Here is a 1153433-nt window from a genome sequence, read left to right on the forward strand (position 1 = left end):
CCATACTGACACCAGGACACACAGCTAAATAAAATCGGTCATCCAGTTATTCTTGACTTAGCTAGACTAATCATAAACTAGTTGTTCAATTAGAATTTTTATTTTTAAATTTTTACCTTTACTGGTATAAAGTATCAAGGACTGTTCTTTCCTGTTTTCCCATGTTTTGGGTAAGAATAAATGAGGTTGTACTATTCTGAACTGCTTAACTTTCTTTAAAAAGTGTACCAGCTACACCTTCTAGCATTTATAAGTTTTGTTCCTGGCCCCTTTTCATCCATTCCCTGTCAAACTCACACCATCATCCTCACAGTGGAAACAACAGAACTATTTCTTGAATATACCAGACCAAGCCAGGAAGTATAAATAGGCCCTCCTTGCCCTAAATATCCTTAAGAAAACGTATGCTTACTCCTACAGGTGTACATAAATGCATGAAATAATGTTATTATGTTAGCAATTTCATCACTGGGGATAAACAACTACAGTAGTTTCACCACGTTTGGCACTTTCTCTTAACTGTTATAGCCATAATCACAGAATCAAAGAATCACAAAGAATGTGCTGAGTCAGAAGGGACCCTCTGGGATCATCAAGTCCAGCTCTTGCCCTGCACAGCACCATCCCAAAGAACCATACCATGTGCCTCAGACTATTATGCAAACGCTTCTTGAATTCTGTCAGGCTTGTTTTTCAATCCAGCACTTCAGGTGCCCGGAAATTTTCTCTTCATATCCAAAGCCAAATCAAATGGGGTGTCAAGTCTCTTTGAAGTTGTGTAATAAAATAATGGAATGAAATAGGGTTGTTTCCAAACAGCTCAATTTTACTATTTCTCACCTAGTCATTCTGATAATATCAAAATATTCCATCAGCTTTCAAAACTTGGTGAACAGTTTGGCAGAAGGTACATCTAATTTACTAATACTAGCAATATTTCAAATAAAATTATATGAAATGTTTCCTTTCTTACATGTGACTTGCAAGATTTAAGACTTGTCTATTTTTTATTCTCCTATTATTTAATTTTTCCTGCTCATACAGCCTGAAAGTCATTGAGTTATTTATCATTCACTTCCAACATCTGCGTTGTGGCAACCAGTCTACCTTTTTTTGTAACAAAATAGAAAAATGCTTTAGATTAGATAGATGGCATGCACCTGACTGTGTACAGAATAATTTGGTTGTGACTTTATTTGATCTAAATGAAGTGAATATACTTACCTTGATCAATCAGACTGAATAATAATGAGGCACTTTACAGTGACAAAAATCAGTTTTCCCAGAACAGCACCATGTGGTTTCATCCTCCAAACCAGACTGGAAAAAATGCTCCACTGCTGTGACACCTGACAACTTCATTCTCCCTTTGCAAAGCTCAAAAGGAATTCTGGAAGTTGTCTGTCTCATAAAACATTAACTAGGTCTCTCTCCAGGAAAATTTTTCCACTGTAATGTTCCAAAAGAGTGCAAAATAAAATGGACAAGGAAAACACAGTTATTTGAATAAACAATCATATTCACTAGAGATTGCTTATAGGCACACAGGGTATAATAAATTTTACTTTACACTCAATTTAAAAAAATGATAGCTGTCGCAAAGGAGGAAGAAACTGTTCTATGATACTGACCTAATGTATAAGCCTGATCTTATATTGCTCTGAATGTAAATAGAGTTCACTTTGGGGCTTACTTTAAATTGTATTTACACCAAACAAAATCACATATTCTAGTAAGAAATGTTTCAAGGAAGTAAAGTTTACCAAATGCCAGCTCAAGCCTTGTTAAACTATGTGTATAAAAAACAAGCAAACTCACAATATAAAATTTACCTTCCTCAAAATACACTTTAAAACATTTATAAATATTAAAAATTAATAATATATGTTAGGAATTCATATGGCACAAATGCATACTTTTTTGACAATTCTAGATGATGTAAGCGGAAATTGTTTCAGCTAAAATCGTGATGATGATTAAATTACTCATTTAAGTAATTATTTAGTTATTATTTATTAAGATTTTTATTAACTATTCTTTCCCCTTCCTGTTTCTTTCTCCTTTCAGCTTTTTCCTGACGATAAACCTCTCTTTTTTATGGGGAAACATTACAAAAAAGAGCACTTAGAGCAACACTATCAGTACCAACACTTTAAACAACAGCATTACTTAATGAAGAGCTGCGGCCATGTCTGCTAAGCATGCAGGCATTTTTTATATTCTTTAAGACATTTATAAATGCCCTTTAAGAACATCAATTTCTTTAACAGGGTTTCACTCAAAATATGAAGAGAATTTTTCCCTTCTTTTTCCTTCTCCTCTGCTGAGATGGCCTACCCTACCACATGATGCCCAGTGTCTAATAGTACATTGAGTGCAAATGTCATATCCAAAAGACAAAGTTGCTGCTCATGGAAAGTAAACATAAAGTCTTAATTCAAAACTCACTGAACCACTGAAATCCCTGGAAAGGAAAAAAAAAATTAAAAAAATACTGATTTCAGTGACCATGGAGAAAGCCAAGACATGCAAAAAAATGTATCAATTCTAATAGTGCTGTATAGAGCATTAAGGTACATTCATTGCAATGAATGCAAGCAATGGACAATGGAAGCCTATAACAATACACTTAACAGGGAGAACAGTTCTCACAGTGTAAGAGGGGTTGAGGGAACAATTTGACAAAGGAGAAGGTCACATAGTGGATTATTACCAATCTTGCTCTTGCAACACAGAATGTTATTTAATAGAACATGAATGGTGGATTGTGTCAGGACAAGAATTCTCTGATTTTAACAGAAAGGAATAAAAATGAGAGGTGTAGTTACACAGAGTGCTTCGAAAAGTGTGAATGTGAAATTAAATTAGGGTAGTCAGTGACCATATTGCAGAAAGATAAAAAAAAATTTATGAGTGACAAAACACAATCTAATTTTACTGTCAGCATTTCAGACTTCCAAAGATGGATGCTGATGGAATGATCACAGTTCTAAAGACAGAAGATACGTACACCATTTAGAGCTTTAGGTGTGATGATTTTTCTTCCCTCTGGTTTTGAAGGAGCTCTAAAAGAAAATTGTACTACATTCTGCTAAGGGACTGATATGATGAATGACAAATTAAATAAATTATAGGTAACACCAAGTTCTTGATTCTTGGACTAAAATATTCAAATATGGATTTAAAAATTTTTTATAATGTCTGAATGTCTGACATTTAAGACTGCAGATTTCATTGAGTAGCTGATTTCCCTGTGTAATATAAATGAAGACCTCAAATTCCACACATTGTGCAAGAAACTGCCTTTTGGGTGAAGATAGAGATATATCAGAAATCCCAGTGTCCTGTAGGGCTGCACATGTTGGTGTGTATCTCTTCAAGAGCCAGAGATGGTAAGTGAACCATGGGTACCAGTTGACTAAAGGGGACTGTGATGTGTTCACTCTTACTTGACAATGAAGCAGGTAGAATGACTGATCTCTGAAGGACTCCTACATCTACAATTATGAAGATCCAATTTCATGTCCTTTAGGATCTGTGACCTATTTCTCAAGCTACAACCAACCCCATTCCAAGATGGGGATAATGTGCATTTCTAGGTCTGAAGTGCTGCTCCTGCAAGCAGCTGCTGCCAGAGAGAGTGGCACTGAGGCCAAAACCAAGTGCTGATTTTTAGCTGGTTGAATTTCCAGGGAATCAACAAACTGACCAGCCTCACAGCTTGCCTCGCCAAAATGCAGAAGGCAGAGGGAATGTGCTGTTGCAGACATGGAGGAGGTTGGCCCTTTCAGCAGGACACTGTCCCACATGTCCTTGAGCCACTCAGGGATCTTCACTGCCAGCGGGGACAGGAAGAGAGCAGATCACAGTTTATCACACTGAGCAAGTACAAATGGAAAAAAGAGCAAATGAGCTAAATAGTACAACTGAAACAAAACAGCAAAGCAAATGCCAGAAGCTGGTGGATTTGAACAACGTACTTGGAAAAAAATTTGTGTTATGCTATATTGAAGAGTAACTACATAAGGGAGCACATGTATGACAGGTGGATAGTTACCAGGAACAACTGTTATGGCTGCAAATGGAGGCAAGTACAAAAGATAAGGTGACACAACTTGAAATCTTACAGAAAGGGAGCCTTGCAGAGGAAAAGGAACGAAAGGAAAAAAAACCTGTTTTCTTTATGTTTGTACATCAGGAATTGAGACATATCTGCAGTAATACATATTTTGCTATATTCTGATAAGTGAATAAAAGGAAAGGCAGAGAATAGAGATTTCCTTTTACAACGTAATAGAGGCATCCAGAAACAGTGTAGGTGAATTCATGAATATGAAGATATACCAGTATTTGTACCAGATCCATGAGCTGTTCCTACCTGATTCCCTTGTGTCTTACTATAATTTGAAAATCAATTTTATTTGATTGACTTTGCTTGATTTGTGTCTTCTATTAAAGAATAAAATCACATCGCATTAATTTTGCATATTGTACTGATAAAATTTATTTTCTAGTAAAAAACCACTTACAGTGTTAAAGGTGTTGATCTGTAGTTTTTAAATGTAAGATGAACAATATATAACAGCATTGATGCTATGTGGTTTTTATGAAGCAGGTGCATGTACATAATTTGAATATGTGACAAATTGGAAATCATATTAAATTTTTAAATATATTTTAGAAACATTTTTCGGATGTTCTATGGAAGGGGAGATGTCCTGGAAGTCCTAAATGGGATACTGCTTAGTTTTGATGGAAGGCAGAGTACATCCTGTGTAATAACCTATTTCTTTGTTTTTTTCGACTTGGTTCTAACTTCTGTCTTTACAATCAGAATGCAAATTTTCCTTCTAAATGATAATTGAAAGAAAAAATATTTAAAACAAAAGAAGGAAGAAAAGCCCACAAATGCTACATACCTTCATTGTTTGCAAACACCACATTTTGTTACAAATTTCATTTTTCAGGATCTCATAAAGACAGATATGTACATCAGAAATATAGAGTAAGCAGAAAAATAGAGTAAGACTGAAAGTAAATGATGCAGATAATAGAGATTAAGTATCTCTCTGCAAAATGTACACTCTCCTTATTGTTAGACCCAGATGCTTTCAGAACAAGGAAGCTGTATTAGAAAACAAGCAAGTTGGTGGAAGAGTATCCTTAGATAGATTTATCTAAGATTTATTAGGAAGATCTTTCATGTGCCATGTGGTCACTTGGTTCTTCCAAGAAGCATTGATCTGTACATGAATGTACTGAAGTGTGCTGAGCAGTAGAAAAACTGATGCCATCCTGAAGAACAAAATGCTTTCAGTATTTTTCATCAGGGTCACATGTGATGCATTTCCAGGTAGCCCATTTTGGCCAGGTATGCTTCCAATCAAATCAGTGATTTCCATTTAGTTTGCTGTTTAGAGGAATCTCCAGACATCTTGGTTACACAAAATGGAGAGCACTCACAGGGGTCACCACGTTATCTAACATGGGTTGCTTGTCTCAATATATTCTATGCAGGAAACACAAACAAAAGGATTCACAAATGTTTTGGGAGCCTTTAATTAAGTCAACAGAAAATAGGCAAAACACACACTGCTCAAAATTTTGGGCAACTCAACAGAAATTTTTATTTTACTTGAAAAAAAGATAATATAGGGGACTTTTAACCTATTATCCAAGGATAAATGTTTTTATTGCAGCATTTTCTGTGTTTCCTTTTTATGAGGGAACTATAGGACTTTGTGGTTGCTTTTTACAGAAATTTGGATTATGAGCTATAACACATATGCTAAATTCATCCTCAAAGTATTAACTATAGTCTTACCTGCTCTGTAAAACTGTTAGACCTTATCTTGTATTATATGTGTCTCTTTTATTGCAATATGTTCTCTTAGTGCCCTGTTACTTGACATCTTGCAATATTAGCCATCCACTGTAGATCCTAAAGGGAAAAACCTAAAAGGTGCCAGTGAATTCTTATTAATAGGCTTAACCTGCCTCTGAAGGCAGCAGAAAAAGGAAAGTGGAGGTTGCCTCCCTTCTCTGACAGTGTAAATGTGTAGAGAAAATAAATGTTACTGTTGCCTATAAAATATCATAAGCTTTAAAATCAAGGAAATTATTATTTTCATTAAATGCGGATTGGTCTACTCTACCATGTCTCAAGTAAAAAGACAAGAGGAAATGGCATATGTTGCAAAAAGGGAGGTTCAGATTAGATATTAGAAAAAAAATCACTGGAAGAGTGTTAGGCATTGTAACAAATTGCCCGGGGACATGACCCAGTCACTGTTTCTGGAAGTGTTCAAGAGGTGTCTGGATGTGGCACTTGGGCATAGGATTTAGAGGTGAATACTGGTGTTGATGGTTGGACTAGATGACCTTTAGGAGGTCTCCCAAACTTGATGAGTCTGCAATTCTGTGAAATGTACTATCAACCAATAGAACACCAATTGTTCACAATATCACCGAGGCAAAATCTTAACAAAAGCCAGAGAGCGGGATATTTATATGAAAAATATTCTGAAATAGATAGTCAAGAGATATCTCCTCTCCTCTCCCTTCCCCTTCTTCCTTTTGTCCTCTTTCCTTTCCTTGACTTTTCTTGCCTCACCTCACCTTCTCCCTTCCTTTCACTCATCTCTGCCTTTCCCTCTTTTGCTCTCTGCCCCATCCATCCTCTCAATTTTCCTTTCATTCCTTCTCTCTCTCCCTTCTATCCTCTCCTTCCCACCCCTCTCCTTCCTGCTCCTGCACCTCTCATTTATCAACAGCTCTTAATATGTGTCACAAAAAAAATTTCCCTGGAGATATGGTAACTTTATGGTAAGGAAGAAAATACATTGTCAACTCTACTTTTTGGCAGAGACAGGTCTCTAAATTCAGACTTAAAACAAGTTGTTCCAATAAAAAAATCTATTGCTTAGTAGGTATAATTAAATGCACATTATGTTTGTTATACAAGCTGATCTTGACTGTTTAACAGAGAGAGCTTTTGGGAGATACAACACAGGGTAATGCAAATAACTCTCTTTGCTCATTTCTACTCTGTCCTAGTAAAACAGTTACTCAGTATAAAAAACCACTTCCTGCCACTAACGTTTATATACTTTTATGGGGATTATCCTTCAATAAGGGTAGCAATAGTTAAAGAAAATACATCTTACAGAAACAGAAGTTTTATTTATCCTTTGAAAAGATATTTGTAATAGTGGTGTTATCAGGAACATTTTTGTGTTTGAAGTGGGCAAGCCATTAGCCTTCTTCCTTCTCTCAAGGAATTATACTAAAAATCACTTCAAAATATTAAAACAGTTTTAGATTGCCATGTAGTCTTCTTTATTCTTAATTTTCATATCCAAACAAACAGATTTCCTTGACTCCATATTTTGGAAAAGTTTAACTTTCATATCGTCAATGATAAATATGAATTGCAAATATTAATAATCCTGTCACAAAAGCACTTAGAGTTTTGACAATTCTACATGCCATTTTCATAGCAATTGATATTTCCCTAGAAGAAACACTATTGGAATTTATCAGCTATTGAATGAAGAAAAATAGCCAGCAAATTAGCAGTAATATAGAATTACTGTTAGTTTTGCCACTGGCAAATAGTGTTTTCAGTACAGGCTCATTAGCCTTTGTATAAAGCATCCCCGATACTGAATCATATCCTGGGGCAGCCTTACTTTGTAGTCTTGCTTCAAGCAGAACTTTACAAGCAAAAACCTTTTATTATTTCTGTTTCGGTTTTGTTTGTTGTGGTGGATTTTGTGCTTTTTATATTACATTTTAGAAAACAAAATGAGACATGTTCAGATCTTCAGGTTCTTAGCCAGTCCTACTTGTCAGTGGTAAATAGTGTCTGAAACAAGAAAGAACCTCATCAATCCTTTGGAAATGGACTGCTAATGTAATATTTAATCCATTACACATTATGGCTTTGTTCATTAATTTCATTAGCAAAGATCTAAAATGCACCAACCTTTCCTTTTAGATCCAGACTTTGTCCATTAATATCCATTGGAAATGTCTTTGGGTTTTTTGAAGTTTACAGTTAGTAGCAGAAAGCAGAATTTATGTGTGCTCCTGTCAAATTGGGTTTGTAGCAAAGCTAATTGTTGGAAGCTAGAAGGCCAGGTTTCTGAATATTTTTTATTTTCCTGTTCCAATCATGGCCTCATGAATATAACTAATCCAAAGTCCTATTCCCAGGCCATTTCTGATGTGGGGCTGATATAGCTGCAGAGTTGGCTGGCTGTAATCAACAGATTGGAAGAAAACTGTGTTCATAGATGCAGTTACATTGATGTTTTTTCTTTAGTCTTTGGAAAGGCAGCAAAAATTTTAACCTTTACATTTATCATTAATTTAATTTCCTTGCATATAATAATAATAATAATAATAATAATAATAATAATAATAATAATAATAATAATAATGATTCTAAAACAATTTTAATAATTATAATTATATTTATTATAATATATTCCTTGTGGTCATTAAGGCAGTGTTACTTCTCTCATTCCTGCTGGACACCTGAGGTAGGGATGAGTCTTATTATTTACCATCCAAACACTTCAATACCTTATGTAATTTAGTCATAAAAGTTCTTTTTAGAGAGGGTTGAAGAAGATGTGCATCTCCAGGGGGAGATGTTCATTTTTCCTGTCATATAAGGTGGTATTAAAATGACATGTACTACAAATGTTTCACAGATGAATAAGAGAATGTTTGGACAAGTTTGGACCGAATGCTTTATTTTTGGAAGAATGAACTTAGGTGAGATGACTCCTATATCTTCTCCAACAAATTCAATTTATTTTACATTCCCAGCAAGGTCTTTAACAAGGTATTCATTCAAAGATTTAAAAATACAAGTTTTATTAAGGTAGTTTTCTGCGAATAGTATGCTTCCTTTAAGCAAGACAAAAACCAGTCCAAATCACTGAAATTTTGATCTTTGGTGGAAAAGAAATATGAATTTTCCTTTTAGAATTGATTTCTCAAAGTCTTTCTTCAAGAACTCAATTTTTTTATTCATTGCATAACTCAAAATTAAGTCTTCTTAACTTCAGTATTAGCTAAGCTACTACTCCCTGGTTTTAGACTGGCTGCGTGAGTTGGGCTGCACCTTGTGCATTGGAGGAAATCCAGTTTAATGGTAGCTAGAAAGAATTAGTGTGTATAATCTAGTGGGTTCTAGACTTGGGAGCCAGAAACCTTTCACACTGATCCTGTTATTCTAAGTTATTTTCAAAGGAAGTAGAGGATAATGTTTCTTAAAACTTACTTTTATTTCTCAAAAACCTTTTAGTTATAGTTGGAAGTAGGGAAATATTCTGATATTCTAAAATGTTCACTCATTCAAAATGCCCCAACATAAATGTAAATTGACATTCAGAGGTACAGAGAAACTTTAGCATGCTTTCAAAGTTTTAATTAAAACATGAAATATAAAACAGATCAGGAGGTATTGTACAAATCCTGAGTATGACTAAATACACAGTGTTAAGGATTAAATATAATCTATACCACAGACAAACAATAAATAACTTCAGTCTTTTCATGGGAGGAACCACCAAGTGCTACATACTTGTGTTTAAAGCCTTAATCACTTCAGTAAAATCCCAGACCCCACACACAACACTTCAGTAACTTCATACATCTTGAAATTAATAGGATTTCATTGAACACATTGCAAGTTATGGGTACAATAATTTTCAGTCTGTGGAAAAAAAATTGCTATAACATTCTTTGTGGCCTCCTTGATGCTGGACTGGAGTAATTTCATAAATGACTCTTTTCATTGTCTAAACCTGGGCCATGAGCCTGTATGGCATCAAGGATTGAAGATAGCTTCTTCTCTTAGAGGTGATAAGAGGGAATCTTACAGGAATTTTTATCTACTTGAGGTTGTCAGCAAAAGAAACTAGCTATTGCTTACACTGTGCTATGGAATTTCTTTTTCAATTTGAGTCTTTTTATGAAAAAGGGTATATAAGATCTCACAATGTACTTACTGTGTCATAAAGGGTAGGGCAGCGTTAAAAGGGATATTTGAATTTGAGAAATTCTATTCCATTCAGAGACTCACTGTTTTGAAGCTTTTTGAAGAAATGAGATACAGCCTGAAGGGAAGAGAAATAAAGGGCAGAGCTAAGTTTGTATTTAACCTCACAATCTGAGAGAGTCTTCATGCACATAAATCATATAGCAAAGATATAATTTGGTGAAAAGCCAGCGTTGGGCTTTGCTGCAAAGCCATTTCAATACAATGTGCCATAGATCAAAAATCCTCAAGAACATTTTGTTTGAACCATCTAGCAATGTTTGAGAAATGATAATTACTCACCTTCATGAAATGAAAATTTAATTTTGCCTTAGCATTTGACAGCTTTATGGGTCTTTTCTAGAAACCATTTTTTCTGAAATGTGTCAGACTGACAGTTGTGAGGACTTAAAGAATGCATTGCATGTCTGAAAACACTGTCCCCATAATAGAAGCCACCACAATGGAACTTGAAATAAACACAAAATGCACAGCAGGAAAGAGTTAATTCCAGGCTTAATGGAGTTAAAGGCAGGCCTAATGGAGTTAAAGGTTTGGTTAGCATCCAGATAAAAAATTCCCACTGTGGCAAGCTGTTGGAAAAGGAGGAAAGTGCTTATGCACATGCCATCTCTAGTTATGGGAATGGGATCTTCACCCCATGGATACCCAGGGTCTGGACTGGATAAACACGATACTTACAGAAGAATGACTCAGGGATCAGCAGAATGCCACTTGCGGTGGTGATATATTTACTTACCCTCCCTCCCACCCCCTTCCTGCAATTAATCCGTGGGTCTCTGGGCTAATATAAATCCAGATCCGGATTGCTCAGGACTAAAGCGCACACGGAATTGCACAGATGGAAGGTAAAATACGAAAAGTGCTCTTTGCCACGTGGAGATGAGTATCCAGTTTATTAGCTTGAGACAGGACATTCTGGCAGCAGCGACCACACAGGTGGCAAAGAGACCAAACCACACCTGCCGTAGGGTTTTATGTCCAGGTGATGGGGGCAGGGAAAGAGGACAGCAGCCAATGGGATAACACTGGGGCAGGGCAAGGGGAGGGACCACCCGTGGGACAGACCACCAGGGCATACAGAAACCAGGGGGTTATGTGAGGGAGAAACCATGTGACCTAATAACGTTTTTTTCAACACCCAGTGCAAACAACTAAATAGCTATTTAGTGCAATACAACACCTTCCTATTTCTTTCTATGTGTCTACCTCGCATTTACTGTTAAATAGAATTTGTACAGTTGACTTTGGCATATGTTCTTGTTTGCGCCTTAATTTGTGCGGGGGCATCTCTTCTGTTTGGATCATAGCAACTGCGCAGGAATCCAACAGCTTTTATCTAGACACTGAACAAAAATCCACAGCAGCACTGCAGGCTTCCTGACATTACCTTGTCAAAGACTTTTCTTCAGCTCCTTTCTGAAAGAATCAGTGAGAGAGGCTGGTGTAGTTAGCTGCTGCTTGTTCAAACCTCAGCCTCATTGCTGAAACTGCCAATTAGATAGTGTGCTAGTCACAGAGTGCCTAAATATGCAGTGTTCTTCAATGTAGTCCAGCTAAAAGCTATCAAATAAAGCAAATGGTGGTGCTCCTTATTTGCTTAAATGTACTAAAACTGAAATAGCTCTTAATCACCTTATCAGTTCCTTGGCTCCTGTGACAACATTCCCTGAAAAAGGCTGGCATATCACAGAATTAAATTTGTCCTTCTTTTCTAGGGTCTCTGATAGGATGGAGGCTAGGGTCTCTGATAAGATATTTGGTATCAGCTTAATAAATGAAAGTAGAGTGAAAGTGGAAAAGATCACTGTGATGAAGAAGACAGTGTATGGAAACAGAAATGCCAAACATTAATTCCTGCAAAAATATGTATGGTGGCTATATGGAGAGTGTAACCTATCTAGCCACTTAGCAATGGATGAAAAGATGCTATTTTCCTTCTGAGACTGAATAGTGTCTGAACTATTTGAAATTCCACAATGTTACTTGGCTTATTCTCAACAGTTTGATACCTATTTAACAATGGGTCTTCTAAACAGCTTTGAGCAATAAATATCCTCTGACAGTCATTGTAGGAGAATCAGAAATTGTAAGTTGGGTGCTGGATCATGGAGTTGGAAAGCAAGTGTGAACTGTTGTGACTGGGAAGTACCTCTGATCCATGACATGTAGCTCCCCTCTAGCTGAGGCAATCCAAATAATATAATCACTTCCCTAAGCATATCCAGGTCTATATGAAAAATATGATGTTTAGGTTTGGGATTTTAATGTTTTTCCAATTTGCCTCATCAGGAGATTTGATTAATAAGTTCAGTTCTCTGAATTTAGATGATTCTTCTAATTTCTCATCTGAAGTCAATTAAAATTAGAAATTGATGTTAAATAAAGTATCAGTATGGAAGCAAAGGCTGAATTTTGCATACCAGCAGTAGCATCCTGTACCTGATGTCATGATAGTAATTCTTTACTCATCATAGTAATTTTCTAAGCATTAATTTTTGAAGTAGACTCTCCAAGCCTAACAACATTGGGATACCCCTTCAGTAGGCCATGAACAAACCTACAAAAAAATGGACGTCTCTGCAATTCTCCGGTTGGATTAGAAAAAAGTGCTAAAATTGACAATTATATAGAATGTAGTAGATAAAATTAGCATGCAAAAAGAGCAATAGGGTACAATGTGAGAGAGAAAACAAAATGCTTATGCAGTTGTGGGGATGAAGTATACACATACCAGTTAGTGGTTATACATCTGTGCTTTCATCTGTTTTTCCAGAGAACAGATAGAATTCATATTTGTGCAGGGATTTAAAAAAACATTTAGGGTAACATTGTTTTCCATGTTAATTACTACTTTTGCCCACTGTTGTTTAAGTTTTACTGGGGAAAATAAGAGCAATGGATATTGACAACATTGGATCTTTTTCAGAGTCAAATTATGGCCTTTGAAACCAGATGTTTTCATGCACTGATGCATGATAAGCAATGCTTTTTTTTGTTAAAGATTGGTACATGGGCTCCTGACTGAAATAGCTATGAAGTGTGCTATTGCTGTAGACATGAAAATGCAGAGGTAAATATTTTTATCATCTTTTTTCCTGAGTGTTCAATCAGTTGTAAGTTGCTTTTGTTTCTAAAACAGGAGAATTCTCTTCCAAAATCAGTTTATGACTTAAAGGAAAGAGACCATTTGTTAAAAAAAAAAAAAAAAAAAAAAAGATTGTGCTGCTGATCATGATCTGCTTGTTTGCATATAGAGGCAAGTGTATATATATCACACAATTTTACTTTTTTAAATTTCAGGTGAATGTAGTGCTTGGCTAGAGTTTCAATGCTCAGGACTCTGATTCCCATTAAAAGAGAGCTTCCACTAGTTCCAGAGAAATTACTGGTTCTTCTATCCTGGAGATCTCTGTGTTTTCAGCAATGATATGAGTGTCTGTGCCACAGCAATTTAGACCCTAATGTGTTTCTGCAAATTGCTAGGCTGCAAGCTGTGGCAACTTAGGAGCAGGCAGACATAATACATTCTGGGGGACAACAATAGCTTTTAGAGGCAATAACAAAAAAGCTTCTCCACCATCAGAACTCAGAGACAGTGAATTTGTTCACAGAGAGTATGAAATCTTACTGTCTTCTCTCTGGACCATGTCAGGATTTTATCTGGGAACAATTGCACCTAAAATGCAGAAACCACTTAGGGAACAGGAATGAGACTTTTCAGGACGTCCATCACAGATTTCTAAGTATTGGAATAACGTCACATTGGAGGATTTTTGTTGTTGTTGTTGTTGGTTTGGTTTGGTTTTGGGTTTGGTTTGGTTCAGTTTTTGGCTATGATTTTGTTGATTAATCAGAAAATTTATTGTCAATCAGTAAATTTGACTGCAAAATTTTTCATTACATTAAGATAAAGCTGAAGATAAAATCTTATTAGACACAAGCAAATTTCACTTGCCTGTGGCACAGAATGGTTTATTTTCTTTGTTATTACATATCTACATTTGAAACAGAACTGATCATTGCTTAGATAAGCAAGTACATTTGTGGGTTTATAAACTCTCAAATATGATTTGAAATTCAAGTAGTTTTCCAGAAATGTACGGAGAGTACCTTTCCCTGGCTTTCTTACTTTAAAAAGAAATGAAAGTTTTAAACAGTTTTAGGCTCATGCTGCAGTAGAAGGCGATACAGCAGATCCAGATGGTGCCTGAGTATCAGGGGATGCAAAGGACCAGTCCTGCTAGAGTAAATATTCAAATTCCCTGTCCAGGTAATGAAGGGAGGTAACACTTAAGAAGTTTTCGTTCTAGAAGGAAGAGATTGAATCTCACAATAAAAGTAATTAAAAAAAACTGGATTGAATCTCACAATAAAAGTAATTTTTTTCTCTTGTAAATTCACATATTAATTCTTAGACATCCCTAAACTAATCCCTTTTTTATCAGAAGAGACATATGTGATCCTAGATTCCTTTCTCAGGATGAGAGGAATCACACTTTCAAGATGACCCTTGATCCAGAGGACTCAGTTCATCTGGCCATGCTGAGGCAGATGTCTCAGACCATCCTGGTAGAAATGTGTAGCCTTGGAATATGGCATTGCCATGGCTAAAGTGTCCCTTATGGCTCTGTATGGAGTTGTCAATCCCTCCAGACTGGCACTCCTCAGACTGGCTGTTTGAATGCTTCTTTACTTGTCTGCAGCTTTGTTTTGCTCACTCTATCTGTTACTGACCTGGTGACTGTGGGAAATTTGGTTTACTTTCATTTATCTTTGCATGAGAAAACAACAGTTTTATATAGATAGCAGTAACAAGCAGTTATTCCATGCAGAATGAGATATTTATGACTCTAAGAGAATGTTGTAACACAGAGCAATAGAGGCTTAGTGCAAGAGCAGAAAACTGCAGACACAGATTATGGTGTAGAGGAAGCACAGACATGGGATGCTAAAGACAGGGAACAGGGTTGCTACTGAAGACCCCATAGCTACAAACAAAAGACCTGTGGTCTTTGAAGAAATGTAGCTCTGGAGCAGGAAAAAACTGGTTTTAAGGGCAACAAAGAGAACCAAGAGGTAGCATCTAACATATGCAAATGGCACCATATATATTAGATTCAGATGTAATCTGGAGAAACAGATGAATGAAGAAAGAGGAAAGGTATAAAAGCATGTTAGCAAACATAATGACAAAATCAGTCCTGAAGTGAGAAAGAATAAAGCATCAATGTAATATTCCTCCCTTCAAAGGGCCCCAGATGCTGCCCCCCCAACATACCCCCTCTTCTGCAGTCTGAAATTGCCAGTTTTAAGACCCATATAAAGAGTGGAAGGCTGACTATAAAGATATAAAAAAAGATAAAAACTGTGTAATTTCCTCTTTCCCATATATTTAAATTACTGAAATGCTGAAATTTATCACCAGGTTACATAATTCACACTTTTTCCAAAGAGTCACAGAGGTAAGGATTCACAATATAAATCTTTATTTTCTAAATTAATTTTTTATTTGTTATAGTGTACATATAACCAGGAGAGAGCAGAGAAATACAAATTGCTATTACCTGTAATTTTGTGATGCTTTTCTGAAAACAATCTTATCACATTAAGTGTATCAATTCAATTTTGCATGTAGACAATACAAAGTATGTTTACAGTTATATCCATGGAATTCAGTAGCATTGCAAATGTCTAAAAGAAGGAGCTGGCCCATGAAATAATTTCCAGTCCGGCATTGTTCTGAAACTAAAAATAACATATTTTTTATAACTTGCTAAAGATATACATGACAAGCAACCTTTATGCTTTAGGATGATGTTGCTTTTTACCTTTCTGAAGGCCTGGCATTATTTTTTTTTTTTTTTTACTTGATAAACTGTGTTTGTTTGGTTTTTTGTAATACATGAAATACATGGGTTTCATGAACACCTCTGTCTACCAAAAAGCAGGGATGTAAACAGACATGAAAAATATTTTTAACAGCCATAACAAAGGTGTTAGCTATACTTATAAATAAGATGAACTAAAAGTAAACAGGAAAGCACATTCTATACAATTCAAATCCCCTAAAGACAGATACAAAAAAGAGAAATGACTCATGGTAAGCCACACTGATGTATGTATTGAGCAGTAACATTTTTGCCCATGAGCAAAAGAGATCTGTTATACACTTTCAAGTGTGGCATGAATAAAATCAGACTTTACTATGATTTTTTTAATGTCCCTATCCTGCTTTAGAAACTGAAGTATGAATCTTCACACATAACACAGTTATGAAAACAACTTTGCAGTATTTTTAAATGTTACTTAAGTGGTTTTTTGTCCCTAATATTGTGTCCACCTGGTATAAATATGTGGCTAAAATTCCAGGAGCCCTGTGGCCACACCATCCATTGTACCAGCAGCATTGTCTCTGAAGATGCAAGGTGAACTGGATCAAGGAGATCCTTTGAGTCAGAAATACCCCAGCCAGTTTCACTGCGTGATCCTGTAAACTCTTGTACCAGCTCAAATGGGAAAGAGAGTGACATTGAGAGGAGCAGGAAAATCAGAAACTGCCACAGAGAAAGACCTCCGTGTGACTTACATTCAAGAGACTAACAATTGATTTGGACTGCCTGACAAACCTGGAGAGACTTCGCTGTGACACCTAAATTAGGCATGCACAGCAGGTGATCTGAGCACAGCCCTCTGCACTGTGAGGGGTGATGAGACGGCATCGACCGAGTCCTCCCAGCCACACAAGCTCAGCATGAGCTTCCTCCTCAATGTGAACTGGAAAAGAGCCTCATGGGGTACCAGCTATACTGTCTGCAGCATTTCACATTAAAAGGTAGCAAAATAAATAGACTAAGTTTCTAACTGCCTGAAATGCAAATATTTGCTCCCAAAATTTGTTCATGTATGACCAGGAAGAAAGAATTAAGAGTTAAAACTTAATTAATTTTGCTGAGAATTTCAAAAGAAAATCTGGATTTTTCTAGAGTCACTAGCTTTTTTAGTGTAACATACTTAGAAATAACTTTTATTTTAATTTCTGTCATAATCAGTTGTGACTCAGAGCACATAGAAAAGCACACCATTTTCTAAATAATATTAATGCTTACACAATTATTTCAGAGCAGAACTGAATATAAAAGAAAATAAATAGAGATAGCTTCAACTACATATTTTAATTTATTATCCTGAGAAGATGATAAGGTTATAATAATAACCCTAATAAGGAAATAATAAGGTTAATCTGAAATCTTCAATAGCTTAATCTAAACTCTGTTATAATCTCAACAAGAATATTATTTTAACAATATAAATATAAATATACAGGTACAGAGTAGTAAAGGAGTTATATGCATATCTACCTACAGAAAGAAATAAAAAGGTAACCTTTTACATAGCTGTAATTATGCATCATCTTTTATTATTCATGAAAGGAACCATGATATTTGCTTTCTAAGGAAACAGGTGCTTCTTTTTCTCTTTCACCATCTACACACAGGAAAGTTGTCACCTTGAAATGTTTATTTAAAGTGCTAGGACATTAGTTATGAGAATAAGTACTCCAGTCAGTACCTTTTCCCCAGGAGATACGAGTACATTTAAAAACACAGGTACATCTACAGAAAATAGAAATTGAAAGTCAAGAACTGTAGAATCATTTAGCCTGGAAAAGAACCTTGAGATACTTTAGTCCAACCATTAACCCAGCACTGCCGAGTCTACCACTAAACCATGTCCTTAAGTGTCACATCTACATGTCCTTTAAAAATCTCTGGGGACAGTGATTCCACCCACCTCACTGGGCAGTCCATTCCAATCTGTAGCAACCCCTTCTATGAAGAAGTTCCTCCTGATATACAATCTAAACCTTCCTTGGCACAGCTTGAGGCTGTGTCCCCTCATTCTGTCGCTGGTTTCCTGGGAGGAGAGGCCGACCCCCACCTTTGTACAACCTCTTCTCTGGTATTTGTAGTGTGATAAGATCTTCTCTGAGCCTCATTTCCTCTAGGCTAAACAACCCCAGCTCCCTCAGACACTCCAGACCTGTCACCAGCTCCCTTGCACTTCTCCAGGCACACTATGGCACCTCAGTCTTTTTGATTGACCTTGGGCTTCCTGGAAATCCAGTAACAGACAATGATCTGAGGGCTGTACCCAGGGAGGCAGCAGGCTTCCCTAAAAAATGGGTGTGCTACATGTAGGACCTCTCTTAATCTCAGGGTAGAAGAGAAATATCTTAATTTTATCAAATTAAAATATTATGGATTTCTGAGGTGTTGTATTTTTTTAGAATTATTCCTTTCCTGGAATTTTATTGTAAGTAACCAGACTTACTTACAATAAGTAAGTAAGAAAGAAAATTCCAAGAAAATTTCCAAGAAATTATTTCTTACGAGGTTCTCTTGTTTTATGGTTGCTATGTAAAAAAAAAAATGTACCACAATTCTAATATTGCAATTTTAGTATGATCAGTCTTTGAGTGAGTGTCTGTCTGAGAAATAGCACTTTGAGTAAAGTATTCTGGTTTTAGATCATAAGAGTTATAATACATGAAAAGATTATTTAAAAGAAGGCAAAATAAAGCCAAAAGCTTAACTGTTCTGGGAAATACAGAGAAAATTCCGACTGTTAAAAATGTCCCAATACAAACAAATGAAAGAAAACAGAGGAAACATGAGTTAAATGTCATTTCTGAGGGCATCTGAGGAGCTCAGAGGCAGCCCTGTGCAGCCTGTGACCTCATGCTGGGAAGAGCTTCTGCATGCCCAGGCAATTGACCCAGATTGACTCACATAGATACTGTGATCAGTCCATCATTTTATGTGGATGGAAGTGTTTTTATACTCCATTACCACAATCTCCAGCTTAACTTTTTTTTTTTTTACTATTTCTCATCTTGGCTTCTCTAAAGCATTCTTCATGTTTCTGTTCAGTGCTATTCCTCTTTCCATTGTTTTAGCATAGCACAGCAACATCGGACATTTTGGTCTTTTTTTTCCCCCCTGCCTTCCAAATGTGGAATTATACAAAGTTCTGCAGGTTTCCACATTTTCATGCAATGGTACCTCCATAGCAAAGTGGCCTTGGGACAGATTGTCAAAGAGCCTTGCCTCCCTTCTCTTTGCTCTGACTTGTTTTGATGATTATACAATAGTTCTTTAAGAAACTAGAATATTTCTTCGTAGCATTGTAGATTTAATGAAAAAATCCTGATGCAGCCTGGCAGATGTATGACTCTGAGCAATGATGTGGAGTGTGCAGTGATGCCTAGAGATGGATGGAACAGGAGGGTGAATGAGGTCTTGTGGCAGAGTAGTGAGTGAGAAATCTCCAGACCTGACACTATTATTCATATTGCTACTAGTTTGTTCATTTGTGTCTGGGAAGGAAACCTAATTTTCCACTCCAAAAGGAATCTTAGAAGTTATTCTGTGTAGTTACAGTGTTGAAGATAATGGGAATAGGCCAAGAAAACCAAAAGAAAGGAGTATTACAGACTAGTAATTCACATATACCTGAGGAGGTCTTAGGACTTATTACTATCAGTATTTGAAAATGAGGCTTGTGTTTCCCAGATTCTATAGAAAAAACTACTATTCCTGGACTATCTGTCTTTGTAAGGTCTTGAAAAAAACACAAAAGTTAGGAATGGAAACAAACTGCTTCAGGAAGTAAATAAAATTCTGAGTAATGAGTAATTGTGGATTTCTTTTCTGCATTTCTGTGTCTCCTTTTCAAAGCCTTATTCCATTTTCACTGAAGTGACCGATACTGCCCACTCTTCAGAAAAAAGTTGCCGAACTGGATTGATTGCTAAGTGTGAATTGCCATTACAAAGGAAAAGAATGAATTCTCATTTTCTTTCTCTGAAATACACGTCATAATTTCAAGTACAAAAGACAAGTGAATTTGAAAGATTGATTTGCAAAATGTGCAAAGGTAAAAAGAGGTCAACAAAATGTACACACTGGCACACATGCCTAATAATGATATTTATTTGGGAATGGAATTGTTCATAGAAATGTTCACTTGCTTTCCTAACTTTTATATCAGTTTACCTCTTTATTATACTGTATGTTGTACTTTGTGTGTTAATGACTAAAATATATGTTTGGGAATAAAAATATTTATGTATGTTTCTTTATATTAGTCTCATATAAGAGTAACATTTTTTGTCTAGAAAGAGTTCTAGTTATCATATGAATACATACAATATGAACAGGTGTTTTTTTTCCTCTTGCAAAATACTCTACAGGAGAAATAACTACGAAATATTTTTAAATATTTCCTAGTTAAAATGAAACAAGAATTAGTCATGGCAGAACAATCAAATTTTATAACAGTAATACATAATGTACCATTAGTACTGCAGCACACTTTTGCTCGCCTCTTTTTATGAAGCATAGGAACTTGAGCTGGGATTGTTGTGATTCAAGTTTGCATTCCCGTGTCACCACTTTAGCCAGATATCTAAGCTACCAGTAATGTTGGTGGAGGTTTGGTGTGTGATTCATGGGCCCACATGTGAATGTCTAGATCTGAGTTAAGGATGTCCCACTTAGCTGCCAGCTGCCACTCCCCATGGCTCCCATTTAAGGAAGCCTCTGGAAAATCTCAGAAGTCCTGCATCATATATGCCAGTCCCCTGAGGATGTCTTGGATACTCGAAGACATCTTAGGTGGCATCAGTCATTTCTTTTCGGGCAACTGAGTTGCTTTTTCGGGTGTTTGTATGAGCTGAAAGATGCACAGGGCTTCACTGACTGTGTTGACAGAGGGCTGTGATCACTTGCCCAGAGAAAGACCTGAGGCCATTCAGAACAGTAGTGGACACCAGATGGGGTTTTTTTGGGCAGCACAGGCACTCATTGGTATTTTAGCAATTGAATCCAAGGACTACAGTTACAGCTTGAAAAGCACATATGTAAATATCTGTATGTTGACATATATGTTAAGATACCTTAATCCAACACTGAATCTTAACCTTGTTGTTACCCCTAGGTAAAATCAGCTATCATGTACATATATAGTATCTAACATATAGGTTTTTCTGAATCATAAAAATAATTCTGAATTCAGAGGGACCTGGACAGATGGAAGAATTGGCTTGATAGAAATCTCAGAAAGTTCAAGGGAAATGCTAAATCCTCCCCCTGGAGAGGAATAACTCCATACACCTATACAGGTTGATGCCTGCTGGTTGAAAAGCAGTTTTGCACAGAAGGACCTTGTGGTCCTAAGGGACACCAAACTGAAAAAGAGCTCACACTGTGCCCTTGCAGCAAAGAGAACCAACTACCTTCTGGGCTGAATCAAGAAAATATCAGCAGGTTAAAGAAGGTGATCCTTCCCCTCTGTTCTCCACTAGTGAGACACTACAATGTTATGTTCAGGTCTGAGCTCTCAAGGACAATGACAAGAGAGACATGGACACAGTGGATGGATTCCTGCAAAGGGCATGAAGATTTTTAAGGTATGGGAACAAAACTTGTGCAAAAAGTGGCTGAGATAGCTGGGTCTGTTTGGCCTGGAAAAGATGCAGAGTAGGATCTTTTGAAAATGTATAAATACCTGATAAAGGGAGAAAAGAAGATGGAGCCAAACTCTTGTCCTTGGTGCCGTGACAGGACTCAGTGGGCAAAATGGGCAAGAGGCACAAACTGAAATACAGTAGCTAAAAAATATCTGCTAGGAGTGTTGAAGCACTAGTACAGTTAGCCCAGGGAGTCAGTAAAGTTTCCTTCCTTGGAGACATTCCAATGTCAACTGAACTTGGTCTTAGGAAACTTGCAAGAAGTGAGTCTACTATGAGCACAGGGTTGGTCCAGATGATCTACAGAGACCATTTCAAACTTGGTAATACTATTTTTTTACAAATTGCTTTTAAGAGAAAAATCATCATAGACAACTTATTTTCAACATAAAATATTAAAAAAGAAAACATGGCTTTTTATGACTATACAGGTGTTTAAAAAAAAAAAAACCCACAGGTAAAATATTACACAAAACTCTTTGTTAATATTCAGGGCTAAGATGACTGGCTGATCTTATACAAGATACCATAAATATTGCTATATTCACCAGATCCCTTATTCCAGGCTTGTGAGTAGGGATAAATAGATGACAATGAGATACATATATCAAGCCAGAAATAAGCAGTTACCAAAGACTGAGAAACGGTATTACCAAACTAATCAGCATAAATGTCATATAATCGGCCATTGCTGTACATCCTGCTCCAGTTGTGTCTAAAGTGCTGCCATCGTTGGTTTGATGGATTTGCTTTACGTCACTGAGGTTCATCTTGTCTGGCATCCCTGCTGAGACAAATAAGAAAATACAGTATGATGCATGCCTTGCCACCACTGGAAACATATTATAGCAAGAAAAAATTTAAATATCCTCAGCGCACAGACTGTCACAGTTTGGTTTCTAATTCTCATGTTCCTGCCAAATTCAAATGCTTTATAATTGCATCTAGAAATAAGCACTATACTATAGGCCTATTCATCATTGAAAGCATTTCTGAGGTCTGCCAACTCTGAACAAAGTTGTTCTTGTAGAAATATATCTCAACAAACATTTACAGACTGAAGTGAACAGTTTTGCAAGTCCCAGTAGTACCTAAAAGTTCACTGCTCACATCTTTCTTGGATTTGAAGAAAAAGGAAATAATTTAATGTGAAATTTCTTGTGTCTGGGTCCAAATATTATTGCAAAATAAAGTATAACTCATGTTATGCAGAAAAGTTATGCAGAAAAGTTATGCAGAAAAATATAGGTGTTGTTATATAAAACCTCAATTTTGGCACAATTTAAATAGACTTTACAATATTGTAAAGAAAAGATCTAAAGCTAACTTTAAACAGGAACCCTTTTACTGAGTTTCCAGCTGAATATTTTTACTTTTTTTTTTTTTTACCAGGGTAAATATTTCTCCACCTCAAAACAGTACTCTTACTCTTATGGAACAAGGATGTAATCACCTGTTATATTTCCTCTGCCTGATTAAACATGGGCAACAGAAGGTCTTAGAGACACACTGAAATTTGGTAACATTGTCAGCTGCTTGTATCTGTTATGCATGCTTGTAGACTAACTGCCTTATCCCATACAATAACTTGTGGCATGCCACTATCAATCAAAATTAACAAGTCTAAATTCAGTGTTATTACATACAACAAATATTGACATTGTAATTACACCGAGACTGAAAAAAGCTTCATATAAAGCAAAGTCAATATTTATGTAATTAGGTCAATACATATATAATTCAGAAGGTAAACTCTACTGCTGGAACAGCAGCATTAGAAAGAAGCTCAGCTCTACTGAGCTGATATATTGATTTTACAGTCTGAGTTTCTGCATCCGTATTCATGGTTTAGGTGCTTCTTTCTTTTCTGTATCATTAGGAAAGATGAATAAACTTGTGAATCTTTTTTTTAAAATTTTTTTATTATTCAAAGTAACTATAACAAAGTATAAATATTTTAGTCATGGTGTTATCTTTGTTAAGCTGGTTTAGCAGAAGCTGCAGAGGACAGTCATTCTTAAAAAGAACAATTTTTTTTTGTGCTTGCATTAGAAGTATTCTTTTCTCTAAAAGCAGCTTGAAAGCTGCTTTTTGTGAACTTCTGCTCTATGTACTCAAATATCCTTCTGCAGCCTTGAAAAAAAGCATTAAGGGAAGAGTCAGCTAAAGTCAAACATGCTGTCTGAAAAAACCTACTGGATGCTTTCTGAAAAAAACCTGCTAGAATGAATTAATCTTCTTTGCTGCTGTACTAAGCAGTGTACCCTGATATTTTTGTGGATTTATCAATCCCATTCTCTTGCTTGGAATTTGTGAAAATTAGCTGTATGTCCACAAAGCAAGTGGACATACAAGAAGGAAGAGTGACAGAACAGATGTTGAGAAGGAGGGAATACAATTTTTCCTCATCATGTACTTTCAGTAACCTGTGTAGAAAAACATCAGTCAACCAATGCTTCACTGAAAGCATTTTGGGTGGATCATCACTATCAAGGTATATCAAGGAGTTTTCTTCGGGGAAGGTTTTTAAGTAGAACAAAACCAAAAAAGTTTTCATAATTTTTTCAGAGTTTTAGTGAGGTCTCCTCATATTTAAAAAGACTAATTTCAGTAAGTGAAAAATTCAACTCTCACCTACACAGCAAAGCAGTTCAGGAAGTGCTATAGGTAGAACAAAGTAGATTTTTCCAAGATTAACAGATACACTATCAGAGTAGTGAAAGATTGGGCCTTATGCAGGACATAAATTATAAAAGCTAAATCATATAAAGATGAAAAATATTCTTCTATCCTGCAGTTGAAGAAATAACCAGCTTCCACTGAATATGTTTTGAATCTGAAGACAATGTGACTAGATAATAATCAATAACAGTCAGGTGTAATTTCTAGTGAAAATTTAATTTACAGTATTTCAAAAATAGGGATTTCTTTTGATGGGAATTTATTTTTTTCTTTCCAGCCTCAAATGAAAACTGCAGAGTTTGGAAGTTCCAATGAAAGCAGTGTTACAAAAAAAAGTTCAAACCTGTCTGTATGTTTTCCTTTGATCCATCAAAATGCCATAAATCATTATGTATAATCTCTGATCTTAAATGAATACACTGTTAGAACAGTAGTTTAATTATACAGGAAACCTGTCACCTATTCAGCCCCATAAGTCTATGCTGCACTTTGACTTTATTGAAATAAGAAGTCCAAAAAATATGTATAGATATCATCTGGTGAAAAAAATCACTGAAAAGAAAACCACTCCTTTAAAATAGCCTATTTGAACAGATCTGTGCTATGTTGTTGGGGTTTTTTTAGCTCTAATAAGTAAAATTATAGGTTTAATTCCTAGACCTAGGCTATCTTTTTTATTTAAATTAATAGGTTCTGTTGTCCATTATGAATCAGGATTTAAACATATATGCCACCTTTCAAATATCATAATTTGTAAAAGAAGTGATCCTTCTCTGTAAATGAATTTAACTTTCTTGGTTTACAGCATACTTGCAATGAGAGATATCCAATCACTTTTAGCAGAACAGACCAGAAATAAAGCAAACTTGTCTGGTTTTAATCTCCTCACATGTCTGAAGCTGGAATTTTGTTACAGAAAAGGCATTTAAGCTTCTCAAGTAAAGAGGTCTCATCTGAGATTCAGGGGGATTTTTTTTTCTGATGAATTTATAATTTCAGCAGAGGAGAAGATAAATAGCTTCGGAATTAAAATCCAAATACCATGTTTGCGTAAGTCTACATAAAACAAAGCTGACAAGTATTGCAAGTGTCCCCAGCATCAGCTCTGAAACTGTGTAAATAGCTGCAATTTAAAATATTGTCCTGCTCTGGTTTAGAAAAAATAATCAACAAAAGAATTTCCACAAACATTGTGATTAATATTACAACATCAGAACACAAGTTCATACTTTGGCAGAGCAAAATTTCATCTGTTTGCTGTGTTGTTTAAACAGTTCAGTTTGTGTCAGAAGTTAAATAAGTGTGAGCGCCACCCCGAATGCAGCATAAAGTAACATTATGTTGATGCTGAAGTGATGAGCTTTAGAAGATTGAAAGATTTTTAAGGGGCAAATAATTCCACTTGTTCTTGGTATCTGTAGAGTCTGCATTTACACCTTGGGTTTATTTGGTTAAACAGCTACCTACAGGCATTTTAGGTATAAGAAAGAGAGGTATCCCATTTGGCAATCAGCTGCTTGCCCAAAAGTAGCCTGATTCTTAAAAAACTCTTTAAGGATTCCTGGACATCTTTGAGCATCTCCAGTGACTTTTGACCCTTCTAGGTAGACCACTGAATCAAAGTTACAGCAGCTTGCATTACAGTGAACACAGAGAAGTAAGGAAATGCAGAAGAAGATGGTGGAATACTTAGATGTACATATTTGGTCTGAATTTGAACAGACAAACCCTACACTTAGTTACATAACAGGTTCAACACTGAGTGATCAGGGAGTGTTTCCCAATATATCCCCTACCATCAATCTTTAAATCTTTGATGGAAAACTAAAACTAAATATTGAATCATGTAGCTGTGGCAAATAGATTACATTTTAGAAATTTTAGGTAGGAAAATAAATAATAAATAATTAAAAAACCCTGAAATATTGATCAAGTTTGTATTCTTTCACCTGTAGTAGTATATTTTCACTTTTATGCCTAAACCCTTGCCTTTAATCAATTTTGGTTTCAGCACCTGGTGTTGAAGGGCAGGATCAAGGGTTGCATAGTGCCATGAAAGTAGCCAATATCTGATATGTGCAAACATTTATGAGAAGCCAGTACTTCATGAAAGTGTTTCCTGTTAAAGCACAGAAAACGTCATTGCAGCTACATTTACATAGTTAAATATGTGTCCCAGAAGGAGATCCTTCAGGCAAAGTGTGTTGAGTGGCTCATGCCTGCTGTGCTCAGGGACAGCAATACCTAGAAGAAACTGCTAAACAAACCTCCTCTACATGGTACAATGCCTTGCATGTCTTTTAAGCCACACACAGTGATCTCTCAGGCTCAGGGATCCAGTTATCATTTTGTTTGTTTGTTTTAGTTCAAAGTGTCCGAAATAAATATGAGGGCTCTGCTGCAACCCACCAGGTGGTGTTTTTATAACATGAAACTGAAGGAACACATTACAAACTCTGGGATATGATATCCAGGCAAGGGAAAGTGTATAAAAATAAAAAGCCTGCTGTTGAGGGACTCTACAGGGCAGAGAAACCCAAGCCTTCAGCCGTCTGGTTTGTGCTGCCTTTTGGAAGCGGTCCTTGGAATGAATTCTCCACAGAACTTGAAGTTTACTTTGGAGTGACCATGATAATTTTTCTTAATGCTCAGCCTTGGAGTGATGACCTGGAATAGAGAGTAGACAGAGCTAAAGAATAAAGTAGGTATTTATTAGGAGGCCTCAACGGATCCACCTTGGGCAGCACAAGAGCCCAGCCAGGGCTACACTCAAGACAAACGAAAAAATGGTCACCAAATAGATGACTGGTCATGGGGTCTCACACTTCTGTAAGTTCTGGTCCATTAGCATATTGAAGTTCTTGTCCAATTACAGCTCCAGCTCATGAAGCCCCATTTTCTTGTTTTTCTCTCTTCAGTCCACTGTTGTTTATGCTCTTGGGCTGAGATCTGGATCATTTGTCCTTGGTCCACAGAGAGAGAAGGAATTATTTTGTCTACCTACTCTGTGAAGAGAGCTTACTATCCCCTAAAATGAAGCTCAGAACTACACACTAAAGCAGTACAGAATGTGAAAAACATAAAAGCTAAAACCTGAGGCATCAAGTGAACAAACGTCTATGCGATGTGGGTAAACAGAGGTGAAACCAGGAGACAACTCACAAGCCAAGCTACTTGACAATGTAGACATAGACAATGAAATCACTTAAATTTGGAGTCTTGATTAGTATCATAGGAAGGTTTTATAATGTAATATAAAACCTAGCAGCAAATTTTCAATGTCTTTGTAGGTCTCACCTCTGCAATTAGCCAGTCATCTATTTCAGTGAAAAGCAATCATTGTTGAGTTTTCTTTGCTGCTCCTAAGTAGCCCATGCAACCTGTATCAACATCCCAAGGAGAACTCTGAGTACCAAAAAAGCTGAACCTGAGCTGTAGGCCACAAAGTGATGTGGAACAGAGAGATTGTGCTCACTTAGAAACCAACCAAACTGCATAAATACTCAAGAAATTTTCTGTAATATTTATTTGGAGGAAATAATTTTATCTAAAGTCCTCCTTTTTAAAATTTTTAAATCCTAACAATCATTGTAATAATACACAAACCAACATAAATAGCAATTTTAACTGTAGAGGGAATATCAAGATGCAAGTAATCCCACATACAAACAAAGAAATAGTGTTACTGTTACTGTTAGAAACCAATTAAGAAACCTGCCTAATGGTATTAGCTAAGAAAATTCTGCATAGTTAACAATATATTAGGAAATGAATCCAACATATCATGTTTAACTGCTCATATTTTATGAAACCTGTATATACAAGAAATAGAGTGTAACCAATGATCTTACCATGAGTCTGGCAAGTAATTTTAACTAAAAGAGCAGCAGACATTAAGTCTCTAGTCCAGTACTTGAAAGTTTTCTTTCAAAGTTGACAGTGGCATTTGTTTCACATTATACATTAATGAACTCAGTATTTCCATTGAGAAAACAAAGCTTTTATGAGTTAATGTAACACAAACAAATGGTGTCATAGACCAAAACATTTCCATTTGTTTCACATTCTTAAGAATAAAAAAGTGAAGACATCATTTGTTGAAATAGCTAACATGTACATTTTAACTTGTAGGTCAGTTTTAGCATAAATAACATATATGTTAAAACTATATTGCTAAAATAGCAAGTCTTAGATGCCTAAAATACTTGGGTTTATTTTCCAGACAGAGACCAAATATAACTATGTCTGAAGTAGAGAGACCCCACAGTAACCTTCATTAGATCTATTCCTATTGCTTTCTTGGGCCATAGTTTTTAAATCCATGTTCATTATAAGACATGTTCATTATAACTTCAAGGCTCTAGGGTGCTGGAATCAGCATTGCCAATAATGCCTGTTTTAAATGAAGAAATCCATCTTTTCAATCCTTTTCACTATTGAAAGAGTTTTAACCTTTATCATTAACCTATGCAAAGGCTTAGTAATCAATACAAAATTAAAATAAGGCCAAAGTTCCATAAATCAGTCTGTGTAAAAGTAAGCAAATTCTTCATTCTCTGAATTTTCTTCTTATTAGTTCTAGTTTCCTTCCTATGAGTCAGATACCCAAATGTCCTATATAAATTACTGTCCTTTGAAACAGTTTACCCATTATTCTTTGATTTTTTTTTCATTTTTTCTGTAGGAGATTTATAATCAACAATTCTCAATTATATAAAACTAACCATATAGAAGAAGGAGATGAATTTGAACTGAAACTCCTGAAATTAAGGTGTGAACTAGGTTTGAGGAAGAATGTTACCAGTTAGAGTCATTAAAAAAATGAAATATTTTTCAATTTAGTTTTTTTAATCATTCAGATTCCCCTGATTTATGGCAAAATTTCACTGCAGCAGTTCATTATTCTACTGTTTGTCTCGTTGCTATTTCTAAAATTAAAGTAGCAAAAAAAAAAATCACTCTTTTCTGAAAAATAAATCTGAACTAAACCAATTTGCATTATCAAGTTGTTCAAGTAACTTGGTAGTTTTTTTCTGATCAGTCTACCTAGAATTCCAGTCATTCTAGTCACTCCACTCTCTCAATCTATTGTCTGTAGATTAACTTGATCCCCAAAATACTGACACATTAAGTAGCTCTTAAGTTTTTCCTGAAAAGCAGATTTAATGACATTTTTCTAGAACTTAGAACTATTTAAGGGAGAAGTTTTTACAGTCATTTCCTTGCCTGCAGATGGGAGATTCTAAACTCACCTGTTGCCATGCAGCGGCACATTTAACACCCCCCTTGTGAACCTGTTCCCAAAGGTGAGTGGTCAGATCTGTGATTTTTCTTGATGAGTTGGTTTTACTGCCTCTTGAGCTCACTTTTAGAACCACCCCACAGTGGGATCTAGTATGTGTTTGGAAGAGGAAGGAAAACCATGCTGTTATAATTTGGAAAAGAACTTAAGCTCTCAGCTAATCATAACATTGTAATGCACCCAGAAGGAGACTAAGAAAATGTAAAATCTGCTGTTGATGTCTGACTCATCCCACATCAAAGACTGGATTACTGACTCAAAAAGGAAGTGTGGAGCAGTAAAGAAAGTAGATGTCCTTGTCTCCATTCCTTCACTGTAAACAAAAGCCCAGCTTGTCTCCTCTCCTTACAAATAAAAAATGCAACGCAGACATTCTCTTCAGTTGCTGCTTTCTCTTCCTCTCTAGGTTTACTTTCCATTCCACAAGTTTTAACTCAGCTACTATGTTAAAAATATGTCAAAAGCATAGAATTGAAAAAAATAAATTTTCCAGTATCATCTTAGAAATGCACTTCCTAATCAGATTATGAAGTTTTAAAAACCACAGCTTTTCACAGAAATTTTTCTTCTCTAGTTTTCATTTCTGAGACAGTTCTTTCTGGCAGAGCATTTCAATTTCTTTCAGGCAAGATGAATATCAGTGATAAATTCTATGGTGCTTACTGATGAATATTGATCTGCATCCCTCAGTGTGTTTAGTGTTATGAAATGCCATAGGAAGTCTTGTGTCTCAGTGCATCCCACAAGTACAAGATCTTTGATCTGAAGTCACTAAACATAAATAGTTAAACATCAAAATATGTGTCTTCTTTAAGTTCAGAGATAACCACTGGGCAATTCAGAGAACCAAACTGATATCTGCAGCAGTTTAACCTCTCCCTAGGAAAGCTGGCCTTGCAGAATTCATATAAATATGTAGGTTTCACATAAATATACAGCTCCAATTCAGCAACACATGAATAGTGCTGCTTCTGTTTTGCTCCCAAGCATCCATCCCTGAACAGGAAATAACTGCTGATCACCCCGTGCTCCCACAGCTTAGCAAGGCTGACCATTGACTTGACTTGGCTGTGGTTGACTGACAGGACAAAAGTACTTACCAACAAAAGCAAGATATCAGTCTCAGGGCTAGCAGCAATGCAAGTAACGTAACAGTCCTAAATATAACATGTCAGAAAGAGGAAAAGAAATATTGAGGGAATTTTTTTTTCCCCACATTGGTAGTATGGACATTTGGGAAGCCAAAATAAAAAGAAAACCTATATGACTTCAAGAGTTTCTTCTTGAAAGTATGTCACTTGTGCCTGAGCCTTTCTTCTAACTGAATGCCCATCTTTGTTATCTCACTTAATTAACCTAAATATAAACAATGAAACAGAACTGCTATTTCTGGTTAATTTGATCATTTAGACATATTTTCTAAGCAGGATTTTAGTCACAACACAGCTTTTCAAGGAGAACAGGAACACAGATGGATGAAAAACAGCTGAACTTTCACAGTTTAAGTTTTTAGCCTGAAGATATTGATCCAAGAGAGAAAGAATTGAGTAAATAATGGATGAGGGCTGAAAAGCGAAGAGAAGAGAGAAAGGTGACCTCTATTTAAAGCTGTTCTGTGTGGACTGTAAGTTAAGGACACTATAGGTTTGCACTCAAGTTGAGCTGTACCATTGTCAGTGAAAAGGTACATCAAAGTCCAAAAAATGCTTTTTCCATGTATGGGTGACTCATGGGAACTGAGGGGAAACCCTGTATTAACAGACCAAGACCACCTCCTCCACCCCACTCCTGTTTCCTCTGAAGCATGCAGCAAAAGAAGGGGAGATGGTAACAGTGACCTTGGCAGAAGACACATTCACCTTTTTCTTCCTTTAGATGAAGAGAAGGAAGATTGGATTCAGATCCCACAGACAGTGCAGCAGAGGAAGTTTTGCCAGAAGCCTCAACCAAAAGTCTACAAATGTATGCCAGATTACCTGAGAACAATAATTGACATCCCAGAGTTTGTTACCCAGAGGTTTTTTTAAATTGATGTCCCTACCTTAGTAGAAGCATCATTTCTTGGGAATTAGAAGGGAGGGGAATCATTCCAGTGCAGTAAAGCCTGGATATGAGGCACTTTAAAGCACAATAGCTCTTTGTGCCCTGAAACTGCTTTTGTTTTTAAATAGTCTTCTTGCAAAAAATGGCACCTGAATAATGAGATGGCTGCTTTACAGGCAACCACAGGTTTGCTTTTCAGTCTGACACCAAGGATTTATGATTTCATGGAGAGATTAAAGGTCAGGGCATAGGTTTAGGTGAATGTTCAAAACAGAGAAAACACAACCTGGTTCAAATTATACCTATTTCTAGCAGTACAGACAGTTCAGAAGAAACGTATCTTCTCAGGGCAATTGGATTTTTCTCTGTTAAGGGGCTCCAAATAGCACCTCTGAAGAAAATTTCCATATGTATATGTATAAGGTGAAGAATTGGAGTGCCTGGCTCCTAAAGCAGAAAAAGTATAAGTTCAGTCTATAGTGAAAAAAAGCCTGCATCTTAAAGTCAATTAATTACCTAGATTTTCTCTTACACACTCAAGTGTTAAAATAATTCCTTGTTTACTTTAAAGCATTTGATTTTGGGAAGTTAGGTTTAGCCAAGTTGGTTTTTTTTTTTTCTTTTACCAAATATTTACATGTATATAAAGGCTTTTGGCAAATCTGGCCACAACTTAAGGTAAAGAAGCAATGAAAACATTAAGAAAAGTAGGCTTCTGAAGTACTGTCATCAACATCTAGAACCAGTGTAAGACCAAGACCGAACTTGCACAAACTAGGTATTTGGCATAAAAACATGGAAATAATTACATGACTAAAGAGGCAGAATTGGAACAGAAATGAATGAATGCATTTAAAAGCTAATGTGAGTTAAACAACAAAGGAAATTGTCCAAAAATAGTTCAGCAGAATAAGCAGATGAGTTAAACTGCTGAAAATGCCGACTGTAGGTTTTTAATAAGTCAATAAAACTACAAGTCTGGGAATGTCATGTAAGCTTAAGTGGTAATCATGACATTTCCTCCCTTGTGGTGTGCTCTCTTCCTAAGAGCCCCCTCTTTTCCCTTCAGTCTCATGGATGAGTTATATCATGTCATGCTTCTCCTCCACACAGGAGGAGTTCCAGGACATGTTCAGCACACTCCAGTCACGCTTCAGCAGTTTCCACAGTCAGCAGGGAATTAGGGAGCAGCAGAGACTCTCAATGTTTACAGCAGGGAGAAAAGTATCAAATTGCAACACTCTCCCAGACATCAAATCAAGATGACGTCTCCCCACTTTGCCAGACAAAATACCAATAAACAGCTCTGATTGTGGGAGCAGAGCTGCAGAAAGGAGAAAGATGGGATTAATTCTTCCAGGGTTTACTGCTCTGTCTATTTGGGCACTGAGGGTGACCCCAGCGCAAGCCATGATGGTGCTTGTGGGGTGCAGTCCTTAGCACCTGAGGAGTCCTGGTTGGTGACTGAGCAAGTTCTGAGCACTGCTCAGAACCAAGGCAAATTGAGGTACTGATTGAGACCAAGGTCCATCAAGGAATGCCAGTCAGAGGCCAGAGCAGGAAATTGGGCCAGAATCGGGTCTGGAGAAGAGGTTTCATTCAACATTGGCTTGGGGCCATTCAGGGGACAGGACTAGGAATGATTGTATCTGCAGGATAGCTCAGGGAAGGTCTAGGTGCGCAGGACAGAGCTGCTGTGGGGCTCTTGGGCCAAGAAGGCCTGGCTGGGACCACAGGTGAGGCCAGTCAGGACCATCAAGGGTTGGCATAGGAACCATGGTTAAATCTCAGTAGCAGCTGTCTGAAATTAATTCTTAATTTGTGTGATTTCCTCAGCACTCTCATCTTCCAAGGAATACCCTGAGATCTCATCAACTTTCCATAGGGTTGCCGGATGCTGCAAAAGGTTCTTGTTCCATTTGTGCCTCTGGATAGGGCACAGATGACACAGTTTGGATGAGCAGTTGGTACAGTGCCCCTCACACAGCAGAAGTCTCCCTCCATTCCTCATGGTGCAGGCAGCCATCTCAGCCCTCTCCCTCTGCATTATGGGCTTGAGAAGAGAGGCAGGTAGTTATAAAGCCAGACCCAGGGAATTCCTCCTGGCATTGGGAGTGTGTGCCAGTAGCTGGTAGGGCACTCTCTGAGGAGGAACTTACAGTCTTACACTGACTTGATTCCACCAAAAGGCAAAAGAACACAATCCTATTGGAAGATGCCTGTCCATTTGAGGAAAACTACTGTAATTCCTCACATTTATTCATAAAAAAAGTTGATTTCAGTGGCCTGTTTAGTCAAATGCATGCTGATATTGTCACTAAACTGTGCACCTGCCACTTGATCCAATCATCCCTTACTGTAGTCTTTGCATTCCTCAAGCTTCTCTTTAAACAAATCAGTCTAGATCTGACTAGTTGTATGACACATCTTTCATTGAGATTAAAGACAGATGAGTGTGTTGTAAATAATATAATGCCTCTTGCTTGATTACTCCCAGTCTTTTCCATGGGAACCTATTCCATAGTTCAAACCTTTCATTTCCTATTAAAAAATAAAGGATTGAGATAAGACTATGCAAGCTTGTATAGGTAATGTTTTACCACACTAGTATCAAGCATAAAGTTGTTGCAAACAAAATAAAACAAAAAAAAATCTCAATTTTTAAAGAACATAATCAAGAATTACATCCCTGTTACAATTTTTGGTTGGTGGAAAAATATCAACAATAACAATATTATTATATCTTTAAAAATCAGGTACTAAATGACTTTTAAAAGAGTTTTCCTGGGAAAAACCCTGTCTGAAAGATTGGCTAATTTAGGCAAATTGTATAAGTTTTCTGCATTCTCAGGGATGTTTTTTTGCTTTCCATGACACATTGAATATTACAAATTTAGTAATAATGTAGTCAGTTTTCCAGAGCAAAAAAAAAAAAAGGTGTGGCATTCATAATGCTTGAAAATATTGAATGGTGTACACAGTGTGAACAAAATTGCTAGATGTTACTGAATGCAGAGAAATATCTTGCTGTTTAAACCTTTTATTGTCACAGTGATCAGCTTGCCAAATGCAAACTACTTTTAGTGGCTTTCTCTGCATATGGAAAGTGGAAGCATAAATAAAGGAGATTTTCTCCACACAGGTGATCTGATTTATAAATAGACAGTGAATAACAAATATATTTAACACCATATATCAATACAAATCCAAAGGAAGTATGATTAGACATTGTTATAAAATTATAATTTAAAGACTGATTTAATTCTAAATGTAGAAAAGCCCATTCTTTTACTACTATATTTAGTGAATTGTAACCTTGGTGTTCTTTTAAAACCCATCAGTAAAATAGATTTTTTAATTTAACTGGGAATATAGAAAGTTCAGGAATAAAGAATTAGAGATGCATTCTATTTTGACTGTTAAGTTATTTAAAATTGCATTTTGTTTTACACTTAAATTGCATGACCCAAAATAGCATGTTAGAGACAGTGAGTTGGTCTCATTCTGATTTTTTCTGACTTGAAAATGAGTTGTAAATGGGAAAATGGAGACACAAAGACATAAATAATTATTAATTCCCAAGCAAACTTTCAGATGACACATCTGGGCTGTGTATGGATATCTTGATATATTAAAATTCAATGGCCTGCACTATGCACAAAATCAGACTAAATGATCAAAATGGAATCCTTTTAGCTGTAGATTTAATAAGCTATGTGCAGATTGAAATCCTCTTGAACTGGAATTAATACTTATTAGCCAGACTTCCACATTATCTCTTCGACTGAAAACTCTCTAATTATGGGGAATCAGATAAAAATGCTCACAAACAGGGTAGCCTTAACTGGTGAACTTGACTTGACCAGACTCATGGAGGTAGTTTTTAATTCTTGGATTATTTGAAAATTGTTTTCTTTTTTTGAATTGAAAGTAATACCAACATTTTCAATATGTATTTTTACCATAAATTTCTTACATTTACATATTTTGCCATATTATGTTGAGCTTTTATAATTTGCAAGTGACAATCATATATTTGTTATCACAAGAGACTGTTTTGTCAGGAGCACTTTTGCATCAAAATGAATTCATAACTTCTAAAGAGATAAATTTCTGGAAACAGGTCTTTACTAGCTGAATGCTGACAGACACTTACCTGAAGCACTACACTCAGCACTGTCCAGGTCCCCAAGCACCACCTAGGCACTAGAAATTCTGTACCTTGTCTCTTCCCCATGTTTTGTATTCAGATGACATTTTTCAAAGTCTTCCTGTATGCAAATACTTTCCCTGGAAAAATACTGTATCTCTGGGAGTGCAGGTGATTATTGCGGGTTCTTTATTGGTGATAAGAACCTGAGAAGCAGATGATTAAGTATGAGAGGCCTTCCTCCATGACTATTGTGTCAGTGTCTATTGTTAAAGGAGTATCTTAAAATAGTTCATGGTCTAAATGTTCAGTAACAATATTAAAATTACAGCTAGGCTGTGCTAAGCATTTTTGCCCTGTGGAGTGATTATGAAGGAAGAAAACACAGCTACCCAAATCTGCATCTCCTAAACCACATTTTCAGCTTGTATAACAGAAGGTATGTAAGTTATTATTACTTTTTAAGTATCCTTTCCAGTATACTGTGGTCCCAGCGTAACCATGATTTATAACATATCCCAGGTTTTCTGAAACATTTGGCTTAAATTGAAGTGCAACTTCAGGTGGTCATTTGGCTTAAGAAGACTATTTATGCTAATATGTAATTAATTATTTTAGCATTCCCAGGCATATTTCCAGATATTTTGAAGGAGAGAGAAACCTTCTTTATTATAAAAAAGAAGAAGAAGAAAAAGGAAAAAAGGCTATAAAATCAAGGTTAATATTAATGTTAAAGATGTTACATGTTGAGAAGGTGCAAGGTTAGCATGATAATGGTTTGATCATGTTCACATTAATTGGTTTAATTAATGGCTACCCCCTACAACACTCTCCCCATAGAGAGGCAGTACAGCTATTTAGGGACATACTGCCCAAACATGATTGCATGACCATCAGGAGACTGAAAACCCAGAAATCCTAGCCCAGTGGTCCCTCTGCATCCACAGAAAGACAAAGAAAGAAAAGCAGGTCCCACTAAGTCTGCTATAAAATGGATTATATCCACTTTGAGTCTACCAGTGATGGCAAGGCTGGCTTTGCAAGGTCAATGATACACTGGCTATGTCCAAGCATTAAGTGTGAAAATGCTGAAATTTTAGCAAAGCTTGCTTAGTGAAAAAAACCCCAAACTTGTTTTTTCAGTAGAGTTTAAAAAAAAACTCTATATAATATATTTTGTAGTTCATTGCCAAATTTATTCTTTTTTTGCATAACCACTATAGCTGATATACAAGAATTATTTACAGATGGATTTTTTTATTTACTTATTTAGAGACTGAGTGTTTGCATTTTGTTTCATATTGAAATCTAAACAAGAGAATTTCTTGAGTATATTATATCTGTTAAATGTAAAGAAAAGCTGGAAAGTTACTTTAAAAAAGCTTTTATTTATATACACCATTTATGTAATTATTTCTGAATGGACAATATTGAAAAAAAGTGTATTAAAAAAACCATTCCCTGGATATCTTCTGCTCTTGAAATATTTCCAGTGTCATTAGAAAGTTGACTTCCCTCCAAGACTGGAATTCTTTTGTGATCGTTTGAAAACTGCAAAGTGTAGCAAAAGTCAGTAATGTTTGGAGATTTTCAGAATCCACTTAATTATTCAGAGAACAATTGTTTCAAAAATGTTTATATTTTATCAAGTCTGCACTAATAATATCTAGCTCGAGTCAGTACTTTGTCTATCTCTTACTAATGCTATCCAAACCACTAAAGCATCCCAAAGGGAGAAGAGCTGGAAGAATTCAAAACTGTCATGAAGCAATTATTGCTGGGCAGACTGCTTCATATCCATGTGTTCAGCACATCTATTTCAATTTGTTTCTGGCAAGAAGGAATATAAAATTAAGGATTCACACAGAGGAAGAAACAGGAATAATATTCAATGAATGCAAAGTAGGCAATAAACCAATTTATCTAACAGTACAACTACAGATACTTTCAACTGAATGTAATTATTTCAGAGCATCTGGAGGAAAATTCTTGGGGCAAGAGGGATTTCTAATATTTAATACAGGTAATTGTTTAAATCTATGTGTAACTTGACTTCTGGGAGTACACATGTACATTAGGAAAATTATATATCCGTCTGATAAATTAATATCTTTAGGTAAAGGTTTTTCCATTTGTTTCAATTCTGAATGAAAATGGACATAAACTCCACTTCAACTAGAATACAAATGTCATAGATTTTCAGCTTTAAAAAGTGCTGTATTTTTGTTTGTTTTGAGGTTGGGTTTTTGGCTGGTTGGTTAGTTGGTTGTTTTGTTTATGGGGCTTTTCTGTTTGTTTTTTTCTTGAGGAAGACTGACTTTCAAATACTTATAGATGAAAACTGATTAGGTAAAAAAAACCAAACCTGTGTGCTTGCTGCTGAGCTGCTCTGTACAGATGCAGTCAGAGGAGGCTGGTGGGGGCTGGCTACCCAGTCAGAGCATGAATAGCCCCAGCCAAGCCTCCTGTCCCTGCCAGGTTTGTAATGGGGACAGGAGGCCATCCACACTGCAAAAATTGTACAGATAAGGGGAGATAGATGAACAATCAAAATGTGCAGAGCTTCAGGTCTTCAAAATTATCCCGAATGATGGGTTCAATTTTGCCTGGGCATTGAAAGCACCTTTACAGGTAGTCTGAACAGTAAAGTTGCCTTGGAGCCTTGACTACAGGCCACTGTTTTCAAAGCAATTGCTGAATAAAATACAGGCATTGCAGGCTAAGGTGGACAGATTTCCAATAGAAGGCCCTGTAACAGAGCAAAAATAACAAATTGAAGCTTTTCAGCTAGAAGATGTATTCATCTACAAAAAAGCCCAGCATTATGTGCATAATTTCTAGACTCCAACATACAAAGATCTCTCCCATGACACAAGTAATTCCTGCATTTTCAGCACAGCACACTCAACCCAGTACCCTTGAATGTCTTGGAAAAGTTTGGTACATGCTAACTATATTTTAAGTACTGTTCAAACAATTTATCAATACTAATCTCTGAGTTCTACTTCCCAGTAATGTTCCTGATTACTGTTGATTTGGCTGGATGTCCAAGAATTCAGATGAGAAAACAGCTTTGTGAAGCATTTCTCCACAGTGCATGAGAGGGTTTTTTTTCATCTCTCAGACTTACAAAGATACTAGGGAAAGATCATGATGGCCAGTCAATGTAATAAGAAGAAATGAAGTGTCAGCATAGGCAGAAGTAAAGCAAAGTCCCTCGATGAGAAGGAAATCTTCATTCAAGTAAACACATTCTTATTACCACATCTGGGGCTGAATAAAGTGAAATAATAGCTCAAAAAAAGGGAAATGATTGACAAGTGAAGCAAGTTTGGGTCAAAAATATCTTAGATTAATAGAATCTTCAGAAATAATTTAAAATTATTTCTGAACACAACCAGTGTGGCTCTTCTCATATCCTGATGCCAAAGAGTAGGATGTACTTTTCTGTCAGACCTCTCCAGCAACAGGAGCTTTCAGCTCTTGAAATTACTGAACAAGGATACTAGACTTAGTGCTTTTAAGCAATCCTCTTGGTGATTCATCCATTTGAGCCTGAACATGATACATGCTTTACATTTAGACATCTACTCCAGCTCTATTGTTTCCCTGCAATCCACTGCTAGGTGGTTTTGTGGTTGTTTTGGGTTTTTTTCCTTTTTTTTCCCCTAGTACATGTGCATGTATACTCACTCTCTGCCATACCATGAGTGAGTACTGATATTTCAAAAGCAGTACCTTAATTTTTCCAAGCAGTCTGTTGGAAAGCATGATGGTGGAGTTGATGGGACATGGATTCTGAATGGAGCACAGAACAGAACCAAACAGATTATGGATTTTCACATTACTTGTGCTTTTGCAACAGAGGCCTTGAGGCACACACCAGTGAGCTACAGTGGGAGGGCTTTCTCATAGTATTCTAGAAAATTCCTGGCATGTAGAATGACACTTCATAGGAGAAACTAGGGTAAGGGATTAATTCCCTTAGGGAATAAACAAGTTCCTAAGGCCTTTCTGTGCGTCTCAACTGTGGAACCACTTGTCTGGTGGCATAGCAAAAGCACTGATCTCCTGAATGTAGACACATATGTGATTCAGTTGCCTGCCTACATTTAGTAAGGGCTGTTTTAGGCCCTGCCAGGTATCCTGCTTAGCTACTTACTGTCAGTCGACAGCAATGGTCACTTGCTGTGACATCTGTGCCGTGCCTATTGGCCTCCAATCTTTGATAGTCTTGTATACCTTGGAAGATATTATGCACCTATCAGTACAGACATAGAAGAATCCCACTGTTGTTGTCTTCCACTCTGGTATCAATCAAAATTGGTTTGGGTTGTCATTTTGACACCGCATGGTCCATATCTGCTTACCAATATTTAGAGGTATCATAGATATTCCTGTCCTTTGACATGATTAGTTTATAATTAGGCTTGCTCTTTGCCTGTGGACAAATCAATTTCTTTGAATGACAACTTGAAATTGAAAGAAAGCCATGTCTCATCCAGATGAATATCCAAATAAACATTTATCAGAAGCAAAATGTTTATAAATTTGTTCCAAGTCTATCAGATCCAGTATCTGTCAGGGAGAATGTGCAGTTCTGGTGATAGTCTGACGGCTGCTGTAGTTGGCTTTCATAAATGGGAATATAATTGATTTTGATGAAGCCTTTGAAAAGTCATGAAAGAAAATAATATGCTGGTTGTCTGAAAGTACGAAGGTGGGTTCGTATTTTTCTTCATTTTTCAGATTGTTTCACAATTTGAAGATACTTGCATTTATATGGAAGTGTGTACAAAAAGACTGATTATCTAATGTTTCATACATAATGAAACCATTCTCTCTTTCATATCTTTTTAGCTCATATTTTTCTCATTCTTGGATTGCAATATATGCATATAGTTTTTCCATGTCTATATTTTATGATCTGTTGCTATAAATCACACACCACACAGTTACAGTTATTCACTGACATTACTTAGAAACTTGGGTTTTGTTGTCACTTCCTAAGTGGCGTCTGATGACGATAGAATGAAAATGACATTTTGATGTGCATATGTTACTGACATCTGGGTTTTATCCCAATACCATTACCTGTTAAATAATTTTTTTCTATACAGCTATATTGTGTGTAGTTAACACAAAAGTACATGAAGACGTGATTTTAGGCACAAAAATCAGGGACTGATGATTCCATCTGTAACTGAAATTAATCCCTTCCAAAAAGTCTGAAAACGAATGATATATTTGAAAAAAGTAATTTCATTTTAGTGTTAATCAAAATAAACTGATAATTAACAGAATTAGCACTGACTGTTTCTACGAGAAAAAATTCCAAGAACTGTAAAGACCTGCATCTTGGTCATAATGACCTTCAATCAAAGTGACTTTCAGTTGCAGAGAACTGGATCATGGATGCTAGTGCATCAGTCCAGCTCTAAAATTCCTACAGCACATTAATGCTGCATTTATCTCCTTCTGCAGGTTGTACCTTTCAGAACATAAAAAGAACATTTCTTTTGCAGGTCTTTTCAATCTCCTTGTTTTCATGAGAACGTGTCTAGTTTTAAACCATCCTATTTCACGAAAGTTCAGAACATATGTTGTAACGACAAGACTGTGCTCTTTAATCTACACTTCATTACACATTCTTTGATAGCTTTATTACTCTTTTGAATTTTATACCTGCACAAGGAACATCTGTTTCTCCTTTTCCTTTTTTTAAAGTACATTGTGATACATCTATTACAGTAACCAATTTACTTCCTGCTTTCTTCCTCTATACTGCATGTAAAAATATTGTGTGCATCAAGAACAGTGGCTAGTAGGACTATTAGGAGCAAAGTGAACATCTTGTTTAATTTCTGCTCCAATTGTTTTGCATACAGGTCAAACCTGTGTTTAGAGTATTTTTTTCAATATTTCCTGTAAATTTGATCTCTGCAGGGGGTGAAATTTATTTTATTTTCCACTGTCTTGCTCACTATTTTACTAGAAACATGCCGATTTTAAGTACATATGACATTTCAAGTTCAACAGAATGCCCTTATTGAGATATCAAAATTCACATATTTATTAAAACTGAGTAAAAGTTTATTTCTTGAATACTTATCAAATAAGATTGCATATCCTGAATAATTCCAGGATAGAAATGCATACCTTGAAAGGAGCTTAATATTTTCGGCCATCAGATATTCACTGGTGTTGGCAGTGGTGTCATCTGTAATTAAGGCTTTCTGGACTTGTCATTAAAGGTGGCAAGATTCCTGCTTGCCAGAATTGGGTTATTTATACTCAAAAATCTCAGAGTATTTACTGTAGAATGAAGTAAAATTAAATTATTTATTTGTATATATTCAGAAAAAATATTTGAATATGCGTGAAAGAGACACCCGTAAAGATACACATTCATTCCCAAACATTTGCACCTTTTTCATTTACATCTTCTCTTGTGGGATCATTAGTCACATTTGGTTATGAAAGTGTTTCACTAGCTAAAGAAATGGACATATTAGTGACTTGAAATGATATTTTTTTAATTTCCCCACTGCACATCTATGCCTAGTTACATAGTTTTGAGTACGCTTGTGTAGTAGAAAAGTAATTTTCTTCCTTAATATTTCTGAAGAAAGCACTTCTTTGGTTCTCCTTGTTATGATTAAACTCCTCCTGTATCATTACAGTCAGTTAACTGACCTTTTTTCTTGTTTAACATGGGCACAAGTTCAAAACTTTCCTCTGTATTTTTTCCCAAAATTGCTGTTCTTAGAGAACTGTCAAAGAAAATAAGAGTGGCCTTCCATCTGTGACAGAGTGGCATCAGACAGCCTAAATTTTTGACAGAAACAAAATCTGGTTCAAATGCAAAAATTATCTTGTTGAGAAGGGAATTCCCTGGTTGAATTTGCTTATACCAAGACTATGAGTCTAGGGAAGGGAAAGAGCTTAGAAGAAGAAGAAAATATAGGGAAGACTGGAAACTTTGTCTGGAAAAGGGCATTCAGTTCAAAAGAAGAAAGTGACAAAGGGGAAGGTGAGACTGACAGGAAAATCAGATTTGTGAATGAAGAAAGTAGCTGAGCTAAGCAAACAATGATAGAGTAGAATCTGATGAAAAATAGATCAGCTGGTGGGGCAAATTGACCTAGACTTGAAGCTAGAAAGGAAGAAGGGAAAGAAAAAGAGCAAGATGAAAACTAAAAGAGTAGTACTTCAAAAAGTAGTTAATTTTTTAAAACTGCATAAAACATTTGAGAAGAGAGATCATTCAAGATCAGTTACCATTGAGTTAAATAAGTACCAAAACCTACGGTAGGAAGGAGACTTATATTTTGGAATTGGAGACACAGTGGAATTGTATAACAGCTGCTTTAGAGAATTTGTTTATTCATTCTATCTTTTAGTTGAAACAGAAGTTTTGGCAGATCCACTTCAAGACTCACTTCAGGACCCACTGATTTTCATGGTAACTACGTGTATGAAAAATGAGGGGAAAAAGCAACAGGATTTCTTTTTGTTCTGGAGGGCTTTCTTCAACTTATTTTAAGACAAAAAAAGAGAGAAAAGAAAAATGCATAAAACCAAAAATGTTAGAGCATTAATATCTGACTGAAAAGTCAACTAGTTAAAAAAATTAAAAGTAATAATCAAAGTCACTTCTACTGAATTGGTTTGTAATTTTTATTACATTTTTATTTCTAATAAAGCACTGTGAAGCAGTGTTTTAGGTGACTGAAAGTAGAAGATTTGTAATTCTGAATTGTCAGAATGGTCTTTGACTAATGGTGTCTCCAAACCCATTTCCAGTCACAGGCTGTAAGGTGTTATGGTGCAGAGACGTGTAAGCAAAGAGTCACTTTGGGTGTAGTCACCTTGTCTTGGAGGGAAAGAGGGCTTAAATTTTTCTGTCCAACTAAAGTTGGCTTTAGTGCTATTCAAGAATCCCATGCACGTTTAGTTTACAGATATAGACAAATTCTTACTATCCAACCCAAGAGTTTTTTAAGTTCAAATTCACATGCTGCTCTTTTTCTCTCTGCACAAATTCAGTTAAAATTGTCCATTGCAAGGATAAGTAATATTACCAATCCTAAATAAGTAATCACTTGTATATACAGCTCACCACAAAGGTGTTTCTAGAGTTTTCAATGCTAATAAATAATTAAAGTTTATTTTTAATTATGAATCATGCTCAAAAATTAAGGAAAATTGTATTTACATTAGTACTGATCCGAGCAGTTTGTCAGATATGTGTGCCAAGTATGAAAAATACTAAAGACTTAGATGTCGGATCAGATTTGAAATTTTGAAGTTCCTTTATAGCCCTAAAAATAAATCTCCTCCTCTGTTATGTGCCTTCTGTAACAGTTCCTTATGTGCCATTGTAAGGTGACAATTAATGACACCGATCTGCCTGAAAAAAATGCACCCAGTTTGAATGCTTGTAATGGTGACAGAAAGCACGGATTAGACACTGTCTGCCAACAGAAGAAATTGGACAAGAGCCTTTTTCTAAACTCAGTGAGGAGGAATAATTGCTCATTGCTATCCAACTGAGTCTGTTACTTTAGGAGAAAAGAAATCTAAGAATAGGTTTATAAAATACGCAGTAACTCTCCCCTGCAGACACAACAGACTTGAGGCAACTAAATGTCTTTAAAAATCTGGATAAACACTCAAGATGGACAAAAAAGTAACTAGGGCAGTCTGTCTACCACCAGAATACTCTTTTGTTTAAAAAAATTCCAGATTTATATTTTTTTCTTTACTGTGTTATGAAAAAATATAAAGGTTTTGGGCCCAAGGCCAATTGTATGGGCCAAGGGCTGGGCCCTGCCTGAGTCACAACAACCCAATGCAATGCTACAGGTTTTGGACAGAGAGACTGGGAAGCAGCCCAGCAGAAAAGGACCTGGGGATGTTGGTTGACAGCCACTGAACACGAGCCAGTGTGTGCCCAAGTGGCCGAGAAGGCCAGTGGCATCCTGGCTTGTATGAGAAATTGTGTGGCCAGCAGAACCAGGGCAGTGATTCTTCCCCTGTACTCAGCAATGGTGTGGCCACACCTCAAGTACTGTGTCCAGTTTTGGATCCCCTCTTCAAGAAGGACATTGAGGTGCTGGAGTGTGTCCAGAGAAGGACAACAGAACTGGTGACAGGTCTGGAGGGTAACTCCTATAACAAGCACCTGAGGGAGTTGGGGTTGCCTAACATAAAGAAAAGACTCTCCGGGGAGACCCTATCACTACGACTGCCTGAAAAGAGGTGGAAGCCAGACAGGGGTCATCCTCTTGTCCCAACTCATGACAGAACAAGAAGACATAAATCTTAAACTGGGTTAGGGGAGGTTCAGGTTGAGCATAAGAAGGAATTTCTTCACATAAAGGGTTGTTAAACATTGGAACCAACTGCCCAGGGTGGGGTGGAATCACCATCCCTGGAGCTGTCCAAGGAACAATTGGCCATGGCACTTAATGCTGTGATGTCATTGACAAGGTGATGATCAGGCAAAGGCTGGATTTGATGACCATAGAGGTCTTTTCCAAATGAAATGATTCTGTAATTACCTAAAAGGAAGTTGTAATGAGATGGAGGTCAGTGTCCTGTCCCTTCCTCAGTTATAAGTGCTAGGACAAGAGAGAACAGCCTCCAGTTACATCAGGTGATTGAGATTGGATACTATAAAATATTTCTTCACAAAAAGGGTTGTCAAGCTTTGAAAGAGGTCACCCAGAGAAGTGGTTGAGTCAGCATCCCTGGAGGTACCCAATGGACATGCAGATCTGTTGCCATGAGACATGGTTTAGTGGTGGACTTGACACTGCTGGGTTAACTGGACTCCATGAATTTAATAGTCTTCTCCAACATGAATGATTCTATGATTCTTTGTTCTTTGATTCTATGCTTTTGTTGTTGTTTTTACCACAAAAATGCAGCAAGGCCATAAATGCCAGAACAAATATAAATAGGTAGATTATTTGAAAAGAGGTAAAGCTAAGTTCAATTATCTGCCCTAAGTACAACAGAGACTTGAATAGGTCTCTACAGAGCCCTAATCTGTCAGATTTTGTTCCAATTTCTGTTTTTCTTCTAAACCATTATGAAAACACCAGTGGTACACTTTCTATCATATTTTCAACTATAGCATTTACCATGGAAAATATCTTTATCACAACCAAGGCAACATGGCAAATCTTAAAACACTCTTTTCAGAAAGCAAAAGGGATGCTAAATTTAGATTTCTAAAAAAATTATCTGAGGTGTCGCCTTCCATAAATAGATCACCTAGTTTCTGAGATTGATTACAGCCTGAGGAGTGCTTAATTTCTTAAGTAAATTTAAAATAAAAATAAAATTAAAAGAAATGTTTGAATTATGTATTTCAGAATTTGAAAAATGTGTTTCATGCCCATTTTAATTGGCTTATGGGTTTTACATTGCTCTTCAAAAGTAGTGGTATGAACCCTGCCTTAACATAGAAAAAAGTTAGTTCTCATATGCAAACTATCATTTCCTCTGTCACACTGAGTGATATTTTCCCAGAAAGAGAGGTAATAATTTTTCATCTTCCTAACTGGTCAGCCTGTACTGTAAACAAATAATAGGCTGAAATATCAGCACATTTGGGACAAACTAGATTATGATTTCATTTCCCTCAGGAAGAGTGTGGAAAAACAGTCAACATGAGCAATTCTGTTGCAGCTTAACCTCACAGAGGAACAGATTCCTGTGGCCACAACACCTTAACATTCATGAAGAAATTACAGGGACTAGTTCTCATAGTCTTGCTATTTCTAAGCAGGTTTTTAATTGGAAAAACTCCCAGTAGAAATTGATAAAATTTTAAAGAAAGCCGATATTAAATATAAGTAATGGAATAGAAAACATTTTAATGCAGAGATTTAAAACAACTACAACAACTACAAACTACAGAGCAGGAGTAGATAGGTGTGATGATATTCCCAAGACTAGACCCTTAACACAAAACTGAGAAACAGGAAGGCATCTTTCATTATCAGCCACCAAGGTGAGATAATCAAGATAGCATTCTTTTCCATGGCTTTAGAATGATGGAATCATACTTTGTCACATCTCTAACACTACAGGAATGAGAAAAAGACAAAAATTATCCCAGAACGAGAATTGGAAAAAAATAATGCTGCACAAATTTCCATTTTCCATACTCCAGTCCAACTTCATGAAACAGTAATAATAAGTGTTCAAAAATTTAGTGTGATTTGATGTATTCCTCTCAGTAATACAACTTAATCTCTTGTGAGAATGAAAAGTACACAGAACTTTCATGGAAGGAAACATGTTCACTATAATGAAGGTTTCCCTAAGTTTGTGTTCATCAGAAGATGAAATAAAAGGCTATAGGAGAAATAGCAGACTGGAAGATCTCCTAATTTAATCTTTTTATGTACCCTGTGGCTTAAATAGTTAGTGTTTTGGAAAATTACATTATTTTTTAAATCAATCTCTTATATTCTTTTCTTTTCTGAAAGTCTAAAATACTTTCCAATCTGCCCCAGTCATATCCTTGAATGGGGGAACTTCTACTATTTATCAAATATTTCAAGGTGTTGCTGCCAACTTTCTCTGTTCTTTTACTGAGGGTACTCTTCAAAAGTATGGCTAATCACAATTCTGAGACATTGAAGACAAAAATATTCAAAATAGAACTGAAAGCAGGTTTTTATATACAGGTTTTTTATATTTTGAAGCTGCAGAATTTCTACAATTTTCTGTTTTATAAATCTTGTTCCTAGGCATACGAAAATTACATTTATTCTCAGTTTTACTCATCCAGAAGAATCAGATTTGCATGTGGAAATTTAAAGCAAAATATTTCCAGCTAAAGTGAACCACATTAATCCAGGTAAATTTAGACACTTATATGAAAGAAAAGTGCTTATATTGATTTCAGTGCTACAACAAGCAGAATATTAGGTGACAAATTTATTCAGCATTGGTCAAGAGAATATCTCATTTGAGACTAGAAGATTTATTCATTTCACTTTGTTGTACATTATTTTCTGAAATGTTTTAATTCAAAATGCCAGGCAAGATCCATCTCTAAAGCTGTTTGCCTCTTCATGGGAGAGACTACTTCTTGTGAAGGGCCCTTAGTATTCTTCAAATTTTTATTCAGCAGAGGAAGGTGAATGAAAAAAATACAGATTTAATAAAAAGGATCCTCTTTGTCTCTCTTGGAGATTTTTTATACCTATGTAGCTACTTATTTATGTGCACATAAATATGTATGTATATATGTACATATGTGCATGTATATATGTACATATAGGCACATATATGTAGCTATGTACATGTATCTATGTATATTTCTATATACATATATATTTATATACATGGCATTTAATCTTTATGTTTAATTTGGGTTTTTTCACAAGGTTAATAATTTTATAAGGTATTTTTAATTTGAAAAATATTTTATTCTTTTTATGTTTGGTTTTTTGATTTTTTTTTAATCTATGTACAAGAACATGAATGAAATGCTTCTGTGCTCATTGCAACATTTCAGATACTTAGAAAATACGTGCTCTGGCAGCCAAGATGGAAAACCACATCCTGGGGTGCATCAAACACAGCATGACCAGATGGTCAAAAGAAATGATCATCCCTCTGTATTCAATATTGATGTGGCCTCACCTGGAGTGCCAGTGCAGGGCCCCACCCTTTAAAAAGAATGTGAAGGTCTTTGAAAGTGTCCAGAGAAAGTCAAGCAAAACTGGTGAAAAGGCTGGAAACAATGTCCTGTGAGAACTAGCTGGGAAGTTTGGGCTTGGACAGCTTGGACAGAAGGAGGCTGAGGAGTGACCTCATTACTGTCTACAGCTTCCTGAGGAGGGGAAGTGGAGAAAGAAGTGCTGACGATCCATGTAGGTCCCTTCCAAGTGAAATAGTTTATTCTAAAAATTTTTTTTTTGAGTTTGAGGTATAGGAATCCAAAGGACAGAATGAATTCTTACTAAATCTGTACAAAACTTGGCAGAAGAAATTTTCTGAATTTTTAACCTCTCTTCTTCCTCTTCATAACAAGTTTTATGGTTTTAAAGTTGCTTTGAGTTTTATAACTACCTGAAAACAAGTCTTCATGAGCATGATAAATGCTTTGTCTGAGTTAATTTCACAAAGTTTTGCTCTCCAGAATATATTTCCCCCCCCCCACCCAGGAAAATCAATCTCTTTTCAAGATATATGCTTCTTTAATAGGCAGAACAAAACATTTTGCTTAATTTGAACTTCCACCAAAGATTCTTGTTTCCAAAATTTTGTTTAACCTGTGCCCAATTTTTTAGTCAAAACTCAATTTTAATTGATTTTTAGTTTAATTTAAAATATGTTTCTATCTTGAACACTTGTGAATGTAATGAAGTTTTTATTGAAAAAAATGCAACAATAGACCAGAATTAGACAAAGAAAACATGTTGGTTGAGAAGACTAGCAATTTGGGCATCATTTCAGAAAAGCACTTAAATGTGTGTTTAAAAGGAAAGTAGCTTCATTCTAGGCAGACAGTAGACAGTGCATGAGACAATGTAGAAGACTGTCTCAAAAAGTAAAAGATCCCAAGACACTTAGAGTTTGGCAAGACAAGAAAGCCTCAAAAATCAAGCAGTGGGAAATTGACCAAGACTGAATAAGCAGTGTTTGGACAACTAAGTTATATGGAAAGTTTTAATTCAGCTTGCAAAATGTGCTTCAAAGTTTATAAAAAAAATGTGTCTGGGATGTACTAGATGTGGTTATCCTTGTGTAGCCCTACTAGCTGGAGAGATCACTAGACAATAAGGCAATCTAAAAAATTATTATCAATTGAATAGAAAACAAAGGTTCAATCTTCCTGCTGAAAAAGAGGTTTTAGAAGAAAAACGTGGTAAGAAGAAACAGAAACAAAACCAAAACCTAGCAAACAAACAAAACAACAACAAAAAAGGAAGCATATCCTCTCACAAAACACACATGCCATTGGATGCTGTGGACTTTCATGAATTATTTAAGTTCAAGAAGCAGTTCGGTAAAACTACTGCAGTTAAGTCCAGTTGGAACAATTTAAAAAAAACCCTCAGTTTATTTGCTTTAACTGCAAAATTTAGTGTTGTTTCAGGCACCCTAGAAACTTGCAGGTGGATGTTAAACCTGAAGACACCTTCCTTTTTTTTTTGACCAGAGCTGACGAGATAAACTTGGGTGCTTCAAGTGACACCAGGCATTCATGCTCATGTATCGGATGTTTACTTGAGCATGAACTGAATCTCTCTTGAGGTTCTATTGACTGTCTGGACTAGACAGTTCATTAACTATATTTCAGTGCATTACCTATAATTAAAGCTTAGACATGTAGCTCACAGCTAAGCAGTTGCATGGAGACATCCAAATGAAAGTGTATTAATGTTTTGCTAACTACTGAAAGCAACTGCCTCTGAATCAAGAAAGCCCTGAGCTGCAGACTGAAAAGAACCGGGAAAATATTCCAGGAAATGATCAATGGCTTTTTAGTCTTGTTGTTTTTGTAAATCCTTTTCTTTAAGCAGCTACTATTAGTCAATGGGGACAGATGACAAGTAAAGTAGATGAGATTGAGGGACCCTGAACTGTCTCAGAACAGCAATATAGCAATATATGCACGTGTTGTTTTCTGGGAACACAGTATGTTGTGCACTGTTCACTGTTAGAAGTCAAAGGGAAGTCAGCTTAGCAAAAAAAAAAAAAAAGGATTATGAAGAAATCCAATGAAATCCAGGTGAGATCAGTAGAGAAGAAAAGAAGGTTTTAATGTCTGCTGTATGAAACAAACTTTTGCTTCTGAAAGGACTGGAGGTTTGCTAAAATAAAGATCTTGCTTTCTTCAGCTAGTACTTGAGTTGTGTAATCTGCTTTATACGAAGGCACTAACACATGCCAAATATCAAGGTACTACTAAGTCTAAATAGCTGAAACAGCTTATTATCCCCATTCTGTGGCATCAGTTACCCCTATACTGAAAACTTTGGCATCTTTTTCTCACTTCCCTTTCCTGAGCTAGCAATCTTCCTTACTCTCCCACACATTCTTTGCATGATCATCCCAACTCTGTTTTCAGCAGCAATTTACACAGACAAAAAGTGCAGGTCTGATCACTGACACAGCAGTCTGTCCTCAGTAGGCCAGCACACTCCACATAAGGTTTCAATCCACATTTCCAGACAGAACCTAGGAGTCATTTGAATGAGACAACACAATGCAAGCTGCTTGCAACACAAGAGATGATTAACACCTTTTACTTCTAGGAGGTGAAAAGAAGGAGGAGTTTGCTCATCTGACTTTACAATTCTTTGACATTTATCTTCTAATCATACCTGTCAAGTTTAATTTACTAATACAGATATAACTGAGTAGGGTTTTTTTGGGTTTTCGTTTTGTTTTGTTTTTTTACCCCAGAAAATGTTTACAGCATTTCTGCAAAGCTCCAAGCCACCAGAATATCAGAACACTGTCCTTTTTTACAGGTTTATTATCCTCTTCTCTCTTACTTTTGTGCTTTCCTTGTGCTTATTTTCGCCTTTATATTTTAACTACCATTTGTGTCTGACCCTACCATGAGTTTCAGATGGTTAGTGTTCACATAAAACCTCACCATATTTTCTGTGAAGCAGGTAGTTAAGGCATTGATCCTACAGGTTCTGTTACTGTAATTCTCTCCCTGTACAAACATAGCCAGTTTTCAGGAACAGCTGCATCACAGTGGAGTACAAAGACAAAATATTTCCTGTAAAAATAATGCATGGATTTTTAGAAAAGTGTGCACCAAGAAAAATTATAGCCTTATCTGCAAAAGTATAAAAACCCCGAAAACTTTGGGGAAGCAACATATTTTTATTCTTCTCTCATAAATTCCCTAATCCACTGATGTCCACTGGAATGAAGATGAAATAAATTCATGCAGTTATGTATTACAATGCCAAAATGTACGCTGGGTTCTATGCGCTAATATGTATGTTACACCTATAAATCAGATAATAAATCTGTTAAACAGACTGCCATTGTCTGTGAATATTTACATTTTTGCAATCACCATTGCCCTATTTGATAGTAGCAAAGAAAGCTTTACATGTCCAACAAGATTTAAAATGCATATGAGTTAAAGTCTTAAAAACCTGACAAATAGAAATAATTTCTTAATTTGCTACTAATGACACTCTCATAAGTCACAAGTTGGTCTCTCAAGAAACATGAATTTGTGACTGCTAGTTATAAGACAACTGTATTTAAATCCATACTAAGTAACCTATTGTGTGTTCATTTCATTTTTTAATAAATTTTCTTTCAAAAGTTCTCAACAACATGCAATAATTTCTATGGCTTTCTGTACCCTAAAGGAGAAATGTTAACAGGATCAATCCTTTTTTCCTCTGCGTTTTCCAATAGTTATTTAAACTACAGTTAGTTTTTAATTCAGCAACATCTCCAAGTCCATTAGTAAAGTAAACCAAGCAAAGTAAAAATTGAAAGCAGAAAAAACTGAAATTCTGAGAAAACATTAGTGACTTGCAAGTTGAATTTCATTTACACTACTAGAACAATTATTTTCCATGAGAAATTACGTGGCTGGATTAGTGAAGTACATTTTAGATCCACAGGGAACATGTGTCACCTTAACAGAATCAAACATTTTCAGTGAGGCTTAGTATTTCTTTGTGAAAGTCATATTGTGGAAAAGTAGATTTCAAAAAAAGTGTCAAAAAATAACAAAATGGTATTTCCTCTAGACAATATCAAGTCCCAAATAAAATAACAGGAAATTTAAATGTATGGAACATTGATCTCAATATTTATTTATATTATTGGCAGGGCTGACATGTAGGCAGTACACAATCTTATTCTACCTACAGAGTCAACAGATGAACCAGACCTAAAGTGAGTTGGAGATGAATTTCAAAGGAAATAGAAAGCTGTAATTCGTAACAAGGTTTAGCAGAGTACATGCTTTTTTCTTTAACTACAAAATATAAATAGGCAAAATAGAGAGAGTTACAGATGAAATTACATTAATTAATTTTCATATATTAGTTTACATAGAGATCTGGATGTTAATCAAAGAAAAAAGACTTCGGAGATTAAAATAATCAGTGAAAACTGCTGGTATGTTTGCATGTGCCAAATTTACAGAGTGTGATAAACTTATTGGTTTTTGATAAGCAAAAGAAATATTTAAATATTATAAATACCCTCAATTTTAAAATAGATTTTTTAACGGAGGATAAAATTTATTGGTGAATATACTACAAATTATTTTATCTATGTGCTGTACTGGTGTCCTATTCAGTACAGGAAATAAAGACATTTTAGAAACAACAACGGTCTGAACCTTCAAACAGAACTGCCTAGAAATATATGGACACAATGGATAAAATATTTAGAAGAGATTAAAATTTAATTCCCCTCTGAAAGCTGCAGGAAATTACTACACCTAAAAAAAATTACACGTAAAAAACATTGTGTAATTATCATCTCATCATCAGATGCATAGAGGGGGCTTCTTTCCTAAAATTCCCATATATGTGACAATATGACCTGCAGAATGCACAGAGGTACAGACATGCCACTAGAAGGAATTCAGGGCTCTTCTGCACAAACTTCTTTGGGGGGATATATAAAATTACTCATATTTTGTCTCCCATATGAGTGAAAAGAAAGAGCTGTTTGATGAAGGATTTTGGCCTTCTTTTTCTTTTTTGTTAATGAACAATTTTTTTCAGAACACAATTTTATTCCATGTGTCACTGCTGGACAATTTATCAAGGTGTTAATGTAAAGTTCTTCTGACAAAAGAGCAATGATTTAACACTCCTAACTTATATCAAAAGAGGTAAAATACACAAATATTTACTTCAGTGTATTATATACAGTAAAGCAGCTTGATCAGAACTCTGAAGATGTGTCCATACAATTGAGTAAAAGGCCTAGTCCTTGACTACTCATGCTATTTTGTTGCCATCTTATTGCGAAGCTCCCATACCTTTTCAGTGATTTCTCACGGGCATCTCCTCGCATCACTGACTCCTTCTTTTTCACAGCACAGCCAACAAACTGCATCTCTCCTCACCCAGCTAACCCACACTTTTCTAGCACTCATCTTCTTATTGGACACAGCTGTGGCCTGTTAAGGGCAGGCCTGTTCCTAATCTTTGGTGATTAGTACAGCTGTAACTCCTCAGGGGTGAGACTGCCTTCTGCACTATCTTTATTTTCTTACATTTTATCCCTCCACACTATTTAATTTCTAACATGGTTTCTGTTAGTGGTTTTGGTCTTTGCCATCTATTATAGTTCCACATGATGCCTGGACAGAGCTCCAGTGATAATTTATGGCAGGAATATTTCACATGAATTTGGGCACAGTTGCCATCTCCTTTGGGTGTAAGAAGATTTAGCCATGTGGATGTGAGCCAAGCTGTACCTGTGACTTTATGTGTTGCTCTTAGTTTGTTTCAATCTTTGAACCCTGAAAAAAAGAACAGTTAAAATTAAAATATCTCTTGAATCTATTTGAGTAAAGCGGTGTGCTGGATCTGGCTAAGATTAAGGTAGCTTACGTCATGGCAGCCCCTATGTTGCTCTGGTTTGGATTCATGACCAAAACAGTGTTGGTCACACCCTAGGGTTTTAGATATTGCTGATCAGTGTCTGCATGGGTTGATGCTTTCCCTGTTTCTCACTGTCCCCAGCTGTGAGTGGGCTAACAGTGGGCAAGAGGTTGGTAGGGGACACAGCTGGGTCAGCTGACCCCAGCTGACCAAAGGAATGTCCCACACATTGGGGTACTGTGTCCACCAATAAAACTCAGTGGGTGTAGGGTGGGGACTATTTCTGAAGGAGCTATTGCTCAAGAGACCAAATGGATATCAGTCTGCTGGTGGGAGGTGGTGAATGATTGCCCTTGCATCACTTGCTGTTTTTTGAGGTCCCCCTGACTCCTCCATTCATTTTCATTCCCTTATTAAACTCACAAGTTTTTCTCAGTTTTACCCATCTGACTCTTTCCTCTATCCCACTGCAAGATGCATGAGCAGTTGTGTGAGAGCTTTAGCTTCCAGCCAAGGTCAACGCATAACAACTGGTTTTCATACCCTGCAGTGATAGAGTTGTACAACTTCACTAGCAACCTAGATTAAGGCTGCCTCTTTAGAAAGTCTTGGGATTTTTCCTGATGTTTAGTTTAATTCTTCCTGCTGTAACTTAAAGCCCATCAGTTCTTGCTCTATCCACAGTGAGCATAAATGCAAATTTATTATTACCTGTTGTAAAGATTTTTTGAAGAAAAGTCTGGAGGTTGTTATGAATGAAGTATGACTGGAAATATGTGTTTGAAAAAGAAACTGCACATCACAGAGTTGTAAGAGTGGCCTGTATTGATAACAGATGTCTCATCAGTGAGGAACCTGCATACAAGCTCCAGAAGGATGCCAACAAGGTTACAGCATATCATATATATCAGTCCTTTTCCTTCTAGCCCACCAGAAAATCTTGGTGTACCAATAAAGAGAAAATATACATTGGGCAGCAAAGTGGCCTAAGAATAGGGGAAGCTAAATTAAGCAAGATTCTGAGAAAAATGACCATCCAGCTGTTGACTCCTACAGTGCATGAAAGATCTGTCAAAAAAATGTTTTGTTGCCACCAGATAGAGAAAAACAAGGACAGGGCAAGGACTTGTATCCTGCTCTCTTTTGCACATAAGCAATCCTGAACAGACCACTTAGAGAATGACTGCATGTTGAATAAATGAAATTTATGAAAGTAAAAGTGTGAAAAATAAATCTATTGACATACCTTGGGGGGTGGGGTGGGGAGGAGGGAGGCAGGGGGGTGGAAGTCACCTTCACTTTCTAGAGGGCCTCTGAATTTGATTACACCAATTTCACAGAATCACAGAATCACAGAATTTCTAGGTTGGAAGAGACCTTCAAGATCATCGAGTCCAACCCATGTTCTAACACCTCAACTAGATCATGGCACCAAGTGCCACATCTAGTCTTTTTTTAAACACATCGAGGGATGGTGACTCCACCACCTCCCAGGTAGATGATTCCAGTATTTGACCACTCTTTCTGTGAAAAACTTCCTCAATTCTAGCCTGTATCTCCCTTGGCGCAGCTTGAGACTGTGTCCTCTTGTTCTGTCTGTTCTTGCCCGGAGAAAGAGACCAACCCCCAGCTCACCACAGTCACCCTTCAGGAAGCTGAAGGGAGTGATAAGGTCACCCCTGAGTCTCCTTTTCTCCAGGCTGAACACCCCCAGCTCCCTCAGTCGTTCTTCATACAGCTTGTGTTCCAAGCCCCTCACCAGCCTCGTTGCTCTCCTTTGGACACGCTCAAGCATCTCAACGTCCCTCCCAAATTGAGGGGGCATAACTGGACACAGCGCTCAAGGTGTGGCCTCACCAGTGCTGAGTACAGGGGAAGAATGACCTCCCTGCTCCTGCTGGCCACACTATTCCTGACACAGGCCAGGATGCCCTTGGCCTTCTTGGCCACCTGGGCACACTGATGGCTCATGTTCAGTCACTGTCAACCAGCACCCCCAGGTCCCTTTCTGCCTGAGCACTGTCCAGCCACACCATCCCCAGCCTATAACATTGCAGGGGGTTATTGTGGCCAAAATACAGGACTCGGCACTTGGACTTATTGAACTTCATCCCATTGGATTCTGCCCATCCATCCAACCGTTCCAAGTCCCTCTGCAAAGCCCTCCGTCCCTCTGACAGATCGACACACGCTCCCAGCTTAGTGTCATCTGCAAATTTGCTAATGAAAGACTCTAAACCCTCATCCATGTCATCAATAAAAATATTGAACAGAACTGGCCCCAGCACAGACCCCTGAAGGACACCACTGGTGACTGGCTGCCAGCTGGATGCAGCACCATTCACCACCACTCTCTGGGCCCGGCCATCCAGCCAGTTCCTAACCCAGCAAAGATGCTCCTGTCCAAGCCACGGGCTGCCAGCTTGTCTAGGAGTGTGCTGTGGGAGACAGTGCCAAAGGCCTTGCTGAAATCCAAATAAACATTTCCTTACAGTTCCTCAGTGGGCAACCATAACGCATTGGAAAGTCTGTTATTACAGCAATTTCTAGGCTTTCCTTCTCTGACTCTGCAAACCAAATATTTGAAATTTTTGCCTTAGGTCCTGTTTTCTAGAGCTTGTTGGTTCCCAGTCTTCCCAAGCCCATCTGGCTCCTGTCCATTCCTAAAATTGCATCTCACTGGGTTCAGAATAGTGAAAATCCAGGTTGATAAAAAAAGTACCTGGGTGACTGGACTAAAGGGGCACACCTTACCTGGAGGCTGGTAAGGCAGAGTATCTGAGCAGAAGTTCAACTACAGCTTACTTCCAATCTGAATTATTCTGTTTCTTTGGATCACTGCTCAAAGTAAATAATTGGAAGTGAAGTAAGGAAAGTGAAAGCTATTTTGTAAAAGTTTGTGAGGCTTTGTGGATTGTATGTCCCAACAGAGAAGCTATTTCTTCAAAATACCACATTAAATGTTGGCAAGAGTTCATTAATAATCCTCAGGTCCTTTTCTGCAAAACACATTATTTCCTGGTCTGCATTTGTATCACAAGTTTTCCCTGCCACCATGCAATCCTTTCCTCCAGCTGACTTGTAGTTTACTTAAGCATATTACTAGAAGAGATTTTTTTTTTTAAATCTTATCTTCCAAAGTATTTTCATACCTAGAGCTTCATAGCATCTGAAAATTTAATATAGGTACAATTTCTTCCACTATCTTTCCACAAGTGAAAAATATTGCAGAGCCTTGGGCAGACTTTTTTGATACCACAACAACATTTTTTCACTCTGACAAAGAGTCACAATTAATTCTTTCCTAAAATAGTTTTCCACTAATTTCATATCTATATTACAGTTGTTTAATCTGGACAGTATTTCCATTGTTTGTTTATAAAACTATCATGTCATAACTTCTAAAATACTTCTAAAACAAAGAGGTAGAGCAACACCACTCTCCCTCCATCTGCAGAATGCATTAAAATGTCATAGATGTTTAATTGGAGAGTTCCAGTTTCTGTCCATATCTATATTCTTACCAATTACAGAGTGGTAGAGTTCAGTATTTCTGAAAATTCATGCTTTCCCAAGGATTTAATTGAAGCCTAAATTTCACTATTATTAGCTATGGTAATGATTATTAGAAATTACTGCCTGTTTTTTCAAATTAAAAACAATTTAGCAGTAGAGACTTCTGACACCACTTTAATTCACCTTAACCGTCTGAAATTAAACAAAGGCAAATGCAATGTCATACAACTGATAAGCTGTGTATTTCTTAGAGTGAAAAATTTTTGGTATGCAGAGTGCTGAGACTAAAGACAACCAATAATTTTTACTCACACTGTGTTGATATAAACACACAGAGATAAACTCCACTTATATTAGAGACACACAAAGAAAAGTAAAAATAAAGAAGATAGACTTCTAATAAAATCATCTAACTGCAGAATCTTTATTAAAGGTTTGAAACAACTTCCTTGAATTACACTAAATCCCAAATGATTTTCTCATGGAGTGCAATGTCATATGTTGTTTGTGGTGAGGCCCTGTGTGTCATTTTCCCCAGCTACATTAAAATTTCCGAAGATTCAAAGACATCATATGTCACAGCACTTGATGTCCATTAGCTGCAATGCTTGTCAGTACTCAGAAGCAGCTGGAAGAAAGAGCAGGGAGGAGAGTGCTTCAGGCTTTTGCTTAACTATCTTTCCACCACTGGGAGCAGTGACAGAGGAAGGAGAGCTGCTTTGCAATTCACTTTGCTTAAAAAACCCAAAAAAGCATAATCTTTAAGGAGCACACAAAAGATGCTGTAAAGTTAGGTGGCGACTCTGCGCAGGGCCACAGGTAGTGAGTAACACTGCATCATGACCAGTGCAGCTATGCTTCTGAGAGACTGCTGGGGCTTTTTTTTCCCCTGCTCAAACTTTGGCATAGGAAAGGAACAAGGAACCTATTTGCTGTAGGATTAAAAAAAAAGGGGCAGAATGAATGGAGCCTGATTAGTGCCTGTTGATTATTCCTTTGATTCCCTGCCCTTTTCCATCTCTCTTCCATAGGGATGGAAGGACATATCCTGACACTACATTCCCAGTTGCAGATGCTACAATGAGCTGACCCTCATCAGTGTCAGTGGTGCATTTTCCCATCTCTCCAGCTCTGCTCAAGTCACCTGCATCTTTCCAGAGCTGTGTCCTACCCTATTCTGTACATACTGTACAGGCAGGAAAAGGATATTGGCAGGTGAGGTAAAACTCCTTACCTACTGCCTAAATATATCCAAATGAGAATTTAATGCTTTCAAAAAGCTTTCTGAGAAAACCTGCCACAACAAAACAGGATGAAAATGTTGCAGTTTGCAACTGGTGATAACCTGTCTTATCTGATAACACAGGATTTCCCATGCTTTTAATGGAAGCTAGGCTTCCCTATGCAGTAATAAAAAATGTGACAAGCTACACACTAAATATAAGCAAAATTTTAGAAAAATATTGAGAGCTATGCTGGTAAAAATACCAAAATAAATGGCGCTTTTTTTCTGAGACTGTTGAAAAAAAACATGTGAGAAGAGCAGTTTAATTTTTATTCTTGTTTTCAATCTGGTTCTATTTAAGAGTTGGCAAACACAGAAATATAGTTGTTATTTTGGTTAAAGAACAGAGATACTTCTCTCTTTGTTTCCTCATAAGTAAAACTGATCCCACAAGAAAGGAAAAATGCTCCTTTCACTTAATTTTCAATGAATGGCTTCCTGATGCTTTGCAAGGAATAGTTCAATGCCTGCCCCAGGAAGCCCAGTCTCACAGTGGAAGAAACATGAATCTGAACAAAGTGAGTAATAAGGGCCAAAGGTACCTGAAAGAATGTATTTTTCTGCTGCTCATGGGATGCATTTTGCAGCTCAGCATTCACACATCATAGGGTGCTGACTCCTATAGGCATTTATTTAATGATGTGAGGGTGTTTTTTAATCTTCTCACTGGTAGAGACAAATATATACTCAATAAAAAATGGAGAATTACTATAAAAACCTGTTCTTGATTCAAGTTAAAAAAAGAATAAGAAAAAAAATGATCTAAAGATATAGATCTACTTTGTACTGTTCTGTTTCCCTATTAACAAGAAAATGGAGAATGCTCTCATTTTATCCTTGTTAGGATTTCACTGATCAGCTGCAACAGCTGCAAGCATCTGATAGTATAACTTGGAAATAATCATTGAAAACCACTTCAATTTTTTTCTGAAAAGCTTTTTGAGAAGGTGAGGAGTTTTCCCTAGTGGTTTCTTCTCCCATTCAAGTCCTTGCTCTATTTCTGACACTTCAGAAACTGGAAAATCTCTGAAATCTGTGTAAAGATCTGAAACCAGATCCATCCACTCAGTGGTCAGGTACTTCTGTGCATTTCTTGCACAGAAGCCTCATTCACCTCTAAGGATCACAGGCAGCCTATTGCCTTCCTGCTCTATAGTTCAGAGAAAACAAGTTCCATAGCAGAAAAACAATGAAGCTGTGGCACTATATAGCACCACATGGTGGTTTTGGCAGCAGTTTTTAAATCCAGGCTTAAATTTTCAAAGCCAGATGGTGCAGTACAGTTGTGTCCAGATCATATTTCAAGACAGAGCATTAAACAGTCCACCCAATAATTCAATATCAATACCAAAATAGCTAATTGAGTCACACAAGACACAGGCTGTGCAACTGAACCAAAAGAAATGTGTTTTTTTTTAACTTCAATACTAACTGCATCCAGTCCTGGGCTTCCCAGTAGAAGAAAGCCATGGTGGCATTTGAATGATTTCCTAGAAGGGCCACACAAAGGAGCCAGAGGGCTGGAATACATCTTCTGTGCAGACAGCCTGAGACAGTTGGGGTTGCTCAGCCTCAGGTAGAGAAGCCTCCACAGAGACCTTAGAGCAGCCTTCCAATAGCTAAAAGAAACTAACAAGAAAGCTGGAAAGGGACTTTCTGTAAGGGTGTGTAGTGGTAGGACAAGAGGTAGGACAAGGTTTAAGCTGAAAGAGGGTAGATTTAAATTGCAATGTCGCTGTCGAGGCGGTTACGACACAAAGCAGAGACTACAAGCAGTCTCAGTTGGCAACACTTTATTATTGAATATGGCTGATTTTTTTACACTTTCTAATTGTTTATCTTTCTTCTATCTTTACTATTGGCCACAATAAATCAACATAATACTATTGATGAGAATTTATAGTGACTTAATTAACTTTCTAAAAATGTTTCATCTAGCTGCAAAGTTCTTCTATCTTTCTTCCCTCGGTCTCCTTGGCTACAGCTTTGGAGAGAGCTCTTTATCAGTTTCTTCTTACTTCTCAGCTTCTTCTCACTCCTTTAGCTAACAGGCCTGCTGTTAGCCCCTTCCACATTGCACATAAGGATGAGATTTTTTTTTACCATGAGGATGGTAAAAAGCTGCAACAGGTTTCCCAGGAAAGTTGTGGGTGCTCCGTCTCTGGAAGCATTCAAGGCCAACATGGATGAGGTTTTGTGTAACCTTATCTACTGAAAGATGTTTCTCTCCATGGCAAGGAAGGATTGGATTAGGTGAACTTCAAACATTTCTTTCAATTTGAACTACTTGATTCTATGATTCTATAAATAGGATATTGTAGACATGCTCCAAGAATGCAGTATCAAATAAGCATTATACCTCCAGAAGCTCCCAGTCCCTGAAGTTGTACTATTTTCACCCATATGATTTTAAGCTTGCAAGAAATAAACCGTTCTGAAAGAACATCTCATAGGGAAAAAGAATAAAGTGAAGAGTTTGCAGATGATGATCAATGGGAAAAGATTGGAAAAGATAATAGATGTTATAATTAAACTGGTTAGTTTTCTCTATATATATCTCAACACTAAAGAATGCTACTTAGCAAATAAAGTGCAATGACACCAGTTTATTGGCAATGAGATGTCTTGATATCCAGATAGCATGGTAAAACTTCCTCACTCAAGAAAAGGTGGGAAAAACAGAAAAATGGATATGGTCTGTTCCATTTAAAAAGCAGATTAATCTCCTTGTAGGCAGATGTGGCAGAAAGATGCCAGGTGGATTGCCTCAAGTGTTACCAGCAGTGAGGATGCTGCACAATTGAGGCGTGACTCCTGCTCCCAATTACACAGAAAAATCTCTCCAGAACAGTTCAGAGCTGCTGTTAGCTGAATTTAGCTGAATCAGGCTTAATTTTCTGAGACTTGATCCATCATTGTTTCATTGCTAGTTCCTCTACTCTATTAGAATTTTTCAGCTTTTTTTTTTTTTATGTGTGTCTCAAAATCACCGAAAAATTTTGAGATAACAGAGAACTCTGCAGGCTAGCACTGTCTAAGGAATTGATACTTCCTCCCATAAAATAAGGAATAAAACCTTCCAAAGATAGATTTTAGACTGACTTCTAAGAAGAAATGTTTGCCCCTTTGAAATTATTTGTCACTTATCTATTGATTTCTTTGGATTCATGTCCCAGGATATCCCTTCCTCACTAACAGAACCATTCAAAGAACTGTTTTGTCAGATTGTATAAAATTATTAATTTGATCTAGGATCATTACTGTAGGATATTGTAAAAGTAAGACCATAGATATATTTTGGAAGCTGTGGCTTTCCTTCAGAGACATAGTATTTTTGCTCCAGGAAATTGTTCACAGTGTAATGAGCTTTTCCTAAAGCTTCCGGGGAAGACTGCTTACATACTTTTAAAAAACAAATGAACTTTTGGAAGATTTGACATTTTGTATTTATCATTTAACAGTCAAATAGCATCTGAAACACCCAAGAAAGGGTTTTAACCTGTCTAGACAAATGTTTTATAAATTATAGATGTTCTGTTCAATCAAGATGAGCTATCTCTTTTTTTAAACCTTTCATCCTTTACTCTTGTGTCTAGTCTGATGAAAACTTTTTTAGTTTATTTTAAACTAAACCTTGAAGTGATTACTCAACATTCAGATCAATCACTTTTAGTTTTAAAATCATTAAAAAGCTTTTTTTATCATCACAAGAAAAAAATTAGTTTCTCTTCCTCCAACACAAAGGCCAAATAAGCTTTTTTCTGCTCTTCTTGGGAACAAAGTCTGTGGCAGCAGACCAGGTGTAGAGTTCAAATGAATGGCCAACGGTGAAGGGTGGCTGAAAGGAATCACACAGATTTTGAGAAGTGTTTGGCCAAGCTGGGAAGCTGCTGTGAAGAGCAAGGATGTTCTTGGCAGTGGCAGTGGGCACTGAGTCTTTGAGAGCACCAAGCCATCCTTGGGACCTCTGTCCATAGCCCAGGGGCTACCAGGGCTCAGACTTGATCCCTGATTCTTGGGAGTCCAAGACACCCATGGAGACCCTTGTGTACTGCCCTTGGAAGCATCAACAGCAAAAGGAAAGGACTACCCCAATGGGAAATGGAGAACAGCTTTTTAGGTGCAGTTCTAAAACATCTGATGTCTGAAGCTTCCAGCAAAAGTGAAAAGAATCTTGCTCAGGTACAAGATTCCTGCTACTGACAGTGCATGTGTCTTGGATTCAGCTGAATGAATACATTTAGCAGAAAATCAACTCTTCCAAAAGATTATTTTTTCCTATGTTCATATTTGAAATAGAGGATGCCAAATTGTGGACTCAGAACTTAAAAAAATAGTTAACAGGTTTAGTGGTGATTCATGTATTTGATGGCAGAACGCTTTTATGTATTCTACTTGTTTTCCTGAGGATAATTCTCTAAAGGCAGAAGATTTAGACCAATGTTCCATATAAAGAGTGTTCTCTTAATCAGTCTTTTGCTGGGAGTAAAGGTGAGGGAGTGTGGGTGATGCAGGGAGGGGGAAAATATTGCCTGCTTTAATGCAAACAGCAAAATTTCTGAAAGCACAAAAAACAAATACCAATCCAATCAATACTAGGAAAATGAACCAAGAAATCATGCCCAAAGTCAACGGAGGGAGTTAACTCTTCACAATCTCAAGGTGAATCCACTGAGAGTATCCTTAATTACGCATTGTATCCTAGAGCTGGTAATTCAAAACAAATATATGATGAAGTAGGTATGTTATATTTCAAGTAATGTTTTTTGACTAATCGATTTACACAATGTAGTATTCAAATTGCACTGATAAAACCAATATTTCTATAAATAACACTCATGTAGAAAGATGAATCCTGTGTATCTTCCTGAATGTGGGACTTGAAGAGCTGTCCTTGCTATTTACATTTCCTAACCACTAAGAACAGGGCTAAAAGGTTAGAGCTGAAAATCCCTTGCCAGTCACTTCTAGCGTCGTGAAGGTTCCCTTCATCTTCTTCCTGACTGAAGTTACAAAGGAGATCTTTCTGTTGCTGTATTGCTTCTGGTCTTCTCTCAGTGCAGAGTGCATGTCCTCTCCAAATTTGTAACTTCTGCTGACTTCATAATTTAGTGAAGTAAACATACTAAAGATTTCCTTGGATGCTCAGCCACATTCTGCAGCATTTTGATACTTTTCTTTCTCACTTTTTAATGTCAATTCCACCATTTTAATACTAGCTCTGGAATTGCAGTGCTTACTGGATAAAATCACTCCTTTCATGCTTTCATCTTACCCCCCTGGCCTCTCTCTTACTCTCAAGCACTTGCCAAAACCTTGTATGACTGTATGGACTGAACTGCTTCCCTGTCTACTTTTGAGATTCCCAAAAGTGATGTGTAAGTGCTCTATATGCATCATGTTCTCAGATGTCTCAAAACACACCACCAGTTCCATGTACTTGACTGCTTTGATCTGATTCATTTCACCTAGTTGTGGCACGTAACATAAATCCCTAAGGCAGGAATGTAGTCACCCATGGCTTCATTTATAGTTAATGGGAAGTAGCAAAGACCTCAACAGTACAAATTAGGATGCCATAAAAGAAGTTTTTAGGCAACAGTGCCTTTTCTTTCTTCACTGCCTATCTAAGAACCTAATGTGACAGCAGTTCTAAGTGAAATCCCTGTAGTGCAGTGGTATGAATGCACTAGTTACTGCTTGATTTGGATTTCCTTCTGATTTATGCTCACACAATGAAGACAGACCTTTATGTCCCCAGCCCTAAGGTACATATTCACGAGGTATGACCATGTCTACTTGATTGTTAGGAGTTTACTTCCCATGTCATCACATTACTTTTTCCTACTTGCATTACTATTAGAACTTGTATCCTTATTTGTCTTATCATTAAAATTTTAAAAACCCAAAAATAAAATAACGGGATTTTTATTTTGCTACAAAAATGGGTAAAAAATTCTAAAAGCATACAGCATGGATTTATGTTTTATTTTTGTACCACAAATGTCTTTTAACAGAAGCTGACTAAACCTAAATTATAACATTTTCAGGTACATTAATGCTGGATATTAAAGTCACAATAGTTTATACACTGTTATCTGGGAGAATTTACCTGAATATATATTCCCTGAAGCAATCTCACCGTATTGCAATATTTTGACCATTCACTCAGATGCTTGTGTCTGAAATATATTTAATAATGTGTAACACTATTGCTTTTGAAAATTACAAGGCTGGACAAATGAAAAAGAAAAATGAGCTCCCTCATTAAAATGCACAGTAAGACTTATTTTATGTAATCTGCAGAAACTTAAGAATAAATGTATATGTGTGCATACAGAGATACTCTTTGGTTCATTTCCTTTTTTTCAATTCTATTTATGAATTTATATTTTATTTTGCTAAAAACAAGATAGCTACCTCAAACTGCCAGGCTAAAGGCAGAGTGTTGTCCGACATTGTTTCATTGTGTGAATGCTGGAGCCCATCCTCTTTTATCCAAAGCATTGATTTGTATTCAGGAAGTATATGAGTCATCCTAGGCTGCTGGACTTAGGAACGTAGCTCTTCTCTTCTAAACAGATGTGTTTAGCAAGTTTCAAGAAGCCTAGAAATATCTTCTCAGGGAAAAATATTTTTCAAGGATAAGTTCAAATCCCCAGCCAGAATGTCATTAATGCTGTTCAGTGAGAGTGGCAGAGGCTCACAAAGAAATGAGCAGTCCAGCAAAATGTGAAGCCTCTTCAGTTCCTTTTGAATGAGGTGCAAGTTACTCAGCAGATCACTAGAAATATGCAACATATAAAACACATAACAGATGAAGCCCAATTGAAAGCATTTTCAATGATCTGGTAACTCATTTTTACTTGTGCTGAAATTGCTAGTTTCTTGGTACCCTGCAAATGAGGTTCCAAAAAAGCAGAGAACACTCCCAGGATAATTAATAATCAGAAACACAAAGCTTTTTAGAAAATGTATAAAATGAGTACTTGTGATCCTTTTGCCAGTCTATTAATTCTCCAATTAAAAAAAAAAAAAAAGAAAAAGATAAAAAAGGAAGGGGGATGCCTCATTAGAGCTTAAAAGTGAAGAAAAAAACCCTTGCAGAACAAATAAATAAACAAAAAGCACCTTGCCTCGAAAATCAAAGACAAAACATTAAAGAACTTTTGTAAAATAACTTTAATGTTCATGAAATATGTTTAAAGTGGAAATTGGTTTAGGAAGTTGGGAAATGTTCACGTAGTGCTGGATGTCACACAGAAGATGCAAGCACAACATGGTTAAAAAACACTAAATGAGTCAAATGCTGAATTAAAATGAGCACAGTATTAAAAGAGTATGGAAAAAAAAACCAAACTAAAAAAGGTCCTGAAAAAGATATATACATAATAACTACAAATCTTTTTTCATTTTCAGTGTTTAGTTGCCAGACCCTTTGACCTTTCTCAAAACAAAAACCGAAGCATTTAAATCTCGTATTATTCATATTTAACTTATGTAATAGACAGATGATGTTTGCATGTCCAGATTCACTAGGATTCAGTGAAATAACTAGACTCCACTGATTGAGGGTAACTTCTGTCTTCTGGATACTTTTCCTCAAGGGTAGCATCTGGCATAATAATAGATATTCCCCCTACAGCCTTTCTTGCATTTATGTTTATACTATGCCAGCTGAAACACTACTCTTAGGAAATATTATTATTCCAAAGTTATTCAGATCCTCCATGTTATATGCTATTTAGCCAGCAGAAAGCAACAACACTGGCATAATTTCTTCAACTGATGATTGCTTTCTGCACTTGAGGCCAAAGGGTATCTTAGGGTCCCCCAGTGAACCCTAGCTGGCTGGATCAGCTCTGTGGTGGAGCTTTGGCCCATGAGATTGGCTGTCCCTCAGGAATGACTAAGAGGAGGGAAAACTCAAGTTGCCTGCTCCTGACAGCAGCCTGGGTGCAGCTGCGTGATGAAAAGCTGTATGGGATGTGATGCACCATTGCACTTAAATATGATCTAGGTGTCATCCAGACACAGGCAAAGCATAGATGAGTCTAGCTAGGACTAAGGCTGGATGAAGAGCCTCCAAGTTTCTGCAACAACAATAAGAATCCCCATGCTTCACACGAGGAAATCCACGCTGAATTGATACATGCTGTTTTTAGAAAAACAATCTCTCTCATGCGTGCAGTACACGGTGCACTGCGAGAACAAGATCTGAAATGTATTTGTAGATGAATACACTGTGCCACCTGGAGTTTTAATAAACCAAACCAAATTATTTTCTCTCCATCTCATATAACTTTATTTATGAATAAAGTATTCAGATTTTGAGCAAGAGTTTACTTCCATGAATCAGGAATTAATGAATAGATTTGCAATTGCTCTGAGAAAGGCTCATTGGCTCATCATAAATCACTACTAAATGTAATTTGTCAGTGTATTTTGGATACTGGAAAAAGGAGCAAAAAAAAGAGGTAGAGATAGGTGCAAGTGCACTACCCAAGTCGGTCTTTCAGAATATTTTTCAAATGCCCATATTGTGGGTAAGACTCATGAGAACTACCACTGCAGAGAAATCCATAAAAATTGTCATTTGGGGATTTTTCACTCCTTCTCCTCCCTCTCACTTGTGCCTGCCCTAACAGCTATTCTGGCTGTTGTACAGCTTTATTGCATCTTTAGAATTCTGTCTGGATCAAGTAGATTTAAATAGATACACCCAAGGTTGAGGTATTTCTATGTTGCTTCCAGTGCAATTGCCTTTCTTTAGAGAACACTTACTCCTTTTTTACTGACTTTTTATCTGGAGAAACCACTAACAAGAAGAATTCTGTGGTGAAAGTGTGTCTATAGGTTTTTATTTTATATAGAAAGAGCAAATGTCTACAGCTACAAAGTACTTGTACTTTAACAGCAGAGAATGTAGCAAGTACAAAAAGGTGAGAATATAAATCACATTCCTTTCCTTATAACAAACAGAATACGTCCGCTTTTGTCACCTGTAGAAAGATTCCTACTTTAGCAATATGAACAGCTCTTGAAATTGATAAAGGCTTTTCAAGATAAGAAAGTTTCCAGCTGAAACTGGAAGAAATTCATCTATTCAGAAAATAATATGGCTTTCAGCTTTGCCTGTCTAGTAAACAAAGAAAAAAAAGAAAAAAAAGCACTACACAACTTCTGAGGATCTACAAGCATAAGGCAATATATTCTTGCCAAAGCTATAAGAACAAAAAAAAACTCTCACTTGAACTGTCAGTCTAAATATTCTCTTCTTTTTTCTCCTTGTGAAAGCCAAATTACTGCTAGTGTCAGTAGACTCTGAAGAAACTTTAAAAACCCCCACTGGCTTGATTTTCATTTTTTTCCTACTACAATAGTAGGTTAATTTATGTGCAATTTTACTTACACACACAAACAATTTGAAGAAGGGAACAAAATTTACCCCTGAATTGCTGTGTGTGAACAAGAGTTTTCAACACAATCCCCTGCTTCCAATATGACCCAGTATTAAATGAGACCAATTAGGCAGCTTTGCACATTGCCAGACAGAGTCTCGTGTTTACTGATATGAACATACTGCGTCCACTATCCAAAGCCTGATCTTGGTTTTGATTTTCACTCAATATTGTGTTAGTCCTTGGCCATGAGTCTGACTCATCTTTCTTGGTCTGTGGCTCTGAACTAATTGGTGTGGCAAGGCAAAACTGTGGGGTAATTTTTTATGTCCTATGCCAAGTACAGAAGCCTGGAGTTTGGGATCTGAGTACTGTTTCTTCTTACAAGGCAACCACAGTTGATTATCTTAACAGAATGCCTTGCAAGAGTGTCTAGATAGATGACTTAGTAAAGTTTTCAAAAGAAATTAATTTTCAGTAAATGTGATTTTTATAGAGTTTTTTGGAATTTCTTTTTTTTTAATTTGAATTGCAACTTAAATGGAGATCATTAACCAAAGAGTAGGATGCAAGCAAGAAGAGTTAGACATAGGCCAGGAGAAATATCCCACGGCTCCTACTGCTGCCTTTGTAAATGATTATCTGGGAAATGTAAGAACAATATCTTCAGGTATTAAAAATTACTGAAGTGTACCTGGAAGCCTTGAAAGGATATGAAACCTCAGAGGTCATCAAAAGGTGTGCATGGCTTCGAGATCACTCCATAGAGCAATGAAGAAGAGGTGCTGCTTTATTCCCAGCTATACTGAAGTCTTGGTCTCTGATCATATTTTGGATAAATGCTCAGTAATATTACATACCAGAGAAACTCTGGCTTACATGAACCTCAAAGAAAAAGTGTCATCTACAGGATATGAAGAGAATCCAGTGAGTAGCAAGGATGCCAAGCTATCCTCCACTGGACACATGCATCTGAAGCAAACTCTGAGGCAGCTAGCACATGTTGCTCCAATCCTAAAAAGATGAACAAAAAGCTAAGGAAGTCAGAACAAAAGTACCAGTCCTGAAATCTTACATCACTCCAATACAGTGCCAGGCAGCTTAAAGTGTTTAGAAAGCAGTGTACAAGTAGTCCTGAATCAAAAAGCCTGTCGGCCTTAGCAATTATTTCAGCAATCTCCTGCACCTGCTGGGGACATTTTCACCAGCTGAGGGGGTCACACTCTGGGCTCACCACTTCTAGGCACTGCATCACAAGGCAGACTGAGCAGAAGTCCTTGGAAAACACCAGGATGAAGCCATTGCTGAGGTCATGTGAGTTGATCCTGCTCTGGGGCTGAAGACCTACAGTCTGAGGGACAGAGGCCAGGGAAGTCAGCAGTGGTGGCAAGTACACTGTGTGGGCTATTATTCTTCCACAGCATTAAACTGCTAACTCTGCAGAAAAAGCAGAACTCTGACAACAAGTTACAATGAATTCCCACCTTTGATATGTTGCCGGCAATCCAGCAAAGTGCCTAGAAAGCAGAAGTTCAAGGCTGGTCAAATGGCTGGGACCAAATGCCACAAGAGATGTGGGATGATGGATATGTACAGGATTGGACTTTGCTAAATAGTTGCTGAGGATGAATCTCATTAGATTTAAGAGGAGACAGCTGCATTCCAAGTAGAAGACAGGCTGTTGCTAGCAGGTAGCTGTGAAGGAGGTGACTTGGCATCAGCCAAGATGACATGCACACATGTTTGTTTTATTTTCATGTCCCTTTGAAAGGGACAAGGTGAGGAAGAAGGGATACCACATTGTGTCTACTTCAAGCATTGTGTCTACTTCCAGTGGTCCAGAGCACACTGCATTTTGGAGCCCTACAGTCTGGGCTCCACCTTCTTTTGATTTCTCCCCTCATTCTTTACTCCATGTCCAGATCCTGCTGAGTCACCCAGAACCAGTGGGAAGTGAGGGATCTCATTTGTGCTCACCTGGGACCATATGTGCAGCTCAATGCTGCTCTCTCTGCTGAAATATGCCCCCTCAGTTAGGCTTGGTGAGTTTCAGCTGCTATTTTCTAACAATACTCTGCAAAATAGCCTCCGTGTTTTCAAGAAAATATGTGCAACTTTTAAATCTTCATCTGTAGACAAAAATAGGTGGAGCAATCAATTTAATGGTTAGACATCATGGGTGGAATACCACTTTTCATCACTGTTATGCAAACTTCTATTTCCTCCTGTCACAAAGCAGCAATAATAATTTTTTCATACAACGGACTTAAATTAACTTTTTCAGCTGAAAAGAAAGTATTGTTTTTGTCAGGTACATTTAACAGAAAATAATGGTTTTGACAACTGGTTAAGCAAGACATTGCATTTTATTATTTTAAACACCATTTATTACCTGTAGACTTTAGTGGTTTCAAAAAGGAAATCAGAAATGCCATTTAAGTTCTCCTTGCCTCCTGCTATTCACTTCATGTTATTTTCTCTGGTATAAGACTGACAAACATTAAGCAATCAGTGGAAGGGCTTGTTTTATCACTTTAGGACTAAAAACAAGTTCATGGAGGTGAAAATATGGGAAATCTCACCCATATTTTAATAAAGAACATGTTAATATGTCTTCTTCAGGGATTTTCTCAGTGTTAAAGCACGCAAATTCCATTACTTATAAAAGCACAAAGGGAATTTGATGCACACTGATAAAAAAAATAAAGCCTTTCAGAAAATAACAGGCACCTCACTGGGGCATAACTGACCTATTCCTTTCTCACTTATTAAATGAATCTGACGACCGTTTCGGGATCGTATTGATCGTGTTTTCAAAATGACAGGTGACCTCCAAATCAGTTCACAGGCCAGCGTCTCTTAGTGAAGCACAGAGCTGCTTGTTAATGGTGCCCTCGCAATTGAAGCAGACATTGATGGACAAGACCTTCAGCTGGCTGTTTAGAGCATGCAGATTCCCCCGATTAGACTGGCCTTTTTGGTTGGGTTTTTGTTGTCATTTCTGTTGCTTGGGAGTATTTAATGAGCTTTTATTGATTACGTGTTTAGCGTTACAGTGTTAAAGAATGCGTGCAATGCTGTAGTTCAGAATTTGTATTCACCACCTTTGTAATACAAAGGGTTTACTGCAGCTTTATAAAAAGAATGATGCTTTTAGGTATAAATATGTGCTCTAGTAAAAATACTAAGTATACAAGCTTGACACTCATTTCTGTTTTGAAAAAGGTTATGTGAAATTTCTGTAAGTTAAGCAGGCTGTTCTTCTAAAATATAATGAGTATTTGCTACTTATGACACTACTCAGTGACATTAGTTCACAGATGTCAGTATATTTGTAGTACCTCAAAATTTGTCACAGCTTTTTAGTGTTAGAAAGGTGAAAACAAATGATGATTTATCTTTTATTTAATATCTAAAATATTGTTACATATGCATGCATGTCTTATTTTAAATGCAACAACCATGTAAAAGAAATGTTGTCTTTAGAAAAGGTGGCTGTTACATGTATTTTCTCAGAGCCTGATTTTGCTCTTGCAGTATCCATTGTTTACATAATACTTCATTATAAGGTGTTTAAAAAATGAAGCCTTGATCACAGTCATGACAAGTGTTTATTAAATGTGAGTGAAGGAAAAAAAAATCAAATTATGTATAATCATTCCTTCCTCCCTGACTTTGCAAAGTTTTCCTGGTTTTGATTTTCCCTTAAGAGAAGAGTCAATGTTTTAAATTTGTAATTGAATCTAAGTTCCACCACATTAGCAATTCCTCCAGCTCACCAAGACAATAATTTTATGAAGTTCTTTCATTAAAAGCATTTTCCTCAAAAGTATTCACAATTTCCTCTCCAATTTTTTCCTCTTTGAATTAGATTACTCTCCTCTGTGTTTCAACCTCCAAAAATATTAATTAAAATGCTCCTGGACCAAAAGCAGACTACACTGTGAGGTCATAGCATCACTTTCTATCTTGACAATTTCAGTGTAACAATAATTCTCCAATATTCTGCCTTATGTAAGTTGCACATACCTGGGTTTTCACATTGTAAATAAATTTGAACTCTTTCAATAACTTTTCCTCCATTTTAAAGTTCAACTCTCATGATTTCTAAGTGAAATTATTCAAACTATTTGACATGAATCCCATTTATCCTTTCCCAAATCCCATATTCTAAGAGTTTAAGTGAAGCCATGGATGGCGTATATTAACTCCCAAAAAGGTAAGAATTCAATCCCAAATCTCTAAAGGTGACATTAAGAGTATCACATTCTGCCCAAGTGTAGTGCAGGCAGACTTCAGACACATTTGTCTTGGTTAGGATGGACACAAGCTTCTCTCTCAGCAATTTGAGCTGAAGAACCATGACCCAGCTCAAAAGTCATAGTTGCATTTATCCTGCCCCTGAGACAATGCTTCCTGTCTCTCAGAAAAGAATATACACTCTGTTGCTGTCAGTATGTGTGGAGCACAAACCATACCCAGGTGAAGTTCACCCAGCTTGGAAAAATTTATGTTGCCTAAATAAATTCAGAGCTGCAGGATGCAATTTGGACGACTTATTTTTCAAGCATCACCAATAAATATCAGTTGTTAGAAGTATCCCTAGGCCAGCTGGTTCAGGTGAGCACCCTAGACACAAAATTGTGTTCTGCCCCACCTTCTCTCAGCTTGGGAGAATTTGTATTCATGGTCACTGAGAGTGCATTAAACTGCCTGTGCAGAGCCCAAATGCTTGCCTTTTCTTATTCCAGACAGGCATCATTTCAGTCTGGGAGGGGTGGGCAACCATAAATAAGAAGCCTGATTCTGTCACCTGATGATTAAGACATGTTATTTACAGGAGGACAGCACCAGGTCCTGGCCCTTGTACCAGGTACTTTTGTGCATTTTCCTTTGCCATTAGCAGGTAAGAGAGATTTTGAGCAAGAATGGGAAACATGACATTCCTTCCCCATATTCTACCAGAAAATATAACCATTTCTGGGTGATCTAAATCAATTATTTTTTTAAGTGAGAGAAAATCAGAAGAGTATCAGAAAACATATGTTGCTGTAAAGTCAATGATTCAATACCACAGTATTATTTGCAATACATTGTTGCATCATTAGCAATCTGTATAAATCTCGCTAATCTTGTATTGAAAGCCTAGAAACAGATTTTGGAAGTTAAAGTGGCCCTGAAATCCAAATTGCCCACAAATTCAGCAGTATTAAAAACAGAAAATCTACAAGAAACCAGGCATCTCAAAATCTTTCAAGCAGTACTCATAGTGTTGGAAAATAATTCTGTATCATCAGAGTGACAAAATGCTGGCCCAACAAAAGTCATCTGACAAATATTTTTAAAAGCCTGTGGTTTTTTAATCTTTCTAGTAATGAGAAATTTATATTTCAGAATTCTAAGAAAAGTGAATCCATTAATTGTCAGATTTTTTCTATTATTTTCAGGGCATTGAATAGTTGGAAAATTAACTGGGAAATTAACTGGGAAAATAGGTTTCAATTAAAAGAAAAAGAGAAACAAAACCAGTTTTTCATGCTTGTTTATTTTCACAATCTTTCCTATACAGGTTTTTAACTTGTTCTTACATTTTTTTACATTGTTCCATTCTAAGGCAGTGACCAAAGAGTAAAGGCACTTAATTTTTACGTGTAAAGGGAAAGTCACAATGGAATTTTGTAAGTAAATTAATTTTAATGACTACTCTATTACAAGCTATTCCCACACCAGTTTTACATCTCTGATATTATGTACCTTGGAGTTTTGAATTTTGGGGGGAGAGGTTGTGCCTTAAATTAAATTCATGCAGTTATTCTCATGAGTGCAAAGTGTTAATCAAAGCTGCTGTTTCTAGTGACATAACGACTTCATTCTAACTAATATTTCCAAGTGAAGGGATGCTATCTATTGAAAAGGTGAAATGGTCTGTAAAAGTATGTATTCAGAAAAATTCCTATCAAAGTACAGAGGCTATACAAAAATATCTAAGATATATTTATGAGATCACAGTGAAACTAGGGGAAGAGACAAAGAGATTTCCTAGTTGCTTTTGCTGTATGCTTGTGAATAAAATTTTAAAGGGTTTACTCGCCAGGAGTATTATAAATAAAGCAGGACTTGGGGCAAAAGGCAATCCATGGCAAGGGCAAGTTTTCTGGTAGGTGACTGTGGCTTCACAAGCTGACAGGACAAAAATATTGAATCACCTAAGGTGAAAATAATAACTATTCACCTTTTAATTTTAGGGGAAAACCTACTTAAATATCCTATTCCTTAGGTTACAGTACAGCATCTATGGAAAAACAATGCAAAACTAAGGAGGCTGATCAAAATTTGTACCTTCAGAGCTAGCATGCTCATACTCTTCATATAATAAAGTAACAGCATTGTTGTATGTGGTAGGGTTGTCCTCCTGGGTTGTCCTTCTCATTGTAGCCCTCATATTTACTAATCTGAAGCGCACTTGTAACGAAAATGTATTTCATAAATAAATCAGGTAATTCCCCACAACTAAACCTTTGGGATGAGATCCTAAACCTATATATTCAACAGGAAAATCTCAATTAATTATAAAGCAGGTAGTATTTTACCCTTTACCTTTCAATGCTCTCATGTTATGAAAGTATAATGAGAAGCTGGTTTACTAGTGCCATTAGCAATACAAGCCTCTATCAGAGGCTATTGCTATGCTAACACCAAGCTTTGTGCTGGCTTCACTCTTGAGGCTTCCTCCCATTTCAATGAAGTAAAATAGTCTTCCTATAATAATATAACATATTCTAATATGGATGGTAGAAAACGAAACATGCTTCTGTTATTTCAGGGATCCAAGCAGCTTTGAATTACTCTATAAATACAGTGGGTGCACTATTCAGATGGAGTCTGACAGTACTGAATGGTGCACTAAGCCTTTACATACCACTTCCTGTCCTCAAAGTTTTGAGCTAACACCAACTGAGTACAATGGGTATGCTCATGAATTTGCTGTAAGTGAAGGAATAGCTTTTCGGTCAAGGACTATTGGAAGGAAAATTGTCATGGTAGTGTGAGCCTAAGGGTCAAAAATGGAGGGTGTAAAAAGAAGGTGGAGAAGTTCATCATAGAAGAGGAAATAAAAAAATCCAGACAAGCAGATTTTTAGATAAACCAAAAAATGAGTGAAAAAATATCTGAGAGTAGTTTCAGCACACAGGAAAAAAAATGCTGTTTAGACCTTCAACATTCCTGTTCATAACAAACTCTGCTAACACATCTGAGTGTGTTAATGCAATTCCCTCACTTCTTTTACACTTCTAGCTAATAATGTGTGTTTGTTTACTTTGGTTATTTTTATTTGGTAAATTTTATGGGTCTCATCAGGAAAATCTTCCATCACAGCTTTATTGCAGCTTCATATCGACAACCTCAAACATTCAAAAATAGACAATGTGGCACAAAAATCATAACATTTTCTTTAAATAGTCAAGAAATCACATAAATAAATGTGACCTCTCTGTGTAGGCTGCCATCTCATTTCTGAGTTGTTAACTTATACTTGCTTTATCATCAGGCTGTGTATTTGAAAAATTAAAAAAAAAAACCCACAAAAAAAACACCTTCTTGGACTGCTGTGCCAGCAACTGTGGTCTGATAAAAATTATTTAATTTTATTCACACATTAAAATTGTGAGTGTGGATAATATAGATTACTGAAAAAGTTATCTTTTCTCCTGGGCATTTCTTTGAGATATTGAAGATTTTTAAAGATCAAGAAAGAAATTGTAAAGACTTCAGCTAACAGCTGGACAATAATATTTGAAAGGACCAAAGTCAACATGTACTGCTAAAAGTACCTTGTCCTGAAGTTACTGTACACCTATAAATAATTGCATTCAGGTTATTACTGAATATTATATACTGAGATAAATTATTCTAGAATGGAATGCTACAATAATATCTATTAAATTGCACTTTCAAACTGCCTCTTCCAGGATACAAAAGAATTGGAACAAGCTGTGCTAAGTGATTTTGTAATTTCCCCAACGTCCCAGTGTGTTTTGTTTACAGCTAGGCATTGCAACTGTCAAAGCTTTTGCTTTACTTGTTTTTTTTTCCTTGTACAAAACCACTGCAAATATTCAGCATTAGGGGAAGATTAGAAGGCATCCTACAGTCCAGGTTATGAAATTTCTTCATCCATTTATATTTCATAGAGTTCAATAAAATTGGTTGCTGGTTGTAAAATGTAAGTCCTGAATTCTCCTCTTGTGATGGAGACTGCACAATTGTGCAATGCATGGCATTGATCCACTAAGCACCTGCCCATCTATTCACTTATTTGTTTGTTTAAATAGCCATACACACGGATTCAGACAACTAGTTATGCAGCCTATGCTAGTTAAAAAGTACTTAATGGAAATCTATCTGGAATCTCAGGGTGGTGCATGCTGCAGCAGCCTGGCAGAATTCTGAAGCCTATGAACAACATTCACCCCACAGTGCTTTCCTGAGTGTAGCTGAAATTTTTGAGCATGTTCTGTAAATCCGTAAGGGGCTGGCATTTGCCATTTCATAGCTTTCTCTTTTCTGCTGGTGAAAATGCCACAGACAGATTAAACAATCACAGACAAGGTTGTTTATACTTGCTAGAAAAGCATGTTCTGTAAAAAGGACTGGTTCATCTTGCATGTTACTTAGCACAATCTGACTTTTTTTTCCACTCAAAACCAGAAATAAATTTTGAATTCCAGTGACTGTGCAAGCAACCAAATGTGGGATTTCAGTTATAAGTGAAACACAAATACCAATTATTAACTATGCTCAAATTCTTGGAAGAAAGACCAGCAAAGGAAGGGTTCTCATCTCTTTTGTTGCACTCATCTCTTTTATGTTTTTCTTCCTTTGGCTGAAAGTACCAAAAATTTCTGATAGTTCTGTGGCACCACAGCTTAAACTTTATAAGCATCTTTAAAGTCTTTTGAATATAAATATTTACTTTTATAGTTTTTACATAACTTCTTATATCTTTTAATTTATATTTAATGCATGATAATAAGCATATCTCTAATTCTGAACAATATCACAAGTATTTGCCCACTGTGAGACTTTCATTTTGATATTAAATACACTGGAACATTCCTCTATAATATACTTCTATTTTCAGCCATTCTTTGAAATACTAGATGATTATTTAATTTAGCGGCATAGAAGGCAAGTACTGTAAACACCACAATCTATTTATGAAAAGTAAAAATAATTCATGGAGCTTCTAATCCAAGAAAGCAAACTATTAGTGACCAAATTGAACTGAAGACTTATCAACCATAGGTCAGGTTGTGTTAAAGATTTACTGTAAAAAAAAAAAAAAAAAGGGAAATAAAATAAAAAGGTGGTTTAAATATTAGTTACTGGTCTCCTCAAACAATCTTTCTGCCAGGAAATTTGTCTGGGGAAGTTGAACACTTTCCCAGTTAAGCTGTATGGGCACAATTCCTATCTTTTGAAATAAATCATCTATAGAAGTGTCTTTGCAGAAAAAATCTTTACTGTGATTAAAATGTAATTGCTCACTGGGAACTTGTTGCATAATTCAGTATCTGTCTCTATAATAGGAACAAACTGTATGGCTTGAGCATGCTTTTAGATGCAGATAGAGTTCTTTTCCATCTCCAAGATGAAAAGAAGCCCTGGACTTCTCTGATAACTGCATTTGATTTTAGAATGAAAGAAGACAGACAAATTGGGAAAGTAAAATTTGAAGATCAAAGCCCCATCACAGAAACTTTTACAAGCCTGAGAAACAGAATACAATAGTTAGGGTGCTTTTATTCAAAGGTGTATCAAAAGTGGATGCTTTATTTTAGAGACTGTTTTTCTTTATTCTTGGACTAGCACAGAGTGGATGCAACCTAGAAGTGAGGGAAACTAGATTAGAGGAGTAAAATAGCTTCATTCTGGAAAACCTTTTGCTTACCCATTCCTGAGGTCACTGAAGTAAACTTCAAAAGAAGATATTCATATCCCTTATACTTTAATATATGTCTTGCCTTTGTAATTTATCTGCCAAGGATTATGAAGAGGCAAAATCCAGCAGTACTTAAAGTAATTTCATTTAGAAATAAAAAAATCCCCACAACCCTAGCATTTTATTAGGCTTGGTCTCAGTCCAACATCTCTATTTTCTATTCCAAGGTAAAAAAAGTGAAGGGGAAAGGTAAGGGATCTTCAATAAACCTTTTTCATTTAGTTGATCCATGTCATGATTAAATCAGTGTTTAGATCACCTTAACCACTCACTTTTCCTGCTATTATTTCCTTCTTAGGTAGTTCTAGTGAACATAAGATAATTTCTTTTGTTCATATAAAAATCAAATTGAGAAATAAAATTTCAGAGTAAGAAATGGTCAAGATCCTCAGCATATACACACCATATAAGTATGCAGATCACAGCCTCTTGGATCCAGTACCCTTGTAAAATTCCCAGAAGTTTACCCTTGTTAACTTCTCAGAAATACTCTCAGACCACTGAAATATAGAGTAAACCTCATAACTTTGCATCTACAAAGATGATGTCGTCACCTTGGCATTGTGCAGGATCAGTCAGAGTGGGCTCTCAAAAAGCTGACTCACCAGGTGCAGTGTCTCTCCCAGAGCTCTGGGAACTCCTGACTACATACCTCACCTCTGTCATATTTCAGTATTCTGGGAAAGCAGAGATCTGTGAGAGAACTGGGAGTGTTTGCAGTTGCTGATTCATTTGGCGACAGGATGTGCTATAAATTGTGAAGCAGGTGGTGTTTCCTACAGGCTGATGGTTTGATGCCCAGGTACGTTGCATTGTCTTAGTCCAGATGGCAAAACACATATGTCTGAGAGCAGGACATAGCCTGCTAGGCTTTGAGCAACTGGATATAATGCATTCTTATGACTGCTGAGGTCCCTCAGAGAGCAATCCAGCAGCCCTCCCAACCTAATTAATCGTGGCCATGAAGAAACCTGGCTGTAGCTGCAAGAACATCCAAGTATTTTCTGCACTTGTCAAATCTGCCCTTTTTACCTTCAGTATCAACTGCTTGACTTCTTCATCTGGGAGTTGATAACTGTAAGGACTGGATTATTTTGATAGGTGTTGGGTTTTTTTTGGTGAAAAACAGACAAGAGTGTCTGTGGTGGGTGAGGAATGCTGGTACTGGAATCCACAGTATTTCACAATACAAATTATGTTAGCTGTTGTATGGATCCAGTGTCCAATGGTGCTGTCTCTGCTTCCATGGTGTGTGCGTGTTCATGTTTCTGAATATAAACTTATGCATGTACAGAGACTCTTTAAGAAGATGAAGAATATATGCTGCACTTAATGCCTTTTGAACAGGAAAGATTTGAATTTCAGCTTCCAAAGGGAAGTCACTGAGACTGTGAAATAGGCCCAGAAGAAAGCAAGCAGGGAAATCAGTTCCCTTTACCTCCTTGATCATAGATGGGGACATTTAGCTACAGAATATATAGCCTCAGCATAGGAAACATGATTCAAGCAAGCCAGAGGGAAGGAAAAATATGAGAAATGTGGAACCATAGTGATAGGCGTCTCCCAGAGGATTTATTTTTTCCGCAACATGCTTTCATGGCAATTGATGGCTAGTTGTTCAGGCCATCTACTGTCAATTTTTTACAGCTCTGAAAAAACATTCTGATGTAATTATTCAGTGAATTTCCAAATGTCAGTGCTGTAAAGAAAATGCTGGGGCTCGGAGAGCTTCAGAGAAAAAAAATCATAGCTAGTTTTTGGTTTAATAAACAATTTACTCAAACAGAACATGTTTTGCACAATGCAAGGTGTGTGGCAAACAATATAAGAAATAAGAGGTGTTTTTTTTTTTCTAAAACAAAACTTTCATTACTTTTTGACTAAATCTCAGTTTTAAGTATACTCTTTACCCAAATATCTCCCCTTTTCTTAGTTTTACTCCTTTCCATGTAACAGTAATGGTTTGAGATGCAGCTGCTTCATTGGAAAAACATCTTCCATTTCAATGCAAAGGAGTAAATCTGTTTAAGAAAGCTTCAGTGTTAGCTTAAACTAATCTATTTCACTTTGCACAAAAATGGACTGGAAATTAACATGATCAGTTATGGCATCTCAGCAGCAAGGCTGGTAACAAGCAGCTGTGAAGGATAATTTCATAAACTATTTCATCCAGAAGCCTAAGAGCATTTCTATTTGTGCTCTTGAGAAAATTGAAAAGTCCTCTGAAGTCTTAGAGCATGGGCTAGTTACAGGGAATATGAGTTTGTTTATGTCTGTTTATAATTAACAAGCAAATCACCACAGACATTTTGTGAATGTGGATAGCACCTTGCAGATGGCTCTGGATATTTGGATACTTAAGAGTGTGCTAAACTGCACCTGGACTCAAATAAAGTCAAGAAAGAAGAGTGTAACTGGCAGATGTTTTTTCTTTTTTGGCAAAAATGCAAGACCACTATCAACATAGCAGAAACTGTCAGCATAAGCAGAGTGATAGTGTGAAGCAAGAAAAGCAAAACTCACCGAGTGATTTTCTATCAGCTGTGCAAATCACCATTTGACTGTTGTTTGCCAACCTTGAGGTAAAATGAAGACCTAAAAAGGCATGTCTCAGATATCGTGGGATAACTGATGTCTAACCACAAATGTCTGATGCTTTGAGATGCCTCAAGATATCCCCACTGGCTTTTCAGCTGCTCCTTTCAAATGGTGCAGAATCCCTGTGACTCATGAAATTTTTGCCAGGCTTGTGCCTTGGAAACCCTGTAACATCTCAAGTGGTAGGTGACATACACATTTAGTCAAATGAATTTAGATATTGAACAGAATTCCACTCTATGCAAGGGAATACTAGAATGAAACTAGGGAAGAAATGCAAAGTAAAGGCTTCTGGATTTCTCATTCAAGTAAGGATTTCCCTTTGGTAAATGTATTATTGAGTGCCAACTCAGCCCTCACCAAAATTACTTGAAACAGATTTTGTATTGCCTTTTCTGTGGAAACAGTTCAGGAATCCACAGTCTATTACTGTGAGCAAATACTGCAAAACATGCAAAGCTAAAATGAGTCTATGAATTTCCAGCTGTGTGACAAAACACTTGTTTTTTGCTTAATACATGCACAGAACAAGATTTTCTAAAAGCTTGGTGTATGCAGTTTTAAACAAATGCTAAAAAATTAAACTTCAAAACAAATAGAAGGTCTGACAATTACAGATAAAAGAAGAAGCAGTGACATGCACATTGTCTCCTTTTAACAGGCTACATTGTTTATCTTAAGGTGATAAGTCTTCTTTTAACATAAAAAGTGGAGCTTACTGAGGCGGTGACTAAAAGTTATGTTAGAATCAGAACAAAATGAGTTAGTAGGAAATGTAAGTAATCATATAGCCAAACTTCTCTCCATATGCTATGCTCAGATATCCTTAAATCATTTTCCTGGGAGACTTGCCTAATGATGGAGGCTATACAACCTTCCCAGCCACCTATTCCAGTGTTTGTACAATTCAAAGATGTGTTTAATTGTTTTTCCTAAAATATATTCTTTTCTGTATTATTTGCTATTTATATGAAAAAAAAAAATTCCATCCCTCTTAGCTTGTTCCCTCCTCAATGAGATGATGAATTTTCCCCGGTACTGACTTTATCAAGCACAGGTTACCATTCACTTTGAAGAGAAGTACACTGATTCTCTCTACTGAAATGCAGTCTTCTGTTGACTGTAAACATTGAACACGTTCCACCACTTCAGGTTATGAGACAAATAGTACAAGTACAAAGAAATTAGTAGCAATATTCTCTTAGATTAATGACTAACAACACTTATTAACCATGTTCAGGAATTATTTTGTCAGTGAGTAAATCATAGCTTCAAACAGCCAATTCAGTACTTGCATCAGTGGATGTCTACCTTAAATGCCCTCTGCCATCTGTCAAATTTGATGAGAAAATTTTGAAAAGAAATACCTATACTTAGATGATAGCTGTATTATTTAAGAAAACATTAGTCTTGAAACTGTATGATTTAATACATATATTTCAAACCAGTTGGGACATACTGGATTGAAGCCTTGAGTGCCACATAATTATCAACTACTGTTGTCCAACATTTTACCTTGAGAACTGAAGGTTCAGATGTATTGAAATGTTGCTGTAACAGCAGGACACTGCATAGAAAAAACAGCATTATCCCAGAATATAAGGTACTATGAAAATCACAATGAACACTATGTTTGAAGAGGGATAAGTCAACAAAGTTTTCCAGGAGGTGGTCTTGCCTAAAAAGTCATAGAAACAAATACTAGCATCATACATTTTAAAGTTCAGGGTATCCTAGAAAGGATAATAAAATCCCAAACAAAACAAAACAGAAAACCAAATCAAACAGAAAACCTCTAATTATATCAGTCACAGCAAATAAAAAATTTGGAAAAAACCCCATAAAATAAATAGTCTTTTTTCCAATAGAATGCACTCAAATAAGATGCCTCTTTCTCCTAGTATGTGTTGGTCATCATAGTCATTAATTATCTAAAAGACAAGGTAAATAGTGAGAATAAAATTTACTGATAATTTTAAATTATTCAGGATTATAAAAGTAAAAAAATACTGTAAAGATATGCAGTAGGGTGTCAAAATATTGACTGACTATGTAATAAAGTGGCAAATGAAATTCAGTGTTGATTAGTGCAAATTAGCACGCGTAGGAAAACAAACCAAACTATATACAATGACTGATTCTAACCAGCTACTGCCACAGAGGGCTGGGAGCTGTGATTTACTAAAGATGGTAACATGAACATTTTGATTTCATGTTCATTGTTTAAAAAAATGGAAATTTAAAGAAATATTGGTAAAAACAGATGAAATCACCCCTATAAAATAACATGCTGAATCTTGACTATATGGGCTTCTGATTCTGGCTTGTGAAAGGAGTACAGTAGAACTCAGAGACAGAGAAAATAAAAAAGTTTTATTGAAGCTTTATATGCAATAACTTCTGTGCTAAGAGAAATTAAATATGCTAAACTCATTGAAAGAGGGAGCTAGAGAATAATGTGAAATGAAATCACCTACATAAGAAATTTAGTTGGAAGTTCTTATTCAGAGGAGGAAGTGGCATCAACATGATTTTTGACATGATAGTGGACTTTTAAAAATGCATATAAACCTTACAAAACCATTTCACCTGTCATTACAAAGTTATTAGGTAATTATTAAACTCATGAAAGAAAAGTATATTATTGACAATTAAATAGTAAGAAACAACATTGGGCTGCTTCAGATCATCAAAAGTGCAGGCTGTTTCATGCAGGCAAGCATGACTGCACATTCTGGTCCTCCACAGTTGGCAAAACTTTGCATGGGGGACCTTTTTGAGAGATAGTTATTGGAGTAGATGGGCAAGGCTATGAACTGAGTGGTACTCCTGTAGAAACTCTTGCATTCTCACATCTGCATTCAGAAAATAATTCAGTGATGGCCATGGTAGGATTGCACCAAATAACAGAACATCCAACAGAATATTCTTTCTTTGAGAAAGGAGTTTCAGGTGAGGGAAATGATTCTGATGATAGACTACTTTTGGTTCATTTATTTTGTCACAACTCTGGGTAGATCTAGCTCCCTGGAAGGCCTGGGAGGAGTGAAAGTCAGTTCTGTTCAGTGCAAATCTCAGCCTCCCTGTTTTATGCCTTTCCTTGCTTGATCACCATCCATCTTTCATTTTAGGGCACAATTGATTTTAAGCTGCCTCCACATCCCAGTACCCAGGTCTGAAAGCATATCTAGTACATCTGAGGCCAGATACAGTGCATTAGGACATCCTCCAACATCCATGCCAGTGCTGAGACTCGGAGTGTTGCACAGCCTCACACTGCTGGCGACATGTAATGGGAGCAGAGCCCTCAATAAAAGGCTTTACTAGCCCTCTTTATGAACACAGATAAATACCAAAGTGCTTTGTTTGCAGAAGGTTCTCCTTTTCTGAAAGACACCAGAATGCAGGTTAGAGATTGGATGGATCTACTTCTTTGGTGGATGACAGGGTTTGCAGAAAGCAGACAATTAGGGCCTCCCAAATTATAGCAGCAATGATTTTGTAGCAAACACAACAGAAAACAGACTGCAAACATAGAGAGAAGCTTCTTGTACTTTCAGTGCTGGTTATTTCAACAAAAGCTGGGTTTTTTTCAGAAAGAATGAGTCCTCTCACATTGTTAGCCAGCAGGTGATACATACAGGGGCACTGCAGTCCAGCAACGGGGAGACAAATATCATCTTTCTTACTTTGTAAAAACAACTAATGGATCTTCCTTTATGCTTGAATTAAACTGGAAAAACACCTTAATTCAAAATTGCTTTCACTGTACTTATTACAGGCAGAAACCAGAACAGGAAACTTTGCTTTTGCTTCTGTTTTAAATCTACCAATTAATTCCTCTGTTTCACTGACTCAATTCTGTTATGTTTATTATACAAACACTGTTTTACTTCAACATTAATAATGTTCCATTTCCCTACTTTTCCATTTTAGGGGTTTTTTTCTATATATGTTTGATTGTATAAATAAATACATGGATATGTAAAATGAAACATACGCAAATGAAACTCCACATAGTGAATCCATGCTTGTATTTTAAAAAATGTTCTATTTTGGAATACTTCTTCAACAGAGCTGCAGTAGAGAATTGGCCTTGTATTGGATGAACGAAATTTAGAAACTAAATTCTATTACTTGTCTATTTCACAGATGAAAATTCCTCGGAAAGTACCTAAAAAATCCCCCTTTTTAGGTAGAAACAACTTACAAAATATGCCCCTTTGGGACAAACAGTTCCTTAAGGACAATATCATATAAACTTAGAGTAATTTTGCACTGAGGCTTGGTGTAATATTTTCATGTGATGTTTCAATTTGGACCAATCTGTTTATAGTCTCACTGGCAAAAGCAGAGACAGACTCCCTGGAGTGGGAATATAAAATCAAACTGTTGCTCTTTGTGCCATTTTTCATTGAAATATAAGCTGTACATGCAACATACTCATTGACACTGTAGCAGGCTGGTGTAGTGCCCAGGTAATATTGGATTCAGTGTATTTACCAGGCAGGGTGCAGCAACAGGCAGGTACAGCCAGCACACATTTTAGGTGCTTCCTGCTAAGTCTACCTTGTAACACTGAGCCCAATAAAGTCAGTCAGGTCTGTGTTAGCTCAGCTGCTCTTGCACTGCACTCTGCTATGCACTGTGAGCATGGATGATGTTTTTTTCCCAACAAACTAGAATTATGTGTTTTTAAAATAAAGGGCAACGTACTTTCACATTCTTGGGGTTTTTACACTATCTTGCATTTATGCTTATGTTCCAGCTTTATATCTTACCATAAAACCTGTTTGTGTTATGAACCTTTTTTACACGCCAAATTTCTTTTTTATACATCATTGTTGATGCTCCTCTAATAGGAAAAGGTTTATTTTTTAAGCTCTTTTAAATGTTACAATGTGAAACTGGTCCAGATATTCTATTCTTAATATGTACTCTTAGTCCAGCTATGTATGCAATATTTCTGTAATTGAATCTCCTGTACTGATAGGGCAGTAGCAAACCACAAATACTATGTAAAGTATAAGACAAGAATAATATCTCAAACAAATTGTGTGGAGAAATGTGAAAAAAAAAAAAAAAGAGGACTGCGATATTAAGAGGAAAATCAATATATCTTCAACACCAAAAGCCAATTATTTGAAGATGGTGGTAGTTTATGTGATTAATCCTTTATCTCTACTGTTCTCTAAGGTTACAACAGCTTTCATGACAGAAAACAATTAAGCCCAGGGAGGAGCATAAACTCCTATTCTTTTTGCCTCATATTTCCCAAGTACTGTCACTCAGAACACAATCATATATATCCCTCTTCTAGGGATAGCAGATCAATGCCCAAATATAAAGACCCCAATATTTGCTATCTCCTTAGTTCTCAAGGTTATATAATCATGATCATCTCACTTTTCAATACAATAAATACCTGACTTGCATGTGGCACAAAGTCTCTTACATCAGAAGGATGTTTTAATGGGAATTTTTTCATGCTAAAGTTTCTGAGAACCTAATCCATGGTTATTGTATACTGTATTGTCAGGGTAACAGTTCCTGTATGTTCCCTCTATTGTCTATTTAGTTTTTTAGTTTGTCATTGTCATTAGAAACTAAAGCTACTGCTGTAGCTTAATTTGAATACAAGCCCCTGTGCTGATACAGTCTTTGGAAGCCAAACTTTGTCTCAGGAGAAATTTTACAGCTGAGTTGCTTGCAAAGCTCTCATTTACTTCTGATGATGTAGCATGGTACGCACATAACAAAACTTGGAATGACTGAAAGAAAAAAGGATAATCTTGTCACACTGATAATTTAAATTAATAAAATGAAAACTCCCAGTCCATAAACTACTGTTGCCACAAAAGGGCAAGATATTCCAGTTATTTGGAAGCTCCTGAACAATCAGATAATTATTAATTCAAATCTAGCAAAAAGAAAAAGTGTAGCACACTCTTCATGTACATTTCCATCAGAAAGGAACTAAAACTCAGACAATGAGCTTACTGCTGTTTTTTAGCATTATTTTGAATACTCATAAGGAGTAGGCAGTTACATATATGACTTGTCAAATTCTCTAGAAAAGCTTTTCAAAAGTTTTGAGAAAAAAGAGCCATCCCTTTTTCTCAGAATAATGATAGCTGGAAAATAGAATTTTTAGACAATAATGCCTCAAAAGAATGACAGATTTCTTGGCCAAGATGTAAATCTATACAGCTGTTCCATCTTTAAACACTTGGCAGCATGCAGTGGTGCTCTATACTTGTTATACACCAATAAAGGCACTGGAGTGTGAATAAAAATACCAATAAACTTTGTGGCTAATCCTTTCTCAAAGTGGACTGTACCTACTTTTACAGCACAACTAGTGAATTCCATATACTCATCTTTGGTATTTTCAATGCTATTGATTTACAGGGAGCATTAATTTCTTGAGAAAAACTCTCTGTGACTATCTAACTCTAGCTGACTGTAAACTATTAAAATGTGCTTATCAGAGTTTTATTGGGGAATAGCTCTGGAGGTTAACTTCATGTAATGCTCTGATAAGTCCTGAAATTTGGCTTGTCTTTCAACCAAGAATTAAGTAAGTTGGGATTAAAAAACAGGATTTACACAGTTCTATGCCCAAGTCTGATTCATCATTGACCTTACATATAAATGAGCCACAGAGGGTGAGGAAACAGTATATACACTGCTCTCTTTGCTTGCTTGTGCAGCAAACATTTCAAATGGCAGTGTCTTAGTGCAATTATTGCTTGTTTGCTGAAAGAAAAAGAAGATTCTATAAAAGAAGGTAAAAGGAAAAGGCAATTGGCTCATGATGCAGTATTTTCCCTTGGTCCACAGGAGAGACACTAAAGGGTGTCAGCCTTCCCAGTGCTCAAGGCATTCCAGCAGAGATCATGGCACACAGGCCTGGAAGAACCTGCACTTATAAACCCTATTCCTTCAATCACAGTGAGATGGCTGACTGTTTTATGTCCCATAAACTGTGACACAATTTCCTGCCTTTACTTCCCAATGTGATAAAAGGTTTTTCATCATGCACCACATAGAGTTGGTGCAGTCTCTACCACTGTGTTCTGTATTTTGCATCCTGGAATGGACTCTGGGAAATAGAAGCAAAGCAAACAAGCAAACAAAACCTCTCTTTATCTTCTGCTTTTCTTGCTTTGATAGAACATAAATGCCACCTTTTATTCAAGCAAAACAAAACAGCACTGTCAGTAAAGGATGCTGTCTGTCGTAAAGCTCATGGTGTTTTGAGCTGAGCAAAAGGACAATTAAACCCAATAAAGTAGTAAAGGAAACCATGGGGAAATTTAACATAAAAGTAAAAGGTGATTCAGAATCCTGAATATCAGATTTGTAATGTAGTTCTCTCTCTTCAGGGGAACAAAGTTAGTTATATAAGAAATTCTCACAATATTCTAAAGTTCATCTCTGCTAAGATATATGAATTACAAGTGTCTTACTCAGTACAGAAATATCTGAGGCTATCAGAAGTCTCTAAAACTGTGCTTAGCTTTGGCAGCATAATTTCAGAGTTATCATCTAATGGACACAAAAATAGCCAATGAAAATTTATTATTGATTCCGTGATCAGTGCAGCCTCCTCTAACAAAAACCCAGAACTTCAGCAAAGATGGTCCTTGCTTGAAATCCCTGCATGAATCTGTTCTCAGGAGTGCCAGGTACTTGTCATGAAGAATAAAATAGCAACATACAGTGTTCTTGTTGAAATAACATGTGGATGTGATAATAGAAATATACAAGTAAGGTGAAGTTGCAGATAGAGTTACAGTAAATCAATTAAGCTTTAAAAACAAAAGAAAAACATCTAAATTTGCAAGATGTGGCTCAGGTAGAAACTACTCAGTGGCAGATTGCAGAGCAAAGCTCCAAGTTCATGGAGATAAATAAGCAAAAGAAAGTGCTGTACCAGCAGATTCAATTGCTTTGCCTAACCAAAAATGATTAGAGCTGTTTGGGCCAGCCTGGGCAATACTCCTAGACCCTTGTCTGCAACACACCAGAAGGACATAGGCCAACCTTGTATCATATCTGCCACTCATGTGTGGCGTCCAGGATTATGTGCCTTAAGTTATGTCAAATAGCACCAGATTCCTCTGTGTGGTCAGACAGCCTCATTGTTCAGAATACATTTTAATATGTGCAGTTTCAGTTTGCATTTGTTAGTTTCTATACGATACCATAGAAAACTTGAATTTATTGCTTCTTGACTGGTTCTAAATTCTTTACCCCAGCCTCTCTTCCTTCCGACTGGTACTGCATTAAATATTAAATAATAAAGGAACAGAAGCATGAAAAATGAACAAACCACTCAACAAAAAATATTAATTACATAGGTCAGACCAAAGTTCATGTTACATGAACCAAAGTTTGTTATCATTCGTCTGATAATGGTTTATAGGTGAAGTTTAGGAAAAAAATTGAAAGTGTGATAGCTTTTTTTCAGGCTATTTTCCCAGCTTTAAACAATCTGCACTACAGGGACTTCCTGAAGCATAAGTGATATCTTTGTGTTGATACATTTGTCTTCCAGAGCTATCAGAGGTCAACCAATCATTTATTCCAAGTGAGTGACTTGATTGTTTGCAAGGAGTTTATTGACGAGAAAGTAAAAGTTGCTGTTGTGTTTGAGAAAGAAGTAATTGGGCAGTGCATGTGATTTTATCAGTTTCTGGATAGTTCCTTTAAAGAAAAAAATGAATGTATTTTCCTGTTTCTGATCATAATGAGCTCATACAATGTGACTTGGAATGGGCAATTTCAAATGTCAAGATGCAAGGGTAGCAGAATGTGCTTTATAGTGGTTTCACAATCAAAAGCAGGATGAGTTGCATTTTATCAAAAGGAACACCAATGTCAACAAGAAGAATGACCATATTTGTTCAAGTGTGGCCCAGCAGAGAGAAAATTTCAAAAAACAATTTGAAGGTGTTATACAAAGTAGTTGAAGGACAAATTTGTAGTGGGATGTCTTTTTTTCATTGTGTCAGAGCAAAGTTGCCTGTTTATTAAGGAAGGATATGTCAAAGGAGGATGTAAATCCAAGACCAGTTCTGCCCCACAGAATACACCAGTATCTTGAAGTTCATATGGAGTGATAATATGTGAAACTCTTATGATAATATGTAAACTCTTTATTTTACATATGATCTACAGAATCGTCTAGCAAAATCACACCTTTTTTTTTTTTCATATATTGTGGGATTTACTAATTACACACATTTTTTACATTGAGAATCTTAAATCCTTAAGAACACATATTATAAAAAGATCATTACTTCCATGTATGTCAGTGAATAAATTTGTCAGTTCATTTTAGTAGAATCCTGTTGTTCATGCATAAAATCTCACTTTTCCTTTTCTTTCCCCAAGGAGAAGCCTAATGTGTAGCTTTTACCAATGCAGTTGTTATTAAAGCTGAAAGGAAGAATAAGAGGAAGAAAGTACACTGTGTTTTTCCATAATCATGAACCAGTGTATTGTTTCTTCCATATGGCTTACAGCCCTATCTCAGGAACATACACATTGAATTGACCTCTGGATGACCTAAGATTAAATTGTTATAGGAAAAAAATAAGTAACAAGGGGCAGCTTAAAGCTGAGTGTGCTCCAGGCAGGGACATAGAGAGCCTGGCTGCACATGCAGTCTAAATAAGCTGGCTGAATAAACCTTCTATGGAGCGAACTGGTGGCACCTTTCCCTCCTCTCACAGCCAACCACATAAACTTCCCATCACTCCTGTGGATGCTGCGCTCATAAGCAAAGGAGCTCTTGAAATGTTTCAGGCTTTTTACTGACAGAAATTTCTTAGAATATTTATCCAGAGAATATACACTTAGTTTTAAATGCTCTCCTGGAAAACAGCACAAAACCATCTTGGGGTTCGTTCCAGACCTTGCCAGCTTGCCTCCACTGATGAGTAAGACAGGACAAGTCCTTGAAAGCCTCACCAGAGAGCAATGATTACATTTCAGGACCTCTGTGCTTGAAATATTTGTCTTAGAAATAAAATGAGCATGTTTTTACTGTTGGATTTTCGTTTCTAAAAATTTGTGTCCCAGCATGTTTTAGAGAATAGAGAACATAGAATGGTGTCTGAGTGTCTAGATGCCCTTCAGAGTTATAGCTTAAGACAAGTAAGAAACTATTCTTGTGGTTCTTTAAAAATTTGATTCTTTCAATGTCTGAATTATATCTTTACTTATATCTTCATTTTGAATACTTTCACCTTTTGATTTATTTTTTTTCTCCTAGATTCCTACTCTCCTTTTTATTCTCTCTGTGCTCTTTTTCTACTCTTATGGATGCTCAAAAGGAACACTACCAGGAAACTGGTAAAGAAAAACAGAAAAAGTATACTCTGGTTTAAAAAATAATTATCTTAATGTTTTAGTTTTGGTAACTTTTATTCCTGGACTACAATGCACCTAATTTTTGTAGCAAGCTACAGTCACTGTTCCATTTTTTTTCTATCTCATATGGCGTGGATTTTTGTTGTGCCAGAATGTCGTTGGAAATAGATTAAGTTCTTAAGACTTTATCTTTCAAAAACCTGAAAGTATACAGGCATAATCTGAATTTATGACCACTGCATGAAATATTATCCTGTATACTATAGTAGTTCAGGACCATCTTCCCCTTCTTTTACAAGAACAGAAATCTCTGGGAGATGGGACAAAGAGTAAAGGGAAATGTTGAGCCAACACTCTTTGTCTGAAATAGAGTGGATGTTGGATCTGTAAACGAAATGATGGCATCATGGAAAAGAATGGCAAAACTCTCTCTGACTTCAGCAGAGCAGAATTTTGCCACCACTTTAATGAGACAAGTAAATAGAACTACATGAAACATTTTTTTTTTTAACAAATGCAGGCTTCAGACTCAGTTTTACATATCAATGTTTAACCTATCTTTGTTTTATCATCTTAGAATATGTTTCACTGATGGCAGTACTGAAAAGGAGCCTAAAATATTGTGTGGAGCATAAAATGTGAGAAAAAAGTAATATTTTAATTTGAAAAAACCCTAATTTTTAATAAAGTTCTATTACCACCTTTTTTTCTTATATCTCTGATGATGATGATAGCAAAGTGATGATAGCAAAGCTATTTTGTGATAGCTTCCTAAGTGGCCGTAAATAGGCAAGACAGTGAGTTTAAGGAATACTCTCCCATGCCACTTGATTTTCATATTACAGCAGCAAAGCCATGCTACCAACTCACACAAGATATTTTTCCTTTGTTCATTTTTTTAACAAACTTGCACAGTGTTGTCAGCCTTCATGCTGTCGCAGACATCTTTTCTGAAAAATCTTTTCTTTAGGATTTTCTTTAGGATCTGCTGAAGCTGAGAAGTTTCAGCAAGAAGATGTAAACAATGGTTATCTGCTGCTGTGGGATGCAACAGGTCCACCTGTGATTGGCCCATCTTGGATGTTTATAATTAATGGCCAATCAAGGACCGAGCTATCCAATTGGACAGAGTCTGAGAGAGCTGCCTTTGTTATCATTCTTTTCTTCTCTATTCTTAGCTTAGTTAGCATCTGAGAAAACCCTGTGCTTCTTTTTCTTTTTAGTATAGTTATAATGTAATATATATATATATATATCATAAAATAATAAATCAAGCCTTCTGATCATGGAATCAACATTCTCGTCTCTTCCCTCATCCAAGAACCCCTCTGAACACAGTCACATCATGCCATTGTTGTATATTTTTTTTAGTAGCTAATGTTTTACATAAGTATTTACCTCTTGAAAGTGATGATTGTGTAAATAATTTCAGATTTTATTAAAAAGCATGTCTTGTGGTCTTTACAGCTCTGAATACCTAAGTAGCCCCCCACCTTACGAGGAAGCATTAGAGCCTTTTGCTAGCTTTCAAACATGATTTTTAGATATTTGGGATCAGAAATTATGAACCTTTGGGCAGTCTTCCCCTATATCATAAATCTTCCCTGGTTGCAATCAGACTCTGACTTAATACTTCATTCCTGTATGCCTTTTGTTCTCTGCTTATTTTTTTTTATTTTTCTTCTTTTTCCTCTCTACACCATTTTCCTTCAGTATGACTCCAAACACTTGATGAAGTGCCAGTATCTACTTCCACAGAATTATTCCTCTTCCATTCATACTGATGTTGGTAAGATATGGATCATGTCACATGAGATGACCATTCAGAGAAAATGGGAACATCCAAACTCCTCATCTGTCTTATCAGCATTTTGATACTCCAGCCCCATTGCTCAAAGGAGATATTTTTTCTGATTTTTAGGATTTCTTGTACTTCAAACATGATTAGAGCTTCTCTAATCAATAAGCTAATAATTTGTCTTCTTTTCTTTTAAATTAATGATCACAGACTTTATTCCCTACAGAAACATGCTTAAAATAGCAAATATAGATTAATAGGTAGGCCTTTAAAATTTAGGGTTTAAAAAAAATTAATAATGTCATCTAAAAAATTTAAAAAACCTGTTGTACTCTATGTTCAGTTGTCTGTGTGAATAAATCAACAAAAAGAAAAAAGCAATTCAGTAGGAGGGAATTTGCAATACACAGTATTACACCAGAATCATCTTACTGTAGATTTTATTGGCAATAAAAAGGAAATAAAACTCAATAAAAAGGAAAATGTGTTAAAAAAATAAAACCTTATGGGTTTTTTCTGTGTGCTATCTTATGCAGCAGCATAAGAATTTTCATTTCTAGACAATTAGAATGAGTAAAGAAAACTTCATTTTCTTATGGGTCAACAGTTTTTTGTCATTATGTTGTTCTGGTTTTATATAAAATCTCCTAGCCATTTTACTAGGTGGAATATCTAGACTATTATGTAGAAAGGGCTTCTGTTTTGTAAATATACTTAAGCAAACAAAGGAACAATCTCTCATTCCTATTATAAGTGCATACATACATGCATACAAACATACATATATATATATACACACAAATGAGTATAAACACTGATGGGGTTTTTTTTCAATGCCATTTCAAGGCATTGTTCTGAGAAGATTGTTTTCTTTACCCTTGACTTGTGTTAAATATTCCACTCAGGTTATGGAAGATGGTTGTCTGATTGCTTGCCCTATTTTTCTTTGCCAGAACAGATAGACTATGCTTATCTATTAAAAGCACTCCCGAGCTACATTAAGCTTGGATACCTGTGGAGCTTGTCAGCACAGGTTCTCACACAGGTCACTGGTTGCTGGGGCAGCCTCAAGAACAGAATAACAAGCACTATTTGATATGGGAAACACACATCTGTGTCTTTTTCTTATCAGCATACTGATGAGAAATCCTTTGGATAATGAAATAGAAAAGCTCTCTAGGTAATTTTGGTGCTTTTTTTCATTTTTCTAACTCTTGTCTCTGGTGCAACTATTTTTTATTCTTGAATTACAGAAAGATTTAACATCTTTTTAGTGGTTGGGATACCTATACATCACTTCCAGTTCTTGGAGAGATGTCTTGGTTCAGAAAAGAGCTCACAAACACAGATTAGTAGTTGACCACCTGAAAAAACAGGAGTGGAAATAAGATCCATCAGAGATGATCTGGCATAAAATTATACTATGACTATGATTTTAGGGACTTAATTCAGTTTTAAAGCATAGATGTCCACCAGCTTGGGACATCTAAGGAAGCTGTTTATATATATATATATTTATTTAATCCTGAGTTGGGAGCCATAGGAGTCCTGCAGTTTTCTAGAGATGGAAATTAGTTGGGACAACTCTCAACACATGAAAATGCACAAGACACTCATATTTAGGAAAATAACTTGCACTCCAGTATGGTTTGGTTTTTCTTATTGTGCTGCTATTTGACATCTTAATCCTGGGCTCAATTCAGGTGCCCATGTAGAGGTGATAGTTGAAGATGTGATTCACAGCAATAGACTGCCCAGCTTTAGATGATCCTCTCATAGGTAGATTCTCATGCAGATCCTGTGTCACAGATGATAAACCTGTGTCACCTTCCCTGGAGCACCTCAGGTTTTACCAGATACTTATGTATGGACAGCTGCTTCAAATCTCTGCGTGCTCCTATCAGATCCCTTTTTAACTAATGCTTTTATTACTCTTTTGTACAAAAAAATCTACCAGGACAGCCAAAACTGCTGTATTATCATGTAAAGACCAATGCACATGATGTTTCTATTTTCAGGATATATGTAGTACCATAATATTTTCATTTCATATATGCCTGCTGTTTTAAACCTTTGACTTTTTAAAGAAAAAAAAAAGCTATAAATTCACCCATTAATGTATTTTCTGGCACTTTTCTTTTAACATAGACACTTTCCTTTTAACATTGACTTCCACACTGTTCAAATTTCAGAGTGTACCAGAATTTTCTGTAGATAAATATTTATCTGTATAGTTGTAAACCATAGTAGATGTTCTATCAGTTTATGCTGCATAACCCTGGTCTTACACAATTGCCTAAAACAAATTCAGTAACTTGCCAAAATACATCATGCGATGCCTGGCTATTGTCTAAATGACATTCCTTCCTTTTATATGTCTGTTTGATTCATTAAAAAATCTTAAGGAAACACTGCACAAACTAGATTTCCATTAAGCAGACAACAAGAAAATTATCCTAAATAGAGCAGCAAAGCAAGCAAAATTTCATTATCATAATTTTGTATTACTTAATTTTTTATTTATTTTGTGTAATTTTTTTATTTATTTTAAAGAACTATCCAATTTGACTCTTTTCCTCTCTCTCTTGCAAACTGAGCATTGCTGAAGCTCTAGCATGACTTTTAAATTTTGAGTATAAATAAATACACTGTATGGCTATACCATATAATTGTTTTGGAATTAAATTTTTCTGTCTTGCTTTAGACCCAAAATTAGAGCTAGACAGCTTTTGACCTTAGATCTATCTTCAGGCAAGATTCTTTGTGAGATGAAGAGGTGACTGAGATTACCTAGCTTTCAGACTGCTGTTTTCAAGATGCAGCTGTGCTTAGGAATCTGGATAGGTTCTGTCTGTCCCACTAAATAGGAAAGGGGGCAGATATGAGTCCTTAAGCTTGGAGTCAAGCACAACAGGCTTGACACATCTACACTACTGACTTCTACCCAAACTACTTAGACCTACTGTCTTCTACACCATTTTTTTCTTCTGAGATCTAGGTCAGAGTGGTCCAAACTAAATATAGAGGTAGCTATCAGTTAAGAAGCAAGTTCAATTGAGCATCCAGTCCTCAAATTCACTCCCTGGGTCATTTTTACCTAGCAGCATAAGTGAATGCATCCATGAGGAAACTGAAGGAACCATAGATTCGTGTCAATGCTTTAAGTGAAAAAAAAAACCCAAGAAAAAAATATTTCCTTACGTTTACTTCCCCTATTCAGTAATAGATGATTTTTGAGCTTTTTGTGGAACTGATGACTTAGGGAACTTCTTGGTTTCTTTCCTAGTCCTAACTTGTGTGAAGATAATATTTTAAATTTCAGGTTCACAAGAGTGCCTCACTATTTTTTATTAAGCAAACATCACATGCACAACATGGTAGGAAGAACTCTATCACACTAATATTTGCAATCAACTTATTAATAAGCTAATTTAGAATTAACAGATAGCTAGTAACTAGTAGGAAAAAAGCTTCAGAGTGAGAGTAATGTGTAGAATGACACAGAGAGAACACAAGTGCTAGTGGGACAGTTCTACTTTCTCCTGGACTAAAGATTCTTGCTGTACTGCATAAGGTTGTTGCTGTATCCTTCTACTTCTCTACAGTTTTTCCTCCTAGCTGGCAGACTCATAGGCCAGTTGGAGTTTGGTCACTTTCTAAACAGTATATAAAGGCAGCTTCTGTGGAGCAGGGTTTACTGTGGTGGATTAAGGACATCTGATGTTTTTCCTATACACTAATACTATACATCAACTAGTATAAGTTAAAAAAAATTCAAATATGCTTAAGAAAGCAAGTTTCATAATCTTACTTCGGATAGGAAATTTCAAATTTCAGGTCATCAGGTTAGGGTTAGGGTTAGGGTTAGGGTTAGGCTTTTCAAGTCATGGGATCTTTAAATTCTACTTTTCACACAGTAATTGTATTTTGGCAACAGTCTCTTGCTGTGTCTTTTCTTTTTTTCTTTTGTGCTGTAGTTGTTTTTTTAACTTTTCCTTCCATGCCCATACCTAAATGATCAGTCCAGAAAGTAGGATTTCTGAGACCCAAGTTTAGTTGGATAGGCAAAGGAGTGTGTAGTATGAAATGTGGAAGCTTATAGAGTAGTCACATGACAATAATATTTTATCCAAAAAGCACCTTCATTAATTGACACCAAACATTTAACTCTGGGTAAATATAGCTACTCTAAGAATGTACAGATATAAAAATCAGCAGCCCAATTCACTATTCTCCCCCAACATATGCATCTTCATCAAAGTAGAGGAAAAATCCTACCAAACCAGGGCAGTAGGAACAATTGCTCTAGGAATCTTCCCAGAAGCAAGTTAGTCTACTAATGGGCATATGGCAAACAGGCTCTGTACCTTAACTGAAAACACAATTGAAGAAACTGTTTGGATAGTGGAGAGACATACATTAAGAGATTTCTAACATTATTTTTGAGAGTCTTAATTCTATGTGAGTGGATTTGATCTGAAACATGTTATGCAAATATGAATATGACCCTATTAAAAAAGTTAATATCTTCAGTAAGAAGTTTGGTTTTTTTCTCCTGAAGTATATATTCTTGATTCTTTGGGACCTGTATTTTATAAATATCAGGTCAGTTTCTGGTATTCTGTTATCAGAGAAGTGTTCACCTTCTATGATACTATTCAAAAGTGCTTAACACTCAGCTAGAACAGTGTACATATTGAATTGGAGGTGATGAATAATTCATAAAATCTGATTTAACTTTTTTTTCCTTGGCATTAGATGATAATTTAGCATAGGGTGCAATCAATGATTTCTAAGATACTGACATTCAAGGTTGTGCTTGGTAGCACCTAGAAAATGTACAATGTACTTACTTTCACAATTAATTTAATGCAGTAGCTACTCTTTGTCACTGCTATGATATTTAAAATTGTACTGCATGTGTTTATGGCATTAGAATGCAGTCACTAATGCTAGCATGGAAATATAAGATGAAAGATTTCTTAATATCCCATCATCAGGTTTTGACAACCTTGGCATTTCCACATTGGCTTTGGGAAGACTTCCAGACCTGTAATTCACTTTATGTCTATGTACACTACCTTTTCCTTTTTGCATAATGATTTTGGATACTATGTCATACACAATCTAAAACCAAGACCCAAGACTGAACTGAGGAGATCTATTATGAAATACTAATAGCAATGTTATTAAAGATGATTGATCTTTGCCACTGTTTAAAAATGTGTCAAGATTTCAATCCTTTTTTCTAGATTCTGCCATGGATTTTATACCCAACTTTGGGAAAGCAGCTTGAGGTCAATCTTTCCATATTGGATCTGTAGGTACGTATTTATTGTGCTTATTTCTCTTGATTTTATAAAATGTTTATAATTCCTTGCACCCCAGAAGTCAAGAGACCTCGGGTGTTTATCATTTGTGGACGTCAGACTGAACTGGGGAATCAGAAAGTATGATGGCTTGTGATGGTTCCCCTTCTTTCCAGGAGGCAGAAAAGCCTGTAGCAGGGACAAAACCTGATGCAAGTTTGTGTGGGCTGCTGTGAGATCACATTTTCATCTGCAGGTTGGCTGTCTCTGCTGCCAGGGCACACTAACTGCATGTCTATGAGCAGCTTAGATGGTAACTCCTTCCTATGGCCCAGTGCTTTTATGACACTAAATGTATGTCAATCAGGCTGTGTTGCCACATTTGCGAAATATTAAATAACAATCTTTTTTCTTTTTCTTTTTGTTGTCGCTATTTTGTTTTATTTTTGGGTTTTTGGTGTTGTTGTTGGGGGGAGAGTGTTTTGGTTTTGTTTTCCTGAATACTTAGAACAGACTTTGCAGCAGATACTTGGAAATAACAGATTAAAGTTCCTGAAGAACACTTATCGTCAGCAAGTTCCGACAACCTTGAGATTCAATGACAGCTTTACTCCCACAGTTTTAAACCCCTTGCAGTTATCTGATTTCCATGCTGCTGTTAATGAATCCCACTGGCAGAGCTAAGAATTGTGCCCTAAAATACACTTCATTATCATTCCCTGAAGCTTTCTGCTATGGGATGTGGCAGTGGACAGTAAATTTGAAGAACAATACCTGTTGTGTTGCATAGATCAGAAAACCACATTGGTTTAGGGAGTGTCACTAATGCTCATTTTTTTCTTTCTGAAGACTCATTTATCTTCCAGGAGTCAACAAGTTTCTGAGCTAGAATCAACCCATTAGTGATTGTCATCAGAATGCTGCTGAGCTAGCACAGGGTGGATAACTTTTTGTTTTACAAAATATGATGAATGAAATGTACTTCATGATGGTAAGTCTAATGATTTAGAGCTGGAACTGCTCTGGAGGTTCCCAAAATAATTTCTTTGTAAATTGACCTACACTATTATAAACTATGAAATGCCAGAATTTATTTTGTGACAAATCCTGCAGTCTTTATTCTACTCTTAAGCAAAATAGTGATATACCACACTTCTTACTTCTTGGGTAAGAGCAAGTAAGAAGCTAATTAGAATAAAATAATCTAGTCCAAGATTAAATTAGAATAAAACAATCTAGCCCAAGAATCTTGAGTTAATTAGAATAAAATAATTTATATTAGAACAGATTCTAAGAAGACAACAGCTTAAAAATATTGTTGCAGTTTAGATAATAAATGAAATTGTGTTATCTTAGGAATCATAGCTTCTAGCACTAAGGTTGATATTGAACCAGTTTCATTCAACACTTTCTTTTCTGAAGAAAAAACTAAACATAAATGTCAACATAAAAAGAGGTTAGGTCAGATTTTACATTGTTCATTAATGTTTTCTTTTCCTTAATTTTGAGAATGTCTTTATCCTATATTACTTGTTTAGAGTAATAATATATTTTAAATGTTGCATGAATATTTTTTTTAATCAAATAAACATGAGGCTGGGTGGGAAACAGCAAAATTAAAAGATGAATATTTTGATTTTTTTTGGTGTAGAAGATATTTGCATCCTAATATAGGAGGAAGATGCTTTTTGCGCTAAAACCTCTGTTTTGAGAAAATTGCTTGTGGTTAGACCTGAGAGAGTCAGTTTCAGTACTCAAAGTACTTATCTCCTTAATTTCCTATATTTATAATGAACATAAAATGCTTAATTTATGACTTCATTTGCTTTAGCCTTCTCTCTCTTTTCAGAGTAGAGACACAGGTATTTTGAGTGATTTACAACTTATTTGGATTATTTCTCTCTATTGGCTGCAGAATGAAATATTATTACATCAAGTGAAAAGCTTAGTGCTGTAAGTAGTGCTTATATGCACTTTGCAGCTACACTAATACACAGAGAACTACTTGTGGTGTCATCAAATACGTCTTTAGGTTGGTATAGCTACAAAGAAAGACAATTTGGATGTTTCAAAAGACTGGACATCTGAATGAGAACTAAAAAAAAATTAGTTTATCTAGACTAGCAAAACCCTCCATGAGATATATTTGCTGTTTATAGATGTTTTGGAATTCAAATGAAGAAAAACCTTCAGAGAAGATTTACTTTAGTTGAAGAACATAAGGAAAACTGGACTATGCATAAAATATATTCAAAGAGGAAATCAGAAAAAGATTTTTAACCACTAGAGTACTGTGATTGTGTTACAACTTTTCAGTAAACTTTCTATTGTCTTTCAGATGAGAAATACAGACTTATTCACAAAGTATATAATTAGGCCCTTCCTAAATTGCAGGTCAGAAATTCAGTCAGAGACAAACTTCTAAATCAGTGAGGTTTTGATCGCATCATCCTCATTTACTTTGATAGGATTTGGACTGTCAACCCAATAAGCACTGCAGACAGTGGTAAGAGATGGGCTGCATAGAGAATTCCTCCTTTGTAACCTGCCTGCTTCCTGTATTTCAGCTGAAAGTTAAACAGAGTTACTAAAGTAGCTCAGTGGGTATCATGAAGAATATTTCACATGCTGGTGAGCTTCATATATTCCAGAGCCTAATGGAAGGTATCAGAGAAGCGAAAATGTATTATAGATAAGGAAGTCTGATCAAAATAGAAGCTATGGGTTCATTTTTGTGAGGCATTCTCTGTGCCTACTGCAGAGAATATTTTGAGTTATTCTCTACATTTAAAATTACAAAATGCTTTTACTGTTTTTTTCCCATTCACCAGAGGTCTCAAAAGACATTCTGTGTACCCACTCAGGAGGCTATTCTTGCTGTCGGGGCAACTTCTCAGTATAGCTGAGATGGGATGGCATAAAAAAGATGTAGGCACAAATACAGCAAGACTTCTTGAAGGCATGTCTCATAACAATATAGATTGACAGCGAGAATGGCAAATGACTGAAAAGAATTCCCCAGTGGATTAGAAGCCTTCCTAAGCAACCTGCTCTATCTAAATACAGCTTGTGAATGAAGTCTGCCTAAAATTAATTCTGATGTAACAACAGGAGAAGTGAACTGTAGAAATCTAAGGATTTTCTCTAAGGAGAATGTGTCACCTGCCCCATGACATTTAAATTAAATAGAGAGTTTAAATGTGTCAGTTGATCTCAACTACTGATATAAAGCATAGAAGACAGAGCAGGTCTTTAAGATACTTAGGAGTCAAAAGGTAAAAGGTTTTATGGGCAAAATACCAGACCTTGAACTGTACTTAGAAAAAAAAATCAGAAGACACAGAAAATGTTACCAGACTGGTGCAGTAGTTCTTTGCACATAAAACACTACCAGTAGCAGAACAAGCATGTTCTTTCATAAATGCATTTCCTGTGTGCTTTTCAGATGCAGATTTCACTTCAGTTGTATACATCTGTAAGTGGTCCGCTGGCAACTCTGACAGCATTTGTAAATAGAAAATCTCCAACACATGCTTGCATCAAGACCATAAGCATTCTGATAGAATGTGATTCAAAGATAGGAAGTACTTCAAGTCATAAGGCAAATTTAGAAGAATTATTATTTCATATTCTTTTGTAATTAGATATATGACTTCTCTTTGGTTTTTTTTTATCAAGGTATTTTTATTGCATCTATATAAATGTCATGTCTGTTTCATTTGTATTACTACAGACATGTTACCATGCTGTAATAAGGAACCAGATGCATATTTAGAAAACAGTGTATTCATTCACTCCTCTAAAAATCCATGACAAATGTCACACACAAAAAACCAAAATAATTTAAATCCCATAGAACTATTTATTTAAGAAATGAAAGAGAAGAAAAATCTATAACTTGTCCTTCAGAACCATTTACATCCTAAATATCATTATGACTTACTACTGATTAGCTGTAGAAATATCTTCTGTTTAATTATTTCAAATATCCACTTTACTGTTTAGTGTATATTCATCTGTTACAGTTACTTTTTCTAGAGACACATTTTGACAAAAATCTTAGAAAAAGCCCCTAAATAAAACTAGCTCTTATTTTGGTGATCAAATGCTGGTATCAACTAGTGCACTACAGAGAAGAATCTTAGAGTTTTGGAATATCCTTCAAGTGCTTACCTAAAAAATTAAACTTTTACTTCTAGAATTCCTTAACATGATAAATAGTGCTCATTTTCCCACATATCACATTCTTCATTAGTATGCGCTTAAAAAACCTGCTTGTGAGTGAACATCCTAATTTTTCAGATGAGAAACTTAAAGCACAGAAAAAAACTCTCATCAAATGTCCCATTTCATTGGCAGAAAAAGTAAAATAAAAATTCTCATATATATCTTGAATTCTGTTCTCTTAGCCCAAATAAAAACCAATTTTTTCTCCTTTGCAAGTACCTTGGTGACTAATAAATGATAACCAAAATGAATTAGGAGTTTTTTTCAAACTTCAGTACACTGAAGTAGCAACTTTAAAAGAAATTAATGTGTAAGAATTCTTTTAAAGTTTGGGTTTTTTTTAAATTTCCTGATCTCTTAATGATTGTGTTCAGGTTGTTGATTATCTCTGCTCATATTAGTTAGGTGACAAGAGGTCAGTGTAATGTTTCTTTTCTCAAAAAAACAATGTTGTCTCCATAGAGTAATTCATGTTAATTCATGGTCATATGGCCTTTCAATCCATTAATTAAATTAATGAGACTTCACTCCTTTCACCCATGCACCCTTAATTAAAAAACCTGAGAATGAGAAACACAAAAAAAGTAACATATGGTGTTATCAGTGTTGTGCCCAAGAGAACAATTTAATAACAGCTCAAGATAATTTATTGTTAATAAAACCTAGTCACTCTCTCAAAATGCATATGATAATGTGGAAAATCTGTGAATATTCCGACTTACAGAATCTATTCACTTTTCTCTGCATCAGTCTTGGTGACTAATGCTTCATATTTCCAGTAGCAGCAAGGTGGAATATTCAACTGCAAATCTGAATTTGATTGTATCAGAGCATATTTGATGAGAAGTTGTAACTGCTCTTCTGCTGATGAGATTTTTGGGTAGCTAAAACTCTGTGTCAGAGGAGTTTAGCATGTTTTCTTGACAGACCTGCCTGAAGTCTATTGAACAAAATATTTGCTCAGCATATGATTTACTTTGTTTTTTACTGGATCATTTTTCAAGGCTGTTGATGGAGCCTAGATGAAACAGTAAATCTTAGAAACCAAAGGAAAGAGCTAAAACTAAAAAAATTAGACAATTTTCATTGCCATGCAAACCATAAGGAAGTCAATGTCTCTGGAATAAAAAAAATAGTGCCTGGAGATTCCAATAAAGTGAAATTACTCACTTCTCCTAAGTTAATGGCTTAATACACCCCAGTTTTTGTAGTCGTAAGAGGACTTTTAATTAGGACTTTTAAAATCCTTTTAAAAGGATTTTTAATTAGGGTTCTGCACAAGCTCTACTTTCTGATATGCACATCACCATCCTGAATAACTCCTGCTGGGAATCTACCAGGCAGCTGGCATTGAACCCCTGCCTGAGGTACCCTTCAAGGTGCCTTGAGCACAGCAGCAGGGAAAAGTCAGAAGAGGAGCAGCCCTGAGGTTCCCAGATAACCAAAGGAATAGGGATAGAAAACGAACAGATAGAAATGGCAAGTCTTTTGCTTACAAACATCTAAATTATCTGAGTTTGCCAGTGGTTCCCTGCATGCAACTGCAACTAAAGAAATATTCCAATTTTATTCACAAGAAAATTCTTGTCATCTCAAAGATGTATAGTAGAGCTGTAAGTCCTTCCTTTCAAGGACAGCACAATCAATCATTTCTCAGTTGCCCTCATTCACACAGAATCCTCTGACTCCCTCTTGGTAGGAGTTCCCAGGTCTCCCCTTTAGGAACTAAATTAATGCTCTGCAGATGGATTTTAGTGGCTGAATTCCAAACTCTTTGTGTTCATTGGCAATCCACTATATCAGGATATATCCAGAATAAATTAATTCAACTCCATGACTAGTTTCCACTGAATGCTTTAAACACTCAATGTTGTATTACATTTCTACTAATAAGAAATGGGTGCAAGCTGCTCACATAATATAAATATGTTAATGCACAGGACTGGGAAGACTTATTTTAATTAAACAAATCTCTAAATGAAAGCAAATAATAACAGCTATAATAATTAATAATCAATGCAATGGTCTTTGTAGCCTAGGATGTTTGCTATGGATTTTTTTCCATAGTGTTTTATTTTAAAAAATTTTTATTAATAATATAAAAATGATACTTAATGGGAATTTTAGAACTGAATGATTCTTCCTAGTTTCAATTCCTCCACCAGTTTTCTAGTTGTGGGAAATATCTAAATCTTGCTTACTATTTTTCACCTTTTCTAATAAAAGTTAATAAAAATGGTGAAAAAGCATGGTTATTTTTTCACAAAACTCTATGGGATTTTTCTCCACATCATGTTTACACTTGCTCTTTAAAGTTTAATGTATCCTACATGATGAAGCTTCCTAGAAACAGTATGTGTCAGTAATTAATCCTAGGTGTTTAATAGAACTAAACCATTATTTAATTAATTAGATTATCACAAAATGATCTTCCTTCCCAACACCTTGTTCATCATTCTGGCCTTTCACAGTGTGTTTTTTGCCACCAGATATTGGCTTTCTTCTAGTTTAGTTCTCTGAAATAACCACAACTAAGGACAAAAGAGTGTCAGAGACTGCAAAGCAGGGTCAGAAGTGCAAGAGCAAGTACAGGAAGGAAGAAGCAATTGTAGCAACACCTCTTTAAATCATCTTAAACTTTTCTAGAACTGTGCTTTCAGTTGTTACGAATAACTGTGTTATATGTATTTTATATGCATTTTTAATTGCCATCTGGAGAAGCTAGACACATAAAGCCATTTAAATTCTTTGTTCTGCATTTCTTTCTTTCAAATCCCCAACCAAGTTCCTCTTGAAATACCATTTCTCTTTTTTTCAGCAATCACTGATTCCATTGGAAATATTCACAATTATGGAATTTTCTTCACAGAAACTTACTAATACATATCCAACCCCTGGCTAATTTCCACAACAATTAAAACAGGTCTCCTCATCTCTTGTGTGGTAAATTCTTTGAAAAATAGTAAGAAAGCAAGAGGGAGAAGAAGAACATTAATTGAATTTGGTCTTCACTACTTTGGATACAAAAAGAGAGTCATATTATGTCTGTATTACTCCCAAATTTTTTTATCTGATCACTTTCCTGACAAAAAGGATTTTAGTTGCACACAACATTTTAACATGGATTTTTTTTTACCATCCCTATTCAAACACCTGTTTTGCAATAATATTTATTACTTAATGCAAAACAAAATTAGTGAGAGCCCACAATCAAAGGTCTGGTGACACCATTTGCTTTGGACACCTTGTACAGTTGTTTTTGGAAAGAACTCATGCTGCATTGGGAAAACCCAGAATAATCTTTCTGACAAATATACAAGTTCACGCTATGCAATATATGGGTAAGACAGCAGCCATTTCCAGCAAACATCTTGAGCAAATCAATTGGACAGTACCAGATTTACCTCCTGCTTTACCATGGAAGCAAGCCATGGTACTCAGCCACCTCCATTTCCTCTCAAACATATGCACACACAGAGCCAGCAGCTCTCTGTCACTCCAACTTCCACCAGCATAACTTATTTGCTAAATAAAATTGAAGATTCCACAAAAATTCTGGTACTTTGAAACTCTTTCTTGACTTATTTGGCTGGAGATAAGCTTGGTTTCATGCTGTATGCACAGGGGGAAAAAAAGGAGAAAGAGATTTTAATGTTTCACTGGCAAAGAGCCAAAATACAGGGAGCCATAATGAAAATAAAAACGGGGTATTAAATACCAAAGTGTTCTCTTTTCTACTGGTAGCAGTCACAGCTATGAGAAATGCTTGTTGTCTGTATAAGTAAAAGCATTTCAAACCAGTTTTCAGCATCTCCCTCAATGCATCCAGTTGCTCTCCACAATAGCTACATTCCACTGGCCTGACTAGTTGAGGTCACTAAGATGTTTTATCAGGTATTAAAGACACATAATCAATGTGTCCCAGGAGGATAAGAAACAAAGTATAGCCATGTTTAGAGCTGACCTACAAGTGGCAAAACCTGTGCTCCAGGTGTTTCTTCTCTTAAGCACGCTCAAGTACCCTCCTCTTTGGTGGGAGGAAGATTCAAATGAGACTATTTTTAAGCCTTTCACTTCAGCTGAAAGACTGTACAAAAATAAATGCCATATGCACAAATCCAGGGATATAATAAATAAGTGCAGATTTGCCTCTGCATCCAAGCTGAAGAAAAAAATCTGTTTTCTGTTTTATGTTCCACAAGCTTTGTTTTATTTGTTAAAGAATAATAAATTCACAAACAATATTTGCAGTACAGAACAGCATGTGAAGAATAAAAATATATTGTAAAGACAGATCAAAAGTTTAATGATGTCAATAAATCCTTTTTCCACTCTTTGTTTTCTGAGATTTTGAGCAAGACCTCACAAAAGGATTCACATTTTGAGATTTTTTAATCTCAGATGTTCCAAGTGTTCATATCAAAATATACTGCTGTATAGATAGATAAATTGACAATTTTGGTGTTTAAATATATAAAGATAAGATTTTATGTCCTTTTTTTTTTCCTTGTGTTGATCTTAAATTGAGTCATTTATGTAGTCATTCGCTTACCTTTTATAAGGAACTCTTTGGTTTTCAGACAGTTCAGGTGTTAATTTTGCATTTAAAAGGTAATTATGATACCACAAATCCCTGATGTATTATTTTCCCTTACCTAAAGATCATAAAAAAGGGACAGTGGGGGACTGCAGAACTTATTTTTTTTTAATTAAAAACTTAGCAGGTCACCTTCTAATAGATTTACCTATGCAAAGGGATTTATATATATTCAGTAAAGACATAAAAGCATAGATGGCAATTAAGAAGTGTCCTGTGGGATATCAGCATATGCAGCCTTCTTTCCCCATCTGTATAAAACCAAGTGTTTCCTATCAGATGTCAAACAACCTAAGAATCACAGCCAATAGGAATTGAAGCAAAAAGCAGTTTTTTAATGATGCACAGCTTCACGCAGGATTGAATCCCAGATAAGATCAATAGTCTTAGATTTCAAATTATAATTGTGATCATACAAAGAAAAAAAAGATGAAGATAATTTTATTGTTCCTCTACATGTGGGCAAAAGCCAGAACTGTTGGTAACCCCATGAAAATTCAGTCCTGGAACATTCCCATCCAGGGAGTTGATTAGAAGGAGAGAACTGATAAAAAAAGGTATCTGATCAAGGTAGTCTAGGATAAGCATTCAGCAAATGAAGATGTTCAAAACCCCAAATTAATTTTTTTCTTAAAATACAGATGGATAACTGTAAAGTATTAAATATGATGTCTAGGATAGAGCATGGGAATCCCACATCTTGTTAGGATGGTTGGCCGCCTTTCAAATTATGCTAGGGGGGGCAAAATCTTCCTCAGAACAAGGCAGAATTAAAATCCTCTTTTATTTTATATTTAGTTTTTTTGAAGCAGTACTTTGATTTGCCCTTTGCAGGTATTTTGCATAATATATCAGAGAGGGAGAGACAAGCAGTGACTTTTCGAACAATGCTTGTTTCAAAAAACACAAATGAAGGTATCCAGTAAAGGAGTACTCCTAGGCTGAGAATTAGTCTGACCTTTATGAAAATTGCAATGGCCAAGCCTTCATGACTGTAATGACAGGAACGGTTGAAGAATTAGCCCTTATGACAAAAGTCATAATTTCTTTAATAACCAGTCTACAAAATCAACAGTGCTCTTTAGAATTTAGAAGAAGAAAAAATGTAATTATTGAAATATAGGCTTATTATTAAAATGCTAATGAACTCAAAGTGGTGACAATTACAGGTAATAAAAGTGATTTTGCAATATTATTTATCCTAATTCCCTACTTTTAGGAGTTGTATTCATTATTAATTTAGGAATATTTAAATACTAGATTTGAATGATATTCATAACACCATGTTTGATGTGTTGGTTGACTCACTGTCTTTCTTTAAAGTGCCTTACACTTACATGACAAGCTTCTATGAGGATTTTTTTCCTCTTTTCACCAGAGCCAGGATACTTTTATTCAGAAAGGCACCTGAAGTAATTCTGAACAGTAAATAGTTGTACAGGGAGGTAATAAAGAACTGTGAAGTGCAGCACAGATATAATAAAAGATTATATCACAATAGATAAAAGGCACAGTGGTGCTTTTCTCACAGGGATTTTGAAAAGGACTTGAGTTCAATTACAGTGTTAGGTACTTTAATCCTCATTCTCTCTTTGCTATAAATAAATCAGAACCATATTTATCAAGTCAAATGATGAATAGCATTCATTATTTTATACATTAACCCCCAAAGTTCTTCAGGGTAGCAATGATTCACCTCAATAAGTCATGCCCAACTGAGGCCATTTCAAAGAGCTTCAGAGCATCATAAAAAGGCATCCATGTGCTTGTACATGGAATATTCTCTGTTTATTCCCATACACAGAGAATAAAGGACCCTTTCTTTGTTCCATATTTATTTTTTTAAAAATTAAGTCTTTTCTACTTTAACTATAATGGATTTTTTTATTCGTCTCTTATCAGATTCACCCTCATTATTTTCAGTACTTAGCTAAGGGAATGATTTTTGGGGTCTAAAGTTGTCTTAGAGTACTCTTGTGGTTGCTGAGAGAGGTACCAACCTCTACAATGTCACTTTGAGCATCCTCCTGTATTTTCCTGTGGAGATACAGATATAATAATGTCAGCATCTAGTACGTAAAATAAAGTGAAGAGTTCTGGAGTTCTCCACAGCACAAGGGAGACATGAAGTTCCTGAGCAGGTCCAGCAGAGGGCTAATAAGTTGGCCCAAGGTCTGGAGAATGTCTCTTACAAGGAAAGGCTGAGGGAGCTGGGTCTGTTTAGCTTTGCAAAGAGGCAACTCAGAGAGACTCTTTCTCTAAATACCTAAAGCAGGGGTGTGAAGAGGATGGAGCCAGGCTCTTTCGGTGGAGCTGAGCAATACAAGAGGCAACAGGCAGAAACTGATGCACCTGAACAAAAGGAAGAATTTCTTTACTCTGTGGTGACCATGTACTGGAACAGACTCTCCAGAGAGGTTGTGGAGTCTCCCTCAGTGGAATTACTCAAGTACTGTTTGTTTGCAAGCCTGTGCCTCATGCTCTAGGATGACTCTGCTTGAGCAGGGAAGTTGGACCATTTGACCCAATGTGGTCACTTCCAACCTGACCTATTCTGTGTTTCTGTGTTTCTGTGAGTCCATCTGACAATGCTTCACATGCATATTTGTTCTGATTCTTCAAATGCACTTGGCCTCCCCTCCAGTCCCTTATGACTTGAAACAGTGGATTCCACACGTTCTTTTTGCTCACACCAATGTCATGCTACCTGTGAGGGAAAATAGGCTTAACCTTTCCTTTAGACCAGTGAGAGAAGAACACTTCTCCAGGATTACTGAACATCAACAACCTGGCCTAAGCAGTAGCTTCAACTTTGATCAGTGGCCCAGTGTTTAAATGTTTTGAATAACAGACTGCTGAGCATATGCAATCAGTGCAGTGCATCCAGAACACATAAAGCATACTGTGTGTGTTCTGGCCATCTGTGCAGCTCACAGGCAATTGCTCAAGTGAATCCCAATGTGTCAGGATAACTGTGTGTGCCTTGTACACAACATAGTCCCAGGTTTCCTAAAAGTAGCATCCAAAAAGCAGAAACAAAAGAGATGCATGTCATAGAACACTCGTGTTACAATCCCCTTGCCTCAGTTAGATTGCTCTTTACCAGCTATTGTTTTACCACCATCAGAAAGGGGCATGCATCAAAGAATGCCATATGACCCAAAAAGTACCTTTGTGTAATACATACATCCAGGTTTTTACTTCTCCTTAGTTAATTAGTCAAAATGACTTAAATATTTTCTCCCCAAGAATCCTTTGTATCTTTTTAAATCTTTTTATAGATTCTTTCTGAAAACTCACACTCCAAAGAGCTGCAGGAAGGTGAATTGTCATGAAATGAGATCTTGTTTTTCAGGACAGGCTACTATCTTGTTCTCAGCAGAGTCATTTGGCTGCAGACTCTGACTACTGGGGTAACCCTTTTGGTGGTGTGGTTGTGAAAAGCCTGAGAATAAGAAGACAATACATCACTAATGTATCTTGAGGGTTGTGTTAGTTTCTGATCAATTCAGAATGAAGCCTTTGGGTGTGATTGGAGTTGATTTGTGTAACAATTCTTCCTCTCCCTTCAGAGAGATTCCCTGCTAGATTCATATCCAGATCAGGGCTGTAAATGTGATGCATACTTATGGCTACCACAAGGCATGGGAGAGATGGGTAAATATTCTCTTGAGACCAAAATGTGGGTACACACTGCAGGCACTGCAATCAGTGGTAAGATGTTAAAAGCATATATTCAAATGAAAAAAGCTACATTATTGACAGATAACTGAAAACAAGCTTTTTAACATAGTATGGCATACATGAAAGATGACTTATTTCTCAGGTCACAACTCTTCCCTCCTCTCTGACTGAAATATTTTTTTTTTCAGCTTTGACCTTTTCTGGTCAGCATAATTTTATAAAATAAGGTGGCACAACACCTGCACCACAAATACTGCATAAGAAATTAATGTAGCTTGCAAAATAAAATTACTCTAAAATTCCATGTTGTTTGCTTACCAAGACCTTACTGTCTTCAAGCTGCTTGTTGTTCTCACCCTAGAGCATTGTTTCCAGTATTGTAGAAATGGAGATCACATGTGTGGGACTCATGTGTCCATGCTGTTCATGTCTTTCTATTTTTAAAAAGAAAAAGCAAAAAGGAGACTACCTACCTGTGCCTTTAGTTTTTTGCTACTGCTCCTCACTGTCCATGATTCTTCAGAAATAGAACCATAAAACCAAAGAATAGCCCTCTCTCTGAAGAGACCTTGGAAGACCATCTGGTCCAACATTCAATGGAAAAAGGGGCTTAGTTGGGTTATTTAGCATCCTCTCTAGTCAAGTCATGAAAATCTCCAGTGATGAGGACTTCATCCCTAGGGAAGTTGTTCCAATGATCAATTGCTTTCACTGTAAAAAATTTCCATATTATATCTCTTATTGCATCTTGTACCCACGCTCCCTGTTTACTCCCTATGGCTTCTTGTAAAGACAGAGCCTCTGTCATCTTTGTAGCTGCCTTTTAAGTACTTGAAACTGTGATAAGACCTTCCTGGATCTTTTCTTCTCTAGGTTGAAAAGACAACTGGGGTCTCATTTAGTGACCACAGCAAAACATGCAGCTACGAGGCTCTTGATTGTCACTGACTTGCAGAGTAGGACACCATTTGTCCTTCATGGCTTTGAAAATCTCTTCTACCTTTTAAACAGAAATATTAACATCTTGGGCAGCACAGTACCTCAGCTGACTGATTTGCACATGTTCAACTTTACCTTTACAGGCAATTTTTCCTTGCTAATTACTCATATTACTTCTTTTCTGAATAAAATTTTTGAATAAAAATAACATGGCAGCATTTTTTACCATTTATTTAATTGCCTGCACTACTTTATTCTTTTAATAGATCTACTTTCTCCTCAGTAATTCTTTCTCCACTGATGTATTTGTGCAAGACTGTCTCTTTCCCATTGACCTTTATGGTTAGCCTCAACATACTTTGATTTTTTGCTGCCTTTATCTTATCCTCAATACCAATAATATGCATATTATTACCCTTACATCCAGATAGCATTATTACCATTACAAGTCAATGAATGCTTTCACCTTAGATAATAGTTTTTGCTGGGGAGTAAATTCAAAGTTAAGTGTGTTAAGAATGCATAAATTATTTTCCTTGAAGCCTCAGCAGGTACTGAGTCACAAACCATTAATCTTTTCATATACTTCTCAGCACGAACAATTACTATCCCAATATAATGAGTATATAAAATAAGTCTAGTGATGTGAAATATTAAAATTTAAAACAAGCAGATAATCAGAATTTTAAAGACTATTCAGAGAGTGTTAAGTATTGTTAGATAGAACTGAGATCAGTTCAATGCATATACACAGAATCTAACCATTAATAGTAGAGAATGCATTTTCAACTATGAATACTATCCCATAAGATCTAAATCAAAAATGCAAATGCAATTCATGCTTGTGATAAACAAGATATATAATGATATAACTTCATTTACAGAAACAAGGATATGTCTGCATAAACCTAGAATAATGCACTATTTTGTTGTTCCTTTTACTAGCAATGAATGTAGATATGTATACAGTCACTGGTTCACTTGCAGAAAACAGAACAATGTAAAAATCTATCCAGAAAGATGATTTGATGTTACAAAGCATAATGAATACCTTGTAAAACCTCATGACAGCCATTGCTGCACTTTTCATAAAATCAAAGTCTGATGTGGGTCAACAGTCCCTTTTCTATAAAATATTGTTGGATAATTTGGGTTAGCTACTGTTGATGAAATAAATTTATATACTGTGAAGTATCTATGAATTTACAAACCTCAGTGAACACTTTCTTTAATTATGTCTATAAAAATCAACCTCTGTCACTATATCAAATTGGAACATAAATCTATCTACGGTTGGTGTGCAGCAGCAGAACCATTGGAAAACACACTCTGGAATTAAAGGTTGCCAGTTACCCTTATGGTATTGAAATATATTAAACTTTTGAAAGCCAGGAAATTGGATCTTGTCTTCTCTAATTTTGTCTCTTAATTGAACTCACAGTAAATAGATATTGCATCAACGTGAGCAAGAAGTTCCAATTGCTTGGAGGCTGAATTGTAACAATTCAAAGATCACAGTTATTTCAACAACTGCAAGAAGCTCAGTAGTTACAGCACTCAGTTTTCAAAGACAACCAGAGATCCCTAAAGAAGAGCTCCATCCCTTCTCCATGAGAAAATGAGTCAATCACTTAAATTTATTTCTTAATGTTCATTAGTTTTTCAATTATAGTAGAAAAGGCTATAACAAATAAAATGAGAACTAAACAGTAGTAAGGGAAAACAATGCTTTTAGTTAAGATAAATTTCTACTTGAGGCCTTTCATCTTCTTTGTAAGCTCTTGCTGTGCAGGAAAATAGAAGCCGAGTTCCAGTTCAATGAGTTTTCTTCAATTATGCCTGGATTGTCATTAAACTCATATTAAAAGATTCAATATAGCATCATAAGGCTTTAGATCAAGCCCACATTAAGGAGTGAAAAACTGCTTTTTTCTCTCACATAATTCGCTGAAGTTATCTCTCTCCTATGATTTAGGGATGAATATATGTAGCCTTTGGAATATACATTTGTCCTCCCACGTGGCACTCCTGAAATGATCCAGCTTCTCTATAAGCTTTATGAAAGCCATGCTAGAGGAGCTTTATTTATTGGAGCAGTATGAAAACTGAACTTACATTTGAATATAGATGAACTCCCCTAGAAGAGTGTGCAAGGAAAATAAGTTTATCTTATCTATCGTGGGTTTAGGAAAAGAGAATCAAACACACTATGGATATTACTTATCCTACTCTTGCAACTTCAAATAACTGAGACCACATTAAGCCTTTCTGCAGAACAGGGGGGGAAAGAGCCTTTCATTAATTTCACAGGAATGCACTTAGACTGCATCTAAAAATCAAATTTAACTTAGGTGTAGAGAAAAGCACAAGGCAATCCAGGTCATCTTGAGAAGTATCCATAAGATAGGTTAAATATCTTGGGTGCTTTGGAATTGCTCTTTCCGTTAGCTGTAGAAGCTTAGGCAGTCTAGGCATGTGAAGTTAGGTGAAATGAATCATACAAAAATCAACAGTCTCTGGAAAATTGTAAAATTTTGTTCTTGAAAGCAAAATGTACTTACAGAAAAGAAATAGCAAGATGTCGCTGTGTGATGCCCCTCAGGTGTGCCAACCTTTCCCCTCCCCCTTTGCCCTCCTGCTAAGAGCTGTCCATCAATCTTAACATTCCAGCAGGGTCGTGGTGTGGTTGGCAGAAGTTCAAAAGATGCCCCTCAGGTCTGGGCTCATTGGCCTGTCCAAGTGTCTGTATCCCTTGAGCCTTCCCCTCCTCACACCTGGTTGGCCCTCAGCTGTCCCTTCCCCTCCCCCTGTCCCCAGGGCTTAAAAGCAGACGATACCATGCAGCCACCATTCTATTGGGAGCTGTTTCAGAGGTCTACCATCCTGGAATAAAACTCTGGATTAAGACTCTACGATAGAATCCTCTCCTGTTTCTCTTCACCGTTGCCTGAACCTTTTCCACCAGAGGTAAACTGAGTTCCTACTTTGCCTGGGTTTGTTCCGAGTGCCCAGCTGCAGCACCCAGCCAGCCAAAGGTATCTCTGAGGTGAAACACCACAGCTGCTGCCTTTGGTCCAGCAGCGAGGCCAGACGGAGCCAGGCACGTCCCACCCGGAAATATATTTGGATTAATTTTCTATAGCAAGACATTGTATTAAAAATGTATGGTTTGCTAAGTTTCTTTTTCCTAACAATGAAATTATTGTTTTAACAGTCTGTGAACATATGACTTTAATCAAATGGCATATTAGTTAGCATAGATGAGTAACTCACAAAGCATACTCAGCAAGTGCCATTTTGCTACATGAATCACTTGCAACTTTTTAAAGATATTGTCAGAAATCATTGCACACAAAAAAAAATAGAATATGATTCTTTCCATCATTTGTGGGAGTTTCAGCAAGTTTGAACTTCTGAACAACCTGTTTTGTAAAGGTTAGGTAGGTCTTATGGAATATTTCTGCTCTCTGATGAGATGAATCATGATGAGATCTGATGTGTTAACATATCTGAATATGAATTGGAAATGCAATTCTTGCTTGATTTATATGAAAGAGGTAATTGACAGAAACATGTCGGAAAGCGTTTGTTAAAATAGACATAAAATTCAAGGCACTCCTGCTATTTTCCCTTACATGCTTCACAAAAAAGTAGCAAAAATAGAAATAACCTCTGGTCCAGAATAAATATAATATCTTAGGAAGACACAGAGCTTGTTCTATAAGCGCTGCAGAGTAAATAATGTTTGACCAATGTTCTTATTGTCCCTTTTTGCCTCCATACCTTTGAAGTACTTGACTGTCCACAGCTGGTTACTGACAAGCTAGTGTTTGCAGCATCCCTCTGGGAAACAAGCACCAAGCTTCCTCTTCCCAAATCAGTGCTGTCACCACACCAGTTTGGCATCAGGAGAGGCTTGTGACTTCTGTCTCCATCAGAGAAGCTGAAGCCTTGTCACTAATTCCATAGATGGGTGGCTGCAGGTGTGCTGAGGAGCCTGATCAGCCCCATGTCAGAGGAGCTCCTGTTCTTATTCTGCTGTTGGTAGACCCATGGTGGCCACACAGAAGTGAACCATTTTTTGGAGGTGTCTTTTTCTCTGCGTTAATCATTTGACAAGAGCAGGTTTACATCACTGTGTTCTGCTAGATCCTCCTATTTATGGAGATTATGGTTCTTAACAAGTCACTCCAGCAATCTGACTACATAATCATAATTACAGATTATGATTATGATGATAGCTTCAGTGCTGAATTTTTTATTTCAGATCTACAATGGAATATCTTCCTTAGCAGTCACATCATAAGAGCCTTCAATTAAAAAAAAAAAAGAGATATAGTCATAAACCATCAAGACACAGAGAAGGGAGGTACAATACCAAGAATTTGGATGCTCCTCAGCAAAACTCTCTCTGCCTGGTATTATCTTTCCCTTACTTAGAGAATGTCAAACCTTCTTATCTGTGGCAGTTGATCAAAATGAAATTCAATGGAATGTTTTTGTACAGTAGAAGTGAGACTTTGACTCACGCACTTTTATTTTCTTATAGCTTTTTCTTTGGCCAAAAAATCTGAATTCATTTTAAAGTGGAATTTAATTTTGAGATGAAAAAACCCAAAGATTTTATGCTAATGCAAAATGGTACATACTGAATTAAGTAGAACTGTAATGAATTAATTCTATATAGCACATGGTTTAAATGTTATAATTTTATTAAGCACAGAAACTGACTGAAAACAGTAAATGTATTTTAAGAATTTTTTTATTCTCATTTAGCACCTGCTTATTCATCTATGTTTTAGCTATATTTTCAACATTTGTTGCAAGATTTCTTCTATCTTCAGGCAAAACTAAAATCAATATTAGGAGTTACCTAATGACTGCATATATAGCAGTCATTAAATAATATAAGGAGTGAATATAAAAATCATTTAACAGATATAAAAAAAAACCTTTTTTGCATTAAATCATGCATTTCGGAAATATTTCACTTGAAAATTGGATAGACAGATGTTTTAAATATCTACCAACAAAAATATCTTTATTATTCTGTCACTTTAAATTCTATTATGAGTTGTAATTCACAACAGGGTACCCAAATAAAGATTATGATATCCCATTGAGCACTTGGTAGAATTTTAATTGGCCTTTGAAAAAAAACTGAAATAAAACTTACAGTTTAAAAAGATGTTTGTTTCAACATTTCTATATTTTTACCTGTCATTCAACTCGTAGTCAAGTTGAAATAATCTGATTTTCTGAGTGAGCCTTACTTTTAAGGAAATGAGCACCAAGATGCAAAAACTAAACTTTGCATTATAAATAGTGACTTCTGTCAAGACAGAACATATTAGACTTCAATTTATGTTAACCAGGAAAGCCCTTTGCCCAGCAAAAAGAGAAACCTGGGGTTTGGCAGTGTTTTTGTGATTTTTTTCAGATAATTTTTCTAGATCTTTCTATAAGTCGCTTCACACTGTTTTCTCATGCAAAATATATATGATATCCATAGGCAGGAATCTTCATGCAAATTCTGAAAATGCACAGTTGGAACAGGTATTATAGTCCTAAGCAATGCTCTCTTCATGGATGTTGACAATGCTATATGGAGCAGAGATCGTTGCTGAACTTCTAGAAAGCAGACAAAGGCACAGGCAGAAAGAAAATCAACAGGCCTGTTTGCTGCTGTCCATAATTTTTGATAGCAGCAGAGAAACTTGCTTCTATGCTCAGGCCAGATGCTTGAACAAGGAGGGGAGACAGCATGATGCTCCTCCAGAATCAGACAGTCCTGGGGAAAAGAGAGCCAAAAATACACACAGAAAGCCCAAGCACCTCAATAAACACACTGTGAAAAATGGCTGTGATTAGTTGAGGCTGTGAGGAAAGGCAGGAAAATGGTTGAGAAAGTGGAAATCTGTCAGTCATACTCACTTGGCTGGTTACAACAGTACTGAAACTTTCTGTTCATCACCTTACTAAGGATCCCCTGGACTTCTTCAAGACTGCAACCTGTCCTCCCAAACACTTTGCTTTCTCAGGTACTGGCATAGCATTCCTAGAAATGCATCCATACTTCCCAATCTCCTCAAGTGCAGGATCAAGTCACAGGTGCTCTTTTGTTCCTGTGTTGGCTTGCCTTTTAGTCTATTCACATAGATCTTCCTCCAATTCTGAATGGCATAAAAAAATTAGTATTTTTCGCTAAACTGGGTCTCTAGCAATAACAGGCTTTTCAATCAGCTGGTACTGCTCTGGATGCCGGTGGCCCTCATTTAAAACATGTTTATAGATCAATCCTGGGATTAATCCTGGGCAGGAAACCCACAGAAAGGGTAGCACAGAGGTAAGGCATTGAAGAAACAAGAAAGAACAAGAGTTGTGGACAAAATGTTTAACCAGAAATATCTCCTGCTAACTTCAGAATGAGGATTCACAGCTCATGTGGACTTTTTTCTTTGATGAACGCTCAAATCACTTTGTCAAAAAGGAGAGGAAATGCAGAGAGTTTAATTACTGTCTCCCAACACAATAGGTAGAAAAGCTGGGCCAATGTTTAGGTCTTCTGAATTGCTTTTCACTGGTCACAGGGAATTGCAGTAGCAATGCAAAGAAAAGAGATATATACTAATTGGTACTTTAAAGGAATTTATCCCCAGAATATAATTTCACTACCTTTAAACTGAGGGTAATAATAACTGCCGCTCAGTTCTGACATATGTAACAGCACTACACTTAAGAGAGATTAATTTGGCTGGTATTATCTGATTAAATGGTGAGTGGTCATTGGTAAACAGATGTAAAATTTCCAGGCTTTCAGTTGTAAAATGAAAATGGAGAAGTAAAGATGAAGTTAAGTGAACAGGATATTTAACTCCTGTGCCCTTATTTCTGAAGTGATGTAAATGCAAGATATATTTAAACTTTTCAAATCAGGACATTCCATTAACTAGAAAAAACAATGACTGTGAGGAATCCATTATATAGTGATATAAAAGTTAGTACCAGACAGCACTTAGAGTACAAAAGAAAGAAAGAAAAAATCACTTAACATATGTTCTCAGTGTAAGCCATGTGACTAAAGGGAAAAAAAAAAGTGGGGACATATGGTAACTGCCTTTTGAATATGGTAAAAATAAGTTGAAATAACTCAGGACTGAGATGGTGAGAAGTCCCATGAGAAACCAAGAGTTTTAATTCCTTGTTTCACCCCTTTTTTCTTGTTGCTGCTTTTAGCTCAAGTGCACCATATATATGAGCTCTACCAGAGTTTCTTGAGTGGAGGTATAATTTAGTATAATGACTCTAAAGGATGTTTTATACTGTCAAAATAAGTCCAAAAGAAGGAAATGCTGAAAACATGAGGCTTCCATTGGAAGGAAGCTGCAATTTATAAATACCTTAGTTGAAAGAAGTATCGTGTTAACTCAATAAACAAACTGCCCCAGAAATGCTCTGACTTTGTGGCATCTTATTTTTACCAACAGAAATATCCTCAGCAAAGAAGAAATAACTACATCCAGCATGTGGACTTCAGATGCTGGAATTTATATATGGACAATATTAGCTTGTTTTCATGACAGAAAATGAAATCAGAACAAGCCATTGTATGTGGTATTATGAGAACAATAGAATGCAAGAGGCAGTGGGAGGCCTCTTTGAGGGCTTAGTAGGGTTTCACCAGCTGTACCTGCTTTCTAGTTTTGCAAGAAGTGTATGTGAGTATGTTCCAGCACATGCAGAGGCATCCAAAGCATTCTCTCCTACATATGGACCAACACACTAGGAAGGGCAAATAGCCTTTGCCCTGTATGGAACTTTTATTCCCTCTTCTTCACTCCTTGGATGGAACAGACTTTTTTTTAGATCTTAATGCCAACTGCTTCCATTGAGGAAAGAAAATGATTGAATGAAAAACCAGTCAGCCTCTCCATACATTTCTGTGTTAAGAAATATAGAAGCACTCTACCTTGTCAAGCAAAAGCAGTGAAGACAATATGGAAGTAATGCATTCTTCATTATTCCCTCAAAAAGGTTTTGTTAGTTAAGTGAAAATAAGCTGTTAGAAAATGAATCCAGGCTTGCCTAAAAAACTGCATGAGAACACAATGATGCTTTCTACGGAATGTGTTATACTTTTGTAACTGCTCTGATCAGCAAAAATACCAAACCCTCCTATTATTTGCTATTTATATGGTAGTAGAAAAAATGTCTAAGTCATCTGAAGAGTCCATGTCCCAAAGCTCTTCCAAATCAAAATAACTTGTGACCTCATGAAACAAATACTAGAGAAAATGTGTTCTGTGCTGTTGGCTTACACTTTAGGCAGCTACTTTTGAGTCTATGGACTGCACAGACTGTAATAAAGATATGACATACATAGCTTATTCACAAAAAAAATGCAACTTTTTACTAGTCTCCATTTATGCGATATAAATAGAATCTGTAGTGAAAAAGCTGAGTGCTCACCCCCACATTTAAAAAACACAATGTATTAGTGAAGCTACAAAATAATTTTTCTTCAGTGTTTATGTTGATATTTTTAGAAAACGAGATTGACTATATAGTTTGCTGCAAAATTTCCTTATAACCAGATGCTCTTTTGAGACCAGAATCCTGCTGACTGGCACAAGAAGCATCTGGCCAGCTGTCAGAATTGATTTGGCTCAGTAGAAACTGGCAGCAATAATAGAATGGAGGAAGGCAGCAATTACACTAGACAGTAACCCCTCCAATTCCAATAGTTGAGAGCATAACCAAATACCCTTGACATATGGTAAAAAAAAGAGCCAATATAATGTTTGGTTCCTGCATTAGTGAAAAAAGATTTCATAGAGTTACACCAGCACTGCCTTGTCAGCACCCTAAAAAATTACTGCAGGAGTTACAAGTGGAAACCTGAGAAAAAGGATATTGAGAGAGAAAGAAAAACAACCTGTGCTTCCTCCCTAATCCTTTTCACTATCTCCTTCATGCATAAGCCTTCATATGTTTTATTCTGTGACTATTAATGACTCATATTTGCAGTGTCTTTGAAAACATTTTTTGTAACTTTTTGGACTTTGCTTAAAGTACTTGAATCCTCTCAGGACAGAAACCCCATCCTTTAAGGAGAAATAGGCTGGAAGGATTCTTTCTTCTGCCTTCAGTTAGAGCTGGCACCAGCTACAGTCAGCTGGCACGTGGTGACTGCATGGCAGCAGGTATGTGTCATTTGTTTGTTGTCAGCTCACACTGACATTAACCAGACTGCAAGGTGAGAAGATACAGGGGGAAAGGGGAAAGAAGAATAAATCCACAAAACCTGTCTGCCATCTTATTCAGTTTCTTCTGTTCATACTTGAAGGCCATTCTATTTTCCGGTATTGTGAACACTTGTATAAATATATGGCTATTTCATCTGTAAAACTGCAAGATGTTGAGAGGATTTTAAATAACAGAGCTCCTGAAGACAGCAGGAATGTAAAATACCACCATATTGTCTTTCAGAAATCTAGGCCCACCATACAAGATAAAGTGAACTATGTCATACTTAACCAGGTTTCACTCTGGTGCAGGGCCAATAGCAGCATAATAGCCTCACTGAGAGCATGTACTAAAGTGCAAGAGACTGCAAACTTCCTCTTGTCTTACAGGAAGGGAGTACTACTCTTTCAGTGGAAATAGTTGTTTTTTTTTTTGTGAGTAATATAACCTGGAGGTTAAATTCCTTATAAAAGAAGCAAAATTTTAAAACTCACAGGAAACTTAGATAAATATGAAACTTGGGTAAAGAACAAGATTTTCACCTCTAAAGAGCAAATTTACTTATTTAAAAAAAAATAGATAGCTTTCAAACCATAGATATCTTATGGTAGAACTATTTCCCTACTGCTGTGGATGTGAACTGTTTTACCTTACCAGATGTATCTCTGTTATGCAAACAAGCACACATCCCATACATCTCCATAGAATCCGTAAGTAGCGCACTAGTATTTTTCTTGGCTGCTAATTTAATATTGTTTTTCATTAGAATAGCCTGAATGGTTTTAAACACTCTTTCTTTACAGATATAGATGCCTCATTCTTTGACAGTCATGCTGGAATAACTGCTTAAAAAGTCATCAAGAAAGGCAGTGAACCAGCCTGCATCCCTGAGGTCTTGTTAATGAAGACGGTGTGCTTTTCTAGTTCTACTGCCATTGTCATGAAGACTTGGTGTTTTCCATGGCTAAGCATGAAAGGGGTTAGATACTACTCAAAACCACATTACTGTTATTTATTGGTACTACAAAGTCAAAGAAAAATTACACCTGTCTTGTTTAATGTCATCTCTTACTATGCTTGTTTACTTTAGCTGCTAAAATGCTCATGGCAGGAAGCTATCATTGTATTTCTTTCCAGGGCAGAGCACACTAAAAGTTTGGATTGACTCTGCTATGTATAATAACTCATGTAGAAACCAAAAAGGCTTCTCCAGACTGATAAAAATTAGTATTAGCTTGAATTAATGGCATCTCTGAGCATTTGCAAAAAAATTTTACATGCTCAGATTACAAAAGACTGAATTTTCACTAACCCTTTCAAAGAATTAAAAAAGGTTAAGGCTGGAAGGAACTAATGCAGGTCATCTGGACCAATCCTTTTCTCCAGCTGGGCTGCTAAGAGATGGTTGCCCAGGACCACACCCAGGACGTTTTCGAAGATCTCCAAAAATGGAGAATGCACAACCTATGTAGGAAAGCTGTGCCAAGTGACTGATCAATCATGCTCATCAACAGAATTATTTCCTGATGTTCAGAGGGAATCTCCTGTGGTGCCCATTCACTCTGGTCCTGTCACTGAGCACCACTGAAGAAAGCCTGTCTCTGTTCTTTTCACACCCTCCCTTCAGGCTTTTGTATACATTGATGGTATTACCCCTAAGGGTTCTCTTCTCCAGGATGAGCAGTCTGGCTGTCTCTGACTTTCCTCACAAATGAGATGCTCCTGACCTTTAATCACCTTTGTAGCCCTTCAGTGCAGATTCTCCAGTATGTCCATGTCTTGTGTAACATACAGCCTGTATGAAAAGTTCGGCAGCTTTTTAGTATGCAGTCATATTTCAAATCTGAATATTATTATAAAGATGTTATATATGAACTTTTAAAATCTGAATAAATTACTTGGAGATTACAGACAGGAAAACAAATGTCAACCAAAATACATAGCACCTAGATGTTCTGTAATCTGATTTTGGTCTCAGGTTTTAGAGAGAAAAAATGGTGTAGAAGAGGACAGAATACTATGTCTGATTTTTTTCTAGAATGGATTCTATTAAGCAAAGAATAAAAGTGTCCATTCACACCCTCTTAATGGATTTAAACCATTGGATCAATAGTAAGGGATAAACTAAACCACTTAAGAAGGTATTGCATTAATAAAATCCTTTGCACCTGTCTCTGTAAAAGAGGATAAACAGAGCAGAGTTTCAGGGGGTGATTAAGAGAGCATCAGGTTGCAGTGAAAGGCTTAAAGGGGACAAATTAGCCTTTGCTGTACATGGAGATAAGGCACAGGCCTGCAAGACTGAGCTACACTTTACAAGCTTTTACAGGCAGATTAAAAGGTTTCAGGTTTTTTAAAGATGCCAGGGGGATATCACATGACAAAATATCTTGAGGCTGTTTATATAACTAATAAAAAAAGATGGTAAACTACTGTGCTGCAGCTACCCTTAGGGCTGCTCGTTGATCTTATTTATTGCAGCCAGAATTATACTTGATTCATAGCTGTTCTTGTTTTCATTCTGTAGAAAGCCTTCTGGGACATGTGGGGAAAATGTGAGAATTCAGTATGATTTTATTGCATTTTAATATTAAAATGTACTAGTTGTAATACTTTTATGAGCTTGTTAGTTTATAAAAACAATCTAGCCACAGTCACAGAATCCCCTAAGTTCATGCTCTTCACATTCTTCTTCATTCTCAGATGGCAGCTGTCTTCAGAGTTTCACAGAGCTGTGGGCCAAGGAAGGTATTTTATCACCTAGTCTTACTTCTCAGAGGTGAATATACACAGAATTTTACCCCTGTGTTGTCACAACTGACTTTATGGGGTTATAACAAGCAAGTGCAGAAGGAGATCTGGCTCACTATGTGTATCACAAAAGTTTATTAAGAAAACTACAGACTAACAGATCTTGGTAAATATTTAAAGGTGGTTAAAAAAGAGAATGAGAAAATGGCAGTAAATGGCCAATTATCACTGTGGGTGGAGAACATCAATGACATTCCATAAGACTTTGTGTTGGGCCCCATATCATTCAAAGGATGCACAAATTACCTGGAAAGAGGTGAAAAGTAAAGTGAAAATATTGGTATTACTAAGCCATTTGATATAGTGAAGACTGGGGTCAACTATGAAGGATCCAACAAAGCATTTTAGGGGATTAGGGAAGAAAATAGCTATCAAAATGCAGCCAGTGTAGGTAAATATAAGGTGATGTTTGTGGCACAGAAAGATTTTCCCTTTTGAATTTTGAGTAAATTTTTATCAGTCAAAGAAATGATCCTGAAGTTATACTGGAGAAAATCATTAAGATATTAGGTGAATCTCAGTAACAATAACTACTGATTTTTTAGAAATGAAGCATAGAATAAAAAAGTGGACAATGTAATTATAAAGCTGCATAAAGCATTTTGTCTACTGTCTGTACTCTAAGTACCCAGAAAACAAAATGATACAGAGGAGCTGGATAAGGTTAAAAGAAGGACAACAAAGAATATGAGAAGTATGAGACAGTATCTTTACAAGGAATAAATAAGTAGTCAGGGACTCTTCTGCTTGAAGAAGAAATGACTGAGGGGGAAATGATAGAGCATGTAGAAAACTGATCTGTTGTTCTCTGCCCCTTGACAGCAAAGGCAGTAGTAGGCATCAAATGAAGCTGTCAGCTGTCAGGTTCAAAACATGGTTACAGATAGAGTGTGTATCACCTTGACACAAAGTATTGTGGATGATAAAAATGTAAATGGCCTTGTAGGAAGACTAGACAAATTCACGTCAGAAAAATCCATACAAACCTTTTCTGCCTCAGGAAATCTTGTAGGCTTGAAGAAGAATTACCATATGCTGTTGGGTTTTTTCTCTGGGCATTTACTTTCAGTACATGTCAGAAAAAACTCTTGTGCCAACTCAATCTTTGGTTAATCTTTTTTGATGTCCTAGTATCAATTGCACTGTGATGCTAAAATCTCCAAAACCTAACAAGACAGCTATGAACAAAGAATGAAGACAGTAGAGGCATTTATTGAAAACAAAATAATAAAACTCATTTTCCTCTCCCTTTTGAATCGTCTTGAGGGAACTGTTTCACCTAGAGTTATCTTCAAATCACCTTATACCTATAGGATTGCTTTAGGGATAAAAATTTCTAGTCTAATATAGGTAATCACTCTTACCCAGCCAAATTTTCAGTCAAATGCATTGTATTGTAGGCATTTGAGAAATTAATGATAAGCTCATATTCATGGGACAAAGAAATGAAACGTCTGACTTCAACTCTAGGTGACCTGAAAGACTACAATCATAGGGAAATCACTCATTGTTAAGCAGTGGGCATGAGGTTCAACCTGCCCTAGTAGTAAAAGTCAGATGTTTACACAGGAGCTATATGTCTAAATTACCACCACATTCAACAGAGACTCCAGGAATACCTCCATGAAGGGAATGATTCAATGAGTGGGCTATTCAGATGCATAGGCCAAAGGATATCATGCCATTTTAAGTACCCAGAGGCATTTTCTCAGACATAACAGACATTATACTAGACCTACACCAGAACTGTATTCTTCTGGACTCGCAGCTGGAGGCTTGGCAGCATGTGGGAAAGCATCTCAAATGTTTAAGCAACTTAAACAGATCCTGTGTGTCTCCCTGATGATGAGTCTCTACACTTCATCAGCAGCACCACCTGTATTTTCATTTATTTAGAGTAGCATAGCACAGCCAGTAATAGAATAAATGGAATAGTTCCAATTTGACAGGAAGTTACAATAACACTTAATTCAACTACCTGAGCATTTCAGGGTTGACCAAGTTAAAGAATGCTGTTAAGGGCATTGGCTAAACGTCTCCTAATCAGTGGGGCATTGCCCACCTGTCTAGGATGCCTTTTCCAGGGTTTGACCATTCCTACACATTCTATCATCTCATCCTAGGGAGGAGAGATCAGCTCCTTCCTCTCCATTGTGCCTCCCTGAGAAGGTAGAGAGAAGAGATGGCCCCTCAGCCTCCTTTCTCCAAACTAGACAAGCGCAAAGTCCTCAGCCACTCCTCACAGGACATGAGTGATTAACCACAGCCCTTTCAGCAGAACTGCTGCCCTCCTCTCAATGCATTGAAGGAATGCAATATCCTTCTTAAATTGTGGGGCTCAGCAGTCACACAGCACCCTGGGTGAGGCTGTACCAGTGCTGAATACAGAAAGCCTCAAGCCTCTGTTCTCCCAAATTTTACTTTTGCCCAGCTTTACTCTGTCCTAGGTACAGAATCCAGCATATGGACTTGTTAAATTTCATGCTGATGCTCCAATGTATGCAGATCACTCTGCAAGACCTTTTGTCCCTCAAGGATGCCAACAGAAGCTCCCAGTTTAGTGTTGTCAGAAAACTTCCTAATGGCATAGTCCTGCATCCATATTGCTGATTGAAGAGGACTGGCCCCAGAACTGAGCTCTGAGGAATGCCACTGGCAACTGGTCACCAGCCAGATGTAGCCCACTGACTGTAGCCCCTGCGAAGGACCCTGCCTTTCAGCCAGTCCTCCACACATCAGTTACAGTATTAGTAACAGGTATACATTTACACATAGATATAAAAATAGACAAAGCCATAAAAACTATAATTCTAAACATCAACATTGCACCTTTGTTTGACACAAAATCCCAACGTGATAACATAAAATGTATTTTCATATTTCAAAATTCATTGTAGATACTTTAAATGTACTTAGAAACAATGTGTAATGAAAACATTTTCTGAAAGTGAAGTAAGGATCACTGTGGTAGTTGCTGGCAGGATACAATAAACCTTAACACACTCAAAATGAAATAAAGAGATATAAAAGCCATCTCATAATTCAGTAAGCCATTTATAATGAAATATGCATCTTTTAAATAAAGAGAATGCATTAGCAGTAGTTAATATGTTAAAATTATTCCTTTCTGTTAACCTGTTGTAAGTTATGCTTGCTTATAATGTATTAATTTTTCCTGAGTCATTGACAGACAAGCCTTTAATACACTTTGAGATATATGTTTATGATTTAAGCCTTTCATCTTCTGCAGTTAAATCAAGACTGCTTCTTGTGTAACATTTTAAAATGGCAAAATTGTTTGAAATTGATACTCCTTGTTTTAAAAATATTAAATATGAAGCTTAGAACACTTTTTTAATTATTTGTAGCAAGGAAGATAGTGCAGTTGTACTTTGAAGAGAAATAATTCTTGTCATCAGTTTCATGGTACGAGTCCAATTTTCCATTTCTGAAGGATACATATAATGTTGTTAAATTTTGAGATTCTGATGTCAAGATGCTCTGGCATACTTCCTTCTGATTCCTTATAAAAACACATAATGTTTGCAATATTCTTTATTTGAACATACAGTCTTCACTTGCCAAAGTAATAAAACCACATTTATAAAGCTGCCTTGAGAACCTTGGAAAACTATATAGAAATCTGGAATATGTCACTTTTTATTAGGTGACTTTGCTGAATATACCCACAAGTTCATGTCTCTTTTTATGGAACATTATAATTTATGGCTTTTACACTTTGCTATAGATATTGTGTATTAGCAGGACTGGAAAAGCCTTTTGTGGATTAAGGTGGATGCAGAATTTCAGGAACTGGATTTCAGGACTATATTTCTGTGGTAGGATTGCCTGCCATAGTGGATAGACAGATCTTTGTTCTGCCCAAGCCCTTGAAGTGTTGAGATGCTGTTTGTGAGGTCCCTCTTAGAAGGATCTGCAGAGACATTTGTCTGCCAGGACAGCTTTTGCCACTACCTGACAAGAACGTGTCAGAATTAAGAGTGAGGAACTTGTAGGAGTACAGAGCACATGCTATACAATATGTTACTATGTTTGTTGTATGGAAAATATAACATTACTGAGTGAGTTGGGTTTTCATCTTATTTTCCATCTTATACTTCCTGTCTAGAGCCTGTTTTATGTGTGTCTCTGGTACTGCGGGATAAAAGGTGCAACAAGGCAAAGAGAAAAAGAAAGGCTTCATTCCTTTACATATAATTTGAGACTAAAAATCATAGATTTATTTATAAAAAAGAGGCATTGCAAAAATGTAATATGTATTCTTTTTCATAGTGCTGATTTTTACAGCCCTATTACTTGTTAAACTATCCTAGACCTGATATATTACTGGTTTTATATATTTAAGTAATTTTTAATAGCAGGAGTTGCTTATAGAAAGAGCACCCTTTGTGTTCTTCACTTCTAGTTTCCTTTTATAAATTGCACCTCTGATTTTCTTCATCATATATTAAGTCAAAATTATGTCTTCCTGATTTCATTCTTCTTGCCTCAAAGGCCACTGAAGAAAATGCAGGAATTTCATAGCTTTCCTGTTGCTGAAAAGTGCACAGGGACTGCTATTAGTATGTATCTTCTGTAATATATGGAATAACCAGGGAGGTAGCTTTCCTCTCAGCCTTCCTGTGGTAGAAGACTTAAAATTAAATGACAGCAAAGGGACACCCAAACAAGTTTGTTACCAATTTCACCAGTACAATATTTGCATAAGGACTTAGAATTCATTTTCACTACGACAGGGATTTGAGAAAATAATTCCACAATTTTTGATCTCTTTAGACAGCTTGGACTGGCTATGTATCACTAAGTTATGATTAATGGTGTTTTTACCTACATTGCTCATTCTAGCAATAAGAAAGATACAATAAATGCCAAAAATGCACATTTGTCTTATCTAAGTCAGTAGGAACTTGAATCTTAAAGAAGGAAGGGAATTAGTGTTATTTTGTGGGGTCTTAATTACGGCATCATTTCATGCTGAACTGCCGTAACATCAGCAGTGCTGTAACAACTTTACAGTTCTTTTATGGTATCTGTATGGTGAAAGGTGGTAAAAAAGATCAGATACTTTTATTACAAGTGATTCTGTTTTAGGGGTGGAAGAATTTGAGAAGTACAGATTAACTGAACTGCCCTATAAGGCAGATGAACAAGAATTTTTTGAAGGATGTGAAGGGTGTTCACCTTTAACAATTGTATGTATCATATTGAGAATAAAAGTGTAAAAGAAGAAGCTAAGAGAACAGGGAAGGGTGGGATTAACCTTATCCACTCTCAAAATACATATTATGAGTCATTGACATCTACATACAGATTAATTGTTTTGATTCTACCTATATTCTTTCAAAAAAGGACTCCTGGTTACAGTTCAGTTACGCTAAGATAATAAAGTCACTTGACAGGGAAGATCATGTGAGTCCCATCCAATTAATCTCATTAAAAATTTTAGTGTTCAGTGCATCTAGTTTAAGAAGAACAAAAATGAATATGGGTAACAAGTACATAATGTTGTAAATAAACAATCTAAATTACTCTCAGAAGCATTCTTTACATGTTTTGCCCCAGCATGTGTAGGAGTGTGCAAACCTGAACCAAACCTGATGAGGAGCAGCTAAATAATTAAGTTATATGGACAATCACTGGACAGTGTTTGATCCTGTTCACAGGCCCTGATGCAGACCTGTCTAAAGATCCCTCCAGACTAGAGCTGGACTCCAGAGTGTGTCCAAGTACAGTGACAAAAAAAGAGATTTTGAAGTTAGGACACTGAAAAGATCTGTAACTAACTGCACCTAATACTGATGTGGAGTAACCTGTACCCTGTTTTCAGGTTGTGAATGGCTCCCTTAAGACCATACAAAAACTCTTTCACAACATTCCATTACTTGAGTTTGTGTTGTGAAGGATGAGAGTTTAACAGATTTCTATTAATTTCTGTTACAGATAAATTCTTCTTGATAATTTGAGGTACAGATCAGTGTGATCATAAACCAACAAAGGGGAAAAGCACAATTGCGACTTATAGGTTCAGTCAGGTCCTGTCTGCCCTGTCCCACAGGGTCTTATAAGGGATAACAAGCTGGGGAAATGTCATCTTTTTGCTTGACTCAGTAAAGTACACTGAATGGCTCTGTGCAACCTGGCTCAATATGTGCTAGAGAGAAAAAAAAAGGGGTTCATTTCATGATACATGTATGTCAATCACTCCTTTTTGTCAAGTTAGGTCTCTTAGTGAAGAGGTCCTACCTTTTAGAAATGGACTCAGGCTAAATCTAGCTATTTGAATAAGAAGTTCTTAACCCATTCTTTTGGATGCCTCTGATACAAAGATATTCCATTCCATTTCATTGACCTTATTTTGCAATTAGCTTTCCTTACATATTCACTCTCATTAAAAAGAAACCAGATACGTATCTGGAAAATGTTAATAACTAAATGATATTTCTATTTGCTCCATTCTGAAAAGTAGATAAGGAAGAAATAGAGCTAGAGATAATTACCAAATTTCAATATTTATAGAAACCAGGCACTTGTGTAGATAATAAGACAATTCTCAATGTGCTTTGATGATGATGAAGTGCCAGTTTTCTGTAAATATTGAAATAAGGTAATTATTACTTGAACTATTTATTATTTATCTGGTTTCAAATCACAATGAATACAGTCAAATTGCCATTTTTTCATAGGAACGTGAAGCTAAAAATAAGTATTGTGTTAACCTTTTATATACTTTCTTTTTGGAAGTAGTTTGAAAAGTGTTTTACAGGATGTAATGAGAGAGAATCTCTACATACATCAGGAACGACAAAATTTTAAAGTTAGTTTTTAAGTTCAGACAGCAGGCTTCTTAAAAATGAACTAACCAATGAGTATTAAATCTCTGATCCCACAAACACTGACAAAGATAAACCTATTTACCATATATGTGCACAAGTCTACTAAATAAAAGCAAAGGACATGTCCTGAGTGGTTGAGTTCTGTACTTTATATGCCTGCAATTACATTAGTCAATCTGAAAAGCATTAAGACTCTTTTAAAACCAACTGCCTTTGTTGTTTCTGCTAATTTTATGTGAAGGCTGTTTCAGAACCTACATTTTTGGAAAGACAAGTTTCAATTTATCCTTAAAATAATCCAGAGTACTCGATAAATATTTATTCTCATGCAAGTATTAGTAAACACATATGTAGACATTTGCAAGAATAAGTCTTGGCTTGTACTGCACAAAGACTATATATTAACTTTGTTCTTTATACAGCTTTAATTACATAAATAAAGTGTAGTTTTCATAGATAAAAATACACTATAGCACTCTCTAAATGTATCTATTTTCAGGATTTTTTTATAATGTATTGAGTGACACAGAACAACATGCAGATAATAATTTGGAAACATAGTAACAAGAGAGGTATTGAAATGCAAATTAGCACACCAAACAAAAATTTCACTTAAGATAAAATGATGCCTACAAAATATTAACCTTTATGTTATTTTAGTGTCTGAGCATGCTACACTGAGAATTATATTCTAGTAAGAAAATACAGAGTACGTTTATTTAGGTCCAGATCCAAAAATGTATTTTGCCAAAAGATTGGAGGAAAGTAAATATTACCTCCTTCAAGAAAGGGCAGAAGGAGGACTCAAGGAACTCAGACTGGTAAGCCCCACCTTGTTCCCAGGGAGGATGATGTAGTAGATAATTCTGGAAACAATTTCCAGGCACATTAACAAAAGGAAAATCATCAAGAGTGGTCATTGTGGATTCTTCAAGTTTAAGTCATGCTTGACCAAGTTGACAAACTTCTGTGATGAAGTGATTGGCCTGGTAGATGGGGGGAAAGTGGTGGATACTACTTGGACTTCAGTTAGATCTTTGACACTGTCTGCCACGAGATGTGCATGAGGAGGCTGTTCATGTACTGGCTGGACAAGGAGACTGTGAGACAGACTGAAAGCTGACCTTGTGGCTGGGTCTGAACAGTGGTGATTGGCAGTACAAAGTCCAGTTAAAGTGGTGCTCACCGGGGGAAAATACTGGATACAGTCCTGTGTGACATCCTTAGTGATCCAGAAGATGGGTTAGAGTGTATGCTCAGCAAGTTTGCTAATGACATCAGACTGGTTGGAGGGGCCACTTTATCAGAGACACACACTGCCAGCCAGAGGGACTTTGACATGATGGAGAAATGGACCAACAGGAACCTCACAGAATTCAGCAAGGGGAAGCACAAATTTCTGCACCTGGGGAGGAACAACTCCAGGCACTGAACAGCCAGAAAGCAGCTTGGCAGAAAAGGACCTCGGTGTCCTTCTGCCATTAGGCTAAACATGAACCAGGAATGTGTCCTTGTGGCAAAGAAGGCCAATGGTATGCTGGGCTACCTTAGCATGAGTGATGCCAGCAGGTTAAAAGGAAGGTGATCCTGCCCTTATACTCAGCACTGTGCAGCCACACCTAAGTCCTGTTTTCAGTTCTGGGGTTCCCAGTACAAGCCATGGACAAAACAAAGGCAGTCCAGCAAAGGGCCATGAAGATGATGACAAAGAGGCTGGAATATTCTGCTATGAATAAAGGCTGAGAGATCTGAGACTGTATAGACTAGAGAATAGAAGGCCTGTGGGTGGACCTGATTAATTTTTTCAGTGGTGCTAGTGACAGAACCAGAGGCAATGAAATCAGAAAAAGCTTTTGGGTTGTGAGGGTGACTAAGAACTGTCAGAGACTTCCCAGAGAGGTTGTGAAGGTACTCAGAATCTGTCTGTACAGGGTCCTGGGCAAGCATTTCTAAATGGCCCTGCTTGAGCAGGTGGGTTGGTCCAGATGATCTCCAGGGGTCCGTTCCAACCTCAACCATCCTGTGATTCTGTTTCTGTAATTTTTAAGCAAGTAAGGGAACCAGTATTCTGTCATATCAGACAAAATAGCAACCAGTTTCCATCCATTGAAAATCAAATGTGTCTGTTTAAAAAAATATGATCATGATCTCTTAAGATATGCTTGTTCAAACTTAAATTTGCAGAAGAAGGAAGGAATGCCTGAAGGCTGGATGCCCAGGAATGCTCTCTCAGGAAGGTAATTAGCTGTCATGGGGTCTGGAGTCCTCAGAGTGCTGCCTGTGCAGGGACTGTGCATCATCAGACTGTGTGAACTCTTCTGCACTCAACAATGCTTCATTTTTCTCAACAATATGCTATCCCTCCTCAGCTTCTGAAGAGCAGCAGTGTGGGATTCTCACCTTACTATCAGTGGGTCCCTTGAAAGCACAGTCAGATGAGATGTGGCTACATGAGGGTTGGACATCAAACAGCCTTGATCTAGCATTTAAAGCAAAGGTGTCAGTCTAATATGCACAAAGATAACTTGAAATATTTTTCCTCTTTGTTTTCCATGAAAGCCACAAGACTTTATAAGAGAATCTTTCAGAAATAGAGCAAGACTAATTTTCCAGATAAAACCTTTCAAGTCAATAAGATATTTCATTGAAGAACACTTTAAATATAATATGCCTACAAGCTCAGTGTCATAAGATCAATTTCCTTTGAAGAAAAACTGTGCTTTTGTTAAAATTAGCAAACTGGTAGACTCTATAGCTGATTCCTATGAGATTCTTTGGACACATGCTTTTTTAGTTTCTGGCTAAACTGGGCAAGAGTTTTGATGTCACAGGTGGGATTCATGCATCTAAACATAGGCAGGTAACTCCAGGGTACTCAAAAAACCAGCCCAAAGCTGGTTTTATGACAGGGACACACTACTCACTCTTAAAAAAATGAGTCAGTTTAAACAATGCACTGGAGACAGAAATCAAATTCTGTGGTTATTATATGCAAGTGGTGGAAGCTTCCTTGAAAAAAAAAAAAAGAAGACCAAAGAAAACAAGAATCAGAGTAAAAGAATAACATTATCACATCTTTAGCAGTTAAAAAACTGAGAGTTTAAGCTCCTTATCCTAAGCATTGCAATAACATTTTAAAAATAATTAACAGATTTTTAATATATACTGTATATATATTAAAAAACTATTAGGTAAGCAATCTGTGGGATGATGTGAAAAATTACATCTACAAAACAGCTTAGGCTTTTTTTTAACTTCTGTCTTACGCAACAATTTTTCTAAGGCTATATGAACTCTTAATAGCTTTTCCATTTCTGCCTTTTAAATGCATGTGCCATGGCTCATAGGTACATGTTGGCATGCATGATGTTGTGTACGGCTATTTAAATTTTCATGGGGGAAAAAAGAAGTATAAATACACATTTGTTCAGGTGGGGGTAGCATAACAGTACTGTAAGGATGTGCGCTTCAATTCCAGAAAAAAAAGAATGCAGAAGAGGAGTGACTCAACACTGATGAAGATGTGAGCATACTCATGTAACAGGCAGGTGTGTATTAGCATTAGCTCTGCAATGCTACAAATAGGAAGCAATTCTTACTCATGTTTAAATGGTTAAAGTCCTGGTTCCACATGGGCTGCCTACAGCTGGTATTTGTGTCAGACCTTACCAGCTTCAGACAAGGATCATAGCTGTTCACAGCATGTTTCTAACACTATAGCTTACCACAGCGTGTATATTGTTAAAGTACACATAGAGCACACCATACATCAGCCAGGATCAGAATCATTATTTTTACAGCATGTTGCTTTTAAGTACAGTAAGGCAAACAGGCTAGGTATGAATAATGACATTAAAGCAGATAGGTAGTGTTCTGTATTCTTTCATATGCTTTATTGCTAAGAAATTTTGATTAAATGCCTCTGCAATTATTTCAAGGCTTAGAGATGTCTATCTGCTTTTCTTTTTTTTTTTTTCCTATCTGCTTTTCTTTTCAGGTGTCTATCTGCTTAGAAAATGCAAAGCTTAAGAGTCCGTAGCATAGTACCATACTGTGACTTGGGAGTTTCCATAACACTGAAGAGGAAGGATATTTTTTTAACAAAGTATCCCCAAGTTAAAGATTATTTAGATGGATCCAAGCTGCTGAATTTACATTACTTCCATTTGCCAGATGTATACTTGACCTTTTGTGTTTGTTCATGTGCATATGTTACATCCAAAAATATTAATTTTTCTAAGCATGCACATGAGGCAAGCATAATAGGCAATATTTCTCTGAGTTCACTCATAGGCACCAGAGAAACTTCATGGCTCAGTTCCCTCCTTTCTACATTAACAAATCTAGACTCCACCATACATATTGGCCTAAGAAGTAAAAAAGCCCCTCTCTTTTCCCTGTTTGTAGGTGAGGAAGCAAGCAGGATAAGGCAGATTCAATGTGCACCATCTGTTGGAGCTGGCTGACCAAGCAGTCTTGCGACAGACAGACTTCAGAAGAGATGTGTATATGATCTGCAAATTAAATTGCTTTAAAAGAGTGGTTGTGTCTCTATAGCAACATCAATCTGAAAATTAAAGCAGAAATAGGTATTGATAAGCAAATCTTACATCAAAATTTTCTGCATCTAATTTATAACAACAGAAATGTTGTAGACATTGTATCCTATATTTTTTAATATAAAATAAATTTTACTTATTGATTTTTCAAGGTTATTTTATAATTGTGTGGGTTCTCTTTTTTGAGAATAAGTGTGTGGTAAGGAATCAGAAATTTTCTCATTGCTTTCTTCACTGAAGACACATTAATTTGAATTGCTTGTGCCCTGGCTTTGTATTTTTTCTGCATAATAATTCAGTGAATCAACGGACCTATGTATCTTTACTGAGAATTAAAAACTTCAGTCCCATTGAATGAGGTGATTTCTTCCTTGCAACCTTCTCTTTAGCCTATGCACACTATGACAGTTAGAGGCCACGCTAGCAATTTATCTATTCAGACCATGCTGTCTAAAAAGGGAGTAATACCTCCAAAAGGGAGTATAATTATTTCTGAAAAAGCCACACATATAGTCCAGAAAAAAACTTTGAGCTGACTTTTAAAAATAGTTCGTAAAAACAGAAAGGTAATTTGTGGATTCTTACTGGTAATGATAGGTACTCAAATACGTACTGAAAAATAAAAATGCAGCTGTCGAGAAAGCTGAAGGAGGTAATAGTAATAAGAACAAACTGAGTAAATTAAGGCAAAGAAGAATGCTACAGTAAAGAATTCAGACAACAAAACCATTTTTGCTGTTCCTCTTAAACCCTTCTAGGGAACCTTCATGCTTTCATTACCTGTCTGAAATGACTGTACAAAAACGCATGCTGTATGGGGAATAAACAAGAGCTACAAATCTGTGTGTGGTAGAATTGCAGAGACATGGTGGGATAGTTCAGGTGACTGGAATACTGTCACGAATGGCCATGTACTTTCCAAAAAGGACATGTCAGAGAGGTGAAGTGGTTGAGTTGCTCTTTATATCAGAGAACAACTGGAATGCTCTATCCAGGCACAGACGAAGGAGATAACAACTTATGGGTAAGAAGAATTAAGGGACATGCTAATATGGGTGACACTGTTGTGGGTTTTCACTGCAGCCTACCTGATCAGGAGGAGGAGGTTGATGAGGCTTTCTGTGGACAGATGGAAATCGCTTTGTGTTCATGGGCCCTGGTTCTCCTGGGGGATGTCAACCACTCTCATATTTGCTGGAGGGACAAAAAGGCTTGACACACAGGAAGTTCCTGCAGATCACTGAAGAAAACTTTTTGGTGCAAGTGGTGAAGGCGCCAGTGAAGAGAGGTGTGTTGCTGGATCTTATACCAACAAGCCAGGAGGGACTGGCTGAAGATGTGGAGGTTGAGACAGTCCTGGCTATTGTGACCATGAGGTGGTGGAAATCGGGATCCTGCTTGGAGGAAGCCTAGTAGTAACCAGGACTAGATACCTACATTTACAGAGAGCTGGCTTAGTCTCTTCAAAGACCTACCTAGAGGAATCCCATGTGCTAGGGCTTTAGAAGAGAAAGGGAGCCACGAGAGCTGGTCATTATTTAGGCACCGTTTCCTCCAAGCTCAGGACCAGTGTATCCCAATGATCAAGAAATCAAGCAAAGGGGGCAGGAGACTTTCACAGATGAATAGGGAAATTCTTAGTAAATCTCAAACAGAAGAATGAAATTTATGGATTGTGGGAAATGGGAGGGACCATGTGCGAGGACTATTGAGCTGTCAGAATATGCAGGGATATGAAGAGGAAGGCCAAGGCTCACTTGGAATAGACTCTGGCAGAGGACATCAAGGACAGGAAGAAGGACTTCTACAAGAACATCAGCAGCAAAAGGAAGATTGAGGAAAATGCAGGGCCACTGCTGAATCATGTGGACGTCCTGGTAAGGGAGCATATAAGAAGGCAAAATTACTGAGTACCTTCTTTGCCTCAGTCTTTACTGCTGAGCTCAGTCCTCATGAATCCCAGATCTCAGAGGTAAGAGAAGAAGGCTGGAGAAAGGAATATTGCCCTCTGGTTTTAGGGGTTTGTGTTACGGGTTGGCTAGGCAGACTAAACATCCGTAAATCCATGGGCCCTGATGGGATGCACCCATGGCTGCTGAAGGAGCTGGCAGATGTTGTTTCTCTGCAGCTCTCCATCATCTTTGAAAAACCATGGAGAATGGGAGAAGTACCTGATGAATGGAGGAAGGCCAGTGTTTCTGGCCTTCTTGCCTTCTTGCCTACTACTACTTCTCAGTAGTAGTATCCTCCTTGCCCTTCTCACCTCCAAAAAGGGCAAGAAGGAGGATACTACTACTGAGAAGTTGTTGTCACCCCCATCCCTAAAAAAGTGATTGAGCAGATCATTCTGAAGGTCATCACCAAGGATGTAGAGGAAAAGAAAGTCATCGGAGTAGCCAGCATGCATTCAGCAAGGGGAAATCATGCTGACCAGTCTTATAGCCTTTTATGGTGACATGGCAGGATGGGTCAATGAGGACAGAGCAGTAGATGTTGTCTGCCTTGATTTCAGCAAGGCTTATGACATTGTCTCCCACAACATCCTCAAGTAAGCTCAGGAACTTTGGGTTAGATGGATGGACAGTGAGGTGGACTGAGAACTGGCTAAATGGCAGAGCTCAGAGGGCTGTGATCAGTGGAGTAGGATTTGGTTGAAGTCTTGTAGTCACTTGCATTCTCCAGGGATAAATACTGGACAAGGGTAGGGTCTTGCACCTGGGGAAGGATAACCCCAAGTGCCAGTACAGATTGGGGGCTGTCCTCCTAGAGAGCAGCTCTGCAGAGAAGGACCTGGGAGTCCTGGCAGATGACAAGTTAGCAATTAATTGGCAGTGTGGTCTTCTGGCCAGGAAGGCCAGTGGTATCCTGGGATACATTGGGAAGAGTGTGGCTGGCAGATCCAGGGAGATGATCCTGCCCCTATACTCAGCTCAGCCCTAGTGAGACCACATCTGGAGTGCTGTGTCCAGTTCTGGTGATCCTCAGTACAAGAGAGAAAAGGAATTACTGGAGAAGGTCCATTGGAGACCACAAAGATGATGAGAGGTCTGGAGCATCTCTTATGAGGGAGAGACTGAGGGAGCTGGGCCTGTTTAATCTAGAGAAGAGAAAACTGAAAGGGGATCTCATCGATGCACATAAATAGCTCAAAGGTGTGTGCCAAGAGGATGGTGCCAGACTCTTTTCAGTGGTGCCCAGAGACAGGATGAGGGGCAATGGCCATGAACTAAAACACAAGAAGTCTCATCTCAAATGAGGAAAAATTTCTTTAGATTGAGGGTGGAAGAGCACTGGAATAGGCTGCCAAGCCTCTGTGGGTCATTGAGTCTTACTCTCTGGAGATATTCAGTCCCTCCCTGGATGCATTCCTGTGTCTCCTGCTCTGGCTGACCCTGCCTTGGCAGAGGTTTTGGACTGGATGGTCTCCAGAGGTCTCTTCCAATCCTAACAATTATGTGATTCTGTGTTAATATATTAAAATGAAAAACAATAGCGTTCTGTGTGACTCGACAGCTTTAATTTTATTACAAGGGTAAAGGCAGCCAAAATCTCATTTGAAAATCTACATATATGGCCAGGAGGTTGTAACCAAAACATTTCCCTTGGATAACTCATGTATGTGAAGAAAGATCAATGGAGATGTATAGCTCATTTTCTGAGCTGGTGCTTGCTGTGGTCTGTTTGGCATCTCCTATAAAATTCTAATTGTAAATCAAATTAATCCAATAGTGAGTTCAGTTGCCTAAGAATAGATTTTGAGTGAAATTTTAGAGATTTTAGGGTGTCCACATGGCTTCCAGCTGTGTCCCTGGAGGAATATAAAAGAAAGTTCTTAGTCACCACAGGGGAAAACTAAAATGGCAACTGGCTCTTTTCAAGCTTATTTAGCCCTATTTAATATTTATGAAAAAGAAACCAAATACCAGGAGCTTCTTAGAGACACATAGACATCTCTCATCCTATATTGTGTGGAGCATATTCTCTTTCTACATCCCTCACTTTGATTTACATAAATTTCTGGAATTGTCATGCCCAAACTCTAGACCATGTCTAATAACTTGGGCATCTCCTAGTCAGAATTGTTCTAGGCATCATAGCTGTATTGATAATATAGATAAGGGGTTTGAAACATGTTATAAAAATAAACAGCTTCCTTGAAATTTAGCCTGCTAGTTGTAACAGTTGAATTAGCCAAAAATGTAAATATAGTCCTGCTTCCCTCAAGGTAAAATAGGGTATATTATAAAATCTACTTATTCCCCTGTGATTTGTATGAAAAAAATAAATTAAGTTTGTCAATATCATAATGTTTTTTACATTTATAATTTGCATACATCTTGAGGACACTTCAGAGAGGTGAAAAAATATATTCAAATACCATTCCTAACAGTCATTAAGGAAAGACAGACAATTCTAGAGACTCAGAATAGAAAACTAGTGTAGAAGTTATTAACTCTTTCTTCATTCATCAAAAGGGGAGTCAGAAGGATCAGCTCCTTGAGATTAGCCCTGGCCCCTTTAGTCATGTCTGTACTCATACATAAAAGAGGAAGCAGGAACATCAAGTAGGGACTCTGCAAAAGTTCCTGGCTTAGTCCTGGTCCTTCTGGTCATGCTTTGGGCAACACTCAGGCACAGTTCAAGGGAATCTATTTGGCAGACATTAGCATCTATGGGCAGTTTTGGTCAAAACTGGTATCCTGGCACCATTGCCAGTCTTCCAACACCATTATAACATTCTTTGCAACTTCAGCTGTTCCAATGTCTCGTGCCATGTCTAGAACACCGCTCCCATGTCTACTCTGCCCTGAGTTTCATGTTGTGAAAAATCTCATTGTGGCAAGCTACAAGAGAGTATTCATATTGACTTATTGCCTTATTAAAAACAGTACACACAAATGATAATTGTAATTTTTGGAGTCAGAGGCAGTCCAGGGCTAGATGCTATGAATGAAGAACACAAAAAATATGATTTTCTTCTGTCTTCAAGAAAAAAACTCATGTGCTTTATCCATCATGCTCAAATGCTGTCAATCCCCTCCTTTAACTTCCAGGCTATCTATTCTTGATAAAGCAGACCATTTATATCATGCTTGTTCTCCTTGTTTATAATGCAAATTGAAACATTTGTGCTACACTGATTTCAGACCTTGTGAAGGTGTTTGCAGGGCTATGTCCAAAATTACTGCTATCATTTCTTCCCAAAAAGCTCATTTGAAGCTACCTTCTACAGAAGGTTTGATTTGGTCCCTGAACTATTTCAAGGAAGAACATGTCTATTCATATCTCAGGTTTCTATTTGGAGAATAAAAGTATACAGGTATCTATTAAAAATTAGTAACAGAAATACTGTATCTTATCATCAAAACTATTTTTAAAAGATAGATGTGTGCTTCTTCTCCTCTTGCCTTCATAATATCTCTCTTCCTATTAATATATTTATTTCTTTAAGAAACATAACTTTTCTTGAAGTTTCATACATTTACTTCCAAAATATATCTATGAGGGGACAACCTTCCTAATTGGATTTTTATGAAAGAATAAACATACTACACTGAAAGAGGCAAGATATATATTGTGCTCTGAAATTCTTCCAACATCCACTTTATTCCCTTAGTTTCCTCTGAAATCTTCTCTTCAGAACACCAGTATATCAATATAAGTAGTCCTGTTAAACTGAGTACAGTGCATGCATGGCAATCACATCATTGTCTCACTTCCATTTGAGTTTTCTTAATCTGAATTAATCTGAAATTTAATTTAAATTGGTACTTTAAAAGAATGTTCCCACTTTAATACTCTTCTAATATCAGACAGTGCTTTTGTCTTTGATTTTTTCCCCCACAAAAACCTTTCAATAAACAAAAAAGGGGTTTGGTTTGTTTGTTTCTTTCTTTTTAAGTGAAATAGATGGTGTTTGCTAAATTTTAGATACAGAATTTTAAGTACTTTATGCATACACAGTCAGATTTGACTGACAAAACATTATTTGAAAAAAGGTCCTAATAGAATGAAATTATTACTGTTGGAGATTCAAATGGAGGTGGGATGAAGAAGCATGCCAAACAGTTTTGGTTTTTTTTTTTGTTGATCTAAAATCATATAAATATATATTTCTTCTTTGGAATTTTTGCGCACTTTGAAGTCCTGGAGTTGTTGCTATGTTCTTTTATTGTCACACTGTTGCAGTTTTACAAAACTTTACCAGAGATCCAACTGCTCATTTGTTTTGCAAGACTTTCTGATAAGAGAATGGTTCTGCAGGGTAAGTAACAGCAGGAACTGTTTTTTTACTATTTGTGAAGTACCACTTCCTTGCCAGAACAGATTGAACTTCAAAGCCTGACTAAAACCACCATACACAGTTTATTTGTTTGCAAGATATAAAAAATAAAAGCCAGATCTAGGGTTGCTACAGTGGTATTTCAAATAAATGATAGTGACAGCCAAGTATTTGTCAAAGGCTGAATATGCTTTTTATCATCCAAACAATTTCTCTGTTCCTGAAGTTAGTAATTGATCGCTAACTTAACTGCTTTATTGATGCTCAAACTGTCACCAGTTGTACCCAGAGCTCAAGAAAAAAAAGAATTCATATTTGTGGATCTATTCCCTCTTTTAATTTTTTTTTTTTAATACTCAGTGTTTTTAATGGTTGCCTAATCATAAATTCTAGTCAGACTCCTTTAATTGGTTTTTGACCTACATTCTATTATGGGCCTGATTAACAATTCCCTAATCAAAGTTGCAAAACATTCTTCTTTGTGTTCAATAATTTAGATATCCATGTGGGAGTTCTATTGTTGCTCTTAGTCTCACTGTGAATTTAGTTCATTCTGTGCATGTAGTCTTGAGATTCACTTGAGCAAAAATAATTTCAAACTCAAAAACCCCCTAATACATCCAAGAATTCAATGAGTCTCTAAACTGTACTTTTTCATTGTAAAAGACACCTACAAATTGAATCACTGTGTATTTTGCTAATTAGCAAAATGGCATATTTGTTCTACCAGAAGCTCCCAGGACCAAGTCTTAGGATGATTACTTTAAACTATATGGCCAGAGTGCTTTTGGATCTATCAAGATGTTAGTAGGCAGCTTTAGGAAGGTTGTTCCCCTTCATGAACAAGGCAGAGAAGATGACATATAATGCCTCCTGTTAGCACTGTCCTTCTCTAGTGCCAGGAAAACAGGAGCTAGATGTGGAAATATTTCCTGGCCACAAAATACTGCGGCATTGTGATTAAAGATCTATAAGGCCAGATGTCTGCCCAAAATCCATTCACCTGTAAATTACATCATTCCTGTAGCCTCCAGAAAACAAGAGAGTGATGTGGAGATCTTCAAGACCAAACAGTCTTTTCCCAGAGGAACAAATATCCTTTCAGAGAGATAGGGATTAAAGTACAGGTAAGGACAAAGGAAGAGGTCTGGAAAGCAGCTCATTGGTCTTAACAGGCCTCAGTGACTTCTGTTCTATTGTGTACTTCTTGGTCATCCCAGTCTTCCTGATAGTGGGGCCCTGGAAAATGTTAAAAATAGACTCTGAAAATGTTAGGCTTTGTGTTTTGCCAGATCATTGCACCTGCGTAAGCAGTATGATAAATGATATAATTGTTAGATGTGATGATAGTTTAGTAATTAAATATAATTATTGTATAATCATAAGAAGAATCATGAGAAACTATGCTAGAAATTTAAAGGGGGTCACGGGAAGCCATGCTTGGCTGAAATCTATGTATACAATAGAACAATATAAGTTTAATAATTAACATGAAAGTTATATAATGATAGAATATAAAAACATGTTCATCCCGAATGTATGGTTGGAGTCAGATTTGGGTTGAATACCCCTGACTCCCAGAGCTCTTAATAAAAGCACCGACATATGATCATTTTCGTGATTATATGTTTCTGAACGCTAACATTCCTATATTAGGCATCCTATCATGGCATGCTTACCTTCCAGCCTTTTCCCTTTGTCCTTTATCCACACAGAAAATTGCTGGCTCGTTTCAGAAGTGTTTTATACTTAGGGAACTATTTCAAAACACATCTCAGTTGAGTTGCAGCTTATTCCCCATTATTTTTAAACACAGACAAGAATTATATATCTGATCACCATTCTCTTGGTGATTCATTCAAACAGTTGGACAAAGACTTTTGCAACTTAGTTGGAAAAAATAAGCCCAAAACCCATTGTGGCCGCCTAGACTGTCCCTGAGTATACTGAAAAATAGATTTTGGCTAAACATTTTATCAAAAGATGCACAAGGCTAAACCCAATGTATTTCAACTAATTTGCTGATGCCCTTAGTTAGCCACCTGGTGAATTAAAGTAATACTGAAATCTTGGAATTACCTAATGAGCATCCTAAGACTAAAGATGAGAGAACAAGCTCCCTTGTTGATAAACCTGTGACATATTCTTCACAGCCAGGGAATTTTATGTATCAGAGTAGACGTTTTAAGGAATAGAAAATCTACCTTACATGCATATTTAGTCTGATGCATGATGCTTTGCCAGGCAGTTTTTCCTCAGGGAACTGTGTTGAAATCCATTATAAATATTCAGTTTCTGACATGTCTGCAGATAAATTAATACAATCCAGTAGATAATTCCTTTTTTGCAAGAATCAGACAAAGTAGTTCCATCACCAAGAAGACACAGAAGTGTTTTTAAAATATATGCCTCCTGAATGGTACGTGAGCAGCAGCATAATGCAATTGAATTTCTTGTAAACAGATACTAGGAAAGAACATGAAAGTTGAAGAGATGTGCTTAATTGCTTTATAGTACTAATTTTCTGCAAAATTTAAAAGTGTGATGAGTTTCTTCTCTTTGTGTACTTTTGTACGCAAACATACATATCTACTATCATGAAAATGCATTTGGTCCTTAATGTCATTTCTCTGCACTATGAGAGGAGTAAAATTTGTCATATTTTGAACAAAACTAAAACTCACATCTTGCATGACTCCAAGTGTTATAATGCTATTTACAGATTCAACAGGGATACAAAATAAATACAATATGAAATTAAGCGTCAATCCTAAACTCAGCAGAAAGATATAAAATAATAAAATAATTCAATAAAATTTAGACCCTATCAGGTAGGCATTATAAACACAAAGCTTATCAGGAAGTTGTTTGAATGTTTATACTAAAGTCCCCAAATTGCATGCAAATGATAGAAACTGTTAAAGAATACAAGTGAAAAACCCAGCATGACATGTACTTTTATTTCAAGGTTATAAAATCTACTCATTTATGTACCATAATCACTGTGTCTACAATAAATTAGATGCCATAAAATTTAAACTAAAGCACACATTATGGTTTCTGAAACTAATGAAGGATCTGGGAAAGAAACTTCAGAGACCACACACAAAAATTGCCAAGAAATCACTGGGGGTCTTAAACTACAGGAGGAAGTGCACTGTAATTGCTTAAAATCTTTATCTAAATGTTTAGCTAAGATAAATGATCAAGACTACATGCTCAGAGGACATTTCTGCCTGTTGAGTTTAAAGGGAGTTTTAGATGCCAACAGAGCAGGGCATGATCACTTCGGAATAGCAACAGTAATGATACATTCTATGAAATTACATACTGAGAAAACACTTATTTAAATTTTATTTGTCGAGTTCCAGTTTTGCATATGAATGCTATTGAACTCTTCACAATGTAACCTTTCATGGAAGAAGGTTTCAATATTTTCAAACCCTAGAAACATAAAAAAGGAACAAAAACTATTTACCAACAAGAAAGATGAGCATCTGAATTACACAATGGAATGTGACTTTATGGAGTTAAATGTTGGATATTTTGGAAAAAAAACCCAAACATCTCCCCAAACCAAAACACCAGAAAAAGATACTTATTTTCTTATGATTGTGCTAAAATAATGATTCTCCCATTTTTCTTATGCATTATTTTATGAGGAACTAAATGATAAAACATTCAGAGTTTGAAAAGATTTGTTGCTCTTTGAATGAATACAGAGAACATATATCTTCATTTGTATTACAATATATTCTTTATTCATCCTGAATTTCCAGTAAATATTGTAACAAAGGGATGGTAAATTTGTAAAGATGCAATGAGTTTTCATCTATTTCTGATTCTGTTTTGGAAGTATACGACTGTTTTTATAGATGGAGAGATGACAGAAGAAAAAGAGATAAGGTAGGTATGATATAGCGCAGATCATCCTCTCTTGAGGCATGATTGCCACTTGCAGCATTACCTTTGTGAGGGCAGGTGGTATCAGTATTGATCATTGTTGAAATTATAGACGTATTTCATTGGGTTCTCCAAGAGCTCAATATCTAATATTATTCCTCTGTTTTACCTGAAAAATTATGGACTTTTTGGGTAATGGCATCCTTGGTAGCATTTATGTCAGAAATGGTTCAAACTCATTTAAAGTTCAGACATGCTTCCAAACCTGGCCAGTTAAAGACATCATCCCCAGAGCTTCTGAAAAATGGCAGCTGAGAATTCACCCCTTGTAAGTTAGCCAGTGCTGCCTGATATCCCTGTTTGAGACTGTAAGAGACAATCCAACTGCCATGTTACATCTGCTTCCAGTGTGTGGGCCATTTTCCAATGGAAGTATGTCTAAATCACAAAATCATAGAATGATTTGGGCTGGAAGGGGCCTTAAGGATCATGTAGTTTCAACCCTCCTGTCACAGGCAGGCAAATCTTCCACTAGTTCAGGTTAATCAAGGGCAACCTGATCCCAAACACTTTCAGTGATAGGGCATTCACCTGTTCCAGTGTCCCACCATCCTTATCGTAAAATAGTCTTATGTTTGTCCATTCTAATCACGCTCTCATTAATTTTAAAACCATTGCCCATTCTCCTATCACTATGTTCCATGACACAGAGTCCTTCCCCCTCTTACCCATGGGCCTCAACTGGAATGTTGCCATCAGGTCTCCTCGGCACTGTCTCTTCTCTAGGCTGAGCAAACCTAATTCCCTCAGTCTGTCTTCATAGGGCAGATGTTGATGATCCCTGATGACCTTGTCCTCTGGAACCAGTTGAGCAGGTCCTTGTCTTTCTTATCCTGGTGGCCCTAGAGCTGGATGCAGTACTCCAGGTGGATGGTCACAAGAGCAGAGTAGAAGGAGAGAATCCCCTCCCTTGAGCAGATGGCTGCTTTTCTTTTGAAGTGGCCCAGAATATGATTTGCCTTTTGGGATGTGAGCACACATTTCTGGCTTGTACTCAGTTTTAAATGCCAAGCCCTTCTCTTCAGGGTTGCTGTCAATTCCAGCATCACTCAGCCTTTTTTCATATTTGTGAATCTCTAAGTCAGGAGCAGGACTTTGCACTTGACCTTACTGAGCCCCATGAGGTTTTAAACAGGCCTACCTCTCAAGTCTGCCCAGGTCCTCCTCAATGGCATTTATTTTATGCATGATGTCTACTGTTGTGATAAAACTTTTATCCTCTTTTTTAAAATTTTATTTTAGAGAGATAGAATATTCTTTACTTTTTGCTTCTGCTTCTCTTCAGGCATTCAAAACCTGCTTGGTATATTCACTTTTTAAAAAAGGTAATGTTGAAGTCTATTCTAAATGAGAGAAATCTAGGTTTATGAATTTGGGAAAGAGAAGTTCATTTAGTATTTATATTAAAACTAGGTGATTGGTCTCTGAAAATCAGTGTGTGAAGAGTAATAACATGAAAATGTATTAGAACTAGTGCTTGGGGAAGCAAAAATGCTTTGTTGCTGTTTTGTTTCTAGAATCAATAACTGGACTTTCACAAAAACGGATGGAACAAAGTATTTACTGCTCAGTCCAGCTATTTCACTTTTGCCCTGGTACTGCAATTCCCATTGATTTAGCAAGAAAAGCTGTAAAATTTCATATAAGTGTAGAAATGAAGAACAAAAATCTTCTAGCTTTCAGAAAGATTAAATCATAACTCTGCTTGGACTGGTTTTTAGTTCCACCTATTTGACACTAATGGCTCTGATTTCTGAACTCCCACTAGTCCAGATGGGTACCTCATACCACTGGGATGAAATTGAAGATTAAGTCTATTTGCAGAAATTTTTTCTTCTTGGGATTGGTAAGCACTATATTTTTCACAAATCACACACAGATCATACTGGGTTTTTTTATCTTTGCTTCAAATATTTTTCCATAAAATTTGCATCTCTTGAACTCTAAAAAGAAGACATCAGCATCATGTGTTTAAGTGAGAATAAAAAAAAGAGATACCATCAAAATTCTGAACTAACCATCTAAAAGTCTGTTTATAGTTTGATGAAAATTATATTGGATTTATTATAATGACACAATGAGAACATTTCCCATTTGCACTCTCTGATCTCACTTTATGATATAAACTGTGACACGTCAGTGGGAAAAGAATTGTGAGAAATTTACCTTATTTACCTTAATACCTTAATTACCTTAACTAATGTTCTATATTTTTTATTGCAGATTGAACAGTTGTGAAAAAGCCATTTAAATTAAAAGAATTTGGGTTCCCTGCATAACAAAGTTCAATTCCTTGTGATTAAAAGAAAATGTGTTAGATAACTGTTGCTCAGAATTACCAACACTCGCTCTGTGAGCAATTTTACATTTCAAATCTAGTATTTATGAGTTTATATCAGCACACTCTTCTTAATTTTTGACAATTATTTAAGTCACTGAAAGATATGCTTTCTTATACTGTTTCATAAAATGTCATCTTTTTTTATCTCAGTGTATACAAACTTTTTGTCAATAAGGTACAAGTCCTACATGCCAGATGCCCTATACAGGTAAGTGGAAAAATGTCCAAAGCAATGTCTTGCCTAATTAAAGTTTCTGGTAAGAAGTACATTACAAGTCTTGTGGAACTATTGAGGAAGTATGGGTTATAAAGCTTAATTTTTTAAACATTAAAAGAAAAGTTGTTCAATTTCAAATTTTATTGACATTTGATCATAAAGTACTTTAACAGCTGTACTGTTATATAAGTGGGAACATGTCTCACTCCAATATGCAGTGCTACCTTCAGTAATATATCCCAAAATAGAAAGACCTTTGAATGTCAGAAAACTTCACAACCAGTGACTTTTTAATGGACAGATAGAATTTACAGCAAATTTTTCCATTTATTGAGAGAACTGTCTACATATTTTGGGCAGAAGAGTGGGAACACAACTCACAGAAAGACATACATATATTTGCTTCAGAAAATGAAAAGGTCTTCAAAATTTTTCCTACAGAAACAATCTCTCTTCTCCCCTTCCACCAGGGTAGGTTTCATGAATTTAGTCTAGTTAGCTTAACTAGTAGAATAAAGCAGTGTACCAACTCTTTCATATAGTAGAAGTAAGCAAAACACAATAATCCATCTGTTCCAAACAACAGAATATTTGCTTTGTGAGTTCAATTAGATAGATAGCCAAACTATAAAAGTTGATCATCACAGGCAAACATGTCCTAGAGTGTCCACAACAAGTAGACAACAGTGACAGCAGACTGGAAAAAGAATGCAATTGATCAGACTAATCATCAATAAGATATTTTTCACCTAACCTACTAATGAGGACACTCAAGAATACTCAGAGAAGCCAGAGGAAGAGATTCCAGCTGGGACACAGAAAAAAGGAGATCATGTGAAACTCTGATGGGAATGCCTGACACTGAAGCATGATTTGGGACCATGACTCCAGCACTTTAGACCTTGTGGCCCAGCCCCAGAAACAGACGTCCCATGGCTTTGATTGCTGCACTAACCTGCACAACTTCACAGCTGCATTGTCTCTCCCATGGAGCATAGGCATTGTGTAACTCATAAAGTTGCATATATCTATGATTAAACTATTTTGGTATCCACAGCCATTTAGTATCCGCTTTGTGATTTCGTCTTAAACCACGAGAATTAGGTTTCTGTTCCTCTTGGGGTTTTTTTCACACAAATGAGAAAATCAGATGGGAGTTTTAATAAATAATGGTTCAAGAGAGCTGCCGCTCTTAAGATCTTCTTCAGAGGTTGAAGATGCAAGACTGAGTAGGATCACAGTATGCAGAGCCACTCACTAGAGCACTTTGAATTGTTACAGCTCCTGCACATCTTCCATGCTGCAAGCAGTAGACAATACACAACCTTAACCTTGCAGAAGGCATCTTAGCATCCTGCACAGGACTAGGTACTTCTCTATCGTCCAGCACTTCTCCTGCGTCTCTTGCAGGATTCAAATATAACAATAACATTTCTATGTACTTCTCCAAGTGTTGTGTTGCTCTGGGAGCAGTGTGATGAAGCTTACCAAGCTAGGATTTACTGCGTGAAACAGAGGACATGAAGGAAACACTGGAGACATGGCAGGAGGACATATCATGTATTTTGCAGGCCTAGAGGTATTTTTTGAAAGCCAGAGGACATCAGTCAGTGCTGTCTCAATCCTCCTTACTGTAAAAGATTCTCAGGAACAAAATATCCTCAAACTGTTTTGGTGCTTTGAATCAGTGAGAAAATTAGCAGTTCTACGCCAAAGATTTTTCTAGGGACCTAGTTATGCAACATATCCAGTTTTGCCAGAACAGTCTAGAATTTAACAGTCATAATGGCAGTTTATGTTAATCATAAATCCTAGAGATTGTGTCTGCAGGCATAGCACATAATTTCACTCTGCTAAAAAGCATGGACAATCTCATTCCCACAGAACCATGTCTTAAACACATCTAATAGTATTAAAATCTGGTATGCCTGGTGTGCTCAGACTATATCTTGTAGCAGTCCTGCATGACTACAAGGTTAACACGTTAAATAATCCTTTTTTGATTTGAGAGCAGTGTTTGGCATTCAAGGCCACACTAAACCGTCACTATTCATGCTGTTTTGTTGTGTATAGGTTATAATTCCCTTCTTCAGATAAAAGAGATAAGTCATATCCTACCTTATTGACAAATCCCTGTTTCCTTTTACAGTGGGCTAAGTTTTTTTTAAATAAGTCCTCTAAAAGTTGAGGCAAATATAGCCATGAAAAAAAAAAAGGCAAAAAAGCCAAACAAAAGAAAACAAGAAAACCCTATATTTTATATTAGCAGTTTGGTTATATTGAAAAAGATTTCTCCAACAGACATGACATTTAAAAATATTATTTAAATTCTATAAATATCCACAGGAAAGTAATTTGAATATGCCAGAATTATCCCTACTGCATTTGGCAGCACACTGAAGGAGCTAAAGTTACTAGAACTAGCTATAATCAGATTTCTAGAGGAAATTTTTATTAAATAGATTGTAAAATAAAGGAAGGAATGAGTTTGGAATTATATTCCATAGCTATATATTTTGCATCTACTCACGACCATATAATTGTCAAGTAGAAAATAAAACACTCACATTTGCCTTAGCTGTAACTTCACTGACTTATGTAGCATTATGTCAAGGAATTTTGATTGATAGCTGCAAAATATCAATGCTGGAACACAATTATTTGGGATGCTGTAAGTTTTTCTACTTAACCATCCAACAAGAGAAAAAATAAATTACCTTTATGAAAATACATACAACACAGAAGGCTTCTATTTCATGGTCAGATCTGCACTTAATTGCAAAATTATCTTAAAACAAAAGTCTCAGCTCTTTGAAAGCTAAAAATGAAAGCTATGTATTTTTGAAACACCTGTTTCTCTTTCCTAGTTTCTTAAACCAGATACAAAACTTGTGTAAAATAGAAAACTTCAGCCTGAAGAAACTGCCTTCTCTGAGAACAGAGCTAAAAATCTTTTAACCACAATATTTTGAGCTGATTTAACAGGTTGAAAAGCCACTTAAATTTATCTATTTAAATTTGCAAGGGGTGCACTCACTAGCAGTGAAGGTGACTTGATTTCTTATTTTTCCATCTGCCTCACATTTCTTACCATCTACATAGTCAACAAAAAAAGGAAATTCAGAACAGGGACACTGTGAAGTGGCCCAGTAAAAATGCAAACGAAGGCTTAAGCCTACTGTGCAAAGACAGTGTCCTGACCTTTGAAGTACGTTACCAACTTGTTATGAGAAGAGGCTGTGTGAATTTGAGCTTGATACCAGGTGTCTCTTGTCTCTACCAGATGTCGAGTTCAAGCCTGGGATAATAGCAAGTGCCCTGAAAATGTATTGGAAAACAGAGGACCTAGACCTGCAAACAACCCCCAGATGTCAATTAATTACTGGTCACTGGGGACGTACGACACTGACGATGGGGAAAAGACTCCTTTCAGCACACTAAAGAAAAGAAGCAGGTAAGCAAAAGAAAAACAGCTGAGCAACAGGATAAGGCACCTGCCTGTGAGAGTAACACCCTCAGCGCACATTGCAGTCTGGTCAGCAGAAGCTAAAGGCTGAAACTGCCAAGAAGCACAAACGTTGTGTAAAATGACAGGATTAGAAGTGGGGGTGTAGAGGAAGAAGTATTTATGACAGGAATTGTTTCAGCAGAATCAGTGAGGTCACTGGAGTAGTAAGAGCTGCATTCTTTTGCTGCCTGCTCCCGATAGTATAGGGATAAAATGTTTCTAAAATCATAGGCTATCCAGGGGAGTTGGAAAGAAAGGTTGGGCCTGGTAGGCCCTGGGAAAATGTGAGGCTTTACTGGATCATGAGAAACTGCACCTGTATAATCATTTGGAGCGGTGGCCGGTGAAAAGTAAAACGCCCAGGCTAGATAAGTGTCCAGCCAACCTCCAGCCAGTAAGGCACTTCCCCAACCCGGGGTCAGGGCCTTGTGCCCAAGGCGATGTCAGGCCTTGCGGACGTGTGGCCGCAGTAGAGAGCTCCGAAGTCGCAGGATGAAATGAAGAGGCAACCCTCAGTTTCTTCGGGGGGGGGGGGGTGGTTTTATTGGTAGGGAAACGTGGAGTTTTTGGGTGGAAGAAGCTGAGAGCCCCGAGGCAGGGAAAGCCTCGGTTTTACAGAGGGTGGGAGGGGTGAAAGATAGCAAATCAGAGAGGGATACATTAAGGATTGGCATGATCAGAGAACCCATCAAACACAGTTGTGGGAGGGACCCTGGCCCCTAACCCAATCACTCGACACCCTGGCCCGAACTCTCTAGAAAAAGAGGCAGGGATGTCGAGTGACAGGCAGGCTGCCAGGGGTGGGGGACAAGAAAGATAACCAAGACAACTGGGGAGGGGTTTGGGGATTGACACAAACTGGTAACAGGGCAGGACCTTCTGAGAGAACAATGGGGGGAAAACTGAACAAGCATAAAACACACCACAACAATCATTTAATGACTATGATAAATTATATGATTGTTATATTATAAATTATATGATTGTTAAATGCGATGATTGTTTGGTAATTGGATATAATTATTGTTTAATTGTAACAAGAATCATGAGAAACTAAGTTTGGGGGGTTTGATGGAAATTACAAAAATCCATACTTGGATGAAATCAATATATACAATAGAACACTGTAAGTTTAAAAATTAATATGTAGTTATGTAACGATACGAGTATAAAGACGTGTTCATCCTGAAACCATGTCGGAGTCAGATTTGGGTCTGTACCCCTGGCACCCAGAGCTCTTCAATAAAAGCACCTGCATGTAATCCTTCTGTGATTATGTGTTTCTGAGTGCTAACACACCAAGAGCAGTAGCTCTCACTCTCTCTGCCTGTTGCAGAAGCCGTTCATTCTTTTGACCTGCTGTTGTCCAGGATTGTGTGTGAGACGTTGTGCATGTGTGGGTGTGTCTGTCTTTCCTTGAAATTTCTATGTATTTTTCCCTGTAACTCTCTAACTTGCTGGTTAAGCCTTATTACACATAAATAGTTCTATTGTTTCCTCAGCTGCCCTTTACTTTAATCTGTTCTCTTCATGTAGCCTCATATAATATTGTTCGACAGTGCCTATACTATTTTACAACCCAGAATATATATTTTCTTGAATCCAAGAACTGGTCGAAATATTCTTTATGCTGTGTTTAGGAACATGTTAGGAATGGGTATGTATCTCTGAGTCATTTTGGTATTTTCTAGCCAGTGGCCTTTTTAATGTGCATAACTACTATCTCATCCTTGCCCCTGATTCATTAATCTGAAAAAATCTTGATACACTTATTTGTCTTAAATCCATTTTCACTGTTTTTAATAAATCTAAGTTAAAGAAATTTGGTGGTTATGTAGCTAATTCAGCATTTCACTTTCAAGGGTAAGAAAATCCCAAAACTACAAATAAGAAATTAAAAATGAGAGCTAACTGATACAGCCAAAGGGAACAGGTGGGATTTGCCTTTAACTGAGGAAAATGTGATTAAAAATGCAATGACGGGTTTCATATCACAGGAAATTAAAATAGAAGGAATGAGATTTTAAGAGGTGCAGCATCCCTGGTTTTTCAAGAGACTTATTGCTAGCTTCTAGCCAATAAATATTTTTTCTTTTCCTATGCTTTTCCTCTTTCCTGTTTCAGAGAAGGTGAAATATTTTACTGCGATTGAATAGGGTAAAGAATCCCAGAGGTGAAATCTATTACATAGTGACACAGTCTCCAAAGGAAAGTAGTAGAAGCTTTATTGCTCAGTACACTTAAGTCTAGATGAGACAAAACCCTGGAAAATATTCTTTAGGGAACAATCTGGCAACTACATGAAACAGAAAACGAAATAGCTGTTTTCAGCTCTAATTTCTACCATTAACATCCATGTTATAGTATGACTTGAAGGTTATTCAGAGATTAATGTGTTACAGAGCTGCAAGATGAGATTAATAATGCAAAAATATGCATTTCACAACATTTTGCTCATTACTATAGGTTCCAGGGCTAGTAATTTAAGCACACTTAAAAGAAAGCATAGCAAGCATCATAACAAGGACTGAGCTGTAGCCCAAAATAGCCATCTGATTTTAAGTGTTTGCTTTTCACATAGCAACTAGAAAATCTCACCTCTGATCTGGCTTTTCTTCATAGTGATACATGCTGCCTAGGAGTAACAATTCAAATAGCATGTCAAGGAATACACCTACTGGTGTCCAATGGGCTGAAATGGACAACCAAGAGAGATATAAAATGCTTTTTAACAAAACATTCTGATTTATCAAGATAATCCTTTACTGATTATCTTGATAAATCAGCATGTTTTATGATGTAACTATAATGCTAGTCTGTATTAACTACAGGGGTGGTGATAAAATGATCTGGAAAGACCTCTCTCAGAAAATATATAGATCTCATCCAGGGGGAACACTGTTTACAATTTACCTAACAATGGGAACTTTAACATTCTTATCGTCGTCAGTTTACCTTCCTTTTTTTTTCCCATGTGATTTACACTTGTATTTGAGACTGGGAATGAAGTTACTAAAATAATTCATCAGTACTTATAAAAAATACTATTTAAATGTAATGAATGGAGATGTGTGAGAGAACAAAATATTGGAAGTTTGCTAGCCTTAATATCCTGATACATAGAAACATGTCAGGCACTACCCCACTACTCTCTCACTCCCATTCCTCAATGGGATAGGGGGAGAAAATATTATGTAAGATAAACAAATGCATATCACTTACCAATGAGCAAAATAGATTTCACTTCAGGAAGAGTACATGAAAATTATCAGAAGGCTGGAACAATTCTGCTTTGAAGGAAGACTGAGAGAGTTGGGGTTGTTTAGGCTCCATGGTGACCTTATAGAAGAGAAGGCTCCATGGTGACCTTATAGCAACCTTCCAGCACTTAAAACAGGATTTATAAGAAAGATGAAGTGAGATTTTTTACCAGGGCCTGTAGTGACAGGACAAAGCTCAGGGATTTTAAATTAAAAGAGAGCAAACTTAGATTGGACACAAGGAAGACATTTTTTGCAATTAGAGTGGTGGAACATTGGAACAGGTGAGTGCCCTAACAATGGATGTGTTCACAATCAGGTTGGATGAGGATTTGACTAACCTGAACTGGTAGCAATTATCCTTGTCTACGGATGATGGGTCAGACTACATGATCTTTAAAGGCCCTTTCCAACCCTAACCATTCTATGATCTGGGCACACTTGCTTTGTGCCAACTCTCTGGAAAAAGATGGAGCACAGCAATATGAGATGCCATATTACAATCTCAAACAGACTTTTTGAGTGGGACTGGCTATATTACCAAAGGTGAATTCTCAGCTTATTTTTGAAATTAATGTAATTTATTAGCAATTAAAATAGATTTGGATAGTGAGAAGTAAAGGAAAATTTTAAAATACTTTCCCACCATATATTTCCCAGATCCAACTGCAATTGTTCAGTCCCAACTCCCATACCTACCCCTGCTTCATGTGGCACAGTGGGGTATTTTCGGGGTTCCCGGGATGAAGGAGGATTTGATGAATCTGACTCCATGTTCTTAGAAGGCTAATTTATTATTTTATGTACTTCTATTTGTTATAACATTCTCTTAAAGAATGTTATACCAAACTATACTAAAGAATAGAGAAAGGATGCAGATAGAATGTTACAAAGAATGATAATGAAAACTTGTGACACCTGCCAGAGTCCTGACACAGCTGGATTGTGATTGGTCATTAAGTCAAAACAATTCACATGAAACCAATCAAACAACCACCTGTTGGGTAAACAATCTCTAGACCACATTCCAAAGCAGCAAAAGAGGGAGAAGCAATCAGATAATTATTGTTTTCATTTTCCTCTGAGGCTTCTCAGCTTCCCAGGAGAAGAAATCCTGGCAAAGGGATTTTTCCAGAAAATATGATATTGACAGCACAGGGAGATGAGGAATGGGGTATCATGATCAGTCAGCATCACCTCTATGCCCATTCTTCTTTCTCACACCTTTCCTCCACTTATAAGGGGTATTTCCATGGCTTCAGGAAATGTCCATGTGCTCTGGCATAGGGCTGTACACCAGCCACACTGTGGATATCTGCTCCAGCACAGTTCTCCATGGGTTGAAGTAGGACACCCTTCTTCATTGCGTTCTCCCCCACTATCGGCTGTGGGGGAATCTCTTCTCTGGTGCCTGGAGCACCCTCTCCTCAGCTCCTTCTCTGACCTTGATATTTCACTGTTGTTTCTCCCTTTTTTTACCCCCATCACACTACTCTTTGTCTGGTATTTTTCCCTTTCTTAAATGTGTTTATGGAGGCACCACACGCTTGGCTGATGGGCTCAGCTGTGTTCTGCAGTGGGTGTTTTGTGGAGCCAGCTGGACACAACTGTGTCTGGCACAGGGTAGCCTCTGGTCTCACAGAGATTACTCTGTAGCCCACTTGCTGCCAAAACCTTGCCACCCACACCCAATGCAAACCCGGTCCAAACTTCTGACCAAACATCTGTTTTAAAGCTCTCTTTAAACCAGTTTTATTGTCTTTAAGATTACCCTCTACAGGTCAGAGAAGTCACCTTGTGAAGTCCATTGCTTTAAAAGGATACCAGAGTGTTTCAAGGTCTATTGACTTCTGAGAGCTCTGTTTCTCAGAATACACATTCCTGATCCTGCCTGACATATGGACAGACAGAGTTGCAAGGAAAGCAAACACTGACATTTGTGGTGTTGCCAGCACTATTTGTTCAAATACCAGAAAAGCACATGTATGTGCATTTTCCTGAAAAGGAAGGACTGAAAAACACCTACAGATAGAACTTTACCCCCAGATTTCTCAATGGCATAACATACCAGGATCTAAGAACATTCCTGAACTCTTTATGGTAAGTCCTCATCTTGAGATACCAGAAAGTGTCTCTATTCAATATTCCTACTAGGGATTTTTTGTCCTATTAGTTATTGGTATGAAGGAAAAGCAGTATGAATAGAATTCAGCCAAAAGCTTGTAATATTCCTCATCAAGTGATAGTGAAAAGAAAGTTAATGCAAGTTTTATGCCTCTTTCCTGCCTAAATATTTTTTCGAAATATTTTTTTCTCTATTCATATATCCAAAGCTCTTCTGGATTCAGAAAATAACTGCAAATATGTTATCTCCCAAGACATTTACTAACATAACATCACCAAAAAAAAACCACAAAAACCCCAAACTTTTAGCTCTCAAGAACAATGTAGGAAAAGAAGTAAAATTCATCATACAAAAACTCCTAAGTTTATATCTGCATACATTATGATATCATTCTAAATCATATCTACTATCATTTTGCTTCACCTTTCAGAGAATGAGATTGTATATTTGTTTTGGTGCTTGAAATATTAAGATAACCATTCATCTTTTTGGCACAATGAAAGATGAATGTTTAATGAAAAAAGTTAGGAAAATAGATGTTTCTTGGGAACACTAGTTCTTCTATAGTAATTTGAACATGTACAGTCAAGTTTCTTATCTACCTGTTAGGATTTATGTTGAAACTGATGTTTCTACAAGATTATGAAAAGATGAGCTAAACCAATGAGTTATTATTTTAGGAAAGAAAATATCCTCTCTCTATCACTTTAGCAATACAATTATAAAATGAAATGCTCATTTAGACTGCTTTCTTATTCTGTTCACTTCAGCTTTGAATGACCATGAGTTTTGTGTGAGAAACTTTTAACTGAGTCTGATAGAATTTTTCATTTATTTTTTGGGCTAGAGAGTCCAGACATTTTTGAATACATAAGTTTTTTCTTTGATACTGAGGGAAACTGCATAAAGGCAAGCCAAACCCAGAAAATATGGGTGTGGTTTTGTTTTGTTGTTGTTACTGTTATTTTGTGAAAGCTATTAATCTAAATTTATGCAAGCAATCTGGATAAAAAATTGTTATTACCTTTAACATTATTCCTTCAGAAACACTTTTTTATCATTTTCTAGTACTAAATGGTAACTCATAGGACAAGAATAATGTCTTGTCTATTTTGTCACTAAGTATTTCACAGTCCTTGGAATATTTGCAAACATACATTTAAATCTTTTTAGGAGTGATAGGAACTCTATGCTACAAATTCCTCTAATAGTAGAGCTATGAATTCATTACCTAATGAAACGTGCTTCTGCTTGTGTTTTACAGCTTGACCTGATTTAGCTCTTCTATAGAGTTCAGATGTTACTTGTGAAAGACATTAGGCTTTTCCTTCCTGAACTCATGTATGCAGAGATATTACAGACAAACAAACAAAACTATTAATAAAAAGTATTTAAACATGAGATCAGTCACTGTTAAAAGAGAGCTCATTTAAATTAAAAAAAAAAAGAACAGAGTTAAATCAAAAATTATTGAGAAAAAAATTCCTAAAGTAGGTGGAAAAAAAAGGAGTTGCACAAGAAAAATATGTGGAAATCACAGATTGGATATTTCCAAATTAAGTAATTTCTCAAATTCTGAGCTACCTAAAATTACCCAGTGAAATGTATATACCATGATACTTACAGTACCAAAAGTGCAGGAAGAGTAAAGTGCAGCACCACTAATAGCAGGCCATAACTTCCATGTGTGGAAAACATAAGACAGGACGTGCACAGGGCTTGCCTTGTTTTTTCCTCTTCCAGAAAACTACAGCATGTGCCTTTTACAGCTGGAACATCTATTTGAAATGTGATGTCTGATGGCCACAGACAAACCACTTCTCTGTGAACTTGTTGAAATAATTTTTGACTTTTTGGAAAGTCTTGTGCTGAGTGGAAAAATTATTACAGATGTTTATTTTAAACCTGCTACCTGAGAATTTTTTTAGATCCCTCCACATTCTCATATTGTATGATATAGTCCTTATTCACCTCTGTAATTTATAACTCTCTTATACATCACCCCAGGCCTTGCAGTGGTTTCTAAAGGATATATAGAAGAGAAACACAGTACAATAGTTGCAAAAGGGAGGCTTTAAACTCAATCAAATGAAGAAGGGAGGCTTCAAACTCAATTAAATGAAGAAGCTTCACTATATGTCTTTTTTAGACTCCCTATTTAAAGAATAAGTTGCAGCAAGCAACACCTTGCCAACATTCTTTACTATTTTGTAATTTTGCGATTGTAGAAATGTCCCTTTAAGAAAGAAACCCAACCACCAACCAACCAAAAAAACCAACCAAGCCAAAATCAAACAGCTGTTTAGCATGCAATCTCTACAAGTACTTTTAAATTCTTATACCTTTTATTTAGTGTCACTCTGTGAGTTTTCAGCTCCTGAGGCCATTTGCTGTCTCATACTCTCTTCAGTGTTAGATAAAGCAGTTTATGCTTAGAAATCACTCTGTATTTTTCTAATTTATTTGTTCTAGAATCTTTCCCTCATCCTCCAGTATTTTCTCTTCCTTCTCTCTTGTCAGCTTATTAAGGGTAAATTGCTATCCACCTGCATTTGTCTTCACTGCAGTTGCTCTCAAATTTTCATCATCACTCCCATGCATCTCAGGTACATTCAGAGATCTGTGATTTTCCTCTTGGAACCTTTTCTTGATTTCCAATTAAATTCTTAATTTCTAGATCTTGGAATTTCCATGTCCTCTGACATCATAATTTTGTATGGCACTATCTCTCCTTTGTCAAGTACTTTGTTTATTTTCTTTTAGTAGAGAGTAATAATACACTCAGATATTTTGAAAACATAATTCCTATTTTATTCTCAAGCTTCAGCTAGAGAGGGTGTAAATATTATCCTGCAGTTCATCCTTTTAAAAGGCATGTCAAGTGTCTTAACAAAAAGGAATGAACAAAGGTATCCTTTTTCTTATGGCAGGTTTCAGAGTCACCCCTCAATTTCTAATACTAACTGAGTCACTTGATTTTATATATTCAATTTCTCATCATTTTATGTTGTGAGATGCAGCCAATGTAACAGAGCAACGTGTTATTATTCCCCTGTTACAAAAGTTAATTTAAAGTACTGAAGGAAAACATAGAGTTGGAAAATCCAATAATAAATACTAAAATAGAGATTTAGGTTTAGTGGTGTGCCATACTTTGGGGCTTGCTTTGGAAGAATTTTTGAGAGACACTAGTACAACAGCCATAAAACGCTTCTTAAAGTGATTGTTCTTTTCAAGCACGTCTCAATTCTTTGGAAGTGTAGGTAGAGCATATTGCAAAGGCACTTTCTTGCTTCCTTACAGCTCTGCACAGGGTGACAAATATTTTGTTTGATTGCTTTGGTTTTGTTTCTCGTCTCTAAAGAAAACTAGGATAAAGAGTTCTTGTTTTGCATATTAATAGCTCCTTGAAATACTTATATGACACACAATAACAGTGCAAAAGTATTCCTTGCCCATCCCTCCCCCTTAGCTATCTAATTAGTCTAAGGTCACCATTTTGAAAACAAGAATTGAAGAATTTCTTCAGTTATCACCTATGAAGAAGCATATAAATTAAAACTTATAACACCTGTGTGGCAAACTGCATCCCTATTTCCTTGTGAAGAAGATAATGAAAGAATAGAGTGTTTTATGTGAATGGTAGAGAGAAAAATGCATTAGAAATATCACCTTGGAATTTTCCTTAAATGGAGACTGATTGAGAAAATAGGAATTTCTAATTAATCTACTTCTACTCTATATGTGTGGCCATAAGAAGAACATCTGGAGCCTTGTAGGTAAAGAATGCCATGCTCTTCAGCTCTGCTTTGAAGTTGGAGATATTTAACTTACTTTTGGCTTGCAGAAAAATAGTTTGTGTAGGGCAGCTATCTTTCCCTGTCTTTAATGTATAGGCAAACACAGCAGAAGGAAGGACAAGAGTAATTACATAGTCCAGAATAAAAAATCTTTCATGCAGCACCACATAAAGGGAAGATAAAATGGTAAGTCATCTAAGAATACATTTTTAGTACTTCACCAACAGGCATAAGTATTTTTGACAATTAGATCTTATCTGCAATTGTTCATATATGAAATTCATTAATTCCTGGAAGCAGGCATGCTATCCTATATCAGCTTTCTATAAGGAATGCTTGCCAGACATTTTTCCAGACATTTATTGCTCTCTAGCCCCACCCCACTATTAATAGGACAGTACTTAGCAGAGAAGTTGTCTATGGCGGAAGAGGATAATTCTTCAAAGGATTGTCAGCAGAAACAAGATCTTAGGAGCCTTCCATCAGCCAGGGACCAAATTACAGTCAAGCTGTGTATTGTAATGTGTGTATTGTACATCATTTATGGTAGGGATAGAAAAGAATGTGTGGTTGTTTAAAATGTCTCCCTCAAGAAGATTGGTGTGAAGAAGGACTAAGAAGCATTCTAAATATCCTTGAAAACAAGCAAAAATCTCATTAGATGCCTCAGAGGAACTGTTTCTAACACTCTTTAGCATAGAGATCGTATGTTTTTATTGATCAGTAAAGTAAAGAATGAAAAAACAAGCCTAAAGACTCAAAATTAGAACTAAAAAAAAAAAAAAAAAAAAAAAAAAAAAATCAGAAGGCAGATAAAACAAGCCTGTCATGAAAGTTTAGACAAAATAATCCTTAACATTACCCAGCTGAAGCCCACTGTAGCATGTGTAGCATGATGTGCTAAGTATATAATAACCCTATGTTCCATTGAAAAAATCCCAAATTCTTAGGTACCTAGATGCAAATTAGTTACCTAAACACAAATTATTAATGAGAATCATTTATTATAAATTTATTTTAAAAATAATATTTCTACTATTTTAAGGTCTCATTGTGACTTGATTAATATTTTTCAAGAAACCTGCATTCAATGTACAAGGTGAATGCTTTTACCACTGTAATGAAAAAGACATTGTAAGCAAATTTACATTTTCCTATTTAATTTTTGCTATGACAATCACCACTAAAATATGAGCCAGATAAGAGAGACTAAGCATGTAAAAGAGCCCCTCTTTGAATAGGAGTGTTACAAAAAGTATTACAAAAGTATTACAAAATTTTAAATCTATGTTTTTGCCAAGTTGATTCAATATCCACAACACACTATTAATTTACCAAGCTGTTTTAATTCCAAGTAATTCCAAACTTATCATAGCGCTTTTTGTCATGGAAACTGCTACTTATATTTTAGTTTGACATAATTTAATAAAATTATATTTTCTTCTAAATTGTCTGAAATAGATAACTTAATACAAATAAGCCATTGCCAATTAAATAGGTAATGCTAGACCAAAACACCAGGTATTTCTTGATAATGAGGACACCCAAGAGTTCTTCAGGTCATTTGTGGCACAAAGTAATTTTCTTATTGAACAAGTGGGGAATCTGTTTCACTCAAATTGATTGACACTGCTGAAAGGGAAGATATTGACTTTTATTAGCCTCTTTTTAGCTTTTTCTTTCACTCTCAAAGTCTTCAAATAAATTGTTTCAATTGACACACACACAAAGAAATAAAACTGCTCTGCCTTGTGATAGAGCCTGGGCTACAAAGAACATCATTCACTGTAGTCTTAGTGTGGAAACTCCAACAGAGGACTAATTCAGATTGAATTATTCTTTTCCAAGTGCCCTGAAAATTAAAAAAAATACAAATGAAAAATATAGAAAGAAACAGAGAGAAAAGATGCGGTGGCCAAATGGAGCCCTTACTGGATATCTGCAGAGTTTTCAATATTTCAACCATTTCCATTTTCTTCCTAACACAGAAACAAAACAAAACACAACAAATTACTTTTTCTTTTTCCCCCTAAAGCATGTAGTTTAGTGGAAATGTATATAAGGGCTAAAGAAGTAAAGTGACTTTCAAGTAGCTGCCTTTGTTAATCTGCATCTGGCTCATGTTTCTGTTATTTTTATGGCACAGTGTGCATGTGATTGCCAAGGACAGCCTGCTTTCTGACCATTTAGAATTACCTCCTTAAAAACAAAAAGTCTACAAAACGGGGTTAAAATTTAATCCTTTTTTTTTGTGCTAATTAAAGGTTCCAAGTAGTTTAAGAACAAATGACAGATGTGTAAGACCATATTTTTATACTTACTGATAATGAAAGCCACCTTCAGTGATTTTTTTCACTGACATAATTTACCAAGGGCAATGCTACTCAGTATGGAAGAGTGTGAAAAGTTGCTCAAATAAGTCTGTAAATGTTTCATAAAAAATATTTTTTTTCTAAAATATACACAATTATGAAGGATATTTGGAACAACACTTTTTCTTGGTTTGTTTCAAGTACATCTGTATACTAAATGCATACTAAACACCATGCCCTATGGTTTAATAGCAATGAAACAAAAACTAGGTTTAGTTATCTTTTTTTAACTAAAGCAAGCCAAAAAGATCAGGAAGTGACAGGATGATACCTTGGGTAGATATGTGAGAGGAACAGTATGCTGATGTATTTTTTGCTGGCTTTTTGTATCAGTTTGACTGCTTTCCCTGTTGCTATAAGAGTCTCTGAAAAAATTCTGAGAATATGAATGGAGGCAGAAGAGCTGGCCCAGTGCAGTGAAGGGTCCTGGGCAGAGAGATTACATTCAGCTCTTGTTTCATAGCATCTCCCGAAATAAAAAGGTCCCAAATGAAATCTAAAAATATGCATTTCCAAACACAGTAACTTTTTAGTCTAAGACTTGGGAAAAATCCCTTTTTTCCTCTTTCTTTTTTCTTGTCTGAAGAAATGGAAGACATAACACTGGAAATATGTATGTCCTGTAACACGAGAAACAATACCTGCTGATATTCCTATGCTGTCCTTTCGAACATATCCTTTTGAATTCAAATGATAATTTCTTTCTTATAGTTGTGACTACTTTCTAATATTTAAATAAAGGTCAATTCCCCAAACATGAATCTTATATAAAATAATGGACATTACATGTGACACTTCACAGAAATCCTGTCTGAATTCTCCTGTACAAGGCTATGGAACATATGGTTCCATAGCCTAACAAGAGATTGAGGCATATATTAATAAGAACGCAAGAAATGAAACATTTTTGATGGATGGAAGTGTTCTTCCTTCTATCAAATATTTCATGAAGTTGTCACAAGTCTGTTCTAACTCAATGTAAAAATGTCATGTGCTGCCTTCTTTCCTTTTGTGTACTTTTGCATTGAAAATCTCCCTTAATCAATTCTGAATATAGTAACTTCAGCTTTTCATGCCAATTTATGTATAGACTTTAAAGCTGTACAACGGGGTTTAAAATGTTTGCCAGATGCTGTCATAAATGATAAATTACCATTACTTCTACTTTCTAAATATTTTTTTCAGCATTGGGAAAAGCTAGAGATTTTTTTTCATTAAATGTTAGAGTCTCCTTCTGGATAAATTCAGCCTGTCATAATCAGAGCAACATTAGGCTCCAAAAATATTATTGTATAACTTCTTTTGAAACATAATAAATACTGTAAAAAGAGTAGTTTGGAACTTTAAAAGAAATAAAAGTGTTTCTATCAGAATAAGGTACCAGTATCACTTAGAGTGATCATAGGAACCAGCAAAGTGGCAGCAAAGGAAACTGTGCAGGCAGGACTTTGAAATATCAATTAAGAGCATATGTATAGATAGATTAGGATTTCTCTAAAACAAATAAAACAGTTCCCACTAGAGGTTAGTTTTAATATGTATTTTTGTAAACCTTTGCCTTTTTTCTTCTTTTCTTGGGTTACAGCTGTACTAGCCTCATCTTTCATCTTTCATACAACTCCTCCTCTGAAATGTTGAAGGTCAGGATTGAGTTCACCTACTGTACTTGTGTAATTTTTTCTTTGTCCTGACTCTTCCCATGAGCTTTAAATCCAGTTCAAGACAAAACTCAATTTCACCAAAAAATTACCCCATTGTTGATCATCATAAAGAGATACATATTCAAAAAATTAGTTAACTGACCAAGTCCAGCTACACAAAAGAGGAGAAAAAATTAAAAGCAAAGAAATACAAATATTTTGTGTTCCTGTACTGCAAAGAATAGTTTTGAATCAGGTCCTAGCCTATGAAATATCTAATTCAACAGACTTACAGACTTTTTTGGGTTTTGAGTTGTTGTTTTTTTTTTTTTTTTTTCTTTTTAGATGATCTGCCCTTATCATCCCATAATTAGAAAAATCAATATTTCAATGAAAAGGAAGTTATAGCTATCATTTTAAACCTAACACTGTTCCTTGGTGACAGCCACAAAACTACAACAGAAGAAAGATTTTTTTCATTCAAACTTTTATTTTCTTCTTTTACAGTATTATTTTAAGACCATTATAATTTAAAACTTCAAAACAAAACACCCAAACTATGAGTTTCAAAATAAGAAGGTAATATTATCAGAAAAACATGCTTAGTTTTACACATTGTAAAGCTGTGTCTGTTCAAGAGATAATAGAGTTTCTTGTGGATGTATAGAGCAGTTGACACAACTGACCTCTCCCAGAGCTGTCACAGCTTGTAATGTAAATATGCATGAGATTCACATTTTTAAGCTGATAAAAGGCAAATTCAACATATTTGAAAAGTAAGGCTCAAAGGTAAGTGCTGAATCAATGAAAAGGCAAAGATCATCACAAAGCACAATGAGAACAGAAGAGGCCTAGAATTTGTTCAAGGACAAACTTTTAGGTAAAATGAAGGACATTACAATGGTTGTGGCTAATTATCAAAAGCCATAAAGAGCACATGCTGCCTTCTAATTTTTTATATTCACAAAATATTCTTTCAGTTGCTCAAAGCCATACTAGCACAGAGTCTGAAAACATGAACAAGTTATCCCAAGACTGACAGCCCAACAAGAAAAGTACTGCAATCAGAGGAATAAACACTATTAACTTAATTATTGCTGGTTCCTGCTGAATTTTATGCATTGTGACATTGCCTTTTCTAAATGCCATCTGAGTAGAATCTCAGTGGCATAGCAGATGGAAGGGACAGTACAAATGTGGGATTTTCATTAGTGTGTTTTTTTCTAATACAGGAACTGCAATGAGAGAGGTAAAATTTCAGGAATGTTGTTATAAACATTAGCAGCATCACTAAACAAAGAATATTCACAGTCTTAAAAACACTTGAGAAAGATAGAGAGATGAAGAATAAGGACAGCAAAAGACTTACATAAACACAACAGTCCAAGCAAAATGTGAAAATACTTTTCTGTCTCTTTGTCTTTATTTTCCTTTATTTGTGAAACAAAACAGAGAAGAGGTAATGGAAGAAAGGGAAACTGCAAAATATGATCAGTTGGTAGAGAAAAGACAAAAAATAACAAAGAATGAGAAAAAGGATTTAGATGTAAAGAAATGCAATAGCTATAGATTCTGATTTTTGCCATGGAAAAATCAATGGTACAAAATTAATCATCATTTAAACAAATATGTATAACATAGCAATAAAGAACCATGATATTGGATCAGAGCAAAAATCATTCTTTGGTCAGCTGAAGATATGTAGATTAAAAAAATACACGACACAGATATAAATTGAACTGTCCCTAGTTGAAGAACGAGTATTCAGTAAGAGTTTCATACAACAAACTATATGCCTGATATCATTGTTGTGCAAGGTGCTGCTGCTTTTGTGATGGCAAAGAATTGGGAGAAATCAGGCAGAAAAAGGGGTCAATGCCAATCTTTTTCTCTAGCTTTCCTTGCTTCTATACCTTAATTCTAAATCATGAAGCACAACCAGAAACTGGCTGTGGGAGAATAATCAGAAGTGATGTGCAAGTTTTGCACTGGCATAGGTGGCCAAGATATGAAAAGAAACCAATGGGCATGGGATAAATTGGTACATTGTACCCAGGAGCCCTTGGCCTATTTCTTTTATGAACCAGTTCTTCAGTCCACTTGCTTAATGAAATATAAATTTTCCCACGTTACTTTTGATGTACATGATTACATAATTTTGCTGAATCCGTGACTACAGGATGATGTTCCCTGAATTTCTGCCATAGTGAACAAAAATCAAAGCTGGATTTGGCAGAACCCACAAAATTAAAACTTTTTCTAGCCATATGATTTATGATGATTTTGCACATGAAAATCTGTAATTTTTTTCACTCATTTTTCATTTAGCAATTTAACCTTTTAGAAATCAGCTTTCTAGTCTCAAAATACATATCTTCTATTGTAAAGATAAAATGCTCATGATATTTGCAGAACCAAAAGATATGGTACATTTTAAGAAAATCCAGGAAAAAACCCCATAACAGTGACAGAGCTCTAACACCTATGGCTTTGTAAGAGCATTTTCATAAGAATTGTTGTAGCCTGAAGAGAAAACTGAAGACATAATAACTGCCTTAATTTATGTAAAATCTTCTGTTCTTTATGTCCATAGTAGAAAAGCCAAAAAGTATCAGACTTAAAATAAAGCAGGAAAACTTTAGGCTAGACTTTGAGAAAGATTTTCTATCAGAAGGACTTCTAAGAACTAAACAGGTTACTGAACTAAATTGTAGAGACTCAAGATTGGCAACCCTTAAGACCAGATCTGACAAAATCTGTCAGGAATGACCTTCCTGGAGTTGATAAAGATTAACTCAATAAAGTGGAAGGATATCCCTGCAACTGCTGTAATTCCAACTGTAGCTCATTATTTCACCTGGGAGTAGATCTCACATGCCTATTAAGAAACAGGGAAAAATGGTGTTAAGAAAAGCTTCAAAGACATTAATGCTTAAATACTTTAATTCAGCTTTCACAAAAGAGAATGAATCTATTTACATGGGAATAGGCTTTTTATCTTGTGTGCATTAAAAAAATCCCAGTCTCTTTGAAAAGAAATTGCTATTTGTAAACAGGCCGATCCTCTAGCAAAATTTATGGAATGACAGTAATAATTGCAATATAAGAAAAATAACAAGAAAATTCTGTTATACTTGTGGACTACCAGTATGTCAGGTCTGTTCCTGTGCACATAAGCAGCACATTCAATATGTTCCTGGAGTGGTCCAGAATGTCACATCTATTGTGAGCAATGAGACAAGGAGCTGATGTGAGACAAAGTGGCTGACTGAGCTGCTATCTGGTTTCAAAGAATACATTCAAAAAATTATCACAGAACCTCTTCAGGTGGAAATTTCAGACAGCCCTACCATCATATCCTTACTCTAGGAAGCTCTTTTTGGACCTACACCAATTGATAGGCACTGTCTGTATGGATAGATGTATTGATAAACACCCTGGGGACAATTACAGAAACTCTCTCAGACAGGTCCTTCTGCTTGTGCCTAAGAGATTTCTAAAGAGTCAGTAGAATCTTTTCTGGTAGATATGTAATTGTTAATTTCACAGAATCACAGAATGGGTATGGCTGGAAGGGACCACAGTGGAGTAATTTGGTCCAACATTCATGCTCAAGCAGGCTCATCCTGGAGCACAGGGCGCAGATCTGCACTAATGTGGGTTTTGAATATCTCTGGTGAGGGACACTCCACAACCTCTCTGGGCAGACTGTTCCAGGGCCTCACCACCCTTGCAGTAAAGAATTTCTTCCTGATATTTAACCTGCCCTCTTTTGAGCTTTCTGGTGTGCAAATTCTGCTTTACCTGTTAAAGTGTCTTTGCCTCAATCCGTGAGCCCCTTCACTCTTACCCTTCTGATTCTCTCCTGCGTCCCACAGTGGGGCAGTGAGCCCTGCTAAGCCTGTGCAGGGCTTAGCTGACTATGGGTTTAACCCACAATAAGTTTAATAATAAAAAAACAAGAATTAAAAGTGAAAAAAAGTTGACTTTTATGACAGGCATATGTATGGGTGCATTTCTGTATATATAACAACAAACCCTATTTTGACCAAAAGAATGTTGGAAAAATTCTTGAGTTCCTAGACTAATGCCATCTCTTCGTATGCATTCACTTAGCATATTTACACGTACATTTGAATTTTTTATTTGATTTTTTAAATAGTGAAAATATGGCTTTTGCACTTCTAAAAAAATTATATTATTTTAAAGTATTTCAAATATTGCAGTGACATATTTTAGTAGGTCTCTTGTAATGTAGGTCTTGCAACTGTTCTGTTTTAAACTTTTTAATTTTTTTTTTTTATTTAACTGTGTTAGGCTGTAGCAAATCACAGCCTTGTTCTTACATAAAATATTCATGTGCTTAACTTTGAGCACAAGTAACCTCATAAAAACCTATGACTTAAGCAGATGTTTAAAATTAATCATGACAATAAATCTTCGGAGACTAGAGTCCTTTAAATTATATGTACCAAAAGTTGTATAGTAACTTTCAAGGAATGAAAAGAATTTTTATCAAAAAAAAGTCATTTGCATCAAATTACCACTTATGTATATATTACTGAGTAATAACTTTGGACATTACTTTTTCCCTTAAAAATTGAAATCCTAGGCCAAAAAAAATTGAGTTTGTAATTTCTAGAAAGAAGAGCCCTAATTAAGAAGCATATGTGGTATAGGGAGGAAAGCAAAAGGAAATTGTACTCAGAAGTCATAAATAACTTTAAAATAATTTCTGAGCACAATTTTATTCAGAAGAATTTTAGGGCTATATTCAATATTGTGTTATGATCATGAAGTGCAACATATGTGAAATTTAACACTAAAAATATGATCCAGATGCCTTCAACTACATTTTGGTTGAGTTTTTGCAGGTGCTTCAATTCTTACTGTGTCAAATTACTTACATTGATTGCACAAAAGAGTCACAAGATAATATTCATAAATGGATCAAAAGAAACAGTCACAATATTGGACTTTTTCTTGTTCCTGGTACGCCCACAAGGCCTGTCTCCAGTAAAATATTTACCCCTTTCCTTTCCTTTCCTTTCCTTTCCTTTCCTTTCCTTTCCTTTCCTTTCCTTTCCTTTCCTTTCCTTTCCTTTCCTTTCCTTTCCTTTCCTTTCCTTTCCTTTCCTTTCCTTTCCTTTCCTTTCCTTTCCTTTCCTTTCCTTTCCTTTCCTTTCCTTTCCTTTCCTTTCCTTTCCTTTCCTTTCCTTTCCTTTCCTTTCCTTTCCTTTCCTTTCCTTTCCTTTCCTTTCCTTTCCCTTTCCCTTTCCCTTTCCCTTTCCTGTCCTTGTCCTTGCTGATTCAGACTTTTGTGTTCTTACTGGCTGTGCAACATGGCCCAGCTTCAACCTGAAGTGTGCATCCATCCCAGTCTCTATTCTGTGTGGAGAAGTTGAATTTGCAGATTTGGGTCAAAGAAGGTAAGGGCCTTGACCTTTTGATCCTTCCTTTGTGTCCACACAGTGAGTGTAGAGAACCATCTGTCAGGACCTAAAAGGATTATCTGAAGCACGTCAGTATGAACCAAGCTGAGTTAACATGACAGCAGCCCAAACTGGTGGAACACAAGCTATTTTCAGTCTGTGAATGCCTTGCAGCTGCACTCTTGCCGGTGATAGCCACGATAGTGACTTATTAAGGCCAGTCTGATGGATCTACATGCAGGCATAGGCTTGACATAGTGTATATACCTATTTTTGGACTGGATCTATCTTATGTCCAGTCTCTTCATAGTGTGAGTGAAGACCATGGGTCACACTCTGCCTCTCTGTGCCAACATGTCATGAGGTGCCTGAGCTACCTAGTTACAATGAGTCTTGCTGGGCAAGGATTTTGAGAAATATATCCGGTTTCTTGGATCTCATTCCAGCTTCCTAAATACTGTATGTTAGTACAGTATTTAATTATAAATAAACCCCTGGGCTTCGTCTTCTTATTACTTAATCAAAAGTATTTTTCCTGATCAGACTTAATTAGGAATTTTCATCGAGGCCACATGTATAAGACCAAGTTTTCACTTCTTCATTCATTGAAAGTTTTTTCTAAATAAACTACCTTAGAGAAAACAAAATAGAAAATTTGTCAGTCAAAATTAGAGAAGTGAACAAGTAATGCATTCTTAATGGACTGCCAATCCTGGAAAGACAATTTTTGTTCTTTGAACTTGGACCACAAAAGCTATTATGGCAATGACTAAAGTACCTTTAAGAATATTTTGTTTTGACATTGAGGGTGGCAAGTCTTTCTCCTACCCTTCCAGCTCCTCCTTTTATGGCAAAAGTCATAGCAGCATTGGCCTAATCCCTCAAATAAATCAACAGGTCAGCCTTTGCTATTAAGTAGTGTGGTGTTAATTCCTACACTCTGGAGGTAAACAGGTATGTTTGAAAAAGAACATTAGGAAAGCAATTTCAAATTCACAGAGTGCCATTTGTTCTTTTCCATTGTCAAGGCAACCCTGATAACTTGAAGATGTTTGCTACTGCCCTGCTAATCTGTTTTCACGAAGAGCTGTCCATCCTCTAATCTTTCCCAATTTAGTGAAGGCATTCTGCTTCTTCACTGCAAGAATTGCATTATATACAGAACTTTTAGGTCAAAACAAAATTCTTGGTACTTTCCTTCTACCTTTTCAGTGATTTCTGGTCATAATCATACCTACATGGTTATACTCAAGTCTAACACTGATTGATTGGGGCATTAGACTTTACTTGACTAATGCATTTTCCATATAATTAATATCCAGTTTCCTTATTATATAAATATATCCTCTTACAGAGACCATACAAAACACCTACCATAATGTGATGAAAATGAGAGAAATTTCTTGATGTCTAAGTTCTCTGTGGCAGAACCCAGAGCCAAGAATAAGTCTGTCAATTACTTTAAGTTCCCATCTCCATGATAAAAAATACTCAGGTATTCTTGGCTGTATTAGGCATATTTATTTCTGAAATCTTACAAGCAGTTCATCTGGCATGCTTATCCAAAGTTATTTTTCTATCTGGTCTGCCTAGGTGTGGTCACAGATCCAAAATTTCAGGATTGCATAGACCAGAAACTTGTAGTGACCAGACATAACCCAGGACTAAAAAAAAATATATATATATTGAGTATCTGATCTAGGGTAGCTAGGAAAGAATATAACTAAGAATGACTTCAGAGGATTATTATAAAATCCATGGAAGTAAATATGGTAATAAGATGCAGGAATGAAAATATTTTGGGCTTAGCAAATAGATTTTTTTGCTCAAAGCTGTCTCCAGCTGTCTCAGAAAATATCCAGTTAGTTCTGTTTGTTATAGAACTCATCATGAAGCTCTATGCCTCCTAGTAATGGGATACAAAACAGATAAGTCTATATAAAAGTATGTAATGCATGATATATGCATCAGACACATTTACTCTTTTATTTCAATTTCATATAGGCTTTAATGTGGGAGAACATGTCCCAGACATGGAACTCCTTGTCAACAGGAATAAACACACACATAAAGGTGAATATAGGTAAGTAATATGTTCAGTCAGGAACAAAAATAACAAATAAATCAGAATTCTGAAACAAGCTTTGCATTTTCAAAAAAGTTAATGAGGTTCCAATTGGTAAAAAGTATTTAAATGCTTAGCCCTGCTTGCTCAGCATTTATCTATTCATCCATGATCTTAGCCTTGAAACAAGATGTTTCCTATGCTGTTCATGATTCTAAAAGGGGCTGCTGATTTTGAGTACGAGATTTAAAGGCACAAAAAGGATCTCTGAAGTAAGCACATGTTTCTGACCCATCAGCTAAGTCTTGACAGAAGGTAAACAAAACTGGCACAGTGTGCAGGCTGCAATTGGCAAAGAAAAAAATTCAGAGCATATCCTGTTTACATTAAAAGTCATGTCATGTAAACACAACAACAGTGTTCAAAATCACTCTGTGAAAGGCATAACATGGACCACAGAATTCCTGAGGGATTCTGGAAGGGCACAGTGGGCACGGTCCTTGTCTTTTCTTGCAGGTAGTATCTTGATCCAAGATTTAAATTATCATAGAATCATAGAATGGCTTGTGTTGGAAGGGACAGTAAATGCCATCTAGTTCATAGATCCACAGTGTTAGGCTGGAACAGACCCTTGAGATCATCAAGGTTCTCTCTTGAGATCATTGAGATCATCAATTGCCTCTCTAGGCAATCTGTTCCAGTACCTCTCCACCCTCACAGTAAGGAATGCCTTCCTAGTAAAGAATTTCTTACAATGTTGATGTTGTTTAATTTCTAATCAATCAGGGCAGCAGTGAAGATGTACTTCCTGGAGGCCCCTGAACTTGACTTTCTGGGGATGGTGGAGGAAACAAGAACTCTGTAAGAAGCTGAAGAAAACCAAATTAAAAACATATATGATTCTCTGAATTGTGAAATACCTACCTCAAAGTTTTCCTGCTGAAAAAAGTGTGTAAATGGTAGTGAGTCCTATAGCTTCAGAGACTAATCTTTCTGCCAATTGCTTAAAAATCGCTACAAGAAACAGATTAATACTTTAAAAAATTTAAAAAAAGGACAAAAACCAGACTGCGATTAAAGCTGAAATCTTAAATATTAATATTTGGTTTTGATGATATTACTAGCTCTCTGTCGGAAATACCTGTCACAGACTTCATTAAAGAAAACTAATTCAGTGACCTCCTTATTCAGTTTTAGAAGGGAAGACAAGTCTACTTAATAATGTATTCATTTTTTAAATTACCATCTGCAGTCAGTTATACCAGTTTATTGCTTGTGTATAGTGCTCTCTCGGAAATGTTTCAAGCAGAAATGCCATTCATTTATATGATTATTATTAGACTCTTCCTCTGTGCCTCTTTCAGGAAGGAAGTACAGGGAGTTTGCTCCCCATCTGTTTAGCAAAATGCAAAACACAGGTGAAATCTGCCAGCATTCAAGGGATTTTCAGTTGCTTGGGCCCCAGGACATAGACTGATATACAGATCCAGAGTTGAAAGACATAAATTCTGGCATTTCCTATTAGTACCCTTATACACCTATGAGAGCTTATAGAATACTTCTTTTAACTATGATATCAGCAAACTTGAACCAGCAGATCTCAACCAGCAAATCTTCTGATTAGCCATTTAAAATATGTAATGATAGGAAGCATAAAGGCATAGATTCCAAAATGAGTAGAGACCACAACAATATTTTAAATTCATAACAACTATACACTTATAAGAATATGTTGTAGACCTTTAATTATGTGTATAGAGTAGATAATCCACTCTGAGTCAATATAAGAAAGAAAAGCAGAAAATTCAGTTCAGGTTTCAGATAAAATTCAGACTCATTCCTACTTTATACATGTAAGTTCAGCCAAGCATAATAAATCCTTCACAAACTGTAAGAGCATGTATAAGCTTACTCTAGTGAGAAGAATATTATTTCTACTTGTCATCACAATAGAGATGTGCATAGATGTGCATAGAAATCATAGATTTGTTTCCTTCTGGAAGCCTTTGTATATGCATTGCAACCAGCCCTCTGGGTGCTTAAAGATAGGATCGACCTCTTAGAGCAAGTTACAATATCTGCAATGGCTAAAAATTGTTTAAAAGAGTACGTATTTATTATATTAAATAAATATCTCACATCAATTAAAATCTGTTCCACTTCTGTTAGCTAACTAGAAAATTGCTTAAATTAATTATAATAGATACTTTTCTAGTCTCTCAGAATTAAGTTGCAAGCATTGCTCACAGCCTGAAAAATGTTTTTATTAAATTGGCATTTCCAAGATATTATGCAACCATCAGTCAACTGTTGTGTTAAGCCATAATACATAAAGTGTCTAAGAACTTTTTTTTCTTACTGTAACTTTCTTTCAACTACAGAAATCACTTTTTCCCTCTAAGTGATCTCCATTAATGACATTTGAGTCTTCACTGTTTGCTTATGTAAAGAGAAATAATAATAGAATATGTTATTCCTCATTCAGTTCTTATGTCAAATAACTGTGATTTCTATAACTCCTCCATAGAGTCATTATGAAGTTCACAGTTTAATGTTCTAGCTGCAGGGTAACTTAGGAACACTTAATACAACAATAAATGGAGTGTAAGTAGGTAGTACAAGTATAATGTTTAAACTGTCTATTTCTTCTTTAAAAGGTTATGAAGTGAACTGGTTCCACCATCATAGCAATGTAGCTTCCTTGTCAGGACATCCAAAGACCAAAATATTCTGTCCGTGTGCATATTATTCCCTGAAGTAGCTCTCATGTATGTCTAGAAATAGAAGCTGTGAAGCTTGGCTCTTAACCTGGCCACTGACTGTGAAGTTAAAACTGTTATCAGGTAGGAATATCAAGCTTAACTGTTCTCTCATTTTGATGCTCAGAATACAGAAGAATTTCATAGCATCACAAATTTCCTGTGAATATTTATATGCCCCTTCTACATGCAGGGAAAACTTGATCCAATGAAGAATTTTTGATCACCTGGAAAAATTCACCACTAGAGAAATGGAACACAAATTTTTGGAAACCAGGCAAATAAATTGAATGTTTAAGTTTTCTACTCAAATTTTATTAGGTTTATTAGTCAGACTAGTGTTACATATAGGTAAAGCCTTATAAAACAAGGGCCTTGCTACCCTTGTAAAAGCCTGCTACTTAGGCTAAGTAGAAGGGAACTATGGGAGAGTGACTCAGCTGGAATAGGGAGGGGTAGAGAGATGTGAGACACGTGCTGCGTGACTGCCGCCTCTCCGCATCATGGTGTGTGGTGGTTGGGCTTGTTGTGCCTTAAAACCATGTAAACTGGTAACTGGCTAACTGCTAGAAAAGGCCTGGGTTTTCTTGCAATAAAGGGGCTCTCCTTTGCACTGCCTGGCAACTCTGTGTCACTCTGCATCATCACAGGCAAATGTACAAAGATGAAATAGTAGTCTCACCACTCGAAGGGGTGTGCTGGGTAAGGATGTATCACACATGATCAAAGTCGTGAACAGATCTGTTAATTACAAACATCTGTAATTAGACATTTAGATTACAGTGCCTTCTGTTTTCTGTCTTTACTTTTCCTACCAACTGACACCTGTTCCCTAGTAGTATCTCTTTGTCAGCTGCACCCAGAGAAGTCCTACTTTTGTTTTTCCAACTCTTTGTAAATAATAGAATACGTGACTGTAGAACCATATTTTCCAGAGAAAAATTGCCTGCAAGACTTCTGAGAAAATTCATGGTCAGGTTAAACACAGTACTCAGACTGTGTTTTATCTTCTGGAAAGATCTGCTTCTCACCTCACTGCTAAATTCACGTACACTGAAGTACAGTTACAGCTAGAAGTATACAAGCAGAGTGAAATCATTATTAAAAGAATCAGTATATTAATGGGAGATCAAAATAATTTAGCAACGAAAGTGGCATAGTCAGTGTCTTCCAAATTACATTACGCAAATGCATGCACTCCTTAAGGCAATCTACAAAATTGTCTTTAAACCTTTGCCTTATTGTGTGTTTCAAGAGAAGATCACAGACAGACTCTACAATGTGTCTTAAAAGATTACTTTTTGCTTCCCTTTTACAGAGTATTTCTGAAATCTTTGTACTCTTCTCCAGATTCTGATGTATCAACTACTACTTTTATATGCTGTTCTGTGGAACAGCTGGTCTATGCAACTTTTTCTTCTGTTTTGATATTAGATTACAAGCACATCTGCAAAGCCTGTCTATAAACACCATGGTGTTAGAACAAAATATATGGTGTTAGAACAAAATATATTATATTAGTTCATTTCTCTTAATTGTTCTTATCAAAAAGTACTGAAAGTGATTGATTGAATAAAGAAGGTTTTTACCTTCATACAGCTTTTAAGAATTTACAGGAAGCAAGTCCTCCAATAGCAACAGACTAGCAGTAGAAATTTAGCATGCAGAAGTTGTGAAAGAAGACTGTCAGGATTTTTATCCACAGATCTCTAATACATTAATTTATACTTTTTCTGCAGTTCCTTGGCTCTGTTCTGCCTCCTCTCACTCATAACATCAGCCTCCTGACTCTTTCCTTGACTTATAATTGCACACTGCCCTCTTTGTCTTCCAGTCTGTTTACTGACCAACAGTATGTGTTGGCATTTTGCGGCTTTTGAATAGGATTTGTGAAAATATTTGCAGATATTCCTGCATTAGTGTTGCATAACCAACTATGAGAAGAACTATTTGCATTTACAGGCAGAAAAATGATTTAACTTGTAACCTTTCCAGCTCGCCTACTCTACATATTAATTAAGACCATTAATCATTTCTCCCACCTCCCCTCTTCTTTTAAAGGTCACATGTGGTTTCAAATTGAAAAAGACCCTTTCTTCAATTTATATATGTGTGTATCTATATAAAAAAAATATATATTTGCATATATAAAAGTTATCAAAATCTGTAAGTAACATGCTTTATGTCATAATCTTCACTAGCACAGACCAAGTGTCATAAACTTCACTAGCACAGACCAAGCAGTACTTATTTACCTTTCCCCTGTTACTCAGACCATAAACCTTTTGCAACCGATTTCACAGTGTGTGTGACCCTATTCACAGTCATAGTAAAGAATGACTGGAAATTCAGTAACCCAAATTTTACAAATCAGATGAAAGATTAGGTACATATACAGATACCATTTCAAAAGTTTTGGCAGCCTGAAGGATCACTAAAATATATGCATTATGCTTATATTAAGAATTTTTTTTTCCACCAGGGTGAAAAAGAATCCAGCTCATGTGTATATTTCCATATACAGTATTAATACCTTCTCTTACCTGTTATGTTTTATACTTTTTTCCTTTAAATCGCCTTAGCTTGTGTTCAATCTTCTTAACTGAAGTGTCTAATTCACAATCTTAATTACCAAGGTTTTCCTCCCTAGCCAGTCACCCCTTAAGGGAATAATTTAATAGACCTAAAATCTCTGGAGTGGTTTATCACTTCCAATTAGCTATTGAGGCAGCTGAAAGAAGAAACTTTCCTAAATTACATGTGCTGTACAAGGAGTAGCACCAGTTCATGCCTTCCCATTAAAAGGAAAACATGAATCTGTTTGTTCTGCTTGAAAGAGCTTTGTGGTACAATATTCACCTTAAGGTTTCCTTGCCAGATGGAGGTAGGAAGCTTTCTGTTGTCAATAATCCTTCCTTTTAGTCTTACTACACTAACTGCTAAAACATTCCTCAGGAGAGTCAGAACAAATCAGTGCACTAAATCTAGACTTCTTCTGGTGGTTTTTTTTTCCTTTCCCATTGACTGGAGCCTACATTTGCACATCTTGTGACTGAGCATGTGCACAGGCATTCAACTTCTGACACTTAAATCTGAGAGTCTCAATATAGTCACTCAGTATATTCTCTGTCTTAAAAGAACGTCAGCCTTACGGATTGATGTTTGGGATGAGATCTGCCAGATTTCTAGATGTCAGAGGAAGTCTGATATCTAGGTTTCTACTGGAAACAAGGCAAGCAAGTTCCAAATAAGCTCTAGTGAAAGGGCATGGTGCAGAGATGGAGGAGGAATTTCATGCAATTCAGAGACACTGACATGTTAACTCACTGCAAGTATGACAGTCAGTTTTGCTATAGAGGTTTTATTGTATTGTCATAGCATCATAGCATATCCTGAGCTGGAAGGGACAAACAAGAATCATCAAAGTCCAATTCCTGTCCCTGCATAGGACAGCCCCTAGAATCATACCAATGTGCCTGAGAGCATTGTCCAAATATTTCTTGGACTCTGTCAGGCTGGTGCTGTGACCACTTCTCTAGAAAGCCTGTTCTAGTGCCCAACCACCCCCTTGGTGAAGAACTGTTTTCTTGATATCCCACCTAAACTACCCCTGACACAACTCCAGGCCATTCCCTCAGTCTTGTCACTGGTCACTACAGAGAAGAGATCAGTGTCTGCCCCTGTCCTTCCCTCATGAGGAAGTTGCAGACTGCAATGAGGTCTCCCCTTCCAGGCTGAACAGACCAAGTAAGCAGCTCCTCACATAGCTTCCCCTCTAGACACTTCACCATCTTTGCTGCCTTTATTTGGATGCTCTCTAATAGCTTTCTATCTTATATATATTGTGGTTCCCAAAACTGCACTTGGGACACTATGTGAGGGCACAGCAGCATGGAGTATAGCAGGACAATCACATCCCTTGACCATTTGTGATGCTTTTGCAGACACTGAGTGCCAAAGATGCTGTATATCTACCATATTTCCCCTTCCCAGTGTTGGAATGACAGAGGTGAGTGCTTGTTTGCACAACAAGGTGTCCTTGTCTGTCTTAGACACATTGCTGAAATCTGGTTAATCATTAATGTGTTTTAGAAATTTTCACACTGAAAACCCGCCTAGCATTTGACATATTTTTAAACTTAGTAGTGTTGTTTCTGAATATAAAGTTATGTTTTCAAAATTATTTTATGCTTGTAAGTTTCTTTTAAATTTAAAATCATAAATTGGAAATTGGGATGTTACACAGTAAATTATTCTGGGTTCTGTGCTGGACTCAGTAAGATAGATAATGTGAGGTAAGAATATGTTTTATGGTTCCTGTCAATTCTGAGTAGAACTGGAAACAAGAAGTTGCACTAGAAATTTTAGAAGCATGAAAGTTGTCATGAAGGTTTTAGGTCAACTGTAAAATTTCAAAAGATTGAATTTTCAAATGTGCTTAGCACCATCAATGATGCAAAATTTCCAATGTCCCCCACTCCATCATTGGCTTTGGGTATGATGTGAATGGAAGCCAAAGGAAAACCTTCCAGTCCCAATAAAGGGAATAAATGGGAAAAAAAAAAAAGAGAGCTTCTATCTTGGAAAACACATCCAAAGAAGCTATTGTGTTTAAAGTCTGACATATGGGGGCTTTTGCAATTGTACATTACACATGGTAAAGATAGAAGCTAGTTTTTTATATTGCTGGTAAGGGAAAATATTAAAAATTAAGCCAGTGCTAAGAACATGGTTTCTAATAGCAGAGCTGGCCATTATCACTTTTTTATCCTTGAGAAATGGCTCATAGATGGTGCTAACTAGAGTCAATTACTACTCAGTATCTTCTGCTGACAGATAGCCATTCTGCTCTGGAGGGCACTTGCAGAGAGCAGAATTATTTTTAGTTGTAGATACTTGGGAGCTTCAAGTCATTCACTATGGATCATGTGACATTAAACACCTGCGGCAAGCTGCCACTTCTGACAAACTCTTTACTGTGACCCATGAGTACATGCACAATTAATATCAGACTGTACATCATTAAATTTTACTGTCTGACTGAGTTCTGCCCTACAGGCACAGAAAGAAGAAACAACAATGATCCTGCTTACCTGCCCAGCAACTGCTAACTTGCTTTTGATATGTCTTCCCCCATGACTCAGAAAAAGACTGTTAATTACATTGGTGATATGTCATCATACTTTTATCCTAATAGGGATTTCAGTAAAAAATTACAGCTATTTATATCAAATATTACTTCTTCCATCACTGACTTAAATTTATGTAATTTAATTAACTTATGCCTCAGTGATATTTTGAAAATGAAGTAGCTCTGAAGTAGCCATTGAATGGGATTCAATTGATATTCTACCAGAGTATACTGCGCCAAAAATCTCATTCTCTCAATAAAATGACACTCTCAATATCAAAAAGGAGAAAAATTGGACCTTTCTACTTAGTATGAAAAAGACCATGCAGTTCAGATACCCTAGCAAAGTAATTGTGCTGAAGAGGAAAGACTGATGAAAAAGTTTACTTAAGGGTAGGGGTCTTCCAGAGCAGGAGCTCTCATTGACAGTGGAAATGCTGCATATTTTGCATATTCAGTCTCTTTCAGAATTGATGGGTGCTACTATTAATTTTCATTATTTTGGGCCCATGTTCAACACAGCTGGTTTCCGTTTCATTCATCTACAGACAGCAGCCAAAATAATATTTTCAGTTTTCATATTTCTTTACAACTTGGACTTTTACTTGTCTAAATGCAGACCTAACTGTCTAGGCAGCATCTGCACTTTTTCTACTAGCTAGTGTTTTAAACTTCCTTTATATTCACCTAGTCATACAGAGCTTTTCTCTGAATTTAAAAGTAACTGTATGAGTCTAGATAATGACTGCAAGATCAAACATTATGAAAATTATTGGACTAAAAGTTAACTTCAAAATTTTATTTTGTTAGATAAAGTAATTCCTTATTTAGATAAAAACATTTTCTGTTGTTTTAAACTGACATTTTTCAGAGAGCCTTTCAAATAAAATAGTGATGATTTTTATAGCAGGGGAAAAAAATTGCATTATCTTTTGCAAAGGCAATTAAATATTTCCCACATTAAAATAATTTTTAATAGTTTCAGAACATAATATGAGATCCTGAATAGACAGACACATAGATAAGCAAAGGAAATAGTTTTTTTCCTCCAGTGAATATAAATATTTCAGGGAAGGAAAGTATTATTGTCATTATAGTGAAAATTTGTGATTTGAATACAGTGTGTAGTCTTTTCACTTTAAAAAAAAGCCCTTAGCCAATACAGATTTCTGTATTAATATTAATATTCAATATAAGTCTACTAATTCATGGAGAAATGGAACGTGTACACTACATGCAAATTAAAGCTCCCTTTTCTAGTCTCTTATCAGTAAACATCTGTAGAGTCCCATCTAAGTGATGTAAATTCCACTTACTCTTAACTTAGTTTCTATGATTTTAAGTGATTCCTTTATTGTTTGCTTGGAAACAATACATCTCCATGCAGAATCAGCCATTTTGGATGCTACTACGGTATATCAATTCTACTTGACCAGCATCAATATGAGACATAAAATAGATAATTAATTTTATTACAGACAGCATACAGTGGGGACTAATGAAGCCAAAGCCTTCTGCTGCCATGATTTAGTCAGGCTGTTGCTCCTTCTCTACATTAAGAGGACGATATTGCATGATCAAAAGAAAGCAATTGGACTCCAATTTTTCAAAAAAAATAAAGGGGTTTGTATTAGGCACTTTCTTGAATCAGGTCTCACAGTTTGTAACAGAAGCAGGGTGGTAAAAATGGTAGTTATGATTATTATAACAACTGCAAGTACTGCTGTTTGTACCTCCAGTAAGAATCTGTCTATGGCCTTTTCCATCTAAAGACTATGTAGAAAAAGTTGACACAAGGGGAATCTGTTTTTGTCCCCTCCACACCAGGGAGAGAAAATACAGCTCCCTTTAAGCTCTGTCACAGGAATTTAATGTATTGTTAAAAACACTAATGTTATTGCATATAGACTACAAATGGCTGGATTTTAGGAATGTGCAGAATACGGTGTATGAGTGTTTCCTAGAACCAGTCCTGGACTGGAGATGAGCTTTGTGTGGGCCAAGTGTGGGCCATATGCACCGGATAGAACATCACCAGGTATGAACAGGCCTCGATGCTCCTCTGCTTCTTGGCACCAACTTTATTCCCTGTTGAGGTCATTTCAGTCCATTTGATGAGCAGGAAAGGACAGCTTCCCTTTAGATCAGGAAGCAGAGTTAACGAAGTCTGTTGCAAAGGTATCCGAGCCAGCTTGGCCATGGGAGGAAATAAAACATTAAGTCATTTCTGATATGACTCAGTTTATGGGTAATTGGTAGTTACCCTCTAAACTACCTGGCACTCAAAAGATAACATATTCTAAATTTCTGGCAGCCATTAGAATGCTAATGTTTTAGGTTGGCATAAATTAGACTTACATGAGCCAATCTATTGCTCACTACTCTTACATACTTCAGCTGAATCGCTCATGTTTTTGTTACTGTGGATTGCCTCTTTTTCCTTTATTGCTGTGCTCAGATACAGATGCATTTTGTTTTAATTAAGTCATTACTGCTATCTTGCAGATCTGCTTAGCACTTTCAATGTTCAGCTGTTATCTACATCTGTAATCCTCATCTCTATAATTAATGTTATTTTTATGATATTTTAATGTGAAATCACTTTGAGAGAGACAGCCTTTAGCTGCTAATATAAGCTTTAAAGAGATAAAACTCCAAAGGCTGGAAGTGGCTGGGATCTTCAAGGCTTATTAATGACAGCAACACACTTACAGCTATGCTTACATATTCAAATATTTTCATATATTTCAAATTGAGTATCATTACTGTACAAATTTGTCCACATGGTTCAATGGACAAATTTGTCCACATTCAAATTTCCAAAAGCTCTCAAAAAACAGATAACCTTTTGGAATAATGTGGGCTTAGAGTGGCACATGAGGGACAATGTTGAAGATTCAATAATTTCAAAGGACCCTTGTTTTCTTGGTTCTTTTAACAAAAAACAAAAATGAAACAATGGTGATCAAGCTTAGATTTTGAAAAAGAAGAAAATAGAGGAGGGAGACAAATCTGACACAGGATCTGAAAAAAAAAATTGATTTTGAAGAGGAACTTTTGCCTCTATGACCAAAACTACCCTTCATTGTATAACCACCAAATAATTTATTCAGTTATTTCTGATTCACACTTACCTTCCAACTATGCAGCTGAAATTCACTGAAAAAGAAAATACGTACAAAATGGCAAGAAATGGGATGCAAACTGTGCATATGTTCAGTCACAAGTATAAATGATGCAAAAATGTGCTTACCTTCTACCGTTAGTTTTTTTGACTCCTTTATGTTTCTTCACAAAAGTAATTTTCACTTTCATTTGCTTAGCCCCATATGCCTAAGGATCTTTTCCACTCCCTCTGAGCTGCTAAAAATTTTTTCTTAACATATTCCCTGGCTCAGATACCTTTTGATTCTATTAACTATAAACCAGATTGAGCATTAAAATTGGTATATAACATCAGAAGTCATTATGTATGTTATGTGGAAATGTAATTTCAACTGATTTTATGCTGTAGGTGTCCTAGAAACTTTAATCAGATTTTCCCTTTCCATTTCTAATATCAAACTATCTATTAATAAATAAAAGAAGACAAAAATACAGCAACTTAAGATCACACAGAGAAACTCTTTGCAACCAGCCTATTATTTTTGAAACAATAGAAAGGTATCTCATATTACCCAAGACTGCTTTTTCTTTCCTGCTGGCAACTGTTTCAGTTTGCATTAAATTGCATCCCCTGGTAAGAAAAAGCTCTTGAAGAGAGAAAAGTAGAGTATTTTCTTCTGAGATTAAAGGAAGCATTTTCTAGGTTATTGCACAACTGATATTAATATACATTTATTTTAAAATGCTATACTTCTGTACAATATTGCCATCATTCTTCATATGTAAATTTCACTTTGAAATCTAAACATTAAGAATAAATAGACAACAGTTTATTATTATATCAGTGAAGGTGAAACTGTTTCAAGTTAAAACAGAAATGAAAGCTTTAAAATATATGACTGTTGTCTTCCAAAAATTATCAATTGATAGAATTTACAATTTATTTTGAAATTAAATTTTAAATTTACTAGAAAATAATTTACTGAGAAAACATAGAAAGCATTTTGAGCTGTATCTCAAGAAATGTTTTCAACTGCTTATCTAAATAGTATTTTTTGATTTTTTTTTAATGACTATATAAAGAAGGTTAACTGTCTCTTCAATGGAACACCTTTGCACCACTTAATTTCTCTATTAAGCTTTCAAAGGAACAGCTAAGGAATACAATGGCCTTTGCAATTGTTCTCTGTGCAATAACAAAGACATATTGTCATTTGTTACTCAAATAGGTTGTAAAAAATTATACTCCTTCAGCAAACAAAGAAACCAAAATAACCTGCATTCCTTCATAAGAAATTAAACTGGAGTTTAAAGTTTACTGAAATGCACTATTGAAAGGAACTATTTTTACTGTCACAAAAGCTATTTCCCAGCATGAGAGTGTACTTCATTGTATTAATCAGTAATAACCATGTAACTGCTTTGTACTATTACTTAATGGTTTTCATTCTGAGTATTTATAGTAAAAAGTAGTGGGTGTTTTGAAAGTTAGGTGTCTCAGTGTGCCTGACAAATATTCAGATGGATAGACCTATTTTAGTCTATCTGAACAGGAAGCCAGGTCACTCAGTAAAGAATGGTCAATAAAAATGGTGAAATAGGTTTTCTTCCAAGGACTGATAGCTGGATAATTTGAGAAAACGATGGAGAAGGATCATGAAATACCTCTGGATCAATGGCTATTAATTTAAGAGCAGCACATTTCCTGGAATGAAACAGTTGATGTTGTTGTGTGGAACAATTACCATTTTCAATTAACTGACATTTCACATAGCTTTGAGACTAGAGGAAGACAATAACCCTCAGCACCTAATCTCAGCTCTGCTGTTAGGTGAGCCTTTTGTCAATAGTTCTGTGCTTTTATTTCAAAGGCAAACCCAATACACAGTGAGAAGTTACTTTCTTTGTCCTCAAACAGTAAGAACTGCAGACACAGTTCAGGCACAGTTCAGTTGCAATGAGTATTGAGACAACAACTGCTGTACTAATGTGTACCTATTGTGTATATAGCTTTTTATATATATAAACAAATGTGTATGGGTTTGTTTGTATTTATGGTTTTAAATAGCTGTATATGTGCACTTCTTTTGCCATTTCATCAGCATGAGCTTTTATGGTTGTTATGGTATGTCACAAAAAAAAAAAGGTAAAACAAATATCAGTGATACAGCAAGCTATCTCCTTTGAATGAAATGAACTAGTCTGCTCATCAACACTATGTTTTATATCCTGCTATATAAATCACCATTTAATTTCCTAGACTAGATTCTTACCACAGCTTGGGAGATTCAGATAAGCCTCTATAATGACAGTCTCTTTAAACTGACTTTAGATCCCCATAGAGTCAAAAATTCAAGGGGAGAGAAGAGCAAAGAGAAGAGCAACCAAGAGGAGCCAGATGCAGGCTATGAGTCTATAGCTGCAGCTGTTGCAATTTTGTCCTAACCAATATCTCGAGTATGAATTGGTACATCTTTTCTGGAACTAAATTCAGTTATCATTGGTTCCTTCTGAGAACCAAATTGTGGTTTTTTTGTGTCACTGATACAAGATGGGTAAATGAGGGGTGCAACATCCCCCAAAGCCAGGTCAAGAAGGGAGATGGAACACATGAATGAGAAATGCAGCAGAGAGGGACTACAACAGACAGTGTTTACATCAGTTTAGGCTGCTGTGGAAACACAGGATTAGTAACATATTATTTAAATAATACATCTAGGAAAAAAACCCCACAGCATTGCGCTAAATTCTTTGTGCTTTCAATTATTTCTGCTTTCTATCAACTGACTGTTTAGAATGAAAAGGATAAACAGTCCAAAGATCAAGCTGAGAACACAGAGTGGTTCTTTTTAGCTTCAGTCCTTTGAGAATCACCATATACTTCCATGTTTTTAAACTCAAAAAAGGTAAAATTCATCAGAAATTTATTTGTAGTCACAAAGGGGGGAAAAATAAAATGCACAACCAAACAATCACGTTACAAAATGATAAAAATCATAAGCTGATTTGAAATATAATTAACTAGATTGTAACACTACAAAAGTGTGTGGTCTCATCCTTTTAGCTTCTGAATGGAGTCCTGAGGAATGGAAGTATCCACTGATATAAGGTTTTATGACCAAGAGATAAGCAATTAGTTCTATGATGTAACAGAACAACTTATATGTCCTTTTAATATATTGGGCTGACCTATAACTTGTAAAAACATTGGCACTTGGCCCAGTATAGAAACTGCAATTGGTAAAAAAATTATATCAGAAAATGAATGAAATAAAAATATTAAAGAATAAAAAGGAATATAAATAAACATACTTCCCTACCAGATGGAAATGTTTTCAGTTTTGACGTCCTTCATTGAGTAAAATTAAATAAAATAAAATCCTAATCATGAATGCTAGTTTCTTCTCAAAAAAAAAAAAAAAAAGAAAGAAAAAACCCCAAACCCTGAAAGTATTTTAATTTCTTTGTATATGTAAAATAAATTTTATAAGTAAGGGTTGACACAGAATTGTATTGCAAGTATTTCTTTAGACTGCATATAGTACTGGAAAGAAATTTTTTGAATATTAAACTAATTTTCATCTAAGTCCATCAAGCAGCATTATCCCAGCCTTTAAACATGTGGACATTGAGTTGAAAAAAATATTTATTGAGCAGTAATAATAAATTTTTTTCTTTTCTACACTGTATAAATTCTTATTTCATAATTCTTTATTTTTTTGCATGTTCAATAGCATTCTGAGTGATGGTAAGAATACCTGTCACAAATGTGCTGCTCACAGTTGTTTTTTCTCATCCTCTCTTTAAGGAGAACACACATGCTGCTCTGTTTTGATTGTTTCCAGTTTCGTTTCTCTTCCAAATCAGCAAGACAAATACACTCTTACATTGGAGAAGTTAACCTGAGCTGCAAGGGACTTTCATTTACAGGAAGGAGTATCAGAATTTGTGATGATGCAGAGCTCCACCAGGATTTAGTACCAGAATGCCAGGAAATTTTACACCCAGAAAAAATAATTTTTTTTTGAAAGGTTTCTGAGTGTAAGAATTGTGCAAACATCAGCCTTGGTTTTCAGCCTGGAATTCTTAGATACCATTGGCTTGGTCCGTTGAACAAATCTTCAATATCATTCAATACTTGCAACAGAAAATGGTTTCAATAAGTAAAAGATGTGCTAGATATCCTGAAATCCATGTAGAGTACACAAATCCTCATGATAAAGTCCTTGGTAGATATTTCTTACTGCAGTTATTGAAAAAGAATAATGATCTTAAGGTTGTTGGCTTCCCTCAAAATGGGTGTCGTGCTGTTCCTGAGAATTTGGTACAATTCATAGGCTTTCATAGCAAAAGCAAGATGTCAATTGCCTGAGAATTGGAAGACCTCTCTTCAGAGGTCAAGACAGCATCTATATTGGGGTTTAATAAATATTGAGCACTAAGCTGAATGACAATTTGTTCCTGCAAGTTAATCTTTCAGCCCAATATCTCTAAATCCTGTGTTTAATTTCTTCTCTGAATTTGAGAAAGAAAAATAAAGTCTGAAGCAAACTGCTAGAGGACCCTTTGCTTTCAAATGTTAAGCCAAATATCTCCTTGATGCCACTCTGTTTTCTTAGTAATTGCTGGTTTTCTGACCCTCCAGATTTGTTGTTATCCAGCCAGCCAATACAAGAGAAATAGGAGAATTCTCTTTGAGAACTCTTTGAGTTGTGTAGAAATTCTAATAGATAAAGTTACTTGAAAGTTATTTTTTAAGTAATCTTTACTGCAATTACTTGGTAAAATGTTGAAGAAGCAACACTGATAGATTTTTCAGATTCTTGAATTGGAAATACTGTTATGTAATTGCAGTAAATTTTTTCCTAATTAAAACTAAATTAATATCACAAGTAAATAAAGATATTATCCACCACATTTAAAACACATCAGAATGTTACAAACATATATGAAAAGCACTCTGTTTCACCTTTATCCATCTGACTTTTTGCCAGAATTCATGGCTTTGAGGCATTCTTTCTGCACTTAACACTTTTTGAATTAACTATAGATTAGATTTTCTTGCTGAATTGTGGTAACCAATCTCACTTTTGAAATCCTCCAAGGGTCCAGACAAATTTAATCTTTCTACCTGAAACTTTTATTTCCTCCTTATTCAAGAGACAGTTTGCTTATTCTTCTTAATTAAAGTAAGCATCATTTTACTCGCTTAGGGATATCTCTTTGTTAGATTAGATAACATCTCCTGTAATTTAGTGACTAATTAATGTTTCCTCAATGAGTTACAAAAAAATCTCATTTTTCCTTCTCCTTTGCCAATGAATACTAAGTTTCACAAAACAGGTTGAAAAAAGGCCCTGATTTCATGTGCATAAGATCTAGGTACATGACTTATTAACAACAAAAAAGCAAGTGCTGTTCCTTCTTCCTGAACCCAGCTCCTTAGTTTTTTCTAGCTTTTGTCCCTCTCTCTCTCCCATTCAGCTCCCTTTCTTTTTTCCTTTTCCTTTTCCTTTTCCTTTTCCTTTTCCTTTTCCTTTTCCTCTTCAGCCACTATATCTGACCTGTTTTGAACTCCTCTGTGCATTTTCTTAGCTCTCTAAATCAACTGAAAATAAAAGTGGAGAATCAAAATTGGATTTTTTTTTTCAGCTGAATTAGTATTTTTGGACAATCCCTGGCAGTGGCTGCACATACTTGTCATGGAGGAAAAGGTGAAACTGCAAAAGCAGAAGAGAAAGTGGAAGGACACAGGTAGAAGGAAAGAGAGAGGAGGAACAAGACCCTCAGCTGCTGATTGACCCATGAGAGCACAGCTTTATTTTTCCTCTTTCAGGAGTGACTTTTGCACTGAATACTGTTTTCTGTATCATCTGGACATTAATGATATAAATCATATAAACATCTAAGTAGCATAAGCATTTGCAACACAGATGGCTCTTGCTTGAGATCACGCACCATCAATTTTGGGTGCTTGTTCTTCATTGTCTGCATTCTAAATTTTCTATAACTCTGGGTGTGATTTCACTAACTTTAATTTACATGTCCACCCTGTAGGCACCTGTGTAATAGTGAGCTTATTTCAGCCAGTTAATTATAGGTATCTAGTAGTTTGAAGTGATATATTTTGTCTGAGATATTCACAGGCAGCACAAAAGATGTAAGATCTACGGAAGTCATGCCCATACACCAAGACACTAAAAGTGGTACTAGTGACCTACAAAAAGATAGTTAAATCTCATCTCCTACCCCATGATTTGAACGCTTCTTGAAAAGCATAAATCTAATCTTCATTTTAGAAATTTCAACTTTTTAGGCCCATGTAAGTCTTCTATTCCTCATAAATAGGAGGGAATTAAATGGCAAAGATGAGAAAAAGATGCTCGATTGCCATGATTCTATAATATGTTTTCTTTTTCAACTAGCTGGGAAAAATTTGAGCTCAGAACATTTATTTTATGAACATAAATATGCTTACAATATGTATTATATGCAAACATCTTGTGCCAAAACTTAAGTAAGAGCTAGTCCCACTGCACTCATTCAAGTTTTTATCTGACATACACACATTGGTGTGTTTATATGCAGCATGAGTGGTTATATGCTTGAAGCTATCCATGTGTGAATTATCTTGCAAAATTGAGATCACAATAAGCACTAATCTTTCAGAATCTGTTTTGTTGAAATCTAAATTAGGATAAGGAATCTATTAGATTGAACTATATCTCTAAAAAGCAACATTTTATATAAATTTCATTTTCAGTAATGGGGTCAGAGTTCTTCGTGATATACTAAAATTTATCTTCTCTTACCATTGAATGCAAGTGCAAATTCCATATGAGACAAAAATGGTCACCTATTCAATTTCTTGATATGAATTTCAATTTCATAGGTGCTTTAATTATATTAAGTAAGCTTAGAAGCCAAAGTATTTTCAAAGTTTCATATATTTTTAAAAGGCATGAATCAGTTGCTTAGCAAGCCAGACACCTACTCCTGAGTTCATTTCTCAGGAGGATCTGATGTTCTTTGTAAATCATCATTTCTGTGAAGATGTAGAATAATCTTTCTTCCTGTGATGATATTTCAATTCTTCCTTGTTTCTCTAACTAAACATTAGAATTGTTTGGATGAATGTTACTTTGAAATATTTCCTCTTTATTGAGACTCACACTCTAAGTTTTTATGAAATTCCTGGTTAAAGACTATATATAATCACCATAATATTATGCCATAAAGGTCCTGATCCTTTCAGGAATTCCTCATGGAGTTAACATAGTCACAAATGTTCTGTTATTTAATTGCCTTTTCTCAAATTTATTTTTACAGGAACAGATGTTATTTTTTCAAAGTATACACTTAGGGCTAAATCTTCCACTGGGGCCAAATCAACCAAAAGGTTACTACACAGTGTGAAAGAAAACATTTCCAAGGCACTAAATAACAGTATAGTTAATCTCAACATCAACAGAACTGAATTTTGTATACACAAATGGTTCCAATAAAAATGTGGATACATTTTTATTATCAGAAGCAGTTACATTTAGCTGCATGAACTTCTCTAAGATGATGGATTTGTACTGTTGGAACAGAGCCATATATAATGTTACAAATGCACTCAAGTTGTTAGAGGTAAAATTCTGCTCAGGAATGTACCCCGAACTACTAGAAACAAGAGGAGATGGATCATTTCCTGTATTATTTGGACAGATGTTTAGGTCTGGCTGTTCTAGAAGCTTGTGATTTTCATTTATGTCCCCACAAAGACTATATCCTCAAGGGTACACAAGGAATTGCTAATCAACATCTAGGAAAAAATGATTTATCAGGTCAGAGCTCCATACTGAGAATTAAGCAAAAAATGGGTGAATCTAATATCTAGGCCCCTTTATAGAAGAGATCAGCTACTATAAAGAGCCTCCTCACTGCAGAATTATTTGGAAAAAAAATTTGCAATCATGAAACAAAAACAAAGGGAGTTCAGTCTATTATTTTAATACACTTGTGAGTTGGGGAAATGGACTCTTTCCTTACTTTTGTAGGACAGTGTTTGGCATTTTGGAAAACAAAATGCGCTACTTGCAGAACGCGATTATGCAGGTCAAGACTTATTTTAGTATTCCGCAAGTAGGGTGGAGGTGGCAAAATACACAGGCAAGTAAATATTAATTGATCATCAGTTGCTCATATTGTCTTACAGGACAAACAGCCCCAAACCTACACTGCAGCTCCAGTTCATAAGGGTTATTAAAACACAATAGGCAGAGAAAATTCCTATGGCTCAGCTTATTGTGCAAGCGTACACATATAGGGCACACCATCATAGAAACAGACTGGCATGGCAACTGTAAATTATTGCAAGTCTTGGTACCCTTACAAGCAACTGAGCCTTTGAAGAAACCATCCAAAAGGACCTTATATATAAAAAATCAGTGTTCTATCATCAAACTCCCGAGGAACTGCCAGAGGAAGAAGCTGATATCCTTATTCATATTTTCTGAGGACACAACACCCTACTTGATATGATAATAAAATTTATAGTTAAAGCTGTGCTTTATGTGAGCCTCCTGTTTTCACTTGTATGTAATAGTCTCATATTTTTTTCTTCAGTGACTGGGGCTTTCCATATCACTTTCCTTATATTGGAAATATAGCCAGTCAAGGACATCAATACCTAAAATCAAGATCTCATATTTTTGGCAGTCAGTCTCCTAGAATCCTGCAGTAGTCAGTAAGCTCCTGCTGCATTGTATTGAGAGACTAAGGTACAGTTAATATAAGCCTTAGTGAGAATTGAGTCCAAAGCTGTATCCAAAACAATTCTCACAAGAAAAACCCTCTATTTATTATTTCACTGAATTTCCTAAGAAACCTGGAATTATGTTATGAGCTGTCCCAGTTTAAAAATCTCACTATTTTTTTCCCATCTAAATGGATTCCATTAAGATGTAGCAATGGGAGAGGAATATTGCCTAACTTGTACCTTGACTTTAGGGGCCTAAGACTGTTGAAGACAATATTCATTCTTTGCACACTCATTTTAATGGATTCCCTTTAATCCTTCCAGAGGGAGGATTTATTTCCCTGACTTAGATTTCTAATGTTAGATGAACTGGACTTATTTTGGGAATGATTTACCTACCACCATTTTTGTATATATATACACACACACACACACACACACATATATATTATCAGGTGATGAACTATGCCTTAGATCAGTATATTTCCTCCTACTGACAGCAAAGACAACTTCAGGTAACTGACTTTGATGCAGATACCTGCTCTATAAATTTGGTCAATGAATATCACCTTAGATGTTATTTTCCTCTGTCTCTTCAGAGTGCCTAATACACATCAGCAGCAGTTTTCTGCAGCTGTGGACATTTTTTTTCAAAGGGAGAGGTAGAAAAGGTGTTTTAGCCTGTCATAATTAGCAGTATAAATTGCCATATCTGGAATAAGTGCCAAATAAGCTCCCTAACAGCAATATGGAATCTCTTTGGCTACCATAATGTTTCATTATGTATTATATCCTAGTGTGGATGGATGGGGAGTGCACCAGGATTTGTTGGAGGTCAGGGCATAGTGGTAGGAATCAGGAGACCTAACTATCTACATACTGAAGACCATGCTGAAGCAGAAAGCTTTCCTTTTATCGTTCCACCTTTATGAAAAAAGAAAAGCAGGAACTGCAACATTTTCTGGAACCTGATCCTGTCAATCTGCATTAGGCATCCTCAGCATAAGAAACGTGTAAGCATTTGAGCAGAAAACCTGATGATTCAGACCCTAAACCTATTTCTTGACATATTCCTGTTCTATGTGAAAGGTTGATGTTTAAATATAGCAATATCTGAGATATCTGTGAGCTTTCAAGATATCCACTTAAGGCTTAATTGCTGAAGATGTATGGGCCATTCTTTGACTTTTTTGAGGTGAAGACTGGAGGTTACTTAAGGTCACCCCAAGGTCTAATAGGCTACCCAGGATGTCTCAGATGCAATAAGATACCCCAGCTGAGGCTACTTCATTAAATTGTAGACTTCCATTGATTTTGACACCTGTTTTACATACATACACCTAAATCTGGGCATCTTAATCTGACATTTGGAAGCATAGAAAGGAATAGTGTAATTTTCAAATTCAGATAACATCCATACAAGCTTGCACTGAGTCTAATGCTAGATTCTTGTATCTTAAAGCTCTGTGTATAATACAGATTCTGTATTGAGTAACATTTTGTGGTCTTTCTATTTAATTTGGTCTTTTTATTTAATTAGTCTTAGTAGCACAAATGATATCTAAATTCATTAGGGAAAGAATGCAAAAGAAGCTGGACAGTCACAGACTGTAATTCTAGGTGGAGAACTTCCCTTAAAATATATGGCCTCAGCACATTCTTAATCATGCCAACAAAGGATATCATCATAGGGGCTTTCTATCAAATCAGTTAGGTTTCAATTTATCATATTTATCCTAACTCAGCTTTTGTACTCACCTTTGAGAGAAGTTAATCCATCACGACCTATACAAACACATTCCCTGTCTTTTTCTCAGGGTTAATCCCACTAAAATCTGGTGAGAACTGGGCTGTTACAATACATTGCCCAGTCCTTATTTTCAAGGGAATTGACAAATTTTTATTTTCACTTTCTTCCTTTGTGAGGAAAGGGCCTTAATGGTTTTCTGAGAAGAAATAAAATAACTTTCCTGCTTTATGCTTTAAGTCTTGTTCCCCTACCAGAAAGAACAATATTAAAACTAAATACAGTGTTAAACCACTTCAGTACAACATTTAATGTGTTAGGCATGCCACTAACTCACTTTCTACTAAAATTAATCAGAATTTGGCAATGTGTGTTAGATTAGGAAAATGAAGAGCACTTTTCACATCTCACTTTCAAACTGTGCTGTTATTCCTCCCCTTTATATTCCGCTTTAGTGCATCAAATCCTGGTTGTAGACTCAAGTACTTCCTCAAAACCTTCCTTTGACAGCAATAAAACCTAACTGCATTTACCAGAGAGGATTTAAATATCAGGACTAGAGCCAAACCAGCAGAATTCTTATTTGTTATCCCAGATGTGCAGCTTCTCAGAGAGCTGACTCTTTATCTCCTTTTGTTCACAAGCATTTACACATTTTTATCAGTAATAATTTCTAGAGTTAGAATACAATGGGATGGAAGGCTTATATTTTATTTGATATAATTTCACTTCTCTACCTTCTTGAAAATTCCTGGTAAATAAATAAATAAATTAATAAATATCATAACAGAATAAATACTCCTTCGATGAAATTGTGAACCAGCAGGAAATTTTTGACCCATTGGTAGGTCTCTATACAAACATATGAGACTTCTATAGTTCCAACAATGTTAACAAGCACTTGCAAACACTCTATCCATCTTTCATGGAATTGCATTACTATAGCACTCGTCTTTCCCAGAAGTGTTTGCTACTATTTAACTGAGTATTTGATTTAGAAATCACAGCTGTTCTTGTAAATAGACAAATCTGCATTGAAGTAATAAATGTGAAATTGAGTAAATATCCACAATATGCACTCCACCACTCCAGTCAATATCATAAGCATCTCTAATTTAAACATAATCAAGTGTTTCTTTTGTCGTCTTTGTGATACAAAGCCTAAAATCAATTTCATCCATCAATGGGACAGTGAAGAATTTCATTGAACAATTTCACAGTAGATTATTTTTTTGAATTTGTTTTTTAAAATAAGTGTAAGTAAAATCTGTCCCTAGACTCAATACTTCCTGCATGAACTTTCCCTGACACAGATAACTACATACCCATACTTTTCTCAATCAGTAAGATACCAGCATTTGCATGGTCTGTTGTACTCCATTTCTTTGTGTTGCTCAGTTGTATGACCAGTTTTCTGGATGGAGCGATATGGATGGTTTTTGTTAGACCTATATGTGAAGTGGTTTACCCCCAAAATTCAGGAATAGTAGAAAAGGGAAGGCAAGTATTTGATCACAGTGATATACATTCTGGTTTCTTCATCCAGTTTTGAAGACTGGTGTCATAAAGAAGATAGGTCCATGCAGTTATGATCTGTGTATCTGTACGTGTGTAAAACCCTTGAGCTGTCCTCAGTAAATTTTTAATTCCAATCCCAGTGTCAACAAAAAAATGTTGAAAAGGATTTTGAAAGGTATTGGTTTTGTGTTTTGTAAATGTAGGAAATGGAGAAAGGAGGAAGATCCTCTCTGATATAAAAGCTGAGGCTAGCACAAATACCTTCTTCATGAAGGTTCATACTTCAGATGCATCTCACCTAGTCTCGGATGCACACTGGCACATAACCCTGGAGTTTTGATTCCCCGCTCATGGGAGCTCTTTGGGATGCATAAGAAGATTTCACCTGTGTGGATGACAGTGTGAAGTACACAGCCCTGACAGAGGCCGATGATGAACCCAAGCCTGCAGTCTGAGGCCCTCTTGGCTGCTGGATCAGTGCCATCTAGACACATCCAGAGACACACTATAAATACTTCAACCAACAACGGCAATCAATCAACCACAAGATGCAGAATTGTAGGAAATAGGCTTCTGATCCTCACAGACAAGAAAATTGCCTGTATTTTCATTGTGAGAAGTTTGGTATTTTTGCTTTTACAGAAACATGGAGTAATTTCGCTCAGTGTCATTCAGGCCTTTGCCATGTGAAAGGGACAGCTTCACTTGAAATGCATAGCAAGGATCATTACGTTAGAAGTATGTCTTTGCTAATACATGGTTCAGTTGGACACTTTTTACATAAAATATTTTCCCCTTCTAAAATGCTCAGTCCTTTACCTCTGTCCTTTACCTCAGTCCTTTACCTCTCTGCCTTTTGTGGCAACAAGCTTAAACAATCCCCTGCAGTTTTATGTATAAAATATGCACAATGTGAAAAAACATTTTAATTCTGTTAAGGACCTTTTGCTTTTGGCTCTTTAAAGAGATACCAAGTTTCTACTCCTGTGCTAAAATAGTAAGATCAGTTAAGAAACTTGATTGTCAACATCACTGTTATACAAAACAAAGGCAACTCTTTTTTCTGTAGTAGATAGAACAAAGGATCATAATAACTATAATCTGTGATAGCAATATAAAACCAAATTAGGTCTGTCTATGCTGTCTTTATTCTTTAGACCACACACAAAACATATTGAATTTTTTCTTCCTGGTTTTCATGTAGATATTTATTTTGATTAGAGCTGAATCATTTTCTAACAAACTGACATTCTATTTATTACTTTCTATGACCACCATCAATGCATTATTTTCATGTTTCCCAAACATTAGTCCATTTATTGTTACAAAATCCAATGGTGACAGAAAAATATTGTCTCCATTTCTACAGTTGTGGCCAAAGACCACACAGTTAAGGATACATCAGACCCTGGAACTGAACCAAAAACTCAAAGTCCCAGCCCAGCACCTTCCTGGTATGACTAACCTTATAAATTTCCTCACAGACTTTCTTTATGGTTGTCATTTCAAGCAACACTCTACAACATGGAGTGATAATTACGTAACTGTATTTACAGTCCATCAAGAGTTACCACAACTTTAAACAGGGAGCAATATTTTGTTTGGTATAAAGGAAACCCATGTCAGATGTTTTCATCTTCCTTAGAAGTTGAGTAAAAATACTGTCAGCATTGATGTGTTATATTAATCCCATATAGCTGGCTATCTGGAGTGTGTGTATCATGACTTGACTTCTAATACAAAGAGAAGGGCATTTTCTTGGGCATGGATGGGCCTTTTGATATAGCCACAGCTACTCTTATTTCTCAAAGCTTTTTATACCTACCCTCTTGTGATTGCACTTTATCCAAAGATCTATGTTGTGAGACTATTAAGACAAGGTCTTTATTAGGAAAAGAAGTTAAGGAACCAATACAACCTTTTGTTATTTTCTTTCCTACTTATAGTTTATATGATTTTTACTGAAAGACTGAAATTTTTATCTATTAAGAATTTCCAATAAATTAAATGTAAATAATAAATATACTCATATATATATATATAATGATATATTAAAATTATGCATTATTATATATCTAGTAATAAGATGTTTAAGTCTGAATAAGTTGATAATGTCCAATTTTACAGTCAATGGAGAAGAATCTTCAGTTGATTATTCATTTGATCTCCCTTGGAATGAAATTTACTCTTGAAATGACTGTGTCTTTCTGTTGAGAAAATAAAAATACTTTTGAAGACTAGATTTTTGATACTTTAGGAGGCCTAAATAGCGACAGATTAACTCTATCCATATCTGTAAAAACAGATATGTCTGATCCGAAAGAAATATCCTCATGTTTTTCCACTTCACTGCTATTTTGCAGAATAATATGTATCTTGGTACTGAACAGAAATACCTTTTTTTGAACTGCATTGCTAGGTTGCAGAAAAGCACTTTATTTTAGAGAAAAAGCAAACATACTTTTTAGCTATTTCAAAATTTTTATGCAGTGTGTAAGATGCTTTAATTAATTCTTCTGTTTATAAGTCAAGAGTATGCCTTTCATTCAGTCCAAAAGATCATAGCACATCACAAGTTAGCTTTAACAAAGATTGTCCTCCAAATTTCATGTATCATATAATGTGGATAATGTCATAGTTATCTATTCCAACAAAACTAAAAAATAGAAACCCCTCATAGAATGTCCTTTAGAGAGGACATTAGAGTGAAACACCAGGTTTAAATTTCATTATCTTTATGTGAGAATAAGAAATATTTTGTAATTGATTACTTGGGTCCATCTGTCAGGCAATAATACTGAAAGGCAGTTCAGATTATGGGGATACTTCACTGTATTCAGATGCAAGTCATCCAAGGAGATATGGTTTATACCTCAAAATGGGACTGGAACCCCCTCAAACTTCTCAGTAATTCTTGATACAAAACAATTTTTAGAATATTATCAACAGGGCTGGAGTTGTATTTGTAGTTTAGATAGTATACCTAAAATTATCAGAGCACTACAAGGTCATTTAAATAAATGCATTTTATTTGCAAAGCAACAGACCAGTAAGAAACCCACACTTGGCAACTGTGCTTTCAGGAACATCAGGGATCAGGAGATGCAATTAAATTGTTTTAACAAAACTGCAGTAACCTGCCCACAGCCTGAGGTAGGAGAGCATGTATGTTAAAATGCAAACTGGAAATTCAGTCCTGTCTGGCATTTTTGGGACATTGCCACAGGAATAACCAGATGTCTATGGCAATCCCTTGAGTAGTTTATTTTCATTGGTCTAGAGCACCCAGCACATTGGACCCCCAAAACAGAGAAACATGAGAAACGTAAACAGAAGTTATCCATCAGCAGTCAGTACCACCTTTTTTTACCTTATTCTAGGCCTGTGCAGATACCAAAATACTCCAGTGGGAGAAACAGGAGGTAAAAATATAAAGAAGATATTTTTCCTCTCTTGAAGGCAAATCTGAGCATAATTGTGACTATAAGAAACATGTCCAGTGTTCACAAGCATTATAAGAAGCTGTGGCATTTATTTTACCTTTACACCTTATGTTGTAAAACTGATTTGGTTTTGTGTACTACATGTGGCTACAGTGCTGCCTTTCAACCAATTAAAAAAAAAAACTTGTTTGGGGGAAAAAGCTTGACCAAAATTTTGAAGGGTCATCTGGGTGTTGGATACTTTCTTTACCAAGGTATTGCTGGTGTACATATACTATAAGTAGTACATCTAGTGTTATGTTATATTAGTATTTAGATATACTTAATTTACTTTTTGATAAACTTTCAGGATGTTGTTTTACAGAAAATGTGTGTCGTATTTTTAGGCTTTATGCATATTTAAAAAACTTATGCCTGATTTAAACACTTGGTGTCTGGGTTATTTATTATTAATAACTCTCTCTCTATATATATATATAACTATAAAGTGTAATTAATGTTGTTAATCACTTTGACTTTTTTTCTTTGACTCACCAGTTCTTAGAAACCAGTAAATAAACTAGCTGGTTCTTAAATACACTTAAAAATAATATGGTGTGTGATAAAAGCCAGCTGTTTCCAGCTATCACCATATATACTATATGTGCCATGAATACACATCTTTACACTGATTTTACAAATGGTATTTGTACTTGTGTTATGCTTTCTGAATATCATTGCCAAGTGAATTATGAAATGAGTTTGTTAAGTTTTGATTAACAGATTCCTAGCCTCTTGGATAAAGATTTATGAGTAAGTTTACCAAACCCTGTATTTTTTTTCAAATTATATTCATCTTGACTACAAAAGAACCCTGAAACAAAACCAACTGAACAAAAAGATCCCCAGCTTAATTTACTGCAAACATTTTGAAATCTATGCTTTCAGCTCTAAATTTTGCATCTTCTAAGACTAATTTTGCAGTTATCTAAATACTATCAAGCAATACACAGCATCTGCCTTGGTGTACCTGCAGCCTTAATTTTTTATGAAGAAGATGGTAATTCACTAGCTCTCTTAAGCCATTTATGTTAAGCAGCTTTATAGATCTGTTACATTTGGGAGCCACATAACTCTAAGGCAATTCAGCCTTATGTTAAAGTATTTTATCTCTTCGCACTATCTGTCATAAGGTAGAACTCCATAAAGGAAGGTGACTGTGCAATTCCCAGGGATTTCAAGGGCACTTAGGGTTTTAAATAACTTCAGGCATTTGTGTCTTATTTGGTAAAGCATTTTGGGGTATACTTTAGCACTCTGCTGAGTCAACATCTAATGCCTTCTCAATTTTTGCCGCTTAATCTTCAAAAGAAAGAATGAGTAAGGTAATTTCAACTTTAAGCAAGCTTTTTGTCAAACAAGGATAGCACATAAGGATACTGGCTCCTGCGCCTTAAATGTCAAAATTTAGGTAGGATAAAGTTTCATGAAGCAGTAGGCATCTGCTGAGTTTGTATCTTTAAGTAACCCCTTAATCAATAGAAATAGGCAATTTTGGTATGATAAAAGCAAGTAAACGACCCTGTACTTTAAAATTTTTTTTCATAAAGCTATCATTTTAAGTAAGGAAGCAAAGAAGCAGCAAAAAACACCATAATGAAAATTTTGAGTTAGCTAGTTAGTTAGTTATTTTAGTTATTTCTTCCTAGAATAATTTGTCTTCAAGCAGGTTAATATTAGAGGATATTTGCTTTGAATACTTTTCTGCTAAATTATATTTTATTCAACACATTCATTTATCCTCCCCAATTTCATCAGCCTAAAGAATAATAAACACCAGATTATTTTTCCTCTGCATAGCACACCGGCAATTATTTTTCATCCACAGTTTGCTAACAGTATAGGTTTTTAATGCAGCCTCCAAAGAACAACTTTGGCAGTTCATATAGGAAAATCAGTATACATAGCTCATGCCAGTAATCTTAGTTATTTTAAAATTACCCTTTCATTAAAATGCTTAATTCCTGTAAATAACATGTATTAAGAACATTTTAGAATAATCTATGTTAATTTAAATGGTGGCAAGGCAAGGACTGCAGACACACTAAAATGCTATAAAATAAATATTAAGGGTTACTGTCTTCTGAGAATAAGAAATCAGAGAAGCTTTTATAAAAGATTAAAATGGTCATTATTTGGTTCAAAACCTAACATTACACTCAGCAAAGGTTTTTATCTTCCAGTATCTGAACTGTGATGAAGTCATTGTGGTACTCAACATCAATATTTATTATGCTACAGATCTAATGAAATATATAAAATTTAATTGAAAGGGATAATTTTTCTATATGTTTATCATGATCATAGGCTTTTAAAGGATCTCACAGATTGCTGAATACAGTTCCTTTATATTACAGGTACCCCCATCAAATATCTGTCAGGCATTACATGGAAATTGGAATTAGAATTAGATTTCCAGTTGTTTCTGCTTCTACTGCAAGGATATACTGGAATTTTGCTTACACATCCCTGAAAAACCATAAAAGCCTCCTAAAATTCCAGACTAAATTTATTCTTGAAAAGTGATAAATGCTTGTTCTCATTCAACAGCACCCTTCAGCTTAACATCTTCCTCTGCCCCCGGTGCTTATTCCCCCAGTGTCTCTGTAATGTAACTGTATTTCTTCTCCTAACCTCAATTCTGGAAGAGTTGGTAACTTAAATTCATTTACTCTCCTTTCATAAAATAAAACTGTCTTCATTCTTCTGATTTTGTTAAAAGCCATTTCTGCATCTCTTCTTTTAAAAATAAGTTTTTTAAAATAAGAATGAGCAGGAGTACACACAGGACTCTAGATGATATCTTATGAGTACAATGCCTTGTATTAAAGTATTTAATAGAAATACAAGATTTTAATACAATTCTTTCCTCTAATAACCTTCAGATTGCACTTTGCTATTCATAATACTAATCCTCACACCAAATATTTTTCTGATTTTTTCATTTCCAGCGGAAAAAGTCTTTGGTTATAGCAAAGTATGCTCCTTGTCTCAGATATGTCTCAGTCCTGTGTTCAACATCATTAAGTTTCATGACATTGTCACTGCTCCAGTCCTCAAGGAAAGTAATATTCCTATTGTCTTAGATATAAATGGTGCTTCCAACTTAGGCAGAAATTTCCTCAGAGTTTTCCTGTACATTGTATTTAAATTCTTACTATAAAAATTATGTAAGCTTAGTTTCAAGGGTTATCTTAAGAAACCCCACAGTTAATGCCATTTTTAATGTTTCAGCTCTGTATTTCTCCCGATGGACCAGTTGCTATCACTTTTATTTTCAACTCTTTACCAATTTCATAGTATTTTAATTAATCCCCATATTTCCACCTTGAGATATGAACTCCCATGTGGCACCAATACATCATATTGCTGAAATCCAGATGATAAAGTTTGCTGCATTTTCGTGTTTTAGAGTCTCAGATGAGATAGATATAGATATATTAGCTATATATGAGATACAGAATGGTATATGTATAAAATTAGATTGTTCTGCCATTTTTTATATTTGTAAATCAATGCAGTATTTTACTCTTTTCTTTCTAATGTACTCTAAATCTTATGGATGATAGCCTAGTGAGATTGCCTGGATTGTTTTTCCTGACTTTTTAAGCATTTTCCATTCTTCAGACATAGGATAATACTCCAGATTTTAAAATTATTCTATTCAAGCTTCTTTTGGTTTGAAATGTCACTTGTGTCAGAATAGTCAGTAAGATACAATTCACTTTTCTGGAGAAAACTGAATTTAGTGCACTTCTTTAGTTTCATTTCTGTTTTAGCACTGGCATTTTTCATTTCTATACATTTATTCATCTTAACTTTATTGCCTTTGTTTCCATATCTAACATCAACTCCTTGGTGGAGAACTGGGAAATATTTCAGGTGGGAATACATGGGCACTGATTTCCAGATTACACAGCATATATCAGATGCAAGCCGCACAAGTCATAAGAGAAGGGAAATTGCATAAATGAGAAGTGGAGACTCCTGAAGCACATAGGGTACTGACCAAAGGAAGACCATGACAGAAGGAAGAAAGCAGCAGGAAAGAATGAATAAAGAAATACACATTTAGGAAAAATGAAAATTGGCTGATATGAAGACCAACAGAGACATTTGTTTCGCTTGCACAAGGAGGAGAGATTTTCAGACATTAACAATAATCTTGCAAAGAACTATTTATAGATTTGATCTTGGGTACAGCAAATAGCCTTATATTAATGAGTACTCACTTTAGATAAGACACTTTAAAAGCAAGGAGCTGAAATAGCATCAAACAAATTACTCTGAAAGAAAAGACAATGTCCCTGTTGTTAGCAACTATCAAAAATAACACATGTAAATCACTTCCAGATTTTACTTTCTTTAATTGTGTACAATGCTTGGCGTTGCATTCCCTGAACAATAGTTTGAGAAATTATTTGTGTTTTAAATATTTACCCTAAGGTGGTTTTATTTCAGAAACTGAATGGTTATCATACACTGCAGGTGTTTTGTTTGCTTGCTTGTTTTTATTTTGCCTGATAATACTATTGTGCTTCAAGCATTAGCAAGGATATTTTGTACAGTATGTGCTTCCTTGCAGTTTACCAGTTATATGTCTTTTGGTCCAATTATCAAATAACAGCCATTTAGCTTTTTGTAGATTTTCAGAAAGGATGTTTGTAGCTGAGCTAGTTCCCTACAGAGAATGCAAATTGCATTCTTGAGCTGCATTTTTCTGACACATAGCAGGTACCTTGTCCAGGATAAAACAGATTTTTTTTTTTTAATATACCTTCCAGTGCCTATACAGCCAACAGGAGTATTTGGTGCCATATTTTCACCACCTGTGTTTAAGTATATATGTGCAAAGTCTTTATGTGAACTAGCTCTAATCTTTTTTTAGGGTAATTGGATATTTATTCAGGAATACAGTCTCAGTGGAGTTGAGATGAAAAAAAATCTAGGTGTTCTCTTTAGGATAAACCAAATAACTTCTACTTTTGCTCATACTTTAGGTTGCATTGCATAGGTATTTATAATCTGGAGAAGAAACTAGCCCTAAATGTCTGTTGATCATGTACATCCAATGAGGTGCCTTCACGCAAAATTACACCATTTTTTGTTAGGTGCAATAGTATTGTTCAGTCATTTTCATATCAAATAATTGCAGAAAGAACATGATGGAAGAAAAAAATGAAACATTATCAGCAGGTTAAACTGTGTGGAGTGCCCACAATACACCCTTAGTGTCAGTGTCAAGTCGGAATTTAAAGGTTTGGTTTTTATTTTTATGTCCTGAATAAACCAATAGGAACTGTATACCTGCTTTGACAGAGCTAAAGCCTACTGAATCATGGAATCACAGAATGGTTGATGTTGGAAGAGGCCTCTGGAGGTCATCTGGTCCAGCTGCACTTTATGAACAAATAATGGAAAAGGAAGAAGTCTTTGTAAGTTAAATAAACTTTTCTCTTTTTTTAAGACATGAAAAATGGGACCTCCTACTCAAAGCATTATCTCTTGCCCAACTTCTCCCTCAGCACTGAAGCAGGACACTATTTTAGCAAGAGCTAAAAATCAGCTGTTAATTTTTGTGGCAGAAGGAAACCTGGGAGGGTGATGGGATTCTGGGTTGCAGAGCTGATCTCCAACTGCTCAGACATCTAGAGCAGATAATCTTTATTTTAGTACTTTTCCTTCTACATTGCCATGGCCAGGCTCTGGGCACTGAGCAAAAAATCCCACATGCAAATCCAGGCTCAGAGTCTGGAGTTACTTTCTATTGTTTTAGGTTTCTTCAGTTTAAAACGAGTATGTTCTGTTCTTTCAATATCATTTTTAGAGCATAATCACCTCATGCATTTGGCTCCCATTATCAGTAATAAAAAGTAATTCAACAGCACTTGAATTTTATGTCTGATTGTCAGAGGGATCTACTAATTTGAGATTTATTAATTTGGAATCATTTATTCAAGATTTCTCTTCTCACTTCTGCTCTCCTCACTATGGATTTCCTATGTAAATCCCTATTTTTGTACATTTTAGCCTGATGTAATGTATTAGCTTTAAATCTTTGATTTTGTCTGGGGTCAAGAAAAAGACACTTTCAAGCACTGGGTGCTTGGACATGAACCAGACTATCTTAGCACAAAGTTATACGCATGTTTTTTAAAGAAAAATATAAGGTTAAGGTCCATTGTACAAGTAAATAATACTGAAGCCTTGGATGAACAGCAGCCAAAGCAACATCAGAAGAGCAGAACTGAAGACCCCTGACTTGAAGATGTTTTGGGGTGTGAGGTGGTTGGTGGCTTGGTGGTTGCTTTGTTTTGTTTTTCGCAGAACAGGAAGCACTCCACTATGACAAAGCCATAACAGTCAAACACAAAACACAAATTCCCTTCAAAAGCCATGGAATTGTAATCTATATAAGGATTAAGTAGGGATTGCCTTTGTACCTGTTTGGATCAGAAATTCTGAGTTGTAAATGAATAGGAAAATAGATAGATGTTACACTATATGATGCATGAGAGAAACTGAGGGTCTTGGAAGAAGATTAATAAAATATGTATTTAAGATTTAAAGTATATTACCCATTTAAAGAAAATTTATTTTCTATTCTTTAGATCTAATTATATTAATTATTATGTGATAGAGTATTTTTAAATAATCATGGAGCCTAACATGTTTACACTGAAAAAATTTCATTGTTATAGAAAAATAAAATAACTACAAAGTTTCTAGGATCATGACATAACATTTTTCCAGTTTCTTGGGAAGTAAGGAAAAAGGAGAAAACAATGAAACACTTTGTGGTATCAGAAGAGATATTCTAAAAGAGAAGTAAAATACACTTTGGATAAGTCTGAGGACTTCAAACAAATTGGCCCCTTTAAATCCCTAGCATAAAAACAATTCCTGAATGTTCCTGTTTGGTGGTCTTTTAGGCCACAGCATATTTTAAGAATATATACATTGGGGTTTTTTCCAGAAGTTGTCAAATGAACATGTATGAAGAACAGCTGAGTGTGCACAGTACCTAAATGACAGCAGGACAGCTCTAAAGCCTTTCAGACATCTGCAGAAGATTTTATTTGGAATAATAATAAAAACACTTTACCAGCCTATATAAAAATGTAAATAATATACAGATAAGGAAGCTTATAACAGCTAAAGTTCTGCAAGTCTCACACGGGCTATCAGGATGTTTCCCTATCAAGGAAAGCTATTGCTCCCCTCGGCTTTGTGTTTGGCTAATAGAAGTTTTTCCCTGTTAGGAAAAGAAAATTGTCTTCAATTTATTTTAGTAAATACAATTCCCTTGACCTCTAGTGTTTCAGGAGGGAGCAATTGTATCCATTTCAGAAACTGAATTAATGACAACAATTTATATGCATAACTATCCTTTAGTGCATTTCAGCACAACATTGCCATTTTTGTTCTATGTGTTTGCGGTGTCCCCTGTCCTTTGTGTTAAGCTTCAGCACAGAATACTTGCAGCAAGGAATTGGCTGAAAAAATATTTCATGTTGCTTGGATAATATTTGGCGTCAAGTAGTTGGTTTTTTTGGGAGCTCATTCTCAGGATGTTGATTACAAAATAAAAACATGCATTGCTTCATCTGGAAATATATACCAAGAATGCATTCATATACTGATATAGATATTCTATAGATATACATTCTATATGTATTTTAAATATATATATATATACAAAATATTTCTATATTTCTTTATGTAAACCAAACTCATATATATATATATATATATATCTCATTTATATATATATATATATATATATATATATATATAGTTTATGTATATACACATAACAATATAGATCAAGTTAACATCTTTCTGCATTTACAAGCATGTTTCTATAGTAAAAGACAGTCAGGTTATAGGGATTGGCAATGTGTGTTTCTTTCCACATCTGTATATTTATATAACTAAAAGAATATGAGGAAATTATTGACATAGCCAGGAGGTATTATGGAGAAAAACACAAGCTTGCACATTCTTTGGGTCATCCCATGTTTAAAGCTGAATAAAAAAATATTTCATTTTAGCTGACACAAACAGTTGCTTTAATATTCAAATAATTGAGATTTTGGATTCCTTCCTTTTCATGTCTTTCTCTGACTGAAACAATCTTTAGCATTTTATGTAATGAACAGTTAGAAGTCAGCATAAATTACAGTATGTGGTAATGCAAATGGTCACATATTTTGTGAATGAGACAGGATCCTCCTCAGAATTTCAGTCTTTCTCATTCTCTTCTTTTGCTGGTTCATTGGGTACTAACTTGAATGTTCTAATGTTCTTCACCTGTTTTATAAACCTAATAATCTCATATGTTTGTAAGTCTATGCCCATCAAAATCCCATCAGTATTCCTACTCTTTCCAAAACCTAAGGCCTTCTTATCAGTGTATGTCTATTTTCCAAAAAGTTTGCAATATAATAGACGAGGTTCCTATCATCATCTCTGAGTTCCTTAATCTGTGCCTTTTGACTTAGAAATGTTGCTCAGGTATTCAAATCCCTGTAGAAGACGTTATTTGCACCAGTGATTACTTTTCAAAAGAGACTCAATATCGGTCCCTAAAATCACATTACAATTTAGACCTTTTTGAAGGGAAAGGAGTCAAAAAATCTCTCAGAACCATTAATAATTCAGTGTTAAGCTAAGATGAAACTCTATACAATGGTCATGAACAGATAGCCTTTCATCCAACAGGCAGCTTTGGAAGAAGCACAAATACTTTGAAATGCTCTCAAAACATTCACATATTTCAGCCTGGCACTGAATTCCACAGAATAAGGATTATATTTCCTTAGGTATCATATCCAGATTAATACTTCCTAAATCTAGATTTATGACTATGGTGACTGTTTGAAGAGATAATTTACCTGAACTATGGTTACTGAGGGATAGGCACTCTTTATTAAAATAAACAGCTTCCCAAAGGATTCAGAAGTACAAGGAATGGACAGATATGTATAGATTGTTTCCAAATAGTGCCTCAAGACAAAATGAGTCAGTACTCTAGGGATCACCATGCACAAACACTCTGGGTTTAAAATTCAGATTAATTTTTAACATAGTCTCCAAAAATTACTTTTGTGCTAAAGACAGTCAATTTAAAATAATGTGCAAATGTCAGCTACAATACTGTGAAGAAACCAAGTGAAACAGGAATTAGAATGTTGTATAAAAATACAAGATATTCCGAGTCTAAAATGAAGCATTTAAATAGATATTTAATCAGGGCAGTTAACCAGTAATGACAGCAATTAATCAAGAAGTGGAAGCACATTCACCTTGCAACCCTTCCCCCACACCAAACCCATTACATTTTGAAAGAGATTGATTGTGTTTATTAAAAAAGTCAACAGTGTAATTTAATTATTATAAGACAATGTCAAACAACTTGTGAATTCTGTGAGCACCAGAACTATGGCCCTTTCTCAGACAAAAGTCTTGTATAGTTTGTAGACATTTTACTGTATAAGAAGTACAGGATTGGGCACTGCATGAAAAGTAGGAGCTACATGTTGGGGTAGAAAGAGATAGAAAAACAACAATTTTCCCCCCACAAGGAAAATAGAAAATTTCTGAACTTAAATCGTCTTTTCAAGTATTCTAAATAACAGGTCTCACAAAACTTAAACTTCTGTACTTGCCCAGACAGTTCTCATCCTGAGACTCATTTTTATCCAGATAATCAAAAGAGGCTTTACAACAAAGTAAGAACAAATCTTCTGAGACAAATATGCTAGGAGACTGAGAAAGCTAGAATTAAAAAAAAAAAAAAGTTTACTAATGCATCAGTTGAGAAAATAGACATACCTATAAAAATGCAGTAGCACCAAGTGCCTCTGACAGAAAACATGAAGCTATGTTAGCGGTAAGCATATTTTTTAAATTCCAGTTTACCACTCCAGTTGGCTGACATTTAATAATCCTTCTTCTCCTATATACAAGTTAATTAAATCAGGATTACATATTTATTTGCTCATGTATTTCTTTGTCACAAAACCACTGTGATGACTGCTTAGCTTCTTCTGCAGTTTTTAAAGTTTTTTTACAGCCACACACAGTGTACTCCTGCAACGCCAGAAAGAGTAAGACTCATGCAGGATGACAGATAGAAGTATTCAGGACCAAATAAGAAAGAAAAAATACAGTCAGATAACATGAACTTGACATATTGGTATGAGAAAAAAAAAAATCAGAGTTCAAAAAAAGGACTGAATTATCCTCTTTTCTCTTTAGAAACTTTTTAATGTTTTATAGCTTGTAGCATTCCAGTTACAGAGACACCTGATTAGAAATGCTTTTAGAAAGAGGAAAAAGGTAAGCAATCAATACTTACAGCAGAAGTGAAGACCTGCATGCTTCATGAGAGGATCATTGGCTTGAATCTAAACTGTATTTAGCACCTCAAAAAAATCCCAGTAATTTCCTCCTTGGTCTGTATGGTTAAGCAATTACTGAGGAAGAAAGGCAGAAATGGATCTCAGAAAGGGCAGATTGACTCCTGGGGTGCATCACACAGGGCACTGCCAGCCAGGCCAGGGAGGGGATTGTCCCACTCTGCCCTGTGCTGGTGTGGCTTCACCTCAAGTTCTGTGTGCAGTTCTGTGTGACACAATGCAAGAAGGACAGCAAAGTCTGTCCAGAGGAGAACAAACAACATGTGAGAGATCTCTAAGGCAAAAGTTATGAGGACCAGCTGGTTTGATCATCTTGCAGAAGAAAAGGCTGAAGGATGAACTTATTGCAGCCTATGATTTGCTGTAAGGAGGGCAGCAGAGCAGGAGGTGCTGACCTCCTCGCTGGTGATCAGGGATAGCACACAAGGAAATGGAATGAAGCTGAATCAGGGAAAGTTCAAATTGGACATTAGGAAAAGGTTTTTCACTGAGAGGGGGATTGGTCTCTTGAACAGGCTTCTCAGGGAAGTGGTCATGCCACCAAATCTGTCAGAGTTCAAGGAATATCTGGATGATGCTCTTAGTCATATGACTTAATTTTAGCTAGTCCTGCCAGGAGAAGGGAGTTGGATGCAATGATCCTCATGGGACCCTTCCACCTTGAGATGTTCTATGATTCTATGGCTTGATTTTGGATTCTAATTTTCCTGGTGAACAAAAGTTATTTCCTATCCCACATAGCTGGACAGGTGCTATTGCACAACACAAAACAAATTGATAATTAGTTTTGATAATAATTGATAATAATTTTTGTTAATTGATAATTAAGGATGCAGAAAGAGCCCTTTCAATACAGTCTGACATAGAGTAAGCTCTAAAAGAAAAAAATTGAGGAGAGACTGAGCAGGCTGAACGGCTCTTTCAACCCTTTAAACAACTGGACTGCGGCTAAATTTAAGATCATTTGAAGTCTAATAGCTCTTGGCAAGAGGTTTGACATATTCTTCAGCAATTACTGTAATTTAATTGTAGTTATCTTACGGTATTAAAGTGTACTAGGCAATTTCCTGTAATAAGCTTGATTAAGATACCTCTCAAACATCCACCATCGGTTGTAAGTCTGCTTTAGAAGGTGAATCATGCCCCATAGACCCTGTTTCTTTGCATTGCCTGTAAAGAGTGTCCAGATGGTCAGCTCAGAGGTAAAAGACTACTTTGTACAGAGATATACTTGGCCAGTTGAAGATTCTTCTTTGTGTCTACAATACTTGTTTGTAAAAGAATGGATCTCAGATTTCGAAATAATACTTTGCCTTTTTTCTATGTAAGAAAAATCAGTATTACACTTCATTGCTTTCCTTAAGTAGGAACTTCTCCATTTACAAACACACCACTTCAAGCCTCAGAATCATAAGGTAAAAAAGTAGTTTTAAATCCCAAAGAAGGAAGCACAAAGTTGGGATGTGAGTCACACTTCAAGGGATGCTGACTCCACTACTTTACTGGCATGTCTCTTCCAATGGTTTAGAACACTTCCTGTAAAGAAATTTTTCTAATATCTAATATAAACATTCCCTGGTGAACACAATGTCATTTTCTCCCATCCTTTCCCTTGTTACTTGAGAAAAGAGATTGATACCCACCTCACCACAACCTCTTACAGGAGGCCTGTGAACTTTTCCCTCAGGCTTCTTTCCTCTAGGCTAAAAATTACCAGCTCCTTCATTGCTCCTTAGAAGACTTTTCCTGTAGCCCTCTCATCAGATTTATTGCTCTTCTTTGGATTCTATCCAGCACCTCAATGTCTTTCTTATAGTGACGAGTGCAAAACCAAACACAGTACCTGAGATGTGGAAAGTCAGTTTCTAATTGCTTTATCAGCTGAACCACAGCAAAGTTCCAGTCTTGACAATACCAAAGATAATATTTCTCTTTACAAAAGCATTTATGCAGAAATAAAACCAAGTTTCTGTGTTCTTCTTACAAATCCCTTTCTCTGCCTATCAAACTAGAGTCTCTATAGTAAGCAGAATCTCTTTGTTGAGAGCATCCTTGAATTTTGTATTGATGCTTTTTTTAGCTTTCTGAGTTGCAAATCATTAGACGACCTTATTTAGAAATGTCCAGGCTCTTTGTTGTAAAGGTCCTATGATCTTTAAGGTGCCCTTTTTTAATTGATTTAGAGTGAATGAAAAAGATGTATATTGAACTCTGGAAAAACATTCCCTGTATTAAACCAGCAGTGAGTACAGGAAGATTTTTTTAAAGATTCTCTCAGGTTTTAATATCCTTGAGATTGAGGTGAAACTTGACTTTGTCAAAGGTCAGTTTCCTGTCCATCAACTCACGAAGTTACATGGATATTGCTGAAATTCTATTTCTTGTGTTTCTCATGCTGTTACCCATTCTATCAGTTTTCTAAATGTTGTGGTTTTGTTTCACATGTTCTTTCTGGAGGGATGATCCTTTGATAGAAGTGTTCATATCCTTAGTAAGTGCAATGGCAATGAAGGCATGAAGCAAAGGCTGGCTTTGGTCACTAGACCATTTGTTCTTTACATTCATGATGACAAAGGCTGAACCACTGAAAAGCTAGAAACACAAACTCTTGCTATTAGACATATGTGGCATATTAGGAAAAGTGACAGGAAATAATTGATAGGCACTTATAACCAGCAATTCAAGAATTGATATGGTTCATAAGTACCTATGACAAGTGGCATTGATGGAGTTAGCAATGCTAGTTGATTTCTTTGTATGTTTAACAGATATGGAACAATTTTTCTCTGATAATATTTCAGTCTTCTCTGGAAATAAAATGATGATATTTTATAACCCTGAAATCCTTGTGGCTCATCTGCTCCAGGATTATTCTGTTCCAGCATGAAACTCACATAAAATCATAAAAGAAAGAAAGAAACAAACAAACAAACAAAAGTGTATTTACTGATGGCATGTGAAGAAGACACACCATAGCTTTAATTGTCTAGCTGCCTTTATGAATCTTATATAGACATTTGCAATGGGAATATGTGGAGAAGTTCCCTAACTACACTCATCCAGTGAGTGCACAAGATACTTAAGGACATTTCCTGCTTTGTACTCCACTCCATAAATATTGTCAGAATATTATTTTGTTTCATGTTCATTCCTACTAAGCACTGCTAGTTTCAAAAAGCTGCCTATAAAAATCTTAAGACCTAATTCCTGAGTAATATCAGTTATTTAGTACTGTGTGGTCATTTTGCAAATGTCAACCATGAGTATAATTTTTGTTATTAATAAATATATTAAATACTCATGCTCTTCTTGAAACCTTTTATCAATAGTATGAACAGCATGAGATATCTACATCCAGATCCATAACAACCTCTTCATCTAGATAAGCTAATTGTTTGCTCCCTATGTTTTTTGTTGGTTTCAAAACTTAATCCCTAAACTTTTTACAAGTCTTTAGTGGAGACTTGTCAACTTTTTTTATATCCAAGCGCACTCTAATGGATATTGTGAACCATGGGTTCATTTTACAAAAGGCATTTCAGCTGTTTCTCAATGCATCATGTCAGTCTGTCTGCTAGTTAACCCACTCCTCTAAACAGTCCCTACATCTTTCTTAACAAACTCATCAGGCTTTTCTTTTTCCCCTCAGGATTTCTTTTGAAGTTCTCTTTAAAAGTTGGCATTTTCCCCTTTTGTGACAGTGCCTTAGCAACTTCCAGGATCATTTCAAGTAAAAGTGTCCATGCCTACTTTTCCAATTAAATGTTTAAAAATGTTAGGTGATTAGCATGTGGTCCTGGTAATTTGCTGCAGTTCATTTGTCAGCCTGTTGTGCAGTGTCTTCCAGAGACATCTACCAATTTTAAACAAAATTGCTGTTGTTTTTCACATCTCATTAAGGACCCCCTCCAAGCTTCTCTGTGTGGATCAAGGAATAAAAACACCAACATTTCATTTATGCTATGGCCATGGATTGTTTGAGTGCTCCCTCATACTTGTATATTGATCTAAAAAACCCCAGATGTATTTAGAATGGCCAGAAGTTATCTGCAAGTGAATTTTGTAACTCTTTGGATTAGAAAAGACAAAAAATATATGTAGGATATTGGCATACTGTGATAAAATAAATATTTCTATAAGGCATGTTTTGGTTTCACCATGAAAGTTAAAAATGGGTCATTTTATATTAAAAGAGAAACTGTATCTGATACCTCACATTGGCAGTTAACATTTCAGTCCAGTACACACAAAGTAGCATTCTGTGATTCAAACCCTTTTGGTAGAGAAGAAGAAAATGTGTATCTCTACATCTTACATCCATCCCTAAAGAACCTACCAGCCAGAAATAGTTTGTCAAAAATGCATTAAAAGCACATTCCAGGAGATGAAAATTCAGAGTATGCAAAGAAAATAAGACATCAGAGCAAGCCCTCTCACTTTTTGACCCACCTTTCAGTCCCATCTCATGTAAACAATGGTCAAAACATTGAAAATCCCATTCTTGGTAAGCTTCACTTGGGTAAATAGGATTCTTGCCTTGAATACTTCTGTTATTTTTCCCTTGTGTAGTATACTCTCTCAGCATGTAAATACATATATGTATTTTTTTTAAAGTGATATGGATCTATTTATTTCAACTAAAAAATGTTCTGGTGTTATTTGAATACTCAGGCTCTTCAAGGTAGTAGTAATATGAACTGTTTTTCTTACACTTATCATTGTAAAAATGGCTTTTCTAGTTATTCTTCCCCTTTCACAATGGGAGCAAAGCTGAGACTAGATTCTAGCAACAGATGTTTCAGTTCCTTTATAGTGCCAGGTAACATAAAAATCTCTGTGCACAAATATGTCAAACATTGCATTTTCAATAATATAATGGGAAAAAAAGAACAAAGAGTCTCCAGTGAACTTGTGTATGCATAAGCCAATTTTCAGAAGTGCTAGTCCTAAGAATTGCAGTTTGACAGAGCTACTTATCTGAATGAAGTAAATGTTTATTTATCAAAGATAAATTGTGAATGTATGATTCCTGACAATAGATGTGCTACAGTTCAAAAACAATTTCCCACAGGATCTTTTTCACTGCATTCAGACTAATCAGCTTCTTCACAGAAATGTTTCTTTCTACCTGTGGCAGTAAAAAGAAGATGGTAAAAACAGAGCTTGCACTGTATTTGGAAAGTACTATTTGTGACTACATTGCAAGACCATCTCTAGTTCACCTATGAAAAAGATACATGAGCTTTGAAAGATATTACTGAAGTCAATTAATTTTAAAAAAATTTAATTAAAATTTGATTGGTTATGATAAGCAAGTGGAAAGTCAATTTTTTATCTCCATGATTTTTCCTCAGAGACTACAGCAATTCTGCTATACATCATTATAACTTTGAACACCATTGCTGTTGGATGAGATCAAGTAGAATGATACAGCATAAACCAGAACACTCTGAGACGCAATGTGGCTCAAGAAATCAGAAAAATTTTTAATATAATTTTCAGATTATTTTAAAAGTGAATGGGAAAGCTATCAACCAGTGCTTCAAGTGTTTTTTTTTACTGCATTGATATATTATTAAAGGAAATAAACTTTTTCTTTTTTTGTTTTTTGTTTTTTATTGACCAAAAAATTAAATGCTAAATATTTTTCCTAACATTCCATATAAATATCAAATTAGATTTTACCTTAGCAGATGAGTGTTTTTTAAGGTACTACCTGAATTTAAAGCATGAAAGCTACTCTGATAATAGTTTAAAGCAATTGAGACAATATTTGAGGTTCATCTCACCAAATCTTGGACAATTAATTACCTTTTTTTAGTGACTGTAGAGAGACCTGGACCTGTTGCATTCTTCTGAATGTCAAGGATAAAGACCTGACTATCTTAGTGTGACATTGGGGCTGGCACTGCTTGGAGCAGGTTGGACTGGAAAGCTCCCGAGGTTCTTCTAAACTGAACAATTCCATGATTCTGATGACAGAACGGCAATCCAAACGACATTATGTGAGATACCTTTTTACACATTGGTATTTATTATGTTTCTGTTTAGATTTTTCACCCTGAAGATGGTCTTGTTGCACCACAGCCACATGAACATCAGTATGAAAGGTAGATCCTTTAAAATTGGTGTTGCTATGGCATCACACCAATGTGTATTAGAAACCAACTCTGAGAGTAGAATGGGAGGGGTTTGGGATGAACAGCTTTTAAGCCATTAAATAGTGGGACCATATTGAAAATTATTATAAACAGAGGCTTTGAGTGCTTTTTTCTCATCCACATATTGCACAGTTGTAAATGCCCTTTGAAAAAGTTTTGTTCCTTGTATTCTGAAAACAAGGTAAATATCCTAGAGATTGTTTATGTTTAATCAGAAATACTGAAAAATATGCAGTTCAATGCTTAGTGATATGATAATCTGGTTTTAAAAAATGTGCAGCTATTTTGATGCTGCCTAAAAACATGTATCACTCTGGTTCTCAGAAGACACATTAAAATCTTATAATGTCTGTTTAAATGAATGCCTGTGTACAAAACAGTGTGGTGCACCACATGACAAATTTTTTCCCTGCTAGGCAATAATTCATTGTGTCTATTTGTTTTAAACAACTACCTCTGAAGGAAATGAGTGATAAACAATTTATGTGAAGGGGACCTGATAGCTATCATGGTCCTCTGGAAAATATGCTTTAATCACAGGTTTGTTTAACAGTTGCAGTTTATAAGTTCATAAAATGAAAGCAAAGTATTCTAAACCAAAATAAAACGCTGTTATACAAACCCATTATTCTTAAATTCTTCCACTGTGATTCATATCACATTCATATTCACATTTAGTTAACTTTCAAATATTATAACGTGATACCAGATTTTAACTGGTTTAGACCCACACAATTTGTTTTTTTATATTTTTCAAAAGGTTTTTAACATGTAAAATAACATCATGTTTTTTCTTCAACATATTACTCATTATTTGTAATAATTCAGCCATTGCGTTAGTTTCCAGTATAGAGGCAGGCTGATTATGTCAGGAACTTACATAATGTACTTTATATTACTAAAAATTATGACATTACCATATTAAGCATTAAATTTAAAGTATGTGTCCCCTGTCTATGGACTCCTTTCTGCTTTAACAAAACAGAAACACTGAATAAAGATACACTATGTCAGAGACACTCTAAAGAAGTTTGAAGCACAGGAGACAATCTCCCACAAAGCTGCATGAAGCATGATGGATTGGAGGTTCACTACGGTTAATGATAAAGGAATATTCAAAAAATTCCAAAATTTATATTTCTTGGCATCTGAAAATTCTCCAACTTTATCCTCAAAATTACAGCATAAGTTTAGGAGAAAAAGCTTTCTTACCTCAGCTGAGCAGAGAAATACACATTCAAACTGTGCCAAAGAGAAACATAACAAATCTCTGGGTTTTTCCATTTCCCCCAAAACCTATCTCACACACAGCTGCTTTCCCAATTGTCACAGTGAGACTCTCAGATTGCTTCTCACTCAATCCTTCCTTGACAGAGCAGACACTTAAAATCTATCTTCTTGCCATAAGACTGAGAAGAAAAAAACCCATACTTTCTTCTTTGAATGGGTGGTGGAGAGAAGTTATTTATGGAGAAAAGAATTAAAATCTCTCAAAAATAAAGAAACTTAAAATTATAGCTTATGCCTAAGTTAGTCAGTCATATCACAAACCACAAATACCATCAGTGCCCTAAATCACTAAGACACCCTTATCTGTACTTGATTTTTATGGCTGACTGCACTGATAATAGTTTGTGTGATTAGCTGAAATGGTGGATGCTGGTAAAAACAGAACTGTTCACTAGAAGGCTATCAGTCCATTGAGCAGATTGTGGTTACTACTTCTAAATAACTTGCTTTCTGAAACTCCTGTTATCCACTTCCTCCAGATTTTTAAACAAATAAACAAATAAATCCTGTCTCTGAATCTTATACTGTCACACATAGGACTATCAAGAGGATGAGACAGAGCAGGGGATGACTATAGTGAAAATTTTACAGGTGTTACAGAAATGAGAGTCTATCATGCCAGTTCATTTAAGCTCCATTTATGCTCAAAGTACTTACCAAGAAACTAAAAGTGAACAAGCCCTGCAGGGCCTATTCAAAAGCATTAGCAATAAACCAGCCCCCACTGTGTCACTTAAAAGTTACAAGTTCTAATTTCATGTGGGAGTTATCTGGAAAGTTTGTCTCTACTATGATTATACCAGCCTGATTTTATTCCCCTTGTCACACAAAGTCTCAATTTTTTTTCATGAATAATTGGCACACATCGTGGCTCTGTCTCTAATCTGCACAATTATCTACCTACACCGATTTTCAATTAAAGGATCACAGTGCACGTGGTGATAGCATATTCTTGAAAAGCCACAGCCCCTATATGCAAGCTCAGAGTTTTGCTATCAGAAAAAGGCTATGCACTGGTTTTTACCTGACATTTTGCCTTTGGTATAGCTCAGCATGTACAAGAAATATGAAAAGCAATCCTCAGTCTCTTTCACTGACAAATATTTAACAGAACAGCAGGGGCCGAGAGTGTTGGTGGCCTTGGCTGTGAATTGAAATGTCAGTAGTAGCACCATAATGCAGCATCTATCTGTTCACACACTTTAGAGAATGAAATCCAAGTGCTACCCTTATAGCAAGACACTTTAACATTTACCAGTGCACACACATGGACACAGCAAAGAAACAAATGGCACAAAAATGTTTGAATTATTGCAAGAGGTTTTGTGGTATATTCTGAGCTACATTTTCAAAGGTCATAAAGCTCTGAGTACTGAATATGGAATTACAGACCATATAGTACAACAAGTTAGCCAATTAAAGTGTTTTTAATAATACATATTTTGTCCTTCCATAGATGAACTCTATTTTATAGAAAGTCAGGTTTTGTATTTTGGAGGAAAAGGATAATGAATGCTGCTTAATTTTTCTTCAGGAAAAAAAGCTGCTAAACGTTTTTGTCTAGCAAAAAGAAGGCATTGCAAGCAAGCAGACATTGGTTTAGTGCCATCTTGGTTTTGGCTTATGTCCTCACATTTTTCTCTGTGACATCCAGCTTAAGAGCTAATTTCTTTTGATGTTACTTGACTCTTGACTAAAAAGACCAAGAAAAAAGTGTCTTTCCTGCAATCAAGCCCAAAGTTCAGTCCATGAACAGATTCTGTATGAATCCTCAGGGAAGATTGTCTGGAACCCCATCTATTTAGTCATTTAGATAATAACAGAGACATAAGCACTGTTTTCTGTGCTCTTGCCTCTGTTTTAACAACTTATTTACATGGTAATTTGCTTGCCTAATCCACTCTTGTGTACATGACATTATTAACTTCCTAGGTTTTGATTTTCACTAAAGAAAATCCTTCTGTAATTTGAGTTTCCCTGTATATTCTCCTCACAGTCATGTGCTTTGCAGCTTCTGTTGTCCAGTGTATCATAGTTTTTCACTTTTCATCTGAGCTTTAATGTTTTATCTGCTTCACATCACTCATAAAAATCTTTTCCTCCTTCTTCCTGAGTAATTTGAGTAAAAATCATATGCCTTTAAAAAATATATAATTTTTCATTTTATCTTCTCTGGTATATTATTTAACTAATTACATACTCATACCTTAACTAGGTCTGAAACTTTTAGACCTCAGAAAGTTAAAGGGACTCTAACTATAATACTACTCATGTACAGATTGGACTACTGGGTGAATAAAAATTTTAGGTTCCTACTGTCTCGTCTCTATTTGGTTTACTTCTTATGAAGATATGAGTTAATTCTGCCATGACCATCCTTGTACACACTTCTTTATTCAGCTGTGTTGTTGTGATCTTTTAATAAATTTGCTTATTTCCTCTGCCTACTCCCTCACATCCTCTCACAAAATTTCCTGTTTTTATATTCTCCTACCTCTACATTTAGCATGGACTTTCTCTAGGAAAAAGAGAAGCAGTCCAGTAAATTTTACTTTCCCATTATAACCCCTTCACCTATTACCAATGTCAATGCTTCTCATCTGCCTTTTTAAAGAGATTTTATTTTGTTCATCTGAATTAAAGTAAAAGATTTCAATGCACTGTTAAACAAAGGGCAGATACTTAGAATAGTCTTCCATTATGAACCTTAGCAGTAAATTCTAATATATTAATTTAATATCACTCTGTGGCCCAGAGAACAGTCATAGATTATGTAGATAAAATATGCATAGTTATCATGTCATCCTCTGCAGGTTTTTTCTCCCAATTTATTATGCTGTATATATTGTCATATATCAGCACACAATGAAAAAGAATAGCATGAATTTCTCCTTGTAGAGGCCTTAGCAAAGTAGTTTTGAAACCTCATAGTTAATTCTAGCCGTTCTCTCCTTAAAACTAATATTAAATAATGAAAAGCAATCTAAAACCAGTTCTTGGTCTTAGATGAATGGTGAGTATGTACAAGGTTAGATTCAATTCTGTGCATTCAACATCTAAGTGCCTGGAGGTTGACTATACACTAATTATCTGTGCATCTATCACAGTCAAAGGGCATCTGGGGATCTATTCAATTTCCTTAATAGAGGCACACAGTGTAATTTGCCATGCTTGACTGTCACCACAGCTTCTTTTTCATATCTGAGGTCTGGCACTGTACCACAATATCCATGCTCATTGGCTCTAAGGGCCCCAAAGACTCCATGTTCAGGTGACCTAATTTAGGGATGAAGGAGTAGCTCTCTAAATTGTGCTGTGCACACCTGTCAATATTTTCTTAGGTTCCACAAAAAAAAAAAAAAAAAATCCCCAGCATCATAGGAAGAGGGGAAATGGATAAGGAAAGCAGGATGTGATAGACATACTCCTCTAGAAGTCATACTCCTCATACTTCTCTAGAAAAGTAGCGGGGTCCGGGTAAGATACTTTGGGGCACCTGGAATGGCAGATTCAGGAAACTAAATCCCACCTTATACTGCTGATCTTTATCTCACCTGCTCATAGCAGGGTGGGGTGGGTTGACCCTGGCAAGCAGCTTGTTCAGTCCTCTTGTCCCAAGCAGGATGGGGATGAGAATTAGAAGAGCAAAAGCAAGAAAAACTAGTGGATTGGCATAAGAATAGTTTAAAACGAAGGAAGGAAGGAAGGAAGGAAGGAAGGAAGGAAGGAAGGAAGGAAGGAAGGAAGGAAGGAAGGAAGGAAGGAAGGAAGGAAGGAAGGAAGGAAGGAAGGAAGGAAGGAAGGAAGGAAGGAAGGAAGGAAGGAAGGAAGGAAGGAAGGAAGGAAGGAAGGAAGGAAGGATAGATTATGGCTAGATTGACAAATGGTACCCAAGTATTCTGTTCTCCTGACAAAAAAAAAAAATCAAACGAAAAACAAACAAACAAAAGAAAAACCAAACCTAACCAAACTAAAAAAAAAAAAAGAAGAAAACCACAATCTTTTTTTATTCCTTTTGGCTCTAATTCCTTGAGTACTATATTCAGACAGGAGCACTGTAAAAAAAGACCTGTCACTAAAAAAAAACCATCATGAGAATGAAAAATGTTAAGGAAACAACCAATTTATCTTGCAACATCTGTACCCTTGTCTCATGATGCTTTTTTTGACTCTGGACATGGGATTTTCATGATAATACTCCAAAGTTATCTTGCTTTTTTGGTCTGGTTAAAGATGAATGACAAGAGCTTTCCAGGCAAATCTAGGCTGCTCCTTGTCAAGGGGGGATGCAAGGAAAAAAGCAACATGCACTTTGCAGAGTTTGAGATATTCTAGAGGATTTAAAAACTAAGAATAATAGGGGAAGGAAAAGTCATTATTTATGTAACTGAGTGATGGGTGAACACATTTACAGTTGTCTTTGTCTTTAGAAAACCTTGTATGTTTCTTATATTTGATAGGACTTACTTCAGATAAATGTAGCTGTCAGAAAAGTAAGTGATTATGCTAGCATTTTCCTTAGGTTCCTGGTAGATACAGTGGGAAGAGTAGATGTTTCCAACTGAAGGAGATTATCCTTAACTCAGCAGGATCCCAGTATAAACAAGTCTGTCTGTAATATATGCTTGCCTATATAATTCACACAATTACTGCTGTCAGAGCATAGCTCACATTTCTGTCCCTTACCTGTGCCATTTACATTTGATTCCTCAGGTAAACATTCCCTCAAAACCCAGGAATTATTTTAAAATAAATATTCTTTATCCTTTGCTTTTAAATGTCATGGTTTTGTACCTTAATTTCCTGGTGAAGGTTGCAGTGTTGTTCCAGGTCACCATCTATCTCACATCTTAGTTTTGTGACCAAGCTCTTGGATGAGCATCTATAGCAAATGTGATGAATGATTATTGACAAAACCATCCAGGTTAGTGAACATGACTTTTTTTCAAAATGTCACTTTTAAATAATGTAAAGATATATTCAATATAACAACATAACTATTTTAATAGCATATTTTAAAAGTGTCTTTATATATTTCAAATTTCTCACTTTCACATAGAGAACTGTGGAGATAAAAATATTCCTATATAAAGTTAAAAGTACAAAAATCCTACAATTCACATGAGAAGTTGTCCCAAAAATGATGTGCACAAGAAAAAAAAAATACTCAAAGGTATACAAATGCAGTAATGAAGAGACCAGGGTCATAAAGCTTGCTATTTTTTACATGCCTCAAGAAAATGGCTGACTATAAATTTTTAGAACTGAGTATAAAACTGTTGTGAAAAGCTGAGAAGTTCAAAATCTAAAGGAATCAGACAGTACTAAGTATCTGTGATACAATAGAAATCGGAACTAAATATAATATTTTTTTTAAGTTTCTGCATCTTAGAAAGGACTTTGTAATCAGTTCTTGAATGAAAGATGACTTCATCTTTTCATCTGATGAAGCTGGAAAATCTATGTTTAAATCATGACTAGAACTCTAAAACCAACATTTATTGATAGGCATGATTTTTTTTCATTTATTAATAGGTATTAATTTTTTTAACATTCACATCTTTTTGCAGAGTATCTGCAGTTTCATTTTGACTTCCAGCTGACATGTGGTGGCCAAAGTAATCTTTCCATCTGCATGTAACAACAAGGCTGCAAACAGATTTTAGATATAATGACTCTTATCTGGGCTTATTTTACCTTCACCAGAATTGACCCCAAACATATTTAGCTGCTGAAATAATAACCTAATTTACACCCATCAGAGGGCTTTTAAAATTTTATGAAAAGACAGATACACCTTTAGAGTGTGATTCATCCAATCTGAAGATAAATATCTAAAATAATTGGGAGGAATAAACACCCTCTGAAAGGGTCTGTTTTGTCCCTATGACTGCCAAGCAAACCTGCATGACTGTGAAAGGAATGAGACGGTGAAAGCAACTCTACTGACTGACATCCAAGAATAAGAGTACACCATAACTCCAGGAAGAACACACTGAAATAACTGAGCAGCACAGGACGGCATTTATGTCCAAATATAAATATCTGCTCTAAAATAAACATCTAGGTTTGCTCTGTAGACAAAGCCACTGGGAGTTTCCATGGCTGCTTACTTCTACAGAGGTGTTCATGATGTGAAAGTGTTTCATCATGTGAAAGTGCTAAAACCAATGACTGTCTCCAAGTAATTTTGAAATATGGATGTACAAAATCGTGCTGCTATGGACTTAACACCAAGGGGATTGCTCTGTCTGCCAGAGTGCACAGCTGGTATTTAACCATGACCAGCGACAGGACTGGAGGAAACCGCGTGGAGCTGAGTCAAGAGCGGTTTAGGTTGGATATTAGAACAAGATTCTTCACCCAGAGGGTGGTTGGGCACTGGAACAGGCTCCCCAGGGCACTGGTCACAGCATCAACCTGACAGAGTTAAAGTGTTTGCACAATGCTTTTGGACACATGGTGTGACTCTTGGGGATGTTCTATGCAGGGCTAAGAATTGGACTTGATGGTCCTCGTGTGTCCCTTCCAACTCAGGTTATTCTGTTTCTATGATTCAAAGTACCAAAAATAAAATGTTCTTGGCATAGATTGGTTTTCTTCATTAGTCAGTAACTACCCATGCTTTTCTCCTTTGTCTTTGATGAAAAGTAAGCAGCACCAGTGGTGCAGAACTCCAACAAACTTCCATCAATTTGGACTGATGCTACCTTTCAGTTACTAAAGGAACATTGAATTTATTATAATAATTTTAAATACACAGACACACATGCACTCAATGTAAAGTCCCAGTTTAACAGTATTCTGAACTGTGACCTGAACATTAAGATGTGCTCCATGTGAAAACCCTGTGTACGAGATAATTTAGGACAATGATTGTCATTAAAGTGCCTGCCATCACCACTCAGTCTCCAAGAAATTTTAACTAATTTCCTTTTGGTTCTTCAGAGCACAACAAGAAAACCAAAACCAAAGATCACCAAAATAAAAGATTTTCCAATAAGGTGACAAAAGCAAGACTGACCCCTTATTTAAATCACATTAGCTAATCTCATTTTTTCAGATAGCCAGCTGAGTGTAATGAAAAAAGAAATTCCAAAATTGTATACTATTATATAAAGTATATTTTTTATTCATGGAAAACAGTTCTAGTAAATGAAAGATTTGTTAACTCTTTATAATTCCAGTCAGTAGAACAAAACATCAAGAGTAAAAAGTGCAGCAATTAAATATTAGTCTACTTAGGGCTTAAGTATGAAAAAAATTGTTAAAGGAAAATTCGAGCTCTAAGAGAAAGAAATAACTAGGATGAGTATGTGCAGCCCTTGAGCAGTTACAACATTAATTGTTTATAACTAAAGCAGCCATGTTGTGTCAATAACGAATAAAACATCAACAGCACTTCTAAGGAAATGCCTGTAAATTAAGGTTCATGGATTACTGTGTATCCATGGTACTTCACTGTCAGCAAAGTACTCAGCTTATCACACAGCAGATCCACCAGAGAAACAATAGAGAAAAATACTTATATTTGAAAGCAGAAAAAAAAAAGAAACAAACCAAAAGCTTTTGTAACTTAGTTTGAGAAGGTATGTCTTAAGCAAATCTCAAAGCAGCAGTAAAACAGAAAGTGCTCATTTTCCTATGAGTTTCATGTGATCTTTTGAGCTGTATCACCAATTATCAATTTCCTACCCCCTGTGGCTCCTGGATGAAGAGGCTGACACATCGATCAAAATGTTACTAAAGCATCAGTTGCCAAGATATGTCTGGATGCTATTTAAACACTTTGCCCTTTCATCAGATTCAGAGCGAGGTGGAAAAAGAAAGGAGTTTCCTACCAGACCATAATTTTTCTGAAATAAACAGATGTATTCTTATTCAATTCTTCATATGTAAGCCAAAAAGTAGAGCTTGCAAAAATAAAATCTATTAATTACTTGTAATGTGAAATCTTACAGGAGTTATACAAGAGAGCAAATAATTTAAACAGTGTTTTATACTATTTTGTACTTCAAAAAGTTAAGAGCTACGAGGCAGTTTTAAAGATATGAATTACACGTGATTAAACAGCAGGGAAAATGTAATGTGACTTTTTCCATTGCTGTGACTTACAGTGTTAGAAGCCAAGCAGAAAATATGACACAGCCTTCTGATAATGTCAGACTCTGTAGCCTTACAGGGTCCAAATGAGTCCTCTCATTGCTAGCAGCCTCCAAGACAATTAGAGCTGGCTATTGCCCAAATTCTTTTAGCTTTAGCTTAGATTGGTACATACATGTGGTACAATGCTTTTTGTTAGAATATTTTTGGTGTATTTCTGTAACAAACAAATTGTTTAAAAATAGTATTTATTCTTTGTACTTATAACACCATGAACTGCTAGAGTAGTATGTCAACAACCCCCATGTACAGCTGGGCATATCTGACTTATGGGATCATACCTCCCATGACACTTTTCCACTTGGATTGCATCTTGTTGTTGGAGGACAGAAAATAATGTCAATTTCCTGTCCTGTTTTGATAGGGAACTTTCAAAGAGATTGCAAGGACTTTCAGTATCCACTGGGAACAAAGAGTAACTACTCCCAGTTGTTTGTTAATACAATACAAATGCAACAACCATTACATCTAGGGAAAAAAAAAGGCTTAAAAATACAGACTTTAGAGAATTCATTCCCTGGTTTAGAAAAACTGCTCTTAACAGCAGTAAGTTCCAACATATATTTAACTTTCAGGTAATAAAGCATGTCCTTGGTATGCATTTTCTCATTTACCAATATAGTTTTTAAAACTACTGTAGATCACAGATTATCAAAGGACAGGATTTTGAAGCTGTTTCTGGTTTTGAAAATGTTATGTAAAATACACATGGAATCAAAATGCAGTTGTTATAAAATAATAGTGCTATTCTTCGGGGTTCCAGTGCTTTCCTAAGAGATACAGAAATAATTTTGAGTGTCTTGATTTTATTATCTCACCTGCTTCTTCTTAATTTCATTCTATTTCTTTTCTCTTTTTTATTATGTATTAGAAAAAAAGTAATACTCTTTGTATTATGTGCCTAGAACATTAACAGATGCATTCAGAACTCTTTTTACAGCACCTTAAGGATTAGAGAGTATTTTATTCCTATTTTAAAAACAATTCTTTCAATATCTGGCATATATTCTGCTGATCAGATTCCAACAAGATGAATACAAATATTCCCTCTGTTGCAATGACTTACAAGTTTTATCTCTTAACTCAATAAACTCAGAATATATCCTATATGTTACTGAACATCAGTGAATTGTATGCTATGAAATGTTTTCTCCCAGCCAGTTTTATATTATCCAGTTTAGAGACATGAAATGTTCAATTTTACCAACCTGTTGATTTTTACTTTATTTAAACTAAACAGTGTACTTGAGAAGTATAATGTTGGAAAATTTGGAGACCTACTTTTAAAGGCTAATAGTAACCTATAAGATTTATAAGTAAAACGAGGCTGATATACTAAAAATGTTTTTCTGTCTGTCTATCTATCTATCTATCTATCTATCTATCTATCTATCTATCTATCTATCTATCCATGTTTGTGTTTATGTAAGTCTATATTGAGATCACTGTATGGTGGTTTCTAAACCTAATCGGAGAATACTATTTTAATTTCAAATTTAACCTCCCTTAAAAATCTGCTTAGGAAGTGATATTTTGTGATTACCCAATATGCTAAAATAGTTCACAAAATGATGGATTTTTCACATAGGGATATTTTAAAAATTGAATTGTTTCACTAGACATCTGCATAGGATGATTAACTTGTTCAGCATTACCTATGAAACACTTGTTTATATTCCTGAGAATAGTAGCACATAAAAAAAAAAAAAATCTAGCAGTTATATAAGAGCCTGGAAATCTGGATGCCTTGACTTCAATTTCCAGCTATCACGTCTCTAAGGCTGATTGCTGTGCTCTTGTCCATTGTCCATTATGCAGCAGAAAAAAAAATTAAGAAAAAGCTCAATAAACTCACTAATTTCCTATTTCAGAGAAATTATGTTAGTAAGAATTACAGTTTGGTAAGGCCCACCTTAATCCCTGGGCAGGTAATCAAACAACTAATCCTGGAAACCAATCTGATAACCTTCTATGATGAAGTTATTGCCAGTTAAATGGGCACAAACTAAAACACAGGATGCTCTCTCTGAACATCAGGAAACACTTTTTCACTGTGGAGGTGATCAAGCAGTGGCACACATTGCCAGGGAGGTTGTGGAGTCTTCATCCCTAGAGATATTCAAAACTATTTGGACATGGTCCTAGACAGTTGATTCTAGGTGTCTCTGCTTCAGCAGACTCCTAGTGGGTTTGGTCCAAATGACCTCCATAGGTCCCTTCCAGCTTCAACTATTCTGTGACAAAATAGTTTAGTCTAACAGTGGAAAAAAAATCTGTTTATATTAATTTATTTCTCTCTACCCATCTGATCTCCTTGTTACAGCCAGCCTTGTTTCAGCCCATCAAGATTTCTGTGAAGACAAGTGTGTCTAGAACACAGTGTTTGTACCACAAAGTCCCTTTGTACATCTTCCTTTCATTCAGGTCTGTCCACTTATACAATTAGATTTTGTCAGAAATTGGTCAGTTTTCCTAAACCTCCCAGTTAAGGGTTAGCAGAAGAGTTCTGAAATCCAGTATATCAGACTAGTTTTTGCTTCTCACTTTTTCATCTCTTTCAGTGTGAGATGACAGGTGAGATGATGATATTCCAAATACCTGAAAGATAGATTACTATTAGCTTTGGGTTTTTTTCAAAGCCATTTTACTTGGCTTCAAGCCAGAATGGAACTGAACTGAAGAAGGGATTCTAGGAGTATTCCTAGTGCATTCCAACGACTAATCACATAATAACAATATTATCAATAATAACAATAATAACAATTAAAATAGTATAATAATAACAATAAATGATGATGATGATGATGATGATGATGATGATGATGATGATGATGATGATGATAGAAAACTAGACTGGAGCTAGACTTCATTAAAACCCCTCATATATTTACAATGCTGGTCCTGGAAAACAAGTGTTCTGCTCCACAAATCCCACCAAGCCACGCTACTTGCTCCAATAGAAAGTAGCACTTCAAAAAGGGTCAAAAAAGTCATTGCTGTCAGGTGCAAAAGAAAGTTTAGATGGCTCATGACTCTCAAACATTGGTGAATAAAAGGGCAAACTATTCACTCATTTTGTAAGAGCTCCTAAAGAAACACTTTTTATACTACAGTTCTAGAAATGAAGTTTAAAATATATTTTACTTTTATATAAATTTGCTTACTTAACCACTGCTGACCTGGATTTCATGAAGTGCCCTACAGATAGCAGCAGCATGCTCTCCCATCACTGGCCTCTTGGATCACCCAAGGAGTCTACTTCTTCCAAACCACAATACTCCAAAGATCTCCTAATCCAATTTTAGATATTCTGTAAATAAATTTTTTTTTTCTATTGGAAACAGATGAGCAGATTATCATGCATCTGCTTATTTTCATATGTGAAATTCTTAACTGTACCTACTACTTGACCGCACACTTGAATTCATCTGTGAAAATATAGTGATGCTATTTGCCCAAGAGAACCATTTACTCTAGTCTCCTTAAAATAAACATTACAGGAAGATCCCTGGTGTTTTCTCACTGAGAAATGTACCTAATTTATAACATATGTAATTTCAATATGATAAGGTACTGCATGAAAGATGGCTCAAAACTGAAATAATAATGAATTATTTTGCACCTGAAGATTCAACAACTGCTCAAATGCAAAAAAAATAACTCCATGATTTGTAGATAAACTGTTCACTTCTATGTTTTGTTTAAGTGTGTTCAAGTTTACTATTTGACATTAATGTCACCTGTCAATATATTCTACGACTATCAATGTAGAAATATACTGTAATTTTCTGCTTTGTTCTAGAAAGAGGGGTTTCCTTTCAGCTTGCAGTCTGGTGTTACTATGAATTCTGCTTTACTGTTTCAATTTAGAATTAAAAATACATTGAACATTTTTTTCATTTTTTTCCTCCTAGTTGATTGCAAGACAAATGTGAGTCAGCAGTGCCTTGGCAGCCAGGAGGGCCAAACGTATCCTGGGGTGCATCAGGCACAGCACTGACAGTGGGCAAGAGAGGGGATTGTTCCTTTCTGCTCTGCAGTGAGGGCAGTTTTGGGCACCACAATATAAAACAAAGACATTAAGCTATAGACAGTGTCCAAAGGAGGGCAATGAGGATGGTGAAGGGTCTGGAGGGGAAGCCAAATGAGGAGTGGCTGAGGTGACTTGGACTGTTCAGCCTGGAGGAGACTGAGGAAAGACCTCACTGTAATCTTCAACATCTTCACAAGGGGAAGTGGAGGGCCAGGTAGTGATCTATTCATTCTCATGACCAAATAAATAAATAAATAAATAATCACTCTGAAGTTTATGTACAAATGTACTGTCCTATTTCAGAAATTAGGTTTATGGATTTCAAAATACAGACTATATATATTTTACTACCCTGCCCTTCTCCCCTCCCCCCCACCCCACCATTCTTTCTAGTGGGTAATTAAATTGCACATAATATGCTTTTCATTTGACAGTAGATGCCTCTCTCTCTAGGAACAGTGTAACAAATACTTGGTATCAATTCAGCCTCCTAGACCTTGCTGTTATCTCATTCCTATTTTCCTCCACAGTCACAATAAACAGAAGAGTACTGCATCCTAATTTTTGGTAAAAGAAGCATGATCTCAGCACACTGTTAAATCCTCATCATTGTAAGAAGCTTGCTCATTCCACTGAAAGACAATGCACAACTTTGCAATTTTTCTTTTGTGTGCAATAAGGGGAATGTGGCACACAGCAAATGCTTTTGCTAAATCTCAACAGAAGCTTCCAGAACTAGCTCTAACAAATTTACGAAAGAATACTACCAAAAAAATCACTCTGAATCTGCTTTTCTTCTTGTAGTTGTTGTACTCCCTTGAACAAAGACTATTGGCAAAGACAAAGTTTCATTTTTGTATGAAACTAGCTGTAAGGGTCCACCCACATCTTGCTGTGCAGTGTTATCATCTCAGTGATCCTTTTCCCAGTCCTTTGAGTAGCCCTGCATACCTGAGATAAATGCCATTTTTCATGAAGCTTAATAGTGCAGGTTACAAAATATATTTATTCTCCTTCCACAGGCACTGAAAAGTAATCCATGTATGTCAATATTTTATATTATATCAAAGAGAGACCAAAATATCTGACTGCAGAGAATGGTATGGTTTGATCAACTCCTGTTACCAAAAAATTCCCCAAACCCACCCCCCAGGAACACTGAAAAAAGGCTTTGGACTGGATTTAGCAGTGGTAATATACTTCATGCTGATAGGAAGGAAGCCCAGTTGGGAAGGATTCATCAGGCGCTGGCAGAAGTCCTGTTTCCAGTTCTAGAAAGAGGTTAATGGGAGCAGTGAGCTGCACTCTCCTGAAGACTGAGCTGTACTTACCCTCATGATTAGTCTTAAGAATGTAGGAGTTTCAACAGTTGAACTTGATTATCCTGGAGGTCTTTTACAACATTGGCCATTATATGGTTGCATGACCTGTGAGAAGGTAGCCGGACACTCAGGAGCAGAGGGCATCAAGCACTCTCAGCCAATGAAAGGTTGTTATTAGTGGGCAAATGCAATGTGCATGATGACTGCCTAGCAGAGTTTTCAGTGTTGCTTCTACTGGTGGTGTCTGTAACAGGGACACTAAAGAACCAGGGAATCTGCTACAGGACCAAAGATGAAAGAGATAAATAGACCTGAAGTCTCCCACTCTTCCTTATCATGTTTAGGATTATTAACAGGAGATTGCTGCAAAGCTTTCCGTCATCTTTGTGGCTACATCCAGCCAGGGCTGTCCATCAGATACTTCCACAATAAAAGAAGATAAATTATTTTTTTTCCTGTACAGTTTCACAATCTCAAAATAAATATTTTCAATTAAATTCAAAATTTCCATTTTAAAAAAGAACATTTGGATTTGATGGGTCCTTTTTAGCCCAAAAGTTTTTTAAATATTCATTGAGGCATAAGTCAAAAGACCCTGCAGTTACCACCAATAAAAAAGAATGACAGAGCAAAGAGAATTCTTCAGAGCGATACTTTCTTCATGTTTACATGTTTCCCTAGGCATTACATTTTGGCTGTTGGGAGAAACTGTAGAAGTAAAGTAAGAAGTGTAATTTTGCAAGCTATCTCTAATTTTAAAGCTTAGAAAATTACTTGTTGCCTGTGTCTTTGCACTATTTTTAACTTGTTAACTCTTTCTTGCTGTTTTTGATAATATATCACATGTTTTTATCCCTACTAGAGCACATCCTAAGATTGTACTGCATTGTTGAGCCTAGTATTATGCTGAAGTGTACTGGATATTAATGAATTTTCATCATTCATTCAGACAGAACTGATATTATTGCAAGGTCTAAATTGCTCTATCTTTGCACTATGCTCTTTTTTTTTTCTTCGTATTAAAATTCTATGAATCTGTGCTTATCCAAAAACGTTAAACTGGGATCATGGCCCTAAACTAATGACCCTGAATGATTTTAGAGGTTTTTACACTAATATCTTATTTAACATTTAAATAATATAAAATGCACAAAAGAATAGTGGTGAAAACATTAGGTCTTGTAGGGCACAGCTAGAAGTCCTAATTCCCAGCTGCAGAGATGTGTTGTGTCATGAAGCTTTCTCCAGAATGTTGTGAATCTGAACGTCCTGTATGTAAAGAAGTTTGTATTCAGCAGGAAATAGAGACAATTCCCATCTACTCCACCCTAACCTAAAGCAGGAGTTTCCAACTGATTAAGGCTCTTGAAAAACTGTTGTATCCACAGTTACTACACAGCATTTTGACAATGTAAGGACCAAACGGCTGCCTTTTCAATGAAAAAGAGAAGAGTCAGGGAACATAGCTATCTGAATATAGGAGTGAGTTTCAGAGATTTGCAATTGAAAGTTCAGAGCATAAATCCAATTGAGCCTCCTTTTCAAGAAAACTCCTCTCTGCTGTCCATTGTGCACCCATATCTGTACCATGAGGGCTCTGATGACACTCCTTGGAACTACATTTTCCCAGTTACAAGGCAATATGTTGAATGTAAGACTGAAATTTCATTTAATATTTTTCACAATCAGCATCTTATGTGGACTGTGATTTTATAAAAGGAATTGAATCAGAAGGAGCAGAGAAGGAACTGATGGTCTTGTGAAACAGTTCTAGATATGTGAGGTCTGATTTGCTCAGATATTGAAAGGGGGTAAATGGGATTTCAATGAAGTAGAGAATTAAGACACACATAAAAACATTGTTGTGATCACTGCTCAGCTTTAGAAACTATTTTGAGGCTCTTCCTTCCAACTAATAAATATCAAAATTATCTTGAAAATATAATGATTTCTGACTCAAGAATTGTAATGTGTGTGTCACTGATTACTTGACACAGTTATGATAACAGCCTAGACCTCTTAGTCTACTTAACATCTACTCTGGCTTGAAGTTTTCTATTGTCACACACAGGAAAAAAGTTGGAAACAGAAGACAAGCTGTGGTAATTAGGCCAAAGTCTTGGCCAGAAAAGAGCGTCAATGAGCAGTTTGTTTACATGCATGTGGATACCTTTATCCCATCTCCTCCCATATTCATTGTCCTCAGTCTAGCTAGACCTCCCCTTTACCATGCCTTTAGCTTTTCCCATCATTCAATCTAAAAATCTAAACTCAATCTAACAAAATGCTCCCCATATCCCAGGACAGGTTTTTATGAGACTGCTTTTCACCAGTCAAAAAGTAATGGCTGGACATCCTCAAGGCTTTGGTTGACTCCTTCTAAGGCCTATCAGTCAGTGATCTCAGAGCTCTGGACTTTTCCAGTGACTATGTTTCATCCTGATACTTAGTTTGTGTATCTGGCTGCTTAATTTCTTACTTCATATGGTTCTTTATAATGGGAATTAATAAATTCACAAGCTGCCTCACAAACCAGGTGTCCTTACATTGCCCTTACATTCTCTCACACTCTGAGCATGCACGTCTCTCCATCCAGATGCAGAGAGACTTGATTGTAACTCAAATCACTTAACATGGGACAGGGTTCATAGAGAATTCCAATTTAAATAAAGCAGAGCCAAGAGAGTTAGTGAAATGAGCAATACTTTTCACAGGTCCAATATCCATACAACATGAGAAACCAATGACAGAAGGGTTCCCAGGAGTGAGTACCAATTAATTTGTTAATATCTAAAAGACACTTTTGGAAAGAAAAGCATTGACTGTTTTGTCAATGACCATTTGGCCAGCAGATCTATGTAACAGGTCACCAATAAACTTTTTCATTTGATCAATAAAGAGAATTATTATTTTATTTACTTATCTTTTTTATTGCACATTCATTTTTAGTATGTATCACTTTCATGTAGAACTTTAACAGCAGTGGAAAAAATACTTTTTTTCCGTTTAGGAAAAGAAAAAAAAGAAGATGTCTTTTAAAGAAACAACACTTTTTATGAAACGTACTCCTTCTATGAGAGTCTGAAATTTAAATATCTATTTTAAAGTGAAAGAAGATAATTAACCATAAAGGCACTGCAAAAGACAAAAATAGGGTATTACAACCTCAAGACAAAGGTTTATATAATATGTGTCAAACTTTCAAAATATAATCTGTCTTTAAATATGTTGACCCTGTGGAATGTGCTCTTTGGTTTTAGCAGCAGTGCTCAGGTACAACTTTTCACTAAAGTTGTAAATGTAGAGACATTTACAATGCCTCCCCAATGAGAATTTTTTATTAAACCTGTTTTTCCTTTAAAAGAACATATATCACATTAGAATTGTATAATCATAGAACCATAGAATTCAATTTGGGTTGGAAGGGACCTTAAAGATCATCTAGTTTGGACCCCCTGCCATGGGCAGGGACACTTTTGTTACGCAATTCCCTCAAATCCCTCTCCAGCCTGGTGTTGAACATTTCCAGGGATGGGGGAGATTAAGGGTCCACAACTTGTTTGGAGAGCCCATTCCAGTGTCTCACCACCCTTAAAGAATTTCTTCTGAATATCTAATCTAAATGTACCCCCTTTCAGTTTAAAGCTGGTTTTGATTTCAAACAATCTTTGTGCTTATTCATGCTCTAGCAACTCAAGATTTGGGCTCTTCTAAAGATGTCTCTGCTGTAACTACTGTAGCAGATATTTTGGTGACTCACTGGGGATCCTCACCTCATATGGACTAAAGGTTCAGGTTTCATCTGCACTCCCCGGTAGTGATTGAAAGCTGGTTTTTGGGACACTTCTGGGGCAGTGGGGTAGATGCCTTCTGGTAGGTGCTTAAAGGGTTGGGTACTGCTAGAAAGTAAGTGGAATGAAGTGGTGGCTGGGACCCAAATGGAAATTTAGTTTTCCAATGTACAGGTCATGCAGGATTTAAGGGAACCAGGTTAGTCCTTCCCTCCTCTATTAACAAGTAGAAAAAGCATCCCACAACTTCAATTTTTCACTTTAGCTTCAACACTTGAAATGAGTTTTGGCTGGTTTGGGGCTTGGAGTTGGTGTGTGTTCATTGTGAGTGGCAGCCTCTAGAGAAACTAGAGCACTGGCTTCAGGCTAATCTGGCTGCTGACCACATACCATTATTTGGTGGATGGCTGGATGAGGAGGCCTTTCCTCTGATTAAAGAGGGATTCAAGACAATGTGGTTTCATGTGTGTCAAAGGTCAACATACAAGAAAAAGCTTCTTACAGCACTCAAGCTGTTACTCATTACAACCCTAACAAAATTCTTATGAGAGGGAAAAATATATTCAAGTGAAGGGTACATTTCCACATTCTTTTCAATAACCAAGCTAACACATGCCAACATGGTTTAGTGGTAATATGGAGGAAATTCTGTAGGAGGAAAATTAACTAGAGAAACAACATATACAAAATCTACCTGTCTTCCTGAAAACAGGTCTACAGAGATTAAGGCAAACCAAATGTGCCATATTACAGACAAAATATTTAGAAAATGCTCATATTTAAGTATTTGAATGTTCAATTTATGTATTTGGTTTTCTTTTTCATCTTTGATAGCACTTCTTCCATAAAAAAATGAACCTGCTAAATTCTTGACTGCATTAGAAGGTCTTCAAAGCTCTGTTCCTGATAGCAGTTTGGAGAGGGAAGATAATGCCATAAGATATCAGCCTTCCCCCATACCTGGAAGGAATTGCTTTGACTCTTGGCAAGAAAAAATTTAAATGATTCTGTCTGCAATCCAGGTGTAATCAAGTTCATTTACTCTCTGAAGCCTTGCCTTGGAGAAATACTTTTCTGATGAAGAGTGCAGCTAATTACATTGGAATTAAAGTGCAATATTTCTACCTGCTAAAGAATTGTAACTCAAACCGAAGTGAGAAAAATTGCCAGATTAGGTAAAATAAACCTGGTGTGGTTTTGTGGGCTGGGCAGAAGAATATTGACGGGCAGCTAGGATCACTTTTTATACATGGCAATTCATCTCAGAAAGGGTAATCTCTAACATCCCATTTTTTTAACTAGATATGTTGAACATATGATAGTAATTATTTTAAGGCCAAACAAGCACCATAGATTTATATGCGCTTCTGAGATTTCAAAAACATGGTAAAACAATCAGAAAGTTTAATAGCTGTATTCAGGACACTGATAATTGCTATGACATCTATAAAGATGTGGAAAGAAGGGTACGTGAAAAGAGAAACTCATTTGTTTACAATGAAAATTCTGGAGAACCATTAATGGTTATATTGCAGTTTCATCTGAGGAAATGAGGTCTTTGATTTATTTAGTATGTATTTGATGTTAACTCACATGGCAACTGCATCTCGTGCAAAGGAAATTGCAATGTAAGAAGTTTGGACATACTTTTCCCTGCACTTAATGTGGTATTTCATTATTTGGAACATAAAATAAAAGTCAATTAGACACTAAAAAAGGAGGAAGGACTTTGAGAAGAAATATTTATCAGCCATTTAGATGGCAAGCTGAAAATACTTAGAGTTCAGACTGAATGGGAATTTATGTTCAAAAATATTTTAACATCATATATTGAGGAAAGCCTATACTTCAACTTCTATATGTTTCCTTTATTGGAACTTTTATAGGAAGGAAAATAAAACTGTTTATAAATGTATCACTACTCCAGATTTTAACATTTTACTTTTGATTCCCTTTAAAATTGTTTATTTGTACAAACATTATTTAGCTCAATGTGCTCTGTTTATCTCATATAAACACATCTTTTTTCTTCTTTGTGTTTGATATTTTCTGTCTTTAAGCTTACAAATGAGAAATGTTCTTTTCTTCCTTCTTCTTCCACAACTGTTCAGTATGCAGTTTCTATTTCATCAATGTCCAAAATCTAAGGATTTTTGGTAGAATTTCTGGGACATCATTACAAACTTATTTTTGCTCTTTCTGGCAAGGTAAAGTTATCTGCAAATAGAAGCAAACGGGTTAGGAATGCCGTAATTTGCTAAATTAAGGGTTCTGATGAAGAAAGAAAACTATAATAAGGTTGAACAGGTTAAATCAATGGTTATAAATACTGTCTCAATATAAGAAGATAATAAAGACAGTTAAGCTCTTACATTTTTCAAAGTTAGAATAAGTACTGAAGAAAAACCCCATAAACTGTAGTAAGGCCATATATGAGAAGATACAATATATAGGAATGAACAATAATACATTAATTTGCAATGTGGTATCTCAGCAACTGCTTATATTATGTGAAGTATTAAAATCTGATGGAATTGATTGATCAAGGGGAAATTGAACCACTACCAAATTTTCCCTGCTAAATTAAAGATTGCCATGTGTCTTCCCTCCCTTACTTTTGCAGTCTAAATGCACACGGAGGGAGTCAGAAGCTAGGTTTAAACCACTCAAAATAAGACATCATAACCAAATCTTTTTCAATATCTTTTTCATGTGCTGAAAAATGACAAAGTTCGGTGAGCAAAGCTTACAGGAAAAAGTCTGCCTAACTAAATTCCTGTAAACCAGGAATTATTTTTACTGCAGTAATTATTATTACTGCAGTAATTATTATTACTGCAGTAACTAAGAAAAAGAAACACCAAAGATAAATATTAAGAAGTTATTAAATCATGTCCCTTTACACTTAATAAGTTTTAAGTATGACATGAAAATCAAGGTTTTATGAAACATTTGCAACTTCTACTCTCGGTAGTAGTGCACTGCTATTTCTTACAGAAAACCAGACAGTGGGCAGTATAAGAAGCATTGCAATAATGAACTGGCTGGGAATACCTGGGAAACTTACTTCTAGTTGGAAAATGCTGTGTTTCTTAGTCCTGGGAGCAAAGTCTAGTTAAAACTACTGAAGACAGAATAGGAAGGGCAAAAGAGTGAGGCTAGCACAATCTCCTGAGTGTTGGAAGAGGCAGCTTTTGGACTTTTGATATCACATCTCCAGCACCTGCCAAGCAAGCAAGAGTGCTTCCAGTGCCTTTTGTCTCACCTACTCTTTTGAGGCAATTTTAAAATAAAATATTACTCTCCTCCTCTGAAAAGGCTAAAATGCTTACACTCAGGCAAGAAATAAGGGTTATATGTTATCTGCTGAATCAGGTCCCTGGGGAGATGCTGCAAACACTCTTGTCACCGTCCTCACAATTTCTAATAAACCCATTTCTGCAGCTCACTGCTCTGTGTTGGATATTGTTAATATTATTCTAACAACTTCCAAAGGCACAGGCAACTCTGCAGCTGCTGCACCCTTCTTGTTTGCATGTGGGAGTGAAAGCAATCTTCCACTGTTTGACCTTGGTGCAGAATAGGCACATAACATTGAAAAACAGAGATGTGAGGCCCAGATATAGAGTGAACAATTCTTTCTAGGGCAATTGCTGATGCCTATTCCCCTGAAGTTCCTGTAGTGGTGGTAATGCATTACTAAACTGTGGGAAGGACCTGCTTGGTTAAAACATAGGGATTTAAAATTATTTACTAAAGAAAATTCTTAAAGACTAACTGCTCAATAGCATAAGAAATTTAAGAAAGCTCTTAACAGTCTTAAACCAAGGTATTCTAAAATGTTTTAGAAGTTATGGGGGAAAAAAAAGGTTTTACCTTACAGAATTCTATAGCAAGAGAACAAGTTTTATTTGAAAACTGTTTTCTCTTGCAACACACTTTTCAATAATCTTCTCATCCACTGGGCAGTATCAGTTGCCCATTAACAAGCATTTTATGATAAACAGCTGTACATGAAAACTGAGCTGGATTAGAAACCAGAGAAGTGGGATAACTGCATTCAGTCTGCAGAAAATAGAAATGAATATTGCCATGTTTTCCATGGAAAGATGTTAAGACAACATATAATTTTTTGCCTAAATCCAGTAAATGAACACAACTGGGTCAACTCATCTCAGCAAGGACAAATCAGACTTTTCACCCTTCTCAAACCATTTTACATATGCTTGCATATGTCCTGGAACACTGGATAATGATTAATTATGATTCGTTCAAAACAAGAAATTTAAACAATAATGGTCATTTTTTTATAGAAGTTTGCAGGAAATTTTATTTAAAGGTTGCCAGCCAAAGGCAACACTGTCATTATATTCCAGCTTGAAGTTTGTTTCTACCTTTTTGGATTAATTTAATTTGGATTAATTGTGATATGGATTAATGAAGGTACTTGAAAAATTAAATTACAAAACATATCACAAAAGCCTGCTGTCATAGTCCTTTTCCTTCTCCTATCACTTAGATTATATCAGACCTAGGGAGAGTCAAACTGTGATGAACCTTGCCTTTTGGAACCTTGAATGCATTTGACTTGCAATCAGTCTGAAGGCCTAATAAAAGTTTTACTTCTGAAACTGTTCCAAAATGTTAAAGAATTTGTAATTGCATCTGTCTGGAAGTATTATTATATTGCCAATTGAATAATGTTGACCCAAGTTAGATTTCAGACCCCTTTTACTTTGGGAAAATCTAGATAAACTAAATATAATTGTTAAAGAATATCATTAAATAAGCACATCATTAGATGTCTCCATAGACTCATTTAATTGAATTGAAAAATTACACGTTGAAAAAATACGTAAAAGTATCAGTCACTACAGAAAATTTTAAAAAATTGCCTCACTATATTGCTGAAAGCTTTATTAATTTTACCACTTTAAACTTCTAAGCAGAGAACACACAAAATTTTGTTATGAATTCTCAAATGTGCTCAATGTTTATGTAATGATTCCTCTTCAAAGATGAAAGAATGAATGGAGAATAAATAAATTGTGACCTTCCTGAAAAACAACTTTACCTTTAAAGATGGATCATGTAGGGTGATGCTTCACTGCATCCAATATATTAATAGTTATTAGGCTGACAGAAAGTCAATTTCACCATAGCTTGTTCTTTACCAGAAAGCAACAGTAAAATGAAAAAAAATAAAAGGAGGACATTCAATCCATGCTTCCTGTAAATGTCATTGTACATTTTAATAGAAAAAAAAAAACTCTTCATAGACATTAATGAATAAGCTGAACATAAAATTTAAAAAACCCAAATCCTATATATATTCCTATCATGTACTGTTTAGGCATTGACTGATTTTGTAGTGCAGCGATCCTTTGAAGTCATGCAGGACAAGTGTCTCCAATAGCCAACAGTTTCTGATAGGAGTAGGATTTCTGCCCCTCCTAAAGCAGTACTGGGAGAACATGAAATCATATAGTCATCGCTACTATACAGCTATTTAGAAATAAATTATTATAAAGGACAGCTAATATCATTTTCTATGGCAGTTAGTTATTGCATACTAATAAGGGTATATGAATAAATAACGTTTGACAGAAAACAAAAGCTTAAGCCCTAACGACAGCAAAAAATTGCAAAATAATATGCTAAAAAGATACACCAGAAATGTAGAAATCTGGGCATTTTGGATTCTGGAAATGAAAAATACCAGACAGATTTACACAAGGATTGTCTTATTTTTACTGTACTTATTGTGAGTAAATACCGAATATATTTTCAGCCGCTCAGTTATTTTAACTGATTGAACATATGCAGTGCAAAAAGAAACTGTTACATGATGTGGTCATCCAATTAGCTAGTGTATTTTATTAAGCTACAGTTGCACATTAGGAAGCCACTACAATTAAAAAAGTGATAGCAGGAATCAGGCACTGAAATTCTGATCCCCCTTCAACTCTGCCTAAAATGAAAATCTGAAATGAATCCTCTGTGCCTGATAGTGAAATACCAGTGTTTTCACAACTCAGCCATCTCAGAGTTGTTTGCTTCCAATGAGATGAGTAACACAAGCTGTTCACAGAGATTGTAAGAGCTGAGCTTTTCCATATGGAAACTTTAATGTGCAATCTAAATGCACCTTGGTGAACATTGGTGTTGCAGAGGGTCCAGAAATGCCTTACAGAGAAGGAAGAGAGAACTATTTCTCAATTCAGTATGATTAAGCACTCCATAAATCTTTTTTTTTTGTTCACAGAGCACAGGCATTTCTAGAGTTGGAGCTAAAGTGATAAACACTGTCCTAAATGTTATTTCATAAGTGTTACTTGAAAATTTACTCTTTTAAGACTGCTTTTTTGTGCAGAGTTTAAACTGCTTATGTATTAGAGAAATATCCTTATTTGACAACTTACATTAAACAGAGATTTATAATTTTTTTGGTCTAAAAATACAGTGCAATGGAGTGACTTGCAAACAGAATAATACAGGACATAATAAAGAAGATAAATAACAAGAGGTTCACTGAGACAAATGGCACTAAAAATCCTGCAAAAACTATGGAAAGTGAAAAATCCTCTGGTCTTTATATGACAAAAGGGTCAAGCAATTATTTTGAACAATCAAACAAATAGCTTGTTTTCTGTCAAGAGTTATTTATTTCATATACCCTTGTAAATATGCAGCAACCTTCTGTAGAGGACCATACTGCAGAATGATTTGTCTCAAACATTTTGAGTATTGCTACAGGAGAGGTCACCAAAAGTGAAGGGTCCCATGGAGGTGGGGCAGAGCTGTTCTGATCCAGCTTCCTGCTGTGCTTTGATACTGGTGCTCATTCCCACCCTCCCAAGTCATTTCCTGGAGAAGGGCTGGCTGTGCATGATACACAATAACACCTGAAAAGTCTAATTTACATAAGAGGCCTGCACCAGGTTAACTATAAAAAGACAGATTAGCAAGATGCTTCCTGTGGGGGGAGGGGGCAAAGAGTATGAAGCTGAGATACCCTGGGGTGGAGCAGTCAGTAAAATGTAAACTATAACGTTCTTGCTAGAAAGTTCTTTGCTCTAAACTTTTCTATTGGATCACCTCACAAAATACCACCCCTGTACCCCTGTACCCCTGTACCCCTGTCCTAGTGGTCAAAAAGCACCGCTGAGCCCGCCCCCCGTTCCCCTCCTTAAGCCTAAGTCCCGTCCGGGCTTGGGGCTCGGCACCCCGGCTCCGGCACCCTTCATCAGAGCTGTACCCCGTTTTCCTTCCCCTCGGCACCCTCAGACTTCCCTGAAAATAAAGCCCTGTTGGAATTTCACCGGAGCCACCCGAGTGCTCTCTGTCGGCTGAGTTGGCTTGATCCATCCGCGGATGTGAGTGCGTGTGAAGTGGCCGTATCCCTCCGCGCCTTCATCACCGAGGCAGGGGTTTGCTGGCACCCGCCAGTTCTGGGGCCCCCGGGAGCTAGCCAGGGCCCAGAAAAACCGCAGCTTCCTTGCTGTTCAGGGTCTCTGACAACTCTTTTTTTCTCTCTGGTCTGCTCTTTTGCTTTCTTCAACTCACTGTTTGCCCCAGCACTGGATCATCCAGATCTGGATCATCCAGGTCCGGATCATCCAGGCAGCAGCACCAGCTGAGGATCTAAGGACTGGTGATTCTGTTTGGTTTTTTCCTTGCCTTGCCCCAGCAAAGCACAACTATCATATTCTATTCCATATTCCATGTTAAAACTCTGCTGTGGGAGTGGGGAGTACACGGTTTGTGTAAGGGTGTATTGTGGCTTGTAAGCCAGACCCGTGAGGAGTTTCTGGTGGGAGTTGACAACTTACTGAAGTGTAGTGGGCAAAATAAAGGGCTTGCTATCTGTCACTTGTGGAAGTCTACTGTATGAATTTACAGGCTTGTTAGCCAGCACCTTCTCAGTCTAAATAACGGGCTGGTTGCCAAAGTTTTGGTGACTGTAAAATAAAACAAGGTTTCCCAGACACATGGTCCAATGTCTCTGTTCAGCTGCGTGAGAATTTACAAGGAACACCACAGCCCCTACCTGTGGTTTGTGACACTTACTGGTAGGACAAATGATAGTAGCTGCTTTTTATAATAGATTAATTGTTGATACAATTTTATAGCATTGTATTAGGTATAAGGTGTGCTAGAAGATGAAAGCCTCTAAAGGGACTAGAAAAAAGACCTGTTCTAATAGAGTTTTCAGGAAAATGCCACAAAAGTGAGGTTAGTCTAGGAGTTCCAGTAAGAGGTGCAATCATCTTACTTAAGGGAACACTTTGGTATGGGGTGTATAATGAATCAAAAAGTTTATAAAGCATTGCTAGCATGCAGATTTGAATACAAACTTGTTTGGTGAGAACCCTGGAAAAAGACAATAAATTATTTTCACATTGAAATGAGTGTACCTAATATTTCCCCTACAAAAGCACAACATATTTGTGATAGCAATTAAATACTGTGTATCTGATCTGGTTCTCCATTACTCTTGAGTAACATAGGTTGAAACCTGTACAGTACATACAGCCCCCAGGATTTCTCTGTGTTTTCACCTACTCTCTGCTACACAATGAAGCTATGATACTAAAAATCATTCTTTAAAGGATAATTTAATTACAGCCTCAAATTTTCATTCTACAGTGAGAGTTAATTAAAAATCTATTATTGCTGATTTATTGGAAATACGAGTACTACTAGTTTTCTTCTTCATTTCACTTAATCTGTCTAAATAGGCAGATTACATGTCAAGAAGACACCTGGGTGCTATAGGTATGCAAATCTTTCTCTACAGGGAATTGTTTGGTTAAGTTTCCCATCATTGATTGGTTGGTTGAGTTTCCCAGCATTGCCCAATGATTGAAGGCATTTAACATTTTTGATTAAATCACCTTGGCACAAAGACCAGAACCATATTCATGAGGTTTGCTGATGACATTCTCATCACTATGGAGAAGGACTGGAACTTCTCACAGAAATAAATGGATCTTTCTGATGTATTAATAACAGTAATTGGATGAAAATCACCAATTGTATAGACTGACTGAAATAATTGGTGACTGAAGAGAAACAAAAAGAACTGTTTCTTGGGTTGGTTAACTACAATAACTACCATCAAATAACCATCAAATAAGGCAATGGTGGAGAGCAGCATTGGGCTGGCTGCATCACACAAAGTATTTTTAGCATAGTTCTGCAGGGTTTCTGTAAAACCACATTTTGAAACATACGAATTATTACCTCAGATTGGACTTGATACAAAGACAAATGAAAAAAAGCTGGTACTACCAGTCTACCAGTAGAGGTAGTGAATAAATTTGCACTACAAAACCAATGCATTGTGAATGGAATATAAGGTAGCCTTTGGCTGCCCCTAGTCCCAGCTGATTCCCTACTTATCAGGAAGCCTGTTTTCCCCAACATTTTAAGGGTGTTGTTGGGAAAAAAGGTATTTTTATAAATACAGTAAATTCAGATCAGCAAAGACTTTTGGGTAAGTCGAAAATCTAGGCTTTTAAAAACAGAGATCAATTAAATAAAATACATGCTATTCTGCACAATAATGGTATTTTCTTTATTTTTGCTCATGGAATAAGGTATTATTACCAAGAAGAATATTACCTGTGGTAGGGAAAGTAATATTATTAAGCTGACTTTCATAAAAGTGAATGCTAATTATAGCTGCTAATCCAATGAGACACATTTCAGAGGTGTGCATAATCACTACAAATTTCACCTTTCTGTGAATATATAATGAAGCATCAGAGACTTATTTCTAAGCATATCAACTTCTGTCAAGAGATTTTCATTACATCAAACATTGATTAAGCTAAACTTAGGTCTACCATGCAAGAGAAGGCTTTGAAGTGCTGGTAGGCATCATTTAAAATGTGTCTTTTCAGAGACCTCTATTACAGTGTGTGAAAAGGAAAGAAGGGAATATTGTCAACTTGCATAATGTACTTGAAAATTACAAAGTAGAAACTTTTGTGATTTTTTCTTAATTTGAAATCTGGAGACTGTGGGGAAGCAAAGGATAAGCAATGGAGGTAATTATAATTAATGCCTTTGATGGTTGTTGTTCTTAATCATAGAAAGCTTCTGTTAACAAACTGCAATAAGCTTGTCATGCTGTTAGGATCCATGTGGGATCTTGTGTGGAAACAAGAGCTAATACATGTACATACCCTGTATATACAGAAGAACATATACACACTGTACATATACATACTCTGATACAGGAGAATTCTTCCCTTTAAAGAGAAAATCTTCGGTAGTTTATGCAAGTTTCATATTACAGACATAGACAGATGCTATCCTGGTAATCTGGTCTCATCTGTGCCACAGAGTGTACATTTCTGTCACAGCAAGTTCTATTTATTCATTTGCTGAATAAAATACATGTATTGAATGAATACATGTATTCCAACATGCTGCACTGCATCTTTATCTGGTCCTGCCAAAACGAACTGCAGCACGTTCTCAGGACTGTGCGATGCTATATTTAAAATATTATCTTTCTGTTTTACATTGGCTGGTTTTGGGTGGGACAGAGCTAATTTTCTCCATAGTAACTGATATGGGGCTGGTTTGGATTTGTGTTGCAAACAGTGTTGATAACTCAGGGATGTTTCAGCTGTTGCTGAGCAGTGCTTGCATAGTCAGGGCCTTTTCTGCTCCTCATCCCAACCCCACCAGTGAGCCATCTGTGGCTGTGTGGGGACACTGGGAGGGGACACAGCTGGGGCAGCTGATCCCAGCTTATGAAAGGAATATCTAACACCATATAGTGCCATGTTTAGCATATAAAGATGGGGTAAAAATAAAAAAGGGAGTGATAGTTTTGAGTGATATTGGTTTTTTTTCCAAGTCACCATTATGTGTGATGAAGCTAGGCTTTCCTGGGGACAGCTGAATGCCTGCCTGCCCACTGTGAGTAGAGAATGAATTACTCAGTTTACAGTAGATTCTACTTTTGTAGTCAGTATAAGTACCCAAAGAATACAAAAATGGTACTCAATATTTCATTAATGCCCAGAGAGCCTTCTGTCTCCAAAAGCAATAAATCTTTTGAAAGAAAACAGAATAATTCTTCAGTTTGTAGGAGGATCCTGTGTTAAGTTAAGCTCATTTCTCACAGCACTGAGACACCATCTTCTTTCACTATTTCAAATAGCAGCTTAGAACACTATATCTTCCAGGAGCCATTGCTCCAAATTTTATTAAAAGCCTTTTTAACACAGTACTTTGCTTTGAGGAGTCTTATAGTTCTCAGTATAGTTCTCAGTCAGTATAGTTCTCAGTTAGTATAGTTCTCAGTCAAGGGAAAACCAAGGTGTTCAAAATAAAGCCTTTAAAGCAGTTACTATCAGGGTGTGGCCTCATGTATTACTTTTCACATTTAATAAGATTACCATTTTCTAGCCCTTTACTGTTACTATCCTGCTGAACCACTACATCACCACTTTATAAAACTCCATACACAAGTTTTCAAGTACTTGGTCCTGTTTGGGTTCCTGTTGTAGTCCAGCCCCTGGTGCTCTTATAGCCCTGATCAGCTGTCAGGGAGAAATGCAAAGGTAACTCTGAGGGATACAAGGACTGTAACTGAGGAATTACATGCTCCAGGTTAACTCTAAGTCAAGTAGTGTTAAGGAGGGTCATTTTGCAGCTTCCAAGGAGGATTCATGGGATGAAATACACATCCAAGCTGACTCCAAAGGCTCCTTCCTCAGACAATGGAGAGAAATGCTCTCAACTAGGAAATTATTCACCTCAATTCCAGGGACTCAGTTAAATTGCCTACATAAGTCTGCTGAAATTTGAGCTAGGATATCCCACATGATCTTCCACTGATGTGCCAGAAGGGAAAAATTCTGTTGCGGAACCTATAATATTGGGGTTGGGAGTTTTTTGGAAGCATCAGGAGAGCAGTTTCAAACATCTGCCAAACCCTAAGTTTTGGATTCCTTAAAGCATCTTAGATACCTTTAAAGCCCTCAAATTAGCTCTAGATGTCTACATGAGAATAAGATGTGCCCTAGCAGTGCTTATTCCTTTCCTTAACAAAGATGTTCAAGGGTAATTAGATCAGATACAGATGACTGGAGTCAAGTGAGATGAATACCACTCTCAGTGGTAATTAGGTACTGCTTTGAAAAACATCAGCCACAAAGTGCATAGGAGTGCTTCTATTACTCCTCTCCTACCCTGCCTGCAGCTATGCTGTAGCAACTGAAACTGCAGAACTTCCAGGTTATATACTGGGGAAATCATGGGGTGTCTGAATATTCTGGCTTGGGGGCAATTTGCCTCTGATATGGTGCATTTCATAATAGTCATCCTGTAAGTGGCATAAATACCACCCATTGTTCTTTCTCAGGGAAAGGTTCTATTAAACAAACTGTATTTGCAGATATGCAAGAATGATGTAGACATTTACTAGCAATAACAAGGCTATAAAAAATTCAGTCAGAACTTCCCTTTTTCTTTTTCACTCTATCCTTATCTTTTAAAATTGAACCTTAAATCAGTAATAAATACAATGCTCTTCACTGCTGCTTTGAATTAGTATTGTAGTTTATTACAATTGCACTGATCTAACAAGATTGTCTGGCCAGCTGTCAACAAACAACATAGACAGGAGAAAGAAAGGAAATTGAAATTAAGTCAAACAGACACAGTTGAAAAGTGCTAATTAGGATGTTTATAGATAATGCTGTAATTTTTGCTTTTCTACTATTTTTAAGACCATATTAAACTATGTAGAAGGCTTTTGGTCTAAGGACACATTTAAGGGTGACCTGGAGTGGTACAATTATGAGGTCTGTTTGTGCACCTCTGTGAGACAGGAAACCCTGCAGAAACTGAAGTGTGCCAACTAAACACTGTAATGGAGTTCCACGACCTGTATTATGTTTTGGGGATGTAATTTCAGTTTATGAAGTCTGAATGGAAGACCAGATTACTGGGAGAGGTCATGTCTGCTCCATGAAGTGCCAGAGCTGAAAGAACATTGTTCGAAGTAGCTTTACATAAGAAAGACTCCTGTTTGGCAGGATAGTTTCCAGCACTCTAGAACTGCTGCACATGATCTTCAAGGGCAAAATCAAGAGACTTTCAAAAGTAATTTCCAAAGAATCTTTATTTCATTGGATTTTTGGAACTGGCATATCTATATAAAATACTGTATCTCTAATTTCTTTTTTTTAATTATGCTCCTAATGTGGGGAGATTGCAGATGTAGCCTTACATGCTCATATTTGCTCATGAAAGTTTTGCTGATGAATTGCTTGCTTATTTCTGTCTTCAGTCCTGCCAATCACAATCTGGAATAAACATGTACATATTTTTTATTGAAATCTAAAAACATTGTGTAAAATGAAAATTAATCACAAAATTTCATTCAGTATATTAATAATACACTATTTTATTGGGATTCAAAGTACAATTAAACTGCTGAAGAAGCTACTGAACAGTAAAACACATTTTTTTTCCTTTAACTGAGAGCCAATACCTTAGAGGATAATATCCCTGTTAACAAAAAAAAAGGGAGATAATTAAAATCTTTATAAAGCATCTGTCATCCAGCTATACTCATTAGGGATTGAAAAACCACACAGATTATAAAACATGAAAAAAAAAGCAAATCTGAAGTTCTCCCCAAAATAAAACAGAAATATTAGAGAAAAATATATAATGGTCAAACCTTTGCATAAAAGCACAGATATATTAAACCAAAAATCCCCAAACCCCAAGCCTATAACTTAGAGTACGGTTCTGATGTGTAAACAAAACAATCACTATGTAACATTTCCTGAGAAAAAAACAGAATGATGAGATACAGTGTGGATCACAGATTATTGCACTTTAATTTCTAAATGAGCTTAGACATCTGTGAAATTAAAACCCCAGGGCGGACAATTTATGTGACACTATGTTGAGAAAGGAACAAAGCTTTGAGATGCAAATTCCATCTTTCCATTGCGTCAGACCAGGTAACCTTGCAAACAACCTTCACACAGCCCAGTCTTCTCCACTCTGACTGATGTCTCCCATATGTATCTATTTCTCCTCTGCGTTTTCCAATCAAGTTGACAGCAATTCCCAGTTCATTTTCTAAGGAGACTGATAAAAGCCAGGCTGGACCTGTACCTGTTATTAACCTCTCTTGTACCATTATTACTTATTTTTCTCCTTTGAGATAAGCGGTTGCATTGCACTTGCTGATCTTTGCATGTGATGTGTTATTGCATAAAAACGGTACTGCAAATGTCAGCCTGTTACTGGGTCATTAAAGTCAGGTCATGATATTTGAAAATTTGATGTTCTTAACCTTTTCAGGAATTAACCAACATATATTACGGGATTATTTATCTTTGTTTGTTGTTTTTGTCATGGTTGTTGTTGCTTACATCAATTATTCATGAACACAAGGGCATATATTATGCTATAAAAAGCCATGAAGTCTAATTGATTTATTCATATTATTGAAACTATGATTTAATCATTAATAGTGTTTACATATTTAGTTTCACTGGCCAGTTTGAGTCTCCTTCATCATTGTGAAGAAATAATTTTGAGCTTTGTATATGCACAGCTACTCGAATGTCTTCTATACATATACACAATAGCATGAGGTTGAATAGGATGGAAAATGGCCCCAAGCTGCAGCAGGGGAGGTTTACTTAAACACAAGGAAAAATTTCTTCACCAAAATGTTGGAACATTTCTGGCTGCCCAGAGAAGTGGTGGAGTCACCTTCCTTCGAGGTATTTAAAAAATGGGTAGATATGGGACCTTGTGGGCATGGTTTGGTGGTAGACCTGGCAGTGCTGGGTTAATGATTGAATTTGATCTAGAATATATTTTCCAGCTTAAATGATTCTTTGAATCTATTATTCTGTGATATCCTATTTTTCTAAGTGAAAATAAGGCTTTTTGGCCTATCATTAGCATTCCTGAATCTTCTTCAGTTATGTACACCTTCATGTTTGTTTAAAAAACAAGGCTAAATGACAGATATTTCTCATTTTCAATTGTAAACTAAAATATTTGATAAAATATGTGTTTGAAAATGATATTTTGCAGATATGAATGAACTGCAAATCTCAGGTAATGTTTGAAATACATCATATGATAGGCATTCTAAGATGCCAGAAATTATGACACTTTCTTATATAACTGCAGCTCCCAAAACCAAAAATCTATGAAGTTCATTAGTTTTTGCAGGCCCAGTATTATTTTGTGCCAACAGCTGAGGAAAAAAAACCAAAAAAGATAGTGTTCAAATACTTGCCATGTTTGTTTTGAATTGGGACCAAAATTCTTCTGAGAAGCCTTTCAGAGCAGAAGGTATGAACCCAGACTCCATCTTCTACTCACATAGTTTAATTTTCTAAATAAATCAATTCAAGATTTTTTTTCTTGAGTTCTCTGCATACCACATGGTTTCTCCAGACTTTTGTCTTCCTTTTGGGTATTACATTAAAATTATTCTTACATAAACAGCATACAAAGAATATTTTTTGCTAAGTGTATATCTATAAGTTTACTATATATATTTTAATTCATTTATTCAATATACTTGATGGAAAGATGTTATGTAGAAAGTCTTCTATGAGAACCTTCTTTGATTCCTAATATAATTTGAGTAAAGTTGCTAAACAGCCCTGTGTAGGTATCTTTTGCTAGATTTTATACATGCATTTATAGAGCAATAATGCTAACAGCATACTGGCCATCTGTCGTAGACATGTTTTATGGAAAATCCTTTCCTTAGGATTTTTCCTCCTGAGAAGCTGAGAGGCCTCAGGAACAAAATGTTAACAATGGTTATCTGCTGCTGTGGAATGCAACAGGTGGATCTGTGATTGGCTCATGTTGGTTGTTTCTAATTAATGGCCAATCACAGTCAGCTGGCTTGGACTCTCTGTCAGAGACAGAAGCTTTTGTTATCATTCCTTCTTTTTCTATTCTTAGCTAGCCTTCTAATGAAATCCTTTCTTCTAGTCCTTTTAGTATAGTTTTAATGTAATATATATAATAAAAGAATAAATCAAGCCTTCTGAAACATGGAGTCAGATCCTTGTATCTTCCCTCACCCAAAAACCCCTGTGGACACCGTCACAGCCATCTACTGTCCAGCTTTAAGAAATGAATTGTTATTCTTCAAAACCAAGAAAATATCTTTTTTTTTCCTGGTATTTTCTTCATGGATAAATACTCTTGAAAATTTAAGACAACTACCAAAGGAACAAATCACTTTTTACAGTGACAATATTTAAATTCATTTAAATCAGGCTGTTTACAATACCCTATTAGAGAAGATGATTTGTGTGTCTTTTTCACACTCCTGAGAACTACCAGTGAAACAGGGCCATTTTATAAAACATCATTAAAACAATCAGCAGTTTTTAAACTCAAAATATGAACTGTAAGAATGCATCCTGTCGTTAAAGCAATCACTCTTGTTTAGGAGAAAAATGGGACAAAGCTGTCATAACTTGTAAGCAAAATAAGCTACTAAAAAAAATAAAATCACAGATTAATGATTCTAGCAGTCATGAAGATGTAAGTTCCAGAAGTGATTTATTACCTTTCTGGGGAGGTGAATGGGCAAAGTGTGATAAACTAATTGCAAGTATGGGTATTTTTATGGAAAGCTTTTGCTTCATGTCAGCTCAATATGCTGTTGCCTCAGTTGCTGATGTGACACAACCAACCAGGAACAGTGAGAGATGCATCAAAAAGCCATTCACAGAGGGAAATATACTATTCTTCCTGGTAGTCCTGGTGGAGAAGCTGACTCCAAAATGCTAGCAGTATGGCTCTTCAGAGAAAGCAGAATATGCCTTCACTCATTCTTCTGGGTCATTTTCTACAGTAAACTTCTTTTGTCATTTGTTATTGTGTTATTACTACCAATGCAATCCAAAATCAGTGGAATGCTCATTAGAGATTTTTTTTTTCCTTAAGAAACCCTCATTCTTTCATGTTTTTCTCAGACCAATGGACCAAGGCTATATATTTCATGGGTGGCTTGATCCCATCCATCAACAAATCTTTTAAACCTTTGAATTTCTTTTTAAGACAGTGTGTATCTTCAGCATATTAGGACAGGGCTGCCTAATTTACCTTTACTTTTGAAATAAACATTCCTCTGGAGTTTTGACCATTTCTTCAGGGAAATATTCCCCAGACACACTTGAGAGATAAATTGTCTAAATGAACTTTTTAATAACTTTTTACACAGTATCTAATTGTGGACTAGCCTAGCAGGCAGCCTCAGCAGGTGCATTTCTATCAAAATAATTTCACTGCATTTTCTATATAATTGAATTGACTAAGTTCTGCTGCATCATGATGTTTTCTCTCATTATAATGACAGCTGTGATATATTACAAGTTAGTTCTTGAGGAGGAGAAAAAAGTGAGATGAAAAAATGTACATTTCAACCATAATTTTTCAAACCAAGCATCCAAGGGAGGAAAAAAAATCAAGCAACAAATCATTACCCCAAGATAGGAAGCAAATAATCTTGAAAGGCAAATATTTTTGTTCCAGATGTACCTAGACTTTCTTTGGAACATTTAGAATATTTAGAGTAATAAAAAATTCCTTTAACATTAGTATGTGCCCTCAAAATATTATTCCTTGTGGTAGAAGAAAAAAAAAATTACCACCCTAGAGAAACTCATGGTGTTCTTCAGTTTCTTAGCAGTGAAATTAGTCCTGAAGTTCTTCCTGGTGGTGTAAATAAGGCTTTCTTTCACTTTTTTTTTTTACCAGGAACACACATTCCAAAACATTTGATAAATATAAGCAGAAAATATATTGATCATCTGAGTGTCATACTGTAACTGCAATTTGCAGCCATTAAGAAAGTGCCCTAAGAATAACTAACTCTTTAAAAAGCAGAGCTTATTTACTAAAAGAAAAAAAAGTAAAATTATTCTGTATGTACATCTGTTTTCAAAAAAGTACAAGGAGTAATTTGCTGTCTTTGAGAATGGTGATCATAGAATTAAAAGTAGCTTTTATACTCCACTGTGTTGAAGGAGTGTGTTCAACTGTCTAATAGTCAGAAATAAGATTCCTCAAATAGGACTTATTTTACTACCATAATTGTGACTTCTTATTCTGAATATTACTTTCTCTTTGCATTTGTAAGCATACATGGCACAACGCATTACGAATTAATAACATTATTGGGCTATTGAGTAACTAATTACTTTCTCATTAATAGTTCTCAAAGAATTCACTCATTTCATCTGAACTGAGAAACTGCTGTTTTTACAAGCAGCTTTTTAATGCTTATTGGAAGAAGCATTTATATTATTACTTTATACCCCCTCAAAACATGTTGCCTCTTGTCAAAACCTTTTAGATACATTGAACTACTGCTTTTCACTACTCAATGCAGTACTTTTGAAAACAGAAAGAATGATGGAATGAGATGCCAAAGGGAAAAATTCAGTTGTGGCAGAAAGGCAGGCCCAAGGAAGAAAAATGTAAATTAGTTGTGTTCATCTTAGGCAATGCCTTCCACTCATAGCTGAGTGTATGTGCTTCTTTCATAGTCCTTCATCTGAATGACATGCAGACCATATGCACTTCTCAGTGGTCAACAGCCTATTCCCAGCTCTGAAGTGCTCCCCTTTGCCTCTAGTGCCAGCTAAAGGTTCAGGCATGAGATGGTAGAATGCAAGAGAAAGCTCTCAGGAAATAGAAAATGCATTATTGTAGGGATATTGTTGTCCCAAGGGTAATTCTTCAGATTTGCTGCTTGTTCACTGCAATGACTGAATTTTTTTTCAAGAAAGCTGAAAGCAGGAACGGACTTCAACATGTAGCCTATAATTCTGCCTTTAGTGGCAAAGCCCATTCCAGGCTGGAGAGGGGACCAAGCCCTTGATCTCCATTGATTCAGATAAAAGTTTATAAACCCACCATATACCTAGACAAAAACACCTTTTGAGAAGTCAGAAGTATCCAAAACCTCCATTGGGGTTGGCATATATATTGCAGAAGTCTTGTGAGAGGCCTGTGTACTTCTGGGCCAGCAGAAGGAGAAGAAAATTGAATCTTAGAACACATTAAACACCATAATTACAACAACTGGACCATGACATAAGTGTCTGTAGGTGAGTTAGGTCAGGGGATGCCCAGAACCTGCTGCTCTCATGCAGACACTATATTTGGGCACTGCCTGATTAGCTTGGGACAAATGAATAAAGAACTTACATTTGGTTACTTCATTGTAAATGCCTACAATCTGGAAGCTTTACTTGGAGCACAGCTCAATCAATCACTTGACTGATCACTGATCTTTCTATCATAAAACAAGAATTCTGGCTAGTGTCTCTTGGAATTTGTTGAAAAGAAAATTGGAATACTACAGAAAAGAGAAAGGGAGGTAAAATAATGGAAATATATTAAGAGCAGCATTTTCAAAAATTTTAGGAATTAATTCTTCAAGAAAGTATCCATTTATTTCCAAGCATTTATGAAATGTTTTCACAGATTTGTGGAAGGACATTGTATAGGAAGCAGGGCAAATTTTACAGTTGTTATTGTTCATTTTTTACAGACATAAATAACTTACAAAAGCTGCCGATCAGTGCTTTCTCTAGCAGAACTTTAGTGCACACATGAAGTAGAAAAATGCATTTAAATGATAACACAAATCTGATTTAATAAAGTCTTGGCACACACCTTAATATGATACCTGACATTTACTAAAGTCACATAAAATATAGACTGTCTGTATTATTTACTGTTGGACAGTTTATTGATGTAGTAGCTAATTAGCTATGAGAATCTGAAGGTTTTCTGCTATGCACTAGTATTGCTGAATTTTGTAAAGGAACTATTTTTCTTTCATTTTTGTCCTTGTCAATAACACTCTTGCTTCTCTAATTCTATCTATGGCCACAAGGGAATTTTTATAATCTCAGTGAATGATCAGAAAAAATTTATGTTAATTTATATCAATTTCTTAGCACTTCATGTTGAATAGTCTCATTTAAAAAGAAATATTTATTTAAAGGTAGGGTTTTTTTATTTCTAGTATCTGAGCACCTAATTTTGACTCTTCCATAATAAAGATATTTCATAAATTATCTGCTTGTATCAAATCATCTTGGAAGATATTATCTCAAAACCTGCTTTGTCACTTACCACTTTTCCCCAAAGTATTACATAGTATTCCAGATAGGTCTTTACCTACATTTCTTTCATTTTCCAGTTTCATATATTATGAGGACTTCCAGATATGAAAAAATCACTGTAAAACAGCAATTCCATTGCACATGAAAAGCTGCTTTCACTTTAAATTGTTTTACCTGTCCTGAAAACAACTACAGATCTAAGGAAGTGAAAGGATTAAGGGAATTGATATGGTTTTAGGGGACCTACTAATCACGACCTTAAATTGGACAGGGGTTTAAATCACGATTAAAATTACATGGACTAGGGTCAAAGAGGGCACCTCTCAGACAAGTGTGTGGTTCATCTGATCTACAACAAAAGTGTCTAATGTGTGCTTTTATGCACTGCATGCAGGAGCTTTTGGATGAACCAGACTGTATTGGGTTTGCATGGCCAAACTTTGATAGCAGGGGTTCTACAGGGGTGGTGTCTGTGAGAAGCTCCAGGAGCTTCCCCCATGTCTGGCAGAGGCCAATCCCTGACAGCTCCAGGATAGACCCTGCTGGCCAAGGCTGGGCTGATAAGAAATGACAGTAATGCCTCCGTGATAACATTGTTAAGAAGGGAAAAAAGTCATTGTGGGGTGAGAACATGTGAGAGGAACAGCTCTGCAGACACCAAGGTCAGTGCAGAAGGAGGGGCAGGAGGTGCTGCAGGTGCCAGAGCTGAGATTCCCCTGCAGCCCCTGGTGCAGCCAGCCCATGGTGAGGCAGCTGCGTCCCTGCAGCCCATGGAGGTCCCTGGGGATACAGAGATCCACCCTCAGCCCATGGAGGACACCCACACCAGGGCAGGTGTGTGCCTGGGAGGAGGAGGCTGTGACCCCCCCTGTGCTGGGCAGGGTCCTGCAGACCCGTGGAGAGAGGAGCCCACACACTGGAGCAGGTTTGCTGGCAGGATTGTGACCCTGTGAAGGGACCCACATGGAGCAGGCTGTGCCTGAAGGACTGCACCCCATGGGAGAGGGACCCATGCTGCAGCAGTTTTGGGAGGACTTGTGGGACGGACTCACATTGCAGCAGTTTGCAGAGAGCTGCTGCTTGTGGCAGGGACCCCACGGTGCAGCAGGGGAAGGACTCCTCTCCCTGATCTGCAGGAGAAGCCTCAGGTCATGAACCATAATCCCCATTGCCTGTCTCTCTCTGCCACTGGGGGAGGAGGTTGAGCTAGGGAGAAGAAAGGGGGAAAGTGTTTTTAAGGTATATTTTACTACTCATTATCATGCTCTGATTTTGTTAGTAATAAATTTAATTAATATGTCTAAGTTTAGCCCGGTTTGCCCATGATGGTATTTGGTGAGTGACTTCTCTCTCTGTCCTTATCTCAGTTGATGAACCCTTCATTATATTTATCTCCCCTGTCCACCTGCTTAGGGGAGTGATAGAGTGGCTCTGGTGGGTGCCTGGCCTCCAGTGAGGGTCAACAGACTAAAAAGTCATAATGGGAACAGAAACAAACCCCCAGTTTTTCCATCCCCCCAGGAACAGTTGTATTATCCTGCAGAACTACCAGGACTTCTGTTCCTTGATTTCAGTTTTGCCCTTTGCACCTCACACTGCTGGCTGTGCAGTGGCACAGCTTTACCAGAAGGACATCGTGCCTGTGTGCTCCGTGCTTGAGAACTCTCAGACTCTCATGAGGATTCAAGTTTAAAGCCCCTGGGGACAGGAACAAAAAGCTCTAGATATTCCAGTCCTGAAGCTCTACTTCACCACTCAGATAACAACTTTTTGTTGAGAAAATTTTGGCATGTCAGCATACACTATAGTGTCTCCTAAAATGCAAACTATGTCATAAAAAGTGAGATGCTGATGAAACTCCCTGAGTAGAGATAGGAACAAGCTGATCTATGTGACCCTATCAATGTATCTTAAAAGCTGATGTGCCATTTCTTTTCACATTTTGCCACAGACCAGATGTGCTTTGATATGCAACATGTTTGAACAGCTAATTAATATTTAAAAGTGTCATTCTGGCATAATCTGTATAAACGTACATTTGGAATTCACAACATCCTGTCAAATACAATTTTTTAAAAATTGTATTCAGTAAAATGGTTATGAATGCCTATATGGGTTGCAAATATTTTATTGAAAAAAACACAGGGATTTTTTCTGTAATTTTTGCTATTTCTTCCTTCAGAAAATGAGATTCACCTTCAAGTATATAAATGCAGGGAAAAAAATATTTCCAATTAACAGCCTTTTGAAAAAAATCCATTACATCTATTTTCTTAAAAGTAGTAGGTTTCTCCTTCAAAGTCAGAAGTCATTACCAAAAACTTCCTAGAATAATTTCATTTCAATTTAAGTACAAATTTTAAGATTAAACCATCTCTCATTGAAGAAAAGGGATGCAGTAATTTTATAGTTTTGTAGAAAAGAGAAACAAAATTATATCTTCACTTACAAAAGTATACCTAGTTTACATATATATTTAATACTTACATAATCATATTTAGAGTAAACTATAGCTAAATAAAGAATTTACACATTTAAAATCCCAGTGGTATTATTTCCTTAAGAAGTGTTTCTCAGACATGCTCTATTTACTGTCATGCTCAGTGGTTGGTTGCCTTTTTAGCTTTACCAGTTCTTGAACTGGTTTTGAGTTTTAACAGTTCTCTGAGTGGAAGAATGTGGATGTTCAAAAACTCCTTAAATTCTATAGCAAACATCTTCAGGAGCTTTTCTGCAACACTTGGTGGGGTACAGCTACAATCAAAGAAGACCAACCACAACATTTCCTTTTTAGCCAAATAGTTAACACTAAATATAAGCCACTTACGGCTTTGTAACTTTTCTCAAACAGCTATATTCAAGATTTCAGAAAGCATAATAAATGTATCTGTGAGTATAAGTGTAATCAAAAATAGCTTTCCTAGCAGAAATTAGGTTGAGTACATTTTTAATCCAAATGTACCAATAAGTAATAACAGTACATTAAAAAATCAGTAAGATAACGCACCTACTAACTTTTCATTAAATCAGGACAGTTTGTGGGACTTAATAACTTATCTTAAAAACAAAATTTCTTGTAAGTGGCACAACTCTATTTTCGTACTGGCTCTAGGAGCTCCAGGTATGATTAGACACTAAACTATAAATAAATAAATAAATAAATAAATAAATAAAGTGCAATCATATCCTTTGAAGGAAAAAAGCATGATAAAGGAAGAGATGTTGACATTCAGGAGACCTTTTTCTCCCTGAATCTGCTGTTATAGCAATGTAAATTACAGCATTAGCTCATGAACTGTTTCAAAAGCAGACTTTCAAAGGTGATCACTTGAGTTTATTAAGGACATTTCCACTGTTCTCAAAATATGTCATTGAAACAACTTTGTGTTTTCTGTAGCAAACAATTATGTATTGTTGGATTGCTGTGTTGAAAAGTTTAAACCTTTCATCTTTGATGCTCTTGCATTTCAGAGAAATGTGAACTCTATTTACTGTATGAAGTTTCTAAAGCTCTTCCCTGTGGGAGACAGACTTTACATAAACATAAGATGCTGCATCACAAAACTGGAGAAATCTTCCTTTATTCATATTCTGTTCATATTTCTGTTCATACTGACTCCTAATGAAGTAAATGGGAATGTTGCCACTGACGTTTTTAGATCTGGAATTTGACTCCTCAAATTTGTTTCCTCTTACCTTCAAGAATCCCAAAGCATTCTTATCCCTTTTTTAGACTCCTTCTTTACTTATAGATCCTTCTTTAGTTATAGATCCTTCTTTACTTATAGACTCCTCAGACTCCTTCTTTACTTATACATCCTTCCCTCACTAATTCCCTCTCAGGTAGAAAGAAGACAGTGTATCTGCAAACTCATTTTTTGTTTCCATTAAGGTCTAGACCACAAGGCACTTGGTAATGTCTCTGCTTGTCTGTATCACATATAACTCTCAGGTTCCTTCCCTAAGTGAACTACAGCCCTCAGCTAGCATTTTTTTCCTTGATTTTATGTCTAAATTGCTCCTTTTGCTCTCCCTGTTATGATTAAAAGCTTCCTTAAGTGAAAGAGCATTCTAATTTTTTTTAATGTCATCACTTTGAAAATGCTTAATCTGAGCAACTGTGGCCATATTACATTATCTCTGTGATATATTACATATCTCTGTGATAGTTCTCTGTACAGCACATGGACAGGAGCAGAGATTGCTGGAGTCCAGTTCATTCTTTAATAGATGTCTGAACTGTGTTACATGAGTTAAGGAGTGTGTACCAGACTAGGTAAGGTGAAGGTGAGGAATTGTAGTATACACCAAAGAGTAGACTGGGGATGTGGTTTGCTTCAGAGTAAGCTACAGACCTGCAAGTAACTGCTTCAGGAGCTCTAAAGCAACAGGGCTGAGCAGTCTTCACTATGGTTGTGTAAGTATGGAGAGGATTCTGGAGTGGGTCATATACACTAACATGACAGCATTACTCTACACTTTACCAAGAGATGTGCTATAGGTAGGCAAGGGGCAAAGCCCAGCTCTCTTTTGCATCCTCACTTATCCAATATCACTGTAGCTACATGAAGTATGAAGTCATGATTTATATGAAATTTCAGTTAAGTTTTTGGCCTCTAAGTTCATGTTAAAAAAGAAAGATTAAGATCCAGGAGATGTTAGAACTGACAATTTACTGTATATATCTGGTAACTTGGAAAAGCCTGTGAGAGATAGGGGCTGCACTGAAAAGGAAACCATTTGTGTTCCTCTGCCACTGGACTCCTGCTGAATGCCTGGCTTTGGTAGCTGGATACTGTGAAGCTGAATTGACAACTAATCCAATGAACTTTCATCTCCAAAGAACATGAACCCCTTCAGCCTCTTCCAGTATAAAAGAGATTACTTCTGTTGTAAGGCAAAGAACAAATATCTTTTTAATTTCTTGCAGTCAATGACTTCTAACTGCATTATAATCTTTGCCTTTTGGTTTTGGAGCAAGTACTCCAAATAAACTCCCATACAAGTTGCTGTAATCTAATTCCTGTTAAAAGAAGTTATAGACAAACTGACATAGATAAAATGCATTTTTGAAGAAGATCGTGGATAAAATATATGTTTGATATTCTTCCTTCCATTATGCCCTTTACTACATTTTGCAATATCAATAACCTAATAACATAGGAGTAAATCCCTCTCTTCAGTGCACTATTCAACTATAAAAATAGGAAAACTTGAATTTTTTTTCAAAATATTATAAACCAGACCTGTGACTATTATAAAGAAATTAATGAGAATAACCCTTATAATAGATGTGTTTTTAAAACAAAGCAAATTTTTGGAGAAAAAATTGTTTTTAAATTCTACCCACTACCCATTTATTTTAACCCCTTTTTTCACTGCCACTTTTCCCTTCTAATAATTCTGTATTTTTTCCATATTTTTATCCTAAATATATAAACCTTTCAATACAGATTGCAATCCTGAAATTGAACTAGCCTACCTTATTCATCTGGCCTGCTCCTATGGGTCTAAATATCCACTGGCATCTGGTAACAAGGCAGCCTGCAGCACTGGAACAGGAAATGCTATGAAATCATAGTAGTGAAGATATCATTTAATGGGGGCCATGTGTACAATCCACTGTGCAAGTTTGCTTGTTCTTTAAACAAAATAATCACCATGTCACAGGTGGATGGAAATATGCACCAAGATTTTTGAAGCATTTAGTCTCAGCAGCCTCTTTTCCAGCTTTTCCTTATTTAGGTTCTGTTTTCCAATCTTCAAGTCCTAGTACATCTCACTAATTTAACTGTTAAGTGCAAAAAGATTTTGTGCCATGAAAATAAATTATTAGTTCAACTTGCATATCATATCTGTTTTATTAATAGGTGAGTGGTTATTAGAAGATACATACTGATCATTTATTCAGGAACATATAAATGTATATGAATCATGAAGAAAGGAAGGGAAATTGTTCCCATTTCCACATTTTCAATATAAATAATATTTTATCAGATTTTATAAATCAAAGCTGCTCCGTGTTTTATTTCCTCTCAAGTGTTCATATTTTCCTTGAATTAAGTTTTTATTTATATATGAACCTCATAGTAAGTTTTGCTATCTTACAAAAATAAGTGTTGCCATATGCTTTCATAAACAGAACTTTTATTTGCTCTTATTAGCTTGCTGCATCAACACAGAGCAGATTATTTTTGAAAGATGCAGTTTCATACTGCCAAAGATCCAGGAAAGAATGCACCATTTTAAAACTGAAGTCCATTTCATGAGGAGCTATTCTTTGAAAGAAGTTTGATTATATAGTGCCAACTGCAATGTCACGACTACAATCTAGAAAAGGCTAGGGTTCCATCCTGCTTTTTTAATATTTTTTTTCAAACAGCAGTATAACTGGAAAAACATGAAATCATTATAGTAATAAGCATATTGGAAATTATAGTAACAAACATACTGAACTACCCTCTCTTTACCTGTTTCTTTTTCTGTTGTTCTAAACTTTTATTTGCAATGTTTTAAATACTGATTTGAAGTTCTTTATACACTAGAAGTTATATAAAGTTTTTCAACACAGCATCAAAATAGATACAAGGATATGCATTTGAAATGGGTATTTCTAACAACTAGATTAGATTTTCAATGATCCAGCTGACATTAATCTGTTCAGAATGCAACAATTCATAAAAAAACCCCGAGCTTCCATTCTGTCTGGATTCATAAATATTCTAATCTCATTCTCACAGGTAAATAGTGATAAACTGTTAATGTCATTTAGCATTCTGAACTGATAATTTCAATTTATTTTCCATTATACTGGGCAATATTTTCTTCATTATTTTTGTTTCTTTGCACAGTATCATTTTGGTTAATAACAGCAAGGTAATTCAAACTTGAATGAGGAAGGTAAGATACATCTTATTATCATTCCTCATAATACCTTATTGTTGACATAAATTTCTATGTTGCTTAAAAAATCATTGAAATGCTATTCTATTCTTTTTTTTTAAGTAGTCATAAAATTAGAGTGCAGGAATTAGAATGCTGAAAGATCAGGGGTAATTATATTTGTTATGCTGGCTGCATTGGTACAGAAGCTCCATGAAAAATCACAAGCGGTTAGTTTTAAAGATTTTCAATGCATGTGAAATAAATGGAAGCAAGACAATTTGACAGATTATTCCGTAAAACATTCTCACAGAAAAGGAATCTTCACATCATACCATTATCATGGTGAATAAACTGTACACCACACACTGAAAATTTTAGTGTTGCCATTTAATGAAAAGATAAGAATTAGTGTACCAAATCTTCTTTAATTAAGATAAATTAATTTAGAAATCAATTATGAAAATAATGTAATAAACTTGAAATGTAGTGGAAAATAGATTCTTCTAACCAGAGATTTTATAAATTAGCATTTTCTGAACATTTAACAAAAGAGGGTTTAGGGAGTTTTAAAATTTATATGCAATACTAAACAAAATGCTGATCTTAGTTTGAGAAAAACTATTTTTTGACTACTGAAATTAAGTGTTAGGCATTAGACAATGTTCAAAGTTAGTGAATAATTCAAAATTTCTGTGTGGAAAAATATCTATTTTTATTGAGCCTCTAGAAGTAATATCAAGATCATTTCGGTATATCATAAATTAGTGCTAATAACAAACAGTACGTTATTGGCACATTTTGACTTTACAAAGCTAGGAAATCAGAATTCTTTAGCTGTGCACCAGGTGCCCCCAGTGGTAATTTGAATAACTGCCCCTTACTCTCCTCTGCTGAGCTGGGTGCAGTACCCTGTGTTCACCTGGAAAAGCTGTGTGATTGCATAGAAGAAAAAATTATATGAATGGTTGTAATTTCAGAGAAGTCAGTTTCCCACTCTTGATTTCTGCACAGCTGCACAAGTGCCCATGCCAGAACAGAAGTGATGCAGGAGCAGGAAGAGGTAGCTGGGGTGAAACAGAGACTCACAGAATGTAAGAGACATCAAAAAAAAAGTCAATGATGTGTTACAACTGAAATCACATGGAAGCCTTATTAACACTGCAATAAATTCGAGTTGTTAATTTAGATATCTGAGTGAAATACACAAAGACATTAGTGACAGCATTCTTGCCCTTTTCTTCCCAGAGCATATATTTTATGTTTGTAAATAAGGTGAAAGCCAAGAAACTACAGAATTCTCACCATTTGTACAAACTAAGAATTCTATTTTAAGAAGCACTCCAGAGAAATTAAAGGAATGTTGTCAGGTATATCTACCAGCAGGACTTAAAGAAAAAAAGTTTCTTTTCTTTTTTAATACCATTTTTAGCAGTGATGCCTTTTTTCCTCTGCTATTCAGCCTAACAGTGAACCTTATTTTCCCATCTCTCTCTAGAAAGCAGTAAATAAGAATGCAGTAACTTTTTTAACAGTTTACTGCAATGTTTCTTGGGACACTAACCATGAACCTTGTAGTTAGACCCTGTCCTCATAGTTCTAGTATGAAAGTTTTCTGTGTTTTGCATGGAGATTCTCTATTACAGAGATGCCATTTTCTCCATGATGTTTTGAGCTTCTTCTAAAGTGCAAACAGTTAAATTGCCAACATTTTTCCCTAGTCCCTGTACTACTAGAAAATGGTTCCTGTATGTCAAGCACTGCCAAAGACATCATTTAGGAATTCAATTTGTATTTCCAATCAAGCAATAGAAACTATGCCTTTTAAACTAGAAACTCAAAGGGAGAGCAGCAAGGTATAAAAGGAACAACGTGGTCTTTCCAAATGCCATAGGTCACAGTTAGTTAGTATCCAGATTTTGGGAAGGTAGAGATCATTTAAATCTCAGGTCAGAAAAAAAGAACCTGAGGACAAACTGACTTTTTTCTGACCATCTTTCTTTGGTTTCTAGGATAGTCCTTTGGTTCAGATACTTAGATGGCAGATGTAATATTGTTGTTATATATGTGAAAGCAACGTGGTCTATAGGACAAGAAGACTTAAATTGCACACAGGAAATGTTTACTATTTTCCTGAAGGACCAAGTGTTAAGAAATTGTCCTGAAATTCAACATTATAAAAGCTTGTGGTACAGGGTAGTAAGTTCCTACCTTATGAGCATTTCCACAGGATCCTAGTACATTCAAGCACACAGGACAAAAATTAAGGTCCACCTCTATTTGTTCCTAACTTCCATGTGTTTGACTTTGAAAATCTCAATTAAATTATTTTAATTTGTTTCTGAATACAATGCAGTATAAAGGATATAACTGGATCAGGAAGGAGGTAATAACTACAATGAAACATGTTTGCTTCTGGGCACTCTTTGCATGTAAAAATGGAAATAGTTTAATTTAATTTTCTTTTCATTATGGCATGAGGGACAGTTTACCCTATTACTGAAAGAATCCCACTATTAATGAACAATTCAATTGATGAAGTAATCATGCAAGCATTATTTTTTTTTACATATCTTATATTTCTAATATACAAATAATGATTATTTATTTATCTTATTTAGCTCTTCCCAATAACACTTAGAAGCTTTACTCATCTCCCCTTTACTTCAAATAAAACATGATTTTCTCATGTATCCTCAGCAGAGAGAGTCAGAAAATTCCCAATCCATGTGAAATCTGAAATTGAATAAACAACAGCAGTGACTGGCCTAGTCCTCTGACAGGAATTGGAATATTCACATGACTTCTGATAGATGCTGATCCAGCATTAAGTGAAATAAAGTCTTCATTAGACTCACATGTTCAGCATGTTGACCTCCGTTTGCTCCTTCAAGTGTGAGTCCAAGACTGGCTCTCACAGACACTCCAGACAAAACAAATTCTGCACTAGTATTAGGATGGACCCCATTTTACCATGGATATTTGAAGAAGGAACTTTCTGTCCTCACCAAGCAAGACAGTGCCAATGTCTGCTCACGTATCGGCTTCTACAAATCTGAAACTGCTATGCTGGAAACACAGTAGGTCAGAAGCCAGTCGGTTTTGTATCAGCCACATCTAAAGTAATTCAAAATTAACAAAATAGATCTAATTGATTTTTATCTACCTACAATTCTGTCTTTCTTACACCCTTAGGTCATTCATTATTGCTTGTAACAAAACTACACTCCAGAGGTAAGTTTTGATTGAACTAAGTCTGGATGACAGCAGTCAAGCAGGTTATTTTCTGGGCCCAAGATAAGTCATCCAGAAACACTTTTTTTCCCTTTTTATTTAATCTAGTTTTATCAACAGACAAATGGGTTAATTTTATGTCTCCCTGTGTTTCGGGGTAGGCTGCAAGATCCAACTGAATTCTGGATTTCCTGGGACAGAAAGTAGGACTAGGAAATAATCAATCTATGGCCAATGCCAGTTACTCCTTTAAAATATGGGCCACAAGTAATTAATATTTTAAAACCATGTATAATTAAATAAATTTCCTCAAAAGAAGACACATTATTTAATTTAAATTGATTTGATTTAATTAAATGAAAAGCTATTTTGAAGGCCCTATGGCTGAAAAATTATGAAATGGAAAAATACAGTTCATAATAATGAAAAAGAAAGGTAAAGCCAGCATTTCTGTGCTTTAGCACTCTTTCAGAATAAAAGCACAGGACCACTTTTAACTAGTTCTGCAGCTAAAAGGTCTTGCCAAGCTTTCTTAATTTTGTGGAAGGAGAAGGCCAGATTCCAAGCTCCGCTCTAGTAATTTATCACAGGTAGCTATACTGTTTTCCATGGTTATTTTTAACCTTCTAACTTGCTGTCCTTCCAATCTTTCTTTTCATTCTGATGCTTTGTCTTCCACTAATGACTTCAGTTGTTATTTGTGTGAGGAAATAATGCAGTATTTGATTCATGGCTAATAAGGCTTTGAGAAGAAAGCCTCTGAAAGGAGAGATTATGTTTTGATGGACTAGATATTCAAGTAAAATTAAAATGAAATAGCTGTTGAAAATGCAAATACCTATTGTTTCCAAGCAAATTTTCTATTTTAGAAAACTCAGAATCTCTAATCTGTATTTAAGATGGACAGAGATATTAAGTTCATCTGAGAAAATATCTTATATATTGGAGTAGTGCAGAACAGGAATGCTTATATAGGTGAAGTGTAATTCTGCCCACACGTCCCCTACAGGGGAATACCTCATATTTATCTGTCCCTACAGGGACAGATAAATATGAGGCATCATCCACCAGGTGTTCTTGAAGGAAATCACTGTAGCAATTTAAAAGTAATTACACACTATATTCAGGAAAACTATGAGCAAGGACTCAAGCCTGAAAGAAGAAAGTAGATTGTCTGGGTTTTGGAACCAAAATGTCAACAGAATTAATTGAGTATTTAACACATTTGTTTCTTCCAGAAACCCCCCTGGTGAAATAGGATCATGACTTGAGGATATCTTCTTCTCTGTACATTATAGGTAAATATACTGATGTTCCAAAGCTAGAAATTCTACAAAGCAGAATTTTGTCAATGAGGTTTATTTGGCTTTGAAAAGGAATACAATAAACAGATCCTCTAAAGAATCCTGAATGAGTATCTTCATTTCAGTAGTATGGGTAAAAAATGAAAAATGCCCATGCAACATTTATAAAATGGGAGACTGTATCTTGCTTGCCTTGTCAAATGAAATAAGATCAGCATTTAATGACTAGTAAAAGTGAGAAATGCAAATATAATTATCTTATCTTGTCTCCTGTTCTGGTCTCCTGCTTCAAAGCCAACAAGTATTCCCCTAGAAAAGAAATTGTAAATATTTCTACTCAAGTTGCACCATGCTCTGTGTGGAGAATTACCATTGCACTTACACACATATTAACAGTACACCAGGAAAATTATGCTAATGTGTTGAAATTTACTGCTTAGGGACTCAATAGGTTTTTTAATAGGTTTAGTATTTTAAATAGGTCAGATCTGAATGGGTTGACAGTCACAGAATTTGCTGATAATCAGCACACAAACTGCTTCAAATTGTGGAAATTCTTCACAGACATGTTTAATGGAACAATAAGTGGGAAAAATTCCCCTTATTTTTTCTCAATTTTGGAAATGACTGAGGTAGTTCTTTTTCCTTCAGATTTCCACACACAGAAGAAGAAACCTTAACCAGAGAAGTATAATGTTTGACCAATCAATAAGCAGGGAAGAGCAGTGATTTGTAAGAGAAATTACATCACCTTGATTACCTATGACTTGCAAAAGTGAAAACTATGAAGATTTGTAAATAATCAAAGTGAATAACCTGTCTTCCTCCTCTTCCCACAACACATTTTGAATTAAGAGTACACATTAGAAGTAAAATTATTTTAGAAAGTTAAAAATAGCAATCATAACTTGTTTGTATAGGACATATCTTTCATTTTGACTAGCACCTTCCTTTACAAATCCCTAAAATTATTTCCATGGGATTATGGTGGATTAAATGACTGTTCAGGGTAAAACTGGCAGAATTAGGTCCTAGGAGATTTCCTGTGCTATGCTATGATCCCAGAAGAGAAGGAGTAGGAATTACACTACTAAAATTATTAAAGCCAAATGGGATTTATTATTTAATATACCCTTTGAGAAACATTTCTGCATTAACAGGAGGACAGACAGGATGACATGGAGTTCCATATTTTACTTGAGTCTCATTTGTCACTATCAACTTGGTCTTTGACAAAGGTATTGCTACTTAACTTTATTTTTAAATCTGAGAAAAAAAATTATATTCCCTGAATATGTTAAAATTATCAGCTCATAAAATAAACCTTTTACAGAAGGGTTGGGGTTTTTTCATTGCGCGTTTTTATTTGGAGTTTTTGGTTCTTTTTGGTTTTAGGATGAAGAGAGAGACAGGAGAATACAAAACTATGGCCTATGGGATGGGAAAAAGTGGGAATTGAGAAATTATATTGTGATTTATTTCATGAAAAGAAAATACAACTTCTCATTGTACACTGAAAAGAAGACATTTGAGACACTGCAAAAATGAATTTGCTTAATACAATGCGTCAATTGAGAAACAGCAAATGCAATACTTGATACCCCATCCACTGTAAATATTATCCTTTTATCTTATCTGCTTCAGCTGTACATTTTCTTACCAAAATGTTGCAGTATTCAAAAACTATTCAAAATGTTTTCTGTGAGATTTTTTTAGGAGAACAAATGAAGCATAGTAAGTGTGCATCAAAAGGACTCAGGAGATCTTTGAAACTATAAATAATCTACAAAACTCTGTCATTCATTCTGAGTTCATTAATATAATTAAAAGACAGAGAAAGACACAACTTGCAACTTTAGATATCTGCCAATGGCAAGAATCTAAGGGTCCTAAAGTTCTAAATTGTATTTTAACATACTAATATGTCAGTAATAAAATTAAAATCCTGGCAAAGGGAAGGATGAGTAAAGGCAAAAGATATCCTTTGAGAAATTATGTAAATTTGTGGAGAAACATCAATTTTAAATCTTGAGAGAAGATGGCTAAGCGGATTCTATTGTATCTTCTTGTATGTATACTCTTCTTCATTTCTATGTTTCTGGGTTACTTTGATAATTATTGACTCTACACTGAAATACATTGAGAGAAACAGTAAGGATTTCTTTGTATCAGTCCTGTGATTGATCATATGTGTCAAAACAAGCTCAAATCATCTCACAGCAAGAATGTCTCCCAGACCCAATGATTTCAGGAATAAATATAGGGAAACACATAAAGGAGATTAGTTCTGATTTTACTTTCAAGACTGATTAACAGGGTATCGGTATCCAAATGAACCAATCATAGTTCATTTCTCTAATTTTCTTTCCTTCCCTAACTCAAACACCTTACTGAGCACACAGTTCCTTCCAGAACTGTTCTGACACTGTTCTCACTTTACTTTCCTCTCTAATTTTAGTTTAATTTAGAATAACTATTTTGGATCAGGACAAATCAATAAACATAATAATGTGCCTTAAGTTATTCAAGTTACCATCTCTAAGTTTTTTTCTCATGTCCCATAAAAGCAAGAACCACAGACATACCATGTTATGGTATTCTTACCAAGCAAGCAGATGTAAAGAATTCAAAGAATTCTCATTATATAGAATAAATATTTACTTATGGTCATACCATACAAGAAGGTTAACAATTAGAATAAATAATTATCAGGAAAAAATAAAAGGAAGGTCATAGTTTAAACAAAGGTATTGCTGCAGTTTATGAGACATTTAGTTCATATTCTTGGCCCACAGTCCTCTCTCTGCCACCTTTAAAAATACCTTAGGAAGTCCTTTAAAGTATTTTCATTGTGAATAAGATAACTATTAAATTGTTCATGCTGCTGTAGTTAACACTGCATCAGCAGTTTTACTGTAGCCCTTGGTTTCACAGGTTCATAACTCTACAGTAAACATGTTCTTCAGTCTGAAGCTCAGCATAGAAAAGAGAAATCACAGAAAAGTAATTCAACTATCAAGAATCAGTGTCAAATTTTGAAAGAAAAGGAGTTTAGGTAAGTATGGTAATCTAAAAATTATTTTATGCTTTGGAAACTAATAAATAATAAACGTAAAGATTCAGTGTGCCTTTTTATGGTTGTTCTCATTTCAAATGACAATAGATTCATCATGAAAGACTGATGTTATTTCAAAATTCTCAGAAGCATTTTAATTTATCCATATTCTTCTAAACATGTTCACAACTCTGTGTCAGCAAACCTGCAGTGACTTTTAGTCTTTAAAAACATGTCCATGTGTACAAAGGGTATTTTTTCAAGGTTAAACATTAGAGCTTTAAGTCCTTTCATATCAACCATTTTTAAAAAGGGTATTACTGTTATTATTCTACTTATTATTAATTATATCATAATAAAAGGCAGAGATAAAGATGTAATGCTTTACAGAAGGAATAATAGTTTTTCAGAATTAATACTATTGTTTTGCCTTATTGATCCTCACAGAGCTGCTAAAGCTTCATCTTATATGGCAGAATAACTGTACCATATACCATAACACAGATGAGAACTCAATATAAACAAAGTAAATAATCACCTTAAAAGGAGTTAAATATAGCCTGAAATACACAGTGAGTCCAAGGAGTGGATGTGGAGTGAGTCCAACTTCACTAGAAGGCTTACATTGAGCAGAATGGAAGATAAAGGGTCTGATCCTATTTTGTACTCTCCTAAATCTACAATTTAGATCCTATTTTGTACTCTCCTAAGGGACCACCTCTTCTGTTGAAAAGAGCACAATTTGCCAAAGAAAAATGTCCAGTAACTCTCTGTTGTGAACACTTGCATCCAGTATTTTCTTTCAAAGTGAGGCACTGATGTGCTCCTGTTAATATGAAAGTTCAGTGAGTCTGTGGCTTTTATTTATACATATGCTGCCACAGACCTGTGCCTGCTGCAGGATCTCCTATCAATTCCAAGGTGTTTTTCCCACAGCTGTAAGTCCCATATTCTGTAAGGAGGACACTGATTTCTATTGGGGTGTCATATCACCACAGTCATTGCATTCTCAATGAGATTTACATTGCACTGTCCCCCAAAAAATATGGGGCTTCACAATTAAAAACTGGCTTCTTTCAGTTTATTTATTTATTGTATAAGAGCAAAGAATATTGCAAGCACCTCACAAATATTGAAGAGGGGGCATTGTTTAGAGTAATTATTATTTTCAGGCTATTTTATAGGTTTGCATTTGAATTACTGCATTAAAATCACTGTAAAAAAAATCACCCAGAAGAAAGGTCACAAGACTCAATTTCTGCTATGAATAAAGCCAAAAAAAAAAAAAAAGGTTGCAAAATACAAAGTTAAAAAGGACACTAGCAGGATAAAACTCATATTTTTTACTGGATGTCATTTCCTCAGCTAATAATAACATTAGATTTATAAGACTGAGAGAGGAAAAGGTAATTTAATTTTCACCATTTGTGTTGTATATTGCCAAAGGTCAGTCTCTTCACAGCACAGTATCTACCTGCATCTGATATTATGTAAATCAATTCACAAACAATTCCAGAAAAAGAAAATAGCATTAAAAAATAATCTAATGACACAATTTATAAGGGATAGGAGAGATGCCGCTTTGTAAAGTATTGAGCCTTGGAGTGATACAAAGCGGCCAGACTGAATACAGGGCACATCTCCACAAGGAACCAGCAGTGCTTTGTGTTTGGTATTAACCAAATAAGAGAAATTGGCAAATTTTTCATCTCTGCAGAGTTTCTGCAGCAAAAGAACTACTCCAGCAAAAGAACTCTTCCATTTTCTCACAGCAGCTGGAGGTCTTCAGACAGTTAAGAAATCCTAGATTAATGATCATTACTTCACCCTAAATTATCTTCTCTGATTACAACAAAAGCATTTGGGGCTAAAAGAAATCTTATTCCTGTCTGACTACTTATCATTATTAGTGTTACAGTTTGTAGATGATAGTAACTAAATGCAAATAAAATAGTTCACTTGCTGTTCAGTGCTTAAACAGGAACCCTGAAAAGAGCCAACAAAATCTATTATAGCAACCCTCTGATCTGTACTGTGCCTCAGATCATTGTTCAGAAGTGTCAGGGCACTCTCACGTTAAATATTCCCTTCTCTGCTGAAGAGGTACAGAAGTCAATACAAGTAGTAGGAAAGATGACAGCACAAGAAGACATTTATGAGAGCTCTTGGCAGCAGGTGCACTTGGCTACAAACTGGAAAGGATGAACGTAGAGAGACCAGTGCTGCTGGAGCGCAGCAAGAGTACGTAAGCAAGGCACAAGCACATTAAAGTGGTTCACAATATCACTGCAAAGCATAGCTGGATCAAGACAGAATGAGAGGCACCAGAACAGTACTAATCCTAAAAGAGAAGAAGATAATGCACTGCACTAAAGAGACAACAAACTAAAAGTCTGGTGCTCCAAATTGTTTCTTTGAGTTGCTACAGAGCACTAGTGCTTCTAGGAGTAATGGCATCAACTATAGGCTGCTACTGGAAAGAATGGCTATTTCAATCCACTTATATTAGAATAATAGAATATCTTGAGTTGGAAAGGAATCAAAAGGGTCATTGAAGTCCAGCTCCTGGCCCAGAGCAGAACAGCCCCAAGAACCACACCAAGTGCTTGAGAGCATTGTCCATATTCTTCTTCTGCTCTGTCAGGATGCTGCTGTGACCACTGCCCTGGGGGGCCTGTTCCAGTGCCCAACCACCCTCTGGGTGGAGAACATTTCTTGGTATCCAACCTAAACCTCCCCTGACACAACTTCAGGCCATTCCCTCAGTCCTGTCACTGGTCACCAGAAAGAAGACACTAGTGCCTACGTCAGCATCTCACTTTAAAACAGAATACTTGAGCAAGTGCCAAGACTTAGACTTAGAAAAATATTTGGTTTATGAAAGAGTGAGTAGCACCTATTCAGAAAGAGACAATGTAGCAAACCTTTGCAAATGCAATAAAAATAAAGCTTCTGTCCAAAAGACCCATTCCGATTCCAAACAGTGTCCAATTGCTGGTTACAGAGCAAAGGCTAAAGAAATCTGACTAAAATTTAAGTGATAGGAAGCTTTTTAGTCTCCTAATCTCATAGCATTGCCTGACATTTTGCTCTTAAATAGATATTTTAATAGGAAAGCAATTTTAAAAATGAAAAATTACATATTGCTGCTTTGCAAAACTTAATGCAAACATTTTTGAGACACTAAATTCATCATGTCTATGTAAGTAGAAAAAAGATTTCACCAGAGGCTAAGGTTAGTATTCAACAAAAACTTAGTTAAAAACCACATGGCAGTAAATTAAATACTGTGGAAAAATAAGCACATTTTAAGACTTTATTTCTTTCATAGTTAATTAATTCATGTTATTCATAGAAGGCATGTTTCTTTCCACAGCCCCTATTGGGCATCCTGACTCTTAAGATGAGACAGCTGTTTTCTTTAAGGGACCATTTTAGACAGTTAAAAGTCCGCAGATAATTGACTGGCCAAATCTGTAGGAGTCCCTTAGAGGTTGTAAAACATTCTTCTACATTTGTAATATTAATACCTAGTTTATCCTTGAAAAGCAGCAAAAAACATTTCCTGCTTAAGTTAGAAACCTCTTTTGTAATCAATTATGTGAGTACTTTAAGTTCTGAGCAAGGAGTGGCATTGTCCAGGATAAAAAATGGAACATAGGGGATTAGATTTATTTGGTTCTTGTAATAATTGCTCTTACTGGAACAGACAGAAAACATACATGTTTATACTGCGAGACTAGAAATGAAAAACTATACCAAAAGTATGAAGAAAATTACATGGAGCCATTATTATACTACATTAAACAGTCTTGAGATATTAATAATTTTCCATCTCTTTACTTCTATTCTTAGAATTTCCCTCATAAATGTACTTGAGATTCAGCTCTCCAGTGTTGCTAAGAAAATTTACATAAACACTGAGTTCTCAAAGGACATCTAAGATGTTAATAATGAAAACTTGGCCAATATCCCCGCTATCAGAGTTTGATAAAGTAAATACAAACATAGTTATTTTTTAAAAAAGGAAGATTGAAATTGTATATGCATAATTATGTAATGCACAGCATGCAAGTTATTATAGTCAGTATTTTTTAAATATGCAAATTTCCTTTGGTAGAAAAGCATAGGTTATTATTATCTGTCATTACTGAACCAGTAGACTGCTTTAGAAGAAGTTCGTTTCCACCAGTATCAACTTCTTTGACAAACCAACCAAAAACAATAAGCAAAAAGTTGTTATATGTTCTGTTACATATCGCTAGCCTCATCACATATTTGGAAGTTCAAATCTCCCAATTCTTTTCTAAAAATGCATTTCTATTTGTTTATCAGTTGAACACAGCCCTTTTGCAAGTTAAGGTTTTCTTAATACCTTTGGTCCATCAGAAATTCAAATATATTATTTCCAGTGTTTTCCATTTTTTTAATATACAGTACACGTAAAAGTTTTTAGAAAGAAATTTGATTCCTTATTTGAAAATTAAATCATATGTAGGCACATAATTATTTCTGAGGATGTAGTCTATAAGAATCCCAGTTTCCATGAAGAAAACCACAAACTTGGGCATTTAGAAATCAAGATGACTTTGTCTAAAATGCCTGATATTTTTTGAAAATCAGGTCTATACATGTAGCCAAATGTTAACAGAAATATATTTAGACATCCTTCAATTTTCTGAGTGATCTAGAGTGTCTCTCTTGTCATCATAAAAAAATAACTACCTATGGGGAAAAAAATAATCCAGCTTTTATTAATGCCATAGTTTTTGATCAAGAAAAAATTATTTGTAATTATCCAATTTTCCTGATAGAATAAAAGTTAATCTAGAGTACTCTAGATTTAGGAAATGACCTTTAAATTGAGACAAATCCCATTTTATATCACTTATATTCATTTATAAGGGATAGGAGAGATGCAGCTTTGTAAAGTTTGTTTGAATAAGAAAAGAATTTTTAAAAAATCTGTATTTCTCCCATATTTTGTTTTATACTTGAACTGAAAATTGGTTATACATAACCTGGCTAATAATAAAATTTGGGCTCTGCATTTCACTTATATATCTGAGAAAAGGATTAATAAAAATGTTGATGAGTGTAGAAAAATCAATTTTCTCTGACCATAAAAACTTAGGACCCTTATTGTATGATGCATTGCAAATTTGAGCATTGTTTTTACAGCACAGGAAAAAGATCTTTCTCTATATTTTAGGAATTCATGAGGGCATAATAGCTTACAGTGGCTACACAGAGTTAAATTCTAGATTGATATCACACATGGCTTATTTATTTAGTAAGCCAAATAAAAGCTGCAAGAAAATTATGTTTTCCCTATTATAGCCAAATAGAATAACATTAGGTATGAGCTTAAGTCACTCTTTAATAAGAACTCATGTTCATTATTAAAACAAATTTTAAAAAAAGCGATAATGTGTTAATGACAAGTGGTCATGTAAAACATGTCAGAATTTTTCTTGGGGGGCAAATCACACACAAGTTACATTGAAGAATAAAAAAAAATAATGAAAATGTCATTGGAATGGGTTTTAGATATTCTGTAGCACTTACTACTGGTGTGTATAGGTGTAATCATCTTACAGTGTATATGTGGTGAGCTGACCTCAGCAACAGCCAAACCCCTCCCCAGATTCTCACTCGCTCTCCCACAGGACAGAGAGGAAATAGAAGGAAAGCAAGAAGGCTCAGGGTTCAAGGCAATTACAATATATGAAACTGGTTTCTTTAAAGATGTCTTTACAAGTCTATCTGACTATCTAGTCAGAAAAATGACTTTTTCTTCTTTTAACTTCTAGGCAGCCCACTCATTATCAGCAGAAATGACAGCAATTAAAAACTGGGAAAAACACCACCAAGACTATTATAATACAGTGACAAATACTGAACTACTCAAGAGTCAGAAAACTGCTCTAGGAAGGATTTGTTTTTATTTAATTCAGAAATACTTCTTTCACAGAAGTAGATTTTCAAATATATTTACATTATTTTGGTTTCTTTGCAAGTTAATAGCACTTAAAAACCTTTGTAAATATAATAAAAAATGTAACCAGTTTGTTGAAAGACAAGGATTTAGAAAAGAATCCTGACAGAGATTAAGCTGCAAATAGAAAATTCTCTGTAATAGAATCTGAGACAATTATAGCACCAATGATTGAATAACCCATTCATTTTCCCTTTTAAAGGATCAAAAGAAAGAAAGAAAAGAATTTTACAAGCTGAAAATTTTTAGATATTAAATGTAGCACATTAAATTAAGATCTTCCCTTTCAGCCTGCAAAATGCTTTATAGCAAATGCTCCATCTCATTCATATTTAAATTATATGAGTTCATAGCAACCTTAGAAAAAGTAAGAATTAATTTAGTCTTTTTAATGTTTGCAAAATGCAGGTTATATCAAGGTCCTCAAGTCTACTAAATCTACAGATCAGCATGGATCCAAGTGACAAGAACACTATCTATAGGAAACTTTGCAACTGAAAACACAAAATTCTTTCATTGACTTCAATTTGACATATATTTCTGAGTATGCTATTATACAATCTTTCCTTTTGGTTTAGGACCTGTAGCTAATAGATGTTATGCTAAACTCATTGCAAAATGGAAAAAAATACAAAAAAAATACCATTTCTTAAATAAACTTACATAATTTTTATCTTAATCTTAAAATAAATCATTGAGTAAATGATTTATAAAATAAATAAATCATTGTGTGTCACACGCAATTTCTATAATGTAATCCCCAGCACCTTAAAACAGAAGAAAAAACCTACTAATTAAAAGATAAAAAATATCCCCCGTTTATGGGTTTTTGTTTCTAATAGACAAATACAAAGTATATTTAAATTTCTGTTTATTTGTAGATTTTAATGCACTAATTTATGTATTTTATAACAAGATAATTTAATGATTATTTGATTTTTAAATTTATTCTGATGCAGTTCTTATGTTCAATTAAAAGTTTAAAGAAAAATTAATAAAGATTAAATATATAATACTCCTTAAGTATTGTATAATAGGACTATAAAGTTTGGTTACAATTTTGAAAATTAAGGATGTTTCTTTTCAAATAATGCATTTCATGTCCATATAAATATAAATACATCCTTTCAGAATATCCACGCTTATATGGATGAATGTTTCATTCTAAAAAAATGTTTTTCATACTTCTTGATACAGCCCTTAACATATGTGCTTTTCTCTCTCAAATTTGATACTTTAGAGAAAAGCATATTTGTGGCACTGAGTTAGTTACACTGTTAGTGGAACTGTTACACTGAGATTTAATTCAGGAGTTCAATAACATCATTTGTTTGAAGATCTTTCTATGAGATATGGAGAGGTTTAAAAAGTTCTGTATGGATAGGGCCATGTTAGAATACACAAAAACAAGATAAACTCAGTTACTTACATTTCAGAGATTTCTGTTTCCTTCAAACTGATCTGTCTGATACTCCTTAGGTTTGGTGATGGACAAGATGATTTTACCATCAAAAATATATGCATTCAATCAGAAAATTTTTAAATATTCAAGGTATTAATCCTAAATTCTGGTAAAGGGGAAAAGGCTTATTTACACTCACTTAATATTTATTACCAAATACATTTTGTGGAGGGTCTTCCTATATTTTAACGATGCAGCATATAGGCAGGTACAACAATGCTCTATGTTAACTTTCAGAAATTACAGAAGTAAAATACTGTTACTGAAGTTCACCATATGTGCCTTTAAGATTTATAAAAATAGATAACATTTATCTAATCACATACATTTGAACACAAGGTGTTTTTTAGCAGTGATTCTATTCCTTTAGATGTTAGTTTTGATTAATTACTAAAGGCTTACTTCCTTCCTATGATTCTCCAAACCAACACACTTTAGCAAAATAAAAATGTCAGAATACCAAAGGCACAACAGTCACCATGAACCCAAGATAAAACAAATGGGAACAGATTCAGAAGAAGTCTTTCAATTGGGCTTAAGAATAAGGGCTATTTTTTAAAGAGTAATCTGGAATCTACAGAAAAGGAAGATATAGGAGTAACAACCTGGAAAACAGACAGCTATTCATTAAGGATAAGGCAAAGTAAGACAAGTAATGGAAAATTTTGAAGCATTTGGTGATTTATAGAAGTTTAATGTAGGAAATGTGATTTAATACCAATGGAGTACAGGGTTGCCACTGTTTTACTGTAGTTGAAATAAACAAAAGGGGTAACAAAGAAGTAAGTACATTATTTAATTTCTATTTTGGATGTATTCATGTGTGCATGCAAATTAGTCTCTGAAGAACCAATATTGATATTGGAATTACAGGTGGGATGGTGAGATCCATAAAGTGATTTACTAGAAGAAAAAGCCTGTATTCAGACTGGAATGCTTTTCACAACATTGAAGCACTTGTACAAGTGAGTTGTTGCACATTCTGTGTTACATAAATGGACAGAAAAAGCCCAAACAAATAAAACAGCAAATAAAACAGGAAAGGCTTAGAGGCCAGAAAATGAAAAGTTATTGCTTTCTCAAGAAAAAGCAAGGATTCCTCCTAAAAGGTCAGAATTTCTCTTCTTTGGAACTATTCCTTATTGGTAGTAGATCCACCTGGAAGATTTCTTCTAAACTTATAAAAGATGATGTGCCAGAGGAAGGATGTTTCTGAAATTAGTCCAAGTTCAAAACAATTTATACTGCCTTGTACCTGGGAAGGGCTTACAGCCTACTCTAAAAAATACCTGCTAAGACTCAGATGTGAAGTGATAATATGTCAAGCTCCAAACCCAATTATGGCTTATAAATGTCACTAAAAGAAAAGATGTATGCTGATTTAGTTTTAAAAAAATCCACCGCTTAGTAATTTGACATCTTCTGTTTCTACATTTTCCTTTGTAAACATTTTATTTCAATTATTCACCAAGGAAAGATCAGCTCCTAATTTTGTAGGGAATGAATGTTAACACTTTGGAAGGGAAGATCTGAAAATCTCTACAGATCTTATCAGAAAAGATAAAAATAAATGTAAAATATATTATTCAAGACTGTATTTCTTTAATGATGTATGCCAGACAAAGTCATACCACACTGCATTTGAGAGATTTGGTTGCATTTGGTCTTAGATAGGAAACTCACTGGCAGGAACAATCATTTCTCTGAAATAACTTAGTGTGGCCATAGTACTTTCTCATATCCATTTTTCCTATTCTCATTTCTAATGACCTCATCTGAATGTAGTTTTTTTCTCTAATCACTTTTCTGCTATGCAGGAGTTTAAAAGTATATTGGTATCTTCTCTTTTGATGTTAAACTGAACTTTAGAGAGTAATGTGAAGAGGTGAAGGATAGCAGGTTTAGTATTCCTCAAACTTTTCTATTTTAAGCCCTGCACACATACATTGTGGACAAGTATAATTTTATTTTCAACTGAGAAAACTGCACTAAGCACAATACCATTGAAAAGGTCTCTTTAATGATGACACAGAACAAAGTTACAATCCCTGTATTCATTCCTATCACTCTTCAAGCTTTCAAATTAAAAAAAAAGAAGTATATATATAGTAAAGAGCTGTGGAAAATAAGCTAAGATGTTTGTGGAGTAAATAGACAAAATTTTTTGAAGGCATGTGGTCTAACCCTGGCCAGCAGACACAGCCCCACACAGATCCTAGTTCACCCCTCCCCAGTGGGAGAACAGAGTGAATCAGAAGGGTATAAGTGAGAAAACTCATGGATTAAGATAAAAACAGTTTAATAGAAAGAGTGAAAGCCATCGCAAATGCAAAGCAAAACAAGGAGCTCCTTCATCACTTCCCACGAGCAGGCAGGTGTTCAGCCATCTCCAGGAAAGCAGGATTCCATGCAACGGTGTGAAGACAAACAACATCACTCTGAAAGTCACCCCCACTTCCAGCTTCTTCCCCCCCACTCCTTTCATTGCTCAGCATGGCACCAGAAGGGGGTGGGATATTTGGTCACCTGGTTGCAGCTGTTCCAGCTGTGGCTCCTCAGCCCCCAGGGTGATTGGACACTGTGAAAAGCAGGAACGGCCTTGACACTTGATAGCTAGTACATTGCTGTGTTATTAATGTAGGCTTGGTCACAAATCCAAAACACAGCACCTTATAAAGGACTATGAAGAAAATTGATTCTATCCCAGCCCAAAACAGCACAACAGATAACTTGTTTAATTCTGTGCAGGGGAGAGCTGTTAGAAGAAAATAGGCAGTTCTAGCCTGGCCCTTCAGTAGCATCAGTCATACTGACGTCCTTAGCCAAGCTGGATAAAGGGCATCAGAAGCACAGCTTCTCACACTTCAGATGTGAGACAATTCTTTGACCTTGGTTTGCAGAGAATTAAAAATTCTGGTGTACACACATTGCTCATCCATGGGGAGAGAAAGGAAAAGAAAACATGATCTGACAGACTATACCATGTTTCTTAAGATTATTGTTGGCCCTGTGATGACAACCGTGATACAGGAACCTGAGTAGAAGCTAAAAGCATAATTAGCTTTCCTTTCAATCAGCTAGTAAAAGAGAATAATCTATTATCTATTTTTTTCATCATTTTTCTCTTATGTAGTTACATCAGACAACATATGGCCTTAGCTGATTCACATAATTTTAAAATACAGAAAAGGCCACTCTTGTTTTCAGTCTTTGACTGCCTTCTCTTAAAAAATAAATTCCTGTTCAGTGTGGCTCTAATTCATGTGAAAAAGGCATTGTCTTACTTTTATTATAAGGCATCATGCTGTGTGTTTAACTAAGCTGTACAAAGTAAAAAGGATGTATGTTGTTAGCCAATGTATGCTATTGCATATAACCTGCAAAACCACTACTATAAATAGGACATTAATTTCAGTGTAAAGAATAAAATAATTTCAATACAGTTGATTCAATTAAATCTTTAGTAGTTTATTGATTTTTCTTTTTTTTTACTGGTCCTCATAATTAAAGAATAAGAGTCTGGTAGTTGAAATTCATTTCATGGAGGAATCAATATTTGATATTAAATGTGTTAAAAAATAATTTGATTGCTTTTTGCAAAGGAAAGGGTACTCAGATCAAACAAGCCAACAGTTTTCATTCTACATACTGTATGGCTCACCTAAATGCTCTAAGCATAAAAGAAAAATATGAGATCTGATCGTTTTTACAAACCAGTCTCCAACCTCTGAGTACTTTTTCATTCTTCATTGCCTCAGAAAAGTATGAAAACAGGAGCAGAAATCCATTAGCTGTTTCTTCAGTTCTTAAACTACTTGGCAAAAAACTGGTTTTTTGTTAATACAGGTTAAGAGAAGGAAGAGAGCAGATATCTGTGTTCTATATTCACTGAATTCAACAATATGATCAATATAACAACTTTTTAGACCAATATTTACTGAAGCTGGAGATGGCTTGGGAATGGGGGTTCTTGCCCACATATGAATGCATGGTAATATCACAGTATGTAATATCCCCTTCCTCCGTTCTTGCCTTACCTTTACTAATTCTAAAGGTAAACTTGAGAATAGGAATAGATAAAGTAAGGGCTATGACAATGGCTGTATTTCTCTCTGCTCCCAAAGTCTGTTGAAAGGATTAAGGCAGCTGAAATTATGTCAGCTGTCTCAAATGATCAGCTTCTGGATATTTGCAGCCCTTGTAAAAGGCAGAGCTTCATGAGTCATGGGGTTACAGAAAGATGGCCTTTAATATATTTTTAGCATTGCTTATTGTTGTGAAAGAAATTTGAAAATTTTTAAATATTATGTCAATAAAAGTAGAATAAAAGGAAACAAAATGCATTAAAATATTTAAGAGGAAATTCAAACCTATTCAAAATCCAATTTTTGAGATGTTAATTTTTGCAATGTATATTCAGTGAAACCTTGTTAAAGCAGCATGAGGGATTACTTGTGCATAACATGACAGCACAGAGATTATGCCCAGACCAAAGGAGAGCTAGTAGTTGGCTTCAGATCTATGGGTGAAATGGAAATTTTCTGTGCCAGGAACAGCCAGAGAAGATAGTAGGAAAGCAAAGGATATGGTACAGCTAATATACTTCAGAAAAAAGAACCAAGGGACAGAGCACCTTCAAGACAGATGTTCTGAATTACAGACAAAACAAACAAATCTGCTATTTGCTTCTTACTGTACTCAGGAAAATAATGAGATGTACTTCCATAAATTAAAAACAAAAGAGGTTATGTCAGTGTGAGTTTCTATTCCTTGTGAAAGTGTACACAAACCTGAAGAAAGACTCACTAAATACCTAGATCACAGAAGAAATGAATCGCAGATAATATAAGGAAAATTAACATGTTAATGACTGAAAGTTTTCTGTGATCAAAGATTCATAATTCATGCAAGAAGAGATAATTAGAGAAACTATTTTCTTTAATCTTTTAATATGAGAACAGCCATTCTCAAAATTGACTATTACATAACCTAATTGGCAGTATGCTAAATATTATATTCATTCAAATAATTGATATTTACAGTTTTAAATATTGACTTAATTACTGGATTAAAAAGCTATATACAACCTAAGAATGCACTTACAGGATTTCTTTCAATGCAAAAAAAAAATCTAAGGGAAAAGGTATTCTTGGTAAATATTGAACTTTTTAAAACAAACAGCCAAAAAAAAAAAAAAAAGAGAAAGATCACATTCTGAAAAAGCAGCATCCTTCAACACATGATGCCATGAGATATTGCCTCACACAACCTTAATAAAATATGCTATATGACCATTCTTCAGTCCTGTATGAAAACTACCAGTTTAGCTTATTATCAAAATCAGCTCCCAAACACACAACAAAATTTAACTAAAAGTACATTCGTGTTCTCTTACTTTCTTATTTCTGTTATATTTTAATAAAATATTAGTATATGTTGAATTTTCATCACCGGGGTTTGGCAGTAGGGGGCCTACAGGGGTGGTTACTGTAAGAAGCTGCCAGAAGCTTCCCCCACTGTCTGACAGGGATAAGGTAAGCTGGTTCCAAGGCAGAGCCCATCAGTGACAGGGCTAGTACCTCTGGGAAAATGTAATTTAAAAAGGGTGAGAAAACCCCACTGCAATGGCAGCCAGAGAGAAGAGGGAGAATATCTGAGAACAACAGCCCTGCAGACACCAAGTTCAGGGCAGAAGGGTGGGCAGGATGTGCTCTGTGTGCTGGAGCAGAGATTCCCCTGCTGCACGCCACAGTGCAGACCCTGTGAGCCAGGCTGTGCCCCTGCAGCCTCTGGAGTCCATGGTGGAACAGCAGATAGATAGATAGATAGATAGATATATATATATATATATATATAACAACAGATACCTAAAGGAGGTGATGTCCTGGCAGGACCTGTGGCCCCATGGAGAAAGGAGCCCCTTTGGAGAAGGTTTACTGGCAGGACTTGTGATCCCCTGGGGGATCCATGCTGGAGCAGTCTGCTCCTGAAGGAATACAGCCCATGGAAGAGACCCATGCATGGAAGGCAGCAGGGGAAGTCTGTGAGCAGTGGCAGAGGCATGTGCTGAATTGATCACAACCTCCATTCCTGGTCCCCCTGCATTGCTGGGGAAAGGAGAGGTAGAGAAAATAAGGAATGAAGTTGAGCCCAGGCATAAGGGAGGAGAGGGGGCAGGGGCTGGTGTTTTAAAGGTTGGGTTCATTTCTTATGACCCTATTCTGATTTCATTGGTATTAAATTTTAATAGTATCTCCAAGTCAAGTCCATTTTGCCCCTGATGGTAATCGGTGAGTGACCTATCCCTGTCCTTATCTCACCCTACAAGACTTTCCTTTTATTTTCTCTCTCCTATTCTGATAAGGAGAGAAATAGAATTTGGTGGGCACATGGCATCCAGGCACAGTCAACTCACTACATAGTGAAATTTAGATTATTTCATAAAAAGGAATATTCAGAAGTGGTCCATCAAAGTCTGTAATTTTAATTACTTTCAACATTTTATAATAATATTTATCAGTGATGTTTTCCAAAAAAGAGATGTGGGCACAGCTGTGACTAAACGCTTCATCACAAATTATTTTGGATCCATCATACTTTTCTAAAGATAAAGATGAATTCAATGCATCAAAACAGGAATAAGCAGTTTGTTGCTGCAACACTGATGTGCACACTAACATAATATTCACTGCCTATATCACTGGCCCTACCTATGAGTCATCAAAAAAAAACTCTCTATTGCATACTAAATGCCTCAGCCACACTGTGCTTTGTCTCTCACCTAATATTTGGTGCCTCTGAATAATGCATGTGAACATCAGTAAACATGAAACCCAGGGACTGTGGTAAAAATTGAGTTAGTTTCTGCTAAAATCAAAATATCAAAATTAGGTTTTATGTGGGTTCTATTTAATTCCAAATATACCTTTATTCACAGTTATTTTTAGCTGTATTTAGGGTAGAATAAATTCTATTTCCCAGATAAAATTGTTGTAATTACTGGTGAAAATACCATACATTTGTAACAGATGGGATACACATTTTATGTACTTTACCTTTGCCAAAAATGCACTCTGCTGATGCATTTAACATGCACTTTCACCTTTTAATTATACAACTATAAGTTAAAAATATAAGTACTCAACCTTAGGGTGTATTTTAGTATTCACAAAACAAAAAGATGCAAAGATGAGTTGCTATGGAGAGGTAATGAAGAAAGTTTTACAATGATACTAAGCAAAACAAAAAGTCTCAAAGTGTAACTACTATATAACATTTTATTGGTGGGTCCAGTAAGAACTCTTATGTTCAGTGCCTAGGACTGACCATTTTCTGTTATTAGACCAATTTCATAGGTTGTATTCAAATAATTTGATTTTTTCAGCAAAAACTTTTGATAGATGTTTAATCAAAAATTACAATAGGCAGGTAAGCAAGTTGCTGTTTTTCCTCATAGTAATCGACTCTTCAATAATCTGTCACTTGACTAAATATCCTTTCCCATTCCTCCCTACATATTTCTCCAGAATTTTGAAAGAAAGGACAGAATGATCAGCTAGTGTTTCATGAAGATAGTTGAGAAAGCATAAACTTCAGTGTAAAAGACATCCCAAATTTCCCCACCACCTGGTGGAGCTCAATGTGCCTTTCAAAGCCACAACACAGAGATCAGGCTTTTAGTCTGTATGGAAACTGATGAATTCTGATAACAAATTCTGTTGGTTCACTAAAGAGATGATTTCTAACAGAGGAGCTACTGAGTGCACTGAACAGGCTGAATAGATGTGCTGGGTGTGAAAACAAACCACTTTTGACCATTAGACAAAAGGAAGTCATTAAACATGGGTGTTTGGGATTTTAGAAAAGCTTTTGATACTATCTCTCCCAGCATTTTTATGAATAAAATGTCCAGCATACAGCTAGACATGCACACAACATGATGGGTGAACAACTTGCTGAAGGGTCAGGTTCAGAGACTTATAGTAAATGAGGTAACACCTCTCTAGTGGCCAATCACTAGAACTGAAAAATCCTAAGTTCTGGATGAGAGACCCGCTTGATCTCAAGACATGAGGTCTTTAAATATTAACTGAAAAAAGAGAATATTGATAATACATGGCATAAAATTTGCATTGTGCAGTGCTTGTGAGTAATTTTTCCACCTTTTGTGGCAGAAAAACCTGCATAACTGAATTCCACAACAGCATTCTGATTGTTCATTTGATGACACTCACATTTGACAGTGGATTGCAGTGTCCCACTGGAAAACTTAAGTGCACACACACTTTGCTTGCTTTCTTATGTAGGCACCCTGAGGACAAACAATTAATTAATAGAGAGCTTGTTCAAAGGAAGTGCTTTTAAAGTGCTTCTTCCTATTGTAATTCTTTATGGATTATCAATTTGAACCTTTTTTGACCATCATAGCATTGCACAGTAACCTTCCTTCCTCTTCTCCTCTGTCACCAACAAGTAGCACAGCTTTCAAAAGGTAAAATGTTTAAATTGTTCCTAAAAGATAAATAAATCAAAATAAAATAAAGCATCCTTTTAGGTAGACCTTTTGGAGAAATATTTTCTGGCTGCCCTGTTTCTTTATCACCTAGGGGAAAACCTAGTTTCTAAAGCTAGTGATGGACTGCCCACTCTGAGAATTTTTAAAGTATAAAAAAAAAAGGGAAAAAAAATAGTTCCATGACACTGAAGTAGATAGATGATATCAAACCTCTCTGCGATTAACTGGATACAGAAGAAAATGAAATAGCAACCTAAGAACACTATTTTTTCAAAGTGATTTATATGTTATATTAAACAGCAGGAAAATCCTTCCTAGAAAAATCCTTTGGAGAAAGAACACGTACTCCTATTAGTGTTTGGTACACTGCTGCAACACATAAATAGCCAAGGCAGCAAATACAGGACTAGGATTGCAGTTTATGAAATTATGCCATAAAATAACTATTTCCTTTAATTCCCAATCTGTAGTTGTTTTTATTTATTTTTTTAAATAAATAAATATTGCAGAATCTCATTCTCTCACCAGATTAAGACCCTGTACTTTTAGGATACTCACAGTAATACTTTCTCAGGTGCAATCAATCAGATGCTGTATCTGATAATATTCATGTTCTCCCCTGTCATCAGTCTTTACTGTTTGTAAGCGAGTGCTACAGTGGCATCTTCTGGCATACAGAAGAATTAATTGCCTTCTTGCTGTGAAAGAACACTGCTATTTAAAAAGGTAAGTTAAGAAACAAGACTGAAGAACTGAAATGAAAAGCACCTGCTGTTCTTCAATTATTCTGTTTAGAGCAATTGAAATAGTAATGAATGGTGAGAAATTAAAATCCACTTCCTTGCTAAGTGGCCGTTTGGACACAGAGTTTATGTGTGAGTCAACTGCTCCTAAGGCTATTAGTATCCTACATAATGACTTATAATTATGTCAGTTGACATAAAATGACAAATGGTAGTTAATTAGAAAAAAGGAGCAATAAAAAAGGAAGAAAAAAGGCAATAGATAGCACTAACTAGAAGAGAAATAAAATCTGATGGTTCTCTTTTTGAATCCATAGCTAAACACTTTCTTTTACATTTTATGACTTACATTTCTTTGAAATTGCTACACAGTAAAATAAATTAATGTTTATGGATTTGGGGATGATGAGAGTTGTTAATGAACTGAATATTACATTTGAAATTTTACTAGAAAACTACTTTATAACTTCATAAAAATGTTACTGAGCTCACAGCTTTTAATCAGTATCTCTTTAATTATATATTATATTTTCCTTTTCTGTGATATATTCTATGTCGTTATGCATCACATGTCTTGCTAAGTGCATTCAAATAAGAAGTGAATCTTGAGAAGCAGAAGCAGCAACTTCCTCAGTCTACTCATAAGAGCCTGAAGGTCACACAGGTTCTGAACACAGGTCATGAGAAGTTACATTTTTTCTACTCTCTGTTGAATTTTTCCCTTCTTTGTGGAAGTTGTTAACACCAGTATCAGGTTATCAATCACAGGGCCATTTTTCACAATGGAAAGCTACTGGGATTTTGGTAGTTAGTGACGGTCTCAAAAGACCTAATCCTGACTCTATCAAAACACTTGGTACAGGAGCACGAGCAGCTGAAGTCCTGAGTGTGCATAAGCAGATCTACAAGCAAATACTTGGTAACTTAGAAAAAATAACAGATCTTGCCCCTTGACAGGACAAACCACTGCATTTGTGTGCAGCTCTCAGCTGAGGCCACAGGACTGGCTAGAGAGCTCATGGCTCGTGACCACAGCCAGTGATTAACCACAGCCTGTCCCATTGGCCCTACTTCCAAAGGTGATTCCCTCTTGGTGAATACAGGGCTCCCTGTTTTATCTGACACACCAGTGCCCAGAGTGCAGTTGCACTGGGTGTGTGTGTAGGGGGATAGAATATAAGTAAATAAAGGTAGTATAGAAAGTAATCTTACCCCCTAAAGAGTTGCAGCTGGGTTAATTATTAAAGATTAGGAACAGGCCTGATGTTAACAGGCCACAGCTGTAGCCAATAATAAGAAGAGTGTTATAGAAGAGTGGATTGGTTGGTTGGGGGCAACTGGAGTCAGTTGGCTATTACAAGAAGAAGGAAGAGTCAGTGCCTAGAGGAGCTACCTATGAGAAACATCAAGGTGGTATGAAACTCTAGCAATATGGAACCTTTGCAATACAATGACAATAGAACTCTTGCAATATAATGACAACATGTGTGTGCCCCAGTGGGGGCTGTAGGGGTGGCATCTGTGAGGAGAGACTGGGACGCCTTATGCCTGACACAAGCATTTGCAGCAGGATTCTGTAGATCCATCCAGGGCACAGCTTAACCCCACCAGTCAGGACTGTGTTGGCCAGGGAAAATGTATTTTAAAAAGGGCAAAATTCTGCTTATTGCTGAGAAGGAGGAGGTGAACATGGTGGAAGCGAGAGAAACTAAGAGAAACAACCTTCTGAATACCAAGGTGAGAGAAGGAGAGGGAAGAGGTGCTTCAGGCGCCACAGCAGAGACTCCCCTGCAGCACCTAGAGAGAAGCTGGTTACCACACTGCAGCCTGAGGAGGACTCCATGTTGGAGCAGGCGATGTGACCTGAAGGAAGCTGCAGCTTTTGGAGAGAACCCATACTGGCACAGTGTTGTCATCTTATTGCAAAGCTCCCATACCTTCTCAGTGTTGTCTTGTGGGTAGCTCCTCACAGCACTGACTACTTTTTCTTCGCAGCACAGCCAAAAAAACTCCACCAGCTAACCCACTCTTTTTTAACACTCATCCTCACTGGACACAGCTGTGGCCTGTTATGGGCAGGCCTCTTCTTAATCTTTGGTAATTAGTACAGCTGCAACTCCTCAGGGGTGATTCTACCTTCTGCACTATCTTTATTTTCTTACATTCCATCTCCCTGCAGCATAGGGAAGAATATGTGAGGAGAAAAGGCAGCAGAAAGGAGCTGTTATGAACAGGCTGCAATCAATCCCTTTTCACTGTCACCCCCTGCAACACCCAGTGTCAGAAGGAGGCAAAGGAGCTGGGAATTAAGCAGTAACATAGTTTGAAAAGAAGTGGGTGATGGGGGTGAAGCTCTTTGGTTTTTACCATCTGACTCTATTTTAATTGGCAAGAAATTAACTTTCTTCCAGTTGAGTCTTTTTATTTTTGGGATGTTAATTGGTAAGTGCTCTTTCTGATTTTATCCTGACATAAGAAAGCTTTTGTCTTATCACACTATTTTTTTATCATTTGTTGAGGACAGGGAGTTAGAGAACAGCTGAGTAGCTATCTGGCAATCAACCAAATCAGCCCTGCACATCTATATTAATATATAGCAGAAGCACATTCAGTTTGCTTGAAGTTTTAGTCTGTATTAAAGAGCATCATTTGTGGTTCAGCTATAGTGGCTAGAAGAGTTACATCTCCAGAGGATGGGCAAGGTGGGCAGCACAGACCACCTTCTCAGCTAAATTAATTTGCAAATGATAGTCCATACTCTTAGTTTGCCTGTATTTGAAATGTGTATGGGTGTCTTACGTGTCTAAGTCTTGGAACTACCAGAGAGAAGCAAATTGTAACCTGGAAACAAACTTATTCAAATTCCTTATTATCATTCAGTTCATTTAAATAAATGAGTAGGCATTTTCAGTTGTTGAAAAGCAAAATACCTGATGTGCACTTTTATGTAGCAAACCCTTAACAAACAATAAATGTTTTAATAAATCCCAAGGTCTTCTGCAAGCCATAACATATGATCAATATTTTTGTCTATAACATTTTAATGAACAATTTTATTAGGAAATACCTAATAGTTCCTTTTTTTTCCCTAATGACTGTGTTTATATATGTAAGGCAACAACACAATATGTAGTAAATCATTATTTTGCAGCTATTTAGTTCATATGTAGCTACTTCCTTTTAGAACAACTCCCACATTCTGGTTTTCCTCCCTGACATTTCAGAAATAGGTTTTTTTTAACAGCTAGCTGTCTCCACTCTAGCAACTGACATATTTTGCAAATGTCACTGTTACAATCCATAAGATTCTCTTAAGAATATTATAGTTTCTACATCACTATCAGCTGTGCAAGTGCCATAAACCGTGTTTCTCACATCCCAAAGCTGATCATAGGATTTACTCTTTAGCCTCAGAGATGCAGACTTACATTTATGAGCATTTCTACTTTAGACTGTGAACACTGGGGAAAAAAATGAAAAATGGTGGAAGAGACATGGTAAATGTAGTGTACAAGCACCTTTCTGCATTTCTCTCTTACATCCTCCTCTGTATTCAGACTTGTTCTCATTCAGATGTCTCAATCAAACATTTTCCCCAAAAATCCTCTTTGGTATTTTCTTATTCTTAGACATTTTATTTCATCTTATCCCTGTTCTCAAGGCTACATTTTTGCTTCTCCAGGCTGGGTCTCAGACATTTTGGCCCTGAATTAAAATGACATTGATTGAACTATGTCCATAGGGCATTAGTGATAATAAAATAAAAATAAGGGTTTCATGTCCTTTCTAGAAATCTGACCTATCTTTCCGTATGGTCTCTCCATATTTATAACAAGCCCAAATCTTATGCCTGTATGAGAAACGTAGCAGCTACTCAGGAGGCCCTGAATTCAGTTTGTGCTGTAAAAGCATTTATCTGGGGATGACTACAGGCAGCATGAACTTGAGAAAGGAATTGAAATGGGAGAAAAGATCCATGTTTCAGAGATGTAATGGGCTTGACATAAAAAATGCTAGTGACTACATGGTTCCACAAAGGATGTTTCGATGAAGTCTGTGGCTATTGAGCTGTGGTGTAACCTTCTCTTTCAGCATATCACAATGAAGCAGGAGATTTTTCCCTTCCTTAAGCACATTTACTGGCCTTGGGAAGTGTCTGCTTAATGGGGCTCTAAATAGGGAAAATAACTAAAGTTAAGCATGTCTAACCTTACTGCTACTGGCCAATATCTGGGAAAGTTGTTCTTGTTAGCCAACCTGTGAAAACCCAACAACTGGGATTTATGTCCAGTTTAAATTATCTAAATGTAGGAATCTAGAGTAATCAATCTGAGCTAGCTTCTGCCATAGGGACTGGAAAAAGAGTTCATACAGTCAAAATAAACCAGTGACGACATACAGAAATGATCTGCTGAAATGACAGCCCGCCTAAGCAACAGAGTCCCACCTCTCCAATTAGGTATCTGCTACAGTGTTTTGCCTTGCAAAATCTTTTCCACACAGCCTTGCAAAAACCTTTTCCATACATTTAATTCTGGAAACTTAATATCAGTACTAGTGCCTATTATCAGACTACTTGTAGAAATGAGACATCACAATCCTGAACAGGACTGGAATTTTACCTCACCGCTTCCCTTCAAAAGAACAAAACAAAAAGAAAAGTCCACTTGCTGTCCTCCAGATACATTTTACAGAATACAGGTCACAGCTGAGTATTTTGAATAGTTTCACTCTTTTTTAGGGAACTTCTGATGATTTATATGTGTGTGTATATGTATACATGTATATGTTCACACAAGTTTTGCAGATCTTAAGATCTAGATCTTTCTTAGGCTTGTATCTCTCTTACATTGTTTCTTGGGAAAAAAAAAGATAGTGCTAAGTTTCTGTAGCAAACAAAAATTAATTGATTCTCTTTTATTTAAAAGTTAGCAAATGGTTTGAGCATGAATTACTGAGAAGTAGATTAGTCAAGGCATTGGAGTTATAATCATTAATAGTGGAAGACACAAATATGAAACAAATCTAATTTAAGTCTCTGCACAGGTTGCAAAGGGAACTCTCAGGAGATCACACACACTTTGATTTTCTAACAGAATATAATAAAGCCTGGAGATACATGACAGGCCGAAGAGCTACCTTTGACTATAAATCACCTTTGAGTAAATCCAAGTGTGACATTTATCATGGTTACAGTCTGTTTAAGATATAGAAAGATATCAGTCTGAAATCATTCACAACTTTGAAAAAGGACAGATTCTTTCATAAGTAGATTTTAAAAGTGTTTTACAATTCCTTTTTGATTCAGTGAAGTAATTTCTTATTTATGTAATGGCTATGAAAGTTTTGTGTTGTATTTTTACATTTACTTTTGTGTTCAAAATCTAAAAGGAGAAAGAGGTAAAAAAGATACCAAGACAGTTTGATAACAAAACACACCATGGGATTTACAGACATTCCCAATTGTTTTTTCACCACTAGTCATTTTCTACATCACAGATGATGGAGAACAAGACTGATTTCTTCTCCCAGCAAACTAGAGCTTTGAGACAACATGAATTCCATTTTGCAGATCGTATTAGTTATATTCACAAGCACCCCTCTATTTTTTATTGCAAGAAGTCATTAGTGATGCTGACAATAAGACTGTGAAGTACATTTAAAGATATTTAACCCTTATCTAAAAATAAAATTCAATATTGAATCAGAACCAGAGTGAATGCAAAAGAACCTAACTTTGGGAAGGCATTTTCTAACTTGAGATATCTGTACTTAAGGTACTGAAGCTTGTCCTTTTACAGTCAGTTGAGAGAAATAAGGATTGTAGGGCACAATTCTCATCTTAACAGACATGCTCAATGTAGGCCTAATGAATTGTGCCCTCATGTGCTTACTCATTTTCAGTGATATCTGTTAATTTCTTTACAGTGATTATAAAAGAAGTCTGAATTTTTTAGCTCATGACAAAAAATCCTGTCTCTGTATCTATCATTATTAAAGTAGGATTGCATACTAAGGAAAAAAATGAAATACACAGTAGGCTATAGCTGCCTCCAATATTCATGTTTAGATTTTGGATGGTAACAGGTAGCATTTTTACTGTAAACTTGAAGTAGTTAATCTGATCATGTAAAGGAATCGTTACTAGAATATGATAATAGTTTCAAACTACAGAGATTAGCTTTATATATTCTCTTACTCAAATAAATAAAACCAGTTAATTTCTACAAAAAGAAAAAAAAAAAAAAGGGCAACTCATTTTGAGGCTTTTGGTCAGTAGAGTAGAAGTAAACTGGAAGAGTAAAAGAATCATCCAGAGTGGATAGTAAAAGCTGTCACAGATATTATGAGAAATGGAACATCAAGAGCGAGATGCTGCTCTTCCCCTACTTCTGCCAAAAAAAATTAAAACATGGACAGATTTAGAAAGAACACTTCAACATTACGAAGGATTTCTTATAGAAACATCTCCTAGGTGCAGTGAAATCAGTCATAAGGATATGGAGATGAAAGTGACTATTCAGAAGGTCTGTTCTTTAAAAATGCATTGACTTTTGAGGGTGTATTTGAAGTAAAAACTCTCACATCTTTGAGGATTAGACATTACTACTTAGAGAAAGGGATTGATTTAAAATACAATTAATTAAAAGGAATGTATTTTTGCAGCAAAATACCTGCTCTTTTTTTTTTTGCATAAAGGAAAACATTATAAACTCTCATCCACTGAATTAATGGAAGTATTTGATAAAACAGTAAAGGTGGCTAGAATACAGGGATCAAGAGTTATAAAAAATTTTTCTCTTCATATCCTTCATACATTACTATGAAACACATTTCAAAGAACACATTAACAAATAATGAATATTTATTTATTTATTGAATTATAATCAATGACTAATCAGAAATTATTAAGATCTAATAGTGAAATTGGTTCAATTAAATGTTACATGCATTAAAAGGCTCTACATTTCTGCTAACTTCAGAAGTAGTGGTATTATTAGAAGGTAATGCCTTTAAAAATACAATTAGAAATTTTTAACTCCATCTAAACTTATTATGTGGTCTCTCTGGAAAATACAAACTCATATGAAGTCAGTGAAATTATGCCTACTCAGAATAAAGTCAATCAGAACTAATTTCAAACCTAACAAATTGCCTTATTATTTTATAATTAACCATACTTTGCATAAATTGCAGTGTATTTTGACTTGATTTTGCATATATCAGATGCACATGCAAAAATGAATAGACTGTAACCTAATATAGAATAGATAAGGAATTTTATTGTCTAGTATGGAAAAAAAATGGTACACTTATTTTTTTAAAAGTTGTTCCCTTGATGAAATTCTCAAAGTTCTTCTCTGTTAACAGGATGAATCATAAAATTTTAGAAGTTTTTTTAGGAAAAAAAATCCAAGTTCGGGTCAAACATTGGTGAAGTGGTCATTCTGATTTTAGGCTATCTGTCAGCTGAATGGCTTTAACCATAGCTGGAGAAACTTAGCCTGATTATTATCTCCTACTGTATCCAAATGACTAAATCTTTGCCCCAGAGAAACACTTACAGTAGGTAAAGGTGGGAAACGATGTACTTTGGATAGCATGCTGCTTTTTTAAGGATTAGCCTTAAATGGTTTGCCACAGGCTCATTTCAGGGGATTGGATTAGTAAATAACACAAATTCTATGGTATCACATAAACCATTTGCATTTATAGTCCCATTTTTATTCTGTGTTTGTGGAATGGATATGGTTAACCATTTCTTGCTTAGCTAGAAGAAGTGGCATTTAGTGATTGTTCTTGATGCATTTTAAAGAATTCAATGTCAGCTTTTTTTAACCTTACAAACCTATCAACAAAAGGTCTGTTTGTATTGCCCATCTCAAAATTTTATTTCTAGCTGGCGATTTGTGTTTGAGATATGTCTGAAAGATCCTTGTAGAGGTGGAGTAGGAAATGAGGGAACTCACAAAACAATCCACCCCATTTTGAAAGAGGGAATACAGCCTGGCCTCATGTAGGGCAAAAACTTCCACACAGAAGGTGTTTTTACTCTACACCTTTCTTAACACTACCGTTCAGAATTAAATCTTGTAGTCCACAGTAGGAAACTTGACATTCACTGTCAGGTCAATTTAAGCAAAGACTGTATCTGTACTTGGCTTTCTTTACCTCTGTAATTGCTTCTGTGCTTTTTGGCATAAAATTTAGGTGAAATAAGGAAATGGTGTATTAATTCTTCAATCAAGTTACTTACAAAGTATGTAACTTGTTGATTGAAAGCTTTGAAGTGTTTACATATCTGGAAAACTGATCACAAGAATTTGGGGCTTTTCCCCCTCTCTCTATCCAAGAAAATAGCCAGAAGGATGTCCACGCTGGTGAAAAGTGAGAAGAAAATGCATAAATCCACACAGAGGAGTTCATTGGAGCCTTAGTGTTCTCCAGGCTGATAAATTACTCTTTTATTAATCCATTACCACATAAAGTGTCTATCTCCACAAAGATATCAACTTTATTCTGATGTATAGCATACCAGTTCAGATGATACACAACCTGCATGATACCTTGACCACACAATACCATATTCTGTATTTCTCTGATATTTCCAAAAAGGAGCTCTTGAAGAGTTATAATCTTTATATTTAAATATAGTATTTTAAATATAATTTTTGTCCTTTTTTTTCCCTCTCTTCACAGGAGAATCCAGAGCAGAGAAGGACATGCTGGAGTATATCTTCTGTCCTCAAGTTTGGGAGGCATAAAGCAGTAGGCAGGAAGTGGATTTTGGAAGTTTTTAAAAACTAGTAATAAGTAATAAACCAGAATTTGTTGAACAGGCAGGGGCTGTACAGTAGCACTTTTGTAAGAGTGGCACTGGCTACTTTGATTCTACTGCTTTGGAAATAAAAAAAGCTACTTTGATTCTACTGCTTTGGAAATAAAAAAGCATTTAGGACATTCTTAATCCTGATAAGTAGCTATGACACCTATTATTTTATTAGTTTTCATCAGGAAATATTATAGAATGGATTAGAAAGCAATAAACATTAGCACTTTGCCAGAAGTTTGTTTCTTTACTGGTAACTGCGAGTGAAAATATTTATACATTTGTACATTTTTACAATATAAATATTTATACATTTGTTCAATGAAACAACACATGTAGTAAAAGACTCCAGATTTCTGGTAACTTCAGAATTAGTGGTATTATTATTAGGAAATCCCCAGCAAAATATAACCCCATGGTATTAATGCAGGTTTTTTGCAATAATTGCACTGCTCTGATGTGCTGTTTTGGACCAGTGAGTGTGCTCATTAAACACTTCATGATAACTTAAAAACCTTTGAAGAGCAATTGTGCTGCTTTGTTTGTGTGTTATAGGTGCTGTCATAAAAATCTTCATGTCAGTGTAACATATTAATACAAGACAAAAAAATACACTGCTGCAAGATATGAATTTTTATGTTATTTGACTTAATTTCTGCCTCTGTGTAAATTCCCTCAGCAAATATTACATAACCCTTCCCCTTATTTGTTTTTGAATTAACAGTCCATCCTGAAAGTACAGTTTCAATCCATTACTCAGGTTAAATGAATCACTCAAAAAGTACAAATGTTGACTCATGAGACAATGTGCTGAGAGAGAGATGATACTCTTTAAATAGAAAACAATCAAAAATTGAAATATTGTCTTTTTCAAATGCATAGTATCATTATGCAGGCCACACCTTTTTGCAAAATATTGCATAAGAAAGTTGTATTGTAACTTTTCTCAGTTTTTCAAAGGTATTTTAAGTAGAATCCTTTTGGTTTTTCTCTCACTGCTTGTGTTGGTTCTGGCTGAGCTGGAGTTCATTTTCCCATAGCAGCCCACACAGTGCTGTGCAGTTTGGTGGCACTTGGCACCTGCCAGCCCACCACAGTGCTTCATGCTGTTATACATCTGGCAACTTCACCTGTTCAAACGTCACTGGCTGGTGAAGGTCTATGCTTAAGAACCCAAAAGTGGTTTTGGGAATTTTTTTTTTTTGGTGGAAATCTTTGGAACTTGTTCATCCTTTGTTCATGCTTCAATAATTTATAGCATCACGTATTTTTGTGCCAACACTTGATCATGCACACGGAAAAATCTTTGAACTTCATATGTGTTGACAATATGCATCTTGCTTAGTATTTACTAATTCTGGAAATGCAAATTTTTCATGGGAATGTACTAACTGCAATAAATCTTTCTCTTCAAAAGATTTTCAGCTCCACAAAAGACAAGAGCTATGAGAGAAAAGAGCTCAGATTATGATAGTCTTTATGTGAAAAGGAAGGGTGAGATCCCCCAGCCTCTCAATTAACAATAGCCTATGAGAATGTTATTGTTAAAATTTACTATTGCAATAGTTAGACCAAATGTGGCATTCACAGCAAGAACTTTTTTTTTTCTTATTCATTTTTAATAGAATTGAGATGTTCTGAACTGAGTGAACTATGAACAGTGAAGTCATGTAGCCCTTCCAAAGACACCTGAATAACACCTCACATTAACATTTAGGAATTAGGAAGAATACTCTTGTGTGTAAATAAAACCTGAAATCCTACTCAGACATAAGGGATGTCTTACTTTACTGAGGTAACAGAATGTAGATGAGAGTTAAAAAGAATTTAACAGATGGCAAACATCATAATGGAGATTTTATTGCCAGCTTTAAGTAGTTTTGGTCCCAGAATGTGCCACCAGAATCAGATGTAACAATGAGAAAAGCAACTATAGTGAAGTGGGTGAAGGAAGAGAAAGAGGAGAAAGGACATTTGAGACTTGAGAATGCAATATAATGTCAGGCAAGAGACATAGACTGCTTTATTTATATAGAGATCACAACATAAAGCCTTTTCCGAGGCATTTTACCTCTCCAGCATGATTTGAACAAAAAAAAATAATAATCCACAGGTTAAGAAGCCTGAGAAATAAAACATTTAGGAGACTTCTGTCTTCAAAGAGGATGAATATCAGGTGAAATTAAAAAAAAAAAAAAGTGGGAGACAAGGTTTGCCCATATGTATCTTAAGCACAAAGACATCCTCGATATTTCTGCATATTTGAGCCCTGAGATCAGGGAGATCACTAGGAGAGCTCTGGCTGCAGTACAGAAGCATGTGTGTTGCATGTTAAAATGAGCAAAGACAGACAAGTGCTGGAGCACTTTCCAGTGAATCGGTGGTCTTGCTAGAAGTATTATGAGAATTTTGATAGATGGTATTGAGAACCTCAGTGGAGTGATATTGGGATTGGCCTCCTCACAGAGCTATTTGAAAACAGATTCAAATCAATATGTAGGTGATAAGTATTTGTTGTTATTACTGCTGTGTTCCGCAGGGGGTTTCAAAGAGGTAATTCATTGTGACGCATGAAATAGTCCTGTGGGAGCTCCCAGGTTAGAGGAGAATAAAACTAGCAAATGAAGTGTCAAGACTTTATACTACTGTTTATTTTATACATTTAAAGTACACTATCCTTTCTAGTACCATTTCTTCAAATAGCTGCACGATTTACCGTATTTTAAAAGTACTTTTGAAAGAGCAAACCAGTCAGCACAATTGTAACACTTTGAAGCATTAAATATAATATAATGATTGGGCTGTTTGAAATCTAGATTTTGAAAAACTAGATTTTTTTGAAAAACTATATTTTTTCAAAATATAACGCATTTTAAACATCTTTGTACTGCAAGGCTATCGCTTCTATATTACAAATACCAGATCTCTTCACTGGCCTCCTAAAGCCCAAAGGCTGTCACCACACATTTGTCAGTCTTCAGCACCAAATGAAATAAATTCTTACATCTCTAACACTGAATGTGGAAACAGGTAATCTTCCACTTCACAAGCTACATGTACACATAAAATTGGTACAAGTTTGTTTGGCAAAAGTATATCCCTTCCCTTCCTCTCTGTTCTTTCTGGGTTTGAGTATCAGGCACACATCCAAAAAGCAATGACATGGCATCAAAAAAAAAGGTGGATGTGTCTTTATACACAGCAATGTAATAAAAGGGGCTGGTTCTGTATCATACTTTAATAGCCTATTAAGATCATTGATTTGTTGCACACAGGATTATCTCCTTGGTGAAAATGTCTGCAAAAGCTACCAAAAAGAGAGCCTGGGCTATGGTTAGGACTTCTAGACTCAACTATGGAAAAAAAATATATAGCAATCCCCCTTTCTTTCCTGGCTGGTTATGAGAGAAAGCAAAGTTGTCCAGAAGTAAAAGAATGCAGGAAGTTTTTTGATAAGGAAAAATAATTCTAACTTTATGACTCTGTAGAGAAGGTAGTGCTGAGGATCAAAATTACTGTGGTCAACTTGTAGGCTTGCCTGAAATTCAGACATTTCAAGCAGCTGTAAGCAATATCATCACAATGAATCTATCTCTTCTGTTTAAAAACAATGAGTTTAAAATCCTACTTTGCTTTTAATTCATACCAGTCATCCAAAGCTAAGGAAATTACACAAAATTATATATGTTGCATAAGTATATGCATAGATGTTAAAAATATAAGCCTAAATTCTTATTATGTTTATATTTTTTCAATATAAGTATCTGCAGATAAGTACATATGTACATATGTACATTTTTTTCAACATAAGTATATGTATAGATGTTAAAAATATAAGCCTAAATTCTTATTGTGTTTATATTTTTTTCAACTTTAGTTCCTCCCATAAAATTTTAAATCTTGAGAAGATAATTTTGTTTTCTTACTAAAATGTATTGGTTTCCACTTTAAATCTAACTTTAAATTCCCAAAGTCCTACTCATATATCAGTGATGCAATAGAATAATTTTTCAAGCACCTGTTTCATTTATCTTAAACATACACTTTAACATATACTTAAAGACACAAGTGATTTCTGAAAAAAAAATCTTGATCTATATTGTAATAAAATTCTACAAAATTGAATGTTTTAACTGTTCTGTTGGACAGCCCATATCTGATGCCTCAGAACAAAGTAGGACTCTTTTTGGTACACATTAAAGACAACTTTTAAGTTGAATTCCAAAAAGGGAATGCATGCCAGCATAAGTCCATGAAATCACAACAGCTCATGGAAGTTACTAGTAGCTCAAGATTTATGCACAAGTCAAAATATCAAAAATTATGGGTTCATATTTTTCTTCTATAATATCTTAGAAAATGTTCAAATGAAACAGAATTCATGTAAATTTCACTATTCCTAGCACACAGCTTATAATTCTGGCAATTTAGAAGATGTAGGATAAAGAGGATATGAAGGCTAATTATAATTTTGACATTTTGAAAAGATTGCACTAAATATCTCAATATTAAGAAAATTCTAATGCAGTAGAAGAGAGTGAAATGAAATATACTGTTCTTGAAATTCTTTTTTCATTTAATATTTTCTTAATAGCTCTAGTCACATTCTAAGGCTATTTTACAGTACTTCAATACCACAGTGTGTCATTATCAAATAGATATAAGATATGTATAGTATTACAAAGAACATCTGGTTTTAAATATTTGAACTCCTAACTTCTTTCTCCAAAGTTAAACCTCCAAGGGCACTCTAAGGAAGTAAGTGTCCGAACTTTTTGGATATTGCTCAAAATCCCATCTAGATTTCTAGTAGGACTTGAAAATGTATAGACTAAGTGTCAGTGCAAGAGGATCTTAGGCTGATTCCAAACTGAATTGTTAAGGCATGCCCCAGAATGTTCTGTCACATTTTTCCAGCAGTTCAAAAAGAAATGGGAAACTGCATGTTCTCTACAGTCACAATTTGAATTTCCTCTTTACTGTCAAATTAAAAAGGACCTGGGGTTCACATCTAAGCCTGAAAACATGCAACACCCTCAAATTCAGTGAATATAGATAATGCAAAATGCAGAAAAAAAATCAAAATGGAGAAATGGAGTGTAGATGAAAAGAAGTCATCTATTTCCACCATCTCTGCCTATATTTCTAAACTCTAAGAGAAATAAGAAGAGAAATTAGTCATGCTGAAAAATTTCCTGATTCAGAGCAGTAGTAACTTACTTTGCCTATAGTTAGAGTTCTATGCCTATCAAGGGCATAGCCACAGGATTTTTAAGGAAAATTATTACAAATGTGTTTCAGAGAATAAACAAAACAAAAATACAATGCAACCAAATAAGACCCCAAACTACACAAAAACAAGACTGTAAGAAAAGTGGAAAGATATATGTTGTATAAGAAACAACAGTGGCATTATTGTTGAGTGCTTTAGAACATTGATTCCAATAGTTTTCCATGAAATGCAGCTACCTGCCCTAAACCTCATGGTTTGCCACAGTTCTATCAAAAATTAGTTCAGTTTCTCTTTTTAACTGCCAAATCTCTTATGTTAATGTGATAACTCAGAGGGACATGCCACTTTATACAATTATTTGACTAAAATACTCCATTAAGTCTATATTGTGCCAAGTGTATTTTAACATGTGTTATGATAAAACTAATACTCATTGATACTGCACTCACAGAAATCCTATAGTTGTTGCCCTATTCCTGTAAATCTTGGAGCACTACACAGGCAACTTTTCACATATTTTCTGAGACAATACAGTGGCATGAATTACAGGAAAACATACCAATTCACTCTTTAAATGCATGAAAGAAACAGAATCATGGACTTACGGTCTGTAACTTTCAGGACTCTTTTGAATTCTCCACTTCCAGATCCTCCACAACCATCTTCATCATCACAATCACCACTGATTTGTTCATCTACACCTCCACCACTGCCTGTTTGTTGGAGATCCCATTTGTCATATTTTGGAAATGATTTGCCCTGCAACAGCTGAAGACAAGATATAGTATGCATGTTAGCAGTACATATGGAAAGCTTCAAAGAGTACCCAAAATTTCATATACGTCCCTAGTAATTACCTGATTTGAAATGGAAATTTCAGGATCAACAGAATGAGAATTGAGATTTTTTTTTTAATTTTTAAAATTTTTTCTTAGCCCTGACTTACAGAGATTTGGAGATTTGGAGATGGATAGTTTAGTTTTAATTAAAAACCCACAAAATATCTTTATCATTATATAAGAAAATAATATATGAGAAAATCAGGCACCAATTTCTAGCCCAGAGGCCAAATGGAATGGTTAAGTACATAGAATTATAGAAAAGTTTGGGTTGGAAGAGACCTTTAAAGGCCATCTAGTGCAAATTCCTGTGCAATGAGCGGGGACATCTTCAACTCGATCAGGTTGCTCAGAGCCCCAACCCAACCAGATTTTGAATATTTCCAGGGCTGGGTCATCTACCACTTTCCTGGGAAACCTGTTCCAGCATCTCACCACCCTCACTACAAAAGACTTCTTCATTATATGTGGTCTAAATCAAACCTCCTTCAGTTTAAAACCATTGCCCTTATTTCTACCACAACAGACCCCACTAAAATGTTTGTTGCCTTTTTGCCTATCTTATAGGCCCACGTAGAGCAGAAAGCTTCTGTGCTACTTAACAGCTGGACCTGGATCTTTTAAAGACTCATGTGGTGTCTACAGACACTAAAGATACATTTATTGCCTTATGTGAATTTTTCACATTTGAAATATCTGAAATAGTGTGAGAGCTGTGTTGCAGTTCTATATTGGTGAATCCAAAACACACTTTTCTGCTCTGGGTGTGTCATACAGAAATGTAGTAGAAGCTGAACAAAACAAAAAGGGTTGGGATGATATCAAATGCTTGACCCAGGAACACCAGACCAAACTAGCACATTCAGAAGCAAAGAGAGAACTATTTCCAAAGGACATTCAGGCATTACTTGGGTAGAACTAATAAAAGTGAGGTAAAATAAAACACAGGGGTAGCTGGTACTGGCCTAAGCAGTGTAGATTATTTGGTTCCAGTAAGTAAGATTGTTCTCTGGCTCCTTTTTATTTCTCATCATAGAGATGGCAATGATATCTGCATGGCTTATAAGAAAACAGTAGAGATCTGTTAAAAACATTTCTCCTCTCTGTTGAGCAGTGCTGAGCAGTCATCTGAATAATGTTAATGTCTCTCATTTATCAAATGTACAAGTGCTGTCATACAGTATTTAAATACGAGGTGGTACAACTGTCATATACACACAAACAATGTGCCTTCTTCCCCATTCAGATTCAGTTTGGTTTATCTGTCAGATAAATATAAACACCACAACCTATAAAAACCCAGGTTCTTACAAATGTTAATAATTCTTATAACCTCATCTCATCCAAAATGCCAGTTTGTACAGGTTTGTACATTACTCATGCTTCAGTCTAGGAAGACTTCTTTACACTGGCCAAAACCTCTCTATCTCAGATTCTTTAATTTAATAATCAGATAGTACTTTCTCCTTAAAGAAGATACTAATTAATTAGAAACAGACTCAGTTTTTTATACCTTCAAAAATGTGTTTGCTTTGTTGTTTAACAAAATACTGGGTTCATATTTTCAACCTATATATACTGAGTTTATTTTCAGATTATGGAGTCACTTCCCAGACGAAGATCTCTTAGGTGCTGTACAGTGCCCAACAAAAAATATTTTAATCACTACTGCAACGGGATCGTTCAGATAAATCTCAATGCTTCCATAAAATCCACTTGCTCCTCTGTGTAAGAACAGGAGAATGCCACTCACCACTGGATTAGCAGAGCAGAGCCAATTTATGCAGCACTTTTAATTCAAAAGTTTTATTAGACATTTATATGCTACCTGAAAGACAAACTACTTAGCTAAGAGGAAAAAAAAGCTTCTTGGTACTGCTGCTCTGCTCCCTGCTCATTGTGTAAGCCATGCCATGCTTCTACAAAATAGTATTTATTGAAACAAAAACACAGACTGTTTAATGAACTACACTCAGTTAAAGAGCACACTTCTTTTTCACCCTAATTCATATTGTGACACATTCCCAGGGCCAGTTGTATGATAAGGTACTCTATCCCTGAGATCTGTGCCATAAAAATGGGCAGGAACTGCCAGCAAGACAGTTTTTTAAATAAAATGTGTTGCCAAATTTTCTACAATATGTCATATACATATATACCATATATACAATATATATCTGGTGTGTGTGTATATATATATATATATACACACACATATATCTGTGTGTGTGTTTATATATATTTTTATATATATATATATATATATAACATGCATCCTCCTCTATATCTCTGTCTCAGTCTTAGAAATATATTGGCTTAATAAGGTTTTATATTTTGTTTCTTCTTTAAATTTCTAAGCAGAAATATATTGGCTTAATAAGGTTTTATATTTTGTTTCTTCTTTAAATTTCTTAGTTTAAATAACTAAGCAGAACTTAGTTATTTCTCTTTCCTCTCTTTTTCTTCCTTTTTTTTAGTATGATGCATTATTGACTTATGACTAGAAACCTAAAACAGCAGATGGTCCCACTTAATTGCTTTAAAGGTAGGTCCAGTATTGAAAAAGTACTCTAACTTTTTTCAAACTTTTCACTATGCTTGAAATAGTAGAAATTAAATAATAATTATTAAGCTCATTTGTTATTTGGACTTTGTTATTCTCAATTCAGTCTCCTTAAATGTACAAGAAGAAATATTGTTTCCATATAAGTTCACAAGTCTCAGGGCTGGTCCTCTACTAAGCAAGACTTGGATCTAGTATAAATTCTTTATAAAACAGAAATCCATGTAGTGCTTCAAAGCTAAATTGATTCACATTATAAATAAAGATAAAAATTTTTTAGAAGAATTGTTCTCTTCTGCTGCACTTTTTATAAAGCTATTCTTTAAAAGCAAAATAAGTACATGTTCTAACTGGAAAATTTTGTTGTATATACTTACTGGGTCTTTCAGTGCATGAGGAGGGTTACTAGCTGTATACTACCTGTACAAAAAGTACAGTGACTGTTTTCCTGCTGTGTCATAGTGTAAAATAGTTTCTTTTCTTTTTATTTTGTCTAAAAGTTATTCCATTCTATCAAATGGATTTTTTTTTTGTCTCAAAAACCCTGAAACCCCAAACTCCATGAGTTTAATAACATGTTATTGTCTTTCAATTTCAATGAAAGAGGCAGCAAATATTCTTGGCAACTGTGTTTGTTTGAATGAGTTATGGCAAGGGTTAATTCACCACTGTTCTGAGACTGCAGTAGACACACCAATATTCCAGATTTGCTTATTAATGTTGATGGAAGTTTATTGAACTAAGACTTTGGTATGAAAAGCATTTCCTCTGCTGGTGGCATTTTATTTTCCCAGAAAATTTGTGCACTACTACTATGGTATATGTGTATGGGGGAATGATTTGGGTGTAAACCAACTAAAAGGTCCTTGGGAGTCTTCAGCTTCACAGCTTCCCTGCATAGCTTTGGGAAGTTTGGCCTCCCCCTTAGATCTTTTAGTGCTCAGTTGCCAAAATACCTCTCAGGACTTGTACTGATGGCTTACTGCAATGCTTTCTTTGACCCAAAAGCAATTCTGAACAAGGTTGTAATACCAAAAAGAACCATTAATAAAATTTGTGACAGTTCACATTTTAGAATGGAAATATTTGCATTACAGAAGTTACACTGTTGTATTAAAGTACTTGCAGGGTTCTGTAAATATATGACTCTGCTCTGTAATATTTCAGTAAGAAAATGAACTGCTTGCAGCAGCTACAAAAGCACTTTATGAGGGTTCTTGAAGCTTCTCAACAAATCTTAGAGTCTAAGCATAATTAGGAAAATTATCACTAAGGATGTATGATTATTGTACAATCCTATAGGGCGTTGTAATCTTTCAAGATTATTTGAGACTTTTATTGATGATCTGGAAAGCAAAATGAAAAACAAAGTGGTAATGATAAATCTTTTATTGCCATGGGAACTAAAGAACAAAAAGAAGTGACAAACTAAGAAAATCTCATCCGGCAAGTGAGGCAATTGAGTGAATTTTAAAACACATACTATAATAAAACACAGACAAAAGTAAATTTGCAAGTCTAAATATTGTATTACGTGCATATTAAAAGAAAAAATATTCTGTTTCGCAAATTAATTGTGGGTGTCCTGTGTAGCCAGCAGAGTATGAATTACCCAGAGCAGTGTTCTAGCCAAAGATTTTAAAGGGATATCTTTGGGGACAGAAATAGGAATACTAAGTCAGATTAGGGGTGTTATATTACTCCTAAATCCCATTCTCATTGTCTTTGTTCAGAAAGGATGGCCCAGAAGTGAATTCCATTACAGTGATTAAAATGGAACCAAAAATCCTTTTGTTTTAGCCATGGAACTCATCCTTTAGTGCACTCAAAAAACCCTTGATCTCAAGATTTAACCAGCCCTATAAGCCTTGGAAGTGCCTACATAGCAAATACAGATTTAACAGATTTGGCAGGCCAAAGCATATGAAAATGGCAAATAAATATTTTTTTATAATTTAAACATTCAAAGTGAAAAAAAAAAGCTATGGTATCAGAACCATACATTTAAAAACATTCAGGTTGGTCTATATAAAAAAAAATCAATAATAAACAATTATTATCAACATTGGGGTGAGGGGGATTTTTTAGTTTGGTTTGGTTTATTTGGGCTTTTGGGGTTTTTTTTGTTTGGTTGGTTTGTTTTGTTTTTTTCCTGGTTCAATTAGGTTTTGGTCTTAAAGCATAAATTAATTCAGAAGTTCAAGGACGTGGTATGTATGAGGTTAAAGTAAAAAACTTAAATGGTCCCTTCTACCTCTCAAAAATGTATAAATTCATGTAAGTAAATCCAAAATGGCAAGAGTGTACTCTGTTTTGCATTTTTCTGCTTGCAGGAAGTTACAAGTGATTTAATCCCTGTTGTTTATCTCGGCAGGAACACCAGACAGCCATTCACTCACTCCTCCTCGGTGGGATGAGGGAGAGAATCAGAAAAATGGTAAAACTTATGGGTTGGGATAAAAAAAGTGTAGTAGGACATAAAAGGAATGGCAAATAATAATAGTGAGGATGATGAAAGAATGTACAAAACAAGCAATGCACAATGCAGTTTCTCACCACGCACTGACTGATGACCTGAGCAGTGGATCACCAGCCCCTGGCCAGCTCTCCCCAGTTTATATTCTTAGTGTGATTTTCTATGGTAAAGGATATCTCTGGGTCATTTGGGCTCAGCTGTCATGCCTGTGTCCCCTCCCATCTTCTTGTAGACCTTCAGCCCTGCTTGCTGGCAGGGCAGCAAGAGAAGACAAAAAGTCCTTGACAGAGTAAGCACTGCTCAACAACAATTAAAATGTTACTGTATTATTAACATTATTCTTGCCCTAAATCCAAAACACAGCATAATACCAGCTGCCAGGAAGAAAATTAACTCCATCCCTTCTGAAACAAGGACAATGTCTAATGAATGATGAACACTGAAAGGCAATAAAATTTATGTTTACATGACTGCAACTGATGTGATTCAAAAATCTAGCATCCTATTCACTTATTCTATATCATAGACCTTAATGGGAAATATGAATTGTCTCTACATTTTATTGTATTGTATTTCAATGAAAATATCTTGATGCTCTATTGCAGTTCAGTGTGGACTAAGCTCAGTCATAGTATTTCCTCTGTTTCATTTATGTGCACATCATAAATACTTTTGGAAGGTATCTTAAAGGAGCTCAGCAGTGAATCCAATTTAGCTAATCAAGTCAAATCCAGAAGAATTATTTCTAGAAGTCTTACTTCCTTGAACTCTTTCAAATGAGAGGAATAAACTGCTAATTTTTTTACCTCTGCTTAGCATTACATATCTGAATACTTATAAACCAGAATTTCCTTTGGTGATCAGTGATCTCTAAAAAAAATTATTCATACACCTGTAGACCAGAATGTCCTGCAGGGTTTAATTTCCTTAACAAAGCTGTGCATTCCAAATTAGAAATCCAGCTTTTATTGGAGACTGGTATTTAGATCACTAGTATGACAATTCATAGTCCCTTATGAATAGTGAGTGCCCTGTGGGGATTTTTTTTTAAATAAAAAGCTGTATTTTTGTGTGAAGTACATCACCTCCTTTCTTTTTTATTTTTTTTGATGATATTTTCAAAAAGAGGATGAGATTTCTAATCAGCTATAGCCTTTATACCCTTGAGATGATACTAAGTACAAGAAGCAACATATGCATTGCTATGTCAAACCCACTGTTTCCTGCCTAGATCCAGGGCTACAACTCTGTGTTTCAAGCCTGAAAACTCATTCTTCTCCATAAAATCACCAGTAGCCTGAATTTCTGTTGGAAGTAACACAATACTTCTCTTGAGTCTAAGCTAACTCAGCTGAGCAAAGAAATAGGCATTCATTCTGCTTAGTGAACTGCAAAAATTAGAAATGTGGCTGAGCACCAGCACTGCACAGCACAGCTTTAACCTACTCTTTGTGCTTTCTTGACATACCTTTACTACCTCAGGATCAAACCAGTTGCTGCCTGAATAGCAAAAATAAGAATCACCCCAGCTTATTATTACAAGACTACTTCAAAATCCTTCTCAGTAGTTATTTATGTAGCATTCAAAACCACTTAGTAAGAGAACAAAATTTTCAAAGAAAGCTAATTGCTAAATCAGGTAGCAATGACCAGCAATTTTCGTTGAAGGTACAATTCCTCACAGTGGGACTATGGGTTCAAGCACAAGCACACACTGTACATTTTGTTCCATCCCTAGCATGCTTCCTGACCATCACAAAGTTGAATTGACCTAACTAGCACTCTCCACAAAAATGCTTGACCCCAATTTGAGCCTTAGCATAGTCTACAGACTGTTCTGAGTAGGCAGCCTGGATATGGTTATTCTGCAGGTTTTTGGGATGTCTACAGTGCCAAATAAAAGAGAACCAGGCAATGAGGTACAGTGATAGACACTGAATTCTCAGTCTTTCTAACTTACATCTGTTGTCCAACCAGTCCTCCCTAAGGTAAAGCACTTATTAAGAGGCTGTTTGTGACCACTGGAGATGTGGAGCAGTGTGCTCTCACCCTTTTTCCTCTTTTTACTTAGTAATATAGATACAGCTCCTAAATGGAATTGTCCATTCACAAATACCCTTTTTCTAATTTTTTATGTATAGAAATCTTGCTTTATATCTCGGATTGTATTTTACATTCAACCCACCAACTCAGGTTCTCACTTGAGTTCTGTCATGAGCAATTACTTTTCTTTCCAGTTGTTACTGGTTCAGAGTGAGTACAAGAGCAAAAGCTTGGCTCTTATCCCTTGGTGCAATCCCTGCCACCACAGTTATGCACACTATCAACTTGATTTGTTTAAAAATATTTACGTATTTCCATCCATAAAAATGTATGTCTTGCTAACATTTCACGGCAGGTTTAAATCATCCTCAGAAAATTAAGTAAATGAGTTAGACATTTCTGAGACAACAAATGAGAGCAAAACTAAACCCCACACCAATAGCATGTACTCTTATTTCTGTCTAGTAGTCGAAATATCAGGAAAAAAAGTCACATTTTATATGATTAATGTTTAGAGACTAATATTCTTTGCCTGTTTCAGTCATCCATGCATATTCTTGGGGTTTTTTTTGTCATTATTCTTTTCTGTTCATCTCTTTCCTCTTAGTTATTTGAAGGTTATTGGTTATAACCCCTTCCAGTAGATATTACAAATAATTTTGCATATAATTTTAAAATAATTTTATCCTTTAGCTTATCTTTATCTGAATTTTTGGACCTTTCTTCCTTGGCAAGGGATGATATAGATAGACATATATGACATATATTAGAGAGTTTTCTTTGGTCCTAATAGTAGACTGAAATTATGCCTTTCCAGAACAGAATATGTGAATCCCTAGACAGCTTAATATTGAGTACTTTAATGAATGATTAATGAGGTATAGCCAAAAAAAAGAAAAAGGATTGATTTAAATAACATGGCATACTGTGATCAGATAAAACTCATTTGAACAAACAAAGCCAGGATTTTGGGTGGGGTTGGGCTTCAGAATCATACCCCTCACTGCAGATGTCAAAAAATCGACATGTTTTTATCTAAGTGAAGTGTCTGAAGTCCTCAGTAGTTAGAAGTTTGATTCAGTTTTGTGAAGATCATTGTTTAGTGCTTTTTGATATGACCTAGAGCATCTGGGGCAGAGAGAGAGAAGTGGTAGAGAATTTGGAGAAGACCTTCTCAAGCAACTGCTGGAAGCCAAGGAACATTGAGCAGCTGGAATGGTTCCAGGCATCTGAGCACATGCAATTGAACCATAATGTTAGTTAAAGCTGGGAGTTATTCAGCTAAGCAAAGGCTGGAATCCAAAGAGATTTATAGAAAAGAAATAACAAAAAAAGTTTACCAAGAGGATTCTTAATACTTCTAGCCAGGCAGTGCAATTTTTGTTTGTTTGGTAACAACACAACTCATAGCACAACAAGGCCAACTGGATAAAAGCACAGTGGGATCCCAACCATCTATCTAGATGCTATAGATATAAAAGTCACTGTTTTTCTGTATGTTCCCTCTCTATATAAACAGCAAAAAATAATCAAAGTATTTGTGAGGAAAAATGCTGATTACAACTTGAGAATTAAATTTTCTCAAAGAAAGTTTCAAACCAAATATTTTCAGTGACACCAGCTAGAACTTGGAAAATCATAGGAGAATTAACCAGAATTACAGCCAGTTTCAATAATCTCATGACTATCATTACGCAGGATGCAGTTTTTCAAATAAAATAGGAAACCAGTGAAGCTGTGCAATGGAAGAGTATGGAAACCCAGGGCACCAGGAATATTTCTCTATCTGCTCTTAAGTACCCTGACCCCCAGGGGAGCACTGACTTTGACCCTCATTCATAGAGAAAGTTTCCTACACTTCAAGATAGACTAGAATCCAAAAAAGTGTGCAATAAATTATAGAGAGTACTGTAAGTTTATCACTTGGTAAAAAATTTAAGTTTTAAGATTTTTAATATGTTATAAATAGAAACAAAATAGAAAACACAAAGTGTCATCCTAAGTTTCTTCTTCATGTTTCTTCTTCATCAATTTGAGCAGCATTTTGTAATTAAGCAGAAAAGTCTGCATTGCAAGCTTTGAAACCAGTTATTGAGTTAAAACAGAAAATAATCTAAGTGTCAATTCTTAATTAAATAGTTTAGCCTTAAAAAACCTTGTAATGAAAGATTGTTAGCCATTTTGTGCCTTCTAATGAAAAACTACCAAACTCACAATAGTAAAACTATTTTACTAGTAAAAAATAATAAACACTTAAATCCAAACATAAATTACTATCTCAAATACCTTCAATCTAAACCCCAAAAAACTAACAACTAATACCCCCACAGAAGAGAATTCACCAACCTGCAAGATTCAGATATGTGGACATTACGGACATGAGTACACAATCATTATCATGCACTGATATCTGATAGTAACATCAATCTGCTATAGTCTGGCTGTTACTTAGACATAAAAATCATGGCATTAGCAAAATGTAAATGTTCAATTTTATTTTTTAAGAATGAAGTTTGTTCCATGGTTCAACATGCTTTTATTAAAATGCTACTGAAAAATAAGCTATAAATGGTTTCTACAGCAAATTATCTATAATACATCAATTTTCCACCTGTGTATTTCCAGTCTGTGGCAGTTTGGAGCTTATGTCTACAAAAGACATAAGCTTTGTTTTACTCCTTTGACACAGTTTCTTACTTAAGAGTTAATAATCTGTAAACCCTAGTTTCTTCTCATTATCAGTGGAAACAGAAGTCTGATGTTCCAGCTGAAGTAAATTAAGCATCATGAGAGATAATGAAAATCACAGACAAGCTATTTCAGGTTTAGATTTCTTCTTATATTTCACAGATCTGCAAGTGAAAGGGCATAATATTAAGCCATTTAGAAGAAGGACCTTCTGGAACACTTTTCACTATGTAGGAATATGCTACTTGACATTTCTTCTGGAGGGCCATTCAGAAGACATTATAGGAAAAGCTGCATTGAAATAATCTGTGATGCCATCATAAGCAAAATTGTGACTATACTGTTAGAGGTACATTTCTTTTGCTATCCTATTGTGAGTGAATAAATTGGTGATTTATCCGGTGAACTGATTTCAGAGAGTGGAATTCAGTAGACAGTCAATGGAGGTGACCCACCAGCAGTGCTGACTGACACACTGCTTTCCCTTATCCAGCAGCAGCATGATAAAGCTACTTTTCTCTTCTTCTTGGTGACATTTCTAGCCCTCACATCAGTGGACTTGAGTGAGTTGAGGAAAAGCAACATCTGCTGTGTAAAATTCATGAAGATTAAGCTGACAGCAAAGCCAATATTGTGTAACTTCAGAAAACTAGTGTGCTTCTAGCAACATTTGAAAGCAAATTAAATACAAAAATAAAATAGAAGGAAGCCTTTACTTTTGCATTAGGCATTGCTCTGTAGATAATACAAGTGAAAAATGGTCCCATATACTCAAAAAATTGAAACATTAAAAATAGATTTCCCTCTTCATCAGCTGCATATGTACTTTTTCCTTAAATCAGAGCATTCTAAATTGATCTAGAATATGACATGACAGTAGACACCTATAAAATTTAATGGAGAACTCAGTATGAAACAAAATCCTTCAGTATTCATTTATCTCATAACAGACCATAGCAATGTTGTCTGTAGAACAGCTTTTCTGGGGAGGGATTCTCTGTTCAAAAATATTGTCATGTCCCATCTCTCCTTCCTCCTCCTCACACAATACAAAAGATATTATGCAGAACCTTAATATAACTAATATAACTTATAGCCAGGAATCTCCTTATATTAGTGAGACCAAGTATCAATCACAAAAGCGTATCTCCAGTCCTTATCTATGACTTTGTTTGGCCCCATCCTAGAATGAGAGATTTCCACAAAACATACCACAGAAAAAACATGGATCCAGAATCTTCTGCATTATTTAGCAAGTTTTTCTTTAGGTCCATACTCTTTTAATTTTCAGAATATATCCTTCAGACAGAATGCCAGTATAAACTCTATTACATAATTTATGCCACACTTAAGTCTTACACTGAAAGTTCTCCAGTCACTGAGATCACATGCCAGCACTCTCCAGAAGACAAGTGAATTCTTAATGAGGTTAAAGCAAGGCCTTCCTGCCACAGAATTTGCTCCTTGTCCCCATTCTCGAGTTGTCATTTCTTTTCATGATTTCTGTATAACTATACTTCTCTGGTTATATTCGCCTAGTAAGGCTGCTTTGCATAAATTGAGACTTATGATATATGAAGGACTGTGTTTTTAAATCTTCTTTGCCTCCAAACTATTCTTAAAATAGTTCCCATTGCCTGGTCTCGTCAAAATGCATCATGCCTGTTTTTCAAAATCTTCAAGAGAATTAAGGCATCCTTGAAATATGAAAGTGGTCAAGGAGCAGACACGTACATTACTTGAGAACAGGTTTCTTGGTGCATAAAGAAGTGGATCATTTACAATCAGAGTCTTCTCAGAAAGATTTGCTAGAACAATTCTTTAGATCCCATTGGGTCTTTGTATGTGTGATAAGATTACAACTTTTCTCAGAAAAGCTAGCTTCAAGTTCAAGTAGCTGCCTATGCCATTTCTCTGCAGCATTACTTATTCAGATGCAATCAAGTACCATGGAGAATATTATAAAATAGAAGAAGCCTTTTTTGAAATTCCTGAGAAAGCCTGGCTCATACATTTTGCAGCTGTAATATGTGCGCAAATGTCTAATTATAGTAATCCTAATCTATGCAGACTATGTTATTAAACGTGACATATATTTTAATTGTTGACAGATGGCTTTGAACCATGTATAAATATTTATAAAGTCACACATATTCCTATAGCTAGAACACACAAAATTTCCAGGTATATTAGTCTGTCTTTTCTGAAACCTTTTATATGCACATGCAAATTCAGGATTTCCATTTTAATAACTATTTTATTGTTTAGGTTATCTGAAGACATAAAAGGACCATTTTCTTTTTAAAGTGAAATGAATATTGCATAGATTACAGACAGTTTTGATTACTGTGGAAATCAGAGTACTTTTTCATCAGTACATTGTATTGCGTTAGCACATGTGCTCACAGTTATTAAATATTGCCATTGTGCTGCTTATTCATAATCACCCATCTTCTCTCATCACTACAGGGAAGATATCAATAGAAACCCCAAAATCTCCATGAACAGTGCATAAAAACAGGCTCAATCCAGGAAGACTATTCATTAACACACAAATCTAATGCATGTCCCTCTTATTTAGAACTCAGAAATCCTCATGTAGCTGGTTATTAGGAAAACACCCAAAATAAGTAGAAAATGGGTAACATTTACAAGAACTACCATCTAGGAAATACATTATCTGGGCTCTTAAGACATGTCCAAGGGTAGGCTTAAACTAATGAATAAGGTGAAGGCTGAGGCATCCCACAAGTCAGAAAAACTGCTTACACATCTTTTCAGTTGTTAGGGTGGGACTCACTTCATGTAGCTTTAGAAATCTAAGCTTAGGCATCTGTCTCTGCAGAAAGACAGGCAAGTCCAGTGGGTAATTCATCTCAGCCTAAAGTTATCTGTAAGATGTTTATTGAAGTCAAAAGTCAGATTCTTTGCTGATACATTGTTTTGCAAAAAATCCCAACCCACCAACCAACCGGCCTGCCAAACAACCGCAACCAAACCAACAATAAAAAAAACTTGTGCAAGTTTACTTTTTATTTTCCCCCCACTGTATGACATTTCTCTTCAACTTAAACACCTCCAGGCTATTTAAGTGGCACTAGTTACCTTTTAGAGTCACTAGAGCTTTCAGAGTCAATGGAAAGAAACAAGCACCTTCAAAAGCCTGACCTCATCCTAAAACAAATCATGCAAGGATGAATGGACATATGCATTACTGATTTTGGAAGAGCATAATATGGTGCTACATATTCCAAAGAAGGTTAATTTTTTTTTTCTGCCTGGATTCTTTCACTAAAAGCTCATTGTGGCACAAACTGCTTTCCTGCAGAAAATGGAGGGAGGAGGCAGCCATTTAAAACAACAAAGTGAAAATAAGAAACCTTAGAAATTAACTTCAAAAACTGTAGCCATGAAGTGATAGGATACTAGGTCCTTTCAAGAGGATATAATAATTTCTTCCTTGAAAGTCTGGTGAAGGGATGAATCAGTAAGGAAGGAAAGAAAATAAATGTCAGCCATTTAATGTCAGTCTTCCTACTGTTTCAAAGGTATAGAGAAACTATTTTAAAATTTTTGAGAGTAAATTATGAAGCTATTTGTTAAATTCATTTTCCTTACACTTAATACAAATTTTTATGACAAGTTTTTATGCATTTTTTAGCACAGTGACAGTAAGCTTTCAATTCTTTACTTTGTATCAAAAATATTTCAAACAAAGTGTGCCAACAATCCAACATCAGAAATAGATGAATCAGCATTCTAAAGAAATACAAAAATATATTGAATTCCTTTGAGATGAGCCATATTTCTTGTATTTTATTTTCTCTCATACAGAGTATCTAATTGGGGAAATACTGCAAACTCCTATTCAATGCAGTTATACATTTTTCATTTTATTAGAAGTATGAATTTCTACCATTAAAAACTTTCATACAAAAAAAAAATCATTGTTCAAGCCAAGCATAAATATGATATACTCTTTGCAAGGCACTTTGGGTGTTCTTCAATTTCTTATAATCCAATTACATATCTGCATGTCCTAACTTCTCTGGAGATAATATATGACAGATGGAGTCTGAATTTTGTTTCAAATGCTAGTAAAATTTATATATTGTACTTAACCTGACACAGATTTCGTTATTGCAATGTGTTCATTTCTGCATTGTTTTGTAATGTAAATTCATGTAGAAACAGGAATCACTAAGAGATCAAGTATTAATGTCAAAAAAATATAGAATGCCTTTGATAAAATATAAGACACAATATATAAAAATGTTAACTCTGAGGTTTATTTTCTAGAGTTCAGTGTTCCCATTTCTCTTTCTATCTTTCAAAAATTGAATGTGTAATAATTTACAATCCTAGAAGTTGTTCAGGTCAAGACTTTTACATACAATCAACTGGATATGCACAGTATAAATGTTAGTAAAATACAGTTGTGTTTCTAATAATAGACCTTCAATCCACCACATATAATGAAATTTGATTTTTTTTCTTTCACTGTAGTGTTCTTTTGCAGGCAGGGCCGGGCTATCCTGCTCTACAACTTGCAAAGAAAGCAGAGCAGTTCTAATGTGAGCTGGTGCACTACAGTGCAATACTGGGAGCTGCCAACTCTCATGCTCCAGCCTTGAAAAAAAATAACCCCCTAATCACAGAACCATAGAATAGTTTGGGCTGGGAGGGACCTTTCAGAACAGTTAGTTCCAGTCCTCCTGCCATGGGCAGTGACACCTTTCACCAGAAAAAGTTGCTCAGAACCCTATCTGACCTGGACTTGAACACTTCCAGGGATGGAATATCTGCCCCAAGAGGCAAATGTCCCCAAGAGGCAAAGATTATTTGTACAAACACAGCCTTAGGGAAGAAGATACAGCTCAGAAATCAAGCATTTACATGTCTCACCCTATGTTAAAACTCTGTCAATAGAAGAACAGATATCACTTACTTTCTTTCATATAGTAACTTATTTATTAAGGTTTTCATGCAAAAAATGAGAGACTCAGGCTGAAACCCACACCCAGTTCAGTGAATCCTATCCATATTTTCTCCTATTACCCTAAATTTTATATTATAATCTAGTTCCATAAAAAAGACATGTTCTCAAGATATTCTTGCAAAAAATGTATCAGTGAAGAATTAATTCTTAATATTTCATGGACCCAAAGTACTAAAGAGAAATCTGAAATTTGTAACCTCTTAAAGACCTGAAAGTTATATTAACTGAAGAATGAAGTTCTTCCTCCTCAAAGATCCTGTAGTTTTGATATAGAGACACTCTCTCTGGAATAAGCTGAACTAGGATTTCTCAACTTGTACTTCAATCATCAAACTATTTTTGGGGGGCAAAGAAGGAAAAAAGCAGCAGCTTTTTCTCTTAGACCATTGTTTAAAGACCGTACTGCTTAGAGTTAGGGATTAAATTATCATCTTTGCCAATATGAAGGAGCACACCCAGTGCTGTTCCAGTTCCAGTGTCTGGAGGGGAACCAAAATAAGCCAGATAGAGATGAACCCCCATCCAAGCCATCCCATAAAAGCCTTAACCAGTGGGCTGGGGTTTATCTGTCTTCCAGTTTCTATGGGGAAGGATCTCCACTTCTTATACTGAAGGAGTTATTTCCTGGGAAACGTGAGACACTTCTAGGTTGCAGGGAAAGAGCATTTTGAGATTGTACAAAGCTTAAAGTGAGATGCTTAGAGGCAGAACCAAAGATGGGGAAACATAGAGATCAAGGGGTTCTGAGGAGGAACAAACATGGGAAAATAAAGGAATTAAAATAAAATAAAATAAAATAAAATAAAATAAAATAAAATAAAATAAAATAAAATAAAATAAAATAAAATAAAGAGATTAAAAGGTCCTGTTAATTTTAAACAGAGTCTCATCTGTACCCTTAACTGGCTATGCTCTATATATGACCTGCCCTGTATTCCATTTGGCTCCAAGTGTTATTTGGGGTGAGATACTGGACAGGTCAGAGGGTCTATGAGTGGGTTGGTAGAAGGGCCAGGAGGCCATTTGCACATTCATGTCAGTGTGGGAGGCCACCAGAGGCCAGAGGAACCCAGACTGATGTTGAATGCCTAGGGGTAGTTACCAAAAGGATCTCTAGTCTGTGTGCCTGCAGGGATGGGTGGGCAAAGGGCATCTGCCCCAGGAGGAGTCAGCCTGTAAGCCTGGAAGTGGGATAGCATGCCCAAGTGCCAGCAACTGGGGACATCAGATTTCAGTTCATGGACAAGATAAGTGTCCAAAGTCTAGTTATTGAAGGAATATTGTGTATGTCTGGATGCATATATGCTACATATAAATATATATATAAATACATATAATGCAAAAATATATGTATGTATATGTATATGTATATATATGTGTGTGTATATATATATATATAAAATATATATACACAGTGTGTGTGTATATATATATATATATATATATATATATATATATATGTATGTATGTATGTATGTATTTTTCATTAGCTGGTTTTTGTCCTGACCAGTCAGACAGGTGAAGAGAATGAGGTAAATGAGGTAGTTGGTGCAATTTGTGTCTACATGATCACAGTGTTTGCCATCTATGTTGACATGTTGCATATAGCCCTGTTGTGTGTTTATACACATTTCCTTATTGGGAATACATGCTCAGCCTTGGTACTGAGTGAACCTGAGGACACGATGTTGCAGCAGGTTTGGCAAGCCCTAACATTAGGCATTCACATTAATGGGTTTTTTTTTAAGGACGCCTCACTCGTGGTCCATGTGTGTTCAGCAATCTTTGAGAATGATTGCAAAAATGGGCTTTCCAGGACTGCTGCACAGAGAGACATCTTATTTTTGTGTCTGCAACAGCAGAACTTTGTGGTTGTCACAAAGCTCTTCTGGGTAAGACAACTTCACACATGCAGAAAGTTTCCTTTTGGAAATTTTAATTTAGATTCTCACCTTCTTTGTTTTGGGTTTTTAGATTTTTGGTTTTTCTTTTTTTTTTTTTTTCAGGGTTAGAGGAGGTCCATCTACCCTTTAAGGAAGATGAACAGAATCCTGAAGAATGGCATTGATCACAGCAGATACCCCTATCTGGTCAGTAGGCTGTGCAGGTTCCACATTCTGTTAGAGCCCTCTGTATATTGGTGAATAAAAGATAACAGTACAAAGAGAATATAAATTTTAAAATTCCCTATGAGCCACATGACCTTCCTCCTGGTATGAACTTCATTCCACAGAGCATTTACTTTCAATGCCTGATGTTGATATCCAAATTCAGACTTTTTTTTTTTTCCCACAAATAAGAAAAGGCTCCAGGCCAGAACCTCAAGACACCATGAATATATAAATGAGTATTTATGAAAATTTCATGCAAATTATGAACAATTGTATCGTATATCAAAGGCTGTATATTGGCCAGCCTCTGGTATTCTTCAGTATACTACTATTGTTTTAAAACAGTTTTGATATAAACCATCACTCCTGTTCTACTATAGCATAAATGAATGCTAGAATTCCAATAGCTTCTTATTTCTTTAGAGCACACTTTCACTGTTGTATTCCTATTTCACAAGCCAAATCTCAACTATGCACTACTTGGTACATATCACTAAGTCAACATAAATTAGGGTTACTATCTGGCCAAATAGGATACAGAATTAATAATTCATTTGATGTATAATTTTGAGAAGACCCATTGCCTAACTAATTAAAATGTAAATGTTGGTAGAGTAGACTATGTATACTACAAGATCCCAGAGACACATTTGTGTCCCTGCTACATTTCAGTCCTACTTATCTGAAATTAACCATTTCATAGGTCTTTTTAACCTGAAAAATCATAGATTGAATTGTTTGTTAAGGTAAATTTCCTAATTTTCTTCCCTTAACTTGCAAAAACAGGAACAATTTGAAAGAAAGTAATATTTGCTTTGCCATATTTTACTGCATTTAAACAAAAAGCCTTTACTCTCCAATTTATACTCACAGAACACTGTGAGGATATACCCTGTAAAATACACCATAAAAACCCCCATTCAAATACTCAGCTCTAAGAAGATAATCATATATATGGCAAAAAATACAGGTTGCCATCGCTCACCATATTTTGAGACAAAACATATTCTCAATAATAAAACCCATCTGCCTTCACTACCTTGCTACTTCTGTTACTTCATTGAGTCACTGTCTCTTTTACCAGATCACTTTTCTCTGATTTACACCTTGCAAGCAGCATTAATTCAGGACTTTTGAAATGAGGGCCAGCTATTACAGCAGACAAATATATTCTATCAAGAGAATTAAGAGCAATATACCATCCAAGAGAACACAATTTCACCTATGTAATTTGGACACTGAGGCCTAATTTTCAATTATTCAATTACTCTGTTGAGTTATTACAGTTTTAAGTGTTTTGTGATAATCAGCAAAAACTAATTAGACATAAAACTATAAGACATTCATTTTCAAACACTTTATTACATTGTAAATGCTGATATTAGCAGATTACACAGCATTTTGTTTGGTTGCTTCATTAAATGATTGCTAGAGAATGCTCTAAAAGCAGTAACATTTGCCCACCAGTACCTTCAGAGTCCATAGTAGATGCAGACTATTGCAAGAAAGACACAAATTATGTACATTTACTGCCAAGCATACTAGATAGATAAACAACCACTTACATTCTTACATTCTTACATGCTTACATTCACAAAGTTGCAGAGTGATGTCAGAACTGCTTTTTGTCAGTAGGAACTACAAAATATTTCTGGACATGAATGAATTAACAGAAATGGGTCTAGCATATTAGCTCAGAATTGTAAACCATCATCTCCACAAAACAAAATCAAATACAAAACACCCCCAAAACCAAAACCAAAACCAGAAAAAAACCCAAATCTGAAGAGAACACTAAGGTAGCAAAAAAAAAAAAATAAAATCCTAACAGCAGCCAAATACATCAGTGGAATAATTCTTTCAATGGAGACAGTACTTTTTCAAGACCAAATGCCCCAATATCTGCACGACTATATATATTAATTTTATTCTGCTATTTCCATATAATTATCTAGCTTTAAAGTACCACCAATTTGCTTTGTTAATATCTCTGTAGCAAATTACTACCCTGCTATCCAGATTTTTCTTCCTGTAACATGAAGATTATAAAAATTAAGCCAAATATATTAGTATGACACACTACTGGAACAAACACATATAGAACCTTTTCTTAACCCTTGCAAACAATCTGTTGAGATACTGTTTATTCCAGGAGTCTGATTTAATAGCAGGAAAAGCTATTGAGAAGCAAAACAGAATAAAAAAGCTGGCTGCATTCCTGCCAGGCACTTTCACAGTTCATAAACCCCCAAAACACAAATGAAATACATTAACATCAAGCAATTCTTAGATTTCAACAAAAATCTTTAACTTCACAGCTGAAAAATATAGCATAATCTCATTTTTCCTGAAACTGACTCACACTCTATTGAAAGTCTCTCTGCAAAACAATCAGTATGCTGAGAGATTCAACAACAACAACAACAAAAAAGTAAGTACAGGACTAATTTGCTTCTTCCAGGAAATCACAGGAAAATATTAAAGACTGCAGCTTAATCCACAGCTACTGTATTTTCTCTGCTTTGAAGGCAGGCCATGTAAAGGAATGATTACATTTTTATATGAGACAGAATGAGAAAGTATAGACAATGACAGCATGCATAGAATGCTATGGAAAGTTAATATTTCAACACTGATACAAAGCACTTGTATTATTTCCCTTTCTAAATTTAAAAGAAAACTCACCACATATTGGCAAAGCTGCACTGTAACTGTACCAATGGTATACTAAGTAGTCTACACACTGAGGACTCATTTTAATGTTGGCACAAATCATAAGCAGAACACTTTCAAAGACAGCCATGGAAACTGAAAAACGCATTTTGCTAAAACAAATAAAACCTGAAATTTTTGTATGGCCTAGAAAAAATGCTTGGAATAGGTGTTGTCTTCATGCTTAATTCACTTTTGAGTCTAGGAATTTTCTCTCAAGTCAGGGTCTTGCAAAGTTTTACTTGTGTAATTAACTTGCATTCTGAAGGCCACACAAAGGTGTCCATACCATTTAATAAATAAGTTGTGGCCATTGCTCAGTTCTCAGCCATAATCACCCCTACTTTCCTGAGAATGTTGCAGAATATCATCTACAATATCCTCTAGCCTGTATCAGCTGGCAAGAGCCACAACTCGCAAAGAAGAAAATAATATTTAAATTGTAGTTTGTCTAAAGTGAGCACTTCGTTGTCTCCATGCAACCTCCTAGTGTGGATACAGCCATCCAATCTAGCAGGTTGAATACTTTGTGTATCAACATGAATCCTTTATTATAAAAGCAATATTCACAAACAGATGACTGAGATGTTCAGCAGTTATCACATAGCTGTCAAAACCCAGAATTAGACTGCCCAGTTTACAACCTCAAATTCATAGAAAAGGGAACATGTTAAATTTGAACAGCAGCTCTACTCTGAATGTTGATACTCTTTATTGCAATAATTAGCCTCATTGAGGTTCTATTCCTAAAAAAATTAAAAGCAAAGAGCTTAATAGAAATCTTTTTAAAATCAATCAGGAGACTTTATCTGGTTATTGAGGCTCATGAATCATGCCAAAAGCATGAAATAAATGCAGTCTGAGAAAGTGAAAGTTTTAAGTAGAAGAGCATAATTGTTTTAAATCTATCCTCTGTAAAAACACTTGAATGATTTCCTATGAAGAACTCAGACTAGAAGTAATTGTCAGAAATAAAAATCAATAATACAAGAATCAAGATATACATTACATTAAAAATGTGTAACAACCTCCTCAGACAAAATTTGAAAATAGAGTTATGTGACACTTTTCATGCAAAACACAAAGAAATACCAGAGAGATCGCTTTCAAATAAGTGTTTTCCCTTTTGAATTCATTGTTTGGCTCCAGGTAGGCCACAGCACAACTCAGCTTGGAATTCATGATTCATATCGTTCTCAGTTAAATATTTCCCAGACAGCCATTTTTGCCTACCAGCATGAAGAAGAAGAAATCAGCATAGTAGAATGAATTTTTAAATTATTTTTTATCAGTGAAGCTAATGTCAGGACCTTTAAACCATCTGCTATGTTTAAGGAAAAAGTATGGACAACTGGCAATTTTGCTACTGAAAAAATTTAGAGGAGAAACATATGTTCCAATGGCAATTTTCCCCCTGAGCGCAGAAGGAAAGAGGCAAACAACATGTAAGCTCCACAGTTACTGTTCCAGAGTCTTGCATATTCTGAATTGCATTCCAAGACATTCAGGGTTTTTTTCCTACATCTGCTGGTGCTCAAGGGAGCACAGGGGACAGAGTAAGCAACCAAATTGTCTTATGATGTATACATAGTTCAAAGTGAACACACAAGGATTCATATGCTAATGACTGAAGCAGCTATCTGATCACTCAGATAAACATCTGGAAACTAACTGGATAAACATTCTGGATAAACATCCTGGAAACTAACCTGGCAAAAAAAAAAGTCTGGTTTCTTGTAGATACAAATTATAAACTTCCATCTCTGTTACTTGTACTATTTCCTGGTTCATCCACACTTTAGGAATATCCACTTAGAAGGATTGTATAAGGCCCAAGGCATTAGAAGTGGGCACAGGGTGTTTTTCAAGGCTGACAGAATTTTTTTCTTGCCCCATTTGGAATTGACCCATTCTGAAGCACACAGTATCATATAGGCAACTGTGATAGCTTGCCTTGCCAGCATCTCAGCTGCAATTATTTCCTTTCCTCCACTATGTTACTGTGATAAAAAGACAGACCACTTCACCTGAGCTTGTGATGAAGCCTGTCTTTTCACGGGGCACATGAAAAAGCAAACAGAGAATGAAGCTCCCAACTGATTAAAAAATTATCTGAGAGATATGTCTATGGCCTTGGCAATGCTTATTAGCTGAAGACAAAGAACCAAACCTTTCTGTGAGCTTCAAGCAATTTTTTGCTTATTGCTTCAAGCAATCTCTGACTCTAAGGTATAGCAATTCTTTCATAGGAGTTTTTAACCTCTGTGTCCAAAACTGTACACTCCCCAGCAGGACTCGTCAGGAGGAATCTGCCTGCACCCACCCTGTACCAGGGTTCCTGGCAGCAGCTAGGACCCCAAAAACCTGCACAAAACAGCATGAGGAAGCTGTGCCAGCCCATCAGAAATGTGGGGTTTATGCATTAAAAAGCAAATACATGGGGCAACTTTTCTGGATGTGGCATGTGACTATGTGGTGGTGCCTGGTGGTGTAAAGCCTGCCTGAGTTACTGCTGAAGGCCTGCAGAGACCCAAGGAGCTCAATGTAGCTGAATCACAGAACTACCTAAACAAAGCTCTCCATAGAGTGAAGCAATCTTGAATGACGAATTGGAGAAAGATTGGGTTTTACGTACACAAAATACATTCATGAAAATAGCATTTAGACATACATTTGCTGTGTTTTTCAGTCCTCACAGAAAGCATTGACTATAAACCAGGGCAATGCAGTACACAAGTCATTTAGAGGCCATCCATGTGAAAGGAAGACATCATGAAAAGCTTGTGTAGAGAACACAGCTGCTGCTTCTTATTTAGCAAAACTGACCTGAGATGACTGCACACCCTGTTAGGGTTTACGTGGGACATCAGAATTCCCTTACAGTGTCTTGTACTCAGCAGGCATCATATGCAGTGCCTAAGGAAAAACATTCTTTATAAAGGATTTTTGAAGGAAAATGTAATCAGAATTCTTGTTGCAAAAATTCTTGTGAAAACTGCTAAGGAATATGGTACTTTCAAAATTAAATCTCTCAGTACAATGAAAATTAATTGGGGCTGTATACTCTTGCCTGAAATACAAAGCTAGAGACATATTTGTAGAAGTGACGGGTGGGAAGTTCTAATAGGCAACATGCCCAAATCAAAAAGGAGAGACAGAAATGTCTTCTAAGAATTTTAATACAACTATTGTGAGGGCAGGCAGAGTACAACAGAAATAGAGCACAGATTATTACCAGGATCACATTCTCCCTAAACAGTATCTCCTACTGCTACTGTAAGAGCAAGAGTACTGAACTCAATGGACCACTAACCTAAATGGAAAGGACTTTCTGGTGCTCTTAATCATTTGACACTGAAGGAATAGCCATTTGGGAGGAGTCAACATAACAGAATACCCTTTGTGTAAAATAACTAGTATTAGTTTGTGGTAAAGGAAAAAAAGAATAAAAAACTTTAGACAGTAGATGAACTGCTCTGATCTACACTAGAATGTTTATGATGCTATATTTTAATATATTTTTGTATTTTGCATTTGTCAGTAAATATAGCCTGTTTCTGACTAACATCACATTTTTTAGCCTGGGGATACAAAGAGTCTTACTGTACTGTGTTCTCCCAAATTCATGCAGCATCTGATGACATAGATATCATTGAGTATAAGCACGTTAGTAAGCTTCAGACATATGAATTATAAGCTCATGGGGACACAAATACAAGGCAAATATTTGCACAGAAATGGCTCAGTAGGAACATTTGTATTTGAAATAGCTTTTGAGCATTTGGACTAAGAACCAAAGCTGAGTGGGAGGGATGAAAAGAGATGATACCAGACACAGATGTCTTTCAGTAATATGCCTTGAGATGCATAACCACAAAATTTATGAATTTACACTGCAGACTTTACCTAGTGAGAAAACTGAAAGAAAAGACCAGGTCCTGGGAATTACTTCAATTGAATATTTCACAATTGTCTTCATATTAATTTGTCCTTCAGCTTTTAAACTGAAGTTTTAAAAAAACAATAAATCTTATGTGCAACAGTCACAAGTGCATTAATTAGGAGAAATGTTTTCAAGAAAATATTATTAATTTATCTCTTTAGACACCTATATAACACAAAAAGTCTGAATTAAATACTATAAGAAACTGGATAAGGGTTAAATTGCTTACAATTTTTAAACCGAGTTAGATCCACTGGTGTTATTCTAATAAATTTCTGTTTAGTCGTACTAAAAAAAAGTCATATTTTATTTTCCACATGCAAGTCATTACTTACATAATGCAAAATGAAGGAAAAAATAATTTCTGCATTCCCCTGAATTGGGAGGTTCATGACAGAACATGCACTCCTTTCTGCAAACTTCTGGATTATTCAGCTATTTGATTGCATGACCAAACATGCTACAGATGATTCAGAAGTATATATCCTAAGATTTATTATTTCTAAGTATAATGCAGTGCTTCCACCAGACTAAAATCTAGCAAAATTGGTCAAAATATTAAAATCCTGATTTTTGGCATTCTCTGTTTTGCTGTTGGTCGTTTTCTCGACATACATACGTTAAATACAGTGACCAACAAAAAAAACCCCATTTGGGTATAAAACCTTTGCAGCCATATATCAACTGTGGCAATATATGTAAGGCATGACCAATATATGTAAGGCATGACCAAAAATTCTTTATAGGATAAGCTTTGATACTGGTTGTCATATTAAAAATGCAGACAGAACATGCTGCTAGCATTCAGGCTGAAGGTTTGGTTTAAGCTCAAGTCAATCTTCCAAACAGGTCCACTCCTGGGTGGTGGTGGTTCCTGACATGCAAGAAAGGAAGTACAGTTATGCTTTTGTTAAAATATGTCTGGCATTTCATAAATGAAAATATTTTAACTAACAAATATCTTGTCAGTGACATGAGAGTGGTAGTTGTCAGAGGGAGTAGAAATATGACTGATGGAAAGAGAGAAAAAGAGAAAGTGAAAGAAAGAAGGAAAGAAGGAATGAAGGAAAGAAAGAGAAAAAAGAAAGAAAAGAAAGGAGAAAGAGAGTAAAAAGCCCCACCTGCCTTTTCCCAAAACAACATGAATGTTAATCCAGATTTCACAACCAAACTTCCATTGCTTTTAATGACATAATGGGGTCCTCAGTCATAGAAAGACAGCTACATTTCTGTGTAGCACCAAGAACCCATTTACACTGAGGAAAGAAATGGCCACCTAAAACTAAAAGTTTTTGTGCATAATAGCTTTTTATGAAAAAGACATATGACCCAATTTCATTTTGACAGAAACCATGCAGTGAAATGGCCATCTGAGGTAAAATGCTCCCATTAAAATTCATTTGTGCTGGGAGCTTTAATTCTTAATAGAACTTGGGCCATACAGAATTTAGGTACAAATGCAGTTATTAAATCATGCAGAACTTAGCACAAAAGTTCTACTTACACTTTGAGTCCTTCACTTGAAGGAAGAATTTGCCTACCATGACATTTGCTGTAGTTACAACATGACTGAAAGGCAAAACCCTTCCAGGCAGAAAAGGGAACAAGTCCAGAAGAAAACAGTAAGTCAGTAGTGTTTTTCAAAGGTTTTGATTTTAAGCAGGCTGACTACATGCCCTAAGATACCAAAACACCTTTCTACATGCTTAGCTTCTTGAATATTTCCATCAAAGTCAATGAGATAATTCAAGTACTTGCAGGATGAAACAAGCATTTGAGCCATTTATATCACTGAAAAATCAGCTTGAGCAAAGAACAGCCTAAACATTATGCACCTTATTCTCGGTAACTGCAAATTCCTATTATCCCCTGAGTTTGTTTTAATCCCATAGACTTACAGCCATTGGTGATGTAAGGGCATGTAAATTGTTTAAATGCAACTTCTTGGGAGAGGTGCCACCATTTAATCATTATTTTATCTCTAACAAAGTGGAAAGATCATTTAGAAAGTTATAAATAAGGCCTTGTTTACACAGTTATTTGTAATAATATTCCATTCATTTATAACATTTAAGGTAAATAATCTATTAAAAGTGAGCTAATAGATTCTGTAAATTCTATAATATAGTAAGATCAAGAAAAACAGTTAACCTAATCACAAATAGTAATTTTACAATTTTTCTCAAAGATCCAAAAACATTAAAGATATTAAAGATGCTAAAATACAAAAATCAAATAAAAGGGATTTAAAATTACATTATTTAAGCATTGAAATAAATTATGTGCAAAACCACCCTGGAGAATACAATCTATACTGAATTTATTTCTTTCTTATTTTGTGCTTAAATATATGACCTGGCCTCTTCTGACATTTTTAAATGCTACTTTTAGAGTCATGTCATGCTTTAAATAATTCCAGTTTGAAATAATTGATTCATGAGCAGTTTATCTGATTTACTTCCCTACCAGATGGCACAGAAATGTTCTGTGTCATGAGCTGTGCTACTGGATCTGGCTAAAAGACTGGATTATTTTATGCATTGCACCTGTAGTGCCTTTTAGTAATGAGAGCCCTGTAAATTAGCTCAATAAATGAATTTGACATTTATCTTTCAACAATCACTGATTTTTAGACTACAGGAAAAGAAAAATGGTTCTGGATTTGTGTTAGCAGCTATGGTATAAGAGGTTCCCTCCTAGGTATCATGAACATATACCTTAAACAGTCTCATTTATTGTGATCAAATACAGAAATGCAAGCAAAACCCTCATAACAGTTCCCCCTATGGGATATGTAAACCCTGAAAAGTGAAAAAGATCGTGATATAATTTTTAAAAAATAAAAATAAAGGATCTGTCTCAAATTCTGTATTTCAGTATTCAAATTGAAAGGAAAATTATTCTGGCATCAGTTTTTGGACCCTCACAAAGTGCCATATAAAACTTTCTCTATCAAAACCTACTTCCATTTTATACAGTAATCCTTTAAAACAATAACTACATCCAGAACTGTGAACATTCACGCTTCATATCTTTAAGCATTGAGTTAAATTCTTTCTCTTTCATTGCCTAATGTTACATAACAATTTATGAGATGAATATAGGAAACACAGAATCAGGAACTTAGAGAAAACACACCACTTTATCCATTCAAATCATTAAAGAATCACACATGAATGAGTATTTTGCTGGCATCAAGGTAAACACACAAGAATTATGTCACCCAAGCAGGAAAAGGATGCCACAGAAGGGCCTTCCTGGAAAGTTGAAGAACAAACTTGTTTGCAAAGTTGATTTATTAAAAACCCCTGTTGGCATCTGCCAAAAGAGAATGGCAGCAGCTTTTAAATCCAAACTGTCTCACACAGATAGTGAAAGAAAAAAAGCTGACAAAGTGTTTATGCCCAGAGCTGCCACTACAGTGAGGAGAGTATTCTGTCCTTTAGAAATATAACACTATGTAAAGGGGTAAATGAGCTGATAGAAGGTATGCAAAAAAAAATTTCATATGAAAATTGAGTTCCATAATCACGACAAATATTATCTAAGTCAGGTGTGGTTTTTGCATTTTGAGCTAACTGCTATGGGCTTGGGTTTGTGGGTTTGGGCTTTTTTGAATTTTAAATCTGAAAAAAAAGCAGCAACTGCAAAGAAAAGCATTTTTTGTTGGCTCCTCACCTACAATTTGAGAGCAGTGGGTAGGTAAAAAGCTGAGACCAGGAATGAACATAAAAGATGCTAAAATGGCAACCCATCACCTGATGCTTCCCAAAAAGGGAACCAAGCAACAAACAGAAGCTGGAGGTGAAGAAATCAACAGATGGAATTTATTCAGAGAGGAATTACCTTGTGAAAACCATATCAGGCATGAAGAATTGATACTTCACCTTTGAGGTTTGGAAATATCAGTCACTCTGTCTCAAATCCAGCAGGAGAATTCCCACTGAGGGAATTTACCCAGTGGTGGAGCAGGTAGAGGGCAATGTAGCAAATGGAGAGACACAGACACACCATCTTGTAATACTGGTGACCAGACAATGAGGAAGTGACACATGGGAAGTGGGGCCTGAGCCACCTTGTCAGGTTCCCTGCTTGGCCATTTGCTGAGGAGGAGCCCTGGCTGGCTCCAGGGACCAGTGGTGGTACCATTCTTGACAGATTGCTGAGGAGCTTCTCAGGGGGATGGAGGAAAGCTGAAGGACTGTCACTCATCCCTTCACTACTGATGGAAAGCACACACTTCTGACATCAAAGAACAGAGAAGTAAAACTCAGGGAAATGGAAGTGTTAAGCATTGAAGAATGCTCTGAGGCATGTCCTCCTCTTGGAGCAACAAGAATGAGCAGTGACAGAAAGCACTGACAAAGTTATGATTGCTGAATGACAGCTGCTCAAGAAGGCATTCCAACTAGGTGTGTCAGATGCTTCTTTATATGCAAAGAGGGTAGACTTTCTCCATGTCATGTATGTGTTTGTCTTTAAGACATGGCTTGATTTGCTCTCTCAGCAGTTGAACATTGTAGATCTTTATTTTCTAATCACTTAGAGAATTTTGACCTATACTTCATCAGATAAGCAAGCTGAAGGGAACAAAACTGTTTTATTTATGTTATCTTATCTCCTCAACACAGTCTGCAGACTTTTAGGGTATATTAAGACTGTGTAATGTGGGAACACTGCTGATTTCCTGGACTCAAGCATTAACACAAGCCATACTGCCTCTCTATCCTTGGGGATGAAAAGGGGTGATACGTGATGTTGACATCATGCTACAGATGAAGGAAAATCTTTTTACAGCATATAAACACAGTCACTGCCTTAATTTTATTCCGCTTTTAGACAGAGGATCCTGAATCAACGCAGGTGATGCTGTTGCTGTTTGTGCACAGTAATACACTCAGACTTGGTTTCAGTGGAGCACACCTGTGCTTACAGCCTTCCACATGCCATTGAACATGTATTTAACAACACACATACTTCCTCCAGATATCCTGTTTCAAACTGCATATATAGTAAATTTCAGTAGAGAATAGTTTCCATATTTCATTGGCAGATTCCAAATTTAATCTTCCTGATATGCGGATTTAGTTTAGGGATCTGCCAAGCAACCATATATCAGGATTTTATTTCCATATATTAAATCTTATTTTAAGCCTCAAATAATCCCTATGATTAAAAAACTGAACTTCTGACAATATGTCTCTGATTCTACTTGTTCCTTGGAGTTCTTCAATGCTGTGAAATATGGGTCAATAGAGAGGTTCATATTATCATGTTGATCACCATTTAAAAGATCACTAACTCTAATTCCTAAGAAATCTAAAATGATCCATTATCCAGTTGCATAACTTTTCCCATATCAAACAAAGTAGCTTTTTCTTTCTAAATTATTATTATTTTACTACCAGTACCTTCAAAGACATGGAGGAGCAGATCTGGTCTGTTAATTCACTTTAACTATAAAACTGTCTTGTGCAACAGATAGCACTCCTGTGAATTTTAATTCATTTAGTCTGGTGTACTACCAGAAGAGTAATACCATTATACAGATACTTTGAGCAATCAATCAGCAGTGCTCCAAGGGAGCAGAAGTTGAGCTTTGGAACCTTTCACCAGCAGGAACACAGCTTCTGAGCTTCTGAATGAAAAAAGGTTTCTTGCTGCTTCCCTCGAACAAAACTAAAAAATAAAAATAAAATATAGAATAAAAATTTAAATCAAACTCTATTCCAGCTGGAGGAAGGGGAAGAGAAAAAGCCAGCAGATTATTCAGTGAGGTTCTCTCACCTATTTTTGCTCTGAACAATGTAATCAATCTCTGCATTACCATATTCACTTTTCATTTTCCCATTTGACTGATTTTCAGATGGAATCACTGTCACATAAGAGCACTAGACAGAATTACTGTGTCTTTTCTGCCAGCTACTGCATTACATTTGTAGTTCAATATCAGGTGTTCATTTTCTTTTTCCTTTTCACATCCTTATTTTACCTTGTCTCTGACCAGTGTCATCCCTATCCCTAATTACAATCAAGACTTTTCACATACTTGAGGATGGATTTTCATTATTTATCAGTAGTTTATCTCCTAAGTGCTCATAATGTATAGGGCAGCCTCACAGTACACTGTATATGGGAATATGCATGTAGGAGTAATAACACTCTTTGAAGTGTTTCCTTCATGCTGTGTTCCAAATCTAACTCCCGATGACATGTTTGCTGTATTAATCTGTATTCAGGACATGAGATAGATAGGGCTATTATTATCACAGTTTTTGAGAAATTCCTCTTATTTCAAGAATAAAATTTGAAACATTTGGGCTCAGAATGGCATTTATAAAGTAACCAGCAGTTTTTACAATCATTTGACTTATTCTGCTTTGTTAGCAAAACTGAAAAATGCAAGGATTAAATATCAGCATGTCAAAAATTTCAGATGCCAAACCATGAAGCAATCAGAAAAGCTATAAAAACAAGGCTTGCTAGATTAAATAATTCTAATGCATGTTTCCAAGTTTTTCTGTAAGTTATGAGCCTACAGTAAACACTACAGTCCTCCCATACAACAGTGCTGCTCACAGCTCATGGTACCAGGAAATTCAGAGCATATGGGTCCCAGAGCAGTTCCTTTTCCCACACATAAGGAAACCAGAGCCTTCATGCCCTGCATTCTGTAACTGCACTATGACCCTAAACAAGCCTCCATTTCACAGTGCCCAAATAGGAGTTTAACACCATGTCACCACCTTTTCCTACCACTCCTTCAAACTGATACCCTATCCATCCATTTAACTTCCTGCCACATCCCTGTTACTGATAGCTGTAATCATGTCTGGGAATGTATGTAATCCCACAGCCAGAAGTCAGCACCTCCAGACACTCAGTTATTACTCTGAGATTGCTGAGTGTCAGAGATTTAGGTTTAAGAACTCCACAGAGGCAATGGCTAATCACTGATATCTCTATTATCTAAGGGATATAGCCTGCAACTAAGGTGAGCTTCTCCACACAGGCAGTGGAATCATATGGATCTGTGTCCCATAAGAACATTTCAAGGTTTATGTGCACTAGGAAGTCTGTAGGAGGGCCAAAGCATTAGCTTTTATAAAAGATTTATAGATCAGTGGTGCCATATATTTTTGTCATTTCCTAGAATTTCGTAATCTAATCAGGATACCTTTCCTGAGAATCAGGACCTGTCCAATCCAGAGTACTGAAAACAATAGTTTGCAAGTGTTTTTTCAGGGAACTGTATTTGCAAGTATCAATTCTTTCCCCAAGGATTGGAGCACTTGAATTTTTTTGTCCTGGAAGACAAAAAAACTGAGATTGTGTTGTTTCATTGCCTGCTAGAAAACTCCTAAAATTTTTTCAAAGAATTATTGAATTCCAGAAAAAATTCTTAGAGGGACTGACATCTACCATTTCTATGTATATCTTTGGGAATCAATGACTAACAGACATTTCAAAAAAGAAGGGAAAGCTTAGTTGTATTTGATTAACTACTCAGCTGTGGAATCAGCAACCTAACATCACAGATGTGAGGGGAAGGAAGTGCAAGTGTCCAGAGATCAGGTGTGCACTATACACTAGTAACATGCCTGTGATGGTAGTGACTATATTATTCGTTATAATTTCATCTGGACCAAATAAATAATCACAATCTCTAGCCAATCTAATGAGCTAGTGTAGTTTATTCCTTCCATGCCTCTAATTTTGAATTTGGAATAACAAATGTTTAGTTCCATTGTTTGCTTTAATTTTGCCATTAAATTTAGTGTTTAGTAACTGTGAATTATCTAGAAATGGTGAAGTGAAAGTAAGACTGTTATTTGAGAATGGGCAGACCTGGTTTGACAAATCCAGATGGATTATAAGGTTTTCTCAAAGAATTTTTTTATTCAAAAAACTGCTGGAATCTAGCAGGAAGAGAAAAAAACTTATGTTGAGAAGCCACAATTCAAGTAATATGTTTTAATTTTTTAAAATTAGTAATACAGGTTAGTACTGAAATAACATTTTGTCTTGAATGAAATACAAAACCACTCCAACTAGAAAAAGTTCACAGAGCTTTACTAGGCATTGATGCCACCTACTGGAAACCAGCAAAGGCAGAAATTCCAGGTCTGAGCAGTGCTCAAACGCCCAAAGGAAAATCAGTGAATTGCTGTCATATATAATCACTAAACACATAAGCCTGGTGTCAAACATGGACAAGCTCACTGAAAAAATCAAAATCATGGTACTGTGTACCTACACAGTAACAAAAGAGAGTGCTTGCAATTGTGTGTACCAAAACAAAATCTGTCCATTGTGAACATTAAACTCTAAGCAAAAACCCAGAAGTTCTTAAAGAATTCTGAAGTTTTAAAAGGGTTTTTTGTACAAGGGACAGTCATACAAAATATGTGACAATATGAGATATTTCCCTATAGCTTTAAGGTAAAGACAATTTCTTTGTTGAGAGTTGAAATAGACCTTCCAATTACATTCGAATGCATAACCATATCTTTCTGTTATAACTTGAAAAATCACGCATCTGACAACTGTAAAATGAAGTCATCATATTATATCACAACCAGAATAATGAGGGTCTCTAGCCTATCCCTAAGCAGAAATTAGATCAAAATATAAATTACCCTGAATATTATTTATTGATTTGAAAGGGAGCTAGTATAGCCACCTAATAATAAATGTTCTAAAGCAAAAAGTTTAACATTTCCACTCAGGCAATTAAAACCTTCTGTTCTTTTTTCCTCTGACAAACACAGAGCATCCTAGGCATATTTATTTTGTGTCAGTTCAAAGTTTCTGACACACCAAGACATTCCAGGCGTCCTCACACTATATATTACATTATGACCCTAATACTATAGCCCAGTAATCAGTGCCATTCACAACCCACCTACAAGTCTGAGAACAATTTTTAATAACAAAGAAAGTATAAAAGTACAAATTATAATGGGAAAAAAAACGGATCACAGAGTCACGGAATCTTAGAATATGCTGATTTGGAAGGGATCCATCAGGATCATCAAGGCCAATTCTGGCCCTCCACAGGACACTCAGAGTCACACCATGTGCCTGAGAGCATTGTCCAAACATTCTTGAACTCTGTCAGGCTGGTGCTGAGACCACTTTCCTGGGGAGCCTGTTCCAGGGCCCAACCACCCTCTGGGGGAAGAATCATTTCCTGATATCCAATCTAAACCTCCTCTGACTCAGATTGATGCTATTTCCCTGAATCCTTTCACTGGTCACACGAGTGAAGAAGATGGTACCTGTCCCTCCTCTTCCCTCACGAGGAAGTTGGGAGACTGCAGTGAGGTGTCCCTTCCCTCTCCTTCAGGCTGAACAGACCAAGTGACCTCAGTCATTCATCCTAAGGCTTCCCCTCAATGCCTTCACCATCCTCGTGGCCCTCCTTTGGACACTCTTAATGCCATTTTTATACTGGAGCACCCAAAACTGTCCCCAGCACTTGAGGTGAGACCACCCCCCAGTGCAGAGCAGAGCAGGACAATCCCCTCCCTTGCCCAGCTGGTGATGCTGTCCCTGATGCCCCTCAGGACAGGTTTGTCCCTCCTGGCTGCCAGGGCACTGCTGACTCACATTTGTCTTGCCACCAACCAGGACCCCCTGGTCCCTTTCCACAGTGCTGCTCCCCAGCCTCTGGTTCCCTGGTCTATGCACACAACCAGAGGGTTGCCCCAGCCCAGGTGCAGAACCCAGCTCTTGCCTTTGTTAAACTTCATGTGATTGGTGATTGCTCAGTTCTCTGACTTGTTGAGGTCTCTCGAGGCAGTCAACGGCTCCTCCTAGTTTAGTGTTACTGGCAAACTTACCTAGAACCTCTTCAAGTCCCACATGGAAGTCATTTATGAAGACATTGAAGAGAACTGGGCTGAGGATGGAGCCCTGTGGAACCTCACCAGTGACCAGATGCCAGCCTGATGTTACTCCATTCCCTAGAGCACTTTGTGCCCAACCTGTGAGCCAGTTGCTCACCCATTATCCAAGCAACTTATTCAACTGAGTGCTAGATATTTTGTCCATAAGGATTCCGGGAGAGACACTATCAAAAGCTTTGATGAAGTCCAAAATTATTCAATCTACTGGATTTCCTAAATCAAGTTACCTTGATGTATGAGGAAATTATATGTTAGACAAACATGACTCTCCCCATGTGAAGCCATGTGCATCTTGGATATTCTCAAAAGAAATAAATTTGAAGTCATCGCTGTTTCTAAAATAATGCTTTCTGCTTTTGTGTATTGCACTCTTTTCAACAAAAATAAAACTTAAAAGGTCACGTTGGTCCTTAGTGTCTCAACTGCTCTAACCTACAGATATACAAATGCAATACTCTAGACAGGAATAGAAATGGCAGAAACAAGAAAGGGTTTAGCATAAACTTGCTGTTCCCCAGCCTCTCATATTAACTCAACAGAAATATAAAATTATAAAGACAAAAAGCAGTAACACATGACAAAAAATCCTGCATCAGATACTAAGTCAATTAAGAGTTAAAATTGTTTTAATATTGCTCTAGAACTCAAAATTAAATAGAAGAGTACATTCACTCTATGCCAATTCCTTTACAATGTACATTCAACCTCATACAGAGAATTCTTGTCACACAAGACTTTGTTAATTTGATGCATTATATATTTCAAGAAATAAAAACTTATCCCAAAGAGAACTCTTGTTCCCTTAGTCTCATAAAATTTCAGCATTTTTGCAGTGCCATTGGCAAAGGTAGCAGTAAAATGCAGGGAAAGATTTTAAAATTGATAGTATCCTGCTAAGCTATAAGCACATTTAGTGGTTATGGCACAGGAAAAAAGCCTTATGAAAGGCTGCACAAGACAGATATATGCTGAACCAAAGTGTAAAAACGAGTAAATCTGGTCCTAAAACTATGCAGGATATATTTTACAATTACTAACTGATCTCATATATGCAGTGACTGCATTCTTTTCAACATAAGAGATCCTGTATCCAATTTCCATAATCTCAGCATAGTTATGGCAACTTTGAAAGAGCTTTAAAGCAAGTGCAGAGCTAAAGTCCTTTTCTCTCCAATGCTGCTTATTCCACATCAATTCTCACTGATCTCAGAAAGAATTTTAGAAATGAATACAGCGAAGCCTAGCCCCATGTCTCCTGATATTTTTTCAAGTAGTACAGATGAGTAGAATAGGTTTGACAAAGTACAGGTGTAACTGAATTTAGAGAACTTTGAGGCAGTAAGACCCCTGCAGTTGGGAAATCCAAGCAGAAAAATAGATCTGCAAAAGGAAAAGGGACAGGAAAATCTAAACAAATAAAAATATGCAACTTTTGTCACGGAAGAAAAGTTGACCATTCCTTGCCTTCAAGCTGCAGCCACTATGCTTAAACTTAGAGCTCCTCTCCACAAGTGCTTTCATATCCTTGAATTTTATAAACCATATGTAAGACTTAATGCCAAAATCATAAAAAATCTTAGCTACTGGGACAAAATCAATACTAAAATAATTAAAAAATTAAATCATTCAGATTTCACTGTGGAAATTCAAAATTAAACCCTGTCATAGTTAATGAGCTGGCAATTACAGTGTTTAGGTAGAACATGGACCAAGGTTTCAGAGTTCTCTGACATGAGCAGAGAATAAACAGGAAAGTGAACAGGAGAATCCCATTAAAGGATTTGTTTTTATTGCAGTACAAAATGAGAAATATTGATGTTACAAATTAACCTTAGTTATTTTTCACTGAAATGTAGATTACACTGGTAACAACGATCACTTTCATCTTGGACATTTTATTATTAAATATTTTAGCTCCAGTAGGTCTATATTTGCCATAGAACCAGAGTATTTTGACTGATTTTTCCTTTTCAGTCCCCAACAACATCCACAGAGGCTTCTGTCACACAACCCTGCTTTGGTGTTACTTGTATATTGTTTTCATTGAGCTATGCTGTTCTGACAGCATGCAATTCTTAAGTCTAGCCTGCTGTCACTCTTTAATTCTTCTCCTCTGAAGAACCAGGCATATGTTCAGTTATGTTTAGAGCATAATTCAACAAAATATATAACTGCATGTTTAAATCTATTGCTATGAGTTATGTACTTAGATAACTTAAAAGATATGGGGTTTAAAGTGTTTCTCAGGTTTTATACAGACAGTATTCTTCACTTTGTATATGAAATTCTTTTTCTTTTAAATATGTATTTATCAGATCTTGTCCTTTCAGTTAGCACTGTTGAAAAGAAAGTGTGAAGAGGCAATGCTAGCTGACACACTGTCAAATCACAGCCAAAACCTGGATTTTTTTAATCTCTAAGAATCTAACACACAAACATTGAATCATGATTAGCCATAAAAAGATAGGAATTAATTAGGTCTTGATAACTATTAATTGTATTTTACTCACATCTATAGGCACCATGATTCATCTTTCATTTTGATACATGTAACAAGGAAGGAAAGAAGTTGTGCCTGGTTAATCTTAACAGTTTAAACAGATTCCCATAAAAATAATTGGAAGCATTTGTGATTTTATAGAAAACAAAATTCTTCTCAGTGGGTTCATCTGATTTTAATAGGAATGGATCTCTGGAAAAGACATACAGAGCCAAATTCAGCAAAGCTCTCTATGCCTCCAGCAGAATCAATGCCAGCTTGGGTAACAGGGCTGTCTACACTGCTCACAGTAATAAGAGGTGTCTTTGATCCTAAACATGGAGATATCCATTGGCAAAAGGTGCAGCTTATAGAGAAAATGTGCAGAGAAAAATAGGAGAGTGAAATACCATTTTTTTCCAGAGTTTAAGGATTCCATCACCAGGAATCAGAGCCATTCTTTTGCTTAAGTAACCAAAGAACCCACCCACACCTGGGCTGTGACTGATACCACTTCCTATGTGTATGGTGCTCCCCAGTCTCCTGTTGGAACTGCTTTTACTGCTCAGCAAAAAATTTAATGAACAAGGAGAGTAAAAGGAGTAAAAGGCCAGATGAAAAGGCCACTTTGGTAGCCTAGTAATTATGGCTGAGAAGATACTAGGCATGTGCTCTTGCTCTGTGTACCTGCTTCAAAGGCTGTGTTTTTATGCAGAGGTGCTTAAAATGAGGTTTAATAATTCCTGAAATTAAATGCCAAGTTGAGTTTATGTTATGGTCCTAATGAAATGCCCATGTGTTAGATTTGACACCTACAATAACAGCCCAATTCATGAATGTAGAAGAGAAGTTCACCTTTTTTTTTTTTGTTTACTGCTTACTAATATTGAGCAACCTGGTCTAGTGGGAGATGCCCCTGCCCATGGCAGTGAGGTTGAACTAAATAATCTTTAATGTCCCTCCCATCCCACATCACTCTATGATTCCATGATATCACCACTGCTGTTATTATAACTATCTTATGAATTAAATATTACTGAATTGTCCCACTAATCATAAAGCAATACTGAAACCTGGTTTGTCACATACATATGTCCACCTTCCCATATGTTTCCTCTGCCTATTTTCATTGAAATGAAACATGATCTCACCTCCATCCTATCCTTAAAACAACTCTGCAGCAATTCTTCGGTTCTCCCCCAGCAGTTCCCAATTCAACAGTAATGACAGATTCTCCTGACATCCCTATCGCCTGCTTGCCATAATTTAGCAGACTTTCATCACAAAATCCTCCCTAAAATCCCCTCAGTTTCCCCTAGCAGCACATTCCTTCAGTAGTACGAGCTCCCTTTCTCCATTTTTGGTACATGGATAAATTAAGTCAATATCACTGTAATGTCTTGCTGCTGAGTGACATCTATTCCTTCATTAAATGTGGATGAAGAAGGGTAAAGGCACAGAAGTTATCAGGAGCAATGGTAAACACACCACCCCTGCACAGGTTTTAGCTTCCTAGGAGGCTGAAAAGATGTTCACATCTAATTAACAAATCCATCTTACTGGACGTAACATTTGGATAGTCATATTTCTCTAGGCAAAACCTGTTTTGTGTTACAAAGGTAACTGGAATCATGGTACAAATTGATTTATTTAAAATATTTTGCTGCAGTGCTGCTGGGAAAGTATTTATCATGTTATATTAAATAAGGTCAATGATGGGCAAGTATCTGTACAGTAGTAAGAAATATCTTCTTTTTCTTAATTCTAGCAACAATCTGTTGTATGGAACAATATTTATGCATCTTACATACATGAATGCATGTTGGTAATGCATACTCAGTTTCCACAGTGTATGGGATGCACACTACAGGCAATTCAGTTTTAAAAGCAAAAAAAAAAAAAAATTAACAGATTGGCTCCCTCTTGAATCCAAAGTGGTACTCAGACATGTTAGTCAAGTAAGTAACGATGCCTGCTGTTCAAGTTCATCTTGCAATGTGGTTTTGTGGAATTTTAAACCACATCCTTCTCTCATTTGAATAGCCAATTTCTTTATCTGGAAATAAATTACTTTTGGAGGTATTTTAGGAGAGAAAAAAGTTTCCAAGCATTTCTCATACATAAAATATATCAAGTCCATGTGAAATGCCTCAAACAGAACACTCAGCTTGTAGCAGAGGCTTTCAATTTTACCTTTTATTCTCTGTAATAGTTACAAGCCGTTTCCCCCTTCTTTTCAGTATTTGAATGGCATATTTCATTCACACGTCCATTACTTTCTGCCCAGCATGGTAATTCAGCTAAAGGAAAAAGCTTAGTATTTGAAAATGTCAGCTGCCCAAAAGATATTTAGAAGTCTGTGAATGTTAACCTTTCTAACATTTGCTTTAAGCCATCTGAAATTAATTTTCCTCTCTGCCTTCCCATATCTGAATAAGGAAAAAGAACTACTCTAAGATGCCTATTTAAGCAGAAACTGATACAAGGTGTATGATCTCTGGGGAAAACAGGTCTCCTAATATATGTAAATAACTCCCATTCACATTACCATAACTGCAGAGGAACAGATTTTTTCCCAAGATTTTTATTCAGTAAATTAAATTCATGTTCACCTCTCTCAGTTCCTTTTACTTATTCTCATAAAAATTTCTTTTTCTGATGATCTGTGCACACCTTTCTCATCAGTTCACTGTACATAAAATTAAATGAATAGAGATTTACAAGTAGCTTTAAATAATTTTAGTACCCAGGATATTTGTTTTTAACCATTGATTATCAATTCATCAAGTCAAGATTACTGGCAAACACATAAATCCTGAAGAAAGCTTTGAAAATATTATCAATTCAAATAAGACTTCACTGTGTAACCACAAAACACAGCAGACTACAGAGTAAAATGCCTCAATTTGCTGGATCATCATTAATGTGAATGTGACACTGTTTGATTGCATCCTCTCAACACAAAGTAAAATGAAACTGCAGATCTGATTAAAAATAACACACCATGTAATCATTTCAAAGCAACAGAGCTTACAATGGAGCTAAAATTGTTTGTAAAGGAAAAAAAAGATCTTAAAATGATTTATGCTTGAAGCAAATAACTTTTGGCTATTGATACAGTTTGTTCTCTATATCACAACAAGGTTTTTAAAAGTATATTCCCAAAAATAAATAGTATATACTTGACATTAATAGGTCCCATTTGGATAAAACAATATGAGTTTACAGAGGCAAATCTGAATTTTTCACTTTTTTTTTCTTCCCTCTGTGTTCTCAAGAAAAGGAAAAGTTACACTCTTTCCTGCTGATGTGTAATCAGAGCCTCCTGCAGAAAAACTACTCTGGGCCACATAAATGGAAAGTGACCATGGCAACCAGAACAAATATTAGACAACGTGAGGCCACAACCAAGACTTATATAAAGCCCTACTTTTTACTTTTGAAATACTTAGCTTTTCCTTTTTCTTTTAAAATCACATCTGAGCTCCATCTAGAGTCCACATTGTTCATTATTCATACACAGTGTTATCTTCCCTAAAGATGCTAGAGCTTGATGTCCAGCATCTCACATCCAGTGTCCTACCACACATCCATCTCCTTACCCATGACAGGTATATCCCAAGCCTACCCAAGGGACAGAGAGCTTCTCCTTTGCACAGCAGAGCACTGCCCTCCCTGTCAGGAATTCCCTCTGCCCTTGACAGGAGATTTGGCACAAGAGACATCTGTACCTACATGTAGGATCTTATCCTGTGCCACTGTGCTGAGAAGAACATCAATTTCAAGGCTTAAAATTAGGAATAGCAGCATTCTAGGTCCTTCCCTAGGAGTCAATACATATTCTTAAGTATTCCAAGAACACCTGATGAGCATGAAAATGCTCCCCACTGTTGCAAACTGTCACATGTAAGTTCCTAATTTAATATGAACCTGGTGATAATCAAAGTCTAAAAAAATTGTTTTTCATTACTCCAGACTTCTGTGGTTTGCATCAACCACTTCCACAGCATCAGACAGCTTTGTCCAAGCTGAACTCCTCAACTCTCATTAGGGTACTTATGCACACAATCTACAGCCAGATTCAAGATATCTGGTTTCCTTAGCCTTTAAGTCTTCCAAAAGAGATTTGTCTGCTTCCATCTGCCTCAAAAACATCAATCTCTATGTTACTAGACTGCCAGTGTGCACTGTGAATGTTACCCTCCTGCTATTTTGAGCCATATATCCTTGTCTGGATTCTTGCAATTTTCAGCCACTACTGAACCCTGTGAGGCTAAAGATGGATACATCCCTTCAGGCAAATGACTCAATGCTGAAGGACTTCTAGGGACAGTTTAGAAACCTGCATCCCTGAAACCATGAGGGTTATCATGGTTTATTGCACCTCGCTTTATTTCTGAGAGAAGTCTGGAGAACCACACCACGTACACGAGTTCAAAATGCCTCGTTCAACTTAATAAAGACTGGGGCAACTGCTGCCATCTCCCTAGTACTCAGGAAGGGGAACAAATTAATGTCCTATGAAATACATGAATGTTGAGCCCTAAGGGCTCACACCTTCCCAGAAGACTGCCTATCCATGCAGAGAAGTGCAACTGTAGGGAGAGAAAGAGATGAGCCACACCATTTTCCAGAGAAGAAAAGACAGCACAGCACACAGTATCCAAATGCAAACTGATTTGCAATAAACCATTCTAAAAGGATATTGTATCTTAAAGTGAAGGCACGAATTAATCTGTGGTTGACTTGCAGGATCAGCCAGTCTGACTGGGAGGAAGGGAAGGGAAGGGAAGGGAAGGGAAGGGAAGGGAAGGGAAGGGAAGGGAAGGGAAGGGAAGGGAAGGGAAGGGAAGGGAAGGGAAGGGAAGGGAAGGGAAGGGAAGGGAAGGGAAGGGAAGGGAAGGGAAGGGAAGGGAAGGGAAGGGAAGGGAAGGGAAGGGAAGGGAAGGGAAGGGAAGGGAAGGGAAGGGAAGGGAAGGGAAGGGAAGGGAAGGGAAGGGAAGGGAAGGGCCAGTCTGCCTACCTGCTGCAGATATGATATATCAGCATGACTACCAAAATGAGGTTATAGTATCTACCTGTCTGTCTTACCTGTGGATGTCCTGTGAAACTTAGTTTATATCCAGTTGTTTACAGGCTTTGGTAGGGCTTTGCAATGATTTTACAGTCAAAGGCCTGACAAAATTTGATATAGCATATCTACTTAGATATAGCAGATAGCAATTTTCAGAGGGTTGTTTTCCTACACCCCTAAATTTCTATAGATTTTAATTGGAATACCTTGTCCCTTGGACAGTGGCCACCAGGACTGAGCTTTCCAGATGCTAGGACATAGTCAAGAAGCCTGGGGAAGCATTAGAAAATGTAGAAACCCTGTAGAAACCAGTGCCTTGGTCCTTCCTGGACCTCAGTACTTGCCCCCTGCAAGGCACTCTTGAGTAAAATTCTCCCCTGTGCCCACAATGTAAAAATTAAAGAAATAGTCCAGACTGAAGCAAGTGAAGAAAAATAAATTAATTTTAGGGTGAATGACCTGAGTTCCATGTCAAAAAGTAAAGCAGAAAATGATCCAACTTAGGTAATTATCCTCTAACCTTTGGACACTTAACCTGAAAATCTACAGAAAAGGTTGGTGGATAAGCCTTAACTTCAGCTAACTATGGCCTCATGAAGTCCCTGAGATGCAGGACTTAGCAGGCAAAAAAAAAAAAAGAGCATAATCTTATGCAGCTTTACCTTTCCTTCACTGCCATGTGTTTTGTTCTCTCTGAATATTGCTAGCTCTTCTGAGCACATTGCTAGCTTTATTTATTTTTTTAAGTGGAGTTTCAAATGATGCTGTCAAGGATAAATATTGGAATGCTGTTTCTGGTTATTTGCAAAGCAAATGGTGTTTAATCATTGCCAGAGATGATTTGACATGACATTTTCAAAACTGAGTTATTTTATTTTTTACACTAAAACCTGACCAGTTTTAATCTCAAATATGCAAAAGCCCATGATTGAGATGGTGATTATGATCACAGAGCCTACATATTGCAGTCTACTCTGCTTTATGTAATTAGAATTTATCGCCCATTTCTCAGAGAAATGACATCCTCAAAGAAGTTTCTCTTCTCCAAGATCCTCTGCATAACCTGTATGTATTAATTCAGTAAAAGTCCTAAACAGACACAGTATGTAAAAATTCATCCTGTCAAAATGACTGAAGCTGTCTATAGCCAGGAAATGTTAAATCACTTCCTTTATTCTTTACAAAGTTGACAAAACATTTGCATTGGAACTTAAAAACCATTAAAAGATGTATTTTTTGCTTGTTTGCATCTAGTGTCTGTAAATATATGTAATCAAAAGTCATATAGAAAGACAATATTTCAATATAATACAGGCCCAAAATCATCAGTCACCTTTGCTTGAATAAAGACATTGGCCTTTCTATGAAGATAGCTCTATGAAGATAGCTCTTTAAGGGATTTTTATTTGCTCTTTATAGATAGTTGTACTAATTATATCTATTATGATTACTGAACTTCTAAAACTTGGTTTAGATGGGACAGTTTTGTTCTCTATTGAGTGGAGAACAAAATAGAGAGAGAACTTCAAGTTTTATGGCTGTTTTTATACAGCATTGGATGAAGTCTATAGTTGAATTGTATATGTGACACCAAGTTAATTTTTAATTTTATAACTAGTATCAGTTTTTCTTTGTCCTCCAAGACTCAAAATAGGAAAGGTGCAAGTCACATATGAGCTCTTGGCTTGCTCCAATGAAAGAAGGAACATCTAAAAAGCTGTGGTGCCACACCAACTCTTATTGAATTTGCAGGGAACCCTGATGAGGGGAGAGAGAATGATGCATCTGACTCCATCTTTTCAGAAGGCTAATTAATTACTTTATTATACTATATTATTCTATACTATATTACATTATATTACATTACATCTAAACTGAATCTGCCAAGCACTCAACTCTGCACACAACTGCACACACTGCCCAGAATCTCGTGACTGTCCCCCAACAGTCCCGGCACACACACACACGCTTGGCCCTGATAGGCCAAGGAAACAAAACATCATCACTTTGGGTAAGCAATCTCCACATTGCATTCTACTTTGGCACAAACACAGGGACAGCAAATGATAAAAATTGTGTTTTCTTTCTCTGAGGTTCAGAGAATGTGAATCCCAGAAATATTCCTGGGAAGAACTGTGCCTTGCTTTTCTCTGTGAAGAGAAATGTGGGGCTACAGCCTCTTCCTCTCTGCTTTCAGCTCTGTATTCTACCTTTTTGTTGATTTTGCAGCTCACTGTGTCCCAACTCAAATTGATTTGTCTATTCAGTAAAATGCAAGAGGAAAGAAAGTGGTATTAATAGAGGCCCTGTAAATCTTTGTGCTGATACCAGTATCACAAGCACTTCAATCATCATCATCTTGCACTGCTACTAAAAATTGCCATCTTGCCTCTGACGTCTCTGTGACTTTCCCAATTTTTTTTCACACAGAGCTTTTGCAGCCAGGCAGGGAGCTGAATCTGAAAATTAACTACTGCTAAAAGAAATCCTCCAAATGCATCAGGTTTGACTTGTGTTGGTTGCCTGATCCTGTTCACCACGTGGTCATGTTAACATGCCTGCGGGTGAAAAGCATCCAGCTGTGCAGGACAGGGAAGAGGAAAAACTGTCTCTTTCAGAAGCCATTTCAGTTGATAACAACTTAAAATGTGACAGCCCATTGAAAGGTGGGATAAGAGGTGTACTAGTCATAAATTTTTAAATAGTAATTAGTTAGGCTACATATCCAGGAGGTGTAGGAAAATGTGGTTAGGCTTCAGCACCTCACTGCAAGCCTAAGGAAGAGCCAAATATAAGTTTCAAGTGTGAAAATCTGTTCAGTCCATTGAAAATTATACAGTATTTAATCATTCTGAAATCACTATGATACTAATAAGCTCAAATGTATTTTTGATTTATTTTGATGATTAAATAACAGAGATTCTTATGGGCATTGGAAAACCTCTAAGGTCTACTAAAAACATATCTGAAAGGATGGTGGAAGCCAAACAAACTTTTATCAGTTGACTGCCTTTGCTTTGAACACAGCAGCATCAAAACGTTTAGAATACTACCATCCTTCCTGCACTTTAATGATAAAAATAGATAACTTCAGGAATTTTTTGTTGTTGTAAAATATAACCCAAAAGCTCTGAAATCCCTCACTAAATTGATTTGTTCCAGAAATTCTCTCAAAGATTTTTTCATCCAAGATACCAACAAAAACCATGATTTTGCATCCTTCCAAGTATACCCATTTTATGGTGAAATGACTATCACCAGCCCTTGCTTTCAAACACTTCACACCCAGCTCCCATCTGAATTCAGTGCATGTTCTGCTGGACAGACCAGCCCAATGAGACAAGTTCTTAGTTAGAAACCTCTTTGAATAAGAACTGTGTACTTGTGACACAAACTTAAATGGAAATATGATAACTGCATAACAGATTTAATGTGATGGAGTGTGTGTGATTTGAAGATAAAGTCAGTTAACAGTGAAAATGCCTTAAAAGCTGAATAAAAGAACCTGGAAGAGTGTGCAGAAGTTTTTGAAATCTATTTGCGTAGACATACTGAAATGGTCCACACAATTTCATTAAAATTGTTAAAATTTATGAGATTTTGTTAAAATTAATAAAATTAACTAGTAAAAATTTTCACCAGAACTTGCAGGATAACATAAAGCTGCATGATTTTTATTATTTAGTGACCAAAAAGGAAGACAAACATCAGAAGATGTAAGAAGTGCGTTTCCTGAATTAACAGAGACTTTCAGTCAATTATAAGAAGCCCAGTCCACTTCCAGAGGTTAGGGGGGTTTTGGGGGGGTTTTTTGTTTTGTTTTTAATGATTTAATAGTGCTACTCTTATCAGAGTTTTCAGGAAGAAAACATTTACTTCTAATATAGTATTATGGTGCCATGTAGAGTGGAATGAATGATCTGTGAGATCTAATTCAGACATCTGTTGCACAGTTGTGCACTGAGGGCATCAGCACTCTGTGATCCACATGACACCTTCCCAGACTATATTTTCATATAGAAATAACAATCACAGTTGTATAGTCAAAGACTGAGCAAATAGCATGCAGGAAATAGTACTGAAGTTTCTGTTGCTGCCAAAAAGATTCAATTTTTGTAATTTTAGCTATCAACGGGAATGGAATAGAGCTCACATATGAAAGACCTGTAATCCTTTAAATGAGTACATATAGAAGAGATTTACTTGCAAATCATCATGGTTTAGGAATGATTCTCCATAATTCAGTGCCCCCAGTGAGACACTAAAACCACAGGAATGTTTTCTCTCCTTCACCTGTTTTACCCTCCCCCTTCCCACTGCAGTGGGATGGAGTTGAGAATTGGAGACACAAAAGGCAAAGATCACGGGCTGAGACAAGATCAATTTATTGGAAACCAGAGAGATAAGAAAGCAAGCAGTAACAGGAAAAATACTGATGACAGAAGGTCAAAAAAACCCCAAAGCAAACCAAACCAACCAACCAACCAACCAACCAAAACCAAACTAAACTATTCACATGGGAAAAAAATTCCTGGTAATAGACAATACCCCTCCACCATGTTTTCTTGGACTGTGAGGAACCACTCCTCCATGGAAGAGAGTTCCTTTTCCCTGCCCCTGTCAATGATGTAGGTGGTATAGAATAACCTCTATGTCCTAACCATGCTCCCTCAGGCTACTGAAAAAATTGACCCTGTCCTGGGACAGGACAAAGCATCTGTTCTGACTTTCAGGTTTTGTATAATATAATTGGGACACAGAAATTTGTCAAAAGAAATTAAAACTAACTTCTCACAAGTGATTACTTCCTTCCACTTCTCACTTTTTAATTCACCTTTTACCACCACAAAGTCTTAGTGTAAAAGTTTATGAAAACATCGAACCACATATTTTGCATTATCAGCTCTGGAGCAGTGAAAATGAGATTATAAGAGAGTGATGTTAAATTATTTAAGTTGTAACCCAGTTTCAATCTATGTTAGCATGCAAAAATTATTTTTACCATAGACTTTTTCATAATAAAAAAAATTTTAGATATTTCAGTGTGAATAGGCACAGTAATTAAAATATTATAACAGAATCATTGGGGAATCACAGCCTTTCTATTGAAGTAATTGCAGGTATTCATATCAGCTAAGCTTTATTTGGAAAGCACTTTAATTTGATTGTGATATATGAAAGTGCATTACAGAAGTTAACTGATACATTTACTTATAATTAAGGTTTTTAGTTAAACCCTGATAATTTAATAAGCAGATTCTCTTGACTTCATTGAGTCAGCACTAAAGGAAATAAAGGGATTTAATTGGCATTTACAGGTGGGATTGCACACCTCCACTTAACAATAGGAAAATTAGGCTAAATTGCTAAATAGTATATAGCATTTATTCGATTACTAACTATTAGTAATGAATTTTTTTATTATTATTGTTTTAGATAAATTATATTTTTGTCATGCCAAACTTCAGACCAATATTACAACTTTTTTTTCAATACGAAGAAAAAAAAAAAGAAAACCTAACAATTGAGGATGTGACTGTTCAGGATGAAACCAGTTACTTATAGCATAATTTGAACTGACCTCCCATAACCCATAGCCTTCAAATCTGTTCTACAATATCAGCTTATAAATATGAAAAATGTAAAATTCCTTAATCACAAAGAAGCTACAAGCAGCATGACATTATAGAGCAGCAATTGGTGTGCTGGGGGCCAGAGAGAAATGTCACAGCTAAGCTTCTGAATTCTTACTCTTGTCTCCTTACTAACTATTTTTTAACTTCACTAGAGTTATGCACTTTACTCTTGCAGGCTTCTTAGTGGTTTAAAGTTCAGTTTAGATTACCACATGCTGGTACTTGTAATTGCCACAGGCTGCACATCTGTTTTAAGAGGGAAAATAGTCAGAGTCCATCATGTAGAAGGCAGTGGAGGCAAAAGCCAGCCTGTAGGATATTTCATAGGCCAAGTAAGCCTCACATTCTAGGTGTAAGTTGGAAGAAAACTTTCAGTTATTTCTATTGTAGAATTCTCCTGCCTGCTGTCTTGATTAAATTCTCTGTTTGGAAAATCAAAGGAAAAAAAAAACCATGAAAAATCTTAGTTTGCTTGTTAGGTTACAAAACATTTTTTTGCTTTCTTAAAATGACAGCTAGCAACAAATAAATCCTAATAAAGCATTTCCCTTAAAAACATTTTGTGCAGTCAAGCAGCCATCTACAACAACCCCTTAGCTAAAGACTGCTGGGACCTAGTATCAGCAGTTTCAATTAATCAATTAGCAAATATTGTATAAAATATATTAAAGAGATATCTCAAAATTAATAGGATTGCATTTATTTGGAGGCAAAAGCCTCATATTTATCCTTAGCTGTTAGAGAGATTTTTCCAAGTTAGTCTCTTTAGTGAACTATCAAAATCTTACAATGTTAAAAAATGCAAAAAATACTGTGTCCCATTCACTTGCAGGAGCTTTGTGCACAAATGAAGTCTGCTTATAAGAAAGCAATAAGCAGCAATAAATATCATATGGGAGCTTTCAGAATGAGTACAAGAAGAGATCACCAAGTATCCCAGGCAAAATAAAATACAGAAGTCTCCCAAAAAAAATAAGCCTTTGAGATATTTAATTCTCTGAACACTGAAGAAATAACTAGTCCTCACAAAGGGCATGTGCCTTCTGAATAGAGAAAAAAAAAATCAAAAGAAAAGTACTGATGTAATGCACGAAAGGGCAGCTCAAAATGTTGACAGCCACTAACTGGTTTTGTCATTTTACTCCAAAATTAATAATTTTGATAAACTTACAAAAAAGTAGATATTACATGGATTTTTCAAAATCAGACTGTGGGAGTTTCATTCCCAGTGAAAGTCAGTGGTGTGCTTTTCAGACATTTAGATTACTTTATGGAAAATCTTCCCTTAGTGTACATATGTATCTCCTGCTATACCTATTCTTCTCTGCAATTACAGGAGAATGGTTTTGGCCATCACTCTGTTCAACATGCTGCAACCATGCATCACCAGCAAAACCTATATTGATTGTTTTAAAGAAAAATTAAACCTTGATTTTATGAATAAAGGACAGAATTATAGTTTAATTTAAGATTTTCATGTTTTCAATTTACTGAAATCACCTGAAATGAAACTGAGACAGAGAAATATGCAGTCTTAATAAAAATAAAATAAATATTTTCAGGATTTGAGTTCAGTATTTCCTGCAAATGAACTAAGACATGTCGCTGTGGACAGATCTGAAATCACCATTATCAATATTCCTGAAGGTAAACGATTCTGGGAAAGGAATCATTCTTCCCCTCTTCAAGACCAGAGAGAACAAAGAGTCTTTTGGTTTGTTTTTTGGTTTGTTTTTTTTTAAATAACATTTATACAATGTGTAAGGTCCCTTTGCTGCTCTCAAAATTGGCAATTGTATTCCTTTTGGTGTAGATTATTTTATGAGTTGTTGTAGTCTCTGTAAACTCGAAGACAGAATGATAGCTCTACATATCTATCTCATTGAAATATCAATGAATCACACCAAATCTTCTAACAATGGTAGTTTTCACCTCAGGCTATTCAAGTTTTCTGCAGAGACCTCTTCTACACAGCATGTTTCTTCCAGAGGCCTTGTCATATAAGTAGAATTTACAGCAGAAGCCTTTTTTTTCCTCTTAAACACTTTTTCTTAAAAGACAAAAATGTATTAAGTAAAAGGACACACTGAAGATTTGTGCATAACTGAGTGCTGTGCTTCTTTTTATTTAAGTTCCAGCCTAGTTAAAAAAGACCCTAACCAACAAATAAGAATTTTTAAAAGATTAAAAAAAACCAAATGAGCAAACAACCTCCATACATGCACACTTATAACTACATCTGTGCCTCTTTCAAGCAGTGGCATTAAAAAGGCTCATTCTACAAAATCACATTGTGTATAATTACTATTTTTAAGAATGATAACTTACAGTCAGTGTAGTAAGTTTGATGATATTTTCAGGTTCCTTTCATCACAAACTCAACTACAAATATAATGCAGAAGCTTCAAGCTACCACTTAGCACTCAGCCATTGCAATAAATACCAAAGGTACAATGAGATGAAACAATGTAAGTCAGATTTTAAATTCAAATTTTTTTCAAAGGTAGACGTTACATATCAAAACTTGAATTCTCTTATATTACAGACATAAAAATGAAATCCATATTCTGCAAAAGTCCTGCCTTAAAGAGCATAAAATATATGCAAGAAAAAAAAATATAGCAAAAAACCTCCACTGTCCAGATTTCAGAAATCCTGAATTTAGACTTAATGAGATTCTCAGTAACCAGTTAAACATTTACTAGAACAGGATGTGATGGAGTACTCCTATCAGTAAGTACAGTAAAAGATCAGTCATCTTTTCCTAAAGGACTGATCCATAGAGAGCCTGAAGCATTGGTGTACTGAATTCCATGACTTCTTCCTCATCAGGCATTAGACTCTCAGGATACTATAGAGGCTGGAAATCACCAAAAACTTTCTGTGCCTTAGAAATCAACCACAAAGAAATGTTGAAGATCTAGCTAAAGTGACATCTTTTTGCAGGATCTAGGTACTTAAGACATGCCTCTTCCAAGGACTCCTATCAGAATAGCCTGAATTTATGAGTTTAGACTGATCTAAGTTATATTTAGGGTCATCAGGCCTTTGTCAATGTGAATTTCAGCATTGGCAATTCATGTTTCCTGAATTCCAAATAAGTAATTCAACTATTAAGCCTTAACTTTTTATAATAAAGCCTTAGCTCTGCAGATAATGGATGCACTGATGTTGAGTGTTTGATGCTCATGATTTGATGCTCATGATTTATACAACAGTTAAACTGTTGTATAACTTTGCTTTCTATCTAGATAAGCATATATTATTAAGCAATTACCTCCCTAAAAGACAAGTACTAGTTTAGGTTTTTTCAGGTAAATCCATCAAGGAAAAAAGGCCACCCTTGTATCTTGTATCACTTCATTAATTGCATTGTGTGAGGGAAGGCAGAGAACAAAAGAACAAAAATACCAACATAACATAAATGGCTATGTTGGTATTTTTAGTATAGCCATTAACACTTATTTTATAAGAATATTTTCCTCCCCCAGATGTTCATTTCAAAATGAACCAGTGAGAAGCATGCCACAGGTCTGTATGATCCCCAAGTGAATTCAACATGATAAATAAGCCAGCTATAGAAAATTTGCAGTAGAGCACAGAGCAGGCACGGAAACCCACGATATCCCAAAACCAAGCACACAATGGAGGTGGCAATACCAGGTGATGGCTTCTATTTTGTAAAAAAATTACCATAAAATTATCGTGTTAACAACTGCACGGACTGAACATGTCTTCATTGGCAATCTCTCACTAGTGGCTGTATATTTTCTTGCTGTACAGGGAAAAATTGAAAGAATTTTTTTCAATATGTGTAAAAATACTACCTCATAAAATAAAGAAATGCTTAGGGATTACCCAAATTACTCTGTGTACTGTTTACCTCATTAGTTTATCTCTTCCTCTCATAATGTGCTCAAATAATAACTATATCTGAACAAACAAACAAACATGCAAACATCCCCTCCCCCAGTTTATTATTCCATAGAATTTGTCTTAAATGCAATTGCTGGGAATAAATTTCCTGTGCACCTGGAAAAGAAATCAAAATCAGTAAGAAGAAATTATTTAACTGTGCTGCTTTTAATTAGATAGTGGCAGATCTCATTAGCAATATTGAACTACAATTCAACTATGAAAGGAAAAAAACCAAAAAAAACAACAAACAGAAAACCAGCAGTAATTAATTCTTAATATTCAAAAGCAGAGCAAGTGTGTATTGCCAAGACATCCAAAATTCAGCTGATTCTCTCTTTGTACCTTGAAGATAAACTGAATGTTTCTTCTTTCAGGTACAAGGATGTCTAGGCTTTTTTAAATTCAATATTTACTTCTAAAAAAAAATAATCCTTCTTCAAGATTTTTTTTTTAATTATGGTTAAATTATGCAAATCTTCTTTGGCTGAACATGTATAGGGACAGAAGGCCATTTAGTATTTTTTAGCATTATTATTAACGCTTAAAAATTGTCCTTCTATGTGCAAGTACATTTGCTTTTTCAACAATGCATACTAAACATGAAAATAATTGTTAGCAAACAGTCAGAAGGGCAATTCATTTTTATAAAGTTTAATATAGGATTAGATGTATGTGGAACCCTTAAAATTTGAAAATACATCAAATTTTCCTTTAAAAATACAAATATTATCATAGTTTGAAAAATGTATTGAAAACTGGAGTAGATTAATTTGATTGACATAGGAAGGATGTATAGCTTTTAAAGTATTGTTTAAGTATATTATGCTAAAAAATGGCAAATTATCAAGTACTAAAATATTCAGTAGTCACATATTTCTTCAACTCTTCATCAATTAGTCAAGGCCAAACCACTTACCATGCAGAATTCCAGATGCATTGAAGATGGTGACTGAACAGGTGAATTAAATGTCTAAAGTGTTGAAAAATACCAAGCAAAAAAAAAAATAAAATAAAAGCAAGCTGCTCCTAAGTCAGTCGGCATCTATACTAGCTTGTAACACATAGAAAAGTGATGGTAGAGTAATTATGAATTACTGATTCTTGAACTCAAGAAGACAAACAGAATGATGGAATTATTGGGAAATTACTAGGGAAAAAATATTGCTAAAGAATCACAGAATGGTTGTGTTTAAAAGGAAGCACTGGAGTTCAACTGGTCCATCTCTCTGCTCAAACAGGTGAACTAGAATAGGTTTGCCTGGACCACGTTGAGACAAATCTTTCATATCTCTCAGGATGGGAACTCTATCACCTCCTGGGTAACCTGTGCCAGAGCTCGATCATCCTCACAGTACAAAAGTATCTCCTGATTTTAAGAGGGAATCTCCTATGTCCCCCAGATGGCAGGGATTAAAACTAGAGACAACTGAGAAGTTGTATTCACACCATAACAGAATTTGTAATTATATGGATATTTTAGGGTAAAATACAGTTGTTGCTCCCTGGATGGACTGCAGTTGGCATGCTCCATTATGATCCCCACACAACCATAAGCACCTGCTAGGGGAAATGGAATCGAGGGCAGAGCAAAGTAGAAACACTGTGGCCAAAGATCTATTGAAATCCTGGCAGGGATGGGAACTCAAAGGAACTTTGCAGCAGAGAAACCTCATAGCACCTGTCAACCAGGGAAGATTAGAAATGTCTTGCTGCTGAATCAAAAACTGTGGAGAAATTGTTCTTCTCAGGTAAACTTGGTACATTAGCCTAGTTCTAATATTTATGCACATCTTCATCCTAAAGTTACCCACCTCCAAGGTGTGACCACCCCTCACTGGGCATGCCCTCTTTATTGATTTTGACTTCATCTTTAAAAGTGAAGCAAGAGAATTTTACATCAATCAATAACAAAGGTATGCATGACTAGAGTAAGTCAAGCTCCACCTAAAAACAAATAAATAATATAAAAGTCAAGAATGGGGGAAAAGTTATGTGAGACTCCATCATAACTGCTGGGATCAATCAACGGGCTGAACCTGTCCTCTCCCCCATAGGGATGCCCACTGGGTAAGAACCATATTCTGTGCATGCTGAGTATTTTGTTGGGGATTACAGCTTGTCTGTGTATTGCCTTGAATATGTCTTTGCGGTCAGAGGCTTTCATCGACAATCCTCAAACCCTAACCTGTCACGCTTTTATACCAAAGAGTGTTATTCTGTAAATTTTTAGTGTGAGTCCTTCAAGGGCACTGGCAGTCCCATCAGTGGGTGATAATACTTGAATAAAGTGGGAAGATGTGCTGAGGGGTAATGAGGTGATGTGTGAGGGGGTGTGTGCCCCAAAATCAACTGCTCTCTGATCCAGAAGGACTGTTCAGTGAAGGACCTCTGAAAGACTGGCTGGACACAAGGCACTTGGCTTTTCTGAAGAACTGACAGATAATATTAAATTGAATATTGAATATTAAGGGTAGAGGTGTTGAATATTAATTAAGGCATTGAATATTAAGGGTAGAGGAGATGTCCCCTTTTTTAACATAAGAACCCCGAGTTCTTTCCACAGCTGTCTGCTGTTTATATGGCCTTCCCCCAGCCCGCCCTAATATATGGGGTTATTCTCTGCCAGGTAAAGGACTATGTCTTTCCCCTTGTTAGGGCTCTGTCAGTCCATTGCTGCAGACAGTTTGGTCCTCCAGACTGGCAGCACAAACATGGTTTAAAACTTACAATTATCATGTAGCTGGATAGAAAGAATCATCGTCAAGACAGAAGGCAAGTATGCCATTGGCAAAAAGAGCATTCACTGCAGTCTACAGAGCAAACAAGTTTTTCTGTTTAGTTATGTGGATTACACTACTCAGATAAAAACAAAGTGAGTTTTGGCCTTATCAGTTCTTACACTTTGTGTTTGATTTATATGATGGTTTTCTAGTGCTAATAACTTTGGCACATATTAATCCTTCAGACAAAAACTCTGCAGATTGCAACCGATTTTGCCAATGTAAACAATAAATCAATCATAGATTAAATCAATCATAGATTATCATAATAAGTCTTAAAAATCATCAGGTATTTTAAAATTTAAATAATGAATACTTTACTGCCTTCTAATTTTCAATTTTTCTGACAAATAATTTTGCAGGTTCTTCACTGATAAAGAAAATGCTGTGCTGTGTACAACATTAGACCTTCTCCTGGCCCTTCTTTAGGCTTCATTGCTTTCCACAGCTGGGGATGTTCTCATTTCCCGTTGTATAAATGACAGCTTGAAGTGTAAGGGCAGAAAAGAGGAAGTTGGGAATGAAAGAACATCATGTGTCAGGATAATTTCTCATAGGATGGAAAAATGGAAAATTAAAAGAACCATACTGCTACATTTCAGCATTTTTACCTCATATTTTTTTGTCAAAAAAGCCTGCATGGTTCCTAAAAGATGGATTTCACTCTTTAGGTTATCTGCTTTTTTCCTATGAAGTGAGGTTAAAAAAAAAGGATGATTTGATTTCTAAGATCTGCTGAGATTTGATCACTAAAGTCATTTGAGGCCCTGATAACTTCTAGGGACAGACTGCCCTGAGGGAAAAGGGAGTGAGAGCATCTGTGGCCTTTGTTTCACCTGATACAATGCATTTGTCCTCAGTCCTGCAATGTGCTTACAGCCACTCAGCTGCACAGATTCCTTTCCCCCCACTACTGTTCCAGAGACCTGCTTCCCCTCCATAAATCTCAACTCAAACCATGATTCCTTTCTATAACTATTCCTCTGCTTCTTAGTTTGCTCATTAACTTTGACATAATTTAGCAAAACTTAAGTCTTACAAGCATGTGGAGAGGGCCTGCCATCTATTTCTGTCACATAAGTAGCTCATGAGAGGCATGAGAGACTAAAAGTACACATAGAGAATCCAACATTGTTAATCTGAAGTGGCTTCAAGGAAATGACAAATGGAGCTGGTTTTGTTTTTTTTTTTTTTTTTTTCAAAAATAACTATTTTGCAAAGCATCTTTGTCAAGAACTAAAAAGGCAAGATAATTCAGGCTTAAGATTGACACCTTAATTGCAAACAGCAGCCTAAAAAATGCCATAAAGACAAGTGGTGTCTGCAAATATGGGATTTAACATGTCAATTTGTTTGGATGGAGATTTGTCAAGATTAGAGGTAAAAATTACACATAATTTCTCCTTGGAAATATGTAGTAGGCAACCTAGTTGAAATCATGTCTTCTTCCTATCTCCCCTGTTATCAGTGAGTCGTGCATATTCCAGATAACATCTCATGATGCTGATTCTGTGATTCCCTACTCCCAATGCATTTCTAGTACATATTACACGGTACAGGATGTAATTTTTGACAATAACTTCTTTCCTGTTAAACAGCATTTCAAGATGTCTACAGCAGCATTCAAAATTGATTATTTGCTGCTTGTGTTTGGGGTTTTTTTTAGAAGTAAGATATATCAGCAGGTGAATTTGTGCTACTTTCTTATACATTTATTGAGGACATACATAATTTGTCTGAAAGTCTCATTCCATTCCTTGAAACACACAGAATGTGCTTCGGAGATGTATCAAATGCTAATAGCTACCATCAACTTGAGCCACCAAGGACAATTATAATGTATAAAATCCAGGAAGTTGTCACAGACATTGTCAATGAGGGAAGAACACAATAATGAAAAGTGCTCACACGGAGGGCAGAGGGAGAGTTAGTGCTACAGCTGGTTACATTAAGCTCTGAACTGTGCTGTAAAACAGAACACAAAAGAAGCAGCAAAAGGCTCTACATGAGATCCTTTAATCCATTAGACTTGAGGTAAAGAAAGAGCTCAAGCACCCCTTACTCAAGAATGGTTAGTAAACACACTGATAAATCTCCATCAGACACACAGATGTCAAGCAAAACTGGTAGGGAAACCAAATTACTGGGTTATTTAGCTCTGCAGCAATCTAACAAAAAAAGCCACTGAAAAGTGATGGAATATTTTCCTTCTCTTTAAACCAAATAAGTATTTGATATTATAATAATTTGTTATTATAATCTGAAGATTATGATATTAAAACAAACAAACAAACAAAAAACCAGTTATGTCTAAGGAAGGTTAGGGGACAGTAAGACTCCACACTGTAAAGCATCCATTGAAGAATGTGCAGTGACCAATCAGGAAAACAAAAATTTCCTCTTAGCCTTTGGTTCCTGGTATTTTGCCTCAACGTACTTCAGATACCATGCCATCTCTGAGAATATGGGAAACAGACACTGTTCAAGCCACATCTCTGACTGCTTTTTTGACAGAAAATGTCACCATTGTGCCTTAGCACCTAAATCCAGTATTGGGCATGTGTAACATAATAACCTTTTCCATCATGGAGACTAATCTCCTAAAATATGTCAAGATCCTTTTGAAGACCTTTCTTAAAGTCAAACCAAACTCATTTTGAAAAATCAAACCAGATTTTTTTTAAAAAAAATTTGCTATATCTGATTTCAGTATTTCAAGTCTTGTCCAGTCTCATTATCTGGACGGTCCCCTATGGCACCTATTTTATGTTTTTGAAAAGCATTATGCAATATTATAAATTTTCCATGTTCTTTCAGTACAAAATTCTACTGAAATTGCTTGTACTATAATTACCTTTTTTCCTCCCACAGCATGTGTTTCCATTCTTATCATATTCTACTACTTTTTTCTGAAGGCTATCTTTAAACCCACTAACATGCTTTGACCCATGATTTACATTAATTTCTTCTTTTTCTTCTTTTTCTATATTTATACACACAATTCTGCACTTGAACATACAAACTGAACATTTGAACTCAAACTTCAGAATGCTGCATAGAATAATCATGCCACCAGAGGACAAAACAAAATAAGACATTGTCTATCCCATTGTGGCCAAGGTGATTGCCAGTGCTATGTGGCAATCACACATTTTCATATACTTCAAACAGACATAAGTTTGATCATGCTAAAAGTTTTATTTTTATTTCTTATTGCATCAATCAGATTATTTTTTTAGGTGAATAAGCTGTCTGACCTGGAAAAAATGTAATTTCTTGTCACATAATACAGTTTTCTTAAATTAATACAAATATATCTTTTCTTGATCAATTTTCATTTCATAACTTTGACTTGTGTTTCAGCATCTGAAGATATAAGAGGCTAATCTGTGAAAGTGCTGCACTTCCATGCTGAAAATGCATTTCATGTTTTTCTGTTGATTAAAAAAGCATATGACAAATACAAAAGAAAAAAAAATTGTCCACAACCTTCCAATACTCAGAGGAGAAAGATGTAACTGTTTTAATCAACAGAAAAAGTGCTTTTCTGTATGATTCAATGAATGAAATAAACAGACAAGATTTATTTTCACTGGAGGCAAGGGTGAGGAATGACACCTTGGCTACACACTTGCATATATATCCAGCTAACCAACATGCATCCATTTCAGATGCTGGCAGCCTTCCTCTTGGTGTATTTGCTTTGTTTGGGCAGGTGAAGGAAACCATGGGGGAGATGTTTAATTGAACTCTGGTGTGGAGAACACACACAGCTAAAGCAGAATGTTTCCAGCTTTCACTTACAAATTACACAAAATCCTCAGGGATCTTTAACTGGTAGACATTTGGAGGAAATTAAATGCTAATGTGTGCAGTTGTACTTTTTACACGCATAGACGTCAAATGTACAAAGACACCAGCTTCTCTTCTGTTGCAGCAAAATCATAATAAATGCACAAGGTATAAGGTTAAATCTCATGAAGTAAGGTAAGAGTTCAGCACCAAATCATGCACTTGCAATATAACATGAGCCTAGACATTTTAAGCCTTAAACTGTTTAAATAAATGCCGAACAATTTTTTTTAATGTGCAAAAATATGGCTCTAGTGTAGAATTAGAAAAGGTCCTTGTTGAACACTACAATGTGAATTATGCCCAGGAGAATACAGTAAATGATGTTCTGGGATGGCATTAAAGCTCTTATGCATAAGCTTTCAGCACCTCTATCCAGAGAAGAAAAATGCTTTAAATATTCCCCATTTAGGATTTCAGCAACTCAGGAGAAAGAGTATATGCAAGTAATGGCACAGGGCGAGTGCTGGTCACAGTGGACTCATGAAAGCTCATGACCATACTCTTCTTTTCTGTAGGTTATGACAAACGTGTGCATGTGTATAAAGGACAAATCGGGATATTATTATGTTTGTTAAGTTACTGCCCCAAACTGTCAGAAAGATGCCATCTTTAGGAGAGAGCAGTGTGTAAACAAGAAGTAATTATTTGCAACAATGGTCTGAGAAAATATTGGATGATTGCATAAATGGACTTTTAGAAATCAGTTAGCAGCTAATATATGAAGAGCTGATGAATTATATCAAATGTATGCTTTAAAAATACAAGGAGAAACAATGGAATTTAAAAGGGAAAGGTTGATTTTGTGGGTTTAGAGGATGGCAAAGAACAAAAAAATCCAGCTGTTTCCTTAGAAACCTAAATATTGGCTTCTAGATGAACACCTTGCTGAGTTGTTCCTTAAGAATAAAGGGAACCAGAAAATGGGATCTGTGAGACCTAAATGTTATCTATACCTGAAAAAGGCTCATTTTGTAGTTTGTGAAGAGAAATAGCTGTTGTAAAGACAAAAGGATTACTAATGTTTTAGTTTCTAATACTAACTGGGATGAATTGTGCCTCAAGTTCTTACCAACACTAAGGATGGGCATTACTGTACTGCTTGTCACAGTTAACATAAGTTAGATCCAATTGAAATTGTTTGTGATGACCTTTAATTTATTCTACATGTAAGATATAACAGCAATATGGAATACAGAGAGGCTGTGTTTGAACCTAGTAGAAAACATGGACAGAGATGGGATTTGTTTGGAGCTGCAAATATAAATGCTACACAAAATTTATTACAATTTAAACTGGCTAGTCTTCAACAGATTCTCACACAGCTGGCTTTAAGTCAGTATGCACAGATCTTCAGTTTCACCTACAGAGCTGATTCAACAGCTCCCATTCAAGGTATCTATCTTTCCTACTTATATTTCTTACCTATTCATCCTGTACTTTGTAGACCTGACATCACCAACCTGAAATTTCCAGAAGCAATGTGGATAAACGTTAAGTGTTTTGAAGCTGAAGTTCTTTTTGAATTGAATCTTTTGTAAGTGTTAAAAAAATTAATAATAGTAATTAATAATATTTTCTTAAAATTAATAAGAAACTAATAGTAGCAGGCTTGTCAGAATATTGAAACAGTCTGATAAAGTAGTACTTCTGGAGGAAAAAATTCCAATAAATGGAAATGTAAAAGAGCATTATCTGAAAAAAAAAAAAAACCTCAAATCCAAAAAACCACAAACAAAACCCTACAATTGTAATAATGAATGTGAATCTCCTGCACTTGCAATGTGTTTCCATACTGGTATACAAAACCGCAAACTTTGGATAGCTTTGTTTTTTTCTTCTGATTTACAGAAGTATGATTTCACTCTAATAAAGCAAAAAGGGATTCAGATTCTAATACTTTTTGAATATTTTGCCTGTAATGGTGTAGAGAGAATGTAGTAATTGAGTCTTTTTATGTTTATAATTCTGTTTAGCATTCTTAAAACCGTAATGAAGAGGAGCAATTAATTTCAGAAAAAAAAAAATTTAAACTTCAAAAAGATGGAGTAGTTTTACCTTTAAAAAATCTTACTGTGATTAATACTGAAAATATTATAAAAAATTTAATTTTAACTTGTATCATCTGTATTTCTTGAATTATTTTTTCATGAGATTTTGATAAAGTGACCAAATATGTTGCCCATATAAACCTATAAAATGTTTTTACCTGAGCAGTCCCTATAGCATAGAAAACAGAGAAAAATTTTTCTGTGTTTTAAGCATATATTTCTCAGCCTCAATGGTAACTTATCTAAGTATGCAAATACCTCATGGGGATGAGTGAAAAAGATGTTGTCAGACATTTCTTGGTACCACCCAGTGAGAGATGAGGGGGCAATAAGCACAAAGTGAAATTCAGTAACTTCCATCTAAGTATAAGAAAAAACCATTTAATAGTGACAGTTATCAAAGTCTGGAGGAGGTTGTCCAGTAAGGTTTGGAGCTCCCATCCTTGTAGATATTTTAAATCCAACTGAACAAAGTTCTGGGCAACCTGTTCTAGTTGGCTCTGCTTTGAGTAGGCATGTCAGCTTGGATGATTCCAGTGACTCCTTCCAACCTCATCTACTTGTCATTCTTTGAATCAAAAGGCAACAAAGCAGTTACAGTGTTAATCCAGGTATTTGCTTGAAACAAACAACTCCAAAGCAACAGATTATGATCAAGACATGTTCTACTGCTGAGAAGAGTTTCTGAACACTGATGATCCAACTAAATACTGTCTCTCTGGAGCACTTTTCATTGAATCAGAGCAGAAACAAATACAGTCCAAATTTTTCATTTCTGTGCCTATGCATTGGAATAATGAGGACTTCACTGACTGTGGTACAAAGAGAGTGAGAGAATTACAGAACTTTTGACTGGCCAAAAATTGTCTTTGCCTTAGTGATGGCACACCTTTTATTCCAGACTCCCACTCCTGCTGTCGCCAGGCTCAGTTTCTTGCAGTGCCTAGAAACAGAACCCTCAAGGCAGTCCTTGTTCTTTTTGGTCTTGTTTACTAATAAAACATTCAATTTCTGGAAGTGTTTTGTTTTGTTTTTTAAGATAGGTTCTGAATTTAGGATTAAAATGCTCTACGTAAGCATTTCTTAGTGCTAGTACTAGATATGCTAGCAAAAATGATGCCTTTTTTTTTTTTTACATAGATGACATGGAAAAAGACATGCAAAAATCAAAGCACACCAATGGAGAAAGCAAACTGAAAAGCACACCTTTTTTTTAACCTTGTATTAATATAAAGGACCATTTTCCTTAGCATCTGCAATACTGAGGGGCAATGCTTTTTTGCTGTATTTCAAGTCAATAATTCTGATAATGGCTTGAACAAAGTTAGTAGCAAGACTGAATACATTTTAATGGTTTTTTAGGTATACTCTTCATGTTGGCTGCAAATTACATCTCTCACTGCATTTGGCTAAGCTCCAACCCTCTCCCACCAGGTACTTTTAAAATACTAGACCACTTTAATAAAATTAGAAGACCTACATTACTTTAATACCTAACCCTAGTACACAGTGGGAATACCATAGACCATCTTTAATGCTCTTTATGTAATTAGCTCTTCCACAATTATGAACTTGGACAAAAGTATCCATTTGAAGAACATCAGTGGGATTCCAAAAATCCAAAGGAAAACAGAAAGCTTGGTAAGTTTCTTTGATACCAAAGTGTCTTTTTGCTCACAGAAAGGTATTTCTTTTCTTTAAAGTTCCTGAACATCCCTCCCTCAGCAATATACAAAATATTGAATAGTTTAATTACTTTTAATTCTTGAGCAGTTATTCTCACACAATTACGCTGAATTGTACCTTCATGGGACCTGAGATGCCAGCCAGATGGTTGGAAGTTATCCAATGGCTACTTAGCAGAACACAGACAAGATTTATCAAAAACTATTGCTCATAGTATGTTTGTTCTTGTGAAATGTCAGTGAGTTAACTGGTTTATATAGAAAAGTGAAATTCTTTCTTCCAGTCATAGCATATATCAGTTATAGCTACAGCCATGTACTGACATCCATCATCATTCATTTTCTGGTCAGGCATATATGCATTTACTTTTGTTTAGGGATCTTACTTCCCACACTGCTTTTCAGCTACTGTAGAAAAGTCTAAAAAAATAAATGCTGAGGCACCATGAATTTTTGATTGTTCACATACAGACTAATAACTTAAGATACCAACTTGTTGCAAATGTAGCTGTACAGGTACAAAGAGTATTCTCAAGACCCTCCCATTTCAGGATTTTCTCTTTCATGAAGTACTCAAAAAAGAAAAAATCTAGGACTCAAGACATGGAGAAGCTCTGTGAATTATTTTTTAACTGCTAGCTCTGAAAAGAATACCCATTTCTCTGGACAAAAGAATTAATATTTATGACTGTAGAAGTATAGTCACTTTCCTGAGTTTGTATGCCAGAGTATAAGATAAGTAATTCTCTTCAAATGCATAAGATTAAAATGCAGACAGGCTAAATGTACCTTTTCATCTTTGCAGGTTGCAATGTGTTTTGTAAACTAGAGGATTAAATAATAGCTTTGCCTGCATCTCCCCACAGGAGACCTCCACAGAGGCTGAATTGTCTTTTACAAGAAAGAAAGGATCATTTCACTTTCTTGACTTGAAAGACAGGATAAGTATTGTCTCCAGGGCAGACTTAAAACCCATAAATATGGTTCCCTAGGCTCTGAGAAAGACTAGACTGAAACCACAGCACTGTCAGTGTACATATTCTGCTCTAGGTAGTTTGAGGCATTTTAGTCTCTGTGCTGCAAATAATAGATCTTATTCTGAGGCACCTAAGTATTCACAGGATATATATTTTGCTTAAGGTACCATGACATAAAATTTAGGAGATGCAGCATCAGCTCAGAATTCCCTTTCCAAACCACAAGGAAATGAATCTTCGTGTTCAAAATCCTTGGTCTGATATGGCCTCTTTCATCTGAATCAAGCTCAGCATTTTCTATCTTCAGGAAATTTCCCAGTCACAAAGTCATTGAGCTCTCCTTCCTTTCTGTTCGGTGTTCCCTTTCTCATCAGGAAGGCAGATGTTGATTTTCATGTTGGCTAGGTAAATGATTAAACTTCTGGGCAGCACATCTTTCTCTACTTTTCTGACCCAATGCATGTTTGGGATAGATATACATACATTTGCTGACATAATTTCTCATCGTTCCTTGCCCCAAAATTCCTATTGAAACAAGCTCCTCCAAAATAAATCTAAATAAGTTTATGGGCAAAATAAATTTATATATCTAAATAAATTTATAGCCTGAAAAATGTCACCCTGGATCTATCTGTGGGTTTTTTTTAAATGTAGAAACTTTGCATGCTGGAGTTACTTTACATGCTGTTAGCTGTCAGTACAAGGAAGAAAGTTCTTACCAACTCTGATTTGGGGACCTAGACTACTACTGCTTACAGGACTTTGCACAGTGCTTTGCTAACAGCTTTATCATCTAACTCAGAGATCCTGGGAAAAAAACCACAGAGATTCTGCTGTTCACTTCAGAAAAAAAAAAAAAAAAGATGCTCCTCTCAGTCTTAAGAACTGGCACTGACAAAAGCAGATAAACTATGGCTGAGGAGGGGATAAGGGAAAACACAGTGAGCAGATTCTGCTTCTGGTACTGACTGGGTAGAAGGCTTTATGCATGGAGTGTGCTACCGCACAGTAGTTGTGCTGCTGTAACTGGGGCTAACAGTTGGAATTTATGGATACATTTGAAGTAACTTGTGGATTCTGTGGATTCAGCAAAATATACTGACATGGAAAAAAATCCTGTGCTAGTTTGTTCTGTGTGTGTATATATATATATATATATATAATTTTAATTGCTTTGAATTAAAATACTCTTTTACATTTATCTAAACTACACTAGAAAGAGTGTAAAGAATAAAATGTATACTTCAAGGAAATAGTATTTTTCAGCATCTTGGCTAAACTAGCCTTCAGCTATTATAAATGCATGTCTTTCTTGTGCTGGGGAGCCCAGAACTGGACACAGGACTCCAGGGGTGGCCTCACTTCTGAGTAGAGGGAATCATATGCCCCAGCCTGCTGGTAACACTCATACTAACATGGCCCAGGATACCACTGGATACCATCTTTGCAACAAGGACACACTGCCAGCTTATGCACAATTTGTTGTCAACCAGGACCCACATGTCCTTTTCTACCAGGCTTTCTATATTCTTTCTATATAATGTGCTGGTCCGTGTAGTTGATGTCTTTTTTCTTGGTGTTGTTAGAATAAATTATTCTATAAAATCTACCTAAAAATGCATAAAACAGTTGTGTTGTTGAGTCCAGTGGTTTGGGATCAACTATCTAAATTAAGTGTCCTATACTATTAAAAAGTCCCAGGGTGTCCAAGACACATGAACTGATATAAAAGTTATGACACAGGAAGAAAATGAAACTTGCAACCTATTGTAGGACGAGATGGAAGCCAGGAGAAAATCTTAGTTGGCACTGGATGTTTTATGCTATGTTAACCAGATCAATCCCAATGAAAGACATTGCTGTGCAGAACCTAAGACTTCATTTACAAGAAAATACATTACAAACTATTTCCTCTCTGTTTTATATCCACTGCTATTTCTGGCCTTTCTCTTTTCCTCCCTGTGCTAATGTGCTTCACATTGTCTAAAATGCAGTTGGTAACATCAAAAAAAAATTATTTAAAGTTTCTTACTTGTCCTGTCCATTTCCCATTTTGTTTGCTAACCTGCTTCAAACTGTTTTGTTCTGCACCACTTATGGCATGCTTATGATTTCAACCAGAAACAACAATAAAAATCTAATTCCTGCACAATATAATGTTCTCTGGTAATTGTACTAATAATATAACAAATATGCCTGGTATATTCCTTGTTAAAAATAATACAGCTAACCAAATTGTAGGAATACATTGCTCAAACACTCAAAGCAGTAATTACCATGTGCTATTCTTAACTTCTAGAACTTCTGCTGATTTCTCAAACCCTCATGCTAGACTTCCCTTTATTTCACATTATGCACAAAGGATTAAAATGACTAGACCCTGATTTTTTTTTTTTTTTGCTTTTTCCCAATCAGAAATATTGAACACTCAATTAAATTAAATTACATAATAACTGTAATATCTATGATTCAGTAATTTTAAGTCCATTACCACATGGACTTAAAATTTTCCTACAGTTAAAAATATATGCTTGTGTGCTTATTTAAGGAATGACTTTGTGTTATATGACAGTTAAATGCCAAAAAATTCTTTTAGTATTTTCAGAAGTTTTACCTAAGAGTTTTTTAACAGTATTTTTTGGAAAAAATGTGCACATCAAAAACAGAAAGGAAGACTATGGTGTGTGTTATCATAACTGAGTAGAAAACTTCTACATACATTTGTTCTTCTTTTTCTTATGGACTCAAGTGCTACCTGGAATAAGTAATTTTATCAACTCTCATTAAAACTGTGTAGAGTGTTACTTGGGAATATGCACATTTGTCTACATCAGAAATACAATTTATCATTGGTTATGAGATCATGATTAATTTTGGTTTATAGTTTACTATTGATTGCCTACACTTTCCACAGCCACAACAATTTAAAATTTAATAAGTAATAATAGCAATGTCTGATTTTATCTTACCTGTTTCTACAAAAAATTATCAGGGCTTTACAACTAAAAAGTACAAAAATGTGGAATAGCAATAGCTGAATAGACTGGGGAAGATTAATTGCTACTGTGCTCTTTGAATACCTACTTTTAACACTGATCCTAAATCCCATTATTCTGTGGGGCCCTTTGGCATATTGATTACCCATGCATTCCAGTACTCTGCCTTTGTGGACGTCTGGTAAGAGACTTCAAACTATCAATAGAAAAAAATATTGGTTCTCCAGGATATCTGGTGGGTAAACATGAGCAGAGAAATGTGCAATGAACACTTTTACAGAGGTTGCCTTCTGTTTAGTCTTAATGACAAGGAACCACCAACAACATACATCACCATGGAAAAATAAAGAAGCTGACAGTGGTATACATTGTCAGCTGGGAAAATATAAGTCAGCCGGGAAATATAAGAAATTGCTAAAGGAAACCAAAGATATTAATGAGAGTTCTAAGGCCGATATTAAAGCTAATAAGTACTACATGAGACTGGAAACAAAATATTCTAACACAGATATTTGACTTGAATTTGACAGAGATGGCCAATTCATCAATCAGTCATAACACAGCATGTCAAAACAGTATAAGAACATTCCTGTATTTGGAGCAAAGCCAGCTGAAATATCTCACTGTAAGTGAAAAGAAAACGCTTCCTATTGCATCATAAACAGAATCTTTTCAAACGACACCTGCTAAATATTTTAAATGTAGTTTAGATCCTATTTTTAAAATAATAAAATTTGGGGTTTGAATTTCACTATGTTGCAAACTGAAAGTCTGTAGTAGACAAGTCAGAATATATATATACAAGCTAATCCAAATAACTTGCAGAGAAGAACATTGAAATTATGGATGAAGGAGCAGTATGGATGACTGGTGTTGATACTTCAATAAATGGTACACTACAGTGCAAGGCCTGAGGAATTTGGACCAGTTAACATTTTCGCCAATGTTTTGAAATCAGAATTGGTGGATTAAGTATAGGTCTGTTAGTTCCACATCAATTTCATTTTTAAAAAATCAAAAAAACAATGCACATCCCATCAAAAAAAAGAAAAACCAACCAAAACCAAACAAACCCAAGAAAAATGTATATAAAAATGTATATGTGATATAATCTACAAATACTTAACAGATGACAGCGAAATCATTGCAAACTTAGCATAGCTTACCTCTATATATCTATACATATAGATAAATGTCTTCTCAGACAAGAATGATACATATGTGTACTCTAATACCCACTCATGTTTATGTGTGCATGTATGATCATTTATAAGGGTGTATATATTCATATGCATAATTATCACTCAAGGCAAAGAAAATTACTCATAAAATTAGATTTCCCTGGAATGAAGCTCTCTAGTTTCAGAAGTATTTATTAACCGACCTACCTTCTATTTCAGTCTCTCATGGCATAATATTAGAAAGCTTACATTAAATCATTCTTTTGTCATTTTAAAATATCTGAATCATCTATTCAAACAAAGTAGTAAGATATTAAAATTTCTTATGCTGATATCTCAGTGAGGAAACTGGTTTAGCTGTCTATTGAGAGTCAGGAAAAAATTCCTATATGATAGTAATATGGAGCGCTTTTTTTCTTTCTTAGGAGAGAAAGGAAAAAGAAGGAAGCAGAGGCCCAAAACACCTATTTTCTTTCATAAAAAAAAAATAAAGTGCAAACATGACAAATGCATATTTTCACCATTTGCTGCTAGAAAAACAAAACTTTAAGAGCTTTATAGAAGCCAGACATTATTTACTTGCTAGAGAGTTAATACTGCAGTGGTTTTGAGAATTCCTTGCCTGGGACTAAGTGAAGTAGGAACAGGAAATAAAGGTTATGCATTCAAGTGAAAACCTTCTTTATTATAACAAAGCACTAGGATAACTTAGAGTTTGGCTAGAACTATGGGGAGTGTAGACAAAAATGTGCGCAGAAATCATCACAAAATGAGGAGAAGGAGTATCAACTCTAGAGAAAGAAATATATGCTGACTATCCAGCAGTGCTTCTCTGCAGCAAAGACTGTGCAGGAGAAAGACTCTAATTTCCTTCTCCTTAGGATTCCTCTAAATCCTAAATTAGATCTATATCCTCTTTTAGATAAATGGTGAGCTTGCTTTTTCTCACCCTCACTATATGCCTTCCTGTTGTTTCATTCAATTTCTCTTTCATTTAGAACAAATTTGACCAAAAAACCTTCAGGGGAAAAAGTGCAGTCTAAGTCATTTATGTAGCAATCAACTAAGTGATCTTTGCTTTCTCTCAGAGTAAGTTTTGGGTCCAGTTCATTTTTTCTTTTTTTAAAGTGAATATTTAGAAATTGTACAGCATTGTTTCATATCTAGAATCTGTGAATTACCTGAGGACAAATGTACTAATATGACATAAACTTGCAAAAACCTGTTATCATGTACATTGCAGAAGGTTCTTTTTACTCCTGAAGATCTCATGTAGAATACTATAATTTGTTTCACAATTAACAACTGGTGAAGCATCTTGCATAATGGATCAGATTGCCTTGAAAGGAAATGGAAAATTTTTTTTAATAGAACTGAGAATCTGATATGTGAAGGTCCTTTAAGAGAATACACTTACTTATAGCAGCAGGACAGATAATCTTTTCAATTTTCCCTTTACCACCAACAGCTATTTATAAAAGCAGAAAGGCTTGCTCATATTGTGTACACGCAGTTGGTTTTCTTTTTTTTCCCCTTATTTTAAAAAAAAATGTAGATACAATCTTTCATAAAATAATTGGCAAAACAATATATCACATGGCACATCTGTCACAACTTCATATTACTCTTAAATAGAAATAAACTAATTTTTCATAAGTTTGTATTCTGTGCAATTAATAATATATTCTGTGGGTAAAGAGATTTAATTATCTAGTTAATTTTGATATTTAACATGTATTCCAGAATTACTTCAGTGTTCAAACATTTTGTTCATATTTGCAATTTAAAGCAGCATTCCCAGCGCTATCTGACAAGATATTTGTTTTACAAACAAAAAAAACCAAATAATTATTTATTGAAACAGCTGAGCAAAAAAAGGAAAGGAGACAACTTCTATGTGAAATCCATGCCTCTGGTTACCATTTTACATGGTGTCATTGACAGTGTGGAGTTTTTATTAATTAGCATCATTACAAAAGTGAAATTTGAAATAACATTTGAAGGACCGATCTGTTCAGTGTTGTGTTTATCAGTAATAGAGACCCAAAGCCTCTTCTTAAGAATACCACATTTTGAAGAAACAGGTAGTTCATTGAAGTGTTCTTTTATATCAGATTTATAAAGAGGATAACTAAAATACTAGTGACTGCCTCAATGTATTCTAATTTTTCTCCTCATAGTCTTATACGCAGAGCTATTTGGGAGATTTTCTCTGCAGTCATTATTGTAAAAAGGTGATTCACCAACACTTTTTTGGCAATGTCAGTTCAGCCTTTGCATAATGTGAATGTTACCAAAAACAAAATAAAATTATACAGTTTGATGCAGATTTCTGTATCAAAAACATTATAATTTTATGAAATTCACATAGTAGTTTCTCAAAAGCTGTATCAATAAAAAAAGGCAGTGAAATTATACATTAAGGAAAAGTCATATTGCAGTATTTTGTCACCATCAAACCATCAGGCAAGAATTCAAACTTGCAAGTCTTGCTGAAAATATTTTTTTTCCTTTCTACAAGCAGAGAAACTTTAGCCTACATATATATAATAAAAAATTAAAGGCATTAAAAGAATGTACACTATTTCATTCTTCACACAAAAAAGCCCAAAACATTATTTTCTTCTCCCCCACTTTTTTTTTGTGTATTTCTTTGTTTGGGTTTCTTTGTTTCGTTCTGCTCTTTTGCAGAGATGTGGGGGAAAGCTGAGTAGAATAATGATGGGGAGAAAAATCATCACAGATCAATAAAAATGAGAAATTTAGCAAATGATCCATATTTGCGGACAACTTCTTTATTGTATTGGGTGAGGACAATGATTAAGAAGTTGTCAAGCAATAAAAAATATCAATTCTCAAAAGAAGTCTCATTACCTTTAAGTTAATGGTCAAGATCACTGTGCTACAAGGGCATACAAATCTTCATTGGCAGCTTAGGAACATTTCCCAGTACTGTATACTGGAAAAGGGGATATGCACTTTCAATAGACAGAATGTGAAAGAATTCGCAAAACCTCCCTACTTTTTAAGGTAGCTTTTAACATTTTAAAAGAAGAATGTAAACAAATGTTCAAAAATTAATACTGGCATTGTAGACTATTAATTTGCCAGTTCCTTTATTGATAAAAGTGAAAAATCATCCCAATTAAGCTCTGCAATATTTATGTTAGTAAGGCAATATTTTATTCACTGCACATTGTTCTCAACCGCTTTATCCACTAATTATTCCCTTTTAACTTTTCAATAAGTATAGTATTTTTTAATAATGCAAACTTAACCTCAATTGTTTCTCTGTAAGGCAAACAGCTACACCTTTCAACTAGGCACTACTTAACCATGTCATTGCCATTTGATTTTAGGCTCACCTGACTGATGACTCTCAGATACTCTGGGGCATACAGTGAGTGTTGCTGGGACTGTTTCAGTTTAGGGAAACCAAGACAGATAATTTAAAAGTACCACCCTCTTCATATAGCTTTTATGGTTTTTAGCAGATTCTTAATAACCTCCAGGAAGTCCATAAATCTGATGGATTTGAAACCATTCAAGTCCCCACGAAAAACTTAACTAACATTATTGAGTTCAAATCAAACTCTGAATAAGAACAGTAAGACCTTTTCCCAAAGTGGTGCTTCTAAATTCAGCAAAGTGAAAACTTTTTTTTAAAATTAATTCAAACTATTATTCAATGACATAACTATGATAATAAAGTTATTTATCTTTAAAAAATCTTACAGGAAAATAAAGAAGCTTTTTTGATAGCATCTCTTCAACCAATGCTTTCACATCTCTGAATTTCAATATGCTATACTTTGTTAACAGGCACCTAGATCTTTTGCCTGCTGTAGAAAATCAATAGAAAATGTATCATCGATTCCAGGTAAAAGTGAGAAATAGCAGGAAGTCAAGTCATGAAAGGGCAAAAAAGAGATTTAAACGCATTTGTTTTATTGATTACTTTTGCCTATATCTTCAAACCCATAAACAACTTGACTATAAAAGAAGGGGCCTTAATTTTTTCCTTGTGTTGGATAGAAAAACAGAGTGCATGGAAAAAATTGCACAAGGCAGCTCAAAAGGAAAGTGAGATGAAATGCTGACAGAACTCTCAGGTGCAGTTAAGAAATTACTCTCAGTAAGTTAGTGAAATAACTCATGAGAAGATATATTTTCTTTATCAGCATTGCCTAACATACAGCTCTTCTGCATGAAGAATTACTGATAATATCATAGTATTTCAGTTGATTAAGTAATCTAAATATTAAGGAACATTACCCACTTCTCTACACATACTGGGATCACTAGAAGTAAATGGCTGAATGCTGTCATCATATTGTGAATGATGACAGCATCATTCCTTCTCGGTGATTTCTCATGGGCATCTCCTCACAGCACTGGCTCCTTCTTCTTCACAGCACAGCCAACAAACTCCATCTCTCTCCTCACCCAGCTAACCCACTCTTTTGTAGCACTCGTCTTCTTATTGGACACAGCTGTGGCCTGTTAAGGGCAGGCCTGTTCCTAATCTTTAGTTATTAGTACAGCTGCAACTCCTCAGGTATGAGACTACCTTCTGCACTATCTTTATTTTCTTACATTCTATCCCTCCACAGTTGAAGAGACAAATTTTTTCCAGAGTAGAGTGTGCACACCTAATTTCAAGGCTTTGCCATAAAATATAGGACTCTGTCACAAAATGAGCTGCTAAACTTAGTGGACAAGACACTTGTTCTAGTTTTGCTTAGAAAGGTAAGGCACACCATCAAATATACACTTAATGGCAAAAGTTGGGGTTGAAAACCTTATAATTCATAAGCACTTGCTGTCATGGTGCCCAATCACCTAAGCACAGCCACAGTTGTACAGCTGTGTCTGCTTATGTCTGAGCTGAGTCTATCCTGAGCAAATGACACTAGGAAGTGTGAGAATGCAGGAGAGATTTTAAATCCACAATGTGCTATAGGAATATCTAGTCTTTCCCTGTGCTCCACAAGTGACATATAGCAAAACCTTAAGCACAAAAGACCAGAACTTCCAAAATATATGCACAGGAAGATACTCTGAATAATGCCCCTCTGGACTGTTCTCCTCAATAACCAGGACAACAGGCAGTATTGCTTCACTTGTTTGCTACATTCTTATCAGCTGCACCCCATGTAACCTTGTGCTATGATGTAGAGAATGATATGGTAGGGACCAGAAAAGCAAAAGTGACTTATTCCACTCGGCATGGCTGAGGGAATAAATGGTATAAGGTAGGTTTATGTTCCCATAGATTCTGAGGCTACCTGAAGGCAGCTCACTCCAGTGCTAACTTGAGCAGTGACAAGCATTCAGATTTACAGCACCCAATGATAATTCTCCAAACACTGTTGTAGCTGCTAGAAATTCCCTAAGTACAGCCAGATATTGCCTATATACCTTCCTTTTCTGAGAAAATCAGAGGGACAAGCTGATATGAAACAGCATCACAAAATCACTAACCTGGCCCTAAGCCCAATCACACCTATTACCATTTCAGCAGTGCTTCCAGTCACTGTGTTCTTGTGTTATTTCACATGACTTTTGCATAAAAGTTTCATCAGTCTGTTTTTATGCAATACATTTCTAGCCCCCTATCTGAACAGCTCTAAGAGTGCCAGCACAGAAATATACTCAGTGTCACATGTCAGAGGAAAGAATGAAGCCTGCTGTTGTGCACACATGATGCTCACAGAGGCACCTATGGTGCATGATGAGCATAATTTTGTGACATAGGCTGAACAATGAGGCAATTACAGCAGCCATCCTGCATTTCACAATCACCACTTCAGAAAACATTTTGTATACACAGTCATGCTGTTTGGGAAAGAACTTACTCTCAGAAGAGATAAGAGCTGATTGATTGAATTCTCTGCTGAGACTATTTTAACCAAGCATGCTTTATTACAGCTTACTGCACTTAGGTTCGTGTTTATGAACATGCAATGCTGAACACGCCTTGATAGACAATGATGATGTCTCTGCCTGACATGACTGCTATGATACTGTGACTTTATTAGCACATAAATATTACTCCATTAAATCTTTTGGATCGCATTCAATTCTGAAGCAACTCAAATGGTTTCATTAAGCAAAGAGATAAAATAGAGAGTTTTGCAGTCTAGTGTAATGTTAGTATAAAAGTAAGTAAAAAAACCTTGAAAATGAGTTGTTTTCTTGTGCTGAAATCAATCTACTTGTAAAATGTAACCTGATTTTAAACTTAATTCTCAAATTCACTTTCAGTTAATTACATTTAAATCCACTTAATATTCTGTAATAAATATTATACTTGTAATGGATAGGCTCAGCACATTAAAACAATAATTTTTTTATTAGTGAGATGAGGCCAATTTAAAAGAAAATTAATCTGTGGATGGAATGAGGATTGAATTTCAATAGTCTAATATCTCAGACAAAATACACTCTTACCAAGGGCACCTCTATCAGTATGCAGCATATTATTCTACAGTACAAAGTACACTGACTTGGAGAGTCTTGTATTCCATTACCATGGTCCCCAAACACTTGCTTTGGCTTTCTGTTGAATAATAACTGTCTACATTAATTGATATTTTAACAGGAAAAAAAAAACAACAAACCAGAAGACAAAACTGAAATCTCAAACCTGAGGAGTTCATTTTGAAAACAATGGTTTTTAATTTCAAAAAGTTCCAGCAGAAAATGACAGTCATCTCTGGGCCTCCACATAATTTATGTCCACACTTTCAAGTAAAGCTTTTGGTTTTTATTATATTTGCATCAAAATGAACCTGAAGTTGCAATTTTGTAAGCAAAGACATTTTTAGCCTATTTTTACGCAGGAATAAATACTTGCTTCTTGGGTTTGTTTTTTTTTCTTCTGGGAGATTTCCAGACTCTCAGGAAAAATGCTAAAAATAATTAAATTCATCATTCTTGATAATTCATGAATTCTCTCAGTAATAAGAGATTGCAAAGTTAAAGAAATATTCCACATAGAGGAATCTGAATTTTTAGTACCTAGCTCTTCTCTGGAGCTAGTAGTCATGTATTCCACCTGTTCTTAGAGTCGATACTATAAATAAAATTGTATATTATAAACCTTACTTAAATGTTAAAATTGCACAAACAGTATTAAGGCTGCCATACTAATTTAATTCAGTTTCTTACTGCTATTATAATCCTCTATTAAAAATTAAAATGAGAGTTCATGAAATGGTCAAGTAGGCATCTCCTTAATACAGGATTTCTGTTCTATGCTTTCAACACCAAAGAACAATATTTCTCCTACTGAAACTATGGCCTCCTACTCATCAGTACTGTCTTTGAACAAAGTCATATTCACTGAATCTCCCAAAAACCACTGTTTTCTTACTGATTAATTCTAATCCACATTTGGTTAAGCATTTTATTTTCAAAAGAAAATATTACTTTCATTCAGAGCAAATTGGCAGCACAGGATGACTGCTTGTCATGAAAGAGACTATCTGGGCCATTTTTATCCCAAATCCACAATTTAGGTGAAGAACTCCTCCAAAACATTGGAAAATGTTGAGACATATTTTTTTCATCTTATGGCTTCAAATGCACATTTTTTCTAAGAATGCTTAAGCCCAATGATCAGGTTTAAGTATTAGGGGTAGAAGGGAAGGTACCTATACAATTTACATGTGAATCTCATCCTCCACACATTAACATACAAACACAAATATGTATTAATTTAGAAAAAGCATGATTCTTGTTTCTTACTGATTAACACACTCCAGGAAGGAGCTGTACAGCAGTCATTTCTGAGTCTGCCATTTAAATTAGTTAAAAATAACCAAGACTTTCTTGTTTCAAATGCTAATTTATTCAATGGTAAAGACTATATGATTGCTTGTTATATGTATATAAAATACTAACTAATTCCGCCCTAGTCATTCTCTTTTCCATTCTTCTCTTTTAAACTTACTCAAAGGTAAAGCCACCACATAGACCACATAATGCAATTTATCTACTCACCATAAATAGAAATTTTATATCATGCATCTTAATTCCCATACAAATACAAAGGAGAAGAAATTAGGTCTCATTTTGAGTTCTCTCCTCTTATATTTAGCCAGTAATAAAGCTTGGTTAATAAAACATGACTACTATTAGGGCACTGGACAACTACAAATTATCCCAAAATTATTTAATTCAAGCTTTGTAGAGTCACATAATCACAGTTCTCCAAGTAACATCCAAATGTTGTTTTGACATGCTTCCTTAGTAGTACTTACTTGGTCATTTAAAATGGGGTTGCTATAAATATTTCCATTAAAGCCAATACACGAGTATTAGGAAGTTAATCAAATTACAGAGTACAATGTTCTACCTGTTCATCACTGGAGTTTCTGCCACTTTTCTGACTTTCTTTTTCCTTTGTTTTTAAGTCTTTAAAATGTCAACAAGAGACACATTACTTTCTATGCCAGAACAACTACTCTATGTTAGAGAGAATAAATTACTTGGATAGCAGAAATATAGCTAGAACGTGTTTCTCCAGAATTCACTTCAAACCAGATCTTTTATGGCAGGTTATCACCAGTTCTTTTCCTTATTTGATGTGTTTATGCTGTGTTTAATTAGTAACTGTGTTACAGTTTGTTAGTGCTGATGTGCTATAGATCACTTTTTTTACTGAAAAACATTGCTGAAAAAAAATCAATTAAAAATAATCACAAGCTTTAGTTACATATCTATGTTACATATTTGCCTACATAGTTACATATTTGCCTTCTTATAAAAGGCAAAGTCCTTCTATTTTCACCACTGTTTCTCACATACAATTCATATTGTATTTTGAGGTCTCCTTCTGAATCTTGGTATCTTTGCTATAGGAAAAGGCCAGTGTTATTTCTGCAAAGTCAAGATCATGTCTGCACAAAAAAGAAAAGGTGAGCAGTAGTTACTGGGCTCTCTCCTGCAGATGTGATAGAGGCACCAATATCCTAACCAGACCCCATGAGTTGGGAGATGTTTTGGTTAGGGCCAAGTTTAGTGAGGCTCCTTGCAGTCCCTCTGCAAGGCTTCTCAGCCTATGGAAAGTTACTTTTTCCTCACCACAGGCACCAATCATACTGCCAGCAGTAACCTGGATCATATTGAGACCATCTACAGAGCTCTGGGGTGGAAAGATGTGGGCCTAGGAGTTGTTCTCCTTAAACTTCTCACTGAGGCAGGACAGGCTTAAACAGAGATGGAACACACTAAGATTTTATTAGATACAAAGTATTAAAATTGCCATGAGGACGTTTAAGCACTGGCTCAGATTGCATGGGGAGCTTGCAGTATCTCTGTCCTTGCAAATACTCAAGACTCTACTAGATGTTTACTCTGAGCTATCAGGTCTAATGAAACCTGCTGTGAGAAGACAGCTGAATGAACTGACCCCTGGAGAACCCTGCCAACCCAAGTTATGGTTATGTTTTTCAATATGTTTATGAATACATGCCTTGAAAAGAGCATGGGAGTGAAAGATGAAGGAATGTTCATGTTATAAAGTTACTCAGAGTAATAACGTCGAGGCTCAGCTGTGAAGACCTGTGGAAGAACCTTGTGAGTGGTTTGCCAATAAAACAACTCATGGAACTTAATACAAACAAATATAAATTGTTTCATAATGTGGAAGATAAAGAATTCTAACAATATCTAGGACAAAAGGATTTGATATGATCATTTCCAGTTAAGGACCTTGGGCTCATGACCGCTATTTCCACCAAAACACCAAACCAATAAATAGAATACCTCAGAAATACATACAAATTGCTAGAAATTATTAAGAATCTATAAAAGAGAAAAACCACAATGAGTATTAGAGAACATTGTTCACTCCATCAAAATTCACAAATCACACTCCGATTTAGACCTGTGTGCAGTTTGGCTCATTCTGATTTGAAAAAAAAAAGAGAACCACTAAACAACAAAATATATTTGATGAGAAGCAATCAAAGAATTTTATACTATGAACAATTGATTAAGAGAGCGTTTTCAATAAAGAAAATATATAATGTCAGGGGAGATGATACTATAGAGATTCAAAAAGTGACTGGCTTAGATATGGTGGATTGAAACAGACTATTCTTCATCTTTTCAAAAGGAAGAAACAAGAATATTGAATAAGGTCAACTGAAGCTACTTTCATAACAAGCAAAATGTGTACTTTGTGGAATGAGGCACAGAATTGTAAAACTAATTGATATATAGTGCTGTGAATGCTACATGGATTTCACAGGAAAACATGACCAGTTAATGGAATCTAATGGTTATTGAATATGTAAAAATGACCCTATCACTGGATGTATTAAGGAAATGCTCTTCTTTAGGCATTTGTTTTAGATAATACTGGAGATGGGACATGGGATTTCACAGATCTAGTGTGACCTGGGATAGCCATATTAAGTTTTGTGGGGCAGTTCATCTTCATGTCATAATCACAGAACCATAGAACAGTTTGAATTAGAAAGGACCTCAAAGATCATCTTGTTCCAAGTCCCCTGCCATGGGCAGAGACACCTTACACCAGACCAGGTTGCTCAGGGCCTCCTTCAGTTTGGCCTTGAAAACCTCCAGAGATGGGTCATCCACAGGTTCTTTGAGAAACCTGTTTCAGTGCCTCACCAACCTTACAGTAAAGAATTTCTTCCTAATATACAACCTAAATGTGCCCTCTTTAAATTGATCCCAGCTTGTAAAAAGGACCATCTCCAGGTCCTTCTCCAGATTTTGTGTAGCTCCCCTTTAGGTACTGGAAGCCTTAAACCTCCTCTAAGGTGTGCTTGACACATAAGCCACAAGTGAGCCGATCACATAATATACAAAAAATGAAAGCACACCAGTCAAAAGCAATTACTGTGTTTATTTTTCCTTTATATTGCTACATAGTGAATAAGAAGGGAAAATTTCAGATATGTGTTTCGTGCTGGATCACCAAGGGACGTTTATGACATCACATCACTGTAATTTAAAATAAAGCACTGTGGTACTCTGGTTTGATTTACTTTTAAAAATCCTCCTTATTTTACAACTAAAAATTCCCCATGCTTTTAACATGGAAGGGAATAATTTTCCTGTAATACATGCAAGGATAAATAAGAGCTGACAGATGGTATAATATACAATAAAAGTTTCTATTAGGTTCATAATACATCTTATACAAACACAGTCCTTACGCTCATATATTCCCAATGGCCTTGGTCTAGGTCCTAGTGAAATCAACAAGACCATTTCCATTAAATTTGCTGTATAGCATAAGAAAATTAACAGTTTTCCAGTCATTTCATATTTTTAATAAAAAATGTACAAAAATTTATTGCTTGTCTGGAGTATTGAGATGCATTGATTTTAATAATTTATGATTCCTCTGTGTTTATGTACTGCAGCCTGAAACCACACGATTAAGCTAACTATATACATAGTTAAGACAGCAAGAATATATAAAAGGAATGTATTAATATCAAAAGAAAATGGTGTTTTCCTTTTAGTTTGACTCTTTGGGCATGCATTCATTCCATAATGCCCAGAGGAAACTCAAAGCTGTGGATCTATAAAAAAACAAAGAAATTAGGTAAAGTCAACCATGACAAAAATAATAAAAAAGACAGGAAAAAGTGTATAGTTTTAGTTTTTGATAAATGCTCTAGCTCTAAGAATATCAATTGCCTAGAGAATTTAACCTATTAGTACTACATATTCTATTCTTTTGGGGTTCTGTTGTAGCTAGTTAACTGTAAACGAAATTCAATTAAGCAATGAAAACTTGGAAGATTTTATGCATGACAAAAAGAGACATGAAACTGTCTTTTCTCTTTCTATGTCAAAAGTAACCCTGGCCCCATGAGGACTTATTCGGGCTGTAGCTTTAAAAGACAATAAAAAAAGTTTCTATACATTGATTAGTAACAAAGGGAGGGCTATGGATAATCCCCAGACTTTGCTGAACGTGGGGGGAAACAGTGACAAAGGAGGAAAAGGCTGAGGTACCTAATGCCCTTTTTTGCCACAGCCTCTAATACAAAGGCCAGCTGCCCTCTGGATACCCTGACCTGGAAGACAGGGATGAGAGCAGTATGAAGACTCCCATAACCCAAGATAAAATTATCAGTGACCTGCTGCACCATTTAGGCACACACAATTTTTTTTTAACGGTCTGAATAGGATTATAGAAATATAGAATCATTAGGGTTTGAAGAGATTAAGTCCAACCATTGAATTTCATAATCTCAGACAGTGTGGGTTTACTAAAGGCAGGTCTTATTTGAATAACCTCGTCCCTTCTATGGCAAGATGACCCACTCAGTGGATGAGGAAAAGGCTGTGGATATTGTCTTCCTGTACTTTAGTAAAATATGTGACACCATTTCCCACACATTTTTCCTGAAGAAACTGTAGTGATGGCGAATAGAGTTACAAGCAGTTGGCAGACAGTCACAAGTAGTGTTTCCCAGGGCTCAGTACTGAGGACAGCCCTGTCAATCATCTTTACCAACAATCTGGACAAGGGAATTGGAAGCACCTTCATTAAGTTTGCAGACGCTATGAAGCTGATCTGCTAGAGGACAGGAAGGCTCTGTAGAAGATTCTAGACAGGCTGGATCTATGGGCCAAGGACAGTGGTATGAAGTCCAACAAGGTGCAGTGCTGGGTCTTGCAGCTGGGTGACAACAACCTCATGCAGTGCTACAGGCTGGCAGAAGAGTGGTGGAAAAGCTGCCCAGCAGAAGAGGACATGGGGATGTTGGTCAACAGCCACTGAACAAGAAACAGCCAGACGGCCAAGAAGGCCAAAGCCATCCTGGCCTGTATCAGCAATAGTGTGGCCAGCAGGACCAGGGCAGGGACTGTCCCCCTGTACTCAGCACTGGTGAGGCTGTGGCTGAGGAAACTGGAGTTCATTAGCCTGGAGAAATTAAGGTTCAGGTGGGACCTCATCACCTTCTACAACAATCACCTTCTATTACAACAGGAGATTGTACTGGGGTGGGGTGTCAGTCCCTTCTCTCAGGTAACAAGAAATAGAAGAAGAAATCACCTCAAGTTGGGTCAGGGGAGGTTTAGATTTGATATTTAAAATAATTTCTTCATAGAAAAGGAGCACTGGAACAGCCTGCCAGGGAAGTGGTTGAGTTACTGTCTCTGGATGTTTTTAAAAGATATGTAGATGTAACACTTAGGGACATGGTTTGGTGATGGACTTGGCAGTGTGGGTTAACAGTTGGACTCAATGATCTTAAAGGTCTTTTCTAACCTAAACAAATCTATGACTCTATAAGTGACAGCTGTGACAGAAAAAGAAAGATTTATTTAGGATTTTTTTCAAGAAATGAAAAAATGAACACAGAAACAAAAAAAAAAGTAGCTTACCCCAGGGGAAAAAAACCCAATTTTATTGTTGCAAACACCTTTACAGTTTGGTTATATTATAATCATTCAGTTGATATGCTGAATAAATGAGAAACTACAAAAAGCTATCTTCACAAAGTCTTTGAATGAGTGACAGGCACCACAAATACAGATTTTTCCTTTTTATTTACCTCTTTCCTTAGTTTTTTCTTCAAAAAGCAGGAGAACCATTAGGAAAATGAAATGGTTTGATCTGAGAAGTCTAACAACATGAAACTTCTAACTCTAGAACACGGCTATTGTTTTTGTTGTAGTGTGCAGTTAGCTGTGGATATGAAAAACCTTAATGAAAAACCATTCCTTGTAGTCAAACAGATTGAACTCCCAAGGGCATCTCTTATGTGTCATCCACATTGTGCTTTTTGATCTGATCAAATTTAATCTTTCATGCTTGCTGAATACACAGGTGGTGTCTTATAATGTTGCCTGCTCCTTGGATTTTCCATAGCCGTTTCTAAAATTTGTTTTCATGTTCTCAGTGCCCCCTGGGGCAAACACAGCTACACCTACTTTAAATTATTTTTGAAAGTTAAAGTATTTTTATCAGTATCTAACCCTTTTTATGTTATTTTCAACTTATTTTTTTCCACACATTTTTCAAACCACCATTTTAGTGCATTTTATAGACTAACAAGAAGAACTTGGGAGGCCAGTAGTTTTGAATGACACTCAATTCTAACCCACTTACCTGAGCATTATAAGTGCAAGTTCATGTAGTACATAGAAGAGAAACTGAGTGTATGACAAAACCGTGATGCCAGAGAGAAGGGAATGTTAGAAAGGTGGGATTTGTCAAAAGTGGTGGTTGAGAGTACATTTTTACTTTTTTTTCACTGCTACACAAAATAGGTGACTGATTACAAATGCAATAGCTATGAAGTAAGCAAGGCAGGAATACTAGTTATTTTTACAGATATTACTTGAAAAAGGTAAAACGGGAAAAGTAAAAGTTTACGTATTATGGTAACTATAGACAAAGGAATACTGACTTTGAAATTGCAGAAAGAGAATTATCAAAAATTTTTCAGAGGTTCTGCCAACATTTTGGAAAGTGCTGTGATAGGCTTTCAGAGGGTGGAGGGTGAGGGTGCATAGGGAAGAGTGGTTTATATTTTACATTAATTATAACAACTATAAAATCTTTTGGGAAGAAAATAACACCAAATAAATTCAGACAGCTTTCTTTCTGATTCCCACTGCTTAGGCTTTTAGATTAACCTTTCAGGAGACCATGCCTTTTTATTTACTCCACTTCATTTAGAAAGCCCCAATTCAAGAACCATGGACTTCAACATACCCCTTAAAAATTGAGAAATTTAAAGGATTTAGCAATAGGATAATGATGGTTGTTGGATAATGAGTCAGCATTGAGTCTGAGAGAACTGAAGTGCAGGGAAAGGAAACTGCAGTAAAACAAAGATGGAGCATATCTCTTTGGACGAGTTATTTCACTATGCATTTCAACACTTTTAACAACCAATAATTTAGCATCTAAATGCATAGCTTTGAAGTTAAAAAAATTATTTAACCAGGCTTTTAAGAATCATCCAGTTGAGCATGGAATAAACAGACTGTGGTGTGACTGAAGCATACAATGCAAAAAGCCATTTAGTCATAACTTCCTGATCTCACACTATGAAGAGTTAATCTTCATATTTGTGCACTGGTGAACCACCCTTACTAGTAAAAATTATTTTATCTTCAAATGTGTCTAACTTCTTTCTCTCATCATTATTCTTCATAAATTTCAGATTAAAGCTCAATTTCCAGATATTCCTTCTGAAAATTATTATAAACCAGGAATATATTTCCCAAACCATCTTCCATATTTCTTTGCTTTAAAGAGGAGGCTAAAGATGTATAAACAGCAGGTTCTGACTGAGAGTTATCTTTTCTAAACATAATAGCTTTCTCTGTATCTTCTATATGTTTCCACACTCCTTTAAACTATTGACTTCAGGTCTGCATCGTGGTATTGGTCTCCTCAAGGACAGATTTAAATGAAAAATAGCGTTTCCTGTCTCTACTATACACACTTTTGTTTAACCTTTCAAGGATGGCAATAAACGTGCCTGCACTTATTGTAATCTCAGACTGCTGAACTTTTTCCCGGAGTACTGCTTGCAAAGGCACAGCCACTGTTTCTGTGGATAGGGCCTACCCACAAAACATAATTATATGCATGTCTATTTTTTTTATTTTTTTGCAACATAAAAGTCAGACACTGATCTGAATTTTTAGTTTCTTTAATAGTACTGAAACCAATTCATGTCAGTGCATGGTTTAGGAGTTCTCTACTACTATCAATGAATAAAACAACCTTAGCTAGTGAAAACACTGCAATTCATTTTCACTCACAGATTATTTGCAGCAGTAATATATAAGGACATACGTTTTAAGGCTAATGGCCTAATAATTCACCTTTTTGCAGCTTCTTAAGATTAATTTAACTCAGTGCTCCTTGGGAGTGGTAGTTGGATATAATATTTCTTAGACCACTACGTCCTTTTAAAAACAAAGAAACAAATAAAAACTAAAACAAAAAGAAAAAACTTAGCTGCAAATTAAAACACAAAAAATTTCTGAGTGTTTCCTAGGGAAAGTAAAAGGAAGGAGGAAATAGAAGCAAATATTTAACTTGCATCTTCCAGCTTCTTGCCACAGAACCAGTCACATTCCCAGATCACAAATGAGATTTTTTTCAAGATGCTTAATTTAAACAAAAAGATTTTTTATGCCAGAAGCCCTGCTTGTACTACAGGATGGAGCAAAAGATGAAAACTGACATGAGAAACCAATGTGTTCCATGGCTAAAGCAATATTCTTACTCACTCCACTTTCTACATGAGAAAATTTGCTTATGCAAAGATTCTGATGTAGCTAAAAATGCTCATACCACAGGCACGTATTTATCTCTAAGATAGGAATCAAAACTATCATCACAGTCAGTGAAGATCCACTAAATACAGTCAATAGAGTCTACAGAGCTATTTGTGTCACTCTAAAACCAGACACTGACATTTGATCTGCTGGTTCTCTAGACACTATCGGTGCGCTGACAAGAGGCTCAATTCACTTGACCGCAGGTATTGATTTAGTGTCGTCTGAGACAGCAAAGTCTATCCTGCAGGGCCTCCAGCTGCTGCTCCTGTGACACCTGTGGGTCCCATGCCATATTTGCCAGCCACATGCAGGGGCCTGAGATAGGCTAAGACGTTTCAGAGAAGTCTTTGAGCAACTGAACAGAGCTTTACCATCTCAATGTGTGAACTGCTAAGGAAGTGAATTCCACGGCTTTCACGACTTAAAAAATACATTTAAAATGTCTCAGCTCACTGTCAGAGAAGGAAGTTCCTGAAAGATAAACCCCCACAACAGGCACAGATGTAAAAAAGGGAGACACTAATTTCCGGCCTACACAAAAGTGAAAGGTTTGGAATTAGCACACCAGGCAAAACATCACTGTGCAGACTGTGAGAAAAGCACAGGCAGCAACAAAAGGAAGATGCCAGGCCTGATGAAGCAGATCCAGGTAACTTATCCAGTTGAAAATTCCAACCATGGCAAACTGTGAGAAAAGGAAGCAATCGCTTACACACACGCCATCCCAAGTTATGGGAATGGCACATACACCTCGTGGATACTTGGGATTGGACTGTATAAGAGCAGTACCTCACTTGGGCACCCACACCACTGAGCAGACCAGGGTAAAGAAAGGCCAGCAGGAAGCTGCAGGAACCCCTGTGATGGTGATATCTTTTGCTTAATATCTCTCCCTTACTCATCCTCTTTCTCTTCTTCCCCATTCTCTTCCTATCTATCTCTACCTCATATTTATTTTTAAATAAAATCAATACTAATGGTCTCATTTGCACCTTAATTTGGGCAGAGGCATCCTTCACTAGTTGGACCCTAACATTAGTTCAGTGTATCACATTATTTTGGTGTCAAAAGTGGGATTAGAACAATGGCAATACCCAGACTTCTCCTCACACTTCTCCCCATCATCTAGAGCAAAATAATTGGGGACACAATGAAGCTCTTTCATTATTAAGTACCATCATAAAATCAGGGTTTGGGAGGCAAGGAAAAAATTTTTATTCAGATTAAATTCACAAACCATAGTCTATAGTATAAACTATTTAAGTAACACTATTTGATACAGCCTTAGATATCAAGGTCAGTGATACTATTCACACTATTCACACTTAGTTTGAGCATTCTTTTAGCACATTAATAGTGTAATTGTGGTGCAGAAATACAGGTGATTAAGTAGTAACAGCCATAGACAAGACTGACATAAAGTCAATGCAAAAATTAGGCATTTTTATTCCATCAAGTAAATCAGTTATTTCTACTAGTTTTACACTAAATATTTGCAGTGTGATTTGGAACAGACACAAGTGGGATTTTAGCTATTTATGTTTGGGAATTACATTGTACACACTTCATGAGGCAGCCATTAATCTTTTACAGCTGGGAAGCTTCAGTAAGTTAAGAACTATGTGATGGGTATAAATTAATATGATAGCAAATTTTTATTTAGAGGATTTTTAAAAGGCAATTTTGAATTGTTAATTTTATAACTTTCAATGTCTAAGCTTTAGGTGTACTTGGAGTATTCATTTTAAAAACAGAAATACAGGATTCAATTAGTTTTCCCAACCTTTTTGCAAAACTAGTTTTACCAAAACAATTTTGCTTTCCCAAACACCTATTAAAACCTTCTCTTTATTAGATTTAGCAATATCTAATATTAAAAAAGATATAATAAGCACTTAGATTATTAGAACTTAATTTCAGAAGCCTTATTAATTTTTTCAGAATTAATGTAATTTGTCTTTCACTTATTTATGACAATGAAACCAAATTAAGTAGCCAATTTATTTTTTCTATGTTTGAGTCTTTTATTTTCTGGCTCTGTGTCTCACTTTAGGCTGGAAAATGGAATTGGAATGAATAATCAAAGTATTTGGACTTGTGGGTCCAAAATGTTACTTTTTTTGCAAGGGCTATATTTATCTATAATATTTTTTTTAAAAAAAAAACTTCATATGTTTTTTTTCTCATTATTTTCTATTGTGATCATACAAAAGCAGGAGCAGATTTTACAAAGGATTCAGATATTCTGGTTTTTTAATCTTAAATGGATTTCTTTCTGCTCATACTAAGAAAGTTGCTATCACACTGTAGTATTAATTCTAAAAGGTTTCTGGGTGTTTATTCAGGCAAGATTGTGGCTGAGCATTACCAAGATAAAAGAATTATGAATATGTTAAGAATGTGTTGGAGAAAATATAAGTTGAGTATAAAAATCTTATTTACAAGCTATACAGACACATAAATGAATAATCATTTATTTTATTTTATTTATGTCATTATTTATTTTTTTACTGTTAATTGTGTAACAGTGTACTGTGCACTGTTACAATGGGATTTACTGGAAAAGCATCCAAGGTTTTTAGACACCTTAAGGGATGTGCAAAACTTCATCAATTATTCATTATGCTGACTAAAATTGATCATACAGTTTGTGATCTCTTAATCACTACTTTCTGCAGTACACATATTTGAACCAGTGCCAGCAACATTTTACATCTTAAAGAAAAAGCTTGCTTTTATTTCTTATTAGCCTTTATGAACAAAAGTGGAGTTATTCTGTAAGCACCAAGGTTCGCCCTTTTGCTTCCCTTCTACAATTTTTTTTTTTTTCTGGAGGGGTGGGGGTTGGCTGTGAGGAGGCGGGGGATTACGGTATGAAACTGTCATTAAGCTCTGCTAACTGAGCAGAACTTGTACTTGGAATGATCCTGTCTCTTGTGAAATTCTCTTTAAAATATCAGCCGAATTACTGAATTTTCAGTTCAGTGAACTGCTTATCTTAGCATTTGGACAAATGCCTACTTCCTCTACTCTACAAATTAAATGCATTACTTTCCCTTATCACAATATAAGTGGCTTCTGAATTGCCCTCTTGCATATTGACATCAGAGCTGTATCTGTAACATTCTCAGGGATTAGTTTCCATCTTCTTCACTCATCACTGCATTCCTTGCTGGTTCACTCTGCAACAAAAAGTTTACCACACTCTTAATGTTGGTTGTTTTTTGGTTTTTTTTTAATCTTAAGATGTACATCCATTTTGAGTTAGCTGTCTACAGTTAGTAAGTCCCCATTAGTACTAAGTTGCATGGGAGATATGACCTTCCAACGCAGGATTTTTATTTTTTTTTCTAATTGTCATCATTTGGCTAGGCAACTTAAAACTTATGGTTAGATCCAGATCATATATTCTGAGCATGTATGTGGACAAGATATCTTGGTCTGTTTCCTCAGGGTAAGCTCCAAAACTAAAAACTTGCTTCATGGAACACAAAATTGTCATTTTATCAGTTTCGATTTTTATCAGTATAACTTCAAACATTCTATGTTCTCTTTCTCAAAAGTTGTGGGGTTTGGCCAAGTTCTTCAGTTTGCAACTCTGAAGATAACAAATTGCTTCAAACAGTAAATCTTACCTATGTATTTGGTCTGACCTAATTTTTCATCCTAAAATGAACTTCCTTGTTGACCTTCACCTCTAGGATTTGCTCTCCTGTTCTTCCAGTTATTTCTCAGTTCTGTAAGTCCCTGATACAGAATAGATAGACCAGGAAATATCCTGGCTTCCTGGGGACATTGGTGAAGCAATGAATGTCCTGAAGTGACTAGAATTTTATAACTGATGCTCCAATGAAGACTTCATCTCTGACTCTAAGTTACCTACTACAAAGCTCCCAGCCAAGTTTTGATTGGACTGATTGGAATAATTTCTCCCCCAGGCTTTATCCATTCTTGTGCATCAGATTACCATTCCTAAATTACTGGCAATTAAAGATTGTGCGCTGCTTGCTCAGACATTCAAATTCACAGCCTGGCACATTAATTTCCTATGCCACTGGTTTTGCTTTAAATAAAAAAAGCAATCCACCAGCTGGGAGTAGCTGGAATGTGCTTGATTCTAACAACCTTGGTTTCATTTGGAGAGTGACTGTTTACATGAGTGTGCAGTCATAGGACAAGGGGAAATGGTTTTAAACTGAAAGACAGTAGGTTAGATTAGATATTAGGTAGAAATTATTTACTGTGAGAAGGACTGAGGTACTGGAAACAGGTTACCCAGAAACTTGTGGGTGGCCCATCCCTGAAATGTTTAAGGCCAGGTTGGATGGACTCCAGCAACCTATTGTAGTGGAAGGTCCTTGGCCTCAGCAGGGGAGTTGGAGATAAATGATCTTTAAGGTGCAAATCAAACCATTCTATGATTCCAGGACTCTACGATTTGGACAAGAAAAACATGGCAGAAGAGATGGAGGAAATGGGCTTTTAAAATTGCATAAAGAATGAGTTTGTCTAGAGTTATTTGCCACCTTCTAGAAAAAAATATATAGACTTTGCTTTAATTCCTTTTGTGAGGCTTTCAGCTAACTTAGTCTTATTTTACATTTTCTGGGACATATTTGATTTTTTCATCATCCTTTTTCTTTTTTAATTTCATTTTTCATCCTTCATTTTTGTTCAGCAAGGTACAAGCATATGCATCATCTCCATGGAAACTAAATCTCATGGTTGCCATCAGTACTGTCTTTTTTGGCTACTTGGTTACCCAAACACTGGGGCTGTGTGGGGCCAAACAGTCCCTATGCAAACTAGTTCATTTACAAAGAAAAAAAAATAAATCTCTTTCAGGCCACACTTGGTCCAACATTTTTCCTCTCTAGCTTTCTCTGATTTCTAGGCCAGTTTGCATGATGACATTGGAAATGTCAAACAAAGTAAGTTTTCTTTTATCTGCCAAAAAATTAATATCTTTTTCCCGATACATCTACTATAAGAAAAGCTCTTTAGTTTATGCCAGAGTAATAAAATCTTCAATGAATGAAAAATTAAAAATAAGCTTATTCAGGTAGAGCTAAGCAACTTGCTTTGCAGTAATGTACTTAAAGTAGGGGACAAGAAAAATTGTGAGAAGTCTCCACAGCTTTTCTCTAGACACAGCTAGATGATCACTCTGACCGATTCCATTCTTTCAGCACTTGCTTTTCTGTTACTGAAGTTTGTAATATCTTATTAAAATTCTCTTAGGGTGTTGAGATGTTTCAAGGGGCTTATTTCTTTCCACTAATATCTAGCTTCCTGATTATCAGTTCATTTACGTTTTCCAAGGAATCACTTATTTTTTTGAGACAGTGTAATTTTTGTGCAGGCCTGACTGTTATCTCATTTGCTTGCAAAGCGACAATTAATTCCTGATATATAGCCACTAGTGTACAGCCCGTGGCGGCTGCACTATGAAATACTCATTCACTCATCTTAAATTTGTAGGAAAACATACTAAAACTTGTATAAGGTTTAGGGGGGGATTGTTTGGTTTAGGTTTTTTTCCATAGAAATGAAATTAATGTTGACACATATGTACACATATTATCTGCTTCAAGGCAGTTTTTATTAATTGTATTTAAAACTATAATACTCTGCATTGGATCCTCTTGTTATTTCATTTTCTTTTGAAATTTTCCAGAAGACTGACATTTTAGACATAAAGTCCCTCTGTGCACTTCCTTTAGATGCTTGTTATAAAAAACTAGCTAGTGTCTAGTGAGACCATGTATTGGAGTTAGAAAACTACTTTTAAGCAAAAAATTAGACTGACAATCTTTAAAAATGTGTAGGGAACTTTCCCCAACCACTTAATCACTGATTAACAAAACTATTTAGAATGGACATTTCTATGAGAGGTTAACAGGACTTTTGCCTTGACATTGGTGAAAACCTTCTTCAGAGAAATCTGAGATCTAAGGGAAAGTCAGCTAACAGATCAGATGTCTTTAAATGGATGGTCTGACTGATAAACTTTTGTGGACTGAAGTGATGTGAAGGGTAAGAAATATTTTTTAACTGAGAAATTATACTGAGGCAGCAGATGGAGACAGTTTGAAGAAACTGTAGCATATAGTATGTAGGGTAAAAAGTATGTGAAGAGAAGTGGAACACAGGTTTCAATTAAATTTACACATTTGGATCACTGGGGACAGTCCAGATTTGAAAAGACAAAGGTCATAGGAAAGGACATAGCAGCGTTCTGCAAGCCGGAACAGAACTTTATTCCAATCCTCATAACTGCCTTAACTTTTCTTCTAATGTTTACACAAGATTTAATTTCTTTTGCCTCTAAGTTAGAACAAAACAACCTGCTAAGTATCTGTATCTTGAAAAAATATTTTTTCATTAAGGTAAATAAAGTCTTCATAGCACTAGTATAAGGGGTTCTGTTCCATTCCTGCTGAAGTAGCAGTAAATTTCAAAGTGTTTATAATTAATGCTGTCTACATTAATGAATGTTTAACCAATGTAATATATCTATCCCCTTATCTGCAATAATGGACTCCAGTAGCAAAAAGACAAGAAAGAAAAACTATACAGTGTTAAAAGATAAGACAAAAATAACTCCTGAGCTAACATATATTATTTACCAGTCACAGGCTGCAATCTAAAGCTTAGAGGAAGAAAAAGAAAATTTTGATTTGGTATTGCTGAGCTTAGCATGGCTACCACAACACCCTCACTAGATTACAACTGCAAAGATTTACTTGATTCTTTCTTTAAATCTCTTAACTATCTCAATTTTTTACAAAGCTACACTCTCATGGAAAGTACTTGGAACTCTATTTGAAGTTCACAAATCTAAAAATGTCAGGGCATGAAAATACCCTGATCTATCAAAACATTTGGCAGAACAAGTTTATCTATAAATCTATCAGGCAATTGCATGAGGACATTGTATGAGGACAGTCTTCAAAAAAGGGCAAGAAGGACCCTGGTAACTATGTGCCAGTCAGGATCCATACTGGGTCCAGTATTGCTTAACTTATTGATCAATTACTTGGATGAAGGGACAGAGGCCTCTTCAGCAAGTTCACTGAGGACACAAACCTGTGAGGAGTGGCCGATAGCCCAGAGGGCACTGCAGCCCTTCAGAGGGACCCAACAGTCATCAGAGATGGGCAGAGAAGAACCATCTGAAATTCAACAGAGACAAATGCAGAGTCCTACACCTGGAGAAGAAGAACCCCATGCAACAGCACAGGCTGGGGGCCAACTTGCTGGACAGCAGTTCTGCAGAGAAGGACCTGGAGGTCCTGGTGACCAACAAGCTGTCTGTGAGGCAGCAGCGTGACTTTGTGGCCAAGAAGGACAATGATGTCCTGGGGTGCATTAGGGAAAGCTTTGCCAGTAGATCAAGGGACTACTCAGCCCTCGTGAGGCACAGAAGTACTGTGTCCAGTTCTGGGTTCCTTAGTAGAAAAGAAACATGGAGATCCTGGAAGAGGTCCAAGGGATGGCAATGGAGATGTTTGCAACAGGCAATGGACTGGAGCATCTCTTTTACAAGGAAAGGCTGAGGGAGCTGGGCCTGTTTAGCCTCGAAAAAGAAGTCTGAGAGGGACCTCATCAATATCTATAAGTATCTGAAAGGAGAGTGCCAAGATGATATTTCCAGGCTCTGTTTGGCGGTGCTGAGAAACACGACAGGAGGCAATGGGCAGAAACTGATGCACAGGAACTTCCACCTAAATATGAGGAAAAACTTCTTTACTGTGTGGGTGACCACGCATTGGAACAGATTGTCCAGACAGATTGTGGAGTCTCCACCACTGAAGACATTCAAGAACAGTCTGGACACAACCTTGTGACATGTGCTCTAGGCTGACCTGGCTTGAGCAGTAAAGTTGAACCAGATGACCCACTGTGGTGCTTTCCAACCTTACCCATTCTGTGGTTCTGTGACATTAGAAGTCACAGTTGATACCATGAAATGACATATATATGTATATGTATATATGCATAGTCTGCATGTAAGTAGGAAATTTCTCATCTCTAGATACATGCACACAGAGTAACATTATTCCTTTCTTGCTTTCCTTGCCTCTTTTCAGCCAAATTCCCTCCTTTGTTTGTTTCTTTTCTTCTTTTCTTTCTTTTTTTATTTCTGGGGCATGTATTGCCTTCCCTTTTTTCCAATGTTTCTTCTTCTTGCTAGTCTTCGCCATTAAATATTTACTAGTATATATGTCATATTTCAGTTTTTTCCCCCTAGACCAATTGTTGCATTTTGCTCCAATTTTCATCTGCCTTTCAGTGAATATTTTCTGCTTCTACTCATCTTTACTCTTTTCCAGAACCTTTGCTATTTTTTTTTTCTCTTCCATTCAGCTATTTAGTTATTACTATTCAGATTTCCATTTGTAATCTTTATCTTTAGGTCACACGCTACCTGTGTAATTGTAAACTGCATGCAGCACACACATAGTTTTAGGATGTGTTTCTATGCAAAGCTTAAGTTATATTTTAATTCATTTAAATATGACAGCAATAGATGTGAGTAGGCAGAAAAAAAGGTCTGCTTCAGCATATTTGGGAGATGTAGTGAGTGGGATCTATTACTTTAATAAATGATGTATTTCATTCAGTTTTCAGCTTGTTTTTAAACAAGCCCCATTGCCATTCTGTTCATACTCTGCCCAACACTTCTTGTTGATCTTAAAGACACTCAATAAGAACTACTGCAGCATTACACAGACCTTCTCTGTCTTTTGTTTTCTGCATAGATATCAATTTGTTAAACAATCTGAATCTTTGATGACTTACAAAACAGTTCAGCTAATGGTCCATGCTTTAATGCATCTTATCAGCAGCAAACATCTGCCTAAAAATGGCTATGCTTTCATGACTGTCAGGCTCTAGGGGAAATGTGAAGATAGATGTCATTTTGCTGATCAGGTTTAAAACAAGGACTGAAAGATAAAAGTTCCTGGTTCTAAGCAGCAATTCCATGTAAATAATTTATAGTCGAAAAATAATATGCTATTCAACACTTAGAGGAAGGAATCTTCTGTGTCTCTGTTATAATAATTCCTTTAGAATTCTTCCAATTAATATTCAAAGATTACCAACTTCCTATCTATAAATGAGTTGCTTATTAATAATACATAAGCTGTTCTCCTTTCTTTTGATGAGGCAGAGCACAACATGCTGCAAAGGGTATTGACAGGAAAATACATGCTTTGGAACTGTTGTGAAGCTATTTACCATTCATGAAGTAACTTACTAATAATAGTTGCCTGCTTATGAAAACTCAAATGTCAAGGCTTTAACAGGGCACTGAGATCAAAAAGGATTAGTAACAAATGACCTAGAACTGAATTATTTCTTATAAAACTGCATAGAGCAATGTGTCCAATTTGATTTGCACATACATGTGCAACACATGCAAGAATTTTTGTTTGCTGGAAAATTCAGCGGAGAAATATGACAAGCAAAAAAGCTGTTTGTAAATACCTTATTTACGGGCTATAGATATCAATAAATAACAACAGAAATAAAGGGATCATTACACCAGTGTGCCTTTGAGGAAACAGAGGAACTATTCATAAAATCAAAGAATGAAATATGCTGAGTTGGAAGGGACCCATCAGGATTGTTAAGTCCAACTTCTGGCCCTGCACAGGGCACCCCAAGAGTCACACCATGTGCCTGAAAATGTTGTCCAAGCAATGACTTAAGTCAGTGGACAAAAGCTAAGTAAAGGTTGCCTTCCACACCCAACATCAATTTATCTAAAGCATGTACAAATCAAACACAATAACAAGAACTGTAGAGCAGTGATGTACTGGATGAAACTTCATAACTACATGCCGATCATTTTGACATGTTCAGCTGTTTAATATCATGCCTGACTGCTCCTTTATGGCTTATGATTTTCTTTTGTTAAATATGACAAGTCTAAATAAATTTGAACCCAAGTGAATTAAAACACTGATTTATTTCCTTTGGCTAAAATCCCATATGTACAAACTGAATTCATGATTTTGCTACTGCTAATTCAATGATAGAAATTTACAGCCATCTAAGAATTCATCTAATTGCTGCATATTCTGTAATTCTACTGCACAAGTATGTGTATAGATCCTTTAAGATAAAAGACAGTCAGACACTATTCCTCACAGGAAGGACCATAGCCATTATCCAAGACAATTTTTTTTTCTTTTTTTTTTTTTATAAGCAGAGAAGCCAAGACTTTGCTGGCTCTTAAAATAAATTTGAAACTGGTTTATATATGGTAAATGTGGCATTGTATTGATCAAAGAAACTAGTATGTTATAAACACTAGAATAATGTTTCCTAAAGGACAAAAATGGATTGCACACAAATGAGCAGTCTGCTCAGGCAGCATCACTAAGCCATACCAAGATCTAGTTAGTATTGTAAAAACTAAAGTTAATCAGCACAGCATTGGGATGGGAAGGAGAATATACATTACAGCATTTTGTCTACTTTATAAAATAAATCTCAGTGATTAGTTTATTTTTCTTAGGAGAATCTCTTCTATGGTCCTGCCTTTAAAGAAAGAAAGAAAGAAAGAAGAAATTTAGAAAGAAAGAAATTTAATACAGTCCATCTCCATTTTTCCTTAGATTAAAAGTTTTCCAGAGCAATAGGCAGGCACACAAATAGGAAAGAAACATTGTTCTCAAACGCAGTCCTGATTTTGCACATTTTTTCTTACATATGTGACATACATGCTTATCTCTTTATAATTTCATCATATCACTTTCTATATTTCCTCTGCGTGTTGGAAAATGCTGACTGAAAAAATGTAGCTGTCAAAATAAACAAGCAACTGTGAAAGACAAAAGAACTAGAGGTACAAGAAAATTAGGAGGTAGAATTTGTGTGAAAAAAATGAGAAAAAGCCTTCTTTCTTGAAAGGCAATTATTAAGTTTTCAAAGCTACATCAATTATTGTGCTAAGACAGTACACTAAAAAATGCAAAAAAACCCCACCAAACTGCTGCCCCACCCCAAAATAGATGCAAAAGGGAAAAAAAAATTATAAATAATTCATGTTTCAATTTACCAAAAAAAGAACTAAGTTGCAATTTATATGGAAAATCAGCTTCTTGGTGTTTCTCTAGGAATTTGTCATGGAAAAGAAAAGGATAGCAATAATGTTACTGAAGTCCCTATTTCCTGTTAATTTGTGCCTTTTAGAAACCAAAAGGCCAATTGGAATCTGATAAGAGCAAATTGCAATGAAGTTGAATATCTGATAGGAAGTCTTCTAGGAAGATCGGAAGGATCTTATTGTTTGAATTTGAAAGATAGTTTTCCAAAATAAGCATGACTAACTGCACTAAATTCTATGCTTTCTATTTAAAAACACAAATTAAAAGATCTTCAAAATGTGAGTCAAGTATTGCCTAAGTTTCTGCTGCCTTGAATGTGAATGTGAACATAGGAACATACAGTTTCCTTTCAGTGGAATAAATTTCACTAAAATACCTTCTTGAAAGGGAAGAAAAGCTGCCATTCTCACTGGAGTAATACCAGAAGGGACATACAATTGCAAATGCAGAAGTTTAATTTCTGAACACCTGTAGCAGAAGCAGCAGCCATGACCAAATTCTGTATAGCAGAGGAACCATGTTGATGTGTGCTAAGGAGGAAGCAGAGGATGACAAGACTAATAAATCCATTCCTGAAGAGCTTAAATTCAGTTTCTGCAAGAGTTTGCTCCTTTGGTCACAAGAATTTACCTCTCTTGCCCTGCAAGCAATTCTGTCAGAATAAGACTGCTTATTCATAGTTGAGCTTCCCCACCCTCTTGCAATAAAAGAAGATAGTAATTTTTTTAAATTCAATATAATCCTATGATATTGATATTTTTATGGTTAATATAATATAATACAATATAACTGGATATAATATAGGCAAGGGTGTTGGATATATTTATTTGAAAACAAAAAACGTGGGTTTAGCATGCTGGAAGGAACTTCACTGTCAAAGATCTTGGCTTGTTTGCTAGTTGAAAGGTGTTATCTGATTCCTAAGATGGTTCAGATACACATAAGGCTCTGCATATAAAAACAAGAAGCCCCAAAGCCTCTACAACTGCACAAAGTGATTTCTGAAGTTTTGGCCAGGTTATTTTATCACAGTAGGGTGATCAGACATAATTTACCACAATAGGGTGGTCAGACATAATTTACTTCTGGTAAGACAATTGCAAGATTTTCCCAGGGAATGAGGCAAAGATGAGCCTGTAGGTCCTTGGGCTGACCTTCAGGCTTTTATTTCTTTCCAGTCACCATGTACTTTCCCAGATCTCCATGATGTTCCAAAGATGACAGAGAGCAGCCTTGCAAGCACATCAGCCAACTTTCTTAATTCTCTTGGTTGCTGCCCCAAAGTCTGTATGCTGCTTCTGTCCTTCCTTACTTCATTCAGGATACTGAACTCCCTGATTTTATAGTGATTGCAGCCAAAGCTACTGCCAACTGATATATCCCTAGGAAGTTCCTCTAACTGAATATCTATCTGTTCTGTCTGAGAGCCTTCATGTACAGAAGCAATAAAAACACTTTCACAAAATTAAGAGCAATTCAGCTGTTGAAGTAAATGAAACTGGAAAATGTGGACAAAGCTGAAAATTAAAAAAAAAACCACAAAAAAATATACAGGGTGAAACCCTAAGATTTTACCAACTGTAGCAGTTTTTGATAAATCTCTAGCTTAAGTAAATGGGAACTCTTATTTTGGTAATATATCGCATCTTAAAAATAAATTCAGTTTTCATTGATTTTGAAAGTAACACTTGCAAGTATGAAGGTAATAGCTTTTTGATTGATTCAGTCAGAATGATTTAGGCTTTGTGAATAAAGGGGAAATTAATCAGTAAGGGTTGATTTAGGGCCTCTTTCATAATATGGATTTCCATTTTTGTGTGTCATTGTTCTGTTGTTAAAAACCTGATGGACTGTTTGCACTGAGGTGAATGATTAAATGTCTCTAACTAGGAGTGACAGAGAAGTGAGGCTATCTTTAAAGAATTAAAGCCTTCCTGAAATTAAATTCAACAATCAAATCTAATGTAAGAAAGTCTGCAGGAACCTATAAAGTAAACAAGCAGAAATGGAAACATTTTCCATTTCAGACAGAGCAGCTCAGAAAGGAGAACTATTGCAGAAATTAACTTTCAGCAAGTGAAAAAATTGGTTAGGAGGCAATAAAGAAATTAATTGAGGTATTTGTGACAGGCATTCAGCATGCAAAACACTTCCACTTCCACAAGACTAGTTTGACAAGAATCACCACATAACATTGTTCCTTACTGGACTTTGAGTTTCTTTTTTTTTTTTCCCCATATAGATAAATGCTATCTCAGCAAGGGCCAAAACATTATTAGACTTGCTAAGGAAAGCTGTGATTGAAATGGAGGTTACTGGATAGTGAGCTGAACAAGTAGTTTTTTGGCTTTTTCTCTATTAAAAATAATTATTCAGGAAATGTTGGACTATAGGAGTAGATACCAGTTTTGTGCCAAAATTTCTGTAAACTAATCTACTTTCATGCCATTGGACTGGAACTATTACAGGACAGAACCACAAATAAAATTCCAAACAATGCTCGTTTCTTTTCCCTCATAGACAAGACAAAAGAGGTCCCAGTTATCTGCTACCTTTAAGCAGAGGACAATCCCATCATAGTTATTTTTCCCTAGCCACAAAACCAGACAGATGATAGAGGATATTTCTGTGATTATGCATAAAGATGCTTTCTGTATGCGTGTGTATAAGTGTATACACTTGCATAACTTGCTAAAAGGAAGAAAGAAATTGATAAGAAAACCTATAAAGAAACAGACATTAAGTAGATTTTTTTATGCTTGCATATATCATCATGTATTTCTCCCCATAATTATCTACAAGACAACTAGTTTAAATTAAAAATAAAGTAACAATCATGGAATATGTTTGTATCATAAGACCTTGTTAATAATAGCACATATTGTAATGACTCATGAACTTACAGCTCAAAAATTGATATTTCATCTGTTTCCTGGAACTGACTGAATTGATTATGATCAGCTAGTCCCTTTTAGAAATTATTCTCTTTTAAAGACAACATAGTTTAAAAAACTAGTAAAATATTACTTCAAAATCTTGAGTAGTGATACTATGCCATCAGAGCACTTGAACAGAAAACTGATCCTGGCAAACAGCCTACATAAAAACCAGGAAACAACCAGTATATGCATACTTTAATAAACTCAGAAACAGAGTAAAGATGAATGAATATAATTATTCAGTTGTTTGTGATGAGTGCAGCAAGTATGTTCTTTGCTTTTTCAGATTGCTTTATGGTTACTACAAGTTTTCTCTACTACATTCTGTTAATAAGGCTGTGATTAGGCATGGGAGAAAGCCAGCTGTTTATGTTGATTGCTGTGTTCCAGTAGATATATAGATAATGGTACAGTCTAGTGAAACAAGATCAATATGCAGTCAGACTCATAAGCAAGCACAAACAGTGGCATGAGACTTTTCTAGACAACTCTTCCCTGCTTCCTGTGTTTCAAAGAGGAAAAAGTCATAAATACAAGCACCTCACTCTATTACCATAAGAAAACTACAGAAAAAGGCAAAGAGAACCCTGTGTAGTTCTTCACATCCTGGAAGTACACATTCCTGCAGGCAATCACACATGCAAAAATTAGAATCATTCTGTTTTCCCTTGAACATGGCAGATAAATGCCAAATTTTCTATTTGGCACCATGGATTGCCTGTTTAGCGCAGTTTTGGGTTAAAACAAGAGAATCATTTCCAGATGCTTACAAAAGCAAAGGAAGAGATATAAAAGTAAGGAGTTTACTTTTAAAAAGCTTTGCTATATCTGAGTTTTACAAGGTAGCACTAAAGACACTACTGTTACAAAACACTGTGACTAATGGTAGAACATTCTTTTTTTCTAAATGCACTGGAATACAGAGGTATCACCAACAATAAAATTATTGCAACTTCTTTCCCCAAAACCCCAAGAACTCCATGAAGATTATGCTTTGCTTTATTCTACACTGCAGTGTATTTTATACACTGACATTTTCCAGTCAGCTAAACTGGCTGGAAAAAAAACACGTACAGGCTGCATTATGGATGGAAATACAAAAGTTATAGAATGCAGGTGGGTAAGTCAGAGGAATCAAGGGTCTAACAAAGCTCTTGCAGAGAGCAGACCTCTACTATTTGGGCAAACTATTAGGAGGCATCAGCTGAGGAAAAAGTCTTTCAAAGTCTGTGATCTTCCAAACTCTAAATCAAAGGGTATGGCTGGCAAGCTGGCAAATGCTGTTTGGACAGGCATTCCTTTTCTCACCTCTCAATGTTCTCTCACTTCTGTTTCCCATGACTTTATGCTGTGCAGCTCTCCAAAGGCAGCAGGCTTATTGGGAACATCATGGCCTTATCCTTGCAGACTACTCTGCAAGCTGCTACTGATGCTGATATCTTGGTTAGTTTGGATACTCCTCAGTATTCACCACCACTTGGTTTGCCATTAACAACTTACATAAAATGAGACATACATTCTGAGTGCTTTCTGAAATATTATCAAAAAACCATACAAAACAGTGCTAAAAATAATAGAAAAATGGCACAACAGGAATAAAATTCTCTTCTTTTGCTGAAATAGATGTACATTTTATGAAAATTTGGGAGCATGAACTACTGAATAAATGATTTTTCAGAATGAATACTTTCAAAGGTCTTTTGATAATAGCTGCACTTTCTTACTTATTTTCTACTGTTCATTTTATTCTATTTTTTTTTCTTGCTAGTACAGAAACAGATTGCTTGCTGCGGTCACTGTAATAAAGGATTTTTTAGGATAGCAATTTAATTTCATTTGGATATTTCTAGGCAACAAGTGTGCTATAAATACTTACTAATGCATTTTTTTGCCACTTCATGTCAGATAGCATATTGCAGAGGCAACTGTTATACTAAACACTTCTGGAGGACCCTTTTCAGTATTTTCTATTACTAGTCCACTGGAAATTGGATATTTTTGTTTTCTTCTCCTTGGGAGAGACAGGAGTGTGATGGACTAGAGAGCTGGAATTGCAATTTTTATGAGCAGTTTTGGAGTTTAAAAGTTGAAGATTGATCTAAATACCTTTCTCTTTGAAGGCACAGTATCTATATTCACTATTCCCCAAGTATTTTTATACACATTTTGAATGAGTTACATTTTTGTGTTCAAGTACGTGTTATTTATTGTTATTTATCTATCCAAGTGCACAGATTCATTTATAATAATACAGTGCAATTAAATATGTTGCCAAGACATGCTTGTATGAAACCCATGAATTCACAGCAATGCACTTCAAAGTATGTATCAAAGTTACAGTCATTAAAAAAAAAACCCAAAAAACAAACAAAAACCCAAACAAACAAACAAACAAACAAAACAAAACAAAAATGAAAACAGAAAAAAATTCTGCACCTGGGGAGGAATAACTCCAGACACAAGCACAGGCTGGGGACCACACAATTGGAAAGCAGCTTGGCAGAAAAGGACCTGAGGGTACTGGTGGACACCAAGCTGAACACGAGCCAGTGATGTGCCTCTGTGCAAAGACCACCAGTAGTTTTCTTCACTTTACAAGTGTTGCCATCAGGTCAGGGTAGGTGATCCTGGAGAGAATCCAGGGAAGGGTCACTAAGATAATTAAGTGACTGGACTGTATTTTGTGTAAGAAGAGGCTACAAGAGCTGAGGCGGTTCAGAATAACAAACAAACCAAGGGAAGGAGAAAGGTGTGTTAGTGTAAAGCATTTTGCAGTAAACACTATATACATTTAAGCTAATTTATGGCGCCTGAAGAACCAAGCTTAAATTAAAATTTATGGCAAAAGAAAGCAAAACTTAACAGACAGACAATAAAAAAATTTCACAAACAATTAGGAACGCATCATTTCCCATCTTTCAGATCTTGTTAAATAAATATTCCTTTATTGTTTCTTCCTAACACATATATTAATTATGTTGTCTCACTGAATATACTATAAATCAAACTCCCATTAAAATCAGAAATTAAAGAGAAATGCTGAATTTTTTCTTATCAGGAGACAATTAATTTTGATGAACAGGAGATATTGTGCCTTTTCAAAAATAGTAGGTTTAAAGTCAAAATTTTAAAGATAAAACCAATAATTATATTAATTGTATTATCTAATAATGACTTGTATTAAAGTGAAATAAAAATATTATTTCTTAAGAAAAAATAGGATAAAGGAGGTGTGATTATACAGATGCATCTGAGTAATTCTTATTCCAACAGAGGTAACAATATGTGCAAGCTAGTCAGCACTCAGCAAAAAAAAAAAAAAAAATTTCTCTTTTTTTTTAAATTTTAATTTCTCTTTTTTTAAAATTTTAGATTCAGATGTCCTCTTGAGAAGAGTCTGCAAAACCAGTCATTTTATGTTAACGCTATGTTTTCCAAACCACTTTCTTGGTACTTTTCAGTGGTAAAGGGATTTATGAATGAAGTTTCAGCATTTTTTTAAACAAAAAATTTGATCAGCAGTTTGAAAAAAACATAAAAATACAAACACTAAAATATATTTTTGGCAAGAAGAATTAACATTACAATTGCAGATAATTGTGTAAATCTATGCCTAAGGAAAAAATGATATTAAATCAAAACAAGGAATACTACTAAGTATTTTTTTTTCATTATAGTATTAATAATAATAATAGAATTAATTTCCAAAAGTTGAGTAACTCATAATCCAAAACTATTCTTTCAGAATTTTCATTTAAATATTTTTCTGTAAAATTAAATTCATTAGTAGCATTATACAAGCTTTTTAAAAAAAAGAAAATTAAATCCAGATTTACGTTAATCATAATACATAGAAAAATAAAACAATATCTGAATGCCATATGTCATATGCCAATAATAGAAGTAGGTACTGTAGTCAACCCTCTTAACTATTATTAAACTTTCTAAAATAGGGGAGAGAAAGACCTCTTATCAAGTATGATACAAATGAAAAAGATACAAGTAATAAGGTATTAAACATCTTTTTCAAAGCGTGTTTCTGCTTTTTTTTAATCTCAAAACTGCTTAAACAAACAATTAAGTGTTGGAAAATATCTTAGGTACTTCAAGAGGGTTTTTTTTTCCTAATAGAGTATTTCTACAATAAAAACTTAAAAAAGGATATTTTTAGTAGTCTTTTTTTGCCATATCCAGCTAGGAAATAAAAAGATTGGCTTACCTGGACATGGCATAAAAGCAAGATTAATTTTTTCATTTTGTTTTGCAAAGACTCACGTCTCTTAAAGAGTTTTACACAAAATATGGCTCAAATTTCACCACTTCTACAGTCTAAAATGTTCACGACCATCAGGGTAGCAAAAGCAAAGAAATGTTCCCAAAACACTTCTATTAAATATTTTTTTGACTGCAATTATTTTGTATGGAAAGTTCAATGTAGAGAGAATTTCCTTATGTTTCACTTATGCCTTTGAAATTATGTAATTGTGAAATTAGATGTAGAAATATTAATAGAGCAGAAAATGGTGAAAATGAATCTACAACTATTAAAGAGTCATCAGATATTCAATGTTAATAATTTTTTAGCATATTTTAGTGAAGTGTGTGGAGTTTGAGAATACTCTGAGCCTTTTAGTTCTACTGAGTTTACTAATAATAGGATTATTGATCCTGTCAAGGCAATAAACTCTGAAATAAAATCACTTCATCAGCTGAAGCATTGATGATCAGTGCATCTCAGAAGCATTCATTAGAAAGTAGGAGATACTACTAAAGTAATTTTTAAAGTAGCGTTGCTATTTCTTTAAGTCCCAGCAGCGTGTACTTTGTCTCATTAAAAGCAATAAAATGACACAATCCTCATTTTCTAAAAAATACCCAACATTTTTTTACATTGCTAATACTGACAAAGCAGGTAAGAGATTTTTAATCTCTTATTTTCAAGAATCAGGCTATCATATCCAGCATTAGAACAGAACAGTTTAATATTTATAGATGGTTTCAAAATATTTAAGTATTTAAGTGAAGGAGAAAGAATTGAAAACACAAATTCTTGCTACCATCTTTTCTTGTGACAATATGAAACACTAAAATTAAATATAGAGTCTGAAAATAAATTAGGAAATGTTCAATATAATACCATAGTGCAACTGGATTAATGAAATAAACAGTGCATATTTTATGCAAAGGTTCATCAATCACACTGAAATATACTACTATATTAATACTCTTATTCAAGCTTTTATAGAATAAGGCTTAAAAATAAAAATCTACAGAACTAGCATATAGAAATTGTAGAAAAAATATCAAATTTCATTTTTATTTAGTTTGTTATTCAAGAAGAATATATAAACTTGAAATAGCTTTTTAAAAACCAAAACAATAAAACCCAGGTACATCCTATTCCAGGTACTTCCCTGAGTGCATATATCACCATATTTAAATACTGTATAGAAAATAATTGGGAAGAAGATGAATGTGTGATAAGAATCTGTTTCTGGACCTGCAGCTGTGAAAAAAATAATAAGCCTTCTATGAATCCAAATTACTGGGAAATAGAGGTGGCTCAAATTCATCCTTTGATCAGTTGCCAGACTTGGATGCCCTCATTTGCTTCCAGCTAATGTGATTCAGCCTCATAGAATTTCTGGATTGTAATGGGAAACCTGTCCAGCAAAAGCTCTCATGTTACATTTTGGTACATAATTCTATTTTTATTGTTTTGGCTCTCAATAATTTCTATATTTTCTGACTTTTCTTCAGATTGCCAAATCTTGTAATTTCCAAATTTGTAAAATATCACCTTTTTAAGCCAAGATCACTTAATACTGGCTGCAATACTGACCTACTATTCTAGTAATCTTTCTGCAGTCTAATAACTGCTCTTTAAACAGAGATGGTTGTAAGGGGATAGAACATAAGTAAATAAAGGTAGCATAGAAAGTAATCTAACCCACTAAAGAGTTGCAGCTGGGTTAATTATTAAGGATTAGGAGCAGGCCTGACTTTAACAGGCCACACCTGTAGCCCATCAGAAGAGTGCTATAAAAGAGTGGATTGGGTGGCTGGGGGAACTGGAGTCAGCTGGCTGCTGTGAGGATGAGGAAGAGTCAGTGCCTAGAGGAGCTGCCTGCAAGAAACATCAAGGAGGTATGAAACTCTAACAATATGGAACCCTTACAATGTAATGATAGTAGGACCTTTGTACTTTAATGACAACAGGTAGTAGCACTTTTTCTCTTCCTAATTTTTTCTTTTTAACTTAATTTCTTCACTACAAACTCTATAATCCTTATTCTTCCAACTAGCTCAAACTTAATTGACATAATATTTTAGCAACCATCTTACTGAATTACAGGGACTTTTCTGTGGTACTCCTTCAAGCAAAGATTCTACAACATGATGTGTGAATGGCATATTGAGAAGATACACTGATGATGAAGCTATGCTATTGCTCTGTCAAAGGCTCTCTGTAAATATGTGTTGCCTCTTAGCACATTTTCTGCTTTCTCCTTTCCTCCTCATTTTCTCCTGAGTTGATTCATGGTTTTGTGGTCCATCTTTTGCTATTTAGAAACACAAATTGAGGCTTAAAATATTTTACTCAAACTCCATCATCTATGTTTTATTTCCAAAACCTCATTCCCATTCAGCGCCCTTCAGATTCTGTAATAATTATCAACTTTCTTGGTAAAATAGAGGAGCAGAAGTTGAGTTCTCTCAAAGAGGCTATTTACTTTTCTTGATGAAGATTTTTGTTATTATTTATTCTACTCTTGCCTGTGAATTTAAATCAGCATGGCTTCTGGAAATTCAATGTAATTCCTGCACTAATACCTTTCCATGGAGTTCCTTATTTTCACTAGGACTTTATTTTTTTGCTTATTGATTTTTGAATTGGATCGTCACTCTGTTATATTATTTTTCCTCTTTTTTTTTGATAGGTATACTTGAATTTCTACAATTCAGATACATCTTGTGCTCCAAACCATTACCTCTGCAGAGTTATTCTTGTATCCCTAATTTTATACTGCAAACAGATCAGAGCTGGGCAAAAGCAATCCTCTGAACCCTCCCAAACCAGCTATAGGAAAGCAAGAATAAGGAGAAGAGTGCTGAGATGTTTGTCAGATGGGTGTCCTGAAGACTGGCATTTCTCCTAAAATTTTGTGTCATGGAAATATATGCTGAATTTATTATGGTCATTTAAATTACTCCCAAGAAATTAGCTTATCAGGGGGGTTTAATGGCATTTATATGTCTGGGGAGTTTGTAAAGGGTTTTAGAAACATACAGGTTTTGTGGTGCAGAAAAGCAGTCAATCTGTTCTTGAAAAACAGCTGCCTTAGGTCCACATGAACAAATGCAAACAGAATTCAGTGTTGCCCACAATGAAGCAAGTTCCATATCCTTGGCCAAAATATATCTAACAAAGGTACCTCAGTTTGGACTGTGGTTATACTAAAATGCCAAAATAGAGAAATGAGACATTCTAGAGTATGATGCACAATATCTCAAGCCTGAAGTGCCTCTAGAGGTGTCTTTTCCCTTTCCTGCAGGGAAAGCAAATAATTTAGAGTATTTAAGATTTAAATGACTCAAGATTTGAGCCCAGGCTACAATTTTGCTTTCAATATCAAAGTAGTGATATATATTCATGTTACTCTGTATTTTTCTAAAAATACAAACAATATCAATATAGTATATTCCTATCCTGAAGGAACTTGCATATTTCACAGCCTGAATAATGAAACTGTCATATAACTTAGAAAGCAATAAAGGCAAGACTCAAAAATAATTATTGTAGCGCTTGAAACTTATTAGTATTTAAAATGTATTAGCATACAAAAGAGAGAGAGAGTGAGAAGAAGAGGAAAAGAGAAAGATGAGAACTTAATTTTATAAAATTATTTTATTTTTGATGCTGCTCAATTTCTAAGTCACCCATTCCTGTAAAATACAGAAGTACAGTGGAAAAGAGCGCAATCTCAGGGGTTCACAGATGACATTCCTTGTTGATCTATAATACCAAAATGTCTTATGCAAAATTGGCTTGAAATAAACAAATGAAGCTATAGTTCTCCATATTATGCAATTTTTTTAAAATTAAAAGTCTTCAATTAAGTCTTTTAAAGCTGAATATGGAATCAAAACTCAAAAGAATGACTGAGAGGAAAATTTTTAATAGAAACTATTATACACATATCAAATAACACTAAAAAAGAATTTAAATATTCATAGCTGCTTATTTGTTCCAATATTTCAATTATTAACACTTTATATTATTTTTTCTGTTTCTATTAAATCATTTTTTCTAGGGGTTTTTCCTTCATGTTGAAAGACAGTTTTAGGAAAAATTAGAAATGTAATTGAATAGGAAACATAAGAAGGAATGAGAAGTATATGATGTTATAACATTTTTTTTCATTTAGAAGTTTCATTTAAAACCAGTATTTTTTCTCTTTAAGAACTTCTAAATAAATGCTTCCTCAAAATCCCCCAAGTTGTCTATTTTATTACTTATATTTTCATAAACTGTTGTTTCTTGATGAAACTTCTGTCACACAAAAGTTTCTAACTGAAGAAATTTCCTCCTAGATAGGAAGATACACATGTTTTTACTGATGTGCATGAATACAATTTTCTTAAAACTGATGTTTTATGAGGTGACCTCTTCACATATAAGCCCCCAAGATATATCAAGCTGACTATTTTATTTGATTTAATTTTACTTTCACCAAAAACATAAGTGTCTGTTTGCAACACCTGCAGAGTTTATCTGTGGTTATCCAGCAGAAAAATACACTTAAATCTGACCAACTCAGTGGTCTGAGATTGCAAAAGGAGAAAACTCTGTTTCTTGATTATTATGGTATGTTCTAAAAAGTATCTTAATGGATATGTCCACACTTCACCAGCTAAATCCTAGTTTTACATTCTGCTTTTAGCGCGTTCCTCATACAAAATTTCCTTAAAAGTACTCAAAGAAAATCAAACAAGTGGTTTCTTGAAGGATCTGCACAGAATGCCAGTAAAAGCAATACCAAATGCACTCTTGTTAAATGTAGTGACTAAAGAAATCACAGTACCTCACCTGGCTATGGTGAACGCTGTGAGTTGTGTAGATAAGATATGTAATAACTTTTGGATATGAAAAAATATTAAGGCTACATGTAGATCTATGCAAAACCAATCAAAAAACCTCTGGAGACAACATTTAAGCTGCTGGGAGAAAAATTGAAGCCCAAGCCCTGCATAGTAGTATTTACTGACATACTTTGAGAATCCCACATGCCTCCAAAAACAGAAGCAGAGAAACAATCTAAAATTGAAGAACACTTGCAAGGAAAAAATCTAATTAATTAATAACAGAAGACAGTAGAAATTAAGAGAGCTGTTACAGGAGGAACTAATTGCAGCTGAACTGTAAAGGAACCAGATGGCTGGCACTTCAAACAAGGCTTCAAATAGGTTGTAAAAGAGTTCTTAAACAGAAGAATGGGGAAAAATTGACAGCTATGATAAAATATGTACTAGGTACGTAACATTGAACTGTGGCATGGAGGTACAGAGGTTTGGAGGAGGACTTCTAATGAATGAAATGATAGAGGAGAACAATAGTCAAACAGAAGGTGGAAAAAACAGATGAAATTGATTAAATTATTATAATAAATAAAAACACTTCCCAAAGTGCTTTCATGCAACTATTGAATACCACGCTCCATGATTATGATGCTACCTGATTCTTCAAAATCTGTATGAGACTTACTTGGAAAGCAGATTGTTACGTTTCTGTATATGACAGGGGTATAAAATCAGGGGACCAAGAAATAAAGGAATTAATGATGGATAGTTTTATAAACAGTAGCCTTACTGTGATGCATGTCTGGTAGGGAAGTTTGCACACTTTTCACAAAAAATTAATGTTGCTATATTTATTGACATATTATGCTGCAGGTTTTTGTCTGCCCAGATCTGTGTGCTTCGATAAATTGAGCATAGACTTGAGTAAATAGTTCTGTTGCAAGGCAGAGTTAGGGCAAGGCAGCTGCATTAAGAAGGAAATTACAGTTCAAGGTAACAGAATTAGAATTTTGCAGCCTCTTTCAATCTTATCACTATGTTTTTATCACAGTCATTCATTATGTGCACTTTGAAATGCCTCCCTATCTTTCATCACAATCATGACAAAAGTTTCCACAGAGGCTATAATACACTTCTCTCCTCCTTTCCTGCATGAATAGTTAGTCCCTAACAGCTAGACTTTAACTCAGATATTTAAACTAATTTTTTCAGTTATAGTCCTGACTGAATGGGAAACAATTTTCTTGCTTTTGAGATTTTTGTCATTGTCCCAGACCTGCATACCAACGGGAAACATAGAAGGACAGATACCTGTTAAAAGAAATGTTGAATATGACAGGGGAGTATTTTATGGAATGAGATGAAACCCAACTGGGGAGGGCCAGGAAACAGAAATAAGAAGCTGACAATGGGAAACTGAACCTGGAAAAATAATAATTAAGGATTATAGAAGAAGGATAGGACTGTTCTGTATTCACTGCAAATATACATCCCATTAACAGGCAGAAAATAAAGGAAAACTCTTTTATCTGAAATTAGCTTAGAGCACTTCTATCAGCAAAAGCCTTTAGTCCTCACAAAATTTCTTTTCATCATTTGCACAGCCTGTACCATGGGCCAGTGTACCCATGAGGACATTTATGCAGTAATCACATGTCAAGTAAACTAGATGAGGATAGTGATTACTTTTAATGACTAATTAACTTTGCTCAACTGAAGTGACAAGCAAGTTACAAGAAGAGAAGTTTCTAATCAAAACATTATCATCCATGAAAAACTGGGCTCTGTATATTTTGTTCAGGAATTTACAGACATTGGGGGATTGGTTTAGGGTTCTCTTTAGAGATGTAATGAATTGCTCATTGCTTGGGGGTTTTTTATCCTACAGTTGTTTATATCAGTGCAGTGAGGCAGGCCACAGATCAAGCTGAATGACTCACTAAGAGAAAAAATAAAAGTACAGGAAAGACAGGAAGCAGCAGTGTCCCACCAGTGTCCCACTGCCAGAAGAGCACTTTGCTACAATTATCCCTGGTTCCAGAGTAGGAATGAGAAAAAGGTGTCTCCATTTTCTCTACAAAGTATGACCTACAAGGACGGGGCTTTGCAAACAAGTCAGGGTGGGTATTTGGCAGCAGAATGTTTAGATCTTCTTCAAAGCATTCCTCGGTCTGCTCTTAAGGATGAAGCTTATCAGACACAGACAAGTGTTGAAAAGGCCAAAACACAGCCTTAAGGAACTGGTAAGTATGCTGGTTTTAAGCCAACAAATAAGTTAATATTACTTTCAAGATGTAAGTTTTTGAGAAGTCATTTATAGAAATGAACACATTAAAGAATATAAATTAGACTGCACAATCTGTTTGATAAAGTATATTAAGATTGGTTTGCTTTTCTAAGGACTAAATTTGAAAAATATTTTTTCAAAGTAATAGCTAACCTGTCTTGAAAAAAAAATATAAATGTCTATTCAATCAGGTTACTATCAAAGCTATTATTTTTTTTCTATCTTTACAAGTTTTCTTCTGTGAATGTCTTTTTTATTATATGCTTGTTTTAGAAGGAATTTAGAATTAGCATATTTATCAGGCTTCTTTTGGGTTTTGTTTTTTAAATGTAGCAGTCAGTTAAATACAGAGCAGTGTAATATTTCTGTGCTGGAGAGAAGCTAAGAAACCTACACACAAACCTAGTGAATAATCATAGTCTGCCAGGATATATTTGTATTTTTCTGTATTCTCTTTTGAAACAAAAACTGCTTTAAAAAATGCACAGCACAGCTTGTTTCTGACACTTCCTTTTACTCCATTGTCCTGAACAGCTTTGCTGAGACTTCATGCAAATTAAATACTTCACCTTTGGTACTGATTTTTCAACTGTTCGCTGCCTTAGTCTCTCAAGACAAAACCAGGGTTGTGCTAAGCAAAATTTGTGACCTAAAATGATATGGTACAGTTTCAAATACAGTTTGTGTTATCCACATGGATTTCAGACCCACAGTGTTCAAAAGCAGTTGAATGCTCCATACTGTGCTGCTGCTTTCCACAATTCCAAAACTTCCAAAGAGCAGATGAGTTCTTCAGGCAATACACAGCCTTCATAGATAACATGAGATTTCTGTTTATAGGATTTCAGAGCAACAGATTGCTTTCCAGACGGATTTTTCTTGTGCCTACAGAACACATTGCTTACTTTACAAACTGGCAAGGAGAACAAATTATGATGATGCTTGCAGCAAATGACTTGCTCTGTATTGCTCTCCACAGGTCACTGCCTCCGAGGATTTCTCAGGACTGAGACCAAGAGGAAATAGCCTGTCTCAAATAGGAGACATTCAACATGCTCAAAAAGGACGCATTCCTTTTCAGTCCAGAAAGTCTGTAACCAGCAAGATTTTTCCCTTAACAGTTAACCATTGAAATGCTTCTGAAATTATTTTTTTTTTTAGGTGTTTTGTGTGGTTTTGGTATCTGTTTCATTTTAGATGTCACAATTATGTATAATGATTGTTGCACATATTCTATGAAATGGTCTTAGGATCACTGGTGGTAAAGAATCCTGTTTCCTTTGTTCTTTCTGTTTTATAATTGCTGACAACATCTTTTCATGTCCATAGTATTTATGACAGCTCTTCTCATGTGTACTACCTGGTGTTAATAGATATGAGTTCACACAGTATAGTCATGGAGCCAATAGAATCATAGAATAGTTCAGTTTGGGAGGGACTTTTAAAGGTCTTCTAGCCCAACCTTCAACCCCCCAGTAGCACTCTCCCCAGCTGTGACACTTGGACTGACAAAAGGCAATGCATTCCCATCAATATTTTCGGAACTGCTGCTCTATTTGAACACTCTCTGCTCCTGTACGCAATCCACAGCTGGCAAACCAAGGTGGGACACAGTGCTGAGCCAGCATAAATGGACACCCAGCACAGCCATCCTGCTTATTGCCTTGATAGGTGTGGTGGTTTGACAGGAAATATGTTTTCTGGGATGCTGTGGTTAGGCCAATGGATGCTCAGATTTTAATATTGGCACCTAATGTGGCCATTGGGACATTAGATCCACCTCTGAGAACACGGGGTTAAAGCAGGGCTCTGCCCTGGGAGGCTCTCTTGAGTTCCGGTCGGTGAAAGGTGCAGAGCTCCCCTGCCCGGCTGCGGGCTGGGCGGGACAGGGGCAGCCATGGGGCCGGGTGAGGTAGGCCCAGGGGCAGCCATGGGGCCGGGTGAGGTAGGCCCAGGGGCAGCCATGGGGCCGGGTGAGGTAGGCCCAGGGGCAGCCATGGGGCCGGGTGAGGTAGGCCCAGGGGCAGCCATGGGGCCGGGTGAGGTAGGCCCAGGGGCAGCCATGGGGCCGGGTGAGGTAGGCCCAGGGGCAGCCATGGGGCCGGGTGAGGTAGGCCGGGCCTGGACAGAAGGGAGGGGAAGGCCCCTGCAGGATGGAAGGGTGGAGGAGGAGCACTGAGAGGCATCGGGCAGCCACCCCCCGCCCCCCAGGAGAGACAGAGAGAGAGCCTGTGCCTGTGATTGTGCCACCTTGAAATTTAATAGTGGCCGGCCAAGAAGGAGAAGGAGGCGGGGGGGTGAGAAGGTGCCCGGCTGGGCAGCCATGGCAGTTCTGGACAGACAGAGCCTCAGATTTTTAACCCTTTTCTTGGATGATGGAAACCTTACAAATGCTGATCCTCCTGGAGCTGAATGAGAAGAGAGATATAGAGGAGATAAGAGGAAATGAGCCACGAGAGAAATAGAGAAGAACTCGGGTAGAAGAGATGATAAAGTAGCTTATGCTGGACTCTTTTTGTGTAGCCATGGACAGAGCCATGTTCCTTGTGATACAGGGACTGCATTCTAGGGGGAAGCAATGCCTTGGGACCAAGAGGGTTTGGTGTGGGTACCCCTCGGCCCCAGGGGGTGAAAAATATGGGGGGGACAGATGTCCCAAAGTTGAGACTGTGCCTTTTTGGAGTGGGACGAAGCATCCTTAAAAGTCGACCCTAGAAGCAGCTCTGGTCCGTGTTCAGCGGTGAGAGCACTGGACATGAAAGGGAGAGGTCACCATTGGCACAAGAAGGACTCCTCCTCCTCTTGATGAACTGAGGATTGAGTATTCTGAAGAGTGGTGCCGGACCGAGAGTCAATGATTTGGAAGATGTATTCTATTGAGAATTTAGTAGGGAAGAGGAAGAGATGTATTTGTGAAGTTTTCGTTTTTCTTGTGTGTTTCTTTTTTTTTTTCCTTTCCCTTGTAGTTTATTTAATAAATTTATTTTTTTTTTCCTAAGGAAGAGCCTGCTTTGCTTATTTCTGGTCACATCTCATAGCAGAAACTAAAGAGAGAGTATTCTCATAGAGGCACTAGCATTGTGCCAGTGTCAAACCATGACAATAGGTCAGCCTAGAGGAACCCCTCACATGGGAATTTCCATGGCACTGAGGAGACCACTGCAAACCCATGTAAATGGCACTTACACATAATGTCACCTACTGTCCCATTCTTCTTTTTCTTTTCTCATGTATTTGCTTGAATACAAAGTGTCTTCTTAATGTTACTGAGAGATGTTGACAGATTACATCAGTCATTAATTAGTACTAACAGGAACAGTAAGTGGCTTCTCAAATTCTTGTTGATACTTTCCATCCTGATGTGATACTATTCTATCGGGTTGCTAAGCTTCTGCTCTTAAGAGGCTGTCAATTAAGGTAACTATGGGAAGGCTTTGTGATATGTGTCAGTTTTCATAAGTTAGAACCACTACTTGATTTTCACTTCTGACTAGAGAGTTGATATCCTGCTTAACCTTCAAAGTCCTATTTGAGAATATTTTTGAAAGTCCTATAAAAAATCTTTTTACTTAAATCTTTTTACTCTCTGTAAAGTTCTGCTCTACATTTCTCTTCCCTTTTTACCAAACATGTTGTTCCAAGCATGTCAGTTTGAGAATATTCCTCTGTCTATTATTAATGAAATAAGAATATTGATTTAAGAAGTACATATTAGAACAGTGTACGGGGTGTGGTGGTCTCTTTGAGGAGCAGGTGGATCTACCCCAGGCTCTTCCAAAATCTCAAAACTCCCTTTTATATTGTACTTAAAAATGAGTAGGTAGAACAATGGTCCTGTTTTGCTAAAAAACCCAACACAAGCAATTTTTACCAGCTATAACAGCAAACAATTCAGGTGAAAAACAGACTTTTGTAGATAGGATCTGCACCATAATGAATACTTCAGTTAGTGTCACTATCCACCTAAGTAGCTAGAAAAGGCTGTTTTATTTTCTCAGCCACTGTTCTCTTCAAAAAATGGATAAGAATTGACAGTATCTCCCTGCTGTATCAACAAATATGTTTTCTCACTGTGCACTGTGCAAGGCTTATAAGAAATGCAAGGAGAAATATAAAATCAAATGTTAAGGGTTTTTTTCTTTTTTAATTAGCCCATTATTAAGAGTTTTATACAAATTTGAACAACAGACAATTTCAGAAAGCCCTGTGCAATGTATACTCTTTTCATTTCAGCATAAATCTTATTTAAAAAAGATACTTCACAAAAGTAATCATTTGTTCTAAATGAACAGGACTTTGATTAGCCCTTAATAACTCTGGTAATCTACTTAGTGAAAAACAGAGTAATCTAAGGAAACTATTACTGGTGTTTTAATTAAATTACTGATCAGAAGGACTATGTGGCTGGTGACTGTTTTTCTGAATTTACCTCCTAAGCATCCCAGCAGTGGGAGATGCATCAGCTAAAAATGCATACCCTCCTAATCACTTTTTTTTCCCTGCCTTCTACCTGTAAACAATATGTAGGTTTGAGTTTACTCATAATTTTCCAAGACATGCAGTCATCTCAGAATGTTCATGTAACTTTTAGTGTTTGACTTACAAATCCAGAAAGACCACCTTTGTGAGCAACAAAAAGGGTTTACACCTTCACAATCATCACAAAACTGTGAAGAAAACCTTTTCACTCCCAAGAGATGAAAAAGCATCAGCAATCCTGCACTCCTTTGTGTGCTTTTGAGGCTGGAAGTTGAAGTACATTTTAAAGGGAGGAGTATGAATCTCAGAAAATAATTTCCCACCTAATATCTAACTCCTTAATGTTTTTACAGGAATTCTGCCAATATTTTACATGCAGTGGTAATAGTGAAGCACTTAACATATTGTTGGCACCAGCCAGCAGTCAGAGGCAGCTCTCAATGGAAAGGATAAAAGACTGGAACAGCTCACACAATGAAATATGAAATAGATTCTCTGTCATATCCCGGTATCCCTACATCACTAGTACTCTACTATCATGCCTTGCCAAAACAAGAATATGTTCAAGAGTTTGCTTTCAAAAAGACAGTAGCATTGTATTTCTTCCAGAAATAAATAATTTAAAAAAGAAGCAGTGCCAACAAATCACTGGAGAAAAAAATTACCACAATCAACATGCTGAGCTATTCTTTACCTGCAGATTTGTTCAAACTTTGGATGAAACCAAGAAGTGTAAAAAAAAACCCAATAAAAACAAAGTCTAAGGCAAAATTAACATTTAGATATGCTTTTGTAATATGAAATAAAAAACAAACTCGTGAGGAAGTTTTTCCTAGTGCAACAAAAAATAAATAGGCAGTTTAGGAGCAAACACAGCTGAAGGCAATTCTAATACCAGTGAATGCTGAGTGGCTGCTGCAGAAAGTGCACTGAAATTTTGCTTCCCACTTACCTGTTATTGAAAGGTACAAACTGCAGGTTACACTGTATCAACAAAGAGCATTTAAGAAGAGAAAGGGAAAGAAAAGTTTAGAAAGTGAGTCTCCAAGAAGGTATCACCGAAGACTGGGTCAAACTACGTATCTGTCTGATGCTGTACTCTTGAGAATTCCTTCATTCCATGAGAAAGAATTGCATTTCAGTCATTAAAAAAGTAATCAAAATGTCTAATTTGTGACATGTATACAGTGTTGGCACTAGTTTAAGAGGCAGGGGAGGTTTTAACTATTAGGTGGTTATCATAACATTACAGTAAGTAGGCACAATTGCAAGTGCCACACCATGTGTATGAATAATTTCAAAACGTGGTTCTTTGTATGAGCAGATGAGGATTCAGGTAATATATTCCATCCCAATTTCCAATTCATACTTGAACAGCTCTTACAAAAACACATATTAACTTGACTGTGCTGTGGTACATTGATAAAAGCTTTAAAAAATGCAGATGGAAAATTTAGTTGTTAGCATGCCAAATCAGTGTCAAAACAAAGTCTCATGTCACTATTTTTGCATCCTTTTTGAGACAGGTAAATGGGCAAATGGCAGCATGGTGAAACAGAGCGTTCACCATGCAATAATAATGCCAAGTAGTAAAGGAAAAATTAGACTGTCACCAGCATTTAATGTCATATGAAGTAATGGCATTTACTCCTTTAAGGAATGTAAGCATCAATTCCATTAGGGACAGTTTGCAGTCCTTTGTGGAGAAGGTAAATATTATTTTATGCATATCAGCTAGCACTCTAGTGGTATAGCAGTGCAAGATGGGATCTTCTCCAATTAAGTTCAGACATGCCTTTTACTGCACCGAGAAATTGGAAATCATTTATCCTGAGAGAAGCATTTAAAGTTCCAGTATAGCCACTAATGGTAGGTGCCTCTGGAGATCTCCAGAGGGAGATTTGGTCTACCTAATTTAGACAGGCAGATATAGGAGTATCTTCTGCCATGGCAAGATTTCCTAAAATGAGGAAGACTTTATTTAACCTGTAAATACAAGCTCCAAGTAATGTCTATTACTTTCAAAAGCAGTATTCTTTTGAGATTCTCTTCTGAAAGAAGAAACACACTGGAAAGACCAAGGTCCAATTGCCTGTAATCACAGCTCCAAAGTATCAAACTTACTTCATAACCTTAGTATTTATACTTGCAGGAATGATGAATTAATCACGGTTTTAAATTATTGGAGAAGAAAGGAAAATAATTCCCATTACTATTTACACCACATGAAACTGACTTTGCTTATCTTGATTACCTATTAGAGTGATAGTTGCAGACTGCAGTACATAAAATAATATGCACTGAACCCATAATTTGCCTGCCAAGAAGATAAATGAATGAGAACAGTCCATCATTTAAAACTCTCAAAAGTACCAGTCTGTACAAGTAAGGAGTTTTACAAAAGAAGGTGACTTTTTCAAGCCATATTCAGCACTGAGTGGTTCATTTCAGTTCCTGTAATTTCACTTTGTTGTTCTGAATATGAACCTGTGGAGTCCAGGGCACAGATTACAGGCATTGGGGTCCAACAGAATCAAAAACTTCTATTGATTTTTTGGTAAATCCGGTATTTACAGAAAAAGGAGGATTACTTTGTGAGCCTCTCACAAAGGAGAGCTGCCCAGAAACCACAGCCTGCTGAAAAGAGATATTGTCGCTTATGCAGCCAGGGGTTGATTTCAGGAGTTTAAAGTTTTTAAAAGGAGATAACCTGGAAAATACAGTTTAAACATTGGATATTTACATATTTTAAAGCAAATTCTTTGCTTGGGATTTTTATGCCTTTGTATAACCAACAGGAAAAAGCTGAGGAGATGCTGAGAAATCTGTCTGTTTCTGTATGCAGGGCAGATTGGTCTTGATTTGTTAACATCAAATGTGAGCAGAAAAGGATCTCAAAAATATCTGCCCTTTTGCTATTTTCACCTTAAAAATGAATTAAAGTATATAGTTTGTAAATTTTAGAAATGATTGGTTTTGAAAAACTTCACTAATATGTTTTACTCCTACTAAATTAGCTATTTAAAATTTTGAAGTTCAGAAAGACAGCTTGGATAGCGTGTTAGGTTTAAGTATGACTCCGTCTGTCTCTGAGGCATCACCACAATCCATTAAGCTCCCCTTATTTTCTGCCCCATTGTAAGCTTAGTATGTGATTCATCTTTTTTCATATCACACAGGACAAAAAGGTGATCTTTTGTATTTCAATCTCTAACTTACACTCCTCATCTTTTTTTCCCAAGCAGTAAATGGTGAAAAAGAAAGCTTTTTTGTAGCTTCTTCAGCTGGGGAAAAGCAGTTATATGTCAGGTCTCTAAGGATTTTGATGCTCTCTTTATCCCTTGACCCTATTTTCATACTCAGAGCTACAAGGAAAGAAACTATCCCACAGAAAGAAAATATACTTGGAGGTTGGTAAGCATTTCAGTATGTAAATTGTATGTCCTTTTCCCCAAGATCCACTCAAGTCTTTAGGGACAAGGGCAAGTAAGCTCTCAAAATGAAATACTTTATAATGGAAATATTCTATTCCAGTCTTTTAGGTACTCACTCAAGGAGAAAACAACACAACTTCAAGTCTCTAGAGGAAACCAACAAAATAAACTATATAGAGCAGTTCTAATATAAAAGGAGGAAAGCACTCCTGATAGATGGAACTCACCAAGTAATATTTACAAAGCTTATCTTTGTATAGTATTTTGTAGTTATTAATTAAACCATGGCATCTCTTGCAGTGAAAATTGAATTGATTTTCCCCACCATTGTAGATGGCATTTTAATAAAGAAGAGAGACAAAAGCATGATGCTGATGCTGGAGGGATAAAAAAGTTATTTTTTTTAAGAAGGAAAGAATAATGATTGCCTTTGAACTTCAAATCTAATGCCACTTCTCCCAGAAAACAACACTACTGATGGAAAAGAAATTTTTCTGGTTTTTTTCTTTTTTCTGTTTCAGCACTCTTTGTTTTGTTGTCAGAGCAGAGTTATTGTTCACAATTAGAGATATAAGAACCAAGAGGTTTCACCATGAAGCTATCAGTAATATTTCAACTCCAGAAACCATGTGGAAAACTGTACTTAAAACCTGTCAAGAAGATGTAAAAGCAGAATTAAAGCAAGTCCTTGGATGGATATTAATGCACTAGACAAGAAGATATTTAATATCTCTAATTCTCTTGCTTGGGGAATGGGGTAGAGAAGGGCATTTGAGACAATAACAGTGAGAAGCTTCATGGCCTCCCTAAGTAGCTCTCCTTTTACCAGTGCAGAGGAGAGGATACTGGGTTAAATGGGTCACTGACAAAAAATGCCTGTAGAACCTTTCTGGTCAGTGAGCCTTCAGATCAGAGTAAAAACTTGTATTTTTAAACTGAAATAACTGAAATACAGAGCTTTATTTTTTTTTTTTTTGGTCAAAATAACCGTTGTCTTATTGTCTCCGACAGAATTATGTTTTTGTCCTCTAGTTCTGACTATCTGTGCATATAAATGAGGCATGTAACCACAGATACCTGTAATCCTGTAAACCTATTGCAATAATATAACTGTAAAGAGCCACACTGGAATTGACTTCTTTGTAAGCCTTAAATTTAGTAAGTCACAGATATGCACATCAGGTAACTAACACCAACTCTCATTTAGCAGGCATGTGATTTTCATTCAAACTCCCTAGTTTTTTTATCTACCATCTAAACAAAAAACCTCACAGCAATACAAGTTAAGAAAGAACCTAGATTTAACAAAGAGGGAAGAGGGAAATTATGTCTTATTGTTTTGTAAACATATGCACTCAGTTAATATCCCTAAATCATCCTGTTGTTGCTTCTGTATGCTCACTGCAATGCCAAGCTGTGGTACTTGCAGGTACAGATGGCCCAGCTACCAGAGCCTCACTTCTTACACCTATCTGCCATATGCAAGCCTTTTAACTAAATCATTTTTAATAACCCAAGTGAGACACAGAGCAACTAGTGTTTTGCTGTGGATGTGCACTCGGCAGAAACTTGAATTAACCTTTATGGTGTGCAGTAAATTAATACTTTCATTACTAGAGTGGTAGTTAGAACTATACTGTATCCATAGGAAAAAGCTCCTTACCTGAATAACATGTTTCAGCTTGTCAATAATTTGACTTATTACAGGATCTGTTCCCTTCACTTTTACTTCTGGATTTGCAGACTGAGCTTTGATTCCACTGCCAACCACACGGTGCGTATAGCTAGTTTAATACAGAAACACACATAAAAATGGTTTAGTCACTTATTCTACTCTCAGAGAGTCATCTTCTAGTTTGTATTATCTCTCATGGCACCAGCATACCTCTTTAAGAAGATGCATTATTTTTGCGCATGTTTTTCTCAAAAAAGAAATACAAAAAATTATAATTACTACATTCCATGAAGTTCTGTTATTTATTAGCATTTTAAGTTTACTGCAAACTTTAATAAGGAAAGTTATCTACATTTTGTAGCATGAAACATTCAGCCCTGTGCATGTCTTTTTGTGTGTGTGCAAAAAGACTGTGCTCCATTTTGATTTTGCTAAATACAACAACATGATGATTGCCTTAATGTGTGACATTTCAAGATCTTAAAACAAACTCTAGATTCCATACATGCTGTATGTTCAGAAATAATTCTGAAGATTTTTACTGTTTTTGTGAGTGCATGCACAGACAGAATATTTATTGAAAGATAACAGCCACATTAGGTATTAATTATTTAGCATTACATAAATTATATAAGTAAGAGGAGGCCAATATGTACTTGATATATAGATATATAAAAAGAGGTAAAAAACATATATAAGCTGATTCAAAAAAGAACTGCTTGAGTAAGTAGAACTTTGTTTATAATGCATCAAAATTCAAAATACAGAAAACAAACTAACCCCCGAGCAGGATTCTGCAGCTTATTAAAAAGCAATTCTTCATTCATCTTAGCATATTATAATACTTGTAATACTTGTAATGCTCAAGTTATGCAAGAAAAACTGAATATGTACCTTCTCATCACAGATACTGTACATTATGCAAATACTCTCCATATGCTATATTTTTTCAGTGTACTCTATAAGAGGATAGCTCTATAGCTCTCTTTCTCAAAAGTATTTTGCCAGCTGTTATGCTGTAAGGAAAAGAAAGGAAATACCCTTATCAGAGTAAAGAAATATCTAATTCCTGCCTGTTAGATCTGCCTATAAGCACAGACAACACTGCATATTTAAATTTTGCAGAATTTGTTTTATGAAAAACATTACAGGTCCTCTTAGCTCTGCAGAAAAGCTTGCATATATGCTAAACAATGAGTGCAATTCAGTAAAACGAGGTTGCCATGTAATAACAATATTTTGTCCTTGATCTTTACTTAAATTTCATCATGAATGAGATTTAGGATATTCCTGGGGAAGTGTACACACTGAATAAATGAATGGCTCATATTCTTGAGAAGGTGTTACTTTGATTTCCAGAAGACATCTTTTTGTGCTGCCTTGTAGCAATGGAGCCATTTGCCAGCTTGAAGCGATGGGGAAAAGCTTTGTATGTAGGGGTCTGTACAAAATCCACATCTGCCTGCTAGTCTTGGGCCATTGTTTAATGCAGCAATTTGGGCTGGGTCAACAAACTTTCTGATAATTTTAAGTGTGAAAAAATTAAAGTTAAATTTGTTTAAAACCTTCAAAAAATTCTTTGGCAGTCATTTGTATAAAACAAATATATAAATAAATAAGGAATTAATTCCAGCTGAACAATGCTGCATTGACCAGAAAAAACAACTGGTTTAACTCAACATACTAGTTTAATGCAACACCAAAATTTCTCTTCACACCATAACACTATTAAAAAATCTTGAAGGTTATGTCTATTCTTTTAATCCAGTGGTATTGTTCTGTTTCACAGCATGCAAAATCTGTGTTCTCACTTTCTGTCACTCAGAATTTTCCAATTAACACCTTTTTTTCAAATGCTGCAAACCCAACTATTGCACATTTTCCTGTGAACTGCATAACTGTGAAAAAGAATACCCTTTCTCTTTTCTTAATTCAATGATACTCATTTCTCTAACCATGCAAGAAGAAATAAATCATGCAGAAGCTGAAAGTTCCCTAGACTACAATTTTATTAGTTTCACTCACCTGAGAATTATTTGGCAATGACTCATTCAAGACTGACTATCATTTATTTTTCAGCTATTTCTACAATGCAATCAGAAGTCTTGCACAGCTGGTAGGACTGACTCCCTTCTTTCACACGAGAGAAAGTAGCTGGGATAATGCTGTCTTGAGGGTGGACCTGATATTAGGAGTTTCAATCATGTTCTCCAACCTCTTCAGAGTCAACATTCTCTAAATTCCTCTTCATCTTTTTTCAGTTGAGAGTGGGGAAGGGTAAGAAGCTGAAGCAGAGGTGATGTGCATTGAAACAGTGACAACTAGCACACTGGTGCTTGATAACACCACATCTTTAGATTTATTTGCATTAAACAAATATTTGTATCAATAGGTACTGGTAGTAACAACCTTGGTATTACTTTTTCTAATTTCCCTGAGCTGTTTAGCGTACTTCCCACCTTCTTTCTCACTACTGATCCTTCCCTCACCAACAGCTGGCATGATCCTTTCCAGGGCTTACAGAATGAATTTGTTATTTTCCCTGCTTTCTGCTGCCTGCAGGCTCCTTATCCTTCATTTTCTAACAGAACAGTACACCTTTCCACCTAAAGCCTTCCCAAATACTACCCCCAGACTCTTCAAACCTTACTCTGTGAAAACTGACACACTTCATCCCATTCTCCTGATGTTTTTGTCTGTTACAGGCTCTAGAAGATCCCAATTAACATACAAGTTTATGTCAATAGAGAAAATACCAATCCTTATATACCAACACTTCGGACCCAGTATTGTCCCATTATTGTATAATCACTACACATTCCACAGTGTTCTGGTTCATCAAGTTTACTTATATTTATCACATTCCCACCTTGACTCTTAAAGGAGTTAATATTTTTCTCCTTTAAAAAATCCTTATACTTTTGAAGTGATGAATTCAAGCTTTGAAATTATTTTACTCCTTTGAGAGTTTTTAATTTTACATTCCAAGACGTCAGTCTTGAAATTGATCCTCCAGATTCTGGATGTGAGTTCTCCCCCAGGATCATACCAGAATTAACCATCACATATGAAAAATTAAGAGCTGGATTTCAAAAATTAAGATTCATTTAAATGGAATTCGATTTGGAAGAATATTTTGCCCAAAATATATTTGGTTTGCTTGAAAAAGCAAAGCCCAGGGGTGGCTGCCGGAGTGGCATCTGGGACAGGATGCCAGAAGCTTTCTCCAGAGCGGAGCCAATGCCAGCCAGCTCCAAGATGGACCCACTGCTGGCCAAGCCCAAGCACGTCAGTGATGGTGGTAGTACTCCTGTGACAACAGATTTAAAATGGAGAAAAAACTGCTGAGCAAAAGGAGGTGGATGAGATGAACTGAGAACATGAGAGAAACAGCCCTGCAGACCCACATGGAGAGAAGTCTTTGCTGGAGCAGGTTTGCTGGGAGGTGACCCTTGGAAGAACCCACACTGGAGGAGCCTGCTCCTGATGTACTCCACCCTGTGGAGCAGCTTGTGAAGAACTGCAGCCTGTAAGAAGGACCCAAGTTTGAGAAGTTCATGGACAACTGACTTCCATGGGGTGAACTCTGTGCTGGAGCAGGGGAAGAGTGTGAGGAGGAAGGAGTGGTAGAGACAGTGTGTAATGAAAGCCCAAATGTGAGTACACTCAGTGTATTGAAGTAAATTAACGTACAAGTTTGCATTTCTCTTGTTATTGGGAATCCTAACCCATATTAAATTCGCTTTTGCTGCAAGGTGATCCAGCTTTGACCAATTGACATTAAAAACTCTGATTTAACTTTGAGTTTCTTGTAATTATATGCTCTGAGAAGTCAGAAGGCAGATTGAAAACCTTTTTTCTTTCTTTGGGTGTATAATAAGGCATTGATAAAACCTTATGAAATGTTGCTTTATTAATTCTTATCATAAAAGTAAGATTATGAAAGTCAACATAGTTTTGTTTACTCTTTGTCTGCTTGAAATGGTATCTTTTGCCTACAAAATTATAAATTACTCATAAGTTGTTTCATGCTCCACGTAATTGTGTTTAATTAACAAATGTCTAAAAATCTAACATCTTCAAGTATTCTAATGTAAATTAAATGATCTGTCAAAGCTAAACAGGCTATTGGGAATCTGAGCATGGTACACAAAACTTCATCCCTGTAGACTCACATTTACATGCAAAATTTGTTTCCCTTTATTTGGGGGTGAGGAGAAATATAAAAATCTCAGTCTCTTGGTTTGAGAGACTTCATTCATTTTAAAGTTTTAATATGGCATTAATCACTTTCTGTTTCTCTAACTCCTAATGTACAAGTAATGGGAAAAATATTTTAAGGATCCCCAAAGAGGTAGTCTGACTTAAGCAAGTGTTGCTCAGATTTGAATCCTGGGGAAAAAAAATGACAAATTTCTTGCTAGAGAAATAATAGACCCGCCATCTGTGCTCATTTCTGTACAAGCCTGGTAATGTATCACATCACTTTAATAGGCAGACTTGGTCCCCAAGTACTATTCATTTTCATCAGCATTAGGAAAAAAAACCAAGAACTAATATATTTGTATTCTATAAACATGTTTTAAAATGATGAATAACAAGGTGCCTATTTTCTGAGCTCAATATATGAATATTCATATAAATTACCTATTACTCTCTATTTTATTTATGAATACAATTGGTGGGGTTTACTTTTGATTCTCTCAAGATCTCTGATAAAAGAGAAAATCATGCTTTATTTGCCATCACCAATTTCTTGGTACATGCAGTTAGAAAAGCTATAAGAAGTAATAAATACATCAATTCTTGTATGATTCAGCCATTTTGGACGTGGTGCTTCAGGAAGATCTGTACATATATATCCCTCCAGCACAAAATAATCTGTATTACATATCTTGTGATGACAACTAATACATCACGTTTATGGTCAACAACTGATTATTATTTTCCTTTTCAAGCTACTTTTAGGCACTTTGACCATGATTCAAGTGGGAGATTAAAGTAATTAAAGATGTACTGACAGAAAAGTTATTGTGCAGAACATTCCTACGTGCACTGGCAGTCAAGCCTCTCCCAAGAGACCTGGTGATATTCTACACTTTAGCAAGTTTAGTTGGTCACTCCATCCTGATGTATCTCTTTCAACTGCTACCATCACCACCTGTCACAGCTTTCTTCTGGTCACCAGTGGTGTTCCTTAGGAATCAGTACTGGGGTTTGTCCTGTTGAACACCTTTATCAATGTTTTGGAGAAGTGGCTCAAATACAGTCTCAGTCAGTTCACAGATGACACCAAATTAGGTGGGAGTGTTGATCTGCTGGAGGGTAGGAAGGCTCTGCAGAGAGATCTGGAAAGATTCAAACAATGGGCTGAGGACAATGGCATGAGGTTCAGCCAGGCCAAGTGCTGAGTCCTGCACTTGGTTGACATCAGCCTCATGCAGCACCGTAGGCTCAAGGAAGCATGGCTGGAGAGTTGATCATCAGAAAGGAATTTGGGGTGCTGGCTGATGCACAGCTTAACATGAGCCAGCCTGTGCCCAGGTGGCCAAGCACTGATTGTCCCTCTGTACTCTGCATTGGTGAGGCCTCACCTCAAATCCTATGTTCAATTTTGGGCAGTCACGTCAAAAAGGACATTGAGGCACTGGAACATATTCCAAAAAGGGAAACAAAGCTTATGAAATGTCTGGAAAACATGTCTTATAAAGAGCTGCTGGGGAAATTGGGCCTGTTTAGTCTGGAGGAGACTTGGAGGGAACCTCATTGCTCTCTACAACTACCTGAAAGGAGGCTGCAGTGAGAGTTTCTTCTGCCATGTCTCAAGTGAAAGAGGAAATGGCCTTAAGATGTGACAGAAAAGTTCAGATTAGATATAAAAAAAGCCCAAATCACTGAAAGAGTGCTTGGGCATTGGAATAAGTTGCCCAGGGAGGTGGTAGAGCCATCTCCTCTGAAAGTATTTGAGAGGAGTCTGGGGGATATGGTTTATGGTGATAATGCTGCTATTTTGATGGTGGGACTAGATGATCTTAAAGGTCTCTTCCAACCTTGATTATGATTCTGTGTGATTCTTGTGTTTTTCAGTGCTTGGGACAACTGCCACTATCAAGAACTACTCAGGAATCTCTGCACTAAGTGATCAAGTTACAGGGTCATGAAATGGAGACGACTGTTCTGGTTGTGAAAGGCTTACACAGGGCTACATTGCCTTACCCCTGAAATGCTGGTGTGTGTCAGGTAGTCACACAGCTGTAGGATGTTCAGTGGGGCCAGAGCTGCTGCAGCTGTACAGAGACGCTGCCTGACAAAGCTTGTTTTGTTAATCACTTTGTGGCAATAGAATTCTCATCTTCATTTGTGATATTTCATCTCAAATGGGATCTTACTGCAGTAATCTTCATGACAGTAAACAGAAAACAACCACAAACTCCTCATCTGGTAACAATGGAGAAATCTCTCTCCATCCACCTAATTTTCTGCATCTGAAACTAATTTGGTGTAAATGATGCAATGCTGGCTTTCATCTGCTTGAAGTAAGCAGTGAAATGCTAAGAACTGTTTTTAAAGTAAGTATTTGCTTCTACTGGGTTCTTTGAGAAGATACAGATGATGAGAATATATGCTCAAGAGACCAAATAGCTTTTAAAATAGTATATTTATTATCTGCCCTGTTTTCATATCTTTTAACTGCCATTAATACCGTAACCAAGCTGCAATTTCTGCAGAATGATCTCTCCTTCGTGAAAAGGATTTTCTTTTTTTATCCAGTAGTTTTTAAAAAGGTAAGCCTTCATGTACTGGCCTTGTTAAGGGATTTGTTTTGTTCAGCTTCTCACATTAATTAAATTCTAAATTACTTCAGAACTTAGCTTGTTGGCACTTACAAGTTTCGAGCAAGCACCTGTATTTATATAGTCTCACTGTGTTTAAGAATGGTAAAATACCACAGTGTGCCCACTACATTTTGTTTTATTTCAGACATGGGATATGATTTTTAATGACTTAGCTTGCTTGCTTTATGATTGCTGATAATTACTGGTTTACATCTGCTATTGTTAGCATCTTCATCATGGCTGGGCATTTCAAAATTCTGGGTAATGTTAATTGAGAAATTAACAATTACCTGAATACAAGTAAAAAATAAACATATGCTGCAACAAATGAGTAAGAGTGTTCAGTGGTGTAAATTTTAATCACCAAAGATGAACAAATCAAAGAATCACTGCAATAATAAATACTACTTGGAACTTAGACAGATATGCTGGCTATATTTTAGTGTTTCATAGTTTTTTAAGAGTATATATTGCAAAATTAGCTTCAGAAAGTTTGTAAAAAATATCTTAACACCTAGCTATCAGAGACAGTACTTGTAGTTACTATAGGGCAGATCCCATTTCCCCTAGGTATTTTCAATACATTTTAATTGATAAGAATTTCAGTAAAATAAAATATAAAATAAAATGTATTTGAATTTTTCAATGTTTTCAGACCTGCAATTTAGTATATATTTAAAAAAAAAACAGATTGCATATACACTTGTTAACCATGAAGAGTGGGAAAAAACAGAGTAAAGTTGTACCACTGTTTGTGCTTCAGAAAAACAATATGCTCCTATACTTATTTAGGCTAAAACATGTCTTTAAAAAGATAGGTATATAATTTTTTATCATTGACCAGACCTGCCTTGTTAAAGGAAAACAAAAAATAGTGGATTAGTCTTAAGATTTTTCTACATTTGAAGACTGACATGTTTTTGAAATAGTGTTTTAAAAACAGATATTCCATTTTAACATAGCTATTTGAAACTAGGTTCACATGAATAAAACAACACTGAAGTATATAACAAAATATTATAGAGTCTTTTAGCATATTTATTTCAATGAACTTCCAAGTGTGGCTGAGTCCTGTTTTCTATTTTGCACAGTACAAGATCTTTTATCATCAATAATTTCCATTATGTTCTAATCCTACAAAACATTTTTGTGCTCTTCTAAAGCTCATAAATCCCAACATTCCATCACGGCCTTTGTTAAAATTTTTGAGAGGATTCTGTATGTGGTTGGAAGCTGGTTGGTCAAAGTTTTAATGTTGGCCGTGTCTTCAAAAAATTAGCTCTTAATGGGCCTTAAGAAGTGCTAATGATGTTCTGAAGGCTTCCTTGGGCAGACAAGTTTCCCCCTAGAGACTTCCAAAAGCATCAACTGATCTCCAGTTGCTATGCATGGAACATGTATTTAGAAGGATTGTTTTACTATGCATCTGAAATCCTCTACAGGATGTCTGTAAGTCAAACTACCCTTTTTGCAAATAATGTAACTTCTATTAAAAGCTACGTTTTCTTAAAAAAAAATGCTGTAACCTACATATTGAAAATTTATTTTTTAAAGCTTTTTTCTACCACAGCAAATTTTATACTGTTTCAAAAATTCCAGAACTTTTGAAGAATTTTCACTTGAAAGATGCCATCGAAATTTTCTTCTTGTCAATTAATGGTAATCACAGTAATAGTTATCTATCTATACCTACTCCTGCAGTATGTTGCTATTTTCTGGACAGAGACACTAGTCTTATATGTGGTGCAAAATGAATGCCCCAAAAAGCATGACAAAACATGTCTGCAATGCACCTCAAAAAAATAAATGTGTTCTAGTAATTGCAAGGTCTGTCGAAGAGAAAAGAAGAGCTTTGAGACAGATATTTCATTTAAACTAGGTGCCTTGGGTAAGTCACATGTTTAAATTGAGAAAATAAATTCTTATTACATTAGAAAATAACTAAACAGCAGACATATGCAAGTGCACTAAATCTATATAAATGAGGACAACAGTATCTCCTTCTTCTTGTAACATTCTGGAAATCCTCTAACAACCATAATAATTCTATTGCACCTTCATTTAATGGAGCAAGGAAATGAGAGATATTAATTACCATAAACAAGCACATAAATGTTTACAGCAAATAGCTGGCAAAACAAAAGGAATTACCTTGGAAAAACAATTCAAGCAACTTGGAAATACAAAGCTGTCAAGCCTAATTAGTGTAAAATTGAGAAGCCTGCTTCCCCTATAGGATACTGAAATATTTCTGCTCGGAAATGACAAAAGGGTCATGCAACTGTGGCATTATGTAGAACATCAAACCCTGAAGACAGAAGCATGACATGCCATATTTTGTCCAACATAATGCTTCAGTGCAGAGACCAAAGGGTCCTCTAGGGACCTGGAATGCACCTGATAATTTTGGGACTGATACCTGACACAGCCAATGTTTATCTCTCAACCTCATAAGAAGTACACTACTACAAATTATGTCAAAAGTGCACTTTTACAATCTGTTCTTTGTTATTGAATGGTCTGGGGTTTTTTTCTGAGGTAATTTATGGAAAATTAGCACAAAATGAGAGTAAAGCTCTGGTGAAGGACTATCAAGCAGATAATTAACTTGAATATGATTATTGATAAAAAGAAAAAAGGTCATTCAGCAAATAAAGGTCATATGGAGGAATCAACCTAAGTCAGTGTGCAATGCTAAGGGTAAAGTGCTATTTCAGCAAATTCACTGACATGAGCCACTCAACAGATTTTTTCTTGTTTATCCTAAAGAATTAAATCCCATGTGAAAAAGCTGCTTTATACTGTCCTTCTCTGTTGTCCAAGTACACCCAGAGCTAGCAAAATATTGGTGAATTATTAATAAATCAGTGTAAGCGGCCAATCTATCTCTGTGGCTTTGGACTCCTTTTGCCTTCCTAATTTATCTAAATGTGGATTAATGATAATGATGCATACTAGGACTCGATGACTAGCACACAACAGATGACACTTTTTATCTTAAATGTTTTTTGAAACCTATGTGCCTAATAGTAATTGGGAGGGGGGATGGGGGGACGGGAAGGGATTTGTTGTTTGTTGCTTGCTGTTTTGATTTTGTTGGTTTGGGGCTTTTTTTCCCCCAGATAAAACACTTCTGTGTAATCTGTTCCCATTTTCAATACTACCAAGTCTTGGAGAATGTAACATTTTCCTGAGGAGATTCCTGAGGATGTAATTGCCTCTTCATTCAAACAGTTTTACACTTACTCAAGCACACTTACATCATATACATCTGTGTGGAAGGAAAATAAGTCCTCTGGATGACTCCACATTTTGGATTGGAGAAAATTTTTCTCAGCAACTAGAAGTTTGTTCAGGAGTCAACCTGTAAATTTTTTTCATTTCACAGCATTATTATTCACAGCACTTTTGCTGGAAGCATTTGCATTTCCTGATTTGCAAACTACCTGCATTGCCTGTTCTCAGAGCACCGTGAATAGCTCCTATGAAGAACAAATATAGAGTTATGTATCAGAAGTTCTACAGCATGCTGCATTTTATTAAATAATAGAAACAAGCATTACACTATAATGCCATTTATGTGATAGTGTTACTTAAGCTTCATGGGAAATTAAGCTTTTTGTACAATGCCATATTTTAGCAATTACAGTAAAGTAACTTTTCATTTTGCACTGGTGCTTAACTAACCTTATACAAAAGACAAGTACAGTTGCCTTAACCTTTGGTGCTTTTCACCCTCCATAAGAGCCATGATGGATATTTTTTAAAGTATTTCAGGACAGGTCACAAAGAATATGGACTTCAAATAAAGTTGTGCTCAAACATAGTGGCATATGCATGAAGAACTTCAGTTTCAGAAGCCATTAGTAGCAGAGTAATGAGCTGAAGTAACAAACCTCCAGAAGTTGGTTACTTCTGTTCCAAGTAACAAACTTCTGGAGAAGGCTGTAGGATATTCTGGGAAGTCACTATGCAGTTATGTGGACTGGCCTATTAAGACTTGTGTCCTTCATTTCCAATTCTGTTAGACAAAATTATATCAGTATATAATAAGCATGTTTTAGATGCACACTTTTAATATCTAACAGAATAAGGATAATGTAAACACTATACACAAAGGATATCATGACACAGGGGGCATAAGCAAGAATAAAAACACGTTCAAGGATCTTTCAGTGTTGGCCACAACATTTCAGCCCAATAGTTCTTGCATTCATGTGTCATATGGAGCCATCTTTTAATGTTTCTTTTAAAAGATGAACTCACTCTTTATCTTTTGTGGGCACAATCAATAAATAGATGAGCTAAGAAAGCTGATATAGATAATGTTTAAGTGTTTAAAGACAGGGATTGTATTGGAAGTTTAAGAGCTTTAATAAACTTAGGGATTTCCCTTTCTTCCCAACCATCCTTTCTTGTGTCTTTTTACAAATTATACTTATCACATTCAGTTATTTCTTTCTTTTAGATAGAGATGAGTAGATGTAAATACATTTCTTTTCTCTTCAGTAGGAAAAGGTTCATAAGACCCTAGTGGTAAAAATATTTTAACTAAATTTTATCAAGATCATATTTCCAGGTCCTTGGTTCAGTTTTGTTGTCATATGAATCACAGTAATTGTTCTTTGTTTGGCCCCATTGTGAAAAAAATGCATTAAAAATGCAGCAGTGGCTCCTATTCAATCAAATCTGAACAAAATACTGCCTTTAGACAAATGCCACAAATTTTTACCCAAAGAATGCTCCCCATAAGAACAAGAAATATTTCAAAATAATTAGCAACTGTACTCTACTTATTTTAGCTATTGAAAAATTAGGCATCCACTGCCTAAGCATCTACTTCCCACAGAGTATGGAAAAGGAAAGAAAAAAGAAGGCCCTCCTTCTTTTGGGAAATAAAGCAATAGTGTAGGATGAAATGATGACTTGTCCTCTCCATTGGACATGCCTCCTAGGCAACCAGTCTAGACACAATACTGAACTTTTAAATAACTAAACTCAAATTAGATTGCCTTACCCTTGGGTTACTGCTTTCTGAAGTGGTAAGCTTCCTGAAGCAAGCCTTTAATCTCTCTGTTTTTCAGTTTTCCATTCTAAAGTCATTAGAATTCTTGCTAACTTGCATCATGGAAAGCTCTATGAAAAGACAAGAGCTAAACATTATGATATGTCCAGCTATTTCAGTAACGGGAATTGTATACCTAAACATCAATAAAATGTCAAAGAACTTGGCATTTTTTTCTGGAACACACAGTTCAGTGCATTCTAGAAAACAGGACAGATAATGACAAGATTTATCTTCCCTTTTGTTTCTGAAGAAGCTCAAAGTATTTGATTTACTGAAATATTCAGCAGAACCAGATAAATTGAAGGACAAAACTTATAAGAAACCAATATAGATTGTAATGAAATGCTAAAAGCAAGGAAAAGAAGGGTTCCACTTTCTTCCTTTGGGATCAAAAGGAGAAGAATTTTATCATCTATTATAAGTTTGGAAGCTCTGTGCGACTGCTTAGTATGCAGTCTGAAGAGGGAATCAATCTAGATAAGGCTATTCTCATGGATTTGATTTTTAACTTCACTTGTGATATTGCCTTGGTTACAGAAATTAATGTCAAGTAGGCAACAAGGGGTTCAAGGATAATGTAAGTCAAGCAGGCTATCTTCTGTATGGGAAACGCTGTCAAAGGAAGACAAGAAAGGGCAAAGTGTTGCCAAGAAACATTCTTCAGGAAAACAGTACCCTACAGCAAATATTTAATGTCTGAAAATACTAAATGGACCTTGTGTTGCAAAAATATATACAGTTTCTCTGTATAGTTATGTATTTGTATGCATGTATACATACAGACATCTCATTTCTGCTATGATCTAGATACTAAGCCAAACTCAAGTACCCCTGTTCTGTATCATGAAATGGTCAGAATGTTTATGAAAATGGCTGGATTTTAAGAGCATTGTAACAGTGAGGAATTTCACTGAGAGATAAAAACATGCTTCAGTATCATGGGACTTGGGAAAGTAGGGTTTCACTTGTGTCTACATATTCCTGATTTAACAGTGAACACACAACTAGAAACTACGTCTTCCACAATACAAGAGTGTTACAGTGACATTTTAGTCATAAGTTTTAGGTCGTTGGCTGATGTCAGGAAATTTCTTATGCAAAATCTCTGGAGGGAGAGAGAGCAGCTTTAAAAAAGGAGTCAACAACTAGCACAGTAACAGAAATTAATATGTTTCTTGAGCCAAATCTCATTTTGTGTTTATCAATACACAAAAAATTTCAAGTGACCTTAAAAGTATTTCTCTTCAGTGGGTTGTTTTTTATTAATTCTATCAATTATGTGGAGTTTAATTCATTGTCAGCTAATAGGATTAAACATAATGATTCAAGTGATTGATGTGCCTCAGATTTATTTCATGCTGTAACACAAGAAAGAGCTGGTAACAGGAAATTCTCCTCTCTGCTGACCGAGTGTTAGACACATCAGAAGGCCATTCACCTATAGACTAATTTAATCAGGGAGAAAAAGGACTGTGGTTTGTTGTAAATAGTTGGGGAGGAAATGAAGGAAGATATAAGTTCCCATATCCTTACATAAAAGTACAGAGCCTTTCTTTTACAATTCCTGGATAAAATGATGAAATGTGCACCACAGCACGAACTAAGACATCTAATTCCTAGCAAGCCATCCTAATCACTAGACTAGAGGCCTGGTCATTACTGAAATATTTTTTTCAACTCATGAATCTCAAATTATTCCACATAACCTAAAGAAATATAAGTGGGACAGACTAAGAACTGTGTTTGTGATGCCTGCAGTGGCCTATATCCCAGTGGATTTTGAGATGAGCAGCAGCCCGGTACCCTCAGTCATACCCTGGTAGTATGTTTCTAACTGCTGAATTAAAGGAAGCAGAAAACTTTGCCAGTTTTTTGGTTTGTTTTGCTTTGTTTTGGTGTCTTGGTTTGGTTTCACATATTTCACTAAATCATCCAAATCACTTAACTCAGGAACCTTTCATTGTATTTTCTCTCTCCTGCCCAGCTGAGGAGGTGAGTGATAGAGAAACTTTGGTGGGCATCTAGAGTAAAGCCAGGAACAGCCCACCACAGATTTGTGCAAAATAAAATCAAGAAGGCATAGAAGAGTTTTGAGATGCTTTCAGTTTTTAAAGTTTCACTTCCAGATTTATCTTGCAAACAGCATGGACTATAAACTTGGCAGCACACTGGGCAAGGGGTTGATTTTCTAAACAGCTGAACTCTTTCTGAAAAGCTTTTAGCTGATTTCACTTAAGTATTTCCTTTTTCTTTCCTAAGGCTAGACTTTCATAGACATTTACTATGTCCAGAAGGATCCTTTCTCTTCCTCAGCTATGTATGTGCTGTTTGAGATGCTGTCAGGTACCACAGCTGGCCAACAGCTGCTGCTTCAAACTGTGCAAATCCCCCAGGGTGTGTCTACCTGCTCCAAACAGGTCATTCTAGTTACCTGGGTATTGCAAAAAAGCACATTACAAGCATTGTACATTAATAAACAAAATTCAGTATTATAAATCCCTGGACTGAATTGGAAAAATTTGACATGCTTAGCCTTAGTTGTAAACTGACACTAATATTAATATATGCAGTGGTTTCTAACATCTATATTGAATTAGACAAGTTTTTTTTACTTATTATTTAAATCATGACTGCATTGAAATAACAATTGGACATAAATCAGATATAAATTTAGCCTTTGGATTTCTTACTTTGTTTTTGTTGGGGTTTGAGCTTTTACATTTTTTTTAATGTATTTGTTTCATATGAAAACTCCACTTCTCAGAATTTTCCTCAAAACCCATGGGTTTTGAGACATTCTTTTACCCAAGTTCCAAGCTGGAGAGATGCCAGCCAATCCTGACCTGAAGGATGTGAGCTCCAGCTACTTTAGTAACCCTAATGAGAGTACAGCAGGGTGCTAACAAAGATGCAGAGCTTTCAGGCTGGAGCAGGCTGGCCTTCAGCCAGCTCCGAGCACACGGAAAGTGAGCGTGGGTTTGTCTGCAAAGGGCCAGGAGGATTTGCTGTGACTTGCAGCACTCCAAATTCCCAGCACCTCATGGAATGATCACACTTCGCACAGCCAGGTGTTGAATGGCAAAATCTCTGAAAGCATCTGTGGCTAATTTTTGAATAAATATGTCATATATCAAGAGACCTTTGTTGGCATGATAAGACTGCCAACTACACAGAAATGCAAGAAGGAAAAAATAAGTCCCAGTGAGATCTAGGAAACTAGAAAGGACTACTTGTTATCAGGATTATACATGCAGGGGGGTTTTGTACCCAGAGAGACATAAATGGGCATGAACTACAAAGATAAAAATGGTTATTCATTAGAAGTGTGAACCTAATATCTGGACTGTTTCACATGTGGGCACTTTGGAAGCCACTAATGTTAAAATAATCATGTACTTGTACCAGAAAATATCTTCAAATAAATTTGAAAAGCCACCTGTGTAACTAATATGAATGCAATTCCATAATTTCATACTTTCACGATTTAAAAATGTTCGGAAATGAAAATTTTGCAGGACATAAAATATGATAAAGGTGTTTATGAGAAGTTATATTTATACTACCATGGCAACTCATTTTGTCAAGCCACATCACTTGAGAAAACAAGATTTTATATATAAGCATAAATAACAGAATTTGAGAAGATTTTGTCTGTTGTTGTTTTGTCTGTTTTACTGTTTTTTATAGAAGATAATAACTTCAAACAAAATAATGTTTACTCATTACTTCTTACTTCTACAATGTGAAATGTGTGATATTTTACAATAATTTTAGTGACTGATAAAAAGATGTATGCAGAAAAAGTTTATAGTTCTATTTAACATAATCAGAATCAGTTAAGGACTTCATCAATATTAATTTTATTGATGATGCCATTTCCAGTACATACAAAGAGGTCGTTCTCCTGTTGTTATGCTGTTAAATACATTTGGATGGAGGGAATGAACAGAACAAGAATTTTTTGTTGTTACATAAGCAGGAAGTAAAAATTTTGAAATGCACATTTTGCACATACCACATTTTGAAATGTGGTATGAAAGAACAGAATAAAAAATCAACAATCTTCTTCTGCTTGTTATAATACTTATGGATTTTATATTAACAACGTCCAGTTGACTAGAGCTCCTTATGTTTGGAGCAAAACTGAGTTCACACCAATCAGCTTCTTCATACTTAGTAGGCAACCAAAAAGTGCCTGCAGATTTTGACTATTGTTTAAGTGAATAATCCAGGAAAAGAACCAAATAAAATATGCATCTATTTCAATGCAGAGAGAGATGAAAATCCCTATGCTGCTCACACATTTCTTACAGTGTAGCATAATGTGCAAAGCATCTTGTGATGTAACTCTATGATATTTCCATTATCTACCATCCACACAAATTGTTCAGCACTCACATACACAGTGAACATGCCCATACCTGCAGAATGAACATGTATATATGCATGAACAGACATATATGTCTAACAAACTAAAAGTATAGTGATTGATCAAATCCCCACAGTGGGATTTTACACACCATTTCTTGGGATAGCCAGCTATAATGTACTGTTAGCAGAACAAAGTGTGTAATAAACTGGTCAGAGTGATTGTAATGTAGAGGGAAAAAAAGATTTTTGATTTGCTTTTAAAAAATGGCTTTACAGCTATCAGACAGCTCTGCCAGTGGCAGGATATGATCTGGGGGTCCATAGATTGGCCTGGGTTAATTCTGCTTAAGTAATTGCTGAAAAGTGCCAAGACTGTTTGCTCAGTTGTTGAGCCCCTCTGTAGTCAGAGGAGGGACAGGGGCAACTTAAAAGGGAGAATCATCCCGAGTAAGTCTGATTCAGCTTTTGAAGAGCCTGGGTCTCTCCACTGGTGACAACCAACACACGACCACCACAACAGAAGACTGAGAGGAGGAGGGCAAGGAAGATGAGCTCAGGGAAGGAGGTAAGGAGTGGTCACCAGTCACTGTAGAGAAAACTGAACCCATCTCGACATGGCAGGGACAGGACCTTTCTGGCAGATACTCATTGTACCAGTGTGTCTGCAGGCTGTAAACAGCATTCCCCACGATAATTAGGAGACAGCAATGCTTTCTGAGCTAGCCAGACCACTATAAAATGGATCAACCCAGCAAAAATTATAAAAGCTGCACAGCTAATGAAAGGAACTTAAAACAGAGAAATGGGCTTGAGATGGCTTTTACCCACATGCTCCTTCACAGCAACTGGGGACACCTGGTGTCGTGACACGTTGGTGAGGATACAGGGATCAGTAATGGGAATCATGTTTGTTTTGTGGTTCAGCTGTATATTTCAATCCCTCTCTTATGTTTTGTTGTGATTTCTTTCTTATGTCAAAATCACATGTAATGCCAACTATCTTCACACAAGTAAATCTGATGTTCAACATTAAGCTCTCCTTGTGTGAAATATTTAAAAACACCCAGTCAAACAGTACAGGACTCTGACACCACTGAACATAGAAGGCAGTAGGACACAGACTCCTTGTTTAGGAGACAAGCTAGTCTTAATTGTGATGTGATGAATAAGGGACAAAAGAGATGTTCAGGATTCAGGTTACTGGATTTCAAGAAGCACGGTACCTAAGAGGACTTCAGTGACTACACATAGCTGACTTTAATCAATACAGGACAGTTATTTACGAAAGAATACAACATAATTCCATGTTGAGCAGCATTTTTCCAAATGGATGTCTCCCTATATACTGGGTACACTGGCCTTGTTGGGGAACTTTGGATGCTTTAGATGTTTTGTGGGTGATTATCTGTCAGTAAGCCAAAAAAACCCACAAAAAAGTAAGGAAAAAGTCTATTTCACATCTGGGCCTTATCCTTTACCCAGTAATAGACATTTTCCAGGTAGTTCTGTGAGCAAATGATGGCCAATGTATATCCTCTAGAATATGTAATTGTAGTAATCACATTAAAGAAAATGCAAGTGTTCTGTATGTTATGATAAAAATGGGAGACAGTACTATCAATACAGGAGTTGCACTTCAGCAATCGCTTCTGGCTGTCAAAATAACTGATTCTAATAGGAAGATTCAACAGAGAAGAAAAAGTGCAACCATATATTATGCAAGGAAAAAATTCATCACGGTATCATGTAATTTACAGACCAGTGAATTGATTAGCCCAGGTTCCTGAATTTTTAATTTTGTCTGCTGTCAGTACAATCACTGTAGCTCATGCCAACACCATATGTTACCTCACATAAACGCCACTCCACTTCTGTGCACTTCCAGATAATGAAGATCTAGGAGAACTCTACTCGCTTGGCCGAGTCACTTGTGAGGTTTAAAGAAACTCGGCTCTGTGTATTCATGTTTCTAAAGTACGCACTTGGTCCACAAACAGGTGTGGGTATTAGGTAGAGATATATAAAGAATATATATAAAAAACAGATATATAAACAAAATATTCTTGCTGAAATAAACCGTTGGGAAAAAAATGTTCAAGAACAGAGAAGTACATGTGAAAACTTTTCTAGGTAGATTTGTGTTTCCAAATTAAAATATTCACAGAAGTAATTTGAAATGAGAATCATGTAGGTAAAATACTAATGAGAGTATGGAAGATAATTTTATATTTTAAATTTTAATTTTAGAATGAAATCTAACAGATAAACTTTAAGAGCAATGGAAGCAAAGCTAATATGTGTAAGAGCTCAAAAATCAAAGACAGACATGAAAATGAGAACAGCTATCATTTGAACTGGAAAATGGTATTAAAGGACTTGAAAAAACATGGCATAATTGAGGAAAATTTTAAATATCTCTTATCCAAAGTCTATAGAAAATCACCTATATCTGTGGCATTACTTCAAGTCTACAGTTATAGACAATTTAAAAACTTATGTATACATGCTGCCTTACACATCTTGTAGCAAGTAGTTTTCAGACCTAAAATCACTGCCACAATTTGTTTAAGCCCATCACTTAAAGCACCTTAAATAATTCAATGCAAACTGAGTCTTTGTTCTCCTTTGTACAGCATAAAGCAAAAATATAGCAAGACTGAATTTGATTAAAGAATTTATAGTAAGCTATAGCAGTAAATGGGCATAGCACTGTTTTATTCCCAGACTAGAAATAGGATTTTTTTGCAATGCTGAGCAACGGAACAATTACTTAAGAGAATTAATTAACAGAGCAAGTGGCAGTTACCACCTTTCTTAAAAATAAAACTGGCTATCATTAGAATGCTAGGTGTGGATCTCATCCAGAAAGTGTTTGATAGGTGTGTTGAGAACATGCCTTCAGATAGGGCCTGTAGGGGATTTAGTGAGAAGAAAACCTAATTTAATGATCAGTGTTTGGATTTGACATGAGATAATCACGTAGCTGCTCGGCTTGAAATTGCCTAAGATAATTCTGCCTACACAGAAGCCGAACTTTTGGTTCCCTGTTAAATGTTTTGATGACTGTTGGTGTTGAGGCAGGCATTTTGATGATCACAGCTTCACATGTACACATAAATTCTGTGGACCAGGGCCAAATTTATTAACCAACTTGTGATGCAGAAAATCTCTGGCAGAGGCAGGCAATGATTTGATTCCTGGAAGCAAAGGCAGTTCATGATTACAGCCCTGATCTGGAATTAAGGGAAATGGCTAGTTTAATTCCCTGCTCTGTCACAAACTTTCTGTGACCTTCAGCAAGTCCTCTTGGATACATCTATTTATATGTGTATCTATCTCCAGATTTTTTCTAAATGAATCAATGTGAACCTCTGAAGCAGCACAGTTGCATACACACAGATCTGTGAAGCATGGCACTCTGGAAGCTAATTCACTCACTTTCTCTTCCAGTAATTCCTTATCAGCCAGATTTCAGGACTGAAAATATCTAAAATAATTAAGTTTTAGCAGCTATGAGATTTTTCTTAAAAAAAAAAAAAAAGCCATTCCATTACTTTCTTTTCTACTTCTTTCCTGCTCAGCATGAATCAAATATTTATTTAAAGACACTTCCATCACTCTGATACAGACACAATCCAGATGGTATTTCTGGTTATATTTTACTCCTTACAGAGCTGTTACTTCAATATTGAATGTTTAGCAAATGGAGAAGGAAACTTCACTGAATCATGTATACAGAACACTAAGTTACTAATTCCACAGATAGCCATGGTTCCCGTCTTTGGCATTACTGATGAGACTTGAGCTATGAAGTTGAAATTTGCTATTCAAACACTTTTAATAAAGAAACAAAATAGGATAACTAGAATTTTGGTTTTGTCACTTCCTTGGTTTAAAGTAATGAAAACATTATATAAATTCCAAAGAATTTAACCCGAAATGGGTTGAAGAGGTTGAATGTGATGTTACATATTTATGATAGTCAGAAACTATGGTGAAAGTGTCCTTACCAAAGGTTTCAAAATCAAAAGTATGGTTACGGTTTGATTTCTATTCCTATTGCAGCACTTGCTTTTGTTTCAGGCTCAGTAAGAGTTGGGTGACAAAGAAACTGCATGAATAAACCCGTCATTCTTTTAAGCTGTGTTTTCAGGAAAAAAAAAATCTTGATAGTGAAATTGGAAGACTTAAAGAAGGCCATTCATGTTACCCAGGAGCATACAAATCAATAAAGTTCATGGCTCAGAGGTTCTCATTGATTGGAACATACTGGTAGCACAGTAATTTCAAAAACCAATGCAGGGCTTGCCAACCACACCACATTTTGTGATTGTAGACAATAAAACTCTATGACCTAGAAACAGCTCTCTACGGTACAGGCCTCTGAATGACTTAATGTGCTTGACTCCAACATGGATCAGCTAAATACTGACCACTTGAAATGTATTTCAGAAGATTATAATACTCATACAACATAAAATGTTTAATATAAAGAAATCCATGAAGTAATGTCAGCTGAAGAGCACAGACATTTTAAAGCATAAAAGAAAACTAATAATTCAAGTAAAATTCTGTCTTATGAAAACATGCTTAAATGCCATGTAATGCCCTTTAAAAATGTACCAAAGTAAACTCTTCTATTCATTCATTAGATGTTGAAGGTATTATTGGCTGTCACAGTCAATTCATGCATGTGGCTATGCCAGTAATTAACTTCAAGTGAGAAAGGGAAAAAAAAAAAAAACCACTCCTCTTGCTCAGAGACATATCTGAGTTCAATTCTCAAGCAAAAACAAAAATAGCCTTCTCTATCAGTTGTTGCTGTGAAAAAAATGCAGATTATGTCTGAGCTGTACAGTAGACTATTCTGACTCATGGGACACACTGTGAATGCTATATCCACAGTTCCAAACCATGGAAACAAACATGAAACAAATTTCTACACAGTGCATTAACTCCTGCAGAGCCAAGCAGCTACACATGAATATTTAATTGAAGTATAAACACATAATATAGATATATATAATTATAATAATATAACAATCTCCAGTCGGTAAAGAAGCAACCCTAGATCTGAGGCAGGTTATTTGTTTGATAAAGTCTGTATGGTGATCAGGCACTCACCCCTCAATGCCTGAATCAGAAAAAAGTGATCAAGAAGAGCAGCAACCCCATGGTTTTTATTTTATTTCTTTTATATGTGTTGTGGTTTCAAACAAAGAAAGAGGTTTGGCATGATTGAATGTTTCCCTGAACAGTTTGTCCTTAATAATTTCTGATTTTCACAGCAAAATCTGCATATTCCTTCCTGTTCCTCCATCACTTGTGCCAAGCCTACAGCCTATATCCACAGGAACTGCTCTGCTCTGCCGCTTATGAAGGATGGCTCCTTGCTTACCTGAGTCTAGAGAGACTTTGTAAGAAACTTCTGTGCCTGGGAACAGACTTTTCAGGGACTGCTTCTTCTTTCTTCTTTTTATTTTTTTTTTAAGTATATCTTCCGGACTGCTCCAGATAGTTCATGCTCCACCTCTGTCTCTAAAGTCATATATCAAGTGACAGAAATTGCTAGTGTCCAAGCATGGATCTACTGCTGAGTGAATCTGGTTCATTTCTCACTACTGCCTCCACATTCCTTGATAGAAGCATTGGCTGCCAAGAAAGGCAGATATTCCCATGCCTTTCTATCTTACCTTGATTATTTTTTTCTTTATTGCTTTCAGATAAATACTTCAAGATAGAAAAAACTCACACTTTATGTGTTTGTGCATTTCTGCTTTCTAGTCTCTTTAAAATTTATTATGTTTGTAATAAATAAATTACATTTACATGTTATCTAAAGGACCATTAAATCCTATCCTCAGTGGTGTGCCAGAAAATCATTTGGCTTCAGGCCATGTGAACAAATATTCTGCCAGCCTTTTCCAGTTAGCTAAGCTGACTGCTTGCTATAGAATTTTTCTTTCAAACACCTGAAATGCATTCTCCAACATATGTGGACTCCTGTCCTTTTTTCTTACAGAGTTCAAACAGTCTTCTCACCTATCTCCTTCACATCTTTTTTCTCCTCCTCCTAGCAGTCTCCCCCTTAGCACCTCAAACACTCCAGAAGTGGAAGGCTGTATGACACAACCAAATCTGTAAGCACAGCTGAATTTTTCTTAGGAGCACTCAAGGACCAGCAGAGTTTGAGGAGCTCATACATCTTCATTGTTCTGGAGTGCCCTGGAGGCTGTTCTGAGTGGTGTGCTTTTGGGTAGACATCTGGGTGAAATTTAAATTGGGTAAGAATTAGTACAGAATGGACACTGTCTTTCATAGAGAAATAAAGGCAAAAGCAAGAGAAAGGCCTATACAATATCAATTACCTATTACCTATGATTATCATCATAAGAATTGTTAAAATCCCCAAGAAGGAACAGATTTTTGGCACTACAGATTTTTGCAGTATCCTGGACACTACAGATAAGCTGAGTGCATGGTCTGAGCAGTAAAATTCTGACATCAACTTCAGACACAAAATCCTTAGAGATTATAGCAATGCTGAGACTAAGCTCACATAAAGCCTGGATGACCTTGATGCTAAGCCAGTTCTTTTTAAAGCAGGTTCTTCTGTGAGGATGACAAACCCAAGCTGAAGTGAACATCACTACAGACACTTGGACACATCTTCACAGCTCTCCAAGGTAGCAGTGGCCCCAAAAGCAAATGCTGAGAACATCTGACCTCATTATATTTCAGTATACTCCATCAAGGTAGAGAGATCTTACTACAATCTCCACCTTCTACTGCATTATAGGCTTAAATACAAATGAAGTACAACAGAGGTTAGGTTAAAAAAGTACCTTCACACACAGAATAATTTTTTCTACTCTGCAAATCACTTATTTTTGCTATTAATCCAAAAGAATAGCATATCCTACAAGCAATGAAAACTCATTTCCCATACTTTATATGCTAAAAAGGTAAATAGAGATTCCTCATGTCCCAAAATTAATAATAAGTTGTCAAGATTTCTTTGCCCCAGATAATTATGACTTCTAATTACAGTAAGGTGTCATTTACATATATCCCAATCTTACCAAGCTAAGAACAGTCTTAACTGTTGCAAAAAGACATGGCTAAGAACAGGCACCCATGAGGATCATTATAAAAATATGGTTTTGGATCACCTGTCAATTCACAACATTTCTACATATGGTCATGGCTTAATGCTTCCCAATGCTCTTGCCATGCTCATGCTCTCCTTTTAAGTCCCTTTTGCAATTAGTAGTATGTTGGAGCCAGAAAACAGGGTGTAAATCACCCCCAAACTGGTGTTTTTATGATCCCTCCTGCTGTTGTTCCTCCTCTTCCAGCTGCTTCTCCTTCTGTTATTTTGCCACTTTACAGAATAAGAGCAATAATCTGAATTTTGCACACTCATCAGTTGACAAACATTTTTGAAAAAGAGTGCCAGCCTTTAAGAATTCTAGTTTCCATAATGCTTGTTTGGTAATTTCCATAATAATTTCCAATCTGGTAGCCAGTTTAGTGCTGAACACTGTATGGAGGCTAATTTGGCATTGGTTTTTGCCACTCTAAAGTCATACAAGTTGACAGTGAGAGTGTGGCAACATTATCTGTAGTTAAACTTCAAACAAGAAACATGGCAGAAAGAACTTTTAGGAATGGTACAGAAATTCAAAAGACTTTATTTTAAAATCTTGACCTTTTTTAGTCCAATTACCATAGTTCCATCCAGTATAATTCAAAAGCCTGTGTTATCCTCTTCACTATGCAAAAGCCACAGCTACTGAACAATTCTCTAGACCCACATTCAAGTTTGGAAGTCTCATTTGGGGAAGAAAAGTTGTCCCAGTGTGTCATCTTTTCCTCATAAAGAAACAGCTTCAACAGAACAGTCATCAAGTATTCCTGGCTATTATTTCAACTAATAGAGCTATTTAAGGAGTAGATAATTGGGCACATCATGGATTCATCTGCTTTTCATTTCCCATGCTTGGAAGATTAACAAAATTAATCCAACTGGCAATAAAATTTTTAAGAACTGAAAAAAATATTTGGGATATTGCCAAAACTAAAGACAGTACCTATATCTAAAAATGCCTTATTTGCAAATCAACTCTAGAGCATTTCTTTACCCTAATGACACTTACCACATGCTTTCCCTTTAGATATTCAAAAGAAATCATGTGCGCTCTGTTGGCTATGCAGGTATTTGACTTTTGTCTCATCTTTATTCTGCATTTAGTGATCCAGCAGAAATCTGAAGGGCCATCTGTTTTACAGACAAGACCACCATGAATTGTACCAGGTCAGTAATGCAATTTGAAAGAATTTTTCTGGATCTACCTACATTGAAAGAAATGATCTTAAAATAAATTATTTTAAATTACAAATAACAAAATTCTGTTTAAAAGGAAAAACAATGAAAGAAAAAGGAACAGGATAGGCCTATGATAAAATTTTGTGTATTTTCCGTTAAGATAAGAGGACTTAAGAACACTTTCTAAAAGTGTGGACTATTTTGACCCCAGTTTACAGGGCCAAACAGTACTTTACTTAATGAAACTCCTTAATTTTTAAATAAATTATAACTGGATATCTTTCTCAGTGTGAATGTATTTCATTTCTTACTTTCATTGCCTTTACATTGCTTTCAATATATTGAGGAGAATCTTTTTTATCTTTCAACACAAAAGTTTGTTATCACATCCAATTAGTCAAAACTAAATTGAATTCTCTGTACACTGGTCATATCTTCTTGATGTCTGGATATTGAAAAAAAGGAACACAATATCATTGCATTTTATAAAGGACACAGACTCCTAGCTTCATATTCATATTCTCTTCACATGTATTTTAGAAAATCACAGTAGATTTTTGCTTCTAACATGTCAATTTGCAAGGTGATACATAATTAGCCAGGTAGGAAAAGAAACAGAAAAGAGAATATTTATATCGCGCAGGGTCAAGTTGTACTTTGAATTGTTCCTTAGCAAGGATTTGGAGTTTGCAATCTTCTCTTTAGCAGACTTATGATTTCCCTCAGTTCTATTCATTTGGAATGCCTGCAGAGACCTTTTTCAGTCTTTACAGAACAATTGAAACTTTCCATCTTTCATCAGAAGTCTTTCATGGCGCAATGACTACAATGAGGTGCAGAATTGAAAAGGCTTCTCCTGTCCTTTGACCTATTCATTACATGAGATATCACAAGCAGCCTTTGGAACTCCTTCTGAATTTCTGACCACATGGGAAAGAAATATGGTCATAGAGCACAAGAGTTGCTTCCCGCCTAGATGATCCATTTTTAACCCACTCCCACAGGTTTTCTTTACATTCCTATTGTTGTTGCATGATCTCCTGAACTTGTTTTTTCTTCATTATATTCTTAAGCCCACATTTTGCTACTGACCTTTGCTTTGCAACTCTTGCATTTTTCTGTTGATAAAAAAATACACATCTTTTCCAAGAAATTTCAGGCATAATTGTATCATCATATTTTTTATATGGATGAAAATACCTCCTGTCTAAAATATAATCCTTGCAAAGAGCAGTCAAAACCGAATGCACACGTGTATATAGGTATCTAAATTAATTGTTATATCAAACAGAATCCCACTCACAAGCTTCCTTATTTAGGGCCATCTGGAAGATAATAAGCACACTCCTGTGTACTAAAAAAAATGGAAAATAGATGACAGGAAATCTCAAACCAAGTAATCTAATACATATCTATATATTTTTTTAATCAGTTCAACAAAGGATTCTGTATTATGCTTATATGTAAATCTCTCATTTTCCAATTGATTAATTAACTTTCCCATAAGTATAAATATTTCACAGCCTTGAGTAATAACACCTTGTGCACAGCTCATGCTGTTCACCTTGATATGCCACAGTTCAACATCTCCAATTTCATCTCCCACTTGTTTATCCTTCTCCAGAAAGTACCATATGTATCTGGTGGCCACCTCTGTTAAGTTTTTTGATGAAATATAAATATACTGTTCATTAGCTCAGGGTCAAATGCTAAAGCTCTCTTAAGCTCATCATTAGTAATGTTCTGTAGGTCTAGTGCTGCTTGGCTCCCCACTGAGAGAAAGAAACCTGGCACTGTCCTGCAGGTTCCACCAGGCTCTGTTGCACACAATCAGGAGAAGAAATCTCCCAACCCAAGCCCTCTGGATTACTTTTTGAAGGCTGTCAGAGGCACTTCACCTTCTGGGAAAATAAACAAGGTAAGCACAGGTTTCTAATTTAGGCAGCATTAAACACACTGCTTAAAGCATCACATCTGTGTTTCAGATGCAGAATGCAAAAGCACTTGGGCAACATTAATAAATCGAATTCCATGACATGTAAAGTAAACTATAATGTATACTTTGAATTTTCCACTTTAATTCCAAAGTCCACTCTGCTAATTAGAACACATTTCACTTTGCTTACTATATTTACTGTTGCAGAGCCCAGTCTTCACATCTGTTGCACAGCATGGTTATACATGATTTGCATTCAACTTATGACAAGATTCATTGAATTCCACACCTAATCTGTGATTAAAAAAAAAAAAACAACAAACATGTCTTTTCCAACCCTATGTTAAGAATCCATTTTTATTATCAAAAGTGTAGAAACAATCCTGTCAGAGAATATCTTAATTCATCTGTTTTTTGAGAAGCTTCATCCACATTTTGCTTCAGACTACCTTAATGGATAATTCTATATTCATAACTGCATTCCACAGACATAGCATTCCTCACACATTGAAAAATTGAAATATTTTTCAGTTCTACTGCTGGCAGATGAGTTCCTTGTTGCTCATTTTTTTTCTTTGTAAAGTAGTCAGGGTACAAATAAAGTGTGTGCATTCTACTTAAAAGAAACTTGATGTCTACACCTGCTTTAAATACCTGCAGTTATTTAACTCACAGCTGTTGTTGCCTTTGTGTTCAAATATTTGAAAATATTCCCAAAAGACCAAAAACTGAAATAAAAAGTGCTCATCAAAATTGATGGAAGGCTTTATTCTGAGAACCAGAAAGAAGACAAAATATGGAATGAACTTTTAATTAAAAGAATAAAATAATCTTATTTGGAATCTGACAGAAATATTTGTTGAATAAATCTTCAACTTTTACTTTAGATGCATAGGCAGATTGATAAATAGATAGACAATTATCTAGCAAATACTCAAAATACCATTAATTTTATTGGCACTTCGGAGAAAAATATTGGTATCCCTGAGTATTTCTAACTACTTAACAAGACATGCAATTCTGAAAAACAACAGCCTATTAAAATATGTGTTTTAAATAATGGGAGGTCACTGGAGAATTGACACTGAGTACATTATTTTCTCTCTGTAATAATACTTAGGACATTTTTATCAGTTGGGCAGTGAACATTCTTGAAAAAATTATAGTAATATTTCCCATATTATGGTGATAGTGTGGTGAAGACCAAGACAACCAAATGGGTATCAGTCATGGTTTTTCTCTGAAGGAGAAAAACTTCTTGATCAGCTCTTTCAGATCTATGTCCTCAGAAAAATTCAATTTTTTCAGGTGTGTAATTTGGTTTAACAGAATACATGATTTTTGTCCACAAACACAAATTTTGAATGATGTTTTTCACTTGTTCATCTGAGAAACTAATGATTTGTAAAATGTGGTACAGAGCACTGTGAATATCCAATTTTAAATCTTCTGAGTCACATAAAATGGAAGAGTTGACAAAACTATAGTCTCCCAGGAAAGCCATTTAAAATTCTTACCAGTACAGCATATTCTCATTTATTTAAAACTCCAATAAGAATTTTATGGAACATTTCAGTCTGTTCTAAATTAACATATTTACTCCATTAGGATATGTGGACTGCAACTATTAACATGAATTCTGTGACTCAAGGGACACACTCCTTCTCTTCAACTGGTGTAACAAACAAATACACTTTTTAGCAAACTTTGTCCTACCCTGGAAGGGCCTCATAATGTAGTTCTTCTTTCAATGATCTATAAATTCTTATCATTGAAAAAAGAAACAAAACTCTGTGTTCCCTTTTCCCTTTGGGAAAAGCCATGCTTCAAACTACTTCAATCTTCACAAGAACAAAAAAATCTCACATTACTATAAAAACAAAAAAACAAACAAACAAATAAAAATAACTCCTGACAAATTTCATTAACCCCTTGACAGGCTACAAATTAAGTTCCAACGCCATTGCTGCATATTAAAATGCAGCACTGTACTACTCAGTTTGGCCTTCTTGGTTCCTAAATAATGCTTTCAGTGTGCTGTACAGTACATAGGGAGGTTCCTAAAAGAGAAAGACTGTCTTAAAATGCTCTTTCTGTAACAATATTGAAAATACTCATTCTGCAATAATATTAAAATTCATAAATTAAGAGGGAAAAGGAAAGTGAAAAGACTTAGATATCAGCGCAAGACAATATTTAAAGGTTATATTTTAAATATCTCAAGTATGTGAAAGTAATACAGCCTCTGAAAAATTACAAGCTTTGTACTTTTAGTTCCTCATGTAAAAATTAAACAAAAAAAAAAAAAGCAAAGTTTTTCCTTCCTTATGACAAGATCCCATAGTGAGCCTGTTTCTCATTTATACTGAAGGCCATCTACATGTAACTGGCAGGGTTAAGGGGACTTTCAATGAGTGTAAATGTAATTTATGTTCAACCAAAAATGAAGAGTTGATCTCTCCCTGTTCTGCAGTTCCATTCTAATGCATAATTTACATATAACTGAATCATTAATGTCAGCTAAAATAATTAATTTTTGAAATCCTACATAAACTTAGTACCAAGCTTCATTTTTAAAGATGTTGCTAGGTGGCCTTTAATTTATATGATGAACAGTAACCTTTTCCACTGGTAAATGTGCAGTTTGATCTGCCAATTAAATTAAAAAGCTGTTCATGCCAGGGAAGATGTTCAAAGGATGAGCATATTTCTGGTAGGAATACCATAAAGCTTCTTTTCTGTTCAAAATATAACAAGATAACTTTTCATCAGTACCTAGCATTAACACAGATTTCAGCAAATATCATACAAGAAAAAAAGCCAACAACTTGGTATAGATCATGCTAACCACATCTAATCCTCTCCACTGCACCTGAGAAACTTTTTTGGATTCTTGCTACTTCATTCTGTTTTATTAAATCAGTTGAGCTCTACATCTGAAGACTTGGAGAAAAAAATTATTTTCTTTTTGGAAGATGATGCTGAGTGTTAAGAATAATCACATGAACTACAGAAGTTATGAAAAACTACAAACATAAATAAATAAACAAATGCAAATTGTGAAGTCAGTTTTGGTTTCTGATAGGCCTGAAGCTTTGTCTCCTTTCTAATCACAGAACCCATCCATGTATTTGTGGATATTCCTCATTCCCTAGAGACCTGATCATTGAACAAAGACAGCAAAAGATAGAACATAAAGTTTTGTAAAAACAAAGTTAGAAGACACGCAAAACCAAGAGTGGCACACAACCCTAACTTTTAGCTTGGAAAGTGAAGAGGGATGCCTGAAAGAAGCTGCTTGAAGACCTTTGAAAATTTATACAGTAGTAGACTCAGTAGCTTTTCAATAGAAAATTTGCTATTTAATCCACTTAGATACTTTTATATTTTACTGCAGCTTTCCATTGGCTCTATTTTCAAAACTGTGGAAAAGCATGAAAGAGCTGAAACATGTGCCATGAGATTGATCCAGATCTTTTTTGTCACTTCTGTCCCAAATGTTTTTTTTTAATGGCAACTTGAAGCAGAGGGAAAATCCATTATATAGTACGGAGATTGCTGTGCAAACATGAACATGTGAAATTTTTCTTTTTTACTAAATCGTTGTGACACCATCTGCTCAGCATTATTTCCATACTGCTTGACCTATTTCCATATATCATAGCAAAACCAGTCAGAAAACAGAAAAAAAATGTCACTTGATAGTAAGAGATGAAAAAATAGGATTTGTCCTGCTGTTGCTATGACAAAACTTTAACCCATCCCAAAGCCTTATTGAGACAACTGCTTAAACACAAAATCTATTTTCTGATTCCAAGACAGTCTATTCACTGCTAATGACAAAGACTCAAATAGACACACTACTCACTTTTCAGATCTACTCATAGCTTTTATGAGCCATACATACTCACGTCAGCAATACAGCAAAATGCTGGAGACAGAGCTAAAGAAAACACCCAAAATACTTTGAAGTCAACATGAATGTAGATTTTGAAGCATGAGCAATGAAGACACCAGCAACATTTAATGTCATTTCCCCTTGACATCCTCTCAACCAGGATAAGAGTGGACAGCAGCAGAACTGCTGCAGTTCTAAGCAGCAAATGAGATGCATGTACCCTAATTCCAAATTCATATACTCCCTGTTTTCACTCTGAGACTCATCTCAATCCTTCTTTCTCAATCAAAGTCAAGCATTCTTAGAGCCCCACAGGTATTACAGAGGATGTGCCCACACTACAGTGCGTTCAGGGCCCTGGCCTCTCAGATCACTCAAGCAATTGACTGCAGTGTTGTGCTCACCTGGGTAACACAGGTTTCCTTTTTGATTGAGTTGCTGCATTGGTTTCTCTCAAAGGATTTAATCTGGATATCTGGATGCAGCACAGATACTGCCATCAGTAAAGTATTGGTTTGGTCACAGAAAAAGACCAACCGCATACATATTTACAGACCTTGTATTATTCTTTTCAAGCAACTTGCCAATTATGCTTTATTTAAGTATTTTGGTATTCTGCTTTAATCAGCATATTCAGTTTTCCAATAAAATTGAACATCAGCCCTAATGAATACAAGCATCATTTGAGATGTGATGGAGTAAGTGGACCTGACATAAAGGTGGGAGATTAATAAAGAGTGACCAAGCCAAAGAATAGTCTAAGAAAATTATCTATGCAGGATGAGTGACTGGAGTAAAATTAGACAAGCCAGTTCAGTGAGCCCAGTTAGAGTAGCTATGTTCATAATCTTACTGGATCACTAGCAATCTGGAAGTACAATTGAGAGAATTTGGCAGTACTTGGGCATTTTGTGTGACGCTGTAAACCCACACTGCCAGTTTACAACAAATGGGAGCCAAGTCCAGTTACAGCAAATTCTCTTTACTTGGTTGTGCAAATTCTTTCTGCTTGGCTGTGCTGGTCTGGGCTGAGGTAGTTTTCTTCACCATGGCTGTGTTTTGTACAAAGCTGTGTTTTGGATTTGTCCTGAACACAGGGTTGTAGAGAGGTTTTCATTATTGCTGAGCAGTGCTTACACAGAGACAACATCTTTTTGTACTGCCATGCTGGCAAGGAAGTTGGGGATGCATGAGAAGCTGGGAGGAGACACAGCCAGGACAGGTGACACCAACTGACCAGAGGAACATTCCAGACCATGTGACATCACATTCAGTATGTAAAGCAGGGGGAAGGAGAAGGAAGGAAGGGGCATTTGAGGTGATGGTGTTTGTCTTCCCAAGTCACCATTAAGTAGGGCCCTGCTCTCCTGGAATGGCTGAACACCCCCCTGCCCATGGGAAGCAGTGAATTGATTCCTTGTTTTTGCTTTGCTTGTGTGAGTGGCTTTTCCTTTCCCCATGAAATTCTCTTTACATCAACTCATGAGTTCTCCAGCTTTTACTCTTCCTATCATCTCCTCAATCCTGCTGGTGAGGGAGTGAGCAAGTGGCTGCGTGGGGCATGGATGCTGGTTGGGGTTAAGCCAAAGCATTAACTAATCCATCTTGTGTTGAGTGTATTCCATGCTCTTTATTAGCAAGGAAAATAAACTCTATTACCTTGACTACTTCCCTGTGAAAACAGCCCTCTATCTGAGGATACAGAGATGAAGTATGTGATTTGAATAAATCCGTTAAAGAGAAAGCTGAGAAAGTGCTCCATGGAAAATCTGGATGTATTGATAAATCCCCTATGAGCTTTGCAGGATGGCAGGTGTGACTGAAGGCCTTCTTTCTCTGGAACAGTGACATTCTTAAAATCCTGAGTGTATGGAAAAAATCAAGCCCTTGAACAACAGTATTTTGTAGTGCAAGCAGGTTAAGACTGCGACAAAATGTAAAAGCAGAATGGAAAATAAATAGACCCACATTTTGCAATTTTTTTTTTCTAATATTCTGAAACTTGTGACTGGAATACTCTGATGTTTTCCATTATGCTAGAGTGTGCACAGACATCATATGGGGATTTTTTTTTTTTAAGATCACAGCAATCTCTGTCCCGAAATTGCGTATTACGAATTTATATAAAATAGCTGGTGTTCTGTATAAGCCACTGGGCATTTGTTGATACTACACCCACCAGGTGTATTTACAGTACTCAAGAGAAAGTGGTGCAGTATTTGTTTTTGAAAATTCTAAAGCATCTTCAAGGTACAATGGAAAAAACCCACAAAAATAAAGTCTGCACTGCCTCAACTCACTGAGTGTTGTTCCTGCATAGAAAAAGGAATGGACACAACCTAGGTCACTTAGAACAGGTAAACCTATGAAAGGTTATGGCTTTACTACTTGAGGAAACTATTTTAAAAACCACATCTGAAATAGCAAAAAATGTCACCTTAGCCTACTAAGAATAACTGAAGCCACAGAAACTAAGTTCATGTTTAGAACTAAGTGATGTTACAACATTGAGTATTATTGAAAAGTGATAATGAAGTCCATGTCTGCAAAGGAAATTAATTTAAAATTAAAAAAGCTGAGGAAATAAAAGCTGAAGGCACAGGAGACAGCAAAACCCAAAACTATCAGCCTTTCTTATCACTGAAATATGCATCAGTAATATTGCATTTTTGCATAATTTGATATGCCAAGACATATTCCTGGAAATAACTTGAATGAGGAAATGAAAAAAAATAGCTTTTCAAGAGAGTGAAGAGATCACACAGCCAAACTATTTGCAGCACAAAGCTTACTAAACATGCAGGAGTGATTGTGTGATTTTCCTTTTGATAGCAGAGCACAGCTGAGGTTCAGCAGGCCTCTTCTAGGTCTATTTTATTATATCTGGCTAGTTGGAGTTTGTTTAAGTTGCCTAAACAGAAGAGTTTAACACAATTACAGATATCTACTCTTAGAATTCATCCTAAATATGGCAATGGATTTACCGAATGCCTTTAAAAGATTTGGTAAAATACATCCTCTTTATGCAGCTGAGAGCATACAGGGATCCCAGTCATCCTGGCTATCACAGAAATCATAGAAAGATCTGGGTTGGAAGGGACCTTAAAGATCCCCTAGTTCCAACAACCAACCAGGTTGCTCAAAGCTCCATCCAATCTGGCCTTGAACACTTCCATGACAATATTGCGGACCCTGCTCTGAAAGTATTACAGGATTGCTTAAGACTCTCCAAATAATCTAATTAATATAAGAAGACTGATTATTTATTCCAGCATTTTTCATTTTCTGGTCTCTGCTTAAGAAAACTAGTCTGTCCATCATATAGTTTCCATACTGTGAGATTTCCTTAAGAAAAGCTGCACATTTGTGTATACTTTTAAAGTCACAATTTTATAGGTCCTGTGTTCAAAGCCCTTAGGAGGTTAAGTGTCATGTTTCAGCCTAGTATAAAGCTTGAAAATCTTTTTTTTGTTGCACTGCAGGTCAAAAGTGCAGATCCTGACAGGTCACTAGTTCCCACTTGATGGTAAAATATACTCTGTGCTGCAGAGGAGATTTCTCAGCTGCTGCTGAAAAAGATTGATGCCTGGAACCTGCTTAGGGGCAGGCAATATAGGCTCTACCTCAAAAATCTCTACTATTAAAAGCTTCATTTAAAAATATTCTTCTCTAATATCTTGCTTATTGTAAAAAATATTTACTTTTGGGAGGATAGAAAGAGCACAAACAGCCTTTTTTCTCTCCTTAGATTCTGTAAACATATTTACATATATCCTAGTTTAGAACATCAAGTCTACCTTCTGCTTTTGTAAATCAGAGCCCAGGAAGAATTTTCTATTATAACCCAACAGGAGAAAAATCAATAAATGTTGATCTTGAGTGCCTGCTAGACAATGGCTATGAAAAATGCTGACTCCAACAATATGGAGGGAGTCCATGCTTATCTGTAACAAAAGAAAGAATGCACTGTTTTTCCTGTTACCTTGTATTCTATTTCAGAAGATTGCTATCCTAGATGTTAAAGCACTTGCTCAACTGTCCAGGTTGATTACTTGGTAATAGAAGACAGGAAAGAAAGATTTATGGTTGTAATTAATTATTTTTGCCTTGCATATAGTACACTGATGCCATCTACAGACATGTCTAAGAGCATTCCTAAATGCATCCAATTCAATCTATGAAGGTTATCTCCTGGATATTAATTAATATGTTTATTTCACTAAGACTGGAATACTAATATTTTAACCACTGGAGATGAGTTCCTCTGTGACTGAGATCAAATAAAATGCTCTCACCAGTTTGGCAGAAATTGAATTAGGCCCTGAAACAGTTTTTCTTATAATACCACCATCTCACCACACACATACACACCCCCTCCACACACACCACCCCTTCCTCTGCAAACCAAATTATTTCCTCAAATTTTGCTGCACAAGACAAACTGTTCCCTTGTGCCCAGTTAATATATTTTGTTTGATTTGGACAGACTTACCAAAGTCTTATGAGAAGTAAACTGTTCTGCTACAGTTTTTCCTGAGAAATTCCAGGAAAATACTAGAGGTGTAATTCCTACAGTCAGGCACAGCCCTGCATTGCTTTTACATTCACAGATCATCCAAACCTTTGGGAGGTTTGTCTTTTATTCATTTTTCTTGATTTGGGATTAAACAAGTGCAGTCCAATCTGATTTGGATTTTGGTTTGTGGCCTTTTTTTCCCTTTTCTCTTTGCTTTCATTACATCACCTAGGGAATTCCATTATCTCACCTGTCACCCCAATTTTGTTCAAGATATATTTTGTAGAGCAAAAACTGCAACTCTCTATTTCTGCAAATATCATCCTGAATCCAGACATTGTCACTAGCTCATTTCCAACAGCTATGCTTTATTTGCATTTCTAGTGGACTTGGCATTGAAAATGTACTGCCTCCTGTACAAGGTCTGATGAGAGAAGAAAGTTCTAACTGAAATTATCAGAAACCTGAAAGGATAACTGCAGTGTTCTCCCCGCTCTGAGATTGTATGTTCTTAAATAAATTAACATAAATAAACTTCACAGTCTTTATCATGCATCATGATATGCTTTCAATGATTTTTAAGTTCATAATACTCACAGCTTTTTTTTTTTTGAATGGATAGAAAGAGGAGAAATGAAAGCAGCCCTGAGAAGAGGCAGAACAGGTACAGGGAAGGCAAAGTGCCTGACCCTCCTGGGGTCATCACCTGGCATGGTGGCTCTGGGGGTGAGGGGAGAACAAAGTGTACAACCCACTTCAGCAAATGGCCTGGCATAATATTCTTATAGCCAAGCTGATGAGATATATTTTGGGTAAATGGTCTGTAAAGTAGTTGTAAAATTGGCTGGATCACTAATTTTAGTGAGCTGGGATCAGTAGAACAACGTTTAATTGAAAACCACTTCAGTGGAGTCAGAGGTGGGGCTGGTACTGTTTAATGGCTTTATTAATGACCTTTACAAAAGAAGGAAACACACTTTCATCGAGTTGGTGGGGGATGTCAAATTGTGGAAGAGCAATCAACAGGCTGGAATTGGGCTGCAATTCAGAGGCATCCCTGACTTGGAGAAATGGGACAGCAGGAATCCCTTGAAGTTCAAGGAAGGGAAAGGCAAAGTCCCACTCCCACACTTCTAGCTAGGCAACTCTACGGGACATCTGGTTTCTTGGTACCTACTGAGCAGACTGGTATTACTGTGAGAACCTGTGGTAGGAAAGCACACATTAGGCAGAATTCCTGATTTCTACATCAAATGCTAGTACCAGGAGGTTAAAAACTAGAAGAATAAAAAGTTTAAAACCCTAATCACTTGGACTACCCTGATTTCATTAAATGCTTTGTCTCATTCTGGGTTGGATACACCTAGTTCCTTCTCAAAGCAGAAATCCACATATACATACTTTGATAAGATGTCAGCTTTGTAGCTTACAAAGAAAGGAAAATTCTAGATAAAGACTCTAATTTTTAGACATTTTGCATTGCAGACATATGAAAATTAAAAAAAAAAACCAAACTGTTTACTTAAATTTTTCTTTTAAATGAAGAGAATAGTAAGAACAATCAAGAACTGAGCCAAGACTTTGACTAGAAGATTTCTACTGAAATTTTAGGAACATCTAAAGCCAGGTTGAGCTTTCCATGATGTCAGATACCTCAAACAGGTAAGAGTTAGATCCTGTGTTTGACACCACTACTTGGTACAGCCCTGGTAAGTATAAAAGCTCAGTAATTGTTTGCCTAGATGCAGAAATTATGTATTTAAATACATATATGTGTGCTATTAGGAAGAATGGTATTAACCAAAATGGAATTAACATGAAACACAAGAGAAGCAAACCATCAACTGTGAAGCAGGTAATAAAATAAAATGAAATACATTTTATTTTTTTTTAAAAAAGAGGGAGGAAGCAAAAGGAATAAAGGAGATAAAGAAGGAAACAGGAATAGAGAATATTGAAATTGAAAATATTCTTGTATTTAAGATGCATGAAGCTGAGAACTCATCTGAAAATAAAAGAAAAACCTTAATACATTGGTTGAGGACAAGAAAGTTAGACAAGGGAATCACAAAGAAAGAGAAAGAAAAACTGATTAGAGAGAAAAAAAAACAAAACATAATGAAAAGTCTTCCTGTGGAAAAAATGTGTACAGTGCCAAAGTTTGGAAAGATGAGTTCCAGTCATCAGAATGCTGGAGCATAGCTGGAGGATGATAAAGTGAGGATTAATACCACCAGATAGAAATAGACACCAAGAAAGATTTCATTTTTTAAATCTCAGCAACAATCTGAGATGAAAGGAGCAAATATACTTGTATAAACTATAACAGAATATTACAGTTCTCTCTTTAGAAAAAGAGAACTACTTAAATAAAAGATAAACTGAATAATGAAAAAAATAAATGAATGCAAATGAAGGTGCTATCAACCATTAGTAAAACACAAACATGAGAAACAAGACTAAGAACTAATCAACTTTAAATAGAACTTACTAAGTTTATGAAAGGAATAATATAGCACAGTTGCTGCTGACAAAAACAGTTGATCAAAGTCACCTGCTCCAACCCTAGGCTTCTCATGTTGGCTTCCCAAAGTGGCTCCAAAGCCAAAGAATGTTTTTTACATTTTTTCTCCAAAAAGGCAAAGGGCTATCTTGACCTGGCTGAGTTAGGATCTCACTCACAGCAAGGAGAGACCAAAATGGTGACACCATGATGCTGAATCTGTCTGGGGTGTTCACCTGCAGGCCAGGGAAATCACTTTGCTTCATCTTGGAGATCTTGAAGATCTGAACTTTAGACATAAATTTCAATTTGAACCTCTGTTTAAGTTCCATTGCAATAAAAATGCAAAAGTATATTCGTCTGGAGTCATTTAGATTATGATATTTCTCATTACCACCAAGGAAAATTCTTATTGCCTCAGTGTTTTGAACAGATAATTCCAATGCAAAAGTTCCATTGTAACTGCTATCAAAACAAAAGTCATTCAAAGATTTAACAATTGAAAAACTGAAGCAAAATATGAACAGCCTATGTCTTTTGGATTGTGAGCAAGAGACTGGAAACAGGTGAGCAGCAATTTAAGGTATTTTGGTGTGCATAGTTCGGCTGTTTCAGGCTTGTTGTAACACCTGGGTTTCTTCTATGCTGAAGACCACAACCTAGATATAGAAATAACCACTAAACAGCTAGAGGAAGGGCTAACAGTTTGGTTCCCAAAAGACAGATTAGGAGAATTGGTCATCCAAAGGGTGACCAATATCTGTAATATTTGTGACACTGTAATAGTGTTTGGAGGCAGGAAGCTATTACAAATGCAGATGCAGCAAAAGAAGGAAAAGTCTACCTGGTTATTACCAAACTGAAGCCATCTCAGCTGGATATAGAGGTCACTGCAGCATAAAGTCTGTGGGAAGTTACAAGTAATCTGTCTGTTAAATATGGTGAAGAAAGGATTTAGGGAGAAAAAAAACCTCCAGGAAACTGAAGTTGAAACTCAATATCAGATTAATGAATAGAACAAGAAATGTAAGGGCCAGCTATATACATCTATTGCACAGTTTGCACTGAGCACCCCTGTGTGAGCAACTGAAATGTTAAAGATTAATGACTCAAACCATCAGCCATTTACAAAAGCAGCAGGTGCTTTGCAGAGGGGAGGTTGGCACCTTTCAACCAAAGGGAAGAAGATTTTCTGGGCTGGTGGTAGGAAAACCTCAGATGTGCCCAAGAACAGCCCAGATGCAGAGAGGCTGCCCTCCAGCCACCACAGGACATCCACAGCAAATCAAACTTCATTCTGCAGCAACCTGGGTTTTCAGCCAGGTAAGGAAAAAGGATGATAAGAAGAAGACCCTTTGGAGCTGGAGTAGTGATATATATGTATACGTATGTATATATATATATATATATATATATATATATGTATATATATATATATATATATATATATATATGTGTCTATATATATATACATGTAAACAGCCATCATTCAGGGTTGTTTCACCCCCCTAATCCATCCCAAGGGATCTACCAACAGGAACTTCAGTTACCTTCACTTTTGGGGATAGGTTATAACACCATGGCACACTACATCCAGTAAAGCTGAATTCCAAAGGTGAAAACAAAGAAGTCAAGGCTCAAGCATGAGAGTTAGACTGGAATTTGGTGCTTGGATGGAGGGTGGAGGATTTTGTAATTGGACAAGAGAACTGATACACCAGACACACATACAGACCATGTGCATTCCTTTAAACTCTTGTTTAAATTCCAGGAATAAGTTGGCAGGTGTAGCACAGCTCAATAGTTTCAGAAAAATTTTTTCATTTCTTATTGTTTTTATTTTCCATTTGTTGAGTGCAATAATATTGTCTTTCTCTTACTGAAACTCTGGGAAGCAAATCAGTAAATGGATAAATGACCACCTAACAATACTTGACTGACTGCATAAGCCACAAACACTTGTAAGTTCTCAAGTACAGTTTGGTAATTGTCTGAATTGCAAATGTTTTCAAGGTAAGACAAAAGGGCACATTTTCCATCCTGTTTCTCCCTTGCCTGATCATTCCCAAAGAATATCCAGGAACATGCCATAGGATAGCAATCATGGCATTTTCCAGCAAAGTGCAGATGTAGACAGTTAGTTTGCTTTTATAGATGCAGCTCAGAGACTGAAGAGATGCGTTGAAAACTTCAGAAAAGGAGCTCAATATGTTAAACATGCAACATCAGTTTGTTATCATGCAATTGTATTCCCTGTATCACTAATAAAAAGATTAAAAAGATTTTGAGTTCTCTAATACTGACACCACAGATGCTGTTACCACATGGTGTTGCCACATCTCAGTTTAGAACCTCATTCAGAATGCATCTGTTTAGGTATATTCAATTTAGGATACGCTGTAATTGTTTGCTTTAATGAAAAAATGAGCAAACCAAACCCTAAACCCTCCAGCAAAGACAGTGTGAGTTTGGGAGATAAAACATTGAAGGAAAGACAATTACTTTGAAATGGTGAGTGTCCAACACACAGAGAGCCTGAATATTTCAATTCATTCTCTGGTATATGTGATCTATCTGTATTACATTAAATTGACATTTGTGTGCTGGGAACATTTCCTGACACCAAGATAAACAGGTGTGAAGCAGCCCTTGCCTATGCTGGTGAGATCTCCCAGCCTTCAAAATAGGGTGATTGCAGCATATTGCTTATTGGGAACAGTGCCTAGAACCTTCAAACTCCCAAATTATGCCTGGGAATTGCTTGGGGAAGTGCCAGTTGATATAAATCAAAACACTTCCAGGGACTGTTCTAATAACCTAACAGGACAGATGATATTTTTCCAATGCCCTGATACATTCCTGAGCATTAGTTACATTATACATAAAAAATAAAAATGTACATATACACATATAAAAAATAATTATGTACATATACACATATAAAAACCTATTAAATTGGTTGCTCATGTGACCAGAAATTCTGACTGGCTAGGCACTCCTTATGTCACTGAAACCCTAGTGAAAAACTTCAAAAAATTGTTTTGCTTAACATACCTTCTCCTGTCAGACCCCACTGGAAACTGTCAACAGGAAAGCAGGACTTTTGGGAATGGATACCAGCTCAGCCCATTCTAATGGGGAACTTCTACTTATAGAAGTGTCATTTCTGGATGGGGAACTAACTGGTACAGCAAATAACAATGATTTAATCTTCTTTGTTTCTGAATTTTAAATAGCAAATCACTGAGAAATCACTGTGAATAAATAAAAAAGAAAATTATCAGCAGTTGAAGGACATGTTGTGTTCTATAAGAATATTTAGACATAAATTATCCAGACTCTGGTCAGAGTATATAATCTTATTTTACATCTATAAATTCACTAATGTCTTGCAACTCACTTTGCAGACTGTTCTCCTCAATTTAAGCAACACTGCTATGATGAGCAATGGGCATAAAAGAATTCCTGTATATGTAAAACAAATGGCTGCCAAGGCAGCTTCACACATGTGAACTCCTTCCTTTTGAAATTATCCATTTATTTCTGGATCTAGCACATTCCATAATATTTCATAAAAGCTGCATAGTCCATCAAGTCTACACTGGGTGGAATTTCTGTGGGGAAAAAAAAGGGATGCAGTAGGAATATTTTAAGTTGGTCATACCATCTGGCTGGAAGGGAAGCAAAAAGCTGCTGGCTTGATCAAGTTTGGTTTGTACCTGCTTTTTCTTGTGTTTTGAGAAGGGAGGTACACAAACTCTGGACTGGCAATTTTTGGGAGAAGACCTTTTATAAAATAAAAGATTACAAGCTTTAAAAAATACAGAAAAATAAAAGTGAACTTACTAGTAGTATCCTCAATAAGAGTAATTTCCCTGAGTTGCCACAGTATATGCCATATGAGAGGCAATTATTACCAAATCATTATTTCTTACAAGATACAGATGAAGGCACTAGGGCTGCATACATCTTTCTCTCAGCTTTGCAAGAATGGACAGAGCCCTGCTCAAAACAGTGGTTGCACTCCCCCTGAATGTCAAAGTACTCTGAAGCAAGTCAATCTTGCCATTTCATTGGGGACCAAGAGAGGAATCTTTGGTGCATGTCCCTGCACTTGATGACATACCATGCCTTTTGATGGCTTTGACTTTGGGAAAGATTTTTTTTTTTAATTTTTTTAATTTTTTTAAGCATCCATGCCATGTCTATTCTATCTTCCCCCCCAAGTTGTGTCTTCCTCCTTGACTTTTTCCCCTGCTTTTGCAATGTCTGTCAGCTTAGTTTTGGCATGTTTTGGTCCTTTGCACTGCTCTGATATAATCCCGGTCCATTTTCTTAGAGTCACTAAATCGCTCAAATTTCCCAATTTTCTTTTTTTTTCTCCTCCAATTGCAATTCCTTTGATGATATCTCCATTCCAGCCTGTTTCTAAGTCCTTCTTTTCTCTTTTGGCCTTCAGCGGGGATCAATTTTGGCAAGGTTTGCTGTGTGTGCCTGCACTTAATGGCATATGGGAAAGATTTTTTCCTTTTTTGTGTTTTTTAATGTCCATACCATGTCCCTCATATCTTCCCCTCCACGTTGTGTCTTGCTCCTTGACTTTTTCCCCTGCTTTTGCAACATCTGTCAGCTTAGTTTTGGCATGTTTTGGTCCTTTGCAGTGCAGCTCATTTCCTCACAGACCATTTCTTGAAAACACTAAAACTCCCGATTTTCTGGATTTTTTCGGCTCTTTTTCAATTGCATTTCATTTGATCCTATCTCCTTTTGCAGAGTGTTTGTAAGCCTTTCTTTTTGGGTTCGCAAGATTCAGTTTCCCTTCCCGAAAGGATACAGCAGTATGTGGGCGTAACCTCCACGGGATGCTTTTTAACAAGTAACTATCTAACATAATGCTACCTCTTAGTGTAACCACAGACATGTCTACAGCTCGTCTTTACTCAGATGACTGAAATCCTGACAAGAGTTTGGCTGTATTTGGAGGTTTTTTGGCAGCCAGAAGCCTGACTCTTCACCCAGGTTCCTGTCAGTCCAAGGTGTCCTGGACTCCACACCACCTAGTTTTAAATTAGTTCAGTATGTGTGCAAACATATATATTGGACAGTGAGCTGCAGCCATGTCACAGAATCACAGAAAGGTTGGATTTAGAAGGGAAAGCTGGAGATTATCTAGTTCAATTCCCATGCTAGAGCAGGGTCACCTAGAGCAGGTAGCACAAGGTAACATCCTGGTAGATTTTGATTATCTCCAGGGAAGGGAATTCCCGAATCTCAATGGGCAGCTGGTTCCAGTGTTCTGTCACCCTCAAAGTAAAGAAATTTTTCATCATGTTCAGATGAAACTGAACAGTTTATGCTTGCTGCCCCTTGTCCTGCTGCTGGGCACCACTGAAGAGAGTCTGGCCCCATACTTTTGCCCAACCTTAACATATTTAAGACTGGCAAGATTCCCTCTCAAGTCTACCGTTCTTCAGTTAAAACAGTTCTTGTATGTAATACAAGTATAGATGTCTGTAACAGTATTGGTGTTTCTAATCCAGCCATTTCAAGAAGGCATTAAATATGTATCTGATTCAATGCAAATACACAGGGACCATTGCCATTATTAGGTGGCAATGGTCCTTCCCCTTTTTCCTTCCTTTCACTTTTGGTTCCAACCTGCTGAAGAAGATTGCTAAATCCAGAGGGCTTTGGGGTGGGTTTTTTTTCTCTTGGCTAACTCCATGCCAGCAGTAGGCTGAGTCCCTGCTCTACCAGAAACCCCTGTAACCTATCAGATAGTGAAAAAATAAATCTAAAAAATAAGGATGTTGATACCTTTGCTCCATTCTGGAGTTTCACTCCCCATAATCTGGAGTCTCTGGGCTGGCAGTACGAGGTACTGCTGTTGCATCACAAGACTACAGTGGCAGAAATCTTGGCAGCCAGACAAAAGGTAATGACAATTTCAAAGGTACAAGGCTCTTCTTGGAGCTGCAGAAAGTGACAGAGCTGTCAGTGGAATCATAACAGAAGCACCTAAGTAAAAAGAAAAACACCACAAATAACAGCAGCAAAACAGAAGGCCTTTTTTCTGGAGATAACTGAAAGTGAAGGTTAAAAATACTATATATGTAATTTAAGAGAAAAAGTCTTTCCCAATATTCAGGAGGTTGTTTCCATTAAAGGAGCTAGCAGAGGAGGGAAAGTGAATTTTTTTTTCCTAAGGACAGAAGAAATACCTCTAACATTAAACATTTAATAATCTGTCAAGACCAAAGAGTAAACATACAAACACAGATGGCATTCTGTGTTCCTACAGTGTAAATGCCTCTTGAACTGCAAATATTTAGCTGCTCCATAGTCTGGTCTTTAAAAAGAGAGCATATTTTCAGCCTGCAGACCCAAAGGGAATTAGATGCCATGCTTGGATATGTACTGTGTTTTATATTTAAAATTTCTTCATACTGCTCAGAAAAAAAATATACTAAAATGATATTAATTTTCATGTACATGGGGATTGCTTTGTCATGACCCATTTTTAAATTATTGAGAGTTTAAATTTTTTGTATATTAACCTAACAATCAAAACAAATATGCTTAAGAAACAGAAGCTGTATTTTATATGTTTTGTATAGAAAAAGCTATACTCAAACATAAGTCAAGCTTTCTGATATTAATATAGTGCACCAGAAAAGAAAATGACAAATCACAAAGAACATAAAATCCAATGCTTTCAATTCTACATATGTATGTACATTTATACAATATTTACAAAGTTGCAAATACCGGAAAGAATCCAAAGGAGGAAAAAATAATTCCTGCATAGCATTTGCTCTAAAATGTTGCTTCAAGCACGAATCTTTTAGTAACTTCACCTGCAATGACACGGGCAAAGCAAGGGTTAGAGGAGAAGCAGCCAGAGGATCACTCCAAAGCCCTTTAGGAAATCTCCCCTTCTGATATGTGGCTTAAACAAGAAGCAGAAACCTTCCTGCAGCAGTGTCTCTGCAGCACCTGCCAGTGCAGCAAGAGCTCCCCCCTTTGTTTTCACAAATTTTAACCACTTTGCTCACTTCTGATACTTGAAAAATAAGACAGGGAAAAAAAAAAAAAAAAACAGAAAAGGAGAAAAGTAGCTATGAGATCCTATGAGTGAGGAAAATTAAAAAAAAATAAAAACCACCAAAAAAACCCCCCCAGCCCAAAAAACAAACCCCAACTCCAAATTCTTTATTTCAGCAGAAAATATATAACCTGAGTACTTTGGGATCTTTACAAAATCATCCACTTCAAGCCAAAGTGGACTTGCTTGGACAGCAGGCTATTGTGAAGCAGTGAGACGGGGGAGAAGTGTCTTCTCAAGGCAAATACTTCCAAAAGCCTGTCTAATAAGTCAGAATCATTTATTCACCCCCAGATCAAACCCCAGAATCTTCTGAAAACAAACACCTGGCATCTCTAAAGAATTTCTCCAAGTTTTTACCACTTCAGCCAATAATCTGGACACTGAGCTAGGGCCTCTCAGGCTGACTGGCTTCTTTATTGAAAATTTATTGAAGTTGCTTATTTTATTGAGTTTATGGAAAGTTGTTTAAAGATCTTCAGTATACTCCATGAAAAGCAGCAATGCACACACACTGAAAAGCAGTAAAATAACAAGAAAGGGCAAACAAACCCAGAAGACCATTTAAGACATTATCTATGAAGATTTACTAAAACCTCTTAAAAAAACATGACCAAATGTTTGAGTAAGAACAGTAACTGCAATTTCAGTAACTATAGCAATTAAGGCACAGATTCTTAACTTTCTTTCTCTCAACACAGACTAATGGTAAAAAGGAACATTTCTTATGGTACTCTATTACTGGTTTCTTATGGTAATGTGCCTTAATTTCAAACTATAGCTGCATGAACCAGGAGGAAAGTTGAAATGTATCTTATTTTTCCAGAAAATGTTTTATCTCAGTCTTGAAACAAGTAGAAGGCCTTCCTATTAGCATATTATTCTTAAGGGAAAAAAAATCAGAATAAAATTAAAATGCATTTGCACACACTGCAGATTAACTAATGCTTTGTCTCAATTGTATGTTTGCTGCTTCAGTGGACCTGGTAGGGTGCTTCAAAGTTTCTGACTTATTTAGCTGTAGCTCCACGGTGTGGCCAATGTGAGAATATATTGAAGGAGAAAGAACTATGGCAACTTTCCAGTTGCTATGTGCCTTCATTCTCAGTTAGGTATCAACAGCTTTGTCCATAGCCTCCTCTCCCAGTAGGAAAGACTACAGGATACTAATGGGTTTGATTTAATTTCTTTCCCAACATTAATTTCAGGAAGCTTAACACATTTTTTATATCCCGTAAAATGATGGCTTCCATATAAAATGTCATAATGAAAAAAAAGTAAATACTATTTATATAGTATTGACAAAGACAAAAGATACATCTGCCTAATAGAACAGCTTTTCATTTTTTAAGCATATTCATGCTCTGATAAGACAGAAACACACTTTAGCCATTATTTCTTTTTTCTGCTGGAACAATCTACTAAGTGGCATAAATACATTACTTTGAATTACATATTATTGATCATTAAATTCACTTAAAATTATTTTCTTATGCTTAATTATTTCTTTGAGACTCTTAAATGTAAGACCATTCAGGTTATTTCTTGTAGTGTCTATGTGCATGCACAAACTTGTTTAATTTAAAGCTGGACCACAGATCCAGATCTAACATGCCCTGAGGGTGAGTGGAGAAAATACAGATCTGTTGTTCATTCAATACAAGTACTTATTGAAATTATCTATTAGAATAAATGCATTAAAACTTCTTTCAGTGTTAACTGCAAAAGTGATGACTATTCTGAGGGTTTAAGAATACAATCAAATCTGTGCCACCACTGCCAAACTGATTCATTCTAACAAGGAAGATTTTAAACTGGGAAATTACAATACAGTTAAGGTTGCCAGTTTGCATTATTCTATTCCTAGCTAAACCTTTCAGGCATTCATAAATTGACCATAAAGATTTGCTCTGCCCTGGGGCTACTGTGATACATATATCAGGCTGACAATCTGTTCCTTATTCAGCTTGCTATGTCTAGATAAGAAATATCACACGTTATCCTGAGTCTGCTTGCAAAGTCTGACAAGGGTGTATGAAGTTAAGAATCCAATGACAAATTTTATCCTGTCTTTTCTCATATCAATTTACAATGCACTGCAGAATTTTGCTCACCCAGTTTTGATTATCCTCACAATAACTAACACAGCAATGATAATTTATCAGAATACTTTAAAAGCATGATTTAATTTATATTCTATTACACCCCTATAAGGCAGCTGGGTAAGTGATATTACCTTATGTGGGGAATGAGAGAAAAGCAAAGTGACTTGCAAAAGGCTGCACAATGATTTGGTGCATAGCCATAGGCCCAAGACTTTTCTAACCATATATTCTCTCTTCTGGATTCCAGCTCCTGCCACATTTATTGGTCAGCCTGGTCTACTGGGAGGTGTCCCTGCCCATGGCACTGAGGGTTGGATCTAGATTATCTTTAATCTCCCTTCTCATCTACACCATTCTATGCTTCTGTGATTTTATAATGAAAGTCTTTGGTACTAAGATTATATTTTTGCAACATATAAGTGCACTGATGTTGTGAATAAACCTTTTATTCACATTTAGTTCTGTGATTAAAGACTGGTCCTGACTTAGAGTTTGAAATATCTCTTTTAAAAGTCATGCTGGCAACATCAAATATACACTCCTTCCAGTCATCAAGCATCTGAAGTAATTGTTTATGAGAGAGATAGTGAGAAATAACACTGTTTTTTTAAGTGAGTCTGATAGTTCTGGGAAAGCTTTGGGTATTTTGGGTTTAGCTGTTATTACCAAACCCGAAAGCTGTTAGCAGGAGCATTGTAACAAATTGTCATCTCTCCTTCTGCTCTTTCTATGATTACTTTGTATTGAACACCCAGAAAAACATCCAAGATCTTAAAAATATTAACTCATTATATGTGTCCAAACTTTTTATTTTCATTTAAAAAAATACCTGAGAAAATTTTAGTCTTCACAAGTATGTGCTATATGAAAATAGACATTCCACTTCACTTTATCTCATGCCACAAAGGCCTCCTTGGAGTTAACCCTTCTTAAGAAGAGTTTATGCTCTGCACTGCAGCATGGTCCTTGCTATCTGTGGTCTGACTCCCTAACCACCCTGACTTAAAGGGTGTAGTGGTCTCTCACACCTGCCTCATTTCAATGAATTTGCTTGAACACTTTAGTTATAAAAAGGTTTTTAAGAAATCTAGTATTGTTAAAAGAAAGAATTAACCGGTTTTTTTAAGAAGAATGTCAGAGAAGGAGAAATAGTTTTTAAAAGAAACATATTGGATATTTCTTTAGAAGAAGTAAGTCCTGAAAATTGTACACAAGTTTTCGGGTTTTTTTTTTGTTTGTTTGTTTTTTTTTTTTTAATGTAATGCTTGCCAGTATGATATGTAGCCAAGAGAACAAACAACTTTGCTGAGTTTCAAATTATTGTTATTATCTGTGTATCTGAGGATTTATTTATCTACAATAAGGTGCTGAAGTCATTGAAAAGTGTGTCTTTAAGTTCCACTGATAATTGCAGCCATATCTTTCTTAATATGCTCTCTGCTTGCATGTTTTTGAGAGCATCTTTTAGAGGTAAAGAGCATATAATTTCCTTTTATCTTCCACTGTCACTTCTTGCCTTCAAAGGCTGTGAATATACCCAATATTATAGTCTGAATAATGAAACATTTGTTTTCATCTGAAAGCATAAAATAATATCAGTTCAGGCTCTGTCTCTGTGCTTCAGAGACAAAGGAAAAAAATCCAAGTAACTTTAACTGTATTATAGCAACATACAGTATAGCATGTAAATATATTATTATAGGATAAAAACAGCTTCAGAGAAAAGAATCACCTTTAAAGCATTTGGAAACTGTGGCCAAGAATCATACCAATTAAAATAAAGAGAGAAGAGAAAAGAAGGGGAAAAAATAAATCCACATGGCTGAGTATTCTCATTAAACTCAAAGTCTGTCAATGAGTATTTATCTTTATTCTTCTGCCTGGAAGGAGAGCTGAAGAAAGACTGAGCAAAAACACCTATTTCTGTCAATGAGGCTTAGTAATCAACTCTATCACCAGAAGTCCTCTTACTGCCAGCTGTCATTCAGATGACAGGTTATTCCAATATATCAGCAGAGGGCCAGCTGGCAGGGGGATAGAAATGACAGCCTTGCTTGAGTAGTGAAAAATATTTTCAGCGGAATTAGCAAGGCTGAGATGCCTGTATATGCCTGAGGATACAATAAGGCCAAAGGAGGGGTGCATTTGAGCAAATAGGCAGATTTATTCTCTGCCTTCTAGTGAATGTAGGGAAGTGGGTTTTTTCCAAATAGCATCAAGTATGTCACTCAGAGGTAAATTCATGTTTGATCTGTTTGACAGGTTACCTTTTCTCCTCTATGTGTATTTCCTGGTGTTATTCTCCTGTCTCATACATTTAAATCTTAGAAGTTACAGCTCAACTCTGTTTTATTGCATGGCATACAGTGGTTTCTTTGGACTTCCTGTCATCTTTGTCATCTTCCTTTTCCTCCCTTCTTTTAAACATCTTTAGGGTCTTTACTAAAGACCCTACATTACTTCTTCATTACTTCAGATCCTTCTCAGTCTCTGTAATTTGTTCCCTGCTGTGCATTCATGCAACTTCAACCCTCTTAGAGGTTAAACTTTAGTTGACTTTAAAATTATCTGCTTAGGAATATAACTTGTATTTTCAGAACTTCACCATCAAAATTGTAAGGTCCTGTTTCTAGTGCTGCAGTGCAATTAAAATAAACTTGCTCTGCCTTTACTGGGAGCTGAAGGTATTGGAAATTCTTGACATTTGATCTCTGATTATGAGTATAGACAGCTGAAAACTTGACTTTTTTTCTGCTACCCATTTAGTGCATTTCTTTTATTTCTCTTCGGGTTTCAAAGTCTCTTTTCAGTATTTTTTTCTATCCTGGCTTTTTTCTATCAAATTGTTCAAAAACTAATGAATTCTCCATTTTCATAGGCAGAATGTGGATTTAAAGTGAGGGATTGGAAATTCATATGACTTGGAATTAGCTTGTATTCTATATCCTACTTTCTGTTTTCAATTGCAATATATTAAATAACTCTTTGCACTTTTAAAAATAAGTTTGTTAGGGAGGGAGGGACCTTATATAAGGTCAAATCATACAGTTATTTCTAATGCTGAGAATTACATTATCTACAGAAGAAAGTATGCCTAAACTAATGTTTTTTATCACACACAGGCATGATTCTATCTGTTTCCTATTAAGTAGATATCATCCTATCAACACAGGCTGGACCATGAAGAAATAATATGACTTTCTGAGCAAAACTCATTTGAGTATCAATAATGATTTTGGCTGCCCAACAATATTTTAATATGCCATTTATAAATTTTTAGGCTGCCCTAAGGCACATTTTGCTACTCCATTTATCTGTCCCTTTTGTAGGTACAGAAAGTACGAGAACAGCTGCCCACAACATTCCAAAGCAGTTTAACATTTTACTAAAAATACCATTAAGTGTTCTAATGGTATGTTCTAATCTATGTCTTACGGAATGTTTTCACCTATTTCGGTATAGATTTTCAATTTTAAGATGAGATTTCAGTAACAAGAGGACATTTAAAACACCACACCACTTTTCTGTTTACAGACTGTTTTACAGACATGGGGTTTAATGTACTTTTTTTCTTTTTTCTTTTTTTTTCTTTTCTTTGTTTTCCTTTCTATCAAAATAGTGAAATCACTGCAAGAAAACAGGAAATTGCTCAGTTTTCAGGCATTCCTATAATGAAATTTCCACAAATCTCACTGATGATACCTACCTTCCTTTACTTGGATGCTGACACTGAACACTCACTGAAGAGATTTCCTTGCCATACTTCTAATGCTATGCTGCCAGATTTTAGAGGATAACAGCACAATGCAACTTTTCTAAAAAAACCGAGCTCTTTCCCTCGGTAAAGGCAGGGCCTAGAAATCCCAGTGGTCACTGAAAGGCCAACTGTGTCACATCTTTATCCACAAAATATTCTTTGAGAATGGCCTGACTCTACATTCTTTAACAACCTCAAGCCAGCTTGCATCCCTAAGAGCGATGCTGCTATTTTAAAAAGTGCAACTAAGCAAACTGCAGACACAACACTCCCCTGTTTCTCATGACAGAAGAAGAGATAAAAGTGCTACTTATACTGTGGCCTAGCAGCATTCAATATTGTTTAGTATTTGGGTATCAGAGTGACAGGTGCTGTATCAATATACAGAATTGCTTGAAGACATACAAAAAAGAGAAACTGATCAATGGTAAACCAGTCTTTAAAATGCATGCCTGCACTATGTTACTAATAAAGGTGCCTTGGAGATAATGCTAGTGAAAGCAGAGATGGGTTCTGAGTACCCTCTCCTAATTCTCTTGTGAATTGAGTGCATTATAAGCAGAAAGGGAAAAGGGTGTTTCTTCTGAGATTGCACACTGGAGAATTCCATAGTGTAGCTTACAGCACATTCATTAGCATGCTCTTTCAGATACAAAAGAAACATTAGAGGATATGCTAAGAAAATGATCATAAATGAGCCACAAGTCATGAAATTAATATTTTAACCTCTGGAATGAATCAATCCCTTTTTCCCTCCTATGATACTTTCCCTGACATCATCAAAGACTCTTCAAATCAGAACAAAGCCAGCTTAAGATGTAATGTATTATTCAGGGCTGGAGTCAGACCCAGTTTCACTGGGACAGCTGCACATCATGTGTTCAGCATCCTCATTTCCCACATCTCCCACACCTGTAGTATCTTACAAAAATTAATATTCACATGGTGGTACTCTTAAGGTCACAGGGAAAAAATAATACATGAAAAAAAAAAAAAACCAAAAAAAAAATTATTACTCTTATAATAAAACTCAAGAATTTATGCTTAGGAAAATACTCCCAGAAAAGACAGACTTACAAGAATTGAATGTGCTGTGGAAAGAATTAGGTGTTCTACACCTTTTGGAAAAAAAACATCTCTGCAAATCCACAGAACATTTACATTAACCTAAGATATCCTAAAGATATCTTAAGATTACTGTATGGATAAGATACCTTAAATTACTGTATGGAATGTGTTTTTACTATATTTAGGCAAAATAGTCAGAACCAATAACGATGTTCTTAAAATCTTCTGACAATATATATTTTTAAAATCTGATTGGTCATTTTCAATGATTCATGAAGGTCTAGGGCATAAGCTGATGCTACCAAACAGAGCAGATGGGCACTTTAAATGTTGAGATAACAGTCAAAAGGCTACTTCTGAAAGATGCAAACTGATAAGAAAATTAATAGGACTTAAATCAGTAAGGAAAGAAACGCCCTCATTTTTCAAGGTAATGCACAATTCTGCTTACACAGACCTGGCTAATAAAAAAGCTTTCATGTATCAAGTGAGTGCTTAAATACATACCAGGCCATTTTTTCCTATTTTTTTAGGAATCTTTGAACAGGAAGAACGAAAACAATTATTATGAAATATTATCTCATACAAATATTTTAGGAAAGGGTAAATATTTGGTTGGCTGCATACTGTAGTTATCACTGACTGTTTAGTTATGAAAATTGCTCAACAGCCTCTGCATTTCCTGCATTTCTTTTTTTCTCTGATACTCCCTGGGAAACAGTGATAGAAAGCTTATGTATATTTAACTCCATTAGATGTTGACAAGTTGAATTAATTACTCTGAGTTTTCTGTAGTTTTAAAAATATGGATGTGACCCCTTGTTTCAGATGCAGCAGGCTACTTACAACCATGAAAGGATGTCACATTTAAGAAAATTAAACTGGATTAAAAAATTGTTGCTACTATGCCATGCTGTCCAACACAGATGCTGACTTTCTGGCCCTTATTCAAATGAATTTCCTTTCCCTTTCTTGCCCCATTCTATACAGTTAGTCCATTTGTCCTTTTAATAATTTCTCTCATGGTATCTCTCATCTTTTGTTCCCCTAACTGAGCAGTAGTGAAAAATCTTCATATGTATAATTTTTCCTGCCTGCTACAATATAATAATAGTCTCCAGTTCTGTTTTTCCTCTAAATCCCACACTTTAATTTTGCTATACAACCTGTGCTCTGCTGAAACTCAAACAGTGCCTTTTCCTCTGCACACTTCCATCCAAGGACTGGAGCTAAGCTTGAGCACAGCTGATTCACAACCAGATCATCAGACACTCACTGGGCTGCTTTAACTGGCTTGGGCTTTAACCAGGGCAGGGCATCCTGTTGAACACATCACCCTACCCCAAGGAATTTGGGAGACAATCAGTGGTGTTGGACCAGATAGATAAATAGACAGAAAGACAGAAAGACAGACAGACAGACAGACAGATAGATAGATAGATAGATAGATAGATAGATAGATAGATAGATAGATAGATAAAAAAAAACCATTCTTGTTCTGCTTGGTCAATCTGATTTGTACTATTTTTTTTCTAAACGAATAGTGTCTGGTAAGTTATTCAGCACAGTTATAGAGAGTGAATTAAAGGTTCTTCATGTGAACATCATTTAGATAAACTTAGGTGATGTACTCCCTCCGAAAAACTTCAGTGAGGTGAGCCTGAATTATTACAGGTTGATAAACAGATAGTTCTTGTGACTGCTGCACAACATCAGTCGGTGCACTGGGGTTTTATGACATTGCCAGGGAGGAAGAAAACAGCTGATATTGGAATCTGGGAGGCATTTTTATTAACCTTTCTGCTCAATTGATGGGTTTAAACCACAGTTCATAGAAAAATTTATGGGACCCAGTATAGGTCACCACTCTGCATGTTTCCCAGTTACAAGCTTAATCATAAATAATATGTAAATAATTTACATACAGGTATAAATGTGCAAGTAGTAACTTTTATGCACAAATAATTAAATTTATACCCTTTGCTATTTCAGCTCTTCATAGGCAACTGTTTCACAAGATTTATAGACATTCCCAATATTCATGTACACTTGAATAAAAGAACATTGTAGAGATTGATAATTTGCAGATATTTTATTTTTTTCTTTTCTGCGCTTTATTATTTGATATTATAATTAGTATTTTGGGGAAATGGTAAGGAAATATTAGTATGTATTGAAATTTTTTTTTATCTAGGTAAGGGAATAGATTCAATTGGCAAGACAAATGGGAGGAAGATAAGGACAATGAGTTTAAGAATTGAATCTTATCACTCACTATTTCCTTGTCTGGCTTTTGTAATTAGTGATTGATAATACCTCCTAGAATGAAGAAAAACCTGCAGCTTAAAATTTAAATAATAATAGCAAAATACAAAGAGTAATGTGATGCTCTATACCCCAAAAAGATCTTAAATTAATAAAAAATAAGGACTAAAAAAATGATTATGAAAATTTTAAAACCTGAAGATTTCAGACAAACAAATGTTTTAATAGGAATATTTTGAGCACATTTCAACATCACAGACAGGTTTTTTTTGTGTAAAAGCTTTTGCCCACAGTTTGACAAATCACCATCTTCAATATTAATATGTGATTTGGGAATAATTTTCCACTGCTAGAAATTTTTCAGGTAACACTTTGCTACTCTGTAAAATTCACTCCCTGAAACTACACAGAAAACGCTTAGAAAACGCTTCAAAATTTTACTTGAATCTTCATAGAAGTTGCTGGACTTCGTATTTCTTTGCCAAGAAGGCTGACATTTAAATTCCATAATTTTGTGTTTATTTTATCTGCCTTCAAAGATCCTTCATCTTTTAATATTTTTTACCAACAGTAATTTGAAAACTCAAATTAATCATATGTACATCACCTACTTACTAGTAAAGGTGCTGAGAAAAACTCAGAAAAACAAGTTACTTCTTTTCTGTGACAGCAAGAGCAAAAAGGACAAGATTTTAACAGAAAGAAAGAGACATTGAGCTTCCTAAGGAAAATAATTCAATAATTCTAACTTGTGGATTATCACTTTAATCACTTCCAAGTCTCCTTCACAGCTTACAAAATGTGAAGGTTATGCTTTAAAAAAATGGACTCTTGATTTTAATTATGACAAGTCTATCAATACAATAAAAAAGAAATTATTCCTCTTGTGAACCAAATGTGCATTGTAACTGAACTGCTTTTGATAATTTAATGGTATTGGAGTCCTGAAATGCAAATTTAATCTAAAATAAAAAGAAGAATCTTTAAAGTGTTCTAAAACTGCTTTGACAGATAGCCAAATAGGTATATTTTAGATAAACTCAACCAGCTCATGCCACAAAAATATGATCTGATAATGGAAATGTAAACACTACTTTATTGTACTCAGTTTGCCTTCATCATGTGTCTGATATTTGTACCAGAGATTGTCAGGGGTGGTTAATACAAGTACAGTAGAAGGAGTCAGAAATTAAGTGACAGAGCTCTGTATCATTACACTTCGTATTATTTACGTTTTCCCCAAGATTATGTTTATGTACTTAACAGAAATTCTTTTCCCTATCAAGTGTACTTGACCACATAATCACAGTGAGCTACCAAACATGGCAGCCATGAAAACAGGATCTTCAAATGCAACAGCACAAAAAACACTGCTCTGTGTGACTTAATATTCAGCTACACTGCTGCCAGGGGATGGCACCTCCACACAGTGCAGGGTGGACGTGCCAGCTCAGCTAGGAACCTTCTGCAATGCTCTCCTTTCAGCAGGTAAGATATGTCCTGGAAGAGTTTCTTTAGTTTAGCAGAACCTTTAGCCACCAGGCTAAGGGAAGATGGTTGCTTCCATACAGAAACACTGTTCAAAACCAGGAGGGGACATGAGGTACATAACTGCAAATTAAAAATGAGGTAGGTGGTGGCACAAGAACAGGACACAGACTCAATATTCTGCAAGCTGTGTAGCAATGTCTGAAGCTCACCTCCTAGGTATGACACCTTAAAGACTTCAAAATAGCTTTAAAAATATTTTCTATTATTCTCAAAAGCCTTGCTTAATGTGGGAGAAAGGAAAAGAGAGTAGACTCCGGCCAGTTCACAGATCTGCTTGGACAATTGTCATGGGAGATGGTTCTGGGGAAAAAACAGGTCCAAAAAAGATGGTTCATCTTATCCAAGCTCAAGAACAGTCCACTTTCTTGTGCAGGAAATCAAGCAAAGGAGATAGGAGGCTTACATGGATGAACAAGGAGCATCTGACTACCCTCACACACAAGAGAAAGTCTGTAGGAGGTGGAAGTAGGGTCAAGGCACCAAGGATAAATATAGAGATGGAGTACAAGATGGAGGCAAATCAAAACCCACCTGGAGTTAAATCTGGAGAGTCACAAAGGATAAGAAGGGAAGTTTTTACAGGAGAATCATAAGCAAAACAAAGCCTAAGGAAAATGTGGGACAGAATAGAGCCCTGAGAAACCAGCCCTAGGTGACCCTGCTCTGAGCTAGACTGAATGTTCTCCAGAGGGCCTTGCAGCCATCCTATGACTGTGTGACAACCCCAGCATACTCATCTGCTCTATAGCTGTAAAATCCCTGAGCCATGGCTGACTTCAAAGGACTTTGTGTCCTGTTCACCAGGTTTCATTGACAGTGGAGGATTCCTGCTCACTTTTTCCTTTCCAAAGGAAATGTAAAACATTAATTACAATTTTTACCCTAAATCAGATAAAGAATTTTCTGTCCTGTGCAAAAATACAAAATACAGCAATTTACACCTTTACCATTGTGCATATCAGAGAACTTAGAGAAGACTTCTGCCTTTGCAGAGAGAGAATGCCCTTACCTATTAATACCATTATGGAGACAATTTAATGTGGAGTAAATGGAGTGTTGCCAGAATAAATTAGATGGACCTGAGATATGTGACACCTCCACAAATCACCAATTATTTCCTCAGACATAACTATCATGATTTACCTCTGACCAGTGTTCCTTCTTTCTGTACTTTCCCATGGCAATCCTGCTCTGTTTTCTGTTTTTATAGCAACACTGGTCACTATTACGGTGCCAGTCTATCAACAAAATGACACAAAACAACTAACAACTAAACAGACCCCAAACTCTGTGAGTGTGCCACAGCCCAACATTGCTTTATGAACACTGTCCCACACAGCTCCCAGCAGGAACTTGCTCTTTCCATGCCCTGCTTACCCTGGCTGGACACACTTGATATTCTGGCTGACCCTTCCTTTGTCCTGATAGAGCTGAAAACACACAACTGTTTGGCATCCTGTGATGTATGCTTTCCTCTTTCCCAACAGCACATCTGTCTTGGAATACATTCTGACTGTGATGCAGCACAGCTTCTTCACCTTTCCTTGGAGAGCTGCTACCTAATCAGTTCACCCAGTAAGCACACAACATTTATTTCTGTCTACCTACAATTGCTAATTGGAGCTTTCCCTTTTAATTTTTCATTCAGATATTTTCTATGCTATGTCAAAGTAATTTAAAAATTTTAGTGTTATTCTCCACTGCATGAGCCATTAGGGATCCTACACAAATACCCAAAACCCAGAAACCTCCAATGCTGCATCATTCATTCTATTTCAGTGTGCTATTGGTCTTCCACAGCTTAACCTGCTCTTTCTGTCAGCAGATAATAGTTGAATTACAGATTCAAATGAGAATAAAAAATTTGTACAAAACCTATGCTAATTTTATATTAATAATAGAATAAACTATTACAGAAAGCTATTATTTTATAGAACAGATTTTCCATTCTGACAGAAACCCAAGCTATACAGCCTGATTGAGTGCCTGACCTTCTTTCTTTCCCTTGAATAGGCCTTTTTATAGCTTGTTTCTAGATAGCTACACTGAAGAAGGGAAGCAAAACCTGCAGTTAATCACCTTCTTCTCTAGAGATCAGAAATGGGTCAAGTGTAACTGTCCAGTATCTTAACAAGCAGTGTTAAATAAAAAGAGTTAATGTCTTTATGTTTCTGCATGTTGATGTGAAAATATATTTGAAATTTTTTTTAAAAATCAGCCGTATCTCTGAAATATAGCAGCATAGTTCTTTCTGGTTACTATAAGAGCCTTTATACAAAAATAAAACTTGTCATCCCTTGGTGAACGGCACATGTGAAATATTTGAGTGACTACGCCACTTTTAAAGTCTCAGTCAGTCTTTGCAACAGCATCAGCATAAATACATTTTTATCTAAACACAAACACGAGAAGAAATACTGCCGTTATTGATTGCAAAAGTAATGCTGTCTGGTTACTATTTATTTAACAAATAACTCTGCCAAACAGAGAGCATATTCCTCAAAAACTTCATTATCTAACAACCCAGCTTTGCAAGTGCTTTTTTTGTGAGTGTGTGGTTACACACATAAGTAGTTCCTTTGATTTCAGCAATACTTCTCTGACTGCATTTACCTTCCAAAAAGCCTTTTCCTTGTCTGAGTTAAGCAGATGACAAAGTCAAGGCAAAGGAAGCCTGCAAGAAAGATGAATCGGGATTTGGGCAAGGCTTCCTATGTTATCATGAGGGAAAGGTGGCTGCTTCTCCAAAAGAGCTGCTTAGAGAAGAAGCTTAACTCAGGGCTTCCCAATCACCTTCTTGCAGTCTGTCCAGCTCTGGCTGCTGTTTAGGAGATTAGCCTATGAAAAAGCCCAAAGTCAGATGCCTAAAGCCCAGGTTAAAACCATGCTCCATTATTTCCAGTGTTTGCAGACCAGGAACTGAAGAACATAATCCACCATGTTGTGGCAGCAATAAAATGTATTTTTTTAGGCTCTAAATCCACTTCCCTGACTGGACTAGAAATGTAAAGTAGCAAACATGAAAGCTTCATCCCCAAGATATTTTAGACAGAAAAAGGTTCAGCTTTCTTTTTCTCCCTAGGCCAGGCATACAGAGATTCCAATTTGAGAAACATTTCCTTTCAGCAAGAAAAATATTTCATAATCTGTATTTGTGGTGATAGTGGTAGTGTTGCATTCAAGCCCTCAAAACACTTTCTATAGCTAAGAAGTATTGAAAATCAAACTATGATATAAAAAGTTACAATATTAGCCAATTTTAATTATTACATGTTGTAGATCTGACAAATTTGCTACTTGGTCTTTAATATGCTAAATTGACACACACACACATGGACATATATATGAGATTGACATACCTATCTAATTAATATTTTGTTGGTAAGTATCATGCTAGGTTTCATTTACGTACCATGTCACATACTGGTTATACAATCTTTTTAGTCTGCTTGGAGAACACATTTATGCTTTGAATTTACAGAATTTTCCTTTCTCCTATCCCACATATGTCAGCGCACACACACAAAGAATATAGGTGCATAAGTCAGGATCATTACATTTCTAAAAGAATCTATACTTGTCATTATGCAAAAAATAAAGTCTTAGTAGTTGCCAATTTAATCATTATTTCTCATGGCTTAAACAATTGTTGTAAACAATTATGTATTTACAATTTTTAACCATTGTGCAATTTTAGCCAATTGCTCATTTGTTTTGCTGAGGAAAATGGTCTAAGATAAAAACTTCCCTACCATACAAAACATGTTTACCCTCAAAATTTCAAAATTTCCAATAGAATTAAAAAAGCCTTTTTGAAAACTGTTCATGTCTTTGAAGACTGATAAAGACTTTGAAGGCTTTTCTCCTATCTTCAAAATATTTCCAAATACTGACATCTCCCCTTATACACATAAGCAAGCATTAGAATCTTTAAAATTTACATTTATTTTACCAGGATGCTTGTACTGCACAGGTAAAAGAACAAAAATATTAAGGAGAAACTATTTCATCTGGATTTAAAGTGTTACCTTATAAATAATGGGTTTCAGTAATCAGTTTTTAATCCAAAGAAACAAACAATAATGAGGAATTGTGTTTTGAATTCCTTCACTAAGCAGTATATATACTTGAAATCTGAACAACACATCTGTCACTTTACCCAGTCATCCATCACTTGATGATGAAACTGAAATGTCCCTGACTGTGTACAATTTATTCAGTGTCCCAAGATTTCAGGCAATAGGATAAAACCATCCTGCAGCGTGAGATTTTTTCCAGCTCTGAAGTAAACACTAGGGAGTTTAATCCACTGTCAGAGACATTTGCCCTTTCAAAGAGCAATGCAATCTCTAAGACTGCAGAAATGCAAAGCAGCTGTTCCAAAACAAGATGAAGTAAGTCTATTAGTTCACTGAATGACTGCTGCACTCATAGTTTTCAGTAGTGGAAGAAAATAAAATCTCACCTACCAAGAGCATTTGGCCACCCTTCTGTGAATCCCCTGCATTTCTTCCTTTTCTCTGTTTATCACAGAGTACAGTGCCACATTGCTCATTTGTATTGTCCCCTTTGGTTTATTGATTAGTATTGGATCAGAAAATCTTTTGATATTGCTTAATGGAATGGGAGCACTAGCAAATACACTGTCCTCAGACCTCCCCTTTCAAGTTCCTGTTTCCTCCAAGAGTCAAAAATTTCTGTGTAATTCTGCTGAGATGATCCCTTTGTTCTAGACAATCACATTGGCAGGATTTTGAAATACATCTGCTCCTTAAGTAAAATACAAAAATAATGTCAAAACCCTATAAATCACTAAGCACCTGTAACATCTTGCAAATGATATGATTTCATGCCAATAACAACTTTGCCTGTAAAAACTGTAATTTTTTAACCAGTACAGCTATTAAAATTGCTGTTATAGCTGCAGGTATTTCAGAAGAAATGCCTAATATGCTAAGGTTTTTCCCTTTATGTTAAAAGGATCCATTCTGCTGCAGGCATCTTTACACCCATAATACTGAATCCACACTGAGTGAATAACTGTACCCAGGGAGCAGAACAAGGAAACCTTAATAACAGGCTCAGCAAGAGATCTCAGTCATTCTGATACCCTTTTGTGCAAGACAGGCCGAGAATGCATAAGGAGCAAAAGCTACAAGTAATTTGTAGCATTTCACAGTTACATTAACACCTCTAATTGTAACTGACAGGGCAATTAAGGCTGAAAAACATCCCAATACACTGCTTTGTACATGATGATTGTCCCACTGAAACAACAGAGCATGTTCTCTGTTTGGAGGAAAAGTGTTTCACTTTATTTTCCTCCATTGAAGTAGATGCTCCAGTTCATCATGCCTCATTAGAGATTTGTGTTGCTATAAACATGATTATTTCAAACAATCACAAGCCTTTATATCAAGCACATAATTTAACTATTCCCTTCTCAATACAAATGTCAACAATTCTTTTTAAAAAAAGAATGTTAATTGTTATATAATCCATTAAAATAATGAGTCTTAGAATAACGAAGAGGCAATATAGGCTGAATACAAATATATCACACGTTGACTCTCCTTTTTTTTTTAAATGAAATCCAAGCTATTCAACTCATGTGCCCAGGTTTACCATGTTTTGTACACTTCTTTTCCTACCAGTCCCCCTTCCTCCTGTTAGCATTGAGAAACACACAATCACATAAGCGATTATATGCAGATTTATTAAGAGCTCTGGGTGTCAGGAGTATTCAACTCAAATCTGACTCCGACCATACATTCAAGATGATCGTGTTATTATATTCTATCGTTATATAACTTTCATGCTAATTATTAAACTTATATTGTTCTATTGTATACATAGATTTTAGTCAAGCATGGCTTCTCATGGTTCCCCCTGAAATTTCTAACATAGTTTCTCATGATTCTTCTTATGATTATACAATAATTATATTTAGTTACTAAACAATCATCACATCTAACAATTATATCATTTATCATACTGCACGCTTACACAGGTGCAGTGATCTGAGAAAACACAAAGCCTAACATTTTCAAAGTCTATCTTTAACATTTTCCAGGGCTCCACTATCACTCCCACACACATGCACAGCTCCCTGTGGTGAGCCATAACAAGCCAAGTTGTGTCCAATATTAGCAAGTAGCTAAATTATGTAACCACTAATTCACAGATTTTTTTTTTTTTTTTTCTGTCAGAACTTGATCCTTAGGCCCAATATCTACACTACAGATATCTGTGGGGGAGAGAATACTTGATTAGATCTATTTAATCTCAAGAGACTGAATGCCCAATGTCAGGCTGTGTTAGATGTGATCTTCAGGCCCACCTTACTGTTTAGCTTCATCTAAAAGGAATCCTGTTTATTTGGCCCAAGACTGTTTCACAACATGAACTGAAGTAACTAGAGATGACTGAGAGATTTATGTCAAAAGCACACTCTTGATCCAAATTAAAATGCTTCCGTAGATGCCTCTGTGTCTGATTCTTCAAGTAAAAAGGCAGTAGAAAGTCCATAATTTAGGAGAAATTAATCCCTCTCCAGTTTCTACACATATATTCAGGATTTAAAGTGGGTGGGATTTTTTTCTAGTCTGAGAACTCTCCCCAGTCTCAGCTGTTGACTGTTTATTTTTCTATTAATCATTTGTTATATACATCTGTATATCAAACCTTAATATCTGGCCACAATTTAGACACCTTTGATTGTATAGGACACAATCTTAAAGAATATATAAGAATAAAAATAGTCTGAAGGCTGAATAATGATGTAACTAGTTCTGGAAATTAAATAAAATAGAATAATAAAAGGATTGATCTTAGAAAAATACTCAAATGCATACCCAAAGTGTGACAGAGGTAATTTTAAGGGTGAGCACTGAATTTCAGAGTGTGTTTTTGTTACCTTGCCCAACCTACACTCAAGACAGAGCATTGAAGGCAAGAAATAAAGGACATAACACAAACCAAAATGATAATTGCAAATGCCATGGCTATATACGGGCCTTTATGGACCTGCAAAGAAAAGTGAATCCATTAAGATGACACCAAGATATTAAGAGAGCTGGAGAACTTGACATATAAAGAGAGGATGAATGAATTGTGTTTATTCAGCCTGAGAAAGACCAGGTTGAGAGGGGATCTCCCCACACAATTTATAAAAATAACTAAATTATAGGTACAGAGAAGGAGGGTATAATCTTTCCACAAGGATGCACAGTGATGGAACAAGAGCTAAAATGCACAAGTTGCTTATGGGAAATGCTGTCTAGACATAAGGAAAGAAAAAGCAGCTGAGCATCAGAATAGGCTGCTATAAAAGCTAGTGAAATATTGGCCATTGAAAACACTACTTAACTTGCCAGTGTCCTGAATATACTAATCTATGGCCTTGACTTGTTACAGAACTTGTACCAGCAATTCCAGAGGGCCTTTCCTAATGCAAGCTTTTCTGAGACCAGACAAACAAAGAAATGCTACACACACGTGAAAAAATATTATCTTTCTTCTTCCCATCGTAATACTGAACTGCAGCAGTTTATGAATATTTTTACCTTGAAAATTATAAATAATAGCGTATTTTTGGGGTTTTTTTATTCACACATGCAGACAATGAGAAAAATACAGAGCATAGGTTTTAAATCCTTCCAAGTTTCTGCCTTATCTGCTACAACCTGGTTTCATGAGTAAAAGACTGATAAAAGGAGAATGCTAATGTTAAGAGGGCTTTAAATAAACAGAATATCTCACAAGAAGTTTAAACACTCTCCACGAGCATTTGTGGGCAAAATTAGCCCTGCCCTCCTCTCCTTCCTACTCTTGAAAAAGTCTTTGGGGGAAGAAACTGAAAATTTGAGATACCAGGTAGCAAACTAGACAAGGAGGGTTCTTGTCAGCTCAAAATATAAGGGTCAATTGAGGACATTGAGTTTCTGTTGCTTTTAATCTTTCTAAAAAAAGGAAGCACTCTATGAGATTGTTTGCTTGGAAACTTGGCTTTTGTCACAGCAACAGCCTACTACAGACTTCAAAAGACAAAGGATTTACCAGATATCTTTCTCCATTTGTAACTGGTCTCCTCTGGACACTGCTGGACACCAGGGCAAAGTGATGGCTGTTCAGGGATTGCTTCTGAAGCAACTGGTCACTGTCTTCCATCCATCCATATATCTCTTCCTCAGAGTCCATCAGCTCCCTTCCTTTTTTTTTCTGTACTGCAATTCAACCTTCTCTTCTGTCCTCCTTCTGCTAAATATTCAGAGTATTTCCTTATGATACACTATTTAAATACCAATAGCTGCCAAAACTTGCCTATATTAGCATTGTACAGCAATTGCAAACACTTGGATGAAATAAGTACAGAATGAGTCAGAAAATTCAGTAATATGAAGTGAAAAAACAGGTTTGGAGTTTGGGTGGTTTGTTTTTCTTTCCTCAAAGTTGTGAGCTGCTTGTTTAAACATAGCTAAGACTAAAAGATATTTGTGTTAAAAGAGAATTTAACAGCACATGGCATAACTTAAAGGAGGTTGAAATTAAGATAATTTTTTCCTAAAATATAAGGCACTGTTGCAAATTATAGCTCTGATCCAGTGCCACATTGATCAGTTTTTACATTAATGTAAATGGAACTGCATCATTGTTCCATGTTATATGGCATGAGCACACCGGCCAAACTCAGCAAATATGTACAGAGAAGGGCAAACACCAGAAAAGTGAAAACAACAAAAGCAATCAATGTGTCCCCAAAAAGATCACCCCCAAGTATTTGCTCGCAGAATAAAGGGCTACTGGAAGTGGGTAAGAAGTGGTCACAGCACCAGAGTTCAAAAAGTGTTTGGACAACACTCTCGTGATTCTTGGAGTGTCCTGCACTGGACCCAGAGTTGGACTCGATGATCCTTGTGGGACCCTTCCAACTCAGGACAATCTATGATTCTAGGATAAAGTTTCTCACTTTTGGGACTGTGACCAGGAGAAGTTACCCTCTTCTCCACTGGGTGGCAACGCAGGATACAGCAACAGCAGGATACTGAACAGCTCTCTCCGCAGGACCACCGAAACAAGGGAGTTTTCCCCTGGTGCTGTTTCACTTTGCAATGCTGTGACATGTGGCAGGGGAAGGCACCTATGAACACGGGTAATTCATTATGGGCTAATCAGACTTGGTGCAAGTGCTCCCTCCAATTTTTTGTTTCTTTTTGCTCTTAACAATGTAATGAGATGTACACTAAAGTTACCATTAGATGCGCTGGAAACTAATGCTGACTTCTTATAAGTGTTTTTGCATAAGCATCATGGCCACAGTTCTGCAATTTTTTTATGATGAATTATTTTTAAATCATTTGAAATATTAGCAAGATTATGTAAGACAAAATAAGATTAAAAAAACCCACAAAGACTATGTCTCTGATTTCTTCAAAATACAGAATGTATTTTTTCTGACAAATTTCCTAGAACATAATTACAGTATGTATCTGTACCTTTTAATTGCCAGAAGACAAGTGAAGGTGATGGAGTACTACTCTCACATCCACACAAGTTTAAATACATAAGCTCAGAATTATTTCAAACACACATATAAATGAGAGAAATTAACTTAATACACTGCCTACTTATCAGGAGATGTTTTTCTAGGACATGAGTTGTTCTGTATCTAGAGAAAGATTTTTTTCTCTTTCTATGAAATGATAATCTATTTTATTCAAGTTCTATTTAATACTTTTGGAAAAAGGGGAAGAAAGGCAGTGTAAATCCCAAACAGTTAAAACGTTTTGCAGATTGATGCAATTATTAGAGAAAACTGCTCATCTGAACTGCATCATCTTTTTACATATGGCTTCTCTTCATGTATTCCAGTACAATTTGTGTACACAGCTGAGACAAGAGTTTTTCTTGTTGTAAGCATCTGCTTGACCCATGGTGTGTGCTGCACCTACCACTGTGAACCATTCCAATGGCACTGCTGAAGCATCTGCCACACAGGCTCTCTCTACAGAGGAATTCAGAGCCTAGAGGAACCTGAAAAGAGGCAGGGAACAGCAAATCAATGAGCTCTAGCTGGAGTCCAAGAAACTTGGGGGTCTTTTTTACCTTCTGATAACATCTAAAGGTGGTGCACAGTGGTGCACTTGTAACTACAGCTCTGTGAGGCACAGGGTAAAAGTGACCCATTTCTGTACTTTCCTTTTGGTAGCTGTGAAATATGCTCTGAATTGTGGTGGTTTTAACTGGAGCAGAGCCATTTTTCTTCACAGTGGCTGGTATGGGGCCATGTTTTGGATTTGTGCTACACAGGGTTGATAATATAGAGATGTGTTTGTTATTGTTGAGCAGGGCTCAGATAGAGTCAAGGCCTTTTCTGCTTTTCGTACTGCCATGATGGCAAAGAAGCTGGGGATGCATGGGAAGTTGAGAGGAGACACAGCCAGGACAGGGGACCCAAACTAACCAAAGGGATATTCCAGACTATAGGACATCATGCTCAGTATATACAGTGGGGGGGAAGAAGGAGGAAGGAGAAGAGATGAGAAGGAGAGATGAAGTTTTGTCTTCCCAAGTCACATGTGATGGAGCCCTGCTCTTCTGGAGATGGCTGAACACCTGCCTGCCCATGGTAAGCGGTGAATTAATTCCTTGTTTTGCTTTGCTTGTGTGTGTGACTTTTGCTTTCTCTACTAAACTGTCTTTATCTCTGCCCCTGAGTTTTCTAGCTTTTACCCTTCTGATTCTGTCCCCAGTCCTGCTACTGGGGTGATGAGGAAGCGGCTGTGTGGAACTCAGCAACTGGCTGGGGTTAAACCATGACAATCCTCCCTCAGGGTGCAAATGTTTTACCATCAGACTTACATGTTCTTGAGGACAAGATTGAGATGACCTGAGCTACACAACCATTCTGTGCTGCACATTCACAAATGATTACAGTGGTTGGAAACAGCCAGTCCACCAGCACTAAGTAGGATGTGTCTCACTCCACTGACTGCACTGACTCAAGAAGTCCAAATCAGATGCCTATGTTTGCATAGCTATAGATGTCAGTTGAATATCACCCCAAAAAATGAAGTTGTACACTCAAAATGTTGTACACTTCCTTGTACACTCCAATATGGCATTGTCATCATATGAATACAAAAGAATTAACTATATTGACTGAAACATAAGCTGAAATAATTTTCATTTTAAATTCTTCACAGGTGTCAAGGCAAATAAACAACTTGTGGCTGTTTGATTCAACTCTTTTTCACTATAAATATATTCCTTTACTAAGCAATTAAAATTACAGAGGGGGAAGACAGTCTAGCTATAAGCTCTTGAACTGACTGGTAAAAAATTCTTGTTTGAAAAACTAATTCTCTCTATATTAAAATATTTATTTGCAATTAAATTATTACTGTGGATCTCTGTGAATACAGTCTGTGCTGTCAAAACGCTGAATGGCAGTCTTTCTAATCTCAGATTTTGTTGGGTTTGATCATAGTAAAAACCTTCCTGTACTAGAAATATATGTCATCCAGGGCTAGTAAAATTTATCTAGATATTCTTGCTCAAAAAAGCCCTACAATGGTTTATGCCATCTCTCTCCAACAGCTAGCTCCTGTCTAGCACCCCAACACCATTCAGTGTTCTTCAATAATTCAGAAATTGCAATGTGTTAACTGACAATGTTTAATACTTTTCACTGCAAGATAAAACCTCCTTATATCAAAAACACTGGTAGGATTTTTTCAATTAGTTTTTATTTATTTTAAACATCTTCTGTTCAAGGATTTCAGGAGGCACTACTTATATACGTTTCTTCCTTAAGTAGAAAAGAGCGAGTTGTTTTAATGTTTGTACTGAATAATATTAGCTGTCTGCCCTGCTATCTTTCTAGATTCCAGAAATACTTAACTAAACAATGAAAAAATGCGTATTTATTAGATGTAACATGGGCTAGGCTTGTTACTTCATCTGTAGCTGTTGTACTAATGTGTGATTCAGATGTTTTAAAGACATCAGGGTATGAGAGTGATGCATATTAAAATAACGATTGCTCATAACCTATTTTATACAGGAACATAAGAATGTCTCAAATATTGTCATTGCCATATTTGCAAAAATGACATGAACATACAGGTTTTTATAGCACTTAATAAGAACTGCTTTAAGAACTGTTAATAACAGTTTATAATAACTGTTTATAAGAACTGAACCTTGCCCAGAGAAATTGCAGAGTCTTCCTCTCTGGAGATATTTAAGAACTGTCTGGACACAATCCTGTGCCATGTGCCCTGGGAGGACCCTACTTGAGCAGGGAGGCTGAACCAGATGTACCCTTGTGGTCCCATTCAACCTGACCCATTCTGTTACTCTGTGATTCTGTGGCTGAAGACTTAAAATCTGGAGCTCTAGACAGAATAACATCACCCACAGTGAAAACAGGCTAAGGAAACAGGGAAAATTAATCTTCTTTTCATAAACACTCTAATTTTCTCCAAATCCATCCCCAACTTCATCTTACATTTAAACTGAAACTTTGAAAAACTATGTGAAATGCAAGGTTTAGTGCCTTATTCAAGAATATGTTCCATCCTTGACCCAAATTACTGAGGAAGAATTAAACTGATGCTTTGTCTTGTATAATTTTTTAATACAGCTTATCTCAGTGAGCTTAATACATCACTTTGACCTGAAGATCAGTACTAACAAAAATAGATCAACAGTATTATATGATATTACCTGCAGTATATGGATAAATATAGGTACCTAGTTTTCAAGTGAAATATCTCAAACACTTAGACATAGCTGCTCTGGATTAGTCTACCACCTGTAATATTTCCTCTTCAGTTTTTTTTGTTTTTTTTGTCTCAGCATGGATACTCTGTATTAGCTTGAGTTACTAGATATTTTAACCTATTATAACATAAATTCTATCAGTACTTTTATACTGATGCCCTTTATAGAGGGGAGAAAAAGTCCTTCTAGGAAGTTCTATCAAACTATTTGGAAAACGAAACTAATTGCACCCTACAAGGTTCCATTTATCTCTTCACTGAAAAAGAGGCCAAGAGACCCATTCAGACTTGCATTTCTTCACACAAATACCTGGAGTACGTAAGATCAAGAATAACACAAGTTTCAACATGGCAAGCTCTTATTAACATAAGACATAAATGTGTTTAACATGACAGAGATTCACTCCTCAGACTAAGGAAGAGAAGCTACATCTTACTATACAGCAGAGCACTAGAGTGCAACCCCTCCATCCAAGGGATTTTCTCAAATACGCATAAAGATTCCCAACAGTTTGAAGGAAGGTCTTGCTGGTAGCAGAGATATCTTGTTTATTCTTAAAGAAAGACAACTCGTAATATTGGACTGGCTTTCATGCTTCTAATTTCCTTTCCGTGTCTCATATGTATAAAGCATGGTTTTAGGAAGAATCTGCAGTCTTCTGTTGTGTGAATGCAACAATTTGGTTCAGCTGCTTTGATCTCTTATAATAACTTCTGATATTTTAGGTGCTACCTGAACATGAAGACCTTTCAGATTTGGATGTGACTATTCACATTAGTGCTTGATCATTTACTAAGGCCGCAGCATGGCATACATGGGTGTACCTATGTCCTTTTCACTGGGTTTCACTTCAGTCTTTTTTCAGAGAGAGCTGTCACAGAAGCACTCATAGCAGGTAGGCATTAACTGGGTTGCCTCATTACATTTCTGTGTGGAACACTACATTTTAAAAATTAAAATTTCTTCTGAATTAAAGTAGCTTCAGTTTGGGTTATTCAATGAACTGAGAAAAAAAAAATGAGCTAACATCACTGATTACTAAATTCATAGTCTTCATTAATGCAGCTTAATTTTCCTGAGAGCCCACTTGTGGAGTACTGCTAAAAAACTCTGACCCTAGAAATGCAGTGTTACAATGGAAACAGAACAAAATAGTAATTTTAATGGACATAAGACAATTTGCACTTCCAATCATAATTCTAAAGGAATACAAGTAAGTAGAAGCTGAGCTGCTAAAGAAGATAAGAACCCATAACTTTTATTAAGAAGGAAAAATGATATTTTGAAGTACATGCTAATAGACTAACAGTTCTAAATGGCAGATTAGTTTTACTTCATTAGAGAGGATCTAATGATTCTTTTGACTACAAAAGCAGCAAGAAATATTTGATAAAACTGGAAAGAATAATATTTCTAGAAAAAATAATGAATGAGCTAATTTTTGAACGAATTAATAAAACTGTATGAATACCAATCTTTTGTCATCTGTACTATATAAATGACAGTAAAAATACCAATCTGTACAAATAAAAATCTATAGAATATTCATCAAAATAGGACTACATATTGCATTTTTTCTTATATAGAGAAAAACTTTCTGAAAAGTTTCACAATTAGGCTCATAAGAAAAATGTGTGGTTTTCACATAGTCTCCCAACCAATTTCCAGACCTTTAAAGGCACCCTGCTTGAGTATCTATGTCATCTGTAAAAATGTAAAAAGCAAAACCCTCAGCACAATATAAGTTTCAAAAGCACACTTTCACAGTCAGTGCAGGATGCTCAACGAAAATCTGACCTATAGCTGCCAAGAGAAAAAGTTTTCAGCAGAGGTTACATAATAATATGAAGGTTGAAAGGAATATCTGTAAATGCTGCAGTGCTGAACATTATTACATTGAAGTCTCCTCTCTGGACTGGTAAAGTTAGAGAGTTAACAGAAAACTGCTGTGGGCATTACATTGAAAGAAGACCCCATAGACAATATTTCACAATCCAAAATATTGTTTAAATAACTCATTGAGGGTGGTTTATCAAATTGCCATGGCTAGAGGTGATAAATAACTGGGTTTAGAAATACAAAAAGTTTCACAGTATCAGTGTGTGAAATTGTAAAATATCACTAAACTTACTATTTGAAAGAGAACCTGTATATGTAAGTTGAATTCAGTAAGAGCATATTTCTTTTATAAGAACTTCAATGAGGCACAAACTTTCTGTCTAGTATAATCTATTGTGACTCATAGTTATTTATTCTATGCAAGTTTTGTTTTTGAACTACACATCAAAGTCTCCGGCATGAATTTTCCTTGGTTTCAATATGAACCCTTATACAAAAAGGAGACAATAGATTTTTATTTGTATTGCCTCCATTCTTTCATGTTATAAATTGTAGTAAAGTAGTCCTGAATTCACCTGGAAAACCTTTAAGAGTCATCAAATCACTAATATTAAATTGTGCTTCTTATTCTTCTATGACTGTGTAAAATGAAAAGCGAAAACCTTCCAAAATGAAGGCATGATGATGCAATAATTCCAACTTGGGATATTCTTTGTTACTGTTCTTTCTCATGCCTACCTTTGAATAGTCTTCTGTGACTTTATAAATGCTACAGTTTATTTAGCATGGTGCTAATCATGTTTTTAATTTTAAAAGTCAATACAATTTGTAAATTATTACCAACCTAATAGAAATTAATTCACCCACTGTCAGAACACTTCTATTAGAGGCTCTGCTGTGCACGACAAACAAGTGCAATGATTCTAGGCAAACAATACAGAAAATGATATTATTTGCTTGAGCAAACAAAAGGAAAAGTAGAACATTTATTTTGAGGTTATCAAATGCAATACATACTTTGCTGATTTTATGTAATTAAATCCATTCCATCCTGAAGCGACATGAGATTTATCTAAGTATATACTGAGAACAGATATTACCAATATTAAAGCAGGAATTACTTTTATTGTTATAACTCACAGCAAAATAGGGAACAAACCCTAAAATTATTATAAACAAAGGGATCTTATGCCAGTTCATGTCTTTTCGATGTTGACACAGAAATGCATATCATCAGCCCCTCTTAAACTGACCCAGTGCTTTGGCATCTGAAAATTTCTGGTTCTCTTGTGGAAAGCTAGTGGTGTGAAGATTTTTGAGTTCGTGGGAAGTTTGAATGCTCACAATTCTGGGCCAGGCATTTGCAAATTTGCATGTTTTGAGGAAGTTTAAGATTACAGTTGTTTTTTCTCTATGATCTGTCACTGGTCCTTGTTGGCAGCAGCCTATTGGGCAAAGCAGTAAAAGCCATAACAGGCTGTTCCTACTTTAAGTTGCTCAGGCACATCAGGTCTCAAGTGGTGCCTTAGATGGCAGTTTACATTCTTCCTTGTTTTAAAAAGTGATGATCAGCTCAAATAGAAGGAAACTGAAATCAATTTATTAATATCCCTATATATAACCATTTATCTTCTTTTGTTGGGTAAGAACAGGAACAGGATTGCTGTAGTTTCAGAATACTTAAGAACCAAAAGAGAAGATTTGCCCAGCCTAAGAGCTGTGCTAAAGCTAAGTATTTATTTGATGAGAGATGCTTATTATAATCACTTTTTAACGATTTGCTCAGCAATTAAAATCAATCATGCTGTTTAATTTCTCTTAATTTGGATACTTCAGATATGCGCTTTATATGAAACTCTTCCTTCAAAACTTGATTAGCTGTTTTTAATAATCTCCATTACTCCTGAATCCTTCAACACACAAAATATTACTATTTTTTTCACTCACATCTATTTTTATTTCAGTTAAGTTGCTGGTCCCGAGATGTACAGTATATATTATGCTCTCCTCTGTGTATTTTTAATTTATCTCTCTTCACATTCTAGCCAGGCTCTCTGGACAACCAAAGCTGTATAAATGTCAGTTAAATCTCTTTATGTTTGTGAAGTGGAACAATCTCAGTCTATTTACATAGCTCCTGTTACTTTAGTTTAATGCTAAGATGCCACTGAAAATCCAAACTCATATGCTTTGGTAGTGCATAACTTACTACTTTCAATTCCTCTTTTTCTATTGAACTTAATGAATCTTATAACACCAAATTCCAGGTACATCATCAAAACACTTGGCTGTGGCTTTGAAAGTGAAGTTTGAATTTCAATTTCATGCTAGACCACTGCAGTCACACAATTGGGTAAGACAGGGGAGAGGCAGAAGACTCCTCTGAGTCTTGTGCCTCATCTCATGCTGCAGTGACACACATCTCATGAGACTGGTCTTGCTCCTGCAAGTCCTGGCCACTACTGATCCTGCCAGGCATGAGTGCAGGAATGTGAGAATTCTGGTCTGAGGTCTTCATGAAAGCATGAGCCTTTACTGGGTGAACTACTAGACACAGAACAATTTCTAGAATTGCAGAATCAAGGGCCATATTTCCATGGCATTGTGATTTGGAAAAAAAAAAAAAAGAAAAAAGAAAAGAAGGCTTAAACCAAAAATGGGACAGCTGAAGTGTATGAAATGTAAACTGTTAAGTAAGCTTTCATTTCAATAATACTGTTTTTCATTTTCTGACCTTTTCCCATCCAGGCTTGATAATCTCTTGGATAGCATTAGAGAAGGCAAAGGTTATAAGATTTAACTGATACCCAATATTGTCAGTGTTAAAACCTTTGAAATGCTTCCTTTAGAAAGATGCACAAAATAGGAAAATGAAAAACTGCAAAGATTTTTTTTTCATCATTCATCTGTCTTCAGGGCTTTTTGCTACTTGGAGCTTGAAACACAGCAAGCAGGCTAAGCAATCTCCACAGGTCCTGATAGACCATCAATACATAGTTCATTATATTGTTTTCTTGTGTCAAGTCCAAATTTCAGTCATCAGCAGCTATCTATGGCACATGTTTTTGAAACAGAAGGCAAAAACAGATGGAAAAGAATGAAAAATCTCAAAACAGATAAAATCTATTTGTTTTTAACTAATGTGAACAATGTAGACTTTTCCCCATCAGTGCCAGAAACACTGGTGAGATGCACTGATGAGTTCATCAGTATTGTTATTTATTATTCTATTAGTGGGAAGGGAGGATGAGGAGAGAAAAAAAAGAGTAAAGAGAGCGAGTGTATAGGTTCTTCAGTATTTAGAGAGAAAAACAAAGATGCCTGCTCAGTCATTATTGCTTCTAAAATGTCACAGTATCCTGGCATCAGGACAATAGAAGTTGAGCAACACAGGATTTAGATAATCCTGGTTTCAGAATCATAGGGCTAGAGGAGATTTTAAGAAGTTATCCAATTTATTTCCACATCACTAAGAAAAATCAGCTTTTGCTGCATCATTTCTCAGTGCCTACCTTGCCTATTCTTAAAAATCCTTCTTTATGTAGATGCTGGACAATAAAGCCACTTATTTTTGTCCTTGTCAGTAGAAAACTCTTGCTAATGTTTAAGCAGAATATATTTTAAATGCTTGCTATGCATCCCAACCATTATAAAAGCAGATACTAGACACTTCTTCCTAGGTCATCACTTCTGTAATAACAATACTAACAGTAAAAAAAAAAACCTTGTCTTGGTCAAAGTGCAGGAAAGCTTTCCCCCCTTCAGATACAAAAAAACAAATATAAACAAATACAATTGAACAAAGGGCATTTGGACTGAATAAGAAGGCAAAATGAAGAAGTGGAAGATCTGAGTCTAGGACAGATCTGAGTGCCTTCATGAAGATACTGAAACAGGAGATTGTGCACCACAATGTATTTAGTGTACAATCAGAGGTCTTGAGTAGGAACTAATCTGCAGGTCTCAGCTCCATTTGATAATCCAGAGTAACTCAGGGTTTCCTGCTCTTCTGGTTTTAACAATCATTCTGTACTTCTACTGTCTACATCTCAGCTCTTTCAGGAAACTGACACTGACATGTACTGACCAAAAATATAAATATATGTGCATTAATATATATACAAAGACAAAATATTTTAGTTAAGGAAATTTTTATGTTAAAATAATAACAAAGTGTTACTCCTTACTTTTAAGATACAGTGCTTTTGTCATCCATTATATCTCTTGGGTGGATCCAATATTAAAAACATTGTGTATATATATATATATATATATATATATATATATATATACCTATATATACATATATAAAAATATATATATAAACATATATGTAGCCTATACATATATATTAGCATAACTGTTAAATTACACATAATCATATAACATAATAATGGATACAGTATAATAGTATCATATGATAAAATAAGAAAGGGTTTGAAAATATCTAATATATTAATAGTAAGTATATAAGCAGCCACAAGTAATGATAGAAGAACTTCGTTCTCAGGAAATCTTGTAATTACAAGATCATCCTTTCATATTGTTACTGAAATATTTGATAGGAATACTTTAAGTGAACCATGGAATGGTCAGAAAAACAAAAGCAAGGAGGTAAAGTTGAGATTAAATCTCAAATACAGTTACCTAAAGAAGGAACACAGCCTCTTCAGAAGATTGTTGAGATCCTTGGACAAAGGTTGCCAGTGAGACTGCCAAGGGAGTCAACCATTCACTGGACTTTGGTGCTGCCAAAGAACGGGACTGCCCGAGAAGATAAAGGGAAGTGGGCCTGTAGCTGTTTGATAAAAGGATGGCCACTAAGTTTCCTCATGTATCAATTAATAAATGACAACTCCTACCTAACTTTTTAGAGATACCTAAAGCTGCATATTGCCCACTGCTCTCCCTATTTGGTAGCTCACACTTTACTAACTCTCCTCACAGCCCTCTTTGATATGACTTCTGATACTACCTCAGTTAGCTTTACCAACTCTCCTCACAGCCCTCTTTGATATGACTTTTGATACTACCTACTAATCCACACAACATTAACATAATCATTTTCATTTTCATTTCAGTATTTTGGTCTCTGTCATCAGGAAGGGAAGGATTTCCTGCTCAGAGAAATACTTGTTTTGGTGATCAAAGCAATAAAACAAAAACACAGAGATCAGCTCTCTGAAAATCTTTCTGCCATCCAAAAATGCAAGTGTTTTATAAGCTGTGTAATACACTGATCCCAGAGACACATATCTAGGACTGTAGCAGTTTATTATCTCTTCTTTGCCACTGCTGCTGAATGATGTCTCCCAAGATGCTGCATATATAAAAAATACATGTTTCACTTCTAAAATGTTTTATCTTCACATTTAACTTTTAGTTCTCTCATGGGAAACAATATATATTAAGAGATTACTTCATACTTCAGAGCCAGAGAAGGTTTTAAGCTTGAGTCTCTGACCACACACTGCATTAAAAGCAGCATTTTATAAAGACCAAGCTCAAACAAAAATCCATATTCTTTTCGTACAACTGTATTTTGTAAATGCCAATCCAGCTTCTTTTCCAGTGTATGTTTAGGTGCTGCAAATCTGAGGTAAAAATGTCTGAAGAACATTGGAATTCTTTTTTTCTTTTTCCCAAACAGAGATGCAGGAAGATTTTATTTACTGTGTACAGGTCAAGCCTGAGAAAAGGGATCCCATGCTTGTGCAATTTTCAAACTCATCTTGCCACAGACAGAGGGGAAACACCATACCTGACTGGAACAGAAGCTGTTTTAGCAAAACTTGACTTACAATGGACAGAAAATAGAGGGAAGTGAGCCAGGAAGGTACCTTCTTACAAGATCTCCTCCGTTCCAGCAGGGGAGCCCGTCGGCGGCTGCCAGCTCGCTGGCGCACAGCTGATCCGCCAGGCCGCCGTAAAAGGCTCTGTACGGCCGCAGGTGCCGGACGAACTCCCTGCACACAGGAAGCCCAGAAATAATTGTCAGTGCCAGCCAGCAACACTGAGCTGCCCTGCTGCTGTGCGTTTCTAAAACAGAAGGAATGTCTTCATTCCATTACTCTCCACTGGTTCCGGTGGTATTTTAACTCAATCTGTCAATAGATGAGTTTGATTTTTTTAGATACACTCCATTAGTTTACAAAGTTGATACTCCCATTGCTTAAATTAAAAACCCTACTTTACATATGCTCTGGAACAGAACTATTTCTTTCAGCCTGAAATTTTCTTGCATTGTAGTGATGCAGCTTGCAATGCTATAGTTGGGCAAATAGATGAAAAAATGCTCAAAAAAAAAAAAAAAAAGCAAAATATAGGTGGAGATGAATAAGTCTCCTCTCCTGTTTTCCAAAAGTGCTGACAAAAAGTCCCCTACTTATCTTTACAAATACTACAAAATTTTAAAGTTATGCAGCAACTCAAGATTCAGGTAAAATGGGTTTAAGATGTAGGAGTTCAGTATTTAGTAAAGATTTAAATAACCATCTGAAGAACTGTATCAGTTCTACCATGTGCTGTGCTGGCAGGTTATAAATTATTTATTGAAATTTTAAATAATTTTAAAGATGCTCAGAGGTAGTGATAAGGTTTTGTATTTAATTCAAAACAAATGAACTACTTTTTAGTTGGTATGTTCTTAACAGAATTGTGATATTTAATATAAATTGTTTGTTTATGAATTGAAAATCTCTTCCTGGGAGACCCTTTCTAACTGGGAAAAATTAAAATACTTATTCATTCTGAAATGGAACATGACACATTACTGAGTTATCTGTGACCTGCAGGCACACAGAAAAGCCCCACCAAATGCTGTACTCATTGCTCTGTAACCCAGCAAGCTCCACTTTATGTTAACTCCTTTTATAGTGTCTGGAGCTGTGAAAAAATGCCAGAAATTGTATATATATTTCCCTATATTTAGATACCATAGGACTATATGCTACAGGGAATTAAATTATTCAGTATTGTTTACTTCAAATTAAAACAGATAAAACATCAGTGATTTTTTACTGTCCGTCATTTTAAAAAGCCATACATTCTTTCATGTAATAGGGCAAATATTTTACACAAACCAGAGTGGTTTTGATTTACTATGTCTATTAAATGTGATGTGAGTGCCCTACTAATTCTAAAACTGCAGTTCTGAAAAATCCCATGTAGGGTCAATTTTGACTATGCAACATATAATTGCCTATGTGCATTAGGTTTTAAATATGATTCATCCACACTCTCCTAGCCATGAATAATCACATCTTTTATTTCTCCACGCCCAAAATTGAATCCAGTGTGCATAGTGGCTTTGCAATTTCCCTCCAAATGCCATTGAGTGGATTGATTTTGATTTTGTCCATTCTTTATGTTTACATTCTGGCTGAAAAATAGTGTTTAGAGAGTCCTCTCAAAGTGACACAGTTGGAATTTCTTCTGAAGAAGAAATAAAAATAAATAAATGTAGCTGTCATAATATCTTGCCACAAACTGCATTCTAACAGAAAGGTCATTTGGTTTATTAGTAAATATGTCCTGAGGCAAAGATAAATTTAATAGAGAAGTAATAACTGATTTCAGCCCTTGTTAATGTCTGACCAAAGTAGTTAGAAGGGCAAATGGTATGAATGTCAATTTTCACATGATCATCCTCTAGACCAGATAGGATGTAATTATAGGCAGCTGACCACGAATGTGCAATTACAGTCAGTGGAAGCTGAAGATACTTTTTATCTGTTTTTTCAGAAATATTCTTCTTTTATCTTTTTCTTTTTTTAACAATTTCATTCTCTGTACTAGAAGCTGTTTACAGGTCTGGAGAAAAAAGCATTACAATACTTCCAAGTTGGTATGTTGCTATGAAAGGCTTTGCTTAGATTTTTTAAAATTCATCTAACAATTTTTTGGCATCAAAAGAAAGGAGACATTTCTTTTTCTTCTTGTACCAAATAGTACCAGAAAATACCAGCTTAGGTCCAATGGTAAAAATAATTCAGGAGAAGTTCAGGCAACAGCAGCCCAACATGTACTTTAAAATGTAAACTTTCATCTGGACATGCATTTGGAAAACAGAAGTACCATAGGAGGTAAATAAGGTGGAGTTAGAGAAGAGCACTTCCTTAAGAGCAGGCTGCAAGCACTTGCTGAAGTCACTTCCACGTGAGGTTCTCACAGTTGCTATGGGAATATAAAGTGAAATGTAAAGTGACTGTGCCTAATAAGGAAGGAGGTGATCCAGGAGGCAGCAACTGCAGATGATAGCAGATAGGAAGTTGTTAAACTGCAATCTGCATCAGAGAATTTCAAAATTTCTTTGCCTTCCCCTTTTTGGTGCAGTTTGCATGCCATGAAGAAGCATCTCTAGAATCTCAGACAGGTGAGAGGGAAGGGAAGGGAAGGAAAGGGAAAACAGTGTTGCTTTGTGTTGCCCACTGCCTTTCATGCCCCTGAAGGTCTCTCAGATGATCTCCCTGAGGTCAATACAGTGTTTCTGCTTTGAAACATGGAACAGTCCTGGTTTAAGTGAGATTTTAGAATATGGTATTGTGTTTGCAGAGTGTTAGCAATCAGAAAACATCAAGAACTTGCATTTAACTGAGAAACATGCACCCATGTAATGGGGTCTTCACTGACAAACATCTGTGCTGGCTAAAGCAAACTTCTGGTTTGCATATCTTTCTGTGACCACAATGTTTGTAAAACCCTCTATTTATATTTTGCATTGTTTTGGGTTTTTTTCACTATTTAGTAACTGAAGGTCCTGACACTGAGAAGAATGGTTTGCCTTTGAAGCTCAGAGGCACCTTTTCTTCTCCGGACATCAGGAGTGAGCAATTATTCCCTGCAATTCTCTCACTTCTGTTTCCTTCTGCACTACAAAGTGAAATGAGAAGAAAAAGAGGACAAAGAAAACTTCTCTGTGACACTATGACAGAAATGAAATTTCTGATTTTAACTTTGTACTTTATTTGCATAATGGAGCCTTTAATCTTAACTGCAACATTCCTAATGCCTTAGAGTGCTATTATGGTCATCAAAAACCTGATTGACTTTTCTAAATATAGACTGGCCTTTGAGATTCCTTCAACTACCTAAGATATCTGCAGAAAGCTGGAAGCCACCACAGAACCACAGAATCTGCTGATTTGGAAGGGACTCACACGGATCTTTGAGTCCAACTCTTAGCCCTGCACAGGACCACCCTCAAGAGTCTCACCATGTGCCTGAGAGTATGTTCCAAACACTTCTTCAACTCTGTCAGGCTTGAACTCTATGATACAACTTAGGGGACACCTGCATCCTTCTGGGCAGGAGAGGATCAGCTGGGATACCCCAGGGTATCTCTGAATGGCACTGGATGCTTACAGATGTGTGGGCAGCTAAAATGACTTCTCCTTTCCATGGACTGTAATGGCAGCTCAAACACCTAACTCACACAGTTACACAAAGTTCACCCTGAAATGCTGAGCCAGGTTTAAATGAAATCTCCAAGCCTCTGCAGTCACTTCAATTCACTACATCCCAGAAAAAGAGTCAGAGAAAAAAAAAACAAAAACAAAACAGCAGGTCTTCCTTGAACAAGGCTTTCAAGATTCAGTCCCGAATGCTTAGTTGTCTGTTTTTTACAGCAGAAAGATATGTAAGAAAAGTCATTCATTTTTTGTTTTATCAGCTTGTACAAATAGTTTTCTGTAAAAAGCTACAGTCATTTTTTGTCAGATTTAATAATACCTGCTGATATGTAAAGTTTAAATGCAGTTTCAAAAATTACACATAGAGCCAATATGCATATTCTATCAATGTTATCCACCCTCCTAAATAATTTAAACCACACCAAATGACTCTGGTCATATGTCCATCACTTCTGAAAACAAAATCTAGTCCTGAAATTAGCCTTTCCAAAATGTAACAGAGTAGACTGTGTTGCTAAAATGTTACATTCTTTGGAGTCTTTTTTTCTCTAGTAATGCAGGCCATTGCATTGAGCATAATCTACCCTGTTGTAAAATTAATGGCTTACTTTATTCTTTCTTTCTGGCTGTAAAACTAATGTCTTACTTTCTTCTGTTGGTGAGTGTTTGTTTGCTGTCTCTGGAGAACATCTTCAACACTTGATTATCTTTGTTCTGATCAAAGGAGCAACCTGGAGACTGTTTAGGCTTCCTTACAGGAGGACCACATATCTTATTCACCTAAAAGGAAAAAAAGCCACAAAAAGAAGTAAAGAAAACACGTAAGCAACAATTGTTATGTATCTCTCAATTCAGTTTCATTACATTTTAACGAGAAAGAAAGACTAAGCTACAAAAAGCATAATTAATTATCATACTGTGTAACAGTGTATCTATAATGAATGCAGCAAACATATAATTAGTCATTTCATAGTAGAAAAAATAGTAAAAGCATTCCTTTTTAAGGGATACCAAGGGTGTAAGAAAGTCACTATGTATCTTATTGATTGTGGTGCTTTTTTCCCATAAGGAAGTGTATTTTTATGTAGACTGTACCAGCATCCTCAGAGAAGATGATTGTTGTGAACGGCAGCACATTTCCATTTTTTCCGTAATGTATCCCAATCACATTTTTAATACGCATTGAACTTTGTGCCTTCTTTCAGGGCTGATGAATTATTATTGCATGTTCAGCCCAGCTACACAAAGATATAGTGAACAGTTAGCATGCTGGAAACTTGCATTACAACATTGAAAGATGTTAAGCAGTGACCCAAGATGTAAGTTTAATGATATTGGACCACAGATGTTGACAATATCAAGGAATTTTATGTCTGGCTTTCTGATCTACATCAGAGTACAAGGTGTCAACAGATAAAAATTCACATGAAGTCTCATTTCTTCTTTGTAAAACGGGATACTGAGCATTTTGTATGACGTAGGACATCACATCCATAGCTCATTACTCTTCTTAGTCATTGAATAAAATATTAGGCATATACATATATTTATTTAATAAGAAATAGTTATGCTTGTAATCACATCTGATAAGATATATTAAGCAGGCTGAACAGCATGCATTTGTGTAAACTGGCACTGGTGAAAAACTAATACTGTATGTGACACAAAAACTTGGTAGTCATTAGGTAGTCAACTTTTAGAGAGAAAAAGGGAGAGAGGAGATCAATGTGGTCTCTAAGGCAGATATCTTGAAGCAGAAACATATTCAAAATGCTACCATGTGAAGGAAGGAGTGTGTATGCTCCAATAATCCAACAAGGATTATTGTTTCCTATTTTATATTCCCACATGTAGGAACAGAGACAGCAAATAAATCTCATTTTCAAGTTATCATCATGCATTAAAGAGAGAAATGCAAGTCTTATGGACCATCTTTCCAACTAAGAACTCCTATAGAGTTAGTTAAGAAACACATTTAAAATTTAAAATAGAAAAAACACATTTAATTCTAATGAGTTTGTTGGCATGCATGTTGTATGTGGCGATAATGAAACACTGCTGAATGCACTTGCTTAGGTCAGTGAAAAGAAGAAAGAATCAGCATTATTACTGCATAAGAAATTGTGTTCACCTTATGATTTGAAAATGAAGGTAAAGTTGAAAGTGAGGGGTCCTTTTAGGGAGTGATTCCCAAGTCACAACGCAGGCAGCCAAGTTATAGTTTTGACCCCCTTCAAATGACATGCCTGAATTTACCTGCAAGACAGTTATCTCTGGACATATGACTACTGTCCTTTAAGGGATTACACTCTGAACATCACTTGAGGCATTCATCTCAATGTTTCTTCTTAGAGGCAGTGTCTCTCAGGACAGCATCTTACTACATTCCTTTTTGTCTTCAAATTCAGTTTCAAACCTACTTCCCTCCATTTCTCCCAGTACTTCTTCCTCAGAACACATTAAAGCTTATTCCAGTAGCTTAACTGGACTCCCCATTTTCCCCCCTTGCAAGTCTCTACACCTTTTCTATGCTTCATGCATCCTTATGCAAGTTTGCTCCTTCAGTGCCAGCCTCTGCAGCAGCTTATCACATCAGCCCCTCTGTGCCAATACAATGGAGATATACCAGAGACACATAATTTTTCCATCATTTTATTTTTCTCACTTTTATCATATTCTTTTATGCTCACTGATGTGACACAGGGAGCATTATGCTTATGATCAGCTCCTATGACAAAGCAACTGATTGTTTGACTTGCCTCAGTTCCAGCTTCCCATACACTCTTCAGCTACTCTTTGTCTTACAAAAAATAAAAATAGGTTTAACAGAGAGTGAGAGTCAGATCCAGATGTTTGGGAAGGAGTCATATCCAGATGTTTTGTCTCCTGACAGGCCTGGGTCAAGTAGGGTGTTATGGGTCTCAGGTGCCTTCCTTGCACGTCTGAGCAAGGCACCTTTGCTGCCCAGGCACTTGCAGAGCCTGACTGCAGGGTGAGAGCCTGTGGACAGAGGGGAAACAGGCTGGAGGTGACCTGCTGGCTAATGCAGCCCCTGAGCAGATGAGTAACAGTCCTTCAGGTCAAGGGGGAAAAAAAAAAGGAAGACAAAAATAAATAAATTAGCTCCACCTTTAGTAAACTGAAAAAACCTCATATACATTCACCTTCACTAGGAAAACAAGAGAATCCACAGCTATCTGTGTTTCTTGGATTTACAGTAAAGTCTCATTATATTTTCCTCTGGTTAAAATGAACCAAAAAAAAAAGAAAATCAATAATTTTTATAGTTATAGTGCCTTGGAATATGGATGATACTTGTTTTACATGTGCTTTACATAGACAGTTGTTTCAAAATACTGTCTTACAGCCTTTCTCTGTTCTCTTTGAGTCAATGTCTCAAGAAATGCATTTGCAACAGTAGGAAATTTGCATTCACTGATACATGTAAATACAAACCTTAGTTTCAAATACAAAATCTTTCTTAAAAAGTAATCTTGGGTAAACTTTATATATAAAAATAACATTAAAAAACAGTAATTATCTGAAATGCCTTCTTAAGATCTGATTTTTTCACTGGTGTTGAAAAATTCTGAAAATTGTAATAAGAAGCATTCGCACAGCACCACATACACCTCTGCCATTCTCACAAACATATGCACAACAGTAATCATACTGCTGAGAACTCAGTTCTGTTAATGAGGGCAGCAGCACAAAATTCACTCTTTAGCACTCACTTCTTATTCAGACACAGTTTCTGAAGGATGAGCTACTTCAGCATTTACAATGGTGATCTCAGCATCTCTGTAACCTTTCTCATATCTGTGATATTTAAACCTCTGGGACCACTGGCTTTGTGTGGTGTTGGTTCTTCTCTCTGTGTTTGGTTACACCATGCTAATATTGCTCACCCAGCCGAACCCAGCCTGGGGTTTTTAACTGTTCAGTAGTGTCTGTCACTTTTATGTCATTAACTTAATGTGCATAACAAATTTACTTTTGCCTCCCTCACTTGCCTAGTCTTCATTATCACCTCGTTTCTGCAGTAAACTTGTGCATATGAAAATCTTATGTACTCTTGCCTTGCCTTCAGGTGCCGATTCTGCCTATATGTGAGCCAAATAATTTATAACTCATCCCAGTACAGGGCTGATGACAGTCTAAAACCCTGATAAATACAATTCCCATAATAATTTCTGCTTTATATTTATTTTTTAATGCTTTCTTTATATCTACAGGAAGAAGTACATGTGATAAGCATAATACCACCTAGTCGTATTTCTTGTGCTTTCTGAAGGACTTCAACTATATTCATTAGCTACATTGTTTCCTAATTTTTAGTCTTTGGACTGCAAAATTAACATTTCAATTGAGAAATCATTCAGTGCTATTATTGCCAGTCTTGAGAGACTGGAATCATAACTTTGAGAGAAGAGCAATGCTCTCACTACCCTACTGAACTAATAAATGACCATTTTGCAGCAATATCAGGTCAGAATCTATTCTTAGTATATTCCAGTATCACTGAAATGGGATTTCCTCTGAATTTTTCCACAAACTGAGCATTTTTCTTGGCTTCAAAAACAAGAGAGTGTGAAAAATGATCCTCAAAGGGGATGAAAATAGAAAAGTGACACTGAAATATCATCAAAAAAAGAATTCAGTGAGATACCTCTCACTGAATTTCAGGGAGACTTAAAGATTTCCACAAAATTTTAAAGGAGGCAAGCCTCAGCAACTTTCTAGGATTTTTCCTTTTTTTTTTTTCCTTTTTTGAAATGTTCTTAAATACCACACAATATTTAAGGGCATAAAAAGAAACCTCTGAAAATTGTAAAACTCCTGATTTTCACAGTTCAGACAAACCTATTGTCATTATAGTCAGCATGCTATTATTACACACAATTTGTATGCCACAGTATGATGACTGAGTTAATTAAAAGCTCTTGTAATAACCATGCAGTTAAATTGCAATTAGTGTCACACATGAACTTTATGGCAGTTTGATTTTCCTTGGTGTGATTCCTTAGAATGCCTACTTATGATTACTCACAGTTTGGAAAACTGGAGCATTATAAACCTTTGTATTTAAACAGGACTGCACAATAATGGGAGCATCATAGCAATAATGGTCAGACACTGTTCTCTAAGTTCAGACACTCAATATGTGAAATGTGTCACATTCTTTATTTCAGTTTTGATTTGTGCCTTTTGCTCTTTTTTCCCACTACACAAATGGTTCTTTCTGACCTCAGCATTTCTACCGAAATTATTTTACATCAAATGACTGAAGCAAACAATGCACAGTCCTGTGATGCACTTCAAACTACATTTACCAAGTCTCAGTAGACTCAAGTTTTAAATGCCTGCATGGACTATGGCTACACTGATGCCCTGAAGGTTTGTGAGACTGGATCAATCTAGTAAACACCTAACACACCCTCCATTTACAGGAAATCCTAGTATATATGTATGAAAAACTTACAGTGCTTGCTAAATTTACCAAAAAAAACCCAAACAAAACCATGAAAGAGTTAAAGGAATTCTTTAAATAAAGGGAAGGGCAGTTTTCAGACTCCTGATTCTGACACCTAGCCAGATCTGAGTAAAAGACCAAGAGGTTTTGTACCCAGACAGGTGTCTTCTCCCCTGTTGCTCAATGCACAGCACAGTCTAAGTGACTAGCTATGCCATAATCTGGTTTTATTTAATGCATGTTTTAGCTAGTGATTAGTCTGGTGGTTTTCAGTTCTGTCAGATCAGAAACTTGCCATATTCCTTCCAGTCAAATCCCCTCAAACGTTCATGAGCGAATGGACAGCTGAAATCTAACAACCCCAAAATAACCCTAGAATGAAATATGATGCTGGTTGGAAACCCATTTGTTACAAATAAAATTGTGGTAAATTTTAGTTTCCATTCTAGAAATACAAAACGAATACTTTCTTCTAGAAACAGATTCTTGATGAGTTGCCAGCATTTCCAGCACCAGATTACTAATCAAAAATACCAAAGATTTTGATCAAGGAAAATAATGCATTAAACTGTTATAGTTTCCCTGGTTTGTTTCATTTCAACTAAACCACAAGAGGGAGCATCAGTATTTCAGTGTTCCCAAGCACTTCAGCAGCCTTCTGTTAGTTTGGGGGGGTTTTAGGGTTGTTTTTGTTTTTTGGTTTTTTTTTTGCTTGGAACAGTTGCTCATTTAATCTCAAACTTCTCCTTCAAAGAAAAATGCATTTTGATTTATGAGAGATTGCACATGGCACGGGAGATTAAAGTATTCCCAATCTAGACAAAATCTAAGGTTTTGAAAACAAGAGAGCAAGCATGAGGTAATAAACATCTGCTTTTCCTTCAGAACAGGAAAAATGTTAATATACAACCATTAATGTCAGGAGAGACTGGTGAAGTACCACGTTTGCAACCCAAGAAAACCATTAAGAAATTCTGTATTATTTTCTTTGCTTTCTTTCCAAATTTTGTCTTCTTATTCAGTGACTACTTGACTCTAACAATATGTCTCAGACATAGGAAAATAAGCAAGTTCTGGAGTTATAGTGGCAAATTACAGAATTCATACCTATGCTTAAGCATTTTACAGAACTTGCAGGAAAAGTCCATGACAAGTGAGGAGGAAAACATTGTGAACAAAAGCCTAGAGAATTAGACATTTAGAATAATACCTGCTAAAATTACTAAACAATTTAGAATCCCCTGTAAGGCAAATCTCAAATAGACTTGCCAGCTAATGATATTTTCCAAGAAATTTTATTCAAAACTGAAATAGAAATTTCAGGTGATACACAATAATGTGCAGCTATAATTTTTCAAGAAAGATAGAGGTGGAAGTGGTTTCAAGCTCAAAAAGGACAAATCCAATTCAAAGAAAGCTTGTGAAATATAAGAGTTTGTCTCACACCCAAGCAGGTGGTATTGAGGAAAAATAAATGTAAACTGCAGATGTACAGAATGCACACCCACCAGCAAGACAGTGGTAGCCTCCTCAGGGAGAAAAAAAAATGAAAGGATTACATGTTGGAAATAAAAGGAAAGTAATTTTCTGTGATATATAAATTGAAGTACAACTTGGAGATACTGAACTAATAATTCCACTTGGTTTGGCACTATGCAGCACCACTGCCATGGGGAAATGTCCCATCCCTGGAAGTGTTCAAGGCCAGGCTGGATTGGACCTTGAACATCTGGTCTGGTGGAAAGAGTCCCTGTCCATGGCAGGGGGGTGGAACTAGATGATCTTTAAAGTTCCTTGCAATGCAAACCATTCTGTGAGTCTACAAAACCGTCAGTCAAGACCAAGGAAAGAGACAAAAATGCAAAGAGTTTGCTAACCAGCTTTTTATAATCAGATTTTTTTAATATGGTTTTGTAAAAGACTGCTGTTCAAGCTGTTGGATTCTAGGAGTCACAGTTCCCAGCTTTCACATGACTGAGATGCATATCCTCCTCCTCCTACTACATTTATCAAAATCAGTAATCCTGTCCAAGTTCTCAAGAGCTCTGTTCTCATATCTTATCAATGTTTAATTATCTCTGCTTTCCTTCATAATTTTGCATGTTGGGGATTGCAAAATTAAATCTAAGAGCCCATTAAATATGATCCACTTAATATACTTTTAATTTGTGTCTTCTGGTCTTTAATCACTAAAATTGTAAATGGTTTTAATTCTGTTGCTCCATTCATGAGGGACTAACACTCAGCAAGTCTGGCAGTAAAAATAGTTTCTTCTCCTGAATGGAGCTGGAAGGGAAGGAAATGATTTTTTTCTTTTTTTTACTTTAAATGACTTAATGTCAGGGGAAATCCAAATGTTCTCAGCCAAGTTACCCTGTAGCCAGAACACAGCACTGCCAGTTCAAACTCTTCAAAGGCAGTTCAACAAAAACTGCTTCTTCTGAGAGGCTGCCAGCTCTCCCGATCCAAGTCTGCTTCAGTGGATGCCAAGGTGTTCCATTTATGTTCAGTGAAAACACTCTGTGGTTCTCCTCCCAAAAACAATTACCTAAAACCAGCAGTAGCCCTTTCCAAAGATCAGCTGCCTGGGTGTAGTTTGACTGATTTATTTGTGCTTTCTTGTGGTTCAAATATAGTTTATTTCTCCATATTTCTGTGTGCCCAGCAAATACAGCTCTCACACAAAAGGCTAACATTGTGCTGTCTTGTAGGACACAGGCAGAATTGTTCTTTAAATCTAAGTCTAAAATTATCCAGGGTCACCTGTGTAAACCAGAAGAAATTCAGTAGAAGTGCGATTGTCCATGAAAGCAGAACTGGGGGTCCATAACCTTTATCAGGCACATAACTCACGTAAAACAAAAAATACATTTCAATTTATAATACATAAAGAATTAGTTAAAGCAAAGCAAGCTGGCTGCATCAGCACATCTGCACAACATGTTTACACTTTATTGCAGGCTGCTATTTGTGTTCCAAAATTGTGAAGGGCAGAGCAGTTTTGTTAGCAAAATTACATAACAAAAGTATGTAAGCTAATAAAAATCATGTTCACTTAAACTAACAGTCATAATACATTATTTCATTTAGCCTTAGACATTGTCAATAACTCTTTCTATAATTGGAGGGTCACCTTTTCATGATAACAAGAATCAAAAAATAACAGAAAAAAAAGGAGGAAAAAACCCCCTATCTAGTTAGTATTTCAGAGAATCTACACGGTTCTTCTCCATTCCAAATTGCAGCTTACAAGATCAATGTTTCTGTTTGCTATATCTGTATCTTAAGTGTTTCAATGCCTCCTCACTCTCTTCTTTGTACCTGGGAAAAACAGTTTTCCTTGAAGATCTTTTGTAATGTACAAGACAGTCATTTATTCATACATGTTCATATCATTTCAGGGACCAAAATAGTCCAGAAAGCTCATTTGTTTCAAAATCCCTGGATTTGCCCTGAAAAGGGTTTTTCCCTTACAAAGAGTTGGTAGTAATTTAAAGGCCAACTGAGGTATCAGAAGTCTGGCCAGCTCAGTACCTCTCTATGAAGTTCCTCTGTTTCACAATGAAAAACAAAGAGCAGAGAAAAAACACATACACAGCTTACAGAAAGGATTGTCAATGCTCTTCTTTACACTTGTTCATGCCTTCTACTCAGCTTTGGAGAAGGAGTGAAAAGTCTCCTTCCTTCTCTTTTTGCAAATGTCAAGAATCAGATTGCAGTACTTTCAGTCTCTGAGAGAATCTTTCTCACCTTCAGTCCAGGTGCCCAGTAGCACATTGAGGCAAGCCTGCCATTGTGCCAAAGCACACTTAGATGTCTATCATATCACCAAAACCCAGACCATGATGGCAGCCCAGACTGCTTACTCTGCATTTTTCAGACCTCTGAGTCCTCATGCAGTCAATGGAAGGTGAAAAGCATTTCAGATCTGTGCATTTTGCCCAAATTTTGCCTAATCTTCTGTTACTAAAAAAGATAAAAAGAGGAAGGTATATGAAAGATCCTATGCTTTCCTGACATACCAGATCTCAATCTTAAAAAAAAATGCAGCAAAATCGAACAATTTAGCAAGTTTCAAGTAATTTCAAATTGTGAAGCAGGTTCATTTAAAACACATTAAATCTGAATGCATAATGCATGCCATGATATACTCCTAGATTATTTACTTGGCAGTCTAGATTGAACAAATCTCATGTAAACCTGCACTACTCAGCATTGCTTGCCAAAGCCATGCATGTGTGTTGATAACTGGGTTGGACTTTGCTAAGAGCCAAAGGCCCACCCAGCTGCTCTCTTACTCTCCCTCTTCTAAAGAACAAGGGGAGAGAAATAAGAAGAAAAAGCTTGTAGGTTGAGATTAAGACAAGGAGATCACTCACCAATTAATGTTATGGCCAAAACAGCCTCAGTTTGGGGAAGACTAATTAATATACTGCAAATTAAAAAGATATTACAATGGTGGAAAATAAAGTTCAGACTAGAGAGACACCCTCTTCCTATCTTCTCTCTCCTTCATCTCAAGGTAAATCTCATTCCTTCATTCCCAGCTCCTCTGTTATTCCTCAGTCCCCCAGGCAGTGCAGGGGCTCAGAGACTGGGGATTGCTGCCAGTGCAACTGCAGCCCATACAAGTAACATCACCGTGGGAGAGAAAGGGGGGGAATCTGGGCAATTCAGCAAATGAATTTTAATAAAGCACTTTTCACAAAAGTGTGAGACATGAACTTGACACTGGATTTGAACATCTTCTCACTGAAGGTGAGAAATATGTCCCCTGTCATTTCCATTAAAAAAAAAATTAGAAAAAAAGAAGAGGTATAGAAAAGGATGTACCTTGAAAGTGGGACCAAAAGCTGAGATACCATATATTTAAATTCTGAGAAGCTAAGGAACATAGCAACTGATTTTGTTTAGACCGTTGTGGTTTTGTGGTTTCATGGTTTCATGTTCTGCTATTATGTTTTAAAATTTCTTGATGGAAACAAGTGCTTCCAGTGTTTGCCACACATCTCCCAGTGTATCAAAAACCTTAGAATAAAAGACAAGTGTATGTCCAGCAACGTGTACATATTTTGTCTTTCCAATTTGTCTTTCCAATTTGTATTTGAGTACAATGCCTGGATATATCAAAGGAGCAGATAACCCTAACACCCATTTTTCCACAATGTGCACATAACTATGCATGTATTATTGCCTCTGCCAATATTCTGTGCATGATTTCAAGGCCTGTTTCTACACATTACAAAAAAGTAGAACAACTGCACTGTAAAAGGACACCAGTTCTGAGGATTATCCAGCAACATTAGGCATACAACTGCCATTCCAACACACAAAATGCTCTGAGTTGTGATTGCCACGATTTTTATGTGATGATGTAGCAGCTATCTTATTATTTGATAAACACTGATTTCAGTGACAAAAAAATCAGCATATGGACTTGTAGTAGTAATATATAGTGTGTGGTATAAATGCCAGAAATAACAGTAATACTCCAGACCTCAGTAAATGCAAACTGCTGAAATATATAGAATGGATGGATCGGAAAAAAAAAAAAAGGGCTGTCCAATTGCTAAGTATGTTCAGGTAGGAATAAAGTCAACTATTTAATGACAACAACTTTTCATTAGGTAGAAACAAGCCATAAACACTTTATTTGGTGATTTTCACTTTGTTTTCAAAGTTCTCCATTCTCTTTTCTGATGAACAAAACCCAGCTTAGCTTCAGAAGAAAACTTTTTGATAGATGCAAGGAGCTTTTCCATGATGAAACAATGGAGAAGTGAAATACACCACTAGAAGAATCTAAATTTGATGGAGGTCACAAGTGCAATAGGCTTACTTCATGTTACATTTAAGAAATGACATATGTATAAAAATACGCCGTACTGTATCATACAAGCAGTACAGTTTTTCACAGCTATGGCTGGATGCATATCTGAATGGAGAGAAAGGGAAGGTGACGGTCTTAATTCTGTGTTAGCTGAAGCAGGAATCTTCTTTTCGAACACAATTATATTAGACTTTAAATCCAATTACTGTTCAGCAGTTTTCACAAATCAGTTTCTATTGATCTTGTGAAGTAATTTAAAATCATCAATGTATCAAGTACTTTAAATTCAGCAAAGTTATGATGGCATAGTCATGTGCCAAAAGCATCAGGCAGAATTCCACAATTTTATTCCAAAATCTGATTTGCTGAAAATTATAAGGGTTTGGGGTTTTTTGGTCTTTTTTTTTAAGTATGAAAGAAATTTATGGCAAGTGGCTCACTTGGGGGTTGTCTTTTACAAATTGGTAATGGGAACACACACTCACTGAAAGTTAAAGGAGTACAAGGCTAAGTCCATATTAGGTTGATTTCGTGACAGGAACAATATAATTAATTTTCCCACAATGTCAAATTTAGGTAGTACCTGTCCAAGCTCTAAATCAAAGCTCATTTTTCCTCCATAGCTTATCACCAATACCTCCACTTCTCTTGAGAACCAAAGTACTACAGTTGAATGGTAGCTTGGCTACCATTTCCTTTGAGAACCTTCAGGCTATCGCTCCATTAGTCTCAAATTTTATCATCCTGTTGTAAGGAATTCTATCCACACTTAGGGACTGTATAAAGAGCAATTCATTCTTTTGCTTTGACCAAAGATCTGTGAAATAAATAGACAGTGCATACAGACTTGTGAGGATTCAGTTTTAGCAACATGCTTGCATGGCAATGTTCACCAGGCACAAGATGGAAGCCAGTGCACCATAGGAACACCATGAACAGGATATGTTCCTGCCCTGTCCATGATCCTTCATGCTGGTTCTATCCCACCACAGCTACTGAGTGAAAGATGGTTGGCTCCTCAGTAAGAATATCCCCCTGATGCACCTGCCTTCTAAACCATTTCACAGAATCAGATTTATTTAGGAGGGATTTTTTGAGGTCATATAGTCTAACATCCCTATTCAATCAGGGTCAGATACAGGTGGTTGTCCAGGTTCATACTAGCTGGGTTTCGAGTATTTCCTAAGATTGAAACTCCAAAACCTCTCTGGACAACACATTCCATTGCAATTTCATGGGTTATGATGGCTGCCTATTGTCCAGCCAGTGAGCAAGGCTGAAAATAGCTTGGCTTTTTCCTCTTCAGTGGCTTATACCATGTATTTATACACATTGATAAGATTCCTCCTGAGCCTCTTCATCTCCAGGCTCAACAGCCCCATAGATGGAATATCTCTCTATATATATATCTCAGCCTCTCCATGTATGGAAGATGCTTCTGTCTCATATTCATCTTTGTGGCTGGCCTCAGTTCAGTGACCCCGTAACTTTCTCATACTGGGCAGCCCAGAACTGGACAGAGCACTTCGATGGGGTCTCAGCAGTGCTGAGAAGGGATGGATCACCTCCCTCAAACTGCTGGCAGCACTTTTCCTAATGAAACCCAGGAGGCTGGTAGCCTTCTTTACTGTACAGGTGCATTTCTTATGTTCAGCTTGGTGTCCTCCAGGAGCCTTATGCCCTTTCTTCCAAAGCTGCTTCCCAGTCAGTCAGCCTCCAGCAGATGCTGATGCTGGGGGGTTACTCCTCCCCAGGTACAAGACTTTTCCCTTTGTTGAACTTCATCAGATTCCCCTCAGGTCAATTCTTTAATCTGTTCCTTTGAATGGCACAACCATTTGGCGTATCAGCTGTTCCTCCCAGTTTTGTTCTGTCTGCAAACTTGCCAAGGGTAAACTGTTCCATCCATTAATGAAGACATTAAAGAGTATCTGCCCCAGTATCAATTCCTGGGGGTCAGAGCACTAATGACTTGCCTCCAGCTGTGCTACTGGTGACAATCCTTTGGGCCCAGCCACCCATCCATTTTTCAGTCTTCCTCACTGTGCATTTTGACAGTTTATACTTAAGGATATTGTAGGAGACAGTCTCAAAGGCTTTGGTAAATTTGTAGACACCATCCAATGCCCTACCCATATCCTACCAATCTGGCTGTCCTATTAAGGATGACAAGTAGGTTAACCATTACTCCCCATCAACTTTTTCTCCATTTGTTTGGAATATAGTTTCTAGGATTAATTACTCCATCACCTTTCCAGGGATGGAGGTAAGTCTGACTAACCTGCATTTTCCTGTCTCATCCTTTTTACTCTCTTTGAAGATATCACTTTATTATATCAATTCTGGCTGTTTCTAGCTAGTCAATTCCAGAAAAAATAATTAGGAAGAAAAATAAGGCTCAAAATAAAGTCTATTAAATTCTTCTTTTTGCTAGCATTCTATGCCCTAAGAAAGATCGTGCTTTCTTTCCAGTATTAGACAGCTGGTTAAAAAAAACACAAGACAAAAGTCTCTCTTAATAGAATATAATTATGCCTATTTTTTAGAAGACACATAACTTAGATATTCTTTCAGGATTAGACTGAGAAGAATGGACTTGTGAGCTTCCACAGTATTTGGATATATTGATATTTTTGTTGTCTCCAACTGTTTAGAAATTTCTTAGAACATAGTGAAGACATAGCACTTTTGAAAATCCCATTCTGAGTTTTTGTAGGCTTATATTACATATAAAAAATACATACAAGAATTTTACCAAACCTATATCACAGATTGCTCACTTTCAAAATAAGGAAATGCCAGAATTTTTGTGATCTTTTTTTGTGTTTCAGATTCCCACATTTTTATATGCATATGTATCTTTTAGTATCATGGTCACATACTTCGTTTTCCTTCACATCCCAAAATCATCAGTGCTCAGAATAGCCAATGAACAACTAATCAATATTCTTTTTCATCTCTTTTTATTCAATATTAAACTCAGACACCATTGATCTTTTGGGAATCAAGAACAAAACTCATATGCAAATTTTGCAGGGAAGACTTAACTATAAAGCTCTGTGAATTTTAGCTTTCTCTTTTCTCCTTTTCCTTTCCCCTTTTCCTTCATCTTTTGCCTGACCTCAGACCCACTTCCCCTTCTCTCAGGTCCTCTGTTCCACTTCAATGAACCTCTCCCTTGCAGGCTACCCAATGTGTGGCAGCACAAGTCTTCAAACAGCAAAATGAAGCTCTAGCTAAGAGCACAGACACTCCCTCAGCCAGCTTGACTTTCAGCTGCCAGGGCAGCAGGCATGGAGACAAAGGGGGGGGAACAGAGAGTTGAGGATGGTGCCGGAGCAGGACTTGGGCAATCCAGGGTGACACTGGATTAAACTGCTGTTGAATCACACTGTAAGTGACACTGGAGTGTGTCTTCCATGGCCTGGGGTGGTGACATTAATCCATACATAAAGGGAGTGAGAAAATGCTCCTATGCTGGGGATAGTAGGCTCCATCCACACCAAAACGTTGTAGATCTTGCTGAAATACCTCTTTGTCCTTCTGTCTTAACATTGACAGTGGTTTCAATAACAGAATGGGGGTGACATGAAACGATTTATTATAACTTGTAAAAAAATTTCCATGGATTTTTTGTTTGCTTGATTTTTGGTTTGTTGTGGTACTTTGGTTTGGGGTTTTTGACATGTGTGTAAGGCTTAAATGTGGTATAAAGCTCTTGTGCATTCATCAGGCTGTAGAGTGCCCTCCACGAGGATTTCTTCGGCTATACACAAGCTCAGAGACCAGCATGTGGCAACTTGGGCTGAGCACAAAAGAAACACAGGATAAGTCTGCAAGGTGCTCTGTAACAATGGGCACTTTTAGCTGTTATCCAGAGTGTAAGAACCACATAACCTCTTCTTCAGATTATCCTAACAATACAACTGTTCTTGTTTTGTATGGTGCAGCTCTCTTAAACACCTATTAGACTGTATCTGCACAAGCATTCACACAGATGTTTGCTAAAAATTTTCTGTTCCAGCTAAAAAGCATAGGGTACACTATGCACTGAGCAATATATGGACATATATAGACTTCAGGAACAGAACTGGCATTAAATATATGACAATATGTAGGTGTGAAAATACAGAAATACGTTAATAGTCGCACAGCCCACACATCTCCACTAGATTCTGCGGAATAGCATCAAATAATGCACAGGTATTGAGATGATGAACAGATGCTGCACTTATTTGTCAGTCAGCAGAGCTGTGGGAGGCAGAATTAAAGGCAATTTTGAAACAGTAACAAGAAAGTGAAATTCCAGATGGACACAGAGTTGGCACTACTCTGCTGACCCAAGCAGAAAATGGAACAAGCTGTAAATTACTAGAAAAAGAGTTTTGTAAAAGGAAGTCATGCCTATAGGCATTAGTGTTCTTTCCACACCACACAGAGCTTAGTGCATGAATATACATCAGATTTAAATACTCCTGCAAAGTGTCAGAAAAAATCCTTTACATATGGTTATTTACACAAACATAGCCATGAATGAATAAAAAAACTGCACAACTGCATGTATCATTAAGCAGGATACTCTATAGATTCTCACATTAACACCTGCATAATTATATATGATACTTCCAAACATTCAATTTTTTTTTTCTCTGTTCACTTCTTTAAAACTCACAAAAAGTAATGAAATTCTCTTTTAAAACTCTAGACTGCTGCGTACCTAAGCAAACCATTATTTGCTTGCTCATAATCATCTTTTCCCTGTCTGTTAGAGTCACTGATGCATTAATTGCTTATCAAAACCTGAAACAGTTCATGAGTCACTCTGAAGATAAGATAAAATAAATATTAATGAGCCAATTTCAATGAAATTCCCATCCTCTGCCTCTTGAAGTTGAAATAATATATTTATTACATGCCAGAGTTAAGTCTTGATACCTAATAAATGGGAAAATATGAAATATACTGACTAGATAACCATGTTTGAAGGGATCATTGCATTATAGTCTTATTTGACCAAATTAGTGATCAAAGAGAAAAGACTGGTCAATTATAACAGAGAAATTAGGTGAAAGAGATGTCTAGGTCTGGTGCAGTTGGAGTCAAAAATGAAGTATGTAGGTTTTGAGGCTGGGAAATGCTTCTATACACACATCACATTAAAATCACAGATGATTTTAATGTAGCATTAGTAAAAGCATGATCTTTGAACAAGCACATTGGCAACAAATATCATTACACAAGAAATTTTAGTATCTCTTACATTGAATGAAGGATGGGGAGAAGGAAAGCATGCAGTTTTCAGAAATATCAAAATAAAGCACTATATTTTGGATCAATATGGAATTTTCATTAAGCAAAAACACTAAGTGGAGGGCTCTTCACCCATTTAGTTTTTTACTAAAATTCAGTGAAATATATACTATTTTGGACAGTAAAAATTGTCATTTTGAAAACATGAATGTGCTGAGAGATATTTAAGTCTGGGCCAGTGATAATTCACTGTTGAAAATCCAAGTCTAAAATGTTTCAAATTAAATGACACAGGATGAAGTAGGAAACACAGGTCCTTCCCTTGAACCTTTACTTGGTTGTTCTAGCTTGTTCCTGGAAATGGTAGGCAAGAAAGATCTCAAAGAAATCAAAGGAACAACAGGTTATTTCCCTAAAAGGCAACCGTAGGTCTGAAATAACTTGGGAATTAGAGAGACATCAGTGAACCACTTTTGAGTCAAAATGTTAGTGAAAAACCCTTTTACAAAAAAATGACAGCTTTTCTCAAGAAGTTGAGCAGCAGGATATTACGGCTCATGAAGTTGGCTGGTATAAAGCAGATATAGTGGGAAATCTATAGCAATGAACCCTGTTATTCACAGATTACAGAAGGATAAAGAACCCATTTTATCAGACTGTGGGTTTTAGTAAGAAATGAAGAAACCTCTATTTCTGATTTAGGCTAAGCTGTTTATTGTCAGAGGTCATGTCAGCTGCTGAACAGTTAAAGCTGACACAGCTTTAACTTCAGCTAATCAGTTTTGAGGCAGTCTTAGAAGTGCTCCTGCACCTCAGCTAATGTCACAGCACAGGGACACCCAGACACCCTCTTTAGGGTGTACTAGAAAACTAAAGGCGTCTCCCCAAACCAAGCTATCCAATCCAGTACTTAACACAGAATATGCCACTCTCAGTGAAGTCTGCATGTAATAATACAAGATAAAATGTGGATTAAATATAATACAGGAAAAATTTGGATTTTGGTAGTTACCCTCACAAATTAGCATATATATAGCTTTTTTCCCTGAAGTGGAGTTAAATAGTGTCCACTTTCCATAACAGTATCCTAAAATTCTTAACACATTCACAGCTAACAGAGCTCTCACACAATTTTTTTTTCTCTTAATTGTAAGATAGGACTTATTTCATGTTCCAAATGAACTGTGCTGCTTCCTCTGAAATATTCCAATTTCCAAGATTATGGAAATAATATATGCAAAGTCATAGGTTCTTTAAGGCAGGCCAGGGGTATCTAAAATAAGGATTGTTTACATTTATCATAATGTGCATATAAGATAATAATTAAACAATTTTATTATGTTCATGGTAAGTATCTTTTGTGCTCCCAGAAACTGCTTAGTAAAATAAAGCTGAACTCAGATACAAATGTGTACCTCACCATAAAAATGGCCAAACAAATAACAGCTATCAGTGACACCTTTCCTACTTTCATGTTTGCCCTGAGTGTGGATAAAACCAGCGTCTTACCTGCTCAGATACCTCTGGCCCGTTGATCCGAGCCTGTACCAGAGCGTCGTGGACAAGGGAATGGAAGTTAAGCAGCACGTGCTCGATGCTGTGTACTCCACTCAGGGCTCCCGAGAGCTCCTCCAGGGCCTGGATGTACCCCTGCCAGTGGAGATCAACTTCTGCTAGGTCGGCCAGGCAGCCCCGGATGATGTTGAGGCAATAGCCCAAGCAGGGCTTGCTCAGCGTCAGCCCCTGGCAGTGGGGGCAGTACTGCATTCTCAGCAAAGCCCTGCTGCACTCTCTGGAGAAGCGCAGGTGGTCTGTCGTATTGATCACTTCAACCCCCAAGCTCAGAGCCTGCAAGAAAGCCCGGCTGGGTAAGAGTGATCCTCCCATCTGTCCTATGGCCTTTTTGGGAATGTTGCCAAAGGGCCTGATGTCTCTTCTCGCCGCTCGGAGGCACTCCGCGTACTCCAGGGAAATGTCAGTCAGACCAGGGTTAATCACATGGTTGTAGACTACTGGAAACAGGGTGTCAAAAAATCTATTCACAAATTCCTCTGTGCTGGCATCTGTGCCAAATAGGAAGAGCCCAACATCTGTGAAAAACTCCTGCACATGCACAGCAGCCTCAGCAGCCATGCTTCTATACGCATTGCAGAAAAGCGTGCTTGTGTAATTCTCAGCCAGTCTGATGAGCACTTCAAAGGTTTCTGCAATAAATCAATCAATCAATCATTATTTTTAAGGTTTTAAAAAAAATAAATTAGAGTAAGAACATAAAACAATTATATTAGGACAACTTACATATACCCCAAATTAATTTTTGTGTTAGAATTTTTGAGGAGACAAACTTCTCACAAACTACGACAACTGTCTATTCTATATAGGGAAGCACCTTACAAGTAATGTTACAACACAATTAATAATCCATATTTTCTTTGCAGGTTACATTAAACACAACCTAAAAAAAATATAACAGGAAGTAATTGTAAGCTGTGTTATTAAGTTACAAAATACAGCAAAGTCCTATTGTATCTGTCTATGCATATAAACACATGAGCTCTCATCTCACGACTCATTCTGCAAGTTGCAAGAAACAGCTGAATGCTCTCAGTAACTAAAAGTCATTCCTCTTACCATCCTAAACGGATGGGCAAAATTAACATTAAAAAATATAAACAACTGTTCAATTCTATTAAAACTTAATAACTCTTAAAGATCAGTTTTTATTTTGTGTCTTCCAGGGGAAGCAGATGTTCCAAACACACATAAGAACATTATTTTAAACAGTGCTGTTTGGTCTGGCAATTGGAAAGAACTGCTTTCCTCAGGAACTGATGGATAATCCCTTTCTGAGCCTCAAAAACTGGATAACAAATAAAGCCTGAATGGACCAACTTGCCTTTCAAACTTTAGGTGGTAACCCTTAAATACATTGAGTAGTGTTTAATAAAGCAGTTAAGTATACTAGAAAAATATCCTCTTTTGACTTGATCTATGATTTGCAGGTAAGAAAAAACATCAGCTTTCAAAACAGAAAAGTGTTTACATTGAGGAATTCCCTAGACCTGCCTGAGAAGGTTGCTCTTTAGGGAAGGCAATGATGCAATATATGGATCAAAAATAAACTTGGCTTAGAGTTGAGAATAGAAACACAGAAAGATATATTACAAATACTAACCCATTTTATACACTGAATGGCTACAACTCAGCAACTTTTATTTCAAGTTTTACAAGTTTTCATGTATTTCTTTTTTCACATTAATTTTTAAATAAGACTGCAAAAATAAAGTAAGGAAAAGCATGAAGTAGTTAATATTGTATAAACAGTGGTGTTAAATACAGGCAGAATCAAATAGTGTGAAACCATGTCAAGTGATTTCTGAAGCAATCTGAAGTCTGCTGGTCAGTCACTGACTGAAAGGTATAGTAGAAAAACCAGAATAAATGTAAAAAAGACAAGACTGGCTACCACATATTTTATAAATACCTATGCATAAGTGCCTTATATTATGATAAAATGTTTGTTCAGTTCAGGTCAGTTCAGAAAGGATTCTTGCTGGCTGCAGAGAGTTTGAAATTGCATGCTTTGTGAAAAGATCACATATACTTTGTATTCAGTCTCTCTTTTCTCCAAAAAAAAAAGAAAGATGCTTCTAAATCACAATCATTCCTTTGCTATCTGTAAGTCTTAGTTTCGTATTTCATGCCACTCAAATGGAATTTGCTGTTCTCTTTTCTATTCTTCTAGCATTCACACAAGTAAGAAAAAAGTGTTGGCAGCTCACAGTAGAGTCAGAAAGTGCATCTCACTTATGTGGTTTTTTGGGTTTTTTTTATTGCTATGTCACATACATATATGAACTTCTCCTTAAGTGAATTTCACTATAACCATTCATAGACACCAAATTCTTAATGTCAAAAATCAAAGAGATTATTTTGTTTCAAAGTCATACTCCTGAAGCCAGTACCCTTCATGAAGCTATGTTCCCATCAATGGAGACCTATCCAACACAGAAAAGCCTCCTGTGAGCTAAGATGCAGAAGTGCCAGCTGAGTACCTCTGCAGCTCCCAACACCTCCACCAGCCCCTCACACCTCATCCCTGCACCACAGGAGACTCATTTCCTTCTGGAGCAGACAATGAGGCGTAACAAATCAAACAGGGCAGATGAAATTGATCAAGATGCCCATTTTAAGGCATCTGAACTGAGGATGAGATCTCCACCAGCTGTACAGGCAGTTTGGACACCCAGCTCCCATGGAGGCATGGGTATATGGGAAATTAAATTACAGCCCTAAATCATTAAATATCTAACTGTAATATATCCCATTTTTACTGGGGGAAATAAGGAATGCAAAGAACAAGCAGGCCTACTATAGAAATTTTATTTAGTCGCCTAAGAGTGTTTGATAGCATTTTTAATGGTAGATGCCATTTTTATTTGCCTGTCTGAAAGGGCATTTGTGTTCTGCAGGTCTTGTGTCACATCTGTAGGCTCTTTATTATAAACATTCTGCATTTAAAATGGTACTACATGGCTGTGCTGAGACCACTGAATTAAATTCTAGGTAACTAGTTATCATAGACTTGACAACCCTTCATATAAAATCCTGGAGCAGCCCAGAAGAGCAAAGACCAAAAAAATGAACTAAAATTGATTCTTGGTTTAGATGGCTTAAAATAATAAAATGTGAAGAATATTAAAGCTTTTTTATTATTACTTTTCCTAGACGGAAAACATAAAGTCTGTGATCTAAATGTCTGTTACAATCCACGGCTGCAGTACCTTATTACAAAGTGCACAAATACTAGTTGAAAGAATAAATCATGCTTCATGTGGACAATCAATAGATTTTACAATGTGGTCTAAACAATAACAAATCTTCAATACTGAACTATATTTCTGGTGCCTCAGCAACCCCCAGATGAATGCGTATAACACTTAACTACATAATTTACTATTTCCACCTTTTTAAATAGAATGTGATGATACTGGCCACTTGTGTTTACAATTTTGTATCATGTTTTTTCATTGTCATTTTATTATTTCTTACAGAATTTGTTAATTTTTTTTCTCTACTGGTACATTTTTGACTTTATAATCATGGCTATTTCAGAGATTTGTTTTGCTCTCAGCAAATTTGCTGACATACAGCAAATCACACCTATGTTTACTTTCAATATTGAATTGTTCCTGTGAATACCTTATGATGGCAATCTGTGTCATTTACACCACATTCTGAAACTTCAGTGACAAGTCAAGTTATACTGGTTCAATACTGCAAACTGTAGCAATGTGTTTATCTTTTAAATCTATGGGCTGAGACTAACATAATCAGCATTAATTACTCAGCAACATAGAAAAAGTGATGAGTTTTCAATCAATATAAATGTAATACATATAAAATACATTTTAAGTATAACTGAGATGAGCTAGACAAGCTCTTTCTATTGTTATCAAATGATTTTTAAGCTTCAGGGTCAGTGTCTCTTATCTCCATAATTTATGAGATCTTCACATTAACTGCTATACAATATCCTATAGATAGTTTGTGCAGCCCTACTATTAATAATGTCTAGTTTTTACACAGATTACATGTCAATTTTGTTTTTCTTTGGTGACAATTAAAATGATTGTTTGTACATTCCTAAATCAAATTTCAGGGTTGTCAATATTTTAACCAATTCATTTTTTTTAAGAACAGTAGTATTTCTCTTCCTGGAACACGAGGTTAGGAAATTTGTAGATGAGAACTTGTTTGTTTTATGTATAGCATTTTTTCAGCTGATACTTCATACCTGTACATACATACATTATTTTTTTATAATAGTGTGTTTAACAAAGTGATTACAAAGTGATGTAAAAATAACTATCAGGTCATTGCTTTAAAGGATTTGCTCTCTTCCTTTAGCCTTTCAGTTCCTTAGAGCCATGGGTAGTTCTAAACTTGAAAGAAGTTCCAAGGTATCAATTAGTCCAGTGGATAAATGAGTTGAAAATAAAAATCAGAAGTATACACATGACTTGTTTACTAGAACAAAGAGGATGAGTCCAGTTTTTTATTCCTGGACATTAATCAAATTTAACAGAAATACTGCACAGAATGAAATAGAATTTGGATTAGATTTTAAATCAGCCCTGCAATTCTCATCCGTAATAGTTTTGGCAAAGGGTCTTTATACTATACGTACCTTAGAAAATTAATTTGAAGTACATTTCTATGGAATCATGCTGTTGTAAAACAATTACATTTTTTAAATTTTACCCTTTCTTTACACAGATGTTCGGTAAATCTGCTAAATGAGAAAATGCACTCTAAATGCTGAGCATTACCTTTTGAAGAACATATGGTACTTAATGCAGACATAGTCTAATAAATTAAAAATCCAGTATTAGTAGTGGTCCAACAAGTTGTGAAGTCCTATAATTTGGCAATAATTCACCAGACTAAATTACATATTATAAGTTAATTCACATTTAGGGTAACATATAGAACTCAATAAATTATAACCAGACAGGTTAAAATCCATCCTTGATTTACGACATTGTATTTACAAGTCTGCCTTTCACAGTCCAGAGGAGATCCAAAATTGATGAGCCTGGACTAGCTGAAGGGTCAGCCTATAATATACAGGAATCAATAACTAAATCCAAGCAAACCTGGAAAACCTAGCAATGTTATAAATTTATTATGATTTGAAAAAAATCTGTGGGAAAATATTGCCAGCTGCCATTGATGTTTGGTGATCTTGTAGATTTTCCTTCTGTTTATGGGTAGCACAAATAAACCAGAAGCATCATACTCCCTTTTCCAAAGATTTATAGTCCAATCAAATGTACCTTGCATGCATTGTCCTTCTAGAGTCACAACGAATGTCTCAGGTACAAGTTACAGCCAGGTAAGCAAAAGGCATTCAAAAGTTGTGAAAAAAAAAGCAGAGAAGAAATTAATCCACACAGCATTACATTCATTCTATCTTGTTTTTTTTAAATGCATCAAACAGAGAACTATGGATAGGTGGGAAATTCAGTGTAGTTATTCCTATTAGCAAGTCACAGATATAATGCAAAATCCCTGAATCATTTACCACATCAGAAAAATGAGCTGGAAGAACCATGTCTTCAAGACATATAAATGAATTATAAAAAATGAACTCATTAGGGCATTGCCTGTGAAGGTTATATGGGAGAGAGATCAATAGGGTAAGTGACAGTCAAATAGATTTGGGACTCACTGAAACTGCTCCTCATTAACAAAATTTCAAATTAATCCATTTCATAGACTGCAGACTCACCAATGAAGTCAGCAAGAAAACAGGTATAACAGATGAAACCTGTAGCATAACCAACTTTGTGCTGCCAAAGGATAGCAATGCATCTCAGGCTTTTCTAGCTCAAAGTACTCATAACAGACTTTAGAGTTTGCCAGGTCTTGTTTGGTCTTGAATTTAATTTAGCTGTCTTTGAGAAAAATACAAACACTCAACAAACTTGAATTAGAATTGGTTGACCATTGCCTAAGTTGTTCTGTGTTCAGTGGCATATTATTCATATACTGAAGGAGTTTCCTACATATCCTGTGATTTGGAGTTTGGTGTAGTCATACTGTATTATTTTCTTTGGGCTTGTGTTGGGGCTTTTATCTCAGCATCAGGACACAAGGAAGTTGGCATGGGACAGCTTTAGTTGGAATATTAATAGGAATCAGCAATCATACATAATTCAGGCTACTTCGAAATGAAATAGAAAATTGTCTCAAGTCCATATGTAAGGTGTGTTCTTCTTTTTTCCTCCCAAAGAAATTGTGAGGACTCATAAGAAACTCATTCCTAAGTTAACCAACACATAGAATGTAGAGAAATGTTCAAAGCCAGGTAAGATGAATTTCACTCATTTTCATGCTACATCTTTTCACGAGTCTGAATTGGTAAGTGTACTTCTCAGTCTTGTTTTATAATCAACTCAATATCATCATGCAGTGTTAATTTTTCCTGACTAAACCTGACACAAGCTATTTTGCTATGTAGAATTTGCTTTCTAAATCAACAAATTTAGGTGTGTTTTCCTTTCCTTCTCCATCTTCTCAGGTATGCATTTGAGAAACAACCCTACAATCGAAAAAGTCAAGTTCCAGTGATTTGACATTATGATCAAAATCTTGTAATTTGCTTGGTGGTTTTTGGTAGGTTTTTGTTTGTTTGTTTTCGTTGAGGGTTTTGTTTGGTTTTGTTTTGGGGGGTTTGTTGGTTTCATTTTTTGTTTTGGTTTTTGTTGTTATTTTGTTTTTCAATAAAATGTTGGAATAAATTTATTTTTTATTCAGTTCTTTGGAGTTATATTAATTTTTTATGACTTAATGGAAATCATCACAATTGATTCAGAAGATTATTTTTGAACTTTTCAGTGAAACTTGCTGCTGTTGATTTTAAAATATCTAGCCTTTGAATTTGTTATTTAACATACTCCTAAGTTATACTGGAATGTAAAGTATATAATCTTACCTCGATAGATCATATTTTAATATTAAATGTCTGTCATGCGAATGAAAGAAAGAATGAATAATGCAAGGTTATCATCTTATCTAGTTATAAGCAATGATTCCACTTTTCTCTCAAAACTGTTCTTTCCTTTTCTTTTCAGTCTGGTGTTATCCTTTTAATAGTGATGACTATGGAACCATTCATCTTGTCATTTTGGAAGCAACATGAGCAGATCATTTTCTATGGTGCCAGGAGAAGAAAAAACTAGCAATTAACAGAGCTCGACCAAACCATTTTTTATTCCTCTTGAATTCTGCTTATGTTCTCTCTGATTTTGCATTGCTCTCAAGGCAATACTTTTCCAGAGGAAATATTTCTAAATTCTGAATAGATTGCTTACTGCTGAGGAACAAAATACGCTCAGAGTTGCAAGCAGGGCACTCCAGGGAATCAGAGCTTTAAAACTGGTATCTTATAACAACATTGTTTGGAAATATTTTGACGTAAACCGCTGTGCATGGCTTGCAAAAGGACATTAAACTGATACTGATTTAAGATTACCATTTTTACACATTTGCCATAATAAATAAGGACAGCAAGTCATCTCAGATGTATGAGAATGGTATTATTCAGGATTTATACCAGGATGATGTTGAGATAGGAGGGCTAGAAAATTAACAGATTAGAAGGATAAATTCATTTCACATAATTTCCAAACTATATATATGTGAGTTAAGAAGCACTTCTAAGGCATGATTCATCTTTCTGACTACTTTAGACTGAGATGAAGTGCTCACTGCAAGTACTTGTTCCTCTCACTTTTACTATAAAGGGATGTGACACTGAAGCCCTAAGATTTTTGCAGGGAACAGGCATTAAGGGAAGTGTCCTTAAACATAATTCAGTACTGCAATTTATACAAATAAAGAGCTTAGATGATCAAGCTTCTATAAAGTGGTCTTAATGGCAAATAAATGACAAACTTCTTATGCATTTATGCAAATCTTTTTTCCCTCTTCACACCTGTAATCTGCTTTCCTTAGAATGAAATATATGGTTGGTTCCAGGGAGCTGCTGGAGTATTATGTCTACACATGTTACCTTTATAGGAATTAATTATTTGGGAATCACAGAGAAATTGCACTTGAAAAGAAAGAACAACCTCATGAAGATTTCCATAAAGCTACGATGATGACTCACATCAGATGAAGCTTTTGTCTTTCTGTTTAAAAGTTTAAAACCTGACTTTCTATTTATTTTTTCAATTTTCCCAGTTTTATGGTGACAATACTCACTCATCTTCAGTAAGCTGAGGGGGGGTGTTATACAAATTAAAGTGAAATGTTAATCAGGTTCTAGCACATGCAACACTATGGATCAACATTTCTCGCACATCAAACAAGTAAATATATTCATTTTGTATCACTGATTATTTAATCTCACAGGGTTTTTTTAAGTGTTGATTGAGATTTGGTGAATTCCTGCATCTGACAGTCAGAGGAATTCAACACCAAAATTTATCAGACCTGTAATTCAAAGGAATTTAAGGAGACTGTTTACTTGACATATGACTGCATGTAATAGGTTTCAAAGATCCTCAAGTGAGCTTGGTAAGGGATTAGATGGATTTATTATCTTTCAATTCACTTTATTTCAATTCACTAACTTCAAATTTACCGAGTAGGAAAAAAATATGAAAAAAACATCCTTAAGTCTTAATTTCTTAAACAAACATCCATGTTTTTCATGGAAGAAGCAGGAACAATGAATTTTATGACTGCATCTATACTGCACTGAAGTTAGTTCTGTATTCCTCTGTAAATATTGGATATTGTATGTCCCTATGTATAGCTCTGGTATATTGGCGATTAGTGACCTTATCACTGTTCATGATTAGTGATATGTGCAAAATTCTGCTTAACACAGGTGATACAAAAGGCATTTTGGTCTATGCCATGTATTCCAGTACCTATTTTGGCACATGCTATAAAAAAGAACGAAGTATGCACTTCCAAGTTTCAGACAGGTAAGTAAATGTAGCATTTCTCACTTGACGAGACTCAAATGAAGTGGATAACCAGGCAGCCAAATGTTCTCTTTCACAAATAGAAGCAGAAAATAGCCCCTGTGAAAAATATAAAACTCCAGTTCTCTAAACTGGCTAGGAAAGCACACACAGTTTATCTAAGTTAAGTGAAATTCAGAAGATACTTTTACTCTAGGGAAATCCCAGGAAAGAGTAATTGCTTATAAAATGACAAATGTATGGAATATTCTGTGTAGCTGCTTTTGATGATAACATCTTAAAATCAAGTATTGGTATGGATTGGAACAGTTCACTCTACTTCAATTCATCCTTCCTTATCCAGTATGAATCCTGATTTTAATACAATTGATTTCTACACCAACTAATGACTCATTCTTCAGAAAATAAGGATAAAATAATACATGTTAAATGGTCCAGAGTTGCTAATAGCTTTGGCACTTAGAATGAAAGAACAGAGGAATCGTTTAGGTCCCACTGAGACCCCTTCTGTCCCCTGCAGGCCATGAATCTCCAAGCCTTCCCTCTGCTGAGGCAGCAGAACAAAGGATCTCCCATCTGATTTCTCAGTCCAGCTCTCTGACCTCATGGCAGGGAAGAAGTCAAACCCTAGATTTCTTAATTTAGTCCGGATTTCTTCCAATAATCTACACACGTTTTCAAGAAGCAGACTCCTCTGAAAATTTTTAAATCCTGTTTTTAAATACTAATACACTTACACATTTTTAATGAGATTATTATCCCACCTATTATTTTCTGGTTTTGTTTTGCATTATGCCTTTTTATGACTATTAATAAATATTCAGTCAGAGCTCATTCAATGGACCAGAGAAAAACCGATGTTAGATTTAAATGCATATCAATTTCTTACTGTGTAATTGCATAAATGTGAGTTGAGTATGGGCTGAATATAATTAAATTATTGTCTTAAAATTTATATCTTAATGCTCTTTAGACTTCACCAAGTTCCTTTCAAATACACAAAAGATAATTTGCCTTTTTAAATGATGCTAGTTTCATTTCAGAAAGATTATGAGTATAGTCAGTGCATTATCTACTTTCACAGTAGAGCTTTACCTGCTTTCACCCCAACACTGTTTGCAGATGCTCTGCTAAGCCCTGTCCTGGCAAGCACTGCTGACTCACACATTCTCAAGGCATGTAATGCTTTCCAGGAAGAAGCTGGAGATATTAGTTGATGGAAATATGTGTCTTTTCCAAACTACAAGCCCACAGTAATTTCTACCCCATCATGTGATTTGCCCCATTGTGCAATGTGACAAAGGTTATGCATTTCTGGCATCACTCAAAAGTGGATCATTATCTCCTCATTGCCTTTATAGTTATGTATCCTAGATTACATAGGACTGGAAGATCTACCACTAAAGAATGAAACCATGTAGAAACACAAGGCTAGAAGGCACTTAAGACGTGTTCTAATCCATCCATTAAACCCAGAGCAGGTTCAACTTGATTTATGACCTTACATTTTAACATCTTCATCTAAACTATCCTTAAAATACGCACATTAACAGAGAAGCCACAACCTACAAGAAAATTTTTCCAGTATTTCACCATACTCTCATTTGCTTTTACCAATGAGAACAAATTATTTACTTCCTCCTCTTAGTTATTTCAGATTAGATCCTCTGCAAATGACAGTAGACATCTCTAAAGACCAAATACATCTCCAAAGCAGTTTTGTCCACATCTCAGCTACCAGTAGAGAGGATGATGGCATGATTCATCTGACCTAGTTTAGATGTCCACATGGAAATAAGATGAATCACACTGCTTTTCTCCTCTATTTATACAGAGAAAGGAGGGTGATTAGATCAGAGAAACTGGGAGATGAATCTTACTCCTGAAAAATGTTAAAAATCTTTCCTCTTCTTTTTATTAAAAGGATCAATCTTCTTTCAGTCATAAGGGGGGCACATTCTGCCCCTATGTAGCTGAACTTAATTCTAAATACTAGCAAAAGGAAGTCTAAATTGACCAAATTATGTGTTTAAGTGGACATGCTGGATGTTTAGGAGTTCCAAATTCAGCTCTGCCTGACTAGCTGCTATAAAAATGTTTTGCTAAACTACTTCAGAATTGCATGGTTTCTCTAAGTCATGTTTACTGTGGGAAACACTAAGCTTTATACGTTATTTCAACAGAACAACTGCTGAGCCAGTCCTTCTTCAGCCTTCAACTCAATCTTATTCCTGCCTCAGTGCAGAATCCACATACATCCCCATTTTGAATACTAGCTCTATTTTCCACCCTATGAAAGAGCTCTTGCTGCCTTCTCTCATTGAGAGCACACTGATTACTTCACCATTCAACACAGGGGTGAAAATCCTGTCTGTACCTGCCTAATAACCACATCTGAAGTGCCTTTTTCTAGTCTAACAGTGAACACTTGCTAACCAATCAAATGAACATTTACAAAATCTTTAGCATCTGTTTAGTGGTAATTTAATCAAGATCATTCCCAAATTACTTATGTGAATGCCACATTGAGATCATAAAGAGACTTAGGAAAGCCAGTTGACTTAACACCTGTGCTTTTCACATACCCACATTTTGGATCCATTTCCCAACAGGGAAATTAGATAAGTTTAACCCAACTTGTTACCAGTAAATACAGCTTCATTGTTATTGTTTGGTATGTTCTTGTTTTTAGCTTCTAAATAATTCATCTTTTCATTCCCAATAATTGAAATTAGGCTAAGAAGTTTAAAATGCTCTAGTTTCCTCCTTTTCTGTTTAACAAAAAATAAAACATTCACCCTTTTCAGTCTTTTGCTACATCTAGAACTCCAAAGACAAGTACTAGGGCACTTCGGAATGTGAACATGCTTACATCTTACAAGTGCTGCTCCCTAGCTGTACACAGGGGTCCTTTACCTGATAACAGACTGATCAACATGGGTGATAGATGGGCTTGAACAAAGCCAACTGTTTCTAGGGGATCCTGATAGGACATGTGGGAACATTTTGCCCTTTCCTCCTTTTTTCAATGGATCTCCATCAGAATCTGATTTATGCCCCTAGAGTGATAAATTGTGATATCATCTATTAAAACACATTTCACCTCTGTAATACAAAGTAAAGGTTCATCATAGAGCTTTCAATTTTATATTGTCCAGTTCATATGCATCTTTGAATTCATGCATGTCAATACTGATGAAAGCAGTTGATATTCACTAAATAATGACAATGCCAAACTCAAAATCCTCAAGACAGCAGATAAAGATCACATCTGTTTATCACACCTGTCACATAAGTATACAGGGTAGTGATTCATCTCAGCTACCACCTCAGCTAAATGCCATGTTCTCTTTTTCTCAACAGTAGAAACTTATGGGATGTTTAAGCTGTGATTCATCTGACACATTTCAGATGTTTATGGGAAAATGAATCATGAAAAAATATTTATGTGGGCATGAATCATGCCAAAAAAGTGCCTCTCTCTATTTTATATTGAGGGAGCTGATGGTGACAAGATCATCAATCCACTCTATTATACCAATCATCATTTGTTTTGCTATTTCACATGTACATCTTGGTTATCTCAGTTACAAATTTACTTCTAACTTCCATATTGTTGTCTTGGAAGAGCTGTATTTGAATTCCCACTGTAAAAAATTAGGTCAAATTCTGTTTGCTCCAGAGGTTTACTCGTCCAGAGATTATTTTCTTGCAAGCAGATAAAATGGTTTTTTATTATGTATTCATCTAACTTCCACTGCATGAATGCAATCTATATCATAGAATAAATTTCTGCTATAAGTAATGAACTCTTAAAAAAAAAATACAACCTGTACAAACAATGAAAAATATGCCTCTGCAAATTGGATGTCATGTTCCATTTCTTTTTGATGTCACTTAGTTTAATGTTGATTTAGTAGTCACATGACATAAATGTGTATGCATCTCCTTTTATTTATGCATATTTAGCACTAGACATACAATTAATACCTTACTCCCAGATTTGTTGCAGATCACTCCTACTAGCTCTTTCCAAGAGACTCTTTCCACACTCTTTCAATATTGCTCCTTAAAGCTTCCCATTTCCTTTATCCTTCTGACATCCCATGGCATATAGCAAAGTACCTTGGGTTTATTTTGGTAGGCGCAGTGCAGCCTTCCTATTATTGCAGACTAAAAAAATGCATTTAAAAAATATCATGTAAAATCAAAAGTGCACACACAGCCAAGCAGTACATGAAAAGGATATGGTAATCCTGCTCTCAAAGAAAGTCCTAAGTGGTGTGGACATGAGCCACACTGTATTACTTGGCCTGCAGTCTGGTATTTCTAGAGACCTGTGCAGTTAGCAATGCCGATGCAGCAGATGTTCAGTTATGGGCAATCTTCCTCCTGTAATGTTGAGGGCCATGCTGTAGTATTTTCTTCCTCTTGTGTGCCTTTCATTTAACTTCTGAATATTTTATATAGTTTCAGAACTTCTTAAAGGGCTCCCTCACCCTCTACTAATAGATATTAAACAGATAAAAGAGGTACAGGAGAGAAAAGCAAGACAAATCGTGTACTGTCTTTTGAAGACTGGAAGTAGCATCCCTATCCTCCATTCAATTTACCAAATGCCTTTCAATTCCTTGTCAAATCCAGTTTGACAAGAAGATCAAATATTAAACTATTTTCTGAGTTAGCTACTTTCCTAGCAGTGACAAAACCACAGCTCTTTTCCACACTGGAGTCTATGAAGAATGGGATGGGAGTAGGAAAACCAAGAGCACCAATCTGCTGTGACCATCCAAGGAGAGAAAATTTTTGTTTCAGTTCCAATAATACATTTCTTTTAAAAGAAAGCCATGGAAATTAGTCCCACTTTAATCCTGAGGGATGAGTGATAATCCCAGCTCTTTAACACAGACTGATACTCTGAACACAGGATATACAAAAGATGTAAAACCTTTCTCCATAACCATGAAAGTCATCTGTCTAAAGGAGTAAAAAACTCCCTTCTCAAATCCCATGCATGCAGGAATGATTATATTTCCAAATTAGCAAATAATAAACTGTGAAAACAAGAGGAAGGTGAACAGCAGAGAACTACTTAGTCTCTTGAGACTCTTATAAGCGCCCCACTATTCTCTTCTGTGACCAGAAGTTCATATGGGTAGTTTGTACATATTTGATATTAATGTTCTGAGAAGTAATTTCCTTCCTCTCTTTATTAGTGGGTCTTAGTGGGATGACATTTACAGCAGAGACACAAGATCATCCTGTTCTTTCTAGAGACTCTTATGCGTTGCTCTTAGTGGTTCAACAAGACTCCTCAAACCAGTATGACTGCGATGGATGACTCTCCTTCTTGGAGATGAGAGAATGCCCTCAGAAACTGGTCATTTGACTCAGAGCAAACAGCAAGGAAGGCATCCTTTTCTCTTCTAGCTGGCAGAAAATGCAAATCAATATACCTTAATATACCTTAATGCTACCCTAAAATAAAGATGCAACTAATCACATAGTAGGAGGCTCAAAACCAGAGCATGTCATGTGTGCAAGGAACAGCACTTCAGAAGTGTGCTTTAGAAGCTTCAATGAGCATTACCTATGTGAAGCTAAGTATCAGAACTATTTCTTGGGTTCTCTGACTTATTCCTATCATGAGGATTTTTCAAATTTTTTTTCACCTGAAATTTTGCTGCACGGTTTGGTTCCAGGAGCATAAATTAATTGGTTTTTTGTACATGAGCCAAAATCACGGGTCATTTAGGAAGCATGAAAAAAAGTAGTAGCATTGTAAGAGTCATTGTGGATCAATTGAAAATATGGGGCTTAGGAAACTTTCATCTACATGGAAAAGATGACACCCATACCTATTTTTTGTGGAAAAACACACCATACCATAAACCATTCCACTGAGCAGACACAGGTCTATGAACACTCATATTGCAGTCATATGTCTTTATAGATAGCACATACAAAAAAAGATTCAGAGGAGTAATGAAAAAAGAAAAAAAAACCTATATAAAAGAATTTTTTTTCTATTTCAAGTAAAATGTTCCTTGCTTCTTGGGCTTTACTGTTTTTAGCTTTTCTAAACCCACAATAAATAATAACACAACTCTAAAATTGCAAAGTTCTGGCTTTATTCTGTCTTTTATCTGTTGATACAGCTTATGCATCATTTATAACTTGCTGTTACAATCTCACCAAATCAATAGTTTTTAATAAGTAAACAAAAAAATACTACTGTATGGCTTAGTTTATATAGGCAGGTAAGACAACAATGCAGCTGTATTCTTTCTTAACAGTGTACTGGGATGGGGGAAAATAAAGTGAATAATGTTTTTATATGAATAATAATATTGTAATTTGTAGTATCAAAATAATGAGACAATTACTGGGAAAAAGTTGTGGGGGGATAGAATGTAGGAGGATAGAGATAGTGCAAAAGGCAATCTCACCCCTGAGGAATTGCAGCTGTATTAATTACCAAAGATTAAGAATAGGCCTGCCTTTAATAGGCCACAGCTGTGTCCAATAAGGATGAGTGCTATAAAAGAGTGGGTTAGCTGGTTGAGAAGAGAGCTGGAGTTTGTTGGCTGTGCTACAAGGTAGGAGGAGTCAGTGCTGTGAGGAGATGTCCATGAGAAATCACAGAGACAGAATGGAAGATTTACAAAAAGTCATTTCTTTCAAAGTTTAAAGCAGGATTCATTTCATCTTACTTTAGCCATACAAACGTCAAACACATCACCGACCTCATCTACATCCACTGATTTGGATAATCAGTGGATAATCAGATAGGCACCTCCTCATATTTCATCCCTGAGGCAAATATAAGGTTACTGATTGATTAAAAAGATGCTTTAACTGTGCAAGCCACAGTCCCCACTCACACAATTCATTCTGATTATGGCAACCATCCACCTTAGGATGGGATAAGTTGAACTCTGGAATTCCTTTCCTTTATGAGCTAGCCTGACCCTAAATGAGGCAATTGAATAGACACTCTTTTAGCTACTTTATAGTGACTAAAATTAGAGAAGATTAATCCCACTCTTAGAGTCTGCAAATCCAATTGGGTTCAGTTCTAGGTGGATTTAGTACTGAGATTACCTAACTCATAGGTCTTCAATTGCCACAAAGATAATTTCTATTAATTAATACATTGGGGGAAGGGTGAGGAAATAAAAAAGCGAACAATATTTTACATTATTCTTTACTGTTTGGGAACCTTTAGGTGTTGAATACCTTTATATCTACCAGTAATATATTTGCTTTTAATGTCACTAAATATGTGTTGCTCGATATACAGGTCTGTTACCATCCATTTAAGAATTTAGTAAAACACCCATTTTCCATTATTACAGTAGGGATGCAACACACTGCTATTTCAGTACATTTTTTCCTAAAGAATAATCTACCATACTGACATGATTTTTTAAAATTTATTCCATAGAAAAGGAATAGTGAAATACTTTGCTGACTTTAAGATACTTTTACTAGCAAACTACTATTTCCACTAAAGTCTCACTTGAAACAACTTTCTGAACTAAATCTGTATTTCTAAAAATCCACCTAAAATAAAGTATTCTAAATACATGGATCTCCATAGACATTAAGATTCCAGATTTTTTTTTCTTGGTCTGGCTGCAAGACCAGCTAATTTCCTGAATTTCGGATAAAATCCAGGTATGCAGCAATTCCATTTTCCAGAAAGTAAAGTTAGTTTTCCTAAGGGGGTCTACAATCAAAACATCCAGGAGAGCAAGACGTGAAAGTAGGAATCCAGTGATTATTAAGTAATACCACTTCAATTTTTTAAGAATGCTTGTATACGATGTTGAGCCAGCTCTACAGAGAGATTTCTAAGCAGCATCCAGGCATCCTGGAGGTGAACAGAAACCTTTTTGTACACTGATGTTCTCTGGTCTTTCTAACTTAGCTAGAATCTGAAGAGAAGTCTGAGTTTTACCAACACTTGGGTGAGCAGAGACTTCTCCCTTCAGAGGAAGATGGAGAAAACAGCTCACCCTATTTTTCAGAGTATATCCTTTTCTGATATGCACATCTATCTCACCTTAGGAAGATTATTTGTTATTTAAAAGCTAAAGTCCTCAAAAAGTTCTGAGAGTTACTTTAAAGCATCAGTTGAAAATAACATACAACGTATTGTTAATGTACAAGTGGCACAAGGTTGTGGCATCCATCTGTGTCCCAAAGTGGCTTCCAGCACAGCATGGGACAGAATAAATAGCCTAGTTCCACTAATGCTCCACACATAATAGTTTTCACACCAGAAGAGAAATTACCCAGTAACAGTTTCTAAGTTCCTCCGAGAAAAACAATGTTGTGTGGGATCACCTATTTCTCTTTTATGACATAATCAGTTACTGATGTTTGATATCAAAGGCCAGAAGGGAGACTGAGCTTAGAATCTCATACTGGTCATAGTGATAAGAAGTCATTGTTTATTGATGTTACTGGCCCTTGATCTTTTTTGTTGTGCTGTACTACGTCTGATCCTTGGCTGTGAAACACACAGGAAATTCATTCATGTTGTGCATTTCTGGAACACAGTGATTACTTCTTCCCAGGAAGGAAAAACCTGAGCTAGTCAGAGATCCTGGATCAAATGCTGACCAAAAAAAAAAAAAAAACATACTGCATTTTCAAATAATGTGTTAAGTACACTTATCTGAAGGAAATGAATTATTTGGCTTAATAGTGAGAACAGTTTTGTTCTATTATTTAGAAAGCAGGAAAGAAATCTACTTTGGAGAAGAGAGTGTGAAAAGTTTTCAAAGCTGCTTGAGTTGCAGCTTATATTTTCATGCTGAATGCATTAAAAATTATTGAATAAACCTATCTAATTCCTTCAGGTAGAAAGCAAGTGCAGCTGGATTTTTTATACTCTGTTCAGTGTTATTAGTATACAAAATAAGACTTATCAGTTCCTTGGAAGCCTCCAAGAAAAGACAGGGCTATTACAGTATTTTGTGCTGAGATCAATCTAGCACACTCTGTGAGAACCAGGATCCAAGAGATTTTAGCATGGGGACCTCTAATTTTTGCATGCCGCCACCACAGTTAATTTAAAAACTGAAACATTAGAAATTGAAGTGCTCCTACATATTTTATGGAAGTACACTTTTTGAGCACCTTTGGGAATTTAGAAACTGCAGGACCTGTAGAGCTAGGTACCAGCTAAATTGCATGTTTTCAGATTACAGTTCTGAAGGTAGAAATGAAGTTTTCTACACCTTCTGGTATTTGCTATCAAAGATAAGTTTGTCAATGAGTCATCTAAGAATATTACTGTACAATAAAATTTGACTTCTTCTTGGTATAACATGAAAGACAACTGTTAGCTGGACACACAAAGCCTATTCACTCACTTGTATCAAGAATGTCTGTCAGTTTACAGGTTGATACAGAATATTATGCTTCATCAGTCTGTCACGTATCACACAGCAATTTGTGTCAGATCTTAATGTAGGAGCCCATTGAGGTTGGTGCTTAACTACCTGTTTGGTGTTTAATTGCTTCTTTATAGATTTAGTTTCTTGATCTAATGTTTTAAAGATGATTTGCGGACTTAAAAGATTTGCTTTCACTGAGTGTCAAGTGCTAAAATCTGAACAAAAAATTCTAGTTTTCTCACTGTGCGATAAATAATACAGTGTACAAATCACTTGTCAGTCATAGTTACAGCAATAGTGAACAATTAAATAGTGCTTTGAAATGGTGTATTTTAATTGAGTGAACAGGTTAGACTGCTTAAGCAATTTAAAGCTATCCAATCTAAGACCAGATCTACTAGATTCTTGGATAGGTGCTAACAGCATAGCATTTTGTAAAAAAAAACTTGACCAGCTTCTACATAATGCAAAAATGGTTCAATTTCCAAGCAAAGGTCCACCTCTGAGTCGTGTGTGTTTCAGTAACAGAAATACTGGCAGACTCCATATAAAACTAATGGGTAGTATCATCATACATGCTCATATGATAGGGTATTGTACACAATACAATATGTACGGTTTCATAGCACTGCAATAGAGTTAAGCTATAGTGGGAAGCTGTGTTCTGAGATGATAGATTGAAATTTATCTCATGTTATTTAGGACTGAGGGCTGAAGATATGGAAATAGAAGTAAAATAGTATTTCCCACAATTATGTACGGTAGTTTGCATCACTGAATAGTACTGAGAATCATGAAGACTCAAATTCTAGTAACCACAAAATTTTGAGATGCTGACTGTCTGTGAAGATTTGGGGAAGTTCTGTAATTCTGTGTGTTAGAAGACAGCTCTTAGACCAGCAAGTAGAAGCATTAGCCCAGAACTGCAGTGTCCACCACTAAACCATCCCATTCTTTTGCAACGTTAGGATAATATACTTGTATAGAAGGAGGCTATAAGGATTGTTTATTATTTGATCAGCATGTTTTAAACATTAAGAGACATAAATATTCTACCTACACTTATGGCTAAATGAATACAGGAAATTTATCTGAAACGTCATTAATATTGCATCTTTGTTTACATATTCCAAAAATATATAAAAGTATATGACTTGTTATATGTGACTATTTTGTTTTCTATTACTGATTGCTTCTTCTATTATCTTCTATAACAATGAGGAAAGAAAGGTGGGGGCTATTGCACCACTGACAAACCAGAAAGACTAAATAGATCAAGATAATTCTTACACACATCTAAGAAACACTGCCTGAAAAAATCAGAGGCAATTACAATCTCCAACAAATAAAATATATTTTGGGACACTAATACAGTGAAATGCAGACTATTTATCAATCTCTCTGGGTGGACTGATAATAATTTATTACACAGAAGAGAAAGCAAGAAGTCATGACCTTACAAAAGAAGACAGATGAACCCACACACTGAGAAAAGTGAGGGCACAAAATGTGAAACAACTAGCAAGAAACATGCAAGGTAAACAAAGAAAAAGATCAGTAAGAACATTAACTGCAAGGGGAAGACAAAGGAAAGCTGGTCCATTACTCAACAGGGAAAAGCTATCAAGTCACAGCACTAAGAAAACTTTAATGTTTAGTGCATTTACTGTTTCAGTCTTCACTAACAGAATTAGATGCAATCAGGCAGATAATGTAAATAACACAAGCATCAATGCATTTAAGATAGAAGAAAAGAAGCAGGTTAGGGAACACACCCATTAGTTAGTTGGCTTTAAATCATTCCAAAATTATGAAATTCAGGGAGTACAGAGAATTTGCTGAAGCAATTTCAGAGGTACTTCAAAACCTCAAGGATGATGAATGGGATTCTCAAAGGCTGTGGAAAAAAAAAAAACAAACAAGCCACCTATCTATCCTTGGAAAATGGAAAGTAGAAAAAGCTGGAAAACTATATGTATCAGTCAGACTAATACTCATTTCTAGAAAAAACACTGGAATATATCAGCAAACAAAAAACTGCAAGTGTCAGTAGAAGGGATGATGATGAGTAAGACGGAAACCATTTTTTAAAGCAAATTTCTATGGGGAGCAAAGGGGCAAAACAAGATTTTATTTGTCTAATAGAAAAAAAAAAAGCAAGCTTTAGTGAAGCTTCTGATACATAATGTTCTCTAAATTCTCATAAGATGACTTAAAATAGACTCAATTAAGTTACTCTTAATTAGCAAAACCAGTTGGCCAGATATTTCCAGAGATGAAAATGGTTCCCTGTTAAGCAATATACTGAGAGAGATGAAAATGGTTCCCTGATAAACAAGAATATACAGATTTGTGATTCCTGGGAATCTACTGTTGGCCGAATCAGTATTTTCCTGAGTAAGCAATTTTGGCATCATTTTAATAAATGTGAAGTTATGAAATACAAAGGTATTGCCAAGCTGAAGCTAACAGTAAGCATTTTTGCTCACAGAACTAAAACTGAAAATGACCAAAACATATTGGATACATGTTCTGCAAAAACAGAATTAATTTCCCCAAAGAGAAGTGAAAAATACTTCACTCAGGCAGAAGCAGTCAATGGCACAAGTCCAGACTCTAGAATAACTGCCTGCAAGAAATAAAACACCTGGGGGCTTTCATGCATATGAAGTTGAGCAGGAGTCTTCTATGCCATGTAGGAAAGGAAGAGACTGGACAACTAGTGCATTAAAAAAAAAGAGAATATACCCTATAAACATGTAAATAATCTTTCTGCTGTAGCTGGCTTTAAGATGCATTAAATTACCTGCAACCTAAAAAACCCTGCAACATTAAATTTGATTTTGGAACTGGAATCCCCAAAGTATCTGGATTTGTAGAAGAAATAGAGGGGACTGTAAAAAAAAAAATCATCTGAGATGATGATTTAAATATAACATGTAATGAAACCTACAAGTAATATAAGTTAAATCCAGCCTAAATCAGGAAAGGCATGATACAAGCTAACTGCAGAGAAAAACAGAAAAAATATTCTTCATGTCTATTGTGAGTAGTGCAAGTAGTAATAATCTTCAACTTTGGAAAGGGAGATGAATTTAGGCATGAAGAAAAGCTTACTAGACGTGACAGACTGCCTTATGAGAGCATAGAGTAAACCTCAGTGAGATTTTAAAATGTAAGTTAGACAAAAGCTATTTAGCTTTGTCCTTTGTGGTTTGCAACCTAAAACATTTTGAGAGATTCTGTCTTGACATTTCCCAGACTTTATAGTTTTCTGAATTCCTGAGCTGGTTATGATACTTGGTACCATAGTGACAAATGAGAAGTCTGGTGCTCCCCAAGATCATGTTAAGATGAGAAAGGAGATGCTGCGAGGAAATGCTGACTGTTGGTCACAAAGGCAAGAGATGAGAAGTTGAAGTAGACAGGTGACCTAGCAAACAGCCCAGCAAATACAGAACCAAAGCTCTACCTGAGCTCAGCTGTCTGATAGCCAGGATGCCTGATAAATGAACATTTCATCATGGATAATCATATGACAGGGAGGACTTTGGAAGACAGATCAACACTAAAGAGGGGGGGAACAAAAGTCACAAGATCCAAAGGCCAAAGACCCAAGAGAATATGGCAGGTCTGTAGAAAATGAGACCAGAAATACTCAACAGTTACTGGTTTTTTATGATGAAAGCTTTTTTCCTACCAGTATATGCCAGAGGAATGTGTGAACTGCCGCTGGATCAGAATTTTCCAGTGAAAATGCACCACCTACCAAAATACTGAAAAGCAGTTTTCTGTAATGGAATGAATTATCACCAAATTGCAAGGGACTGTGTCAGAATTTTAAAGAAAGAAAAAAAAAAAGGATTAAATACTTATTCAGGTGACAATGAAGTGATAAGTGATACTCCTGTACTTAAAAATGTTAAGTGAGTGAGAGTAACATTTGAGTAAGGAAATGAGAAAGATCTTTTGACTGTTAATGTTTGATCCTCTTTCTTACTCATTTTATTTTCACATGAAGATAATTATGGGGGTGATTGGGCCATGTTTCACCCAGATGTTTTGCTCCCTCTCCTCAGTGGTTCTGTATTGCTTACTCCCTGTCCCAGAATTTCAGCTGGAAAAACCAATCTAGAGATGATTTTTGCCAATGATTGCACCAATGGGGGAGTACAGCACCTGTGAGCAACAGAGCAGGGCACAGCCATGGATGCTGGCAGCACAAGGGTCAGGAGGAGCAGAGCAGCCCTGCTGAGGGCCCTGGGGTGAGCAGTCAGCACAGGCAGGACATGCACTGAGAGGAATGGGGAAGCCAGTGGTGTGTGTTAAGTGGACTCACAAGAAATAAGGTCTCAGGACAGAACATACTGTAGGACTCGCTGTGGATAAGGTTTGGGTGACTGTAGGAGCTGGAGCCTCAGATGAGATGGAATTTGGGGTGGTATGACAGAGGGAATTATAAAGAGTTCTGGGCTTTAGAACTTTAGGCTTTAGAGCTAGCACAAGAGGCAGACTTAAATAAGAACAAACCTCTGCATTGAGAAGTCTTCAAGGTTCTAGTGCAGCTGCGGCAATAATTCAATTTTGGGCACAAAAATTATGGTTTGGCATGTGAAAGGCTTTGAGTCAGGACAATAATGAGTTTTAAAACCTTCTTCCTCCCTCTAAACATCTATAACCTGTTCTTGAGTGATCAACACACACAGCTCATCCTCAAGTTGGGATAAAACTGCTGTGTATGTTTTTACCTCCTTTCCACATAGTTTTTTTTTAAATTTTTTAACTTTTTATGCTTTTTAATAGGCAATATGATAGCTACACAGAATTCTAAATGTCACTCCCAGAAGGATGCCTCAATTTCAAAAGCTTAATAAATGAATTCCTGCAAGACCTTAGGAGTACAGCACAACTTGTACATATCACCCAGAAAAGCCAGTGATGGTAAGTACATTGTGCATCAGAAGCTGCTCTGTTTTGCATTCCAACAGCAGCAGCCAGTGCTACATCATGCATTTGTAACTACAGTATTGGATTGAAACTTCCCTCATTAACTAATAATGTCTGTTGTATCACTGACATTTGGAACTACTGCTCTGCTGTGCTTTGTGGAATCAGTTGTGTATACAAACAGATCATTGAAGGGTGGCAAGTCCTTTGTGAGGTTAAGAGTTCTACACTTGTCCCTCACTTGTCAGAAAACACCAAAGCAATTATCAGAACTTTTCATGAAAGCTGCTGCAATATTTAGTTAAATCATTTTACCAGACATATTCTATTTAGTACTTACAATGCATTTAAAAATCCCCCACAAGATTATATAGTCTCTCATCTGCAATTATTGCTCTGTATCAGCCATTTTAAAGGAAATATCTGAATTCACAAAATTGCATTTCTGGAACTTTTCCACAACAGGCAAATCATTAAGCATAGGTGATATTTTCAAACAGAATTTTCAGTATCATATTTGGGGGAAGGGGTGTTTCATATTGAAAAATCCTTTAAATGTGTATACTCCTTTCCTCATTTCTCTGTCTCGTGCAGTCATGTTCTTAATGCCAAGACATAACAAGTACACTAACAACAAATACAACCCAATAAATTATTAAGAACATCACTATCTTACTTTTTAAATGCTTCAAATACATTTATTTGCTTCAGAAGTAATGTTCAAAGCATAACAAAATTAGCTCTAAAACAAACCAATTACTGAAAAAACAGAACATGTATTCACATAATTTTTTTTCAAATTCATGTAATTTGATTAGCAGACAAAACATGCTTGAACATAAAGCCATACACTGCTAAAAGCATTTACTGTTGCCAAGGATGCCCAACACAAAGTATTCACACTACTTCAATGACTTTAAAGTGCTCCTTAGGACTCCTAAGATGGGGAGTGGGAAGATGACTGGGATGGTTGCTTAGGAACACAGTTTATTGATAGATCTGGCAATGTTAGATTAACAGTTGGACTAGATATCCTAGAGGTCTCCTCCAGCCCTAACGATTCCAAGATTTTATGATCAAGGTCAAATTATCATGAACTGGAAAAAAATAATCTCAAAACCTGCACAATTCCTAAAGAAATTACTCGTGTTCCTAGGAAGAATGATTTGAGTAAGGTTTGTATATGCTAGATACTCAGATCAAAAATACAGGTGAAGAGGGCTCTGGAGACAGAGCCCATACAAATTGCTGGAATTCTGCTGACTAAATAGACTTTGGAGTAGACAGTAAAACTATTTTTATGTTCTATATCTATCTGTACACACTGAATATTCAGCATGCACACATCAACAGAGGAATACTGTCAGAAGACCAAATTTGCTTCCAGGGATATATTTCAAAATAATTTTAAAGTGCAAAGAGCACAAAATTGTATGCATTAAATTAGTTTTTATGGTCATCAAAAGAAAAAAACATTATACATATGTATGTGCGTATGTAAGTATCTGTATAATAGGATTTAATCCACTGGCATGTCCTTGAGCAACATTATTACTTTACAACTGGATGTATGGTTCTTTTACCTCTAAATTCTTCTATCACAGCTGCTTTATCAATGTCATGCTTATTTATTTTCTTGTGTGGCTGGCTGCAGAACTCAGAGCATCCTGATAGAGAACAACTATGAGAAAATACACATTCACTTCCTTCTTTGCTGCCCAGAGCAAATGAAAGGAATTTTGTCAGATGAAAAGTAATTTAGAATCTGGGCATATATGACTTATTTTGAAGAAATATTTTACTATATGTATCTTTTGAATTATGAGAAACTTCTGTGGTTCTTGAGCTTTTTTAGCAAGACAGATGTTTTTTTACATACTTGGAAAGAAAACAGATGACTAATTTAATAGAAAAAGACAATATAATAGATGAAAATTTCTACTTAATTTAATGTAATACTGTTATTTTACTCCCTTTCATTCCTATCAAAAAAACAGCTTTAAAGTAGAACTTTTACAACATCTGAACATATTGCTGTACCACACTCAGTGGAAAACAAGTTTATAACACTTATACACTGAACAAATATACCACCACTCTGAAGGGCATATGAAGGCTTATGATGTCTTTGCATATATGCTGGTTATATCACATCTTTCATTTATATGTTATAAATCCTGTCCTTGTGTGAAATTTGTAATGTAGTTTTCTTAATGAGACAACATAAAAGCTTGCAGTTCTTTTCCTCAGAATAACTTCCCTTTATATCCAATTAACAGATGGATTTAACACTCCTTGGGCATTGAGAGGGCAGGTGGGTCTAGAAAGTGTTGCTCTGTTTGGCTTTCTAGATTATTTTGGATTTAAATCTTTCTGTATTTCTCTCTTCTGTCTCAACCCACCATTCTCTCTTTTAAATAAAAGTGGTGTTTTGTTTTTCTTTTTCTCTTGCTACTTAGAGGATCATGAATCAGTGCTTAATTCACAAAAACACTGCTTCATACAACAGAGATGGATAAGCAACATGCCCTGCTTCTGAAGTGGGCAGCCTGCTGATTGCAGGCTCAGGTTAGAAATGCTGAGAAGATCAGGTATAAAATTCAGTTGGTTGATGTGGCATCTCTTCAGCATCTATATTATCCTATATTATTTACATTCCATATTGTTACTGTGTATTTACACTTTAGATATCTGTTCAGCTTATGTTCTGCTATCTTTACGATCTGTATGAACTAAATATTTTAAGTGTCCAGCAACTACATGGACATGATAAAAAATGTGTGACCATTCTGAGCACATTTCACAACAATATGAAAAATCAGAGTCACTTTTTAATCTCATCTTTTCATCAAGGTTTACCAGTTATGGTACAATTAATCTAAGGAAAGACAGACATCTTTAGTGTAGGTGTGTATTTCAGATACAAATTCTAGATTTTGTTTTTACAGAGGCATCCAATATTGTTCCAGTGGAGTAAATCTGGACTATGGCTCATTTTTTCCATTGACTATAAAAGGAATGGGAATACTTACATTATAAACATAAAAGATACAATGGATCAACTCTAGGTTAAGTTTCTGAACATGATTTTTTCTTTTGCCTACTGTAAGGCAAATTTTCTTGTCAGCCCTGGGACACCTGCACTTTAGTGCCTCCAGATGTTGGAAGCCTTATAAAATACTTAGTGATGAAATGTGCTACCGTACACAAAGTCTAAAACCTTGCCTGAAGCTTCTTTAACTACAACATGTCTCATTTTCCAGGGGTTGTTATGCACAGAATAAAATTATTTTAAAGGGATTACAAGTTGAATATAATAAAATAATATAACCCAACATTTAAATCTGGGTAAAATATGTAGAAGCTTAAAAAACAGTTTATGACAGTAAAATAAATTAATTCATTCCAAATGTTACACTAGAGTAGGTTATATATTTCTGCCAGATGTTTCTCTTTACACAAATTTTATTGTGCCGCAAAGGGCAATTTGTTTTAATATTTTTTGAGAATAATATTTATTTTGGAAAGCAGTACTTCTCTAGCTCCACATTCTAATGAGAACAATTTCCTTTGATTCATTGGTGTTACCATTCATACATTGACTCAGTCAAAACACTAATTAGCTGCACACATGCTGCAAGAGTGAGAAAGCAAGAAAATGCTGATTAGGGTCCCAATCCTGAAAACTCTTGTTTAACACCATTAACTTAGTGGATTTCTTTGCATGAACTGATTGCATGATTAGGAGCTTTAAAGATGCAAAATTACTAAATAATTTGGTCCACTGGGCAGCTATTTTTTTAAATAAAAATTTAAGCACCTTCACTGTTTAGGTTGTGTCATCATTAGCTGGTTGTCTTTCCAGGCTATACTATTGTTTCAGCCCTTTTTCTCCAACATGTATTCAATGTGTATTTGTCTCTTACATCTGCTACATATTACTTAGCTAGTGCTTCAGACTTAGAACCTGAATTCTGGTATTGACAAAATTCAAATACACATATACAAGTCCTCTTGTATTTTCACCTACATCTCGCTCTTTCAAGCTGCTACCAAAAATATAATCTAAATTATGTGTTGAAAAGTTGAGAGCTAAAAAAGGATTTTTCTTAAGAAAATGAAATTATTTAAATTCATCTTTAGCTTGCAGGGGTTTTTACATCTTCTAGCTACTTTGGCCAACACAGATTTTCTCATGAAAAAATTAAGTCAATATTAGATCTAGAAAGACTCAGATGTTTAGGCAAGTAAAAGGAAGACTAGTTTATCTTTCAGTGCAAAAATGGGTCCCTTGAATTTCTATGTGTTTTATGAAGTATCTATCTGAAACTGGGATCACAGGAAATTTATACAGCACATGTACCATGCATAAACTTAGAATTGTCAATTTCTTGAATTAGCAAGGCATATAAAATGTTGGTTTGTTTTTTTTTCCCTGCAGAGCAATTCTACAGGTAAAGTTCAGTTATAAAATTACATCTTGAAAATACATTACCTTTCAGTGAATACTGTAACTTGTCATATCAATTTTAACAACTTAATTTCTAAAGACTTGCCTTCTGACATTGATTGTAAAATTATAGTGTCCTCTGGCCTCACATCTGAATCATAAAACAATCTGGTAGACAACAGATTTTAGTGAACTGTGTATAAGCAGGAATTTAAATGATATGGAATAGATTCTTCAATTTTTCATTTTAAATTACAACAACAAGCAACAAATAAAACAAGTCTGCTGACTTAATGATGGTTTTTGTACACAGTAGCTCTGAGTAATATGTAGTAAGTAAGCTGTAATAAGTTAATGAAGCTTAAAGTTTTATAATAAAGTCAATAACATTATTATAAATGAGATTTTTGGTTTCACATGGAAATTGAGAATAGCCATTAATCTGAAACTTTTATTAGTTTCTCTGGGTTATTTTAGAAAAAAAAAATCACTTATGTAGCTCTGAAACAATCAGCTTACTTACTACATTAAAAAAAGGAGATCTATTTACCATAAATGACATTTTTTAATTTGTTAACAGGAATATGATTAAGTTCATTAAAAATGTTTGTTTTCAGGGACCACTGGGAAAAAAACCATAGAATCAAAATTTCAGTTGGAAAGGGGCCTTAGGATCTTTGAGTCCAACCATTCACCTAGCACTGCCATGTCCCTGAGTACCACATCTACACATCTTCTAAAAACCAACAGGGATGGTGATCCTACCTCTTCCCAGGGCAGTGTCTTCCACTGTTTAACAACCCCTTCCATGCAGAAATTTTTTCCTGATATCCAATTTAAACCTCCTCTCATACAATTTGAAGCCCTTTTCTCCCCTTCTATAATTTCTTGCCTGGAAGAAGAGGCCAATACCCATCTGGCTACAGCCTCCTTTCAGATTGTTGTAGAGAGTAATAAAGCCTTCCAGCTGACTACTTCTCTTCAGGCTGAACAACTCAACCTCCTTCAGCTGCTCTTCACAGTACTTGTGCTCCAGACCCTTCACCACTTCCACTGCCTTTCTCTGGACTTGCTCCATGTCTGATGACATGGATGACTTTATAATGCTGAATTGTATCCCCATTTGTCTGTTCAGCCCAGAAATAAGTTATTCACCTTTAAAACTAGATCTGAAAGTGAAGAGAGGGAGAAATGGTGGAATGTCTGAGGTGGCTGTATTCAAAAACAAAGGTAGGAGCTTCATCTTTCCTTCTCACAGACTGTGTTTTCTGCAGCACAGACAGCAGGAAAGAGCTCTCCTAATTTTTTAGCTAGCTGAGGCAGAGAAGTTCTCTGGACTGTGGCTTTTCTTGGAACTGATTGGCCCAGCTCTGGACTGAAAATCCAGAAAAACACAGGAGCTCATATGTGTGGCCCATCAGGGCCTGGGACGTGGCATTTTCTAGCTCAGGAGGGACTGATAAGAGAGTGAGAGAACTGATCTACAACCCACAAAAAGGACTTTCTGAATTTGCCATCTCTTCAGAACAACAAGAGGTTTTATTGTTAAATATTATTCATTTTTTAAGCTTGTGAAATAAACACTTGTTCATTTCACAAGCTGTTCATTCTGCTTGTTAAATAAACAGGTTTTTTCCACTTTTCTCCAAGGAAGTATTTTCTTGAACCAGTAGGGGGAGGGGCTGCTTGAATCTGCTTTTTAGAGGGACCCCTTTGGATGTTTCCTCCCTAAACCAGGACACTCCAGCACCTCAATGTCTTTCCTACAGTGAGGGGTCCAGAACTGAACACAGGATTGGAGGTGTGGCCTCACCAGGGCTGACTACAAGGAGACAATCCATGCCCTGGTCCTGCTGACCATGCTATTGCAGATACAGGCCAGGATGCCATCGACCTTCTTGGCCACCCAGGCACTCACTGGCTCAAGTTCAGCCACTGTCAAACAGCCCCTGCAAGTCCTTTTGTTCTGGACAGCTTTTCAGGCACTCTGCCCCCAGCCTGTGGTGCTGCCTGGGGTTATGACCAATGTGCAGGATCTGACACTTGACATCGTTGCACCTCAAGCCATTGGTCTCAGCCCACTGATCCATCCTATCCCCGTCCCTTTACAGAGCCTTCCCCAGCAGATCAACACTCCTGTCAAACCTGGTGCCATCTACAAACTGACCGAGGGTGCACTTGATCCCCTCATCCACATTGCTGATAAAGATATGAAACAGGGCTGGCCCCAATACTGAGCTGTGGGGAATCCCACTGATGACTGTCCATCAGCTGTGTCTAACTCCACTCACCAACACTCTCTAGGCCCACCTACCCACAAAGACTTTCATTCAGCAAAAACTGCACCCATCCATGCCAAGAGCAGCCATGTTTAAAAGCAGTATGGACATCAATTGATATATTCCTTCTCATATTACTTCTCTGTGCATTTTTAGTAAGTAATTATCTCACTACAGAAGTTAAAAATTATTTTAAATATGTGAAGCACAATTGCTACTTATTTTAATTTCTGATGCCTTATGTCTATTTTGATTTTTAAGTTACCATGAATACACATTGCTTAAGGTAATGACCCTAAGCCCATTAATAAAATTCAGAAGGAACTATACATGCAGCAAACTGATAGCAATCAAGAAAGGTAATAAGACCCAAGTGCCAGAAGGGTTTTTTCAGCCATTTGATACACATGTATAACTGTACTCAGCAAATATATCATGTTGTACTTTGAAGTGAGGTTAAGCTGGTAATATTGATGGCTTTAACAACAAGTGCACTGCTGTCAGTTTTCAGGAGCACTTCCCACAGAATGGAAAGAAGAGAATACCCGGAATATGTTAAAGATTCAACAACTACAGACTGGGCAATAGGTATGATTTCAACTTTTGCCTTTGCAATTCAAAGAAGAAACAGAAAGAAAATCCCTGTGAGTCGTGCTGTATGTCACTAGTCATAACTGGCTAGTGACTGTATCTAGTGATTTCCCCACTGTGTCACACACTTGGCTGCCTTACCGAGAAAACCAGCAGTGCATTCTTGTAAAACTTAGCACTGTAAGCCAAGTTTTACAAGGTGTAAGCCAAATTCAGACATATACTTGAATTTCCTGGATATTTATCATTCCTAGAAATACTCCTCAATACCGGTGGAACCTGTTAAGAGATGTCCTTCAGCATTATTTGCTAGAAAACTGACGTCCATTTCAATAAATATTTTTCAATATTAATGAAAAAACTAGAAATAAATGTAGATTCAAGCTTTTTAAAGCACCTAACCATCTGACATAAGTGTACAGATGTTAATGTTGAAAAAGAGGCACAATTCCAGTAAAACTGTACTCACTCTTGGCTGTGTTAGAGATTTTATTGTGAAGTTTTTTACAGTTTTATTTTCCTTTTCTTTCCAAATTAACCTCTCTCAGATTCATTGAATTGTTTATAACCTAGCATACTCTAATTTAAATATTGTTAAATATGTAAAATAAAAGTTGTTTGAAATAAACCCATTTGTCTTACCCTCTGCTCTTCCTAGTAGATCAATGGGTTATTTATTACTTATTATTATTATTCTATCCCATTCCAACTATGCAGACTGAGAAATAAGTGAAGAGGGGAAAAAACCCACAAAGACATGTAGCAAAAGACAAACACTTACAGAAAAAGACATGCAGAACATGCAGAAAAAGACAAACACTGCAAATATACAGTGCTAGTCTATATGCAGATATGTTATAAGTATATATACATACATGGATGCAAACCTAGCTTGTATCATGAATTCCTTTGAGTGGATACAGGGTGAGTCATGCCTTCTGGTTACTTTTTACATTGTAGACTGTTAAGGCTCAGCAATATTCTGAATTGAATAGATGGGATACAGACATCTACATGTATCAGATCTCCTGCCCTATTCTTTCTTTTTTAATCACTGACACTAATAATATTCGGGTAATCTGATTAAATAATTAAAATGTCATTTTACTTAGCAAAAAAAAAAAACCCAACCCTGTGCACTAAACAAACTGCTCCTACATTTTAGCTTACTATTTGTTTCAAAGGGTATTCTTCTCATCATTAAAGATTTAATTTAGACTGACAGAATTAATAATGATCATTTCCCTCCCATCCCCTTCAGTTCTTGAAGATCAGTTCCACCTTAACTTTCTCTCTTAATCCTCCAGTGCCTACACATTTTTTCTTAATTTTCTTCTTTTTTAGAAAAAAATTACAGTTGTAATCAACTGTGTTTAAATTCACTGGGTCTATACATGTTTTTACAGTTTGCAAATTTCTGTCTAACTTGGTTTAAGTCCAGCTGCTATTTACTAAGGCCCAGGCCATAATGCAGGCTGTAAGAGAGAAAAGCAGAGCGAGGAGTTTGCCTGACCAACCAAAGCCAGGCAGGAACAGCCAGCCCTGCAGAGGCAGCGGCACCTCATCAGCTGCCACTCCTCACTGCACAGCTGAAACAACGTGCACTGGCAGATAAGCAAGAGCGTGATTTGAGCAGAAAAAGCAAATCACTGTCAGGTGTGGATCTCAGCCTCCCAACTCAATACCTGTTTTTCACCCAGACTGCACCTAGCTGTGTCTCTCCTGAGACTTGGAACAGATCCTGATGTGCCAACTGATCATGCTTGCTCATTCCCTTCCTTTATCTTCCCCCCACCGCCCCCCCCCAAGATTGATTTTGGTTTTTTAAATCACTTAAGCGCTTCGCTACTTAAGAGTCATTAATCATTAAATTAATCTACCTTATTTATTAATAAGCTTACCTTCTCTCTAGCCCTCCACTCTCCCTTGATATTCTTGCAAAATGGTATTGACTGTAACTGCTCCAGGTGCCACTGATCTGTTCTCATGTTTTGCTATCCTTAGCTTTTCCCTGAATTATAAATGACCTTAAATCCATTCAAATGTACCTCAAGAAATGACTTGTAACTAAGTAAACACCACTTGGTTTCTTTCTTGCACAGTCTCATGTTTACATATTAAATAAAGGGGTGAAAGATTGCACATGCAATAATTGCTTTACTGCTTATCTACTTGATGGTCACTCAGAAAGGTACTTGCAGAAATAGCTGCAGCCTGGGTGGCTGAGAGCTGCAAGTAGAGATGGTTGAAAAGGCCTGTGAGAAGAGAATGGAACTATGAAAACAGTAAGACAGGCTGAAATGTGACACTGAAACACAGTTTTGTTCACTTGTAATCAACTTCCAGTTAACACAGTTTCTTTTTTGATCCAATTATGGATCCATTCTTCAAGCAAGCTATAAATAAATGAGCAGAATCTACAAACAAAAAAAAAAAAAACCACAGAATCACAGTGATTTTTGAAAACCTACCACTACAATAACATTTGTAGGTGATGAAAAGCAACATGAAATTAATGCAGATTTCAACTCTGCAGGTTTAAATGTATGCTGATTACAGGAATTAAGATGTAGATTATGCAACAGTTCTTCTTTGAAGTATAGTCTTTAATCTGGAAAACTTTGGGCACCACACACACCTCTTCACATGAGATACAAATTTTTTTTCTCCCATTTTTAAGAGATACTTGCAGCAGCTTGCAAGACAATAAAATCATTTTCTCTTTGGAAAAAACCTGCAACACTGAACTGGAAGGGCGGTAAGGAGAAATTGGCTCTCACTTTGCCTGATAACTGCACACATCTAATGCAAAAGTTTTTGTATACTGTCATGAAAACCTTGAACAGAATGGCAAAAAATTTAACATGTGATTTCATGTACAGAAAAAGGCATACACATTTCACATTCAGCTTCAGAAATAAAGGATCTACTAAAACATAATCCCACCAGAAATACCAATTCTTTTTCCTATGAACATGAATATCATAGCATCACTGCAGAAAATACAATTGGTTGTATTTCTCACCTTCTAATTGATAGATAAAGCCCAACTGATTTAAAAACTTAGGGAATGATGCTGGTGTGGCATGAAAATTTGGCCTTAAACTTAGACTAGGAAGTTGACTTAGAGAATCCAGCATTTCATAGTTAACCTCTTCTAAGCAGTGTCACTTAACAAAAAAGATTTCCAAGTAACATCTATTCTAAATCCACATTAATATGTCAGAACCAGATAATGTCAATACAAAGTCCCAATGACCCCACAATATCCACAAGCGTACTATGAGACACAGGAATTTTTTCAAAAGTAAAAAAGAATTCAGTATTTTCATCCACCTAAAGTTAGAACTATAAAATTAATAATGAAAATAAACAGGCAAGTATTGTCTTTATTCACAGACATATAAAAAAAACTTAGATGATTGCTGGCATCAGTGCTAACTCTAGTCTGTGCTTTAAATTAAGTAGGAATACTTCCCACTGAGACTGACTGCCTATACCAGTGCAGTAATATTCTTTAACAGGAAAAAAATATATTCAAAAAAACCTGGTTGACTGATTTGGGATTTTTTTTTTCTGCTGCACTTAGCTAATATGCTTAACTCTAAGGCTGATTTTATTTATCATTACAACAAAATATTAATTTGAACCAGCTGAGAGATTTGATACTGATTCACACAAGAACTACCTATACATTTCTTTGGTGTTTTAGTATAGAGATGTGAATTACCTGACCCTTTGTTCTTTTAAAAACTAGCTTTGTCTGTATTTAATAATCTTATCATTCTTACAGAGATTGTGTAAGAATTATGCTCAACATGTGAAATAGACTTTGGAATGTTAATATACTTTGTTTCTGCTAGGAATTTAACTGGCAAGAGGTGAGAACTACCTAAATATATACCATTAGTCATGGATACTTGTAGGTGTGCAGAATTATCGTGCTAAGTCTGTTCTACTGGGACAGATTAGCCCCAGAGTCAGTAATGCCCTGGAGCTGCAGTGACCTTGCAATGGCATGTAAAGATGTGAGGACTCACTGTATCCTGTGTCCTCTTGCTAGGGTTTCAAAGCTGTATTTTATCTTTTACAGTACAAGCATTAAGGACATCTTTCGGATCATCATTTCTGATATCAAATTTATCTTTTATTTCATGTGATTTGCTTAAAGTTTTCTTCAAATCCATGAGATAAATTTAGTGGTAATATACAACATAATTACAAATTACAAATGAGAAAAGAACACCAAATTAACATCTCTAACCAATAAACAGGCTACTGTCTAAGGAACTATAAAACTAGTACAGTGCAGCTCTGGGGCAGCAATATAGGACTGACACTGAAAGGATGCATTAAAGATGACAATTAGACAGGGTTCCAACAGGTGTGAAGATGTAAAACAGACACAGAAATAATAGCATGAGAGTTGAGAGATTTTCTCTAGGTGTATGAAACCAAAGACAGAATTAAGAATGTAAACAAGAGATGAGATAGGTAGGTAGAAATCTTACATTACTATTACATATGTAATGAAAATAAGCCACAGTCTTACACTTTTCCTTCATGAAGCATCATTCTTCCTGGATAAGCAGATCAAATAAAACCCTCTCAAAATAAAGTGTTTCTTATGGTCTGAATCACTCAAAGTTTGACGCAGGCTGATTTACTCCTGTAACTCCAAGCTAATCTGCTCTTTCCAGATACGTTACAGCAGAGGGTTTGCCTATACTGCAGGCTGTGCCTCTGCCAGACTGATGGGACCAAGCACCACATCTGAATTCAAGGAACTCACACATGCATGTAGCTGCAGCCACTACAGATTGGTCCATGACATAACACAGGTCTCTGGACATCACACAATAAACCAAAACTATGACTGATAAACGGCTGATGACAAGTTAACAGCAAAAGAGGGATATTTTTTCACACAAACATTCAAAATGTCACCAGTTATTCCAGTCCTCCTCCTTATTACTATAATGAAAACTCTGTAAAGTTTTATAAACTTTAAAGTTTAACGCTCTGAAAGAGCTAACAGCCAACTGCTTTCATGGCCACAGTACGCTCCTCTTGTTTGTCAAATCCATACAGCCTACAACAGCCTAAATCAGTCAGTTACCTTACAATCTAGTTACTTATACCCCATTTAAGAATGTTTTGATATGTAGAGTTTTGTATTAACTATAAATATTCTGAATTTCTACAGCTTTGCAGTTTCAGAAGGTAATCACCTGTTGTCTTGCAAGTGACAGGACGGGGCACCCATACAGTTTCCCCTGCAGTGAATAATTGCTGCATTAGGATGTAAAAAACTTGATAATAAGCTAACTCTTTACAAGTTATATTCTCAATATTTTCAAAGTAAGACTTTTTTCTAAAAGACATAGTCACAAATCATTACTGGAGATTCTCACAGTTAACCACAACGATGCGAATTTCACTACTACCCCTGGGTATTAGACAAAAATCTTTGCTTATTCAAGGAATTCCATGCTCAATAGAAAATCTGAAGAACAAAAGAACTAAAAAAACCAGCCCAATGCAGTTCAAAAGGTGCAAAGAAATGCTTAGGGATTCTACATTATTACAAGAACGTCTTTGCTGATCTACATGAAGCATGACAGGTATAATCCAACTGCGACAGGAAAGATTAGTAAAAATCCTACCACAAAGGCATGCAAAACACCAAACTATGCTACTATTAAAACATTGCTTTTTGATATGTATGCAACAAAATTTCAAAATAAGTGACTCAGTATTGCTGAGGAGAACTTCTACAGCATCTTGTATTATATTGCATCATTCATTAAGAACATGAGGAGTGGAATGGAATAACAATAATACCCTATATGTAATGAAATATAACTATTGGACTCTAGATCGAAATTCAGAAAAAGACTTTGTTCTTTCATCTGCCACTGATCACCTGTGGGAGTTAAAGGAAATAAATGCACTACTTATTCTTTGCTTCTCTTTCTCATTTACTTACACTGTGAACTTTTTATGATTGAGACTTTCCTTGTTATGTCTCTGCACAGCACTGGTACCATGGGAGACTTAGATAAATATGTACTTCAATGTGATGCAGTAGCAATTTTAGTCATAATGAGCTCTTACGCTTATTTCCACCACTGCTTACTCTTACAGCTTTAGACACTCTTTTACATACTCCCTCGCTTGTCCTGACAGTTTTCTGGATAGCCGTACTTTGATATTCACATATCCTAGGTCAGAAAAGTCCTGAGACAAGAACACAGCCAGCTGTTTCCCTCTTATACTCCTAAGTAACCTAAGGTCAAATTAAATTACATCTTCCTCCTGCCTAAAGGTCTGAAAGAACCCTCATTATTAAGTCTTCATTGCAGCTACCTACATCTCCTGCAAACTGCTGCTCGTTAGACATAATTTTGCTTTAATGACAGTATTTAACACTATTTTCCTAGCAAGTAAGACAATTCTAATCTAGATGTTCAACTTGATATAGCTTAAACACAAATACTCCATCTCAAGTAGAGGTTCTTTACAGGGTACATGCAACAACTGCCTATCCTTTTGAGAGTTTCTGGCCAAATAAGCCATAAAGACATGAACAACACATAGTAAGGGCAGTCATGTTAAGAACAAAGTGTCAGTGGCATAACTGATAAGGATATGAGGAGTGTGAGACTATTTTTCCAGTTGGGAGGATAAGGCAAGGGAGACAAAATACAGAGAGACATAAAACCAGGCCAATTAGCATTAGCAAACCAGAACCAGAAACAAACCAGCTCAGTCACACTAACTGAAAGGCTATCAAAGAACTGTACTTTTTCAAGAGATGAGGATGCAAACCTGGGGGTCCTGCACTGTGGAAGGGTTTGGTGGGACTGTGTCAAGCAGTGAGCAATGAGCAGGAGGAGGGGGAGCAGGAGTAAACAGAGGGATATGCAGAAAGGGCTATAAACAAGACAATTGCATTGCTAATCAGTGTTGGACAGAGGCAGTGGGGGTTTTTATCCTACAACTGCTGTGAACGGTGTACATATAAAAATAAGCCTGAGATACTGGGGTGAGTGAGGGGCTCAGAGCTGGTGGCTGGAGTGGGTCTTGGGTCACAGCCCATGTGCCTGGTGTTGGCTGATGGGGTAGTGTGTTTGTGAGGGGGCCTCAGGTCCTGGCAGAGGTCTCAGACAGGCAGAGAGTCCATGCTGGTATTTAATGTGGGGTTTCTGTGGGATGAGAGTGTGAGTGCTGTGTGTTTGCAGCAAGCACCCAGCTGCACCAGCAGCCTGTGGGGCAGGTGAGTGGGGTTGGGATCCAGGCAGAGGTGCCAGTTGTGTAAAGGTATACCAGGGTACCTCACAAATGTCCATGTGAACCTGGAGTGTTGTGTGTGTGCTCTGCTGGTGACATCCTGAGGCAGTGTGTGCGATCAGCCGTGTCAGTGTCCTTGGTGTGCACGTGTGTCCCCTCACCGTGTGTCCCTGAGACACAGGCTTGGCTTCACCAGTGCCTGAACCTGCAAACCTAACAACCCTTAGCAGATCTAACACACATCACACTGCTTCAGACAATCCATCAACAGTCCCTTTGTCATTGGAGACAAAGGCAGAAACACAACAATCCTTGCTCCAACAGAGAGCAAGGAAAAGGAAGACTGAATTATACTTTGTCACAAGGACAATAAGCTGAAAGGGAGAAAACTAAAACTCTCATTTACTTTCTATTCACAGATTCATGTAAAATGCCCAAGCACACAACAGGTAGAAACCAATGTCTCCCTCTGGCCTCACAACTTCTTTTCTGAATGCTTGACAAAAAAGCATTTTTCAGGTTATCAACACGCTAACTTTTTCCACTCAGACTGGAATGAAATCTAGCTACCAGCAATCTGTCTTTAGAATGTTCTTGCTCTTTTTTTTTTTGGCAATAGTTTAAATTTTGAATTTTGCCATTCTCATTTGCAGTTTATACTTACTGTATATTAATTATTTCTCATGAAAATGATAAAAATAATTTAGCAAAAAAAAATCCATGTTAAAGTTAAAAGTTAGAACAACAAAGTGGGTTTTTACCTGCTTATGATTTGCTGGGAAAAGAAGGGGAAATAGACATTTATTTTTTGCATAAATTAAATAAATCAAATCATATACACATGCATGTCCTAGGTTACAATATTAAGATATATTCTATTCCCATCCTCAAGAGCTGCTGAAACCAGGAATAGCATTGTTTCTTCCTTACCTCCTGTTAATGGGCCCATCAATGCCTTTCCACATGACTCAGAGAAAAGTCCCTCCAGGAACCATTTCTGTTTAATGGACCCACCACATGACTCACAGAATGATAACAACCCATTGTGAGATGCTCCACCCAGGGGGGAGGAGCTAAGCATCCCCACCTGGATATAATCTGGTGGGGATTGGGGACAGAGCAGTGAGTCTTTGCACTGGATCTACAGAGGAAAGGTTGTCTTTTCCACTGGATCTTCAGAGGAAGATTATACCCCTTCTACAGAATCCCTGCTCCAACAGAACCACATCTGCCACTCCAGGAGGACTGCAGCCACCAATCCAACTGGACTGCTACCAACACCCTGACCAACAGGGTGTCAGGTTGTATTCTGACTTTGTCAGTGGTTTTTCTTTTGTATTATTGCATGCATTTTGGTTTTCTTTTCATAATAAATTGTATTTCTGACTTAGAGTCTCTCACTGGTTTTGCTTTCAAACCAGAACAATGCAAAATAAGGTTTCTAATTCAGGTAAATATATATGATACTCAGCATCTGAACTTCCAGATATTTCAAAAATGTCAAGAGCAAAACCATGTAAAATAGTGTCTAACAATGTATTTTTAGGACATCACCATCTGTTTCACCTTGTGTAAGGGATGTGAAAGTATATATTATGTACTGTTTATTGCCATAAGCCAATTAAGGTAGGTAAACTCATCTTAGACTTAAAAATTCAAATATGAAAATGTATAATAAATGTTTTTCTTCAGAATCTTTAATGATGCTTTTCTCAGTTCCCTCAAAGAGATAATGCTTTAGAAAAGAAAAATGGGTGTTTCTTCATTTCAGCCTCAGGAAAGAAATCACTGAAGCTGTACCATTTATCATTCTGGAAGGTACTGTATGTATTTCAGATAACTGTGAAAATACCACATTTTGCTTGATAATGCAGTAACTTTTTTAATTTGGTTCACGCTGCTTAAGATTGTCACTTGCATAAGGTCAAACAAAAGAACAGAGGAAAAAGAGAATTGAATGAGATATACCATCCTAGAACAGCCCAGGCTGGAAGGGCTCTTGAAAGATCAAGTGGTCCAGCCTTTTGTGGGAAAGGGAGCCTAGATCAGATTATCAAGCAACTCATCCAATTGAATCGTGAAACCCTCCAATGATGGGTACTCATCTCTAAAAATTACATTTACTCACTGTAAAAACTTTATTTCTTATAATGAGATGAAAGCACTCCAAATGCAACTTGGAGCCATTTCATGTCACCTCCATGTGGCTTTTTATGGAGAGCCTCTGTACTCCCTGTAGCTGCCCTTTTAAGTACTGCTATGCTGGACTTCAGCTAGGGTTAAAAACCCACCCATATGATTGACAACAGATAAAAAAAAAATCAGTCCTCTTACTTTGTCTTGAAAAATTTCACTCAAAAATGATTGAGAGATGTGAGATAAAGGGACTCCAACCATCCTTGCAGTCCTTATAGAGAGCTGAACACTGCCAACATTACTGGCTGCACCTGGAAACCTCCAGTAACTATGTTCAGGTGCATTAGCTTTACTACCTGTCTTACTTCCATCAACTCTTACACGAGCCTGCTAAGTTCATTGACTTGGCAGGATTGACATTTCAACACAACTGAGCATTTAAATACAGCCTTGTCTATATTGCCACTTTGGAATGGAATTAGGGAGATAGTTAAATGCTTGGCATGCCATGCCATAATCTCTGCAAACCCCAAGCACTGTGTCATTTCTGTGCTTCAACCTCTTCTAAACACTTCCAAAGTCATATAAGATAACACGTACTCCATTATCTCTAGTTGTTTAGCTGTTGACATAACAAGACATATAGAGAGTGACAGAGTGATGTAATTTTTTTGAAGAGTTTTACCTAAGTGTGGGACTGCAGAGCCCTCCCTACCAGGAAATGCTCCAAATTTGCAGCTCTCAATCACACCACTCTCCTTTTACAATTTAGACATCCACAAGACTGAGTCTAAAGAGATCCCAATATATAGTCATAAACCCACAGTATAATTTTTGATCTCTTTCAAGTTGAGTCATTTGATTCTTTTTTGTTACTACTACTTAATACAAAGAAATGCCTAAAAAAAAGTAACACAAATGCTCCCAAATGTAATTAATCTCCATTTACTTCAAGAAATCAGAAATTAAACTTAATATTTCACCTCTTGCCAAAATTACTGCTGTCCCATTAAATAGAAATCTTCATTAAAAACATAATCCAGATGTTCCAGGATAGAACTGGGTTTGCATCTTTGCTCTTTGAATGCATGTACTCTGAAAATACTATCATTCCTATGAACACCGCCCTTTCCAAACAAAATAGTGCATTCACACTGAAAACAGTTTTTTACTTACCTATACAACCTATACTCCCATGTAAAACAGCCAGATGGAAACAAAAAAGAAAAACATATTTTAAGTACTTATCTCCAGTATAATCCAGATCAGGAATGAAAGACCTTTTCTAAGATGAAAAGAAAATAAATTGAAACAGCTTATAGTCTTGACCACAATTAACTTCTCTGTTTCTCCAGTTGGAATTGAAAGAATTCATATGTCTTAGCCTTAAGCTGGTAAAACATGCAGTAATGGAACGGTATGAACAGAATCACAGCATGGTTGAGGTTGGAAGGGACCTCTCAAGTTCAGCAGGCCTGATTTCCCCTGCTCAAGCAGGGCCACCCAGAGTCAGTTTCCAAGACCAAGTCCAGATGACTTTCATATTCTCCGAGGATGGACACTCCACCACCTCTCTGGGCAGCCTTTGTCAATGTTTGGCAACCCAACACAACAAATTGTTTCCTAATTTTCAGAGGGAATCTTGTGTGTTTCAGTATGTGCCCATTGCCTCTGTTCCTGTCACTGGACAGCACTGGAAAGAGCCTAACCCCCTCCTCTTTGCACCCTCCCTTTGGGTATTTACAGATGTTAGTAAGATCCCCCTGGGCCTTTTATTTCCAGGTTGAATGGCCTTAGCTCTCTCAGCCTTTCCTTATGTGAAGGATGCTCCAGTCTCTTACTTGTCCTTGTGGCACTTTGCTGCAGTCTCTCCGATATACCCATGTCTCTCTTGTACTAAAGAGCCCCTACTGGACACAGTGCTCCAGGTTTGGCCTCATCCATGCTGAGAGGAGCAGCCAAAACAGGATACTGGTCTTATTAGTAAGGAATGAGGAGAAGAAGGAATTGAATACTGTTGTCATCTTATTGTGAAAGCTTCCGTACCTTTTCAGTCATTTCTCATGGGCAGCGCCCTGCAGCACAACTGACAAACTCCAACTCTCTTCACAGCACAGCCAACAAACTCCATCTCTCTTCTCAAACAGCTAACCCTTTTGTAGCACTTGTCTTCTTATTGGACACAGCTGTAGCCTACTAAGGGCAAGCCTGTTCCAAATATTTGGTGATTAGTACAGCTGCAACTCCTCAGGTGTGAGACTGCCTTCTTCATTATCTTTATTTTCTTACATTCTATCCCTCCACAGAATACCTCAGCATATTCCATGTCCTTTGCACCATGACCACTGTTCCTTCAGCAGCAGGTACAGGTTTTCCCCAGTTACCATTTGGCTGTTTATATATTCATACTCTCCTTTATTGTTGCCTTTGTCATTCTTTTGTAGTTTCAACTTCAAGTGGGCTTTGACTTCACTAACTTCATCCCTCTAAGACCAGACAGCAATTCTGTGCTCCTCATGGGTCATGTGTCCATGATTTCATATTCTGGATACTTCTTTCTTGAATCTGATTTTTGCCAGCAAATATTTTTAGCCTCTTTTTCCTATCTTCATGACTGCTGGGGTGGACACCTTTTAAACTTTATCCTTGAATATCAACCACCTTTCTTAGCCCCTCTACCCTCAGGGACCTCATCCCAGAGGACTCTCAGGGAAAGGATCTCTGACAATGTCAAAGTGTCCTCTCCTGAAGTCCAGACTTGTGATCTTGCCTTTTGCCCTGCTCTCTCTTCTCAGGATCTTGAATTCCACTATCTCATCATGGTCACTGCAGCCAAGGTTGCCTTGTCACCCCATCCCCAAGGAGCCCTTCTTTCTTCTTCACTATGAGGTCTAGATAGGCTCTTCTCTATCACTTGTGTCAGGAACTGGCCATCAGTCCTCTTAAGGAACCTTCTCAATTTCCTATGTCCTGGTGCACTGTCCCTCCAGCAGATACCGGGATGGATGAAATTCCCCATAAGGAATAGGGCCTGCATATGTGAGGTTGCTTCAGGCTGTCTGCAAAACTCATCTGTGGAGTAAAGCAGGTGCTTTCCTTTCCCTAGAATAGGCATTTCTTCTTTTACAAACTAAATTTGTGCTAACAAGTGATTACCAGCCAAAATCCAAAAGTGCCTAATGAATTTGTCAAGACACAGAACATTGGAAGGGAGACAGACCGAACTGTTGACTAGGATTTGAGAACACTGCAGGTGCCCAAGACCCAAATAAACAATGTTCAGGTGACCTGGAATTATTGTGCATCTTGATGAATGTTGTATTTCAGATTCCTACTAGTAAATGTTCTTAAAAAAAATAAATCCGGTATTGCAGAACTTTCTGTACTGTAGCAGATTAATCTGTGTATGTAAAGTAACTTCAAGCATTTATAGCAATGCAAGCTCTCTCTGCCCCACTAGTACATTGCATTTTTAAGTCACTATTTTATTACATTTTTATCATAATCAGGGTTTTTTCAGTTTTTAAAACAAATGTTAAAACTAATTTTCTGTAAAATGTAGATAATTATGCATTATCTGCTTGTTGAATAAGAGGAAAAATTAAAATGATAAAGTATTCTTTATTGAGAAATTAATGACCATGAAAATACTACAGAACGTGCATCAGTAAAACCATTATTCTGTAATAACTGAGAAATTTTATTTTGTTCTGCTGTCATTAAGTTAGCAGGAAAGAGAATTAAATAAGGTATAATACTTTCCTTTTAAAGAACTGTTGATGTAAGAAGAGGTATATGAATGTAGTGGAAAAGTGCTTGACTTCTTTAACTTTTGACTTACTTGTTCTTATTAAGCCAATTATTCCTGCACCATCTAAAACCTTCTGAAATAATTTCCCACTGGCTGAAGCAAAAGCCACTGCAGGGAGAAAAATCAGCCAATTTTTTAAAAGCTGCCTTCATTGAAAGCCCACACAACATGCTAGAGAATTCAAACAGATGTTTTCAGCTTTTAAGATTAAGGAAACTTTGTATTATTGTCTTCCAGTGGCCTATTCACAAAAACTGATGCCCTTTAGCTTCACTGGGGCCTGAGGTCAGCAAGAATGTGATATAAAAATATTATGGTTATTCATCACCAACAAGTAAATCTATGAGCTAGTAGCAAACTCTGAGAATAGGATTTGTATCACAGTCTAATCCATTATTTTTTACAAAGCAGTAAATTGAAAGGCTTTTGTCTTCACAGACTTTTGAAGTGTACTTTCTGTAACATAAAAAAATAAATACTGTGTAATCACGTGTTGCATAGTGAACAATAAAAAGTGAGTAGTGTCACTAAACAATGTATGGATCTGACTGTATATAACAAGAATTATCATCAAAATCTTTTAGAAGTATGTATGTGAAAGCCTGCAAGGAACTGAAATTCTTTAGAGATCCTTGTAATAGAGACATGACTTTTACACTTAGCTTTAGGCAATGAACTGCAGATCAGTCTGAGCAACCAAAAAGGAAAATTGTAGCTTATTCTCATTATAAGACATTTTTATATCAGTTTGCTTGGTAATAATTTTTTTTTGTTTGTTTCTAGATGCATTTTCAATATTTGAAAAATAAAGGAAATGTGAAGAAAAAAAAAGGCAGGAAAAAGAGTGTGAGGGATGTTGTTTTCTATGGTACAGTTGTCTGTGGAAACTAAAAAGTTGTTACTTACTAAAAGGATGGCCGTGAATACTAACTATTGCTCACAGTAGCCAAGTGGCCAGTCCTGAAACAGATCATTTACTTTTTAAATGAATTTACTTATTTGACTTTATGATAGGAAATGAATATGGGAACTAGTTTATGTAAATCTCCTTTATGTTTTTACAGGGTTACCAAAAAGAATTCAGAACACAGTATGTTCCCCTACTTTGAGTCTGCCTAACTTTGTGCCTATTCATGCAGCATCCTCTTTGCTCTGGAAGGTCTTTTGCCATTTAATTACAAACTAGTGCATTTGCTTATTTCTGAGAGTTTTACACTTTTCTCCTTCCTAGAATGGCATTTTAATACTTCTTTAGACAGATGGGCATCCAAATCCCACCTAAAAACCCTAGGGAAGCCCCAGAAACTCGCATCATCTGCAGCAGGTACCTGCAGGGTAACAGGCATTACCTAAGTTTTCTATACTAATTTTGATAACAGAAATAGGTGTCAACTCCTCGGCAAACCAAAGGAAAATTAATCTTTCTGAAACAGGAAAAGACAGACTGTTTTTTCAGATGAAAAAAGAATCTAATGTATGCAGATTTAACTGTTTCTTAAAAAGCAAATAGAACATCTTGCACACATCTGAATCAATTCACTCATAACAGTGTCAAAAAAATCAGGGAAATATCTTAGAAATTTTGATTTTTATCAAAGTTTAGCAAAACAGCATGTTTATAATGAAGATTAAAAACTCCATGACAAACTAATGCTATCCCAAGGTAATCACTTAAACTAATAAAAAAGATCACTATATAAACAAATACTACTACTATCCTGTTATTATTTTTAATTAAGCAAATTTTAAATTTATGCTTGAAATCATCATATTCATAATTTCTCCTAAGCCAAAAAAGATATCAAAATCCAAATCAATGTACATATTATCTTGAGCTTCAAGGAAATTTTAAAGATACAGCTTAATTTAAAATCACAGATCAAGAGAGGCTTTACAACCCAACCAAAGATTAAGCATTTGCACAGCCACTGAAAGTTCTGAAGATCAAAATAACGAAGCACATTTAAACTTATTTCAGCTGTATGTTTCTACCAAATGAGGATTACATCTCTGTCTTTCAAATCTGTAACATTTTGCTACTTTGAGTTGAAGCCTTTCTTGTTTTCCTTATTTTTTTCAGCAATCACAATGATAAAGCAATGAGGAGTAAAAACAAAAAAGATTCCTAGGGGTTTTTTTCCTTCATTTTAATCATCTGCTATATGCAGAGCTTTTGTTTTATTTGAATTTCCTAGAACTCCCCTCTCAAAAATTAGAAACCATCTGGAACAAAGAAGAAAAAGCTCAGGGGAAGGAAATGAGAGCACTAATACTTGTGCAATATTCAGTGCTCCTAATTTTCTTTGGATTTTTTTGAAAGTGGATCAAAGACCTTCCCAGATATTTTGTATAATAAATTCTTCTAACATCAAAGTACTATAAGATGTCACTATTTTCCTCTAGATTTCCTCTAGATGAAAAATCTCATTGGTTTCAAAGTTGGTTTTGGTGCTCAAGAATGAATTGTAGTCAGGTAAGTGTAACATGAAATAGTACAAATTCCCCTAATTACTTGATTTTTAATTAATTTGAAACCTTTTGTCTTCTACATGCTAAATCCTTGTATTTTTGCTTTCATACTGCACTGAAAAACCTTAATTTATGACACCAATAAGACAACCAACACGAACTACAAAATAACTTTGTTGAATAATTCTTGCCAAGTGAGGAGCAGTCTCAGCATTATCATCCACATACATATGCCTCTCAATGCAAGTTGTTTTTCTAGATAACTTCATGAGCCAAGTCCTAAGCCAAAGTTTTACTGGCATTACTACTTTTAAAAAGTTGCCAGGTGAAGACAGAGTCCTTAATGTTTCTTAAGATACTGAGCATGCAGCAGAGGTCTCATTTAACATCAAGAAGTACAAGAACACGTATACACAGTACATCTTTTCCCTGAGCTTACAGTTGAGAGCAATTACCTTTGTCAGTTACTGACAGGAATTAATTTACTGTGATCTCAACAATAATTATGCTCATGGGAGTCACTGATCTGATAAATTACTATTTACCTCCTTATGTGAAGCCTAAATAACATGACCACAGTTTTCTGAATAGCACTGACTTTTCATAACAATGTCACACATTTGTTTGAAAGTATAAAGATAAGATCACTTACTAGTGTCCTTATCTATGTCTTTATTTGAAGATCTGTTAGTGATGAACTTTGGTAAACATGAACAGAAGAGCCACACAGTGACATGAGAGGTGATAATTTTTCATTCTTCAAGTTATCTGCTGAAAAGGTAACCATATGCTATTGCTACACAGTCTTTATTAAGATGATAAAATGAAGTTGCAGCTGCCTGAACTGTAATTTTTTTATTGCTTTCATGATTTCTTAACCTTTCAACTCTAATCCTAATTGACTCCAAAGAGTAAGACTTAAATTCTGGCAGAGCAAATCTGCTTGAAGGAAGATGCTCAAGAGCAAGCAATCTGTTACACTGTAACTGATGCTTCAAAAATTTACAATTTACAAAAATTACCTCAGCTCCAAAATGACAATCTTTACCTAAAAATCAGAGCATGACCTATTGAAAACTGTGGATTCTTTGACCTCATATCATAAAAATCTAGACATTACAAACAACTTCCATAAGATGCAAATATCAGTACTAGTTAGTGTACATTCAATTTTTTTTTAATCTAGATATACAGTCATGCATCACTGAAAGGTTAGGGCTGAAAGGGACCTTAAAGATCATCTAGTTCCATACTCCCAGCCATATGCAGGGATGCCATTCGCTAGATCAAGTCATTCAGGGCCACATCCAGCCCCACCCTGAACACTTTCAGAGGTGGAGTGTCCACAACTTCTCTGGGCAACCTGACCTAGTGCTACATCACCCTCTGAGTAAAGATTTTTTTTTCCTAAATACCATTGCCCCTTATCCTGTCTATTTCATTCAACATACCTCAAGCCTGAATTAAGAAAAATCATGAGCTGAATACCACTTAAGTTCACAATGGTCAAATTTCACATCTACTGCATACTTCTATTGTGCTGTTCAGATTTTCCCGCTTCACACTCTAACACAGAATCTTTCCAAAGTCCTTAAAAGAGGTGATAATTTACATCATATACAATAACAGTTCTTGAAAATGTATTTACATGCCAACCTCTCCCTTTATTTTATTTCAGTTGGATTTGATTCTGTCCTGTGGAATGGAAAATGGATCTCTAATACAGCAGCCCAAAAGGTTATGGTCAGTTCTCCAAAGCACTGAGTGACAACAGAAGCTGTTTTAGGAGTGAATCCCATGAGAGACTGTCAGGTGTGACATGAGCCTGTAAGGCCCTTTCTGAAGGCACAGCTAATGGTCAGACAGGGTACTGTAGAAGCCTCTAAAATGGCACCTTCTATATTTTGCTAGCAAGTCTTATGTAGTATCTGCTAGATCTTCTGACTCTCAGTGTCTTTTCACATACTGCTGGATGTGTAAAGCCATGGTTCTCCTCTCTGTGGCAAACATACAATTATCTTTCAACCACAGCAGATCAAAGTTACTCATACAGCTACTTACAATGATGTTCTGACAGTTTCTGCTCCCTCTGGTAACTCTGCTTTTGAGTATTTTAAAGCGAGAAGAGTGTAAGAAGTAGTATTTGATTACAGGAAAAAAACAGTCTTCTATCTTAACCATTAGCAAGGAGAAGGGTATCCCTTGCAGCTCCATAGCATGAACTATCATAGCAATGTGCTGTAAACTTTTTTTTCTCTATTCTGATGCCTCTGGATCTCAATATCTTAGTGTTGTGTGACACACTTTACCACTAGACGAATTTTAGTTGAACAGAGGTGGATACTTAGGTTTTCTTTCAAGAACCACCTTCATATCAGGCATTTGAATTAGCTCTGTCTTAAGAAAAAAATAGACAAATTGTGTCCATCCTTGATGGAAATCAGCTGCACATTGTTATCATTATATCGCAAGAGCTCTATTGTCATTGTATTGTAAAGGTTCCATATTGCTAGAGTTTCATACCTCCTTGATGTTTCTTGTAGGCAGCTCCTCCAGGCACTGACCCTTCCTTGTCCTCACAGCAGCCAACTGACTCCAGTTCCCCTGCAGCAAGCAATCCAACCTTTTATAGCACTCTTCTGATTGGCTACAGGTGTGGCCTGTTAAAGTCAGGCCTGCTCCTAATCTTTAATAATTAACCCAGCTGCAACTCTTTAGGGGATAAGACTACTTTTTATACTACCTTTATTTACTTATATTCTATACCCCTACAGCACATGATGAGTTTTTCCTCTCACTGAGTTTATTACAGTTGTTTTAAATAAAATTGTTTTAATTTAAATATATTCTATGCATTCACTTTACAAGAAATAAAGAGATAAATCCAGAAGACAATTCACTCCTTTCCTAAACAGGTTAAATGGACTGACCACTGCAAAGTTCTGATGATTCTATAGGTCACAGAAGAGCCTTTCATGTACATACATGAAAACTATGAGAGACATTAAAATTCATCTGTCCTGATTTAAAGTTTTTGCACCTGAACTAATCCTACTAGTCTATACTTGTAGAATCTATATGGAGAACTTGGTTGTCTAAAGCACCATTCATCTGCTCCTAAAGTATGAACTTGTTGCTCTGTGTCTCTTTCTCTCCACTGACTGTAAATGTTAGCTGGGCAGCTAGCTCAGATACAGACCTCCAAAGTTTTGATACCTAAATTTGGACAAAGTTCCAATTCCCCACAAAATGCAAATTAACCCAGACCCTTTGGGAGAGGTTAACCTCCCTGTGAGAGCAACACCAAACAGGTTTACAATCACGAGTTAAGGAAGAGTATTGAGAGCCTTCAAGAAAATTGATAGGAAAAGGAAAATTCTGTTACAGAAATAGCAATTGAGAAAGATATTTTATTCTGTAATGACAAGAAAGTATTCAATTTTATTAAATGAACAAAACAACATAGTGTTCATCCAAGGCTATTACAAATTACTACTGGAAGAAATAATTTGGATCTTCCAAAAATATTTGATTCTGCTGAATTTCTGAAAGATCCAAAAACATATGTACTGTAATAATTATTTTAAAAAAAGATAAAGAGCTCATAAATACTATGTATGCTAACTGGATATTATTTCACTAATCTGATATTGATTACAGGCAAAATAATGCCTTCCTGGGAAAACAAAATGTTCTTAAGTAAGAGTAAAATCACAATTAGTTCCAGGAAGTGTGACTTTGTATTGGAATCACTGCAACAACTTTGTGGAAGATAGGTCCTCTTGGCAAGATTGCTACTTTATAATGAGATCACAAGATCTTTCAGTTCACAAAAGTAAACAAGATGAGAACTTAAAACCTGTGAATTAATAATTAAGACAAGAACAAGCACTTGAAGTGAAAATGAAGCAAATATCCCTCTTGGATCACTAAAATTAACCAGATTCTCTAAGACCCTGTGCTGTGACTAACTGCATTTAATGGAACAAAAGAGAAAATCTTTGCTGATACAATTTGCAGATAACATAAAATTGGAGGGAATACAAATAATGGTGCAGTAAAACCGATGACACAGCTAAATCAGGATCTTTCTGTAATAAGCAGACATTTGCACAGAGGTGAAATATAGCTGCCGAATGCAGAGTTCAAAGGAATATAAGACAGGTAATGCAATATCTTTAAATAATCTGATACTGAGGGACCTAGAAATATTGGCATACAGACAGCTGAGTTCAAACTGCTTCTATGACACTGCATTTATAACTCAGTTCTTGGGATCATACTGTGTCAGAATTGATGCACCCATACATAAACCCAGTGCAACGAGTATTAAAATCCTGTGCCATCTTTTTGAGAAGAATGCAGAAAAGTTAGAAATAATTCAAAAAACAACAACAATATCAGTTGTTCTATAATCAGTTCTATAATCTACGCTTTACAGCAGGAGATTTAAGAAGTTCAGCCCAAATGAAGAAGTCAGGTCAATAAATGACATGATAATGAGTAATATATTACCATAGGGTTTTCCAAATTTTTACAGCTTTAGCTGCACATGAAGAGTGACTGCTATGCCTCCTGAAATCCCCAGATACAAGGGTCAAGGACATTTGCACTAAGTTGTCACGGTAACTCATTACAGACTAAGCATACTCATTAGTGGTGCAGTGACAACAGTTTATTTCTTCATGCATATACACATGCCAAATGAATGCCAAACCCATGATAATGGCGGTAAAAGTATAGAATCTTCAAAAGGCAAAAGCATGGCTAGGAAATATCTTACCCCAACCTGCATGGGGGTAAGAGATGTCTGACAGTAAGTAGCTGAAAACAAGACTGAGTGAATGAAAGCTCAAACTAGGCTACATAGTGAGAGAAATAAGGTGCACCTTTTCCAGGACTGGGGACACTAATTACTGATGAAATGTACCTTAAAAATACCACAAATCCTTTAGTATAAAAGGATTTACTTAAACATACTACAAATCCTTTATAATTTGAATCTTTTCATTCAAGACTGGAAATCTCCTTTTAAGACATGGTAAAGTCATAAAAACCCATGCCAGTGCGAAAATTACTAGGTGAAATTTGATGCCAAGTATACTGAAGTTATTAACATTAGATTACCACTGGCTTTTAAAAGCTCCCTGTATACAGTCTTTAGATTACTAGATCCTTTAGTAATATCAAAATGTTTCCAAAATCTTTTACATCTACCTGAATGCTTATACACTGTTCAAAGAAATTCTATCACAATGCTCTCAAAAACAGACAGATGACTGCCTGTATTTCATATTTTTTATGCTTCTTGTTTTCTGCTTTAATTTGGAATAATATTGCAATCAAAATTCAGAATTTCCTAAAAGTTATATGAATGAAGCCATAACATGAACTGAAACTATGCTTTTTCCAGGTCAAGACTGTGGTGGGTATTCCAGCCAGTCCCTGGGGCCAGGTCACCCTGTGTCAGCATCCACATTTTTTTCCCAGACCCAACACAAGTGCAGCAGCAGCAGCACCAACAGAGTCTGGTGGGTGGCAGGAGGTGGCAGCAGGAGGAGGCAGCAGGAGGAGGCAGCAGGAGGAGACAGCAGGAGGAGACAGCACAGGGAGGCAGCAGGCAGCAGTGCTGACCCCACACACACCGGCATCATCTGCCCCTTGAGCTCCTCTGTAACCCAGGAGAGTTTGCTGCCATCCTTTCCCTTAGTCTCCCAGAGGGCACAGTCACCTGCAAAGGTCATCACCTGGGAGGAGGTCTCATGCCGTTTTCCCTGCCTCCCCTCACACAACCGTCCGTGGTGGATGCCATCTTGGAAAGGTATTTCTGTCATTCTGGGTGTCTCTCTGTCATTGGGCTGACTGCGAGATTTGGGAATTTTGTATCTAGGGATTATTTACTGTTATTTTCTCCTGTTGCAATTTCAGTTGTTAGCAAGTTATTATTTTTTTGGTTATATCTACTCATGTTTTGTTTCTCCTTATTGGTGGAAAGGGATTGGTTAAAACAAAGAGAGAGAACTCAATTTTGAGTGTTCCCCTTTAAATTGTTTTAAACAGACAAATGATTCTTTGCAAGAAGACCACAGGACAGGGAAAAACAAATGCAACCAAAACAAACAGAAAAAACCTAACCAATCAAACAAAAAAAACACTACAACAAGCAAAGCATGACAAAATAACTTCAGAAGTAATCTCTCAGAAGTTGCATTTAATATTGATAACCCATGAGAGATTTTACTTGCATATACAAGAATAAACATGTTTTGATGAAATATATAGAAATAGGTAATCTCAAACATCAATTCCAGAAATTTAACTGATAACACAAGGAATCACATATATCTTAGATTGGCTGCATCCAAATTTTGATACTAATCACAGAGCTGACAAGTAAATTGAGGGTTCAAGGCAAATACAATTCAGGTACCTGACAGTCTCTCCTTACAAGTTCCATGTTTTCTCTGCAGTGTTTAACAGTGGCAGAAACCCCTGCTTCAACCATTGTCAAAGACATACAGAAATGAGACAACAGATCAGTTGGGTAGAGATTACTCTGCGCAGATGAGAGTAACACATCAGTTTCAGTATCTCAAGTACAAAGAAAACAAGAAAGACATTTTAAGTCATCGCTCTTTCTGTGTGTAGTATTGACAGACATTTAAGGACTAGGTCACAGTACCCGATTAAACTCATTTTATTCATACTTGTTTCCTTCAAATCTCCTTTTAAGTTAAAAAAATGCAGTGTTGTTATTATTTTTTAATCACTGGCAGAATTTTATTTGCTTTATGAGCAGACTTGGGTTCCTTTGACAGTGTGAACTTATTAAAACAATCTTTATGAAAACTTCCTTGTCACTTTTTAAACTGTGATAATTCAGATCAATTTATGAGTATAAATATAGCTTTATGAACTTCATCTTGCTTGGTTATCTTTATTCTAGTTGGCTAAACTGAATTTGCTGAGTATATTCAATATTAATTGTAAATGATACTGAAATATTAAAACAAGCGAGTTCTGATAAAATATTGGGATGCTAAAGTTATGCAAAATTTATATATCAACAACTATTACATAGGACAGTTATAAAGAAGCTAATAAACAGAAAAACCACATTATCAAAGCGTTGCAGGCTATAAAAGTACCTAATTATTCTTAAGAAGACCTAAAGTAGATGTTCATGCTATTATCTATCTGGAGAATCTATTAACATTCCCTTATGTGAGTGCAAATACTTTCAGTTCCATCCTTTTCTTTATTTTCATTCAGAGGTCACATCCTTTAGCTACAAATAAAATGTGTAACTTTTTCCTACTTGAGTCATGTCCAGTGCTTCAGCTAACTTCAATGGAGAAGAGAATATGCACAAAAGAAAACATTACAGATCCTATACATGCTAAAGTTCAGAAAACTACTTGCTTTCTTTTTATACACACTGTAGAGGTGTGTATAAAAGGACTTCTCATGATTCTTCTTCCTCATTCTCAGTGCCATGCCAGTTTTTTATTCTTCCATCTTTCTGGCACAATCTGCAGGGTAAATTTACCATTACACAGACCTCTGGAAATGGTAAATTTACAGGCCTGTAAATGGTAAATACACAGGCCTCTGTAATGGTAAATTTACCATTACAGAGGCCTCTTAAGAGCCTCTAGACTCACCTGTCATCATTCTATACTGACAAATAATTAGATCATTATAAACAGTTTAATATTTAAACATATGTTAACTGAATAAACAGAATATACCAGGCTTCCAAGAACTTACCAGAAAAAACAAGCTGATTGTTCCCCTACTTTTCTCGGCCATAATTGGTTCTTCACTTCTGAAGCAGATATAAAGTAGTGCCATTGCTAATGAACTACTTTTTCGTTAGGATTAAACTTAAGACTTAATCACTTTTATGGTAGGATTCCACTGAAACTACCGAAACTCGGAGCTATGGTTTATCACATACTATTTCCCTAATCTTTCCTGAACAATGTCAGGCTCACCTTTGGATTGAGGATTGCTTTAAAAGCCTTTATGAAATACAAAGCGTGACTCCCATATTTCAGCAGTGATTCCTTCAAACAATAATGAACTGCTCTGCAAGCAGTTTGCTATTAAATGGCTTTGTGAAACCTTCACATTTGCTCAGCACATTCTTTTACAAAGTCTAGGAGACTTATTCAATTGACCAATGTGTTGCTTGGTAGCAGCTTGATCATTTGATTCTTAGTGGGAAGATTAAAACTAGAGCATTTCATCATTGTACTCAATTTCTACCACAGTGAGTCAAGAAAGCAAAGGCAAAAAAGGTCTTTCACCTAATCTTAAATTCGCATTAACACAATTCCCAATCAGATCCAGTTCTGATAAAAATCCCACATAAAAGCTCTTTGCTTTAGATATCACAGGCAAAAAGAAAGCTCACTTCAGCACAATATTAAAACAGCTTCAAATCTTTTTTGGTTTAAAAAAAACCATGAAAAACCCCAAAAACCAACAATTCCCAAATGCCAACATTAGTAGATAAACTTTCCAGGAATTCTAATTATTATGTGCTGGTACAATAGCGCTTATTAAAAGCAGACTATGAACAGCTTGATCAAAGAGGCAAAAACATAATTTTGACAACTTCACGACTACAGGTATCTGTGACACTTAAGCTTCATCTGTACTAATGAATTAAACATGGCTATGTATTTTGTCATGGAAGACAATTTATGTGGAATCCACATCCACTTTGAACCACCCTGCTAGCTTCTGGCAGTAGGTGTTCTTGAACCATAACTATTCCAGAAGCCTACACAGGAAGTTTTTGATATTGTGCTGGGTGACTAACAAGCAATTATGTTCTGACATAATTGGCAATCATAGGAATGGTCAATTCTAGAACACAGGCATTTGCCTGGATACTCTACTAGTGATTAATTAGTAAAAACACAGCTTGTATTTTCATAGACTTAGTTCTTACAGGTCAATAGTGACAAGTGGAAAGCCATCAATAAACCATACAGTGCTGATGAATGCAGAGAAAATGCTTTAGCATCTTTAACCTGGACCAGAAAATATCTGAAAGTTAGGTCCTGACTTTGGAAAGGTGATTCACAGGAATGGCAGTAAGTAACTTAAGCTCCACACAAATGGGGCTAGGTGTAAACCTCTGAAGTGTACAACAATCCATTAAATATTGATTTAATCTTTTAGTAAGACTGGCTAGATAAGCTCTGCTGCTATTCAACCTGCAAGTTATCTTCTGTAAATGCTGTAGAATGCTGAACACAAAATTATTTTGGAGTTCCAATCTTCTGTGGAACTTCTGTGCCTTAGTATGTCTATTTGCCACAACTATTTCCTGCTTAACTCTCCATTACCAAAAATCAGATTCTGAAATTCGGAATTAAAGTTATTAAGTCCTAAAATGTTACTAGTGGTGGCTGTAGCAGTGTACAAAACCTCCATCTTTCGCAGGGAAGAAGCACTGCAGCATTAGTTCCCTGTGTTCTAGAAAGTAAGAAATTTAGATATTCAAATTCTTAGATTTAATTTTCAAGGAAAATCATAGTTCTTAATGTATAAAGACATAAAAATTTGTCAGCTGTGGTGACTGATCATTTTTATTTTGAAGACAGTGCATTATAGTTTCTAATTCTCATTTCAGAGAAATACACAGCTCAAAACATAGGGATAACCTTAAATAAAATAACAAAAATATATCAAAGAAAAACAGGTTTTTACTGACCACTAAGAGAAAAAAGTACATGTGTACTCTTACCCAAGAAAATTATTCATAGTACATACACAGGATATAGTCAGTAGGATGAAAGAGAATTCCTTTAGTGAATAATACATAAGGAAGTAAGGACAAATATATCAAAACATGAGATTAGCAATCCACATGGATTCTAATGTGCCATTTTAGCTTTTTTTTTCCTTTAATAAGCATGTACTGACCTGGGACATAAAAAAAAAAAAAGATGTCATGCTTTGACAGATTTTTTACCAGAGAGAATTTTGTTAGTGCACAATAATTTCTGGCTTAACAGTTATGAGCATCTACAACACTGCAAATCAGCATATAAATGCAAGAGAATATATCATTTACCATAAGAATCCTTTGAATGTTTTTAAGTGTACTTCAAAGTACATCTGTTAAAAATATATTAATATAGGATGTTCTTTGTAAACACGCCACACAATGCTTGCAAATCAAAAAAATCTTTTTAACATGATCTATCACTGCCATGTTCTGGTTTTAAAATCTTTAGTGAAACATAGAAAGTGTAAATTTCGGTAAGTGTACACAGGATTGACTTCCATGTGATTTCATGAAGTGACTTCTTGGTGAATACAGCAAATTTCATTAAAAGAAAAGAAAGTTAATTCTAAATTACTAAAATGCATCCTTCAAAAACTACATAAATTTTAAATCATAAATATCTTCTTATTACCTCCTGTTTTAAACATAATTCAATCTTAAATTACACTGAACTTTCCCAATTAGCATATAGCAAACATAATCACACTTGAACAGAAAGAAAATGAAATTTGCTTTTCAGCATAATTCTCAAAAGTGTGAAACTTACAGGAAAATATTAATAGTTCCTCCCAGAGTAACATAAACGGCAACTTGATTTCAGTTAATTTTGTAATAGAATAGCATAGCTGGTTCCTTTCTTTTTCTAACATAACTGAAGGGGCTGTGGACAATCTAGTGTACTAAAAAAGGGAACAGTTCTGTCTTTTTTTCCTTTTTTGCGCATTTGGGGATAAAATGTTTTTCCATCCTAAGACCTCATACAAAGATGTTGGTGGAGAGCCCCTTGACTTTATGATCTAGAAAGTGCTTTATTTACAGAGGAGGGAAAAAACCCAAACCTTTGTTTTAATGCTCCCCTCTCTGGTGGTGGAGATTATTATTCTATTCACCCTCTCTGGTGAATAGAATAATCAGACTCTGCTGCTTTGCAAAGGGAAGAATTTTATGAGCTTTAAAGGATATTGCTTAGATCACCAAGATGTGCAATGTCAGTATCTGCCACGTGATCCTTCCCATAAAACTCTGCTGACAAAACTGAGCTGTCACCAAGAATAAATAATCCTTTCCAAGTAACAAATGAATGGGGTTCTTCACTTACTATGCTGTTTTGCAGTAAAAATATGTAATAAAAGTGCAGACAACATATTCTTATACGAACTCCTCATACAAAACTTTATATAAAACTTTACAATATTTCAAGAATATACATTCTTCTTCTATTTATTGGAAAAAACCAACAACTAAAAAAAATTAAAACCAACAAAAAGAAACAAACCGAAATCCAAGCATCTAGGGAAGCAGTAATGTATTAAATTTAGAAGCACAGTGCTATATGCTACTCAATGTAGTAGCACAGCATTAAGAATTTCTATGAAAATATCCAGGATTCTCTATACACTTTGATGTGAAGTGTTTGTTCCTTGAAAGTGTTCTGCATTGCACTGATAAATCCCTACACTGTTTGATGCAAGGCTGGCTTCATGAGCTGTCCTTAATGGATTCCCTCAAGGCATCTACAACCTATGCTCCCATATTAAAAGAACAGATTAACTTCTTTTCAAACCAGAAGGTTGAAATCTATAAACAAAATGGTATTTTACACTCAGAAACATAGGACATTTTAATTTTCAATGTTTTCTCCATCTTTTATTTTAACAGACTTTCAGTTGTAGATTTCTCAGAAAAATCACGGTACTTGAATCAGTACAAAGGTATGGAAAACTGTTTCTCACATAGTATTTTATGCAGCTCTAGAATACATACTAGTACTTGATCACATTTTCATTGAGTAGTAATAGCAGCCAGCTGTATGGAATAGGAGTATCCTGTAGGTCTCTGAAAACTATTGCAGTGGATTTCCAACAGAAGACTAAGTGTGAACAGAGATATCAACAACAGTTTGCAGTTCTTGATTATTTCCTTGTGTATTTCCCTTCAAACTCTTCTTGATTAAAGGAAAACAAGATTCTCCTTTATTCTGATTCAACACCTGAAAATCCTCACATATTTTTTATCAAATTTCATATTACTTACAGCTACAATCTGCCACCTTCACACCATCCTCATTTCTCTGCAATGTTTTCTGGAAAGCTACACTACTTCCCCCTCATCTTAAAAGCTATTTGGTCACACTGTCATGAATTTCAGAAATCCTATCAGTCTAGATTCATTCTCACAGTAACTAGAAAATATTGTAATAAATGTAACTTGTCACACTTCATTGAGCACATTTTTATTAACATGCAGCACCAGTTCTATTTTCTATTATATATAGGAACATGCATAGTATCTTTTCTAATACCTATTAACCTACAAAAAGATAGGAAAAACTTTGATGAATTTTGATGTAACAAGTCCCAGTTGCCACTCCTCTATCAGCTTATCTTCAAGTACTGCTGTCTTTGACTGTGTAAACTGGACTAGCATCTCAAGAAAAAATATTTTAAAAAATACAGGAATTTGAAAATTGTTTAATTTTGGAAACAACTCTTTGGAAACAACTGACATGATCCCCAAGCAATAATATTTTGAGCTAACACATACTTGGTTTAATCATTATGGGCTGAACAGAACCGAAAATAGAAGTCTGCTGCGAAGATCTATCTTCCCTTTAAGATCTATCTTAAAGGGAAGATCTAAGGTAAAGAGTTGGGATTTGTGTGAATGATAGTAAGAAAACTTTATCAACTGCCAACACTGTGCAAATTCAACAAAATACATACAGACAGGATATATGTGTACCCAATTCTAAGTCAGACCTTCTTGCACATACATCCTGTACATTTATATCCTGTGTAACATTCGATTATTCTTCCCTCCTGAATGGTTTTAATACATGTTAGCTAATCTTTGAAATTTCTGTTAACTGAGAAATGAACTGAATTTCCATGGCCAGCCAAACCACAGCCATTTTGAACACATGTATTATTTCAGAAGAAAGAAAAAGATACTAAATGCCAGGGAAACATTTTTTTCAGTTGTTAACTAGTGTTCATTAACCTTTGTAAAGGTTATGAAGACTTCAAGAATTCTCTCCAGTCATGCAAAGGAAAACACATATATAGGCAATTTAAGGTATTATCCTTACAAAACTTTTGTGTGTGTGTGTGGTAATAGGACTCCTGGGGTACAAGCATTTAGGTTACTATAAATAATCTAAAAATTTAGAATAAATTTTAAAAACCCACATAGAGGCATTAAAAAACCCCAAACAACTGTGTTACCAGAGATACCAATTAGCTTATGATCCAAATTGTTTCTAAATCATCTTGCATATGACAAACAAATACAGAATATCAAAAACTCCAGAAGGAAATGACCATGAGAATGTTTAAAAAGCAAGCATGACTCTGTTTATACAACATTCTCCTTAGAGATTTAAGCTGTCAGAAGATAAAGGGATCTAGAAAGACTGCAATGAAAATAAAAGATCATATTTTTCCAAAGGGATTAGAATAGCTTTGTAAATTAATAAATAGAAGACATTAATATGCTCCTACAAAAGAAAGGCTTCTTAATTTACTATGATGTATGAATAAGTGTCTTTTATTCACACTGTTAAAAGGAAGATGAGCAATAGTTAAGGGCAAAGGCTACACTTTCAGTAAAATAGAGTGCAAATTAATGGGAATTAGATAAATAGATGCAGATAGAATACATTCTTTGGAGAAAAACTTGTAATAGGGATCCAAAAAAGAGTGGTTTTGGCATTACCATGCAAGACCAATAGATACATAATTGTTCACAGAGACATCTTTCAGTCATTGAATACATCAGAATTCAGTGTACTAAATTTGCAGAAGTAAATTATCAATAAACAGACTGCGAACATTAAGATGTGTGAGAAATAATGATTAAACACAGGATGCTTCCCTGATCCAATCCACCATGACATAAAAATTTGACTTACAGTATGGTCAGGCCAAGGGGTTTAGTCTACTGTCCTGCCCTATCTGTTTTGACTTGACAGGTGCTCTTTGCCACCATCCACCACACGGCCTGAATAGCATCTTATCCATTCTGTTATTACTGTGCTCGACTTTTTGCCACTCTTGGGTCTCCTTGCCTCCAACCAATCTCCTCTCACACAACCCATCTCTAGCTTTGGCGCCTGTTTTGCCACATTCATACTCAAATTTAGAACATGTGATACCATTACCAAGTAGTTGCAACTGGTATGTACGGCCAGCCTGGCAAGACTCTGCTCCTCTAATGATCTCCAATGCTCCCCTCCCACTGCCTGTGGCATTCAGCCATTTCTCTCATAACTCCTGCTTAACTACCTAAGAAATCCAGCCATTTCTTATTTGCAGTTTCTCTCATGCACTGTCATTTGTCATAAACACCTATTTCATTTTGAGAAGTCTCTAACATCCTGTTTGATTATTAACGTCAGAACAGGGAATAGTCATGTTCCCATAGTCCTAAGGGCCTATTCTACTTCTCTCCCTGGACTGAGAAAGTAAGGCCACTGTGTTTAACCTCACAAGTTACTTGACTAGAAATGGGAGAAATGTGAGTGGAAGGACATTAAGTGATCTAAGCCTGCAGTGATCTGAGCTTGCTTTACCTACAGACTTGAGCCCACATACATACCACAACACTGGGCTTCTATCTAAAAGTTGTTCAACTGCCTGTGTAGCCTCTCAGTAGAGCAGCGTTTCCCTGCACCTCATATTTGTCCTTATTTTGAAATTCTTGCCTTCCAGTTTGATTTCCCCCTCATCTGTACACTCCTCACATGAAAAGTAAAACCCCAACAGTGTTTCTTTATCTTCCAGCTAATACTTTTGCTGAAAACTCCAGGAATATGGAAACCAAAATTTCTTTTATACACCAGAGGTGCCAGAATGTGTTGTTACATATTTTCAGCCTAAGAAGTCCTGAAGATTCCCTGTGTTCTTCTCCTCACCTGATGTGGGACATGGAGGCCTTCCTCCTTCCTCACATACACTAATTAAAAAAAAAAATATGGGCCCCATTTTTCTGCTAATTCTTTTTCCAAGATGTTGGAAATTATGGGGAAAACCCCAGGAAATTCTCCTCATTCTCTTGGCATTGGAAGGAGATGGCTGGATTGCAGGTGAATTTTGTTTCTCATATCAGGAAGGGACGATGGGAAATATTGCCCCAATTAGCTGTGAAAGGATTATCATGCTATCATTCCCTCTTGTATTCATCCTGACTGCACAAGTTTACAACCAAGTCTTTCCTAAAATCCCTAGATTCTCTGTGTTTTCAGGGGGCTTAATATTTCTTGGTTATAGAAAAAAAAAAAAGTTTATTTGACTTATGATAACTTTATTTGCTTTAACTTAGCGGGGTTGAGTTTTCAACTTCCCATCTTTTAACTTTTTATTCGTGTCAGCTCTACTTTGTATACAATTTTCAGGATCAGAGTAGAGTAACATTATCTGTACACTACAGGTATTGCTCCTTACAAGTTCTCCAAAAGCTCCATTGAGCAGCCAGGTGAAAGCTTTAAGTCTTTAGGACAGTAACACCATTAGATGACACTGTGGAGGAAGAAGTGCCAGTCACCCCTAATCACACTCAGCTCATCATGGAAGGAAAAGCTGCAGTGTAAGATATGGTAACAAATATCACAGGCAGTTCAGGAAAAATCCCAGTACAAATACGTATTATTAACAATGTAGGAGAAGTATAGAGAATATTTAACCTCTGTATACAGCGCTATGGTGACTGGTATACATAACTGATACATAATTTCCATCACTAAAACTATTTCACAATTAGGTAAAATGTTTTACAGTAAAGTACTTCGTGGTTGATTAGCTTAGTGAAACAATTATAGAGAACAAAATAATTGCATTCATATGGAGGAAATGCCAGATATTAAAGAGCTCTTTAACAGAAAAGATGTTCACTTGCAGTGTGATTACCTACTGAATCAAATGATCAAAGAAAAAATGGCTCCATATCTTCCTCCTTACAGTTTCAAAACAAAATTAGACACCTCTCTGGAAAATAGTTTTAACTGAATTTTACTTATTAAACTCAACAGAGATGTAAAAACAATGTTTGACTAGATGACCTACTGATACATATTAGGGAGATATTTTGTCTGAGTATGGACAGAGCTTCAACTGTCAAAAGTAAGGAATTACATTAACAGATTTGTGGAAGAATAATAACTTTTTTTCACATGCAGCTGGTGAAAGTGATAGCAATTCTCCCGAACTTACCCCTGCTAATCACAAAGTATAAACCAGCCAGACATCACAGTTATACATTAATACTGCAAGACACCCAAGCTGACACAGGAAATAGCATCATGTGTCTTAAAACATCTGGATTTCTGTAGAAACAGTAGTGGGCTCAAGAGGAATAACTCAGTCTTGCAGGCTTGACCTCATTTAGCACATCCACCCTTTCCAATTCACAGTCCAGAACCTGTACATTAAAAACTACAACTGAATTAACACCTGCAGGTGCTGCAACAGAAAATGGAAATTCACTTCATTGAGCTTATTATATTTAATCTATCACATATTATTTTTTAATGTTGCTTTTTTCTTATGTTCATTCATTTGCTAGATATGTATTTAAATGCACAAAAATTGAAAACAACAAGAAGAGATCCTGTGTAATTTTAACTATTATAGGAATAACTTGTGGTTTGAAGTACAGCTTTTAAATCAATTTCTGTGGTGTGAGTGAATTTGCACACTACACAGACAAAAAGGGTCAGTATTCTGGATTCAACTATTCAACTTTTTTAATGTGCATTACTAAAAGTCAGCTAACTGGGAAAAAAACTTTAACAGATGTAAACAACAGAATGCATCTGTTTAGGTGTGATGGTGAGTACTTGGAAAAGTAAAGCATGCAGTAACTGCAAGAGACCAGATTTTTCTGACCTAACACAAAAATATTTAAGGGGGTACTTAAAAATAGGTCAGCTACAAAATGCAGTAAGAAGAAAGAAATAAATGTGTCATGCACTCTATCTATCATACTCATTGCCATAGTGTATGAGCAATTCTATGAAAATTATATTCATGGCAAGATACCTTTTCCTCTTCAGCTGATACCTCAAGTACAGGCCTCTATAGAGAACCAGAAAGCTCTTATACATGACAGACATGAAAAATGTACTAGTATCACTCAATCTTCCACTTTCCATGTACTCTGGGAGCTCTTCATAAAACTCACTATGTTCAGATATTAAAAAACTCAGAGATGACATAATAATAAATTGGGGTTAGGTGCCTAAATGAAAACCAAAGCCACTTCAGACTCTGTACCAATAAGAGATACATCCTGGAGATCAGGTCAGCTTTGGGTGGCCTGTACCACCTTTAAAGCACAGGTTCAGCCCACCAAGCAGCTGGTGAGCCATATGCCATCAGCACCTCATTTTCATTTCCTTTTTCAAAAGTGTCTGAAGGTGTGCCACAGTCAGTTGTAGCACCTTTCCACAGCATGTAACAGAACGTAATGTGTTGTGACAATAATGTCTGAGGTCCATGCAGGATAAATACAGCCAAATGTACCACAGCCTCATCCAAATGGCACTTAGGGGTCTCTCTCTGTGATGAACATTTTAGCAAACACAACACAGCACAAGTCAAACATTATCTGAGAAAACATTAATGATCGGGCAACACAAATGAACAATAGTTTTAATCTTCTTCCCAGGCAATGTGTTATTTATCAGTACATTTGCAGCTCAAACTAAAGCTGGGAATTATGAATATTAGCCCAAGATCTTAGTATTGTCACTCTGAGTGAGCATAACTACATGCTGAAGGCATGGCTATGGTGTGATGTCCCACTGCTGTAACCGTATGTGAGCAAATGTGAGCTCCCTCTCTCTCACCTAAGTCTACTCCTACACTTGCTATATGAATTAGGCTTCCTTTTGTTCAAAAGCTTGATTTCCTATTTGTGGAAACCTAGGGCACCGGGAATATTTCTCTGTTTGTTCTGGGGTGCCCTGACTCCCAGGGGAGCACTGACTTTGACCCTCATTCATTTCCTAGACTTCAAGATAGACTAGAATCCACAAAAGTGTGAAAGAGATTTTAGAGAGTAGCGTAGGTATATCACCTGGTAAGAAATTTAGGTTTTGGGATTTTTAGTATGTTGTGGATGGAAGCAAGATGGAGGGCATAGGGTGTTGTCTTGGGTTTCTTCTTGATGCTTCTTCTTCCTTCTTCTTCATAAGTTTGGGTGGCATTTTGTAATTGGGCAGAAAAGTCTGCTTTGCAGGCTCTTTGGGATTGGTTATTGGGTTAAAAGGGAAAATAATCTAGGTGTCACTTCGTAATTGGATGGTTTAGTCTTAAAAGACCTTGTAACAAGAGATTTTTAGCCATTTTGTGCCTTCTAATGAAAAGCTGCCAAACTCACAGTAAAGAGACTGTTTTACTGATAAGAAATAATAAACACTTGGTTCCAAACAAGAATTAGTCTCAAGTGCCTTCAATCCAGACCCAGAAAAACCAATTACTGGTACCCCCACACCATTTTACTCCGTTGCTACACTTTGTTTGCAAACTGCTGAGAGCTGGTGCATCTGCAAGCAGCAGAGCCTTGGTTAGGACAAGACCCCCAGAAGAAGGACCTGCCACATCTGGATCAAAAAGAATGTTTGTGACCCCAGTTAGTACAAACATTTGCCTCTTTTTTTTCCTTCACTTCTAAAATCTCTACACCACATTTTTGTAATACTTGCTCCCCATGAAAAAAAAAAAATACATATTATACATATTTCACAGTCTTCATTAATAAGAAACACAATCTTTGGAAAACAATTACAATAAAATCTAGAGTCAGAGTGCAACATGACTAAGGAGTATTATTAATCTGCTGAGAGGTAGTCCCACTTGACTAAGAACAATATATTTATGCTTATTTAATGATAAAAACACAACTCTTTCAGATCATAATGCAAAAATTGAATATACTTAACATGGATCAGTTCCAAGCTTATTCTGTCCAAAAGTCCACAGAAAATGTCTGGAGTATATGTGAAGCAAGAGATGGATGGGAAAGACTTGGAAAAAAAAATGTAAAAAAGAGAAAGAATTTATTGTATTTAAGCTAATTTCTAAAAAAATATTACTTATAGATTAATTCTCTGTTCTGAGATTTTGCTGGTCGGATACAAGAGTAAGGAAATATATTCCTTCTTCTTTTGATTAATAACTGTCTTCTGAATTATTAATTATCACCTTAAATAGGAATGTTTTTGAGAAACCACATCTCTAGATGCATCTGAAACAGATGTTAAACTTCAAAACTGTATTTTCTTCAGATGGATGCTACTTCACAGGATAGAATATTTTAAATTAAATATTATTATATCTTCCATCGCTGTAACTTCAATGCACCTTAACATTTATTCCTAGATTAAGTTCTGCTGAATTTCAGAGTTCAATTCAGAAATTCTACAATAACTTATAGATCTAATTTGTGTAGTTGTCCTATTTTATACTAGAATTGTTTCTGTCAATTATCTTGAGAGAAGTTTGTGTATGAATTAAATACTACTATATTTTTAGTCTGCACTGTAGAGAACTAATGCAAAAAATTTCCAAAAGAATCTGTATGAAGTAGAACACAGTTCTGATGCATTTACTTAATTATAAATAATCAGCAGGAATTATACTATACTACAGACAAACTATGCCAACCTTTTAATTAAATAATGCATTTGCTAAAATGCATTATCATAAAAAGCACTGCATAACTAATAACAATGCATTAGTTATACAAAGCACTGGAAGTTACAAGACTGCCCTACTGCTTCCCTTTCCTGAACTTAAAGTAGCCCATTTGATTTACAGTAAAACAGATGGGGTTAATAACTACATTGGGATGAATGTGAGTACCTACTCTAATAAGAAAGAAAGACTACAAAAACAGAAGTTATGGCAGACATGTAATCATAGCTGCATTTTAATTATAAGCACTGGAGGTAACTCAAAAGCACCATGACTTAGGCTATGGTTTCACAAGCCTCTGGCTGCAGTACCAGACAGACACACAACTGTTTGTGCAGCTGCTCCATGAAGCAGATCAGGGAAAGTATCCAACTTCAACACAGTACAGCAGGAAAAATTATCCAGTGTTAGTTTCCCACTGTACTTCACTAAAAAGCCACAAAAGTGGTTGGGAAACTACAAAGAGCAGAGGACAGCACATACTGTCAAATAGTCAGCAAGGAAGGAATATGAATAACTTTAAGTTTATACTGAGGCTAAAAATAAATAAAGAGAAAAATAAGAAATAGCTTTAGAAATACCCATGACGAAAACTGGCACTTAACTAAGAAATTGCCAGACAAAGGTATCCTGTTTGAACAGAATACTATCCCTTGGCATAAATGTTTCTGATACAAATCAATGAAAATGAAGTGATCTCCAATACACAGCTGGTTCACAAGCCTTGGAATAAATTTTATCCTTCCAGAGTCACAGATACTTAAAAGATTAGAAGGTGTGCAAGCATATAACATGAAAATAAAAGCCCTGCTTTAAAAACTCATACTGACTTTAATTCAGGAACCTACATTAAATAAGGAAATTGAGATTACAGGGTGCCCCACAAATCCAACAGAGAGAAGCAGATTCTTAACTGAATCCACTGAACCTCTATTTGCACAAGAAGTTTGAACATGGATGCTAGAAAACTAAATACTTAAAGACAATGAATGTGCTTTTTAATACTCAAATTCATAACGGCAACCCAATTTCTACTGTAGGAAACTGATGTGACTTGATACCTCATTTAACATTGTCTAACTTTGTGGAGCAACTGAGGTGGAAGATGAAGAAGCAGGCTAATTTTCCTCTGCAAGTAGCTTTCTTCCACTGTTGACTACAGAAGAACTCAGGAAAGCTAGGCTCCTAACTCAGTTGTTCAAATAACATGGAAGGAAGATGGGTTTTGGTATATTTGTGGATTTAATCAAGCTGCTCAAATGCACTCCACTTAAATACAGACAGCAAGGAGCCTCATGGCTCTAGGCTTTTTCTCTTGCTAATAGAGAAAGACACCTCCAGGAGTCATGACTGGTGCACCTCATTGTCCTTTCTCTCCACAGCCTACACTGAGGGGTGAACTGTCTAATTTAAGACAGAACCTTCAGCAGAATTTCTAAAACTTGTAATCACTAAGTATGAGTGAACAACAGTAAGAAATAGGTACCTTTCAATGGCAAATTCAGATGCTGTGTCTTGGCAAAGTCTTTCAGCAGATCCTCAACAGATGAATTAATTATCTCAGTGACTTCACCACTCAGCTGTCTTGAGTAACTCAATGCCAAATCACCATGCTAGGAAACTGATCTCCCTGAGTTGTACTTTGCACTTGTCACCTCTCAGATGAAAAATATAAATCATGGACTTCAAGGTCTTCACATATTCAATGTATGAATGGGAGGGTAGGAAAAACACCTATCCTTTCCTTAAGAATCTGTAAAAAAAGAAAAAAAGGATATAACCTGAACACATTAGTGTATGTTGCAAAACCTCCTGCTTTTACTGTACCAGAAAAGACAACATAAATCAAAAATTGATGAATTACTGTGCTTGTAGGTTCTAAGCTACAGTACAGAAAACTCTTTAGTTGTAAAATGTTTTTTTAAACTACTTTCCTTCAAACTGATACTGCAGTCATTAAACACCAAGAATTTTAACTTTCAAAGCAAATGTAACCACAATAGTTTCCTTTATTCTTCTTGAAAGAGCAGTATTAGAGTAACTATATATATAAACCATTACATGCAATCCTTCATGGTTATTCTTAAGAGAGCTTTAAGTGAAAAATTTATAAAGAACAGAACATTGGTTTTCACTTTCATGTATTTGTAAGTGTGAAGGAAAGGGTCAAAGGCAAGAGTAGAATTTCTCACAATACTTTCCCTGTGAGTAACAGCTGAGAAGTCTGGAAAGCAAACTAATTGCTTAACTTTCACATTATCAACAAAGCTGTCTTTTGACAGTGCAGTTAAAATCTCTGTCATCTGTTATGTTTGATCAAGTTAGTTTTGACTGAAGTACTCACACTGTCTAATAAGAGAGCTCCTTATTTTTTGAAGGGTTTCAGAGACACCTAAGAACATGCTGTTTCTTTTTGACTTCTAAGCCTTTCTGGGAAAGGACGCAAAAACCATAAGTACCACCATCAGAAGAATCTAAATGATGAAACAGATGGTGTCTAGTTAGAAAAAAAGTACATTGAAACAATGAATGTTATCAGGTTATTTTGAGTTTGTGCTATCTTAACACTAAACATTGAAAGAACCACCAAATCCATTAGGTTGGAGAAGACGTCTGAAATCACTGATTTCAGCTTCTGAATGAACACGACCTTGTCAACTAGACCATACCTCCAGTCATCTCTTGAACTTCTCCAAGAATGATGACCCCACTATGTCCCTGGGAAGTCCATTCCAACATTTAACAATCCTCTCTGTCAAAAAACTCCTCCTGATAATTCCTATTGATGTCCACGCTGAATCTCTCTCAGGTACAGTTTGAGGCCATTTCCTCTTGTCCAGTTGCTAGTTGCCCAGGAGAAAAGACTGGCCCCCACCTTGCTACAGTCTCCTCCCAAGCAGTTGTAGAGAGCAGTAAGGTCACTCCTGAGCCCTCTCTTCTCCAGGCTAAATATCCCCACTCACTCAGCAAAAGCCCCAACATCCACAGAAAACAGGGAACATGGGATTCTATCTCTACGTATGGCGTATCAAAATGAATGTTTCAAGTCTTGATCCACATCAAAGCATTGTCCAACATTACCCCAACAGGATTTGAACCTGGCTCCTCGATATTTTAATGAGCAACTATATCTGAAATAGAAAAATTTCAAAAAATATATGACTAGACATTAGCCCATCTGTGTAATTCTACTGCTGACATCAGTTCTCTCTTTGGGAGAATCAAGATATTTTCTAGTCATTATTGGGCTGCTGTAAGCTTTACATGGCAAGACGACTGTCTAACCTCAGTACAGACCCTAAGAGGATGCAACTGTATCATGCACCTGGTTCTTCCTAGGAAAGCCAGATTTCTGCATGCATCTCAGTAAACTATATATATGTATTAAAATTCTCCTGTCTCCTGAGTAAAAAATAGCTTATTCTCCCAGTCTCATTGCATTCAGCTAATTTCTAAACAGCAGTGTTAAAAATGCTGTTGTCCAGCAGTTCAACTGCTGTCAACACTAATATCAATAAAATCTGCTTAAAAGCAACTTGAACAACCATAAATATACAGAGCAACAGAAGGAGCCCCAGAGTATCTGTGATAGGAAGATGTGGCACCACATTCACAGGAGACCTGTGCTTCTCCAGAAGAACCCCGGAGGCCAGGTAAGTTGTTTCAGATCACTGAATATAGTGTTAATGTTCATGCTTAGGAAACCAAATAAAAAGAAAACTTAATTTGTGTAATACACAGGAACAGAACAGCTTTTTTTTTTTTTTAGTATTACTGATTTTAGTCGCAAATGAAAGTGCTAACTAAAAACAACCAAACTAAACATAGATAAAGAAAGTAAAGTTATGAGCATAAGAAGGAACATCAGATAAATCAGACAGGAAATGTACATGGATGAAGAAGAGAATGATAAAATTTGATATAAAGAAGGAAAAGTATGTTAAAAAACAACCAGAATCCTTCCTACTCTATGAGATAGCTATGAATTGTTATCTATGACTGAGTATGTTTTTTTATCTCCACATTTATCTGCTGAGGAACTTGGTGTATCTATCAAAAGCATCATCAGGGATTCTAACAAGAGACTGACTACCACCTGTGTTTCCTTGGCAAAATAATGGGCTTTATTTTACAAGATTAATTTTCTGAAATTGGTCTAAAGATCATACAGGCAGACTGCAATCTCTTTTAAAGAAAAATAAGGGGAAAAAAACCCCAAAAAACTTTTCCATAGACACAAAGGAAAATTACTAAAACAAAAGGTCTGTACACATACTGCAGCATTCTCCTGACATTAGATATGCTAGAACTTCCTAGCACAATATTTGGGAATAAAATTTAAGATTCTTCCCTGATGAACACATTTCTCCCAGCAGTTTCACAATAAGCCTTTCAATCACTTTTTAGCTCATTGTTCAAGCTCCTCTGTATTTTAGGCCCTGGTTTTGTCCTTAACCCTTTGTCCTGGGTTAAGGACAAAGCCAGGGCCTAAAATACAGAGGAGCTTGAACAATGAGCTAAAAAGTGATTGAAAGGCTTGTTGTGAACTGGCCTCCTTCCTTGCCTGAGGAGGCCAGTTGTCTGTGGCCTCCTCAGGCAAGGAAGAATGGATATCTGTGCTGTACATAGACAGGAAAAAAATCAGCAACAGAATAGATCTGGATGTCCATGTTGTTAAAATATCTAATACATAAAGCATTTACAGTTTTCTTTAAGATGTATTAAAACCCACAAAAAAGTGGATTAACTCTTTGTACACATCACTCAGAGGAAAAGCAACTTGCTTATTAAAGTATACATATATAAATATTGATCTAAAACACCAAACAACAACCCAAACATTATTCCAAACCTCAAATTATTTTCTTTAAATCTGGAAAGAGACAGATGGGGCTTCTCCTTAGGATTAACAAGCCATGTGGAAGCAAGTATCTCTCACCAGTCCTAGTCAGCTAGCTGGCCTCTGTCCTGAGATATAAAATTCTCAGGGTGGGAAGGAGAGTAGAAAAAAAAGATAGATAGATAGATAGATAGATAGATAGATACCTATCTCTAGCAATATCATCAAAAACTCGGAGATAAAGACAGAAAGAACTAGGGGTTAGGCTCTGCTATGGAGACACAGAGCAAGGATGTCTTGTCAAGCTTCAGTGCTTGAAGCATTCCAGGTTTTGAATCCAACAGCTGTTTAAAATAAAACACATAAATATATAAGAGAACAGAGTCCAAGTACCCCCTACTGTCCATTTCTAGGTAGATGCTTTTTCCCTCCCTGAATAGAAAGGTAGGGAAACAAACACCAAGTTTTGCAGAAAAAGTAGCACAATTAAAGGGTTAGGAAAGATTCTGGCTACTGTGCTCTCACAAAGTAAATACTTGGAAGCAGTTGCTACATCTAATTTTTGAAAACTCATCAAAGTGACAAGAGAAAAACATAAATCACAAGTAAAAGCACTTTCACTTAATCTATTTCTCGGACATCCTCCAAGTCATAATTTACTAGTGTAGTAACAACAAGTAGATTAGAACAGGCTTTGATGTTCAAAGGGCCACTACATACTGGTGTTGGGATAAATCCGGGAGCAGACAACAGAAAAGACCCTTTTAAAGAAAATTTCCTCAAGTAGAACTCATTGCAGACAGCATGGAGTACAAGAATTTTCTCTTTAGATTAATTTTCTTACATCTAAAGTAGGCTATGTACTAGTATACCGTTCTTATAACTCTGGTGACCTCACTACACAGATAAGACTAGGACTTTTAGATACAGATAATAACTTTTTATGAGTTCAAAACACATACCTGAAAGTTTATCCACTCAATACATATCATAAGAGAAATTATCTCCATCTACAAACTTCTGCTTAACTTATTTTATATAATAAAATCCAGTAAAAATTAGAATTTTAATGATGATTTATACCTACCATTTTTTTTTCCTACCATTCATTTACTTCCTTCAGCTAGGAATGTTCTCAATCCTATATACTTACTATACCAACAGAGTCATGAATCAAAAGAGATATTTGAAAGCAAACCCAAATAACAGCTCAAAATACTATTCACCAGAGAATCACAGTAAAAATAACCTGGTTTCACTTAATAAGGCACATTAAGCTTTAGCCTGCTAAAGAATGGATGCACAATATTACTTACATAAGGTAAAGACTCATTTATCAATTAATAATAAATCATGAAAGCTTGCTTCTAATGTCATTCTTTCCCTGCATAGTGCTACAGATTTAATCTGATAAAGGGAAGATGACTCGGGGAAGGAACAGGCAGAAATTGTTTCTTCATGGTAAAATAGCAGTGATGTAAGATGTCAAGGTGCTCAAAGTATCTCATTTTTGTAAAAATAAAGTAGCTGTCATGCACAACCTTTTTCCCTCTGCAACCAAGTAACAAAATCTCGGACAAAATCTTTAAAGTCCTGTTTTGTTGTAAAATTAGATATTTTGAAATCCCATCAATGGATCTCAGGTTTTACTAGTTTCTTAAAAGCCTGAGACAAATTCCATTAGAGAGTAATAATCACAGAGAAGAGTGTGAAACAAAAAGAAGAAATTCTGGCTATTATCTGTTTTTTTAAAAAGCCTTAATGAATAACTATGCAAAAACTGACTGCACAGAGCAATAATGTCAGTGGTGTACAAGTCTGTGATGCTGAAAGAAATAAGTGACTTCAGCACCTAAATAGGTAATGTGATTTGATACTCCTAACCCAAACCATCCAGAAAGTATTCACTCAGGATATAAAAATGCATAAATCCTAAGGTCCTAAAAAATTTATAAAGCCTGCAAAGAGTATCCAAATCAACCATAAACACTTGATGTGATATTTAGACTTCTGTCTAAATAAGAAAACAAAAAATTAACTTTGTGATTCACATACAGCGCTAAATCCCACTTAGGTGCAAAGCTCCTTGGAGAGACTGAATAGCTCAGCAGTCTCCCCTTAAAATTCTGCATGAGGAAGAAACATGGAGGGAAGTGTGTGGAGCAGACTGCATTCAGTTTTCTGATTAAACTGACACTATACATCTTTCAAAGAATCACTCCAGTGCCAGACTGTACTATGATGAATGCTTTCCTATGTTCACACTTACCATTTTTAAGACTGGAACAGGATTGTAGATCTGACTGCTGTAACACCTTGGGCCTGCAAAATAATCCTTTACAAAACAGGGCAGTGGCTGGCATTTGATTGTAGTGAAGAAGTTGAGATGGGGTTGATATTCCATCACCCTCAAACAGCCTGTTCCAGTGGCTAATCCCCTTGACTATTAAAATGTATGGCTTATTTCCTACCTGAGTCCATCTGGTCCATGTATATTAACCAACTGGGGAAGCACTGCCCTAGATACTGCTTATGCCTAGATATTGGGAATGCACCTCAACCAGCTGAGTACCTCCTCATTGCTAGAGACCACCCTGCCTAGAAGATGCATTCACCACTGTGGATTTACTTGGTAGCTCACCGGGCTCATATGCTGAGTATTTACTCTGTCAATGTGGACCCAAGGAACAGCAAAAGAATGCTACTAACTCTGCATATCTTATATATTAAATAGGTAGAGTCAACTTCTGAAGGTTAAGTAGTGAAGGAAAAAAAGAAAATAGGAAAATAGAGCTGTAGAACAAACCAGCACGTTTCCCCAGAATTTGTCCATGCTCTAAAGCTTTGAGTCAAGAGTAACCAATACCACATTCTCCTATGTTATTATGGGAACAGAAATAAGTTAGAAGGTTTTTTTGAGAAACAACTTAAACTTTGACTTAAACTCTACCCGCTCTCTTCAGAATATTTTTCTTGCTTCATTTTCCTAGAACATTAAATAGAGCTTTCTTGGTCGTCAGAATTTTCATTTTTTAGTTTTCAAGAAAGTGCTGCAATGCTGTTCTCACACTGTATGAGGTTTTACATTTTCAGGTGTGACAAGTTAAAAGCTATCACTTGTTCTGAATTCTCAGCATGAACAGTGAGAAGATGCCAAGGCTGGACTTCTTTCAGTGTCACAGAAGTTACTTCCATGTAAATGAGCCAAGTTAGGGCACTGCTCCTTCTACTGCAGCTGCAGCTTCTAGCTGTACTGTTTTCACTGAAATTTAAAGCTAGATAATGCAGAGAAGAGGAGTCATAGTCTCCTAAATAAAACCCAAACTTTTTTTCTTTAGATAACATGAGGAGGGTAGTGTCCTCATTTGAGAAGCAGAAAAGAGACTTTCTGGATTCTCTGCAAAAAGCAATTGATGAATTCTTAATATTGCCTTTGATTTTCACCTTCCTTTCTGATACTTACCATCATTTTAGCTTGTGATCTTCTCAAGAAAGCACTGTTGGCTTTAGTTATGCACTAGGCAGGTGAGGGAACTGCAAAGCTCTAAAGAAATGAAGAAATTAAAGACAGACCTACTTTTCCCTTTTCTTTTCTTTCTGCCTAATGTCCTCTTATTATTTCTCTAAAGATTGGCTTTTTAGAGTTTATTCAGCTCAGATTTTTTATTTGGTTTCTTTAATCCACTACTGTGATGAGTGCACAGACACAAGCTAATGCTCAGTTTTTTTCTGAAGATCTTTAATTTACATAGATATTTTTAATTATTTTTGTCACTAGTATAAGTACTCTTGATTGGTTTTATAAGAGGTGTTGATTTTTAAGAAAATATGCAAAAAGGTTGCACCTTTGTACGTATTACCAAATCCTTTTGACAGGAAGTTTCTGTTGCAGATGCATTAGGAACTATAGCAACTGCAGGGAGGGAATATGAGTATCAAAGAACTATTTCAGTTAGTAAAGCAAGTCTATAGTTAGAAGCAAGACCAAACCTATGATCATGATTTTTTTTTCAACCTGTTACCTGGTCTGTTCTGCATCTTAACTCAAAAACTGGGATCTTCCTCAAAAGCAGCAATTTTTTTAATCTTCTTTCCCTAGGCTCTAGTGACTCTTCTGTAGCAGTGACATTGTCTAGGGCTTCAATATAACTTAGCCCCTTGCTTTCAGAATATACATACATACAGTTCATGTAAGTAAAAAAGAGTAATCATTGGAGTTACTTGACTCCATTTAAAAGAGACATATTTGATCTCATTTCCTTTGAACATGATGGGACTAAATTCCCCTACCTCACATGCAGACTCTGCATTGTTGACTTCTACATTCTGCATCTTTTGTCCAGTATAGAGTAATTTGCTTTTCTCAAGGTTTTGCAGGATATCTTCTGTGGGATCAGCACCTTGCTGTAGTGTTTGGCCAGGAGGACAGAAAGGATGCCCTAAGACAGCTAAAACAGCACTAGAGAGATACCTGTTGTGCAGCTGAATCAAGCCCTGAATCACATCCCAATGACCTACTGTTAACACCTTTGCCTCTGGGAGGGTCACACTGAACTATGCCATTAAACCATTTTGTTCTTAGGCAGTTACCTTTTCTTCTGTTCATGGTGCCCTTCTAACTTCTCACTATTTCATCTTCCATGTTCTGGGCTAGTTTGCACCACAGTAACAGCACTGAAAGAGGAAGCAAAATCAAATTTCTTTAAACCAAAGGGGTGATTAATCTGCCTCACAGTAAGGACTAAGTGCAGTGAGTGGAGGAAGAGCTATCTTGAAATCCTAAATTATTGTAAGTACTCAAAAAACATTGTCTTTAAAAGAAAACAGGAGGTTTATGATCCCCAGGTGTAAAAACAAGGGGGGAAAAGCCAGCTTAAAAAACCATTAAATATAAAATGGAATTATTAAATGAAGACTTACATCTTTCCCAAGGGAGCAATTACTACAGAATTTCCTTAAATATTAGCTTCTACTTAATAACACAATAAAGAAAAAGACCTTGCATAAAACAAATTACAGATTTTAATCCTCTACTCTGAAGGAAATTCTTAAATTAGATGGCTATCTCAATTTACCTTCAAAACAACAAGAGTTAAGTCATGAAGAATCAAATCTCTCATGGGACTGATCAAAATTGAATTTGCAGTTTCCTGTACTATGCTGACAATCATTTACAATAAAATCGGAATGAGAAAGGGAAATTGTCTGTGGGACCACTGAGCCAGGTAATAGCTTCAGTTAACATGGTCACACAGCCAAAATCAAATTAAAATGGACATAGAATTTTAATGTGGTTGAACTAGGTCTTACTTTGCTTATAGGATTCTGGCTTGCAGCTTTTAAGTAACAGATCCGGAGTGAAAAAAATTACTAATTGGTGATAATCAGGCATTTTATGTTACCAGAAATTTGTTTAAAATAACATGATATTAAAATTGTGTTAGGGAAAACAAAGAAAATTCACTTGTAAACTATTTTAGTTTGAAACTGTTATGACATAATGCAAACACAAAGGAAAGCCATTTTATAACTTCAAATTTTAGTCCTTAGCTGTACATCTCTAAACCTTGTAAATTAAAACTACATTATCCCACCTTAAAAAACTCAAAAGACCTTATAGGCACAACATAAAGAAAAAGGAATACTTCAAATATTTAATTATTTTCAAATGCCTAACAATAAATAAATATAGTTATATATCCATAATGTGTTTTACACAAGTATGGAACAAAGATTGGTATACTTCAGTTTAAAAATAACATATAAACTTGATTTTAAAGAAATCTTCTCAGCAAGCCTGGCCCTGCAGAACATCTTTGCACAAGTTTATTTCCACAAGAAGCCAGCCCATGGCTATCACAGTGGTAGCAGTGGAGGGAAATGTCCACTGGAATTTAGATACACATCTCTTCATTCTTAAGAGAAGTTAGTTGTCTCGCAATCAGCAAATAATTCCTCTTTTTTTCACAAGTCTGGTGACCTTAGAGGATTCACTGAAAAAGGCAATAAAATAGATGAGATCTGGATATACTGGAAGTATATCCACCCCATATGTCCTACATATCTTGAAAAACACTTGTTCTAAAGTGATTTAGGCCTGAGAGTGCAGACTATATTTATAAATTATACAAATAATTTAAAATACTCACTGGAGCACTAACCCCTTCTTTGTGGCACACAAGTACCCTAATCACCAAACTACTACAGGGCTAATTTTTCACTTTGCTTCTTTCACAGTGAATATTAAGTAGATATACTGACAAAGACAGCTGGAACAGGAAAGAGTTACACACTGCAAAATTAATAACCCAGAAAACAGCCAACTCTCCTCAGTAAATTCTGCTGCATTTTAGACACTACTGAAAACCCCTAGATAAATAGCTACTGTGCAAGTACTGAATGGCTATGCAGCTGATCTACAGCAGATCTGAAGCATGCTGTATTTTGACCTGCAATGCATATGCATTTCAAATGCACTGAAATAGTGAATACAAAATGTTTTCTTCCAGAACTCGAGGATCAGCAGAATTCTATCATGGCACTCCTCTAGTCTGCACAGACCTAAGTTCAAGCCTTCAACACAAGATGAAATTTGTAGCTTTATTAAAAATGGATATTACTTGTATCAATAGCTCTTTTAAGAATCAAAGTACAGCTACTTACACTTGCTCATGACATGTTTTATACTAGGAAGTTTGTTTCATTACCACTGTTAAAATCACTGTCACCTACTTCATTACACGACACATATATTTCTGCTTAATTCAAGAAGAACAGAATGAAAAGTAGATATTCACTTCTTATTTTGCACGTAAGCAAATTGCCACAAGATAAGCAAAAGAATGAACTATAGATTTGACACTATGCTTACAGAATCTTCTTGCACATTTCTACCTCTCCAGGTAGCAGGAGGGAAGCAGTAAGCCAACTTTCATTTACATCAGGATAACAGCAATCATCTCCAAGAAGCTGACAGGCTGGAAACTCAAGTGTGAGCTTACTGCTCAATAACTTGCTTTTGTTCCCAAACTTTACTCACAGCTTGCACTGTCAGATAGGGTGGCTGTAAGGTTTCAGAGGGTAGGGAACTTCTGAGGGCTCGTACTTTGATGTGTAGAATAGGCTCACTGGGGCACAGCTTCAGACACACCTCAGTGTAGGTATCTATGGGCATGAAATTTAGCCAAGTGTCCAAACTGTCATTACAGTCAATGGTGACACTGGGCTCAGCTCAGTTGTCTAACCTTAGGTTTCCAGTGATATTTGGCAAGTCCTGGGGTCTTCAGTGACAACCTTTGGACTTTGTCTCCACAGGAGCAAAATTCTCCTCCCAGGTTTATGTGTACAGTACAGCCTTTTTAATTCTCTCTTTACTATACTTCATCTACTTCAAGTACTGGTATAACTTTTTTACAGGGAAAGTCAGCGCTTGGTTTTCTGAATTTTGTAATAATGTATTTTCATGCTTGATTAATTCCAATTTGATGCAATTCTACCCTTCCTCACTTTTCCTTTTTGCTGTTTTGACACAATCGTTTTCTAATTTAAAAAGTCACTTAAAATACAATCAGATTTATCTGCTCTAGATGTAAACATACCTATCTTTAAAAATTCCCTGTCCAGATAACGTTAGGTTTATGTCTGTTGGGAAACCAAACTGGTTTTACCTCTCACAAAGCCTTTGAAATTCAGTACATGACTCCACTTCTAAACAGTGTGTCAGGTTCACCAAGAGGCAAATTGTAAACTAAAAAAGGTTAAAAATAAGACTGTCTGTACTGTAAAAACTGCACAATTCTTTGAATTTCCCATATAGAATATGTAATTCATAATAGCCTAAGTATCTGTTGAAGTGAGTGTACAGATCTATTAGTTCTACACACAATAGTTCCACTGTAGAACTAATAACAAAAAAAAATAATCATGTATCAAGTTATGAACAAATTTGTGTTCTTTTAATACTGACATATCATATTCTAAATTTAAACCCATTCTGCAAGAGCTTTTATGACTGAAGCAATCCATCCCATTATGTTATAGTAAGGAACTGTGTTATCTTCTTGGAGAGAGATTAATGAAGAAACCCCTTTTGCTAGAGCATAACACCCACAGATAAATCTTAAAACTAGTTAAAACGTTCAAATCACTTAGCTTTTCTTTGTAAATCACATTTTAAACCTGTCCTAAGGCCAACAAAAGTCTGTTGAGCAGTCCAGTCTAGACCTGGCCTGCAAGCAGAATTAATTGTATTTACAACATAATTCTTGGCAACTGTTTTCTTGTCCAGCTTGTTTCTAAGATGTAGAATTCCCAAAATTGTTAACCAAAAGCATTTTAATATTGTCATTGGAAAATAGTTTCTAATACTGAGCCTGTATTTTCTCTGCTGCAGTATGACACCACTGGGGCTTTATCTACTATAAAGGAGTACAGATAAGCACTTTCTTATGTGTAGTTTTTTTCTGTGTAGGATTCAGAGCATATTTTTTTCTCTCTTCTTTCCAACTGGTCCATGTCTTTCTAGCACACTACCCAAAACTGAACAATGTTCTCCAGTTGACCTATGCAAAACAGAAGATTCAATTCACAGATCTCTGCTTTCTGTTTAAGAATCTTAAAATAGTTGCCTGCCTGACAACAGTATGAAACTGCTGACTTTTGTAATCTTTTGATCTATCATTATTCACAGAACCTCTCCTACAGAACAAATCCATTGCAAGAAATCCCCCATACTATTATGCCTTCCACTGTTCCTCCCCAGCTAAATGGAGCACTTTGCATTTGTTCCTACTGAACAATTTTTTTGTACTTTGTCTCCATCGTGTCAGGACTATTTTGAGTTCTGTCTTTCAACAAGACTTGACTTGCTAACTTTTTGGGTATTTACTTTTTCTTAACACAGAATAAAAACACTAAGTGAAAACTTCCATGGGTATTTGAAAATCTTGGAAATCTAAATGGCTGCAGGCAATTCTACCTTTGAAATAATATTAAACATTCATTCAAAACCATCAATTTTATACTACCTTCTCTGCTGGAGTTCAGTCTTTCAAACTCCTGCATTTTGTCAGCTATTAGCTTCCCAAAGTTCTCAGAATAAGCAGGAAGCAGGCATCCATGAAAACACAAATTTTCTATGGCCACTGCTCCCAAGGGAATGACGCTTTAAATCTGTACTTCAATTCCTTTTTCAAATGCATAAGAACTACATAGAGTATTAAAAAAAATCTAAATTAGTGTATGTCTGTACTGATCACTGTGTTACAGAAACATAAACCAAAATAGTAGTTAGCTGGGTATTAACAAAAATATGAAAGAAATCTTAGTACTCACTGAGTATGAGACTGAACAGTGCACCGACATCAGCCTAATTGTAACTCAGACACTACTGTAACTAGGAGAAATAATTGATGGTAAATGAGCAGGCTGAGACTAGAATACAGGAGCACAAGTGCACACTCGAATAGAACAATTTAAGAAAAGATTGATGTGGTGAAAACTGTTACAGAAGCCCATTAAATCCCTGTGCATTTATAGATACATACATATACTCCAGGAGTGCCTACAGGCACAGCCCACATATAGGCAAGAAGATAAGAATGAGATAGAGTAGAACCAAACTCCTTTGGAATGATAAAAGACTTCCTTGCAATACAGAAGTAAAACTCAGGATTAATAATGAAATTTTAGGTATTAATCTAAATCTCTACATTTCTGCACTTAATAAGCAGTCCCTTAGTGCTCTGTTTTATGTATATACAGACATACTGGGTCCAAATCTAATATTAGCATAATGTTTATCCTGCTTTTTTATTATAAAGGACTCAAAATACCATATGAATAGATGATTCCTGAAGAATAAAGTCTGTATAACAGCTTTGTTCCTTAGACAGTGGGTACAATGATTTTTCTGTGCTATTAAAATTCCCTACTTTTTCAGTCCAGAGGGAAGCATGATCCTAGCTGTGGGGAATGGCTGCAGTGCAATTGAGAAAGAGGAACATAACTCTGGTGAACCACAGATATTTTTGAGACTCTCATCCCTCAATATAACAGAGTGACAAATGGAGTCTCTCAACCTGTCCACACTTTTGTCTTTTAATAGAATACCTAAATTTCATTTAATTAAAAGAAGTGGGATTCACCAGTATTTAGATTTAGGCTTATTTATATCACACTTAAAATATAAAGGATTATGGAGATGTGAAAGAAGAAAATGTTAGAAACATCAAAGCAGTTTGTATTGCAAATGATCTGACAGGCAACATATCATTTGAAACCATGAGAGACATAGCAGCTCTTAACTGTAAGTTTTCTGATCTTCAAATCATTCTTCAGAAAATTTCACAAGTGGAAAGCAATTCAATTAGTGCCAGGGCACATTCAGTTTCACAAAGATGAACAGAAATTCCATTATTTCTTATAGATTACCAGAGAAAGCAGCTCAGAAGATTTCAACCCATTTTCTAGTTCACACAATTTACTTTAGCTACTGACTTTTTTCCTATTTAAGTGTAATAATTGTAGTGATCTCAAACTTTTTCCTATTTAAATGTAATAATTGTACTGTGATCTCAAACAGTATGATGCAACAATTTTACTTCATTTAATTATGCTCTAAGATAAAGTGGAAATTGATCTACTGTGTAGCAACAATTTCATAGAAAAGCATCAAGAAAGCCTGATTCAATAGACTTCAGAACTTACATGGCAAAGACATTAAATTTTTCCTACATAGTAGGAAGTGTCAGGTATTGAAGAATTGAAGAATGCAGTTTATTACCTATTGCATACAGACACACATTTGCCAAGTCCTCTGTTTCAGTGACAGGCAGCCTCATTCAGAAATGATTGATGCTTCCATATTTATGAAAACTATGCTACACTACTAGAGGTGCCAAATATAGTAGCAGAAAGAAAAGTCCATTTGCTTTAGACTCCATAACTAAATTCTTATCTCTAAACTTCCCCTTCACCCAGACCAGCTGTTATCTTGTTCTATGTCATACATGGCCACTTTTTAAAGGGCTATGAGCTCTCTTGTGGAAAAATAGTGAAGTGACACAAGATTTGCTATTCTGTTGCACAGCACTCCATCCTACCATAGTTCACCAGATTCTTAAATGCCTATTCAATTCCTCTTCAAATTTCAGAAATTGTAGGGATTTTTTTTTCCTCTACACAAAAACCAGCACTGCAATGTGACTACACTGTAACCCTGGTGGCACTTGTTAATCTTTTGAGTACAGGTATAGACAAAGATCAGTGTGAACTTTGAGTAACATCTAAGAACTATACAAAATGAGTGTGTACATATTGAGATATGTCTATGTCATGCAAATGTAAGGTTTAAAAAGGATTTGTGTTTATGGTTACCAGAATGGAGATCTTATAGCAATCCCTGTACAGCAGCAACAATCTCTTCCTCAAATATTAAGATAAGAAATACTAAAAATCAGAAATGTGCAATAATGTTATCCTATCAAAATTACTATCTTGAAACAAAATTATCATACAGCTTAAGTTCTCTAGTCACCTTTCCCAAGGGAAAAATTACATATTGCTCTCCATAATGTATCTCCCACTTACTGGATTAATATCTTATTTAACTTCATTGCCACCCATCCTTCTGTTCCCTTACCATTCCTCAAAGCTATTAAAAAAGAAATAGAAGACTCACAACAAAAAAGAAAACACACATTCTGAAACACCCCAAAACATAAGGAAAAAACTAACAGTACTCAGTAGTACCCAGTACACAAGTGGTGCAATTTGCACCATGTAGTTTGACATGTCCTAAGGGGCATGGAATTTTTGAATCATTTGAAAATTGCCAATAAGTACTGTCAGGAGGCAGCACTCACCACAGTACAGAACCATGGAATTTTCACAAACATTAGAAGGTGACAAAGATATGTCAATATATACAGATTAATTTACTCTTACATAAAGACACGTGCACACATGTGACAAGTTAATAGACAGATAGGCAGACAGCTGCCTCATTTCACCAAGACAGTCACCATAAAGTCCCTGGTAGTTAGACACCCTGAAGATTCAGGATCTCTAGACTGTATTTAATGCTGAATGGAAACACACCTCTGAAGACCTCCAGAGTCAGATACAGATTGCTTATTTTAACTGCCTACTTCTCTCTACTGAATATATAAGAAACTGAGAAAAAATTAGCTATTTGTTCTGTTGGGATCTGGTCCTCCCCTTTAAAGCCAACCTCAACATACTTTGAGAAGAGGCAGGTGACAGCAGTGACACAATCCATGACATCTGCTCTGTTCTCTACACACCCCAACAATCCCCTTCAAGCTTTCTGTGTGACTCCTGAGATGTCTGTCCAATTGCCAAAGTAGCAGAAGAGATAATCACATTCCTATCTGCCCAGCCCAGCCTTGTCTAAACATAAGAGGCATGCCTGCACATTTTGGTGGTGAGATAGGCACCCTGTCATACTGTAATTCAGATTGAAAGGACCTTAAAGAAGTGTCCAGCCCAAAGTCCTGCTTTCAAAGCAGGGTCAAAACTGAATTCAGATCAGATAGAATGTCTTACTAGGTACCTAGAATTCCAAGCTGAAAAAACATCAGCAGCATCTTACTATTGTTTCTGAATCTGAAATCATTTAGCTTCAATTTTAGTTAGCAATGGTTGCAATTCTTCAAAAATTAGCGGTATATTCAATAGCATGCTGTTTCACAAAGAATTACTTCAAAGTTAAACAAGGTTTTAAATCCAAATAATACTAGAATCCATGCAACATTCTCTCTGTTATACTTCTTTACATAAAAAGAAAATAAAGACAAAACTACTATAGACTAAAGCATGTACTTCAAAAATATGTGAAGTGTATAAGATACATAAAATAGATTTCACTTTTAAGTATATGCTTTGAAAAGTATTTTTTTTAAATGCAAATAATGGACCAAAGACAGCAGACCAAGTTTAACATATTATAATATGTACCAAACTCTAGGTTAACTCTTATGGCAGCAAGAAAAAGATAATACACAGAATTTGAAAGGAAGAACGAAGGCAGAAAAGAGATGGAAAGATTTCTCTGTACATTATATCAATGATTCCCTGATTGTAACACCCTATGACAGCTGTGTTAGGCAGGCTAAATGGCAAAACTCCCAAAAGGGGGAGAGCAACTCACAACTCCAGCTTGTTTTTAGCATTAGACAGCCTAAATTAAAAAAGAGGAGGCTTTAGGACTCCAAAGTCAACTTTGCATTTTCGGACCCCATTCTGCTAATTATTTCAGCATCACAGGTTAAAAAGAGAAGAATTGCCAGAAGGACAACTTCCCAAGCCTGTATGAAGTTACCATGTTATCCTTTCCAATGAAGTGGCCATAAAGGTTAATAAGTACATATTAACAGACAAATGACAAGACTTTAGGGCTTTGTCCTCAACACATGTAAACTCTGTATCTCCTTCCATCACATACAACCTCATATCTCTATTTTCACATCTCCTCAGGTCCTTAACCAATTTCTGCATTACCTTCTGGCTAATTAAATCAAAAAGAAACTAACAGTATACGAAGCAAAAAAGGAAACCCCACCACCAGTCCAAATAACTATTATTTATCAGGTAACCTCCTGTCATTTATTAAAACAACTATGGTTCAACATGCAATTATTTTTTCAATCATATTTAGAAACTCAAGAGTCTGAAAAACTAGATCTGAAACAAGAATCTCAAAATCTCAAAATCAAACTACCCAAGAATGTTTACTAGAAAAAGACAAAGAATATAGTGGGTGGAAACAGTGGTATAAAAGAAAAATCTCTCATTTGTAGCACTCCAGGCATTAATTTTGCATTTTAGTATGGCCCAAGTTAAGGAAGTTAAAAAGAATGTGAAGTTACAGGTTTACAATTAAATTCAAAGCATCTTACTAGAATGTTTTCTTACTTTTTATCAAATATAAGTTTTTAAAAGCCACAAATTCCAAAAGCAATGCAGTTTCTAATCACCTACATGATATAGTACTCCTTATTTGAAAGCATAAAAGCATAGGGAGAAGCTAAAAATTAACAGATAACTTTTATTACATCATAAATAATCAAATATGAAAATCAAGAAAAGTATGAACAAGTTTGGAAACAAAAAGCAGAAAGTTTTACCTTGAAAAGCAGCTGCATTACGAGATATTAAAAATTTTAATGTAGCACTTGATGTTTGAAGCACTTGCTGTATATCTTGCTTTGCTGCAATCTGATACCTTTCTTCCATCTTTTTGGTACAGCATGTTGGATTTTCAGAAGTACAAACCTGGAGATCAACACCTAAGGAAAAGGCAGTTCCACTGATTAATATAAAACAAAAGTGTGCAAAACACAAACACCAAAGAGATTTTTTTTTTACATGGGTATTGACACACAGAAGAAATATTCAAAGCTTTAAACCATCTGGTCTTGTTCAACAGAAGGGGATACTGATTAAAATCTGTGGGAAGAGTACACTCATTACAGTTAATTAAAGTCACATAATATAATTTCCCTGACAATGTAATCTTGTTCCAGCTGTGAATATTGTTAACTAATGTTGGTCAAATACGGTGAATATGCATTGTACATCACAATACAGGTGGTAGATGTCTCACACCTGGAAACACTCAAGAACTGCTTAGATGGGGCTCTGGGCAACCTGATCTAGTTGAAGATGTCCCCACTCATTGCATACTAGATGACTGTTGTAGTGCGTTTTTTTATTTTGTAATACTTTGAAGTAGTTTTGTTTTGTACTCCCATATTTTTCCCAAATGGTTTATCCCAGACTGTACCCCCCTCCCTTTACCTGTGTTATCCCTCTCCCAGGATGAGATCATCCCCAAACCCCCACCCTGGCTCTCTGTCAATCACTCAGCATCCCATCCCCTCCATCCAGAAGTTTCGGTCCAGGTCGTCGAGTGATTGTCCAGAGGCCAGGGGTCAGCCCCCCAAGCCCTGCCCCATACGCTGTCCTATATGTCTATCCCCCAGTACCCATCCCTCAGGGTCACTCATTGGTTGGTAAAATGTTATCTGCTTTTGGTTTCCACCTCCCTTTAAATGTGACCTTGGCACATCTCCCGGGGCTCTCGGCAGGAGGCCCCCTGAGGTGCAGGAGCTCCTTTGGGATCCTAATAAAACCTTGGATTAACCCTGCTAAGAGTCGGCCCTTTCTCTTCTACCGATGTCTCTGGTGTCTCTTGTGCTGCACAGGCGCCCAGCCCAGGTGCCCTCAGCGCCCTCGGGGCACACACAGACAGTGTCTCCCTGCCAGCCCAGGTGCCCTCAGCACCCTCGGGGCACACACAGAGAGTGTCTCCCTGCTGCCAGCCCAGGTGCCCTCAGCACCCTCGGGGCACACACAGACAGTGTCTCCCTGCCAGCCCAGGTGCCCTCAGCACCCTCGGGGCACACACAGACAGTGTCTCCCTGCCAGCCCAGGTGCCCTCAGTACCCTCGGGGCACACACAGAGAGTGTCTCCCTGCCAGCCCAGGTGCCCTCAGCACCCTCGGGGCACAGAGAGTGTCTCCCTGCCAGCCCAGGTGCCCTCAGTACCCTCGGGGCACACACAGACAGTGTCTCCCTGCTGTCAGCCCAGGTGCCCTCAGCACCCTCGGGGCACACACAGAGAGTGTCTCCCTGCCAGCCCAGGTGCCCTCAGTACCCTCGGGGCACACACAGACAGTGTCTCCCTGCTGTCAGCCCAGGTGCCCTCAGTACCCTCAGGGCACACACAGACAGTGTCTCCCTGCTGCCAGCCCAGGTGCCCTCAGTACCCTCGGGGCACACACAGACAGTGTCTCCCCGCTGTCGGCCGTGTCAGGGCTGCCCCCCGGTGTCTGCTGACTCGGGACTGGCCCAGGGCTCCTGAGAGGCTCCCAGAGGGACCGAGACAGATGACCTTTAGAGGTCCCTTCCAACACAAACTATTCTGTCATTCTATGATCCTCTAGCATACTGAAATGCTGGAGCAGCTCATGACTGCCACTCCTGTCCTTGGACTAGAAAAAGCTAACTACTTCCAAACATTACAAACACACCAGTGGAAAGCCGATTCCTGATAGATGCATAATGAACATGCTTATATTAACTTCTATATGGAGCAGTCCTAACTTCCAGTCTCATCTCCTTAACTGTGTCTTTCTCTACTGCCAAACATTCCCATGAATCCCTGACACCAACTCCCTACTTCCCTAATAGGCTGGGAGACACTTCTACAAAGGAGGATTTTTTTTTCATTTTGGGTACGCTGAAATCCCAGAGGGAAAACTCAATACTTTTATAACTTTAGCAGTGGAGCATAATCAAGCCTAAAAAGCATTATTCACCTTCCTTGTTATCATGTGGTATTCAAAATCTTTTTCTAATACTGTATCTAAACAATGCTTTCTAATACAAAGAACAAATATATCATGGAAGAACAAATATGAGAATTTAAATTATATTAATACAAAACTTAACAGTCCAATCCAAATTTTGTTCTCAAATACATTATTATTGCACTGACAAATATGACAAGATTTCGTGGAAACATAGTGAGAAACTTATTTTCATCTGCATGACCTTTAAACTTCTCCATTTTCATTATTAACAAATAATATACAGGGTAACTGCTCACATGCAGTTCCCTCTGTACACAGGCACAGACATTAATAATACTTGTCTAATATTAAAATGAAATAACTTAAAATTAGGTTTATTACCCAAACTCTTCCTAGTATTTTAAACAATTGTTAGGCACTGCTTAGCTTTCAAACCTTTGACACTTGTAAAGCAGAAGTATATATATCTAGATATACTTGTAAAGCAGAAGATATAGGTATCACTGCTACAGAAGTTAATTTGAAACTTTATCTAGGCTATATGGACTTGAGTATAGCTTCAAGAAGACACACTTTCAGCCAAATCCTAAAATAATAATGTATGTTTATATATGGCTTCAGATGAAATGCCAGTATTATTTTATTTCCTTGATTTTATCAAAAGTATTTTTTAAGCAGCATCTTTTGAACATGGATCTCATTCCCAATCCTAAGTGAATTTTGTTTTATAGTAGTTTTAAGACTGTTAATCATGTACATATGAAGTACATTTTATTGATCTACTTTTGTTCCAGCTCGTTAAACACAGCTGTTTTCACTGGCCAGGAAAAAGTAACCAAATACAACATACAAAGAACCCAACTGACTAAAAATTGAATTGTTGCTCAAAACCACAGAGTGGTTTTCCAGTTGTTTTTTTAGAGATCTACAGAACAAGGAACAGCTTACAGATAATGTTTCAGAACTCACACAAGCCAGACCATTAAACAGGTCCTTCCATTTCAGTACAAGCAGTATTAAAAAACCCACACAAATATTTTCTGAGTTTTCACATCTAAAAAACTTTCCATCTTCCACAAGAACTGTTTTATCAATAACCAATTTTGAAATAAAGGGAGAAAACACTTTCTACTCCAAAAGGGCATATTGGTACCAAATTCTGATGGCTCTACACTGTTATCCACTTTGAAACAGGATCACAAGACAACTGGAAGTGAAATACCTTAGCCTGTAATAAAAATATACTGAAGTAAACAGTTATGGTATAAGAAAGGTTTTAGAACTGAAAATAAGCTGAGTCTAGGAAAGACAGTTTGGGAAGATAAACGTAATTGTTCTAAGCTGCAGGTTTATCTGTCTGGAACTGATTTCAAAATTTTAATCGTGGTCTCAGCTGTACAAATCTGTATTTTCAGTACCTTGCGATAAACAAATGCTGACAGGATGAGGCCATTAACTGCCAGGAAGAGCAAATGCCAGATCGGTGGTAAATTTCTGCCTATTTAGACTTCCAAGTGATCAAATCCAGGGTCTAAAAAATCCCAAAACATTAGAATTGTCATGACAAACAGTCTTTCAAAAGCCAGCACTGAAATGCCATATGGCTTGGATGCAACTGTCAAATCACTGGTTTATTTCAAAATGGATTTGGAACCTGTATCAGACCTAAGTCCTTCTCATGCTTATCCTTTAATATTTATTAACTTATTTTTGTCACAAGCACCACTCCAGATTTAGCATTACTTGCTATCACTACGATTGTTGTAAAGTACTTCAGCTTGGCTCAGTAAAAGAGATGGGGATCAGCCTCAAGCACCTGGCCCTGACTGTCGATACTGTTGAACCATCATCTCACTTTTTCCTGTGGCTCTATTCAGCAGGAGTCAGTATTTCTCTCACCTGCACTTCAAGAGATGGTGAATTCTATATACTGCTTTCAAAGAGCACTCCAGACAACACTGTAGTACAAGTTTGGCTCCTTCCTTATACACTCCAAGCACATCTTCCTGCCTACTAAGAAGCACTCCAGCAAGGTGAAACCATCCCTTCATACACCCACGCTACAGTTCACAGAACAAAACACGTCATCCTGTCCAAAAGCCCTCCAATTTCTGAGACTGCTTGAATGCCACAGTGACTTGGCATTACAAAAGTACATTCTTTCTACAGGACACCAGCCCTAAACAGTGTAGACATAACCCTGGGCTGTTCCACTCAGTGTGAGAGTCAGGAGGCACTCCATGAGCTGCACCACCTTTCAGGCCAACCCAGCCAGATCAAAACTACTGAGCATTGAAGACTTCGTAGAGAAGCTGAAAGATAGGAGACTGAGATAGGGGAACTGCTATAGAGCTGAGTCCACTTTTTTGCTGATTTTAATCTCAAAATATTGTCAAATTTCTTTTCACAGTGATCATTTTGTGGATCCAGAGGTGAAATGTTCACACACACAAAATTATGCTGTTGGCAACAGTCCTTACAAAAACAGATGTGATATAATGAACATCAGTAACTGATTTGACAGAGCAATTCACTTTCTGTCTCCTACTAAATCATATTCCAGAGCTCTGAATGCCTGCTAAACAAATAGAGTAATTAGAAGTGTCCCTGCCTCCATAAAACAAAAGACAAAAAATTTAACTTGACTTGAGGTAAAACCAAAATCCAAATTACTGGAATGTAAATTATACTAGAAACCCAAATTAAAATTCAAATATGATCTTGGAATTGCATTAAAGTAACATGCTGGATTTTAAACTGACTTCTATTGTTACTTTAAGGGGAATTAACAAGAATATTTAAACTTGAATTAACAATAGTACCACAGACCACTTTTTTCTGACACTATCTCATCTTTCCAGCATGGTTTTTCTCATTTATTCAACTTCATATTCATAATGGTTCTCTACCAAAAAGCCTTTACAGTAAAATTTTAAATAATCACAGTCTTCACTCTCTTTTATGCTTCTTGCTCTCATAATTGCACACATGATCTCCCAGTGTTTGCTGAAAAGAAGCCTAGATTGATCCCTGAAAAAATAAACCAACCCAAAACCAAAAAAGCAAACAAACAGAAACCAACCAAAACCAAACTGCTGAGAAAAAATATCTCCAGCACTTTTTCCCCCCACTTCATTAGGAATTGTTTGATTCTACAGTGACAGTAAATGTAATATTTTTCAATAAACCACAAAATTCAGCTTTTTGGTGCAAACAGAAGCCTGAAATTTTTTTTCACTGACATACCTAATGGAGGCTCTCTGTTAGGAAGGCAAGAATGAAATGTTCACCAGCCATCCTATTCTGCTGTTGCTAAAATCGGATCATAGAATGGTGTGGGTGGGAAGGCCCTTACAGAAGAATATCTAGTTTCAACCCTCCACCATGGGCAGGGACATATTTCATTAGACCCATCATGCCTGGCCTTGACCACTTCCAGGGATTGGGGATACACAACTTCTCTGTTCTAGGTACTCTGAGAGAAAGAAACCAAAAAATAAATATTATTTGCAATCAAGATAACAAGAAGAGCTCAGAGCTCCCATTTAATCTGTCTGAAAAAAAGAGCTGCTGAAATTAGCTAAAAGCTCTGGATTTACTAGCATATAGGATAAAAGAATGGAAATCTTCAAGAAATCTTGGGTTACAATACCAGAAAGGATATACAATATCTTGAACATAGGAAATAAAAATATGCTAAAAAGTATTTTGCAGACAACAATTTCTTTTTTTTTAATAATTCAAGTCATATTGGATTACAATATGACATATTGTAATCCAATATCCATACATATCAAAAAAAAAACAAAATAAAAAACTCCAGACCTAACCTTTGAGTACTTTTTATATTTATTTAATTCTTCATACAGCAAAAAAGTGTCTTTCAGGATTTTTAATTGCTGAGGTTATTCTGTACAGTCCCATCAAAAATGTTCTTGTAGCACAGAACCAGACAGGAAAAAAACAAAGTATTTTTGCAACTAACACTTGAAATCAGCGTGAATGCAATTAATGTTCCAATATAGCATGTGATGGGGCTGAGCTAAGTCTGTATTATAGTTCCCAAATCACATGTACAAAAGACCAAGAACAGTTAGTCAAATGTCTTGATTGCTAGGGGTAGCAATAAGTATGTTGAGAGTGGTAAAAAAAAAAAAATATATCTTGATTATTAGTTGCCATTTTCAACACTATATCCTGTCCTGTGTGGATGATAACACAAACTCAAATTTGTAGTTTCCATATCCTTCAAGATCACTTTTATGTACATATATATGTCATTTCTGCATAGGATGACAGAGGTATTTTTTTGTCCCTTAAGGATACCCAACCTTTGTACAATAGCTGCAAAACTATTATATAAAATAATGTATAGGTTTTTGAGCTAACATATATTCAAAATACAAACACATGACAATCTCCAGAACTAGAATTTACATGATTTACTGATATAAGGCTGCTGGTTTTATTCCTACTGAGAAGAGGAAAGAATGGGAATGGTACAGCCTTTTGTCATACATGCAACAAAACCAAGGCAAATATAAACCCTGTAATTTTATTGACTTCCACTGCATACAAAACCATACATCAACCAGCATTCCTGCTGTTCTTCAGCTGGTGATCATGCTCTACCCCAAAGACTCAGCTTAAGACATTTAAATGAAAGTGTTCTTAAGTGATGTCTATGGTACCACTAAAATAAAGACACAGAGGCAATGCAGTAGAGGCATTTGTGCAGCTTATTCTGAAGACAACACCAACATTTGATAATGGAGTAGCTCCAAGATGCCACAAGCTGCACTGGCTGTCCACTGTGGCTGCCCACAAGAAGCACCTGAGATGCCAAAGGTATCCCACCCACTGCACTTCTAGAAAGATGTAAGTTTCCCAGAGTTACTGCATCTGTCAGCCCCATTGGGAACATTATGGAAACCCTAAGAAAATTAAAATGCTGCTAGATGCCCACATTTCAGCACCAAAATTAAACCTTGCAAAGGCAGCTTGGACACCTCTTTTTACAAGGGGACACCTACAAGAAATGCGTGTGTTGTATGGGTGCACGCGTGCATCTTACACACAAACACATTTCTTAGTGTCATCAGAAAAGATTTTAAAATATTTTTACATCTTGCTTCAAAAGAAGGCTTAATATAGAAGATCAGGAGCAAAAACTGACATTTCTCTTCACATTAAGCTTTGAGCCTACTAATACCTTTAATCACACCTAAACCTTCTAAAATACTTATTTAATCCCCATTTTCTTGTCATTGCACTTCTGGACAGATTTTACTGTTTGCAATTATTTGTTTCATGATAGCTGAACAGAGTTCTTAGAACAAGAACTCTGGCAGCCCACAGCAATGTAATTCCTCCAAAGAGTGAAAGGCTGCTGACCATACAGCTGGTACCACACCTCCTGCTGCTCACTGTTTGCAAGGGCAGCAGCAGAGAAAGGAATTCTGTTATATTTGTACAATTCAAACATGGTTTTTCCTACGAGCAGGAAATGCAGAAAAGTCAAAATCAAAAGAAGAAACTGAGTAGTGGTACAAAAATATGATAGGGGAAAGGAGGAAATCAGAGGAGCAGAGCAGAAGAAACCTGTATAAAGCACTGTAGCTCTTTCCTCTTGAGTCAACATTATTTCCTTCCTATCCCTAGTACACAAATGAAGTACAGTAATCAAAATAAATAATAACAGAGAAAGCATAAAATTTACACTAGGCTATGGAATGAGAAGAACATAGATAAAGTGATACCATATCATTCATACTGAGATTATTCACACAAATAATCAGCACAGAAAAACTAAATCGCCGACAGGACTGTAACTCAGATTTCACTTTCCAGACACCTTCATTTGAACAGTACCTGTCTCACCAGTCTTTCCAACTGAAGTGTTTATTTTCTTTTTATCAAAGACAATTATTAAATCTTTAGGTTAGGACAATGCAAGAAGACAACCATGCATGTTGATAAACGTACTGTTAATATATATAGTACTCCAGTTTATAAACTACACAATGCAATATTGACTGTGTCAAGCATTATCTGTCACATTTAAAGCTAGAGTTATTGAAAGCTCTATTTTGGAGGGATTCCTTTAAAATAAACTTAGTATGCCTTATCTCAACTTGCAGAGTTAATAAAAACCACACAAATTATCTTTAAAAAAACAATGAGGTTAGTTATTGATATTTTAAAAGAGAGGGGGACATTAACTCAGCTTTTGTTGCATTCTCTGTTTAAAAAGCATGGACTCACATTTACTAGTTAACCTGTCAGCCAAACATGAACACATTTTAGAGATGTGTAAAAAAAAGTTGGTTTTACATCCTATACCGCTGATCACTAAAATACTTGCATTTTAATCCTCTGAGTTCAACTGAGGTTCTCAGAAACCTGGAACCAAAACCTCAAACCTAAGACCATACACCTTACTATATATGTGCTTTGCAACGTCATTCAGCATCTACTTTAAAAAAAATTAACTGCTGATACAAATGCTAGATATATTCAAATTGCCATGAAGACTCTACTTTCCCGGGAATTTTATCCCATTACGTTCCAGTGACAGGCAGATATCCGTACGGAAAATGCGCAGCCCGAGCACTGGCAGCGGTGTAAGTCACTCTCATTTCACAGCAGAGTGATTCCAGCAGCCCCAGCCGCAGCTCGGTGGCTGTCCCCAACCCCAGGGCTCGCACCGCTGTACCTGTGCCTGCCCACGGCCGGCTGGAAGCAGGATGACCCCAGCTGAAGCCGGCTCGCTCTGCTCTGCGCGGTACAGAGGAGAAGTGGGTGGGCACAAGGGAGTTTTAGGCAGGTGTCGGGGTGCCCCAGTGCCCACAGCCCGGGAAGAGCGTCTTCTCTCTTTAAGGGGCCAGCCGCGATGTCGCTACCAAGCGGGGGACCCGATGTGCCCGCGGTGCCCAGCCCGGCCACGAGCACCACCCATCCATCGCCGCCGGCGGCACCGAATTCAAACGCGGCGGCCCCGCCGTTCCCGGCGCCTCCCGCCCCATCCAGCTCTGCCTTACCTGCCCGCGGGAACTCCGGGACGCCGCCGAGCGGGCCGAGCCGCCGCAGCTGGAAAACTTTCCGGACCGCCTCGCAGCTCGGCGGCGGCTCCGCACCCTGCGAGGCGGCGGCCAGGAGCAGGACGGCGACGGTCAGGACGCCGAGGCAGAGGCTCTTCCCCCCCATGGCCCGCGGCCGCCGCCAGCTGCCGCAGGGACGCGGCCGAGGCGCCCCCAGAGCCGCCGCGGGGGAGGCACCGCCCGCCGCCCCGCCGGGACCCTCCCCCGGCCCGGCCCAGCCCAGCCCCCGCCCGTGGAGGGGCCCCACGCCCAGGGTGGCAGCGGGAGAGCGCTGCCCAGCGCCCGTCTCGGGGCTAGGGACGAGAGGAAAGACCCCCGCCTTACCACGTACACCCGGGGTGCGGGCAGTGCGGGCTGCGGAGGAGAAACCCAAAGGCAAAGCAAGAGCTGGCGTGGTACGGGAGCAATTTCGACCCAAAACACGAAAAAAAAAAAAAAATTACAGCGCTTTGGGGAACTGCTAGCAACAGGCTTAACACTGTCAGTAAGGTACGCCGTTCAGTTTGGCTTGAAATGCCAAACTTTTGTTGTTCTGACAAAAGTTTCCAAGAATTCGGCAGTCTTCAGGGCATCTTCAAAAGTTTCAGTTTCCTAAGGCAAACGGGACCAATTTACAAACTCCTGTCCTGTCTACAAGCTGAAGTCCGATGGGAGCTGTTAGAGCAGCCAAGGAAGCATCTGGGAGGCATGAGGTTATCTTTAAGAACAGCTTCCTTGATGCCAAAATCAAGAATTTGCTCCATGCACAAATTTTAAATGTCACACCTTACCCCCTGAGAGCCAGAAATTTTTCTTTGTGTGCTTCGAAGCTGCAAGTGGTCATTCAGCACTGTAAAACATAAGGCTTTCAGTTTAAAAGAAATCTTTAATCCATGTCAGCAATTTCTACACAAGACTGCAAAACCAGTTCTAAGTGTGGATCATTCCACACTTTCATTTGAATACAGTCAACAAACCGAAACATAAGTTATTAAAATTTGCACTAAAGATCAACCACTACTGAGCAAAGCAATAAAACAATGTCATTATCCAGTCTACTGAATGACAGCTCATAAGAAGGGGAGAGGACCAGTATTTCTCAATCATCCATACTCCTGGGTTTGGCAACTTCCTTCTGTCAGCAAGCTCCAACGTAGATTATATTAAATGTCCTTTAACAGAATTTGTTGTGCTTTTCTTATACATTGATGTATAAAGAGTGTACACAGATGACAGGTTACAATCTTCTTGATAAAGCAGACTACAGCAAAAGACACCTTAAGCCCTCATGAAAAAAAGAGGGGAGGGAGGGAAGAAAACAGTGAGTCCTAGTGCAAATAAAAATATTTGGTTTAGAATAAAGTAAATAAATAAAAAATAAATTGCAATGTCTTGTATGGAAGCTGGTATTAGGCAGTGAACCCCTTGTCATTCAGTTAAATAGTCTTTTTTAAGATATTGAAAAATACCACTAGGGAAAACAACCTGAACATGAGAGCCAGAGAACATAGGATCTTATTCAGCAATTTGAAGATGGTAGAGCAAATTCTGTAAATGTTGAAATGCCATCCTCAACATCTAATACAAGATGTGCAGCACACACAGTAAACTTAAGAAAATAAAGTACTAGTATTCAGGGAAAAATTCTTGCAAGTTAAGAAAAACATATAAGTATTCCTTATAAGAATTCTCCTTATTATAGGAATTCTTATATGGAATACTGATTATATAAGTATTCCATATAAGAATTCCTTACAGAATTCTCCTTTACCCCACAACCACATGGAAGTTTGCCTACAGCAACAGATGATGTTGGGAAATCTCTAGAACCCCTTTGCTTCAAATGGAACCAGTACTTTCTCATGTCCTCCACTAATAGCAATTCAGAGAAACCTATGTCCTCCAACTCTACAGTTTAAGGGAAAAGGAAAGTTTTTGGTAAGAAATTGAATGTACATGTTTTAACTCGATCTTACCATATGAGAAAGATTCTAGTTTTGTCCAAAAGGTGAGGCGGGTTTTTGTTTGTTGGGGGATTTGGAGAGTTGGTTTTTCGATTTTTATTTTTTGTTAATAGCTGTAGCATAGGAAGTGTGAAGGAAATAATTAATTTTTTCTCCATTAAAAGATTGAATTTAATTTCAAGTTTTATGCTTCAAAGCTTCCCTGATTTTAGTCTTAAAATGTGTATTTTAGCTAACAAGTTTCAAGAATTAATTATTCTGGGATATACTAGACCGAATTTTATTTGCTAGTGCTGTTTAGCTAGTAATGAGCAGGCTCCTGTCTCTTGCCATGGGGCTCACTTTTGTGACTGTATTTTGAATCTACTGCTTTTTAGTGGGCACATTTTGCCTTTGCTTACTGTATTTTGCTTTATCACCTAAGTGTATTGTGCCTGGGAATGCTTTGATTAACAGCCATTCAGATGTGGCTCCAAGGGATGGCATGTGGCCAGAGTATGGTGGCTGCTGTTCCTGTCCTGCTGTACTGGACAGGCTGGAACTTCAGTCCGAACTTGAGTTGAAAGGTCTGTGACCTGTGAGTGAATCCACGATGGAGAAGAGATCCACCTGCATCCCGTGGAGAACCCCATGCCAGAGCAGGTGGATGCCTGAAGGAGAGCGTGACCCTGTGAGATACCTGTGATGGAGCAGGTTTGCAGAAAAAAGGAACTCCTCTCATTTTAACATGAGAATATATATACATATATATGAAGTTTAAGAGAGAACATTAGCATTGTCTAGACTTGTATCTTCTTGGCCAAAGCCTGAACATACACACCTGATAGCTCCTCATGGATATCTAGGTGTTAGCACAAGATGACTTAAGAATACCCCTTCTACAAATTCTCCTTTTGTCTAATTTCCTTTATCACAAACAATACCACTCTATTACCTGAAACACTGGCATAAGGCCAGAGGAGGATCTTCAATTTATCCCTCTAAATCACAGGAAGCTAAAATGAAGCTTTCTATTATTTTTGGAACACAGCTAAGCTTCCTCCTCATCTACACAAATTACATTCTCCTTTGGACTGTCATCTTGTAACAACTGAAAACACTTTATATGGATGTTCCACCTTTCCTGTTTTCATCTCTTCTGAGAGCTACTACAAAAATAGCCCTTTCCAACTTGTTGCTTAGACCATGTTTGCTTTTCTCATATTCCTTATTGTGTCAAACACAAGCTGCTTGTCTTCAGTTGCATATCCTTTTAAGTGGTCCCCTCTCAGGATGCAAAGGGGCGTTTCTACTTCCCAAGGACTACAGCACCTGTCTCCACATTCTGAAATGATCATATACTTTGATGCTATTTATTCTCATGTATCTGAAAGTAGTTCAAACATCTATTAAGCTGCCTCATAGTAAAAAGATTTGAAGAGTGATTTAGAAGAATAAGTGTTTTGACTATTATTTTTATACATACCATAGTAAAGAAAGGAAATCAATCTTTATTGATTAAGGAGACAGACTAGTGTCTGTGTTGACTGTTATGTTCACATCATCTCCCAGGGTCAAATACTATTTCTGATCTAATATATGCTCTCTGGATACCATCCTTTTGATTTTTATATAGCTTTGAACAGAGGGGGGATCCTAGGACTGAAACAGAACTTCTTGAAGTTACAGCAACAGCATGGGGAGAAACAACAACAAAACAAAAAACACAAAACAAATCACCAACTTTTTTCTTGAGTTAAATAGAGCTATTATAATGATTCTATAGATCGTAAAGAAAAAACACAACCAAAAAGAAAAACAAAAAAACCCACCCCAAATAGTAACCTTATTTTAGGTTGGGATACTGAAGCTGGTGAACTAGAACTAAAAGCTACACAGCATTTGTATTCATAACAATGCCACACTTACCAATGATACCATAAACTTAGTGAGGCCTGTAAAACTTCACACACAACTCTTAAGTTTAATTAATCTAATGATTCACTAAAAGTAGAGCTGAAAGAGTTTATGCCAGTCTTGCAAAATTGTAACGTGATTTTGAGATAAATTCTCAAAAATGTTGGTTGGGGTTGGGATATTTTGATTTTTTTAAAAGAAGGGAAAAATATTAATTTTAACTGAAAATATTTTTGAACTCTTAATGAGAAAACTGTATTATTGTTTCATGCTTGCAATGACAAAGAGCTGTTAGCTGACAACTCAGGTAGGGACACGTGAGAGAGAGAACACTGGGGAAACAGATGCAGACCCCAGAGGAGTATACTACAAACACAGTAAACTTTGGAAGGGACCTTTAAAAGCCCTCTAGCCCAATTCCCCTGTGACGAGCAGGGACATCTTCAACAATGACAGACCACCAGCATTGCTCCTCCCGCCCCCAAGCACGGAGCAGATGCTATTCTTCCATTAACTTCAGCGGAGGCTTCCCCCGCGCATTACGGTCCCAGCATCCCTTCTGTCCCAGCTCCCGGCCTCTCCACACTCTCTACACGCCCTTCATCTTCCCGGTGAAGTCAGCCAGCCGCTGGCACCCAGGAAAAGCCGCTGGCACCCAGGAAAAGCCGAGGAAGCGCTGTGCCTGCCTGCTGCCGCTGCCCCCGGGGAGTGTCCCGCTCCCGCGGGCGCACCCTCGGCTTGGGGACACGGGGCTGCGGGAAAGGTCTTCTCCCCGCCATACACCTCCACAGCCCCGGCCCCGAGCTCTGCAGGACCGACTTCCCACTTCAATTGAAAAGGAAAAGGGTGCAGAAGTTCAGACCTGGGATCCTGCCTACACAGGCACAGCTTCCGTTCTTCACAGTAATTCCAAATTCCAGTATTCACTTCAGAGTACTGTACCCAGAAGGTAATTGCACATCTATTTTCATAAAGGTTTTATTCATTTAATAATTTATACTTCAAACATAGCTCAGCAGTCAGCCATTTACTCTCAAAAATACTTCTTCTTACTGCTAGGTACACTGTTTCCATGGAGACTTCCTTAGATATTCTGGGGTGAACACTCTTAATCTCATATTTTCTTTTCATTTTAAAAATCAGGACAGACCTAGGCACTCCTGAAAGGCAGTAAAGGTTTAAGTTTCTATTAGTAACAACTCCCATGCATCTATTTTTAGATTACTAGGAGCTACACGCTGCCAGTGTTGAACAGGTGACCTACCTCACCATTAGGTCCCCCTTGAATTGACAAAGGTAAAGAATTCTTTGGAAGTCTCGAATTTAGACCAAAACACATTAACTCTGTTACACCTGATGTAAGTAAGTATCAAGTAAGTAAGTATCAAAGAAAATTAATGCAGTCACCTTCATTTTCTTTAATACCATTCACACATTCAAGATTCAAGTGACTAGCTGTCTCTGTCTGCTTGACACAGATCCAAACTTTCCCACCTCCCAAGTGAACATGCAAGATGCTAATGTATTTTTTTTTAAGTGGCAAGGCTATGCAATCAATCTCTGATATTATCTTAACATGCACTGTAGTAGTTGTAGCAGCTGGTCTAGGGAAAACCAGAACACCAGTCTACCAAGTGGGATATGCTTGCTACACATGACCAGGAATTTAATCTAAAAATGCTAGCACTGATTTTTTTCCTGCATTATAAATACACAAAATACAGCCACAGCCTTCTATTCCAAGGCTGTTAAACCTCCTACCAAACAACATCATGAACTCTTTTTATGGATCAGTCTATATTTATCAGGACACAACTTCCATCAGCACAAAAACTTTATTAACTTGACAATGAAATTCACAATGCAAAGTCAATAGTAATGATGTCAATTACGGCAATTACATAATGATGTTAATGGCTATATGCCTAATGCATATAGTTATTTGTTAATAGGTACTTCTCTGCTGTTATAGGTATGAGATATCCAAAATGGCTCAGTTGCAGGAAAAATCTTCAAGTGGAAATAATGTGAATACCAAAGCCATCCACCACACAAAGTTTCATGAACACTCTTATCCCTGAACTACTTGTGAAGCGTACTTCAAGTTTATTTCGCATTTTGTATGAAACAGCAAAATGCAACCAGTATCTGGAAAAAGTAAGGCCAAGGTCCTCATTAAAGAAAAAAAAAAAGCTAGTGTGCTTAAGGAGATACCTAGCATAAATTTTCCTACTACATCTTACTGCCACACAGAAGACAAATTTTTTCTTAAAGACACAAATCCTTTCACAAGCTGAAACCAAACTGATCCCCACTAATGAGCTGACTAGTCCTGGATGAGGGGCTCAGATTGGTGTGTTTTCCCCATCTTCTCAATAGCATTAACATATATATTTGATGGGAGCTATATATTACATGTGGGTAACTTTGGAGTCCACTGTAGGAAAAAGAATTAATCAGTGCAGCATGGAAATACTTTGAGATGTTAATCTGCTGTTGCCCACTGGCTGTTCTGGAGTACTGTGTAGATAATACATAGTACTGTGTAATAATAAGCATGTAAGTTCAATCTTTGTACTACCTGGTTTCAATAAAATTTATCAACAATTAATATTGATAGAAATATTATTAAAAATATAAAAAGGTGATCACAGAACATACTTGAAAAGAATGTTATAGGCTTAGAAGAAAAGCTAAGGGAATTGCCCAGTAATTGAATTGTGTCTCTAACTGCAAGAGTCCGCGTGGCTCTGGGCTGTTGTATGGGTCCAATCTGGCTAGCTCGAACCCTAGCCCACACAGTCTTGCATAGACAGAAATAAAAGACGAGAAGTGCTCTTCTCCACGTGGGGATGAGAGTCCTGTTTATTGGCTTGGGATGGGACACTCTGGTTCCAGCAACCACCCAGGTGGAAAAGAGGGCGTAACACACCTGCAGTGGAGTTTTATACCTGACGATGGGGGCGGGGAATGAGGACCGCGGCCAATGGCATACCATTGGGAAGGGGCGAGGGGCGGGGTAACCAGGGAACAGACCACCAGGTGTGTAGCACGGGGGTGCATGGGGGAGAGACCATGCAATCGGAGAGGGGGAATAACAACCTCCGTGACATAACATACTCAGTACAAATTTCCCACCACCCAGTGCAAACAACAACTAAATAAACTATTTAGTGCAATACAACACCTAACTATATTCCAGCCTTGTCTTCAAGTGCAGCTCTTAGAAGACTTGAATATAAAGAATTTTGAATGGGAAAAAATTTAATTTAAAAACAGAAGTGAGGGTAGGTATTGAACTGATACCTTTTTTTACTTCACCTTGCTAGTGTATGTTGTTCGATGAAATATTGCTAGGATAGTATAATGCTATATAGCAATCAAAATGGACATAAAAATTCTAATCAGCAGGGCTAATTTTTGTTCATCTCCTCCAGAAACAGATGGAAATAAAAATGAAGGGTCTTAAGTTTGCACATTTTAAAGACTCCTCAAATCCTTTCCCCCATTTTTTCAGCCCCAAAAATAATTTCTTTAGCTCTTAACATTCAACTGTACAGAAAGAAAATGCTACATCCAGACTGCACTTGCATGTAACTTTGGGTCACTATATGATTTCATTCACTGTGTCTTCTCAAACTGCTCTTTACCTCACTGTGGTTGGAGAGCCATGCTGTACCTGCAAGGCTGCATTCCCTCTGATTGTCCTGCAGTGCTGTTTCTACCATCAACTACAGAAGTTTCAAGAATAAAACATGGTAATAACAATCCAGATGAAAAACAAGGCAGAATACCATAACATAATACCTGTACTAGTTCAGGATGGCATAATATAAATATTTAATCTAAACCAGACTGTAGTTTTCCAACAGTGGTGAACCACAACAGCAACAAAAAAAATCTACATTTTCCTTTTCTCTAGAACATGGAAAACCTGTGGAGTAATGTTCCATCTCTCTAGTCATATTTTTGGGGGTCAAAAACCTGGAAGAAGTCATCACCAGACATTTCTAGTCTCATGTCTACACATTTATCTAAGACTCTCTCAAGACTTCTAGGACTAATATTTTTCACAACCTTTTTCAAGTTTTGTGTTTATTAAATGTTCCTGCAATGACTCAAAGTAGCACTTGCTCTTCTGTTAGAAGTTGTCATCTTGTTTTGTCAAGTACCAGTGCCCAACAAATCCTTTATTTCCATAAACAAAAGTACTTTGCCTTTTAGGTACATAAGCACTTGAGCAAGTCTCAGTTTAACGACTGTCTACATGTTCATGTCTGCCTCTTTTCCAGAAATTGATTGATTATTCTCTCCCTCCTCTTTCTTGGTCAGGATAGCTGTAATTTGTTCTGCATGTATAATCCAGCAATATGGAGCAGGGATGCTGGCAGCAATGCCGTTTTTAATAATATTGCTACTGATTATGAACTGGCACTTTGTAAAGGAGCCCCTTTATAATTTATCTCAAGCTAGACAGTAATAGTGGCGTTTATGCTTATCTAAGAGCTAAAAAGGGGATATTTACCTAGTGGCATAAAATGCAAGTTGCAAGTGTTTAGCTATTTACTAAATTCCTGATTCCAATTTTCCTTTTACACTTCTAACTAGTTTGGTACAGCTATAATTGAACTAACTTGTTTCGGCAGTATATTGTGATAGCTGCAAAGCATTGGAGCCACCAACTGTTCAAACATGGCAACAGCTACCTAACTTCTATTCCAGAATAGTAAGTACAGAACACATCATGTTAAGTTTTGGGACCACTGAGTTTCCTTCATTACTTAAGACATAAAATCATATTTATCCCATTAGAATTATGAAAACTTTAAATTTTATAAAAAGATATTTCATGTCTCAAATTATTATATTGCCATCTCTAAAGATATGACATTTACCCTAGAAGCTCTTCCAGTTCTCCCTTCAATTAGACACTCAAATGAAAGTTACGTATAACTAAGCAGCAGATGCATTTCCTCGCACACTAGATCATAAGAAGTTCAAGCAAGCCTTTCATAATGAATTTTATACATTTGTTACTGCAAACCATTATATCCAGAATTTAAAACACTTGAACATAATTATTATATTAATGAGCAAAATGAATGCAGATTTACCTCAGAGCACACTCTTAAAACAACCACATGTTCTGCTAAAAGAACACCTTGTTGTTTTTTAAGTTTATCTTGAACTTTTATCTTCAAATACACGTATGTTTTATTTCCCTCTATTTAATTTCCTTACCATGACTACTTTAACCATAAATTTCTGTAATTGAGCTCTACCAACTCAGTTAAGAAAGCCAAATGTCTCAGTTGTCCCAAGCTCTGACATTCTGTGGAGTTGAACACAGTATTTGCAAGTTTGCTGATGACACCAAACTGGGACTCTCCAGAAAGTGCTGTTGACTCTCTGGAGAAACCTTGCAGAAGTATCTAGATAGATTGCAGCATTGGATAATCATCAATGAGGTGAAACTTAACAAGTCCAAATACCAAATTCTGCATCCAGGACAAACAGAGAGAAGTGGCTGGAGAGCAGCCCTGTAGAAAGAGGTCTGGTGTTGCTGCTTGGCAGCAGGATCAATGTGAGTCAGCTGTGTGTCCTGGCATCCAAGAGGTGAAACCACACCCTGGGGTGCATCAAATCAGCATCACCAACCTGTCAAGATAGGGGATTATGCCTCTGTAATCAGCACTGGTGCAGCCTCACCTCGACTGCTGTATGCAGTGCTGGGTCCACAACTTAAGAAGGATATTGAGATCCTTGTATGTGTCCAGAGGAGGGCAACCAAGCTGATGGAAGGGCTGAAAGGGATGTTCCATGAGGAGTGACTGAGGATTTTGATGTTTAGTTTGGAAAGAAGGAGACTGAGGAACAACCACATTGTTCTCTACAGCTTCCTGAGGAGAAGTGAAGAGAGAGGTGCTGATCTCTTCTGAGATCAGTTATAGGACATGTGGGAACAGTTCAGAGCTGCACCAGGGAATAATTTCTTTACTGAGAAGGGGGTGAAACTCTGCATCAGGCTTCGGGAAGAGGTGGTCAATGCTTTGAGCCTGACAATATTTAAGAGGCACTGGGACAATGCCCTGAGGAACATGCTTTAATTTTTTGAAGTGGTAAAAGCAGTTGGATTAGATGATTGTTGTAGGTACTTTCCAACTGAACTATTCTATTTTTACCTGAATTCAATCAGCACAAGATAAGGAACACCTGAAAATGAGTACAACAAAGTTTGAAAATTTTAACCATTAGGCAACAGTATACAGTGCGAATTTCAGTTTGCAAGGCATCTTGGAACAAGATGAGTTTATATTACACCACTGCAGTCTCCAGGTAGAAGACAGAACAAGAAAGCTACAAGGTAAGTCAACTGCACAGTTCAACTATGAGAAACTCAGAACTTTAATAAGTTTTACTTTATCTTAATGCAATGTTGCACTCATTACTATAAAATAATAGCTCAAGCAGTTAAGAAAATATATACACTGAGGCAGACTCTACAGCAACTATCTTACTAAATCAACTACAAGAAGCTGATTATTATAGGGAAACAAGAAGCAGCTGTGAAGAACAATTCCTGAAGCTTGAAGAAAGTAGAAAAAGCTCCTCTTTTGTCTATAACCCATTTCTTAGGCCCCTCAAGGGCAAAGAGAAAATGTCATTTGGGAGCATAGTTACTTTTTTTGACCTTGTATGCTTAGGGAAAGTCTAGCTTTAAAAGCAAGTCAGAAGAAATCAGAGAAACTAAAAGTATCTATGGTTTTACTAAAAGCTTCCCCAAAATGTTCCCTGAAATCCACAGTACTTAGTAAAATTCTGACTAAAATACAGCACGTTTAAACCAACATTGTAATATTTCTAAACAATTATATAAAAGGTTAATTATCCACATACAAAGATAAACTTTCTTAGAAAACTTTCAAACAAAGCTTAGGAAGAGTGATAAAAAAGCTGCACTTAAGACTTTTGGCAGATCTTAAAGGAGCCTGAGAATTCTTAGCAAAAGACAAACATAACCCTGATACTAGAACTGATCAATCAGATGAATCAAGATTATAAATGTCTATATCCTTACAACATATGTGCAATTTCCCACCTATCAATCAGGAGCACACCAGAAATCCAGACACCAGGGAAGTTTGATTTTGTTGGGGCCATAAAAAGCCAATCGATGAGGATGTTCTGAGTGAGTAAAATAGAGATAAATCTCTAGTTAGTGAAAAGACCAGCAGAGCAGAGAGCTGCAGCTCTGACAGGGTGTTCAAATACTGATTAATGCACCACTTCTACAAGTTACAGCTACCACATGAAAGAACAGCACTTGCCCTGCCTTGCCAGTCAAACACATGGTGGTGTTGCTGCCCTATGGAAATGGCACTCGTCTCTTGAGCACACTGCACACCAGCTCAAGTTGTGGCATCATGTATTTTATCAAGTGCTGGTAAGGAAACTTCCCACTCTGACCATTCAGGGGCTCCCCACCAGTCACACTCCCCAGGGCCAGACTTCCACTGCTGGGACTGAAGCCCCTTCCCAGCAGGCAGCTCCAGTGACCTGATGGGAGCCCAGCTTGGCTCCCCGCTCACCCCACTCACACAGTCAGACCAGGTTACCCACAGCAAGGTCTCGGATGCCTCATTACAGGAATCTATTTATTCCCAGCACAGTTCCACAGCCACAGCCCAAGATGGTGCCTCTGAGGAAGAAGCCGGGAACTAAGGAACTCCCGGGCTTTTGTCCCCTCAGTCTCCCATGCTCCTGCCCCATTCTCTGTGTCCATCCATCTCACTGGGTCACCTTCATCTCCTTTGTTATCCAAACAATTCCCAGCTCTTGCTGTGTCTCTCAGTGTCCATTCACCTGGCTGGCAGCATCCATCTCCATGTCCTTTGTTATCCCACAGGTTAGCAGCTCCTGGCTTCTTGTCCTGGGAGCTCAACTCCCATCTCAATGTGCAACTTTCAAGCCCAGGTGTACTCCTCAGCAATGCCACTTTCACATCAAACCCAGACATCCATAGAGAAGACATTCAAAGCAACTCAGGAGTGCAAGACTTTATAAATATTTCACATTCATGCAAGGGATGGATTTTCCCACACCACCAAAGACCACTCAATCCCAAAGAATGCTTCTGAGCAGCCACGCAGACAGGAAGACATACACCTGCATATTTTTAGAAAATCTTGATCTAGATTTTGTTTTGTGCTTTATTAGAACTCCCCAGAAGATTAACAGTAAACTAATTTTACCCATTTATGGTTTTGATTCTTTGACCAAGGCTCCCTTTAGGCTACAGAGAGAAGGCTCAGTTTATCACTAGCAAAACTCTGAAATAACTAGTTCATGTTTTATGAATATAGATAATCCCTTCATTTTTTCTTGAATTCTAGACAGTTCTTTATGTCTGTAATAACATGCTTACATTCCTTTTGGCTCCCCACACTTCTTATAAAATAATATAAGGTAAAATGTAACCTAATTTAAATGTCCTAGAAATCAGATTTCTAGAAGTAGGTGATCCCTAACATTCTATAGCTTTCCTGTTCCCAAAGGAGAAGAGGCCTACAAATCTGTACACTTTAGACTGAGCTCTTAATTTAGTACTAGAGAGGCACTTAGCAAGTGAACTATACATGCACAGATGGAGCTTAACTCCACATGGTTGCAGATACCAGAATGTGGCTCCCAGCTGTCAATACTGAATACCTCTGTATGTACACTTTTGGCAGCTCCCACAAACTATTTTCCCAGGTAACCATTTGTACGTCAGAATATGAAGTATGTCTGTCATGGCCAATGATGCTGCTGAAGTTTGGATGGGAACTTTCTCAGTAGATGAAGGATAGAGCTCAAATTCCAGGTTAAGTCCAGACACGCTATTTTGCCAACTGCTATGTGAAATTAACCCAGAGAAACAACCAATCAGTGCAAGAAGGCCTTACTTTTTGATATACTAGGGAATGTTGCCAGGAAACAACTTGATGATTTGGGGAGGAAAAGAAAGTAGCGTTAACACAAGAGTACCTGCATCTTCAGACAGAATCCAGGACAGTCTTTGAATACTCCATCACAAAATATTGGAGAAAGGATTCACCAAAGCTCTGATTCCTTTTTTAACCACTCTTCATTCTCACAGTGAAAATTTTTTAAGATAGAAGTTTTTAATTTTTACAAAAAAAAAGAAAAAATGTAATTTGAAAACCACCAATTTGAAGCAGCAACCTATATTCTATTCTCTGTAATCAAGAAACTCGTTACAATGAAGAGGACTTCACTTACCCTATTAATGAAATAGTTCAAAACTCTTAACACTCCTGCATTTTCTCTTATAAATGCAAAAAAAAAAACCCTTCCCCCCAAAACTACTAAGCCTCCCTATGTGAAATACATCACCAGAGTGGAATGGACTACCACAGAAAAGTCAAAATACTTCAAGAGCTGTGTTAAAATTAATACAAGAAATGAAACTAGTCTACCAGTCCAGCAGAATTCTGCAGACTTTTTTATACCTCTCGAAAACAAATCAGCCCCCCACCCCCCCAAAAAAAAAAACCCCAAAACCATCAAACCAAACCCACTAGCTAAAAAGTAGGAAAATAAATTTATTCCACTCTTAGAAAGAAACTTAGTTTGCAATAAATACCACTATTGCAGTATTATGAACCCAAGAATGGCAAAACACTATCACTCCAAGCAGTTTACCTAGACTTTCTAGACTTTCTTGGAGAGATCATAGTTCTAGTCTCCCCCACAGACAAGGTTCTTTTCCAGCAATTATTTTTCTCCCTTTCCTCCCCTACTCTACCCTTATGTTTTAACCTCCATCCACCCCAGCCTCCCATTTTGAAACACGTCAGTGACACGAAAATATGGTATGTGTTTTCCTTTCCAAATTTCAAGTGCAGTACATATTTGAATTCATGTGTAACTGCATCTTTCTACTGACTGTGTGTTTAATTACTGGCTGAATTTAATAAACAAACCTTCAAAAGGGACAAGAATAGTAGATACCAACAAGTGAACACCTGTTGTCAAAGTGATCTATACAATCTTTGGACGTGAGTTGCTAGGAAATAAAGGTAAAAAGAATCATCCTCATTCAGAATACAGCTTCAAACAGGAGCTGACTCAGACCTGGCCAGACAAAGAACAGGCTCACTTCTGTTTGCACTGATCTCCATGGATAACCCATATTACAGACTGCTGGTGCAATCTCCCTGAGCAAAACTTCCTTTCACTATACTGCTAGAGCAGCCTCTCAAATGCTGCCTGCTAGGATCTATTCACAACTCAACCATTTGGATTTAAGCTGGGATCAGTGAATTTCTTGAAAACAGGTTAATGGGGAGAACTGGAAAGACCGACTTCCCCAGGCACTCAGTAACTAAAGGACAAAGACTGAGCACAATTGTTTTTTTTTAGCATCTCTAGTTCTGTTTTCCCCCAAAGTCTGAGGAATTCCAAACTTCTTGGCTGACCACTGAAAATACTCCAAGAACCTCTGGTAGGATTGGTAATCAAGCAACTACAAAATACTCCACGTTCATTCTCATAATTATGTAACTAAGCATCTTTGGGCTTTTTAACACCTCATCAGTTCTTAGAGCATACTCACCTGCACACATATCCAGTCCAATACATTTAGAAGCACCACATATCTGTTAATGCAAGATCAGAACTAAAGCTCTACCATAAGATGCTGGCAAATACAGAGAGTACAATTTGGTGACATACAAAAGATTTAAAACCAGCCGTGGACCTTCAGATTGGAACTAAATTAAAAACTGAGCAGTTCAGGGCTACAACTTGCTTATGGAAGTGAACCACCCTGTGCAGTATTATACTGCAAAATTTCCCTGTGACGGCTGAAAGGGAGCACTTCTCAACCCAAAATCCTCCACAAATCTTGAGAACATAAGCATAATATAATTTCAAAGATATTTGTGACTTACAGTGCATTATTTCGATAGACACAAAGATGTAATGATTTGCTTTTATGCTTCATGTGATAACACTGATGCGCAAAACTACACCCCAGAACAGTAGTATGTCACTCATTAAATTACATTCTATCAAAAATGATTTAATATAGCTGTACCATACATGTTCACCCCACATGGAGTAATTCCAATCATAAAATCTAGGTATAAATTACTGTTCAATCAACCAGCTTTTCAAAACCTTTTGCTAGGTAGGAATTAAGATTTTACCTAAATTAAAACCCTATTAGCAGAGCTTATCACACATACTGACACTCTTTTCTGCAGTTAAGAAAGTTGTCCCTAAGATATTACTGTTTCATAATGAAACCTTTTATCAAATTAGAAAAAAAATTATCAGCCACCTTATAGTGCCAAGTTTGTCTGGGAAAAGGAGATACATAAAAGAAGTTCTTCAAGACATTTTTTGGTCTTTGGAAAACTACTAGGAAAGTTAAAAAAAAAAAACCAACTTGAACTCACTGTTTTACAAGGTTTAACACAAGTATCTTCTTTTTCCAACGATTACAGTAATATTCAGGAACTACAGTGTTATTTCCCACATAAAACATGGGCCTTTGCCAAAGTAGTACAGAGTGAGAAAATAAAATGATATACATATATCAAAACAACTAACTAGTGACTCAGTACTTCCTAAGTGCTTATATTTTACATCTCTGCAGAGAAGACAGTTAAAGAATTACAGAAGTAACTAGAAAAATACCAGTCCTCTGCAACAGTAGAAGCAGCTTTCACTCTGCATCAAGTACAATAAACAGGAACTAGTTAATTTGTTCTGCAGCAGGAAAAAGGATGGCCATGGCCATAAATACACTTAAAAGATGGGGGTATCTGGAATCTTTTAAAGATTCTATAACATGTCACCCAAGGGATTTCTTATTGTTGTGCATCTTATCCATTGTTAAATTCCTGATCATTTCTGTTCCAACTGCTGACATGTCCCACAGCAGGACAGTTGCTCTAACATTCTTGTTGGTCACAGCAGAATACAAAGCAGAGATTAAGTAACCCAAGTCATGCTACCCTTCTTCTGCCTTAACTGAGCTTTCTACTCTCTTTACCATCCATTCAGTTTTTTCATCTTCCTTTACTTGCATCCTTGATCACCTTCCGCTTCCCAGCGAGTATCACACTATAGGCCTACATTTTTCTGTTAAAAGTGGGGCATGACCAGCTACCACTTACCTGTAGGTCAGATTCCTCCAACACACTTCTAAATCACTAGATGTATTTTGCACTGACTACAATATAGATTATTTGTGTAATAATCTTAAGCATTCACCACAGACTTTTTTTTTTCATTACCAAACATTGCCCTATTAATTCAAGTCTCAGCCTGTTGTTCACAGAATTTGTGTGAAAATTGTTCCATGCAAAGCACGTTGGCCATATGTAAAAGCCATTTTTTTCCTTTAATTAACTAGGGAGATTGCCTCCTCAGCTGAAGTGGATGTCTGAACCTGGTACAAATTTGTAATGCTCGAAGGAATTGGTCCTTCAAGTGCTAATCTCCTTGAGTCATGAAATGCCACTGAAGGCTACCTAAGTCACAACTATTTGCATTTACAGCTTTGCCTGTAGTTTGTTACCAATGCGAAGAACCTGACTAACTCTTCACAGAGCCTGAAATTATTTAGTAATAAATTTTTTTGATCAAGCATTCTGTGTTTGAGCATTGGGCATTTAAGGCATCCTAGTCATGTCATCCTAGTAAGCTAAGTGCAGAAATGAAGAACTCCAACATTCCACCCCATCCCAATAAAAACACCCAAAACGCCAACACTTGAGCCCAAAATTCACAGAATTGCTCACCCATTTAAAGGGTTAACTAGGCAAAATTAAGTTTTGTTTAACAGCAAGAATGAAAAACTACAATGGATTTAGTAGTTTTGTCCTCCGTACAGCAGTGAAAAATCCAGAATAAGAGTTATAAAATGAAACTCTCAGTCTCTACCTCCTAGTCAGTTCTCCTCCCACCAAGAACCCAGCTGGCTGTAGTACTAAACAGTCTTGTATTACTCTATTGCAATGAATGTATGCAACATTTTTTGTTTGTCCTGTTGCAAACTGCAGTTTCAGAATGTGTAGCATGCAACAATGGCAGGGTGGGAACACATGCATCATCTCAGATTCCAGACAATTCCCATACACATTAACAGGTATCTGCTTCAACACTTTTCTTGCTGTATCATTATAGACAGATGCTAAACAGATACAAGAGACAGATGCACAGCAGATACCCATCAGAACAGATGCAGTAAATGAAGAATTCTAACAGCACACATTTATTTCCCTCCAGTATCTTTTCCTTTAGACATCAAAAAATAGGAACAGGAAAGGAAATTTGTCAGAAAGTGGCTCTTCAGAGAACTGCAGATTTTATAGCAAGGTTTCTATGAAGAGCCTAAACATCATGCAGTCCCCTTCTTCCTATTCTGGATCTGTTTCACATACTGAATGCTATTAGCCAATTCACATGAAGCTACCAGGACCAAAGAGAGAAAAAGCTTCAGAGAGTGAATTCTGTGATTGAGGGATGATAGGGAAAAGTGGTATAGAAACAAATTCCTATAATCCCAGATTTAAAGAAAGCTGAGTCTTTACCAAGACTTCATACACAAGACCACTTATGAACTACACAAATACGAGTGATGTACTGTAGAACATTGAGCATTGCAGTAATTTTCTATGGTAGAAAGTCAGCTATACCAGAGAAATCCAACTCTGTGCCACCACAGCAGGGGAGACTCCTTTTTAGTCCTGTTCATTTAATGTCTGTGTGCCTGACAGTCATCTCACTAGTCAATTTTGATATTCAAATGTCTGCATAAGAAAGTAAATTCTAAAGAACTAAGCTGTTTTCAGTATCACCCAGTGACAAATTAGTGGAAAAATGTTGTATTTCCCAGCATGCTTTCAGATACTGAGTACACAAAATTTTCTATGGTTAACAGAAAAGGTTTTACTTTTAAGGCTAACTGTGCTATACTAGGACTACAGGAAGTGTTAATATTGCTTGGAATTTTTACTTTTTGTTTAGGAAGACAGTGTAAGCTATGCTCTTCCTGCATATACATTTTGAAAAAATAACTCCATTTTAGACAATTCCTAAAAATCTACAATCTCCCAGAAGTTTGTGTGGTTCACACTAATTCACAGCTCACTGTAAAAATGAATACCTGTATCAAAGTCAGTAGTAATATGCTTCTCACACATGTGTCATTTTTAACAGAAGAGCTGAATATATCTGCAGAAAATGCCTCTTGATATTTCTGCAGGATTTTAGAACTGGCACTTGTTTCAGCCATCTAACCACTCCTCTCTAGTACATCTTCTACATGAATATTGAAGACAAGGATCAACTTAATTCAGTAAAACCAGCTGAACTTAGCAGCATTACTTTTCTCCCTACAGTCTACTGTCAACTACTTCAGTCTCAGCTACACTGAAACCAATGTACAGAGCTGATGATTATTTATGAGGAAACATTCAAATGACGGAAAAGCCCCGCTTACACAGAACTTAATGTAAGACAGGACTGGATTTACTTACTACATATAACAGAGAACACCAAGTTGAAGTGTAAAAGTATAAACAGAGTATTAAGGTGTTTTCCAAAATGAGCACATGACTAACGTGAAACAAGTTTGAAAACCAATAAGCCAAAGATGTATTGAAGGCATGCTAAGTAAGACTAGTACTAGAAAGGCAGTGCCATAATGGCTTCTTGACTAAAGCAGAGCTTACTACGTCGTGAAGATGCTGTTTAAGTTACAAAATCATTTTTCATACCAGCACCATGTCAAAGTATTTTTCTGGAGTCCAGGCATTAAAAGAATTAATGATGGGAACACAAAAAAATGTCACGAAGTTTTCATTTTCACATAAAGGCATTAAAACTAGGTACACTGCAACACACTCAATGGACCAAGTTCCACTGACATAAAACTTCCCTGTGCAAACACTTGATATTAAAAGGCTTCATTGTCCAACTCATAAACATCTTAGGGCATTTCAAAACTTGATACTTACATGGCAGTATAAACATGATCACATAATAAAACATTTTCCGCATTTTGAGAATACTGCTTTTACACTTTAAGGAGTTAAACCTTAAATCACCAGCAGATTACTGCAGAAACTGAGCACCCAGAAATCAGGACAAGACACACACCTCATCTGCTGACTCCACAGACACAAGCTTCCTCTAATCAGCAAGACTAAGAAGAGAATTTTAAGCTTGGGAATAGAGTATTTGGGGCAAGAAACCTATCTGAGCAATATTTCATGAACAGAGATAGACACCAAAAGCAGTGGAAACCGAGCAGCATGCACAAGTCCAACATGGCTTGGTTACTTCAGAAAGAAGTTTAGGAATGTCACAGGCATCTATGTATTTTTAACTTCTTGCTAGGGGACAGAGTAATATGGAAAGATAGCACTGCAATACCCAGTGTTTAACACTCTTTAAGAACGACCCATTTAGCTTCATATTCCATTTGAATTTGAAGTAAGAAGAGCAAGGGCAGCATTGACCCATATTTTCCCACCACAAAGGAACTCTATTCTACTTTAAAGTACTATATAGGGTCTGGCAGTTTAAAGCAGCAAAGTGAGTAATTTGAATTTATAGCATTAGTCCTCTGTAAGCCTGTTTGAGAACTAAACCCATCAACATTTGAGCTACGAGTGTAGTTTACTACTATGCAGCTCTTCCAACAATGCAAGATATGTTGAATGCTCCACTTCCAGATTTTAGCGACCCTTCCTTATAGAGCCGGTTATATCTTTCTCTAATAACCAATCTCAGCTTCTTTGAAGCAGATATTTGGATGAGTTTTCATCTAGGTAAGTTCTTCAAGAAGCTGAAGAGATGCTTTATTAAATTGCTATGTGTCACATCCTAAGTGATTCACTAAGAAAGTTACAAGCTGACCACTGTTACACTCATCAATGTAGACACTCCACGATAAGTGGACACATATTAAGACTCCATAGGTGATGAATGATTAAGGCTCTGCCTGTAACCTAATTTGTTGCTCTTTAATTTGACACATTCTGGATGGAAGAACTAAGGCTAAAAATGCACCCCATTATCATTTAGAAAATGAAGAGTTTCAATATAGTAAGCAGCATTACAAAAGGAAGCTGCTGAATCCTTTATGTAATTTGCATTCGCAAAGCAAGCTTATCCTGAAAAAGTCTGAACTTTCATGCAGATTGATACTCAAGATCCATTTCTTCCCAATAAATTCATGAAGAAACTGCAAACATGCATCCACCTCAGTTTAATAGAAAAGTAATGATATAAGCTTTGAAAAAAAATAAAAAACAAACACTCAAAAATTTCAATGAATACATACTGTCAGAAACAAATCCAATACATACAAACAAGAAGCCAAATACAAAAAAATCCATGTTTGGTTACACAGAGAATTACATGACATTATAAAAAATCTTACAAATTTAAAATTTCATGGATCAGTGAAGGAGAAATTCTTTAAAGCTACAAGGGTGTTTCAGCCTCTATCCCCACCAACCTCAACAGGCCGGGACAAGTGCAATACCACAGACACACACAGCATTGCAACTGATCCCAACCTGTGTAGAAAGGGGTATAATTTTTCCACACTCACTGACTGACTTGTCACTGCCACAGTCAGTTTTGCATGGATTTGCACAGCAGAGTATCATACAGCTGGATGCAAACCTGCAAAACTAACCAGAGAACAGTGTTCAATAAACAACAAATAAATTTTAAGACATACTTATTGTGTAGTTCTACAGCTAGCAGTACTTTAAGTGCTTATAATGCAGTAGATTAGTGAACACTACCTGCACTATAAGCACTTTAGTGCTACAAGAGCTGTCATTCACTAGACTGCTGTTAAAATAAGGAAGGCCACAAAATATCCCATAACCAGCAGAAAGCGTTTAATGTCCTTGATGTAGATTATAACAGGCCACCATCAGCTTTGCATAGATTTGCACAACCACTCTCTTCTTGTAGTGCAACTATGCAAAACTAACAGAAGTCTGCAAAGCACAAAACTACTGGAACATCTACAGTCTCAACCTGAGTGACTGGATGAAGACATAACTTCTTATGCCAGAAGGAGCACTTAGGGCAGTAGATGCTAATCTACTTCACTATCTGCACTAGATGCACCTTAGTACAAAAAGCACTTGACACCACCACACTGTACCTTTCCATTCTCTGAAGTCCTGCAAGATCTCCTGAGGCAGTTGTCAACATAATGCTACAAGTGCCTTCACTGCAGTAGGTTCTATATATCACTACCTGCACTGTAAGCACTTTGACATTACTCTGACGCAAACAGCGTTTTTTTAGTAATTCAAGATATGTTGTCTACCTTGTACCTGCTGAAAGAAAAGAACAAAGTATTTGATCAGGTTTCAAATTACAAGCTTTGGAACAAATATTCACATTTCTGGGCTAAAGATCTCCTTCAGAGTAAACTGAAGCAACCATCAGCCCCAATCCAGGACACTCCTACGCAATGCTAAGCGGTATCAAAATCAATTCTGATTCACAGTAGAAGACCCAAATGTGAAAAATTAAATGAATGCTTCTCCCACACTATTTTCAGAATTCCACAACAACTTGAAGAGTTAAGAATACCTGACTTCTCAAAGCAAACCTGAATTTGGTTAAGAGCTCCCACCAAATCTTCAATTAAAAAAGTTTACAACCGAATTCCAGAAAACCAGGAATTTAAAAATTAGATTCAACATATCCTACCACTGGCTTTCTAATGTCCAGAAACCACCTTATGACATAGCAGGTATCTTCCTAAGTTTTCCAATTACTCATTTTGCTGTCCAGTTAAGAATATTTACTGCTACTGCCACAGACACCCTGTCTCAAATTACAAATTCTACTATGGCATTTAGGTTAGTCTATCTAGCAACAAAAAGCAAGTTCTAATGATACCTGTAAAATATACTACCACAACCAAATTACACTTTATTACAGATGTGAGGTTCAGTAATGCAGGACAGCACCATATTCGAAATTTGAAAACTTATTTAATTCCTTCTCTAACAGGAATATAGACTTCAAAGAACACATAAATATAATGTCTCCCTTACATGATACTTACAACCAATTTAACAATACTTTAAAACTACAATAAAACTAGTTTCTCCTAGACTAACTTAAAAAAAAAAAAAAGAGCTCAGTTAAAATAAAAAAAATCCAAGATATCATATCTAAACATTTTTATAACTTCCTCACTGTCAAACTGCTTTAGTCAGACAAATGTTTGCTTGGGAAACATTAGTCTCCTCTAATTGAGTGAAATTGTGGACTGCTACACATTCATCCAATCCCAAGGAACTATTCGGAATTTAGTGGTCCTAACTGTAGTCTAAGCCTGAGCCTCATAAGAACTGCTTCTGCCCCCATACTTAAAAAAAATTATTAAAAAATAAAAACTTACCATCATCCATTGTAACTAACTTCCTCTGCAAAAGCACTGCTGCAACATCCACAGAAAGCTTCATTACCTCCAGCTGCACGTGGGGATACTGCGAAAAAAACCCACGGAGTTACTTGCATTTTGTTCCTGAGGAATGAACAAAATCACCGAGGAACTTCCCAAACCCAACGCTCCCCATCCCCACTCCACCCCTCTCGGGAGGGCGCGAAACGCTCCGTACCCCCTCGGGCGGCCATGAACCGCCCCGTGCGACCCACCGCACGCGGGCTCACACTTTCTTCCCGGTAAGTGGATCCCGTGTACGCCTAGGCGGGATCCCTCCCGTGCTGCCGCCTGTGTGCCGTGGGCCCGGCCCGGGGCCGCTCCCGGGGCCGGGCCCGCTCCCCGCACCGCACAGCACGTGCTCGCCGAGAACACAGAGCCGGCCGCCAGGGGGCGCCGCCGCAGGCAGCGCGGAGGTCACAGCCCGGCTACGGCGTGACGCCCCCCCCGCGCGCCCGCCCGGGCCCCGCCGAGCCCCGCAGCCCGAGCGGACGCGAAAGGGTCGGGCCCGCCCGCGCCCGGAGGCCGCCCGGGCCGGGAAGGGGCCGCGGCGGGGGGAGGGGAAGCGATTCCCCGGGCCGCTGCTGCCCACACGCGGCTCCGGGCCTAACAGGGAACAATCGGCCTCAGCACGCAGCCGCCGCCATGTCCCCCGCCTCCTCCCCCTTCCCAGCAACATGGCGCCGCCGAGGGCCCGCAGCTGCCGCCGCCGCGCCGATTTCGTAATGAAGCTCGCGGCTCCCGAGCGGCGGCGTGGGGCGCGCCCGCTGTCCCCCGTCCGCCTGCCCGGGAGAAGCGGGAGGTCCCGCACCTCGGCGGAGAACTGTGTGGGGGGGAGGGGAGGGGGGAAGAGACGGGCCCGCCGCCCCCGCCCCTCCTGCGAACAAAAGCCCATGCGGAGGGGCCCGGGACGCGCTCGGAGCCCGCAGCGCTGCCCCCTCCCCGGGGCCCCGCGCCCCCTCCCCCGGGGGGCGACGGAGCACAAAAGCGCCTCCGCCGGGAACTCCCCGAGAGCCCCCCCCGACCCGCGCCCTCCCCCCCGTTCCTCCCCGCCCGCCGCCTCTTTTACCGCCGCTGCCGTTCCCGAGCTGGGCGTGGGCGGCGAGCGGAGCCCCCGCGCCGCCGCCGCGGCCTCTGCCCCACGTGCGGCTTTGTTCTGGCGCCGCCAGCTCCCCCCCGCAGCCGCGCCGGGCACGGCGCAAACTTTCCCGGACGGGCCTTCCCCCCGCGGGCCGCGGGGGCAGAACCCCCGCCCGCGCCCACCCCCGGCCGCCGCTGCCATTGTGCCGCGCACGCCGCCCTGCCCTGCCCGTCCCGGAGGCTCGGCCGCTCCCCGCGCCACCCTGGCCCGCCGAGGCGCCCCGGGCCCGGAGCGCGGCAGGAGGAGGGGGGGCGGGCGGGAAGGGGGCGGCGGGACTCACTGCAGCGGCGAGCGGCGCGCACGCTTTTTCAAATCTCCCTCATTCCAGCCCCTCCCGCCCCGTGTGCGAGCTCGGGAGGCGCCGCGCCATGCGCCCTTCTCCTGGCTCCCCCCGCCGCCCACCCACACCCCCTCCTACCGCCCCGGCCACTCGCAGCGGCCCCACCAGCCACCGTCGCCGCCGCCTCCGAGCTGCCCGCCCGCCCCCCGCCGCCTTCCCGGGCTCGCCCCCCGCGCCGGGCGGCCGCCGCCGCCGCCGCCTCACAACAGGTTTCCTGTCACCGACACGCGCGCGGCAGCGACACTCACCAGCCAGCGGCCGCCGCCACCATCTTCCCTCCTCCTCCTCCTTCTCTCGCGGCCCCGGCGCGGCGTGGCCGGCCCGGTCGAGGGGACCCGCTCCGCGCCGCTCCCCGGCGGGGCGGATGAGGGAGGGGGGGAGAGGCCGGGGGGGGGGGGGGGGGTGGGGGGAGGGAAGTGGCGCGAAGGCAGGTCCCGGCGGCAGCAGCGGCCGGGCTCGGGGACCATGTGGGTGAATGAAGGGCGGCGGCTCCCGCCTCAACGTAAATATCCACAAGCCCCGCTCCGCCCTCATTAGAATAGAAAACAAAGTGCTTCCGAGCGCCGCGCCGCCCAATCGCCGGCCGCGGCCCCCGCCCCCGCCCGCCGCCGCCTGCTGCGATTCATCCACGCACCAGGCATGCACCGAGCCCGCCGCCCGCCCGGCCTGCCCCGCGCTGCTCGGGCACCGCCGCTGCCGCCGCAAACTTTGTCTCCGCGGTTCCGCTGGGGCCGGGCCGCGGCGGGGGAGCGGGGTGCCCGCCCCACCGCACCGCACCGCGCAGAGCTCCCGCCGGGGGATGGCGGTGCCGCGCGCATCCTGCCTGCGCAGGCGGTGGGGAAGGGGAGGGAAGGAGGGAGGGAGGGAGGAAGGCACGGAGTGGGAGATGCACATGGTGGCCCCGCGGTCACGGGAGGGCCAGGGGAGGCCCGGCCGTGGGGGGCGGGCAGGGCAGGGTAGGGCAGGGCTGGGCCCGCCCGCCGCCGCCCCGCGAAGTTGCGCGCGGCTGCGAGCGCCGCGCCCGTCCCGCCCCGGCCGCGTCCCCGGCCCCACGCGGAGCTGCGGGAGCAAGGGGGTGGTGCCGCATGTGGCTGCACTTGTCCGGAGGAAACTCCTGCGCTTGGATCTGGCGGAAACGCAGGATAGGAAAGCCGAGTCGGAAGGGTGCGAGTAGGAGAGGTGTGGGAAGGCGAGCAGCATCAGCAGCGTGCCCGGCCGGCGGTCTCGGATGGGGTCCTGCTCAGACGGAGCCAGGTGCGAATCCCGGAGGCTGCGCTGCGCTCGGGCCGGTGTCACCCGCCGTCTTGGGCAGGCGCTCTGCGGGCGAGCCCCGGGAGCTGAGTCCCGCTCGGAGCCACCATCGGCTGCGGCTGCCCCGAGGGCCCGCGGAGCCCCGGAGCCGGCAGAGGTGCCCGGACCTGTGGGACGGATGGATGTTCATTGTCGTAAAGCTGCCTAGATGAGGGGGCAAAGTGCTTAAGTGAAGTGTGTGACTAGGTCTTCCTCTAGCCCTCGGTTTGTTGTTTTGTTGTTTTTTTTTTCCTTGAGTCTTCACCTCAGTTTTCTGGACTGTGATAGGAAATGATAGTTGGAGATCAACATACGTTTCCATCACATAGATGCTTATTTTACAGCCTAGATCAATCCTGTATTTTAAAAGGTGAAAGTGCCTTTAGTTGCTGATATTATATTACATTATTTTGCACAACGATGATATTTTTTAGATCAGTATTTACAGATCTACAATTCTTTGTGTCATTATAAACAGAAAAATCATTGTGCCTTCTGAATAAAACACCAGAAAATCCATAGCCTGAATTTGCCATTTCTAATGCGCTTCGAGGGTTTGTTTGCTGTCATGTTGTTGTCTAGTGATTTCTGCAGACAGTAGCATATTTGTTTTTTTTAAATTATTCTAGTAACCTTTCTCACATAGCAGAAAAAGTTTGCCTCGTCTCAGTTTGTCTAATTTTGTAGCTTTTCAGAGTAGGAGACCAATAGTTCCTATGCTCATAAATACATTTCAATAAAGCTATAACAGTATCTTTTAGGCAACTTTGCTGTGTTTGAACCTTAGGAGTGTAATAAACCACAGTTGTGTTTGGTGTTTTGTTTTAGTATTTATATGTGATGTCAAATGTCACAGAAGTAGTTTGTAAGTTTTTTTCCCATCCACACCTTGTAGTTTTGGTTTGATTTTGTTTCTCATAAATATTTATTTACTGATGTACACAAAAAATATTTTACAATTCTGTGTTTGATAAATGGCCTTTTCAGTACCATAGCTGATTTTTAAAAACCACAGTAATGGAAAATGCAATTGGTTTTACATTTTATTTTAGTAAAACTGAAGCTGTTCTTCCTTGCACCCGGGGCTCTTCTCTTGCACCTTTAGCCCTGTTTACCTTCCCATACCCCCCAAAACCATTTCTGTAATTTTAAATTCTTTTTTCCTTTTTTTTTTCTCTGTAATCCTCTAACTTCTGGCAAAAAGGCCAACAAAAAATAGTAAGATGCAAATAGAAAAATATTTTTGTCTTGCTGCTTTGGATGAACTCCATGCTTTGCCAAAGTTAGTGGCAATAGTCCCACTGATTGAACAGGTAAAGTTTCAACCCTTGTCTTACATCCAGAGATTCCAAATGGCTTTTGCAAAGTTGGACAGGTATTCTCAAAATCTAGAGTAAATGAAGTGATAGGGAAAGTAACATCACAGCATACCAAACTTTCCACTGGCTGAAAGGAGCCAACAAAAGTATAAGTGAGGAAGAAGACTAGACTGATTCTTTTTTTTTTTTGCAGTGACTTTATTCAGAGAGGATACTGCATTCAGAACCTAAGTGTCTTGTGTTCTCCCCACAGCTGGATGAAGATGATGAAGAAAAATGTATTATTTCACTGACTCAAATGGTTGGGCTCAGAATCCAATCTGTCTGCTACTGAAACCAGTGGAATGGTCTTCATAAAGCCATTGTGTGTGCAGTGGTCATCCACAAGCACACATGTTGCTCTCTTGTGTTTTATGTTTCATAGCTCTAGTGGTTTCTCCAACAGATAACTTCAGTTAAGTGTAACTTTGGAGTAGAATCTACTAAATTGAGAACAGCTTTCCTAAAGAGGAAAAAGTGACACAATTCTAAATGCCCTTAAAGGAAAAAAAAAATTAAAACAGTAAATACTCTTCTGTATCTTGAAAAAAACATTCAGAAATTAAGGCCCTGAGGTTACTGTCCTTTAACATGTATGAACACGACAAACTTCTGTTTGTCTTTTATAAAGCACTGCCCATCTTATTTTTCTTTGCTACAGTAGGTGAGAATATCACGTCATAATATTTACCTTCACAATAGTGTGGCATGGCAGTTACTATTCCTGTGTAACAGATAATGAATCTGATATAATAAGGTACAGAAATTAGCATATTCAAAGGCAAGACTGGCTCCTTAACAAAGGCCAGTTAGTTCTGTTTAAATTGATAGAAAGAATAAGGAATAAATCAGTATCCTTTATACATCACTCAGAATCACAGGTAATGTGAATGTTGTGCAGTACACACTACTAAGAAATCTTAGGAATTTGCTACTTTATCAAGCTACCTCTAAAGAGAAAAGAAAAATTACCTGAAGAAAAAAAAAACTTTCATAAGTCTGTTAAAAAAACAGCATTAACTAGTGAGATGTACAGTAGTGATGTTAGGTCCTTGTCCTTACGCTCTTCATTTGAGTGAGACTTATTAAAAAGAATTTGTAACATTCTTTTTGGAACTTTTAGGGTCTTTTAATTCTGAAAAAAAAAGGTGCTCTGGCTTGGTATTTTACTCCCAACTTTAAAAATTTCCCTTAAAAAGAAGTGTTATTATTTCAAAGTACAGCAAACTGTTTACCTGTAACAGCAGTGACAGATTTAGTAGATTTCAGTCAAAAAGGAGAAAACAGGACAAACAATTCCCCAAGATGTTTTTATATTTACTTAGCACTGCTAATGCATGAACCAGTTAAAAAAAATAACTCGTCTAAAGTAAAACATTTTGGAATTACTTATTTTTTCAGAGCTAATTTTTGCTATTCAAAAACAGTTTCAAAAACACAACATAAAAGTGCCCAAATAACAAATATAATGGTGCAAAGAGGCTGTTTTTTAGGATTAGATTATCCTTTTTAGTCATACCATTTTTTAAAAATCAAACATTTAAAATTCCTGCTCATTTTATCATACTCAAATACACATGAATCATAATTTCAAATATTTATATTTAGAAGGAGGCATGTACTCTGTAGGGAGGTGAGTTATAACAAGATACAGGAGTCCTCAGTCACAGGCAGTTAAACATCTATATCTGATTATTATTCTTGGGAGCATAGTACTGCTATCATTCAACCATTAATTTTATTTCCCAGTGTTTATGATGTTATCCTATCTGGAGATCAGTGTTTGCACAGACTCTAGCTATTCATTTCACTTGTAAAAATGTTCCCCTTTATATGTTAGTTTCATTTGAGGTATGGAAGTCTCTAATCTGTGGGTATTTTTCACCATCTGCAGAGAGTTGAAAATTCAAGAGCTGAAGCAGCATGAAAAGAAGAAATGTTTATAACTGGAGAGTGTTGCATTTGCAGCAGTGTTTCCCTTACCTCTGTCCTCTGCAGTTCAAGTTTTGTGCTCTCTGGGGCTGGAGTGGCTGGGTACAGGCAGGAGGACCCTTAAATCTCTCTCTTTTTTAAGCTGGCCAAAAGCCTCTGCTGCTGTGTTTTTTTACACAGACAAGTTTTGCTGCAAGATCTGCCTTAGGTTTCTTGAGAATGCTAGAAATAAGAAACTGGAAATATTCCCCAATAGGATGTTGTGCTACTATGAAATAATTTGGAGAGATGTTTCTGTTACTGTGATCCAGACTCAACTACAGGAAGCAAACGTTGCTGGGGAGAGAAAGACTGAAGATACGCTGCCTCATCTTCAAGTATTCTGTCCTCGGTCTCACAAGCTTACCTTCTTGATTGTTGGAACTCTCTCTCTTGTTTGCTGTTTCAACCTATTCACTGCCTTCCATTTTCTCAATTCCTACGAGAAAAGTATCTTACCTGTGTTCTACACAGTCTATAGGAAGGTATCGTGAAAAACGCTGAACAGCTGAAGAATAGAAGCCACAGAATTTACTTCAGACCAAACTGGATCTAAAAATATTGTGGGGGGAGAGGGAGGGGAAAAGCACAGGTGCAAGCATCATAAGAAGGTATTTGGAAAGTAAGAAAAAGATGCTCAAGAACAGACTCTGAAAAGAGGGGAGAGAAAAGGTTGAGAGCAATTTGGACAGGATCTCTCCAGAATGAAGTTGTTCTCTGACACGGTTTTTATAAATGTTCGATAAGTTACTCTATCCTTCAGCCTTTCTCAGTACTGATAGATGTAATTCTTGTCTTCTGTTCCCTTGGCATCCATGCAATAAGCAGATACTTCTTGTTTTGCTTGCAAACATTCAGAATTACTAAGAACATGGTTTCAAGCTTCACAGTGGCTTTATTGAGGCTAAATAAATGAACGTGCCAGGAGAGATAAAGCAAAGTGGCTGTTGTACCCTTCCCCAGAATTTCCTCTCCACATCAATGGGGGCATTTTTAAACTGTTGTGTAGGAGCGAATCCTGGCACGTTCATGCAAATAATTATGTGATATACCTTCACAGGTGTGTAAGAGCAGTTAGTGAGATGCATGTGGTTATAGAGACATGGCTGTCTTTTAGGGATGTACCTGAGCCAGCTAACCCAAATGCTTAATACAGCCACCTATCTCCTAGATTAGTTAGAGAATGAAGGTTAGCAATGAAGGAGTGGAAAAGGATGACTGTGGTAGATGGAAGGACTGGGACAACATAGGTATCGCAGGGATTTGGGAATGTGGCGATTAATAGACTAAGGGAGAGAGAGAATTAGTATGGAAGAGGGAATTATTGAGTAATGAAGAGAAAATGATGAATGGTGAAAAAACTGGGAATTTGAGAGACTTTTTATGTTCATGTGAGAGCATGAGCTGAATACCAAGGCACAGTGAGACCTTTTGAATGTTACAGTATCACCTGTAGATATTATAGATGTTCTTCAGAATAATATCTGTAAACTCTTGATATTTGTACTTTAGAAATTTATACCTCTGTGTGTCCCTAGAATCTGAAGTATTGATGATAAATTATACTTTAGGTCTTCTGCCTTTGACTCTGAAATAAGTCAGTGTGTAAAGGACCACCCCGGCACCAGGATCAAAGTAATACTTCAGAGGATCTGATGCTAATGTTTTTTGAAGCATTTGGCAGCTTCTTTGACCAAACATAACCCTGTTGTCTAGTCAGAGTCCTGAATATTCGGGATGCATAGTGGACTGAGATACTTGAGAAATAAGCGTTCATGGACAATGTATAGTAATAAACATTATACTTCCATTTACTGTCAGCATATCTATTGACAATGAGCATTACACATCAAAGACATCCTTTGACAACCCCTCGTTGGAGTGTATCTGGATCTGGGTACACCTGGTGTGTCCTCATGCCAAGGGAGAATGAAGCTCTCCAGCCTCTGTGAGCTGCCTGCTCTGCATCGTAAAGACCCCTGCCTTTATTTAGTGCTTCTGCAAACATTCAGTCCTTTTCCTCTCCAGTGCCATCCTCAGCTCTTACAAAGCTTTGTGGAGCAACCATCCCTTCTTCTAAGGTAAGAAACTGGGAAAAAAATATAGATGAAAAAGATACACATGCTCTTCTCATTTTAAATAATTTTAAGACATTAGTCAAGGAAGGAACAAACTTCAGGTATTTATTTTCCCTCCTTTTAATGTAGTTTAGCTCAAACCACTTTATCACGGGAAAATATTGTAGTTTCATTTTTCCCCAACATTATCTGGGCAGGTAGGCTAGCTGTGTGCAGACTTTTGGAAAGCATTCTTTCTTGTTAGTGAGAAAAATCACTGAATTCAAGTATATGGCTGTTCATATGTATGTAGTGAAGAACACAGTGACTCTACCCTTCATTGTGAGACTGTGCTGAAAGTGCAATACAAAAATAAACGTATGTGTCAATGTATGTATCCACCAATAAAAATGATAATGATGCCATAAGCATTCAGCCTGCGCTAGTCTACTGTAGAATTTTTGGCCAAGATTTTATCTTTCTCCATAGCTTTTTGTCAGTGAGACTAGTCCTTCTTGGTGACATCAGTGTGCACATTGATTAAAATCCTTTGTCAGGTCAGCAACCTGGGAGAATTTTCAACAGTTGCAAGCTAGGTTGAATACACCGGTTACAGAAAAGTGATAGGACATTTCTTAAGAAGAATTCCCAAATTGCTTACCTCCCATTTTAGATGTCTGCAAGCAATGAACAAAAAATATTTCCATTATTCTGATGGTGATTTTCACTAGATGTTGTAGCAAGAAGATGTCTTTATCAGTTGGTGCATCTGACTGATGGAGAGAGCTCTGTTGCTTGGAAGGTATTTCTGACTAGCCCATAAGTGCACAGTAAGGATAGAGTAGACAACATTTAGCTGAATTTTGTGATTATTCATTGTGTTTTTTTCTCCTACTCAAAGTGGCAGAGAGGCTACTGAGAGGTTTAGAAGTGAGATAATATAAAAGATGCTGTCACTGCACTGACAGCAAAACCCACTATTCCCTGTGTCTCCAATTCTCCAATTCATATTCCATCAGTAGGAAAGAAACTCTAATTTCTTCCAGAAATGGAGACTTGGACAAGAGTGATGTGGTCAGTAGCAGAGTAGTAACAGAGTGGGGAAAAAGAAGAAAAAATGGTTCTGTGTCAGGACCTGTGATTAATTAGACCACCATCTGTGACACATACTTTAGACATGCAGTCTTCTTGTGCAGATAGGTACATACCTATCAGATGCAAATAAATATGTATTTTTAACTACATTTAGACAAATTTCATCACCTTTTTGTTAGCTTCTTAAATCTTTTTCCAGTTTGTGTGTATCTCAGCTGTGTTTTTCCAGTACTATCTGCAACTACTTTGAAGCTAATCGAGATTCTTTCATGAACAGAGATTTATCTTAACTGAATATAGTGTGTTCAAGAGCTGGGCTAAAATGTAGCATGGAACTTAAAATATTGAAATACATCAAAACAAATGCCACATATGGTGAGCTCTCATACACTACAAGTCACTTTTCGTGCCCTTGATATACAGTGTCCATTAGCAGAGTAAATCTTAAAAAAATTAATACTGGTTTTTAGAAACAAAATTAATCCACACTTTTTAAAATCTCACATATTTATCTGAAGATAGCAAAATGTGGAAACAATTATAAATACAAATGTAATGAGTGAATGAAAATATAGATATAAAAATGTAATGAACAAATGCTCTTCTGGAAGATCTGACAAATACTATTTGAAAATTAAAAATATGGGAATCACAACTTTCATATTCAGAGGACAGATAACTTTTTATTAAGTTACAATAGGAATAAATTTTAAAAATAACTTTATTTAAATGTACTAACTGTTTTGCATTAAGAGACTCCTTCAAATGCTCTAGGAAGTAATATCTTTTTAATATAAACTTAACTTTTACTTTTAAATGTTATGCATATCAGTAAGATATGCATAACATTTAAATGAGAGAGCCCCTAGTTTCTTCTAATGAAATAAATACAGTTAAGGACTTTTTCTTGTTACAATAGAATCGAAGTTGATCAAGTGTGTTTACAGTGTGAAGTATCCTTGAAGAAATTGACTCAGCTTATTCAGTGGATCTGCTCCTTGCATTTAATCCATGTCACATCTAGTCAACTGATCTAAAAAATCTGTTTGATTAGTCCTTATTCATCAAACCTAAGGGGAAAAAAAGAGTGTCCATGAAAGATTGTGGTATACTTTTCTCAGTTCTGTTTCCATCATCAATAGAGCTGTTAAATGTTAATTTGTAAAAGTTCCTTATTTCTTCAGGGACATAAACAAACAGCATAGTTTCATACTATTTCAATGTTCAGAGGCCACTGCATTAGGATTTAAAAAAAAAAACAAAAACCAAATCCATTTGGGTTAGCATTTGCTATCTTCATCTTTTTATTTAGGATAAATTAACTACATATAATTTAAATTACAGATTTTCTTAAATGAAAGAAAGCATGTGAATGAAGTTACATAGTGTATAAATTTTAGTTCGCTTATGCTACACAAGAGTTTGAGTGTGAAGTTAGATAATTGTAATATGTTGCACAACAACATATTACAACTCTTAATCTAAACTGTCAAGTTAAAAATTGAAGCCAGTAGTGTTGAATTATCAGTGTTGTACAGGGGTGTGTGTGTAAAAATAAATATTTAATAGTTCTCAGAATAAAAAATCTGTTGCAGTTTCAGCTAGCTGATTGGTCATTTTTACAGTGAAAAAAACCTGGCAGTAATGCTAAGTTCAATCAATGGAATATGGCCTCAGATTTATTAAAATTAAAAAAAAACCATAGACATTGAACAGTGAAGAAATCAAATTTTTTGCCATCGAATGCTACACTAAATATTAAAAATATGCTAAATAATTTTGTTGGTATGCCAAATAATTTGTAATACTTTGACCTAATATAATGATTGGAATGGAACAAATACAAGACAAATAAAGAGGTAAAATAGGAATTTTATTAGGAAAAACAAATAAAGTATCCCATTCTTCCATAAGAATTCATTGTAATCATTAAGAGACATAACAGTTATGACTGTTAGATATATGTTTAAAAATGTTTTGCAGGATTACACATTAATAAAGCTTAGTCATGTTCCTTTTGGAGCAATGGTAAAAGAGCTATTTTTGACCTCAGCTGCACCATTTCCCTACATGAACAAACAATATTATAATCTCTATTTTTAGCTCTGATGAAATGCTGATTGTCCAAAAAAATCTTAGTCTACTTCTTTCGTTTTAGGAAAAAAAAAAAAAAGAGAAAATTAATCACAATGATCAAATCTTGTTCCACCTTGCAAGATAAAAATTGTTTTAATGAAAATATTTTTAAGAAAAGCCTCAGATGTATACTTTCTCTACTTATCTTCAAAATATTTTCTCATTTTGTTTTATTCCATCATCTCTTTTTCCATCTGCATCACTCTCTAGGTTCTTCCTTCAAGAAGTCTTCTCAGGCTATAATTAGCCCAAGTATAATGACCATGTTTCTGGTACTCAAAGGAAGCTCCTTTAGGTATCACAGCACCACGCTGCAGCAGAGTACCCTGTGCATGCACTTGCAAAGCACTTTTTTTGTTTCCCCTAAAACTGCTGAGCACCAGTAACTTGCAAGATGCTAAATGCCCTGATTGCTCCTGCTGGGGTTTTAATACATTCATTGCCTCCCTATGTGCTCAAATAAGAACAAATCAAAAATATGAGTGCAACATTTTGGCCATGACATTGGACTTCGTTATTATTAATTTCAGAAATGTACTTCAAATATTTATTGTATAGCTGTATTTGCAAACTGATATTAACAGCATGCTTTATTGTGCCTTTCAGTCTCTAAAACTGAAAATGATGTTTTGCTGTAATGTCAAATCAAAAAAAAACCCATACAAATTTATTTTCATAATGCGCATATGCATATGTTATTGGTCAACTGACATTCGTGACAAAAAATCTGCAGTGATTCTTGTGTTAGGCTGATGAATAGTTCCTTAGATATTATCATTTTATTATCATTATTATCATATTTCCTTAGATATTATCATTTTATTATCATTATTATAATATTTCCTTAGATAGTATAATTTTTCTCTGATGAATGCAGCACAAGAAACTACCCATACCTTTTATTTTTACAAAACAATTTCAGCTTTGGTCAGTTACACCAGTCAATGTCCTTCCAGTAATCTTATCTGATCAGCAGACAAGCAATATTAATAGCTTAAAAGTAACCTGAACTTAAACTCTTCCATTTTATATTGGATGAATTGAATATTTTGGGGGTTGTGATGTACCTATGCCATTGTGGCACCTACAAAAAGGTTTACTTTTTATCACAACAGGGAAGAAGTATTCTAGGAGCTCTAAAATGAGAACACCAGGCTCAAACTCTTGTGAATAAGAAAGAAAAGCAACATGAAATAATGAGCTTGTACAATATGTAAAATTATTATTTTTTTTCCTAAAATTTGTAATCTAAACCTTTTTAAGATAGTGCTTTACAAAAGGAGGAAAAAAAAAAAGTTGCACTACTATGCTCTGCTCTGTCTTTTTCCGCAGCCCAGTATCTAAGCAAAATATTTAACATAATATTGATTCTTCTCAATAGCTTTTTCTGGCCAGTAAACATGAAACAGATTTATCAGTAACATAATTTTAGTAGATTTTGACACCTTATGGTAGCTAGCAACTTGATCCAACAAATGCAAGACTGAAGATAAAAACAAATTCGTTGCAGAATAGAAGAGGGTGTAGTCAAAGTGATACTGACAATATAAAGTGAATTACAACCCAAGACCTTATGCTCTATCAAACTGAGGAATCAACTTTTGTAGAAAACAGAAGAGACTAAGAAAGTTGTAGATGTAATCATAATAATAAGGAGAAATAGAACAATGGGAGAAATGTGATGATATTTATTCATACTTTAAAAAAATACAAAGGTGTTCAGTTAGTTAATCTTTAATATCATTGTCTTTATTCTGATTTTGAAGATTATGGATAATGTAAGATGTGAATTCCCCTGTTTCTTTCCATATGTTCCTATAGCAAAAATAGTTTCCCCTCTTCATATGGATTTCTCCAAATAAGGAATGAAGAAGCTGTAAATTAACTCCTCATTACTACAGTACAAATGCATACTTCCAATATGCTGATTTGAGGGGAGAGAAATGAGGAGACAGCTCGTTGGAAAACTCTTTTGAAATCTGTCTTCCAGAAATTTCCCACTTAATTACAGATTTTTTTTTAAACTGCATTTAATTATTTGTGTTTATACATATGAAAGCAACGAAGAAAACAACAACAAAAACCCTCAAACACCAAAAACTCATCACAAAACTTAATTAACTGGACTTTGCAGTGAGTTTCATTATGTTTGTAAGTTCTTGATTCTGGCAAGAAGATAGTACAACAATGAGATAGGATGATCCTGTCGGAAATCCCCCACTACAGGACAACATGATTTAAACAGCTGAGGTGACCAGATACGAAACCAAGATTAGAATGTCAGGCCAGAATTGAGCAACAGAGCTGTAAATACATCCACAACAGAGAGCTAAATGTCCTTATTGCCATGTGCTGTTGTTCAGACCTGTCAAGAAGTTCTCTTTGGGAAAGGTGGATTCTACCTTTTCTTTCTGTTTTTATGATTTCTTCAGTACCACTTGTACTTCACAGTAAATACAACATCTGTTACAAGATGAAATAACATCTGTTGTCAACTAACACAGGCAAATAGACGGAGCTAGATGCATCAAATGATCCAGAATGACAGCATTTATGGGTCTCTAACACAAATAGATATAATAAAAATTAACAACAAACATAGACTTTTGCATACACTAGGATATGAATCTCTACAGCTTGCTCTGAGAAAAAAACAAACCACCATGCTGGAACTTTTTCAAATGACCATGCTGTAGCTTTATGGAAAACAAATCCCAAAGTATAGTATATTTGGGAAATTTTGTATGTGAGTCTGTACATATGTGCTTATATGTGAAGACAACAGGAATCATATTATGATAGTCTTCTATTTAATATCATTATAGCCTAGAAAGTGCTAATGTTTTTTTCTTTTCACATTTATAATTTTTTGTAATGAAGTTAATATTCAAATAGTTAAATGTATTTTTGTCTTGTTAATTCAAATGTTTTGACTTTCAGACACAGCCTTTTTTTTCACATTCTGCCTTGCTACTTTGCTTGAGTTCAAAGCCAGCATCTGTTTCTGCATTGTTTTACAAGAAGTCTTCTGCAGAACAAATAAGTGATACAATTAATTGCAAGCCTGGACGTTGCAAACAAGTTTCTGACTTTAAAAGTCACTAAACAGAATTATCTGTTTTAGTACTTTTACTTTTGTCATCTTTCATTACATTAACAAAATGTATCCATTATCTCCATTATTTAGTCCTTCTTGATGTTACTACTTTTCCTGGTATCTTGATCTTGTTTATTGAAATCCTTAAATATTTTATTGTAAACAAATATGTACTTCTCAAGGTTTTCAATGCTTAATTTTCAAATATAACTATTTTAATTTCCCACATGTAGAATTTGCTTGTTCTTCTTTCACACAATAATCTCTAATTTATCTACTTCCTTGAAATGTATGAAAGTTGTTGTATGAGCTTAGGGCTTTTCTCCAAATTTGCTGTATTCTCAGTTCATTATTTTGAAAATTAACTGTTCACCCCTTATAAATTGTTGCTAAGTAGAGTTGTTCAATCTTGTATAGTGTGCTCTCTTATTATGTGACTCCATGTCTTACCAAATGCAGACAATTTTTGTGAGGTTTTTTTTAGGTGCCTCTTCAATCACACGATAGTTGAACTTTCTTATAAAAAAAAATTTCATCTTCCTGGATGCAGAGTAAAACTTGAAGCTGTGGATGCTGTAAAAGTGAATGTAAATGAGAAAATTACATTTTCATATTACTTTGAATCAGTGTTTTGGTTTAGTTCAGTAAGGATGTATTTTGATTCTGTGTTTTGATTTTTTTTTTAAAAATTGGGTTTTTGGTACAATTTTGGGGTTTGACTCTTGTTTCATCTTTGTGTGTTTTTATCTTTTGTTTACTATTGATATCTCATTTCTTATAAATGATTATTTAATAGATATCCAATGCATATCCAATTTGGTAATAGTTCAAAACTTTTAAATCCAGAAAATGGAAAAAATAGGAGAAGGCTGCTGCTTATGATAAGGCAAACTGCCATTAAGGACCGAATTTCCCAGACATGCTGGACACCCAGCTTGAATACTCTGTTTTTGTACATACATACATGCCTAACTAGAAATGGATAGACAATAAAAAACCATCTCAAGTATTGTATACCTTTAGATACTGGGAGCTACATATAAATCCTTGCAGCGCTGACCTATGCTATAAAATTAGTTCTAGCAATATAGGTATCCTGACTGGCACCCAAACACTGTTTCTGTGCAAAGATATCCAGTGAAAATCAAAGGCAAACAGCAAGATTCACATATTCAGCTAGGAAAAGCTGACAAACTGAAGGCATAACTTAGATGCCTAAACACTGATATGATATGAAAATGTGTGCAGCTCTCTAAGTTGCTGTTGGATGATTCCAGGAATGTTTAGAAATTGGTTCATTTTTGTATGGATGAAATAGAACACACAGTTTATGCATCAATATTAACAGCACCTGAGCATCAGCAAGCACAAATAAGAAGGACATTTTGTTTTCATGTCATGCCTGTAACTGCTTCTGTTTCTTTATTTATGGAGGGGCATGTGCTATTAACTGACATTAATCAGAAAACAATACTACCATTGGCAAAGAAGATCTAGCAAATGCTTTGCTAAACCCTGAGAATATGGAGTTTATTTATTCATAGTTATAAATACAGAATGTAAAGGCCACATAAAAGTGAAATGAAGTGAAAGAATCTGTGTAGATGACAGGGGAAAAATGCTCTCAAAGCATAAGTGTTTCTATGTTTCTTAAAATATAATAGAAATCTGACTATTTTGTTTAGATTTTCTTATTTTCAAAAAGTAGCTCAACTAGAAACTAATTAGGTGATTGTGTGTCTGGTCTGTTTTTATTGATGATTGACACTGTTTGATTGTGATTTAATGAATTTTCTTTGATTTGAAATATAAGTTTAGATATGCTAGCAAGGGTCTATATTTACCTTATGGGATTATCCCTTACAATTAAGGTACATGGTAAAAAATGATGGCAAACCAAATTCTAGTTCATATTTATTCATATCATCGAATAGCACTTACACAGCATGTTTTGTAATATTGATATTTGTTCAACAGAAACAGAAAGGAAAAGTCATCTCTACCTGTGGATGGGTAAGTGGAAGAATGAAATAAATTAAAAGTTTCAGAGCGTGTGAGACTGCACAGCCTCAGTACACCAGAGCTTAACCTCTCCAGGTTACAGCAAGTCTGTAAGTCTGGAGGACTCTTAATAATGACCACTTCACTGCAGTATTAGCATGGTTAGTCCTTATTGGCATGGTTAGTCTCCAGTTGGCTATAAGTATGTCTACCACGTACTACATTATTGTTAGCTTTTGGCATGTTATGTTTTAGTTTGGTCCAAAAGACAATGTGGGGCCTCTCAAGGCCAAGCTTCACAGAAAGGATATCCTGTCTTTATCGGCTTGGAACAAGACATAATAAAATAGAGTTCTTGCAAGCACCATCAGAGATAAAGGTGAAATGCAAAAATGCATCTTCATTTTTTGCTGCCAGATGTACTGTTGCTGAGGCTCAGGTTTCAGGTTCTGAAACCTGAAAATACTGAAATCATCAGTTGCCCATCTTGTCTACAGCCATTTGAGATTCAAAGTGTCTCCACAGCTACATGCCAGAATTACAACTACATGGATAGATGACATTACATTAAACAGCAGTAATTAGGAGTATGGTTTCTATTATTCTCTGTGGGTGCTGGATCCTGCCTTTTGCTGGTGCTAAGTTACTACACCACCAGTCAGTGGTGAGAGACTAGACAGATTGAGAGACTTGTGTTCTTAAGTTTAAGAATCTAATTCTCAGCTTTCTGGAGAGAAAAAAAAAAAAAGGAAGGAAAAAGAAAAGAATTAGAAAATAATACTGTGTAATTGAATGGTTCAACCTCCACGTTTCCAAAATGTCCCTTTAGTGTAGAAGATAGTTTAACTCATTCATAGGACTCTAGGTCAAACTGATCAACATCAAAGGAGCCTGGCTTAGTGTATTCAAAATTGTTTCACATATTTAATAGTTAGACAGGAAGACATTAAGTTTTGCCCCATAAAGTTAGTTTTTGGATGTGGATCTTGAATACTCAATGACTTCTATTCTGCCTATTTTTTATGCTATTGCACAAATTGGGAAACAGAGTGTGTGTTTTACAGAATGGTTCCTTTGGTTATTTCTTTTATTGTAAATTTCACTATTTTGGTCCTGATGTTTTTCCACCCTATGTAGAACTTATCTTGAGTTTTCTCTAAAATCCATTTGGTTTATCTCTACCTTCTAATATTCTTATGAATTTAATTTATGTAAACATGCTGAGTATGTTGTTTTTTTTTTTTTTTAATTTGGACTCTCTACTCATGTTCATACCACAAACTGGATAAAAAAAGAGAACAAACAAAAACCTAAAGCAAAACAAAAACTCTATTACACGTTTCCTGAACCAAAAAATAGCCAAAGAGTTAATATGAATTCCAACAGATGTCCTAATCAGACACTAGCTGAGAATAATTTCAGTGTTTAGTTAGTGAGGGGTGGTCAGCCAATATAAGTCAAGACCTTTTTTGGCCATAGATGAAGTCAAATTAAACAATGTTGCTAGTAAATACAAATAGTTGCTTAGTACATACACATATGTAAACTGTAGGGCTCTTGTACATCTTGACTTGCTGTAGGCATCTGGCCTTCCTTTTTTACACTGTAGAAAACAGTTCCTTCTACTGTGGACTTTTTACATACTGAAGTCCATAATAAATTCCTAAAAATGCCTTTTCCTTTCTTCTACATACAAATGAAGTCTACACTGACTAGTTGAAACTTAGGTATTGCAGATACCTAAAACTACCTGAATTGTATTTACTATGTGCTAGCAAATGTTTCATTTCCTTCTCCCCTCAAAATAGCATGCCTTCATATATCTGCAGATCAGCCACCAAGATCTAATCCAAAGAAGTCTTGCAACCCACAAATACCTTTGATCACATTTTGTTACCCCAAAGTTAACATTGCATGTGACATTCACAATAACTGATGGATCATCAAGCTCCTTCCAGACGCCTGTTGCACAACAGTCTTCTATGCTTTTGCATATACACACTATTCTTGATCTAAACTCTGTCTAAACATGATCCAACTTCCAACTTCCTTAGTGTCTACATTCCCATCTCATTCAATCTTTCTTCAGGTTTCATGTCTCTAGAATTTGGAACAACAGGATTATTAGTTTGAAACAAAAGGGTTGTTACTCCTATGTTGGTGTATTTATTGTCTGCAAATAGAATTTTGAAGAGTTCAAACTGAAATGAGAAAATGGTGTAACTTTTTAAAAGTTCAAAAAAGAATACTGAATTGTGTCAAAGTATACCTGCACAGTTTCAGTCTGGCACTACTCAGAAAGGATGTTTCTCTAGAAAGACAACAAAGAGGTTCAAGGTATGTTTCTAGAAACAGCAGAGGCAGAAATAATGACATTCTGGTGCCTTACCATTGTTCATTTTATGATCAGTTGTGGAGAACTTTCATGTGAGCAAAGAAGCCTACTTGAGGTATGGAAATATGTGGCTTTGTAACTTGAATGATCGTGATGATGTGATTGGACTTAACTTCAGAGTAATTGTTCTTAAAAACATGGTTTGGAACCCGACTTTCATAAAAGGAAGATATTTTCTTTATAATTATCATGGACTGTATGGTTACCAACCTGCAATCTTAATATCAGGTGAGGGTAGCTGTGGTACCAACAAGTTTGTCCTTTCACTCATAGTTCTACTTCCTTTGAATTCTTGCTTTCAGCTATGCTCTTGTGGCGAGGGAAAGCAAAATGTATTAAGATTATCTTGAAACCAAAGAGAACAGCAGCGCCTTAATGGAGAGAACAGCAATATTTATATGGAGCAACAGTATTTATGTCAATATTTAAGAGTATACATCTACGTCTTTAACAAACAAAAAATTATGAGAAAAGTGTGATTTACACTCTCAGTATTATCTCAAGCTCCTTGAATAATGCAACAGCCTCTTGTTGGCATAGCAGTTGTTCTATCATTGCTCCAACTTTAGCCAGTTTCTGGAAATGATGAAATATTCTTTCCTAACTCTGTAAGAGACACATGAGTTCTGAAATTATTTGATAAAACAAGCTTCCTTTGTATCTTCATTGTAACTTGAAATCCCTTCCTGCTACTATTTTTTCCAAGGTTTGTAGAAGTTGTCTTGAATAGCTAGCCTTTCCTCCACTGGATCTTGAAGCAGAACATCCTTTTAAAATTGCAGATGCACTAGAATTATAAGCTGGTTCCCTTTATGGGCAATGATGCATGGTCTTTCAAAAGAATGACTCCTGTCTAAGGACAACTGGCATGCACCATCCTTGCATTTCTATTATTCTACAGTAAGAAGCCTAGATGAAAAATATAGGCCAGCTATGATTTAGACTGCTACAGTCAGACCTCTTAATTTGATCCTCCTGTTGGTTATCCTTCCCAACCTCTTTACTCTACAGGAATATTTTGATTAGATAGAAGGCAAACCACATTTCATGTCTTTGTATTGTATTTTTGGAGAAAGAAAACAAATATTGTTTTGTTCCAAAGTTTCTACCATTGGTATGACTGTGCCACTGGGGACTAGTTTGACCTTGTGAAGAACATCTAGTTGAGGTTTGGCCACTGGATAATCACTCCAGTGATTGATTAATGAATCTGAAGCACAACAACAGAAGCGGATGGATGTCTTAACAAAATTGCCAAAAGTCAGGCATGCCAATGAGATAGGAGACATTCAGGAAAGAAAGAAATGAAGAATGGAAGGCAAAGAGATTGAGGAGAATCACAGAAAAACCCATAAAATGCTGCTTCTAGAATATCTCTAATGTGATTATGAAATGAATGGGCAAGACATAGATTTTTCACAGGATGTGCTTAAGAGAGTATGCAGTTAGAAGAGGGAAACCTCAGTAACACAAACATCTGTGGTTTTGTTTCTGCATAATCATGGACTACAAATATGCAAGCAATATTTTGGAAAGGAAGAACTAGCAAAGGAGCCACAAACCGACAAACCATTAGCAACACAGACTTCATTCTGTCTTTAATCAAGGCTCTGAAACAAGAGCAGATGCAATATAATAATGCTTATAAGAGCCCCTATTTATTATATAGGATAAAACCCTGAGGTTTTACCCTATATCTGATGCTTACACATAAGTGACTAGTCTAGCTCATCTGGATACCCACTTTTCTGGATGAGTTGAGTTTTAACAGAAGTGAAGAGAAAAGAGATTTTATTTTCTCAGTAAGTAAAAAACATTAGAGTTGAATACGAAGACAGTGGATTCAATGTACCATATGACAGGCCAAATTTGCCATGCCACCTGATTAGTCAACCTGATTATAGTCTCCAGGCAGCTTGCACATGTGACTTAAAATAGCATCTCTAATGTCTTTGTAGTAACAGACCATGTCAGGAAGAAATTCAGTTGGTTGTTTGTATGCAAAGGACAGTTTTGCAGCCCATAATTCATAACATCCTAAATTTAGGGAGGTGATCCACCTTCCCTGAAGATCGCAGGCATCATGATGTACTCATCATGACACAATCAAATGAAAGGCAGCAATAATGTTACAGTTCAGATGAGTCAATTAGAAATGCCATCTTGCTAGAGGGCACCTTTCAACACAATCTGCATTGCTCAGAAAGCAGTTCAATTAGACAGATAATGCAGTCCAAACAGAAAATTTCCCAGCTGTCCAGTTTAAAGATGAAGTTTTAAATTGGTGTGCATCTTATTTTAAATTTGATTATAACATGGATTTCTGCCAAAAGGAATAAAAGGCTGTCTTACAGAAATATTTCAGTGATATATATTATTTTCTTCAAGACTTAAAGGACAGCACAGAAGAAACCATGAAATTGAAGGTAAGAGAATTTAAAATGAATTGGTTTAGACAGAAGTTTTATGGGAAGGAGCAGAAACAAAAAAATTATTTTCCTTTCTGTTTATGTTAGGGTATTGCTGCTTCCAGCTGGTTACAACAGTGTTGGCCTTTATGAAATGGTATAAATGACAATAGCTGAAGTTGAAAGGTCTCAAAGAGAGTCAGTAACCTCACAGCATGATAAGCTAGGAGAAAAGCACTTTTCAGAGCTTTTGTGTATTTTTTGATACATTAAACAACTATACTTATGAAGCTTTCATTTTGCTGCAACTCTTGGGAAAAACATACTGCTATTTGAGTCTGTTATCACTCTGTCGGGCTCTCACTTATATCAGTTTGCAAAGAGTCAGCCTAAGAGAATATATGTAGAAAACCTTCAGAATGACCAGTCCTGTGACTCTAAGGACGGAGGTGGATTATGATAATTTTTGGAAAAATTATGCCTGATGCCTTTCTGTATGCTTAACGTGCTTTATTATTCCAATATTTTTTCTTATTAAATTATTTCCTAATAAACCTGGTTTATAAAAATATTGATAAAAGTAAGCTAGCATGATGTGCAATGTTAAATTATCATCAGGTCAACTGCATGCATTCTCATAAAAGCTTAAGGCATATGGAAAGACCACTTATTTTTTAACAAATATCTCAAATTCTTGTCCCAAAACTAGAGACAACACATTACATTGTCTTTGCTTTTATTGATCATTAGTAAATCATCTTCAGATGATCTCCTAGGGAAGACTCCTGTGGCAGCACTGGCCGTGTGAATGGTATGTATACACTACTAACTCAATTTCAGTCACTTTCTGCTTGATCAGTTACTTCTGACAGAGAGCTGGGAGTACCAAAGACATGCAAGCTCTTGGAGTTTTCATAAAAACTGGTACTTGGGAAGAGAAGACCCTATTAATATATACAAAAGAAAATCTTCAGCATGAATTCAGCCCATCATAAAGGCCAGTGACTGCACAGGGAAAAGAGCTGTAAAAACAAATCAAACCAAATAAGCAGCGTTGGTAGGGCAATTCACTGCCTGCTACGAACTTGTCAGTACAAGAATTCAATTTACCTGACTTGGATATCTTGTTCCCACCTACAGCTTAGGTAAGAGTTACCTCACCAACTGTGGCCATCCGAGAGTTATTTAGCCAGGCTAGCCATATTGGCTATTTCTATAGTGCTTAGTGAAACATGGCTAAGCACTAGCCATGTAAGATTTTCCTTGATTCTGATGCTCACTTAACAATTTTAATGTCTATAGTAGCATCCAAATCTTATATGGTGGCTTTGGCTAGGAGAAAATAAGTTGTAAATCTGAGGCACTTCCAAACAGCAAAGAATTAAGTATTTTAAGTAGTTATCCAGTGTTTGAACTCATTCCCTGATGATTTTTTTATTTCCCAAAAGGGTATCCATGGTCAGTGGAGCTAACAGACACCTCCAGAGGATAAGATGAATTGTGCTAGAAAAGACCTTTGCTGTTGATGACAGTTGAAATGTACGCAAAAAGGTTGGACTAGACAATCTGATTTTAAACAGTTTAAATCAGGTATGATTAATCCCATCCTGGAAGCTACTGAACTGTTCTCACAATACTTGAGTTCCTTATAGAGTCAATGATGAAGACTAGGTTTTTTGAAGATACCATAAAGAAATCTAATTAGCTTAACTTTGCTTTTTAAACTGAATGAGGCAAAAATCACCCTCTTGAGAAACAAAGTCTAACTATTAAATATCCAAGAAACTTAACCACTTGCTTTAAAAGATAACTTCAACAAACGTCAACCAACTTAAGGCATTTAGGTCTCTAATAAAGATGAGCAGATTTCTTTTTTCACATTTCTTTAGTCTTGTGTTTGTTGAAGAACCTTAACAACATTAGAGATGTTAAATTTTAGTATCTAGTATTAAAACTAATGTTTATACTGTAATTTTTATAATCTTCTTATACTGTAATTTTTATAATCTATCTCCACAATAGGAGGAGATTACAAAAAATTACAAAAGATATGCAGGAAAAACATGTCTGATTCTAACATGTCCAATCTTTCACCTATACCGTTAATATAATTTGTATTATTAAGAACTTGTCTAAGTTGAGGAACCTAGGAACATTTTCCACATAGTGGATCCAGGTGTACGATCCAGCTGCTTTCTAGTTGGATTACATCAATTATAGCTCTTTAGATGAGTAGAGAAGAAACTGTGGTGTATTCAGTAAGACCCCTTGCTTGGCATACCATTGTCATAATTTATACTGTGAAGATTTAAACAGAAATTTAGGAATGGCAATTTGTGTGTGTGTGCGTGTGTATATGTGTATGCACATATATAAAAAAAAATATTTCTTTAAGAATATCCATAAAACATTATATGAGTTTTGCAAACAATTTGTTAACTAGATGATCATTTAAGGTAGAAGAAACATGCAAATAAATAATACACTAGGAATCAAATAAGCTACCTGAAAGAACAATGAGGTCTGTTTGATGGATTTGCTCTGAACAGCAGATATGTTAGACCAAGAATAACAGCAGAAGACAAAGAAAAAAAAAAAAAAAAAAGAGGATACATTTGTACCAGACAGAAATAAAATTGCTCAAGGCTGCAGCACTGTGGAGGCTTGGGAGAAATGGTAGTGTTTTCCTGTCCCTGGGAAAGCTTGGAACTGATTCCAAAAGGCAGTACTCAGGGATGGGCTGTAGCTGAATTGTTTCCTTGGTCTCTATGGCCAACATATACATGAGGAAATCCTTAAGCAGACTTTAAGGAGTTATTTAAAGGCGTACTCTAAATACCCCTCTTACTTTTTTGTGCCTTTTCTAACTTTCTAATTCTTTTTTCCAATTATTTCACTGAGCAGTTTATCCTACTTTGCTAGGACAATCTTGTGTCCTCCTCTAGGCTTTTCTGCAAACCTTAGCAGAATAACAAACAGGTCATAGGCCCATTAAACCAGTGGCACTCCCATTAAAGCAATGATCTTTTATTTGGTTATCATCTGGCTGCCAATCATCTAGGGCAAACCCTGAGACTACAGCTATATAAATAAATGAAAGGGATAAGAGCTAGTCTACTGGTCCTGATGGCAGCAGCTAACACACCCACAAAGATAAAATATTTTCTCATTCCCACACAAGATGGCCTCTTGCTTACTGCCCAGCAGACAGAAGTCTCTGTCCAGTGGTATTTCCTAGACAGCATCTAAACATTGTCTGACAGATCCTCTTGAAGGACCAAAAGCAGAGAAGCTTGTGTGCTAGCAAATCACATTGTACAGGAGACCATTTGCTGGTGGTGCTTGAGTATATATGCCCTCATCCTGTTTATTAGTACTACAGGCATAACAGCAGGGTCCAGGCATGACTGAGGGGATAGCATGTTTTAAAATCCTGGTTCCTTAATTATCTTAGAATATTAAAGAATTTATATCTGTCATATAATAGAAGTTGTCCATACTGGGATGGAGGAAGTAGAGCTAAAAAGAAAGAAAAAATATCAATACTGTTCACTTCCCCCCTGTATATTTTAGGCTTCTTTCCAAGCCTGTTTTTTTCCTCCATCTCCTTCCTCCAAAAGCTTGCTAGAAGAAAATAGAGGGAAACAGCAACCTTTAATACAGAGTCACTATTTCCAATATAAAACCAAAACCAACCTCCAAAAAAAGAAGTGAAATTATGTAGAAAGTCCTCCTTAAAACATATAAAAAAAAAGACCTTCTCTTTTAAGTAGAGGTATAAAGGAAAAACCTTACATAATAAATACATTGCATTATAGAAAGCTACGTTCTTAACACATTTAGAATAATTAATCACTTTGGTTAATAGCATACAACATGTCACTAGCAGTAGCTATTGTATGTCACACAATACCTAGAATATTTGTAAGTATTCACAAGTGGCTGCATTCATCAATTTCTGTACTTTAGGCAAAAGTACTGAAACACACAGAAGAACAGACATGCTGGAAAGTGGATCTATGTTTTTAACACAATTTTTTCAGTAGTGCAGTTTTCCAGTTTTGTCTGGAAACCAAGAATCAAGAGGTTAAGCTCATCATGGATTTCTAAAGAATCTGGTTCAGAGGAGCTGCCACTGTCAGTGCTCTTGAAAGGCTGAGAGTCTAACTCACAAAACTTGACTTTATCTTTCTTAACATTTATATATGAATTCAATAGATTTTTCAGTCTATAATATCTGGGATCATTGTTTTACTCTTTGAAAAGGAATAGCTAACAAATAACTCAAACAAAATTCAGTTTTAGTTGGCAAAGTTTTGTCTGTAATGTACTGTACTGACGAATATTTTCTCTAATGAGTTCAAGCATCCTTAACAGATAAATATGATGCTAGGCTGTCAAGTCCTCAGCCAAAACTATTTACTAATGCCACTGCACAAATTTCAAGGAGTCTGGAGTGGAGTAAAACTGAGCCATGTAGTTTTTGGTTTCTGGAGAACCTTTTGTTTAAGACAAAAAGAAATTTTAGGGTAAGTGAAGTAAGTGGGTGCAAAGTCAGCCAAATTAAATCACTTTTCCAAACAGACATAGCAGCAGTTTCTGCACATACTTCGTCAGTTCTATAATTTTACTTTATAAAAATAGGAAAGCTAGTAAGTTAAATAATAGTTTTTGGAAGTTTCTCTTAACAATATTTTGATAAAGATGTCACTTGAAGATGACAGTACTACTGAAAATTTTAGAGCTGCAATGGGGTGGGAAATTAAAGGTTCAGCCTGGAGAAGAGACATATATTTATCTATGAAAATATTAATTATGTAATAATAATTGTTTCAAATAGACATGTCATGCATCACTCTACATCTGCTAGAAGTAACTCTACAATAGATTCCAGTCAATAATCCCCCAATATTGCAGGATTTTCCACCAGGGAAAATATTAACAGAATGGATGTATTGTAAAACAAAGACTGAAACATCTCATTCTGATTAGGGGACAGCTGAACATGATTCGCAAGTCTCCTAAAAATGTGAAGGACCAGAGAAAATCCCTCAAAAGGTGAAGGCTTCTCTGTGCCTGGAAGCCTGAGCTTGAGATTTTGTTGAAATAATTCTGATATAAAATGGATAAAACAGAAGAGCAGACCAAGACAATGCATTTAGAACCTCAGATATAGAAATAATTGTGAGGAGACGGTAGACAGGGGAATAATATGAGAATAGAATAGAGAATAGTTCAATTGGAAGGGACTTATAAAGATCATTTAGTCCAATTCCCCCTGCGAGTTCCCCTCATCCATCAAGGATGAATGTTTAATTTGTAAAGTTACATTTACTTAGTTGAAGATTTCCCTCTTCCCTCCATACTGCTGTAAAAACATGGAAGTAGGAATTTTAACAATCTGTTTAAAATTAGTTGCTTTAAAAAGTCAGATTACATTAACCACTGCTTTTTTTCTGTTATTAAGGTAATGAGTGCTTTACTAGGGGGTTTGAAGTTTTTAGGTTTTGGTGATGTAGATGCCATAATACAACTTCACATTTACACAAAATAAAATCTTCTGTTACATTTTAAAATTTCAGTCTTTTTTTTTTTTAATTTTCAGGCTTCTAGAAGGAATTGAATTTCCCTGATATGTATAAGTTGATGCTGACTGTTCACATCAGCTCTTATAAATATATATAACTAGTTTTGACTTTACCAGTCTGATAGTTTTGCTCATATTATTTAGCTTTGCCAACAATATAGAATTATGAGGTAAAATTCTGTAAACTGATATATCTGCCAGTGATGTGGATAGATTTTAAAATTAGAGACTGTGAGTGCTGTCCTGGGGTTTTATGTATGTTTTTGAGGCAGTGATGACATCTTACATGCAGAAGAGCACCAGGTAAATGCAGCTTTGAAACATGTTCTTGGAATTCTATGTCCTTCCCAAACTCAATATTTAGTACAATACACTCTCAAATGCTTGTTCCTATAGCACAGTTACAGATACATACATGGATCTTCCTGTTCAGCAATTTTTGTATAAATTTTGTTTTTTATGTATATATTTGTTCTTTTGGAGTAATGAAAATTTCAATTTGAGACACCCATAGAAACACCTTTAGAGTATTTGTAAATATTTCAAAACAACTATTGAAAATCAGGGAAAGAAAAACCTGAACAAGCCAAGTAGAAAAAGAAGGGCTAATATTCAGTAATCCAAGGTACTGTAGATGAAACTGATTCTGGTATATTTTCATGGTTATTCAGGCTCAGAGAAATCAAATTATGTTGAAACAGTTACATGTCAAAATATATAATCCAATAAATCTAGTATTTTAGGAATGCAGGCAGAATCTACTCTGCTGATTATATTTAAATGGAAGGCAAAGCTCTAAAGGACCTTTGCGTGGCAAAGGGTAGGATGTGTCCCAGTCCTTTCTCTCAGAGTTGGTGGAAAGAAGCAGGTGATTATTTGGTGTAATTTAACAAAAATTACTAAAGAAACCTTAAGCTGGTCAGATGAGTTGTATCCCAAGAGTTTTCTCCAAGAAGAGCCTATGATGACTGGTATAGGTGCAATTGTTTCCATGACTGATGTCTACAATCTGCTGAGACAAATTTTACCCTAAAAATCACTGTGGAATGAAGGTTCAACGCTTTTGTATACCTGAAAATTTTAAGCATAAAAAAACTGACACCTTTAGGAAGGTTTCAAATGAAACATGAATTTGTTAATGCACATATTAATGTAACCTATTCATAGAAAGAATAGTTTGTCTTCCAGTTTTAATTTTAAAAAGCAATGTGAGCTGGTACTATTTCCAGCTGTTTTCAAAGGAATGCATATTGGAATATTCATATTCTCTATGCATCTGGGGTGAATTGAGATTATTGCCTCCATGTTATTTATACAGTTACCAATGAAATTTTAAATTTAGCTGAAATAATTTGTCCAAATATGTCTTTTTCTAAAATTTCGTTCTTAATTACTGTTTAGTCCACATAATGAATAAGGACTGTTTGGTTAATTTTCATAAACACCATTTTCATGCCTTAAAAGTCAATATAGTCTTCAAAATTATTTCTACCATTTAAAAATTTATATTCTTTTTATATTCTGAAGAGATCTAACATTATATTTCTATTAAAGATAATTTCTTCCATTTTTATATGTTTATTGTTTATATATTATTATTTATATTGTCTTTTAGTAAAGCAATATGATTTACTAAGGTATTTGTTTAACTAGGTTCTTAAGATGGAAACATAAGGCCTTTGGCACATTCTGAAATATGAAGAACAATCCTTTGATTATGATGAAGCTGTTCAAAGCTTAATCTATGATTGGATGTTGCAATTATTAAGTAACTACCAAAGCATTGCTAAAATAAAACCCCTCTGTTTATGGCTTTTCCTCAAAAATACACCCTCATGGAAAAAAAAGTAGAATTCAACATTATAAATAGAAATAATTGCCATTTGGTGTTACTGGGGAAGTGCTCTGTCCAAATGTTATTAAAAGCACCAGTCTGAGACTAATTCCAGAAGTGCCCAACTCCATTATAATTCCATTATAAAAATTATGTGCAGACTTTATCATTCATGTTTCTTTACCATTTTGAAAATCTGAAAAAAAACCACCCAATCCATATCAACCATTAAATATTATTTAAATTTAGTTTTGGATGATGGTGTAAATCCCAAATTAAATTAGATTTCAAAAGATACATCTGCATCTGTATGAAATGGCATACCTCCCCCGTTTACTTCTGAGCCCTCACCTCCTCATTGTTCACACTATATAAGCATTAATGCATTTATGGTCTTTTTTTCTGGACTAAAAATAACCCAAACAAACAAGGCCAGTTTCTTTTGCAACAAAGCCAACACCTTTGGGGATAGTTCACTCTACTGGCAGCTCTCATATTTTTTAGGAATAACACTATATAGCTCTTAGCAGAAACCTTTGTAGCCTACTTGTGGATGCATGCAAATGCATATCCATCCACACTAGATGTTTGATAAAACAAATCTGTACAATGCACAAACAGTACTAGTTATTTTATCTATTATCACTGTTTATTATCACAACACTAAAAAACTTGAGAACATTCAGCTTTTTTTTATGTTGGAAAGCATAAAATTTGGCCTTTATCTTGTACTTTTACATTTGATAACATTTCCCTAGACTCTCATGTTTAGCTTTGTGGTGCCAAACAACAGGACAAGAGGCAACAGGCAGAGACTGATGCACAGAAGTTCCACCTGAATACGAGGAAGAACTTCTCTATTATGCAGTAAACTGAGTGCTAGAAGAGGCTGCTCAGAGATGTTGTAGAATCTCCTTCCCCAGAGACACTCAGAAGATGCCTGAATGCAATCCTGAGTAAAATTCTCTAGGGGACTCTGCTTGAGTGGGGAGGTTGAACTTGATGACCTCCAGTGGTCCCTTCCAACCTCAACCATTCTGTAAGTATGTGCAGACCTTCACACATTTTTTTGTGCTTCAGTACAGGCTGTAGAACAATATTAAGGTCATAATGGTGAAGAAAAATGTCATTCAGACATACCTCTTTCTTTCTATTACCCCTTTGCCTTCAGAGAGAATTGAGAATGCTCACAGGAAAGGAATTCTTGGAGGCCATTCTTCACCTCTTAGAAAGGTGTTAGTACTTGTTTCTTGCTTAGTTGTCTTACACTTTGAAAAAGGGGGCTTGTGCAGATAGCATTTGCTTCCTAAGGAAAATCTGACATTCATGGTTTTCTGTGGATGAAGTTAACCACCAGAGCCACAGCACTCCTGACAGAAGCCAGCTGAGGGCTCAGACACAGATATGATATAGAATGCAATAGTAAATATTATTTAGTATGACATCCAGTGTAAGATGAGTTCATTTTTACTTCCTGTCATCCCAACTGACACAGAGACATTAACCCTAAAAAAATTTCAGCAGGCATTTTGTTGAAGAAACAAATATTGTGAATTATGTTAGGTCACTTACGTAAATGAGATGCTTGAAGAATGAGAAAAAACATATAGAGTTGAAAATGTAATTATTATTTAGGGTTTTTTATTAATACATTGAAATATATGTTTAGTCCATGACTCCTGAACCATAAAGAGACAATTTTCTGATCAAATCCCACACTTCTGGATCCTACAAAAAAGCATATTTTTACTTGGCTAAAAAGCAGGAAACCTGGAATGCTCTTTTAATGCATTGAAATGTACTGATTACTTATAAATCAGTAAAATTATTTTAAAAACATAATTTAAACAGTGTTTGCAAAAATGTAAGGAGACTTCAGCTGCTTAGTCTTTCCTTCCTTGTTAAATACTGCAGTTAGGTATTTCTCATTGTAGGTGCCACCAGTAATGCTTAAAATTTCTACTTTTGCCTAAAGCTACAGTTTCTGAGGAAAATAAAGGTCAGTTTTGCTTCAAAAAAAATGGAAACCCACACGTTTGGACTACAATGGAATTTGTTAGATTAAATTTTTGTTAAGACTCATGTTTGCTTCTAGAGGAGGCCACTTGAATATAGTCAAGTGTATTATCACAAATTAATTAATTTTGTTTATATGGTAACTTGATAAATTAGACTCTTTCATCAGGAGTTAATAGATACAGTTCTCATTGGTAATGCTGCTCCCTTGAGCTACTGAGGGAAAAATAATCACTGTTCTTTAGATTCAGATTTATCATTTGATTACTCCTAGTATCTATCCAAAGATCCACATGCAACGAGGAGGCATAACATAACACCTGTTTCACAGATTTATTATCTTCTAGCAGCAGCACCTGATGTCTGAGGCAAAGTTTTTGTCTGTTTATTACTAAGATATGAAGTGCTTTCAAACTACCCACACCTAGTGAACCAAGAGATTCAAAATGGGTCAACTAATTTATTTCGTAAGTAGCTGCAGGACAGGGATGTCTATAAGCTGAAAATTCCTGTATTAAGGTATCATAGTTTAACCAAGTGGTTTAAACCAGGACATAAGGTTTGTCTCAAAGGAATTTTCTTCCATCATAGAAACAAATGAATTCTTAATCTCATTCACCTAACTACAAAGGGACTTATAGATGCTGGGACATACAGAAATAATATGCAAAAATAATAAACCACATGTAGTACTGTACTCTTTGTACAACACAAACACAAAACTTTATTGGTAAGTTGCACCACATTTTTGTCCTTTTCTGTATATTGTTAAATTTGTGTAGAGAAACAGAGATGTCAAAGTTGACAAGCATACAAATCATGGAGTTGCTAAATAATGGCTGGAAGGTTTCTGGAGGTGGTAAGAGTCCAATCTCCTACCTGAAGGAGGACTGTTACCCCATCCCAAGTCAGAGGTGATGTCTGAAGCGCTCCAAGGACAGTCCTGAGAACTCCTAGTCTTGAACAACCCTCCTGACTGAGCCTCCCAAGACTGCACATATGGCACTCTTGCTACATCATCTGGCACTACTGTCACCTTCATAGTGGCCCTTCAAGTAGTTAGAAGCAATCACTAAGCCCTTCAGGACCACCAAAGTTCAGTTTCCCCACCCCATCTTTCTTGTAGGGTATGTTTTAGGCACCGATTATCTCAGACACCATTACCGGACCAGCTTCTCCTGTAAGTGCGGGTCCCCAGCACTCCCTGTCATCTGCCAGCTCCCAGCGTCCAGAAGAGGGACGCTGTGATTTTCCTCAGTCTCTTGGCCACGCTTTTTGTACGCGATGGGGCAGTGACAGGATGCTCTGCACCCGCGCCACGGCCTCTGCCTGGTGCTGCCTTGGTGCCAGCCAAGTTTGATGCCATAGCGGGTGCAGACCTTGGTCCTTCCTCGCAGCAAGTCACTGCCAGCCGCACCACTCCTGGGAGCTTTCTGGCCGTGAACCAGGCGGGACAAGGTGTTTCTGCAGCCGCAGTAGCGGCCGGGACACCTCTGAGTGCCGGTAAGGGGCTCTTTGCTCCCGGCACAGCAGCGCGGTGTCGGGCCGGGCGGGCAGCGGCCACAGCGCCGGCACAGGCACAGGCAGGCGCTGAACTCGCTCTCGGCCTCCCCCGGCTGCCACTCTCCAGGAACGGGGGCCGGGAACCTCCGCCAAGTTCCCGCTGAAGACAGCTCCCCTCGGCTCTCCTCCTCCCGGGACACTCCCGCCCTTCGGCCCTGACGGGAGCCGCCGGCACCGACCGAGCCCCTCCCGCTGCCGCTGCCGCTGCCGCTGCCGCTGCCGCCGCCGCGCCGAGCGCCCGGGTGCCCCCCAGCGGCCGCAGGACGGGCCCGCGCAGCCCCGGCAGCGGGGAGAGGGCCGGGACGGCCGGGCGGCTCCTCCCCGGGGCGGTGAGGGACACCCGGCGGGACAGACCTGCCCTGCCCTGCCCTGCCCCGGGGCGTGAGGGACACCCGGCGGGACAGACCTGCCCTGCCCTGCCCCGGGGTGGTGAGGGACACCCGGCGGGACAGACCTGCCCTGCCCTGCCCCGGGGCGGAGAGGAGCGGCTCCCTGTGCCGCTGAGGGACAGGCTGCGAGCGCGCCCGGCTTTCCGCGGGAGAGCGGCTCCAAGGAAGTCGGGTTAATCAGATGAAATCAATGGAATTAAGCCGGGAGGGAATTTTGCCTGAAATTTTTGAGTGTCAATAATCCCAGGCTCACACTGCTGACTACAGATTGGTAACCCACAGCAGGTTTATATCTGAATTGGTTGGCACTCCCGATACCCCCAGCTCTGCTCATTCCGTTTGTGTCAGGAAGAGGGTTCCCCGGTACTTAAGGAAGGGAGTGATTCATTGTGTGCTGCCTCTTTAAGAGGCTATATGTGAAGTTTGGTTGCTAGGTCCCCCCCCCCTTTTTTTTTATTTTTTTAATGGATACCAGATGTCGGGAGAAAAAAAGCAATTTATGTTCCGACAAGCCTACGGAGTGGATGTACATTTCTAGCTGTTAGCAAAACACTTGCTAATTACAATGCTTCCTTCTCTTTATAGCACGGATAACTTGCAGAGAGTCCTTTTTGCTAAACCGGGACTGAACGTTATGGTACGAGTGCTATTTTTTTTTTTCTTTTTTTTCCCCCCAAAGGAACAGTGCAGTAAATGTTGAAAATTCTACTAAATTGACTAAACACCTTAACTGAGAATGGGAAGAGCTAGTTTTGCTTTTTGTTTTCCCTATTTGAAGGCTAGAGAAAGTAACATCCGAGTCGTGAGCAGATGGCATCAATCAGTCAGCACAAATCCTGCCTAACGTCAGTGTTACAGTACAATACTCTACTCAAATGAACATTAATTTTGGAAACCAAAATGATTTTTAAGGAAGTGTGTTGGAGTAATTTTGTCCTTGTCATATATTGCTTCAGTTATTGCAATTTTTTCTTTTTGGAGTGGCTGGATAAGCAAGTAATTCTTAACTCATTTATAATTCTTAGATAAATTGGAGGTCTTTTTATTTTATTCAAGAAACTCAAGTTTTAAGTAAAACTTCTGATAACTGTCTGATAAGAAATATCCGATGGACCACTTCTGTTCTTGTTATTATTCACTAGGCAGACTGGTCTGTCCTTACCTCTGGGCTTTTAGTGTTTTTTCAGTCCTGTTTAGTTTATTTTGCCTTTTCAGTACTGTATCAATCAGTCTTTCTCCTATTTTTTCCCCTTGCCAACCCACCCTCTGCCCACATGCATGGGAAAGGGGAAAATTGCCTCACGTATTCTTCTTCTTCCAGCCGGCGAGTAGGAGGTGTTTTATGATATCTTATTCCTCTGTAATAGGGAAGTCACAGATTTGTACTACTACATACAGTTATTTAAATCTCTTTTTAATCCAGAAATCTATGTATGCAATTTAGGGGAAAAGGTAGTTTTAAAGAAAGTAAACCAGATTTATAGCTTTGGTTGGAATCTAGTTCGTGTGTACTTAGTCATTATGGGTTATGGTTCCCCTTTTTTTTGATAAGCCCTTGAGAACAACTGGAGTAAAGGCTCTTCATGATTTGTTTAATTCCTATGCAATCTGCTGATGTGGTGGGAAAGAGCTTATAGATCTTTCTCAAGCTTCAGGTTGGGGAAGGAAAAGCTTTCACTGTGTGTGGGGGCACAGCTTCTCTTATCACCCTTTTGCTGTGGGAAGTGATACTCCGTCACCACCTGGGAACTCAGGGAAGGCAAAACTCATCCTCTCACTCCAACCCCTGGAGCTGTGTAGTAACTACCACAATGTGCTCTGTGCTTCCTGATCCCCCTGGCTCACATTTCTCATGCCACCTCCAATTGCTGCCACTTATCCTGTTTTTGTTACCAGTCACAACCTACTTGCTCCTTTCAGTTATAGTGAGCAGACCCCAGGGCTTCTGCTTTCTCACACAGACAGGAGAAGAAAGCTGCCCCTTCTCTGGCTTTCTCTTTTGAGTTTGTGGTACTGTTCCTTGTGGGTGACCAAGCAGCCTTGCCATTCTTGCTCTTAAGGCAGCTTCCAGGAAAACAGTTACTACTTGAAATCCCCTCTGAAGGGTCAGGTACTGGCCAGCATCTCAGGCCCCTCATTTCCCAGGTAAGTCCTCTAAACATGAGCGTCTTCTCCACCAGTGCTCCTGCTTTTCCTACACTGCACCCTGGGAAGAGGATTTTGCCTCCTGAACAAAGAGAAGTGCTGTGAAACCTGGGGGTCAGGACCTATTTTGGTCACACTTCCCTCCCAAAATCACCTGCTGATCTTTGGGAAACTCACTGTGAGGTGACTCCATCCTTCTGCAGAGACATTGAGACTTACAGTAAGCCGAGAGAATGAAGACCCCAAATTACTCTTTGTAGGATCACAGAGATGCCTGAGGAGGAAGCTGTAGAGTTTTCTTCATTGATAGACTGGTAAGGAGCTAGGATTAATGTTTTTAACTCTGATGAGTGTTTCATGTAACAGCAGGTAAAAGAAAAACATTTAGGACAAATGGTTTGCGAGGAAAAGAGAAAGATGTGTCAGTCATCCCAGCTTCTGATGTTAGCAAACCACACATATTTTGTTATAGTGGGTGATAAATTTCAACCAAAGCCTCTTCAAGAACCAGTTGTGTTAGTTTTTTCTACCAGTTATATTCAGAATACAGGCTTCTAATTCATGTGCTAAGAATCAGGTTGCTAGGTTTAGCTGACTGTCCTTCTTATCCTGCAAAAGTGAAAATTCAGAGCCTAGTCTGGGCAGTTTGAACATAATCCAGAGGCAGCTGCCTGCCAGAGAACAACCTGTACAGATCCTCTCATGGCTCAATATTCTAAGTCTGTCAGCTTTTCCCATATCAGCTGTAGGAACCACCTGTTATGCACATAACAAAGTATCAGCTGCACAGGTAGTATACAGAACAGCCTCATCTCATGAACTGGAAGTTCATATTCATGGGATTTGAATTTCAGAATATTATAATAGATCTTACAACAAAAAATTTTTCCTTCTCACACTATCCTTGGTAACATGGAGCCAGGCTAATATAAAATGAGAAGAGGGATTGTGATTGCAAGGGGCTCATATGCTTTAGAGGAAGGTAGCATTTGAAGAAGGAGACTAAGTGTAAAAAGGGTTGTATTTTTCCCCTTGGATGAATAATCTGGAAGGGAAGCAAAATCATAGCTGTTGAAGGAATGATAAAAAAAATGATTTTTAGTGCTCAGCTGTAACCAAACAGGAGGTGGTGTGTTTTTTACTTTAGACTCCAAATGTTACTGCATTTCTAAATCCCACATTCCTGATCACTTAGGAAACACATAGTAATGCTTTTCCCCTAAAAAGTACTTCTCTCCTTTTGAAATGATTTTCAACCAGTCATGAAGCTTGAGTATTTTATTCCACAGCATTCTACAGCAAATTACTTCTACTTAACTTGAGATTAGTAAAAAGCTCTCTGTATGATGATATTCAAAGAAAGTATTAAGGCAAAAAAAAAAAAAAAAAACCAAAACCAACCAAGACCAAACCCAAGAACTAAACCAAACCAAATCAACCAACCAACCAACCAACACCCCCCTTGCCCTCCCCAGAAAAGGCAAGGAAAAGTATAACACAAATCTTTTCCTACAGTGATTAAAATTTAAATGTTAATTATGTTCTCATTTGTATAATATATGTGTGTATTTGTGCATGGATGTGTGCTTGCAGATGGATGTTTTAGCTGTGAAAAATGAGACATGTATTTTCAACTATGCAGGAAAAGAAAAAAAATTCTGATTTTTCAGTTGTTGACCATTTTAGACATCTCTATTATAAACTGAAGAGTGTGAAATTATCAAGATCATGGTAGAACAGAACAGTCTAGAAGGAAATGTAACCATCTAGCTTAAAAAAAAAACTGTGTAGCAAGCAAAAGATTACAAATGCATGTTTTGTTTTCTTTAAAATGAACATTTTTTATCTTCCAGAAAAATTGTCAGTAAATACAGTCAGGAAATAAGAGCAATCTCCCATGGATATTAGCCACCTCCCCACATTTCCATGGTTCTACAATAAGGTGAAAAAAAATCCTCAGGAGAAGGAATCTTTTACCTGTTGTGGTTAAAAACTTTGAGGAAAGATGTTTTAAATACTTTGAGAATGATTAAATATTTTATCATCACCTTATTTTTTCGTCAATCACTTCAAATTCAACTTGTCAAACCCAAGAGAGATGCCTGGAACTTCAAGAATCTGAACATGATGTAGGTAGAACAGATATATTCTTACCTCCTTTCCTAAGAAGAAACAGTCACTTTGACAACAATCTTCAGGTAGCAAAGTCATTCAAAACCAGCATTCACAATTTTGCAGAATTTTAAGGCAAGAGTCACAGCTTAGCTCTTTATTGAAGGCAAAAAGTGCAATGGAAGAAAAAATATACAGCTGCAGCAACAATAACAGGAAACCAGAAGAAAAAAGGGGGTGGGTTCTGCCTCTTGATCTGAACATGCTCAAGATAAAAGTAAGGGTAATGCCTCAGTAAGTAGTTTCATAACGGGTGTCCTACCATGTGGAACATCCTACACACACAGAGACACACACACCAGGTATATAACAGTGAGAATCTGGCATCTTTATCTCTTTGGTTATTTTTGGAATTTAATTCTTAATTTTTCAGGCAGACCTAGAGTGATTTGAGAGACTGAGTAAAAGGACTTTTAAGTTTGACTCAGGAAGGAAGAATGCCCAGGAACCATGTGCACTAGTGTTTCACTTTGGAAACAGCTCCCCTTCTGCTTCTTCTCTCCTAGATTGTCATTAAACTCAGAATTTGTAAAAGTTTGTGTTACTGTTCTTAGGAATGAAAAAAAATCTTAGAAAGGTAGATTACCTTACCTTACTAAAGTGGAAATATTCTGTTACAAATTGGGATCTTTGTAATTTCTCAGAACCTTTCCAATTCCATTTGGAAGTGTAACTGCTGCAATAGCAATCTTGTAAGATGGCAGCTACCTCCAAACTCTAGCACTTCAAAAGTTTAAAAGTTCACTTTGGTTTTGCTCATTTCTCTTAAACAACAAAAAAAAGGGTTTTGAAGAAGATGCAGGAAATGTATCAAAGAAGAAAGATCTTTATCCTTCACTCTATTAAAGGTACGTGCAAAAGGTCTTTAGATTGCATATTCTTGTTAAGCTGTGCCTCTTACGCAGTATGTACAAATGTGTAAAATATTAATACTCATAAAACTCCAGAATTTTGATAATCTGGAATCTACCTGAAAAAAGCTAAACCCAAGATACCAGAGCACTGCTTTATTTCCTTCCATAAATTTGTATAAATTACAGAGACACACAGAACTGCAATAATGAAGGACTGTGTCTCTCCACACCTGCAGTTTGCAAACAAGGAGCTCATTCTGGCATTTCCTGACTTCAGCCTTGACCAAACAGGAGTAAGGACAGAAGCTACTGAAATGTGCTCACTGACACTTGCCCAACAAATGGAATCTGGGCAATGGGTGACAATCTGTGATGGCTTTTGTTTCTATAAAATTTACAGAATAATATTTTTCAGCAGTTTTGGATACCTTAACACTAAAAGAAATGCTAGTTATCTAATTTACCATACTATTTACTGATTTCTAGATTTACTGATATCTAGATACTCAGACTCTAGCCATGGCCAAAGAAGACATTATTAGATTTAACTGTTAAAACTGGCAATTTAAATTTTCTTTAAGGAGTAAAGAGCTTCCATTAAATGTTCAAGCTTAATTAAAAATTTTAACTGGTATTTCTGATATGATCTCCTTTAACTGGATATTTTTGATATGTGACAATTAAAGAGAGATAATTTAGTCCTATGTTTTCTTTCACTTGATATGATCTCAGTCACCTGCAGTTCTCATGGTGCACAGAAATGCCACTTAACCTGGAAGTAGCAGTAAGAATGAGCTCAGTTCTAGTATTGAAACCAGCTTTTTCTTGTTCATTTGAATAAGGCAATTAAAATAATACAGTATTAAATAAAATAATAATAAAAATAAAGGTAATTTTTAATATATTTGTCAGTCTAGAAGATACTTCTCTTTCACCCTTCCATGTTGAATATGAAATTCAGAGGATTTTTTCCTGAAGAGATCAATACTCATGCTTGTAATGACAACAGGTGGCAAAATACTAAAATGTAGCTGCAAAATGGGCTTCAGTGTTATCTCTAGTGAGTAACACAGCTTTGGGGTTTGAGTTTGTTTTAAACATGATTGTAGTATCAGAGGAAATGGCAGAATCTCTCCTGCATGCCTTTACTAGAGCAGATACTTCTGTAGTGTCTTCAATTGAGCTAAAACAATGTTTCAGACTAAACTGATGCATTTTTTTTCCAAATTCAAAGGAGAAGGAAATTGGTTTTCTACTAGGAAAAGTGACTACTATGGTCAATTGATTCCAGTAAGCTGGAAGCAGACAGTCCCTAATTGCTGATGCATGGTGATGGCAGCAGTGCAGGTAGGATTTTCTAGCAAATATAGTACCAGAGGGAGAGTGCCAGTGCAAATGGAAAGTGGCACACACAGTACAGAAATTATACAGAAAAGAAGCCAAGGAACAAAATATAGGTTGCCATGAAGCACTTTAAGGAAGATTGTGCAGGGACAGCTGCAAGGGGAAAATTGCTTGTAGTGAAATATAGGCCTATGAGGGAATAATATATCATGAGTCATTTGGGACTCTTGGAAAGAAAGTTTTTCTTAGAAAAATATTTTATGTTCTTGGCTGTCACTTCTTTTACTGGCACCCTCTGTTATAGCTAGTTATTCATTATCAAATGACTAATTACTGTAATAGTTGGCGTTAACTTAAAAACAAAACAAATTGCCTCCATCCTATTTTAGATTTGTTAGGAAAAAAGAAGAAATATATGGAATATAATGATTTTGCTTTTTAAAAATACGTATAAAACACGCGAGCTCTCTTATTTTTTCCAAAGCACTAAAATAACTGCTGAGGAAGTAAGAAGTGCCTTTGGAGGCTTTGTAAAGGGATGCAGGTTCAGAGACGAGGCTTGAACTCCCACTTACTCTCAATGAGCTTCTGTCACAGGCTGCATATACCTATGTGCATCTTTGCTTTCAGGCATGTACACTTTGTCTACATTCTAGTTTTTCAAGCCTTGTGCTTATCCTCATCTTTTCCATATATGTGATTGCTTGCCCGTAACAGGACCCCGATTTTCAGAATTCATTCTTTATCTGTTTTGTTTAGATCCTGTTGCAACATCTCAGTTTCGGGACTGAACAGCCACATCACTACAGCCAAAAGTAACTTCTGAAAGCCTTGGGTTTGACTGTCAGAATATGCTTTGTAAGCAATGATTATTTAAACTTGGCAAAGTGGTGCTTTTAATGGCTGTAGTTTGTTTGGTTTTTTTTATGAAAAAACAGTAGTATTAAATTAATGGATATTACCAAGACTAGCCAATCTTGATGTTAGATTCACTCAGTATTGGAGTGTAAACCAGTTATTTTCTCATGTTTCTGTTCAAGTGTACAAATTACAGCAATCAAAACAAATTCCATCTTGTTTTTAACAAATCCCAGTGTATTGATGGTAGACACAGTAGGAACTGACTGTGTATGGCCCTAATTTCTAAACAGCATGAAAAAATTCTGTAAAAAAAAAATCTAGCAGTTCCAGTATTTTCAAATCTCCTATCAGGGTGTGTTTAAACTGGCTCCCTGCAATGCCAAAGCATATGTAGGCAAGATAACAAACTATTATCAAGCATTTATAAAAGTTCACTTTCTTGTCTTATAGTTTAGGTAGATGCTGTGGTCATTTGTGTCCATTGAATTGTAACAGGAGCTATGTCTAATACATCTAAATGTATACAAACTTTGGTAATAAGAATAATTGATTTCAGAGAAATTATGCCTTTTGTTAGTTTTGTAGACCGCTGGCTTTTAAAATACATATTAATGTATACTGCTATATTAAAATACATATTAATCACCAGACAGTAAGTCTTTGCATATTGTCTAAAAAAATAGTTTTCCAGTTTCATTTACCATTTTATGACATTTTCTTGCAGTATATTATTTACTAACTGTACTATTAGCTTCAAGTTTTTTTCAGTGAAACTCCCACTAAATGTCATGTTTTATATATTTTTAGATAACTGAATATGAGATTTGATTTACCCGACTCTCAATTAAAAGTGAAAACAGAATAAAATTAGAGTATTAATATTAATTGTTTTTATTTTGCTAACACTAATGTATAATACAAACAGACACTGACAGAATTACTTAAGTCTCTGTTATAGGTACTATTGTCATATTATTACCTAAGTTGCTACTGATTATCTTACAAAAATAACAGCTTTAAGAAAAGCAAACAAAACACAACTGGAATAATTTGATTTCCAGAGGCCATCCAAATTCTAAATGCAGCACTCTTGCCAACAAAGGCAAGTTTTTCTTTTCCTTCATTTTGAAAGTGTCTAAGTGTTTTAATTAAAAATTTATTCACTCAGTCTCCTGCTAAAATAACCAGACCCACACTTCTTTGTGGCCTGATTTTTAATTTTCAAGTCAGTTTCCAATGCAAGGAAGCAATCTATAGGAAGACATCAGTTCTGTTTTTTAGGAGAAAAATGACCTCGAGTGAAGTTCCTTGCTGTGAATGCATGATTTCCTTTATTTCCTGACAAAATATAAAGTTACATGCTTGTATTGCTTTGCTTCAGTGAAAAACGAATTTAGTAAATTTAGAGTATATAAGTATATACTATGTCTCAGAAAGAAACCAGAAGTGAAAATTAGTGAATTCTGCACTTCCATCTCCTCTGAGGGATATAAATAGACAATAATAAAATAGTGGAGGATGGAGTACCCCCCACTGTCTGCACTGGTTGTCAATATATATATATTTTTCCCATCTCTAAGTACCTGAATACCAGCAATATGTATTCATATCATAGAATCACAGAATGGCTGAGGTTTGACAGAACCTCTGTATGCCAGCTGGTCCAACCTGTTTGTTCAAACAGTGCCACCTGGCAGGTTTATCAGGTGTGTGTCCAGATGGGCTTCTTAAAATATTTCTCCGGATGGAGACTCCACAGCCTCTCTGAGCAATCTGTTCTGGTCCTTGATCATCCTCACAGTGAAAAAGTGTTTCCTCATGTTCTGAGGGAAACTCCTGGGTTCCAGTTTGCACACGTTGCCTCTGGTCCTGTCACTGGGAATGACTGAGAAGAGCCTGGCTCTGTTTTCTTTGCACCCTTCCTTCAGGTATTTGTACACACTGATGAGTTACCCCTGACACTTCTTCACACTAAACAGTCCCACCTCTCTCAGCTGAATAACAATAATAAGAAAGATTCACCAGTCCATCACCAGTTTGTAGCTGTTTGTTAGACTCCCCCCAGCATGTCCACGTATCCCTTTCTAGTGAGGAGCCCAGAGCTGGATGCAGTACCCAGGTGTGTCCTTACCAGTGCTGAGTGGAGGGGAAGAACCACCTCCCTTGACCTGCTGGTAACACTAGCCCTGATGCTGATAACCCTGCATGCCGATAACTCTCTTTGCCCCAGTGGCACATCTCTGCCTCATGTCCAGTTGGGTGTCCAGCAGGACACTCAGGTCATTTCCATCTGCGTGGCCCCCAGACTGTCCTTGGTGCCTAGGGTTGTTCCTTCTCAGGTGTAGGACTTTGCACTTCCCCTTGTGGAACCACTAATGCCAGTGTCTGCATTTTTCTTTTTCTTCTCAAGAAGGAATTCACATTCTTACTTCTCTGAGGTACTTCATATTTTTTGCCACGTTTTGGAAAAACTAAGGTCATTGCTTTGCATGTACAGATCAGTGAATATTTAACTGCACTTGAGGAGTCTGAGATAAGGAGTGCCTGCAATGGAGTTCGCTATGGGTGAGTTTAGTTGTACTAATTGACCTCATTCTGGGTTAGAGGGTTTTAAACTCATTTTCTATTTCCCTCACTTGTGTATTTCTTTTTTACTATTTTAATATTTGAAACATAGCTAGAAACCTTTAATAAAAAGGAATTGTATGTGTAACAAAGTTTTTTTTAATCCTTAGGTCAGATTTAAAATACCCATAGAGTAGTTTCATATTTAAGATAAGAATGACAGTTGAGAGTAGAGGTCTTGATTCAGCAAGGTATTTTGTGCCTAATTCTGTTTTGAGACCTTGACAGTCCAAATGATTTAAACATCAAAGCTGATTCAGTAACATATACAGTATATTTTTATTATATATTACATGAAAGAACTCAGACCCAATATCCACATTTATTTGTATTAGACTCATATATCCCATTTATTTCTAGGTACAATCAACTGTGTAGCTACAGAGCTACCCTGCAGTGCATCTCAATTATTTCTATTCATCTAATCAGTAAATTTAATATTTTTGGTGGCGCTATTTGAAAAGAGTGCTACTTAGCCGTAATTAGAAATTCAGTTACAGGTTAGGGATGCACAAAGTGAATTATTTAGAAACTGTTTTATTTGTTGCAACAGACTGAAATTTCCAATAGTATTTGTTTGGCTTATATACATATATATATATATACACACACATATACATGTATTTGTGTGTGTGTGTGTGTGTGTGTGTGTGTGATTGGATCACATACAGCATTCAACAACTGCACGCTTATGTCTTATTGCATTTTTTGTGCTTATGTGTTTCTATCCAGCTGACTTTGTGAATACGACACATCAGTTTGCCTAAAAAACACAGTGTGTGTTTTCCACATTAAAATGTTGGAATTATAAATAGCACCTAAACCCTCATATTTATTTTGTAGCAACATACATTTTTTCCTCTAGATGGCAATATATTGCAAGAAATATTGTCAATCTGTTTGCAGTACTTATAAAGATTGAATTTGGCAGTCTCCAGAAGGTATTTAAAGTGAAATTGTTCACTCTTTTCACTTGAAATTTTTTTGAGGGTTGTTAAATGTAACATAATATATAACTAAGAAAATCCTATAAAATTGGAAGAAGTAAATGAGTAAAACAAAAAATAGTCAGTTATACTACATTCAGTGTGTAAATACTTGCCTATAAACAATGGTCACATGGGCTTTTACATCAAGATAACCTGTAAAAGGATTTCCCAAATATATTAGTACTTTTCACATAAATTACTGTAGGAAATGTGACTTTTACTTTTCCATATCAAGACTTTAAAATTCCATATTGGCATTTTCTGATTTGATTACAAATTAAAATACAGTATAGCAAAAATAATTTTCCAAAACAATGAGAAATACTAACATAGAAAATTATGTGTATGTATTAGAGGTAGAGATGCTGTTGTAGAAGTGATGATTAAAGAATATAGGAAGACCTACTCAGTCAGGATAGGTAGTATGTTTCATACACCAGCTGATATAAGCAGAGTGTCAAAAAGACATTTTTCCAGGCATCTCAGTCAAAAACTTGTATTTTCCCCTGTTCATACATTTTAAACCTGGCTTAATCTTTTTCTGTTCTAGTATACCATAATAAAAAGATAGACTGTATTTTCTTGAGAACATTAAGTAGAAACTCAGGGGTTCATGCACATCTGGAGCTCATATGTTTTTATATACCCTTTCAGAAAATACTGTGTGCACCTACTGAAAAATAGATGAATTGAGACACTATTTCAACCATATAACACACTTGAGATATTCTTGTTTCTACACATAAGCTTGACTTTTTTTCTCTCATAAAAGTAAATACTGATACTTTATTGGAAGACTTTAACCTTCTTTCGTTTCAGCAGAACCTGACAGATCAGTAAATCAGCCCAGAAGCTTTATTCATACTATCTTCCCCTGAAACTTCCAGTGTGGATTCCTGAAGAATTACTCAAAAGAAGTATTTTCTCCCTAACTTTAGTTAAATGAAGAGATGATCTGGTGATATGATTCTGAGTATGCTGATGATAAGCTCAGCAGCTGGGGAGCACACCCAGCTGGGAAGTGTGGCTGTATGAAAAAATGGGATGGGGCAGTGAAAGGGGGCAGTAATGGCAGTTTTATGGCAACACGTCTGTAAATGTTTGTAAGTTAGTCACACAGTTCGCCTCAGGATAACTGTGGGTTTAGGGATAGATTTCTTAGCACTGTATATCTACCCTCTTAAAAAGGAAGTGTTGAACTGGTATTTTTTGCCTTCTGGATATGATTAGGAGAAATGCAGGGGTACCTGATGCGAATAAATATGGAAAGGGAAGGCACAGATCAAGACATGTGGGCTCTGGTGAACACCGATAGTGGAAAAGCTGTGGGCATTTCCTTTGAGATGGCAAAAGAATGAAGATGAGCTCTCTGTTGACTACAGATTTTGAGATGACTCAAGCAAGGAAGACAGTAGAAAAAATGCTACCTGATTTTATTGTACCAAACAGATAAAAGTTGCAGATATGGGAGAGTTAAGAATGGAGTAAGGAGTTTGCTAGCTGGTTTGTTTGAGATAAAAACCTGAAGGTTGAAAGACTAGTGGAGGGGCTGAGCTGTAAAGCATAAATACCCTAGGGAGGTCTGTAGATCTTTCTGTGGACAAAATACTTGTGAAACAAAGAAATAAGCGCAGGAAGAATGGAAAAAGACAGAACTCCAGGATGCCTCTTGGCTACTTGGAATGCAAAATTCCCAGTTTGAACAGTGGCAGTTTTAGAAATTGCCACCAAAATTCAGAATATTACTCTACTGTGGTGTACTCAGACTTCTGAAGTCTGCTTGTAGTGTCCAGCCACAAAATACTTCAAGTGCAGGCAACACTGGAACTGAGCTATGTGGTGAAATCCTGGATGTTTTATGGAAAGAGACAGAGTGTGGCATTGTTGCAGTGCTGCATCTTCTGCAGAAGGTGTTGGTGTTGGGTCAGCAGTCTGAATATGCTTCATGCAATACTTCTTTATTAAATTCCTTAAATGTTTACTGTAGTGCATTAGGAATACCATATTTGCCTTTAGGAGTCAGTCAACAAGCTCTTGTTCCTGTTGGTAGGAAGTAAGCATCGCCATACTCCTTAATAAAACCTTGCCCTTGACACTGAGGAAAGGATTATTATTATTTCATACCCCTAATATTTTTATTTCTGTTACCATATGGAAGCAAAAGTATTTGCATAGTGGTAAAGACTGGCATCCAGTTTCCTCTCATCATATTACTAAAACTCCCTGTGGAAAGAAATAAAGATGTTACAACATTCAGAATAATGCTCTTTTGCACATTTAAAAGGAAGATTAATCAGTCAAACATTCTCACAGTGTATTTCTATTTTAAAGAAAAAAAACCAAACCCATTGGGTCAGACAGCAATCTCTTCATCTGTTTTACTATTTGGACTTCCATCTACTGATGTTGATTAATAATCAACTCTTAATTTTCTAGAGTAGCTATATATGATGGATCATTAGGATTGCCTAGAAGGAGTAATGGAAAATGTTCTAACTTCTGATATTTTTTAAGACAGATTTTGCCAAGGGATTCTGTTTCCAGTAGTAAGAGCCAGATAATAGCTTGCAAATTATTGTAACATAAGACAGAGACAGTAAATAAAATGTATCAGAATAGTTCAGTTTCTTTTCAGTGAGTTGCTATCAGTTGCTGCTTTTTTTGCTTGCTGAAGGGAAGAAAAATCTGATTATGCTGAGTCCCCTATTTTAATAGTCAGAATACTTGAATGTGTTTCTGTAAGTTTTTTGTAATGATCTGGGCTTGGGTTTCTTCAAACTGTAAAATGTTTTTAATTTTCACAGAGCTTTAAAGAGACACAATTAACTAATATTTAGGAAATACTTTGAAATCCACAGATGGAATTTAAAAAAAGTTAGTTCTGCATGAAGCGTGTTCCAGAGATCTGTGTATATTACTTGGATAATATTCTGCCAAATGTGTAGGTATCGATCAATCTGTAAGAGTGAAAACAAATTTGGAATTGCTAAAACTCAGTACATCATGGAAACTAATTAAATTAAGAGAAAGTGGAATGTTTTGCTCCTGATATGGAACAGAAACTACCTGACGTGATTATTTTGAAGCAAACTTCATCTTCCATATGTCAAGAATGAGTTTTTCTTTACAGACCGACCATAATGGGACAAGATCTGGACACGTAATTGTAAAAAAGGATTTTAAATCAGATTAACGAAGGAGTAGGCAAAGACAAATTTTGTCTCTAACAGTGGTAAACACAGACTGATGTAGCTAACTCGGAGGGAAGTGCCCAGTTAAGAGTACAGTTTTTCAAATTTGTGTGAATATCCACTTAAGAGAAGTATAAATCTCTCAGGACATGAGTAATTGTAGGTTACAGCCTGTTTTACTCTGTGAATAAGGAACTTGCATTCCTGCTATGTTTGACTATAGTCCTAACATGATGCCTCTGTTGCTAAATTTATGTAATGGAAGATATCACCTATTAAATGAGAAGTGAGCAGTGCTAGTAGCAAGTCCAGCTATTCTTTCTGCTTTAAATAAGTAGAAAAGAAGAAAAACAAAATACAGAATGTTAAACAACAACAAAAAACCCCAAGAAAATGCAGGCTTTCTGGTTATTGAGATCTACTTAATTTTTATAGTGTCACCCTGTTCATGACAAGTTAAATCAGTTGAACACTAAAAGAACCAGACACAGTATAAGCAATGGATGAATGTGCCAAAGTTCTCTTTGTGTTTTATACATAATGGCATAACAGCAGACAGCTCAAAAGCATGCAGATGAACCCCCAATTTGTCAGGAGTTCAGGGAACAAAAAAGCAGCCTGCAGCTAGCTTTCTCCACCTATGCCTGGCACATATACAGTAACTAAATGCTGTATTTTATTGCTGAATAGAAAGAAACAAACAGTGAAATTTTAACATCAAGCAAGAGCTAAAGCTGGCAGAAGAAGAAAAACAATAGCACTCAAAGAAAATAACAACAGCAAGGAGGGAGAAATATGGTCCAAAAGTGAATAAAAGACAAGGGACCACATCCAAACCCAGAATAGGTTGTAAAACATGGTCAGAGATAAAATATTCCCAGTGGAAGTGGGAGAGGCACTATGTCTCATATTGTGGTCAAGTGGAGAATTCTGCAAATCATCCTTTATACTGCAACCAAATACCATTTTGTACTGTACTGTTATGCATTTTTTGACATTGCCTATTTCTTTCTATGCTTCTTAGGGGTTACTATTTTAATTATTTAAATTCCTTTTTTGTTGGCGGTGGGCTGTTATCAAGAAATATGTGTAGCATATGCCTAGTATTGGCCTTATCAGTAAGAACACAAATTTTGACAAAGTTTTAACAAATTTCAAATATGTTAATATGCACTGAATGAGGCATATAAGTGAAGTCTTTACTCTTCATTTAAATGTCCAGTTTTAATTTTAAGGGCCTTTTAGAATCCCTTATAATTACCTCCCAATAGTAAAATAAAAGAGTCCACAGCTCAAACATACCTGCATGTCAGTACCTCAAATGGACATAAATGTGAGGTTATCTGACAGAAATGTAAATAAAGCAGGTGTAGAGATTGTGAATCTTGTTCTAGTGAAGCGCTGCATGTGTAGATACAGATCAACAAAATGCCTAATGCAAAATCCAACTGCCCCCTGAGTGCTGAGATGGTTCTGCTCCTCCTATGCCCACCCATCCCTGTGGTCCCCCTCTGCATCCACTCTAGCTCTTTCCAGACATGCTGAACAGGTTGTTTGATTAATGAACAGAAAATAAACATGATAAAGAAAGCTTAATTTTCAGATCTTTGAGAGGCTGAAATCAATCAAAAGGGCATTTCCAGGAAGAGCCAGAGACATAGCAGGAGAGGAATGTGACCTGCACAGCTGGGTATGCAAGCAGACAATGAGGAGAAGGGCTTGGTGTTCACAGCCACCTCCTGTAGCAACAGCTGGCTCATAGCTGTCACTGAGCTACACCTTCAGAAAGAGAGAAATCCCTAGGAGCAAAAAGGAAGTAACAAAGCATGACATAACCTCTGTGATAATGTATCTGTCATTGACTAAAAGCTGAAGAAAGTGAGCATTTATGTGAAATGCTAATAATTACGACTGTAACTCTGGGGAAGATTACTGTGTACATCCATTAAAGAAAAAATAAAATTATACCAAATAAGTGACTCATCAGTTTCTTTTCTGAAAGTAAACAGTTTGTTTTGTGATTTGTATATGGCTGTTTGGCTCACAGAAGGCATAGCAAAATTGTCACTGATGGGAGTGGTTTTAACAAAATAGAAGCAAGTTCTGCTGAACCAAAGTGAATTAGTGATTCCAGAAAAATGCCTGGGGAAATTTAAAATGGGAAAAAAACCTCTTGGTATTGAAATGAGGGCCAAATAAAATTAAAGACAATCTGATACTGCCTTCCTCTCAGGAAAAAAAAAAATCCAGACCAGGATATATGTTTCATGCTGTGTCCAAGAAGTTTCTGTGGGTGTCCAGAAAAGCCAGTGTGCTTGTTTACCTTTTCCAGGTGGAGTAGGTTTTCTAAATTCAAGGTGGTGTGACAGGGAACACCATCCCAAAATGCCACCCAACAGCCCAGGGTAGGCTTTGGTGGGAAAGTTTCACTGGATAAGCTTATGGCAGAGAGGAGTGAAAGAAAATACATAGAGGTGATCCCTAAGGCAGGAAGAGATAAATTGCCATGAATTGCCAAACTCAAGACAGTGACCAAGAGATTTTCCTAGAGATGAAGACCTCTAATGAAGTATAAAAACCTCCACTGAAATTTGCTAGATGGAGAGCAAGACTGGAAAGATGTCAATATTTTCTACATGTATCTCATCTGTCCTATTGGATGGATTCTGCATTTTCATGAAATACATTATTCTACTTGGTTTTACAGTACGAGCAGAGATGTATTTTCTTAAGGAATAAATTCCTTGAAAATTCTGGCCCACTGTAAGGATTTTCTCTAGTTGTCTAGGGAAGCACAACTAAAAAGTTTCCAAAATAAAACAGGCAGACAGAATAGGATACCTAACTCTTATTTAGAAAAGGTGTCCTCCAAAGAAAACTTTGGTCAAATTTCTGACAAAGACGAAATGTAGGAAAGTCTGATAGACTTGAAAAACCACAGTCATCGATCTCCAGGAAGAAAGATCTTGCTTCTATATTTGGACCACACAAAGAATTTGCATAGGATTTGGGTATTTTTGCAACTGTTATCCACTTTCTGTAAATTGGGACTTTGCTGGAACAGGTTCAATTTGCAGTGAATCTATTTTAAATATTTAGGTAGAATTGTAATTGCACTTGAAATTGCTTGAAAATAAGATTAGATCCCTCTGAGTTCTGAAATTTGTGAAGCTGCAAATCTTAGAAGTGCAGCCCTGTGCACTTCTAAAATGATTTTGGCGTTTGAGTGAATAGAGAAATCATCCTAAATGCAATTTGTGAAACAGGGAATATAGCAGTATTGGGAACATAATATTTGAGAGTTGATAGGTGATGACATCATCATTTAAAATATGAAGACAGGTTGATGTGTAAGAAATATAATGTAGATGTTGTTGTGACTAAAATATTAAGAGCATGTGTCTATGTTTCGGGTTCCAGCCCCCTGAGGAGTTATACTTGTGCACTCCTTTTGTTATATAACAAAACAAAATAGAGTGTTTGTGTTGTCTTTGGTGAGTATATGACATATATTCTTTTCTCTAAACATCTTGTTTGGTCACAATATTTCTTGGTTGCCTACAGAAGGAGCTTTTTATGATTCACCTTGTAGAAAACATTAAATGTCACCATGATATTTATCTGTGTATATTTTTTAATCACATAATCTTATTACTTTCCTAGATCTAGATTTTTCTTTCTCATATAAAAACTGCCTTCTTTTTGTGAGCAATCTCTTTGACTACAGTGGAACCAGTTATGATCAACATTACTATTCAGAGTGAGTAAGGGTGTTGCAATCTTTTCCATAATATATATATATTTTCCACAATTTATTTATTTTTTAAATTTTTTCCCCTACCTTGGAAAAAATATCAGAAGAACAATTTTTCAATTGTTTACAATAATTTCTTTATGATATAGCTAACAAGAAGGGAAATTTTTAAATATTTTTGGTTCTTTATAGGTATAGTACACACAGAATTTTATTGTGGATTATGTTTTTTTTTAAAGCAGTTCTTTATTGTAACATATTTGGTTGATACAGTAGTTATTAAACCCCAAAATTAGTGAAAATGTTAATGTTTTCTAAGCAACTACCCAGGGAAAATGCAGTATCCATTACTGTTTAAGCTTCTGCATTGGCAGAAGGATGCCAGATAAACTGGAATGTGTCAGTACTTTAATTCAGTTACATTGAAATGTAAAGACTCCAAAAGAATCTTTGTTAGGTTTTCAAAAAGCTAGCACTTGGATTCCTACCCAGCTGCAATGGCACAGTGCAGTACTGTCTGTTACTGGTGCCAGTTTCACACCATTGCGCTAAAAGGTTACTGAATATCCCTCACATCATTTGGGCTGCAGAATGAGCTCCTCACTCAAATGAGCGTCTTCTCTTCTTGCTGTGAAGACAGTACACTGAGAGCATTTGCTAATTCATTCTCATTCTGTTGTGTCTAATTTTAACTTTCATCCCTTTCTCTTTTGTACTTAAGTCTTTTTTATTTTCCCTCCTTTTATTACCTGAAACATATTAATGTTCAATGAGATAAAATTAATATTTATAGATGTTATCTTCCAATTGCACACTCCACACACCAAATTTTAACTTGATAGATTTCTGCTTTGGTAATTGAAAAGGAGGGTAATCTGTATATTATGATTTTATAAAAGAAGACTCTTGGCTCTATGCAAGAGAATCAGACCAGGAGAGATTTGAGTTCTAGGGAGTTAGTTATAATAGCTAGGATGGTAGCTCAAATATGTGCATGGGTTTAGCTGAGTTGGGTCTAAGCCAAATTTTTCTTCCCCAAAAGCTTATCTTCTGTGCTAAGCAGAATTGCACTTGTACCTGAGCAGGTGCAGTTTACAGTCAAGTGTGTAAAACAGAACACACCTAATATTCAGTTCAAGTTCTGAGTTACATATGCTGGGGATACTCAATTCACCCATATTGCTTCCTCTCAGAGGTGAATATAGCTAAAAAATTCATCTACTGTCTATACCTCCTTGTTCCAAATGCCACTGTGCCAGCAAAGAGCTATTTTGAGTTGCAATTGGATCTCACTGATTTCAGTGAAACCTCATTTGTCATAAAACTGGGAAATTCAGTTGGAAATCAAACTCCATATATTCTATCACTGAAAAATTCAAATACTTGTCCTGCTGTACAAAGAAGTGAAAGGTGTGGAAAAGCAAACTCTAGGGTTCACAGGGTGGTATAATAAAGTTCTTCAATTACTTGAAGAGCAATTGCATAACTTTTAATGTAAAGCAGTCTCAGCATTTCAGTCTACTTCAGATGGAAGGAAAATACAACCCTGTAGCAGGATTTTAAAGTCAAATCAGGTGCAGTAGTGTAACCTTATCTGGAATATGAAGAAAAGACTGGTTGCCAAGAATTAATTAATGATCTGCTTCTGCCCACAGATGGCTGACAATAATGATAAGGTAGTTTTCACCTGTTTGGTACCTTGTTTCAGTATTACCATTGTAAATTGGAGTGTGTTGATGATTTAAAAAACAAAACCGAACCAACTGTTACTGAAAAAAAAGATTCTCTTAAAGGTAAATCTTAATCATGTTCTCTGGAACATTTTTATGGGAAGCCTGGAGGATGCATAACCTACAGTGTGAACGAGTCTTAGATAGTATGTTTTTGGGAGCATGTAGGTTTCAGCTGTCAGGCAAGAAGGGATGTATATTCTTCTTTTTGGTAGGATATATTACAATGTTATTGTCAATGTCCTTGTCTTACATATGTGGTTTTAAAAACAAAAATACCTAAACAAACGGTGTTGTTGATAAAACTGTAAATACTCAAAATTACAAAATTATGAGGCATGCTCTTATTCTGGCTTCTGGGGAATGGGGCTATGCCATGTATTTTCTCCTGTATTTATTGAATACTGTGAACACTGGGATCCTGATCTTCTGCTGTTACTCACATAAGCAATTGTGTTTATTTAAAGAAGAACAATAAATATTTATTACCTCTGTATTTTAGGTTTCATGATACAAATTCTCAGTTCATATTTCTATTCACAGCCTTAACATAAGAACACTGAAAGTCAATGAGTTTTATATTTTTCCATATATTAACTTATATACCTAGAATAAAATGTGAGTTTGTGCTTTGAATGCATTTTCTCTGAACTATGTAATTTTAGTTCCTAATTTTGCTTATAAATGATCTGCTAAGAGTTTAAGTGGAGCAGTTGCTCATTAGCGTGTGACAAGGGTGAACAGGTTGATTGAAAAAAGTAATCAAAAAAGGCAACTAAATCAATATCTTTTCAATGCTTGTCTATAGTTTTGACAAATTACTATCCAAAAAAAAAAAAAGGCATAAATTAAGTTGGATTAAATTCTGATTTTCTCGGAAAGGTTGCCTCTATCTCAAAAAGCATTGATTGAATGTGTTGAAACAAAATTCTTGTCAGTTTCAGTGTTCTTTAGGGGAGTTCCTATAGTAAGTATGTAAAAAATGGTATGATTTCTTTTTTCATAACACTTGCTCTATCCCCAAAGTGACACAAGTGGGAAATCCCATCTGTGAATATCATCTGCTGCATGTTAAATTACTTTACTATAATTGGGTTTGGTTATATCAATCATCCTCAAGCTAATGCAGTTCCTGAGGAGGTGGTTAACCTTAATATCAGTTACTGGCAAGAGTTTAAATTACTATTTTTAACGGGGTACGGGGGCATCCTATTTTACAGGAACATATTAGGTTTCCTCTAGTTAAACTAAATACTGAAATATAGGTTCAAACCCACAGATTTGTGAAGAAACAAGTTCAGTTCAGGCAAAGTAGAGTGATAAGACAATATTCTTTGCATTTAGAACAAGACAGAAATACTTGAAAATATTACTGTAATAGTAATATTTTGAGTATTTAAAAATGTATTTAATAACTTTAATTTGCTGAACTAAAGTATGAGAACAGATATCTCACTGCCCACAGAAAGGATATAATTGCTTTTAAGCAAGGAGTGGGTTAATGGTGAACCTTTCAAGATTTGAACCAACAATGACCAGAGGCAGCTGCTAATCAGTTGATAGAACTTCCTTGTGTCCTCTGAAGTTGAATCAGCTCCTTCTGGATAAACCAAAACTGGACTTCATGACAGACCCTAATTTCTAAAATTGGATCAAGCTGACCAGCTGAAATGTATTAATTTATTAGCTGCTATTAAACAAGAAATGTGAACCTTCTCATTCCAGTGAGGCTCCAAAGAGCTGGGAGTGACACAGCACTGTGTCTGTACTATGTTTCAGGTAGCCTTATATTTTTATTATTTCTTTAGATTGTAATCTGATTTTAACCATTAAAGCAAAAGAGAAATTAGCATAAATCAATGCTTTAACTTCCTGATGATATTTGTCTGACTTGTTGAAAGGATCATATGATGGAATAATTTTTTTACTTTTCCAATATGTGTACTAAAAAAAGAATCCATTCAACCAGTGAAGTCTGACTTTATAATGCCAGAATATGAGTAGGCAGTAATGGTGCCAAATAATAAAAGGCAAAGCAGTCAAGCACAAAGTGAATGACTAAAGTTATTTAAAATACAACAAACACAAAAAGGAAAAATTGTTCTGGGTATTGTTCTGACAAAAGGATGACTGGAAGATACAGAAGATCATATGGAATATATACATAAATTTTTGGCTATTATTTTCAGATGGAGAGAAATAAAATAGGAAATAACAATTCATTCCAGTTGACTAGACTTCATTTCCAAAGCACTCTCAACATATATTAAATATAATACACTAGAAAAAACACTGTAGTGAAATTTATGGAAAAAAACCTGCATACAATTTGATTTAAAAAAAGAGAGAAAAAGTAAACATTTACATCAAGCTACATACTGTTCTGGAAGGAAGTTAGTGTTGAGGCTCACCCAGAGGCATGTCAGAGATGTAATCTGACACATGCTAAGAGGGATCTCTCTGCAGAGGCCTTTGAAAGAAAATGTGTTTCCTCTCATTCTCTCAAGATTATACAATATTTAGAAACAGTCAGTGGTTCAAACTTTAGTACCTCCAGTTGGTCCCTGATGTAGGCTATTCATGAATCATTTAAAATTTCCAATGCTACATTAGTAAAATTCTGAAACAAGTTTTTAGGATAAAAAAATAGCTGATTTAGGCTTAGAATGAATGTAGGCAGAACTGTATATAAGAAAGAGAAAATACTCAGTATTAGTCTTTTACATCTTGACAGCTAAATTTATTAGGCTGTGGAACGGCCTCTCAGGGAAAGCAGTGAAAATTCAAATATTTGATATTTTTTAAAATAGGTTTGGCAAATGTGTAGTGGGTTTACAAGAGCAAACAATTACTTTGGCAAACAGAAAGACTATAGCTGTCACTCAAACTATCTCATAATCTTAATGGGTTCAGTTTCTGTTTAACACTGGCCCCAGCATGTAGCTTTTGCTCAACCAAAAGACTGCTCAGTAATGCATTTTGAGACCTTACCAATGAATTTTGCAGCTTTGAAGTAGCATGGATAAAATTGACCAAATCAAATGGAGTGCTGCTTTTTGCACATGCAAAAAAAAAAGCATGAAGAATCTGAAAACTCTGTTTCACTCTCTCTGGGTCATAGAAGACTTTCTCTTTGTTGTCCTAGATCAACAGATTTCCTTCTCCTGCGTATGTGATTTGGGAAATCATTTATAAAATATGTAGATGATTTCTAGAGGTCCCTTCCAACCCCAACAATTCAGTGATTCTCAAATATGCTTTTCCAAAGAATGACCTTTGGCATCCTCACAGTCAGGACCTAGGAACTTTTTTGGCTTTATGACACAGTGGGAAAGCAGTGGGATTCATCACTGGCACAGTTTTCTCTCTGACCTTTCCTGAACAGACTATGTGTCAAATTAATTTGGCAATAGAGGTAAGTGGAATAGTTGGTTAAAAGAGTTTGTTTTAGGGGTGATTGAGGCTGTCACTATTTCTCTCCAGTGAGGCTTCCTGACAAAGAGAACAGAGCCATCAGTTTCTTTTGCCTGACACCAAGTCCCAGTTTTTGCCACACACTACCATAGAAAAGTATTGACAGTTTTCCTGTAAGGAGCTGAATTTTCAGGTCTTGTCAGTCAGCCAAAGCTTCTGCAATTATTTGATGCACTCTTTTTAATTGTAGATTCCCAGCTAGCTCCCCATTTATAAAGCACCCCATATCTCAGTTGTATCTTCAACCATTTTACACCTGTTTTTCCTTAGTCATCTCCAGATCTCCTCTCTTACACTTCAGATAGGATTGAAGCTTCCTCACAGAAGCTTTAGCAACTGGCAACCAGCATGGAGCTTTCTAAACACACTGGTGACACAAGATGCAACTTTTCATAGAAGATCTAAGCAGTACTGGTTAGCCTCTGCAAACTGTCACAGTTCCTAATCCTGTGACAGAGGATCTGTCTCTGACAGAGGCTTTGTCTCTGCTAGGGAGAACATAGCTGACACTGCCAGTCTTACTGCCTTCAACTGAAACTGACACCATTTACAAAAATTAACAATTTTAATGTCTTATCTATATGTTGGCATATTACAGGCAGCCTCAGGAGCCATAATAGACAAATCTAGCAGCCAGTTGTACTGAGAAAAGATGTGACATGTCTGTAGAGGCAAGATCTTAGAATAGCCTGTATAGTTGGAAAAAGAACCTACAATCCCTTCTTAAGTCTGTTGTAGAAGTAACAGACTTCAAAGTTAAATATGAGTTGACAATGCCTGCTCAGTTTAATTTGTTTTGATTTCTCTTTACATCTGTGCCAAATTACTGGATAGCAGTAACAGAAAAAGAAAAAAGAAATGAAAAAAATTTACCTTTTTATAAGCTCATTTGAGTCATCTTTTCTTTGCTTCCTTCCTGTACTTGTTCCTGCTATCAGCTGAATTGTTTACTCCTGCCTGGTACTGGCTTTAACATTCTGTATCTTTAACCTGGCTAAGCCCTCCCTGCAGCACTTGCTGGTTTTAGGTTTTTTTTTTTTTTTTTTTTTTTCCTGCTAAGTTAGGTGGGTTTTTTTGCCAATTTAATGAGGTGAATCAGTTTCTCTTGTGATCAAATTATCACCAGCACTTGTTTTAAGTAAGCTGTAGGAGTGTGGACTAGTGCAGATGGGAATGAAGAGCAAAAGTCTCCTTTGAGAAAGAAAAAGCTTTCAGACCCTGCTGTACTACAGAAGCCTACCCTGAAGCCCTATGGGCAACTTGATGTATGCTCTCAGAGACAATGGAAATATTTCTTATGTATTAATGGAAATATTAATGGAAATATTTCTTCTTTCTTATGTAACTTTTGCCATATATCCAAGATAGAGAGGTAAATACATTGGTTTGTAGAATATGTAACTGAAAAATAGGAGCCAGCATCCAAAACACAGAGCATCTTTGGAAGTTAAATTTTGTTGTTAGAAGGAATTTCCTTAAGACAGAAATTCGGATGAAACACTGGGACAATATTTGCTGGAGCTAAATGTGTGACAAACTAAAAAAATGGCCTGCCTGTGGAAGGCATAGAGAAAGACCCAGAGACAGAACAGAACATGGTACCAACAACACCAAGGTTGTGGGTTCAATCCCCATACACATTTACATAAGGGTTGAATTCAGTGATCCTTGTGGATTCATTCCAACTCAGAATATTCTGTGAATCGAACTCCTTATCTTGCAATACACTGCTTTAGCTACAAGAGACTAGAATGCTAGGAAAAATGAGATTTGGAGTTCTAAGCAACAGTGGTTGTTTTAATTTGTTGACATTTAGAGGAAAGAAAGACACAAAAATATTTTATCTACCTAATAGAAAAAAAAAAAACAAACCAAAAAACCCTCATAAAACTTTAGATTCATCTGATTGCTTGGATAAGATAAAGATTGAATTTTCTGTATGGATAAAACTATAGACAAAAATATTGGTAACCTATGCTTGTCTTCCTTAAACAACTTAAAAAAAAAAAAAGCTTTGATGTTTCAGAATTTGTTAATTTGATCCCTCTCTTCATATGATTAGCACATTTCATGTGGAGAAAAACAGATAAAGGGACATACAAACCTGGGGTTTTTTGGTTTTGTTTTTTTTTTTCCCCTCTAACTCTTCCAATTGATGGGTGGTAAAGCAGTTCAATGTGCTCCTTCAGGTACATATCTCCTGATCAGCTGCAAAGATAAATGGTATTGGAAGAGTGTAGCTGTATAAACTTAGTGAGAAAGCTGAATCCCACTAAAATATTCTAGTCAACACTTTGACCTTGAATTCATTTTTGCTTTAAAAAAACGCTTTTGAAACAGAGATATGTACTTATTTCCAAAATCCTAACTTCTTTTTAGGATTTCAGGGCTTGTCTTTCTACTGATTCCCTGTTTCTCATGGTTGTTTATCTTAGAGAAGAAGCTATATTTGTGGAAAAAAAACAACCAGAGTCAAAGTGAAGGTTTTAAATGTTCTTTCCATGCTTTTACCTTCCTTTCTTCTGGAAAATTGATTAAAAAATTCCTTTTGAATCCTACTTTTACCTTCCATTTCTCATTCTTATCCTGTCTTTCATTTCTCTTTAAGCATTAAACTTTTCCTTTTAATTTTCAGTGAGGAAAAAGTAAGAGAGTAAATAAGTGTTTTGATTCTTTTCTCCAATTTATTTTTTTTAAATGAAAGGGAACATGGAAGGGAAAAAATCCCCTTTAAAGCATTATTGTTTTTAAGTTATAAAAATTCAAAATAATTAAAAATCCTAACCTTTTTCAAATTAATTTTGCATAAGCATTTAGCCATTTTATTTCTTAATCTAAAACAAATAAATGACCATTCTCCTCTTAGCTTTTTTCTATGTTTAGTGGAAGTCTGGTAGTTCAGGATGTCTTATTATTGCATACACACAGTAAAGTGGAATCTGAATGATATTCAAACCTTAGATATGCCAGAAGCAAACTATTAGTAAGTGAAGTGACAGTAGGAAATACACTCTAATTATTTTAAAGTGGATAAATTTGGTTGAAATTAAAATGTGGAAGTTACCTGTTGAAAATGTATATAGTTATCTATGCAGAAAGTTCTTTAAAAATTGAAAAAAAACTATAGCTAGAAAATAATCTGGAAAAATAATTTTAGAAAATAATTTTACTTAAAATCTGAGAAATTATTATGTTAAGCCACTAGATACTCATACCAGAATGTATAACATTAATTTTGATTTATTATGCTAATTAAAGTGAACTAAAGAATCACATGGAACTGGTTTTTTTAAAAGAAAATGAGCATTCGCAAAGTATTGATTTACAATTGGTCCTGGGAAATTCACAATTTCCTGTTCGACAAAAATACCATGTGAGGTGAGAAATTATTCTTAATGTAGTAAAAGACTCAGAAATATTTGCCTCTATTTTTCTTTCAGTATTATTGCAATTTAGGTTTAGTCAAATATTAGTAAGTGCTGGAGGATGATACTCAAATTCGGGTGCATTCTGTTGCCACTCAAACTTGTGCTGCTCTGCCCCCTGCCCCGTCCTGTTCCGTCAACAACGAGCTTGTTTTTTCTCCACAGAGCAGCTTCCTGCTTTTCATGAAAGCATTTCTTTCAACTACCACCTTAATATTCCTTTTTCTGAAATTTGTATGGAGTGTGGAGCTCCTTTGAACAACAGAGAGCAGGACTGGGAGAAGAACAGAGATAGCTGCCATCTGCCACTTTAGCTAAACTGAAGCAAATTGAAAAGGCTCTTCAGCACAAGTTCTTCTTTCTAGGGAACAAAACCCCTTCAGTTAAAAATGCACTCTTCTTCTGACATTGTATCTTTCTTTTACTGATTGAACAGGGATATTTTAGAAAATCAGGGTACTGTGTATGACACCAAATTTAGTTGGAACTGGGAGGAAAAGATGCAATCCAGAACCCATTGACAGAATTTAGAGTTTTGGAGTGTATGCAAGCAAACCCAAACACTCCATATTTTCATGTTGAATGCTACAATAATGAACAGAAAAAGCAGTCCTGTAAAAGAGGACTATGCTGTTAGGGTTAGGGTTAATACAGTGAGAGAGAGGGCTAAGAAACTGCAAATTCTAGCATTAGCCTACATGAGAAGTCCCTATTGTCCTTATCATCCTTTGAGCAAGTAGGAACTCAGAACATGTTTATGTCTGTTGGAGAACACAATGTGTTTGGGACTTAGATCAGTCACTAGCTGTGGTCATTGTGCAAGTCTTTTGTCTCTGTGAGTCACAAAAGACTGAAATCACTGAAGGCAAGGCTCAGCCTTATTCCATACGGTTCTGGAAGATTTGTAGTTTTTCTGTTATTATTCTTTTCAGATCTGTACTTCATATTGGAAGAGAATTAAACTAAGGGTAAATTTTGGCCAAATTTATAGTTTCAGCATTATAAGGTCATGAGATGCAAAGTAATAATGATTTCCAGGAAAATGCCCAAGAAGCATGCTGTTTATGCTGTATGCAGAATCAATTTAGAGTCCATATAAGCATCTGGATAAACTTTTGCATGCAACAAATAACTAGCAGTAGCTGTGACAGTTATGAAGATGAATGGGAGAATTTTAGAATTGGAAGTCCATTACTTAGCTTGTGAAATTTACCTATTTAGATGATGAAATGTTTAATGGAATATAGAATCTTTTCAGTAATACCTAAACACATTTCCTTTCTGAACATTTTTCTTATTTTATGATATAATTTACAAGATATTTGGAGGAAAAAGAACAGTATCTGGCAAGCTAGAAGGTGCTTCTGTGACAAAAGGACTTTCCTTCCTTTGATCTCTGGGAAGAATCAGAGAAGTCTGGCATTGATAGATGTCTAAACAGATGTGAGCAGAGTGACCTGAAGTGATTGTAGCCAGGAGGCTGAATATCCCCCTTAGTCTTCCATTTTTCAGGCCACATACAGGCTACTGCATACAGTTCCTCTCCCAAAGCAAGAAAGACATCATCAGGCTGGGGCAAACCTAAAGGATGGTCACCAGTCTGGTTGGAAGTGGATTATTTGCCCTGTGAGGAGAGGCTGTATCTCAGAATATAACTGAAGTACAAATGTCTGTAATCATGAACAACCATTTAAGTAGCACAACATAAGTTTTTAGATAATCCAAAGTGATGAAACTCCTCGATCCATTAAGAATGGTTACAGAAAATATTTAGTCAATATTTAGCTGGTGATAAAGTCTACTGAAGAGGTTGCAGGGTTGTTGTTCACTTGAGTCAATCAGATTCAGGATGTCCCTCACACCAAAGTAATCCACTCAGACTGGATACACACATGGGATCATACAGCCCAAACACTGTATGGACTCCACAAGCATATGTATCTGAAAAGCCCTTTCATTTGGGTGAACAGCAGCTGTTTTGCATAGCATTAATAGTAAAATCAAGCTATTTAGAGTCTAGGAACCTACTGAGTCTTTGCTATTGCTCAAAGAAAGCAATTACTTTATAATAACAACACGTCTTACAATATAGGATCTAGGAATGTCTTTTTCTGGTACTAAAAATAACATTCTGATTCTAAAAGAAATGGAATGGCAGTCTTGGAAGAAGTCATACACAAAATTTCTATATAAAATACCTAATTGTTCTTATCAATTTACATTTTATTAGTTTTCATTCAGAAATTAAGAGATAGGCTGTACATTTCACACATAGGTCAGGAACTCATTTTAGCAGTTAAAATGAATTGCCTAAGTTAAGCATTTCAGCCTGAAAGGTTAAAGTGGCAAAAAAACCAGAAAGGCTTTTCTTTTCTGTTCCTTCAATAATTTCTAGTTAAATCCTGAACAGCTATAGATTATTGCAAGATTGTGTCACTTTGCATGTAATTAAGAAGATATTTATGAATTGTGATAAAAACATTCCATGTAGGGCTAACACACATCCTGAAAGTGTCATAGGTAGTTCCTCTTAATAATTTATTATGGCTACTAACAGTGCGGCACATTGACCTGTGGTTTGCATTGAACACCAACTGCCATCTGCACTGATGTATTATCTGCCAACATCATTGCCTCCAGATACCAAAACACATTTAGTAGAGAGTGGCAAGGCATTTCCTGTTTGTGATATTCCAGGTTAAGGAAACTTGTGAAATGATTAGGAGAAATAGCAGGCAGTTAGGTGGAACTGAATTCTTTTAGGGCTCTGAATTTCAATGAGAATAAAGAAAACAGAAAAGCTGAAAAATACTCTCATTTCTCTTTCACAAATTGTAGATTTCTTGGTCTTGGAAAACTAAATGTCAGAGTAAAAGGAGAGTTTCACAGTTATGGTATTTCAGATTTAACAGAAAAAGTAAGCCTTTTCTTATTACAGTTTAATAAGACTTCAAGAAGGCTTTTAGATTTTATTTCATTATTTATTTAGGCACTCTCTAATTGTTTACTTGTTCTTCATTAATTAATGATTAGTTAATATGAAAGCAATGAAACAAGTGCACTGTAAAGCAAAAGATACCCCTGACCAAGATGGAGACACCAAATAAACCTTTGTTTATCCTGAGGCCAAAACCAGAAGTGCTGGGATCATGGACCAGAGACAACCGATTTTATTACCTTATTTTTTCCATGAATGACATGATACATATAGCAATTTGTGTGGTTAAGTTTTACCATCTTAAGTTATGCTCAGATTTTAGCAGGCATAAGGGATGTGTCCTAATTAATGAAATAGGAATCAGGAGTTGGCTCTGAGGTTTGTCTCTGCACTGACATAACTTGATAGATTTTGATTTGCATGTGTGCAACAGTGTTTGGCATGAGCTAAGCTAGAATGTGTCCTGTGAGAACTCCCAGATGGAAATAGTGTTGAATGCTTTATAAAATCATGTCCAAGGAATCGTGATGTTACAGATGGCATTAGTTCAAGATATGGTACCGGGTGTGCAGTACACAGAGGCTTCTCTTCATGACTGCTAAATCCTCATTGGAAAAGCTGAACTTCCAGTGCATGGCAAAGCAACCTGTGCACTACACAAAACAAATAAGCAAGCAAACAAAATTTCCTGGGAGCATCAGGGTCTAACTCTACAACCTACTTGCAGTGGAAGCATGGATCTAGTTTGAACATTTGGGTTTGCAATGTATTGGTGGAGCTACTGCACATGATCTGCAATTTATCGGAATATTTTTTCTAAATATTTTTGGTTTTAAGTGGGAGAAATACATGAATTTTAAGAGGCAGACTTGAAGTAATAAAAAAGAAAAACCCAAATATTTTGTGGGCTGACACAAAAGAGAAGTACTTGCATACTTTGCTGTGGTAAACCACCTAAAGTTAAATGGGGAGGTGGTGAGGAGAAAGTGCAATAGAAAATTATATTTTAGGCTATTTTCATTGTAAACCTAAAGTAAAAATAAATGGAGAATACAAATTAAGGTTTCCATAGCAATAGTAATTTCAGTATTATGTATCTGAAGCATTAGCAACTGTTGACTGGACTACTGTGTACTTTGCTGAACAATTTGTGCATTTATGAGTTAATGACTTTATGGAAACCTTTAGCTGTTATGTTTATGGACTACAATGGAATAAATCAGCTCATTTCCATTTTGGTATTGTTTTTCATCAGTTTTCAATAGCTGAAAACTTTCTATTCATTAAAGAATTAGAGCTTCAGATTTTTTACTATACTTTACTCTTAGTTTCTGACATGTTTGTTTGCCAGTAAGATCTGGGTAAACTCCCTTTCCTGTCCTTGGAGACCTTTATCTCTTTCCTCCCTCCCCCCATGCCTAATTGTTGTAACTAGAACTAGTTAAAAAAACCCAATAATTTGTTCTCTGTTGTCCTTAATAAATTAAAGCTAAGTACACTTAATTGGTCTTGTGGAGCATGCTCTCTCCATTGGCACCACAATGGTCATTGGATTGCTTTTGAACTATATATATACTTATATGTTTCTATATTTAGGTATATTTACATATTCATAAGCCTTTTGACCCTTTCAATCTTGAAGATGTTAATAAGACTCAGCCTTAATTAGCTGGGTATCTAACTAGCTTATCTAGTCCCTCCAACTAAACCAAGTAAACACAAACAAAGACTGTTGCCTTAATTTCATAACTGAACCCTCAAAACCAGATAATTTTATAACCTGGAAACATTGGAGGATGTGGTGAGAGGCACGTCAATCACAGCCAGAAGATCATTGCTACCACCGGATCTGATTACTGCTGGCCGTTGTCTCCAGGAGAACAGGGGCTTTCAGTTCAAACAAATTACAGACAGCTAACATCTCATTGAATCACAAGCAAAACTCTTACTAACTCTGAATAGATATTTAGGCATTGAATAAAAGTTTAATACAGTAGTTGAGATGAAAATGAGACTCTGGGCTTTTTAACTTGCTGCTGAGCATAGCATGGCAGCAACTATTCTTTGATTTTTAATGCTGAAGGAAGTGAGGCATGGACAATTACCTGGACTCACAGAAGGGACTTTCCAGAGACATTTTCGAAGAAACTGCATGGATATTAAAGAATCATTATTCTCTTTTCCTGTTTTATGAAGAGTTTAGTTTATTACTGTAGTGCTCCAAACCACTGCTGGCGTATGCATATGCAGACCTCTGATTACTCTGGAGTAAATAAATACATTACATCAGCTAAAGGCTGATCTACATTATATATCCTATAGACAAACAAAAGTAAATTATATTTCAAAGTTGTGAAAGGTGGGAAAATAGCATAAATCTAATTTATAAAAAAAAAAAAACATAGTGAAAGGCATTCAATAGGGGTGTTTGTTTGTTTGTTTGCTTGTTTGTTTTTCATAAATATGCTAGTTAACACAATGATATTGGAATTGTGAGTGGTATCCAATACTGCATTCCTTTTGCATCCGGTGTTGTATGTTCAGAATTAGACAATAGTGAATAAACAAGAATTTTCAACAGATATATTAGACAAAAAGAAATCACAACTTCCTCCTATTAAAGAAAACAAAAAATTGTGTGTTGACATTCTTTGAATAAGCACTTTTATTTTTTGGTCAGTTGAAATGCTTTTCCGTAAATTCCAGATTTTATAAAAAAAATATTCCATTTCAAAATGCCTTAAAAAATGAAGGATTTCACTATTAGTTTGCCAAAGGAAAAAAAACCCCAAAACCTAACAAGTAAAATCTAGAGATTCTTTTAAATTTTTTCCCTTCTGTTGACAAGTCTTCAATGGGACATAGAGCAATGCATTCACAACAAATGAAGAGAACGGTTTCTTGTAACTAGTCTCAAGAGTGGACTCTTCACAATTAACTAGCTAGCATCTTTTAAGAACTCTGTGGTTTATTAAGTGTTCATAAATTGAAGCAAGACTGCACAAAATTTTCCTGCACTGCTCATTTCTTTAAATAGTCAGTACCTCATACATCCTGTATATATTTAGCTAATAGGAAAGGAAGAAACAGCAAATTTAGTTTATCTATATAAAATTAACTAATACAGCTTGGATAATGGGCATTCTAAATGAATATAGCATCCAACAGTTACAGTAGCTAAATTAATGGTTGCTTTTCAACAGCACATGAAAACACTATAAATTACAAGGCTCAGTTCATGAAAAGTAGCTGAATTTATTAAGAACAAGCTCAGTGAGTACATTGTAAAAACACTGAGAAATCAGCATATGATGCTGGATTGTTTTGACTACTTCGTGTAATCTGTGTACATCCTCTCATTTATAGAGAGACACATATCATATATATATATATATATAAACCTACACTATATATATATATATATATATATATATATATATATATATATATATATATATATATAAACCTACACATGTCATCAGAAGAAGCCTGATGACAGTAACTTAAAAACCTCATTTACATAGGCTACTTTACTGTATGTAAAAGTAATTTCCCTTACTTTACTAGAATCCATGATTTTGAAGTTAAAGTAGAGAATTAGCCCTAATTCCCAATACCATATGGGACTAGAAGGTAATCATTCTCTCATTTTATAGAATGAAGAAGGAGCTTTTCTTTGTCTATACATATAATGGTGTATGCAAGGATAGAGGAAATAATTGACATGGCAAGAGACATACTGGGATAGTCTTAATCACAACTTTATCCATAGGGCAATTCCAGTTTCCAGATAAGGGAAGGATTTAATTTTTCATCATTGACATTTGGATTAAATGATGGTATGTTTACACACCAAAATTTTCTGTACTGATGCAAAAATCTTTAGTGACTTGAATGCTATGTTTATTATAGATTCAATACTGACTGCTAGACATTCTCCTAAATACCTATTTATATCTTTTAATCTGACAAGCTTTGTCCCATCTTTTTGTGAACTTGCCTGTCCTCCAACAACAGTGCCAGACTGTGAAAGAGAGGAAAAATATATTGTAAGTAATTATATGGAGTAAAAAAATTAGATGAGAACTTTCAGATTGAAACAGTCAAAAAGATGTGAATTTCAGAGGAACTTCATCAGGAAAATGGTATCTGAAAAACAGGCTGCTACCTTGATGTGAAGGGTTTCCTTGACCCTCATAGTAATATATTAACTATTTTAGGTTCTCAGAATTTAATGAAAAAGTTTCTTTGAAGGATAAAAGTTGTGCTCATCTTCTGTCAGGTATTCCTAAAAGAGTAGCATGAGAGATAAGATACAAACATCAGCTGTGGTCATAGAACTAAAGGTGTTTATTGTGTGAATTTGTCTTCCAGTAAAGAAATGCTCTTGTCACTTGATATAGCAAAGGCATTTTGGGTGATCCCATCACTGACAGGACGGAGAACTTTCCTTTAGAAAACTTCTGAAGCCATGGGTATCTCTGGAAATACAATATTACCTGTAGGTAAATTATGAAAATGAGAATGGAAAATCAGTACAGGATCAGACGTGAGATACATGCATCACAGAAAAACTCAAGGGCTTAAAAACTTGCTGATTATCATCTCTTTCTTCATTACTTGCTAATTATCTGCTTTTTATTTCACTGAAAAACTGCTGCTTCTAAATACAAAGAAATTCTGATCCATGTCTTCTAATCCATTTACTATAGTTCTCAGCTGAGGACTGAGGACATGAGGAACTAAAGCCTGAAACAAGGTCAGGAAAGTGGCTTTTGTGGATATGCCAAAGAGGAGATCTGCACATGTGGAGGTGAATATAAAAAATTAAATATGTCTGCTGCTCTCTCATTCCTAACTTAGATATTCTTAACAGAATAGTTCAGACTAGTTTTTATATTCATTTTTAAAATTGATTTCCAAAGAATTATTTGTTGTAAATATTTTTCTGGTCATCTCCCTTACCCCCCACCACTACAGTTTTAGTATTTAGAAGGGAGATTTATTTTTTTCGGTAGGTAGTTTATATTTGACTTAAGTGACCTACAAGATTGCCTGAAGACTCAATATCAAAATAGAGGGCTATGCCTAGAACATTGGCAAGGGACAGTTTAACTCTGTAACCAATACTGAGTATTGCTAAAACAATAGAAAAATGTAATAGGCCTTGAAAAGTAAATGATTGTATGCTATAGTCAACTATGCAAGTAATAATTTTGATGCTCTAGTTACTATTATTATTATTATTATTATTATTATTATTATTATTATTATTATTATTTAGTTAATTTGAACTCTGATAGCAGTAATTTACCTTTTCCCCCTTGATGATCCATGTCTCAATCCACTCCAATCTACATCTCAGGAGACCATTTGATGGAGAGTCATCCTTCCTCAGGAGGCATAAATATGTAAAGGCATTGTAAAGACAGCTCCAGCAGAGCTGTTTTCAGAGAAGCATCCTGAAGTCAGCTCCTGCACCCAGAGTTAAAGGCCAGTGACTGCTGTGCCAGTACATGGACTTGAGGGTAGGATGGAGACAAAACCATCACAGCAGCATATGAAAAAAATTTAAGGAAAACAAGAACAGGATAGGTGAGGTGTCCCCAGATAGTGTTCAGTTTAGGCAACAAACACATCACCTTAGAAAGTGACTAATTCTGCATAAAAGATGAAGAGTGAGAGCTAAATAATGTAACAAACTTCTTCTGACCTGAAATCATGATGTTATATGATGTTGCTGCCGGGCTCATGCAGAGAATAACTTTTTAATTTCTGTCTCATTCGAAGGTGTAGGTAAGCACCCTTTTTAATCCATGCCTGAAGTGTTAGGACACTTGTGCCCAGTCATAGGTCAGCATTGAATATTAGCTGCCCCAAGTAATTGAAGATGCTTTTTTTGCATAAATGCAGATGATCACTACTGTATTTGGATTAAAATGAACAAAGCAATGCACGTGCTCTCACACATCCACAGCCATGAGTAATCAAGTGTATTAACACAGGTCTGAAAACAACTCCCCAAAAACAGTGAGGGAAGCAGTGGGAGCTCCTTTTAGGCTCAGAGCTGACCAAAAACCAGACTTGGATTTATGAATAAAGAGGTAGTCTCCTCTTGTTTATTCTCTTTGAAGAAAGGAGAGTTTGTAATCTTCCCTTAAAAATAAGCAGAAATATAGTCAAGAGAAAGCTGAAATAATTTCATTTGGTTTGGTTTGGTTTGGTTTGGTTTGGTTTGGTGTCATTGCTGTTGGGAACAGCCTGACACTGGCTGTTTCCCAGCAGCAGAACAGCTCATCTGGGAAGTTATCTTTGTAAATAGCTTTGCATATCTTGACATTACCTACTTACATTTGGTTTAAGATGGAAAGGATCACTTTTCAAGAATATGACTTGAAAATAGTTTATATTAAAAAATACACACTTAATTATGGCACTTTGAACCGAAGCATGTTTTTGCATGTTATGTAAAGTCCAATTCCTCTGAATAAACAATCTTTTCTCTCTGTGCCTCTTTTTCTTCCACTCATTGACAGATCCCATATCATGCTTCTTTATAGAGAGATGCATTGTTCTTTGGGGGAAATAATTTTGTCAGCCCAGCTTGTGTGATGGTTTTATAAAGATTTACATGGAAAGATGTCACAGAGTAAGAGACTACCACCTCTGCTGAGCCATGCAAGGGCTTGGGAGGAGGGATTGTTGATTCCTATGTGCCTGCAGAAAATGAGAAAATCAGAGATACAAGTGTGTACTAGAAAAAGGGACACGTACAAACATGTTAAATAAGTGTATTAACCTAAAAGTTCTGGTAAAAAGTGTTGTCTTGAGGGCATAGCTACTTGTAGGTGATGTAGTAGTTTGTCTCCTCTGCTTGTATAGCTAGAGGCACATAGATATCATGCAAAACTGTTCTCCCTGGGATAAAATAAAAATGTCAAGTAAAACTTTCATATTGTTACCCATACAGGGGTTTGCTCTACTCCTAGTCATGCAGCTTAGCTGAAGAAAGTATAGCACAAGGTGTATGAAAATTTTTAGGGAATGCCCTGTATAACTAAGCAGAGAGTCCCCATGTGGATAGACCTCCTTGGCTGAGGCTGTGGGACAAAGCTTTTCTGCCTAAACAAACAGGGTCAGGCTCCTCTTTTATTGATAATGCTAAAGATTTCTGCTGTCAGTGGAGTTTAACATTTTTAAAATAGGGAACAGCACACACCCACGGCCATAAATCTTAGTACTTTTCCAAACTGAGAAATAAACTATTTCTTGGGTAATTTTGCTTTTTTCTTTTTTCAGCATTCAGTGTAAATTAAAATGTTTAACATCACAGAAAAAAATTTGAGAAAAGACGGTAGAAATCATGTCAAGCAGACAAACTGAGATCTACTTTACACATCACTAGTGCTTCTCTGTTTAAATTGTGCTTGCTTCTACAGTGCTAAGTGCTTTAGATAATGTACTTTTCAAGGAAATTAAGAAAAACATCAAAAATATCCAGTGTGTAGGTAGCTTCCATTAGCAGTAATGGGAGTTTGGGCACAGTTGCAACTTACAAAATCCTCAGTTTAAAATCTGTTTATCAGATACTTGTTGCAGGCTGGGAGTGGGAGCACAGGAGCACTGAATTAACACAACACCTTTCCAGATACACAATCTTTGCAGGAAGCAAATTTATTAATCCTTTTTCTTTCTTTTCTTTATAAGTTCAGAATGTGTTTTCAAGAATTTTTATCCTGAATAAGATTTTAAAAATTGATATAGGAATAGGAAAAAAAAAGATTTTCTATTTGTTTTTTTCCAGCCAAGAGAGTAGCCCCAGTTTTTATTATTTCAGTGTCATTTAAGGCCAGTTTGTCCACACACGAGACTGAAAGCTCTTAATGAAGTGCTGAAAGTATATTTAGTTATTTAAGGGTAAGGCTGACTATGTTGTGTGAGATGCAGTACAGACTGTGTCTTTAGCACAGGATTTGTGAAGTGGACACATGCCAGAAATCCACCAGATGTAATAAATTGTCTTGGGAAGTTCCTCTGTTAAATAATTGACAGTAACCTGAGGCCGGGTATTCATGAATTTGTTCAGCTTAAGTGGATGTCTTAAAAAATCGTTTACATCTGGGTATTTGAACAATATTTTATGTAACAATGAAACTTCCTTCTGAGCCTGGAAGGATGATCATTGCAAACCAGAGCCTCTTGAGGCTGCCACCTGCCGGGACAGAGGGAAAACACACAGAGTCCAGCAGGGCAATGCAGAGCATCACTGCAGCAACTTCAGGATTTCTGCCATTTAGAGGAGAATTTAGGTGGATTTCCAACCCCCCCTCCCCCGCCATTACATTAAGGAAAATATTCTGGATCAGCAGTGGTGAAAAAAAAAAAATATTTTTCATACCAAGACTCTAGGTTATTTGAGAAGTATTTGCAAATACAATTTTTAAAGTATTTGAGAATGCCAGTGCAAGATCACATTTTCTAGAATTGTTGAGTTGTGCATGCATGAAGGCACATGTGTTCAGCACATCCAAAATCATCCTTGGCAGCTCTGCAACTACAATTCAGGCACTACCTGCACAGAGCCTCAGCTGTGGGATCTCAGGGTTAGGCTGAGATAGTAGTAGAGATATAAGATTTAATACATAACTGAGCAGCACTCAAAACTGAGTGGTTTGGGAGATCCTAACTTTCCATTTATCGTGTGGATAATAAATATGACTAATGCTTTTCAATAGATTTGATTATTTTCTTGTGATAAAAAAAAATCCAAGAATTGGAGTAGAGAAAACATCAAAGATTTGGTTAAAGAAAAAAAAAAAGAGATAAAGTGATATGAGGATTCAGTTTAAATAGAACGGGGGGGGAAGTTTCAGGTAAACCTTTTAGCAATTAAGAAGCTCCTAATTATCAGAATAAGTGAAAATAATTTCTTGGGTAGATGTTCAAACAGCTGCTTAGAATTTGTATCTCTCTCATTCTGTTTTTATATTCTTCTGGCTTTTTAGAGTTTTTCTAATTCACAATTTTTAACAAAGCATAATTTGCATATTCCTTTAAAAATAAATATTATACCCTTAATATTTATTTAGAGTACAACTAAAAAAACCCCAGAGATGCAATTTTGGTGTCCAGAGATTTATCAGTGTACTTTTTCATGAAAATATCATTTTCAAAATGTATCACACAGAAGATAATGGGCCAAATAGTTACCTTAAAGTCACAGCTGATGCTGACAGAGTGACACAAAGTCTTTATTATCCTGCAGGTATCTATGCTGTGAATTTCTCCTGAAACTCAACATCACAGTGATAGAATTTGGTCTACATTCTTATTATCTCTGCATCAGGACTTTACAGAGATCAAAAGGGATACACAGTTTGACTTCTGTCACTTTGCTTCCACTGGGCTTCTTAACTGCAGTAGCTGTTACTTGTCTCCGCTGTTGTGAATGTCATAGAACAATTTCCATGGTATCCTGGTGTTGTCACAACTTTCTGACACATCTCCCTTTGGAGCTGAAGTGTTCTATGCTTGGTCTCTGTACCAAGAGCAAAGTCCCTGTGGTTGGTTTAAAGTCCTGAGAGAATTAAAAGAAACACATGTTCTTTTTAAGTTGTCCTTTTAAAATTGCAGACCAGGGAAGTTACACTATTAAGAGTTGCTGAAACAATGGTTCAGGCTTCTATGGAGTAAATGACCTGAGACTGTGAAGATTTTATGGATTTGGCCATGTCTGCCCTAAGCTGGTACTTTGTTGTAGCAATTGTAGGATAACTGAATTGTATTTTGTTCCTAAGTCTTCACTTCATAAAACTCCTAGTTAAAACAAAAAATATATTTTTTCACTGGGGCCTAAAATATTAATTTTTTCCATCTACCGATTCATTTTCATGTTTTATTTCAGAGGAATTTAAAATCAAATTTTAATGTGTGGAAGGCCGGTATAATAATTTAATTGTTAAATTGAAGAGTTGCAGTTGATTGTGTTAAACATACTTTCCTGTTGTTCAAAATTGTAAATAACTGAATAAAGCTGAGAAATGCAAGTCTTTTTTTTCTTTTCCCAACCAAGTGCCAAATAGTCCATCCAAGTTGCTTCTAATCATGTAAACTCATGGCCCAAATTTTTTGATCAGCTGTTACTTGTATTTGTTCCTAGCTATGAAGATTTTAGGAAGGGTAACATGGATAAGAGAGGATATTAAAGAGGAATTTTCTTAGAATTTAGCTCAGATCTCCTGTGAAATATGACTGTAACTGACTGGCTTGTTCTAGAGGTTTTTTTTTTTTCCTTTTCCTTTTCCTTTTCCTTTTCCTTTTCCTTTTCCTTTTCCTTTTCCCTCTTTTCCATTTGGGACAATCATGCAAAAGCAACAGAATAATGATGGAAGTTAGAGAAGACATTTCATTTTACAACAAATACAATTTTATTAATTAGCATAACACCCAAAAGTAAAGTAGATGTGGGAAAACTTCCAGGATCCAAGATATTATCAATAGCTTTAGTAGTCAGTTCAGAACACTGAAATGTGAGTTCCTAAGGGTTTTTTTTTTGTGTATGCAAAATCTTAAATAATTTATTCTTTAATAATTTAATTTAAATATAAAAGCTGAGGGGTTTTCCCTAAATTTCTTCTGATTAAACAGCAAATGGTGAAGAAAATGCTCACACTTAGAATTTTTCTAAGTTATTGTTCTTAAAAATCTCAAAAAACCTATTGACCTTGTAGATCAACAGGAAATCTGGAGAAATGTTCATGTTCATTTGGGTTGGTATCAGAAGCACAGTTGATCTCTGAGTTCTTTGGAACTAAGGAGCTGGTGATTTTAGGAAATTTTAAAAGGGCATAGTCCTGTGTGATGCATTCTGGTCTCTCACAAGTGTTCTTTTAAAAAACTCCACAGCATTCATCTCATGAAATGCAAGGAATAATATTGTTGGGTTAAAAAAAAAAAAAAGACATGAGGCCATTGTTAACCAGACAACTCAGGAGAAGATAATTAAATATTTTCATTTATGACTTTCATATATTAGATCAACTCCTCAACTGACATAAACAAGGACTTTATTAATGCTCTCAGAGGAATTACATGCCTGGATCACTTTGCTTATGGAGATATACTGCTGTACAACAGTATCTCACAGAACATGGCTTGTTTTGATGGCTGAGCTCTTAGGTGCATTGTCACTGTAACAGAAAAACGTTTCCACAAATAATCAAAACATGGATGCTTAAGATTTTTTGTTTCAGATGTCATATTCTACTCAGATGTATGTAAAGCAGTATATCTTAATCCAGTTCATTTAATAATAGGCAATAAGATTTTTGAAATTCAAGGAGTATAATTTTAAGGATAGCTGCCTCATGTATTGAGTTGTGGGATTTTATAAATTAAATGTATCACAGGTGACTTGGGGAGCCACTGTGCTCACAAGCCCTTGACTTCTCTTTTTGAGCTTCATTGGACATTACAAAAAATTAACTTAGGAAAATAAATTGCCTAAAGCCAATCCATATGCTACTCAAATTAAAAAATAAGGTGCCAGAAAATCTGGCTTTGCTGACCCCTGAAAAATTCTGAAACAGATAATGGAGATATATGCACTGAATCTCTTTTATCTACAAGAATATGTCGTTGTATAGGCTGGTTTCACAGTGATAATTGTGATTATTTTGTTTTGTATTGAATTCAGAAAAAGAAACCAACAAAAAATGAGAGTTCCCATGACCTAAATACTATATGCTATAAAAGGGGATGATTATTAGTTACACATAGTTCATAGAATATTAACTGACTATAGCATCCAGTGTCATTTTATTATTCATCTTAGAATCAATTAGGCAACTGTTAATAGCAGAGGAAAGTTGTCACTTATATGCTTGTCTGTCACCCCACAGACTTAAGCATTTTTGTTTACATTCAATGAACAAAAGGAGGTTAAAAGAATTTGTAATCACAGTTGCAAACACAAAAAATGTTCATCCCTTTGCAATCTGTGTGCAAAAGAAGGAAAATGTCAAACCAATAGTCTGTAGTAATGGACTTTCAAGGACAGAGTGTTTCTATAAAGGAAGTTAATTGGGCAGTATACATTCTTGCTCATCAGAGCCCTACGCAGAGAATGGTGAAGGCCGTGATACTTTCATGATACTTCAGGATGCCAAGTGGTAAACAAAAATTATAAAAGGCATGGTACAATCCCTAAGTGCATGCAGAGCTACATTCATTGCTTTGGATTTGCTGAGTCACAGAAACTGATTCCAGTTGAATTCTCATGATGATAACTTGTGATAATAAAAGGACTCCCTAAATAATTTCAGTCCTTGCATTAATTCTGGTGATTTTTTTTGTTTTTAATTCTATGAGAAGGGCTTCTAGCATGTGCAGCTCTTCCAAAAATATGTATTAAATAAATGGCTCAGACCACAGCTGTTCTGATTTCTGTCTTTATCTCTATCACAGACAGAGTGGCTTTCATTTTCTCCTGAGCCCATGCTATCTGGGGAGTGTGGATATCATGTACAGCCCGTGTTTTAATATGTGTATTTTAGAAAGATAGAGCGAGATTCATCTTGCTTGCTGTGTTTTAGAACTCCGTTTCTCAGCTAATTATTCAGCATGAGCTTCTGGGATGCTATTTAAATGATAAATTTATGATAAGGCAAATAAAATGTGCCTGCAAGTCCCACTTTTCTCCTGTGGACTCTGAAGGGAGCCTTAGGTGACTAGTGAGAGATCTGCAGTCTGAATGTGTGACACCAGTTGATATAATTAGACATTTACACTGTGATTCAACTCATGGTAGGCATAGCTGAAGAGTGAGAGCCCCAAGATCCTAGTAGTACAGTGTAAAAATAGCTTTATAGAAAATTTCAAGTAGTTTTAAAGTCATTCTGGGAGGAATGATTACTCAGGGATCATTCCATTGGGCCAAAACTGTTTGCCTTTTTCTTCCTCTTCTCCCCTTTAATTCTCTCCTCACTGGACGATATCAAAGCAGAATAGACAGAATATATCTGGTTTTAATCACAAGAAATGACACTAACTTAAGTTCTCACTTAGAAAAAATTCTTTTTTTTTCAGTAGGAGAAGTAAGGGACCATTAATTATATCCTTTTTTTTTGTTTCACCAAACTATGCTAGCCTGGTCTTTGGGGCTTCTTTCCTTTTCCTCTTAAGCTCACATGATCTCCTCTATGTCTATTTGAAATTTTGTTTTATGAACAACCCCTTTCTTTAACAGGTCCATCAGAATTATGCACAGTTCCTCAAATTCTCAGCAGGACAACAGAACTAACAAACTTCAGTTTGTTAGCTGGAAAGGATTATTTTTGCTTTGGCTGTACTATGGTGGCAACTCAGGATGGGAGAAACAAAACTGGTTTTGGTCATCCTTCATTTTAAAGCTGCTAAATTTTCAGTTCAGAGTATCAGTTTTCTTGTATGGGTCTCTGAATTTAATCTACCATTTTTCACTTCTATACTTCCCATTTTACTAATCCAGCCTTTAATACTAGTTCCAGTATTAAACACCTTTAATACTGGTTCCAGTATTAAACATCTCCATTACACCATGTTCAAAATCCATCCACAGCTCCCAGCTTTTAGTGTGATGCTCATATGACCAAAATTTTATGTTTCAAGAATGATCTGAAATAATGTATTTTTCCCCTGTTTTCAATCTGGATGGTGAAACTTCCATTTTTGCATAATTTGTTTCCCCCTTCACATTTAGGAAGTAATTTACTAAGCTCAACTAATTTACAGATTCATCTACTAATCTCAGTATCCTTGTGTAAATAACAAGCTTGTCAATATGGCATAATATCAAATGTTTTGCTAGATTTTTTAAAGGTGAGACCTTTTTCACCCCTTCTATCCAATCCTCTCTTTAAACCTGCAAAAATTTTCTCATTTGGCAGCTGATTCTCATCACTGTGAACAAAATGGTACAGTTAAGCACAGATATAGCTATTTCACTCTCCCCTTCTCTGTGAACTGCTCCTAATGCTAGTTTTATTTTGATAGTTGTCAAGAAGGAAGGAATAAAACATCATATCTGAATGAAAGCTTAGTTATTAAATGCACTGAACTATTTTACCCTTGTTATTTTGAAGGAGCTCCTCAGCACAGTGATAATGATTCACAGTATTGTGACTAGGTATAAAAATATCTAAAATAGTTAGGCTTATAGCTAAGTTAAAGCATGGTGTAATTCTATAGACCAATTCCATTTATTTTACAGAAGTGTATGAAAACAAGGCTTTTAGAAAACAGATTCCCTTTCCATTCCAGGGTTATGAATTAGGGAAGATAACTTTATGGTAAGTATCTGCACTGGAAATATCTATGTTGTTTACTAATACCTCTGTTGGAGTAAAGATTGAATTTCTAGGGAATTTATCACAGAAATATAGGGGGAAGACCAATAATATTCTTAGCGATGAGTAGGCTTTGGAATAAAATTATAACCTCTTTAGAATGATAATGAATAGATTCTGCTCAGGCTTTTATATTCATTCAGAGTTGTAATTTTTTTATTATCTCTCAGTCAGCTTGCACCCAAGAAGTTTAGCACTTCCATCCCTCTTCAGTTCCCCAAACTATCTGCCTGCCATCCCATGCACTGATACAAAACACTTGCAGGCAGTGCAAGACTGATTGTTAGGAGAAATGCTCTTAATCTACAGCACAGTCTCTCACTGATGGAAAAAAATCTAGCAGGGATTCTGTTGGAGGTAGTCATTTCAGGTTTTAGGCTCCATTCCTCTTGAAGCTAACATTTAACTACCCATAAAATCAATGGAGAAAAGCAGATGCCATTGAAAGACTCCTGAGAGAGATTTGTTCAGTATTCTAACTTTGAGTGTAGACACAAATGAAGTTATCCTGGGAGAAAAGGAATATGTTTCATGAATTGTTAAGACTGATTTCTTACCCTGAAAATGCTTGAACACTCATGCTTTAGATTTATTCTAAAATTAAACTGTATCCTTGCAATTATTTTATAGCTTTTGAGATAGTTCTGGTCTTCATCCCCTGAAGTCAGTGGCACTTCTCTATAATTTTATTTCTTTTCAGAGTATAAGAAAAAAATCCTTATTGTTGAATTTTTTTGGCTTTTTTTTTGTTTGTTTATTTGGTTTTTTTTTCTTTGTTTTGTTTTGTTTTGCTTTGTTTTTCCTCTGCATATTTCTTTATGGGAGAAAACCCCACAAATATTTCTAGTGCACTCCTTGGCACAGAATCTAAATTCATCACACGAAACTAGAATATAACGTTAAATGACAGTTTCGGAGCTATCTCCTTACACACTTCAGTGGATGCCTGCTCTGAAGTAATTGAGGCAAAGAAAGAGCTAAATGGGTCTAAAGTAGGTCAGGGATTTTAGTTTTTCCGACGGGCACGAGATGGCAGCATTGATCAAGGTACGGCTTCGTTCAGGGCGTTCCGCTAAGGGCCAGACACCCCCGGAGAATCAATCGCGTGAAACGTTCAGTTTTATTTTCCCGTTTCGAACAAGAATTCACATTAAATATTTATTGCAAACGTATGCAAGTTCCAGGGCTTATGACTTCATAAAATCTGTTTGTGTGAGTGGTACCGGAAAGGGCAAATAGTGCTTTTGAAGTGGAGATTAATTAAAAGCCCTTGAGAATAAAGAAAGAGAAGTGGGGAAAGTGTTGATATAGAACTGATACAGGTGGAAGGGATAAAGGATGCACATGTTTCAAAATGAGGAGTAAAGGTTAGAGAGGTCACAGTGAATGCCAGAAAAAGCAGTGGAGATTAGTGGAAAAGCATGGGGGATCAGAAGATTTTGAGTAAAGGATCTGAGCATTAAACTAACAGATTTTGCTCCTTACATATCAGAATTACTGATCATTTAACTGACTCACCTTCAGTGCCCTAATACTATTTCAAAAGACATTTTAAATTCAAGCTTTGTATTTTCTCTATAAGTGACAAGGATGAAATCATAAGCTATGCAGTCGTTGCCCAGTGCCTGGGTTTTCAAAATGAGTCATTACAGTTTATTTGCCTGACACATGAGATGGTGATGGCAAAACGACTCACCCACCTGAGTCACTCCCAAATCTTAGCAACACTTGCTTCAGGACAGCTTTTTACCTTGAAATCCATCTGCCTGCATACCTGTCACAGAACTGCTGGTCAGACTAATTCCCAACTGGATGCTAAAGCTGCCTGCCAAGCCATCACCTCTGTGCAGCTGGTGCCTGATAAACTGGTCAAAATTCTGTGAACTCCTGTCTGCAAACTAGGGTGACCTCTGTCTTTGTGACCATAACCCCCTTGTTCAATGGAGAGCAAAGAAGGAATGCCCTATTCAACCTAACAAGTCTCTGCACCTTGTTTTTTCTGCTCAGTAGAAAAAGCAAGTGATGGTGATGAATCAAAATTTTATGACAGTGTTGAAATTACCATGAAGTTTGTGCACAACATGGTCACAAAGCCATAGACCAAAAAGAGGTTTTGATTACTTCTGGTCAAAGTGGGAGTTAGTTTTAGGTGGTTTTAGTGTGTTGACTCTGGCTGGATGCCAGGCACCCACCAATGCCGCTTTCTCACTCTCCTCTGCAGCTGAACAGGGGAAAAAAAATATAATGACATCTTCATGAGCTGAGATAAGGACAGACAGAGATCACTCACTGATTACTATCATGGGCAAAACAGGCTCGAATTAGAGACATTACTTGAATTTCTTACTAATAAAATCAGAGCAGGAGGATAATGAGAAGTAAAATGAGCCCTAAAAAACCTCTTCCCCCCCTCCCTCCTTCCCAGGCCTACCTCCTCCCCCAGCAGTGCAGAGAGGCAGGGAATGGGAGTTATGGTCAGATTGTCACACTTGTTTTTCCCATTGCTCAGGGAGAGCTCTTCCCCTGCTCCAGTATGAGGTCCCTCCCACAGGAGATGGTTCTCCATGAACTTCTCCAGCATGAATCCATCCCACAAGCAAGAGCTCTCTGCAAACTGCTCCCATGTGGGTCACTCTTCCATTGGGTGCAGCCCTTCAAGTACAGGCTGCTCCAACATGCATTCCCCATGGTCCTACCAGGAACCTGCTCCAGTGAGGGGTCCTCTCTCCATGGGCCTGCAAGACCCTGCCAGGACCCTGCTCCACCACAGGTTTCTCCCAGGTTCACAGCCTCCTCCAGGCACTCACCTGCTCCAGTGTGGATCTCATCCATGTGCTACAGGGGAATCTCTGCATCCCTGTGGATTTCCACGGGCTGCAGGGTCCCAGCTGCCTCACCATGGGCTGTACCAGGGGCTGCAGGGAATCTCTGCTCTGGCATCTGCAGCACCTCGTGCCCCTCCTTCTGCACTGACCTTGGTGTCTGCAGAGTTCTTCCTCTTGCACATTCTCACTCCATTCTTCTTTGGCCATAATTATATCTGCACAGTAACTCTTTTTCTCTTCTTAACTGTGTTATCACAATTTCTGATTGGCCCAGCCTTTGCCAGCATCATGTCCATCTTTGGAGCTGTCAGAGACTGGCTCTGCTGGACACTGAGTAAGCTTCTGGCAGCTTCTTACATAAGCCATCCCTGTAGCCCCCCTGCTTCCAAAGCCTGGCCATACAAACCTCATACAGTGGGACTGGAAATGGCATGGTCCTGGGCTGTGGCTGCTCTTCCTGTTCCCCAGGAGCTGTGCTGGCAGCCTGCCCTGGCCAGCTCTGATACTCCTTGGGTCTGTGGCCTTGAACCCACCTCCTGAGGAAGTGTGGGAGGAGAAAGAGCTGGGAGAAATTAGGGAGATGTAGGGATACTCCTGCTTCCTACCCTTAGGAACTGCTCAAGCCTGAGCTATCATGTCTCTGACTGGCCTTATTCCTGCTGATCCTGACCCTGTCTTGCTGACCTGGCTTGGCCCCAGCCTATCTTCATCCCCATTCTGTCTCCAGCCCCAGGGATGTGCCCAGTGCCAGGGGCTGGGGTTGCTCCAGTGCACTAAACTGTCCTGCTCTTGGCAGGGGGCTGTGATGATCCTTGGCTGGCTGTCCCATTGCCTGGTGGGGAGCCCCTGTCCCACTGCCTGGTGGGGAGCCCTCAGCCTGAGGAAAACCTGGATAAGCAACAGTACTGGGGAAAGCAATTTTGAAATCATGCTTGAACACAAAACTGAGTTGTCCATGCTGTGTGCCACTAAACACTCAATTCCCACTCTGAAGTGCATTAGCAGCAACACTGCACATGAACCGTGGGGAGGAATTCATTGTCACACTCTGGCCAGAGCAGGAGAGGCCTCACACAGAGTACTCGTTCCACTTTCAGCACCAGGTGTTAAAGAAGACATAAATGGTTTAGACAGAATTCATAGGACAAAAATAAAATATACCAAAAGGTTTGGAAAGCATGAAGCAGGCAGGGGGAAAGCCTGCTCTGCACTGTTTGATCTTGAAGATAGTTAAGATGGAATTTTTAGGAAATGATCAGTTATACAGAGAAAAAGTTATGACAGTAGTTTAATTGGAAGAATAGAACAGCTTTATTTTTAGTATGAGAAATGTTATTCTAAGTTTGAGAATGGTGCAACACTGTGAGGCTGTGGTATGTGCTTCACTGAATTTTTGCACAGTAAGTATAGAGAATGATCTGCCTCCATAATTTCTGATCCTTGAAATGTCTTCCAGACCCTCATTTCTATGGCATGGCAGATATGAACCACTTCTGAATTCTTTTATTTTGTGTTAATATTTATTTAATTCTTTTTGCTTATTTCTCTAACATTAGTGGAAGTTCTCCATTGTAAGGAGAGCAGAGCAGTCGAGGTCCTTTAGTAAAAATGTTAAGATGGAATTTTGCACTAGAATGTATGCACAGCTCAAGCCCTCAAGAGCAAGGTCATCCTTATTTACACTTCATTAACTGCTGTTAAAGTTCCTTGAGATGTTGCAACATAGGTATCAGTAGCATTAAGTACACATCATTACGAGACATTTCCTGCATTACCTGAACTGCACAGGTTATAGCTGGGAATTTTAATAATTAGAATGTCTGTGTTATCTTGCAGCATCTGAAAAAGTATCTATTTGGTGAGCAGGCTAAAGACAGGTAGCTTCTTTTGTGGCTGAAGGTTGTGTTTACAGCTTAATAAAAAATGGCCTGTAGCTTTATTACAGCAATCATATTTGGTTTGTTTTTTGTTTGTTTGTTTGTTTTGGGGTTTTTGTTTTTGTTTTTTTGTTGGTTGGCTTTTTTTGTGGCTGCAGTTGATTTTTTCTTTTCCCCTGCAGAAAAAAAATGCTGTATGGGTTGAGAGTGTGTTGTCATCCCTACAGATTTTTACAGAATATTGTGACGAGAATACTGGATTTTATAAGATGGTTTAAAGCTCCAAAGGAAGCTTCTTGTTCTATTTATTCTAAGCCATCTTAGTGCAAGAGGGACATATTCCTTGTGTAGAATTCTTGCTGTATATAAAGGTTATTTTTCAACATTAAATTCCATGAATTTAACTGAAAATATTGCTGCATAGCCAAAATCAACTTGAAGCAAAATCATGAAGTAAGAACACCCCAATATGTACTTTATTATTAAAGGAAGATAGAATAAGAAGCCAGAGATCAAAAGGACTAGAGAAATACGACTTCTTCAGTTCTTGTGGTTCAGCTTTTGCATTTAGCTAAGAATGGCAGAAAACTGTAATTCAGAGGATTCTCCCTGTTTTTCTGCTTTGTCAGTACTACCTCTATTTTTCATTCTGACATTTTATTTCTTGATTTCTAGGTTAAACGTATTTTAATATACGGTATCAAAAGATATGTTAATTTTTATTATTTCCATACTGAGATTGTTGCAGTTTGCTTTTAAAACAAATATCTGTGTGATTGTTACATGTTGCAATCAACTCTAAATGTTATGCATTAAAATAAGAACAGTCTCAAACCCAATAAAAATAACATAAAATGTCATTTCTCTAAATTATGACAATGCAGAATTCTACCAATAAATATTTTGTTAATGTTCTTAATACTGCTTAGATATTTACTCTGCCTCAACATGGGAATGCTGCTAAATTGTTCTAGCTACTAATCTCAAATAAACCATTAGATGGCAATGTGCACATGGCAGTACCTTTGCAGCACTGCTGGAAACTTTAAGGCATTGTGTATTTCTATACATTCATTTATTTCTTATTCTAGGCATTAGTGTTTTATCACTTTTCTACTTTTTTTTTCTTTCTTTCTTTTTCCTTTTAATACAAGGCTAAAAGAAACCAGACATGAAAAAAAACCCTGAGGTTCTCTTCCTGTAATGTCATACACTGCAGGACTGCTTCAGAGCTGCAGCTTAGACTTTATTATTATAGTTTCCCCAATAAAACTTCATTTAAGTAATCAGGGCAAGGCCAGGCAGAGCATCAAGTAGTCAGATTTATGCACACCTTAGCTGTGTAATGAGGCATGAGGAAAAAGACCATCACCACCTCATCTGTTTTTTTATAATGGAAACAAAATAGCCATTTAAAGAAATTAAAAGCTGGAGATTTAATGTTTGAATCTCAATGTGATTGAACCTTAATATCCTTTGATTTTAGAAATATTTTGAAAATATAATAAAAATTGCTGGTAAACTAATTCCTGTGTATCTCTGAAGTTCTTTGATTGCACTTAATTTTCTTCAAAAATGCTAATATTATTATTAATCTGTCAGGTCTTTATTTTAAATTTTAATCCAAAGAAGTTCTGTATTAGATTGTATGTTGCTTCTTTCTGCCTTAGAAAGGCCATAAAGTCCGAAGACATTATAGTACTGATAGCAGGATTCATGCTGTCCTCTCTACCAGGTTATTACAGTGGAACTTCTGGAGAGCTGAGTGATCATGTTAAACTACATGACTGTGTTTTGTCTAAGGCTCAGCCTGTGAGATTCAAAGAAGGGACCACATCATCCCCTGATGCAGAACAAACTAGTATTTTGGCAGTAAGCATAAGAGTATTCCTTGTGGTAATCAGAAGGGAATTGTATGAAAAGATCACATTTTGGAAACATTCAGAAAGCAAATCCCCTAGAGCCAAGAAATGGTAGTACATTTCAAAACATAAGCTGCTAGGAGAGCTGTCCTTTACGTATGCCAAAGATTCCAGTAAAGCTTTCTCTGTTAAATACACTAATAGGTGTGCAGGACAAAGCAGAAATGAGTACTTTCAGAATAGAATGAAGCCAATGCTGTTTTAAGAAGATGGTCACTTCAGTATGGATGTCTAGTTGTGGTGTCCCTATTGTGCATGGCTGTGCTAATAAACTTAGAATTCTTAAGAAATAAGTAAAGAGAAAATAGACTGTGATGAAGTTACTGGAGCACCTCACAAATGAAGAAAGACAGAGAGAGTTGGGCCTGCATACCCTGAGGAAGAGAAAGCACAGGGGAATCTCATCAAAGTCTGTATAAACACCTTCAGACACGGTGTGTAGAGAACAGACAGAACCAGTCTCTGCTCAGTGGTACCCTCTGACAAGATCAGAGGCAATGGGCACAAACTGAAACACAAAAGGTTCCCTCTGAACATTAGGAAGTGGATTTTTTTTTTTCTTTGAGGGTAACTGAGTAATGCCACAGGTTGCACAGGGTGGTTGCCAAGCCTCTGTCCTTGGAGACATGAAAAAATCGTCTGGACATGGTCCTGGACAGCAGGCCCTATGTGGCCCTGCTTGAGCAGGGGGTTTGACAAGCTGACCACCAGATATCCTTTCCAGACTCATTCTGTGATTCTTTGAAAGCTTCTAAGTTCTGTTTAAGCATCGCATTTTAAACGGCTAATTTAGAATCAGTCAAATTTATGAAGCAGTTTTACTTTTAAAATCATCACTTTTATGTCTATATTAAAAATTATAATTCAATGCTAACATTTTAATTCAATTTGTTTATTCTAGGAAGAGGAAGACAGCCTATTTCATTGTTTGCATCATATGCCTCTATTCAGCCTCTGACTATGAAAAAGGTAGAATAATGCATGGTGAAAGAAAGAATTTAGTGTCAAGGTCCTTCCTTTCTGTTACAGACTCCCCTATTTTATAGTTTTAAATTCTTCCTTTCTTTTAGGCAGGCTAAGGGTTCTCCTGCACATGTTATCTGTCTAAATTCTATTAAAAAGACCCTGCTCTTTGGACTTTGCTTTTTTCCTAAATTTTCTTTTCCTTTAAGAAAAGCAGTATCTTGGTTGGGGGAATGCCATAGGCATTCTGCTAGTGAAAATTAAGCACTTCACTTTTTTTTCCCGTCAGGATATTACACTTGTCAGAATAGAAACCTTCTGCACTAAATACAATAAAAGGAACCTTCTAAATCAAGAAATAAAAAAAGAACTAGCTCCAACCTTTGATTTTCTAAATTAACTAAATAATTTCATCAGGAAAATTATTTAGTAGTTAAAATCTAAAGAATGTCAGACTGGAGACATACCATGTGGGTTTGAGTCTGGGTAGGATCCTTAAGGTACTCTTCCCTAAGGACTGTTCAAATTGTTCAGAAAGAGGAAAACCTATCTGTTCAGAAATTTAAACAAATACAGGGTTTATCCATGCTATCAAGCCACTTTAAAGAGAGAAAACATGTGTTTTTGAAGCAACTTTCAGTTGTTATGAATACTTTTTTTTACCCTATAGCTGTGACAGTTTACATTGATGGAGCCTTTGCACCACAACTTTCAAATGCTGTCTATAAAGATTTTCCATTGTCATCACAATCACTTTGACATGGAGACATCAAATGTGGACAGAAATGATCACCACATAGGAAATGGGTGAGGTCTGGTAGTCTGCCTTAGATATGAAACATTCAGGTTTTCCAGAAAACGAATGCCACAAAATAGATTTTTTCACCTGTTTGTTGGTTTGGTTTTGTTGTTTGTTTTGTTATAGTACACCTCTGTCTTAAGTGTAAAGCTATGCCAGAAAAAGACTTTGTGACCCCCTTTGTGTATGTTTATACTGTGCTGACCAACAGCGGCTTTTTTGTTCAACTGAGTTTGAAATGCCAGTGAGACAATGTCACTAGAAAGTAGCTTTGAAAGAGACAGCCTAAAACCCTCTAAATTCTTAACAGATGCTTTTCCTTGCTGCATCTTGCACTAGCACTGGAACCAGGATTTCAAAAAAATGTCTCAGACAAGAAGTAAGATGGATGTGGATTGTGCTCTGGACCTTGTTTTCACTTCATCCTGGTACAGAACAAAATGGTGGAATCAAGAAGGGCTGAAACAAAAACACAGCCAAAATCACTGTTTTCCACAGAGATCCACACAACCTCATGCTGGCAACTAAACCCCATGCACCTCTTTGCTGACTGCCCCTGGCCCAATGGGATGGAGGGCAGAACAGAAAGGGTAAAAATGAGAAAACTCATGGTTTGAAATGAAGGCATTTCAATAGGTAAAGCAGAAGCTGTGTGCACAGGCAAAGCAAAGCTCCTTCCTCTCAGATTTTTGGCTGAGCCATGTGCTGTGCTCCCTTTGCTCAGTGGTGGGCAGCTGTCACAGCTGTGTCCCCTCACAAATCCTTGTGCCCTTCAGCCTGCTGGAGTGGGCTGAGAGGCAGAAAAGGCCAGGAAACTGTGCAAGCATTGCTTAGAAATAACAAAAACCTCCTTGAGTTATCAACACTGTGTTCAGCATGAAACCAAAACACAGGCCCATACCAGCTACTGTGAAGAAAATGAACTCTATCCCAGCCAAACCCAACACACTTCTTTACTCTAACAAGCAAAACTCACGTGAGGTTTTTAACATAGTTTCCACAGCTGCTTTTTCAGGAAACTATAGGAAAAAACCCTAAACCCTTGGCTGTCCTTCACCATAATTTTAGCAAACATATTAAGAAAAAAGAAAGTATACATAAAACATATATTTTACATTTCCTTGTTTTGTAAATCATACTTTTATTTAAAAATGGCTTATTTTAGTGAATCCATGATAGCGGTAAATGAATGACCTATTCAATATGACTTTCCATTTTTATATAGGGTTTTTTTTATATGAGGGCACAACATCATATTTTTTATGTTTTCTCGAATGAGGGAAGAAGATACTGTATCTTAGGAGTGTCACAGCTGGTCTTTCAAAGCTGTTAGTATGCTCATGGCAAAAAGGACAAGGAGAGAAAGGATTGCTGAGAAAATTTTGTTTGGGTGAAATCTGTTTCTCTATTTTCAATTATTTTTGAGCATTTCAATTATTTTTTAAAATATTTTTTTGCAATTTATGTGATTTGATTCCCAAAGAGAAAATGGACATCTAAAAATATTTCGAGGAAAGGGAAATATAAATCTTGAATAAAAAATATTTCTTCAGAAATAAATCACTTCTCTGTGATTGAAGGGACCAGAACATTTTATTTCAGAAAGAAAGGGCTAAAATCTAACTTGAGAAACAATTTTTCTCAACTTATCTACAAAGCAGATATCAAAACCTGATCTAGTTCATTTTAGGTCACCTTGGTGATCAATGGAGAGAAAAATGTCACCTCTAAAAGGCAGCACATCTCTCACATATCTGTCTAAAATCACATGTATCGCCTGCTGAAAATGCTTACTTCTCTCATTTGGTAAAAGGGGCACATGTAATGAACGGACACACAGAAGTCTTTCAAATTTTCATGTACAAATAGGTTGCTTATACTTTGCTAATTGGGTTTTTCTGTTCTAAGATCAAGTTCTCTTTCAAGACACCTTTACTTCAGGTCAGAAGCAATGTCATTTTTAAGGGTTTGGCAGCTGAAAAAATGTAGCAAACATATTTTTATGGTGCAATTGTTAATTTCTCTCTATACTGCTGTTGCTCACTTATGACTCAGATTAAAGCCTCTCACTCCTGGGGTTCCTACAGTGTGAACCTCTCAAATTGATTTGCAAACAGGATTTGCAATGGTGACTGCCTTTGAAAATTTTCCATTTGGGGGACCAAAGACAAAAAGGCTGTGACATTGCTGGCTTCCTTGTGTGTCCCATCCCTTGCTTGTTCCTGGATGCTAGAGAGGTTCCAGGGCCAAAAGAGTCCCCAGATACACTATTTATCCTGGCACTCCCTCCACATGAGCTATACATTTCCATTTGTATTTCTGCCTTGTTTTCTGTATATAGTTCTTCTCAGTTAGAGATGTGAATTATTCTCTTAATGTTTTCTAAGGGAGAATTCTAAAAGAAAAACATATTATTAATGAGTTTAGATAGAATATATTTACATTTTTTAATTCTTATTTTTATTAATGCTGCCTCTTCTGAATTACATTAATGTTAGTATCAATCTCTTTGCTTTACATTTATGAATACAAAAACTACTGTACTGGTGCTTAATTTCCAGGCACAAAGCAAACCATCTCTTTTTTCAGTTAAAACAGTTTCAAATCTACTTTAAGATAACCTTTCCTTCCCTCTGTACATTTTTTCCCTGTGACAAATACAGACTTTTTTTGAAATTCACTATAAGTAGTAAAACTCTTCAAGTTTTTCAGCAAATCAACAGTAATTTTGCAACAGGCTTTGTAAATCACTGTCATTGAATAACTCATGCTAGTGGGGTTTACAATTTTTCACTTTGTTAGTTTGCTGTTGGACTCCCTTTCTAAAATACAAGGTTAAAGGTAGTGTAGGGCTTGTCACATCAGGAGTGTTTATTGTGGGCTGTTATAAAAAAACTTAACTCCAATTAATGGTATTTTTTAATAATTAATTAAAATTTAAAAAAAATAAAATGAGTTTAAACACCATCACACAGATATATTCGTGGGTCATTAAGGTTTCCTAACATGTCAGTGTGTATTCTGTTTTATAAAATATATGCACTCTCTGAAAGTAATGAATTTACACACTATCCAGACAATTTTGATTAATTTTTGATAATTCTACTTGTTCCTTTAGTACTGTTCTAATGTATCCTCAAGGATAATAAAATGAAACTACATTTTGATACAGAAAACAGATCAAGATCCCTTTTTTCACTCCACTAAGAAAACCTAAGCCCAAACCTGTTAGTCCTGAAAAGCAAAAAATTCTTGGAAATCAGGCTAGTTTTCCCTGGGAAGGTGGGCAGGACCAGGCCCACTAACAGGAGAACAAAAGACACAATAATCAAACACAGCAAAGTCCATTTTGCCGCCTGCCCCGCAGGAGAGGCCCGGCTCCCTGCGGCTTCCTTTGCGCTTTACGGTTTCAAAGGCTGACCCTGCAGCGGGGGGTTTGACCTCTCCAGAACTGCTCTGATCACGAGACACCCCGAATGCAGCCTTGCGCTCACCGAAATAGCCCAAGAGAGGATGCTCAGCACCAGGAAATGAGCACACCCACAATTTCACTGAGCTAAATTAGGTTCCTCCGGCTTCAGTTAACCCTCGGAGGGACTGCAGAGCTCGCGTTGGAAGTAGCCCACACACTCAGGCACAGCTTTGCCTTTTATTACTGGTGACTGTAGACTTGCAGCAGTGCTGACCATGGATACTGTGCTTGGCACTCTCCACCCAGGCACACGGAAGATAGCCTGCAGTCTGAAATTTCCTGTTGTAGATGATTGGGAAAATTCAAAGGAAATGATGAGCAGAAGATTTTCCTTGCAAGAGTATAGGAATATTAGAATGGATTTCCAAGGAGGTGATATAATGAAGGCAGATTATTAAGACTGGAAGTAAGTAGATGAAAATTAGCGATCTACCATTAAGGAAAGATCAAAGCTGTGTCCAGTCATTACCTGTGGACTGAAAATCCATGAAACCTATTTCTGGTTATTCAAAATGTTTAAAGTCCATTGAAATATGCAGATAAATGGAATTAAGGGTAGACTATCACAAGAATAATGAGCAATCAAAAGCATGCTGCAAGGAGTCAACCTAGATTTAAAGAATTGGCCATGTATGAACTGTCTTTGCCACTGCTTCTCTCTGGAAAGGCCAATGCATTCCCTGACTATATACACTCTAGTTTTGAAGAATTTCTCCAAAATAATGCTATTTTATGTGTGTTGAAGGTCTACTGTCCATCTTGCAAATCTGCATAATCTACTCCTCTGTAGGAACTGTTTTGCATTAAGGTCACTGAAAAAACTCCCGTCAATCTAAATGAAATCGGCATGTAATTTATAACCTTCCTTAAAATCATGGGATTTATCTATTCCTGTGAATCTGAGAGGTTTCCAGCTTGTCTAAGTAAAATCTTAGAGCAAGTAAAAAATCCAGGGGAAGTAAAATGTTATTAGCATGTTTTATTACTGTGTTCTATGCCACTGTCTTAATTATGTACAGAAAATTAGGAGAGATAATTAATATCAAGTAATCTGAGATGTGATGCTGGTTTGTCCTGAGAAAGAGGATACCTTATTTAGTGACTATTTTCTTGTTCTGTTTAGGGAAGATCTCAAGTAATCTGAAAAAGATCATATCAAGAAGTAACTCATATTACGATCATTTTGTTGTTGATGAATTAAAAGTACTCACGGTGAAAACGTGTCCTACTGATATGGTCAGTGAAAACAAAGTTTTCAGCTGCCTTAAACCCAGTGCAACCATTCCACTTTAGGATTTTCAAGTAACCAAAGAATTCAAATTTGCCTTTTAACATCAGCTGGATCTCTTTTAAGTCCAGCAGGAAATATAAAAAGTTATCCAAGGCTAAAATTGGTAAAAGAGGAAAGTTCAGCAGGACAGGTGGAGGTGATGATCTATGGTGACATTCATCTGTGTTTCCTAAGGTACCCTTCCCTGGATGATTTCTTCTGTCCCCTGCAATGCATTATATTCAGTGCCTCATTTTTTGATAGCAGTTTCCTGGATCACAGGTGACATTTCAGCATTGGGTTATTCTTTGTTGGGAGAAAATGATTGGCATGCCACAGGATAATTTAGCTCAGCTGGTGTAATTCTGCTAAGTGCATAGCTCCTCTTACTAGGTTTTCAACAGAATTATTAAGGTGAGACAAGTGGATTAAAGATTATTGATTCAATCTTTGGAGTGGAAAGTTCTCTGAAGTGGTGACTGCATCTTGTTTTAAATTTGAACTGTTCCTGACACAACAGACTTGTTCTTTCATAACTTCTTAGAGAGATTTTAGACAGTTCAACATTACAAATTAATATTATGTTATCAGAAGCATAATTATTAGAAAATCTTTAAGATTATAAAAATATTGACTTTGCTTCATTTCCCCGTTTTTTAGGTTTTTCCTTGATGGTTTAACTGATACTGTACAAATCCTTGCTCAAGTGTGAACATCCTTGGACACTTGAGAACTGCAAATTCCTAGTATAAATTAGGCCAGAATTTATCTTGCTAGCCAGGATAAAAGCCTTTTTTTTTTTTATTCAAAGATATTGAAAATTATCCTTCATATGAAAAGTTTATGTCATTCAGCTGGTGCTTCTGGACATCAGAAAGTCTTATCATCAAGTCCTAAACCTTCTGTACTACTGTTTATTCACTCTTCCTTTGGCAATAGACTTGGCAAACTGGGCTCAATACCGTAATGGAGGGGTTCAATGTCTATAACTCTCTAGGTTTACATGTCCACCCATTAGGAAATAATTGACCAGATTTTCCTTTGAAGTTGTGAAAGCCAGTAGGAGGTATAGTAATGATTACCTAAACAGAGGTATTTCTGAGCTCTGCATTGTTAGCTTCCTGTCTATGGGGTTGTCTCTACAGCATCAAGGCAGAACTTATTGCAGTATTTTTAAATAATTGGTGTCTCTGATATTGAAGCATATCAGTAGAATATTATTAAAAAAATACAATTATAATTCTGTAGAAAACCCTGCCTGAAAGCCTCACTACTATAATTTTCTGTCCAGATTAAGAATTAATGTATTTTCTTTTTTTCTTTAAAGTTTGCACATATAAGTAAGTAAGTCTAACCTGTATCCAAAGGTAAAAAGTATTAAAAGTTATCTCAGAATAAATATATAATAAAGAATTGCACATTTAACTCTCAAATAGACATTAAAAATGCCAGTTTTCCTTCAACTTCTGGAAATAAATGAGAAACATTTTTTCAGAGGATTAATTTTTAAAATAGAATATTATCTGTAGTTAAAGATAGGTTCAAAGAACCAAAGGAATGGTCACTAAAAGAAGCCAGAATTAATCTTGTAAGAAATCCTACATAGACAAATACCAAAGAGTTTGCTTCTAGAAGGCTTGCTGCTGAATCACTGCTTTGTTGAACACAGAAACTAATAACATAAGAGATACCTAAAAAAAGAATTGCATAGAAAGCTTTTCTGTATGAGACTTTTCTTCAAGTCTACTAAAGAATAAATTCTTAAAGTTCTAAGACTTTTTAGAAACAGACAAGATATTTTTTCAGTTCATGTAATGACCTACAGGAAAGCTTAGTGTATGAATACTCCCTAGACCCCCTGAACCCTGCCTCCAAGTTTCAACTATTTTCCTGTACATTTTGTAGATGAGTTGAATCTGGGGCATATCTCTGCAAACCAAATAATTTTGCTCTTCTGTCAGGGTTAAATAGAAAGAATGCCAGATATCATTGCCCTCCTCCATCTTCTCACATAATGCCATATCTGCCTACTAATGATAATTATCATCTTTAAGACACCTCTTTCCTGAATCCTGTGAGCTGATTAAAGTGATTCAGATTAGTTAATTCTAAATGGATGAACCATTTATTCACCCAAATGAGTACAGCCAGTGAGATGGGGCTATACTCACAAAGTACACATCTCAGAGATGTTTGCCCTAATACTAAAACACAAATAAGGAACTTTCATCCTTTTCATTCCTTAGGGTTTCTTGGGCCTCTGAGTTTTTCTGTCTGACATGATTTATTTCTGGCTTATTTCTTTTTGTACAACTCCTTTCAATCAAATCAAGTTTTTTTAAAGTAGATAAACTGAGTCAATTTTCAAGTAACACAGATAACTCATTTTCTGTGATGTTGTCAAATATATAAAAGTGATCAAAGAGATAAACTTTGGCATCTGGTTACTTTTAATGTTGTTTTTATAAAAATATATTAAGATGCCATCTATTTTGAAAGAGTATCTTTATGATGTTTGAAATATACAGTGATACACTGAAAACATAAAGATTGGGACTATGTAGAAAGAACAAAAGAAGTCTAAATCAAAAAATATCACAACAATATTATGAGTGCCAGTGTGGAGGCAAAAAGACCTGTGGATCCTTGTAGGATTATGGGACTGTCTGTGAGTTGATTTGGGCTTTTTTTGGTGTGTTTTTTAATTTTCCATAGAAGACAGTATATTATCTCTTCTACAATTATCCTAGAGGATTCCTTCAAGAAAATCTTGGCCTGTCATTGCTTTTTCTGTTTTAGGTTGTGAAGGGATGACTCAGGTGTATCTCATTCCATAAAGAATCTACTCTCTCCTGCATTTCAGATTTTAAACATATGGGAGAAGCAGTGAACCTTAACTGTCAAACTATTGCCTTCAAGGATGCATCCCAGCAAATAATTTCCTTTGTCCTTTGATCAGATCTTCCTATGTGCTCGTGCTGGTAAATATGATGCTTGACTCCATCTTCTAATTTTTTGCTGGAATTTGATTTTTTCCATAAGGGCTCCTCTGTAACTAAGGATAATTTAGTCATTACTGAGGGAGAATAGATATCACACTTTCTCTTTTGCTGTGAGCATCTTTTAGGGCCATGTTTGGTGATAAGCTTATTGAATGAGTGGTGCAGATAGTGAAAAAATCAATAAGAAGTTTACAGTCCAAGGAAAAAAAATAGAACAAAGGACTGAGAATAGAGGAAAATAGAACTTCTAGTTTGTTTTCTTTATTACTTCATGGGGCAGATTCTGATTTACAGCAGCCAAGTTCAAAAGCCTTTCTATTTGAAATGAGACTTGCAGCTTTGTCACTCAAATTAGAACATCTGCTGTCTTCATTTTACAGCTTTATTTCTTAATGCAATGTTTGTATTTTGAATCTTTCTGGCAAAGGGGAAAGGATTGTGGATGAGTAGATGGATCCTTTACATTAAACTGGTTGTGCAGCTGGTGATGGTAATTGTAAAGGTCAGGGATTTCCATGTCCTTATCTGATCCCATGAGATTTAAAATATTATTTTCTCTCCATCCTGCTGAGCAGGAGTGAGAGAGGCTTGGTCAGAATGTGTGAGACCATGTCAGTTAACTCACCACACTGAGCATCAGTGAAATTCATCACACTCCATTTATGCATAAGAAAAAGTTTTCACTGTGAGGGCCATGAAATACTAGACAGATTGTTCACAGAGTCTGTGGAGCCTCCATCCTTGGAGATATTAAAACCTCAACTGGACATAATCCTGGACAGCCTGCTCTAGCTGCCTGCTTTGAGCAGGAGGATTTAATTAGATGACACCCTGAGGTCTTGTCCAGCCTCAACCATAGAGTGATTCTAGAGGTAGATTCTAGAGTGACTCATAGAGGTAGAAGTGAAGATTAGTCTACTCACATGAACCCTGGGCAGTCTAAATGATCTGTGTTGACAAGCATGAGGAGTAGAATAATGACTTCACAGGAACTGGACACTTTTAAATTAAAAAAATAAATAATATTACCCTTTCTTAAGTACTAAGAATTAAATAAATTAACTATCTTGAGCTTACCTGAATGACCTTATTTAAAGCTTTTGACATTTTATAAATTTACTCTATTTTCTACTAGTCACAGTTTAATAAATCAGAAAGACAGATGAAATGAGAAAATAAAAAATCAACAGATTAATTGCTGAAGTCAGTCATAATTTTGGCAAAAGATTGAATACATTTTTTCATCTTACATTTAATTCAAACTTGACAATAAAAAATTATAAAAGCTCAGTTTGAAATCATAGAAGGTGTGAATAAGATGGTTTATACCTCTTCTGGGGAAAGCCTCTGGGGAAAACCCTGATTATCTCTGTTTTCAAAGTGAATGCTCTCACTGCAGAATAATTCAGGAATGACTCAATATGCTGTTTCCCTCAGTCAGGGATCATGCAAAATAGGTCTTCCAAAAACCCAACCCATCACTGAATGCCTCTGGAGCCCTAAGTGGCCATTCACAAGTTGAACAGGCTCAAAAACCTTTCTGAATTATACTGGGAACTGTAATAATTCTCATTTGCTTGGATAGATATGCCTTTTGTTTTGTGCCTTCCCTCTTCATAATGACTAATCCTTCAACGTTTGAAACATTACTCATGACATAACAGCTTGAGCTGGCAGTTTATACATTTTCATCAATAATGATTGTCAACCCACAATTGAATGAAAAATCTGACTCTAAATGGTTCAAGTGTTAGCAAAAGCTAACAGTAAGAGCAGACACTTTCCATCTTAATGACTGACATAAATACAACACAGTGATATAATCTTTGGAATGGTGCCGTGATTTTACATCAAGTTTTAGTGATTTGAGGACATGTAACCTTTTTCATTCCACAAAAGTATTATACAATGACTGTAGACAAAATATATAAATAAAAGTTTTCTTTACTCTTGAGGTCTTTGTATTAAGTTGAATCAGTTGAACTAGAGCCTGAAAGTATCAAAATCTAAATGATAGGCTAGAATATTCAGTTGCTCACTACATTCTGATGTTTTTTTCTGTGAGGCTCTTTTACATTTCACCTCAGAAAAGCCATTCTGCTTCCATGTCTTGTATGTCTCTCAACACTGTTTCCATGAGATTCTGCTCTATGATCTTCCCAGGGAGAGATGGGATGCTAACCAGATTGCAGTTACTTGTACCTTCCTTTCTCACCTTTTTAAGAAGAGGGGTGATGTTTCCCTTGTTGGACCCTTTCTTGGTCTTCAATATTTTCTAATAACAATCATTATTCAAATAATCTTTAAAAAAAATAAAACCCATGAAAATGTTGGGGAAATGCTTATGGAACTCATTTAGTAATGTTTGTTATTTTTTTTTTTGTTTAGTAAAAAACAGATAGAGGAAGCTCAAAAACACCAATACACTTTTTTAAAGCAGCATTTTTTTTTGCTTCATCTTTAAAATTATGTTTCTTTCTGAATTCATAAAGAAAAATATTTTTCTCATTTTCTTTTTCTTTAACAAACACCAATTTTTATAAGACGCTGATTATGTTTATGGTACACAAAATTATTGATCCTGCTCTAATAGGCATTACCAGTTGAGGTGAAACATTTATGTGCATGATTTCAGTGAAGTGCAGGTCTATACAGAATTTTGACATAACTCACATTGCTGATGACCATCCAAATTTAGTATCTGTATTGAGTGCTCCCATGTAACTTTCTTTATTCCATTTTTCTCCTGTACATGTGTTAAGGTGAAAAGCTCCAAGGCTATGGTTAAACACCATATAAAAAGACCTTCTGTGCAACTGTCAACAACTTATGTGGGTACTCAAATTGTAGAGTACAGCACTGGTAAATAAAACATAGGAAAAAACTTGTCCTCTTAATTCCAACTCTGCGTTGTATTTTTTAATTTTGTGGAATAACCATGAGCAATACAATTAGTAATGAACTTTCCTCTCTTCAGAATGCAGCACTAGTCTCCCACTGGATCTTGAAAGTTCCTTTTAAGTAATGAGCAATTTCTTGCTGCAAACCAAGACGTGACCTTTTATTTATATGACAGATGAGCTTATAAATGAAATTTGGTTTGGGGTGACATGACATTGACAAGCTCGCAAGAATCTGACCTGGACAAAGTGTCATTAGGTAGAATGTTTTTTATCTATAAACATGAAAGGCCCAGAAAGGGTGAACCCTGCAGAAACCCAGACCACCTTAATATTTTTTAGTGTTTTTCTTATACATATATAAGCCCTCTAATTATGGACTTTGGTATCATATAGAACTTTTATTTCCTCCCTCCATTTTACACTCCTGTTTGAAATGAGTACAAGTTTTGTTGAGGTAAAAATACAATGAAGCACAATCTGCTAAATTGAAAGCTTTTTAAAAGCTGCATGGGAAAATTTATTTTAACTTGATTTCCCCATTTAGAATGGAAATGTATTAGAAAAAATGAACTAACAAGGAGCTAATTCTACTTGTGTTGATTGCTTTTCAGTTAGTTCCATAGTGTGAAGTTTCCCATTTCAAGATCCTGCTGTCTTGTACCAATATAAATGAATAATTATAAAAGATACAATTGAAATCAGACATAGAAAGGTCTTGAAGTACCAAAGAAAGGTCCTGGAATATTGGTTGATTGCCATATAACTCTTCAGCTGAGAAATGACAGTCCTTTTTAATGTGAAGTGGAAAAAAAAAAGAGAAACTTTTATATAAATAAACATATATGTACCTAATAAAATGAATATATATATCTCAATATGTGTATATATATATAAATTTGAAATTACAGTATGTCAGAGCTTAGTTACAGGTCACTAACAGAGGTGCATGATGCAGCTGGATTTCTTTCAGTATAATATCTTTTTTTTTTTACATCACAAAAAAATAGTTATTTAAGCTCTCCCTCAAAGGTCCAGCATGCATTTCCTAATTTGTTCTTAATTGTGATTTCATTAACCATGTCATGTTTTTGGAGGAGCATTTTTCTAGTAATACTGGCCAAGAGAGTGAGATGAAATAATATTTCTTTATGCTACATGTGAAACTGATTTAGTGATTATCTTCTGTTTCTGCAAGAACCTGGTAATTGCAGTTTTATAGGTCACTGGAAAAAATACTGCAGGTTAAATCTGCTGACATCAAAATTTTTTTCTGATGTTAACAAATATCTTAGTAAATATTTAGTTTTTATATTCCCTTAGTAAATGAAGATGTTACAATAGGATATAAAATAATGAAAAAAAGTGCTTTCTTCAGAGATCGCTCTTCACTATAATCCTTTTCATATTTAAAAACCCCAGGAAGTCTGAGACCCCTTGTCACTTTTCCTGAAGAAACTATATTAGATATAACAAAGACTAAGTTTTGTGATAGGTACAGATAAAATGAGATCTATTTTGTGGTCCTAGGCAAGATTTAAGACCTTGGATGTTGTGGTGGGTTGACGTTGGCAGCATGCCAGGTGCCCAAGCTGCTCTATCATTCCCGTTCCCAGCTGGACCAGGGAGAGAAAATAAGATGGAAAATGGCTCGTAGATTCAGATGAGGCAAGTTTACAAAAGCAAATGTGAAAGTTTACACCCTCACAAGCAGAGAAAAAAAAGTTTCTTCTCTACTTCCTATCAGCAAGTGATGTTCAACACCTTCCCAGGAAGCAGGGCTTCAACATCTGTAGCAGTTTCTCTGGAAGACAAGCATTGTAAACAATCAATGACAGCATCTCCTCCTCCTCCTCCTTTTACTTAGATTTTATATCTGAGATTCCAAGGTTTTACTTATGTGGCTCACTTGTTTGCAGCACGTCTCACATTCATGAATGATCTCTTTGATAGCCTCCATGTTCAGGTCTACCCCTCAGTCACAAGCCTGCCTGTGTGCTGCATCTCTTCCTAGATGTCCTGATATTCCATTGGCCCATGGGGATACAAATATCTCACTCTTCCACTCCCAGTCCAAGTCCACCTGAGCTATCTCAATTTTGGCAGCCTTATCTACCTGTTTTGATGTTTTTCAGTGACACAACTTTTGGGCATGTGATCACCAGAGTTTGGGCATATGACTGTACCTTCAGAGTCACGTTTTCTACCTGTGCAGCAATGTCCTGCCATCATGCAGCAGCCCAGAGGGGCTCATCCCTGCACTGCCAATTGCTCTTCCATTGCTGCAGCCACCCCCACAGGGCATTAGCCACCATCCAGGAGTCAGTGTAGAGATAGAGTGCAGGCCACTTTGCTCATTCAGCAATCTCTGGGGCTAGTTGGATGGCTTTCCCTTCAGCAGATTGACTTGACTTGCTTTTTTCTTCAGCAGCCCCAACAACTCATTCTGTGGGACTCCAAACAGCAGCTTTTCATCTCAGGATCCATCAGTTAATAGAGCATAGCCTTTTTCAATTTCTGATAACTCATTATTTGGTGGGGCTTCTTGGGCACAAGTCGCCTTCTCATGCAATATTCCAAAATCTCTTCCTTCTGGCTAGTCCATAATATTTTCCTGGGGAATTGGGTTTTCCAATTTGGGCTCATTGTGTAATTAATGCTACCTAGAGTAGCACTGGTGGTGGTGTCGAGGGGATGTTTCCTTTGAACATCTAGTGTAGCACAGCAATTACAGCCCAAGAGGGGACATCCCAACAACTTGAGATGGCTTGAACCTTCTCATAGGATGTTAATATCTCTTTTTCAGTTGAAGCGTAGAAGGTTTCTGATCCTTAATAACCCTGGCTACAAAACCCTAATGGTCAGCCTCGGGTTTCTCCTGATATCCTTTGTCAGAGGTTAAAATAAACTAAAAATGTCTGGTCTTTAAGTTCTGCACTCAAAACAGTCAGTGTTCTTGATCATGACTGAATTTCTTCATAGATCTCCACACTGTCTCTCAAGGTACAACCATGGTATCTGAACTACAGAAAAATGGGCTGGCTTGCTTTTCAACTCTATTGGTTCCTAACCTTTCATGAGCACTTAATTCCTCACGTGGTAGGAAACAATCACATTGTAGAAGCCTGTGGACCATGAAGGGTAATTGGATAAGATCTTTGAAAGATTTACAAGCCTGCCAAAGATTTACAAGCCTGCCAAGCTTAAAACTGTTTGATTCAGTGTGAAAAGATCTGAACAATTCTGACCTAGAGGTTTAAAGAGAGACCTTTTCTGTGAGAGTGTAATTTAGAGCCTGTAATAAAAGTGTATTGAAAAACACCAGAAGGAAGAAAATAGCCATAAATTTTAGAACTTAATATTACATTATAGGACACTTTTCAGTGACATATCGTCTTGTCTTGCAACAAACCTCCTTTGCCTCAAACTGTTTTAATTGTTCCTTCTAAGGGTTACGATGGTAGCTCATCCATAAAAGGATAATAAGAAAGCCATTTGTTTAATACACCTGAGAACGTGGACTTGCTTTCTCTCTGTGTAGGGAAACATTTACGAGGTAAGACCAGGTCTTTGGACAGTATTACAACTAAGAAATAAGGGGAATACTCACAAAGAAAATTAGGCAATTTATGTGCAAAAGGTAGGTTCTCTAACATCTTATTTAATATCTAAACTACCTTGAATACCCAGCAGTATTGAATATGCGCTGAATGGTAAAATTCCCTGTGCTTATCCATTTCTATTCCTGTGCAACTCACTATGGGCCAGTTCACTGCCCAAAACACTGTAGAATACAGAAAGAGGATGATTTCTCCACTCTCCTCACCTGCAAGGTTCAGCTGAGCCCATGGCTCAGAAAAATGTGAAGTAAGGCAACTTCTGGTCTAGAGTACAAGTCCTTTGAGGAGCAGCTGAGGGAGCTACGGTTGCTTATCCTATAGAAAAGGAGGTTCAGAAGAAATCTTATGGTGCTCTACAACTACCTGCTGAGATGGGGGTCAGTCTCTTCTGCCATCTAACAAGTGACTGGATGATAAAATGGCCTCAAGTTGTGAAGGGGAGGTTTAGATTGGATATTAGGAAAATCTTCTACACTGAAAGGGTTGTTGAGCATTGGAACAGGCTGCCTAGGCACGTAGTAGAGTCACAATCATTGGAGGTATCTAAAAGATATGTAGATGTGGCACTTAGGCATGTGGATTAGTGATGGACTTAAAAGTGATCAATTAATGGTTGGACTCAATGATCTTAGAGGCTTTTTCTGACCTCAGTTGTTCTGTAGTTCTGTTTTATGACTCAAAGTTTCCTGGTGGTAGAGTAGTAATAAATCATGCAAATGTTTCACTCAAAATTCTTAGGTGGCACATAAGCATTAGGCTCTGCAAAGAGGCATTTTATTTATCTTTGATTACAAAAACTTTATACACAAAATAACTTTAAAACGTTTGCAACTGAGCTGTACTGAACACAATGGGAAATACAATATAAATTGCTTCTGGAATTTCTTGGAAATATGCTAATGCAAACTGTGATAAGCATATGTCTGTATAGTAAAATCTCTGCATTTCTACCAGTTCTTTGTATACAAATTAGAGTTTAACATTTTGCAGGTACTCTATGACATGATGATTGCTGCTTTAGGAATATTTCAAAGTGCAATTAAATTGCATCTCTTACCAACGGACCATAAATCAATTTGAATAGTATAAAAAACAAATCACTCATAGTTCTCATTGGTTTAAATGAAGAGGACTAATTCTCTCTTTCCTTTGAGAAATGTGATTAAGTCAGTCCTGGACTCAAAGTGGATGTACAGGGCCAGTGTCTCCCCTGAGAGCCATGTGCACTGCTTTGCAGTGCCCAGACATACAGTACCACTGCTTTCAATGAAGTCCTTCAACTTTTCTTCCACAATTTTTTATTGACCTTCAGATAAGGTTTCCTGTCTTCCCCCATACTTTCTGACTGCGGGCCTTACAGGTTTGTTATTCATGTGTTCTAACTCTATGGTGTGTGCCCATGAGCAGTGACTTTTGGAGGCACGTGACATGAATATAGGGAAGAGTAATAACTTCATTCCGACTCACAATTACTGAATTTTAAACTAAGATTTGCCCTAAGGCTTCTGTTTGAATTGCAATGGTTTGACTAACATGCCTCTAGGACAGCCAAGAACAACCTCTATGTGGGTACCAGAGGGGAGTGTATCCAGACATAATCACAGCAAGGACCTGCAGCACCAGCTGAGGAGGTATTCTTGTGAGATAAAGATCAAAGGGCAACTATGAGATAAAGGGAAAATTCTCAGGGGCACTTCCAAGGAGTAAAAAAAGCATCAGAGACTCCACCACAAATAACAGCTAGGGAAGGACAGGAAGAGAGCTAGTGGATCTGCTTGAGGAGGATAGACTGAAATAATGTATTTGCAAATGTAGAGTTTGTGATAAGGGGATAGGAATTTAATAGAGTGCCTAACTTGCTGTTGGCTGAGGGTTTTGTTTTTTCTTTTCTTGGTTAGCTGGTTTTTTGGGAGTGTGTGTTTGGTTTTGTTTCCCCCGATGAAACTGAGAAAGACAGCTTTCACTCTGGCCAAATGTATGCTGATGTATACATTAAATCCATTAAAAGCAATACAGTTCCAGAAGGGCCAAAATACAGGAAAGCAGGTTGGAATCTAACCACAGGGCTAAAAATTAGTTAATTTTTTTTCCCAAAATACATATGGCTGCTATCTATGTATCTACCTCTAAATTCCTAGGCATAATTTTCTAAACTAGCTGTAGCTTGGTAAGTATGAAGGAAATTAGAATTAGCTCCATAACAGTCCAGGTCACCTCCCTGTTTTCACATTCTGACAAAATTTAGACAAAATGGCACACGGTAACAATGACAGCTGAGCATAATTTTTTTGATATTTCATTTTCTGTGGATAAGCCTTCAGAGTGAAAGATTACCACAGACAAATTAGAGAAACACTGTCATGAAAATAAATTAGAGTTTGACATTTTGCAGGTACTCTATGACATGATGATTGCTGCTTTAGGAATATTTCAAAGTGCAATTAAATTGCATCTCTTACCAACAGACCATAAATCATTATCTGTAGTTCAGTGGGATATCTTCAGACCATACATTTTAGAGGATTTATTGTAGTTTATCATATTGTGTACTTTTAGGGTGTCTTAATCTTTAAATAATTGCAGTAATAGTTGGTAGGAGACCTGCATTAGATGTGCTCAATAAATCAGGTTATTGACACTTTAAACCAAAGAAATTATGTTGTACTGTTTTCACAATATTTAGGGATATTTGTGGTGACAAAAATACAGTCTATACAATATTATGCAAGATAGTATTTCTTTATCATCTTTGCTTTCTTAATCATCTTTTTATCACCTTTGCTTTCTTAGACATTTCTCTATGGCTAAGTAAACTATCTATTAGAACATGAAAGCTAAACATTTTATGCTTCATGAATCACAAAAATAGATTAATGCCATGCAAGCATGCATCGGCTCTTCCAAATGGAAGATTTTCTCAATAAACTCTAGTTACCCTTATGGTCCCTTTGCTATTATGTTCTCCTCTATCCCATTTTAAACAATATAGAGAAAATCTACCTTTGAATGCAAACCTCAACTAATCATTGTCTTTTCAAAATTATGTTGAGTGTTACCACTGGACTTAATTATCTATGCAGAATTGTAGACAGTGGAAAACCCCATTGGGAATATGGTGAGGAGAAGTGCTAAGGCTGCTCTGAGAATAAACCTGGCAGATGGAAAAGTGAAGACCAAAGAGTGACTGGCTGACAACAATTTAGCAGCTTTTTCACTGTTGTCCATAACAGAGACGGGTAGGAGTCATGCCTACCATGTCCAATAACTGTGGTAGGCTGACCTTGGCTAAGGGCTACACTCCCACCAAGACACTCCCTTACTCTCTTCAGTGGGGCAGTGAGAGAAAATAGGACAAGAAAGCTCATGGGCCAAGATAAAGACAGGGAGAACATTTGCCAGGGAAAAAAAAAATATATATTTACTGCTTATTAGAATAGATTTAGAGCGTGAGGAAAAAAGACAAACCTGAAACTAACAGTTTTTCTCCACCCTGTCTTCCCAAACTCAATTTCATCCCAAATTTCCCCATCTCTTCCAGAGAAGATTGAGGTGGGAGGTTGGCAAATGGGGGTTGTGGAACTCTTCCTCCCTCAACACACTTTCCCTCTGTTCCTGTGTGGGGTCTCCTCATGGTCTGTAACTTCCTTCAGAGAAATCCATCCACCTGCTCCAGAACGAGATCCTCAACTGGCTGCAGAGAAATACCTGCTCCAGGAAGGGTCTTTCATGAGCTGCAGGGGAGTTTCTGCTCCTGGGCATGCAGCACCTCCTCCTTCTTCTGTGTCTTTGCCCTTTCTTAAATATGTCACCACAAAGGCACGACAGGCTTGGCTGATGAGCTCAGCAGTGTCATGTGGTGGGTCCATTCTGCAGTCAGCTGCTCTGACATTGGTCAGTCCCTGCTCTCATTTCACAGAGGCCAATCCTGCAGTCTCCCACTGCCAAAACTTTGACATCAACACATAAAATAACTACATATGCAATCTCTGTTCCCCTTGCTTGTATAAAAACCTGGCAAATACCTTAAAATCTTGCAGAAGAGGCAAAAATCAGATGATACTGGCTATAATATTTGTAAATAAATTTGTCTTTGAGTTTTGTTTTAGGGATGATCTAGGATTTCTATGAGATTTTCTTCTCTTCTTTATTTCTACTTGAACTGCAACTGTAAACAATCCAATGCAGTCCCCTGTTGAGCAGAAAATAACTGAAGGAGAACAGAGAAGGCAGGAAGCACTGAAAGATTCAGAGGATTAACTTAATTTAGGACCATTGTGCAGAGAACAGCTTGCTAAGCAAAAAAAAAAAAAAAAATTGTTAACATTTTACTCATTTTCAGAATTATTTTAATAGGCAAAAAACCCATACATGGATAAATAGAACAAGTTAAGTGAGGTTTTCATGCCATGCCATTGAAACCAGTCAGCTTGCATCCACCACAGAGGTACCACACCTGATGGCTGCAGGATACATGGCCGGGCCCTTAACTGGTTTTCTGTTCTTCCATACCTCCAGCACACTGGTCTAATTTATCATCTTCCTTTTGAAGCAACATATGACCAAACAGGCATTTGGCACAGGATAATAATTTAACAGTGTAAAAATCTACAAGCTGAGATGGGGGAAATCAGTCATTGCCCCAGATGACCTGGAATATGTTTGTGTTTTGGGGAAAAAAATAGTAAAGACATTTAAAACTAGATTATTTGATGTTTCTGGGTAGTCACTTTGGTTCAGCTGTCATAAATTGCCCAAGAATACCAGATGCTGATATATATAGATGAGCTATCAATCTCAAAGTCCTCTAAAAACGTCCTCTAAAGAGAGTTGGGATTTATGCCAGATAAAATACTGACTTGTTCAGATGAAGCTGAGGGAAGCACCTTAGGATATTATAAAAATAAAAGGATTTAAATGCTTTGCTATCACTCTTATCATCCTTCCTAGACTTCTTTTAGGACTTCCACGCTTATACTTAAAATTTTAGCCTTGTTGTCATTAGCTTATTTTTTTTCCTTTATTTTTTTGGTTTTAACTATTGCTCCTGATGTTGCAATGTTATTGGATTCTCTAGTTCTGTCAAAGAAAATAGTATATTCACAAAATCATATGTGTCCCATTTCAGATCTAAACCCTGATGACTACTCATCTTTAAACAGAGAAGCCCTGTATTTTTCCATTTCCCAAAGACTGATCTTTTTCTTGTTCATTTTCAGCAAGCTCTACTAACTGAAAAATGTGCCTATTAAGTACTCTCTCTCGGGTTATGACTTTCTTAGTAATTATTAATGCTACACCAAAGCACAGAACAGGAATTATAGTCATGACTAGGGAATGGCTTTAAAATGTACATCTGTCTTCCTGTATATTTCAAAATGTGGAGATTGCATTATAGTCTCCTTCTTCAGAATAGCCTCTAACTACAGCACGTTTAAGTAGAAGTTTATTTTCTAATTTTCCTACTTTCAACTGTTATTCAACTAATGATTTTCAGACACTTCTAGATATTTGCACCTCTTTTTTTCATGTATTTGCCCCATTACTTTCCCTCATGGCCTGCAGAATTCTTTCATCTTAACAAAAATAAGTCTGCGGTTGTGAGATTTTACTACCTCTGCAGAAGTATGGATTACTCCCAATATTTATGTGTTTTGTCTCTCACTCATTTTTCCACAATTATGCGAGATTTGCATCTAGGAGTTTTATGTATTCAACCAGACCTTTTTTTCTGTCTTACATGTAGCTCCTGGTTATATGCCCTTCTTGCAGTTAAATCATTATAACTTCCTGTTAAGTCATTATCACTTCCAGAATCTGTGATTCTGTGATTCTGTGATTCTAACTTCCTGTAATTACTGATCTAATTCAGTAGGTTTCTAATAATGATTTTTCTTACATTTGCATTTGATGAGGGAAGAAGTTTTACAGTTATTCTCTCTATTAGGTAATGTTCACTAAAGCATTCTCTAGGTAGAAAAAGAAATAGTTAAAAGTAGATGATGATGACATGGCCTTTTAGGACATCCTTGTTATTCTGCAGTCTGAAGTGTGGCACAGTGTACAGAGGGCAGATGTAAGGCAAGTGAGAGTTCAGTAACTGCGCGGGGTTATTCTGAGATGATTACAAAAACCTGACATCAATGAGGCTGGTATCATACCTATAGAAAATGGGTTTATAAAGTTACAGCTAATACAGACTTCAGGAGTGGAGCTGACCTACTTCTTCTCTGAAAAATGAGAAGAATAACTGCAGATCTGCTCAGAGCTCAGGCAGCACTGCCTCAGCAAAGGGTTGTGTGTGAATAAGTGATCGCCAGCCACAGCGGATGTATCTGTGGATATACTCATGACATTGTCAAGTGACTGTTCCCTGGCCCTCTGCTCCCTAGGGTCTGTAAAGCAAAAGCTCTTTAAGATACACTAAGGACTTTTTGCTCTTTTGGATTTCTGGTGAACATGTCTGGAAATATCTTGTGCTTGTAAGGATTTGACTCATGACATCTGAGAGTATTCTTCTTACCCAAGGAAAGAAAAGTTGTGATCAAAACAATTCCGACCTCTGCGCCATACATGATGTCTCAAATGTATCCTGATAAGAAGAATTCAAGAAATAATAAATTCCAAGGCCAGCTAGCCTGACCTCTTGCACAGAGCAGGTCATAAGATTTTATTCTGCAACTCTTTCAAAAAACCATAAAATTACCTTGGTGCTGAACTCTTATGTGAAAGTTTAAATCTTTTGAAGTCACTGTCACAATTATGCATTTTCTAGTTGAAGTTGACACTACTGACAGGGAAGGAGAGGATGTGAACTCAGACCACTGGATGTGGTAGGGCTGAGGTTGGAGTGGGGTCTAACTTCACTGTAGCACAACATGAAGAGTAGCAAAGCAAAAGACTGTTAATATGATAGCATCTGATTTTGCATTCTTTTTTTGTTTGTTTGTTTTTTGGTTGGTTTTTTTTTCTTTTTTTCTTTTTTTCTACATAGCACTCATGGTATGTAATTTAAAAGTTTTTGATTGCTGTCCTGATCAGATCAGTTCCTTTGATGGAACTACCATTCTCAAATGCTTTATTTTATGAAATTGAAATTTCTTTCTCTTCCTTTTTTTGCATATCAGTCCCGTTTCCTCATCCTGTACTGATAAATGGATTCTGAAACAGTATAAAGACATGAATACATAGAGTGCTTGCTTTTCTTAAATATGAAAAAAGTCCAGATTTGTTTAATGGGCAGCTCATTTCTCAGTACAGGCCAAAAGCAAGCAGGAATAAAATATGAATATGTTAAACCATGCAGGAGAAAGGCATGACTGAGAAGTAAACTAAATTGGAGGTAAAGAAACTTGGAATCTCTTCAGAAAAACCTTAGTTTCTGAAGGTTTTCCCTATCCGCTTTCAAGACCTTAAAATTAAAACTGTAGAAAGTATCAATCAAGTTTTGAACTACTTTTCTCAACACAAGTTCTCCTTCATTGAACACATTTGGTAAATTCCTTTTTCACTAGTGGAACACAGAGGCATACATGAACTGTTTTCTAATTGAGTCTATTTAATTAAGATTTTAATCCTAATGTTATATAGCAATAATACAGGTCATTTATCAGCTACTATTGCAAACTTGATTATATTCTTAACTGTCTCAATCAACATAATTTCAGGAAATGGGAAAGAAGTCGCAAGCCAATTAAAAAAATGCACATTATTCTTATTATACTGCTGAATGAAAAAATCTGCTGTCCTGAAGGTCAAATTTCCCTTTGTGACCATTTTCCATAGAAGTTTTCATTTCTTATTGTCTTCTGTTTGGTTACCTCTGAATCCAAGAGGATGTGTACTTGTAGTTACACTTCCACAACTGTAAACAAACACCCAATGCTATTGAAGTACAAAATTAATAGATAAATGGAATGTTTTATGACTTTGTTACTGATGACAGTTTGTGGGTATTTTAGATCTGCCTCAGTTTTATCACAACATTCTGCCCTATTAATATAACTAAGTAGGTCACAGTGCATGTGCATGCAGATGCATACATATCCTTTTTAATCTCCCTTCAGAATTCTTTTAACTTGTTAACATGAAAATGAAGGCTATAATCAGAACTTTTTTTATATTTCCTGTGAGGAAGAAAAACAGTGCAAAACTGATAAAATTGACATGCATCTCTTAATGTAAAAGAAGAAAACGTATGTAGCAGGATGAGTAAGCAAAACAACATTTGTAGCTACACTACTCTAAAATTGGTTTAATTGTGCCTTTGAGAGAACACAGCTTCTTTATATTTCTTTGAAATCACTGAAGAATATTTTAAAGAAAAATATTTTTCCTTTATAGTTTCCTTACTGCAGACATTTCCTACTCATGTATTATCTTGCATAATAGGATTATTAGTTGCAGTTCTCTACTTTCAGAGTTTGGCATCATAAAGAATAACTAAATGGAGCAGAAAGTCTAAACCTCTTCTATAGAGAAAATCAGCTTTAATACCCAATTCTCTTTCTGATGCAATTCATTATGCAAGTCACAACTGCACACGCTTCACAGGAAAAGGAAAAAAAAGGTGTGGGTACTCTCATGTCTCCTCTCCTGGAGTCTATGAGTAAGTTCTCTCTTTCTGTCCTACTGTTGCAGCTACCTTGGTTTTTATTCTAGTCCACCAATATATGTTTGTCTTCAGAACACATCAAATCTGCAGTTAGAAGTAAGTTTTTTCTTCTTGCTCTTACCATATTTCTCCTTGCCATCTCTTTGAATATTTGACTCTCTTTTTAGCTATGCACAGACATGTACATGTTTTATTAGGTCTAAATATATGCTCTTCTGAAAACTGAAGATAGAAGCCTGAATTTGATAAAGACACAGATGCTTTATTTTTAGAAATTTCAGCCTAACTTGTAACAACACCATGGAAATGCATAAAGGAGCTCAGATCAAGAAGCAGTATAGTGACATTGCTGCAACAGTTTGTGCAGGGTAACCAAACCTGTGCAGGGTGTAGTGTAAATCCAAATGGGGAAAAACATACCCATAGTATTTCCTGTACTCAGTGTAGTTAGGCATGGGAATGTGTTGAATTGCTGCAAACAGGTTTTCTGCCTTTGCAAGGGTCAGAGATACATATGTGTGTAAGCATGCATGACGAAATTCAGATTCTGATGATGATTTTAGCAAGGGCCATTATGGAGAAGCAGGATGTATAAGTTAATCAACAGTAAATATTAAAGAGAAGAATATTTTCCTCAGGCATTTCCACAATGAAGCAGCAAAATGGGATTTAAGATGTCCATGTCTGAAGTTCAGAAAATTGCTTTGCAGCCTTTATTTTGACTGATTTGAAGTAGGTTCTTGAATTCAAACTCCAGCTTTCTAAAACTACTCTCTGTTTGCTGGGCAGCATATTCCTTGTGTAGCTTCTTGGATAAATTTATTCTATTTCATACAAAATATGTGGTATCTGGGGATATGATTTAAACTCTTCTGTGCTTCAGCTGATCTTTGTCAACTCAAGGGCAGGCTACAAAGACTGCAGAATCCGTTTTTTGTTACCTTTTAATTTTTCTTCTTGTATGACTTTCCCCTCCCACTACTATCAGAAAGGAATTTATGCCTTAAAATATGGGCTGAGGGTGTTCTACATCTCCTCAGATGTATCTGAGAATTAAACCTCTGAATGCTATCATAGACCCAGCTGCATTTTGGAGGAAGCACAGTTCAATATAAAGGGTCTTGCTGTCTGTGACCAGTCATTATGGAGTCAAAAATTGACCCTACAAGTTGTGTAATGCTGATTTCCTCCAGGTCAGTGAGGGCCAGCCCTCTATGCTGCAGATTCATCCTTAAGGGGGTGAATTGGGATGGTACAAAACATGTCCAGGGAATAAATGCAGGGGCAGTTTCTGTGCTGGAAGTGCTCAGTCCTTGAGCTCCTGGTCCCTGTGTGCCAAGCAGCACAGATGTGCCCGCAGTGCCTCTCTCTGTGCCTCCAGCTGCTGGAGGCAGAGCAGGTAGGATGCTGCTTTGTAACCCCTGTAGGACACAGCTGTGAAATACCCTTGATGGCCCTGAGCAGGATGTCCCCTGGGGATTTGTGGGCACGTCTGGAGGCAGAGGCTCAGCTGCCAGCCTACCTGCTTTGCAGAAGCTGTTTGCATAAGTGATGCAGGAGCCCTGAGGATGCCTGGCAGCTGAGGCAGGCTCCTGAGGACCTACTTTTCAGACCTAGGCAACTACTGACACATAAATGGCACTTAGGTGGTTTTATGAGCCCCAGCAAACATTTCAGTTTATGAGGTCTGAGGCTAGTAAGGTTTTCAAAGAATCTTAAATGGGATTCAAGCCAATACTAAGAAATCCCAAGAGCTGCCAAAATATTTTGAATATAAGCTACCTTGGATTCTTTTTAAAATGTCACATTAGTGTGGAATTGTTATTAGCAATGAAGAAATAATTTTATGACCCTATTGTAAATCACACGTATTTGTTTGTTCTCTGTAAGAGCAAAAAATCTGAGGAAAAAAATGTTTTTCTGCTTCACACATCTCTGAGGCTGAAGTGGGTGCAAGGTATCCATTTGAGTCTAATTACCCAACTAGGCTGAGCACAGCCAGTCCAACAAAAACCCAGCTGTAGTTTTTAATTGCCTTAAATGAGCTCCTAAATAACTATGTGGAGTTAAACCACAGCACAGAGAACACAATAGAAGTGCATAGAAACCCTGAACACCCAGGGCTCTAGAGTGCTCAATTAAACTTTCCTTGATTATTCAATACAACAGAAGTGTGCAAATTAAAGGCTTTCATGCTACAGCAGGCTACGACCTCATTCTCAAGTTTCAATATTGCAATGTAACTTAATTAAGATTTTCCCCACACAAAGCATAACCCTAGAGGTAACTTTTGTTCCAAATACCTCATATAGGTATCTCTCCTGCTGTTAAGTGAATGGCTCCTGGTGAAGCAAAATAAATATTATTCTGGCATAGACTCACTTTTTTGTATACACTGAGAGCAGAGAAAGGAACAGTATGAAATCATTAAAACATTTAAATCACCATGCTGAAATACAGTTGCTGAAAGGCCTCATTCTCATTGCATTCTGACTGTAAAGTGCCTTAAAATAGTTTGTGAAGGACCCACACTAATTTCTGATGCTGTGACAGATACTCAGTTTGAATAGGCACAAATTGTGTGGAAACCTGCAAGTGCAAAATTTTTGCCCCGTTTAGGTCAGTGGTACAAAACCAGTAAAATCAATATGCAGTAGAAAGAGCAGATTCATCTCAGTATGTTTGTTTGTTCATGTGGTGTCATGAAATGTTGGGGGTTTTAATAACTGTGAACTACACTGGAGTCACTGCACGAAAGGCCTTTTAAATTCAATGAAGCATTAATTATATGGACAGAATGCCAAACACATGGGAAATGGTTGTAAGGATATGCTGGGTTTGTCCTTTATACTTAGTTTAGAACCACTAAAATGTATTAAGCACTCTCTTTAAATTGGACTATTAAAATGGAAATCTTTGACAACAGAATAATTTAATCTCAGTACCAAGTTACACTTCACACCAAAAATCTTTCTATACAGTTGGAGCAATTTGTGCCCTTCTAAATGTTTAAATTAAGTGCCAAATTACATTGCTAATAATGATGTAAACAGTATACTGTTGCTTTGCTTTAAAAAGCTTTTTTCTCCAAATAATTATTAGTAAATTCAATTACTGAAAGCAAAAATACATCTTAATTTTATTATGCAGTTTGTTTGACCACATTCATCTAAGCAGACTGAGAAAGCCATGTCACTTTATAGTTTTACCTTAGTTATTAGACAAATTTATCTGTTACTCTATATTATTCACACCTTTCTTTCACATTTCCCGATCTTCCATTATCTTATCATTGTCTTTTATCTTCCTTTCAAAAGGTGACATTAGAAGCTGATTAGAAGCTGGTTTGATGCCATTTTTTGACTCCACATCAGTCATTTCTGGTTTTTTCAGAATGAAACTTTCAATCCCATTTCAGGAAATTAAAAAACAAGAGTTCAACATTGACACAAGAATAATTTCCTTTGTCCCAATATTTTCTTCTACATAGTATATAAGCCTAAATCACCCCTGAGGCATCCAAAAGCTATGCTTTGTCATCTCTGAATTTTAGGCATAGAAGAACTGCAGTAGATCTCAGTAACAGCACTGAAGACAGAAATCCCTGTTCAGCAGGTTAAGACCCAATATGGATATTTTACTTCTGAACATGTATGCTTAGTATATCTTCTAGAAAGATTAGTATTTTCCCCCTCAAATTAATTAATCTACAATAAATTCCAATTGCATAAAAAAATAAATAAATGACAAATTCAGTTACAGTTTTCTGATAACTCTCTTAAATTTGTGAACAACATTGTGAACAATGTGAAAATGATGTACTTTTGGCCAGCTCATGGCAAACTCAAGAAATGGTTGTTGTGGTCTCACCAGGAGCACTTCTTTGGAATAACCAATGGACTTAGCAGCTAATGTCTGTACTTTCTCACTTGGGTGTCAGGTCATGTTATCAGAGAACAGCACAGGCCTCTTCTCAGTAGTCTGTGTAGTCCTGCCAATCAGTTCACATGACATTTTTGAAAGCCAACTAGGCAGCAACAGGAAGGCAGTGGAGAATTACATTAGGAAAAGGGGAGAAAAAAAGAAGAAAATTTTTCATCAGGTAGTGATAAGTTTGAGGTAAATATTTTATTTCATGTGTATTTTTCATCATTATATTTCAGGTATTTTTGAAAGTGGGTTTTGACATGTCTCTGTGATCTATAATACATATCTACTGCAGAACTTCTGGATATAGACATAAATCTACAGAAGTGGGAAACCTTTCTCTTCAGCTTGCTGTCAGATTCTTTGGTGGTAGGGTATTCAATCAAGAATATAAATATGCCTCTTCACTCAAGCTGTGTGTGAAATGACATTTGCAAAAATAAAAAGCTAACTCAAAAAAATCTAACCTTATGTCTGTTGTACATTTGTATGTGTATAATGCCAGCATTGGTCATTAGAAAAGATCTCTAAAATTACCCTGTTAAAAACATGAATCATCCTTATGAATTTAGTGTTTTGAAATGCTAGATTGCAAATATAATTCTTCTAAATATTTCACCAATAGGAAAATAAATAATGTAAAACACCTGGTCATTAAAATTTCTTCTGGAAATAGAGACTAATATTAAGTGAGATATTTTATCATTAGGACTTGGCAGGATCAAAAAGAATCAGGGAGGGAAGCTCTTTCATCAAGTCAACACCTGATTCTCTGGAAGAATTTTTTGTTCGTTTCCTCCACTGTCTGCTGGTTTTAGAAATTGTAGTTGAGAAACATTATTTAATGTTCAGTAAGTCTGCAATAGCCTCCTAACTGATGTTTAAAACCATTGCACAATTATTTTTATTGTGCAATTTTATAGTATTATAAAACTGCTAATGAAACTATTATCTCTAGCTTCCAATTTTTTTACTAGTTAGCAGTAGTGCAGTATTTTCAGGGAAGCAAATGAAAATCAAGCATTCTTTGTTAAAATAGAACTAATATGGACGTACTATTAAGGAACATCTGTTCTCTTACCATTTTCAGCTGCCCCAGTTACAATGTTCATCCTTTTTAATTGCTAAACACCTGTCTTTTATTATATTTGATAGCAACTTTAAATTTCATTTAATTTCCAGTCTCTTATCTGATTTTGAAAATGTTTTACTTCTATAATGCCCATTTACATGGTTTATTACCTTAATTCTTCTATTTAATCTTGAGAAACCTAAAAATGATTATGGGATTAATTGTGCAGGAAAGTAATATTTCTCCCTTTTAGTGTAAACCAGATACCTGCTCTCCAGTCTCTTTGGGGAAAAGGAAAGGAAAGGAAAGGAAAGGAAAGGAAAGGAAAGGAAAGGAAAGGAAAGGAAAGGAAAGGAAAGGAAAGGAAAGGAAAGTCCTTAAAATTAATAGTTTATAGTGCCATTAGCTTGAAGATACAGTCCTGCTTCTCAAGGTACCACCACTGACTACTTACTGTCACTGTTGAACACATTAAATGTGTGAGTATTGCAAATACAAGCAAGAAACAAAATTGAGCTAGGGTAACCCTTTCTTTCAATAAAGAACAGGGAAATAGAATATGTGACACCTTGTTCTCACTTGCTCTGAGCATCTTCTTCCCACTTTCTGTCACATACTAACCCATGAAGTCACTTTTGGCTTCTATATCAAAACTCATAACACCAGACACAAATTTGGTATTCCAAATGAGGTTATTTAATAAGACTGATTCTCTACTGTAAATAATTGCTGTTTGGTATGTGTGGAAAAAAAAGCTGATAAGTTACTTCCTCAAAACAACCAATATTTAGATTTTCCTTACTCATACATGGGATCAGGATCATGGGAAGTGTCATACTGAGTGGCATAGTAATTATTAGAATCATAGAATAGTTTGAGTTGGAAGATGATATTTTAAATGCCACCTAGTCCACCCACTCGTGTACTTGTAGAAACCATGCTGACTGTCTGGAATCAGCTCCCTGTTCTCCTTTTGCCTTAGCACAGCTTTTAGGAGGATCTGCTCCATGATCTTCCCAGAAACAGAGGTGAGGCTGGCAGGTCAGTAGTTCCCAAGGTGCTCTTTTCTACCCTTCTTAAAGGGGTGCAAGTCTGGCCCATTCCAGATACCTGACACAGGAAATCTTTCAGTCAGCAGGTACAGTGTGTCTAGGGGGAAAAGTTTTTCTTTTAATCTCATTATTATTATATGCCCTGAAGAATGAAAATTAGTTTCTATTTAAAAACTCCTATTTGTTTTGGTTTTTATACATGGAGATTGGTACTGTAGCAAGATTCTCTCTACAGGGTGTAAGTGTACATCCACATATTTATGTATGGGAGAATTCTACAGAAACAGAAGTTGCAGGGCTTTTTATTTTGTATCAGTTGCCATGCAATTATTAAATATGAAGATTTGCAAATCAAAACTTCTCAAACTAAATATTAATATCTCTATTCAAGCAAAAGACTATTGGATCTTCTGTTATCATTTTCATGACTTGAAATTCAAGGCATACAGTGAGAAAGGCTCATGGACTACAATTGCAAAACTGCTGCTTTTAGTGCTGGCAGCCCTCCATGTTCTTATTGATATCTCTGACATTCATGCATGTAAACAACCTGCACATCACGATTATGCATTTCTATAGTGTGTGGTTTTAGATCTCAAAGTGTTTTATTAAAGGATGGCAGAATTTTCATGTTATGCATGCTAAAGGTAAGCTAAAGGAATGCCAGAATTTCTGCTCTCTCGGCTAAGAAAAATGGAAAAACTGGCAGAAGAGTTGCCTCTCAAAGCTGAATCATTTGCATTTCTCATTGCAATTATGAGTCTTCCAGTGTCAGCTCTAGGTATAAACATAGAAAACAGTGGCTGAGAGCAGCAGATTCTGGGAATGGCCTGAGTGAGCCTGTGTTAAGCCACTTGGACACACATCTGTGCCACCCCACAGTGGATACTGTAGTGCTGCACCCACAGTTATAAGCCATGAAAGCCACAGATCGATCACACAGGGCCCTGCCCTTGGACCTGTAGCACACAAAGCTGCTCAGGTGTAGCCACAGAGTTACAGTGAAATCAGGAGCACATCTACTAAAGTTCAGTATCTTGACTGAATTTATTGATATTCTACTTCTCTAAATTTCTAAATGAATTCACAGAGTGTTTGTGCCTTTTCTTCCACTGACAATCTGTTTTTGAGCTCTGCATTTTCTTCATTGCTGTTATTAATTTTGTTCAGTTACAGGCTTAATTAATCAAGCCCAAATCCAAAAGCTGAGCTTCATTAATTGAAAGTTCAGCCTCAGTGTTTCAAATAAAAAGCTTGACATCAACTCTAATGACCTTCAGAAGTGTTTAATTCCTTCCAGAAATAAATCTTTCCTCTTTTCCTGTCTTTCTGTTTCAGATGTTAAAGGCAATTTCATTATTAATAACAAGGAAATCAGAAGTCTTTAGTGTGATGGTTATCTAAGCCAGTTTGAGATTTTATCAGAGCTAACATTGGCAAATCTTAGCTCTAATAGCCTGTGGGTGCCTCTGAAAATAGTTTGATTTGTTTGTTTCTCTCTCTTTTTGTGTCTTGTACTGTGATCTAACGGCCAGTGGTCTGAATGAGAGTTCTCCACAGATAAGTATTGCTAGAGCCAGATAGCTTATTATCTTTATCACTCTGCTTCTCTAAAACAGAGAGGGACAAATTCAGATGTTCAGATGCTTTCAGTTTTTTAGATATTTCATGCTGATTACTATGTGGCTCAACACATTAGTTTGCCAAGTGCTTACTCATTTGAACATACTAATGAACTTGTCAAGAATACTAAATTGGTCTGTTTCGATGAACAAGCTGCTGAATAAGCCTCCAACGGACTGAGTACTATGTCAGTCATCTTACCTTGTGGGATGTGGGGTTTTGTTCTGAGCCAATTAATTGACCATCTTTAGAAATGCCTAAATATATAAGTAGGTATATTTAGTTATCTTTTAACTGTCAGTATATTTACTGACAATTTAAAGATAACTAAATATACCTACTTATTTGATTTTTTTGATAATTTCTATCAACCTAGTTTCCTTTAATTAAGAACTTGTGGAATTTTATATGTGATACTTTCCAGGAAGAAGAGGAGGGGATGGGTGAGAGGGGCAATTAGGAGGAGAGATGAGTAGGAGGTGGGAAATGGAATAACAAAAAATTCCTCTTGATACATTTTCTCACTCCTACTTCTGCCTAATAGAGTTTAGCTTTGAAAAAGTATACTTTAAAAAATGCACAATGTTAACTGTGATTAATGCTCACCAGTAGGTCTACCTAACTTTTCTGGGACTGAGAAAATTGACAAATCTAGTGAAAAATTGATGCTGTTAATAAGTGTACCTGTGACTCAGAAGTGTGCTCTAACAGGTTGACTTAAGATAATTGAGAAATTAATTTTACCCTCTGCTGTGTTCTAAGTAAAAAAAGTTTCCAAAAGCTTGCTACCTGCTGTCTTTTAATATGGTAATTATGTCTGGGCAGGTTTTTCTCTGCTGTTAATCTATGCCTTGAAAAGCCTGATGCCTGTATGTAAATATTAAATTTTCAAACTGGGAGTCTGATAATTTAACCATTTCACCTGGGGAAAGACTGTGAAAGGTAGTACTTATTTCATCAGATAAGAATATTGTGTCTGTTTTTACATAACCAGACAGCAGCTAACTAAAGTCAACTGCTTCCCTATCTTAGATTTACCCTGCACCTCTCCAGCTTCCATGTGATTTTCTATTCCTAAAGGTTGTGGCACAGATGTTTTCAGAAGGAACAGGAGGATGAATGCTGGTGGCAATAAACTGTCTCTCTTATGTTATGAAGAAACAGTATAATTTTTTCTGGGAAATATTTAAATGTATCTTGGTGTAGGGTCTTTATTTTAGCCTGATAGCATAAAACTGTGAAAAACTCACTGCTAACTTCCCACTGATTGGAAGCTCAAGGCATGCAGAACATAGCATGGGAGCTTCATGCTGGATAGATATCTAGCCATCAAGTTCATAGAGACAATTACTGTGAAGAATTTATTTTTCTTTGTTTTCCAGCCAAACCCTGTAAGCTGTGGGCAATAAAAACAGTGGTGTGTATAATATTTTCACAGGTTTAAGTATCCTTGGACTGAAAATATCCTTTTATGTACGTTATAACCTTCATGCAGCTTAAAATCATTGTCATGATTTTGATTTTGTCAAATTGTATTAGGTTTGTATGGCCATGGGTTTGGTAGTGGGAGGGCTACAGGGGTGGCTCCTGTAAGAAGCTGCCAGAAACTTCTTCAGTGTCCAGCAGAGCCAGTCCCTGGTGGCTCCAAATCTGGACATGCCTCTGGCCAAGGCTGGGCCAATTAGAATTGGTGGCAATGCCTCTGTGATATCAAACCAGAAAGTGAGGGGACAGTTCTATCTGCAGCCAGAGAAGCGCAGAGTGAGAACATGTGAGAGGAACAGCCCTGCAGACACCAAGGTCAGTGCAGAAGGAGGGGCAGGAGGTGCTGCAGGCGCCAGAGCTGAGATTCCTCTGCAGTCTGTGGTGCAGCCCATGGTGAGGCAGCTGTGCCCCTGCAGCCCAGGAAGATCCACAGGAATGCAGAGATCCACCTGCAGCCTGTGGAGGTGCCTGTGCTGAAGCTGGTGGAAACTTGGAGGAGCTTGTGACCCCATGGAAGAACTGTGGAGAGAGAGGTCTCTGATGCCAGGCTGGAGCAGCCTGTCCTTGGAGGACTGCACGCACTACAGTGGAAGAGCGGCCCACATGGCAGCAATTTTGGGAGGACTGCTGCCCATGGGATGGACCCATATTCTGCAGGTTCCCCAGAGCTGCTGCTAGTGAGATGGAGCCACATCAGAGAAGTTCATGGAGAGCTGTCTCCTGTGGGAGCGACCTCATGGTTCAGCAGGGGAATGCCTGGTCTCTCTGAGCAGTAGGAGAAACCTCAGGTGATAAAGTGACCATAAGCTCCACGCCCTGTCTCCCTGTGCCTCTGGAGTAGGAGGTAAAGCTGTGAAGAAGGAAGAGGTGGGGGTAAGGTGTTTTTTAAGGGCTTATTTTACTTCTCATTATTCTGCTCTGATTTTTTTAAGAAATTCCCTTCATATCTCTAAGCTGAAGCTGTTTTGCCCATGATGGTATTTGATGAGCAATCTCTCTCTGTCCTTATCCCAACACGTTAGCCCTTTGTTAAATTTTCTCTCCTCTGTCCAGCTGCAGAGGTGAGTCAGTGAGTGGCTTTTGTGAGTGCCTGGCATCTGGCCAGCATCAACTCATGACACAAATTTCTAGTGTTTAAAACTGCAAGAAAAAGTATGCCTTAAGGTCAGTAGAAAATGGAATTTGGACTCCATTGCAACTGTTCTCCTTATCTAAATCATGTGTACCTATCAATATCATATACCACACCATAAAACAGCTTCTGATCCAGAAATGGAAGTGGAGATCCTGTAATTCTGCACATGTTGCCTGTCTGGGAGCCTCCCAGGCTCTGCTCTACTGGCAGGACTGTGAATGGTGTACTCAGGTATGCAACAACTTCTCTTCATCAAAGACAAACAGTGGATTTTTCCTCAGGTTGTGAACCAAAGTCAAAACTAGCCTTTACTGGGTGCATCTGTGTTGACCTCAGCCCTGGAAATTTAGTATTCTTTGATCCCTTTTTAAACATTCTTTTAAATGTTGAGAAATATACAATGAGGCTATGAACTGTATTGCAAGAGCAAGTAGTGGTCCCAGTTGACAATAGCTCATTTGTATATTACAAGAAAGAGTGGGGAAAGGCTGAACTAAATCCCACTCTTTTTGCCTAGATCCTTTACATCTTGAGATTGAATAAATTCACCTAGAATATTGTAGAAAGCTGTTTAGCTGTTTCTCTGATTTTTTTAAAAAAATCCTACTTACCTACTCTTAAGAAGAGATTAGTAGTCCTGTTTACACAAGGATAATGTACTGAAACAAATATATGAAATGGAGTGGGTAGTCTTTCATTTAAATGCCACCAACATTTTCTTAAAGCTCCAAATAGTCTTTCTTCTCATCTTTAGAATGCCTTATAAAGTGTATAACTAAGTTCAGAAATTTCAAATTGAATTGCCCTATAGGGATAATGATAACTTTCAAGTCTCACAGAGTGGCCCTCTCCAAAAACCAGGTCTTTACATTACTGTGCCATTTTTATTTTATTGTGCCAACTCCTTTCTGACTTTTTCTTTGGAGACTCTGTAAAATGGTTATATTAGAAATGAATAAAATCAAACCCCAGAAATAAAATTCCAAAGCTCTGAAAGCACTTGAATAATATGAAAAATGAATTATTAAGTAAAGATACAGTATAGACAGTTATTGTTGGATGGAGTGTCATTCAGTGGAAGAGAAATAAAATTATATTTAAATGATGATTTACAAAAAGTTTCCTTTTATTTTACATGTGAACTGCAGTTTCAGGATAAGAATTATAGAGCTTGATAAGGAAAAGATTTAATGAATAATTAAATATATTATGAATTTGTTTTGAATAAAAGTTGAATGCTCTCTATCTTCAGTTGCTTTAAATACATGTTATACTATTTTTTTTCTGTCAGGAATGCACAGTATAGATACACAGAGACTTCTTTGATCCTCTATTTGGGACATGGTTGCCACATGGAATTTTGTTATTTCTTTGTTGTTGAAGTAGTATTTTTGCAGCAATGTTTATTTGAAGAAATTCAAGTAGTAGCCAGGGGAGGCTGATTACATGACATAAAGTGCCTTCTTTGCTCTTACCTGTTTAAGATTCAAATCTTTGCTTCACACGATCTCCTTAAACATTTATTTATTTATTTTCATATATTCCTGTCTTTTCAGTGTAAAAGTAAGTTACAAAAATCTTGGGACAAAAATCTTGTCTTGCACAGCCTCAGGGGGCCTTAAACTAGAGCGAGTAGAAAAAAAGAGTGCTTTTTCATCATTGTCTCGTTGCTTATAAAGTAATTTACATGAGACTAAAGGAGGCAGAAAATGCTACTGTTTTGTTATGAGTAATACAGAGAAATAAATAGGTGCAGCTGCAGCTGCTATTAATGGTAGGGAATTGTGCTTCTCCATAACCACTATTATATTGTGTAATTAGAAGCTTGTGTATTGAGTTGGTCAGTCATGTTATCTGAGTTATTCTGCTCTTGATTTATAGTTTGCAAGTAGTGCAGAATCAGCCTTAAGGCCTCAGCACAACCTAGGATCATAGATTTGAAAGAGTAAGAAGTTTAACTACTTAATGAACAAAAGTTTTTGTTTTATTCTTGTAGGTAAGTATAATTTATTCAATGAAGTTTGTAACATGAGAAAAATCAATATTTTTTTATAAATGCATATATTATTGTACCTTAATAGTATTTTAAAATGAATAATTAGTTTCTTTACAGGTTGTTAAAAATTAAGAGAAAAAAGAGGTGATGCTCTGTTGACTTCTATATGTACACATTTGAGCTGTAATTTGTCCATGACTCCCTTGAAGAAGTCCTGAAGACCTTGTGGTAGTTCTCTGACAACACCAAGTCAATGCTCCATAGGTCAAAATGCAGTGCAATGTTAGGAAATGGTAGATCTATTAAGAAAGGAAATTATTTTACTATATTTTGCTATTAAACTATAGCTATGGTGTGTGCACTACATATAATGTATATATGTTGTTTTTATAGATATATATTTAAAACAACATATTATCATCCACATCTTGATTAAGGTATGCAGTACAGTCCACAGGATTTAAATAGGACAAGAAAGGCCCACAGTATAATTAGGGAAGATAAGAAAAATAAGGCAGTATGGGCCAAGATATGCAAGAGTTTCAGAGAGAAGGAGCTTTGTAGATAAACTCTCTTTAGTGAAAAGAAATTCAAGGTGTCACCCAACGAAACAACTGTGTGGTAGATTTTTAAATGGTAGAAAGTTTTTTTTTATTTTCTGTTGTTTTTGTTTGGGGTTTTTTTTTCCTCTACAGAGACAAAACATTAAATTGTAGGGCTCATCTGTGACAAGGCATTCCAGAAACTGAAAGAGTGTGTTAGTCCAAATAATAGTGCTGAACAAAATCTTCTATCAAGCACAGTGTTCTGGAGTCAACATCTGAACGTGGAAATCCTAAACCAGAGGATTTCTACAATTTGGAAAGATGTGCCTGTGGAACCTTTTCATACACATTTCCTCTTAACATCTACTACTGGCTAATGTTGTGAAGATGATGGAATAGGAGGATGCAATGACTGGTTCTCTACTGCTAAATAAAACATGGTCAGGGCCCTTCCTCTGGTCTTAAGGCCAAGTATTACATCTTGGCTGAAACCAAACTTCGCTTGGCTCTGGATCTCTTCTGGGCTTCACGCCATGCTCTTTTGTTCTTAGAAAATAGTTATAATTTTGTGGGAGTTTTGTTTGTTTGGGTTTTTTCCCTTTTTGTTTTTCAGTTCAGAGTGTCTGAAACAACACAAAGGAAGTTCACTGGGTTGGTAAATTCATACTGCAAGTCTGAGAATACCTTTTACAAGGTCTGGAATGTGTCACAAGGGCCAGCAGGGACACTTCAGGCTCTGCAAGCCTTGTTGAGATCCAGTGTGTGAAGGGAGCCAAGGCTGATGCAGTCTAATCCAGACCACATATTAGGAATGGCAGATGGCATCCGGTGTGTCCTGAACTCTGCCTAGGCACTGCCCCAGGGGATGCTACTTGGCACAGTTTAACCTGACCTCTGTAGCTAAGAGTTAAGCAGTCCAGGTGATGGAAGCACCACTGCTCAAGCTTCTTGCCTTGAGTGTTTTTGTTTAGCAGTACTTCAGATACACTGAGTGATGTCTTGCCTTCCCAGTGAGGTTATAACACAGCTTCTGTTTGAGTTTCTGGGAAAGGTAACTTGAAAATGTGATGTGTTTACTTTTTATCCGAAGGGAAATCCTGGCATAAATTTTTATGGTGGGGTCAAACATGGTTGACTATTATATTATTCATAAAGACATGTTTATTCTTTGAAGCTGTTTCAAGTTAGGGTAAGCTAACCACAAAGTTCCTTATCCTGGGATTTTTAAATCCCTGTAGGAATTTCCCCCAGCACCTTCTTTGTTTCTTCTGTAGAATATTTTGCTTTTATAAGTCTGCTGTCCCCAAAAAACCCTTGAAAAATGATTTAATATGCATTCTCCATTTTTTTGTGTCTTAGAGATGTATTATATACAGGCTGGACTACCATATAGTTTGCCTAAAATATCATATGAAACCAGAAATTTTATGTAACTTGTCAATGACTTTCACTATGGTCTGTATTTCTATTCCAATGCATTTTCAACAGTTATTTTATTCATTGGAAGAGAGATTTCAGTTAACAGACACTGTTAATTTTAATGTAGAACAAGGATGAAGAACTGTGAAGTTTATCAGAGTATGCAAGTGCAACTGTGGACAAAATGAATTATCTGATCTAGCAGAAAAAAATCTGGAATATACTTGAGGCAGTTAAAAACAAGGGCACAGTAAAGTAAGACTTTGGAGCTTTCACAAAAATTAGTTGGAAAATAATTATTTTTATTTGGTTGAGAGTCTTAAAACACATTCTGGATGCTGAATGCAGCTGCAGGGGCACCAGAGATGGCAATGAGTATGTGAAGAAAGAGACACTCTTCTCTAAAGCCAGCTGAGGCTCCTCGGCTCATGAAGAGTACAGCCCTTCTCAAGCAAGACGTGCTGCTTGTGACAGTAACAAGTCTTGTGCCTTGAAAGTCTTGAGAGTCAGAAGTTGCCCAGGAGCCAGAGAATTTCAACCCTTGCATTACAAGAAAGGTGGTCTGCAAAAGAGGCAGAAGTTCCAGACTACAGAAACAACTCTGGAGGGTAAACCAGAATGCTGACCCCAATTTTCACTTGTGCAGGCACCAACAGTGAACACAGAAAAGATGAAGGAATCATTGGAACCTGCAGAAAGAAGAAAAACTAGAAAGAGACTTATTTACAAGGTAGAAAAATGATGGATGTATACATTGAAATAAAACCCAACCCAGCAGCTGAAAAACAAACAAATAACCTCCTGATGTTAAAATTTAATCGAGGAGACTTCGTATTTCATTTCATTTTGAAAAGCTTAGCTCCAAGTGCAAGTGTTAGAGAGAAGCACAGTACACAAAACAGAATCTCTGGCTTCTCAACAATGTGTACTCTCTGTGGCAGCTCCTTTGAAATCCCTCAGTTCACCCCATGAAACGACTGGTGCATTGTTCTTGGAGCACATTAGTTGTCTGCAGGCTCCATCTCAGCTGTTCTTTGAATACAGTGAGGCACTGAAGTGCTACTCCAGGCCTTTGCCTGGTGATTCAGGGCTACAGCAGGTGTAATTAAGCTCAGGCATGTTGGTAGGAAACCCAGGACTGCTCACACCGTACATGTGCACTATAAATGAAGCTCCTGTTGTTATAAAAGAGTCTGTTTTCGGTATCCTGCCATTCCTATTGCAGCACAGAGCCGTTCTGCAGCAGGGAATCCTTTTAGGTAACAGCAATGAGAACTGACTATGATGGGTCGCTTGACATGTGTCTGCAGGACCTGGGTAAAGGAGTTCAAACAGGAGGATTACAGGATTTTGAAGCCATGAATACCTGACTTAACTCTTTGATGCTTGCAGTGAGGATTTTCTGATACTTTAACGGTACCAAAATAATTAATGTTAACAGTGGGATTGTTGTTATTACAAAAAAAATTGCAGAGATTATATGTGAACTCTGGACTGCATGAACGTGCTCTGTCAGTGTGCATGGTGCATTGTCTGAGGAGCTTGCTTAGTATTGAGCTTTTGTCTGAGGAAAGCCCTAGTGGCATTTGTCTGTAGATGTGTGTTTGAGTTGCAACTGCCCTAATTTAAATAAGTAACTGTTTCTGGTAAAGCTAAATCTGTCTTATACGCATACAGATATGACTGTGCAGTACATTAAGACTAAAATGTCCTTACATGCCTCTTTAAGAACATAGACTGTTGCAAATTTAATTTTCCTCATGAAAAGTCAATGGATGGATTTTGCAATTCTCAGAGAAAAACTCTAACTCGAGAATTTTTAGAAGAGCTATAAAATTCCACTTATACTGTGGATGCAACACCCACGAAACTGATCTTAGGGAGAGCAGAATATTTGCCTTCTTCAAAATCAGTTCTATGAGAACATATAATATACCTTGGTATATTCAATTGCCTAATGGCCTCTTATTCATTTAGGTCCCAGTTCACCAGGGTACTGAAGGAGATGCATTGTTTCAAATGCTCAAATAGTCCCTATGAAATTAAAGAAAGTTAATTTACCCCCTGAAATTAACTACCTGTGAAAATTCCCTAATGAGTAGAATCTTAGAATATGAGCTGCTTTTGCAGAGACTTTGTATATAATTAACTTTTTTATGCCACTGTGCAGCTTTAAAGTAATATTGAAATGCAGCATTAGAATCATGCAGCCTGAGAAAATAATTTGATTGCTATATGGGATGTGCCCAAATCAGCAAGAGCTCTGATAGGTCCTCTTTTCTCAGAACTAGACCAAAACTCATCTATCTTCTGCATACTCAAAGTCATGCACATAGTAGCATTAAAAGTGAAATATTGTATGCAAAGAGAAATGTTTTCTGTGTAGTTAAAAATACTTTTAATGGCTTTATGACTAGAGATTATATAGAATGCAACATTGTTAGGGTTTGCTCTTAGATGAGGGTTGTTTTCCATTGTATTATTATTAAAAACAGTCCTACAGAACAGGCCACTGCTATTGGAGCAGTTTATTAGGCAGGAATAAACCATCTGTAATAAAATAAACTTATAAAGGCAATAGAAAAAAAAAGGAAGCAGTCAGCAAATGACACAAGATGCTGCTTGCTATTCTATTCCCTTCAGAGAAGCTGGAGGTAAAATGGAAATGTCTGGATGTCTCAGGTAATTCTAACCAACAAACCAATGAAACCATGACCTCAACATTAACATCAAATGTACTTTCTCATCCTTAAAAAAACCCCTTAAAAATAGAATACAACTCTTATATTTTGCAATCACAGGAACTGATATCATTCTTCCACTCACTCTAACATTGCTGTGATTCAGTTTGAGTTCAAAATGACCACTAGAATCCCCAAATCACAAACTTTTTTCATTTGTTATCACTCCATCACTTTTGTGATTAAGGTAGTTTGCTAAAAGAGTGGCTGAAATGTTCTGAGTCTCACAATAGCAGGTAAATGGCAACCTTAATGTGCTGGTTGCAGAGGGGTAATGACAGTACAAATTGTGACCAGTTTTGTAATCTTTCTGTACAGCTGTATCAGGAAATCAGGCAGTTTGGAGCAAAATTCTAGTCAGAGGCTCTTTGATGAAGCATGAAGACAGCTTTAGAGTGTACCTCAGTGTTGGAGATCATACTGATTTATTAGTTTTTTTATTTCTTTAAGGTTTGTGATGAATTTGCTCATTGAATTTAGAATATTTTAACAAATTAAGACTAGCACTTTGGGCAAAAAATCTTCCCAAAGCCAGCTTTTCCAATGAGTAGAGCAGTGAGCCATAAGAGCACTGTTTAATTTGCCAGTGCTTCAGCTCCTTCTCTTTGCCTGCCGAGCGTGTGGAGACAACGGGCCCTCAGGAGCAGACAGCGTGGGTGGGGCTCATTTCTCAATTCCAGACTTCCCCATGTGCTCTAATCACTCTGGGCTCCTTTCTAGGGTGCAGCTAATCTTATCCTAATTTGAAGGTCTGAAATAAATGGCAAGAATTGTGCTCTAGAATTGCCTATTTGTCTCCCTGGATCCTGCAGGGAGCAGTTCATGCCATTGGCATCCCAGGTTAGGTGAGACAAATCCTGTCCTTTGTGTTGATACAGCAGAGCATAATGCACACAAGGGACAGTCCTCAGTGCAGGGGGAGGCTGCACTGCTGCAGTGCTGTATATTAGATATTACTTCCTTTGAGATAGCTAGACATTGCTGTAGGCTGCATGTGTTTTACCCCCTTGCTGATTTGGTCTGTGTGTAAGCATTTGGACAGTAAAATAAAATAAAACAAAACAACATCATCATCATCATCAACAACAACAACAACAACAACAACAATAATAATAAATAATACCTTTTTGTGTTGTGCTTTGCACCTTTACTCAGAGGCCACAGTCCTTGTGGGTGTTACGTCATTGACTTTTAATTAGTAATGACAAATTTTAGGCTTTTAGAAATACTCATTCTGAGGCAGAAGGGTTTACACAGCATTACCTGCGAAGGGACATCATCCTTCTGCTCATTTTTTGTATACTACTAGTAAAGTTCCATGCTGTAATCCTTCTCTTCAGAGTAGAAACATCCAGGTTTTAATACATGTAAGGGACTGTGCAGGACTAGCTATTTCTCTTTAATACACCATTACAAAGTGGGCTCTTTTATGGGGCAGATTTACAGATCTCCTGTGGAATCCATCACCTCTAGTCTATATCTTCATTGAAAGAACTTCTGACACGAGACTGTACAGTTATCAAAGCCATACACTGAGAAGACAAGACTATTAGAAGGAAGGAAGTAATTACTTTTCAAAACTGATTTTAATAACTTTTTCAGTGCTGTCCCTAAAAAATAAAAATGCAAATTTCCTGTTCTCTATTTGACTGTCCCTTACTCATCCTGCCCCCTCTGCTGGCTGGTAGGTGCAGGATCACTTTTCACACGGCCTTGGTCCCCGGTAGGTAGCATCTGAAGACTGTATTTTATGGATGAGAGCACTATGAAATACAAAGGAATTCAGGAGCACCTCTCCTACACTATGTAAATTTTTTTTTTCCTATGCTGTGAATTTTCTAGGTAATTTTCTCAGTTAAAAGCCAGGCAGACCTTTTATAACACAGGTAGCAAACCACAGATGACAAGTCTAGAAGTTTTTTAAGTATTCCTTTCTCCTTGAGAGTCCTCATGTTCTAAAATATGGGTGTATAAGCAGCTGGGTACTTCCCCATGGGGCCATCCTCAACAGAAAAGGGGGTGTTCTTGCAGTCTAGGAATAATTGCAGTAGATGTGTGCCATCCATAGAGTCCCTGGGGAAGAGAAGATCCCAAAGGAGACTGACTCGATAGTTATTTCTCTCCACAGGAGTGGCACAAAGCAACTTCATTTATTTAGTTAGTTTTCAGTAGGAAACCATGATTCATATTTTGTTTTGTTTGGGATAATCAATTTAATCTGACATCTGATAAAATACTCATACGGCTTCCCGAGAAAGTAGCTATGTAGTTTGTTTTAACAGTAGGTATTGAAAATAAATTGAAGAGTCCAGCTTTTGACCTTTTTTTTTCTTTTCTTATAGTCTCATAGTGCAACATAAGGTGAATGATTCTTCTATACTGCCCTTGTAACTAGAAGCAATAAGTTTCACTGACCAGGGATTAGAGAAAAGAGAGTGGAGGGAATTAGTCCATTCTTTGTGATTGCAACAATGGACATTTTTATTTTCAAAGGATCTCTGGCTTTGCTGCATTCTCCAGTGGTAACCCTGAGACCTGATAATTTGTTAGCAAAGACTCCTTTAGTCCTGTCTTTTTGACACCATGACACTCAGCAGGTTGATCCTTTTCTCATGGTTTCCTCAGTTGTAGGTTAATTTAACTGACATATTTAAACCACAAACCAGTCTGGGACTGATTCTTCAGAAACATGTAACTTTTAAATATAATTTATCTATAGCATATTTTTGTCTTGCACTACCAATTGTTTTATGTTCAATTTTGAAGAAAGGCTCCAAAGACAGAGGTGTCTGGAAAATTACCAGCTATCCTAAAAGTCATCTGCTATAATGTGCAGCAAATTACTGGGCCAAATTTAGCCCTTTATTGAACAAGAATAGGTCTCTGTGGCAAAACTAGTAGTAAGGTTTATATGCGCACACAGCATACAAATTTAAATTCTGTGTCAGAAACAGAGACAGCAAGCCTTGGATCAATATTTGGAAGATAGAAAACAGAAGCAACTTTTCTCTCTACCATACTGCTTTTAATGGGGAATAATCCACTTGTTCCTGCTTCTTTGTGCTTAATTTCAATTATTAAGAAACTTAGCAGTGAGCTGAGTAAACTACTGCAAGCTACCTTATTTATCTGAGGGGGATACTGCAACTGTGTAAGAGAAAGGTGTTTGTGTGGAAAAATAAAACAAAAGGTAGGTGGTATTCAGACCAAGATGTGCTATAACAGTCCTTCATAGTGGTAAATGAAAAAAGCAGTCACTTATCTAGTCTTGCAATCTTAACTATGTTTTTTGGGAATTATTGTTTGAGGAAGAAAAGAGACGCAGAGTGTTCTCACTTACTTAAAGTAAGAGAAACTTGACAAATTTTTTTTCATTTTCTCTGTGTATGAAGAGATGAAAAAGCTTGGGCGTATGTAGCTTCTCCCATCTGTATGCTTCACTTGAAATATGAACAGAGCAAGGCACTCCCTTGCCATGACCCTGGGCATTTTGACTGCGTTCAGCTGTGATTTTCAGAGCAATAATCTCCACAAGTATTGAAGTTTCAATGCCACTTGGTGTTGCACAGTGTCTAAGGAAAGGCTCTTCTAAAATGGAAAGAGCAGATAGAAATGAACTCCTAATAAGGGAAAAATAAGAAAAATAAAAGTAATTTCTTAGATGATACACCTTCTGGTACAGTAGTTTCCTACTGAAATTAGGGTCTAGTACCTGAAACACACAGGTGGTTAACAGTGTGGCATTAAGAAGACTGATGCTATCTCCAATCCAAATCCCCTTCTGCAGAGGGAGGGGGGCAGGGTAAGAGAAAGAAATTCCTCTTAATGCAAAGCTTGGATAGCATCATTATATGCAGTTATACAGGTCGCTGCCTTCTGCATTTTTATGGTAGCACGTCTCTATAAACCATGCTGCACTTGCTCTGCTGTTCAGAAATATACAGTAAATCCCCTAGAGACCATACTGAATTTCTAGGACAGGTATGTCTATTGCAAAATGTGACTGGATTTTGAATATGCTCAAAATCTTCTAATGTGCTTTTATTAACACTAGGCCTTCTTGAACTTGTCTGTATATCCTAGGTGTTAAATGAGGCATTGTATTTGCATAAACTAGTCCATGCATTTCCCTGAAGTACCCCAGCTGGAATCCTCATTATTCGGATAATGTAGCTTCCTGTCATGTTTGGGAGGGATTCTTGTCAAGCAGAATAAATTCTGTCACTCTGCTGATATTTGGTCTTTCAGCAAAATATAGGCCTTTTTCCATTAGTATGCTCTCTTCTTGTTTTTTTCCTTCATGTATTTTTTTTCAGCAGAACCGGATGCAGTGGTACACAAGAGGGCTTGAGTCAAGTGAGTACAAGAAAAAGCAGCAAGTGGGACAGAAATGAGCTGCTTGGCCTGAGACTACATTTTGAACCCAGGTGATGTATGATGTATACCATCCTCTACTCACCTATTCCCCAGTCTCCATGAAAGGGAAGAAGATGGTTATCTGAGCTAGGAAATAAACAGCAGCATCTCCCTGATCCGAGTGGAAAACAGCCACGTTGGAGGATGAAATGCCCATCTGAAAACAGTCTTGTTGCCAGCAGTGTTAGCAAAAACAAAATCCCCAGTGTGTTTTTCCTTCCCAGGAAAACAGAAGTAAATAATGAAAGAAACTTTGCCCATTCTGGTATTTAGAGAAAGAAACCAGTGTGATAGATGGACTTGGAGGGTGAGAACTGAAAGTTAACCAAGAACAGAAAACGAGCAGACTGAATTTTGCTTGATGTAATCCCCCCAAGTGGGACATTGTATGTTCACAGCTTAAAAGAACTTCTGAGCAATATTTAAAAAAATGAAATAAATAATTAAAAAAAGGAACATGAAGTTAAATGCTTGTATAAAAATATATGTATTCTATATTTATATATATTCCTAAAATGCTTGACATACTTCAAATGGAACACATTCTGTAAAAGTTCCACTTTCTCAATAGCATTGTTCTTTGGAAGGCAGAGGTCTCATTCATGACACATCTTTGTACAGAAAGAATGATATTTAAATTGTAGGTATTGTGGGCATAAGAAATGCTGAATAAATTTAGATAGATACCTTGAAAATGAGAAATATTATCTTCCCAGGTAGAAATAAATTAGAAGGATAATTTGTGATTAAAATAAAAGAATTCTGACATCTATAATGTGGCTTAAGGTTTATTCTGCTAGCAGATGGCTTTCTTCAGGCATTAGTCTATTAAAGGGTAGCCCTCAAATTTCTGTTAAGAGGTAGGAAGAAGACGGCTGCCTTTGAGTGAAGTAATGCCTCTGTGAAGGCTTGTCATGGTCTTATTCCAAATTGACTTGATTTTATTTTAAAAATCTTCATATGGGAGTCTAAAAAATGGTCTTTGAAGCCTAAGGAAGCCATCTTGGTTTTCCTTGGAGCTGATGGTTAGTGTTCATAAGGAGGATCTGATTAAATGTTGGATCTGATGACCCTGGTGGGTCCCTTCCAGCTCAGAACAGTCTGTGAATCTGTGAAGAACTGAAGAATCTTCTTTGCTGTTCAGGATCTGGGTCTGTTGATGGGGGTGCAATAAGGAATGTGCTCAAATCTGACCAGGTAAACACTAAATATTTGCCTGTGCTTTAAGAGAGCTCTACTAATATCACTTTGACACCAACCCTTTTCCCAAGTGATGTTATTACTGGCCTGATTAGGTAAAAAAACCTGATGACTTTGCACCACTGCAGTCAGTTAATGAAAATTTGGTCTCTGCTGCTAAATAGGGCAGTCAGAAAAAGCTCCATGGCCTCAAAGCCTATAGGCATACATATATACAGTTGGACTAATTCAACACAGGTCTATGGAGAAAGTTTGAAAGAGTGTGATGATAGGGAAATCAGTGCTTGAATGTAGACATATCTATAGGGGTTGCCCAATAACAAAATCCCACCACAACTTTTTTTGATTTTTTTTTGAGTTGTAAAAAAGAGTTATGTTTTACACTGTTTCTGAATATATTAATGAGATTTTAAAGCTGGATTATATTTATATATTAAGCATGCAAGCACTGAAGAAAGTCCAACATTCATACCTTCACTATGATGCTTAGAGTTGTTACTCATAGGCAATCACCCAGTGGTGTTAAACATTGTGAAATTATTGGCTCATTTTCTTCATGCTGTTTGAATCCCCATTTTTAAAATTACAGCAATTAGAAAAATGCATCTTCCAAACTATAGATTTATATATTTTTGGAGTGCACCTATGATTTCATCCTTTTTTTATTAGAATTTTTTTTTTAATTTTTGGTCCTAACTTTTAATTGTATTTATTTGCCTTTTTTTAAACCGTAAAACAAATCTAATCTTTCTATCTTGGTTCAGGCAGGAAAGCTGCAGTATTTTATTCTTGCAGTAGGTGGCAGATGTAGACTACATATTTCTTTGTAATTTCGTAAATATCTAAACTAGAGGATTATTCTATTTTCTAAAAATCTGTATTGATGTTTAGGAGCACCTGCATGTTAAAAACATTATTCCTTCCTAATAAATTTTGTTTTAAGTACCAATGAACTCTCACAATCCCTTATATATTAATAATAATAATAAGTAAATCACAGGTTAGAAAGATAATGGATTGGAATGAAATTATTTCTGCTGCATTAACCTTGAAGTCAAACTTGTTCATTTCTCATGTTTTCATTTTCCTGGAGTTAAGAGTGAACAAAAAAGTTTCTGTAAAAAGAACAGTTGTTTTCATATATATAACAAACGCTGTGCTGGATCTCATAATACATTGTCTGGGGCTGTTTCAATTTCTTCTAGAGGCTTTATGCAACAATACAGAGCCTCTCTTGATTACAATACATTTGCAGTTGAAGAATTTTAAGGGCCAAATTAAAGTATTACACAGGTATTTTCAGTGGCAGCTGCTGAGGCGTGCCAGACTGTACGTGCCTTGTAGAGGCACAGATGACCTCAGAGAGGCACATAATACTGAAGTAATCTGGAAGACCAAGGGAAAATCAATCAGTCTGAAAATCAATATGGGTTAGGGCTAATATGAATAATAGAAAAGAAGCATGGACATAGGTTTTCAAAATCTGTTTCAAAAGAACATTTTTCTAGTGGAATGATTAATGTTTGCTTGCTGCTCCAGCTTTTAATTTATTCCAGCTTTGTCAGACTCTTGCAGTGTGGGTTGTTCTATTATTTTTTATATGTGCTCTTACACTGCACTTATCGTCATAATACCTGAGTGTCTTAGGGTAGGTGCATTGAATAATTAACATCCACTGCATATTTGTGCTGTCAGCTTCTCCCAAGGAGCCAAGTGTGTGTGAGAGAGGGGTTTTTTTTCAGGCAATTAAAGCAATGCACAGGCACACAGTGATATGTGTTAGAGAGGGCACATTCTGAGAAATATGGCTTGTAATTAGAGAGATCTGATGATTCTTTAGTTCCTGTAGTAAGGCTTTTAGTGGTTTTGTTAGCTGTATTTTCTGTACATTTGGGTGTTTTGCAAAAGGATGAAGCACCATTGTCTCATGAGAGCATATTTGTATAAATTTTGCTGCTATGCATGAATGTAGAAATGGTGGATGCTTATTTAATAGGTTTGCAATGAAATCAGTAGAATTTCAGTGGGAATTGGAAGGAACTCCTATATTGCTCTCTGTACAATTTATAACTCATTAATTGTTGCAGTCTTACTGTGCCAGTACTCTGTAAAGAATTATTTAAAGTTCTTCTGTAGGAGGTAAGTATATTATCTTGATATGCATCCCATTTTCTCTCTTTTATTTTCTTTCATTGTTCCCTCTGTCCTTGCTAATCTGACGGTTGTATTGACAGATTAGCCAAGGGTGATACATGTTTTCATGATTGCCATTTCGGGGAATCAAGCTATTTACTGGAACCTGTGTGCATGATAAATTCTCCTATAAGTAACTGCCTGACCAACTCCTGTAACAATTGCCACTGTGGATGGGATAGATGAGAGCTCTTGCCATTGAGAATGAAATCTGGCAAAGTGTGATGTCGGATCCTATCCAAACCTCTTCTGGATTTTACTCTAACTACATTAAAAGTAAAGAACAGATTATTTCTCCCTTGACAGATTCCACTCTTCACCATACCTTCCTCTGACTGATGTTACAGATGATTCCATTTGATCTGATGCTTGATCATAGTTAATATTAGTGGAATGTACTTGAATCCAATTACCAATGTTTTGCAATACCAAGTAGAGATGAATAGCAAATTCTGTGATCATTTGTTTGCCTTATTCCCATTAGACTGGCAGTCAGAGTCTGGAATCTCAGTCTAATTTTGTTTTTTTAGCTAATGAACAAAGACGCAAACCTCTTGTTTACCCCTCATAAGAAAAATAGAACAACTGAAAGAGATTTTTTGTTTTCTGTTCTTATTACGGATAATTGTTTGTATTATCATAGAATCTAAGAATCACTTCTGTTATGTGCAGTACTGTAAAAACAGAACAAAAATTCTCAGAGTCATCAGTATATACAGCAGTATCAGTATATACACATTCATCAGTATATACAACAAGGAACAAGAAGTGAATCTGTAAAAAGAAAAATAAGATTTCCATTTTGAATGAGGCAATCCTGGCTTTTTATTCATCCACAGAGTGGAAAAAAAACCCCAAAGCACTGAAAACCACACAGTGGAAAAGATGTCTACAATATTGCTAAAGCTTCCTTCATGAGGCACTTGGCTGAGATGCTGTCTCTCACCTCTGTTTATTGATTGCTTTGCTGACTTTTTACTGGATGTTGGAGTCTTGACAGGGTAAACATTGCCATGAACAATAATGAAGTAGATAGATCCTTTCTTGTAAACCACAAAATGGCCTTAAGAAGAAATTAAAATGATAAATAATAATTGTTGTCTAGATTTCCACCTCAGCATGATATATGAAACTTTTAGGAAGCTGACCTTAGATTTGTCTTAAGAAAGGGTAGAAGAAACACCTTATTTCTTTTTGAATTATAAATTCTATCTTTCATTAAAACCTCAGACATAATCCAGTTTGTTACTAAGCTAACAGAATGCATTCCTCAGCCATTAGTAATTTACAGTAATGATGAATCAAAATATGGGCCAAAAGCTGTAATGACATTTAAAAAATGTCTGGTGATTTTGGTTGCCTCACAGACATAAAATTTCTGACAGTCAGCCAAATCAAATACAAATGTACTAATCTTGCCCCCAAAGACAAAGAATTTGATCTAGTCCTTGCACCCTATTTTTTAAATTTAAATACATATTAATATTCTCATGCTTTATTCAAATTTTGAACCATTATTCAAATCTGGATTCTGCTTTTTTGCTTTGGATTACTCTACAATGGTTGCTCATTTTTTTTTTATTTTTCTGACCCCTTTATGACCTATATTTAACTGTCTCAATTTACATTGATGTCTTAAATTGTTACTGCCTGGAATAACTGGAGACTGTCAAAATAAATTGGAATTATACAATTTATTTCAAATTAAACACAGATTCCTGTAGATCTAGTCCATCTGCTTTGATGCTTTGATTAGTAGAGTCAGGCTAATTAAATTCTGCTCACTGTATTTAAATTCTTGAATGTATTTTGTTCATGGCCATCCTTCAAGTAAGAAGATAATTATCTGGTGAATCTGAAAACATCCTGAGCTATTATTCTGAATTTGGTCTTGGAAAAGGCTTCAAATGTTTACACGGGTTTTTGGTTTTGTTTTACTTAGTTTTTGGGGTTTATTTTGTAAGACATAATATGTGCTGCTGTTCTGCTAGGTAAGACAATTACACTGAGTAGATGGCTACTGATTATAGTCGATTCAGCAGACTGTGTGTCTAAATTACAGCTAGAAATGATCCTTGATTTACATTTAAGGGCGGGTGAGCCCAAATTGCTCGACTCCTTGCTTCCTCTGCAGTTCACAGTGGACTGTCAGCTTGCTCTTACATGTGAAAATGTCAAATTAATTCATTAGTAGACACAACCTAAAAGACACATGTAATCCAGGACCTTGCCATGAGCCTGAATGATTGTGCTTGTGCGTTTGCAGAAAAACACATTATTTTTTAAAATCATAATGAAAACCAAAATATGCTAATCCACAAGTTGTTTAAAACAATGAAAGACAGTTATATTAACAAAAATGAAAAATGAAGATTGGCTTTATAGGCAACTCTTTCCAATGCTGAGGGAGCAATTGGGAAGAAGTCAGGATAGGACAGGGAAGAGTCTCAGAATTGCCAAGAGAAAGTTGCTGTTCTGAAAATTGAGTAGTGGATGCAGAGACTGGTCAGCTTCTCACATTTTTCAGATTGTCATAGGAAATGTAAGCTACTGCAAGGATGAGATGGGGATATTTTTTTCCTGTCCTGATGGAAAGTGTTCCAGAGACAAATAAAATGTGGGCAATGAACCACTGAGAGGGAATACTAGAAAGGATGTATTCTTAAAGTCAGACCTTTCTTCTGGATGAGACAGAGCCCCAGCCCTCGTATAGCTCTGGGATCAGTCTGTATATTTTGAGCTAAAGAGTTAGCAATGAAAAGGAAAAAGGAGTGCAAAATCTGGGCTAGAAAGGGGCTTTGTCTCTTTTGTCACCTGTTGCCATTGACTGGCCTGACTTTCTGATTTTTTTCACTGTCTTTAGACATCAGGTCTTGATAATCCAAATCACACTTAAGATTCACAAAGGATTTAGGGATAGTGTTTAAAAAACCTTTTGGATTTGTCTGAATATAAATTTTTAATTCTAAATACCTATTTATTTAACAGGAAGCATACTAAGGCTTTAGTTCAATAAACTATGTTCACTAAGAGTCAACTTTGACCTACCTAAATAAGAGAAATAATAAGAACTATAATAAGAAGAAATACATTAGAAAAGTCAGAGAAGGGAAAGAAGGGAAGCTAATTTTTTTGAATCCTGCTCTTAGCTGGTGCATTGACACCAAACTCATCATCACTAGCATAGAATCATAGAACCATGTATCATGGACTGGTTTGGGTTGAGAGGGACCTTAAAGATCATCTTGTTCCAAACATCCTGCTGTGGGCAGGGACACCTTCCACTAGACCAGGTTGCCAGTATTCCATTCAACCTGGCTTTAAACCATTTCAAGGCTGGAACATTCACAACTTGTCTCTCTCTAGGAACTGAAAGTCTTTCTGGGCTTTTGGCAGATCTATAAAGCTAGAATTTCCACACAGTTATTCTAAATTATGGGCTTTATTCAAGGAAGAAGGAACACTTACATGAAATCCCAGTATATAAGCTGCCTCCACTTGCTCTTGGCACAAGATGAAATTGGTTGTAAAATACAAGTCAGAAGAGACACATGTAGAAGCCTGTAGAGTATTCAGATTTGGAATTCTGTAATGGTGTTTTATAAGGGTGCTTAGGCGACAGCTTATTTCCCTCAGTTTCCATGTAAATTATGATATTGGTGTTAAGGAGACTCTTAAACTCTTGATATTTAATTTTAAGCAGCTGTTGAAGACTTCGGCACACACAAATCTTCTTAGGCATCAAGTCCAACTACTTGAAGTTTTACGGGAGGTTTATTTTAGGTTTCAGCAAAAATATTTATAAAGCTTCTATAAGAGTCACATCAAGAGATACCATTTTGCTTACTGTTACAATTAGTTGCTATTAATATTACTATTATTAGTTATAACTATCCTTGTTAGAATTGTAATCATAAATTATAAGAATGTTTTGTAATGCTTTACTGATCCCACTGGCATCAATTATTTGCTATTATTATTGTTATCAATGATTATGATCATGATATGTTGAAAAATATTTCAAGAACATTTGGAGTCCCCAGCTGAGCTCACAGCCTTGTTTTGCCAGGCTTTACAAAAACACACAGCAACAGATTATGCCTCTCTTTCAGTATAAACAGATGTAAACCATAAGAAGCTGTTGGCTTATTGTGATTTGATTAGGAGACAAATACTTTTAGGTAGTACAAGATTAATTCTTATTGTAGTTGACTAATGCCATTATTTTAAAAAATGCAAATCACTCTGGCTTTAGTAGAGCTTTAGTTCTGTCTTTTTGGTGTTGTTCCAGAATATAGAGGATAATTGTTAATGTGGTTTCTAATTTACTCACTTGAAAATACATTAATTCAGTAATTTGACTTTAGTTTGAGTAGCTATAAAAATCCATTCGTGCAATATCTAACAGTTTTCAGCAGTTAAGCCTTCAATCAGATGATAGAAAAAAACCCAAGAAATACTGTCAAAAAGCCCCACCTTGAAAAGTTCTTATCATATACTCAAGTGACGCAATATGAATTCATTGGAACTGCGTGAGCCTGTGGAGGATCTAACTTTGTGTGGTTATTTGGCAAATAAGTGACTTTTGTTGGACCTTTTGTGTTCTCAAAGAACATTGAAAAAGTGATTTAACCTTGAATACTAATATCTTTATGGTAGCATATTCAGAAGCGCAGTAGGAAACAGTAATTTAGGATTTTAGATATAAGTCATGCCTAATGAAAATACAAGATCCCTCATCACAGATTGATCATAGATGATTAGCTGTTTTTCTGACTCCTCATAATATAAGAGAGGAAATGGAACCACATCCTCCAAAATATAAATCAAGGAGTATTTCCTTTCTCAATTCCATAGAAAGTCCTCTCAAAAGATTTAAAAAAACTTCAAGTTTGATGTGTTTATTTACTCCTTTTGAAATGTCTATCTCTGTTTTTTTCCCTTTTCATTTCTACCATGCCCTTGAAAACAAACAATTGCAGGTTTTAGTGATTACTTTTACATCAGGTTAGAAATAATCTATTATTCTCAAGATTGAGTTAAAGTTTTCTGGACTCTGGCAAAATATTGCTTTAATTTCACTTCCTTATTCAGCATGGTCTGGTAAAGTTGCAGCTTGAGAGACACCTCATCTTTCAAAAGCAAAATGCTGCAGTCTGGATCGGGTAGGTAAGACTTGTACAATGGCTTCCTGTAGGATACAGATCTGAGCACTGAAAATGTTTCATTTGCATAGACATTCACCATATTGATTGCAACAGAAAAGACAACAGGTAATAAAGGTGATAAAAGTCAGTGCAGTGCTGCTCAAATGAGATCTTGTTTTTCGCCTGCATGAAAGCTCAGTTGGAGCTTCTGTGATAGGGCTAGTCTCTGAAAACATTTGTCTCATAAGCATTTTTAGAAAATCTATGTGAAGTGATATAGAAAACCAAAGGGAGTCACAGCTTTATGTTCATGACAGTCAGACAGCACAGTAATTTGAAAATGCTTCCAGTAAAATAGGAATGAATGTACTTCCCTTGATCTGACATCTTCAAAACATTTTTTCGCTACTGTTCTTTACAGATATGCTGTGGCACGCCACATGCATTTTTGGCGTGGATTGCAGTAGCAACAACTTTACATTTCCTGCAGGTTTGCAGTATTCAGGTAGGTATAATGGCTTTCTGTACTCCTTGCCTTCTTTTATTACCTTATCTGGCAGTTGAAAAGGACATCTGGTGTCTGCACATATGGCAGGCTTCAAATCTCAGATTCACAGAAGAAATCTTGAAGGATATTGGACAAAATGGTTTTCTTTAATGGACGATAACCCTTGTCTCGAAGATTGTTAATGGCAGGAAACTTAGGTTTTTCTGTTGTAACAATTCATAGTGACAATGAATCCCACAGACAAATGTGTTTGGCTTCCTCTGTCCTCTGTTAAACGTCTAAAAGTCAGACGCTGAAATATGATCTAGTCAGCCGAGACTCCCCTGTCAGCCAAGTAAGAAAGTTATGCACCTCCTAAGGGTGATTCATTCCTAAGGAGTGTTTAAGATATGTCCCTTGAATTGTCTAGGACTGTGTCTTTCTCCAGGCAAAGGAGACTCTGGCTTCAGATGTGAATGCAACCTTTTCAAGTCTGAAGTTAATTATGCTTAAACCTATCCTTGAGAGCTTCAAAATTTTGATACCTAAAGACAACAGAAGCTTGAGACGGTACAAGGAATCTTGTGAACACGTAAAATATAGTACGTCAAGTATAGAACATGTCAAGTATAGTATATAGTTTAAAAAGCTGATAAAGATGGTTTTATGCTTTTAAAAATTTTTTTATTGGAATGAGATAAGGAACTCTCACAGAGATCACTAATGCTCTTTTATAGCTGGCAACTGCAATTGGGTGTCTGCAAGAGGCAGTGACTCAAGTGCTTTTTATCTAATGGAAATGTCAAAAAAATATTTTGTGGTGTGTGTCTGTGCATCCCTACATATAACACACTTGAAATTTAAGAGAACACTATTATACAAAACAAGAACAGTATAAATTACTCAAGGTATCATGACAGTACTAGCTCAAGGAGGATATTTAAAGATTCTCTGTTGAAACACCCCAAAATTACTCTGATCAAGGTTAAAGGGCATTGCTACTTCCTCTTTTTAATTCCTTTTCATTCTCAGCCTGTGCTGCCACAGGCCCATTTCTGTGAACTTTGGGCACTTGACAACACTGAGTTCTACAGCACATGCATGGAAATATGGGGACTCAGCAGCGCTGTAACTGAACTTGTTTTTTCAACACCAAACATCTATCTTTCAATTTCATAATGCAAAGGAGGGTCAAAGCAAACACTTACAGAATAAAGTCTCACAAATCACCTCATGCATGAAATCACAGGAGCAAAGGGGCAGCAGAACCAACCAGCTCCCTGCTTTTCATGCTCAGCCCATGTCACAGCACATCCAGCTTTGGGGGTAGCCAGGGGAATCCCAGCCATGGTCTATGCTCCCTGTGCCACCGTGCACTTCCTCTTGTGGTGTGTCACGGTGCTGGCACTGGAGCTAGTATGTGTCACCTGCCCTTAGCCCCAGAGGAAAATGAAACCAAATAAGTTTTTACAGGAGGCTTTCAACATTGAATGGGGATGGATCCCATTACACTCAAGACAAGAGATACAGCTGAGATAAAGGAAAATCTTTGGTTGGCAGCAGCTTTTCTGACCGCTGAACCCAGTGCCAAAAGATTGGTTTGAGTGCAGCTTTATCCCAGACAAATTTGTGGAAGATGCATTACCTGCAAAAAAAGGTAAACAGAAGATTTGCAAGTTTAAAGGGCCAGGGGAAGCACAGATCTATCAGCCAGAATGTGAAGGAACTGATCTGGGGCCAGTTCTTAGGAGAGTGGTAAAATTCACTGTAGATTAGGTGATGATAAAATTAACAAGTGTGTGAGTAGAGAGGAGTTCTGAATTCAGAAATTAAAACTGGGTTTTCAAAATTCAGCCCAGTGTCTAAGCCATCAGACTTATTTTTCCTTTCTAATTAAACATCTGAAAGCACATTTTATTGCTACCTATGAAAAAGTTGGTAACTTTTCCATACTTTTCCACTATAAAAATGCTGTGAACACAGTTGATATTTCGTGTTTATTTTCTCAAGATGTTTTATCCTCAAATATATGTCTGGGCTTTATGGTAAAGTAAAATATTAAATAACACAGGATCAAAGTCTTCAGTATTTGTTCTGCATCAGGGGAGAATGCTATACTGACATAAAAAGTAAACTTTATTTTTATACATCTGTCTATCTTATTGTTCTCCTTATAACACAGACTGTTGAAATGGAAATATCACCAAGTCTTATGATCAGAAAAAAAGTACAGAAAAGGCAACTTTTTTTTTTGATTCAAGACCTAATAGACTCCAAAGAGATATTATGGTATTATGGGGGTTTTTGTAAGTGTTTTATGGGTTTCTCTTTCTTTTCCATCTAGTTTGGGATTTAGAAACTCTGAGCTGAAGACATTTGAAAATCTTCAGTTCTGTTTATATGTTTCTTCTTAAATCACTGTAAAAACCATTGGCTTTTGGTGTCACAATAATGAATAAATTAATTATGGATTGACATAAAATATGAGTGCTATTACAACTGTTTAGAATGTGATAAAAATCTTTGTTCACCTTTTCAAACAGAAAATACAGCATGTATTATGACTTCAATAGCAAGTGAGAATATTTAATGTTGAGCTTCCTTGAGATTACTGCAGTGTTATCTTTTTTTGACATTAAGCACCATTTCAAGTCCAAAAATAGTTTTCTTCAGAAGTAATATGTTAGTATTTATGTTACCATTAGCATGTTTAAATGAAGGTCATTTACATTTATTATTAGTAAATGAAAATACTGCTAAATTCACATTAATATTAGTCTTAGAACCTTATATATTTAAAGTATTCTGTAACATAATTATATAAGGAAATTCTGTTTTAGTATGTCAGATAGTTTTATCATCTTACAGGCAGCCCTCCAAAGTTAATAATGTCAGGAAATATGAAGTGTTTTTGGCTATGAGATTAGACTTTTTATTTGGGAAAGGGCTTTAATTTTCATTTCAAAAGTAGATTTCATGCCCCATGAAATTTAAATGGTGACATTTAGAAAAAGTTCACTTTATTAAATATAGTGAAAAATTATAGTGTACATGCTTCTTGCTCAATCCATCAGGACTACCTCTGGAAAGACCAGGAATATTTTTGCAGGTAAGAAAAAAATGAATTCACTAAATAATCAGTTTCACAAATTGTTCATCCTCAGGAGGCATATAGCTAGGCAGAATTATTTACTTCCTTAATTGTATTGACTGGAGTTTGGAAACAAAACTTCTAAATGTATTCAAAGCTTTTCTTTTTATTTAATGACACTTATTTACTGAAAAAGTTTAACTTCCACAGAGAAATTCCAAGAACACCTGATAAAAATTAAACAGACAATGCTGGTAACTCTTTATTAGACGTGACTAAGCAATGCTGTGATCCCACATCACCTTTCAAGAAGTGGGAGTTGTCTTATGCGAGAAAGATTTGTACATATTCTTCCTTGCAAGAAAGTTAATGGAGAAGAGTCACTTACTTTGAAAATATGCAAGTGAAGCCTTCTAGACCAATGCTCAGAATCTCTATAGGCATGTCTTGATGCTTATAATTTCATAAGAAAGAGAGGTGAACATTAAAAAGACTGAAGCAAAAGTGTTTTTGTTATGTGCCCTGCCATCTCTGCAGGAGTGGAGAGCTGCCCCCTGCAAAATTAAGGCCAGTCCTCTGTGCAGACAGAGACCAGCAGAGACAAGATGCAAGAAATCAGCTCAGTGGGTGCACTAATTTTGTCTTCACAGTTGTCTTTTGGAGTTGTGCTGAAAACAGTGTTGATAACATTGGGATGGTTTTGTTGCTGCTGAGCGGTGCTTACACAGTGTCTTTTCTCTTCCTCTTACATCCCACCAAGGAGTTGGGAGAGACACAGCTGGGACATGTAACTGCATCTGACTGAAGGGATGTCCCAAACCTTATGGCATCATGTTCAGCATATAAATCCTGGGGAAGAAGGAAGGAGGAAACATTCAGAGTGGTGGCATTTGTCTTCTCAAGTAACTGTCACACATGACAGAGCCCAGCTCTCCTGGAGATGGCTGAACACCTGCTTGCCATGGGAAATGGTGAATGAATTTCCTGTTTTACTTTGCTTGCATGCATGAGTTTTGCTTGCCCTATTAAACTGTCTTTATCTCAGCCCATCAGCTTTTTCCCTTTTACTCTTCTGATTCGCTCCCCAGTCCTGTTGGTGGAGGCGTGAGCGAGCGGCTTTGTGGTGCTTAGTTGCCAGCTGGGGTTAAACCACAACAGCAGGCTATCTTCAAGTACCATTGATAAAAAAAAAAAAAATGTTGTAAGGAGGGAACAGGCCAATTTACTACCCTTCAGGTGCCCTGGCTGTTCTTCAGAAAGAGGTGGGTAGTAAAAAGCAGCCATCCCTTACATTCCCCGGTTGCCCTGTTAACAATACATTTTTGTTAGGCATGTAGTAGCAATGCAGCTGTGACCTGTGATTCATTAGTTCTGTAGTTGAATAGATATATATGAATCCTACTGCTTCAGTTAGTATCAGCCAGAAACTGACCATTAATTTCATCAATCAACGACTGAGCCTCATGGACTGGTTACAATTAGTGTTAACTAAATGTTGTATAACAGCATGTGTAAGCCCTGGCAGATGTTGTGATTCTCACTGGGCTTTGCTTTTTTTTAGAGGAACTGCTTATGCCTCAAAGAACTTTTTGATATAAATGAGGGGAAAAAAAAAAAGAAATGTGAAAGAATAGATATCTCCATATCAAAGCAAAAGTTCAAGACCCAGATCCAGTAAAGAACATATTCAGCTGCACCCTCCCCAAACCCTTGGTAGAAGTGTTATAAAAAGAGATTTCTATATAATCATAGAATGGTATGGGTTGGAAGGAATGTTAAAAACCATACAGTTTCAGCTTCCCTGCCATGAGCAGGGGCACCTTCCACCAGACTAGGTTGATCAGATTTCCAGCCTTGAACACTTCCATAAATGGGGTATTTACAGCTTCTCTGGGAAATCTCCTCCAGTGCCTCACAGTAAGGAATTTCTCCCTAATAGTCCATCTAAACCTAGATGAGAGAAGAAAGCAGGTGACAATGAAGAAAAAAATAATGATTTCACTGAAGAAAATACAGAAACAGGAATGTAGTGGATGATCTGGGTGTAGAAACTGCAGATCAAATGGGGGAATTTGCTATGTTGGCTTGTCTTGCTAGTTTAGGAAGAAGCTTTAGCACTATTTAAGAATTTACAATTGATTAATTCTCTGTAAAACATCCTGTAATTTTGAGAGAATCAGTTCAAAAGAACATGGCTGCTTACCAAGCTCTCAAAGAAGGAAGGAATGTCCTGACAACATTTTGCAGTTTTCCTCAGTTTGTGAAGATAGTTGTTTTATCAAGTGTAAGAAATAAATCAGGGGTCTGCAAATAGGGATAAAATTTACAGGCATAAAACTTTTGCCAAGGAATAAAATTATATAAAATTAAAGTGACTTTTGATATCTAAATATGGAGAACCATAAAAGTTGCCAGTCTAATGTGTGAAGTAGTGGGTAAGTGGGTAGTAGGAATATTTTACTGATAGGAATAAATTATGTCTGTGTATTGATTACCTGTTTCACCTCAGAAGTCAATATTTAAGGACCCAAATTTTCCATACAATTACCAATTAAACGAGGTTGCTGAAGAAGAATGCAATCTTACACACTTGTCTGGACACAAATTGTACCCAATGAGCCCCAGAGGTTAAGATGTTCAGTAATCCAGTGTGCTTAAAAGGTTTTATTAAGAATAATCCTGATAGTATTGATTAATTGATGACAAGATAAGATTTAGAAGTGCTAAAACTCTTTGCCAGTCTCATCAGTTAATTCAAAAGGAAGTCTAGCTTCTAATCCTCTGGATTTAATCCTATATTGTATCATTCTCATGTTACAGAATAAATGTTTTGAGAGGATCTATTTCTCTGGATGTGAAATGCCATAATATCTATTGCATTATGTAGTGGCCACTACAGGAACTGCCCTGCACATTTGATTTCCACATCTCAATCAAACCAGAGCAGAGGAGTGGTCCAGAAGCAGCTGGTGCTGTGCAATGAAGATGATCCAGCTTTCCAGGGGTCTGTCCATCACTGTCTGTCCATCATTGTCTCTGACTCTGGGAACTGAGTCAAGGTGTTGGACACCTTTTTTGTGTAAAGCACTTTCTCTTTTTTATACTGCTGCTGTCAATACTGTTGCTCTGTGCATTATTCCACTGCATTTCAGTACTTGGTTATTTCAACCCATAGTCTCTGCCTCTGTCCCTCTCTCACCAAAAGGGGTGGGGGGAAGGATGGTTTGTTTGAAATTTAATTTCTAACTGGTGTTGAAGCACTCCAATACTTTATATACAGAGGTAAAGGGATTAAATATCTCTCCATTAGTGTTATTAACAGTACCCTTATTAATCTCTTTGAGTATTTGTTATTACTTGCTCCTGAAAAATGCATTTTGTTTCTGTTAAGAATCAACATTTTAGTTGTACATTGTTTCCATGGTATGACCTAAGATTTTCACAGGCTTTTCTATCATCCTCAAAACTGCTCCTTGTGGACTTACTATGGCCTTCTCATCTATACAGAAGAAGAGGAATTTCAAGTCTTTCAGCTTGTTCTCTCTAAAATAAGAATTTTATCAAGTATTCTGCGTACCAAATATTTGTACAGAACAACACAGATAGTTTCTACCTGTGTTCTCTACACACTTGTTTTTATAAAAAGAGGAAAAAGAGATGCATCACAACAGATGCAAGAAATTTGGCCCCTATCCCATAAATATCCCTAACTGAGTTTTCTGTTCAAGAAGGCTGCTTTGCAGCCAAAAAAATGTTTTTTTTTAGCAGTATGTGTTTTCTCTCTCATTTTATTATGTTTTCACTCTTGATAGAAAACAATCACTTTTCTTATCACTTTGGGAAATGAATTCTTTTTAAGGACAGATTAATACAATATTGATAAAAGCCATTGTTATGTATATGTATCTGTAGTGAAAAAAAGTAATTTTGTTCCTCTAGACTTTTTAAAGCTGCAGCATTATTGGCTGTCTAAATCTCATTGATTTGCCTCATGTAAGCATATGGAGCTTTTTGTAAGTAATGAAATGCTAGGGTTCAGTTTGGTGCATCTTTCATTAAATCTGCAGTGATGAAATCTCTTTAATAATGTGTGTGACATTGTTTTCCCCTCCCCCGAATTTCATCTGGGATGGAGATGTAATTGAATTGCTTTTATTTCATATTTTATGTGGACAGGTAGTAAAATCTATGATATTTTTAAGACATTGTGATATTCAACTTTTTTGTCAAGTTAGAACCTTGCTTTTATAAATATGTATATTTATTGTGAGGAAATATAAGACAGATCAGAAAAAATACCTGTTCAAACATTGAATTAGTAGCCAGAACTAAACAAAGAGTAGATCAAAAGTAATTGTCAAAAAAACACAGCCTCAGTCCTCAATCCCAAAAATACTTGATTTTATGGACACTTTTATAGAAAAGAATAATCTATCTGACGATCATGGGATGATTGTTGTAAACAAAATTGAAACTTTGCTTACAATGAAATGAACAAGTGTGGCTACACATAAAAAGAAATCTCTAAGCTTTTATTGATTTAAAAATGGGGGGTAATAATTAATCTTTTTTTTGTTATTGGGCACTTGAAATATAAACAGCATTATGTTAAAACATTCAAGTTTAATTTATAAAGCAAGATTCTGAGTCTTGGTCAATACTTTAGTACATTAATCATGTGGTATAGAGAAGTGGAACTGAAAAGAATGGAGGCAACTCTCCTTTGCACTGCATGGGGAAGTATCTATGAGTTCAGAGAAAATGTTTTGTTGGGTAAAATATTTGAGCTTAAATTATAGCTATGTCGATGATATGGATGAATCACAGATAAAATTTAAAAAGCCTTTTTCCATGAAAAAAATAAATAAATAACACTGTCTCTTTAAATATTAATAAGGTCAACTTATGAAGCCTGACACTGTCTTTACAGTGTAGCACACTTCTTCAGATAAGGACACTATGCTTGAAGATTATTTTAGTGCTGTCCAATGTCAGAACTTTTGTGTCCATTTTAAAATCTAGATAAAGCTCATGAAAGAAAGCCTGTGTCTACACTCTCTTTCCTTCTATCACATAAGACAGAGTTTTATATTTCAGCTACACATTGACACTTGAATTTTTCAAAGCCACTAATTCTATACCCTAGCATAACTTACTATCCAGCTCTGATGGCTGTAGTGTATGGATCCAGTTCTTCAGCTTCCTCTAGTTTGAATCAACTTATTGTTCCAGTATCTTCAAATATAAATCCTCTGGTCTCCTTTACTGCTAGTTACAAATTCATTGATGTGATACAGGTCTGAAAATAATGGACTTGTAAACTGTTGTACGTTGAAATGAAGGAAAAGCACGGGGTTTATTCCTAGGAAAAACAGCTGTTGTGGAACTATGATTTTAAGGGGAGAGAATGGCGCTGTGATACAGCACAGCTGAACCATTTAAGAGGTTGTTTACAGGCGTCCTTCAGTTAGATGAAGTATTATAAGGCAAATGGTTTGCCCTCAACAGAGTATGTGTATGTTACTAGATAAAGAATGGTCAGGGGCAGAAGCTATGACTACCTTCACTTCTTAAATGTCAGCTTTCTGCCTGGATTTGGGCTGGGCTGGCTCTCTGCAAAGCAATACTTGCCAACAGGGATCTAAATCGAAGGAAGATGGGTACAAATCAGATAGTCCCACTTTCCTTAGGATCATCCCTTTTATTACTTATCACTGTACATAGTCAGTATGTCCTCACATGCATGAAATGCCCCTTATAATTCTGATGACACTGGAGACATTTCCAGTTGAAAACTTGTATGACTTTCTTTCCAAGCATTGACAGGATGATAAAGGACAGTCCAGTAGGCATTAGTAAGCAGAGGACATAAGCAAGGACATACCCAAGTCTGTCTTTTATAAATGGTGTTGGGTGTATAGGGAGAGGTTAAGTAATCAGTGACCCTCCCTGTTCCTTATTTTGTGTGCTTGAGGCCTGAGATCAAATTAATCAGGGAATTAATGCAATCTAGGTACCAATAGTCTGTATCTGCTCTAAGATATCATGTTCCTGTTACCCACAAAAGAGCAACTATTTTCTTTAAAGGGGACTCTTAGAAATGTGATTTATCTGAAGGTAGAAGCATGCATTTTGTATGTCTCTATAGATTATAATCTTTTTTTTATATCTTTGTAAGTCAGCATATAGCCAGCATAGATGTTTGTTCAAAAATGAGTCTGAATACTTTGAAACATTTCATAAATCAGAAATCTTCTCTGTAACTTTATAATGGTGGTACATAATAGCCCTGATTAAGGTTTAGAGTAATTTCAACTGTTTTCAGAGTTTTTCCACCTCTAGAACCTAATTTTTTTTCCTATACATGCTTTTCTCTAAACCACCTGAACAATTATTATAACAGCCTGAATTCTTATATTACCCTCTCTGTTCCCCACTGTTACCTTGCCTTTCCAGTAAACTCTCTTCAGAGATAAATACAAATATGAATAGCACTTATAATTCAGCCTCTTCTAAAAGAACATTTCATTAATTTCTCAGTATTTGTATCTACTTATGACATTTATGTACTCTGCTGTTGTTCACTTTTCTCTTGTTTGCTTTATTACTTCTCTGACGTGCAGGTTTTGAAGATTTCTTTTATCTCTTGTGATGGAAGACCACTTGGTATGCATTCCCTTTCCTTGTCCTTGTTTTTTTTTCCTTTAATCCTGCTCTTTTTTCCACATATAAGCCACTTATCTGAAAAGACTGAATGTATTTTTCTTGAACATAATAAAATATATCTTTCTTCTACTCTGAAGAAACACTGAAATGAAGCAATTTGATTTAAAAAGGAAAGAAAGAAAACCAGTCTGTGTATAGTACAAAAAGCACCACTAAAATAGCCTTAAAAAACCAAAATCACAAATCTATGTTTTTAACCTGAAACAATTTCATTGGAAACAAAATGAAAACACCCATTTCTAAAGCATTTAAAGTTCTGCAGCTTTTATTGTTTTATTTTAGAGATACTGTAGGAGTGACACAGAAATTGTTAGCATTTACACATTTATCAGGTTTTGTTTTGCTAAAAAATAATTTAAATTATTTATAATTTCCAGTTTAGGCAAAATTTTATTGGAAAGATAGAAGAGGAACCCTCTGGAGGAACAACCTCTCTTATAAATGTTTAAAGAAATATCACACTAGCTATATTATTTGAATTACAGTTTTGAACTCTTGTCCTTTTCCACACTAGCATTAGTTTAAATGTCTTTTGCTGCAATTTTCTTAGAATGTACCACAGTTGAACAACACATTTTGGAAGCTTTCTGGGACATCCCACTGGTATTGACTGGACTGGATGGATGAGAGTTCAAATTCCCATAAAGCTTAAAAATTGATTTTTGGAAGAATCCAGTCACTTTAGAAAGCATTCCAATACAGAGGCCACTTGTAATGGGCAGTTCATGTGCTGACCAGAAACCCCACTCAAAAGCTAAAAATTCTGTCTCAACAATTGTTTGTCAAAAGAGAGGAAGACAGGTTGCAATCCAGCTCTACTTGAGAAATTTATTCTGAAATATTGTTGCTTTGGAAATCTAGATTTCCCAATTTCTTGTCATCCAGTTTCATCTAAAGCATTGTTTTTCACTGATTTTTCTTTTCTCTAAGACAATTTTGTTTCTTTTTAATATAGTCAAGCCCCATAAACCCGTAGTCAAAAACCATGTATATCACAGAATCACAGAATAGTTGATGTTGGAAGGGACCTCGGGCATTAATTACTTTCAACCCTCCTACTTAAGCAGGACCACCAATCCATGAAGTTGGGTTTTAACTTTTTGATGAAATGTGTGGGAATAAGGAACATGAATGGACCTGAGTCAAATACAGGTCAAATCACCGCCTTCTAGATCCTGGGCTTAGCTCTTTATTTTGTGCTTCATTACATTTCATTTAGGTGTCCTTTGGATTAGGAAAGGAATTCTACTAAAATGAAACCTTGGAGATCAGTGGAGCAAAACAGTGGCAGATTGGGAGCAGCAAGAAACAACAAAAGCATAGTCCTAGATAAAGGGAAAGTTTTCACACTCTAGTTACTGAGTAGCAGAGCAGCTTTGAAATTCACAAATTCACTGCTTTTTTTGGGGGGGAGGGCGGAGTTTATTCATGTAGTGTTAAGAAGTCACTTCTGTCAATAGAGAGGAAAGATGGATAGAAGAAATGAGACCAGATCAGGATTCAACATCTTCATGAGTAGTCTGGAATGGGGAAGAATGAGGTGTAGGGATGTTTTGATGGAGTGTATGTATAGCTTCTGTGAGAAAAACACAGTTTATGTCAGTACTTATTCAGTGGGAGTGACTTTTTTGACTTTTGGGACACCTGATATATTTCTAAGAACTTAGCTATAGGTAAGGATAGTAGGAGTGCTGGAAAGTGGAATAGTTTCATCTTCTTTAAGGCAGAAATAGTAGAAAAAGTGAAAGACCAAATAGAATTATAGAATCTTTAAGTTTGGACAAGACCTCCAGGATCATCAAGTCAAAGCTTTGTTCAAACTCCCCCATATCAACTAAACCATAGCGCTAAATACCAGTCTGGAATTTATATTAAAAAGTCCAGTCTTGGAATTTTCAAGAAATTTTCTTGAAGGGATGGTGACTCCACCAATGCCCTGGGCAGCCTGTTCCAATGCTGAACCACACTTTCAGAGAAAAACCTGAACCTGCCCTGATGCAGCTTGAGGCTATTTCCCCTCTTGTCCAGTCACTTGTTGCTTGGGAGAAGAGGTCAACTCCCACCTTGCCACAATCTCTCTTCAGGTAGTTGTAGAGAGTGATAAAGTTTCCCCACACCCTCCTTCCCTCCGGGCTAAACAACACCAGATGTGTGGCTGCTCCTCAGATGCCTTTTTCTTCAGACCCTAAAACATCTTGTTCCAAAATGATGAAAGTCTGATTTAATGCAAGTGATCTCAAGCAATAGAACAGATGATCTGCATATGCAGTACCAGTTGCCCCCGTTGTCTATTCCTCTGGTTAAACTGAGCAATTCCTGTCCTTTGGCAAAGCAGCTTGACTAATTGTAATTAATTTTTGCTGTAAGCTAGTGCTTTAAATGCCAACAGTAGTTGTGCTTAATGAAGTAAGTGAGAATGAAAATGAAATGGATAGTTCCTTGTCGGAGGAGGAAAAAAATTACAAAGAACATGCAGTCTATGGGAACTGTATATAAATAGATATAAAACAACTGTTATAACTTATTAAAGAGCATAAGAGAAATGTAAAGAATAAATCAAAAGAAGTGTCTTGTTGCTCAGCTGAATAGGAAGCTGTCCTAGTTAATAGGGCCAAACTGTTACTGTAATATGTGCTTCTCCCTTATGTTAAAAAAAAAGCTGAGATAAAGCAGAGAAATGTTAGAAGAAGAAATTCTAAGAAGTTTAAGGCAAGAAGTTAATAATGAGATGTCTTCTGGGAGTGCTAAGTGAAAAGGAAAAAGTGTTGCATACTACTTTAAGCCAGGCTGCTGCACAGACTTTATTTTTCAAATTTCAAGGACAGTTACTGCTGAAGGAAAGCATTTGGTAATAGATAAAGATCTGATTAGTGGTAAAAAATGCTTTTAGAATCCTGAGAAACTGTACACTAAGATTTAAAACACAAAGATGAACTCGTAAGGGGGTAAAAAGCTAGCAATGATACTGTGCATGAACAGATCAATTTTCCAAAATATTTAACAGGACAACTAAAATCAAAGATACTTTCTACTTACTTACTACTTACTTCTACTAAGTTTGTCAGCTTAGTATGTATGAATCAATATATGTTAGAACTGTATTTGAAGAGCTTAGTTTGAACTCATTGTGCCAGTCCTAAACAGCTTTAGAAACTTTAGGTGATCTATTGTATTTTCAAACATTACACATTAGAACCTGGAAAAAATATTCAGGTCTATTTATTTGGTTTGTAGTGGAGGGCACATCCAGTTAATCCCCACAGTTACCCTAAATACAGATGGAAAAACTCCCTAAAAAACTTTTGCACCTTACTTTTGTTTCACTGCTGCAAGGACTTCTATGGCTAAATTTACCACAGGTGTAGAGGGTGGGATTGGATCTGTGATACAGACCAAACTTATCATACTCAGAGCATAGAAAAAGGAGTGCAAAGTTGAGGGTGCCATCAAGAGAGGGAAGGGAAACACAAGGGAACTCAACAAACATCTTAGATCTATGGGACCTCTTTTTATTGAAACAACTATGGACTTAGACACTGTGAGAGAAGGCCAGCATACTGATGCTCACAGTAGCTGCCTCTATGTGTCCAGTCTGTCCTCTGGCTATGTCTGGTGAATAGTAGTGAGTCTCTGGCTTAGCTTGAAAACTTTACTAGATCAGTAAGAATTGTATTTGCTTTGGCATAAGAGCTCTATTTTTCTTCCTAGTTGAAATAGGACTGCTTTCATCAGTTTTTTGTTATGATTTCAACTGAACCTTTGCTGACTATGTCTGTGTTAAGAAAAACCAAAACAAAACATAAGTGAAAAGAAAGAACACCACCACAAGAAGATGTCCCCAAGGGATAGCCTTCTGCAGCAACCTGTGATTGTTTTGGCTACTGAATTCTTAGTGTTGTCACTGGTACAGTGTTGGCTGTGCCATAATGTTCACTCCAATTTTGTCTGAATACAAACTGATGAGAGAAGACACAAAGAAACACTCCCAAAAGGCATTATGGACAGCACTGCTCCATATTTGGGTCTCTCTGCTCTGTTTGCTTCCCTAGCACTGTCCCAGCAGACTTTGAATTCTCATACTCCCCAATATATTTTTTATGATACACTGCATATCTTCAATGTATGTGTCATATAATCTCAGAGTCAGCTGTGCATTTTTCTTCAGAGATTTTGAACTGGCAAAAATAGACAGAAATAACAACCAGGTCTCCTTGCCAGAGGTGTACTACATAAGGCCTGAAAAAGATATGTAGCCAAGTGCTATGCTGTGAGGAGGTGGCTCTGCTGTGTCACTTTGCCTTGGGGACAGAAAATTAATCTTTCTTCAGCTTATTTTGCTAATACCCATGTGCCAATGTCTGCTAGTCTGCTGGGCACCTAAAAGAACATTTGTTGTGTGACAGCTCTCTGAAGCAGAAAAAAAAATTCAGCAAGATCTCAGCTCTTGTTGGAAAACAGAGACATCTTTTGTCATCCCTTTCTGATTCTCCTTTCTGGCACCTATAAGGCATCACTGCAGTTTCTGGCATGGTGAAGGGTAATTTTTCCTGCCAAACACCTTACCTTGCTTTCTGATATAATAATTTAATATCAAATACAAATAATTGATGTTTTTGCTTTAAAAACATTTATCTTAACAGAGCAGATGTGCATTCTGAAACATCCAGTAAACTGTCCTCACAGAGGGCTCCATCTTTTCTGGAGCCTCTAAGGCCTTTCTTGCCACTCTCTTACCTGCTTAGCAAGAAGGACCTTGTGAATTCTTAATTCCTAAATACTTCACAGACACCATCAACAAGTCTTGGGAGAGAGGGCAGAAATCTAGATGCAGTATTCCACAGAGGTGCATAGCTCACACTCTCAGTGAAAATAAGAGTCTTGTACTTCTTTAGTTATCTTCAGTTTAATAAATAATCACTTGTACACAAAAGGAATGTCTTAGTTTACCCCCAGCTGGCAATTAAGCTTGACACACACACTCATTCACTGCCTGTGATGGGATGGGGAAGAGAATCAGAAGAGAAAAAAAGCATGATTTGAGATATAGACAATTCAATAGGTAAAGAAAAAGCCACACACACAAGCAAAGCAAACTAAGGAATTCGTTCCTACCACTTCCCATGGGTAGTCAGGTGTTTAGACAGCCCCAGGAAAGCAGGGATCCATCACACACAATGGGTGCTTTGGAAGACAATTTCCATTACTCCTTCTTCCTTCTTCATCTGCTTTTCAATGCCAAACATGATCTCTTGGGATATCCCTTGGATCAGTTGGTGTCAGGTGTCCCATCTGTGCAGTGCTGTCCATCAGCTATCCCCCTAAGCTTGAATGCCTGATAGCTGTGGCAAACTCCTAGGAAATGGGAGGCTAAAACAGCAGTCCTCTGAAGTGGTAAAGCATTTTAAACACTGTGTACAGTGGGATGGATTCAGCAGAATCCAGACTGAGTTTCTCAGAGAAACCTTGAAGTACACTCAATTTGTGTTGAACAACAACTCTTACAAAAGAGTTCTATAGGACCAGATGAGTCAGGGCAGATTTAATACAAAATTAGATGTCTGAAGCTTTAGCTAAGGGTTTGAGGATCTAAATTACACTATGATCACTTTTTTTTTTAAATTCTAGTTAAGGGTCTAAACCTAACAAAAAAATTTAAGTTCCAAAATTAATTTATAAGCATAAACAATAAGATGACAGGCTAAAAGCAGATTCAAAGATGGAGGCAGGGGGGGCTCTATTGTTCTTTCACACTGAAAAATGCAAAGAATATGAAAATTAGCTAGGTAATATTTGTGGAGCATTTCGCTTAGGCTAAAATTCAGTAGTGCATGCTAAATCCCAGGACTGCTGTCATATTTATGGGTTAAGAAGAATGAACTAGACTGGCAATGCATTTCCATGGAAAAATCAGGATCTATTCAGGGAGTTTAAATTTGTCTATACTACTAGAAGTTATGGAGCCATCACTATGAAATTAGCATTCACCAGTAGCAAAGTTGTTCAGGACAATTAATTAACATGGAAACAAAAGTGTATACGATGAAGAAATACTGGCCTAGATTTTCTGAGCTATATATCAAATCACAGTGGAAAATTTAAATGCCAAAGTGCTTTCTGTCTTTATTTTATGCCCTTGCTTATGTCTGTGTGTGCTCCACCCTTAACCATCATTTTCCTTCTTTGGTAGAAGTAGTGCTGATTGGAAAGATTAAACAAATTCTAGAAAGTTATTACCTATAAAAAGGTATATTATTTTCTTTTGAGAATTCATTGCTTGAGTTACCCAAATCTTGAACAGTAAATAGCATGTCTAGAAGAATGATATTTCTACAGTGTAATAGAAAATACACCAGAGGACAAAAGTTAATTGAATTAAATATTGTTTGAGATAATTTGTTCATGTCAAGCTCACATTGGTTGTAAGTAATAACTAGTTTAGCAAGATAATAATTTTAAACTTCATTTTCTTGTTCCTAGATTTTGAGTGGTATATTTATCTTGTCTAATTATAAGACCATCACATTTTATTTACAGAATAATAATTGGAAACAAACCCACTATCACCAGCCCACACTACTTAGAGCTTTTAACTTGTAAAATGCCAAGACTTTGTTTTTCTTATAAGAAACTGCATCTAATTTTGTAGGTACTTCCCCTGGTTTCAAAAATGAATGAGGGAAAATAGATTTAACGCATTTATGAAAATTTGAGTCCTGGGTGCCAGCGTGCAATGAATTTTATAAATACCAAAGGCATAATGAATTTTCTTCAGTCTCAGAAGATTATGGAAAAATTGCCACAGTTTTCAGAGACAGCTGGATTGTGTCCCAAAATAAGGCAGAACTGTGCATATACATTATTTTTTTTCCTTTATGTCTTGTGTCAGTGTGAAATCCATTGGACTTACACTGATTTCCATTTACTACAGCTTCTTTGCTTGGAGATCTATTTGGCTAAGGTTTGTAAAGTGTAACATTTTGTAGAAACCAATGACAAAAACTGAAAAATAATTGCATAATGCTATATTGTTCTCTTGAGATTATCTCCCCAGCACTTTCATATAGAGCTCCAAAGTTTTGATTATTTGATGGTATTCGATTATTAGATGGTATTTGAAAAATTGCTGAAAAGTTATCTGCTATTGCAAATCTTCACAGAGTTTCATAGGATCAACTCTATTTGGACAAATACTAGTAAACAGAATTTTTGGTCCAATGCTACAAGGCAGGAAAAAAACTCCCTTTGACAATTTTTTAAAGCTATCAAGAAAAAAAAAAACAACTAATTTTTTTTGGTATTTCAAACCAAATTAGAATTTAAAAAAAATAAAAGAGAGAGAAAATTTTGAATGCTGTCAACAAGATTTTTTAATTCTCTGAAGAGTTCCTCTCCTCACTTGATTTTAAAGTATGCTGGGAACAGAAAAGATTAAACAGATTTTGCCTTCATTATGGGAAATCTACAACTTCTCTGGGCAACCTGTTCCAGTGCCTCATCACACTCAAGTAAAGAAATTTTTTCCTAATATCTAACCTAAATCTAACCACCCTCAGTTTAAAGACACTCCCTCTGGTCTTATTACATGCCCTTGTAAATGCCCTTCTTCCTTGTAGTGTCCCTTCAGGAACTGAAGACCTTTAGGTCTCATTCTGATTGCCAAAAATTACACTTTTTTTCCTCCCTAATGAATTTGTGGATACAGTTTTAGAATTGTATTGTGAATGTTCTCGTAGCAATAGCCCCCAGAATCTGTATCCACAATCTGTGTAACACACTGTGTTTATCAGTGCACGCTGTGGGCAGAGCTGCAGGGGATGTGTAGGATGACAGTGGAGGTTCTGTGTGTTCCCTTACCAGAACATGTCAGCTGGAGTGAGTTACAGGCTCACAGATCCCTCACTGATTAATTTGCAGTTTGTTTGTTTCAATTTTCTAGATAATCTTTTGGGTTGCTAGAAGACTGCTGTTCCTTGAATTTGATGAATATCTAAACAAGAATATTGCGACTACTATTGCACCATGAATGCATTTCCCTCCATATATTCTATACAGAGAAACAGAAGATGTTTCTTAACCCATGCTCTACCCCTCTACCCTTTCTGTGGTGTTTTTGTTTGTTTTTTTTTTTTTTAACTTGAAGAATAAATTTATGGCTAATAAAGAATGCAAAAAAAAAAAAAAAAATTCAAACCACACTGTAAATAAAACGTAATTACTTGAGAGCTATTAACTGCTCCCAGTCAGTGGCAGATCACCATAATCAATCAGCTGGCTTGTTCAGGATGAGTATGCTCCAGTCTGAAAGAGATGGATCTGCTGGCAGGCACTTTTAATAATGTTTTAGGAGGGTGAGAGGGCATATTAAAGTGAAATATAGTAAAGCTGGATGAAATCTTCTGTTTCAGTAGTGCAAAGAAATTGTAGGTGTGCATGAGTAACAATTCAGTAAGTATTCTTGTTAATACTTACTCTCTTGTTAAATTATTTTGTTGGCTTAAAAACATGTTGTAAAGTGGCAGCAAACTCTGTGTGTTTGTGAAAAACCTTTGGAACATTTTTCCAGATGATGAAGAAAGCAGATGAAGTTATTTCCCTCCAGTCTCACCCTTCACTGAGAGAAAGGGTTTACAAAAATTTACATAAATTTGCAAAACCAGGGCATGTGTGAAAGCTTGTATATGTGCTCATTGCACAATTTTACTTGTATTGACCTTTTTCTTAGCAGACACTCTGAATTTGAGCTGGAGACTTCTGGAGTCAGTAGTATTGGTTTCTGTGATACAAAATATACCGTGTCTCTGAACTCAGATCTGTAGCCACAGCCTATGAAAAGCTAGGTAGATAGAAACAAATCAAAATTCTTTACCTATAATCTAAAAAAAAGACCCCCAAAACAAACTACCTAAAAATGTGCTTGAGTGAAGAGTCCAAGTGTGGGGTTCAGCTACAGCCTTCAAATACCTGACTGTGTTTGTCTCAGACTTGAGCTGAAATGAATGCCAGACGAGACTTCCTGACCAAGACTTAAAAAAGCTAAAATTTGCACCTATATTTGTGTCCCTATTCTGACACTGATATCTATGATATGACTCTTTTTCATGTAGATTTTACCATTTATCAGTGTTATAGCTATTTTGTAGCAGTACTTTTTCCATGTATTTTTCATTTGTAAAGCATCTACTAATCATCTGCTATAAGTAAAATTAAAAATCATCACTATGTTTTTCTTTCTTTTCCATGTTTTTTCTGATAATTATAGAACATTTATGATCATTTTTTAAAGCTTTAATTTTTTATATCCTGTAGACCGATAATTTATTTCATCTATTCTATATTAATATTTTCATCTATTCTATATGATTATTACTGTGCCTTACAAGAAGTTGGAATTTGTTACAAAAAACATTCTTCAGATTTCACAGAAGAGAAATTCAGAGATTAATTTCTGAAAGATCCAAAAGATTTGTTTTCAAAACTATTATGAAACTAGCATCTCTGTTATCTAGACATTAGAAAGTGCTTGCTTAGTGCAAGTACTATATCTGCCTTGAAATCTTAATTTCTTTTTCTTCAAACCTTTTAGAAATGTCCCATTTGATTGGATGATCTTCATTAGTGAAAAGAAATTACCTAACGGAGAGAACTTTAATGGGGTTTTGCTGTCTCTAAGGGCTTTTCAAGTCCCTGTATTTGAAAAAGGTTTGCTTTAACATGGAGCAGTATTCTAAGATTACCTCCCACAGAGAGCTGAATAACCTATTTCACTGTGTATGATGATTTATCAGCATCACTTTAGTCAATTGGCTAAGTTTTTCTCCATTTGCACAGAGAGCATTTCATACTTCAAAAGTATAGAATCATAAGTCATTTTCTATTTGTTCCAGTAGGCACACCAAAATAATTTGATTTAATAAAGACCCTATGGAATTTTATGAATGCACATACCTGTGCAATAACACATTAAGTAATGATAATGCAAAAAAAAAAAAAATCACGTAGCTTCTAAAAAACATCTTGTAGTAAAATTTTTGTGTTTCCTTGAATTTGGGCTTTTTCATGTTCATATTGTGACACATCTATACATAAACGTTCCTACAGGGGACTTCAAAGCTATACCTATTACTAAGCTGAAGACTTATAGCCACAGCTCTCTCAATGGCATAAATTCATTTGCAAAGGGAGCATTTCCAGTTACATGAGATATTCAAGAAGTTTTTCCTACAAGCCTACACAAAACCTAATGAATATTGTAGGATGTAATGTAAATGGATAGGAAACTATTTTTGTGGATGCAGACAAATGGTAGACCACAACATATGTAACTGTAGTGGTGATATTTCTGTTAACATTGAAACCTAGTGGAGGCAGAAGGGTCATGAAGAAACATCAAAGAGAATGTGCTGAATCTGAAAATACTGTCAGCTATCTTTTTTGTGGTGCATAGGAAGGAACCTCTTAGCATGATTTAATTCCCAACCAGCCTAAGCAATTTGGTGTTAAGCCAGGTGTTGGCTGTTTGCTGCTGACTAGGAAATTTCATTCTGAATGAAAAAAACCCCCAAACTTAAGGGAAATGTTGAGAGTGTTGGCAGAATTCAAAAGATTTACTACGCTCAGTGATTTTTTCAACACTATCACTCACATTTCTGTGGTCGTAAAGCCAACATAGTTATGTTAAAATACCATTTGGTAAAAAGGTTTATTGCTACAAGAGAAAAAAATTCTGTAAAAAAGAATGACAGTGTTATGCGTCAGGCAACTAGTCCACTTTAATATCATATACTATAATAAATTGCCCAAACTGACAGTTTAAAAGTAAAGAAAGACATCCCCACAAATACTGCTTTGCTTTAAGGAAACATTAAAAAAGCTGGTTGATTTTCACTTAGTTTGCAAACTCCCTGGGAGATCTTGAAGTTTAGGCATATTCCTCAGTGTCCAGAAAGGCATTTAAAAACCTGTGTTTAAGATCAGGCACTGGCAAACATCTGTTTGAGAGGATTGTGCTACACTGCCTCTGCACAAAGTGGTCCATGGTAATTAAGAGAAGAAAGAGCAACATTCAATGATTGCTGGGTCACTGTGCCCTGGAAAGATGGTTTGCAACCTGTTTTCTAAGAGTTTTATTTTCTACATTAAGGAATGGAAGGTATATTTTTTTTGCTGCTTTTAGTCTGAAATTACTCTTTGCATCCGACAAACTTGAGTAGAAATTAAGCAATATTTTGTTTTACACTTGATGCATCAAGAGTTTGGAATTCAGTTCATAGCTACCTGGATCTTATCAGCTCCTTAAAACTGCTGCTTCATCTGTATTATAAAATAGGGGAAAAAAAATTCTTATGTACAGTTTTGCTGAAAATGATCTGGATTTGAAAATTCATATAGTATGGTATACAGAGATTAAAAATTCCTTTCTACAGCTAAACCTGAATATAAGCTCTGGCGGCTTTCTTGAAAGATTATTCCCTGCCACTTCTTATCTTTCAGAAGTGACATTATCACTCCACTGTAAATGTCAGTTAGGCTTTAGTAAGTAAGTCTAGCTCCCAATCTGATCACAGATAAAAATTGTTGTTAATAGTCCTGATAAATGACTGGACTACACCAAATTTCTAACATAATGTGAATACTGTGTATTATCAAGGTGTGGAAGAGAAGACTGCTTATCATATTAGCATACTTTGTATACTTACATTTATAAATGTATTGTATTAAATAGTTAGAAGAGATAAAAGACATTAGTTTAAATGTCTTAGATGTTGGTCAAGACCAGAGACAGTTGCCAAGCTTTTTCTTGTGAAAGTGAGTTTCAGACCTACAACTCCAGTCTGCCTTTTGAGAGACCCTCATATCTCTAAAATGTCATCACTGAAAGAACTATCACCTGCAAATACATAAATGTGCTGAAAGAAATATATTTTAAATCCTGTAAAAGCTGGGCAAAGAACTAATGTATCGATTTTTTCTCTATTAGCTCTTGAAAGAGAAGCCAGGTCAGAGCAAGATCTCTGTTAAGCTCCACTCAGATTTCAAGAATCAATTCCAGAGGTCATATTCATGATATCACTGGAAAATTTATCCACACTTTTATAGGAAAAGAAAAAAAAAAGTAATTACATGTTTAGATCTGGAAAGAAATTTGAATGTATTTTTTTCTGTGCTAGGATTTGTATCTATGCCACACCCCACCCACCCATGTCACTCACAGTTGTTAATCTGTGCTGACTAAAAGTGCTACTGAAAATGACACACTATGCTGTCCAGCTGAATCTATGTAAGCTTTCACTCATCATATATTTGGGGTTCAAGCTGATGAGAAATCTCATATGACTAGATATGAAAGAATCCCATTCTGTTCTGTAATGTCTTTTCTCATACCATTATTAGCAACTGGAGTTCAAACAATAGTTGGGAAAAGTACTTATTGACCTGCTGATCGATGCTAGTGCCATAAAATGATTTACAGGCAGGTAGAAGTGAGAGTTAAATTATTTCAGTGAAATGGTATTTTTAGTTGCAGACCTTAACCTCAGGACAGAGACTTAGAGGAGTGAGTTTAAGCAGATCAAGAAAGGTTTTGTCAGAAAGGTAATAGACTCTGAACTCCTCCACTCAGCTAAACTTCATGCTGTTTCTGAGAAGAATTTTTCTGGGGTATAAAAATCTATCACTTGGCAACATGATAAAGTCATGAGACTACATTTAAGTTGCTGAAAGACACAGGAGGAAGGTAAGGAAAAATACTGATAATATGAAATCTCCATAGTGCTCCCAAGGTCTGGAAGACTATGTTGTTGCTTTATTTAATTTTCCTTTTTACAAAAACATGAGATTTAATAATTTAACATTAATTTTAGGGAAAAATAGAGGTTATATTTAATGATTTCACTGAAATTATTAGCTCTTGAAAAAGAATATAGTTAATATAGGGAAGAATACAGGAAAGGGCAGATTCTCATTGAGTCTAATAACCAGATATTAAGACCTATTCATTTGTCCTCACCTGGAAAAAACTGGAGCTCATTTAGAATAATTCTTTGAAATAATTTTTAACTCATTGAATAAGTCCTAAAGAAAGCACAATAGCTGTATTTTTCAAAGGTTCATTCCTGCAAACATATATAATCTTACATATTTATGAACCTGTGCATTTTTAACAGATCAACAGAAGAGAAAGCTATAAGGCAAAATGCAGTTCCCTTCCCCTGCTGTCCCTGAGAAGAGACTGTTCTCTTGCTGTGACACAATAACAGAAATACACCGCGCTTCTGCCAAAATGACATGTTCTTTTTTTCCTCAAATAGGCATCACTTATAATAAGCTCTTCAAGTTCTGCTTTCTGAGTCTTTGAGAGGTCAGAATGACTTCAAGTAACATAAAGGAGCAATAGTGAATAAAAAGAAAAAAAAAGTGATGCGCATACAGTCTTAATGTCCAATTAAGGTGTACCAGAACCAGTAGAAAAAATGCCATACAAATTAAGAGACACTGTATGAACCCAACCAGAAAAAGTGACAGAAAGTGTTCAATTTGAAAATTTACACTAATATTTTACAAAAGTCACAGTTCTGTAGCTAGAAATAAACTACAATAATGACAGCTTCTACAATAGTTCATATGAAATAAATAATTCTTAAGTTCAATTTTATAAAGTGAGGTTTCTCAGTTTTCTTTTTTTAATCTAGCTAGCAACTAACTCACTACTGCCACGATAAGGCTGGGCACAAAAAGAGTTATAATTTTTAATGGTATTTTTTTTTGGATTATGACAAACACTTTTCCATGTATGCACTGAAAGCTAAAAGGAATTTTAAACTGTAACTCAAAGAATCATAAAATATCCTGAATTAGAAGGGAAATGCAAGGATGATGGAAGTCCAACACTTGGCCCTGCATAGAACCATCCCCAAGTACACCATGTGCCTGAGAGCATTGTCCAAAAGCTTCTTGAACCTAGACAGGCTGGTGCTGTGACCATTGCCCCAGGGAGCCTGTTCCAGTGCCCAACCCTCTGGGGGAAGAATATTTTTCTGATATACAAATTAAAGCTCCCCTGATACAGTTTCAGGCCATTCTCTTGGATCCTGTCACTGGTCACCACAGAGAAGAGACCAGTGTCTGTCCCTCCTTTTCTCCTCATGAGGAAGTTGTAGACTTCAATGAGGTCTCCCCTCAGATTCCCCTTCAAGTGACCTCAGCCACTTGTCATACAACTGTCCCTCGAGGCCCTCCACCATTTTTTTGGCCCTCCTTTGCATGTTGCCTAATAGCTTACGGTCTTTTTTATATTGTGGTGGCCTGAACTGCGCAAAATACTTGAGGTGAGGCCACCTCATTGCAGAACAGAGTGAGACAATCCCCTCCCTTGCCTGGCTGGAGATGCTGTGCCTGATGCCCCGAGGACAGAGCTGGCCCTCCTGGCTGCCAGGGCACTGCTGGCTCATGTTTAACTTGTCAATGCCCAGGACCCCCAGGCTGCTCTTTGTGGCACCGTTCTCCAGAGCCCAGTTAACCAGTCTGTGCATACATGCAATGGTGCTCTGACAGTGCTCTGTCCCAGGTGCAGTATGTGGAAACTTCCTTATGAAGTCTTAAACTTCATAAATTTGGTGATTGCCCAGTCATCTAATTTGTAGATGCCCTCTCTGTAGGGCTTCTTTGCTTTCAAGGGAGTTCACAACTCTTCAGATTTTAGTGCCATCAGTAAACTTAGTGTTTCTCCAAGTCCTGCATGCCAGTCATTTATGAAGATGTTGAACGAGTGGAACCCCACCAGTCTGTGTCACCCCATTCACTGTGACCCCTTCAATCTTACTTGTGAGCCAGTTTCTCACCCAGCACATGATGTGTTTATGCAGCTGTGTGCTGGACATTTTGTCCAGAAGGATCCTGTGAGAGCAACAAAAGTTTTACTGAAATCCAAAAAGATTACATCAAATGGTTTCTCTTGAAAGAGAATATAGTAATTTCTCTTGATCAGCTAGGTGGGTTTCTTTGTTGTGCAAGGAAATTCAGCTCAACAAGCAGGATTTTCCCATCATGAAGATGCTCTGATGACTGTGTTGTTGTTCAGGTGTTTTTCAAAAACTCTCAGAATAACCATGTCCATAATTTTACCAGCCACTGAAGTGAAACTGACAGGCCTGTAGTTTCCAGTGTCATCCTTCTTGCCGTTCTTGAAAACTGGGACAATGTTAGCCAGCTTCTAGCAAACTGGAATCACTTCAGATTCCCAAGACTGTTCAGAAATCATAGAGATGCCTAAAAATGACATCAGCCAGCTCTTTGGGTATACTCTTGCATGAACCCTATCAGGACCCTAAACTTCTAGGAATCCAGCTTGAGGAGCAGTTCCTGCACAACTTCAGGGTCCTCAGGGAGTTTGTCATTCTGGTCCTCCAGCTCAGGACACTGAGACCCCTTTAGTCCTTCTTAAGTGCTGAAGAAGAAAATGAAGAAGGCATTACACTTCTCTGCCTTTTCTGTCTTGTTTGTGAGGTGGCCATTGTAATCAAGTGACACATCAATGTTATTTCTGGACTGCCTTTTGCTAATGACATATGTAAAAATCTATTTTTATTGTCCCCCTTCTGCTGAGGAATTCAAGCTGTTTGAAATTAATGAGTGAAGAATAAAAAATGGCCTTTCCTCAGACAGTCAGCACTTGTATATGTCACACAAATTGTTAAACCATATGCTAGTATTGAATCTAGAATTAAGTGAATCCCTTCATATTTGTTTCAGAAATTGCTTCTGAATATTTTCAAATTAATTTAAACCATAAATTATCTTTAGATCTGCATAATGGGTATTTCAGTAATATTTGCAATTCACTGCTTCTTGCTTAACTCTGCATTGCCTGTGGGTACCTGAGCAAAAATTATTTTTGGGCTGTAACAGAATAACTTCTTCAGCACCTCAAGGGTGTGTCAAGAATTTGGATAATGTTTTAATATAAAACTCCTAATACTGGGTCTGTCATTGAGTAAGATACTGATTAATATAAAAGAGATTCCTGGTAGATTTGTCTGGAATATGCTTTTTGGTGTCTCTGACTGTTTTTAGTGATTTTAATGCTTTTGAAAAATAAGTGTGTAGGAAGTCTTGGTTACGTTCATCTTAAAATTCTATCATCTGAGTCTAGTCATGTCTAAATTTACTCCAGCAAATCTCTTTGGCTTTTCACTGGTCAGTAGATATGTGAATCTCTTATGTTGATACCAGGATCATATAACTGTTTTCTAGATTTTTTCCATGAGACTCCTTCCTGGGGCCATCAGCCCCTGCCCCAGTGATGCTGAAGCAGGGCTGGCCTCAAGTTCAGCTCTGCCCTCCCCTACTCTGGGCACCACTGAGCTGTGCTCACCTGCAGGCATTGGTTTCCTACAGGTTCCATCTTGTGTCAGCTGTCATCAGGCAGGTGATTTGAAAAGCTTCAAGTATTTTGTACAGTGTTAGACTCCCATATTTCGGAAATGGAAATAATCCCCATAACAATACAATTGTGAGTCTAGATGGATATTCAGATAACAAAAAAACCCCAGATAAATATAGTCTATCATAGTGTATAATAAATCTGCCCAAATTTCACCTATAGTACTTATGAGATTTTCACTGAGCGTGATAGAAACATATTAAGCTAAATTAAAGTGAATTGAAATCCAGTCTTGAACTCAAGAAGGGATTCAATTACTAAACAGTTCTATCTGGCAATGGCATTAAGGCACACAAGCTGTTTGCAACAACAAAACATTTTGGAGTAGTATTGGAGATCTACTCGGGGCAGAGCGAATCAACACTGGATCAGATTTCTGCAAGCTGCCTTTTCTGAAACAATGAGTGAGATGAATTTACTCCTGAATATGCTCTGTTTGGATACAGAAGAGTTATTTGAGCTCCTCATAACATAGCAATGGACTAATCCAGTTTGTAAATGCTGTGTGGATCTGATCAGCATTCCAGGCTTGATCATATTTTATTTATCAGAATAAACAGACCCTTGGATTACCCACAACTGAAGTTCTCAGCCTAAACTGTTTAAAGCTAAGAAGAATGTGGGAAAGAGCAGTAAAATGGTGTTGCTTCAGTCACCAAGAAAATTTACATACTTGCAGAACTTCTTCAAAACTGCATAACACAGTCTATAGGACTGATTGATAAATTTAATTAAACTGACAAATGGCTCATTCCTCCCAATTACATATTTAGCTTCAAAAAGTACATCAAGCCAACAGGATTCTTTGCTATGCACATGTCTAAATCTCTGATTTGTTTTCCTTTTTAAATAGAGAGGACAGCCTGAAATCTGAACACACAAACAAGCCTCTGGGGCTGCCACTCTGAATGGACTAGTACCAGCAAAATTTGCAAGGAAAGCTTACAACATGGCCACCTACTTTAGCAAATTTCAACCCAGTATTATCTGACTGCAAAGCTATTAAGTTCACATAGGTTTTAAAAGGAACAGAAATTATTTGCTAGATAGCAGAGTGACAAAAAAGGGCAAACTCCTGTGAGCACACAGATGTCATTTTTAATAAGGTTGTTGCACCACATTTTGTAAATTATTTTATACACTTTTACATACAATTCATAATAATTCAGTGTCTTTAGGAAAGGTTCCAAGATAATGAAGGAAATATCTAAGTAAAATACTAATATCTCACTTAGTTACAAGAACTGATCCTCATAAGAATTGAAAAAAAGTTATGTTGAAAACTGAGCAGGGTATGTTGTTTAACAAAATTATATTAAATGTCCATTTGGCTTTTAAAAAATTTATATGTAAAGTCCATGGGGTACACAGTGCAGACAATTTACTCTGGCAAGTAAAAGCCCCAAGTGTTTGAATGTGATAAGAGAGTTCCTGTAATAGAGCCCTTCTGCAAAATGTTGCACTTGCTGTTTTGAAACCATGGGAATGGCTGTTACTGCATTATCTATCCAGCAACTACTATAGCTTATGGCAGAAACCATTCAGTTTAATGACTTCAATGAGCTAGTTTTATTTCATTAATTCTTCTACATTGAAAATACTTAAATGAAATAAAGTAGTTGTTAAAAGGCCTCAGCTCTTCTACGATTCATATAACATGAAACATATCATATTCTTGAAATGCTATTTTAGTATTGGAAAATAAAACTGCTACATTATTGTGATGTAAGTAACCTGAATTCTTTCACCATCTGGCTCAGAAGCATGGAAGACTGAGCTGGGAACCATAATCATGACACTTAGCACTGCTTATAAGGGAATAGTAAAAGGAAAAATAGCTTTTGCAGGCAAAATACTTAAAATACTACGATCTATTTTCCAAAATTTACTCTTTCAGGGTCCTTCCCATAATATATTCCTCCAGCGGTATGTCCTAGCTTTCTGGCACCTTATGTCACACCATGTAATATGAAAATTTTTTATGTTCAGAGTGTTAGTCAGAAAGAGAACAAGGTGATTTCCTTTTCAAATGGAGGAAGAGACTGTAAGAAAGAAAGATCTTGCAAAGAGTTGTTACTAAAATTTAATTCTAATGTATGAGATCTTCATATTCCCTGCACTTTCTGAAATCTCTGATCTGCATTCCATAGGTTCCTACAAAGAGGTCACTTTCAGATATTTTTGGATGAACTCAAGAAGAATAGTTTCCACATATGAAAAATTTCATTATTTACTAGGCCAGTGGCACTATTGTGAAATTTAATGCTGACTAGAGTGTAAAAGTTATAAATTAAGTCCACTTTCCTTGGATTTTTTTTCATCTTCTGCATGAGAACATGATGTAGAAAAGCCAGGTGAAATGTGCTTCTAATTTTTGAAAAGTGAAGACAATGAGTAGTTCATCATTCACTGTTCATCTTTGTGATGTTCATAACTACCAACTTCAACATCATCTCTCTTTCTCTCTTTCTCTCTTTCTCTCTTTCTCTCTTGTGTTCTGCTTTTTGCTCTTTCAGTCTGTAGATTCTTAGTTCCAAGTTCCTTCAGATCCTTGTTGATGATTCTTTTTCTCCTCTCTGAAGATTTATTTAATTACATCCATTTTGAAACAGCAGGACAAGAGCTGTACAAAGTTTAATAGATCCACATGTAAATTAATTTGCAGTAGCATTTGTTTCCTTTGCTATCTGTATTTTTTTTCCTAACAAATTTTAAATTTCAACTGAATTTTTCATTACTGCTGAACAATAGACATTTTTCAGAGAATCAAAGGTACTTTTAGGATCTTTTCCCTGAATAGCATAGTCATCTCAGAGACCATCACTGTACAAGGATTTTTAAAATTCTTTTTGTGTATAACTATAGTTACAAAACATTATCTACCCTGAATGTCTGTGCTAATGGTTGAATTTAATCAAGCTGTTACATGAAACCAAAAATTCAAATGTTTTGTACTGAAACAAATGTCTTAGTGTCTCTTTTTTCCACATGAGTGAAAAAGAAAACTGGTCACTTATTTCTGCATATACTGTGTGTAGTACAAAAAGAGCCTGAGAGAGCTGCAAAAACATTTTCACTCTGGAAGTGTTTAATTTATTTTTCATTATTCACTTAATTACAATGAAAAAATAAAATGCTGTCTTAAAATTGATTCATAATCAAGTATAAGATGACTTCTTGTATTTTCTGTAGCAAGTCACTGGGAGTTATAGTCTTTAGAAACACATAAATGGCAATCAATGTCAGCTAAGCTTTTGTCCTCATCTTCTAGTTTTGCCTAATTAAACCTGGGTGACAGGACAAAGGAATTTCCCCAAAGGCTTTCTGATGTCACTTTTCTATCAGCATAATTTCATTGTACTGTGCAACTCATCTTCAGAAAGTAAACAAGGCTGAAGCAGGCAGTAACCTCAAATCTATCCAAACCACAAACACATACCAGTGAAGGCAGGAAAAGGAAATTAAAAACCTTACCTGGTACAAATCTGTGAATCTTTACAGAGTTATCTGTACTGACATCAGTGTACCACGATGATTGACACACTGCTGAGGAATACCCCTGGTTCAGGTATTTGGGTTTACAGGATGCAGATTGAGATGCATTTTGAAATGTGGCTTGAGCTCTCAGTGGGAGCCCCAAAAGAGAGGCTGGGAGCTGCCAACTTTTGGGATAACAAAGGGCAGGAAGATGGGTGCTGCCAGCCAGGTGAATGGACACGGAGAGACACAGCAGGAGCCAAAGACTTGGGAAGATGAACGAGAGCTGTGTGTGCTTGGACTTGGAGGGGATAAAAGCCCAGGGGGTCCTTTGTTTGAGGTCCCTTCTTGGAGCCACCAGCTTGGGCTGTGTCTGTGTTAGTGTGCCAGGAATAAATGGAATGAGACATCCAAGACAACATGGAAACCTGGTCTGACTGGGTGAGTGAGGAGCCAAGCTGGGCTCCCATCAGGTCACTGGAGCTGCCTGCTGGGAAGGGGCTTCAGTCCCAGCAGTGGAAGTCTGGCCCTGGGGAGTGTGACTGGTGGGCAGCCCCTGAATGGTCAGAAGGGGAAGTTTCCTTACCAACAGCTGAAAAGCTGAGTTTCTTTTCCATAATGTTTCTTAGCTTGTACAGCAGATAGTTAATTTGAAGTGCTATTTTAAACTCTAGTATTTCTGCAATAAATTTCTACAATCCACAATATATCTACAATCAGCTGTTCTAATTAGCTGTGTTATATAATTAGTCTTAAAAAAAATAAAGAAATTTCCTCTATACACTGTTGCTCAGGTAAATTTGAAGAACTGGACAATGATAGGGTTTTGTCCTCCTGGTCTTTAAGTCTCTTGGTATCCTAGACTGACTTTAATTTGTTATCCTGATGTAAATAATGGATAATTTCATCAAGTCACTGGAGCTACAGGACCACTGTAGAATTCTAAATAATAATTAATGGTATATGTGTAGTCATCACTTTGGCTTAAGGATGACATCCAATATGTGTTAATGAATTGATTAACCAAAAGGCATAACATGAGGTATAAATTTCAGTGACATATGTGTAAATCCTGTGCTGTCTAGAAAGTAATGGTCTGTCTGAGGGAGAGGAAGATTTCCAATAATGTCTTTGTGCTGAATCAAGAACTGGATTGGTTTCTTTAAGTGGTTTTTGTTTGTTTGTTTGTTTGTTTTTTTAAAAAGACTGCTCAGAAACCGATCCTGGCCAGCTTGGCTGTCAATCCACGTTTGGCAGAATGGTTATTGTGCTTGTTTTCAAAAGGAATCTGACCTTCTGAGGAGTATTTTAGATGGAAATGGATAAATTGCTAGTGAATGCAGACAAAAGCAAATTGCCTCTATGTGTTAAATATTAAAAATATCTGCTCTCTGGGTCCATATGAGGACTTGCATGAGATTTAACAGTCTGAATATCTCTACATATTTTCCTAATCCAAAACTGCTGATGCCTTCATACCAAGCCTGTTAACTGCTGAGTGACCATGTAAACATTTATTGGTGCAAAACAGAGAGATTTTTGATATGAGAACCTTAGTGTGCCAAAAACATTTTACATCTAGTGCAGCATAATAGGTCTGCTTCTACTTTAAAATCTACAGCCTGTTCCTTTGCATGCCTTGTCTGCCAACTTAGATCTGTCCTGCATTCCCAGATGCAAATAAAACAGGCTTTTGATGAGACAGTGAAAAGAGCCAAGTGGAGACTCAAGCAATAGGAATGACTGCAGAAGCATCCAACACACTCTTTTTCACATTCAGATTTGGGCTTTGTTCTGGACTAGTGGTCTGTTTGGAACAAAATGTGCCAGAGCTAAAAAAACCTTGGACTTACAATTCCAGAATCTGGACTCTAGTTTCCTGGTTGGAGTATGGTTGGTTGAACCTACCTTATCCAATAGACCACCCTGTTACATCATAACATTATTAGATTTTGTCATAAATCTATTCAGATTAATATTGACAAGATTATTTTACTTTTCATTAAGTAATTGGAGTGTGATTTCCAGGTTCAAGTCCTTGTTTTTATGGTAGATTACGTATTTTCTCAAAGATCACTACATATGTATATTTCTATGATAAATAAACAAACAAACATATAAATAAATAAATGAAGGGGAAATAATTAGGCATGGAATTAAAATCTTCTATGCTCCTGCAGAGTTTGGAAGAAATTAGTCACCCTTTAAAAGAAGGAATTGAGATATAAATTTTAGTGTTGTTCTAAGGGGTATGAATTCTGAGAACAGATGGAGCATAATGGAAGGTGTACTCTTAAGCCCAAGAGTTCTCTGTTCTGATTAACTAAAAGTTATTTGGTCATTCCAGTCAACCTTTATATTCAAAAGAGAGAAATTGTTGTCCTTGGGGGGTGAAAAAAAGCTAAGATAGGACAGGTGAATTATTCTTTGAACATATTTACCTCTTCCCAGTGATTAGAAAGGGTGAATAGCTTGAGTATAAGGCAGGTAAATTCCAATCCTACTGCACGCAGGGTCTTTTTCCTTTCTTAACCAATTAACTTCTTTTTTTTTATTCTGGATGTATCAGAACAAATTACACTGCACTAGACCACTAAATGTCTAAAAATAAGGCATGTAGTAATATAGACATTGAAATTTAAAAAAAAAAAAAAGGGGTAACTTAGAACCAAAGTAAATAGATGTAAAATTTTTGCAGAGAGATGGAAAACCTTCTGGAAAAGCATTTTTTTGCTTGTTTGTTTTATTTTAATTTTTTTAAAATTTTTTTAAAAATTTTGTTTTGTTTTGTTTTATTTTGTTTGTTTAGGCTGGTCATGAGGACCGCTAAGGATTTGAAGAACTAGAAAAGGGAATTATAGAGCTCAGTTTGGTTTTATGCAATTAACACTACCCTCAAATCAGGCTATATTTGTTCTAAAATAAAATGTAGTAAACAATATAATTTTGGAGTGCTGTGGATTTTTTTTCTGAAGCTGAGCTACTTTAGTTAACACCTTGATAGGACCGTACATAGTAGAGAACGAGAGAGAAAGCACATGCACAAAAAGTTTAATCTGTAGTCATCTATTATGTCTTCCTTTAATTTCTAAGATTTATAAATGAATTATAAAATTGTGCCTAGTTTATAGCTCTGTTTATATGGAAAATATGCTCAGTTAAAAAGAAGTTTTTAATGACTGTTTATATTTCAAGTGATAAAGACTTGCTTGGCTCTTAGTATGGCAACTGGCTGGTTATTCCTGCCTTTGTTATGTTTGATGGAAAGAAGGGTAGAAGAGATGAGAAAATTAGCTACTCTGTTTAAAACCAGTTTTTACCACTAGCAGGAAGTGCACAAGCAAAGATGATCTGTGTGGAAGAGGGCATACAACATGAAATAGGCAAGACAAAAGCTGTTTTCTTTCTTTCTCCCAGAAATTCAGTTCATAGGGCAACATTTCCCTTCCCTCTCTTTACAGTTCAGATTACTGTAACTGGAGATAAAAGCCAAGAATTGGTTTTTGGTTTTGTTTTTGGTGGTTTTTGTTGTTTGTTTGTTTGGGGTGTTTTTTTGCTTTGTTTTGTTTTGTTTGTGGGGTTTTCTGAGCAGTCAGTGTGGTGCTGTGTTTTGGATTTCTGACTAAAAGTGTTGTAAACACATAGGTGCTGATTATTTCACAACAGGTGGGTTCCTACCCTTCTTCCAGCCCTCTGGATTTTTGGGGAGAAGACAGCCAGCAGCTGTGTGGGGGCTTTGCAGCTGGCAGTGGTGAACCTATCAAACAATGGAGACATTTCTAGCAGATAAATACTACTGTGGAAGAAGCCAAAGCAGAATTCTTTCAAGCAATTCAGGTGACACATATTTGTACTGAATGGGAGAAACGGGAAATGAGCCATCTAATCTATTCCAGATTTCCAACATGAGATGGACCACCCTCTCAAAATGTATTTCTTACTATTTAGTCAGTTGAATGCCATGCTTCATGTCAGTAGTTGAGGTCTCATCTAAGGTTTGCTAAATGAAGGTTCAACTGATCAAGAAGCTGAAATATAAGTAATTTATAATTGCAAGAAGAATAAAAAAACTAACTGAGGAATGACTTGGATTGGCTTGAAGTGAAAGGCCAACAACATTATTGCACAACAGAAGAAAGTTTAATTTTGGGAATACATATCTAGGAATTAGCAGGAAGCCAATGTATTTCTTTGTTTCCTACTGTATAACAGCCAGACCAATGCTTGAAGGGATTACAGTAACCACCTGTGGATGGAATATAAATTTATATTTTAAGAAGTTGAGAATGGATTAATGGGCTCATTCAAATCAGATATTACATTCACAACAGTAGAATAGGAAAAAATGTGAATAGAAACAAATGACTTTGGCAGGAAGAAGCTGTGAATCAGCTGAGGTGATATAAAATGAAATAAATTTGAGCTAAAGATTTCTGTAATAGGTAAGAACGGTTATATAATGCAGCAGAACAGAATTTTTAGCAGATAAATGTGCTGGACTGTTATGGGAGAGTTTTTAACAGACATTCAAAGAGCTCTGTGGAAAAGGTAAGTTTCAAGAAAGCTATAAGTGAAAAATAAAGAACAACAATAAATTATAATGGATATGACAAAAGCCAAACAGTTTCTATAAGAGATTTTAACTATCAGAATTAATTGAATACCATAACAGTATGAAGAATATAATTAAAATAATATTCCATATAATTCCTTAAATATTTGATGTTTCCTGGTGAGCCATAGCACCTGTAATATATTAGTGGCAAGGTCAGATATTAAAATTAAAGTTAGCTTCAGTTCATGAAGATTGTACATTTTAAAAGATGCCTATAATTATTTTAATAGAATGATATGGAGGAAAGTCTATTTCAGAACCTTGCCTAAATTCAAATTAAAATGAAGTCAAGAGCTGTAGGCTTAGCATGAAATATTATATAGTTCAGAATGCTAATTTAATTTTAATTGCTATTGCTAAACAAATTGTTAAACAAAAGGTTTAGCAATTGTATTGCTAAACAAAAGGTTAATTATAGAGCAGGTGAATAATGTTGTGGAAAAGGACACCTAAGCTCTGTAAACAGATCCATACTTAAATATTTCAAACAGGTAGATGAAATGTCAGAGTTGTGCAGAAATTAAGGCACATCTTAAAATGATGTTATTTGTGTTGTGTCTGGGAGCAATAAAAATCCACGCCATAGCAGAATTCATCTTTTATCAGCAGAAGTAATACATAGCAGACATCTTTTTTATCTGAACCATTCTGGCCAGCTTCATGGGCAATGTTCTATGCTCTTTGCCTTCTAAATGCAATTGAATGGTCCTTTCTTTCCTCTGAATTCCCTCATCAATCCTGTGTAATAACATCTGCCAATGCACTCTTCCATTTCAGCCATTCTCATATGGAGTCAGTGACACAATAAACAGACTTCACTTCTTGACTTCTGAGTACTTGGCCATATGAATAATAGAATTACTCCACTGTTTCAGACAAAATGCTTAGGTTCTTTAAATATCAAGCACAGAGAAGCAACAGATGCTTAGGGAATTGCTTAAGGTATTTAATGGGAAATGCTAATTTCATCACAGTTTTTGCACTCTAATTTAGAATATCACCTTAATGAGTGGAATATGGAAAAGGAATGAGCTGCTACTGCTTTATTTTCATTGTCCATGAAAATTCATAATGTTGGGTTTTTTTCTATATCCAGTGAGCCAAAATCTGCTCTCAAGTATGTATGTATTCGTGACTTTTTTACAGCAATGGAAATTGTTCATCTTTATATTCAAGTTGATTTTGTCACATTGATTTTTCTTGACATTTTGTCTAAGCCTACAGAGAAAAAAAAGCAATAAATATAAACTTAAATGTGAGAAAACTTGTGGATGTATTGACAGGATGAAGTTTAGAACTACTCAAAGTAATTTTCCATGTTAGCAATTATTTTTGAGAGAGAGTGGTCTTTGAATGCTATTTGACTGCATTCATTTTTGGGGAAATGGAAGCCATGGAAACCTGCTTTTAAGATGGCTGGGAAAGAAGTTGTCGTAGAGCAAGCTACAACATTCTAGCAATAACTTTGTCATTACGTGAATGTCTTCCAAGATGATTACAGAAAAGCACATTTCCTTTTGAGAGTGTGAGTAAGTTCAAATCAAGAAGACTGGGTTTTTTTTTGGTTGCTATCTTTGTTTTGGGGTTTTTGTGGTTTTTGGGGTATTTTTCAGGGTTCTTTTTTGTTTGGTTTTTTTTTTTGGGGGGGTGTTTTTTGTTTTGTTTTGTTTTTTAATAATAAATTCCCCTAAAATGCACACTTAAAATATAATGTATAATATCTGTGAAATTTTTAATGAAAGCAGTTACATAATCATGACTTGATTGTGCTGCATTTTGATTTTCCTTCAGAGATTATACAGCAATGAGATGTTTTATTCTTTCTGTAAAGGTTGAGTACACAGAGAGAAGGACTAGGTCAAGTTATATGAGAAGGTTTAATTTTTTTCTGTGAGATTTCCCATTGTTTTCTTCTATTACTTTCACTTAGAATCATGGAATCAAGATTGGAAGAGACCTTTAAGATCAAGTCCACCCATCAACCCCTGATCAATGCCAGGTCCAGACATCTTTTGAACTCCTCCAGCGATAGTGACTCCACCAGCTCCCTGGACAACATATTCCAATGCCTGGCCACCACAACAGTAAAGATATTTTTTTCAAATATCAAATCTGAATATCCCCTGTCTCAGTTTAAGGCCATTTCTTCCAGTCCTCTCACTGCAGGCATGGTAGAAGAGACCAGCATCCTCCTGGCTATAACCTCCTGTCAGGTGGCTGTAGAAAGCAATGGGATCTCCCCTGATTACAAGGGATTACAAGAAAAAGAATTTCTTCCTGTAATTTGAATAGTTGGGGAAAAATTAAATTTTTTACAACGTTATCTCACTTCATCCTTGTTCTTACAGGATTACATATTCTGCAGTCTCACAAGGAGTTGAGGCTTTCTAGTTATATGCTTAAATCCCTCACCACTCACTATCTTGTGTTGATTTTGACAGTCTTATTTTAGCCTGTTAATCTTCTCACCAATCCACCCTTTGTATTAAATACTGCTGAAGTCCAAATTTTGTAACTTATATTTTAATTTTAAAAATAATTCTTTGCCGGTATTGAAAAGTTATGTTATTGTTATTATTGTAAAATATATAAGCACCTGGGAAAGAGCATAACACTGTTATTCAGAAGTGGTATACAATGGGCCTTTGTTGCAAATGGAATTTACACTAGTTTCTTAAAACCAGTCTGCTTAATCTGATGGAAATCATACTATGGACAATCTCTATTTGGACTGAGAATGTTTTTTCTGCATTTAATTCTAATGGAATGAAAATAATATTTTTCATTTCACAAATGTCTGCTAAGACAGTTGTTACAAATATTTAGGGTAAGACTATTTATCTACAATAGGACCAATTGACTCTACTGTATTTATGCTGGTCTTATCCCTGATCACAGAACCATCAAGGTTGGAAGAGGTCTTCTAGATCCTCTGGTGCAACCCAGCACCACCACAGTCATCTAAGTGATACTCCCAGTGCCACACCCACACACTTGAGCTTTTGGAGTTGGTGACTCCACCACCTCCCTAGGCAACTTATTCTGATACCTAACCACACTTTCAGTGAATTATTATTTTTCCAGTGTCTAAGCAGAACCTCTCCTGATGCACCTTAATGCTATTCCCTCTGATGTCGTTTTGTTCAGCCTGAATAAGAACAGCCTACAGCTTCCTCATGAGGGAGGGTGGAGGGGCAGGACTGATCTCTTCTCATTGTCGTGACCAATAACAGAACCTGAGGGAATGGCCTGAAATTGTGTCAGGTGAGGTTTAGGTTGGATTTTAAAAGAAATTCTTCACTTAGAGGTTGGTTAGGTACTGGAACAGGCTTCCCAGGGAAGTGGCCACGGCACCAGCCTGTCTGAGTTCAAGAATCATTTGGATGTTCTCAGGCATGTGGTATTACTCTTGGGGTGTCTCTTGCAGGGCCAGAAGCTGGACTTGATGACCCTTGCGGGTCCCTTCCAACTCAGGAAGGGATTTTAGGATCCTATAATTTTTTTAAAGGATTCTATGATCCAATGACTTTTCTCATTTGTGCCTTGAGTTTTTCTAGTTTTCTCTATTGGTCTCAATTTAAAATTTTCCAAATAATTCAAACACATTTATTATTATTTACAGCATCCCTCTGAGGTACATAAAGATCACATAGAAATAATGTAGTGTATTACTGAAATTCAACCTACAGCAATGTGATACCTGCAGCTGAGTAAATAAGGTATGCAAAATAATTTTTTAACAATGCCAGGAAGGAAATGAAAAACAGCTTTAATTAATAGAACACCAATAAAGGCTTTAGGCATATAGCTTACAATTTAGTGAATTAGAATTCAATTAGCATAGTGACATTGCTATAAAAAAAAAAAAAATTACAGATCTATGACAGTCACCTGGCATTATATTCATTGACTGAAATTAATTTAACTGCCCAAAACTTAGGTCAACCCTGCCAGGTGTTATTAGGAGAGTTCCTATGGCACATTTGTAAGATATTTTTCTGCTAATGGATGCAATAATGTTTGTGATGCTATTTTGCTCATCCTTGCTTATCTGCATCCCAAAAAGACTTTGTATTGCCTTAGTTCAGGTACTCTATTTGCCAGTGTTGCGTGTATGTCCTGGAGACCTTAGATGTCTGAAATTAGTCTAGGCACCTATGCTTATGCAAATGGAACAGGCATGAGGGATTTCAAAGAGACTTCAGAGTGCAGATGCCCAGAGTGGGATTTGGCTCCAAATTAAGAAGATTATACACAAGCATTTATATTCAAATTATATATCTAAGGTCTTGCAGTCATTGGAAGTCAATGACTTAATTAACTTGCCCAAACATAGGCATCCAATATGATGGGCCTCAGGAGATCCTCCTGACTGTTCCCTTACATTATATTCAGAACAGCCATGCTTCTGTTGGTACTATTTTGCATCTGCCAGCAATATCTCTGCATCTTTTGTTCCTCAGACTGTATGAACTGGCACTAAATGCCCACATGAATGGAAATAAATAAAGTCCTTAATCAACATAGGGACTGAAATCTGAAGATGCATTTAACTGAATATATAGGATGTGTTTAATGTCTATAATCTGGAATTTAAGTGGGTTCACAAAGTCCAAAGGAATTAAATTTACTAATATCAAGACTTTTGCTATTCCATCTTGCCTGGAAGAGTGTGTATCCTCCCTGCTGCTCATCAGTCAGGGCAAGTACTTTTTGACTTTTGTGAAAGTCAGTGTTGCTCAATTCAATGTAGTAATAACAGAAGGCAATACTTGGTTGGCTTCTTTGCCATCTAGTGTTTATATAGTTGGATTTCCTAAGGGAAGAAGGAACTTGAATATGACTTGAGGTAATTCTGATTTCACTACCAGGAAGTGACTGGTTTAGTGTAAGCCACCCTGCAGGGCTAACACAGTCTAGCAGAGATTTGTCATATCTGTGTACACAGTGTTTGGTCCTGCGGCTTCTTTTAACCCTTCTAGCCTTAGGACACAATTCTTAATGTGTTGATGCTTTTTATCTGTTAAAAGTGCTTGAAATTATATGAGAGTATCTTTTGGCTTATCAGAATTAAGTTGATATACTATGAAATTGAAGGCATGCAATGAATTTGCAAAAGTGTGGCGCAAGGGATATGTGTGGACTTTTCAGGTTACAACATTCTGTAGAATGCTGAGGTGTGAAAGGACACAGATGCTGTAGTTTTGTTCCACGTTCCTCCTCCTGAGATTCAACTCTGGAATATGTTGTCCTTTGTGCTATACTTTGTTTTCACCCTAGAAAGAACTATTTACTTCACCTAGAAAGAAAGGTTGGTGGTAAATTAATCCTTGGCATGGAAAATTGTGGAATGAGGATGGGAGGAATTAGAATTTTAAATTTCTAAGAAAGATTAAAAAAGCTTTTATGACAAGCTTAATTATTGTTAAGTATGGTTCATTTTAGGTTATGAGAATCATGATTCTAATAATGTATTTCTATAAAAATGATTGAAAAGTGAATTTCTATGCAAGGACAATATATTTTTTCCTTTATAAGCAAATACCTTTAAAAGTAAATATCAGTATCATTTGGTTTTGCCACCATAAATTCTATTATCAGTGCAATTTTCATGTGAAAGTTGTTATGTTGATCAAATGTTAGCCAATCTAAATTCAGGCATTTAAATGATGGACCTAAGTTAACATTCTAGAGTAAGCTCTCTGTTTTTCCTACACAGCATATTGGATTTTCATGGTAAGGTTTTGGTAAAAGAATGGCTTCTGTGAGAAGATGCCAGAAATATTTCCTGTGTCTGATAATGGTGTTCATACAGAACAAAAGGTCAACAAAAGGTAGAGAAAGCCTAATGATAACAATAAACTGTCTTCAAAATTGGAAAAGACAGAGAGAACATAAAGAAAAGACATGAGAACATAGAGATGCCAAAGAACAGAATTATGTCCTGATTAACACAGATCATGACATAGAGATTCATCATTTTTAATGCAATAGAGAAAAAGTACATTGGTGTAGCAGGGGAAAAAAACATCATGAGTATGTAAAGGCTAGCTTAATTTTAAAATTTTTTTCCCTTGCATTTACTAATCATTTCCAGTCAGGAAATGGTAATTCTGGAAAATTTGGGTTTTTTTTTTGTTGGTTGCCCTTGTCCTCTAAAATTATTAGTGAATTTGTAGCTCCAAAGGAATGAAAAAAAAAAAATAGGACCTTGAAACATACTTCTGGGTAATTTAAAAAAATTGGGAAGAGAAGTGATATGAAATGTATATAAAATATTCATAAATGTACATAAAATGTATATGCCTATACTCACCAGAAAATGAGAGAGATCATGTATGCAATAGAGGACAGTTCAGAATGAGTTAGAAAAATAGGGAGAATGAGACCAGCGGTCCCAAGTAAAAAAATGGCAAAAGAGAGCACTAAAATCAGCTGTATGTATGTGCTGATTAAGACACTAGAGAAGATGCCTTGGCAATACTGTCATATAATCAACCTGGAAAGCAGGAGATAAGAACTAATACTTATGTGCACTAAACTTTTATATTGATTTCAGACTTGAATAACCTCTAAGGCCACAACTGTTTTGGAAAGATGATAAGAGAAGAATCAATCAGAAAGTGAATCTTATATTTTTTACTGAAGAGCGTGGCTGATTTGATTGTTGCTTCTCTCATTCTGTACAGGAGAACAAAGAATAGAAAACTATCGAATAAACTCCTGTGACATGTTAAAGAGATGGGGTGTAGCCCAACACTCTCTTTGCCAATGTGATCTCTCAAACATGATTTATTATATATAATATTTGAACTATTTAATACATCAAGAATGTACTACTTTTGGCTATATGCCTAGATGAACACTTGTACTTCCGCTGTAGGATATCCTGGTTCCCTGTGACTCCTCTAGTGGCTTCATTCGGAGGTTCAGAGAGAAGCTGAAAGCATTATGTTTACCTAATTCAATCTTCTAAAGAGGAGATTCAATGTAGAAAGTTGCCTGCAATTTCAAATATCCAGTCCAAGAATGGTGATCACATTTGCAAAACAGAAAGTTTTATTTTGGATTGTGAACATTGTCAATAAATCCTTCAAAAAGATCTCTTGTTCAGGTGCTCTAAATAACAGAAATGTGCAAATAGATATTGGAGAAAAAGCATTAGGAAGGTGTCATAAATGCTGCCTCTAGTCTTGGTGAATGTATTCTGGCTGCACATGTGAAGATGACTGAAAATACAGCTAGATTCTGAAAAGAAGTATAAGAAGTTCTAGACACTAGGCAGACTGTAAAACAATCTGCTTAATTTATCCAAATGAGGATGGAAAAGTAATTTTATGGCAAAGATTGTGAAGTAGCTGAAGCCAATGAGTGAATCTAATGGGGTTACATACTTGTTTTAATCAGCAAGTTTAATATATATTTATTAACTGGCTGAGGAAAATCCTGTAACTAAAATGGTCATAACTTTCTTCATTGACTGACCTGAGGAGTCAGCACCAGAGTGTCTAATACATTCATGGCTGATAAAATAGTACCGAAAATATTTCTTATTTCAAACTGATAAAGGAAGATCACAATCTAGTTTTTAATGAGTGCATTCTATGACTTTTTCTGGTACATCTGTATCAAGCTCCTAAGTTAGTGATCTGAATATCATAATACTGCAACGTAATTAGAATCTCTGATGTCTTTGCAAAGTGGTCAGTTTACCTAGAGGCCTTAAATAACTTTTTAAAAGTTGAAAGGCAAGCATCTAATTTGGAGTCATGGTGAGAAATTATGATTAATATTGTGCATTATATTCTTTCAGCCTATTGAACTTCTATCTCTTGAATAAAAATGAATAAAATGAATAAATGAAATGAAATTAATGAAAATCTAGTAACTTCTTTGTTTATAGAGCTACTGCTTCACAGAAGCCAAACATATTCAGACAGTGAGTATTAATTAAACCACAGCACTTCTAGGAATGTACAGGAAGATGAGGAAGTGTGACTGTGCATATCTGAAGAGTAAGTTTTGGTGTGCATTAACTTTCTGTTGGCCTGAGGAAACAGGTGAGTCACTCACATGAATGGATCTGAGGTTTGGCTTAGAGTAAGTGATTAGGGATACAGATGAAAAGTATACATTTGTAGCATGCAGTAGATATGGAAAGGATATTTAAGCATAAGTTTTTGTTATTCATGTGAAAACATAATTATTTTATGCATATTTTTTTGATCCTGAACCAAAACAAAATTTGACAGTTACTGTCAGTGTTCATGTAATTTTGCTACAGCAGTATATCTATGTTAGCAAAATCATATTTTGGGAAAGTTTTGATATGATGACTTTCTTGGCATTTTCCTTTTTTAAATACAAACATAAAGACTTTGCACGTACTTAATTCTGGTTTGCAGGTTTATGAATCCTGTAATTAAAATCTGTAATCTAAAATACAGATTGCCTCCTGTCAAAGTAATTATTAGTCTATCAGGTACCTTGTATGCTGGTTTCTTCCAGGGGTATTGGGAGCAGTGGGGTGTCCCTGTGGGGTGTCAGGACAGGAACCAGTGCCTGTCCCAATCCCCAGTGAGGAGCAAAGCAGCCAGGGCACACTGGGACAGCCTCAGCCCTGAGTTTTGGTCTCCTCCTTGGGGACATGATCAGTTTAAGGCTGGGCTGGGGACACTGTCTATGGGTGGCCAGGTAGAGCAGGAGTTTGGGGAGTTGGAAACTGGCCCTGCTGTAGTGTCACTGGGATGGGGGCTTCCACATGGAGAGCAATGTGTAAAAGTCCTAATCTTTCCACCTTTTTGCTAGTCTGCGAGATGGACTCTTGTAAAAAGGAGATCCTCGGTGCCTGTTATCATTTTCATGTACTTAAGGCTCATAAGAATGTCTTAATGCAATAAATTGGTTCATAAATGTATGAGAATTTAATTTTAAATTGGTGTGTCTGGTCTTTTAACACCATAGTGCCAAGACTCCAAAGAATGATAACATACGCATTGTGCAGATGCACAGTGATGGATATGCATAAGTTCTGTAATGACTGCTCATAGTACGTTACCTCTGTCACTGGTTCCAAATTATGACCTATAACATAAAGCATGTCCAAGCATTCATTATATCAGAAAAGGCATCTTTTTTTCTCCAGTTCAGTTTTTCTTGCTGGGTTTAAGAAAGTCTGATCTCTTAAAATAGTTTTTAGGGACTGCTTTTTTACTCCTTATAATATGTTTAAAATTTTCCAAAGACATCAGAGGAGTTGATGGAGGTTTAATTCTTAATGAAATGCTTAATGAAAAGTATATTTTATATATGGAAATCCTCATGTTTTTGCGATGAATGCCATTTTAAATCACTGTGCTTTTGAGCAAATCTCTCCATTTCTTAGAGGGACAAAGAAAATCCTCTTTAAATGTATTCATCTGTGCTTTGCAATAATAAGTAAAAGAAATTCTCTCAACATGCTTTTAAATCTTTTTTTGTCTTTTTACTGAAGATTTCAGAAGGGGTATTTAAAAGAAAAATAGACTAAAGTCAATTTATTTTTACTTTATTTCTTTATTATCATGACAATATTTTCCTCCCTCTTTTTCTGGATCTAGTAGTATTGAAGTGATTGTTTTTGCAACAGATCTGAGGGCTAAATATCTGTTGCATTTAAAATCAGACTATAAATCTTTTTCTAGAGCAGAAAAATAAATGACAGCCTAGGGTTTACAACAGCTGCTGTGGATGAATAAACCATGAAGTTTATATTATCAGGTGAATATCTGTATGAAGGCTTTAAGCATATCTCAAAGCTGTAGGATATTGAAAAATAATTTTGTTTTGATTAACCATGACATCCTCCTGAATAAATTAAAAGTAACCTTTTATGGATGATATGAGAGATTTTGTTGTCCTTTAAAATGTATAATGAATTTTCTCAGAATTAAAAAGGTAGTTGCTACCTATTTATCACACATTTCAGCTTAGTATGCATCTCTTGTCCCATTAAAAATGAGAACTTAAATCCTCATTAGAGAATACTGGTGAATCGTGTTTCTGGGTTTTTATGGTTTTGTTTTGGCTTTCTGAAAGTGCAGCCACCTGTTTGTACGTTCATTTTTCATAACTGTAATGCACAGATAATGGGGAGGCTTGTGCACAAAGATAAAAAGGTATTGTTCAGTTGCTGAGAGCACAGCAGAGACAATGAGGATGCAGTTTCCGTGTTTCTTGACAATTGTGGGAATGGTAGGAAAGATGTGAAATACTCATAAGAGGCAACTAAGTAAAAGTAATGTAAAGATTGAATATTTTCCACAGATGAACTCCAGTATTAATTAAATAGAGCAATGACATTTAATTGGAGGTACAGAAGCCAAAAATTAAGGAATAATATATAAAAATCCGCAGGAGAAACAAAAAGGAAAATGAAACCTTGATTTAGATCATAGGTTCATACCAGTGGCAGAGCTTTGTTTGAACCAGCTCTCCCCTCCCATCACCTCTAACAAATGTTAGAGTAAGATAATAAGTAGAGATCTATAATCTTAATGTTCCTAATAGTATCCAGCTAAGGCCTGAAGTCATTGTAAGTACTGAATCTTTTTGTTTAATATTTTACTTGGACTAGAAAAAAAAAGTTGCATAAGCAGCATCATAGACACATGTATTTGAGTTCCTAAAACAACAAATTTATTTTGTACAACAGATCTATGGATAGAATATGTGATTATCCATGAACATTCTTTCAGTTTTCTTAGAAAGAAAGAGTGTTGCTCTAACAAGGACAACTGTCAACTACTTGTGGAATCCACAAATGGATGAATATTGGATTTTTCAATACTCCACTAGATTATGTGCAGCTGTCCACAGCCTTGTGAGTTGCTGTGTAACTTGTGAGGCACAGGTGAGGGGCTATGAATATTTCTATAAATGTTCATGCAGGTCTTGCCTTGGGGGTTTTTCTCACAGGTACAAGGGTCTGGCTCATACTGAGCCATTGATGCAGTGTCAGGTGTTCATGTGTGAAGCCACTTCCTCTCTGTACTTTTTGTTTCACCTAATTATTCTTTTTATAACTGAGATTTTTAGCTTAAGCCACCAAAGGCAGCTTAAACCACCATCACTTAAGCCCAGGTCAAGTTCTTGGGCTTTCTCCATGTGTAAGACCAACCAGCAGTTGACACCCTGCTTCCTATCACCTCCTTGGCCTCCTACCTCAAATGTGCCACATTAGTTGTGAAATCGATGATGGTTTATAAAACTTATCTATTGCCATTTCATTTCTGAATAATTTGCATATAAATTAACCCAGTCAACTCAACATGATAACAAATGTTAGAGTAAGATAATAAAAAGAGACCTATAATAGTAAAAGGAATAAGATTTTAGAAAAGCCTTTCAAACACAGTGCTGAAGGGCAAAAATTGGGAAAGTTAACAGCTTTAAAAATGAAGTCGGTTAAATTATGGAATTGGCCATATGGCATCCCGTCTGCAGGAAAATAACTGAATTGGGAATTCTCTAAATTCCTTTTGATTCTACACTCTGTTGCTTGATGTAGTTTTATAAAGACTTGTCAAGGCTTCATATCTTTATAGAAATTCTCATGTCTTACTCATGCAGACTCCTGCCCAAATATTCTGGATCCATGTCTTTTTCTCTAATATATAACTTATTAACATTTATGCAATCTCTGTGGTAGTGTTTGTTTTCCAGATTGCCTATCCTGGAGAGAAATATGTAGGTTTTATGCTTCACACTTTACTCAGCCTTGGCACTTCCTTGGATCTCGTAGGTTTTCCTTGAGCAGAATGATAGTTTCTCTAATTCATAGTTCAGCGTAAAATATAATAGATCTCAAAACTGTCACTACTCCTCTTTTCTGTGGAAGACAAAGCTTTTTCACTACATTTTGCCCCACCATCTCTTTTTTGAAGAGTCCTAATTTTATCTGCTGGCTCACTTTTATTGTGTAATATCTACTTCCAAAATTTTGTCTTAATTGGCAAAAAATTATCACAACTAATAAAAAGACATACATTTTTATATTGAAGAATTTTTTTTCCTTTTCTGTGTACTTTTTTTACATATGAAGAAAATGCTATGCAGGGAAACAAAGAGAAGAGTTTGCTTTGAAAATAGTATATGTAAGGAAAATAAAAATTCCTCTTGGACACAGATAGTAGAATAGCTAATATTTTGGAAAGATTTGCTAAATTATTTTTTATTTTTAGCTTTTTCAGTCAAAATCTCCAATCCTTCTCATATTTGCTGCAGTCTTATTGAAAATTCCTTAATTTACAAATCTTATCAAACTAGGAAAATTGCCAGAATAATTTGGTGTCAAAACGAAGAAAACAGATGCAGGTTATAAAACATTTAACTTCCTTATTATGGACTCAAGTTTTTCTGCAATTTTCCCTACAGTGTAGAAGAGGAGCAACAGATTGTAATCCATGGGAGGTTGTCAGTGACACCAATTATTATGTTCATATTTATCCTCTCCCTGTCAAGGATTGTCCAAAGTAGATACTGAAGGATTAGTGCAGACTCAGGCTTCTTAACAAACCTTTTAGAAAAGTAAACAAAAAGTTGAGCAAGAAGATGAATATTACCAGTCATAGTTAATCCCCTTGGTCCTAAATCCCTGCTGAACTTGCTCATCAGCTTAAATGCAAATGACTTGTGGAAATACAGGCCCTGAAAACAGTGATTCTCTTCCTATATATACTGAAAGGAGGTATTCCTTGCTGTAAAATTTCCCACTTAGTACAACCATCCTAGAAAATTATTTGAAATATTGAGAAAGTAATATAGGGGTAATTTTATTTGCTAGGCAAGCAATGGTTTGTGGAAGAGCATACTGTTTAGAACAGGCATAAGCATTTCTCTACTATTACATTAGTAACAGGCATTTTACTTTTATTCTGCTTTCTAAATGTATCCATAAAATTTGTGAAAAACACAGTCTTGTATCAAATCATACAGACTTTGATAGGAAATAACCCAAAATAGATATATATATCAGGTTTTATCCCACTTTTTGCAATGTTTTCATTATGAGGAAACACAACATAAATAGATTTACTAAGAATGTGCTTTGGCTAAACTGTGGTGTTTAAAAAAAAAAAAAAGCCCATATCTTTCTATAGATTCATGCAAATTAGTGGATTGAAATTAAGAAAGCTGACTCAGAAAATATTTTTTTAAATGGTCAGCAACATTTTAACTGAAAATGTACAAGCATAGCTCCTTAGAGAATGAGGCATCAAACACCACTTCTATGAAGTAAAAATGAGAAACTGTCATCCTTTCATGTTCAATCCCCTTTTTTGAGTTCAATCCAGCACTTGTTAGCTTCAAGTTTAATGAAAATTGTGGCATAAAGTAATTATCACAAAGGGATATATTCAGAAAATTTCTTCACTTCTTCTACAATAAAATTTTAAATCCCCCCCTATATTCTGAAAGCAGTGATACCTCAAATTTATCATTATAAACTAGAAAAAGGATCACAGGTTTAACTAGAGGGCAGAAGGACATGGCTTTCATAGAACACCCCATAACACACATCAGTGCATTTGCATTTGTATCAGCACTTTTTAAAGTAGAAAGGCAGTAAACCATTGCTACAGAGACATTAATCTGCAATTCAGATACTCTTTTCATTGTAGTGTGTACTTGACTATCTTCATTACAAATCAGCAGTCATATGTGCTAATATATGCCATGCTAATCATGACATAAATTGTACTTTGTTTTCACCTGCTCAGTAAATATATTGTGTGCATTAAGTGTATTGTGAATTTCAGTTCTTCAGTTAATGTGTTGTGAATACATTCATAGAAATCAGCATCTGTTTGCAAACAAACTCCTAAGAGAACAAAGAGACAAAATGATTTAATAGTTTATTTTCAGGAATAATAGCACTGGTGCAGTTAAGATCTTTCTGCTTACTGTCTTTCATTATAACTGATTTTGAATAGAAATTTATCATGGATTATGTCACAACTCTCTTTGCTTTTAAGATGAATACAAATGATATTTTGTAATGTATAATGTGGTGCTCAAAATTTAAATTTATTCTAGTTAAATGATCTAGGAAATGCTCTTTGATTATGGGGCCAAATGGCATGGTAAGCCCATATCCATTCAACTCACATACATACATCTTGCACACATCTTCTTTTCCCCTCCCCAAATAAGGAAGAGAATTTAAATGTTTATTAGGATTAGATCTAACAGATAACTCCAAACCTGCCCTTAATCTAGAGTATGCTAGTCTGCATGGGTTTAAAGTATGGCCTGTGCTAGTAATCAAGAGTGTGGACAATTATGTATCACTGCTAAGGTCCATGTGTGTGTGTCCTTTTTATTTTACAGGTGTACATTTAGCCTTCCTAATCTTTAAAAAATCCCTCCTCCCAGTAAAGGGAGAAAAAAAAAAGATTACTCCTAAATAGAAGTTGCTTTGTAGTAAACAAGGAGCAAATACTGTAGCCTAATCAATTTATAGGGTGATAGGAAGCAATGTTAATCAATTCATGAAGCATTTTAGTTATAGACTTTCCACAAAAAGTCTCAATATGTGGTCTTTCTAGGTTACTGCACAAGTTACCATCAGCACATGTCCTGTTGATGTCTATACATAATAGAGGGTAACAGCATTGGAGGCAGCAGATTTCTAAACCACTGCCTTCTATGAAAGAGAAATGAGGAAACAATGATACAGGGGTTAAGTAGTATTCCCAACATTTTTATTACATTCCTTTTAAATGGAAAAGTGTGTTTGAAATATCTGCTTTGCTGACATAGGGAGTGTTTGTCTTCCCTGACAGGTGTAAATCCTAGGACATGAGTCCTTGTTACCAAGTGGTGTCAAGGTGTGATCCCTAAAGCTCTCATCCCACCGTAGTCACAATGCTTCAGTTTGTAGGAACTGTTCTGAATAACTCCTCTGACTATCTCCAGACATTTAAGTAAGGATCCTGATACTCAGATGTAATGATATTTGCATTTACCAAAACTTTGCAGGAACCAAATATTTTAATTTGTCTTTTCCTTATAATGTCTAAATTCAGTATTTTCAGTACTCCTGTTAAATAAATAAAAAAGAAATTATTATAGAAAAGAAAACATCGAGAGGCAATGAAGCTTAATCTTGCTTTTGATAAGGGTTCAAAACTGCATTGACTTCAATGAGTATTTCACAAGAAAGTTATTATAGATTTGGATCTCCAAGACTTCTGCACAGAGAAAAATTATTACATTCTTTCTGGGTTCTTCAAAGTTCCTAAAAATTGGGATCACAGAATGTAGATATTTTTTTCAGAAGGCCTTGTAACACTCCTGCTGTATTTTTCTAACCCTATTAACTCGTGTACTTTCTTATAATCTTGCTACAAAACCCAAAACACTTTATATTCAATAGTGTAACACTATTTAGTTTGCAGTAGCATAACTGAGAAAATAATTTAAAATAAATAGGCCATGTACAATGTAGCTTCTGATACCTGACTTTCATTTAGATTTACAGAAGCATGAAAAGTAATGTCTGCCCGTCATTCATGAATAAAGTAATAACATCCCCTCCCTCCCTAGCTCATGCTAGATGGATAGGTAATGAGTGATATCTACATGACTTTGTGTCTATCAAACACAACTACTAAGGTCAGAAATTAGGAAGAACACAAGTCAAATGCATGTGCTCTCAGGCTATCTTGTGCCATCCAGTTACTGAATTGTTCTACCCTGCACTTCAACAACTGAAAATTACTTCCTTTTAATGATGCTGAAATAGCACTTGTCACCCTGATGTGTCTCACCCTGTATATTAGGCTTTCTATCCTTTCTTTGGTGATAACTAGAGTGGCAACATTCACCCTTTCACATCAAAAGGCTTTAAGAGGGAGAAGAGAGGAAAGAGGCACTAATTCACTGCAGCAAAGCTAGTCCCAGTAGCTGAGTGATAAAGTGTTTTGACAGAATAGTTCAAAAGTCATGTTGCAGTAATTTTTCATTCCATGTTTTATGCTCTGCAACCTATCAACAAAAACCTACAAATCTTTAAGCCTGTGTAAGATAAACTGCCTTCAAGATGCATACTTCATCACTGAAAGCAAATATCCTTTGAACTTAATACATTTTTAGATTAGGTAATGCAAGCCTTCAGGAGGTGGGTGGGCCAACTAAAAACTAAGTGTAAAGAAAAATGTTAAGACAAGGATTATTGCTGGAATTTTGACATTATAATACCAGGATAGTATCCATGCCTTCTTATCCAGACCTTCAAGATCTTTTGTTCCATGTTTAGGGTCAAAACCAAGTTGAACCCCACAGCAAAAATCTAATTTTAACATAAAAGCAGAGATATAAGAAAAGAAAGGACCAAATAAAAACCACTTTTTCAAGATCTGGAAATGAAAATGAGGAGTCAGATAAGAGGCTATCTACTTAAAAAATGTTCTTTTGAATGATATTTTAAATATCTAAGGTATCCAAGGAATCCACGTGCAGCTGACTGATACGGCATGGAGCTATAGAAGGCTTCAGACTCTTCCAGAGAAGCAGGTTGCTAGGCAGCCAGATGTATGGAGAAGAATTTTGGACAATGATATCAAAAAACCCCTCTGACTAGATGAGTGGGTCACTCCAGCAGCAGGGCACAGTGTCATGGTGGAAGCTGCAAACCTCCTGCCTGAGGAGCAGCCTATTGAAACAGCCTGGTGAACATCCCTGCCAACAAGGGATGGAGCAGTTGCACTGCTCCTGAGGACATAACTGGCACAGAAGGAGGGACCTGGGTTAGGTCTTTGGAACAGCTGGTGTCCCAAGAAACTGTAATTCTGCTAAAACTAATTCTAGTAACAAAAACATAGAAGTGAGCTATGTGGCATTCTATGTTCTCTCTCAGTTCCTTGCATGGAAATGTTGATTAGGGGCTACCTGATAATTAATATCACATATATAATAATTAGAAAGCTATTGTAGTGCTTTTGTAGTTTGACAAGTTGCCAGCATTTGTGAGTGTAGTGAGTGCTCCATGTAGTTACAGAGTAACACAAAGAGGAAATTATACTGCAAGGTGCTTGACAGAAAAATTTCTCAGTGTTAACCCTGTCTCTAAGGGTTTGCCTAATCCCTCTAATAAAATTGATGATAGTAGCACTTTTTGTGAAGCAATTGTGCTGCAGGAATTGAATTTCAGCTACTGGTTAGTTTCACACAGATCACTAAACAGCAGAAGGCCATTTGAAAACAAATGATTCTATATTCCAGGACCAGTTCCATGAGATTACTGAGCTCTTGCATTAGAATGAAGAGAAAAACACTAAGGAGTGGAAGAAAATGTCTGAAAGGAAATAAAGGACATAGCTTGGGCACCCAGTAATATTGGACAATGGTATTCCTGGTGTGGTTGTAAAACTTGCAACTGTGCTGGAGAAGTAGTGAGTGATCACTTCCAATTATCTGTGAATCTATGTGTGCAAATGGAAAATAATGTCTTAATCTTTGGACCAAAATACTTGCAACAAATGTGCTCTAAGTGCTAGAGCAGTAACTAGGACAGAATTTGATCCAGAAACAAACATACAAATAAATAAACAAAGCCCCCATCCCTTCCACCTAAATATACATTTTAAATTATTTGTATTCTTTTGAGGAGTGAGTTAAAGATCATTTTATATCCCACTCCTCTAGAACAATTGGAGTCAACTGCATTCAGCTCCTGGTTCAGCCTCTGTCCTTGTTCCTTATGCCATAGTTTTTGGGACCTGTAAAAGAGCAATTACCTAAACTGGTAATTCACAGACACACGGATTTCTCCCATGCTTATTGTGTGGCTGTTACGAGTGAAGTGATAAAGCCAAAGATCTGTGTCCTACAGCCTCCTCTTTGGGTTACCCATTTTGAGCAGTATTTCATAAATGAATTTTCTTCCCTGATTCCTTCTAATGCCATTATTAGATCACAGCTTTGTCCTTGCAGAACTGATATGCCCATATCCAGAAGACATGATGGCTATGCCATCCTTTTAAGGAAATCTATTCTCATCCTGCTCTCATCTAAGACTTGCAAGTGATAGTTCTGTGGAGAGGTTCTGTGTCAGTGATTAAGGGCACGTGCCATTATGGGTCTAACAATGAGGTAGATTAATTTCAGAAATGAAGACAGTAAATGTCCTTTATTCTACAGAGGGCACATTTGAGTTGTGTCGATTCTGATTATCAGTTCCCAATAGAATATAATTATTTTGGTATCCTGTCCAAAAAAAAATCTATTTCAAAGCACTGTGGTGGTGCATCTCTACCTCCCCCAACACAGACTGCTCTACAGTGTCAGAAATTGTTGTTAGCCTGGGCCTTGATAAATGACTTGCAGGTGATGTTCTTCCCCTTGAGATTATCAGAAGCACTGTCTGTACCAGGAACTTCTGCTTCCTAACCAAGGAAGGGGATGAGATGGAATCAGTCATCCCCTGCTCGACTTGGAACATTGCTTTACTGAGTCATAGCCAGAATGGAACAGAATTATTGTTACTAGACTTTTGAAAAATTCCAGCAATTACTATCTTGGATTACAGCCAGGATGGAAATTGACAGATGACTGAAGCCAATTGTCTTATGACCCTATAAACAGTGGTCCTAAGAGAAGGCCTTTGAGCTCTCCTGGATTGCAGCAGGCTGGGACCAGCATCTCCTGTGCATGGAACATCTTTCAGAGGTCACGTTTAAGAAATAGGTAAAACAGCAGACCCCACATGAAGTAAACCAGAAAGTAATTGATGAAAAATTCACAGGAACAATAGCTGCACATTTTTGATAATAGTAATAATAATAATAATAATAATAATAATAATAATAATAATAATAATAATAACAATCATCATCATCATCATCATCATCATCATCATCTCTGACATTAAACAATTCAAAAATAACAAATTAGCAGTATTAGGGTCTGAAAGGCTGCTTAATAATATGTTGTGCCACAACACCTTTTCCAACTGGTGGAAAATGTATTTTTTTGAAATGTACTTTTACGTGTAGAATCTAAAGCTGTACTAATATTGTCATGCCTCCTTTAATTTCTTAGAAGCTTTATCTAGTTTGATTGTTAAATGTGAAATTGTTAAATTGCTAAAATCTAAATAAATCACCCTGATTTCATTTGAAATTCTTCTACAGAATTTTTAGATGGAGTAATTTCACACTTTTTAAGATGGATGCGTTTGTTTTGTTTTGGTTTTTCTAATCTGACATTTCCATAATTGACAATAGAACAGACAAGAACAAAAATGAAAGAGAAAGATGTTAAGAAAAGTCCTATTAAGCTAAATCTCCAGTTTGAAAAGGACAGCAACTACTTCTGAGCATGTTGTCACCTGGCAGCTAAAATTCATAATATTAACCACACGAAACAGATATGCAGACAGGTTATTGATATTTAGATTATTTTCACATAGGAGTTTTCCACCAAGAATTTTCAGTGTGTTCCAATTAATAGCTAAAACAGTAGGAAAAACCACAGAGGAACAGGCAAAATTAAATATTAGGAGAAATAATTCTCAAATGACACTAGTTTTAAACAATTAATTGGGCAAAATTTTGAAGTTTAGTTTTGCTTCTTTTAATAATGTGAAAACTAAAGATTTAAAAAAACTAGTCCAATATTTCTGATTCTCTTCTGTCCATATCTAGATCTCCCAATTACTCTTCAGTTCCTTAAATACAGCAGTACTTAAGCACTTAAGTGCAGCAGCAATTTTTCCTGCTGTAATTACTCTGAGATTCTATTTAAAATCTAATTGGAGTTAAACCTGTATATCTTCTGCTGTAAGCACAGAATAAGAAGATCTATATTGCTAGTGACTTGAAGAAGTCTTGGAATCCAATTTTACGTGAGTAGTGAAAGTAATCCTTGCTCATGATCACTAACTGAAGTTTAGCATCTAACTAAAATGTTAGATGTGTTCCCAAAGAGTGGTGATTCAATCTACTTTAAAAAATCCCACTTAAATCTCTGTAAAGTCCAAGGAAGGAAGAAGGTACATCTAAAAGCAGAGAGTAATTGTTCCTTAGTCATGCAGTCTGCATTGTCTGCTGGGAACATGGATATGTCAGAAGGGTCCTGTAGGCATGTAGGGAATGAGTCCTGTTCTGAAGAGGGTCACCAAAGAGAGTGATTAAATAAAACAACATAAAGGCAGGACTGCCCACCTTGTGCATAATGATCTAGCTCTTTGAAGCTTTCCTCCTGGAAACTGAAAAATTCTATTCTGGGCTGTTTTTTTAATCTGACACTGAATCAAAGTCTCTCTGTAACCAAGCATAATTGAGTGGGAAAAAAAAAAAAGGAAAAAAAAAGACAGAACTAGTACACAGATAAATCATGACTCCTGAAAATGTTTTTCTTTAATTCACTGTTCATCTAATGTAAATTGCATTTAGGAAAGTGCTGTTGGTGCTTCCCAGTCACCATTCTGCTGTCTCTTCACTCTCAAACTTAGGGGGGAAATTAGTTTTTCCCACATTGCAGATTTTTACCATGAGATTATTTTTCCAAAACACAGTCCACAAAATAGGTGCCTGCCCAGATTTTCAGTGCTGTTCTCTTCAAGAGGCAGGGGTCATGTCTTCAGAACAAGTAGGTCTGATCATGCTTGGGTGATGTAATTAACTTTTAGCTAAAAAGGAGCAAATACCAGGGTCAACTCAGCTGGAAAAGCAGGCAGACTGAATAGCTGCTTGGCACTCAGTGAGCTTTAGGCAGACATGCCCTGACTGAACTTCCCTTTATCTATGCAGAATCACATATATACATCAGGGAACAGGAGAGTTTTTAGAAATGTGAGGATTTGAGGACTGGAACATACTTTGTGAGATAGGAGAAAAGCTGCTTTATCTGCCACTTCCCTGCTCCATAATGGTAGCTGAATAATTCTTATCAGTTCTACACTAATATTAGTAATGGAGATATAAAGGCTTTGTAAGGCTTCTTCCATTTGCTTTCAAAGTGGAAAAAAAAATTCACCAGAATTTCATTCTGTCCTCTAATTCTGCTTTCATTAGTAATGTGGTATAATAGTACTTATCATGATGAACTCATTTGATTTAAGGCAGATATATATAACACATACCTCATTTCTGTTTCTAATTAAATGAAATTAATTAAACATTAATTACGATTTCACTATAATATAGCTACTTTCTGAAAATATCTTAATAAAAAGCAACATAGAAGTAATTTGCAGCACACAGAATATTGTGGTACTGAAATTATAGCTTTGTTTATAAAAGATTTACATAGGCTGAGCTTTATTGTTTGTGAGCTGTTCCAATGACTTCCCTGCAGTACTTAATGCTGTGTAAAACCTTGTGAAAATCTTTGTAGGATTAAGACCTTCCCCATTATAGACAGAATAAAGGTTAAAGAAAAATATACAAAATATTTAAGTTTATTTCTGTAACAGATCCAAATCTGTAAAGTGCAGTCTTGTCTGCATATACCAGAGGGAGGTTTTCCTGGTTTAGCCAAACATTTTTATGACCTAACAATTAAAGAACTTGGGCATTTTATTGCCAGTGCTGCCCCTAGTTGCCCTTAAAGAATTAAACAAATTTCTTAACCTCTCTGAGCATGTTTTCTGGTTTTTGAAAATGGGAATATAACCAGAAGTTATATTTAACATTTAACTGAGTTCAGATTTTTAAAAAGAAACTGCAATAGAAACAAGAAGACTTACTGTTTCCTCATCTATCCTTTATTGCTATAAGCAAACAGAAGATTAAGTTTGTTAACTTTTCATTTTGAATTGTATGTACTGCATCATTGACATATAATCTGTCCTCATGTTTAATTCTTGAAATGCAACTCAAGCGTTCTGAAGGTCTGAAAAAATTAAATTCTAAATATTTGATTATTAAAAGTCAAAATAATTAGAAACATTGTTAGAAACTGTTGATTCACACACTAGAAACAAGTTTGCATCAGAAAATATGGTTCAGAAAAGCATGAAGGAACATGATATAAATTTAATATGATTACAGATTGCAATTCAATGGGGAAATCAGTGTAGCCTAATTTGCATTTTGAAATGAAAATTAACTTCATAGATTTTTTTTCTCCTATTAGTTGTGAGAGAAGAAAAGTGTCCACATCTGTACCACATTTGTAAACGTTTAAATCAGCTAAGAAGAAACATTGTTGTACCAAGTAAAGCAATCTGTTAATTTGTGACATAATTAAATATGCTTTTCTGTAAAAGCTCAAAACTGCAAGCATGTTTAATGAAATTTAAATGACATTTATTTTGCATATCCAGATATGTTATTAATAAACTGAGTAATTTAGAACTAATTTACATAGTAAGTGAATATAATTAAAATCAAAACTTCATTAAAGAATCACAGGAAATCTTTAATTTCTAATGTATTTTAAGGACAGAACCAAGATTAATTAAAGAGTGCTGCCAACAATGGCCAATAATACATCTGAATCAGGTGAAATTCATACTGCACATGCCAAACTATGTTAAACCAAAAGAAATAATTAAGAAATATTCTGATAACTAATGACTATAATTTCTGCTTTTCAGAAATGTTTTAATTTTGTCATTGAGATACATTACACAATAATATTGAAAATATCAAATAGTAAGGATTGCTCAATTTCTGATATTTCAATTTTTTTTTTTTAATTGTTGATATTGGGAAGCACAGGAGCACTTTTTCTTCCCAGGATTTTTTTTGTACCTATTACATTACAAATAAATAAATAAATCAATATAGAAGACTTTAACTTATCGTTAAATTTAAGAAGTTTGGACTTAAAAAAATTACTACATTTAACATGAATCATGGTAAGGATATGCATGTTTACAAGAAAGTTTTAAGCTATAATACAGTCTCCCACGTGTGTAAAATTACAATCCTCCTGTCATTGTTATGCAAGAAGAAAAACTCATTTGGTAAATACATTTGTTTTTTCAAACCATTCTTCAGATGAATGAGATGATGGTCCCTCAGGTCAGTGAAACTCTATCAACTCAGCAAAAATCCATAAAAACCTCCTTTCCAGTAAAAGGGATGATGCCTTCAAATTGCACACTAACATGGTCTTCAAGGTTTCCTTTTACACATGCAGTAGAATTAATTAAATTATTGGTACAATGCTGACATGGTATTCCTACTACTCAACTATTTTTTGTTTTGGCTTGTGGTCTCCTGATGTCTCCATACGGGTACACAGGAAAACTCTGTGGTTTGTACATTTAGCATGCACACATCCAGGAACTCCATCTTAATCTTTATCTGGAAATAACTGTCGAGAATGGGAAAGGGCAATGCAGACCTGGAGTGGGGATGGACTATTGGGCTACCAGACCACAAGTGTAACCACAGCACAAAGTGAGGCAAATCATTGCTATATGAAACAGTGTTCAAAATTATACTCAAAAATTATCAAAAAAGATATAGTAGAAGACACTGTGATCGCTAAGAAATAAAAAAATTATTCAGACCTTTCTGATTTCTAATCATTCTATTCTAGTATTAGATAGAGTTAGATAGTATTAATGACTCTTCATAAAGAGTTTGGATAATAAATTTCTGCTTCCAAAGGTATTTCAGATCTCAATATGTATAATAAAAGTAGAAAAAACAGAAAACCAGTTGCAATGATGTGATTTTATCTTTTGGTTTAATTTGCTTCCTTTGCAGTCTTGATGTCAAATTCTCTATTGAAATCAAAAGTAACACATTTCAGATTTATTTCCTATAGTAAATCTCCTTGGTAAAGGACAAATTATTACTTAGAAAGTCTAAAAGAAAAAGAGAGATTCCCAACAGCATCTTTGTATTCAATAGTTTGTCAACGTTTCTATTATAAACCCAGATGTTTTTCTTAGTCTTTTGGCTTTCTACTAGAAACTGAGGATATCAGCTGAGATAGTTAATTAAACAGAACAAAAAGCATGACAATCTCAGAAATGATTCTGACATTAAAGAATGGGAGATAATAAAATAATAAAATTCCAATAATTAAATATTTACTAAGCAAAAGTGTTATTAAGTTTCCCCACAAAGAACATTGCCGCTGGAGAAAATACATACATTTGTTCTACTCTCACAGTTATTAAGGATTCAGAGAAAGTCCAGTAATTTACCATATCTATTGTAAATGTGTACTGATTTTTATTTATTTTATGTTAAAATCAGTATGGCAGGCCCTATTGTGTGGCCTGTTTGATATATAAACCTGCTTTTCACTACTAAAATCAGGTACTTGAATAAAGGTTTGTAAGACTGGGAATTCAGTGATAAGTGCATTAAACACTGTTACTGTCAAAACAATGTATGAGTGTCCTGTGAACCCTGTCACCAATAATGAAAGCCAACACTGCTAAAAAGCATACTTATCATGTCCCAAGGTATGATTTATATAAAGCACTTATGTGTGGAAAGTGTAGAATATAATATAAATCTGATTTTATGACAAATAGTTATTTACACAAAATTGAAAATATTATTGTTTTTATTTCCATTGTTTATAGCTACCACAGGAGAAAGAACTGAAGGTCTTTGCTTCCTCAGGGTCCCCTCATGTCTGTAAACAAAATTATAAAGAGAAGATTTTTATTTTCTTCATTTCAATCTCAATGCTTCTTGCTTTGGGCTTACATGCTTATCTTCATACCAAATAAGTAGGCTATGGGAAAAAAAAAAAGCCTCAAATTGGCTTATGAGTGTGAAATAACAATATAAAAAAGAATACAAACATTGTGATCGTATCCCCACCTATATACAAATGGAGAAGCAGGAATTTCTGTGCGGGACTTCTGTGGAGTAGGAATGGCCTCTGCAGCCCATGGAGAAGAGCACAGTGCAGCAGATGTTTACACTGCAGCCTGTGGATGGCTCCAGACTGGAGCACGGGGATACACCCTGAAAGAACTGTGGTCTGTGGAGAGCCCATACTGGAGCAAGGAAAAGGCATGCTGAGGAAGAAAGGTAGATAAAACTTTAAAAATGACCACAACTCCCCCATTCCTCAGCCCAGACCCAGTAATTCTTTTCAGATTACTGTGTATGAATCCTTAAAGTATCTACTTTGTTCTACTACTATTGTCTGTCTCACACAATATTTTCTAATTTTTCTGGTGTTTTGACTCTGATTTGGTTACTACGACACCAATATTAAATAATTCTTTCAAGGAACTGTAATTTGCTCTATTGCAGAATAAATTCAACCCCACATTTTCTTCAAAACACTGGAAGTGAGAATATGTAACTAAGAAAAGACTGAGGTTTACTGACTTATGTGTGTGTATTGAGTTCTGGATGACATTTTTCCGAGATATTTATTTTCAATTTTCCAAATAAGGATAATGATAAGGATGTTCAAAGTCACTAATGATTTTTAGCATCTAAATCAATTGAAATGAAGGAAATTCTTGCCACCTACTGTGTAAGAATATTGGTAGGTATTGTGGGTTTTGAGAAAACATAATTCATGTTGCTGTAAACAGTGACAAGTGTAACCTACACACCAGATTTTAATATTTCCTTCTCTATGAGAATATAGATTGTAACACATATGAGTTTTTTTACTGTTCAGAAAAAGCTGTTAGCAGTGCTAAGCCATTTATTTTCTATGACATCTTTTACATTTCTAATGTAAATATTTTTCCCCCTTGAAACAGCACTCAACAATATTTATTTCAAGCTATTCCAAGAATAGAGTAAAGTTTTCCTGTTTCTACTAATGATGCTACAAATTTTTATCTCTATTGTATCTATTTTTAGGTTTTAATGTGTTAATTTTTATTTTCCTATCAGTGGAGGTAATACCTTATATAGTTACAGGCACATTCACTTTTGAAATTTAAGTGTTACAAGCTATTTAATAATTTCAAGACTTAGCCATAAGGAGAACTGATTATTCTTCCTGCAGAGGTGCTCAAAGTAAAAAAAAAATCTCAACGCAGAGATTCACTTCCATGCCTACTATCTCCTGACAATAGTGCTAATTTAAAATGGGAAGCTCTGTCAACATTGCCCTTGAAAACATTTGTAATGTTCTTCATCCTCAGGCTGTTAACAATGTTCTTTCATGGCTCATTTTACTCAATTTAACGTCTTCTCCAGATACCATTGACCCTGACATTATTTTACATCATCTTAAGCACCTTGTAAGTCTCACTGGCACTGTTTTAGCCTGGCTGATAACTTTATCTAACTTGACCATAAGAGTGTATATTAATTACTACAGGTATTTTTTTCTCTGAACTTATTTTCAATTGATTCAGTTATCTACACTATGAACTATAATTTTTGTTACCCATATATTCCATCTTCCTTATATTTTATTTATGGTTAATACAATGCTAGGTGATGCTTGTTATCTGAACTTGCAGTTGATTCTTCTTAAGTTTACTTGTTTTACTGCACTGTCTTTGAAAATGGAAAATTACATAACAAACTAAATTTAATCAACTGTTTATACATGACAAGGAATTTCTAATTAGCAATTTTAAGTTAGGCTTGCTTCTTTTCCTGATGCCTGTAATCAGAAGTTTACAATAATCTAAAGGTAGGCAATGTATCCTACTGGGGATGCATTATTTGATGCTATCTGCAAGTTATTTCCCAAGAGAAGCATCTTCCTGGAATGTAATGGTTCTCCAGCGGTGCACTGAATCCTTGGTCCATGTGTGTTCCCATCCAGTGATATTTTCTGTCCTCCAGAAGTCAGATCCCATGCTGTGTAATCTAGTACATGGTCATGTACTTTGTCCTCCTGTTGCATCAGTTGTTCATATCCTCTCTCAGTAAATCATTCTGTGGATGCATCACCTGCCAACAACTTCCACCCTGCTGAAGGAACCAACTTCAAAGTTTAACACAGAGGCAACTTCTGTCAAAGACAAGCAAGTTCATTATTGATTGATGGCCACAGAATTTTTCTCTGCTTTTCTCTTCTAGGTCAAAGAATTCTCAAATATCAGATTTCTTTTTCAGACAAAGCCATATGTAGAGAATAAACATTTTCCTTGTAGCCTTTTTCTGTGTAGACTGTGATAGACTGACCCTGACTTAAGTCAGATAGTCTGACTCTGACTTAAAACCTCATAGACAGCAGTGGGAATGTTTTTGACAGGGCTACAAGCTCCTCAAAAATGCCTCTGAGATGTTTGAATGTAAAGGTCATTCCCATTAGCCTTCACTTATATGCTTGATTCATTTTCCTGCTGAAATTTGGGTTCTGTGTGTTTACCTAAAGTCAGAGCTGCCTGAATTGCACTCTTGAAACTTAGATAACTCTTTTACTTATCTTGGCTACATGCTAGTGCACATGAGTGCAGAACAGAAGATAAAACATCTTCAGATAAAATATTTATGTACTGTAAGGAGCCTGGGTGTCCCTCTGTCTCCTGAGCAGTGGAAAAAGAACGCCAAGGATATAGATATTTTCACATAATTTCTTTTTATTCATACTCTCTAACTGGCTAGTTTAGGGAGATTGCTGCTTTCAGTTCTAAAGGATCTACAAATAAATAGAAACATAAAATGTTCCTATAATATAGGAACATAGGACTTTTTACTTTTTTTTTAAATGAAGCACAGGGAATTCTAAGATACACTTTTGTCTCCTGGTTTTAGGGAAACTGTCTAAGTTTAGAGGTCTGTGTCAGCTTTCACACCTTATTCTGTTGTCTCTACTGCTAAATCCTTTTCTCTAAGCATTCTAGTTCATTCCTGAATCTTTTCTAAAATGAAAAGGAGTAGGGGAAAAAGAGTTCTAAGCTAGAGGCTGAAGAAAGGCTAGGACAAAAGATGTGACAGATCAACAGAAAAAGTGAGTGGAGAGAAAGAATAGAACAAATAAATTGGTATAGGAAAACATAGAATACAAAAGTAAAAAAGAAAAAGTTAAAATGGCCACAGCTGAGTACTTATAAAAATAAAACCAAGGACAGTTAAAAAGTAATTAGAAAGATTAGGGGAAACCAAAGTGAAAAAACCCAGACCTCTGAGAACCAAGAAAAGAGGATTATGTGCAGTAAGTAAGAAACTACTAATAAAAAGTATTTAGGCAAAATAAAAATAAGGCATGAAATTAATAATAGCTGTTAATTACATTATCACCTTATCAGGACTGCTTGCATTAGTGGAAATATTGGAATTATATGGGATTAGCTTCTCTCAGATTCATCCACTAAGGTCTTTTTAGCATATTTGTGCTTCTGTCAGATGCCAGTTTCAGGATTTCTCACTCTGCATACAATTATTCGGCAGCTCAACTTCTTCTTTTGTTACATTTTTTCCGTAACTCCTACTCTTGAAAACTTCTTCCTTCTTTTGACTGTTGTTCTGTCTGCCTATTTTTCGTGCTCTGGGAGCAAGCTAATTGTAGTGGGAAACATGGAAAGAAGCACTCTGGGCATGGAAAAGGCTTGTTTTATAAAGGAGCCTGTCACGGGCGGAGTGGGAGCTTTGGACAAAATTTAATAATAAATTGCTACTGAGTCGTGAGAGGCCAAGGATACCCCCTTGCTTTCCAAAACTCTTCTCAGAGGGAAAAGTCTAGGGGAGGCTGGATCTTATCTTAGCCTCAGACTATCAATGGTTTAGGTTTTGCAACTTTGTGCCACAGGTTTTAATGATGGCAAATCACATATAAAAGGTAAGTTATTTATTAAGACAAATGAACAGACAAAAGATTATGGATGAAAAATCTGGATCATAATTGCTTACTACACAGTATAAAATGAAAAGAAATACTATAATGTTACAGTATTACATAAAATAGTGCACTATATCAAGGTACCTATATTAAAGCTAGCAAAAAAAATGGTATTGTAAGTTACATTTGTAACTTACCACTGAAATGACAATAATGTACACAGGTTCCTTCACTTAATCCCTTGGGAAGGAACTGTGAAATAGGCATTCCCACTCATGGGAGAAAATTCACACATTTCCAGAAAAATATATAGAAGCCTTCAGCTTTGTGGAAGTTTGGTGTGGCTTTTACAGTTGAAAAGTGAATGGCTGTCTGTCAGAAATCCAGCTTACATGGTCAAATAGCATTTAAGAGTGAGATGTTTGTTGGCAGCCGGGAAATGCCGCACTTATGTTAACCCCATGGTGCCAAAAAATCTCACTGGGAGACAGTTTGTATTGTTAGAGTTATCTGAGCAGTTAACAAACAATAGGTAAGCTCTTAGGGGAGTTAGATGTCCTGCTACTGAGCTGCAGTATATATGCATATATTATGTCTTAGAAGTTTATTACTTCCACAGACCGCTCAGGTCTAAAAGGCATTGATAGCACTCTGCTGGTGCTCCTGCAATAAGCATGGTAGAAAGAGATCCAAATGCCCCAGAAGTTTCAAAGTTGCACAGCTTATTAGCTCTGGTTCAGTGTCAGCTGCTCTTGGCCTAGGTCTCCAGAGAACCAAGTCTTGATCAAGCTCACTAGGTCAGTCACGGTGCCAGGCAAGAGCTGTCTCTGTGTATTTTTCCAGTGTCCCAGGTAATGAGCCCTTCTGACTCTGGAGCTTAGGAGAAACAGTTGAGTTGCTGTGCAAGAAGCTGTCTGAGCCCTGAAAAGCTGGGACTGAGGCAAAACTAATAACCCTTGCTGAAGTGAAGCTGACTGTATGTATTGGGATGTCTCTACATCTGACTCCACAGTGCTTTTGGGTCTGGGAATGTAATAAAACTGTCTTTTATATGGTTATGGATGGTTTTATTCTCTGCTCCTGGTTTATTACATGCTCATTGTACAGCACACTTACAACAGGAGTAGCTGGGTGGTAAAGGATAAGGCTGCCCGTTAGGACCCACTGTGGCTACAAAAAGAACTAGCTGTGTTGCTAAGTGGTCCTTTCCTCTTCTCCTTTAGCCAGGGGTCTCTTTCTTTGGGCACTAATATTTCAGTGGCTTCAGGATAGCTGAATCAGAACTTTTTTTTTTCCTTTTCTTATTTTTCTTTTATATTTTTTTTTTCTTTTTTGGTGGTCTGTGTTTCACTTTGGTCAGTTCCTGGATTGTATAACTGTCTAGGTGCTGATGGTGGTGTAAAAGAGGTAAATATCAAAGTAGAGAAGCACATACTTAGATCTGATTGCCCAGGACCCTGTCAAGACAGCTTTTGAATATCTCCAAGGATGGAGAATCCAGAACCTCTCTGGACCATCTGCTCCACTTCTTGGTCATCCTCTCAGTGAAAATGTGTTTTCTGATGTTTATATGTAAACACCTGGTTTTGAGTTTGCTCCCATTGCCTCTGGTCCTCTTACTGGGCACCACTGCAAAGAGCCTGCCCCTGTCCTCAGGTATTTGTACACATTGATGGCATTTCTCCTGATTCTTCTCTTCTCCATGATGAAGCATCCCAGCACTCTCATCCTTTTCTCATTGAGGAGGTGTTTTCTGTCCCTTGGTAAGCTTTGTGGCTTTTCAATGGACTGTCTCTGATAGTTCTGTACTTTTCTTACACTGGGGAGCCCAAAACAGAACAATGTGCTTCATGTTTGGCCTTAGCAGTGCTGAGTCAAGACAGGGCTGGCATCTTTTTTATTTTTAGGTCTTCATAACATCATATAGTATACACCCAACAAGAAATTTCTGTTTGTTCAGTATCAGCTAGTATTACTATCACCCCATTGCATGAGCTTCCTTCCTAAATGATCTTCTGAAAGTAAGTTTGCAATTTGGGAACAGAATACCCAAATTATAAACTTGCATTTTTCTCCTAGCAATTTCTTCAATGGTAAAAGTGTAAACTGGGTTACAGCAAACTGGTCCTAACCTACTCAAAAAAGAATATTTTACTTTTTTTTTACAGAGCAGTTTTCAAAGTCAACTATGATCAGAGAACATATATTAACAAGAAAGGCCAGAGGAAAACATTTTAAAAAGAGAGAGAAAAAGGTTTCTCCCTCAAGGATTGATTGTAAATGTGAAGATTTTTGACAGTTCCAGGACAATTTTTTTTGCCTTGTCTTTGATAGGCGATGTCTCTGGTCAGAGATCCAGCTGGATAGAAATTTATCTCAGTGGGTGATTAAAGTCTCCTCTTTTTTTCCTAGTGGCATTAAACAATGCAGAAAACAACTGACAAAGAATCAAAAAAAGAATCAAAGCCTCATACCAAGACTGTATAAGTTACATAGTTAAACTTGAAGAAAAGCTTTGGCTATTCTCCTAGCAGACCAAACAAATGGGCAAGAAAATATCTCTTTTCTTTTGAAAAGGTGATGTACAGGACAAATACAGTAAAGTCAACTAAAGAAAAAGTAATAGAATTTTTTAGAATTAGTCAATGGAAATAATCCAACAGAAATGGGTTTATTTGTTTGCTTTTGTTTATTTTCACCTTTTGTCCCTCAAGAGCTAGATCAATTTACTGTTACAGAATAACTACATGAGACTCACAAACATAAATAATTCTGTCTTTACTTGCTTAACTGCTAGAAACTAGAAATTCTAGAAATGCTCAAAAGCAAAAGAAAAATGCTGAGCCCCTGACTACTATGTTTTTTTTTCCTAACATAATTTATTACAAATAAATAAGGAAAAAAAAAGGCAGGTTTTTGAATAATCTAAATCTGTTTCATTCTATGTCATTTAAATTGAAAACCTATTTTGGGGGAAATTATTTACATAATTTACTTCACTGAGTGATTATACAGTTGGAAGTGAAAAATCTTAACTTAAAAAGTCATTTTGTTTTCTTTTGTTTTCCCACCCAATTTCATTCACTGATATGATAAAAAATACTAACTGCTCCTGTAGACTTTGTTTTCTTTAATGAATTCAGATAAATTTGGCTAAAAACTTATAACTGACCATCCAAAACAGAAAGTTGATGCCATCAATGAATTCGTGCTTCATTTTCTATACATCAAAGCCAAAATCCAAAATCTAAATGCTGTTGCCTGCGTATCTTATTCAGTGCATAAGGAGAATTTCTTGTCCAAATTACATGCTAGATATTAGATGCGGTAGAGGGAGTCAGGAAAAAAATGCTAAGTATGCAGGTTTCCTTGAAATCTTACCCCTCCTGAAAGATTAGCCACTTAAATTATTTGGGACAATTTACCTTGAATCTTTTTTATGACCATGGACATTTAATAACCACTCTTTTAGAGAAAGGAACCATTTGCTCTCCACTTTGAAAAAAACAGCGCACACATCAATTCCTTCTATTCTCCAGTATCAATGTGAGCATGAAGTGCAAGGTCTGGTTAAATTGCTTCTTTCTCCTGAGTATGGGAAAAAAGGAGGATTCAAGGTTATGCTTGTACCCTCCCTGTTCAAGCTGAAAAGATCATCAAGACTGAGGGCTGCCTATACTTCTGTAGATGAACATTCAAAGTCGAAGGTACCATGAAGTGAGAACAGAAGAAAAATTTGTTCCTAACTTAGTAGATGAAGATTTCACACGAGAAAGAGGTCTTAAATTTGTTCCATTGAGGATTCTTTCTCAAATTCTTCCTTTTATTTAAATTTAGTATCTGTATAATAAGAAATGCAGTTTGTGTCTCTCATTGAGATCAAACCAAAAATACTTAAAATGAAAATCCCATGTAATGTTACATTTCATGATACCTTTGAATTTCTTTCTCATGTTTTGATTCTTATGGGAAAATACAGGTGACCTAGTAGGTCAAGGAAAACCATATAATTTACACTTGTACGGCAGTAAACAGCATCTTATAGTACAATAAAAACTAAATCTAAGAGACAGGAGCCCAAATACATTCACTTGCAACCAAAAGCTTACTTTACACCTGGAAATGTTAAAGAGAATTAAAGAATGGTAAGCAGTGTAAGTTCAAGTAAGTGGACTGCGTACCAGCTTTTACTCTACCAGGAGACTCAGAGGTGACCTTATCGCTCTCCTCAACTCCCTGAAAGGTGGCTGTAGTCAGGTGGGGGTTGGTCTCTTTCTCCAGGCAGAAATTGACAGAACCAGAGGACACAGTCTCAAGCTGTGTCAGGGGAAATATAAGTTGGATATTAGCAAGAAGTTTTTCACAGAAGAAGCAATAAAATGTTGGACTGGCCTGCCTGGGGAGGTGATGGAGTCACCATCCCTGGATGTGTTCAAAAAAAGTCTGGATATGGCACTTGGTGCCATGGTTTAGTTAAGGTGTTTAGGGCATGGGTTGGACTTGATGATCCTGAAGGTCTCTTCTAACCTTGTCATTCTGTGATTCTGTGATTACCCCCGCTATTAAGACAAAGAATAACTGTAGTGAGCACCTGATTTTGGGTGTGCTACTATGGCCCAGACACTATCCTTGATCAGTTAAGTTGCATTTACAAGATAAGTTTATCTCATGTTTATTCATATGTAAATTTAGATGTGGAGGTCCTCATATTGAGTTAGAAAGCTCAGCTATTACTGGCATATTTGTATGAATTACTTTTTTATTAACCTTAGTCATGAAGCATATCCTTCTGATGACCACACTGATCGGCAGAAAACATACTCCTTAAGCTTTCATTATCATAAATGCTGAGCTAAATTTTTTGTCGAAACTGACCATTAAAAAGAACACTAAATTATATACAAATATAAATCTGTTTTGTTTCACAAAAACACTCCTGCAGTTTGTTATTTTTTGAACAAAATACAAATAATAGAGAGACAACACTACAGATGCTACTTTGGTTTTGATATTATGTATAGAAAAATCTATCATGAAGTTTGAATTCTGCAAGAATGATTCATTCATACACTGGTAACCAAAGTGAAAAATTTTGCCTTGGTGGTGAAATGAAGCCTTCTTATTATTTCATAGTTTATGAATAATGAAAATTTGCAATGATACTAATGATGATGAAAACAGTTACATCAATGTATAAAGAATTGAGACAAAAACGGCATAACCTGCCTAATTATTTGTCACTAATAATTCTGTGACTTGAAGTTTGAATAGACTACTATTATTCCTTCTGCATAAGTACTACCATCAGTAAGGAATATTAAAAACATTTCCATTTTAACAAGTTGAAATGACATAAGTGGGTTTAACAGTAATAACATACATATTCATTGCCTTTACTAACACTTTCGCCGGTAAGCTAGGAAAGAATATAAGTTGTTTTTCCTTGTCTTTTCACACTTGAGTTTTATTTGCCATTGCTTTGTCAATCTTATTATAAGCAACCTTGCATTGCTTGCAGCCTAATGATTTACCTTCTTTTATCAATCCATGTAGATGTGTGCAGATTTCAGATATCTGTTAATGGCTGATAGAATGTAAGACATAGACCATTCTTAATTTTCCCTTTAAATAACAGAATATATGATCTTAATTAACATATAATCTTGCACTTCACAGTAAAAAAATGGAGACTTTTTTTCAAAAGAGGCTATTCTATTAGAATATTATGTGGACATGAATTGGAAAAAGAAATCAAATCACCTCCTGACAACCAAAGTGCTTATTTTGAAGGCAGAGTAAAGTGTTGTCACAGAATGGTAACAAGAAATAATGATTGTTTTCAAAATCCTTACAAGACAGCAGTACAAATCACTCAGAGTTCAGCCATCTGTGGAACTAGTCCTTGGAAACCCCTATTACTTTCAACAGAGGTGATATAATTTCTTATTTGAGCTGCAGTTACAACCATATACATTTAAAGTCAAATGAAGTACTTCCCTGTTTAAAATAAATAAATAAAAGGAAGCACCATCTATCTATGATGTAGAATTTTGATGTTACAAAATTTTTGACCTACATTAGCTTCTCAACAAATAAATACTTGTACGTTAAACATGAGAAAGGCAAGGCTCATATCCCATGCATTATTTATGCACATTCTTAACTTGTAGTATTTGGGTAGTCTTACTGAATTCACCAATATTATTCAAGCTCTCTTATTGCTTTTTGTTTGGTTTTTTTTCTCTATTTTTTTTCTATTAAGCATAGCAACAATAAACCATGATGCTGGTATGACGAAAAAACAAAGTATTAGCAATATTACTGGGGATGGTAGTAGATTTTTAGAGAAATATTGTAACCAAAAGATGTACAGACTGATCCTGTACATCATATAATTTTTCAATTTGAATAAGTAGAGGTTTCTTGCTTTCCTGAGCAAGATATTCCATTTTGCCCACTGTCTCTATCTACTTGCTCTTTTCTTACATTAATTTGTCTTGTCCTTACTTAAACTTGTCTTGTACTTGTACTTGTCCTTACTTGAACTCAAACATACTTTTAGAGTTCACAGCATCCTGCAACTGTGAATTCTACATGAATTACGGTGCATGCAGTGTCTGTAGGAATCAGTGTTAGCTCCTTCTGTCTACACGGGAATCTCATCCCATGTATATTCATTAACTGGAGGCAGAATTTGGTGGGCATGGCTGAAATTTAGTAAGCTGGACCTTTGGAAAGTTACCTATATCTAGATAAACTTGAAGAGAAAAAAAGTGTACTTGTACTCTTTTTTAATATAAATGGGATTTAAACACCCTGAACATGTGTCTTCTAGAAAAAAACAAAGGCCTCTTGAATATAGATCAAATTCAGCTTTGCATGAAGTTCATCTTGACTGGTAAAGCACTTGTCACTGTTTCCCACAACATCCTCAAATATAAGCAGACAAATTGAGTTACATAAGTACACAGTGAGGTGCATTGAAAACTAAGTAAATAACCGGATCCACTTAGTTTTGATCAGAATCATAAAGTCCAGCTGGAGGCAAGTAACTAGTGATATAGCCTAGGGGTTGATACTGAGGACAATACTTCAATATTTTCATTAAAGACCTGGATACTGAGACAGAACAAACCCTTAGCAAGTCCTCACAGATATTGCAAAACTGAGAGGAACAGCTGATGGATGGTTGTGTTGCCATCCAGAGGGACTTAGACAGGCTGGAGAAATGGGCTGAGAGGAATCTTGTGAAGCTCAGCAAAATGAAAAGCAAAGTTCTCTTCCTGGGTTGAGTAACTCCAGACACCAGGATTCTCTGAGTGCCAAGTCTGGAAAGCATTTCTTAGCCCTGCAGGGAGCTTTAGGGTTCTGGTGGACAGCAGAAGTCCTTTCCCATACCAAAGAAGGCCAAAATGTGCTACCATCAGTTCAGGAGGGGCAACCATTTTTTACTAAGCACTGGTGAGACTGCATCTGGAGTACTGTGTTAAGTTCTGAGCTGCTGAGTGTGAGAAAGACATAGACATACTGACATTAGTGAAGCATAAAACCTTTGTGGTAAGGAGCTGGAACATCTTTTGCATGAGAAAAGCCTGAAAGCTGGTACTGTTCAGCCTGGAGAAGGAAAACTCTCAGAAAACATACTCAATCTGATTGCCTGAACTGGGGAGCTGGACTGGATAATTTCAAGAGGTCCCTTCCAAAATATATGATTCTGTGATTCCATCATGCTTGAACCTCATGATGTTTCTATTGATCAAGTCCTCTGCTTTCTGAGGTCACTCTGAATTGACTCTTTGCCATGTGTTTTGTCAGCCACTCCAACCCAGTTTAGTGTCCTTAAAAGCTTTCCTGCTGTTGCTCTGATATAGTTTTTCAGTTCACTGATAAAGATGTTGAAAAAACAGGCCTCACTATTGACTCTTGCATACTCTGCTTGTCAGTGGCTGTCATCTGGACATTGTACTATTGCTCATATTCTTTGCACACAGGGATTCAACAGGTTTTCTACATGCTTAAATATCCATCAATTCATTCAACCATTGCAGATGTCTTCAGCTTCTGTTTTAGTTCTGTTATTTCTGTTATTTAGGACAGAACATAGTGTATAAAGGTCAAATGTCTTGGCCAGTAAGCACTGCTTTCCTTATGGAGAAAAGGAAAGAGGAGAGTAAAAGTATTATCACTGCTTAATTAGTGGCTTCTTAAAAAAAACCCTGTCAATTTACTTTCTGATAAACGAACGTAACATAGGATTTATTATATTTACTTGGTTATAAACATTCTCAATGATTGACATGTTAACAGCTTGTATATATTCTTTTCTTCAAAATGTAGTGCAATTAAGATTGTAAAATTAATTAAGGAAAAGAAACAGAGGTATTCTCTATGTAATGTTTCCCTGAAAGAGATTTTAAAACTTTGGTTTAGCTATGTATGTGATACAGAGAATAATCTGGTTTAGATGGCCTACCAGAGTGCATAATTATTTAGGTAATGCAGAATTCTGTGACAATTACTAAATTCTATTACTGGGAATTATATTAGCATTTTGTCATGGTGTTAAAGGCTTAAAAGTGGAGAACAAAAAAATTACCATTGAGAAAGGTTAATGAGACTTACACAGGTAATGTATAACTTAAAAAGTAGTATTTGGGACATTATACTCCTTGTGGAAACTAGGAATTGTCATATGAGGTCATAATTTAGAGTCATAAAAAGGGCATACAAAGTACTATATAACCACAAAAGACAGATTCTAGACATGTGATGCCTCAGAGAGAGTTACATGCTAGTTACAGAACCATTAAAACTCTTGAAAAAATGTTTTATTAGATTTTATGTCTTGGCTCAGCACTGGCAATGTGTAAATCCAAATATCTGTCCAGGCTAAATTAAAAAAAAGGAAACAACACAATCTCCAAAACAACACTATCAGTTATATTTTGTAATGGCACTACTGTCATCAGAATTCCTAGGTAACTTGGAAGGACAGGGGATGAGGGCCAAGGCATGATTCTGTTTCAGTTTTAAAGCAATGTAATTTATAAATAATATGAGGAGACAACATGCCTCCATAGTGAAAAGAAGCTCAGAATATTATCTGTCATATCCTGGTTGAGAAGAATTGTCTTTCTAATCCTAGCAACCATTGAGTCACAACCATTGAGGTAAATTCAGTCAGCCTGATGCAAGCCCTTTACCTTATAATGGTTTAAAGTAAGATATGCTGCTAATAGAAGTATGGTATGTTTTTGTTTTTCATCCTTTTCCATAGGTTTTTATAAGTGTTTAGACATATCAAGATACAGCAAGTCATCTAGTGGGATTTCTGTGGCATGACTTACCTGCATAACAGTTTCTAAATGTCTAAAGAGTTTCTATCTACTTCAATATTTTGAATTCTGACCCAGTTTTGGAAGCACATAGCAAAGAAATGACAAATGAGCATCATGAAGAGGGTGGGAAAAAGAGAATTTGTTTTTTCTAGACAAGAACTAGAAAGCATTGAAGGGTAGTGCCTGTCCATAGCCTGTGGAACACTGCCAAAGGGAATGGCAGATTCAGGCTTTCAGCATTCAAGATGTTTGAACAAGTATTCAAGGACTGATCAAATGTTGGGCACTATGAAGAAGATTTAACAGGTCTAAGAAAATCCTCAATCCATGGATGGTGTTTGGGAGCTGAAAGCAACTTTAGACTGCTAGAGTAGTGGGAACTGCATTGTATGTTTATCTAGATATTGGTCTTCATAGGAGTCCTCAGGGGGTCACATATGGAGAAAATTTACTGGGCTGATCCAGCATGGGCATACATGTACAAATGCAATTTTAGTCCTGAGGATATGAATTACAGGAAAAAAAAAAGGAACAAAGATATTCATATCATGCATAAAAAAAGTCTGAAGTTTAAGGATGACAAACCAATTTTCTCTTGCCAGCAGACAAACAGGGAGAAAATCTGCCCCTTGTGTCACTGGGTGAGGGGGCACTTACTGCACTCCCCCAAAGGGCGTCCAGGAGGAAGTGGCAGGGAGGGAAAAGAAATGTTCCTGCAGAGACCCAAACAGGACAGTGGTCATGGGACCATACCCTCTGCTTTTGCCCCACTCATCACAGGGGGCCCTGACCTTCCTGAGGAGGGCTGAAATACTCAGCATAAAATGCTCCCAAGAAGCACTGGGCTGGGAAGTGCAATACTAGGGAAAAAAATGGTAGAACCTAAGGATTTTCTCTTTAAAAGATGTAAGAAGATGATTAATGAGCCTTTCTGTAATAATTAGATTACGTGGACTCTTAGACTGTTAAAATATTAATTGGACTAGTGATAAGGTCCTGGCTCACAGGAGAGGTGTTTTGCTGATGCCATAATGAGGTTCTGAGAGTTGCAAGAGCAGAAGATCCACCATAGAGCTGCTGTCACCAAGTCCATGGCTGGGCACAGCCAAGGTGCTTACAGGGGCTGCAACCTCACCCTGGCATAGCTCCTGGCATTAGTAATGAAGAAAAATCTCAGAGGCAATCTTGAAGTCCTCAATTCTCACAGTGTATTAACTTCAGTTTATGTCTTAATCTGGAGGCCAGTCTTTCTGTTTTCATCTGGCCTTATATTTCCCAGCCTTTGCAAATGAGTTTTAAGATGATTACAGGAGCAATTTGGGTGCCTTGGTCATAACATGATACAACAGGTAATCTGCCAGTTTTATGTGCGTTCCTTTTGCAGGTCTGTGTGGCTACAGCAGCCAAGCTTCTCATCAGAATGTTTATATAATAGAAAAGAGTCAAAATATTTGCATGATTGCCTTAGGACTCAAGTATTGGGGTATTTGTTTCTTTTACTAGTGCCCCATGAATTATTGAAAATACCCCAAATTTTCAAGTTGTGTAGAGAGGATAGTTAATGCTATAAGTGGAACTTTTTTGAGAAGAGATCTGTGCTTTACAAAAGGTGTCTGTCACCTGTGGCTTGCTTTACTTGTTTCTGTATAGAATTAATTATAACAAAAACATAGAGAAAAGACAAGTGGAGATCACCCATTTTAGCTAAGAGCAGAGTGGCTGATTCTTATTGTGCCCCTATTCCCTCATAAGAAAATCACATTGCTGAGGAATCTAGAGCAGCTGTATCTTTCACTAGCACTGCTAAGTCATTGATCTCTCACTGCCACCAGGCTTTTATAATTTTTCTCCTAAACGAGATAGGATGATAGTTGCTCCTTTATGTATAAGCTACTTCCTCATCTTGTAAAGTTATTAATTCCCTTTCCTTATTGCTTATGAATTCATCTTGAGGGGCTGACAGTCTTTTTCTAATCTTTTTCCTCTCTCTTTCCCTTCATTCTTTTCCACAGATCTTAGGTTCTGCCTGAGGTTGTCTGAGTGCTCATGGATTATCTGCTTCTTTACAGCAAAGTCTCTTCAGTTAAATTAAAATAAAAAACCAAAATAAAACAAAAAAAACCCCTCCAAAACCAAACCCAAATCCAAAAAATTGAGTAGTTTTCTTAGACAGTCTGCTTTAGCATACCTGTTGTCAGATACTTATATTTTTATTATTTTTTTAGTTAAGAAGTATTTTGTGGAAAAAAAAAATTCAGTGACCATGTCTGTAATGACACCAGAAAAATTTCATGCACAATTTTTTCTACAAAAGTCAGAAAATAATATTTGGAATTTTAACATGCAATATTTTAGCTTACAGGCTCAACACAGTTTAAAAATCCATGTAGAAATGACTGTATTTTTCATCAAAATATTCTGAAAGAAGAATGATAGGTTTCATTTTCCGTTAAAAAAATCAATGAGACATTTTAGACCATGAATTATCTGAGAGATAGCACTCTCAATTTTAAAGCCTGAAGAGAACCATATATTTCTATTTAATCCACGAGTAAAACCAAGATATGCTAACTTATGCCAAAAATCTATATATTGATTTTATGAGCATTTAGGATTATGTACTATCTATCATACTTGTTTATAGAAAATGTAATTATTTCCAAGGTATTTTATTAGAACCTCTGAATGGCAGTTTTATTAGATGAGAATCAGGACACAAGGGGGCTCACTTGCTTTACTTTTCCGGATTTTCTTGTAATACGTATATTGTACAAAACATGGCTTTCCTTGGTATTATCCAGGACACTTTTTATAAACCTATAAATGTGATTGAAGGGTAGGTTATTCTACTTTGAGGAAGAGAAATGCAAGCCTATGATTTTTTTTCTTTTGTTCAAAATATATAATTTTTCCTTAATTCAGCCTCCCACCAAACAATTATAAAAATGAAACCCTGTTTAATACATATTAATTAAATATATGTGAAGACATTAATTTCAATGGTGGATGAGATTAGTCCAATCTTTGCAAATATGTTGTCTAATATGTGTGGACCTTCTTTGACCAACGACGAAGCATTCCACTTTTGGAAAATGTTAATTGCCTTTGCCAAAGAAAACAGAGTGGGCTAAAAAAAGCATTTCATTATTATCTGAGCAGAACTACTCCTCTTTTACTTTAGAGGAATAAAACCATTACTTTTGTAGGACAGAGTTGCTTTGCCAGAGAAAAAGAAGCTTTCCACTTCCTGAATTCCATCTGATTGCCTGTGTACACACTGAAGGTGATGGCCTCTTCACAAAGGAACGGATGAGGGGTTTTCTTGCACGGATCTGTTAAATACACTACCTTTGTCTCTTTGACCTCCTGTGTGGATAAGAGCTGTTCTTCAATGCCTTCTTGTAGTTCAGATTATCCTGTGCTTGCATTTCAGGCAGAACATATCTCTTAATTTCAGTAATATTGTTTTGTATTCTTATATCACCAAGAAAAAGACAGAACAAATTTCCTCCCTAAATATTTCAACTTAATTTCTTCCTCAGGAGGAAGAAAATTTATCAACAAAAAATAGCTACTTTTCCTTTTTATGGTCTTGAAGCATTAGCTGATTAATGTTTTCCCAAATAAATTCTGGCATTTTCAATGATGCTGAGAAAAAACAAAAAGCACACTAATAATGAAGTGATTCTGAAACATATGCAATGAAAAAATTGTGTCCATTCTAGATATAGAAGTAAGCAGCAAAAAAAAAAAAAATCATAGTTCTGCAAAATGAAAAAAAAATGAAACAAATGTCAAAAAAATATTTGAAAGTCTCTCCAAATAGGAACAAGAGTTAACTTGTCCTGGTTTTACAGAGATGTTAGGGAATTTATTAATTTGAGTTTGATAATGGATATATAAGATGTTTCTAAAATGTTGCCTCACCTTAAGAGCTGAAATTCTCTTTGAGAGAAACCAACTTCAAATAACTTACCTGTTGAGGTGCTGTTTGGTTTGAGGCATTTATTTTTGCAAAAGCTCTTAGAAGTTTTAGGTCCCTCTGGGGCCTTAAAGCTTGTGCTGAGCTGGATAAAATATTTGAAAGCTAGGAAAGAAACATAATCTAATAACAGTAGTTACTAGGCAAAGCCATGCTTCAGCAAAGGAAAACAAGTTCTAAACAGATTGTGACTTGTTCACAAAAATGGAGGTAGTCCATTGCTTTACCCCTTTCCAGCCCCACCCTCCCACCCAAATGAGATTAGTTCTAGCAGTAGAAAGTAGACATGCTATGAATAATAGCTTTGCAGTTTATATTTATCAATCCATAGTGTTCTAGAAAAAGGCCCATCACAGCATTTTTCCCTCAGATATTTTCATTAGGGTTATAAGACCTTTTTCCAGATGAAGGGATTCAGATTTGTACACAAAGTCATCTCTTTTTCTGCATCACGTGGATTTTGACAGGTCCATTAGCAAAAATTTACAGTTTGAAATATAATTTTGGGTTGAGGACCAAATACTGACTCTCTTACTCATGTTAGTTACCTCAGTATGGGCATTGAGAACTTTCTTTTTAAAGGTTCTGGATTATAGAAAAACAACCAGTCTGTGCTAAAATGGAGTAGCTGAAACCGTACTACTATGTTTAAAACACAGTCTATGACTTCTAACTGTAGTTTCTTTGGTTAAGCAAATACTATTCATGTCCTGTCAAAAAACCCCCAACATTTAGCTGATTCCATTCATACACTTAAGCACATCAAATCCTGATGAGAAAAAGACAATAGAATAACAGATTCAGTCCAAGTACCTGGCAAAATTGAAATAGGTAATGATGATATGAGTTTTAACTGAGCCCAACTGACCTCCTCATCACATGTGGAAATAGGTCGTTACGTTATTTAATGATACATAAAAATACCTTAAGCTTTCTGTAGACAACCAGAAAGTATTCTATAGGTTTTGTTTTTTAGCAGAAATAAGATATGCATACTGGCAGAAAAGGGATAAAATTGAGGTATTCTTGCTTTCACTTTTCCTGACTACTCACTTATCAAATAATTTGACACAGAAATGCTAGTGCAGATTATTGTCCTAATAATTCAACAATTCCAGTAAGGATTGATTTTAGACATTCGGTTACACTGCTCTTGTCCCCACAGTATTAGGCTCCAGTAAAATGCACTGATTGGATTAATCCATCTGCCAGCTGCAGCTGACAAGGTTAGAGGTGGCAATAAGAATCCATCGCATTTGCTTGCTTTCGGTACCATTTGTTTACAGTGTAGGGATTTGGTGAGCTGGAGGAGTCCCTGCACTGCAGTTGAGCAGCCGAGCATATCTGTGCTCAGATTTCCTTCTGAGATGGCCAACTCATAGCTCAAATGGCTTGGCTTCTCCTGTGCACAATCAGTCATGAGCTGTTCAAGCACCAGTGGCTCATCAGAACACCAGGTTCCTGGAACAAAAGCAACTGTCCACTCAAGCCTTTTTGCCTGAAGCTTACCTTCCTTTCCCCATTATATGGCTCCTTTTTTGTTGTGTTGCTTCAGCCTCCTCTCTGGTTACTCTGAGTTAGAAGTCACTGTTGCAAAGTTAGTGAGAGAAGTCTGGCAGTGTCAAAACAATGGAGCAGCAGGGTAACTTCACTGATCTGTTGTCTTTCTTTATTGCAGAGCTTAAAACAGAGTTTATTCTTTTTTACAAATTAATTTTTAAAAATGTTTGTCACAGTTTTTAAGAACTGTCAGCCAGATTAAAGGAAAAGTTATAAGAGGACATGAACACTTACTGACTGAGGTTTTCACTAGACCTCTTGAGAGTTACAAGTTTTATCTTGACCAGTGCTAACAGGTACCTCTCTGTGAATTTGCATTTTTTTTTTAAATTGTCCCAGGATTCTTTTCTATCACTGTTTTTTCTTGTATACCAGTCTATTTTAAATCACTAAAACCACATGAAAAAACATTTCCAACAATTTATCATATTCTGCTTTTGCAGTATGTAATTCCTCAAAAAGTGTACTACATTAAAGCATGCGATGCTAATGAAAAACAGTGACAACCTGTTTCTAGTTTGGATTTCTACAGAAAACCTTTTTTATGGTAATGCAAATTAAAATAAACTTGTAAATAGGTATACTCCTTCAATAAGTGAATGACAGAATCAAATTGATACAGCTCTGTTGAAATTCAAGGGGTTACTTTACTTACGTGACCCAAGACTCTAACCTTAACAAAAATTTCAAACCATATCTTTTTTAATTCCTCTTACCATCTAAGAATGATATCAGAAGACAAATAGAGTGAAGTCCAGTAGAAAAATTTCTGAGTTAGTGAAGAGCTGGCATGTATTAAAGACATTGTACAAGAATGTCTGGATCACCTTCTACCTGAAGTCTACATATTAATCACATTGTGAATATGAAATTGTGCTGCACCCTTGTAAGCTTTCCTTGTAAATTGAACTTACAGATTTTAGCTTGTTGTTTTTTAAATGTAGCTATAGTATTTAGAGGACTAAGTTGCCACAAAGATTAAGTATTTTGGAATCATCAAAATTTCTTTTTACACACCCTATATAGATGTGCCTCAAGTGTGTATGGCTTGAACTTTAATGTTATTTTTGGACACTTCCATATAATGAAGAGTGTCATGGCTGTATAAAAATATCTAATGAAATCTTCTTTGTTGAAAAATAATTTTAGAGCATCTAAAAAAATCATGCTCCTATGCCAGATGGTGAAATCTATGTCATATAATTCTCTATTTAACTGTGTGTTATATTGCAGCTTTCAATAACCTGGCATGCGGGAGGCTGGTTGAAGCCCATCATCCATAAATACAAAACCAGTTATTTTGGGGAAGTGTTATGGGAAAAACTATTGAATGTTTCTCAAAACATAAAGGTTAAAACTGTCAGTTATATGCAACAGGTTGACAGTGTCATTAGAATTCTATAGTGATGTCTTAGAGATATTTTGGCAGTATATCAAAGAGTAAAGAAATAGTGATTGAATATGCAGATTTTTGGAAGCTGTCTACAGCCTAAATGGCTATACTGAAAACAAACTTCCATGTGCCTGCCAGCATTTAAAAAAAGAAGTATTGTGAAGAATTGATTTGCAGTCATTGATGAAACTGTCTGAAGTAATTACCGGGTTGCAGCAATACAGAGCCAAAATTGCAGCATTACAGAGCAAACTTGTGCAGTTTATGGATTCTAGACTCTGTAGTTGCAGTGGACATCAAATTGAGCATTAGAGCAAAGTACAGTTTACAGATCTTGGATTACATGATCTTCAAAATGGTGCAGACTTATCACCTGATATTAAGGATTCCATACCCTGAAAGGGAATTAATATTTTAAAAAACAATCAAATAGATCAACTTCTAGAATTTTTCTAGTGGCACTTGTTGTAGTATGCTCTAGCAATTCATCAGTGTGGAAGGATAAAAACAGTTTGCAATTCTGAATGGAGATATAAAAACAAAATATAACTTTATTCATTATTATAATGTTTGTACTTCCATATTGAATTTTGGATATATTTCTGCCTACTATTTATAAAGGAGATGGATCAATACTTTGATGTAGATCCATGGAATACTGTAGTATGTGCATGCAGTATTCAATTTCTTTAACCAGACAATCCTTTTTATCCATCAGGCTGGAAGGACACTGCCTAAACTTGCAGCTCAACACTATTTGAAATGTTCTTTGACAAGCTGTGGTTCTAGCAGGCATTATCATTTAACACCATGAAAGTTAACTCTTCTTGTGGGTATATGAGTAAGTTATTAAGCATGCTGTGATACTATTTCTAGAAAGTTTTTGCTTACCTGAAATCTTCCAAGTGAAAAAATTATTTAAGGGAGTAGAAGAAAAAGGTGTTACTCTGTGGTTCAAGCCATTTTTTCATCTTTTTTTTTTCTTGAGAACTGAAGATGCTCATGCTGGACTGAGTTCCCTGGAGAAGTGGCTTACCTACTCTATACAGTATTTGATTCTCTCATTTCAGAAGTAAAAACTTCAATATAGGAAGGTAACCTCAGTTAGAAACAGAACATTTGTCACATCCTTCATAGTATTATAAAAAGAGTCATAGTAAAGGCTTACTTTTGATTTGAAATAGTATGTATAGCCAAATGACTACAGAAATAACTGAAGAAATTAGGTAAAGTCAATGTTATATTGAAATTAACACCACCTTTAATAAAATCTATAAATTAACTTCATTGTTTTGTTTTCTTCAACCAAAAGACTGAAACATACATTTTTCACATAATTTAAAAATAATATTTATCAAGAAATTTTTTATTTTCATTCTTTCCATTCCATTTTTATTTCTCTTTCCTTTGTAAATGATATGGAGGCTGGAATCGCATGTATATTAAGGAAGTTTGCTGATGATACTAAATTAGGAGGAGCTATAGATTCCCTCAAGGATAAAGAGGCCTTAGAAGGATATCTGGATAAACTAGGGAGTTGAGCAATTATATAATCCAGTAGGTGGCACCCCTACCCATAGCAGGGTGGTTGGAATTAGATGCCTTTTAAGTTCCCTTCCAGCACAAAGCATTCTATGATTCTGTGATACTGTGATTCTATTATTCTATGACCATCTGAAAATCAACAAGAGAAAATGCCAGATTCTGCACTTTGGGCAGTGTAATCCTGGCTGTACATACAAACTGGGGTATGAGAGGCTGGAGAGAAGCCCCACTGCAAGGAGCAGATCCCCTTCAACCTGTGATAGTCTTTGATTCATAGGTTAGTTTGCTTTTCTTGTTAAAGAATACATATTTACTTAGAGAAATTCTTTCCTGTGCTGAGCTGCAAAGGCGACTGTATTAAGCTTAGCAATAGGTTTTTAATTTCTGGCTGCTTCTCCCTGGCATCCTCCCTCCCTCCTTTCCCTGCCCTTCCATTTTTGATAATGGCTTTAGAATACCTAGCTAGATGTAGGTAAATAACTGCAGCATTAAGGCAGAGAATTCAGTGTTTGAGCTAGAAAATTCAGCTTCTTTCTACATTCTGTTCAGTGCTGTACAATCTCATATTTTCTTGTCGTGACAGATAGGTGGAAATTATTTAAGGCCCAAAAATTATTTTGGCCAGTGATATTTGCTTAGCCAACTCATACAAGGAGTTTTATCCCATAAAATTGACATTATTCAGTGATTTATCTTCATTGTTTTGTTACTGAAACTTTTTTATTATTTGAAGAGATACTGAGAATTGGTCTTTCCAGAAGTGGTAAACAGTATGTTGTTTACATGTGCAGTGACTCAAAGTAGTCAGCTACTGATGATTCATTGCCATATGCCTACAATTTCCACAATTGCTGGCGATTATTAGTTGAGAATTTTGATCCAATCTCAAAAGACAGATTATGAGTTCATGAGTATTCTGAAGGCAAGGGACCCCAGGCAGGATTCATCTTACTTGGCTTTCAACATCTACTGATGGGATTTCTGCCCTTAGCTCTGCTTCTATTCAACTGAGAGAAGTATGTGCATCTGTTGCAAACTTCATCTGACAGAATTTCGCTGATCCCCCTAAAATGAGATAAGTTGTACAGTATAAGTTGTAATTGCTCCCCATGTTCTATAAATGGGAATCTAGACAGATGATCTGAGATACACAGTCTGCACTAAAATGTAAATAGAAACCCTCCTACCCCTCCCACTACAAAGCTGACCAGTTTGCTCTTTCACTTCATGAGCACTGAGTCTCCCCTCCAATTCAGGCTTCCCTTGTCCTCCATTCCTTCGTTAACTTCCCCTAGATGGTTCAAAGAAACAACTTTAAAACTGCCTCATACATGGAGACACTAACATTTCAGTGATGAACACACCTTCTAGATCAGTTTTACTCCTTGGCCCATGTCTGATGGAGATATCTCTTCACTTATTGGTGCCAAAGTTCTGCTAGAAATTAATAAATATTTTTGAAGTATTTCTGTGAGGGTGGAATGTGGTTGATCTGTCTAACAGTATGTGAGGTAATAGCATTTTGGTCCACAGAAACTCTGCCCTTTTTATTCTTGTGCTGATATGGTGGAAGTCACTAGCACACGACCTTTTTTTCTCTTACTGGGAAACTGTATTGAGCCTGTCTGGGAAGGAGTTAACTTTTCTTGTAGCAGCACTTACACTGCTGTGCCTTGTGTTTCTAACCAGAACAATGCTGGTAACAATCCAGGGTTTTGGTGACTGCTGAGCAGCGTTGCACATAACAACATCAGTGCTGCCTCTTCTAACTTGCCCTCCAATGGCCTGCAGGCTGAGGGTGAGCAAGGCTGAGAGGGAACAGAGCTGGAACAGCTGACCCAAGCTGACCAGAGAGGTACTCCTTACCAGACAACATCATGCCCAGCATGAAACATTAAGAGAAAGAAGGACTGGGCGGGCATCTTTCAGTAAGTCATTTGTCATTAAGGTATTTGCCTTCTGGAGCAACTGCTCTGCATATTGAGGCCCTGCTTCTCAAGAAGTGACTGGGGAAACACAGAATTAGTCTCTTTCTCCTTTGATTCTCAGCATTGCTTTTGCTTTTCTTTGTCAAGCTGCCTTTGTCTCAAGGATTTTTTTCTCCTTTGTCATGCTGAGGAGGGGGAGTGGAGAGCAGCTTGGAATCCTAGTAAGATAAACCCACTGCAGGACCCAAAAATTGTTACTCAGTTTTCAAAGAGAAGAAGAGGATGATTTTGCTAGGAAAAAATATTAGCTGCAAATTATTTATTCAACTTTAATTTTCAGATGAAACAGGAATGAATCGTTTCAGCTCTCACAAATTTTAAGCTGTCTTGAAGCTGTGGACACTTAAAAGTTTGTTCTTTTTAAATGTCTATTTTTACTTAATAAATGTGCCTTACATATATATCATAAATGACTGGCTTCTTTTTATTTGAAACTATGCCCAAAGATTATTACTTTCTAGTGAAAAAGTGAAAGATTATCTTTCATATGTTAAAATAAACTGAAATTGATGACCCTGAGACATATAAATGGAAGCAGAACAGAAAACCTAGTTCTGAAAGTTGCTTCATAAATAATTCATGACTTTTCTAGAAATAGTCCATGAGCTTTTTACGAGATTTTGTAAGCCCTAAAGTTTTTATTATCACAAGTTCTATATCACTTCAGTTGTAAGCTACTTTTGCGAATATATAAAAAATACAGTTGGAAGGGCAGTAAAACCAGGCATCTTTGCCCCACAGTGCACATTTTCTTGTTTTAAGTTGTAGTGTCAGGCATTTCTAATTAGCTGAAATATTCAACATAGTACTTGATATATTTGTTAACTAACTGACTAGGAAAAAAACCAAACCAAACCAAACAAAACCTAACAAAAATAAGAAAAAAATATGTAGTCTGTATTTGGAGAAAGATTTAGAGCTGATAGGTTTGCACTAAGAATTCACAAGAAGCAATAAATCCAATTTTTTTCAGTTTCTTTCTCCTTATGTAACTTATATAAAGTCACAGCATTACTTTGGGATCTGATTACCTGCTTTGTGTTTTACCTCTTCATCATTGATTGTGATGATTCAAAGCTTAGTGTTTGTTTCACAGTTATGACTGAGAAAAGAAATCATTTCCGACATATATGACACAGTGCTCATAATGATTTAAAATTGAATTCTTGCAAAAAATCTTCCCACAAGAATTCATTGTCTCTCAGTAATTTTAGTAGAGAAATTTTGTCAGAGTATTTTCAGAAATCAAACCTCTAGGAGGGGAAGGGAAAAATCATGACATTGAGGGATATTTTTTTTTCTAATTTTGGTTGTTGTTTTTGTTGTTATTTTTAAAGAAAGCTTTTCTTCCCCCTTTATTTCCCAGTTCTGGTTTACAGCAGGAAAGCTTGAAAAATCTAACAGAATTATTAGTGCTTTTGGAAGCAGAAGTAATAAAATAAAACATCATACTCACTTGATACATGAAGAACTGGGAATTACACTTAATCAGGGTCTCAAATTTAAACTGATCAATACTGAGGCACATGTGCAAGTCACATGAGAATTCAGGAAAAATACTTCAATTGTTCTTTCCATATATGGGAAATTTAAACTTAGGTAGCCAGCTTTTGCATGTTGTTCAAACTTACAGAAGATGTCCCATATTTTCAGATAGAAAGTTATAAAATATTTTCTTTTTTTTTTTATTGTCTTGTCAGAGAGTAAGCCAAACTTCCCACTCAAACAGAGTAATATGAAATTGTGTAGTTAATGAACAAGGAAAAAAAAAGGAAAAAAGGAAAGAAAAAGTAGTTCTATTAAAAAATAGATTTTTATTCTATATTTTCCTTATATATGGCTCTGTCCTAGATCTCAAAGTCAGTCTCCACTGATTTATGTAGTGGCAGCCTTGTTTTTGCAGTTTCCTTTTACAGCCTCCCTTTACTTCTATTTCAATTAAAATTTTTTATCTTTCCTTTGCCCATTCTCTTCTGCTTTGACAATTTTTCACTTCAGAGCACTCAGATAATATTTTTTATTTTTGACTTATACATACAGACAATTGAGGCATGCACACAGTCTACCATTATCAGTGTAATGTCTACCATTTTTAATACAGGAACATTTCAACTACTATGAGAACTTTTGATTTCAATCTTGGACCTCAGTTCACTCATATCTTTTAAGCATATTCTTAAATTCATCTTTATTAAGCAAAACGCAATAACCAAATTCTAAGGTGCTGCTGGTTTCACAAGGGATTGAGCATATGTCCCAAACATAAGTCAAAACTAATGCTTAAACTTCTGAATTATGTGCACAGAATTTTTAGGGTTGGAAGGTACTTCTGGAGCTCACTCACTCAAATCCCCTCTGCCAAGGCAGGATCTCCTAGAGCAGAGGACTTAAGAATCTGTTCAAGTGGGCTTTGAATGTCCAGAGGGGGAAACTCTATTACCTCCCTCGGCAGCCTGTTCCAATGTTTTGCCATCCTCAATGTAAAGAAGTTCTTCCTCATGTTGAGGTGAAACTTCCTCAGTTTTAGTTCATGGCCATTCTGTCATCATCCTGTCTCTGGGCACCACTGAAAAGAGTCTGGCACCATCCTCTTGGCACACACCTTTGAGCTATTTATGTGCATCGATGAGATCCCCTCTCAGTTTTCTCTTCTCTAGATTAAACAGGCCCAGCTCCCTCAGTCGCTCCTCATAAGAGATGCTCCAGACCTCTCATCATCTTTGTGGTCTCCAATGGACCCTCTCCAGTAGTTCCTTTTCTCTCTTCTACTGAGGAGCCCAGAAATGGACGCAGCACTTCAGATGTGGCCTCACTAAGGCTGAGCTGAGTGTAGGGGCAGGATCATCTCCCTGGACTTGCCAGCCACACTCTTCCCAATTTACCCCAGGCCCCCCTGGCCACAAGGCCTTACTGCTGACTAGTTGTCAACTTGTCATTTACCAAGACTTCCAGGATTTTCTGTATAGAGCTGTTTTCTAGTAGGTCATCCTCGGGCCCCAGCTCCTTCAGCGTCCTTGGGTGCATCCCATCAGGGCCCATGGATTTATGGATTTTTAGTCTTCCCAGCTAACCTGTAACACAAGGGGGAAATCTTCCTTTCTCCCACCATCTTCTCTTACCTCTGAGATCTGGGACTCCTGAGGGCTGAGCTCAGCAGCAAGGACTCAGGGAAAGATGACATTCAATACTTCTGCCTTCTCTGTGTCCTCTTTCTCTGTCCTGGACACCCACATGCTTCAGCAGCACATTTTTCCTAATCTTTTCGTGATGATGTACTTGTAGAAACATTTCTTGTTGTCCTTGATGTTCTTTGCCAGAGTCAATTCCAAGCGGGCCTTGACCTTCTCCATTGCTTTTCTGCATACCTTGATGATGCTCCTATAGTACTCTCATATGGCCTGTCTCTTTCCACATCTCATAAATTTCTTCTGTCTGATATTTGCTAGAGGTCCATGCTCATCCCACCCCCTTTGCCTGATTTCGTAATCATGGGACATACGGGTCTTGAACTTGGGGGAAGTGGTGCTTAAATATTGACCGGGTCTCTTGGACTTCCTTCTCTTCTGGAGCCCTGTCCTGTGGGATTCCTCTGAGCAGGTGCCTTCCTCTTCATTCAATGCTGGATGGGACACAAACAAGGATGATAGTTCATCTTTGTATGCAGGTGACTGTGAGGTGAGTTATGAATGTGTTTTTTTGTTCATCCAGGATATTCTTTCTTACAATGACACTTGTGCACTAAAACTGGTAGTTACTCCTTCTGACTGCCAATTTCCATTTTTTCCACATACTCCAAACAGATATGTCCAGAACTGTTGTCTGACTTGCAGGCCTTATAGCTGCTTGTTAAATTGTGGCAATAAAGAACAGGAATAAGTGTGTTTTTCACCTTCCATTCTCCACCCAGAATCATGGCTGCAGACAAATAATAGGTAGTACAAAAGAAAAGTTCTTTCTGCATGATCATACCCTTACTTCATTACCTTACCCATACTTCATTTAGAAATTTGGAGTTTTCTTCAGTTTGGAAAAACACCAAAGTTCTGTGCAAAATTACTTACAGAAAAAACATCTTAGCATGTTTCCTGGGGACATAACACAATCTTTGTTTTATTTTGTTTTGCATAGAACAAGAGTTGACATGTTTGATAGACGGTGAAAGCAAGAGAAATGGAAGCTGACAAGAATGAGAACCAGTATGTAAGCCATTCAGGCTAATAGACAGACTAGCTTAAAAAAAATGCAGTTACAAAGAGTAAAAATTGCAGTGAAATCTGTAAATGAGAAAGAAATACAGAGATCAAACTAATATTAAAGCAATATGAGCCTTCAGGCCCCCAAACATGGAGAGCATATTGTGTTTCAGTTGGAGATACTAGAAAGCTAATAAGGGGAAAAGATGAAAAACTTGTCATGGGATGAGTAGAATAAAGCAGACTGAAACACTGTGTATTTTTAATTCCCTCCACCTGAAAGCCTAAGCTCAGCATAGGCCAAACATCATCAAATCCTTACTCTCAATAAGTGTTTGCACCATCCTGCAGAGAGACCTTGGCAAATTAGAGGACAGGGCAATCACCAACCATATGAAGTTCAACAAGGGAAAAGGCCAGATTCTGCATCTAGGGTGGGGCAGCCCTGCATGTACAGACTGGGGAATGGGATGCCTGAAAGAAGTGCTGCTGAAAGGGACCTGGGAGTCCTGGTCAGTGGAAAGTCGAACATGAGACAGCAGTGTCCTGGAATCCAGGAGGGCTGTCCTGGGGGGTATTAGGTACAGCATGACCAGCTGGGCAAGGGAGGAGATTGTGCTGCTCAGCTCTGCACTGGGGTGGCCTCACCTCAAGCTCTGGGGGTAGGTTTGGGCGTCACAACATAAGAAAGACATTAAGCTATTAGACAGCATCCAAAGGAGGGCAGCAAACATGGTGAAGGGCCTTGAAGAAAAGCTGAATGACAAGAGGCTGAGGTCACTTGATCTGTTTAGCCTGGAAAAGAGGAGAGAGGAGACCTCATTTAAGTTACAACTTCCTCTTGAGGGGATGAAGAGGTGAAGCAATGATCTCTTTTCTGTGGTGATCAGTGACAGGACTTGTGGTAACGACCTGAAGTTGCATCAGGGGATGTTCAGATTGGATATTAGAAGAAAGTTCTTCACCCAGAGGGTGGTTGGGCACTGGATCAGGCTCCCCAGGGAAGTGGTCACAGCACCAAGCCTGACAGAGCTTAAGAAGAATATGAACAATGCTCTCAGGCACATGGTATGATTCTTGGGGATGTTGCTGTGCAGGGCCAGGAGTTGGACTTTGATGATTCTCGAGGGTCCCTTCCAATTCAGGATATTCTGTGATTCTGTGACTCAGAACTACATGGTCTAATTTCGTACTCCTCGATGTGAAGAACTGTCAGGAGATTACTTTGTAGGTTGTCTGCCTTTCCCTCTTGATAATTCCTCCGGCTAAACTTCTATGCTTTTTCATAATATTCAATATCAGAACAGCTGACTCAGAACATCCGTAGAGACATCTCACTGCTCTCCCAAAAGAAGCATGGAACCCTTAAACTCTCCTATACCATATATGTGCATAAAAATGATGATGCATTTGCAGAAAAAAAACAACCCAGGGCTTCTGTTCATTATTATAATCAAAGCGATTGTTTGTGATTCCCTTTTGGTTTGGTATATTCACTATTCCCTTTTCCACTTCTGAGCAAAAACTTTAGTAATTGTTTTCTGGTCATAGATGTATTGGAAGAAAATTCTTATCAATGAAATTTCTTATAAATTCCCAATTACTGAGCTAGAAAGACTGATTGATATTTATCTACAAATGGCAACTCCAGAAGACTTCTTCTGTACTATCTCATTAGTGATGCATATAATATAAAATCAGTGCTCTTTCTCCTTGCTTTAAAATAAGTATGACATTTAATCATGTGGGTATGGCATTGACTTAACAGTTTATTACATCACTAATTTAGGTATTTACAGAACATTTACTCCATTAGCTGGCATTACTTGTTATTAAATATTATTGCTTTGTACCTGATCTTCTGGAATTAATTCTGTTTGAAGAGTGAAATTTTTTTCAAATTCATTCAGTTGTACTTTCTGTTCTTTTGCTCTTTACCTTTTCTTATCAATATTTAGCCATCAGAAAGTTTATTATTACTGTGTTTTCTTCCTTGACAACAGTGAAAATGTATTTACTGCTCTGGAACCTAGGGAAACCACCCATTGATGATGACTTTGCATGGGTGGCTGTTGTGGAGATAGGAGTCAGTTCTCAAAATTTTTCACATAATGAATACTGTATTTTTACCTTAAAAGAATTTTTAGGATAAATAAAATGCCCTGTACTAAGTTTTGTCAATGCCTTAAAAGGTCTTACTGTATCTTTGTTTATGTGAGCGGCTTTTAATACTTCTGAAAAAGGCAATATTATGGGAAGCCCTCCAAAAAATAGTATTATTAGAATAGAATAATATTATACAGAAAAAGAAGAGTGAGTCAGAAGAACAGGTAGCAGTAATAATAGTCTGGTTCCAAAAAAAAAGTATATATATATATACATATTCTGGAAATCTAAATTGATATATTTTGCAGTCATCTAGAGAGGAAAGGGTAAAATAATGTACAGGAAGAAGACAAGGACACTGGGTCAATATATCATGGTATATTTCAGGTGACTTACAGTGTAGCCTGAAAAAAAAATAAAAGATGAAGGGTCTTTTTTAACATATGATGGTTATCTGCTGGAAAATGTTATTCAAATTTTCTTGTACAGAAACTGAGGTGCAGAAAGAATCTGCAAGGACCTGTGTCTTTTCTTTTTGTGGAGCAGTGTCTCCATGGGACAACTGCTGAAGAACTAAAAAACAACCCCAAACCTGGTGGTAAGATCTTTATTTCTACAAGCTAGAGAAGGAGTAGACAAGTGCATATGGGAAAGCAAGAACAAGTGAAAGCATGGAAGGCAAAGAAATCATGTTTATCCAAATGCTTTTAATGAAGCAGGAGTCTCCAAACACTAATATAAAATTCTGATGTTTAATAGAACGCATTGCAGCATTTTCCAGGAGACTTCAGTTTTGATTAGAGAAAAAGCTTAAATGTAACCCGGAGAAGTCTGAAGAGACATAAAAAGACAACAGAGGCCAATTTAGATTGGAAAATAAAAAGTAATATCGAGCTGCAGACTCTTAAAATTTTAAACAATATGCTAGTGGGGAAGATTAGTACAGAAATAAAAATTAAAAATAAAAAAAGCTAGTTCCAAATCACGAAAAAATAATGAATGCATCATTGCAAGATATTATATGCCAAGTAATTATGGGCTTTTCAAACATATGTGCAATAAACTACATGTGTGATATTTTTCCTATTTTAAATGTCAAAAAATGGATAGACAAAGAAAAGACGAAGAACTGACAAATCTGTCAACTAAATATATTACAGAGGAAGAAAGTAGCAAATCTCTCTTTTAAGAAGTATGTTCTCCTCTCATGCTGTGGGTCTCCAATTAAGATGATATTTCTTGGAGCTGCCAAAGAAAATATTTGAACACTCCTTTGTGTGCATATTGGCATTCAGGTCCTGGGGCAACCAAAGATCAGGAGTATGCAGAAGATGACATGGAATTCATTGCTTTCTCCCCTTTCTCTAGTCTCAGCTGGTAGTTCTGGGAGAAACATTTTAAGATCACCCTGATTCACTGCTGAGAAATGCAGTTCAGTTTTAAAATGTGAAATAGAACACGCTCATACAAGTTTGTGGATGATAGTTAAAGAAACATTAAAAATGTCAATGAAAAAGCAATACAATTAAAGAAATGTGAAAGATCAGAAATTAAAGCAACATAATATTTTTCTGGAACAGAAGACATTGGGACATAATTGTTAATTATGTGACATAATTAATTCTAAACCACTGATATTTAGTATGAAAATAGGAATAAAAAATTTGGAATGAAGAAACATGAAAAATAATCTTAAAGGTTTGTACAAGTGCACATTTGTATCAGAAAAAGGATGTAAAGCTTTTTCATCTTCTATAAAGGCATGGAATCACAGAATCACAAAATGACAGGCTGGGAGGGATCTCTGGAGGTCAACCCCATTCTCAAGCAAACCCAGCTCTCTCAGCCTTTCTTCATACAAGAGATGTTCTAGCCCCTTAGTCATCCTTTTGGCTGTTGTAACAAAGAACTGGATTTCTAACATAGAACTGAAATTATTTCCTCCAGCTGATTTTTTCTATTTGCCACCTCATTCCAGAATGATACTGACAATTTAGACAGAGTTCAGAATAGAAGAAAATAATCGCTATCAGTGGAGTAGAAACAACAACTTCTGAGGGATTAACTTTGAGAAAAGAATAAGATTTCTTAGCATCTACAAATATTCAGAAGACAAAACTCAAGGAAGAAAGTGGAATTATTTAGGGTATAAATGAAGGTTAATATGAAATAACAGAATGGAAAAAAGGGCAGAAAAAATAAAATAAAGAGTATAAAATTTCCTGATAGAGAGAAATCAATCTCTGGGCTAGCTTCTAAGGCAGTCACAGAAACTCATTTGTTCAGGACTCTTATTACTTCTCTGAACAAAGTGTATCAGATCTTTCAGGCATCAGTGGTACAATAGCAATGCAACACAGTAGGTGATTTTGTGAGTCCTTTATCTTTCTCTCGAATTGTCGTTTATTACCTCACTCTCTGTTTACAGTAACATGTCTTCCAAAATAAAATATTCTTCAGTTTTACATATGGATAAAGACATCATGGATAAAGACAGAAGAGAATACAAAATAGTAATTCAGACCTATGCATTCTATTATAATTTAAACATAAAGCTGCTGCTAGTTACCAGAAGTGGCTGATGTGTTGCCACAAAAAGATCAGGGGATTTTATGACAACTTCATATAGATTCATAGGAGGTGATAAACCCTTCATTGTATTTCTGTAATTATTTAAAAGCTGCTTTTCTCACTTCCAGGCTAGGGAGATACCCCTTACAAAACCAATGCCGAAATGAAAGCAAAGGATTTGTTGGAACTTGAATCCATTTAAAGGAATATACAGCTATAGGGTTTTTGGTGCTATCTTTGTTACTGGGAATTACACTTTTAACTGATAAAGCTTCATATCAGAGAGAAGGTTCTGAAGAAAGTGTAGTGAAAAAACACATTTTCTGTTACAGTAGTTAATACTGAGTAAGTAAAAAGATAAAGTGGATCTCTGTCAAGTACCTTGAACTAGAAGTGATTAAAGAGTATGAGCCCCCTCGCCCCAGTTTACAGTGGTGAAGGTGGGATTGTGTTGAGTCATTTTCTGATTGAAAAATGGGGGTACTATACAGAAACAGAATTTAATTTTTCGTGAGATAGACCAAAGTACTTCATAAAAAGGAGAGATTCTCCATGAGAGAAGAAAACTGATTGCTTTCCAGCTATAGAAAATCAGTCAGTAGTGGTAGTGAGAATATTATAGGAATCTCAACTCACACTCCTAAGAGTTTACTAATTCTTTAAGTAGCTGTGATGAGAGTGGCTTTATGGCTATATAACACTGAAATTTTTAAAATTGGGATTTTGAAGCCCAGACACAGTTACTTGATCAAGAGTTCAGACAGGTCTCTGACTAAACTGATGTACATTACTTGATTGATTCCCTATTTAGGTGATCCTTTATGTTGAAAATTCTCCTTATCCCTTTGTATGGTGAAACCATGTTCAGAATTATTAACCATGTTCAAATTAAAAAGTCTGTAGTCCTTCATAAGTACTCCTCATGTTTTATCATAAATGGTTTTCTAGAAGAAAAGAGAAGTTTTTTTCCTACAAGCCAGAGCATAAACAAGTAAAAGGAAGCTTAATTTATACATATTTAAATATAGAACATATTGTGTTGTATCTGGTGTTTTTTAATGTAATTGTGTTCAAAACTGGGCTGGGCACACTGAGGAAAGGAGAAGAAAGAAACTTCATTAGCTGATACTTTAGCTGATAGTCTCTAAGAGGCCAAATACATTTTACATCATTTGTGAAATCTTGATACCAGCCTGAATTAAGACTCTGCAGACTTGTAAAGTCCTTTCTCATAAGGAAATAAATTATGCTTTTTGAACTCATATATGTTCTAAGTATCTGTTTGAAATAAAGAAAAAACCTCCGCCTATCAGTGTTTGGTGGATAACTACTCCTTTTTCAGGAGTGATATATGTAAATAACCATTATGGTCAGATCTGTTGTTGACATTTTGGGCTTTTTTTTTAGACTAATGTCCTCCATTGATTATCAAAAATTGTAAGGATTTTTGGTAGATCTTACCTTAATTTTATAGATGCATAATGGTAAAATATAATATCCATATATTTATACAAAAATTTGATACTTTTTATCTACATTTTTAAAGAAGTTCAGAGCATTGGGCTACTTCCTATGTTATTCAGGAGTGGCAAATACCTGATGAAGATTTTTTCTTTTTGTCTTAAAAATGAAAAGAAAATAATACCCTAAACAAACCCAAGTCCATTATCTTAGTTTCTGCTGTTCTCTTGTCTACAATTTGAGCAACACATGAATGAAAGGCAGGAATGCACTCCAAGATGTTATTTAACCCAAGCCCAGGCATTAATTCTGGATCACTACAGTCACTGTCAGAGACATTTGACTTATCTGTGCCTTAAAAATGCCTTGTAAAGAAGATTGAGATTGGCTCCACCAGTAGTACTTCAGTACCCTTTCCATCATATAGTTTTTTCCTGTGGTTTTCCATAAGCCTTCACTACTATCTGTCATCAGAACACAGGTGTTGTCAGCCTGTGCTCGGAAAAAGTATGGCTGTGCTTCTCATGCTCTAATATCTCTTTGAAAACAGTATGAGCATGGGAATGAGGTTTTCAGCCAGAATAATAGAGTTCATATCCAGATAGCCTCATGAGGGATTCACCTGTCTAAGCATATCTGTCTAGTATCATTATTTATGCCCTAATAGTTCTGAGACACCTGCAGACATTTGAAAGATAAAACACAGAACTTGGGGAAGACCTGTGGCTTTCTTGGTGGCAGCTGGAGACAGGATGCAATAAGGTACACAAAATATGTAAGAAATCAATTTTTCAAGAACTGAGTCTTGCCTACAATATTTAAAGCATATCTCCTATGAGGCTGGGAATGCAGCTTAATGGAGCTTAGAGATGTGTCTATCATGAAGCTGGACTACATTGGGTGCCCTAGTGATCTCCACTAATTATAGAGCACATCTAGATGCTGAGGTCACACTTTTGAACAACTACTGAATTCTGTGCATTTGTACTGAATTGAACTGGAAAACCAATATTCAGAACTCTGTCCTGTCTATGAAAAATTGTGAACATGGATGTAGGAGTTCTGAGACAAAGGGCAGAAATATTACCAATAGAAATCACAACTATTCCAATCAGAAAACAGCCAAGTCCTTGTTTTTTATGCCCTGTCTGACATAAGAGATGTGAATTTAAATGATTGCTACAAATCACCCGAAATAAAAATATTGCAGATGAAAATAATATCCTTAAGACCCAGTCTGTAGATTCTACTGAACAGCTGATGCTAAAAACCAAAATTAAATTAAGGAAAATAACAGGTTCTTTTGTCCTGACTATGATAACTGCTACACGACTGTTCATAATAATATTCCAACAATTCTCTCCACCTCTCCTGAGCAAATGTAATTGTCATTTCCAGGTAGAAGAAATACCTAATGTAATAAATTGGTGTTTATTTTGTGTCTTCTAAAGTAAGAGTGTCCTGTTCTTTCAGGAGAAAAAAAAAAATCCAGAGAAAAAAAGAAGAAAATAAAAAACCCAGCAAAAAATCTGCTGAAGTCCTTTAGAAAATGCCTAGAAAGAATAATAAAGAAAATCTTCATAATTTTTGTGAAGAATTTGCAGTTTAATAGATTCAGTCACCCTTAAGTTACATGGAAGTGTAGAACTGCTCTAGTATAGAACTGCTCTAAATAAAACACAGCAATTTAAGATGTAATTGATGCAGGACTGTTTGTACTTGACTGATGTACTTGACAGGTTTGATAAAAATTATAGGACACATGCTTTTTTAGTGAAAGACATCTTACTGAACAAAAAAGGCTTTATGGTTAAAAGAGTCCTAAACAGAGCAATTATTAAGCCTAGTAAAAGCAGTCTTGCTCCACTACATAATATGGAAACTAATAATCCCACATACCCCATTTTATCCAAGGTGTGAAATATTAATGTAGACTTAACTCCAAACATACACAACCATCACCTGCACTGAATGAATGACTAGAGATGTAAGGAAACTGAGGTCTGTGTGTGACTCACTTATAATTCAATGAAAAATCTGTAATGACTGTAAGTTACAGAGATGAAAAAAAGATATCAGGAAGTTTTTAACACTAGAAGTTCTTACTGTAATAATTCTCAATAAGTTTGACCTTATATGTACGACTATATATGAAATTCTCTTTGATATCTTATACAGGTTAATCTTGGATACCTTCAAGATATGCTTTTTATATTTAAAAGCATCTCAAGGCCAGTTAACTTCACAGAATTCAGTTCAATAATTTTAGAAAAAAATCATAATTGCTTTAAAGTTTTTAAAAGTATTGTTTTTTATAAATTTTCCAAAACTATTACTTGACTGAATATTAAGAATTTTAAAGTTACATTTATAAGCATTTGAGAAGAAAAATCATAAGAAAAAATCAGTTTTACATAATGTCAATGACAAGGGTCAGTACTCATGTATTCTTACTGATGTGGTAAATTTATCCTTTATAAGGTTCCCTATAACATTTTGGTTTGGTTTTTTTTTAATTGTTTACTCTCTATGAATTCATTGAACCTAGCTGCAATTCTAGTATGGGACTTAGGGTGGTTTCTGTTAAGTTTCTAATCTTTGGCACCAAGAAAATTAAAAAATCTTAGTTATCAAATCTAAAAGACTGTTTCTTGGTAGCTGTTTTTAGAATTTTGTAATAAATTGGCCAAACAGGACCAGAAGTAGACAGGCTAGGCATTTTTGGGGATCATACATCATCCCAACATTTCCTGTCATGTGGAATGAGTGTCTGTCATCCCTCAGGAAAGAACTATCATTGGAAAGGGATGACAGCACTTCTCAGTCATTTCCACTCTGGGTCAGTAGATGTGCCTCTGCTATATGTCTATTACTCCAAGTTCATCTGGCATGCAAATCATGCATATGTATAAATATGCAAAACAGTTTAATAATGTAAAAGTGTTAGATTGCCTCTTAATGTTTGCTGACTTGCATTTTTAATGGATAGAATTTATATCAGTTTTGACATGTCAGCCGCCTATTTTCTTCTTGCATTTAACCATATGGAAGTCTTACAAGGAGCAGCTGAGGTCAGTTGGATCCTTCACCTTCATCTTGGTGAAGAGGAGACTGAGGAGAGACCTCATTGCAGCCTACAAACTCTTTGTGAGGGGACAAGGAGGGGCAGGCACTGATCTCTTCTCTGCAGTGACAGTGACAGGACTGAGGGAATGGCCTGGAGTTGTGTCAGGGAGGTTTAGGTTGGATATTAGGAAAATGTTCTGCCCCCAGAGGGTGGTTCGGCCCTGGAACAGGCTCCCCAGGGCAGTGGTCACAGCACCAGGCTGACAGAGCTCAAGGAGCATTTGGACAATGGTCTCAGGCACATGGTGTGACTCTTGGGGAGTTGGACTCGATAATCCTTGTGAGTCCCTTCCAAATCAGAATATTCTGTGATTCTATGACTTATGATAGTATTTTACTTTGAAACTATGTATGAATTAACCATCATATGAAGTGTCTGCATAATATAGTGCTAGGTATTAGCAAAGGGGGAGGGAATTAAAACTTCCCAAAGATTACAGCAATTAGCAATAGAAAATACTTGTTGAAGGAGCAAAAATTTTCTGACTGATGAAAGTGCTTAAAGTTACAAGCGCAAATAATTTCTGACAGCACCTTAAATAAATCTATCTAGTGGACCAATCATAGCAATTTAAAAAAAAGGATTTTCTATTTTTATTTTTAATTTCATTGGGATCAAGCATATCTTTGAGAACATGAGAAAATTTTGAAAATGTATTTCCCAATTTATAAGAAATCCTTTTGGACTTGGTGTGCTGATAGAAATCCAGACTGCTTGTTACTTAGATGAATTACAAAAAACTAACTCAGGTAGCTCCAGATTATGTGTCAGTGAAAACAGGGTGAAAAGAATCTGTGGGGAGAGGTAAATATGCACAAAAATCCTTCTAGCTAGAGCTACATTAAGCATAAAAGGATGCGAAGAAAGAACTAGAAGCAGACATGGGGTAGAGAGGGAAAGGATGCTCCTTCCTTTTTACCCCTAATACTACATTAAATGGTGAGTGTTATGCTACTCCTTGCTGTGACTGGAATATTTTTGTATGGTACTAATTAATTTAGCAAGTGTTTCAGCTTGACCTCTAAAGTCATGGATGTCTGGAGATAATGATAAGACAAAAGCTGCCCACTAAAATGTGCACAGGAGGATAGCAGTATGAAAAGGGCAGAGATTCTTCTCTAAGGAAAGAATATCCTTTCACTTATTTCCAGTCTAAACTTACTTCTTACAGACTTGCACAGAAGAGATTGTCTTGGCAATTGGGTTCATCAAGAGGCTTTATTAGGTTCCTGCAGATTAGGGAAACTATTTAATTCCAAAGCTGTTCACAATTCCTATCTTCTTTGTGAGATAACACATTTGTCCAGTCTTCCTTATTTGAACATATACTCCAGGGAAATATCTTTTTCTCTATAACATCACTGTAGTTTTAAATGTTTATATATTCATAGATATTCATCATGCTAGCAATTTAGATTCATATTTTGCATTTCCCCTTTTGGGAATATTAAAAGTTTATTATGCTTCATGGATCACCGTCATAATGATGCTTGATAAAAAGTACAGGAAAAGAAATCTGAAGATTTATTTTTAAGTAAAGTTTTGAGGCCTGAAAAAAAACTTCATGTGAACTATGATGTAAGGACTGCAGATAATTTTTTACAAGATATATAGCAGACATGAATCTATCCCTTTGAAGGATAAAAGCATATAAATATTAAGCCCTCAAAATATATTTTGATGAAAAAAACTTTTAACACTGATATATATATATATATATATATATATATCTCTTTATTTTGATATATATATCTGCTGTATTCTTCCAGCTGTATTCTTCCAGCTATATATTTTTTTTCTAACTTGTATTTTAAAAATTATTTTTGAGTCTTATTTTGAGTCTTGAATTTTGAACTAGGGCTTTCAATGAAACAAATTAATGCTTTCACCTTTGCAATTTGCAACATCTCTGTGACATCTGATTTATCCGTTGGGTCTATTTATTGATTATATACATGCACACTTTCTTACCCAAAATATCTGAAACTGGAAGACCTTTTTTAATAATGGGATTTTCTTCTGGGAAATTATTAAGGTGAGAAAAGTGACCTAATTTCTTAAACAGCTTTTGAAGGACTATCAGGGACGGAAATGAATGAAACCATCATCTTAAAAAATGCAAGGAGAAATTCAATCTCTTATTAAAAAACAGTTTTAATCCTTGTTTTTTTGTTGTTGTTTTGTTGGGGTTTTTTTCATTTTTCTTTTTGCCATGATTTCTACTCTCTAGCCTCTTAAAATCAGAATATCTGATACAGAGACTTGTGTTTTTTCTGCATTGTTAAAAGCATTTGATGGCTTCAGCAACATCTATGGTTACACAATCACAATCAAGTAACTTCTCACCCAGCAAGATATTCTTCAACATTTAATCCTGGAATCTTAAAAATCATTAAGTTCTAAGTTATCAACTCTCAACTAGGTTGAAACTCCATCTTTTGTGACCACTATTCAGAACAGAGTCTTTTCAAACATTTAAGACATCTCAACAGGAATTGTTGAACAGTGTTCAACATTTGTACGCAATACTCTCTGTGTGTTTAGCAGCAGGTATTTATCAACCTGTACCCATTGATTATTTCTTTAATTAATGTTTTTCATTTAATTAATACCTATATTAAATCCTTTGTAGGAAAGTTCAGTGTTGGGAATCAGGTAGTTTTCTGACACTAATTAACACATAATTCAGGCAGGCTACCTTTATGCCATAGTATCAACATTCACAATAACCTGAAAGTGACTTTCTTCATGTTGTGTCTGTTATGTAGTTGGAACTTTCCCATATCAAAAGCCACTGAATAGAAAAGACTTTTTTATTCTGAGGACTGATAGCTAAGCAAAACTATCAGAATCCAAATTTGTTCTATGGAGCATAAGGATTGATTTAGAAATAATATTATCGATCTGATAATTGGATTCATTTTTTAATTTGATATAATCCTTTTTCTAAAAAAGATTGTGTAATCCTCCTGGCAAGAACTGACAGACAGCAACAGAAGCTGAAGCGATATTTAAGGACTTCTAAAACACTAGGTCAAGCAGACCTGGGATAAATGTATTAAGTTTTTGGGAAAGTTTTATCTAAGTTTTCCATGTGCAGGCATGAAAGTTTAAAAAATAATGCTTTTATTCAAGGGATATTAAAAAAACTAATAAGGGTACAAAGAAATAAGAACGCTAATAATAATTAATCCTTAGTATATAATCATAATGGTTTTACAGTCTTTCCTCTAGCAATTGACCATCTAGTTGACTTGCCCTTCCTTCAGTAACCTTTATTTACATTTTAATGTTTTGAAAATCTTTTACTAGGGCTTGCTTTTGCCACATGTGCATTGTTTCTGCTACCAGAAGGCACTTCTTCCACTAGCAACTATCACTACCCACATCTCACAGTGCTCCTATGTCTTCTAGACATGGCTCTGTCAACACTACACTCTTCCAGACACTCTGAAAAACCCCACAATATGTTCCAAAATTTTTATGTAGTTAAGAATAAAAGTTATTATTATATTTTATTGGAAAGAATATACACAAAATTGGAAAATAATTTGGAAAATAACTGCCATCTCCCATTACACAGGAGGTGTACTCACAGCTTTTTCCATTTCCCCCTAGTTTAAAGGACTCTCACAGAAAAGCTACTGAATTCTTTGAGTCTTGAAAATTTGTATGTTAGTAAAATAAGCTGTTTCTATAGGTTGAACCTACCTTACCACACTTAGGCAGAGTTAGGTGGCTTAGATTTCTGTTCACTGCTAACATACTCTTATGCTATAGATTGAGTTTTAATAGGAATATCTTTCAAACATAGTGACACAACACTACCAAATCCAAGCATGTCTAAGGCTTTTCCATTTTTTTATTTCCACAGCTGCATCCATCACTTAAGCTACTCCCTTTTCAGGGTTGTTCTCTTCTCTGGATGTCTGGGATGGGATGGTTTTCTTGCCATGTTGAAGGATGGGATGTTTTTGCTTACAGTCAGAACCTGAGACGCAGTTTACGTGTATTTAGTCCTTCTGGTCATTTGAAATAATACAAACTGTAAATTGAAACACTTTGTGTTAATGCATTCTCTTTGCTAGGTGTAAAGAAGGGCTGACAGAAATGAAAGAAGCATTAATATTCCATGTGTGCAGTAAGAAATATTTCACTCAGAGAGAGAAGTACCTCTATCATCCCTTAACCCCTCAAGCAGCATTCACTCAGGACAACAAATTACTGAATGTGAGATAGTCAGACTGTAGATATATAGTTGAAAGTCTATAGACTTAAGATTTCTCAGTGAGAAAAATCAGTAACCTCCATTTAAATGGATATAATATTGATCTAAAAGAAGATGGGTTTTGTTCACTTGAAACAAAGTGGACTTGAGTCCATTTTGTTCATTTGGAAGTATTTGGAAGCCATGTAATTACCTCTTTGCCAAGCTGAAAAAAGGGTCTTTATAATGACTGTCCATCAGCCTGACTCTTCCCAGTAGTATCCTTAAAGATTATGACAACTTGAAATATGTAGGCCTTTGAAACCACACTTCTACAAACTGCTTTAAAAAAATTATATGACATTACAGTGAAGAAGGCAATTTAAAAAAGGAAAAAAAGTTAGATTTCCACAAAACATTCACTTGTCTTCGATTATGTGTATATTTCAAGAGATTTAATACTTTTTTTATAATAAAATATATAGGCCTGGCTTGCTTTTTTTATGATTTTCTGCAAGTGTAATTTGCTGAACTTAGCTCAGTACTTGTGTAAAGATGGAGTAACTAAACAAAGGTTTGTAGTAGCTTTAATTTCTGATTCTCCAAGTTGCTTTCCATCCTTCAGCCAAATTTAGATGGCTGGTCAGCTGAATCTGCATTTTCACTTGCAGTGGCAGATGTAATGAGAGCTATTACTGCCTCTCACATGAGACAGACATCAGCTCTCAATCCCCCAGCGTGCTTAGTGTACACTGAATACAGAGTAAGTAAAGCAAATGAAAAGGACATTGCGAAGGCTCTTGGCTTGAACATTTCTATCTAGAAGGTCAGTTCTTGCCTGATATGCAACATCAAACATATGGCCCAGACATTTCCCTGCAGATTTCCTTGACACTGTTAGAAATATATGGTGGATAGTTTCTTTAATACAAAGCCAGGACATCTGTTAAACTGCTCTATGTTTGTGTACTCCTAACCCAACAAATCAGGAGGGACCATTATGATTAGGTTATTGGACAACCCAAAAATAATTCGTAATAAATTAATTTGAACTGCAGCATTTGAATAAAAACAATCCTTTCATCCCCACTCCTTTTTTTTCTTTTTGGGACTCCTATGCTACATGGAGGTGGTTTTGCTTATCATGTTCAATTACATGTAGGAAGAAGCAGTCTGGAAAGAAGCATCATGACAGACTAAAGCATTATATATATTTTTTTCTGTTCTTTCAGTAGGCGTAGCAGAATTCTTCCAACATTATCAGTTCTGATTTTGTTTTAAAATATTTTGTTTTTAAATCTAAAAGAAGGAAATACTCTCCCTAAAAAGAAAAATGACACAAGGAGTCATTTATATTAAGGAAATCTCAAATAAATTTTCATCAGAAATATCAGTTCAGATGAAATTAGTATAGTATGATACTATAGTGATACTACAGAGGAGTTTTACTATAGGAAAAAATCTTGTGTGTAAAATAACATGCTCTGTACATAACATGTCTATCACTACACCTGCTCAGGGTTAAATACTAGACAACAAAGAAAAACAAACAACTGGAAATATTTAATACACTTTTCTGTAGCAGTGTCACAATTATCTTTCTAACCTCTGAGAATTTTGCCAATGGTCCTTCTCAGATTCTTTTACATACATTAGCAGTATCTTCTCCTTCTGTGGATATAGCTTTTCTGCCCAGTCTGTGTGAAAGTAGAACACCCTCAGATTGACAGCTCCCTGAAACAGCTTTCTAGAAGTTGCAAAACACCTTACAGGGCAAAAAAATTGCAAAATGTACAGTTTAGTTATTTTCACCATTTTAAAAGAGGGTGATGGATAGGAATGTAGAAAAGTGAATGCTGTTTGTGAACGTCATTAATTTTTCCTGTTTAAAGGCTTTTCCAGGAGTAACGAGTTTCACAGGCATCTTTTAAAATGTAGGATGGATACAGTAGAGAGTAAAATAGAAAAATTAAAACCTTTAATCCTATATGCCTGTTCTACTTATGTTCATAGAATTATACAATTCTTTTCTAAAAGAATCCTGAGCAAAGATTTATTCTTATTCCTGCCAACCTCTCAGTCTATTGCATTTTAATAATTTTGGGCACCATGAATCCAGACTGAAATCTGGATTAAGTATATTGCTTCTATCTACAATTTAAAAATGTTTACTTACAGTAATAGGGCATTTATTACATGACCAGTCATCTAAAATTGAGCACAATATTAGGTTTACCCCTTAAGTCTGAAAAATTTAAATGGTTTACCATTTTGTCTTGGCAAAAGCTCCCACAAATATGTCCTTTGTTTAGAATTTAAATTCCCTAGTGGCTTTTATTAATCAATATCCAACATGATTTCATTGTTTTAAAAGGTAAGTAGATATGAGGGCAAAATTAATTTGGAAAAGAACAGCATCAAAATATGACATATCATCACAAGACTGGTGAATAGGTGTGAAGTAGTTTCCAGTATGAAAAAAATAATCCAGTAGCAACAACTTTTTAGGTGCCTTTGAAGTCTGCTGACTTATTTATAACAGCATTCTATGTATTACTGGCTTCTATTATTACTTAATCTACATTATTCTAAATCAAGTATTTTGGTTTCTAGCAGTCATCACATAAATCCTGATATCAGCACTGTCAAAACTGTGAGACTGAAGATGCAAACACTTAAAAAAAAAAAAAAAAGCAAAAACCAGCAAAAACTGCTAACTGTTTCACCTTAATTCAGGAAAAATTGAAAAGAGAATACTTGTGGGATACAATCATTAATAAGATAGACTTATCTTGAAAAACATTAATAAGATAGACTTATATTGAAAAACAAAGAGAAGATATCAATAATTTTACATTTTGAAAAAAGGATGTTTTATTTGCAAAAGAGCAGGAAATTACTGAAGACCTGATGAAAGAAAAAAATCTAAGCTTCTTGACCTAGTTCACCTAGACTTTGTACTGTGTTCCAACATCTTTGTTTCTTCAATCGAGATTCTAGCTCTAACTTGCCACCAGAAAAAAAATCCTATTTTCAACTCTCTCTATAAAATGAAAATTGCTGATGATATAAAGCCAAGTGAAAGAAATACTTTTGAGTCTTCCCTTAGGGTGTGGGAGATATGTACTGAAATACCATGACACTATGTATGTCTCAGAGACAGCAGAATCCGACAGTTATGATGATATTGCTAAAAAAAAAGGGGGATTGGTCCTTAGCCCAAGCCTGAGAGACAACAAGTTTGTTTCCACCCACACTGCTGAGGAGTGGGCTTTTCTGTGGCACATTTATTTTGAGGAGAGCTCTTTAAAACAGCACAAAATGATCCTGACAGTGAGCTGACAGTTAAATACTATGTGTAGGGGATTCAGTGTTGGCATCCTAACATTCCATGTCTGTGGTTAATTTTGGGCATGACCTAGAAAAGAAAAATAGAGTTATAATAGGATTGCTACTGGACTGTGCTTAGTATGAAAACATAACTTAGTCTGAAGAAAACTCAGGACCAATATTTATACACTGGGAGTGTTATTAGTTGCCATCTGATATGAAAGTCTGGAATATTATGTTTTTGAGGAAAAAATTTCTCTCTTTACAGGTGGATTCTAATTAAGTTCTTCAGAAAGCTCATTTATTTCATTTCTGGGGATAAACATTGATCGAGTCCTTAAGAAAATTACTGCTGAGTGCACCCAGAATTCGGCATTAATATCTCGTGCCAAATTTCTTCTTCAAGTAATCTGTAATATTAATGTGGCTTTTATCGGGTAGTATATTCTCTTGCATTTGAAATTGTAGTTTGACAGAAACATCCCTAAACAGAAACAATAACTGACAGTTAAAAATTATTATAAATTCTTTAGCATTTTGGTGACATTGAATTCCTCCTAAACATATCATAATCTTAAAATTGCCTAACCCACCTAACATCTTGATTAACACATTATATAGATTCACAGAACATTGCTAAAGTAAAATTAAGGTAGGTAGTACAGCAAAGGACAGGTTGATGAGAATAATAGGATTATGTTTGATTTTCTCTAAATTTAATTTCATTTGTTGTGATAAATAGCAGTATGATAAACAACATAATTCACTGTCAAAGTCTCTCTTGATATTTTGAAATAATTATGAAAGGAATCATCGTAAGTATGCTGAACCATTCAGAGGATTTAATATTAATATTGTTTAAGAATTAAGAATTTGAAATTTAAGAATTTGAAATAATTTTCCAAGTGTTCCATGTTTTAAAAAAGAATTGATTTTTTATGTAAAATTATACCAAATTTCATATTCCTTAGAATCTGAAGTGGCTAAAATTGCTTATTCACTCCTGGTACTTCATAAAGAAGAGAAACTCAGATGGAAATTATGGAGAAAATTATAAAATAAATTTCAGGAAAAACTTGCTGAAAATGTGAGAAAAGTATTCTCCAGGTTAATTAAGTTTAATTCCTTTTGTATTGAAATGGAAGTGACATGTTTAGAAATGCCATGCTTTATTGTATGGGAAATGTAAACTATTTGACATTCTACTCTTCTGTCTTGCAATATTCCAAACATTTTCTCAAAGCATTATACAAGACTGAAAAAGACTGAGAAAATTAAGAATAGGCTATATGTGAAATGATTCTGTGCCACAAAACAGATGCTATGATGTGCTTGGTTTTCTCTCATATACATGGGTTGCTTTAAGTGTCCTTCCAAACTAGTTACATTTTCTGATATCTGCCTCTAAAACAGTGCTTGTAAATCCCATAAGCACTTGTTCCTCAACAGGCATCCTCAATATTAGTTTTTTCATTAAAAAACATCTGAGGCACTGACAGCAATTAATTCAGACCTATGTGAGTTTGCAGTTCTGGCTTTTTTTCTATCAGGACTTAATTGGTGATTGTTAAAAGTCATCTTGTGGCATTACCTCCTTTGTGTCACATCTATCTCAGACAGAAATTTATTTGGAGACATCCATTTAAACACTTGGGAAGAAAATACCATGCTCTAAATCCTATCAACTAAACTAATAACAGCAGTAGGTTAGCATATGGAATTTTTTTCCCATATGGATTCATATGGATTTATGCCAATGAGAATACATATATAATGCTATAGTAGTCTTAGATACAGTTGTGTGACACATGAAAGAAAATGGATGCATGAAATATCTCCATGCAATTTCTTCAAGATTGAAACATTCCCTATCTCATGCTTTTTTTTCTTATTTCTAGAAAAATAAAATGGAAATTGATGATATAGTTGAATAGAATTTTTCTGAAACTTTAAATTTTGTGTAATCTTGATATTTTAAATGCTCGTTTAAATTGTGGTGGAAAAATAAAGTTAAAATATGAATCCTGAAATATGGGGAAAAAGAATCACTGACTCAAGTCACCTTTATGGTGCTCATCACAATAATTGACAAGCATACTGATGTGGCAGTCCATGTCTTTGAAATGACACAATTCAGGGTAGAAGAATGATAACTGAGCTTGGGTAGACAGCTATGTCAAACAAAAGCTGTAGCTGTCCTCTAAGTCTGAGCCCAAGCCTGAAAGTCTTCATGGTACTTGGCTATGGGTTTCTTCCAAGGCGCAGGTAAGTATAATTGAGGGAGCATGTTAGTCTGGAGTGTCTGCAGGAAGGGAAAGCTGAGCCATGGACCAATGCTTCCTGGAACAGTGTTAGAGGGCTACACAGGATGGAGTACAAATTGATACAGACTTGCCCATACAAGAGAGTAGTAGTAGTTTTGAGAGTAATAGTTGAAAAGGACCAAAATGATCCAGGGATTGTACTATTCATGCAGAATACACCTATGCTAGTAAAACAAAAAAAAAAATTAGAAGTGGTCCTCTGACCTTAAAAATAAGTTGCAGGGCACATTTTGAATCCATCTGTATCAAACAGGGTGGCCGTATCCAAATTATCTACTGAGAATTATCTCAATTACATGCAGAGTTTGTATTACCTGAGCATTTGTTCAAGACCACAAGTTAGGACAGGCTGAAACAGGATCAAGGACAATGGTAATAATTTAACAGTGTGAAAATTTCATACCAGTGCCAAAAGCAATCTGTCCCCATTTAGTTTGCAAATACCTCCATAGAAACAAGGGCAAACCTCAGTGGCTTGATGATTAATTTGTTCCAAGTTGAACCGAAGCTTCTATGACCATCCACATTTACACAATAATAGAGCCCTAAACCCTTCCACACAATTTCAGTTCTGTACTCTCAGGTGATACAATAAAGCCAGACTTATACCAGCCAGATTCTGTCAGTATGAGCTTTAAACTGGCTGGCATAACATGGAGGTGGGCCCACTTTAGTTAAGTATACACAGATACAAAACCGGATATACTATTCTGTGAATTTTGTTAGTGTATTTCAAAAACCAAAATCAAATATGAGTGTTTTCAGAGGCAATTTCAACTTTCCATCTTTGGCCTGGCCCACAGCAGGATCAGATGTACTCATTCATTGTGTCTGGAAGTCATCTAATAGGATGTGGATAGCAAAATCTGAGCCTGATATTTTAAATTTTTTGTACACAATATAAGTGAATAGATACTGTGGGCTCACATCCATGCTAGAATGATGTATATTTGCTTGTTTATCTGTACCTGTTTGGTCAGATTAATCTCAAGTTTCCCCAAAATGGATGCAATGAATGATTCTGGTGTGGCAATTATGGAGTGCCTATCCTAACTTTCTAAATTGTCTTTGTAGACCATCTTTGAGTATAACAGATCAAATAGTCATAGACACCTGCAGTAATGATATTTTTGTGATTATTTTATAAAGAAGCTATTGGTAAAGATATCTGAATCTCTAGCAAAAGCTAATTGTTTTATTGAATTCATTGGATTTGTATGTTGGGTATCCCTGATACTGTGAAACCAAGTAAAAATTACAGTAAACCTCATAATTGTTGAAAGAATTAGTTAATGAACCAGTTGCATACTTCTTATGAATACTGTTCTTATATCATTCCAAAGTAATTTCAGGAAGGGTTTTCTTGAATAAAGGTGCCAGGCCAGGCATCTTGCCATCCTATAGCTTTTATGCTGTTGTAATACCTTCTGATGTACTATCATGGGCTACACTGTAGTATATAGTCATTAGGTAAATGAAAAATAATCAAAACAAACCTGTTTTACAAAAAATATTCTTGATTTTGTCTCCATTCTCCATATTTTGTTTGGAGTTATTTCAGATTCAGGGTACTTGGAAATACATCTACATTTCTATTCAATTCAATTTTCCAACAGAAGACTGCAGGATTGCAAATAATAGGCTGTCAGTTTCTTCATTATCACATGCGTATCCCTTCCTTCTCTGCAGTTATTTTACTTGTGGGTCATTTTATCTGAATTTGAGTGAGAGCAAAAGGGCTAACTCCTCCTGCCAAGAAACAAATTAGCTTTTTATGTTGTTTAATAACTGCATCCAGTTCCAAATGCCACCAAACAGCTATTAAACAGCAAGCCCCTTGAACAAAAACTCAATGGTGCATAACACAGTTGATTAGATGCACTCTTTTCTGAAAGGGCCATTATTCTTAGTAGGCATATTTCATTACTGTTAATCTGAGTTTAAATCTATGCACCCATAACCTAATAACTCCATCTGAATTGTCTAATGTTATCTAGCTAATCTTTGGATGTCTTTTAATATTTGTGGGAGAGATTTTTGAGACTGAGGAAAGTATCTAATGTTCTCTGATGCTGTTTCTTCAAACTGAGATCAATCGCACCTAGAAGAAAAAGATTTTGCTACTTTACTGCTTACTTTATTTTTCTCTTCAGTTGAAACAAAGCAGTATTCTCAGCAGTTTCCAAGCAAACACATCATTTCCAATTTCTGCTTGGTACTGGTTTCTGTGCCTGGGTTAACCAATGCCTTTCCTTTTAGTTAATTTTCTCTATTCGCCGAGAGTAAAATAGGTGTAGTGCCATGAGTGTGGTTTATATATATGTGTCAATAAACGATATCAATAAAAAATGCTTTCAAAACCAATATCAGAGTGGGTGATATGTTTCACTGCTCAAAATCATAAGGTTCCTAAATTTTGAAGGAGGATTTGCTAGTTTTACTGGAATCTTGATTTAAATGTGTTTTCTGATTTAGTCGGGAGCAAATGTAGAAAGATATCTGCAGGTGATTTTATTCAACCAACCAATAGTAGTCCTTCTATTTTTTACCTCCTTAAGACACTCTTACTAGCAATTAAAAATTTAAACATCGTTATAAAGTAATCATGTAAAGATTGCTTTAAAAAGTAATTTGACATTAATGTGAAATTTACTACATTGTGCTCATATTTAAACTTTGATAAATTAATTTAGAACCTTATAAACACACATCTTCTGTATAATAATTAACTTGGGAAATAATGCCCTAAGAGATAAGAAAGGTAACTTCAGCATTGTAAGGTTATCTGGTAGCTCTTATTATAGTGTAGAATTTGCACAGTATATGATTTTTAGAAGACCTGCATACACATGTCAAGATTGATGTAGCTGTTTCTATAGTACAAACTATAGTACAAACTTCTTTGCATTACCTTCAGCCTCCCCAAAAAAATAAAATTCAGAATGTCAGCTGAGTGCTTGTTTTGAATGTGACCATTGTGTTTTTTTATTACTCTGGATACCTCTGATGGCTTTAGTTTTTCATTGGCCAAAAAGGCCAGCATGCATTGAGTGATAAAATCTGAATATTCAAGAAGACAGGGGAAAATATCACTAATAAAGAAATGGAATTTAAAGTGGCATCTTAGCCACACATTTTCATTGTATTGAAATAGATGATGATGGTGATGAATTTGACAAGAAGGTTGAGTGCCTGTGGGTGAAGATCAGGGGGAAGGACAGCAGGGTGGAAGTCATGGTAGGTGTCTGTTACAGACGTCCTCTCCAGGATGAACAGGCAGATGATAAGTTCTACAGGTGCCTAGCAGAATTGTCACTATCATCAACTCTTGTACTCATGGGGGTCTTCAGTCTGCCAGATGCCCAATGGAGAGCATGAAGTGCAGGAGGTTCCTGGAGTGTGTGCAAAAGAATTTCCTGATGTTACTGGTAAGTGAGCCTACCAGGGGAGCCTACCTGACTAGACCTGTTTAACACCAGACAAGAGCTTAAGAGTGATCAGAGGGTGGTCACTGGGGCTGCAATAAACACTCGATTTACTCACTTGAGCATGCTGTCTCTTGCTTGATTAAACAAGGGAAGTAATCCATATTATTATGAAAAAAATCCCAAAAAACTATATAATACAGAGAAGATATGAGTCCACAGTCTCTGGTTTATAGTTCGTTAGACCAACAGGGCTGCAAAAGGAACATTAGATCTTTTGGAAGCTTAATGAAAAACAGGAAGAAGATCAAGTATATGTATTCAAATATATTAATATCAAAGCTGTGCACTATTTTCATTCAAAGGATGATGTTTTTGGGGAATAATGACCATAAGAGAGCTAGCTTTTTGTAGTATGAAATGCATTTTGTTGAAAATACTGACTTGGAAAATTTTATTGACATTTACATGGAATGTTGCTTCCGTTGCAACAATTTTATATGTGGTATATAAAAAAGAATATTAGAAAAACAGGTACATAGTTAATAATAAGAAGTCCATAAATCCATATGTGTTTTCCTATGTTTTAAACCTAGTTCTATAAAAAGGGAAAGTCTGAGACCTAGATGGCTAGCCAGGTCCCTGTGAAGAGGAGGTTTAGAACTGAATCAGACTAAGCTGACCTTTCAGAAAACCTCTAAAATATGTAAGGAGAAGGCTAGAACCTAGCACTTTGAGCATTTACAACAGTCTTTGACATGTATCTTAGGAAATGTTTTGCAATAAGTGATACGCAAATATGAATAGTTTCTGCTAAGGGATGGAGAGTGCAAAAACCAGGGAATTGCTGGTAGTCACTCTTTAGTGAATTCAAATGTTTTAAGCCTCTGAAGGATGATCCTTCCATACTCTAAGCTAGAATAGTTTTCTAGGAACACGGTAAAACTTTGTCAAGATTCTGATTCCTGATTAAGTATTTATGTCAAGTGCTTTTACCTTATGTGTTTTTCTTAGGATAACGTCATTTGACAGACACCAAGGTTGTTATGTCAATTGTTTTCTACGTGAGATTACTCAAAGATAATATGCATCCAATTTTCAGAGCTCTCCTTAGTGTACAGAATGAAGTTCAGAAGAAGACTTAAAAAGTGCAGCAAGGCAGCAAAATGACACTATAATATTCCTCAGGGATTTACACGTTTTATGTTACTAAACAAAAAACAAACAAATACAATAGAACAAATTGACTGCAAAGTATGACTTGTACAATTATTCTAAGCACATACACAGCCTTTTCTGTATACTTTCAAGTTCTATGAAACTAGGACTTCTCAGATTAGGTTGCATTTAATATCTCAACCCATGAAAGATTATGATGCAATGGTTAGGCTACTTGTGTGAATCTCCACACAAGGTGATGGGCACATTTCAGTCTTATCAGAGCCTTAATAGAGTGTTTCAATGACTAAATTATTTTCCATTTTCTTATAAACTGGATTCTTACCAACTCTACAAATACATATTTTTTTGTCTCCCAATGTATTTAGAAGTATTTATTCTGAGGACATGGGTAGATGAAGGCTTTTATCTTCTTGCCTCTGTCTATTGCACAAAATTTAAGTAGTACACCTGGAGGTCTATCTTCTCTTAACTGAGTCCCCAGTATATTTCACTTACTATTACATAACAATTCTATTACTACCAAGAACACTGGAAAGACATGAGGAAATTATTTTTGTTGAAGTCCTTGCAGTCACTAAAATAAATAAACAAATAAATAAATAAATAAATTTTAGAAAGCTCAAAAGAATGAGAAGGAAATCACAAACACAGCAAGCTGGTCAAGATCACATCTTAGGACAATGGCAAAATGTTGCCTAGGACAGGGATTTGCAGAATCTTATACTGACTGTGAAATAAATGGATGAAACAAGATGATTTGGCCTCATCATACTGCACATAGCATCAGAAGATGCTGAAGGACTCACTGCTTCTAAGCACTGACTCTACACCCATTGATACCCTTCTGTTTCTTTTATAGGAGCCATTGCTGTCTCTTGTAGAACTTCAGTTACTAAATAGTCTTAGAAAAAACAGATTTTTATTCAATCCATATAATATATTCGTTGATTTTCTCACACTGCTTGTCAATAAATTCTAATTTGAAACACTAAGAGGAGAATGCAATATAAAAAGGTTTGCACTGAAAGGACAAAACTTCTTCCAAATTACTGTAGTATAACCAAAAACCTAGCCTTGGGTGTTACCACAGGGTCAAACAGGACACACAGACCAGGCTCTCTCAATCTCTGTACTTTTCAACTACCAGAGTGCAAACACGTAGGTTTTGCACTTGTCAGTACTATGCAGGCATTGGGGTTTATCTCACATAATGAGAATGAGTGGCCTGCTCCATACAGTTTAGGAAATAAAGAACAGAAGGCTAGAAATAGAAAAAAAAATAGAGTTTTGTAACTGCTAAAAGAAAAATGAGCAAAATTCCAAATTCAAAATAATCCAGTGAATTTAGAATTATTTTTAGCTGCATGGATTTTTGGCAGAAGAAAATGAGCCAACCAGCCAAGCCCTCGTTGCATCAGTTAGAAATAATACAAGCTGTCCTCCAACACACACTAGTCCTGAGACAGTGACAGGTCCCAGCACTTTGGTCTGAGTATGAGGTGCCCTGAAAGCCAGCAGCTCGCCCTGGGAGATGTAAAATGGACTTGTGCCTTTGGCCTGGTGGTAAGAAAGCAGGTGTCAATGTCACCATTGACACCAATGGTAAACATTTATACTTAAGGCAGGTAGAAAGAGTCAAATATTGTGGTAGAGGGTGTTAAAAATCTTTTGTAGTAGTCAGATGTCTTGATGTCCTTAAGCTTGCAAACATTGAGTAGGACACGTGACGCTGCACTACTACACTGCTAATTGGAGTGTACTAAATTAATATATGTACACAAATAATATGTGTGCTTTAGAATGGCATAAATAAATCTCCAGACCACTACTGACTTACTCATAGGATTTATACATTTAAAGTATCTGCTGCAGGACAAAAAAGCTCATAAAAACTGTCATGACTGCTCTCAAAAACAGAAAGAAGGTAAATTACTGTAATAAGAAAAATAGAGACCAAAACAAGAGTTAGGAAGTAAAATTTATACTTCAGTGGAAGCAAAAAAACCAGAAAGAATTGAAAATGTTAGAACAATGATTTCAATACTTCTGAGACAATGTCAGAATTGAGATAATAGAGACAACTTTTTTAAAGCATGCTTAACAGTTCTATTCCCCTCTCTCAGTCCTAAGTATTTTTCCCAGTAGTTTTTATTTGGAATTCTATATTAAAATTTGTATTATCTTGTCAATTTTCTAAACTTTTCTGAAAAAAATGGCATGCTATTGTGCTAACTGATTCTGTAGGGTGTCTATCAGTATATACTGTTTAGGCATCCTTATAAATTTTTACTTTTCCAGGTCCTTAGCGGACTCAGAAAGCAGATTCATAAAAATATTCTATTAAAATGGTGTTACTCACCAATTTCAGTCTGATATCAGTATACTGCAGTGGTATTTAATACTTTGAATATTGCTGGAGAATAAACAAGGCATTTTTTTCTGGCAGTTTAAAATTACTTTGCTAACTTCAGAACCATCAGCCTGATTTTTTATTGTACTATTTCTATATATACGTCATGAAATAACTTTGCAACTGTCTTTTATATAGTAGTGAGAAGAATAAAAAAGTAATGATATTTATGAGTTAATGTTTTCTGTTATTCTTCTTGTTCTGTAGCAATTGCTCTCCTGTTAGGAACAGAAGATAAAATGCAAACATAAGTTATGCACAAGTAATAAAATTTACATATTCCACTGTGCATTGAAATACTGGAATAGTTTCTACATTGGAAAAATAACGCTCTTTGTAAAATCCTACTGGTAAATTGCAAGACTTCAAAGAGCTGCCAGTGCTGATGGCACTGACCTTGTCCCCATTCATAGTTAAAAGAGACGTATTCTCCTTATATTTGTCATTAAGGACAAATATTTGCCACACAATATTCAAAGAACCTCTTTTAATGTGAATTATTACCACAGGATGTACCTATGTATAGCTTTACTCTTGTCTTTGGTAGAAGTGTGATAGAGAGCACCATTTCTCATTAAAGGCATCAAATTTTCACTTTCTGAAGCAGAAAAAAAAATGTTGTGTGTGTGTGTTACCATAAAATCCAACTGGATCACTTCTATTTACAACTCATTCTCCAACTTCAGGGGTGTTATTGCAGGCATTACAGGTAATACCAACATGATCCTTGAATGAATGATATTCATCTCAACCTGTTGGTGCATATTGAGCCATAGTTGCTTAGTTCTACACCATGCTGTGTTAAAAGACCCCAATGTATCATTTATCTCACAGGATGTATACAATTAATTCCTATTTAGAAAAGGTTTTGTGTTTTTTAAAAAAATAATAAAATTCTACCACTGTTGCAACAATAATCAAAATTCTTGAAATGTAATACAAGATGCGTTCTGAAAATTAAACAGTTACAAAAGAGAAAACATGTTTGCATCTTGACTTGAATAAATTATAGGATTGAATGGAACAAAAGAAAAGATCAGTTAATTTAGACAATTTTATATTTCAGTTTGCTAATATTTGGCATTGATGACCTGGGATTAAAGTTCTAGATGAGTTTTTAATCAGGCATTTAGGTAAACCTGCAAATACATTGGGACTTATGTGTATCAAGAACTGTTTTTCTTTCAAATGAAAATGAAATTGGAGAAAGGATATTTCTATATGATATCAGAGAAAATATATTTATTCTAAATAATGCAAAAATTCTTGTCTGAAGTCATGAGATTTGCCAGGTTATGTGGCTATTTGAAAAATTTACTCCTATATTTGTGACTTAATTCAGATATGTTTTCATCTATGCAACAAATGAGTTTGAGCTTGTCTTTTATCAGAGATTTTCTATTTTTTTTTCTCGAACGCATTAACCATGATTCATATATTTAAAAAAAACCAAAAAAGTGGTGAACAACTGATAAGGTGTTAAAAAGGCTTGCTAGGCGTCAGGTTGTCAACTGAGCCAAAGCCAACATTTCTTTCTAAAAGTTGCTGTGACAGTCTGGGCACAATCCTGAACAATGAGCTCTAGGATGACTCTGCTTGAGCAGGAAGGATGGACCAGATGAGCAAATGGCCAGGGCCACTGTGGTCCCTTCCAACCTGACCCATTCTGTGATTTTGTGATTTGGATATAAGGGAAAGCAGAATGTTCAATTGGTAAAGGACAAGACTGATATAATTTTTAATCTATGTAGAAATTGAGGTAGGCTTTGTGACCTGTAATGTTTTAAAGGCAAAAGATTTAACACGCAAATGTACTGTGTTTACTGAGGTAAAACAGGGAAGATGGAGACAGTAATTGCACATGTTAAAAAAAAAAAACCACAAAACCTCATATACAACCAGGCATTGTTTAGCACATTTGAATGGAATATTTTAAATTAAAGTAAATTGTTCCCAAATCCTTTAATTTCTATTCAGTTGTTCAGCTCTATCCCTGAAATTGTCTGTTCAAAGCACTAAATTCAGATTACATACCCAAAAGGCTTAGGTAAAACGCTGCACTCTTAAGGGTTTGAAAACGAATAAAACAATGCTGATTTCATCTATGCAAAGGATATTTATTTGGTCCCAACTAATCACTGAAATTTTGTTTTCAAAGGTGCTAGAGATATCCAGAGAAAAAATTAGAAAATTTACAGAAAATAGGACTAAATTGCATTATGATTACCCACAAAACCATATAGTAGAGAAATTTACATCTTAGCCCAGTGAAAATTACCATCTGGAGTTCAAACTCCTAAGTTACCATTCTTGGAAAAATAACTTTTTCTCTTGCTTTCCTTTGCACATATAGATTGTGGGGGGATAGAATGTAAGAGAAAGATAGTGCAGAAGGCAATCTCACCCCTGAGGAGCTGCAGCTGTACTAATTACCAAAGATTAGGAACAGGCCTGCCCTTAACAGGCCTCAGCTGTGTCCAATAATGATGAGTGCTATAAAAGAATGAGTTAGGTGGCTGAGAACAGAGCTGGAGTTTTTTGCTTGTGCTGTGAAGAAGGAGTCAGTGCTGTGAGGAGCTGCCCATGAGAGCTTGCCGGGAAGGTATGGAACTTTTGCAACAAGATGACAACAGTAGATGACCTCATTTACAGAGATCCTATAATGCAAGGCTCCAAGATGCTAAAAGTTAATACAAGTTCATTATGTTACTATTAAGTGAGAACAGATAAAAAATTTCTATTATAAAGATAAAACCCAATAAAATAAACTTACTTATTCTCAGGTCTTTTCACATAGTCTCCAATTTAATTTCAATGGAATATGAAATTATCTTCTTAATTATCTCTGAAGGGAAATTAGAATTTTTACTAACAGTCAATGGAGCTAGGAGGAGTCACAGCACTCTGTTGAGTTGTCAGTTGTATTGTTTATGGAATAATAACCTTGGGATTGTTTCTCTGAATTTTTCAGCACTAAATAGTAAAGCAATTTGTAACATGGTGTGTTTTAGACAGTAACAAATCTCTTCCTAAGAAATATTTGCCTTTGTGTCATGCATGTCTATTAATATTGCATTTATCTTTTTTCTGTTTTGTCTAAATCACTTCTAAAGAAAATAATCTATGTGAATACTTCACACTCTTAAAGAGAGGGGATGTCACCATTTAACCCCAGCAGGCAACTCAGCCCCACACAGCCCTTCACTCACTCTCCCCTGGTGAGAGAGGGAGAAAATCAGGAGGATAAAAGTAAGAAAACTTGTGGGTTGAGATAAAGACATTTTGTTAGGTAAAACCAAAACCACATGCACAAAGCAAAGAATTAAGTCACCATTCCCACAGGCAGGCAAGTGTTCTCCCAGACAGCTGGGCTCCATCATGAATAACAGTTACTTGGAATGACAAATGTCATCACCCAAAATGTTCCATCCTTTTCTTCTTCCCCTTAGGATTTACTGCTTACCACAATTTCTGCTGCTATCATGTATGTTAAGATATGAACAGGGTAAAATACTCATTCATTGCTGTCAGATTTAATTTTGAGAATTTTATATTTATTTCTAGAAGTAGTCAATGTAGCCAGACTTTTATTTTTAAGACATTCCTTAGTAATTTGCTTATGTCAAGGAATGAGCCAGAGATAGAAACTGGAAAAAAATCAGCTATCAGTTGTGAAATCTGTAAATTGAGTCACTTGGGCCTTCTCTCTATATCAAAATGTTTTCATTTTTTTGGGGTTGTTTTTGTTTGTTTTTACGCACTGTTGAAATAACAACATATGTGATTATGGAGATACACCACAAAAATATTTTACAAGCCATACAGAAAATATGTATTGTGTTTCAGAACATACTGCTAAAGAAAAGTAACACTGATTTTTAGAACTGTGTAGGAAACAAAAAATTAATTCATGGACATCTTCTATCCTTTATTAAGGTAATTTTGTTTTGGTTAGTCTCAAGTAGATCTGACTCACCATTCTACCTATCACATTCACTTAAAATCATGAATAGAGACAGTTACAACAATATTGGTTATAATATTATGATGCTTGTCTTTCTATTTTTTTTTAATGACTACTGTAAACCAAAACTGTTTCTGCTGAAAGCTAAATGTCAGACTGTCATTCCCCAATCAGACCTTCAATGAATAGGAAGAAGCACAGTAGGTTTAGATTAGGTGACAGGAAGAAATTCTTTACTGTGAGGTGAGTGAGATATTGGAACAGGTTGGTGTATGTTCCATCCATGTAAGTGTTTAAGGTCAGATTCGTTGGGTTTTTAAGCAACCTGGTCTAGTGGAAGGTGTCCCTGCTCATGGCAGGGGGGTTGGAAATAGATGATCTTTAAGGGCCCTTCCAAACCAAATCATTCTACATTTCTGTTCCATGAAGTGAAATGTATATGGTGCTATGTAATAAAAGCCTTATGTTCGTGTTAACTCTTTGCGTATTCTCCCTTGAACTATACAGCTGTATGAGCCAAAAATTTACAGATCAAATAATTTATTGTTAGTATAATTGGTTTTGCTGCCCCTTAGGTTTTTTTTTCCCCCAGGAAAATCCAAACATTCATGAAAACAAAATGCCAATTCCAAGGTTGTAGCAACTCTATTAGGTTTCTTGGACATAAAAAAATTATGCAGCCATATTATAAACCTGACATGAAGCTTCTAGGGATTGCTATCTCTTTCCACCTTGTAGGTAAAAAGATATTCAAAACAAGGCATTTTTCTGAAAAGCTGTAGTTGTTCACTTTGAGAAAACAAGACTACTTTCAAATTGCTTCTTAGAATTTTCACATTTGAAAATTCTTCTCTCCTTTCTTAAAGATGAAGTAAAATGCTACTTAGAGCTTTATTTATTTTTTATATGAATGTGTACTTTCTTAAACAAGACAAAACCCTCTGTATTACTTTAATGTCATAGGATGACATTAAATAGCTCTATTTTCAGGTCTTGTTAAATAAAAAGTGTTAAAATTGAGAAGCAAAATTGCAAATAGATTTTTAAAAAGAACATCAGTGTTTACTTCCATTTATCCTCTTTTTCACTAAGATGCACCAAACTTCAGGACACCAAATTCAAATTCTAGTTCACTTTCCATTTGATAAAACATACACTGATAACAAGTTCACCTTTTTGGCAATGTTTGCATTAATACTAGTACCATTTGTTATTCAAGAAAACATTTTTTTTCTATGTATGTGAAAGAGCTAAATATCCTTATTGGCATCAGACTAATGCCCAAGATTATGCAATAAATTTAAATAATATTTGAAACAAGTTGCTGTCTTAAATTTAATAAAATTATTTGCACCTTTGTAACCAAAAATTTTAATGATGCTACATTGATATATTGCAGTATTGCTTGCTGCCCAATTATTTTACAGAATAAATGCTACCTTGTACAATATTAGCAGTTTTCTGGGGGGGGGGGGGGGGAATAATCTCTACTAAAGTTTGTGGCTGTTTTTATATAATCTTTGTCCTTGGAAGTGCTTCTCTTGATTAGCTACTATACCAGCTGTTAGCTGCTGATGACAGATTTTGAGAAGCAATTTCTCAAGAAGGGAACTAATAGTTAATTATGTGCTTGTTAAGTATCTGAATACTCTTTTATATTGACATTTATCACCAACCTTTAGTCTTAGACTAAAAAAAATAAGGTAATTAAATTACATTTTTTTGTGCAACGGAGGACCTGATGAGTATTCTGGAACCATGAGCATTTTTTAGGATATTGAAAGGTCAATAAAGAAAACCTTAACCAAAGCTACTTTTCAGTAGGTCATTTTATTAAACAAAGAAAAGATCATAACAAAGGCTGCTTGAAAATTTTTTAATATTTAAATATTAGTTGCCCAACTGTTGGAATATGTTTCTCACAAGAATATGAGTATGAGAAATAGCATACCGACAAAAAGTTTGCATTTTGTTAGGAAATCCAAAAGCACAGCAAGAAGGAAAGGATGTATCTTAAACCCTGTCCTTTTTGGATTATTTGCACACTGAAAATTTAGCATCTTCCACTCGTCATTATAGCTTGAACCTTCCAGAGCTAAATATTAGACTTTTTAAAAAAAACTTGACAATAGTCACTCTTTTTGTTATAAACAAAGTCTTCTAATATATGAAATAGAACACCCCATCTATAGGTATTTAATTTGTTTCAAATCTAGATAGTATTTTAGTGATAACAAACCAGTTATACTAGTCCAGGCACAACAACACTGACAGCCATAACCTGTATTAGTACTTAAGAACTTCATAAAGCTCTTGAAAATGTTACACAGGACAAGCTACTGTATCTTATTCTCTCTGCCATTAGGCTCACCCTTGAAAAGACTCCCTTAATCTTAATTAAGGTCAGTGCAAACTGTCTTCCTCAGGGAAAGAGATGGGTTAGCACAGCAGGTCATCAAGTGTCCAAAGGTGGAGTTCTGTACTGGTCCTGGGGACTTATTCCACTACAGTCTTGCATCTGTGTGGATGATATGTCATGTATTTTCTTAAAACAACCTGATTTTTTTTCTTTTTAACTGCTGGCTAAACTTTGCAAAGTGAAGAACAGCCTTCCTCACTCTCCTTGGGTGCAACAGGGCTTTTCTAAGGCAAAAACTGCTGTGTTGGGAAGGGTGGAAGTTTGAGAAGAAAGTCTCACAGGTATGTATGCTTAGCAGAAAGCTTTTTGAATTAGAATATGAAGAAGGAATAGAGATGAAAGCAAGTTTTGATATAGAAGAAAAGAATTGCTGAGCTAGTCTTACTGGATAACCAAGAAGGCAAAGGGTATGTTAGTTAGAAGGGTTTTTTATGATTTAGAGCAAAGGATAAACTCACCTCAAACAAGATCTTTTTACCACGCAGAAAGATAACACAGGTAAACAAGCCTGCCAATGTTGCAAGTAGAAAAAAGGTGACAGAATTTTCCACTGCAAGAAAACAGAAAAACAACTTGTAGCTTAAATTGTAATGTACTAACTTTTAGTCTTTGGAGAATAGTAACATGAATATGGTAATTATAGTAGTTATGATAGGCTATAGATAAAAGTTAAGGTATAGATTGATTCTACTGTATTAAGATGCTCAGCAAAAAAAAGGATATAATGCATTTGTAACCAAAACTAAGGGTCTCTAGGGCTGCCTGCAGCTGGAGCTGACAGCTGTAGGCACAGCCTCTGTTGCCCATGACCCTGGACTGCTGTAACATCTCAGATAATAAACTGCATTTTAAAGAGCTGCCTGGAGTCCTGCATCTCTCAGTCAGGCTCTTACTCTGCTGGGCTCTTATAATATCAAGATATGGTTTAAACTACAATGGTTTGCTCAAGAGCAAACCACTAGTTAGGTTAGCGAACTACTAGTTAGGCGAGTACTGAAACACTGCACTACCCAATGAATGTACATCTTGGGTCTTGCCATATTTTCACATCTGGAGCCATGTGATGGACATATGGAGCCAGGTTAGGCTAAGGAATGAGAGCATGAGAAGTTCCATCTGCACTGTAGGCAGTTTTTCTGCTTGGTCTGAAGCAGCTCTGGACTGTATTGGAGAAGACAAGATGAGATACAGAAAAAACGAGAGAACAAGGGCTGTAATTCAGTGCTTATGACTTTCCTCTGGGCCATCTGGAGTTTGCATTCAGCTTCGAGGGCTGATTAAGTATTTGAAATGTAAAGCACATAAATAGAAACCCCAGCTTTAAGTCTCCTCACAGAGAGGAGAAATAAACCAAGAACATTTCTTGTACTGGATGAATATTCTAAGCACTAAGTCCTTATCTAAAAGACTTTGCTAACACTTCTGGCCTCCTTCTTCAGCAAAATAGTAGTAAACTTTTGGGGGGCGTTTATTGTACTTAGCCAATAAATGTGTTCTGTGAACACCCTCCTGCTTGTGCTCCTTCCAAACCTCTGACCATCAAAGTGAAAAAAGTTAGAAATGGGAATAGTTTTGGGGATTCTTGTGGAAGACAGGCTTGGTCTGGAAAGCTGTAAATCATAACTGTCAATTTCAGAGTGCCTTTAGACATAGAAATAAGCAGAATTTTGATTACCTGAACAATCTGAACTTCCCAAGGATTCATGTTCGTTCTTAAGAAGTCTTGAGAGACAGAGTACAGACTTAGTTATCTATACTCCACCTAAATTAGTCTCTGGAAATTGTTTTTCAAACTGATTGAGCATTGAAATGTTAAGCCTAGGTATGGATAAATATTTTTGAATGGCTGTATTGCTGGATCTGAGGTCTCAACTAGGAAAACAATTTTTTTTTTTTTAAAGAGCTATTTTATCCTTGTTCCATGAAAGTGAAGACTGCTGTGGATGCCATTAAGGGCACAGTATTCTACAGTGTTGTGTAGACCAAAAATGATTACTATTAAATAAAATTGGCTAGTATAAATATACCTAGTGATTAATGCCAAGCTTTCTGCACCATTTCAGGGCTGTATGCCTTGATATCCTTTTTCATTTAAGGAATATGATGATAATGCAGTACCTTTCATAGTCTTGCAGTTTGTGGACTTAAGTAATACATTGTCTCTGATACTCAGGACCCAAAATTATCACAATACTAAACTTTGATGGTTGCTAAAGAAGCCTGCAATAGATATTTTCTTTTTTTTTTTCCTTAGGGCATTCATTTATTAAAGAAATCTCAACTTCTATTTTCATGGGTAAATTAACTCTTTTTAAGTTAATGAGGTTCAATTGTAGGAAGGATTAAAATGTCTTTTCCATAAAAAACTCAATATAATAATTTTTTTTCTAGCCAGTTTATTTTTTTATGTAGTACTCTCACACACTTCACTCCATCATCCTAGAATTTACACGGGAAAAGTCACAGAAAAGTTTGTTCTCATTGGTGCTTTTAAGACCTCTCATTCTGCACGTGTTTATAATAGACCTTTTGGTCAGATTAGCTTTTGCATCCCTTTGAAACATCTGGGGTTCTCCTGTATCTTTTTCAGAGCTAAGGGGAGAAGAACTCCACAGTGCTGTAGTATAATCTATGTATATGTGTGTAATGAATATATATTCCTTAATTCCTTCCTAATAATTCTTTACACTTCAGCTAGGGGTTTGTTTTTTACTTCTGCCAAGCACTGAGCTGGCATTTTTATGAAGCTCTGTCTTGATTCTGAGTCCTAATGGTCATTACCAAGACCAGATTTTAATATATGGAGGTGGAGTAATTTCTCTGTGTGCTACATTTTGCAATAATTTTACAGTTAACTTCATCTTCTATATTATTGCCCTCTAATATTATAACATTCTTCATAATCTGCTGTGTCCTTAGTACCTTGATCAACTCTATATAAGCAGTCAACTTTTCATTTTTTATTCATATTTCCAAATACAGAAATATATATCATAGGTATGCATATACACACACATATATAAATATAAACATATACATATATACACATATATAAACATACACACATGCTTCCACACACATATATAAATTCATATATATGTACACAGCTATTTTTATATGTGTGCATTTATATGTGTATATTAAAATAGCATCGAAGCTCTTCAGGTGGCTTCCCTGCACTGTGACAATGAACCTTTTACTCATTCCCTCTTTTTCATTTTTCAGCCGAAAAAAGGAGTGGTGGTTCTTGCCCCATTTGACCACAGTCCTCATTCTCATCTGCTGGTGTTAAAGGCACTCAGGGAGTGCAATCTATGACTGCATAATGCCAGGTGAGCCCTGCTCTTGGGTGACACCCAAGCATAGGTGTTGCAAATAATTCAGCTTCCAAACATCTCTGCCTAAGTCTGATTGTGCCATCCAATGCCAGGGTCAGACCACAGCCTGGTTCAGCATGCCTCAGAATATTATGTAGTATGGATTTATCCTTTGATAACTCAAACTGCTTTTACATTGACTTTGAATGTTGCAATTTGCTACTGACTGTTCCCCTCATAAAAAATTGATCTATAGAATCACAGAATAATTAAAGTTAGAAAAGATCTTCAAGGTCATTGAGTCTGATCTTTTACCAAACACCAACATGTCAACTAAACTTTATCCCCAATGGCCATGTTCAGCTGTTTCTTGAACGCTTCCTAGGATCATGACTCTGCCGCTTTCCTCAGCAGCCCATTCCAGTGCTTAACCACTGATTCAGTGAAGAAATTCTTCCTGATGTCCAACCTGAAACTCCCCATGTACATCTTGAGGCTGTGGCCTCTCGTTCCATTGGTAATTTCTTGGGACTAGGAGCTGCCCCCCAACTTGCTGCAGCATCCTTTCAGGAAGTTGTAGAGGTTGATAACAGCTCCCCTGAGCCTCCTCTTCTCCAGACTAAACACCCTCAGCTCTCTCAGCTGCTCCTCATCAGGCTTACTCTTGCAGACCATTCACCAGCCCTTCTCTGGAACTCCAGCGCCTCAGTGTCTTTATTGAAGTGAGGGACCTGGAACTGGACATGGGACTCAGGGAGTGACCTCACCAGTGTTGAGTACAGTCCCAAATCAGGCATTCTTCTGTTTTTCTAGTTTCACTTAAAAGAATAAACCATTTCTGTGATACAAAGCATAGTAAGTGGAGGAAATCAGGAAATTAGCTTCAAAATAATCTTTCTGGAACTAATATTCATAGATGTTTGCACAGCAGGTAGCGCTGAGTTCAGTGCCCAACAGCTGCACTGGCTGTCAACACAAAACAAAGACAGATTATATATTATTGTGTGATTCTTGGTAAAAATATTCTCCTGGGAAGAGTAACAGCTTGATTCTACCCCTGTGTCAATTTTTGCCATCCTCCAAAAATAACCCCTTGGCAGTTAAAAGACTAGCCTTGTACATACCAAATAGTCTTCTGCCTTTTATATTTTTATGATTACTCACCAAAGAAAAAAGAATAATAGGATTAAAATGAGATCAGGAAAGCAGATACACTGATCTATAGCGCCTAGCAGCTTAGGCTCAGCCAGTGAGGAAGGTTTTGGGTCCTCCCTTCAGGTGTATGGTTTTTAGTCTAAGACTATGCCTCTGGAGGTCACAGGGAAAAGATGTATAAGCATTTGGTCAAAATATAATTTCAGTGTGCAGTTTACATGACTTCATGTGTGGGATAAATACCTTGGAAGCTGGATGAATGCCATCAGGTGTGTCATGTACTCAGATGACATTTTTTGCAAGCTGAACATGAGGTCATCCTTACAGATTGAAGATGTAATTACCTCTAATCTCTATCTGAACTGATTTAATGCTCGAGAATACTTACAGAGGTGTTCTCTTTCTAGAGAAAAGAATCAAATCCTATAAGATGAAACAAAAGTAAAGAAGATGGAAAGTGGTTTGTGCACCTCTCAGAAATGTTTACCCTTTCACTCTGAAGTAATCCATCACTGCAGTCACAACAAAGAGGTTTTCTCATTAGCCTGAACTGTTTCTCTTCTACTCTAAAGATCCACTACCACTGAAGATAGAACGTTCAATCACAACTTCTAGAATATTCCACTTTTCTTTCTATTGTGTTTGTCCTTTTCTTCTTGTAAGGTCTCAACTAACTTATGATTCAGGATGTAGTTTAACACCATAAATATAACACAAGTTAAATCATCTGCTAAAAGAAACATAGCAGCAAATAACTTCTAGCCTATGAGCAGTATGGATGTTTTTATTTCACTATTTATTATACTAATTTATAGAAGTAGGCAGAAGAGTTAAAAATGCTCCTAATATGAGTAAATTCTATTTTATTTCATTTTACATCTTATTTTCAAGTCTGACAGCAAGATGAATCTGCATTTAATATTCGCTGCTAGTGCATAGATGATATTTATTATTATTTAGGATTCAAGGATATCTGAATTTCTTTGTGGTATAAAGTTTCCAACATTATTTTTCAAGCTCTCTTTTTGCCCATGGAATGGAATTGCTATGCTCAGTAACTGGGAGACTGATTTTGACAGTATATTAGTTTTAATTTGAAGTAAAATTACAGATACTGCTGAGAAGGTAATATTTCAAAAATAATTATATAAAATCTCTCCTGTAGAAAAGGTCTTACGGTTTGAGGATTTCTTTCCTTCTACTTAACTGATTGGTAACTCCTTACCAGCATTATTAATATCTGAGCATTGCAGAGTAGCAGGATAAATTACTCAAGGCTATTGGAATCAACCATTTTCCGTTACTTTCCTTCTGATCTAAAATGTATACTAAATGAATGTCAGTTCTTCAGCTTTGAAAGGTTAAAAGAAACAAAGATACAGGACAATGCCATAAGCTTTGTGACCTGACATAATGTGCCTTAAGACAGAAATAAGACGCTATGCCTTCTCTTTGCCAGAACACTGTTTAGTGGAAGGACAATAGGAATCTAGATGTAAAATATTTCCCCTTGAATTTTAGCTTTACGTTTCACACTATTTTCAATTTCCACACCAAACCATGACATGCACATAGATCATGTGAGATATTTACAAAGATGTAGAACTTAGATGTTGAGGTTTTATTTAGCAGAAAACAATCTATGTATTTAAATTTACTAATTTCAGATTCAGATGGGGAAAATGAGACCTCTTTCTAATTGTTTAGACTATGTTGATGAAAGTTATATCCAGACTGAAGTAATGTGAGCTATCTCTACTTTTCTTTCACTAAGTTGCCAATAGCAAACTGCAAAGAGACATACCTCATAAAATGTTGGAGATCTTTTACTCAGGCTAAATACTGATGAATGGTATTTTAAAAATACAGTAAAATATGTATGGTAAACAATGTATGATGGTGTAACTGTGGAAAAGTAAAGAACATCTAAGACTTCAAAATTCAGAAAAGGCCTTACAGTTTTAATAGAGGTTTCTAGTGCAAAGTAAAATACTCAACTAGTTTCACAGGCATTAACCTTTCTTAATATAGACAAAGTGTGAGTATATTTTCATAAATGTTCTGGAATGTAAAGTTGCCTTTTTAGCCTTTAGCAATGTAAGTTAATACAATTTGTGTGAAAGCCTGTATATTCTTATCTCTTTAAGTCTTTCCTTTTTCTTTTGGAAAGACCATAAAGACACCAAGGGTTATTTTGTAAAGAAAGAGGACAGAATTATTTATTTTTATTTCTGGAGCACTGAGAAAAATAGTGATCAGTCAGGAGAACTTGAAGTTGTCTACTGATAGATGTGGAACTGCTTCCAGTTTCCCAGAGGGACTAACAGAAAGAATAACTGATTAGATAGGTAACTGTAGCCTTTTTACAAAGATCAGAGAAATCAATAAGATATATTTATTTATCTTTCTGTGATTTATATAAGATTCTATGTTTTTTGGCCCCTATGTTCAATTTCCTTTACCAGCCTGGAACAGGAGGGGTTTCTAGCATTTACAATATCAACTCCTGTTCTTGACCTTTTTGAAGACATAGTTTATATATTTTCTCTTCTTCTCAAGTGTTTAAAGATCGTTGCTCCTCAGGGCTTACACAGAAGGTGCAACACTGAAAGCTTTTTGTAAGGAGCCTGCAAGATCCTCAGGGCAAACAGTTTTTCTTGATTCTGTCTGCAAAGCACAAAGCACACTTTCCACAGCATAAAAATAAATCTTACTCTCCATCATCCCTGGTAGGCAGTTTGACAAATTTTATATTAAGTAATTGCTTTTGGCTTGCTTCTTCAAGGTTCCAAGCATCTTTCAGTTCATGATGGACTTTGGGGGAGGGAGTAAAGTTTCTCAGACTCTTGCAGCAAACAGCCAGCACCTTTAAATATTGAATGCTCTCCAATAATATTGTATTTGTTGAAAAAAATCCTTTTGTACATCAAAAATATTTGTGGAATTTATTAACTTTAATCTGCATTAAAACCTTTTGGTTTTTACATGACAACTCATTCTAGATTAGAGAAGTATTATCCTATTATATTGTATTTTGTCTCTTCTGTTTTGGACATAAAAAAGATGATTGAATCCATAGTGTAGTGTCCTGAATGCATGCACTGCAGACTAGTCCTTCTGAATACATTAAGGCCTGATTAGAAATGAAATTATTAGAGAATGTCCAAATATTGCTGTTAACATAGCTGAATTTTAATAAAAGCTAATATGGCTTTTGCATGACATTCACATTTCAGCTCAGAAAATGCTTTGACATTGCACTTGACATAGTGAAATAATTATCAGTATATGTATTAAGTTTTAAATCAAAATATCATGAGTCAATACAAAGAATAGCATTTTACTCATAGGATCTATATTATAAGATTTATACCCTGTGGATGTTACAGTAAATAGAAATACTTTAATTTTATTTATCTTAAAAAATATAGAAAAAGATTTCAAATACGGATTAGGGACACAGAGAATAAATAAATATTTTAATGCAAAGGTTCTTAAAGATTTCAAAACAGGTGAATTTTATACAGAAATTTAATAAAGAATACATCCCTAAAGTCTGTAATGGTGCTCCAGTAAGAACTAAGATTTATCAGTAGATCTGGTGAGTAGTCTAAACATCTAAGCAACTATCTGATTTCTCTTAATTTTGCAAGTAACTTTCAGTAATTGTAAAGCGGCTTTGCATTGATGATAAGACTAAAATAGTTTTTCAACACCTAAATTTAAATTTTCTGTGATTTTAGATGAGTCAACAGCCCCCCCCCCCCCCCCCCAATGACCTTTGCAGTGTTTTTTGACATTTTAGAAGGCTTCTGCTGAAAAATTTTGAGGGAGCTAAGTGGATACCTAGACAAATATCTTCTGTCTTTGGAATCCATTGAGTAGAGATCCTCCTTTTAGGTCTCTGAAGTTCTGCACAGAAATATTCAGAAATATAGCAGTTGGTAGTGCTGAAGCTTTTTTCTAACAGTCTTGATAGTGTTGAAATCTACACATTTTCATTTCCTGAGTATTCTTCTCATCAACACAGAAAATCAGAAGAGACCTCAGTTCTTTAGTTAGAAGCAGACCATAGTGATTCTGAGAATTTAAGAGAGCTGTTTGTTCAACTAATGAAAATTATGACAGTGTAGAGAGCATCCAAAGGATCTTGATGGGCAAGCTTGGACTTCCAAGATTTGGTGCTTCTTCTCTGACCTGTTTGCTGATATGCTAATTAAATAAATAAATAACAGTCTCCAAATATACAAACTACCTGCACAATTAATTCACCATCTCTATTAATTAGGCATAAGTTCTTTGCTGGGTTACAAGATATTACCCAATTCTAATTGATAGAATTTATAGATCTACCTCCAAATGTAGAAATAATATTAGAAATAAAATTATGTTCCCTTTCATTTTCCCTTGTCTATCGAATCAGACAGGAGAAGAAGCACAGATGTCATCTACTTGGATTTCTCAAAAGCCTTTCAGTATCTAAAGGGGGCTTATAAGAAAGATGGAGAAAAACATTTTACAAATTCCTCTTGTGACAGGACAAGAGGCAGTAGATTCTAATGAATGAAAGTAGATTTTGGCTGCATATTAGGAAGAAACTCTTTACTGTGAGAGTGATGAAGCACTGGAACAGATTGCTCAGAGAAGTTCTTGATGCCACTTCCCTGGAAGTGTTAAGGACCAGTTTAGATGGGTCTTTGAGCAGTCTGATTTCATGAAAAGTTCCCCTTTCCATAATAGGCAATTTAGTCTAAATTATCTTTATGGTCCCTTTCAACCTTTTCTATCATTCTAGGTTTTATCTAAGGTAACATCACAAATATTCTTTCCCATAGACTTGTTCATATGTAGACTGCATGAAGATACCTGTGGTCTCTTTTGCAATCAAAATACTGTTCTCTGATGCATCTTAATATACATTTGTGGAAGTCAGAGGACATCAAGTAGAAAAGGGCAACATTTAAGGGAAGGCCGGGATTAATTATGATATAAATGGATTAGATGCATGTTTTGGAATCAACTGAGAGTGAAAAGTAAGAAAAATGATTGATGTTGCTTCCCACTGTGCATTCAGATGAGTTTGAAGACCATGTCACTATTAATTTACTCCTAAATATATCACAGCTTCTAGGCTTGTCACAGTAGGAAATTTTAAAGGCTTGTTTTGCATAAGCAATCACTTTTATTCCTTTTCAAGTACAATTATATTCCTTTTCAAGTACAATTATATTTTTTTCTTACTCTCTGTATGGAGTCTTAGACAGGATCAAAGAAGTCCTGAAGTGTAATGTTTTATAGTGTGATTCAGTGCCCTGTACAGTGGTACTAGAAGGCAGATTTTTAATTTGATGTGCTCTTTTGTAATGTCCTTAGTCCTGATGAGATGCTTGGACATCAGTTACTCTTGAAATTTCAGACACAGGAGGAAAGGGGAAAGGTATTTCCCCTTCAGGTACATTTCAAGGTTCAAATACTTACACAGCAAATATGTTTTAGGGTCACAGTTTGAGGCCAATAAAGGGGGGATGGATTTTCTCTGGCAGTTCTTGCCTATTGAGGAAACATATGTCCCAAGGCTTTAGATGTTGTTTTGGAATTTCCTACAAGAATAGACAGTATTTATTTTTCATAATAAGCATCTGGTTCTTCATCAAGAAACCCTCCAGAAACACTTTGCACTCAAAGAAATAATTAGCATTTACAATTTGGGGAAATTTATATGCATACATAATTTTGATTCAGTTCTTTGGAATGGCATGATAAGAGAAATTAGAAGAGTGAACTAGCAAGTGAAAGAGCAATAAAATAATCCTAACAGATTTATATTTGGATAAAATTAATCAATTTATATGATATTTGTCTTTCATTTTTTATAAAAGTGCAACTCTCATTCATTTTAGGACTGCAGTGGATAAATGAACCACTAGAATGCTACCACAAGTATCAGTTTCTGTCTACTTAGCCAACATTTTCCTATGTTTTAAAATTACTCTTGGTTTTAAATAACACACCAGGAAATTAAAAAGAAAATCTGTTAAAGAGTTCTATTTCCTATCTAATATATATATATATATGTGTATATTTTAAAGCAATCTATTTGTAGAAAATATCCACTAGGCAAAGAGCATAATTTCTGAGTGTAAACTGTTAAGTAATGATCCATGAGACTGGATCATCAAAATGGGACTCTGTAGCTGAAAAATATTACTAAATTTGAAATGTAGAGACATCATTATAAAATACAAGACCTCCAGAGAGAGAGATGGAAGAAATTAATATGGCACTTCAAAACAGAAGTACCTTATTCCAACCGTAAATGTTGCAACAAATTTTAATAAAGTATTTACATTTTGTAAATTTTCTATTGAGCATTGGGTAGTTTCTCTTTTAACTAAATAGGCAAGGTTCAAAATTAATGAGAACTCAAGTATTTGCACCTTGTTTCTCAATCCAACACTGTAGGAATCCAACACTGATAAACTGCTGACTATGAAGAAAAGCAAATCACTGGCTCCTCTGATACCCTCCTAGAAAATATCTTCTGAATTCAAAGGTGATTTTAAGACAGAGGGGACATGGTTAGAGCAAAAGGCCACTTGGACTTTACACAGCTGTTTTAATCTCAAGGAAGTTAAATGGGAAAAAACCCCAAACAACCTCCCCATCATATATTGAAGCACAGATCTATGTACAGAGAAACCTGCCCACACAGACATGCATGCCAAGGTACGCACAGACATAGACATATGTGTTCAGCTTGCTGTAATTCCTTTAGCAATTCCAATGAATTATGTAATGGGGAAGTGGAAGTGTGCCCCTGAGTTCCTGTTGATTCCTGAACTGTTTTGCTAGAAAGCAGTGCTGGGCTCTGTGCAAAGAGATATCCCTGGCACTTACTGGCTCATGATCCACTGATTGATAGTATCTACCTTGCAGGACTCCTGCTGATCTCTTGATGATGGGAATACTGCCGCCTTACATAGCACAAGCTGTCAATCTGTGCAAAATGGGAACTTAGAGAAACTATTAGATAGGAGCAGGTGCCTTGTTACATGTAGACAATCATCTGTTCCCAGAAAAGGAAAGCCTTCCTAATCTTGCTGAGTTCTCTCAGATTCAATGAAGCAGACTGCCTTTCTCTTTGTGAAGCAAAATCTTGGTGCTGTCAGAAAGTAAAATAAAGGAAAAATACAGAACTTGTTACTGAGAATCAAAATCTTTGTTCGCAAATGCAGTGTAGTGACATTTCACTTTGCTTCATCTCCTATTCTGAAGCCTTTAAGGTTTTTCCTGGCTTCCATATCTAATTTTAGTTCTTTTTGCACCTTTTTGATGTATTCTAATCCTCTGTAGACTCCATCCAGCTAAAAACCTGCTATGGCCTTAGAGTCTTTTATTTGCTGCCACTAGTAAATCATTCCTTGAGCAATAAGCAAGCATTCAAAGCAAACTATGTCTTCCCCGAAACTTAAAAGTAGAAGTGTATTCCAGAAACTCTGGAGTGGTCTTATGGCCCACAGAAAAAACCAAAAATAATTAGAAATCACAAGACTTCTCTCTTCACAGACAGCAAGAAAAAAACCAAAAGGAAATATAAATAAAAGAAAGAAACCTGCATTTATCCAGAACAGTTTGGAAAAAGCTAAAGAAGAAAACAATGGTGTTCAGCCTGTTTGATAAGTTAAAGGGGTTATGTCAACATATGTAAATAGGATACTCTTAAACCTGATGAACAAAACCTGGAAGGTATTCCACAGACTTTGCCTGAGGATTTCATCCAGTGTAGGGAACAGTATTTCTTTCTAAACTAAAGAGAAAGACTTCATCTGAGAAGCCTTAAATTAAATGTCATTTAGGCTGGTTTTTTTCCACCAGTTATGAGTTTTCGTGTTGGAAATAAAAAAGGGTGTATTTGAAAGAAGAATTCTTTTCTGTAAGGACACTGTTTTGGTCATTTGTTACTGGTGAAACGAAAAGTTAAAACATTGGGTAAAGTATGTCAGTAGTTCAAACCAATATGGCAAACAGCCAGACTGCTTTTCAGCCCTGCTCCATTTAAGACATTTCTTATTTTAAGTTTTATGGATTAAGCGTATCTGCGGAGACGTGTTAACTAATTTGGTTACTAAAAAGCTTAAGAATGTGGAACTAATATGAAATGAGTAAAACATTATCATTTATTCATAGTGCTTTCAACTGTATCTCATTCTCCATTTTTCATCTCTAAAATGTCAATCTAGATTAAAAATATTTGAGATAAAAACATTGAGTTTGATTCTTAAATCTGTTGCTGTGGTACACAAAATACCCAGTGGAATTATTCATTTTTTTTTTCAGGGTAACTAATTCACCACAGCTTTTAAGGAAAATGATTGTGACAGATGATATCTTCAACTTTATTGTGCTTGCCTTTTCAGTCTTTTGGGATTTTTGAAAATGGGTTTTCAGTAGATGCACTGGATGTCCCTGGATTGAAGGGCCACAAATTTCTTCTCTTTCTCTCAGAAAACTCTAAGGCAAACATAATCACCCGAGCCTTCCTTCAATTTGTCTTTGTGTGATATCTAGTATAAAATGATCCCCACATGTGGAAATGTAATTAGAAGGGTCATCCAACACAGACTGCATTAGAGAAGCTTAGCATTGCCTGGGATCTTGAGGGAGGAAGGAAAGATATGGCAAAATCTGAGTCACTCTTGGTTGCTTGGCATTCAGGTTTTTCTCAGATCTTGTGGCTGTCTGTGGATCCAATATCAACAATAATCTAGTAAGAGTTCAGGACTGTCCCTAACCTTAGAACTCCTTTGGCAGGTGCTTTCAACAGAAGGTGTAGTCGTGGCCATCAATCACAACTTCAAAGAATTCTTTTTGCCAGACTGCATCAGTATTTAACAAGATTTAGGCTAAACCAGCCAACTTCCTCTCAGGGCTGTCTATGCCAAACACAGAGTTACTGAAGAATCAGCTCTATTTGGTTTTGATGTGGAAACACAGAGTTGAACACAGGTGAGTGCCATTATCAGTTGGAGTACTGATACTGGCACTCACCTCACACCTCTGTTTTACAGGCTTGTGCAGCCAAGAGCAAATTCTGTTTGTGCTAATCTGAAGAACAGAGGGCAAATTAATTAATGTATTCAACTCTGGTTTCATAACAAAAGGTGTGAATGAACTCACCCTACTTTAATTTCATAAAACTGTCAAATCTGTAACTTTTATTTGAAAAAGTAATGATTAAATTATAAGTATTATTTTTGCACCTAATTGTAATAATGATGTCACTCCTGGTTATTGCATGAACACATTTGCTAATCTGAATTCCTCTTTTTTCCATAGTCAAATCTGAAGCATTTGCTTAACCTGTGGTACTGGAATGAATGTGTAAATACATAGTAAAGAACTTCCCTATTTATAAATAAATAAATAAATTAATTAAATAGTAAATGAAAAAAATTGTGAGGTTGCAGAGCAAGAGAAAATTGGAAATATTATTACTGTCAAAGATCAGTCTTTGAGCATTTAAATTTAAAGTTGAAGTAATTCTAAATGGATCACATTTTGGAAAAATTTGATAATTAATCATGGATGACAGAAATTAAATGACAGTGCCTCATAAGAGTCAGTCTTGGGTGATATTCAAGTCTATTTACTCAAATCAAGTTACTTCTAACAAATTTTATTTCCTACCCTTCAAATATATTTGCCAAGTTCTGTCATCAAATACACGGACTATCATGATGTATGGATCTGATTCACTCAAAAAATAGAAACATTAAAATTCTGGTCTTAATACAAGGTTGGGGTGCTACTTACTGTATTTTACTAGCCATGAAAGACATAGATTATGTTATGTGAGTAGGGTAGTCTAGGGAGTCTCAAGTCTCTGGCTGTGCTATTGAGTGAAAGTGATATAAGGACAGCAATTCATTGGCACTTTCATTTATATATTACCATTTATATATTGTGTCATGTTTGCTAAATTTCTCTTTTGTGGGTATCAAAAGGCATTTCCACATTCTGTTCATTTAGATGTACTGTCTAGTATAACATGTTTTTTAATTACTGAGTTGTTTTTCAGCATATATTTACCTTTCATTGTACAAGATCACACTTAATCAACAAATTTCTATGTATTTCTAACTTTTCTATTTAACGCAAATTATTTAAAAAACAGTGCTTGTCATGTAAAACAACAAAAAAAGCTTTCCCTTCTGCCTCCAAGACTATGCTTATTCAAATACCGTGTTTCATTAAAAAGTCAGCAGCTTACTTTACTGGCTTTAGCCTGTGTTTCAGAAGCATTTCTATCCAGCCATAACTAATGTGTATTCATACCTGCAAGGCTAAGGGTTGAAGTGCTGTCAGCTTTTGTTGGGGCTGCCCTCCTTTATCCACTAAATTACCTCAGAGGAAGGTAGGACTTCTGAGGCAACCTAAATTCCAAGCAAACTTCTGTCAGAAAACTTTTTTGGAAGAGGCGCCCTGACCAAGCACTGAGCGTAAGACATACTGGGCTTGTCATGTTTTGTCCAGGCATACAGCAAATGTTGTGCATCCTGACAACTGCAGGCAGTGCTGTCAACATTGTTCTACCCAGGATATAAAGGTAATATTTATGAATTTATTTCACTTCACTTCCAGGCACTGGCTACTGGATGAAGTGTCTGTTGGTTTGCTTCTGCAAGCTCTGCACCTGTAGTAACCGGACATAATCCTCCTCTTCTTTCCTTCTTTCATCTTCCATCCTGCTGGTGGGATAGGCACAGAAACAAATTGTTAAAATCTTTAAAGTTTGCTCTTTTAGGAGATTTATTTTACCTGAAAATGCTTACTTTTGAAGATGTCATTTCACCTTGGTTTTACAGTAGGATTGATAAAACAGTAAAATCCCTTTGAAGTGAAAATAGGCAAAATTAAAGCTTCTTCTGTTTAACCCACTTTTTAGAAAACATTTCAAGAGACAAAATGGCTTAAAAGCAGACATTTTGTCAGGAGCCATGAGCTTCAGAAAAGCTGAACACCAGCTCTCTAGCACATTTCTAATTAAATATGCAATTAAAAAGCTTTCAGTGGCCCCTAAGGCTTCCCAGCCTAGTTAATAGAAAACGTCTCATCTTACTTTAACAAGCAAGATAAAACTTTCTAAAAAAATTGTCCAGTGTTAAATAAAGTGCTTTGCCTGCTTTGTTTCCTCTCTGTGCTTCAAAAATTTATTTTATGATGCATCAATTGGCTCAGCATTTTAAAAGCAAAACAGTAAAGATAATGAACATTAAATAAGTTTGTTGGAAAATTAAAGTAATGTAGAGTATATTTTAGGCATTTTCTGAGGGCTAAAGTAATATTCAGGTTATATTTATTTAGTAATGACTTAGAAATTATAAAATTTAAAGATTTGCATTTCAGTGAAAGAAGTCAGATAAAATGTTTTCAGATAAAGTATTTTTATTTCAGTTGGACTATCAAAGTTGTTCCACTGAATGGTGCAGATGGGGGAAGTTTGATCATAGTAGCATAAATTATAGGATGCTTTTCTTTTTTTACTTAGTCCTCCGATTTTTATTTTGGTTTTTTAATTATTTTTTTAGGGAGACTTTCGTATTGGCACTGAAGCACAGATGAAAGACATACTCGACAATGGCATGCGGACACCTATGATGAGTGAGGGTATTCAGAATATGAGAGAGGAATGGACATGGTCCTTGTCTCAATGTGCAGGTCAAAGTTGGAAAGTGCACACTGGAAAGCAAATCCAGCAGAAATAAGCCTGTGGAAAGTGTCCAGGGATATACTGAAAGCCCTTTGTGCTTTCGAAGATGCAGTTAAAATTAATCCATGCTGTAAGATTTCTTATATAATATTTCTGGTTTTGAATTGTGGTGATTGGAATATTTCTCACACCAGCATTAATCATAATAATCAAGGCATTTAAGTTTTCTTTCAAGTTATACATTTCTTGTGTTAATTTTCTCTCTTTAGTGTTAATGCTTTTGCACATGCAAATCATTCTTTTTTTCTTAAAAACAGCAGACATCACCTCAACCCACCATATGGTCATGGGACGTGCAGTGGTGAAACAACCTCTATGTAGCTCCTAGTTCCTCAACTCATATGAAAAAAAAATCTCTTTAAGTCCTGGAATGCATGTTTTGTGCTATAGTCCGCTTTCTGTCACAAAAAGTTCTCTGGAATATTACATTCTTTCTTTTTGACATAATAGAATTATAGTTAATAAAGAAGTAAGAGTCTTACTGACATTTATTTAGTACAGTAACTACCTGAAGGTGTCCTTCCCTTAAAAAGTGCAGTCACTTTTGGAATGTGAAAATCTTGCCAACTGCATAGAAAACTTTCTACAGTGTTTCCAAACTGAACAGAGGAGGTTACACAGGAAAATATATTTTTTTCCTTTTATATCTTCTGACATATGTATTTTTCAAATCTTTTTTAACATTTTATCTTTTCTAGGTTCATTTTTGTGACAAGTGATTCATGTCTTCATGTGGCTACTTAATTTCAATATCTGAATGTAATGTAGACATTTGTGATAAAGTAAAAATTTATTAATACTAAAGAGCAGCAAAAGAAATATCTGTTAGAGATAAACACACATTTTTAATCAGTGATGGCTATGAAAACAGAACTGCTTAAACACATTCAAATAAATCCAACTGAATAATTTTATGTTGTCCCCACTGACACTCTAATTACATGATTTTAAAAATCCCACAATCTTCTGAAAATATAAAAACATGCAGCACATTGCAGCCCAGATCCCGAGGGCTGTGTCCAAAATAAATTATTCTCCAAGATGAGTAAATAAATAAATACATTTATTTTAAAATAAATTCTTCTCCAAGATAAATTCTTCTATTTTGTAGCTGCTTTTCTAAGAAAAAACAAATTTTGTGTCTCTTTGGCTTGGTAAACATAAAAACTTCCCTGTAATCTAGTGGTGGACCAGTTCCTGTGGTGAGTGTTTTGCAGTGGTTAGAGATTTAGATTCTATTTCCCCCATTTTCGATTTGCTTGTAATGGAGTTCAGGAGCAAAATAAACCAGAAAAAACGAGATCAAATGTTCCGTTCTATGTTCTCACATATCCATGTATATATAATACACACTTAAGTTGTGATGATGACAGGTTTTGTCTCAATAAATGAGTATTACACTGTCAGGAATACGTGGATTTCACTTGTTTCCTTTCTTCACAAGTCTACTACAGCTTTTTTATCCAGGGAAAATAAATAACTTGGAGTTAAATGAATTTTTTCAGTTATGCAATCTTGGAACTCACTGACTAAACTAGTAAGTAAACTCTTGAGATTGCAGTTCTGTATTGAATATTCATGTTATTGAGTTCAAAATCCATGTTTTAGCAGTATTTTCTAGTATTCCCAGAAACATTCTTTTAGTCTAACTATTGACTAAAACAGAAGTGTCAAGAGATGATCTCAGCTAGAGCAATTTGCTTACAGAGCTGAACTCTTAAAAATGTAAGGGAAAAGGATATGAAGAAGCACTATCTGATCGTGCATCTTCATCAAGACTTACTGCCATGGAATCTTTGTTTTGGATTTGGAAAGACACATAGGGGTGAAGTTAATTTTAAATAAATAGTAATTAAAAAATAAATAAGAATTACAGTCGAAACCTGCAATTCAATGACTTGCCCAAGGCCAATGTATTGCTATTGGAGGAAAATTAATACTCTTAGAGTAAGTTTAATTTTACCTATGTTATTCTAGAGAAAGATGAAAATATGTAGGATACTTCAAGGGAATAAATAAATAAATATTATAGGAAGGGAATAAAGACACATAAATGAATAAGAAATAAATGTGATCTTCTTGAGACAATGTAACTACAGAAAGATTTCTCATGCAACAGCAATAGGATTATGTTAACCAAATAGAAATAATAAAAATAGAAGAAGGAATAAAAGTTGGAATGGAGTCAATATATCTAAAAATGTGACTACAGCATTTATATATTTTATGCCTTTGAGGACGGTTGTAATTTTCTTTTGAGTGGATGGTGATGTAAAGAAATTTCAAAGAGTTGTTGTAGGTATAAGGAGATTGATAATATCAGACAAGTTGTAGCAGAAGAAATGGCACAGATAGAAAATACTGCTGAAAAATCTGCAAGTTACCAGACCTGCATGAAGAAAAGTTACTAACCTTATTTCTATTGAGGCTTGTGTCTCAATATCCAAAACATACGAGTCACCAACAGTGTTTAAAACTAACTAGTATTTAAGCCAGAAAAGTACATCAGCTGGTATAGAATCAATGTTATTGAGAGGTTTCAGGATAAATTATTTGATACCAGAAAAAGAAACTTGATGCAATATGATAAAGTTACATCCAACAGAATATTTTCTGAGTTGAACTAAGCTATTTGGTAGGCAGCCTTGGAAGAGCTCCATTCCAAATAGATATAACCTTCCCTCCCCCAATCCGTCAATACTATTTATTTCTCAGGGGTCACAAACTAATACTTTTTAAACTGGAGAAATACACAGGAATGCTTCCCTATATCTTCAGAAGACTATTGGTTTTCCATTACCTTAGTCTTTGTCTTCAAAGTTTCTAGATTTATAATGAAAAATGTTGAGCTAACTCAAAGGATGCAAAATTCTGAGCCCTGTATGAATCCAAAAACACATAAAAGAAGGTTTTTTAGTACAGAATAATTTGCACTATGTGAAGATATATTACTGTTAAATTTAATAACTTATTTTAAAAAACCTCAGAAAACACATCATTTTTCTTGTCTAGCTGAGGAACAAAGTAGCATTACATCTATTCCTAGAAAAGGTCAAATAGCTTAAGCCATTTACTCATCATAATAGCTATGGTAGTATTATGAATAAAAGCTTTAAATACCTTTTCTTACATATCTCAATTTTCAAGGGGATTCACAGAGATTTAGTAGCGTGTCTCCTATTAGAATATATCACATACCTAAATGAACATACTCTACACCGAAAATTGAGATATTCAGAGCCAATTCAGTGTTCATATATTCAGGCAAGTAACTTATATTTACATTTTCATTACATTCAGTAGAACTACTGAATTCTGCATTTTCAGGAACAACCTATTAAATGTAGCACAGGAGAACAAACACCTTCCAATCCTAATTCTAAACAGAAGAACATTTAAATATAATTGTATGAATAATTTCCTACAGTATCGTGGATTTATAGCTTCTGAATTGAGCATAGCAATTTTCAGTTATCAGAAAATTAGTTAGATTAATTTTTGAGTGTTGATACCTGACTATTTCTGCCTTCGTGAAGTTTGTCTTGCATAACCAACTGGCAATTAGTCGCTGTTAAACCTTTCTACAAAACTAAGATCAATTATTTTCACCTATGCAAGGTTATTTAATTAATCACAGAATCAGAGAGATTTGGAGAGGACCTTAAAGATCACCTAGATCCAACCTCCCTGCCACTGAAAGGAACACTTTCCACTAGAAGAGGATACTCAAAGCCCCATTTATCCTGGCCTTGAAATTTTGCAGGGATGGGGCATCCACAACTTCTTTGGGCAACCTGCTCCAGTGCCTCACCACCCCTATCCTATTGAGATCTTATGAAAAGCTTCCATCCAGTTCTCTCCAGGATCTCTTTAGGCCCTGGAAGGATACCAGGTGGTATCTCACAAGAGTGGAGTAGATGGGGAGAACCACTGCCCGTGACCTGCAGGTCACGCTTCCTTCGATGCCACCCAGGAGATGATTGTCTTCCTGGGCTGAAAATGCACATTGAAGGTTCTTGCCAAGTTTTTCATTCACCAAGACTTCCAAGTCCTTCTCCTTAGGGCTGCTCTCAATCTATTCTCCTCCCAGCTTGTACTCGTTCTTGGCACCCTGCCCTCTGGCAAATACCAGCAGTGTAGGAAGGATGCTGCCTCTATTATCCAGGAAGGCCATGCCTGCCTCAAAGCACAGAGCCATCAGTGGAGCCAAGGGCTGCTGTGACTCTTACTCACCTCCATGTGTCATTTGTGTCACCGAGTGTTGCTGCCAGATGACCCAGACTCAGCGTGCCAGGCAGTCCAGCAGAGCCATGGCATCACTTGTGACCCTCTGTTTGCTCTTGGGGACTGAGTCAGTCACTGTGTGAGCACACTGTGCCTTGTCTTTCTCACAGCTTCATTGAGTCATGGAATACACAGAGTTGGAAGGGAGCCACCAGGATAATCAAGTCCAACTCCTGGCCTTGCACAGGACAGCCCAAGAATCCCACCATGATACAATAAATCTTTCAATAAAGGTGTCTATAAAGTTATACTTTACAATGTTACACACTATTACTATTTAGATCACAGTCAGTCTTACATCAATCAATTTTTTAAATTATAGACATTTAAAGAAAAATTTTCATTACTGGAATAATATTGAATATGGTATTGATTGAAATGCATGGAAGTCAACATCTTTTAAAATATCAAATCACAGAGGTCCTAAAAATAAGTACACTAGGTAATATTTCACAAATGTATTTTTTAATGTTTTATAAAATTTTAAGTATATAAAGATATTCAATGTCCAGTTCTTTTTATAATCTCTAATTCTGTAGTCCCCTTACCATTAATTTCAAAAGCAGTCTTGTCACATGCAAAAAGGCATGCATGTTAATATTCTGATTTTGTAGCAATATGCTTTTTCATTTTTATGTAAGAATTACTGGTAAAATGGCTTCTTCTTTTTCTTTTTTTTTTTTTTTTTTTTTTTCCAAAGCCATGACTCAATCACTGTAGAAAAACTGAAAAATATGGAGTAAGTCTTGATGGATTTTACACTAAGTATATATGACCAGGAACTGTATAAAACAATAATGTCTTTAGCAAAGGAAAATCACAAAATGCAGATTCTGTGGAACATATTTCTGTTGCAAACTGTGATGTGAAGATGCAATGAAGTAGAGTGTAATGGATGGCACTAGTATTGAATGTGATAGGTAATTCTGGAAAAACATGATTTGGGCAAATTCCAGGTCTGCTCATTCATTCAATCACTCTCAGATGTCAATGTCATTAGACCATCCCTTGAAAGGATAGCATGCACATCAGAAAAACAGTAGCTTCTCTGTAATAAAAACTTCTTTCTTTGAAGAAATTTGGCCTTATATTATTTAAAAAACCCCTCAAATTAAACCACTACAAACCAAACTAAACCCTCATAAAACAAAGAAACCCCCCTTACTCAGGTTTCCTGTGAAATGAGAGCTGGATTAGTATGTTGGTGGCCAGGAAGGTGTTGTCATCTGCATACATATGTGCATCAGTTTCTTGAAACAACTTATATATAAAAGTATCATGGTATTTCTCAATGCACCAAGTCTTTGGTTACATTTATTTTAGTTTCTGTAATTAATAAATGATTTTTGTAAAGACTAATGGGAAATGTTTCAGCTTTTCCCATGGTACAGATGCTGACCACATTCTGTTTTAGAAAATGTGATAAACAGATTTTATGCACAAAAGCCTCTCTGAAGTATAGGGAGAATTTTCTCTGAGGTAAACATCAGTGTATTAAACTCATTTATCAAACAGCACTATGCCTGAAACAGGATGCAAGTAGTGTTTTTAAACACAATGCACACTAATACACTGTAATAAACAGCAATAAAAAAGATTCTTTCCTATTTTTTTTTTAATCTCCTGATTTTAAGAGTTGCACTGTACAAATCACGTAAATAATAAGATAACCTGGAGTTTGAGTGTGTTGGTCTTTTTTTTTTTTCCCATTCCAAAAGAGGTTTTTTCTCTCTCTTTTTCTCTCAAAGTTTAAGTTTTAAATGGGAAACAATTACTCTGAAAGCATAACTGTTATTTTTGATTTTTGTGCTCTTATGCTCACGTACTGAAACCTAGTGATGACCCTTCAAAAAATAACTTCAAGCCTATTTCTGCTTTTATGAAATCTGAGTTTTATCAAAATCCTTCTATCACAAATTTCATCTTCTCTTACTGCTTCCAGAATCCCTAATGTTGTGTTACAAATGTAATAGAAAACATCACTACAGATTTATTTGAGAAGATGAGTTGTGAATGTGCAGATGCAGAAGGTAATATGGTCTCTCCTAAATATAAAACACATCAATATCACTAAGATTTCCATGCGTGAATGAAATATGCAGCATTTTGGTGATCAGAATGAGAAGAAATGATTAAAAACAAATTCTTTATGTAGTTGGAATATTTGCTTCAGCATAAAAATATTTGAAAACCATCACTGAAGTAAAATACATTTGGATTAGATTATTTCACTATGTCATTTTAATAGTACTGTTCCCTGCAAATTGCCCTAACAATGTCAGTCATACTATTTTTGGACAAGTATGTTATTATCTGAGGCAGGACAATCTAACCTTTTTAACCAATTATATATTATTCAGCTGCATTTAAACCATTGTTTCAAAATTATAGTTTTGTTCAGTAATTGTAAATCAAAAGTATTATAAAATAATGTCATCTAGAAGTAACTTGTATTTTTTCTTTCTTAAAAAGTTTAATGAGTACATTTAGGGAATGTCTTCCACATGCAAATATGCTGAAAAGAAAGGATGCTTCACTGACACTTTCATATATTTATTATACAATATGATGCTCATCAGCAAAAAATCTGCAATTAGTATATTCTCAACAGAAACAAGGGAGTGTTAAATTTATGGTGACCTAAGGGATGTTAATTAATTTGAAATCTTATGCCAATCCCTCTGGGTCAAACACAGAAATAAATACATCATTGTATTTCTTTGGCAATAGCATTTATTATCTAATTTTCACAGCTCCACTTTAAAGCCAGATTGCTATTTTTAATGAGTCCAAACTGGTAATGCAGAGGAAGACAAAGATTAATAAACACATGCAGCATCATATTACATATTGACTACATCCAGTCTGAATAGAGAAAAGGATCTATTTGTTCTGATTAACAACTTCAAGATCAGGCCTAACAGCAGCAAGAGAAAAATATTTATGGTTTTGGGTATATTTTAAAAAGTTTCTGGGTCCCAGACAATAGTTCCTATTTATATAAGAGACCTAGCTCTGCTTTATATTTACATTTAGACAGCTATTACAACTGATAATAGGTTTTGCTGTTATCTCAGCCATGCAAAAGTAGAAAAGCATTACAAGACCATCTGTTTCTAACTGTGGTGATAAATTTATAAATAATACAATATTAATGAACTTGAAAAATCAGCTTAGTTTTGTGAAATACAATTTTTTTTAAAATGAAAATGTTTACATTGCCCAGCTGCAGAAAATTTAATGGATTGCATAAAGGTAAGCAGAGATTTTGAAACTTTAAGATTAATGATTTTTTACTTATAGGTAAATTCTGCTTATCTCTTAATTAGCACCTGGCTCAGAAAAGTCAAGCATGTTCCTTGCTACATCCTCATAGAGTATTACTTTACTGCTGCAAATTCTGAAGTAGCTACAGCAATATTGATATCACTAAAACCTTTCCATCATAGTATTGAAGAGATTCAACTGCCTCTGTGAAATGAAGGGTAAAATAACTATACCTGGAATCTCTCTTCGTGTCCTATTTTAATTATGTGAAAGGAACCAAGGAGAGTTTCTGTCCTGCCACCATCCCATCCTTGCCCCTGACTTCCTAGAGCAAGCTGAATTTCTCTTCCAGCCTGGCTCTGTATTTTCAACTTAATATATCAATGTCCCACCTAACTCTTTAGGTGGTAAAATACATTTAACTTCATCTCTGCTTTGAGGGCTAAGCTGAAGCTCGAAATAGCACACTATCAAAGACCTAAATAAAAACATGAGTTCTCTGAACCGACTTACATCTCCAGTGTCACCAGGGTGAAGCAACATAAATGTACTTGAGCAGGTGACAGCTGTCTACTGCAAGTACCCTATACCCTGCTGTTTCAGACTTCAGAGGAAAATGCTTGCAATCATCCACTTTTGCTGTGGAAGTTCCCAGCCTTACTAAATCCTTGGCTCATGTATTGCAAGTTGTCAAGCAGTAAGAAAACACAAGTCCTCCGTAGTGCTTTAAATAATTTACTGGTATTGAGTAGCTGAAAATTAGTCTAGCCCACAGATGCAGTGTGAGTTAGCACTTTAACTGATTGCTAAAAAAGTTGATGATACTGAATAATAGAACAGCCTGTAGTTATCCAGAAAGCATATATTGTAGCAAGTTGTCATGCAATTGTACCCACAAAGCAAAACTGTATTCTGTATCTGGTTCACAGGTACAGATTAAAACTCAATCAGCATCAGCACCTTGAAACAAAATTGGCCTCCTGTCACTTCAGACGAATGAGAGACAAAGTTGCTTCCCCTAGAGCAGACTATGTCAGCATGCTCACTTTGTGATGGGCTTTTCCTCCCTTGCTTTGGTGCCCTCCATGATGGCAGCACAGCTTCAGCTGGGCTGCGTGTGCTGCAGTGTTGTGGGCTGCTTTCCCTTTGGGGAGCTGGCCCAGCTGCCTTGAGGTCCTCTGTAGGCTTGCAGCTTCCTTTCCAGGAAGGGCCTGGTGTGTCAGGTGCATTCTAACAGGGGGCATGTGCTCTAAGCCCCCAGGAGAGGAGCCCGGGGGTGCTTTGAGATCTCCCAGCTGGGATACATCATGCTGAGCTGAAGCCTGTGACCTCAGAGACTGCCTGAGCTTTTCCTCACCTGACAGCAGCATGTCTTGTGCTGTGCCTATTGCACCATACCATTTACAGTTGGATGTTCCTGTGCACTTCAGTGCCAACTCTAATTGCATGGTGTTGTATCACCTTTCCTTTTTGACTGCTGCCTTCTTGCACTTCATGTGTTAGCAAAGACCTTTACTATTCCTAGAAGAAGGTAGGAAAGACATCAAAGATAAAGGGAGGAGAGAGACGGGGAGAGAGGATGACTCAGACTTATGAAAGTTTTTGAAAAATTCTGCAAAAAGGATTCTATGGTAAAACCTATTATAAATATGTGCTGTGATACTGAAAAAATCACTGACATTTCTCCCTTTGCTTTAATGTAGTACGGAGCATTTGTCAAGATGAAGTACATAAAACTTATTTTCAGAAATGTCTCATCTTGACAACTGTAATCTGAAATGAGTGAGAGCCAGGAGAGCTCTGAATATGTTCATTCAAGTCCCCTTAAAGAGAAGGGTTTTTAATGAGAATGCTCAATTTCCAAGAAGAGTGTATAGCTGCTAATTTAATGTTACTGTTCTTCCATTTATATTGTCTGTAAGGTTAATTATCTCTGAGAAAACTCATTTTTAACCCTAGCTGACATAATAGGGAAAACCCTTAATATTAAATTCCAGTTGTCGCTGAGATCAGGAAAGGTCTGTTCATTGCTGACAAAACACCATAATTTGATGCAGATACTTAGGCACCCCAAAAGTTTATTACCAGTAAAGGTTGGTACCTCAGGGGTTGAAGGGCAACTGGACAAAAGGTTTGGCAATATTAATTTTATTAGAGAATCTCCCTGTAGTGAATTAGAGTAGAATTAGAGTATCTCCCTGTAGTGTACAAAACCCAGCAAGGGGTAGAAACACTAACCCCAAAAGTGAGAGTTGCTGAAGTCATTTACCCTTCTGGGGTGGCTCAGGTGGACTATCATTTTCAGTATATTGTGGAATGCAACTGCTATCTTTGCATGGGACTTTGCACCGATATTTAAAGATACCAGCCAGGATTTGGGGATTTGATAGGTGTCTTTGTGCTGTCCCTGTGGTGCAGTATAGGCTGTGCTAGGGCACACTCACACTCCTGAGATGTAGTCCTCAAAAACACACCAGTATTTCTGCACAGTTTGTAGCTCTCACTACATCAACTGGGACTTGGATATTAAGCACCTCTGCCCAGCCCTTAAATCCTTTTAAATATCTAGCCCTCAGATAAAAAGGTGAGCACTATAAAAATTAAAGTGTAAACTTCCTTCTAGTACATGTCTATGTAGTACATGGGCACATATTGCAAGAGGAGGGTGAGGGAATACTGAGTCAAAATTTCTTCTCTAAGCAGTGGCCATCCTTCTGTGCACAGAACAAAGCAAACATCCTGTGAGAGAAACAACAGTGTAAGTCATTGTTACTTGGAATACTTTGTCACAGTAATTTAAGATTTTGCCTGAGAATAGAACTGAGCTCAATGAAACAATCTTGTGAATTGTGCTCTTCTTGATGGTTTGATTTGGCTTACTTTTGCATAAGAGATATGTACATACATAAATATTTGCACCAAATAATCACTTTCTCAGCTAAGAGCAGCACATATTGAATAAGTAGCTTCATAATTTGCTATAGACATAATAAAACCTTATAAACTACTACGTGGTGATTGTATGTGTGTACTTCATGTGATTGTATGTGTGTATCCTTAAGTTCTGCCCTTCTTCCTTCTACTTATTTGTCTCAGAAATTAAAAAAAAATCAAATAGTCAGCTCTTCTGAGCTGCAGGAGAGTGTCTAGTGCATTCACTCAGCTTTGGAGCCTTTTGGTATTATGGAAGAATGGCAGTGTAAGTACATAAAGAATAGAAAAAAGAGAGTTAGTTAAAAAGTGCTAATTTCTGTAGAGTTTGAACCAGCAGGAGTCTCTCTTGTTCTGTTCTTCAAGAAAGCACATGCAATGTTTCAAAAGGAAGGGTTTTCCAGCTGATAAAGAACAGTAAATTGTAATGCATTTTTTACTGCAGAAGTAATTACAACCATTGTAATACTGCTTACACGTATATGTTTTCCTATTCAGCACAAAAACTCAGAGCTGCAAAATAATGAATGTTGTTTTGTTTTTCCTTTTTAATCTCAGCATATTGGGGAAGTCATCTTGATGCAGGCTGCATTAGTCATAATCATACCTGCTGTTACAAGGAGAGTGTATGGAATAACTGAAGCACCGAAAAATCTTTAGGCTCTTTGATCAAAGATGTATAATGTATGTAAGAGAAGGCATTGGGATGATATTCTTTTAATAATAAAGTGATATTAGCAAACTTCCAAAATGTTGTATCTAGGTAAGAAAAAACTTTGGCTGTTTACAGTTAATCTGAAAAGGAAGAATATAATAAAAAAGACACATGTTAAGAAAATGGATTTTCATCTTATAAAAAGAAAACCTAGGGAAAAAGAAAATATTGTGCTTAGTAACTGAAGTGCAGATGTGTAATTTTTTACAAAAGTCAGGCATAGGTTAAAAAGGAATTGAAAAATTGATGTTAAGATTTTTTTTTAAAGGTGTTTTTAGGTGCTTATGAGCTTGGATACATTTTCAGAAGGGTTATTAATTTACATCAACTTTCCCAAACATTTGCAAGTGTGAAAGTGAATTCTTAGGCAGTTATTTGCAAGGACAAGTCACTGTGACAAGTCATTTTCAAAGATTGAATTTTTGTTTCCTGAGAAGTCTTGTGAGAAATACAGCTTTTGGGAAGAAAAAGTGTATAATGTAAATTAAAAACTTAATCAGTATTCAGAAAGCATATCAAACATGTTTAAGGCCAAACAGGTAACAATAACAATGAGATCATTTTCCTGAATGTATATAACCAGTAATGATTCTCCAAAAAGAATATAAGTTTCCGTTGAGTAATGACAGAAGAGAGGGCCCACACATTTAAAAAATAATAAGTTTTTGAAGAAAGTGAGGGACAGGAGATTGACAGGAACGAGGAATTAGGAGTATGATAGTAGGAGACTATTATAGCTACAGCCATGTCAGTGCTGCATAGTAAGAGGATGTTGAGGGTGGAAATGCGGCCATCACTGAGTAGAGAGAAGTGGCATATGCTTCCCATGGTTTTAAGACCAACTCTCCAGAAGCCTCTAGTCTTTATGAATCATGCATCTGATACACAGAAACCTTTATTTAAAATATTAAATTAGTGTTTGAAACACACAAAAGCCAGACTGCAAGAAAGACAGAGAGGGATGATTTAAAGGGGTATTTAATGGCAGTAGAACAGTTGATGGCTTTAAACTGAAAGAGGATAGTATCTAGATTAAATATGAAAAAGAAATCCTTTACTGTGAGGCTGATGAGGCACTGGAACAGGTGCAGGAAGTGTTCAGGGCCAGGTTGGATGGATCTTTCAGCAACCTTTTTAAATGGCAGGGGAGTTGGAACTAGATGATCTTTAAGGCGGTGCCTTCCAAGCCATTCTGTGATTCTATGATTTTCCTTCTGCAATAACTGAATACCTGAGGTGACTCATCTGGGTAATCCAAATGTCAGGGGTACTGTTTCCTTCTTGTTCCTACCCACATCCACCATATCTGACTCATAGTCAACACCCAGCCTTTTCCTCACAAATGTCTTTCCCTAAACATGACACAGTAGTACAAGAAGTCACAGCCAAAAAATGCTCTCAGCTGTGTCAGACAAAAATTCAAAGCAGTGTCAAGTGCACAAACAGAAAAATCCAGAGTATGTGGGCAGACCTGACTAACATACTTCACTGAAGTCCTGCTATGCCAGCCTTGATTCCTTGAATAGTTAACACCAAAAAAGAGAAGAATCATAATTACCACAAAATGTCATGCATTAGGGAAAGAGCAGCTGTTCATTTTAATGTTGTAATGAGAAGGAAAGTCAAGAGCAGTCAAGTTCACAAATTCCCATTTTCTGAATGTTCACCTCTGCTTTGAATATCACCTCAATATTTTCAGGGTTAAAACTTTTTGTGTGGACAGGAACATTGCACATTACATTACAAAACCTACTCTTCACCTAAGTGCTTAAATGAGCTAGAGAAATACCTCATGGAAAAATTCTCTGCTTAATTTTATTCAGCCCTTCACATTTTCTGTAAGCTGCGAGGACATCAGATAAGACCAGAAGTAACTTCCCAGATGCATTTCTTTGCAATGTTTGATATATCATTGCAAAGGACACTCTGTTTTTCATTAACCTTTCTGTCTATGAACATGTCTTATTCAGTAGAGACTAAAGCTCCTTGTGTTTAAATTACTTCTTTTGTAAGGGAAGATGAATTTCAGGGAGTAGTAGAAGGTATTTTATCTCACGTAAAGCATAGGATTAGTTTTGGTTTGGTTTGGTTTTGTTTTTAAAAAGCTATGAAAGTGCTATGTTGCAAAAATACTAGACTCTTATCCAAATATTTGGGGCTTATTCAAACCAGGCCCAACCCTAAGATTTCAAGTGCCCACCCAGTATTAACTTGAAGTTTACAGAACAGTACATCTCAAGTATGATATGTCTTACAGGCTGATTTAGAGTTCATACTTGTAGGCTTGTACTGAAGAGAGCTATCATGGTCTCTGACAGTCTAGTTTATTAAACTCACTAAGCTCATACATGCTTTAAAGAACTATATCAGCTTAAAAATGGACAAAAGGCAGTATAAACTCAATTTGATCCCAGCGGTAGCAAACATTGTAGATCTAGCATGAGGGACAATTTTTTCTGCCTTCATGCAGTTTGCAAGGGTGCACAAGAACTGAAATGCCTGTCTTATTTGCTTTTGCCCTTTGGGTAATCACTATCATTTTAGTAAGCTTCAGACTGTACTCCAGGATATTGGTAATGAAAGCCAATATCAGATGCATACAGTATAAGACAACCTTATTGCAGTGCTGCCACCACACATCATTACTATCAATTTGACCTTGTCAGCACACTGTGCAATATGTTCTTTGCTTTAGGTTTTATTACTGCTATTCTTACTGTCTGCAGGAGTTACGTGATCTAATTGATCTCTACAGCACACTCACCCACACAAGGAGAATAAGTGTTCTGTCTTCAGGCATATTATTGTAGTGATTTCTTGCATTTATCCACAGCTCATAAGTGAGCCGACCTGTTATGGGCATTATTATGCACTGCAATGTATTTTGCCTTTTAGATAAGATCTTGCACTGCCTGTCACTCACTCTCCTTTAACATGAGTAAAGAGCTTATTAGGAATGCATACTTCATCCTCTGAGATTAGCTGCTGTCAACACATTTATGCCACCATTTATTCTAAAAATGTTGCAGGGAAAATGCCATTCAACAAACATATAGTTTTTTGCATGCTTATCTTCAGTATATTAAAATTGTATTCAGGTCACTAAGTCAAATTGAAGAGCTCCTGAGACCAGAAATACATAATGTTTTTCAGTTTCAATAGCAGTGTAATGAAGAACTAAATGCATTCTAGAAGGAAGAATTATAGAATTTTAATAAATAGATTATAAAAATTATTTTAGGTTATGAAATTGCAAGGAAGAAGTAAACTAGCTGTTACAGCACTTGGAAAACTTTTCAAGGGTCAGAGAAGGACGACATTTCACTGGAAAGCAAAACCAGCATTTGTTAATCACCTGCTTGAATGGTGAGAATGGAGAAGGGGAGAGGGAACAAAAGGGCAGAGAGAGATTTAAGAATGAAAATAATGAAGAGGCATGGGAAGAACTAGGACAAGAAACAGCAACAGTTATGGTTGCTTTGGAATAAAGAGTCAATTTCAAGTCATTTCTTTTAATCTTGTAAAAGCTGGGAATTTTATCTGATATGATCATCTTGGTTCCCCTGATAGTCTGCAGAGAAGGTTATTCCAAAGGCTGACTCCTGTCTTCCCTCAGAGATATAGATTGCTAAGCAGTGTGAATTATAGATGCTTTGTTCTTTCTCTCTTTCAGCAATGATTCTGATGAGAGTTTAAACTGACTGTCAACATTTTACATGGCTTCAGTTCGGGGGGATGCATTTCCCTAACCATATCAAGATGGTTTTACACCTACAACAGTACAAGCTGGCAAGCAGAAGCAGCTGGGCTGATGCAACTAAATATGATAAAGGCAAGGCTAAACAAGGTTAAACCTAGCACAAAGTTGGCAAAAACAAATGGAAGAATGATTCCTCAGTGTCATTATCAGAAGAGCTGATAAAAAACCCCAAAACAATCCCCTCCAACAAAACAGTCTTCAGTGGATTTGTTACAGAATTATGGGTAAATAATTTGATAATTTTGATAGTCCTTAAGCAGCCTTATACTGCACAGAGGAAGACATAAGAGTGCATTTATTTAATCTTATTTTCTTCCAGAGAAAAGATGATGTTTCCAGATGAAACAGCTTCATTCCTTTGATATCATGTGCTTTACATTCAAATCTCCAGTGAAACAATTTGGTAGATTTCCCCTCACTATTAGAGACAGAAAGTTAGCGGTGGCAGAACATGGAAAGCACAAGATGAACATTAGAGCAAAAACATAGTTCAGCACAGGAAGAAGCCTATATATAAGTATTAAGTATTTCTAAAGTCTGTTTTTATCTAGAGTATGTATTTTCTAAATATACATGAGTTTAGATTAAATCAGAATTATTTGCACAGGCATTAAAATTACTAGCAACTCAATCTTTTCTAGCCTTAAGCTGAAATACCTGACAAACATAACATTACATATCAGAAGATCATGCCAGTAATACAAATCTTATGGACAGAGAACAGAAAAAAACCACAAAAGGATAAAACCCATTAAAAAAAAGGAAACGAAGAAAGGAATATAACTAAATAGAGTAAAGCATTTTATATATATTATCAGAAAGCTTCCATTTTAACTATTTTTTCAAGTGCATCTATATCTTTAATAGTTATATTATCCGTGTCACTACAATACACATTAATTTTTATATTAATTTTTTAGAAAACCACGGAAACAAAACTTTTCCTTTATTTTTATTGAATAAAATTCTGCATTTTAGGGTTTATTTAGTGCTGCAGCATGATTTATTAATTTATAGATTATTATTGTAATAATGCTACTGTAGTGTTACTTATATAAAAAGCTAATGCAGATCCAAAAATCAATTTAGAATGAACAAAATTAATTCTGTTGTAGATATACTCTGTATGTTCTGTGCTATATTTAGGTAATTGATGCTTTTCTAATGTCATTTCATTAGTAGCATTGAGAAACTGCATAATGAAACACACATCTGTGTCTTTAGGACAATAAAAACTGTCTCTAGTTGAAAAGAATTGTGTTCTATGATGGAAATTCACTTAATCTTTCAGGGCAGAGTTACAATGTTTGACTAAATGACTGATATGTGTACTAATCATCACAAGTCAAAGCAGGCAAAATTAAGCAAGAGTCTTAAGACAGCCCCAATTATTTCCAAGATAAAAGAAACTACAGAAAAAAAAGAAGAAAGATGTGAACTTGTTTTAAACTAAAAGAAACTAAATTAGCTATTGGTATATCACAAGCAATAACATTACACTTACAAAAAAAAAAAAACCAACCCAAACAACTGAAACCAAACCAAAAAATAATAAGTACAAAAAGGAAAGGAAGCTGATGGAAAGTTGGAAGAACAGATTGTGAATATTTGTTTCAATTGCACATTTTTTTCTCTCAAACACTTTCACATCCCTTTGGTGATAAGAATATTATTCCTATAAATAACGTGTGTTTGTAGGAATGTTTGGGCTTTTTTAATATGTGTTAACAAGGTTTTCTATTGTATTTATAAGTACAATAGCTTACATTTCTGGACAAAAGGTATTAAAATAAAAACACAGACATCTTTTAAATGTCTGTGTCCACATTAATGGGCTTACTAAGAGCAGTAACGAGGTTTCAAAGTGAATCCTCTGGCTATCCCTGAGCATTGATTCAGTTTGAAAGGGATATGCATTAACAAGTACTTGATTATTTTTAAAGTTAACCAGTACAGGAGCTCTGGTCTCAGATCAGCCTCAGATGCACTTACAGTGCTGGGGCAGATTTAAGAGTTTGAACCAACGATTTCTCCTTTTGGACACCTTTACATCAGGAGGATGGAAGGGACATTTATCCAGAGAAACTGAGTAAAACTAACCTAGAGGATGTAAAAGCCATATTTTATATTAAATATTTCATGTATTGTCAATATAGTCACTTTTCATGTGGTATTTTGATATAGAAGACCTGCCCTATGGTACGAAACTGCTTTCTACTGTGGACACAGCATTTTTCATGCACTTTTCATTATTTACTTTTCACCTAAATGAGACAGCAGATAGAAGTGGAAACAATTAAATACAAAAGGTCATCAGATACCAAAAATACATAACACTGGCTGAAAGCACTTAGCATGCACAGTTTGAGAAGAATTCCAAAGTTTAATTAACCCATACTATATTTTTCCAACCCACACTAGAATAGTTTCAAAAATAATTCACCAACATGTATGGAGAAATCAGAATAATTTTGCAGTTCTTTATTAAATGAGAAAAAAAGAAATAAATACTTGATTTAGTTGCAATTGATAATGTAGGCAAGAACTGGTTATATAAAAAGTTCTATTGATGACTTGCAGGATGGAATTCCATGTTCTTTTTCTATTAAATTACAAAGGAAAGAGTTTAGCTGATGTCACCACTTTGCACCTAATTACTTTGGAGAGACAACCTAACAAATGTGCCTTTCTGATTAGAATTTATGGATTTTGTGTGCCCAAAGAGCTAAAAGAAAAATTGTAAGTAGAATTCTCTTCCATCATGGTTAATATGTACTTCCAGTTCTTCTGAGTTCCATTTAAATCTCTTTCTCTTTGCAAACAGCCACATCTCTTTCATTCAGCACTTACCTTTTCTTAGCCAAGACTTTTCAGTGCAGACATTAATCTCCTTGGCTTTCAATGCTGAAGTGTCTCTAATGTTATAATCAGCTTTTTATTTAGGAGCAACAGAAGGCAGTTCCCAATAGCATAGACAAAGATGATTTATTTTAGCAAGCCAGCAAGATTTGAGGTTTTGTGGCAAGAAAAAAAGGCACAAAAGACCTCAGCACATCTGAACTGTACACATCTGATCAGTATGTTTGCTCCTCAGAATTTACACTCTGGTCTAGACAAAATCCCAGAAATAATCTTTGCAAAGAGGAAGTGAGTATAAATCATGCTTGCTAAACATGGAAGGCCAGAAGTTGGAGGTTTCTAACAATCCTGTTTAGAGAGATCCTGGCTGGAACTCCTTTGCCAGAAAAGCTTTATGTAGCTTGGATAGGGAGAATGCAGAGGGTGTTCTTTCATTGTGAGAAGCCTGTATGTTCCACAGCAGGCACAGAGACAGTGTTTTACAAGTACTAGGAACCACTGTGACATCTAGGAATTATAAATAAGTTCATCATCATACACTTAATTCTAACTTGAATATAAGCACACTGAAACAATGTAAGCAAGAACAGTATGTAAGCATTTCTGTTGCATTGTCAGGGCATAACACTGTGAGCCAGACAATTCAGCTATTTGCATAAGTATGAGAATAATGTGACCACCAAAGGGGAAAAGAGAAGTTGCATATAAGAGGCATCCAAGTAGGACAAAGTTGCAGAGGACAATATAATCACAGGGGTCTGCAAATCCACAGGACTTCCAACCAAGTATACCATGAGAACTGGAAAGATATCCTTCACCCTCAAAGCAGCATCAGGAGGAGATGATTTCTCTGCCAAGGATGGGAGAGCGAACTGTAGCAGCAAATAGCATGAAAACAGCAAGCACAAGTGAGAAAAACTGCAGAAGAAAGAAGATAAAAGAATGCACATCTGACTTATCCTGCCAACAGCTCTCAAGGCTGATCACCTTGTTCTCACCAAGGACCACAACAAACTGCAGCCAGCAGTGGCATTAGTGATGTGGAGTTGCACACACACAAAGGTAATTCAGAATTTGAGTGTTGAAGACACATTGTAAGCTTTGTGTTGAGGCTTTGTTGAAGACAATGTAATAAACTTTAAAACAATATTGATTGTTAATGTGCAATAACTAAGCACTGCCATGAAGTGTGCTGTTAATGAATGAATGTAGAAGACATTGTTTTTGAAGTCTAAAGGCAATCTGGCTTGTCTGTTTTCTAAGAACTCTTGTCACAATAATTAGGCTTTTTCTTTGTTTTTCACTGTGTGTATATATACACACATGTATTTTCAGTTGTAAAGTAACATAGAGCTGCTCTTGTTTTCTCAACTTTATACTCAGTTGTAAAGAGACAGACATCTTCATAACAGAATAGGAAAACCAAATCTGAACTTTTAAACTCTCTTAATTTGCAGGCAGGTATTCACTTATATAATAATATCTAAAGTCTTTACCTTTGTTATTCCTTTACTTACTTTTTCACTCTGTTTCCTGTGGACACAATATAAATTAGTCATCTCTGGCAAATTGCCTAAATAAAGAGTTTAGCTCTAAAGTTGCTGAGCTTTTCAGCTTCCTTATATCAAAAGTCATGAAGTCAGTGAAACTGCTCAAGCAAGCATAGTAAGTTCTTGCTTTCTTATAGTTTAAATGGACATCGATGAAAGTTTTCTCTATTCTGACTCTAAAAAAAAAAAACAACTCAAGGACTTGTTAAAATTATTTATGACATACAAATTAAAATACCTTAGCTATTCACAGTCTATACTTTCCTGGTTGAATAATGAGTTTTAATATCACCAGTCAGACAGTGACTCAGAAGATATCACTTTTATCTCAAAATATTAGTCTTAGTTTGTTGATTAAAGAGCTGATTCTGGGTCTTTCATTCCTAATTTGCTGCCCACACATTCAGTATTTCTCTTAAGTCTCACTGTATATTTCTTCCCTTTAAAAAACACCCTAAAAATGGACCTGTTTTTAAACACAAGAGAAGTATTATCCTCTGCAAGCAACACACTGAAAACTGTAATAGACAATATGAAAGTCTGAATCCTTATAGCATAAAAAAATAATCTTACATAAGAAAAAGAGAATTAATTATATCTAGTAATGAAACATCTTGATCAAGATACAGAAATCTTTATTCATTGTCTAGTAATTTTATTTGTGTTCTAATCTGTAGTTAACTGTTTATATGGTAGCCATTAATAGCCTTAACTTTTGGATTCTTCTTTAGTCCCTTGATTTTTCCTCCACCTTGCTGTCTCCCATAACTCAGCAATTTGTTACTTCTGTTATATACCATCCACTTGGCCTTGTTTTTCTTGAAGCAGTTCTGAAACACAAAGCCAGAAGAAAAGCTGTTTTAAAGATATATCATAATTTCCTTTTTTTTTTTTTTTAATGCAAAGGTCACTCTAACTAGGCTTAGCTTTCTGCTTCATAAATTTCAGGAAAAACAGGAAAAGATAGCAAAAGAAACAGTTTACAGAATTGTACCATGCCATCCTATTGCAAAGGGTAGCAGAAGGTGATGAGGTCCAAGAGCAGATCAAGAATAAATGATTAAGGCTATCTAGGATGAATTAATGAAGATCTACAGTTATACTGGTATCAATCACCTAAATTCTTGTGCCTAACATTCTGAATCCTTGGTACAAGGATTACAAGAGTACCAAATACATGGGTGTATGGAAAGTACTCTTCAGACATATATAAGATCAACAACTGGATCTTCACTAATCATCCTTCACTCAGATTATGCTCTTATCAAGTTATATGTATTATTATTCTATGTATTTCACGCTTCTAAAAATACTATTAAAAACACAAAAAGTGGATATCAATTAAGAAATAACTTTTCTAATGACAGATTAAAAAAGAAATATACCAATCTTTCAAATTTTTTTTCCTTCTGAACAGGCTTTTAAGAATCAAACTGTCACTGAAGATGTTCTGACATTTTTAACCAGTTTTAGTCTCAAAAGTTACATATGGAAGCCTTAGAAGCACCTCATATGTATCAACTGCAGCTATAAACACCTTACCTGAAATTTAACTGAAGCTTAAAAAAATGAGCCAAAGAATTGAAAATCACAGGCACAAATTTTTAATATCTTGACATGTAATTCAGGTCTTTGCGATACATGTCAGACATTTGCTTTTGAGCTAGAGATACCAGATTGTCTTCTTGGCATGTGGAGGAAAAGCATACCTCTAGAATGGGTTTATTTTGTTTTCATCCCAAAATAAATGTCCAGGATGACACTTCTGCACAGAAGCCTTTTTCTTCTCAGAAGATGAAATAAAAAACCTAGAGTGATTTTCACAGTTTAAAGTATTTCCTTAATCTCCCTAGGTTTTATGTGCATAGACAGATGAGAAGAGTAATCTCATGTGTCTCTGATTTTCAAAGTCTTTGAGTTGCAGTAGAAAACCTGGGGAAGTTCAATCAACTGATTGCTATATAAATATAAAGATAGTGAAATACTGCATAAAAAATGTTAAAATGAACATGACTTTGAAATGTAATCCTTTGTTTCACTGCATTACTCCCTCACAAATCAGTTCTATTGTCCTTGTTCATACTCTATTGCCCTTTATTCCATAAACTGGTGACTTACAAGTAAGAAAAGAGCTTAAAGAACAAAAGCTTGAATCAAGATAGTTTAAAAACCAAAAACAATACTGTCATCCCTGTAGAAGAATAAAATAAATTAAAACTATTTTCTAGAAACTAAAGAAATGTATCCAAAACAGGAAGTTAATACATATCAGGGACTAGTAGTAAACTACTGTAGAAATTGAAGATAACACAGGTACATATTGCACATTCTTGTTTTTAAAGAATGGAGAAGTTGGTAGCAGTGGGGTAAAAAAATGAAAGTCTAATGAAGTAATACCATGGAATAAAGCAGAATTATTAAGGGACCAGAAATGCCAACTGCCTGCTCTCTCATCTTCTAAGGGGTAATAAAGAATTCTCTAAATAGTTTAACACTTTTTATCTCTGGTATTATTCAATTTAGCTAGAAAAAAATACTTTAGAATGTATTATATAATGTAACTGAGAAAGAAAGGTCACAACAATGTTACTATATGAAAGAGAGTTATTCTATATTTCTTTTAAAATATGGATGCCAATTAAAAGTTTGCATAAAAGTTGTTTTTTTTTAAATAAAGAATAAATTTTTATGGCCTGGTGTTTACTGACCTAAGATATACTACAAATCCAAAAGCCTAAGCATATACTCATTGTCCATCATTGATTTATTTATTTTTAATATTTTCAACATATAGTGATATTAAAGTGTTATTATGCTTAAAATTTAAATATGTTTTAATGAATACCTTTTTCCCTGTATTTTTCTGGAGAACTCACATAAGGATATGAATTTGGATTATTTATCTTACATAGTCTCAGACTCACATATGTGATTTCTTCATTTTTTTATTTCAATCAGAAGCTTCCATTGTGAGATGAACCCTGGAGAGAAAAACAATTACAATGACAGTTCCTGCTAATAATGATCCCAGGTAAATTTTTCTTCTCTGCACAAATATGTACTTGAAGAAAAGTTATATGTCCCTGCTTTTAGGTGTTGGATTCTGACTCAGAAATTGTTCAGAAAATTTTCTTTGGATGTTCACCTTTTACTTTCTTCTTCCTCTCCCCCTCCTACACCCTCTCCCCCTGATAACAGGTTTTGGGAGAATTTGGAAGTACTTTGATTTTGACTATGTTGAAATTATTGTAAGCCGAATCAATTTAGAGACTGAATTCAACATAATGCAGATACCAAGCATTTTTCCTACTGCTGATGAAATGTTTAATACCCCTACTATGAGGTGAAAAATTCTGCAATCTAGTGAAACAGAAGCAGGGGAAATGAATGATGCATAGTAGAGATACCAAGCATGCAATTGATTTCAGAGATGCTTAATCCCCTGACTCCAGTCCCCTAAAAAGCAAATGGTTATATGTGTATTTTCTGCATTTCACTGGCAATCAACACAAAATGCTTCATATTCCTCACAAGAAAAAATTCTTTTCAAGTATTATACAGAGAGGTTTTACACAGTATGAAAGTACATTATTCTCTCAAGCTGAGCATGGCAAGAAAAATTTACTAAGCAGTTTAAAACAGATAATGAATAATAATGTTGAAGTCTGTGGGAATCCAAATCTGAAGAGGTCTATGAGGGGATATTTGGATATGCTGTTCCTGCTTGGAGAAGAAAATACAGTGTGTGCATTGTTAACTCACATTTTAAAAGCTATTGATTTAGCATAATGGACCACAGAATATTTCTTGAGTAATTTTAAGGCAGAGCAGGAGTAGTAAAGTCACAGCAATAGCTTGACAAAGGGATCTGGATTTTACTTAAATAAATCAGAATCTGCAATGTACTTTATCATACTATTAAGCAGAGATCACAAATATCGTTAGGAAAAGAGAAAATATTATACCTGAGAAAAACAATCACAGAAGCATAAAGACTGGGAAACAAAAGAGAGACTGTGATTTCCTCTGAGTCAAAATAAGACTTTCTTATTGCAGTCACCTTAAGGGACAGAAATATTTAGTGCTCCTTATATCATGATTATGAAAGTAGCATTAGCATTCAGTGCCTCTTGGAGAAGAAATATGTCCATGTATATACTTAAACATAGATGATCTATTTGCAGCCTGTGATTGATTGTGAAATTAAATCATGACATTAAAAAGGATTTTAGTACATATTAATGGATAGGTATAGAGAGCAAGACCTCAGAAAGTAGATAAAGCACCTACTTGCCATTATAGGTGAAAAATCAAAAAGGCTGATTTTCAAAACTCATTCAACTGTTAATTGATATTCAAGGTGATGGTGAGTTTCCCAAGTCTCTATCTAGTGGACAGTCGAAATATTGTCTATGGGAACCAACAGAGGAGTTGATTTTAAACCAAACTCATTTGTAACACATTATATATACAAATATACAAAATATGTTATACAAAATTGAAGGAGATGCTAATTTTACACCTTGTTGGCTGGATATAAGCAGTCACCTGGCATATGTATAATCTAGATTTTTTTTGTCTATTGAGCAAGTAAAAGTTGTAATAAGATCTTACATTTTAATTTAATCTTTCCTGATTATCTTAAGGAATATCCCTTTTTCAAAGTTTATCTGTCTTTAAATGTTTAATTTTTCTAATTGGCAAAGGAACAATCCATGTCTTTTTGTGTCTGTTGTTTTCTCTCATTATATGAAGCAACTTTGGTCGCCTATTTTTCTTATCAATTGTTCCAGGGAATCTTAATCCACATATGTTCAAACCACCACTATCACATCCCCTCCTGCCCCTGCCCCCCAAACAAAGAAAAAAGCAAACAAAAAAAGGTAAAAATACTATTCACAGAGACAATAAAAAAACCAAATCAAACAAACAAACAAAAAAAAACCACAAACAAACAAAAGCCCCCAAGCTTTACTTTAAGGAAAGATTCAGAACTGTGATATATCTTGCACATAAAATTGCATTTATCAGTCTTGACCTCCCTGACAACATTTTGTATTCTCATTGACTCTCAGGTTTTAAACTAATTTACATTGGCAGCAATTATTTTGATAAAATTGGAGAACACTACTATTGCCATTTGAGGATTTAATTAAACAGCCTTGGGCACTACATTATAAAATGAGTCATAGAGTCATGTCACTAATGTTCAAACTGTGTTTAAACTTCTCATTGTGGCTGTTTATAATAATCTCCATCTCATTGTTCTCACTAGTTGCAAGAAAAGCTGTAACACATTCACCAAGGAGATAGGGGTTTTGGCTCTTTTGAACTCTTAAATTTTTCAAGGACTAAAATATATTTCAAAGGAGGTAAGAAAATGTGAAATTACACCCTATTGCCTGTTTAGAATTCTGTACTCTTTTCAGAACAGTAGGAATTTTGTTTGGGAAAAGCTCTGAGACAATTGAAATGACTCACCTCAAAGTAAAGCTAATATATATTAATTTTAAAAATGGAATAACATTTTGGAGAAAATAATGAGCTTCTTTGACAGAGAAATGATCTTCCAAATGCTTCCCAAGACAGCCCTCAGTTTGAAACCTGCAGTGTTTTGTGATTCCTTATCCTGCTCTTACCCAGTGATCCTTCTCTGAAGGGTCTGTTCACTGTATTTGGAAAATATGGTGCTTTTTCTCAACCATGGATGATTATGTCAATGCCAAGACACTAAATATTCCTTGAAAAGATATTATATTTATGAACAGTATTTTTAATTCAGGGGTAGCGACTTGCACTGCCTTATTCTCAGTTACCAAAGGAAAACAGAGTGTTGAGGATTATTTTAACAGTGTTTTTTTCCTAGCATATTATAGCCTAGTAAATCATAATAGGCAGGAAAATTTTACAAGTGGACTTCAGTAAAAGCTGTGTCTTAATCCTCTGTGATGAACTACCAAGTTTCCCTAAAGGAGAAGAGAATCCTTCCCATTGCAGAGGGAATCACAGCAATGTTATTCAAGGCTTCCTCCCTGCTGAGTGAATCTTCTTGAAGTTTATTGTGTTTTTTTTTCCCTCTGGTGTTGAATAAAAATTAACATGAACCAATGCTCTGGTAGTAGCAGCTGTGCCTTTGCTGAAAGGGTGGGGTTCATTTACAGTCTGATCAATAATACCACTAGTGGAAAGCCTAGGGGAGTCAGAGCATTCAGCTCAAGCACATGCCTGTGGTTGTGGGTGTCCTTAACTGTGGGGAAGCACAGCTCAGGTTTGTGCTGGACAGCAGGCTGCCAGCACACAGATAAATTACAGGGTTCAGGAAAGCCTGGAAATTTTCTCCTGTATCCAGTCTGGGTGAGGTCACCTTGAGTTAGGAGAAAGAGCCTCAGGCACAAAATCTGAACCCTGACATTTCTCACAGAATAAAGCTTGTTCTGTTTTATTTACAGGAATTCTATTCCCTATAGCTGAGAAGAAAGAAATATTCCCTTCCCAGACTCAGTCGCAACCCCCCATATTTTATTTATTGACCAGACTATACAATAAATACAGAGGTGTTTAAACCATATTATTATAGTAGCAGACATATAACCATTTGTCTGATTGCAAATAGCTTCCATGCTTATCATGCATGCCCAGTAAGAACAAGACCTTACAATACTTTCTTGCATGGATCCATCCTTTGATTACATTCCAGATATAGCTTTTAATTTTTTAAAAAGAAAATTATTCCCCATGTGGTCTATTGGTATGTGCTGCACAAACTTTAAGACTTGCAATCTCAGTGGTATTAAATCCCACAGAGATAAACACAGCAGCCTGCTTTAGTCAAGGAAAAAAATGTACACTGATTTTTTCCTTTTTTTTTCAGCATAAGTTATAACTCTACCTGACTGACAATTCCAGTTAGAAAAGAGTTCTTATAAGAATTTCATTCTGTGTGTGAAAGGTCAGAATCAGAGGTTAAGTGTTCTACAGCCAGGCTCTAGGCTTGTTTTTACAGAAGCCCAGAGGAGTAAAAACGTTTTCAAGTGAAGCAATAATAGGTAAAGATAAACAAAGCAAAAAAGCTCTGGAGGGAAAACAAAACCAACCCAATCTTCTGCGTTCTAAGAGGAAGAGCAGAAAATAAAAAAAATCAGAATAAGAAAATCTTTACTCCAAAAGATTTAAATATAAGAGCCTGTATCTAACAATAGGAATAATTTATATTAAAAAAAATCCAACAAAACTACTAACTCTCCCTGCTATCTATTATTGGAATATATTACAATTATCTGCAAACGAAACTATAAAAAAGAGTACTTAAAAATTAAAAAAATATTAAGGCATAGAGAAACAAAGTGAAATTATCTCTACAACCTAACTTTGCCCCAAGATGATATTATGCATTAAGGATATGATTCTACTTTTTATTTGTGTTCTTGAATGAACCTGAGGAGTGACTTTACTTGTGAGAACACTACTTATCACTCACTTCTCCTTTATGTGAGCAACAGTGAGGAAAATACAGACAAAAATTATAAAATTTGGACTCTTGTGGAGAGTTTACTATGAACTGCTAGTTGTATATTTTTAATTGTAGATGAAGCAATACAATTATTTCTCTTTCACTTGCTGTCTTTTTTATATATTAAAAAATTGATCCCCATGCTTGCTGTTTCACATTCACATGTTTCAGTTCACTACTACAGTCAATCATATGAAGAAACAAGGCTGGATATTGCTGCTGTGGGAACTTGAGGTGGTTTTTGACTGTGACAGGACCTGTCAAAGGATATCTTTGCATAAAAGCTGGGAACCTGCACACTTTAAAAATAACTTTTTGGTTTATAATGAGAGAGAGAAAAGCCAGAAGAATAACAGGAATTTTTCTACATATCAGCAGGTTTGCTCACTACTGCAGTTCCAGTCTATCTGCCCCGCTAAGGATGACAGTAGCACTTGTCAGAACTAAATTACTGAGAGTGTTCACAGTATTCAAGCAGCAGCCAGTCAAAGAAGAGCCTGCCCACTGCCTATTCCAGCATTTACCATTTCATGTGCCTTGAGACAAGGTCTCTTTACTCTGCATTATGGCATTATGAGATGTGTATTTTCTCACCCTCACAAGTGCAAAAAGCATTATAATGGCTACTCTGAGTATCACATCTATGCGGGTATGTTGGAGAAAAAAGCAGGCTATAAACAATGTAGCTTATTTCTGTTCTAAATAGAAGAACAAATTCTGTTCAGTATTACTGAATATAGGAAATACTTGACAGCTATTAACCTGTACAGAATTTAACATTAGTCTTGCAAATGGAATATAATGTAAAAGTTTTTGCTGAAATATAAAAAAATCTGATGATTCATAATTAAAAAACAAATTCAATTTCTGATAAAAGTTTCTCCTTATTATTACAGGTTATTTCTAATTGCCACAATTTAATAAAACCTAATTGCCCTCTCCATGTCATATAGTTATATTTTTGACAAAGGCATTTCTCCTGTATTCATTTTCTTTTTTTCCCCTTTTTTCAATAAAAATCTGAAATATTTATGCTACATATTCTTTTGCTTATATAAATTGAATATATATGTACATATGTGAAATTTGCATTGCGTACATGATATTTTATTTTGAGACCTAATGTTGAACTATTAAACTTCAAACCAGTTATGATTAGCCGTTTCAGCCCAGAATGAAGATATAAGTACCTGGCAACATTTTAAAAGGTGGCAAAACTAATAAATTACTAAAATGGACTGCATAGATGGACTCCCTATGTACTCCATTTTCTCAAAAATTTTGATTCATCCCATGTGGTTTTCCTTGGAAACATGGCTCAAACCATAGTGAAGGTATTTTTCTATATGAGCAATCACATCTACTTAGAATTTCTTCTCTCGGTCACGATTTTTATCTTCAAAGACAAAGAAATTAAATCTACCACAAGTATTCCAAATAGATAGTTTTCCTTCTGAAAATTAGTTCATCTCTGAATCTGAAACCCCTCAAAACTGCAAATTTAACACCCATGGAAACAGTACAGATTGCCATTAAACTAGACCATGATTCAGCCTTTAATATCCTCTCTGGGACATACTGCATTTGCTTCCTTGGAGAACATAATTTAATCATGTGATATGTTGCTTTTGTATTTTGCCTGTGTTCTGTTTCTTTAATGGAAAATACTGGAAAAACTTTGTTTTCCCAGTTTGTCACTTTCATCTCTCTTTTCCTCCTACTTATATAACTTCATAACAAGGTTTCCAAAAATCATCTTCAAATTTCAAAGCAAATCCCTCACCCCATAAATGACTTTATCTTCCCTCTCCTTACTTAAGTCAGTCTTTGCTCCAGCCTGATCCGTGAAGATTTGTGCTGCCTATTTATGCCAGTCTGCAATATGATCCACATGAACCTCTCTCCCTAACCATGGAATACAACAATGTAGCTATGATGCAGAGCAAGATATCTGAATTCTCTTAATGGCTACTGAGATACATTTCCTTTTTTTACCATCCACATGCTTCTAAGTGACATTGGAGCTTTCTTCTGAATAAAAGGATCACATTGTTTCTGGCATTCTGTAGCATGAACCTTTAGATATATGCCTTGAGCAAGAACACAAAAATTTAAAAAAACACACATTGCCATTTATAACATTATAAAGATGTTATAGAAGTCAGAGGAAGGTTCTGCTGTAAAATAAGTTGCTCCACTTTAATGATCCAAATTATAAGTGCCTCTCTTTGATCTGGATGTACTATCAGAAATCCTGTGGTTATCTCTGGTACAGTTTCAAATAAATAGAATACAAATTATTTCAGGAGAAAGGGGGAGGACAAATGTGAATATGTACCTTTGATATTGTTAATACATTACACAAGTACGTATTATTCAAATCAGTTACAGATACAGAAAATGTGTGACAACATTATGATTTTATTTTTAACTTGGTCTGTCAAGGCTCTGAGTAGTCTTCATGATTCTGAAATACTTTCAAAAAAGATTACAAAATATAAATATACATAGAGAAAGACAGTCTGTCAAATTGTTTATTTCAGAAGAAAATTCCAAAAAAAACCCCTTTAATGACAAAAGAAATGCTTTTAGACCGAAATGTTGATGTTTTGTTATAAAAATGAATTTTTTCTTCTTCTGAGGTAAGATAAACTAGCCCATTTTATTAAATGGAGTGAGAAAGACAATCAAGAGGAACAGAATCCCTTTCATTTTGCAAATGGAAGTACAGAGGTCTCTCCATTTATTATAAATGGAGCTTGATGAATCAGTATACTTAGTAGTCTGAAATTATATGCTAAAATTGATTGAAATGGATCATATCTTTTATGACTCTTATGAGGAAAGCTCCTTTCTGCAGTTTCCATCAAGATACAAACACAAAAAAACTTAATTGGTAAAATTATGGTGATGTGAAAAAAGATAAATGTGAACAAGACTGTTTTCTCTGTTTTGTGGTGTTTTCATTTGTCCTATTTGTTTCTTTGTTTGTTTTTTTAACTACTGTTTTAAATACATATAATTGTGGTCCTAAAAAGTTTTTACATAAACCAGAGAACTCTCAAAACTAAATGCATTTTACTGCACAGCCAGGTCTATCATCCCCTTATATGGTCATGGTCATAATAAGTGACAAAACAAAGAAAATAACTTGCAAGGATATTTAATTTTTTTAATAGATAGTTAATCATACCTAAAACTTAAGAGTAAGCAAAAAGTCACAAGAGTAAATTACTTTGAAATATTTTGGAACTAGAAGAATGGGCAGTGAATCTTAGTATGACCTTTTTCAATTATTTGTCCTATAGGAAACAGCACTGACCTATATATTGAGTTATACCTTGATGAATAAAAGATACTTTCTATAATTTCTGAACAAATGTGAATTTTAATAATTAATGACATAAAATCAGTTATATGAACTTTCACCATGAGAAAATTGTAGTTCAGACTGTTTTTATACACAAGTTAAGTATGGTTTTTACTTGAAATGTTCTCATTTTAGGGTAAATCATCTGCTGTTTGTAAGTAATGCTGTAATGCAGCCTTCTGAGAAGAGTTCAGATAAGAGACTTGTAAAAACCCCTTCATAACAGATTCTGCAAAATGGACTGCCGTGCCCACGTCAGAAAGGCATTTTGTCTTCATTTTCTATCAATTCACAAACTTAATTATTGGTTCAAACAATTTAAAAGGTATCAAAATATAGTCTAATTTTTGTTTCATTCCATACTTAGTACTACTATTGTGTGATAGTGGTAAGCAATCTCAGTTCTCATCACTCCTGACAGGAGGCAAGATACTTTGGTGTTAGGGAAGGTGTTCACAGTTGTAGGACCTGGAGAAATGGGGTACATTTTTAAATTACATATGGTGCCAAAAGGAGCACTACATTGGAGTTTTATAATAAAGCTGTAGTGGCTAGAGAAGAAAGGCAGTAATGAAATATTAATATTGATCTATTTTAGAACAGGTCTAGAAGACCCATGTGACATCCACTGACAATCCACGTCACTGGGCTGAGTATCACCTGTGTGAAGCTGGATATCCACTCCTGTGCATAATTTGAGTTATTTAGGTTCCTTTTCTCCATCAGTCAATTACTTACGTAAATTCTCGTCAGTTTGGCTTCAAGTGTAAAGAGAAAATGAAAATATCACTTGTGAAAAACAAAAAATCATTGCAATAGATACATAGATTTAAGATTTTTGCTTTTAGCCTAGTTGAGAAATCATTTTTCTCAGAAAGGATAAGCTCGAAAAATTGAGGCAGAAAGCGAAAAGTATTATTAATGCTTTATATAACATATTCTGAGTGTCTTGAGTTTGATAAGTAGAGCAAAGTCTGCACTTATCCATAATATAATGGAATCATACTGGTATTCTAGAGTAATTGGTGTGTTGGGAGCTGCTGTAAAGCTACATTTATTCAGGGATAAAAAGAACTACCCTTCTTAGCGATAAGGAATATTAATTGGCCTGGCAAGGTTTGAAGAGCAAAGAGGATAACAGCACAGAACACAGAGGCAATAAATAATCCTTCTATGCAGCTTTCATCATAAAAACAAATCAACGAACACTTAGAGATGCTATTGAACGTTATGAATGGGGGAAATGTGGGCTCACAGTTGCCACTTAATCTTTGATGAGTCAGTATCTTCAAAGTTACTCCAATATCATTACACATTTTTATGGTGAGTGACTAAGGATGACTTCTGTCTCCATTTTATCATGTGCTTGAACTTAGCAAGCTACTGAGCTGTACGTAGGAATACATGAATTTCTGTGTGTAATCATTGTTGTAATGCTCAAATCAAGCCAGAATAATACAATAATCTTGTCTTTTCAGCTTGCATTACAGCTTATACCTTGTACAGAAATGGGCAAAATAACCTCTAACAAGCAAGTATATATTAGGTACTTTTACATGCTGTATCATGTAGAGAGCTTTTTGGATAATTAGCTAGCTGAGAAAGGCCATTTTGATGTGATACCGATGGATAAGGATAGGGGAAACAAGCTGGGGATTGTGAAACCAGTGTCCAATCACTGACAAAGGTCATAGTGACTTTCGCTGAAACGGGAAGACGGGGGAGAAAATCGCTTGCCAGAAAATGTAGATATCCTAGGTAGAGAAGCTAGAAGAATGCAAACATAGAAACAAAATAATCATTAGAGCATAGAAGTAGGTGTAGTTGATCTAAGTGTGCTTTAACCAATAATGAGCTCAGCTTTTGCAATATGTATAAGCTTCATTAACACCAATATAAATATGTGTGAGCGTTCAATAAACTTTGAGATTTGCCATCCACGCATATCGTGTGAGGCATTTCTTCCGCCGTTCACGACAGTATCATCATGCACAGCTACTAAATGATTATATAGGTCTCCCAGTTAAAGACATTGAGAATTAGAAAAAACCTTTGCATATTAAATTTATATAGCTTGTCACATATAATGTAAGTTAATGCTAAATTGTGCATACAATTAATTTGTTCTGATTATTCTACATGGACCACAACCATTCATGATCCAGACACAAGATCCACCTCTGAAAGACCCTAACATGTCCTTTGCAAGAAACCAGAAGGGTATGAGAGGAAAGTAAATCCAGTTTTAAAAGTGCAGAATGGATCATCTGGATTTTTAGTTTACCAGCAACTCACATGCAGACTTACAAAGCCACTCATCCATGTAGTGCTCAAAGGCACTGGTATGTACTGAGACATCTTGTCCTCTGAAAAAGAAAATAATTTTTTTCAAAACAATACAACAAAGCCAAGGGAGAAGTGGGGGGGGGGGGGAATGTTAATGAGTTTCTGTGAACAAGTGATATTACTCACCTCGCTAGTATTAATTTTGTCCCTTGTTTCAGTATGGCATTTCAGTTAATTCTTGATGCATCCAAGAGAGTAAGGTAGTAGAATACAAATCATAAAAGATCAGAGGGAAGCTGGGAGAAATAGCACAGAAATAATTCTCAGCCACCAGCTGTGGAGGCGCACTATAAATGATGCAGGGTAACAGAGAAAAGCATGTTCCCATTTTTTCAGTGGCAATGAAGTCAAAACTGAAACAACCTGGTGTTTGTATTTTTCTTCTAATCAGCAAAAGGACCCTGTAGCAGCTGTCCAAAAATACCAAATGATGCACATGTGCTTTTTCTTCTCCCTAATTAATTTTTTTTTGACTAGCCTCTGTTTTGCCATTGACTGTTGCCAGGAAATCTGAGATCCTTAGACCACTTACCTGTGCACTCATATATATCTCCATTATCATCTTCTGCCCTGTATTCTCCTCCTGAATGTATATTTCTCTGTTTTCTTCTCTTTGCCTACTGCTTTAATTCTAGAGCTCTGGTATTCCATTGTATCCCCCTACATTGTATAATTCATTAAAGTCTACAGATGCTTCCAGAACTGCAAGCCTGGTTATTTTCTGAAGTGAAATTCAAGTAATTCCAATTAAAAGCAGTTTATTTCAAATTAATTTTTTCCTAAATATTTTTAGCAAGTTCTCTCAGTTATGTGTAGGACATTAAATGTATCGTCCTTGATTTGTGAGTCTTTATGTGCCATTTTAATGATGCAATGAAGATGGTTCGGTTTTGCTGGTTTCTGAGTTTTTTTCCCTACTTATTTTAATATGATTGTAGGGCTTTCAAGACTTTTCTTTTAAAACTTTTATGATTTTCCAAATATATGTAAAGTTCACAGTGATAATTAATGTATCTGAATGCGTTCATAATATATCTGAAATACTGAAGAGTACTGATTAGATACCATTTTTATATTTCTTAACTGTAAGTAAACTCAATAACTAACTAATTGCATTGATTTTGGAGCTATATGAAACCTTTCATGTTTTAAAAAATAATATTTTTAAAGGTTCTTTTTGTTGTTTTTTTTTCTAGTTGTAATAACATGGTATACACAAATGTCTTGAAAATACTGGGTAGATCAGTCATAAAATATATAAAGATTATTTCAAGTTTAATGTCATTATTATGACATCAATTACTCCTAAAATAACCAAAGGAGGGAATGATTTCACATAAAAACCTGATTGTGAACATTAATTAAAGCAATCCTAACTCAGAAATACAACAGAGATGTTTAATATGACTTATACATGCAGAACAAATGACATAAATAAAATATATGATAATTGCCATAGAGAAGAAAAAATGTTAATTACTTTTTTAAAAGACTTGTATAATGAGTTTTGTATTGTGTAGTTGCCTTCTCCAATAAAAGAGAAAAAGATCATAAGAAACTTTCTATTAGGCACTTAAAAGACTTAGTAATAAACACATCAGCAAATATATGTTAAAAAAATTTTACATGTGTTCAACTAAGACTCTTTGAATGAGAGGCAGATTTCCTGTATTTCAAAGAATAAAAAAAGGGGCAGAAAAAAAACCAAGAAATGGGATTTACTCTTATGATTGCTAAATGTTGAACTTTTACTACAGTAAATATTTAGTTGAATGTTTACATTCAAGCATATGAGATGTCTGAAAGAATTATTGTGTTTGACACTGGGGAATTAGAGCCCGAATCTTCAAAAATGTGTGTATGATTTTGAACAGTGATAAAAAAATCCATGCGAAATAATGTACTAAATATTTCCTAGAGGCTAAACCTTTGCAAATGTTAACTGATGTGGTATTGGAAATAAAATCCAAATATTGGGATGCCTTTTATACAGAATCCATACACTGTTTTCCAAAAAGCATATGCCCTGCAAGTTAGCTAAATATCAAAGGGTTGAATTCAGAATCCCAGGACTCTGAATAAGACAGAGAAAATGGCACTTTTTTCCCAGTGTTCCAAGTTATCTTCCATTTGTCAAAAGTACACATACCTTTTATACTATATGGAGTTTTTTGCTTAGTAGAAGCAGCTTGTCACAGCTGCTGGACTTCTGTTTTGATATGCTATGTTAGGACATAGAGGAATTGCTACTATTTTTTTATTTTTTTAATTTTTTTTATATGCTACTATTTTTTTAAAGATGTGTCTTGCATGCCTGACTTTTTTTCACCCATCAATGATTTCATCAGACAGCAGACATTTGCTCTTCTCTATACTATATGTGGTAGAAGAGATTGTAATGTCTTCAGTCACAGATATTTTTCTGTTCCAAACCTAGAACTGAACCCTACTACATAGGGAATTTCATGCAAACTATTATTAAAATGTCAGGGTCCCTGTGGAGATCATAGATGAGATTCAGCTTTTGAAATCAGACAGAGAAACAATAAAAATATCCTTGTGGGGTTGGCAGATATAGCACAGAACAAAAGGAAGTCTGCAATATTGACCTACCAGTAATGTGTCAAAGGCATGTTAACAGTTAGAGACATGATCCTTCTGTTTGGGGAGGTATTTTAGGAGGCATGGGTGCCAGTCCTTCTCTCCCAGGAGCAAAAATTCTTGTCCTTTTTTCTTTTTTCGCCATGCCTTTCATGCCAATGCTGTAAGATTCATGGTAGAAAAGGTGCTGAGTCTTTATGGTTACACATAGGTAATTCATATTTATGCACTCTCTTTTAAATTGCTGCTTAATCTACATTCTTAGAGTGGCCAAAGTTTTCTTGCTTCTAACAATGGATGGAGCTGTGGTGGAGGGAAATTGGATCACTCACAGAATTGTAGAATCAATGACAACACTCTAGATAAGGCAAACAGGTTGAAACTCAAAGGCTTTATAAAAAAAATATCTTGGGCTATGTAGGAAAGGGTGTCATTCCTGTCCTGAGAAACTACAAAAATGTACAGTCTAGCATTCAAAGGCTTCAGCAACCTGGGTTCTGCCCTGTGCCAAGCACTGTCCAAAAAAAAAAAAAAATCTAGTCACCACAATGAACTAACTGCTTCGCAAAGACACGGACTTGCAGAATTAATCCAAATGATATCTGCAAATAGCATACTTATTTTGTCCAGATGATCAAACCCTGCTGAAAGAATCTCATTATTCAGTTTTTTTCCAGTAAGATATTCATTACTTATTAAATCAAACACTGTGTAATACTTCTTTGCAGAAATTCAGTTCCCATGATAGCTTTTCGAAGTTTCAAAATATTTCATCACTAATGTGATAAATTTAATTAAATATTTCTAGAACTGACATATTTTTTAATTTCAGAATAAATATGCAGGGCCACATTGTGGAAGATTTACACACACTGGGAAGCAACTAACTCAAATAATTAGTTATTTTTCTTCTATTGATGTTATCTTCAAAACAAAATATTATTGAGTATGATTAAGGTATTGAACTCTGCTGGAAGTAACTACCAGCTTGTACTCTTATTTTCTGCTAGTTTTAATACATCAAAGCATTCTATAATTTTTTACAGTATCAACTGAAATCTTACCAACACAGAATGGTGGATGACTGAAATTATTCATTTGCACAACTTCTTTACTTATTTCCTTATTGTCTCAGACTTCATATTAGTTTGTCAGGAGAAAATAGCATCCTTCAGACTGTACTTATTTAAAGAAAAATCATATAATACCTAATAACTACCCACAAAAAGAGAGCAACATGAGAGTTCTTTAAAGTCTAGATTAGAACTATGTGTAATTCTGGTGATAGAAAAAGTCCTTTATCTAAAGAAACCATGATTTTCAGACAAGAATGAGAAATCTTCTATTTTTGATAGTATAAATTCATCCATGGGATATAAATTTTTTCTTTTTCTAGCGATTTCTTTATCACTTTGAAAATATGATTTCTCAAAAAGGTTCAGAACTATTTTCTGTACATGGCAAAGATAAATCATTTGTTAATTTGCTTTACAGTGAAACTCTAATATTTGAAGTCTGTGCAATCAATCTAGTTTCAAGAGAAATACAACCCTGTAAAAAAACAACATATAAATGAAAGGCATAATTTCTATTTGTTTTCAAATGCCGTCTCTTTCAGCTGTTAAGTATGATGTCTACCTGAATATATTTTCCCCACTATTTTATCCCTTAATAGGAGAAATTAAAATTGAAAAATCAGCAATATGCTCCAGACTATATTTGCAAAGAGTATCCCCCTTTCTCAAAATACTTTCTGTTTATTAATTCAGTTCAAATCCCATAATCATAGAATCTGTAAGATTGGAAAAGACCTTTAAGACCATCAAGACTTGCAGTGGCTACAGTTGCCTGCAGTTATTCAAAGAACATTGGCAGTGTCTTTACTAAACACAGTGAAAAAAAGACAGCACAGGTTAATTTGAATAAATGTTTGGCTTCACCTCTCCTCGTTTTCCTACGTGTGTATCTAACAACACAGCTGAAGCCAATCCAGCTGCACCAAAGACATTCTGTTCTGTGTACAGGCCCTTTTAGAGGGCACCATAGTCTTCCTGTGGCTGCAAGCGTTTCTTTTCCAGTACTGCTGTTGTTCTCCATGTATGAAGCCCCAAAGGACTACGTTAGATGATGTCCCAAATGTCTCTTGTGGACAATCAATGTGCTGGAAGCACACAGCAAGAAGAGAGCTATACTTGATGCAGAAGAACTCCTCCGGGATGTGTTTCCAGTAAATCCTGGGAAGTGCAGGATGCACACACTATGTGTGTACCCCAATATCCAGTCCTCTTCTTACCATGTCACTCTTCCACTGTCTCTCTTGGTCTTGAGGTCAATGCAATCTCTATGTGGGTAATCAGCAGCATCCCTCTTTGCTTGAAAGGAGCATGTTTTCATCAGCTATTTCCTTTTCTATCTTTTAGGATTCCCCTTTGTGTTGTATTTTTTAATAGATTTAATAAATATACCTTGTTCTTGGTCTGCAAGCTACATGCAATTTTACTCTACAATGTGGTGCATTTTATGCCAGAGACTTGTCTGTTGCTCTCTCATGGAAAAAAATAGTTCAGATCCTGGGCCGCATTGCTTAAACCTATCATGAGTGTGTTTCTTACAACTGTGGGATGTCCAGTGTCAACCTTGTCTCTGTTTCCCATCATCCTGTGCCTGTGTTCTTTCCTCCACATTGAGTATTCCTAGTTCCTGGAGTTTCTGCTATGAGTCCAGGACTGTATTTCTCTGCACAACATCAAAAACTCAGCCATAAGTAGCTTGCTATAAAAAGAGAACATGCTTATTGTTACTATTTGTACAAAAACTGGAAGCCTTGCATATTGAAATAAGCTAAGGTAGATTAACTTAGACAGAGTCATGAGAAAGAAAAAATTGTATTATACATTTTAGGAAAAGAAAGAAATTAGAAAAAATATTTTCACAGCTAAAGTAACAGTAAAGCTGCAAACGTTCATAACAGGTTCAGACAAGACAAGTGTGACAAGCCCCTGTTCTGAAGGAGGACCTGCAAACTCAGGTGGCCATTCCTAGCAATGACAATTCAGTATTACTGGGCTAGAAGCCTACAGTTCCTTTCAGTTTGCTTCTGCTAGCAGACAATGCATCTAGTATCCCTCTATAGGCTTGTGATTAGGGAACTTCCCAGCTTCCATTTCCTGCACTACCAAAGTATTATAAATAATTTCATTTTTAAAGTAACTGAAATACATCCTGTAACTCAGCAGTTCTTTATCCAATGTGCAGTTGTATAGAGTACAGTGAGTTATTCCAGCAAAACAGAATACAAATACTTCTGTTAACTGCAGGCAACTGAGAGTCTTACCTCTGTCACCCCAGACACCCTTTTTTATTTGCTTTCAGTGATGACAGGTGGTTCATATCCCTTCCCCAGAGTTGAAAGGAATTACTTCATTCACATCCTCTAAGAGATCCTTAAGCGGCCAGCCACGGGAGATATTTAGAGCATGGTACTTTTTTTTAACTACTACTGGCTTTGACCAAGAGGGTTGGAGTATCTGATTATGGACAAAAATTATAAATATACATGAATATTATTGCTGCCATGCTACTTTAGATATATATGAGTACCTGAACTTTTAATGTACTTGCTCAATGGCTGCAGTTTTTTTGACCTAAAACAGGGATCTGCAAAGTAGCAGTTAAACAAATATCCTCAAGACTTTTCTGTTAAAATACTAGAGCCATACTTGTTTCTGAATATGTAATTACTCATTATGAAAGAAGATATACATCCCGCATTCTGAAAGGCACAATAGAAACTTTTAATTTTAAGAAATGTGTTCTTTAATCATTAACTAAACAAGGAAAACTATTAGACACTGTGATCACACAGTAGGAGGTGTAGGATAGTTGGCAGTAGTAATAAGTATTAAATATTCATATAAATCCACTTTTTTCTCATACCTGAGATGCTATGGATAGACAATTTCTTCCAGAAGACCTCATATTTTGCCCATGAGAGTAGAAACAGGTTTTACTTTTAAATATTTTTTCCTTGTCTTTCTTTCTTTTTTTTTCAAAGGAAAAGATTTCTGACCCACAGGTAAATAATTGATTTAGATTTCTTAATGTCAGAAAGAATCTTCACCTGGCAAAAATGAAAGCCAAAAAGATTTAGATTTAATTAACCTGAAATAAACTTCCCATGACATTTAAGCTATCCTTGGATAGTCCTCCTGCCTTACTGCTCCAAACAAGAATAATTCCATTTCACAGTGGTATTTTCAAGAAGGAGAACTGATATGGCACATTACTTTAACTAGGGTAGTAACTGCATATTTATTTCACAATTAGAGGTGTGAGTCACCTTCAATAACAGTGCTTTGAGGAAAACAATAATGCTTTGGAATTCTGTGTATTCCATAACATATCAGCTTATATGTCATTATAGGCCTTTTGCTCGGAGTGACTACTGGATTTCACTAGCTGTGATCAAATTATGAAAAATGCATGGAATAGAGGAGATATTAGATGATGAAGAAAGCTAAATATTTAGCTCCATAAATAAAACCTTCTCTTCTTTAATAAGAAGACTCATAGTAAAGCAATTATGTAGACAAAAAGAAAATGTCAGCAAAAATAGAAACAAAGGTATTCAACCAAGAGATGCAGTGTATTTGAGAATGAAAAATAAAAACCCCTTGTTATGGAGGGAGACCTATTAGAGAAACAAAACAGGTATATTAAACTCTGAGGAGTACCAAGGTACAATTTATGCAGGCAATATACAATTATACAATTTATAAATTGTAATAACATTTTTTAAACAAAGTAATGGAAAGTTGTTGATTTACAAAAAATGTTACACCTGTTGCTATTCTCACCCGATAAAAGGGATTATTGATTTTGACTTTGTTATAAACATGCTCACACACTAGTTTAAAAAGTCTGAAGAAACCTAGTCCCACAATATTTTCAGTTTCCATCTTTTAGCTATACCTGCTGGCACAAGCACAAACAGAATCTATGTTATGTTTAGAACTGAACCATACAGGTGTGGTTGTATGCTAATAGTTTAGACACACGGAGTGATTATGATGTAATTTATGTTTATTTATCTTGTACCCCTTTGCTTGGGGCTTATAAGTCTAGAAACTTATAAAAATAAAGAGATAGGTTTAGTACCTGTCTAATTAAAAGCAAATAAAATTGAGAAAGAAAGGACTTAATAGAGGGAAAAAACCCATATATATCAGGTTTTCTTAATATTTTTAGTTTACTGTTTACAAAAAACTTAATTTTCTTGAGCTGTCCACTTCTAAGTTATGTATTGATGATTTACTGTAAAAACTGCATAAAAGTGAGCCCTCAGAGACGACTGAAGGTAGGAATATATTAAATTTATCAGCCAGGTCTAGAGCACTGCCTCAGTAGGAGACCCAGGGAGATTTTCATCAGGAAAAAGCAAGAAACCAGCTAAGGCTGGCATCATCTGCAGATCAGAGGCAGTGCATTGAAGGTAATGTGATTTTCCTGGTTTTGTCTGGGACAGAGTTCATATTCTTAGTAGCTGCTTCAATGCTGAGGGTTTTTGATTTAGTATGAGAACAATGTTGATAACACCCTGATGTTTCAGCTGTTTCCAAGCCAAAACAGCCTTTAGCCTAGGACTTTACACTGTCTCATGCTCTGCTAGAGAGGAATAGCAGAAAAAGCTAAAATAGAGGAAAATAATCAGGACAGTTGACTGGAACTGGAGAAGGAGATATTCCATATCAGATCATCATACCCAGTAAATAGCCTGGGGGAGTTTCATGGAAGAGGGAAATTTAGGGTTTTTGTCTTCCCAAGGAACTGTGATGCATGACAAGGCCCAGCTTTCCTGCAGATGGCTGAACACCTTCCTGCCTGTGGGAGGTGGTGAATAAACCAATTGTTTTGCTCCACTTGACTGCATGGATTTTGCTTTTAAATATTAAACTGTTTTTTCATTTCAGCATGCAAGTTCTCCCTTATTTGCACTTTGAATTCTCTCCCGCATCCAACTAGAAGGGAGGGAGTGAGTAGCTATATGGTGTTCATTTGCCAGCTGGGTTTAAACAACAACAGATATGAGATGAAAATCTGTAATTATGGGTAAATTGAGCTGAGAAAGTTCTTGAAAATGGGAGACCTTAATAAAATGAAAAACTTAGATTTTCCAGAATAGAATTTTTGCTGGTCTAAAGAGCATAATAATTAAATTTCTTGTTTTAAGTATATGGTTTTCTTAGTAGATAACAAAATGTACTGCAAAAAACTTTGGTAGTAGTATCTTAAATCTGGGGAACTGTGAACTAAAGCTAATTCCAAGCTGTGTCTTCACCGGTAAATAAACAAGCCAGGAATATTTTTGCTGGTTTTAGGAAAAAACAGCATACATACCTCCCCTTCCAGGCTCTTTCCCATGTCCCAGACACTCCCACCATCTGATTCCACTTAAGGTTACCCATTAACCACAGTCCCTTGCAAATAATGTTCCTTGAACTACACTCTGTTGTCTGATTGTTAAAAATATCATTTGGAAAGCAATAATAATAAAAGAAGATAAATTCCTAGACTCACTGAAGATACAGTTTTGCCACCAATGCATTAGTACTTCAGTTTGAGTTTCTGTGATTAAGTGATTTCCTGGCAGTAGAAGTTAATGAGTTTATTTTCTCAATAAAATATAGAAGCTGTTTCCAACAAAGCCCTTGGTGTCTGCTATCTGTATTATTAGCACATCAAATACTGTCTCTACAGCTGTAAGCACGAAACACAAGACAAAATTTATATGGAGACCAAAGAGAGAGAGAGAATCAGCTTTATGGTTTAAGGTTTTATGTTGCAATATATGAAGTAAGCAATTACCTACAAGAAACATGACACTGCTAGTGTAATTCATTTCAAGAAAACTGTGCCTTTCAGAAAAAAAAGCGAGAGGGTATCAGCTTGAAGAGCTGACACACAGATGGATAATCTGATCCCTTTATAACCAGAATTGTTTAGTGAAGGAGACTGTATTGCCTTTGAAGACAGTAATGAACTATATTTCCTTGCAATAATCTCAAGACATAAGCTGTTAGCTATTTAACCTCATTTGTCTACCTATGAGCTGAATTATTTCTTAGTTAAAAAGTGATAGGACTACTATTATCCTTTAATGATATCACCAGATCCTGTTGCATTGTATCCAGTGTGACATCACACGGTAAACGCTATAGCTTCAGCCAACAATGTTTTTTGTGCTGCCTGGCAGCTTATAAATCCAATAACATTCTGTCCTTGATGATGTAGGTATCATCCCTTTGCAATATGGTCTTTTCAACAAAATACTCAGTACCACAGAGATGCACAATTTTCTATAAATCAGCTTTGATTAGGTGATGAAGGCAGAGTTCAGATAATGTATCTTGTCTGCTGAAGATTGCAGATTCTCTTTTAATAAAATTCTGCTGATAAGAATAAAACAGCCTCTTACTCGGGATGGAGTAATTAGAAATTAGGCTGTTTGGAACAGGAGCTTAGTTTTGCCTAAAAGAAAAAGGCTTCTCAGAACAAGATGTGTAGATTAAAGTCTTTAGTTACATGGCCACTTTATAGACACATAAAATGAGAATCACCTTGGAAAAAAAATCAACTTCCTTTTAATTAATATTGGGGGGAAATGGTTTTCAAGTAGTTGAAGAAAGCTAAGTATATTTGCCATGTTTGTCCTTGGGAAATCAGAAAAGTCTATGTTCTACATTTGATTGAATGGGGACATTTATGCAAAAGATAAAGCAGGAATACCTTTCTGAAATCACTATTAAGAAGGCACTTATCCTAATTTTCTCTGTTGTAAGTGAATAGGGATAACCAACACATTTAATTCAGCATTTCCTTTCTTGAAAGAGTATATTTTTTTCCTCCTACCCAGACTTTTCTTTTGCATAGCATTCCCTGCCTCTGCCCTGAGATTCTTTTTCTGCACTAGTTTCTTACATTGGCTCATAGAAATAAGCAGTGTCTTTTATAAGAAACCACAGTGATCTTGAGTTTGGAGGCCAGGCTTTAGAAAACCTTTAGGGCAGGATCTTAAAAATAAATTTAGAAAAAATGTTCTGATGAAAGTAATTTAGGCATGCTGGGAACTTGACTCTATCAATTATGCCTAAGCATTTTTAATAACATTTCACACTGCTTGTGATTGCACACATAAGATGAAAGATGAGCTGGCTGTCGAGAGCAGACAAGTAAACTGGAAATGTAAATCATTCAGGTAATTAAAATGCTGACTTACAGAAGCACTCTGCACTACCATGGAGGTTCTTCTGCCATGACACTTAACATTTGTGAAAAGGTCAGTTTTCTATTTTCTAAAGCACTTAAAGTGCTTTTATTTTGATAATGACTGTACATGTCAGCCATAATAATCTTGGTCGTCCATGCTTTTCTGTCCCTAATTGGTACAGAAAACACTTGGGGATTTATTCACCTCCTTGAACAGTGTCTAGTGCCATTGCTACATGGATATAAGAGACACTTGAACTGGACTGGGAGGTAAAGCATAAGACAAGGAAAACCTGTACTTTCTGGACCAGCAGCTGAACGTTATGTAAAATTTGGTAGAGCATTCAAGTAGCACTAGACATCTGAGTGATGCTGATAAAGTCCTTCATTAAACCAATAACTACATAGTTCAGAAATAATTCAAAATATGAATTACTCACATTGGTTGTCTCTTGTCCATCTTCTTTTAATCACATCTGAAGAGCTAACCTCAATTTTTAAATTAAAATTTATATATTTTTTCCTCAAACAATTTTCTTTATGTGGATGAAAATAGTGTTTGATTGAAACCTGCTTACATTTCAGGTTATAGTTCTTTCTTACATTATCTAGCCTCTAATAAAAAAAGAAATATCTTTGTTTCTGCTTTCTAATCATTCAAAATGAGCATTCTGTTCTTCAACACTGTCTCACTAAGGGACAATTTAGAAAGCCTATTTCATATTTTCTTAATCTGTATCACTGAAATTTGGAGCCAAGTTTGACTAAAAACCTTTAGGTAGCAAAGGCTCATTGCACCTTTTCTGAAAGATTTGGTTAATATTTTCTCCATAGATGTACATTCTTAGTTTTATGAAGGTTCTCTAGGTTTTATGAAGGTTCTTTTTATTTATTTCTTTACTCCTCATATGTAATTTTCTTATCCTGCACTATTTACCTTTGAGATCTCAGATTCAGCTTTTGTTTTATGTAGAAATCAGTCTCGAAGACATGATGGGTTGTATATTTGTAATTGTATTTAAATTATCGTCACTCTTCCTTATAAGTTCCCCCAAAATTAATAGGTTTCATCTGAAAATAAATTCCTTTTTATTTCTTTTTCATCCATTAAAATTACTGTCTATTGTAGCATTTTATGCCAACATGAGAATCCATTCCTTTCATTCCTATGACTTCCGGTGAAAACTTTGCTTTCTTTTCCCAAGGAAATAAGTTCTCATTTCATTCTTTTTTTTTTTTTGTACTACTTGTTTTCAGTCTACTTAAAAGAGAGAGAAGATGACTACTAAGCCTCTGCCTTTCTGTTGATTCACAGTCCACAATTTTCTCCTGTGAATACCTACATCAAGATTGTACTTCTGGGAGGGATTTTGTTGATCTCAAACATTCATAATCAAGCTATTCAAGATATGGATATTCAAGGAAATATTCTTTCTTGCACGGCCATAAATAAAATTCCTTTCCTATTTGCTGGATTTTCTCTTTGCTGGCTAACTCATTAGGATGATAAGATGTCTTCCATGGGGGACTCCCTAATCATTCACAGAAGTGTGAAGCTGATACCCCTCATCAGCAACAGTGTCCTGCAAAGAGGAAAGGCATGGCTTATGCACATCAACTCCATCATTTACTCATACATATATTTTATTGATTTTGAAGTTAACTTAAGACTTATTTTTGGTATCATTTTAGGTAACCAAATGCTCTGACATCATAATTTCTTCCCACTTAGGAAGTGGTATAAATGCAGCACTTTGAATTGGTAAGTGCAGGAAAATGCACTAGATATCACATCTTTACCCCTGAATGTTCTGTGCTACTAATTAGGAGCTTTTCTTGAGTGCTCTTTCCATTAGGGGACTTTGTCTTGCTGTTCTCAATTACAGTCAAGTTGAAGATTGTGGCCAGTAAATCCGAATAACTATTGGAATAGATATAAGAACTAAAAGCTAATTTCAGCAAATTTGCAGAACATATTTATTGTGAAAAAATTTCCTTCTTTTTCACATTCTCTGACTTCTGTACTTTCCAATACTCTTAATGAACAAGCTCTGTTACCTCTTTTTAACTGTGTTTTCTGTCTTTCATTTTCAAGTGCATTAAGTAATTTTGCCTAACATTAATGCTGATTGGAATGCTCTAGGCAATAGAGATTTTAAAAAGACACATTTATATTAACTGCAAAGGAGAGGAAAACTAACAACCCCCATTATCATGTTTGTTTTCCTTCTAACTGAACTGATTTAATGAAGGCTAAATGTCTTTCTCTTCATTAGTTTTATTCTGAGAGTGACTTCTTTCTTCAGTAAGGAGATAAAATAGATCAAGAAAGGTATCAGCAAATTCTGTATTTTAACTCCCCTCCTAAAATTTCATATCAGTATTTTAATATTTAAAATCTATATACTCTAGTAGCTAAACAGACTCAACTTTCAGGTAGCTAGGGTAAAAAAAAAATACATTTATAGAGTGACAATTCACCCTATTTGTGCTATAACCATGAAACAGAGATGGCTCTTCCATCACTGACACATGCTCGTTCTTGTAATTACAGAGGTGTGGAAGACACTTAAACCATTCCACAAAATATTCTTTTCAGAGGTTCCTATTTCATATGGCCTGGTTGACATTTAGGATTTACTATGGTATTCAGTGGTCTAATCAGGTATACTCCTTTTTCTTTTGTCCACAGCTGCCTTAGAATGAAATTAACTAATTTGACTGCATAATTTCTGTGTGATTTTTCTTTTCTCCTTGAATTAAAAAAAAAAAAGGAAAAAACAAAAGAAAAAAGAGAAACATTGATAAGTAAGGCACTTGCTGAGAACTCATTCTTTTATTCTATTGTATATCTTTATATTTAATATCCCTGAACTTGGATTTTTCATAGGTTTGGAAGTTTATTTTTGCTTTTGTTTTCTGATATGGGAAAATAAAAAGAAAGACAGGATTAAATCTCTGTATTTTTATTCTGACTTGAATTAAGAATCAGACTGGTTTGGAGCTCCTAGCTTTTTTTTCCTAAACAGCTTAAAAGCTCAAAGGGAAACACTTGTTTTACCCATATTGGCAGTCTCTATTTCAATAAATTTTGCATAAATTAGGAGGTGCATTTTTTAAAATGTGGGTTTCATCTGTGCAGGCTATGAATCTGCTCAGCTCCTGTTTGCCATTGCAGGAGGGCATGATCATTCCTCAAGCATGAGGAATCTGCCAAAGTATCTTTCCTAGGCCAACTCTGACAACCAGTGGAAGGTGTCCCTGGCCATGGCAGGGTGGGTTGGAACTATGTTATGTTTAAGGTCTCTTACAACTCAAACCATTCTATGAGTCTGTGATCTCAAATAGCACAAACCCAACTTTAGATAAGTAATTGAGCTGTTGATTTCTATGTGTAATTGGATCTTCAACTCCAAATTCAGACACCTACCTGTCTACAGACACATACCTGATCTGATATTATTTCTAACCTATGACTCTACATAAAAAAACCCCATATTTTTTAATATGTAATTACCTCTTTGCTGGAGGTAATTACATGTCTGTCATTCAATGGAAACAATTGGAATATCTGCAAGGAGATACTGCAAAAATTGAGTAATTGCTATCTTGAAAGAAACAGAAAATGTGGTTCAACCCCTCTTTAAGCCCATCTGACAATTATGCTCCATACAGCCTCTTGCTTGCTATTCCAGCTATGGGATTGGGTGGAGATTCTGGAGATTGAAAGTGAGAAAATCCATAGGCAGAGATAATAATACATGCCAAAAAAAAGCAAAACAAGGAATTAATTCACCACTTCCCTTTGGCAGGCAGGTATTCAGCCATTCCCAGGAAGGCAGAGCTCCGTTATGCACAATGGTTTCTTGAGGAGACAAACTCCAAATGTCCCCCCTTCTTCCTTAGTCTCCCAGTTTTATATAATGAGCATGACATATCTGATACAGAGCATACATTTGCTCACTTGGCTGTTCTGGCTGTGTTTCCTCCCAGCCTCCCACTCATCCCAGCCTCCTCGCCAGCGTGGCCATACAGAAGAGCAACAAAACCCCTTGGCCCTGCCCAGCAATAAAAAAGACACCTCTATATTATCAACACTTTTCCCGGGCCAAATAAAATGCACAGCCCCATACTAGCCATTGTGAAGAAAATGAGCTCTACCCCACCCAAACCCAGAACATCCCAGTTTGAGCAACTTGAATTAAATGGTTATACTCCTTTGAAGAGCATCCATTTTTTATACCAAAAATATAAACTCCATGTTGAAATGTGATCCTGCCACCACAGATTTCCTCAGTAACAGTAAAAAATTGCAGTCAAAACCAGATCGTTATGCATAGCTTAACAGGCTTTAGGGCTTTTCTCTCTTTTGACAGCAGAGCATAACATTAAATTCATCAGGACTCCACCAAAGCCAAGCACTTATACTGCTGATACCTTAAATGCCCTCATTTCTTAGCACTGGTCACTTCGTATCTGTAGTGTTCTTTCTAAAAATTCTGATGAAAAATATTACACCATATATACTTCTTTCATGATGCTGAAATCCATTTACTTTAAGAGATACTTTAGCAACCCTTGACTTTTATGTACGTTATCAGATTAGCAGTTAATGCCTTATGCTAAGTCAAATGGTGAATAGAACATTTTATTTTTAAGAGGAATAAAGTCATTTTACAAAAGAAAATAGACATTTCTAGCACTCTTTAAACATTAAACATTACACGTACTTGCTCTAGTCAACTCTGCTAGAGAAAGGAAAGTAAAGAGCACCTTCTATGAGCAATTCACTTACTAGTTTATGTGAAATATGTACTTATGAATTGCCATGTCTTCAGATCCTTCTTTGGTAAATACACGATTTAATAAACTTGATGCAGTGTGAAGAGGTTTGGGTGTATTTCCAGTTTCATGGGATATATTTAAGGCAGACTTCTTCAGGGAGTGGTGCAGTTTTCTCATATGTATTTGCTTCATGTCTTTATAGTGATATGTCAACAATACATTTGCAGGTCCTTGCATTCTTTTTTCTTTCCTTTTGTTGTTTACCTGATATAAAGATCATTAAATTGGTCATTAAATTCCAAACTGTAGAGATGTGCGTTAGGATTACACTTTAATATTATTAAAAGTACTGGGACTGTGGACCTGCACTTATCTGGATTTTTTACTGAAAATAGCACAGTATATCAGGTGTAGTCATAGTCTCTTATTACCAGTCTGCTGTGATTAGTGTCCAGAGTGGTTGTAACCTTTTGCATGAGAAGACCAGACTGGTTCCGCTGTTTTTTGTTCCCAGTTCCTACTTTTTAAAAATGGGAAAACAGGTGGCCGGCAGAAGGATAGACAAGGGCCACATATGCAGTCTTGCATGCAAGAGGGACTGAAAAAGTAAAATACGACAGCAGCTGATAATGAGAAAGGAGGAGGATAAACCAAGTAACAGTCTGCACTGACAAGAGACAATAAAGGACAGAAGGACAACTGAAGACACAACTGAAGGGGTGCAGAAAGGAAAAGCTGGGGTGAGCAGTGGTGAAAAGGAAGAGACTCTAATGTCAACATCATGTCATACATTTTGATGTAAGAACATGTCCACACACAACTGGAAAGGAAAACGGGAAGTTCTAGAGCAGGTATGGGAAATACATATTTTACTCTATAACTGAATTTAAGCCTATGCGAAAGGAAGGTACAATAAAAGGGAACAAATTCCCCAGCTTCTTTAAACTGAAATAGTTTTGCTGAAGAAAAAGGAACCATATTAGTCCAGCTTCAGAGGGGAGTTACAATTTTAAATGATAAAGCTTAGGATTTGGAATTATATAAACAGTGTGTTTTCAGAGATATATTAGTGCTAAAAGCCATGCATAGTCATAACCATAATGAGTACCTGCGGGTAATTTAAATGAAAAAATTACATTAAAATACAAAACTTAATGATTTCTTAATGTAAAAATGTCAAAGAGAAAAATTTAAAAAGAGGAAGCACATGATAATGATTATATAAATTATCCTAGTTAGCAGTTAGTTTTGGAATGAATGCATATTCTCTGTGATATATAGTGTTGCAACACAGTTTGTTCAATCAAGTTATTTTCTAATTTTCAAATTTTGAAATGTAATATGTAATTATATTCTACTTAATATCTTCTATTTAGCAGTTGCTTTAACTAAGGCCAGATGGACTACAATTAGATTTCAAATGGGAACATTTAGCACTTTCAAAATTAAACTGGTTATTCTAATTCTTCATGAAAGTGATAAAAATAGAGATGGGGGATGAACCACACAAAAGTCTGAGACAAACCACAGAACACTTTAAAAGGAAAAGGAGGTCTTTTCACCACTGCTTTCTGAAGAGCTGGAATTTTAAGAAAAAAAAAAGGTTTTCTATTGTGGTAGAAGAAAAATAAACAGAAGAAAGATAACTACCACAATAACTTTTTCCCCCCTCTAATAGGAAACATCTGTACTGCTTGTGAATTTTTGTAACATTCAATAGATGAAAATACAGGCGCCAGAATGAATCAGGCCCTGCTTGTGCAGTGCTTAAGATGCCTGCACTCTCTGAAGATGAGGTGACCTAGCAGCCCTTTAACATCTTTGATTTCCCTGGTAGTGTATCTCTGCTAATGAAACTAATTTAGGAAAAAAATTGGATATGTGAAAAAAATGGAGAAGCAAAGAAGCAGTCACCTATATATCTCTCACATTTGCCTCTGTAAATACAGTTGAGTCTGATTAGTTCTGTTAGTCTGTTTAGTTCTTAATCTATCAATGTTTTATTTTTTTCCAATTATCTTTTTTTTTTTGTTTGTTTCATTTTGTCTTTCCAGTCTCCTATTAATGTTTGGCTCATTGTGGTAGATCAAGACAGGTGTTTAAAAACTAGAAGTCATTATGTCATCCTTCTGAAGTGACACAACAAGTAGAAAAGGATGAAAGGTTCATAAATAGAAAAAAAAAAAGAAAGACAAATGGCTTTTCAGTTAGAAAGGTCATGCAAAAACTGTAACTCTTATTGTTCTTTTGCCTGGTTTATTTATACACATTGTAGTAAAGCCCCCACTGGATGTGAACCTCAAAATTTAGTTTTTAAAAATTTAAGTATAATTTATCCAAATTGTTGAATGTGACAGAAGTTCACACACCTCTTTTGGATACTAATAGCATTCCTGATTCTTCAATCTGAGGAAGGCAGAAAAAGTCAAATATTCTACCACCTGGATTCGCATGTCAACAATTGTCAATAATCTGTATGTATGTCTACCCATCTCTATGTGAATATTAAAATTACATTTCCAATTGGTTACTTGTAGGTAGTTTTTTGTCTAAGAAAAAGAACATTATGTTTCATATTTTAAAGCATATAAACACTGCTCATGTCTGAATGTTGGACTTCATTCTACGGAAGAATTATATCTGGTAATTTGGAAGTAATAAGTATTTGGGATCGTAGAGTGGGGGTTCTCATTGTTGAAACAAACCTTGTCAATGTATTTCAACTTAGTGTTTTACTTGGAACTTTCTTCAGCTTCATATTTAGCAAAAATCCTTAAAGACATAACAAATTTAGGTTACTTCTAGAAAGATTCAGTCATTGTAACAGTGTTTCTTTTCTTCTTGGCTTTTTACCTTTTTTAACAGTAACACAGTATTCTTCAGATAATTGTCTTCCTTCTAAGACTTCCTGGTAAAAAACTATTACACTTGAACCAATTATACAGATTTTGTTTTGCTTAACCTTCAAAAGGCAATGCTTCATATTTAATCTATGATGGGGCTTCATATTTAATCTATTATTAAATATGATTAAATATCAATTAAGGTGATGGTAAGGCCTAAGTAAGGCAATTAGATTCTAGGTTTTAATTGCTTTACTACTACTCCATACTCACATAACAATGAAAACTTAATTATTTTCAGCACTCACTTCACAACATCCCTGTTCCATGACATATCTTGAGCTCATTACCCATATAATTATTTTTTCATAACCTATATATTTTCTAACTAGTGAAGATGCTTGAATAAGTAAGACTTTCCTAAATCAGGCTCTGGATTTTTCAGCCAGCTGTAGTGATATTTAAACATGCCTGAAAAAATACCGACCAACCAACCAACCAACCTCCCTCCAAAAAACAAAACCAAGTAAAATCTAATTAAAAAAATCCAGCAAAAGCCCCAAACAGAATTATGAATAAAGGTGACCCAGATAAGAAACTTATTTGTGAATTTATAACTAAATAATGGCTAGTAGATGGATTCATATTTTAACCCTCATAAGAAACATAAATTTTCTTTAAATATGATTTAGTGTAACTTCCTTTTTTTTTTGTGATTATGCAGCCTCATTTGGGTGAGAACAATAATTTCCTAACAGAGTTTAAAATATGCAGTGCAAGATATTAATGTATAGCTTGTTCACAATGTTAGCTCAAAATCATTTCTTTGATATACGAATCTGAGGTTTGGAATTTCTACCCTACAGAGCTACCTGCATTCATTTGCTTTAAAGTCAACCTACAAGAACCAGAAAAACTTGATTATCTAACTCTAAGAAGTTTGTGTTTAAAGAAATATTAATACTTTCCTTGATGCTTTCCTTGCCTAACAGGAAGTTTTTAAGATACTTGATTTTATGTTAACAAGTGATCAAAAAAACTATTCCTCATAGGAATAATTCTAGGGCTCTGAAAGGGACATTGAGCACCCCTCTTCATGAAGCTGACCCACTCCACAGCTGTAAATGTAAAAACCCACAGAGATAATGTGGACCATATAAACAGTGACCCACTCATTCCAGAGTATTACTTTTAATCTCAACAAGAAATGTGAGCTCATTAGAGGTGGGACGCATGTGTGTCCACCAGGCTTATGATACCTCCTTGAGACAGGGCAAAGAGCATCAATGCAAGTAGTGGGGTGGCTGAAAAGGAAAGCTTAAAAGCCAAATCATTGAATCACAGAATGGCTGGAGTCAGAAAACACCTCTGGAGATTGTTTCTGCCACCCTCTACCCAAATAAGAGTACCTTCACCTACAGAAAGTTTCCCAGGACAGTATTCAGTCAGGTTTTAGATATCTTCACAGATAAAGACACCACAACTTCCCTAAGAAACCTGTTCCAGTGTTCACCCACCCTTACAGTAAACAAATGTTTACTTATGTTCAGACAGAACGTCATGTGTTTCAATTTACGCAGATTGTCTCAGGGCACCGCTGAGAAGAGTCTGTCTTTCTGTTATACATTTCCCTGAGCCTCTCTTCAAGGGGAACAGTCACAGCCCTTTCCACCTCTTCTCAAATGAAAGATGCCCCACTCCTTCATTCCCTTTGTGGCCTTCACTGGACTCACTCCCTATTCAAGCCTTACATACTGAATTTTGACCTAGGTCAGTCATAACTTTCCTATTGCAAAGGGGTACAGCCTACTCAGGTAAATGAGACCTAGAGTGTGCCTACTCAGTTCTGTCTGTTTAGGTTGATCTGGTACATATGGGAAAGAAGGAAAGAAGAAAAGATGACCCAAGTTGTCAGACAACTGCTAACAGCTTTATATTTGTGTTATTTTGGAGCTGTACTTATGAACTAACTAAAAAAAAGCTAATTAGGTTTAAATAGGTGGATACTCTGGATCCTTCATAGAGGTCTAAAGTGGACCAGGGAGGATGAAGCCATAATTTTTCACTATGTGAACTCTGTGCACATCAAAACATAGGAATCACTAACCAGCTGTTGTAGTCGTATTGCTTATAAATAAATTTGAGACTGAGGGAAACTGAGTACTGTGGTTCTTTTCTCATGGCTTCAGCATTCAAATTCTCCTATTTGAGATTGATTTCCCAGTTTACATTGAACCATCACAGAACAATAGCTAGGAATGAGTTTGCTGCATGGATGTGTCCAGGAATTTATCAGCATTACTAAATTACAATTGCTGCTATGTTTCAATTACAATTACTGAAAAGAAAATAAAACAAGATACATTATAACAAAGGAACAAGGTTTTCAAATTGCATGCAGATGGCAATTTTTGTTTTTCTCCAGGTGATGCTTTTGAATAATTTTTCAATACTTGTGACATTCACATTTTTAATTTATTATTCTGTTTTTGTTTAAGACAAAAAGCTAAAGGGAAATAAAAATTCCCTTCAGCTATTCAAATACCACAATCCAGGTGCTTTTGAGCTTAATGCATTACTATTAGAAAGACTCTGGAGTAGTTAAGGGAATAGTTCTTTGTAATAAGTAGAAGAGAAAGTGCATTATTATGAGGAAACTGTGAAGGAGCAAAAAAATACAAGGATGCATACTAAAAGAGTTTTGTTTTTACCTTCAATTTATACTGCATAATTGAGGACATCTACTCTTCAAGAAATCATCATTATTATTACTGTCACATAGGGACTGATCAACCTTCTAAAAGGCAGAAGTGGAAAGTTAAAGATATTTAAGTTTTTTTTTACTTTTTCTGCTGTGGGATTTTAAACTCTTGAGTTTTTTCATACTAGCTGAAGGACTTTTGACCTTCATGAATTAATGAATTATAGATAAAAATGAAATCCAAGGAAAGTAGTAAAGATTGTATTGGCTGGAGAGACTATGAGAGTTGTACTTCCAGAGGCATTCCCAGTTGAATATACAGTACTTGAAAGTTCACTTGCATAAGTAACTATTATGAGTGAGAAAAATTAATGTTCAGGTGATATTTGTGCAGAGAATTGTACATCATAAAAAATTATATTTTGACTATGCATTTAATATATTAATGTAAGGACTCTATACAGTCTGTATAAGATCTGGATGATTTCTTACCCCAGTTTTTTGTTCTAACAGCTTCATCTAGAGTCTGTAAAAAAATAAAATAGTTCCTTTCAGATGGAAAAAATGTAAACAACAAAACACATACACCCCAAAAAACATGACCCAAACCAAAAAAATCTCAAATGACCCAACAAAAACCTATATCCATTAATTTCTTGTTACTTGTGCCGTACGCATTTCAGAAAGTATTAACATAGAAGATTAACACTTGACTAAACAAAGCAGGGTCGTTTATTTATTGCTCAGTTCAGATAATTTTTATTAGTTTATGCTAAAATTTAATCTCACAGAGTGATTATCCTAATTTTCATTCTATTTTTTAAACATCACTAATAATTTTAAATATTTTTTTTATATTCATGCAGTATTTTAATTGCAGATTACTTCAAATTCTTGCCAAGGATTTTCCTTCAGCTTTCAAGAAATCTATTAAAGAAAAATACTATACTCTTTGTATGTGGCACTATTTACTCTTGAAGAAATATAAAAATTAGATTAGCTTGAAGAATATAACTGGGATGGTCAGCCTACATAAGTTTTCCACTTGGTAGAAGAGCACATTTCTCTGCCACTAATTCCAATTTTCTTAATACTGGGTTGTTTACAGAAACTTGCAGAATGTGCTTGTGAAACTTTAAGGTCAAAGGATGCAAGTAGGTAATTTCATTTTAAGAAAGGGTCTTGCAGGATGGAGCTCTAAGCAAGAAAACAGACACATCTTCAAGGCATTTCACTTGAAGCACTTATAATTGACACTTAACCTTAGCCCAGCTGCCCATAACTACTGCAGTCACTTGAAAGGTAGCACATCTTATCAAGACAGGAAAAAACTCTGAAGGCAGCCACCTTTCCCAGTGGGAAGACAAGGCTGTCCTCAAAACTCTGAAGAGTTGTGTGTACATTAGCAAATGCTGCAGCACCACTAGAGTGAACCTAAAGAGTGAAATATTTGGTGTGAGGACCAGCAGCCCAAGCCATACTATTTTTAGGCATTGTGATGCATGCTGATTATAGAGTGCTCCCATTGCTAAGTTCTGCATAGGGGTTGCAATACACCAGGTGCTCTCCCAAACTGCATTTCCCTGCATTGTTTCTTCTGGGAATTATCTAGTTTTGGCATTCAAAGGTTGTTAAACTGAGAAAGCATAACAGAAATTCACTTTCCAGCCTCCATGAAGTTTACAAAATGAGGATGGAATGAATCCAGGTCAGCGTGGAAAATTAAGAATGTGTGCACACATTTTATTGTAATTCATTTACTGGTCAATGTATCTATATCAAGATCACACTGACTATATATCCTTTTTATTTTCAGTATGAGCAATTTTGTTTTATTATGGGAATTTAACAGAGTAACTCAAGGAATAACTTTAATACTGCTGTTACATTACATATCAGACTTGATAAACTTTCTATTCTCTATTCTCAGCCATCTTCTGTTCTCTGATCAGCTGAAGGGAATGTTACTTAAATGGCTAGGTAACCAGAAAAACAAGCAAACAAATTTTTTTTTAAAAATTAAAAATTAAGGCAACTACATAAAAAGAGAAAACTTTTCCACAGTAAAGGTGTATTTATCCATGTTATTATTTTTCTTTATGTGTGTCAAGTAAATGAATAACAATTTATTACAGCACTTTTCTCTTGAAAATATTAGGCCATGTGAAAAATAATTTGTTATTTGCAATTCCTTTGCAATACTTCAGTTACTTAAGACTGTAATATTACATTAAGATGCGGCACTCAGAGAAGATTTTCTGCATATCATTATTATGAATCAAGCTGCAAATCTCACTAGTTAAGTTACCTTTGTAAATACTATTTATGTACCCAGGAGAAATGGGCTGAAACTCATGTGGCACAGTAAATTTATCTACAGAGCAGGGGTCTTCATCCCAGCTGGTCATCCCATCACCTCCAGTTCCTTTGTAAGATACTTTCAGAAAATGAATCTTTTCTATATGTTATCGATATAAAGGCTAAGTTCTCCTTTTTTAAAAGTATTTCTAGCTCTTTTTTCACATTAAATTTGTAACTTAGCTAGAGATTTACAGGGAAAAAGCCAAATAAATAGCCAAATAAAGATGAATATCAACTATAAATTTAGAAAATCAGATCCTTATACTATCCCAGAATCTGAAAGAAGTCTGTCTATATTAACCATTTTATAAGATTTAAAAAAAAAAATTGTTTTAGGTATATTTTCATGTACATATTGATTATATTGATTAAGGACAAATAAACAATGTGGATAAGTACATATGCATCTATGTGTCTGTGTGTTCTGTGTATGAGTCTGAGGACTTGAGATAAAGAATGAATAATACAGAGAAGTCCTTTCAGAAAATACACAATATGCCTAACAAAAAGATTTGTAATATTTGTTACACATACAGTTATAACTTGGGAAGGCAAGCAAATATTAGGAGAGAAGGGAAGTAGCTTGATAACTATTTCTAAGAAATAGAGTAATTTGATTACTGTTCAGAATATTCCTAACCCAGCATGTCTAGCAATCAAAAATGTTTTTTGTCCCTTTGTTAAATCCTTTCCAAGACCTTATAATAACATGATTTTTCGTGTGTATGCACTTGTGTTCATGATAGTTGCGGTGTCATATAAATACCAGATTCTTCTATGAATGATAGGAGTTTTTTTGTAAAAAAGTTCACATAGCTTCTCTGAATTTTCAATATTTTTCAGTTCTTTGCAGTAATTCTCCTATCTCCCCTTAGCATTGAGAGGTTCCAGAAAGAGTAGAACATATAAGTTTAGTTTTTTAAAGACGTGGCATAGCTTAACCTCAGGCAGCAGCCAAGCCCCACACAGCCACTTGCTCACTCCCCTGCAAAGGGCTCAGAGAGTGAATCAGAAGGGTAAAAGCAAGAGAACTTGTGGTTTGAGATAAAAACAGCTTAAGAGGGAGAGCAGGAGCCACACATGTCAGCAAAGCACCACCAAGGAATTAATTCACTGATTCTCATGGGCAGGCAGGTGTTCAGCCATCTCCAGGAGAGCAGCGCCCCATCATGGGTAACAGTGACTTGGGAAGCCAAACAGCATCAGTCCAAATGTGGCCCCACCCTGTTTTTCTTTCTTCCCCCAGCTTTATATACTGGGCATGATATCATATGGACATATGTTAGTTGGGGTCAGCTGTTCTGGTTGTGTCTCCTCCCAGTTTCCCCAACATCCTTGTCAGCATGGCAGTACAAAAAGCAGAGAAGTCTTTGGCTCTGTGCAAGCCCTGCCCAGCAAAGACATCTCTATATGATCAACACTGCTCCCAGCAGAAATCCAAAACACAGCCCCATATAAGCCACTGTGAAGAAAATTAACTCTACCTCAGCGAAAACCACAGGAAAATATTCTTTGTCCTTCTAAGCTGAAGCCTAGATGGCTAAAAAGTTGTGAAAATTCAAATGAGATCTTCTTAAAAGGTGTGTGAATGGATGTGTGTATATACATCCATATTTAATATGAATATATAGAGAAATGTACATTCTATGTGCTTGTATATTTTAATTGAAAATCTCTCTATAAAATCTTTCCATTAGGAATTAGATGCATATATTGATTTATTTGTCTGTTAAAAACCATAGTGGAATAATGGTACAGAAGACGCAGATGGATAACACAAAGATAAAAACTACCACACTATTTTTACAATCACTAAATTCTCTTTAAAATGTGACTCAGGGCTTTATCTTCTGATTTGCAAGTAGGCAAACAAAGTGAAGGAGTGGGCAATGAAGACATCAGGGTAAGTTCTCACCATCTGTGCTTTATGCAAGTGTATTCATTGTCATCTTGCTGTTATCTTCCCCAGATAATTTCCTGCAGTTAAGTTTTTATAACTTTTTTTCCAAGGTGTCACATTCAAAGGTTTTTTCCCTTAAAAAAGTCTCTTGGTAAAGACATAGTGTAGCTAGGTGGATATTTGAGATTAGAACTGGAGGTGATTCAAAATTGGGCAGTAAAATACAATAAAGACACCAGCTTCTAACAAACGTACTCTACCCAACAGTTCCTTCTTCAACTTCCTAAAACCAGAAAAGAGCTATTTACCAAAAGTTAGGAAATACTAAGGTTGAATTTAATAAATATTGATAAAAATATAATTTTACAAATATTGCAAACAAATTGAAAAAAGAAAAAAATGCTGACAAAACAGCTGTTTCCATTACTATGAAAATTTTTGCTGAAATCTCCTAGATCCTCTGAGAGAGTGAAAAAGAAAAGGTGGAAAGAGGTTGTGAGAAGGGGTGAAAATGGTCCATATGTTATAGTAAATGAAAGAAGCATGTACTTTATTTCTTCTGTCCTTTTTTTGTGTATCCAACTGCGTTTTTTCCCCCCATTAGAAAACAAATTCTTCAACATCAGGGTATTAGTGAAAACATTCAGAATCACATTTTTGAATATCAGACAGCCACATGAATACACCACATCATATCTGTTAAAGACATTGATAATCTTCAGTAGCTTGCACTATTCCAGACAATCATAATTGCTTTAAAAATGGTTTAGTAATTACAAGTGTATATGGGTTCCTCTTTCAAAACAGAGGATGCAAGTATATCAAAGCTTAGTTTTATACTTGAAAAAGATGTGTTTATGAGCAATCTTACATGAATATTCCAGGGACATAAGAATGTTTTTATGTCAGAAACAAAATTTTGCTGTAAAAATCTCACCTATTCTTACCACACATATAAATATAAACAGCAGTCAGATTGCAAATCTATTAATTTTATGTATCACTGATGCTCTATTGTAAATATTTGAAGGTCATTAGCATTTTTATTCTTTTGGTTTGGATAAATTTGCATTTATTAAAACAATTAAACAATTGCAATGTCAAAGATACCTCTTTTTTACAGGGCAATTTCAATCTCAGCTAAGCATGAAACAAAGTTACAGAATCTGTAATTCTTGTTCTTCTTTTCCTTCTGTAATTCTTTCCTTCTATCTGTAATTCTTTTCCTTCCCTCAAAAAAGTTGTATCAAACAAAGTAACTCTTAAAAGAAAATTAGCATTGTCAGCAGTAGCAATTGACTTTGTATTAGCTTTAATATTTTAAAGTTTTCAAGCAAAGAAACCTTGTTTTTCCCACAGGTCTCTCTTTCCATTTAAACAGTGATAAACAATCTAGATGAATGTGCATAATTTCTTCAGGGACTTATCAGTAATCAGAAGACCAAATCTTCCACAAAAGAATAAGGTAAATTACAATGGAGTAAAATAAGTACTAAAACCCAAATGAAGTGCCAAAACAAATAAATACATAAATAAATAAATAAATTGCAGAGCACAATAGTATCTTAATTGGATACACATCTGAGACAGGTCCTGAAAAAGAGATCTTTTGGAATTTTACTCTACAGCCACTAAATTATACAAAAGATGAACACAGATTTATTATTAAGAATCATTTTAGCAACAGTTACTGTAGTTTAGTTGATATATAAATAATACTAAAATTCTGAAAGATGATTAAATTAAATAACCCTTAAGAGATTGCATGACAGAGTAGTGGAAGGCTACTTCAAGGTGATAAGAATGATAACATTAGGGAAGAATTTAATGAGGGATTTTAAATTTCCTTGGAGATGTTAGTAAATGGAGTAGCCTTTTAAATAATTTAAAACAGTAAAACAATAAGAAAAAATAGAGTTTAGTATTGTTAAGGAGATTTATTTTATCTGTACTAGTTGGCTAGGACATTTTTTCCTGTAGACTAAAAATATTTTCCATTTTACCTTAAAATAGGCTTCTGAAGTAAATATGATATTAAAGTGAACTGGATCACTTGGCTTTCTCAGATTCACTGTCAGCCAGCTCATGATTTGTCCCCAAAAAAATACTTACACGATTTGGAAGGTAATTATGTTAAAAAGCTATTTTTTGTGTAGATAGATACCTTTGCAGAAGATTTAAAAGCAGTATTGTGGTTGATATAACCATATGATCAAATCACGTTAAGAAAGTAAGTTCTATAAGAATATATTGTGTTAGAACCTCATCAGCTGTACAGCCAAGTTAATGGCAACAGGCAGGTTTATGTTACTCTAAAATAAAATATTGATTCCTTTATGCTTTTGATTGATGGGTCAAATAGTTGTGATACTCTGTTGGATCTGTTACAAAGAAAGAGTATCCCACTACAGATATGAAGGCTGAGGGCAGCCTTGGCAGCAGTATAACCATGAGATTAGGGAGATTAAAATCCTGGGAGAAGTGAGAAAAATCAATAGCATAGCCACAGCCCTGGATTTCAGGAGAGTAAAATTCAGCTTGCTTTTGGAATTTCCATTGGAAAACTGCATTGGAGAGAAAGTTGAGCAAATTCAGCAGACAGTCAGCATGGATGAACAGTGAACTCCCCACTGAGCCACAGCCACAGAAAAAAACCCCAAACCAATCCTTAATATAAACCCGCGGCAGGAAGGGTTTGATTATGTGCAGTACAGGATGAAATGCCATAAAATGGAGTCATTATGAGATTTATAAATGTATCTGTTTGGACCCTTCTGAATGCTTTTGTTCCTACTGGCAAAATACATTTAAAGTCTACAGAAATAAATTCTTACATTCCAGAACAGGCAGATAATGATGAACATTTTAAGAGGTATAATTTGGTTTTAATCTAAAAAGAATGAGATATATAAAACACAGTTTAGTCAGAATTTCACATGGAAAGATGAGTTGAGCTCAGTAATACCTTTGGATGTTCCCAGGTGATTGAGTTGTTCTGTGTAAAAAAATCTTCATCTCAAAATTAATTTTGCATTAAAATTGGGCATTATGCAAATCAGTTTTTCTTTGCTTCTAGGTACAAGTTGTAAATTTTGCTTCTCCTTGACTTAAAGAGGTAAACTATTAACTGAGGATTTTGAGCAGCATGAGCAGAAATAACTTTTAGTATTTCAATGTGTAGAGTCTTTAGGTGTCATGGTTTTGGCCATACATCTTCCATTTAAAACAGGAAAACATAAATATTTATTAAAACAAATTCTTTCCCATCATACATAGATGAACATAATTTGTGCAAACATACAGTCTGGGATACACTGGGAAGGTGGGTAGTCTGGGACCAAGACTAAAAAATAGCTTTCTGCTATTGTTTAATAAAAAATTATGAAAAATCAGAGCAAAATAGTTTATATCTTAAAAAAATTACCTAGAATATGCTAGATTGCAGTTCTGAATTTTGTTTCTAAACTAGTTTTAAATGATAATTCTCATCCAGTCAATTTAGAGATTGAATAAATCTTATACAACTTCAGAAAGAAAAAATGATTTTCTTTATATTAATAAAAATACAAAAATATCAGTCAAGATTAATTTGTTAAAGCTAGCTCATACAGACAATGTATGAGCTTGTTCAAAACTTAAAATGGATTATTCCTCTTGTAATGCAAAGTTGATAAAATCAATCCAAAGGTTATTAGCGTACACTTAGGATGATCAGTACAAAAGTAAGTGAAGAATAGTGTTTCTACTGTCATTACTTTTGGAAATTATTCTTCTAAGGATTTTTTCAGATATAGATTTCATTTGGACGTACTGTTCTTGAAGTCCACTAATAAATCTGTCCTCTGTGGCTTCTGGTCCTGTTTTAATTCCATTATAGTTTTGCTCTGTATACAGACTGACAAATTTCACAATTTAATTATGTCAAAAGAATGAAGAAAGACCTTCATATCCTTAATTTTTTATTTTTATTTATACACCCATTAAATAAATTTGCCTCTTTCCTTAAGTGATATTAATTGATTTGACAGATAATATTTTATCTGTGTAGTTGAAACATTTTCCTCCATTGCTTTTTGCATTCACTGGCATGGGATTTCATTTTCACTGTGCACTGTGTCAATATAGTGGGATTTTTGTTTAAAGTTCTCTCTAATCATATATCTTGAATAATTCAACATTACCAGCAAGCTTAGTGGTCTTGTTATTATTTTTCTAGAATATTTACAAATATACTGAGCCACACTGTTCTCAAATAGCAACATTTGCAAATTTCCTTGAGAGTGAAAACTTCCCTTTTGTTTAAACCTTCTATTTCCTATCAAGTACTATGTGACCATCTTTTTATGCAGCCTCCTGTTTGCCTTATTTTGTTTTTCTTTAAAAGCCTTTGGAGATGAAGACCATTGTCATATTTTTGAAATTTGAATGCATTATGACTAGATGACATGGATTGATATGCTATTTGATTTCTTTAAAACCTCCCATAGGTTTCTGAGGTAAGAATTTCTGACACATAATATTTGTAGTCCTTTCCCCTTTGTATGCTGCATATAGTTATGTGTCTATAAATTTGATCTTTAATCAAATGCAGGTTGACCTGCTGTAGTTTCTCCTTCACTGATAAAGTCCTTTTTTTCAAATATGTGCTATAAAATGCAATAATTTTAACTTTCTGCCGAGGCTGATTTAAACAGATAGGTTGTTGACATTCATATTTGAGTCCCTTCAGTGCCTTTCTTGGGTAAATGGCATTTGGCCAAGTTGTTAATTCTATTAATTTATTCCAAAACTGCTGCTACCTAGATTTGATTTGGAATTATCCACCTGGTTCGTCCATATAAATAATGCCTTCAGTATGAGAATATTCCACAGTAGACAATATTGTGAAAAACATAATGTAATCCTTTTGGTTTTGATTTACCTTCCCATGATATTCCTATTACATCCATCTAGTGGCTACACCCACTCATTGGAAGATTTCCTGATTTTGAAGCACTTAAGAGGTTTTTTTGTGTTTTTTTCTTACACTTTTGGCAGACTTTTGCTCAAATATTTCTTGAAACGTCTTACTATGATTCTATATTTAACTTTCTAGATATGTGAGCTGGCATAGGCAGGTTGCAGGAAAAAACCTTGAAATCACAGATGAAATGCAATGAGAAAATTTATTTTCATTTTCTCAGCAGCTGGGGGAGCCCCAAAGCTTTACCCAGGCAGAGGCACACAGGTGAAATCAAAGGCACAGCAGAGCTCAGTCCATGCTAGAGGATCACCGCCTCTGCTGTTTTCAGCTCTGTTTCAGGGATTTTCACAGGTGTAATTTACCACTGTGTTCTGGTCTTTCCCATAGTAGGACAAGAGTCTCAACCATATTCAATAGTGTGTCTCTGAGTCTATCACAAGCCTATGTTAACTAAACACAGATATAAAAGTGGGTTAATTTACATTAGATATAAGGAAGAAGTTTTTTCGATGAGGTTGGTAAAAGACTGGTGCCTCAGAGAGGTGGCAGATGCTCCATCCCTGGAAATATTCAAGATCAGGATGGACTGGGCTCTGAACAACCTGATCTAGAAATTGCTGGGAGTTGGATTAGATGATCTTTAGAGGTCCTTTCCAAACCAAATTATTCAATGTTCTACTTATCAATCACACAAGGCTAAGCAACAATTAGTGCCCATATATTAATATCTTTTTCAATACCTCAGATGCAGATCTCTTGAATGTGTCCCCTTCTCAACATCTTTCCCTTTTCAGACTCTAGAGCTTATGTCCCTGTCCAATTTTTCATTTGGCTAAAAATTTCACGTCTTACTTAGAACAGCTGTCTTTTCTTTCCTGTTGAAACATAATGGCTTTTAAATGGTTTTTGATAGGTACCATATATCTACTCTGTACTTCTAATATTTAATCTTCACAGCACCTTCATTTTGTCTGCAAGCTAGCATTAATCTTTCAGATATTCCTTTTAATTTTCTTCTTCAGTTTAATGTACATATTTGTTTTAAAATGAAAGTTACTAATAATTTTTGTTGGCCTGGATTTTTTTTGTTGTTTTTGTTTGCTTAAAGATATCAAATTTTAGTGCATTAACCTCATAGTCTGTATTAAGTATAGAATTCCACCCACAGAAGGACTAATTCAGAGTAATTTCTTCTCTGTTGTTTCCAATTTTTTTTCTAATAAGATTTATATTGTCTACATCTTGAAATTAATGATGTCAAAAATAAAAGTCTCATTCTAATTCAATATGAGCTTAAAAAAAGTCAACAAATCAAAGGATAGTTTGACTGAACAGGGAATACAGTTTTTAAAAAAGGAGAATTCTGCTATGTGAATATTAAGATGTGTTCCCCGAATCTATGAAAAATGCAGCTAACCTTAGCAATAAATAAATAATGAATTAAGGAGAAAGAAGCATGTCAATTCTTAACAATAAAGTGCTTGGATTCCAGAAAAACACTGAAACTCATATCCAGTGGCTTCAGAGGGATGGATTACTGGTAAGGATATTTTTGACTGTCTGTCTAATATGGCTAAAGTGACCGTGGAACACTGGAGAGCCCAAATGAGATATGAAGCATGAACATGAAAATATAAGAATATATGAATGTATAACAGTTTCCTCCTTCATTTTTCCATACTTGTTCCATCCCTATGCATTGTCATTCTTTCCTTTCCTTTGTTCCATGCCCATACCTCTTGCAATACATTTGAAATAATTCCTTAAAACATCCCACAGTAAATTTTACACTGTCCCAAAAATTCTCTCTGCTCCATGCCAGAACTCTCTTTCCCCTGCCTGTCACAATAAAATGCATAGCAATTTAGATCATAAACCGTCGTACTTTACAGGGCATCCTGGAAATTTAGGGGTTTTTCTGCTGAATCAGTTTGTGGGTTTTGCAGTGGGGACAGCTGATTCAGGACAATTCACGGCTGTCTTGTTTTTGTTGATTTCCTAGTAGGAGGCCTCAAATTCCCATAAGCGATTTCATCAAGTTATTTGGGTCTGCCCATAGTCCCTTGCCTTGACTGGTTTTCTATATTAAGCTCCTCTGACTATTATCCTCACTCTAATGCCAGATATACTTAAAGTTTCCCCTCACCCTGTTAGCAAAGTTCCCTTTACCTCAATGTGACAAATATATCTTGTCTCTCACTAGCACTCCTTACACTTCTAAGAGGGATCCATGCTCATAAATTCTGAAGTAATACCTGCACCTCCAGCTGTACCAATAGCTGTTAATTTACAGGATGGATCCAGTCCTGTCTGGAATTTTCCCCTTTGCCTGCCTCCTGATGCCAGAAGTCAAAATCTTCCAATAGCTTCCATCCTTGGAGTATCATTCTTCCACCTGTTCAGCCATAGCCTCTTGCTGTCCTGCAGTGAGGTGTTCAAGTCCTTGGGAGTCTACGAAGACTCTGTCAAGCCCCTGTTGCTCCACAGCCTGCTCATCTCCTCCCAGAGCTCCTCCACCTGGTGCCTCAGACCCTGGGCCTTGGGCTGGCTTGCACAGACACTGACAGCTTTGCCCCGGCCGCTTGGAAGCCCAGAGAAGAAGGTGGCCAATGTTACAGAATTGTGTGAGGGGAGCCCACAATGAGACAAAACACAGAAAGTATTCACATAGTATATTTTGTCTCCAACTTTCTTTGTTATTCATCTATTTAATTTCCCTTACACTTCCATACCAATTACATGGAATTTCCTTTCTGGCAGAGTACAGTCAGAAAGTATCTCTTGTGCCAAATGTTCTGCTTTCCCTAAATGATCATTTTGCTATAATTTATGAAGACTTTTATTTCAAAATGTACAGTGCTGCAGAGAAAACAGATGTAATATGTACATAAAACTTGCATATTTATATTGAAAAATATTGCCAAATTGAATATTTTAAAAATATTTTGTTCCAACTTGGTCATAAATCAACAAATGTATTTTAATGGACTCATGTATTAAAAAAAAGGTAACAATAAATTCTTTATTTTTATATGTTTCTGTTTAGAACTAACTGAGTAATACTGAGCTCTTTTCTGTAACTGAAATTTTGATAGGCTAATTCTCCAGAATGCATCACTGAGCACAGAATGGAGGAGTCTTTGTCACTGAGTTACAACCTGGAACCATGAGTTATGTTTTCATTTTGTTTCTCTCCAGTGGGATGACATGTCAATGTATCTGTATCATATCACTGAATATCAGCAACATCTCTTTGGTATCTGAGATAATTTACTGTTCAGAAAAGGAAGTTAAACTCCAGTCAATAGTAAAAGAAGTGATTACTTGAAATAAAACTGCCTAGACCATACAGATATTGAATTGTCCACATAGTAATTTAGCAAAGACACTGGAAACTGTGTCAGTAGAGCATATAATAATTCAAGCATCAATTTTATTTTTTGTTTTGTGTTCTGAGTAGAGGAAACTATCACAGGGTGGGGAAGCATATCACCAAGTACATGTTTTATTTAAAAAAAAAAAACAAACCAAAATCCAAAAAACCCACACAATCCTTTGTTTAATTTATTTGCCTTTAGGGTTTTTTCCCCAAGGTTTATTACTGAGTACTTCTTGGCAAGAGAAATATGAAAATAAATTGACTTTGAAATGGTATTTTACTCCTTTACTATCAGAACTATTATATTTTTATTTATTGATAGGAAACATTATAATAGTGATTAGATATGCAGAATGCAAATCTAATACATTTTGTAGTCAGATGGCAGGTATCCTGGAGGCAAAGTGCTTATCATGCATACACTGTAAAATATGTGTTTGCTTCAGTCTTTTGGGACTCCTCAGTATACAACCCAGCTGAAAAATGTAATAGGAATTTCATTCCATAGCTGTCACTGGGGTGTAAAAAATATGGCTGACTGAATAATATTTACATGGAGTTTTGTTTTTGTATGCTACAAGTCTTTGAACTTATCAAGTAAAAGCTTAATCAAGGACTTTAAAAATGTTTGTTAAGATATGTCCAGATGCTATTGCATTTGAAAAGACAGTTGCAAAGAGACTCTCAAGTATATTACATTCAAGACTTCTTGCTGGGATTAAAAATGAAGCATCTTCAAAAAAATGTAGATGATCATAGTGAAAAATTAATTTACAAGACTTCTAAGCTCTTTGACTAGTCATATATCAGGACTGCTTTGAAATGTTTAGTATTTTTAATTACATGTGTCAGATGCTTTGCATTTCAGAAATAAACATTCTAGTTTATAATGGGATAAGGTTTTATACCTACATTGCAGACAATTTTGATTTTTTTTAAGTGTGCAGGAGAATTCAGCAGGAGTGGAGGCTCATAGTGTTGTCAATAAACAAATCTGTATGAAAAAAATGGCATCAAAGCTAGGAGGAAATGTTAAGATGTTAAGATGGAGAAGGACTGGAATATCACATAGGAAGCAATAATTGATCTTGAAGATACTGAAGTAGGGCAACATGAAAGGACACACTGACAAGGACAAATACAAAATGAATTTCAGCTATAAGATGGCAACTTATCTGGTGCCAAATAAAGAAGAGAATATGTAGGCTACATTATTAATCACAATAGAAATCAGATGTGAATATATCCAACAGGAAAAAGTGAAATTGTGGTTTCTCAGCCACAGTGAGACTGTTTCCATAAAATACTGGGATGCAGTAAGTGCAGTAAAAGCTATCTGAATTTAAGCAGTTACAAAGATGGAGAATGAGAAGAAAGAAGATTTATATAAATCAAAGAAAACTACAGAAATTATCAATTTCTGTGTTAATAGATAACAGCAATTTTTAGATAAGAAAGATATACAATTATAAAAAAAGAAAGTGAAAATTTGTAAAAGTATCATGACACAAAACATTTACTAAGCTCTCTGCTAGAAGGAAGTATTTTCAAAAGGTTCTGGACAACACTTCTATTTTTATAATGTTTAGCTTTTGTACACATACTTTCCTGTGGGTTCTCTGCTTGTTTTTTCTACTTCTGTCCGGGTCAGGACTGAAGGCACTTGAGATGATAGTTCACATTCAGCCTCCAATATTCATTGTTTCCGATCAGTGCTACAGCCTCACAACTCTGAGTTCTGCAACCTTTCATTAGCAAGGCACAAAATGGCTAGCTATCACTTGTTACAAGGTCTTTTAAAGCTAAACTCAGAAATGACACCTAGATTATTTTCCCTTTTAACCCAATAACTAATCCCTTGAAGCCTGCAATGTGGACTTTTCTGTCCAATTACAAAACACCACCCAGACCCACGGAGAAGAGGGGAGAAGAAGGCAAAGAAGAACAACCTCTCTCTGCCCTAAACCCTCCATCTTGCTTCATATTTATTTCTATATTCTAAAACCCCAAACTCTAAGTTTTCCACCCTGTGATATTACATGCTTCTAACCAACTACACACCTGTAACCCCAGTGCTATCAATCAATTTTGGAAGCCTTCTCCACTGGCTCAGGTCAAATGCAGTGTTCTCTTGAGAGTCTGTGCCTTTAAGCACAGAAAGTTTAAAATTCTCAGCGTCCAGGGTTCCAGTGCTTTCCCTTAATTTATCCAAACTATATTCTGACAGGATAAAGTCTTAATGAAATATCTAGCTGATATTTCTAATATAACCCTAATATATCATTTGCAACAAACTTGTGTGTCAACTGAGCTTTTGAGCTCTACTTCTGCTGTTTCAGTGATTATTGGGCTTTGACAGAGCAAAGTACAAGACATTAGTCTTTTGACTTATGTCTTGTATTTAGTGTATTCCAAGACCACAAAGAATACATAATTGCAAAGGGGATAGCAACTTTTTCTACAGGCTGAGACTATTGACACCACGTCAAATTATTCTTTTTTTAAGGTTGCACCTAGAAATAATTGCCACCTGTATATATCAATGGTTTCCATGGATGGTCTTCTTAAGGTAGCCTTATCTAGACAGCTGAAAAACAACTTGCCATCTCATGTTCCCCTTGTGAAAGGACAACAGTGTGAGAAAAAAAATCACAGTTCTGCCCTTCCCTCCTTCTTTTAGCTATCCAGCTACTGCCTTACCATCTTATTAAAAAGTCATTGTCGGTCTGTTTAGAGGGGTAATAAGGTACCAATTATCTCATCATAGCACACCTACATATACATACATACACAAACTACACACACAGTATTGTGCGAGCACATGCACAGGGGGAAACAAAACCTCCAAGATTCAGATCCCAGGCCAACCACTAACTAGAGAAAAAATAAGGAAATATTTCTCTCTGTACAGCAGATCAGAAGTTTGCTTCAGAAACTTTTGAGTATGAATTCTATGAACTTCTTACAGTCGGGGTTAGGACAGTGGACCCAGATGCCCTGATCCAGTATGACAATACCTGAATTTTAATGCTGCCCAGCTTGAGGAAAACCATAAAATACAATCTGAGGTAGAATCCTGTAATGCAACTGCCCTTGAAGTAGGAGGACAGCAACATGGCAAGCAATCTGTTACAAGCCTTTATAGCTATCAAACAGAGATATTTGATTGTCACTTAATGAATAAAAGAGTGTCTGTCCTTAACATTTTTAATTAGCATATTTCTCTGAAGTTTCTTACAGTGAGACAAATTCAAAAGAATTCATAACATTTCACAGTGACTTAACTTTTTCTTCTTAAACTTGTTCCTTTTTAAGTTTTAGAACAGCTTGAGATTGGCAGGTTTTTTAAATTATTGTTTATATCCCTTTTGTTATATGTGTGAAATCACCAAAAACACAGGTTGTTTTTCCTATGGTTTGTGTAGGATGATAGTTATAGCTAAAGTGCATGCTGGTACCACACTTTAGGAATTATTTGGTTTCAACAATGTGTTAGTCTGAGTAGAGGTAACTTTATAAACCACATAAGCACTTTTTCTTCATCATGCTTTGGCTCCCACATTCTGCTCTGCCCTGAAACTAATATGATAAAAATTATGAAGATGGTATTGGTTACTCAAATACTTACCATAGCTTACAGATCTGAAAAGCAAGAAAATTCATTTTTTGTAATCCATAGAGACACTCAATGATACTTGATGCACTTGATGCAGTGCAAGGTGGGCAAGATACTTGAAAATAATCACTTAATGGAAAATGCTCATCACTAATCCTCTGGAAAGTTCCAGTAATTCACCTTTTGTAGATTGTGGTTATTATCCAAATACACGTGGGATAAAGAACTGCGAATTGTAAAACGAGCTTTTCAGGTGGTACATTTACTGGATAGTGCCTTCCCACAGAAGTGCTCTCATTAAATTCTGTGACAATATAATAGCTTAATATTACAACAAATAATGAAACAGTCTTTTATTTGAAACTTAGCTTGAAAGGACATCTTTTGTCAAAGAAGACAATTTCCAGAATGGTTTAGTGAATGCTAAAATTAAGAAAGGTTTAAACAGCATCCTCTACTTAACATCTTTGAATAAAACCCAATAAGCTATATGTAAAATATAACCTGTGCCACCTGTGTAATAATATTTTAATGTATCCATTAATTATATATTGACCACTTTTTTCAAGTTTTCAATACCTAAGTGAGAGTTATTCTTATCTACATTTTTACTTGTGTCATATATAGGCAAACAGAAGAAAAAACCACCATTTTTCAGGCTGTACTTTCCTGATAAATTGCGTTTGTTTCATAAAAGGTACACTATTTCTCTGAGATATACTGGTCTCAATAAAAAAATAAAATGAAAATAAGCAGGAAAATCTTCAAAATACTTCCTTAAACAAACTCTACAATCTTAATTAATTTTGATTTTTCTACCAAAAGTGATGTGGTAATGACAGATTAGACAAATAATGTCCACAGTGTTCTCATGCTGCACTGGAAAGTTTCATTAATTTAATAGAAGACTGTGTGGATTTTATACCATAGCTTGAGTATATTCTGATTTTTTTTTAATTTATCTTATAAAAACTTATCCTTCCGATGTAGTGGTAAATGGTTTAAATTTGTATTCGTGCAGTAAATGTTGACAGACAAGATTTCTTGGTTTTGCTAGGATTCTAACAAATGTAACCATTTATTTTTCAGTATTATTTCACTTGATAAGAAAGAAAATAATACAGTGGTGCTGAAAGAAATGACAAGAGAATGGGTTTATCCGATTATTAGTTTTTTCCTGTCATAAGTAAAGATATGACAAAGGTTTTGTAAAAATGCTTTAGGGGAATAGAATGTATTTTGCTGAGTTTCCTTAGGCTGCACAGCTCAGTTTAGGGGGTTTTTAAATGGAGAATTTTATCTGGAAAATTGGTGGGTGCCAATTCCTGAGTACCTAAAATTATAAAACTGATCTGAGCAGATTTTTACCATTATGGCAACCAACATCCATACTGTGATTCAGATGTTCAGCCTTTGGCTTTACAGTGTCTGAGATGGGTTTCACTTTTAATGGACAGAAGGTAATGAGCATTTCATCCTATTCTAAACCGAAAAGGGCAGATCCATTGTTCCTTGGAAATGTCTGTTTCTGTAACTCAGAATGGCTAAGTGAGAAGTAGGAATTACATTACAGACACCTTAAATCAGACTTGCCTTAGTGAGCATGGCAGACACTAAGCAATGCCAATCCTACCCATTCTACCTCTCTGAGTGATCAATAAGCAGGCTGTAAGGGTGTCCTAGTGCTAACCTAGCCTTTAAAATGGCCTCTTTTGTCAGAAGCCTTCTTTATTTCCAAAGAGAGTATACAAAAGGGAGAAAGATGAAACCATGCTTTCAGTCACAAATCATTAAATGTCTAACCCAAGATATTATTGAGATGTTTTTTATTATTATTATTGCTGTATTTGTATTTTTATTGTATTCTATATTTATGTATTTGCATTTGTAATTTACTTACTTAAACAAAGATAGTGAATTATCACAGGTTCCAGGACAAGTAGAACTGACGCTAAGGCATACTAAAATATTAGTGTTGAGCAGCACATGAATCTCCTCTGAGCCTTGTGCTCTTCTGCAAACACTGCTTTTTTGTGTTCATAGTCTGAAATAATAGAGAGGGTTTTTACTCCGTCGAGCAGAGTGGAATTCCTTTTAAAGTGAAATTGCAGATGTGCTTTGCATGTCATACAGAATGGTTTGGAGTGCCTCAGGGTACCTTTAAAGAATATTCGAAAGCCAGCATTGGGTGTTATTGACAGTGTATTTGATGTAGCCTTCTGGATAAGGATTTTGGCTCCACTATCTCTTAAACTATGTCTAAATAATGGCTTTTAAGAATTTGGAACAGACAGAAATAGAGTCAGACAGCTTGCAATGATGTAATGTAGGTGATCAGAATCCTGTGGAACTTCCCTGGTTTTCTTTTATTTAGTCCTGTGGATCCCTTAAAACAAAATCTATTAACCTCAAACTTTGTTCCCATTTTATTGTTTGGATCTAATTGCAGCTGATCTTCAGTGTCTGTTCTTCACTGGTTCCTGAGACAGTGTATGGCAGCTATTTTTTTTAACTCACCGGCTTTCAGTTTAGTTATGATGAGCCTTGGTAGGTCTTGGAGAAAACCTGGTTTAGTATTATCATTTTGTGATTCCATTGATTTAAATGTCTCCAAATTTTAACTGAAGTAAGATATGAAGACGTTAGCTCTTGATGATATGTGTGACCTATAATTCAACAGGACACATATCATGCGCATCTTTCACTACAAATATTGTAGGATATTATACAAACTGAATTCCAAGGCTCCCTTGCCATGTTCATATCAAGGATGGATCACAAAGCACCTCTGACTTAGTACTTCACTAAATTATGTATTATTTGGAGAGAAAATGTCTTGCAGGGGATGACAGCCTGAAGGATGATGTAGATCTCCACAGGAGCAACTAAAGACCAAAAATACTCTGAAGAATTCCCTTGTCTGTATCTAATTCTGCCTCTACAAACTTGTAACTGGGGTCTTTAAAAGTTTATAATTTCGATTCTTCAAGTACGTTGCTAAGGAAATGTGATAACTTACAGAAAGAATCTTAAGTGATCTCTACAGTTTCTCCAGGTATCTCTCAAAGGTAAATAAAAGCAGATGCAGTAATTTTATTTCAATTACTTGATTTTATTTTCATTCTTTGGTAAAAAAACAAAAAAAAACCACCAAAAAACTAAAACCAAAACCAACCAACCAAACAAAAACAACTAAACCAAACAGAACATAATTTTGGATGTCAGCTTAGTCTCTTGAGGCTCTTTCTGTGCTTACTACCAATGGTAGATCATTAAGTTGTTCCCATGCTCCCACCTGCAGAAGAATTAGGTTTTCGAATAGGAGAATGTGAGATACAGTAAGTATAATATGGCTATCATTGATTTGAGCCTTAAATAGGTAAACAAACAGACTCTCTAAAATGATCAACCTTTCCAACTCCCTCTTTTTAAGATAGCTCCATCTCATTGGGTTTCTACACATATGCCAAACTAGCTCCCTTACCAAAGGTATTTTTATCTTTACCTTTACTTGACATACACTCTCCAATAGTTGTGAAACACTGAATTTAATCAAATACCTAATAAAACCTTGGTCTTTCAATTGACTTCTAGTCTATGCCTTTCATCATTACAAGGGGATTATGCATTCTATGGGTTTAAGTTTGTTTGTTATTTGCTTGTTTCGTTGGTTTTTTTGTTCATATATTTTAACTGGAACAGAAACTCTTTGTATTTCTAGCTAAGTCCCCTTGTACAGCAAGCCTAAACAAATTTCAGTGAAATATAACAACTGTGTTTTTGTTAAAAATACTAGAGTGCAAGCAGTGAAGTAGCTAATTAAATTTTCAAATATGTATGCTATGTTCGGCTTTAAATGAGGGTCTATATTTTGTGATATTATATTAGTGATGAAGTTATAAATTTGATTACAGTAACTTATGGATCAAGCTAAACTGAACCATGAAATTTCACTGATATTCACAGGGAAAACATAATCAAACAGAAAAACCTGTTAGCACTCGCTCTAGGTCTTGGCTATGTCGGAGCATACTTGAAACCATGAATCATGAAATCACAGTTAAGAGATATATGCTTCAACTGTGATTGTGCAGGTGGAATTTAAGATTCTATCCATCAATAAAATGACTGGCTGGATTTCCAATATGATTAAGTGTTTTTTTCTGCAAACCTCCAAGATAGTACAACTGCACAAATTAAAGTAGTCCTACACTAAGAGAGGAGTTGACTGTGATATTTATTAAATGCAGATTTTATCAATATTCAAGAGCAGTCTTTAAAAATATTGAGAAATAAAATGGTGTTAAGAAGAAGGAGAGAGAGAGTGAGAGACATGAAAATTGTGAGACAAAAATTGTGTTTCTCACAGACTACCTAGAGGAGTGATCACAGTGAACCACCAGGGGGTGTGGGAGAGAGGGGTCAGGGAGGAGAAATTTTTTTAAAAAGGTAAATAATTTGATCAAATAATCAATATAATGTATTGTTTTGCAGATATTTTAAATTTTCCACCTATAAATTATGGAAATTTAATACATTTTTAATCAGTTTCTTTGAAGGTAAATTGCCAGGAAAAAGTAACTTTTTTTAATATTGATAGAAATTACAGTCAGTGACAGTACAATTTCCATCATATCATATGATTTGCAATGCACATCTTAGTCCTTAGCTAATTATCAGTTAAAAATTATTAATTTAAAGAGTGTAAACATTATATATCAAAAACTCAAAAGTGAGGAAATTCCTTGAAGCTGAGAAAATGTCCTATGAAGAAAATATTACTTTTAACAAAATCATGATATTTTGGTTCATTGAAGGGATTGTGTTAAAATATAGAGCATGTGGATGGAATATCTGATTTATATAGATGTTGAGGCAAAGTTTTATGGAATTGAGGTCATGCAATAAACATATCATCATTGTCTAATATAAGCACTGACTTTTCCAGGAAACACCTAACACAAAGAGAAACTTGTTTCCTATGGGTTGATCTCCCAGTTAGATGCTTTGTTTAAGTGTTATGATAAACTGTCAAAATAAACACTTTAAATAAAGATATGAGTTAAGTGATAACAATATAGAAATAAATATTTCTTGACTTTTGTAGGTAATTTACGAATAAGAACTTTGAGTTCATAGCTGTTAGAATTGACAGAGTTTGGGTTAGTTACAAAAGTACATGACTCTGCTGTTGCTGTTCTTTGGCTAGACAAGTGAAGCAATACACCAGAAGAGAACTTTTGATGAATATTTGAGGTGAAATACAGTCCTTTGTATGTGTACTAGTGTTTGTTCTATTTGAACATCTAAATGTCCACAGAGGGAAAGCAGAAAAAGATTTTGAAACTGCTCAGCAAATCATGTTTGATTTGGATCTATGTATGAATGAGTCTTTGAAGATTCTATTTCTATCCCCCAATTAGCTGAATATAGTAAAACCAATAAGGAATTCACAATTTAATTTATCATTATAAATTTTCAGATACCAGCAAAGCTGACGTTAGCAATCGCTGTGAACTATGGAACATTTTAAAAGATAAGTCCATGGAATAGACAGAAGGTCATTTTATTCTAAGTGACAGTAGAAATTTAGATGACATATCAAGGTATGGTCCCAAAGAACAGTGATACTTTTGTCATAACTGCTTTTAAAAATAGCTCTAGAAAGTATCCTTTATTTAATAGTGCTGCACTATTCATCTTCCCTGCAGTGACTGAGTGATGACCCTTGCAAATGTAGTAATTAAACTTTTGAGTTGCAAAGAGGGCCTCTGACAGTCTCAAAAGGAAAATTACAAATTAGAACTCTGATAGACCAGCCCTCTGAAAAAAGGAGTCTATTTCCCCAAGGCATTTTAACTCCAATTAAATCTTGACAGATAGAGTCAGGTGTGGTAAAAAAGCCCCTCCAAACAAGTTCAACATGTATAATGGATTTTAGGCTGGTATATATCTGCATTTTCTATCACTAATCGTTCAAGGTGTAGTACAGAAGAAATCACATCTGTACCCATTCATCCTTCAGCTTTCTGTAGAGATGTTCTCATCTGACTTTTACATACCCATGCAAGACTTAATGCTTCCAGGTATTTTAAACACCAATGAATTAGAACTTCTGTCTTGGGATACAAAAGAATATTTTGAGGCACAGCTTGATTCCCCATAAGCCTATCTTACCTCATTTTTACTTACCATTTATTAGCTATTGTTGTCATAATCTTTTAAAGCAAAATTCATTAAAAAAACAGTTAAATTCAATTTTACTTAAAGGCTTCATCTCAACTGTCTTATTAAACTAGGTAACAGTAATACACAATCAAAGAATAATTAGGTAATAAGTCTTGATGAGGTGAAATTATAATTAATTAATTTAGAATTAAATACTGACATTGAGTGACAATAAACTACACTAGAGCTAATAGTTAATTGAAGGTAAAATTTAATGTATTATACTACAGATTTTCAAAACACTGTGGGCTTTAGGGTGGTGACTTTCCTCCTTTAGTCAATAACATGGGCTTGATTCACCATCTTTTACCTTTAAGAGCTGGACAAATGTATTCTCACAGATTCAGGTGTAGCAGTTAAAAAAGTTATTGTTCATCTATCAACTAGTTTGTTTTGAAATGGTCTGGAAATGTTCATATGGTCTTACTTTTGAGCTATGAAACCCTACAGATAAATGACAGCATTGAGTAACATACAGTGGCTTCAAAAGCTTTTCTTTCTAGATCCAAGTCAGAACAACAATGTTTTACATAGCCTTATCCTGGTGACTTTCATTTTCTTACCAAGGTCAACACATATTGACTCCCATGAGCCAACATTCACATAAATAAAATACTGGGAATTAAAAAATGTGACATAACCCAAAATTTGTTGTATGCATGTTATGATGATAACATATATGTTATGATGATTTTCTCCAATCTGTGTCTGTAAAGCATGTGAAACAAGATCACCAGGTGGAAGGAGGTGATTTTTCCCCTCTGTTCTTGGTATACCTCACCAGGAGGGCTGCATCCAGCTCTAGGGACTGTAACTTCAGAAAGATGGACCTGCTGGAGTGTATCCAGAGAAGGGACATGGAGATGATCACAGGGCTGAGCCACCTCTCCTATGAATTGAGATTGAGAGGGGTGAGGTTGTTCAGCATGGCAAAGACTCCAAGTAGACCTTCTATCAGTCTGCCAGTGCCTGAAGGAAGCCTACAAGAAAGCTGGAGAGGGACTTTTTACAGAGCATATAGTGATATAGCAAGTAGGAATGGCTTTAAACAGAAAGCAATAAGTTTAGATTACATTTCAAGAAGATCTTTACTGAGAGATGAGGCACTAAGGTTGCCTGTGGAGGAATAGAATGTAAGAAAATAGTGCAGAAGGCAGTCTCACACCTGAGGAGTTGCAGCTGTACTAATCACCAAAGATTAAGAACAGGCCTGCCCTTAATAGGCCACAGCTGTATCAAATAAGAAGAGTGCTACAAAAGAGTGGGTTAGTGGGCTGTGGTTGGAGTTTGCTGGTTGTGCTCTGAGGAGCTGCTTATGAGTGATCACCAAGAAGGTATGGAACTTTTGCAATAAGATGACAGCAGTTGCTCAGAGAAGCTGTGGATGCTTCATCCCTGGAAGTGTTCAAGGCTGGGTGGGATGGGTCTTTGAGCAACCTGATTTAGTGGAAGGTGTTCCTACCCATGGTATGGAAGGGGGGGTTGGGAGTAGATGATCTTTAAGGTCATTTCCAACCTAAACCTTTCTATGATTCTGTGATTAATGATTCTGTTTGAGGGGTTAAAATGATGCTCTAGGAGTATATTCACTTATTTATGGCAGAGTGCTGTTTAGTGAGGAGTTTTAAATTTTATTTTGTAGCCAATATTTTTAATCCTTTTTGCATTAATGCCTTAGGTTAAAGTAAGGTTCAGTGACTGATTGGTGCTGTGAATTTCTGTGAAAATAAACACCAGAAAAAGAGACATTTTTATTTTTCCTCTCAGCAATTTTTTTTTAAATTGTATCCTCAAGTGACATTTAAAGGTTCCTCTTATTTTAAATAACATTAATCTAGATATTACAAAAAAGCAGCCATATGGATATTTGCACTGAGAATCTGTAGAGCATTTGTAAGGCAAGTATTTTTTGTTAATTATTAAGGAGTTTTTTGGTTTCATGGATCAGCTGATAGCCTGCACAGTTCACCTTGTTCTGCAAGTAGTTCCATTATGTCATGTAAACTCAATAATCTGTTGAGGTTCTTTTTGAAGAACAGAACACTGTTCAGGTCCCCTGTTGTACAACAACATGCATCCACTGGATTTAGTAAAATTGCACTGCTTTAGACCAGCTGAAGATCTGGCACATAAATCATGAAGAAGTGTTATTCCAGTACACTGGGAAATTAGTAGGGCTGTTTAGAAAGTAAAGATCATCTGGAAATTCTGGTGCTGTTCCAATAAAGCTTAACCATAATAATTATTATTGATGGTATATTGCTTCTCTATTTCCAACAATGAATAAGGATGGCAGAAGAATGTATTAGAATGGATGTTTTGGGATTAACTTCTTTATGGATAAAATACCTTCCCCCAATGCTGATGAAGGTTTTTTGCTAGTGCTTTGCTAAATTAAGAGCTGATGGAGGGAGCTAAAAATAGCCAAGTGCAAGACACACCGAGAGGCCAGCCTGACAAAACAAACTTCATTTGTTTGTGTCCCAGCCCCACACTTACAGTGATAAGCCTTTATATTACCAGCAGGATGGATCCTGGATCCTGAGCACAGATCCTATTTCCTCTTGCATTGACAATGCAACCAGAAAGGTGTCTTGGTGAGCAGTCACCTTCACTTTGATGTATAAAATTTCCTTTATTTTTTTTAAAAAGAAAATATCTTAGACTGCAAGGGGAGTCAACAGGAATGAGCCTTGAAGCAACATTTCAACATTGTATCCTGTGCTTAAAGGCTTATATATTTGAAATAAAGCATCTACTACTATTCAGATCACAAGATACCATCTTCTTCTTTATATTGTTTTTGCCCTGTTCCAGTTTTGATTCTGACCTTCTCATATAAACAGGACAGGGAAATGTGTTAGTGGGTCTAGAACACTGCTTTCTAGTCTCTGTTGAAACATAAGATGTAAATATTGATTCAGAAGGAGCTCTGGAGCTTAGTAAAGTGTTGGGGTTTTTTGCCAGGATGAAATAGATTGTGTCTAGAAAAAAATAATTTACACTTAATTCTGTTTTGAAAAAAAAACATAGCCCTACCTTTTCTTTATGGATAAATTTCTGGTCAGTACCTAGTTGTTGAAATGCTTGTTATTTGGTAATTAAAACAACAGCATAATGAATTTAGTTCATTTTACTTAGGAAAAAAAGTTTATATGAACTTATCAAGGTCTAAATTCAAGACTTTTTTTCAGCTGTACCATTTGATGAAAGTATATGAACTCTAGTATTTTTCACGTACTGATTTTTCAAAAGGTGTTTAGCACTTTTCTAAACATCAGCTTTTCAAAAGTTTACAAATATACATATATATGAGTATACGTATATTCACATTTTTGGCTGTTTTGAGGAAAAGAATCTGTTAGTTCTCCTTAAGGTGCCATGACTAGGTGCGTTTGAAACAAAGCAATTTTATTGTCAATACTCTGGGGCATATTCACTTTTGTCTCAGTTCTGCAGAGATCTGCATGAAGTGTTGAGCATTTACAATATTGAGTGCCTTCCCTGACTTTCACTCAGAGCTAAGATTCACTCCCATGCTCAAGGACTCTTAGAGGACTATGTAAAATCCAAATGGATGGCTGAGTTATGTTATATTCATTAGCATCAGCTGTAAAGCAAAGTGTTCAGGTAATCATGTCAAAAATACCAACTCCCTGTCATCAGTTGTACATGCAAAGCAAGAGAGAATTTTTACTATCACCTGTTTCTCATGGATTGACGTTCCTTCCAATTACGAACTCTGCATTAATCTATATTAATATATTCACAATGGGCTACTGTGAAGTGTTTATGTATATGTGTGTATTGATATATATATATTTAACACAAATATGAAGCATATCCCATGTGCAAAAATAGACAGTGAGATGAAAAGTGTAGAAGCTGCACTTCTGCACAAATGACTCTGATCACTTAATGACTCATAATGGCTCACTGAAAATCAAAGGCATAAAGTAATGAAATGCAGCTCATTGACAGTCATCCACATGAGGCAGCCTGTACGATAATCCAATGATACAGCAATGATATTTAATAATATTTTAATAAAGTTTTAAAAAATATTTTAATAATAGTTTTTATTAAAACTTTTGACTGAATCAGAGTGAAGTTTGGACAGATGACAGAAAATCCAACATGCAGGGGCCTCTTTCACTATGAGCTCTATCTTAATTAATGGCTGAAAATGAGCTTGCAAGTTCTTCTGGAAATGAGTTTGTGGTTTGGTGCCTAAGGGGCTACTGCCCACATCGGAGAACTTGCATGTTTTCTGTTAAAGCTCAGTACACAATTCCATCTCCAGTTTCAGGCTAAACCTTACAGCAAATTTCCAATGCAGCGATTGAACCTCAGAGCCCTGAGTGAATGGAAATTGTTCTACAAAAGGATGGTCTCATCTCTTTGTGTTGTCTCATTTTGCCTATAAACAAGCTGCTTAATTTGTAGTCCTGTCTAACTTTGAGCAAGTGATAAAAGGAGAAGAACGTGCTCTCATGCCACACTCAGATAAAATATTTTCCTTTCTTAGCTCAGTAGTATTACCACTGAAACAAACAACAGCGTCTTCAGGACTTGTATTTTTAGGGGACTATTTCTGAATATTCTTGTAAATAAAATGCAAGCAGTATAATTTTGAGAAAGCAATTCCAGTTCAACTACCCTTCTATACAAAGATGTTTATCTAGAAAACATCAACTCAGCATTTAGGATTTTTAAGTAACTCCACCCTCCTTCAGTTTCCTCAGTGTTTACCTAACACTCATAGGCAACTCTCAGTACTCAAAAATGTATAAACGGAAGTGGAAAGAGACACAAAAAGAAACCTGCTTTCAAAAGCATTCTTTCTTGGAGCTTCCATTGCATCCCAACATTCTTCCAGCATCCCAGGTTTTTAGGCTCATGTGGATATCAAGGACATCTTATACCTCTTTTTATGCACGTGTCTTTTTTATTGTATCTGGACATTCATATACAACAATCAAATACATGGTTTTTGAAGATATTTGGAACTGGGATTCACTTCTAAAACATTCCTAACATTTTTCAGAAAACCTTTGTCTTATAGAAAAATAAGAATTTAAGACTGGATGTAGAATAGCTGTACTAAAATGACACCCACATAAAGATTAAGACATAATAAAAGCTGGTGATTCTGTAGAAATATATTCTTCTTGCAAGAGCTGTGAAAGCTTTGTTTTTAAACAGAAGTATACCACTACTCAGAGCAAGGGATATCATTTTTTAGCAGGACGTTCTGTCCTTTTGTACTGTACTTGACTGAATAATAATGCAGTGGGTATAAGTCTGAATGCAATTAGATTATTAAAATCTCCTTTCCACTGAACAAAAATTTCATTGGCTGTATAGTGAATTGGCCTGGGAAGTACATAATGATAGTTAGAGATTAAAATCACCTGTGTAGGCTCTGTTCAAGTGTTCTCATAATCATATAAATATGAAGCATGAAGTAGAATGAAACACATGGCAGTTCTCATTGACAAAGATTTTAACAAGAACTTTGTGGAGGCAGCTGAAATTTTATCCATAACCAAAAATGTAATTTTAGAGGCACAAAATCAAGTCTGAACCAAGTGTATCTAGACCACAAAATTATATATTACAGTCCTGTAATAAGAAAACCAAAGAAAATATTTCCTTTTTTAAAATTTTATTTTAATAGGAAATTTTTTATATTAGACTGTATTTTATTAGCATCACTTCTAATTCCCTGTTACTCTTTTCCATGTTTCTACTGTACTGTTATTTGAAGAAACTGCAGGCAATATTTTATGAAATAAATACATTCCATTGTATGGAATAGAACAGCAAATATGACCATATTTGCACATGCACCCAGAGCACTTTATTTGCCCACCAAAAGGCTCAATATGATTGCAGGACAACACCCACAGTATAATTAATTCTCTCCTTTGCATGCTGTACTTTAGTTTATAGATTGATATTGTTTTCTAATGTCATAGAATGTAATTAAAGTAGGAAAAAAGAAAGAACATAACTAACAAATCAAACCATATTGAAGTTTTTCCACGGAAGGTACCAATTTATCTGAAGAAAGTCATGTGCTATTGCTTTTCTGAAATTATACAATATATTTATGATTTATACTTTTGCAATAGGCACTAATATGACTGCACAAATCCTTCTGTATCTATCCCTGTGTGCTCTTGATTTTCTCAAGACAATGTGCAGATGGTTTTCCAGTCCTGCCTAACACAAGTCTGCTTCTTTTACCAGAGAAAGCTCTTACGCTTTCCATACCACTTTCACAGCATAAGAAATTAGCTTCTGATTGCCCTATCAAATGATTGCTGTATCAAGGCAGTCACTACATAATAAATGCCCTGCTAACTCTAGGATAACAGTGCTCATTTGAAACATTTCATCATGTCTCTCTCCTATCTGGAAAACAACTTATACATTCCTCTATCTTAACATGGTTTTCTTTTCCTGCTCCAGTTTGATGGGGGCAGGACAATCACAAACTGAAAACTTCCATTAAGAGTATTCATACAGTGGCATAAGGGAGATAAAATGTTAATGGATCATTACATTTGTCATTTTTCAGTTGCCCATGAAAAAACAGCTGTCATATACAGAGGATTGCTTCAAAATCTCTTGACCAAATGCAAACAGGTTTTCACAGGTCAATGAATATCCCTGCCAAATTTCAGGTTTGTAACATTTACCACACAGGTCTTCCACAAGTGCTACAACATATAAAAAGTATGATGCAAACATTGCATTTGACTGCCAGTAATGCTTTTATTTACATTCTACGGATTTTAAAAATGTCGAACCATTTTTATTCAATAATTTGAAAGACATCAGTTGTGTCTGCTTATATGACAAATTCAACATTAGCCACTCAGAAAAAGACTTCCAGCTTGTCAGATCTTACTATAACCATTTAAACACAAAGCTATTTGCACTGTTTAATGTGGGTAGAATTCTAGACTGTATATATTGTATATGAATATTTCTGCCTTGTTCAAATAGGAGCAGTCTGTTTATGTGGCACAGAGCAGCCAGGCATCAGTGAATGCGCCCTATACCAGCTGTAAGAAGCAGCTAATTACCTGTATCAGCACCACAGCTGTGTCTCCTTGCTAAGGACGAGAAATTATGTGCTCCCTTTATACAGGAGTTCATTCAGTACTATGTCATGCACAATTATATTCCTCTATGATTACCAAAATGCTGGGATGGGGAGGGGGGAAATAACAAAACCACTTAATGAAAAGCAAAACAGAAAACAAAACAACCAACCAAACCAACAAAAATGATAGCACACAAAACAATTATTTCCTTGAAATTATCTAAGTAAGTATGAATCTTTGATGTCTGTGGGAGAAAAAAATAAAAATAAATCTAAGGGCAAGCCATGCAAGTATGTGTCACGACAGAAAATACACTAACCTCCAAGTAATGGGATTTTTTTCAGGAAAGCATCTTAAAAAAAAATGCATCTTGTATATATTTAAGACCATCCCCCTTTGCCAAAACTTAGATTTTTTTAAAATTTTTCACTCTTTAGTGCAGCATTAGGATTCCTTTATTCTTTTTTCTTTCTGTCTCATAACGTACCCATTAAAAAAAGGATTAAGGTCAGAAATACCCAGTGACCAGGAAGTCCTTCACCTTTCATAACACTCAACCTTTAAAGTTTTGTTCTAAATGAAAGTTCCTCTCTTATATAAACAAGTAGAATTTCATTTTAGCGGTTTTTTGATGTTTTCCAGCTCTTTACTCCCATGCTCCCTGAGGGTTTCCTGAAACACATGCACATTAATAGTGATGAAGAACCTGATGCAGCAAGAGCAGGAAATTCCTGAGACATTGCCTGATCTCTGACACGGAGCACTAAAGAATAAGAACGTGCACTGACCTTACTGGCACTATGTGAGAGTTACACAAAACCACACTAAAGGTTAAAATGTTATGCAAAGCAACCACAGTCTAGATAAATAAGAAAAGATAAATGGTGATGGCAGCCTAACTATCCTCGGAAGAGACACCCATAGACATTTTGCTTAATTACATTTTCAAAGTTAAATAAGATTTATATTGTATGTGTAGCATAGAACCAAGGTTGAACATCTTTTACTTCTGTCTGGTTTCTTTCCTAAATAGTAAGCACAACAAAGAAGTAAAAAACTTTTCAGTTATGCTGAAGACATTTGATATTAATATTGGCAGCAAAAGAAGAATATCAAATTCATGTAGAAATAGGACATGTTATATTAGTCCATGATCATTGAGGAAAATATACTAGGTACCTCTCATCTTCTTCTAAAACCAATATTGTTCTTCATATTTTATTTGGTTTGTAACTACAATCAAATGGAGACAAGAGAGCTGAAATAAATACATGAATTTGGTCTACTGGGTAGTTCTCTACCTTTGAATGACTACATCCACCCAGTGACTAGTTGTCTGTTATCTCCAATGGAGATTTAAGCATCTGGCTCAGCAAGACATCTAGATCACAGACATCTCAGTGTGTTTGGAGCTGCCTCACAGTTCTGAATCACACTTCCAAAAATCTTCATGTGCAGCTGCCTGAGCACCTCTGGCCAAGAAGCAGTGATATTTTCTATGACATATTTTTAGGTTCATAAAGCTGATTGCCTCATCTTTATAGAGATTAATTATACTAAAGCTTCAGTATCCAGTGATATTGAAGCTGATGGATAAGACACAAAATCAAGATTAGTGGTGTGCATAAGACTTTCAGCATCAGGCTTGAATTGCAAATTTCAATAGATATGAGCTGTGGCAGAAATTTATCATTATCCTAAATACATCCTTTCCGAAATCTTAGCTTGCCTTCAGAAAGCCCATTGATTTTTCTTCCTGGAATAGAATAGACTGCAATCTTTAATTTATTCAAACATTTTCCAGATAAACCTAAAGAGATCATAGTACTGGAAGCTATGATAAAAACAGAATAAGAACATGCAAGTATAAGGATAAAAATAAAATAACTTTTCCCATTGTAATATTTTAAGTGTTGTTGTACTATTAGAGTGTAATATTTATGAAAAAGGTACAGCAATACCTGTTTGAAATAGACTGTCTTCAGTTTTATTATGCTAAACATAAGAAACAGTACAAACAGATTTGAAAATACGGTAACCAAATCTTTTTTAGTGCATCTTTTTATCTAGGGGAAACTACCATCAATGGCATCTTAAGGATGTTTCCAAAGAGATACTATCACCTTCTGTAATGCCCTGGACACTTCATGTATGGGGCTAAACTGAGGTTCTTTTGCTCTGGGTAGACACATGGGAGGAATACCAACCAGATATTCTCAAGAGGTAAAAATCACAGAAAAGTTTACTGGCAAACTGTAAAAAATCAAGGAATTTTGTCCTGAAACTTAGTCAAATTCATGATTCTTTCACTTTTCTCATTGTGGAGTTAGGTTCAAGTTGAAGGTTATTCGCTGGGTAACAGTTTCTGCTTCACTTTATCATGAAGTAGAAGGCAAGACTGGCCTGTGGAAAGCCCAATGAATACTCCACAAATTTTGAAGATGCTTACATCAAGGTTAGAAAAAAAATTTATGGTAGTCTTTTTTAAATTGTTTTATGATGAACTTAAACCCTATCTATTAGGAAAAAGAAGAACCCTACAGTCCAAAAGTCCCACTACTATTGCTCTCTATATTTATGTTGTGTAAATTATTATCACTATTATGTGCACACTATTATTGTCATCTATGACCTCTACAGAATAGTTGAAATACATGCACTACAAGTGCAGACATTTCAGATCTACTAGATTCATCTATGCTACTGAAGAGATCTCCAGGGACCAACTTCTTGCTTTGAAGTTTAGTGCTGCAGGATGGCACATGCCTGCCTGTATTTTTATGGAGAGACCAACCCTCAACAGCAGAGTGATGATATTTGCACTGCCTAGAACTTGGTTAGGTCCACTTTTACCTTCATGTAGTGTCTTTTTAGCCCTAGGGCCTAATTACTCTTTTTCTTAAATATGCATAATAGGACTTTGACTCAGTAAAAAGTTTCTCAAGCAATGTAAGGAAGTTAATTTAGTTAAAATAAATAGTGTCTTTTCAGCATTAAATTCAAAGTCTATGTAGTGTGTCCCATGGTATGACATGAGAGTGTTAATGAGGATGTTACAGGTTGCACAATTTACTAAGTGTGGCACTACCTACAGCATGTCAGTATCAAAAAAGTCAGTATCGTAGTCTTTGAAATTTGCTCTTGCAAGTAAACTATATAGTTCACACTCTGGTGTGAACTATACAGCAGAATTACATCCAAGTTGTCTTAGAGGGAACAAGAAATTTCTCTGAGGAGAGAGCTTGTGAGTAAATTAAAAATTAAGCCATATGGATAATCAAGAGACAAAGACTCAGGGGACTTAATTTTCTTCAGTCTGTAGTAGAGCGGTGCCTCTCTTTAAGCTGAAAGGTTTATAACACAACCCTTATCAGGACTTACAGCTTACAGCTGGATAGAGCTGGAGTAAAAGAGTTTAGGGAAAATGTGACCAAAGTGAAAAAAGAAAGTTAACTGTTTTAATATACATTGTAATTTTTCAACCATAGAAGATGATAATAAACTAGGTGTCATAATGGTGGGTTTAAATTGAAAAATAAAACCAAAACCAACTTGATAGAATAATGAGTATTAAATTATAGTGGTTACACATTAGTGTTCTAATAACATGCTTTAAGGAAGAAGTCCCTGTTTCCCTTCTAGAAGACCCACAGAGACCCAGGTATTTATATCTAGCATTTTGTGTTGTCCATGACACGCTGCTTAGCATATAATCTTGGTACCACTAAGTTGTTTGTACCTATTTGTTCAGAGATCGATCCATCAGGTGCATGGCGTGTGCCACCCGTTTGTTCCCGCTCACGGCATGACTATGGAAGATTTCACCAAGTGGGAAGGGAGTTGAATTTTGTGTAATGATTAAAGAAGCAAAGAAATCCCCCTGTGGGAAGCTGTCCTGTGTCCTGTTAGATGGATAGGAAGAATCACACAGTTTTTACTTCATCCCTTCTCCCTAGACTCAGTTTGGAGTAGCTCAAAACACTTTACAAGAGATGTTCTGCTCTCCTAGTGCTCTGGGGCCTTCTTTTAGCTGAAACAGTTTGCAATTCTAAAAGTATTGTTCTTTTAAGGCTACATTCTTCATAATGTGGCCAATTTAATTGTATTATTTTGGTTGTCTCACATATACAACATTTGTTTCTAAGTCAAAATACCAAGGTGCCAGCAAACAACCACGGCCTGGAAGAGGATGCTTGGTATGTTTAGTGGACACTAGAGAGGTTTTTGTAGGAAAATTACTTGTGAACCATAGTCATACAGGCTTCATAGGGAGAGGCCTGGTTTTCTCTCCTCCTAAAAGAACAGCGTTCCAGAAGAGACCTCAGAAACTCAGAGCAGATCAACCGAGGACAATAAGCTCAAGTACACTGACACTATTTCTAGTAGATTGGCACAAATTGGAACTATTTCCAAATTATACCTTGCCTACATAGCTGATAAATTTACATAACTCGAGGTTTTTAAATACATCTTCAGTAAATACCTGTCAAGAATGGTTTTATTAGACTTGATCCTGACAGAAAATGGCTGACCTTCTGTAATCCTATCCTGCCCCGTTTTTATGATCCTGTGATTAAATGTATAAATAACCTCAGGAGCAAGAAGCTTAAATTTAGATCACAGCAGGTTTTTTTTTTATGCCCAAATAACTTCAAAAATAAGGTAGCAGATCACTTTCAAAGGTCACTTAACATTCCAGTATATGTAGCCTTGTACAAAATCAAACTCCAGGTGCATGACTTAATGTTTCTGTGAAAAACTCAGGTTTGTCAAGTACTTCAACATTTGCAGGAGGCAGAACATTAACACTACTTTGGACATTGACTCTGACATTCTGCTTAATTTACACTTCAAACATAAAAGCTTTTTAACGACTTTGCCCCAGATGTAAAGCAATTGAAGGCTTATGGGGAATAGCCAGAGGCAGAACTTTAGGTACTCTAGACTAATTTGTTTTAAGGATTATGAGATGTGTTAATCAAGCTAAAAATATACCCTAACTGCATTAAATATATCTCTTTTACCAGAGGAAATCTTGTACAAATTTTTTTGAGGTAATATAGTGGACTAACAATTAAATAGAGTTAAGTTACTAAATTAAATAGATTCCTGAATGTTCAGACTGTTACAAATTTGTTTCCACTTGAAGTATGAGGCTGTAATATGGAACTTTAAAGTCACAAGCACTTTTAGGTTTAAGTTTGACCATCTTTAAGAGCTAATTTACCTATTTTCCATTACATCTAGTGCTATTAGTTAGCAATATCTCACATCTATAAATATGGAAAACAACCTAAGGTGTAGATACTTTTCTTGAACTTAAAAAATTTTGTGAACAAATTCTTATGCAATAAAAATTATGAGAGATATTCATGCTAGAAAAGGCTTAAAGATATATTAAATCAATCAGGGGGTTAGTTTGTGGACTTTCTTCTTCTAAACTGAAGAAGTAAGAAAGCATGATCTGAAATCTCTATTTCTGGCATATAGATATTAGCTGAAAAATCTCAATTTAAATCCCTAAAACTGCTTCAACATCTCTGTTTCTCTTATTTATTTCAGACAAATGACATGACTGTTGGAGGAATTTAAAACACTAGATTTTTAGAAGGCTTCTGTCATTTTATGGTTTATTTTTTCACAAACTTCTTCTTTTTCCTTTTAACAACACCTTTGTGGAGTCTTCAGCTATGTTTGAGACATTTTTTATTCCAGCTACCAAATAATTTGCTCATCATTCATGGGCTGGTAAAGCATATCTTTCAAAGACAGAGTGAATTCATTTGCAAATATTCCTGCAAGGAGGATGATTTTCCAGCAGGGCTGGAAAAAAAGGGCTAGCATTCATGTATACTGGGATATAAATTTCCTCCAATATTAGAAGCCCATCCCAGTACTACATGTTGCTTAGCTTCTCTTAATTTTAGAGACCTTGAAACATTAGTCATCAATGTTCTTTCAGGTATTTCATGCTTCAATTATTATCTTTTCTCAGCAGTGTTTATTTCAACAAAATAGTTACAAAAAACCACTAGGCTAAACAGACTTACAAGGAAAATTGCAATGAATAACATATAGTCAGAATAAATGGCAGCTTTCGACTTTCAACTTCTTATGTATCTTCACTATCAAGGCTGAGCTGCTAATTAAGAAACAATCACACAACACTGTCAAGTGTTCAAGGGAATAAGAACTTCCTTGGCTCAAATTCATTTCAGCAGATATGATTATTGCTGAATTTTGCAATTTCTCTCTTCAGGTTGCACAAATCCGTTACAGATTTTATTAGAGAATATAATTAGTTAGACATGAAAAGTTGTTTTAGGCCCTTTTCCTAAAGATCTTATTAGCATTTTTTTCCAGTTTTCCCTATATTTGTACAGAAATCAGACATTTCAGTATAAAAATGAAAACAATCTATTTTTGTCCATAAAATGCACACACAGTACAGTGAGAACCACAAAGCACTGTAGGATTATGTGGTTTTGACACAAAATTGATCATGTAAACACAATGGATTTCAGTTAGTAAAAAATCAGGAAGTTAAAAAAAATATTCCCCACATGTATTTGAGCTATGGAATTTTTAACATTTCGAAGAAAAAGTAAAAGGAGTGAATATGCCAAGTAACAATACTGAGTGAAAAATATTGAGAGCTTCTTGTCTAGCTTATTTCCAGAAGTCAATTCACATGTTTACTGAAATTTGATGTGCTAAAGAGAGGTTTTATGAGACACATATGAAACACTATTGAATATGAAAGTAAAATGTATGTGAATATAGAAAGCAGAATAAATTCAAGACTTCTAAGGAACATAGGCAAAATAGAGTTGTGGTGTTTCATTTTGTTATTGGGTTTGGAACATCAAACAAATTTATCATCAAAATAGTATTTAGGCTCTAGGGGTGGGAGAAGGAGAAAGACTGAGATACTGAAAGGGGTTTGGAGAATATAACTGGGGAGATGAGTCTTCAGTTTACAAGAGTTTTTTCCCTGCAAGAGTCCACCCTGAGCTACAGTTTTCCATCTCCCTTCAGGTTGCTGCCTTGTGTGTTCAATATATTGTCTTTTCTTTCCAGTACTTTTCATCTTATTTCATTTCTATACTACAAATATCGGAGCATGAGGAAGGATATAATAATTATTTCTAGAAAGAAGAATTATTTGGATTGTTGTCCCAGTAAGGCTGAAAAAAGGCAAATAATTGAATTTATATTTGTGTGTTGAACTTGTTATCATGAAAAATTCAGGTTTTTTCCAAATTCAATAAAGAAGAGTTAAGCCATTTTCATAGGATTCTTTTCTAGCAAAAGTGAAAGAAAAATTTCCTTGAATTTTCACCTCAATCAGTAAGACCAAAACAGAGTTTTTCTGCAATTTCCAGGATCAAAGAATTCATTTAATCCAACATTCAGAATAAAAATATGTGTTTAAGGCAAATGCATTAGTCATAGATGATACACAAGAAAGAGAAGTTAGTTGTAACTGACATTTGGAGTGAGGGTCATTTTGAGGTCTGCAGTTTATTTAAAGATTTTGCTCTTTTTGAAGTAAAAAGAATAATTAAGATTTAATCTATTCTAAGCAAAATCATACTTTTCCTTATGACATAAAAATAAACTGATTATGATATCATGCATATCATGCATTTAATGCCATATTAAATTTGCTTTTACAATGATATATTACTTTCACTCTCTTTTTAATTACATTTTTATTATTATCATAACAAAACAACATATAAAAATGACTACATGCTCCTCTCTTCATATGGATTAATGAATATAGACATGGTTATGGTAGAGAAGATACCATATTTCTTTATTTCTTTGCTCTAAAGAATCAAATATTGGGCATTAGGTTAAGGTACCCTCAGACTTTAATGCCATAATTGGGATCCTCAAAACTCATTTCAGTTTCCATTTAAAGCTGAATCAGCTCGCAACGGAAAAGTTACACATCTGGGGAATCCCAGATAGTTATGAATGCTGACACAGTCAGTCTCAGCATTTCTCTAGCAGGTAAGTCAAATAAAGGTCTTCGGAATTTACTTTTTTTTTTTACTTTTTAAATGTTCTTTCATTTCCTTCCTTCCTTCCTTCCTTCCTTCCTTCCTTCCTTCCTTCCTTCCTTCCTTCCTTCCTTCCTTCCTTCCTTCCTTCCTTCCTTCCTTCCTTCCTTCCTTCCTTCCTTCCTCTTGTATGAAACGGGTCCTTTTTTATCGCAAACTTTATCAAATTTATTTTTTATCTCTGAAGTTAGTGCTCAAGAGTCTAGGTGCATAGAAAAAGTGTTATTTTTAGTTAAACATTTATAGACATAGAAAACGCCAAGAAAATTCAGTTAAAATCAATGTTTTACCTGCTATTATAGGGAAGCCAATAATCTCTATCCTGAAATTAGTTTGCAAGGAATAGAAAGTTACTGCATACTGAACTTAACATTATTGTCCACATCAAGATTTTTTTCAGTGAGATTTTAATTTTAATTGGTTTTGTTTAGACTGTAGATTTAATTTTAGATTTTTTTAATTACAAAGTACACCAGTTGGAGTTTTTTTGAAATTCTACTAGTGATAAATACAAACCCTGGGATTCAGCTGCAATGCAGTTCTATGCATTTTGCATAAAAACTAGTCATTGTATCAAAAGTGTCTCTGAACCTGAAGTTTTACAGTCAACTGAAAATCTGTAGTCTCTGTGACAACACAATGTGAAAAGAAAAGATTTAAAGAGCATGTTTTACAGATGAGTGTGAGGTTTGCATGAGATATGGTAGAAGACAGCTATTGTATAGTAGGGCACTGCTGACATGTAAGACATTAAGAAAGCAGGAGATAAATCTTTCAGCAGTATACAACACCATTGGTTAGAATGGGAGAAAATAATGTGTTTTCTTAGCAGAATTTGGTAGGTTTTCTCAGAAAACGAAAAGGAAGAAACAGTGACTGTACATTTTTAGCAAATCAAGGTAAAACAAATACTAAGGTCAGTATTGAAATCTGACCCATAATCCATGGTTTCCAACAATTAAATGCTGGGCTAAATTTGCTGATAAAGAATGATCACAAGGCTAATAAACTTGTCTTTATACTTGCTAATGAGAATTTGATGTTATATTTTCACATCTTACAACAATCTCTGGCTAGGAACAGATATGTTAACATTTATGATGGTAGATAATACAAATAAATTTAGATGTTGGAGATTCTTTAGCAGTTTTGAACTGCTGAAAAGAGATGACAACGGGGAAAAAAATACAAAAGAAATAAAAGTCTCCAAAACACAGCAAATAAGCTTGAGCCCATTCCTAAAGTACTGGAAACATTTAATACTATTAATGTTCCTGGGATCTCATTTTTATGATGCTGTATGAACTATATGGATAGTGTGTTGAGAGGAGTGTTCACTAGCTAGGTGGCAAACATTAAATAACTGTTTCATGTTTAGACATTTTTTAGAAATTATTAAAAATAAAATACCCTTTATTGAGAGGTACATACATATCAGTGCTACGCTGTTTGCTTTCTGACCCCAAGAAAATGCAGTCACCCCCAAAAGACAGTATGCCAATAGGCAAAATTCCCTATTGCTCAAAATACCCTTTCTCTGTTCTTTTCTGAAATGCATTCTAAAAATTGTAGTAAAAGCTTTGAGTTCAGTACATTTATTTAACAGATGTTCCCTAATGAGTCTCAGGGACTATTAGTTTCTATCACAGACAGTTTAACTCCATTTTCTTTTGATACTGGAAGGCCAGGAATCTACTGTAGAACTATCTAGATGTGAAACATAAATGCTCTTTTGTCTCTAGAATGGAGTCCTTAAATTTACTATCAGCTCAAGTAATTTAGATATTTATAATGATTCTTCTAGCAACTTGAAGAATTTCAATACACTTTGTTTTGGCCCTATTTACGTTAAGAACAATTGCTGTATTTCCATTGGGTAGAAATGTGTTGGTTGGTTTGGAGTTGCATAAAGGCTCAGTTGTCTGAGCTTTAACCTGTGAATATTATTGTCTGCCTTGCTCCTTTTGACATCTCTGGCTTTTATAGCTCAGTAATAGAGGAAAATACTCCTGCAATGCAAAACCATCAAATTAAATTGTATTTAATGCTCATAGTCAAATGTTGTGCAAGAAACAGCACAGTAAGTGTGGAAATGTAGGCACCATATATGAGGTTTCTTTGTCTTTTGGCCATGTCTCCTATTTACTGCTCCACAGCAGCTCAATCTCACTAGAAGAGAACAACTGCAGCACTTTTAGTTTCTGCCCAGGTCAGAAGGCTGGGTCAAGTGCTTAAGCACTGAAAACATGTCAGAATCATGCTGGGCTGAGGAGTGCCTAAATCTACCCAAGGTGCTTGGTAGGATATTATATAAAAAGAGAGCATCTCTACCTCTCACTTCTTAAATGAAAGAGACTTAAACTCTTGTCTTTTTCTTGGTTTGCTTTTGGCATCTCAGTGAAGTCTGTAAATGCAGAGTGGTTTTAGAGCATTGCTTGTCAGCTGTGTCCCTCAGGACATTAAGATCTTGTCAGCCTATTTTCTAATTCCAGCGGGTCCTGTTTCAAGAGTAAATAATCTGACTACTGTAATAGGGGAAGTTATATCTACTGCTACAAAAGCTCTGGAGAAAAAATTCAGATCAAAAAGGGAAGAACCTACTGAATTTATGTAGACAGTTACCAGGTGTCTTCAATCACAAAAGCTGGATTGAAGCAGTTAGATACAGCCAAGTTTTTTCTTTCAGTCTGACCAAAATTAAAGACACGGTGGGGCTTCATTTTGGTCCCTTGTGCAGCAAATAGAAATTTACAGTGTAAAACATCATCAATAATCCATTAAAACTGGACTATTATAATATTTGAGCATTATACTTATTTAATGCATCTTTCAGCCCTACTGGGACATTTCTGTAGCTACAGTCAGGGCTTTTATGTGTAACAACATATTAAAAGCTTAGTCCATGACACCTTCATGATATTTTTAATGATAAATTTAACAGAAAGCTGAGTGACACCTCAAAAGTCAAAGACAGTTACAGCAACTAAACAATTAAAACTTAATGCATAATTATCACAAACATTTGTGACTGAACATAACTCCATGGAACTGCTTTGATCTATGTCACCTGAAGCTCTACACTTTGAATGCTGTTTTTAGCTGCAGTTTTAAAGTTGCATAACTGGATAAATACTCATAGTCACTTGAGTTATCGTTCAGTTCTTTAAAGGTGTCCTGTAATTAAATAATTGCCACTCTAAAGGTTTTTAAATGGCTATTTTTGAAATTATTTATTTTTAGCTTTGGCAGCAGAGTTCATTAGCATAATATGAGCACTTCTCAAGTTTTAATTAATTCATCATTATGACATGTCTATAAGATAGTGTCCTTGCTTGACATACCACAAAGATGAAGCCACATTTTCAGTGTTTGCTTATTGTGACAAATACAAAACAAGCAGAAAAGCAAGCACAATTTATACAATCAATAATCTGGAACAACTGGAAATTAAAATCCTAAAATATCTCAGTTTACTGACAATAATAATTTCTAAATTTAAAATATGTTAAGTAATTTGTTGATGTGAGGGTTTTTCTTCTGTTTGCTTGGTTTTTTTGTTTTTTTAATTCTGCATGCTTTATGCTGACCAGTGTTTTCTTTTTGCACACACAGGGTAACGTTTTATTGTATTTAAGAGACTTCTTTTACTATTTTATTAAGACTATAACACACATTACTTAAATTAAAGGTATAAAAATGCTTTAAGGCAAACCATATTATTTCTTATTGCATCCTGTATATTACATTATGGGTTTGACTTTGCTAAGGACAAGTAATTTTGAAAACTGTTATAAGTCACTGCTATGCAATTTTACAATCTTTCTTATCACATTATGCAGTTATGTTTTTACTGTGGAACAGTTTTCCATAAAAATGAAGTTAACCCCTCAAAAAAAAAAAAAGCTAGATGGTTGTTTTTCTGTATGGTAATTTTGATTTATAGCCAATGGGACTGTTAATTTTCATTAATTCCAATTAAAACTGAAAAGTTAACACATTTTATATAGTGTTAATCATTAATTCAAGTCACACTCTAAGTGCTGACTTATCAAATCACATAATGCCAAAGACAAAACTGGACTTGATCATGAAAATAATATTAATCTTTCAAGACATAAGGGTTTAAAAATGTGAGGTGTAAAGAATCCTGCAGTTAGGCTCTATCTGGTCAAAGCAAGAGAAGTGTGGCTGTCAGTACTACAATAACTGATAAATAAAAGCAGGATAATATCTCTCAGCTACCACTCACCAACAGCAAAACCCACAAACAAGTTACTACATGGCTATTTTTTTCTCATCTGCTTCTAGAGCATGTTACTGAGCTTGCACTAGAACAGCAGTCCTAAAGCTTCTTTAGGTGTCTTAGGTATAACAAAAAAATTTGAAATGGTCTAAGGCTTTTGTCAGGCACTAATTAGGTCATATACTGTTAAAATACTGGTATTTTAGAGACAGAACAATATTTTTTCTGTATTCTAAACTATGTGTGTACATATATATATATATATGTATGTATGTATGTATGTGAAAAATCATGGAATAGAATACATCTAGAGCCATTTTCCTCAAAACGCAGTTATTAGTAGAAATTGAGTAATCCTTCTTTTTTATAATTTCCCAATGAGATATAAGTCTTCCTAACCTAGGAGCTTGCCAAGCTAGAATCACAGAATCATGGCTGTTGGAAAAGATCTCCAAGATCATCTAGTCCAGCCTTTGATGGATCATCATATTTGTCGACTACAGCACAGCATTAAGTGCCACATCAAGCCATCTCTCGAACATCTCCAGGGATGGTCACTCCACCACCTCTCTGTGATGTTAGTTCCAATGTCTGAAAAACATTTCAATGAAGAAATTCCTTCTGATATTCCAGCTGGACCTTCCCTGGTGCAGCTTGAGGCTATGTCCTCTTGTCCTGTTGCTGGTTGCCCGGCAAAAGAGGCCAAACCCCACCTGGTACAACCTGTTTTCAAGTAGCTGTAGAAAGTGACAAGGTCTCCCTTGAGCATCCTCTTCCCTCTTTGCTAACCAGTGTCCCAGCTTTTATTGAAGAAAAGAAAACTTGCTATCCAAATGCCTTCTCTGCTTACAGTTGTTTTCTTTGAATGTGTTAGATGCTGGTTTAAGCCCCTTGTTTCTGAGCTGGATCCTGAATAAAATTCTTCTGCTTCCTGACAGATAATCTATTATGGAAAAAAACCAAAAAAAGGATATCACTTTGAGTTAGACTTCTGAGACATAGAAGTATAGCTCTTAGCCATCCAAGATATCTCACAGAGGAGGTTAAATGAAGAGGTTTTAATAATCTTTGGCCAATATTCTGCTGAAGCTAAACCATGAATAATAAATCCTGTGCTGGGTAGCTACAGCCTAATTCTAGAGAAAAATACCAAATCTAATAGTCATCCTCATTTTGTTTGTGAAAGTAAAGGATATCCATTCAGAACATAACATGACTTAGCATCACACAGCATAAAAACATTTAAAAACATTTACACCTCTAAGATGGGACTCTATCCTTCTTGTCTATAATTGGTTGTCTGCAATATTCCTGGTATTAGTGATCAGGTTTAGCTTGCACTATTGAAAGACTTACAGAAGTTACTATCACTTTGAACAAAATTTCCTTTACATTTCAGCGGTGTATTACTAGATCTGATGCACCAGATCAGGGAGAAATATACTGATTTTTTTTTTTTTTTTTGCTCTTCAAGCTCATTATTGTGTGCTAGATCAACTAACACATTTATGCCGCATCTTTAAATGTGGGGTGTTATTTATTTTTGTTTGTTGTTTATTTTGCCCCACAGGGGGCAAAATACCTAAAAACTCAGTTTGTAGATCCTTGTAGATCCTTGATAACATTTGATTAATCAGCATCAAATGTTGAAAGTAATGAGATTGACATTTTGGTTTTTTATGTTTCTAATTTTTTTTAAGTTTTGAGGTTTTGACATCAGACAGAATAACAGATGCATAGGTAAATAGATAGTGCTCCAAAGCATTAGGCATTTAATACCCATTGCTGCTCTACTTCTTTACTTATAGCATGAGTCTTCCTTTATTAAACAGGCAGATGTAAAGCAGTTTCGGCTCATGGGAAACAGATAAACAAACAAACAAACAAGAATAATGACCTAAAGATGCCTATTTTTTGTTTTATGTTCCAGAAGGATATTATTGTCTAAAATATTTGTTTTGCACACTGATATCCAGTGTAAAGAACATGTATAAATAATGAACAGTCATTATTAGATAAGGCATTATACTTCATTCATCTCACCACATTGTTAGTTTTGAGTCTAGATTGTTCATATTGTCTGTACAGCTGTTAAATCTGCATGAGTCCTGTCCTGTTCATCTTTATTTTCCTGTTTATTTTTTTGAAATCAAAAAATAGATCAATCAATCAAGTCAATCTCAAACTTTCAGTCAGCACTTCATTATGCAATTAGCAGATAGCAGACTTAGGCTTGAAGCTCCAAAGTCCCCAGGCCTTCCCAAAGATACCATGCAACATGTCTTCCATGGGGCTGTCATAACTTTGAATAAACAACCTTTTTTGAATTGTTTGGGTTTTTTTTCAAAAAAAGAACAAAACAACACAAGAAGTAAAGGTTAATTCTTAAAACTCAAATTGCAAATCACAACATCTTTAATGGGAGAGTCATTCCATATTTATTTGTTGCAGCAATATTTGCTCAGCAAGAGTATATCTAATGACTACTTGAGCTAGCATTCAAAACAGGTAAAAAATAGTAAAAAGAAAATTGCAGAGGGTCTCAATTTTAAAATTTATAGTCTTTCACAGTGAGACATGAGGCAGTTCATACTGAGATAAGCAGATTTTAGGTATATTCTCAGATTTTTCCAATCAGATAAGGAGGCTTTTCTCAGAAAGCATATTGAAAAAAACCAATCATACATATATTTAAATTGATTGCAGGGACCTGGAATAAGTTAATAAAATTTTTCACAAGAAGCATGTAAAATACAAATATGAAACCTTAGGGTAATCTGAGGTTTTTATTTCCTAGCCACTTAAAATATAGAGGACCATTTACCTTCATTCTTTCCCTTTGATTTTGTTTTTGGGTTTTGAATTTTAACCAGTTCTCTTTTATGAATATTTTTGGAAATAGGTGAAGTTATCAGCGGCAAATAATAGACAGAACCACCAAAAAAAATCCTTCAGTTTTGTGATATTTATCCCTTCATCAATACTGCTAAAAAAAAAATAATAATAATTAATTCCCCTCAACAAACAAAAATCAAAAAAAACCCAAGCACAAAACTAAACATATATCAAGGCAAAAAGTGTTCTAGGGTCAGTGAAAGAGATACAACTGTTTCTAATGGACTTCTGGTTTAAGTGTCATAAATGTAATGTCTGAGGTTTAAGAATTCTTAATAGGCTTCATATATTGATGACATTGGAACTGGGTTGATTGATCAGTTTCAGTTGTTGATTGAATTGCTCAATGCTTATTTCTGTGCATAAAAATCCACTAACTTTCCACTCAAGTTAGTTGACTGTGTTTCCTCTCATCACAGTTATGAAAAAAAGCAAAAATAATTCTGCTTTAGCCTGGAGTCATCTATCTATTATGTCTTTTTATGTGTCACAATTCACAGGTTTCTGTTTCTGTAAGTAAAACAGTAAAAGATAACTGATTTCAGTGTGTACACTGTAAACTGACCTGCAAGTTTAACAAGCAAACAACTTATTAAATGCTACTAATATGGTCAAAACTTAAAGAAGAATTAATTTTTTGTACCTTTGCTTCCAGAATTACCCTTTGCCTCATCACATTTTCTTTTCATATTTTATTTTTCCAGACAAAAGAGCAGGTATTTCTGAAAGTTAAAGCTTTGCATATCTTCTCAGGTAAACTAATGTTAACTCTACTGCTTTGATACCATTTTTCTTGATTTAGAGTAGCAACTGCAAAGAGAATCAGGTCTTACCCTTTTATACTGCTTTAATGTCAGAGACATTTTCTTTTTGTCCCTCATGTTATATTTTTACACTTTCTCATGCTGCTGTCTTTTTCAGGATCTTATTCCACAAACTGCCTCTCACAGCATGTTGCTGAGCTGGACAAAGATATTTTCATCATCATGTCTACACCTAATGTCCTAAAGTCATAGGAGATTGAAAGGAAAGTTGTGAAATAATTGCTGTGACCTATTTACTGCAGCCTCCTACTCATGGCTGTACTCCTGCAGCAGTGTTGTCTGTAGGGTGAAAAAACAAAAAAGAAATGGACTCATTACAGTGAGAAGACTAAAACCCACAAAAAACATTCATTCACTGAAGTATGGGAATTAGTGATATTATAACATGTGAAGCAGTGAAGCCTCTGTATTAATACAGAAATAGGCATTTATGTTTTAATTACAGCTTGTTAACTTTCTGCCATCTCTTTAGATAAATTCCCCTTTTCTTTAAATTGCTCATTTTTTTAACATGCATATCCCAATGGGGATATTGTGAAGCTCATAATCCTGTCCAGCAGTTCTTTTGTTGGTTAAACAAGACCACTCACATATGTGATAAATGTAATAAATGGGTAATGAAAGAGTGCCAATGGGCATATATTTTCAAAATTAATTGTTTTCAATATTGTTATATTCTACATAATTTTGAATGCAACATATAACAGTGCTTTCATGGCCACTCCCTTTTAACTAGACACGGTTGTTGTTGTCACTTAAAAATATGGTGCCTCTAATTACTTATTGCCATATAAATAAAGAGTAAATGAGTGAATGTCCTTAGTATAAGAGCAATCAAGAAAGGAAGAAGCAAAATCAAAATACCTCTTATTTTCCAGGACACAGTGTAATTCAGTTATTCTTTATTCAATAGGAATGGATGCCTTCAGTTACCCTTGTCTGGAAAGTTAAGAAAGGGACATAGGGTTTATAGAGAAGTTAGAAATGAGCAGGGGTGCTGTGAGTGGAAATCAATATAAATACAGTATGGAACAAGGCACACACTGGTACTTTGGCAGAGGTCATCTGTAGACTGGCAAATCAGACAAGGAACAGGATGAGCAGTTTCTCTAGCATTTATTTCTAACAAGAGTGAAGAAATTGTTTTCTGAGCAGGGAAAAAGGTGCAGCTTGATTTCCTATAACTTGCTGAACTATACTTCAATGACAGAACAAATTCAGATCCCCTGATGTACATCCTGTATCTGTATTTTCCCTTGAAGTACTTCCCACACTTCCCTACATTTTTTCTCTCCAACTTTGCACTTTCTTCCCAGGATCACTGATTCACTCATTAATTACCCGTTACATAAGGGGTGCATCTTGATCCATTTGTTATTTTTTGGCTGCTAACAGGCCAAACAGAGAAAAAAATTGATGAGCTTAAGCCTTTCTCAGGCTGCAAATACACAGGCCAGGCGTTCCTTTCCAGCCACCTGGCTGATGAAACACAAAATAAATAGTCTTTGAGCATTTCACTCTTCTCAAATGTTACAGAAATTATTAATAATTTAAAAAATATTGTGAAACAGATGATAAACAGATGGGAATAGAGATAAGTAATCAAAGCTTCATTTAATTAAGGATTTTTTTAAAAAGTCTTTATTTTACTCAATTTTAAGGAAGCCAGTAAATAGAAGTCTCATTTTTGTGCCTTGTGTAATGTCATTACAAGTGATACACAATTATTAACATTTTAAATAAACCAGTTACCTGAACTAATTTTATTTAAGATCAACTAAAACCTCATAATTGCCGACATATGAATATATGTCCTCTGGCTACTCTTGTTGTGTGAAGAAAGCATGGTTTTAAATGTGGATGTCTCTATATTTATTTAAAAGTATGTCCTCCAAAATCTGCAGAATTATGAAACATTATATATGTTAGTCATCGAGAAACATCATTGTGACGTCACTTGCACCATCTTTCCACAAAAAGAAAGCCATTCTTCCAAGCAGAGCTATTGATTTATGTCAGTTAATAGATCATTATGTGATACTGTAACTAAAATGGCAAAGAAAATTTTTGGATTAAAAATGTAAGACTGTGAGGTAGGTGTAGAGAGAAGATCCTTTATGTACACATATTCATTTGGAAATTACTAGCCTAATACTGATAACATTTCTGGAGCATCTCTGCTTAACAACTCACAACTTTTTTTTTAAATCAATCAAATGCTCCAATACAAATTTGATACATAAAATCAACTAAACAAAAAGACTTTTATTGTGCATGTTTAAAATGTCAATAATCACAAAAGACACTAGTGAGTCTGATTGTGGAGAAACAATAATAATGTCCACAGAGATTAAAATAGTAATCATCACATTAAGTAAAATTTGGCCATCACTTCTTTGCAAGAAGATAATTTGTTTGCACACGTAGTTTGTTAATGTAAGACAAGAATATACTCAAGCAAGTATTAATGTGAAAGGAGATTACAGTCAAAGGGGATTATAGTCACGCAATCACCTGTGGGCATTTATGTGATTATGCAAAGATTTTTTTGTTAGTGCCAGAGGACTCTTAAAAGAAAGCTACATATAAGGATGCACTTACAGATCCTTTTCTGGAGGGTTGCCCCAAATATTGGAAGCAAGAGAGCACTGAAGAAAATTTTTCATTAAATGAAAAATACAGCTGAGCCATAATAGTTCCCTGTTTTATGATCTTCAAGTACTTCAGTCTTATATCCAATATTAGAAAGAAATTTCCCTTAAGCAGCTGTCTTGTTATGTGCTGTAGTTGTTCCCTTCTGTGAATGAGGCAGAATGGCAGAACAGAATAGAAGCAGAAGTACAGAAATGTCAGAAAAGCCTGATTGTATATATATAATCTTCTGCAAGGTTTTTTGCATGGAGAACATTAGTGCTAAAATGTGTTTCAAAAATTTTTGATTTATTTTAACGACCAACATAGATGTTCTGTCTGGGTATACTAATGGTTCTTCAATTTAAAAGATGCAAACAAGCAAACAAAACCTTCAAAAGTTATGGCTGAAACTATCTCTTCACAGCTCAGACGTTACTTACACAGTTCACTGCTTTATTGTTCTCATCAACTATGGTATATGTCTGTAATATTTTCAGTTAATTTCTTTGCTGGATATTGAAGTCGAAAAGTGCAACAGTAAACGTTGCATATTGTAAAAAAGCAGAGGCTATAAAGGCACCAGCTATAAAACATGGCATTAAGCGTCTTTTACATCGCTGTGTGCTCAGCAAAAGTCAGTCCGTAGCAAATGTTTCTCGAGTTATAGCATGAAAAATTTGGCTCATTGACTTTAACACCAAAAAAACAGAACAATTCTCTAAATGACAACTGGATGGAAACTGCTAGATGGTTCTCATTGGTTGTGAAGAGATCAAATACAGTGCATCCAAATCAAGAGCAGTACACCGACTTGAAAAATTGAAGTGCTATTACCATTTAAAAGGGCGAAATTCTGAACAAGGTTTCATTAGATAAGAGGCAGCTTGATCTGTGCTTCTTTGGAGAAAAAGTAATTTTAGTGGCTGTGAATGTTTATTGGACTCTGCTGGTTTAAATATACTGACAGTAAAGAAACATTTGCTGAATATAGCTGAGATACAGACTTACAATGCAGAGGATGCTCAAGATCTTAAGAAAATGAAAGGTAAGCAGCTGAGAGAATCTGAATAATCTACACAACTTAATGGTGTTGGTCATAACTACAGTAAAGCTGAAAATTTATGAACAATCTATTCATCAATTAAACATATTCTCTAAAGTGGTAAAATATGATGCAATTGTGTTACAACCTCACTTACTGCCATGTTATACCACCACTGATAGTCACAAACCCATTCTGCAGCTGTGGGTCAGGCAAGAGGCTAAAGTAATGTGAGACGTGGTATCAGTTTTGTGCTATTAAGGTTTTTCTCATAAAACTGTTTCTGAATGTATTTGTTTAAATGAAAACCAGAGGTTCTACCCTTGTTGAAGGCAAGTTCCTATGTGTACATGTGTAATGACACAAGGATGACTACACAGTGCAAAATGGGCTATGCTGGCCAAGGTACAATTAGGAGATATCAGATAGCAAGTCCATGATATGCAAAAACATTGTCATCTTGTGTGCACAATCCTGGCCCTAACTCCAGTATTATTGCCTGTGGAATCACAGACTTGTAAGGCAAAAGTTTTGTGTGAATACCCAAACTAAAAGCAGGATGGACGGAGTGGGATCGAGTGTACCACCAGATAATAGAAGTTGAATGGTGCTTGTTGACAACCTGTGAGACATGATGATGTCTTCCAGAGGGACTTGGACAATCTCAAGAATTGTGCTCCTGGAAACCTTATGAAATTCAATGGGGCCAAGTGCACTGGGATGGGCTAACTCCTGTTCTCAATATGGGATGGGGGTTGAACAGATCGAGAGAAATGCTGAGCAGAAGGACCTGGGAGAACCAGCCAATGAAAAACTGTACGTGGCCCAATGATGCGTGCTTGCAGCCTGGAAAAACAATTGTATCCTGGGCTGAGTCAAAAGCAGCATGTCCAGAAGGTTCAGAGAGATGATTCTCCCCCTACTCTGATCCTCTGAGATCCCACTTGGAATTCTCCATCCAGACCTGGTGCTTCCAGCACAAGAAAAACATGGACCTATTCAAGTGCATCCAGAAGTGGACCATGAGGATGACCAGAAGGCTGGAGCACCTCTCTTATGAAGACAGGCTGAGAGGGTAGTTCAGACTGAAGAAGAGAAGACTACAGAGACCTTTAAACAGCATTCTAGTATCTAAAGGGGATCTAAAAGAAAGCCAGAGAGGGACTTTTTACAGGAGTAATTTATTTAAACTAGAAAAGGATGCATTCAGTCTAGAAATAGGAAAGAAACTTTTTAAAATGAGGGTGGTAAAATACTGGAACAGATTGCCCAGAGGGGTGGGAGATATTCCATCCCTGGAAACCTTCAAGGTCAAGGTCTTGTTGGAGAGATATCTAAGCAACCTGGATTAGAAAATATTCTTGCTCATTGCAGAGGGTTTGGACTAGGTGGCGTTTAAATGTCCCCTCCAAACAAAACTATGGTTTCTATGATTCCATGAGACAGTCCCTCATAGGAAAATGCATTTTTATGGTGAATGGTAGCTAATGTGTACATATATATATGCATATCTATAAACTGTGCTCCCTCTAGGTCAAAGAAATGAGACAGATTATCTTCAATTTTCTATCCTATTGCAAGTTTCTAAGAAAAACTTCTGGAAGATCTTATCTACATCTATTTGGTACTTTAGACTAGACATTTAGATGACCTAGAGTAGAAAATAGGAATACTGTTCTTTTTTAAGTGCCCCACTTAAAGGTGCACTTTCTCCTTTCACAGGTGCCCAGTGTCATTGTGATGCTCTAAGCCTTGGTCTCAAGATCCCACATGATACTGTCCAGCCCTGAGCAGGTAACTCAGGTACTGTAGACTCCCACATAGTACTGAGTGATTATTCCTGGTCTGCTGGAATGCTCCTTTAAGGCTCAGTGAGATGCATGTAGAGAACAACAGAGAAGTTCTACATTCCAAATATTTAATTCCCAGTTTTCACTCCTATGCCACATAACAGCAAGGTCCCAAACTCTGCGTCTGTATGTTTTCATAGTTTTCATTGATTTCACGGGGACTTTTTTGTAAGGATATGAGACCAGAGCTTGTGTCTTCCTTTTTAATATTTTCTTTTGTTTTTTATTTTATTTTCTGTAAGAATTGAGGGTGTTGAATCTATAGCTATAGCTTAAATTTTTGTTTAGCTTGTTTTATTTTTTTTAAAGTAAAGACTTTTTTCCTATTCTTTATTGCCTACATCTTCTGATGCTAAAATAGTCTGTTTTTTCATTGTAGTCAAACATCTATATTTGTCTAAAAGAACAGTCAGGCTTTCCAGCAAGTTTCATGAAATCTGTGTATCTTCAGTAACCATTTGTTTGTTTTACAGTATTACCCATGCAGGAATCTGAGTCACAGCTGATCTGTGGTGCTTGAGGTCCTTGAGGAGCAGCACACCCATGGTGAATGTGGACTCCTCAGACAGGGCCTTGCATGGGGTTCTGGGGTTGCTCCTCTCCCCCCACACTCTCCTTCGTCTCCTTCTCGGGGCCCCATAGGGGATGGGGTGTAGAGGGCAGAGCCCCCACAATGCCTAGGGCTCTATGGCAAAACATCAGATTTATGGGGCTGAAATTTCTGCTACACACTTTGTATTTCATGCAGCAAACAGGTATGACAGAAACAGAGGAGATGGCTGTACAGCAATGCAAGAAGCAGGCTTCAGAAATATGCAGGAGAGGTATATTGAGAATTTTAAATTATTCATCAGTGTCAGCACACTTGACTGCCCCACTAAAATGTACAGGCATGTATGATGAAAAGAAACATCAAACCTGAACAGGAATGAGCAAATAACAAATCTAAGAAGCAAGTTTTCATACAGTTTTGCAGGTAATTCAGGCACAAATTCCTGAAGCAGAAAAATTACTGCTGAATGAAATTTAAAAAAAAGAGTAAGGGACATGCAATTGTTAAGAAATAACACCTTCATGAGCACTAACAGTGAAATAACATTAGATGCTATCTCAGAAGTGCTCACTAGATACCTGACTGACTGCAAGATGGGGACATTCAGAGTAGATCTGTGTTTTCCCTTTCTTTACTGAGCTTTTTGGTTTTTTCAGTGATTTCTTCAATTTTCTAAAAAAAATCATGCCTGTGTAACAGTGAGTTCATGGGAGCTAGAAAATAAGGAGAATATTTTATCAAAATTTTTAATGAACTAGAAATAATCTGTCACACTGTTGAGGCCTCTTGCTTCCATAGATTTCAGTTGAAATAAAAAAAATTCTTCAAAGTTGTGGTTACCTGAAACAGATACTATGCTTAGTTGGACTAGAAGATAGCAAAATCCACAAACTTCCATCCTTTCCCACATAAAACTTCTTTTTGCACAGTAAGTGGGCATACCTTTACATTTTCCCCACCTTTCCCACTAAATCACATGAGATCATTCTTGGAGGCAAGCTTTGAGCAACTCATTTAATTAGCACAACATACCTTTGGGTCTTCTTCAGAAGTTCCATTTAAACTAAATGGCCCCGACATACTGATTAATGAGCTACACTAGGTAGATACAAAGGAATTAATTTTTCATTTGAGATCTTCCAGTAAGATGTCTAAATGAAAAGAAAGTATTTTATCTTGTACAAAGCCATGATGATCTGGTACAACACTTAGGCCATGGAAGACTCTTCGCAAACACAAGGCAACCAAGTACCATCATACTTGGTTGTATTATGGTTGGAAGTGACTTTTAAGTCATCTAGTTCTCCCCCCACCCTGCAATGAGCAGAGCCATTTGTACCTAGAATAGGTTGCTCAGAGCCCTGTCCAGCCTGACCTTGAATGTTTCCAGGGATGGGGCATCTACCACTTCTATGGAAAGCCTAATCCAATGTTTCATCACTCTCATCATAAAAAAAAATATATTCCACATATCTAGTTTGAAGACAGTGCTAATGCAGTTAGAGATTCCAAAAAGTTTTAAGTGCATGTGGTAAATAAACTATGAACTGTAGTCAGTGGCAAATGTTATCATTCAGATCACAAAAGTGGCATCAGGACTGACCTGGTCAAAAAACATGACAAGCAAGGAACACTGAATCTATTTTAATATGGTCAGCTATAATTTTGTTAACAGCAGCATGCTCTGTGGAGTGTGATGTGATGGCTGACTGTGCTGGGTATGCTCAAAATGTGTAGAAGAATTCAGTGTTGTATGACATGAAGGATTCTATAAGTGACTGATTATTTAGAAATGTGAGGAAAATCACAAAAAACAAGCAAACAAAAAATCATTTCTTGGTCTGACATCACCAAAGAATAGCTCTAAAGGTTGAGAACTGGAGAAAAGCCTGGACTTCTGAGAGCATTTGCATAACATCTGATTAAACCTCACTAAACCATGGATTTACTTATTTGTAGTAGATGTGGGACTGATCTGCTCTATCCCATATAACTTGCAGGTCCCACCTTGGGTATTACAGCGCACTTCATTTGTATCTTGAAATTATATCGCAAGCTTCAATACCTTCTCGTCCTGCTGCACAAATTCCTTTTCCTACCACCTTTAAGGATCCACTCGTGAATGAGCTCAAAGTACTCCCTCAGCCAGCAAGCCTGTGGGTCACTGGCCATACTCTTCATTTGGTGTGCAGTCATGCTGTTCCTGCACAGAAGGTATGCTCAGCTGGTGCTGGCTGGAATTGCTTGAAGCAGTTGGAAGACACTGTGAGAAAAAAAGCAGACAAAAAAGGCAGAAGCAGATGCAAGTTTCTGCTACTAAGCTACAGTAGTATTTCTAGGTGAGGAAAACCAATACATTGGACTTTGATGGCTGTCAGTATTCTCCTGCCTGCACAGCAGAAGGATGAATAGCTCTAGTGAGAATCAGACTCTTCATCCTGAAGGGGTGGCAGGGATGGATACTTCTCATGTATACCTTACCATAATTCAAATGTCACATAACATTTCTCATCCAGCCAGCCTATTGTAAATTCACTTTTTCTTACACAGCTGAGAAACTTTGAGCTGGGTCCTCTGTAGGGGTTCATTCATATGTAGAAATAAGCTTTCTATTAGTGACATGATCTGACCTAGCTTTTAAATTTCCTGTAACTTTATTTATATCTCTTATAAAGTATCAGTGGGCTCAGAACTGAGCACTATAACAGAAAAGAAAGACCTTGAATTTACTGTGGATACGTTTGCGAAAATATTAGCTCATTGCATAATGAAAATCAAAAAAGAAACTGGACATTGGGAATTGCTGGTAAGAACATCATTATGCCATTTTATACATAAAAAATACATAATCTGTTCACTCTTTTTTTGGTCACATTAGTTCAAAAGATACAGAAACTAAGAAGGATGAAAAGAAGAGATGAAAATGCCAGCATTTTTCCTGTGAATTTATGGACACACAGCCTGTCAGCAACAACAATGGGAAAGCAGTTGTCATGGGGGCACTGTGTACCTGCACAGCATCTGTGCAGGAAGTAATTGGATTGCATCCAATGATAGCTTGCTGAAATACAAAAGGTGGTTAAATATACTTCTGGTGAGTGCATTTGTAAATGCTAATGATATCTTTTAGTTCCTGTATATATTGTTTGGGACCACAGCTAATCTCCTATTTAAATTCTTGGCATAACATCACAAAACCTGATATGTGGGTTTGTGGTACAAGATGTATAGACTGGCTGTACAGACCATTCTTCCTGTTTTGCCCTCAAGTAAGTATTCATCTTTTTTCACACCCTAAATTCCTCATTTTATGTACAAAGTCATATACATCTAAAATGTGGATGTATAATCTTGGCATGACCCAATTCCTTCCATTAAAAACAACGAGAGCTCTGCATCTGTAAACCATAAGTGAAATTAATTTAAATTTTTATTTTTATTCTGTCTTGCTTATTTAATATTTTCCCAAAATGAACATTTCAAAGAATTACCTTGTATGCTTCTTGCCTTGTGTTTTCCCAGGAAAAAACTGCAATCAGTATGAACTTTTAATTTTTTTTCCTTAAGAACAAATAGCAAAAGGTTACTTAACCAGCCACTAATTCATCTAAAGTGCTCTTATAATTAGGGGCAATTCAGCCAATACAATTGTTGATTCTGAGGGCTGTTCTCCTATCGAGACGTAAATGTCTCTTGCCTGAAGAGCTGGATTGCTCTCAAGTCTTTACTGCCAGTACTGAGAGGGAGCTTGGTCCTCTTGCCTAAGTGTAGACTTCTAGCATTATTTGAGGTGTTTCAGGCTGTCAGGGATATCTACAGAAGGCAAACAGGTATGATCCAGGGAGATCCTCATCCAACAAAGTAGCACTCACGGGCCAGAAAGGTTTCCCTCAGGCAACTTTCTGGGGGTAACTGATTCTTCCCTTAGCTCTCCCCTGTATTGTAACAAGAACTTAGACACCTTTGTGGACAAGTATCTTATGCCTTAATCAAAGGTTTTTTAGTGCAGCTTGGGAGGCTGTAACATATTTTATATGACCTCCACCTGGTTCTCAGGCTGGCTGTGGGTCTGGTGCAGGTTCTGTGTCAAGTCTGCCGACCACATGCAGGTACTGTGGGCTTCTTACTGTGCCTCGTATTGCACTAGATGCCTAGTTGAACTACTGGATTGGTTTAGGAAATTAATAGTCCATATAAAAAAGTATTCAGTGCTGCACCAGCTTTTCACTGGGATATCACTGATGCTTTGAATGAAAGATTACAAAACATCTTCTCTAAAAAATGCACAGGCATAAAGAGATCTTCTTGCTTCTACTCCAGTCTCAATTTTTTCTCTTGTAGTAATTGTTTCATAAGCTGATGACTGAGATTAATATATCTACTAAATGATGAAGTAAATTGAGACAAGAATTTTTTTTGTTGTTTCTTATTTTCTTCCAGTAATTAAGTCTTTCCTGTATGCGTTGCATCCTACTTATGCTGACTTTCATTTAGAGCTGATGCTGGTCTGCTGAATACAGCTTTATTTAAATCCAACTGTTCTTGAAATTTTTCTTGCTTTTATACAGGAGAACAAATTTAAGTACATGGAAAATCTGCTGAAACACCCGGAACCCCCACCACCACCCACATATGACAGAAGTACATTTCAGAAAGCCATAGTTTAGATGTTTAGTCAAGCTGCATAAATATTTTTATATTCCTTGCTGCCCATATGAAGCAGAAAAGGATTTCCTTTTTAGCCTTCTATTTTTTTTTCTGGGTGCATAATTCTTGCTTCTCTTAACTAAAACTTCCTGGGTACGCAATACAGAGTGATTAGCAACTTAAAAGTTCATATTTATTCTCACATTTTTAGAGCACCCAGAAGCAGGGAGTGAGGGGGCTTGCCTGCTTTCTTGTGGTAAAACATTTCATAGTCCATTTATTCCACTGAGGAGGATGTTACATAATACCACCACTACCAAGGGCAATGGGATAATGAAGGAGCTACACTGTATGAATATGTTTTTGGATTTCTCAATGAACCATTTAAATTTACGGTAAATATTCCAGAATGTGCTGTTCACTTATTTATTTTAAGGTAAATTATTTATTTAGGCTACTAAAATAGGGATTGTATTTATTAAGCTTGGCCAGCAGGGCTCTCTCTTGCATTATATTTGAATTCAATCAGGCCATTTTAATTTTGTGTGCATAGTGTCCTTTTCTAGGCAATTTTAACCCTGAAATGATAAAGCACTAGTCTTATTTATGGAACCTATTAGCAAGGAATTAGAATGCCTTTGGATTCCAAGTTGCAATTGAAAGATACTTCCAAGACTTTTTGCTTTTAAATTAATTTGATTCTTTTTTAGTGATGATGTGTATATGAAGTTAATGCCCAACAATTTTAACTGCAATGTCTCTTAGGTAATTTAAATAGCAAAAGTTGTAAAATTGGAGCAATTGCCACTGAAATATCAAAATGTTAATGTATACTTTCAAGATCTCAGGGAAATCCTGATGGTTGTCCAGATCCCACATTAGATGGACAGATACTATGACTCTGGCTTGAATCCGTGTTGGGACAAGACTTAGGTACAGAACCTTCCTTCATGTCTTATGGTTCTTATGGGAAGAAAATGAAATCAGAGCTCCCCATTTTGAACAGTCAGGATCAGGATTACACTCATAAAATAAAAAAAAATCAGACCTACTTTCCCTTTATACCAAACCAACTAGGCCCATGAACCAATCAAGGGCCTTCCTCTCACAGGAGTCAGGATTCCCACAGAACAGGATTCACTGTACATATGTTACATATGTGCTGCCTTAGTAAGTAACTTTTTTTTTTTTTGCAACATGTAATACTACCACTGCCAAAGATATTCCTGTGTATTTCTCTGTGGTAGTTTTATAATGATTTTTGAAAATAGAAATCTTAATAAAACATTGTAATTTTAAATGCACGTAAAGAAAAAGTTCCAATGTGAACAGGAAGATCTAGTAACCTAGTGGAAGACAGTTATCCCATTTATCTCAAATGCCTATCCAGGACTTTTAAAAGTGCCTATCTCTCCTCATCAGATACAGCTATACCTGGCTTAGACTAATGACCTATCTGTTTACACAATAAAAAAATTGTGTGAGATGCTTCCAACTTCCTCTTCCTACAGAATTTCCCTTTTTATGTCCAGAAACTATGTAGAGATTTTAGAACCCAAATCCTTATCATTTTCAGAAACATCTCTGTGATGCAACTGCAAACACCCATGGGAGGTAAAGGAAAGGTTGTATGTAGAGAGGACTACAGAGTCCCAAGAGTACCAAACTCGCCTCGGGACAAGCACACTGCTTGGCAGCTGCTAAAACTGACATAAATTGTTTTGCAGGACTGGTGTCATTTTAATAGTTGCTGTGATAGCAGCAGGGTTTTTTTGCAGGTCAGCTTGCCCCTACTTGTTATTCCTATGTTGTTAATTTGAAGAACTATTTCCTTTGAGTTTTACAATGATGCAGACATCCAGCATTTGTAATAATTGTCCTTAAGTTTTCTTAAAAATTATTCACTTTAAGAGGTATCTGTTGTCATTTTATGGGGCATGTGTATCTCTATGAGCACACAACCTTTAACTGTTGTGTTTATTCCAACATCACAGAAAGCTTTCAAGTCAGAACTTGAGAGGAGAGACTTTCAGGTATAGTTGCCTATTCATGTTCTAGAGTACGATTTTATTCAAAAACTTAGAAAATCTTAGGACAGATTCCAGAATCCTGAACAGCCAAGAAATGTTTTTGAATGTAGATGCATAAGAAAGAATTTAAGCAATTCGTTTTCAAAGTCTGAGATTGCAGACTTACATATAGCTAAATATGTTAACTGTATATAACAGCAACCAATGATCCAAGATTCAGCTCATCTAATTGAGATCAATCATAAATTAGATTAGAGAGCGACTCAGAACACAGAATAAGATCAATATCTTCTTGGTTTCTAGCTTTTTCCATTGACTGAAGACAGAATCAAGATGACTGCCTCTGAGGCTACTCAAGATAAAAGAAATTAATTCTTTCCTGTTTGACTCTACTGTAATATTTAAATATCGAAAGAATGCAACAAAGTTTTTTTTTAAATACTGGATATAATAGAAAAAGACAGGGTAAATTAAGATTGAACCAAGGTTTAAATTAATTCTGAATCACTGGGCAGTCTGGAGATTCTTAATTCTTTGCCTCTGCTTTTAATTTCCTGTTAAGGATTCTATCTGCAACCCAGATCCAGAAATGATAAAATACTAATAAAAAGGCTTTTATTGCAGAATTTCTAGCCATGAATGGGACAAGACCAGAAATTCTAGTCTTTTGTTATTATTATTAATAAAGTGAAAGGAACAACAATATTTTATTCCCAGGGTTTTTCTAATGGAAAGAAAATTAAGTTCCAAAAATCATGGACCTTTATTCAACCAATCCAAAATTGACTACTTCCTACCTCATGGCCTTCTGCCATGGACTACTGAACATAAGCCTAATGACATTGACCAAAATGAGATTCCATGCAAATCACAAAACTTTATAGCACATCAGGCATCTCTAGCAGAAATAAGAGTTGAGAGCAGACATTTTATTTAATTTTTGCCACTTTCCACATCAGTGCTGCACAGTGCCAGGATTCATTTATGATTCTTTTGTTCATATCCTTGTTCCTTCACTTCTACCAAGGTCAACATGCTGTACTAGAGACAGTAACAACAAAACCCAAGAGAAATATGACAGTAAATTTCATTTAAAAATCAATCTTTATTATAACATAACAAGATCATTTCTAAAGGCTATCTCTGTAAAAGTGTGATTAGTATTTAAGGGAACACATGGATAGTTAAAGGTATATGTAATGAAATTGTAGAAGAAGCATAAAAATATGTAAACTGTCCTTCTATTCTTAGTTATTAACATCAGTTATTCCTACCATTTCATGACTGCAATTTTTTCTAGCAGAATCTTATACAAAATTGGTATAGGTTATTTGGGTAAATCCATATTCATTCAGCAACAGTTTGCACTTGCAAGAAAATTGCAGGGTTGCTGGAAACAACAGGAGAGGAAATAGGATAACTGTAAGGCAAAGAACATCATTGTCAATTGATTACCCTTTTGCTCTTTCTGTGTTAGGGAAAGAAAAAAGTAGAGGGGAGTCTGGCATAGGTTCATAAGTTTAATATGGAAATTCAGGACTACCTGAACTTCTGCCAGAAATGTGTACAGAGTCATGAGTGATATTCATGTTAGATATATTTTTGTAGAAATTAGGTAAATGAGCAATTAGCATGATTAACCATTCCACTTTAGCTTGACATCTGCTCACACCTTTAAAAATACACTTTCTACCACCAGGGATCCATGCATTGGTAGATTTGGGTTTTTTTAAGTGCTTGTTCTTTTTAATTGCTTTAAGCAAGAGGTATGCAATTAGCGAAAACATTAAAAATAAAGAAACAATAATCAAACAAACAAAATAGAAAATAAACAGTACCAGTAAACACTGTGTAGTTGTTCACTGATAAATGATATATAGATGGTATTGGAAATGTAAAAATTGTGACTGAATAATTTTTTCTGCTGAACAGTAAGGTCACTACTGTATATCAATGACTCTCCAGGTTATAACTTCTCAGATTGCTTTAACTTCACATATATGTTCTTCCAAGCCTATTTCTGTGGTAAATAGTTTCAGTTCTACCAAGATTTTACAAAGTATGTTTTAGAGATAAAATTTATTTCAGCTCTGACCATGGTCTGACTCTGCTTTGTGACTAGCACTTCAAAGTTCAAAGCTGATACCGACTTAAGACAAATCATCCTTCTCTCACAGTGAAAATGATCTCCAGTTTTCAGCTAATTGTCTTTTATTTTATCACTGTGGGCAGGCAGGTGTTTAGCTATCTCCAGAAAAGCAGGGATGCACAACATGCAACAGTTGCCTGGGAAGACAAACTCCATCTCTCCAAAGATTTTCCCTATTCTTCTCCTTCCCTTTTCTTCTTCTTCCCTAGCTTTATATGCTGAGCATGATGCCATATAGTGTGAAATCCCCCTTTGGTCTGTTGGGGGTCAGCTGTCCCAGCTGTGTTGCCTCCCAGTTTCTTGTGCATCCCCAGCCTCTCCACTGGTGAGGCAGTATGAGACACAGAAAATGCCTTGTCTCTATGTAAGTGCTGCTCAGCACTAACAAAAACATCTTTGCATTATTAATACTGTTCTCAGCACAAATCCATAACATAGCCTCATGCTAGCTGCTGCGAAAAAACTTAAATCTACCTACCCCAGCCAGAAACAGCACAAACAGTAAAAAACAAAACTAAACTAAAGCAGCTCTAGTAACTAGATACTCAGGAAAATTGGTTTTATGAGGAATTAATACAATTTGCAGGAAGATAACTATGAGTATAGGGTTATAGAAGTCTACATGTGAAGAAGAGAGGTGACAGGAGAAAACAAACAAAACACACCAAGACCTAAACAAAATACACAATCAAAGAAACACCCCTCTCCTCCAGAAATCACAGCAATAGTCTATACAAAAGACATAAAAAACTAGATAGAACTGAGAAATGAGATTATCAATAAAAGGTTAATTAAGAGAATATTGATTTATTGTGCCATCAACTCTTCAAAGGTATTTGAAGGACATTTATTTATTATTCTTCAACTAAAACATAAAACTTTTATCTAAAACCAGCTCTCTGTAAGATAAAAATACTTAGAGCTTCCTTTATGAAAAGCTACAACCAACAAATTCTTTGAAAAACAGTTGTGGGTTGACCTTGACTGGCTTCCATACTGCCACCCAATAGCTTTCTCACCCTCTCTCCACAACAGGACAGAGAGAAAATAAATGGAAAGTCCTAAGGGTCAAGATAGAGACAGTGGGATCACTTATCAATTACTGTAATAGGCAGAACAGTTGACTTGGGGGAAAAAATTCAATTTATTGCCAAATAGAATAGAGTTGGATAGTGAGAAACAAAGAAAATAATTTTAATACTTTTCCCAAACCCATCCCTTTTTCCTCCAGCTCAGTTTTAATCTTTCACCCCTGACTTCTCTAGCTACCCTTAGTCTGAGCAGCACAGGGGTGATGAGAAATAGTGTTGTGGTCAGTTCACAACATTTCAACTTTACCTCTCCTTCCTCCTAATGCTTTTTCCCTGCCCAAGCAGATGTATTTTCCTTGATCCTCAATTCCTCCAGGAAGTATCCACCTGCTTTGGTGTGGGAACCTCCATGATCTGCAGTTGGACATCCATGCTGATGTGGTCCTCTCCATGTTACACCTCCTTCCCTTACTTCACCTCTCACCTTGATGTCTGAAGAACTGTTTCTTTTCAGATTGTTTGTTGGTTTATTTTTGTTTGAGTTTAAATTTTCCACTCCTTCCTCCTAGGGAAGCATTTTCTCAAATACATTTTCCCAAAGGCATCACCATCTTAGCAGAGGGGTTCAGCTGTGTCTTGGATGGTTTTGTTGGAACCCACTGGAATTGTCTGTCTAGAATGGGACTTGGAGACTTGAATCTGGGTGAGATAAATGTTATCCTTTACTAGTTTTCTCTAGACAGTATTTCTACTCTGTGTTCTTCTGGCTTTCTCTAGGTAAAACATGAATCACGGCCACTCCAATGCAGCCAAACTGATTAAAGGAAAGAGTAATAACCAAAAACTTTCAAAAAATATTGATCAGCAGTATGAAATTAGTGATTTTTTTTATAAAATATGGCTCTGGTTTTGGGATGCAAAAAACAGCCAAGAAATGTTCAAATTTACTGGTGTTGTTTTCCCTGCTCCCTTGAGAGCTGGATTGAGAGTGGTACTCATAAAGAAACAAAAACCTATAATTGCATCATTTTTAAAGTCCATTATATCATACAAAAAATTTTCTGCCTTATAAAGGAACTTGTTTCCTTTCAAAGACTGAAAGTGATTCTTAATCTCCTCTAAAGTGTCTTTTTAACTGAATCTGAAATGAACAGAAATTTTCAGTTTAACCAAGGGGAAGTAAGGTGGTTTTGATTTTTTGGTTTTGTTTTGTTTGTTTCTTTGTTTTTTTTGGTCGTTGGTTTTTTTTTAATGTGAATTAAGGAGCACCATAATCTTTATTAAAAATAACATGGGATGCTGTGAGCAAGGTATAACTAAGGGGAAATATGGAACACACTGTTTCTTTCCTGTTTCTGTGAAGGATGTGGTGCTTTGAATGAAATTCTTAACATTTGTGAGCAGCAAAGTAGTGAAAGAATTACCTGTATGATAAATGCACTTCATTTCTCTCATCTGTCTGCAAGTGGAACTTGTGGAAGACAGAATGAAAAAATGATTGAAAATAAGGTCTGGGCCAATTTTCCATTGAATCTTGATCAAATGTGACTTTTCCTTATATCTAAATTCACTGTTCATTTTGTGTGAGTTCTGCCAAGCCTAATCCATGAGTCAACATTTTCAAAATGCAAAGTATTTCAGTGATACTGAAAACTCTATAACAGATCCATGAACAAGACTTCAATGAAAAATTTTACACCCTTTCATAGAAACCAGAGAATTTATTGGAGTTGATGACAGTTCTGAAAAAATTACTCTAGAAAAAATTCCAAATTTCCAAATTCCAAACAGAGAGCACTGTATTTTTTCATAGATTTTTTCATTGGAGGAAAATACCATTCTCTATTATATAAGTAAGATGATCAAATATATATAGAAATTTCTCCTTTAGATTTTAGACTTTTCCTCAATTTGGTTTTGAAAAGTAAGAAATATCTCAGTTCTTAAAGAATGCTGATTCTGTATCAATTTCCTAGATTAGTTCTTGACAGCATTTGGGTTTTTTTGTTTTGTTTTTGTTTTCATTTTTGTTTTGGGGGGGGACACTTTTTCCCTCCATATCTGTATATTTCCATGGACACTTCATTCCTTGAATGTTGTATCTATTGTTCTCTTTTTACGTCTATTATATTTAAGGTTTTTTTATTATTTGCTTTTCTTTTTCATCTAATGCTTTAGTATTTATCTTTGTAATTGCCTTTTCTCAAAACACATTTCATTGATTCATTGAGGAATAGCATGTTTTGCTGCCACTATTCCATCCTTTTCAGATGGAGGGAACTGGTTCTGCTGCAGTGTGCTTCAGTAAGTCTTCCACAATCTATGAGATCACAAGAAATATTTATCTACTTATCATTTCTTTAAGAAAATATAATAATCCCCAAAGAATTCAGATCTTGCTTACATATACAATAAAGTAAATGAAAAAGAAAAAAAAAAGAAAAGAAAAATATGTGGACATGTTTCCAGTACTGGTTCTTATGGCAAGCTCAAGAAATGTTTCTCTGCTGTGTTTTTATTATTTAAAAGCTTTTCCTTCTTAGCAGTATGTTAAAAGCCTTAATATCATCATGGAGTAATGTAATGATAATTTGATGTGATTGAACAATACTAATATAACACAAGAGTTAATAATGTGATGTGATGGACAGTCATAGTTGTTCACATGTTATATTGATGGGCTGGTCTAAATAGCTAGTGTTTCAAAAGACATCATATCAGAAAACATAGACTGCATAGCTTCTCCTGAAACCCTAAGATGTGATTATAATAATCAGCTTACTGCTTTGCACTTGCTGGAAGCTGTTTGCTATTTCTATGGGTTCAAACTAGTGCTGTTATGTCATCTCAAAGAATTTCAGATAAGATTGCATCAGAAAGAGAACTCTTACTTGTAGAGGTTTTATACATTTATGCATCAACATAATGTGCAAAAAGGTATCTTCCAAAAACACATATTGCTTCAGAAAGATAATGAAGGAATTTTCATGAGAAGAAAATATTTTTGAACTTCTCAGTGCATAGCAAATCATACAAATCCTTTTTCCCCCCATAGCATGTCAATGTCTTTTATGTCAATGTTTGAATATTTTTTTATTTACTAAACTTGAAGAATTATTTCATAATTCCAAGGAAAGATTCCCCAAAATCAGTTAACAGAAGGGTTTGGTAGGAGTTTATATAAATCTTATTAAAGACAAAGTATAAATGATTTTTCAAAAACCATATAAAACTGGAGGAAATAAACACACCTTCATATCTTCTTTATATAAATGTCCTCCTTTATATCTTCTGTTACAGTATTAAATGGAATATCAAATCACTATGCTAGAGATTTACAACTACTATGTCTGGGTCTTCTTCCAATGCCTGAATATACTAGGCTATGCTTATGTTTACAAATTATGATTATGTTTACAAATTTCCGACCTCTAATGACAATCTTCTGCCATTATTACTTTTCTAAAACCTCTAAATTTCTTACATTTTGTTTCAGTCCATATTACAGTATGATGGAGAGCAATGCCTTGGAAAAGGACTTGGGGGTCCTGGTTGGTGGCACGACAAATGTGAGGCAGCGGTGCCCTGGCAGCCAGGAAGGACAACCCTGTCCTGGGGGGCATCACAGCCAGGCAAGGCAGGGGATTGTCCTGCTCTTCTCTGCTCCACATTGGGCCAGCCTCATCTCAAGTGCTGGGGGCAGTTTTGGGTGTATATATATATATATATATATATATAACTATTAGTGTTCAAAGGAGCAGAACAAAGATGGTGAAGAGCCTTGAAGGGAAGCCAAATGAGGAGTGGCTGACATCACTTGGTTTGTTCAGCCTGAAAAAGAGGAGGCTGAGGTGTGACCTCATTGCAGTTACAATTTCCTTCTGAGGGGAAGAAGAGGGGCAGGCACAGATCTCTTCTCTGTGCTGACCAGCACAGGACCTGTGGGAATGGTTAAGGTTGGATATTAAGAAAAGGTTTTTCACTCATAGGGTGTTTGGGGACTGGAATAGGCTCCCCAGGGAAGTGGTCACATGGTCACAGCACCAGTCTGGCAGAGCTCAAGAAGAATTTGAACAATGCTCTCAGGCACATGGTGTGATTCTCGGGGATGTCACTGTGCAGGGCCAGGAGTTGGATTTTGGTTATGTTTATGGGTCCCTTCTAATTCAGAACTCTTTCTGATTTTCTGAAATTCAATGATAAAAAGAAACATGAAAAATAAAACTAACATGTAGAAGCTGATAGTGGCAGATATAAACCCCATATGAATTAAATTCTATTTTTCCTAAAGGAAAAATTAGAAATATAACCACCACTTTTCTAGAATGAGTACAAAATCAATGGCAAAAAATGTTCCTTTTTTTTTTTTTTTTTTTTTTTTTTTTTTGCTTTATTATCTTAGGATAAAGGAATTAATTATGCTGGAGCACATTTTTAACCTTTTATCCACATTTTAACACATATTACTTGTGTCATATGCTGACTTGTGAGAAAAGCCTGCAACCTTTACAGCAACTTTTTTTAGCATTATAACTAAAGCTAGATTTATAGGAAAGTGTTCCAATTGTGCAGACTTTAGGCTCCTGAAAAGTTGTATACTACACTTCAAATTTTACAGTATTAGTGAAAATAGATAAACTTGCACTGTGTAGGTCTAATAAGAAATTGAGGTGTTCTGGTTTTGCCTCGTTCTTACTGTAGACAAAAAACTACCTATGAAAAAATATGTTTTAATTTTTAGGCTCTAAAATAGTGAAAAGCCATAGAAGTTGCTTTTAGAAATTTGGAAATACTCCTACTTTCTCTTTTAATATTTATAAAATTGTTATCAAACGATTTAGTGGTGACATTCTATACTTTACAAGTTTCTATCTGTTTAAAACTTTCCCCTTCTCCTTCCCTTTCCCCTTCTCTACCTTTTTCCAGTAGTCATTCCAATTGGCTGAATGTCTATTCCAATATTTCTTCTGTTTTATCTCTTACACTTGCTAACCAAGAAATGAACATAAAGGTTCCAGAAGCTGGTTAAAATTATGGCACACACTTCTCATGTATTAATTTATTTTTACAGTTTCAAAAGTTGCAGAAACTTAATTGTCTTAGCTTGGTATGGCTTCCATTGTTCAAGTCATGAAGGTACTCTGCAAAGTCTAAAGAGTACCTTTTACTTTCCAGAAGTTCCTATTTATAATATTTCCTATCCGTTTACTTAAGCCTTAATATATTCAGAAGTAGGGTTTAAAATACTATTCTTACACATCTGACTTTCTTTAATTTATATAAAATGAATTCACGACTATGGTCTGAGGAAATATATGCCATGTAAAACTCACCATAAAAATAATGCTTAGATATTGTTCATGGATATCGCTTTGGTGAAGTAAAGGCCTAAAATTTACTTATTTTCATATTAGTAAAGAAGAAAACAGAAGAACTAGGGAAAGGAGTAGAAATAAAATGCACGGTGTGAAAGGGTTTTTTGCAAAGTGTTTTTATTTTTTTGCAGAGTGTTTTTATTAAAAAAAAATATTTTTTTAATATTGGGTGAACGTCAAATTAGTTTTTATGTATATATCTAAATCTTTAGTCTCATTTTTTGCCTTAGACTCCTATATCTACTTTTTATGTCCTATCTCTGAAACACTTTCAAGAAAGAAACAAAAAAGATAGAAAGAGAAATAGAAACTGTTCAATGTGGAAAATGAAAGGAACTGATCTCATAAACCTAAAGGGCTGAGAGCTATGATGTTAAAAACTCTCAGTCATCATACCAATATGACGGAATCTTTTCCAGAAAACTGAAAGAGATTGATGTTTAAAGGTTTGCCAACAGTGTGATCACTAGCTAGATCAAACTAGACTACCTGGCCAGCTGGTGAAGTGGCCTAGGAGACGGAGAGATGTTTCCAAGACCAGGACCACAGGAGGAGCTGGCCATCTGTGGGACCAAAGCCAGCTGCTGGGGGTACTATGGAGTCTGTGCATGTTTGCATCTAGGGGGAGGGGGATAGGGAGGATAAGGATCTGGGACCACCTGCTGCATGGACCATGAATTCAAGGACAACTCCTGAGGAATCTGTGGTGTGTCAGTGTGGGGGTGTGCGTGTTTGTATGTTCCCAGTTCACAGGTGTGTTAGCAAAGGGGATCTGGAGTGGTGTTGCAGTTTGTGCTCATTTCATTAAGTTATTTTTAAATGGTTCATTCTGTTATCTCCCAATGTTTTCCCCAAGTTGTTTTTTCCCTAAATTGTACCCTCCCTTAAAGCTGTCCCTCAAGCTACTCCCCTCCCTTTGTTCTTGTCCCTTCCCCACCTGTCAAGGCAACCCTACCCCTCTTCCCCTGACTATCAAGGCAACCCTGCCCCTTTTTCCTGAATGTTCCCTGCCATTCACCCCCTGGGCCAATCCCTGATTGAAACACCCACTTGGAAATCCCCTAATCCATGATTCTCCATTGGACCATGTGACTTTTCTCTCTCCTCCCCCTATCCTGATTGGTCCTACAGTGTGATGTAATCACCTTGCTACACCCTTGAAATCCCCCTATTGGTTGATTTTCTGTATCCACCCCCTGGTTGTAGCTATATTTAACCCCTTGCACAGAGGTGATTTGGGCTTTTCTGCCCTTCTCATTCCCTTGGTTGCTGCTGTGGTAGTGTGCACTGTAGAGTTTGCAGTTCTTTGGGTTCAGCTGTGGGCAGACTCCAGTCTCTAGCTCTTCCCCACTCCTGTCATGGCTATAGGAGTGTACAGAGTTAGCCCAGGTTCCAGTGGGCTTCAGCAGAGTGGCACTGTGGTCTCAAGTGCTCTCCTAGGACCAGGTGATAGCTAGAGAGGCTGTGTCCAACTTGTGGAGATTATCCGTATTATACATATGGATAAATCTTGCATTAATGGATGCGTGATAGGAGACAGGCACAGGATGAGGCCTTTGATAGTGTGTTCATGAAAGTGCTTTGTGTTATCTGTGTGGCTGAAGGTGTTCATATGTGCATATGTATTGTAGATGTGAGTTTTTGTCTACTGGGAATGCAAGTTCAAGTTCATTATTCTTGGTCCAGCGAATGTGGAACTCTGTCAGTCTTGGCTCAGGTGGCTGGATTTGACTCTCCTGCAAGAGATGCTTCAAGGTAAAATGTGTCTTTTCCCTAATGTCACTGAATAGTTCAGCATAGCTCTCTGAACAACACCATATCCTGATACACTTTGTAAGTTACTTTTTCCTCTGATCCATCCTTTGCCCATGTTGGCAGTATGGTTTCAGCTCAGCTGGTGTGATAATTAGATTGGGAAAAACTTAGGGATGTTGTACGGCCTTTCTCAAGAAACTTGGTCTTAAATTATTGAAACACAGGCAATGATACAGCTATGTGCATGCAGAGATAGCTTAACAAACAAACAGAAACAGGCAAGAAAACCAGCAATGTGTGTATTTTAGAATTGTGTCACAAATAAAATTATATGTAATGAAAAAAAAAACCCAAAAGAAAATCAACAAAAAGAATGGCAACCAAAAGGAAAACTATATTATGTATAGGGAGTGAGAAGTGTTCATGCAAGATAGGTTGGAAACCAGATTGAAAACTATCAAAGAAGATGGAAAAGAAAGAATATTTACAGAAATGTGTCAAAGCCAGTACCTCCAATACCTATGTGAGAAAATCCAAAATGAAGCAATGAAAGGCTTGTATGTGCTGGGTTTTTTAAATTGGAAGCATTTAAATAAATTGAATCAGATTTTCTTATAGGTAGGGATAAGTAGGTGATGGAAGCTGGATTGGAGGGAACATCAAGAGAAAAGAAACCTAACAAAAGAAATCTTAGAGGGGTCCAGACAAAGAGTATTTGGTAAAAGCTTGCAGAATTGTTGCACTGAAAAAGAAGAATAATGATTTTGTCAGAAAGTACTATGAAGTAGAATAGGGTGTCAGCTTGCCACTGAATTTTGTCCATTGCAACCACATACACCCAAGCACTCAAAATTTTATCTGAAGTGTGTGCAAAGTATCCACTGGAAAAACTGACAAACTACAGCTCACCAAGTACTTTGCAGTTTTTGAAACTGAGGAAATCTATATATATGTATATATACTTGAAGAAAGATTAACACTCACAGCTGTGAAGTTCTAGGAAAAGGGAGCAAGAAACGTCAAGTGTGTTGCAAGTATTCTACTTTCATCAGTATGCAATTTGATGATCTCCATGCCAAAGGGGAAAAAATAATAATCCCTAGCAGTCTGTCAAAAATTAATGTGGTGAGAATTTCTTCCTATGCCAAAGTCATGTAAACACTGAGTACTTGAGCAAGACATCAATAAGGAAAATTCCAGATCTGAACAGCAGTGAAAAAACTTATACATTCTGCTGTGCATGCTATCTTTTTCTGTGATCACCATCTAATGTTTGATATGAAAGTGAAAAAACCTTAAACATTGTATATGAAGGCCAGAGAAAAAAATCTTCCCCATCTGCTGTAAGTGATAAGCAGAAGCATGAAATATGCATTTAGTATAATAAAATATTTGAAAAATAGATGTACAGCTGAATCTAGTGCTAGAGCTATTTTAAATGGGAGTGCAAATGGGACTACACCTTTTAAAAAAGCTTTTATGGATAGATATTCCTTTTTTGAATGCTTGAAAATATTTTTTTCATTTTGTTATTTGAAGTGTGCAAGGCACTAGAAATTTTCTCTAGTTCCCTTGCAAAGCCATTCTATATTTCATTATGAAAAATATTTTATATAACTTCTTTCAAAATTTATCACATTATTTATTTTTGTTTTCACATGGTTAAGATATTTTCTCTGTCTTCAGTACCAATACTGTAACTTTTTTTTTAAAGTCTTCAAGACAAGCATTATACACCGAATTTATTTAAGACTTATCCCCATGTGTCAATTCTTCACACACCTTTTCAAGTCTTTCCAAATATTGATTATCTTTCTTGTGAAGAGGTACCTATAAAAGAAAGAAACATACCAGGTACAAGGGGCTGGTCTCCAGGCAGGTGTATATAATGCATTTATATGCCCCTGGTCTATGGCATTGGTTTCTGTTCTGATTATGAGAGGATTTTTATCTCCAAGGCAAAAAGATATTCTGCTTAACATCCCCTTTAGCTGTGTTTTATTGTCACAGCTTAGCAATTCCCCAGAGTCATTGCATTTTGGTGAATGAGGGATAACATGAGGGTTTCTAGAGAAAGTGTGACCTCTTGTTCTTAACAGAGGTGATATGATGGCAACTAAATATTTCAGATATACCAGCACTGCTAAGTATGGAGAATAAAAGTAAACACCCGCAAAATTGTTCTTTAAAGAGCAACTAAGCAGATTATTACAGAACAAGCATATCATTTAAGAGAAACCCAGAAGAACAGTGGGTACATTTCAACATTCACCTTTAATTTTTTTTTTTTTTAATTGTCCTTTTTCTATCAGCTTCTCCTAAGTGCAGTTCTAGGTTGTTTAGCACTTGTCTCTCCTCCAAAACAAAGGCCTGATCATGTAGGTTTGACATTTTGCTTTCTGCTGCTTTTAACCAAAATAGACCAATTTGATGAATGGTGATATTGAAATACACAACCTGTGGAGAATATCATAGGTAGTTTAGAAGTATAATATATTTATCTTATGAGGGTTTATCAGCATATCTAGAACACATTACCAGATGTTCTGTGTACTTCTAACTGTTAGTTTAAGGTCTTAATAAGAAGTATCTCTGTGGGATGCTGAGAGGAATAAATCAGTGTCATCTGCTCTTTAAAGGATGCATGCTGTCATTTTAAGCAGAAAGCACATTATTTGGGAAGACATGTTATCACCCAAGGCATAATTGCTATCTGGAATTATAGATTGGCAAATTACAATTTGCCCACACATAGCTTCCCAACCTCACAATTTTTTACTGAAACCTCAACATCAGAAAACACTTAAGTTTCTGCCTCCCTTTGTAAGGCTTCTTTATTTTTTTAACCCTACAGAATGGTTTATGTGTCCTGGAAGCCATTTACCATATCTACTCCATGTGTGGATGTCTTGAATAACTCGAAAGTTCTCATATTAAGATTGCATTTGTTGATCTTGGAGGTCTTTTCCAACCTTAATGATTCTATATGCTCATCATAAGATCTTTTTAATAGACCTCAGGCAATCTAGATGATTAGTTAGTCCAACTTCCCTCTCAGAGCAGATCTAGTTACAGAAAGATAACTGTGCCTTGTCCAGTTGTGTTCATAAAGATCTCTAAGGATCAAGAAATCTCAACCTCAACCATCTCTTTCCTCTTTCAGAATAAATGAATTTGTGATTCTGCTGAACTTCCATGTATAGGCTAGTTATAGTTATAAAAGACTGAAATTTCTTTGTTTGAGTTGGTTGGTTTTTTTTGTTTGGGTTTTTTTTTGTTGTTGTTGTTGTTTTCTGTGTTTGTTGTTTTAGGTTTTTTTAAATTTAAAGCATGGGAAATTTTCAGAAAGCATTAGACCATCAATGAGACAAGTTATACAGGGAATCCAATATATATTATTCTACTAAAACACTATCTCTGCAAAAATTTTCAAATGAAGACCTAGTAACACATCATCAACGAGCTATTTGCATTTTGCATTTACCCACTGCAGTTACATAGCTGTTGAAAATATTTGTCAAGGCAGATACCCAGATAATAAAACCTCTTGCAAATGCAATTGCATACATCGTGATAACAGCTTTATACTGTACAAAAGTAAAGCCATCTGCACCAGAATTAGGAAAAATACTTCTTGATAACCTGAAATGTCATGGAATTTGCTGAATTATTTAAAGTCACATAAAGTTCTGAGTCTCTGACAAATTTCATGAACCTTGCAAACATAACTTTAATTCTTATCATCGCTCCATCTCTCCTTCCCCAACCCAGCTATCTGAATACAATTTTATTGAGATCTTTCACTAAATAGAATAGGGCAAATCACTACAGTATTTTCTGGGATAAACCATGAATTTTCTGTAGTAGTTACGCTTGAACAGTTAAGTTTCCATTTGCTGGATGATTTTTTAATTTTCTTTAAAGATTTTACAAAAGAAAATTGTCAAATAATTACAATTTTGTCATTTCAATGATTTTCTCTTCATTAACTAGAAGTCAAATTTCTAAGAGGACCTTTCCTGGGAAAAAAATTTTAATCTTTAAATAGAAATGTGGCACCAGTGTAGACCATAACACTGTAGACCTATAATTATAGTACTTCCATTTCCAGTAACCTGGAGGTAAAGATCTCAGGCTTTTCATTAACTCTGCATGGACTTGGGACTAGGATTTGTGAGTCTTGCTTTGTAGGGACGTGTCTTGGTCAGCCAGAAACATTTGTTTTAGAGCAACAGTACCACAGACAGATGACTGTTTAATTATTCATTTTAGTTGTTGTTTAGCTTTGTTCAGTTTTGTTGTTAAACCATTATCACTGTAATGTTCACTAATAGTAGTAACTAGTAGGCATTCAGTGCAGAATGACCTATGACTGTAGAATATAATACATGAGAGCAGTCTTTAAAATGCAGGCACAGGATGAAGCTGGAAAACCCAGGGCTTCCTGGAGGTCATGGATCACCAGTTGTTTGCCATCAAAGGAAAGCAACTTAAAGTGACGGGTGAAGAGGTTATGGGGATGAAAAAGAGAAAAAAAAGATCATGTATGAACAAAGAGCAAGGCACACTGTGTATTAGAAAATGTCTTAAAGTAGTCCACAGTGAATTCTGGGGGAAGCAGGTAGAATTCCCAACCATTAGTACTCTATGTCCCTTGGCAAAGAATTTGTCATATTGAAAATTTGCTGCAACCCTTCCAACACCCAGCTTCTTAAGGACTCAGATAAGCTCAACAAGGGTAAAATAGCAGAAACAGGGATATAAAAAGGAAAGCTTGCACATTTAAGTTCAAATTATTGTTATTGAGAAGTAGCACTGATAGAATACTGGAAAGGGTATGTGTTAGTATTGTGACAACTTTATTCCTAATGACATAGTCAGATTCTCAATGTTTTATTTACGCTATCAACAAATAATTGTATGTATGTATTAGCTATGTTTCATTACCCAGGGAAGCTACTTGGGGCTTTGGTTTGGCATCTGGCTTTTGGAACTTAGTTGTGACTTGAATTCAGTCAGGGAAGATCCAAATGGCTTTGTCATGATACACAGAATTGTCCCATACATTTTAGTACACTTACTCAGATTCTCTGAGAGTGCTAAATTGTTGAGCACGTGCAAGGAGGAAATACTAGTATTAAGGTCAGATGAAATGTTAGTTCAGGGTTCTTTGTGCATATGCTTTATAATATAGTCCTTAATTATATGATCACACTCTCTATTTCAGGATTGCCATAAACAAGGGAGAAGGAAGGAAAGTCACATTTCATTCACCTTGTTTCTGTAACTTGCTGCTTGGATTCATTAGTCCGAATTTTCATTCGGCCTTCTAAGTATCAAGTAACAGAGTAGTGATGATGTCACACTTCATGGATGGAATCTAGATTCAAAGAGCAGATAAAAATTTTATACATACATACCTGCATGTGAGTTAAGTAGTAGGATCCAATTGCCTAAACACTGTTCATCAAATGCAACTAAAATTACACACCAACAAGCCTTGTCTTTGTATATGTTTTAAACTGATGTTCCAGCTCACTTAAATAGACATGTATTTGAAGAAGGTCCTTGCAAATTCTATTTTTTTGACAGAACATATGGGAAATAATTGTAAGTGTTTGCATTTTCCTTCTGATTTACATAGAGAATGCTAGAGACATCATCCTGTGCTGAAATTGTTTTTCTTTTCATGCATGTTCTGCAAATATGAATTCCTTTATATTAGTCTCTGAAAGAACCAAATCTTTCAATATGTCTATCTCTTTTTCAAGGATTGCCTTTTTGTGTTTTTTTTTTTTTTTTTTGTGGTTTGGATGAGGTTTATGGTGGTTATAGTTTTTGGGCTTTTTGGGGGTCTGAGAGGGAGAGAAAAAAGGGCAGAACAATTAATTGTCATGGCATGTGTATTAAAAAAATCAATAGGGAAAACTGTAAATAATAGAAATAGTTACCAGTATTTCAGGTTGGATAGACACCAAAGAGAAGACCTAATACTATGTGTCCCACAGGAAATCACTATGTATGTTCCGAGTAAAAGAAGCAACATGTTCTGAATTATGGGAAATTTAGATATTTTGAGCACCATATTATGACAGACCTCACACTGAGTGCTTACAACAAAAAAACTTGAGCAGAGCATATGAGAGAAATTCTGAACACTTAAATTAGACACCTAGTTGTCTTTTATTAACTCCCAGCATCTTTATTGTTTGCAATTTAAAAAAAATTAAGAGAAATATGTGCTTCTATGTCTCATATATGTTGAAGCTTGTCAGTGGTGTCCCTTGAACAGAGAAATGTCTCATAGGCTCTCTGTTTCTGGACACATTCACATTGTCTGAGAAATTAGGACAATATTTTCTGTTTTGGGGTCCAGCCTGGCTTAGTTTTTCATGGTAATATGCTGAGCCAAGTCTGTAGCATCACAAAGCATCTAGCAAAAGTAGAATCAGGCAACCTTTAAGTTACTACAACAGTGGGCTATGTTAAAAACCTGTGAGACAGACAAAAAGGATTTTTTGTTATCATGGAAATTAAGGACATATAGTCCCAACTGTTTATTCTCAATCTTTATGTGAATTTCTGACAGGTATCAGCTGGCATTCTATTCAGTGTCTAAAAGAAATATTCAGTCATAATCTTTTGTTAAAGTCTTCTGTCTAAATTTTCCTCTTTCATGTGAACAGAACAGATTCACAGGGCCACTCTGATCTTCCTTCATGTGTAGAAACACCAGTGCCAGCAATAAGAGTTCTCTGCAAGGAAGAAGAGCAGAATAGATAATAAGTGCTCTATTGTGCAGACAGGAGAGGAGAATTTAGTTTTAATGATCCCATTACTTTCTCCTAGACTGCTAAAAATTGCTGCACTGAATAAACCAGTAGATGCTGCTTTTTGTCAAATAACTGGAATGTCTTTCATAAAACTTAATTTTTTTACAGACACTTTGTAGGGCAATTAGGGCAGCTTAGCAAATTCCTTATTTCCCACTGGACATTGTAATTCACAACAAACTAATTAATATTTTATCTGAAAATGCTACATACTTTCATTGTTGTTTATTTTTAATTAAAATTAAGGTCCTGAAACAGTCAATGACAATTATGAATACATGCAAGGCATTAAATATGACAATTTGAATTTTTAATTATTAATTATCACATTGACATGCTAATTATTTCTGGCAAAAGCACAGAATACTTTACTTAAATGCTAATATAACTGCACTACCCATTTTAATTACTGAGCAAAGTTATGTAGTGGCTTTACAGAATTTTAAACCTTGGAGATAACAATAGTACAGGGGATTTGTCTTTTGAAAGATCAAAATGTTCACCATGAGTAAATCTTACATTTGAGAAGTGGAAGACAGTAATGCACTTACGCTGTAACATTGAAAATAACAGAAGACAAGTTTTAAAAGCTTTTCAGGAAGCAATCCAACTATGTGTTTAAATATTAAAAAATGCACCATTGCATGAAATAGAACAAACACAATGGGCATCCAAATGTATCCCTTGTGGAAACTAATTTTTACAAGATGTGTTTTAGAACTCTCTTAACATCAGTTGCAACATGTAGCTGTCTCAAAACCATTATTAATTTCCTGGAAAGCCCAAGGGATTTTTTTTTTATTAAGACACCAAATTGAACATTACTTCTTTTTTCCCCATTGCTTTAGCAACACAAGCTAAAGTTTGGTTAATATTTTGGGCTTCACGATCATGAAAGAAGCAAATTAAAATGTGAAACATTTTGTAATCTGATTGTTCCTGAGTTCAGCTTCTTCCCTCATAGAATGTAAAGAAATAGCTGCTTGGGGGGAAAAAATTAGAAGGCTTGTTCTAACGCAAATAAAATGAGTGCAGGGAAATACAGTTATTTTGTGTTCTTCATGAGCATGAGAGTCATTGCATCCTATAAGAGATATATCCTAAATAAGAAAGACGACAAAAAAAATCTGCAGTTATTTAGTTGTGACTTCACACTTCTGCATGTATAGTTTAATACATGTTGCTGGGACATAGGTTTGGCTTTTTTTAATGGATGGCAGCATAAGGTCAATCTAATTTATAACCATTTCTGAGGACCCTTTACACCTTTTCAAGCCAAACTGTGCATGGTACTGTTACTTGGGACTGCTAGTAATTGTGTTTTAAAACATACTTTTCACAAACAGATTTTGTGATCAGTTCTATCAAAGTATATTAGAAATCTTTTGTAAATGCTCTCTTGGATTCAGCTTTATTTCCTGGTGAAGATGCCAAAGAATTTTCAAAGTTGTACCTATTTTGTTTCATATGTTCATGATAATTTATTATTTTCCCCCGTGTTGTTTAAAACAGAGATAGAAATTCTCACACGTGTATTCACGTGTACATGAATACACCCTCAGATTTAGAAACTTTTAAACGATGAAATTATTAATCTAATTATTTTGGTGATTAAAATTATTACATTGGCAGTTTCTGTATTCTTTACAGGAAACATTTAATCTGTGAACTCCATTATTTTATCGGGTTGCAAAACCTTGGACACATAATCGAGAGAATATCAATAATGTAAAATTTATGCTCTGTGCTTTGTGCAAATTCTGCTGTTGGAGCAGTCAATGGGGAGAAAGTTTTATGGTGTATAAGCTTACTGATAGTGGATTAAATAGTGAAATACATTGCAAAAGAGTGTAGCTTGATTTATTGGGCATTTCTATTTTCAGAGCAAATCCTATTTCTTGGCTGAGCTCAAACAGAAAAGGATATAAAAATGCATCAACTGCAGATTGTCTTGATAAATGTCCTTAGCACTTCTAACATTCTGCTTTGGCTGAACTGAAAAAGGAGAGGGACCATGATGATAACAATTTCTACAAACTTATACAGACTTATGGTTATTCCTACCAAGTTCAGCTGTTTGGTTCTCTAGAAAGGAAGAAAGGATGGGATAGTCAGATGTACAGCCAAAGGGAGGAAGGCAGGTAGGGAAACAGGGACAGAAGGAGGGATCGAGAAAATTAAATTTAGACTATCTGCTAGATAAAATTTAGTATTTACTCAAATGATAGGTAAGTAAGGTCAGTTCAAGTACAATTTAGATTGTGGGCAAATCTTTATGTTGAACTGTATTTTGCAGAAAACAAATTTTTTCTTTGATTTCTTTGAGAATTGAAGCTTGTCTCAAGAACTTCAGAAAGGAAGACTACTTCCCATAAGATTTTGGTAAGACACAGAATCAAACCCAGTGTTCCCAGTATTAAAAGAAAAATGGAACAATAATGCAGAATAACAAAACAAATTTTCCAACCTTAAAAATGGGTAATTATTTCCAATCTTAAAAGCATTTTTGCACATAAGAGGCATTTTCCAGGAATGAAAAATACACTTTTGATTACAAGTTTTCAGAAAATTCTGAATCAATCTTTGTAGATTAATAAATGAAACTCTAGAAGATACAAGCATGAAAACTAGAATTAAAATTAGGCAACATGGTGCTTTTGTCTGAAGTACATGGAGAAGATTAATTTTGATAGTAGGTATGTCAATGATTTTTCTAGAGAGCTTTCATTCAATATGCCAATCTTCAGTCAGAAATAGGACATTTTCAAATAAAATCTTGAGTATAATAATACTTCATCTATTTTTGCCCTGTATGAAGGAAGTAAATTTTAAGCCATTTCTGTTTAGAGATTCCTCTTGAAACTCTTTTGGTGTAAAACCTAGAATTTCATAGCTCTTGCTTTCATCACCACAGTCAGACTCCTAGCCTGTTCAGCAAGTATTCTCCTCTATCACTCTGCAGAGGTCCTCAGATCATAATAATGCTTGGGATATTTCCAGTTCTTGGCCTGTACCTTTCTTCTTGAACATAAAAAACATGAGGTCAAAAGTACTGTGTTAGATCAACATCTTAGCTCTGATAGCAGCCAAATGTCAATCTGTCATAAAGGGCATAAATAAAGGGAAAGCACACATTTCCCTCTAATACGCTTTGTCCTTCAAAAAATTGTAATTTGTCTAATTAAGTGCCTATGTAACAGTTAGGCAGCAACCTAACCACCCTTTTTCATAAGCTAACACAGTATTCTTTTGAATTATGTAAACTTTTGTGAAAAAGTTCCCCAGTCTAACTACATTTTGTGTGTGTGAAGGAAAAAAAACGGTTTTTGTCCCTTCTTATGCCTTCTTCTGATATTTCCTGGCTATTGTGTTCAAACACATTGAACAATTCCTGTGAGCAAACAATTCTTGTCCACCTTGTTCTACATATGCTATGGCTATGAATTGTTTTTTGTGCTAAGTCATCTTCAAAAGAGCAAGAGCATTCATCTCTTGTGGTTTGGTAATATTCAGAATACGTTAAGGCTATGACCTCAAAAATATGTTCAGTGTTGAAGTCCTGTTTGAACTGATAAGCCTTACTTATGCAAACACAGTGTAGAGCATTGAATGTTGTCTGCAGACTCATCACAGGATGGAATATGGTGGTAAAAAATCTGTGGTGCACAGACCCTCTGGCAGACAAGTCCAAGGAAATCCCACCAATACTGGCAATAAAATTCTGTAACTCTTTACTTGATAGCATTTCTAAAGTTGAACAGGTTATTTTAGGTTTTACAGACTCTATACCTGCACTGTGTGATGTGCATTTCCAATGGAAAAAGGTAAAAGAAAGACATTGAATAATTCAAGTGCAGTTTTTCTTGGGACATCTCTTTAAGAAGAGATTTAAACTAATGACATGGTTAAGAATTGATTTAATCTAGTAGCAATGAAATGTCAATAAAATCAACTTAGGAAAATACTAATATGTTTTATTTTGATTGTATCTAGTTTTGCTTTGTGCTAATCTATGAAATGGTGTATAACTGGGGTAGTAGGGGGGTGGTATTGTAAAATCTGGTATTTTAGAAAACAAGTTGTGAAGAAACTATTTCAAAGACTTTTGGTTGTTTAACTTACAGTGTTGTTGTGCAGGAATGGGATTCAAACATTTTTTTAACAATTCAGTCTTTTTTTAATTAAGAATTTTCTAAGACATACTATCTGCCTTTAATTCTGTGCGTTTTTTGTGTTCACTATTTTGCTAAAAGCAATGCTTTTGGAATGTCAAACTATAACAATAGAATGATTCAAAAATATTATGCCATATGTACTGGGCGGACTCTGCCTGGATGCTCAGCACCCACCAAAGCCACTCACTCATCTCTGTACAGGGCATAGAAAATTTAACAAAAGGTTAAGAAAGGGTTGAGATAAGGACAGGGAGAGATCACTCACCAAGTGTGATGAGTGGACAAAACAGACTTAAACTGGGGATTTTAATTCAATTAATTACTAACAAAATTAGAGCAGGATAATGAGAAGCAAATAAATATTAAAAACACCTTCCCTTTGCCCCTTCCTCCTTCTACCTCCCCTCTTCCAGCAGCATGGAGCACAGGGAGTTATAGTCAGTTCATAACACATTGTTCCTTCTGCTCCCCAGGGAGAAGAGTCATTCCCCCTGCTCCAGCATGGTGTCCCTTCCACAGAAGACAGTCCTCCAGAAACCCATTCAGTGTGAGTCCATCCCACAGCCAACAGTTCTCCATGAACTGCTCCAATGTGCATCACTCTTTTCTGAGGTGCACTCTTTCAAGAACAGTCTGCTCCAGCATGGGTCTCCCACAGGGTTACAAGTCCTACCATGAAACCTGCTCCAGCAAGGAATCCTCTCTCTGCAGATCTGCAGGTCCCTGCCAGGAACCTGCTCCAGCATGGGCTTTCCATGGGTTCACAACCTTCTTTCAGGAATCCACCTGCTCCTCCGGCGAGGCAATTTTGGGGAGACCCTATTCTCAACTGATAAGGCACACAGTATGAACTTAAGGATTGTTTTGCAATGTAGTGGAAAGCACTGTACCCCAGATCTCAAGGGAGAAGTCTGTACTGCAGTGAAGTCAGGGATTTGATGATCTGTTAAGTTTTTTCACATTTCTGTATAATCAGTCCTCATTTCTTTACCACTTTTGCATACCTCAAGTGAGGTATATTATTATTATATATTTTGTATAAAAATATATATTCCTGGTATATAGCCAGGAAATAATCCTTATACAGATTATTTATGTGGACATAAATGGAGTAATACTTTTCTGCCCAATGAAGCCTTTAGAGATAAAATTAATCTCAGCTATCTTGTTACCTGTGTAAAGCTAAATTACGGATGTTCTCCTTTAAACTGTAGAATCAAAATGGATACTTGAACTGTACATTCTAAGGTTCCATTATTTGCATGAATTAGGAATTGAGATGAAATCACCCAGATGAAATGCAATAAAATAGACTGTAGATATTAAGTTTGTATGAGAAGAATTCTCATCCTAGGAGCCACTAAACTGCTCTGAATGGGTATTAGGTGTGGTATCCAATGTTTAACCTTACATAAGCTCAACTTCACTGATCTACATCCCTGCCTTGGGCTGAACATAACACAGTCTCAACCAACACCCCAAAACCACCACGTCACTTTGTATATGTCAGACATAAGACTGATATGTCTGACCCTTCTCTTTCTTTTCCTTTCCCTGTCTACACCTGCATCTTATAGAATTATGAGATGCTGCACCGTGTCCCCCTGGTTTATGGTAGGCTGTGTTAGATGCAGTAGTTTGGGCCAATCTATTTTCTGCAAATAAACTATGCCTGGAGATGTTGGAGGCTGAAAATGTCATGCTACTGGTTTCTGGTTTCTCTCACTATTAGGAATCTTTCAATTAAAGAAGACCCTGTCCTTTCCTGAGATATTATTTACCAATGAGCTGAGTACCCACTCTCTCACCAATCAAACCCTAGAAGCCTAGAAAAAGTGTAAGTTCTAAAAACTACATTTTGATTCTAATTCCCTGTTTTAAATGAGTATTCAAAGCATGCATATGCTAAGCAGCCCAAATGTTTTCTGTATAGAATACTGTTGAGGTCTTTACATTCTCTGAATATTTATTGATTCTGTGCCAGTCTTTCATTCCTCAGTAGCAGATAACTTCAATGAGATTTTTGGAACCCAAAATAATCAAATGCAGTATATTTCCTTGAAAATTCACCATAAAATGTCACATTTTATTTTTGTCAGTATTGCAGGGAGCTTCTCACATGCCTTACTTTTCTGGAATTTAAATATTCTTGAACATAATGTGGAATGCTTCAGAAAATTATCCAGCTATAATTTTCTACAAATGGTATGCATAATATTGTGCTGGATTAAGATTCCTATTCAAATGAATAAGATTTGTGCTTTATGGTTAATTTTGGCAGAAATAGAAGTACCAATGCTAGGCATTTGAAGATTCAGAAATCAATAAATCATTATATTTGATTGTAGGAGTTTATGTTTTTGACATATTGTGAGTGCCTGCTGAACTGCTGTTCTGATGTATAACTGAAGGTTCCCACTATTGCCTTCAGTAAGGATTAGTGGATTAGTTCATCTCTGTATTAAAATTTAAAATGAAACAATCAACAGTTATCATGTAATCTATGAAAACAAGTTTTACATAATCATCCAAAATGAGAGAAAATCACTTTTGCATTTTTTTTTAAAAAAAGATTCTGATCTTAAATTACAAAAGTTGCAGGAAAAAGCATCCCCTTCCTCTCTCCAAGTTCAGTGGGAAAAGCAGAAGATAACAAAAAATTGTGTCTAATATAATTTTATAATAATATAGAAAATGTTTATGAAATGTATAGGAATAAAAACTCATATCTGGGAAACATTCCTTTGTTTTAGCTTAGGAAAGATTGTGTGTAGATGGCAGAAGGAAGAGGAAAAACGTAGAGATTTCCTAAGAAGTCTTTAAGCAAAAATTGTGAAGCTCTTGTTATGCACTATCAACTAGAAACAGAAGCAAGGCAAAGCTTGTCTCTTGCATAAATGTTAAGCAAGAATGATCACTGAACAGTAGGCACCTACTAGGGGAAGCAGACTTTTTGAGAGCTCTCAGCAGACATTTTAAACACTGAAGAAGAAAATTAAAATGAGGGTAGTTTGTTTTTTGTATAAAAATGATTTGCCATATAAAGAATCCAAGAAGGCCTATAATGCATCTGATATCATGGCCATTAAAAAAAAAAAAAAAAGGTGAGGGTTTTGTGTGTTTTTGAGGTTTTTTCCCCTAAAATAAAATTCTCTAATACGAACAGGTATCAAATAATGAAATACAGTGAGTTGTGCTTCACTGGGGACCTGAATAGCTGAATGGCACATGAATGGCTACTGTGTCATTGCTTGCAAATCTAAGTAACCTTTATCTTGTGATTTATTTGTGTAAATGGCAATAAGAATTTCTTTGAAAGGTGATTCAAAAATAGCACTGATACTAATGAATTAATTGCTAAATCACAAAAATGTGTCTAGGGTAGCTGGGGGCTGTGAACTAACAACTAGCCACTCAGAGTCAAATTTAGTAGATATAAAGTCCTATTGGTTCATTTAAGGATATAACTATTCTGTCAAACCAAACTAGAAGTCTAGCAGCTCCTTTAAAGAGCTTCCATTCACTTTGTAATAGAAGAAGAACATTTAGCACCATGCTGACATTTAAATGTCCAGACATGCAGGAAGGGCTGAAATATTTTTCATATAAAAAAAGGCAAATTTTATTTGATACGTTAATCCCTGAAGACTTGACAGTCTAAGTGATTTTCTATAGACAAAGAATTCTTAAACTTTTTAGAGAGAGATCACAGTTATGGTCTGGCTGCAATTCTTCCCTCTTCCCAGTTTCTCTGATTATACTTCTCAGATGTCAGTCTTTTTGCCTTTATCTCTTCTCAAGTGGAATCATGCAGTTCTCCCACTGTTAGACTGAACTCTTAACAACAGTGCCCTGTATATCAGCTGTGCTTAAGTGCCAAATCCTGAGGGCTTTACTACCTGAAGGATTTGAGTTCTTGGAACGATGGACAATGATTAATAACCCCATGTACTTTTCTCAATGCAAAAAATTTTTTACTTTCAAAAAGGTAAAAAAATCTTACATGAAAAGATTTCTAAGTTTTTAAAGTCTATACATTTCTCACCTAGGCCATTCTGTCCTTCATAATGAGTTATATAAAGTTAATTTTCTGATGGCAAACTTCATAAAATAAAACTAAGCACTGTCACCCACTAAATCAGATCATTTTTTTCCCCATTTATTAGTAAAAACTACAGGCTTTGCACTACAGAATCTCAGGAAATGTTTGGGCTTTCACAGTTTAGCTGGAAGCCTCAGAGAGCTGAGCAGACTGTGACCACTGAGTGCATAAATACAAGCCCACATGTACCTAAGATTAAGAGAAAGGGACCTTTCCTGGCCCTACATTCTCCCCACTAAGAAAACCAAGATGCTGAGAACTCAGTGACAATCACCAGCTCGCTGCTTACGAGAGACTGTCTCTATTAAATTTAACACTAAAAATGACCTAGGAAGGATAAGCATACACAAGAGAATCTGAGTTGATGCTTAAAAAACTTTCTATATCACAATTTTGACTCTGATACTAATAAGTGTTTTGTCCATTAATCAGTATGGTGTCAGTACTGCTGTAACAGATAAAATGGCAAGTGTAAAATTCTGGCAAGACTGATTGGTTTAGATTTTACTTTATCCATCTGTGCCATTTTGTACAATTTCATGACCTATTCTCATTACATAGTTAACTTCCTAACTCCTTGCTGGACTAAGCTTCACACCTTATCATTACAGTCTAACGTGGCTTTGAAATAAATTCTGACTAGCATCTACAGGCATGACCTCTCCATTTTCAGCTTCATATGTGAGCTACTAGAGAGTTCACAGTCACACAAGCCAATAGATAAAACAAGAGAGCAGAGTGGCCAGGGAGTTTGGAGGCTTAAATGCCAGCTACCAGAGGAGAGTAGGGTCTAGATCCAGCTACTGGAAACAATGAGTGACTGAAGCCAACTACACTAGAGTATGACTGTATTTCACAACTGCATGTAACCATTAGTGAACTTCAGCCTAAGTTAGGTGATGAGAAGTTCAGCACCTGAAAAATAACCAGGTTCCAGGCATTGATATTGGATAAATGAAAGTCCACACTAACATTTTTTATTTCTTTGGCAAAGTTAAACCAATACGTCTAGAATCATTATTATAATTGTAATTCTAGGAAAAAAATTACTTCTGGGATTATTATAAGGCTCAGTCTCTGGATACAGAAAACAATATACTAGAAATGTACTTTGATCAGATAAAAGCTGCCTAAGGATTCAAAGGCCTCTTACCTCAGATGTAATAGTTCAAGTTAATAAGCTCCTTTCTCCCTTTTATACACTGTGCACAATAAACACTTTCATTTTAATTAACAGCATTTACTGAATTGGAATTGATGTGCATTAAAAAGAGTATCTTGTACTGTAGGTGACAGTAGTTTTATTCTTAGAATCAAGAACAAGATAAACCTGCAGCCTCCTATATGCTCATCATTGATTTTCAAGCTACATCTACTCTGTAGTTCTGACAACTCAGTCTCACTTCAATAAAATCTTGAACACCTGATTTAGGATATAGAGTTAGGTACATCATGATAGCTCAGTGATTTTAAACCATTTCATGTAGTTTAGTCTGCCTGGGTAGCAATAGGAATTTATCTCTTTCTCCAGAGGAAAGTAATGGAACTGTAAAACTTCTTTTCATATTGTATAAATCAGTGATGATTATCTGATGACTTGTTAACAGATAATACAGGAAAACCTAAAATAAGCATTATGTTTGCTATACTCATAACATTTTTGTAATTATCTCCTGTGGGCATAAAATAACCACAAAAAAGATGTTTTGTTGTTCATGTGCCAAGCTAAGGAAGAATCTGTTTATAATGTTGAAAAGGACTAGTTAAGAAGCCTTATCTAGCATTAAAAGGTGCTAGATAGGTAACAAAATATTGACTCATTAAGTTCTTAATGATACAATTAAATAGTTAATCATGTACTCACTCATCAATAATAGTAAAAATAGAAAAAATTACAATGGAAAAAGTAAAGATTGAGAAAAGTAGAAAGGAGCAGTAATACACATATAGCAAATATTAATATATTACTTTTACGCAAATACTGCTTAATCTAATAAAACATTACCTTAAATTTATGGATTTGGAGGTAATACAAAGTATACTGTACAAAAATTATTGAAGCAAACAGATAAGAACCATTTGTTAGAGTCCAACACATTAAGGATGCAACTCATGTTTATCTCTTTCAGGCATACAAATGCAGCCATTTAATTCCAGCTCTCCAGTCAGTAGAGGAGAGTTGAACCTGCAGTGGGTATTTAGCCCCTTCTTAAGGTAATTGAATAACAACCTTAGGGTGAAGCAGCCTTTTAAAAACAATTATTCACTGACTGTGGAAGAGGTCTAGATTATTTTCTTTAGCCTATATGCCTAAATATTTGTAGAGCTTTATTAATAAAGATGAAGTGTGAGTGAATTGTGGACAATATACCTAAGTAGCTGAAGAGGTAGAGTGACATACTGTGGTTCACCAAAAATAAATGCTAGGGATCATTAAAATATATGAGCGCATCAAAGTACTTATTCATACTTATTAACAGAAGTAATTTAATCTCTTATTGGGATAATTTTACTTTTGCTAGAAACTGTTGTATTAGAAACATTGTACAATTCAGATCTTTTAAATCATATTAACACTCTTTTGATTACATGAGGCTAAGAGCATAACTTCCTAAAAATATCTGCAACAAGAGCAATGAAAAAACATCCCTGGACTTCCTCTTTTTTTTCTCTTTCTTGCATTTTTTAAACTTTCTATAGGATGACTAAATTTAAAAAAAATACAAGAATTATAGACAGAAATAAATATCATATCTAATAGGGTCTCTTCCCTATATTGAAATTCTAATGAAGAAAATCTTTAGCTGAAGATTCTGGTGTTTTATTCCACAGACACTTCACATAAGTACTTATCATAAAACAGCAAATTATAGCTATTCATCTATTTTAAAAATATTTCCTTCAGTACTTTTAAATGTGCATGTATTCATTTAAGTAATGCACACAAATTTGAGGAGTTTCACTTTGTTTATGTCCCTTTCTCACAGCTCTGTTCCTGTCTCCTTCCTCAAGAGCAAAAGATGTCAAAATAAAGAAGAGTAATATTTTTGTGATGTGTGGCAGCATGGAAGAGAAGAAAACTAGGATGTTATATATTTTGGAAGTTATTTTACATGTATTTCTTGCATTTACTCCTTGAATGCTTGATTATTATATATTTTAAAGCAGTCTCCTGTGGAGGTAATTTCATATTTCCAACCAAAATTTACTTCTATTGCATGTATAATTTCTTGCTTTATTTTATTACTGAGCCATAGTAGTGTATCAGTTACAAATATATACTTACGTATATACATTTATATCTGTATACAGAAAGACATATTTTAAGACATTTTCTTATGTTTTGGTTGCATACAAAAAGATTGCATTTTTTGTAGATGTTTCTTGAGAAATTGCTTAATATTTGAGCCTATTTATATTTCACTGAATGCCAAATTTTTCATTTGGTGCTTATGTCTTTTAGTCCTCCAAGTTCCTTGGCAAATATTACCTTCATAATCAAATATAATTTTTGAGGATAAATTACTCAACATCTATAGCAAACAAAGTCACAGTGTAACAAGACTTGACCAGAGCTTACTTTTCACCACAAAGAAGTCTGTTTGCCTGTGTTGGGCTGTGACACTTAAACCCTTTCCATCCGCCACTCTCTAGCTTCTCAGGTGATATACAGAATTAATTTCTTCTATTCATCTTCCATGCTTGACATGGCCAGTCAGCAAAATATTTTTTTTTTGCTTCCTTCAAATTTAAAACTGCCTGAATAATTTGGAATAACACATATTTAGATTAAAAACAACTAACACATTCTTTATTAAAAAACTACTTTTCTGCTAGATCCCTACACGGCAATTAACTAACCAGGGGGTTAGAATCATAGAATGGCTAAGCAGCCATTATGGTTATAGCTTATTGAGTATTTGTATAATCATGTCTTCCCCTGGTTCTGTAAAGTACATTGCAAATTGTGTTCAGCTGCAAAGAAATTTAGGAATCTCTGACTACAGAAGAAATGGTGTTACTCCCTTTACAAGAATTTCTTACTGTTAGAGCAGCCACCTGGGAAATCAGAGGCTTGTAATCGTTATTTGCTTCTGTCTCAGAGACAAAGGTGTAAAGGCATTTAATGTGCCTAAATTTTAATACCTTTCCTAACAATCATGTAGACACACAGAAGACAGAAGTCATAGCTGGGAGGTCTATATTATCTTAGTTTGTTATGTCTAGAGCTCAAGTTCTATGGTGAGCTAGAAACAGCAGAGTAGTGCACCAAATGCATCCGTAGGATTTCCCAGAGTGATTTAAAGAATTTGTGAGCTGACTCAAGTAGCCCATGGAAAGTGTGCATCAATCGGTAAAGGTCAAGCTGTATATGATTTTTTTTCCAGCTCCCAGAAACAGTTTTAAGTTAACAGTAAGTTTGCATATCCCAGAGGGAGTCACAACACAATATATTTCACTGGAAACAGGGTATCCCTTATAAATTTGATCTCTGCTTTTGCATCTCCCAGATCATGGTTTTAGTAAAGCAGCCATTACATCTGTTTTTCACAGTATGATAGGGACTCTTAGATTGAAGCTTTTTAAAAGGTGGGAAAGGACTCAAGAAAGATTGCCTAGGAAAGCTGAACAGGTGCTAGCACAAATTGTGTTAACAAACCACCAAATTACTTAAGATTGATTATTGGGGCTCATCACTGAATGCCCTTCTCAATTTGTTATGGTAGCTTTTCTTTGAGTTAGCATCATACATGATAGTTTACTTTTTTCTTTTTAATCCCTCATATAACATGTAGTGTCTTCATTATAAAATACTTAGTTAAGGAAATAATTTCAACATCATGATTTCCATTTATCTCAATGAATCAACTAGCATTTTTTGAGTACCATGTAAAAGGAAAGATCTGCTGAATGTGAGTAACAAACCAGTCATGACAGCTAAAGCATGGCTGCACTCTGCAAATTTAAATAGATGTCACTTCAACACAGGAACAATTCATCAACATTTGCAACTTTTTTTATTACCAGTATTAATAAGGGGAATTTCTAGACTTCATTATTTAATGGAAACTAAAATGTTTGGCTTCTAGTACTCTACAATGTTATCATGAAACACCATGCAAAATAAATTGCTGCTACCCTTTAAAAGTTATTAATAATTGCCTGACTATAAAAATCTGTGCTGAATATTGTACACAGAAAAAAAACAAAAGGATATGTTCCAAGTAATGGGATTGTCTGTGACTTTAGTACTGTATTTGCACTCTGCTCCTAGCTGTCACTTGTAGTACCATTCATGCCTGAATTTCTGAAAAGGTATTTCAAGTAACTGTTCAGAAGTTTATTACAAATATGCTGTATTACAGCAAACTCTTGATTAACACAATATATAATAAACACTCCAGAGAAATATAAGTTTCCCTATTTATAAGAAGTGATCATTTGATGAACAAAGTTCCACAATGACTGACTGAAAAATTATTTTATATAATATTTTAATTATCTTGGAACTAAACTATGAGTATATCTGTGAAATGTGCTGATGACAAGACAGGGAAACTTTGAATGGGAATCTCAGAGAAACAAACTCCATAGCTGTGAGCACAAAACCAATAGATATATAATTCAGTAATACAAAAGTCAAAGATTCAAAGGATCATTAAATATCTCAAATTGAAAGGGATCAGTGGGGGTCAGCAAACCCAACTCTTTGCTCCTTGCAGGAGTACCTAAAGTAAACCCAAACTCCCAGATCTGCTTCCAGAGGGATTCTTTCCAAGCTCTCATTCCCCATTTATATGTATAACAGGGACTACACAATTTTAGGTGTAGCATCTAGCACTTGTTCTTACTCAATTTCATAGAGTTGGTGATTGAAGTTCTGTATTCTATCCAGATCTCTCTGAAAAGCCTTTACCTTGAGTGAGTCCATGGCACCTCCTAATTTTATATTGCTGACAAAACTAATGTGCAATTCCTGCATCCAGAATATTTATAAAAATACTGAAGAGGACGAGGCTTGTAAATTAAACATTGCAGCTCCCCACTGATGACTGCCACCATCCCAATGTAAGAGCCAAATGCATTAGCCAACTGATCGTCAAATGTATTATGGATTTGTCTATCTGTATGTTGGACATTAGTCCTGAAAAGAGAATAAAAGACAGTATCAAAAGCTTTGCAAAAATTAAAAAAAAAAAATCCACATCTTCTGTTTTGCCTTGGTCTACTAGTTGAAAGATCTTATTGTAAAAGGAAATTAAGTTGATTAAGCAGAACCAACTTAATGCTTAACTCTTGTGAATCTGTGTTGGCTATGACCAGTGACAGCAGTGTCTCTAAAGTGGTTTTCAATAACTCTCAAAATAACCTTTCCCAGAATTTTACCAGAGGCTGAAGTGAGATTGACAGGACTGTTAATAATCAGAGTCCTCCTTGTTACTCATCTTCAACACTGTGCCAAGCCGTATCATGAAGGAGTAATCATAACAGGACTCTCTGAGTTAAGTTAGAGTGCAGATAGAATTAAACGAGCTAAAAAATCCAAGTTCTGGTGGTCAGTTGTAAGGATGATGTAAAGCAAATGATAAATATCTTTTTAAGACAGGTCAAGATATGTATGTTCAACAGAGCAAAAACATTTACTTCCATTGTACAAGCACAGTGCCTCATTTCCAAGAGTATTGGTATTAAGTTGTCTATAACAGGAAGGCATATTCAAATTAATAATCACAAAACCATTATATATTTTTGAGGGTAGCACTGTCATTATGAGATTAATAGAAAATTGGAGGAATGAGCTGAAAAGGATATAGTGAAATTCAACAAGGACTAAAGCAAAGCCCTGTCCTTGGGGTGTAAAATCCCCTGACCAGTGATACAAGTTGAGGAATGACAGCTGAGGAGTGGATGAAAGTTGAATATCAGCCAACAGTATTCCTAGATAGCAAAGATGGCCAGCAGAATCCTGGGGTGTATTTATGGGGACACAATCAGTAGATCAAGGGAAGTCATTGTCCCCTTTTACTCAGCACTCCTCGTCTAGCTCCTACATCCACTTTGGGGCTCATAATAAAAAAAAAATATATCAAAAGTAGGAAAATTCAGCAAAGGGTTGGCAAGATGGTATGGACATTGGATAATGAGTCTGAGGCTAAAACCAGAGAAGTTCAGACTGGCTATAAGGAGAAAAACATTATCCCCTTTAGGACAGTGGACCATGTTGCCCTGAGAAGTTATGTAGCCTCTGTCTAGACCTTTAGAGGTTTTGAAGACCAGGGTGGACAACAACTTGAGCATTTTGGTCTGACCTCATGAATGGCCATGCTTGGAGCAGGTGGCTGGACTCTGTAGTCCACATGTCCCAGTCTGAATTGTCCTCTGATCCTAATATAAGCAAAAAAGAAAGTAATTATTATCCAGACACGCAGTCCAATTTTTACTACAGTACATTCTCAAAGAGTTTATTCATTAGACAAGAATCAGCAAAAAAGTAGGGTTTCTGAAAGGAAGCATTGAATTTTGAGTGTTTGTTTTGTTTTTGTTTTTAATTTTAATCAGTTAATGAATGAGTTTGTATAATTTTTTGACTGAAATACTAAGACCCAGTATTATTTTTATATTCATTTGCTTTTTTCAACAATCAAAGATCTGACTAAATTTTCTGCAAGTGTTTGAAAGTATTTTCTATTAGAACAACCATTAATGTATTCAGGTGTGAAACCCACCCAAAAGAACCCCTCAGGTATGTAAGATCTTGACCACATATACACAACTCTGTCTCAATAGATGAGTATTGTGTGTCTTGGGAAAACAATCCAAGCACACAATTCTTATGTTGGAAACTTACTGAAAACTCAGACAAAACAAAGAAATTATTTATTTCTGGCAAAGAAATAAGAAAGACTATCCAGCTTAATAGCAAAAATCTAACAAAAGTTCCAAGCAGCCGTACCAGAACCACTGCTCTGTTGCAGTGACCTACAAATTAGTCCCTCCTGGCTTGAATTTGTAAGTCTAAATCAGTATATATATATATATATATATATATATAAACAGCTAAGAAATGCAAATAAGTTGAAGGGTTACTTTCATTTAGAATATTTAGAATAGAGCATCTAAAGCTATTTCTACGCAATATTGACTGACAGTAAATAAAAACTGATGCAAAATATTGAAGGAACAACATTGTAACAGAAAGGGAATGTGAATCTTAGTTAATAGAAGCAGGATAAAGTGAGAAATGCTTTGGTGAACCTTGATTCTCCTCCTGAGTACAGAGGTTAATACTTTGCCCTGTGGATGGGCAGGAGGAAAAGGCCAACACTCATTTCTTTCTGCTGCAATTGTCTCAAAGCTAGGAGAGGGGAAAGGAGAAACTGATTGTTTGCATTTTTTTTCTTCATAGTCCTTGAAGTGTTTTTTGAAATCAAGTACTAACTGTCTGCTATTGTACCTTATCTGTGAGGAAGCTGAGGTGACTGAATTATAATCCTAAAATGTGATGGTTTTGACTGATTGCTAGCTTGAAAATCAGAGTGGAACCCTTCCTTGTCAAAAAAACAATATGGTGCCTACTTGTTTGCTTTTCCTTCTCATCTTCACATCCACTTCAGACATATTCATATTTTTCATAGTATATAGCTTTGGGTTTTGCAAAGATTTTATGTCAGAGAGATGATGAAACAGTTAAACAATGCATAGCTCCTAAAGAGGTGATCTGAAGTACATTTCATCTAACTTAATGTGCCTCACAAAAACTAGGAATTGGACTAATATTGCTTGTTCATGCTTGAAGCACAAAAAATTGCTCAAAGGCATATGGAGGGAAAGCAAAAAAAAATCTAAAAATAAAAATCCCAGTGGAAATAAGGATTTTCACAGTCCAATTGAGTTTCTTCTAAGATACAAGTCTCAAGACACTGAAACTAATAACTCACATGAAGGAAATTTAAAAGTTCTGTAGTATTAAATTTTCTAGGCAAAAAACTCCAAATAAACAAACAGAGAAATATGGAATCAAGAATTTTATACTTATGACATTTGTCTTCTTTTACAACTAATGCAATATTGAAAACTTAAAATAGAACGGAGACATAGAAAATGGCCATAAAATACCAATTACCTACAATCCAGTTGGCTATTTTTCATACTTTTTTCATTTAACATGTCTATGAGAAAACAATATTTGTATTTTTTAGAGCCATGGGACGCACATGTTTGTGGCATTTTTCAGTTTAACAAGCAATTCTCAGTGGTCACCTGAAGTGAATAAAATTCTGTAATCTGCAATTTTTTGTCTTCCAGCTGGTGAAAAAATAAATCCCTAGCTACTGGTATCACTCTATCAGTAGTGTTTATTCATCTGTCCCCATTAAATCAGGAGATCAGAATAACTATGAGTATACTGAGCATCACATGAATGTGCTTGCTATACATTTTGCTGAAGTTAAATAGCACAAAATAGTGTATACTAAGTGTATTAAGTTAAATAGCATAAAATACTGTATGAATACCCTATAATAGCATATAAATAGCATAAAATCATGTATACTAAAATTACTTATCAGTGAATTTTTAAATGCTATCCTGAATTAATTTTTTTGGCATTTTTTATTCTTTCTTTGTAGTCTAAGGAAGCAAATAATCTAGTTTAATGTTAGGTGTCCAAAGGCTGAGTATTTAAATCTGAAATGATCACCTCAGATGGCCTTAACACAAAAGGAGTTCCAAGGGGTAACTTATCTAACCTTGGTTTCCTATTTTAGAGTAATCAAAAATTATCCTATGAAAATATGTTCCAAGTAATTTCTAAGCAACTAGAACAAAAATTTTGAAGCAATATTTTATTTCTAAGTATCTTAAGTTTGATTAACCTAATCCTTTTGATACTAGCAGTAAGAGGTCAACAGTTTTTCTGAGAGATACTTTACCGTGTGAAGTACTTTACTTCTGTGAAGTAAAGTATCTGTTCTCAAATTTAAAACAAAACAAATTTGTATACCTGTCCTCAGAGCTTTGCCTTATTTTGCATTTTTTTCATATGTATGATTTGTATATCGTGAGAAAGATATACATGTATAAAGTGAAAAAAACATACTTAGCCTCACTCATTGCTGGAAACCAAAATCTGCAGATTCTAAAATTTCATCAGATACTTTCAAGGGGGAGTAAGTGCATAACATACTGAGCACAACCAATTTGAGGTGCGGTAGTATAATATTGTCAGTCTAAACAGGTAAACAGCAGATGAGCCAGTGACATTGCTTTTTCCTTTTTTAGCATTTTCCCTGTTCAGGCATGGAGTAATAGAGGAATTTCTCCTTTTTACCTACTCATGAAACAAAGTCAAGGTATTTTGCATAGATTAAAAGATCATATAGGATGAGCATGAATCATTAATAAAGAAAAAAATATTTAAGAAATATGGAAAAGGCATAAAAAACTAATCTTTGAGACAACTGATAAGACATAACAATCTTGTTGCATTTTAATTGGGGCAAAACGAGGCAAAGGAAAACAACATAAATCATGGCATTCTAAACTTTGATTGCCTGGAGAGAAGAATGTCTTAGGAATAACTTTATTTTAACAGCTAAATATCACTATGGAGATTTGTAGTTTGTACATTTCCTATTATTTGTCACCAAGGGGAATTATTTGTGTCAGATAAAACTTATAAAAAAGATCTGGATGTTTAAATCAGAAAGACTAAAATAAATTTGCCTTCTTCAACATCTTAAAACTAGACCTACGAATCAATAATATCTAGGGGCAGCTCTTCCCTTTGGAATAGCATTATCTGTTCCCAGAAGAATTTAACATCCTTTGATTCAAGCAATACAACCCCAGTGTCTTTCTGTGACTTGATTTCCTCTCACACTAAGCATGAACAGCGTGTGCAGCATCACCAAGCCCAGCTCCAAAACAAATTAGTATGGGAAATGTTTAACTCTTCTGTGGAATCAGGGAAAATAGGTAGCTGTCTTTGAAGACCTCAGGAGGAAAAGCAAGTACAATTTGGGTATGTAAATTTCTTAACCATAACGGTCTGTTGTCAAACAGAGTTTTTAATTCCAACTCAGGTTTCAGGTATTTAAAAAATGGCATGTTTGTAAAGTCAGAAGAACTTGCACTATGCATGTCATTACCTTGCTAGCATGAGGGTGAATTAAGAAAATACTGACTCTCACATAATATTTTTTCTTGTGAGCGTAAGTATAGAAGGCAGAAAAAAGAGTAATTCAAATAATATTTGATTAGTAATTTCAAAACAACTCCATCACGGATCACATTCTAAAATCAGAGTGAAAAAAAAATAAAACCCAATATTAAATTTTACACTCAGTTTTTGTAATTCCATATTTTGGAAGATTGAAGATAATTTGAAGATAATTTTCTGTAAAGGAGTGCTAAAATTATAAATACTTTAAACATTTTTAATAAAATAAGGAATTATTTTTTATCAGTGATAAAATATTTTCTGAGTGTATCATGGACTTATTTCTTCACCACCCTAGTGAGTAAGAACTTAACACTTTAAAAATTTTTCTTCCTAAGTTTTCGACCCAGTTCCATCTCTGTCATTGGCTGGTTTTGTTCTTTAATGCTGTGCACAGGTCTACTGAACTTGTACCCCATTTATGAAGTCTTTTTCTTCTTTGGATTGTCTGATTTCTAAGAACACATAACCTCATTCTGAAGCTTTTCTCTTGGTCAGTCATTTTATGTGCACTCGTGCTCTCTTTCTTCTCACTTTTAACTTCTTTTTCATTTTTACAGAGAATGTAACCATAGAGCCTTGCTTTAGTCAAGTTTGCTAATGGGTACTACGGGTAGAGGCAGGCAGATTGCATGCAGGATGATGGCATCAGCCTTATCTCTTTAGGGAATTGGGATGAAAGTAGTTATTTTCATCCTCTATAGAACATCTCCCAGCAGATAGAAGATTGTTTAAACTCCAGCTTAGATGAATATTTGCATGCATTCAGAATTGCCCCATTTTGGTTTTGCAAGAATCCATGTTTAAAACAAAAAAAAAAAAAACAAAAAAAAAAAAAAAAGAAAAAAGAAAAAAATACCAAACCAAATAAGCAGAAACTTCAGTTAGCTCTCATTTTGGGTTCTGATATATATTCTAGTTATTTTTGCTCCTGTCCCTTAAAGTTACTTCATGTGCATATGTATATATATATATATATATATATATATATATATATATAATTTATATCTTAATGTTCTTTAGCCAGACTTCAGAAACATGGCAAATTAAAATGCAGAATCTATCTGAGCATCTATCTTAAGAGATTTCAGCTGAAATTCTCTCAGACCTAAATTCCTTTTATTTGCCTATCTTTCTTAGTCTTGAAATGTTACTTATGACAGCATAGATAACAGAGATTTCATTTTAGGAATTGTCTTCCAGTTGAAAAAATATGATAGGCTTCAAATTCTATAAGCAATGAATTTTTAAGCCATTCCAAACCAATCAGTTCTCTGAAAATTGGTGGCAAAACCTCTTACTGATAATTACACATGGAAAATGCTTGTAGAAAATACTGTAACAAAAAGCAACAGAAATATTGTGAAAAAAATGATCAACACTTTTTTTTTTCTCTTAAATCTTTTCCATATGTTAATAAAACAGGGTAGTGGAAACTATATGTAGCATGAGAGAAGGCATTTTTTCCCATTAAATTTGCATATCCTTATGAACAGCATGACAGATGTCTTTTTAACAATTTTTCTTCCAAATTTCATGTTGGAGAAGGAAAAAATTTGCCAAGCTTTAAGATGGTTTTGCTTAAGTTGCCCTTTTGTTGTCTTAAAGCAAGATAGGGGTATATGACATTGAGGGCAGCACAGCCCACAGGGTAGTTTTTCCAGAGAGAGGTTTTAAATCTTGTTTAAGAGTTGTTTTTAAAATGACAGCAAAGAGAAGACAAACACTATTTTCTAAGCCTATGTCTAGTGGTCTTCCAATGTATAGTACTGTAAAAAAACATGCAGTTTTCTTATTTACTTTAGTGAAGAGGCAGCTGAACGGTGCTTATCTTAGTTTAAATGGTCAGTTTAATATTTGCTTTTCTACAGTTTAGAAGCACAACAGAGAGATGGAAAGAAACCCTTTCATTTCCACAGCAGTGAAGCATCCTTTTTTTCTTGAGGCATGCTGTAGTCCAGTGTGAGCTCATGTGAGGGATGGGTACTGCTTTTAGAACATGGCATTCTGTAGTGATGGAGGAATGTGCTGGATCAAATAACAAGGGAAGAACCTTAATAACTCTCATGGTCCAAATGAGAACTGGGACTTATATCTGTCTCTTCTAAATGTAAGACATCAGACACTTTGTTTTGGACAAGCACCATAAGCCTGTTTTATCTCTAAGATCTTGTTCACAATGGCAGCTGATTCCACAATCAAAGATTAAATTAAGTTAGCCATGCTGTCATTGATATATGACTATGCTTTAAATGAGTAAAACATGAAAACAGAAGGGAAGTAATCTGCATGAGCTTTCAAGTATTTGCTTTTTCAGCTGTACTTCTATTTTTATTTGCAATTACTACCATAAGAAACACATAAAAGCAGCATATAAATAACTGAAACTGGGATTATTAAGCAGAATTATATGTATCTGTTTCTTTCTCTTTAGTATTTGTTCTACATATAGGAGTAAATTTGACTTTGGTATTGTGGGGTTTTTCCCTACCCCTGTAACAATATCTCTCTTCACTATATATTGAGTGTTAAGATTCTGTAACTCCTAATTATATGAACTACCAAAACAACATTAAGAAAAATCAACTGTCTTTTTTGGAATTTGGAGAAAGTGTTCTTTCATTAAGACTGTAAAATACAAGTTAATCTGCTTACTTAAAGGAATTACTGGCACAGTATTGCATTCTCTCCTGGTTGCCTCTGAGGAAATGTGCACATCCAATTTTATTGGTATTTTATTTTGTTCCTGGAATGCGTTCTGGCAGTGCCATTCAGTATGAAAACAGAAGCCCCCTATTTATTAATTTCTTCTTCCACTCCTGGACTATTCAGAATGCAAATTATGCAAAATAACAAAATGAGTAGCAATTAATAAGTAATTGTCTGGTTGAATGAAACAAAAACATCCACATGCACATTGTGTTGTTTGCAGTTTTCCTATTTCCATGGGGAAATGATAACAGCTAAATCACAGAACATAAGGATAAATTAATCTATGAAGTATGTTCAGTGTTGCTCTTCACGTCCTTTTAAGTAATATGAAAAGTGGTACAAGTGGCCATTTGAAGGCAACATGGGAACAATTTTGCATAAATGATATGTGTTCCTTAAAATATTCGTGTCACACAGTTATGTCTTGAAAAGACTTATTCAGTCTCTATGCTTATGAAACAGCCCCTACAGAAGGAAACAAGAAGGTTTCCTTTTGCAGGTCTTCACTTTTTAATGACTGATTTATCTTATTTTCAAGAGAAAAAAAAAATTATGTGCAAAATCTGAAGGCGGAGATTGTGGTTGAGCTTGTGTGTGTAAGAAAAACCAAAAGTTCTAAAAATGTTTTGCATTTACCTAGGCAATAAATTTATCCTTTAAAACACCTGTCTTTTAAAACAGTACAGTTTTATATAGCAAGTGACACTATTTTCAGTGGGGTTTTGGAGTTGTGCTTTTTTTCTCCCCAGAATGTATTAACTTATGCAGATGTGAAACATTAAGACATTGTCATTTAACACAAAAAGGAGTGGTTTATAAAAATGGTTCTCAGAAGTGCTCAATTTTTTTTATTTCAGCAAGACTGCTTATTCCGCAGAGATGTATGAAAATCATACATCCCCTTATATTATTTCTAGCTTAAGGATTCTATATGATAAACATCTATGTTTTGAGTTAAATCTCTTAGAACATATCTTCTTACAGAGAAGGAAAACATTTTTTTCTTGATTCATGGTATTCATCAAGTGAAATATGATATTTCAAGTAATGTAATACCAAAGGAAAAGAATACTACTGCAGCATTTCTTCATGTTCTCTGGAAACTGCAGCAGTATTATGTCATCATCAAAAGCTTTGAATAACATGTTAAAAATAGTGTCTTTTACTGGTGCTAGTAAGAAAAAAATATTAAGAAATGTATTAGGCTGAATAAAAGGTTTTACCTCCTATCTGGTGAGGTTTGGAGGCTTTGGCATGGGATTTTTGTTGATTGTTGATCATCAAACCATCTGTTTATCCAGACTCTGACTAGTGTATGCAAAGACAGACTTCTAGAATTTTAAACTGCATACTTTTTATTGTGTATGCTGTGAGCTCAAACAAACACTGAGTCTTGAATAAACATTTAAATGAAAAATCATGTTTCCTCGTCTTGGTATTTTTCAGTAGACTCTCCGAATGTGTTATCAAGGTGCCTTTTTTCAATTGAAGGTAAAAATTTTGCTTTTCCTATGAATGAGTTGCAAAATATGTGTAGGTATTAGCCTCAGAATATCTAGAGAGAAATTTGAGATTTTATGGTCTATTTTCAAGGTTTCAGTTTCAATAAAGCCATTTGGAAAATCTAGTTCCTTATTGTTTCATTGTAATAGAGCACACCTGGGGTCACACACCCTCATTTTAGATGTTTGTGTGACCATCTGTATAGGCTCATTATGAACTAGTCTTAATTATCAGTATTTTTCCTATTGGACCATTTTCTTAACCAATACAAAAGATGTTGGGATTTCCCTCATACACAGCTTTTCAGAATTTATGTTTTGTTTCCTTTGCTTGGCCTGTATTGTTCTACCTCTGTTCTGAACAGCCAAATACTCATGTTTTCACAGGATTTCTGTATGGTGCCTATCATATTATCTATGCTGTTTGAAAGGTTTAAGACTATTGATAACTTCATATGCCTAACAGACCCTGTAAGAATAGACCTTCTGAGTAGTTTTATAGGCATACTGGGAAAGTGAAATGAATAGTTTTACATGAGAATATAATGGCAAATAGTCTTAGTAATTTTGTTTCATGAAGGATTTTTACATTGGACTTCTCCCTAAACTTTCCTCTCTTAAATTTGGTTGCATTTCTAAATCAAAACCATAAATAATTGAATGCTCTGTGGAAAATTACATATCCACCTCCCCATTTACACCAAGAAAGTAGTGTCTCTACAACTCATCAGACCGCACACTAATGAGAAGCTATGACCCTTGCAGGAAAGATTCCAGTGATTCTATGAGGTCGCCTACCAAGTTACCTTCAATACTCTCTGTTTTGTTCTTCTCATGAGCAAAATTTCTTTTTCCAAAGACTTCCCTGGGAACTAAGTGTAATCTTTAATGTAAAATTAGTATGGGAATCAGGTTACCATAAAAATGGGGTAAAACTATTTAAGTTCATATTTTGAATATAAGCAGACTCTACAAATGCACTCTTCTGGCACATAATGATATATAAAGCATTGGACATGACTTAGAAAGAATTCTTTGGTTTTATATCTAAATCTATCTGTAAATTTAACTAAACACCAACAATGACGGCATTTCCCAAAGAATGAACAACTTATGTGGTGTCAGAATGTCTTCATTACCTTATTGAAATGATCAGAAGATGTGCAGAGGGACACTAATCAGCATTTTTCCTAACCAAAATGGAGGTAATTCAGATCTTTCTGAAAAAAAAACCCTCAAAACATTCTCAGAAAGTTTTAATTTCTGTGAAGGCATAACATCCTTCTTTCAAAGTCAATTTGCAAGCAGTCAGGACATATGTATGACTCACTTGCCAAATTTCACTTTTAAAAATCAAAACCACGTAGTGCTAAGCAGCAAAAGTGTTAAAAATCAGCATATTTCTTACAGATTTAAAATAGAAGTAACTTACTCAAGCAATTTCAGGAAAGAAAAATGTCTAATGGAATTCCTGCAAGGACATTGACTGAAAAAGAATTAGGCATTGAAACACCAGTCTTGGTACTGGAGTTTTGTTCAAACATTGCTATTTTAATTTCTGTTCTTTATCTTTAAATATGTAAAATATTTTTGTAATGCTATCTTTAACACTGAATAAAATAATATTTTATCAGTTTAACAGAATAAAAGTGTATGGCAATGCAGAAAAAAAATGTTATCTGTCATGATCTTCAGGAACAAACTATTTAATAATTTCAAGAGGAAAACCATGGAACCTGAAGGTATATTGTAACAGCTGTATACACATAGTTTCATTTTCTGACTTGGCAGTAAGTACTGATTAGTGAGCATAAGGTACCTGATGAATGATAAATGATAGTTAATGTATGTTTTGCTGTCCCTTGGGTCCAAAATCTTGAACTGTATGTCCATTCCTTGGATATATATATGGCACAGCTGTATTTAATGATTCAGAATCTATCTTAATTCTTAGTTGCCTTGAAAGGGAAGACTGTCATATTACAGTCCCATGAAAATTCTTAAAAAAAGTAAGTACTATCACTTCCCTAAAGCTATTCTACTCAGGTAAGATTTTTGGTTGATAATGTGGTTTATGTTCCCCTATTCATATCCTTCTAGAAGCAGAAAGACTGCTTCTAGAAGGATATGAATAGGTGAACAGAATGCACTGATTAGAGAATAGCAGCTGAGATAAGGATAGAGATCAAGAGTATGCATCGTAAAAATTCTAAGGATGGAGGGAACTGGGATGAAAATTCTACTAGATTTATGTTTTTTATTTTGTTTAAAGCTGCCTAGGTAAAATGAAGGGTTGCTGAAGGATGCTGTCTCTGACAGCTCCTATTACACATGTAAGGAGGTTGCTAATGCCTTATGTTTTATGACAACTGCAAGCAAAATGTGAAGTAATTCTAAAAAAAAAAAATTTTTTAAAAAGTCATGTGAATAGTAATACAATATGCAAGGGCCTATAACTTGCATAAGAATTCACATACCTCCTTCAATATGGTTTGCTTTGAATGGCATTCCCTTCATACTTTCAGTACATGACTACTACCTAGACCTGATGATTTACTATATTGAAACATGATTTACTACAATTGATGATTTACTACACACATGATTTACTACAATTAGTCAACAAAATGTCCATTCCACTGGACTTACCGTGCAAACTACTCTCATAGTAGGAGTTTGTTTGTCTGATAATAGAGATTCTTTTTTCAAAACTTAATTTGAAAGACTTCACAGTTCCACTGACACCTTTCCGGCAACACTTTTTTGTGATGCTTTAAAGGAAGTACAGCAAACTTCTTCCATTTACACTTTTGAGTTCCTAGAATATTTTTGTTTTCCAGAATATAATAAAGACCTGGTTGATACACCAAAAACCAGATTGATTCTCACAATTATATCAAGAATCAATTTAGTAGTGCTCTGGTTCTATTTAATTGTTAGGTAGTCATTCAGCATATTAATATAGGTGGTTTGTCCTGGCAACAGAGCAGCTTCCTATTAATTTATTTTACATAAGTACGTAAGTACAGGGATCACATATATGAAGGATATACTGCATATACTGAAATTACATATATTTTTAAAAAGAATGCATATAGTGATAAGATCTTAATTTGCTTCAGCTGTACTGGGCGGGAACTGAAAGCATTTTGTACTTAAAAACCCTCGAATTTTTCTCAAAATTTTCAGGGCTACTACAGTGAAGCTTCTGACACATTTTCTACATGTACCAAGTGTTTATTTAGACATAACTGAATTGAATGCCATTAGATGCCTAAGTCTCCCATCTGTTGTTCCCAAGACCTCACCAGACTCTTACAGGTTCTGTTTCATATCTATTAGACCTTCACTGAATATCTCAGGCACAGCAGGGTACCTCAGATACCACTAGGCCTTTAACTGTTGTACTGAGTGCTCCTCTTGTTTTTCACTTTTGAAACAGTCAGAGAGGGATTCCAAATATTGTTAGAATAAAATTGATCTGAAAAAAAATATTGATAATTGAAGATTTTGATTGGAACTTCTTTGAGCTAATATAGGGATTTTGTCTGAGATGATTAGATATGAGGTGAAAAGTTGAACTAAAAAAAAGTATTAGAATACAAGCAGTGTTAAACATTATATATTTGTTAGTATTAAAAAAATACATAAAAGTACATTAAAAATACATCACATTCACACATAAAAGCATGCTTCTTTTTTAAACATAGAAGGATTCTGCTGGGGATCTTCAATTTGGTCATTAAGCACATGAATCACCTTAGCAATCTTGGTTTTCAATTTAATGTACTCTTAGTATGTCTTGACTGAGGCAGAGATAGAATACTTATTTTTTTAAATATGTGATTTATCTATTCAATTCTGAAAAAAAATCTTAATTTTAACTTTAGAGGCAAAAGGTATTCTATATCAGTGATATTATCCTCTCATGTCCTCCCTCCACCTCTAACTAAACCAGATTATTGAAATGTGCATGAGTTTGTCTTCCTGTGTAGAATGTTTCTTAGCAGAATAAAATAATTTCATGTAAGTAGTAAAATATATTTTAATTCCAACATAAATATAAGAAACTTATTCACAATATGCACATTAATGTATTTCTGTTCTTTCCTTGTTTCCTAAAAAAATAAGACAGTAAATACTATGATCAATGGTGTAGACAATGTGGATTCTAAACAAGAGATAAATCTACCTTCTGTACCACAACAACAGCAGAAAAATTATTATTTCAATTTTAAGTACATAGTATAATCCCTCTGTTCAAAATGATTCTACAATTAATTTATTAAGTTCAGCTATTTTCATGTTACCATTTTTCTTTTTAATGAAAAAACCCCTTCAAACTAGATGTATTGCACATTATTTTGGTGGTTCTTAAGGTAACCAAGGGAAGATATAAAAAACATGAGATCACCTTAAAATCTCTTATCCAGACTAAATGCAACCATCTGCTCCAGAACCCAAGCAGAAAGAATTATTTGGGTTTTTTTGGCTTTTTGGTTTTCTTCAATTCAAATAGCTCACCACCAACACCACTACTAATACTATTTAATTATGCTTTACTAAAAATTCACTGCAAGCTAAAGCAGCCTACAGCAGCCTCCTGTTCCAACACTAAAATTGTCTATATCAGTGGTATTTTTGTGTTTCCCTTTCCTTTCTTCTGTATTCTTTTTAATGATCCTCTTTGTACATTAAAAAAAAACCAAAACATGCTGTCTCTTGAAGAGAGAAGTTAATGTGATATAGCAACAACTACAAGTGTTAGCATTCAAAAACACATAATCACATAAGCGATTATATGTGGTGCTTTTTATTCAAGAGCTCTGGTAATCGGGGTAGTTTCCACCCAAATCTGATTCCGACCATTCATTCGAGGTGAACGTGTTTTATACTCTATTGTTATATAACTTTCATGTTAGTTATTAAACTTATATTGTTCTATTGTATACACAGATTTCAGCTAAACATAGCCCCCCTTTAAATTTCCAACATAGTTTTGCATGATTCTTCTTATGGTTATATAATAATTATATTTAATTACTAAACAATCACCACATGTAACAATTATATCTTTTATCATACTGCTTACACAGGTGCAGTGATCTGAGAAAACACAAAGCCTAATATTTTCAAAGACTATTTTTAACATTTTCCAGGGCTCCACTATAAGAAGTATGATTGTTTTGGTCACTCCTATAGGTTACAGGTAATCTTGATGCAAACTGCTTTTTATTAGAACCTTTCCCTAGAAAAAGCTTAGAGAATGATGATTTTGCTGGTTATTTACACTTTGGGGTTTACATGCTTATTTATTTTTTCATTTATTTATTTATTCACTATTCTTTGATTTCTGTCATTGTTGGAAAACTGTTCAAACTAATTGTTGAGTACTAAGTGATTGTACTCAAACTAAGTTTCCTGTGTTCCTTTCACAAGAAGAGAGAACAGTTTTATCTAAGATGATCTGGATGCAATTCAAAATTATGACGCAACTGCCTGAAGATGGCATTTCTAATGAAATCATAAATAAAGCAGGGAAAACAATAATATGCAAACAGAGAAATGTGATAGAGTGAAATACCCACCAAACAAATTCTTCCCTGGAAAAGGATTCTGCCATTTGAAATTTGCAGCGCCACGTATAACATTTTCAGAACTACTTGCATTTAGACTTGGAATAAACATCAAAATACTTCCAAGAACTGAAAATGATCTTGCGACAGCTGGTACATACTGAAAAGAAACTTTTCTGACAATGCTGATACTCCTTATCAAGAGAGATCAGTATACTCACAGATGCTGTGATCCAAATTAAGAAGGAATACCAGGGAAGAAAACTTGGAAGTTGTGATATCCAGGTAATATATACAACTTTTCTGCCCTCACCGAAGACTCTGTGGTAAGTTCTTTATATGTAAAGTCCCAACAGTATTCATCTCCAATATTTCCACAAATATAATTTTCTCAATAGAAAATAGTACTATAAAGTCATAATTTTGTAGAAAAAGAAATTACTACAAGAAGAAGAAAAAAAACCCCAAAAACATGAAAAACTGTAAAAGAAAGTAAAAGAGCCTATAAAATTGATTATTGATAATGTCAATTCTCAGGAATTTATATGAACAATACCTAGCAGGACTTGAAATAATCCCTAGGGCTAAATTGCCAGTAATTTAACAACTACTTGGAAGTAACTGACTTTATGAAGGGACTATTTTAAAGAAATAGAATGATTTAATATGTAGTAACTTTGCTTCAGTGAAGCATATTATTGTATAGAGTGCTAGTTTCCCCAAATTGAAAACTGTAAGATCATCTCACTTTTGCATATATTTGAGAATCATCCTTTCATAATGCAGTACTTCTTCTCTTCATTTCAGTTACTTGAATTCATTTTAAAGAACAGTAATTTTCTAGAATCTCTGTTGCACTGTTTTCCTCAGAATCCAACTCAAATGGAAGGACCATTACAATATATCACAAAATGTGCAAATTTTTCCTACGTTTAATTTACATCTCTTATTTATATGCCTACTGTATTCTGGTAAAGCAACTACATAACACACCAGTTGATATTCACTGAACCTTAGACTGTAACTATTTTGTTAAGATTATCTCCTCTGTGCATTTTCTTTTAAAAGCTGACATACTTGACTTCTATTGAAAAGTGACCTCTGTCAGACTCAGAGGGAGGCATATTAGGAATGACATACAGAAATATCCATCTTTTATAAAATTTTCCACTTCCTATTGTAAGATATTATACTTTTAAAAGCACAGCTGAAATAAGCTGAAATATATTTCTGACAAAGGCAAGGAAAAAAAGAAGACTTAAACTGGCATAGCATGTACTTCCACCGAGATTCTGCACTTGAAGATTTGAAATGCTAGAAAAGTCTGCTATTGATACAAAGCCACTAGAAAAAGAGAAAAAAAAAAGATCAAAAAAGAAAGGACTGAAGTCCATAAGTTCTGTTCATGTGTGTCATTTTGCCATGCTGATAACACAGTCCCTTGGTACCCCTGGTACAGTAAAACTATTATTTTCAGAAAACCTCAGGGGAAAAATCCCTTAACAGAAAAAAAAAAAAGACAAGAGTATATTTAAATAACTTTTCTCCTCTGGATTTTTTTTTCAAACAAAGGAACAATTTACAAGTCAAATAGCAACATAGAAGGAAATACAAACATTTATTTTTACCACTATTTAAATACTACTATTCAAATAGTGGGTGTAAACTATTGTTGTATTTGCTCTATATTTTTTATTGAAAGTGTTAAACCATTACAAATTTGTCAAAACTTTCAAGTAAAACTTTCAAGTAAGACTTCTCTATCTGATTTGCATAAACAAATATGGAGTACTTTTAGGGTCTGTTTAGTCTAACTGAACCTGTCTTCTCTTACAGCTTGAGATGGTGACATTTTTTACTATTGCTTACAGCCTTACCAGGCTCACACATAAGCTGAGCTCCAAATAGCACCCTTTTTCCCACAACCTTCATCTAAAAAAATTTAACAAAATAAAATAATAAGTAATGTGCCAAGTAGTTCAAAAAATGAATAAAATGACATTCTATTCCATGATCAGATTTACTCATAATTTGTAGCTGCCTCGGTTCCATACTCTTAAGATATCATTCAAGATGACTGACAGAAACGTTTTTACATAATTGCCTGTGCTAATGGCAAAAATTCTGCAGATAAGAAATTAAATTACATATTGGAATGATGTTTCCCTTATCTGTGCAGTTTGATATATGGGTATCTCAGAAATTCGGAAGTCTGATGTAACAGGCATCAATGATGCAAAAAAGTGAAAAAAGCCATACTATGTTTTTCTTCATACCATTGAACTGGAAAAATGTGTCAGTAATCATACTTACTGAAAGAGAATAGGCCAGTTTTTGTAAAAAAGGCTAAAGTCTGGGTTCATTCAAATTAGATTGAAAGCTAAACTGTACTTCAAAGCTTTCCTTCAGCTATTAATAATGTCAAAGTAAGGAAATGTACACCATTACAGGATGACTTTGGGAATGTTTTTCTCTTTCCAATGAGTTCAATGTGAATCTTGATCAATCATTGTCTAATTGATAAATCATTTAAATTCCTGAATTCATGTGAAGGATTCTGGGGGTTTATATCTGTAACTTAATTCTACTGTTAAATTTTCTGTGTTTTTTGAAGACATTTTCTGTTTCAGTGCCGAAAGGTACAATGAATGACAAGGTAAATTATGCCCAGCTTTTCAAATTTCTTTGCTTCAAAGGCTCTCTGGGATTAATTTTCCCCATTTCTATTTATTTGCATAAAGCAGATTATTAGCGATATTAAGGTTCTTTGAAAAAAAAAAAAAAAAGAGCAGTGTAAATGCAGTGTCTATGATACAAGTGTGATTATTTCAGATTATTTTCCTGAGATTAGTGAGGAATTATGTACATATGTAGTGTACAGAGGATGAGAAACACATAATATATACTACTGCTTAATTTATGAGACAGAAATGACAGTATAAGAAAAAGAATGAGCAAAAAATTGCTATTTTTTTCCTTGAACATGCCATCCTCAATTTCATTCCCTGCCCCTTGTTCTAGTCCTAAAGATACAATGAAATAGTTGTTTCTCATTTTCCCACTCTCCAGTGAGAAAAAGATAGGTTTCTATATGTTCTTAATCTAGAGATTACTTCCATGTTTATCTGCTCAATTTATTGCTGACATAAGGCTGAAAATGGTGGTTTGTAAAATGAAACATTATGTGATATCCCTGAAAAACCTGTTCACTTATTTTTCTATTTCTCAGCAGTACTGAGAAAGTACTGGTTATTTTTCTAGCACTTGAAAGATATCCCCCAAGATGTTCACCACCTTTTATCTCTCTTCCTGAGATCCTCCAGAGCAGGCCTGTGACTGTGTTCACAGGGGTCTGAGGATGAGGGAAGATACAAGGATCTGACTCCATGTTTCAGAAGGCTTGATTTATTATTTTATCATATATATTGTATTAAAACTGTACTAAAAGAATAGAAGAAAGGACTTCATTGGAAGGATAGCTAAGAATAGAAAAAGAAGGAATGATAACAAAAGCTTCTGTCTCTGACAGAGAGTCCAAGCCTGCTGACTGTGACTGACCATTCATTAGAAACAACTCTGTGAGACCAATCACAGATCCACCTGTTGCATTCCACAGCAGCAGATAACCATTGTTTACATTTTGTTCCTGAGGCCTCTCAGCTTCTCAGGAGAAAAAATCCTAAGGAAAGGATTTTTCATAAAATGTGTGTGACACAGGCCTCATGATCTGCCTATGCATACCCATTCTGAATAGCATCTTCTGTGTTTCTTTTCTAAATAATTACAAAATCCTTAAAGATTACTGAAACTACATTATGTTTGTTAGTGAAAATGAAGTGTCATGCATTATAGAGTTCGGCACTATGCATTCTCATTTGATTTTCCACATAAAGTAGAATATAGATAACATCAAATTGAATCTGTTAAAGCTTAGTTGCATAATAATTAAGCTAATGCATATTTCACAGCTAGCACCATATAGTCAACAACATTAGCCATCTACTCTGCTTGGACTTTCATTAAATGTTTTTCAAGACATCATTATATGTCTTTCAGTAATAACTGTTCAGAGCCATACTCCATCTGGAAATGGGAGATGGCTTCTATGCTAAAACACTTCCAAAAGATATGATGAGATGTTATTTTTATGGTTAAAGAGCAGTGAAGAAAGTTCCCAAGGGAATGCTTTTACAAAAAGAGGCATTATTTTCAGCAAGTCTTCCAACTGTAAACATCTCTAACTCTTTACTGAGTTATTCTGCTATTTTCTAAAATGTTCTTCTGGTAAAGACCCTATAATATTCCTCTATTGCAGTGAATTCAGGATTTGGGAGCAAATAGTGTATATCACTATAATCTGCTACCTAATAACTAGCTGAATTTTGAGAGAAATTTTGTTCTGATCTCTTCTAGTACCACTTTTTTTACACAAGAGTGTTAGGAGACATGGAAGCATATACTTGAATATAAGATAGACATTCCTTTGCTAGAACTGCGGATTTCTTGTTTTAGATTAAAAAAAAAGAAAAAAAAAGCCTAATATGACTTAAAATACATCAGAGAATAAATTTGGACTACTTTAATAAAAAATCTCAGTGGGTACTCTTATTATTAAAGACTTCAGAAATTAATTATATTAACTATTGTGAATTCAGATAGTTAAAACCCTCAGGAGACCCATCTACAGGACCCCATTATCACTGAGAGGACTGTAGTAGATAGATTTAAGCAAGAGTGTTTTATACACTACTATTGCAGCAGTCAGATATCTTATCTTGCCAGTCAAAGTATTTCAACAGAAATTGAGCTGTCTCACCTTTTCTGGCTACTTTTGAGTGGTAGAGTCATAGCACCAAATGGTAAGAATTCTCTCCATATGTTCTATAAAAGAAAAAAGAAAATCCTATATAAGTCCTATATATCAGGATTTCTTGGTTTAAGGGGAGATGAGACCAAATAACTGATTCCCTCTAGTCCTGTAGTTATATTGGTGACATGAAAATGTTGCTCTCTTCAAAGACCTTAATAGATTTACAGTCTACAGATGTTATTTATGACAGTTGTATGTACATCTGATGAACTGTGTGAGAGTATCCATATGTCATCTATATATGTATATGTAAGACATCATTTCAATTTCCTGAAATACTAAAATCTCAAGAAGCCTAAAAATTTCATGAGAGATACAGCAACTATAATATTATTTCAACTTTAAAAATTACTCCATTATGCATATATATTTCTGTGGCAAGACTCCATATTTGCATGTCTCCTATACTTTTTTCTCTTTTAAATTTACTTTAAAATCACATAAACAACATATTTTTTTTACCTAAAACAGTGAATTCCATCAATTCTAATTTTTTAATTGTGAACATTTGTTGAAAAAGGTTTTTTTGTACTTACATAAAATAAAAATTTTCATTATTCATTTTCATAACTGGCTGCAATATGCTAGGGATTACTGACAAGGAAGCAACACTATAGTAAAACATAAAAGTAACATTCAAGATATCTTTCTGAAAATTTGGAAGTATTTTGATTTATTGAATAATTTAATCAAAAAATTTAATCAATAACAATTAAAAAAAAGTCAAAAATGTTGAGAAAATGTGTATTATTAAAAATTAGACATTACCATAAGTTGTTTGAGGCAAAAATATATATTTAGGACTTTTAAATATACACATAAAAATAAAAGAAAAAAATACAAAAATACACTAACTAAACATGTCATAGCAAATCCTACAGATGAAGCAAAGTAAATTCCCCTGTGCCATCAGCAGTTCTATGTTTGGCCTTCTAAAATGGTGAGAATCCATACAGAATATATGCCAACCCTCAATTTCTTGCAAAGCATGAATTCAAATTCCCTTTCCCTAGAGTATGTTTTTAAAGACAACCCACTAGTCAGAGGCTTGTCAGAGGATGAAAATTGACACCTGCTAAACATTCTTCATTGCCTTACTGAGTTTATGTCCTGAAGAGTGTCCTAAGCATGCAATGCATTGTAAACAAACTTTAAAGTAGTAATAATGGAATGGCACAATTTAATAATCTTAAATTCATTACACTAAAGAGAAATTTTCTAAGAATCCCTGAAGAGCAGGACAATATGAGGTTTTCCAGAATTTTCTCAATTGAGCAAGATTATTTACATCCCATTTCCTGATCCCATATAAAAGTACATTTACACTCACAAATAGACACAAAACTTAGACAAGTGCTGACATATACAAGCACTGACTATTTAACTGGTATGCTGAAACTGAAATGGTACCTCATTTGACCAAATAATTTTAAACTGAAAGGGCCAACATTTGTGTTAAGAGAAACTTCACCTCAGTTCACATAGGATTCTTCAAAAGCAACAGTACTTTGGCTGTAAGTGCAGACTGAAAGGCATAAGGCTAAAAGTGGGCAAACAAAAGGGAATTACTGGAATAGATGTAGAAGCCTAAGTAAAGCTTTTAGGAATGGAATGTCTTGCTAGAGAGGAATTCCCTTATTGACTTCTCTGGATAACATATGTGTAACTTTTAGAGCTAGCAAAAGAAAGGTTTGGTTGTTCATTTACTTGTCTTAAGATAATAAAGGGAAATATGATGGAAAAAGTTTCATTTCATTGTGTTCAAGCAAAGTCATATATATATATATGTGTGTGTGCGTGTGTGTATGTAGACATATGTTTGGATTTAAGTGCTTTAAATTCTGAAAAAATAGATATGAAAACATAATTAGATTTCCCTTGTTCGCTTATGTATAGCAGACACAACATTTACTTTAAGGTCTATGCTATGCACTTTTTATATATTAATCATGCAGTCATATTTTATCCAAAGAATCATTGATATATTTTGCTATATATTTTACATTCCATTTGATAGTTCCCACAGTTTAAAAGCAATTATTTAGAGCAGTTTTTTATTGGGAAGCAGGCTTGTAATTATTGGCTAAATTAAACTGACTATAAGATAATTTATAATTATGCTAAAAGAACTCTTATGAATATTAACATACTATAACAAGCATTTTTACATTAAAAAAATCCAAAACAATCTTGTTTAGCTGAGGTAAAGATTATTTTTCTCAGCAGGAGCAAAACTACCATACTGGTATATCCTTTTTCTTGATTTCAATAGGAAATTCATATTTCAAGGACACAGCAGAAGTCTACTTTATTCAAACACAAGACTGAGATTTAAAAATCACAACAGTCAAGAAACATTATTTTCTCAGTGTAACTGCTTTGTTGTATCAATTTAAAACATAATGCTGTTCAAGGGACCTTTCTATATATTCACCTCAAGAATATTACTGAGGCAAAGGTCACAGCTTTCTGTGTAGATTTTTTGCTGTCACCTTATTCCTCTGGAAGTGCACCTTTTACCATAAACAAATTGAAAAATTTTGTGTTGTGTCTTGTCAACCAAGATTATGAGATATTTTAGTACAATCTGAGGAACATAAGGATTGATGCAGAAGCAGACTCCGTTTTACATATGAGACTGAATTTCTCCTGCAAGTTTGTAACAAGAGTTTCTGTTTCATAGCTCTGTAAATGCTACAGTTAAAATTTGAAAATATATATATAGGTGCTACTTCCTTAATTTGGTAATGTTCTTTTACATAATCAAATATTTATATATAGTGCACAATAGTCTGGCTACTACAGCTACGATTGATTTAATCAGAAGGTTCAAAGCATCCAACAAAATAATTTTGAGAGCAACTAAAAAAAATTGAGTTGACATCAGAATAGGATCACTGTGTATTAAATTCTCTATTAAACATTTCAAAGAGCAGTCAACTTACTTTCATCTGAGCTGTACACAATGCAGAAACCAAGACAGAAGGTGTACGGGATGCTAAATGATGCCGTGTCAGTTGTAGAATGTAGCAAACCTGAGACTCCTCTGCTAAGAATAAGTCTGTCTACAAGGTTGGATGCTGAACAAAATTTGAGTCCTTCAGTCAAAGAAAATTAATCAGAAGTCAAAGACTGTTACAGCCATCTCAACCTGAAGTTGCCTTAAGTTCACTCCTGTGCAGTAATGCACAACTAAGTTCCTATATCTATATTCTCCTTTCCATACCCAGACTACACCTACTATTTCTCATTAGTTGTTCCCAAGAGATTCTTTACATAGAATGCTTTAGCAGATATCACCCTGGGTAACAAACTCTTGTACAGCATTAAATCCATGGAAATCATGTTCTGATATTTGATTGATCCAAAAAATTTCTCCTTGTGGGCTATCAAACCAGTTGTCTGGCTTCTCTCTCAGAAAAGTTTCTATTGCCTTCTTTCAACAGGATAAGGTAAAAACAGCTCATATGCCTGTCTGTCATAAATTATATTTAATTCTTTCCCCAGCAGGATCAACACCTGCTCACAGTGTGAGTCTTTCAGAAAAACACAGTTGTCTTGTTTTAGTGGCAAACAAAGATTATGAGCTTGGATGTGAGTCAATAAAGGAGACTGTAAATGTTTGCGTTTTTGGAAGAAAGGAGAAAAGCTGACCTTCTTTTAGAGTGCCATGGTGTGGGTGGTGAAAAATAGAGTTTTATTTCAAAATTATTTTTAGAAAAAAAATTTATCAGAAAAACCCCCATAATCTTAGTTTTTAATAATTTTGTGCTTTTACTTACCTAGAACTTGTAGAGCAAAGCAGACACAAAGTACTTCTATGACAAAAATAGTTGAAGTGTGAAGGACTGGAGTTTTTTTAAATTGAAATCCTTCTGCTTACTCTTGCACTCTATTTTATACTAATATAAGGATTCTGTTTGCAAAGACATTTTACTTTTGCTTTTATTTAATATGTCTTCTATAATGTTACTACAAAAACTAGCTGATATTGTTTCTTCAACAACAATTTTATGTTGCCTAGTTAAAATTGCAGTGTATTCTGCTTTTCCTTCTCTCTCTAGTCTTTATTTTTTTTCTAGAAATATAAGAACACCTCATAACCTCTGTTTCACTAATAAATTATTTTTAAAATAATCTGGACTAAGTTAGTATGATTTCATTAACTGGTTTTTGCAGTATTTTACTATAGGAGACATAGATCAAAGTCCCACGTTAATTTTTGGGGGTCTAAATTTGAAAGGTTTGGGGTTCCTTAGTTCAAAAGAAATTAATTCTTCCTTGAAATTCCCTCTTCATTGGCAGGTCTAACGTTAAAGGCCTCTAGACTCTGCATTTGGAAGAGCAAAGTTCCTGAACTTTCACATTTCCATTATGAAAGTATTTAAATTGTAATGTTTGCAGGCTAGCATGAAAACTGGCATACATCAAAGCATAGTCATTACTTACTCACTGTGAATTCTCTTACTTTATTTTTCTCCTAAAGCATCTGAACCCTTAAAAAGTAGCTAAGCTATTTAAAATGCTTCAGAAGCAGCACAGTGTCTGTTTGTCTTTCAGGATTTAATTGAGATTATACCAGGTTATAAGCAGGGTTGACTCACAACACACAGAAAAAACCCCAAAACTATCCATGTAAAATCAAATTTTAGGCTTAAAAAACCAGCTCTAAATCAGCTGCTAGTTACATATTCATTCTCTAATGAAAAGCAAAAAACCATGAAAACTCAATGTTATGGAGCAAAACACAGAAAATAATTGTTTGAAATCAACAAGCTTTCTTTGAACTCTTTTACATAGGAAAAAAAATTTTTCTGATAATTTGACTATGAAAACCTGGGTTTTTAAAAATTATTTTCCAGCAAGTTTAACACGTGAAGTGGAAGCTTTTGGAGTGTCTACAATTAGGTCATATTTCACACTCATGATGTGAATTATCTGAGCTTGATTTTTTTTCTACTTACTGTGAAACTGTACAGAATGAGTGCCTGAATCTCTTTCACTGACTATAAATGACCATAGAATGCTGAAGAAATGTGTGTATTTACAATGAGATGCCTATAGATTATCTCCACTCAGTGTATAAAAAAATAGTTTATTTGCAAAAATATGTCTTTTGTAACCTCATCTATTCCCACCTGCTGCTTCTAACAGACCTAGTCTTTTTTATGTTATTGTCATCTAGTTGAAGGGTTTAATGTTTCTCTGAGGAATACAGTTGACTGGTTTCCTACTTTTTTCCTCTCCTTAACCAATCTCCTTAGAGGATTAAAAACATTTTCCTTAAAGCACAGTTACCACTATGATCTGTGAAGTAATGGTAACTTTAAACATGGGTGCTCACAATTTTTCCCTTGCAAACTTCATTTTAAGTACAATAAACTCTTTTTCTAAGACATTGGTTTTCAAAGGTTTAGCTAAAATACCTGCAATTATTGCTGCTAGAATAAAATTTCTTAACAAGTCTGAATGATCAGAAAGATATAAAAAAAACATTAGAAGGACATCCTTGGCTTGGTAAATCCAGTGTTAACCACTGACAAATGACAAGGGTTTTTTAAAAACGGGCTGCAACTATTGTCATCTCTCAGAGAGCAGCCTCACAGTTAGAATTTATAAGAGGAAATGTTAGTGGCACCATGAATGAAAACACATATTCATGAGAAAAACATTGTATTAAAGCAAAGAAGTACCTTTTTTCTGGTAGCAGGTTAAGGAATCAACATACTACAGGTTAAAGCCATAGCTAGCATGGGTACTTGGCAAACAAAAGTCATTGGCAGTTATAGTTCTGGACTGCAGCCTGCTGCAAAGGATCTTTAAAGCATTTAGTCACCTTGTCCTGAGGGTCAGCTTAGTTGTAAAATCACATTTGAGATCAAGATGGAATTTTCATATCTACAAAGATTCCTGGACAGTTTTTTGTTCTCTTCTGTGAGGCACAGCTCACTCCCAGGGATCATGTCAGATCATGAACTTTCTGCTTTGGAAAACTTCAGGCCTCGTTTTTGAGTCATCTATTCTGTGGAGAATACTGGCTTGTGTTTTGACTCATTTGTACTTCAGACATGTAGATTGCTACAGGCCATTGGAAGCATTCTGCAACTAGTGTTAAGTAGGGTCAGGCACAACAGTAATCTTGCAGACTTCTGATATAAGGTCTTTTTCCATTGGTCTGTTACTGAGACAGGCTGGTTTCAGTGCTCATGTCTATACTGAAAAATAGAGAAAAAAGCTTCTGGTGCAGACTCTCACACTCATACAGTTCATGGCTAGTTGAAAGTTAATTAATTTAGGATAGTAATATTGTTCAGGTATTATTATGAGGTGCAGCTTGTTTTTATCCAAAAAAAAAGTGTACTACCTACATGAAATACTGTCTGCTAATTAGCCATTGCCTAAACACCCTCAACAGCAATAAAGCAAACTGCATATGGGGAGAACACAGTGGTGCAGATGACAGGATGTAATCTACTTTTTTTCTTTCCTCAAGATAAGTAGAAAGAAATATAATTAAATAGCTAATTTTCATTCAGGGATATCTTTCTGCTCCTGTTTTTTAACCAAAATCAGTTATCTTTTCTCACCACCTGTTTCAATTTGGAATTGACAAATATTTCTTGGACTGTTTCAACAGCATAGTTATAACATCGTGGCCATCCTGTTACAGCCACTGCTCTTATGTTAATATGTTTATGCTATATTAGCATTTATTATGCTAATACAACTAATATGTCTTTACTCTGATCGTAACATGGATTTTCACCTTTCTTTCTAATTTGAAGAGAGCAAAAAAAGTCAACAAACAAACCAACAAGTGGTCAGTAATGGGTAGCTGTTGTTTTATATCAGTTCAGCAAACTAGAAGCCTGAGCCAGCAAGTCTCATTCTATATTGACACAAAGGAAATAAGAGCTTATCCAGTAATCTCATGAAAAGGTGTTGGCCTGAAATTTTTTCCAAAGGTGTTATAGGTTCATTACCAGTAACTTCCCCCAGTCAGATTCTTGACAGCAAGTTGGCAAAGAGCTTTTGTGATAGGTCAGTGGCTTGTGGGACTGAGCTTTGATGTCACGTCACTGAATTACAGCACACAAGGGTCTTAAAAGTCCTTTTGCAACAGAACCACACAAGAAATTCAAAGCAAGCTTCTCTCCCCTTTTTGTTCAGCATCTTCCTGTTCAGTTCCTCTGATAATTGTCCATAACTTACAAGTGAGCCTAATTTGTTTGTAGCCTTTAATGCATCCTTTTAAGCATACCGTAACAAATGAGTGAGCAGGAAAAAGGAAGGTAGCATGACAACTCCTGTTCACACCAAGTAATTTCAAAGGTTTTATTTTTCTTAAAAGAAAGATGTAAGCCATGGCAGGACTATTAATTACTAGGTTTCTTGCCTAACTTGTTTGACCGAAGCCAAGTAACAACATTTTTGTCTTGCCAGGAGTTTTGATGGATGAGTATCATGTAAACAAACGACTCATTGGTCTCACTTTGTAGAGAGAGAGAATGAGACTGTCAGATTGCTTTATAGGTAATGGGAAGACAGAGACCCTTATGGAGCAAAATAACCCCTTTGCCCTCAGGGGTATACATTTAAATGAATCAGACATTTCTAAAAACCTGTCTTTGAAACAATATAAAAAGTTAATTGTGATTACTTCAGATATAGCTGAGATATGGGTGTCAGAGCTTTATATGCTATGTAATATTGATTTGATTGTCCTTTTAGAGTTTTAAGAGAATGAAGAGAATGTTGCAATAAATGAAATTTTATGCATTTTGGAAGATTGTCTATTGTCCTTAAGCCATTAAGCCCATGATGGTATTGAAAAAGGAACCTCTTAAACAGGAATATAGGTTTGTAAATTACTGTGACATTTGAAGGTAGAATGTTAGCTGAGCCAATTACATTTTTGACACTGATGTCTTATAAGGACTTCAGTCTGTTGAAAGAGCTACAGCAGTTTCTGTGAGCAAAAAGCAATTAGCTAAAAAACTCAGTCCTGGTTTTAACAATACTAACATATTTCTGAGGGGTGTAGCACCACTCAGATAAATGACATAGATTTGTAGAGAATTTATATGAAAAAATAACTTAGTAGCTTCTAAAATGGCACAATACATTGAGGTTACTTAAAACAGTATTGGGGGAAGAAAAGAAGAATGGAATTAGGGAGTTACTTTACATTATTTGAATTGTAAAAAAGAATTTAATCCAGGCAAGAGGTGTAGAAGTAAATAATTTGTGGCAAAACAATCTTTCACGTACTGAAGTACCAGAGTAGTAGTCTTGTATTCATGAAACTCTGAGCTAAGACCTTTTTATTGTGGCACCCATTTGGCAGGTCTCAAGCATTTACTGAAAATGCCAAGAGAATTAATTACAAATGCAGAATTGGTCACTGTTGAATAGGATGTTACCATGAAAATGAGCCAGCATTAACTTATGAAAAGAGAAATTACCTACAATTTTGAGATGGCAGTCCTCTGCAGACATTTGGGATTAAAAGAGAATAGTTTTCCTGCTTTAGGTGAGATGGTCATTTTATTTACATAGGTGTCAATCCATGGAAGTGCCACTAAAATAAATTAGGTAATATTATTAATACTGGAAGCAGAATATGTTATTGTTTTTCCCTGGAAATAAACATAACGGATAAAAATTACTTGTGTAAAGCATGATACTTTTATAGATGAAAAATAAGTAATAACAATAGCAGCACTTTAAGGAAATTAATAGACTGGGGAAACCAAAGCTTCTAAATCACATAGAATTTAAATGCATTCTAAAAAATATTTTCTCCCCTTTGTTCTTATTTTGCAGGGACTTCTGTTCCAACTGTACAAGAATTTATCCCTCACTTCCTCAGTAATATTTCATGCCGTTTTTTCTATTATGTATGTCTTGTTTTTTTTTGGTCTATTTGCTTAATGAGAACAGGAGCATTTTTTCTCTAAAAAAAAATGGCTGTTCTTCCAATTCTTGCAGGGTAGGGAAAGACCTAAGAAGATATATCATTAAACAGAGTACAATAAGAAGTATACATGTAGCATTTATTTGCTTTATCTTAGGGATAGTAAGTAGGAGGCATTAATGCCTGTTCAGGAAGTCAATGTAGACTATGGTTTTCAAATTCAGACTTAAACTAGAGAAGGACCTTCAGAGTTGTAATGTATCTGTATCAAACAAATTACAAGATTTATTTAAGTCACTGCTTTTCAGGCATTCAGGTCTTAAAACCTTGTGATTACACTAGGCCATAATTTCTTATTAAGTGAGCTACCAGATTTGTACAAGAATGCAGGTATAAAAACATGACATACTGAATAAAAAACAGAGATATGAAAGCACAATATTCATCAATATTTTAAAAGTCATGACTAGTCTGTCAATTTAATGGCAGAATGAAAATTTAGACTAAAATTTTTAGGCTTTAAAGCTTGCTTTGGGCATTATTAAAAATGAAACAATGTTTGTCATATTTCAGAGCAATTTCTGTTCAGAGGTTTGGAATGATCAAAATACAGAGAGATACTCTATATTGAATATTGCCTCTGTGTATCTATTTAGGAGAACTCACAATACTATCACTTGAGATGAAACAATTCACAATCAGCAATACAATACTGCCATATCTAAAAGCAGTAATGGACACCCTACCAAACAACAGTGTGTTCCTCTTCCCTATGTTATTTATGAATTTTTATCATTAATTATAATAAAAGCATAATTAATGATAAAGAATTGTGTTTCCATCTGTTTGCTTTATCTTTCTATAGTCTCTAAAAGCTCTTCGGATATGTGGCTATATAGCCCAACTATATAGGAGGCTCAAGAAATGCAGGATATGGCACCCATCCCCTGGATAAATGTCCCTCTCTCTTTGCTGGAGTAACATAAAGGTTCTACATTCAGTGGAAATTACTGAATATGTTATTTTATTTGTCATTCAAAGGTATTTCAGTTTTTCTTCAGATTTCAGGTATGCCTTTCTTGGTTTGAGAAATCTTTTCAAAATAATAATTTTACAAGTTGTTAAAATACATTAAACAGATGTTGGTTCAATAAATAGCTTTTGGGGTGTGTTTTATAAAGTCTTAATTCCTGTAGTTTTATTTATTCAAAATTAGAACTTACTCTGCAAACCCAATCCTAGCATAAGCCATTGTTTTCACAAGTATAGTATTGAAAATTTTGTTTAGGTCCTTTCTGTAAGTGCAATAGGCATAGAATATCTTAGGAATTAAAGGAAAAAACCTTCTTCAAAGAAAATATAATAGAAAATCACTCTAGTCTAGCCTATTCTCCTTAATACCCATATGGAAATAGTTAGGTCAAATTTCATATACATCCAGCAGGACATGTAATCACACCTTTTTTATTCAACCAGTTTGATGGAATAAAAAAACCCATTAATTTCAACTTGTCACAACCTAAAGGCTCACCCATGCTTTTGGCATATGGGGCTCCTGACATGAGTCCCCAGAATTATGCAATACAAAAAGACATGGAGCCTTTATCCTGTTAGTTTCTCCTCTTTGTTGCACAGATAACCTCCCTGCCTCCCATGTTCACATGTGTTTTTGAGAAGGGGCAGTTCAATGATCTCATGAGGCACAGAGGTGAGGCTGATTTACTTTGGCATCTTAAATACATACAACCTGTAACTTTGGCATCATACAGTATTATTTAGGTAATCTGGGTTAAGTCTGTTCCATTTAAGACTCAGAGAACATATATTTTTTTATTCGTTCTCTGCCTTGAATATTTAAATACTACATTATTTTCTGTTTTTTCAAAGTGAAAGTGACATTCTCTTTCATCATTACCTCTTCCTGACTTCTATTTCTCCTTTCTGCAGACTTGTTATTTTCCAGTTCTCCTTCATGTCTTGAGAGAAACACTAAGTTTATGAAAATTCATTCTTATCTCCCTTGGTTAATCTATCTTATATAAAAGTTACCGTCTGTCCCAGCTTCCCATATAATTTCTGTCAGCGGGGCATTGAAGTGTAGTGTCTATTATTCCACTTTCCACACTATTTATAGAAACACATTATGGCGCCTTCCCCCACCCTCCCTCCCCTCCCATATCTGACATGCATAGTGGTATAAATGTCTTTGCTTCATGACCACGTTTCAGCTTCTCCCTCTGATACCAGAGGCTGCTTTTATCAGCACTTCCTCTTGCAGACTAAGTGATCAGCCAGAAGACTAAAGGATTTTGTATTAAACCAGTGATGTGATAAATGGGTTTGGCCTCAAAAAGACCTATTCATCTCATACACTTACTGGAATTTGAAGATTGGTTCATAAGCTGCAATTCCAGACCAATTATTTTAAAAGAACATTAGAACAAATGTAAGTATTCTTTTCATGAAAAGTGATATAAAAGTGGCCATGAGGAAAAGATTCTCATTTTGACATGAAAAAATAAAGAATACATCGCAAATACAACTGTGATCTCCGCTGACAGTAATTTCCTTTGCTGAGGAACATGGCAGCATCAGGTGATTTGTAACTTGAACCATCAATACGGAGGAAGTACAATCTGAGCCAGTCAACAAAAACTCATCATGACACTAGAACTCTTCTGAAAATGAAATAGGATTATATATAAGCATGATTTTTATGTCTCAGTTATATTAACCAGTCTTTAAAGTAACTATATGATGCATTGAGACTTGGTCTTATCTTAGGCAGGTACTATTCCCCTGTGGCAGTAAGACAGAATTTTTATGTTTGAGTGGGGGTTACATTTCACCAAAAAAAAAAAAGTTATAGCTGCATCTGTTGATATCACTTATGAGAAGAGAACTGGGTGTAAAAAGAAAGTGAAAACTTTCTCTTAAATCCATTTGTTATTTTGCTCTTCTAGTGTTTAACTCCTGCAGTGCATTTTCTAATAATCCAAATACAGTTTCTTACATCAGGCTTTACAAGGAAAATATTTTGTTTTGAAGGATTAGGAAGGAAGACAGCAACAGACAATAGGAAATTGTCATTTTTTTTTCAGCATAATCTAATTTTAAAAAACAACCCTTTCACTTCACAGAGCTGAAAAATACAGGCAGTGTATTGAATAATGAGAGCTGGCAGGACATTCACTATTAAACCTGCCAGCTAGCAGAAACCTTTAGCCTAGCAATTAAGTTGAAGTATGGCAAAAGCATTGATCAGATTGTTTGCACTTAACTCATAGAGGACAAGTTATTATCTACCATTTCAATTCCAGTATAATAAAAATAATTCATCTAATGAGAAATGATAAATGAAACAACACAGTTCTGTTTCCTATTGAAACCATAATTTAAAAAATTCTAGGAAATCATTAAAATAAAATCATGCAGCCAAACTGGATTTTGCAGAGTTTAATCTTTGAAACATTAATGGCAACTCAAAGAACTCAAAAACAAATAAGCTTCAGGCTCCATATTAAACTGCATTTTAGATCCAAGCTGTGACAAAATGAACAAATAAGCAGTCTGAAATGACACCTCCTATAATTTCATGAAAAAAAATAGAGGACAGATTTTATTATTGCCTGTAAATATAATATATTTATAATTTAATTATTATATAATAAATATATATTACTAAAAATCAAGTCTTACCTACTTATCTATGAATATGAATAGTAAAAAGTAAATAATATCAAAATTACACATTTCAGCACAGATTAAGAATCACCCATTTTTTTAGATCCGGGTAATGCTAGTCACATTACAGGGTAAAATAACCTGAGAAAATCCAGACTAAGAATTAAATTTAAAGGGATGCCTGAGGAAGGAAGATTGGAATTTTGCTGCAGAAGCAATTACTCTACAGGGTAAGTTTTAATGGGTCAAACATGATGTATTAACTGAATTCTGAAGATTTTCACTCCGTAAAGAAGATAGGAGAAGACAGAGATTGCAAGGCCTTGGGTAAAGAAGAATCTTCCAATGGCAGAAGGGAAGATGTTATTTAGAGGCAAAGAAATATATCTATACATACAAATATGCTAAGATATACAACATTTATCCATATTTAGAATATGATATGTTTTATGTCATCTAACAATTGTCTACAAAATTATGAAATTTTGTTACAGTCTATAATGAGGAAAATTAAAATTCTTGCTGTATTAAGAAGAATAGGAAGAGCTATAGAGAAAAAGGAATCAGAGTTCAAAGACTAGAAGAATAGAAGTAGGTGCTGGTTCTGAACGTTTCACTTTCTATGATGTTCCATTTAACAATGATAATGAAGTATTTTCTGTATTTCTATATAATTACTATTCATTTAATCAAAGAAAAAATTAAATTTGCATGTGGATTGGAGTTAGGCTAAATGAGGGACTTTTCAGCCATAGGAGGCAGAGAAAGTCTCTAAAAGGAAAGAGGGTTTCTTTAAACGTCATCTGAAAAAAATGTGATTGTTGCAAGAAAAAATTATGTAAAGTGCATCAGTACACTGAAAAGCAATTGTGTTATATTCAGTCATTATACCAATAAAAAAAAATCAAGTTCTCTTAGTACTAAAATGATGTAAATATTTATATAGAATACATTCTGAGGATGTCTTTGCTGTTTTCCCAGCCTTGTTGTACCTTGAAACCTGTAGGCATCCCCTGAATGATTTACACGCATAGCTGCATCCTTCAATTCTTCTTCTCTTTCCTAAGTGAAGAGGCTCCATATTGTATCAGAAATACTTTTTTCGATGCCAAAGTGTGTGACCTACATATCTGCATAGTAAATGAGGTTTTCAACATAATCTAATAATATTCCAATCATCCAAAGTATTACTGCTTCCTTATTGTCTATCAGCAATTTTATTAACTTTTAAACCATTATTTTACTAAAAATCATTGGTGGAAAGATTAAATATTAAATAAGGCTGTTGAGGAACCTCTTCCTGAACAAATAAACTTGTGGTCCCTTTTCATCATTATCAACTGTATTTTTCCCTTTGAGCAATCCTTGTTTTTTGTTTTACAAATCTCTACTTTCCCTAGCCTTCCTAATCATGTGGCACTGTATCAAGGTCTTTATTGATGTCTAGAAAGATTAGATCAAGAATATTTTACTACTGTGAAAAAAAATCAATTATCCTGTCTAAGAATATGGTACTTAAACTCAACATGATCTATCTTGGTTAAATGTGTGATGTATTTAATCCAATCTCATCTAGCTGACTTAATTTTTGGTCAAGTATATTGTTCTAACTAGTTATAGCGCTTTTTTTATGATTTAATAGTTTTATTAATTGGAGTAAAAATATATTTTATGTGAAGTCATACAAAACTAAAATAAAAAAAAGAACAAATAAACTGAAATGATAATTAGGTGGTAAAGAAATATTTCATTACAACGATGCTTGTATATACACTTGTATATACACCTATACACCTGTAAATTCACCAAGTATTTTCAGGACAACATAAAATTCAGCTTAAACAAGTTCTTTCCTTCCTCAAAGAAAATAGCTATACTATATATTGGTACCAGAAAACACAGAGCTACTATGACATCAGTTTTACTGTAATGATTCAAAGCATGCTAACTTTCCTTTTCTTGTATTTCCCAATCTACAGTTTATTAGTTTTCCTCATGCATTGCAAAAATGGTGCAACCTGAATGATGCTGTCCTGTCCTTCAAATATCACAAAACCCATTACTTTCAAATACACTACATTGTGCATATTTTTATTTAGGGCAGGACATGCTTAGGCAAAAAGGAAAGGTGGCCATTCCCCTTGTCCTTTGGAAGTTTCCCTTCTCTAAAAAAGGTCACATCTTTCACTTACTTTAAATTCACACTTAAGAATCCAACGGTATATTCCAAGTAGAGTTTTTTAAATAATTTTTTTTTTCTTTATTCTGTATATGATTTATAGAAGTTAGAATGAGAATAATTTGCAGTTGCATTGCTCTTAATTGACTACTACAGAGGGAGATTTAATTGGGTATTATAAATCAAGTTAGATTCTCTGTAGCCATTAGCATCCTACATTAAGTCTCAGCTGCAAAACAGAACAAAATTCTTCTCACCAGCTGGGGCAGTTCTGTAATTGGTTCAATGTGCTGTAGGCACTTTTCCCAGGTTTCCAAACAGCATCCAGGGTAAAACAATACCCAGGGCAAAAATAAGACAGATATTAATCTTATACAAAAAATTTAAAATACAGTCTCTAGGCCAAAGTATTATATGTATAAGAATATGCTAATTTATTCCAGGAAATAAGTTTATTCTGTAAGTAATTTTTAAAGCTTCAATTTGCCAATTATTTCATCAGTCCCTCTTTGTTTCTCTTTTAATCTTGATTTAACTGTGTAATTGCTGAATTGGAAATTTCCAGTTCATTCTGGCTGACCTGCTGTCACCTAAGAGTTTACTAGTAATTGAATTATTGTCATAGTTAAATTTCATTTCCACTGTACAATGAAGCCCAATCAAAGGATAAGGAATACCATAGAGCACATTCAACTTTCTAATACATTCTGAAGGTAATTTTTCATCAGTGAAGCACGTAGCCCGGCTTCTGACTAAGGAAGGAAGCTGTCTGATTTGTTACTCTTGCCCTGAATGATGCCAGCAATATCACACTTCCATATATACTAAATTATGTATATTTTTATTTATTGCTAACAGTTTGGCTTTCAAATATCACAAAACCCATCACTTTCAAATACACTACATTGTACATATTTTTATTTCTTAATAACATTTTATTTGCTTTTCAAATTTGACTAAAATCATTATTAACATCTTTGAAATATATTTAAAAAAATAACATTAATTCTGTAGGAACTTTATTTGTTATTCATGTGATCACAGTTTACTGCACTTTATTTCTAATCTAATCATTTTGAAGAGAATTATTCTGAAGGAATGTGTTACCCATGTCATCATACAGCTTTTAATAAGTAGGTTAAACATTATTCCAAAACTAAACTATTGAAAAGTAGGTAAGGCATATGCTTCTAGAAGTGAAAAAAATTTTTACCTTTGGGAATACTTGGTGTAAGGGATTTTTAAAACTCTGTTACTAGGATATACTTGATTGATAATATTTAGAAAATTTTTATTACATGAAATTTATTTTACAAGATCTAATTACTTGATCAGAATAGAAAAATTTTTATATGAACTTTTCTGTATTATAGTTTAGTCCTTAGAAATGTTACAACTGTAGTCAGTTGATTGTTAATGTTAACTATGATGTAATTGTAACAGATATTCTTGATTACTCTCTAAAGCTGACTGCAGCTGAATAACTGAAGAAATAGCAATTTCTCCCTCAATAGCTGAAAATGATAAATCTACTTGAACAAAAATAGTCTAAATATTTATGTAAGCATATTTTTCATAAAAATCAATATAATATAGAAAATATTATTTAAATATTTATTATTGGAATATATTTATAGTAACAATCTGACTGTTCATCAAATCCAATTATATTCAAAGAAGGTTTTTTTATTATATGTTAATCACTTTGTTTTCATTTTGTTTCCATATAGTTTTTGTTTTTTTAATTCTGGCACTGATTACCTCAGTTTATTTCCCATTTCTAGTTCTATCTTTATATATATTAACATTTTTTATTAACTGATATATACTGCAAGATCTGGCATCTGAAAATTTGGATAATATTTCAGCAATAGGAATGTGCAAGCTACAATTTTCACTATTCTTTTTAAAATGTTGTAGTTAATTTATTTTCATTAAAGATGATATCCCTAACAGCTGTAGCGAAAGTTTGGCATAAAGAGCTTTTTTTTTCGTAGTTTGTTTCAAAAGCTGCAGCCAGCCGGAGGGTTATAAGGAAAGCACTTTCAAATTCAGCAAATAAGAATCCAAACTATACTCAGGGGAAAGTAATGTGTTGTAGTTCCCTAGTTACAGATGGTGCATTTACTAAGTAACCCCAATTCTTTTGAACTAAAGACTGTTAGAAATTTAAATCTCAGGTGAAAGAGTTACCCACTCGGATACAAAAATAAAGTGTAGGAAACCCATTTCCACTTTTACCTAATAAAAATAATAATAGTAAGAACATGGACCTGAAAGGTGATCTACAACAATGCAGAGTAGGTAATCCTAGTATCTCAGAGAAATGTGTAGAAAATCTCAGTCACCAGCAGCCAGCACTGTATGGATGGGGACACCAATACTGACTCAACCAGCCTTACTCCCAGCCTGTGTCATTTCTCTCTTGGTCAAAAGAGTTCTGTTAAATCAATTTTACCATCAGCAATGGGATACCAATTTCTCAGACCAAAGTTAACTGTACTATGATTTCTGTGGGTATTAGGGACAGGGATTTGAGACTGCAGCTGGACATTGCCCTCAGCAACGGCTTGGTGCAGCAAGGGATGCCCTTGTGGCAGGCATTGCTCAGGTTTGATGCTAAATCCTAAAATGTGAGTGCATGGGGATTAGACTTGGCAAAATATTTAGGCAATAAATTATGAATAGGGTAAGAAATAAAAACTCCCTGGTTCCTTAATAGAAGGCATTGTTGTGGACTTGTTCCTTTCTATGCTGTTTCTTCATGGGAAAAAAAAGTACAGAAACTGGAGGAAGAGAAGGGAAATCTGGAAAAACACACAAATAATTTAAGTGTTCCCACTGGGAACCCAAGGTCTTGGGTGGGGATGCATAGTCCTCTTCCTCCTTCAGTAGTGATGAGGGGGTTTTATTGCCTCCCCAGGTATAAGCAGCTCAATCACAGTAACTAAAGAGCACAAGGAGAGGAGAAGGCAAGCAGGTCTGTGTCTGGGGCTGTCCAAGGAATGTGGCTGGAGGAGTGCAGCTCCTGCCACGGAGCCTGAGAGGCTGCAATGGTACCTCAGCCCCTGCTCATGTACCCTGCTGGCATTACACAATCTGCTAAGGAGCACAAAATCCTCACTTGATGAGAATTCTAACAGGACTTATGGTTGTTTACATATTCGGAGTAAGAGGCACAGGAGAAATACCAAGAAGATATTCTCAAGAGGTCAAAACAACAAAAAAGGCTTTACTGAAAACTTTAGAAAATCAGAAACCTTTGGCAAATTCACTCAACATATAACACTTCTCAAAGCATTAATTTAGAAAACTTTAAGCCCATTTGATTTTAAGTTATTCAAAAATTCCACAAAATCATTCATTTTAAAATTTAGCTGTGGTGACTAAGTGAAAAGACTACATAAAATCAAGTTTTATGAAGAAAGCCTGTCTGGATTACTGATTTTCTCTTTACAACATAACTGAGACACTCTGTTCACTCTTTAGACCACTGAGGTATACTGAATATTCATTAGACTATGATATATGCAAGGACATTTAGAATATTTCCACCCCTGGAGACAGTATCTAGATTAGAAAACTCTAACATGTTTTAGCAATTCCCCTCAAATTTACATTTTGTACCTATTGAGAGATTCATCTATTAATTCAAGGCAAAACTGTTTACTGTAGTCACTAGCTTTTCATGTTTCTGCTCCAATATGAAACAAAAAAGCTGAAATTGATATAATTTACAACATTGTACACTTTAAACAAGTAATCATATTTTTTTTTGCTCTGACTGCACACTGCTAATAAAGGACAATGTTGCTCAATGGAACAACTAAATAAATTTTGTGTATAGTATATTAATCAACACAGGAGATTCCTTTTATTTAATAAATTCCAAATGTTCAACAAGTCTGTTGTGATGAATTCTAAAATCTATTAGAAAAAATTTATTGACTAAGTGGTAGGTATATAGAGAGTGGATAAAATGGGGAGTTTACTTGAGGTTTTTTTGGATGGGATAAGAGTAATGTATTTGCTGTCATTGCAAAACAATATTAGCTCTAAAGAGAAACAAATTGTTTTTCCATGTCTGAAATCACCTGATTTGTTTTGTAAATATTTAATTTCAACGAATTTATTAAAAAATAAGAGGTGTTAAATTGAATAAAATACTGTGAATGTGAGGAAAAATAGCAAAATTATTCTGTCATCTCTTTTCCACAATTTGTTAATGAGTTGGATAAACTCAGAGATAATCTTTTAGTAAGGGAGAAGATGAAAATAAATTATATACATATTAAATATATTTTTCCTGCTTTTCAATGAATATATCCATGGAAAATAACAGTGGTGGTTTGTATTCACTTGTTTGTGATGAGTTAGCCTTGGTGAAAATCTGAGCTTCTACTTAACCACCTGCTCACTCTCATCCTTCAGCAGGATTAGGGTAGAAAATAGAATGGGAATGGCAAAGCAAAGGTAGATATAAAGACAATGAGATTGCTACTAATTATTATCTTGGGAAAAAAATCAATTTGGGCAAAGCAAACTTAATTTATTGCCTGTTAATTTTTTAATCACCATTTCAAGTAGAAGTAGGCAAAAAAAAAATCAGCACTAGATCAACACCTCTCTTCTCCATTTTCTCAGGGTCTGCTTCACTCCCTCACCCCCCAAATGTAATAATTTTGAATAGACTCAGCTACACTGCAGTGTCTAAACATCTTTTGAGAGAAATCTTGAGGGTGAAAGGGTGGAGATGCCCAGTGTTTCACCTTTAGTTATACCACATATTTCTGAGAAGTGAAAGTTCAGACATAACTGTGTCTTTGGGATGTCCTATTATTGCTTCTTGACAATTTCTCAAATGCTTGACACTTGGGTTTGTTTTTTTGTTGTTGTCGGGTTTTTTTGTTGTTGTCATTGGTTTGGTTTGGTTTGTTTTTTGTTTTGTTTGTTTGCTTGTTTTTTGTTTTCTTTGGTTTTTTTGGGGGGGTTTTTTGGTTGGTTGGTTTGATTTTTTTAATTAAAAGAAACCTAGGCAACATTTCTGGTAACTAGCCTGATAATCATCTACTGAACTCAGATGTCTAAAGTAGGAAAGATATTGCCTCTAAGTTGCTAAAGGCAGCTCAGACAGGAAAGGAGGGCAGCTACATTTAATATTAGTGGAGTGTTTAAATTCTGGCAGTTAGCAAATGAAATGTCTTAGTACATCTAAAATCCTGTCTCTAATTTTAATTCTACCCTCACTGAAGTGAATTATAAACCTCACAGGGCTCCCTAGTGTGTTCAAACAAACTTATGAATGATTCATTCCATGTGTTTGTGTTTCTCATTTTTCCTACGTCAGTTTTGATTTGTTTCCAAGACTTGTCTTGCTTTGTAGTGATGGTTGATTTTTGGAACAATGCTATTTCCTCTTGCCGGATTTATTTTCTTTTCTGTCTGATTTTATTTATTTATTTATGCTCTTTTAGTTTCACTGATGTTGAAGGGCTCCACACGATGCTTCATGATGCTTCATAACTTTTGTGATCTCGTCTGTGGCTCTTCTAACCGATCAATAAAACATTATTTCTGCCCAGCACACAACAAAACCTAACATTTGTTTAAACCTCAAGGAAAGACTATATCTAATGGGTCTTATGAAAGACATTTCAGTTGTTTCAGACTTGTACAATTTAAACTTTTGAAAACTACTGCTTTGCCTTTTATGCTGTATCAAAAACATCCATGCAATCACACAGTAAAGAATTAAAAACTATCACACAAAAAATATGTCAATATCTTATGCTTGGTTTTTTCTTGCATGTAAAGATACAGTATTGATAGGTGGAAAACAGAATTCCTCCGATAGACCTTAGTGCAACATTTTATTCTTTTCACATATAAAAATGAGAAAATACTTCCTTTTACTATATTTTCAAGGTGCAATTCCTGATTTTCCTTTGGGATTTCTTGGGGTTTTTAAAATCTCTATACACTATTAAAAAGTTTTTTGTTCCTCTACTAAGATTTCATTGATAACAATAGTTTTTTTTTTCAACATGTAATATTTCCTATTTATAAATTTCTTAAGGGCTTAAGGGAGGAAACCAAAGGGAAAAGTTTGGAAAGTTCCCTATTAGCATCAGGGTGCTTGTATTAGTAGTCTCTCATTTGACCAAAACAGAAACTAAAGAGGCTCCCTCAAAATCCCCATTGTTTAACTTGCTAAACATGGATTTTGAAAGTGGGAGCTATATGACTGCTTTTTTTCACTAAGATTTTAATGTAGCTCACATATCTAAAAATACTGATGTGTTTGAGAATTCAAATACCCAAATTAGTATTTTAATAAAATTATTTAGATAACTCTAGAAATAATTGTAAAAATTCATTGGACCCTAATTTAAAAAAAATATTAAAGGAATATTAAAAGCAGAAAATAAACAAAAATATAGTTCACTCACTGACCTACAAGGGAAATCTGATCATGAAAACATGTATGCAAAGAAATTATATTCCTGTTCTTTTATCAATTAATTTATTTGCAGCTCAATGCCCTAAACATAACAATGCAAATTTTTATTGAGCTTCTCAGTGTGGGAAGTAGGTACTTAATGGCCATGCTGAAAGTCAAGAAGCATTATTTTAAGATAATCTTTTTTATAGCTGCAAATGAACAAACCACACAGATTAAAAATGTCATAAGAAAAAATGCCAAGCTGATAAGTTAATGAAAGGAGAAATGAGGTCACCTGAACTCTTGTTCTATTGAAGTAAATTAATGCGTAACAAATATAGAAGCTGTCCATCCCATCCTTTTTATGAGCTGGAGGTGAAAGAAGACAGATGCACACTCCTTCTGCTCAGAGCAAGCAAGAAAGATGGGATAATACTGTCTTTTTCATTGAGAAGTTGTGTGAAAATTAGTCATTTCCTGCCAAACAGATCAGATTAGGTCCTGTGATCACTAAATTTAAGGATATTTTCAGATAGGAGACTTTTCTCCCCATTTGATTGGCCTACATTTCTTTCTCAATATAGCTTGTTCATAGGCATTCTGCATTTTGTCTACAGAACAATAAATCTTAATACCAAAGTCACTGGGAGATCTTGGCACAACAGTTTCAAGATTTGACCTTAGAATGAACCTTTAATAAAACAATGTATTTCCTGGTGACCAACATGGGCTAGCTGGGGATCCAATCCCTCTGGATCACTGCAGAATATCCAGAATGCAAATGTAAATGTAGCCTGGGAGACTACACATCCATTTTATATCCTAAGGTGAGAAATGGAGATCCAGAGAAATGAAAGAAAGATGCATGAAAACTTCGGTCTATATGACTGATATTTATGGATGTACAATCTCATTCTACTAGATTAGAATCCAATGAAGCACTTTAGATTTTTTCCTACCATATAATCCCATGCAGATGTTATAGGAGATAAAAGTCTTCAGTCTTAAGATCTTTTTATAGAACATTCTTCTACAGAATTCTGAATAAAAAATATCAAAACCCACTATTTTCAATGCAAATTAAGAAAATCTTTGCTCATTAATTAAGGTGTGCCCCAGCATGGAATGTGTGAACACTACAGTTTGCAGATTTTGAGGTAAACTTAGTCCAAATCTGTTACACGGTTCAAGGAACAGACCTGGACTTTCCTAGGAGCTCTCATGAAACTGAAGCCTTCTTATCAGTAAGGCTGAAAATATATTTAGAAGAGCTTGCTCTTATATGGTGGAATGTAAATAACCCATTCCACTCTAGACTAGACTACTAGTGACTGATCTGTTATGCTCCAAGCTTTTATTGTGGATGACATATATTCATAAAATACACTCAGGCTTTTACTTAGCTTCCACCAGTGCAGGATATTTTATCTCTTAATAAAATTACTGTTATGAGAAATCTACATAATATTGTTGAGGAGAGAATTTTTCACTGGTCCTGACATTATGCCAGAGTTTCAATATAGATGTTATATATGCATAAATTCACTTTTAAGTCTTTATGTGGCTACTGTTCAAAGACTCATGAAGTATTGGATAGAAAAGGGTTAGGCTGGGGACATTTTGGTGTTTTGTTTTGGGTGTGGGAGGCTGTGTGTTTGATTGACAACTGAAATAGGATCGTCTAATATCAGGAACTTCAAAATTGATTAAAATTAAATAAAAATTTTTAAAATATGTATTTTACCAGTTTAATATGATCCTGTTAATTCTCTAACTGAAAGCACCTTGACATGGGGATTAAGTGAGAAAAGTGACATGGAAATAAAACCTAACACAATCAAGTCCTAAATGTATCCATGTATAATTCTGCATGATTGTAATCCATCTTCATTAAATGCAACTCTGGTCATTTTATACATTCTCTTTATTAAATGAAATAGAGAATTTATACTGATATACTAAAACTTAAATTATAACTGAAGTCTAAATTTTTTCATTTGGGGAAACATGACAGATTAGCATCATATGAACAAATAGAAGCTGCTGAGGATTTATGTAATGAAAAAACTAATATAGCTTGTAAGATATTTTGCTTTAAGATTTGGAGCAGGAAGATAGCCATAAGAAGATTAAAAAAATAAGGAAAGTACTCTACATCTTCTTTGTTGAATTGTAAACTAATGGCTGTGTACATTTCAAATGTTTAATTTGAACAAAATAAAAAAATGCAGGTCTTTTACAACTCTTCTGTCTTTTCGTATAGCTTGCGGATATTTTTCGATGAAGATGAAGAGTTATTTGGCTGTGAACATTGTGCTTACATACATAAATCTAAAATTTCCTCCTAAAATTTCTACTTTCACTTACAACAAAATAAGTTTTTGCAGTGTTCAGTGAACGGAGCGAGGGGAGAGCAAGCAGAGGAACATGAGCAGTTTTGTACATAAGAAGGCTAAGTGAGTGACTCCCAAATTCTCTGGGGTGCCATGTTTACACCATGTTGGGAAAGAAAATGTGAGCACTGAGAAGCTGGCTGCAAATCAGCATACTGTAGTTCTTGAACTTCAGGTGGATCTGCTGCCTTGGTCTTGAAATCTCACTGACTCTTACACATGCTCCTGTTCACATACTCCTAAATACAGGTTTGGCGTGTTTTGATATTCAATATAAAGATTTAAATGTTCAATTTTATCTCTAATTTTAATCGTATAGCTGGTCAGTAGAATTTTTATTCCCATCTAGGAAACTGTCTAAAGACTATTCTTATATCTGTGTTTATGTGTATGAATGTGAATATATGTATTGTACCTAATTATTTTCAAGGTAACTGTCACAGTATGAGAGCAGTAACTGCCATCAACTTGCTCTAGAAATAATGGCTGCCTGAATACACCAAGAAAAACCTAACATGAAGGTATTGTTTCTTTAAAAGTGTGTATTCTTAATAAAAACTAAATTGCAAGGTGAGTTGAAAGCTCCAAAAGAGGGTTATACACACCATTTTGATCATTGTAAGTTTGCAATTCAGAATTAAGCTAGTGTGGTTTGTACAGGTTTAATTAACTACAATGCAAGGGCACTGGAAAGGTTAATTAAGTTCTACCTCCTATGACTGTGAGGAAACACTTTATGGTAAGTATTTAAAGAGGTTTAGTTTCAATAAGAGCAAACAAGCTCTTTATATTTAGTAGTTTGATATTTAAAAAAAAAAAGCTTTTCTGATTTACTTGAAAGCCTGATAACCATAAATAATACAGCAACACAAGGGAGATAAAACCATATTATTTGTAGTGTTTCAGCTTGAATTCTTTATATAAGTTTCAAGATATTTGCCCTATGTCATTTAGGCATTGGTTGATTCTTTGAGTGATTTTTATAATGATTAAAGTAGGCTGGTGAAAACAGACCAAAATAGATTCCTTGGCACTTCACCAGCAGGGAACAAAAGTGTATGTCAAATATACAGCTTTTCATGTTTGAAAAAATTCCTTTCAAAGGTGACTTCTTTCACAAATAAAACAATGATTAATCAGCTAATTATGTTGCTGGCTAGCCTTCTGAATTGGCAGGGAAAATGCCTTTTAGTCTAAAAAGTGTTTCCTTAAAATTTACAAAAATAGTAGAAGAGAATTAATAAAAGAAGAATATTTGCATTATTTATTGACATACTACTGACTATGCCTAACATCTATGCTCTGAATCACTTGCAAGCATTCATTTGGGGGTAACCAACACAGTATTAAATTGATTTTAAAGTTTTTTGTTCTATGAATAATATCCATTTTGTGGAAAGATGGTGTGGCAAGATAAGATACTGATATATTACTTCAAATTTGATTTCTCTTTTGAAAACACTTTAAAATACTGCATCAGAGTGTGTGTCCATTTTGTATATTTAACACTTCTACAGTATATGGATTTATAGTTAAGTTTTCTAGATGTTCTCCAAAATCAGTACCCCTAAGTTAGCATTTGGTACAGTGGGATTCATTTGCTTTATTTGAACAGTCTAACTAAGAGGATGAGATGACTGTGTCCCACTATTGCCTAATATTGAGAATTTAAAAAGGTACCTCTGTATTTGATCTAACAAGTTTCCCATGTTTCCCTTTATCTTGTGCTCTTATTATTTGCGAGTTTTGACGTGTTGGATTCAAGTTGAGAAGCTAATATTTTTCTAAAAAACTGTCTGAAAACATATAGGAATTCTCCTTCCACATTTCTACACCAGGAAATGATCGTTAAACAATGAGAGGTGTAAAACCCTAGAACAGATTGCCCAGAGAGGTGGTAGACGCTTCATGTCTAAAAACATTCATGGTCTGATTGAACAGTGCTCTGAGCAACCTGATCTAGTTGAAGATGTCCCTGTTTATTGCAGGGAGTTTGGACTAGATTACCTTTAAATGTGCCTTTCAGCTCAAACCCTTCTCTGATCATACAGGAAAATGGCAGCTCTATATGGTTCAATTTATAAAGGTCTATCAGAAGTCTCCTTATCAAGAGTGTAAGAGTAGATATAGCAATGCAGAAATAAAATGTTTCCAAGTCAAATTTTGGTACCATTAAAAAAAGATTTTGTCCCTGTATTGCTTCCAATTTACCTTAATTCCTTTGATAACATGTTACCTGTCACTCTCTGAGGCTGCTGCCCCCCTATGATTTGTCCTTCCTTTTGTGTTTTTACTATGTTTGTTTGTACAGAACCCCTTTCACATTGTCAGGCTGATGAGATTTTTGAGCAGGGTCTTCTCTGCTTCAGGATAAGAATGTAAGAAATCAATGTGAAAGACTGTGTGGGACTGAGGTAAAAAATAACACTATCATAAAGCTGCCTGTTTTTTTCCTAATTATTCACATAGAATGGATTTTGTTTCCTTCTGCCTGTGAAAACGAGTGCAGAGAGACTTCAGCATAATACATACCCTTTCTTTCAAAGCCAAGATAAATCTGTGGTTGAGAATCTCATAAAAATTTCTTGTCTCAGGCTATTCATGAAGTTATGCAGGCTGAATCCAGCTTTATAATTGGAGATGAACCAATGCTATTCATTAAATTTTAGTTTAATCTAGACATTTTCCTATTCCCATATTTTATCTTCCCTACTCATAGAAATAAAAATATCTATACAATTTTGAATGTATAGTGTTAAAATTGTCACTTAATGCTAGTGTGCAAACCACTGTTATGATTCAAAATACACACTGGGTGAAAGTCTGGGGTTTTCTCTATATAATAAAAAGCAGAGTAGATCAGCATGTTAAGGCAAGTTGAAGAGTTAATGCTAGAAATTCTAGACATGCCAAACTGAGAGTAATAAAGCAAAGTAAAAATTATTTTCCATTACTTTAAATTCATTAATTTTCTCATTACAGAGAGGAAAAAAAACTATATTAAAAAAGAAAATCAAAACCTTAAAAAATCATCTTCTGAATCCTTGCAGAAAACTGGTGTCTACTTTTAACAAATCACAGCATAGTTTTTGTAGGTGAAATGTATTCCTGAAAAATGTTTTACCTCATTTTTATTTACATTTCATATTTGCAACCCTAAATTTCAAACATATTTCTAAATACTTGAACATATTTCCAATAGTTCCAATTTGAGTTCCAATATAATTTGAAAATAGTTCCAAATTGAGATGCATAATATTTCTCAAAAACAGTCTTCTTAGAATTGCAAATAAGCTTTCTCTATAAGTCTGTGAATAATATAAATTTGCTTTGATGAGTGAAAAGAGGTGCTGTTGATCCCCATTGTCAAAAAACCCCAGTCAAACAAAAAATTCAGATAGGTAGAAACAGAGGAAGGAACAAGAAAAAGAAAAAGAGAGTGGAATGGTAAGCTCTGGATGTAGGGATCCAGATAATGTTCTCCTCAGTCCTTCCAGTGAGGGAGAAGGACTCAGCTGAGTAAGAGTGGACACATCTTGTAGCTCAACACCTTGCTGTGCAGGTGATGTCTTAAGGGCTTCAGGTTTTCTCTCAAGAATGAGAACCGCTACATAGTCCATCTGAAAAATTGGGAAAAGAGCATCTTTGCAAGCTGGCTTGCTAATTCTAGTGAGATGGACTTTAAATGATCTGAAGAGAAGACAGAGATAACTGCAAGGAAGTAGGTTAAGGAACAAGGTGTTGGGAAAGACTCAAAATTCCAGCTAACTGAAGCTGAAACTATAGGAAAGACAATTGAAAGAATTTCAGTATGGACATTGACAGAAAAAGGAACTCTACATCAAGACTGAGGCCTATTGTTCAACAGGGCAGGAAACCAAGAATACAACATACTGGATGTCTTCTTTGCCTTTCTTTTTTCCATAAAACTTTCTCTCAGGCCTTTTTTGACAAAATTGTGTTTATTGAGAGTGAAACATGGCCCACAGTGAAGGAAGATAAGGTTAGGGAGCACTTATAATTGAATGTCCAGAGAGACTGCAACAAGGGCTGCCACAGAAGGTGGCTGATGATGCTATGAGGCCTCTGTCATCTCTGAAAGTTCTTGGTGATTAGTTACCTGATGACAGAAGGATCTCAAATATCATGCTTAATTTCAGAATAAGAAAAAAAGGAAGATGTTGGGAACTGCAGGCTTATGACGAGGAGAAGCTGAGAGGCCTGGTTTTGTAGAGACTTAGAGGAAAATGAAAGAGACACTTCATTATTTTCTTCAGTTCCCTAGTGTGAATATATAAAGAAATGGAGCTAAACTCTTCTTCGTGAGAGTACAAAGTGATAGGATAAAAGATAATAGACACAAGTCAGAACTTGGGAAAGCATGATTAAGGGAGAAAAGAAAATCACTGTGAGGGTGGTAAAACACTCCACAAGTGATTTAAAAGATAGTGAAATATTAGAGGTGTTGAAGGCTTGACCAGAAAGGTTCTCAAACAACCTGATCTTGTTCAACCTGCTATGAGCTGGAGTTTGGACCTGATGACCTCTACAACTCTCCTCCAACTTAAATTATTCTCAGATTCTATAACAGAATACATTTTTCAGTTTTCTCCCTCGTTTGCATGCTCTAACTCTAAAAGATCTTTTAACACCAAAAACCAGAAATTATGAAAGTAAGAATCTAACAGTAACTCTGCAAATTCATGGTCCAAATTCTTTTCATCTTAAGACAAATAAAGAATCTTGCTTTAGTCACAGAAAAGTCTTAAACAGACTAACAAATTTTTTTTGCCGAACTCACTGTGGGGCACCAAAATGAGTGCTTTAAATCTCTATATTCAAGTTTTCTTTCATTTCAAATATGAAGATTCTTTTTTAAGGTTTTATGGCAAAAAAATTTGCTGAATGAGAGCATGACGATCCAGATTTTGACATGAGAAAATAGAAACTCTGTGGTTTCAGGACAATGGAATTTCAGTTACTGGATAAAGAATGTTGTGATAATCATATAAAAAGAATATATAGCTTCCCATCTCCCTTTTCTCAAAAAACTGATATAGTATTACAAACTACCAGTTGTTACCTGATGGTAACTCATATTAAGTAGTTACAACACATTTTATATATCCAAATGATTCTGTAATGGTTTATAGGAATTCACAGTATCCTTGCAGGTTTTTTCTCCCTGTGTTTGTTCTACTTTAGTTTTCTAATTATTCACTGTCTTTACTACAAAGCAAGGTGATAGCAGTTGCCAGTTTCAGGGCAAGTCACTTAGCATAAATTTTCAGCATAAACTGCACACTTCAGTTTGATACTTCTACAAGCAATCTTTGGTCAGAGAAAGACCACTTAACCAGAGTGCTGAACTTTTATTTCTTGGCATGGTTTTCAGAATATTTCTTTGGCATAGTTCCTGTAACCTGAGGAAATCAGTACAAGTATAGTAAATGCAGCTTATGAAATCCTTCAGACAAATCTAAGCCTAAATCTGCTTTATTTTTTTAAGATCTGAAAATAAAATTTTAGCAAATTAAAGTAGCTAGCTTTTGGTGATATAATTATTATGTTCACAGTTGTTACAGCTACATCTTGATTAATTTAACATGAATTTGGTATGCAAACTAGACCCTGACAGATAGCTATTGTGAGAATTATGATTTTTTTCATTTTAAAACTTTAACTGTATATGACAAATATATGAACATATGGGATGATTCTATCTACAGTTCTAGAAATCAGATCTCTTTCTTGCTTTCTATTTTCTTTCTGAAGAAATTTTTTGATAAGTTTTAAAATAATTTCAACATCTTCCAGTATGAAAGGTTCTAAAAAAATCATACTATCATTCCTTGAGATCAGAGCATAGTGTTTGTTACAGCTTTCAGCAAAACCAGTTCATGTTCTGTTTTGTAGAAATGCCAGAGGAGTGTGTAATAATGTTATTCACTCTGTAATTTCCAGACTTTTACCTCCATCTCATGTTCTTCATCCATCAAAAAATTATTTTACTAAAGGTTCTGAAAGTAAGACCAGCACAGTGGTTCTTTTTTGCAGGAGTCTTCCTCTTTAGTTCTCTTTTGAAAGTCATGCTGGCCTGTTCTTAAGCTCAAAAGAACTGCCTTGCTTTTTGTTCCACACACATCTCTGAAGCTCGCCTTCATCTCTTCAGTAGCCAAGAACACACCACAAGCAGCTAATCTCTGTGAGAACTGAGTCCTCCTCTCTTTGTAAATTGGTGAGACCGCAATGTACTTTCCTAAGGGCCAGCTTATGAAGGCTTATAGCCTTCATAAAGGAATTCTTGGCCATGACAAATGAACCTATAGTTAATGAAAAACAAAGATGCATTCTGCTTTCAGTACTCACTCAACATTTCCAGGAAAGAAATGCATCTCCATTTTTTTTCTCTCATTCTCTTTCACTACTTTAGGATTTCAAGTAGGAAATACAAAAGTTTAGACTAATGTCACATTTCAACTGGAAAAATATTTAACTTAAATGTTTTTTCTTAAAGATATGCTACTGGGCCTTGTCCAAGAAACCAAAAAAAAAAAAAAAATTTTACCTTGCATTTCTTATTAAGAAACCCTCTTTTTCTTTGAATACTATAAAAAGGAGCCAGATTTAATCATCAGTTACAACCTTAGTGCTGCCATGTGAAGCTTTGATTGATTGAAGTTTTCCCTTGCTGTGACAAATGAATTAAATAAGAATTTTGTCCTTAAAACACAAGATGTACAATCACTCTAAGGGGCAGATCTTTTACAAAAAGATGCATGGTCATCTTATCTTGTTTTGCAACTGTATCCTCACTGTAAAATTTTAAAATTTTAAAAAAAATTTTAAAATTTTCAAAATCATCAAGTATGTGTCAATATTAGAATAAATTAGAGAAAAAATGGTAAAATAACTGGGAAATAAAGTAATAATATTGGGTATAGAAAAGAAAAGAAAAAAGATGAATAATGCTGTTATACAAAAACTGAACCTCAGACTTGCACTGACTTGACTACTAAGAGAAAAAAAGTATTAAGATCAGAATTTGTACTTTTCCTTGCTAAAAAAAACCCCAAAAAACTAAACCAACAAAAAAGCAGGTAAAGAGGAGACTGAGTTATCACAGAATTTGAAATATAAAACAGAAAGAGTGGAAAGACAAGTGGAAATGGAGAGCTATATCACTTTTGAGTAATTGAGCAGATAATTATTTTTTTTGCCCTGAAGAAATACTGGCCTTAATTGGTTCTCACTGATTACTTGACAAGTGGAAAAATGAAATACATGAGGATCTGGACATCAAGAATTGCATGCCCTGTTCTTTATATGTTGTGGAAATAATGGCTTTTGCCTTATGTTGAAATGTGTGTGCTGTTGTCCCAGCTCTTGCAAAGAATTTTTGCAGTTAAATGCTGTCTCTATTATAAGATAAATGATATTATGTCTTCCTTTATGATTTCAACAACAAGGAGAAATGCAGGATCAATTCTATGGTTTCAAACTGATACTTTTCAATCTGCAATCTAAACGAAATGAAAGTGATACCATCTTACAACTCTTTTTTTTTTGATATTGTAACAATTTTACATGAGTGATCTTTTTCAAGATGAACTTTGCATAGTGAAAAATTAAATAAATTTGAACATCACAGAGAAGCTTTCTTTGCATTTGTCCTGTTGCTTATATTTCACAGAATCACACAATCACATAATGTGCTGAGTTGGATGGAAGGGTAGCCACAAGGATCATCAAGTCCAACTCCTGGCTTTGCATACTGGGTACCATAGAGAAGAGCTCCACCCCTTCTCTTTACCTCATGAGGAAGCTGCAGACTGCCATGAGGACTCCCCTGTCTCCTCCAGGCTGAACAGACCAAGTGGTGTCAGCTGCTCCTCATACTGTTTCCCCTCCGGGCATTTAACCAGCTTTATTGCACTCCTTTGAACACTCTCTAGATCTTTCTTATGTTGTGGCACTCAAACCTGCACGCAGTGCTTGAGATGAAGATACCCCAGGACAACCCTCTCCCTTGCCTGGCTGTGCCTTACACACCACAAGTCAGGGCTGACCCTCCTGGCTGCCATGGCACTGCTGACTCACATTAAACTCATCAATTACCAGGACCCTTTCCACTCATTTCCCAGAGGGCATCTCAGCTCCCCAGGGCTGGACCATCCCAGGTGCAGAATCTGGCACTTCCCTTGGTGAACTTCATATGGTTGGTGATTGCCCAGCCCTGTAATTTGTCAAGGTCTCTCTGCAGGGTCTCCTTGAATTATTTTAAGTTTGCTAACTCAAAATGCTCACTTAAATATATTTAGCAGTGGTTGTGATGGATTTTTATGGCACTTTAGTGAAGTTTATATTTTCTCATTTTAATCCTTGAACTAAACCTTATCTATGAGACAGTGGCATTTTATCTGTATGTGTATGAATGCTGAAAGCATTGCTGTTATTTTTATGGGCAATAAATGTTCTTACATGATAATTCTGTTTATCCCATGAATGCATGGACTTTTGTGTATGGTGAACTTTGAAGATATGTATACAATTAGTTCATTGTCTATCTACTGAAAAACTTTTAATGGAAATAAATGGAAATCTATCATCCTTTTATCATTTTGTAAAAAACATCCCACTATATCTGTACATTAAGGAGACAGAAGAAAAATCTCACTCTAGGCAGCAGAACCAGCATTCAGTCTCAAACTATAACTCTGAGACATGTCTTGTCTTATTGCTGAACAGGGAAATGTTTTCCTTTGGATTTTAAAAGACTTAATACAATTGAATAACTATAAATAAACTCTAATAGGTCTGTTGATGTCTTAATGTTAAAAAGGCCAAGCAGAAGGTTTTGCTGGAAAGACTAGTTACAAATAGCTAGACCAATTTATCAACCTTACTAGCTGTTCATGACTTACTGAAATCACTAACAGGGGAACGCAAACAGGATTTTAGGAAGAAGATTTCTGAAAGTGGGCTCACTGTGGAGAGAACTTTATTCTGGATTCACAGGTTATGGTTGGACAATCAATGAGAAGAAAATAGAAACAATCACTTGGATAATGAATATCCAAAACTTTTTTCTGGATTTATAGAACTCACCTGTCCCACCAAATCAGAGACTGAGCTATTCAAGTTGTAACCATAAGATAGTACTCAAAAGGAAAATGGTACATAAAGTTATTTCAATGAAGGAAGAGAAGGAAGACATCTAATATGGCAAAAATATACATGTAATTTTAAATAAAAATGCTCTATTATATACCCAAAAATATTTTTTCATGGAAAATAGCATGTCATTTTCTATGGCACTCTGGTATAACTAGAAAAATGTGAATACTGTAATGTGGGACATTGATGACTATAATTACAAAATTACCGTTCCTATATTGTCACTACATAAAAGTCAAAGTATCTAAACAGAGTCTACAGACACAGCTCAGATTAAACAAAAATAAAAAAAAATTGTTTAATTAAAAATTTAATTAATTTTTTTTTAATTAAAAATTTAGTTTAAAAAAACCCAACCAAAATCTTTTGCACTACTACTGCAATGGCAAATTAGATTTCTGACCTTATTATTTTATATTTATTTTCCCAAATTTCCTGGGAATGAGGTGTAGTAAAGGTTTGTAACTATAACCTGACATTATATCAAGGACAAAAAAATTGAAAAGCTCAAGAATGTGCACATCTTTAATACTTTTCCAACATTCTTATTATATGTTCTCTTTCTAAAGAGGAAGGTCAAGGAATACAATTTCCTAAACTGTAGAGCATACTACTGAAAACAATGACATATAATTTAAAAACATCAAATTTTTGCCATAATTTTACCCTTAGCTTGCTTTTTATTCCATGATAACTACAAATTTTTAATCCAGGCATTAAACAGTTACAATAAGTACCCTGCAATATTCTGGGTTTATTTCAGACTTGCCAAGGACTTCTCGAACTTGGGTTTATTAAAAGCCTTACAATTATGAATATCAGATTGTATTTAAATTGTCTGAATTTAGTTTTAATATTTAATAGTAATTATGTTTTTTTCATAAATGTAACAATGTTCATGTGACTTGTTTCACAACATGCCTCACTCTGGTATATTACTTCTTAAAAGTAATTAAGAGCTTGCATATACTTACGTTTCTTTTTCAGTCTTTCCACAGGCACAGGAAAAATATACCATCACAGCTGGGTATTTTATGAATCCCCTAAGTCACTGACTTCCTACTAAACCTTAAAGCAAGTCAATAAACAACTGAAGACTGAGCACAAAATAAATGCCAAATACTCTTTTCTATGGGTGAACGCTCACCTGGAGTGGTATTGATTATATTATTCATTTCAATGTTTCTGCATGAAGTATTACTAAAAGCACTGACTCAGTGACATATCAGACATAATACCATTAGTGGAAACAGAAGAATTAAGTCACATTTCTGCACATTTCTGACACTGATAAATTTAAGACATCTAAAGGATTATCCATCAGGAAAAATTATTATAATAATGTCAGGAGAAAGTTGTAATCCTCATAATCATTTTGCTCATTTGACATTGTAGAATCTATGGCAAGTTAGGATTCAGAATGCAGAAAACATACAGTTGATGTCATGTATCCTGTGCAACATCATACTGGTTTCTGTTCCCTCTTTTCCTTGAAATTTCCTGATCTGAGTCTTGACATTTAAAGTAATAAATCATGTTGGTTTACCTGTCAGGGGTGCTTATATAATTAATATATGTTTTCCAGAAAGAAAGTAGCATGTTTTCTTTTTTTTTCTTTTTTTTTTTCATTGACTAACCTAAAAGAATAAAATGGAAGAGAAGACTGGAGAAGCACAGAGTTCATGCCTAAAGCAATAGTTGCCTTTTTTACTGTCTTCTGTTCATATTAAGTTTCTCTTCTAAAAAGAGAAGAGAATGTCTATATTTTTCATTGGCTGCTTAACACTCCCCAATGGCCTTCCAGTTCCCTGGTAAGTTAGCCACTACGTTCTGTACTAACTGCCAGCACAGTAAAGCCATCTCTGAACAGAAAAAATGTTTTTTTTCAACTACAAATACACAAACTAGACAATTTCTTCCTGTCACTATTACACAATTTGGGGACAACAAGCCACCCTCTCATAAAAACCCACCAATACGGTAAATTTCTGTTTTTGTAAACCCTCCTAAGATGATAATTAAATTCCATTTTTATGTTCATAATATCAAATATGATATCCCCAAGGAGAAAGGAAATTGAAGGTATCTGGAGATGGAGGCCAGATATGCCAGACTTCACATTGCTGAAGTTTGGTAGTTTGATTTCATTTAGCTTTTTTTACATCCCTGCAAGGGAATGCAGTGGGTTTTCATGACTCAAAATAATTACTTCACAAGTTCAAACTGTTCCAGTGAAACAGTAAATTCTTTGATAATTTAATCACGTTTAAGTCAAAATAGAACATAGAACCAACTTAATGCAATAAATTTCACAGCATTTAGGGACAGTTAGTTGGGATTTTGAATTCAAAGAACAATTATGAACATACTTTTAGGCAAAATTTTTGGTACTTCCATAATTTTTATGCAATTCATGACATCAGGATAATTAATTTCACTGGAAATTAAGCAGCAGTTTTTCATTGCAAATATCCCAGTGACCGAGAACAAACTTCATAAATTTTTCATTCATTTTTAAATATAAAGATACGTATTACCAAGGAAACAAAAACATTGGCTGTAGCTGAGAGTAACAGAACAGTAGAAAAAAGCATATAATTTCTTTTGATCTGTAAAGTTCAAGAATGACATGTCAGTGCCAGGAAAAGATAAGTGTGAGGCATTGGGATAATTAAAACTGATAAGATGATTGTTGCACCCCACTGCACTCATTGTTTTGTTTGAGAAGATAATAATTCTTACTCTTTAATTAAAAGTTTACAAAATGAATTGTTGTGAAAGTGCATTTCAAACTAATTCTATTCTAAGGAAAACATAATTACAATTTTTCTCTTTTTCCCAGTAATAATAGCTTTCAAAAGAAAGAAAAGAGGAAAAATATTCAGTGTTAGAAACGATTGCACTAAGACCATGTTGAAAAACCTAATAGCTTTACAGCCTATGGTATTTCATGCTTCCCAAGCAGTGAGTGGCTAATGAAGGGAAATCCTGATCCACAGTTCATTCAAGACAATGAAAATGTTCCCACAAACTTCAATTTTTTTAATTCAAAACCTTTTACAGATTTCTGTCTGTATAAATACTGAAAATTAAAATGAAGTTTCTTTTATACTCTTTGCAATTCTCATAAAATTGAGCTCTCATTTGCTGGCTTTCAAAATTAACTTCGTATTTGGCACTACCCATATATGAGACCCCAGTGTTCTGTACACAGCTAGATAACTTTTATGTTGTGCTGTCATTGCTGAATTTGGTAACAGGGCATACAGCCCATAAAGTGTGAATAAAAAACTGTGTATATAAGCTTAACTTTAAGCAGTAGTGGAGTGGATCTTTTTTTAAAGAAAGAAAAGCAAATGCTTTGTACAGAGTAATTTTCATTAAATCCATACTCATTCCTTATTCTAAAAAAACTCTATATAAGCTATATTTCATCAGTTGCTATTTTGGGAGTCATCTAGTAGATTTCTAGTTCTGGCACAGATTACTGCTGAATACACACTTTCCAAACTTTGTATGGGAGCAGAACATCAAAAGAATCTTTACTATTAAGTATATTGCAATAACATTTAAAGCTGTACAGAAAACATTTAATTATAAAGTAAAAATTGTAGTGCTGAATAATTCAATGCCCTAAATCAAATTGCTGCTAACTGCACAAATTTCCTTTTGGTTTTCATTGCTGAAGCATCTGTAACAAAATATATATCTCATGAATTGAAAGGAAAGGGTTAAAATTATCTCACCAACATCTTACACTTTATCTCTTTTATTGCAGTTCTTAATATATTCTTGAAAACTATTTCTAGGGAAGAGTTCAGATAACAGAAGGCTGAGCAGATGGTCTTTTCCAACTTTATAGTTCCAGAAAAAGCAAGGGCCCTCGTTGCTGCTGACATCTGAAGTTGATGCAGGAAGATGACTACCACGTCAGACGAAAAATGTAACAGCTAGTCAGACCCATGATCAGGCAGCTTGGCACTTGCTGACAGCAGTTTGTCCATGTGTTGGAATCAGAAGAAAAAATAAACCTAAACCATGCAACTGCTAAAAATCTGTTCATTTGCTTTCCTTTCTCTGTCATTAATTATTTTCTTTCATAAATGAACAAACATACCAAAAGTATGATTTGGTTTACAGAGAAAAAGAGACAAACATATTACAACCTAAAATTTGACATAAAGAAATTCATATTCATAGATCTGAGTTTGAAATAGAAGTGCTGTACAGAAGGTATTTCCTTAATACTCCAAGTTAAAGTTCTGTCAATTGCATACCTTAAAACACAACTGTGTGCAAAACCATACCATATATTCAAGAACGTTTTAAATAATGCCATAATATCTAGTATCCAAGAGGCAGTACTGCATTTCTGCCTTTTAAAGATGGAAGATTTTCTTTTATGTTGAAAGAAAGGATCCCACCATCCTAAGCAACTACAGTTTGACACAATATCATATTAGCACAGGTGAGACAATATTATTTCCTGTTTTTCTCAACAAAATAAAAGAAAGGTTTTACTAGTGCCACTTTCCATAAAAAGTGGAATGTCACCCTATCTACATTCCTACTAACTACTTTCCACTATATTCTCAGAAACTGCTCTGATAGAGATAGCTTTTCTCTCACTCCTGGCACTGGCATAAATTAGATCATAAATCAGATTATTGTGGACAAACAGCCAAATGAAGAGGTGCTACCAGAGAGATGGCAGCAACTATTTGCTTTTACATAGATTTTTAACCTGAGTGTTCTGCACTCTTACCCAGGTAGATTCTTATTAACAAAAATTAACTCATATCTCCTAAATCTAGGAAAGTGGCTTAATCAATTGACTATTGGTAATGACAAGAGAATACTTCTTTTGCTGCTCTTCAAGCAAGCAAACCTAGAAAGGTCCTAGTGGGAGTGCATGGCAGCTGTTCAGGAATTTGATTCAATTGTTTGTAGTACGCTGAGAAAAAAGATACTTCATTTATTTTTATATTTATTTATTTATTCATCTGTGTCCTCACCCTCCCAAAATGCATGCTTAGTCAAAGGAACTGTGCCTGAAACATCAGCTCTTTTCTCTTGGAAAAGTTCATGTATGTTTGGAAGAACAAACCTCATCTAAGAGCCTCTCCTTCTTTTCTCAGTTTTCTAGACTTAAATTGAGGGATGAAGTCAAAAGCTGATCCTACTCCTTAACAGGAATTTCTTTTTAATTATAGTTAAAACTAAGAAGTTCTAACAGTACATTGATTTGTCTTCTTCTCATTTTTGCACTAGCTCTAAAACTAACGTGCATAAACAAATGTTAATTTCTTCATGGGTGCATAATTGTCCTTTTTTGTTAGTGAAAACCTCAGACATGTGATGTTTAGACAATTCTCAAAAGTTCTTTAGGAAATATATTTGAAAAGGGAGCACCACCCATATAAGCACAGAACTCAGAGAGTCCCTGTTCTCTGTGCTATCATATTGACAATCCCTGTCATAGGTTTACTGAAGGCCAGCGCTATCAAATTTAAAGATTATTTTTGAGTATCACTGCAGAAACTTCTAGAAACTTGTTTGTTTCAATTCTAAATTTCTTCACTCTGTTTATATATCTGTTGGTCTGAAGTCTAACTAAGGGCTTTTACTGTGACAGCATTTTTCCTCTGAAAAATGCGCTGTTTTATTAAGTAAAGCAGTTCATTAATTCTTGTGCTCCTTTATCTTGTCTGAACCACAGATAAGTAAATATTTATTAATTTCCCTTGTGTAAATATTTTATATTGGTAAATTCATGTAAAACATGAGTCTATTATTTTTAAAGTCTTAGCATACTGATACAGAAATAATGGTGGAGACTAAACCCTTTCATTTGCAGTTTAGTTTCTCTCCTAATTCTTATATTCTATAAAAATTGTATTAGTATTTACTAAATAAACTCACAAATTTTTATAATTTCAAGTGAGATTTTACCTAAAGTTTTAACTGAAATAATTGGTTATTTTATAAAGGAGTCCTTAACTAGGAGAAGATAAAAATAATAATCACTTTTAAGAAATAAAAACACTCTATGAAGTATAATTAATTCATTTTTATAGCATTCATGAAGTGCTAGTGTTACGATAATTTAGAATGTTTTTGTACTACATTAAGCCAGGATGAACATTTCTAGAACAAACATTTTTGCCTTTGTGTGTAATTCCACTAGACACACAGATAAAATTTTAGCAAAGGTGGACAAAGAAGCATAGCCAGAAACTATGTGACATGCTTGTAGACTGAAGAAATCAGTGGCATATGGGAGTAAATCTGATGAAAATATTTCTGGTCACATGCTTCAGTAACCCAACTCAGTGAGCCAGATTAAATTATCTGCTAATGGTGCAACTAACTGACATTGATTTACAAGTACATATTTATGGCATAGCTCCATGCTGTGGTACAGAGATAGATTGGGTTAATTTTTTTTCTATTTTTGCCTACTATGTTAAACGAAGCAAGTTATTTTGAAGAATTTTCATGATGATTATGAAGTTCTAGTGTCAAAATAGTTTTGAGTATCACATCCTGAGTTCTGATCATCTTAGTATTCTAAAACCTTTTCTTAATATCTTTTTCTATTAGATATGTATTTGAAGCATAGATGACATGAAGAACAAAGGAAAAGAAAACCACTTCTTTTGTTTGACTTTGCTTTTAGGGAATTATGGCTAGCTTTTTTCATTAGAAAATTAGTTTCATCAATTTGAATTCTTTGCTCAAAAAATATTTAATAAACTTATACTACTCCATAATTCATTAATCAAATTATGCTACTCCAAGAAAGGCTGAAAAATTGGCTCCCTCAGAAATCAGGGATGTTCCTCACAAAAAGAAGATGTAAGTTCACCATCTTTTCACCTTGACAGATCTGTGATTTTCTAAATCTATCCTGAAATGTGCCATTTAAAATTCCTCAGAAACAGGACTTGACTTTGATCAAAGGTGGGAGTCAATGTTTTTCTATATTAGTTTCATCTAGATGCATCTTGTTGTCTAGACGGCTAGACAATCTTAAAAAAAAAGTAAAAAGGGTAATTTAACCAGAGGGAAGGTCAACAATTAGCTAACAGTGGGAAACAAAAGATTACAAGTTAAATAATTATAAATGCATCCTAGCATATGCTCAGCTCTAGGTATCATTCCTGGTACTTCAAAAGATTGTGTTTTCAAAATTTTAATGCTCTGTTAGACACGAGTGGCCAGGGTTTAACAAATATTGTTTGGAGAGTTTCCTATGTTCTGGATGTCTCGCATCATAACTCATATCCCTCTCTTACCTTGATTATAGGTGTTTGTTAAACATAAAATTACATTAGAGTTTATTGCTCTATCAGGAGTTTTATTTCTTTGAAAGTGATTTCACATTCCAGCTTTGCAAATAACTAGTCATTAATATATGAACTGTTGTGCTATTAAAGGCTCTTATTTTCTACTCTGAACTGTTTTATTTTCTATTTCTGAGATATTTTTCAATTTAATCTTGAGCATGCACATGTTGTTTAAGATGATTAGTGTTGGCACAATATCAGCATTGCAATAAAGATTACGCTTTATTAGATAAACAAATCCTTTACCAGTAGCATTGTCTAAGCCATATGAACTTATTTTCAGTGAGCAGTAGCCTTTGCTGGGATGCCTATATCACATATGGTCCCTGTGACTATCAAGGTATGTATCTTACTAGCAAAGTTCCTGAAGATATGTGAAAGCAAATATACCATAAATTTCTGATTTATCTGACTTTTTCAGGAATCATATTCAGCCACTTATCATAGTTTAGTGTCATCTTCAAACTTGCTGAGTCATCATCCAGACCCTTAACAAACATAATTCAGTATTTATGTATATCAATGAGATCTCCCTCCTCCAAACCTTCTCTTCTCTATGTTAAAGCATACCAACACCCTCAGCCTTCACTAAATCATCTCTGTGAATCTGGATGTGACCTCACCAGTGCAGAGCAGAAGGCCTCACAGACCAGATTAGTGTGGTAGGATTTGTGTCTTGGATTTGAAAGTGAAGTGCTACCAATTAGCCAAGTTTTGCCTGCTGAAATGGTTGCTAATAAACTCAAAACTCACCTCAGTCTCAACCAGCAATTCAAGCACAGCCTACTGTAAAAGTCAGTTACATTTTCTAGTTACCTCCAATTTGACCTTTAAGTCCTGCAAAGCACCATACTCTGGGTGTCCAAGCATTCCCTGATGTGCCATTTGGAAGAAAAAAAAAGCACTTATCTTCCTTTGAGAGACTGACCTCGACTCTCCCTAAGACACATAGATTGTACTGAGCACTGACATCGATGGATTCAGCACTATGGGAGCAGCAGCCAATTTTTCTGTAATAGGGTAGTGATTTGACTTGAATCCAGACCTTTGTCTGTTCATTTGAGTTTATGAATCTTCCATTTCTGATTCCATGGAAACCTACATTTAATAACTGACATAAAGGGTGCTACAAATCAACTCTTTGAATCAGGAGATCAGAATATTTTAAGTGTTAACACAAGTAAAATATGAGCAAAAGCCATTTGAGAATAATGAAGAAGAGTAGAAAGTAACAGTGGCTTTTTGGGCCAAATATTTAATTTGCAGATAGGAAAACAAAAATGAAAAATACTTGCCTTTATATTTGCTGATTCATGATCTATTATTGATTGATTTAAATAGAGCTGGAGTGAGTCTATGTTTTTTGTAACCACTAAGAGAAATTTGACATCTAATCTTTAATGTCATTTTTCCTGTCATATTTTAGAATAAGAATGCATTAAAGTATCATCCAAGAAAAACATAACTGCAGGGATACTGCTATTTTTGTAAAATCACATACAGAAAAAACTGGGATGAAACCTGGAAATGAAATGGGATTGTCTGAGGCAGTTAGAGACCTTGGATAACATATAGCTTTTGACCTGTAAGTATGCATTATTTCACTTGTTTGATTTTTTGTAAAGTCTCTGACAGTGATGGAAAATTATGTCAATTATCTAGGTATTATTTTCTCTCCTTTGGAATATAAGGGAGGACAGTTTCTTTTAGAATATTTTATAGGTCCCTAAAAAATTAGAGAAGGTGTGGTAATTACTAAATTCTAGAACACCTCATCTCTTTGATGGCACTCATCATTCTCTGAAAAAATGAAGAATTTACTGAGTTTCTGGTTTGCAATAGCTGTTTAACAGGTTTGTTAAAAAAATGTGTTACCTATTAACAATTAAAAATTTGACAAATACTTGAAAAATGAAAACATATTTTAATAATATATATTTATACATGAAGGATGTAATTTAAGCTCCCATTTTAAGTGTTAGGCTCTCAAAATTTTTATATACCGATGGCAAACTAATAGCATATTACCATCAGAGAAAAATATTGAATTATAATTTTTAACAACTAAGAACTCTAAGACATTTAGCTTAGCCAGATATTTGCAAAGTAACTGAATACTAAAATGTGTCTTGAAAGTGCAGCAAGTTACCATAAAGAGTTTTTCAAGTATTTATGATGACCAAATCTGTCTTCTTCAACATGACTATAACCATGGCAATTTCTCAGACTAGGAAATAGCAAAAAGACATTTTTCAAAATCACCATTCCCTCTCTGCACTAATTATGTCAGATATTTTCTTCCAATCAATTTAAATATACTACACAAAATATTCAAACACATTTTTTGTTTGTTTTTGTCTCTAATTTCCATGAAATCAAGAAAGAACCTCAAACAAGTACCAAGTCCCCTTTCATCAACACTTCTTTTTTTTAGTCTTACAAGTGATGTGTCATTATCACTGTAATTTTCAGCTCTTCTCCCAGCTGAAAGCAATGTACTGGGTGAAAATCCAATTATGTTCAGAAAAAATATTCAATTGTCATCGTTGCACTGTGGGTATTCCCTTCATAAATGTTTGGTTCATAGTGAGAACGACCATACACTGAATGTCTTTTACTACAAGATGTTGCTTAAACTTCTCCAAAATAGGAATTACATTATGGAATGCTGCACTCAGGTCTTGAGCCCCCAACGCAAGCAAGGCTTTGACCTGTTGTGATGAGTCCAGAAGAGGGCCACAAATTTGATCACAGGTTGGAAACCCCTCTGCTATGAAAAAAGTCATTCAGGCTGGAGAGGAGGAGACACATTCCAGTACCTAAAAGGGACTTAAAGAAGGCTGGAGATGGACTTCATACAAGAGTATGTAGAGAAACAACAAGGGGGAATGGCCCTAAACTGAAAGAGGGTCATTTTTTAGATTAGATATAAGGGAGAAATTCATTACAGTGATGGTGGTGAGGCACTGGAACAGGTTACCCCGAGAAGCTGTGGCTGCCCCATCCCTGGAGGTGCTCCAGACCAGGCTGGATGGCCCTTTGTGCAACTTGATCTAATGTGTAAGTCTCCCCATCCATGGCAAAGGCATTGGAAGTGGATGATCTTTAAGTTGTCTTTCAACCCAAGCCTTCTCTAATGGATGAGTCTGTGATAATCAATTTGTTCATGAGAAAGCACAGTTCATTCATCACTATAACAATGTTTAGGATTTACCATGGAAAACTCAAAAGGGTACATTTTACATTCTTATCTAATGATAAAGTAAAGAAACCGAGCAAATTAAAATTTTATGTCACATTCCATATCTAAGCAAAAGAAAATCTAGTAAGTGCATAAAGTCTATGATTTCCATTCATCTTGAAAAACCAGTCAATTTAACTATAGCACAGTTTAACGTTTCCAGGAGGTCTGATCACCTTCAGAAGTTAAAACTTGGCAAAGGAGAAATTTCACTTGCAAAAGATTGTACTTAAGATTTCAATGGCCTTAATGAAAACTGAAAAACAGAAGTGATAAAAATGTTTTTTAAGATGATTTATTGTTGCCATTTGATCCAGACTTTGCTTTAATGGTTTTGTTGTGATTTAAAGTTTCTGCTTTGTAACAATAGAGACTGTTGCATGCAATGCATGTTAAACATCTGCAGCATTACAAAAATGATTTCACAATATAAAGGTATAAGAAAACAGGTGTTGTAAGTTATAAAGTGCAGAGGAAGAAGAAAATGTCATAATTTATTTTAAATTTTATTTCTTACATAAGATTAAGTTCCTCTGCTAGATATTACAAACACTATTTCTTCTTTGACATTCTATGAGATCTGTGTTTCTGTGGTGAAGAGTTATTTTTTTCTAGTGACAGGGACACCCTCCACTAGATCTGGTCATTCAAGGCCTTATCCAACATGGCCTTGTCCAACACTGCCAGTGGTGAGGCATCTACAACTTCCCTGTGCAACCTGTTTGAATACCTCAACACCCTCTCAGTAAATTTCTTCCTGTTATTCTAGAAAATGTCCCCTCTTTTAATCACCCATTACTCCTTGTACTATCACTACAGACACTCCATTCGTTAACACAATCCAAAAGACTTTTGTTGTATTTTTCCCTTTATCCTGTTTATGAAGAAGGAGTCATAAAGGTGCTTGGTGGGCATGTGGCACCCAACCAAGTTCAATCCCCTGTAGATACTTCATCACATAATACAAAACTTCAAGCATCAAAGCAGCTGAATTCCTGATTTTTAAACATTGAAAGACCTTGTATTAAGAAATGGAAAAGAAAAATATTTTGAGATCAGCTTGATTAACATTCAAATCCATTTCAATCTACCCTAATGCCTTAAAGTTTTCAATATTTTCCTTTCTGAAACATTTTGTCTGTTAGACATCTATAAAGCAAACAAAAAAATGGCTGCAGTATCACATGTTGTAATCTCATATTCAGCTAAACAAATTAGATCATCTCTCAAGAAACAAGAAATTAATGTACAAAGTTAAGATCACCTATTGTTTTGTAGTGCACAGTGTTTGCAATAGGAAAGTTTTTCTTCTTATGTTGATAAAACATAAAAATAAACAACTGTGAAAGAGCAGATTTAGCTACAAAATAGTTCTTGCCAAGAATACACTTCCTACTATAGCCAAAAATATGTGTCAGTCTATTTTTCCACTGTTATTTAAAAAAAAAAAATCTAAAATTTTTAGTGTCCTTGAGGTTGAACATGCAAGTTAAATAGGCCAAATAAAAAACTTGAAATATGATGGTAATTTTCCTATAAATTTTTGCATGTAAATAAGATTGAATTCTATGAAACTTGAAAAATTTCCCATACTTATCATGTTTTTTTTAGTTGGTTTTTTTAATAACACATACTGAGTTTTAGGATTTCTTTGCCTGTGTACCTAGCCTAGAATATTGAAAATATATTCACTCTTGAAACAGGTGGTAGCTCTGCCTTTGTTTCCCTGAAAGTTTTATTTTACATAATTCATTGAAGGCTAAGCTTTATCAGAACTTTGCTAATTTTCTCTGTATGAGTAATAACAAAGTGGTACCTGGTTTATTCTCTGAAAAGCCATTAATTAAAAAAAAATCTATTATGACAGCTAAAGCTCCTTACTTTAACATGATCTTCACATGGATCACAGTTTTCTTTTGGCAACTGATTGTAAATAAGATTGAATGTCACCACCTATGTCTTAATGCGATGAAGGTTGATAGGTTGGTTGGGGTTTTTTGGTGTCTAACTACGCTACTTTGTGTTCATGGAATGTATACGACTCTTTTACCTCAGTTAAAGGCCTGATTCACAAATAATAAAATTAGGAAAAAAAATCTTTTTAATTTTATTCCCACTAGAAATGAGTATGCATGGTTGAAATGTTCTCTTGATTTCAGTCATTTAACCATTTTGTTCACATGCAACACGGACATCACAGTTTGTGTCAGAAAGCCTCTTTCAAAAATAATGGTATTTAGAATATTTCTAGAGAAATTTTTCAAATTTTTGTTTGGTTGTATATTTTTAGCTATTTTTCAATGTGATCATCTATTCCTTTTCAGATTGAAAATTTTACAGTATTCAAAAAGAAAGAAAAAATATTCTTTTGATACTAAATTATATTCAGACGTATTTTGGTTATAAATCATCTTCCTCCTATATTCAAAATTGATATAGCTTAAAGTATTTAAAAAGAAGAAAGGACATTTTTTCTTTAGATTTCATGATATTTAGATAATTAAAATAACATTGACAGGGACCTTTGCCTTGACCTATAGAAAAGATATGCTAGGAAAAAAATGCCAAAGCCTATTTTCAGTAATTGTAAGTAGACATATACTGACTCGTTGGTCATATATTTCTCTAGATGTTTATTATGTATCCTGTATATGTAATAAACACATGTGATCAAAACAGCAATATTGATTTTGCTCAAAATATGAAAGACATTAATCTTAAAACAAATATCAAAGGTTTATTAAGAAAAAAGAAACTGCTTCTAAATATGACAAGCGTCTAGAAATTTGGAAATGAAATTAAAGCTGGGCTTGTCATTAATAACATCTGACAAGGGAAAAAAAAACTATGTACTAAAAAAATTTAAAGAACAAGGTGACTTTAATAGAAAGGAATTTTGGAGAAGGCATGATAATATAATTGAAAAATTTCAAAAACACACAAAAATTTCCTGAAGAGCAGGGAAGAAAGAATGTTTTCTTTCCTACTACAAAGTAATATCAAATATAGAGAAATAAAGAATATTTAAGTAACAGACTTCTAGTTAATTTTTTTAAACTAATGATCACAAAGTGTCAAATGAATTAAATGTGATTACAGCATTTTCGTAACTAGAGATCAATAAAACAAATTTTGATTAATATATATGATGCAAGAAAGAATACAATATTTGTTTCCAAATGTACTTTCTGTTGTTCTAACATAGAAATTACTTGTATTCCTAATATATTTTATTTTGGCAAAGAATACTGGTGCTGTTTTAAACTAGGTTCTAAGGACAAAGGACTCCATCACTGAAGGCAAAAACTACACCTAATACAATATAAGAATCCATTTACTCCTCACAGCTGCCCTCTTGTAACAAATTCAAGGACAAGTTCAGACTGGTACGACAAATAATCATGCAATTCTAATAAATTGGAAATGCCTGAAATATATGCACAATGTTCTGGAGAGGTATGTAGGCAAGAAAAAAAATGAGCAGGTTGCAGCAGTAATTGGATTCACTTTGCCTTAGTATATGCCCCTAGACTTTTCAAAGAAAAGAAATGTGATATCATATCAAGACTAAGAAGCTGAAAGGCAATTTCCTCTTCAAAGAAGCTGTGGAGCATATACATTCATACACAGACAATGATGGCATTGGGGAAGAGAAAAATTAAATTACCTGAAATGAGAATGATAAATGAAATTACAAAATACCTCACCAGTAAGTCCTATGAGAATGGATGTTGTGAGATGAAAGTCAGGTGGGATAGCAAGGCCTGGCTTGCTTACTCAAACTGGTACTCATGAGACAGAGAAAGGACCTGTCAATACTCTGAACTAAAGGGATTCCAGAGGTTACTACGTGTCCAGTGATTAATTTTGGAATCAGGAGATCGGTTCCCTCTTCCCTTTTCTCCTAACAAAAAGCAAATGTACTTACATGGTCTCACAGCTGATTGCTTTTGGATTTGATGTAAAGAAGCACTGCCACAAAAGGTTTGGAGAGCATTTTGGAGCAATGAGTTGCCACAGAATCATGATGTCAGGTATCTCTCTTCTCTTATGGTGACCCAGATTAACCCTTGGTGGCTTTTGATTACTGGAGATTATTTAATAAGTACCACTATTAGAGCTTTTACCCTACTTGATTATTTCACATACTCATCTAGCTTGTCAAAAGAGTGTCCAAAATCATAAAGAGGTGCTTTTAGAAGAGCTGGGTGCCACTGAATAGGATCTAAATTATGCAGTCTTAGACTCAGAAGTACTTTTAGGTTGTATTTTTCAAATACAACTCAAATCAATGAGAAAAAGAATGGAATAATTTTAAATCCAAACTCAATGACACAGTTCAGCTCCAGGTTGTAGGTATCTAAATACAGGAGCACATAGGTGAGCCTTTAATGAGAGCACTTTGTTCAAATTCACCTTCATAATTTTATTTTTGTCAGTGGAAATTGGGCAGATGCCCCAGAATATCTGAGACGAGAACACCAGGGAGTGAAAATGACACAGAATATATGAGATGACCCATTGTCATCTTTTACTACTGCTCAAGGCCAGAAGGAATATCTTACAGAAACTGAAATTACATTAGATACCTATCTCTTTGCAAATAAATACCACTCTAAGAGTAAAATTCAGGTGTCTCCATTTAATATCTAGTGTCTTTTGAGATGCCTTGGGCTAGCAAAAAACATGGTACTGGAAACAAAAATATTTCCAGAATAGCTGGAGTTTTTACATACTTGGAAGTGTTAAGCTCACTTTTATCCACACCTGTGTACACAGGAGCCTTGCCCTAGATGTGTAATTCACAGGTTCACGTATATTTTATTTCTCAAGACATTCAAACATGCATCTTTCACTAATATGTAAGTTATTTTCAGTGACAGCACAGCACATATATGTTGAAGCAGTGCAAAATAATTAAAGCCTGTTTGGCCCATTATTACCATAAAAAAGAAGCATTGTTTAATGCCTTAGCAATTAAGTTACCTACCATGATGGTTTTGTCTGGAAAAGAGTTAATTTTCTTCATAGCAGCTGCTCTAGGGCTGTGTTTTGGATTTGTACTAGAAATAGTTGATAATGGAGAGACACTTTGATTATTGCTGAGCAGTGCTTCTACAGAGTCGAGGTCTTTTTGCCTCTCACAGCCCCTGACCAGCGAGCAGGTGGAGCTCAACAGAAGTTGGGAGGGTTCACAGCCAGGACAGCTGACCCCAGCTGACCAAAGGGGTATCCCATACTGTACAGTGTCATGCTGTCCATAAAACAGGGTGAAGAGGAAAGGGGGAATGTTCAGAGTGATGCCATTTGTCTTGCCAAGTAACCACTACACATCATGAAGCCCTGCTGGCCTAGGGATGCCTGAACACTTGCCTGCCCATGGGAAGTATTGAATAATTTTTTTGTTTTGCTTTTCTTTTGCGTGCAGTTTTTGCTTTGGTGGTTAAACTGTCTTTATCTCAACTCAATGGGTTTTCTCACTTTTACCTTTCCAATCCTCTTTGCCATCCCACCTGGGCAGTAAGTGAGCAGCTCTATAATGGTTTCACATTCTATGATGTAATTTTGGATCTTTTGAAGGCCAGATGTTCTTAACAGTGTAGCCAGTGTAGCTCCTTACAAAATAAGATCCTACTGAATAAAATACTAATAAAATCCAATCCAAGGTTTCAGTGACCTTCCTGCCAACAACAGCAATCAGGAAATGTGGTAAAAAAGCTTCACTGCAGCTTCATACATTCATGCATTTTTAATTTACCTATTTCAGCTTATTATTACATAAACATAATGCAAACAAACTTGAAAATTATCATTGCCTGTGTTGTAAACATACTGGTCTCTTTTTGCCTCCTACAAAATCAGAAAATAATTACATTATTACAATCAAAGGCTAAAAATTATCTTTCTGAGTTAAAGTATGAAAATTCTGCAAGACCGCAGAAAAATTACTTTTATTGTTTCATGGTTGTAATCTGAAGTCTTTTGTGTCTGTGATAACATATTTTCAAAGATCAGAACAGAAGTGACATTTTGTAGCTGAACTGTTTAACTTCAACTCATTGATAATATCAGACAGACTTATTTAAGGGTGGGGCTTAAATGTTTTCATAAATAGGAATTATGGTCAGATTTTGGTGGAAATTTCCATGACAGTTCTGAAAAAATTAGTAATGATCACTATTATACAGTGAATATCAAAAGTATTGGTAATGGTGGGAAACTTAAAATGAAACACAGACACAATAAAAAATATTCTGACATTATGAATTCATATGTTGTCAATTTTAATGGCATGGTCTTAGTTAGCTCATTGGGTGTATGCACGGCTACAATATGCCCACTTCTGATGGAGATACAATAGAAGTATCAACAACATCTTTAGTGTCAATATCCTGTTTTGTTTACAGCAAAAAAAGGACATTAAATCTTTTCCAAAATGGTTATTTCAATATATCAGCTGGTTTCTGGGTAAGTAAAATAGAATGTTGTTTGCCTTTAGCCACAAATACAAGCCAAATGAAATTAAAAAACAAGACAGAAAAAAGTAATTGCCATTTGCACTCAAATTACACTATTGTTTCCTGGCCTCTTCTAGCTGAGGGATCACACTCCTGCTGTTCACAACATGGAACTTTAAAATGAATTTGAGTGGGATAAGTTACTGAAGAAATTAACATTTGAATTTTTGAATATCAAAATGAAACCAGCTGCATATAGAAGGGATACAAGTACTGAGTTCTAATCAGCCCAAAATTATTATCACCTAAATATGCTAATGATAGGAAAAAACAAGTGAATATTGGAAATAAAAAAAAAAATAAAGTAGCCTTACAATCTATGGTAGATTTAAATTTGTATCCATCTAAAAGGAAATATAATTTATTTTATATTCATTTTTTCATTTTATATTCATTTTATATTAATTTTCTGCTAAGATTATGATTGAAGTTCTAGCAGTTACAATAAACAATGTAATTTATGTGTTTGGAATTCTGCTATCTGAGGATGCTGGAGATGGAGAAAAGTGCTGTAGGACTGAGCATTTATTTGTTTTGTGAGAATCTTAAAAGATTCAGTTTATTTATCAGCGCAGTGAATCCACAGAGAGACTAAATCTGACAGACAAGTCCCAGCAACGATTTGCTCTGTTTTCCTTTACCCATGTTTACATGGTAATTTACAAACAGAAACAAGCGAGCTCATGCAGTGTTACAGACCAGCCTGTCACTAGCCAGGTGCTTGTCAGCTCCAACGGGAAAGCCTTGAAGGCAAGTTACCCTGGTGCTGTGGCTCAGCTTCTGCCTCTATCCTGTTATTCTGTGCTTGACACTGTTCTTTTTGTGACTAGAGTTGTTTGAATTAAAAATAACTTTGGATAAAAGCTGAATCCTAAGGAGAAAAGAAAAGGCTCCAGATAAAGAGTTACCTGGATCCTGGTTAAATCACTAATGTTAGCACAGCTGGAAAAATGGGGGTAGCTCTCTAGGGTATGCAAGCAAAAGTAGCTCACTTTGACAAAGATGAATGGAACCAAATCTGTTACTGGATGGCTCAGCCTAACACAAGCAGATGTTTTACATTTAATAGATTAATTTAGAAGTTCTATCACTTTGTTAATTCTAAATGTGATCAGCTAACTTCAGTCATTTTTCATGTTTATGTCCTGAGGTCTTTTATTTTAATTTGACCTCAACACTGCAGAAATATATATGACTTCAGCAGGAGCAACCAGAATATTAAGCACATTATGGAATCAGAGTCAGGATCTAAGTAATATATATGTGCTTATAGTAACCACATGATGCTAAATACCTATTAATTCTTTAACCTGCATCAAGTCATGCTTCTTAAGGTTACCCAAAAATATTTTAAAAACTTGCAGTCACTAAAGAAAGTCTTAAACACCTCAAATCTGACACTTTTCTCATTTCCTGTTCTCAGCTAGTTTAGTAATAGTTCCAAATTCCAAACCTGCAAGATGTCTCAGAAAATGTATTTCAAAGACAGAACTTTGAACAAAAGTCATGGAAGTGCATTATAATATTGTGATAAATGTAAAGTTCTTCGTGCTAAAAATTGATCTGTATCTTTTATTTTAATTATATAATAGAATCACAGAATGGCTTGGATGAAAGGAACCTCTGGAGGTTGCAATCTTGAGTGCAGACACTGACATTCTTTTTGAGACACAAACTAGTAGAGTTTATCAACAAAGTCATTTCTTCATGGAGACAAGCCAGAACCCTTAAGAAATACTGGGAGTGTCACAGAAACTCTTTGCTCTGTTTTAAAGTGACTTGACATCTTGATTCTATCTTTGTGTTTCTTAAGAAGAAAAATATATGTTAGCGTTAAATTACCCAAATTCTGTTTCTGGACTCAAAACTTTAGGCAGACTAAAACATAACTATGGGGTTTTAAAACAAAATTCTTCTCTCCTGTGTATTTTTTTTAATTGCAATTATTTTGATGAACCAGTTTTCAGTGCATCCTTTGGGTAGTGATGACAGCCTTTGAACTCAGTTCCTAAAGAGCAGAGATTCAGCAAAATTGAAACCACTGAATGAAAAAACTGTTTATAGAAGTGAGGTTAGTTGACCACAGTCAGCATCTGAGCAGCCACACAACTTCTTGCTCATTCTCCTCACCACCACTAGGGTGGTGGAGAGAATAGAAAGAGCAAAAGCAGAAAAGCTTGTGGATCAAGATAAATACAGATCACTAAGTGGTGGAAAGAGGAAAAAACACACGAAAAACAAACAAGTAATGCAAAAAAAAAAAAACAAAACAAAACAAAAATCACTCAGCACCTCCCACAAGCAAATGACACCCAGACAGCCTCTAAGTAATTTCCCCTTTGGAAGGCAACGACCTTCCTTTAGATGCAGTTTTTATTGCTAAATATCACACCTTGTGATATGGACTGTTGTTTTGTCCCATTTATGTCAACTGTCCCATCTGTGTCCTCTACCAGCTTCTTGATTGCCATGTTGTGGTTTAAAACTAGGTGGAAATTAAAGTCCAAGCAGCCCCTTCCCTTCCCCCCCACCTCTTTGGTGATAAAGGGACATGGTAGAGAATAGCACCCTATACATTCCCACACGCCTCCAGGCTCCTCTCCTCTGATGGTAATTGTGAGAAAATCATCTCTGTCCTGGCTGAAATGAAAACACACCCTCATTCTGTTCACTCAGGGAGGAAAAGGGAAAACTTTGACACTACAAGAATGCTTTATCAGTGACCAAAACATTGATGCGTTAGCAACATTCCAAAGGTTCAAAACACAACACCATATGGTTTGCTGTAAAAAAAGTTAAATCGTTCCTGGTCAGAATCAGTAGAAAAATTAATTAAAAATTGCACTTTACTTCTGAAAAATACCAGTGAAATTTTATGTACTTAAATACATCTTTTATGTACTTGAAAATAATCTCAGATTATTATATAATCTCAGTTAGTTTGCACATAAGCCAAACTGGGACGAAGGAGGCAGTTGGATCAAAGACCAAAGAAACCAAATGGTATTGTACAATATTTCTCTATTTTATTCAGTCTACTTTACCCATTTGAAATATGAGAAAAAATTTATCTGTGTTATTTGTAAGCAATTTACAAGTTTTGTATATGAAGACTTGCTACTAAATAGTTCTATATTTTTCTAATTTTTGTACTTACATATTCTTTAGTCATGTCTCCCAACAGATCTTTGCATTCTTTCTTATCAACTACAGTTTATAATTTAGAGTGTACTTTGCTTCAGTTTACCACTATAACAAGCCTGCCAATGTAAAAAAATTAGGAGGAAGGTGATTTTTCTGCAGCTGCTGTAAAATCAGATAGCTCCCTGTATTTTAGTACAGCTATACTACTTATGCTCTCTCCACAAATAAGTGTTTACTATTACTACAGCTCTCTAAGAGGAGACTTTAGAGTACAAGGCAGCTTGTTCAGTTTTTTTTCCTAGTCAATATAGATTGGTGCTTCCAAAGGGTAACCAATCTAATTGTATGGAAAGCTAAATCTTCTAGAACTTCCTGTGTCAAATCAGCTTGATAACATCTTATAAGTTAAAATTTATGCTGTAGGTGGCTGAAGCTGGATTGGGTAAAGCCCACTGTGGTTATCTGTACGTGTAACAGAAGAAGTACATTTTATTCCCTCTCAGAATTTTATTTTATTCCCTCTATTTTCACGTTTTCTGTTCTGATACTACTGTTTTTCAGAGACTTTTGGAAGAAAATAAACCCCAGGATTTAGGGTTACTGTTTGTCAAGAATTTATTTTCTGATCCTTTCCTGATTTTTTATCATCCATGGCACTTTGAGATTGGTTTCAGCAAATCTGACACAGTGTGAGGAAACAAACATTATCAGCAGTGGAGTAGACACAGAACAGAATGAATTCATGTTAGCATTTAACAAAAATGTTCCTCTGAAAATATGTATAAAGAAATAAGAAAAAATAAAACCAAGCATAAGGAGGGAAGTACATGGAAACTTGAAACTATCACATTTATGTATACAACGAATGCTGTTGCCTTAACAAAACTTCACCTATCAAATTTATAATAGTTGTAAATGCCAATAAAATGTGTCTTGGTATATTTAAAAATGTACTTGAAAATATACATTACACTTTCCAGAGGTTCAGGGCAAGTACAATTCACTCGTATAAGAATAGGGTCTTGACATTCTCAGCCACTTATGTTTTGAAGGATATAAAGGATTTCTGCACTGCAAGACATCATTTGTTGAAAAGTTTTGGCCTCTGCATATTTGTCTAACATGCATGAAATTTAAGAGCTCTAAAACATAAAAGAAGACCTCCTCCAGGCTTTTTGTGAATATACTAAAGCCAGTCAGTTTGCTAGAGAAAACTTTTAACAAAAACAAACAGTAAGACAAATTGACTTCAACTCTGATGAGAGAAACAAAGCTTTCTTCCAGGAAAAAAAAAAAAGCCCCCCCAAAAAATCATAGTAGAACAATGGGAATGGAGAGAGCCTGAAGAAAAGATTTTGATAGACACCAAAGCTCTGACCTACTCTTTGAATATATTTTTGCTGATTTTTTATAGAGGGCTTTCTCAGGAAGAAAAATGCTGCCAGCAAATTCATATGAGAAAGGAAGAAAATATCAATTGTTCAAGCAGCAAGACAAAGCTGGCAAGAGAAAACTTGATCTTACACAGTAGTTTTCCAGGTCAGGCTTACCAAAGTTAAGGCACTTAGGTATGAATTTTAATAATTTTTCTGTAGTATATAAATACAACAGAAGTGACAGGCATAAGGGAATATGGCCACATGAAAGAGCACTTTAATCACAAACCAAGAAAGTTGATAAGTTTTTGATCACAGATGCTTGATATTTGTGACTGAAAGCTGAATAAAACAGCTACAAAACCCCCAAACCAAACCACTGCACCCTTGCTGCTTTTCTGTTTTCTTTAATGATCAGACATGGGGAGAACAAATGGTAAGATATTGATATGGATGTTATGAAGCTTTACTTTTCACTGCTGATTGTCAGCAAAATATTATGATCACCCACTAAGCAGGGATATATTATGCAGTCCTTTCAACAACAGTGCTGTTACAATTTTGTTTGTTTGTTGATTTAATTTACAAAAACATAAGAAACTATGGAAAGCTAACAAATATAATTCAGCTGGTAGGTTATTTGTGTCAAGATTGCATGTTTTATTGGCCTCATTCTTTTATTGCAGCTTCAGGTGATATAACAGGAAGGCACAAACAATTATAGACAGACAAAACTTCAGCCTATTTCCTTTTCAAAACGTTTTAATCTTGCAGAGTTATCACAGCTCATCTGAATAATTTGCTAACAGAAGGGAGAAGAGTGGAATAATGTGGAAATTATATGTCATTATTACAGTTCTTTAACTGAACGTAAGATAAAGCATTTTCAATTAGGGGTAGGTGAAATTTATTAGTCTCTCATTAATATTGTTTAGGTCGTCAATGTTTAACAGCTGATATTACATAATCTTGCTTACTTTTAGAGATATTCATATGTTAACAATCAGTGAAGTGGTTCCCAGTATTTCATGGCTGCTGTTGAGCTGAGCTGTGGCAATGATTCACTGTCAGTATCAAAGAGACCTTTGAGGAGCAGAGTCTCCTGCTAGGGTGGAATATCAGATACTGCAACTTGCACGTTTGAACACTACACACAAGCTATTGCAGAATCAAAAGCAAAACACTCTTCCCTTCCTGTTATCACAGCTGTCCTCCAGTCTCTGGAGACACACCTTGAGTTTTAAAGACAAAAAGGTTAATCATAAAGAAGGATAAAATAATAACCTTCCAGCATTATCAGTAGGAGAGCTTGGATTTAAAGGCTTATCACTAGTTGTAAGAAGAACTTAGTTCTATCTGAAATTTTCAGTGGTAATGAAATATGTGACTGAGAGAAATACAATTTAAGCACCAAGATTCAAATGCATTTAGGACCATATTAACTGCAGTTTAGAAGTGTAAGGTTCTGTGTATCAGCTTCTGATATTTTAATCAATTCAATGACCTTCATTTCTGGGGTCAATTTTGCTGTAGCTGATAGTTTTAAAGAAACAGCTTGCTTTCAACAAGGGAAAACTAACATATATGGTTTATACAAGATGTTGTAATACTAAAATTAAAATAAAATTTATTTCTAATCCTCTCTTGACCTTAAAAATAGAGTGTCCATGTACTCAAAAAGACCAAAAAGTGAATAAAAGTCATCAAACTAAATCTGGCAAACAGTTCTAAATAAAAATATGTAAAAATATTTTGGAAAATAAGTAGAGGGATAAAGAAAGGATGTTGTTTTATTGATAAGTCAAAGGAGAAAATAAAAAAAGGAACTAAAGGCATATAGGATACATTCTACTGTGTTAGACAAGAAATGAGCCTGGTAAATTATTACAAATTAATTGGCGTACAGAGCTGAGACTATTACTGATGAAAAAAATATTAAAATCCTGAGTTTTATTAGGTTATGATACTGCTGTTGTAAAATTGCACTTTGGACAAGATTTGCAGATTAAGAAAAATGAAACTCCTTTCTGTAGAAAGGGACCTTAAATACTACAGTTGGAAAAACCTTTCCTATTTTTTTGTCTTTGCACAGAAAGTATCTTATGAAAACAAACCACTTTCTTAAGTTAGAAGTTTTCACAGAAAGAAGGTGTGTGTACCTGCCAGCAGAACTCTGCTATGGTAGATTTTTTTTCAAGAGTCTCACACATAACTTCTTCTCAGCTTTAATTTTTTTCTAAAATGGTATCATAACTCGCATGAAAAGAAAAATAAAATTTATATTGTTTTTTTGTTTCTTTCATAATGAAGTCACAGGCTATCACAGTGTCCATGTCTTGACTGAATATGAATAGCTCAACTGGTTTAATAATTAAAGTCAATACCTTGTAAAAAATCACTAGATAAATGCTCAGTGTTTGAAAATTTGCATAGGGTCTGATGTTGAAAATTTGCTTAAACCAAGCCATAAAATTGTAGTCAATTCATCACATTGTCATGATCTGACAAGCCATCAGCCACCACAATCTGAGTCTATAAAAGAGACATTGCAATAGAAAGTGAGATTCAGGTAATTTGTGCTTCATTTTCTCAGTTAATATTCTTGATTTTCTGTGATTACAAAATTTACACAATCTCCAGCATATATAAATGCAGCAGCACTTGATTGCTGGTGGTTTTAGTTGTGGCTGAATCTCAAAGGAATTCTTTAAAAGTTCTATTTTTCCACTTTTTGTCATGTGCAAATAAATATCAATCTGTAAAGTTAATTTACATGCAAACTTAGGAATCTAAATACCCCTTGCCTAGATCTTCAGACAGCTGTCTGTATTTTGCTAAAATACCTATGCTTAGACAAGCTGTGTTATAAGAATATATTAAATTTCTCACATAAGGTCTGTTATGTTCTAGAATTTGTGGGAAGACAGTTGTCCTCTGCATGACACTTAATTTTTTTTCAGACTGCATTTTGGTTGTAGTGATAGTGATCTTTTTTATAGAGGAGATAAATAGGTAGAATTTTTTCCTGAGATCAAGACAGCATTTATAGGTTTTAATGATGAATCCCACACATCTCAGGACAACAGAATTTTGTTAAAAAAAATCATTCTGTAAAAATGGATGTGCAAACGCAGCCACTGAGCAATCAAGTATCCAAGGGTAACTGAGACCAGAAATAAATCAGGAAAGGGGAACCTTTTTATCTCCCGTGCAGCAACTTTTTAATGATGCAAGAATTTTAACAAAAATAAAAAAGCTTAGTGTATAAATTACTCACAAAGTTCTGGCTAAGGCACTCACATGCAAAAGGACAGTTCTGGCTCTCCTTTTGGGTTTGTTATTCTTATAATGGTCTAATAAATAATAGACGCTCAACATACAATTATTTGCCATTTCCTCTCCCGTAAGGACACTCAAACTTTTCATGCAGGTATTTTCTGTAAGGTTTCCAGGTCCAAATTAGAGTTTCCGATTAAATTAAAAGGAATTTTTGGTACTGAATGGATATGACAAGGCCTACCTTATTTTTTCTTTCAAAACAAATAAAGTGGGAATAAAGATTGGTTTAGGTTTTTTTAATTGTCATCAGTCATTGAAGCAAAGAGTGGGAAAGTAGCTTATATGTGAAGACAGGTAAATTTTCACAACTGTACTGCAAGTTTTCTAAATTAATACACTTAATAAGACTCAGGAATTGCTTCACTTTCTGATCATGACTCTTGGGACCAATTATCCAACTAGAATAAATCAATATCTTCTATGAAGGAAAATATTTTTGCTGTATTTTTTTTCACTAGAGGTGGAAAGCAATTTTATTTCTCCTACACTGGGAGGAAGGTAACAACTGACAATACACAGCTTAAATATCTCTAGGGTAGGGACTCTGGCAGTTGTTTTGGTGTAATTTTTTCACTGTGTCTAGGAAACTTGAAGCCTGACTCTTGATCAGGGTTTCTTGCTGGATATCAGACATAATGATAGAATAAATGTTTTCAGTCTTTGCTAAGCTAATAATCTGTGTGAGAGAGATGCAACGAAAACTGAATTAATGAATGTTGAAGCTGTTTTGGAGTTAAGAAAATAATGGAAATTATGAGCAGACTCAACGAGTGAGAAGATAGTTTAAGAATTCAGAAAAGAGAAATAATTCAGCTTAGAAAACAGAGGAAAAGACTGTGCTGCCAAAGAGATACAGGAATCATCTTTAATACTAAAATAAGAGCTCTGCATTTTGATACATTTGCATGTGGGACTCAAAGCTGGTCCTGCTGGTCCTGTATTTTTTTAAAAGGAAAAAACTGCTAGAGAAAATTTTATTTTTATAAAAAGTCCTTTGTGTAGGCTTTTCATACAAAACATAGTTGAAAAATATTCAGATTATACTTACACATCTAATTTCAAAAAATTATAAAATATTATTTTAAATTTTGATGCATTTTATTGGAATAAATATCTTCTGGTTAACAAAATAACAAAAAAAATCTGTAAAAAATAAGATTTCTAAGAATTTTGAACATGTGAAATGTTTCACAAACTGATATTTCTAATATCTATGAGCCCAGTTTCTAAGGACAATACTCATAATATATTGCAAAGTTTCTGGGGGCTATAAGAGTTTTCTTTAAAAAAATTATTTACAGAAAAAAGGTTTAACATCTTTCTACTCACATTTATAAAATTTTTTTAAGTAATAGAATCTGGTTTGTGATATTTAGAGACTGAACTGATTATGCAAGGTGAAAGATAAAGGAAAAAAGAAAAGGAAGTAAAGTTATTTGAACAAATCACTGGCAAAGAGTCACTAGGCATTTCTGGAGTAGTGAATTCGAGGTGCTGGGAACAATGTTAACACATTCTAAAAACTATTTTTTTATTGACATATTAATTTTTTAATATTAAAATATCCCTGATTCCAGTAGACATGAACTAGAGTTGATATACCAGTGCATTTTTAATTTAGTATGGGAAGATTGAACATTCATTATTCATTTAAGAAGTTAAATGGGAGCTGAAGCCGGGTAAATTCAGAGCCTATGTCAGATCACTAATGTTAATTATGCAGACACAATTAAAATAGGTGATACCATTTCATATGACAAAAATAATTACTTCATATTGGTCCATAAAGAAAGTTATTTTCATGTCCCAAGTGTCTTGCAACACCATTTCAATTAAAATAAAATTATATTTCATACATCTGACCCATCCACCTTTGAAGACCCTTGTTTATTTCATGATGAGGTGAAAATAGCACAGAAATTTTATTAGGCTTCCATTGATAATCAATATAAGGTGGATCTAAGACCACCTTATGATACTTTAAACTCTCAGTTTCAAATCTGTTTTAAAAAAATAAATTATTTTCCTTTGCTGACAGTACTATCTGTTAACAATAATAATTAAAAAGTGAGTACAAACAGAAGGTGAACACTATTCTAAACATTTGTGGTTTATATCCAACATTTAACTCTAACCTCATCCTGAATATCAAGTCTAAATTATTAACCACATATGCCAAAGTAGTAATTTCATTTTTCTTTAGTGACTAACTGTAAACATTATTCTTCAAGTGTATTTTAAATATTTTATGAAAGAGAATAAAATTTTAACTGAACAAGTCCTCCTGCCTCAGGGTATGTTTTCTTTCTCTGATTAATGCAAGTAGTTTTCTTCTGTGACACTTCTAAGAAGTACTTTTGTCCCAACCACTACCAAGAGGGTCACTATAGATTTTTTGTTCTTTAGACTGTTTGAAAAATATCTTTCTTCCACCAACTGATCTTTATTCAAATAAAAAAAGTATTTTTTTCTTTATTTGTGTTTAAATTGTACAAGTCATTCCTGGGGAGAAAAAAAAGTATGTAGAAAATGTCTAGAAATATTCAAGGAAGACTGAACCAATGAAGGCTGGTATATTACAATATACAGATGTAAAATCTATTTTAAGAAGTCCTAATATCTCAATTAAATGAGAAGAGGATCCTGGAGGATCTGGAAGAAAGAAATAAAATGTATTTTTTGTGGTTTTCTACATTTTCTCAAATCATATCATACTGCCAGAATCAGAATATCCGGGTAGGTTAACTTTGTTTTGAGCTTCTAGTATTGGGCTTATATATGTTAAGATATATGTATAGTTTGAGAAACATTTTAGGAATAATGGAGACAACTAAGAGCAAACAACCTGCTGAGTCAAAAAGTTCATTTAGCTTAATAACTTGTCCTGACACAATTGTAGCACCAGAAACTACAACTGATATCCTGGAACAGTAAAAATCAGGGAGATATATATGTATATATATATATACATATATTTTCATTATACACACATAAATATATTTTCATTATGGTTTCTTGCTTTACTGAAAGCACTAAAAGAAATCAATTAATAGCACTCTCTTTGGTTAGTTTTATAATTACTAAATATATCAAGCAAGAAAAAATAATATGCAATTTTAATTAAGGTTCTGTTTTTTCAGGGAAACAGCAAAAACATTTCATGGAAAACCTGTCCCAGAAAGCAGGAAAACAGACTGCCCCTACCCAGACTAAAGAAGGGTGTGTGTATATATACAAACTAGGTTTATTTTTTGTCCCACAACTTCAGCCTAAGAGAATGTCTCTTATAGAGAAACTGATATTTGCTCTGGGAAGAATAACTTGTGAGACTGAATAAAATATCTCTTCATACGGGTAAATGAGAGTTCTGGAGAAGTTTTGGAATGCAAGGAGAAAAGATGCTGAATGGACATAAAATTTCTCTCTTTCACAGTTAAAGTATTGGGCTCAAATTTTGTAAAATTTAAAATACTCTTGCAGCATCCAAATCTCCTCATGAACCTCTTTGTCATATCCCTACAAACAAACCTGAAAGCGCACAATATAAGTAATGTGTAAAACTAGCCCCGAGGCACCATTTATCTGGTGAAATTATTGCCTGAGGAGTAATTTTGTTTTAATATCGCAGTCTTTTGATGCTTTTAATACCTGTGTAACTTCACATAAATCCATAAACGTCTGAATGACTCTTCTCATAATATGACACAACTTGCTCAGATGAACGAGTTTCCACCTGAAATATCAAAGGCACAGAACCAGAGAATCATACAATATCTTGAGTTAGAAACTTCCACAAGGATCAAATCTAGCCACTGACCTCACACAGGACCATCAAAAGAATAACACCGTGTGCCTGAGGCTGTTGTCCAAATGCTGTTTGAACTCTGTGAGTCTGGTGCTGTGACTACTGCCCTGGGGAGCCTGTTCCAGTGCCCATCCACCCTCTGGGTGAAGAACACTCTCCTAATATTCAGCTTAAACCTCCCCTGACACAGCTCCAGGCCATTCCCTCAGTCCTGTCACTGGTCATCACAGAGGAGAGATCAGTGCCTGCCCCGCCTCTTCCCCTCATGAGGAAGCTGTAACTGCAGTGGGGTCTCCCCTCAGTCTCCTCTTTTCCTGGCTGAACTGAGCAAGTGACCTCAGCTGCTACTCATACAGGTTCCCCTCCAGGTTCTTCCACATCTTGGGAGCCTTCCTTTGAACATTCTCTGATAGTCTAATATCTTTCTTATATAGTGGCACCAAAAACTGCACACAGGACCCAAGTGGGCCCAGAACAGTGCAGAGCAGGACAACCCCCTCCCTTGCCCAGCTGGAAACGCTGTGCCTGATGCACCCCAGGACACAGGTGACCCTCCTGGCTACCAGAGCTCACTGTGAGCTCTCCAATATATTGTCAACCCACAGCCCCAAATCCCTTTCCATGACACTGCTTTTCAGCATCTCATTCTCCAGTGTGTACATACATCCAGGATTACCCCATCCCAGCTGCAGAATCTGGCACTTGCCCCTGCTGAACTTCATACAACTGGTGAATATCCAGCCCTCTAATTTGTCAAGGTCTCTCTGCAGGGCCTCCCTCCCTTCCAGGGACTAAGCAGCTCCACCCAACTTTTATCATCTGCAAATCTACTTAGTATCTCTTCCAGTCCTGCATCTATCCCATTTATGAAGATATTTAACAACACAGGGCTGAGGATGGAGGCCTGAAGAACCCCACTAGTGACAGGTCACCAGTCTAAGGTCACCCCATTCACTGAAACTCCTTGTGCCCAACCCATGAGGCACTTGCTCACCCATCACATGATGTGTTTACCCAGCTGTGGGCTGGACATTTTGTCAAAGATTCTTTGAAAGGCAGTATTGAATGTTTTACTGAAATCCATCAAGATTATATGAACTGATACACCACTGATAAGGAATATTATAGAAAAAAAAAAAGCCAATTTTTAATGAGCACTGCTTAAGCCTTGTTGAATTGAGAGGAAGGGGAAAAAAAGAAACTAAATTGGAACAGGGAGAAAATTACTGCACTCTAAAGAAGCATTAGTTGTTCTTGATATTTTGCCTAACAGATAATAAGTAGATAAATATAAAGGAAAAGATTTTAGCACCACATTTTAAATAGGCTGTCAAATATCACAGTGCAGTAGTACTCTGGAACCTGAGTCTACATATAAAGGGGTGAAGAGACACTGTGAAAGCTATCCATGCTACATTTTTTAGACTGCCAGACTCTTCTAACAGGAAGAGCTCAGAAAAATTTTTCGCTTCCACTACACGTAGAAGGAACTTAGATCACAAAATCATAGATTCATTTAGGCTGGAAAAAACATTTCAGGTTATCAAGTCTAACCAATGGATGTCTTGCTTAAAAGAGGTACCAATTATTTTTAGATAGCTGGCATTAGAGGAGGTCATTCCTATGCCCTATATTGCTCCTTCTTTTCAGAGCAAAATGGAAAACAAAAATGTGTCTTCTTTACCTTGGTTATAATGCACCAGCAGATGACATAGATGATATAGAAATTGATAAAAGTAATGTTAACCTCAAATGCCACTAGTCCTGAACATTATCAAGCTATTGCTTCCTTAAGATAAGAATTTTTGCTTGTGTAGATCAAACTTTCTATGCAGGAGAAATTAGAAATGTGAAAGCTGTGCTTTAGGTTATTGTACTTTCTCCATTAGCCATATTGATGTAAGTTTTCTCCTGAAGAATCAATGACTTGAAGAACAGCCAGCCAGACTTCAAGTACAGTGCATTTGCTAAATTGGTTTCAGTCTCTGCTTCTCTCACCATCTTCTACCCACCACACCATAAACATTTCTATTACACCTACGCGTGTAGCCAACTGATTGCTTGTTGAAGACATTAGACATATATCTGGAAAGTTCCTCTGAGGATGCCAGATTGATCATGGTGTTTTTAAGGAATAGAGCCCCAAAAAGTAATACTTTAAAAGATAAATACTAGTATTGTAATGCTAGATACGCCAGTAAAATAATCCTCACATACTCTCTTTAACTGAAGCAAGATTTCTTCTTGTCTTTTATAAAGCTGTTTATTGGCTGTAGGTGTCAAGGTTTTGGGGGTGGGTGAGCTGCAGGTGTCAAGATTTTGGGGGTGGCCTCTGCAAGGAATGAGCAGAGCTGCCCCAAATTGGACACAGCTGGTTCCAGTCAGCTCTAATGGACAGACCACAGGACATGGCTGAGCCCAGGAAGCATACGTAAACAAAGGTAATAATCAGTATGCAGTGGTTGTGAGGGAGCAAATTGCAAAACCCTGTGATCACCAATGTCAGAGAAGGCGAAAGGGCTCTATGCTGGAGCAGAGAAAAGTATGAGATTGAAGGAGTATCACAGAAGAAATACTATTAGCTCTCTGCCAGACCCAGTACCCATCACCCTGTGCCGCATGGTAGGGGGAAGAAGTGTAGGAAATGCAGCAGTGATATTGAGTGAAGAAGGACAGGTAAAAACCAAAATGGGTTTTGAGGTTTTGGCACTTTTTTCTTATCATTCTTCATTTTTAAGTGGCAGTAAATTGAATTACTTCTCCCCAAGTTGTCTTGTTTGCCTGTGATGACAATTGGTAAGTAAACACTGTTTCTTTATCTTGACAAATAAATTTTTCTGTCTCATTTCCCCCACCATCTTACTGAAGAAACCACCTTGATGGGGCAGCTAGCTAAGTGCAACCCACCGCAATCTTAAATATCAAACTGTCCTGGAGGTTATTCCTTTCTCTTAATTATGATTGCCATTGATGCAATACAAATATATAGCTCAGTGAGCTATTAAAGCTGAAGTTCATGAGAGTAAGAGGTGTTCTTAGAATACTGATGCTACAGATGACATATATTTCTGATAAATTAGGAAACACGTATTTTAAGTCTTAGTTGAACTGGTGATGATCTCCCATCTTTATTTTAATAAATTATTATTTTAGAAATTTGTCTAATGCCTGTGAGGAAAAATGGCTGGGGATAAAATTAGCATTCCCTAACAGAAGTTACAGTGGTACAGGAACTATGGAGAGAAATGTAGTTGCTACTCCCTGAATGGAGAACTGTTGCCATACTCAAAGCCTATTCCCTGATTGTGACGGTGTTCACAGGGGTTCTTGGATTTGGGAAGAGACGAGGATCTAACTCCATATTTCAGAAGGCTTGATTTATTATTTTATGATATATATTACATTAAAACTATACGAAAAGAAAAGGTTTCATCAGGAGGCTAGCTAAGAATAGACAGGAATGATAACAAAGGTTTGTGGCTCGGACTGAGAGCCTGAGCCAACTGGGCTGTGATTGGCCATTAATTAAAAACAACTCTGTGAGACCAATCACAGATCCACCTGTTGCATTCCACAGCAGCAGATAATCACTGTTTACATTTTTTTCCTGAGGCCTCTCAGCTTCTCAGGACAAAAAACCCTAAGGAAAGGATTTTTCACAAAAAGACGTCTGCGACACCTGATGATTCTTCATACATGCGATGTGCAACTGTAAGCTCACACCAAGGGGGATGGAACAAATACTGGAGCAGAGTGGAGATACCTTGGCTGGGCTCTGTTGAAACCCCTACAAGGAGTGGAAGTCAAAGGTACTTTGCAGAGGATCTGTTAACCAGGGGTGAAAGAAGATTTCCCGCTGCTGAGCTGGCACTTGTGGTGGAATTTCTCTCTTGAGATGAACTTGCTTCGCTATAACCTAATTGTAATATTAATGCACTTTATTCCAAAGTTACCCACCTCCAAGGTATGACCACACCTCACTGGGCATGCCTGCTGTGTTTTTTTGACTGTATCTTTAAAACTGAAGTGAGAGAATTTTACATCAATCAGTAACAAAGGTATGCATGACTAGAGTGATTCAAGCTCCACCTACACATAACAAAATAATATAAAAGTAAGTTGAGAATGGGGAAAATTTATAGGCTCCATTGTAAGTGCTGGGATCAGTTTATGGACTGAACTTGTCTTTTTCCCCATAGGGACACCTATTGGGTAAGAACCACACTTTATGCATGCTGAGCACTTTTATTGGGGATTAGAGCTTGTCTGTGTATTGCTTTGAATATGTTTTTGAAATCAGATACTATTGCCTGAGTGTATCCTGAGTGTATTTGTATCCCAAATACAGGGGAAAGAGCCACTGAGGGCTCTCCCTTTTGGTGCTGGTGTGTGTCCATGAATAAATCACTTGAACCATCCCCCAGTAAATTGGGATTGTCCAGTGAAGTGTCCCCATAATAGGACACTGACAGACTGGTCAGGCACAAGCATCTCAGCTTTCCTGGGGCGTGGACAGACAAATCAACCATTAAATGGTTGAAGAAATCTCTTCACACTAAGGGTTGAGAAAATCTCCCCCTTCCACATGACTCAATGCCTGTTTGAATCAACCTTAGGTTTTAGCATTCATGAAAACCTCTGGGAATGAATGCGAGACCACAATAATATTTTGTATTTGCTATAACCTAATTGTAATATTAATGCACTTTATTCCAAAGTTACCCACCTCCAAGGTATGACCTTAAAATTCTTTCCTTAAAATTATAATTGTTGCCTTATAAATTTCTATAATTGTTCCTAGATCTCAAATTTAATAATAGTATCAGTTATTTTCTAGACTGAGGCTTTTTAAAATATTTGTAGCAGAAAAGTATGAAATTTTCATGTGACTATGGAGCAGGAAGGGAGCAAATGCAGAAAGGAAGATTTGTCATCATGTAGAATATTACACTGGAAACTTAAAGGAATTTCTGGCATCTCTGAGAAAGGATTAATTATCTGCTCTAATTTAGACATACAGACACTAGAGATCCAGATATGAGCTACCCGCTGTTTGGTCTTTTCATTGCCAATGGTGAGAAATAGGTACCTGCAGCTGGGAACTTTTTTCATCTTACAGTACTTTTTTAAAAAGTTTGATAAATACCTTCTTGAGAGTGTGTGCTTCTCTGCATTGGCTATCTAGCTGTAATAGGCATTTCTATTTTTTGCATTAAATAAACCTTGACTGTGATAGCTTTTTCAACATTTGGAGGGCATTTGTTTTAATCTATACTAGACAGAGGGCCCTTAAACTAGTTACTTTAGCTCCCTTCAAATCCAACAGAACATAGCTACTCAGCCAAAAAAACACTGAGTATGATGTGAAAACAAGCTCTGAGCCTTCTGGCAGGAACAATTTTCCTCAATTTCTTAAAGGCATGGTGTGGATAAACATTGGTTGCAGTCTCTTCCAGCTGAAACTTATCCTCTCTGTTGTGGTAAAGGACAGAATTAGTAATGGCAAGCAGACTAGCTACTCTGCTGCAGCCTTTGAGGAAATGCTTTAGGAGTGCTGCATCTAAACAAATTCAAATTTAAAACATATTATTTTTGGTAGCGTTGACTGATTATATTAACTCTAGGATCTGAGGGGAAAAAACTATTAATATACAATGCATAGTGTTGCAAATTTTTTTATATGCAAGACCAAATTCTCTTTTCTGCTCAGCTGCTGTTTTTTGACCTATTATGTGCGTCAAGAAAATAATGTATCATTTTAATTCTTTGCTCAGTATATCAGTGTAGTGGTGCTGTGAATGTTCTAGCAGTAATCTCTAAGTCCACTAGCTGAGAATAACAGAAGTTTAATGCTCTGCAGCTAGATTCACATTCCAGAGTATCATAGACATGATCTGTTTTACAACACCTGAGATTTTTCCTACATCAGAGGGTCACAACGGCCGTGAGCACAGTAGTAGTTCAACCTTTAATGTTTCATATAGTAGGGGAGAAAGTATTAATCAGCTCCTAGATATTTGCTTTGTTCTTATTTGCATACTTATTTCTAAAGGAAACTTCCATGGAAATCTGCTATTTTTGTATTCATAGAAATGTATTTAGTCACTTCAGTTTAAGGTCGAAGACCAATAGATTATACACACCAAGATCCTTTAGAATGGCAGTTTTGTTTACATTTCCAATTAATAAATTAGAGCTATGAAATACCCATGTGCAATGATGCTCTTACTTGTATTCATGTCCTGATGAACAGATGGGAAAATGATCTGTTCCTTTCAGTGTTATTGCTGCTTCAGTTACCATAATAATTTGATTACTATTTCTGGCTCAAAGTACTCATTCAAAAAGAAAATAATCGTATCTTGACGTGGGAAATTAGACTTTGAGGGACAAAACCACACAGCACCACGTGTTGCACTGTGCTGTATAGAATTTAATGCCATATTTCCCCTCTGTATATAATAACCTCTTTTCAATAACAATCTTTGATAGATATCTGGGTAAAATTCATCTTTGATTTCAGTGAAATCAACCATGACAACCTCAATTTCATTTAGAAGCAATCATTTCTTGGGCAGATAAGTAGCCTTAGAAATGCATATGATTAAAAATCAGTGACTTGTGCTGAGTCAGTTATATGTAGAGACATAACATGCTTTCAATATTCAGACCTATATAGGATTATATAATATAAATTGCACCTGAAAATCTCCCAAACTGGAAAACCAATAATTTTTTCTTCATTTAAGACTTTTGGCTCCTGGTCCAGCTCCACTGCCCTTTCCACTTCAGAATTCTGAACTTAATGATTTCTTCAGTTAGTGGATGAATTCCACTTATTTTCTAAAAAGAGATTTGAATATGATTTATGTGAAAAACTTGTGACAAAAAAGAAGATATTTGGAACAGCTGGAATTAATTCTTTAATTCAGCAGTTTAGAACAACAAACAAAATAATCTCAGGGAAAATTATTTCCTGTTTTCCAATCTATACAAAATTACATGGAAATGAAAACAAAAATATCTCAGAGAATTATCTATTACAAGTACAAAATTTTGCCTTTATGAAATGCCAGTATTTGATGTAAACTCATTTAATAAAATGTCGACCTAAAAATAGATATTTTTAGAAGCTGATCTTTCCTCGAGGGATTTGTTAATACAATGAGTCTTTGATCCAACATATGAAACATTAAGGTCAAAGTCAAGACTTAGGAAGGGGGACATTTGCAGTGATACTTCACTGGTAAAATTAGTTGAGATGACAGTTTTGTCAAAAAGGAGAAGTGTAATTGTTCAGCTGTTTCTTCTTTTTGATGTTATTCAAGGTCTTTATAGTGTAACTTAAAGAGTATGCCCCAAAAACATTGGATCTATTTAAAACCTTTGAAAGGGTTTTGTTATCTCCTTTGTTTTTAAAATAAATTTCTTTAAATTAAAATGGATTTTATTTATTTTAGAGACAGTCAAATTTAGGGGAACAGGAAATATTGGAAATCCTTAGAAATTTTGGAAGACAAAAGTGCTCAGACGTATTCCCAAAGAATTTATACATTTAAGGTTAATTGAATCTTTGAAAGGGGGAGATTTAACTGAACTCCATGGCTGCAGTGGTTGCACAGGTAAAATCTGCTCCCATCACAGGAGAGGGCTATATTATTTCATTACAGACCTATTGGTTCTTAAACTTCAATTTTAGTGATTGTTCCTGAATACAGCTTCTCAATCCTCCACAGGTCCCAGGAAGGACAAGGATGTTTCTACAAGGGGAAGATCAATCAGAGACACTTCAAAGGAGGGAACCCATAGAAAAAAAAGGAGAAGGTAAAAAAGAGTCATATTTCAGTGATATGAGAGATCTCTTTAAAAAACCAAAACCAGCTCCGCTTTGCACTGGAGCAATCCTTTGCTTCATGTTCTAGGTCTACAACTCTATCTCCCATCTGTGTCCCAAATTTTATAGCTCCCACTGGTAGTTTATAAGATCTCCTTCTCCTTTTAGTGCTGTTGCATGTGGAAATGGCCTAGCAAAACCAGTGTTGGTCAGTCAGACAATAAAAAACCTAAGTTTTTGACAAAAATTGAGCTTTACAGGACTGCCCAGCAAGAGGAACTTTATGTTGGTATTTGTTAATTAATTTGCTTGTTTAGCTATTTCCTTTCAATCCTAAAAAATTAGCAATATTCACAAAATATATAAATCCTTTTCAAAGAAAGTTTCTGAAAAAAAGACCCCCTTTTCCCAGACATAATTTATGCCAACCAAAAGCATCCTCTACTGTGGGGTATGACAATTGCTTTACAAATAGTAACAGGATAAATTCTTTAAAGTAAGGGAAAATCACTAGTTCAGTTCTGTGTTGGGTCAGGATGAAGAGTAAAAGAAGCACTTAGTTAAGTGGAGACTTTGCTGTTCATAAATCTTGCAGGGAGATTATAATCACTGGAAGGAAGATGCTGAGTGAAAGGCTAGACAGATAGCAGCATCTTGAAGAAATGGATTACCCAGATACTGGATTACATTCAAATTGTAGGCTCATTTGTTGTAGGTATTTGATTAGTTATGATATTTTATGCCCTCAATTTTTTTTAAATTTGTGGTCAAGAAATGCAACAGATACATAGAAACATACTTCAGAATAAATAAATTCCTTAGGTGTAAAAAAAGTAATTCAATTTCTTTTTGAATTTTTGGGTAACCATTTTTACTACTTTCCGTGTCAATTCCAGATACTGAGATTTTTGGATATATATGAATGAGGGATGAACGTGAAGTATGAAAAATAAAAATTATCATCCTGAGACAACAGAATTTCAGTTCATCTGCATTTTTTTTTCTTCCTAGTACGTCTGTAATATTTAGCTATATGTGTAGTCACATTTATTTATATGTATGTCTTTCTTTCCAAAGTAAAAGAAAAAACCAATAGTTGATGATGCAACAGAAATTATTCAATTTTTCAAAAATCAATTAATTATTATTCTACAGCAGAGGAAGTACTTACCAATGCATATTTTATGATCCTGCACATTAATTCTATTATTCAGAAATGCTGAGGTTATATTCCAGATAAAATATAACTCTTCCTATTTGGCACCCTAATTAAGGACAGGTTTGAATTCACCTTGCAAAACGCATTAACATTCTGACTTGGAGGTACAGGTCAAATGTAAATTACCTGGCAATTATGGCTGGAAGTCCAGAAAGTGCCAGCTTAGAGTGCCTGGAGACTATTTGTGTTGACCTCATTAGGAATATTTTAAGTGAATACATAAACAGGAAGACAAAATATGGAAAATCTTTTTATTTTAAGTTTTCAATTAATAAGTCATGTTGATAATGGCTTCATCAGAAACACTGAAAACTGTTGAAAAAATAGTATTATCTCTCTTTTCTCATTTTATTAAGATGAGAAAAGAGAGATAATAAATATTTTATATATAATTCTCAGTGCTATAATATAATGAATTCCTAAGGTTATACACTGGTCATAAGTAGAAATGTAAAACCAAAAGTGGTTTTCGAAAATTAGCATAAGAGTAGCTGTACAAGTAAAAGCTTCTCTAAAGACTCACAGAATTTTAATTTTATATGTATACATAGGTGTATATATATATATAAATATATAAATATACACAGTATGCTTTCTGTTTTCCCACTACTAGCAGGGATTTACAACCAGAGTTCTTTGCCTTGCTTTGTTTTTCTCTAATCTCTTGCTTTGCCTTTTGATGTGCCTCTTGCCCAAAGCTGTGTTATTGTACTGAATTATTAAAATCACAGAAGGTACCAGACCAAGTAAGATGTAGTTTTGCTAATATTTAGTGGTCAAATACTGATCTTTTTGAGCCAAAATAGGTCTGATGCAGAGATCTTTGAACAAAATTGTATACCCTGTTGAGTTTCTGAAGTTAAATAAATTTAAAAAAGGTTTTCTGAAGTCATCAAAACTAATATAAAATGAGGTTAAGATGACCATCCCTTTGATTGTTAGTTGCTGTCTTTTCTGATGGTCCATTTTTTATCTCACAATAGCAACTTTTACCTTAATTTTACAGGCTAGGAAAAGTTTTAAACACCCCCCACCCTCCCCCCAAAAAAAAAAAGTTTAAAAGCCATCTTTGAAAAGAAACCAGGGAAAATTCAGTAGGGAGGAGTCAGTGAATAAAGTGATAAAATAATACAAAATCAGTGATGGAGATCATAGTAACTATGAATTAAGTAGACAATTGGTCCAATTTAGCATGGCATTATTACTGCTCAAATATAAAGTTTGATCAGAAATGTCAATAGAAATTTAATTTTACCTAAATCTAACTTTCCTAGGAAAGGGAAACTCACACTTATTTTCACAAAAAATCTTCTTGTAAATTCTGAACTACAAGCATTTTCTTGTAATCTGTAATGTCTGTGACAATATTACCACAGTAATATTACTTATAAATGGAGTTTTGCAAATAATATCTCAAAAGTATAATGGTTTTATTTTGATTAATAGGTCCTGAATATTTTGTCAAGGAATTAAGGAATATCTCTAGATCAGCTGCCTTGTCCTTATGGGTGATTTTAACTTCCCAGATATCACCTAGGGATATCATACAGCAAACACAAACAGGTTCAGGAAATTCCTGAAGCATGTCCAAGATAAATTCATGGAGCACGATTAAGGGAGACAACTAATAAAGGAACCCTTCCAGATTTGTTGTTTATGAACAAAGGAGGACTTGTGGATGAAGAGGTTATTGGTTATTGTCTTGGGCCAGCACTCTTTAACGTTTTTATAATTTATTTAGGTGTAGGAATCCAGAAGGAAATTTGCTTATGATACTAAACTAAGAAGGAGTGACGGATTCCCTCAAGGGCACAGGGGCCTTACAGAGAGATCTGGGTAGACCTGAGACCTGTGCATTCACCAATGGTATGGACTTTAACAAGTGCAAGTAACAGATTCTGCTCATTGCAGAGGAATTGGACTAGATGACCTTTAAACATCCCTTCCAATCTAAACTTTTATATCAGCTATGATTCTCTACCTAGGATGGGGTAATCCTGGTTATTATACAAACTGAGGGACGATGAGCTTGAGAGGAGCTTCACAGAAAAATATCTTTACAATTGGGTGAATGGCAAATTTAATAAGAGACAATAGTGTGCCCTTGGCAACCAAAAGGGTGAGCTGTGTCCGTGTATGAAGCACAGCATCATCAGCTGGTCAACAAAGGTGGTTGTGCTGCTCTCCTCTGTGCTGGTATGGCCTGACATTGAGTACTGTGTGCAGTTTTGGGTGTCTCAAAATAAGGACATTGTCTCATGGTGTGTCCAGAGGAGGGCAGCCAAGATGGTGAAAGGTCTCGAGGGCAAGACCTGTAAGTAGCAACTGAATCTCCTTGGCTTGTTTACCTTGGTGAAGAGAAGGCTGAGGTGTGACCTCATCACAGCCTAAAACTTCCCCAAGACAGGCAGTGGAGGGGAGAGTTGATCTCCTCTCTGGTGAGCCATCAGGGTAGCTCAGACTGGACGTAAGGAAAAGGTCTCTTCCCTGGGATGGTGGTGGGGTACTTGAACAGGCTTTCCAAGGAAGTGGTCATAGCAAGAAGTGAGCCAGAGTTCAAGGAGCATCTAGACATATGAGTCATATGGTCTACTTTTAGACAGTCCTGCAAAGAGTGAGGCATCGGAGACAATGATCCCTGTATGTCTCTTCCAGCTCAAGACATTGTATTATTTTAGTGATGCAAATTGTGAAAAATTACCTGCCATGTTACCTTTAATAAGCTCTTCGGTTAAAGTTTTGAAATATTAAAGAAGAAAATAAATTGAAATAATGCAGATATTCTAGTAATTGAATATTACTAGATCCTGGGTTCACCAGAATTGAGTATGCAGCAGTCAATCTTGGGGTGTGGTATTGGCCTCCCAGTTGTACATTTCTGCCATTTGAAGAGCTGTGTCTGTAACACAGTAGAGTTTGGCAGAATATTTTTCTACTTAACGCATTCATGCGCATCATGAATGCATTTAGGAATAAGAGTTCATCAGTTTTTCTTCTTTCTTCTCATAAGAATATAACTCACAGATATGAACTGAACAATGGTTTCTTTGAGGTCAGTACTGCAAGAGTATAATGGTTGTGTGAAGTCAGACAGAGAATAGCTCTTACTAAAAAAAGTATTACAAAGTTCCTCCAAGTCTAGACTGTCCGTAAATAATGAGACTAAAAAGGTTTTATGTACGCAGGCTTTACTCATCTGTATGTTTATAATTAGAACTGTTATACAATATCCATCAGTTTCCCAATTTTTCCCACTGTTTGTCATTCAAAAACAAATGCACTGTGCCCTAATTCATTGCTGATTAAATTTAGCTATTTAAAGAAAATTTAGCTGCTTTTTAGGGTCACCTGGCCTCTAACTGCTGCTGCAGAAGTGCCTGGCTTTCCCACTGATCACATCATATCTGACAGCCATCTGTTTCAATGTCTTAGATGGCTGATAGAATCTCAGATGTCTTCAGGCAAATGAATAAAAGTTAAAGAAGTCTGTGATTTTTGGCTGTAGACACTGAATTTCGAAGAGTGAATGTAGGCATAATAATACCAGCTAGGTATATAACTTTCAAATGCAGTCAGTGGGGATCTAGAGATCGATAGTTTTAGCAGAATATCTAATGTCATCAGAAATGTATCCCAATTATTCTATCATGAATAATAGTATACCACATTGGAAAGGACCTCATGTACCATCTGGTCCTACTTTTCCTGGCAAAAACATGGTCTAGGCAAGAGGGCAGCAATCTGTCCAGGCAAATCTTAAATCTTATTCTTGGAGAATTCACCACCTCCCTGGGGACATTATCCCAATGGATGATTGTTCTCATTGTAAGTTTGTGTCCAATCAAAATCTCACCAGAAGTAACTTGTACCCATTACCCCATGTATTTTCCAGGTTGCTTCCTGAGTAAAAGAAGTCTCCGCTGTTTTTTGTAGGCATCCTGTATATAGTGGTGCATGATGATACAGACTCCCCTAAGCTTTCATTTCTAAAGGCTGAAACATCCCAGTTCTTTGAGCTTTTCCTCATACTTTTTCTCAGTAGTTTGATCATCTTTGTGGCCCTTCTGTGGACTGTCAGCCTGTCCTCATCTGTTTTATGGCAGGGACCAAAACTGAGCATGATATTTCACGTATGACCTGACAAGCACTGAGTAGAATAATGTTTTAATCTCTGCTGGTGATGCCACTGTTGTTGCATCCCAGAACCCTGTTGCCTTTCTTTGCCACAGCAGCTGCACACTGTGTGCTTATATTGAGCTTGATGCCCATTGGAACCCCCAGGTCCCTTTCCCCACAGCTGCTCCACAGCTGGGTAGCACTCCCAGCCTGTGCTACAATTTTGGATTGTTTTCCTGGGTATGAGGCCTTGCACTTGTTGAACTGCACAAGGCTCTTGTTAGCCCACTTTTCAGGTCTGTTCAGGTCTTCCTGCAGGGTGGCTCTCCCTTCCAAAGTTCCCACTTTTCCACTCAGTTTGGCATCATCAGCAAACTCCATCAGGATATGCTTGATCCCATCCTAAGGTTACTTAGGAAGATATTAGATAGTGTAAGGTCCAATTTTAGTCTCTGGGCGACCCCACATATGGCAGGCTGCCAGTTTGAACAGGAGCGGTTTGATGCCACCTCAGGGTGCTGCCTGTCAGCCATGTCCCCACTCACCCCACAGACCACTTATCTAAACTCAAATACATCAGTTTCTCTAGGAGAAGTTTCTGGAATACAGTATCAAAAGCCTTGGAGTAGATACTGCAGGCAATGTCCACCAGTTGCCCTATACCAAATGAGTGGGTCACTTTGTCATAAAAGGTAGTCAGCTTTGTCAAGAACAATTTTGTGGGTGAGCCCACGCTGGTTTTCCCAGTCATGTGCTTCACTTGACATGTGATAGTTCCCAGGAGGATTTGTTCCATCACTTTCATGGGAACTGAAGTAAGACTGATGAGCCTATAATTTCCTGAACCCTCCTTTATGCCCTTCTTGTAGATAGGGCTGACCTTAGCCTTGTTGACTGTCTAAGCCAGCAGTCAACCCGCTACATCCACTCTTCTAGGAAGTTTCTTGATCTCCACAAAACTTCTCTCAGAGATCTCCACAAGTTCTCAGATATTAGGAAAAGGAGCCTTGCAGTGACATCAGTCCACCCTTGGGTGGATATTATTAGGGCCAATTGTTTTGTCAGAAACAAATGCCTGTAACATTTCGCAAACCATCTCTTGCTTCACTGACAGTGGGTCTTGGTTTTCACCAACAGATCAGCAGCCTGTGCACATCTTTTGCAGGTACTTACCTTGTCTCCACAAGAAGGGTCTGGACACTGGGTACAACATGCTATCTATATTAAAGTCTCTTTCCTTACCAGTTTCATCTGTGCAGAAGCATTAGACTTGTTTGGGGCTTTCTCTGTAGAAGCACTGGTTTTAACTCTCAGATGAATGCCAGCCAATATGGAAGCAACCCAAAGAAGCACCAACTTTAAAAACTGTGGTCTTGTCAAACAGATTGGTTTAGTTGATGCCTTACTTTGATGATGCATTTATTGATTCAGAATACGTCAGAGGAAAGAATCAATAAACTGTTCTTCCTGCACAGTTCTGTTTTCCTCTGTACTGTTTCTTCACATTTTAAATACTTTTCTAATCCTTCCCGTATCCAGTTCTCCAAGTGTGACTTGGTAGAATACCATGATCAAACCTCAAATAATCTAGAAAGATGAAGAAGTGGAATTCTACTAACTAAGCATTCTTAGACTGAACACTGATCTTGGCTGAAAATGCTAGATGCAGTGAATCTGCCTTTAAAATGATTGAATTTATTCTTTTGTGTGTTCCTTCACTCCAATATTTTTTTCTTACTGTCATTTGAAAACTAAACTTATCACAGCAAATGAAGTATAACACCTGCAGCATGATGTCAGGTACATCTCACAGGCTGGAAGGGATCCCTGCAGGCTTTCTACATCAATTTAATCAGCATCATAAATCAAACATACTTTCTGCTGTGTACTATTTACCATATGTGCTTTGTGGTGTTCAAGTATCAGACTTTAGCAGTTAAATATGCTTTTCAGTGCATTTCAAAAGAGACAAACAATTAAGAATTGCATACATAACCTGTTGACTCTTAGCTACTTCCAGTGTAAAAAAAAATACATGGTAATGTCTACCAGGCTACTTTCAGGGATTGATGAAATGAAGATGAAGAATAATTTAACCCTGAATAGATCTGACAAATGCACAAATCCAGGACTAAGTAGGAAAGAAGGTAGCCTCTGAGGCTGTGTGTCTGCAACTTCATATCATATTCTGGGAAAAGTAAACAGGGTAGTTTATGTAGAAAGGACTCAGTGATTCTGAGGGCACCACAAGAGACAGTAGCACTGTAAATAATTTGCTGGCTGCGTCTCCCTCCCCTTTGAGGGACAGCACTTAACATCTTTAGTTGCAGCTACAGCCTTATGTTTTCATGTCAATGGAGACTGTGTGACTCCAGGAATTCTGAAGATCTATCTCACTGTAGAGAGTAATGGCACTGTAACATATCTTGTCCTCAGGAGGAGGAAAATCTGTAATTGAAGTATAGGTATATATAGAAAATTTATTTTAAATATTTTATTTTCATGCCCATTTTCTTGTCTCTAGCTGTGTCAATTTCCACAAACAATAGCAAATTTTCTATGGAATATGTAATATAATGAATGAGAGATTGCTTCTATAAATGTGGGCACTCAGCTGAAAGTTAAACAAGTGCTTCTACAGAGAAAGCTCCTGAGATGTCTGATGCTTTCACACAGATGGAACTGAAGGAGACTTCAGTACAGATGGCAGGTTGAATGGGAATATCTTGATTAAGACAAGTGATGTTTTGAGTAGTGTACACAGCTTGCTACAATAATTATACCTTAAGTAAATAATTCAGAAACTAGAGAGTTACAAATTTACCCAATATGAAAAGCAACCTGTTCTAAATCTAAAATGCATTATATTTTTTTAAATTACGAGTTCCTTCTCCTTGATTCTTTGGATATATAAATCCCTAATTTAAACATTATTGATGTTCTTAAACCAATCACTTACCTATTGCATTCCTTACCCTTTACATTCCTTCATAGTCTTGTGTAGGAAGCCATCTAAGAAATTAAACAGATCTACTCACAAACAGCTTGGAACTCTTGGACAAGATTCAGCTTCTGAAGGGCTGAACTAGAATTCTTAAATCAGGAGGTCATATCTCTAGAGTATTGACAATTTCTTGCAGGCATGCTCAGAAAAGTGGAGGCTACAACTTGAAATAGCAATTACTCATAGATTGTACAGTACCACTACAAAGGTACTGATGGAGTTTATATATCCTGATACATCAAGGGGGGGAGTACACAGAAGACTAAAGTTTCTTTTCCAGTCATCCTCTAATTTTGAAACTTGACATACTGATTTTTTCATTGGAAGAGCAACCAGCATCCTTCTTTTCTCTCTCCAGCTTACAAAAGAATTGTTGCAAAAGTAGTGAAGTGACTCATTCCAGAGAAGTTGCAATATGTTTATTGATACAAAGCAGCAATTTAAAAAAGGTGGATAGTAAATGTGGTGGTAATGGTCAGGTACACTAGGTTATTTACTGCATAGAGGACAGGGTCAGATGAAACTTGTCTGACCATGTCTGACCTCAGCGATGATGGTTGAGCCATAAGCACCCCTTATATTCTAAACTTCTTCTCAGAGGTGAGTATAAGTTCATCTGGATCCATATTTAGTCCCAGACTTATTCAATTCTTTATGTCTGAAGGATAATGTGTGCACAATCAATCCCTTATAATCACTTAGCTAAATTTCAAAGTGTCAGTGTACTTATTCCAAATTCACTTACTGAGTATCTGACATGATAAGGATCTTCTCAATCTCACGGAGTAACCGTGGGATGCATAAATTTCCAAGGAAAAGTCCTGCTGTGCAGAAGACCTCAATGGACCCTTGGCTTTTCAGTATGTATAGCGTAAGACAATGAGTTTATTGTCATATTTGCATGCTGACTGCAAATATTAGGTTGTTCTAAACTTGCTTTGAGCCAGATCTCAACCAGCAATACAATTAGATGGTTTCATTGCCCAAATTAGCCCATGGATACTGCACTTATATCTGTCTCTCCTGAATTTACTTTGGGCTGGATGCAGCCATTATGACTAGATACACCCATTAGGACAGCCATTGGGAGTTATCCCTTGAGCAGAGTTATGGGAAATAGAGGTCAGGTTGAGAGGGAAAGAAGGGGACCACGCTGTCCTTCTGAGTGGGTAACCTGCTTCATAATTGTCTACTGCCTAAGCCTTCTTTTCAGAGCTCTTACTTACTATGTGTGGGAACTGTAGGTAGAAGCCCATGAAATTATTTCAATGTCTCTAATACATCTCTTGTTAGACCTCCTATGCTTGCAATAGAATACTGAAGTAGAAAAACTTCTATAAATTGTATTAGAATAAAATCCTAATCACCCACTGTACAACTCATAAATTCAGAGACTTATTTCATATTCTAATAACTTGAATGATGGCATCTCTTCAAAAGAATGTTTTCTCTCTTATTTAAGCAGGCAGTCCAGTTGACTAGCTGATATCACTAGAAATCTGGGCAAGCTGAAAGCCTTCTCTTAGAACACACAGAAACAAAGTGGTCTCCTGAAACTAAAATTTAGATACATAAATTGACTTTAATGTCTAGGATTACAGCCTGTGTCATGCTTCTTCCCACAGCTCTTAGCCTTGGAGTTTCATAAGCAAATTTCCCACTTGCTTTGAAAATTTGGCCAGTATTTCACATCAAGAACCAAAAAGCATGTAAGATCCTTTGTGTGTTATGTTTGGATGGAGATCTTCCTTTGCCTAAATCTTCAGAGAAATTTGTGTTGCCTGCACGAACAATTCTGTTCCTAACAAAAGTGACCAAATGAAATATCAAAAATCACGCAGTGTGAATGCATCTGAAAATCAAACTGCTAGTTGTGTTCTCTATTTGTAATGGTTACAGCTTTCTCTTTCCACTGTACTGCACTCTTTTTTCATCATTCTTCTGAGATTTTATTTATCTATTCCTTTATTTATTTCATATGCTTCCTTTATATTACATGGATAATTGAAGTCCTTAACTGAGGTCTGGGTCATTAGCCTGCCCATTAGGCATTGCACTGCAAAATGTCATTGCCCTTAGTGTCTTCAAGAATTTAGGTCCGAGTGTTTTACCATAAAAATAAAAGGAAGCTTTTGTAATGGACATAGTGAATCTTGAGTCTTTTTTCAACACATGAACAAAAAGAATTCCTCTAACCTTTTCTAGAGTGATCTCTTATTTGATCGCATTGGTTGTAGGTTTATCACATTACACTGAAAATAAAGGTATCAGTCACAACAGGTTTTATTCATGACAAGAGTTTACTTAAGACATGCATCTTTTAGAAATTGACAATATCAGATACTTAATCCAAGGAAACAAAAAAATATTCCTATTCATAAATATGATGGCTGAATCTGAGGAACACTTCCCCCTTCTCCCCCCCCCCCATTTCTAGCATGTCAGCACCAGATAAAAATAGCAGTATTCAGCTAAGGTTCTGAAGCAAGTAGATTATTTGATCTGGCATCATAATCTCTGTGGGCTTTTTGGCTCATATTGTATGTGAGCAGTTCATCCTGAAGAGGTGTTGAAAGGAGAATTCATTTCACAAGCCATGGCATCAATTTCTGTATCCTTGCAGCTCTCTTGCCCTGGGTTTTTTTTCCCCTTCTGCATTTTCAAAGCAAGGAACCCTAATTATTAGGAGAGATAAGGGGCACAGAAAAGCACCATAACCTCACACAAAACTGAGCCCTTATAAAATCAGATGTCAGGACATTAATTTTATTCTTTTCTATGAGTAGAAATAACACTCTGTAACAGTGTTATGCCTTTGGAAGTGAAGGGCTTCTTTCTGACAGCACCAGTGTCAGATTTCATAGAATAAGAAACAAACTTCAGTGTAGCCCCTCTTTCTCATGGGAGGTAAAGACCATCCAAGAATTATGGTTTGTGAAAACAAATCCCATGTTTATTTACAGGTAAAAGTTATTCAGAGATGCATAACTATTTTATTTTGTGGTTCTGCAGTTTATCAGATAATTCTGATCACCAAATATAGCAAATGCTAAACATCTGTGGTAGCAGGACAGGGCAGGTCTCTACATCTCTCTTGGAGGTTTGGAGTGGCCTTGGCTGATTTGAGACTGTTGAAACCCATTGAAAACAGTTTTCTTCATGCACACTCCTGTGACTGTCACTAGGCCTTAGGAGCTGCTGCTGGCTCAGGGTCCCCACCAAGCAGACAGACACACCAGCCCTGTAGACTCAGGGTGGGGTCTACATTTGTGTCATGGGGCAGAAGGCTGACAGAAGTGGGAGAAGTCTGCTGGAGCCAGAAGGGTGGCCTTCATCAGATTATTCATAACCATAGCTTTGTTCAACATCAGTCTTGAGAAAAGTAGAGCATTTGGTTGATGCTTAATTATCTCATGAAGGCTTTTTCTTGTCTGTGAGATGCAATTCATCAGAGGAACAATCTGCCTTCAAGTATTTATGTGCATTTCTGTTGACTTGATTTTGGCATGTTTTTCTGATGATGTTCTTTGATCTTAAGTATTTATATCATCTGCTTTCCCCTTTTGATACAAAAATGGAAGTTACTCCCCATAATAGATATGATAAAAATACACTACCAGGAACTAAATATTATGTAAGCATGCAAACATTTTTAATATGGATGAGGTGATAATTTTTTGGTTGTTTTTATATTATTCTAGACATATTGTAATTTTTATTTTCATAAGCAGAATTTATAAGACATGTATAAGTCATTGCTAATTGTGGATTGTCTTTACAGCATTTAATATGTAGCTTACAGTAGTTGATCACAAAAGTTTTCATATTATTTTGTAAGCTTTCTCAGACTCTGGCTGTTATTTTCAAATAATCCCTCTGTTAATCCCTGCAACACTTCTTTTCCTTAGTTCTGCATGTATGAAAATCCATGCCTTTGTATTTTTGTTCAGTACACTAAAAAACATTTGCATTTTATATAAGATAACCTTCTGTCTTTTTACCCTTAACTCTTAAATTGAGAAGGAGATTCTCAAACCCTTTCCAGATTTTAAAGTATTTCTGACCATTGTAACAACTTCTGTTTCATTTTGGTGGGTAGAAGCCTCAAATCTGGATGGGGAATTTAATATCTTTGTAAGTGGGAAGAATTAGACACCTTAAAATGCAATTCTCAGAACCCAGAATAATATCATGAGTGAGGTAATCCATTGTTTGTACGTTAAGGTTAATATTTTTTTATTAGGCAAAGTGACACTTATAGCAAAAATGGACAGAAGTCAATATAAATTGTGAAAAAATTCTCCAGGTTTTTACCTTCTCAGTTTTTTACCCATCCAGGTTCAGATCAATTCCTCCAGGACAGCAAATGTCAAGTAGATTGTCTGTGATGCAAAAGGTCATTAGTACCAGTTTCATGTAGAGGATGTTGAGGGGAAAGAAGACAGAGAAAAATTGTAAAAGTAATTAATCTCCTAAGGGAAGGAGTGAATATGAAGTGAGCAAAAAAAACAGAGTTGAGGTGCATCATAGCCGATGGTGTAAATTGCTTAATTCCTCAATAATCTGGCTCTAGATGACATTGTCATTCATTCTGGGGAGCACAGTCTGAGTCAATGGAGAAATTAAGGTGAAATATCTGCCACAATCCACGGTCCACAATCACGTCAATCACTCGGTTTTTCTGTTGTTTCTTGAAGTAAACAGCACAGAATAGAAACTGGTTTATGTACTTAAAACCAGGGAATTTGCATTGTCTATTCTCAGTCTCAAACATCACTATACACTCTTCCTTTGGCCCAAATGTTTTCTGGATGCAAAATTTATTTCCATAATTACGTCCACATTTAGAGTAAGTTAGTTGGTAGCTCTATTGGAAACCAAACTAACATTATGACATTCTTTGCAGATGTAAAAACTGTGGGTTTCCCAATGCAGGTTAAAGAGAAAAATGTACTTGCTGAGTAGATGAAGTCTATTTAACATCTAATCTGGATTTATGTAGGAAGCTAAAATCCCTTTAAAATTTAATTTCAATATTATAGTTCTGTATGCATAAACTTAAAATGTATCTTACTTACAAAGATGCATTCACATTTGTTACAATTAAAACTTAAAAGTTCATGTTGACATACCATTTAGGCAAAGAATTTTAAGAACATGCAAATGGAGCAGTTACCACTTTGATGCAACTACTACCAAAGTTCAGAAGGGAAAAATTCTGTTTACTCCAGTGTCTTTTATTTTTCCTTTGGCTCCAAGATGCTTCTTTCCCTTTAACATAGAAAATCACATCTGTTCTTCACATCTCTTTTCATCTATAACCAACTATACTGTTTTCTTCCCCATCGTTTACTCTTTTTTCTTAATTAAAAAACAACCAACCAAACAAAAAATACTCAGACTTTTTTCTTTGGGGACCTGAATAAAGAGGATGAAAATCAAAGGAGAGGAATTATATTAATATAGTTAATGTAGCCTTTTCAGCCCATCCAGAAAGATTTCTTTTTTTTTACCTTCCATTTGTGGAAAGAAAAGCATGAACATTAAGGAGCACTTGAAGAGTAAACTGGTGACATTGTAATTGCATTTCTGGAAACAGGTTAAGAGTGGTAAAATGGCCAAGAACCATAAGAAAGAGTAAAGAATGGTATCTTGTGAAGCATATGAACCTTTAGGGAACTACTGTGAGATACTCAATTTTGTCATTCTTCTTTAAGTGAGTGTTTGGACAGTGGCTCACGAGAAGACAGTACAGCTGCATTCTTGAGCTCACAGCTGTGAACAAGATGTGAATTACATTATTCCAAAGTGTCTCAGTATGCACTCTGACCTATGACATTTTAGCCTGTTTAGAGTCCTCAAGGTTGCCTGCTTTTACCGGTCAGAGTAATTGTTTGGGTTTTTTTTTCCATTAAGTGCTGAATTTCTACTTGTCAGGTCTAGGAGGTTATTTTCTTTATGATCATTATAATTTCCTTTTTCTGTTGGCTTGTCAGATTGCAACTGCTTATAGAAGAGGAAAAGATAGTCTGTGATGAACCCACTGTGGTGAGGAAGGAGAACAAAGGAGAGGAGAGAGTATTATTTCTTGCTCAATTCAGTGAGTTATTAAATAAGTCCTTTCTTCACATAATAT

The 1153433-nt window shown here is 35.9% G+C and overlaps 1 protein-coding gene across 17 annotated transcripts; it reads right to left on the reverse strand.

Annotated features, from left to right (window-relative positions):
• Nucleotides 1-203: 203 nt before the first annotated feature.
• On the reverse strand, nucleotides 204-609910 carry GPC5 (glypican 5). 17 transcript variants are annotated; one of them, XR_013180890.1, is made up of 9 exons: nucleotides 609660-609910; nucleotides 600430-600591; nucleotides 515342-516036; nucleotides 497926-498059; nucleotides 493710-493835; nucleotides 417925-418045; nucleotides 300299-300461; nucleotides 18946-22395; nucleotides 204-213 (listed from the first exon to the last, which is right to left on the reverse strand). XR_013180890.1 is itself a non-coding variant. In XM_077173562.1 (9 exons), exons 1-9 carry the CDS (start codon nucleotides 609823-609825, stop codon nucleotides 247523-247525), a joined length of 1656 nt encoding a protein of 551 aa, XP_077029677.1. In that variant the 5' UTR covers nucleotides 609826-609909; the 3' UTR covers nucleotides 247392-247522. The 17 variants fall into 17 exon arrangements, 16 of the variants coding, with proteins under 16 accessions (XP_077029676.1, XP_054484322.2, XP_077029689.1 ...); XM_077173562.1 differs by lacking the exons at nucleotides 204-213; nucleotides 18946-22395 and adding exons at nucleotides 247392-247594; nucleotides 247783-247799 and having other exon boundaries at nucleotides 609660-609909; XM_077173561.1 differs by lacking the exon at nucleotides 204-213 and having other exon boundaries at nucleotides 15542-22395.
• Between the last annotated feature and the right edge of the window lie 543523 nt (nucleotides 609911-1153433).

This window comes from Agelaius phoeniceus, chromosome 2 (genome assembly GCF_051311805.1).
Source record: "Agelaius phoeniceus isolate bAgePho1 chromosome 2, bAgePho1.hap1, whole genome shotgun sequence".
Lineage (NCBI taxonomy): Eukaryota > Metazoa > Chordata > Aves > Passeriformes > Icteridae > Agelaius > Agelaius phoeniceus.

Coding starts and splice junctions, on each gene's coding strand:
- GPC5 (XM_077173561.1), bottom strand. CDS start 609,825: ATGGGGGGGAAGAGCCTCTGCCTCGGCGTCCTGACCGTCGCCGTCCTG. Junction 498,060..515,341: donor GGCCAGAGGTATCTGAGCAG/GTAAGACGCTGG, acceptor TTTTCCTTTTAG/GTGAATAAGATATGTGGTCC. Junction 22,396..300,298: donor AGTCCTGAAAGTTACAGACC/GTAAGTCCATGA, acceptor TATTTGTCTCAG/CAGGGATGCCAGACAAGATG.